The sequence below is a fragment of the Lepidochelys kempii genome, chromosome 1 (assembly GCF_965140265.1).
Source record: "Lepidochelys kempii isolate rLepKem1 chromosome 1, rLepKem1.hap2, whole genome shotgun sequence".
Classification (NCBI taxonomy): domain Eukaryota; kingdom Metazoa; phylum Chordata; order Testudines; family Cheloniidae; genus Lepidochelys; species Lepidochelys kempii.
In genome coordinates this window covers 42,166,564-43,159,811 of record NC_133256.1, presented here as the reverse complement: position 1 = coordinate 43,159,811, position 993,248 = coordinate 42,166,564, and the positions used below count along the sequence as shown (strand labels likewise).

Genomic DNA, 993,248 nt, shown 5'->3' with positions numbered 1-993,248 from the left:
GAAGGGGTGTAGAAAAATTGGAGAGTCCAGCAGAGGGCAACAAAAATTATCAGAGGGCTCGGGCACATGACTTATGAGGAGAGGCTGAGGGAACTAGGCTTGTTAAGTCTGCAGAAGAGTGAGGGGGGATTTGATAGCAGCCTTCAACTATCTGAAGGGGGGTTCCAAAGAGGATGGAACTTGGCTGTTCTCAGTGGTGGCAGATGGCAAAACAAGGAGCAATGGTCTCAAGTTGCATTGGGGGAGGTCTAGATTGGATATCAGGAAACTCTATTTCACTAGGAGGGTGGTGAAGCACTAGAATTGGTTACCTCAAGAGGTGGTGGAATCGCCATCCTTAGAGGTTTTTAAGGCCCAGCGTGATAAAGCCCTGGTTAGGATGATTTAGTTGGTGTTGGTCCTGCTTTGAGCAGGGGGTTGGACTAGATGACCTCCTGAGGTCTCATCCCACCCTGATCTTCTATGATTCTAAGGGTGTGGGTGTGTGCAGTGGGGTGCTGTACACTGGTGACTGTAGTTTGGAGGGTGGTGTCAAGGTGGGGCACTGCATGCTGGGGGGCAGGGACTGTAGTTTACAGGGGGAGAGGAGTTATGGTTGGTTGTGCATGCCAGGGGCTGTAGTTTGGAATGCAGGTCACAGTGAGGCGCTGCACGCTTAGTTTACAGCCTTAAGGGACAAACTCCAAGCGTCTCAGACATGTAGGGAGTGCGCCAAAGTCTTGAGAGTGAAATCAAGCAGTGGAGTATAGGGGTCATAGGCAGCAGGTCCTTGCTAGCCTGGCTGCCTGTTGTGACTCACTTGAGCTCACTGCCCGTGGAGCGGCATGTGGGGCACAGAACACTCCTCTAGCAGAGCCAAGGCCAGTGGAGAGGGGGCTGGGCAGTGATGCCCACATGCACACCCTATTTTTACTGTGAGCTGTGGTCTGCAAGGCAGAGTCTATGGGTGCCTCACATATGGGGAACGTGGTCTGAAGATTCAGGTTTGTGGATACTCTGGGATTTGGTGTGTGGGGTCCTTTTTATGGTAGGATAAAAGTTTTTTTTATTTTGTGTCTACCACTTCTGTTTTTGTCTTCTCTCCTCCCTGCTGTCATTCATACATGGATTCAGCAAAGTATTAAACACAATGCTTAATTGTTTGCTTAATTTAGGGCTTCATACCTCTTCTCCTCCTACTCCCATCCTTTGCCATTCTTCATAGCCTTCTTGCCATGATCTTTTTACTCCAGGTTGTGCTGTGTTTTTCGATCCCCACATTCCTTTTGTAAGCCTCTTCCTATTACCTTGCCTGAAAGGCCAACTCTTCTAAATAAAGCCAGTTATCAACTAGAAGTGACTAATCTTAGCATTGATCATGGAATTAAGTGGATCAGTGGAGATGGGTACTAAAGTGAACAGTTTCTGTTCTGAGAACAGAGCAGGGAAGTCACAGGGAATCATCATTAACAGCTTCTGAATGTAGGGAATTGTATTTACAAGCAAAAGTCCTGAAGCATACAAGCCTGGCTGAGCTCTAGCAGCCTGCACATGCTAACTGTTGGAGTAGGACACTAAACAAAGTAGTAGCCGTACTGGACACCCATTTTGAAAGACAGTAGGATGTTAAATGTGCTTAAGTATAGAGCAAATAACTCATTGGACAACTAACCACACCTCAACCTTTAGCTTTATAGGAGTTATTGCCTCTATATTTTGCAGTCATTACAGATGGAGAAAAGAAAAGAGGAGGAACACAGTTTTAGACTCAACATATATCAAATGGAGACTTAACTCCCTACAGTCCAAAAATATGAGACAATTCAGGCTACAACTATACTACAGCTGGGATTGATGCTCTGAGATCTATCTACCATTGGTTGATTTAGTGGGTCCGGTGAAGACTTGCAAAATTGACAGCAGATCGCTCTCCAGTTGACCCCTGTACTCTACCCGCAATAAGAAGAGTAAGCTAAGTTGACGGGAGAGTTTCCCCCATAGATGCTGCGGTAACTTGACCTAAGGTACGTCCACTCCAGCTATATTATTCACGTTGCTGGAGTTGCCTAGCATAAGTCAACTTACTGCGGTAGTGTAGACATAGCGTAAGTCAGAAGTACTGAAGCAGGAAGCAACTGCAGTGCCACACTTGGCAAGAAGAGGTGTGATAAGGCAGGTACACCCTGTGACATTACTTCAAAAAAAGCACCACTTCTCAGACTAAGGCAGAGGTGGGCAAACTACGGCTGGCAGGCCAGATCCAGCCCACCAGCTATTTTAAGCTGGCCCTTGAGCTCTCACTAGGGAGCGGGGCTTGTCCTGCTCTGGCACTCCAGGGTCGGGGGCTGCTCCAGACGGCTTCTGGAAGCAGCGGCATTGCCCCACCGTGGCTCCTATGTGTAGGGACTGCCAGGGGGCTCCATTCTGCATGCTGCCCCTGCCCCAAGTGCCACCCCTGCAACTCCCATTGGCCAGGAACTGCGGCCAATGGGAGCTGCAGGGGAGGTGCCTGTGGATGGGGCAGTGCACAGAGCTACCTGGCCGCAGCTTCATGTAGGAGCTGGAGTGGGGATATACCTCAAGCAGCTCCCAGAAGCAGTGGCCAAGCGCCCCCCGGAGCCTGCATCCGAGCCTCTCCCTACACTCCAACCCCCTGCCCTGATCCCCCTTCTGCCCTCCAAACCCCTTGGTCCCAGCCCAGAGCACCCTCCTACACTCTAACTCATCGCCAGACCCTGTACCCCCAGCCAGAGTCCTCACCTCCCCTGCACCCTACTCCCCCACCCAAGCCTGGAGCCCCCTCCCACACCCTGAACTCCTCATATCTGGCCCCACCCTGGAGCCCCCACCCCCTCCTGCACTCCAACCCTAATTAGGTGAGCATTCGTGACCTGCCATAGGATTTCTATTCCTAGACATAGCCCTCATGCAAAAAAGTTGCCCACCCCTGAAGAAAACCAGATTGAGGTTTTTTGATTCTTGTCATCTTCATCAACTGCTCCACATTAAGTATAGGGTTGACAACTTTCTACTCATGGAAAACCAAACACCGTTGCCCTACCCATGCCCCACTCCTTCTGAGGCCCCACCCATGCCCCATTCCATTCCCCCCTCCCTCTGTTGCTTGCTCTCCCCACTCTCACTTGCTCATTTTCACCAGGCTGTCTCAGGGGGCTGGGGTATGGGAGTGGGTGATGGTTCTGACTGGGGGTACAGGCTCCAGGGTGGGGCCAGAAATAAGAGGTTTGGGGTGCAGGAGGGTTCTCTGGGCTGGGACCAAGGGGTTCAGAGGGCAGGAGGGGGATCAGGGATGCAGGCTCCAGGTGGCGCTTACTTCAAGCAGTGGCATGTCCCCCCTCCAGCTCCTACATGGAGGCGTGGCCAGGCAGCTCTGTGCGCTACCCCATCTGCGGGCACTGCCCCCATGGCACCACCAACTGGCCAGTCAATGGTGCTGACAGGAGCCACCAGGATCCCTTTTTGTTCTGGCAGCTGCCTCCACCAGTACTGGTCTGGTTTCAGTGGCTTTCTTGGTACAGACATTAGGATGGAAGACAAACACATTCTAAAGAAGGAATGGTTTCAGAGTAACAGCCATGTTAGTCTGTATTCGCAAAAAGAAAAGGAGTACTTGTAGCACCTTAGAGACTAACCAATTTATCTGAGCATAAGCTTTCATGAGCTCACTTCATCGGATGCATACTGTGGAAACTGCAGAACACATTATATACACATAGACCATGAAACAATACCTCCTCCCACCCGACTCTCCTGCTGGTAATAGCTTATCTAAAGTGATCACTCTCCTTACAATGTGTATGATAATCAAGGTGGGCCATTTCCAACATAAATCCAAGTTTAACCAGAACGTCTGAGGGGGAGGGGGGTAGGAAAAACAAGGGGAAATAGACTACCTTGCATAATGACTTTTTTTTTGTTGTAAGATAGTTACCTTCATGTCTGTAATTGCGTGACCAGAGAGATTGAAGTGTTCTCCGACTGGTTTTTGAACGTTATAATTCTTGACATCTGATTTGTGTCCATTTATTCTTTTACATTGAGATTGTCCAGTTTGGCTAATGTACATGGCAGAGGGGCATTGCTGGCACATGATGGCATATATCACATTGGTGGATGTGCAGGTGAACGAGCCTCTGATAGTGTGGCTGATGTTATTAGGCCCTGTGATGGTGTCCCTTGAATAGATATGTGGGCACAGTTGGCAACGGGCTTTGTTGCAAGGATAGGTTCCTGGGTTAGTGGTTCTCTTGTGTGGTATGTGGTTGCTGGTGAGTATTTGCTTCAGGTTGGGGGGCTGTCTGTAGGCAAGGACTGGCCTGTCTCCCAAGATTTGTGAGAGTGTTTGTAGATCCTTAATAATGCATTGGAGGGGTTTTAGTTGGGGGCTGAAGGTGACGGCTAGTGGCGTTCTGTTATTTTCTTTGTTAGGCCTGTCCTGTAGTAGGTGACTTCTGGGAACTCTTCTGGTTCTATCAATCTGTTTCTTCACTTCCGCAGGTGGGTATTGTAGTTGTAAGAATGCTTGATAGAGATCTTGTAGGTGTTTGTCTCTGTCTGAGGGGTTGGAGCAAATGCGGTTGTATCGCAGAGCTTGGCTGTAGATGATGGATCGTGTGGTGTGGTCAGGGTCGTGTGGTGTGGTCAGGGTGAAAGCTGGAGGCATGTAGGTAGGAATAGCGGTCAGTAGGTTTCCGGTATAGGGCGGTGTTTATGTGACCATAGTTTATTAGCACTGTAGTGTCCAGGAAGTGGATCTCTTGTGTGGACTGGACCAGGCTGAGGTTGAATTCCTCAAGGTGGAATGGTGGAATTCCTCAAGGGCTTCTTTTCCATGGGTCCAGATGATGAAGATGTCATCAATATAGCGCAAGTAGAGTAGGGGCGTTAGGGGACGAGAGCTGAGGAAGCGTTGTTCTAAATCAGCCATAAAAATGTTGGCATACTGTGGGGCCATGTGGGTACCCATAGCAGTGCCGCTGATCTGAAGGTATACATTATCTCCAAATGTAAAAGAAGGAATGTTGTTATTGGTCTGGTGATCATGTAGTCACCAAAAGCTTTAGTGGCATGATACAATCACCAGTGATTGACAAACTGAATATCCAGCCAGGCCACCTCAATGCCCTAGCTAGAGATTGAGTAACACCCAGATCAATCTATAGGAAGGCTAAATCACTTTGGGATTACCATGACGATAAGTCACAAAAAATCAATTCTAAAGGGTGCCTATGGCTGCAGGACAATTTTGCCTGTGAAAACTGGTAGTGTGTTATTGAAAAAAGTCCTTTTTGGGGGCAGAAAGCTAAAAATAAAGATCTTCCTATTACCCCTCAAATACATTATGTATTGACTGAAGATAGATTTTGCTGTATTTGTAATATAAAATAAATAAATACTCTATGCTAGAGTAAATTTTTGAATAACTTTGGTGGGCATGGGGTGAAATCAAGATCTGGCTTACAGTTAGTGTCTAGCTACAGTTACTACAGCAACTCCATAATTATTTGAGTTTTGCTGCCCTCTATGGACTACTTATTTTTCCAAGTGCAGTAGAACCCTTATTTTGCAAAACAAGGGATTGAGAAGTTCATAAAATTGAACATCTCAAAATTACAATAGGCATGGTATATAAATTGTAGTATGCTGCTCTCCATCACTTTCTGGAACTTCCGTGATCTCCAATGCACTGTTTATCAACTTTCATTAGGTGACTTCCCCACCCACAATCAGGAAAAATGGTTAGTGTAACTGGTTGTTCATAAAAATCAAGGCTCTACTATAAGTATGTATTGCAGAAAATATAATCTCAATAAATATTTGGGAAAGAGTATGGATGTATTAGAGAGACAAAGTGGGTGAGGTAGTGTCTTATTGAGCCAGTTTCTGTGGCGGAGGGAGACAAGCTTTTGTGCTTACACAAAGCTCTTCAGGTCACCGAAGAACCTTCAGGCTCTGAAGAAGAGTTTTGAGTAAGCCCAAAGGCTTGTCTCTCTCACCAACAGAAACTGGCCCAATAAGGGACACTACGTCACCCACTTTGTCTCTAATGCCCTGGGACTAGCACAGCTACAACTGTGTTAATAAAATACATATTGGAAGAGAATACTGTAGATTTTCCTGTATTGTTGGAGAGATCAGTCTGATTAATTCATTGAAAATAGTTCAATTGTCATATTCTATCCCCAAATTTACTGCACAAATTCTTAGTAACTTTTCCTTTTGTACTTCAGTGTGGATTGTGTAAGGAGAGGAAGCAGGACAGATACAGGAACAGTTTATGCTTCCTCACTGTACCCTTCTAACATACCTCTCCCATCTTCTGGAGGAGCAATCCCCAGGTGAGTTTGAGGGAAGGAGACATTTTGATTTGACTAAGGGAAATTGGTGTGTGGAAAAACTGATTGCAGGGAAAAGTTGATTGTAATGAATGTCAAGTAGAATTGAGTCACACTGGAAGAAAATGGACTGATTATGTATGTTGAGGCAGGTATAGTGATTTTTATTCCGGATGGAAAATTGATTCTCATTAATTATACATTTTGGTGTGTCTACAGGTGCAGAAAATTGAGAGAGGGTGGCAAATTGCTATTGAATGTGGTGAGGAAAATAGACTATGAAGTGCCACATCCCATCTGCTGCCAGTAGATTCCCTTGGTGGGAGGGAAAAATGTGTCCTGCTGTCTGGACTGATTTGTGATTGAGTGCCTACCTCAGGGCAGACTGAGGGCACACCCCAAACTCATGGTATGGTCTATAACTAGATTTCACTAACCCAGTAACAAATGTGAACTCCTGAAGCACTGTACCAGTCTTACCAAGGAGTCACAGACAATCCCCTTGGGCATTCTAGTCTATCTTTCCACCCAGGCAAGCTGGGCCTACTTATAGTTGGTGCTATACACCAAAGATTCAGGTTGCTTCCAGTCCCAAGGGATCAGCTCAATTTGTACCTCAGATCTCACAGCAAAGACAACATTTTTAGCCAATCCTATAATAAATCCTTAGTTAACTAAACTAGGAAGAACTTAGTGTTATTTACAGGTTAAAGCAGGCAACATGTATACACTAGTTAGTCTATGGTTTTAAAAGGTGACAGAATAGTAGTAATGTGTGTTAACCCAGGTTAACCCTAGGGATCTCTGCTTCTGTTTCACAGACCCAGCCCTGTGAGAGTCTAAACAGCAAAGAGAAGGTTCTCTCTTGTCCCTGATTTATCCCCTTCTTCCAGCATTCAAGCTGATGGGATGAGCTTTTTTGCAAGTAGCACCTTCATGGGTGTGAGAGGGTTGTTAACCAAATCTTTGTTTAGTGATGTTGCACAATGGCCCATTTAATTTGGAGAGTCCTTCTTGATGGGCTGAGGACCATTCCTCCTGACTGGGTTCACAGGGCAAGCATTTTTATAGTTATAAAGCAAAATTTACATATCACCTTATAGTATGTTATACATGTAAAATTAATGTGTGCAGCAACTTACAAACATTCCATAGAGTCTAAATGCTAAACACTCTTATACCTATCTTAAACAATACTAACATTGCAGAGGAGCTGGTCTGGTATCCAGCTATGAATTTGTCAGTGCTCAGCTGACTCCTACAGCTTTGGCAAGAGCTGGAACCTGGTCTGCCAGCACCACAATCATCTATGAAGGTTCTACACCCAGTTTGCTGACAGATTTCCTTGGTGAGAAGAGAAGTGATTATGAGATGGTCTCAATGCAAAAAGGAGTCCCCACTATGAAAATTTAGGTAGCTCTGTGCCTGTGCGTAGGAGACAGAAAGAAAAACTAGTTAGGAATTGACAAGTTTCAGAAGGGATACCATTTCCTCTATTTTTGTAACGCAGTAGTTATCCCACAAGAGAATAAACTAATCCTAGAGTCTGTTGTCCAACAGGCAGCCCGCTTTTCCTATTCATTGGCGGTCATGCAGCATCCTCAGCTCACAGACCCCTTTGCTCACACAGCTGGTAAGAGCCATCTGGGCAGGGGGACCTGGCTCCGTGGCTGGCAGAGCCCTTAGGGAGCAGCTACCGCAGGGGAAGCCCTCCCAGCGCACAGCCCCTCCCTGCACAGAGCCCCTAGCTATTCCCTGCCTGCACCCTGAACTGTTTTCAAACTTTTTGAACTGAGCCCCCCCTCACCTTTGAGTTATAGTTGTGGCCTGCTGAGGTGAGTTGGCAAGGAGGTGACCTCCATACCTGACCAGCCATGCAGAGTTGGCTCGACCCATAAGTGCCAACTCTGTGGGTGCTCTGGGGCTGGAGCACCCACAGGGAAAAATTAGTGGGTGCTCTGCACCCACCAGCAGCCAATCCCCCCACTGCACCCCACCTCCTCCTCCCCTGAGCATGCCATGTCCCCGCTTCTCTGCCTACCTCCCAGTGCTTTCCGCCTTGCTGCTACCAAACAGCTGTTTGGCCGTGTACTTGGAGCGGGTGGGGGGAGGGGGGGAGGGAAGAGGAGTGGGAACGTGGCATGCTTAGGGGAGGTGGTGCCCAAGAGGCAGGGCCAGGGCGGGGATTTGGGGAAGGAGTTGGAATAGGGGCAGGGAGGGGGGGGTGGAAGCTTTGGGGGAAGGGGTTGGAATGGGGGCAGGGCAGGGGTTGAGTCAGGGCTTCTGCTCCCACTGGTGGGAGCAGAAGTCAGCACCTCTGCACCCCTGCCCACCCAAAACAGAAGTCAAAATACACCTATGCCTGAGGCCCCACCCCCCAGCCCAGAGCTCTGAGGTTCCCCCCAGTCCCACAGGGCCCTGGAGTTTTTGTAGCATGTTGTAGGAGGGCCTCAGAAAAAAAAAGTTAAGAACCCCTGAAATAGAAGGCAGATTGTGGGTCAAGAAAGAGAAAAAGGGCAGAAAAGGTGGAAGTCCAAAAAGTAAAAAGACAGTATGGTCCAAAATGCTAAAATCCCAATCTCCAATCAATTCTACATGCTCAAACTCCTGTGCCCTGGTACACCCCACTGACTTTGTTGTGGCGTCACATTGGCAAAAATAATTCACCTTCCAAGACTGCAGCCTAACAGCTTAGAACCTAATGGTGCAATGACCTTGATTTCCCACCATGTCCCCAGCACCAGTGGGGATGATACAGGGGTCTGCCTGCACCAGCTGGCTGGTGAGTCAAGGCTGTAGCAGTCCTGGACAATGCAGTAGTGCCAACTCTGTTTTTATTGCAACTCCAGTGACTTTGGGGGCATTTTTCACCTGTCTCATGAAAACATGAGAAAAGGTTGTGAACTCACAAATCTCCTTTTACTGTTCATGGGGTTGAAGCCAGCAAAATGGCTACTATTTCCCACAGTCTACCTGCATGTGTAAGTGAGACTGGCCTTAATAAAGTTGCCTGCCACCTCCCATTGTTTTCAGTGGCAGTGAAGCCATGTCCATAGGCAAAATGACTGTCACTACTCTACAGTCGGAGAGTCTAGACAGGAGACTGGCACTATGAGAAAGAGGGGGTCTCCATTCACTGCCCCTGTTTTGAGCGCCAACTCTGCAGCTCCCATTGGCCAGGAACTGCAGCCAATAGGAGCTGTGGGGGTGGTGCCTGTAGGCAGGGCAGCACGCAGAACTCCCTGCCCTGCCCAGGGGCTGCAAGGATGTGCCAGCTGCTTCCAGGAGCAGCACAGGGCCAGGGCAGGCAGGCAGCCTGCCTTAGCCCCGCTGTGCAGCTGCCCAGGAGCTATCAGAGATAAGTACTGCCCAGACAGAACCCGCACCCCTTATCCCCTCCCTCTCCCCAACCACCTGCCCCTGTTCTGAGCCCCCTCTCAGAGCCAGTACCCCTTGCCCCCTCCTGCACCCCAACCCCCTACCCTAGCCGAGGGAGAGAGCGAGAGCAATGGCAGGAGGGGTGCTGGCACGAGCAGCGCAAGGCATTGGAGAAGGGGCGGGGACTCGGGAAAGGGGTGGGGCAAGGGCGTTTGGGTTTGTGGGATTAGCCAGTTGGCAATCCTACCTACTGCGGTTTAGCCGTGTTAGTCTGTATCCGCAGAAGCAGGAGTACTTGTGGCACCTTAGAGGCTAACAAATTAGAGCTGCAGCCCACGAAAGCTTATGCTCTAATAAATTTGTTAGTCTAAGGTGCCACAAGAACTCCTGTTCTTTCTACCTATTGCGCTTGCGAACACTGCACTGACCAGAGAAAGGAAACCTTCAGGCGCGCCCCTCCGCCCCGCTCCCGCCGCCTCCCGGCTGCAGCCCCGGCCCCTCAGACTCCCTCACGCGCTAGAAGGTCCAGCTCGCGGGTCGCCCGGGGCCTGCCAGAGGTTGTCCGCCGCGGGAGACGAGATCCACCTGTGCGCATGCCCAGGGCGGCCCCGTCTGAGTGCGGAACGTTTGCTCGCTGCTCAGTGCGGCCACCCGGACGGGAATCACCGCTCCGCCTCCAGCGCGCGGATCTGGGGACTCGGGTTCTTTCCGGCGCTGGCGGCGGCGGCTGCTCAGAGGTGAGGCGTGAGCAGGGCCGGTGTGTGCTGCCGCCCCCACGCTGGGCTCTTCCTCTTACCCTCGTTTTAGAGGGCGGCTCCGCGCAGCGGGGCGGGGGGTGCCGCCTCGGCGGGCCCCTCTGCAGCGCGCGTGGTGAGTAGGGTCCCGGCTGGGGCGCCGAGACGGGGCCCACCGCGCCCTGCTGTAATTGGTCTCTGGCCGCGGCTACGACAGGTGATTGGAGAGGAGCGCTGTCAGTCACCCGCAGCGCTGGGTCTGGGAACAGGCGCCGGCCCCAGGCCATGGCTGCGCCGGGCAGGGGGCCGCGGGGAGCCCGCCCCACGGGCGCCAGAGCCGCAGCCCGGGCAGAGTGCAGCGATCCCCGCGCGAGTGCCGGGGAAGGGCCAGCAGCCTTCAGCCTCCCCGCCTGGAGGGGCCCTGAGGCTGCGGGGTGGGAAGGGCCAGCAGTCCCTTGCCGTGGTGTCTGCGTGGGCTTCGCTGAGGCGGGTGTGGGGCCAGGCCAGCGGCTCCCGCTCTTGGCGCTGCGTCAGATTTTATGCCCGTCTGTAGTTACTTGGGGAATACTTCCGTTGTTTCAGGTGTTCTTCAAAGCCCGGGCACCTCCTCTCGCCTGGAGGATCAGGCTTGACAGCAACGTCCTGTGTGCCTGTCTGCCAGGGAGGCCGCCTCCTCTAAACTCAGCTCTCACCCTCCTGGCAGCCACAGGAGGGCCTTTCAGAAAATGATCACTTATTTGAATCCTGGATACAAATTGATGGAAAGAGGCCACGAGGAAAAGTAAGCAGCTATATAGCTGATTAAAGTGAGTGCACATTCTTTGCTAGAAAGGGTTATGGTATTGGTTCTGAATTTATAAGTGTATAGAATAAAACCATATTGGTATGTATAATTTCTCTCTCAAACTGTGGGAAATTAGAAAAGAAGAGAATTCTGAGTTTTGCCCAAGTTATTGCCATTTTTGTTCCATTTAATAGTTTAACTCCCTTAATTTAGGGAGTATCTACATTTAGTGCTGATGCTGTACAACTGTAGCACTTCAGTATAGAGACTGTGTACAATAAGTCGACAGGAAGAGTTCTCCTGTCAGCACTGGTAATTCACCTCTGAGAGGGTGTAGGTAGGCCAACAGAAGAATTCTTCTGTAGATTTAGTACTGGCCACACAAGTGCTTAGGTTGGATTAGTCTAACCGCATTGCTCAGGGGTGTGAATTTTTTACACTGTGTGCAACATAGCTGGGTCCATCTGATTTTTCAAGTGTGATGCTTTCAAATACAAAAGTATCTTGTTAAATACAAGATGGCATCGATGCCATTTACTGTTATTTTAACCAGACTGGGTAACTAAATATTTCACACTTCTTACTGTTCTCAGGTGAGACAAGTGGGTGAGAATGTTATTGAACCAACTTCTATTCGTGAGACAGACAAGCTTTTGAGTTTACACAGTTCATGTTTGTGTAAGCTCCTTTCACAAACAGAAGTTGGTTCAATAAAAAGATATTGCCTCACCCACCTTGTCTCTAATCCTGGGATCAACACAGCTACACCAACAACATTGCATGCTCTTGTGAGTCACTTAGAGCCTATTTAACCATCCTACCATAAGACTCAACAAAATGAGTCACTTAATTGTTTTATTCTACCACATACATGCTTTGAAGAAAGAGGGCTCGTATGTTATTGAGCATGAGAAAGGGAGTGGGGAAAAAGAAGAGAGATTAGCTGACATGACAGTTTTCAGCTTCATGAATGAAGATTTGTATATGCATCTTTCTGTGCATCATGAGATTACATTAAAGAAATTAGCTGACAAAGTTGGGAGGAGGCAGGAATAGTTCTCATTTTCTAGATATCTAGTTTTCATATAAATTCACAATTTGATTCTCACCTTTTGCTGTAAGCAGGATCAGATTTGTAGGTGCATAGAGATCTCTTTAATATTGGAGAGAGAAATACTACCAGAAATCGTCCGTGTGAGATTTTAACTTCCCAGGTAATAAATTGGAAAACAAATGCTGTTAATAATGGTCAGGCCTAGTTATTTGTGGGTATAACAGACCAGATTTCTTCAGCAAATAGTCACTTAACAGGAGGTAATGCTGTTTTGGACTTGCTTTAGTGAGTAGAGATGACATTATAGAAGAGCTGGTCATAAAAAAATAAACCTTGGATCAGGTGATAGCTAGTTGACTCAGTGTAAATTAAATAGAATAGTCAAAACTAGGTTGTAACTAAGGTTTTTGATTTAAAAGGGCAGATTTTGGGAAATTAAGGGAACTAGATAGTAAAGTAATCTGGATTGAAGAGCTCAGGGACTTAAATGTGGAAGCTTAGTTTTTGCATCTTTGCTTTAAGAAATTCCATCTGGAATTTGCATCGCAGGGGGGAGGGGAGAGAAGACTTGCATTTTATTCCTTTGTTTACCTCCATGTAACATGGGTTTGTCAAGTTTGGTTAGTCTGGCAACATCTGATACCTTTGATTAGATAATGAATATGTTTAGACAAGGGAAATGCAGGAGACCTAATCTGTCTGTAAAGTGTTTCAGTAAAGTATTTGACAGAGTCCACACATGAAATAAATTAAAATGCAGATGATAGGGATTAGTACAAGATCTGTAACTATAAAGAACTGACTATTACAGAGTATGACAGGGCCACCCACCTCTAATGAGCACCTCCATCAGGTGGGTGCAGATGTGTGCTCGCTACATGCAGTGTCCCTGTTTACAGTAAACCTTGATGGGCAGGTCTTCAGGGGCTCACCACTCCAGCTAAGCTATGCATAGTCTACATGTCTGACCACACAAACAGAAAGCTCTAACAGGGCCAATCACAGTGTCTTTGGAATGTATTGAGCCCTGTCTCTAGGCTCAGTTTTCAGCCCTTTCTGGGCTAGCCTAAAATCTGTTCCTGCTCTGTTGTAGAGTAGTGACCCCATGGCCTTCTCCCTGGAGATGGAGTCCTGACCTTCACTGGGGCCTCTAAGCAACATTTGTCCCCTTCTCAAGGCTTTGGCCACTCTACCAGTGGCCAGACCTGGGCCCACCCACTACTCCAGGTCATGACCCAAGGAGCCTGTAAAAAGCAACTACTTACTGCTTTCTGTAGTAGATGCTGCTACTGTTCCCTGGGCTGCTTCCTACACACTTCACTTTGACCTCAGGATTGCCGCTCCCACAGCCAGCAAAGAGCACCTTCCTCACCTCCCAGGTCCCAGCAAGCAACTGATCTCTTCAGGCCCTGCAGCTCCTTTTAACTGGGCCTGCTGTGTGCTGATTGGCCACTTTACTGCAGCTTCTGTAGGCAGCCATGGAGGACCCACCTTCGCTGCTCCTTTTCTGGGGGGAAGTGTAGTAGGACAGCAAGGCCTCCAGCAGGGGGCCTCAAAGGTCCTGGTATACCCCATCACAGGGAGACAGGGTTATGCTGAAAGGAGAGCTATCTATCTGGAGGGAGATTACTAGTGAAGTTCCTTGAGGATTTATTTGGGGACCAATCTTTAATATTCATTAGTGACCATGGCACAAAAAGTAGAAGTGTGCTAATGAAATTTGCTAATGACACAAAGTTGGGAGGCATCTGTACAGAGGAGGACTGAACTATTATATATGAGGAATTGGATGATATAGAGAATTGGAGTAATAGAAATTGGATGAAATTTAATAATACAAAGTGCAGGCTCATGCACTTAGGGAATAACAAGAATTCCTGCTTTAAACTTGGGGCTCAGCCTTTGGAAACAAGAGAGGAGAAAGACCCACATGCATTAGTTGATCACAAGATGAGTATGAACTACCAATATAATGTGGCTGTGAAAAAGTCAAATATGATTCTACAATAACATGTGAGCTATTTCCAATAGAGGAATACATAAAGAACTAATGCTATTGTGCAAGGCATTGGTAAGATCTCAGCTGGAATTCTGTGTACAATTCTGGTCACCCATGTTCAAGAAAAATTATTTAAAACTGGAAAAGGCGCAGAGGAGGACTACTAAGATAATCAGGGAAATGGAGAGCCTATTTTACTAGGCTTGGGTTGTTTAGCGTAGCAAAATTTAGGCTGAGAGGGAATATGATTGTTAACTCTAAATACATCAAGGTGGCAATCACCATGGAGGGAGAAGAGCTATTTAAGGCAAAGGACAATGTCAGCACAAGCATAGAAGGGTATGAACTAGCCATGAATAAATTTAGGCTGGATATTAGAAGGAGGTTTCTAACCATCAGAGGAGTGAGGTTCTGGAACAGCTTTCCAGTAGGTGTAGAGGGGGAAACAAGCTACCTAGTTTTAAGGTGGAGCTTGATAAATTAAGTACGGAATTGTCTGACTGGATTGTCTATGATAGTAGAGGACTGGACTCAGTGACCAAGAATGTCCCTTCCTGTGCTATGTATGTTGTTTGGTCGTTGTTTTGGATTATAAACCTTTTGCGTCTGATTAAGCTTTGTATAGCAGTACTTGCCAGACAATAATTAGCATGGAAGAAGGTGCAAAGACAATTGTGGGAGAAGCAGACATGATGGGCTAGTGAGAGCTAGCATCAGTGCAAGTGTGGAAACTTGGGTGAATGTGAAAAGAAATAAGATAAGTAGAGAGGGGGGCAGAACTCTGAAGGACCTTGATAACAAGAAGTTTGAATTTAACATTGTGAACAAAAGGGAGCCCACGGAGGAACTTACAGCCCAATCCAACTCCTGTTAAAGTCAGTGGGAGAGACCTTTCTTAGTGGAAGTTGGATCTGGCGAAGTGGTGACATGGTCAGGAAGATTGACTTAACAGCTATGTTTTGAACAGATTGAAAGGGGCAATGTGTATCGTTTAAGAGGATGCAATAAGCAAGGTGGGGAAGATGAGGGCCTGGACTAAAATTTTGGTTGTGGATATAAATAAGGTGTTTAATCATAAAAATATTATGGAGAAAGAAACAACAAAATTTGGCCACAGCCTGGATGAAGGAAAGAGAAGTCAGTGATGACTCCAAGCTTATGGGTGTGAATGATAGAAGGGATGGTATTTCTGTCAAAAGAGACAGCTAATAGGGGCTCAATGGGCAGTGTTTGACTGGGGGAGAAAGAAATTCCATTTGACCATTTTTAGTTTAAGTTGATGAGACATCCAGGAAGGGATGTTAGAGAGACAAGCTGAGATGCAGGATTGAATAAAGAGAGACAGGTCAGTGGGAAGGTAAATTTGGAAGTGATTGGAAAGACAGTTAGCTGAAGCCCTCGGGGCAAATAAAATTACCCAAGAAAAGAGTGTAAAGTGAAGAGACAAAGGATGGGACAATAGATGACCCTCCACCAGGGATTGTGAGAAGGGGATATTAATTAACCTGTAACCAGTAAAAATGGACTATTAAAATGCTGCTCTGCCAGTACAAGGGGGCTTGCTCACATTTTGTTAATAAGGTTTGCAATCAGTGTATCCTTGATTTCCTGTCTTTCTTGGCAGCAGAAGGAACAAAGAGTGTGTGTGAGAATCCAGTCTTTCCTCTCTGATTCTGAGCTTGACATAGTTATGCATCCATTTGTCAGTCTGCAGTTTGGATGAGAGACTTGAAAGAAAAACCTAAAAACACTATCAGAAGTGAAGCAATTCCCTAGCATGGTGCTATGGGTCTTATATTGCTGGAAGTGGCATCCCTTAGATGTGCTGTAAAACTGCAGTCCTAGCTATTTGTCATTAAAGATCGAATGGCTAGTACTCTTCTCTATAGTAATAACTCTGGTATCTCATCAGAATTCTATGCTGGGTAATTACATTTGATTTACCAAAATTTCCCATGCTATTTCACCTTACTCCCAAACCACTGCTGTGATTCACCTCAGAGTGGCTCTATTGCAGTGAGAGGAAGGAAACAAACTTTTGTGTTTATTTCTTTATATTTTTAAGGTATTCTTATAAGGCTAAGAATAAAACACTAATTGTTTGATTTATCTTTAAGAAGTTGGTATGTTAACTTATTTGTCTTTTCACCGAGAGGGTGACTTTCATTATTGTTTTAAACAGCCAAGAAGCAAAATATTTGCCCAATAAACTCTTTGTTGGTGAATTGACCTGGCAAATAGGGACATACAACTTAGTTTATGTCGAGTTCATATTAACAGGTAAACTAGTTTAAATGAGAAACTGAGCAACTGATAACCTGGAGTTATACTTCACAGTACTGATCTTTGGTTTTGTTCAGAACAGCCTGTTTATCTCAGCATGGATCGATCTAGGTCTCTTTTGCGGGGAGGTGATGAACAAGCCTCTCCCCTAGAACACAGTCATGGTGAAGAGGAGAGACAGTGGCAGCAGGAGCGCCTTAGCAGAGAAGAGGCCTATTACCAATTCATTAATGAACTCAGTGATGAAGACTACAGGTTAATGAGAGACCACAATCTTCTTGGCACTCCTGGTAAGATATGGATGGCTACAGCAGATGAGACAGTACACCGGTATAAATGAGGAGTGGTGTTATGCCAGTGTAACTGAAAGTACAATTTGGTCTGTGTGTCTGGGGAATGACTGAAGAGTGAGATTTTTTTCTTTTAAAGTTGATGGCCTCTCTCTTAAAAAACAAACAATTTTAAATGGATATTAAAGCTTGAGAAACAAAAATTCATCCTCCCAGCATAATGTTTAGATTTATAATATGCATCCAAGTTACAACCTCTGGGCACACATACAATAATTAAAATATTCATTTACAAATATCGTACTTAAAGTACACCTTGTATAGAAGAGAATTTCTTCAGCGTCTGAATTCTTAGAACATACTGATGCTAATAGGTTGGCAGGTTATAATGACATGCAGTCTTCTGCTTAGATACATGTAGCCTCTTTATTTCTGGTGCCTACTTTTTATTGTATTGTCTGTATTTGTATTGATTGTAATTTTATAATCATGCTGATGTCTCTCCAATGTTTTACTGTTTTTACTTTATTTCTGAAAATTGTCAGTAACAAAAGAAATATAGGAAACTATTTCATTGTTATGCTTGAAAAACAAGAAATATGCAAACGTTTTTGAGACAATCAAAATATCTTACTGAAAGGCTGAGGGCATATATTACCTAAATATGTGAACTATTTCAGGAGAAATAACAGCAGAAGAGCTACAGCAACGTCTAGAGGGGGCAAAGGAGCATCTAGCATCCCAAACTGATGTAGAAAATAGGGAAGGTGAAGGAGAAACTGCTGGAGGTAAGCTTTCTTTATTTACTTCTATAGATAAAGCATTACATTTTTCTGTATATTAAAATACTGGTCTGTTCAAGTGACATCCATACTAAGTCTGTTTCTTCTTTGTTCTATGTAGCTCTTTTTCTCCAAGTAGCAAAATGAATAGAGTTTATATCCTAATGATGTGAAAGTAAATTAACTTATAGTACTTCATAATAACTGATTTAGATTTGCAACAAATTACTTACCCTGACCATTCTCCTTCAAAAAGCAATAGTTGCACAGAAATAATTTACTTATTTGTTTCTGCCTCTGAAAAATAAGGCTAGATTAAGCTATTTTCTTATTTATTATAGAAGTTGGCAAAACAGCTAACATAAGAAGAGAAGTGATTAGCCATCTGAAAAACTAAAGTTAATCTTTTAAAAAAACAACAACAACAAACTTTCCCTTCTTTAGAACAAGGTAAATTCTTTATCTGCTTTTTACAGATTCAGAGGTTCTTGGGGAAAATTCAAATGGTGACTCTCTGCTAGAGTGGCTGAACACATTTCGTCGCACAGGAAATGCTACTCGCAGTGGACAGAGTGGGAACCAAACTTGGAGAGCTGTGAGTCGGACAAATCCAAATAGCGGGGAATTCCGGTTTAGTCTTGAAATCAACATAAATCATGAACATAATAATAGTTTTGAAGCTTCTAGTGATGAATATATGGACATTTCACACTTGGATACTAGCACAATGCATATGGACAATCGACATCAAAGAGCAGTCAGTCCTATAGCTACACGAACTAGGAGCAGGACATCAAGAGATTCTCATGGTGAAACTTCTAACACTGCAAGAACCAGAACTGTGAGAAATTCTGTGGTACAAAGTGTTGAAGAAACCTCTTCTCCTGTCTTGGGAAGGCTCAGAAGAAGAACTAGGGAGTCAACAGGCCTTTACAGAACAAGAAGCACAGCACATAATATTTCTTCAGATAGTGGTGAACACAGTGTTGTTAGGCGAAGAGAAATGCAAGAAACAGTCACATCCACTGATCTCCAGAGAGGTAGAGCTAGAGCTAATGTTCAGATGAGTACAAGACAAAGACTAGGAATTCTAAGGTTAAGATCTACCTTGAGTAGTCGAAGCCGTTCTCCATTGCAAAGACAAGATGGCTCTACTAATTCTGAGGAGCAAAGACTGAGGCAAAGTAGAAATTTACAGCAAATCTCTAGAAGGTCTACTAGGAGATATACAGCTCAGCCTCCCTCTGAGCCAGATGAACAAACAGTAGGTAGCACACAGACGCCACAATTTTTTAGTTCAGCCCCAACATTAGGAATAACATTGGAAGAGGATGAATCTAGTAGATCAACAGCTGCAGTTAGAAGACATCCAACTATTACACTAGATCTTCAGGTAAGAAGAATTCGTCCTGGGGAAAATAGAGATAGGGAGAGTATTGCTAGTAGAACACGCTCTAGAGTGGGAATAGCAGAAAACACAGTTACTTTCGAAAGTGATAGTGGTGGATTTCGCCGTACAATTTCCCGATCAGAACGTGCAGGTATACGAACCTACGTTAGCACTATACGGATCCCTCTTCGTAGAATTTCAGAAACTGGTGTTGGTGAACCTTCATCAGTGGCTCTTCGATCAATTCTAAGGCAAATTATGACTGGTTTTGGAGAACTAAGCTCCTTAATGGAGACTGAATCAAATTCAGAAATTCAGAGGGGCAGTCAGCACTTATTAGATATACAATCAGAGTTGAATAACTCACACACAGTAAATGATGATAGTGAATTAAGTGAGACTTCAGTTAGGCATAGATATGTTGAAGAAGGTAGTAGTGAAACAAATGGAGAGAATGATGGGACTCAACATTATAGTCTCAATAATGAAAATCGGGAAAGCAGACAGTCTCAAGAGGCAAACAACTTGGTTGAAAATGGAACACTGCCCATTCTTCGTCTTGCACATTTCTTCTTGCTAAATGAAGATGATGACGACGAGCACTTGAGAGGTTTAACCAAAGAGCAGATTGACAATCTGTCTACCCGGAACTATGGGGACAGCCACACAGAGAGTGAAATAAGTAAAACATGTAGTGTTTGTATCAACGAATATGTAACCGGGAACAAGCTAAGGCAGTTACCATGCATGCATGAGTTTCATGTTCATTGTATTGATCGCTGGCTTTCTGAAAATTCTACTTGCCCAATTTGTCGGCAGCCTGTATTAGGGACTAACGCAGCAGACAATGGATAAAGTTATTTATATTGTTTAGTATTCAATGAATTGCTATATTTATGGTGAGCCAAATAGGATGAATTATAATTTGGATAAAGGTACATTTGCGTGGAGATTTTTGTTTGACTTGTTTAAAGATACAATATAGGAAAGTTGCCTAAACTTAGTGTAAATACTATGTTTCTCCTTCCAAAGCGCAGATCTAGTAGTATGTGTAGAGCCAAATGATCTTAATAAAATTTATATTTTTTTAGGTAATATTTTTATGCTAAGCACTTTTGTATATATAGAAATGTAATAGTTAATCAGTCCTGCTAAATGTATGTTTGTTTTTAACGGTGGACTCACTTTATTTAGATTACACATAGTTTCACACAGGCTTGCTACTGTGTTGAGAAATTGGTGTCTAAATAGCCATTCATTAGCTTTTTGTTCTAAGAACAATTTCTTTTAAAGAAGGATATCTTGCTGGACATGTTTGCTAAAGATATTTAAGTTACTTGAAATGCTCAATTTAATACACAGTATATTTTTTTAATATTGAAATATCCTTTCTGAAAACCTGCAAGTTTGGTTCTATTTAAGCTTCTTTATAGCAATTTTTGCATGTGGTTTTACACAATGCTTAATGTTGACAAGTTCTTATTTGAAAGTGGATTGGATTAGTGACATTTTGAAATGTACATAATTCTATGCAGTGTCTCTGACAGTTGTTGTCTTCCAACAGACAGCAGTCAGATCAGTCAAAATGACAATTCTAAGAATGCCTGCCTCATTTGAACATAAACACTTGTTGAAAAAATAATAAACGTTTAAGAAGCTTTTATGCAACTCAAAATTATTTAATCCTAGTGTGACAGGTTTCCCCTGGGGTGCCACCTGGAAGTGGGGTACCACTGAGCCCTCTGACCCACGAGCCTGGGCTCCCTCTCACACTGTGCTGCTGTGATAAGCTGCAGACACGCTCCTGGTCTTACACTTGCACCAGCATACACACATGTAGGGACACACCCAGCTGAAGTTACATGCAGGATCTCTGACTAGCCACTGAACGAACCAACAGTAGAAAGGCTAAAGCCAAGGTAACTCTCAGCTCTCCAGGCATGTGCTCCCTCTAAAGCATAAACCCAAAATTATATTGTTTTGAGCTGCACAGGGAACTGTATAGCGTAAGCTCATAGAGTTCGCCCCCTCCCCTCCCTGTGTGGAGAGGAATATGCAACAGCTTCTCTGAGCTAAGATTCCCAGGCACTTTAGTCCAAAATTTCTGGTTTAGATTAAAACATAAATTTTATTATTTACAAAAGATAGCTTTTAAGTGATTGAGTGATAGCAAACAAATCAAAGCAGATTACCTGGCAAATAAACAAAAACATAACCTAAGCTTAATATACAGTACTAGATAGATTGGATATGAATAGCAGATGGTACAGGCAGACTTGTAGATTCTTAAGGCACAAGCTGCATTAGCTTTACAACTTGGGTTTCTCAGGTCTTCATACACAGGCTAGAAATCCCTTTAGCCTGGGTCGAGCACTTCCTCCAGTTCAGTCTTTGTTCCTCAGGTATTTCCAGGAGTCTTCTTGTGTGGGGAGTGAAGAACACCAGATGATGTCACTCTCTGCCTTACATAGCTTTAGCATATGGCAGAAACCCTTTGTTTCAAAACTTGGTTTGTGGAAAAATACTGACATCCCAAGATGGAGTCCAGAGACATGTGGTCTGGTCACATGACCGTGCATATCTTGCTGAGTTATAGCAGCCATTACTTACAGGCTGTCTGGAATGTTCACAGGAAGGTTAAGTTTTTTCACAGTCCATTGTCTTTGCTGATGGGCCATCAGCACTGTCTGGCTTCTTCGTTGTTGTACCAGAAAGGCTAGTTGTGGGTGTCCCCCAGAGTAAGCACGATTGAAATACAGATACATAGTCAATATTCCTAACTTTAGATACAAAAATGATACATGCATACAAATAAGATAATCATATTCAGCAAGTCATAACTTTTCCAATGACCTCTCACATGACCCATCTTGCACAAAATACATCATAATTATGCTATGATCATATAATATCACTATGAAGAATATGGGGTGCAGTGTCACACCTAGCTCATGTTTCTTTTTAAGATCTGACCTGGCAAAGCCTACCAGTGCTTTGTTGGTAATCAGGATCCTTTCAAGTTTAGTTATTAACTAGAGTTCTTACAGTATGGGGGCATATAAGAGAGTAGACCAGATCATATGGAGGTTTCCACAGCCATCCTGTCAGCACGGAGCAGGGTGACTTATGGTTTGGGAAGTTCGCAGAACACACTAGCATACTGTACTACTCACCCTCACAGCACCATTTGTGTTGCCAAAAGCAACATATGCCTGGGTGGAGTAGGAAGAGGGAGAGGCCTAGCTACATGCTGCCCCTTGGGTCATGGTGACACTAGCAGTGATGTTAGCTGCTCCACTTACTGCACTAGGTTGGAATCCTGGCCAGCTGTTGTGCATGGATGCAGTAGGAGCAAAGAGAGATTCATTGGGCCTTGTCCCATGCAGGATTTTGCCACAGTGAGGGAGCAAGAATTGTTATGCATCCTTAGAAAACAAATGTCTGTCTATGAATGAGCTGCTCTTCAGACACATGCCAAAATGCAGGTGGGGGCTTTCCATCAAAGACGTAGGCTAAGATTGATATGTACTTCTGTTATTGTTAATACAAGCTTGAATTTCCATAGGTATGCATGAAATATGATCTTTCAGTGGGTCTTACAAAAATCACAGTGCTGATTAAAATTACTTCAGAAACTGTGCCTTCTTAATCGACAGGACCACTCTGTGTACGTGAAGTCAAGGTTTTAGTATTCAGGTTGTATATGTGAGAATTGGGCAGCCTGTACTGATCAGAGTGTTCCTTGTACATCTTCAAGAGAGTTTAAGGGCCAGTTCCCCACACCCCTGCACAAATGTATGGAAGACAATTGGGGTTCTGCAGCTGTAAATAATAGTATAAGTTGGCTTGATTAACTTTCATTCTGGTGGTGATGGGAGAGGAGGAAAGTACCTAACTTGACTTGCTGACTCCAGCTTGAGTTTGTAGGTCTGGCATTTGAAAGTTGGAAATTACATCTCTTTCCTTCGCAGATAATCATATATTTGCTGGACAGGGGGAAGTTGAAAAAAGCTCACCATGCCATTTAAATATCACTCTTCAGAATACCATGACACCTACACCTCTATTAAAGTTATTAGGAGTTCTACCCCTGAATTCAGTGGAAGCAAGAACAAGCACATCATTTGTTCCTTTTTCAACTGTCTAAGCAGTTGATGTTGAGCAGTAGCTGAAGTCTCACCAGCAGTGTAACAGCTGCTTGTTTGATTTGGTGCGTTTGCTCCTGCTGCTAAAAGCTCAAACTCCGAACTTCCTTGTTTTTTATGTTATGCTCTAACTATTTAAATTGTCCCAAATGACTTCTTTGCTGTTGGGTTTCCCTTTCAGAGTCTGTTTAGAAACTTCCTTCTGCCTTCAAATCTTAATGTCTTCTGTTGGAGATTCACTCAGATAGAAACATCTCTTTTTTCAGAAGTCCACTCTTCAGGGACTAATTATGGTGATGATCCGTTAGCTCTTTGTATACACACCTCTATTCCTAGATTTTTTTTCTCATTTTCAATTATCACAGCCTTCTGTTCCACTAACATATAAAGGATCTGAAAACAAACTGTCCTTCTCCCCAGATTTTTTAAAAATGTATGTAGAAGAGGAATAATCTTACTAAGTATAACTTCAACATAAAGCTGCAGTCGCCTTCACTTATTTGTTTTCTCCACTGAGCTTGGTATCTAAACACAGCCTTACAAAGGTGCTGTCTCCCCTAAAGGCAAAAAGAAACCTGTAATGTGTAAATTAACACACCTTGGAGACAAATTGTTCAAGTTTATGCACCAGTAACTGAAGTGTCAAGTATTTTCATGCATCATGTTCAAATTCAGGAAAACAGTCTAATGCTTGCATATACTGAAGGCATACACAAAAGCAATTGTGTGTAAATGACACTTAATTTGGAAATAGTTATGTTCGCTTAGCAGTACAGCAACACCACCATTCTCATTTGCAGTGTATCAGTCAACTTCTGCGTAGCAGTAGAAAGTCCAAAAGGAGTGGTTCTTGTTGGTGGATAATGTAAAAAGAGGTCTGATTTGTTTTCAAAGAGGTTCTTGTTGCCAAATATAGACTCACAGAAATGTAGGACTAGAAGTCATCTAGTCCCGTCCCTGTCATTGAGGCATGAGTAAATCTAAGATTTTGTCATGGTTATTTTTAGTCAAAGCCAGGGACAGGTCATGGGCAATAAACAAAAATTCACAGGAGCCCATGACCCGTCCCACTTTCACTTAAAAATAACGGGGGGGGGGGGGGCTTCTTGTGGTTCCAAGGGCCTCTTCCAGCAGCCAGAGATCGCCAGGAACAGAGACCTCCTAGCCATGACCCTTTTTCTTTGGAATGCTTTCTGAGCTAGGGTTTGAGAGATGAAATATAGGAAGTACCCCTGGATCATCTATGTGTTACCCCATGCAAGGGGAAATTCGGGAACCAGGCCCTGGGTATGAATTGGCGGGGGGTGGTGCTCTTAAAAATATCTCTGGACTTACTTAGGTACATTACTGGTTTTAGTAAATGTGATTGATGGTAAAGATGTAATTTACAGATTATATTGCTCCATGCAGTCACTTCTAAACAACATTCCTCAGCTTTAACTTATATAAATGCTTACTTACTGTGACCCTATTCTGATCCACTGCAAGCTCCCATGAGGCCTTCAGTAAACACTGAAATATGGAGAGTGCAAGGGGCCTTGTGAGGTTGAGACTACACCTCTTAATACAGCGGTTCTCAAACTGGGTCAGGACCCCAAGTGGGTTGCAACCCCATTTTAATGGGGTCGCCAGGGCTGGTGTTAGACTTGCTGGGGCCTAGGGCTGAAACCAAAGCCCGAGCCCCCACTGCCCAGGGCTGAAGCCCATGGACTTCTCAGCCCTGGATGGCAGTGCTCGGGCTTTGGCTTCAGCCCTGGGTGGCAGGACTGAGACTACAGGCCTCCTGCCCAAGGCTGAAGCCCTTGGACTTTGGCTTTGCCGCCCCACCCCCACCTCTACCTGGTGTGGTGGAGCTCAGGCTTCATTTTTGACACACACCAGGGCAGCAGGACTCAGGCGGCCTCAGGGTTCAGTCCCCCCTCCTGGGGTCGTGTAGTAATTTTTGTTGTCAGAAAGGGGTCGCGGTGCAATGAAGTTTGAGAGCCTCTGATAATTCTTGCTTTTATGAACAGGGCCTGTGGATTCAAAGTCTGCAGTGCTCAATGGGCCATTCCACTTAGTGAGTACAGCCAGCTAGGAAGAGTGAAGCTTTTTGGCAGTTACAGAAGTAGATGTGGCAAGGTGGGTGTGTGCATTTTGAAGAGAAGGAGCTGTGCAGAAGAGGCCTTGCACTGGCAGCCAAAGAGGTGCCAAGCTAATCAGGGTGATTCCACTTGATGTCAGTATAATTTGTGGAGAATTAATATACTTGTTATGAGGAATCCTATATAATGGGCTACGCCTGTAACTTTTTATCCAACCCCCAATTCTGCTCCAATTTATATTTTGGTTGAGTGGATATAACAGAAACCAAGGATGGTTCATATCCAGTTCCATAAAACCAAAACCTGGTGACCAAGGTTTTTCAAGCCCTACATGCAGCATGCTTAACCCATCTCATTGTAAAGGTTCAAGCATAGGGGAGGGTCTTACACAAGAATGTAATGAGTAAGGCTTAACCCTTGACACACGTTGGGGACACAATAAGGCAGGAAATCAAATACAATAGCTGCCAGTCAGTTACAGGCAGTTAAATATACTGCTGTTGTCAGGCTGGTATAAAATATGACTGCCAAACAAGCAGTGAGACCTAGAAATATCAGAACTCCACTGGTGCCGAAAGTGCCTGCAGTACATAAAATAAGTAAATGGACCTCTAAATATAACCACCCTTCCCTGAAGACTTATTGCTACACTTTCACAGTGTACTAAAATTAATTCTAGGAATCTAGGCAGTTCCATCATCAACCCAGAATCCTAGAAATGTAGGACTGGAAAGGGCTGCGATAGCTCATCAAGTCCATCCCCTCCTCTGAGGCCAGACCAAGTATACCTAGAAAGAAGTAGCCTCATAAATTAATTCAGGCTATAGCTGCTCCTAAATTTTATCACATCAGTAACACAGCATGCTGAATTGCTGAATTTAAATGGTCAACCTTGTAATTAATAAACCTTTAACATTTAATTACTATACAGAAAGAATGAACATAAATTAGTCTAGGGTTTCCCAATGGATTTAGTTACTAGCGCCATTAAAATGCTCAGGCATTTTTTTAAACAGTTTTGGTTGCATCCCTGGAAATTGTTGCACAAATATGGGCAAAGGAACTGAATTGTTGCTGTAGGAAAGTGGATCAATGATGTGTGTATAAAAACATCTTCTGTATTTTCCACAGTATGCATCCGATGAAGTGAGCTGTAGCTCACGAAAGCTCATGCTCAAATAAATTGGTTAGTCTCTAAGGTGCCACAAGTCCTCCTTTTCTTTTTTCTTGGGTATGGTGTACAGGAAATTATAAAGTATATTCTGGGATGATTTGGGGGTTCTGCCTGTACAAGTTATGAGTTCTGGGTGTAATAATGAAGTTACTATGAAAATTGCTGTAGCATGAATGCTCTTCCAGCTATGTGTACCAACCATGGGCTAGCAGGGCTGTGTCACTAGACCACATACAATGGAGGATCATTAGAACTCAATGACCCTATTCAGGTGATAACATCTTGGAACAATGGGTGAATTTAGGCTGAGGAAAAAACAGTTTTACCCTTTCTCTGAGGGGAGGCAGGAAGTGGAGAGAGGAATTTAGCAGGAGCAGAACAAAGGAAGCCAGGTGAGTCCAATTAGCGGCTTCAATAAAGATTCAAAGGGTAGAAGAGAGAGATGGATTCTCAGGAAGTTTAGGAAGGAAGGGCATGGATTAGCCAAGGGCAGGGATAGGGAGCTAGGGGAAACTGAAGGACCCAGATGGCCTTAGAGGACCCTAACCCCACCCCAAACACTGGTACTGGTACGCCTCTGGCCTTTTCTTGTAACCTGTGGCCCAGTGGTTACAGCATTCACATAGGGTGTTGGAGACCCAGACTCAATTCCCCCCTCTGCCTGGTGTAGAGCAGGGATTTGGACCCACATCTCTCACTTTTCCAGAGACTGCCTTAACCATTGGGCTGTTATGGGTTGGGGGGGGGGGGTCTCAATTGCTCCTTTTGAAGCCATTCCACTTTGTATAAGTAGTTAGTGAATGGGCCAGGAAGAGCGAGATTGACTATAAGCTGGTGGTTAGACCATTCAGCGGGATGTGGGAGGAGACATACATTCAAATTCTTATTCCAGTGTATTTTTATATAAAGTGGAAGGCTTCAACAGGAGAGAGTGAGACACCCTCCAGAATACCCCATAGCTTAGAGCACTCTCCTGAGGGTTGGAAGACATAGGTTTAAATCCCTGCTCTACATCAGGCGGGATTGGGGATCTCCACTTGCTGAGTGAGTGCTATAAGGGGAGGTGGCATCATCCCCTCTGACCTGGATTTAAGCATGGAGGTCCCCTGGAGAAGAGGTGCTTAGGAAATGCGAAGGACAGAGGTGTGGCCTATTGGTGATCTTAGGTAGCTTCCAGCTCAGCGTGCTGTCTTTTGTGGATCCCATTTTTAAGGGCCTAACTCTTCCCATGCCTTGTATAGGGAGCCTGGGTACCTAACATGGAGTTGAGGACATGGGTGCTGGGTGGAGCCCCCCTTTGGGGAGGCTAGTCCCCGGCTCCGCCCCTTCCATCCACACCCTCCCCATGGCCGGAGCCCGAGACCCGTCGCCGCCCCCCCTGCCACCCTCCCACACAGAGCGCCCCCCCCCCCAGCTGCAGGAGCCCTGACCAGCCAAAGCCTTGAGCGCTCCCCCCTCAGCCAGAGGAGTCCCGGACTGGCCGAAGCACCAAGCCTCCCTTCCCAGCTACTGCCTGGAGAAGCCTTGGGCTGGCCGAAGCCGTGCCATGTCTCCCCTCCCCTGACCTAACCCACACAGGGGAAAAGCATCTGTTAGAAGATGCTTTTGATATGCCCCATGCAGGTTCCAGGGCAGCTGAGGTGGTATGTGCCTCCTCAGTTGCCCCAGAACCTGCATAGGGCATAATAAAGCAAAAACATCTCTGCCAAACCCTGCAAATGGGGGTCTGGCGGCTGCAGCAGCACTGGAGGAGGCAGAGCCTCCCCTGGCCTATTATACCCGCCGCCCATGGTTGAGGATGCCATTAAGTGGCAGGATGCCTAAATTAAGCCATTGTAATGTTGAGCTTAAGTCCCCTTTGTGGATCTACACAAGCACCCCCCTGCACTCCTCTCTTTGTGGGAGTGGGCCCTTAGGTTGGAAGTATTTCAGGGCAGGGTCCATGTATTTCTGTATGTTTTTGTTGCACTTAGCACAGATAGACCCAGATCCTGACAGGACTTTTCGGGTGCTGAAGTTGTCTAAAGTTAATTTTCCTCAATTGATGGGGTACATTTGAATTAACTATATGTGGTTTCCTTTCAGGATGAAAAGGTACAAGAGGCTTGAACAGCAGTAAATCCTTGGAAGGATCCAATAGAGCAAAGGAAGAAGCCATAAAAACTGACACAATACTGACAGGCTCTGAGCCAGTCTATACAGAGCCGTGGTGAAAACACTGGTGGCAGACTTACATTAGCCCACTGATGGAGTTGCCTTGGTGCATTGCATTGGTGTGAGATTTCCCTAAAGCTGCCAGGGTAGACAAGGCCTTAGGGTTATTACTGACAATTATTTTTAAAACTCATGGCTAAGGGAGCGAGGTACTGAAAATCTGGAGAAAGCAAATATTGTCCCAATTTTCAAACAGAGAAAGCAAAGCAGTCCTGGACATTATATAATAAATCTAACTTATGTTGCTAATATGATGAAAGAACAAATGCTGAGAGAGAAATTAAATATCTGATATTAAACTAAAAGGCAGTTACTTTCATATTTTTGAAATTTAATGAAGGTTTAGAAATATTATTATTTATCTACCTTGGGGTTGTACCAGTGTCTATCCTCATCGTATCTGAGCACCTTAAGAACCTAAGAATGGCCACATTGCGTCTGACCAATAGTTCATCTAGCCCAGTATTCTGTCTTCTGAAAATGGTTGGTGCAAGAGGTTTCAGAGGAAATGAACAAACAGGGCAATTATTGAATGATCCATCCCATTGTCCAATCCCATCTTCTGGCAATAAGAGGTTTGGGGACATCCAGAGCATGGGGTTGCATGTCTGACCATCTTGGCTAATAGCTGTTGATAGACCTATTCTCTGTAAATTTATCTAATTCTTTTTTAACCCAGTTATATTTTTGTCCTTCACAATATCCTCTGGCAACCAGTTCCACAGGTCGACTGTGTGTTGTGTGAACAAGTACTTTTTTATGTTTTTGTTTTAAACCTGCTGCCTATGAATTTCATTGCGTGACCCTTGGTTCTTGTGGTATGTGAAGGAGTAAATAACACTTCCCTATTCACTTTCTCCACACCAGTCATGATTTTATAGATTCCTGTCATATCTCACCTTTGTCATCTCTTTTCTAAGATGAACAGTCCCAGTCTTTTTAATCTCTCCTTACACGGAAGCTGTTCCAGACCCCTCATCATTTTTATTGCCTTTCTCTGTAGTTTTTCCAATTCTAAGATATCTTTTTTTTTTTTTTGAGATGAGGTGACCAGAACTGCATGCAATATTCCAGATGTGGGTATATAATGGATTTATGTAGTAGCATTGTGATATGATACCTTCTACTTAAACAACTAATTCAAATTGGCATACGTAAGTGTAAACCATAAGCACAACTGTGTGGTTTGAAAATTGGCTAAATAACAGGGCTTAAATTTAGCCAGAGATGTCCAGAGCAGAGCTCTGGTAAATATTTTCAAACCTGCAGGGCAGAAGCCCTGAGCCCCGGCCCACCCCATGAGGCAGAAGCCCCACGACTCCAGGAAATACTCTATAAGAATTTAAGCTCTGCTAAATAATAAATGTTAATGATAAATTGCAATATATCATCAAGTTGGAGATAGCACCTACTAGGGTGGTGCAGGGACTGGTATTGCTATCAGCCTTAACAACTTAATTAGTGATCTGGAGGAAGGAGTAAATAGCATGTTCATTACATTTGCAGAAATGTTACATTAAGGAGCTGTGAGCACTATTCAAAACAAATGTAACATAAAAGAGCCTAGAGTTTAGAAGTATGGGCAGAAAATAATAAACTGAGATTCCAGTTGGAAAATGCAAGCTCAGTCATCTGGGGAAAACTAATCCAAACTAATGTATGCAAAGAAAGGGACAAACTTGGGATGCTGTAATGCTGAAACAGACCTAGAACTAGATTTTCAGAGCTCTAGGAAACATATAGAACAATCTGGCACTCTCAGTGAGACGGACTAGATCTAATAGGTGATCTAATAGGCCTTTTCCATCTCTAATGTCTATGACTGACTTTCTAAGTGGTTTACTTGTCCTATATTTCTCTCTAATGGTTCCTGGATGTCTCGTGTAACCCAGAAATAGATCCCTGCTGTCTGATTTAAAGTCACATAACCACAACTTGGACAGAAATCTTGGACAGCTTCTTTCTGCTCCACAGCCTCTTTGCTCTTCCTGTTTCTAAGCCACCAAGTTTCCATCCCTGCTACTGTTCTAAGCCTTGTCATGCTTCTAACAGCAGCATTTACTCCTTCATCCTAGAAGCACACTGTATTCCAAAAAGTGCCTTCCTCTGGCACTACCAAAGAATTCCAGGTGAACTCCAGGCGACCAGCTTGGCTTAATGGTGAAATCCTAGCGGATCTTAAACATAAAAAAGAAGCTTACAAGAAGTGGAAGGTTGGACATATGACCAGGGAAGAGTATAAAAATATTGCTCGGGCATGTAGGAATGTTATCAGGAGGGCCAAATCGCACCTGGAGCTGCAGCTAGCCAGAGATGTCAAGAGTAACAAGAAGGGTTTCTTCAGGTATGTTGGCAACAAGAAGAAAGCCAAGGAATGTGTGGGCCCCTTACTGAATGAGGGAGGCAACCTAGTGACAGAGGATGTGGAAAAAGCTAATGTACTCAATGCTTTTTTTGCCTCTGTTTTCACTAACAAGGTCAGCTCTCAGACTGCTGCGCTGGGCATCACAAAATGCGGAAGAGATGGCCAGCCCTCTGTGGAGATAGAGGCGGTTAGGGACTATTTAGAAAAGCTGGACGTGCACAAGTCCATGGGGCCGGACGAGTTGCATCCGAGAGTGCTGAAGGAATTGGCGGCTGTGATTGCAGAGCCACTGGCCATTATCTTTGAAAACTCGTGGCGAACCGGGGAAGTCCCGGATGACTGGAAAAAGGCTAATGTAGTGCCAATCTTTAAAAAAGGGAAGAAGGAAGATCCTGGGAACTACAGGCCAGTCAGCCTCACCTCAGTCCCTGGAAAAATCATGGAGCAGGTCCTCAAAGAATCAATCCTGAAGCACTTGCATGAGAGGAAAGTGATCAGGAACAGCCAGCATGGATTCACCAAGGGAAGGTCATGCCTGACTAATCTAATCGCCTTTTACGATGAGATTACTGGTTCTGTGGATGAAGGGAAAGCAGTGGATGTATTGTTTCTTGACTTTAGCAAAGCTTTTGACACGGTCTCCCATAGTATTCTTGTCAGCAAGTTAAGGAAGTATGGGCTGGATGAATGCACTATAAGGTGGGTAGAAAGCTGGCTAGATTGTCGGGCTCAACGGGTAGTGATCAATGGCTCCATGTCTAGTTGGCAGCCGGTATCAAGTGGAGTGCCCCAAGGGTCGGTCCTGGGGCCGGTTTTATTCAATATCTTCATAAATGATCTGGAGGATGGTGTGGATTGCACTCTCAGCAAATTTGCGGATGATACTAAACTGGGAGGAGTGGTAGATACGCTGGAGGGGAGGGATAGGATACAGAAGGACCTAGACCAATTGGAAGATTGGGCCAAAAGGAATCTGATGAGGTTCAATAAGGATAAGTGCAGGGTCCTGCACTTAGGACGGAAGAACCCAATGCACAGCTACAGACTAGGGACCGAATGGCTAGGCAGCAGTTCTGCAGAAAAGGACCTAGGGGTGACAGTGGACGAGAAGCTGGATATGAGTCAGCAGTATGCCCTTGTTGCCAAGAAGGCCAATGGCATTTTGGGATGTAGAAGTAGGGGCATAGCCAGCAGATCGAGGGACGTGATCGTCCCCCCTCTATTCAACATTGGTGAGGCCTCATCTGGAGTACTGTGTCCAGTTTTGGGCGCCGCACTACAAGAAGGATGTGGATAAATTGGAGAGAGTCCAGCAAAGGGCAACAAAAATGATTAGGGGTCTGGAACACATGACTTATGAGGAGAGGCTGAGGGAACTGGGATTGTTTAGTCTGCAGAAGAGAAGAATGAGGGGGGATTTGATAGCTGCTTTCAACTACCTGAGAGGTGGTTCCAGAAAGGATGTTTCTAGACTATTCTCAGTGGTAGAAGAGGACAGGACAAGGAGTAATGGTCTCAAGTTGCAGTGGGGGAGGTTTAGATTGGATATTAGGAAAAACTTTTTCACTAAGAGGGTGGTGAAACACTGGAATGCGTTACCTAGGGAGGTGGTAGAATCTCCTTCCTTAGAGGTTTTTAAGGTCAGGCTTGACAAAGCCCTGGCTGGGATTATTTAACTGGGAATTGGTCCTGCTTTGAGCAGGGGGTTGGACTAGATGACCTTCTGGGGTCCCTTCCAACCCTGATATTCTATGATTCTATGATTCTATGATTCTAACTGGCATCAGTTGTGTGTATGAAGGGAGGAAGAGGTTTGGGGGAAGTAAGATTGTCACTGTGACCAAGAGGGACAGGCCCCGTGAGAGGACCTGAAGTACTTTGAAACCTTTGGGGGTCTCCAGGTGGAAAACAGGTGATGCCTGGCAAGCTAGGAATGAATATAGACTGTTAATTGTTTTCAAAATATGTTTTCTCTGGCATGCTTTTGTTCAAGTTAAGAAATAATGTGTTTTATGAAGGCCAGCTGGTGACTGGTTAACCTTGTCATTCCCCCTGAGAGAACAGGACTGTTGGTGCTGAATTAAAGTCAGATTTGGTGAGGTGAGCACAATGAATTGCAGGAATCTGCTGCCTAAATCCCTGGTCTGGAGGGAGTGGATCATGTGATCCCACCCCAAGAAAGGTGACTGCTGGAGGCCTGATGGGGATGTTCTTAAAGAGATCATAAAGGAATCAGAGGTGCAGTTACCTCAGGAACTACGATAGCCACATAGCCCCATCTTCAGAGCTCAATCCTAGTCTCAAGGGTTGTTAAACTGAAAGTGTCCCAAAATATTTTTTGGACCAACATAATGACATTGTATGTTTTATGTTGTGACAAGGCTATGTTGTATCACACAATAATGATATTTATTGTAATATAACAGTGTTTGCATTGTGCTTTCTGCTTTGACTTCACATATATGCATAGTCAAGGAGGGGAGTGAGAGATTACAAATCATAGAATCATAGAATATCAGGGTTGGAAGGGACCCCAGAAGGTCATCTAGTCCAACCCCCTGCTCAAAGCAGGACCAATTCCCAGTTAAATCATCCCAGCCAGGGCTTTGTCAAGCCTGACCTTAAAAACCTCAAATCATGGGCTTGATTCTGCAAGTTGCTGAGCACCCTCAAATGCAAAGTGATTTAGTGGGAGCACAGGACACTCAGTGCCTCAGAGTGACTCAGCATCATTATCTACCTTATTTCTGCTGTAGGTCATAACCTCCTACTTCCCTTCTATTAGAAGAACTATTCTTCAAGCATAGTGTCCTTGGAAATGAACTATTGATCCAGAGAGGTCTCAGAAATCTCTGGGAGTAACAGCAATCCAAGACTCAAAGATATTATTTCTTTCAGACATCTGCCATCTGGGGGAGTGAAGTCACTGGCATTAATGAGATTAGGTTCTGCCCACAGGGTTTGTAGGATGAGGACATTGGGTCTGATTCCCCTCTTGAGTGCACCATAAGAACACCGGAGCTGCTCTGTTGGCTTCAGTGGGTTCACATCAGTGTGAGTGAAAGAAGACTCATTTGCGCCCATTACATTTAATACATCACTCTTCATTTCCTTTAAAAAAGGATAAATTGGAGAGAGTCCAGCGAAGGGCAACAAAAATGATTAGGGGTCTAGAACACATGACTTATGAGGAGAGGCTGAGGGAACTGGGATTGTTTAGTCTACAGAAGAGAAGAATGAGGGGGGATTTGATAGCTGCTTTCAACTACCTGAAAGGGGGTTCCAAAGAGGATGGCTCTAGACTGTTCTCAGTGGTAGAAGAGGACAGAACGAGGAGTAATGGTCTCAAGTTGCAGTGGGGGAGGTTTAGATTGGATATTAGGAAAAACTTTTTCACTAAGAGGGTGGTGAAACACTGGAATGCGTTACCTAGGGAGGTGGTTGAATCTCCTTCCTTAGAGGTTTTTAAGGTCAGGCTTGACAAAGCCCTGGCTGGGATGATTTAACTGGGAATTGGTCCTGCTTCGAGCAGGGGGTTGGACTAGATGACCTTCAGGGGTCCCTTCCAACCCTGATATTCTATGATTCTATGATTCCTTAGCAAAGCTCTTCCCCATACACCATTCTGCTGCTCAGGCTTCAGATTGCATTCCCAACTATTAGAAGGGAACTGACATGAAGGGAAATGCATTACATGATGGCTACATTGCTGTGATCTCCCCCTGCTCCTTCAGGCTGGTCTAATTTACAAAGGATTGGCCCTGGCCCCAGGATCAGGGGAACACAAATTTGGCTTAAAGCCATTTTTCCACCAGCCTCTGGGGTCTTGTGCCAAGAATAGCTCAGGCCTGATTCAAATCTCAGTTGAACTGGTTTTTCAAGTATAATTCCATTGACTTCACTGGTCTTATTCCTGATTTAGACGAGTCTGAATGAGACTCACTGTGTTCCAAATCTGTGTAGCACTGTTTTGCCTTTTACACCCATTCTCTGAGTAGCTTACACCACCACTTGCTTTTCCACTGAATTTAGCCCACAATGTCAAGGGGTTGAAAGGCAAATACGAAACGTGTGTATCATTCAAAAAAAACCCAGATCAATTTTCTTCTACATCTTTATCAACAATGGGATGAATGAGATTAATCTGGCCTATTATTTTTAAGCATGTAGAATCCTGGGCTTTACAACAAACAGCCAGTGTGTGTTCTCGGTAGTTTGAGATAGAAATGGTACATTTGTTACTACTAAAGGCTCTGCAAAAGGCCCATTAATTTTTATTCTAAGATCCTCCCTTCCCAGCTCTAGCCTGCTCCCTTAGTCTATTAAGCCTTTGTCCATAACAATTCTCAGTATAATCTCTCTCCCTATGCAACATTAGTTCTACATTGCTAAACACCCCCAGAACACACCGTATGTAGCCATGTGAGATATTTTTGAATTTAATCCAGCTCTGAGCTCGATTAATGGTGGCTCATCCCTTTAATCTTAGGCATGGATGCTCAGGAAAGTGTACTGTGCTGCTATTTCAGTGTGGGAATCCTGCCCTTTCCCTGACAATTGATCCACAGATAGGACAGCTTGGTTGCCTTAATAAAAAAAGAAAGAAAGAAAACAACACAAAAAAAAACCCTCACAAAACCAATTTTGCTTGCAGGTTCCTGTATTAGGGCCACACTAAGGCTGCAGCTAGAAGCACTCAAGGGATAGAAAATGCAAACATTGCATTTGAGCAAACAACTTTAACTTGGGTGTATGTACTATGGTACAGTCTTTAATTACAGGATTTCATTGTATGAACTGAGAATCTAATATTGTTGAAAAATAGCATTTTATTGCATTGAATTATGTAGGGAAAGGTATGTGATTACAAGAATGGTATCTTAGTGCAAGGATTAATGGTGCTTGTTCAGCCTTAACTTTTGTATTTCTAGATTTGTGTCCCTCACTGCTTTTTTATTGTACTAACTTAGGGCTAAATCCTGATTTCCTTACTTAGGCAAAACTCTCACATGAAGTAAATGGGCTAAATCCTATCAGATGCTAAGCACTTGCCTCTCCAGTTAAGTCAGTGGGCCAAAGCTGAAGCCTTTAGTAATATTTTTCTTACCCCATCTGTGACAGTTTGTCCCTGCTCTGAATGCCACTGGATGTCCTGGGATGCCACTGAGTCAGCCTATTCTGTCAGCCTGGGTCCCCTTTTCCTGGCCTTGCTGGGCTAGGCTCACAAGCCTCTTCCAGCCAAGCACACAGGCAAGGCCACTCCCAGCTGCACAGAGAGACAGAGATCCACTCTGGAAAGATTCAGCCTTAGGGGCTTGCCCCAACACTCTGGTGCCCACTCCATTTAAGGGGTACAAACCCAACGGTTTTATGAAATTCACCCCCTCCCTCAATGTGGAGGGAGATATGCACAACTTCTTGCCCCCTCCCGTTAGAAATTACATAAACTGGATTATATTATAAACAAGAAATAAGTTTATGAACTACAAAAGTGAATTTAAGTGGTAAAGAGGTAGCAAACAGAACAATGCAGATTACCAAGCAAATAAAACAAAGCATGCAAACTAAGCTCGATTCACTAAAGAAACTGGTTACAAATAGTAATTCTTCACCCTAGATATTGTCTTAGGTAAATTCTTTCACAGGCCAGATATCTTTCCAGCCTTGGTCAAGCAGTTCTTCCCCCTCCCCTCAGTTCCAGTCTTTTTGTTTCCAGGTGTTTTTAAGTATCTCTTTGGGTGGGGAGACGGAGGAGTAACAAATTGAAGACCTTGATTGTTTTCCTCTCTCACCTTATATAGGATTTCCCCACCTCCCAGTGGAAAAGTTCAGCAGTCCAAGATGGAGTTTAGTATCAGGTGACCAGGTCACCTGACTCTGTAGTATCACAGCGTCCATGAGTCAGTGGCAGTATAGAGAGTCCACAAGAAAGCCAAGCCTTTTCACAGTCCATGGTCCTTGCTGAAGGGCCATCAGCCCTGTCTGGCTTTTCCATTGTTAACATTGAAGACTTAGCAGTGGGTGTTACCCAAAGTAGCATAGTTGATAGAGAGATACATAGTCAATATTCCTAACTTCAGGTACAGAAATGATACAGGCATACAGACTGGATAATCACATTCAGTAAATTATAACCTTTCCAATGATATTTTACAAGACCCATCTAGCATAAAGTACATCTAAGTTATATTATATTCATATCATAAGCATGTTTTCATAAAGAATATGGAGTGCAACATCACATCATCCTCAAGCAAATGCTTTTTTGAAGCTTATGAGGGATTGCCTGAGTGAAAATGGAGTAAGAATTTCAGGATTTAGCCAACTGGATTCCCCTCTTTCTTTATAGAAGTGAACATTAAAATCAATCAGATGGAAAATAAAATTATTCTCTAAGCCAGGGGTTCTCAAACTTCATTGCACCACGACCCGCTTCTGGCAACAAAAATTACTACACGACCCCAGGAGGGGGGACCGAAGCCTGAGTCTGCCTAATTTGCGAAGTCTAAGTCAAAACCTGAGTCCCACTGCCCTGGGTGGGGAACGGGTCAAAGTTGAAGCCCAAGGGCTTCAGCCCCGTCAGGGGGCCTGTAACTTGAGCCCTGCCACCTAGGGCTGAATCCCTCAGGCTTCAGCCCCAAGCCCCAGCATGCAGCAAGTCTAAGACAGCCCTGGCGACCCCACTTTGGGGTCCCAACCCATAGTTTGAGAACTGCTGCTGTAAGCTATAGAAATATTGTAAGCGCAAATAAAACTGACCGTATCTTTCTTTTTCACTCCTTTATCCTTTCCATGATCAGAATTGTGAAATGTTCAGATGTGCACAATATATTGAAAAAAGAAAAGGAGTACTTGTGGTGCCTTAGAGACTAACCAGTTTATTTGAGCATAAGCTGTCTGAAACAATATATTGATTTGTTCCAAAAGCTTTGTGCTCTTCATGCTAGACAACTAATTGGACCAAATCTCAAAATCCTGATTCAGATTCACTTGTACTTTACTTAGGAAGCACTGAAGTGCTATGGCTGCATAATCAGGCCTGCAGCTGGTAATGGAGGATGCAGTGGGAGAGAGTATGTGAGACATACACTGTGGAACTATCCATGGTGCTGTAGTTTCTCTTGGTTTTCATACAGAAGACATGTAGATTCCATATAGACTCGTGTTTCTGTTTTCTTCCAGGCCTACACTATGGGAACTATAGCAGCATAGGCCTGGAGCACAGATGCAGACTACAGGCTTGAAAGTGATTTTTCTGTTTGTGTAAGAACACCACCTCCCTGAGTGACAGTAGCTAAGTCAACAGAAGTACTCTTCAATTGACCTATCAGTGTCTATATAGGGGGTAGGCTGGAACAGCTGTGTCATGCAGGGTTGTGAATTTTTCACACCCCTGAGCATCACAGCTATGTTGACCTGAATTTGAAGTGTAGACCAGGCCTTTGTACCTATGGACTGTATGGGTATAATACATTCATCCTGATGTCACTCATAAAAGCAATAATGTTTACTATATGGGACACAGGTAGCTCAGGAGATAAAGCATTGGACTGGGATTCAGGACATCTGGGTTTCTATTTTCAGCTCTGTCACTGGCCCTCTGAACAACCAAGGGCAAGCCACTTTCTCTCTGTGTGCTTCCCCCCTCTAATTGCAAAAAGGGAAGCAATGATACCTACCTCCTCTGTAAACACTTTGAGTCTATGAATGCAAAGCCCTTTATGAGAGCAGTATTCTTGCTATGCCTAACAAACACACTTCTGTACTGCAGTAGACATTCTCAGACATGAAAATAATCTCACTGTCATATACTAGAGTCACTTTGTAACAGTTTCCCACATAGCAGTGATGAAGGGGATCACTATACACTGTTCCCAAGTAATCCAAAACACTGAAAGAAGGCAGTTAAATAAACTGGGCTTGGTAGAATATGGGGGAAAACACTCTCAGTTGTCGCAAAACCATGTATTAGCCTAGTGGTTTATGCTTTTCAATGAACCAGCTTATGTGAAACACTACATTTTAAATTTTCCTATGTACATACATTTTTAAAATAATGGTAACTAATTGTTTTACTCTTGACTTACACTGACCTCTAGTGCCAACAACCTGACAGCTCTGAACAATTCTGAACATACAGTTAGAGAAGAGCTATTACATGTATTGCAGTATGTAGCTTTCCCTGAATATGTCTGTATTTAAAAATTAGTCACTCACTAAAAGATGTTTCGAATGTCTGATTATATAAAAATCTGATACAGTGACACTTGCAGTTCTAGTATTAGTTGCTTTATAGTCACTCTTTAGCATGTAAGCTATGAAGGGCCTAACTTTTCCTCTGCCTTGTTTTTTGTATAGCCCTCTACAACAATATTTAACCAATTAGAATGGTTGCATTTTACATCTGCTTTGCACTCCCTTTGCACTGGTGTTGATGACAACACAACATATAAGGCAGTCTCACACTTGTATTTCCTGCATTTTAATAGAGGTCTAAGAAAATGACTGGAAATGGTGAAAACACATCTAATACACAATAATTATCTAACAAAATCCAAATCTACTTTGAAACTTATGCTTTTACTTAAATTCTTCAATTATTTAGCCCTTTTCTTTTTTGTTTCAGGTAATTAATTTTTTGTTCAGTACTACTCAGTCCTTATGCTTTTCAACATTCCAAGTTTATATCTCATATTACTTATAAAACAGATGTTAAAACAAGCCATTAACACTCTTCAAAACATAAACATTTAAAAAATAAAATTATATGCACAATTCAGAATCCTGCCACCTAGAGGGCATCTCCTGCAGTTCTTATTCAGTATTATGTATAGCTCTCTGCCTAAACCATTTCTAAGGGCTTGTCTACACATGGAGTTATTTAAGAGTAGCTAGTGTGCTATAAATTCATCTCCCATCTTAATCCAAAGTAACCTTCTTGTGTACACAAGCCATGATAGTCACCACCACAGTATCTAAGGCCCTGACTACACTAGAAAAAATAGTACCAGTTATTCAACAGTGGTGTGGTTGCACTGTTCAAGTGTTAGAGTAGAAAGGGGTCAGAGTTTTGATGGGGGTGTTTTCATCATGTCATGAAAACTTGCAGTTCAACTGTTTTTCAATAATGTATTCTTAAGCATTTTCCCCTGCTTTTTATTTATTTAATTTTTCAGTTATGCAAAATTATGGGTTTTAAGCATTTTCCCTATTTTTTATCAATTTAAATGTTCATATTTGCAGGAAATTATGGGGCATCAGACAAATATTTGATGACAGATGTTGAGATTAAAAAAATTAAACTTTATAATTGGTACAACACAAATTGTCAACATCACATATCAAAATGTACACAGTAAATATCCTTAAATCAAACTAAGTTTTCAAGCAGCATTTTTCATTTTCTTTCTATCTTTAAATTCCAACTGTTATCAATGGAAATATTTTTTCATCAGTTTGTGTGAGTATGGTGAAATCGACATTTACTGACAATAATCTAACCCTTCCAAGCCTAATTATATATGGCTATGGATGTTATTTAATGCTCTGCCTTGGAAAATAGATCTTATAATCTAGCCATTAAAAGTGATTTTTGCAAAGCATTTCTTTGTTACTGCTGACATCAGTAAAACAGAAAGCCTAGTGAGCCATTCATTACATTGACATAGCTTTTTTACATGAGCAGACATATTTTGAGGTTGTTATTACATTTAAATTTAACTCATGTTTTACATCTTTCTTATTGAATAGATAACTGGTATAACTGTGTGTCACATTGTCTGGAGACAGGTTTCACTGTGTGTCACGGAGTCCCCGGGCGATGGTCTGGAACTGCTCCCTATGAAGCCAGTCAGTACTCTGATGAAGTCTCCTCTGTGCGAGCAGACTGTCTTCAGGGCAAAAAGCTCACACAGCTTCCACCTTCCTGCGTCTGACCTTGGAGCATTCAGCATCCTCTGCCCCTCCGTGCGCTTCCCACAGCAAGTCTGCCCAGGTGGAGTCCTGGGGAAGCCAGAGGGTCCTGCACCCCAGCTTTGCAGTCAGATGTGACTCTTAGCCAGCCAGTAAAACAGAGGTTTATTAGATGACAGGAACATGGTCTAAAATAGAGCTTGTAGGTACAGAGAACGGGACCACTCAGCCAGGTCCATTTTTGGGGGCAGTGAGCCAGACAACCACATCTGCACTTCATTCCACGTCCCCAGCCAGCCCAAACTGACTCACCCTCCACCCCCTCCTCCTCTGGGCTTTGTCCCTTTCCCGGGCCAGGAGGTCACCTGATTCCTTTGTTCTCCAACTCTTTAGCTATCACCTTGCAGGGGGGAAGGGTCCAGGCCATCAGTTGCCAGGAGACAGAGTGTCGGCCATTTATGTAAACTGGCCCTTTGCTCTGCAACAATTACACCCCCTTATCCCACCACCTAGAGACTTACGAAATGCATACGGGAAACTGAGGCACCCCTACAGTATTCAGAGGAAACATTAAGAACAGTCCCACCTCGTCACAGAGTGGTAGCCATGTTAGTCTGTATCAGCAGAAAGAACAAGGAGTACTTATGGCACCTTAGAGACTAACAAATTTATTTGAGTATAAGCTTTCGTGGGCTAAAGCTCACTTCATCAGATGCATGCAGTGGAAAAAATAGTAGGACGATATATATATATAGAGAGAGAACATGAAAAAATGGGGATTGCCATACCAACTCTTAACGAGACCAATCGATTAAGGTGGGCTATTATCAGCAGGAGGAAAAAAAAACCTGTTGTCGTGATAATCAAGATGGCCCATTTCAAACAGTTGACAAGAAAGTGTGAGTAACAGAAGGGGGAAAATTAGCATGGGGAAATAGTTTTTAGTTAGTGTAATGACTCATCCACTTCCAGTCTTTATTCAAGCCTAATTTAATGGTGTCCAGTTTTCAGATTAATTCCAGTTCTGCTGTTTCTCATTGGAGTCTGTTTTTGAAGGGTTTTTTTTTTTTTTTTGAATAATTGTGACTTTTAGGTCTGTAATTGAGTGTCCAGGGAGGTTGAAGTGTTCTCCAACTGGTTTTTGAACGTTATAATTCTTGACATCTGATTTGTGTCCATTTATTCTTTGGCATAGAGACTGACCAGTCTGGCCAATGTACATGGCAGAGGGGCATTGCTGGCACATGATTACATATATCACATTGGTAGACGTGCAGGTGAACGAGCCTCTGATCGTGTGGCTGATGTGATTAGGTCATATGATGGTGTCCCTTGAATAGATATGTGGACAGAGTTGGCAATGGGCTTTGTTGCAAGGATAGGTTCCTGGGTTAGTGGTTTTGTTGTGTGGTTGCTGGTGAGTGATACATGCCATCATGTGCCAGAAATGCCCCTCTGCCATGTACATTGGCCAAACCGGACAGTCTCTACGCCTCTTTATGGGTGTGAGAGGCAATTAGCATAATCTTAGTATGCTTAATATTTATTATAGTAGTGTCCCACAATGGCCCATTTAGTTTTGATAGGCCTTCTTGATGGTTAGACGATCCCTTCTGACTGGGTTCAAAAGTTCAGAGCAAACTTTTTTTACAGTCATAAAGCAAAACAATTAAATATTACCTTATAGCTTGTGATAAAGATGTTGTAAGTGAGACTAATGCACGCATCAACTTACAAGCATTTCATAGTCTAAACATGTTATAAGTTCAATACCTGTTTTAACCATATTAACACACAGGTGACCTGGACTGGTTTCCAGCAATGAATTTGTCAATATTCAGCTGAGGCCTAAAGCGTTGGCAAGAGTTGGCTCCAGGTCTGCCAGCATCACACTGTGTATTTCGCAAAATTCAAAGAATTGCAGCATACGATCTAGCAACCATATAACTCAATTCATGTAGCTCCCCTCTTGTGTTTCCCCTTATTTGTATATGTAATTAATAATTTCTACCTGTTAAATTTAACCTGGTCCCTAAGCATTGTCCCTATTTTCTTTCAGGTTTCTCAGGCATAGATTCCTAGTCTTCCATTGTTTCACCTTTATTATACTCACAATACTTTTCTCCACATGCCTATTCTTCATTATTCAAAAATTATCTGAAATGTCTTGGTTCGACTGCTGATGAACACTTGAGTCCACTGAAAAAGTTCCGTTGATTTCAATGGGCTTTGAACAGGTCCTAAATAAAAAATTAAAAAGACACCTCAGTTTCCAAATGTTTGTCTCTTTTTTTTTGTCTCCATCATTTAGTTCAAATGTGGTGTTTTCATTTTTCCATTTCCACTACAACTCGCATACTACCATAGCAGCATACCTTCTTTGTTTCAAGCTTCAAGACAAGATCAGTCTCACAGCTACAAATAACTGTGAGACTGATATATTGTGGAATCAAAGATCTCCATAGGTGTAGACAAATCTATGAGGAGTTTACTGGATCATTTGAGAGACTGCATTTGGTGTATGTATATATTAGTGTTTCTGTGTATGGCTCTAACATTTTACTGATGCCCAGAAATTGCATACCTTTGGGCAAGTCCACCATCAGTGTATAAAAATTCCATGTTCCTCCAAATAAGACCATAGCTATTTTATACATTTGTTTAAGTTTAACAAAATATACCTCCAATAAACAATCTTGAAGAAATTTTCTCTAGGATGCTACAACTAGTAAATGCTGCCTTTTTGACCTCTTTAAAGTGGGTGATGAATGATTTGACAGGCACCTCTTTACTCCAACATATCCTTTTCAGCATGCTGTTTTTGAGCTCACCCATGTAACTGAGAGTGAAATTTGGCCCTGCAATGTAGAGTCTGTTGAAAACTGCTACTGACAGTCACTATCTCTTAGAATTGAGGAGAGGGAAGCCACTCCAATGGGAGTTATGTGGGTTCAGAGCCACTCAAAATCAGGCTAGTGATCAGATGACTAAATATGAATTGGGGTGCCTAGTTTAAAAATTTTGGCTGAAGTGACTTTGTTTTTTATTTTCCTCCTAACCTTGGCTATCTTTGGTACCTCTGTGCTGTAAACATTTGCACAACATACTGAAGAAATAAAATGTTATGTACTGTAAAAGGTAAGCAATATTAGGATTAATATTTTTCTTAATTTACTTATCCTTGATTTACTTGGTGGTTACATCTATGTAAGAACTACATATTTTGGATAAACTCTGTTTATAAACTGGAAGGAGGCGTGCAGTTTGCTGCACAGGAGAAGGATGGTTTCTGAATGACTGAAGGTACATTCTTAGGAGTCAGGAGATCTGGGTCCTAGGCCTGGCTTTGCTGCAGACTTTCCTGTACAATCTAGGGCCAATCACTTATTTCTGTGTGGGGATAATTCTCCATTGAATTGAACCTTGTGCAAATTAAGTTGTAAGTCGATATGAGATCACAACAGTAGTACTTTGCTCAAGCACAAATGGCTACCTGAGGTGCAAGGCAGTAGAGAATCAGTCAGATTCCTCTGTACTATCTATGAAATAGGCCAGTAATGTATACATACCTCTCTGTATTGCTGTGAAGCATTAGATTCTTCTACCATGGTGATGAGTGCAGTAACTGGGTATTTTTACAAAGCATCCTGAGCTTCTTCTGACAGGTGCTATACATTATTTTTATTAATAGCAATAGCATGGGTAGTAAAGAATTGGCTCTATATCGTGCCTTCGATTTTTCCACAATGCTCCTGTTGCCTTGAGTGCGTGACCTTGGTGAACACTGTGATGTCCCTTGTGATAATGCAGCGCCCATATTTCGAAAAATAACTCTTAAAAAAAAAAAAGACACATGGCTTTGTTGCATTAGCTGAGTGAGTCACGCCCAGCCAAGGCTGGAGGTTCATCCAGGCACTTGATAGTTTTATCTCACTGCCAGGAGCAGGCCTCTCTACAGCCCAGGGGGCTGCTTTCACGTTGTGATTGCCTCCTGCGCAGTGCCCAGCCACACTGTGTGTGGACAAGAGCCTTGCACCCATGTTGCCGCCCTGCTCTTGCCCCCACTGAAGTGCATGGGGACAGGATCGGGCCCACGTTGCCAAATGGCTGTCACTGGGGGCTCCAGCCCTGACCAGGGCACGGGGCAGCCCCTGGCCCCCGCTGACACTAGGCAGACGCCCCCCCCCCCCGGCCATAACGCCCCCATGCACAGGCATCTCTCGCCCTGCGCCCTCCTGCGGGCTCGCGGCTCCAGCTCAGCTTCCCCGCCCGAGCTCCCGTCCCGCGCAGCCGGGCCAGACGTGGCGGCGGCGGCAGCGGCGCGGCGCGCGCGTGTTGCCCGGCCCGCTGCCTTCGCCGGGGCCTGCGGCCTTCGCCCCCGCCCGGCGGCGCGTGTCCCCCCGCCGCTGGGCGCGCCCGGCGGCAGCATCATGCCGAGCCGGGCCGGCCTGGGCAAGGCGCTGAGGATGTCTCTGCAGAGGAAGTCCAGGATCCATTCCGCGGCTGGTAAGGGCAGGAGGGGCGGGGGCGCGAGGATGCCCCGCCGCCTGGGGGGGGGGGCAGGTCTGGCGGATGAGGGGGAACCTCCGCCTGTTACCTGCCCCCGACCGTCGCGCAGCAGCCGCCTTGTCCTCTTTCTCTTGGCCGCGGGGGCGTGGGGTGCGGGTTGTTGTTAATACCCTGCAGCTTGACGTTAGCTGTCAAGCTAATTTATAGCAGTTGCCAATTTAATGACACACAGTAGCAGCGGGAATCCTGTTCAGGGTTAGACACCCCCCCCCCGGGCCAGGGCAGCCAATGAGCGCATTGATTCGGGGTACAATCATCTCCCCTTTTGCTGGGGGAAGCCACAGTTCTCTCCGCAGCAGCGGTTTCGCGGTGTGCTTTTGATGCCGTCTCCCGGCCGGGTGCCTTTGTTTGCTCTGATGCCGTGTTGTTGCATATGGGACTTGTGCAAAGGGCTTGCTGCAGTCTGCAGAGCTACGAGCAGGTCACAGCGCTGCAGGTTCGGGTGGGTGTGTAATAGCCTCCGCGCTGCGCACACACACACACACTCCAATAGATCCGCACAACACACAAATACACACCCAACACAAGACAATACACTGGCTCTGCCATACCGAGAACGCGTAATGGTACATCCAAAATCACACAAACAACACGTAGAATATCAAGGTTGGAAGGGACCTCAGGAGGTCATCTAGTCCAACCCACTGCTCAAAGCAGTGACCAATCCCCAATTTTTGTCCCAGATCCCTAAATGGCCCCCTCAAGGATTGAACTCACAACCCTGGGTTTAGCAGGCCAATGCTCAAACCACTGAACTATCCCTCCCCCCAAATCTGCACCAACACACCAAGACAAAGTCTACGCAAACATACACATGATGCATATGAGCTTTGGTAACCTGAATTGTCTTTCATAAGGATGATCCCTCGCCGGGTACGCTATGGAGCATGAGTTAAGCAGTGAGTGTGGAGAATCTGGGGCTCATAGAAAGGATGCTGCCCTTTAGACACAGCATAGCTAAGGACATGTTCTCTAGGTTCAGAAGCTGTGTAATCAGTGCCCCCCTCTGTTTTTGATGGTTTGTTTTAGGCAGAGGAATTCCTTATGCGCCTATAAAATTGTTTTATTTCCTGCAGTGGGGGGTGGGGAAAGGATGAGGTAAGTATTCTTTTTACTGGAGGTAAACCAGCAAGCACATTCATAAGTGAATGTGCTTGCACTGAAACTCTGATCATGACTGGAGAAATCTTAATGCAGGCACTGGTCAATAAAGGGACAGTAAAAAGAAAAGGAGGACTTGTGGCACCTTAGAGACTAACAAATTTATTTGAGCATAAGCTTTCCTGAGCTACAGCTCACTTAGTAGTTACTGGAATTTCACTTGTGCCTTCACTTGCATACGATGAAAGTCAACTTTATTGCAATATGCCATTTGATATAACTGTAGGATTGCCTAGGGGTGGATTATAAAATTTCCTAAAATGTCCATGTAGGTGAATTCCTTTAATCTGATTCATAAGAAAGTAGAGGAAACTAGAATAATTTGGGGTGAAATCCTGGCTCCACTAAATCCCCAGTGAAAAGGTTCCCATTCTGATCTCACTTATTCCAGTCTTACTGTATTATATACCTTCAATAGCCTCAGTGGAGGTACTTCTGATTTAATCCTTGTTTACACCCAGGTTTAAACTGGTGCAACTTTTATGTCTGGACAAGGCTTTACACTGGTGTGAGAGCAGAATTAGGCCTTGTCTGCAGAGTTTTGTTCACAAAAGTCAGCTTTCACCGACAAAACAGTGGAGGTGTACACACTACAATGCTTTTGCCTTTGACAAAAGTCTCTTCCTTTGCGGATATAATAAAACCACCTCAGTGAGAGGTGTAGAGCTTTTTGTGGGAAAGTTAGATAGACAAAGTGTCAGTGTAGACACTGTTCTTGGTTATGTTGCTGTAAATGACCTCCAGGAGATGTGCCACAACGCCAATCCTGACCGCTCTGGTCAGCAGTTCGAACTCCGCTGTGCTGCACCTAGGTCACAAGCATCCGCCCCATCCCTTTTAAAGGACAGGAAATTTTTGAAATTCCACTTTCTGTTTCCTTGGCGTGGAGAGCTCATTCCCACATTTTCCCACGGCAACTCCACACAGCAAATGCTCTCCCATTTGGAGCTCACCTGAGTTGTTGGATCTGCTCGCTCTGTGGGGAGTGGAGGCTGTGCAGTTCCAACTCTGCTCCAGCTGTAGGAACTTCAGTATCTATGGTCAGATTTCTCGTGGCATGTTGGATAAGAGCTATGAATGGGACACGCATCAGTGCCGTGTGAAGATAAAGGAGCTAGAGGCAGGCATACCAGAAGACAAGGGAGTCAAACTGTAGCTCTGGTGCTGCATCAAAGACCTGCCACTTCTATAAGGAGCTGGATGCCATCCTTAGTGGCAACTCCACCTCCACTGCCAAGAGCCCCAGGGATACTTCAGGAGGGTTGGAGACAGTGGACAGCAGACTCAACCCCAAGGACAAAGTGGTGGACGAGGAAGTGGAGTTGAAGGACAAGATGGGACAGGTGACAGGGTCGTCCAGTACTGAGGCGAGCCAGGACGTCTTCTTGACCCTGGATGGTTCGAGCCAGTCCTAGCAGTCCATCTCTGGTGTGCATGATTCAGGAGAGGGGAGCTCTGGTAAGTTATCTTTTTGAGTAGATGCTGCTTGGTTATATGAGGTAGAGCTGTCCTTTGCTTTGTTTTATGCTAGAAGTGGGTTAAGGGATAGAAATGTACAAGACTAGCTGTGTTTGCCTGTGCTTCACGTTTCCCTGTGCAGCTACGCAGTGGGTCGGAACAGTGTGTTAATACACAAGATTTAATGGGAATCATCCAGAGATCTCTCTAGGACAGTGGTTCTCAAGCTGTGGGTCGGGACCCCAAGTGGGTCACAACCCCATTTTAATGGGGTTGCCAAGGCTGGTGTTGTCCCTGGGCCCCAGCAAGTCTGAAGCCCAACCCCACCGCCCAGGGCTGAAGCCCAAGCCCCACTGCCTAGGGCTAAGGTTTCATGCTCCCTGCCCAGGGCAGAAGTCCTTGGGCTTCAGCTTTGGGCCCCCCTGCCAGGAGTGGTGGGGCTCAGGCAGGCTCAGTCTTCGGTCCCCTCTCCTGGGGTCATGTAGTAATTTTTGTTGTCAGAAGGGGGTTGAAGTTTTGAGAACCGCTGCTCTAGGAAACTTTCCTGGAGGTACTTGCTAATCCTCTGCCGAAGGTCCCTTGGCAGAGCTGTTTTGTTCCTGCCCCCGTTGCAGGAAACTTTCCTGCTCCAATTGGCAATCACTTGTGGAGGGCCCAAAGTGGCACAAAGGCAAGCAGCATAGGGAACCGGTCTGAAGCCACACACATGCAAGAGATGTACCCTTGCATACTTGCTTATCCTCAGGAGTGAGATTTTGGCTTCAAGGACCCTTGCCCGTGCAAAATGGTGGCAGAATTTACAATTTTGTCCCTAGTCGCTTGCAGTGATCCTGTTAAAAGAACACCAAGACCCTTTTCCCCATATTGAGGCCCTCCCCCACCCACGGCCAAACTCACCATATGTTGGGCATTTGCTGAGCTGTGTGCCTGCCAAGGGACAGTGAGAAAGAGGTGTATTTTACTATTATGATTCGATGCAGTGAGTGCAGTAACAGTCATGCTTTTGTTTATTGTTTCTTGTGTTTCTGCAGATGTGGCCTTCAGGGAAACCCCCTACACACTGGTGGTGCTTGTCTGCCACATAAGGAAGTGACTGAGGTGGAACAAGGAGGACGTGTTTTGGGAGGTGCCCCAATCCTCTGATGAGGCGAAACAAGAACACAGGATGTGAGAGAGACAGTTAATGAAAATTTTAAAATAGATAGGCAGGAGAGGAAGGAGAGCCAGAAGCAAATTTTAGTGGGCCAGGAGCAGATGATAAAAGTGATGGAGGAGGAAACAGAGATGTTGAAGTCCCTAATCATGCTGCAGGCAGAATACATGAGTTCTCACCCCCACCGCCCATCCAGAACGGCTTACCATGCCCTCCCCAAACTCCTCCCACACATTCCTTGCAGGTTCCCATCCTGTCCCAGTACCCCGTTCACTCCACCCCTTCGGACAGCTTCCAGAATGCTAGCTGGAGTTACACACAGCTATGGGAGACTCCATCAGGAGAGTGCCCTTCACTGTTATCTCCCTTTCCAGCAAGCATTTTCTGTGTGTTGTTAATTGGTATTTAATAAAAAATACTCTCTGAAAGATGATAATCAATCTTTATTTGTCTCCTACACACGGTGGTTGCTGCTGGAATTAATACACAGTGGTGATTGGTACATTTGCAGACTACAAATCACAGGAAGTAATCATCAAAATTTTCATGCAAGGCAGCAAGTTAACAAATCATAGGAGAAGGCTTTATAGAAAGACACATGACTGGAGCTCATTGTCCAATTTATCTAGGTCATGCTGGACCCTATCCCTTTCCTACCCTACCCTACCTGATCATCATACTGCATGATTGGCCACATTGTATTCATAACAGTAACCACAACAGTAGAAAGCAGTGCAGGATCCATCCTTTCAGGCAGAGACAGTGGGCGCATAGTAAACGGGTTGCTGAAAAGTAACATGAAACATAGTCCAAAGCCCATGGAATGATGAGACAGAAAAAACTGCATCATGGGACATTGAGCCCACACCCATGATGCTCTGTGATCCACTCTGCCTTCCCACAACTCCTAGCTGCAGAAGGTGGCGAGTTGCACAGTGGGATAGCTACTAACCAGGCGCTACTCTCGCTGTCAGTGCTGGAGCACCAACTGTGGATGTTCTTGATGGACAGAAGAAGCGTTCTGTGAACAGCACAAGTGATGTAATTATACCAGTTTTTGATTGTAGGTGTAACTTGCATCGAAAAAACTCTGTAGTGTAGACAAGGCCTTAGATGCTATTTAGGAAAGTGACACAAAGGTTGCTTGCTGAAGAGCTACAAAGTGTTACTATCATAATTGCTTGGTGAATGGGTCAATGACCTTTTATTTTGAGTATTTATCTGGAGGATGACAGAAAACTTTGAATAGTCACATGCATCTCTTTCACTAAATGGACTAGACAATTTGCCCAGGAAAAGTTAACTATGCTGAATGGAACCTGCTATGCATTTTCACAGTCAGGAACTGTCTGAGGCTACACACAGTCAGGATCAACTGAATTTCAAAGTTGTTTGTGTGATGGCATTGCAAAATGCAGGGACCCTTTCAGAAGCGATGGGATGTGTGTGTGGGTGTATCTTTTTGAATATATGGTCTGGATCTGGTAACCCTGTCTTGATCCATTGCTATTCACGCTTTCCTTAGTTACCACATTTCAGACCTTTTCCCTCTCACAGTTCAGCTCTGAGAACAGAACATTTCCAACCTAAAAAGCACTGATTTTTATTTGCCTGTTGGTAAAAATTTAGGCCCCATTTACTTTTATGGGGACTTTTCTTATTTTAATGTAAGCGGGGGAATAGTCCCGCTATTGTGGGGAACTTTCCTGGCTTCTGCATTACCCCGGTGAAGTGGGCGAGTGAAAGGATCCGAGTCCTCACTCCCACTTCCTTTACCCAGTGGCCTCCCTGCCCTTGAAGACTTCCCTTCCACTCTCCTGTCTGGCAGAGTCCTCTTAACCCCAACAAGGCTGGGCCCAGGATTCCTGGGGGGCTTGACCTCCAACCCTGCTGCGGTCACCTAGGATAGGGGTTAGGGTGTCCCCACTCCAGGGTACTCTCTCTGCACTGGACACTTCACTGACCATTACGTACAAGTTAAAGCAAATGCAAGTTATTTAATCAATTAATTTTAAAAAGAATAAGGGAAAATGAGAAAGGTTAAAGGAAACACATCACCCCGCTCTGTGGCAGGGAACATCACAAACCGTGTCTCTGGAATGTCCGGGCAGTTCACAGTCTGTTCCGTGTAAGTCCCAGGCCTTCTTCTCAGGCCCTGGCTGTGCTGCAGGGATGCTGTGGGTTGGACACTTGCTCTGGTGGTGGCCACACGCTCTCAGGCTCTAAGTGGTAGGACCCTTCTGCCCAGTGTCGCCTGGGCCCTGTCGGGGTTACGATCCACGTCTGGCCTGCAGAGCCTCTTGGCTGAGGCATCTCCCTGTGCTGGGCCCGCTGCCCAGGGTCCCCCTTGCTCTCCCCAGCTGCTCACCGCACCCAGCTCCACCACTCTATCTCAGCACCGCTGCTGCTGCTGCTGCTCTGCCTCCAGCTCCCTGGGCTGCTTTTCTGGCCCCTCTGGCTCTGGTTGCTGCAGCTCTCCTCCCAGGGCAAGTCTGCTCTCTCTGGGCTGTGCCTCTGGCTTTGGGGCTGCAGCTCTGCTCCCAGGACTGGGTCTTCTCTCTCTGGATCTGGCACAGCTCTGCTCCCCAGCTCAGCTCGGGCCCCAGCTTTCTCCTTAGCTCGGCCCCACTCTGCCTGACCCAGGCAAATCCAGCTCACATGGAGGACGGGACCTCCCTGGCCTCCTGACTCCCTGATTAGCCTACCCGCCCTGTCATTCAGGCTGACCTGGAGCATTGGCCAATCCCCATTGTTCCTGGGGACTATCAGTCTCAGGGTCCTGATTTTCCATAGACCCTTCCCCCTTTTTAGTACTGGGAGCTAGCCAACCAAAACACCCCCACTGAATGTTAGTAAGGGGGCAACAGTCCCCTTACATTAAGGAGTTAACTTTTTGTCTAGAATATTCTCATTTTGATTCTTACAGACCATAGTATTCTCTCTTTTTTGAGTGTTTCAGTGACTTATAGCTGGACAGTGTGAAGCAAGTACATGTACTTTGAATAAATAGGAGGTGCCCTACTACACTAAATTGAAAAGACTTGTAGCATGTCTAGTCATTTGCACCTGTGCTAAGTGGGTGTAAAGCACAACCAATCTATTTGGTAGCAGGGGTAGCACAGATGCAAATAACTACACAGAGTGCCAGGCAGTGGAGAGTCAGACACCATGAGTGCATAGCCCCTCCTGCCAGTCAAACAATTAGCCCCGTTGGCCAGTTATATGCATTTCTTCATTGATTTTTTAATTTTGTTTACTTTGCATATCTAAACCCTAATTGCAATGATGCGGTACCAGTTAGATCAGATTGATTAGATTTAAATTATTCTCTAAGAAGCCTCCAACTCTTTGCTTTTGGAGCCAAAGACATCAAAAGATGTACCACTTCCTTTCCTTCCTGGCTCCTTAAGTTCACTAAAAATAAGCCATTGTCAATAATGCACTAGATGGTTGCAAAACAGGGTTTTGGATTTTTATTTTTAGGTCAGTAAAAATGTAGAGATCAAATGGATTAAAAATATATATCCTGTTATCATCCACTGTGGTCTATCCCCACAATCTTCAGTGGGTATGACCGAAGTTGGAATGTACTCTGATAGAGAGGAAATTAGTTTTTCTTCTCAAGAATTTGAGAACTGAACTATAAATCTTGGATCTGTAGCACAAAACCATCAAGCTTACTGAAAATACTCTCCCCACTCTTCCTAAATTTCTTTTCTAAATATTTATTTCATTTGTTCATGTGAAGAATTTGGTCTTTCTTAATACAGTGGCCCAGAAACCTACTACATTCTGGTTGGTAAAGGCTGCTGCTCTTTACTTCATAAGAGAAATGCTGAGACTGATTATACTTAGATTGTAATCTCTTTTGACTATCTTTTTGTTCTGTGTTTGTACAGCATCTAGCACAGTGGGGTCCTGGTCCACGACTAGGGCTCCTAGGCACTGCCACAATATAAATAATTAACTCTAATTATGCACAAAGTTCTGCTAAATGCACATAGTAAAAGGCTGAAATAGAGAAACTTTGTTCCTCTAATTGCTTTCATTTATGGTCATTTTACAGGTTACCTGTAATTCTAGTAGATAAAATATTTTCAGATAGGAGTGTGATATTTAGGTTGACGTTGTCCCTTTTAGGAAATGACCTCACTAATTCTTTTTATTGTGAAGATCAGCTTCAGAAATAAGCACAATGAAGTCTGAGGCTAGGTCTTACTGCAGAGGTAACAAGTTATATACACTCGACTTTACCCTTCTCGAGTCCACATAGTTTGAGTGAGAGCAGCCACGTTAGGTATGTCTATACTGCTCAGTTAATCCTGGGTTTGAAGGTGCTTTAAGCCTGGGCTAGTTTATCCAGCTGGAGGTGTGGGTAGACCCCAGACTCCACTTTAATGTGAACTGGAAACCATCCACTTTGCAGTGAGGACACAGATGAAATTACTTGAGTGCTGATAGTCCTCTAATGTCCTTCCCAAAATTCCCCCTGAAGGAAGGACAAGTTCTCTTGCAATTGATACAAGATTCCTGGAGGAATCTGGCACAAAGAACCATGGGATATGCCTCTCCCCACCCCGGATGCATACAGGCAAGTGTAGAAATGGTGAGGACACAGTAATGTGGGCAGGGCTTTGCTGTGGGAGTACTCACACGTAGGCTAGACTAACCCTGGTACCAATCACGCAAGTTAACTATGCAGTGTAGACATATCCAGTGTGAAATAACACTCTAGGACAGTGGTTCTCAACCAGGGGTATGTGTACTCCTGGGGGTACATCAATTCATCTAGCTATTTGCCTAGTTTTAGAACAGGCTACATAAAAAGCACTAGCCAAGTCAATTAAAAACTAAAATTTCATACAGACAATGACTTGTTTATACACCTCTATATACCATACACTGAAATGTAAGTACAATATTTATATTCCAATTGATTACTTTTATAATTATATGGTAAAATGAGGAAGTAAGCAATTTTTCAGTAATAGTGTGCTGTGACACTTGTATTTTTATGTCTGATTTTGTAAGTAGTTTTTAAGTGAGGTGAAACTTGGGGGTATGCAAGACAAATCAGACTCCTGAAAGGGGTATAGTAGTTTGGAAAGGTTGAGAGCCACTGCTGTAGCAGCCCGGAGTGATTGTGTTAGCAGCTGACAGGTTGTGCTCTCTTGAGCTGTAGCCTGTATCCCCTGGTGGGGCTAGTGAGCTTGAGTGAAATGCACCAGCATGCTTGAAGTAAGGATTTTTGTGTGTGGATGGGTCTCCGGTTATAACTCGAGTTAGCTGCAGCATAGACAAATCCTTACAAAGTGGGTCTGCAGGAGCACCAATGGGAGTGTGAACTTCACTGTTATTCAAGTGAACAGCTCAATGGGAATTTCCCGCATGGACTGACCACAGGAACAAGCTCCTAAAATGGTTAGCATTTTGAACTCCTAACCAAAGGCAAAGGCACTGCTTTAGTTTGTGACTGAACGTTAATAGCCAGTTTTTGTGACTGCTGGGCCCAAATTTAGAGGTATGGGTTTTCCTTAGCATTGATATGAGTTACACATGCACATCCAGAGAAGAATTTGTTGTACCCACGTTGCTTACCTGTCACACTGATAGATTGAGTAGAAATAATTAGGGATGACAGATAATTTGGCAAGGAGATTCAAGACAAATAACACCCCCAAACAGAGGTACACGCATACACGGGAGCACACATACGCATGAGCTGTCTGGTGGCAATTAAATAAGTGTTATTGAACTCTGAATCTTCTTTTTATCCATGTTTAACTGGCACATTATTTAATATGATGAGCAGCTTATTCAATCAACATCAAAGGCCTGACCTCTATTCCATTAAGATCAATGAGAGTCTTGCCTGCTTTCAGTAATAACTGATGGTAAATTAACATATATGTTGCTTATGGTGTTGTAATGGTGTACACTAGTGTCTTGGTTTATAATATCACAAAGGGTAACACAATGCAGTCCATTCTCATGCAACATGTGATCTTACACAATTGTAAACTATAAGGAGAGAAAGGCTGGTCTAGTGATTAAGGCACCCGCCTAAGACTTAGGAGAGTTGGATTCAATTCATAGTTCCACCACAGTCTTCTTGTGTGGCCGTGGGTTAGTTTTGCTGTGCTTCAGTTCCCCATCTATAAACTTGGGACTGTAGTACTTCCCTACCTCACAAGGGTGTTGTGTGGTTAAGTACATTCAAGACTATGAGGTCATCAGATACTGTGGTGGTGGTGGTGGTGGGGGGCTATATAAGTACCATAGATTGATAAGCATGTATCATTTCCACGCAATTCTGAATAGAATATTCAGACACTTTATATAGTCCTTCCTCTGCTTTGGCTTTAGTAACTCAAATATAAACAGCCAGGTGTTCCACAGTCTAAGCTTTCCCCCTAAGATTGGCTGTTCCTAGGAATTGTTTTTCCTGCAGGACCTCTCTGTCCCAGCCCTAGTTCCTTATGTCAGGCTTGATAATTCAATGCCTTTTATAATTTGGTTAGAGCTAGCAAGGCTCACCTGCTAGTAGGACTTAAAAGTTTATCTTCATGAAGGGTTCAAGCACCTGACAGTAGGATGGTTCCAAGGAGCCCTGCATCTCTGTATAAGTACCTAGAATGTCAGACATTTAAAACTGCCAAATAACAATTCATTTTCTGTAATGGAAAAACATTCTTTCCTAGAGAAAGATCTTAGGAGACTAGGAAACCGTATTAACGAAGTTTTCATTGTAGAACTGTTGTAAGCAGGTATGAAAGAAGTTGTATTCACCCTGGCTGTCAATAGAGTGACGATTTTATATGTAAAGGCCCAGTGTTTCAAAAAAGCCAGTGTGCCTAATTTTTTGTGGATTTCCAACCTCAGACATTTTGGGTTTGCTGAGCTCCTGCAACTTCCACTAGCTTCAATTGGAGTTTGGGTACTCAGTACTTTTGAAAATTGGCCCTAAGGAGTCTCAAGTTGAGCACTCAGAAACTGCAGCACTCAGAATTAGTAACCATGTCTGACATTTCAGCTTTTACACAAGATCTTTGCACTGTAGTGAAAGTTTGCTGAGACACTATGGTCCACTGTACCAGCATAGCAGCCATTCTCAGTCCACTGAAGATGAGAATCCTCCTCCTGTGCATCTGATAAACTGAAGAGTTTAGCTAAAACTGCACTCTGTGTAGCCTACGCAAGTTGGCACTCTTAGCCAAGTCTGTTTTCCCTTTGACCTTTCTCCTGTGAACTATCATTCCAAATGGCACTCTCCAGGTCATTTTTATTGCTGCCAACCTCCTAATATACAGTAATGTCTTAAGCTCTTAGGACAGCTGCAGTATCACAGAAATTTGTATTTGATGTTTGTTTGTTTTTTCCTGTATCATGTTGCATTGTGGCATATTTGAATTAATTTTCACTAATATGTGGTAATGCAAATGTTAGAATACCAATTACTGACAATTATCCGCAGAACTTGAACAGCGGTTGTAGTACCTTACCTCTGTGAAGGAATGGTTAATCACTCCCCTTCTCAGCAGCACTACAAATGTTGCTGAAAAGGCATTGAAAAGTAAGCTGGGTATCTCTGCAGCAGCAGTAGCTTTCTTCTCCAGGGTCAGTCATTAATTAGATCTGACCTGTCCTTTGGATCAACATATATAAATTGTTTTCCTTTCAGTTTACAATTACTGCATAATCTATTCCTTACCTGGCTGAGCCTTTCAGAGGAATTGCAGATGATAATTTACGTGAGAGCACGAGACCGCGGAAAGCTTTAGATCAGCAGCTCTCAACTAGAGCTGGTTGAAACTTTTTGGTTTGTTTTATTGAAAAATGGCCTTTTTTCCAAGATAATTTTCTGTGAAAAATTGCTTATGTGAAGTGTTGTGCCTTTTTTTCAGTAGTTTAAGAGAAATTGTTGAAAATATCAAAATGGTTGTCAATTTTTTTTGCTTTTCTGTAAACAAAATATTGTCTAGTGATTTTGATAAGGTTTTAGTTAGTTAGAAATTGCAAAAAAAATTCACAGAAAAACTGAGAAAATATGTTTCAGCACTGCACGCTTCAATGTGAAAACAAGTTAAACGTTTTCACTTTTTTTGGTAAAACTATGTTTGGAGTTTTCAGCCAGTCCTGTTCTCAGCCTTCTCCATACTGTGTCCCCCATGTCATTACAGAAAAATATTTCAGGACACTGCCTCTTACTCAACCATCAACAAAGGGAGGGTCATCCCTGTCCCCTGTACTTCTGTGAAAAACCCAGGGCATCGTGACCCCCCCCCCCCGCCCGCCCAAGGTTGAGAACCCAGGCTTTATTTGAATCAGTAAATGTTGCCCCAGCAAGATTTTTTTTTTTTTTTTTAAATAATGAGATCTAGTGTTTAGTTCAGGGGAATAGATGACAGGAAGCAAGTGTTCTTTTGAAGTCAGTGGCAGATCTGCCAAATGCAGCCCACCCTATCCTAAAATGTGGCTTGGGGTTGCAACTACAGGTTGAAGACAAAGCTGATCGAATACAGCTTTTATTGTTGAGGAACTCAAACAACAATATATGACTGTTAATTTCTCAGGGAAGAAGGAAACAATCCTACAACATCTTTTTAAAATTCAGTGTACATATGTATGATACTTAGATGAGGCCTCTGGCTCCTAAGAAGTTTCCTAGGTGGCCCTTGGTGTTGAAGTGTAGTAGCTCTTGCCTTCAGCAATAATAACAGCTGCAGCCAGAAGAAATGAGAAAAGAAAGTAGAGGTATAACTTATGATGGATTGCTCGGACAGCTACTGAGAACAGTCTGAACACCATCAAATCATGATTGATTCAACAGCAAAAAAATTTGTGGATTATTTTTATATTTCCATTCCTTCCCCTGCCTCCCCTCCTTCATGTACTATGTTTTCAAAAGTTTTTTTTTTTATTCTTTTTTAAAGCCCAGTTGTCAGTACATGGAAACCATTGGATCAGGATGTCACTGTGAAGTGGAGGTGAATGGGACCTTACCTCCCAAAGCAGAGTGGGGATTAATCCGTGATGTTCAAGACACTGGGTCAGATCCTTGGCCGGTGCTAACTGAGCATAGCTCCATTGACTTCAATGATCCTATGCTGATTTACACTAACTGAGGATCTGCCCCACTGGATCTCGCTCTCATTTACATTTGTGTAAATCAGGATTAGTTCCACTGAAGTCAGTGTAAAACTGGTGTAAGGGAGACGAGAATAAAGCCCTGTAACTCTGTAGAGAAAATTGACCTGTGCAACTCTGCTTTTAAATTCCTAATCTATCGAATGCAGCTTGTTAGAGAATACTGGCTTTACTCATTCACTTTGCCTCAAATGGTAGGAGTGTTCAGGTTTTATCTCCTGCTAACTCAGTGTTCATCTAGTCATTCACCTCAACCCCTCTGGAGGCACATAAATCCTATATAGTGTGCAACTGACCCCTCTAATGGTTCAGGCTTGGATCTTATGTACAAAGAGCATTTGAAACAAAAGCTATAGTGGTATTGTGTTTGTGTTCAAAGACTCCACCCCAAATCAATGTCACCTTGTGATAACTGTAAAATACAAGCAGTTTAGTATTATTATTTAGGAGGAGTAACAAAGGAGAGACAGAATACCAAATACAGGTTTCAGAGTAGCAGCCGTGTTAGTCTGTATTCACAAAAAGAGCAGGAGGACTTGTGGCACCTTAGAGACTAACAAATTTATTTGAGCATAAGCTTCTGATGAAGTGAGCTGCAGCTCACGAAAGCGTATGCTCAAATTTGTTAGTCTCTAAGGTGCCACAAGTACTCCTTTTCTTAATACCAAATACAGTTATCACCATAGTTCTGAAGTGCAGATGTAGAGCCTTATGCATGATTACATAGGCATAAATCAGGTCTTACTCCAAGAGTTTTAAGGGGGTGAAGATTGTTGTGTTGTATAATCACAGACCCTGCCTGGCATATGTCCTAGAAAAGAGCAACACATTTTCTTCTTAAAGACTATGGAAGGCAGCTATAATTTAGCGTATGAAGAACTGGTCCAGGCTGACAAAAGAACATTTGTACATCCCTGCCGGGTGTACTTCACTCAGTCCAAGAGCAAACAGGCAGTCCTCATCTTTTCTGTTTTTGATAATGACAGTGTGCGCAGAAGGAAGCACAACATGCTGCTGTCTGGAATGCTCCAGCTGACACTCTGAAACACAAGCAGGCTATTCACTAGTGCTTGGGGTATAGGCAGGTTTCTAAATTTTATGATATACCTGATGATCAATGACCAGAAATGGGAGAGTTTCTTATGCCTCCTCAGGTCCTGCAATCCTGCTAACGTCTATCTGATTATTATGGAGAGCTCCTCTGCCATAATTCTTAGTACACATTGTCCACCTAATTCTCTAGCTAATGCATTCAACAGCTATGTGCAGAGGAGGTTCTTAATACATAGATCTCCCCTGCCCTGTATGGAAGTGGTGCCAGTTGCCTCTCTGGCACCGTATCTTCTTCCTGACACCCTACAGAAGAACAGGAGGGCTTTTTAGTTTCAAGATCTCCACAGGGAGTGTGGGAGTCTGAGGGGTCACCCTATATTGTCTCCCCCACTTGCCCTACAGAGGAAGAGGTACTGCCCAGTCTGGATTATTCTCCTCATAGACATCTCAGTGCTGTGAACTGCCTGCGCCTTGTAAATGCGGGAATCCTGCTGGGATTCAGACCCATGTAACACAGCTTCTTTAGAGCAGAGCTATTAGGAAGCTGAGGGGAGTTACTGGAGGTCCTGAAGCCCATATAGAGGTCCTCATGGAGGTTTCTTCCTTCCTCATGCTTCTCTGGGAGGAGGTGCACTGGGCCAGTATTTTGTATATCTCATTAAGTCCATTCAGCTTAGTGCCAGTCAGTTTTATAAAGAGAGAGGGAAATGGAAAAGCTAAAACCATCTTATATTCCAAAAATATTAAAGTGTCCATATGCTCAGCCTCCACAATGGTCCCTCAGCATGGGACCTTAATCAGATTTACTCAGGTAAAACTGACTTTGGTGGGAGTTTGAGTAAGGACCCAGGATTTGGGTCCATAGCAGGATAAAGCAATTAACATTTTGGACTTGTATTTTAGGTCATGATCTCAACAGTGCTAAACAACTTCCACTATCAAAAAACAAAAACAAATGTAAGCTCCTAGGAGAATACGATTCTGCTGTCTTGAGCACTGGGCAGGGTTTATGTGGCATTTTGGCCTGGCTGTTCAGTTAAAGTATTTTTTGGAAGGATAGCAAAAAAGAATTACAATAAAAATGGAACAGAATTAGAATATCAGCAACAATAAATCTGACATGAGGAAGATTTGGCAAATACAATGCAACTTTGTGCTGGGTAAAAGACAGCACATGGCTTAACTCGCCCCCAGGAAACAACTACACACTCCTTGTACTGCTGCCCTAGCAGTTAGTCGGCCAGATCCTCACTCCTTTGGCCTCTTAGTGTCCTGGTTTCTGTGGTGCAAAGGGGCCAGAAAGTGGTGTATTTCCTTATGCAGGGGAACCCTGATAGGTAAAGAGTTGGAATAGCCAGCTCTATACCTCTTTCTTACATGGCACTGGTGTAGGGGGTCGGGGGGCCAGGAGGGAGCATGGCAGGGGTTGGAGGGAGTGTGGCCAGAGTGCACTTCGCTCTGGTAATCCCTGGCCCACAGAACAGCTCCTAGGGGCTGTCCAAACCAACATGGGTTAGAGCAGTCTGAGGTCAGAAAGCAGCACTGCACTATAATCTCACGTTGTCCCCCTCCAGATTTTCTCAGACACTAAGGCTAAGTTCTTCTTTCACACCTTATGCATTATGGCTGATTTCTGATTGATTGTTCTAACTGAAGAATTTAGCTATGTGGGCCAGATTGCAATCTCACCTTCACTGGTGTAAATCCTGAGTTTCTCCACTGAAGCCAGTGGGTTTACTTTGATTTACACCACTGTTTTTGAGAATAGAATGTGGTCCAGTGTCTTTAAATTCCTACAACCCATTTAATATTCTTACATCTCACACAGAAGTACATTAATTATCCTTTTAGATATAGTATATACCCAATGAACGGCTACTCTACTGTTGAACCTGGAAACATACATGGCCTGCTCCTCAGAGCCTCTCTTGAGAGGTGCCGAATACTCCCCACTCCCATTCCTTTCAGCACTTTGCCAGATCTCTACTTCACTCTCTTGAAAGGTCCAGAAGAACTTTGACATACTTACACTCTTGTGCTGTATAGCTCACAGGTGTAGTTTTGTCCCACATGGCACCGAGAGGTGCAAGTTACATCTCCTGGGCAAATTCAGCCTGGGGGATGGGGGGTAGGGTGAGGGGGTGTTACTGGAGCCTATGCTCCCATTGATTTCCTTGCGGAGGAGCAGCTTTAAGCTGTGATAGGAGGAACCTTCTTGATGGAGGCTGCTCAGGAGATGCCCTGAATTAACAAACCTCCAAGCTGCCCCAACTTCAGCCATACCCAGCCAGCATTGCCAACCTTTGGGACTATGCTGGCCTCTGTGGTGCCCAGTAGAAAGGGTGTTGCTGCCATTTTGAACCATCACAACCTTCCTTGATGCAGTTTCTGTCAGGGCCTGTCCCAAATGGAAACCAGAATGAGAGCAGTTAACTTATTTTCAGTTGTGACCAGAGTTGGTGCATGCATGCAGTGATTAAAAGGTTAATGCTGTAAGCCATGGGTCACAATAACTGCTGAATCACAGAAAGTAAAGAAGATGGTGACAGGCTAGTTTCTATGACCTTTTTTTGTAGGTAGTATGGGCTACAGAAAATGAGCTGTTTAATTGTTATCACAGCTTTGATACTGGTTTGCAGTGTGGCTCTAGGCAGGTCACTTCATTTCTCTGCCTCAGTTTCCCCTCTGTAATATGGGAATAATAATACATAGTTGCAGGCTTCACAGGGGTGCTCTGAGGATTAGTTAGTTAATGCCTGTTCAGTGCTGTGGCTATGGAAAGCTCTTAAGCTTAATTTTTCTCTCTCTGACACTACTGTAACTCCATTGACTTCAGTGGAGCTACACCCGATTTGTATCAGTGTTAAGTGAGAGGTGACTCAGGCCCATTGTGGATATTCTGGAGTGGTGAGGTGAGCAGAAGTGACCTTTCTTCTCATCCTTGTATTTGTTAATAAATTAACTGCGAGGAGTCTTCCTTAAGAAGCTTGGTGATGCTTCAGTCATGAGCCAAAAATAGAATTGGATTAGTAGGAGAGAACAGAACATGGGAAGTAAATAATCAGGAATAAAGTCAAAGGAGAGGCGGGGGCTGGGGAGAGACAATCTGGAAAGGTTTGCCTAATAGGCAAAAAATAAAAAAGGAATAGAACAGGTGAAGCTGTAGATTGAAAGAGTTTGTTTATTGTCTACCTGTGAAATGGAAAATGGATTGGCACAGAGGACGGTACAAAGGGATCAAAGAGTAAAAAGCCAATTAAGGGATCAAGGACCAAGCTCTGAAATATGAGAGATAATTATAGGCAGTTCAGAAGGATTAGAGAGAGTTACAAAGAAATGATTGGGGTAGGGTTGGGGGGGGGGGAAGGATGAGAGCAAAATACAATAAAATTAGGAACAATGAGAGTAAAAAGAAAATAAATAAAATATGAGTGACCTGTTTAAGAGAACAGCCCAGAGAACACAAGTATCCGTGGAGGTGAACATGTCATGTTTCAACTGTTTGGCAGAAGATGTGTCTTGAAAAATGGGGGCAGATCCTTTGCTGATGTAAATTGTCATAGTTCCATTGAAGTTAATAGGCCAGTTGAGGATTGGCTCTCTGGTGTATAGCCTGAGAGGGGGCCATGGGAGTAATAATTATAAAAGGAGAAAAGAGGAGCAGGATGGATTTCGAGGCATCACTATTTTAAACCTGCTCAAATTGTACTGCACTTCAGATCTATCTGCTAGAGACTTGAATTTCAGTGTGGCGGGTTATTTTAAAACTTTTATAGTATCTTCCTTCTAACTCTCTTCACGCATTTTACTAACATGAATGAGCTAAACCTCACAACAATCCATCAGGCAGCCATCATTAACTCCATTTTAGAGAGGGAGAAAGTGAGGCAGAAAAAAGTGAAGTGACTTGTTGAAGGTCACCCAGGGAGTTGGTGGCAGAGTCAGGAATAAATACTAGGCATCCTGACTTCCTGTGCAGTACCTTAAACAAAAGAGCATCTATCAACCTATGACTGGACACTTCCTTGAAAGAGCACAATACGGTCTAGGGAAAAAATTCTGTCAATATGGAGTGAAGGGAAATTGTTTAGGGCTATCGGAAACACATACATGAGGTTGTATAATTCTATTTCTTATTAAAAGGAGGATGCTATAAAAATGGGTTTGTTTAGTCTGGAAAAGAGAAGATGGTGAGGGGACATTATAATGGTTTTCAAGTACATAAAAGGTTGTTACAAGGAGGAAGGAGAAGAATTGTTAACCTCTGAGGATAGGACAAGAAGCAATGTGCTTAAATTGCAGCAAGGGAGGTTTAGGTTGGACATTAGGAAAAAATTCCTAACTGTCAGGGTGGTTAAGCATTGGAATAAATTGCCTAGGGAGATTGTAGAATCTCCATCATTGGAGATTTTTAAGAGCTGGTTAGACAAACACCTGTCAGGAATGGTCTATATAATACTTAGTCCTGCCATGAGTGCAAGGGACTGGACTAGATGACCTCTCGAGCTCGCTTCCAGTCCTATGATTCTATTATTGGCATTAATTATATTACCCTCCTTTAATTCTTTAATAAAGTCCTGTATTAGCCGCTCCATTATCTTGCCTGGGATTGATGTCAGGTTGACAGGCCTATAACTACCCGGCTTACCCTATTTACATTTTATTAATATTGGCACAATATTAGCTTTCTTCCAGCCTTCTGGAACTTCCCTGATGTTACAAGGCTTATTGGTTCAGTGAGCTCCTCATCCAGCTCTTTTAAAACTCTTGGACTTGCTATCTGGACTTGCTGATTTAAAAATGTCTAACTTCAGGAGCTGCTAAGCTGATAATGTAACATGCTTCCAAGATACTAGGGGAATGAAAAGAGTGTTACCATCATCATCATGATAATCATCATAGGATATTTATTTGAGCATAAGCTTTCGTGAGCTACAGCTCACTTCATCGGATGCATTCGATGAAGTGAGCTGTAGCTCACGAAAGCTAATGCTCAAATAAATTTCTTAGTCTCTAAGGTGCCACAAGTACTCCTTTTTCTTTTTGCGGATACAGACTTACACAGCTGCTACTCTGAAACCTATCATATATCATAGGATATAACTCTGTCACCTGTTTCCCCTCCCCCCAAATTCAGAACAGAAATATTTATTGAATACTTCTGTCTTTTCTGCATTATTATTAATGATTCTACCATTTCCATCTAGTAATGGTCCGATACCATCGTCAGGATTCTTTTTGTTCCTAGTATCCTAAAAACCCTCCTTCTTATTGTCCTTTACTCTGCTAGTCATAGATTTCTAGTTGTGTCCCTTCACTTCCCTTATCAGTTTTGTACAATTCCTCGCTTTGATTTATATTCATGACAATCAACTTCCTCTTTCTTCCATTTGTTATGTACTATTATTATTATTTTTTTTTAGAGCTGCCTTCACTTCCCCTCTAAACCAAATTTGTTTTTTAACCAATATTTTCTTCTTCAATCATGGCTTTTTGGGCATCTAGTAAAGAATTCTTAAATAATTCCCTATTATCATTTACATTTTTCTGATTAAATTCTTCCTCCCAGCTAATTTGGCTCATAATTGTTTTCAGCTTTGTGAAATTGACCCACCTTGGTCACATGATTGGCTTTGTTGATCACATGATAGAATCATAGGGTTAAAGCTTGAAGGACTGCAAGAGTCATCTAGTGTTTTCACTGGTATGAGGATGGGCATACAGAAACTGTAACAAAGATGGGGAAGGTGTCATTAAATCTGTGGACCTTTGAGAGGATGACAAGGAAGGGGCAGTTTGTGGGGTGAGGAAATGCCAGGCTGACAGGATTAGGGAATTTTTGAACATTTTAAATGTTTTTTTTTTCTTGGCCACTCTAGAGAGACTTGCCTGAGACACTTCCATTCCTCCCAATTGATTTGGCTAAAAAATACTACCTTTACAGTGTAATAGATTGCTAGGAGCAGTATCAAATGGTGACAATGAAGCTAGAACTGTGGACGGGGGAGTTTGAGTGGGAGTTCTGTTGGAGGAGAGGGTGTTTGTGTTTGTTTGGCTTTGTATTGGTGGTATTTGTATGTGTAGAGGCTTGTAGGGGCTTTGTGCTGGGAGAGAGGCTGGGCCCTGGTTGGGGGGCGGGGCTTCGCTGACTGGGGGTCCTGTGGGGGTGGCGGCCAGTCGGGCAGCGGCGCGGACAGCTGCAGCGGCGCGGGAGCTGGCGGGCAGAGCTGTGGGCAGGGGAGTTTGAGTGGGAGTTTGAAAGCGGAGTTTGTCTTGTGGTGCTTGTGTGGGGTTTGGTTTTGCTGTGGGTGGTGGCGTTTTGGTGTGGTTTGTGTTTCCCAGATTAACAGGATTTAGGTGGGAAGGCAATGACAGATTCAGAGGTGGCAGTGGGAGTGACCCATGTAGCAGATGATACAATGAAGATGACTGGATGTGGAAGCTGTGGTATGTACATGATCCTGGAGGGGGCACCTGGTAAGAGTTTTGTCTGCATGAAATGCCGTCTGATAGAGCTGATGGAGGAAAAGATCAGAGGTTTGGAGATGCAGGTGGAAAGTCTGGTAGAGTTTAGGAAGGGGTTTGAGCAGATTATGGAGCAAAGACATGAGGTATCTGAAGGGAAAAGCTCAGACTTGCAGATGGAAGCAGGACTAGGGAATTCTGAGGGGAGACTGGGTGAGGAAAGTGGTCAGTGGAAGCATGTGACTAAAAGAACTAGGCAGAGGAAAAGACGGGCTAGTGAAGGAGAAATAGAGCTTCAGAATAGGTTTGCAGAGTTGGAAAATGAAGAAGGGGCTCAGCAGGTAGTCACTGAAGGTGACAGGGCAAGGAAGAAGAGAAGAGCGGTTAGTCCTATAGGAAAAGGGGAAGAGTTAATGGAGATTACACCAAATATGAGCCCCAGGAGGATACAGGATGGGTTAAAAAGGATTACAAGGGAGAATGGGAATGGAAAAAACTTGCAGCCAGAGGGAACAGGGGATAGACTGGAGAATAGCACCGTCACTAGGAAAAGGCAGCTCTATGTGATTGGGGACTCTTTATTGAGAAGAATAGATAGGCCTGTAACCAGAGCTGATCCAGAAAATAGGAGGGTGTGCTGTCTTCCAGGTGCTAAGATACGGGATGTAGACCTGAGGTTAAAAAGGATTCTAAAGGGAGCGGGAAAGAATCCCCTAATTATCCTTCATGTGGGAACAAATGATACGGCTAGATTCTCACTGGAAAGTATTAAGGGAGACTATGTTAGGCTGGGGAGGACGCTTAAGGAAATTGAGGCTCAGGTGATCTTTAGTGGGATTCTGCCTGTTCCTAGAGAAGGGCAACAAAGGTGTGACAAGATTATGACTATCAATAGATGGCTTAGGCAGTGGTGCTATAAGGAGGGCTTTGGGATGTATGGCCATTGGGAGGCATTCATGGATAGAGGACAGTTCTCTCGGGATGGACTTCATCTGAGTAGGGAAGGAAATAGACTTCTAGGATGGAGGCTGGCACAACTGATTAAGAGAGCTTTAAACTAGGAATTTGGGGGAGATGGTTGGGAGATGTCCAGGTAATCTCCACGCCAGAATTTAGCATAGAGTGGAAAGAAAATGAAGTAAGAGTGGATACAGCTGTAGGTAGGAGGAAGGGCAGTGTAGATACAAGTCTAATAGGTTATACTGGTAGTAAAATAACCGTGCCTAATAGGGTACAGAATGTGAGTGAGGCCAAACAGCAAAAATTAAGATGTTTGTACACTAATGCAAGGAGCCTAGGTAACAAAATGGAGGAACTAGAGTTACTGGTGCAGGAAGTGAAACCAGATATTATAGGTATAACAGAGACCTGGTGGAATAGTCGTCATGACTGGGCTACAGGTATTGAAGGGTATGTGCTGTTTAGGAAAGACCGAAATAAAGGTAAAGGTGGTGGAGTAGCACTGTATATCAATGATGAGATAGAATGTAAAGAAATAAGAAGCGATGAAATGGATATGACTGAGTCTGTCTGGGCAATAATTAAATTGGGGAAGAAAACTATTAGAGCCTCCCCTGGGATAGTGCTTGGGGTGTGCTATAGACCGCCGGGATCTAATTTGGATATGGATAGAGCCCTTTTTAATGTTTTTAATAAAGTAAATACTAATGGAAACTGTGTGATCATGGGAGACTTTAACTTCCCAGATATAGACTGGAGGATGAGTGCTAGTAATAATAATAGGGCTCAGATTTTCCTAGATGCGATAGCTGATGGATTCCTTCAACAAGTAGTTGCTGAACCGACTAGAGGGGATGCCATTTTAGATTTGGTCTTGGTGAGTAATGAGGATCTCATAGAGGAAATGGTTGTAGGGGATAATCTTGGCTCAAGTGATCATGAGCTAATTCAGTTCAAACTGAATGGAAGGATTAACAAAAATAAATCTGCAACTAGGGTTTTTGATTTCAAAAGGGCTGACTTTCAAAAATTAAGGAAATTAGTTAGGGAAGAGGATTGGACTGAAGAATTTATGGGTTTAAAGGTAGAGGAGGCCTGGGATTATTTTAAATTAAAGCTGCAGAAGCTATCGGAAGCCTGCATCCCAAGAAAGGGGAAAAAATTCATAGGCAGGAGTTGTAGACCAAGCTGGATGAGCAAGCATCTTAGAGAGGTAATTAAGAAAAAGCAGAAAGCATATAGGGAGTGGAAGAAGGGAGGGATCAGTAAGGAAAGCTACCTTATTGAGGTCAGAATATGTAGGGATAAAGTGAGACAGGCTAAAAGTCAAGTAGAGTTGGACCTTGCAAAGGGAATTAAAACCAATAGTAAAAGGTTCTATAGTCATATAAATAGGAAGAAAACAAAGAAAGAAGAAGTGGGACCGCTAAACACTGAGGATGGAGTGGAGGTCAAGGATAATCTAGGCATGGCCCAATATCTAAACAAATACTTTGCCTCAGTCTTTAATAAGACTAAAGAGGATCTTAGGGATAATGGTAGCATGATAAATGGGAATGAGGATATGGAGGTAGACATCACCATATCTGAGGTAGAAGCGAAACTCAAACAGCTTAATGGGGCTAAATCGGGGGGCCCAGATAATCTTCATCCAAGAATATTAAAAGAATTGGCACAAGAAATTGCAAGCCCATTAGCAAGAATTTTTAATGAATCTGTAAATTCAGGGGTTGTACCATATGATTGGAGAATTGCTAACATAGTTCCTATTTTTAAGAAAGGGAAAAAAAGTGATCCAAGTAATTATAGGCCTGTTAGTTTGACATCTGTAGTATGCAAGGTCTTGGAAAAAATTTTGAAGGAGAAGGTAGTTAAGGACATTGAAGTCAATGGTAAATGGGACAAAATACAACATGGTTTTACAAAAGGTAGATCGTGCCAAACCAACCTGATTTCCTTCTTTGAGAGAGTAACAGATTTTTTAGATAAAGGAAACGCAGTGGATCTAATTTATTTAGATTTTAGTAAGGCGTTTGATACTGTGCCACATGGGGAATTATTAGTTAAATTGGATAAGATGGGCATCAATAGGAAAATTGAAAGGTGGATAGGGAATTGGTTAAAGGGGAGACTACAACGGGTCCTACTGAAAGGTGAACTGTCAAGTTGGAGGGAGGTTACCAGTGGAGTTCCTCAAGGATCAGTTTTGGGACCAATCTTATTTAATCTTTTTATTACTGACCTGGGCACAAAAAGTGGGAGTGTGCTAATAAAGTTTGCAGATGATACAAAGCTGGGAGGTATTGCTAATTTAGAGAAGGACAGGGATACCCTACAGGAGGATCTGGATGACCTTGTAAACTGGAGTAATAGGAATAGGATGAAATTTAATAGTGAGAAGTGTAAGGTCATGCATTTAGGGATTAATAACAAGAATTTTAGTTATAAGCTAGGGACGCATCAACTAGAAGTAACGGAGGAGGAAAAGGACCTTGGAGTATTGGTTGATCATAGGTTGACTATGAGCTGCCAATGTGATATGGCTGTGAAAAAAGCTAATGTCGTCTTGGGATGCATCAGGAGAGGTATTTCCAGTAGGGATAAGGAGGTTTTAGTACCGTTATATAAGGCACTGGTGAGACCTCACCTGGAATACTGTGTGCAGTTCTGGTCTCCCATGTTTAAGAAGGATGAATTCAAACTGGAACAGGTACAGAGAAGGGCTACTAGGATGATCCGAGGAATGGAAAACTTGTCTTATGAAAGGAGACTCAGGGAGCTTGGCTTGTTTAGCCTAACTAAAAGAAGGTTGAGGGGAGATATGATTGCTCTCTATAAATATATCAGAGGGATAAATACCAGAGAGGGAGAGGAATTATTTAAACTCAATACCAATGTGGACACAAGAACAAATGGATATAAACTGGCCACTAGGAAATTTAGATTAGAAATTAGACGAAGGTTTCTAACCATCAGAGGAGTGAAGTTTTGGAATAGCCTTCCGAGGGAAGTAGTGGGGGCAAAAGATCTATCTTGCTTTAAGATTAAACTCGATAAGTTTATGGAGGAGATGGTATGATGGGATAACATGGTTTTGGTAATTAAATATTCATGGTAAATAGGCCCAATGGCCTGTGATGGGTTTTTAGATGGGGTAAGATCCAAGTTACCCGGGAAAGAATTTTCTGTAGTATCTGGCTGATGAATCTTGCCCATATGCTCAGGGTTTAGCTGATCGCCATATTTGGGGTCGGGAAGGAATTTTCCTCCAGGGCAGATTGGAAGGCCCTGGAGGTTTTTCGCCTTCCTCTGTAGCATGGGGCACGGGTCACTTGCTGGAGGATTCTCTGCTCCTTGAGGTCTTCAAACTACAATTTGAGGACTTCAATAGCACAGATATAGGTGTGAGGTCTTTTTTAGGAGTGGTGGGTGAAATTCTGTGGCCTGCATTGTGCAGGAGGTCAGACTAGATGATCATAATGGTCCCTTCTGACCTAAATATCTATGAATCTATGAAACTGCCACCTGACAGATCTTTTCAGGGTCAATCTGTGTCGTAAAAAATTGTTGCTAGGTTCCTGCTCCTGGAGTCATGTGACATCAGAATTTCAGTTTTCATTAAAAAAATTCTCTCAATTAGGGCTGTCAAGCGATTAAAAAAATTAATAGCAAATTAACCGCGCGATTAATTGCACTGTTAAACAATAATAGAATACCGTGTGTTTAAATATTTTTGGATCTTTTCTACATTTTCAAATATATTGATTTCAATTACAACACAGAATGCAAAATGTATAGTGCTCACTTTATATTTATTTTTGATTACAAGTATTTGCACTGTAAAAAAACAAGAGAAATAGTATTTTCCAATTCACCTAATACAAGTACTGCAGTGTAATCTCTTTATCATAAAAATTGAACTTACAAATGTAGAATTATGCACAAAAAACCTGCATTCAAAAATAAAGCAATGTAAAATTTTAGAGCCTGCAAGTCCACTCAGTCCTACTTTTTGTTCAGCCAAATGCTCAGACAAACAAGTTTGTTTACATTTGCAGGAGATAATGCTGCCTGCTTCTTGTTTACAATGTCACCAGAAAGTCAGAGCAGGCATTCTCATGGCACTGTTGTAGCCAGTGTCGCAAGATATTTACGTGCCAGATGCGCTAAATATTCATATATCCCTTCATGCTTCGACCACCATTCTAGAGGACATGCGTCCATGCTGATGACGGTTCTGCTCGATAACAATCCAAAGCAGTGTGGACCAACGCTTGTTCATTTTTATTATCTGAGTCAGATGCTACCAGGAGAAGGTTGATTTTCTTTTTTGGTGGTTCGGATTCTGTAGTTTCTGCATCGTAGTGTTGCTCTTTTAAGACTTCTGAAAGCAAGCTCCGAACCTCATCCCTCTTAGATTTTGATTAAACCTTGAGTCGAGTGCTGTAGCTACCTTTAGAAATCTCACACTGGTACCTTCTTTGTGTTTTGTCAAATCTGCAGTGAGTATTCTTAAAATGAAAAACATGCTGGGTCATAATCTGAGACTGCTAGAACAGGAAATATATGGCAGAATGTAGGTAAAACAGAGCAGGGGACATACAATTCTCCCCCAAGGAGTTCAGTCAGAACTTTAATTAATGCTCCTTATTTTTTTAATGAGCATCGTCAGCATGGAAGCATGTCCTCTGGAATGGTGGCCGAAGCATGATTGGGCATATGAATGTTTAGCATATCTGGCACGTAAATACCTTGCAATGCTGGCTACAAAAGTGCCATGCAAATGCCCGTTCTCACTTTCAGGTGACATTGTAAATAAGAAGCGGGCAGCATTATCTCCCTTAAATGTAAACAAACTTGTTTATCTTAGTGATTGGCTGAACAAGAAGTAGGACTGAGTGGACTTGTAGACTCTGAAGTTTTACATTGTTTTGTTTTTGAGTGCAGTCATGTAACAAAAAAAATCTACATTTGTAAGTTGTACTTTCACTACAAAGAGATTGCACTGCAGTACTTGTATGAGGTGAATTGAAAAATACTATTTCTTTTATCATTATTACAGTGCAAATATTTGTAAGCAAAAATACTATACACTTCGATTTCAATTACAACACAGAATACAATATATATGCAAATGTAGAAAAACATCCAAAATATTTAATACATTTCACTTGGTGTTCTATTATTTAACAGTGCAATTAAAACTGCTATTAATCGGGATTAATTTTTTTAATTGGGATTAATTTTTTTGAGTTAATCGCTTGCATTAACTGTGATTAATCAACAGCCCTACTCTCAATGCTTTTCTATCCTGCATGGATGCAAAGAAAAGCTTGAAAACAAGACGCAAACATAAATGATGCCTCTTTGAGTCTGCCAACAGCCTGAAACAATAGCTTCCAGAGGACTGAACTGCCCCACCTATCTTAACTCTGAAATTTGTTGCCACTTCAGTGAGGGATGAGTCCATGGGGATACCATGTTAGGTGTGCTTAGGGCCCCAAATTGACTTAATTCAGCTGTGAGTGCAGCTCTGCCCAATGGGGATAGGGCCATGGAAAGCAGCAATGTTGGTTGCTAAAATGCAGTTATTATAAACTAATGCCTTCTGTTGTGTGTATTATTTTGGACTATGATGAGCATACCTGCAACCTGAAGTTAATGCCTCTTATGATATAGGAGTGACATCTCCCGAGCAGTGTGTATGAAAGAAATGTAAAGTAAAGATGCAAGGTCCTGGTATCCATATCATGAATAAGACATTTTGTTGAGGAGAAAACACTCCTCTAATAATGGACTGTTCCTTCATGAGGAAAACTGACCTTGCCAACCAATGGGGATCATCCAGCTTTCTGAGAGCTTCTTGGAATGATGCTCTGATTTGCAGAATCCTAGATTCTCATTGGCTGCTGGGGGAAGTAATGACTTTTTATTGATCACGCTCATCATATGTAGCCTGTGCTGCAGTGCCCCAAAGGCAGAAGCAATTCTATCTAGGAGTTTCATTAGTAAAATCATGGTTTTTCCTCCAAGATTACCTACTGAACAAATGGCTGGTTTAATCTGACTTTGTAACAAAACCAATAAAGTAGATAAATAACAAGGCAGCCCAATTTGGTTAGTTAACAGCGTAATGTTAGTATTACATTTGTTTTTCTTGCTGCATTTGATCTTTCTCCATTTCCTCCTCTTGTCAGTTCATATGTTCATTACATTGTGAAAATGCCTAATAATGTCAGGTCCTGACAGAGTAAGGTCATGTAGAGCAGGTGTGCTCTGTAAATAATTAAACAGCAAGGCGCGTGTGTTTCTCATATGCCTAACCAGTGGCAGATGAGAAGATTCCTTCTGCAGCTTTACTGAAATGTTGAAGGATGCATAAAGCCAGATTGTTATCTCACTCAGATGAGAATCTGGATTTCAGTCAAATTACTCCAGATTTACACTGTTGTAACTGAGTTTAGGGTCTGGCCCTTAGTCTGTGGGAACACTGATAATTAACAATCACCACAATGTAGCTGTGACAGATTTAATAGTGTCTATGATTTTTGCCCAGCTCAGCCCTTTCTCTGTGTATCTGTCATATTTTTGTGTGGGGCCTGATACTGTATTTCTTGAATACACAAAACTCCATTTGAAGTTAGGTGTGTGTGTATATACACCAAATCTCCACAGTTTGGGAACTTGTGAAGAATATGGGATTAGGCCGTGTGTGTGTGTGTGTCTTCAGGAATTACAGTATTTGTGAGCCTTAGTCTAGTATGCAGGCTTTATAATAAAGAATAGAAACATTGCCGGAAAGCATTGTTAGAAAGGAGAACTGTCGCTAAGTGGTACAATACTAATTCTTTTTAGCGGGTTATCCAGCATTAGTAGACAGCCTATGCTAAAATTTCTCACTTATTGGATAAAAGTCCTGTATTGGCTAGCTAGTGACCTCTAAAATTTCTCACTTATTGGATAAAAGTCCTGTATTGGCTAGCTAGTGACCTCTAAAATTTCTCACTTATTGGATAAAAGTCCTGTATTGGCAAGCTAGTGACCTCTTCCTGTTGGCCCTTGGAGACCAGTTAAGTGCTGGTGCCACAGGGCTTGGGGTCCTCTATTCTATATTGTCCATTAGGGAGCAAACTTACGTGACATGTCATTGATCCTGCATAGATTTTGCTATCTTAAATGTTCATTTTCTTTACAGAAATCTTAAGATCTTGTCTTTAAAATGAAATAATCAACCAAATCCTCTTGGAAACATTAGTTTTGTACTAGTACTGTCACTATTAGGTTAATACAAGACATCAGTAAAAACACAAAATGCTGTAATGGCCACAGACCACTTAAAATAACTCAACCAGAGGGATTTTAACATTATTAATATTTATGAGTTGTCTATATTATGTCTCCTTTCCTTCCCTTTCAGTGTCTCAGGGAGTAAAGAGAATTTATTTATTGGTAATTTTTCATCTTTTGTGGAGACTTGCTCCTTTTGAAATACTAATATATTGATTGTAGATGAAAATGAAAAGGCTTTTCCACATTAAAATAATAAATTACCTCATTTTAGGAGACAAAAGCATTGATAAGTGAACTGCACCCAGAATTCCTATTTAAGGGCCCAATTTTCCTCTCTCTTTTACCCCTGCAACTCCTGTGAACTCACTGGAGTTGCAGCAATGCAGCTGAAGATAGACTTTGGCCCATAAGGGTGGTGCGGTATTTTATAGTCCAGAAAACTGGAGCACAAATGTACCCGTACTGTCATCCCCAAGCACTCAGAAATCACGAGTCAAGTCCCCAAAATAAGATAGGCTTAAAAATAATGAGATTTAAAGTTTTGGGCTTTGTTTGCTTCCAGGTTTTGAAGCATTTAGAGTTCACATTTTTAAGCTTTTCTTCTTCTCAGTGAGGGCTCAGCAGCTGGGGTTTTAAATAAAACACCAAATATCTTGGGATTCATGATAAAGTTGTGAGAGTTGGCAACATAGTGTTATGCTTGGGGCCAAATCCCACTCTCCCTTATACCCATGCAACCCCAGACAATGAAAATACAGGGCTAAAAATCAGTAGAGTCCTTTGGACATAAGTGAGGCCAGAATTGCACCATGTGTTCTAAATTGTGCAGATGGGGGCCAGGTTAGCTGGGGATGAGGACAAGGTATTCAGATACCTTTAGCCATGCCGGTCAAATCCTGCAAATATCTGAGGGCTTGTCTCCACTTATCGGGGAATCAATGCGCGGCGATCGAACCATCGGGGGTCAATTTAATGGGTCTTGCAACTGACGATCACTCTCCTGTCAATTCCGGTACTCCTCCGGAACGAGAAGCATAAGGTAAGTCAACGGGAGAGTTTCTCCCTTTGACCCAGCATGGTGTAGACACCGCAGTAAGCTGACCTGAGCTACGTCGACTTCAGCTACTTTATTCACGTAGCTGGAGTTGCGTAACTTACGTCGACTTAACCCTGTAGGGTAGACCTGTCCTGAATCTGACTGTTAAAAATACAACAATGGGCTTGATTCTACATTTCTTTGACAGAGAAAATTCCCATTGAAGGCTGTTCTGGGTATGTGAAGAATGCAGGATTGGGCTCCATGATATAACTGACTTGTTGCCAAGTTTGGTCTTGTCACCAAGGATTGTGGACATGGTTTTTCTCTTCTGTAAGACAAAGGTTAAATAAAACACAGGTCAAAGCCCCAAACAGGTGTTTTTAACATCAAATTGATGTTTGTGATTTTTTTGCTTCAAATTTCTTAATTATTAATTGTTTTTATTTATTATTTTTGTATAATATTGTAGTACTGTAGCTCCCAGTCACAGACCAGCACTCCAATATGCAAGGTGCTGTACAAACACAGAGCAAAAGGATGGTCCCTGCCCAAAGAGCTTACAACCAAGTATAAGACAAGAGACAACAGAATGAATTCTTTATCTTTCAATAGCATAGAATGACTGGGGTGCTCACACCAAATTGTTTAAACATGAATACTGTGCTCTATGGGGGAAAACTTTTCATTCCACGACACGCCTTTTTTATTGTGTTTTACATGTATTTTTTTCTCATTACCTGTGGCCACAAGATGTCCTTAACTATGGTGCCAGCTTCCAAAAACAAAGCAAACTTCTTCTGCCTCCAGTTACCCCTTTGGGATATTTGCTCTGGAGTGTAACTGCCTTTGACAAAGGCAGTCTTTGAATTTGAAGTATTTACTTTATTGCTTTGATTCCTCCCCCCCCCCCCATCTTGGTGCAGCAAATTCTATCAGAGACCAGAAGCAGAACTACAATACCATAAAAATGCTATTCTTTAGGTATACGCTACCTAACTTAAACCAAGATATACTGACAATGTCATGGAAAAGTCTGTTCTCACAAGATTTCCAGAATATAAAGACAGGATACATTCACATAGTACAGGATACATTCAGATTGGCATCAAGCCTGGATGACAGTGAGACTACTCACCTGCTTGAAGCTAATCACTTTCTTAAGTGCCTTGCTGGATTGGGGCCAGAGGCCTCATTGAGCTCTTAAAACATGGAAAGTTGTTTAAAGTGAAGTTAATTTTACTTTCTTTTAGTCCGAATGATTGAATTTTAGCTGGATGAAATGTGTGTGTGCATGCATGTGGATCTCCTACGTAGGGCCAAATCACAGGATTGCCTTTATTCCGCTTACACCCACTACTCAAGCCTGTGGGAGAAGTACCAGAGACCTCCCAGGCTTGTGCTGCTTGGCCAGGATTCTGGGACTACCAGGTTTGCATAATCATGGATCCCATGAGCAATCTTTTGACCCACCCCCAAACATTACCCTCCATGCTGGCTTATGTGAGGCTGATGTGGAGCCCTCCTACATGATGTAGAAGTAGTATGGAGAACCTGCTGCACAGCCCCTCACTGGCATGACACTGGCAGTTCCACCGCATTCTTTGCAGGACCTCTGAATTCCACACACACCCAATAAGCAGCAGTGATGACTCTTATCATCACAGGTAGGCCATAGAGTCAGAATTCAAGGTCCAAAGGGACCACCAGATCATCAAGTTGGACCTCCTGTATATCACAGGCCACTAAACACCACCCAGCCACCTCCACACCAAGCCCAGGATTCAGAATTAGATCAAAATATTACAGCCCTCAGGAGACTTTTTTGTGCCACAGGTAGAGAACCGGAGGGATTGAGGTACACCAGTGCCTGAGGCCCCTCCAATGGCAGGGAATTGTTTTAGTGAGGTATACTCAGATAATCCTAGCAAGTGACCTGGGCCCCATGCCACAGAGGAAGGTGAAAAACTTCACAGTCCCTGCCAATCTGAACTAGGGAAAATTTCCTTCCCAGATAACTCATGACAAGTAAAGTTATGAGTCTCATGAATGAGGTGGTGGGTTTCCTAGATCTGAAGAAGAGCTCTGGGTAAGCTCAAAAGCTTGCCTGCCTCATGAACAGAGGTTGGTCCGATAAAAGGTATTACTTCATCCACCTGGTCTCGCTAATATCCTGGGACCAACATGGCCACAGCAACACTGCATACAACAATGGAAGGGGCAGTCTAGTCCCCATTGGAGAGGCAGCCACATCACAAAGCCCACCCCTGTTGGTACTGTCTGCATACTTATGAGCACTTCAGCACAGAGGGCAAGAACTGAAAGGACCTGGAGCCTGCCCTGGCTCCGCATAGCTCCCTGAAACAGCTGGTATCTCCCTGCAGCTCCTAGGAGCAGGGGCCAGGGGACTCCGCGTGCTGCCCCTGCCCTGAGTGCTGGCTCTGCAGCTCCCATTGGCCAGGGACCGCTGCCAATGGGAGCTGTGGGGGCAGTGCCTGTGGGCGCGGGCAGCCTGCAGAGCCCCCTGCCCCCTCTGCCTAGGAGCTGGACATGCCAGTTGCTTCCAGGAGCTGCCTGAGGTAAGTGCTGCCTGGCCAGAGCCCGCACCCCCTCCTGCACCCCAACCCCTTTCCCAAGGTCGGAACCCCTTCCTCCCCTCTAACTCCCTCCTGGAGCCCGTACCCCACACCCTAACCTCCTGCTCCAGCCCTGAGCCCCCTACCACACCCAACTCCCTCCTGAAGCTTGCACCCCCTCCCACGCCCCAACACCACTGCCCAAGCCCTGAGCTCCCTTCCAGAGCCTTCACCCCTCCCACACCCCAAACCACTGCCCCAGCCCTAAGCCTCCTCCTGCACCCAAACCCCTCTTTCCTGGCCCCACCCCAGAGCCCTCACCCCTAGCTGGAGCCCTCACCCCCTCCCACACCCCAACCCCCTGACCCAGCCCAGTGAAACTGAGTGAGGGTGGGGGAGAGCGAGCGATGGAGGGAGGGAGGGATGGAGTGAGTGGGGGATGATTCCTCAGAGAAGGGGCGGGACAGGGGCAGGGCCTCAGGAAAGGAGCGGGGCAAGGGTGTTTGGTTTTGTGCGATTAGAAAGTTGGCAACTCTAGACTGAACACATCTAGAGGTTTTCCTACCAGGTCAGGTTTCCTACTTTTATTAAGGTTTGAACCATGTTGGCATGACAGTGAGGAAAAACTTGCACTGTTGCTATCCAGATTATACTTGTTCTTATAAACAAAGTACTTGCCTGCCCTCTTGGGCAGCTTTCACAAGTACTAAATCCACAGACACAAGCTTCATGAATGATGCAAACCATTGTGCATGATATAGTCCCAATTTAATTTCCCCAGTGTTTTTATAAGGATATATTCTCAGTTATTCTATTTTGTGATGAATAAATACATGAAAAAAGTTAGTCAAGAGAGGAAACATTTGTGGGGGAAAATACACTGATGAAAGCAAGGAAATTCAGAGTTTGGGTTGAAAGCCCTCCTTAATCCGTTCTATTTTGCCAAGGTATTGCAGGCACCTCTGAGCATCAGTTGACCTCACATATCATATTTGCTGGATCTCCTAGGCACAGCGGGACATGTAAAAGATGTAATTTCTGCCAACTCTTAATTTTTTTTCTTCTTATTGGTTTGTGTCAAAAACAGGTTGTTATTTAAAAAGCTTTTAAAATCACCCAGTGTTTTATCGAGGTTAGTGAGAGTGTGAATACAAAGATATCCCAGGATTGAATAATTATGCCTTGAAATATTATTCAAAACATTATCATTATCCCATGAGTGGGGTATTTTAGTATGGGTATTGCTAATCCCACCAGTTGAGGTTCTGCAATCCATAGAATTCAAAGGGGCTGCTCATGTGAGTCAGGGTTGCAGGACTGAGTTGATAGATTGTGCCCTGTTATCTGGAACCATTATGATTAATTTAGTACATTTGAAACCAATTACCTGGTAAATCTGAATAAGACATTTTTCAGGAAGTGGGGTGTTGACCTTATAGCAGATGGCCTCAATCAAGCCACCATGGCTTCCCAATCTTTGCACATTTCATGTGCCTATTTTGAGGTTTATAGTCTTGCAGATAGGTTGCACTCCTTCCAGGAAATCAGGTTTGTGATAGAGTGTGACTAGGCATGTATAATACTGAGTGCAATGTATTATTCTGAGACATAATAACACTTAGCTTTTATATATCTGAGGAAAACATCTCACTCGGTTTAACACATGCTACAGCTCCTCTGGTCAGCTCTCAAATCCCTGGTCTGCCCACTTCATTGAGGCAGTAGGGGAGAGCTGATGATCAATGGCTGAAGGAGAAATCAACTCACAACCTGAAGAACGGGAAGATGTAGGGCAGGAGGGAGGGAGATTAAATGGTAAGAGACAAAAACAAGGGAGAGAGCAAAGCAGGAGACACCAAGAGGGGAGAAGTGAAGAGTGAGACAAACTCCCAGTCTCCCTCAGCAATATGCAAATCTCCCTGGAGCTGAAACGTGGCAAGGTTGGGTTCAGGAGAACACAACTCCTTTCTTAGTCTTCATTTATCTAGCCTTTTAAATGCTAGTAATCAAAGGAGTTATTGTGTAGAAAGGTCTAAGATTTAGATGTAGCACTACAGGGTAGCAGCGAAAAAGAGAAGAAATTTCTACAGTTACATGTCTTGTTTCCAACTCGCTAATCTTAGTGTAAGTAAAATTAAAATAAGACTGGAGAAGAGTACCTGCAGCAAATTCATTTTACATTCTTGATTACATCACTAGTTGACTAGCTCAGTTCTAAGGTCCCAGGTTTTATTTTTGAATGTCATTTTCTAGACTGAAATTATGGTCCTGGTTGTGGAGGAAATCAATCCCCTAAGATAGGGAGAAATGTTTTTAAATTATGCATTGCTTCCTTTTCAATAATGCTTCAAAAGTACAGGGCCTGCTCACAATGTGCAGGGCTAGATGGCTCAGTACTGACACAGAAGGAAAGTTTGCGAGGAGCGCTACTGACTGAACCACCAACACCCCTTCGAGCAGCACCCAGGTGTTCTTGGGAGGTCTCCCATGCTAGCACTGACGCTGATTAACTTGCAAGATCTTACAGGAATTGCTGTAACTAGTCTTTTGTAAAGAAGAAAACCAGTCATGCTGGAGGAAAATGACCTATGAGGGGTCATATGAGGGATGAAAGTGTGAGTGAAGGTAAGGCCTCCCTTATAAAAGATTCAGCACGTTCTGCTGATCTTAGAAACCTATAATATCATGATTATATGTTCAGCAGCTGCTAAGTCCTCTGTTTTGATGTTGTGGCAATATGGCTTTGGTGCATAGTTGTTAATTATACATAATCTTTCCATAAACAGAGAGTCTTTGACTGTTTTTAATTATGACCTTTACCTTCAACAAATAACATAAAAGCACAGTAATATTTTTTTTCTTATTTAAACCACATCATCAAGTAGATTCAGAGAATCAGTTTTAGTGGCCATTGATGGTTTCTAGTTGGAATAAAGTTATTAACATCAATAAACTTTTATTAAAAAGTTTTTTGAGCCGGATGCAACCAAGATCACCAGGGCTCTTAATCAGGGCCCCTGTGGATTCCATGACTGCAGAATTTGCTATAGATTTAACCCTGTGTGCAGTTTTGTGCTTCAGATTATGAATTTATTTCATAGCCCTCATGATTGTGAAGATAATCCTGAAAAAGTAAATGTAAGGTTAATTGATCCAGTATTGTCTTTGTGAATCTTCAAACAGTGTGAAACAATGGCTCTTAGAGATGTGAGTGGCCCCATTCATTGAAACAAGCTGTTCACTCTGAAACCTAAAGATGGCATGCTGAATCCTGTTCATGATTTCATGGCTCATCCTTTTAGCAGACATATCCTGCCAGTCTATTTATCTCATAATCTCAAACTGTCTACCATGCTTCCCAAGTATCAGAAGTCTCAATCTAGCTCCCAAAATCTCCCGCTCCCTCCTGAAAACTTCTGTGGTTCACTAAGGCATTGTCAATGCAAAAATCTGTGGTATATTGAAAACATAATATGTGAGGACCGCATAAAATAAATTGAATCAAAATAACTAACAGAAGGGCTACTCTAACAGCTGTATAATTCAAGAAATTAGCAAGATTTTAAAAAAGGGATTGAACATGTATATGAATAACAAGAGTACCCAGAGTTCTCATAATGACAATGCAAATTCTGGAAGGTACACTGTATCTCATACATCAGGGTTTAAGACAATCTCTGTTAAAGAGCAGGATGAGACCGGATGTGGGGGGCAGATTATCGCACATCTGCTTCTGCAAGGTTCCTACATCTTCCTCTCAGACAGGATACTAGACTAGATGGATCTTGAGGCTAAGCCACTCTGGCAATTCCTATGTTCCTATTATTTATTTTATTTTTAATGAATTAAAAAATCTCAATTGTTTAAATTTTTTTGAAACTGCCACACAATCTCCCAAATTTCTATAGAGCCTGCAGAACCCAGGGACTGTGCTGCAGAATATAGGCCCAGCTTGCCATGCACTATATGGGGCCTTGTTCTTATTATGCAACTGCCCCTTCAATACACTAGGCTGTAGTAATTGATTTGACTTTTGTGTAATAAAGTCATAGGCTGGCAGATACTTGTTGTTTCTCTCTTCTTGTTGATAGAAAGAAGACAAAGAAGAAAAAAGGAAAAAAATATTGATAATGGAGGGGTGGAAAATAGGGAAGGGGAAAAAAAGCCCTAAGCCAACCCAGAACTCTAAATATGTGCAGATAGAGCAAGCATTAGAAAGCAGACTCCTTTATTGAAACTGTATTGTGATCCTTATATTTGTATTTGTTTCTTCATGCCACTGCAATTAGATGTTTTATAAACAGCTAAATAGAATTTATCTTAGGGATGGTTCTGCTTCCATTGAAGTAAGTAGTAAAACTCCCATTGACTTCACTGGTGCAGGATCCAGCCCTAAATTAGGATGTAAATGCACATTATCTTCCTATAAAATAACTGCTAAATCATTTTGTCTTTTTTATGAATTAATTTATTATTGTAAAAGTCTCCATTGTTACATTATGTAGAACAATGGACTTTATTCCAGACCACATGAACCCTTGGAGTAATCCTGCTAAAAATACGGGATAAGGTTTGTGGTCTCTTCAAATTAAATCAAGAGCCAGAGAAGAAGTAAATGCCACACTATGTGCAATTGCTTTTCTTTTTCTTAAGGGCAGTTCTTCATTAATTTATGGTTTATATCACTAGACTGACTCCTAGCTTCAGAATATTTTGAGCTAAGTGTAAAATGTTAAAAATGCCTGCTATTATTGTTTATAACTTTAGTAAAGCTTTCCTGAAATTGAGGTAAAGACTTAGCCAGTGATATTTTGAAAAATTAAAGTTTTATACAGTTCAAACAAAGCTCTGTACTTCATGAGCTTTATGCTGCTCTTCAACAATACTCTGTATTCTTGTCGATTTACATATTGGTGAAGCTAATGATCAGGAATACAGGGCCAGATATTCAAATGCTCAGTACACACTATTGCTTTTCAGAAATTCTCAGCACCCAGTGTGTTGAACTCTTTTGAAAATCTGCAGCTGATTATGAATGCTGAACACTTCTGAAAATCTGGTCGTATACAGCATAAAAAAACTGGAAAGTGATATACAGACAAGGATACATTTGTAATAGAGTATTTACTGGAGAGATCTCTGCTAACATTTTTAGTAAAAAGAAAAGGAGTACTTGTGGCACCTTAGAGACTAACCAATTTATTTGAGCATAAGCTTTCATGAGCTATAGCTCACTTCATCGGATGCATACTGTGGAAACTGCAGAAGACATTATATACACAGAGACCATGAAACAATACCTCCTCCTACCTCACTCTCCTGCTGGTAATAGCTTATCTAAAGTGATCACTCTCCTTACAATGTGTATGATGATCAAGTTGGGCCATTTCCAGCACAAATCCAGGTTTTCTCACCCTCCGCCGCCCCCCCACCCCAAACTCACTCTCCTGCTGGTAATAGCTTATCCAAAGTGACCACTCTCCTTACAATGTGTATAGTGATCACTTTAGATAAGCTATTACCAGCAGGAGAGTGGGGTGGGAGGAGGTATTGTTTCATGGTCTCTGTGTATATAATGTCTTCTGCAGTTTCCACAGTATGCATCCGATGAAGTGAGCTGTAGCTCACGGAAGCTTATGCTCAAATAAATTGGTTAGTCTCTAAGGTGCCACAAGTACTCCTTTTCTTTTTGCGAATACAGACTAACACAGCTGTTACTCTGAAACATTTTTAGTGAATTTCTTACAAATGGAAAACCTGATAATAGGCCAAGCTGCTGTTCTAAGCATGAATGTGATGCAAAATAAATATTCAGTAAGAAAATGGTTTTTGTCGTCAGTAAAATCCAGCTGCACTGAAGCGTAAATCAACATATCATTGAGATACAGCAATTAGAAAAATATGAAAGTAATTTAAAAATACCCAAAGACCTGTGCAAGTACATTAAACATGTCTTTGTCTGCAGCCATACCTCCATGTGGGGTGCTCAGAACATCCTGACTAAGCAGAGTCAAGCCTTCCTGGTAATTGATGGGAGATCTCCTAGAAAAGCCTACGTGGTGTTATTGGTGATTCAGTAGGTTACAATTCCCTTTGAGTCAGTACAGGCGCATTGTCGCAGTCTGGTGATGACTGCATCCGATGAAGTGAGCTGTAAGTGAGCTCACGAAAGCTCATGCTCAAATAAAGTGGTTAGTCTCTAAGGTGCCACAAGTCCTCCTTTTCTTTTTGCGAATACAGACTAACATGGCTGTTACTCTGAAACCAGTCTGGTGATGGAGGCACTATATTGTTGAAGGTGTGTGTGGTCATTGGATGAGAGTTAAACCAAGGTAATTGTCAGAGATTCCAGTGCATTTTTGCAAGAAAAGGGATGCTAACTGCAGTGATGTTGGCCAGATCCAGTCTGTGTAATTATGTTTTGTCTGCCTAAGTGCCATTTACGATTTAATTTGGATTTACTATTCTTCATCACTTCTTGACCTAAACTATCAAGCAGTGTTTTGTGTGCTGCTGAACAGTTGCCACTTGTTACCTCAAAAGGGACTGCACTACAAAGATGTGTGATTCTTATTCTGTAATCTGCTAAAGAAAGAGACAAGAAAAAGTGTTCTTGAAGCCCAATAAATTAATTGCTTTTTATAAATGGAAGCCAAACCAAGGATAGATAATCCCACAAAGAACTTACACTTACTGCGGTTAGGAATGATTTTGAAGGGACTGTTGTATAAGTGACAGGCCGATTTTGATTTCCTGAGAGCTGATTTGTTTTCAAACAACATTTAATGATTTTTCAAAATGTTCCCTCTGTTAAGAGGTCAATAGACTGTTTTTAGCACCAACTTGCTTATGTACTGCTTCTAATTTTGAGCCAGGATGTTTCTACCTCACCCTTAGTGTCTGCAAGCTCTTCTATTTCAGTTACTTAAAAACCTTCCTGAATACATGACTGTTCTTCTCCCCTTCTAATCTTTTCAAAGTCATTTTGCCTCTTAATAATTTTTGTCTCCTTAGTCCATTTGTCTATATATTGTAGAATTTGGGAGATTTTGTATAGTTAGGGTAAAAAGTAGATGTTTGGTTATTTTGATATTTGTAATAGTAATTATTATTGACTGTCTTCTTGTGTGCAAATTGGAGAACTGGAGAGCAGAGTTAGACTGGAGGTCTTGCAAACCAGATTTAGGGCTCAATCCCGCTCTGTTGACTTCAATAGGAACAGGATCGTGCACATAAACAATTATGAAATAAGCTTATGGGCAGGCTCTTGAGCCTAGTTTCCTCCCAAATTACTAAAGAGACACACTGTAGAGGCTGGTAAACTGAAGCAGATTGGAAACCTGAAAATAAGTCTGGAAAGTTTTTGCAGTTCAGAACATGTTTATAGAGCATTGTGGAATATTTTGGAACTGATGTAATAAACTACAGTGGGAGAGGCAATGCTGAGTAGAAGGGGTACTGATGTGCTGACAAGGCAGAGGGGAGGTAAAAAGCTATCCGGACTGTGAAACAGATAAAAGATCATGCTAAAAGAAAGGAAGAAAACCAAGAGGGGAAAAAAAAATTCCTTAAGTAAATCCATTTTGAACCATGGGCACAGAGAGGATTCAGATGTAAAACAAACCACAGTTTTATGGGCCAGATTCTAACACCTTTACTCATGTACCAGTCTTCATGTAGACTAGAGCCTACAGAACTACTCAAGTAATAAGCTACTTCTTCACATAAGTATGTTTGGCAGAGTCTGACTCTGTGATATTCGTTACAATTAATTAGTAAGTTGCTAGATGCTTTGCAGATGGCAATGGAGACTGGTTCCCTCCCTGGAAGAGACTAAAATGTAGATAGATAGTGAAAAAACATTGAAGGTGGAATGGGAAGTGACAAAAGTAGGGAGTTGCAGCTTTCTATCTGTTACCTCTCTAGCCTAATTAAGGGGTAGATTTTGCTACAAGGGCACAGCCCATGATAAGGGGTGCCATATTGCCATGTCAACCAGGAGCATTCCAGGGAAGGAACGTGATACAGGACACCACAATTTCCTCCCTACTCCCTCCTGGCTCCAGAGTGGTGGTAATTTCCTATCGACTTATATCAGCAGCAAGTTCCTACCCCCTTTTGTACGCCAAACTGTGCTGGTTGTACAGTGGAAGTAAAAGAAAGGTTCCACCTGCCTTCGATTGGAGGGGAATAGTGGATGTACTGTATCCACTTATCCATGCAAGCTTAGACATAAGGTTCATGTCGCCCATTGGTTCCCAAACTTTTCGGCATCACGCCCACTTTTTAATTTTTGAGAAACCCTCACACCCCCCACCTCTTCTTTACCATCATCCAACCCCACTTTTAAAAAATTCAATTCGTAATTTAAAATTAAAAATAAAAGCAAAAACTTGGTATAAAATTTTTTATTTAAAATTAAAAACACAAATAGTTTTTCTTGGCACAAAAATTTAATGAAAATGTAATTTAAAATAAGAAATAGGATAAACAAAATGAATTTAATGTGAAAGATCTGCTGCATTTTCTTCACGAGTTGGGAAATCCTAGGTTTGAAAGACAAAAGTGCGAAACGCAAATTGTTTTCAATATCCAGTCGATTCCTTTGTTTTGTTTTTATTATGACTAAACTTGAAAAGCTTTTTTCACAGAGGTATGTCAACGAAAATGGAAGAATAATACGTAGCATTTCTTCTCCAACTTTCGGGTAAATTGGGAAATATTTTATCCAAAATTCCTCCAGGCTTAAGTTTTCGAAAATATTTTTCGCACTTGAATCTTATTTCATTTCAAGTGCTTGTTCTTGCAGTACTTCTGGCAATGAATTGACATCAACGTTGAACGGATTACGTGCTAATTTATGAACGGGGTTGCCAGAAAAGTTGTCTGGAAAAAAGCGGATGAATTAGTCAGCAAGTCAGTTCAGATGCAACGCAATTTTGTTCTTCTCATCCTCTTTACAGAGTTCTTGGAAACCTTCACTTTCAACAACTGATGAAAATGTTGGAAAAGACAAAAAGTTAGGCTTCTGAGCTTGCGTTAGACATTTCCAAAGCTTGATTTTTTCCATAAACGCTTTGATGGCATCATGGTGCGCTACAATGTTTGCAGCGTTGTTTCCTTGCAACTTCAATTGAGATTGTTCAAAGATTCAAAAATGTCCACGAGGTATGCCAGTGAAAGTTGAAATGTTTGGTCCATAAACGCACAATATAACTCTTCTTTTTTTCTGTTGCTTGAGGAAAATTTCCACTTCGTCTTTCAGTTCAAATAATCTTGAAAGCATGTTCCCTTTGGAAAGTCATCATACTTCCATGTGAAACAAAATAATTTTATGACCTGCTCCCAAATCCGTGCAAAGAGCTGCAAAAAGTATTGTATTTAAAGCGCTGTTTTTCACAAAATTGACAACTTTGATTGCCAAATTCAATGAGTCACGTAGGTCATCTGGAAGGATTTTAGCAGCCAATGCTTGTCTGTGTATGAAGCAGTGAGTTGTGGTTACGGCTGGATTTTTTTTCTCTCATCAATGTCACAAATCCAGAGCGAGAGCCAAGCATCACTGGAGCACCGTCTGTGCATACACCAACCAGTTTTTCCCTTGAAAGTCCATTTTCTTCAAAAAAGTCAGAAACCATTTTCATAACATCAGAACCCTTTGATGTGGTCGTCAATTCCTTCGAAAAGAGCAGTTCTTCTTTCACAATTCCATCGTTAATTAATCGAACGTAGACGAGCAACTGACAGCATTGTGCTACATCAGTGGTATCATCGCACTGAATTGCGAAAAAAGGAGACGCTTTCACTGCCTCCACAACTTGAGGTTTTAGATCTTTCGCCATGTCATCGATGCGACGTTTCACGGAATTGTCGGAAAGCGAAATTTCCAATATTTTTTCTTGCTTTTGGCACCAAGCACAGTATCAGCTGCTTTCCACAAGCAAGGGTTCACAAGAGTTTCTCCTATTATGTGTGCTTTCTTGGGTCTAGCGATGAGAAAAGACAGTTCATAAGATGCTTCTACCACTTTGGCTGACGCTTGATGAAAAGCTCCAGTTGCGTCCTGCTTCATGCGTTTTAAATTTTGAAGTTTAGCAGCAAAAAACTCTTTTGGTTTGTCTTTCAAAGCGCTGCAGTTCTTTGTCAAGTGTTGCTCAAGACGACTAGGTCTCAAGGCATCGTTGCTGAGAACTGTGTGGCATACTACGCATTGAGGATGATCGATCCCGTTTTTATCCATGACAGTGAAACCACACTTAATGTAGTCTTCATTGTACTTCCTTTTCTTAATCGTGGTCATAATATTACTAATAAAAAAAATCTATAAAAATAATTTTCCTGATTTGTGAATAATAACGGACACAAGTTAATTTGAGTTATTGCGAACATTTATTTAGTACTACTATTACGTATGGACGCGTGCTGCCCTATATATACCCCACCACCAGTCCAGCAAGTAGCCAGTCTTGCACGGTGAGTGGTGGAGGTAACTACTCCCACAATGGAACAGTCTCGAACAATCTTGCGAGTGAGCTAGGAAGTTTTAAAAAGTTCCATCGCTTTCTACATTGTTCTTCGGCCTCCCCACTGACCGAAACGGCACTCCTAAACGTTGAAAGGCAAAAAAATAAAAAATATTTGCATTTTGTGGTATGAAATTTGAAAACATTGCAGTTATATACTTTTATTTATAGTTGTATTTTTATTATTATTGTACTTGTCTACTTATATTCATAATAAAAAATGAGAAGATTGTTAATACTTTATTGTAGTTAAATAATATAGGGCTGTAATTGGACAATTTTATGAATAGTTATTTTGCATACAGAATATGTATAATTTGTCAGTCTAGTAAATAAAAATTTTTTTTCACATTGATAAAAATATTTTTGTTATGAAAATTTCACAGCCTTGCACCCCCCTTGGAACTGATGATGTAGGGGAGTAAGGAGGATTTTGTTTCCTCTTATTTCCTGTTGTGGGGAACAGTCCAGGTCATGATCCAGCTCTGTGACTTACAGTCCCAGAATACATATGACCCCGTACGATATACCTGATCTCATTCACTGTACTGTAGGATTTTGTATAAGCAATTTCCATTCTGATGTGTGATCTGTCACACCTCTGTTCTTAAAAATTACATGAAGTCAACAATATAGGATACACTTTTTGTCTGCGATAGATGGAATTACCACATGTACATCTGAATATTGTTCCCAGCCCTTTCCAGACATATACTGCAAATTGAGTTCACAGCATGACTGGATGGAAGGAGCTAATGATTAGCTAGGTAGAAGAATGCATGCTGACAGAATGTTGACTTCACCAGATACAGTTTCATTGAGCTCTCCTAAAATGCTAAGTGTCTGGAAAGTGGAATGAATTCTTTCCTCTGCAATCATATTTGCAGTCTCTGCCTCATGGTCTTTGACAGCGTTACACCAGTGTAAAAGAGGGCAGAATTTGTCCCTTAAATTATATTCCATATTTAATTTGCTCCATTGTTGCGCAGAACTTATAACTTTTATATAATTAGGTATGGCAGAATTAGATTTTTATTTTTATGATGATTGGATAATGCAGATGACACTAAACTGGGAGGAGAGGTAGATACGCTGGAGGGTAGGGATAGGATACAGAGGGACCTAGACAAATTGGAGGATTAGGCCAAAAGAAATCGGATGAGGTTCAACAAGGACAAGTGCAGAATCCTGCACTTAGGATGGAAGAATCCCATGCACCGCTACAGACTAGGGGCCGAATGGCTCGGCAGCAGTTCTGCAGAAAAGGACCCTAAGGGTTACAGTGGATGAGAAGCTGGATATGAGTCAACAGTGTGCCCTTGTTGCCAAGAAGGCCAATGGCATTTTGGGAAGTATAAGTAGAGGCATTGCCAGCAGATCGAGAGATGTGATCATTCCCCTCTATTTGACATTGGTGAGGCCTCATCTGGAGTACTGTGTCCAGTTTTGGGCCCCACGCTACAAGAAGGATGTGGAAAAATTGGAAAACAGCCAGCGGAGGGCAACAAAAATGATTAGGGGACTGAAACACATGACTTATGAGGAGAGGCTGAGGGAACTGGGATTGTTTAGTCTGCGGAAGAGAAGAATGAGGGGGGATTTGATAGCTGCTTTCAACTACCTGAAAGGGGGTTCCAAAGAGGATGGATCTAGACTGTTCTCAGTGGTAGCAGATGACAGAACGAGGAGTAATGGTGTTAAGTTGCAGTGGGGGAGGTTTAGGTTGGATATTAGGAAAATCTTTCTTTTTCACTAGGAGGGTGGTGAAGCACTGGAATAGATTACCTAGGAGGTGGTGGAACTCCATCCTTATTGGTTGTTAAGGCCCAGCTTGACAAAACCCTGGCTGGGATGGTTTAGTTAGTCCTGCTTTGAGCAGAGGATTGGACTAGATGACCTCCTGACGTCTCTTCCAACCCTAATCTTCTATGATTCTATGATATCATGAACTCCCAATCTGAACAGGAATCTATGAATAGATGTTTTTGTATGTGCTGTAGATCCCTGAAATCGATGAAAAGTGTTTGAACACCCACATAGTCGACAGCTTATTGTTTCCTGAAGATAGGCTGCTCAAAAGGTTAAGGTGAGCATGAGTGGGTTGAAAACTGATTAAGAAATAGAGAAGCACAGGAAGAACTTACATTCTTTGCTAAAGCTGTCAATTTTGGGAGAGATTCACCAAATGCAAAAGGAGTGTGGCTCTGGAGAGTTATGAATTTCAGAGAAGACAGAATATCAGTCAATGTTAATTTAAGATGTTAATCCAAAGCCAACCAAAGTCAGTCTTCAGTGGGCTTTGGATCAGGCCCTAAGTGAAGAGGCTGCTGTCAATACCTTAGTCAATTAACTTAACACAGATTTTAGATATGGAATGTAGACCTGAAGCCAGAATTTAGCTTCATTATGTTTATTTCAATGTAATAAAAAACACTTATCTAAACTTGAACCACTATACAGAATTCTAACTATATAGAAAACTTAGCTGGAACAAATATCCACAAAAAGTCTCCCCATCTACCAGATTCTCCCGCCTCTCCAGCTCCTATTAAGCTCATCTCCTTAAGGAAAACTGGAGAAAATATACACCTCTTGCACCATTCCTTGAAGGTTAACAAAGCCAAGGCAGTTTGTATGTTCCAGAGTTAAGTATGTTCTCTTAAATAAAACTACACAACCATTACTCCCTTATTTTTAAACTGGAGAGGCTCAGGAGACTACTAGCTTGAGCCCCTTCCCTTGGTGGATCTCATACCATTTAGCCTTAGGCCCCACTTTCATCAAAGCTAAATAAGCCCAACCCCAACCGTTGCAAGAGCTATCGCTCTGCTGATCAACTCTAATATATCATCGAGTCATCAACCCTCACTTCCTTTCCGGCCATGATACCAGCTCTCATCGCCCAGTAGTCCGATTTTCTCTCAAGGACTTTCCCTGGCAGCCTCCAAATCTGTGCAGAGCTCACTGTAAAAATCGGCAAGGCTATTGTATTGTTCTCTTTCAAATCTCTGTTTCAAACTCACCTCTGCACTGATGCCAGCAAGACTCTAGACACGGGGTAGGCAGTTGATGCAGTGATTATTATGCCAAAATCAGTTAGCTGACCCTTGTCCCCCGTCTCTCTTCACTACCTCGTCTGTTTGTTTTTCTCTGCCTGTTGTCTCTACTGAGATACAGAGAGAAACTCTTTGGGGCAGAAACTGTCTTTTATATGATCTCTGTGCACAATACGCAGAACACTGACCTTGATCCCTGTGATGATTCTTCCTCTATATGAAGGGCTGCTGTGTCGCCACCTTTGTGCTCAGGTGGACCCTCATCTTTCTTTTCCACTTGGTGCTCTTCTGGTGGTGCCAAGCCAGTGTGGAGCTGCTGAGGAGGGGAGAAAGTGGAAGGAGGAAGGGGAGGTAGCAGCCCACTGCCTTATGGGCAGGGAGATGAGGGGAACAGGCTGGGCGGACAGAAATGGGGTAATAGGAGCTCAAGGGGAGGCAGGCCAGGGCAGTAGTGGGTCCCTGTGAACCCCTGTTCTAGCCTTCAGCCCTTTTGTCCCCCAGGTGCACTCCCCCTTGAGCTCTTGTTCCCCTGGGGACATTGTCCGGTGTCAGTTTGACGTGAGATGAGCTCTGTGCATGGAAACCAGCTCTTGCATCCCATTGAAACATGTCACAGCCAAGCTATTAGAATTGTTCTGTCATCTGCCACCACTGAGAACAGCCGAGCTCCATCCTCTTTGGAATCCACCTTCAGATATCAGAGTAACAGCCGTGTTAGTCTGTATTCGCAAAAAGAAAAGGAGTACTTGTGGCACCTTAGAGACTAACCAATTTATTTGAGCATAAGCTTTCGTGAGCTACAGCTCACTTCATCGGATGCATACTGTGGAAACTGCAGAAGACATTATATACACAGAGACCATGAAACAATACCTCCTCCTACCTCACTCTCCTGCTGGTAATAGCTTATCTAAAGTGATCACTCTCCTTACAATGTGTATGATAATCAAGGTGGGCCATTTCCAGCATAAATCCAAGTTTAACCAGAACGTCTGGGGGGGGGGGGGCGGGCGTAGGAAAAAACAAGGGGAAATAGGCAACCTTGCATAATGACTTAGCCACTCCCAGTCTCTATTTAAGCCTAAATTAATAGTATCCAATTTGCAAATGAATTCCAATTCAGCAGTTTCTCGCTGGAGTCTGGATTTGAAGTTTTTTTGTTTTAAGATAGCGACCTTCATGTCTGTAATTGCGTGACCAGAGAGATTGAAGTGTTCTCCGACTGGTTTATGAATGTTATAATTCTTGACATCTGATTTGTGTCCATTTATTCTTTTACGTAGAGACTGTCCAGTTTGACCAATGTACATGGCAGAGGGGCATTGCTGGCACATGATGGCATATATCACATTGGTGGATGTGCAGGTGAACGAGCCTCTGATAGTGTGGCTGATGTTAGGTTGTAACCTATCCTGAAGGATGACCCAACACTCTCACAAATCTTGGGAGACAGGCCAGTCCTTGCCTACAGACAGCCCCCCAACCTGAAGCAAATACTGACCAACAACCACATACCACACAACAGAACCACTAACCCAGGAACCTATCCTTGCAACAAAGCCCGTTGCCAACTGTGCCCACATATCTATTCAGGGGACACCATCACAGGGCCTAATAACATCAGCCACACTATCAGAGGCTTGTTCACCTGCACATCTACCAATGTGATATATGCCATCATGTGCCAGCAATGCCCCTCTGCCATGTACATTGGTCAAACTGGACAGTCTCTATGTAAAAGAATAAATGGACACAAATCAGATGTCAAGAAGTATAACATTCATAAACCAGTCGGAGAACACTTCAATCTCTCTGGTCACGCAATTACAGACACGAAGGTCGCTATCTTAAAACAAAAAAAACTTCAAATCCAGACTCCAGCGAGAAACTGCTGAATTGGAATTCATTTGCAAATTGGTTGATATTAATTTAGGCTTAAATAGAGACTGGGAGTGGCTAAGTCATTATGCAAGCTAGCCTATTTCCCTTGATTTTTCCTACCCCCTCCCCCCCCCCCAGACGTTCTGGTTAATAAACTTGGATTTATTCTGGAAATGGCCCACCTTGATTATCATACACATTGTAAGGAGAGTGGTCACTTTGGATAAGCTATTACCAGCAGGAGAGTGGGGTGGGAGGAGGTATTGTTTCATGGTCTCTGTGTATATAATGTCTTCTGCAGTTTCCACAGTATGCATCTGATGAAGTGAGCTGTAGCTCACGAAAGCTTATGCTCAAATAAATTGGTTAGTCTTTAAGGTGCCACAAGTACTCCTTTTCTTTTTGCACCTTCAGATAGTTGAAGGCTGCTATCAAATCCCCTCTCACTCTTCTCTTCTGAAGACTAAATAACCCCAATTCCCTCAGCCTCTCCTTGTAAGTCATGTGCCCCAGCACCCTAATCATTTTCATTGCCCTCTGCTGGACTTTCTCTCCAATTTGTCCACATCCCTTCTGTAGTGGGCGGACCGAAACTGGACACAATACTCCAGGTGTGGCCTCACCAGTGCCAAATAGAGGGGAATAATCACTTCCCTCAATCTGCTGGCAATGCTCCTACTAATACAGTAATATTATTACTCAGTTATATGTATGTTTGACCCTCCCCTAGGGGATTTTGGGGAAGTGAGGCCAAGTTAACCTATCCAGGGATTATACTGATCTGTTAATAGTTTAATTTTTCTCTTTATTTTATTGGTATATTAAACACAGTATATGCTGTATCTTTGTATTCATTGTATAGGTTCAAAGGTCGGGCACACGAGAGTAAACTACATTCATTAGGAGTACAGTGACATAGAGGAACAAGTCTAACTGAAGGCCTAAGTATCTTGAATATGACAGCTATGTTTACAGTTCAATACATGGGAATTTTTTTTTATAATGTGCAAGTGCACTTTCTGTGTGGTAAATGGAGTCAGTGGAGAAGAGAAAATAATCACAACATAAGACTGAGCTCAGATAACCTGCTTGCTGGAACATTGGGGCTCCGTGTGAGCTTTGGTTTCACCAACACTTATCATTAATGCAGCCTTACAAAATTCTTCTTTCCCATTTGTCGTGGGACAACTTTTTTTTTTTGAAGGATGAGTAAATCATTTGTTTTTTTCATTATTATCATCATAAATGTTATTATATTTTTGCAAGCGTGCATGAGTAGTTAAATATGACTAGAGGATAGGAAACAAGGGACCAAAAGAACATACTGTATATACCTTGGAGAAAGATACTTTGCTTTTCCATTCTAGACCTTGCTGTCTTACATGTGAAACAGGAGCTATGTAATCTGCATATTTATGTCTTCGTGAAGTTTCCTCTTTCAGGCAATTAGCTTCTTGGTATCTTTTAACAAAAGGGAACACAGCTCACAGTAATTATTCCTCAGGGGACTATGCCATATGGATACCAAAAGGAATCAAGGCCAGGGAAAGGCCAATGATTTCTCTACTAAATTCTTGGATGCTTTCCCAGAACTCCTGTACTCTGGGAAGGGAACAGTGGAAATGAACTACAATGCTGTGTTGGTCACGGTTGGCCAAATTCTGATGTGTTTCGTGATTCCCTACTAAGTTGTATACAGAGCATTTTTAAAGTATCTCTCTGACAAAAATCTGTCAAGTTGGAATATTGTGATACCCACCTCTTTCTATTAGGCTTTCAGTTATGAAAGAGAGGGAGTGGAGTCTAGAGAGTAGAGGAAGGGGTCTGGAAATCTGGAGGATGCATGAGCCCTATTCCAACCTATCCCACTGAACTGCTATAACTTTGGACAAATCACTTAACCAGTGATGAGCTGCCAAAATCCTAACAACTGGTTCCCTATAAAAAGTTCTGATTTAAGGGATTTGCCAAGAGGTGGAGAGGGTGGGGGTGTAGTGGCAGGGAAGAGATTGCACAGAGGCAAAAGGGGCTCGTTGCAGTGGCAGGGAGGGAGTGGCACAAGGGAGAAGTGGGCAGAAGAGGGTTGGTGCAAGGGGCTGGCAGGCGGGGTGTGTATGTGCCTGGGGTTGTTGCAGGGGGGTGAAGGTGGCAGGGAGGGGTTTGCACAAAGGAGGAGTGGGCAGGAGGGAGATGGCAGGCGGAGAGGGGGTCCTGAGGTTGATTCATGGGTGAAGGTGACCGTGGCTGACTTGGGGGGGCGGGTTTGGTCAGGTGGAGGTTGCCCAGAGGCAAAAGTGGCAGGACAGGGTGGGTTGCTGGGGTGGGGGGGTGCACAGGGGAGAAGGTAGCAGGTCGGGGGTGTTGGAGGGGGTGGCACTGGCTGGGGGAGGGGTGCCCGGGTTGCTCCCACATACACCATTCCCCAGGCTCCCAATGGCCCGGCTAAGTACCTTGCAGGTGGAGTAGACACCCAGCTTCTCTTCCTGAAGAGCAGAGCGCCTTCCTACCCGCAGCCCCACCTCCTTAGCATGCCGCTCAAAGCGGCAGGAGCTGCAGAGCTGCCCAGGAGAGGTCCAGAGCCCTGGCGCCGGTGGTGTGGCACACTGAGGCTCTGCGAGAGGGGGCAAGGCGGGGGAGGGGCTGGAGGAGCCTCCCCCGGCTGGGAGCTCAGGGAGCCGTACCAATTTTTAACAACCGGTTTTAAAACTGGTTCAAAATTTAACAACCGGTTAGCGCGAACCGGCGTGAACCGGCTCCAGCTCATCACTGCACTCAACCCTATCTGTGCCTTTGATCTGCATCTGCAAAATGAGGTAACAATATCTGTCTGATAGGGGTTTTGTAGGCTTAATTCATTAATGTTTGTAAAGCAAGTGGTTTAACATTCCCAGATAAAAAGTGCAATATTAATAAATGCATATTTATCCTTGTCGTATTAGTGAAACAAGAGATCCGCTAAGCAAGTGTTGGTTCACTATGCATCCTTGTTTTTCAGTTTGTCCCAACACATAACACTGTGATTGCATAGATATAAAAACAAAATCCTGTCTGCCATTTGTGCAAGATGCCAATTTGCAAGCACAATTTTTTGTGTTTAATATCTGGTATATAAAAAATACCTGCTTGCGAGCTGCAACTTAATGTTTTGCATGTCTAAGGTTGCAACAAGACTTCTGGCACAGTTAGATATTAATAAATCATAACAGGTGAGAGACATAAAAAGAGAGAAGAATGAGTAAATATCAGCTTTCTTCAGGACTTTGGCCCAGATGAGTTGGCCATTGTGAATGTGTCAATCAGTGCTAACTGCAGTCAGGGCACACCACAGCTAATCTTCATTACATTGGTCAGACATGAAAGTAGAGAGGTAGACATATCTGTAAGCCATTCCATAGACTGTGGCATAACTGCCCAGTTACGGAAATTAAAAATTGTGTGAGAGAACCCTTCATTCTTTTGGATCTGCAGAAAAAAATTGTCCTCTCCCTAATTGCTAGGGTTGCCAACTTTCTATTTGCAAAAACCGAACACCCTTGTTCTGTACCCTTCCCCCTGCCCCAGCCCTTCTCCAGGGTCCCACCCCTTGCTCACTTAATCTCCGCTCCTTCCATCACTCACTCTCCCCACCTCGCTCACTCACTCATTTTCACTGGGCTGGGGCAGGGGGTTGGGCTGTGGGAGGGAGTACGGGTGCTGTGCTGGGGACTCCAGAGTGGGGCCAGAAATGAGGGTATCAGGGTATGGGAGGGGGCTCTGTGCTGGGGCAGTAGGTTGGAGCCCTCACCCCCTCCTGCACCCCAACTCGGGGTGTGGGGTCTGGGGTGCAGGAGGGGGCTCTGGGCTGAGGCCAATGGGTTAGGAGTGTGGGAGGGGTCTGGGGCAGGGGGTTGGGGTGTAGAAGAGGGGGAGGGCTCCAGCTGGGGATACGGGCTCTGGGGTAGGGCCAGGGATGAGGGGTTTGGAGTGCAGGAGGGGGCTCTGGGCACAGGCTAGGGTTGCCACGTATCTGGTTTTTCACCAGAATACCTGGTCTAAAAGGGACCCTTGCAACTACAGTCAGCACTGCTGACTGGGTTGTTAAAGGTCTGGTTGCGGTGCAGCGGGGCTGGCAGGCTCTCTGCCTGGCTCTGCATGGCTCCCAGACTGGCGACATGTTCCTCTGGCTCCTAAGAGGGTGCCAGGAAGCTCCGTGTGCTGCCCCCAAGCTGCGTGGGGTGGTGCCTGTGTGGGGGGCAGCGCATGGAGCCACCTGGCCGCTCTGGTGCCTAGGAGCTGGAGGGACATGTGGCTGCTTCCAGGAGCCACCCAAGGTGAGCGTTGCCCAGAGCCCGCACCCCAAATCCCCTCCTGCACCTCACCCCCTCCCATACCCCAACCCTGAGCCCCCTCCCACACCCAAACTTCCTCCCAGAGCCTGCCCCTCAACCCCTTATCCCAGCCCAGAGCCCCTTCCTGCACCCCAAATCCCTCATCCCTGGCCCCACCCCAGAGCCTGTACCCCCAGCCAGAGCCCTTACCCGCTCCTGCACCCCAATCCCCTGCCCCAGCACAAAGCCCCCTCCTGCACCCTGAACTCCTAATTTTTCATCCCACTCTGGAGCCCTCAGCCCAGAGCCCTCACCCTCTCCCACACTCCAACCCCCTTCCCCAGCTCAGTGAAAATGAGTGAGTGGAGATAGAGTGAGCAGGGGGTGGGGCCTCAGAGAATGAGTGGGGCAGGGGTGGGGCCTTGGGGCAGGGCAGGGGCCAAGGCAGGCGTGTTCGGTTTTCTGCAAATAGAAGATTAGCAATCCTAGCTGGAGTTGAGAGGTTCAGAATGTGGGAGGGGGCTCAGGCCTGGGGCAGGGGGTTGGGGTGCGGGAGGAGGAGGGGGTGTGGGCTCTGAGACAGAGTTTGGGTGTGGGAGGGGGATCAGGACTGGGGCAGTGTGGGGAAGGGGGTTTGGGGTGCGAGCTCTGGGCAGCGCTCACCTCAGGCTGCTCCCGGGAGCAGCGACATGTGTCTCCGGCTCCTAGGCGCAGGGGCGGCCAGCTGGCTCTGCGCTCTGCTCCCACCCACGGGTGCCACCCCCCGCAGCTCCCATTTACTGCATTCCTGTCCAATGGGAGCTGCACCTGGCTGCACCGGCATCCGCTTAGGAGCAGGAGAGACATGTCGCTGCTTCCAGGAGCCGCACGGAGCTGTGGACTTTTAATGGCCTGGTCAGCGGTGCTGACCGGAGCTGCCAGGGTCCCTTTTCGACCAGGTGTTCCTGTCAAAAACCGGATACCTGGCAACCCTACTAGTTGCTCTGCCATGTACATGTACTTATTTAACCTACTTTGTTCAGTTTAATAAATACCAAATCAGATTCCGATCTGAGTTATCCTGGTGTAAATCTGGAGTAATTCTGTTCAAGTTACTGGGGTTACTTCAGATTTACACCAGGAAAACCTGAGGGTACAGAAGGGATAAGCAATTATCACGAAAAGCTACTAATAAGAGGGGTGGGGCAGGGGGTGGGGTAAATTAAAATAGTTAAAAACAAACAAACAAAACCCCAAAACAAAAGCCCAGCCAACCACAGGAGGATGTAAACTATCTGACTTCTTCCATTCCCTTTGTGTAAATTACTCATTTTGCACACTCACTGAATGCCAAATAGGTACAAGTTACAATGCTTGTTCACTTACCCCTGTTTTTGATTGATTTGCATCCCGTGGCCCAAATTCTGCTCTAATTTCCACTGGTGTAAATCCAGAGTAACTATTTGGCCTGACTTTCACTATGCTTATGTCATCACTGATTTTGACTCAAAGACTGCTATAGCTATTATATCTGATTAGATCCAGGGTGTCAAAACAAATTCCCAAATCTCATGGTTTTAATTTAAGCCTTGCAATGTTGCTGTTTTACTTAAAGCTCCAGCTCCTGGAATCAAGTTATCACATTAGACGCTCAGCTTGCATTACAAATTTTTTCTAGCCCTCATGGTTTATGGAGAAAAGCCTGAAAACATGGCCTTGAGTGTACCTTAAAGGCTCAGAAACCACAAGGCAAATAAAAAGAACCCAGAGGTTTTTTATTATTTAAAAAAAAAGTCATGATTTTTAAGCTAGTCACATAATTTTGAGACCAGACTCAGGATTTTTGAACCCTTAAGCTGGCAATAGTGAATTCCTAATAAAAAGCACTGAAAAACATTCAGTGTGCAATCATCAAAACTATATTAATAACAAAGAACATAAACAGTGGTACTGTAACAGGCTGGCAAGTGTTTGTCTGAAACACCCCCTTCTGTGAACAGGTGTTGATCTTTGTGGGAATAGCTTACATGGATTCTGCTGATTCTGAGACAGATGGCTCATTACACCACCTGGAAATAGGTGAGGTTGGAGTAGTTTTGTATGGAGTGAGGCCTAGATTCTGAGAGGTGTTTAGGCTCCTAACTTCTATTGATTTCTGTGGCAGTTAAGAGCCTAAATACTTTTGTGGATCTAGACTAGAGCCCATAAAGTGTGGTAAGCTGGAGAGAGAAACCCTACGAGTCAAGCTGGGCAAAGGCTTGAGCTGAATTTTGTTATCTGAGGCCTGGATACACAAAAGTACTTTGGTGCCTAAACCCAGATTTAGATGTCTAAGCCCTGTTTTTAGGCACCACTTCGATTCATAAAAATTCCACTCGGCTGCTGCCCAACTCAGTAGGTGCCTAAACTCACTCAGTGCCTAAGTTTTGGGAGCAGAAGTTCTCTACATGCCTGTAACGCGGTTCATGCACCACTCTGGCACCTTCTGTTGGCTGTCTTGGGAATTAGCTCCTCATGTTAGTGAACCCTCTTTTAGTGGTGCCTTCCTGCTGTCACTCCTGCTCTAGGACCCACATCTCTCCAAGGACCGCGGCATCCTCTTCAGTGACGCAGCCCTCTGGCCATGCCACACACTGTGCTCCCCCCTTCTGGGGGACCTGGAGTCCACTTTTCAGCCACTTCTCTTAGTGGCTGCTGCTGAGAATAGTCTGGCCACTTCTTCATAGCCCCAATATCCTCTTTGCCCTTGCCTCATGGCCTCAGCCTGCAAACCCCAGCAGCCAGCCAGGAGCTGTCTCTTGCTCCCCCAGTCCTTGCTAGCAGCACAGCTCTGTCCAGGACACTGGCAGTTCTCTCAGCCCTCCAGAAACACAGTCCTACTCCCTGCTTGGCCCTGATTGGCTGCTCCCTTCAGCCTTTCTCTGATTGGCTGCCTCCAGTGCAGCCTGCCTAGAGCTGCTTTTAACCCTTTTTCTGCCAGTGAGGGGCAGCCGCCCCATCACAGTGCCTATGCTCCTGCCTCAGAGCATGTACACTCCTGCCTCAGTCTAGGCACTGGGGCACCTATCTCCTATGTAAGCCCCAGAGCGATCTGCAAAATAGGGAAGACAGGCAATCCTCTGCCTAATTTGCGTGTGGGGCCTGATCCAGTAGGCATGCTTAGAGGCCCCCTAGTTCCACACAAAACAGCTGTGGGATGGGGAGGAGAAAAGCCCTGTCTTTAGCCCAGTGGTTAAGGTACTCAGCTGGGATGCGGATGAAGAGAAGGGATTTGAACATGGATCTCCCACCACTCAGGTGAGTGATCTGGACTGTAGGATATTCTGATGTGGAGTTTCCCAGTCTGTCCAAATAAGTTGTTTCACTTGAATTAAATAATATTTAGGCCAGAGAGAGTGAGGATCACTTTAAAGCCTAGTGGTTAGATCACTCAGCTGGGAGATGGCAGATCCCTGTTCAACTCCCTTCTCATCAGACAGAGAAGGAACTTGAACTGGAGTCTCCCACATCCCAGGTGAGAACCCTAATCACTGGGCTAAAGGTTATAAGGGAGCTCCTCATCTTCCTCCCCCCACCCCCACCCACCATCTTCCCCTGGTTTGTGGGTTGCAAACTGAGCTAGGCGGCTCCCTGCAGCCTGGATTTAGGCGCCTATCTTTGTGAGGGGGTGGGGCTTAGCACACACTCCTCTCACCAGCATCTCCCATTGGGTAGATTAGGCAGCTCCCGGCCTACCTTGCTGGCTTTTGTGGATTGCATTCTTAGGCGCCTCTCCCCGTGCATTGTACAGGGAACCTAGGTGCCTAGCCCAGGCTTTGTGGATCACAGTGTTGTTCCTGTGATTTTTTAGGGACCTAAAAGATAGGCATTTTAGTGCTTCATGTCACAATGCCTAAGGCCCTTTGTGGATCTGGGCCTTACACCTAGTTTCATAAGAAAACCACACTCCAGGATGGGAGGTGTTAGCCATGGGATTTGACTAAGTGTGGATTTTATTTTAGAGTAGTTTGGGAAAGGCACCCTGATGGTAAGTACCCAGAAATTAATCTGAATTATGGGTTGTCAGAGAGCCAATGACATGGAAGAACTCCCCATTAAAGCAGGAAAGATGTAAGAAAAATACACACAACTTCCAGAACTTCATAACAGATACAGTCAATAAAGAGATTCTGAGAATTTGCCAACAAAACATAGTAATCATAAAAGATATCATTCAGTCTCTACTCCGTTGTGAAAGGGTCACCATCTTGGGAGTGTCCTCTTCTGGCCCGGCAGGTGCCCTACCCTGTTTCCCTTCTCAAGAATACTTCTCCAACACAGACTGCAGTGTGCAACATGGACACTTGTTATTAATGGGCACCTCAAATCACAAAATAAAGTTCAATACCTGAACTCAAAGGGTTCTGGCTCTGCCACCTTCTGTGACACCAGGCTCTTCATCAATCTCAATTATCCTTGAGACTGCAGGGCTCTTGAGCTTACCCCCAGAGCTCCCTGCTAGAGTCAAAAGCTCAAATGAAACAATAATACAATGTCCACCCATCCTAGGCTTAATAAAAGTCTCACATCATCCTGGGCTTCTCCCAGCTCCCAGGCCCTTGTACAGGACAGTGGCCACAGGGCACTCCCCTGGGCCTTCCTCTTGCTCTAGAGTCCTCTCTCAGGCAGTGACAGCCCCATGTTTGCTCTCTCTGCCTCTTTCCTATCTAACGCTTTCATGTGCTCAGACAGCTCTCACCTGCCCCTTCCTGTCTTCCTTCAGGGACCTCTCAGGCAGCTTTCACCTGCTCCTTTGTCAGCCCAGTTGAAGTGAACCGATTAGTCACAGGTGCACTGGCCTCTTCCCTTTTGAAAGACTCAGGTTTGGCCTAGTTCCCCAGGTTTGCAGAGTGAGGGAGGTAGCTGAGCCAAATTTGAGCGAGCGGCTCTGTGACCCCTTGTGTCAGGGACTAGATTGTAATGCTGGGAGCAGGGGAGCCAAGGCCAGCCAGCCAGGAGCTGCTTCAACGGGGACACAGGGTTTATGGGGTCAAAGCAGGATAGTTGCGTGAAACCCAGGACTGTTGGGAGGTATGTGCCTATCTTCTCCTGGTTTGAGGATCATGCTGGGGCTTAGGTGTCCAGGAGCTTAGAATGAGGCTGCAGTGCACATGTCCAGAGGCAGGACCTTAGGTTCCTACAGGGTTAGACAGCAGCCGAGTAAGGGTTTTGTGGATTGCAGTGGTGCCTAAATACCTTTGTGGATCTGGGTTCCAGTTTATATGTGATTCTCAAGCAGACGGCGTGCTGAGCATGATGCTACAGGGAGCATGTTATGAAGCAGAAGGGAGCAGAGAGATTTGCCTGGCTTCTAGGAAGATGATCTGCAGAGCGTAATCCTGTGGTGCGTAGATAGGCCCCTGCAGTGGTCTCTGTTTTGGGGAAGATACATGACTGATGTGATAAATTTGTGTTATTTTGAAGAAATAAAGCTGAAGCCCTTAAGAGAAAGGGACTAACATGAGGTGGGTGCAGTGTTTTCTTTGGTGCAGAGGCCGGTGAGCTAGCTCACTGGCTTACACCTCTCCAGGTGTGAGAGATGCTGCCTCCACAAACCGTAATCCTAGGTGCTGCTGGCCTGGTGAGTGAGAGACAGGGAGAAGGTTAAGGTGTGACTTGATTACAGTCTACAGGTATCTATGTAGGGAACAAATATTTAATAATGGGTTCTTCAGTCTAGCAGAGAAAGCCAATGTGAACCAATGGCTGGAAGCTGGAGCTAGACAAATTCAGATGGGAAATAAGGCATAACTTTTTTAATGGTGAGAGTAATTAACCGTTGGAGCAATTTACTCAGGGGTACATGAGGTTTTACAGTTTTGTTTAATTGCTTTCAGCACCCCTACTATAAAAATTGTTCCAATGCCACTGCAAGATTCAATGTTTTTCTAAGAGATCTGCTATAGGAATTATTTTGGGGAAGTTCTGACCTCCTGTATCGCACAGGCCATAGACTACAGGGGCATAATAATCCCTTCTGGGATTGTAATCTATGAATCAAAACCAGGTCTCCCACATGACATACAGCAGGGTACTACAACCAAACCACTGGACAGGCTGGCTCTTGCTAGCTTTAATGTGAGGATTGTTGACAGCAGTGTTTCTGAAAGCACACACAAATAGCTATATTTTATTGTGTTTATGGATTCATCTGTAGAGGATGGATAATGTTCCTGAGAATTTGAGGATTCCTCATATTTGCCCTAGGATCTCCCTCATGTGTTATGCAATAGTAATATCTTAGGGATGGGCAGAGGTGAATTAAGGCTAAATGGGAGCTGGTGAGATTAAAATCTCATGCTTCTTCCCTCCAAGGGACACCTTTTGTTGCCCGCTCCCAGCAGGTTCTTCCTCAACACCTCTCCCCCTCCCCCCCCGCCACCCAACTCTTATCTTCTCACTCCTGGATGTTTGATCTTACTCTCATGTGAGACAACCGTACTCACTCTACCTTAGCAATCAGCCAGTCTGCTGTACCTACTACTTTACCTTTGACTCACTGTTCCATCCAGTCTCCCTCTGACTGTGGGTATTGGATCCCACGGATCCTGCTTTAATCCATCCCACTAAAGGGAAAGTCTGAAAAGATCTGGAGGTATGCTTTGGATAAGCATCTGAAAATTCAGATGCTTGTTGAAACTCTTGGGAGCTCCTTCCACCTCCCTGGGTCTATAACCTCAGGGTTCAGAAGGGGAGGGCAATTATCTCAGGAAAAGCAACTAAGGAAGTTGGTGCAAGTTCAAGTAGTTCCTAACCTCCAGTTGTCTTTTTCAGTACCCACTCCTGGTTTATAGATTCCACAGCCTTACCTTCCCGCCAGTGCTTAATTGGTAATGAAAGAGGTGCTGGTGCTCAAACAATTTTTATACATTCATAACTGATGCAGCAAGCCCAAAGGTGCTGGAGCTATGAACTGCCAAGCCTAGAGGTGCTGGGCCCAGCTCAGCCCTGGCAAGCCCTGGCACAAATTAAGTACTGCTTCCTGCACAACAGTCCTGCAATCAACCTCTTCTAACACCAAATATGCCACTGAGGCCTAGTTGTATTGCAGCCACTCTGTTGGGTCTGGCTACCAGAGATTTCAAAGGAAATCCTCTGGAGAGTATGTACTGAGAAGAAGGATGGTCTTGTGGTTAGAGTGGTAGCCTGGGAGACAGAAGATATGAGTTTTCGAGAGACTTCCTATATGACTGTGGGCAAGTTACTTAACTGTTCTTTACCGCAGTTCCTGGTCTATAAAATGGTCTACACACTTATGAGGGTGTTGCGGGAATAAATACATTGAAAAAATTGTGAGGTGTTCAGCTATGATAGTAATGGGGCCCCCACAATGGAGCGGGCAGCTATCACAGGTCTTGGGGAGGAAGGAAGCAAGGAATGAGGGCAGGACCTTCTCCCATCCATTCTGAACTCAGAAGAAAGGATTTGGTTCAGTTCAAATGATTGCTGAATGTTTTATGCAGTGTTGTTGTACCCGTGTTGGTCCCAGGATATGAGAGAGACAAAGTGGGTGAAGTAATATCTTTTATTGGACCAACTTCTGTCTCTCTTACCAACAAAAGTTGGTCCAGTTATATATATTACCTCACCCATTTTGTCTCAGCTGAATGTTTTGGCTTTTTCAGCTGGTTGGTTGGTTTGTTCACTCAAGATCCCAAACATATACCATATACTTTGCTATGTAGTATCAAGCTTTTTCAAAACTGAAATGAGGAAAAAAGCTAGGTAAAAAAAGAATAAAAGCACTTAAAATCTCTACCCATTCTAGGATTGCCACCTTTGAAAGCAAAAAAACTGGCAAACCCCGCAACACAAGCTCTCAGCAATCCCAACCACAAGGCAACTTCACAATCCCTCTCCCCTTCAACAGCAATTTATAGTCTCTAGAGAGAAAGCACATATAGATAAGATTGATAACATTATTTTCTTACTTAAACTCTGGAAGTAGGAACACTGCAGCATCTTTAGTGGGACACTAACTTTTAACATTAGATATCCTAGTGTAATGTGATAATAGTGCAAATCTTTAGACCCAAGAAAAAAATGACAGATTAAGTTGTTTTTCTGGCAACTGGCAAATCCATTAAAAAAACCATCCAAGCTGGTCAAATACAAGCCAGGTGGTAACCCTACCTCACCCCCAATTAAACTGTCAGAATTCTTAAAACATACAATTAAATCCCTTCCAAAGGTCTTTGCTTAAATTCTGTTTGGATTTCCTTTTGTTCGGAATTATGCTGCTTTAAAACTCCAATGGAGAGGGTGGGGGCAGAGGGAATAAATGGTTCAGATTGTTATTTTAAAAATTGAAGTGCAGAACTATGCCTGTAATGTTTTTTAAAGCTGAAATCTATCAGAATGTTCCAGTCAGAGCTACAGCCCTCTCTTTATGTACACACATACTCTGCACCTTCCTTCTGTAAATCAAACACAGAGCAGTTTGAAAGTGCAAATCATATATTTCACAGATTTACCAGAGGGATCATTTTAATCAGCTTTGAGCCCACTAATGCTGTAGAAACCTTTCAAGCACTGCTGCTGTTTTTATCTTCACGCAGCCAGTGCAAAAGCCAGACTGAACACCATGCCTCTGATAGTCCACCGCTGGAAGAGATTCATCTCTGTAGGTAATTGTACAGTTGTCAGCTGCTTTTGTTGTGCATGTAATGTAAATGTGGGTGAACACAGAAATAATAAGATCAATGTTTTTTAGCAGAAAGTCAGCTGGTATTCAGTAAATCTTTAATCCGGTACTAGCTATAAACTGTAGGTTGTAGGCCTCAGATTTTACTAGGCACCAGAATACAGATAGTTTTAAATTTTAGATATACAAAATGATAGTGTTTGGTTTTTGGTTTTGTTTTTCATTTTCTGGTTCAAGTGTTAGCTTTCTAGAAAGCAAGATCATAACTTCTTATACCTTAGTCTGACAAATATGAGAGCTGTTAATGAATTCCACAGGAATGGATACATTGCAGTAAGAAAAGAATAGCAGTTGTGTGCTGGAATATTAATAGAGAGATAGTATGAGCCAAGGATATTTTTAGCCTCAGCCAATATTAATAAAGTGAAACAAGGCACAGAAAGAAACATTGTTGCTCATCTCTTTTAAAGATTAGCTGTTTCTGGTAGTTGTTTGGGGGAAATGTCTGATAAGTATGTTTTCAAATATTTCTCTTTATTCAGCCTATTAGATCTATTCTATGCATTTTATTTATTCATTTTACCTCCATGGCTCATAAATGACAGGAATAACTAACTAGCTAACTCTAATAGGCATTATTGGTCCGTGTTATTATTTAGAGCCAGATTCTGATACCCTCACTCACCTGGAACAGTATCTTATTTGAAATTAGTGGAACTACTCAAAGAGTAAGGAAATACTCTTTATGAATAAGGGCTTCAGAATCCTGGCTTTTAGTGATTTGAAGTATGGATATAAGATGACATAAGAGGTATGGGTTCATTTTAGGGCTGTCAATTAATTGCAGTTAACTCAAGCAATTAACACAAAACAAATTAACTAGATTAAAAAAATAGTCATGATTAATCACAGTTTTAATCCACTGTTAACCAATAATAGAATACCAATTTAAATTTATTGTAAATATTGTGGATATTTTTCTACATTTTCAAATATATTAATTTCAGTTACAACACAGAATACGAAGTGTACCGGGCTCACTTTATATTATTATTTTTGTGAAAGTGCAATCTACAAGTCGAAGCATGAAGGGGCATAATAATCTTTAGCATATCTGGAACGTAAATACCTTGCAACGCCAGCTACAACAGTGCCATGTGAATGCTTGTTCTGACTTTCAGATAATATTGTAAATAAGAAGTGGGCAGCAGCATCTCCCATAAATGTGAACAAACTAGTTTGTCTTAGTGACTGGTTGAACAAGAAATAGACTTGCAGGCTCAATTTTTACATTATTTTGTTTTTGAGTGCAGTTATGTGAAAACAAAATTCTACATGTGTAAGTTGCACTTTTATGCTAAAGAGATTGCACTACAGTACTTACTTGTATGAGGTGAATTGAAAAATATTTATTTATCTTTTTTACAGTGCAAATATTTTAATAAAAATAATAATATATAGTGAGCACTGTACATTTTGTATTCTGTGTTGTAATTGAAATCAACATATTTGAAAATGTAGAAAAACATCCAAAAATATTTACAATAAATTTACATTGGTATTCTATTATTGGTTAACAGTGCAATTAAAACTGTGATTAATCGTGACTATTTTTTTAATCTCGCAATTAATTGAGATTTTTTAAAATAGTTTGACAGCCCTAATTTATTTACATGTTTTTGATCAATCTAATAACACTCTGAAACTACAACTTGTAAAAGGGAAGGAAGAAAGGCTTTAAAGCATGGAGTTTGAAAAGTATACAGTTGCTGTTATAAATCGGTGAGTATCAATGTTCCCTCTAATTTTTGACAGGCTGTGCGCGCAAAAAATTTCTTCTGTGCAGATTTTTGACAGGCCATGTGCGCAAAAAATTTCTTCTTTCCGAATTGTTGTGCTTCTGTGCAAATTTTTGTGCGCGCAGTGTTTTGCTGTGTGCGCGGGGTTTAGGATCTGTGTAAATGCGCACACGCGCACAGTGGTGAGTATACTGTGAATGGGAGGATGTCTCTAGAGCGTAAAATTTAGAGCAGAATGATCTCCTATGGACAAAAGCCACTACCATCCAGGATGAGGCTCAGGTATGAGGGGTACACAGCTTGCTTTTTATTTTGCTTCAGCAATACAGTCTTCATCTGTCATGTGTTTAGTCATCATAGTGCTCTATGTATGCGTATGAAGATATGAAGGATCAGAGTATATCTTTTGTTAAATTTGAATTTCAGAGAAATATTGAACATTTTCTGTATGCAACTTTATTCTAATCTTTACGCAACATGACTTATGTCTCAAGCCTAAAATTGGCAGGCCAAAGTAATTAAAAATACATGAACTGAGTAGTAAGCAAAACTGATTTAAAATATTTTCAAAGACTTTGGATAACATGTATTTTAGACAAAGGAATCCAGTGTGTGGATGGAAACTAGGAATGAGTTAGGTGAGAAGCAAAGTCAAGAAAAGCACTCACTCCAAAGAATTGTAAATACTGTAGGAACTTCAAGCAGTTTGAGGTTAGGTGGAGACATACAATAATAGCAGTTCTGTAAGATGCATTTGAGCTAGACTATGGAGAGAAATATAAATCAGTGTCGTAGCCCAGTGCACTTTTATGGTCTCTTCAGAAACAATGTCCTATGTATCCTGAAAGCCACCCTACCTGGTCTCCTTCCAGTGTGCCTTTTATGTGTTTGTGTGGTATTCAAAGAAAGTATTTCAAGGCAAAGTTTTTGATTGGGTCTTATAGGACACCCTACAATCATAGGCCATTAAAGCATTTACTAAGTGGGAAATGAGGGCACACAGAACTCTCAGAAGGTGCTACACAATTTGCACAGTTAGGCTCTATGGATCAGATTCTCTTCCACAATAAGTATTTTCTCAGATTGTTTAAGACTTGTTTTTGTCTGTGATTTTTTTTTTTTTTTTTTTTTGGTCAATGTCTGTTGAACTCAAATGCCTATAAACACTTGGGCGATAATACGGCTTTATTAAAGATTCTTCTCCCCCACAACACTTTTTCAGTTTTGGATTGAGAAAGAACACAATCCACAGCTGAGACCTCCAAGAAGTCCTCTAACAAAACCAGGGAAGATGAGATTTGACATTCATGATATTTCTAATATAAAAAGCAAAGTAAAAAACATATTATAAAGAAACATAAAGGGGCACAAATTCATTTTTTTCCCCTTTTTATGTTTCCTTTAAGTCTAGGTAGCCTGATGTGTCACATGATAGCACCACAGTTTCATGGAATCTGCAAAATAATAGAATTGCAGTTCTAAATCAGAGTGCACTTAGGGCCATAGCATTGTTGATGTCAATGGGAGTTTTATTGTTGACTTGAATGGGAGCAGGTTCAGGCCCTAAACTGAGTTGTGTGACATGACATGATATATCATGAGGTATATGGGAGTAACAAGGATATGACCTCTTTTTTTTTTTTCTTTTAAAGTGTGATATAGCCAGAAAAGGGACTGTAAAAATGGCAACACTTTATTCACCAGATTGGCTCTCTGTGTATCTTTGAGCCATAGCTGTTCACTTTACTGACACAGGGAAGTTTTTACTGCTGTTAGCAATGGAGAGCCAATACAGCTATGGAGGAAAAAGCTGGATTCTATTCCTTGTGCCTCGTCAACAAAATTGCCAGGTTTTGATTGAGGAATCTTTGTTACTAATGATGATATAGGATTTTGAAAGAACATAGCTTGATTTCCAGATCCCAGGTTGAATTTGCATGTTGAACAGTTGGAAAAATAGTCTTCTGATGTAAACGGAGCAAACTGGATATAGAGTCTGTGACAGAGTGGGATATATGTATATGAAATTGTGAACTGTATTTTATATTAGGACCACCATTTTGTATTATATATCAATTGTATTTATATATATTGTATTATATATAACCTTTCCCAAAGCAAGCCTATTGTGATGTAGTCCAGAGAGCTCCCCTGCCTAGGAAAGACTTCTTGAAGGACTAACACTGAGAAGCCATCACAGAACAATATGGAGCCATCACCTTTGATTTTCTCAACTGCTGGCCCAACCCCAAGGAACAATGTTTTTTCTACACAGGTGGCTGGTCGATCTGCAGCACTTCAGCCAAGAGATGTGGCAAAAAGAGACAAACTGTATTTAAGAGGGCGCTTTTCTGAGCAAGGGCGAACGCACATGGCCTCTTGTAAGAAGGACAGGCTGGAGAGAGAGCCTGGAGGAGAGACTCTTCCTAGCCTGTAATGCTGACAAACCTCAGACTCCTAGAAGGGGTGAGATCAGACTAGGGAAGGGTACATTCCAGGGCTTTTATTTTGCAAAGATTTATACCGTTCTGTAGCTTTTTAAGAGTAAAGTGACTGTAGTTAAGAAATTCCATACTAAACCTGTGTTCCGCCATGTTGCCTCTGAAGGGGTTAAGCTAGAAGCCAGTGTGTCCACAGCTAGGTGAAACTCTGAAGGACCATTGGTAGCAAATAGGGGGCTCGGGAGGTCTGAGGTGCTGCTTTTGGGGACTAGGGCAGCTGAACTGCAGAGTCCCAAGACCCAAGGAAGGGCTCTGACAAGAAATCTGAATTTGGGGGTGTTCCCTAGAAATCCAAAGTTAGAAACAGTGACTAGACACAAATCCAGTTGACTTGAAAGCATGTATGACCCAGTGTTTCAATTATTTACAACAGACTGGTGACCCTCTAGAGAGGGACTGGGCCAGGTTGTAACAATCAGTAAGGAAGATTAAACATGGACCCCCAAAAATGTTACTGTTCAGAATGTAACTGCACTATAAATCCAGCCACTCTAGCTACCTAGGTTCTTATATGGCACCTGTGACTGTAATCTGTGTTGATCATCGCTGAATTGATTCTTTCTAGTTGATTAGTGCAGTTTCTAAACATTGCTGAAACACAGGAGGTGTTTCAAAACACTGGGGATGGAACATAAAGGGGAAGATTCTGGCTGTTAGTCAGATATTCAGGTCAACTCTGAATACCGTTTGTTACAAAAATGCTTTTGTTTACTTTTTGTGGATCTCTTCTGTTTCTGATATATTCTGGTAAAGTAACTAGTTTCTAAATTCTGTCACCCCTCTTAGCAAGTGGCAGTAGATTTCAGGGCCTTGCAGGTTGGTTTCATATTGGAGGAGAAATCAGTGATGCTGAATTTGGGTATTTTCTTACTGTAACTTGTGTTACATGCCGTGTCAGCTGACTTGGGCTCACATGTGATGTCACTGTGAAAAAGGCAAACGCAGTCCTAGGATATATCAGGTGAGGTATTTCCAGTAGAGATAGGGAAGTGTTAGTACCATTATATGAGAGCTGATGAGATCTCATCTGGAATACTGTGTGCAGTTCTGGTCTCCCACGTTTAAGAAGGATGAATTCAAACTGGAACAGGTGCAGAGAAGGACTACTAGGATGATCAGAGGAATGGAAAACCTACCTTATAAGAGAAGACTCAAAGAGCTTGGCTTGTTTAGCCTAAGCAAAAGAAAGCTGAGGGGAGACATGATTGCTGTCTATAAATACCTCAAAGGGATAAATACAAGGGAGTGGGGAGAGAGGGGGACATAACTGACCTCAAGTCTGAGCTTGATAAGTTTATGGAGGGGGTGGTATGATGGGACTGCCTATGGTTGCATGTAGCCAGTCTTTGGCTGCTAGCAGCAAATATCCCCAACGGCCAGTGATGGGACACTAGAAGGGGAGAATTTGCCTGGGATGGAAAATAGCAATCTTAGCTCATTCGTCCATTCCCCACAAACCAGTGCAGGACTACTTGCTGCAGCATATCTTATACTCTTTTTCTCCAGTCTAGTTTTAAATGCCTCAAGTGATAGAACTTCTGCCCCCTCCTTTAGGAGACTGTTCCAAACCTATTTGATTTCATCATTTACACATTTTTCCTAATATTTAGCCTAATTTTTTTAATTAATTCCCCATTAGCCTTATTGGGATCCAGGAAGTGGGCGGGCTTTCCCCCCCCAGCCTAAGGGGGGGGTCCACAGGTCCTGGGAAACCAAATAATTACAGGGGACAACTAATGAACAACAGGGACAGGAGTGCGGTCAAAGGGTCAGACGAAGGGAACCTGACGGGCACACCGAGCAGAGAACCTCGGACAGCGCCCACTGCTCCTCAAAGGTGTCAAAGGAGTCAGTGGATGCCGCCCAGAGGAACTCTGCCCAGAGGCGTGAACTGACAGAGGATCGGAATTCCCCATTAGCCCTAGGTAGATAAACCCCTGCCTCAGAAAATCTACAATCTTTCAAACTTAAGTACTTGTCAATAGTTGTCATAAGCACGTTCCTCATGAATCATTTTTTGGTTAAGCTATTTCTTTAGTTATTCTAATGAATCCCTGAAACTGCTTAATAATTTTGTTTGCTCTTTGAATCCCCAGTAATTTGATTTGTCTACATCTTTTTTCTGGGGAGTTGTTTAGAGTTAAAGACTATTCTAATTGTATCATTGGAGCCATGTAGAGAAAAGCTAAAACTTCCATGTTTCATGAAGGCATAAGATGGTGTATACAGCCCAAAATTGCACTGGTATTTCTGCCACTATATTGCGTTGTATCTCTTATACTACCACCACTAGAACTCTGTTAGCATTACTTTCTCTAATTAAATCTGTGGTTTTGCTTATTTTTCCTCAGATATGTTACCATCCAGGTTAAATCTTATTTGGCAACTTTCCATTTTAAGTCCTTCTGTAATGTTTCTCTGGACTTACCTTGTGTTGAAAATGATGTCTATTTTAGGCCTTGCTCCAGCAACTGACTCAATGTGGCTGGACCCTCCGCTGATTTTGAGTTCATTTACCATGGTACTCATCTCTTCTAGATCAGGAATGAAATGGTTAATAATTTTAGGCTGATCACATATCTAGGTGGCAGCCTGATGGACACCTAGCCATAATTTGAAATATTGACCCCAATCATTGTTGTCTGTGTTGCCTTTCTGGCATTTTGCATCCCATGTAATAGGGAACATAACCAAACCAATTTGGATTAACTTGTAAACAAAGATTTCATGAAAATCTTCATCTAATTTACCCCCAACTACATTACGTTTCCTTCATCCGGTAATATTGTAATTCTGTCCAAAGAAGTGAGCACATTTATATGAATAATTTAACTTTTCTTAAGTTCGCTTATTTTGTCGGCGTCTGAGAGTGCATGTCTGATGACTAGAGAAATGGCAGCTTTGAGCTTTCATTTATAACTGTGCTGTTTTGGTATCTTCACAGTTGCACTAGCACAGTGTTATTTTAAATCAGTTTATGGGGAAGTGGGACTTGAACTTCTAAGGAAGGAGATTCTACCACCTCCCTTCCTTAGAAGTTTTTCTTCTAAGAATCTTCTAGAATCTCCTTCCTTAGAAGTTTTTAAGGTCAGGCTTGACAAAGCCCTGGCTGGGATGATTTCATTGGGGATTGGTCCTGCTTTGAGCAGGGGGTTGGACTAGATGACCTCCTGAGGTCCCTTCCAACCCTGATATTCTATGATTCTAACTTCTATGTTTTCCGTTTATATTAATACGATCTTAGAAGATTGTCCTCTCTTATGTCAGTTTCCTGCTGACAGAAAAAAATATTTTTGAACCTTACTTGAAATGATATTAGTAACAACAATTGGGGCATCCTACAGAGGCACTGGTGTGACTTCTTTGGTGGACATAGTGCTAATTTGGTTGGTATGTTTTGTTGCTTTGGACTTTTTAAAAACAGTGCTAATAGTACTCTGATTCAGCCTGAGCTGTAAACCAGACAGTAGTTACTCTTCTCTCTACCAAATATTTTTTTACTTAAATTATGAAGTACCTCTCCTCACAGTGAAGACTCGTGAAAAATAGGTGAGGGAGAATTATGCAGTTAAATGAGTGAAATATTTAAAAAAATATAAGCTCTATTTTTGGGATGTGTTGGATTTATAAAGTAATAAAACTAAAAATGGGACATTAGCAGCCTGTGCAACAGAGCACAAGAAGTGCTGTATATGCTGCAACCTAGTGGAACTGGATTTGGGGACACTTACCTCTTTCTAGGGCTGTTGATTAATTGCAGTTAACTCATGTGAATAATGAAAAATATTAATCGCAATTAAAAAAAAATAATCCTGATTAATCGCAGTTTTAATCACACTGTTTAACAATAGAATACCAATTAAAATTTATTAAATATTTTGGATTAAATATAAGGTGGATAGAAAGCTGGCTAGATCGTTGGGCTCAACGGGTAGTAATCAACGGCTCGATGTCTAGTTGGCAGCTGGTATCAAGCGGAGTGCCCCAGGGGTCAGTCCTTGGGCCAGTTTTGTTCAACATCTTCATTAATGATATGGATGATGGGAGGGATAGTACCCTCAGCAAGTTTGTGGATGACACTAAGCTGTGAGGAGAAGTAGATACACTGGAGGGTAGAGATAGGGTCCAGAGTGACCTAGAGAAATTGGAGGATTGGGCCAAAAGAAATCTGATGAGGTTCAACAAGGACAAGTGCAGAGTCTTGCACTTAGGACAGAAGAATCCCATGCACTGCTACAGACTGGGGACCGAGTGGCTAGGCAGCAGTTCTGCAGAAAAGGACTTGGGGATTACAGTGGATGAGAAGCTGGATGTGAGTCAACAATGTGCCCTTGTTGCCAAGAAGGCTAACGGCATATCAGGCTGCATTAGTTGGAGCATTGCCAGCAGATCGAGGGAAGTGATTATTTTTCTCTATTTGGCACTGGTGAGGCCACACCTGGAGTATTGCATCCAGTTTTGGGCCCCCCACTACAGAAAGGATGTGGATGAAATTGGAGAGAGTCCAGCGGAGGACAACGAAAAATGATTAGGGGGCTGGGGCACATGACTTATGAGGAGAGGTTGAGGGAACTGGGCTTGTTTAGTCTGCAGAAGAGAAGAGAGAGGGGGCATTTGATAGCAGCCTTCAACTATCTGAAGGGGGTTCCAAAGAGGATGGATCTAGGCTGTTCTCATTGGTGGCAGATGACAGAACAAGGAGCAATGGTCTCAAGTTGCAGTGGGGGAGGTATAGGTTGGATATTAGGAAAAACTATTTCACTAGGAGGGTGGTGAAGCACTGGAATGGGTTACCTAGGGAGGTGGTGGAATCTCCATCCTTAGAGGTTTTTAAGGCCCAGCTTGACAAAGCCCTGGCTGGGATGATTTAGTTGGGGTTGGTCCTGCTTTGAGCAGGGGGTTGGACTAGATGACCTCCTGAGGTCTCTTCCAAACCTAACCTTATATGATTCTATGATGTTTTTCTACATTTTCATATATATAATATTCGGTGTTGTAATTAAAATTAAAGTGCATATTATTTTTATTTCAAATATTTGCACTGTAAAAATAATAAAAGAAATAGTATTTTTTCAAATCACCTCATACAAGTACTGTAGTGCAATCTTTTTGTTGTGAAAGTGCAACTTACAAATGTAGATTTTTGTGTTCCATAACTGCACTCAAAAACAAAACAATGTAAAACTTCAGAGCCTACAAGTCCACTTGGTCCTACTTCTTGTTCAGCCAATCGCTAAGACAGAGAAGTTTGTTTACATTTATAGGAGATAATGCTGCCTGCTTCTTGTTTACAATGTCACCAGAAAGTGAGGACAGGCATTTGCATGGCACTTTTGTAGCCAGCATTGCAAGGTATTTACGTGCCAGATATGCTAAACATTCATATGCCCCTTCATGCTTTGGCCACTATTCCAGAGGACATGATTCCATGCTGATGATGCTCGTTAAAAAAAAATGCGTTAATTAAATTTTGTGACTGAACTCCTTGCGGGAGAATTGTATGTCCCCTGCTCTGTTTTACCCGCATATTTCATGTTATAATAGTTTCGGATGATGACCCAGCATGCATTTTTCATTTTAAGAACACTTTCACTGCAGATTTGACAAAATGCAAAGAAGGTACCAATGTGAGATTTCTAAAGATAGCTACAGCACTGGACCGAAGGTTTAAGAATCTGAAGTGCCTTCCAAAATCTGAGAGGGACGAGGTGTGGAGTATGCTTTCAGAAGTCTTAAAAGAGCAACACTCTGTTGCGGAAACTACAGAACCTGAACCACCAAAAAAGAATGTCAGCCTTCTGCTGGTGGCATCTGACTCAAATGATGAAAATGAACATGTGTCTGTCTGCTCTGCTTTGGATTGTTATTGAGAAGAACCCATCATCAGCATGGACACATGTTCCCTGGAATAGTAGTTGAAACATGAAAGGACATATGAATCTTTAGCGCATCTGGCATGTAAATATCTTGCGATGCGGGCTACAACAGTGCCATGTGAACGCCTGTTCTCACTTTCTGGTGACATTGTGAAGAAGAAGCAGGCAGCATTATTGTTTGGAAATGTAAACAAACTTGTTTGTTTGAGCGATTGGCTGAACAAGAAGTAGGACTGAGTGGACTTGCAGGCGCTACAATTTTACATTGTTTTATTTTTGAATGCAGGGTTTTTTTTACATAATTCTACATTTTAAAGTTCAACTTTCATGATAAAGAGATTGAACTACAGTACTTGTATGAGGTGAATTGAAAAATACTATTTCTTTTATTTTTACAGTGCAAATATTTATAATAAATAAATATAAAGTGAGCACTGTATTCTGTATTGTAATTGAAATCAACATATTTGAAAATGTAGAAAACATCCAAAAATATTTAAATAAATGGTCTTCTATTATTATTTAACAGTGTGATTATTTGCTGTGACATTACACTCCATATTCTTTATGAAAATATGCTTTTGGTACGATATGATATAATTAAGATAGGTTTTATGCAAGATAACTCTTATTAGGTATCATTGGAAAGGTTATAATTTACTGAATATAATTATCCTATTTGTATGCATGTAGCATTTGTGTATCTGAAATTAGGATTATTGACTATGTATCTATATTTCAACTATGTTACTTTGGGTGACACCCCCTGCTAACACTTCAGGTACAACAATGAAAAAGCCAGATAGTGCTGATGGCCCATCAGCAAGAGACAATGGACTGCAAAAGAGCTTAGTCTTCCTGTGAATGTGTGGGTCAACCTGTGAAGAATGGCTCTAGGGGCTCTACAGAGGCATGTGACCATGTCACCTGATACTGGAACCCATCTTAAATTCTGTAGTGTTCCAGGAGACGCGGGGGAGGGGGGCGGTCAAACTAGGAAAAAAAGGATTCCCACTTTATGCAAATCCTATTTAAGGGTGGGGAGTGAGATAATCCTGGTCATGAGTTCTCCCCTGCTATCCCACCCAAGATGACTGCTGGAAACAACTAAGACAGAACTGGGGGAAAGAACCGGACTCAGGCTGGAAGGGTATCTGGCCTGTGAAGAAGATTATTGGAACCACATTTAGAGTGAGAACTTACATGTAACCAGTTTCTTTAGTGTATTAAGTTAGTTTGTGTGTTTGATATCATTTGATTACTAATCTGCTTTGTTCTGTTTGTTACCCCTTTTACCACTTAAAATCTGCCTTTTATAGTTAATAAAATTTGTTTTGTTTATTAAACTCAGTTTCTGTAATTTCTAACAGGGTCGGGGGGGCAAGAAGTGTGCGCACCTCTCTTCATGTTGAGGGAGGGGGCAAATTTCATATAACTTTGGGTTTATATTCCGAAGGGAGGTGGTCATCTGGGAGCTGTAGCAAGCCCCTTAAACTGAGCCTTCCCAGAGCAGATCTCTGTCTCTCTGTGCAACTGGGTGCGGCCCTGCCTGTGTGCTTGGCTGGAAAAGGCTAGGGAGCCTAGCCCAGCAAGGCCAGGTAAAAGGGAGCCCAGGCTGCCAGAATTGTCTGACTCAGTGGCATCCCAGCACAGCAGGTGGCATCCCAAGGGTCCAACCCGTGACAATCGTGAGAAATTTTTTAAATCGCTTGACAGCCCTACTTCTTTCATTTGTAGTTTGAGGAATGTGCTCTGAATGGGAATGAAGATGACGTCAAGAGAGACTATTTTATCACTGACATATACTGAACTGTATTTTTACCATAAATGCTTCTCAATTCTTTTCTCATTATTTATTAGTATGTGTTGTAAGCAGCCTCAAATACATACATGTGTTTCGAGTACAATTTCATTACTATGAATTTTGTTTGAGTATTGATTATCTCAACTATTCAAGTTAATAAATAACACCTTTTTGCACTAAAATTAATACCAGTGTTGGGGTCTTTCACCAGGACCTCAATATTAGCTTCTGCTGAGATGCATTAGGTTGTTAGCATTCCAGTCTTCCAGAGGTAGAATCATAGAATCATAGAATATCAGGGTTGGAAGGGACCCCAGAAGGTCATCTAGTCCAACCCCCTGCTCAAAGCAGGACCAATTCCCAGTTAAATCATCCCAGCCAGGGCTTTGTCAAGCCTGACCTTAAAAACCTCTAAGGAAGGAGATTCTACCACCTCCCTAGGTAACGCATTCCAGTGTTTCACCACCCTCTTAGTGAAAAAGTTTTTCCTAATATCCAATCTAAACCTCCCCCACTGCAACTTGAGACCATTACTCCTCGTTCTGTCATCTGCTACCATTGAGAACAGTCTAGAGCCATCCTCTTTGGAACCCCCTTTCAGGTAGTTGAAAGCAGCTATCAAATCCCCCCTCATTCTTCTCTTCTGCAGGCTAAACAATCCCAGCTCCCTCAGCCTCTCCTCAAAACTCATGTGTTCCAGTCCCCTAATCATTTTTGTTGCCCTTCGCTGGACTCTCTCCAATTTATCCACATCCTTCTTGAAGTGTGGGGCCCAAAACTGGACACAGTACTCCAGATGAGGCCTCACCAATGTCGAATAGGCTTCAGCTACCTGCAGTTGGCCTCCTGAGTGGATCAACTAGCCCTTAATATTCTCACTTTTTTTCTCTTTCAGGAGTTTTAGTTGCCCTGAAACCAAATCAGAAAAATCTATACACATATAATTTGAAATGGGTTTGAGGTATTTTTAAAAAACAAAAAACCAAAAACTAGAGGGGACCAGTGGAATATACTTTCCTAGGCACTTTGCTGAAAATAACTGCCATTGGATGCAGTTTGCTCCATTCCAAAAACCTAAAAATATTCCTCAAGAGCACCTTTGAGCCAAGGGTAAATTCCATCATAGGCAAGGAAATCAGCCCAACCTTTCTTTGAATTTTCTGTAGAAAAGTTAACAACAGGCTCTTTGGAACCCCTAGGAGCCTCCTCTAGCACATCATTGGAGACAGTACTGGATGTCCTGTTCCATTTGTAATTTGCAGTGTTGTTGTAGTCATGCTGGTTTCAGGATATGAGACACACAAGGTGGGTTAGATGGGACAAATTTTCAAGCTTCACAGAGCTCTGCATCAGGTTTGGAAAGGGTAACCAGGGTATCACAGTTAATGCAAGGTGGGAGAGATTGTTAAGCATAAGAGGTTCACACATATTGCAAGAAACCGCTTAAAATGAAGGGGGCAATTAACAGTGATAGGATGAAGGGAGGGTTAGAGGTTACAAATCATAATGAGCCAAACTAGTGTCTCTGAGAAAACAATAAAAGACAAAAACACCCTATCAGCTGTGGGCAAACACTTTTCACAAAGCAGTTACTCTGCATCTGACCTATCAGTCCTCGTCCTCAAAGCAAACCTCCATAATACCTTCATAAGATGAGCTTGGGAACTTAAATTCATACCTCTGTAGATACTAAAAACCATGGTCTAAGAGACACTGGCTCTATGGCTCATTACAGCAATTTGTAGTATTTGTAAAATGTGACTATCTTGGAAATAATCTACTTAATTAACTATATTTTTCATATACTGCTGCTTTATGGCACTGATCTTTATAAAGAAAAAGGGAGTAAAATGATACTGTTTGAAATGAAACGAACAATTTCAGGTGTGACAGCCTGAAAATACAGGATCCCAATCATAAGGATTTTCAGAAGACTTTTTCCCCACAGGTCAGATATGTACAGCTTCTTTTCTGTCCAAAAATGGCCCAGAATCTGCAGGTGAAAAAACATGCTGAACTTTTAGTCTAATTTATTATTATTTATTTGTATTTTCATATTGCCTAGGCAGCTCAATCGTGGACCAGGACTCCATTGTGCTAGGGCTGTACAAACAGAACAAAAAGACAGTCCCTACCCCCAAAGAGCTTATAATGCCCCAAAATTTGATTAACACAGAGTTGCCTAGGGGTGTCCAGTGGCATTCCCGAATGTCGAGAATGGCTAAGCTTAAATCTCTGAAAACCAAGAAATACAATGTTAAGGTACACGCCACCCCTGCACCTGGACTTTGCCCCTTAGAGCTGCAGTAATCATTGGAAATGGTTTGGTACGAGTGGTATAATAGGTAGACATGAGAAAGTTGTATGTGTTGCGCACCACAGATTTTAATTCCAGCAGTTATCTGCATGCACTCCAACTGCCTTCACTGTATGGAATACGGAAGGGATTTGTTGGAGTAGCTTGGCAGATCTGTTACTGTGATGTGTTGAAAGGTGCATGTGTGCCTCATTTCAGCACTGAATTTTGTCAGTTGTGTCCGTGGAGGTGTAGGAGGGCGTCCTCTTGCCGTGGAGATTGTCAGTTTACTGGCATACATGACTGTGGTCTTGTGGTTTAGTGAGGAGTAAGTGAAAGCAATGTCTCAGAAGGTGTCTTGTAGGCAAGGGTGAAGGGGAGGTGATTTTGAGCATGTCATAAATATAAAGGGAAGGGTAAACCCCTTTGAAATCCCTCCTGGCCAGGGGAAAGCTCCTCTCACCTGTAAAGGGTTAAGAAGCTAAAGGTAACCTCGCTGGCACCTGACCACAATGACCAATGAGGAGACAAGATACTTTCAAAAGCTGGGAGGAGGGAGAGAAACAAAGGGTCTGTGTCTGTCTGTAGTCGTCTTGGCCGGGGACAGAACAGGAATGGAGTCTTAGAACTTTTAGTAAGTAATCTAGCTAGGTATGTGTTAGATTATGATTTCTTTAAATGGCTGAGAAAAGAATTGTGCTGAATAGAATAACTATTTCTGTCTGTGTATCTTTTTTGTAACTTAAGGTTTTGCCTAGAGGGGTTCTCTATGTTTTTGAATCTAATTACCCTGTAAGATATCTACCATCCTGATTTTACAGGGGGGATTTCTTTATTTCTATTTACTTCTGTACCCTAGAGTTCAGAGTGGGGGAGGAACCGTGACATGAAAAACCTCCTAAGCTTATCTTTACCAGCTTAGGTCAAAACTTCCCCAAGGTACAAAATATTACCCCCGTTATCCTTGGACTGGCCGCTACCACCACCAAACTAATACTGGTTACTGGGGAAGAGCTGTTTGGACGCGTCCTTCCCCCCAAAATACTTCCCAAAACCTTGCACCCCACTTCCTGGACAAGGTTTGGTAAAAAGCCTCACCAATTTGCCTAGGTGACTACAGACCCAGACCCTTGGATCTTAAGAACAATGACCAATCCTCCTAACACTTGTACCCCCCCTTTCCTGGGAAATGTTGGATAAAAAGCCTCACCAATTTGCATAGGTGACCACAGACCCAAACCCTTGGATCTGAGAACAATGAAAAAGCATTCAGTGTTTTACAAGAAGACTTTTAATAAAAAATAGAAGTAAATAGAAATAAAGAAATCCCCCCTGTAAAATCAGGATGGTAGATATCTTACAGGGTAATTAGATTCAAAAACATAGAGAACCCCTCTAGGCAAAACCTTAAGTTACAAAAAAGATACACAGACAGAAATAGTTATTCTATTCAGCACAATTCTTTTCTCAGCCATTTAAAGAAATCATAATCTAACACATACCTAGCTAGATTACTTACTAAAAGTTCTAAGACTCCATTCCTGTTCTGTCCCCGGCCAAGACGACTACAGACAGACACAGACCCTTTGTTTCTCTCCCTCCTCCCAGCTTTTGAAAGTATCTTGTCTCCTCATTGGTCATTTTGGTCAGGTGCCAGCGAGGTTACCTTTAGCTTCTTAACCCTTTACAGGTGAGAGGAGCTTTCCCCTGGCCAGGAGGGATTTCAAAGGGGTTTACCCTTCCCTTTATATTTATGACAGAGCAAGTCTGGGGTGATTTGTGGGGATAGGCCCCACAGTTGAATGTAGGCCAGTATAGTTAGCTCCTTTTTGCTATGCCTGACTTAAACCTGAGTTTTGCCTTAGGCAAAGAAAAGGTATTAGCCTTTTTCCTACACACTTCACATGCTGTATTCCCAGTGTTCTGTAACATCTGTATGGGTAGTGCTAGCACATGCTAGGATGGGATGCAGAGATAAAATTCTTAGACTGCTTCTCCATCAACGTCTGCTTCATAGAGCAGCTAGTCGTGGAACCTACAAGGGGAGAGGCAATTCCTGATTTAGTTCTAAGTGGCACACAGGACCTGGTCCAAGAGGTGAATATCACTGAACTGGTTGGTAATAGCAACCATAATATAATTAAATAAAACATCCTTGTAAGGGTGTGGGGTGAGGGCATGCCAAAAAATATCCACCACAGCAGCATTTAACTTCAAAAAGGCAACTACACAAAAAATGAGGAGGCTAGTTAGACAGAAGTTAAATGGAACAGCCGTAAGGGTGAAATGCCTACGAAGTGCCTGGAGACTATTTAAAAACAGCACAACAGAGGCTCAAGTTAAATGTATACCTGAAATAAAAAAAACACAAAGAAGACCAAAAAATGTCACCATGGGTAGACAGCAGAATAAAAGAGGCTGTTAGAGACAAAAAGACATCCTTTCAACATTGTAAGTCAAATCCTAGTGAGGAAAATAGAAAGGATAATGAACTCTTGCAGGTTAAGTGTAAAAGTGTAAGGTAGGCCAAGAAAGAATTTGAAGAGCAACTAGCTAAGGACACAAAAACTGACTTTTATTTTTATTTTTTGCTGTAAGTACATCAGAAGCAGGAAGCCTGCCAAAGAATCAGTGGGACTACTGGATGATCAAGGTGCTAAAGGAGCACTCAAGGAAGTCAAGGCCATTGCTGAGAAGCAAAATGAATTCTTTGCACTGGTTTTCACTGCAGAGGATGTGAGGGAGATTCCCAGTCCTGAGCCATTCTTTTAGATGACAAAACTGGGCAACTGTCCCAGACTGAGGTATCAATAGAGGAGGTTTTGGAACAAATTGATAAACTAAATAGTAATAAGTCACCAGGACCAAATGATATTTACCCAAGAGTTCTGAAGGAACTCAATTATGAAATTGCAGACCTACTAACTGTAGTATGTAACCTACTGCTTAAATCAGCCTCTGTACCAGATGACTGGTGGATAGCTAATGTAACGCTGATTTTTAAAAATAGCTTCAGAGGCGATCCTGGCAATTACAGGCCAGTAAGCCTAACTTCAGTACCAGGCGAATTGTTTGAAACTATAGTAAAGAACAGAATTATCAGACATATACATGAACATGATATGTTTGGGAAAGTGCCAACAGCTTTTGTTGAGGCATGATTTCCCTTTACAGTCTAGAGGATGTCAATAAACTTGGATGAGGATGATCCAGTGGATCTAGATCTTGGACTTTCAGAAGGCCTTTGACAAGGTCCCTTACCAAAGGCCCTTAAGCAAAGTAAGCAGTCATGAAATAAGCAGGCAGGTCCTCTCATGGATCAGTAACTGGTTAAAAGATAGGAAACAAAATGGTCAGTTTTCACAGTGGAAGAGAGGTAAATAGTGGGGTCCCCCAAGGATTTGTATGGGGACCAGTGCTGTTCAACATATTCATAAATGATCTGCAGAAATGGGTAAGCAGTGAGGTGGCTAGGTTTGTAGCTGATACAAAATTACTCAAGGCAGTTAGGTCCAAAGCTGACTGCAAAGAATTACAAAGGGATCTCACAAAACTGGCAGCATTGTCAAATTAGGCATTCCTGTGTCTGTCTTCCCTGATCTGGGGAGATCTGGTAGGTGTTTTCAGAGCATGCCTACCAGATTAGACCTCCCACACACAGCAGTCGGAGGCTGGCAGATTGGGAATTTTGGGGTGTCAGAATACCCAGGGACTAGGGCACTCACCTGGAAAGTGTAAACCCAGATTCAAATCCCTGCTCTGTCTGATTTGGAGCAGGTTTCTCATGTCACAGGAAACTGCCCTAACCACTTGGGTATTCTGGGGTTGGTCTCTCTCAGTCCCTCCTGCTGGAGCTGTTCCACTGTGTATAAAATAGGTATTGGGAATAACTGAGAATAACAGAGAATAACTGTATAGCTCAGTGGTTATGGCACTCACCTTGAATAGGGGACAGAGTAGCAGCCATGTTAGTCTGTATTTGCAAAAAGAAAAGGAGTACTTGTGGCACCTTAGAGACTAACAAATTTATTTGAGCATAAGCTTTCGTGAGCTACAGCTCACTTCATCGGTGAGCTGTAGCTCACGAAAGCTTATGCTCAAATAAATTTGTTAGTCTCTAAGGTGCCACAAGTACGCCTTTTCTTTTTTCTTGAATAGGGGAGTATCACATTCAAGTTGCTGCTCCAACAAATAATTAAATTGTTTATACAAAATGGAAGAACTTCAGCAGGCGAGATTGAGAGACCTCCCCACCAGCATCAGAATATCCAATAGCCTGTTAGGGCATTCTTTGAATAGTGAGAGACCTGAATTCAAGTCCCTTCTATAAATCAGGCAGAGCAGGAATTTGAATCTGGGTCTACTACATCCCTAACCACTGGGCTGTTGGCTATAATTGCGTGGGTGGGGTGGGGTGGAGCTGTTGGCTATGAGTGTGTGTTACAACTTAAGACACACAGACATCTATACATCCTGTAGTTTTGCTATAAATCAGGTTTGAGGTGTGACAGAACAAATGAATGAATTTTTGCCATACATATTTTTTTTTGTCTTATCTGTAGTTAATACACACAGATTCACAAGAATATGGAAATACCGCTATAGTGTGAAATGTTTCTGTAATTACAGGTCAAGATGGTAAAACCTTTTTCAAGTTTCAAAACTGTAAAATTAAGCTAAGGGCTATAGATGTTGATTATGAAGCTCAGAGCATAAAGTGGGTGGTGGTTCATTTTTGTTTTGAATCTGATTTGAGTGTACAAGTGCTCTGTACACCTTTGAGAACCTCTCTAAGACAGCGTTTTTCAAAGTTGGGTCACGACCTGGTACTGGGTCGCAGCATGTAAGGCACTGGGTTGCTCTGGTCAGCACTACCGATTGGGACGTTAAAAGTCCCATCGGTGGTGCTGCCCAGCTAAGGCAGGCTAGTGCCTACTTGCTCCAACACCACGCTGCGCCTCAGAAGCAGCCAGCAGCAGGTCCGGCTTCTATTCATATTCATCAGCCCAGTTTACAGAATCCTCATCTTTACAATTCAACCGTGATCCTCTGAAAATGTATGGGCATGCTTACTTTCATGTCTTGTGAATAGTCCCATTGACAGAACAACATATCACTGGACAGACTACTCACATATCTAAAGCAAATTGTGGTGAAGTTTTTGCAGGATCAAGGCATAAATGGGGCCTTACCAAAATTCATTAAAGTCAGTAAGCATCTTTCCATTGACTTAAGTGGGCATTGGTCAGGCTCACGATGCTCAAGCTGGCATGTGTTGAATAGAGCAGACTCTTCACCAGGAAGCCAAGGAGTCTCAAGAAATAAATTCTCACTATCTTTTATCTAGAATGGCTGGTTTGACCAATAGAGCTACATAGTGCAGCTGACATTGTGACTGTCTGTACCGTACCTTTGTGTGTTTGGAAACCTTTCTCTTTTATGAGAGCTGAACTTGCTCTTATTGAAGTCAGTGACCTTGTCTATCTTAGTGAATTTTAGCTACCAACAGTTTAGCTGTGTGAGTGCTGGTCTATACAAGGCTATGACACCTTTTGGAGAACCAGGTTGAACTGACACAGTTGTAATCAGAAAAATGGAACCCCCCCCCCCCAACTAACCAAACAAAAACCCCAGCCCAGTGCAGACTGAATTAAATTTGTAAAATGGGAATAGTAATCCCCATCTTTGTGAAAATGCTTTCAGATTCTGGTGTTTCAGGCGGGAGTATATAGATGAAAAGTTATTATTTGGATGGTAAAATGTGATATAAAATATTTTGTACACTTGTATCACTTCCCACCTAAGGATTCCAAAGCACATTGCAAACATTAAACCTCACAATCTTCCTGCCAGAGAGATGGGTGTGGGGATATCTTTTTTTTTTTTAAAGAAAGGGGGGAACTGAGGCATCCTGAGGGTCAGTTACTTTCTGACATCAGAGGAAATCAGTGGCAAGAGATAAGCACAGAACCCGGGTGTTCTGACACTCACTCCGTTGCTTAAGCCCCACCAACATCCTTCCCCTCATATTTGTGTTCTTCCTAAAACTAGGATGACCATATTTCCCAAAGGGAAAACAGGACACCGTGTGGGGCTGGCCCAAACCCTCCCCTGCCCATGCAGGGCTGGTATCGCCACATGTTCCTCTGCACTGCACCCCACTTTTTTGACAAAGCTGATCAAGTCTGCAAGAGGAACGGGACAAATGCTCACTTTTGCCAAAAAAAAAAAAAAAAGAAAAAAGAAAAAAAGGCAGGACGGCCGGGACCAGGCTTAAAAAGGGGATGGCCTGGCCAGAACGGGACGTATGGTCACCCTATCTAAAGCAAATGAGCAGCAACAGGAAGCATATACTTGGGAAGCCCTCTCTGGCAAGAAAGACGCTGCTACAGCCTCTCCCCAGTACATCGCCTTAGGTGAGCCTCCTTTACACTAGTGCTTGTGAGCGTTTTTCCACTGGAGCTTGCATTATTCATCATCAGCCATTGCTTTGGCTAAACACCAGGGAGGAAACTCCTAAAGGCAAGATCGCTTCAGTCTATCATCTCTCTCTCCCCCTCTCCCTCTTTAATCCCCAGGGTGTGTTGTTTTCTAGAGGTTCCCGTTGCCAGGGACAATCCCAGCTCATGTATTCCCACTCACGTTACCCCCCCCCCCATACCCACTAAGGCACCATCATGTGCAGGGGCTCTGGGGACCGGCAGAGGCTGCTGCTGCTGACAGGAGGGTGGGTTCACTCGGCTGCGACGGGCAGGGCGGGGTGCCTCCTTTTGTCGCTCTTACTTTGTTTATGATTAGCGGCCTCGGTGAGAGCAGGGCAGGGGCTGTGCCTCCCGCGGTCAGGCAGCAGCTTTCCTCTCTGTGCCGCGGCTCTGCCCACACAGGGCCGGGCCACAGGGGCGTGCAACGCCCGGGCTGCTGCTGCCGCTGCTAGCCGGCTCCCCCGGGGCCAAGAGCTGCCGGCGGCAGCGGCTGCAGCCCAGCAGGCGCAGCCCGAGGCACAGGCGGGATCTGTGCACTGGGCAGCAGCAGCATCCGCCCCCCCCCCCCCCAGCCCCCGCCGCTTCTCTGAGTCTCTCCCGCGCTGCTCGCTGACTCGGGCGCTCTCTGCTGCTGTTCCCTGCAGGACCCGTTTGTTCCCCCTCGGGCTATAAGAAGGCGGATGATGAGATGTCCGGAGCCACGTCCTCAGCGGATCAGGCGGAGGCAGCCGCCCGCACCATTTACCTGAACCAGCCCCAGCAGAGCAAGTTCCGCGACAACCGGGTCAGGTAAGAGCGCGCGGCCGCCTCGCGCGGGCGCCCCCTGCCCCCTTCCCTCGCGCCTGCCCCGCGCTCATCCCCAGGCGAAGCGGCGCCGGGGCGGGGGTAGCCCGTGAAAACCCCGGCCACGCTGCAGGTCCCTGTGTTCCTCTGGGGAGAGCAGCCTGGGGCCGAGGCAATGCTTCAGCCGGCTCCCTGCTGGTGAAGTTCTGCCTCTTGGACACCCGTGTGTGGTAGTGTAGTCAGGTCAGTAGCTGGTGTGCGGACTCGGGGTGGCTGCAGCCCCAGAGGGGAGCTGCAAGCAGAGGGAGAGACGAGCGAAAGGCAGGTCGTTTACAGTGGAATCACTTTGTGGCACAAAAATGAGAGTCAGTTACAGGTGGTAAACTTTTCCTGGCACAGTAGTGAGAGAGAATTACAAGACTCCTTGGAGCACAATTGTGAGAGCTAATCACAGGTGATATTAAAACCCAGGGTTCTTGCTTGCAGCCCCAAAGATGAAAGGCAATAGTGGATGAGATGTAGAGATAGTAGGTCTAAATCAGATCTCACTTCTCCTGATGTAAAATAGAAGTAACTCTGGTGGAGCTACTTAGGGGCAAAACTGGTGCAAGAGAGGTCAGAATTAGGCCTACTATGTGGAAGAGGCCTCCTGGAGTCTACATATTTGCATTTTGTAACTGTTTTCAAAGACATACCTTTTTTATAGATTTTTTTTAAAAAGTGACATAATAGTAATAGGAAGTAATACAAGTTTAACTGGCTAGCATACCAGTAATATACATATTTGTGTGGGACATAAGCCCAAATAATTAAAAGATCATGGCCAATGATCTTTCTGATGAACTTGTGTAGAATGTGGAAGATCTTTAGCTTTTCTGTAACTTTCTCCACTTCACTGTTTCCTTCTTGCTAAATGCCTGTTTGTGGGCTGAGAAAATTTTGTTTTTAGTTATCGAGAGCACTTGTGCTCCTTTCTGTCTCCGGTAGACCATTGCAGGGTGAAGGGCAGAAAGTGAACATTGACCAAAGTGTGCAGGTTTTTGAGAGGCAGATTCTGTTGTCCTAGGCTGTCTTAAATTGCATGCAAAAAGGAAATACAGTGGGGTGGGGGGGATAGGAGAGAGGGTTGGTTAAAATAAACAATAAGAGATCAGTTACTGTTACTGTGTTACTGTAGTTGGGGAACTGTTGCACACCCATAGCTGCCTTTTGAGAGCCATCCAGTACATGTTGAAAAGGTTGTTTAGGCAAAGTACTACCTAGGGAGATTTTTATTTAGCAGTTCTTCTGTCTCTTTCTTTATTTGCTTCAGACACAGGGTGTTCCTGGGCTATAGGGCAGTGGTTTTCAAACTTTTTTTCTGGCGACCCAGTTGAAGAAAATTGTTGATGCCCCAACCACTGTTCCCTCACAGATCCTAAACCCTGCGCACACGGTGAAACACCTCGCGCACAAAGATTTGCACAGAAGCACCACGGTTTGCACAGAAGAAATTTTTTGCACATACGGCCTGTCAAAAATTTGCACAGAAGAAATTTTTTGCGCGTACGGCCTGTCAAAAATTTGAGGGAACATTGCCCGTGACCCAACGAAGCTGGGGATGAGGGGTTTGGGGTGTGGGAGGGGCTCAGGGCTGGGGCAGAGGGTTTGGGTGTGGGGTGAGGGCTGGGAATGAGGGGTTTGGGGGGGGCTCAGGGCTGGGGCAGGGGATTGGGGCACAGGCTTACCTCGGGCAGCTCCCAGTCAGCGGTGCAGCGTGGCTGCTAAGGCAGGCTTCCTTCCTGTCCTGGCACTGTGGACCACGCTGCACCCTGGAAGCGGCCAGCAGCAGGTGTGGCTCCTAGGTGGAAGTGTGCAAGCAGCTCCACTCGGCTCTCGCCAGGAGGCACCCCCCCCCCCAGCTCCCGTTGGGAGTGCGGAGCCGGTGCTTGGGGCAGGGGCAGTGCGCAGAGCCCTGTGGCCCCCTGCCTAGGAGTGGACCTGCTTCTGGCTGCTTCTTGGGTGCAGTGCAGTATCAGAACAGGTAGGGAGTAGTCTGCCTTAGCCGGGCAGCACCACCGACGGGACTTTTAAAGGCCCAGTCGGCAGTGCTGACCAGAGCTGCCGTGACCTAGTGCCTTACATTCTGCGACCAAGTACTGGATCGCGAGCCACAGTTTGAAAAACACTGCTATAGGGGCACTCCCCCACCAGGAATAAGTCAAAATGCTAGCTTGGTGTTCACAGCTCATGCTCCCTTTCCATGAGGTGTCTGCCACACATTGACTGACTGGAATTCTGCTGTGATACCTTGAGGCACCTCGGATTCAGGTTATACCCTTCTTTACTACAGACCTGGCTGAGGCATGTTGTAGGTTCTTTCCCCTATTTAGGAGGATGCCTACATCCACTGTTCATTACCTCCTCTACAAACACACCAAGAGCAGGCACATTCCTTTTTGCCTTCTGGGTTTGATGCCTCCTCCTCCAGTTGAAAAAGGACTTTGGGGGAAGTGTGAGGAGAATTTGTGCCTCAGATTGTGGCTGTCCCTTGCACAGGAGCACAAGGGCAGAGCTGGAAAAATACACAGGCAGAGCCCGCTGCACCATCCTAAGGGGTGGTGCACAGTCCCATTTCACTTGGTCACCTAGGAGCTCCCTTTGAGGAATTGTCGCTCTGTATCATACCACAGCCCAACTGGACTGCACAGAGCAGTGATCTGTGGACCCCAGGTGGAGCTTTGCAGACCATGTCTAAGATTTCCAAAGAAGTCTGTACCTCCATTTGAAATTTTTTAGGGGTCTGCAAATGGAAAAAGGTTGTTCTCAACCTTTTTCTTTCTGAGGCCCTCCCAACATGCTATAAAAACTCCATGGCCTAGCTGTGTCACAACTGTTATTCTGCATATAAAATCCAAGGCCAGCGCTAGGGAGTAGCAAGCAGGGCAGTTGCCCAGGGTCCGACGCCACAGGGGGCACCGCGAAGCTAAGTTGCCCAGGCTTCGGCGTCAGTCCCAGGTGGAGGAGGTGGTGGGCTGCAGTTCCTTGCGACAGGGCTTCAGCTTTCTGCCCTGGGCCCTAGTGAGTCGAACACTGGCCATGCTTGGTGGACCTCCTGAAACCTCCTCATGGCCCCCCACATGGCCCCAAGATCCCTGGTTGAGAACTGCTGTCCTAGATGATGGCCAGTCTATGGGCTAACCTCAGTGAGAGTTTGAGCAAGGACTGAGTGAAATCTCAGGAAGGGCATGTTCTTTTGTTCTTACAAAAATAAAATCAAAACCACTTTGGCTGTTTTAATGATTTATATGAGTATTTTACCAGGACAACCCCCTAGAGATGAAACATCTCGTTTCCAAGTGTGTCCTGGGAGCAGCAAAAGGAAGAAGCAGTGCTATAAATCCACTGTCTCTGAAGTGAGAACAAATAAATATAATAAGCAGTTATGCTGAGTTCCCAGTTCTTTAGATAATGCAGTTTTTAATGGTTTGCAATTAGTAGTACTTTTTGCAGAGATTAGGTAATAATGCCGTGATGCAGCCAGATAACTAAATAACAGATGATCAAAACCATATTTATGGATCTGATGGCAAATTTTAGTACTAAATTCTGATTACAACAGCTATTATAACTGGTGCGATCTTTGTTTAAATTGATACTTACAAACTGTAGGCCTGATCCTGCAGCCTGGACACAGTCCCATGATTTTGCCTGTGTCAGGATTGCAGGTTCAGCCTCTGCAAGTAGGTGTATAAAAAAGGCATAATCAGTAAGGGCAGAATTTTGCTCTCTAATACATATGGTGGATCTTGTTTCCAATATTTTGCTTATTCTGCCTGTAAAAATCTCCCATCAACAACCCTGAGAGCAGAATTTTGGGCTTACAGTCTTGGAACATGAATCTTGTGGGACTTCTTTGGTATTCTGCAGATGAGATTTTTCTTATGTACTGAGATTAACTGTCATCTTCTGAACGGACAGAAGGGAAATCATCCCAGGAAAGAAGATAATAGACCAGGGTCCTTCAGTTTTACCTTAAAAAATGTGCTTTACAAACAATGGCATAAGCCTCAAGGAGCCCTGTGAGACAGGGCAGTATTATCCCCATTTTACAGGTGTGCACACTGGCATCCAGAGAGGTGATGTAACTTTCACACAGGAAGGCTTTGGCACAGACAGAGCTAGAGTTCTTGTTGTTACAAGTTCTGTGCTTCAGCCATAAGGCCATCCATATATCTTAGATTAGTGGTTTTCAAACTTTTTTTCTGGGGGGCCCAGTTGGAGAAAATTGTTGATGCCCATGTCCCAACAAAGCTGGGGATGAGGGGTTTGGGGTGTAGGAGGGGCTCAGGGCTGGGGCAGAGGGTTGGGGTGTGTGGGTGAGGGCTACAGGGTGGGGCCAGGAATGAGGGGTTCAGGGTGTGGGAGGGAGCTCTGGGCTGGGACAGAGGGTTGGGGTGCAGGAGGGGGTCAGGGCTCTGGGCTGGGGATGCAGGCTTTGGGGTGGGGCTGGGGATGAGGGGTTTGGGGTGCAGGAAGGGGTTCCGGGTTGGGGGGGGCTCAGGCTGGGGCAGGGGATTGGGGTGTGGGGTTGGGGTATGGATTTACCTCAGGCGACTCCCTGTCAGAGGTGCAGCAGGGGTGCTAAGGCAGGCTTCCTGCCTGTCCTGCACCGCAGACCGCACAGCAGGTCTGGCTCTCGCACGCAGGTACCACCCCTCCCAGCTCCCATTGGCAGGAAGCCGGCGCTTGGGGTGGGGGCAGTGTGCGGAGCCCCGTGGCCCCCCTGCCTAGAATCCGGACCCGCTGCTGGCTGCTTCCGGTGCGCAGCGTGGTGTTGGAGCAGGTAGGCACTAGCCTGCGTTAGCTGGGCAGCACCACCGATGGGACTTTTAGTGTCCCAGTCGGTAGTGCTGACCAGAGCAACCCAGTGCCTGACATGCCACGATCCAGTACTGGGTTGTGACCCGAACTTTGAAAAACGCTGTCTTAGAGAGGTTCTCAAGCTGTGGTGTACGGATCACTTGCTGGTTATGGACAGAGAGCAGTTTGATCACATGGTGCTGACTCCTTATTTCCAGCTCCGAAACTGTACTAAAAGAAATAAAACATATATTAAATACTTATAGGATATTTTTGCCATATAAACAAGAGCTGTAATTGCCACAGGGATGTTATGCACTTGCAAATGGGAGGAGGTGGTCTATGTGATTGTGAATAGGGGGGAAGATTGTCATAAAGACAATCTGTGTATTAAAATGTGATTGATACTCTCAAAATGTTTTAAAATCTTGAGTCCATAGCTTTATGTATTTTCCATGTTACTTGTAGCAATGCTGATCTAGCAGAACGCTCTGGATTTGTGGTTGAAAATATGATTTAAAAAGTCAATAAGTGCAGTACTCCATGTACTGTTGATCAACATACCTCTTAAAGTGAAATGCTGCATCAATAAACAGCTCTGTGCTTGTATGTGTGACTTTGTTATTAAGCTTCCAATAAATGAATAATATTCTTGGTTACTGTTAGAAACAATAGCCAGTCGTATTGTTTTTGTACTGCTGAGAACTGAATAAAGCCAAGCAAGTATATGAAAACAGAGCACTTATTGGAGTTCAGAACAACATTACATTTTGAAATGTTACATTGTTGCTTTTTTTTTATCACAGGTTCTGAAAGGCACCTGTGATAAAAATTTAATACACTACAAAAAACTATTGTAGCGGTCTTAATCTATTTCAGAGCAGTTTGCAGATATTGACATTCCTCAAGGAAGAAATATTCCTCAAGGTTTTTTGCTTATGTATTGTTATTGTTAAACACTTGCTACATTTCACTCTAGAGGTGGAAGTATTTCAGTGGTGGGTGAAATAATGTCTCTTATTATGGGTGAATTTCATCCATGATGAAAGAGAGCCTGCAGAAAGCTGTACGACATCACTCTAGCTCTTAACACACTTCTTAAGTGGGGGATAGGACCTTGTGCAGGACTTTTACACTGGGGTGAATTTCACCCAGTACATCTCCAAATCCTATACTCAAGTTAAAGGTGAAGAAGGAGGGTGGTAGCAGCCTTCCTTCTCGTTATTGACTCCTGCATAGAGACAGGACACAGTCCCAGGGCCACTGCCCATAGCAGCACAATCCATCCCAAAATGGGGAAGGAGGAGTTGGAACTATGGTTCTACCTTCCTCTGCACCAGTCTGCAGAGGTGGCCAGGCATGCCATATGGAGCAGTGTGCACCCTCAGCCCTGGTCTACACTAGGACTTTAGGTCGAATTTAGCAGCGTTAAATCGATGTAAACCTGCACCCGTCCACACAATGAAGCCCTTTATTTCGACTTAAAGGGCTCTGAAAATCGATTTCCTTACTCCACCCCTGACAAGTGGATTAGCGCTTAAATCGACGTTGCCGGCTCGAATTTGGGGTACTGTGGACACAATTCGATGGTATTGGCCTCCGGGAGCTATCCCAGAGTGCTCCATTATGACCGCTCTGGACAGCACTCTCAACTCAGATGCACTGGCCAGGTAGACAGGAAAAGAACCGCGAACTTTTGAATCTCATTTCCTGTTTGGCCAGCGTGGCAAGCTGCAGGTGACCATGCAGAGCTTATCAGCACAGGTGACCATGATGGAGTCCCAGAATCGTAAAAGAGCTCCAGCATGGACCGAACGGGAGGTATGGGATCTGATCGCTGTTTGGGGAGAGGAATCCGTGCTATCAGAACTCCGTTCCAGTTTTCGAAATGCCAAAACCTTTGTCAAAATCTCCCAGGGCATGAAGGACAGAGGCCATAACAGGGACCCGAAGCAGTGCCGTGTGAAACTGAAGCAGCTGAGGCAAGCCTACCAGAAAACCAGAGAGGCGAACAGCCGCTCTGGGTCAGAGCCCCAAACATGCCGCTTCTATGATGAGCTGCATGCCATTTTAGGGGGTTCAGCCACCACTACCCCAGCCGTGTTGTTTGACTCCTTCAATGGAGATGGAGGCAATACGGAAGCAGGTTTTGGGGATGAAGAAGATGATGATGATTGATGATGAGGTTGTAGATAGCTCACAGCAAGCAAGTGGAGAAACCGGTTTTCCCGACAGCCAGGAACTGTTTCTCACCCTAGACCTGGAGCCAGTACCCCCCGAACCCACCCAAGGCTGCCTCCTGGACCCAGCAGGCGGAGAAGGGACCTCTGGTGAGTGTGCCTTTTAAAATACTATACATGGTTTAAAAGCAAGCATGTGAAAGGATTACTTTGCCCTGGCATTTGCGGTTCTCCTAGATGTAGTCCTAAAGCCTTTGCAAAAGGTTTCTGGGGAGGGCAGCCTTATTGCGTCCTTCATGGTAGGACACTTTACCACTCCAGGCCAGTAACACGTACTCGGGAATCATTGTAGAACAAAGCATTGCAGTGTATGTTTGCTGGCATTCAAACAACATCCGTTCTTTATCTCTCTGTGTTACCCTCAGGAGAGTGAGATATAATTCATGGTCACCTGGTTGAAATAGAGTGCTTTTCTTCAGGGGACACTCAGAGGAGCCCATTCCTGCTGGGCTGTTTGCCTGTGGCTAAACAGAAATGTTCCCCGCTGTTAGCCACAGGGAGGGGGGAAGGTTGAGGGGGTAGTCACGTGGTGGGAGGAGGCAAAATGCGACTTTGTAACGAAAGCACATGTGCTATGTATGTAATGTTAACAGCAAGGTTTACCCTGAAAGAGTGTAGCCACTGTTTTATAAAATGTGTCTTTTTAAATACCGCTGTCCCTTTTTTTTTCTCCACCAGCTGCATGTGTTTCAATGATCACAGGATCTTCTCCTTCCCAGAGGCTAGTGAAGCTTAGAAAGAAAAAAAAACGCACTTGCGATGAAATGTTCTCTGAGCTCATGCTGTCCTCCCACACTGACAGAGCACAGACGAATGCGTGGAGGCAAATAATGTCAGAGTGCAGGAAAGCACAAAATGACCGGGAGGAGAGGTGGTGGGCTGAAGAGAGTAAGTGGCGGGCTGAAGAGAGTAAGTGGTGGGCTGACGACAGGGCTGAAGCTCAAATGTGGCGGCAGCGTGATGAGAGGAGGCAGGATTCAATGCTGAGGCTGCTGGCGGACCAAACCAGTATGCTCCAGTGTATGGTTGAGCTGCAGCAAAGGCAGCTGGAGCACAGACTGCCACTGCAGCTCCTCTGTAACCAACCGCCCTCCTCCCCAAGTTCCATAGCCTCCACACCCAGACGCCCAAGAACGCGGTGTGGGGGCCTCCGGCCAACCAGCCACTCCACCACAGAGGATTGCCCCAAAAAAAGAAGGCTGTCATTCAATAAATTTTAAAGTTGTAAACTTTTAAAGTGCTGTGCTTAAAGTGCTGTGTGGCATTTTCCTTCCCTCCTCCACCACCCCTCCTGGGCTACCTTGGTAGTCATCCCCCTATTTGTGTGATGAATGAATAAAGAATGCATGAATGTGAAGCAACAATGACTTTATTGCCTCTGCAAGCGGTGATTGAAGGGAGGAGGGGCGGGTGGTTAGCTTACAGGGAAGTAGAGTGAACCAAGGGGCGGGGGGTTTCATCAAGGAGAAACAAACAGAACTTTCACACCGTAGCCTGGCCAGTCATGAAACTGGTTTTCAAAGCTTCTCTGATGCGTACCGCGCCCTCCTGTGCTCTTCTAACCGCCCTGGTGTCTGGCTGCGCGTAACCAGCAGCCAGGCGATTTGCCTCAACCTCCCACCCCGCCATAAACGTCTCCCCCTTACTCTCACAGATATTGTGGAGCACACAGCAAGCAGTAATAACAGTGGGAATATTGGTTTCGCTGAGGTCTAAGCGAGTCTGTAAACTGCGCCAGCGCGCCTTTAAACGTCCAAATGCACATTCTACCACCATTCTGCACTTGCTCAGCCTGTAGTTGAATAGCTCCTGACTACTGTCCAGGCTGCCTGTGTACGGCTTCATGAGCCATGACATTAAGGGGTAGGCTGGGTCCCCAAGGATACATATAGGCATTTCAACATCCCCAACAGTTATTTTCTGGTCTGGGAATAAAGTCCCTTCCTGCAGCTTTTGAAACAGACCAAAGTTCCTGAAGATGCGAGCATCATGCACCTTTCCCGGCCATCCCACGTTGATGTTGGTGAAACGTCCCTTGTGATCCACCAGAGCTTGCAGCACTATCGAAAAGTACCCCTTGCGGTTTATGTACTCGGTGCCTTGGTGCTCCGGTGCCAAGATAGGGATATGGGTTCCGTCTATGGCCCCACCACAGTTAGGGAATCCCATTGCAGCAAAGCCATCCACTGTGACCTGCACATTTCCCAGGATCGCTACCCTTGATATCAGCAGATCTTTGATTGCGTGGGCTACTTGCATCACAGCAGCCCCCACAGTAGATTTGCCCACTCCAAATTGATTCCCAACTGACCGGTAGCTGTCTGGCGTTGCAAGCTTCCACAGGGCTATCGCCACTCGCTTCTCAACTGTGAGGGCTGCTCTCATCTTGGTATTCATGCACCTCAGGGCAGGGGAAAGCAAGTCACAAAGTTCCATGAAAGTGCCCTTACGCATGCGAAAGTTTCGCAGCCACTGGGAATCGTCCCAGACCTGCAACACTATGCGGTCCCACCAGTCTGTGCTTGTTTCCCAAGCCCAGAATCGGCGTTCCACAGCATGAACCTGCCCCATTAGCACCATGATGCATGCATTGGCAGGGCCCATGCTTTCAGAGGAATCTGTGTCCATGTCCTGATCACTCACATGACCGCGCTGATGTCGCCTCCTTGCCTGGTATCGCGTTGCCATGTTCTGGTGCTGCATATACTGCTGGATAATGCGTGTGGTGTTTAATGTGCTCCTAATTGCCAAAGTGAGCTGAGCGGCCTCCATGCTTGCCTTGTTATGGCGTCCGCACAGAAAAAAGGCGCGGAACGATTGTCTGCCGTTGCTCTGACGGAGGGAGGGGCGACTGACGACACGGCTTACAGGGTTGGCTTCAGGGAGCTAAAATCAACAAAGGGGGTGTCTTTACATCAAGGAGTATTTCAGGCAGGACTTCACGGAGGGTTCCAATAAGAAATGGTGCACCTAAGTTATCGTTCTTATTGGAACAAGAAGGTTAGCCTGGCCTCTGATTGATACATGGCTAGATTTACCTCGCTGCACCTTCTCTGTGAGTGACTGCAGTGTGACCTAGAAGAATGAGTCCCCTAGACAGGGGAGGGGGGAAGCAAATGAGTACAAAACAAATCTGGTCTATTTCTTGTTTTGACCCACTCCATCTATCTTTTACATCTTTGGCTGGCAGCAGACGGTGCAGAAGGACTGCATGCCATCCACATCTCATGGCTGCTCGGCAGAAGATGGTACAGTACGACTGCTAGCCATCCTCATCTCTTGCCTGCCTGGCAGAAGATGGTACAATACGACTACTAGCAATCCTCATCTCTTGCCTGCCTGGCAGAAGATGGTACAGTACGACTGCTAGCAGTCCGTATCGCCTGCCCGCTCACCATAAGACGGTTCAATAGGACTGACTGCAGGACTAAAGAGAATGACCTGGTCAAGTCACTCCAAATTTAGTTCCTGCGCCCATGTCTGCCCAGGCGCTCCCAGCCGACGTGGCCAGGAGCACCTCGGACATGACGATGACGGCTACCAGTCGTATTGCACCGTCTGCTGCCAGAACGCAATGGGTTGCTGCTACTGTGTAGCAAAGCCGTACCGCGTCTGCCAGCACCCAGGAGACATAGGGTGACGGTTACCTGAGCGGGCTGCATGCTTGCCGTGGTATGGCGTCTGCACAGGTAACTCAGGAAAAAAGGCGCGAAATGATTGTCTGCCCTTGCTTTCACGGAGGGAGGGAGGGAACGGGGGCCTGACGATACGTACCCAGAACCACCCGCGACAATGTTTTAGCCCCATCAGAGTGCTCCATTGTGACTGCTCTGGACAGCACTCTCAGATGCCTGATTGTTTGCCGTTGCTCTGACGCCGGGAGGGGCGACTGAAGACACGGCTTACAGGGTTGGCTTCAGGGAGCTAAAATCAACAAAGGGGGTGGCTTTACATCAAGGAGTATTTCAGGCAGGACTTCACGGAGGGTTCCAATAAGAAATGGTGCACCTAAGTTATCGTTCTTATTGGAACAAGAAGGTTAGCCTGGCCTCTGATTGATACATGGCTAGATTTACCTCGCTGCACCTTCTCTGTGAGTGACTGCAGTGTGACCTAGAAGAATGAGTCCCCTAGACAGGGGAGGGGGGAAGCAAATGAGTACAAAACAAATCTGGTCTATTTCTTGTTTTGATCCACTCCATCTATCTTTTACATCTTTGGCTGGCAGCAGACGGTGCAGAAGGACTGCATGCCATCCACATCTCATGGCTGCTCGGCAGAAGATGGTACAGTACGACTGCTAGCAGTCCGTATCGCCTGCCCGCTCACCATAAGACGGTTCAATAGGACTGACTGCAGGACTAAAGAGAATGACCTGGTCAAGTCACTCCAAATTTAGTTCCTGCGCCCATGTCTGCCCAGGCGCTCCCAGCCGACGTGGCCAGGAGCACCTCGGACATGACGATGACGGCTACCAGTCGTACTGTACCGTCTGCTACCACAAGGCAAGGGGTTGCTGCTACTGTGTAGCAAAGCCGTACCGCGTCTGCCAGCACCCAGGAGACATAGGGTGACGGTTACCTGAGCGGGCTCCATGCTTGCCGTGGTATGGCGTCTGCACAGGTAACTCAGGAAAAAAGGCGCGAAACGATTGTCTGCCCTTGCTTTCACGGAGGGAGGGAGGGAACGGGGGCCTGACGATATGTACCCAGAACCACCCGCGACAATGTTTTAGCCCCATCAGGGATTGGGATCTCAACCCAGAATTCCAATGGGCAGCGGAGACTGCGGGAACTGTGGGATAGCTACCCACAGTGCAACGCTCCGGAAGTCGACTCTAGCCTCGGTACTGTGGAAGCGCTCCGCTGAGTTAATGCACTGAATGCACTTGGAGCATCTTCTGGGGGGACACACACACTCGAATATATAAAACCGATTTCTAAAACACCGACGTCTATAAATTCGACCTTATTCCGTAGTGTAGACATACCCTCATACATGCTGTAAGCAGGTAGATAGGTGTGGCTCTCCCTTGCTGTGGTGTGTGAGGGAGGCCAAGCCCCTTTGCTACACATGCTTCGGAAATGACGAAATTAGAGGATCCAGCCCCAACCTGTAGGCAGGGTAGGGCCACCTATAGTTCAGGGGCCCAGGCCCTCAGCCAGGGTGGGGCACCACACAGTCGAAGGCTTTAACCTTTAGGCAGGGTAGCCACAAGTGGTTCAGGGGGCCCAGGCCCTCAGCCAGGGCGGGGGCCCCAGCAAGCAGTCTAGGGCGCTGGCAGGGGGTTGAGAGAGAAGACTTTCAGCCTTAGAAGCCAATGCTTAAAAAGTACAGCCTGGCTTTGTACAAACAAAGCTGTTTTTTCCACTAATGTAGGCAACAAACATTGGCGCAACTGCATAAGTGTTTAGTCAGTTTTGACTTCGTCTTTACATAAGCAAACACCCATTTGCTGAAGTGGGGAATTTGCCTGAATAAGGACTGAGTCAAAACTGAGCACATCCACCAGCATTTGGCCCATACATGTTGTGTGTACAGTAGAATTCCTTTTTTTTCTGAAGTCTCCCACTGTTGATACCACCCATTCAGCTTTACTAGTTATAGCAGCTATGGAGCAGTCCCCCGATGTTTTAAGCACCACAGACCAGATTTTCAGATGGTGTAAACTCATGGCTCAGAGCAGATCCACACAAAATGGGGGTTACAGTGCTGGCTGCGGGGCCTTATGTGCCCTTCTGCCTCCACTATTTCTACCTCTGGTGGAGGTGAACCAATGGAAATGGAGGGAAATATAGGGAAAATTTCCTAGTATAGACAAATCGGAGTTCTGTGGACTGAAATGTAGCATATTTGAGTGGGCTAGAAGGAGGTCCGGGCCATTTGTTTAACCAGGCTTTTGCCTGAATTGTGGCTCTTTCTATACATTGCTTTGTAGGAAGACCTTGAAAAGTGTGTTGTCAAAATGGATTACAGGTACAGCAATATACATTAACCGTATAAATAAAGTTTGTTTTTTCTCATCAGAGCCTGAACACACATAGTTCTAATGATAAGAAATTTAACTTTAAAAAATCAGAAGTTTGTTTCTAATCACTTTAAAGTGAAGATGCTGTGCTATACTAAGCTATTTTTTAAAGGTGGAATCCTCCCTGTATTTTTAGTTAGCTATCTTGCATTAATTAGTTCTAATGTGGCTCCTTTACCTATATTGTAATAAGGATCTGACACACAAGAGCGTTGGCAAGAAACTGACAGTTTACTTCTGGAACACAGTTAGGTGAGTGGGGTATATCCATTGACTTCAGTTACTGCTACCCTTCCTTTGTTGGACAGTTAGTATTTCCAAGTTAACTACCACAACCAATTATTATATTTTTTTATTCAAAGTTTCCAGCTGACTGTAGGGCTAGGTACATAGTCACTACTTCTGTTGTCAGCGAGAAGATGTTTGTGTTACTGTGGCAATGACATTTTGCAGTGAAACATTGCCAACATGGGGCTGTGTTATAAACAATACCCTGTTTCTGTGCAGTTTGTGCAGCTTTTCCTGGTCGTTCTGGTTCATAAACCATCTTAGCTGTCAATAAATTCATAACTGAAAATACTAATCAACTATGTCTGGTTTTTTTGTAGAGGATTTGTGTCAATAAAGAGAACAAACAGCAAGGAGAGTCCTGTTGCTTGGATGGCAGGATGTTTAACCAAATATCCAGAATGCGCAAAGTTAGGAGTAAAAAATACTGTCGTTTCTTTCTCAAAAACCTGATACCCATTATGCCAAGCTACACACTAGTCTTGAGTATATATTCAGTACAGCCCTTTTTATTTTGTAACTCTCTTCTTGGACACTACCAGAGGAAGCTTTGAAATTATTTTTGTGAGATAGACTTTTTATTTCTGTAGCAATGTTACAGTCTCTTAATTCTATAATTTATTCCTAAATATGGGCAAAACCCTGCAATCCACATTTAGACAAAACTCCCACTGAAGTCAGTTTTGCCTGAAGTAAAGACTGCAGGATTAGGCTCTGTAGAGGGAACCATTATTTTTTAAAAGGATTAATTTTCCTGTTAATGTATGGATTATTTAGAGGATTGGCATGTGTTTTCAGTGGATGATAGCCTGTATAAGCACATTTTTACATGTGACACTTTCATACCATTATCTTAGCAACTGGCAGATAACATTGAATAGTAAGAAAAGTTGATTAAGCTGTAACAATAAAAAGATACAAGAACACTGAATTAATTCCTGGTGTAACTCCACTGAGAGATGGACATAGACCAGGCATGAATTCGGCTTATAAACTTTGTGTCCTGTTTGTGAAATTAAGTTTGTTATCTATGATTTGACAAATAATATACTTCAATAAAAATTAAAAGGTAATCAGTAAATGAGGTAGTAATTGACTCTTCATTTTCACAGTCTTACAGGATTTCATGCGGCTTGTATTAATATTTAGTAGGTGCATTACCTTTGTAATATGAAGGAAATAGTTCATTTGATCTTATTAGGATTAATTTATCACACTACATTACATTTGTATCAAATGCTATGCTTAAGTGGGATAAACATTAACTCTTGTGTGTATATATTACAGTGGCAATTGCTCATTTATTTGTTTTAAAATGTTAATTGGAAGAGAGTGTTACCTGTCACCCCCCAAAAAATTCTCTGCACTAAAATTTGTCATAAAAAATCTCAACATACACAAACATAACCATCTTTGGCCAGATTTATCCCAAGTGTAACTCCCAGTTTCATCCATTCTGTTTGATGCTATCTTGATGTAAGAATTATGCATTCCATCTTTTCTGTTCTTAAACTGACATAGAAAGGGAGCTTTGAGTGCTGTGAAAATGGCATGCTCCATTTATGGGGTAGTAGAGAGATTAGCCTTGGGATATTCTGCAGTGATAACCTGCTAACTTATTAGCATTAGGTGGACTTCCCAGGGAGTTCAATTCATCCCTGTCAGCATGAGGACTATTGTTAAAAGCAAAGCATGTGGAGTGGAAAGGGAAATATGTTACAGTTCAATCATGAAATCAGTGGAGTTTTTAGTACCCTAGACTTATTCCACGCTTTCTGAGAGCAGGGGTGCTGGAACTAGGGATGCTGTGGGTGCAGCAGCACCCTCTGGCTGGAAGTGGTTTCCATTGTATACAGGGTTTACAGTTTTGCTCAAGGGCTTTCAGGACCTCCACTATAAAAAATTGTTCCAAAGCCACTGTCTGAGAGTGGAATTTGGCCCATATGTTTGATCTGAGAATTGGTTGATATGTTTGTATAGGATTTTTGGTCCTTTTTTTCACCTTGGCTTTTATTTCCACTGCTTTCAGTAGGACACCTCACTTGAATAAAAGGATTTGCTGGATAGGGCCTTATATCTTGAAGCATCTTTGGTAGTTTCATATTTTGGGCTTTGAGTTGGAATCTGCTTTCATTTATGAACACACCTGTAAAAGCACGTCCCTGCATTGAATGAGGTAGGGGGCTGAATCTTCTCAGTGGAAGCATCAGGAAGTCCTGGGCCTGTCATCCCATCCTGGAGTGCTGCTGCACTCTGCTATTCAGAGCCAGAGGGCTATGAGCAGCCGGACATAAGTTAGAGTAGACTAAAATGGAGTCCAGCTAACATAAGGATAGGGGAAACAAAAAGGCAGCTTAAGCAGACAGAACTGGGGTCTTGATAACAGGAGGAGAAGGGCCCCCCTATTCCTCCAGCTGGAAAAGAGAATCAAACTCACTGACTTTGGTGATTTACAGTAAGAGTCTGGGACTCCTGGATTCTATTCCCAGTTCTATTCCTAATTACCAGTATGACCGTAACTTTCTGTGCCTCATCTTAACTCATAGGAAATGGGTATCATAGCAGCATAGTGGGGCTTAATTTATTAATGGACTAAATTCAGCCCTGGGCCGTGACTGTTTCTGTTCAGGATGGCAGGCCCCCTTGGTGGTAAACCCATCTTGAAGGGAATTGCAGTGGGGCATGACACCTAAAATACTTGCTCTGCTGGGGAGCCTGGAGCTGGCCAGTGTGGCTTCAGAAGAGGGGCACTACTTAGGGAGCAGATGTGGCAAGTGGTGCTCTGTGGAGGATCTTTGAACTGAGGAGTTGATGTTCTTTCCCTTTGCACCACCAAGTCAGCTTTAAACTTTTGAACATGAATTGCTCCAAGGCACGGTGACCCACACTGCATATTGCACCATGCTGCACCTGTGGATGTAAATGAAGTTCAGTTTTTTAAACTACTTTGAGATCCTTAGATAAAAAGATGGCTTAGGAAAGCAGAAGATAGTTATTGTATTCACAAATAACTATGGTTTATGCATCATTAAGGATGAGAAATGAAAAACTGATATGTCAGAAAAAAAACCCCGAGGAGTCCTTGTGGCACCTTAGAGACTAACCAATTTATTTGGGCATAAGCTTTTGTGGGCTAAAACGTAGCCCACGAAAGCTTATGCCCAAATAAATTGGTTAGTCTCTAAGTTCCACAAGGACTCCTCAGTTTTTTTTTTTTTTTTTTTTTTTGCTGATTCAGACTAACACGGCTATCTCTCTGATATGTCAGAAACACCCACAAGTTAATGCTAGGGCTAGCAAAGTTAATATTGCCACATTATATCTCTTATATTTGTTATGGTGTGCACATTTATAATACATGCAATATGTTAAACGTTAAATTGAACATGGGAAGGAAGAATAGAAAATACTAATAGATGCAACATGGTTAAATTAGAGTTTCACGAGCAATGTCAGCTTTTGGAGTTTCCTGTCTTTTGAGTGTGAGATTTTTCAGTCCTTATTGTTGCATTGATATAGCTTTGTATTTTCCTCTTTGCATTTAATTTCCTGGGGGGACTAAGGGGAAGGAAGAGCTATGGGATTAGAGGGTGTTAAGAGAAATCTGGAGCTTTTCAGCTTGGGAAATTTTCAAACTCTTCTTGTATTGCCTTGATCTGGATCAGAACTGCAGTCTTGCACAGTTTAGGAGCTCTTCAGGAACAGAGTTTAGCAGCTACATTCTTAACCATGGTATCCTTAATTTGCATATGCATACAGTATTAGAAACTGCTCTAGTTAAAAAGTTCAGCAAGAAACCTTGTAGAAACATTTTAATGGTCATATTTGAATTCACAACTTAAAAACACTTCAAACCATGAAAATACATAACTGATTTTCTTCTGGACTAGCCTATTTTTCTTTTTACCTCTTAGATCTACAAAATGACAAGTTTGAAGTTAGTACCTATAGCCATTTTGAGTTGTTATAGCATTAAAATTATTTTCAAAGCATATGAAAAAGTGTATTTTTTTGCATATTTGAATAATTTAGAAGTAGCAGAACTGATTTTACTCATTTTCTCCTTTTAAAAATAACCATTGGGAATTCATGGAATAGTTCACTCCAAAAGGGATTTATCTGAGAAAGTTAGAATCAGCTGAAAATGGGGTTCAACATTAATGACATTAAGTGCTACTTACATCTACCATAATTCTGTAACATTGGAGTATAATATCTTAATGATTGATATGAAAATATTATGCTATGTGATACAAGCAGAGCCTTCTCTTTGTTGTAAGTTTCCAGAATGTTATTGCCCTGGATGATTTGAATTTGTTTATGTAACCAAACTCTGTGAGACAAAAAGAAATGTCAAGAAAAAGCCTAAAATGTCATCTTTGCCACTTATGCAAAAGGAGTTACATGAGCTAGCTAATGACAAATGCTGTCTATGTATGAATAAATATGAAACACTGACTGCCAAAAAGTTTGTTCTGTACAAAATAATTTGTAGATCTGAAGGTACATAATCCTGGGATGTGGAGCATTCCTGTTATTCATTAGTGAGTCATTATTGTAAAGGGGGCACCTTTAGATCCTTCTCTGAGTGCTTTAATATCTCTTGCTGCCTTACGCTGGTAAGATGTAGTTAAATATCATTCGAGAGATACCTGCTGTGCTTCCCCACAGTAACAGTATTTATCTGACAGTAGCATAAGTTGGTGCTGGCTCTGCTCTCTGAGGACCTAAACTTGAGCCATTGAGCTTTGAGCAGGGGGTTGGACTAGGTAACCTCCTGAGGTCCCTTCCAACCCTGATATTCTATGATTCACTGAAGTCAAGTGGGTGTTTTGGTTTTGAAATAAATGGCATAGGTTTGTGTGCAGCAGCCCTGATTCTACAGACATTTTAGACAGGTGAGTAGCCTCATTGCAGTCAATAATGTTAAATAAATGTATAGGTATTGCCAGGTCAGGATCTTAGGATACTTAGGATCTGGCCAGGATTGCATTATGGAACAAAGGCTAATGCCCCTGATAAGCCTGATAGTTTTTCCAAGTCCCAATTTCACCCACAACGACCCCAAAAAGAAGCCGATTTTTGAAATTGCACAGAGTTCGGTGTCCCAGCAGGTGGCAGGATACAGTATTATGTTTCTTTACTCCCCCCTTGGACTCTCTTCTGCCTTTGTTGCCTGTGACAATGGCTTGGGCCACCCTTGCACAAGAGCGTTTTTGGTTGTATACAGAGACATGTTTAAAATTGACCTGCTAATTGAATCCAGGCAAAAACTGGGGAGTGGGGTGAGAAATGTGAAGGGGATGTCCAGGTGGACATGGTGGGCAAGGAGGACTGGGACTAGGAAGACTTGGTAGCTTGGCGCTGTGGAATGCAGGAATCAGGGGAGTAACAGATACAGGAAGTGGGAGAGTGCAGAATAGGAAGGGGATGTAGTGGGGAAATACATGAAACTGGGAAAGGTCTGGAGGATGAGTGTGTACAGGCTGGGGGCGAGAGGGCAGGAGAACAGAGTGGGGCATGGAAAAGCAGAGCGTTTTTATCTGTGTTAAACTTAATTAAAACAATTAGTTTTCAATATGGATAAAAGCTTCCTTTCCATTCTTCTCCACTACCCCAATATCCCACACAGGTATAACTCCCCTCCACCACACACACTTCCTATGGACTTGCTGAAGTCTGGAGGAGGAGAAGCCTGCTTTGGTGGGCCTCATAAGAATTGTCAGAGCAGAGCTCCCCTCGTAGGAAACATAAATAGCAACCCTATTTAAAATTATTTTATACTTTTTGTGAAACCCAAATGTCATGAAGGGAACAGTTAAGAGTTCCAGACTTTTTCCACTGCCCTGTAGTCCTTCATCCTTCTCTCACTCCACCTGATATATGCTACTCACCTACCCTTACATTTCCCATTGACATCTGAAAAATGAACACACAATAAATTACTGATTTATAAATTCCCATTTCTTATTCATGGTTCTAGTTCCCAAATACTAGAATACTATCACCTACACAATATAACTACCAAAATACTGATTGCTAAATAATAATCAGAGTTAAATACCCAAACCCATGAAGTTTGTGTATGCTGACACTTGATTATGACAGAATAGTCAACACACTTCATGATCTGTATCATGCTACGAGAATGTAGGGAAAACTGACATAACTTAGTATGCTCTGGGACTATATTATTTTTGAAATCTTTATTACACATATAATCAATATATAATTTATAAGCTATGTATAAAATCAGTAGTATACATTCAACAGCACATTTCCATTGAAGGACCAATGAAAGGGGACAAATGGTGCAAGTTGCGTAGGGTAGTAGTAAGTGATGAAAATTAGCATATTGTAGCAGGGAACTAGCTGGATCCTTTATCTGTTCACTTCAAGACTTGCTTATGTTTGTTTTGTTTTTTAAAGGTGTAAAATTTTTGTTAAAGTGTAGATAGATTCCATTGAAACACACCTTTAACCTTAGTTCTCTATAATTTTTTTTTGTTGGTAACTAATGATATTTAGTTATAATTCCATTAAAATTGACAGCACCATGCTCTGGGCTTTTCTGGACTGCTGCTTCAGAATATTTGGGAGGGCACTCTACAAAATGATCTTGTCCGATCACTGAGCTACTTTAAAAAATGTGTATTTAGCTCTTTCTACAATAGAGATATCTTTGTTCTTGTGCATCCTTAGGACCAGGGGCCTAATTACGTACTCCTTACAGAAGAAAACTCCATAGTGTGAATTTTTCTTGCATGCGGAGTATGGGGTTAGGCTCATAGGGCCAATCCCTGAAAATCACAACACAGAGTCATTATAGTACAAGATACTGCAAAAGGCAATTCTCCCTATGATCAAATCAATCCTACCGGCTCTCCACTGTCTCTTCTTCTAACATCTTGTCAGTTATAAATTAATTCCCTGATATAAATAACTCCACTGAGTTCAGTAGGTTAACACCAGGAATGAAACGTGGGATTGTTGGGCCACAAAGAGAAATGCAGGAGTGGTGTCCAGAGCAGAGACAGAGGTTCCCAAATGGGGGGTCAGCCGTTGGAAAGAAAGGGGATAGTAGAGGTTCCTGTTCAGAGGTAGTGCTGCTTAAGAGAAATGATTGTGAAGGATGTGCTGGTTCTAAGCAGCTGATATAAATGGGGAAGCTGAAATAAAGTCTAACCCACACAGCTCCTGGGTGTAGTGTTCTGTCCCATCTAGTGAAACCGAGACCACTTAGGGAGAGAGAGATTAATGAGTTTGCTCTATAGCCTTAGTTAAGGGCCATGTGGCTGTTAGCTCATGCGGTAGAGGCTCATGCTTTTAGCTAAGGCTGTAGAGCAGACTCATTAATCTCTTTCTCTCTAAGTGGTCTCGGTGCCACTAGATGGGACCGAACACCACACCCTGAAGGTGTGTGGGTTACAAAAGTATCCCAGGACCCCAGATAATGCCAGTGCTGCCAAGCCACAATTATCTTACCATTTCTTGGAAGAGGAAGGTTCCCTGAATCTTGCTGCTACTTTCTCCACAACATTTTGAAAATCTGACTCTTCCTATCTGTTCCAATGGCAAAAAAGACTTGTCTGGCGTGCATAAAAAAAAAATTGTCTAAGCCCTCATCGCTCATCTTGGTTACTGTAGCCTCCTAATCCAATCCGTATTCCTCTCCTTTCCCGACCACTAGTCTCTCCAGATTGTGGCCCCAAATTTGTCCTCATCCCCAAAATACCAACTAGCAACTGACTGACTTGATGTGAGTGCAGATTGGGTTTCAAAGATTGGTTTCTGGAGTGCTTCTTACTTCAGTGCCTTCTTCATTGCTACCTTTGCCAATGTCTATATCAAATGCAAAATAACACGACAGGTATAAAGGAAATGCAAAATAAGCATTGCCCCAAATAATGATTCGGGCAATGCACGTAAATGGTCTTAAAATGAAACCTTTTGTGCTTAGGTTTGTGTTTCATTTAAGGATAAAACAGTAATACTTAGTACTCTCCGAACTATAAATTCTGTTTGATTGATTTCCCCCCAACCCAAGTTGCTTTGTATGCTCTTTAAAGCTCTTACTGTATATACAGTGGAGGCATCATCTAGTAAAGTACACTTGGAATATGGAGCCAGCATTTTAGATTCATTATTTTGCTACTTTATCATTCCTTGCTACCATCACTAAAATAGGAACTTGTTTTTCTAATGATTCTGCAACCTCCGCTTTTCTCCTCCCTTAAAAAAATAGTTTGCATTCTAAAGCAGCGAATAGGAGTACTGAGATCAAGGGATTGGCAATAGGCAAGGCTGAGGCTTTTCCATGGAGTTTTCCTCTGTAGTTTCAACGGTTGAAATGGGAAGGGATGAGGGGCTGAGGTTTCTAGAATGGCCTCACTGTTCCCTTTGACACAGAGATATATGAGGGCCCAATGTGACTTGCCTTGTTTGCAGATCAGAGAGGCAGTGCAGGTCAGGGGATAGAGTACTTGATGGGGACTCAGAAGACCTGCATTCTGTTCCCAACTCTGCCATGGAGCTGTTGTATGATGTTGGGCAAGTCACTTCACCTCTCTGTGCCTCTTTCCCCTCCCATCCTATGCCTATATTGCCTGTTTAGACTGTAAGCTCTTTGGAGGAGGAGCTCTTTCTTACTGTGTGTTTGTACAGCATCTAGCGCAGCCAGGACCTGATCTGTTAGGCCTGTAGAAGCTACTACCATAATTCAGATGATAACCATATTGTCAGACAAGGCATTAGGGGAATAGCATGGAGCAGAGGTAATCATCTATGACCCAATTTGAAAAAAAAAAAACAGTCAGATTTTGTGCCTGCCAAGACTGTGCTTTAGGACTGCTAATGGAATACAAAGCTTCCCATCTCTGGGTCACTTGTTTATACCCAGACCTAATTAGTAGCTACTTAATATAATTATCTCATGACTAGCTGTAGGTCTGTGTGAATGTGTTGACAGGCTGAGTCCAATTCCAAGTTTCAGCAAAGAGGCTAATGATTAAGTGAGCATGGAGACTGAATTACCCTCTCATCCTTAGAAGTTGTCTCTCCAGTTCTACTAAGGCGTGTTGGTTGAGCAGAGTAGGGAAGTCTGTTCTACATAGTCTTCAGGGAATAAAGAATTTGTACCAAGTTCTCCTTTCAGAATAGAACCCTAAGGAGAGAGGAAGCCAAGTATTAAGCATGTTGCCAGTGCTTTTGGTTGTGTACCATGATGCAGGAGCTGCTGTTCTGACACTGGACTTTAGAAACAAAGGGGACTGAGCCTGGAGGCTACAAACTGGATCTTCTAATTTTACACTGGAGGGAGGCCAACATAAATCAAATCCAGGTCTTCTGAATGACAGTGCTGAGCTCTGCCACCGCTGCAGCCTAGTCCTGATTTAATTTACGGGCACAAAGTATTATATTTAAACTATAAAATAGTATGTTCAAGTACAAGAATGGACCCTGAAATATTGAATAGACAGCAGTGGGGTGAATGTTTGTGACAAGAGGTCGATATGTCACTGCTAATCAGCACTGGGCAGGTATGAATACAAGTGTCCGAGTATAGCTCTTATTTAATTTTCTCCCACTGAAGCCTGTAGAAGACAAATTTAAAGAACATTCAGGTCCAGCGTTTCCAAATAACCCATATTTTAAATAAAAATCGTCCAAGCAATGAGGAAGAAAGATGGATCCCAGATGTCTCTGCCATTGTAAATATGATTGTTTACTTTTAAAAAACAAACCCCTCTTACCTCCAGATCTGCCTGCCTGAAATGCGAGGAGCAATCTCCATGCACTTGCTTTGTTGTTGGGAACTTTCCTGGCCATTTGCAGGATAATTCAATGCAGCCAAGTTTTGCAATACCGTGGCACAGGATATTTATTTTGTGGGGAGGGAAGAGGTGGTGGGAAATACAGGAACCGAAATTTGTTTAATTATACAAAAAATAGACTGAGGTTGGAAAATGAAGAATCATTCTTGCATGCAAAAAAACAGGTTACAATGTTTGCTAGTATCTATATGAATATTATCAAATGATGACTCATCATTAGTGCTTAGGAGTAGCATGGTAATGAGTGGAACTAAATGAATGAAAGTAATTTGTTCAAATTATATAGGAGTTGCTTTTAGAAAATCTTAGTGCATTGTTGTGGAGACAATGGGCCATACTCTATTTTCAGCTGCACTGAAATATATCCAAAGTAATTCCAGTGGAATAACTCAGAGCATAATTGGTCCTAAATTATGTAGCAGATGTTAAGGAGGCAGATCTCTTCCAGTGGAATATTTGAACACCTACCTTTTTAATGCTGTTGACCACTGATCCACACAGTAATTTATCTTGTAACAGGTGCTGACTTAGTGCTTAGTCTTCCCTCTTCCTCCTTGTTTGGGGGAGACCTGCCTATATTACAGCTTCCGTCCTGAGGGTTGCCGTTCAGGGAGTTACCACTGAGCTGAATCGCACTCTGTACAGGCAGTATGCAACCCCTTAAATGAGAACCCTCCCTTCTCAAATGCAACATACTTTCTTATTCCACATAACCCCATTGCGATCGGGGGAGGTCCCAGAAGACTGGAAAAAGGCTAATGTAGTACCCATCTTTAAAAAAGGGAAGAAGGAGGATTGGGGAACTACAGGCCAGTCAGCCTCACCTCAGTCCCTGGAAAAATCATGGAACAAGTCCTTAAGGAATCAATTCTGAAGTACTTAGAGGAGAGGAAAGTGATCAGGAACAGTCAGCATGGATTCACCAAGGGCAAGTCATGCCTGACTAACCTAATTGCCTTCTATGATGAGATAACTGGCTCTGTGGATGAGGGGAAAGCAGTGGATGTGTTATTCCTTGACTTTAGCAAAGCTTTTGACATGGTCTCCCACAGTATTCTTGCCAGCAAGTTAAAGAAGTATGGGCTGGATGAATGAACTGTAAGGTGGATAGAAAGCTGTCTCAATGGGTAGCGATCAATGGCTCCATGTCTAGTTGGCAGCCGGTATCAAGCGGAGTGCCCCAAGGGTCAGTCCTGAGGCCAGTTTTGTTCAATGTCTTCATTAATGATCTGGAGGATGGCGTGGACTGCACCCTCAGCAAGTTTGCAGATGACACTAAACTGGGAGGAGTGGTAGATACGCTGGAGGGTAGGGATAGGATACAGAGGGACCTAGACAAATTAGAGGATTGGGCCAAAAGAAATCTGATGAGGTTCAACAAGGACAAGTGCAGAGTCCTGCACTTAGGACAGAAGAATCCCATGCACTGCTACAGACTGGGGACTGAATGGCTTGGCAGAAGTTTTGCAGAAAAGGACCTAGGTGTTGCACTGGACGAGAAACTGGATAAGAGTCAACAGTGTGCCCTTGTTGCCAAGAAGGTTAACGGAATTTTGGGCTGTATAAGTAGGGGCATTGCTAGCAGATTGAGGGAAGTGATCATTGCCCTCTATTCGACATTGGTGAGGCCTCATCTGGAGTACTGTGTCCAGTTTTGGGCCCCACACTACAAGAAAGATGTGGATAAATTGGAAACGTCCAGCAGAGGGCAACAAAAATGATTAGGGGACTGGAGCACATGACTTATGAGGAGAGGCTGAGAGAACTGGGATTGTTTAGTCTGCGGAAGAGAAGAACGAGGGGGGATTTGATAGCTGCTTTCAACTACCTGAAAGGGGATTCCAAAGAGGATGGATCTAGGCTGTTCTCAGTGGTACCAAATGACAGAACAAGGAGTAATGGTTTCAAGTTGCAGTGGGGGAGGTTTAGGTTGGATATTAGGAAAAACTTTTTCACTAGGAGGGTAGTGAAGCACTGGAATGGGTTACCTAGGGAGGTAGTGGAATCTCCTTCCTTAGAGGTTTTCAAGGTCAGGCTTGACAAAGCCCTGTCTGGGATGATTTAGTTGGGGATTGGTCCTGCTTTGAGCAGGGGGTTGGACTAGATGACCTCCTGAGGTCCCTTCCAACCCTGATATTCTATGATTCTATGGTTACCACTTCCAGGGAGACCTTCATGGCTGCAGGGGTAGGGGGTTGGATTTGTCCCTTTGTGCATAGAGCCATTCTGGTGTTAGCTTAGATACACATCGTATGGTACTGGGGAAATGAGCTGCTTAACCAGTGGGATTTGGAATGTGGAAAGTTTGTTTGGGAGAAGCTTTATGGCATGATCTCTGTACGAGGCTGTCAAGGTTACTCCCCCACTCTGAACTCTAGGGTACAGATGTGGGGACCTGCATGAAAACCTCCTAAGCTTACTTTTACCAGCTTAGGTTAAAACTTCCCCAAGTTAATTCCACAAATTAATTTTATCCTTTGTCCTTGGAATATCCACTGCCACCACCAAACTCTAACTGGGTTTACTGGGAAACGTAGTTTGGACACGTCTTTCCCCCCAAAATCCTCCCAATCCTTGCACCCCACTTCCTGGGAAAGGTTTGGTAAAAATCCTCACCAATTTGCATAGGTGACCACAGACCCAAACCCTTGGATCTGAGAACAATGAAAAAGCATTCAGTTTTCTTACAAGAAGACTTTTAATAGAAATAGAAGTAAATAGAAGTAAAGGAATCACCCCTGTAAAATCAGGATGGTAGATACCTTACAGGGTAATTAGATTCAAAATATAGAGAATCCCTCTAGGCAAAACCTTAAGTTACAAAAAAGACACACAGACAGAAATAGTCATTCTATTCAGCACAATTCTTTTCTCAGCCATTTAAAGAAATCATAATCTAACACATACCTAGCTAGATTATTTACTAAAGTTCTAAAACTCCATTCCTGGTCTATCCCCAACAAAAGCAGCATATATACAGACACAGACCCTTTGTTTCTCTCCCTCCTCCCAGCTTTTGAAAGTATCTTGTCTCCTCATTGGTCATTTTGGTCAGGTGCCAGTGAGGTTACCTTTAGCTTCTTAACCCTTTACAGGTGAGAGGATTTTTCCTCTGGCCAGGAGGGATTTTAAAGGGGTTTACCCTTCCCTTTATATTTATGACAGAGGCATAGTACTGTACAATAATTGGAACAAGACTACTCTATTTCAAGCCTGCTGGAGCTCAGAAACAGTGGGGCAGCGGAATATATTTCCGGGTTGTGGTGGTGGTTACCTTGTGCATATTTCAGAGTTTTAATGCAGTTTTTTATGTGATGATATTGTTGTTCAGTGATTTAATCCTAGTGAATTGACTGGCTAGGCTAGTCTGCTGGTGTGTGTTACTACTACCTATCATGCTGAACAGTATTGTCCCATTGCTTCCTTGTACTCCCCTTTCAGCTTGTCTGTATACATCCGTGGTCTCGTGTCTTATGCTTAGATTGTGAGTCTGTGGGGCGAAGGATTGTCTTTTTGTTTTGTGTTTGTACAATACATAGCACAGTGGGCCCCTGGATGCTATAATTAATACAGACCATTAATAATTTGATAGTAAAACTTTTCTTTTCCTTCTTAGTTATGCCTCTTCAACTAGAGTTCAGGTGTTATGAAAGCGTGTATGTGAGATGCTTTGTATTATCTGAGCACAAAGAAACATGGAATTCAAGATGATTTTGGTACCAGCATTCTGTGATGATCCTGAAGCATATTTAGAAAACATATGTTAATGTATACATATACAATAGAACATCAAAGATATGGACACCACAGTTATGGACTGACCAATCAGCCAGACACCATGTGAAACCGGAAGTAACCAGTCAGACAGCAGCAGAGACAAACAAACAAACAAAAGCAAATAATGTACTGTGCCCATATTGGTAGGGACACCTGGGCTGCCTGTCCCCATCCCTTTGTTTAACTTTGTTCTAATTTTATGTGCCTCACTAAAAGGTAGGGACATCTAGGCTGCCTGTCCCCACCCCTCCACCCTTGCGCATGGGGCAGTCACTTACAACAAGACACTGGGGCTGCCAGCTTTCACCTCTCCCCCGCCCCTCCCCAGCCAGGAGGGGGAAGAGCTGTTTTTACCTCCCCCTCTCCTGGGAGGGGGGACACGCTGTTTTTACCTCCCCCTCTCCTGGGAGGGACACACCCTGCAGGAGGGGGATAAACTTGCAAACTCATGCGGCACTGAGTAAAGAGTTCAGCTGCTATTGAAACCTGGCTTGGAGTGTTAGCTGCTGGATCTGGAGCCTGAACTGTGCTTTATTCAGAGTTCCGAACATTTCAGAGTTATGGACAACCTCTATTCCTGAGGTGTCTGTAACTCTGAGGTTCTACTGTACTTATAAATAAAACAGTACTTGGGATTGGGGATCTCTTTGTTACAGAAGTGACTGCAATGGTCTAAAATGTTAATTTGGTTAAACCATTCATTTTTTCCGCACTGTTTTAAAGTATGTGAAAACCATAGAGAGATCTGTGCATTTAATTACAGTCTGCATTACAAGAGTATCATGCTACACTTGGGACTATAGAAATGTGAATGAAAACTAGATAAGCATCCTTTCAAGTAATCACAGTTGATGGCAACTAAAATAACATCAACTTTATTGAAAATTCACTCACATCATCAGGGATGCCTTCATTATATTGAAAGCATGAATATATGAAAATAATAAATCTAAATCCTGTTAATTGTGATGATTCATTAAATACAATGACATTTTGTGACCACTTGTGATTGTGTTGGAGTGTCACATTTAGTACTGTGACAAAGTTCCTGCTCTACCTTGGTGGGTCTTGCGCTTATTGGTGGCTTTGCTCACCTCGGAGATTCACGGCCGCACTCAGTTTGGCCGTTTTCGTGAACCCATAGTCCAGGTCAACTCCTCCTGTGTCTGACCAGGAGTTGGGAGGTTTGGGGGGAACCTGGGCCCGCCCTCTACTCCGGGTTCCAGCCCAGGGCCCTGTGGAATGCAGCTGTCTAGAGTGCCTCCTGGAACAGCTGTGTGACAGCTACAACTCCCTGGGCTACTGCCCCATGGCCTCCTCCCAACACCTTCTTTATCCTCACCATAGGACCTTCCTCCTGGTGTCTGATAATGCTTGTACACCTCAGGCCTCTAACAGTCCGCATTCTCACTCTCAGCTCCTAGTGCCTCTTGCTCCCAGCTCCTCAGTGAAGTGAGCTCCTTTTTTAGAACCCAGGTGCCCTGATTAGCCTGCCTTAATTGATTCTAGCAGCTTCTTGATTGGCTGCAGGTGTTCTAATCAGCCTGTCTTAATTGTCTCCAGAAGGTTCCTGATTGTTCTGGAACCTTCCCTGTTAGGAAACGGAACGTCTTTTGCTTGCTCCTCAGCTATCTGCTTTCTGTTCTTTCCTAAAGCCCCCTGGCCCGGATTTTTCTTACTTTTTGCACCTGCCTTAGTCCCCCCCCGACCGGGCCAGACGCTTTTTTTGTTTTCTTTTCATTTTTTGTGGTTTTTTTTTCCGTCTACGTCCTTCGCCAGCACCTGCCCCCCCCCCACGCCTGCTTTCGGGCGCAGCTACTTGCCTTAGCTGAGCCCCCGGAGGAGGGGGGGGAAGATTGCCGCTTTGCTGTCCGGAGGGGGGAGTGGAAACCCCCAGACCCAGCCGTTTTGCCAGCAGTTCGGACTTTACAACATTCTTAACATGCCGGAAGCCTTGGAACACAGCCAACACAGCCGGAGAAGAAGATTTCAGCAGACAGAAGAAATAATATAAATCATCGTGAAGGGGGCCGTAAGATTGAGTAATTTTCTGAATTATACTCTCGTGGGGGGGAGTTTGACTGTGATTACTTGCGTTCGTGGCGGCACAGGGGGTGTGGCGTGGAGACCCCCACCCCCGACCCATCGGTGCCCCTACCCCCCCATCATTACAACTGTCACGGCCCCCCCGACGTCTGCCCCTGCTGGCAACCTGCCATCTCCCTTCGGATTCAGCTGTTCGCTTTGAACTTTGCCTTCCGGACCGGACGTAACAGCTGACCAACCGAGACTCTTTGGACAAACGTGTGTGGGTCTGCACCTCCCCCCCCCCGGATTGCTTATCCTGCAACTTGCTCCTATTACTGGACCCCGATTTTGTTCCTCCCCCCTCCTCTCAGTCCCCCCCCCCTTGGCATTTTTCCCCTTCCTGCCCGCAGCTTAGCGGAAGGGGGGGCTACTCTGCTCTTTCCCCTCCCCCCTCCTCCTTCCGGTGTCTCCCTGTCTCTCCCTGCTCACAATGGCGGGGAACGAGAGGGGCGAGACTGCTTCAATAAAATTAGTTGTCCCTTCCCCACCACCACCCTTGCCCGACCCCCAAGGCCTCCCCCCTACCACTATTGTTAAGATACTTGCCACCCCCCCTGCTGGGGCATTGGTAGCAGGAGGCACCAGGGTTATTGCTGCTGCTGCTGCACCCACCGCCCACCCAGATTCTAGGAACCCCCCCCCCGGTTCGCCAGAAGGGCCAGGGCGGGTGGAAAGGAAAGGGCCCCGCTAAAACCACTGAGCCCTCCATGGCAGGGGCTGCCCCCACCGCTGCGGCCTCGTCATCAACCGTGGCGCCCCTCCCAGCGTTTCCCTCCACCAGCTCTGCGATTGTCCCTCCCCCGGCCCCCAGGACGTATGCCCGGGCAGCAGCGGGCTCCCCCCTGCCTGCCGCCTCGTCATCTCGCCCCCCCTGCCTCCGCCACCATCACCAGCGGCCGAGGCCCTTTCCCCGCCTTGACCAGGAAGCACGGCGTCCGTTGCCTCCTGGTGCCCGCCTCGCCCCACGTGGAGACATACGTGCAGGCGTTGGCGAAGGTGGTAGGACCCACGGCTATTGTGGCGGCCTCCAAGATGTATGGGAAGGTTGTTTTCTTCTTAGCCTCGGAGGATGCCGCCCAGGAGGCGGTAGAGAGGGGCCTGACGGTGGGGGGGGTGTTTGTCCCCCTAGAACCGTTAGAAGACCTGGGCGTTCGCCTTGTCCTTACCTCCGTTCCTCCCTTCTTACCCAATGCTGCCCTGTTACCCGCTCTCTCCACTCTGGGGAAACTTGTCTCTGTCATCAGCCCTCTCCTGTTGGGCTGCAAGGACCCCACCCTCCGTCACATTTTTTCGTTCCTCCGGCAAGTGCAGCTTCTACCACCGGCAGGGGCGCGTGACGGAGAGGCGCTCGAGGGGTCCTTTCTAGTCCCCTACGAGGGAGCCCGCTATCGGGTGTTTTATTCTACCGGAGAGGCCCGGTGCTACCTCTGCCGTTCAGCGGGGCATGTCCGCAGAGACTGCCCTTTGGCCCGGGGGGGGAGGGGCACCCGAAACCCCCGAGACCAGGCAGGACATCGGCCCCGTCGCTGCCGACGCCCCTGGCTGCCCAGCACCTTAAACCAACCCTCCTCCTACTCGACCCATCGCTGCTCCCGTCCGGGCCCAAGAGATACCTTCCCTACAATGCCTGGGCGAGCAAGGGGTTTCCACCCTTGCTAGTACCAACCCAACAGAGCCCATGGAGGAGGGTGTGGCAAGGATATTATCGGGTATAGGAGAGGGCCCTCCCCAAGGAGAAGCCCCCGCCCCTCATGTTGCCCCACCGCTACCTCCCCGAACCCCTAAACCATCGCCTCCGCCCCCCGACACGACCCCTGCTAACCAGCCCCCAGATGACTCTATGGAGGGCTGGACCCTAGTCCAGGGGAAGCGAGGCAAGTGGAAGGCTCGAGCTCCGCTGCATCCACCCGACGCGGAAGCCCCCCAGAAGACCAGGAAAGGAGGCACTGCTATCGAGCCTCCCGCCATGGCCGCGAGCGAGATCCATCCGCTGGTGTCGGGAGGGGAAAACGGACTGGCATTGGAGGGCAGAATCCCCCCTCCACGGGAGACCCTCCCCTCCGAGACTTTTGAGGACGCCCCTTCTGCCTGGACGCTACCCGAACCCCCCGCGGACCCCGAGGTGGCCGTTGAGGCGGGCCCTAGAGGAGAGGCCCCCGGGGTGGCAGGAGTTGGCCTCTCCCCCGTGTATGCGGAGATTGAGGTCCTAGATTTGACCCCGGTCACCCAGGGAGGGGATGATTTGCTGCCGGCTGGCCTCGAGCTGGGCAGCCTTACCCCAGCCTCCCTTTCCCCATGCTCCCTCCCCCTAATTGCCTTCCCGGGTGAGCACCCTGCAAAGGCGGTTCACCACCTGATGCCATGGCCGCTAAGACCACCATGGAGCCAGCACCTAGCATTATTGGGAGCCCCCTCCCTTACCCCTTAACCCTTGACTCTGCTCAGGAGGCACTTTCCTTTAGCTGCTTGCCTCCTGCACCCCAGAGCCTTACCCCTGCCCCTGCCCCCACCCCTGCCCCTGCCCAAGGTCCCTCCTCCTGCAATGCTAATGCCGCCCCTGGGGTTATTTCCTTTCCGCCTTTTGCAGATTCCCCCCAGGGAGCAGTTTTTGCACTTTCTAGCCGCGACCCATTAGGAGTGGCAATTTTTTCCCTGCCATCCCCCTCCACCCCAAGGCGTGAAATGAATTTAATAACTCCAGCCTGTCAGACGCCCCGTCGGTGGTCCGCACCCTGTCTACCTGCCTTAGCAGACCACGAGGCTGTATTAAGAGGCCCATCAGGGAATACCTCGGGAATTGTAACCCCACCCCCCCATGAGCTGCGGCATGCACTACAGAAGTTCCTAGAGCACACCCGTGGTGCCCGCAATAGGGCACAGCTGGCTCTTCAGCTATGGGGGGACTTTGATCAAATCCTCCAGGCCACAAGGGCCCTTATAAAGGAAGGCAGGGGGCAAGGAAAGCGCGGTGCTGCGGCCTACGAGCGAGCCCGCAGCTTCCGACACGATCTACTCACCCACGGGATGGGTCATGGGTTGCTGTGCAACCCGCCGGGGGCCCTGAACCCCCCCGCCAATACGAGGCCCCCACCCCCCGAGCCCTCCGCATGACGCCTCTTATTATTGCTACCCTGAATACCAGGGGCTGTAGGATGGCTCTCCGCAGGTCCCAGGTGCTCTCTTACCTTCGGGAAGGGAGGTACTCTGTAGTTTTCCTGCAGGAGACCCATACGGACCCGGCCGCCGAGAACAGGTGGCGGCTGGAGTGGGAGAACGGGGTATACTTTAGCCACTTTGTGACCTGGCAGGCTGGAGTGGCAACCCTGTTCTCCCCCAACCTACGGCCTGAGGTGCTAGGGGTCAATGAGGCCGTGCCGGGCCACGTGCTGCACCTTCGAGTCCGTATGGAGGGGCTCGTGGTTAATTTTGTTAACATCTATGCCCCGCAAATGAGCTCCAGGCAGCCACAATTTTATCAGCAGGTGTCCGACTTTCTCGGCACCCTGGATTCGCATGAGTGCCTGGTCCTGGGAGGGGACTTTAACACCACCCTCGAGGAACGGGACCGCTCAGGGGCCGAACCGAGTCCGGCCGCTGCGAATATTCTCCAAGGGATAGTTGATCATTACTCCCTAGTGGACGTCTGGCGTGACCATCACCCAGATGACACCTCCATGTTCACCTTTGTCCGGGTGGAGGCCCATCGGTCACACCACTCTCGGTTGGACCGTATTTACTTATCCCATTTCCATCTTTCACAGGCCCACTCCTCCGCCATTCGGCCAGCCCCATTCTCCGATCATCATTTAGTCACTGTAACGGTCTCCCTCCGTGCAGAGAGACCGGGGCCGGCCTATTGGCACTTTAATAACAGCCTGTTGGAGGACGAGAGCTTTGTGATGTCCTTCCGGGAGTTTTGGCTGGCCTGGCGAGAGCAGTGGCGTGCCTTTCCCTCGGTGCGGCGATGGTGGGATCTCGGGAAGGTGTGCGCCAAGCTCTTCTGCCGTGACTACACTCGGGGCACCAGCCGACGGCGAAATGCGGCGATAGAGCAGTTGGAACGGGAGGTCTTAGAGATGGAGAGGCGCCTGGCCGCCGATCCCGAGGACCCGTCCCTCTGCGGAGCGTGCCGGGAGAAGCGGGAGGAGCTCCGGGCCCTTGAGGACCACCGGGCCCGAGGTGCCTTCGTTCGGTCCCGCATCCGCCTCCTTCGGGAGATGGATCGCGACTCCCACTTCTTCTATGCCCTGGAGAAAACGAGGGGGGCCAAGAAACACGTCACCTGCCTTCTTGCGGAAGACGGCACCCCCCTCACGGATCCGGAGGAGATGTGTGGGAGAGCCCGTGACTTCTACACAAGCCTTTTCTCCCCGGACCCGACCGATCCTGACGCTTGCGAGGTGCTCTGGGAGGAACTCCCCACGGTCAGCGTGGGCGACCGAGACCGACTAGAGCTGCCTCTCACCCTGGCCGAGTTCTTGGAAGCCCTCCGTCGCATGCCCACCAATAAATCTCTGGGCATGGACGGGCTGACCGTGGAGTTTTACCGCGCATTCTGGGACATTCTCGGCCCAGACCTAGTCACTGTCTGGGCTGAGTCCTTGCAGAGCGGGGTCCTCCCTCTGTCATGCAGGCGAGCGGTGCTCGCTTTGCTGCCGAAGAAGGGGGACCTCCGCGATCTACGAAACTGGCGTCCCATCTCACTCCTTAGCACGGATTACAAAATCGTAGCGAAAGCAATCTCGCTGCGGCTAGGGTCCGTGATGGCGGACGTGGTCCACCCAGACCAGACCTATACTGTCCCGGGTGCAGCATTTTCGACAACCTCTTTCTAGTCCGAGACCTTTTGGAACTCGGGCGGAGAGATGGTCTATCGTTCGCCCTCCTGTCTCTTGATCAGGAGAAGGTGTTCGATAGAGTAGACCATGGGTACCTCCTGAGCACTCTGCAGGCGTTTGGATTTGGACCTCAGTTTGTGAGTTTTCTCCGGGTGCTGTATGCCTCCGCGGAGTGTTTGGTTAGGCTCAACTGGACCCTGACTGAACCGGTCAGCTTCGGGCGAGGAGTGCGGCAGGGGTGCCCCCTCTTGGGCCAGTTGTACGCTCTGGCGATCGAGCCTTTCCTCTGTCTCCTCCGCAGGAGGATGACAGGGTTGGTGCTGCGGGAGCTGGAGCTGCGGCTGGTCCTGTTGGCGTATGCCGATGACGTACTCCTCGTGGTCCAGGACCCGGGAGACTTGGCGCGAGTGGAGGCATGCCAAGCCATCTATTCGGCAGCCTCCTCCGCCCGAGTCAACTGGGTCAAGTGCTCTGGCTTGGCGGTGGGGGACTGGCGGCAGGTAAGCTCCCTCCCACCCGCACTTCAGACCATCCGGTGGAGTGCGGGTCCACTGCTCTATCTCGGCGTTTACCTTTCCGCCACGCATCCTTCCCCGCCGGAGAACTGGCAAAATTTAGAGGGCGGGGTGATAGAGCGGATCCGGAGATGGACGAGGCTACTCCGATGTCTCTCTCTCCGAGGGAGAGCACTGGTGCTTAACCAACTAGTCCAGTCCACGCTCTGGTACCAGCTCAACACCCTGGCCCCGGCCCCGGGTTTCCTGACCCACCTCCGGAGATTGATTCTAGAGTTCTTCTGGTCAGGAATGCACTGGGCCCCTGTTGGAGTTCTTCATCTACCCCTGAAGGAAGGAGGGCAGGGCCTGAAGTGTCTGTACACTCAGGTCCGCGTTTTCCGCCTCCAGGCCCTGCAGAGGCTCTTTTATAGTGCACGTAGTTCGGCGTGGAGCATACTGGCGCACGGCTTCCTGCGCCGTTTCCAAGGGCTTCGATATGACCGGCAGCTCTTTTATCTTTCTCCGAGGGGTTTTCCGCGAGACCTCTCTGGGCTGCCGGTCTTCTACCAGGACCTCCTCCGGACCTGGAAATTGTTTCTAACAACCAGGTCCGTGGCGGCCACTGTGGGAGCAGATCTCCTCACGGAGCCCCTGCTACACAACCCCCAGCTCCGTGTGCAGGTGGCGGAGTCCCGCTCGGTGCGCCAGAGGTTGGTCCTGGCGGAAGTTACGAGGGTCGGAGACCTCCTGGACTACGACCGGAGAGACTGGCTGGATCCCCTGACGCTCGCTCGGCGCATGGGGCTCTCCAGCCTCCGTACCCCCCGACGCGTACTTCAGGAGGTGAAGGCCGCCTTGACCCCCGCTGCTCGGGCTTATGTTAGCCGAGCCTTGTGCGAGGGCGCACCCCGCCCATCCCTTACCCCAGGCCCGCCGGACCTTTCCATCGGGCTCCCACCCCGTAGATCCCAACAAACCCCTCACCCTTTCACTGCAAGCCGGCTGCACGAACTGCAGCCGGTTAGCTTTCAAATTGCTTCACGGAAATACTTATATACACTTACGCTTCACACCCTTCATGCCCACACCCTGGTGTCCCGCCCCGATACAAAGTGGCGGGATCTCCTGCCACCTTTGGAGGGTGAGCAACCTCGGTGGGCCAGCCTGTATTCCACCTTGGTCCCAAGGCCCGTCGGGGACATCAGTTGGCGGCTCCTTCACGGAGCTGTGAGCACGGGTGTGTTTTTGACACGGTTTACCCCCATTCCGGACACTTGTCCTTTTTGTAATGTGAGGGAAACCCTGGCGCACATGTATTTAGAGTGTGCCAGATTGCAGCCCCTTTTCCGGCTCCTCACAAATATTCTATTACGCTTCTGGCTTCATTTTTCCCCCCACCTTTTTATCTATACACTTCCCATCCGTGGCCCCACAAAGTCGCGGGATCTTCTGGTCAACCTCCTCCTAGCTTTGGCTAAAACAGCCATTTATAAAACCAGAGAGAGGAGGTTGGCCCATGAAACGTCCTGCGATTGTGGGGCCGTTTTCCGATCCTCAGTACATTCACGTATCCGGGCGGAGTTCCTCTGGGCGGCGTCCACTGACTCCCTTGAAGCATTCGAGGAGCGGTGGGCGCTGTCTGGGGTTCTCTGCTCGGTGACCCCGTCCGGTTCCCTCCGTCTGACCCTTTGATTGAGGGGAAGAGCGAGAGACGCCAGCCCCAGCCGTTGCCGCTGTGGATACCATCATTCCTGTCATCTAGGAGGGGTCCTATAATACATGGGTGTCTACCACCACCCCCCCAAACCGCCCACCCCGCAGCTGTGCCCATCTTACCGGGCACTCTCAGGAGAGGGAGGATCGGTGACACTGGGCGCGGCACTGGGTAACTCGAGGGGGTGGAAGACCACGAGTGTCGAGGAAGCCCCCCGCTCTAGGCCACCAGGTAACTCAGGAGGGTGGAAGACCACGAGTGTCGAGGAAGCCCCCCCGCTCTGGGCCCAGGCTAGCCTGAACACTTCTCCCTCCTGAAAGCTGCTGTGTTATACCTTCTGATTGCGTTGTTTTGTTGCATAGTTGTTTTGTTTCCTTTGGTAATTCTGTAAGCGTTACCAATAAACTTTCTTTCTGTTTCAAAAAAACAAAAAAAAAAAACAAAAAAAAACCCTTCCCTGTTACCTTACCCAGGGAAAAGGGACCTACTTAGCCTGCTCTCCTGCTGTTGCCCTCTGGCCGGGGCTTTCCTTGCTTTTTGCCCCTGCTTTCGGCTTCCCCCCTGACCGGGTCAGACGCTCTCCCCCCTTTCTTTTCTTTCTGTTGTTTTTTTTTTTCTTTCTCTGCTGTTGCTAGAGTGCTGGCCAGCAGCTGGCCGGCCGTTAGCCCCGCCCCGCCCGCTCTCGGACGCTGCTGCCGCTCCAGCTGAAACCCCCCCCCCCCCGAGAGAGCGGGGGCCTGCTGACCCGCTCCCCGGAGGGGGGGAGTGGAGGGACCCAGCCCCCAGACCCACCTGCTTGCTGCTTGTTTGTGGACCTGTCTCCGGCTGAGAGAATTTCTTATCATCTGCTCCGGCCTCCCTGAAATGTTGGAGCTGCGAAAAAGAAAGCCCGGACAAGGAAGGGAAACAGCCACCTACCAGAGGAACACCGCCCGGGGAATTTACAAATCGCCATGGAGGGGACCCAAGACTGAGTAACTTTCGAACTGTGCTCTCGTGTCGGGGGAGGCCTTGACTGTGTCGAGACTGTGTTTGTAGGGACACAGGGGGTGTGGCACAGAGCTGCCCCCCGATCCATCTGTGTCCTCCCAACCCCCACACTACCATCTTCACAACTGCCTCCTCCACCGTTATTGCTGGCTGTTTAACATCTGCCTCTGGACTTAGCTGCTTGCCCTGATTCCACCATATGGGCCAGAAGCACCAGCCAACCAAACAGGACTCTCTGGACAAGCGTACGGTGGTTCATGTGCCGCCCCCCCCTCCCGAACTGCCCATCCCACAGCCTGTCCCTTTTTACCTGACCCCAACTCCTGTTAACCACCTGCCACCGCCACCGCTGGGGCATCGGCAATGGAGGGCACCGGGGTGACCTCCACCGCTGCCATGCCCACCGCCTCCCCAGACTCTAGGGGAGCCCCTCCAGCCAGCGGGAAAGGCCAGGGCAAGAAGAAGGGGAAGGGCCCTGCTAAAACAACGAGGCCGTCCGTGGCAGGGGCCACACCCACTGCTGCGGCCCCGCCACCGACCACGGTGTCCCTCCCCACTGCCCCCTCCACCAGCTCTGCGGGTGTCCCTCCCTCCCCCCCAGGATGTACGCCCGGGCGGCAGCAGCCCCCCTGCCTGCCGCCTCATCATCTCTCCCACCCACCGCCTCCGCCACCATCAACAGTGGCCGGGGCCCCTTCCCCACCATGACAAGGAAGCACGGTGTCCGATGCCTCCTGGTGCCCACCTCGCCCCACATGGAGACCTATGTGCAGGCGTTGGCGAGGGTGGTGGGGCCCTCGGCCATTGAGATACCACCAGGCATGGGAGAGAGCCTGCCCCAGGGAGAATCCTCCCTCCCTTATGCCGCCCCACCGTCCCTCCCCAAGTCCCTGAGCCATCGCCTTTACCCCCTGACACGACCCCTGCTAACCAGCCCCCAGATGATGCCATGGAGGGCTGGGCCTTAGTCCAGGGGAAGCGAGGCAAGCGGAAAGCTCGAGCTCCGCCTCATCTACCCGAGGTGGAAGCCCCCAGGAAGACCAGGAAGGGGGGCACCGATGCCAAACCTTCCGCTTTGCCCACGAGTGTGTCCCATTCACCGGTGTCAGCCAGGAAAGACATGGTAGCACCGGAAGGTAGTGTCTTCCCTCCACGGGAGACCCTCCCCTCCGAGACCCTCGAAGAAGCCCCTTCTGTCCTCACACTACCTGAAGCCCCCGTGAACCCCGAGGCAACCGTCGTGGTGGGTGCCAGCGGGGAGAACCCCAGGGTGACGGCAAGTGTCCTCTCCTCCATGTTCGAGGAGATCGAGGCCCTAGATCTGACCCTGGTCGCCCAGAGGGAGGACGACCTTTTGCTAGCAAACCTTGATTTGAGCGACCTCACTCCACCCCTCTTTTCCTCATGCTCCCTCCTCCTACCTGCTGCTTCTGCTCCCACCTCTGAGGAGCCCCTGGACTCCTCCATCGACCCGGCCGCTGATGGCACCCCGCTGACGACCACCGAGCCTGCTCAGGTGACAGCCGGTGCCACGCAGCCAGGACATGAATTGCCAGGGCCCCCCCCCATTGGTGTGGAGCAATCGATTTCCTTCCCGGGTGGGGGCCCAACAGAAGATAATCCACCTCCTGATGCTGTGGCCGCTAAATCCACCATAGAGCCCGCGCCCGATATCACTGAGAGCTCCCTCCCCACCCCCTTAACCCTCGAGTCTGATCGGGAGGCGCCACCATCCAGCTGCTTGCCTCCCGAAACCCAGAACCTCGCCTCTGCCCCTGCCCCTGCCCCTACCCCTATCCAATTTACCTCCTGCAATGTTATTGCCACCACCGGGTCTGTCTCCTTCCCTTTCCCAACTGATGACCCCCAAGGAGCGGCCTTTGTGTTCTCCTGCCTCGACCCATTAGGAGCTGCTATCTTCCCTCCACCGCCCCCTATCGCCCCAGAGCTTGAGGCAAGCCTAGAAGCTCCAGCCCATCAGGCACCCCATCGGGGGTCCGCACCCTGCTTGTCCGTTTTAGTGGACCACGGGGCTGCACCAAGGGCCCCACCGGGGAAACAACCGGGAAACTGTAACCCCATCCCCCCATGAGCTGCGAGGAGAGCTGTGGAAGTTTTTAGAGGATGTCCGTGGCACCCGCAACAAGGTACAGCTTGCTCTCCAGCGATGGGGGGATTTTTTTCAAATCCTCCGGGCCACAAGGGCCCTCATGGGGGAAGGTAAAGGGACGGGGAAGAAGGATGCCGCGGCCTACTGGCGGGTCCGCGTCTTCCATGACCAATTACTCATCTACGGGATGGGTCAAGGACTATTGCACGGCCCGCTGGGGGATGCGAGCGTCCCTGCCAGTGAGGATCCCCCCCGAACCCCCCCATGACACCTCTCACCGTTGCAACGTTGAACACCCGGGGTTGTAGGATGGCTCTCCGCAGGTCCCAGGTTCTCTCCTTCCTTCAGGAGGGAGGGTACTCTGTGATTTTCCTGCAGGAGACCCATACGGATCCGAGCGCCGAAGACAGTTGGCGGCTGGAGTGGGAGGACAGGGTCTACTTTAGCCATTCCACGATTTGGCAGGCTGGAGTGGCGACCCCGTTCTCCCCCGACCTACGGCCCGAGGTGCTAGGGGTCGCCGAGGCCATGCCGGGTTGTCTGCTGCATCTCTGGGTCCATATAGAGGGGCTCATGGTTAACCTCGTTAACGTCTATGCCCCGACATCGGGCCCGGAGCGGCTGCAATTCTACCAGCGGGCGTCCGCCTTCCTCGGCACCTTAGATTCTCACGAGTGCCTGGTCCTGGGAGGGGATTTTAATACCACCCTCAAGGAGCGAGACCGCTCGGGGACCGAGCGGAGCCCAGCCGCTGCGAACACCCTCCGGGAGATAGTTGAACATCACTCCCTAGTGGACATCTGGCGTGACCACCACCCGGATGACACTTCCACGTTCACCTTTGTCCGGGTGGAAGCCCATCGGTCGAGCCACTCCCGGTTGGACTGCATTTATTTATCACGCTTCCATCTCTCACGAGCCCACTCCTCCAGTATTCGGCTGGCCCCATTTTCTGACCATCACCTAGCCACCATGACAGCCTCCCTCTGTGCAGAGAGGCTGGGGCCGGCCTATTGGCATTTTAACAACAGCTTGTTGGAGGATGAAGGCTTCGTGACATCCTTCCGGGAATTCTGGCTGGCCTGGCGAGGGCAGCGGCATGCCTTTCCCTCGGCGCAGTGATGGTGGGACCTGGGGAAGGTGCGTGCCCAGCTTTTCTGCCGCGACTACACCCGGGGCACCAGCTGACGGAGAAATGCGGCAATAGAGCAGTTGGAACGGGAGGTCTTATAGCTGGAGAGGCGTTTGGCCGCCAGCCCCGAAGACCCGCTCCTCTGCGGAGTGTGCCGGGAGAAGCGGGAGGAGCTCCGGGCCCTCAAGGACCATCGGGCCCGGGGTGCCTTTGTTCGATCCCGCATCCGCCTCCTTTGGGAGATAGATCGCGGCTCCCGCTTCTTCTATGCCCTGGAGAAAACGAGGGGGGCCAAGAAACACGTCACATGCCTCCTGGCAGAAGACGGCACCCCCCTCACAGAACCAGCGGAGATGTGCGGGAGGGCCCGAGCCTTCTACGCAAGTCTTTTCGCCCCGGATCCGACCAACCCTAGCGTTTGCAGAGTGCTTTGGGAGGAGCTCCCTACGGTCAGTGCGAGCGACCGAGACTGGCTAGAGTTGCCTCTCACTCTGGCCGAGTTCTCGGAAGCCCTCCATCATATACCCACTAATAAGGCGTGGACGGGCTGACCGTGGAGTTCTACCGCGTGTTTTGGGACGTCCTCGGCCCAGACCTAGTCACCGTCTGGGCCGAGTCTCTGCAGAGTGGGGTCCTCCCTTTTTCGTGCTCGCCTTATTGCTGAAGAAGGGTGACCTCCGCGATTTACGAAATTGGCGTCCCGTCTCACTCCTCAGCACGGACTACAAATCATAGCGAAAGCAATCTCGCTGCGGCTAGGGTCTGTGCTTGCAGACGTGATCCACCCAGACCAGACCTACACCGTCCTGGACTGCAGTATCTTTGATAACCTATTTATGGTTCGGGACCTTTTGGAACTTGGGCATAGAGATGGTCTGTCGTTCGCCCTCCTGTCCCTAGATCAGCAGAAGGCATTCGATAGGGTGGACCACGGGTACCTCCTGAGCACTCTCCAGGCGTTTGGCTTCGGACCCCAGTTTGTGGGTTTTCTCCGGGTGCTGTACACTTCCGCAGAGTGTCTGGTTAAGCTCAACTGGACCCTGACTGAACCGGTCAGCTCTCGGGCCAACTGTGTGCTCTGGTGATCGAACCCTTCCTCTGTCTCCTCCGCAGGAGGTTGACAGGGTTGGTGCTGTGGGAGCTGGAGCTGCAGCTGGTCCTGTCGGCGTAAGCTGATGACGTGCTCCTCGTGATCCAGGACCCCAGTGACTTGGCGCGGGTGGAGGCTTGCCAGGCCATCTATTTGGCAGCCTCCTCCGCCTGGGTCAACTGGGTCAAGAGCTCTGGCTTGGCGGTAGGAGACTGGTGGCAGGCGAGCTCCCTCCCACCCGCGCTTCAGACCATCTGGTGGAGCGCGGGTCCGCTGCTCTACCTCGGCATTTACCTTTCTGCCACGCATCCCTCTCCGCTGGAAAACTGGGAAAATTTAGAGGGCGGGGTGATAGAGCGGCTCTGGAAATGGACGGGACTACTCCGATGTCTCTCCCTCTGAGGGAGAGCGCTGGTGCTTAATCAGCTAGTCCTGTCCATGCTCTGATACCGGCTCAACACCCTGGTCCCGGCCCTGGGTTTCCTGACCAACCTCCGAACATCGATTCTGGGGTTCTTTTGGTCAGGAACACACTGGGCCCCTGTACGGGTTCTTCGTCTACCCCTGAAGGAAGGAGGACAGGGACTGAAGTGTCTACACACTCAGGTCCGTGTCTTCCACCTCCAGGCCCTACAGAGGCTCCTCTATGGTGCAGGCAGTTCGGTGTGGAGCATATTGGCGCACGCCATCCTGCGCCGCATCTGAGGGCTCCGATATGACCGGCAGCTCTTTTATCTCTGTCGGGGAGGTCTTCCGCGAGACCTCTCGGGGCTGCCGGTCTTCTACCAGGACCTCCTCCGGACTTGGAAACTGTTTTCAACGACCAGGTCTATGGCGGCCACCGAGGTGGTAGATCTCCTTGCGGAGCCCCTGCTACACAACTCCTAGCTCCGTGTGCAGGTGGCGGAGTCCCGCTCGGTGCGCCAGAGCTTGATCCTGGCAGAAGTCACGAGAGTCGGAGACTTCCTGGACTACAACCGGGGAGACTGGCTGGATCCCCTGACGCTCGCCCGGCGCATGGGGCTCTCCAGACCTCGCACCCCCCGGCGCGTACTTCAGGAGGTGAAGGCCGCTTTGCTGCCCACTGCTCGAGCTTACCCCAACCAGGTCCTGCTTGAGGGCATGCCCCGCCCACCCTCTACCCCAGGCCCGCCGGACCTTTTAATTGGACCCTTGCCACGCAGACCCAATCGACCCCCTCACCCCTTCACTGCGAGCCGGCTGTATGAACTGCAGCCGGTACGCTTCCAAACCGCACCAAGGAAACATCTATACATGCTCGTGCTCCACACCCTTCACACCCTCACCCTAGTGTCCCGCCCCGACACAAAGTGGCGAGACCTTCTGCCACCTTTGGAGGGTGAGCAGCCCCGGTGGGCCAGCCTATATTCCACCTTGGTTCCGAGGCCCATCGGGGACATCAGTTGGCGGCTCCTTCATGGAGCTGTGAGCACGGACACGTACTTGGCGCGGTTCACCCCCGTCCCAGATACTTGTCCCTTTTGTGGTGTGAGGGAAACCCTGGCGCACGTATATTTGGAGTGCACCAGGCTGCAGCCCCTGTTCCAGCTTCTCACAAATCTCCTATTACGTTTTTGGTTGCATTTTTCCCCTCACCTTTTTATTTATGCACTCCCCATCCGTGGCCTCACAAAGTCGCGGGATCTCCTGGTTAACCTCCTCCTGGCCATGGCTAAAACGGCCATCTATAAAACCAGAGAGAGGAGGTTGGCCAATGGAGTTTCCTGTGACTGTGGGGCCATTTTCCGATCCTCAGTCCATTCACGTATCCGGGCGGAGTTCCTCTGGGCGGCGTCCGACTCCCTTGATGTTTGAGGAGTGGTGGGCACTGTCCGAGGTTCTCTGCTCAGTGTCCCTGTCCGGGTCCCTTTGTCTGACCCCTTGATTGCGGGAGAGAGTAAGGGACCCCAGCCCCAGCCATTGCTGCTGCGGACACCACCACCTTAGAGGGGTCCTTTCAATGTGGGTGCACGTGCCCCCCCCCGGATTGTTCACCCCAAAGCCTGCCCCTCTTGTTGGGTGCTTTCAGAGGAGGGAATTGTTGGTGACACTCAGGCATGGCACCAGGTAACTCGAGGGGGTGGAAGACCACGAGAGTCGATGAAGCCCCCTCGCTCTGGGCCACCAGGTAACTCGGAAGGGTGGAAGACCGCGAGAGTCGAGAGAGCCCCCTGCTCTGGGCCCTGGCAAGCTTGAACATTTCCCTCCCCTGACGCTAATGAGAAAACAATTGTGACAGGTTGCTGTGTTACACATTGCATATGCTGCTGTTTTTACTTTGTAAGTGTGCTATGTAAATAAAAAAACATCTTTTGCTTCAAAAAAAAATTACTCTCCTATAGCCATCTGGCCTGACCCTGTCACAGTACATAATGTATGATCTCCCCCTGACTCTCTGTATGCAGTATAACATCTATGTGCTGGGTATGACTGTAAAGAATGTTATCTTCTCTAGAGAGAGGATGGTACACTGGTAACTGAGCTAGGCTACACCCCCCTACACCAAGAGGCTCTGGTTACACAAAGTAAACAAACTAAATTAAATGGAGCTGTAAAAATGAAATGACAAATTAATTACATCATATCAATTTTAACAATTGTGTACAGACCACAATTTTAAAAATAACTTTTTATTTAACTTTGTTCTAATTTTATGTGCCTCACTAAAGGATCTGATCCTGCTGCCATTGCAGTGAATGGCAGATCTTCATCAGTGGGATAGAATCAGCCCCAAGCACCAAAATATGCGGGTACCAGCTCTTATAATTTTGTTATTCATACTTAGATACAGCAAAATCCCATTAACAGTTGGGGAAGAAAGAGGGTTAAAGTAGAAGGATAACAGATTGCTAATCCTGGACACTTATACACATGCTTAGGTTTTCTCACATGTGAAGTCCCATTCACTCTGTAAGTAAAGTTAACATGTTCATAAGTATTTTCAGGATCGGGGATGTAATGAGACTTATATTTTATTATGTAATCATTATGCATGGCAATTAATTAAATGGAAAAAGCAGACTTTTTTGTGAATACCTGTTTTAATATGGCAATCAAGGGCACATGGTAGGTGTAATGTGTTTGGATTTTAAAAGACCATTTGATTACGTATGTGTCAGTCTTATGCTGAACCTTGCTGTTAGTTTGGATATCAGTGCTGTCGTTCAGTGAAATTGGGCAAAAGACTTCTTGGGGAGAACTGGAAATGCTCACGTGGTGCATCCCACAGAGAAGGCTGGGCTTCCTGGCATGGTACAGTCTGCACCTTCCTTATGTGCGTGCGGGAGCTCAAATGTGGTGGTGTCTTGGGTCCTGCTGTGTGGATCCTAAAGCAGGACATTGGAGACAACAATCTAACCCCTCTAGATTAAGAGCGCTATAGAGGCTGGTTCCCTTGGAAAACAGCTAGTTAAAACTAATCCGTTTGTCCCAGATACTCTGTTGGCTCTTGTAGAGATTATAGTCTCAGTCTTCAGGGGCCAGGGGATGGCAGCTGTACTGTGAATACTGCACTACTAGTACAGCTGTGGATGGGCTGTCCCAAAGAATGATACTAGCATTTCTGGAATGTGTCACGGTGAAAGCTGCTGGTATGGAAGACACACACACACACACACCAATTTTGTGGGGCAGAAGGGAGTAATTGTAAATTTGTTGGATAACAAGTAATTTTATGTTAAAAATTACTAGAAATATTTAGTCCAGAGAAACAAGAAATAATGGGCCAGCTCTTACTCCTTGTTTCTCTTATTTCAGGTGATGTGACTCCCACTATGTTAGTAACAGAGGTTCTTTGACATACCTTCATGGACGCCAGGATTAAAGCCAAGCAAAGTAATCATAGTTATTAGCCAGGGCTATTTTATTATTAAGGAAAAGAAAACGTTAAACAAAAAAACCACAAATGACAGAATACAAGTGATTAACTGGTTACTTTAGTTACAATCTCCTCTGTATGCTTCCTTGCGGAGAGCTTTTAGGAGAGATTAAGCCTTTGACAGTGGACTGCATCTGAAGGTGTTCTTCATTTCATAAGTTAAGACCAAAGTTCACTGTTTTCCATATTTATTGTGAGCCCATCTTAGTATCTCATAGATACTTAAACTGTTTATAATTGGGCAAAAGAATTTAAGAGCAGGTGAGGCTTGTTTGGTATCTCATTGATAACTTAAACAGTTGATCATTGGGCAAAGTAAGTAATATTAACTAAGTCCTGTGAAATCAAAGAAAATAGTTAAACTCAAAAAGAGCCATTTAAGGGACAGTCTTGAGATGGGACAATTATGAATATTAAGAAATGTACATACAATTAAATCCTACTATTATTTTGTTTATCAATGTTTAGCCCCTGTCACCTCTTCAAGAATACACGGTCTGACCATCTGGTGATTAACAGGAGAAACTGTTAATATTTTTAAGTTACAAAAGCATTTCCTTATCCCAATAAATATTCAGAAGAGTTTAAATTTAATCTCTTGGCAGTGTCTAAATTAACTTCCTCTCACCAATCTGTGTTGAAGTCCTGGGGAGGTTTTCCTTGGGTTGCTTTCCTTTTGGGGCTTCTCTGTTTTTCTTAATCTGATTGTGGCAGCTTGCTTGTAGAGATGGACAGGATGAGTTGTGGAGTGCTTACTGTTTAAGCAAGGTAGCAGAGGTGTGTGTGTGTGTGTGAAGGGTGCTCCATTTGGAGTTTTATACCCTTCTTCTTTCTATGTTCATGAAGTTATAGGAAAATATGCCTCTTTCAGGCTTCCATGGATTCCAAGTTGGTTACTATCATCCTTCCCCTGGGCTCAGGACCTTCATGGGTTTCCTGTAGGAGCTTCTTCATTAAATGAATATGCAGCACTTTTTAACAGCCTTTGTTCTTGTGCTGGGAAAATCCCAGATAAACTCTAACTTCGAAAGGTTAACGTCTTATTCTTATTCAATCCATTGTCTGACATAGTCCTTCAGTTTATTTAGAGTTCGACAGGAAATGAAAGTGTTTTTAAAAAGTCCAAACAATCCTGTTCTTTTATGAATCTTTTTAGTTTTTAACAGTCATTTAAAATTAAATAATTCTTAGAACATCTTTAGTTTAAGAATCAACAACTCCTTGAGTAATTATTTAAGTTTTTTTGTGTAGTTTAAGTTTGATTTTTCCTGTCATCTTGAGTTGCATGAGGGAGCTATTTAGGCATGCCAATTTAATTAATTCTCCACTAATACAAATATTCTATACTTAAATAGCTTCTGTTAGGGGGCTTATTCCTTCATCCGCTTACTTCCCTGGTCCTTCACGCATGAACAGAGAGCAACAATACCCGAAGTCCAAAGGTGCAAACAATTTGATGTTTGTTGGGGTGAACTTCCAGCAAGCATGATTCCAGTTTCCTTCCTTAGTGTCCCCCTTTCCAGCTCTGACACCACAGAGCCTTACCTGTATTCATGTTCCCATTCCTGCCCTTAGCTAAACATGATTCCAATTTCTCCACCCCCATTCCCTGTTTCCATTTCCCCCTTTAGCAAAATATGATTCCAATTTCCTCAACCCCATTCCCTGTTCCCATTCCCCCCCCCACATCCACCCACTTCCTGATTGACTGCAGACTATATAGTAAAACTTGAGTTCTGCTTCGCTATACCTTAACCAATCATTTTCCTGAAATTTAACTAACCAATCCTAACATATTGTAACATGATTGTTTAACCAATTATATCCCACCACCTTAATTAGTTTACACGCAGCAAAAATAATTTTACAGCAGACAGGAACAATCACAGAACCAGACAGAGATTATACAGACAAACAATAGCAAAGTGGGAACTATAATGACAAAACAATACAGAAGTGAGGATTTCACATCCCAGTTATTGATAAGTGAGTTCTTGTCAGACAGGATGCTATCAAACTAAGTTTCCTTTTACATCTTCTAGGCACTTCCCTTTCTCTGGAGGCGATGGGCATTATCAGGACAGGATTGTATTCCTAACAGTCCAATAGCACCTTATTTCAATGTGACTAGTTTGGAATGTGAGGATGTGACCGGTCGCTTCCCATCTTATGGCTGCCTCTGTTGCTTAGCCAAAGGCCTTAGCCTAAGAACAGGGCCTCAGACTGTCAAAGTAAGAGAAGGACTTTACACTGGCAGACAGTGATTTTGATTCTTTCTTTTATACCTCTAACTAGCCAAGTGATAAGAATACGCCTAAATTTTTAGAGTATAGGCCTTTACAGACAGGCCTGAATATCTATATCCTAACAGCTTCTTACATCAATAATTATTTTAGCAAGATCATTAGAGTCTATGTTAGTGCATGAACACTTTACCATTTACATAGCAATGATATTAGGAAATTACTTTAGTGCTTTGCATTTAGTTAAAATACTTACAAATATGCCATTCAAAATGATTTGCTGTTTCACAACTGAAGAAATAAAGGTTTAAAACATTTCCAACTACACATGTTTTTCCTAGACACTTTTGAGTGAAGTTTTTAGAGTAATTATAAAATTCAACAAGAATATTTCTAGAATTATTTGTGTGGGTTTACTCTGAAATTTTTCTTGGGAGAGTGAAAAAGTCCACTTTACACCTAGATTTATTCTTTGATAACGCAACCCTACATTCCTTTTCACAAATCAGGTCTTTTCCTAAAAGGTGAATGTTTTTTGTATGGTGTATTTTCTTGAGACAAGGATTACATTTGTACCAAACTGGTATTTTACACAAAGGGAGATGTTCTGGTTTGTTTGTCTCTGGGGTGACAGAAAGCAGAAGCCTCTTGGAATTGCTCTCCTTAGTTTGAATGTTTTCTACAATTGAATAAACAAAAACATATATAGGTGAGGTACTTTTCTCCAAGTACCATGTATATGAGAGCAATGATAAATATACACTATTTTTCAGTAAAGGCACAGGGAAGCTTAATTACATAACATTAAAATAGTGTATTAATATACTTTTTGCATTAATATTGAGGTCTCTACCTCAATTTATTACTTAAAAACAAAGAGCTGAATTTTCCCCTGCATCTGGGGTTTTCTTGTTGTGAGGGGAAGGAGGTGGCCATTGGGGAGCCAGGTACAGCAAGCTCCCTCATTCAGCACCAGACTGGCCCTGACATTCCTTAGAGTAGCCCAGGTGCTACTCTAGCTTATACCACTAGATATCTTCTTCCACTGGAGTGTAGAAGAGCTCTGCTAAGGTGGAGTGAAGGGGTGGCTGGAATGGGAGCCAGCTCTACCTATTTCACTAGCTTTATGCCAACAGAGAAATCCCTTCTCCAAGGATAAATCTTCACTGGCCACTTATGGGCAGAACCCAACCAGTCTGCACTGCCCGATCAGCACAAAGTGGATGCATCATACTGCAGGATCTGGCCCAACATATTTCCATTCCAGTTCTCTGTACATTGTAGAGGTTCATGAGCCTAGGAATTCTATTTGGTACTCATATTTATGTTTGCACTGGTCACCTGTCAGCCACTTTTTGTGTTGTCATGGGGACATGGCTCATTACAAATCTGAACAATATAATATCTTGGGCTTTATAGACTTTTCTCCTGAAATTGACCAGGTTTTCATTTGTATCACAACATCTATTGTTACTTGTTAATAGATGTCCGTTATGCAGCTAGCAGAGAAAATGACACAATTTATCTGAAAATGAGTTTTCTTCCTAGTTTGTTGGTATGGCTAGATGTATATCACCTTTTGCATTACTCTTCCTATGATGTAATTACCTCAAGATATCACTACACAAAATGATCAGCAAGGCTAATTCTGAAATTATCTTTTTGTTTTTGGTAGCTTAGTGCTCACAAGGAGGGCTTTGAGTTCAGCATGCTAGGTCAGTTCTGAGACAAGAAGTGACTCAGAATATGAAATAAAAGGCAGATTGTAAATTGTGTGGCACATTTCTGTAATTAAAGTAGCTGTTAATTCTTTAAAGTGTGGCTGTACTTTGAAAAATCACTTTGTAAAATATGGCGTTATGGAGTTTCCAGCCTATAGCCTGGTTATAACCGTTCCAGGATATAACAATAACAAATGTAGTATTAATTGGACTTAACCACATGCTTAAAGATAAGCACGTGCTTAAGTGGTTTTCTGAACTCGGTTCCTAATGAAGTACAAATGTAAGTGTTAGAGAGAACTGCCCATAGTACTGGAGTTTGGACAGATATTTTAAATAGATAATTTTTGTCTTCTGACTGTACCATCAGGTGATATTTGTTGTAATGATCAGAGTTACTGCCTTTCTGCGAGCCTTCAGGGTCCAATACACACTCCCTCAAAAGGGAGAACGACATTATATTTCTATACATTATACATCTCCTTAATGTTTACCCACAACTCCCTATATTAACTTTGAACAATGAAGTCATTGCTAGCTCTTGAGGCACTATCATTTTTCTGCAGTTTTTTTTTTTGTGGTTACACTACTGTACTTTAACCAAGTTTTTGTTGTTTGTTTTTGCTTTTTGAACTTACAGTACAGCTAAGTACAGCGTGGTGACATTTCTACCTCGATTCCTCTATGAGCAGATTAGAAAAGCTGCTAATGCTTTCTTCCTCTTCATTGCCTTACTGCAGGTATGGTTTTATTTTTTTAAACCTTTGATTCAAAAGAAATTCCAATGTAATTACAAAGAAACTAAAAGAAAAAAAACATCAAGTGTGCCTCAATAGAATAATTCATAGATTCATAGACACTAAGGTCAGAAAGGACCATTATGATCATCTAGTCCGACCTCCTGCACAACGCAGGCCACAGACTCTCACCCACCCACTCCTGCGAAAAACCTCTCACCTATGTCTGAGCTATTGAAGTCCTCAAATCGTGGTTTAAAGACTTCAAGGAGCAGAGAATCCTCCAGCAAGTGACCCGTGCCCCATGCTACAGAGGAAGGCGAAAAACCTCCAGGGCCTCTTCCCATCTGCCCTGGAGAAAAATTCCTTCCCGACCCCAAATATGGCGATCAGCTAAACCCTGAGCATATGGGCAAGATTCACCAGCCAGATACCCAGGCAAGAATTTTCTGTAGTAACTCAGATCCCACCCCATCTAACATCCCATCACAGGCCATTGGGCCTATTTACCATGAATATTTAAAGATCAATTAATTACCAAAATCATGTTATCCCATCATATCATCTCCTCCATAAACTCATCGAGTTTAATCTTAAAGCCCGATAGGTCTTTAAGCCCCCACTGCTTCCCTTGGAAGGCTATTCCAAAACTTCACTCCTCTGATGGTTAGAAACCTTCGTCTAATTTCAAGTCTAAACTTCCCAATGGCCAGTTTATATCCATTTGTTCTTGTGTCTACATTGGTACTGAGTTTAAATAATTCCTCTCCCGCTCCAGTATTTATCCCTTCGATATATTTATAGATAGCAATCATATCTCCCCTCGACCTTCTTCTAGTTAGGCTAAACAAACCAAGCTCCTTGAGTCTCCTTTCATAAGACAGGTTTTCCATTCCTTGGATCATCCTAGTAGCCCTTCTCTGTATCTGTTCCAGTTTGAATTCATCCTTCTTAAACATGGGAGACCAGAACTGCACACAGTATTCCAGGTGAGGTCTCACCAGTGCCTTGTATAATGGTACTAACACCTCCTTATCTCTACTGGAAATACCTCGCCTGATGTACCCCAACACCGCATTAGCTTTTTTCACGGCCATATCACATTGGCGGCTCATAGTCATCCTACGATCAACCAATACTCCAAGGTCCTTCTCCTCCTCCATTACTTCTAATTAATGTGTCCCCAGCTTATAACTAAAATTCTTGTTATTAATCCCTAAATGCATGACCTTACACTTCTCACTATTAAATTTCATCCTATTACTATTACTCCAGTTTACAAGGTCATCCAGATCCTCCTGTATGATATCCTGGTCCTTCTCTAAATTGGCAATACTTCCCAGCTTTGTATCATCTGCAAACTTTATTAGCACACTCCCACTTTTTGTGGGAGTAATAAAAAGGTCAGTAATAAAAAGAAATAAGATTGGTCCCAAAACCGATCCCTGAGGAACTCCACTGGTAACCTCCTTCCAGCCTGACAGTTCACCTTTCAGTAGGACCCGCTGTAGCTCCCTGTTAACCAATTCCTTATCCACCTTTCAATTTACATATTGATCCCCATCTTTTCCAATTTAACTAATAATTCCCCATGTGGCACCGTATCAAATGCCTTACTGAAATCTAGGTAAATTAGATCCACTGCGTTTCCTTTGTCTAAAAAGTCTGTTACTTTCTCAAAGAAGGAGATCAGGTTGGTTTGGTACGATCTACCTTTTGTAAAACCATGTTGTATTTTGTCGCATTTACCATTGACCTCAATGTCCTTAATTACTTCAAAATTTTTTCCAAGACCTTGCATACTACAGATGTGAAACTAACAGGCCTGTAGTTACCCGGATCACTTTTTTTTCCTTTCTTAAAAATAGGAATTATGTTAGCAATTCTCCAGTCATATGGTATAACCCCTGAGTTTACAGATTCATTAAAAATTCTTGCTAATGGGCTTGCAATTTCATGTGCCAATTCCTTTAATATTCTTGGATGAAGATAAAGTAGTCACCATTATCACAGTGTGAAGTACATAACTTTAAACAGGAAATTAAAGGATAGTTGGAGATTTTGAAAGCTGTTTGCAAAGTAAATTCCAATTTTATAAGAAGTCTTGTTGCTAATTTCACCATAAATCACTATTAAACTAACCAAAGATACTAAAAAAGCTTCCTTTTTTGCATACATGTGCTTGTAAAGCCAGGTTGTCTTAGTTACTATAGGCCAGATACTCATCTGGTATAAATAAAGAAAATGAAGGTATGCTACTTTACACCACCTGAATGAGTTCAACTGTCTGGCCTGGGAGGGAGAGAGAAATGTGTAAGTAATAGAATTGTAGAAATTCTAAAATGACCTATGATAGCTTTCTTTTGTGAAATATGATGTAAAGGTCTGGTATATCAGGGCCTTTCAGAGCTGTAAGCAAGTGCTTATAAACCATTGAGAAGCTGGGAATCTCCGCTTTCCACTGTTTATAAAACTTCCCTTTCTGGTCCTGAATCTTAAATATCTTGGTGATACAGGACTGACTATGATCTATCTTGCACCTCTGACCAATACATTTTTAGGGGAAACTTGTACACTTGGGTGGGAGGGGAAGAAGAAAACATTTCTCTGACATGTTTTTTATTGGTTTGAAAATGGATCTGTTTGAATCGTCTCAAAGTTTATTGTGTCAGAATAAGTTCCAGTATATGTGGGATAGTTTGCAGAGTGCAGCTGAGAGGGTTAAGGTTCCATCCCTTATGGCTGCTGTTCTAGTTCCACTTCTCACTTGATATATTCATAAAACACTAAACTTTACCTGATATAAATCATAGATTTGCTGCATAAGAGAGTTTTATTTTTTTCTTCCTTTACAGCAAATTCCAGATGTCTCTCCAACAGGAAGATATACCACCTTGGTGCCATTGCTATTTATTCTAACCGTTGCTGGCATCAAAGAGATTATAGAAGACTACGTGAGTATAATTTATTTAATTTGGGAAACAGGTAGGCTTCCTACCAATGAAGCACATACAGTTTAAGAGTAAATGCATCTTTAAGAGTGACACAGTAACCGTTGTTGTTGGATCAAATCCCGAGATCTTTGCTTAGTTGTTACTCAGCCCTTTTCAGGTAAATAGTCCATTGACTTTAAGAGGAGTTTGCCTGAGACAGGACCTCAGGAGTCGGCTCATTATCATTATTTAATAGTACTTTATTAAACATATGTATGTCTTCATAGGTGTGCTGTCTGTTTTGAAGAATTGAATGGATCTGGGCTGGTGGGTTGATATGAAAGCTTATGTACAATAGGAAATGCAGATGAACTTTGAACTGGGTAACGAAAACATAATATTAAAACAAATGGAGCTGCACCTATTTATATCAGCGGAGAATCTGCCTCATAGTATAGCAATAAAAATATTTGAATTTATTTTATCAAGAGAATTCCTAAGTTTAAAACATACTGAGAAAAGCAAATTTTGAAGAGGCTATACATATATTTTTATTTGGAAGTGTGAGAAATATAAATATCTTTCTGTACTTGTAAGAATAATCACACTCACTAAATCTCATCTCTTTTCACCGTCTAATACGTGTAGCACAATAATTGCACATGAAGGAGCAAACTTTCAAATTGGCTTCCCCAGAGAATGCAAATTTGCATGCCCAAATTTTAGCTTGCAGTGTTTTGTTTTGCACACTCCAAAGCTCCATATTTCTTGCACAAATAGAGCAATTAATTATCTAGTAACCCAGTTTGCACATTTGTATCCAGCAGGATCAGGGTGCAAAAAATCATTGCCTAAAATTACATGTGTAAAAAGAATTATGTGCTGTTCTGTTTGTGCAAGTTTAGGTGCTGCTTTGTAAAGTTTGGCCCAAAGGCTTCTCTGAGTAGAAACAAAATCGCTTATTTGTGGCCAAGAAATTGACTCTTTAATTACATATGGCAGCCAAAAAAAAGAAAAAGCTGTTTCTCTGTTTTTTTTTCCTCTCAGGTGTAGTATATTCTCTTCAAGTAGTCAAAAGTTAGATTTTGCCATCCTGAACAGTATCTTAGGTCTGGTCTCTAAAATGCACAATGCTAGAGCCTTTAATTCTGCCCTTTCTTTAAGAAGGGAGAAGGTATAGTTGTACATTTTATTATCAAAGAGACTAAAATGCCCAATTTGTTGAGCAATAGTGTCACTGGTGGATGAATATCAGAAGGAAGATACTGAGGGCCATTGGCACATGACTGAGAGAGATCGCTAGGGAACCTTCCAATGTTTGGATATACTTTGGGTACACATACACATTTTGGATTTTTCTCTGAACAGAACCTTTGGCCCCTCAGTGGTATTTAGATTCGTCTTTGGGAAAACAGCATTTTATTTAGCAATAAATCTCTGCCAAAAAGAAAGGAAAACTGAAAGCAACATACCCTTTTCATCTGACAAATAAAAAGACATCCCTAATCAGAACTGACTTTCTTTTGTAGTAAGCCAGCATTATTTAGTCCTTTGACTTTGAAATGTAGGTAAACTCAGTAGCCAAGAGACCTTTCCTGACAAGCAGATTGGAAGACAATGTAAAGGATGACTGTCACCGGGGGCTGCTGTTTCTCCCCAGCTCCAAGCATGTGCTGCTATGCCCAGTCTCTGTCAAGGAGGCTTATAATTCTATTATAACAAAGGTTACCAAACAAACAGAACACCATCTTAAATCCATACCTGGTCACCCGTCCCAGGGGTCTCTGGCACTCCTGTTTCTGGCAGTTTCCTCCTCCAACAGCTCCGCTCCCCTTCTGGGAATGCCTACACAGCAAAGAAAAACCCATGGCTGGGTTGACTTCTGGGCTGTCTGGCGCCTGAACAATGGGACCCTCCCACCCCACAGGGTCCTAGAGCATGGGCTTGGGCATCTGCATAGCCATGAAACAGCCCCACTGCCTGACTCCTGCGAGCTCGAATCGGCTAGTATGGGCTAGCCGTGTGTTTTTCTTTGCTGAGTAGATGGACCCATTGAAGCCCAGCCACCAGGTTGGTTCCTTCTGCCCCTGGCTGCCTTGCTCCAGGGGCCCACCACCGGAGTTAGCTCTGCTCCAGCATGGCTTTGCTCCCCATGGCTCAGCTGTCTCAGTCCTTCCTTCATCTAGCTGTCTACTAGCAGACCTTTATAGGCCCAGGTGTAGCCCAGTCTTCTTTAATTAGCTGGATTGGGCTCATCTGCTCCAGTCCAGGGGGAGCTGGGCTTTGTCTGTCCACAGGGACCAGCCACCTTGTGACAATGACCCAGGGTGGTAAAAAGAATTGAAGACCTAACAAAAGCTGTGCATCTCATTGTGGTCATTTAATAGGTGCTCTCACTCCACAGGCTGTATATTCTTACATCCAACAGGCTTAGACAAAACAATACCAACTATTTTAATTGACATTCAAAGCTGCTGACTCAAATTGAGGTCCTGCGGCTAAGTGAGCTAAGTTAGGAAAAGTTTCCATTCCAGACATATGATAAACAGGGAAGGGATATGGAAAAAATTAAAAATGGAGGCAAGAGGATTTTTTCCCATACTTTCTCAAAATATTATTTCTAAGCATTCTCATCCACAATCCCTACCTAGAAAGGCACCCTCATTTGCTTTCTTAGTTAGGTATAAGTGTACTCAGCACCCTAAGATTATAAGGTAATTTAAGACAAAGCCTTTCAGACAAATTCTGACACTTGGCAAGTGTAGATGAAATATTAACAAATACAAATGAGGGGAGAAAAATTCCTGCTGAGGTGAGCAGTCTGTTTTGTAAAAAAAGGATTACAGGGTTCCAGGAAAGTAGGGTTATTATAGTCAAAAGGTCTTTCTCCTGTCAGCTCTTGAATTAATTATGTCAGGTTTTTTTTTACTGTATATTAAGAAGCTTTGAATACATAATGCTAGAACAAATTACACATAGAATATGTGTAGTCAACAACTCTAACTCCTATCATGTAGAATTATTCACTTGTTCTCATTGCATTTTTGGGTGGCAGCTTTTAACTTGCCTTGTTATCTGTTATTCAGCATAGTGAATACCACCTCCTAATTTAGATGCAAAAAGTCAATATTGGTCTTTTGTAATTCTAAGCAAAAAGGTGCATAAAACAGCATAGACGATCCAATTTAATTGACAAAAGAGAGATCTCTGCCTTGTCCTTTACTCCTCCTGTTTTTGCCTTGTTTATTCAGCACATGGGTTACTAATGTGGAATCTTCCTGAGTGTAATTAAATGTTGTTGTTTTTTGTTTGTTTCATGACAGAAACGGCATAAGGCAGACAGTACAGTAAACAAAAAGAAAACAATAGGTAAGATCCTAACGTAGTTTCATTTTTTTAAACTAAATATTATGCATTAGGAATGGCCAGATTCAAATGTATTGTGAAGATGAATCATTATTTTATGATTCATAAAATATGATTCCCAACTTGATGATCACTTTAGATAAGCTATTACCAGCAGGAGAGTGGGGTGGGAGGAGGTATTGTTTCATGGTCTGTGTGTATATAATGTCTTCTGCAGTTTCCACGGTATGCATCCGATGAAGTGAGCTGTAGCTCACGAAAGCTCATGCTCAAATAAATTGGTTAGTCTCTAAGGTGCCACAAGTACTCCTTTTCTTTTTGCGAATACAGACTAACACGGCTGTTACTCTGAAACCTGTCATTATTTTAAAACTAATCATGTATTATCTTCTGATTCTATAAATTCTAAAGAACTAGAGGAAGATGTACATGAATGACTGTTTGAATGCTAGGTGCTAATAATTAGTCGTCATTAATTTTTTGTCTCATTATGAATGATGATATGAAGAACTTGGTGGAATAAGGGGTGTGATGTCCTGGGATACAGAGACCTCTGCTTCTCTTGAACCTTATGACATCAGTCTTACTGAATAACTGCCTGGAGGCATTGCTGTTTGTTAATGCAAGCCTTACTGTTGCTATATCAGTTCATCCATAACTTTTATTAAAAATGAAAAAATATGAGCAGTATTTTGGTTGCACTTAGAATCTTTCAAATGGAAGAAATGTTTTAAATGAAATGAAATCACTGTATGTTAAGGTATAGTTTCATTACTCTTTAAAAAAAATAGCTTAGCCTCCAGAAAAACACGTTGGAGAGCAAATTTGCTAAAATTTTGAAGGTCTACTAGTGTGTGATCCTTGCAGGTATTTGCATGACCTAAGTGCAGTTTAATATAATACTGTTGGTTGGTTGCACATTGGGGTTTTGATCTCTAAGCAATGTGTTACCCAAACCAGATATAGTCTGCTATTATTCCATACTTTTGATGTTCTGTTGGACCAAAATATTCTCCAATATACTTGAACGTACACCCACTCATTCTGAGGGGAATTTCTTGTGTGAATCCAAAGGCAGATTTTGGCTTTTGGTTCTTTTCACCCACATTTTGACCTAGGGCATTCCTTGCTATGGCTTTCAAATACCGAATAGTCTTCTTACTCATTGAAACTTCTCTGTGGCTCTCAAGGGCATTTAGTTCATGAGCATGTATTGGTTAATGTAGTCTTTGGAAATATAGGGAAATATCATCCCTTCATCCATATGGGGCAGCAAAGATGTGATTAGTGAGAATCCTGTCATAGTGAGCCCGAAAATACTGGGGAAGAGGCATCTCAGGGCTTGCCTTCACTGCAAAGTTAATTTGAGTTATAATTCAAGTGTTGCCCCTAACTCAACTCCCATCCATACACACAAACCCTTAAGTCGAGAGTGGTGGTGTTTTTACCAGTCAAGGGGCATAGGCTACAACAAGAGTGAGCAAAAATTGTCAGCTGCTGTCAAGGTTCCTTCTCCACTCTGAATATCCCCCCCCCCCCAAGCCCTACACCCCCTTTCCTGGGGAAGGCTTGATAAAAATCCTCACCAATTTGTACAGGTGAACACAGACCCAAACCCTTGGATCTTAAGAACAATAAAAAAAAAGAATCAGGTTCTTAAAAGAAGAATTTTAATTAAAGAAAAGGTAAAAGAATCACCTCTGTAAAATCAGGATGGTAAATACCTTACAGGGTAATCAGATTCAAAACATAGAGAATCTCTGTAGGCAAAACCTTAAGATACAAAAAGACACAAAAAGAGGAATATACATTCCATCCAGAAAGCTTATTTTACCAGCCATTAAACAAAAGGAAATCTAACGCATTTCTAGCTAGATTACTTACTAACTAACAGTTGTAAGGCTGCATTCCTGATCTATTCCCGGCAAAAGCATCACACAGACGAACCCTTTGTTCCCCGCCCCTCCAGATTTGAAAGTATCTTGTGTCCTCATTGGTCATTTTGGTCAGGTGCCAACGAGGTTATTTTAGCTTCTTAACCCTTTACAGGTGAAAGGGTTTTGCCTCTGGCCAGGAGGGATTTTATAGCACTGTATACAGAAAGGTGGTTACCCTTCCTTTTATATTTATGACAGCTGCAAACACAATCATTCTGTGTTGCTAATACAATTACTGTGTAGTTTAAGAGTTATTTTGCCGCATGACTACTCTCACTCAATCTAGGCTAATTTGAGAGGAGTTAACTTGAGTTATCTACACTCTAGTTAACTCTGCAGTGAAGATTTCACCCCAGATGCACAGAAGCAGGATTTACTATTTATTTTGGGATTAATGTACTTTGGTCTTATTTTACCTAGAGAAGACTGACCACCTGTAAGGTATAATCTCTTGAAAGCTCTGCATAGAAAGACACACAGAAGAGATTATAACTGAAGTAATCATTATTCACTACTAGGTAGTGCTCTGTTTTTGTTTTATTTTCCTTTCTTTAGTTATAAAATTGATAAATGATTAAGTGATATTATCAATTTATTAATTAATAAAATAAGTATTATGCTTGTCTTGTGGTGTCCCCTAAGGTACAGTAATAACCCCATCTGTCTAAAATAGTGGTGGTCACATCCCGGAATTAGCATTAAGAAAGGCAGTTAAGATTTGACCTATCATTTTTTGTTTCTGTAGACGATAAATTGTTAGTAATTTTTGGAAAAATAAAAATAATAGAAAAGTTACATGAAAAACTCCAAGAGTTGACACTCACAAAGACATCCAAGAATCCTGTTTAGAAGGGTGGGTTTGCTGCCCTGTAGGTTAGGAGGAGTTCTTCTCCTTGAATAGAATGAGTGTTCCAGGATCTACAGGGAAATCCAATGGATTTCAGGGTATTAATATGTTGGACAGCTTCTCTGTACTTTTCCCAACTCTTTCCCCCTGCAGCAGCCAAACTGAAAGTGTCTTCCTTGTACCTGCATCCTCCTCCCTCCAAAACTTCACGGGGAGGTCAACGTCATGGAAAAAGGATTTGGCAGGAGTTAATGCTGACTTTGTCAGCACAAAATCCCATGAGGTGATTTCTGAATAAGGAGTTGCTGATTCATTATCAGATAACTAATTATTTCCCCAATTAATATAACAATTTTATACTTAAATAGCTTCTTGTGTTTGTAATCAGTTATAGCATAGAAAGACCTTGCTATATTTGTATATAATACATCTGACTATTCACATAATAATGGTATCTGGCTGTTGTTATATGAAATATTTACATTTAGATAGAAAATATTTGCAAATAAACATCTCAAAGGACGCTTATACCATCTTAAACATTTGAGGGACAACCTTTAAGGCAAACCCCAAGTTAGATACAAGTAATTGATATCATCTGTAAAATATTTCCAAACCATAATTTTGCCACCCTTAAACAAAGTGCCTGTAAAAGAAATCTGTTTTTTCAATAAGAATATTTTCAGAATTCTTTTTATGAATTTAAACTAAGGCTTATCTCTTTGCAAAGAGGAGGAGTAAAGAAGTCTACTTCTATGACTAAGTTTAGAGCTCTGATAACACATCCTTGGTATCATAGATTAATGGTTCTCAACTGGGGGTACATGTACCCCGGGGGGTACGCAGAGGTCTTGCAGGGGGTACAGCAAGTCATCTAGGTATTTGCCTGGTTTTAGAACAGGCAACATAAAAAGCACTAGTGAAGTCAGTACAAATTAAAATTTCATACTGACAATGATCTGTTTATATAGCTCTATATACTATACGCTGAAATGTAAGCACAATGTTTATATTCCAATTGATTTATTTTAAAAATGAGAAAGTAAGCAATTTTTCAGTAATAATGTGCTGTGACACTTCTGTATTTTTATGTCTGATTTTATAAATAAATAGTTTTTAAGTGAGGTGAAACTTGGAGGTACGCAAGACAAATTAGACTACTGAAAGGGGTACAGTATCCTGGAAAGGTATTATATCCTGTATAAAGAACATCCTCGTGTTCTTTTACACAATCAGGTCTCTTTCTAAAACATAAATATCCTAAGAATGTTTTCATGAGATAAAGAATCTGTGTAAACACACTTAGAAGCAACAAATATGGTTTCATGCCTAAACAGATGTCATCCTCTTTGACGCTTTTGGTGATGATTCTCAGCTTTCCTAGGAATTTCTTTAATTTGCTTGAACATTTTAGTGAGCAACCAGATCAATTTTTAATAAGCATGCGAATGATCATTCTTCACTCATCATGTGTACGAAATTAATGGAAATATCTCCTTATCTTCATTAAAGATGAAGGCAAGGATGTAATAACCTAAACCTGTATATAATTATAATAAAATTATTTATAACCACTTTTGCATCACTGTTGATGTCTGTTCCTCAACACAATAGAACCCTGATTTTTTTTTTTAAGATCTCAGAGGACACTCAAAAAGTTACATAAAAGTGGCAGTTCAGACAATCAGTACCTTCAAGCCTCCAGAGGTCTTCAGTTCTATAGGAACTTAACATCAGCACTGAGAACTTAGGAATCCCCTGGCAAGGAAGCCTGAAGCTAAGCTACCTAGTCCGTGCGATTTAGTAGCTGCACAGGGGTAAAGCTTCAGCCCTGTGGAACTTAAAACTCTCTAAAACTGAATCACCACCTCTGTAGAGATCTGCAGGATCTTTAGCTAGTGTAACCTCCGATGACAGAAGTGACTTTTTGTTAACTGGGATTTTCCCCTAAATGAATTTAGGAAAATCAGATTGTGGTATATTGAGGTTGGTTTTGGGGTAGAAGTGACATGAATTTTAATTTTTTTTTTTTAAACCTATGAACACAGTGTTTGCCTTTTAGCTGGACCTCCTCCACCCTCCTGCCATGGAGGTAATAGCTGGCTTCTTTTGTTGGCTTCCTAGATACATTTTCTGGGATGAGTGAAGTACAAAAGAATGAATGAAAACATTCTAGATAAATCGTTTGGTGTGATGAAGTCATTTTTAACTTCTTTGCCATTACCCAGTAATGTACAACGAATTCCCCCCTCCCCCTGCAAGATAATGTGTTTCAGGAATGATCATTTTCATATCTCAAATGGGAGATAAGACTATGTTATAGTTTAAAATAATGGAAATTGAATGCTAGTGGGCCACTTCCTGCTCTCTGTAACATGTATGCAACTCCCAGCAGTATTTCTGGCTCTGTAATCAACATCACAATGTTGGGGTGATTTCATAGAAATAATATGTACTGAGGGCCAGATTCTGCCCTGGGACATGTGTGCCTGGCTCTGATTCATGTGTGCACTCACACACATCAGAGGATGAAATTTGATCCCAACTTCTGAAAAAATATTTAGGATTGTATCCAGGCACATTAGTTAATTTGGACCTTGGCATATATGCTTCCTGTGCTTCAAGGTGTTTGGATAGTGTAAGTCATCTTGATTTTTGATATGCATTCTAATAAATAAAAATTAATTAAAGTTGATGATTTTTATTTCAGTTTTACGAAATGGATTGTGGCGGACCATTATGTGGAAAGAGGTAAAAAACCAATTTTTAAAATGTTTTGAGAAGAATTACTTTTGATGGACTGATTCTAGGATGGCGCAGAGCCAACGACGCTGGATTTACACTGTCTAATGAGTCCCCTGTGATGGGGGAATCCTTGGCTGCCTGTTTAGGGCAGCTTTTTGTGGCTGCTTTGCACTGTGGTAGCAATGCAGAGCTCTCAGATATGGGCTCCAAGATTGTGTCCCATTCATCTGTTTTTCCAATAACAGTTGTCTATTACTTTTATAATAACAATTAGGTATTATTGATATTGCCATAGAGACTAGAACCCTGTGCTGTTTGCTCCTTTGTAGCACATTGCTTTTATCCCAATAAAAGTTAATTATTTTCACTGCAATGGCACAGCTTTATTAATATTGTTTTTAACAACTTTATATGTTCTCTGCAGATCTAGGGGAATTTTTTCTCTGAAGTCTTAGGCCCAGATCTTCAGATTTAGGCTTTGGAAGTTAGGAGTCTAAATACCTTCAAGGATCTGGGCCTTACTTAAATACTTATTTAACTTTGGTAGTTTCTGGGGCCCAATCAATTAGAACTTTTCCCTATAAGAAGTTCAGATTTTTTGAGACCAGGTTCTACAAACCCTCAATCACAAGGATAATCTGTACAGGTATAATGAACACCTATGAAGAGAGCCAGCACAAGGTCTATGCACAACCACGTAAATCCCACTTAAACTCAATTTTTTTTAGGACTTAAGTGGAACTTCAGTGGTGCATAAACCTGGTTCTTATCCTCTGCACAATTGTGAATTTAACCCCAGGTGAATACTCTGATTGCATTTAATGAGGTTACTCGTGTGAGTACAGATTCTTCAGGTCAGGCCTGTGGCGCTTAGAAAATTTTTTATAAATCTATATTTACCAGAAAGTCCAAAATAGCTCTTTGAGCTTCATTCTGGTAAGTGATAAATAATGTACATCCCTTGTAATTTTCTGAGAAGGACTTTGAAAACCAAATCAGGAAATTAAACCCAGAAAATTATATTTAAACAACAGTAAGGCTCTGATGGAAACCAATGAATCCCAGGGAATGTAAAGCTCACACTGAGATGTGCCACTTTATCTTAATTTTTCTACCAGATTGTGAATTAGAGATGTCACATAAGGCTGAACATGGAATGTTTTCACATTGTGTTACAGTCTTCACATTTAAACAAAGATTCTTGACTATAAGTTTTTCATTTTGAGTCATGAGGATTCCAGTTTATCCATTATTTTGTCATAATTACTCAGCTGTGTTTAGCATATCACCCTTCTAAAATATCAGATCTGATTTGTTAGAAGTTATTAGACCTGATCTTGCTACCATTGAGGTTCATAGGAATTTTACTTCAGTGGGAGTAGGGTCAGGCTTGTCTTCTCCAATGAAGTTTACTGTTTAAAGCAAAGAAACTTACCATCTACTTTTGGAAACTGCTTGACTTTTCAGGGTCCATTCCGACATTAGGATTATGTCTTGATGTTCAATCTCAATCCAGCAGTTCATAATTTGTATGAACAAGGACAGATGACGTGCGGGTCCCTAAATGATTCCATTGTGTCTAGGCATGAAAGCTGTTGAGCACCTTCAACTCCCATTGAAGATAATGGGAGTTGTGGGTGCTCAGCATCTCTAGGAACAGCCCACGGAACAGCTAATCAGGTGAGATGTGAGAAATGAAACACAGTTGCTGGTAGTGTTCACAGCATCTACCACTAGTTTGTGTTGCTACATACTAGAGCACCTGCTGATGTTTAATGCTACAAGTGCTTAAGATGAAAAGCATCTAATGTGAGAAGAGTTCAGGTAAGAGGAGAGTAGCAAGCTGGTGAGTAGTGAGAAAACATGGAACCAAGAAAGAAAAGGGAAGAGAAGAGGTCAGAGGAAGAGTAAAACAGACAATAGGTTAAACAGATGAGGTAGAGACAAAAGCAAAGATAAGAAAACTTATGTCACCTGTGAAAGCATCTCTTATCAGCTATCAAGAAGAGCCACTGCCTACAGACAAGCTAGTTCAGGCAGTAGGAGTAATAGGGAGAGGCTTAATCACCTTATCTAAAGTAAGGAAAAACTAAAACTTGAAACTTACTTCTGAAGTTATGACTTGTATTTTTTGTCTGTGGTGGACACTGTTTCCCTTCATTAAATGTGTGAAATGAGCCCTGACGTTGAACTTTTATCTTCTCAATGGTATATAACCAGACTGAATTCAAAGCACCACAGTAGATGTTCTTTGTAAGATACAGAACTCTTCCTCTCTTTGTGAAGGGAATAGTTTACACATTAATAATCCAGATGAACAATCTGTGTTCATTTTCTCTTCTTCCCTGCTGCTGCACTCCTGCCCCTGTATCAATAGGTGGCAGTAGGAGACATTGTGAAGGTCACCAATGGGCAGCATCTTCCAGCAGACATGATCATTGTATCTTCCAGGTCAGATATACTGAGTGGGTGTGACATGATGCTTCTGCTGAACTGAGGTTTTAAAGAAATTATTTTCATTATTAGGCCGTGTAAACTTAGATCTTATATGCCAATCCCCTCACTGTGTGAACTGGATAACAACATTTCTACATCAAAAAGATATGTTTGCCTTATCAGGGAAAGAAGTGATCCTTTCCAGTCACCCTCTCTTTCATTTGCATTGTGAATAACTTCTCAAGAGCAGCCAGGTAAGATGGTGTTCAAATTGGTGGTGCTTGAAACTGAGCTTACTGTAGCATTTTGGGAAATTGGCTCTTTCAGATTTGTAGGGAGGGGATTTGGGGATTTGACAAATGCTGAGTGCAGTCAAATTGCTCAGTGATTTTTGAAAGGCCTCTCACTTCTAAAAGGTCTTCACTGCTAAAAAAAAAAAGTGCAATTTTTTTACCTCAGTGTAATTGAGAAGCATGAGCTGTCCTGAGGTAAAAACACACTGACACATTAGTTTTATCGTGAGGTAAATTCACTGAGGTCAAGGCGGGTGTAGAGCTGTTCAGCTCATGATAGAACTAAAGTGTCTTGTCCTCACTGTGTTTTTTACCTCAGGACTGCTCTTGTAAGTTATTCACCCCAAGGTATAAAACACACCCTTTTTAACAGTGAAGAGAAGCTTTCAGAGGATTTTGCAGCTAAGTGATTTTTGGTGGTGATCAAAAGAACTTTAGTTTTGTTTCCTTGTATTAATTGAACTGAAAAAAATCCAGCAGGTTCCCCCAACACTTAGTGCCCCGCCCCCAAGTACTTGTGCCGCCTTCTTCCACTGCAATTAACTCGAGTTATGTATGCTCAAGTTACTTCTCTTGAGTTAGCCTCGCTTGAGAGAAAGCAGTCACAGTGCAGAATAACATTCGAGCTGCTGTGTCCACTGCTCTGGTGCTTCACTTATTCATGTGTGTCACTAAAATAAGGGGGAGGGATAGCTCAGTGGTCTGAGCATTGGCCTGCTAAACCCAGGGTTGTGAGCTCAATCCTTGAGGGGGCCATTTAGGGATCTGGGGCAAAAATTGGGGATTGGTCTTGCTTTGAGCAGTGGGTTGGACTAGATGACCTCCTGAGGTCCCTTCCAATCCTGATATTCTATGAAAGTTTAGTCTATACTACAAACGTAGCCACACCCTTGGGCAACCTAGTTATACCAACCTATCCCCTGGTATAGACAGTTCGAGGGCTTCTCTTGTCAACATAGCTACCACCTCTCCGGGAGGTGGAGCACCTACGCTGATGGGAGAAGCTCTTCTTCTGGTACCGGTAGCATCTTTACTAAGTGCCACAGCACTGTAAGTGTAGACAAGTCCTGGGACTTCTGGGTGCATATCTCATGGGTCTTTGCGCTGCAGTTAGATGAGCTGCTCTGTAAATTCTTTTTTAGTGAATTATGAGAGAACTTGTCTGTCCTCTCTGGGTGCCTGGGTGGGAATTATGAGAAGGCATTGGAGGACTGTCAGCACTCGAGTGGAACTAGCCTGTGGCCACACTAGAGTGGGCATGCCAGCATCTGCTGAGTTGCGCTCTCTGAAGTTTTAGCCTGTACCCCCTGATGGACCAGCCAAGTTGTGTTTAAAAGCACCACCACACTTGAGTTAGGAGCAACATTTGAGTTATAATTTGAGTTAACTTTGCAGTGAAGATACACCCTAAGACTGCAGGTCTTCTCTTCACCACCCAAACATCAAACAAGAGATCTTGTGGATGTTCTTCTTCTCTCTAACTAGCAATGGCCATGGGTCACCCTGATCCCCATGCCCTGAAATTCCCTCCTGGAGAGGGAAACAGATGATTAACCTTCTGAGAAATGTCTTTTCTGAGCTATTGGCCTACATTTCCTGCCTTGCCCTCACTTTCTGTCTCATTCTTGTGTCACCAGGAGAAGCAGTGTCTCTGGTGGAGATAGATAGCAGGTAAAAATGAAGATTTGAAATTTCAAAAATTACTAGAGATTTGGGGTACTGGAGTTTTAGGGTGCCCAATTGAAATTCCATAAGGTGTCCTGAGGGTGCTCAGTAAGTCTGAAAAATATTGTCCCTTTAATCATGACTGAGGTTGAGTACCCAAAAACTGAGGTACCTCAAATATCTAGTTCGTTCTAGGATTTAGGTCAAAATTTAAAAATAAGATTTATTTAAATAAAAGCCCCAAATTATTATTGATTATTTATTACTAGCCAGGTGGCTCCCAAATTTAAGTGCAGGTAGGGGATACAACCACACTCTTATCAGAATGGTAATTTCCAGTTTTGAGGGATTCTCATTCCATTTTGGGCTTTCTCCCCAAACGTTTTATATTTAAACTTTTTCTCCCACTTACCTGCTTCACTGGGATTTAGTTCTTAAGATGCATAGGCCAAATTATTCTGTCAGTACCACTCCAGAAACCCCACTGATGTCAGTGAGGTTACACTGGTGTAACTGAGGCATAATTTGGCCCTGAGTATGCTGTTTAATTTATGAAATGCTTTGCTTTTAGTACTGGCCATTTCTGTTGTGGTTTTGCTTTTACCATGGTCGCTTTGTTATGTACATAATAAATTCTTTGAGATGGTAATAATAATAATAATAGCCCTCAGTTCACCAGAAAGCTTTGCATGCTCTGCAAGGATGGATTGTTTGATTTGTGTATGGTATGTGCTGTATTAAGGTATTGTGTGTACAGGTATATTGTTTTGACTGTTAAATTGTCTATTATTTTGATTATTCACATAAAGATGACATTCAAGGGATCTTACAGACAGCAGAAATTCTTAAGGCAGAAAAAAAGACCAAAAGCAATTAAAGATCATATTTGGATCTCATTTGTACTGGGTATAAGAGGCATTTTCAGGTCTATATACAGATGTGAAGAACTTTGTGTAAAAATTTCTTGGCCTGTGATATAAGTGCTGCGTCTGATCCACCATCTAGATTACAGTAAATTTTCTGTTCATAATATGACCAAAAATATGGACCATAGTGGTTTATGTATTAGAGTCTGTAGTGTCCATTGGATCTGATCTGTTAGTTTGACCATATGTGGGAAGCTGTGAACCTGTGTTCCAGCTCCCATTGCTGTATGACTTCTGAAAGAAAATTTATTTCTCTGGAGACCACATACATATCTGTGTATATGGCTAGATCTGCATACCTGCATCTCTCTGGCATTCAGGTGTCTAGCAGTCAGGAAAATGGCAGCAATACAAGGGTTAATTTAAATCTAATTGCTTCAGGAGGTATAGAACAGCATCTCAATGTACAGAAAGTAGTCTGCAAACACGGGAAGATGAAATGCGTATCTGGGTCCAAGTAGGAAGTGAATTCCTTCATTGTGATGCATAGACATAAGTGAGGATGTCTTTTTAAAAGATATGCTCTAGGAATTATTTTGGGGAAGTTCTATGGCTTGTGTTATAAAGGGGCTCAGATGGTCATAGTGGTCCCTTCAGGCCTTGAAATCTATGAATTTATGAACTACAGGACAAGATGAATGAGTACAAACTCTGGGCAAGATTCTAATACTCCTCAGGTGTGCCCTGAGAATAGGCACTATGTGAAAGCATCATCATTGTATACCTGAATTTGACCCATACTTAACTCTCTCCCACCCTCGGACAGCCTATTCCAGCTAGGAAGAGGAGTAATTTCTGTAAGACAGGGGATGTGTGGGGATGTGTAAGGGCACAAACACTCTAGTAGACCACACCCCTTGAGTCTAACCCTGGTTCCAGAATGCCTTTCTGTGGCTCCAACCACAGGACACCTGCAGAGTAGCCTCTGCAAGTTTGGGGGGAACTAGAATCAGGGAGGTGGAACATTAACATCCTCTGCTGCCCTTACAGCCATGGCTTTTTGGTGAATTGTATGAGCAGCGTATAGCCAGATTTGGCTCTATGGGGAAAAAAATGTACAAAGGTATGAAGGGAGCTGGTGCCTAATTGTCCTTAGTAATTTGAAAATCTCCCCTGTTTTAATGTTGCTATGGTTTTCCAGCATTCTTGCTCAACAAATTTGGGGAAGAAAATTCTAGAAGGAGAACTTGTCAAAAGTGAAACAGCTGAGTTATTAAATAATGTGAAGAATTGAAGCAGAGGTTCTTTAATATTTTCTGGAAGTGATGTGTACTTATGTTAAACCTGCTTGTTTTTCCTGGATAGCATCTATATTGATTCAGATAGATGTGGTTTTTTTAAGAAATCATTTAAGTCATTTTTAACTGAAGTAATTTTCAAAGGGATTTTTAAAAAACGGCACCCTGTCATTCACCATCAGAATTTAACTTTTTGCCATATAATGTATTGAGAATAATTATAATTGGGTACTTTCAAAGCACAAGTAAGGCTCAGTGTAATTGTTTTATAAAATGTTTAATCATGAAAATTTTACTGTGCTTTCTGCAGTGAACCTCAGGCAATGTGCTATATTGAAACATCTAATCTTGATGGGGAGACTAATCTTAAAATACGACAGGTAAAATCACATTTATTTTGTTAGTGTATAATGTTAACTAGAAAGTCCTGTTTAGCAGTTAGGAAAGGGAGCTGGGTGTGAGGAGATCTGGATTCTAAATGCAGCTGTATAACTCTTGACTAGTTACTTATGCTCTCACTGCCAGTTTCTGCATCTGTTGAATGAAGGTGGTGGTAATTGCTGTACAGATTTGTTGAGAGACTGAATTAAAGAGAGGCATGGTCCAGTGGATTTAAACATGGGAATGGACATCAGGAAGATCCTGGCTATGATGCTTACGTCTAGTGTGGCCTTCAAACAAATATTTAACTTCTCTGTCTCACTTTCCCCCACTCTAATAACAGCAGTATTCTTCCCAGGGCTGCTGTAATTACATGCTTGGTAAGTGCTTTAAACATGAATTTAGTCTCTCTCCATCTTACAGGACCTGCATTTGATGACCTTCAGGTCATGTTGCAAAGCGTATGGGCCTGATTCTCATTTACACTGTGGCTGCTTTGTACAACCCTGGCCGTGTAAATAAACCTTTAAAGAGTGTGAATTAGACATATACACTTCCAGGCTTCTTTACACCGCCAGAGAGATGTAAAGGTGAATCAGGGCCTGTGTATTTTCCCGGGCTTTCTCTGACTCCTAAGTGTGAGCACCTCAGACTTTGGGTGGGGAGCAGCATGGAGCAGGAGATTGGTACTTTTGTGTGAGTAAAAATAATTAACTGAGACTCTTATGCACATCCTGCTTAAGGGGATCCCAGTAATTACAGAGCGAGAGGCCAAGCTCCCACCATCCTCCTGCCCATCCCCAATACCCCATGCCGTGGTTTATCAGAGCTGATGCAGAACCTTTGGTGAGTGGAGTCCCCTTACATGCCCTCTCCATAGCATGTGCAGCATGGATACAGTGGCTGTTCTGTACCAAGGGGCATCAGTCACGCTGTGCCCATGGTAAACTTCACCAGAAGGACACATTTTATTTTATGCAAATATATCTGTAAAATATAAGAGAATGTTTAGAGGTGAGAAAATAAGTTTCTACTTTAAATGTTTGGGAAATGTAAAGTTATCAGAGAAGAGAAAAAAAGAAAAGGATGGATCCGATGAAGTGAGCTGTAGCTCACGAAAGCTTATGCTCAAATAAATTTGTTAGTCGCTAAGGTGCCACAAGTACTCCTTTTCTTTTTGTGAATACAGACTAACACAGCTGCTACTCTGAAACCTGTCATTATGCAAGTCAGAGAAGAGGAGTTACAGATTCTCTTCTTACTTACCCCGGTGTTAGTGGGGAGTAACTCCATTTAGACACTGCAGCTGCTCAAATCTAAAACTAATGTGTGAGGAGAATCAGGGCATTGAGCACATTAAGATGCAGTTTCATGGGATTGCAGCATACCCCTGACAGTATCAAAGCAGCACTTAGAAACCTGTGTACTTGTTGTCACGGAGTCCCCGGGCGATGCTCTGGAACTGCTCCCTATGAAGCCAGTCAGGACTCTGGGGAAGTCTCCTTTCTGCTAGCAGACTGTCTTCAGGACTCACAGCTCACACAACTTCCACCTTCCTGGGTCTGACCTCGGAGCGTTCAGCATCCTCTGCCCCTCCGTGCACTTCCCACAGCGAGTCCGTCCAGGCAGGGTCCTGGGGAAGCCAGAGGGTCCTGCACCCCAACTTCGTAGTCAGACGTGACTCTCAGCCAGCCAGCTAGTAAAACAGAAGTTTATTAGACAACAGGAACATGGTCTAAACCAGAGCTTGTAGGTGCAGAGAACAGGACCCCTCAGCTGGGTCCATTTTGGGAGGCAGTGAGCCAGACAACCCCATCTGCACTTCACTCCATGTCCCCAGCCAGCCCCAAACTGAAACTCTCTCCAGCCCCTCCTCCTCTTGGCTTTGTCCCTTTCCCAGGCCAGGGGGTCACCTGATTCCTTTGTTCTCCAACCCTTTAGCTCTCACCTTGCAGGGGGGAAGGGCCAGGCCATCAGTTGCCAGGAAACAGGGTGTTGGCCATTCTCGGTGTCCAGACCCCTGCACACACCTGCCCTCTAGGGCTCTGCAACGATCATACACCCTTATCCCACCACCTAGATACTTAAGAACTGCATAGGGGAAACTGAGGCACCCCCACAATATTCAGAGGAAACATTAAGAAAAGTCCTGCTTCGTCACATCTCTCCCCCCTTCGAGACCGAACTGAACGGGGTCACTTTTGCCGGTGACCCGGGGAAGTTCGAAGCCACCAGCATTCCCATGGATGCCCCAGCATCTCTCCTGTTCCTTGATGGGAGTTACACCAGGCCCTTCCAGTTTCACGCCCTCCCTTAGGTCGTGGTGGTCGATAGCACTCGCATGCCTCATGTGGGAAGGTTTATGCAGCCCGTGCCCTTTTGCCACCCCAAAACCCCCGGGGGTCAAACTGGGATAGGGTCTTCTCTCAGCGCTCCAGTCTGGAGGCCTGCAATTTGGGCTCTGTTGGTTAAGAGCCCCCATCTTGGCCTGGGCCACATACTGTTCACTTACAGAACTAGCATGGAGACATCCTTTTCTCCACAACCTTGTCTCCCCAACAAGCTGGCCAAACACAGCCACTTGGTTATAGGACTGTTTAACTTTCTTAACAGCTTTCACTTCATCTGAGACCTTCTCAAAGCTGTCCACACTGGATCTTTCAACAGGAAAGTCAGTGGCTTCATTCACAACAGAAAATTTCTGGCTGTTAGGAACTGAAACTTTCTTGATTAAATCACTTTCACACCCTTCAGTTGCAATAAACTGCTTGCAAATACTACTATGAGGATTCCTTTCCCTAGGGCTTTTCTATGCAACAGTTCACCCTTCACAGAAATTCAGCCCTTACCCTCTTCACCTAGGGCTTGCTCTAGAGGAACACTTTCCTGAGCAACAACAGACTCTTTCTGGGTCTCACTTACATCCAGAATTACCTCTGGCCCATCAGGAGGATTCCTACACAATCCCCTTTCAGGCAAACTTACAGACTTCCTAGGTAAAAGGTTAGAAGCAGTCTCCTTCCCTTTGCCACACACAAGTTCAGGAATCTTTTCCTTCTTGCTACAGGTTTCCACATCCTCAGTAGGTAACACAATCAAATCACCTTTCTGCTCTCCTTGTGCCCTGGCTAGGATCTCACCCTGATTAGACAGAGTTGCTACACTCTTTCCCAACAACACACTAGCAATGGGCAAAATACAAGCACCAGAATTGTCTGGTCTCTGGGATTTTACATAGACACTAACTGGATGCGACCTAGTTACAGTGCCAGTCTCCCTAGCAGACACAAACTTAGGACCATTCCCTTCATAGAATCATAGAATCATAGAATATCAGGATTGGAAGGGACCTCAGGAGGTTATCTAGTCCAACCCCCTGCTCAAAGCAGGACGAATCCCCAACTAAATCATCCCAGCCAGGGCTTTGTCGAGCCTGACCTTAAAAATATCTAAGGAAGGAGATTCCACCACCTCCCTAGGTAACGCATTCCAGTGTTTCACCACCCTCCTAGTGAAAAAGTTTTTCCTAATATCCAACCTAAACCTCCCCCACTGCAACTTGAGACCATTACTCCTTGTTCTGTCATCAGCTACCACCGAGAACAGTCTATATCCATCCTCTTTGGAACCCCCTTTCAGGTAGTTGAAAGCATCTATCAAATCCCCCCTCATTCTTCTCTTCCGCAGACTAAACAATCCCAGTTCTCTCAGCCTCTCCTCATAAATCATGTGTTCCAGTCCCCTAATCATTTTTGTTGCCCTCCGCTGGACGTTTTTCAATTTTTCCACATCCTTCTTGTAGTGTGGGGCCCAAAACTGGACACAGTACTCCAGATGAGGCCTCACCAATGTCGAATAGAGGGGAACGATCACGTCCCTCGATCTGCTGGCAATGCCCCTACCTATACGTTCCAAAATGCCATTGGCCTTCTTGGCAACAAGTGCACACTGTTGACTCATATCCAGCTTCTCGTCCACTGTCACCCCTGGGTCCTTTTCTGCAGAACTGCTGCTGAGCCATTTGGTCCCTAGTCTGTAGCGGTGCATGGGATTATTCCATCCTAAGTGCAGGATTCTGCACTTGTCCTTGTTGAACCTCATCAGATTTCTTTTGGCCCAATCCTCTAATTTGTCTAGGTCCCTCTGTATCCTATCCCCCCCCTCCAGCGTATCTACCTCTCCTCCCAGTTTAGTGTCATCTGCAAACTTGCTGAGGGTGCAATCCACACCATCCTCCAGATCATTTATGAAGCTATTGAACAAAACCGGCCCCAGGACCGACCCTTGGGGCACTCCACTTGATACCGGCTGCCAACTAGACATGGAGCCATTGATCACTACCCGTTGAGCCCAACAATCGTGCCAGCTTTCTATCCACCTTATAGTCCATTCATCCAGCCCATACTTCTTTAACTTGCTGGCAAGAATACTGTGGGAGACCATGTCAAAAGCTTTGCTAAAGTCAAGGAACAACACGTCCACCGCTTTCCCCTCATCCACAGAGCCAGTTATCTCGTCATAGAAGGCAATTAGATTAGTCAAGCATGACTTGCCCTTGGTGAATCCATGCTGACTGTTCCTGATCACTTTCCTCTCCTCCAAGTGCTTCAGAATTGATTCCTTGAGGACCTGCTCCATGATTTTTCCAGGGACTGAGGTGAGGCTGACTGGCCTGTAGTTCCCTGGATCCTCCCCCTTCCCTTTTTTAAAGATGGGCACTACATTAGCCTTTTTCCAGTCGTCTGGGACTTCCTCGGATCACCATGAGTTTTCAAAGATAATGGCCAATGGCTCTGCAATCACATCCGTCAACTCCTTTAGCACTCTCGGATGCAGCGCATCCGGCCCCATGGACTTGTGCTTGTCCAGCTTTTCTAAATAGTCCCAAACCGCTTCTTTCTCCACAGAGGGCTGGTCACCTACTCCCCATGCTGCGCTGCCCAGTGCAGCAGTCCAGGAGCTGACGTTGTTCGTGAAGACAGAGGCAAAAAAAGCATTGAGTACATTAGCTTTTTCAACATCCTCTGTCACTAAGTTGCCTCCCTCATTCAGTAAGGGGCCTACACTTTCCTTGACTTTCTTCTTGTTGCTAACGTACCTGAAGAAACCCTTCTTGTTACTCTTAACATCTCTTGCTAGCTGCAACTCCAGGTGTGATTTGGCCTTACTGATTTCACTCCTGCATCCGCGAGCAGTATTTTTATACTCTTCCCTGGTCATTTGTCCAATCTTCCACTTCTTGTAAGTTTCTTTTTTGTGTTCAAGCCCAGTTCCAAGTCCTTTTCCTTAGGAGCTTCTCTTAGGTGTTCAGTTGTGGGAGAGTGAAGAACAACAGATGATGTCACTCCCTGCCTTATATAGCTTTAGCATATGGCAGGAACCCTTTGTCCCAAACTCAGTTTGTGGAAAAACACTGGTATCCAAGATGAAATTCTGTGTCATGTGGCCTGGTCACATGCCCTTGCATACCTTGCTGAGTCATAGCAACCATTACTTACAAGCTGTTTGGAGCATTCTCAGGGATGTTTACTAGGTGGGGCATAAGCTTCTCCTAAAGCCTATTGTTTTTCCTAATGGCCCATTACCTTGAGTGGGCCCTTCATAGCCGACTATCTAGACTGGAAGCATTTTGCCTAGTGGGTGTCACCCAGATGTGATTACATGTGAAATACAGATATGTAGTCAATATTCATAACTTCCGGTACAAAAATGATACATACATACAAATATGATAATCATATTTAGCAAATCATAAATTTTCCAGTGACACCTCACATGACCCATCTTGTACAAAATGCATCATCATAATGCCATTGTAACTTACAATTCATATTTGAAAACCTTTATATTTGCCTGCATTTTAATTTTGTTTGAGAAACTGTGGTTGTATCTACAGGTCTGATACCAAGGACAGTAGTCTGGGGAAGAATCCTCTGCAGATTATATTTATATATGGGTCACTGCATTTAAAAAATGTGGACCTGATTCTCTAACTGCCTTGCAACGTGGAGTCTCACTTGAGCAAACAAGATGGAAAATGGGTTTATGGCAGTGATTTACACTCACTTTCCACTCCCTTCACTCAAGGGTAACTTTTGACACTAGGCAAAAAGCAGTGAAGAATCAGGCATGTGGTTTCTAAATTTCAGAAAATTGCATGTTAGGGTATGGCTATTGATACCTATGATAAATCTTACACTGCCCTCCCAATAAGTTAATACATTGGGTTAAATTCTTGGCTGCGATATGCAGTCTTCACTGAGTGCAATAGGATCGGGGAGCTGCAAAGGAGCTGGATGCAGTTCCTCGATCCTGGGGGCAAGAGAGGACCAGTTTGACACTCCGCATAGTTTAAGTCAAGATTGGATGTTTTCATGAAAGAGATGCTCTAGGAATTATTTTGGGGAAGTTCTGTGGCATGTGCTATACTGGGTGGGCAGACTAGATAACAATGATCCCTTCTGGCCTTGGAATCTATTAATCTGTGGTGAGTTAGCAATCAACCCTGAGCAAGGGCAGAGCATGGTTTTAGTGCCCCAGGAGCGGCCCTGGAGGGAGAGTGGGACTTAGCATACATGTGTCAAAAAGCTACATTGCCCCGTGTAGGGGTGGGGGGAGGGCAGAACCAAAGCTGCTCTCATTCCTTGTTTCTTCCCACTCCCTCCTGCCCACTTGTGCCGAGTGGGGGAACGTAACAGCGCTGTGAAGACTGTTTTCTGTGCACCGCTATGAATGGTTGTAGGGGCAGCTGGCTCAAGCTAGTAAGGAGGTGCCTTATGCCACTTTACTGCCTTGAGCGACCATGCAAGCTAGGGCAAAATCTGGTCCTTATTAAGTCAGCAATTTCTGTGGGGCTACAGAGCCCCTGAATCCCATAAGCAGCAGAAGAAGCTCGACTACTAAGTCAATGTACTAAGCTATGCCTCTGTCTCTCACTTGTTGGGATACATTATAGAACAAAATGTTGAAAATTAAACTAACAAGAAAAGTTGAATTGACAAGCATCTCCTCTGGCTTGGTCTCTTGCAGGGGTTGACTCAAACTGCTAGTCTGCAGTCGAGAGAAGACTTGATGAAAGTGTCTGGGAAGATAGAATGTGAAGGACCCAACCGTCACCTCTATGACTTCATTGGAAACTTACGCTTAGATGGCCAAAGGTATCAACTTTACTGAAAGACTACAGTTGTCTTCTGTTAAGAAATATGTCTAATGTGTATCTGTGCACTGTGGCCTCCCTGGCAACATAGAAAGAACATAAAGGTATTTCTATGGGTGACTGCTAACTGGTACATGGGCCGGATCATCAGCTACTGTAAAATGGTGTAGCTCTATTGACTTCAATGGACAGTCTTTACCTTAAGTGGTAGAGGCCTGTGAGTTCTGGAACTAGAAGATGAGGGTTCAGTGTTCCCTCTAATTTTTCACACCCATGTGCAGAATGAATTTTATGTGCACCAGTATGGAGGTGATGTGTGACACATAACAAAATTAATGTGGTAGGGGTGGAGTCGAGGAGTTTGGAGTGTGGGAGGGGGCTCAGGACTGGGGCAGAAGGTTGGGGTGCAGGGGTGTGAGGACTCCCCCAGCTCTCTCTCCCCGCAGCACCTGGGCTGGTGGGGAGAGGCACCCCTCTCTGCTGTGGCAGCTCTGGGGCTGGGGCTGCAAGATAGGCACCCCTCCCCCGGTCCCTGCAGGTCCGGGCTGGGGCTGGGTTTGGGGAGGGCCGGCCGGGTTCGGGCCAGGCCGTCCAGGTTTGGGGTCGGGCCGGGCCGCCCAGGGTTGGGCTGGGGTAGCGGCGCCCTGTCCATGGCAAGTCTGGGCCGTGCCATAGTTGGGGCCAGGGGTAGGGCTAGGTTGGGGCTGGGGGAGGGGTGCCCTCCCCCAGCCACGACAGCTCCCTGGTTCCCTGAGCGCCTGTGCTGCATGAAATAGGCCGCTGCGCGACCGCGCAGCTTACAGAGAACTTAGCCAGGGTTCCAGTCCCACTTTGCAAATGATGCATGTTTATTATGGGAGAAGTGAGAGTCCCTTCATAGTTGAGCTTGCAGCCACAGTTCCTTTTTAAGGGTAATTTAGTTCCCTCTTGTAACTCTTAAAAGAAAAAGCTTCATGCTTCAGATGTATAAATTCAAGTATTATAATCCATAGAAATTAAAGTGCTTTAAAAAGAAGTGTCATTATGCTCATTTTATAGGTGGGGAAACTAAGGCCTGTTCTACACTAGAAAATCCAGTGTAATTAAGCTGACCTAAGCTCCAGTGTAAACAGTGCTAGGTTGATGGAAGAATTTTTCCGTTGACCGAGCTACCCCCCTGTCGGGGAGGTGGATTACCTACAGTGATGGGAGAACCCTTCCCACCAGCACAGATAGTGTCTACACTGAAGCGCAGTGATTCAGCTGTGCTGCTGTTTAGCATTTCAAGTGTAGATGCCCTCAGGCGCAGAGAGATGAAGTGCCTTGCCCCAGGTAACACAGCAGGCTAGTGGCAGAGTTGAGAATAGCACTTGCCTCCCTCGGACAGTCCACTGGATCATGCTGCTTTCTGAAAATGTTTGTTACTTAGTGACTAAGTACTTTTTAAGATTAAAAGTCTTTGTAGTGGCTCATTTTTGAAAAGTTTGCCAAGTGTCTAGTGCTGTTTATGTCCCTCTGTTTGCTCAATAGAAATCACATTAGCTGGAGTGTTATTTAGGGCAACCTTGAGGCTGTTCTATAATATGCTGGATGACAAACTGGGAACTGTAGCCAGCTCCTTTGCAGCTCCCGCACTTTGCTGCACTGTGCAGAGACTGGAAGACAGTCGAGGAATGAACTCAATGTATTTATTTATGGGTGGGCAGTGGCAGATTTATGCTGGAGGTCCCAGACTATTCATTTCCTTCGAAGTGCTGGGTTTTGTAAATGATGTGAAAGGGGAGTAACAAGAAAAGAAGTATGTGTTCATATAATGAAAAATAACTTTCTTGAATTAGAGTATCTTTAGAGTCATTTAAAATATCTGTTCTTATTTTTTTCTTTGTTCTTGGCTTCTAGTCCGGTTCCCATTGGGCCTGACCAGATCTTGCTGAGAGGTGCACAACTTAGAAACACCCAATGGGTCCTGGGAATAGTTGTATACACAGGACATGACACAAAGCTCATGCAGGTAAAATGGATTGGAAATAATAACTCGTGTGTGTTTTGATGGAACTCAGTATTCTCTCTTTCTGTATTCTGCCTGTCCTTATGAGTTGATTATGCAAAATAAAGTGTCTTGCATTACAAATACAATGACTTAGCATCCAGAAGCCTCGAGTGAGATTGGGACTCCACAGTGCTGGGTGCAGTATGTGCACTTAGTACCTGCCAGGAAGAGCTTACAACATACATTTTATACATGATTAAGGTTAAGATTTTGTCATAATTATTTTTAGTAAAAGTCATGGACAGGTTGCAGTCAATAAACAATAATTCATAGAAGCCTGAGCCCTGCTGCCCAAATGCGAGGTGGAGGGTGACAGCTTGAACCCCGCTGCCCAGGGCTCACCCTGTGGCACAGGGCTGATTGCCTGAGCCCTGCCGCACAGAGCTGACAGCCAAAGTCCCATTGCCTGGGGCTTAAATTCTGGAGGTCACCAAAAATCATGGAATCTGTGACAGACTCGTTTCCTTATACATGATATATAGTACTAACTATTTTTAATCTAAATTTATAAAGTAAGTGCCATTGCAGCCTTCCCAGAGCACCACGGTAATGCAAGCTTTTCCTGACTCTCACGCAGAGAAGTATAGTAACAAGGAGAAGTAATGTCAACGGTGACTCTGCAGTATATCCCTGTTCACTTTCTGGAACAAGCAATCTTCTGTGGGCTGTAATCTAGGAAGAAATTATCTACTTCTAGAACAATAAATCCACTTAAAACCTTTCCATGCATTAATATGTGCCCTGATCCTGCAAGTAGTTCTATTCAGCCAGGTTCCACCAGACTTTAGTTCAGCTCATTTAAGATTTAAGGCTATAAAAGACAACTATACTTGGCTACTGTTTAACTGTGTCTAAAAACTTGCAGTGCACAAGAGCTGAGGGGAAGATATAAGGAGCATTTTCCCTCTTAGAGCCCTGTGCAGAAACTAGAGAAAATTCCAATCCCTGCATTCTTTTGAGGACAGTAACTGCTGCTCTCTGCTAGTGTTCCCCTGAGAGCTAGACCAGGGGTGGGCAAACTATGGCCCAGGGGCTGTATACAGCCCTCCAGGCATTTTAATCCGGCCCTCAAGCTCCTGCCGGGAGGTGGGGTGGGAGCAGGGTCTGGGGCTTGCCCCACTTCACGCAGCTCCCAGAAGCAGCAGCATGTTCCCTCCTCCAGCTCCTACACGTAGGGGCAGCCAGGGGGTTCTGCACGCTGCCCCCACCCCAAGCACTGCCCCCTCAGCTCCCATTGGCTGGGAACTGTGGCCAATGGGAGCTGCAGGGGCAGCACCTGTGGACAGGGCAGCGTGCAGAGCCGCCTGGCCGCACCTCCCCTCCTTGAGATAAGCGCCACCCGGAGCCTGCATCCCGATCCCCTCCCACGCCCCGACCCCCTGCACCAGTCTTGATCCCCCTCCTGCCCTCCAAATCCCTTGGTCCCAGCCCGGAGTACCCTCCCGCACCCTGAACTCCTCATTTCTGGCCCCACACCAGAGCCCACAACCCAAGCCAGAGCCCTCACCCCCTCCTGCACCCCAACTTCCAATTTTGTGAGCATTCATGGCCTGCCATACAATTTCCAAACCCATATGTGGCCCTTGGGCCAAAAAGTTTGCCCACCCCTGAGCTAGACCCTCAGAGGCAGGGACATGGTCTTGTTCTTTACCTGCCTTGGCCATCAGAGTGGGATGAATAGGCTGGAGGGAGTGTGCTGAGCCCTCAGAAGAGATTGAGCATAGTACATGTCCCCTATGTCTGACTCACAACAGTAGTCTGTTAATCTCTGTGTGTCTGTGTTTGTGTATATAATACCACCATAGTGGCTAGGGGCCCTAGTCATAGACTTTGCATAAATACAATATTTAACTGGTTGGGGATGGAGTTTGAGAACAAAATAGCTAAGTCCACTGTTTTAAGACTCTGAAAATTAACTGTGTGCCAAAGAACTAAGAAGAACAGTCCCACTTTTGTAGTTATTGTAATATTATTTAGCAGTTTTTCTCACCATTTGCTATTGTTATTGCCATACTTAAACCAATTCTCAAGGCTGTTTCTGCTTTTGTTCAGAATTCAACCAAAGCCCCTTTGAAGAGATCAAATGTGGAGAAGGTGACCAACATGCAGATTCTGGTTTTGTTCTGCATTCTTCTGGTTATGGCCCTTGTGAGTTCTGTGGGTGCCTTACTCTGGAACAGAACACACGGCGAAGTCATCTGGTACCTTGGTTCAAATGGTGAGAGTTTGATTGCAGGTGGCCTATTGTCTATGTGTTAAAACAGTGAGAGCTTATAAATTTTGAGGATTCTGCAGAGCATGCCAGGCCATTTATCTTTGCCAAATAAATGCAGAGAGGCCCATAAATAAAAATCAAAGCCAGCAGCTAACTTTATTTGACAATGTATTCTAGAAACAGACTGCAGTAACTATGGAGCCCAGCTTGCCTGCGAATGTGCTGTTGAGGGATGCAAGATGTTCCCCACTCCCAAGGTTTGAGAATGCTGCTAGGCAGCTGTCCAAAAATAAAGGGGGATGTGAGACAACAAGAAGGAGAGTCAAATGCCAAGGGCCCCATACAGCAGTGCAAAATGCCACTCAAAGATGACCGAAAGGCTCCTTATTTCAGTTATGAAAAATTGTTTGGGGCAGTGTAACTTACTGAATTGGATACGGGATTTGTGGTATCATCCTCCTCTCTGTCTCTCAATCCTTTTGTCTACATACTTCAGCCACAACCTCTTTTCACCAGATCCTAGGCTGGTGTAAAGTGTCATAACTCCACTGGCTTTAATTTAATGCTGATTTATGTCAGCTGAGGATCTGTCCCTCTGCGTTTTAGTTAGCCCATCTATAAATTGGAGGAGATGATCTCCCCTATATGGATATCCTGAAGATTAATGTTCACACACTAAGAATTATTGCTGTCTTTGTATTTGCTGGACCAGGCTGTTCTAGCTTACAACAGACGGGGTAATTTTGCAATTGCAAATCTCTGATCCTGTATAGTGTGTGTGTTTCATTTAAGGACTCCATTTTTCTTCCTTTTTGCTATCTCTATTTACTTATGAGATTAAATAGTAATACAAAGGTATGGATATTGTGAAAACACTTCAAGATAGAATATAAGTCATTCTGCAGGAGAGAGATTTTTGGCATTTCAATTTATATTACAATCAGCTACAAAATGTGCAAGACATTGGCTGTTGTGTTACTGACACTATCTTGGGATGCAGACCTAAATAAATAAATGTCACTGGAATTGTGTAAATCTTTTACTGGCAGTGGTAAAACCGCTGGCAATGGCTGAGCTGTCATCTGTTTCAGATGAACTGCAATTATGGTACCTTTACTGAAAAAGATCCAATCTTTGAGGAGGAGTGGAGTGGCATTGATAGCAGGCTATACAGATCTTAAGACACATTCTTCATTGAACGAGCTTTGTCTTCAGTTTATGGCAATCATGTTCTTTCCATCTTAATCACTGTTACTGCTACTAGAGGGTGTTTTCTTAAAAAATAGTGTTGCCAGGTTTAATAAAAATTCTATACAGGAAAAATATGAAACACAAGATATCTAAATGACTGAAGGAAGCAGTGATGAAGAGAAACAAATGGAATATGATTTGTAATGGAGAGTACTCAAAGGTTATAGGGACTGATCTCACAAACTGGTGTAAATTGAGAAAAACTTTGCTGAAATCAATGTAGTATCATTCCTGAAAAACAGGTATAACTGAAGTCAAGATATGGCTCACAAGTATTGTCTCACCTAGGGAGATGCATTTTCAAAGCAGTCTCATGAGTTACACACATAGAACCAGTCATTCTTTCTTATTGTCGGAAAAGGGGAGTATACTTTATTCTTTCAAAATCAAAACTTCAAACCTGGGTGCCTAACCAGAGTGCCTAATTCTCACAAATGTCTGGGTAGAAAAAAACTTCTTTTCCCATTAAGCTTGCCTCTTGGTTTTAGTTAGAGGCTGATCCAAGCTGCAGAAGATTCTTCTCCAGATCTGGATTTTAAACACTCCCAAGTTCAGAAGCATTTGGACCCAGATTTTCGTTTAGCCTGTCATAAATATTGAGCCATTTAAAAATTTAGATTTAAACTAGATTTCAAAACTTCTGAGCATTCAGGGGTGTTCATCTCTGGCTCTCAACTCTGCCTTTTCAGTTTTCTCCCAGATTCATTTGCCTGGATTCTTCAGTTCCCATACTTTTAAATGACTGTTTTTCTTATGCTCAGTTGTACTGGTTATTTCTATGCATTTATTTGGGCAACTTATCTAGCATATTCAGTGCTGGTAAAACCATTTTATTTGGATACCTTATTTAGTTTTAATTACACAACTCTTTGATTGTGATCTTTTTTGAATTCTCACCAGAGTGAATAGTTTACCGAACTTGCCAACACTGGAAGCTATAAATACAGATATTTGGTGAAAATAATTGGGACACACCTTCTAACTCTATTAACATATGTGGAACAAAACCAGCTTTTTGGAGAGTCAGAGTGAAAATATGCTGCTAGAAACAATATCTGTGGCTCTTCAGTGGGGACAGATGGTGTGTATACAGGATTACCAGATCCCTTTGGACTATGGAATATTGCACTTCTAGTAACCTGTTTACAGAACTGAAAATAAACTCAGTTACTCACAAATCTAAATCCCATGTTTCACACAGTGTCCATGTAGCATAGCTAGCCTTTCCCTTTTTATGAATTTGGATGTAATATGTGTAGGGCCCTACCAAATTCACAGTCCATTTTGGTCAATTTCACGGCCACAGGATTTTAAAAATGTTAAATTTCATGATTTCAGCTATTTAAATCTGAAATTTCCTGGTGTTGTCATCGTAGGGATCCTGACCCAAAAAGGAGTTGGGGGGGGGTCACAAGGTTATTGTAGGAGGGGTTGCGGTACTGTTAGCCTTACTTCTGCGCTGCTGCTGGTCGCGGTGCTGCCCTTAGAGCTGGGCATCTGGAGAGCGGCGGCAGCTGGCCAGGAGCCCAGCTCTGAAGGCAGAGCCACCGCCAGCACCAGCACAGAAATGAGGATGGGGGCATGATTTGATATTGCCACCCTTCCTTCTGCGCTGCTGCCTGCAGAGCTGGGCCCTCAGTCAGCAGCCGCCGCTCTCCAGCCACCCAGCTCTGAAGGCAGCAGCGCAGAAGGAAGCATGGCATGGTATGGTGTTGCCACCTTAGTTCTGCGCTGCTGCTGGCGGTGGCTCTGCCTTTTTTTTATGTAAAAAGTCTTCTTTTGTTTCTCATCTTTAAAAACAACACATTGGGTGAGATTTTCACTTTTCAGTGCTATTTTATTCTATTCAGGTTCTTACACCATGCTATCTGAGCACTTGTTATGGGAGGGGAACCAGGATAAAGAAGTTATGTGCACCGTGACAGCTCCTGGGGGCATTGCGTCTGATGGGCTTGATTCTGATCTCCATTGCACCATTTTTTACATTTTTTTTCCGAAAGTTAACTGGAGTTTGTCCTGAATTTGTACTGGTGTAAGTGAGATCAGGATAAGGACCACGGTGTCCAGGAGTGTACACAAACAGCATAGTCTACAACCATCAATAGAATGAAGCGTGCTGGCAGGAGTGGAGTGGTGCAGGGCCATGACCTTGATTTAGTTTTGCCCTGCCCATTGCTGGCATTGCTTTCTGCACTGGAACCTTGTGTGCCATGAAAGCAAGAAGCAAGATTTTGCTTGTCTCCTGTGTAGGGGCTCAAGGTGGAAGGTAAATGCTTTGAGCCCTCACCTACCCACATAAGGGTAGACACAATGTAGCCCTTTTCAATAAATTGAATAAATTCAATAAATTGAAAAGGTCTGTTTTGTGGAGAACATAGATGTTCATCTGTTTATGCCATTGGTTTTAAATGGGAACTCTCCACAGTATGAACACTGTAAAACTGCATGGTTGATTGAATGCGAACACATGCCTTGTTAGTGACCTTACCCTATACCTTTCGGTCCACAGAAGAGCTCTATGTCAATTTTGGATACAATCTGCTAACATTCATAATCTTGTACAACAACCTCATTCCCATCAGTCTCCTGGTGACCCTGGAAGTCATCAAGTTTACTCAGGCTCTTTTTATAAACTGGGTAAGTAGCAAGAACAAAAAGTTGGTTTATAAATTGTGGTTTTGAATGTCGCATTGGTGTAAAACCCTTAAAATTAAGGTTTCAGAGTAGCAGCCGTGTTAGTCTGTATTCGCAAAAAGAAAAGGAGTACTTGTGGCACCTTACAGGCTCTAAGGTGCCACAAGTACTCCTTTTCTTTTTCCTTAAAATTAAATTTGTCACTTTTTTGTCAGTGTCTCTTTAGTTATTGCCTTTGCGAGACCAATTAATAGTTCAGTGAATCTGGTCAATGCTAGTTTACTGGTTCATGCCACCAGGGCTTGAAAACACCACTTGCCTGTAGAAAGGTTTCCTGCATGAGTGCCATCCACTTCTGCAGTTTCTAAGCTTCCATTAGAAAAAAAGAATAGCTTTTCGCACTTTTGGTTGCTAGGAAAGCCTTCTGAACACGAAATGAGTGTGAACAGGTAGTGTCATCTTCCTGAGCCTTTTGGCAAACTGGTTGTAGTGACTCTTCTGCAACTCATAGGTTTCCTAAGATTCAGCAGAGTGAAAAATGACCACTATCTTGTCATTTTTTCAGTTATCCTATTCAGAACCCTGGGGGCCACTGTGAAAGTAAAACGTGGTCAGGTCACTTTCACTCTGGTGATGCTTGAGCTGCAATGTTTGTCCACAGAGTGCAGGTTGGGAGTGGCTCATGTCACTAAATAGTGACCTCTCTGGTCAGGTAAGGAACTGAAGTGGCAGTTTTCATACGGATTCCCGTTCAGTCCCCTTGGCACAAAGGTGAGGGCTGTGATGTGCCTGGAGGTTGGAAGTTGTGGAAAATGTATCGTGTGCATCTGGCTGGGTGTGTGCATGTGTACAACCTCAGGGCTTCAGCATGGCTGTAGAAAAAGACCTCTAAAAAAGATAACCCCAGATGAAGTTACATTTATTTTGCCTATGCGATTTTTATGTAAGTATAACTGAATCATTTCCAAGCTGAGTCATCTGGAAAATTGCTTCTCGGATTACTGGCACATGCAGTAGGTATTTTTGCAATGTATTCCACTTAAATGCAATGATGTAAACAGAACTGGTTGTAGTACAGGTGAGCAGTTTTTCTGTTTAGAAGTAAGGACTTCTAAGTTGATTAAACTATGTATCTGTTTTCACTTTTCTTTCAGGACATAGATATGTATTATCAAGAAACAGATACACCTGCGATGGCCAGAACATCAAACCTTAATGAGGAGCTTGGGCAGGTGAGAGAACCTCATTGGGAATATCATACTTGTCCTATAACGTAGGAGAAACACATGAAAAGGTACCATAGAAAGGCAATGATTTTCTTATAATAATTATAGGCTTTTCTCTGGTCCACCTCAATGTAATATCTGACCCTGAAATAGGGAAGCTCTATTTTACAGGTAGATAATTGAGCTGCACAGCAAGATTAAGTGACTTGTCCAAGGTCACTTAATTCCTGACTCTGACGTAGACGATTTGAACCCAAATCTCCTGCGTCCCAGTTCAGTGCCTGAACCAAAAGACCATCTTTCCTCCTCCAAGGGGCCAGATTCTGCCCTGGAATGTGTATATTTGTCACATTCTGGGGTGTAGTTCAGACCAGTTAAGGGCTGTGTCACCGCTTGCCCTGCAAGCTGGGGTGCTCCCAATTCTTTGCTGCTGTAACTCCCAACCTGGGCTCTTCAGAACCAGCCAAACAGCATGCAGGTCACCCCCTGAGTATCTGTGTATAGCTGCAGCCTACTAGCAACACTCCATTCACACTCTGGCTCCCACTAGCCTTGGTTACCACTTGAAGGGTGACCCCCAACACACCCTGCCCTGAATTTTCCCAAAAACGTGTGTTCTGCACTGTCCAGCCCGCTCCTGGACAATACAGATATTAGAAGTCTGTTGCCCTTGCCAGGGGTCAATATTCAACAGTTTGTTTTTTAACTGGAGTTACCCAAATCATTCAGTTTAAACACAACACTGGATTAGTTTTGATTAAAACAAGTTTATTTAACTACAAAGAGATAGGTTTTAAGTGAGTACAAGAACAAGGCAGTAAAGTCAGAAATGGTTACCAGAGAAATAAAGATAAAATGCTTTCTAGTAACTAAAACTTATCGAGCTAGACTTGGTTCTAGGTAAAATCTGTACCACGTGTTCCTAACAACATTGCTTGCCAAATTTTCATGTTAGGGTCCTTCCCAAAATCAAAAGCTAGTGCTTTTGTCATCTTGGGTGAAAGAGAGAAAGAGAGATAGAAAGAGATAATATCCGGAGTGGTTTTGGCCCTCACTTTTATAGTCCAGTCACTCTTTGAAATGCATTTTCCTGATGGCTACCCCTAGATAAAGTTCCTTCCCACTCTGAGGATGGAGACATGGAGTCTGGTGGTGAAAGAGGTTCCATGTTTTTGTCTGTTAAAATGCAGATCGATCTGTCCCTGACTGCCTTTGTTGCCAAAGAATGGCCACTTGATTAATTAAACTTTGATGACACCTGGCTAGAGGTGTCAGCTTGTCCTTTGTCTTTGATAAACAGGCTTACCCCTTCCCCAGACGTGTCTGATAAACACATTTCCATCATCATCTCAGCTTATCTTCATAACTTTACATATAATGTTGCTACCCACATTTCACCATGATATTATTGATCAGCAAGTTATTAGCTTTCAAATGATACGTCACAAGGCATATTTTGTACAAAGATTGTTACAGTAGTGGGAAGGGTTTTAATACAGGGGTGCATTCAGTCAGTGTTCTTCCTGTTAATTTCTGTAGGAGCTGCTGGAGTATATTTGAGGGCACAGTTTGATCTAAAGTGTTGCCTCAGTTTTTATTAAGGTCTGTTTTAGAACATCATAAATCTACTCTGAGGCTGCAGGCTTGTACATGTGACCTCATTGTCCTACAGACACACGGACTGCATGCCATCTATTGAGATATGAGATATTGAACCCTGGTGAGTGTGGTTAACAGCGCTCAATTTTGGAAACCAGGTTGGGGGAAGGGCTGTTTCTTCCTTCACTGACCTCTGTGCAGAGTATTTGCTAGAGATGAGAGATTCATAGATTTAATGTCAGAAGGAAGCATTATGCTCATCGTAGTTCCACCTCCTATGTAACACAGACATAGAATTTCACTCAGTAATTCCTGCATCCTGCACCATAACTTGCAGTTGAAAAACAGCAGACCTTTTTAGAAAGGTGGTGACCTTTTATCTCAGGTCAGTAGATGCATGATTTAATCCCAAAGCTTTCATTCTAATTCAGCACTCTGAATCTCTAATTAAATTGTTCATTAAATCCTAGCTGTCCCTTCTAACTTTCTATAAGACCAGGTGCAAATGTTGTACTCTTTATTCTGCAACAAGGAAAATAGAAAGACATTAGTGAATCTCTCTTCATCCAATTCAGTCATTCCTGAACTGGATGAAGGGCAAGTCACTGTCACGGTTGGGCTGTAGGCAGCCGAACCTAATAGTAGGAGCCCGAGTCCACGGTCACGAGACAGGAGTCAAGAATCAATTGGTTTGGAATACTGGGAGGTCAGAAGCAGGAGAGAAACTGGCGATCAGAACAAGAGACAGGTCAAGTCAGGATACCAGTGGGTCAGAGGTAGAAAACAAACTGAAAGTCAGAAACCACAAGTCAGATGATCTGAGTAAAGGCAGGTCAGAATGCCAAGGGATCAAGCCAGGGAAGCATGAGCAGGTAGTAGGAGCTGGTAGCAGGAAGCACAAGGCCATAGTCTAAAGCAGGGCAGAGCCCACTTGTTCAGATGACCTCCTGGTCCTGCTGTTGGCTTAAGTAGGGTCAGTAGGCCAATCAGCTGCTCTGGGACTCCACCAATCTGGCCTCAGGGATGGCGCCTCCCACTGGGGCTGGGCTTCATGGATCTCAGGTAAGCTGTTGCCAGTAACTGCCAAGTGAGGAGCTGGCATGAAGCTGCTTCCATGAATCTTGCTGGCCCAGGTTTGAAACCTGTGGAGTCATGACACTTGCATTCTGACAAGAGCATTTATTGTAAGTCCTTCGAGGCAGGGACCATCTGTTTTGTTGTGTTTGTACAGGAGCTAGCTCATTGGGGTCCTGGTCCATGACTATGATAATACAAATAATTAGTGATAATAATGATTAATAATGTCTCAACCTATTCTAGTTAGTGTATAAAATATGTGCGGTCACTCAGAACTTTTCTGTACAATTCTGAATAACAAATAGAATATTTTTCAGAGTTAAGGAACTTCCCAATCAACTTTCCCAAAATAAAATTCCAGAAAATGTGGAGACCTTACAGGCAGAATTTCTATTGTAACATTCAAAAATGTTTATCACTGTTAGATACATATATTCATTATCATTTAACTTTTTAACATGCCAAATCTTTACATTGAAAATTTATAATGGAGCTTTTTATCTAAAGCCCTTTCCCAGCAGAGTTCTAGGCTTGTGCATAGCAGATTTACTGAAAGCACAGTTTTTAACAGGGTGGTTGACACTGTTTTGACTTCTTAGAGTAAGACTGGTCTTTCCCCCATGCCAACAATTTGAATAGTGGGAATTCTGATTTTAATCTGGAATCCTTTGGATCCTCAGGGCTTTCATATCTCGTAATGAAACGTACAGTTTAATTAGGCTAGCATGCATCTAATTTACATATATCTTAATGTATCCATCAGTCCTTGATTTAATTATCATTTGCTTGAGGTAATTAGGTAACTTGTCTTGGGTTTTTTGTATTTTCAATTCGATAGCTGGATCATAAATGTCCCTCTGTCTAAAATGATAATCAGTGCTGAATATATTAGGAGTTACACTGGGTTGGAAGACAGTTTCCATTTTAAGCCCAGTTTTAGGCAACCTCTCTGACATAAAACTTTGAGTGCCTCAGTCTTTGGCTACTCATTCTGAGATATATGAATTTGAGACACCAGTTTACAGGAGGCTTTGAATATCTGTTCTCTGAATTTAAGCCCCCATTAGCTGACTCAAGTTGGGCACTCAAAAGTTGAGGCACACAAAATCACTAGTCATGTTTGAAAAGGTAGGCCTTCATGTTTAGCTGATAGAACAAGTTAATTTTGAGTTGTAGATATTCTAAAATGACCAGGGTATGTAGGTAGGTTGTGGAATTGCAGTCATTGGAGATTTTTAATAATAGGTTAGACAAACACCTGTCAGGGATACTTAATCCTGCCTCAGTGTGGGAGGATGGACTAGTTGACCTGTTGTGGTCTCTTCCAGCCCTTCATTTCTATGAATGCTTTTTTCTTCTGAGGGACATTTTTATAATTTGTTTAAATCAACAGTTTGACTTATCTACAAATGTGTCTTCCGAACTAGGACTCCATAAAAATGTGTGCAATGGACTGACTCTACTTTCTAATGTTTACTTTACCAGTTAAGTTGTTCAAAGCCAAAGAGGGTTACATAAAGTACAAGTTGTAACTGCTCAGCATATAACTAGGGCTGATCAGGTAATATTTGTGGAATAATTTTTAATGTATTTCATGGTAATTCTTGAATAGTCAAGAAATGTAAATTATATGAAATTTTATTAATACAATGAATATATTTTCATTATTAGCCCAGGTCTGTTCTAGAGGCCCCTTTTGAGGCCTCATGAAGATAAGCATATAAGGATTGGTACATTACTTTTAAATAAACCTAAGGAAATCCTAGTACAAAAGCACTGCTAAAATAGAGTTAAGGCTGAGAACAGATCTTTCTTAAAACCAGATTCATAGGAAAATTTAAAATAACAAAATAAGGACATGTTCAAAAATCTGGAAATTCTGTTGAGGATCCAGGGCCAAGTTCCTATGAAAGAAACTTAAGTTTGCCCTGCTGAATGTGTGAGTCACAACAGCATAAGACTTTTGTTTGAAGGTATGAGCCTTTCAGGTTATATCTGGTACAAGGGAATTAATATCCTTATTATAAAGGTGTAGAGGCAGTGATGAGCTGCCAAAATCTTAACAACGGGTTCCCTCCTCACCCCAGGAGGGGGTCATTCATCATCCCCGCCCCCCGGCACTCCTGCCCCATCCATGCCCTCCCCTGTCCCCTGACTGCCCCCAGAACCAGGCAGGAGGGTCTTGTGGGCCACCATAGTGGGTGACCACCCCACCCCTAAGAGCCAGAGGCACCTGCCAGGGGGCGAGGTGGGGAGTCCCGGAGGTGCTTACCTGGGGCAGCTCCCAGGAAGCATCTGGGAGGTCCCTCTGGCTCCTAGGGGTGGGGGAGCGGCTGCTCCCCCACTGATCACATCAAAAGTGGCACCTTAGGTGCTGACTCCCTGGGTACTCCGGGGCTGGAGCACCACAAGGAAAATTTGGTGGGTGCAGAGCACGCACCGGCAGCTCCCCGCCCTGCGCCCGGCCCCAGCTCACCTCACCTCCGCTCCACCTCCTCCCCTGAATGCACCGCCCCGCTCTGGTTCTCCGTGCCCCCCGCCGCCAGCTTTCCACGAATCAGCTGTTTGGCGGGAAGCCTGGGAGGGCTGAGAAGCAGGCGGCGGCTTCCCGCTCAGGCCGAGGGTGGCGGAGGTGAGCTGGGGCGGGGAGTGGTTCCCCTGCGCGCCCCCCGGGTTACCTGCTGCTGCGTGGGCGGCCCTCCTCGCACTCCCCTGCCCCAGCTCACCTCCTCCTCCTGTCAGATATGTGGGAAATGAGCAATGGGACATTGTGGTCTCTTATTCATAACAGGAATGTGAGGAGGTACTGGTCTCCAGCCTGTAAGTGATGGATAGATTTTCAGTTCACAGGACCTCATACAGAATTTTTTTGAATTAAAATTGGTGTTGGATCCTTAACTGAGAATTTACAGACACTTTTTTTTTTAGCATTTTGTTCATTTAAACTTCTGGTGCTATATCTTCAGCTGGTGTAAATCAGCAGAGCTCCACTGATTATAGTGAAGCTCTGACAATTTATACTCGCTCAAGATCTGGTCCTGACTTGTTTTTAGAGGAAATATATTACCAACATTAACTCTTATTTTAAATATTTTTCCTGGGAATTTGCCTATAGCTTTTGTAAGATAGAACTAATCATCTCTGACAAACTGCAAAAAGTTTGCATTGGCCTGTACTGCTGTATTTCCTAAACATGCATACTTTCTTGTGATGTTTTTTTTTATTTAATGTATATTTTCCTTTTGTTTGGACTGTTCTTCTATGCAAGTTAATCTTGTGAACTTGCTACAATTGTTTCATTTGTATTCTAGGTAAAATACCTGTTTTCTGATAAAACAGGCACGCTAACATGCAATATTATGAACTTCAAGAAATGTAGTATTGCTGGGGTGACATACGGGTAGGTACTATTTCTATAAACTCCCTAGCTTAATCATTCATTTTATTAATTCCGCAAATTGGTATTCTGTTCTGTAACAAAATTAAATTTAACTGTGTGGTTATATTAACAGAAATTCATTTCTGTGCCCATAAAATAAATTGTTAGTTTCTCCTGCAGTATGAATTATGGGACGCAAAGGTTGAAATAATTTAAATGTGATGGTTGAAGGGTTTGTTTGAATAAGATGTTCTCCTCTTCCTCTTACCTAACTGGTTAGAATGAAACAAGTGGTTCTAAATGAGTTTCAGGCCTTTCATCATAGGGTTTTCCTTAGGGGAACCCAATGTTGGGTCAAGACCTTATCCAACTAAAATAATTGACTTCAGCTGAACTAGGATTTAGCCCATCGTTCATATTTAGTGACCAATTCTTTATTCTTTTGTTTGGTAACACTCCCCCAGAAAGGGCAACTACTTCTCATTTTTATGCTGTCTGCTTTAAATTGTTGGGTTTGTTTATTTTTAATACAAAGAATCAATCTGGTTTCTAGCTCCTGGGAACCTGTGCAGGGGTGCATAAACCTCAGTATGGAATCTTCTGTGGCCAAGTTTTTGACATAAAGTCTCTATGTCTTTAATTTCTTCTCTTTTGCCTCTCCTAAAAAACTGGTTATACTTTATGTGGTCTGCCAGTTTGTAAAGCTCTTGTGAAAGTATATGAATTGCCCCATTTGAAATCAATTGCCTATCTGGCCATTTGCACATGTTGTCATGGTAACTGCTTGTACAAATTACACATGCTGTTATTAGTGTGTTCTAGGGCATGTCCCTAGCATTCTGATTCCTTAAAAATCTATCCATTAATGTTGATGGAAATCAGGAAGTGTCCTCAGTATTTAAGGTCCCATCCAAAATAGCCTTTCAGGGTATGTTACATGGTATTTAATTTAAGTCTTTGGAAGGAGGAAGGTTAAATCTATGCTACAATTTGATAAAAGTTTCCAGGGTATTAGTGTTTCAAACCTGGGTTTTTTTTAACCACTTAGCTCTATGTTGTCATATACTCCCTTTCTTTTATCAAACTAGCCAATAATTATACATTTTTTCCTTCTTTTAGTCACTTTCCAGAGTTGGAAAGAGAACGTTCATCAGAAGACTTCAGGTAATAATCATTGACTGGAACTAGTTTGGGACTATACAAAGGAAGACCTCTAACACATATCTAACACATATGAATGAAAGATTATTGTTTGTCCAAATTTTAGAGCCAGAATGGAAAAGTCCAAGGGATATAGTCACTTCTGAATTGTCTGCCCCACATGGCTGTGTCCACTTACAGTTAGGGTGCAGAGGTGGAACTTAGATTTTGTCTGAGGCACTGAGGCCAGTCGGTAGAGCCCCCAAAGTGGGTAGGGCTAACGTGGGAGTGAGTGGCTCAAACTGGGTGGGAGATGTTAACTCAGTGCTACTCCCCATGTGGCTTGTGAAACCACGGCCACAGTTGGAGTGAAGTTTCCTTATAGTACAGCTGCCTCCATAGATGCAGGAGTAGTGAATCTTGCCCAGAGGCTTAAATTTACTGATTGCAGAGGGAGTAAGGGAGAGGTGACTTTTGTTATAAAATGTGGTGTGTGAATATGGTTTAAATAACTAGCAAGAGGGATCACAAACTAGGGGGAAAGAGCTTTTCCTTCAGAGCATGGTACAAAACACTCATTTTGTTCCAGGTCTCTACCTGAGTAGGGAAGAGTCTTGATTTAGCGTTTGTGCTGCTTATTTAGGGGAATGCTTAAACTTCAGGTTGTTGTACCTGATGTGTTTTTAAATTTCTGAATGGCCCCCAAAGCTTTGTGATGGACACGTATATTATAAATGGTAATAAATATGTAACTATGTATGTATTAAATGTGTATTAAACTAGTGTTTCTCAAACTGGGGTCTGCAAGGGTACTCCAGGAGATCCGCGGGCCCCGCTGATCTACTCCTCTTCCCTCTCCCTGCCTGAACTCTTCCCCCCTCCCTCCCAGCACCTCCTGCATGTCGGGAACAGCTGTTCTCCGGCTTGCAGAAGGCACTGGGAGGGAGAGGGAGGAGTGGGGACAGGGCACGTTCTGGGGAGGGAGCAGAAAGCGGTAGCGGTGGAGCAGGGGCAGGAAGAGGAGCGTCGGGGGTGGGGCCTTGGGGAAGGAGTGAAATGGGGGTGGGGACTGGGGCTGAGCAGAAGGGTTGGGGGTGTGCGAAATTTTTTTAATCAAAATGGAGGTCCTTGGGTTGCTAAAGTTTGAGAACCGTTGTATTAAACAGTAATAAATCCCCAGGACCAGATGGTATTCACCCAAGAGTTCTGAAGGAACTCAAATGTGAAATTGCAGAATTGCTAACTGTGGTTTGTAACCTATCATTTAAATCATCTTCTGTACCAAATGACTGGACGATAGCTAATGTGATGCCAATTTTTAAAAAGGGCTCCAGAGGTGATCCCGCAATTACAGGCCAGTAAGCCTGACTTCAGTTCCGGGGAAACTGGTTGAAACTATAGAATCATAGAAGATTAGGGCTGGAAGAGACCTCAGGAGGTCATCTAGTCCAACCTCCTGCTCAAAGCTCCTGCTCAACCCCAACTAAATCATCCCAGCCAGGGCTTTGTCAAGCTGGGCCTTAAAAACCTCTAAGGAAGGAGATTCCACCACCTCCCTAGGTAACCCATTCGGGTGCTTCACCACTCTCCTTGTGAAATAGTTTTTCCTAATATCCAACCTAAACCTCCCCCACTGCAACTTGAGACCATTGCTTCTTGTTCTGTAAAGAACAGAATAGTAAAGAACAGAATTGTCAGACACATATATGAACATAATTTGCTGGGGAAGAATCAACATGGTTTTTGTAAAGAGAAATCATGCTTCACCAGTCTACTAGAATTCTTTTAAAAAAGCCTTTGAGAAGGTCCCTCACCAAAGGCTCCTAAGCAAAGTAAGCTGTCATGGGATAAGAGGGAAGGTCCTTTTGTGGGTCAGTAACTAGTAAAAGGGTAGGAAATAAACAATAGGAATAAATGGTCAGTTTTCAGAATGGAGAGAGGTAAATAATGATGTCCCCCGGGGTCTATACTGGGACTAGTACTGTTCAACATATTCATAAATGATCCTGAAAAAAGGGGTAAATAATGAGGTGGCAAAATTTGCAGATGATACAAAACTACTCAAGATAGTTAAGTCCAAAGCAGACTGCAAAGAGCTACAAAGGGATCTAACAAAACTGGGTGACTGGGCAACAAAATGGCAGATGAAATTAAATGTTGATAAATGCAAAGTAATGCACATTGGAAAACATAATCCCAACTATACGTATAAATAGATGGGATCTAAATTAGCTGTTACCTCTCAAGAGAGAGATCGTGGAGCCACTGTAGATAGTTCTCAGAAAACATCCACTCAGTGTGCAGCAGCAGTCAAAAAAGCTAACAGAATGTTCAGAATCATTAAGAAAGGGATAGATAATAAGACAGAAAATGTCTTATTGCCTCAATATAAATCCATGGTTTTCCCACATTTTGAATACTGTGTGCAGATGTGGTTTCCCCATCTCAAAAAAGATATATTGGAATTGGAAAAGGTTCAGAAAAGGCGTGACAAAAATGATTAGGAGTATGGAACGGCTGCCGTATGAGGAGAGATTAAAAAGACTCGGGGGATATGATAGAGGTCTATAAAATCATGATGTGGAGAAAGTAAATAAGGAAGTGTTATTTACTCCTTTTCATAACACAAGAACTAGGGGTCACCAAATGAAATTAATAGGCAGCAGGTTTAAAACAAACAAAAGGAAGTATTTCTTCACACAACGCATGGTCAACCTGTGGAACTCTTTGTCAGAGGATGTTGTGTAGGCCAAGACTATAACAGGGTTAAAAAACCTAGACAAATTCATGGAGAATAGGTCCACCAATGGCTGTTAGCCAGGATGGGCAGGGATAGTGTCCCTAGCCTCTGTTAGCCAGAGGCTGGGAATGTGTGACACTTGATGATTACCTGTTCTGTTCATCCTTTCTGGGGCATCTGGCATTGGCCACTGTCGGAAGACAGGATACTGGGCTAGATGGACCTTTGGTCTGACGTGGTATGGCTGTTCTTATGTTCTTAAGTTAACTTGCAATCTGATCAAGAACCTTCTGAATGGAAATACCTAGGCAGCTGACATGAGGGCATCTTTTGTTTAAAACAGTTTTTTTAAATAGAAAAATTTTTAAAAATAGGAGGCCTCCAGAGGGGTCTCATGGCGAAACCCTGGCAGGGAGCTTTAGGCAAGAACTGTCACTGCCACTGTAACTGATTCAGATTGAAATGAGGCAGGAAAGAAGAGATGCCAGAGGAAGGGTGTGAACTGGCTGTGAATGACAAATACAGGTTAGCGATGAGGAAGGTGTGCGTTGGAGTTTCTGTCCCAGGAAACAGTTGAAAACTGGATGCAATTCCCTTTCTGCCAAAAATGTTGAGCCTCTTCCCTCTGTCCTTACCGGTGTTTTTGTTTCATTTTAATTTCATTTTTCTTACCTTTGGCCAAGTGAATTGGGCTTCCCTATTAATCCTGCCTCTTCCCAAGTCCTGAAGTGCCCTCTAAGGAAGGAAGAAGCTCTTCGTGTCTAACTGACATGAGGTGCTACTTTTGGTGGGGTGGATTTTCTGTCTCTCCTTCTTCTGTTTTTTCTTCCGTTTCCTCCTCTGTGCATTTCTTTGTCATCATTATTCCACCATCTTTCTCTTCTCCTTGCCCACAACCTATTTCTTTCCTTGTGTTTTCTTTCCCCCTCCCTCATGGTCTCCTTTTCCTCTGCTCTTCCTTCCTACCTTCCTCTTGCATCTTTTCCTCTTTTTTTCCCCTTTCTCTAAAAGTTTTTCCCCCTCCACCACCTTTTGCACTTCTTTTCTCCCCTCCCCATTGCAATTGCTCCCTTTCATCTCTCTGATGTGACCTCTCTTGGTGCTACTGTAGTACACATGACACGGTGTTACCTACAAGAGAGGAGGGAATGCTGCTTCTTGACTCAACACAGTGCTTCCCAGCCTCTGCTTTACAGTACCATGGAGGATTCTTTACTGAGAGTGTGCTGGGCAGTGCTATACTATGTTAGCATCATTCACCTGCATAAGCATGAGCCTACAGGACAACTTGAAAAGTTCAGGCAGGTTTTATTGATATGAAAGATCCCAAAAGAGACTGTTTGTTTGTAGGAAAGATAGATGGAGAGGAGTAGAGATTGAGAGAGAGAAATGATAAATTTTGAGATGGTCAAAATCAAAACTTTTAAATTAAACAGAGCAACCTAATTCAAAGGAACACAGTCAACTTTAAATCTAGTCCATTTCAAACAAAATCTAGTAATCTCAAACATATTTAAAAGTAACATTTGATACTACACCTGCCCTGGGTTTCCTACCAATTCCTGTGGTTTTACAGCCACAGTTTTTCTGTTTTTTAAAACATTTTTCTTTCTTCTGTTGATGAGTGAAAGACCCACAAACAGGTGTCACTGATTACACAGGAGAAAGAGTGAAAATGCCTGCTTCTCCCTTTCACTTACAGTAATATTAGGTGCTACGTGTAACAATAGTAGGTAATATGTTTTTAGACAGTAATGTGATTTTCTTTTTTCAGTTGATGCTGTCCCTTTAATATTTCCTGTGAAGGTCGATATTAATAATGGAAAAGAAAATGTTGCCATTGTAGTGTTAAATGTAATTATCCCTTTTCTTGCTCCACAGCCAGTTACCTCCTTCTACCAGTGAATCATGTGAATTTGATGACCCAAGGCTGTTGCAGAATATTGAAAGTGACCATGTAAGTCTAGTTCTCAAATATTACTTAACTTATGTCTCAAAAATATGCTAGGTCTTTCTGTTTGCTCTCTCTGGGATGGAAGGTCATTGGCAGATTTTCTCAAGTGTGTATGATCATGTCACCTACTACTGGTGCATTCTACAGCGCATAGAAGCACTAAAGAAAGGAAGTGGGAGAGAAAAGCAGTTGAGTTGAGATGAGAAGAGAGAAGAAATGGAGAACTAAAGGGGAAGAGTAAAAAAGAGGAGGGAGTGCTATCTCTGATGTTGAACTCTGATCAAACAGTGACTTTTATATGGGTAGTTTCTCTTAACAGCTGTAGTTTTATAACATGGGATGGTAAGAATACTAACCACAGAGAGAGAGATTTTACAGGTTCAGTAATACTAGACTTTTCAGAGATGTTCCATAGATATTGTGCTATGGAAACAATTTACTTCCATTGAAAGAAGTACTGATCCTTGTAACATTGGTCCTTGATATTGACAGCATGGTGCTTTCTGCAGGTCTCACTAAATACTGCACTATCCCGAAGGTAGTCTCTGAAATTAACTTATATGGACCTGCGAGAGAGGAAGTTTAATAACAAAATGAATTTAGGCTAAGACTTCTTTTAAAAGTGACTAGTGATTTTAGGTGGCCCAGATTTGGGTGCCCAACTGGAGGTGTCTTGGAGGGGCCTTTTTTCCTCAGGTGGGAACTCAGCACTTTCTGAAATCTAAACACTGAGTTACCCAAATTCACTTTTGAAAATGTTGGTCCTTACCTTTCTCTTTAGTATCTCAGAGACTGCTACCACCCTAACTCAGAGTTTGGTTTTGTAAATTAATGGGTGCCAAGCTTAAAAAAATAAAAATGGTCAGATTAGCATTAGTAATTATACAATATTTAAAGTACAGTATTTAAAGTACTATTTGGTGAGGAATCTTTTTATTAAAAGAAGTTTTAAGGAGACATTGTGCACAACTGCATGACTTGCTCTTCTGTTTACACCTTCTAACATTTCAGAACTATAATTACAACATAATATGAATGCCTGAAGGCTTAATGAATTAATAATGATCAATGGCATAATGTACTGCTCAAGGTCATGGAGTCTGCAGATGTTTGTGGATTTTAGTTTCCATCTATTCATCAGAGAGGTAGTCCAGCCAGCAGAATATATTTTATTCTTTTACTTGACCCTGCATTGCAGTAAACTGCATCAAGAAAAACTCCTGTCCCATGCACATCACCACAGCCCAGTTTGGATATCTTTACATTCTTCCGATTTTTATTTATTAGATCAGTGGTTTTCAACCTTTGGTCTGTTGTTCCCTAGGGGTTTGCAGACTATGTCTAAGGGGTCTGCAAAAGATGACTATAAAAATTTAAAAAGAAAAGGAGGACTTGTGGTACCTTAGAGACTAACCGATTTATTTGAGCTACAGCTCACGTCATCGTTTCAAGTTTCAGATCCCAGAAAAGGCATTCAGTTTTTCTGATCAAGCAAAAGTATGTGAACACCCCCATCTACAGGTCAAAACCCAGAAGTGTTGTTACCATAGAAGCCCACAGTTTAGTGCCCTTCTCACGCTGCATCAAATGCTGTGATGAGCGTGTGCAACATTTATAGCTGAATTCTGTTCAGTCTGTTTTCAGTCTAAGACTTTTGTGGGAGGGGTCCATTGACCACAGGTTGAATTTCCAAATTACTGGCTTTTCGGGAGCTGTTCCACAGTGCCTCACAGTGACAGTACAGTCAATACAAGTACTCCTGGTGAGGACACGCACTGCTGACACAGGGAGCAATGTGTAGACACGCACAGGCAAGGCAATTACTGCGGCAGCTGTATGCTGATATAAGTTAGATCAACTTAATTTTGTAGTATAGACATGGTGTTAGTCAGGAATGAGTGCAAGTTAACATCTGATGGCAGCTCAATAGTCTGTGAGAAATGTATCATTCGGTGGATGCCACAATTTACCTTAATTGGGGCCTTCATTAGTAGTCCCTGAGAAAAGGCCAATTCAAATGGATTGGGGAGACTGAATTACTCTCTCAGCCTTAGAGGTGGTCCCTTAAATTAAGGATTGAGCAACACTGATGGAGCATTATGGGGAAGCTTGTATTGTCTGCCTGTGCTGTATGTGTTTTGTGCATAACTTGTGGTCCTTGGTCTCTACAGCAATCTGTGATTGCTTTTCACAAACACTAAATATACACATGTGCTCACTCATTAGCATAGCCCTTGATTTCACGCAGACTTCCCAGCCCAAGGTTGCAAGTCCAGTTTATATCCCGGAGAATGTCCTCCATCAGCCGGGGATATTGTTGTCCACCTGCATCTTCTTTAAACTTCTTAGCTCTTTTGGTCCATGGTTAATTCTGAATACTGACTGATGAACAAATCCAATTTTGACTGTCAGTCAAGGAGTCTATATTATTCCATAGAAAGTTTTCTGGGAGAAATAATTATCTGCCACTTGACATATATGGAGGGATCCTCATGACCTCTTCATTAGGTTTTCGGGGAAGAAAGAATGCCCATATTTGTCTTTCGCAGCTGCTTCCATTGGATGTTTTTTGCCACAGCATCAAGGAGATTATACAGGCTGTATCCTTAGGAAGAAAGCCCTACGTTCTTATTAGAATGGAAGTAGCTGACTTTTCAAGGACTTAAAAGAATGTTTGCTGAGTATGTTAAACTGTTTATAAACTGGGTAAAATCGATTGATGGAACTTCAAAGTATGTATGTATGTATGTATGTATAACCCACAAACCTTCTGGGTGTGGGGTTCTGTCTCATTTAGTGGCACTGAGACCACTTAGAGAGAGAGATAAAATGAGTCTGTTCTACAGTCTTAGCTAACAGCCAGTTGGCTTTTAGCTCTTGCGGTAGAGGCTCATGCACTAAGCTTCAGAGGTCCCATCCCACCCGCCCACGACTGTGGTCTGTCGGCATTACACACGCACAGTAAATACCCACAATGCTGAGATGAGAACTAGCCCACATGCCCTGACTCTGTTCTGTTTTATCACAGGCATAAAAAAATACTGCATCATTTTCTACACTGCTAGACTTTCATCTCAATAAAACACGCAGGTGCGGATATACTGCAGTTTTTAAGAGTCTGTAGGAGGCTTCAGGGGATTGTGACACTTTTCAGGAAATAACTGCTTCAGCCCAAACTTTACCCACTCATCAGCACAAAACAATAAGAAATTGGCTTGGGAGGAAAAAGAATATATATATTTTTAAATCTGGTTCTCTGCACCCCTGCTCCACTTCCTTCTCATTGATATGTGTAATTAAAAAAAAACCCAGATAGTCAGTAACGGCTGGCAATTTGTTAAACAATCAAATCATCTTCTCCCATGTTTGTGGGACCTTCAGACCATGACAGTTAGAGGAAAATTAGTTTTGTTTGGCTATTGAGAGAGGTCAGATATGAATTATTTCTATGTCTGTGCTTGAAGGGTGCTGAATACCTTCAACTCCTAATGACTTCATGTTTCAGGGGTGCCCAGCATTTCACAGGTCTGAGCCTCAGACAGGTGTGGTAGACATGAGAAGTGATACTTGTTCTTGTCATATTGCATTTAGAACAGTGGTTTTCAACCTGTGGTCTGTGAACCCCTGGAGGTCTGCAGACTGTCTGAGATTTCCAAAGGGGTCCACACCTCCATTTGAAATTTTGTAGGGGTCTGCAAATGAAAAAAGGTTGAAAACCACTGATTTAAAGACATTTAGCAATGGTGAGACCCAAGCCCACCTGGGACTAAAATGGATAATTATTTTGCTAGTTGTGCGGGTGGTAGAACTGTTACCTTGTGGGTAGGAAATACAAGTCATGTGACCCTGCAAAATGTTTTGTAAGTCTTTATGAATAAACTGACTGAAAAATAAGTCAATCTACTTCCTTTCTGGAAATGTTATGAACCATGGAGCAGAACTTATATTAAATGTCACTACCAAGTTAGAGATGCATTTTAAAGTCTTTTTTCTGTTACATTTTTGTCATTGTATCTGTCTGGAGATTCTTGGGGCTAGAAACAACGGTGCTTTATCCATTGTGGCACACAGATGTAGATTTCCAAATCCACAACAATTAAACTGTGTACTTGTGATTGTGCATGCACCCACTCTGCTGGCAGAGGGGATCCAGTATTAACCAAGCATGAGTTTTTGTTCCCCCTCTAGTGGCCAAACCACATAATGAGGTTTTGTAAGTCTGCCGCTGCCTCTTGATTTAACAGACCCTGCCCTTTATCTCAAGCAGTAAAGGGTCATGCTTTTAGATCAGGTGGTCCTGGGTTCAGTTCCCCACACATAACCCAAGCAAGGCATCATCATACTTGCACATCTGGATTTTTGTGAGCATGTTTCTACATGTGTTTAAAAAATCCAGACTTGCGTGTGTGCATTGGATGCCATGTATACGGGTTGAGGATCTGGGCCAGGGTGTTCTTCGGTAAGGATTACATCTACCAAAGGGGTTCTCTTTTTAGGGTGAAACTTGAAAAGAAATAGATTTCTACTTCTAAGCACAAACATCAACATTAGGGTTAACCTGATTGGATGGGAATAACTGGTGCTTGGGAGACAGAAGATTGGAAGTAATGGTGCTGGTAGGAGTGGGAGCTACTAGTGGGCAGATGGGGAGCAAAACAAGATAAGAGCAAAATAAAAAAGTAGGAAAACACCCAGATATATAAAAAAGAAAAATGGGACTAGAAGAACGGGGGGGGGGGGGGCGAAGAGAGTTAAAGCAGTGGTGGCGTCTGTGCTGGGGCATGGCCCAAGGGGTAAACAAGGAATACTCCGCTGTTAGAATTTCAGCAAGAGAGTGGTTGGGTTCTCCTCTATTAAATGAAAACCATAACTAATAATGCAGAATCTGGTAGCCTATGGGGGCAGGGGGTACACTTCAAATGGAGAATCAGAATTATAACCACAGAAGTTGTTAATGAACATGAGGCTCTTTGCCCATAATTCCGAGGTAGTATTTTGAACATTCTGTCTCCATCTTTATTGACACAATAAATATGGTGTCAGCGCTGGAACAATATAGCAAGAAAACAAATGGCAGCTGTGTGAAAGAGCTGAAGAGACAGGCCTCACTGTTTGGTGATCTGTTGCTATAGAATTGGGAGGTTGCCATGTAATCCATTGTAAACTGTGAAAACACAAAGACAGCAACAAATTAAATTGCTGGCTTCATATAAGCCAAATAGAGGAGGGGGTAGCACTTAAAACCTATGATGCAGGGGAAGGCAGGTTCAGATGGAAAGAAATTGTGAAAGTGCGTAATAGCCTGGGTAATATATTTGTTATGTGGACATCAAAGGCTTGCAGCGACAGATGCTGAAATGAGAATCCAGCAGGCTGCATATTTTGTGGAAATGGGGTATAAGTTTCACTGCTTTCATTAGTAATAACGCAGCAACTGCCTGTAACCTCCTGGACAATAAAAATTTCCATTTCTCACATTTCTTTTTGATGATACACCATCTGTTCATGTCCTTGAATGTAGTCTCTTCTCTCTGGTGTAATAATAAATTAGATGATTATTTGCTCATGATCTATCCAAATTCAGCTCAAGATGTACCCACGCAATCCCATAGGGGTCTAACGATGGGAGCCAAATTCCATTCTTAACTGTACATGGGACATTGTATTTTTTTTTTTTATATTGTGACTATTTTAAAGTAAACTAACCATATATGTACGAAGTGTGCTGGGTTTTTTTTCAAAGACATCTTAAGACATCTGCTTCCCAACAATTTTTGAGCTTACTTTGTTTTTAATTGAAGTGTCATGCAGTAGCTGTTGCAAGATGTTGCGACCTTAGTATTGTGAAAAAAGAGTTAGTCTGAAACCCTGCCAGTGCAAATGGATTTTACAGTTGAAGTATAATGTGGGCTGTTACTCATTACTAGTAGCTGCAAGCCCTTGCCTCTGCACGGGTATAATTAGTAAAGTCATGTGTGGCTTTTAAAGTAAAAGCTGAAAATGGCTGAGAACTTAGAAGTTGGGTAGTAACAGACAGTGAATCCCACAGAGGATTGAACCTGGTCAGATTCTAAACAAAAAATGCTCTCAACCATGCTCGTAGCTGTTTCCATCACTTCACACTGACTCAAGGCATTCTAGGCTTCAGAGAAGTTTAGGGTTATTGTCTCTGCTGGTTGTATTGTTGAGTGGATGGTTATGTTGATTTGTGTGTGGACTGTGTTGAGCTGGGAGATTGTGTTGAACTGTGTGGGTGGGGAATGAGCAATGCATGCTCCCATCAGGGGCTCTGTGTATTTGGGGTTATTGTGTGTACTGGTTTTGGTGCTGTGTGGGTGGTTTTGAAGAACTGTGGCAGCTGGGCCAAGCATGCCACCATCTGTGCAGTCTCCTTCATACAACCAATGAAATTGTTACATGCAAATTAGCTGTAGAGTAAGGATGGTAATTGGGTGAGTTATCTATGCTATCACAATGGTCTAGGACTCTAGGCTTGGCATAAATATGTGTCTTGCTTTCACATGGTTTGTAATTTGTAAAGTCAAAATGGCTAAGAACTTAAAAATTGTTCTCAGTGAATCCTGGGATTATTCAACCTGGTGATATTCTAAACAAAAAGAGCCCTCAACAATGTTTGTAGCTGTTTTCTTTGCTTCACGCTGACTCAACAGACATTTTAGGCTTCAAAGAGTGACTGTCCTAGAATTATATTATTTAGGTTGTCCTTGCTGTAGAACTGCAGTTTGATGCAGAATTTTTTTTAACCTTGCCTCTGAAGCTGCACAAAATTTATATTTTTAATGGTAAAAAAGGGGCAAGGTGAGGGGAAATTATAGTAGTTGAATTACAGGACTTGGAGACAGGAACTCCAAGTTTTAATTTTGGTTCTGTCACTTCTAGTAGGAAGAGAGCCTGAGACATAAGCCCTTGTATTAGAGGCCTGGTATGAGGCAGGAGCTGCTCACAGAATCTGGCAGATAAAGAGGAACTGATCACAGAACTAAAAGCGAATGGTAGGTTAGGTACAAGTGATCATGACTTGATCACATTTATAATGTGTAAGCAGAATAAAGTCCAGATCTCTCTGTCTCTCTCTCTCTGTATATGTACACACACACACGGCACTTAATAGGGCCAGTTTCACAAAGCTGAAAACAATTATGAGCCAAATCAGCTGGGCAGGAAGAATTTAATAAAAAAAGGTGAATAATTGAGAATTGTTTTAAGAACACCTTACTAGATGCCCAAAAAGCCACAATCCTGCAATTGAGGAAGAGGGCTGTGCTGGTTAAAAACCAACCTAGATTAGAGGGGAAGTGAAAGGCAGTTGAAAAAATATAACAAATGGAAGAAAGGGGAAGTTGACAGTAATGACTATAAATTTAAAGTTAAGAATTGTAGAAAATTGATAAGGGAAGCCAAGGGACACAAGTAGAACTCTATGACCAGAAGAGTTAAGGACAATAAAAAGGAGTTGTTAAAGTGTATTAGGAACAAAAAGAATGCTAACAATGATATTGGTCCATTACTAGCTGGAAATGGTAGAATTATCAATAATAATGCAAAAAGTCAGAAGTATGCAATAAATATTTCTGTTCTGAATTTGGGGGAAAAACAGATGATGCAGAGTGATAATGCTCTTTCCATTCCACCAGGATCGAGGGGCAATGTTAAATAGAAGGTATAAAGTTAGACATTTTAAAATCAGCAGACCCAGATAACTTGCACCCAAGAGTTTTAAAAGAGCTGGATGAGGAGCTCACTGGATGGTCAGTGTTAATTTTCAAAAAATTGGGGGAGTGGTAAATAAGGAAGAGGCTAGGTCACTGATTCAGAACAACCTGGAACACTTGGTACACTGGGCACAAGCAAATAATATGCATTTTAATATGGCTAAATGTAAATGTTACAACTGGTAACAAAGAAAGTAGGCCATAGTTACATGATGGAGGACTCTATCCTGGCAAGTAGTGACTCTGAAAAAGAGTTGGTGTCATGATGGATAATGATGGATAATCAGTTCATAGTGTGACATTGTGGCCAAAAGAACTAATGTGATCCTTGGATGCATAAACGGGAATCTCAAGTAGGAGTAGAGAGGTTATTTTACCTCTGTATTTGGCACTGGAGCAACTGCTGCTGGAATATGGTATCCAGTTCTGGTGCCCAGAATTCAAGAAGGATGTTGATAAATTGGAGAGGGTTCAGAGAAAAGCCACAAGAATGATTTACAGATTAGAAAACATGCTTTATAGTGATTAGAGTCAAGGAGCTCAATCTGTTTATCTTAACAAAGAGATGGTTAAGGGGTGACTTGATTACAGTCTATAAGTACCCACCTGTGGAACAAATATTTGATAATGGGCTCTTCAGTCTGGTGGAGAAAGATAACACCCGATCCTATGGCTTGAAGTTGAAGCTAGATAAATTTAGAGTGGAACTAAGGTGTAAATTTTTAACTGTGAGGGTAGTTGACCATTGGAAAAATTTACCACGGGTCATGGTGGATTCTCCATCACTGACAATATGTAAATCCATACTGGATGTTTTTCTAAAGATCTGCTTTAGGAATTATTTTGGGGAGGTTCTGTGGCCTGTGCTATATATGAGGTCAGACTAGATGATCACAGTGGTCCCTTCTAAACTTTGAATCTATAAGTGAGTACTGGAAATCTTGGAATAATTATTTTAATAATAAAATCTCAGGTCATTTTTATATGACCAGCTCTTATTCAACCAGGCCAGCTACTGTGCTAGTATAACCTGACAGACCCCAGTCGTTGATGGGCAGGATCGACCCGGGGACCTCTGGAGCTTAGTGCATGAGCCTCTACCGCATGAGCTAAAAGCCAACTGGCTGTTAGCTAAGGCTGTAGAGCAGACTCATCTTATCTCTCACTTTAAGTGGTCTTGATACCACTAGATGGGACAGAGCAGCACACCCAGGAGGTGTGTGGGTTACATATTTCCCCTAGCTGAGGAAGCGCGTCCCGAGCTTCAGAGTCTTCCCAGTTGAAATCCTGGACGAGCCCCCACTTGTTATGCCGACAAACCCCGGTTGCCGTCGAACCGGGGACCTCTGGAGCTTAGTGCATGAGCCTCTACTGCATGAACTAAAAGCCAACTGCCCATTAGGCTGTAGAGCAAACTCAATCTCTCTCTCTAAGTGGTCTCAGTGCCACTAGATATGACAGAACACCACACCCAGAAGGTGTGTGGGTTACACTAGTAGAACAGTGTAGTAGCTGATTGTGCATTTTGGGCTGTGTAAAGTTCAGGCTGAGGTTTACAAGATGGGTGAGTGTTGTTGTCCTCTACTGGCCAGCCCACAGAGAGGATAAGGAACTTACTACTGTTGTCAGCTTCAGGATTTCAGCTTCAGGATTTAGCTCAAGTCATAGTCATAGAGTCTAAGGCCAGAAGGGACCACAAGATCATCTAGTCTGACCCCCTGATGCTCCAGGACATCACAGGCCACCAGCATCCACACACTGATCCCAACAACTGAAATTAGACCAAAGTATTACAGCGCACAGGAGACTAAACAGTTGTGTGCCACAGGCAGACAATAGGAGAGACCAAGGTGCACCAATGCTCAAGGCCCCTGCAATGGCAGGAAATTGATTGAGAGAGATACACAGATGATCTCAGCAAGTAACTTGCATTTACACACTGCAGAGGAAGGCAACCCCCCTCTGAGGTCACTGCCAGTCTGACCTGGGGGAAAATTCCTTCCCAATCCCACATATGGCAATAAGTTAGACCCTGAGCATGTGAGTAAGAACTGGCCAACCAGGCACAAGAAAGAGAGAGAGAAAATGCTCGGCATGACCTCAGTAGTGAGCCCCAGTGCTGCCGAGCCCCGCCCCCAGCCATCACGAGCAACCCCGTCATACAATCCCACTCATAAATTTGTACAGCTGTCTTAGAACTAATTATAAGACTTGTGGAGACAAATAGTTTTAGCAGAGCACCTGGGCCTAATCCTATACTACATTGCTCCTTATGTGACTATTTGCACCTGTGTAAATCTGGTATAAGTGCTACCAAATCAAAATTTTTCCAGTCACTAGACCAGGGGTGGGCAAACTACGGCCCACGGGCCAGATACGGCCCACGAGCTGTTCTAAGCTGGCCCGCGAGCCACAACACGTGGCTCGGCCCTGCTCCGGCGCTCCGGACGGGGTGTTGGGTCGGGCCACACCATGTGGCTCAGCCCCACTCCAGCCGAGGCACTGGGTCAGTGGACGCAAAACACAGCTCTCGGAAGCCATGGCATGGCCCCGCTCCGGCTCCTACGTGCTCCAATGGGAGCTGCAGGGGCGGTGCCTGCGGATGGGGCAGCGTGCAGAATCGCCTGGCCACGCCTCTGTGTAGGAGCTGGAGAAGGGACATGCCACTGCTTCCGGGAGCCACTTGAGGTAAGTGCTGCTCGGAGCCTGCACCCCTCAGCCTCTCCCCACGCCCCGACCCCCTGCCCCAGCCCTGATCCTCCTCCCGCTTTCCAATATCCTCGATCCCAGCCCTCATCACCCTCCTGCACCCCAAATCCCTGATCCCCAACCCCACCTCTGAGCCCGCACCCCCTCCTGCACCCCAACCCCAATTTTGTGCGTATTCATGGCCCGCCATACAGTTTGTATTGCCCGATGTGGCCCTCGGGCCAAAAAGTTTGCTCACCCGTGCACTAGACCAATGATAGCATTTTATACTACTTCCTCTCCTTTTACCTTGCAAAGATGTAAATGACTACACAAGGTGCAGGGCTGTACAAGATCAAGCCTCTTTTGTTTTTTGAGTGCAAGGACAATGGTTCTGGCTTTCCAACTCTTGTGTGTGTGTATAATTTATCTGTAGATTGAGTGCTGCACACAGAATGAGAGTTCATTAGCACTTGCTCTTGATATCTCCAATATTCTAGCATGGCTGAGAGGTGAAAGAGGCAATACACTGAGTTAGAGAGTTGGGTGTTGCAGATCTAAACAGACTGAGTTCTATTTTAAAATCCAGAACGTGTCTATGTCTTGTACATTTAGTCTCCATGTAATGAAAATACCAGACTAACTTGGTAATGTTCTTTGTAGCCCACAGCTGCTCACATACAGGAGTTCCTCACTCTGCTGGCCGTGTGTCACACTGTTGTTCCTGAGAGAGATGGAAATACAATAATCTACCAGGCCTCCTCACCAGGTTGGTCATTTTCTCCTTCTTTTGTGGGTGGAGGAGAGAAGCCAAGAGCTTTTAAAAAAATGCTCTTAAATTAAAAACCATGTTTAAAAGCAAACAAAATCTCCTTTCCTGTATGACTCATAATGGACTTTATGGTGCCTTCAAGACACCAGCTTGCACAGAGGGTACACTATCTCCCAGAGCTCCCCATTGGACAGAGAGAGCACAGCCACTACTTCATCCTTCAGAGGTGATCCCCGCTGCTACCAGCTGCTTCTGCTGGCTTATGTAGAGGAGTGGGGCCACAACCCAAGACTTTTGCGACCCCTTTGAGGCCACTAGCCAGGTGAAACTCCATTTTTGACTCCCCCGTCCCCTTTTTGTATCCTTGTAGCAGCCAATCACAAGCTAGCCCCGTCAATGAGCTAGCAGTACCTGATTGTCCACTGCTTTGTCCTTTGTGTAGTCCTTTATGCCTGTGTGAAATGAGCGTAAACATTGCCACCGTTCTTCTTTGGCAGCATCCTGCACCCACTTTATGTAGGTGTAAATGACTACTCAGGACATGAGGCAATGAAGAATTGGGTCCAGAATTTACTGGGGCCCATGCTCCCCTCCATTCTGTGCTGTTGAGGGGAAAAAAGGAGACCAGAAGGAACAGACATGACCCGCAGATTGGGACGGGGGAGTAGTTCTGTGGCAAGCTCCCCTCAATGACTGAGGGTTTTTTATATAACTTGATTTTTTTATCCTACCATTTGGAGATTTGTTCAGTGCTTAATGTGGTCCAAGGAGCATGAATTCCTGTCCATGCCTCTTACCTCTCTTCAAGGAGGGATGGGTACAGGAGTGGGGTGAAGAGCCAACAACAGGAAGGCTCAGCTGTGAGCTCTGCTGCCAGGATGCGGGAAGGCTTTCCTCATGGGTATACCAGGTTCTATGGAATTGGACTTTGCAAACTCCACCGGTAGAGGGGAATTCAGACCTTGTCACTTGTCTTTCTCTAGGCTTGTGGTACATCCCACTGCCTGAGGCATTGCCTCTGAGTTCTAACTTGCAGAATTATTTGAGCTCTTCATTACTTTCCCCAGTCTCCAATAGAATATGGTGAATTTTTTTGTGGAAAGAAGTTTGTTGAGTCATTCCAGCTGAAGTTGGATTAAATGCATGTTATATAAATATTGACGTATGTAGCTTTGATCTTCCTAATTTTCCAGACAAGTTTAAAGAAAACTTTACAGAACACGAACAGACAAACTGTGGCTCTTCAATAGTAACAGATTTAAAATTTGGTATTAAAGCGAATGTTACAATTATATAACAGAACAGGTTAAGGAAGGAGTGTCTGTACATCTGGGTATTTGGGATGTAAATGTTTAACCGGTTAACCAATAAGCATCAGTCTTATCGGTTTTGGTTAACGATTAAACTCCGCTGCCGGCCAGAGCCCAGGGCTCCACTGCCACTCTGGGGGCAGCAGCCCAGAGGGACCCTGGGCGCAGGGCTGGCAGCAGAGTCCACAGGCAGGCAGCCGGGACCCCAGGTGCTGCGGCCAGCAGCTGGCAGCGGAATCCCCAGCCGCGGGCAGCGGAGTACTCAGTGGTGGGCTGTGGCTGGGATTCCCAGGTGCGGGGGCCGGCAGCAGAGCCCCGAATAAAACGTTTAACTATGTAACCGATAAAATTTGAATCAGTTACATGGTTCCTTTTTTTAACTGCTATTTACATTCCTACTGGGTAAGTGCACAGATCGGGGTGGCCAACCTGAGCCTGAAAAGGAGCCAGAATTTACCAATGTACATTGCCAAAGAGCCACAGTAATACGTCAGCAGACCCCCATTAACTTCTCCCCGCCCGCTCCCAGCGCCTCCCTCCCCGCACCTCCACTCTAGGGGGGAGAGGGAGGAGCAAGGGCACTGCAGGTTCAGGGGAGGGAGTGGGGCCTGTGGCGGAGCCAGGGGTTGAGCAGTGAGCCCCCCCCGGCACATTGGAAAGTTGGTGCCTGCAGCTCCAGCCCCGGAGTCAGTGCCTGTACAAGGAGCCGCATATTAACTTCTGAAGAGCCGCATGTGGCTCCGGAGCCAGAGGTTGGCCACCCGGCTTAGATTATCCAGAAGTACAAAGTTTGGTTTAAAAGTCATAAAATTGATATAGTACATAATCTGCAATAACCCAAATTTAGGTTAATACATTTAACGATACAGTTTAGATATTAGCATCCAAATATTCGGGTACATCACTCATGGAAGTTTATACTAAGAGTTGATTGTGGAAAACAAATATAGCAAGGAGTATAGCTTGTCCCTCAGTAATTGAGCATTTAGGATAGGCTAATGCTTCAACAAATACAGTGCATTATATACAGAATGCCAAGTATAAAGTACATGTATGCAGCCCTGGTAATCTATATGCAGTTTTGTAGGAGGAATGCCAGTGCAAGCATGGTGTATCTAAGGGTTATGATGGAAACTTTTTAATTGCTGCTGATGTAGCTCATCTCGGTAACAGATTTTAGACATCTCTGATTCAGTAGCTGGTCGTTGCCTGTATCCTGGCAATGCAATGCTCAAGGGAGTAGTTTTTTTCCATTGACATCTGATTATATTTCTGATTAGTCCCCAATAAAGCAAAGCTCCTTGTATTGACAGATGAAGGGGCATTAGTGAAAGGAGCAAAAAAGCTTGGCTATGTCTTCACAGGAAGAACTCCACACTCAGTTATCATTGATGCGGTAAGTGGAGCATGTGCGGTGTACAGTAGTTTTCAAGTATACGTGCATGGGATACATCCCCTTTGTATGGTTCAAAGAGCAGCTCTGCAGGGCTCCCTCCGAGGCCATATGCAGACAGGTTTTGTCAGAGTGGGATGGGCAGAGCCAAGGATCTGTCTCGAGGTGAATCCTTGGGTCCTTCCTCAGTGGAACAGGCAAAGAGCAACAGATACTAACTGTGGCAGTAAACTGAAGCTGCCCCTATGGGATGCTTTGGGAAGCACATTCATTTGAGCTGGGCACTGGGGAGAAGATTTCCCCCAAAAGAGAAAAGAGAATACATGGATTGGAACAAATATATACTTTAGTGTAATTACTTATGTAACTGTCCCTTTAATTTCTATGTCCTGGGATGTGCTAGAGCTGAATCTCTATTCCTCTCTATTCCTCACTGAATGTATATCCTCCTGAAGATATGCTTTGTGTGTGTGCAGTGTATTGAACAGATTAAGGTTAATAAATGTGGCCAGTTCCATTGACATAGGGCCATATTCTGATCCAGTTTACAGCCATCTGTGTGAGGTACTTTAACTCTGGATTTATACAGGTGCAACCGAGAAGGACTTGGTCCATGGGATACATCCAAGGGCTTTGGGTTTTGCTTGTTTAATGTGTAACTGTTGTGTGCTGTTCTGGATGTGCATTTGTTTTGTAAATCACCCCTTCTAGCAACAGTGTAACAAAGGCTGGATACACCCTCAAGAGGGTGGTGGTGGGGCACAGCCATCACTCTTGTAATTTCCAGGCCAGGCCTTTGTATAGATTTTTTCCTAACGGCGCCACCTTTTCTCAGTGTTATTTAGAGGAAGTCATGAAAGTTGTTAGGGATACTTCAGAACATTGTTATTTGGTTTAAAAAGCATGCTGTAGGTCCTGGATGTGCAGTGTTGTCTGGAACTGCCCAGGGCCTTCCTACCAGCTCTGCACTCGGTGCTATCACTAAAAAAGCTAAGCCCATCTGAGCACAAGACAAATCCTCCCTCCAGCACACAGCTTGCTATTTCCCCATGTTGAGTTTCCTCACACCTTCTTGTCAACTGTCTAAATAGGCCATCTTGATTATCACTACAAAAGTTTTTTTCTCCTGCTGATAATAGCTCATCTTAATTAATTAGCCTCTTACAGTTTGTATGGCAACTTCCACCTTCTCTGTATGTGTGTATATATATATATATCTTCCTACTATATGTTCCATTCTATGCATCCGATAAAGTGGGCTGTAGCCCCTGAAAGCTTATGCTCTGATAAATTTGTTAGTCTCTAAGGTGCCACAAGTACTCCTGTTCTTTTAGCTTGAGCACTGTATCTGGGCTGTGTGATGCTGCTTCTAAGGGTAGGGAATCCTCCCTCCTTAGGCCAAGCTCTGCAGCTGCCGGTGCAGCTCTGAGGGACCTGGACCTCTGCTCTGCTACAGGATTGGTTGTGGATCCAGAAACCCTTCACTTCTTTTCCCTCAGTCCACTCACACTCAACCCCACCAGTCCCTCAACACTTGCTTCGCCATGCAGTAGAATCAAACAGGTTTCACTGCATCTGTGAAATGTTGGACTTGTGCAGGGGAGGGTTGTTGGTAATACCAGGGTTTGCTCCTAAATGCGGCAATTTTCACTAGAAAATCTTAGTCTCTTTTGCATATTGGTCCTGTACATTGCAGTCTGACACATGAAATAAATGCGCACACTTTTTGGGGAGTCCTGCTTATCAGCCCTGTTCAAATAATAGAATCATAGAATATCAGGGTTGGAAGGGACCTCAGGAGGTCATCTAGTCCAACCGCCTGCTCAAAGCAGGACCAATCCCCAATTAAATCATCCCAGCCAGGGCTTTGTCAAGTCTGACCTTAAAAACGTCTAAGGAAGGAGATTCCACCACCTCCCTAGGTAACGCATTCCAGTGTTTCACCACCCTCCTAGTGAAAAAGTTTTTCCTAATATCCAACCTAAATCTCCCCCACTGCAACTTGAGACCATTACTCCTTGTTCTGTCATCTGCTACCACTGAGAACAGTCTAGAGCCATCCTCTTTGGACCCCCCTTTCAGGTAGTTGAAAGCAGCTATCAAATCCCCCCTCATTCTTCTCTTCTGTAGACTAAACATCCCCAGTTCCCTCAGCCTCTCCTCGTAAGTCATGTGTTCCAGTCCCCTAATCATTTTTGTTGCCCTCCGCTGGACTCTCTCGAATTTTTCCACATCCTTCTTGCAGTGTGAGGCCCAAAACTGGACACAGTACTCCAGATGAGGCCTCACCAATGTCGAATAGAGGGGAACGATCATGTCCCTCTATCTGCTGGCAATGCCCCTACTTCTACATCCCAAAATGCCATTGGCCTTCTTGGCAACAAGGGCACACTGCTGACTCATATCCAGCTTCTCGTCCACTGTAACCCCTAGGTCCTTTTCTGCAGAACTGCTGCTTAGCCATTCGGTCCCTAGTCTGTAGCGATGCATTGGATTCTTCCGTCCTAAGTGCAGGACTCTGCACTTGTCCTTATTGAACCTCATCAGATTTCTTTTGGCCCAATCCTCTAATTTGTCTAGGTCCCTCTGTATCCTATCCCTACCCTCCAGCGTATCTACCTCTCCTCCCAGTTTAGTATCATCTGCAAACTTGCTGAGGGTGCAATCCACACCATCCTCCAGATCATTTATGAAGCTATTGAACAAAACCGGCCCGAGGACTGACCCTTGGGGCACTCCACTTGAAACCGGCTGCCAACTAGACATGGAGCCATTGATCACTACCCATTGAGCCCGACAATCTAGCCAACTTTCTATCCACTTTATAGTGCATTCATCCAGCCCATACTTCTTTAACTTGCTGGCAAGAATACTGTGGGAGACCATGTCAAAAGCTTTGCTAAAGTCAAGGAATAACATGTCCACCGCTTTCCCCTCATCCACAGAGCCAGTTATCTCGTCATAGAAGGCAATTCGATTAGTCAGGCATGACTTGCCCTTGGTGAATCCATGCTGACTGTTCCTGATCACTTTCCTCTCCTCTAAGTGCTTCAGAATTGATTCCTTGAGGACCTGCTCCATGATTTTTCCAGGGACTGAGGAGAGGCTGACTGGCCTGTAGTTCCCAGGATCCTCCTTCTTCCCTTTTTTAAAGATGGGTACTAGATTAGCCTTTTTCCAGTTGTCTGGGACTTCCCCCGATTGCTCTGAGTTTTCAAAGATAATGGCCAATGGCTCTGCAATCACATCCGCCAACTCCTTTAGCACTGTCGGATGCAACGGATCTGGCCCCATGGACTTGTGCACGTCCAGCTTTTCTAAATAGTCCCGAACCACTTCTTTCTCCACAGAGGGTTGGTGACCTCCTCCCCATGCTGTGCTGCCCAGTGCAGTAGTCTGGGAGCTGACGTTGTTCGTGAAGACAGAGGCAAAAAAAGCATTGAGTACATTAGCTTTTTCCACATCCTCTGTCACTAGGTTGCATCCCTCATTCAGTAAGGGGCCCACACTTTTCTTGGCTTTCTTCTTGTTGCTAACATACCTGAAGAAACCGTTCTTGTTACTCTTAACATCTCTTGCTAGCTGCAACTCCAGGTGTGATTTGGCCTTCCTGATTTCACTCCTGCATACCCAAGCAATATTTTTACACTCATCCCTGGCCATTTGTCCAATCTTCCACTTCTTGGAAGCTTCTTTTTTGTATTTAAGATCGGCAAGGATTTCACTGTTAAGCCAAGCTGGTTGCCTGCCCTATTTACTATTCTTTCTACGCATCGGGATGGTTTGTCCCTGTAACCTCAATAAGGATTCTTTAAAATACAGCCAGCTCTCCTGGACTCCTTTCCCCCTCATGTTATTCTCCCAGGGGATCTTGCCCATCAGTTCCCTGAGGGAGTCAAAGTCTGCTTTTCTGAAGTCCAGGGTCTGTATTCTGCTGCTTTTCTTTCTTCCTTGTGTCAGGATCCTGAACTCGACCATCTCATGGTCACTGCCTCCCAGGTTCCCATCCACTTTTGCTTCCCCTACTAATTCTTCCCGGTTTGTGAGCAGCAGGCCAAGAAGAGCTCTGCCCCTAGTTGGTTCCTCCAGCACTTGCACCAGGAAATTGTCCCCTACATTTTCCAAAAACTTCCTGGATTGTCTGTGCAACGCTGTATTGCTCTCCCAGCAGATATCAGGGTGATTGAAGTCTCCCATGAGAACCAAGGCATGCGATCTAGTAACTTCTGCGAGTTGCCGGAAAAAAGCCTCGTGCACCTCATCCCTCTGGTCTGGTGGTCTATGGTAGACTCCCACCACGACATCACCCTTGTTGCTCACACTTCTGAACTTAATCCAGAAACTCTCAGGTTTTTCTGCAGTTTCATACTTGAGCTCTGAGCAGTCATACTGCTCTCTTACATTCAGTGCGACTCCCCCACCTTTTCTGCCCTGCCTGTCCTTCCTGAACAGCTTATATCCATCCATGACAGTACTCCATTCATATGAGTTATCCCACCAAGTCTCTGTTATTCCAATCACATCATAATTCCTTGACTTTGCCAGGACTTCCAGTTCTCCCTGCTTGTTTCCCAGGCTTTGTGCATTTGTGTATAGGCACTTGAGATAACCCGCTGATAGCCCCTCTTTCTCAGTATGAGGCAGGAGCCCTCCCCTCTCACGTGCCCCTGCTCATGCTTCCTCCTGGTATCCCACTTCCCCACTTACCTCAGGGCTTTGGTCTCCTTCCCCCGGTGAACCTAGTTTAAAGCCCTCCTCACTAGGTTAGCCAGCCATGGTAACGTCTCTGCTTCTGCTGGGAAAATTTTTATCCAGGTGGTCCATATTTGAACCCTTTCCTTATGTCAACGGCCTTTACTTAGCAGGTTTAAATGCTTAGTCTTTTTTTAAAGCATATTTATGTGCACGCAAAGATTGGGAGCTAGAATTTCCTCTGTTATATAGATGCAACCCCGCTAAAATCTGTGACTGCAGGCTCATAAAGTAATAAAGAAATTGAAAGTCACTGGAGTTGTACAGGTGCAAGTGAGGGCTGAATTTGCCACTTCACAGTTAGACTGAAATAGGACAGTATACCTCTTTAACCAGGAGAGGGAGCTATCATCACATCACATTTGAAATCATGTGACATGGGCATTTGAAAATCATGATGCTTCTATACATATATGCATCATTCACATCATCTTAATTTTCTGTACAATGTGTTTTTCTGCAGCTGGGGAAAGAGGAAGCCTTTGAAATTCTTAATGTGCTGGAGTTTTCTAGGTAAGTTATTTCTGCAGATATTAAATAAATGCAAAGCAGCAAATAAAAGAGAAAATGTGCTAGTAACATTACAAATGATCAGGTTCACTGGAATTTAAAGAAATTATAGTTGGTTGGCTAGTTAAATCATCCATTTTCCTTTAGATTTGCCGTTGCCCTCAATCTGGGATGAATAAATTGCTCCTTTTTACAAATGGGAATTAGAGGTCTAGTGGTTAGACATGGAAGTGGGGGTCAAGGGACATCTTTTCTAGTTCTAGCTCTGTCAGAGACTTTCAATGTGACCTTAGCAGATCACTTCACTTCTCTGCGCCTAAATTTCCTCACCTGTAAAATGGGGCTAATGATTCTCACCTAGCCTTAGTAATATGCTTCGAGAATGTCAGATGAAAAGCACGGTATAAGTTCAAAATATAATTCATAATTTCCACGCAAGTAGAGGGAATCTCCCACTTGAGGGAAATTTCATGCCTTTTTTGGGAGCAGCCTGACCACTCATATTCCAGTCTCTATTCTGCTTCCCAGCAGGAGAGACTTCAGGCCTAATTCTCATTTACACTAAGGATCCTTTGCACCACTCTGGCTGTATAAGAGAACCTTAGCATAACAGGCACTTGATAGATTCTCCCTCTGCTGAGAAGATGGAGATGTTTCGTGCTTTGCGCCTGGGTTTGTGTTGTACCAGTCAGACTGAGTTTTTCTGCCACTTCTAATGCCTGGCCCCCCTCAGTTCTGTCGGCTAAGGCCAGGTTTGACTCAGCTGTTGCTTGGGCCTTCTTTGTTACCTATTTCTGTGGCAAGCTGACTTGGCCTGCTGAGGAGGAAGAGGATGGTGAGGGGGAAGGGTGGCTAGGTTGTGTTTCCCTCTTCCTTGCCTTCTCTGAATGTTCCTCAGATGTGTCCCCATGGCTCTCACTGGGTCTTGTGCATGTCTGGACTTGCTTTGTGACCTCCATAAAGGGAGTGGAGTCATCATCCAGGGACCCAAGCACTGGGAGTAGAAGGGTTTCTGGACACAGAAATTCCCTGCATCTTTTGACTACAGGGGTCTTTTCTGGCCCTTTATGGATTCTCTTTGGGCCCACAGGTAGAATTCTCTCTTGTTGTTATTCTGTCCCTCCCTCATCCATAGTAGCATCTTACTCCAGCAAAGAGGATGAGGTTGCTCACACAATTCCAGGACCCAGGAGGGGGTGGAAGCTCCCCTGGCGTATTAGTTTGCTGCAGAGTTTCTGAACTATTTTTGATAAAAGAGTGTCCTACATATCTACTATGAGTAGGAGACTCAACAGGGCAGAGCCTGTGAGGAGAAAGTTCAGTCCAAGAGACAAGGAAGACAAATACTCTCCCATGTACTTTATCTTATTGGACTTACCAGGAGTCCTGCTTCATTCCATGTGGTGATTGAAGATGCACACAGAAGGAAGCAGAGTTCTACAAAAAACTGTTTTTATTTTTTGTTTGTTTTTAAAAAGGTTGTAAAGTGAAGTACTGAAAAGGCAGGACATGCCAAGGCTAAGATTGCTCAGAAACTCCTTACTCTATCCCCTTGTGCCTGTGTATTTACAATATATTTTAATTCCACCATTACATTCTGTTGTTTCCAAAATATCCTCAGAATTTCAACCAAACTGAGGCTCTGAACTAAGAGCCATGTCTCATTTATTATTAAGGGCCTGCTAAATTCGTGGCCATGAAAAATATGTCAAGGACCGTGAAATCTGGTCTCCCCCCGAGAAATCTGGTCTTTTGTGTGCTTTTAATCTATACTATACCGATTTCACGGGGGAGACCATCGTTTCTCAAATTGTGGGTCCTGACCCAAAAGGGAGTTGCAAGGGGGTCACACGGTTATTTTAGCGGGGTCACGGTATTGCTACCCTTACCTCTGTGCTGCTACCTTCAGAGCTGGGCAGCCGGAGAGTGGCAGCTGCTGACTGAGGGCCCAGATCTGCAGGCAGCAGCGCAGAAGGAAGGGTGGCAATACCATACCAGGCCATCCTTATTTCTGCGCTGCTGCTGGCAGCAACTCTGCCTTCAGGGCTGGGCTCCTGGCCAGCAGCCACTGCTCTCTAACTGCCCAGCTCTGAAGGCAGCACCGCCGCCAGCAGCAGTGCAGAAGTAAGGGCAGCAGTGCCGCAACTCACCCTGCAACAACCTTGCGACCCCCCCCCCTCCCCCGCACTCGTTTTTGGGTCAGGACCCCTACAATTACACCACCATGAAATTTCAGATTTAAATAGCTGAAATCATGAAATTTATGATTTTTTAAATCCTATGACTGTGAAGTTGACCAAAATGGACTGTGAATTTGGTAGGACCCTATTCATTACATACCCCTGCTTCATTCACGGGACCCAATTCTCCACTCTGTTTTATGCCAGTCTAACTTGTTTGATTTCATTGGGTTTAGACTGATGTAAAAGTCTTGTAGAGAAGTGGAGACTCAAACCTGGTGCTGAATGTGTGTGCACAAGGGGCAGAGTTAAAGTTGCAGGGGAGAGTTAAGGTTGTGTGACCAATCTTAACTTTGACATTTCCTGACTTGTGTATGCTCTACTTTGAAATCCTAGTGTTCTTTTTACGTAGTTTGTTTTATTTTGGATATAAGTGTAAAGGTAATTATTTGCTAGGAAAGTTTGTCTGAATCTTTAGTGCACAGATTGCTACTGGGAAGAGGCACAAAACTCCATGTGGTGGGAGATTCTGCCTAGCTTTGTAGAGTGTCAGATGAACCAATCCATTTTTTTTGGAAATTGGGGGGAAACTCACAAAATGCAATTTACTAGTAAGGCAAAATTAGTGTTTTTAAGAGGAACATGAAAGTCCCCATTGTTCACTCCTTTATATATTTTGAAGAACCCTGCATTAATTTGTTGCATAATTTCTCCTAAAGCAGGAGGTTTGTTTGCATAGTTTACAGTGTGCTGATAGTATTCTTTTTATTGGCATTTTGCCAGGGTTTATGAAATCAGCCTTCTTGCTTCATCTGTGGGAACAGTGCCTAGGTCCCTTAATAACATACATAAAACTTAGAAGTGAAAAACACCCATTAAGTCATCTAATTGATACCCCTGCCAGTGCAGGATTGTTCCCTACAGTATATTCGTGAATGTCCAGTTAGAAATGATTCAAGTGATTACCACCACTTCCTATGGGAGACTGTTCTGCCATCTAATATACCCCAAACCCAGATTTCCTAACATTCAGCCTAATTGTTTTTCATTTTTATCCCATTACTCCTAGTTATACCTGCTTAAACAATTCTACCAATTCTTATTCCTTCTTGGGGTCAAAAATACATAAGGTAGATAGAGTGTTAGCATATCCATGGTAATTTAACTCTTTCCTCATATGCTTTTATTCTTTTCTTGCAAGTAAATCTTTATAATCATTTTTGTTGCTCTTCTCTGAATTCCCTCCAAACTGTTGATATTTTTCTAGTGTCTTTTGCTGTCCAGAGTTAAAGGTGTTGCCTTGCCATATACAACAGTGATATTACCTCCAGCCTTGTTACACACACAGAGACACATAGAATCATAGGACTGGAAGGGACCTCGAGAGGTCATCTAGTCCAGTCCCCTGCACCCATGGCAGGACTAAGTATTATCTGGACCATCCCTGACAGGTTTTTGTCCAACGTGCTCTTAAAAAACTCCAAGGATGGAGATTCCACAACTTCCTTGGACACTTTACTCAGGTGCTTAACCACTCTGAAAGTTAGGAAGTTTTCCTAATGTCCAGCCTAAACCTCCCTTGCTGCAATTTAAGCCCATTGCTTCTTGTCCTATCCTCAGACTTAAGAAAAACGATTTTTCTCCCTCCTCCTTGTAACAACCTTTTATGTACTTGAAAACTGTTATCATGCTCCTCTCAGTCTTCTCTTTTCCAGACTAAACAAAACCAATTTTTTCAATCTCCCCTCATAGGTCATGTCTTCTAGACCTTTAATCATAGAATCATAGAATATCAGGGTTGGAAGGGACCTCAGGAGGTCATCTACTCAAAAGCAGGACCCATTCCCAATTAAATCATCCCAGCCAGGGCTTTGTCAAGCCTGACCTTAAAATCTTCTAAGGAAGGAGATTCCACCACCTCCCTAGGCAACGCATTCCAGTGTTTCACCACCCTCCTAGTGAAAAAGTTTTTCCTAATATCCAACCTAAATCTCCCCCACTGCAACTTGAGACCATTACTCCTTGTTCTGTCATCTTCCACCACTGAGAATACTCTAGAACCATCCTCTCTGGAACTACCTCTCAGGTAGTTGAAAGCAGCTATCAAATCCCCCCTCATTCTTCTCTTCCGCAGACTAAACAATCCCTGTTCCCTCAGCCTCTCTTCATAAGTCATGTGTTCCAGACCCCTAATCATTTTTGTTGCCCTTTGCTGGACTCTCTCCAATTTATCCACATCCTTCTTGTAGTGTGGGGCCCAAAACTGGACACAGTACTCCAGATGAGGCCTCACCAATGTCGAATAGAGGGCAATGATCACTTCCCTCAATCTGCTAGCAATGCCCCTACTTATACAGCCCAAAATGCCATTGGCCTTCTTGGCAACAAGGGCACACTGCTGACTCATATCCAGCTTCTCGTCCACTGTCACCCCTAGGTCCTTTTCTGCAGAACTGCTGCCTAGCCATTCGGTCCCTAGTCTGTAGCGATGCATTGGATTCTTCCGTCCTAAGTGCAGGACCCTGCACTTATCCTTATTGAACCTCATCAGATTTCTTTTGGCCCAATCCTCCAATTTGTCTAGGTCCCTCTGTATCCTATCCCTACCCTCCAGCGTATCTACCACTCCTCCTAGTTTAGTATCATCCGCAAATTTGCTGAGAGTGCAATCCACACCATCCTCCAGATCATTTATGAAGATATTGAACAAAACCGGCCCGAGGACCGACCCTTGGGGCACTCCACTTGATACCGGCTGCCATCTAGACATGGAGCCATTGATCACTCCCCGTTGAGCCCAACAATCTAGCCAACTTTCTACACACCTTATAGTGCATTCATCCAGCCCATACTCTTTAACTTGCTGACAAGAATACTGTAGGAGACCGTGTCAAAAGCTTTGCTAAAGTCAAGAAACAATACATCCACTACTTTCCCTTCATCCACAGAACCAGTAATCTCATCATAGAAGGCGATTAGATTAGTCAGGCATGACCTTCCCTTGGTGAATCCATGCTGACTGTTTCTGATCACTTTCCTCTCGTGTAGGTGCTTCAGGATTGATTCCTTGAGGACCTGCTCCATGATTTTTCCAGGGACTGAGGTGAGGCTGACTGGCCTGTAGTTCCCAGGATCCTCCGTCTTCCCTTTTTTAAAGATGGGCACTACATTAGCCTTTTTCCAGTCGTCCGGGGCTTCCCCCAATCACCATGAGTTTTCAAAGATAATGGCCAATGGCTCTGCAATCACAGCCACCAACTCCTTTAGCACTCTCGGATGCAACGCATTCGGCCCCATGGATTTGTGCACGTCCAGCTTTTCTAAATAGTTCCTAACCACTTCTTTCTCCACAGAGGGCTGGCCACCTCCTCCCCATGCTGTGCTGCCCAGCATAGCAGTCTGGGAGCTGACGTTGTTCGTGAAGACAGATGCAAAAAAAGCATTGAGTACATCAGCTTTTTCCACATCCTCTGTCACTAGGTTGCCTCCTTCATTCAGTAAGGGGCCCACACTTTCCTTGGCTTTCTTCTTGTTGCTAACATACCTGAAGAAACCGTTCTTGTTACTCTTAACATCTCTTGCTAGCTGCAGCTCCAGGTGCGATTTGGCCCTCCTGATTTCATTCCTACATTCCTGAGCAACATTTTTGTACTCTTCCCTGGTCGTTTGTCCAATCTTCCACTTCTTGTAAGCTTCTTTTTTATGTTTAAGATCTGCAAGGATTTCACTGTTAAGCCAAGCTGGTTGCCTGCCATATTTACTATTTTTTCGACTGTCAAGGTTCCTTCCCCACTCTGAACTCTAGGGTACAGATGTGGGGACCTGCATGAAAAACCTCCTAAGCTTATCTTTACCAGGTTAGGTCAAAACTTCCCCAAGGTACAAAATATTCCACCCTTTGTCCTTGGATTGGCCGGTACCACCACCAAACTAATACAGGTTACTGGGGAAGAGCTGTTTGGACGCGTCTTTCCCCCAAAAATACTTCCCAAAACCTTGCACCCCACTTCCTGGACAAGGTTTGGTAAAAAGCCTCACCAATTTGCCTAGGTGACTACAGACCCAGACCCTTGGATCTTAAGAACAATGAACAATCCTCCCAACACTTGCACGCCCCCCTTTCCTGGGGAATGTTGGATAAAAATCCTCACCAATTTGCATAGGTGACCACAGACCCAAACTCTTGGATCTGAGAACAATGAAAAAGAATTCATTTTTCTTACAAGAAGACTTTTAATAGAGATAGAAGTAAATAGAAGTAAAGAAGTCCCCCCTGTAACATCAGGATGGTAGATACCTTACAGGGTAATTAGATTCAAGACGTAGAGAACCCCTCTAGGCAAAACCTTAAGTTATAAAAAGATACACAGACAGAAATAGTTATTCTATTCAGCACAATTCTTTTCTCAGCCATTTAAAGAAATCATAATCTAATGCATACCTAGCTAGATTACTTACTAAAAGTTCTAAGACTCCATTCCTGGTCTATCCCCGGCAAAGCAGCATATAGACAGACAGACCAGACCCTTTGTTTCTCTCCCTCCTCCCAGCTTTTGAAAGTATCTTGTCTCCTCATTGGTCATTTTGGTCAGGTGCCAGTGAGGTTACCTTTAGCTTCTTAACCCTTTACAGGTGAGAGGATTTTTTTCTCTGGCCAGGAGGGATTTTAAAGGGGTTTACACCTCCCTTTATATTTATGACATCGACACATCGGGATGGTTTGTCCCTGTAACCTCAATAGGGATTCTTTGAAATACAGCCAGCTCTCCTGGACTCCTTTCCCCCTCATGTTATTCCCCCAGGGGATCCTACCCATCAGTTCCCTGAGGGAGTTGAAGTCTGCTTTTCTGAAGTCCAGGGTCCGTATTCAGCTGCTTACCTTTCTTCCCTGTGTCAGGATCCTGAACTTGACCAACTCATGTCTGGACTCTCTCCAATTTGTCCACATCTTTCCTGAAATGTGGAACTCAGAACTGGACACAACACTCCACAAAATCTTCTCCCTCCTTGAACTTCCAGGACACACTTCTTAGCCACCAATCTTCTGTATTAGGTGGGACCCTGATGGGAGCCCATTAGTTTTGTTCATTAAGAAAGATCCAGAGGAGTGGTAGTTAGGCAGTGCAAAGCATTCCCTCTCAGAGGATGAGCACTCTGCCCCTGCAATCTTGAAGTGGGTCAGCACTGGGAGCAAGATATCAAGTTCAACAAAATACATGTTTCTATATGATAATCCATTGTATTTTTGAACTGGATCATTCAGTAAGTTTATCTTTTGTTTTTGAAAAGTTATGGTAAATTATTTGGGGAACGATTTTCAAAAGTTTTAGGCATAGAAACTCTTGCATGCAATTCATGCCTAATTTGTGTGTGTAATTACATTAACTGCACGAGCCAGTATCTGTGCATGCAGATTACCAATTTCAGGACTATCAGATTAGTTTAGGGAGTCCCAGTAATTGCCTATGTACATTAGGAATGCAAATGTGGGTGTGCATCTGTATGCCATAAACTACTATAAATCAGGCCATTTATGTTCATATTGATTAAAGAAGCATAGGATTGGAAGATGGAAAATGCATGTGTAAGATAGTTATGTATTGTACATTTACTAGTGGTTTTATATGACCTGGTTTAAAATGTGCCAAGCGTATGGAAGAGAACTTGTGGGATCAGACTGTGCTTTTACTCCTAGAACCATAGATCTGATTAGAAAACAATTAAAAATGACTGTTTGTTTGTTTTCTCATAGTAACAGAAAGAGAATGTCTGTAATAGTTCGGACTCCAACGGGACGACTTCGTCTGTACTGTAAAGGGGCTGTAAGTAATCTGCTACTACTAACAGAGAATGGTAGAAATACCGTGAGCTGCTGCAGCAATCACATTGTAAAATGTTGAAATGTTGTCCATTCTAATGAGTATCTGTTAGCTGCACATATTAGGGGCCGAATGTTTAAAGGAGCCTTAACCTGTTCTCTGATTTTGTTTGCAGGAACCCATAGTATTTAGGCCTCTCAGTGCCTGAACTGAAATCCTGCCTACGTTAAAGTCGATGGGAGTCTTCCCATTGACTTCAGTGCAGGCAGGATGTCTCCCCTGATATACAGGTACAGTTAGGAAGTTAGACATCTAAACACTGTGGTCTGAATCTTCAAAACTGGAGTCTGTTCTCAAGCATTTAGCCCCGTCTGTCTTGTGATCTTCTGCTTTCTCCCATCTCTGCATCTGCTACTGCTGCTATTTGTCCCTGCTCATAATATGCTGTGCTCCTACTTTCACCAACAGGAGGGATAATGTATCAAAATGCAATGACTGTAAAAAATCAGAGGCATCAACAACCACAGCAGGGTGTGGCTTTAAATTCAGTGGAAAGTGATGGAGGGTGGCTCAGTTTTATCAGGTGGAATTAAATCTCTGTTTGTTTTAACAGTGCTTCTTCTGTGATGTTTTACCTTAAGGCTCTAATTTACTACTCTGTGTGTGTGTGTTTTAAACACACTTTAAAAAAATCATTTGAAATACAGGGCTGGATGCATCTCTACTATACTCCAGTGTAGTTCCACTGATTTCAGTGGAGTTATGCCAACATGGAAGTGGAATAACAGAGGTGAATCAAGCCCACTGTAATTATACATTGCTTAAAACTTTTGAAAGTCACACACAAATCTGGACCCAACAGAACTGACCATGTCTGACATCTGCGTTTCCAGTCCCAGTACTGTTCTTACTACTTTTGTTTTCACACTGCTGAACTCTTTCTTTCTCTTGCTGTCAGTTTTGTGTTGCTGAGTGTTACAGCTGTTACACATCACAGAACTAGCATTGGGAAGAAGAAAAAGAAGAGGTATTGTGGGTCTGATCTTGTTCCATAAATGTTAGTAGAAGTCTTGCACTGACTTCAGTGGGAACAGGCGAATGCCCTCTAGCAGCAGCAAAGGGGCCGCAACAACCAGAAGATCAGGGGAGGCAAGAATGACACCAAAAATCAACTTGTTTTATTTTAAGAAAAATAGTGCCATAACTTTTGAAAGTGAGTTTGCATTTATTGGGCAGAACCCTGAATATATTCCTGTCTTGGTCTCATAAAATAATGAAGGTGATATTATAAATTATTTATTTACGTTCAACTGTATTTGAAGTTCATCTAGATATTAAAAATGAAGTTCCTTTTCTTTTATGTCTTTTACACCTTTTTTCTTTTCCTGATTTCTCAGGCAACCTTTCTTCCTTCATTTCCCCTTCACTCCAGACCTTTATCAGTCCCAGAAATAACCACAGGCAGTAATGGATGGTGCTTCTAAGGCAATTTCCAGCAATGGAATCCAACCTATGTTTGTTTCAGAGTAGCAGCCGTGTTAGTCTGTATCTGCAAAAAGAACAGTAGTACTTGTGCACCTTAGAGACTAACAAATTTATTTGAGCATAAGCTTGTTCTGACTTCTCAATTCGGCAAAACTGTCGTTGACATACATGGGAATTTTGCCTGAGTAAGAATTGCAAGATAAGCTCTTAAGTATGGGTCTGTGCTGGAACTGTGTTTTTTATTGTTCAGGACTCTTCTGTTCTTGGAAAACTCAGTCTCACTTCACTAATTCAAAATGGAGCATTCCATCTTTGCTATACTGTATTCTAAATTTAAATAACTGTGTAACAAGTTTGGGGTAAGGGAAGAAAAATCTAAAGAAACAATGTGTGTGTTTTTGTATTTGCAAAGCAATTATAGTATCCCACCCCTTTTCACTTCTGCTTGGAGTTCATATATGGTGGTTAAAACTGTAGCATTCCAGCTTTGGTTTTCTAAGCGGAGCTAGATCCGTTTCATAGGTAAACCAAAATTCATTATTGTATGTATTTTCATTTGCAGATACTATCATGTCCACTTTAGACACCTCACATCAGTTAGATCTAGAGGGGTTGAACACTTGTGCATTGTACGTACATGAATGAAAAGTTTACATGTGAATTTACTCTTTATATCTAATTTGGTTTTGATAGGATAATGTTATTTTTGAGAGACTTTCAAAAGATTCCCAGTATATGGAGCAAACACTATTGCATCTTGAATACTTTGCCACAGAAGGTAAGTGAAACAACGCGCAAGTATGAATCGAATTTTTGAATTATTAGTCATATTTTATGTATTAATTTTTAAATGCCATCAAATTGTTCAGTGCTGAGCAAGACAAAAATGAAGACACAGAGCAAATTCATAGGCGATGTGTCGTATATGTAAGATACACATGGGTTAGTGAGTTTAAGTCTAAAAAAGGAGTTTACAAGTTGATCCTGCTTCTGTTGAAACCATAGTGAAACTGATTTCAGTGGGAGCAGTTCTGAGTCCTGCATAAGAATAAAGGTGAGTAGTGACTTGATTCTGATCTCACTTTTACATGTGTAAATCAGGAGTAACTACACAATGGAAATCAATGGAATTACAGCAGTGTAAAATCAGAAGAGATGAGAATTAGGCCATAAGTGTCTAAACTAGTGTAACATACAAGCTGAGAGAGCTGGGAAAAAGATGTGCATTACAACTTCAACTCATATAGATTCATGTTTGAATCTGGCTCACTGGTGCTACCCCTAGGAGCTTACAATCTAAAATCAAACATGCCAACTTTTTATATTACTGGTGACAAATTCATGACACATTCATTCACAAGGAAATGCTAACAGGGATATGGGCTTTGTTCCTTTTTTATACTGTGACAAAGTTCCTCCTCTACTTTGGTGGGTCTTGCGCTTATTGGTGGATTTGCTCACGTCGGAGATTCACGGCCGCACTCAGTTTGGCCGTTTTCGTGAACCCATAGTCCAGGTCAACTCCTCCAGTGTCTGACCAGGAGTTGGGAGGTTTGGGGGGAACCTGGGCCCGCCCTTTATTCCGGGTTCCAGCCCAGGGCCCTGTGGAATGCAGCTATCTAGAGTGCCTCCTGGAACAACTGTGCGACAGCTACAATTCCCTGGGCTACTTCCCCATGGCCTCCTCCCAACACCTTCTTTATCCTCACCATAGGACCTTCCTCCTGGTTCTGATAATGCTTGTATTCCTCAGTTCTCTAGCAGTATGCCTTCTCACTCTCAGCTCCTAGTGCCTCTTGCTCCCAGCTCCTCACATGCATGCCACAAACTGAAGTGAGCTCCTTTTTAAATTCAGGTGCCCTGATTAGCCTGCCTTAATTGATTCTAGCAGCTTCTTGATTGGCTGCAGATGTTCTAATCAGCCTGTCTGCCTTAATTGTTTCCAGAAAGTTCCTGATTGTTCTGGAACCTTCCCTGTTATCTTACCCAGGATAAAGGGACCTACTTAACCTGGGGCTAATATATCTGCCTTCTATCACTCTTCTGTAGCCATCTGGCCCGACCCTGTCACAGTAGCTTTTACTTCATTACTGTTGTCAAGGTTCCTCCCCCACTCTGAACTCTAGGGTACAGATGTGGGGACCTGCATGAAAAACCTCCTAAGCTTATCTTTACCAGCACAAAGTATTCCACCCGTTGTCCTTGGACTGGCCGCTACCACCACCAAACTAATACTGGTTACTGGGGAAGAGCTGTTTGGATGCGTCTTTCCCCCCAAAATACTTCCCAAAACCTTGCACCCCACTTCCTGGACAAGGTTTGGTAAAAAGCCTCACCAATTTGCCTAGGTGACTACAGACCCAGACCCTTGGATCTTAAGAACAATGAACAATCCTCCCAACACTTGCACGCCCCCCTTTCCTGGGGAATGTTGGATAAAAATCCTCACCAATTTGCATAGGTGACCACAGACCCAAACCCTTGGATCTGAGAACAATGAAAAAGCATTCAGTTTTCTTACAAGAAGACTTTTAATAGAGATAGAAGTAAATAGAAGTAAAGAAGTCCCCCCTGTAACATCAGGATGGTAGATACCTTACAGGGTAATTAGATTCAAAACATAGAGAACCCCTCTAGGCAAAACCTTAAGTTATAAAAAGATACACAGACAGAAATAATTATTCTATTCAGCACAATTCCTTTCACAGCCATTTAAAGAAATCATAATCTAATGCATACCTAGCTAGATTACTTAAAAGTTCTAAGACTCCATTCCTGGTCTATCCCCGGCAGAGACAGAATATAGACAGACACACAGACCCTTTGTTTCTCTCCCTCCTCCCAGCTTTTGAAAGTATCTTGTCTCCTCATTGGTCATTTTGGTCAGGTGCCAGTGAGGTTACCTTTAGCTTCTTAACCCTTTACAGGTGAGAGGATTTTTTTCTCTGGCCGGGAGGGATTTCAAAGGGGTTTACTCTTCCCTTTATATTTATGACAACTGTAAAAACATGAATTGATGGTTATTTTTTCCTAAGTCTGAAGCTGTTATTTGTGCAGACTTTAAATATTTTTTTCCAGTTTGTTCTCTGACTTCCCTTAACCCCAAATAATAAAGCCTTTCCATTTTATATGGCATGCTTCCTCCTTTTTCTGACTGACCCATGCCAAAATAAAAATCTTTACTTAGGCCTGGTCTCCACTATACAGTTAGGTTGATGTAAGATGCCTTGTGTCGACCTGGCTGTGGATGACTGTGCATTTAAATTTGGTTACCGCTGATGTAAGTGCCTCTCTATGCCAATTCCGTAACACCACCTCCCTGAGCAACATAGAGTCACAGTTTCTATAATTAGGTTGATGCTTACATCTACTGTTGCTGGCTTTTAGGAGCCATGCCACAATGCCCTACACTAACAGTACAATCGACACAAGTGCTCCTGGTAAGAACATGCACTGCTGACACAAGGTGCCACGTGTGCACACACACACAAGCAATTTAATAACTGCAATGGCTGTATGCCAGTGTAAATTAGGTTAACTTATTTTGTAGTGTAGACATGGTCTCATATATGTTAAATTTGATCAGCCGTCTAATAAAATGATCTCTTTCATACTCTATGGGGCCTATTCTCTATTTATTGTGCAGGTGTAACTTCCGTTCACATAACTGTGAGTAATATGTATGCATGGAGGGGGAGAATACATTCTCTTCTCTGAAAGGAAGTATTGGGATGAGCAATAATTTGGGATGAGTAGTATTACATATATGAAATACCTGCTGTTGAAATATAATAATGATAATACTTACCAACCTCATTGGGGTTGTGTAACTTACAGGAATTAACATTTAAAACAAATCACTTTCAGCCTCAAATGGAAAATTAGATGAAAGATGACACTGTTGTTGCTCCAGTATTACTAGATTACTGAAAATTGGGGAGAGATTTGTGCATGTTAGGCCAGCTACTCATCTTGGTTACACTGGTGTAAATCCAGCGTAGTCAATGAAATTGGTTAGATTTACGCCAGTGTTAGTAAATTCACAATCTGCCCCATTTGGGTGAAGTTGGTGGAAAAGCCCAAATGTTTCCAAACTGTACTGGGAGATTGTCTTGCCTTTCTAGAGCTCTGTGTTGCATTACTTATGTGTGCAAAACTTTCATTGACTCCAGTTAGGGGGCCAGGTGTTTAGCATCAGCTGGTTCATTCAATAGAAGGATTTTAATAACCTCCCTATCAGTAGGTTAATGTGTGCAACATCTATATTCTGTTTTGTAGGTTTGAGGACTCTGTGCATTGCATATGCGGACCTGTCAGAAAATTCTTATCGAGAGTGGTTAAATGTTTATAATGAAGCTAGCACAATTTTGAAAGACAGAACTCAAAAGATGGAGGAGTGCTATGAGATCATTGAAAAGGTAACAACTGCAGGCGTTTATGCTGCTGAAGGCTAAATCCTGCTTACCTTATTCATGTGAATAGTTCCAAGCAGGATTATTTTGCTAAATGTATCACATGTTGAATTAATAAATACATCTGCTGGAATATATATATATATATATATTACACAAACGTATGCATGCTCTTGCTCTTTCTCACTTTTCTACTGTTGTATCCACTCCAGTTTTCATATTTATTTTTCTAATTCTCAATCCAAAAGACACTTTTTTCAGTCTATGCCGCTGAAATATTTCCTGTACAATATCTGTAAAGTTACAAATAACTAAGTTAAATGATTACAAAATGTATAAAAAAATCCCCTCTCCTTTGGCCAACGAATTACTAAAATGGTTTCAGGGTTAAAACTGGCAGATAGGACTGCTGCTTTATTTGGCAGAGTTTGCTGCTTTTATTTCTGCAGCATGTTGTCTGCCATATTTTCTGTAACATGGCCAAACCCTTTCCTGCAATGGCGCTAAAATGTCAGAAAAATATGCACAGCTCTGTAGCACCTACTAGTTGTATGGGACATTTTTTCTTTCCAGGAATATGCATACGTATATACAGTACAGATACTTGGATTGTTCAATATTCATTCCATTTGTGTTACATATGATGTGATTATGTCCGTAAATAATTGCAATAATTTTAGCCTTGAGTGATTGTATGCAGGCTGTGTATACATTTTATGGGAGGGAAAATAGTTTAAATGATATGACGCCAAATGATTTCTGTTTTGTGAGCTTAAGAAATACAGATTGTGACCGTTTAAGCATATTGCTATGGTGATTAGTGAATGCACCAATATGTATGTTCATCCACTGGCTAACGTTAAAGTTGTGTAACTTCAATTAACTGCTTTTGAAATGTTGCCATCTTTCTGATCAGAAACATTTGGCTTCATTATACACCTCTGAAATGTGGATTGTATGCGGAGGAAATAGAAGAACCACACAAAAAAATTACTGTACTGTATTTCTCCTTCGAGTAGTGACCCTATAGGTGCTCCACTATCGGTGTGCTTGTGTCCCTGTGCTGCTGATCGGAGAACTTCAGTAGCAGTGTCTGCTAGGCCTGCTCATGTGCTGTGTCTCCTCGTACTTCACCATGAGGCTAGTCAGCGCGCATGGGCGAGCCCTCCTCAATTTCTTCTCAACTACCCATGGCTAGAGACAGAAATATTATAAGAGCATTGCTTTATTTTATATATCTATAGCTAGTTAGTCTTCTAGTTATAGTTATAGTTCTTTTCTCCTTTCTTATTTTACCCTTGAAAATAATAATAAAAAAATACTTTATTTTTCCCCTCTCTTTTCTCCCCCACTGGGGACCCTTCCCCACCAATGGGGTATGCCTTGTTTCCCAGGCTTCAAGAAGTACCTTATTAACAAAGAGGCAATTCCGATGGCAGACAAGCACTCCCAGTGCATTCACTGCCTCAGGGAAGGCCACATCCAGCAGAAGCGTGGTCTTTGCCATCCATGATCTCGTAAGGATAGAGAGCTCTGACAAAAGATCATCTTCATGGAGGTGGCTCTCAGGCCTGAGTCACCTGGCAGATGCGGGTTTTCCCCACAGCCCTCTACATCTAAGGGTTGTGGGTTGAAGAAACAAGCTGCAGACCCCTCTCATAAATCATCTAAGAAGAGAGCAGGAAGCCCCCACAGTGAGCCCTCAGATATCCATAAGCGATTTCCATCTCGCTTAGTATCTTCGGCACCGTCAGCACTGAGACCATCTCAGTCCGGCACCCATGATTCATAGAGACTGACAGCAAACAGTACCTCTGACAGGCCCATGGACCTGATGGGTATGGGCACCGAGTCATCAGCACCAAAAGACAGGAGTAAGCACTCCACTAAAAAGGCGCTCCTGGTACACGAGTCCACGTTGGCACCACCAGTGATGGCTCACCTGGCATCGGAGCAGCTGGCTTGAACAAGATCCCTGTACTCCTGGAACTGCTACCAGTACTGACGGGGATTGCATGCTGGAATTGCATGCTGGAGTCCCCAACTCTCAGTATCGAGACCTCTACACTGAGCCTTTACCACGCATGGGAATTATCCCCACTGCCATGCTATGCCCCTCCACTCTCTAGCAAGGGTTCAGACAGTGAGCTCACAGGAGGTAGTGTTGCAGTACTTCTCCCAAGACCCATATGGTACTCAGTACGAACAGAGCCCAAAGATATACCCACAGATGGCCCCACCACCACCATCTTGTTACAGCCACCCATGGGTGCCACTGTCGGGCTCTATACAACCATTACCATTGGGTGGCATATTGCCAGCATGCCTCTCAAGCTTCAAGCCTTGCCTGAGAACCCTCAAGACACACCCCATCAGCTGCAGCATCCAAAGCATTGGAACCACCCTCCACAGGACATATTGGAGCAGGAGGCTGGTATTGAGGAAAAACTGGTGCTGAGGACCATATCCTCCTCTTCTCCTGATGAAGCTGTCATGCTTCCCCCACTATCTTTTGCAGATGACTTTCATCTCTTCCAGGAGCTGGAAGAGAGTGGCAGACACCCACCTTCAACTCCTTGACATCCTCCAGTCTTCCTCCTCCTCACAGATCGCCCTCCCTATTAATGAGGTTATTTGCCCAGCAAGAATCATATACCAAACCCCATGGTCAGTAGCACATACTTGCAAGCGGGTGGATAAAAAATTCTGTGTCCCCACCAAAGAATCCACCTGCCACCCAACTCCATCGTGGTGGACGCTGTCAACTCCCATGATGTTATGTTAGCAACAAGAAGAAAGTCAAGGAAAGTGTGGGCCCCTTACTGAATGAGGGAGGCAACCTAGTGACAGAGGATGTGGAAAAAGCTAATGTACTCAATGCCTTTTTTGCCTCTGTCTTCACGAACAACGTCAGCTCCCAGACTACTGCACTGGGCAGCACAGCATGGGGAGGAGGTGACCAGCCCTCTGTGGAGAAAGAAATGGTTCAGGACTATTTAGAAAAGCTGGACGAGCACAAGTCAATGGGGCCGGATGTGCTGCATCCGAGAGTGTTAAAGGATTTGGCGGCTGTGATTGCAGAGCCATTGGCCATTATCTTTGAAAACTCATGGTGATCGAGGAAGGTCCCGGATACTGGAAAAAGGCTAATGTAGTGCCCATCTTTAAAAAAGGGAAGAAGGAGGATCCTGGGAACTACAGGCCAGTCAGCTTCTCCTCAGTCCCTGGAAAAATCATGGAGCAGGTCCTCAAGGAATCAATTCTGAAGCGCTTAGAGGAGAGGAAAGTGATCAGGAACAGTCAGCATAGAACACATGACTTATGAGGAGAGGCTGAGGGAACTGGGATTGTTTAGTCTGCGGAAGAGAAGAATGAGGGGGGATTTGATAGCTGCTTTCAACTACCTGAAAGGGGGTTCCAAAGAGGATGGCTCTAGACTGTTCTCAGTGGTAGCAGATGACAGAATGAGGAGTAATGGTCTCAAGTTGCAGTGGGGGAGGTTTAGGTTGGATATTAGGAAAAACTTTTTCACTAGGAGGGTGGTGAAACACTGGAATGCGTTACCTAGGGAGGTGGTGGAATCTCCTTCCTTCGAAGTTTTTAAGGTCAGGCTTGACAAAGCCCTGGCTGGGATGATTTAATTGGGGAATGGTCCTGCTTTGAGCAGCCGGTTGGACTAGGTGACCTCCTGAGGTCCCTTCCAATCCTGATATTCTATGATTCTGTGATTCTATGACTGACAACACCAGTTGAGGGCTACTCTCTGCAAGAGGGATTGGAAGTGCCTTGACCTTTTTGGTAGCAAGTTAGCCACTCTCCAATTCTGTACCACCAACTACCAGGCCCTCACGGCAAAATATGTTTATATAAACTCCTCAAATTTAAGTGACTTTACTGAGCAGATACCAGATTCACATTTGACTCATTCAAGGCTGTTATCCGGGAAGGCCAGTTAGTGGCAAAGACATTGCTGCAATCTGCCCTCGACACAGCTGACACAGCAGCTAAATCCATCTCCATGGCTGTGGTGATGCAACAGGTCTCATGACTCCATCTGTCGGGTTTCTTGAAAGAGGTGCAGTCTGCCATTAAGGACCTTCCTTTTGAGGGCACAAAGTTCTTCGGTGAGAAGACTGATGCTTCCCTTCACATCCTTAAGGATTCCAGGGCTACTCTCTGATTGCTGGGTGTCTACATGCTGGGACAAAAGAGAAGATTTAGTTCCCAATCCCAGCATAGACCATACACATCTCAATATCAACGTCAATGCCATTATGAGACACAAAGAAAGAAAGGGAAATTCCCTAAATGCAAACCACCAAGCCCACAATCTTTTTCCTCCCAGTCCTAGAGATCATTGAAACCGGGTACTCCATTCATTTTACCTCCCTACCCTTCCCTGTCCCACTCATAAGAGTTTACTACAAAAAGAGCCACCATCTTTGGCTCCACAGTACTGTCATCTGTAACGGACCAGACTCTGAAGTACTTGCCCTCCAGAAAGGATACTGCTTGGGAGTCACCTACAGTGGAACACCCATAGGGACACTACTCGAAGAAGAAGAAGTTACTCACTTTGTGCAAAAAGAAAAGGAGTACTTGTGGCACCTTAGAGACTAACCAATTTATTTGAGCATGAGCTTTGTGCAGTAACAATGGTTCTTCAAGATATGTGTCCCTCCACAACCCACCCTTCTCCCTCTACTTCGGAGTTCTTATCAATGACTCTGTGCTAGAGAAGGAACTTAGGGGGGTTAGCCCGTATGCACTGACTAGCCTCGGGCACAGCACAAGGAGAGAGAGTGCATGTGTGGGCTTACTGGACACTGCTATTGAAGTTCTCCGATCAGCAGCTCAAGGACACAAGCACACCTACAGTGGAGCACCCATAGGGACACACATCTAGAAGACCCATTGTTTCTGCACAAGGTGAGTAACTTCTTCATCTCTTGTCAAAACATATTAGTGATGAGGTACAGCATGCATCATTAATTCCCTTTTTGAGTGTGTTCTAAGCTGATATTTGGCCTAAAGAAAACAATCCCTCAAATTCTTATGTTTATTTCAGGATTTGCTGCTTCTTGGAGCTACAGCCATTGAGGACCGCCTTCAAGCAGGTGTTCCAGAAACTATAGCAACACTAATGAAAGCAGAAATCAAGATATGGATCCTGACAGGGGACAAACAGGAAACAGCTCTCAACATAGGTAGCAACAGCAACCTTCATATTTTATTTTGCTTTGAATTCACCTGATACAGAACTGTGAAGATATGTAGCAAATGTGTGCACTAAGGTAACTGGTGCTAGTGATTAAGAAGCCATTGTAACTTCCACTGAATGAAAAATGTTAATTAGAGTTTAAGGTGCAATCTAGTTCGTATATTTGAAGGTGAAAGTAGCATTCCAGCAGTAGGGGGAAATCAACTTGTATGAAAAAGTTCTTGAGATTAATAGCTTAGGGCTATATTATAATTTTTCATAACAAAAATCACTCAATTCTGCATGCAGTTCTGTACATGGAGAGGGAGATCAGATTGTCTGAAATGAATTGCTATCCATGGAACATATCTGAGGAGAATTTGGCCCTTTAGGTTATAATGGTGTATCTGTTCCACAACAGGTGCTACTCAATATTGACGAAAAAGAGCCTGCCCATAGATATGAAAACAAATTACAGAGAGAAGCACCACAGAGAGGAACTATGGGGAGCATAGGTACGCCATAACCTGCTTAATTGAAGTAAAAGACATCTACTGTCAGAAAAAGGCATGGTTACATACTTTAACCTATTTTAACCCCAACTTCAACCTATCTTTCTAGTATACATAAACCTCCTTGGGTGACCGATTCATAGGACCCAGTCCCCTAGGAAACAGCTGTACAAAATTGTGACCTCTCTTCTGTTGACAATAAGAAATTCTCCTGTGAATTTTGCTGTCATCATGTGCACATGTTAGGAATTGAGTCATCCAAACCAGGTATTCCTCTGAATACCTCCATCTCAGCTAGGACTAGCTCTTCTTGAGCATCTTCAGTAATGATTGTGTAATACACCTCGTTGGGTAGGTGGCCTAGTGAGTAGCACACCTAGTGCCACCTCCCAGTGGGAAAGTCTTTCAGTCCAGTCTCTCTTCTTACCAGATGGGGAATGAAGTGTGGATGAGACTTAAGTCCCTCCTTCACCAGGGCCAGTTGGTAGGGGAGCCTGGGCCCTCCTGCTCTACTGGGCTCTGACCCAGGGCCCTAATAAGGTCAACAATGTCTGGCACCCTAGAGTCCCCTCTCAGTTACCCTCCCTGGGTCACTTCCTACCATCTGCTTCTCTCCCCCGGCTCAAAGTCCAATATAAGGTAAAAAAAAAAGATAACTAAACGTTCAGACCCAACCGCGCTCAGCATGCAGTCTTCTTCCTCTCAGCAGGCTCCTCTGGTGCTCTTGTCCAGGAGTCCTCCCAGTAGGTCTGTCTTCCTCCCCAGCCTTCTGCCTTCTGAGCTGAGTTGGTCTCTTCTCCAGTTGGAGCATTCTATGCAGGTGTGGAGGGGTGGGGCTACCTGGACCCAGTATTGTCCTTTAACCCCTTCAAGCCCAGCATGGGGTGTATGTACCCCATCACAGATGGGTAGTAATGGGAAATGGGTTAACACAATAGCTGATTTTAATGAGGTTTTCCATATTTTTGAGAGCTGCTCTGCCACCTAATTCTTGAGTTCCTTCAGAACTCTGTACTGATTCTATCTGGCCCCTGTGACATTTTATTTCTCCTTTTTTGACATATAAGCAAGGGCAGCTTTATTGTGAGTTCACGGGTTCAGTTGCACCCACAGAAATCATGAAGCTAAGGGTGCAAAAACTTATGCCCATTTCTTATTGCTTCTCTATTTCCTTTTTATTTTTTTTATTTTTTAATTTTTTTTGGACGGATGCCTTTTCAGCTCAAATAACTTCTTCAACCTTGCCATTTAACCAGTGGATTTTTTCTTGCATTCTTGCTTCCTCTTTTTTCACAAGCATATATGTCATCTGTGACTCATGCAATGACTTTGTTAGACTTACACGCATTATCGTGGGACAATTTAAAAAGATATAGCATGGTGGAACAGTATTTTTAAAAATTGAAATTGTTCTATCACAGTGCACAAAAACCTTAACAGAGTTAACTGTGTGAGTCACAGATGGCATACATACACCCAAAGAAAAAGGAAATAAGAAGACGAAAGCCCCACTAAATGACAAGATTACAAAACTTATATATGTTGTGTGTCTCACACTTTTGCACACACATATATAATGTAATTTTCATTATAGGCCTGTAGAATCACTTGTTATTAAGGTTGCCCAATCCTACCTATGATAAGACCCGGTTTCCAGTTGCTTATAACTTTGCCAAACTTTAACCACTTGGGCTAAAAAAATGTCAATGCCAGGTGTGGATTTTACCTTCCTGAGAGATGTAGTTATGCTGATGTAAGTTTCTAGTGTAGACCAGCCCTAAGCCTTTGAAAAGTCAGTTTGCATAAATTCAGAGATTTGCTACAGCTTTGGAGCTAATTCCCCAAAGATTCCATCCACAATGGATATGGTGCAGCCCAGGGATAAGCAGGACTTTACCTGCAGTTGCAGCTCTGGGCACCTATGGCTGAGCCAGGGTCAGGCAGGCACATGAACTGAGGGTGGGAAGCTGCTCTCTAGTCTTCCTAATGTCCCCTTTCTGACCCCAGGCAGTGTGGTGGAGGAAGCTGCCTGAATGGAAGGCAAAGGGGCAAGAATTGGTTCTGGGGGCAAATAGTTGAGACAAGGAACCTGTCATGGGAGACTGGACTGGGAACAAGTGGGGCTGTGGGAAGAAGTTGGGAGAGGGAGCAACAACTGATCTGTTGAGTGGTTGAGGTGAGGGGGAAGAACTGTGATTGTCTGGGCAAAGTCTTTGACAAGGAGCCTGGATGGGAAAGGCGGGGACTGAGATTGGACAAGGAGTCTAGGGATGGAGATTGGGACTGGGAGTCAGAAGGGATAGGGAACATGGGGATGTGGAGTGTATCCAGAGACTGGAGGATGAGCGACAGAGCAGATGAGGAACTGGGAGGGAAGGAGGGACTGGCTAAGCAAAGAGACTAGGGTTCAAGAGCTAGAGGGTGGGGATAGGAACTGGGAATGGCTGGACAAGAAGACTGGGATTGAGAAATCCAGGGGGCGAGGCAAGGATTTACTGGGCAAAGACGACTTGGTTTGGGACGAGGAACCTGAGGAATGGAGACTGAGGCTGGGTAGTGAGGGAGAATGGGACTGAGATGAGGAGCTAGAAGTGGGGAAGACAGGGCTGGGACATGGCCAGTTTGGAAGGGATGCGACAGAAAGGGTCAAGATTGTGGAGCACAGGTAGGAGAACCTGTGCCCACTAGAGCTCACTCCCCTCCAGAGCCGGGAATGCAACCCAACATTCCTGAGTCTCACCATTCCTCTGCTGTCAACAAATATCTGTGAAACCCACTGGCAAAATGTGTGTGTCTCACCTCTAATTAGTGCTTGTCCACACAGAGGATGACAACTGCTGTCAGCTACTCCATTAGCTCAAGCGGCAGAGAGTTGTGCTATGGATGTTAAAGTTTCAACCCTGCTGGTGACCCATGTGGGTGTCAATATGATGTCATATGATGGAGTTCGTTTTTTCAGTTGGTTTTTTTAAACATAGAAAATTATATACAAAAATCAGTTAAAAGAACATTTATCAAAGTTGCAAAGTCAAACACTTAAAACTTAGGAAATACCACAATTAAGGTTGCCTGTGCAACCTTAATTCAGAGCCATGTGTGTATGCATTATGATATAATCTTCAATTACATGATCATATACAGTTTCTTCCACAGGATACCTGCCTCATTCAGTGCATAGAACAGACCTGCTCTGAGGATGAATCAGGGTTGTGTACCGAAGGAGTCTGTTGTCAGGCCATTGCTTAATTTTTTGCACCCGTTGGGAGATGTATAGTGAATGAGCCAGGGGATTACAGAAAGAGAGGGCAGTTGAATGCTGCCCTGGTGCATTGGATTCTAGTTCCTATGTGATGCTAATCAAGTCACTTAAACCGAATTTTTCAGAGTAGTCAATGAGGGTACGTCTACACAGCCGGCAGCAGGCCATGGCAGCAAATCTCTGAGTCTGGGCTGACAGACTCAGGCTTGTGGGGCTCACACGACCGTGCTAAAAAGAGCTGTGTGGCCAGCGCTTTTAACTTGCAGCTCATGTTCTAGGCTTCAGAGCCCAAGCTCCAGCCTGAGTTGCAACATCCACACAGCTATTTGTAGCCAGGGCCGGCTCCAGGCCCCAGCGTTCCCAGCAGGTGCTTGGGGCGGCAGTTAGAAAGGGGCGGCAGTTCCTCTGGCCGCAGCGGCAATTCGGCAGCAGCTTCTTCCTTTTGCTGTCCACGACGGCAGTTTTTTTCACTGTAGAGCAGGCCCTGTTTCTAGCGTGGTGACTATTTTTAGGAAATCTTTCGACCCAGGCTTAGAGGCTCACTGCTGAGGGTTGTGTAGGCAAACCCTAATTGTGTGTTTCTCATTTTCTAGGTGCCTGACTTGAGATCTTGGGGTCTGATTGGCAAAAGTGCTGATTACACAAAGCTGCAGTTGGAGCCAGTGGGAGCTGTGCTTGTGCATATAAAGTGCTATATGATGCTAAACGCTCTGAAAAATCAGATCCTAGGTATCACACCCAAAATTAGTGGATACTTTTGACCTGAATCTCTCTTTGCCTCAGTTCCCCATCTGTAAAACAGAGCAAATAAATACCTCCGTGTCTCAGAGGTGTTCTTAAAATAAATGGTGAAACACTCATTTACTATAACGATGAGCACCATAGAAAAGCCCAGGAGGAAATTCATTTGTCTTCAGAGCAGGGTTTGAATAGTTTGCAGTAACTAAGAAGTAGGGCCACACGTTGAACAATGTGGGGGGAAGATAGCTGCTCATTAAGTGAACACTATCCATCCTGAGGCAGGGGTCCTGTGAAAAAATGATATGTGACTGAAGACAGTTTGATAATGCATATGAACAATTGGGGCTGAAATAAAGTTGCACAGGGAACCTTTATTCTGGCATTTCTTAACATCTGAATGCTTGACTTTTCAACCTTAATGTTCTTTTATTGTAGTTTTTCCTGTGTAGTGTATATATAAATACCATATTGATTTCTACTGGGGAAAGTCTTCTGTGGAATATATCATTCAGTCCTGTGTATCTTATTTCCAGAAAGATATAGACAAACTGGAGAGAGTTCAGAGAAGAGCAAAAATAAAAAAATAAAAAATTAATTGTCTAAGGGATTGACATATGAGGAAAGATTAAAGGAACTATGAGTTAAATCCTGGCCCCATTGAAGTCAGTAGGAATTTTGCCATTGACTTCAATGGAGCCAGGATTTCACCCTAAATCTCTGCATCTTGGCTAAGTCATGACTACAAGAGTGTATACACTAACGAGGGAGAGGAATTTTTCAGCATGATACAAAGGGGAACTACTTGAAGTAATGGTATGAAATTAGAGAAAGAAGATTGTAGGAGAAACGTCCTGCAGTGAGACATATTAGATGGTGGAGTAAATACTCTAAGGTCTTGTCTACACTTACCACGGCGCAGCTACGCCAGTGTGGCTGCACTGCTTTAGCACTTAGTGAAGAAGCTGCTACCTATGCTGATGGGAGAGCTTCTCCTATTGGCGCAGGTACTCCATCTCCCCAAGAGGTGGTAGCTATGTCGATGAGAAAAGTCCTCCCGTCGACGTAGCGCTGTCTACACCAGGGGTTAGGTTGGTATAACTACATCACTCAGGGGTGTGGATTTTCCACAGCCCTGAGTGATGTAGTTAGACTGACATAGATTCCTTGTGTAGACCAAGCCTCAGGGAAGTGGTGGTGGCCCTTTCCTTGAGATCTTTCAGAGCAGCTAATATACCACCGTAAGAACAATACAGAATAGGTAGGGGGATGAATTATGGATGATGTTTTCCATCTTTGTCTATAACTTTCCATGGTCACATGACCTTTTAGGCTGGAATTCAGATGGCTCTGGAGATTGGAGTTGAAAATGTCACCTGCTAATTTTAAGCCAGTGGAATATGTCTGGTTTGAACAGATGAGGGCAATTGGCCAAGATATCCTTGTCCATCAGCATATACTACAAAGTGCTGCATCTCTTGAGTCACTTCTTCCTTAGCTCTTTGCCACCATGCCAGCAGAGCCAAACTGACTGTACCAACACAGTCCTCAGGAAGGGCCTATCCAGCTCAGCCCTCGAGAGCTTCAACTATATGAAAACGCTAGTTTTTGTGCTGTGTGACAAGCTTGTCTTCACCTCCAGGTGTATAATCATGGTAGATTGACCCCTTCACAACTTCATGCCAATAAGAGGGAGCAGGAGTTGGTCTTGCTTCATGCCATTGAGACCCATCAAAGGATGTTACAGGAACTATCTGTGTGCCAGCTTCTACTTCACTGCCCTTCATGCTGTGACAGAATATTCTAATGTTGCACTGCCCTCTAATCAGATACAAGAAGGGAAAGTCTACAGTAGAAATAAACAACTGGTTATTAGTAAGAAATTTAAAAAACCCTCTCATTCCCAGTGCCGTGGTAGAGGAGGCCAATTTTTCCATGACCATCAAGAAAAAGTGCCTGCACTGTATGCAAGTGCAACAGCTTGCTTATGAAAAACCCTTCAGTTATCTGAGCAGGCAGGCATATGTGCCTGTTGTACTTGTATAGCACCTAGCCCAGTGGGGTCCTGGACCAGAGAAGAGCCTTGGGTGCTACCGCAATACATATAGTAAATAGTAATATAATAAAAGGAGCAGCTGTCCTTCTGACTGTCTGTCTGTTTTGCATTGCAAATGTGGATTTTTAAAAATATATATATTTTAGGTGTATTTTTAGAGGCTTCTTTGAAAACACAGCCTATGAGTTTGAAACAAATGGAACACCATCTCTCCAGATCTTGAATTATTTTCTTGGTAAGGCTGATGAGCAATGCGCGCATCTCAATCCTGACCCTGAAGTACCAAACAGTTTTAGGACGTTCGGTGGAAGACAGAACAGAATTGGAACCAAATTTCCTAATTTGGATTTCTATCCCACAGCAAACATCCGTTGTTCTATGGAACTTGTGCCCATATGTTTACTTGTCTCACATGCTTATGAATTTGCCACCCTGTCATATAGGACAAGCAAGTACAATTTATCTACTTAATCCAAAATATCTGCTTAATCCTAAAGTTCTTCAGGCCTTCTTATCAGACGAAGAGAAGCTGAGCTTCACTCTGTCTGGTCTCGTGAATGGACAGGCTGTCATGCACATATTATACATACATAGTCCTGGTATTACCTTGTTGCCAAAGTCTGCAAACATCATCCTTACCAAAAAGTCCTCAAAGAAAGCTACAGTTAGCCTGTATAAAGCACCACTCACACTTGCCTTTCTTTGTTTGCAGGTTTACAAATCTTTACCAACAGCCATTAGCTTTTTTTCCTTTAGGAATTACCTATTTTAGTAACATGCTGGTTTCTTGTTGAAGCAGATACTTTCTTAGCATCCTCAAATTAGCTCTGACTTTAAGGCCTTTAGCTGTTTAAACAAAAGTGACCTATGAACCATTATGTACACAGATCTGCAGGTAGACTGTTAGTAATTTTCTGAGTGGCCTTTTGCCAAAATTCTGGAACTCTGTGACTGAACTTGCATTACTTTAGCAAAGTTTCAGACACTCAGTAATTTTCATTATTTAGCTTTAAAATTGGCTTCAGTTAGTCTAAGTGAAATTTCAGATGCAGTCTGCATGACTCATATAGATATTGTTTGCTTACTGGAATTGTGTAAGATCTCAGTGTACCTGTAGAATTCAAAGGCAGTAAAATGGATTAAACAGGATTTTCTGAAGTGGTAGTATTTCTAGTAGAAATACGGTGGGTGGCTTAATATCTAAATATTTTTAAGAGTCATTTACCACTGCTTCTGGTGTGAATCTTCTGTAAAATCAGTTTGTTGATCTCAGCTTGCTCCTCAAAGGACAATAATCAACAACCACAAAAGCACTTTCTTTTCATTTGCCATAGCTAGTAAAATGCAACAATGGATGTCAGTACAGACCTTTCAGAATAGTGTCTATGTTAATTGGTGAAGTATTATGATTTACATAGGCTTGTTCTGTGACTGACTGAATCGTATCTGGCCTGACAGAGAGGGACATTGTTTTCCACTAATTCATATCTTTTTGAAATTTGTACACAGGCTCAAAATAAAGCAAATATTGGGATGCAGAGGGATACCTTTTAAATACTGTGCCTTTAAATGATCACTATAATTAGTCTAATGTTTAGCAGTAACATTTTGTGTGCAGTTTGAATCATATTTGTAAAACTTGTTTTAAATTACATTTTAAAGTTCCCTTATAAGCACAAAGGTTTACAATCACTGTGCATAACTTCTGGCACCCTTCTAGCTTTAATTTAATGGTTAACTTCAGGTAAATAAAAGTCCCAGAGGTGCCTGTCTCAGCCACTTTATGGACTTAGTTAAATTTTTGGATTAAGGATCTAGACCCCAATTTACAAGTGTGGATTGACATTTTATACCTCGCTTTGATCCAGAAGTTGATCTCATTTTACGAAACTGGAGTGTCTGAACTTTTAGTTTTAATTTGCCATATTAGCACTGCCAGAAGTAACTATATTAACCATTTGTATAGAATATATAGTTATAAACGTCAGTTAGCAACTTTAAGTGCCAATTACTATACTTTTAACACACTGATGTTATATTTTAAGATGTTAGAGGTCTGAAATTGTGCATAATATATAAGTATCTTATAAAATGGTGATAGGTTTGTGTTTTGCACCCTCTTTCTGAGCCCTATCCTGTTTCTGTTTATCTCAATGATGAAACTTCAGTTGACTTCACTGGTTGCAGGATTGGGCCCTCTTGATTCCATAATTGCCAAGACATATAGCAGAACTGCTTAACGTTTTCTCCAGAACTTCTTCATCTTGCTCCAGCTGTCAAATGGCGTCTTGCTTGATTTGAAAGATGTAAAATAAAACAGCGAGCAGCAGTTTCAAAATTACTGCTCACTGTTGCAGCTGTTGTTCAAATCAAAAACTACTAGAAAATCCTTTTGAATTAGTTATACTGAATTTGTAACAGTCTACTGCATAAAGCTGCAGCCTTTCCCTGGGGAAAGAATAAGCCTGACATGGAGGGAAATGATTAAAGTTGTAATATCCCATTTTTTTCAGTGAAAATAAAAATGTAGCTCTTCAGTCTGGAGCTAATTTAAGAATCCCAATTTCCCCCCCCCTTAAATTCAGCATATGGGACTTCCCTCCCCCCGCCCGAATGGAAGTAGTAGGCTGGAATTACACTGGAGCCAAGAGAATCCTTATGTGTTTTTTCTTGTGAAGTCTGTTTTTTGTTTGTCATTACCCACTGTAAGGTTTAATTACTCTTTCTGATAGTGAGTCTCTTTGGGTGGAATAGCATAGAAAATCATGGACTGTGCAGCTTTCCTATTGTGAACCCTGTTTTACTAGCTATGCTTCATCATTTTCTCAAAAGAGGCATACAATCTCACAGCTGGCCCCCATCCTCTTTTATTTGTAGAAAGTAATCCTTATCTAGTCGACACAAATGTATTCATTGCAAAATATTGCCCAAAATATTATTGCAAAGCTATATTATTTTGGGCCATAATTATACTTAACGTAAGTTGTGAAGAGCATCAGGCAGAAACATCCTTGACAATAATAATTACAATTTTCAAAATTCTTCTTTATTTACTGTCCTAAATGTTGTGCAGTACAGCTGTATGCTGTTAAACAGCTGCTATTTTCCACCCAAGAGGAGGCTGCATTTCAGTTGTAGGTTAAAGTGATTCTTTCATATGTCAGTCCTCAATAATGCCTATACAATATACTAGCACCATGAAAAATCTTGTAGTTTGACTAAATGACTTACATTGCTGTGAATAGAACAGGAGTACTTGTGGCACCTTAGAGACTAACAAATTTATTAGAGCATAAGCTTTTGTGGGCTACAGCCCACTTCATCAGATGCATAGAATAGAACATTATATACACACACACACACACACACACACACACACACACATACAGATAAGTTGGAAGTTACCATACAAACTGTGAGAGGCTAATTAGTTAAGATGAGTTATTATCAGCAGGAGAAAAAAACTTTTGTAGTGATAATCAAGATGGCCCATTTAGACAGTTGACAAGAAGGTGTAAGGGTACTTAACTTAAGGAAATAGATTGCTGTTAATGTGTGTCTCTGTATGCCACCCCTACAAAAACAAACAAAAAACCATTCCATTATTCATATTGCTAATCAGTTACTCACAGTGGACTACTCCTGTGAGTAACTGTTCACTGTGGAGCATAATCTGGCCCTTAGAGATCCTCAAATAAAAGGTGCTATATCAAAAGTGAAATTAAAATATTTGTAATCTTTACAAGGAAACACTTGTTTTTATCTTTTACAGGGTACTCCTGCAGGCTTGTTTCTCAGAATATGTCTCTCATCCTAGTGAATGAAGATTCTTTGGATGTAAGTAATTCTTTCCTTGGAAGTTCTTGGTTCAATCCTTTATTTGGGTTGCATTTGTTTTATTTTCTCATTCTGTTTCAGGAATAGTTTAAAATCAGAGCTCATTTTAGAAAGCTACCAATCAACAACTTTCAGCTATGTGAAAAAGGGCTGGGGTGTACTAAGCTGTGTTTCTGTGGTCTTTCATCATAGAGCTGTAGAATTATTTCACTAAACTATCAAAACATGGAGCTCAGGATCATTGGCTCATTACGTCAGTAGTTTTGCTTTTTACTTTGATACTGACTGCATTGGTCTAGGTTGGATATTAGGAAACGCTATTTCACTAGGAGGATGGTGAAGCACTGGAATGGGTTACTCTTGTAGTAGCCAGGCAAGGTACTAACAAACTTCAACAGGACTTTATTTTTAAAGTGGAAACCTCTTTTCCAAGCTGCTGCTGCCGCCTCAGTAGCTCTCCCTCAGCCTCTTCAACTCCTTCCCCCTCCTTCCTGTTTCCTGTCCTTTCAGACTCCCAACAGCCAGTGTTCCCAATTCTAACAATTACATACAACATCTAAACACCACATTCCCTCTCTCTTAAGAAACTCTCCCAGTTACAATAAACATTTTGTTCTTGTGGTTAGAACAACATAGGAAACAAGGCACTATACTGTTGACAGAAATATTACACTAAAAACACTATAGATACTACATAACATAGTCTCTAGTACAGACAGGTGGTCGTCTGGGTCTGATAGGCCATCTCTCAAGCCCCGGTTCCAGTGCAATATCTTGTTGTGTTGATACTATGGTGAAGTCATCCGATGCAGACTGGGTGTTGGCATAATCTCCTCTTGGTCCATAGGCAGGTGCAAGATAAGAAGCATTCCATACCCGCCCATCAGAAAGTTGATAGGTGTAAGGTCCCTTCTTCTCTATGATTTTAAGAGGAGCCGTGAATTTATGGTCCCCTTTGCGTAAAATTCCAGGTTTTCGTATTCTAACGAAGGAACCACACTGAAACTTTGGTTCCTTAGCACCCCGCCACTTGTCTGTGAAAGCCTTATACTTTGCTTGGTTCTGTTCAACTGTTTTTCTCTTGTAATTGTCTGCAGCGATAGTGAATTTTTCTGCAAAGGAGTCACAGCCTGGATTGTGCCTCCTGTATCCAGGCTCATTATTTTGGCTTCAGCTGTAGCTGACTCAATCTGGGTAGCAATGGTTATTGCTTTTTCTAGTGTAAGTTGTGGTTCTAGAAGTAAACTTTCTCTTACATGAAGCATGGTAGTTTTCTCAATGAACTGGTCTCTAATCAGCTCATCTGCCATATTCCCAAAGTCACAAGTTACGATCAGACTCCTCAGGGAAGCAATATACTGCATTATAGTCTCCCGTGGTTTCTGCTCACGCTGGTGAAATCTGTAGCGATTAGCTATTACATTCACTTTTGGCACAAAAAAGTTCTTTAATGCAGTGAGTGCAGTCTCATATTTATCATCTGCAAGGGGGAAAGTGTAAAATATATGCTGCCCTTCTGCTCCAAGGCAGTGGATTAGCAGAGCATGCTTTCTTACTTCAGAAATCTCTGTAGCACTGATTGCAAGCAGATTAGTCTCAAACATATGGATCCAGGCAGTAAAAGCAATTGGAGGCTCACCTGGGCTTTACAGAAAAGGTGCAGGTGGGTTCAGAGGCAGAAGATCCCATCCTCATGGCCAAAATGTTGTAGCAACCAGGCAAGATACTAACAAACTTCAACAGGACTTTATTTTTTAAAGTGGAAACCTCTTTACCAAGCTGCTGCTGCCCCCTCAGTAGCTCTCCCTTAGCCTCTTCAACTCCTCCCCCATCCTTCCTGTTTCCTGTCCTTTCAGACTCCCAACAGCCAGTGCTCCCAATTCTAATAATTACAAGCAACATCAAAACACCACAGTTACCTAGGGAGGTTTTTAAGGCCTGGCTTGACAAAGCCCTGGCTGGGATGATTTAGTTGGGGTTGGTCCTGCTTTGAGCAGGGGATTAGACTAGATGACCTCCTGAGGTCTCTTCCAACCCTAATCTTCTATGGTTCTGTGATTTAACAGATCAGTAGGAACAGGGCTGGGCTTTAATTAACGTTTATTGTGCACACCTCAATTCCACTAGGAGGCTTTCTGCTAAGGGAAAACAAGTTAACCAAGGTGTTTCTTGTTCTCATAAAGCTGTATCTGACGTTAATGTTTTGGGCAACATTTAAGATGGTTGCAAATAGGCTGGGGAAATACACATATGTAAATTCACTGTGCAGTGCATATCATTTTGAGATGTAAGCAACGTTAAAAGAGCATTGTAGTTGTTCATGTCCTCAGTCCTTGGCCCATGCATAGTGAATGGAATTTTCCTCCAGTAGTACCGAAATAATTAGTTATGTGCTGAGGTGATCCACAGATCTTGTCTCCTTCTGACATGCTGACACCTGTGCTTTCTCTCCAATTCTACAAGCAGCTCACGTGTGGCTTGAACATCAGCAGTGGTTCTTGATATTGCCAAACAGCTCATGAGAGCGCCTCCAAAAGAAGCCAGCTGGGAGAGATGTACAGATCTCTAATAGAGACTATGTCTACACTTATGGTGGCGTGCAGAGTACATACACTGCATGCCTCCCAGCCTGGGTGTGAATAATAGTGTAGATGGAGAGGCACTGTTTAGGTGTGTAAAGACACTACAGAGCCTTAGGGTATGTACCCTACATGTCTCTCTACACAACGAAGCATAGCCTACTCTGCTATTTTTAGCAGTTTAATGACCTGCCGGCAGCTAAAGTCTTTCCCTGCAGCCTCCCCCGCACCCAAGCCTTTCACTGCTGCATGTTGCTACACTGCAGTATGGATGCAGCCTGTTTTTCACTATGGTGTAAAGCTACATGTATCCTACATCATGGGCAGTGGGTGAAGCTTCCCCTTGGGGAGGCTAGCCCCTTGCCGTGCCTATTCCATCCAAGGCCCCGCCCACGCCCACTGCTCTCATCCCCCTCCCCAGCCCCTGCTGGGGTGAGGTGGGGTTGAGAGTTCAGTTGGGGCCACAAGGGGGAGGCTGAGAGCTCAGCCCTGGCCAGGGTTGAGCTCTCAGCCCCAGCTGGGACCGTGGCGGAGCTCTTGGCCCTGGTCAGAGCTCCGAGCCCAGAGCATCTTCCCCCACCCACTCCCGGCTGGGCGCCACAGTGGTGGAGCTCCAAGCCTGGAGTCCCTCTCCCCCCCCCCCCCCCCCCCGTTCTGCCCCTTCCCCTGTGGCTCCCCAGCTTCCGCAGCTGGGGAGAGGTGCCCCCAGCCCAGCCCAACCCAGCCCTGCTGGAGCTGTCGCAGGCGGGGAGGGGCGCCTCTCCCCTGGCTCTGAGCTGTTCTGGCTAGAGAGGGCTCGGGGGAGTCGTCTCTCCCTGCCGCAGCTCCCGGGCAGCCTGCACCCCAAACCCCTCTTCCTTGGCCCCACACCAGAGCCTTCACTCCCAGCTGGAGTTACCTCACCCCTTGTACCCCAACCCTCTGCCCCATCCCTGAGCCCCCTTCTGCACCCCAAAACCTCATCCCCAGCCACACCACAGAGTCCGCACCTCCTGCCAGAGTCCTCACCCACCCACACCCCAACCCTCTGTCCTAGCCCTGAGCCCCCTCCCACATTCCAAATCCCTCAGCCCCACCCCCGCCACACATCATCTCCATATTGGTGCACATAACAAAATTCATTCTGCACATGGATGTAAAAAATTAGTGGGAACACTGCAGGACACACCAACTCAAAGCAGCACCAGCCCTTGCTATAACAACAGATGTGAAACCTGCAGACATATCTCCACTGCTATGATTATCTATACCGCCCAAAACACACCTTTCAAGATGAATGGTTCCTACACATGCCTATCACAACATGGGGTTACCTCATCCAGTGCATTAACTGCCCCAATAACTATGTGGGTGAAACCAGACAATTACTATGCTCTTGAATGAACTCACACAGAAAAATGATAAAAGACAAAAACACCATCTCACCCATGGGCGAACACTTTTCACAAACTGATCACGCCTTATCTGACCTTTCTGTCCTTGTCCTCAAAGGAAACCTGAACAACGCTTTCAAAAGATGTGCCTGGAGCTTAAATTCATAACTCTGCTAGACACCAAAATCATGGACTTAATAAAGACATTGAATTTATGGTTCATTACAACAATCTATAACCCACTAACCGTCCTTTGTCCTATGACAGTCAAGGTGTTAACTGCCCACTTCACCTTCAATGGTCTCTTGCAACATGTGTGAACTCCTTATCTATCCCGCCTTGTATTTAGCTGTGACACTTTGAGTACCTTTCCCAGACTTGAAGAAGAGCTCCATGTAGCTCAAAAGCTTTGTCTCTTTCACCAAAAGAAGTTGGTCCAGTAAAAGATATTACCTCACCCACCTTGTCCTGTTTCAGAGTAGCAGCCGTTAGTCTGTATCCGCAAAAAGAAAAGGAGTACTTGTGGCACCTTAGAGACTCAGAAAGTGAGCTGTAGCTCATGAAAGCTTATGCTCAAATAAATCTGTTAGTCTCTAAGGTGCCACAAGTACTCCTCCACCTTGTCCTGTAAATTAAATAGTTTCAATGCTGTTGTCCTCACTAAAACATAAACGTAATGATAATTAAAGCCCTCTGTCCCAAGCCTTCTAGCAACTCTTCATCATCAGCTTTATTGAAGAGCAGTCTCTGTTCATTTTTTAAAAATGGCTGTGACAATGCTGTAAACAGCTTGAAAGACTTGAACTTGTTGAAAAAGTTTCAGACTTCTTTTAACATCTCCTTCAATGTGTCTCAAAATCAACAATTTAAAGAAATGGCTGAAACACTTCATCCTGGAAGGATAGACCGATTTAAACTTATGGTCCCACTGCTGAATGCTGCAAGTGAAGAAATGTGCGAGAGGAGGAAGAATTAAAAGAATCAACATTAATGCAGAATGGTTGGTCAGGCATGAGACTGTTACCAAATAGGTTTCAGAGTAACAGCCGTGTTAGTCTGTATTCGCAAAAAGAAAAGGAGTACTTGTGGCACCTTAGAGACTAACCAATTTATTAGAGCATAAGCTTTCATGAGCTACATTTCACTTCATCAGATGCATATCGTGGAAACTGCAGCAGACTTTATATATACACAGAGAATATGAAACAATACCTCCTCCCACCCCACTGTCCTGCTGGTAATAGCTTATCTAAAGTGATCATCAGGTGGGCCATTTCCAGCACAAATCCAGGTTTACTCACCCTCCACCCCCCCACACAAATTCACTCTCCTGCTGGTGATAGCCCATCCAAAGTGACAACTCTTTACACAATGTGCATGACAATCAAGTTGGGCTATTTCCTGCACAAATCCAGGTTTTCTCACATCCTTGTGCAGGAAATAGCCCAACTTGATTGTCATGCACATTGTGTAAAGAGTTGTCACTTTGGATGGGCTATCACCAGCAGGAGAGTGAATTTGTGTGGGGGGGTGGAGGGTGAGTAAACCTGGATTTGTGCTGGAAATGGCCCACCTGATGATCACTTTAGATAAGCTATTACCAGCAGGACAGTGGGTTGAAGGAGATTTCAAAAAAAAAAAAGCAGTTGAAGGAGATTTCAAAGGAATTTGACAGATTACAGGCTGATGCCACTACTTCAGCTGTCTCTGTGGAATGCTGGCTTGATGTAATTAACAACATGAACTGGAGCCACATGAGGACAACATTAAAAAAAAAAAAGTATTCAGAAAGGCTATGGAACTTTCCTGTTACTTAACCAACATGACTGATACGAAATACAAAGGTCATACATCTGGCCCACAGTAGAGAAGAAGAGGCTGAAATCTGGCTAATGAAATGTGTTGAGTTCCCCTCCATCTCTTTTACCATGTAAAACTGAAGATATAGACCTCTATCCCAAATCTGTGTTTGTCAAGGAGGTTATATCACAGTTTCTTGCTTTAAAATAGTAGTAAAAGTTAGCATTAAAATCACAAAAAGCAAGATAATTTAATTCAGAATTTGTCACATTTTATAAGTTCTGCACCCTTTCTAGCCAGGTCACTGACAGTAAGACTTGATTGCAGTGGTTTGGTTTGGTCAAAACTTCACAATAGTCTGTGCTGAAAAGCTAAATTGGTAAATCTGTATTGCTGTTTAAGGGCAAAAACTAGGCCTAACTAGTTAGTAGATCAGGAACTTGATGATTGTGTTCTTGTTTTACATCCAGAATTTGAAAGCATTTCATTTGCACAACTTGTGTCTTTCTCTGTTTGAGGAAGAGAAATATGCTTACAGATTTTATCACTTTTGTTTTATTTAATAGAACCTTTGTGGGGTTTCTCTTACCTAGGTGTGTTTTCCTTTGCCCCAGGGAAAAGAAGCAATTTTTTCCCTAATTGTATCCATTTATAAATATCAATTGATATAAATGTATCAGTTAAAAAATTAGGGCAATCTTGAGGTTATATTGGATTCTCTGCTGCTTTTTATCCCGTCTACATCTGGGAAGGAGACCTAAGTGCTGGAACTAGGGGTTCTGTTGCACCCCCTGGCTTGAAGTAGTTTCCATCATATGCAGAGTTTACTGTTTGGTTCAATGGCTCTCAGCTCCCCCACTATACAAATTGTTCCATCCCCCCTGCAAGGAGACTGCAATCTTTTTTCAGATGTAGATCTCCTCAGTGGTATTCTTGCCTCTATCACCTGGAAATTGGAGTGCTGCAATGCTCTCTGTACCTGAAAACTACTTGGAAACTGCTAGTGCAATTGCAATTTAAACAGTATCATTCTGTAGGGTACAAAGATACTGGTGATGAGCATGGTACTGTAGACCCAGACATACCCAGACATACGGTCATCCCCCCTTCCACTGCTCTGTCATAGCATGAGTTTGTTGACCATGCAGACGAGCTGCAGTGGCTGTTTTGCTTAAAGGTTGTTGAGTATTTTGGGATAGATGGTGTCTGGGGAGCGCTATTGTTTTGTAAATTATACTCAAATAGGGTGCACTGATGTTCCTGTAGCCCACCCAGTTATCTCAGGTGCCCGAGGAAGTTTGGAAAACCACAATGTCTGACTTCAACCCAGTGAAAGAAGGTGTGAGTTTTTGACTCTCGACATAGATTGCCCTGGTAGCTGTGATCTTGGTTAAGGACTTGATCTTGCAAAATGCTGAATGACCTCCAGTCCCATGGAATTTGAGAACTCACATAAGGCAAACACTTTGCAGAATCCAGTCCTAGTGATTAAGCCTAGGCAAAACAACAACAACAAAAATCACTGGGAGAAGTTAAATTCATAGCAAGAGGTGCCCATTTACGCCTTTCCATGGCAGAGCAATGGAGGAATGATTTCAGAGAGCCTGCTTATTTTCTGCTGATTTCAGCCAGTTATGCCAACGCACACTGTCACAAGCCTTAAAAATATACATGAACAAAGAGACTATGGCCATTTTAAAGGTGTGAAAGGTCAGTGCCTTCATCCTTTGTGCTTTTCTTTCCCCTAGCCTTGCTGCTTTAAAATAATTCTTTATAATTACAAAATTTAGCTGATGTGATTAACCTCTACCCTTTCCTGGCCTGTAACTTTAGATAAATCAGACTTAGAAATGACAAACTAAATCTTCAGCCATAAATGTCTTCAGTCCAGATCCTAAGAATGGGGTTGTAATAACTCTCCAAGTGATTAAAGTTTGGAGGATGATAGTCACTTCTGTCAAACGTTCACTATGATTAGTGAAGAATTTCATTCAGAGCCCCCACTCATTAGTATTCTCAGAGTATTTAAGCATTAAGTGCTAGTTTTGTACTTTGAAGAAACCAAAAAATGTACCCCCCGTTGACACTTTTATAGCAATGAATATTCCTCAGCAAGAATCTGCTTAATGAGAGCAGGCATTTCCTACTAACAACCTTGAAATCTTCAGCTAAATCAGTATGTACATCTAATATTTTATATTATTCCTATTTTGCTTGCTTAGAATTTCTTGTAAATGCAAAAATGCTTTTGCAAAAAGACAGTATACAGTGTTCAGTTTTCCACTGTTATCTTCAGATATCACATATAATAAACAGCTGCTTCATATTCAGTGGATTTTATATAGGGCTGTCGATTAATCATAGTTAACTTATGCGATTAACTCAACAAAATTAATCACGATTAAAAAAACTAATCATGATTAATCACAGTTTTAATCACACTGTTAAACAATAGAATACCAACTGAAATTTATTAAATATTTTGGATGTTTTTCTACATTTTCAAATATATTGATTTCAGTTACAACACAGAAAACAAAGTGTACAGTACTTACTTTATATTATTTTGATTACAAATATTTGCACTGTAAAAATGATAAACAAAAGAAATAGTATTTTTCAATTCACCTCATACAAGTACCGTAGTGAAATCTCTTTATCATGAAAGCATAACTTACAAAAGTACATTTTTTTGTTACTTAACTTCACTCAAAACAAAACAATGTAAAACTTCAGAGCCTATAAGTCCACCCAGTCATACTTCTTGTTCAGGCAATCACTAAGAGAAACAAGTTTGTTTACATTTACAGGAGATAATGCTGCCCTCTTCTTATTTACAATGTCATAAGAAAGTGAGAACAGACATTTGCATGGCACTTTTGTAGCCGAAAACACTTTTGTTGTAAATACCATTGTAAGGTAATTTTCATGCCAGATATGTTAAACAGTCATATGCCTCTTCATGCTTTGGCCACCATTCCAGAGGACATGCTTCCATGATGATGGCAAAGAGTCCTGTGGCACTTTACAGACTAAAAGACTTATTGGAGCATAAGCTTTCGTGGGTGAATACCCACTTCGTCGGATGCATGATGATGATGCTCGTTAAAAAAAAGTGTTAATTAAATTTGTGACTGAACGCCTTGTGGGAGAATTGTATGTCTCCTGCTCTGTGTATTACCCATATTCTTCCATATATTTCATGTTATAGCAGTCTCGGATGATGACCCAGCACATGTTCATTTTAAGAACACCTTCACTGCAGATTTGACAAAACACAAAGAAGGTACCAATGTGAGATTACTAAAGATAGCTACAGCACTTGACCCAAGATTTAAGAATCTGAAGTGCTTTCCAAAATTTGATCAGGACTGGGTGTGGAGCATGCTGTCAGAAGTCTTAAAAGAGCAACACTCCTTTGCGGAAAGTACAGAACCTGAACCACCAAAAAAGAAAATCAGCCTTCTGCTGGTGGTATCTGACTCAGATGATGAAAATGAACATGCATTGATCTGCACTGCTTTGGATTGCTACCGAGCAGAGCCCATCATCAGCATGGAGGCGTATCCTCTGGAATGGATCATGAAGGGATATGTGAATCTTTAGTGTCTCTGGCACGTAAATATCTTGCAACGCTGGATACAACAGTGCCATGGAAACTCCTGGTCTCTCTTTCAAGTAACATTGTAATTAAGAAGTGGGCAGCATTATATCCTGTAAATGTAAACAAACTTGTTTGCCTGACCAATTGGCTGAACAAGAAGTAGGACTGAGCGGACTTGTAGGCTCTAAAGTTTTACATTGTTTTATTTTTGAATGCAGCTGTTTTTTGTATATAATTCTACATTTGTAAGTTCAACTTTCATGATAAAGAGATTGCACTACAGTACTTGTATGAGGTGAATTGAAAAATACTATTTATTTTATTTTTACAGTGCAAATATTTATAATAAATAAATATAAAGTGAGCACTGTACACTCTGTATTCTGTGTTGGAATTTAAATCAGTATGTTTGAAAATATGGAAAACATCCAAAATATTTATATAAATATTATTCTGTTATTGTTTAACAGTGCAATTAATCGTGATTAATTTTTTTAATCACTTGACAGTCCTGATTTTATTTATAGCAGATTTTGGATGGTTATAAAATCCAGCTATTCAGTGATGCATAGAGGAAAAAGTGATACAGGAGCATCAGATGTCTTTCGTAAACACCAGAACTAACGGGAACCCTGAAAACATTAAGGGCATACCGTGAGATAAACTTAGAAGGATCCATAGCTCGTCAGACAACCCAAGAACTTGTTGATTTATAACTGCTGGCCTCCTAAGTGAAGAAAATTGGTGATTACATGGTACGTCATGAATGTATGCCATGAGAAATATCTAATATCTTTGGTGGTTGTGGTGCTTGAGCTCAGATAACATGCTTCTCCACCATAACAAGCTAGCAAGTTTATTGTTGCAGAGCTACTGAAGCAGTATATCAAAGAAGTTATCATTACATCAGATGCTTAAGTCAGTTGAATTTCTTCATCAGTAAGGTTTATTCTATGGTTAAGTTTCCAAGGGCAACTATCAGTGAGTTAGGTTCATTACACATTAAACTTTTCCAGTGACCTGGTTCTATTTTTAATTGAGCAGGGCTACTGAAATGCATCCAATACAAAAATGTTATGTGTACTTGACTAATAATGATTATCGTCACTTCCTTTATTTTGAAAGTAAGTCCTATTCTTCTTGACTGGCTAACAGTTTATCCCTAATTTTCTTTTAAATTTAATGGTTTCTTAACAGAAATAATATTAATTATTTAATTTGTATATTGTATCAGTAGTAGAAATGGTTTAAACATATGGATACTATTGTAATTTAGCCTTTTTGAATCTAGTATCAATACATTTGATCTTAAATTAAAATCCTATTAATTGGAAGTACATTTCATATATTCTACCTTCAAAATCATTAATCTAAAAGTGAATCCTTACAAGACCCTAGTTGAGTTTGGAGCTTTTAAAAATGAATATACTTCCCCTTTGTGGGACTTTCTGTTTTATTCCTTGCCATATGACAGTAGATGAGATGTGATTGAACAACTGTCTTTACTTGTTGAGTGGGTGCGTGTTTTTTAAATCATACTGTTGAGGGGGTGGGGAAACAACCCCAGTCACTTCTGTTCTTTTCCATTCCCAGTAGTTCTCTGAAAAGAACAATCCTGTACTAAGTTGAACTGAATTCCAGAAATTTACCATACTAATCTGTAAATGTTTTTGATCCCTTATAGATTTAAGACTACACACACACACATACATACTCGTACTCACTTTCTCACTTTCGCTCACACTTTCCTAACTGAGTTTTTAAGCTTGAAATCACTTAGAGTCTCTTAGATTCCATTTCTCTTTTTTTAACAAGGTTGGAAATTCACTGTAAAAATAATCTTATTTTGCTGCTTTTGACCTGGAAAAATCTCTTTTGTCGATGTCTCAGTGTAGACCCTGAATTGTGTGGGAGAATAGGGAAAGGGTAAAAGAAATCTATCAGATACCCAAAGTAAAGGCCTTGAAAAACCCATGATATGGGCACATAAGGTTATGGGTAAGAAATACAGCATAAATTTCTGCTTTCAAAAGCTGCAGAAGGGAGAGCTGGAAATAACATTTATCAGTTCTTGGGTTAAGGAGTATATAATTAGGTATGAATGAAGTAATGTTTTCTTTTATGGGTATAAAGGTATTCAGGGCCCAGTGTTGCACTCATTTTTCAGGCAGAATTCCCCTTGATTTCAATAGCTTTGCCTGTTTGAGGGGTATGGGATAGGAGGTTGCATATTAATTTGAGGTAATATATTAAAAAGTTGAGAGTTAAAGAAAGAAAGGAACAATGATTAGAGGAAAAACTTGGATAACACATTCCTGCAACCGTTACTTACATGAGGTACCCTTTCTCATGCCATTAGTTCCAGTAGCCTGAGTGGGGCTACTCATGCAAGTAAAGATTATTCATATGTATAAAGATTTCTAGGTTCATGATGATATTTATATGTGAGTAAAGAGCAAGCCCCTTTACGTTGGCTTGGGCAGCAGTAAATGCTTATATTCTCACACATATGAGGGGTCCACTGGCACATGCTGTACATTTGTGGAGTGGCTGAATTTAATATGGATGAGTGAATCTTCTAAAACTTGTTTGTTTTCAGATTGGTGCTCATCAGTGTTCATTTTTGAGTTAGTAAGTGTGTGGCTCTGTATCTGGGATTAATTAGTAGCATATGGGCAATATGTCTCACAAAACTTAGGCCTTGTGGTCCAGATGCATGTCCTATTGCACATGTTATGGTTTGGAGGCCTTTTAAAACTGGGATCTGTAGTTGTAGGTCACAGGACTGCTCCTACTCATGTGCTTTATAAAAAATTGTGTCCTGCCGCTTAGGCAAGGGAAGGAGCCTGGAGAAATCCAGAGGCAGGGAAGGACCTGGGAGGGGGCTCTCTGCACCTGTCAGGCCAGAGAGGGACACATCTCCAGAGAGCAGGAACCAGATGGGGAGGAGCCTTAGCTAGGCTGTGAACCCCTGAAAGAAGCATTGTAAAGAGTGGGAATCATAGAATATCAGGGTTAAAAGGGACCTCAGGAAGTCATCTAGTCCAAACCCCTGCTCAAAGCAGGACCAGTTCCCAACTAAATCATCCCAGCCAGCACTTTGTCAAACCTGACCTGAAAACCTCTAAGGAAGGAGATTCCACCACCTCCCTAGATAACCCATTCCAGTGCTTCACCACCCTCCTAGTGAAAAAGTTTTTCCTAATATCCAACCTAAACCTCCCCCACTGCAACTTGAGACCATTACTCCTTGTCCTGTCATCTGCTACAACTGAGAACAGCCTAGATCCATCCTCTTTGGAAGCCCCTTTCAGGTAGTTGAAAGCAGCTATCAAACCCCCCTCATTCTTCTCTTCTGCAGACTGAATAATCCCAGTTCCCTCAGCTTCTCCTCATAAATCATGTGTTCCAGTCCCCTAATCATTTTTATTGCCCTCTGCTGCTGGACTCTCTCCAATTTGTCCACATCCTTTCTGTAGTGTGGGGCCCAAAGCTGGATGCAGTACTCCAGATGAGGCCTCACCAATGCCAAATAAAGGGAAATGATCACGGCCCTCAATCTGCTGGCAATGCTCCTACTTGTACAGCCCAAAATGCTGTTAGCCTTCTTAGCAACAAGGGCACACTGTTGACTCATGTCCAGCTTCTCGTCCACTCGTCCCTAGGTCCTTTTCTGCAGAACTGCTGCCTAGTCATTCGGTCCCTAGTCTGTAGCAGTTCATGGGATTCTTCTGTCCTTAGTGGAGTACTCTGCACTTATCTTTGTTGAACCTCATCAGATTTCTTTTGGCCCAATCCTCTAATTTGTCTAGGTCCCTCTGTATCCTATCCCTACCCTCCAGTGTATCTACCACTCCTCCCAGTTTAGTGTCATCTGCAAACTTGCTGAGGGTGCAATCCACATCATCCTCCAGATCATTAGTGAAGATATTGAACAAAACTGGTCCGAGGACCGACCCTTGGGGCACTCCGCTTGATACTGGCCATCAACTAGACATGGAGCCATTGATCACTACCCGTTGAGCCTGACGATCCTGCCAGCTTTCTATCCACCTTATAGTCCATTCATCCAGCCCATACTTCTTTAACTTGCTGGCAAGAATACTGTGGGAGATCGTATCAAAAGCTTTGCTAAAGTCAAGGAATAACGTGTCTACTGCTTTACCCTCATTCACAGAACCAGTTATCTCATTATAGAAGACAATTTGGTTAGTCAGGCATGACTTGCCCTTGGTGAATCCATGCTGACTGTTCCTGATCACTTTCATTTCCTTGAAGTGCTTCAAAATGGTTTCCTTGAAGACCTGCTCCATGATTTTTCCAGGGACTGAGGTGAGGCTGACTGGCCTGTAGTTCCCCGGATTCTCCTTCTTCCCTTTTTTAAAGATGGGCACTACATTAGCCTTTTCCCAGTCATCCGGGACCTCCCCCAATCGCCATGAGTTTTCAAAGATAATGGCCAATGGCTCTGCAATCACATCCGCCAAATCCTTTAACACTCTCAGATGCAGGGATCCAGGGAACTTCTGGACAAAAGGACTAAGGCAAAACCCTGAGGGGTAATTCATGTTTTCTGGTGCCAGAAGGGGCGATTGTGATCATCCAGTCTGACCTCCTGTATAACACAGGCAATAGAACTTGCCCAAAGTAATCCTTAGAGAACATATTTTAGAAAAAGATCCAGTCTTGACAGAGAATTCACCACAACTCTTGGTAAATTGTTCCAGTGGTTAATTACTCTCATTGTTAAAAATTTACACCTTATTTCCAGTCTGAATTTGTCTAGGTTTAACGTCCAGCCGTTGGATCGGGTTACGCCTTTCTCTGCTAAATTGAAGAGCCCATTATTAAATACTTATTCCCTGTGTAGATACAAAACTTAGCTTTCCTTCTTCGTTTAGCCAGCTCTCTTCTTCAACAGCCACTCAGCTCTCTAATGAAGAGCATGAGAGACCCACAACTAGTTCCCTTCCAAACTCATTTTAACTGTGGCAGTGGGAATTACTTATATATAGCCTCCCCCACTGCAGCATTCCTTGCCAGCCTGTAAGTCTCTTTTTGACTTAATCACGGTGTGAAGGTATGTACACATGGAAAAGATATCTCATGGGGGTGAGGAGCTGGGGTGGAGGTTTCAGCCTTGCTGTCAAAGGCCTAACAAGATCCAGTGGCTGGATGTTGGAGAAATTTAACCTTCAAATAAGATGCAGTTTCCTAGCAGTGGGAAGTAATTAAACATTGGAGCAGCTGACCTGGAGAGGTGGTGAACTCACGATTGCTTGGAGTCTTTAAAGTGAGATTAGATATCTTTCTAAAGATAGGCTTTAATCCAGCTTTTGCAAGAAAAATCTGCAGCCTGTTTGTGTGTGTGTGTGTGTGTGTGTGTGTGTTGGGCTGGATGGTCATGCTGGTCCCTTCTGGCTTTGAAGTCTGAATTTATGAATCCCCTTGTTCTTCCTCTTCCTCCATGGGCCATGGGGAGAACAGGAAGCTCCCCATTGCCCTCAGCATGCTCATAACACTTGAAGGTCTTCATTATTACAATAACTATAATTAAATCTTATGCTTCAGAGGGTCACCTGAAGGAGCCAAGGAGGATTTTTTTCTCGCCAATGCTCAATTAACCAGATGTATTCTTGTTTTTCATGTTCCTCTGAAACATCAGGGATTGGCCATAACCTGAGATGGGACACCAAAAAGGGTGGACCAGTGCTCTGAGGCAGTGGTTCCCAAACTTGTTCTGCTGCTTCTTCAGGGAAAGTCCCTGGCGGGCCTGGCCGGTTTTTTACCTGCCGCATCTGCAGGTTCGGCCGATCGCTGCTCCAGGCCAATGGAGCTGCTGGAAGCGGCGTGGGCCAAGAGACATACTGGCCACCGCTTCCAGCAGCTCCCATTGGATTGGAGCAGTAAACCACGGCCACTGGGAGCCGCGATTGGCCGAACTTGCAGACCCAGCAGGTAAACAAACTGGCCCGGCCCGCCAGGGGCTTTCCCTGAACAAGCGGCGGAACAAGTTTGGGAACTACTTCTCTGAGGTGGTACAGCGAATCCTCTTTCCTAGAAGCGTGGCTGGTGTGTCTTGCTTAAATGCTCAGGATCAACCTGATCACCAGATTTGGGGTTAAGAAGGAATTTTCCACTAGGTTGGCAGGGACCTTGGTGGTTTTTCACCTTCCTTCTCAACATGGCATGTGGATCATCTGTTAGGATCGTGTGAGTATACCCCTCCTAATATATTTTAGGAGCCTCAGGCATTGGTGGCACTTCAGTCTCTCCTGTTCTCTGCCTGTGGCACACAACAGTTTAGTTTCTGGAGGACAAGTTATTGGGCTCAATATAGAGGCATCTGAATGGAATTTAATGACCTCTGTGTTACAGGAAGACAGATTAGATGATCTAAGGGCCCCTTCTGGGTTTAAACTCTATGAAACTCCCATGGTTCCTCGGGATTATGGTTTAGAATCCCTCAATTCTGGATGGAAACTGGAAATATGGCAGAGCTGGACCTGGAACCCACCATAAAGGACTGGCATGCCTTATGTCAGCCCCTCTATGCTGTCTTCCTGTATATAATTCCAGTTTGGAGGGGTTAAATACCATTTAACCCTAGAGCACTCTAGATTTGAAGAGAAAAGCTTGTCAGACTTGAGACCCTTAGATGGATTTCAAAATAGGGGACTACACTAAATGTTTATGAACCTAATACTTTGGTTTATGTTTGTTTCAAAATTTGGGCAGAACTTGGGCTGGCATTTCATTTTGTGGCCAGTCATTCAATATCTACTACTTTCCTTTTTTATTTGTGGATATAATATGAACCCCAAGATATGTCTGTGATACCCATTTACAATTCTCATTGATGTTAATAGATTGTGTACCTTTGGGCCACATTTTTAAAATTTGTTCCTGCATACTAATTGTAGGTACAAATCCAGGTACTTTAGCCTTCAGCCACCTGGCTTCAGGTGCAAGTACTCTGATAAGCACCCGTAATTCCTTATTTGAAGTTACAAAATGTGTTTAGAAATTTTGTGCTTGCAAATTGCTTTCTATGAAAGGAAGGCTGTGCCTCAGCACTTGGAAAATGTATCCCTTCTTCAGAGGGCAGAATATGGCTCTTAGCACTACTTTGTGCTGTGTAAGCAGCCTTATAATAGCCAGAGATAGTTGGTGGAGAATTCCCCTTGCCTCAGGGAGCTCTCCATTGGAGAAAAGCTGGCAATGCAAGCTCTGCCACCTGTGGTGTAAGGGGAGCAGGGGGCCTGTTCTGACTTCTATGGGGCCAGGGGGCTGAGAATCGCAGAGCCACAGCCAGTTGCCTGAGGCCACTACTCTCCACTACATCTGAGCACAGCTGTGAAGAATCAGAGCGCTCCTGTCCTATGCTTGTAAGCACAGACGCCAACTTTCTAATTTCCCCCAGGGATTCTTGACCCCCGCTCTGCCCTAGGCTCTGCACCTCCTCCACCCCTTTCTCCCCAGGCCTGCCCCCCCTCATACCACCCCTGCCCCACCTCTTCCCACCTCACCTCTTCCTGCTCCCACTCCATGCCCACCATGCCTCAGCCCGTCCCATTCACCCCCCAAGAGCGCCCTGCCCTCGCTCCACCCCCTCCCCCAGCACCTCCTGCACACTGCTGAACAGCTGATCCATGGCAGGTGGGAGGCGCTGGGAGAGAGGGGAAGAAACTGATCAGTGGGGCCGGTGGTGGATATTGAGCACCCACTATTATTTTTCCCTGGAGCACCCACAGAGTCGGCACCTATGCTTGTAAGTCAAAACATGATGTAAAATTTAAATAAAATAAGAGAACGTGATTTTGCGAAACAAAGCTAAGGGCAGGGGATTACCCAATCAGAAATGACTGTGGATGTAAAACTGGTTTATGGAATATTTTAATTGTAGTTTTAACAAAAGACAAACTATTTTAAACCAGTAAGGTAAAGTTCTAAAATGATAGGCTCAACTATTGTATGACAGAAAGGTTAGCTGGTTTTTTGGGAAAACAACTAGCTCCTTTATGCCAAGGTGAATGCTCAACGCTAGTACAGGTTTCAGAGTAGCAGCCGTGTTAGTCTGTATTCGCAAAAAGAAAAGGAGTACTTGTGGCACCTTAGAGACTAACAAATTTATTTGAGCATAAGCTTTCGTGAGCTACAGCTCACTTCATCGGATGAAGTGAGCTATAGCTCATGAAAGCTTATGCTCAAAAGCTAGTACAGTTTACCCAAAATTCATTTTTATACTAGTTTAAGTTGTTTGTATACTGGTGGTATACAATTTCTTTTAATCATTTGTTTAATTTTTCTTGTGTATTTTCATTAAGTTAGACTTTGAATGAAACAGGATATTAAATTTGTTGTTTTTAGAAGTTGAATGTTTTGACATCTTGACTGATTTTAAATTTCTCAGTATTTTTATTATGATAAGCTTTTACGTCTTCTAATCGGCACAACATATTCCATTGTAATTAAGAATGGCAGACTGATGAAGAGTACAGAGAGGCTTCTTAGGCCACTAAACAGTGAAAAACAAGTCTACCTCCCACTTCCCTTTGGGGAGGTATTTTTAGAGGATAGTCCTGCTACTGATTTATTTATTGTGAATCTGGCATAAGTCTCAAAATTTTGTGAGGATATTTGATCCTAATCCTTGCAGTATGTGTTTAAAGAAGAGGGAAGAGACTGCTATCTCCATGTTTTCCTGGGGATGAACTGAGCTCTACAGTTTGTAGGGAAGTGCAGAGAGTGGGTGGAGACATAGCAGAGATGGCTGGTTGGTTGTGCAGGAAGTGAGTATGTGACACCATAATTATTTTGTTAGCTGATGCTACTCTGAATTTAAGCACCACTTAAGACCTAGGATAGATGCTGTTTAACACCTTTAGACACAGGCTAGTTGGTCAGGATTTGGCCCTAGGTGGTAGTCTGCAAGAGTAGATATATATGTAGAGGAAACTGCCCTATGGTTATTTTGGGCACCAGTCTTCACCACTAATAGTTGCATTTTTGTTATAAAAATCTGCTGAAACACTTAGCTTGTTTATGCCATACTAATGTGCAAAAATGGTACAGTTTGCACTAAGGATTTTTAAAAAGTATACAGAACAATCAAACTCATAACAGTTGTCGTCACACACAATACTTTGCTTGCATGTTGCGTTCAGTTTCCCAACTTGTCATCTGTCTTTTTTCCCTAGTTATATACACTGAGTTTCCAGGATCCCTCTCTTGCACATCCCTAAATCATTGGTACCAGTAATATACCATGTCCACAGGCTAGTGCAGGGGTGGCCAACCTGAGCCTGAAAAGGAGCCAGAATTTACCAGTGTACATTGCCAAAGAGCCACAGTAATATGTCAGCAGCTCCCCCACCCCGCTCCCAGTGCCTCCCACCCACCAGCAGCCCCACTGATCAGCGCCTCCCTCTCCCTCCCCGCACCTCCCGATCAGCTGTTTCGTGGTGTGCAGGAGACTCTGGGAGGGATAGGGGAGGACTGGAGCGAGGCACGGCAAACTCAGGGGAGGGGGCAGGAAGGGGTGGAGTGGGGGCAGGGCCTGTGGCAGAGCCAGAGGTTGAGCAGTGAGCACCCCCCGGCACATTGGAAAGTTGGTGCCTGTAGCTCCAGCCCTGGAGCCGGTGCCTATACGAGGAGCCGTATATTAACTTCTGAAGAGCCCCATGTGGCTCCGGAGCCACAGGTTGGCAACCTGGGCTAGTGCATATATGTGTATGTGGGTTTGTAGGCACATATATTAATATGTGCAATATATATGCATGTATAAACAACAAACTGGCAACCATTTTTTAAACAAATAAGTACATCAGTGTCCACTCCAATCCTTGTCCATAGTCTGTCTTTGAAGGAATGCAAATAGGAATTGACATGCTTCATTTTACTGTTCTTGCTCCATTTATTGTTCTGTTTTGCTTGTGTTCTGCAGTCTGATTGAACTGTGGTATCATGTCTGTGTTTCAGCTGCAGCTTGGACATGCTGTGCATTAGTACGAGTCATGATAAGCTATTTGTTTGTTTACATCGCCAATGTGTCCTTCAAATGTACTTTGCTGGTTATTGGCAGCATCAAGACTGTAAAATAGCCAAGTTTAAAAAAGGTGCATTCTGAGCTCATAATTGGTGTGTTGCTATCCTAAACTTGCTCACATTATTCTGCAGGAAAATATTAAAAAGGGGTTATTTTTTTCTTTTATTTTCACATTTCAGTAATGAATGAGAAGTTGGAAAACTTAGTTGCCTGACCGTCTCTATTGTTTTTGTTCATTTATTCTATAATGAAGTATCAGGGAGGTCATCTAACCTATGGCTGGACCTTTGAAAGCAGAATGACATTACTATCACATATAACTAATGTTGATTATGCCTCTGGTTCAGATTGCAGACCACTTAATTCCCCCAGCCTTTTGAGCAGAAGAATAGGTGTCACTAAGTCATATTTTAACATCAACAACACTGTTTTACTTAACCATTAAATTATTTGAAGATCCATATCAGGTGGTCATGCCTCTATTTTTAAAAGAATCAAGATCGGTTTTAAGGGTCTAATCCAGTATTCCCACTAAAGTCACCTGTTGAAAACTGAGCACATACTTTTCTGGATTGGAGCCTGAAGCCTTTTGTGCTAATGACTACTGGAGAAATTAAGTGGAGTTGCAGAAAGGAGGAAAATTGCAAAATTAGTCAATTTAAAAACTAAACAACTTTTATTTCTTATCAGTTGGTTTGAAAGTAAATTCTGTAGAGCTCTCCATCCAAGGATACTGTTCTGATAGCACAGAATCTGAATTATGTGCTACATATTTATCTGCTTAAGATTTCCAAAAGGTATGTATTAGGTTTACTATAGTCATTTCTTTGGCACTCATCAGCATAGTATTTAAGTGTCTTCATTTAAGTATGCATTTCAAATACAGTACTGCACTCTGACTATACTAGATGCTGTGCAAAATAGCATCAAAGTCCTGAGGGAACATTAGGTAAATTGCTTTACTAAACTGATACTTCTGCTGTCCAAATTCTACTGTTGGGGAAAAAAAATTGGCATCACTTCATAGACACGAGAAATAGGTGGAAAGCACCTTCCAGTTTTTCGTAAACTAAAATCCCCCTGTCCAATATGTGTTAATAAACTATGAACTGCTGCTCTTTTATTGGACCGACTCATGTTGGTGAAAGAAACACGCTTTTGAGCTTACACAAAACTCTTCAGGTCTGGGAAATGTATTTAGAGTATCACAGGTAGATAGAAGGTGGAGCAGATTGTTTAGCATAAGTAGCGAACACATATTTCAAGGGACTGTTCAAGGTGAAGTGGCCTGTTATCACTTCTCCAGTCATGGAGGGGAAAGGGACGGGAATCTGTGGGTGCATTAATTGGGTTATAGATTGTTTTAATAAATTATAAATCCAGTGTCCCTATTCAGTCCATGATTTTTAGTATCTAGTTATTAATCTAGTCTAGTTTAGTATCAAAGTTATGAATTTAAGCTCCCAGGCTCACCTTTTGAAGGTGTTGTGTAGGTTTCCTTTAAGGATGAGGACTGAGAGGTCAGATATAGAATGATCACATTGTGAAAAATGTTCACCCACAGGTGATGGGGTGTTTTTGTCTTATCCTTTTTCTGTATGAGTTCATTTGAAAGTGCAGTGATTGTCTGGTTTCACCCACATAGTTATTATTGGGGCATTTAGTGCACTGGCTGAGGTCCACCACATGTTGTGATAGGCATGTGAAGGACCAATGGAGGTGGAAAGGTGTGCAATGGGGGGTGCCGATCATTTGTACCAGTAGAGGTATGTCTACAGGTTTTGTATCTGTTGTTCTGGCAAGCTCTGGTGCCACTTTGAGTTGGTGTGTCCCGGTCTATGGAGAGTTTGTTTCTGATGATGAGCTTGGTGAACTTGGGAGGTTGCTTGAGCGGCCAGAAGAAGGGGGTTGGGAAAGATTTCTTTCAGGATGTGGTCCCCATTGTATGTAACTGGTTGATGATACCCCATATGGCTTCCAGCGTGGGGTGGTAGGTGACAACTAGAGGTACAACTAGAGGTGTGTGGTCAGAGAGGGTTTTATTTCTGTATTGAAGCAGGTTCTATTGGAATATTTGGGTAGCCCATTCCATGATGCGATCTGCTTCTCTGGTATAGCGTCCTTGTTTGATGAAGGCAGTTTTGAGGGTGCTAAGGGTATATGTCCTGGACTTTCTCCTTGGAGCATATTCTATGGTATCTGAGTGCCTGGTGGTAGATAACAGATTTCTTGGTGTGTTCGGGGTAGTTACTGCATCTGTGAAGATAGGTTTTGTGATCCATGGGCTTCTTGTATATGGGGTTCTGTTGTTGAAGCTGATTGTGGTGACCAGGAAGTTAATGTTAGTGTGGACGTGTTCTTGAGAGAGTTTAATGGATGGGTGGTGGTTGTTGAAGTTGTGGTTGAAATCTGTGAGGGAGTTTAAGTTGTCTGTCCAGAGGATGAAAATATCATCCATGTATCTCAGGTCTGTCATTGGTTTTGTGGTGCATTTTTGTTTAGAAATTCTTCTTCAAGGTGACCCATGAAGAGGTCGTCATATTCGGTAACCATTCTAGTACCCATGGGTGTTCCCATTGTTTGGAAACAATGTTTGGTGTTGAACGTAAAATTATAATGGGTGAGGATGCAATGGATGAGTTTGGCAGAGTGTTTGGGGTAGATATGTGAGGGTTTTCCATTATGTTATAAACATTTGAGGCAGGTAGCTATGCCATCATTGTGAGGCATGTTGGTGTATAGGAAGGTGACATCCATTGTAGCAGGGATGGTGTTCTGAGAGAGGTTGTTAATGTTGCAGAATTTCCGGAGCAAGTGTGTTGTTTCCTGGAGGAAGCTGGCCCATTGAGTGGTGAGTGGTTTGTGGACGGTTTCTATGAGTCCTAACATTCCGTCAGTAAAAGTGCCCTGGCCTGATATAATGGGTCTGCCTGGGTTCTTTTGTTCGTGTATCTTAAAGCATATCGAAAGTCCCTGGGGTGGTTTTGTGGGGGATGAGGTTGTAGAGTTTCTCTTGGAGTTGTTTGTGGAAGAATTTGATGATATCCTTAAATTCCCAAGTAAATTGTGGTGTGAGGTCTTCTTTGAGTTCTTTATAGTAGGTGATGTTGGAGAGTTGTTGGTTGGCCTCGTTAACATAGTCATCACTATTGAAGACTATGATGGCGTCCCCTTTGTCTATTCGTTTTATCACTTTAGTGGTTGGATTTCAGGGAATGTCTAGCTATTCTGTAGGTGGTGGAGAGATAGTGGTGGGTGTGATGTTTGCTAAGGATTTCACCATCAATTTTTGTCCTGAAGCATCAATGTAATGATCCAGAGTTTGGTTTCTCCGCTGTGATTCTTTTTTTCTTATGACTGTTGGTGGGGACATGGTAATTGTGGGTCATGGTGTCATTATTGTGAAATAATTCTCTGAGGTGGAGTCGGCAAAATAATTTTTCTAGTTCTCTATGTTAGTATGGTATTAGGTGCTATGGTGAGGCAGAAGTTGAGTCCCTTGGAGAGCACAAATAATTCAGCTCCAGGTAGGGGTAGTCTCGATAAATTGATGATGTTGGGGTGTCGTGCAGTGGTTGTTTTTTTCCTTTCCTCCCTATGACTGGAGAGGTGTTAATGGGCCACTTCACTTCAAATGGTCCCTTGAAATAAATTAACTACTTATGCTCAATGATCTGTTCGACCTTGTGTTTAGCTGAGGACTTATCTTCATGTATAGTGCTGCAGCGGTGCAGCTGCACCAGTGCAGCGCTTTAGTGAAGACGCTACTACACCCGCAGGAGAGCTTCTCCAGCTGGCATGGTTAATCCACCTCCCCAAGAGGCAGTAGCGATATTCACGGGAGAAGCTCTCCCTTCGACGTAGTGCTGTCTACACTGAGGGTTAGGTTGGCATAACTACATCGCTCAGGGGCGTGGAATTTTCATACCTCTGAGCAACGTAGTTATACCAATACAAGTTTGTAGTGTAAACTTGCCCTGTGACATCGAGTACATTTCCCAGACCTAAAGAAGAGCTCTGTGCAGCTTGAAAGCTTACCTCTCTCATCAACAGAAGTTGGTCCAATAAAAGATATTACCTCACCCACCTTGTCTCTCTAATGTCCTGGGGCCAACAGGACTACAACACTGCATACAACTATGAACTGTTGGTGTCAGTTGATCTTTGAAGTCAGGCTGAAAAGGCACAGCAATGGATTGGCAGGAGGGGAAAGAATCCTGTTTTACTTTAATGCCCTGTGATATTATAAAGTAAATGGTCCAGGAGAAATTCAATCACAAGTGGAGAAAGAATATTTCCTTGCATTGATCACAATAAAGGTGTTTATTTTAGCTGTATTCTCTGTCATAGAAATGTCTGTGCATTGAATTCTATGCATAGTTATGTTTATAAAATTAGTGAGAGGTTTGTATATCTGTTGAGCAATTTCTGGTTGTTTAAGTTAGACTTGCCCAGGGGCTAGTCTGGCTTATGCAGCCAACTTTTCAGAAAATGCGTTAGTTTGTTTTATTCATGAACTGTGGTTTGTGCAATTATGCTAGTGCTGCTCTTCTTTTTCTCTAGTCTTCTTTTGCTTTTCAGCCTTGCTAACTGTAGCCACTTACCCACTTATTGACTTGTTATGTATCAAGTAATATGTTAGTGCTGATATCATGTACTTTGTATGTAGGAGGCAAATGATGTGATTCTCCCCCACCTTCCATAATCTGCACAAACATTTTAACATACAAAGATAGTGATTTGGAAAATGGTGATATAAATACATGAGAAAAGTAGGCTATAGAGTCAGCTTTTAAAAGCCTTCAACTCTCTTCTTGAGGGAGGCAGCCAGACTGTTCTAACAGTGTCTTGTGGCTGAGTAGTTATCTTAATAACCAGCCAGGCAGTAATTGAGATCCATTACTGCACTCAGTAGTGGGAGTTAGCAAAGGAAACTAATTAGGAAAATTGGGGGAGAGAGAATACATTTGAGGTCAAATTCACTGTCAGTTTTTATTGCTCTAATATTTTAGTTTTCGTAATCATATAGAGACTCAGAGACATCAGGCTAATGAGTAGTTGCGAAAGGAGCTGTGTCCAATAATCAGGTGAAATGCGAGAAGTGTTGTTAAATAGAGAGAAATCCTTTTTTTGTTACTCTCTTTTTGTGGAACAACTGTACCCTTTCAGAGTATTAGTCAGCTACTCAATAATATGTATATCAAAGTAGTAGTGCAAATCTGAAATAAATATACAGCTCTCTACATCAGGAAATTTCTTCAGTCTGAAGCCACTGTCTAAATTACATGAGCAAGAGTATAGTTATTGAATTCCAGCTGCTAATTGGGCCTCCAGGTTTAAATATACACTGAATTGGATAATTCGAATATTTAAGTTACCATTTCTTTGAGGAAGTAATATTAATGGGTTTGAGCTGTGAGCTATGGATGGGTTGGTTTTTGGTTGGGCTTTTTTTTTTTTATCTCATTCGTGCTTTTGTACCTCAGTGTTCTCTAGCTACTGTACTTTTATTGCGAGATGGCAATATAGATTTCAACATTTGTTTGGGTAGAGAAGGGGGCCAATGGGCTTCTGAAAGCAATTCAAAAATTATGTCTGAAAAGAATTTAGAGTTATATCGCAGGAGAGTACAGCAAAATAAAAATAGTAACATACACATGGATACAAAGGCATTATTATGAGTTGCCTTTATTGCTTTAGCTTTAATGTCAGTGATCAAATTTAGGAAAAGGCCACCCATTGACTGAAAGATTTTTTTCAGGTTTATGCCATAGATTTCTATCTCATTTGACTAAAAATCAGCAGGATGAACCCCATTTTCATCTTTCACCAATTTGTATGACTGAATTAATCATATCAAGGAAATAAAAATGAATGGTTTGCATTGTTTAAATTCCATTTGAAATCTACTGTGCTTCTGTAAGAAATCTGATATGCAAAAGTAGAATAATTCTTTGATACTTTTGAGAAAACAAACAAAAATTGTTTCGGTTTTCCTATAAGACATGCAAGCAACACTTACGTACATGAATGCTTACCTTTAATAGATCACCTTGGGTTTGGTACAGGTTTGTTTTACTTTGCATAACCAACAAAAACAAAAAGGTCTCTAATAGGACAAAGAAGAAGGTGCCTTTTTGCACTGCTACTAGGTGACAAGCAATGTATTCGTTTCAGTGTCACAAAGAATCGCAATAGGCACATGGAAAAGATACGTGGGACATGTAACTAAGTTAAAGTAGGTTCTCCTTCAGGAAGAATGGCACCCCAGAAATGCATGCTCTTAAATGTTGTTGTTTTTGGAAAAGAAAAACTGTTTGCCTCTACGATCAGAGTACCTAATGAATTTTGGGTACAGTGCCTTTTGGTTGTAGGTTAATTGTTTTTACAGCTGATATGTAACAACTCAAATATTTGTTCTACAGGGAAGGGATGAAACCACAGAACACACTGACTAATGACTTTTCATTATATCAGGATAGCTTTATTCTGATACCTGATTCCTTTGCATTCATTAGGGTTTTTTCTATAAATTCTACAAAAGCCTGTTTGAGAATTGAGGTTTGCTGGAGGTGCTGGCTTGAATTTCACAATGTTCCCTAGCTTCAGGCCTAGACAGGCCAATCAGAAGCTAAGCTACTATGATTCATTTTCTCTGGTAGGGTAGAGTGCTTTAATCAGCCAAAAAATTGTGCAATTTTGTAAGAATTGAGGTGGCTCCTGCGATTGGAGAGGGTAAAAAGGACAGGATGGGCCAGATCCTGCAAGATATCCCGCTCTCACAGTACTTCGGGGGTAGGCTTGAGATCTTTTGGGATTTGGCATATGATTTGGAGCCACAAGGTCTTGCAGGATTTGAGTGTGACTGGACCTTCAGAAGGACAAAAATAGAGATCTGCATTTCTAAGTGTGCTCTCCCTTTCTGGCAGTTCGGCCCTGTATTTTCTTCTTTGAGGAGGAATTTCTCAAATCTTAGAGTGGGATCACCTTTCTGCCTTAGCTAAAAGCTGATTACAGCTTCAAGCTTCCTTGTCCACCAGCCAGGGAAGGAATTTATTTTCTTCACACACGGGAATTTAGAGAACAAACTGGCATTTTAATCCTGCTCAGAAACCACAAAAGTGTCCCATCAGGTTTCAAGAGGCTTCTTAGCCTGTTGGAGTTGATGTTGCCATAAAATATGATTAAACAATACTTCAGCCTTCTAAAAAGAGGGCATATTTTGCAGACCTACATAAGTCCTCAGTTGTGCATTTTAACCACAACCTGCCTCAGGAGTGTCACAAGGGAAGTCAGGGAGACTGAAGGCCTTCTAAAGCTTCCCCACAATACAGGGGAAATAAATATGTGTGCTGCTGGACTTTTTGTCAAATACTCTTCTCTGTGCAGCCAGCCAGCTTTGCTTGCCAACTTATTGGGGTGAAGCCACATGCTCTCTGTCCTTCCTTTCCCTTTTGGGGGGCTCCACGCTACCTCAGTGAAGTAGTGAGGGAGCACCATCTGCCTAAGCTTAAAACAGACAGTTTTCCCCACCAGAGCTTTGGGCTTGGTGTAATATATTGAGAAGAGTGCGAAATTAGAGAGCCACGTCCCTATCCCCACTGTGCTGTTGCTAACCTCTCCTCCCAGAAGAGAGAATCTGCCAGTGGCTCAAATTCCCTGGAATGTTCCTGACTACTTTCTCCTTTCCTGCATTTTTTCATGAGGGAAGAATATACTGTAAACTCTTATAATCAAGCAATGCTATATACCTCACTAATGTGTACTGCAGATATATTGCTGTGAGGGCATCAGCATTTCGTGTCATCCCTCGCAGTGAAGTGAAAGGCACATTATAAAATGGATTTTTGAACCTGACACACTACAGCCTGGGCAGCATACTACAGTCGCAAAGCCAGCGTGTCATGTTTCAGGCTTTTCACTTTGCCATGAGACATGCACTGTGTTCCAAATGGGTCAGCCTCTACCCCACATTTTGTATGGTTAATTTTCATTTATTTGTGTTTTCCCAATCATGGTGTTGTGAAACAGTTAAATAAAATGAAGAACTGTGCTAATGTATTTTGGCAACTTGTGATGAATTATCTTGGGGTTACTTGTTATAAATAAAAACTATTCTTCATGTTATATTTCTCAGGTGGAAGACTACCTGTGTGGAAAAGTGTAATCCATTCATTATTTTATGAATTTGTGGTACTCCAAAAATAACACAAATCCATGTAATGTCTGGGGGTTCTGGGTTTTGCATTTTAACCTCTGACTTTTTTGAAGGAAGGGTAAAAATCACACATAGGCAGACTAGTATATCTACTAACGTGATATATGTCATCATGTGCCAGCAATGCCCCTCTGCCATGTACATTGGCCAAACTGGACAGTCTCTATGTAAAAGAATAAATGGACACAAATCAGACATCAGGAATGGTAACATACAAAAGCCAGTAGGAGAACACTTCAATTTCCCTGGACATTCAATAACAGATTTAAAAGTAGCCATTCTTCAAGAAAAAAACTTCAAAAACAGACTTCAAAGAGAAACTGCAGAACTACGATTCATTTGCAAACTTAACACCATTAATTTGGGCTTGAATAGGGACTAGGAGTTGCTGGCTCACTACAAAAGCAATTTTCCCTCCCTAAGTATTGACACCTCATCATCAGTTATTGGGAGTGGACCACATCTACCCTGACTGAATTCGCCTTGTCATCACTTGTTCTCTACTTGTAAGGTAACTCCTTTCTCTTCATGTGCCAGTATATTTATGCTTGTATCTGTAATTTTCACTCCATGCATCTGAAGAAGTTGTTTTTTACCCACGAAAGCTTATGCCCAAATAAATCTGTTAGTCTTTAAGGTGCCACCGTACTCCTCATTGTTTTTGTGGATACAGAATAACATGGCTACCCCTCTGATACATGTAGGTAGACTGTTACCTATTGAATATATTTTGGAGGCTGCTCCTGTAAGTTGTTTGTTTGAGTAAGTACAAGCTCTTGGAATGTGACCCAGATGTTCTAGTTTCAGAGAGGATTAGGGAAATAATTGGGGTATAGGGCTAAAACTTTACATTTTTAAACCACCCCCCCTTTTTTCATGCAAACAACTGTACAGTATATGCAGGCCATGCCACAATGGACCTTTTGGAGGGTAGCAGAATGCCAATACGTCTACTGATTGGACGCTGCTGGTAGCTTCTCAGACACATACAATTAGTGCTAATGGAACACTAATTTCTCAGAAGAAATATTTTTTTGTTAATTTCTCAGAAGAAATATTTACAGCTAGAGGTGAAATGTGCCAGAAGACGATTCATCCAGGCCCCTTATTGGACTTCTGGCAATTTCTCACTTAAAACTTCAGCATTATGTACACACGTAATGCTGCCTTGTGAATGTCAATAGAGAGACAAGGTAGGTGAGGTAATATCTTTTATTAGGCCAGTTTCTGTTAGCGGAAGGGATGAGCTTTCAAACTTCACATAGCTCTTCCTCAGGTCTGGGGAAGGTAACCAGTGTGTCCAAGCTAAATACAAGGTGGGATAGATTGTTGAGCATAAGGGGTTCACCCACGCTGTAGGAGACTACTTAAAGTGAAGTGGGCAGTTAAGGGTTAGCAGGCAGTAGGGTGTATTACAAATTATTGTAATGAGCCATAAAATCAGTATCCTTGTTTAAATCCATGATTTTTAGTCCAGCAGAGTTATAAATTGAAGTTCCTAGGATTGTCTTTTGAAGGTGTTGTGAGGTTTCCTTTGAGGATGAGAACTGAGAAGTCAGATATGGAACGATCGCTTTGTGAAAAGTGTTCACCCACAGATGATGGAGTGTTTTTGCCTTTTATCATTTTCCTGTGTGAGTTCATTTGAAAGTGTAGTGATTCGACTCTGCTATGTAGTTGTTTTTGAGGCATTTGATACGCTGGCTGAGGTACCCCACATGTTGTGATAAGCATGTATAGGACTCATGGACCTTGAAAGATGTGTATCAGGACCAGACTGTGGGCAGCCAGACCTAGCGGTCAGAGCTGGAGTCCTCAGTCAGGAGTCAGCTGGGTTGATATACTGGGAGGTTAAAAGCAAGAGACAAACTGGAGATCAGAACCACAAGTCGGTAACCAGTGTCAGGCCGTGTCAGGATACCAGGAGGTCAGAGGCAGGAGACAAACCAGAGATCAGAACCACAAGTTAGAGGTCTGGAGCCAAGCCAGGTCAGGCTGCTGGGAAGTCAGGCCAGGAGAGTATGAGGGGAGGCACAAGGTACACAGTCCAGAGCAGGGTGGACAGCTTCCTGTTCCTCTTGTTGGTTTAGATAGGGCCAGCAGGCCCATCAAATGCTCTGGGACTCTGCCAATGGGATGTTGGGGACGGATATTCAAACTGGGGCTGAGCTTCATGGATTCTGGGTCAGCTGTTGTCAAAAGGCTTCCAGGCCTTTGGGTCATGACACTACCCCCTCCCCTAGGGGCGCCCTCTGGGTGACAGGGGTGCAGGTTTCTTGGGGTAGCGCCTATGGAAGGCCCAAATCAAAGTGGGAGCTTGAACATTTTTCTGCTGGCTCTCAGATGCGTTCCTCTGGGCCATAACCTTCCCAGTCAGTTAATCAGGTACCACAAGGTACTTCCCCTGACCTTGGAATCAAAGACTTTGTGGACAATGTATTTTTCCTGACCTTGTACTTGCACTGTGGAGGTGAAGATTGGGCTCTATGGGGAAATGTGTTCTCAGTATAGGGTTTTAGGAGTGAGACATGGAATACAGGATGGACTCTATAAATGATCAAAGGAGGTGGAGCTCAAAGGTGACTGGGTTGATCTGTTAATCCAATATGGGCCAAAGAACCAGTGGTATACTTTCCGAGAGAGTCTGTCTGTGTGGAGGAGTTCTTTAGAGAGCGACACCCTTCATCCCACAGAGTAGGCTGGGCCTCGTTGCTTACATTTGTCTGCATGCTTTTTGTAATCCTCCCTTGCCTTCTCCAGGTGTTCCTTCACTTCTTCTTGGGTGTGATGGATGTGCTGTTCTAGGTCCAAGGTCAATGGGTTGGGGAGGATTTTGGTAATTGTGAGTGAAATTGCAGGCGGTACCCATAGTTAACAAAGAAAGGGCAGTGACACTTGGACGGATCGTCTGCATTATTATAGGAGACCTCAACATATGGTAATAGTGCAGACCATTCATTCTGGTGACGGCTGGTGTAGAATCATAGGTATTGCTCTAGGATCTGGTTGATTCTTTCCGTTTGTCCATTTGACTGAGAATGGTAGAGACCTTGACATATGGTAATAGTGCAGACCATTCGTTCTGGTGATGGCTGGTGTAGAATCATAGGTATTGCTCTAGGATCTGGTTGATTCTTTCCATTTGGCCATTTGACTGAGAATGGTAGGCAAAGGACAGGTACACAGAGATTCCTAACAAGTGTAGGGCTCCATGCCAGAAGTGGGCAGAGAACTGGGGCCCCCATTCGGAGGTGATGTGATCCGGGAGCCATGAAAATGGACTACATTGTTTATCCAGAGCTGGGCGGTTTCCCCTTCAGAGGGTAGACCCCTGTAGGGAATGAAATGGGCCATCTCTGAAAAGCAATACATCACTGTCAGGATGGTCATGAAGCAACTGGATTCTGGTAGTTCCATCACAAAGTCCAAGGAAATGGCCTCCCAGAGCCAAGATGGGGTGTCCAGAGGTTGGAGGAGGCCACAGTGTTTCTGGCATAGGATCTTGGTGCAAGCACACACCTGGCAGGAAGCAACAAAGGTCTTCATTGGGGGGCTCATACAGGGCCACCAGAAGTACTGGAATGTTAGTCGGCAGGTTTTATGTTGCCCCAAGTGTCCAACCAGGTTGGAGTCATGGCACAGTTGAAGAACTGCCACTCTCACAGATCTGGGGGGAACATAGATGTGGTCCCCTATGAACATGATCCCCTCCCAAGTATCATGTGTTTCTTGGTTGATCATGGCCATCTTGTCGGGTGGAATGACAGAGGCAGAGCAGATGAGTAGGAGCAGGAGTGGTGGGTCGCATTGAGAAAGTTATGGGACTTGAGAATGTGGGCTGGTCCCAGACTGAGGCCTTGTAGATCAGGGCTATACCTTCAGGACAATGCAGCACCTTGCCATTTGTATTTCCAGGGTGGTAGGTCAAGGTAAAGTGAAACCAGAAGAACAGGGCCCACTGAAGTTGTCGTTGGTTTAGGGCCTTGACCTGACACAGGAACTCCAGATTCTTGTGATTAGTAAACATTTGGACTGGTCGATGGGCCCCTTCCAAATAGTGTTGCCATTCTTCAAAGAAAGTCTTGATTGTTAAGAGCTCTTTGCCCAGGATTTCGTAGTTTTCATCAGCAGGGGTAAGCTTTCTCAAGTTGTAGACAATGGGGTGTAGTACTTGCTTGGATCTCCTACTCTGGGAGAGGAATGCCTCCAGCCCCAGAGCACTGGGTGGGTGGTGTGGCCCCAACTACCCCAAATCCCAGCTGCAGACCAGTCGACCCCAGCCTGAGCCCCAGCAGAAGAGTGGGAACTGGAAGCAGGTAGGAAGGGTCCTGGGGGCACAGCATGGGGCCATGCCAGGCAGTTTGGGGAGCCTCAGTCCTTGGTCTGTGATACTCACTGCCCATGTGGGCCAATACTGGAGCAGTGGTGAAGGCAAGTTTTAGCTGTTTGAATGTGTGCTGGGCTTCGGGCGACCAGTGGAATTGGGCGTTCTTCCGGAGCAGGGCAATGAGTGGCTCTGTTTGTTTTGAAAAATTTGAGATGAACCTCCGATTAAAAATTTGCAAAGCCTAGAAAACTTTGGAGGTTCCACTAATTGTGAGGGGCTGCCTGCTCACGGACAGCCTGGATCTTGCACGGGTCCATCTTGATTCCTTCCGTGGAGAGGATGAAACCCAGGAACTCAGTTGAGGTCTGATCAAATGTGTACCTTTCCAGTTCAGCATAGAGACCAGGTTGCCATAGTCTCTCCAGAACTGTGCAAACGTAAATGGTGTGTTGGTCCAGGTCATCCGAGAAAATCAATATATCATCCAAGTATATCACTACAAACTGTTGCATTTGGTCTCATAACATGTTGTTAGTGAAGTGCGGGAATGTTGCTGGGGCATTGGTCAATCCAAATGGCATGACTAAATATTCAAAATGGCATAGCGGATTCAGAAGGCAGCTTTGCCCTCGTCCCCTTCTCGAATACGGATGCGATTGTAAACTCCTCAGAGGTCCAGTTTAATGAATTTGTGGGTGGCCCCTCTGTTGTCCAACAACTTGGGGATTAGTGGTAGTGGGCAATGGTTGTGGATTGTTACCTGGTTTACGGCTCGGTAATTGACGCAGAGATAAAGGTTTTCATTTTTATGGAAAGGGCTGGGGCACCGGCTGGTGAGGTGAACCTGTGGATGAACTTCTGGACCAGGTTCTCCTTAAGTTATTCCTGCAGCACTGCCAGTTCAGGCTCTGAAATTATGTAGATCTGCCCAAACAGTATCTTAACCTCTGGTTGGAGTTTTAAGGGACAGTCATAGTCCTGATCTTCTTTTCTAAGATGTCCACATAGTCGCAGCACTTGTGGCGGGGGGGGAGAGGGGCAAGAGGGCGTTTGATGGTCCCCTTGGTAGGGGTTTTGATGTAGCTGACTAGACCTACTTGGCCCTTCTTGGGCCTCAGTGCAACCTTCACTGGTCCCTGGTCATGCCATTGGCAGAATTCCAGTGGGAAAGTGATCTTCTGTTCTCACCACTGAATGATGGGGTTGTGAAAGGCTAATCAGGAGTTGTCAAGGATCGGGGAAAAAATGTAAGGAATGGATCACACCAAACTGAATTATCTCTCTGTGTCCCTGAATAATGACCTCCAGGGGGACAGTCCCCTCCACAACTGCACCTGAAGATAGTGGAGAGCCATCAGTAGTTTTAATCATTTCTGGTGTGGCTTTGTGTTGCAGGGGAATCTGTAGGGCCCAACTGATAGCGGTATCCATAAAATTATCTGCTGTTCCCGAATCAGTGAGGGCCTGTTAGAGGGGGATCTACCGGGGCTCCCTGGGATGTGCAGCTGGATAGGCACCAGTAAATGGAAAGCCCCCAGATGGGGCTCAGGGTGTATCTCAGTGAAGACTGGAGTATAAGGAAACTCATTTTCCTCAAGGACCAGGTTGGTTCCCCCCACCATGTCTGAACCGGCTTGGTTCTCCAAGCTCCTCGATGTTCGAGATGGCACGGCCAGGTTGGCCACAGTAGAAGCATTGGTGGAGCTGACAGTGCCATTATTTTTCTTCAGGGGTGAGCCACTAATGAGTCAGTTTGGCTTGTGTGGGTTTGGTGGGTGATGCAAGAAGTGAGGTTCCAGTACATGGGTAACAGGACTGCAGGGAAACTCTTTTCTCCTCTCTTCGTTCTTGTAGCCAATCATTGATGCAGATGGCAAGGTCCACAAGGGCATCTAGGCCCATAGGCATCCCTGTATGGTCCAGTTCATCTTTGATCTCTTCCTGCATGCCCCACTGAAACTGGTCTAGTTGTGCTGCTTCATTCTACTCAGTATCTGCTGTGACGCCGTGGAACTTGGCTGCACAGGAGTCCACCGTGCCTGACCCCTGTCTGAGTCTCCTCATGATAGCATCGGCTGTTCAGGCTTGGTGTGGGTCATCGAAGATGGTTGATATCGACCAGAGGAAGGCCTCCCAGTTTGACAGCACTGGACTATGGCCTTCCAGCAGGGGGAGGCCCAGTCTAACGCATCTCCTGTCAGCAGGCTGATTACCAAAGCTACCTTGGACTGATCAGAGACATACATTCTGGGGGTGCATCAGGAACAGAAGCCTGCATTGGTTCATGAAGCCCCAGAACCACCAGTAGCTCCCATTGAACCTTTCAGGCATCGGTATTGCAGGACCCTGTTCAGGGAAAGGCACTGCAAGCAGTGCTCAGGTACGGCATTCTCAGCAATGAGCTGCCTCACTTGCTTTCCCCAATCAGCTGCATAACTTGGGCCTCCAGAGCTTGATTATCCACCTGCAGGCAGAGGGCCCAATCAGGTGAATGCAATTCTTGTGGTGGAGGTGGCAGTGTGGCTCAGTCCATCCTTCTTGCACTGGGCTGTCTCATAGGGTTATTGGGTCTGAACAAGCTGTCAGGGCTGTGTTGGGGGCAGGCAGACCTAGTGGTCAGAGCTGGAGTCCTCAGTCAGGAGTCAGTTGGGTCGGGATAATGGGATGTCAAAAGCAGGAGACAAATGGTAGATCAGAACCACAAGTCGGTAACCAGAGTCACGCTGGGTCAGGATACCAGGAGGTCAGAGGCAGGAGACAAACCAGAGATAAGAACCACAAGTCAAAGGTCTGGAGCCAAGCCAGGTCAGGATACCGGGAAGTCAGGCTGGAGGAGCAGGAGCCATAAGGTACACAGTCCAGGGCAGGATGGAGCAGGGGAAAAAGGAAGGAGGTGTTGCCTTATATATCAGAATGTATATGCTTGGACTGAGGTTGACATGGAAATAGGAGACAGACTTGTGGAACATCTCTGGGTAAGGATAAAAGGGGTAAAAAACAAGGGTGATGTCATGGAAGAGGAGGTGGATGAGGCTTTTTATAAACAACGAACAAAATTGTCCAAAGCACAAGACTTGGTGGTGATGTGGGACTTCAGCTACCCAGATATCTGTTGGGAAAATAACACAGCAGTGCATAGATTATCCAGCAACTTCTTGGAATATATTGGAGACAATTTTTTATTTCAGAAAGTGGAGAAAGCCTCTAAGGAAGAAGCTGTTGTAGATTTGATTTTGACAAATAGAATCATGGAATAGTAGGACTGGAAGGAATCCCGAGAGGTTGTCTAGTCCCATCCCCTGCACTCAAGGAAGGGCTAAGTATTATATAGACCATCCCTGACAGGTGTATGTCTAACCTGCTCTTAAAAATCTCCAATGATGGAGGTTGTGGAATCTCCCTGGGCAATTTATTCCAGTGCTTAACCATCATGAGAGTTAGGAAGTTTTTCCTAATGTCCAACCTAAACCTCCCTTGCTGCAATTTAAGCCCATTGGTTCTTGTCCTATCCTCAGAGGTTAAGAAAAACAACACTCCTCCCTCTTCCTTGTAACAACCTTCTATGTACTTGAAAACTGGAATCATGTCCCCTCCCTGTCTTGTCTTCTCCAGACTAAACAAACCCAATTTCTTCTATCTTCCCTCATAGGACATGTTTTCTAGACCTTTAATAATTTTTGTTGCTCTTCTGTGGACTTTCTCCAGTTTGCCCACATCTTTCCTGAAATGTAGCTCCCAGAACTGGACACAATACTCCAGCTAAGGCCTAATCAGCGCGGAGTAGAGTGGAAGAATTACTTCTCGTGTCTTGCTTACAACACTCCTGCTAATACATCCCAGAATGATGTTCGCTTTTTTTGCAATGAGTTACACTGTTGATTCGTATTTAGCTTGTGATCAACTATGAGCCCCAGATCCCTTTCTGCAGGCTCCTTTCTAGGGAGTCATTTCCCATATTGTATTTCTGGATAATACTTAGTCCTGCCCTGAGTGCAGTTGTCAGGACTAGAAGACCTCTTGAGGTCTCTTGCAGTCCAATGCTTCTATGATTCCAGTTGTTCAGACAGCTTTCTGTTCCTGTTGCTGGCCTAAGTAGGGCCAGTGGGCCAATCGGCTGCTTTGGGACTCTGCCAATGGGATGTCAGGGATGGAGCCTCAAACTGGGGCTGGGTTTCATTGCTCCTGGATCAGCTGTTGTCAGCAGGCTGCCAGGTGGAGGGTTACAGAATGGCTACTCTTGTAATTCCTGTGAGCCTGGGTTTGAGGCCTGTGGGTCGTGACAGTGTGTTGTGCTAGGTATTGTTCATTGGAGCAGTGGAGATTCATAGATTCATAGATACTAAGGTCAGAAGGGACCATTATGATCATCTAGTCTGACCTCCTGCACAACGCAGGCCACAGAATCTCACCCACCCACTCCTGCGAAAAACCTCACCTATGTCTGAGCTATTGAAGTCCTCAAATCGTGGTTTAAAGACTTCAAGGAGCAGAGAATCCTCCAGCAAGTGACCCGTGCCCCATGCTATAGAGGAAGGTGAAAAACCTCCAGGGCCTCTTCCCATCTGCCCTGGAGGAAGATTCCTTCCCGACCCCAAATATGGCGATCAGCTAAACCCTGAGCATATGGGCAAGATTCACCAGCCAGATACTACACACAATTCTTTCCTGGGTATGTTTTGCATCTGTTGTTCTGGCAGGGTCTAGTGCTGTTTTGTGTTCAGTCTGCAGGAAGCTTGTTTCTAATGTTGAGCTTGGAAAGGGTGAGGGGTTGTTTGAGAGGGCAAAAGATAGGGTGGTTGGGAAATATTTCTTTCAGGATGTGGTCCCTAGCAGGTGTGGGTTGTAGCTGTTTGATATCCCATCTGAGATACAGTGTGAAGTAGTAGGTGACAGGTAGGGATGTGCAATCAGTTGGGTTTTTTTCTAGTGTGTATCCAGGACTTTCTCTTCGGAGCAAATTCTGTGGTACCTGAGTACCTGACTCTAGACAACAGGTTTTTTGTTGTGTCTGGGGTGGTTTCTGGGTCTGTGGAGGTAACTATGGTGATCCTTGGTTTTCTTGTATAGAGTCATCTGACTGAAGGAATGAAAAGACTTAGGGAAATCAGTCTCTCTCATGCAACTGCAGATGTCATCAAGGAACCCATCTTACCTGTGACACATTGCTTAGTAACAAGTTTTCTTTCCAGTTTCTCCCCACCATAATGTTTATTTTACAAGCTTTAGCATTCACATCCTTGATGAAATTAGCTTAGTTAGAGCCGATTACATTTAGTGTTAAAAGTGTAGTTTGCAAAGCATCTCTAGGTGCTGATCTGGTATTAAGGGAAAGTGTCTCACATAATATTTCCTTGCGGAAAAGTTCTACAGGAAATCCTTTAAAATGCTCTGTTATGTCAATACAGAAATTAAAGGTGGGAAAAAGGGTTGTTCCCAACAATACATTTTCTAGTGATTTTTTTCTGGGCTTTGGTTTCAAATATCACAAACCGTGGGGCTTTCTCCACTTCTCTGAAGGGACTATTCCACAGCCAAGTACATCTCATTCTCAGGAAGTTTTTCTCATATTCCTTCTAAATTTTATCTTTAATTTCATCCCATCACCCTCAGAACTAGATTATGATTAGCCCTGTGTGGTTGCACAAAAGGGAGAGGGGAGGGCTTAGCTGGGAGTAATGAAAGATAAATAAGAAAAAAAGAATCCTCTTTCCCCAAAAAACTGTTACACACGTGTTTGGGGAGGGGAATTTTCCCCTTCTCCAGTCAGTTTTCTTTTTGGTTAAATCTTTGGACTGTTCATAGCCTTTTTCTTGTTCATGTCTGACTAGCAATTCTACCCCTGAGTTCAACCAAGTAAAGGTTTTTTGTTTTTTAAACCACTAGCCTTTACCTACACAACAATACTACAGGTCAACCACCTAGTCATGACCCACTCAAGCTTTTCCAAAGCCTATAGACATTGACCAAGAGGCTGATTCCCTAAGCAGAGCATCTTTTAACCAAGGAGCTGCGAAGAACAGAAAACTCCTTCATGTCCACGAGGGACCTTGACAAGCAGATTTAACTTCCCACCATCACCTTAGGTTCTATGGTGATATATGGTGTAGAAAACTTGAAGATAGACAGATCTTGGTTAATCTGCCAGGCTTGCTCAATGGATTCCCCCAAATTCATTCATATATGAATCAACTGCTGTGCTTTTGAGAAAAAGGAGACATGGAGTACTTAACTCTGAAAATATGATTTCCCTTAAATTGTGATTAGCCCCTACTACTGCAGCACAAAGAACCATTAAATTAAAATAGGCCAGGAGATATAGAAGCTAACTTTCTGTCTAGATTTCTCATTCCTGATCTCCAGTATAGCCTGTTATTCGTATACTAGGCTACATTGAACTGAGACTGGCAGTTGTTCCAAACCTGTGTGATCAAACAAATATTGAAACAATTTTGTCATTGAAAATTTAACTCATGTTATTGTTAAACAAAATGTATTGTTGCAGAATACATTTCAGTGTACGGCATATGTGTATTCTGTTGGGTAAAGTGATTCAGCATTACATATGATGTCTGTTACGAATATTTGGCATTTGTTTTCTAGGGTGGAGAGCAGAATGTATCCACCCCATAACTGTCGTGAGCCATTCATTTAATAGTGTCTGTTGTAGAAGAACAATAAATGGGTGGAACTAGCATAACAGTAACGATATACAACAAATTTTATTCTTTGGAAAAATAATGTAAATAAGGACAGAGTGAACTGAAAATTTAGAGTCTATGTGTGTGTGAGAGAGGGAGGGTTTCTTTTCAGTTATGCATTTTCTGGGCAGTTTATGAAAATACTGCATTTAAATTAAAGCTGGATGATTCTAGCCATTATCAAATTAACCTGCTCTCAGAAGAGTGCTGGTGTTACTTATTTACTGTTTTAGCATTTGATATAAAAATCCAGTTGATCCAGTTCAATGAAGCTCGCAGTCCAAATTCTGATATAGTGTCAAATACTACTGTTCAGGATGTCAGTTTTCCAGCCTACTGTTGGAGAGAACATAGCCTTGGGTTGTTTTTTTTCTGTGAGGTGAAATAAGAAAAGTTCAGGACACAAGCGTTATTTCAGCTTCCCTTTGCTTTAGAGCGGAGTGCTACAAACACTGAAATGAGGATGTCCTAAATTAGACAAAGTTCTTTGAGACAAGAGCTATGTTTTTGTAGGACACTCAGCAAAGTGAGGCCCCAATCAGGACCAGAGGTACCACTAATACCTAATAAACGACAATAATAATAATAAACGACAATAGTTGTAGGGTAAGAAATTTAAGCTCATGCAGATATAAACAGGATGTACATTTTTAACTTAGCTGTTACTCTGACAGAAGTAGAGGGTGTCAGCGTCCTTTGACGTTTCCAAGGTATAGCCAGCAATCAGTTGTGATCCAAAGTGACTCCCAGGAGAAAGCAAATTTTTATCAAATATACAAGCTTAGCAATGTTGTCTGCTCAGGATCATATCAGTAGTGAAGAGAGAGGAGTAAAATAAGAGAGGAAAGATGGTCCAGGGGATGGAGCAGAAGCTGGGGATGCAGGAAACCTGGGATCAATTACCTACTCTGCATGGGCAGCTGATCAACGGGCTGTTGGGGGAGGCTAGCCCCGGCCCCTCCCCTTCTCCCCAAGGCCCCACCCCTCCACCTCCCCTTCTGCCCCCCACCCCTACAGGAGCCCAGAGCACCCCTATCGCAGCCCCTGGCCCCAGCCCCGGGCTGCCCAAGTGCCCCCAGCCCCAGAGCACCAGGTGGCACAGCAGCAGCAGTATCCCCAGCCCCAAGCACCGGATGGCCAAGTGGCCCGGTCCCAGCCACCCAACCCTGAAGTGCCAGGCCGCCGGGTGGTGCAGTCCGAGCACCAGGCAGGCAGCGCAGCCCAGGCCCCAGCATAAGCCACCCCAAGTCCCGGTGGCAGGCCGGCCCGCCCCAACCAGCGTGGGTCATGGAAGAGCTCTGGGAACTACAGGAGGGGACCTGGCAGTGGAGCGTGGGTGGGGCCATGCCAGGCTGTTTGTGGAGGCACAGTCTCCACCTGCCTATGACACTCGCCACTCATACTCCTCTGCCACAAACTTCCTGTGTGACCTGGGCATTAATTAACCTTTCTGTGCCACAGTTTCCATCTATAAGATTGGGAGGATAATAGCACTTCCCTACTGTACTGGAGTGTTGAGAGGGTAAATATGTTAAAGATTGTGAAGTACTTGGTTACTATGTTAATGGGGGCCACATAAATGCATAAAGTAGGTAGAAAATGATAGATACATTGTGTTACTGGTGTACAATGTATAGTTTAATAGAACTTTCAAGATGTGCTGTAATTATAAAATGTGTTTTAGTGGATTTTGGTGATATTGTCAGGAGCAGGATGAAATCATTTCCACCAGGGGAATGTGGTGTAGATAAAATTAATATAAGGCGGGTGCACAAATGGTTGAAAGAGTATACTTGGAGAGTTATCAATGTCAAACTAGGAGGGCATATCTAATAGGATCCCATGAGGGTCAGTTCTGCATCTGGTACGAGTCAATGTTTTCATTAATGACTTGCATAATGGAGCGGAAAGTATGCTTATAAAATTTGTGGATGACGCCAAGCTGGTAGGGGTTGCAAGCACTTTGGAGGACAGGATTAGAGTTCAAAACAACCATGACAGATTAGAGAATTGGTCTGAAATCTACAAAATGAAATTTAATAAAGACAAATCTGAAGTACTTCACTTAGGAAGGAAAAAATCAAATGCACAACTATAAAATGGCCTAGGTGATAGTACTGCTGAAAGGGACTGAGGGGGTTATAATGGATCACAATTGAATGATTTAACTATGTGCTGCAGTTGGGGAAAAAGCCTAATATCATTCTAAGGTGTATTAACAGGAGTGTCAAATGTAAGACACTGTCCTGTTCTACTTGGCACTGGTCAGGCCGCAGCTGGAGTACTGTGCCAGTTCTGGGCTCCATACTTAGGGAAAGATTTGGATAAATTGATGAGAGTCAAGAGAAGAGCAGTAAAATGAAAAAAGGTTCCTAACCTATGAAGAAAGGTTAAAAAACTAGACATGCTTAGACTTCAGAAAAGAAGATGGGGTGGGGAGAAACCTGATAACGGTCTTCTAATATGTTAAGGGTTGTTATAATGAGGACAGTGATCAGTTGTGCTCCAGGCCCACTGAAGGTAGGACAAGAAGTGATAGGTTTAATTGGCAGCAATGAAGAATTAGGTTAGATGTTAGGAAAAACTTTCTAACTAGAAGGCCAGGTAAGTAATGGAATAGGCTTCCAAGGGAGATTGTGTAATCCCCAGCCCTGGAGGTTTTTAAGAATAGGTTGGACAACCATCTGTCAGGGAAGGTTTAGGTTTACTTGGTCTTGCCTCAGCCCAGGGGGCTGCACTTGATGATCCCTTAAGAACCCTTCCAGCCTGACATTTTCATGATTCTGTGTCAATAAGTTTCTTTTATAATCCATGTTTTGCTTTCAGAAGAGGTGATAATGAGAAATTAATTGGAAAACCAATGTCAATACCTGCAAATACTGGAAGGCTTCTGTTGTTGTGATGTGTACTTATCTGACTGAAGTAAATACACAGGTCATTTCTGTGGTCTGTAATTAAGCAGAACTCCCATTTGAGTCAGAGGGAATTTTATAGGATTCAGGATGGCAGAATTTGGCCCTTGTTGGTAATTAGGGTCTCATAGTTGAAGTGTGGAGTTATAAAACTTCACCTTTTGTAGAAACCCAAACTATTGGCCATTCATATTACTAGCTAATTGTGACCAAAATTGTTGAACTTCAACAATCCACCTGTCACAGTGGAAGAGGGGGTCATTAGGGCATTTAATTTCTCCTGTGGAGCTTAGTAGCTTTGTAGGAGCAAAGGTCTCTCCAGTGCAACTTGGGTGGATAAAAGAAATTGGTTAAGTGGGTTTTTTAGTAAATCAGGTTTGTACTATAATGAAAAATATTATGATGCAATGATTATTTCACAGATAAATTGGGAAATATCCATTAATATAATAAGGAAGGGAGACCTGGGTCAAAGGTATAAGAGGTTGGTTTTGGAAAACTTTCACTGAGCTTTTAAAGTTATTAGAATTTAATTGCCAGGTCTATTAGATTTACTTCATCCAAGAACTGTAATATTATCAAGTTCCAAGGAGTTATGTGGTCATGCTATTGATGGTGAAATTATAGTACTTCACAGTTCAGTGGATGGAGTTAATAGGTTTAGTAAATATTAATAAAAGAAAGCTATTGTAAAGCTGTGGTCTTTAGGGAAATGACTTCAGTAGTTCAATTTTAAAATTAAATTTGATCTTGATGGTTTTGTTTTTTCTTATTAAAATTATTTGTCAGTAATTGATGTGGGTATCATATTTATTAGATAAACTTTAATAAAAACATTCTAGAAAGATGGGCACATTTAAATAAATTGATATGAAACTGAATGTTTCTGTTTTCTTCTACAATAAAAGACTTTCTAAAAGCTAGGGACCTTATCAAGTAATGCACTTACTTGACTGGAAAAGTGAAGTTAGGTTTTCAGGATGTACTGTTTCAAAAGCTAACATAAATACTCCATAATTCTTGGCCAGAAATACAGGAAATTGTAAGGATGGAAGAGGAGCAAATGAGTCCATCTCCTCGTGTTATCATGGATACTCAGTGTTTCCGCTATGAAAATGTTGTAAAATCCCAGTTAATTCTTTCTGAAAATCCAGAATAGTTGTCTAAATGGTTTTATTGTCTAAAGTTGTCTGAAGGGTTCTACTAAAAAGACGTTAACAGAGGTAAACACATTCAACAAACAAATAAACCTACAGTACAGAGCTATCACTCCAAAGTTGCAACACTGCTTCCCTAGTCCCTGAAGGGTGTTAGGCTTAAATGCCAGCTTGTATCTGCTACCTGCTAGCACATGAAAACCATTCTAAGGGCTTGTCTACACTGGCACTTTACAGAGCTGCAACTTTCTCGCTCAGGGGTATGAAACAACACACTCCCAAGCGCTGCAAGTTTCAGCGCTGTAACATGCCAGTATAGACATTGCACCAGCACTGGGAGCTACGCCCTTCGTGGAGGTGGGTTTTTTCGAGTGCTGAGAGCTCTCTCCCAGCGCTGTGCTGTGACTACACAAGCCACATTAAAGTGCTGCCATGGCAGCGCTTTAACGTTGCCAGTGAAGACGTGCCCTGCATTGTTAGGCTTAGCATAAACAAGAGGCCCCATGCTGCTTTATCCCAGCTCCTGCAACATTCCAACCCCATCTTTGTAAACTCACTTGTAATCCTTTTAATGTGAAATAATCAATCCTAACTAAAGAACAATAACTGTTAATTACCTCCTCCATTATATCATTGTTGGTATTATACAAACTGGCTTGTCGTTATTGGCAGGTCATCAATGAGTGGCTCTAAACAGTTGGTATATTTATTGTAATATATTGTTAATCCTTGTACTTTTGTTTGTATCAAGCCTGTGTCCAGGAAGGATGGGGTGAAGAGATCTATTGCAGGGGGAGGGGATGGAAGGTTAAAAACCTAGAGTCTTGGGGGAGTAGAATGTATGGAGGAGGAGACAGAGACTTGTGGGGGACATGTGAGAAATGGAGACGGTGAAGAGCCAATGGGTTAGATTCACAAAGGGATTTAGATGCCTAACTGCCCCTTTAGGCAACTGGAATTCACGAAACCCCTGCTCAGCTGCCACCCAACCCTGTGGGTGCCTAAACTCGCTCAGTGCATAAGTTTTTGCAGTAAAAGTTGCAAGATGACTATGCTTCTGCCTCTGAGCATGTGCACTGCTGCCCCATGCCAGGTGTCTGGAAGACTTAAGTCCCCTTCATAAACCAGGGAAGAATAGGAATTCCTTCCCATTCCTTCCTGCGGGGCCTAATCCAGTAGCCATACTCAGAGCTCACCTACCAGATCAGGCCGCTATTGATGAGCTTACACAAAATGGCTAGCAAGGGAAGCAAGATGAAGAAGACACTGTCTCATCTATTTTAGTCCAATGGTTAGTGAACTCACCTGGGATGTAGGAGACTCCTCCCACAAGTTCAATTCCCCCCCTCCGCCTGAGGGGAGAAGGATTTTGTACGGGGCTGTACCACCTCTGAGGTGAGTGCCAAAACCACTGGACTGTAACACCTTCTGATGTGGGGCTATCTCAGACTCTCACGTTGAAGCTGTTCCACTGTGGATAAAATAGTAAAAGAATCATTGGGCCAAAAAGAGAGATCATGAAAATGCAAACGAGCCTGCAAAACTGAGGGCTAATCCTGGGGAAAACATAAGGAGACCTTGTCTTCCAAGAATATGAGTAATTTGACTTTAAGTCAGTAGCAGTTATTTTGTATTGTGTCATGAGAGAGCTGAGCTCAAGGAATTCAAGTAGAGTTGCTGATGCTGTAACCAGTGCCGTGTCAGAGTGAGATGGGTTCACCAGGAGCAAAGGCTGCATCATGCAGAAGATGTTTCTTTATTATTAAGTTCCATAGAGCTCTCTGTGTCATCATTCTAGTTATTTCACAATGCAGCGGAAAATGGAATTAAAATTTTATTTCAGAAGGATCCTACATACCTTAATATTGAAGTGTAAGGCATGATAAATATTCTGCTGTGACATTTGTATAAACAATAATGCAATGACATAATTAGTTCCTGATTTTTAGCTAACCAATGGACTTATAAGGGACTGTCTATCTCTCAGTTTGTACAGTGCCTAGCACAGAGGGGCCTAATCCTAATGGGGCATCTGAATGCTACTCTAATATTAGTAATAAATAATAACTTATGTCCCTACTTGTATTACTATAGCAGGTTAAATTAGTGGGACGTTTGACACATAAACTTGCATTTCAGAAGGCCAAAGTTAAAAGAAAATAAGCTAAAATATAGTTTAGCTATAGTATCAAGTGTCTTAAAAGTGGGGAAACAAAAACAGTTGCTGAAAAGCTGACAGTGTGGTTTTAAGCTATCTGCTGCCCAGTAAATTCAGTAACCTGCAGTTTGGGTCCCCATGTACCAAGTACTGGCTACAAGATTCTTTCCCATTAAACTGTTCTGGAACACATGATGCTTTATGAGCAAAGGTTAACTAGGGCCTGAAGGAGGCTCAGGGCAGAAAAGTACAGATGCAGTCACTGCAGAAATGAGGACCACTGGTCAAGCCACTGATTATATGACTGTTACATTTCATGTAAGGCCAGGAGCTCTGCTTCTCAGCCATGCCAGGTCAGGAACTTCTCAAAGTCAATGTTCTGCAATAGCTAATTTCTATGTTCAGTGCATGGTTGAATCCCTAACTCCCAGCTGATGGGATTTCAGTTCACATGGTAAGAACAGGCAGCCTATATGATTTAATGATGAATAATTTATTCCTGGACTTGTGATGCGTGGCTTTCCTTAATTGTGTATTACTCAACACTGATGAGAGAAGCTCTGCAAATCTTTAGGGTGCTGCTTTTTAAAACTCTGGATTCTTAAGATTTTTAAGTAGTTGATAATCTTCCAGTAGAAAGGACAGATGATTAAACAATAAGGGATACTTAGTACAGCTAGGGATAGGTGATATTACAGTCAGGCACCCCACAATTACAAAATTCTCAGTGCACCACATACAAAGCTACAAAATTCACCATTACAAATTTAATATTCAGACATAATTGTTTCATATTTAAGACTACCATTGAAGTCTGTGACAAAGCTGTTGTTGACTTCAGCAGGAGGATATTGTAATTTTTTCATTTATAAAGTGTTGAATTTTTGAGGTTATTTATGTTTATTACAAATGTAGTTCAATGTCAGATCATTTAAAATGAATAACTAAGATCATTATTATAGGGAAAATATAGTTTTCTTTTGTCACTTTAACCCCCTTGCTGATGCCACTCTTCCTCCTGTTCCCCGTGATGCACACTTGGTCCTTCTCTACCATAGCTTTCCGCCCTCTATCTTTGTCTTTATTCTGTATTTCTTACTTGTCTACTTTTGTTGTTGCTCTGCATCTTCCACCTGATTGCTTTCTTGTGCCTTCTCTTGTCAGCTCGTGCTGCTGCCCCTGTCTCTCTGTGGCTCCCGTTGTTCCACAGCCTAGTGGGATTTGAATGCTCGTGTGTTAAATGAAGATAAGCAACAGCAGTGAGGGCTGGTAGCAGTAGTGCTTCGCTCCCCGCTCCTTTTTCCACCTGCTCTGTTTCTCCCATGCCCCTCAGCAGAAGGGAGCTGTGGAATGGGGAGGAGTAGAGCAAGCAAGTGAGTCATTAAACTACCTCTGAAGTGGTAGCGCTAAGATGCTTCAGGGCTGTTAGTTTCTTTCACTCTGACATTCCCCAGAGGTATGCAGGGTTGTTAGGTACCTCACCACTACCTGCCCTTCGCGAGAAGCGGTTTTATCAGTGTGTTCTGAAGCTCAGCTCCCTGAAACCAACAGCGACTGGCCAAAAAGTACTGCTTTTCAGGTCTCCGCAGGCCTTGCTCTGTCTGTACAGGCTAGTGATAGGCACACTCTAGCATCTGAGTCCTCAGAGAACTCCTCGCATTGTCTAGCCCTAAATTACTGGACACAGAAGTTACTAGGTAAGCTGTCCCCAAAGGAACAGTGCTTGTTCATCTCAGCGTGTTTGGCTGAGCTCCAACATATCACCGCAGCACCAAGATACATTTATAATGAAAATAATCATAAGTTTGTTATCAAAGGCTGGTCTTTAACAAGGATAATGGAAACAGAATGGTTACATATAAAACAAAAACATAAAATGCAAATGCAAACCTGGGTCTACACTTTTCAATGGTTACCTTTCCTATTTAATACAGTAGATTTCTCTCCCCTCCCCCAAGGAGTCAGTCTTTTGCAGAGCTAGCTTGTTTTCAGTCAAATCAGGATCTAAACATTCGTGAACACCCCCCACTCTTCAAGAGGTTTCCTCAGTTAATGGATAACAGGGTGCCTTACTTGTCCCGCAGTTACAGTCCAGTAAATCTTTGATGTGCCCCCACTCCGGATAAGACATTTTGCTCCTGTTGCTTGTTTTTCCTGTGTGCTCCTTCCCTGTTGACTTCACATGTCTCTGACTTGGTATGAAGATGGGGCTTCTATTGTGCTGGCTTAAAATGCTTAATTTACATTTGACAGAGAGATGGATAAACATCTCTGGTCTGGCAGGAAAGTCTGCCTTGTTGCAGACTTTAAAAATGTATTTTCAGTACATATACACAACTCCTTAAATATCATCTGTACATACATCTCACAACAGTTATGAAAATCAATATGACATAAGCTTGACCCTCTTGGATACATATTATGAAAGCAATGTGTTGGGTTTAGTGAGTTTGTCAGGCCTATCAGGAGTTGCTGACATAAAGTTGCTCATTGGCACCAATGGACTTCTGTGTCACGTTCACATCTCTGCATCCAGCTGGGGAGTGTGAATGTGTGGGCAGATGGGCAGTGAATGGTGCCGGTATAGTGTACAAATAGGTACCAGTTCATTCTGCTCCCAGCTTAGTGCCCACTCCTGCATAAGCCACAGGCTGAAAGATTTGTTTCCTCCTTCACCTCCCTGCCTCCCCCGTTCTCGTACGTATTGTATATTATTATGCCACATAAGGCTAAATTGTGGCACTTTGGCCACTGCCCAAAGGTAGAGTAAATGCAGTGGTTCATTGCCCTAGCAGGAGCTTCTTAGAGGCACTGTGCCTGACATGTCTTCTCTGGGAGTGTGGGCCAGCTCAGCACCTGATTAAACCCTTTGAAAGGATACAGTGAGCACCCCACCCACCCCCCTGCTGGCTTGGCTCTGTTGAGCAATGGCGAGGAGGCATGGCCATAGCTGCAGGTGATGCTGGATTGGCACTATCTTTGTACTTGTGATTGCCTGTGCAAAGAGGAGAGAGCACAGGAAGCGCAATCTCTCTGTTCCCCTTGCAAACTGGCACAACACTCGTCATCTCGGTAGTCCAAACTTAGTTTTTGGAGAACTTTAAGACTTGTTGGGTGTTTTGATAATTGAAGAAGGTCAACTTTACATTTAAATTGCAAACTGTATGTGCACATTGGCAAATGATCTTTTCCAATAGCACCAAGCAGAGCAGCAACAATTTTGATGTCTGCTGAGTAGAACCCAGTTTAAGCAAAGATAACAGGTCTGTTTGTGTCTTGTGGACATGTGGTCCCCTGGATGGGCAGTACATATGTCTTGAGGGCTGTGCAGTATGTTTAATCAGCATGTCTTCTGTAGCAAGCACTGAAGTTTTCCAAACAGATACCAGAAAACTGAACTGTTGTATGTGTTCAGTTTGTGTGTCTTAGGGCTGGTCTATGCAAACTCTGTAAATCAACCTTACATAACTGAAGTCAGTTACATAACTGAAGTCAATGTAACTTAGGTCGACTTAAAGCGGTGTTTACTGTCTCCCACCAACTTGCCTTCTGCTTCTCAGGGGGATGGAGGACAGATGTCGATGGGAGAGCACTCTGCCATCGACTTAGCTTGTCTTCACCAGACCTGCTAAATCAACACCTCTGCATCGATTGCAGCAGTGCCGATTTAGCCAGAAGAATAGACAAGCCCTTAGTGCCTGGTTATATACGTGGAGGTATAAGCGTGTGCAATGGTAGTATCTTAGAAAGCAGACAACAGCAGAAGTTTGAGCACACAGTTGCCAACACTTAAAAAAAAAATTGTCCAGGAACTATTCTCTATAAAGTTGAGGGCTATCATGGGATTTACATGATTTTTAATACAGCTGTCTTATAATTATTAATGGCTCATATCAGCATCCAGAAATCCATATATTGATCTGAACCTATAGGGTCTCTTTGATCCTCTGTCCCCAAACTCTCCCTCATCAAGATCGTGTAATTTCCTTCATGGGGGAAGCGGGCCCAATGACTTGAAATGCTGCTTTTCACATCTGCTTGGAAAGAACAGCAGACCCGTTTCCTCCTCAGACAGATTCAGGGGCCATTGTGCTCTCATTCTCCGCTGGAGGATGATGGATCTCCGTGTTTCCCATCTGGTTTCCCCCACACCATAGATTTTAAGGCTAGAAGGGACCGTTATGATAATCTAGTCTGGCCATCTGCATAACACAGGTCTTCACCCAATAATGTCTGCATCTAGCTCGTAACTTTTGATTGAACTAGAGCATATCTAGTCCTTCAATGGCAGAACTTTTAAAGAGTTCAAGTGATGGAAAATCCACCACATACCTAGGTAAGTTGCTCTGGTGGTTAATTAACTGTTAAAAATTTGTGCCTTATTTCCAGTTTGACTTTATCTGACGTCAACTTTCGGCCATTGGATCTTGTAATGCCTTTGTCTGTTAGACTGCAGAGCTCTCTACTATCAAAAAACCTTCTTCTTGTCTAATAGCCCATGATCAACTCGCCTCTTAACCTTCTTTTTGATAAACTAAATAGATTGAGTTTCTAGACCTTGAGTCATTCTTGTCTCTTTTTTTCTTAAGGTGCTTTAAAATTTCTAACATATTTTTTAAAACCTGGACACCAGATACAGCATTGCAGTAATGGTCTAACCAATTCTGAATACAAAGGTAATACCCCGTCCTGACACATACTGACTGGATTGGATTGTCCTCTGTTTATACAGCCCAGTATTGCTTTAGCTCTCCTAATCACAGCATCTCAGTAGGAGTTTGTTTAGCTGGTTATCCACGGTGACCTCTAATTCCTTTTCAGAGTCACTTCTCTTCAGGATACAGGCCCATTTCCTGTAAATGTGACCTACATTCTTCGCTTCTAGATGAATGATTTTGCATTTGGTTGTATTAATATGCATATTGTTTGAATGAGCCCAGTTTACCCAGCAATCCAGATCACTCTGAAAATTGACTTGTCCTTATCATTATTAACCAATCTTTCCATCATTTGCAAACTACCAGCAATGATTTTATATTTTCGTCCAGATAATTTGTAAAGCTATTGAATAACTCTGGATCCAGAACAGATCCCTATGGCATTGCAGTAGAAACATCACATTTTGATAATAACTTTTCATTAACAATTGCATTTTGAGATCAATTAGACAGTTTTTAATCCATCTACATTAATTTTGCACAGTGCTAATTTTTAAACCAGAATTTCATATTGTTCAAAGTCAAATGCCCTGCAGAAGTCTAAGTATATTATGTTAACACGGTTACCGTTATTGACCAAACTTGTTATCTCATCAAAAAATTATATCAAGTTCATTTGACAGATCTGTTTTCCATAAAAACCATGTTGATTGGCATTGATTATACTGTCATCCTTTAATTCTTTATTGATTGAATCCCCCATAAGTAATTTTGCCCAGGATCATTGTTAGGCTAATTGGACTAGATACCCCATTTACTCACTTTACATTTACACAATATTAGCTTTTTTCCCTAGGCCTCTGGAACTTCCCCATTATTACAAGATTTATTAATAATCAACAGCAGTAGTTCATAGAGCTCCTCTTCCAAGTCTTTTGAAATTTTTGAATGCAAGTTATCTGTCCTGCAGATTTAAAAATCTCCAATTTTAGATGAACACTGCTTAATACCTCCCTAGTTACTGGTGGAATATAAAGTATTTCGTTATAACTGTAAGAATGTGAATACATTGTCCAGTTTTTCTAAACAGAGGGAACAGAAATATTTATTGAACTCTTCTACCCTTTCTGCATCATTATTGACCATTTTACCATCTCCATCTACTAATGGGCCATGGCTAGGATTCTTTTTATTCCTGATGTATTTAAGACATTTGTTCTTTGTTGTCCTTTAGTGGCCATTGATTTTTTGTCATCGATACCTATAGCTTTCATGATCATTTCTGGTAATTGGGAAGATCTGGGATTTTTCTAATCCCCCAGTTTCCCCTGCACGCACTGTGTTCCCTCATGTTCCTTCTCTCTGTGTCCCTCATTATCCCTCAGTGTCTGGAAGTGTTCCACCCTCATGTATGTCCATGTCTGTCTCTTAGTGTGTGTGCACGCCCCACATTCTCTCCACCCATGTCCTCCAAAGTGCTTTGTGTCTTCCTTACTGTCCCCAGTTAGCTTACACATTTAGTAATTACACATTACTGTCCCCAGTTACATTACTCTGATACTGGATCATAAAAAAAAAAGTGGCATCAGAATTGAGCCACCCTTTCTCATCATTCAGCCAAGGGGCTGGGCGGAGTGCAGAGCTGTCGATGAGGTGGGTCGAAAACAGTTTGGGTAGCTTCTGGCATCCTATTCTTCTCTGTAGAAGCTACTAGTGCTAGAAGAAGCCTTTTTTTTTTAAATGAGCTAGTCAGCTGCCTGGGATTGTAGCTGAGTCTGTGAGCTCCTGGGAGACAGGATAAACACAGAGAACAGTCCTAGCTGGACCAGGACAGTTGGCAAGTACATCATCTGTATTCTCACAATGTCATTCGAAAATAGAGATAAGATTATGCAAAAACGACTCCGACATAAAATCCTCCAGAAAACATACTTTAGCATCTCACTTTAGCATTTCATTCTGCAGTGGGTAAAAAAATATATAGTCTAAGGAGCAAGAGTAGCTCTTGGTGTTTATATCTTGCTTTAAAAAAAAAAATCTCAAGGAGAATTCCAGGAACTGCTGGCTGTTCAGTGTTGTTCTACAGTAGCTACGTTATGCATCTAGAGCCAGACTTTTTAAGCAAAACTGACTAATCAAAAATCACACACTTTAAAAAGCCACTTTCCTTAAATACAGTAGGGCATTAATAACACCTTCTAATATGAACGTTGAAATCATTTGAAAATATAATTTACTTTTCACTACTCAGCTGCTCTCTACAATTCTCAGGTAAGCCTTGTTAGTTTCACTCTCAGATTCTCATGTAGTAGAACAAAACACTGGCTTAGTGCAAGCGATTGTGTCTCCCACTGGTGACTTGCCCCAGAGGGAATTTAGCCTGCTGTTAGCTCATTACTAAAAGCAGTTTCTTTTTCTCAAGTAGTGGAATCAGTCTATTTTGCTATGAAGATCCTGGGTTTAATTCCTTGCTGACGACTTAAATGCCTGTTCGCGTCACTCCACTTTGTTACATGAGCCTGCTTGCCACAATTTTTGAGTAGCAAACACTAGCAGCAGATTGTTTATTGTTTTGGGCAAAATGATTCTTCATGAAAGTTATGAAAAAATATAAAGTGAATAATTTTTATTGTTTTTGCACCAAAGTTGACCTGTATGTATCCATTCAAAACATATATGTTCATAAAGGGGAAAATCCTGTTTATCCAACCTTAACTTCAACCCTTAACCTTTAGTATTTTTAAGAATATATAAAGATAAAATTAGTGCATTCATCATGTGGGCACGCTAAGAGTTATGGTGTCTGTCAACTGTTCTTGGGGCGGTCTCTCTAGAGATCCCAGCTTTCTCCTAACAGATCTCCCTTTGTTCCTTTCCAGTTAGCCCATTCCATTAACTTGACCTAAAATGAGTCAATCAGCCTGTAATGGGCCACTTAGAGGGCCGGACAGCCTTGTTGTTAGAGTGCATGGCTCCCAGCCCCCTGCTTGGTTGCAGGGCCTATGTCTTTAAGTCTGGGGAGGAGGTAGGGGGACCCAGGAAATGGGACTTTCCATTGCGTCCCAGCGCAGGGCCCTGTGTTTGTGAACCCTGAGCAGGGGAAGCAGTACCAGCCGGCTAAATTCACTGCCCTGGGCCACTTCCTACCAGTAGGTCTGGTTTGTGGCCTGGACCCTCTAGTCTGCTTAGTTGGGCAACCTGCTTCCCTTAGGGTCCTTCTCATGGGTCTTGAGTAGCGCCTCATCATGGTCCCAGGCTCCTTTGGGTGGCAGCTGCAAATTGTGGGGGCTAAGCCCCACAATGTCCCTGGGCTTCACCCCCTCAATTGCCTCTGGAGCTGTAGGCTCTTAGGTCTCCGCCCACACTCCCCCTTGGCTGGGGAGCCAGCGCTTACGCCCAGGTGGCTGCCTTGGTCGGCAGTTTAGTGTTCCTCCCCCTGTTAGAGAGGCAGCTAGCTCCTGCCCCTTCATCAGTCAGCCCCAAACTGAGCCAGGCTCTTTCCTTTTCTCCTCCCTCCAGGCATGGCATTGGCTGCAGGTATAACAGGGCAGGGCTAGCTGGGCCCTGATGCGTTTGCTGGCTGCTGCTCTACTTCATCACACAGCCCTTAAACTCTAGGGCTTGCAGTCTGCCTTTGTCTCCCTGTCAGTGTCTTAGAGGCAATCTGGTGCAGAGCTGTTACCCCTTTGCTGTCACCAGGCTTTGTACCCCCTTCTCTCACTGTTCTCCTTCCTTTGGAGAACAAGTTGGACTTGTTTTCCTTATTGGTCTCAGCTGTCGGTGTGTCTCCATGATTGGCAGTTCTGGTGGTTATGCTGGAGCTTGGTCAGCGTCATTGCCTGTAAACAGGGAAGACTCCCCTCCCTCTTCTGCCTGTGCTCAGTATGGGGGTTTATAAATCCCATTACAGTGTCCCCAACTATCCCTTTCCTTGCTTTTGAGTGCCTATGCTTTACAAATGGTGCCATTAGGTGATTACACTGTTTTCACTTAGCAACCTTAGCTTCTTTTTTCAAACAAGGGTCTTGGTTTTGAATTTCTGAAGTGCTCGTCGCTGTAGTAGTAGAGCACCGCTGCGTGAGGAAGCCATGCTGAGGCAGGCCTGTTGCTCTCTGGCATTGAACTAAGCTGTACATGTTTCCCATGCACAGTTCTTTTGTTCTGAGAAATGATGTTCTGACTAATTTATACTGCACTAATCACAGTGGTTTGTGTTCACTTCTTATGCAGCTATTTTATTAAACCAAGGAAATGTGTTTACCTGTTAGTATTGATGAACTCCTGCAAATATGCAATTGCCTATGTTGTTATTGGCTGTTTCTGTTATTGATTCCTATTCAGAAAAGTACCCCTCTCTAGTAAAACACTTAAACGTGATTAACTTGAATGGAAGTCAATGAGATTTAAGCATATGCTTAAAATAAAGCATGTGTTTAAGTGTTTTCCTGAATCTGGGCAATTACTTGTATTATGGGGGCCCTAACCAAGATCAGGATCCCAAAAGCACCATATAAATACATAATAAGAGATAATTCCTGCTTCAGAGAATTTAGGATCCGAATAAGCCAGTGTGTAACCACATGCAGAATTTCCTTTTTCCTATCATCCAGATTACATGGCCATCTGGATGTGCTAAATTTCTTAACTAGAAAGATACCTATGAGTAAATAAAATATTGATGAGTAGGAACCTAAATCTCCATGAGCTAGAGTAGTAAGGAGCCCTGATGTTATTCCTGGCCTCACACAGAGGATACTCTGCCAACATTCCAGTTAGATGGCTGAAATGTTATTTTTATCTTTAGTTGGGGAAATTAATTGGCAGAGATGTAAAATCACCATGGAGTTCTAAGCAATGATTTGCTTCCACTGCAGGCAGACTGGTATGCCATGTCAATAATACAGTGTTGAATGAAGTCAAACTACAGAACTGGAAAGAAGTGAACCGCATTTTGAATTTTTGTTTTTGACAAAAGCAGGGAGAAGTAAAAACCAAACCAAAACCCATTTTATTTATATAATCAAATCTAAATATGTTGAGGCATTCCAGCTCATTAGCAAAACTAATGTGGACCATTTCCGCTTGGCTGCAGTACTATTGCTTTCTATAATTACATAGACATGTTAATGCTTCCAGAACAAGTGCTTTTTAATGCTCATTCCTTGGGATATACTGTAAAATATTCCACGGTGTGCATCATAAACGGTTCTGATGTGCATTCAAAGTTACCAGATTTATTTTGGTAGTCTGGAGCAGTAAGCCCTGAGGTTTGCCCCAATCTGAAGCATTACAGTTGAGTTTTTGCAATGGAGAGTGGCCCCTTTAAATTGAGTGGTGGACTCCATTAACTCTTTTAATTTGTTTTCTTTAGTTTTTGTAAAACAGAGGTACTGTCAAACTAATTTTGTATCTATACTTCACATACTGTACCCTAAATAGCTTTATAATGAGTGAACAGTTTCTGGCAATTACATCACCATTGGGTTCAGTATTGCTAAATGGAACGAGGATTGGTTAATGAAAAATTGGACAAATTAGCATTTCTAGAAGAATTGAAGGAGGAAAAAAGAACCCCTTGCTTCAGAGGCAATCCTACATTTTTTATGCTCCCAAAAAGCCAGCTGACAACTTCAGTGGGAATTTTGGGTGTGAAAGAAGTGCAGCATTGGGCCCTTTAAAATTATGTGCCAGACATAATACATTTTCCCAAAATAACCGTGACTCATGCTATCAGTTTTAAACAAGCCCTTAAACATGTACATTCTTCTTCGAGTGATGGTCCCATTGTATTCCTCTGTGGTTATATATGCACACCATGCTCTTGGTGGAGTCGGACATTTTGAAAATAGCGTCTGTTGGTCTACACGTGTGCTCTGACTTGCCTCAGGTGGAAACACTGTGAACAACTGCACAAAACAAGGGACATGGACACCTCAAGAATCCAGGATGCACATCAATATTCTGGAACTTGGAGCAGTAAGGAAGGCATGCGAGTTCTTTTTTCTACTCATTTGCTCCCATCATGGCCTAGTTATGTCAGACAACATGACCACTGTTTTCTACATCAACAAATGCAGGGTAGCGAACACACTGCCCCAGGCACATTAGTGGTCAATCTTGAGAACAGGTGCATCAGCAATCAGCTGCTAGCCACAGCCTACCTTCTCAGAACTCAGATTTTGCTCGCAGACTCACTCAGCAGGGACTTTGCAATTGACTGTGAGTGGGGAACTTCATGACGGAGTACTACAGGACCTCTTCATGCAGTGGAGAACCCCAACCAGAGACCTATTCACTTCTCAGGCCAACAACAAATGGATATTGCTCCAGGGGAGCCCTCAGTTACTGCTCTCAGGGCAGTGGTCTCCTTCTCTCCTGGTCAGATCAGCTTAACTGTGCCTTCCCCACCCCCACTACTGCGCCCACCTCAAGAGCTACACAAGATCCAATGAGACAAAGTGATGGTCATCCTGATCACCTCCTTCTGTCCTAGACAGTTCTGGTTCCCCAACCTACTGCACATGTCATCCCATCCACCGATTTACCATCCCGAACTTCCCCGGTCTTCTGACCCAGTGCAATGGCAGAATCAAACATCCCAATCCAGGACTGCTCCACCTCAAACTATGGTATTTGGATGGGCATCAAGCTTACAATGGGCACATTCCTCAGCTGTATAGGACATTTATTCCCTCCATTTCCTCGATGTTCAACGAACCTTGGCCTTTTACCTACAGAGAACCAAAACAATCAGGAAGTCTCCTAGACTGTTTATTGTTGTAGCAGAGAGAATCAGAGGACATGCAATCTCCACCTGGAGAATTTCAGATGGATTTCTGGCTGCATTAAACTCTACTCCCTACTGTCAAACCTACCTCCTGGCAGTGGGATGCGGGCTCACTCCAATAGAGTTCAAGCAGTGACCACAGTATATCTTCAAGATGTGCGTCTTCTAGACATATGTAGAGCAGGTGTGTGGAGTTCTGTCCACACATTTGCAACACACTATGCCCTGGCGCAGGACTTGACAGTGGGTGCCTCCTTTGGCACGGTGATTCTCTGCAAAACCCTTCCATCCTCATCCTCACCTCCTCCTACTGAGGTACTGCTTGCCAGTCACCCACACTGGAATACAACAGGGACCATGACTCGAAGAAGAAGAGGAGATTACTGACCTGTAACTGAAGGTTCTTTGAGACGTATGGTCCCTATGTGTATTCCACTACCTGCCCTCATTCCCCTCTGCTACGGATTTGAGAAGGAACTGGAGGTGAATTCGGTCTGCCCCATCCTTTATCGCCTCAGATGGAAGCACTAGGCGAGTCAGGGTGGATGCACAGACCAACAGACACTATTTTCAAATTGTTCGACTCCAGGTGCATGGTGCACATGCATAACAACAGTGGAATACAGATAGGGACATACATCTTGAAGAACTTCCATTTACAGGTAAGTAATCTTCTCTTTTTTGGTTGAAATTTCAGGTATCAAAAACAGTTCTTTATAGTGATCTTTATGACTTTACAAACTATCTGCCAGAGATCAGTGTGGGTATCTTGACTGGTATTTTTTCAGATGATATTTCAAATACTGCAATAAAAGAAAATACATGTTTTCCATAGGTTTTTAGGTAATTTTACTGTAGGTGTATTTTTCTATCGTTTATTTTAGCCTAAACTGGATTAGGTGCAGATAAATACATTGCATACAGGGCAGAGTTGCCTTGAGGGTATATTTTTCCTATCAGCAGGATACTATGACCTCTGCATAATGAGTTTCTGTTTCAGGACTGATAAAGCATCCTTGAATAATTGTCCACAGCTCTCGTTATGTTTTTTGATGGTCTGATTCATCTGGACTTTCAGCAGCCGCCGCAGACAATATCAGGATAAAAATATGATATATTTATCTAATTTTTTGAAAGCAAGATTTAGTCCATATGTGATAATCTGCATAGCATGTCTCAGGCTACATCTTGAGGTCTCAGATTACTTGTCTTTCTGGGAAGGAATTTCAGGATAGTTTCAGATTCAAAGCTGTGGAAATAGTGTGAGTAAGCCCATCTAATATCCGTATGTCCTTATATCATAATGTCCGTCTTGGAGGGCTGGGAAGCTGGATGCCTGTCTTTTCAAGCATAATTGAAATGTTATTAGATATACATATTCATATCATTTTGAAAAGCTGGCAATGAAGCCTCCGTCACAAAGTCCTCTTTGCTCAATGCATATGTGTTTAGGAATTACTTACTGATTTCTAGCCTGCCATTTTTAGCTAAAGCTCTGGAGAAGGTCCTAGCAATATAGCTATGGTAACACTTACATAGACTGAAATGGATAATCAGTGCTGTTTCAGGTGAACATAATAGTGAGACTGCCCTTGTAACTGAGTTAGTTTGGACCACTGGATGATTTATTGGGTTGGTTGTGTGAGACTGGGAATATTTGAATTTGTGTCATTCTTACCTGATGCAAATGCAGACACTACTGGGTGAAGTTCTGTGAGGTGCATTATGCAGGAGATCAGACTAGATGAACATAATTCTGGCCTCAAAATCTATTAATTAAGCTTGTATCACTGGATGAATTCTCATTGGGTCTTGATGGGACTATGTGAAGTGTTTTGCATTGGCCAGTGTTGGCTCAGATGTTCTAAAATTCTTATATGTTACCTCTAGGAGAGCTTTGTAAAAGATTTGGGTTAGATTATCCCCAGCTATCAGATGTACAGATTTATGATCTCACCATGTTCTGAAGACATTAAATTGTCTTGGCAGTGCTGTCATAGAAATCTGAGAATGGATGGCTGAAAACTGGACAAGATTGAACTGAGACTAAAATCTTGCTGATTGCATTAAAGAGAGAAGGAGACATTTTGATAGGCCTTCCACCCTTCGATGGTGAATCACTTCATCAGGCTAGAGTTTAGGAGTAGCTCTTGATTGGGGCTGATGATCAAGTATCAGGAGTGGTCAGGGCTGGTTTTTATCATCTTAAACATGTCTCCAGCGTGCTCCCATATTGCTCACATGCTCATCTGACAAGATGTGACACAAGTTGACTATTGTAATGCTGTCTACCATGGGGCTACCCAAAAGGCTGATCACTGCCTGCAGCTAGTACAGAATGTCATGTCTTGAATACTGTTGAGGATGGACAAAGAGGCAGTACCTTCCTACTTCTGTGTTCCCTTCCCTGCCTGCCTTTGTGCATATGGCGTGAATATAACATTGATTTTTATCTTATAAAGCCCTTAAGAAACAGAGTTCTGAATGCCTTTCTGAGCTTTTCTTTGTGTACCATCTATGGGAGTTCTTTCAAGCCCAAAGAGTTTGTTTTCAGCTTTCAGAGGCAAGGGAGCTCCTTGTACCATTGCTGTAGTGTTGGAGCTGGGGAATGTCCTGTTTTTATTTATTTATTTATCTTAAGGATGACAACAGTACTAATCTTTTTGAAAATCAGTTTCAAAACCATTTTATTTCCCAAGGCCTTTACACAGCACTTTGAACTTCATTTGTGGCCTGTGATTAATTGTTTTGTTCTTGCACCTTTGTATTCATTTACTTTCTATTTTATTGTAAGACACCTTGGATAGTTTAATAGGAAGAGCTGTATGAATAAAGCCATTAGAAGAGCAATTGAACATTAAACTATTTTGGAAAATGTTTTCAGCTGAAAAGGAGAATTAAAAAAATATTTATCCCTATCTCAGATCTGCTAAGTTCCATGTATTGAATAGGAAACTTGCTCATTTAGGATTAATTTTAAGACATTGATAAAGTTGCTTTCTCTCTTTCTTTCTGCAGCCCAGTGTCTCCCACAATTCTTGACGTCTGGGCTGCTCTCCTCACTCTGTGGCTTCACTGAGGCAGATTAGTGTTTTGGGGCTTCCGCTCTGGCCACACCCCCTCTTCTCCTGCTTGCAGCCAGTTTTGTCTATCTGCATGTCAGCTGAGGACAGTGGTATGAAGGCTCCTGCCTTCATCTGCCTAAGGCTTGTTTGGGGTTTTTTTGTTCAAATTTGGGCAAGTGGTAAGCAGTCATCTCCCTCCCAGCCACTCCTCCCCCCGTGCTAGTTTTAGCTGGTTGTTGGAATCCCCGGAGCCTCAGCTGCCATACCTCCCCATTTATACCTCTGCATCTTCCAGGTATGGCAGAGCAGTCTAAAAAACCCTGAGCAAGCAAAATCCAAATGGTGATCCATCTATGACACTACCTCCCAGGGTCAGCGGACAGTGAGTTGTGCCCAGCCTTCACTTAGCCTTCATTCCTCACTCTGTTAGGTCCCAGGGCCATAAGCCAGACAGCATATGGGATCCGCTACCCACCCGAGCAGCCATGACTCCGACGTGGGAACAATGACCCAGGAGTCTATGGGTGGAGTAGTGAGAGGCTCCAAGGACCAGGAAAATGCCGATCAGTCGAGTAAATCCTAAGGGGGCCCCTGGAAAACGGGGCAGACTGGTGGGGTCACAAATCCCTTTTAAGTCCTAAAATGGGTCCTGAGCACCTTGGGAAAAGAAACAGAGTTCATAAATACCCCCCCCCTCCTTCCCAATTTGACCAGGAGGGCCCTGAAAGCATTTCTCCCCACCCCGCACCAGTCCATAGAGAAATGGAACCCAGCCGGCAAGGACTCAGAAAGAGATCTTGTAAGAGGATTTCAGGCGCTCAGCAAAGCTAGCTGCAAAAGCCCTCACCAGAGCCATGATAGAGTTCGTACACTCTCCAAGCAAAAAAACCCCTCAAAAATCAAAGAAAGCAAAAAAGGGGAAGAAAATGCAAAAAAAAAAAAAAAAAGTGTACGCGGTCTGAGTCCTCTAACTCAGTGGTTCCCAACCTTTCCAGACTGCTGTGCCATTTCAGGAGTCTGATTTGTCTTGTGTACCCCAAGTTTCACCTCACTTAAAAACTACTTGCTTACAGAATCAAACAAAAATACAAAAGTGTCACAGCACTCTATTACTGAAAAAGTGCTTACTTTCTCATTTTTACCATACAATTATAAAATAAATAGACTGGAATATAAATAGTATGTTTACATTTGAGTCTGATACTTGACCCTGTTTTTCACTTATGAGCCTTGTCTGAAGCCAAAGCCCCACTGCCTGGGGCTGAAGCTTGTAACTTAGCTTTGTTGGCCCCACACAGTTGCCCTGCTTGCCACCCCATAATGCTGGCCCTTCACTTGCATCCCCCCTAAACCCATCCCATGACCCTCCTGGGGGCTGCAACCCCCAGGTTGAGAAACCTAAATGAGTTCATGTACCCCCTGGAACACCTCTGAGTACTCCCTGCTCTAACTTCTCTTCGTGTTCCACAGAGGATGGTGAATTGTTGGGCTCTGACTCCAGTCAGGTGCAGGGAAAGACTCAGCAAAGAGCTGAGAAATTTAAGACCATGAGCAACAAGGTTGTATCCCCTATTCAGATTGCATCCAAACAGAACACTGAGAGTTAGCCTCTGAGCAAATATCTTCCCTCAAAATCCTCCCCTGACGCTGTGATTCCCCCATACTCCTCCTTCAAAGACATAACCAGGGATGAACCAGCCAGACAAGGGGCAAGCACATTAACAGAAATGATCTCAGGTTCTACAGGATACAGGAACCAAAGGTTGTGATTACGGAGATACCAAAGGTTGATTCTGCTGTAGTGCCCCTGGCTGAAGATGTGGTTATCCTCTGAGAAAGGAGAGTTCTATCCTAAGGACCCCACAAATAGAAAAATGGAGGCCACTCTCAAAAAAGACACTGAGGTCTCTGCAACCTCTCTCAGGGCGGCCCTCAGAACTGCTTGCTTGAAGATCTCAGAGCCCTCAAGAATAGAGATTATCTTGCATTTGGATCTAATTTAAAGAAAAATTTCCTGGCAGCAGTGTTTACTGCTGATACCTCAGTGGATGGAATAAGTAGGGCTCTACCAAATTCACAGTCCGTTTTGGTCAATTTCACGGTCATAGGATTTAATGCAATACATTTCATGATTTCACATATTTAAATCTGAAATTTCACAGTGTTGTAACTGTAGGGGTCCTGACCCAAAAGGAGGTTGTGGGCGGATTGCAAGGTTATTGTAAGGGGCTTGCAGTGTTACCACCCTTACTTCTGTGCTGCTGCCTTCAGAGTTGGGCCCTCGGCTAGCAGCCTCTGCTCTCCGGTGAGCCAGCTCTGAAAGCAGTGCAGAAGTAAGCGTGGCAATACCATGACCCCCCTACAATAACCCTGTGTCGTCTCCCCCCCCCCCCCCACCAGCCCTCTTTTGGGTTGGGACCCCCAGTTTGAGAAACGCTTGTCTCTCATGTGACATCTGTATTGTATAGGGTAAAAGCACACAAAAGACCAGATTTCACAGGGGAGACTAGATTTCACTGTCGTTTTTCATGGCCGTGAATTTGGTAAGGTTCTCAGCCAAAGCCATGGCCTCCCCCTTAGTGACCAGGCACCACCTATGAGTCTGTCCCTGGAAGATGGATAGCCACTCAAAGCAGGTGCTGTACTCTGCCAAATTCACAAGAGTCCAGCTTTTTGGAGAGAAGCTAAACGTGGTAGCGGTTTAGGGTACTGCAAAATCTAAACAGTCCCTTCCGACAGCACACCGTGCCTTTAAGAGAGAGTACAGGCTGGTCTTTAGACAAAGATGTTCCTTTCGGCCCTCATCCTTGCAGAAATACCAGCCAAGTAACAACAGGTTCTTCAGAGCAGCAGTTCTCAATCGGGTCTGCAGCCCCCTGGGGGGCCACAAGCAAGTTTCAGGGGGTCCCTCAAGCAGGACTAATGTTAGACTCACTGGGACCCAGGGCAGAAAGCCGAAGCCCCACTGCCCTAAGCCCTGCTACTCAGGGCTGAAGGTGAACCCTGAGCAACTTAGCTTCATGGGGACCCCTGTGGTGCAGGGCCCTGGGCAATTGCCCTGCTTGCTACTCCCTAATGCTGGCCCTGGTTTTTATAGAATCATAGAATCCTAGAATATCAGGGTTGGAAGGGACCTCAGGAGGTCATCTAGTCCAACCCCCTGCTCAAAGCAGGACCAATCCCCAATTAAATCATCCCAGCCAGGGCTTTGTCAAGCCTGACCTTAAAAACTTCTAAGGAAGGAAATTCTACCACCTCCCTAGGTAACGCATTCCAGTGTTTCACCACCCTCCTAGTGAAAAAGTTTTTCCTAATATCCAACCTAAACCTCCCCCACTGCAACTTGAGACCATTACTCCTTGTCCTGTCCTCTTCTACCACTGAGAATAGTCTAGAAACATCCTTTCTGGAACCACCTCTCAGGTAGTTGAAAGCAGCTATCAAATCCCCCCTCATTCTTCTCTTCTGCAGACTAAACAATCCCAGTTCCCTCAGCCTCTCCTCATAAGTCATGTGTTCCAGACCCCTAATCATTTTTGTTGCCCTTTGCTGGACTCTCTCCAATTTATCCACATCCTTCTTGTAGTGCGGCGCCCAAAACTGGACACAGTACTCCAGATGAGGCCTCACCAATGTCGAATAGAGGGGGGACGATCACGTCCCTCGATCTGCTGGCTATGCCCCTACTTCTACATCCCAAAATGCCATTGGCCTTCTTGGCAACAAGGGCACACTGCTGACTCATATCCAGCTTCTCGTCCACTGTCACCCCTAGGTCCTTTTCTGCAGAACTGCTGCCTAGCCATTCGGTCCCTAGTCTGTAGCTGTGCATTGGGTTCTTCCGTCCTAAGTGCAGGACCCTGCACTTATCCTTATTGAACCTCATCAGATTTCTTTTGGCCCAATCCTCCAATTTGTCTAGGTCCCTCTGTATCCTATCCCTACCCTCCAGCGTATCTACCACTCCTCCTAGTTTAGTATCATCCGCAAATTTGCTGAGAGTGCAATCCACACCATCCTCCAGATCATTTATGAAGATATTGAACAAAACTGGCCCCAGCACCAACCCCTGGGGCACTCTACTTGACACCGGCTGCCAACTAGACATGGAGCCATTGATCACTCCCCGTTGAGCCCGACAATCTAGCCAACTGTCTACCCACCTTATAGTGCATTCATCCAGCCCATACTTCTTTAACTTGCTGACAAGAATACTGTGGGAGACCGTGTCAGAAGCTTTGCTAAAATCAAGAAACAATACATCCACTGCTTTCCCTTCATCCACAGAACAAGTAATCTCATCACAGAAGGCGATTAGATTAGTCAGGCATGACCTTCCCTTGGTGAATCCATGCTGACTGTTCCTGATCACTTTCCTCTCATGTAAGTGCTTAAGGATTGATTATTTGAAGACCTGCTCCATGATTTTTCCGGGGACTGAGGTGAGGCTGACTGGCCTGTAGTTCCCAGGATCCTCCTTCTTCCCTTTTTTAAAGATTGGCACTACATTAGCCTTTTTCCAGTCATCTGGGACATCCCCCGTTCGCCACGAGTTTTCAAAGATAATGGCCAATGGCTCTGCAATCACAGCCGCCAATTCCTTTAGCACTCTCGGATGAAACTCGTTCCGCCCCATGGACTTGTGCACATCCAGCTTTTCTAAATAGTCCCTAACCACCTCTTTCTCCACAGAAGGCTGGCCATCTATTCCCCATGTTGTGATGCCCAGCGCAGCAGACTGGGAGCTGACCTTGTTCGTGAAGACAGAGGCAAAAAAAGCATTGAGTACATTAGCTTTTTCCACATCCTCTGTCACTAGGTTGCCTCCCTCATTCATTAAGGGGCCCACACTTTTCTTGGCTTTCTTCTTGTTGCCAACATACCTGAAGAAACCCTTCTTGTTACTCTTGACATCTCTCGCTAGCTGCAGCTCCAGGTGCGATTTGGCCCTTCTGATTTCATTCCTACATGCCCGAGCAATATTTTTATACTCTTCCCTGGTCATATGTCCAACCTTCCACTTCTTGTAAGATTCTTTTTTATGTTTAAGATCCGCTAGGATTTCACCGTTAAGCCAAGCTGGTCGCCTGCCATATTTACTATTCTTTCGACACATCGGGATGGTTTGTCCCTGTAACCTTAACAGGGATTCCTTGAAATACAGCCAGCTCTCCTGGACTCCTTTCCCCTTCATGTTAGTCCCCCAGGGGATCCTACCCATCCATTCCCTGAGGGAGTCGAAGTCTGCTTTCCTGAAGTCCAGGGTCCGTATCCTGCTGCTTACCTTTCTTCCCTGTGTCAGGATCCTGAACTCAACCAACTCATGGTCACTGCCTCCCAGATTCCCATCCACTTTTGCTTCCCCCACTAATTCTTCCCGGTTTGTGAGCAGCAGGTCAAGAAAAGCTCCCCCCCTAGTTGGCTCCTCTAGCACTTGCACCAGGAAATTGTCCCCTACGCTTTCCAAAAACTTCCTTGATTTTCTATGCACTGCTGTATTGCTCTCCCAGCAGATATCAGGAAAATTAAAGTCACCCATGAGAACCAGGGCGTGCGATCTAGTAGCTTCTGCGAACTGCCGGAAGAAAGCCTCATCCACCTCATCCCCCTGGTCCGGTGGTCTATAGCAGAATCCCACCACTACATCACTCTTGTTGCTCACACTTCTAAACTTAATCCAGAGACACTCAGGTTTTTCTGCAGTTTCGTACCGGAGCTCTGAGCAGTCATACTGATCCCTTACATACAGTGCTACTCCCCCACCTTTTCTGCCCTGCCTGTCCTTCCTGAACAGTTTATAACCATCCATGACAGTACTCCAGTCATGTGAGTTATCCCACCAAGTCTCTGTTATTCCAATCACGTCATAGTTCCTTGACATCATCAGGACCTCCAGTTCTCCCTGCTTGTTTTATGTGCAGAAAAACACTTGTTGTGGCACAGGTGGGCTGTGGAGTTTTTATAGCATGTTGGGGGGAGGGCCTCAGAAAAAAAAGGTTGAGAACCTCTGCTCCAGAGGAATGCCATGGAACCACGGCTGGGAAGGAAAGTCCTGAGAGAACTCTGCCACTCCCAATATTTATGACAAAGACTATGTAGATCTCCACTTGGAGCGAAAGCTTGGGGGTAGAATTTCCCATTTCCTGGAGGAATGGGTTGCTTTGACCACAGATTAATGGGCCAGGGAGATAGTGAATCAGGGATACTCCCTTGCCATCCATTTTTTCATCCAGTCCCCTATCTCGAACAGCTTCGTTGTGCACAGTCTAATTTTCTCAGCACCAGGATATGGGAATAATAGAAAGTGTTCTCTCAGAAGAAAGATTTTTGGGGTTCTGCTCCATCTTCTTTATCAGTCAGAAGTGTAGAGTGGGAGTTTGAGCCTTTCTAGATCTCTGAAGGCTCAACAAGTAGATGAAGAAAACGATGTTCCGGATCCTAATCTCCACGGTTTCATCCCTGTCCCAAGGGTACTTTCTGACTTCAGTGGATCTGGCAGATGGATACCTCCACATACCAATCAGACCATGCCATCGCAGGTTCCTCTTTGAGTGCTCTATGTTTATTTCACGTGTGCATGCGTGCCATGCGCTTGAGCTGTGAAATTCTAACAAGCAGTGATCATTGGCCCACATATGCGCAGTAGTTCATTTCATTCTCCAGATTACTATCATTATCTGGTCAGTCCCTGCTTTTGGCCTTATTGCAGTCCCTGTTACCCCTATGGGAGATGCCCCAGATCCATCCATTAATCTTACCACACCTCTTCTACTCAGCACCCACCAGATCCAACAGAGTACGAGGAGGAGTACATGGCCTGTATCCACAGGTACCGATAGGTATCTCATCCTTGCATCTGGATGAAGCAGACACTCCATCCTCACCATCTCCACCAAACGACTATAGAGAGTACCAGGAGCTGCTTCAGAGAATTGCCAGTGACCTCCAATGCCAGTGGAGGAGGTCCAAGCATTGGCTCCTGGATAGTCTCATAGACTTTAAGATCAGAAGGAACCATCGTGATCATGGAGTCTCACCTCCTGCACATTGCAGGCCACAGAACCTCACCCACCCACTCCTGAAATAGACCGCTAACCTCTAACTGAGTTACTGAAGTCCACAAATCATGGTTTAAAGCTTCTAATTACAGAGAATTCACCATTTACACTAGGTTAAACCTACAAGTGACCCATGCCTCATGCTGCAGAGGAAGACAAAACCCCCCAGGGTCTCTGCTAATCTGACCTGGGGGGAAATTCCTTCCCAACCCCAAATATGGCAATTAGTTAGACCCTGAACATGTGGGTAAGACCCACCAGGCAGATACCTTGGAAACAATTCTCTGTAGTAACTCAGAGCCTCCCCATCTAGGTCCCATCTCCAGCTGCTGGGTTTTTTTGCCAAAGCAGTCGCCCATGGGCCACATGCCATCATATGCAGTCCCATCATTCCATCCCCTCCATAAAGTTATCAAGCTCAGTCTTGAAGCCAGTTAGGCTTTTTGGCCCACTGCTCCCCTTGGAAGGGTGTTCCAGAACTTCACTCTTCTGATGGTTAGAAACCTTCACCTAATTTTGAGCCCAAACTTGTTGATGGCCAGTTTATATCCATTTGTTCTTGTGTCCACATTGGCACTTAAATAACTCCTCTCGCACCCTGGTATTTATCCTTCTGATATAGTTATACAGAGCAATTATGTCTCCCCTCAGCCTTTTTTTGGTCAGGCTAAACAAGTCAAGTTCTTTGAGTCTCCACTCATAAAGCAGGATTTCCATTCCTCGGATCATCCTAGTAGCCCCTTCTCTGCAGACTACTTGTCTGAGGTTAATGAGGACACCATGGAGACAGCCAGAGTGGTCTGGCACACCACTGCCTTATGCACCCTCACACCTAAGAGGGCAAAGAGAAGCTACTTTGTTCCTGCCAAAGCGATACGCAAAAACGCTATCTGCCTCCGTGAAGCTGAAGAGTGAGACGAACAGCCCAGATGTCAAGAATTGTAGGAGATACTGCTAGCAGAAAGGAAATTATCCGTGAGAATTTTTCCATTCTCTCTCTCTCTCTCTCGTGCTAAAGGGTTTTGCAGTGTTTCACTGAGACATTTAAAATCTGACTCCAAATTCTTCTCACTCACCCATTTAAATTGTCACAAGTTTGAAAGTCCTGCTTGTGAAAGAAAAATCTGAGAACTGGAACCTTTTTCTCTTTAAGGATCTCACGTGAACACTAAAATCGATGGGTTATTCATCTCTGACTTCTCTCTAGTCAACATAAATCTTTCCAGGACGTAAGTTTTCCATTTTAATCTCTTCGGGGCAGGGACTGTCTTTTGTTCCATGTTTGTACAGAGTCCATCACAATGGGAATGAGGAGTATTTACGGCACCTTAGAGACTAACATTTATTTGAGCATAAGCTTTCGTGGGCTAAAGCCCACTTCATCAGATGCATGCAGTGGAAAATACAGTAGGAAGATTATATATATCTGATGAAGTGGGCTTTAGCCCATGAAAGCTTATGCTCAAATAAATTTGTTAGTCTCTAAGGTGCCACAAGTACTACTTGTTCTTTTTGCTGATACAGACTAACACGGCTACCACTCTGAAACCCATCATAATGGGGGCTCTGATCCTGATTGGTGCTTCTCGATGCTAGTGTAATACAGTCATCACTGTAAATTATTACTGATAATTAGTGTGTATCTTTTATATGGTTGGGAAAATTCCAGCTAACTTGAGGATGGAGGGGGAAAGAAGTAGAGATCCTTTGTGTATGTTAATATTTAAACTGGCATTCAGATACTACTTATTTTATTTGTATTACTGTAGCACCTAGGAGCCCTCGTCATGGACCAGGACCCCAATGTGTTAGGTGCTGTATAGACACAGAACAAAAAGACAGTTCCTGCCCTAGAGAGCTCACAATCTAAATATATATTAAAAAAAGAGAGAACAGATGGACACAGATGGGCTGAGAACTGATTACAAAGAAACAATGAGTACTGGGCAGCATGATAGGGAGTGGTCTTGGCATAGCAGCAGTCTTACCATTGTCAGGTTTTTCATAGGCATCAATTAAAAGTAGAATTTTAAGAATGGTTTTGAAGGAAGATAATGAGGTAGCTTTGCGGATGATTAGGGGTGCTCTTCCTAAGCATGAGCGGCAGCATGAAAGAAAGCATGAAGATGCTTGTTTGAAAATTTAACAAATGTACAATGGAGGCTGGCATCATGGACAGATTGGAGGCAGAGGTTAACATCTTAATAGTGAGAGATTGGCTGCGAAGGGTCTTGAAAGTGAAGACAAGTAGCTTATGTTTGATGTGATAGAGAAGTGGAGGGAAGGAAAGAGATGGACTAGGAAAATGATCTTTATAACAGCATTCTGAATGGAAATGATTGCAAGACCGGAGAAAAGGATGTTGCAATAATCAAGACACATGATATTGAGAGCCTGAAAGAGAGTTTTTGCTGTTTGGACAGATGGTAAAGGCAATATTCAGAGATGTTAGGCTGAAAGAATCAGCAAGATTTAGACATAGTCTGGATATGAGGACCTAGAGAGAAGTCAGAGATGAAAATGGCACCTCGTTATTGGCCTGAGATGGTGGAATTTTCCAATGTGATAAAAGAGGTAGTGGGGAAGGTTTGTGGGGGAAGACTGAGAGCTTTATTTAGCCGTGTTGAGTTTGACATCTGAGAAGTTGTCAGAGACAGGCCAGGATTCTAGTTTGGACAGAAGAAGATGGGTCTGGAGTGTAGAAGTAGATCTGTGAATCATTCGTATAGAGGTGGTCATTGAATTAATGTTTGTGGATGAGATGACCCAGAGGTAAGGCGCAGAGGGAGAAGAGAAGGGGACTGAAGACAGAGCTCTAAGAGACCACCACAGAAAGCTGAGGAGGAGACCAGGAGGAGCCTCTGAAAGATATAGTGATGGAACAATTAGAGAGGTAGGAGGAGAACCAGGAGGGGACAGAGTCACGGAAGCCAAGGGAGGAGATTTCAAGAAGAGCATGGCCAACTATGTGGAAGGTGGCTGACAGAATGAGAATGGATCACTGATTGTTAGCTTTGGCTAGGAAGAGGCCATTAAAGATTTTGGCAAGAGTGGTTTCAGGGGAGTGCAAGGCATGGAAGCCAAAGGGGAAAGGAACGTATGGAACTGGAGAGAGGAACTTCAGAGAGTGATTGTGAACAGTGTGTAAATGAGCCTTGAGGTGAAAGGAAGATGGGGGTGGTAACTTGGGTACCATAGTGATGCACATAGAATAAAAGGTAGATTCACCATTCCCAGTATCTAGAAAATTCTACTAATATATTTGCTATTGTGACAGGGTTGGGCCGGATGGCTACAGGAGAGTAATCCTATTGGATTACTTCGCCCGCCCACTGCTAAAGGATCCCCCCAAGCCTAAGAGGGGGATCCACAGAACTTGGACACCAAATAAATCCGGGAGACAGCTAATGAAATAACAAGGACAGGAGTGTGGTCAAAGGGTCAAACGAAGGGAACCGAATGGGGACACCGAGCAGAGAACCCCGGACAGCGCCCACTGCTCCTCAAAGGCATCAAGGGAGTCAGTGGACGCCGCCCAGAGGAACTCTGCCCGGATACGTGAATGGACGGAGGATTGGAAATAGGCCCCAGAGTCACAGGAGACTCCATCGGCCAACCTCCTCACTCTGGTTTTATAGATAGCCATTTTAGCTAGAGCCAGGAGGAGGTTGACCAGGAGATCCCATGACTTTGTGGGGCTGCGGATAGGGAGTGCATAATAAGAAGGTCAGGGGAAAAATGCAACCAAAAACGTAATAAAATATTTGTGAGGAGCCAGAATAGGGGCTGCAGCCTGGCACACTCCAAATATATGTGTGCCAGGGTTTCCCTCACGCCACAAAAGGGGCAGGTGTCTGGGATAGGGGTGAACCGCGCCAAGTACATGCCCGTGCTCATGGTTCCATGAAGGAGCTGCCAACTGATATCCCCGGCGGGCCTCGGGACCAAGGTGGAATATTGGCTGGCCCACCTGGGCTCCTCACCCTCCAAAGGTGGCAGGAGGTCCCATCATTTTGTATCGGGGCAGGACACGAGGGTGAGGGCGTGAAGGGTGTGGAGCGCGAGCGTGTATAGATGTTTCCTTGGCGCGGTCTGGAAGCAGACCGGCTGCAGCTTGTGCAGCCGGCTCACGGTGAAGAGGGGACGGGGGGCCAATGAAAAGGTCCGGCAGGCCTGGGGTGGAGGGTAATAGGAGAGTAATAGAAGACAGATATATTAGCCCCAGGTTAAGTAGGTCCCTTTTCCCTGGGTAAGGTAACAGGGAAGGTTCCAGAACAATCAGGAACCTTCTGGAGACAATTAAGACAGGCTGATTAGAACACCTGCAGCCAATCAAGAAGCTGCTAGAATCAATTAAGGCAGGCTAATCAGGGCACCTGGGTTTAAAAAGGAGCTCACTTCAGTTTGTGGTGCGTGTGTAAGGATCTGGGAGCAAGAGGCGCGAGGAGCTGAGCGTGAGAACGCATACTGTTGGAGGACTGAGGAGTACAAGCAGTATCAGACACCGGGAGGAAGATCCTGTGGTGAGGATAAAGAAGGTGTTGGGAGGAGGCCATGGGGAAGTAGCCCAGGGAGTTGTAGCTGTCACACAGCTGTTCCAGGAGGCACTCTAGACAGCTGCATTCTGCAGGGCCCTGGGCTGGAACCCGGAGTAGAGGGCAGGCCCGGGTTCCCCCCAAACCTCCCAAGTCCTGGTCAGACACAGGAAGAGTTGACCTGGACTGTGGGTTCACGAAAACGGCCAAACTGAGGGCTACCGTGAAGCTCCAAGGCAAGCAAATCTGCCAATAAGCGCAAGACCCACCAAGGTAGAGGAGGAACTTTGTCATAGATATTTAGGTCAGAAGAGACCGTTAGGATCATCTAGGGTTGTCACACTATCTATTGAGAGCTTGCATTTAGTGTGACGCAAACCACAACTTTTAAGTTCAATGTTACGTAACAGAATTAATTGCATATTTTAAAATATAGTATTGTTTGTTGGGTAATGTTATGTTCATGCAACCAGAGTTTTTAAACTCATGTACAGGTCCAGCCAGACTTCTAACGTTAAAAAAAGGCCACAGGATTTCCTTACCTTACAGATCCAGTAGAAAGATAACAGGAATACTTACATAAGACTGGTGCAGAAGGACATGTTACATATATATTACACAAGGTCTCACAGACTTTAGGGAATCTGAGTTTAACAGAAAGACTAAAATGCACAAGAACCATCACTTGGAGAATCAAGCTCTGAGGTAGCTCACTCTGTGAGAGATCATAAGAAGGTTGTAATAAGGCAGTTTGGAAGGGGAGCAGAAGAGCATGGCCAATGGACCTTATGGCATGTGTTCAGGTATGAGGGAGAGGTCTATTCTTTGCAATCCCTGCAATTATTCAGGCTTTGCAGCAATGTGAATCTCACCCTTTATTTATCAAAATTTAAGACTACACTTTTGAAATTTGCCTGCAATTTTGAATTTGAAATTTTGCTTTCACAAACAAATTCTAGGTGCCAGGCAGGAATTATAGAATTTAGACATCTGACGGTTTGATTAGTCTTGCAAATCAGGTAGGGTCATTTGTGCCTGCAATTAACTGTACTTCAGTTTTGTGGAGGTGTTTATTCTGGGCTGATATTGGAACATGTGCTGTTTATTGTAAAAAATATTTCCTCTGCATCCTCAGTTCAACAGGTGCTGCCCTGAATACTTATATTCTGTTTCAGCTAGCTTTGGTTTAAACATTATTTAGTCTTTCCTTTGTTATTTTCATTATCCCTTCTCTACTGTACACTGCGTTATGCCAGATGTCCATAGGTCCCATGGGCTCAGGAACTAGACAGCTTCAAGTGAAATGCTCTTCACCAAACAGATGGTGAACCCTTTAAACCATGGTTAAGGTACAGTGGAAAGTGTTTCAAACCTGGCCGCAAAGTGTCTCCCTGAATATGGTTCTGCAGTTAAGTCCTCTGTTCTTCACAGCACTCTGTGGAAGACTCATTTCACTTTAACAGAAAAAAACCCCAAAATCTTTACTTTTCCAATAAATTCAAACAATTGTATCACATTTAACTGTTCACACTATCCAGATGTAGGCAGGAAACAGCAAATGCAGTAAAAAATAAATCCCTCATATTGGTAAAATATGTCCAGTTGGCAGTTTAGTGTCCTTCGGAACAATGAGCTACAGATTCTGTGTGATTTATATGATCACACAAAATATGACAGTAGTTCTGGGGCTGAATTATCTGGTGAAAGAAAAATTCATTAGAATTTAGAAGCCATTTAATCTTCTTACTACAGCAATTGAACAACCCTTCCAAGATTTATAATAGATATGGTATGTAAACAGGTACCAATATGAACAGTTTACTTTAGGAACTCAAGTTTAATAGCTGTTACAGAGGTTCATCCTGGAAGATCACTCTTACATTAACTCTATTAAGATAAAAAAAGGAACATGTGATAATGGTATGCAAAATATTAAAGCAGGAGTGGCCAAAATGCAGCCTATAGTTGCTCTCATCTTTAGTAAGCAATGTGCTTAATGGAGGCCACAGGTCCCAACAATCAGTGTTTTCTTTGTCCATCTTAACTAGAAAAAGAATATTTGTTGTTTGATACCCACCATAACCAGTCTATTTCAATACTGGTTTTCTTCTCCAGATCTTTTGCTTCACCTGGGGCAATGCTGAGTGTAGCAAATCGAAGACTCACCGGTGTGCCACCTCCTGCTGGTTATCAGCTCGATTCCAGCTCGGAGCACCCTCTGCTGGCTGGTAGCTCACCTGCCTCAGGCCCCTGTGTCCCTCCCGGGCCCAGGTGCCCCTTTACCTTGGGGTTCTGCCCTCAGCAGTAATCCACAGTCTGGGTCTCCCCTCCCAGGGGAACCCCCAACCCTCTAAACCCACCTTGCCTCAGTGGCTACTGCCAGTCATCATCTAGCCCCCACTTACTGGGGCAAACTGCAGTCTGTCCTGGCCACTGATCATTGGCAAGGAGGTTGGACCAACTGCCTCTGCCTATCTCTGGGCTGCACCTTCCAGCCCCAGTACCTGCATCGGCCTTTACCAAGGCCTAAGCTTGGGGAGTTGCCAGGCTGGAACTCCCCAGCTCCTCTAGCCTTTCCCCAATCCTGCTCCACTCCAAGTACCTTTTTTCCCCAGGCGGCCAGGGCCAGGGCCAGGTCCTTCTCTCTCTCTCTCTCTCTCGACAAACTCCTCCAGCTCCTGGCCCCCAGACCTCTTATAAGGGCCAGCTGGGCCCTAATTGAGCTGGCCACAGCTGTGGCTGCTTTCCCAATCAGCCTAGCTTGGCTGCTTTTAATCCCTATTCTCCACTACACTGAGCCTTAAACTGCATGTGGAATGTGAATATAGTCTCTGTGAAGATAGGGCCAGGTTTTTCTACTGTCATTTGTGCTACGCAAAATGCAGCTGCTAAAAATTCCCAAGCCACAAAGTCCATATCATTTCCTTTTTTAAACTTTTATTAGTTTTTCTAACTTTTTTATTATTTGGCTTTTTAAAATCACAGGTAATGAGCCAACCTGAAATTTGGTGTAAGAACGTATAACTCCATTGAAATCAATGGAGTTGTACCCACTTATATCAAGTCTGAATTTGGTACATGGAAGAGTTGTGTGTGAAATTTTATATAGCATTCCTTCTGGTGCTAAATTCCAAAAGGGAATGCCGTTTTCTTTTTAATAATCTGTGTAGAACCCTATGGGTTGTTAATGTGTCTGCTTTATCCTTCAGATACTGAGTGACCCTGGTAAGGCAGGGTCCTTCTGTGAGGCTTTAGAAAGAGGCAAAATACAAAGAAGCCATTACAAGGTTTCATACAGAACGGCAGGATGTGGTCTAGAGTGAAGACCACACATGAACTCTGCTTCAGGATATTCTAATTCTCTGCCTGTCAACAAATTGTACTCTGCTGCTAAGATTTATAACAGTGCCCTAGTTCCTCAACATATGGTGATCTGCAGAATGAAACTACATTTACACAGTGTACAAACCTCAGGAAGTTTCTTCTTGGTAAATAAAATGTTAAGAGCAATATTGCAACTAAATGGTCTACCAAGAGTTTGAGCAAGTCACTTGTTAAAATGGGGAATAGCAGTAGGAAAATTAAAACGGTGGAAAAATGTCTGCAGGGTAGACTTATTATGGAAAGGAATTGTCCACAGGAGAAATTATTGAAACCACATACGTAGGCTCCCAGGAGTGAAACTAAAACCTGAAACTTATGTATTGTTTCTGTCTGATTGATTTAGATTTTTAAATCTTCTTTTCTATGTGCATAGCACCAATAGAAAGCAGAATAAACAGTAAATAATGAAAAAAAAGATCATGCCACCACAGTTAGCTTCCGCAGCCATATATGTATAACTTGTCTATGTGTGAGACTTGCAGATGTACTCCTTGTAGCTTAAGATACATCTTTATTAATTTTACACTCTCAGGCCCTAATCCTGCAAAGGGATCTGCATGAATGGATTCTTATGCTTGCATTTAAAACAATTAAACTTTAGCCCTGATTTAACAAAACACTTAGGTATTTCCTGATGTCCCATTGAAATCAGGTGCTTAAGTGCTTCGCTGAATCAGGACCTTGTGTGGGGAGGGTACCCTTACTTTTGTGTGCTGTCTCATTGACTTCAATAGGAGTCTATGGGCTTGTCTATACTTCTGGCTAAATCAGCACTACTATGATCGATGCAGCTGTGTCGATTTAGCAGGTCTGGTGAAGACAAGCTAAGTCGATGGCAGAGTGCTCTCCCGAGGTCTGTACTCTACCTCCCCGAGAGGCGGAAGGTAAGTCGGCAGGAGAGCGTCTCCTGTCGACATAGCATGGTGTAGACACCGCTGTTAGTGGACCTAAATTACATCGACTTTAGTTATGTCACTTATGTAACTGAAGTAGCGTAACTTAGGTCAACTTACAGCGTTAGTGTATACCAGCCCTTAGAATGCACAAATTCTTTTGTGGATCAAGGTCGTAATTTGAATGTTAGGTCTGATGCCCATTTCAGGGATGTTTTATTATAGCATCCCACCTTCAGTTCTCCTCCTAGGATAGGGTGATGGGTAATCTCTAAGAGTGGGGATCTGTGCAGGCAATTTCATGAAGGAGAAAAACTAGGTTAGTGACTGATAACTGGAGAGCTCTGAATATATTCCCTCTTGAGATCCACCCTTACCCCCAGTCCCTATTTGTGGATGAACTGTAAAGATAGAACTGAAATCTTTCAGGATGTGCAGGTTCATTTTTTCAGGCAGAACAGAAATATTTATTGAACACTTCTGCCTTTTCTGCATTATTATTGATAGTTCTACCATTTCCACTAGTAATGGACCAATACCACTGGTAAGCTGTTTTTTGTTTCTTATGCTTAAAAAACCCCTCCTTCTTGTTTCCCTTAACTCTGCTGGCCATAGATTTTCTGTGTATCTTTTAGCTTCCCTTATAGATTTTCTACAATTCCTAGCTTCTGATTTATATTATTTACTATGAACTTCACACCTTGTTCCATTCGTTATCTTTTTTTTTATACCTGCATTTACTTCCCCTCGAAGCCAAGTTGTTTTTTTAAACAGCACAGCCTTCTTTCTCAGTAGTAGGATTGTAGCATTTTGGGCATCCAGTAAAATGTACTTAAACAATTCCCAATTATCATTTATGTTTTGCTGTTTAAATTCTTCTTCCCAACTGATTTGACTCATACTTGTTTTCAGCTTTGTAAAATTGGCCCTTTTAAAGCATTAAGAAAAATAGAAGACTGGTCCCCGGTTGGTGAGTGTAGAATAAAAGCAGGATACGTGAGCGGAATCACCTGTACTTTTTTTAACATCAGTGACAAATTTTGTACAAAGGAGTATACCACTTTCCAGGGTGTGTGTTTATCTGCTGTGAGAATTAGTTGCCACTTTGCTGTGTAAATTGCTGGGTTACAGATTATCATTAGATGTTGGAGAGTGTGCCACATAAAATGTTTCCCGAAACATTCTTAGGTGAGAAGATATCTCTGATTTATGACCTCTTGTGATATAGAACACTGGCTCATTGAACATTTGTCCCAGGGATTGCTGCACAAAGAGAGGAAAGAGGCTCTGTGGCCAGGGATTGAAATGTTGGGTAGGACTCCTAGGTGCTGTCTCTTGATGGCTGTTACTAGGCCTGGCTGATTTGTTGCTTTTGACATGAGGCTCCACTTTTCAGGCATCTTATTTGGCTCCCTGGACTCCCTGTTGATTTCTCCATGTTTGACTAAGGTTAGTGGCTGAGTCTCTCTCCTCATCTTCACTTACTAGCCAGTTAATACCCACCATGTACTCTGGTTCTCCTTTCCTAACAAGAGACACAGAAGGGGAGAGGAAGAAAAGAGCAAATGGGAGGGAGCACTGACCAGCTAGCAGAGGAAAGGGAGACAGAGAAGGAGTCACAACATCTGTCCTGCAGTCAGCCCTGGAGCACCCACGAAGTCGGCGCCTGTGGTACAGGTGGCATCAAGAGACAGCAGAGGGCAGGAGGAGAGTACTTCTTGGCAGAGAACTAGGCAATGGGCAGGGACGGGAGGTTGTCTCCATCCATTTAGGGGAGTAGAAATCAGTTTCAACCCTTCAGGTGGGTCAGGTGGGTGAAAGAGGTCATATTCTGTATTTGGGAGCAAGAGAAAGCTTAGGGGGAGGTGGGGCAAGAGAGGGGATGGGAGGAGAGAGAGGAGGAATTATCTTTCTTTTCTTGTATTTTACTTTTTATTAAGTCAAAGTTACAATAAAACTGTAACATACTGCATCATGTTCTTATGTTATGTTCTTATCATACGTTTCTTATTACTTATTCAGGATCAGGTTAATATTCAAAGAATCTGACTAAAGATAATGGCTTGCTGGCTGGGGAGCCCTTCTCCTCTGAGTACACTAAAAAGGGTGACCAAATTTCTGAATTTCATTCTCATTTTGGCACTTCTCTTGTGTACATACTTAGTATGAAAGCTTTTCTGTTACAAGGGCAGTGCATATTTTCCTATACCACAATTCCAAGGAGGAAAAGTCACATTTTTCCAATTATGTGCAATACAAAATCTTGTTCCTCACAGTAAAAAGAAATTAGTTTGTCATTCTGTTTAAAATGTAGATCTTTTACTGGAGCATTAAGTAAGCAGGTCAGGGTATCTCTAGGAAGCCGGCATTTTGTTATAAGATGAATTGCTTTGATAATTTCTTCCTCAAGCTGTCTAATTCCTGGTTACAACCACCACATGTGCAAGTATGTTCCTTTTCCCGCAGAAACCCTCCAACAGAGCACCTCTTTAGTAGCAAAAATATGATGGATATTTACTGGTATCCTATGCTGTCTATACAGTAACTTATAAGAATATTCTTCATGATCCACACAAATTAAAGATGTTTATCCCCTTTCCCAGATAGAGATCCGCTGTTCCCAATCAGTTTCTTTATCCAAATCTCTCTTCCATCTTTTCAGCTGAGTTTTCTTATCAACATCTTTTCAGTCAAAATTGCATATGTTTTAGAACTTAAACCCTTTGATCCAGCTTGCTCCTGGGTCAACTCCTCAAACGTGTCTAAAGGTCTAGATAGGAGATCCAGATTTCACCATAAAATGTTTGACTTGTAAATATTGAAAATATGGGAGCTTTAAATTATTTACATTATTACATATCTCTTGATATGATTTCAAATGAGGACCCAGGAATAGCTGTCCAAACTGAGTAATCACAGCTCTTACTCACAACGAATAGTCATGTTGGTATTTCTAGAGATAAATTCCTGATTATTAAAGAAAGTGGCTAAGGGAGAAGGGCTAAGCAGCGGGAAATTTGAAAAATGTGTCCAGAACTGCTAAAGTGGTCTGGATGAATGGGTGATTTATTTTTTGATGACCTAAATTTCTTTTTAATGTAATGATTACTATAAATAGCTGTATTTGGGCTCCAGTGCTGTTTGAGTTTTACCAAGTGTTTGGATGGTCTATTATTAACTGAGTTGATCACATCTTTTAGTTGTGGTGCATAATAATGATAATAAACCAAAGTAGGGGACGCCAGTCCATCGTATACGGTAGGATTAAACAGAATTTAGAACTCATCCTTTATCTTTTATGGTTCCATATGAATGTTAATAGTGTATCCTGCCAAGTTTTAATGTCATGTCAGGGATACCAACAAGGATGCATTGAAAGAAAAATAACAATGTTGGGAGGACATTCATCTTTACCAGAGCTACCCTACCTAGCCAAGAAATTTCATATTTGTTCCATTCCTCCAAGCCTTATTATTTTATTCCATAGTGAAGGGCAGTTTGCCTTAAAAAGATATTTGTTTCTTCACAATATTTATTCCTAAATATTTTAAGATTTCTTTACCCATTTAAACTTATGTAGCTGATAGCAGTTTGTTTTGACCCTTTCAGGAATATTAATTCCTAAAATGTTAGATTTACTGTAATTTATTTTGAAGCCCGATACCTGCCCAAATGTCAAAGCCAATTGTATTATAATTTTAATGGGACTTCTGGATCATGCAGATATAACAGGATGTTGTCAGCATGCAAAGCTATTTTGAGTTAACCCAGAAGACATTTTGATGCCCTTTTCTAAGGGGCTGTTTCTCACATTTATTGCAGATGGCCCCATTGTCAGGGCAAACAGAAGGCATAAAGGGCAACCCCATCTCATATCCTTAGATAACTTAAAAGGAAGGGATTAATGACTATCAACCAAAGCAGACACATGAGGATGAGTATACATAGTCAATATGCCCACAGAAGACTGATTACCCAAACCAAACCTTACCAAAATCTGTCTAAGGTATTCCCACACCAACCGGTCAAAGGCTATCTAAGTATCCAAAGAAAGCAGTGCACAGGAAGAGTTGCTAAAATTAACAATATAGATTAAATTCAGAGTTCTTCCAATATTATTAGATTGATGTCTACCAGCAACAAACCCAGGTTGGTCAGAGTGAACAAGAGTGACAGTCTGTTTGCTAGCACCTTGGCATAAATTTTAGCACCCACATTAATTAAAGAAATAAGTCTGTATGATGCACAGTTGGTAAGATCTTTCCCTTCTTCAGGAATGATCACAATTTTTGCCTCTTTCCATGAATCTGGAATCTCATTCCCCTGTAACATACCATTAAATAAAATAGGGGCCAACATTTGCTTTAGAGCTCTGGAATACTCCTCAGAAAACCCATTAGGACCTGGAGCGTTACTGGATTTTAAACAGTTAATTACAACTTCAACTACCTGTGCAGCAATTTACTTATCAAGAGCTGCCACATTATCCTCTGAGATCTGAGGTAGTTTCACTCTTCTCAAATGTCTGTTTATAAGCTCAGGATCTGAATGTTCTGATGCGTTCCAAGTATGGAAAAAGCAAATGTTTAGGAATGATCTTTCTTAACGGCTACTGAATCCTTAGAATACTAACGATAGGTGTTCTTAGGGTTAACATGAATTTCTATTCTTGCTATTGCATATATGATGTGAAGCCGTCATCAAAAATAGACCCATGCTCTGTGCACTGAATTACTGTAGATTGTTATAATTGCATACTACAATTTTTATAGTAGACAAAATTGCTAATCCTTCCCCAAAACATGCCTTCATTTTTCCTGAACTGAGTTTGTTGTAGTTTGAGTACACTGGTAGAGTATAAGCACATCCTCCCATGAGGTCTGAAAGCTAATTCCTTACAGTTTGATGGAGGAAGTTGTTTATTCAGTAATAGAAATGAAGAAGGCATAGAACACAGTAATCCATATCCCTCATGCTAACAATTACTCCATACAGTACAAATAGCACAACACATTAAAATTAAACACAGTATAACCTGTGATTTTGGTTCCAGTTTGGTATTGGTTCCTTAGTTCTGATTTGCCATGTTAGTTCCCCAGGAGTGCTGGACCCCTTGGATTATAGAAAGCTAGCTGTAAAGCAGCTCCTCTCTTCTTGCCACATTTTAAGTAGCTCTTCACTCCTCCCAGCTGGCTGGCATAGCATTGCAGGATCTTTCAGACAGTCAGCATTTTGCCCACCTGACTCCCCCCTCCACCTTCCACCTGTCCTCCCTCCTTTCTTCTCCTGCTTCTTCCAAAGTGTCATTACTCATTCTCTGCTCTGCCATGCCCTCCAATTTCCTCCTCACTGGACATCTCTCGTGCCATTACTCTCCCCTCTCTTGCTCTACATTCAGCCTCACTACTCAGGAGCACCACATCCACCCTTTCTGTCAACTTGCACATCCCAGCTGCTTTTACCTTCTGACCCACCCCCTTCCCCAATTCCTATTGTTAAATCAGGAGCAAGAGAGTTAATTCTCCCAGAGAAATGTTTTACTCAGTGTATCGTCTTTCTTTTATATCCCCCTGTTTTGAAATCAGATCATGGCCTTCCCCAGGGTACTATAGGGCCAGTTTGTGACCTAGTTTATGCTGCCATGGAGGGGCGTAGAAGTGAATAAGGAGCATAAATTCACTCCCCTTGACTGTCCCTGCAGGTCTTCTAGACTTCAGGTATTGGCACTGAGTAGCCCCTGCTACTTCCAACCTCCAAGCAGGTCCATCTGCCCTCCTCACTACTGCTTACTTTCCCAAGCTGCAGAAAGACTGCTGAATTAGGCCCAGATTGTTCCACACTTACTCATGTTAAGCAGTAGTTCACCTTGCAATTAGTGCTACTTACGTCAGTGGGGCTGCTTGTAGAGTCCGGTGCTATTCAGTGTGAGTAAGGATGCCTGAATCTTACCTGTAAGTTACATGCAGTCACAGACTGTTTTTATCTATCTGTTTTAACAACCTCCAAGAAGTTCATTCAAGACAAATTCACCCTTACTGACTTCAGTGGCATTACAGCAGGGATGTATTTGGCCTTTGAACTGTGAAATGCTGTTCTCCATCACATCAGACTCGATTAAAGGTGTACACAAAAAGAAATATAAATGTGCTAATACTGCAATTACTGACTCTGCAATTTTTATTCAGGTTCAGACTGCTTTAAATTAAGTTTCAGAAATCATTTGAGACAGATGTCTCTGTCCCTTGGTAGTATTACCTCAGCAAATTGGCTGATAAAGTTTGGCTAGACTTCTGGAAATGTTTACGCTTCAGGTCATTTTTATTTGTATTAATTGTTGACCGAATCACTGACATTTAGGAGCTAACTAAGCAGGCAGTTTGTGAACTTGAGATGGCTCAAAATACTGCCTTAATTTTCAGGCAGTTCTCATTACTCATCCGACGAGCAACAGTATGTAGCATCCATGTCTCTCTTGCTACTAAGTATTTTGTATTTGCTATCTGGCTTCATGGAAGGTCATATCAAGGTCACTCAGTGTTGTGAATGAAAATAATCAGTTGGTGAAAGTACATAACTTGAAACCTTGGTGTATTTTCTTCTGTCTAAAGAAGGCCAACCTTATTAAAGATAGAATGAACAGCATGTTTTTCTGTTCTGAAGTCACAGATGCATTCTTACAAGCACTTAGAAACCTTTGAACAAAAGGTGCTGTAATGGAAACTATTAATAATTTGTAAACATTTTTAACTCAAAATAACAGATTGTAAATAGTAGAGAGATCCATAGGTAAATAAACAAAATGCTCACTTTTCCCATTGCTATTACATTTAATCTTTTAGTGTAAATATTTATTAAAGCTAATGTTAAAAAATTATACTATACATAGGTTAAGAAAAGAGTGTCTGTACATCTGGGTATCGTGCTTAGATTATCCACAAATAAAAGGTTTGTTTTAAAAGTCATAAGATACATATAGTGCATAATCACCATAATCACCATTTATTCAAATGTTGAATAAATTTAACAATACAGTTTAGATATTAGCATCCAAGTATTTGGGTACATCACTCATGAAAAGTTATACTGAGAGTTGGTTGTGGAAAGCACAATGCTGCCAATGAGTGAAGATTGTCCCTCGGTAATTGAGAATTTAGGGTAGGTTGTCCAATTAGAAAATACAACCCATCAGGGAAGTATTTCAGTTACTTTCCCAACTGTGCTTCTCGTCGGCACTCCAGCTCATCCCTCCTGCTATTGCTGATGTCCAGTGATGTGTTCTAGGTAGATGTCCCTCGATCACGTGATGGTGTCTGACACCATGAGTTGCCGCATCAGCTGAGTGTAGCATTGACTGATTCCATATTGTCTCAACACTCGCTCATTACTGGGGTCCTTATGCACCCAGGGCTCCAACGATCAGAGGTGTAATTCTAGTAGACACACCTGAAAAATGGTTCAGGCTTTAGCCATAAATTGTGCCAAAGCCAAAGTCCTGGAAATTAGTTTTGCAACATGATATTTGTTGTGACCAAACTAAAAAACAAAATCCCGGAATAGATTTTCACTAGTAATGGTAGCATGGCTGTTTCTGTTTTAGATTGCTGTGGAAATAACTTTTGTTCTGTTCAGTTAAGCATCTCAGTTAAGCAAAAGAAAAAAACCCTATATTACAAGCATATTTGACTCTATGGAAAGATCCGTGAAATAGAAGACATTCCCATTTCACATCAAACTATTCTAAAGTGCAATGCAGGCATTTCCCTCTTCTGCAGGATTGTTAGCAGTCTGGCAAACTGTGTGGGAATGGTTGTGTTTACATATATATAGAATGGCTTTCAGTTGGAAAGTGAAATCCCAATAGAAAGTGATTTATGTGATATTTCAGAATATTGAAGAAACTTACATTTGCAATCTATTTGTCTAGCTGGGAACTTGAAGATCTCAGCAATCCCACAGAAAATCATAATGGTTGCCAGTATGTGTATTCTGTATGCATGTAATTATGACGGTCTTACCTGTATTCTTCACCTTGCATCCAAGGGGATCTCTCAGCAATCTACAACAAATTGATGTATAAATTATACACATGAATCACTTCATTCATCTCTAAAACACACCAGCCTCTAGGGTGAAGCTTGTCAACTGTTTTCACAGTGCACAGAAGCTTAGCAACAGTTTAGGACAGGAAGTGAAGAATCCGTAATACATAAAAAAAACCCTTATACTTCTGTCATTGTTTTTTTATTTATTTGGTGGCAAGATGCATGAGAAAACATTTCAGCATATATAATAGGGATAGAAGACATTTCTACCCTCATTTACCCTTAAGCAGTCATTGATTTCTGTGGTGTACCTGGGCCTCTAACTCAGAGTATGTTTACACTACAATCAGAGGTGTAATTCTAGCACATGTAGACATACCTGAGCTGCTTCAATCTAGCTAGCTTGAATAATAACAACAGTGAAGCTGTGTTTATGCAAGCCAGCCCAGGAACCTGGGTGTGTACTCAAGTGTCCAGCCAATGCTGATGCTCGTTCTGCTGTGGCTTCTCTACTATTGTTATTTGAGGTAGCTGGACCAAAGCTAGCTTGTATATGTCTACATGTGCTACAGTCACACATCTGATTGCAGTGTAGACATACCCTCAGTTGAATTTGTAGCGTAGAAGGAGTCTTACTGATTTTACCTCCTATTGTAGAAAATTGGTCCGCTGGTATGTCTCCATCTTCCAAAAGGTGTGGATGTTCTGGTCTCCATATGTTTTTTGATTAACCTCAACCACAAAGCCATATTATCCCATAAGGTGAATGTGTAGGGGAAATCCTGACTGTATGTTAATGCTGAACTTAACTGGAGTAATTTGTGTTCTTCAGTACCAGCAGATGTGTAGTCTGTAGGGAGCAGTTTGGCTACATTTATTTTTTTTACATCTGTCTGTTAAATCAGAGATGCAAATTGAAAATGCAGCACTCAGCAACTGCTTGTGGATTTGTAGCTCTCCCTGGAGAAATGTGGTTTCATAAAACAATGAATGGATTACAATGAGGCATAAATATAGTATTTTCATTTGGCAGATATAACCCTGCTCCAGTATTGTTCATATCAGATAGACAGAAATGGTACCTTTTCCTGTAGACCAGCATACAAAGAAAGGAAGCACAGCTAAGCATGAATACACTGAGACACATATTTGACAGTTAAGTTGGCACCAGTTTTTAAATTTTCATAGCTCTGGGATGAGCAAAAAAGGATACTTTGTTTTGCAACACTGTGTGTTGGAGATCATACCAGAATGGACATTGCTTATAGAAAATGTCAGATGCAGTTGGTGCTAGAAATTCCCCTGGAAGCAATGGAGGCATCAAACCATCGATACTGCCAACCCCAAATGTTCAAAAATCATGAATCCGGCTCCCCAGAAATAACGAGATTGGCTTTCAACTCATGCGATTGTGTACAGATAATAGATTTGGTGTTCTTTTGGTTTGCCTTATGTTTTCTGAGCCTTTAGGGTGCACCGGGATCACATTTGGAAGCTTTCTTCACAGACACAAAGACCAGGAACTTACTTTTTCTTTAACAGTGAAGACTGAAATCATCACATATCCACTTGACTCCAGGAGCTGGGGCTTTAAGGAAAAGAATAATTATCATGAGATGCATGAGAAAATCATGAGAGTTGGCAACTCTGAGTCCTTCCTTCTAGGCCACAGTCTGTGAGGGAAGCCCCATCCAATCTTCAAAAAAAGCAATAACAATGTAGTCCATGCTGCGTAGTCAGGCACTCAGCTTTGCCATCTGTGTTCTCAGCTATGGAAGCTGGATAGACCAAGTATACGCTGAGCCATTCTACCAGGAAGCAGGGGGTAAATCAGCTTTGCTTCTAAAGGAGAGCCTAGTGGAGAAGCATGCAGGCAAGTACCATTTCAGTGGACTGCCCCAGCCTCTGAAGAGTCCTTTCTCCACAGATTTCCAGGATCCATGGGCAATTTTTGTCCCTTTACTTTACAAATATGTCCGAAAAGCCACTCCCCTAAAACTTGAACAAACCAGTAGATAACGTAGACACACTTCTGGAGAGCTGTTTTGTTAGAGTAAATCTGGTGAAACAACATGCTGTGAATTTCAATTCATAACCACTGATTTTCAAAAAAAACGGAAGAGAACTGTGAATCTGGTAGTAGATTAATAAGCGGTCAGTTACTGAGCATCTTCTTTATCAAAGTACCGTGCTTGAGTAGGGGTTAATTAAAGTCTTTGTTATCTAAGTCTGGTGGCCTGAGAGAGCCTGAACCAGGAGTGAAACAGTGAGGGCTACATTTTAAAAACTATGCGTGCAGTTCTGCGCACACAAAACAATACACACCATTTACATGCACATGTTGGAAAATTTGGTCCTGAGAAACTAACATTTTCAAAAATGTTCAGAACTGGCCTAACTCTGCTTCCATTGAAGTCAGTGGTAAAACTCTGCCTTTAACGGGAAGAGAGACCAGTGTAAGCACTTCTGCGATTCCTACCTTAACAGTCTGAGGAAAAGGTTGAGAGCTGAAGACTGAGTCATTTGGGAAGATGGTAAAACAATAATAACATGTATCCCTTTTCAACAGTAGATCTGAAAGCATTTTCCAAATGTAAGTTTTTCTGGAGTAGGCACTGGGAGGGAAGTTTAAAAAATCCATAATATTTTGAGGGGGAAGCAGTGGCAAAAGCCATGGAAGAACCAGGCCCCATTTATTCTAACCCACCTTTAAGTCTGAGAATGTGTCAAGGATGCTAATGCTGGTTTAGAGAGACAGTTGGAATACAGGGAAAGAAACATTTTTTTCCTTTTTGTGTGTGTTTGCACTTTAGGCAACAAGAGCAACCCTGACCCATCACTGTACAAACCTGGGAGATTCACTGGGCAAAGAAAATGATATAGCTCTCATTATTGATGGCCAGACTCTGAAGTATGCTCTCTCGTTTGAAGTGCGGCAGTGCTTCCTGGACCTAGCACTGTCCTGCAAGGCAGTCATCTGTTGCAGGTAAGAAGTGTCGGGATTTTCTCCAGTGAGAAACTGGTGTGGAGCTGGTGTAACTCTTCCTCTTCACCTGCCATTTTTCCCCTTCAGGTTTACAGCACATGCAGGAAATGTAAAAGAAGGAAACTTACAGGTTAATATTTAAGAGGAGATGAGCTGTCTGCTGTAAGTCGCTTGTTTATTCAAACACAGTTGTGAGCTACCTGTTATGGAACAATTATTGGGAAGCAGGGCTGCATACTGGGACTATCCCACAAGGGCTGTGTGCAAGGAATATTTCCCCTCTAATGGCTTCTCTGTGGTTGCTGCAGCTGCTGTAGCTACCATAGCTATGCCCCCCTCCTCCCGCACTCTGCAGGCATGTGTGAGTGACTGGCAGATCAGTGTAGTCTTGGATTTTACTTCTCCCCTCTACTAACCCAAAACCCTGCGGTCAGAAGACAGAAAGAGCCCCTGTTCAGTGCCCCAGGGATGCATACCCTTTTCATGGACTCTCCGTGTCTTGAATGCCCCTCAGCAATGGAACTATCTTGGCTCTCAAAAACTGTACTATCGTGATGAGCATGGTATTTAAAAGATAGATAGAAAATGTCATGGCTTCAGATGAACAGGCAGGATTCTCCCCTATTTAAAAATAGAAATGCTTTTTAGTTATGCAGATTTTCCTCCAAATTGAGCCTGATAGCTTTTTATAAAGTGATAGGAGATAATGAGGAAACAGGCCTTCCTGACCCCTTGATTATAGGAGACGTTGAAGAATAGGAGCTGTGATGTTATACCTGTGATCATGCTTAAGCAGGGGAATTAAATAGCCAGAGGTTGCCTCCACGTGGTATGGCAGCTCTTCATTAAGCAGAGCTGCACAGAGAGGCAAGGAAACAATATTAAATATCTTAGCATGTACAGAAATCCCAATAGTACAAGTTATTAGATTGTAATTCATTTGCGTGGCCTTCCCTAGAGGGTAGCCATCTATGATGTTCTCCTGCTGAGTAGTCTCCTGCGATGGCTTTGAGCTCTGACAGGGTTTAGTGTTCAGCATTTTTCTGTGTTGTAATCAAAGAACACTGTGAAAATTCCATTGCTGAGTTTAAACCTTTTGATGAAAACAGACGAGTTGAGGAGATGAGTGTTTGTATTACTAGGCTGTTTTTATTGGGTCTTTTTTTTGGAAGAAAAGGGGCACTCAGAAGACTGAGTAATGAAAGAAATTTCCCTCCTTATTGTTTTGAAGGTTAATATGCAGAAGACTTCAATTAATACCTTGTAGAAGTAGTAATGGTAATATCTGATAATATTTTCATTGAAAGTGGGGGGCAGAGTCTGATTGCATGGTGGTAGTTGTTGTGCAAAGTTTTTCACACGTATTCAAAGCAACTACAAATATTAGCTAATTAATTCTCACAATACTGTTGGTAATTAGGAAAATATTTCCCCATTTTATAGATGGAGAAAGAAAGAAACAGCAAAATTAAGACCTGTATTTTCAGAAGTGGCCTCTAATTTGGGGTGCTTTGGTTTCTGAGTGGCTAACCTTAGACACACAGGGCTAGCTCCACAAAGGGATTTAAGGACCTAAGTTCAAAATTTAGATGCTCAGAACCCCTGCTTAGTTTTTGCCTAACCCTGTCGGCACCTGTTTCTACTGGTAAAGTCCCCTAGGCACCTGAATTTCTGCTGGTGCTCATACATACCCCCCTGCAAGTCCTGAGGCCATTCAGCTGTGTAGCACCTACCTTATGGCTAAGCCAGTGGGATCCTCAACCTGGGCATTCTCCCACCTATCTCGCCTGCAGTGCCCAATCTAATAGCATTTTCAGAGGCCCTCTTAGAGTATAATTACCAGACCAGGCCCTACATAGGTTGAGTGGAGAGAGGTGCCTATGCTTCCCTTCTACCCAATTGCTAGCCTAGGGGTTAGAGCACTCACCTGCAATCCCTACTCTGCCTGACTTGGAGCAGGGACTTGAACGCAGGTCTCGTACCTCACAGGTGAGATGCCCTGACTGCTGGGCTATGAATATTCTTAAGTGGGGCCCCGTCTCTCCTGCTGAAACTGTTCCACGTTGTACAAAACACTTAAATATTAATTGAAGCAGGAACTGGAGCCTAGGTCTCCCAGGAGAGTGTGCGAGCCAGTAAACTATAGACTAGTCATTGTGTCTCTGGCCCAGTGCCTATGTAAGTGTTTTTATACAAAGTGGAACAGCTTCAACAAGAGACATGGAGAGCAACCTGCTCCAGAATAGCCCAGTGGTTAGGCTACTCACATCAGAGACCTGGGTTCAAGGTAGGGTTGCCAACTTTCTAATCGCACAAAATCAAACATCCTTGCCTTGCTCCCTGCCCCTTCTGTGAGGCCCCCCCACAATCCATCCATCCCCCCGTTGCTTGCTCTCTCCCACCCTCATTCTTTTTCACTGGGCTGGGAAGGGGGTTAGGGTGCAGTAGGGGGGGTGAGGCTCTGGCTGGAGGTGCCAGCTCTGGGTTGGGGCCAGAAATGAGGGGTTCAGGGTGCAGGAGGGGGCTCCGGGCTGGGGCAGGGGGTTGAGGTGCGGGAGCTGGTGTGGGCTCTGACTGGGGGTGTGGGTTCTGGGGTGGGGCTGGGGATGAGGAGTTTGGGGGCCATGAGGTGGCTCTGGTCTGGAGCTGAGGGGTTTGGAGTGTGGGAGGGGACTCAGGACTGGGGCAGGGGGTTGCGGTGTGGGAGGGAGTGCGGGCTCTGGATGGGGGGTGCAGGCTGGCGGTGGGGCCAGGGATGAGGGGTTTGGGGTGCAGGAGGGGGCTCAGGGCTCGGGCAGGGGTTGGAGTGTGGGGTGTGGGCTCTGGGAGGGAGTTATGGAGTGGGAGGTGGTTCCGACCTGGGGCAGGGGGTTGGGGTGTGGGCTCCAGCCGGTCAGTGCTTACCTCAGGCGGCTCCTGGAAGTGGCTGGCCTGTCCCTCCGGCCCCTAGGCACAGGGGTGGCCAGGGGGCTCTGCACACTGCTATTTGCAGCCAATGGGAGCTGTGGAGCTGGTGCTCAGGGTGGGGACAGTCCATGGAGCAGTGAAAGGCTCTGGCAGAGGGGAGGTAGTGGGGAAAGAAAAGATCCAAGGAAGGATCAGACCAGTGGGGACAGCCTGATCCCCACATCACAGCAAAGATCTTTCCAGCAAGCTGGAAGAAAGTATAAAAGAGGGGAAATGACATCATCACTTGGCCTCTCCTCCCCTCCCCCCATCCAACTCAACACCTGGAGGACAAAGACTTTGAACTGAGGGAGTTTGGTCCCAGGCTGGAAAAGGGTCCAGTCTGTGTACTGGAGAAGTGTAACGTGCTTCTACCATCTGTCAGGGTGAGAAAAGCTGTGTGATTCAACTCTTGCTTAGACTAACAGTTTAGGATTTAGAATGCATCTTTACTTTTTATTTTCTTAAGGTAACTATCTCTGATCTTTATGTCTACTGCTTATAATCACTTAACGTGTCTTTCTGTAGTTAATATATCTGTTTTATATTTTACCTAAAACAGTGTGTTTTGTTTGAAGAGCTTGGGAAATCTCAGCTCAGGTTAACAAGGGCTGTTGCATGTCCACTACCCTTTTGCTGGAGTGGCGAACTATGTAATGAACTGACACTGGCCAGACTTCTGACCCATGCAAGACAGGACAGTTCTGGGTTGCCAGGCTGGAAAGCTGGGAGGAATTGGCTGGAGCCTACCAATTGATGGTTCATGAGTGGCTGGGAGATCATTCGTGTAACACGGTTGGGAATGTCCCTGCCTGTGGACGTCTGTGTAAGTGCATTGCCTATCAGAGGTTTGTAGTTTGACATCAGTGTAGCAGTGTGAGGGATACCCAGGCTGGTTGATTTTGGAGGGCTCAGTAGTTCTACAGTCTAGGTTGCACCCTGGGGACCTCATCACACCCCTCTTGTGTGTATGCATTATATGATGTAGTTTTTAATTACATGATTACATGCTATCACAGAACCCCTCATTCAGTGCACAGGTTGGATGTTCCTCACTGAAAGGGTCATTATTCAATATTTCTTTCTATGCTCATCATTCAGTGTCTAGCCTTAAGCCTTATTTACTGCACACCATCCAAACCTTGCACTGAACACAGAAATCAGGTTCCTCATGGGATATGTGATACAGCATGGCCAGAAGGCAGCAGGAGAGTGATATAGGAGAGATATGTAAGTCCCAGGATGAGGAGAAGTCTTATTCCCTGTAGAGGGAAGAAAGGTTTCTATAGATTAATTAAAAGCACCTGAAGCTAATTAGAACACCTGAAGCTAGTCACCTGATAAAAAAAAAAAAACCCTGCTTCAATCAGCCAGGGAAAGGAGTTGGAGCAGAGAGCAGTTTGAAGGAGTTGGAGCAGAGGAGAGTTTGGAGAAGTGCTGTGGCTGGCTAGAAGACCAAGACCCTAGGTAAAGAGACACCCGGCTTGTGCAGAGAGAGAGAGAGGACAGGAAGCCCCACAAGCTGAAGAGCAGGAGAGGGAAGTAGCCCAGGGGAAGGAAGCACTAATTCAAGTGGTTTACCACTATTCCTAGGGCCCCTGGGCTGGGACCTGGAGTAGAGGGGGGCCCAGGTCCCTCCCTCTCCACTACCCTTCTTTGGGTTACTAGTGGGACAGTAGATACTGTTCAGGGGCAGGAAACTGCTCCCTGAACCCCACCCCCCAAGAAGAGGAAGTGCGGGACCCATGATAATCGTACCAGCAATTTGCCACAGATATTTTATGTTGCTCATCACTGTAATATTTTATCTTCAGAACACTCCTATGAGCAGTAGAGCAATATTACTCCCCTTATACATAGTTTTTAGTATACATAGATTTTGTAATTAGTGTTAGTGTAAATAGTTAGTGTAGATAGATAATTGCTATCATCGAGGAACTCCCCTCACCCGAGAAGGCGGGCATGCCCCAGTCGCTGGCTTCAAACCTTGTGCCTCCTGTGGAAAATGTATGCCCATCAGTGACCTGCACTCCAGCTGCTTGAAGTGCTTGGGAGAAACTCATGTGAGGAACAAGTGCCAGATTTGTTGGGACTTTCGACCCCACACCAAAAAGGACAGAGAAATAAGGCTGAAGGCTATCCTAATGGAAGCCGCCCTCAGACCAACCTCAGAGCCAAGTTGCTCCAATTCTGCACCAAGCACTTTGGCTTTGATACAAAGCCCTCCTCCGGCACCATGCTCTTCGTGGCACTGTTCACCATCTCCAGTGTCAAGGAGAAGCACAAAAAGCAGCGCACTGACAGAGGGCGCTCGATGGTGCAGAAAAAGGACAAGCCTGGGAAAAGCAGCACAGTGCAACCTATGCTGGGCCACTCCTGCACCCCGGTCCCATGGTGGCACTATCAACTCTGCCCAGAGTGTTGAGGCAGGACCCACCGCCAACACCCAGAAGCCTCTGTGGTGGTACCAGCGGTCTGACTGTTCCATCAACTCTGGAGGCCTTTGCAGTGGCCAGGGATTTACTATCATTCCCGGTCTCCCTGACTCCAGTGGGACAGCTATTGGCTCCAATGACTGGGAGCAGGAAGGATCAGAGAGCATTAAACTCCTTTCTGGCACCGGGCACTCCCGGCACCCTCTAGGGGCAAACTGGGCCTAATCCTGTCATCACGGCCATCTCCAGTCCACCGCCAGTGCCCAGACTCTGAGCACTGTATGGAGGCAGAGTGGGGCATCACTCCAATGTGGTCACCGAGGGAGGATCATCAGAGTCCAAAGGGGAAACCTACGTGTAGCCTAAGCCTCACTAGTGGTACCCAGCCTATGTGCCACCAGACGTCAGCTGGCACTTGGCCAATGGCTCAGTGGCCATAGTGGAACCCTTGGGGGTTTCCCCCAGTACCAGGTCCTCCCTCCCATTGATCATACTCGGTGGTTTCAAAGAGGTGGGCTACCATCCCTTCCCACTCGGCACTGGACCCCAACTCTGGTACTGACCCCAGTACCAACATCCAAGATATGGCTCCCATGGATATCATTGAGGCTGAGAGAGAGGAAGCAGCCCCTCCTCCTCCTCATAGGAACATAAGGACGGCCATACTGGGTCAGACCAAAGGTCCATCTAGCCCAGTATCCTGCCAATGCCAGGTGCCCCAGAGGGAATGAACAGAACAGGTAATCATCAAGTGATCCATCCCCTGTCACCCTCTCCCAATGTCTGGCAAACAGAGGCTAGGGACACCATACCTGCCCATCCTGTCTAATAGCCACTGATGGACCTATCCTTCATGAATTTATCTAGTTCTTTTTTGAACCCTGTTATAGTCTTGGCCTTCACAACATCCTCTGACAAGGAGTTCCACAAGTTGACTGTGTATTGTGTGAAAAGACAAGGCTGTCTCAGGGTCCAGTAGCTCGCTTCCACAGGTTGACTTCAGGGCCCAACAGGACTTTTTGAAGAGGATAGCACCTAACCTGGGGCTGGAGATTGAGGAGCTTAAGGAAATATCCTACAGCCTTATTGACATTCTGGCTGTGGCAGCTCCCTCCACAGTGGCCTTGCCATTAATGGGTCTGGTCAAGGCCCTCTGGCAAACTCCTTCTTCTCTGCCCTCCCCCCTCAAAGAGGACAGAGAAGAAATATTATGTGGCAGCAAGCGGGTTTGAGTACCTGTACTTGTGCACACACCCGGGTTCCCTGGTTGTGTTGGCAGCCAACAAGAGGGCCAGGCAGGGCCAGACAAGTGTTATCCCTCAACAAAGAGACGCAAACAAACTGGATCTCTTTGGGAGAAAGGTTTATTGAATGGGTAGCCTTCAACTGCGTATCTCTAACCAGCAAGCTTTTCTGGGGAGATACGATTACAATTGGTGGGACTCCCTGGCCAAGTTTAAAGACTCTCTGCCTCAAGATTCAAGGCAGGAATTCACTGCCCTTTTGGAGGAGGGTAAGAATGTGGTCAGGACCAATATCCAGGTGGCTCTGGATGCAGCCAACATGGCAGCCAGGACAATGGCCTCAGCTGTCACCATGAGGCATTGCTCTTGGCTCCAGTCTTCGGGACTTCCTCACGAGGTCCAGAAATCTATCCAGGACTTCCCTTTTGAAGGCTCCTCACTGTTCTCAGAGCAGACAAGCACGAGGTTTCACTGCCTGAAGGACTCAAGGGCCACCCTCCAGTCCTCTTCCGTCTCTCCACCTCCCCCCCCACTCCACCTTTGCCTGCTCCTGGATCTTCTCACCCAGGACCGGGGCAGAATCCACCACCTCAATCCCAGCCCCCTTCACCTCATGGTCCGGTTTTTGGACGGAGCTTGCGTACAGACAACGCCTGTTAGACACTGGTGGGACTCATCCTTACACACAGTAGATGGGCCTCCACCAGACCATGTTACACAGAAAAATGGATGCATTTCACCTCCAGGGCTTGGCATCATCGCCTTTCACTATCACCACCTGCTTTGTCCCACCACGACCTGCTTCCTGAAGGGGCTGCTGAAAACCTTCCCGCCAATGCTTGTGCCCATACCCTCCTGGAACCTCAATCTTATGCTCTCCGCTCTCACCAGAGCCCCCTTTGAGGCCTTGTCCATGTGCTCCCTCTCCCACCTCTCCATGAAGGTCATTTTCCTTGTGGCTATCACTTCTGTTCGGCAGGTCAATGAACTGGCCGCCATGATGGCGGTCTTCCATAAGGACAAGGTTTCCTTATGCCTTCATCCCAAATTTCTCCCAAAGGTGGTCTCAGACTTCCACTTCAACCAGTCTATTCATCTCCTGATCTTCCATCCTAAGCCACATGCCGCTCCTGTGGATAGAACCCTGCTCTCGCTTGATGTCCACCTTGCACTTGCGTTCTACCGCGACAGAACCCATGCCTTTTTGTGCCTCTCCATGCCACTTCGTGGCCATTGCAGACAGATCCCGGGTTCAAGCCCTTTTCTCCCACTGTATCTCAAAATGGGTCTTTGCGTGCATCTAAGAGTGCTACATGCTAACATCCTGCCTCCTGGCCAGATTATGGCACACTCAACATGGGTGCAGATGGCCATCTCCGTCTCCCTTGTGGACGTATACTGGTATGACATCTTCTGGGCAGCCACATGATGTTCCATGCATACCCTCACCGCCCACTACTCAATCTCCTCTGCTGTAGTCCACACTGCTTGGTGGTAAGAGGATGAAAGAGGGGGTGTCACACTGCACAACCTCATATAACCTCACCTGCAACATGATGCTATGTGCGATGCACATGCGATATGACAGATACTGCTACAGAGATCTTTCGGCTCTGGTGCATGGCACACATGTGTTTGGAATACACATAGGGACCACAAGTCTCGAAGAACTTCCAGTTACAGTAACCTCCTCTTTTGCACCTCTACAACCAAATCAGCACAAATCATACTACTTGTACCCGTTTTGTGACTATCCCATCAGATATATAACTTACACCGCTCTTTATCTCATTACTTCACAACAGAATGTGGTCCATGTGTGTATCTAGCCTTACAAACATGTCCCCATGTCATGATTTCTCAGGAAGGAAGGAAATAGGAGCCCCAGTAAAGTAAAATATAAAGACCAGCCAGGTTTGCTTTGCACAGCAGTAAGGCTGCATCGTTCTTAGGCTTTCAAAAAGATTGTGTAGCCTCAAGGGCACTTTTTTGTTTGTTTGTTTGTTGGCGTAGTTTGGCCTGTGGGGGAAGGTGAGGGTGTAATAGGTATTGTGACGGTTTCTGAGTGGACAAGAAAATGTATTTGGACTCCGGGAGTGAGATTTGCTTGGTAAGAGACATGAATGCTCCCAAACACCAGAATAATATAGTTTAGTCTAATTTATCGACCAATACGTACACACCTGTGTAGCGATATTAGATGGCAAAAGCAATAGCAGTCCTGGATTGGAGTGAGATGGACCTGTAATTTGTGATTTGATTCTTATTCCAAGTGCAGCTACTCTCAATACTGCAGACATCAGAACTTTCCCAGTTTTCCAGCCAGACTGTATTCTCTTTGTGCTTCTCCCAAACTCTATTCCAAATGGTTCTCAGTTGTAGAAGCTTTCAATCTTAAACCATCCCTCCTGCATCATATGATGTTTTCTCTAGTTCTTCTAAATGCTGAGCATGCTTTGGCCATATGGTTCTGGGTGCCGGGGAAGTGGGTTGTCCTCTTTGTAGGTGTTTTGCAACACAATAGAAAAACCACTCAAATGCAATGATCCTCCCTCCTAAACACAATGGATTCAACTTCAGCCAGTGGAGTTACGCCAGGGATGAATTTGACCCAAGGTCTCATGTGTCCGCTGGGTGTTTACAACCCATCCATTTTGATGACATATGTTATTCCCCCTAAATACTCATCTAACTTCAGAATTAAGTATATGTATAGTAGCTGTTAACCCCTTTGTCGGGTTCCCACATTATAATTTATTTCAATAAAGTTATTAGTTTTAGATACTTGCCACAATATTTTGAATACATGGATCCTATAAACCCAGAATCCAGCCCTGATTGCTCCACTCCCCCTCCACCAGAGTTTGAGAGGGTTAGACCAAAGGCCTATATAGCCAAAGCAATTCACATCAGCAAAACCTTAATTTAAATTACCGTAAGTCATATGACTTACTGCAAATAGTCAATGCCCTTCCCCCATTGCCAAGACTAATTTAATATTAGTCATCTCCTCTCCCACTATCTCTGGTGGTCTACCAGAACAGCAGTTTTAATTATTAGTGGGTTAAAAAACTAAGGAACAATGTGGAAAAATACTGCAAAATGTTAAATCAAAGGAAAAAAGTGATGTAATTTCATAGGTTTAAAACAGGAAATAAAAATAAGTGGGTTTTGAATCCCCAGGGAAAAAGAGGAATGCCTTTAATAGCCTTTAAGGCTTTACAGAAACGTTCCATTTACTTGCCAGGTGCTTGATACTAAAGAAAGAAAAACATTTTTATCCCACTCTGAGTCGTTTTAATAGTACTCTGTATGTCAAATAAGACAGTGCACTTTAAAACTTCACAGGAAGAAGTTTAAAATGTAATTGGCACAGCAAGAGGAAATTTCAAATTAAATAGAGTTACAGCCTTCAAACAAAAACATTAATTGGGAGGGAATCTGGTTTTTTGGGTGTGTGGTTTTTTTTAACTTGATGGTACACTCTAGAAGGAGCTACATTGCTGTTCTCAACTTAACATAGCATAAATTCATGGGACTTATTATAACATAAATTCAGTACAAGCTTTTCATCCCCACTGGGGCATTTCAGATGCATTTCCCATTCAATGACATTTTTTAAACATATTTAAGATATACTGTATAATCACTTGCTAGGCTTTAGACATAAACTGTAGTTGAACTTGGCTCTCAGGAGTAATCTTTTAAAATGAAACGACAGTAAATTTGCCCCATTTTGTAGTAAGAAAGAGGAAGATGGTATCGTCTGACTAGCTAAATTGTGCACTATCGGTGTTTCTAAAAAGAGGATTAGTTGTAAAATATACCCCTCCAGACCCGGTAAGCTTGCAAAACCAGAGAATTAGCAAATCTAAGCTTAAAGAATAGGCTTGGTAAGAAATAGCATTCTGCAGACTCGTAGCATGTTGCTCTACAAGTCGTCCATTGAAATAATGGGGTTACTCGTGGAGTAAAGTGCTATTCAGTGGGGTAAGAGTTGTTCAGAAATGAGTTGGAGAGATATCCAACAGAGATTCACCAATGAGTGCACTATATTTCTAAGACTTTTATTATGCGGGGGAAGTCCCGGATCACTGTAAAAAGGCTAATATAGTGCCAATCTTTAAAAAAGGGAAGAAGGAGGATCCTGGGAACTACAGGCCAGTCATCCTCACCTCAGTCCCCGGAAAAACCATGGAGCAGGTCCTCAAGGAATCAATCCTGAAGCACTTACATGAGAGGAAAGTGATCAGGAACAGTCAGCATGGATTCACCAAGGGAAGGTCATGCCTGACTAATCTAATTGCCTTCTATGATGAGATTACTGGTTCTGTGGATGAAGGGAAGGCAGTGGATGTATTGTTTCTTGACTTTAGCAAAGCTTTTGACATGGTCTCCCACAGTATTCTTGTCAGCAAGTTAAGGAAGTATGGGCTGGATGAATGCACTATAAGATGGGTAGACAGTTGGCTAGATTGTCGGGCTCAACGGGTAGTGATCAATGGCTCCATGTCTAGTTGGCAGCCGGTATCAAGTGGAGTGCCCCGAAGGGTCGGTCCTGGGGCAGGTTTTGTTCAATATCTTCATAAATGATCTGGAGGATGGTGTGGATTGCACTCTCAGCAAATTTGTGGATGATATTAAACTAGGAGGAGTGTATAACATACGCTGGAGGGCAGGGATAGGATACAGAGGGACCTAGACAAATTGGAGGATTGGGCCAAAAGAAATCTGATGAGGTTCAACAAGGACAAGTGCAGAGTCCTGCACTTAGGACAGAAGAACCCAATGCACCGCTACAGACTAGGGACCGAATGGCTAGGCAGCAGTTCTGCGGAAAAGGACCTAGGGGTGACAGTGGACGAGAAGCTGGATATGAGTCAGCAGTGTGCCCTTGTTGCCAAGAAGGCCAATGGCATTTTGGGATGTAGAAGTAGGGGCATAGCGAGCAGATCGAGGGACGTGATCGTCCCCCTCTATTCGACATTGGTGAGGCCTCATCTGGAGTACTGTGTCCAGTTTTGGGCGCCGCACTACAAGAAGGATGTGGATAAATTGGAGAGAGTCCAGCGAAGGGCAACAAAAATGATTAGGGGTCTGGAACACATGACTTATGAGGAGAGGCTGAGGGAACTGGGATTGTTTAGTCTGCAGAAGAGAAGAATGAGGGGGGATTTGATAGCTGCTTTCAACTACCTGAGAGGTGGTTCCAAAGAGGATGTTTCTAGACTATTCTCAGTGGTAGAAGAGGACAGAACAAGGAGTAATGGTCTCAAATTGCAGTGGGGGAGGTTTAGGTTGGATATTAGGAAAAACTTTTTCACTAGGAGGGTGGTGAAACACTGGAATGCGTTACCTAGGGAGGTGGTAGAATTTCCTTCCTTAGAAGTTTTTAAGGTCAGGCTTGACAAAGCCCTGGCTGGGATGATTTAATTGGGGATTGGTCCTGCTTTGAGCAGGGGGTTGGACTAGATGACCTCCTGAGGTCCCTTCCAGCCCTGATATTCTATGATTCTATGATTTATTTTACTTCGTTATTTTTAACTGTGGGCCACATTTTGCCAGAAGAAGATTGTATTTTTAGGCGGAGGGAGGGTGAGTAAGTGACAGTATAAACTATTATCATGGGCTTGGCAGAAGAAGCAAGTTTTTAGAAGTGGTTCCTCTGACAGACACATTTTTTTGTCAGGGTTTGTACTGTAAGGTTTGGCTCACCGGTCTCCTGCTATACTTACGATTACAAACTAATCTGCGAGAAAGATGAATGTATGGCATGCTTTGAATATGAAAATTGCAAATGGAATGCTGTAAAGTACTTGGTGAAAGCCATTAAACACACTGCAGTGCTAACAAGTACAAAGATATTTGTATTCAAAGACATCACGATGCACTGGCATCATATTTCATAGGTTGAAATCAGGCCTGTGCAGTGAGAGAAGTTCTTGGTTGTTGTCTGTTTAGCAGAACTTCTATTCAGGTTTACACTGAAGCTGCTCCCACTGGTCTTTGAGCTGCAGCCAACCTAGCAGCATGCAGGGTAGAGAGAAGCTCATATATAGAAAGCAGCTTCTGTAGCATTTTTAAAAATCATTTTCTGAGTAACTTCTTGGTGCTCTACCATAGGAGCCTGGGAGAGGGGGGTATTAGAGAACACAATGAGCCCTTCCTGTGAACCTTCCCATGTAATTCTGTTTGGTAAATGTGTAATTTGGCTACAGGTGCTGGCAGCACAAGTGTCTCTGGAGGGGCATGTCTTGGCATGTTGAGAGTGGGGGCCATGAGCCACCCGCTCCACATCAATGCCTTCTGGGCGGAGTGCTGACTATGCTTGTTGTACAGATGTAGAAAGCATCCCTGTCCAGTGCATTCTTATCGCATACTAGGAGACAGCGGTGCTAGGAACATTGGGCAGTGCACCTCCTTCCTCTAGCCAGGAAGGCTCTGGCTCTGCAAAGACATATTGGAGCCCAGTACATTTTGAGGGTGGAACCACAATCCTCTTAAACTTGAAAATGGGAACACTAATAATTTTTGTTGCCCTTTTCTGTACCTTTTCTAATTCCAATATATCTTTTTTGAGATGGGACAACTAGATCTGCATGCAATATTCAAGATGTGGGTGTACCATAGATTTATATAGAGGCAATATGATATTTTATGTCTTAGTATTTATCCCTTTCCTAATGATTCCCAACATTCTGTTAGCTTTTTTGACTACCGCTGCACATTGAGTGGATGTTTTCAGGGAATTATCCGCAGTTAGTCCAAGATCTCTTGAGTGGTAACAGCTAAATTAGAACCCATCATTTTATATGTATAGTTGGGATTATGTTTTCCAATGTACATTACTTTGCATTTATTAACATTGAATTTCATCTGCCATTTTGTTTCTCAGTCACCCAGTTTTGTGAGATCCCAACTCTTTGCAGTCTGCTTTGGACTTAACTATCTTGAGTAATTTTGTATCATCTGCAAATTTTGCCACCTCACTGTTTACCCCTTTTTCCTGGGGTCTGTACTGGGACCAGTGCTGTCCAACATATTCATAAATGATCTGCAAAAATGGTAAAATAGTGAGGTGGCAAGGTTTGTACACTATACTATATAAAATTACTCAAGACAGTTAAGTCCAAAGCTGGCTGCCAAGAGTTACAAAGGGATTCCACAAAACTGGATGACTAGGCAAGAAAATGACAGATGAAATTCAATACTGATCAGTGCAAAGTAATGCACACTGGAAAACATAATCCAACTATACATACAAAATGATGGGTCTAAATCAACTTTTACCATTCAAGAAAGAGATCTTGCAGTTATTGTAGATAGTTCTCTGAAAACATCCCTCACTGTGCAATTATAGTCAAAAAAGCGAACAGAATGTTAGGCAGCGTTAGGAAAAGGATAGATAATAAGATAGTAAATATCATAATGGTACTATATAAATCCATGGTATGCCCATACCTTGAATACTGCGTCCAGTTGTGGTTGCCCCATCTCTTAAAAAAAAAAATATTAGAATTGGGAAAAAGTCCAGAGAAGGGCAACAAAAATGATGAGGGGTCTGGAACAGCTTCCATACAAGGAGAGATTAAAAAGACTGGGACTGTGCATCTTAGAAAAGAGATGACTTAGGGGGAGTCTGTAACATCAGGAATGGTGTGGAGAAAGTGAATAAGGAAGTGTTATTTACAGCTTCACATAACACAAGAATTGGGGATCACCCAGTGGAATTAATAGGGAATAGTTATAAAAGAAACATAAAGAAGTACTTCTTCCCACAAAACAGAGTCCACCTCTGGAAACTGGTGTGAGGAGATGTTGCGAAGGCCAGAATTACAACTTGGTTCAAAAAAGATAAGTTCAAGGAGAATGGGTCCATGAATTGCTATTAGTCAAGATGGTCAGGGACACAACCCCATGCTCTGGATGTCCATAAACCACTGACTGCCAGAAGCTGGAACTGGGCTACAGGGATGGATCACTTGATAAATTGCCCTGTTCTGATCATTCCCTCTGAAGCATTGGGCACCAGTCACTGTTGGAGGATAGAACACCTGGCTAGGTGGACCCATTGGTCTGATCCAATATGGCCATTCTTATCTGTAAGAACAATATTTTTGTTACTTAAGAATTTATCAGTTCCTGCTGCTTATTCTGAACTTTAGACACAGTGTCAGATCCTCACCTGGTGTAAATAAGTATAAATTTATTAGCTCTGTTCTACACTTCAAATTTAGATAGACCTAACTGAGTGACAGAGTTAAGACAACCTAATCCCCAGTGTACACAGAGCTAGGTCCATGGAAGGTGGAGGTGGGTTAGCTACACTGACCAAAACTCGCATTCCAGCGATGTAGGAAGTGTCTCTACTACAGCGCTACAGAAGCACAACTAGAGTGCTGTCGCTCTCTGACTGTCGCGCCCATCATGTAGACATGCTCTTAGAGTAAATGGAGCTATGGTGATTTATACCCACAGAAGATCTGCCCCATAATCTTTTGTTTTTAAATTCTTAGAACATCTCTCTTGCAACCAATTTCTTTATTTTATTTTTATTTTGTTGTATTAGTGCCATCCTAGTTTCTGGGCTGTTTACAAAAAAAACAAACACCTGTGTGCAGTGGCTCTCAACCTTTCCAGACTACTGTACCTCTTTCAGGAGTCTGGTTTGTCTTGTGTACCCCCAAGTTACACCTCACTTACAAGCTACTTGCTCACAAAATCAGACATAAAATACAAAAGTATCACAGCACACTATTACTGAAAAATTGCCTACTTTCTCATTTTTACCATATAATTATAAAATAAATAGACTGGAATATAAATATTGTATGTACATTTTAGTGTATAATATAGACAGCAGTTGTGACAGGGTCGGGCCAGATGGCTATAGGAGAGTAATAGAAGGCAGATATATTAGCCCCAGGCTAAGTAGGTCCCTTTTCCCTGGGTAAGGTAACAGGGAGGGTTCCAGAACAATCAGGAACCTTCTGGAGACAATTAAGACAGGCTGATTAGAACACCTGCAGCCAATCAAGAAGCTGCTAGAATCAATTAAGGCAGGCTAATCAGGGCACCTGGGTTTTAGAAAGGACATCACTTCAGTTTGTGGTGTGCGTGTGAGGAGCTGGGAGCAAAAGGCACTAGGAGCTGAGAGTGAGAACGCGGACTGTTGGAGGACAGAGGTGTACAAGCATTATCAGACACCAGGAGGAAGGTCCTATGGTGAGGATAAAGAAGGTGTTGGGAGGAGGCCATGGGGAAGTAGCCCAGGGAGTTGTAGCTGTCGCACAGCTGTTCCAGGAGGCACTCTAGACAGCTGCATTCCACAGGGCCCTGGGCTGGAACCCAGAGTAGAGGGCGGGCCCGGGTTCCCCCCAAATCCTCCCAAGTCCTGGTCAGACACAGGAGGAGTTGACCTGGACTGTGGGTTCACGAAAACGGCCAAGCTGAGGACTGCCATGAAGCTCCAAGGCGAGCAAATCCGCCAATAAGCGCAAGACCCACCAAGGTGGAGCAGGAACTTTGTCACACAGTATAAACAAATCATTGTATGAAATTTAAGTTGTACTGACTTTGCTAATGCTTTTTATGTAGCCTGTTGTAAAACTAAGCAAATATCTAGATGAGTTGATCCACATCAGCCACATCATCAGGGGCTCGTTCACCTGCACATCTACCAATGTGATATGTCGTCATGTGCCAGCAATGCCCCTCTGCCATGTACATTGGCCAAACCGGACAGTCTCTACACAAAAGAATGAATGGACACAAATCTGACATCAAGAATTGTAACCTTCAAAAACCAGTAGGAGAACACTTCAGTCTCCCTGGACACTCTATAACAGACTTAAAAGTGGCAAACTTGAAACTGCGGAACTGGAATTAATTTGCAAACTGGGCAACATCAAATTGGGCCTGAATAAAGACTGGGAGTGGATAGGTCACTACAAAAACTGATTTTCCACTGCTGATACTCACACCTTCTTGTCAACTGTTTGAAATGGGCCACCTTGATTACACTGGCATCATTAGCACTACAAAAGTGATTTCCACCCCTTCTTGTCAACTGTTGAGAATAGCCCATTTCCACCTTAATTGAATTGGCTTGTTAGCACTGACCCCCCACTTGTAAGGCAACTCCCATCTTTTCATATGCTGTGTATTTATATCTCCCTACTATATTTTCCATTCCATGCATCTGATAAAGTGGGTTTCAGCCCATGAAAGCTTATGCCCAAATAAATGCATTAGTCTCTAAGGTGCCACAAGGACTCCTCATTGTTTTTGTTGATGCAGACTAACATGGTTATCACTCTGAAACCTGTCAACTTCAAGTGAGGTATTGATGGTAGGGTGATAAAAATGCCTAAACTGTATTGAGACCATTCCTAGAAAACAGGTATTGAATGTTGTAATACGGACAGGTACTCAGCTTGGTGTGTTGCAGTCTCGAGAGGAGAGTTTTAGCATCACCACTCTGCAGAAATAGCTTTTTTTCTTCCCTTCCCCCACTTCCTGCCTTCTGCTGGCTAATCTGTGGCATGATTTTTCAGCTAAATAATGGAAATGTAGATGTGTGTGGGGGAGGGGGGAGTAGCCCAGGGTGCCAAAGTACTAGACCACAGTTTGATGCTTCTAGTCTTGCGTCACCACACAGAAGAAACATCAATAATACCCCCTGATACTTGACATCAATAATATAGTGCACAAAATGAACATCTGGAATAGATCTTAAATATTTATGCCTTTAAGTCCCATATTGTTGCTGGTGTTAGTACTTGACAAAGTGATTATACTGCGGTGTAGTTCAGAATGTATTTATTTATTAAAACAAAAAAGTGTCTTGTTGACTTTCATTAGAAAAGATCCCCATTCCCATGACAAGAAAATTACAACACATTTTTTATTAAGATTATGCAAACCAGTTCTAACATTAATTGGTCCCAAAGAAAATTATGTATGTGCTCCATTTTCCTGTATACACATCTGACATTTTCCCTCATCTATCACCTACTGAATTATCAATGCATATTTTCTTGTTCTACCTCTGACAACTCATGACAGCTCAGCACTCATCTCATGACTTTGAAAACCATAAGGGAAGAATCATTCTGGCAGCTTTAATGTTTGCAGATAATTGAAGTGGGAGGAAGGTTTGGAGTTGCAGTCAGACTTGGCACATCTGTGTACTCATGCTTGCATGCACGCATACACACACCATTGGAAATAGCCATCCAAACAGATCTGTCCAAAATGAGTGTATATGAGAGAGAAAGTGTGTGTGTGTCACCCATTCCAGCAATTTATATTTTACAGTCGAGTTTTTAGAAGCTCTATTGATTGCTTTTCAGAGGTATAGGTAAAACTGCAAAACAGATAATATTCTGTTTGAATCCCAAATAGCTAATCTTTAGGAAAAAGCTGGATTTGTGTTTGAGTTTTATGATTGGTGATTTCTAAGCTTTATTATCCTTGTCATCTGCAAAGCTTTGTAAGGTCAGCAGAAAGAGTGAGTTTCTGCTGAATGATCTGGCTTGTGTTCATTCTTGTTAATCAGCTTCCTGAGCTATGACAGAGTTCCAGAGCCTCAATGGCTCAGGTGGTTTAGCTCATTCTACCACAATAGCTAGTGTTTAAAGAAAAAAATTACCATTAATTCCAGTCACCTGTGCAAGTCATCTGAGAACCCAGTGCATGAACATTTATTCTCATAGTATGTGGTATTAATGGTTCTCAATGATGTTGCTGTATCATTTGGATATGTTAACCACTGAAGGCCAAGGTAAACATCCCGGTTTTAAAATAATCCTCTTATAAAGAAATCCATGCTTATCGAGTCAAAAACATCTGTGAACTATTTGTTCACTTTTCTAGCACTTATTTTTAGTTTTACTGAAAAAAAACATTGTTTAAAGACACTAAAGGGCATTTACACACAATTCTTACACAACTGAGTACTGCAATATTTTTAAATAATGTATTTTACAACTGCTATCTTTCCATCAAATAACAGTAGCACTCACTTCTAAGTGTGCTTGTGCATCTCCTATTAAAATTAATGGGAATGACACCTTTATTCTCTTCTCTTAAATCTGGGACATACACCTTGACTACGTTAGTAAATGGAGCTGAACGGTTCTTATATTTAAATGGGAGAGTCTAAGATGGCTATAAAAGTAAGGTTAGGATCCATAAAGTCTTTGAAAATATAGAAGAGTTAAATAGTGTTAATTCATTATCTCTTACATATTACAAGAAGTAAATATTCTCAAAGTCCTTGTCTGACCTCAGAGTACTTGAGAACAGCAACCAAAACAATAGATCAGTAATCAGGCTGTATATTCAATATGGCACACACCAGATCCACACATTCCTAGGAGTTAAAAGAAATTAGAGAAAATACCTATTTGGTGGTATTGTCCATCTCTCTGTGAAGTAATTGTTCAGTACAGCATATTCTCAAGTGATTTGTCTAGTTTAGTTTTTTAATTACTCAAGTGAAGAGGCTTCCACTACTTCCCTTGGATAACTATTCTACAGTCTAAGGCTACGTCTACACTAGAGAGCTTACAGCAGTGCAGCTGTACTGATGCAGCTGCGCCGCTGTAAGATCTCTAATGTAGCCGCTCAATGCAGATGGGAGAGAGCTTTCCTGCCTACATCATTAATCCACTCCCCAACCAGTGGCATAACTTACGTCTCTCAGGGAGGTGGAATATTCAGCCCCCTGAGCGACATACGTTTTGCTGGTGTTAAGTGGTAGTGTAGACAGCCTTATAAACCACACATACAGGAAATATTTCCTGATATTTGGTTGAATGTTTCCTTTGCTTAATTTCATCCTATTATTATAGCCCTACATATACTTTTAATAGTTCCTCCCCTTCCTTGCTGTTTACCTGAAAGCCAAGTGAATAATTTGTAACAATTTTTATGATGAATTCAGCCACTTTTCATGGTCACAAAACTTGTTACAATTTGCAGAATTTATATGCTTTTTGAAATTATTCACTATGTACTTTTTAATGAATAATTCTTGAATAAATTAATAAATCTGTAGTTTGGACACAGGTCATTTACTGCACACATTTGAAATTCACAGTGTGTTGTTCAGTCTTGATTGGACACACAGAATGCATAGCATTATTTCCTTACTGGATGAGCTAGCTCTTAGAACCTGATTTTTCATGCAGATATGTGTGGTTGTGAATTAAACACTTACTTTTCTCAAATATTCTGCAATATTCATTTAAAATTCCCTGTTTCTGTGAACATTCTTGCCAGTAACTCGAATATTTTTGGAAAAGTGGTGCCAACGTAGCCAAAGCATATTAATCTTTTTTAATTTGAAGCAGTGTTCATAGGAAAAATGTTGAAGGTAAGTGCTTCAAATATCAGTAGATAGTTATCACATTCCCCCTTATGTATAATCTAAGCAAGCTATGCTATTTTTTAAAAGCTTTCTTTATGTCACTTCATTCAGCCACTTAGTTATTTTGTTGCTTGCCTTTGAACTCCCTTCAGTTTGTCATCATCTTTCTGGTACAGAGGTGCTCAAAATCATGAGCAGTATTTTAGGTATGTTCACATTAGTGCTTTGTATACTGGGTCTGTCACCTCCTTTGGCATATGTGCTACCTCTGCATGTGCAGTTTAAAAGTAGTGTTCATTTTTTATTCTTCATATTTCATAGCATCATAATTTCATATCAGATTTGTTGTCCGCAATCACCCTTACCTGTTTTTCAGCATCAGTGCTTTACCTTGCACTGAATATCTATTTTAGGATTATATTTCCCAGGTTGTATCTAAAGTAAAAACTATTGTCTTCTCAAATATGATGTTAGGTGTCCTGTGCTGTTGGATGTGCTGTATTTCAGAAGAGATATAAAATGGTGGTTTGAAACCCTCCCTGATGACCGAAAACCCCATGGTGCTGGGTGGGGTAGTGCCACAAGAAAAAGTGTGTTGTTCTCTGTGTGCTGGCCAAATTCTAGTTTAGAGAATGACATTCTTCCCACCTGAATTCCCCTTGCCTTTTCAATTGGATATGGTATTCTTCTTCACTTTCTGCTTGAAATTGTTGCGTAGTATCACTCTGAACTCCAACAGTTGCCAGGTTTCAGTCCAAAGGTAATTCAGTAATGTCTTCCTTCAAAAAAATTCTGCCTATGTTACCAATACAGGTAACGTTTCTGGTTAAAATACACTCCCATCCCCCAGACTGACAACAGGGTGCAGACCCTCCATCAGTGGAGAGGATGTTGCAGCACAGTGATGGCTTAAACTGCAGCCAGCTCAGTCCCAGACGCAGTGGGGCTGAAAATGTGAACAAGTTGAGCCAGCCTCAGTATTTTGGTGTAGGCCACTGTGATAGTGCTGAGAGATGGTTCTTGAGCCAGCACTCTGCTCACTATTAGCACTAATTAGCTTCCACTGGAGAAGGCCTAATTGGACATGGGTGGACCTGATTGCCAGGTCAGAGTGGGTCTAGGAATTAATGAGCTAATTGGGCCATTAACAGGCAAGTGATTTATAAAGAGCACAGGAGGGAAGTGCCTGGGGGAGGCAGGAATGCATGTTTACCTGATCTGAGGAGTTCTCTGAGTAGACACCTCAGCCCCTGCTTCCCTGGGAGAGGGGGCCAGAAAGTTGGAGAATAGAGCAAAGGTATGGCTGCACTGATAAGTAGTGTTGGAAAGGTTGAGACATTGTAAATAAAGTACATGCTGCTGTTTAGAAGCAAGGTGTCAGGGACCCACCACAGGTGAACCCAGATACGGCTCATTACCCACAAGCCTTATTCATCTAATGAACCTGGCCCCTGTGTTGGCTAAAGCTTCCAACAGGCACATTCTGAAAACCTGCGGCAGGCCTGCATCTCTGGCTCCTCAATAGCATTCCAGGCTTATTGCTGTTTCTGGTCTCATTCCTGTTTCTGGCTCTGACTTCTGACTTGTGGCCATTGGTTCTGGATTGCTCCTTGGATTTGGTATTCAGCTTCGGACTATGACGCTGAGCCTTGGCTCCTGATTCCTGATGCTGGCTCACTCCCTGGACTTGGTAACTCAGCTCCTGATTAGGGCTCTAGCTGCTAGGCCTGGTCACCTCTGCTCCAAGCACTAGGTAAGCCTCCTGCACTGACCATTAGGCAAGAAAATCCACAGCCTGGTCCTTAACAGCAGGTCTCAGAGCAGTCTGTTTGTGGAAGAGGCATGGTGTGTTGTAGGCATGCCCTATCACAATCTCTGAACCCTTCTCCTCCAGTGCTGGTTTTTTGGCATATTCATTTCTTGTTCATTGTTCTCACATCACAGTAAACAGGCCTGGGTAAGGATTTGGGTAGGGTTATCAGATGGTTATTTGGGACACCAACAGCTTGACTGACTCCTTTTACCCAAACAGTGCGTTTGGATGTTTAGGTATGGCACATACACGCACCCGGCTGCAGAAGTGAAACCCAGCTGCTTGTTCCTTTCAGCTTTGTTTTCAAGGTTATTGTTGCAAGTAAAAAGGGTGGAAACATAGTTTATATTTTAAATGAAAATTACTCCTTTCTGGTGCCCAAAGGTCAGATCTGTTATCAAGGGGTTTACATGAGTCTTCTCCAGCTCATGAATGAGATGGATGAATTAACTTCTCTAAATAGTGTGTGACTGATCTGGCAATTTCCTGCTTTATCTGTGGGAGAATTTGCTGTATTAGGTTTATGTATCATTGTGGGGCAGGGATTGTATGTAATTCTATGGATGAGGGTAAGCATAGCTCCCAGGAACTAACAATGTGGTGGTGGGGGGTGGGAGTTAACTCAGGTGGTGACCTCCTGAGAAGTACCACCACCTAGAGAAGCTCACATATACTAGTTTAAACTGGATTCTCCAGAGACCAACAGACAAAGAAGGGACATTTGGATAAATAACCTGAGTTTAAGCTGTCTAAGAGCCTCCTGTCTGATCCAGCAAGGGACAGAACCCGTAGTCCAAGGGGTACCCCGCCCCTTGTGAAAGGGATAAAAGAGTCTGGCCTATTGTGGCCCTAGAAGACTGATGGGTGACCTCTAGTAAGCCGTTAGCATGTGCATAGGAACACAGTGTTTGTTTTCTCTGTAATGCTTTTACCTGAAGAATAAGTGCTTGCTTACAAGGGCTGTTTGATACCTTGTAACTGCTGCTAATTAAGCTGGTCATAACCCTTAGAGAGAAAGCAAACTAGAGGCACTGGCCTTTTTAGGCAGTCTGGGTTGCTGGGGATATCTCATTGTAATCCAGGGAGCTGTGCGGCCTTAAACCCCTCTCATCAGGAGTAAGTGAGATTCAGATCTCTGCCCAACAGAGGTAATGGTTGGGAGCTGGAAGCCTTTAAGAGAGTGCCTGTGAGTGCACAGGGAGGGGGAAATACAGGTGAAGTTACGCCTAAACTGTGACATGATGTACCTTGTATATCAATACAGTGCTTTGAGTTCCTTTATGAATTATGCTATATATATTTAACATGATGTAATCACTGTCAGAAAAAAAATGAGAGCATCACCTCATGTACATACTATATATTAGTGTCTGGTACAATCACACTACAGTATTTCCAAACATGCCAGATAAATCAGGTAAGTTGGGAGTTCTACTTCGGCCCTGTGTGGGTGGGTATAAGGTTGTGCTGTAATAATATATACTGATTTTCACTGTAGTTTAAGCATTAAAGAAGCACTCTCTGTCTTTTGTCTCAGCCAAGTGTCAAAGTAAAGATGAAGCATTTCTCAGCCAAACAGTTTTAGGGTCTGATGCTGCACTGTTGAAGTTAATGAGTATTAACATTCTCTTCAGTGACAGTACAACCAGACCCTTAATACACAAGTGCCTTCCTCCAGCCTGCTATTCCTATCTCCCTTTGGCTTCTTCCCTGCTGTTTGTTTATATCCCATCCAAACTCCCCACAAGCTTTAGAAACAAGTGTAGGCTGCCAGCTGGATTCTTCAGCATTTCCCTCATTGAACCCCCTGTTGTTCACTTAGGCTGGAGTGAGTCCAAGTATGGAGTGACTCCTACTTTCTACTGTTACTGGCTATATGGGCTTCTGGCTACACAGAGAAGGATTTTAATCATCTGCTCACCAACATTCATCCCTATGTTCTTTCTCTCTTCTTTGAGTCCAGAAAAGCTGGACATGCACATGTCCATGGGTCCAGTTCTAATGCCTCTGAGGGTGCTGAGCAGGGGTGAAAGTAACTTAAAGGACTTACCGTTGCTCTGGAGTCCTGAGCAGGGTGCAGGCCTCAACCGGAAGAGGCAGGGCCTTTAGAGCCCCATGCTCTTTAAATTGAGATTTAAAGGGCCCCGGGCACTGGCTGCGGTAGTGGCGGCTGGGAGTCCCGAGCCCTTTAAATCACTGCCGGAGCTACCAGCTGCAGAGATGGTAGTGGCAGTTGGAGCCACTGGCCCTTTAAATTGCTGCCGGAGCCCTGCTGCCGGAGCCCTGGGGTAGTGGCGGTGGGGCTCTGACGGTGATTTTAAGGGCCAGGGGCTCTAAGCCGCCGCTACCGCAGTGGAGCCCCAGGCCCTTTAAATCGCCACTGGAGCTCTGGGGATCCCGGCCACTTCCGCTACCTGGGAGATCCATCAGCGGGGCTTTGGCAGCAATTTAAAGAGACAGGGGCTCCAGCTGCTGCTGGGAGCCCCAGGCCCTTTAAATTGCCACCTGAGGAAGCCGGTCCAGTACAGCGTACCGGCTCTTGCCAGTACACTGTACTGGGGCATACTGGCTTACTTTCACCTCTGGTACTGAGGGAGTTGGCTGATATGATTGCAGAGCCATTGGCCATTTTCTTTGAAAATTTGTGGCAATTGGGGGAGGTCCTGGATGATTGGAAAAAAGAAAATATAGTGCCCATCTTTAAAAGAGGGAAGAAGGAGACCCCGGGGATCAACAGACCGGTCAGCCTCACCTCACTCCCTGGAAAAATCATGGAATAGGTCCTCCAGGAAACTATTTTGAGGCACTTGGAGGAGAGGAAGGTGATCAGGAACAGTCAACATGGACTCACCAAGGGCAAGTCATGCCTGACCAACCTGATTGCCTTCTATGATGAGATAACTGGCTCTGTGGATATGAGGAAAGCTGTGGACGTGATATAGCTTGACTTTAGCAAAGCTCCCACAGTATTCTTGCCAGCAAGTTAAAAAAGTATGATTTGGATGAATGGACTATAAGGTGGATAGAAAGCTGGCTAGATTGTCGGGCTCAACAGGTAGTGATCAACAGCTCGATGTCTAGTTGGCAGCCGGCATTAAGTGGTCCTCATGCCAGTTTTGCTCAATATCTTTATTAATTATCTGGACGATGGTATGGATTGCACCCTCAGCAAGTTCACAGATGACCTAAAGCTGGGGAGAGAGCTAGATTTGTTGGAGGGTAGAGATAGAGTCCAGAGTGACCTGGACAATTTGGAGGATTGGGCCAAAAGAAATCTGATGAGGTTCAACAAGAACAAGTGCAGTCCTGCACTTAGGAAGGAAGAATCCCATGCACCGCTACAGGCTGGGGACTGACTAAGCAGCAGTTCTGCAGAAAAGGACCTGGGGATTACAGTGGATGAGAAGCTGGATATGAGTCAGCAGTGTGCCCTTGTTGCCAAGAAGGCTAACGGCATATTGGGCTGCATTAGTAGGAGAATTGCTGGCAGATCGAGGGAAGTGATTATTCCTCTGTATTTGGCACTGGTGAGGCCACATCTGTAGTATTGCATCCAGTTTTGGACCCCCCACTACAGAAAAGATGTGGACAAATTGGAGAGAGTCCAGTGGAGGCCAACGAAAATGATCAGGGGGCTGGGGCACATGGCTGATGAGAAGAAGAGTGAGGGGGCATTTGATAGCAGCCTTCAACTACCTGAAGGGGATTCCAAAGAGGATGGAGCTTGGCTGTTCTCAGGGGTGGCAGATGACAGAACAAAGGAGCAAGGGTCTCAAGCTGCAGTGGGGGAGGTCTAGGTTGGATATTAGGAAACACTATTTCACTGGAATGGGTTACCAAGGGAGGTGGTGGAATCTCCATCCTTAGAGGCTTGACGAAGTCCTGGCTTGGATGATTTAGTTGGAGTTGGTCCTGCTTTGAGCAGGGGATTGGACTAGATGACCTCCTGAGGTCTCTTCCAACCCTAATCTTCCATGATTCTTCTATGATTCTATGAGTTCTGATTAATGTTATGAGGTGTAAAGAAAGTAGAAAAATCTTTGCAGCCCAGCTTGCAGCTACTATTTTGAATTTGCCTCTTCTGACAAGAAAGCTCTTAAGACTTTTAAAGCTTTCCTTAGAAGGTGTGAATCCAACTAAGATAACACCCATAACTCTCTTTTAAGATTTCAAGATTTGCTTTTGCTTTCAAAAATCATATTTTAAAATTACCCATGTTCCAATATGCCATTGTAGAGAAAAAGGGCATTTAAAGGTTTAACAGTGGCTGCTGAGTTTCATTCAGAACTAGTACATTCAAAACAGCTGAGATTTCATTTCTTTGGCAGGACCCAGCAAATCCTGCACTGTCTCACGTTGCCAGCTTTAAAGTTTTGTATTTCTCACTACTGTACTTAAATCCAGAAGCCTGGAGAGTAAACTCCTTGGGGCAGGGGCAACTGTAATCTCATGTGTTAGCATGACTCCTGGTCCCTGATCCCGATGGGGCCTCTGGGCACTAGTGCAATACAGCGAACTAATAATAATTAAGGATAAAATTTCATCACGGATTCTGTGACTTTAGCGGACCTCTGTCTTCTTCAGCTTAGCCACATGGTGGGACTCCGGGCTGTCAGTTCCCTCACACACCCCATGGACAGGTTGTGGGTTTCTGTGAATTTTTGTTTATTGCCCGTGACCTGTCCATGGCTTTTATTAAAAATAACCGTGACAAAATCTTAACCTTAATAATAACAGTATGTAAGGCATTCGACTGAAGAGTTGGTTCTGTGGCCTAACTCTACTTACATTGAAGAGGACACTGCCCAGGATGCAGCGACAGCCGTCAGTCGATGTCTCCCTGTGAGACCCTCTCCTCTGGGCTGGGAGCTGGGGCCTGGGTGTTCGGGATTCGGCAGCTGTAGTTTGCAGGGGAATGGACCAATCAGCTGCAGATGCAGGGGAGGGTCCAATTGGGAAGCGGACCAATCAAGGCATCAATCAATTCTGAGCTGCAGCTTGTCTGCTCTGCAAAAACCCAAGACATTTCCTGTTATTTGAAAAATCCCCCTGGACAGAGAAAAGAGGCTCAAAAAAGCGGCTGTGTCTGGGGAAACCCACAGGTATGGGAACTCTAACATTGAAGCCAATGGGAGCTCTACCTTTGACTTCAATGGAAACACAGGCCCACATTTAGCATTTTTAAAAATCCCACCCTACATGCTTCAGAGGGTGTCATAAATATAAAGGGAAGGGTAAACACCTTTAAAATCCCTCCTGGCCAGAGGAAAAACCCTTTCACCTGTAAAGGGTTAAGAAGCTAGGATAACCTCACTGGCACCTGACCACAATGACCAATGAGGAGACAAGATACTTTCAAAGCTGGAGGGGGGAAAAACAAAGGATCTGTCTGTGTGATGCTTTTGCTGGGGCACCACAGGAATGGAGTCTTAGAACTTAGTAAGTAATCTAGCTAGAGATGCGTTAGATTATGATTTCTTTAAATGACTGAGGAATTAAGCTGTGCTGAAAGGAATGGATATTCCTGTCTTTGTGTCTTTTTGTAACTTAAGGTTTTGCCTACCGGGATTCTCTATGTTTTGAATCTAATTACCCTGTAAGGTATTTACCATCCTGATTTTACAGAGGTGATTCTTTTACTTCTACTAAAATTCTTCTTTTCAGAAACTGAATGCTTTTTCATTGTTGTTAAGATCCAAGGGTTTGGGTCTGTGGTCACCTATGCAAAATTGGTGAGGATTTTTACCAAACCTTCCCCAGGAAGTGGGGCGCAAGGGTTGGGAGGATTTTGCGGGGAAAAGTTTCCAAACAACTCTTTCCCCGTAACCCGGTTAAACGTTTGGTGGTGGCAGCGAAAGTCCAAGGGCAAAGGGTAAAATAGTTTGTACCTTGGGGAAGTTTTAACCTAAGCTGGTAAAAGTAAGCTTAGGAGATTTTCATGCAGGTCCCCACATCTGTACCATAGAGTTCAGAGTGGGGAGGGATCCTTGACAGAGGGGTAGCCATGTTAGTCTGGATCTGTAAAAGTGGCAGAGTCCTGTGTCACCTTATAGACTAACAGACGTACTGAAGCATAAGCTTTCGTGGGTAAGTACCCACTTTGTCAGATCACATAGTGGAAAACCCTACAAGCTGGTTGTTTAAATGTTTTTCCTACTATTTATCTTCTTGAAATCATGGTCATTAAAAAAATACAGTGCCTGAAAGAAGCTAATGAACTACACTTGACTCGTATCTGAGCAATATTCTGCCCTGATACTGAACAAGACTTTGAGTTTTTGTGTGGGATGACAGGAGGAGGGCAGAAAAATGGAGGTGAAGCACTGATAGCTGAGAGTTATTTATTCTCTGTCTGGCTGAGTAACAGACAGAAAACCTGATGATAATGAAGTTATAAGGAAGTTACTCTAACCTGAAATACGTTTCTTAAAATCCAGTGGATTTTTATCTGATACAACACATCAGTGTGAGTAACCATTTCCCCCTGATATAATAAAAAAGGTCTTTCACTTTATCTTAACTTTTTTATTTCTTTAACTTATGTATGTGGTAGGCAGATGAGCTTTGCCTGCAAATGTATGTTGTATGGTATTTGTATGCTTGCATGCAGTTACAGTGAATGTTATTTCAACTGGACTGTTTGCAGCACTCTGATAATATAAAGTGCTATATAGGGGCAAAAGATTATTTTCATCTTGCTTGCTCCTAAGGTAACTGTGATTTAGAGTTACTTCTTAAACCCCATTCATTTACTGGTTTTCTGTCTCTGTGTCCTGTATGTTTTGAGGGTAATATATGAGATAACGTGTTCTGCTTCTGGCTATTATACTCTGGTTTCCCTTGTGCACTTAAATGTGTCAGGTGCCACTCCTTTTCACGTGTTTTGAAGCAGCAATTGTTGTTCTCTCCATGTCCCCTGCTGCCTAGAGGTCCCTCAAACAAAATCACTTATATCTGGCTTTGTAATACTTCAGGGCAAGTTAAAAGAACTTACTGAACTCTTCTTGGTTGTCAGTGGAGGGGATCCTCCTTGCGTGATTCAGGCTTGAACAATGATGCAGTTTGTTGTCTCAGCTATTGTGGTGTTTAGATGCTGCTTGTAATTATTAAAACTGGGAGCACTGGCTGTTGGGAGTCTGAAAGGACAGGAAACAGGAAGGGGGGGAAGTTGAGGGAGAAGTGAGAGCTACCAAGGGTGCAGCAGCAGCTTGGTAAAGAGGTTTCCACTTTAAAAATAAAGTCCTGTTGAAGTTTGTTAGTATCTTGCCTGGTTGCTACAACATTTTGGCCATGAGGATGGGATCTTCTGCCTCTGAACCCACCTGCACCCTTTCTGCAAATCCCAGGTGAGCCTCCAATTGCTTTTACTGCCTGGATCCATATGTTTGAGACTTACCTGCTTGCAGTCAGTGCTACAGAGATTTCTGAAGTAAGAAAGTTTGCTCTGTTAATCCACTGCCTTGGAGCAGAAGGGCAGCGTATATTTTACACATTTCCCCTTGCAGATGATAAATATGAGACTGCACTCACTGCATTAAAGAACTTTTTTGTGCCAAAAGTGAATGTAGTAGCTAATCGCTACAGATTTCACCAGCGTGAGCAGAAAACAGGGGAGACTATTATGCAGTATATTGCTTCCCTAAGGACTCTGACTGTAACTTGTGACTTTGGGAATATGGCAGATGAGATGATTAGAGACCAGCTCATTGAGAATACAACCATGCTTTGTGTAAGAGAAAGTTTACTTCTAGAACCACAACTTACACTAGAAAAAGCAATAACCATTGCTAGTCAGATTGAGTCAGCTACAGCTGAAGCCAAAATAATGAGCCTGGATACAGGAGGCACAGTCCAGGCTGTGACTCCTTTGCAGAAAAGTTCACTATTGCTGCAGACAAACAATTACAAGAGGAAAGGAGTACTTGTGGCACCTTAGAGACTAACCAATTTATTTGAGCATAAGCTTTTGATGAAGTGAGCTGTAGCTCACGAAAGCTTATGCTCAAATAAATTGGTTAGTCCCTAAGGTGCCACAAGTACTCCTTTTCTTTTTGCGAATACAGACTAACACGGCTGTTACTCTGAAACCTGTCAATTACAAGAGGAAAATTAATGAAAAACCACCGAATCAGCAAATTCAAAATACAGTAAAAGCATGCTTTCGCTGTGGATCCCCACAACACCTTGCAAGCTACTCAGGATGTCTGGCAAAAGTAGCTCAGTGCAGTGATTGCAAAAAGATTGGCATTTTGCTAAAGTATGTCACAGCAGCCAGTTCAATCAACAGGTGCATGCAGTTACAATACCAGATGTTACTGTGCTGAGCATGGACAAAATCACTACCGCACATATTCCAGAACAAATAAAGTGCACTGTAAACGTTTCTGCCATACCCTCAGGCAAATCACACTCTATTCAGCTAATTTGGACACTGGCTCAGCACTATCTATACTACCTGATTCCATCTATTTGCATTACTTTATAGATGTGCTTCTTGCTGAACCCAAACTTCACTTGGTGTGCTATTTGAAAAACCATATTCCAGTACATGGCTGCCTTCCAACAATAGTTACTTTTGGTGATTGCTGTGTAACTGCAGAGTTCTACATTGTCCACAAAGGCACTCCTATCCTTGGCAGAGATTTATTGGCTGCTTTAAATCTCAGGGTAGTTAATGGACGAATTGATCTTCCTCAGCAAAACACTCGTGCGGTACATACACCAGTTTCAGCTGGGACCCAACACCAGGTTGCAGAGAAACTCGGCTGTGCTTATGGGTTTCTGCATAAAGTTAAAATGTGGAATAATGTGATGCCTGTATGACAAGTTACGACGCTTACCATTTTCAGTCAGGGAAGTTGTTTCAGAGAATCTTAGAAAACTTGTTCAAAAGGACATTATTGAAGAGGTTGACTCCTCGGAATGGGTTTCACCTGTAGTAGTGACGCAGAAGAAAGGTGGAGGCATTCGCCTTTGTGTGGACTTAAGGGAGCCAAATAAAGTTGTTGTGATTGACAGCCATCCTCTTCCTCACATAGAAGAAGTATTTGCAGAACTCCGTGGAGCAAAGATATTTTCTACGCTTTTTTGCAGAGCGCATACCATCAGGTTATGTTGCATGAAGATAGCAGAGACCTCACAGCATTTATTACACTTGAGGGACTATTTTGTTTTAAACGTGTTCCATATGGTCTTGGATCTGCCCTAAGTGCCTTCCAAAAAACGATGTCATTGATTCTGAAGAATCAACAGGGAGTTCAGTGCTATCTAGATGATATTAACGTGTTTGGAAATACTTCTGAGGAGCATGACAATAACCTGCAGTCTGTACTAAACTGCATCAGCAAAGCAGGCCTCGAGCTCAATAGGTCCAAATGCAAATTTAGACAAACTGAACTCTCCTTTCTGGGGCATACAATTTCACAGGTGGACTAAAATCTGATCCAGATCGTATCCTGGCAATTTCAAATGCTCCTCCTCCAACAGATTTGCAAACCTTACGTTCCTTCTTGGGTCTTACCTCCTAGTACGCAAAATTCATTCCCTATTATGCTTCTGTCATTGAACCGTTATGAGAATTACTATGGAGAAGTTCAACCTTAGTGTGGACAACGGATGCACAAGCTAGTTTCGAAACTGTGAAAGACTTGATTGTACATAGTCCAGTACTTGCACTATTCACTCCTGCGTTGCCCACAATTTTAACTACTGATGCTTCTGATTATGGACTTGGGGCTGCTCTCACACAACTGCATGAGGACAACACAGAGAGAACTGTTGCATTTGCTTCAAGGACACTAAGTAGTGCTGAGAGGAAATATTCTATAGTCGAAAAAGAAGCACTTGCTTGTGTCTGGGCTACTGAAAAATGGAGAACTTACCTGTGGGGCCTCACGTTCAAGTTGTGCACAGACCACAGCCCTTTGATGACGTTGGTCACCACGAAAGGACTGGGAAGAACAGGATATCGCATTGCTAGATGGTCTGCAAGACTACTCTCTTTCAATTATGAACTGGAATATAAGCCTGGAAACCAAAATGTGGTAGCTGATTGCCTTTCTCGCCTGCTTTTGTCTTCACCAGATGGTCCACTGGAGGATGAGGATGTAGTGGTTGCCCTTATTACAAGCACTCCTACTGCAGTCACAAAAGAACAATTTCAAGGTGCTTGTTCAGAGTGTCCAATTCAACAAAAACTGTGGGGAATTTCTGACAGAGATGACCCAGTAACCCTAAAAACTTGACCCAGTTTTGCTGCCTTATTTTAGAGTTTGGGATGAACTTTCTTTGCTTGATGGCTGTACACCGGCTACTTGTGCCAGAAGAATTACAGTCAAAACTCATACAGCTGGCACACGATACTCACCAAGGAATTGTCAGAACCAAACAATGACTACGGGATCTGTATTGGTGGCCAGGGATGGACTCTCAAACTGAAGCACTCATAAAATCCTGTGTCACTTGTCAAATGCATGATAAGACAGCAGTGACATGTACCCCTCCATTACAGCCTGTTCCTCTTCCTGAATCTGCATGGGGGAAAAAGTGGCGATTGACATTGTAGGACCCTTTGATACTGCTCCAAGTGACTGCCGTTATGCCATCACTTTAATAGACTATTTCAGTAAATGGCCTGAGGTAGCGTTTACATTGCAAATCTCTTCTGCTACAGTAATTAAGTTCCTCTCTTCAGTTTTTAGCAGGAAAGGTAACCCCAAAGAACTGGTTTCAGATAATGGTAGTCAATTTACTTCCCTGGAGTTTGAAACTTTTCTAGCAGAGAGGAACATTTTACACAGAAGGTCATCCCTATATTACTCTCAAGCCAACAGGGAAATTGAACGGTTTAACAGAAGTTTGAAGAGAGTTTGCAAATGGCTAAACTGGAAGGGCAATTGTGGATAACCTTCACTTCTGATTTCTTGCAAGCATACCGGGCTACATGACATGCCACAACACAAAGATCACCTGCAGAGTTACTGCATGGGAAACAGATGAATACTAAACTGAACACTGCTGGATTGTTAAAGGCACAACCTGATGCCCCAACCGAGGAAGATGTGAGAAAAACAGTTGAACAGAACCAAGCAAAGTATAAGGCTTTCACAGGCAAGCGGTGGGGTGCTAAGGAACCAAAGTTTCAGTGTGGTTCCTTCATTAGAATACGAAAACGTGGAATTTTACGCAAAGGGGACCATAAATTCACGGCTCCTCTTAAAATCATAGAGAAGAAGGGACCTTTTACACCCATCAATTTTCTGATGGGCGGGTATGGAATGCTTCTTATCTTGCACCTGCCTATGGACCAAGAGGAGATTATGCCAACACCCAGTCTGCATTGGATGACTTCACCATAATATCAAAACAACAAGACATTGCACTGGAACTGGGGCTTGAGAGATGGCCTGTCAGACCCAGACGACCTCCTGTCTGGACTAGAGACTATGTTATGTAGTATCTACAGTGTTTTCAGTGTAATATTTCTGTCAACATTATGTGTCTTGTTTCATATTTGTTCCTGTGGTTAGAACAACGACGTTTATTTTAATAAGGAGAGTTTCTTAAAAGAGGAGGGAATGTGGTGTTTAGATGCTGCTTGTAATTATTAGAACTGGGAGCATTGGCTGTTGGGAGTCTGAAAGGACAGGAACCAGGAAGGTGGGGGGAGTTGAGGAGGTGGAGTGAGAGCTACTGAGGGTGCAGCAGCAGCTTGGTAAAGAGGTTTCCACTTTAAAAATAAAGTCCTGTTGAAGTTTGTTAGTACCTTGCCTGGTTGCTACAACAGCTATAGAATCTTTTGTGCCTTGAAACTGAGAATCTTATTTTCCATATGCTAGTGTGGGTCTGTAAATTACCTGCATATAACTTCAACTACATTTTTATATGGTTTGTGTGTCAAACACTTTAAGTACTTGGCCAGATAATGGCTTCAAAGACTTACGATGTAAATAGGCAAGCAGATGTCAAATGCAAACAATCTAAATGTAAATGAAATAATTGTGTAAAGCCTCCTTTCTGTTTATACAACCTCGTGGCTCATGGAAAGGTTATATATAGGTTTTTCATTCTTTTGCACATTCTGTATTTGCTAAAGCAGACCAACTAATAATTAGATGTATTCAGCTCAAATGTTCCTTTTTTTCTTTTCAAATTTCATTTTAGCATTTTAGTACTTTTTATTAGGAAACTACAAAACATCTAGAAATAAAAATAATATCTAACAATTAAGTCACAGGCATGAAAATAAGATATCTAAGGTTTATTCTTGATTCTGCTTTAGGCTTGCTATGTGACCTTGGGCAAGACACTTAAATTCTCTTTGCTTTTGTTTACAGAAGGAGAGAGCCTCAAAGGGGTATTGTGAGGCTTAATTTATTGTGTTTATAAAAGTGCTTTGAGATCTTCCAATGGAAGATACTATAGAAGTGTTAATATTTTATTATAGTAAATCAAACCAGGGTTAAGGCACCATTGTGCTAAGAGCTGTGCCAAAACAAGACTCACTGTGTGTTTATCAGAAGTGATGGGTGAAATGAAAAAATCAAATATAAAATGTTAGCAGAAGCTCCTAGGTTTACACAAAAGCAATCTAGAGGTAGGGTTTCTGGTTTTCCAGGTTTATTAATTTAATTTGGGGGGGGGTAATTTTTAGCAATTTTTAGAGTTTTTTGTGTAGATATCCAAAATGAAATTTCCTGCAGCTTTCTATTTGCATATACTGTAATGTGTAATATATGTTCTATATAATCATTACAGTAGTATATATTATAGTGAGTAATCTCTTTGTAATGTTCCCGAATGCCCTTTCACATAGTTCTGTTTTAACTTAGTGTTATTTGAAGTGCACTAGGGAATCTCTAGTGTGCACCAGCCTGGTCTACACAGACCAATTAGTACTCTACACTTTAATGTTTTTTTAGCAATCACACCCCCTGTAATCCACATGACTGCTCCCTGTAAACAAGCCCTTATATATAAGTAATCATTCTGGTGTTTGTTTACTGGATAAATAACTTCCATAGGGGGAGTGATTATTGGTTACTACCAAAAATCAGAACACCTACCTATAAGTAATTTTCTGCAGTTGAACCACAAGTCACTGGGCTACCTGCAGGCATCACTGGGTGAAATTCTATAGCCTGTATTAAAATGGATGCTTATGATGGTGCCATCGATTTTAAAAATCTGTGTATTTAATAATGTCTTCTTAACTAGATAACTTAATATTCTAGGAAGTTAGGACACTAATATACCACAGGGAGGGAAAACAGATGGAGAAATTTCTCATTAATTTGTGGTTTCTGCATAAATCAATGTCTGAGGGTGGGAATAGGGACCCTGTGTAGAGAAAGAGATTGTGTGGATGGTTACCAGGGTATTTGTGGAAGTATAAGTATAAGGTAGTTTGTTCTGTTTTAGTGACCAGCTTCTCCTACGTGTGTGGTGAGTCTGATATAAATATTCTGTGTGTGTAAGTCCCTTCATTTTCAGTTTAAACCTGTTTTTACTGAAAAAATCCCAGGTTTTATAAAAAGTGTTATTCTTTCTGTGACGGGTTGGATCACAGAAACCCCCTTGGGAACTGCCAACTGATTGCCAAGACTACTACTGCCCCTGCTTTTCTGCCCTAGGAGCTTGGGACTTCAGTGCCTTGCCTGGTTTGAGCCAGACCAACTAGCCTACTGCAAACCCAGACCCAGGTCTGAACCACATCCCCTAACAGCTGTAAGCTTAAACTGAAAGCAGCTTAAGAAGTGTTCCTGTCTTTGACACTCAGATGCTCAACTCCCAGTAGGGTCCAAACCCCAAATAAATCCATTTTACCCTGTATAAAGCGTATACAGGGTAAACTCATAAATTGTTCGCTCTCTGTAACACTGATAGAGAGATTTGCACAGCTGTTTGCCTCCCCAGGTATTAATACATACTCTGGGTTAATTAATAAGTAAAAAGTGATTTTATTATGTTCAGAAAGTAGGATTTAAGTGGTTCCAAGTAATAGCAGACAGAACAAAGTGAATTACCAAGCAAAATAAAATAGAACACGCAAGTCCATGTCTAAGAAAACTGAATACAGATAAAACCTCACTCTCAGAGGAATTCCAGTAAGCTTCCTTTTACAGACTAGTCTCCTTCTAGTCTGGATCCAGCAATCACTCTTACCCCGTATAGTTACTGTCCTTTGTTCCAGTTTCTTTCAGGTATCCTTGGGGATGGAGAGGCTATCTCCTGAGCCAGCTGAAGACAAAATGGAGGGGTCTCCCTCGGGCTTAAATAGACTTTCTCTTGTGGGTGGAGACCCCCTCCTCTCTCCTATGCAAAGTCCAGCTCCAAGATGGAGTTTTGGAGTCACCTGGGCAAGTCACATATCCATGCATGACTCATTTTTTACAGGCAGCAGCCATTGTTCACATGCTACCTTGAACGTCCTCATGTAGACTTCTTATGTGGATTGGAGCCTTCCAAGAGCCATTGTGTGTTAAGCGCTTCTTTGATTGGGCACTTAACTTGCAAATTCCTTTTTAAAGAAGCTGACCAAATGCCTTACTCAGGTTATTTAAAATCAAACAAGTATACAGCCAATATTCATAACTTCAAATACAATAAGACACATGCATACAAATAGGATGAATAGGCTCAGTAGATCATAACCTTTACAGAGATATGGTACATGGTATATGTAGCATAAAGCATATTCCAGCTATGTCATATATCCATTCATAAGCATATTTCCACAAAGCCCTATGGGGGACACCATCACACTTTCACCCTACTTTTGTATCATTAAAATATATAAAAATAGCTTGTTTTGTTAGGAAAATACAATACATTGCATAAGATATATGTCTTATGATAATATATTACCCTTTGTATATATGCAAAGCTGCCTCTTGGAGGCTATGTATTAGTTTAGAAGATGCACACAATAAACAGGCACTGCGTGTGCATCTGAACATACTGATGAATCTCACACCCATCATGTACATATTTCAAGCTGTTAACAGATAACAGTTTAAAGATATGAGACACTAAAATCGGAAGAAAACAAAAATCTGTATCCAAATACGTTTCAGAACACAAGGAAGGATTTGAAAGTTTACAAAAAAACAAAACAGGAAAAGGGATGAAGTTGGGTTTATGCTCTGCAAATAGTGTGGCTCAATTATTAAATGTAAACATTTATAGACGAATAGTTCTAAGTCTACAAAAGTAAACTGTTTTTTTCAAATGAGAAGTTTTATTTGGGGATTATAGATATACTTACTTAAACACAGAGCTGGCATTATGTTTTGAGTTCTGTTTTAGTTCTGCAGCAAACCACATGGAATTCCGTTCATCAAAGCATTAATCTACTCAATACTTTGTCTGCCAGAATGGGATGGAGTTTCCTAGTCAAGTGGAGATGGTAGAAAACGTTACTTATAGATTCTGCTGTGTGGGAGCTCAGCGTCATCAAAGAATCCAAGAGTATTCCTGGACTAAGGAGTGAATTAACCAGCTCTGGGTGTGTATCTTGAACCAACAGAAACTGCACTGTGGCTGCAAGCTCTTCAAAATAATTTCCTCTGTCAACAAGCATCTCCTCTGTCTTGCTTGGGTTCAGCTTCAGCTATCTGCTGTTCATCCAAGACCTGGTCTCATCCAAGCACTGGGCTGTCTTGGTGGGAGTGGTGTGGTCATAGGTGGTAAAGGGTAGGACAGCTGTGTATCATCTGCTTATTGCTGGCACTTGAGTCCGTGTTGACTGACCAGTTCACCTACAGGTGCATGAAGATGTTGAAAAGGACAGGAAAGAGAATTGATCCTTGTGGAGCTCCGCAAGTGAGAGGTCTAGAGGTGGAGGAACTGTTTTCCATCACTACTTTTTTGGAAGGAAGGACTCTCAAACCATTTTAGCACATTCCCCTGGACTCCTGCCACTTTTCTGAGGTGAGACAGCAGAATCTCATGATCAACAGTGTTCTGACCACAGTGATATGCTGTTGTGATGTGATTGGCAGATTTCCCATATGCCTGGAGTGTGGTGAGACGTGGTGATTTGCTCTCCTTTTGTTAAATGTAGCTCTTTTGACAGCTAATATATGACACACCATTGTACCCCACCACGCTAATTCTGAGGGGCAATTTGGGTTAGGGTTACTGTGCACTCACCAATCATTATCATTCCTTATTTGATTGTGTGAAGTCAGCATCTGCTGTGTGGTAACCAGAGGTACAAGTAGGGCGGTCCGGTCTGGTAGCCGTACCAGTAAGGTATTTGTATCCGGTACACCGTACCGGAAAGACACAGGAAGAGCAGAACGTGGGACCGCCGGCAGCTCCTCTGGTATGGCTGTACTGCCTCCAGCCCTTCCACGCAGCTGCGTGCTTGCGTCTACTCTCCGGGGTCTGTACAGCCCTGCTGGAGGACAGGGCTGGGGGGGGTACAACCATGTCAGAGGAGCTGCTGGTGTGGGGCCACCATTCTGCTCCTTTCGCTATGGGTCAGGGCTCTCCCAGGAGCCACAGTGGCGAAAGGAGCAGACTCTCACACCAGCAGCTTCTCCGGCGCAGCAATATCACCCCCAGCCTTGCTCCCCCAGCCCTATTCTCTGGCAGGGCTGCGGTACAGACCTTGGACAGGACCCAGGAGATGCAGCTGCGTGGAAGGGCTGGGGGCAGGGTTGGGGGCTGCATAGCCACGTCAGAGGAGCTGCTGGCATGGGGCTCGGTTGTCAGCGTGTCTGAAAAAAAACTTCTCTGCTCTCAGAGGGAGCTGGTTTGAAGCTCTTCTGCTGGCAATTCCCAAAGCAGGTGTGACAGTGAACTGGCTATTGTTCCAGAGAGCAAGTCCTCCTCTGAGCAGCCCACACAGCAGCTGTGCCGTGTCCATGCGCTGGGATCACTGAGAGCTGAGCTGTCAGGTGGCCCCACATTCTGTTCCTTTCGCCGCTGTGGTTCTGAAGAGCCCTGCGGTTCAGAAGGCTCTGGTGCAGTGGGAGGAGAACAGACACCCCCACCCCCAGGTAACATGGGATGGATCATGGGGAGGGGTGGGGGACAGCATGGGGCCCTGGGCAGAGGTCACCTGAGGAGTCATGTGGGGAGGTCATATGCCCCCCCCCTTTAGCTGGTGCAGCGTACCAGTGAGAAATGAATTCTACTTGCACCACTGGTGGTAACTTTGTTAGAAAGTTGATTCCTTTTCTTGGCTGTCCCTTACTTGCTAAGGGAGGTGGGAGTGTGACATTCTTCATGTGCAAGCAGGGTTCTGGATTATCCAAAGTCTGGCAACAGCTGACGGCGCTCAATAGGCAGTGCCTAATCCCGTGTTCATGAAAAGTAACACTCAGGCCCTCCACTGAAAAATACCCTTTTGGTGGTGATACTGAGGCACTTCTGCCCACAAAAACATACCACTCTTCCTTCTCCGGGAGACACATATGGCAACAAGTGTTTTTTTTTTAAATCTCTCCTGCAGAGGTGCATTCTGGGATATATCAGAAGAGTTACGGTGTGCACTATGCATTCTAAATCAAGCTATCATTCAGCTGAAGGCAGGGCAGCTTTCTGAGGAAATAACTGTCAAAAAACCATTAGGGTAAAACCAGTAAGAATTTATGAATTGGTAGCAGCTAGTTAGTTTCAGTGTTAGCCTTAGGCCTTTCTGATGCCTTGTCTTAAAATTCAGTTTTAGCACACACACACCCCCAGCTATGGCATGGCCCAGAGAAGCTGATCTTATATTATAACTTTTCACTGCCTGCATGCCTTAGGTTTTTTTCTACTTTTAATTATGAGAATAATAGATTTTCTTGAGTGCTAAAAATTATAATGAACATGATTAGAATATTTAAAGTTATTAAGCAAAGAGAGCTCATGTAAGTCACTATCCTCTAATTTAAAGCCCTCCTAGAAACTCACTTCTCCTGTGATGCCCACATTAAATGATTCAATGTGGTCACTAATTCAGATGTGTATTTTTCTGATAAAACCTGATGCTCTACCTATTTGTACATGACTGTACTGAATAACTATGCGATTGTAATGCTGCAGCCCTTGTCTTTCCATGCTTTCCTTCCCTTCCCTAGTGTGTGTTTCTCACTCTCATTGTGCCATATCCAACATTTAAGATTGCAGGCACTTCCATCTCACAGGTCTCCTGAGAGGTGACTCACATTATAAAATACAGTACGTGTGTGTACGCATATATTTCTAATGTGCTGTCTATTCATTTACATACAACATATACAGAGCGAAAGTCCCTACTGGGAAGTTTTCATAAATCTCCTTTAAACAGCACTAAAATTTCACCAGCAGTTGTTTCCCTGTATATACAGTTTTGCGAGAACAATCAACTATGGATACAAATTTTAAAAAAAGGGCTAAATAGAATTTAGACAGCTAACCACCTGTATGAACCTGTGAGAGAGAGCTGCAAACTGAGCTTGGACTGCAGGAAGGCACCACCTGTCATGAATGCTGTGCATACTTGTTGAGATCTATAGCCTCAGCCCTGAGGAAAGAGTGGAATTCAATTCAAGGTAGGTTCCTATAACATGCTCCTCTCCCTCCCTTCCGGTCGTTCATTAAGGGCGAGTCTACACTGGCAACGCTAAAGCGCTGCTGTGGCAGCACTGTCATGGCAGCGCTTTAACAGGGCTTGTGTGGTTGCGGCAGAAGAGAAAACCCATCTCCACAAGAGGCATAGCTACCGGCGCTGAGAGCATGGCTCTCCGCGCTGGGGCACTGTTTACACTGGCGCTTTACAGCGCTGCATCTTGCTGTGCTCGGGGGGGTGTTTTTTCACACCCCTGAGCGAGAAAGTTGCAGCGCTGTAAAGTGCGAGTCTAGCCAAGCCCTAAGGGATGTGGCTAACATCTATCATATGTTGTTAGTTCTCTCATCCTCTCCCTGTGGGGGAGAAGTGTGTGCAGTGGAGTGTATTGTGTTGGTAGGTTTAATGTAACATAGGTGGAGAAGAACATGTGTTAGAGAAGCAGGCAAGGTCAAAGAAATTCACTTGGAGCAGAGGTGAGGTTTGTGATGGTCCTTAGTTCCTTTAGGAGCTCATTCCATGGTCTGGGGCTGGCCCAGAGGAAGCTATCTCCCCCGCACTATGAACTTTACCCTTATTGTAGAGAGTTCCATTGTGCCAGAGGAGCGAAGCCGGCATTCATGTCTTTTGAACAACTTGGGGGCCCAGACCATTGAGTACCCTGAAGATAAGGACTGAGACCTTGAACTTGATTTAGTATTCTATGGGAAACCAGCGTAAGGAATGGAAAGCAGCTATGATGTCTTGGTGGTGGTCTGCATTGCTGAAAGGAAAAGCTGCAGCATTCTTTACTCATCAGAATTTCTTAAGTGCTGAAGGTTTTGTGCTCAGGCATATTGCATTGCTGTAGCCCAACTGAGAGGTGACACAGGAATGAATAACTGAGGCCTGGGGTCACTGTTCACCAGGATGGGACAGAGTCTCCTAGTCAAGTGGAAATGATGGAAACTGTTACTTGTGGATGCCACTATGTGAGAGCTTAGACTCAGCAAGGAATCCAGGAACACTCCTAAATTACAGCCTGAACTGACCAGTTGTGAGTGTTTGCAGTCACTGTGCTGTCTCCTTTGTTTGACGGTAAACTTGTCACAATGCCCACCACCACACCACTCCCCACCAGCATAATCTCCATCTTGCTCAGGATCAGCTTCAACCAGCTGTTCATTCATGAGCTGATCTCATCCGAGCACAGGGCCACGTTGGTGGTAATGGTACAATCGTATACATTGGTGGATAGGCAGAGCTGTGAATTGTTTGCATGTAGTTTACACTTTAGTTTGTGTTGTCTGATCCGTTTACCTCATGCTTGCATGTATATGTTCAATAGCACTGGAGAGAGAATTGATCCTTGTGGGACTCCACAAGTCAGGAGTTTAATAGTCAAGATGCAGTTTCCCATCACTACTTGTTGAGTGTGTCCCTCTAGGAAAGATTCAAACCGTATTAGCTTATTCCCAGGGACCCCTGCCACCACTCTTAGGCAGGACAGAAATATCTCATGGCTAACCATGTTGAATGCTGCAGAGAGGTCCAGGAGAATGAGAATGGATGTCTGTCTTCTATCAGTGTCACAAAAGTAGTTTCAGTTTCATGATCTGGCCTGAATCCAGATTGTGCCAGGTCTAAAATAATTAGCTTAAATTAGATGAGTTTGTAGCTTCTCTGTGTGAGATTGTTCAGGTATGGGAAAATTGTTACTTGGCTGTGGTTGGCTAGAACTGATGTCCTGGGTGAGTTTCTTCAGTGTTGGCTGGACTATTGTGTGTTTGAAGGAGAAAGGGAAGAGTCCTTCTCCTTAAAAAGGAGACGGATAACTTAATTTTATCCTGGCTAAGTGTAAGAATTCAGTTAACATTTGACAACAATCGCTATCCTTGCGGATCTTAACATATCCTCCAAACCTGTCAGGTTTCTTTCTGGACAGATAGATGGGTAGGGATATTGGAGTAGAACGGGATGATAAAAGGAAAATTAGATGATGCGTTAGCCCACTTAATGATGTATCAGTTTAAGAAGGCAAAAACATCTTTAGAAGCCTGGCTGTCACCCTTCTTCAGTTAGCATCCTATTTAATTATTTTGCTAGAAGTCAAAAAGCCGTGTTTATAAATGGCAGCGGTAGCTATTAGATTACTCAATATCCACTTCTAACCACAGGCCTCTGAAGAGTGCCTGCTTGCCTGGCAACCTGCTAATGTCTTTTCCGGAAGTACCACCACTAAATCCTGGTTCAGTACTTGGAAGGATAATGAGCAGCACCATATTGTTGCAGATACTGTATACTACAGACATGGTAAAGTTTATTTTCAGAGGAGCTGCTATCCAGGCTGAAACTGCAGCACAGTAAGGGTCAGATTTTCAAGAAGCTTTGGTGTGTAATTGCACACACATTTGCAGAGTTGGGCTGAAAGCTTCCCATGCATTTTAGGGTGAACATTTTTATACTTGTTGTTACTACATTTAATGGCAATTTTAAAAAAATAGGGATATATTTGTCCACCAAAATTACATGCCTACTTTGTGTGACTGCAAACTGTGGGCTAATTATATTCATTTGCATAGTTACCTGATTTGTATGCATGTTCAGGTTAACTTTGTGCACAATTATTTGTACATTTTGCTCACATAGCTTTTTCAAAAGTTATCCCTAAATGTAATGTAAGTTTCAAAATATCTACATATTCTGAATGTGGGACTCCTCCTTTCCCCTGTTAAAAACTGATACCCTTCCTGTTTGTTTAAAATTACACTCAGGAATCTTGTGTTGTGCCTTTTTTTCAAAGTTGGTGAGCACAATTCGGAGTTTGTTGGTTTCTCTCATTATTTCTTTTTACTCCAAGAAAATACAGTAGTTTTACTGGGCCATAGCACATTAGAAGGCAGCTCCTGGCTCCTCAAGTTTCCATCAGCCAGTCCCCTACTTTCAAATATATGTTGTCCCAGTCAAAAGAACAGAACAGAGACTGACTCAAAATTCTGGTTTAGCCACTTGTCTCTTGGAATATAAAGCCACAGAAAAGAAAAAATGTTATATAGGTTGGGTTGTGCATCTTGATTTCATTGACTCAGATCCCATCTGCAATGGGCCAGGAACTAGATTTAATGGCCTAATTTAAAACATAGGTTAGAACAGTTCCAAGTTCACTTTAAATATCGTTTGGCCCTGTCCATGCTGACTGCCCAATCTAAGATTTAAACCTGTTCTGAAAATCACTCAGTGCTTACTCAGACAAACTCTATTTAACTTATACAGGAGTTTGCCTGTGTAAGCACTGAGGGCTAGATTTGGCATTTTTAGCCACAGCCTATAGTTAGAGGCAGTGTGGAGCTTTTGCACCCCCGGAACATCAAGAGGTACCATATTCTTAAAGGTTGTAATATGCTCCCCCATACACAACTGCCCAGGTCTGTGCATAGAAGAGCCATCACTCTGCCTCTCTGCCCACTTTTGAGCATGTCGTTTTGAGGATATGCATGAAATTGCAGTTTACTAGTAGTCTCTGTATTTGTTGAACTCAGATGGCCATTAAGCAAACCCTATGGGAGGAAGAAAGAAAGGCTTTTTCCTCCCTCCTCACCCAGAGTGCGGCTACATAAGGGCCAGCCACAATCTGGCTCTGAATAAACATTGAGTGAGTACCTCAGAATTGAGCTTGTAAAGCATCCACTTAACATCTCAATTTCTTCAGAGAGGGTGAAAAGTTGAAACAATCTCACCTGTTCCCCCCCCACACCCCCCCCCCACACACTCTTTGCTTTCAGATTTTAGTACTAAAGAGTGAATCCAAATGTTTTCTGGAGTTCAGGGAAGCTGCTTGAAAACTATTTCATTCTAATAATGTATTCTCACAGTTACTGTCAATTATATTAAGCTGCACTTTGTGTCCTTTTTCCTGCTAGTACAGAATAGAAATTATTTAAACCAGAGTTTGGAATCGTATGTGACATTGTGATGTTTTAGGATCTGGGATGGTGATGGGGGGGGGGAACAGGGTGAGCAGGGTCACTGTATACCATTGCTGTGTCTGTTAATTGAAGAGCTGAGGAAAAGTTTAAAGGAAAATTTAGCCAGACAAACTTTTTAAAAAAAACCTTAGTTTTAAAACAAGGGAATATAAAGTCTGTTTCAAATTAGAAGTAATAAATGAATGTAGATTAAACCACAAAATAACTGCATACCAAAAAAAGTTATGGGTCTGACTTATATGGGAAAAGCAAGGAAATTCTGAGTTAAGGATGAAACTCTGTCCACAACCCACGTTTTTATTGCTGGACTTATGACACAAAAGGTTACTCACTCTTTAGAAGTCCCTACAATACCCAGGCGCAGTGCTGTGGTTTAAGGACTCAGCTCTTGCATTTTCATTTCCTTTTCTTTTCCTCTCCCCTTCCTTTGTATAACAGTATTTTAGGAAAAAGAGGAAAAGAAAGTGGATATGGGTGAGGGGTAGAGTCTTACAGAAGTGTCTGAAAGTCAGCAGAACAGCTGGTAACAGCTTTTTGGAGCACCTGTGGTTTATTATATGAATGTGTATTTAGGGGCCTTTTAAAAATATGTATTCTGGACCCGGTACCATATCCTTTGGATATCCTCAGTACTACTGAGCTCAGTAGTACGCTATATTTTTATACGGTTGGGGCCAGTCACAATCTGTGAAAAGGCCCACTGGTTTGGAACCAAATTGTTAACACACATTCATGCTAGCTGACATGTGACCATCAAAGGGTCAGATTCTGACTGTTGGTTCCTGGGTGTGCAAAGGGAAGAGCATTCAGGAAGTTATTCCTGCCACATGCCCTTTTGTAGGAAGCAAGCAATAATAATATTCTGCACTTCCACAGTTCAAGGGGATTAGTAATCCTAGACATCCCAATCGGGATAGAGGCAAGGGCCCTGCCTCCTCTTCAGTGGCTGGCAGTCTAGGAAAAGCAAAGCACCTTTTAAAACAGTAGTCCCCCTCTGAGCCCCCCACACTCCACAAGCCACGGTTGGAGGCTGGGAATTAGACCATGGTCAGGGCTGGGGCCACGGTTGGGAGCAGGACCATGGTCAGGGCTGGGGCTGCAGCTAGGAGCGGGGCTGGGGTCCGGGGCTGGGGCTGGGGCCAGGAGCACACCCATGATCGGGGCCGGCAGCCAGGGCCACGGTTCGGTGCGGAGCCACGGCTAGTCTGGGAGCCAGGGGCCAAGGCCAGCTGGGGCTGGCGTCGGAAGCGGATCCATGGCTAGGAGCCAGGGCTGCAGCTTGGGGAGGGGCTGGAGAAGAGCTGGGGGAAGAGCGGCGCTGGGTAGTGCTCCCTCTCCGCTTCCTGTGTGGGTTGGCCTGGGCCCTACCGTGCCCCCCTAAATGTTCCTTCGTGCCTTCCTAGGGGATGCACCCACAGTGTGGGGACCACTGTTTTAAAGGGTATATAATCATAAAATCATAGAAGATTAGGGTTGGAAGAGACCTCAGGAGGTCATCTAGTCCAACCCCCTGCTTAAAGCAGCAGGACCAACCCCAACTAAATCATCCCAGCCAGGGCTTTGTCAAGCCGGGTCTTCAAAACCTCTGTGGATGGAGATTCTACCACCTCCCTAGGTGACCCATTCCAGTGCTTCACCACCCTCCTAATGAAATGGTGTTTCCTAATATCCAACCTAGACCTCCCCCACTGCAACTTGAGACCATTGCTCCTTGTTCTGTCATCTGCCACCCCTGAGAACAGCCGAGCTCCATCATCTTTGGAACCCCCTTCAGGTAGTTGAAGGCTGCTATCAAATCCCCCTTCTCTCTTCTCTCTTCTCCAGACTAAACAAGACCAGTTCTCTCAGCCTCTCCTCGTAAGTCATGTGCTTCAGCTCCCTGATCATTTTCATTGGCTTCCACTGGACTCTCTCCAATTTGTCCACATCCTTTCTGTAGTGGGGGACCCAAAACTGGATGCAATACTACAGATGTGGCCTCACCAGTGGCGAATAGAGGGGAATAATCACTTCCCGCAATCTGCTGGCAATGCTCCTACTAATGCAGCTCAATATGCCGTTACCCTTCTTGGCAACAAGGGCAAACTGCTGACTCATATCCAGCTTCTCATCCACTGTAATCCCCAGGTCTTTTTCTGCAGAACTGCTGCTTAGCCAGTCGGTCCCCAGCCTGTAGAGGTGCATGGGATTCTTCCGTCCTAAGTGCAGGACTCTGCACTTGTCCTGTTGAACTTCATCAGATTTCCTTTGGCCCAATCCTCCAATTTGTCTAGGTCACTCTGGACCCTATCCCTACCCTCCAGCATATCTACCTCTCTCCCACCCCTCCACAGCTTAGTGTCATCTGCGAAGTTGCTGAGGGTGCAATCCATCCCATTACTGGCTGCCAACTAGACATCAAGCTATTGATCACTACCCATTGAGCCTGACAATTTAGCCAGCTTTCTGTCCACCTTATAGTCCATTCATCTAATCCATACTTTTTAAACTTGCTCCAAGAATCCTGTGAGAGACTGTATCAAAAGCTTTGCTAAAGTCAAGATATATCATGTCCACTGCTTACCCCATATCCACGGAGCCATTGTAGAAGGCAATCAGGTTGGTCAGGCATGACTAGCCCTGGGTGAATCCATGTTGACTGTTCCTGATCACCTTCCTCTTCTCTAAGTGCTTCAAAATCATTTCCTTGAGGACCTGCTCCATGATTTTTCCAGGGAGTGAGGTGAGGCTGACAGGTCTGTCATTCCCTGGGTTCTCCTTCTTCCCTCTTTTAAAGATGGGGACTACATTTGCCTTTTTCCAATTGTCCGGGACCTCCCCTGATTGCCACGAGTTTTCAAAGATAATGGCCAATGGCTCTGCAATCACATCAGCCAATTCCCTCAGCATCCTTAGATGCTTTAGATCTGGACCCATGGACAGTTGCTGCTCATTTGTAGACTTGTGTCTTTCACACAACTAATGCTTCAAGCCACTGTTTCTAGCATCGGGCATCTCAGCATCCCTCCTTCACATGCCAGTGGTTTTTAAGCCAATCTGTCTCACAGCATGTGCTTGTAGACAAATGTTTTTTCAACCATAGTCTGCATTTTATGGATTTCTGGTAGGAATCTTTGAGTAGCCGATACACATTGCCACATACTGCAATCCTCCTGCCATTTTATACAGATACTCCATTACACACTCATTTCTTGCCACACTTCAAGTTTTTTCAGGCAAAGGAATTTCTGAGAGTAAAATGGATCCAGACCTCTGAAGTTTGCTTTCTTTTTTTCCTTTTCACCAATACAAGTGAAAGACATATAGATCAGCATTTTGAAAAAAAAATACACAGGGCAGAGGCCTTGTGTGCTCACAGCAGACTTGTGTGGCTGAATTATATAGACTTGACAGTTGACTATTGTAGGGAAATGCTGATGGCTTATGGAGGTGCAATAAGAAGCTCCGTAACAACGATTTTAAAAAGCACAACAAACCCTGCATGCAGGCTCCCTTTCACAATCCCTGTTTTACTCTTGTCTCCATCACCCATGGCCTCTCTCCCCACATTATCCCCTCCCCCCTTTTGCTGCTTCACTTCATTTTTGGATGCTAGTCTTGCACACCAGGCTGATCTCTGTTATGTTGTTGCCAATATGCTGTGCCTAGGGAAATATTGATTTTTTTTTTCTAATGTGCGCTGTAGAAATCAATATTTTACCAGGTAGTAGAGAAGAGGAATAGCAGCGGCGGCAGCAATTTAGCAGAGGCTGCAGCCAGCTAGACAAATGTACATGCTCAGTGTTCAGACTGTGCCCAGAACGGGTGAAATGGTAAAGAATTTTTTGTGGCCCAACAATAAGATGAAAACACCAGCAAATTATTTTAAGGTGCCATTTAAAAAATGACTGGGAAGAACTGTGTCGTCTTTGTTTTATATGGTGATGACTAAAGATCATAAGACTTTCTTCTATTGTCAGTCCTAACTGGTGGCTGCCACTGATTAGCAAGGGGAAAGGAGTCCAGGGCAGGAGTGAGGAGAGGGGAGACAAATGGGGAATCTTATTGAATGGAAATCTGCACAACAAAAGAGGACTTCAGTTACTGTACATTTTAGTGGTTAAAGTAAATGAGACTTCAATCTTTCTCATTCGCTTTGAATTACAGCTTAGATAGCATCACATAAGGATCAATTTCTCCAAGTCCTCTTTAACTACATGCTTAGTTAAGATTTAGATCCCCTAGATCCATCTTGATATCCTAGTGTGAATCCAAGAATAAAATCTAGGCTTTGTTTACTAATGGGTAATTATACTCTTCCCTGAGCCATAAAAACAAACAAAAGGTGAAGAATATTCAAGTAAAAGGAGGTTACAAACAACGTGATTCATCTTACTGATGGCTAGAGTCTGATCTCAGTTACACAGGCATAAATGTAGTGTAATACCTTGGAAGGAAATGGAATTACTCTGGATCGATGCTGATTTAATTGAGATCAGAAATCTAGATGAAAGGCCTCATATTTTAGTGCATTTATAACAGCCCTGGACTCAAGTATTCAGTGGGGTTTGAACCCTGAATGTTCTTTACTCAGTAGGGGCCTGTAGCACTTGAGCTTCAGGGGTGTCTCCAATAGCTAGTAGCTATAGCAGACTCTGTATATTGCGTTAAACACTGATTCTCAGTATACTGCTCTAAATGTGGTCAGTATGAGTTCCCATCAGGAATTTAATCAGGAGACTCCAGTTTTCAAACTAGCCTTCTTATGTTAGGCCTTTAAATCTTTTATATTGGCACTTAACTCTGCATATAGACACTTAAAACAGGAATTTGTATTTCTGATTGCTAATGGGTGTACCAAATGGGGGCCACATATTGCCCTCAGTTACATTAGTCTAAAGTAAATTTGTTGAAATCAATGGAGTTATTCTTTATGTACATGAGAATTACATTTGGACCATAACACGTGCACATTTAAATTAGACACACAAATTTGAAATCTAGGAAGTTGTATTGCCACAAACGTCCAGGCTTTAGGTAATGAAAGCTGTTATCCTGCAAGGGAACCAGTTCTGAGAACATTTTTGGGCCACAGGACTTTCACACATTGCAGGAGATTTTTCTGAGGAACATTTCAAAGAAGGAAAGAAGTATCTTGTGTGTCAGGCACTAGATGGATACTCAGGAAATCTGGGTTTGTTTCCTGACTCTGATATAGACAGTGTAATTTGTAATGAAAGAGGTATTGGGTCTCAAGCATTAGGTGCCAGGACTCAAGCAATGTTTTTACTTTCATAACTGACATGGCAAGACCAGAGGTGCTCAACCCTGGCAGGCCCTGGCACAAATTATGCTCTGGATATAGATTTCCTTTGTAACCTTGGGCCACTTGATCTCTCTGTACCTCAGTTCTCCATCTGTAAAACGGGGATAAGACACGGGAGCTATGAGAATAGATTCATTAGTGTTTGTGAGACATTCGGATACTATGTTGAGAGGGGCCACATCAACATTTAGATTGTTTCTCATTCACAGTGAGGTGGCTCTGCACACAAGCTGGGGTTGGGAATCATTTACTCTACAACGTGTGTAACAGTAAATATTTTCATAAAACTGAAGACCATTTATATCCTGGCATCCTAAAAGGATTAACCAGTGAATTTACAAAGCTACTACCAGTTTTTGAAAAGTCACGGAGAACTGGGTAGCTAGCAAAGGTCAGGAATTAAAACTGTGGTGCCAGTGGCTGGAAAAGGGTAGGCATGGAAGTTAGTGAACAGCCATTCTAACCTCCGTCTTCTATTAAAATAATGTCACTAAGGGTAGAAGAAACACTGGCAATTGTCTGGAAGATAATGGAACCATAAGTAGTAAACATGGATTTGTAAAGAATAAATCAGCGAAAACAACTATTTCCTTTTTCGTAATCAATTTACAGTATGAGTAGATGAAGGGAATACTGTAAATACACAACAGTTAGACTTTAGAGAGCTATTCCAAAAAGTGGCCCATGAAATTTTACTTGAAAAATCAATTTGTATTGGCTTAGATGTCATGTGGGATGAAAATGTGCTGAAGTAATGGTAAATGATAGTGTTTTGAATTGCGACTGCAGTGGGGAAGAAACAGTTAAGTGTTAGGTCTGGTTCTATTGCACATCTTCACTATACCTGTCATCACTAGATAATGCTTAGTCCTGCCTTGAGTGCAGGGGACTGGACTAGAAGACCTCTCAATGTCCCTTCTAGTTCTACAATTCTATGGTAAACTATCTGAAAGAGGAGGAAAATGGCCATCAATTAAATTTACAAATAATTCTAAATTGAGAGGTGCTGCAAATGCAACTGAAGAGTGAAATCATGCAAAGAGGTTAAAGGTACAGGGAGCAAATATCAAAATAAGGTTCAAGAGAGAAGAATTGTTTAGGATGATCCAAGAAAGGGCTTAAGGAGAAGTAATGGGACTAAGCTGAGCAAAAATATATTTAAGTATTAAAAAATATTTTGCAGCAACGATGTCTGACAGACATAGTCTGCAAATGGGGATGGTGGCTCCCTTCACTGACTGCATTGCCTGCGTGGTACTGTGTAATATTAGTGGGCATGTTTTTGGAGCCAGAGTTACTGCTGGATTTTTATTCTTAATAAAGAGTCAGGGTAAGTATTCAAATTAGTGCATGGCAAGTCCAGAAACAAATAAGAGGACTTCTTTCCCATGCAATTTTAAAACTGTATCCCTCCTGCCCCACAAATAATGTGTCCGATGCTGTTAGCTCCTGAGGGGTCTCAACTCCCAGGGCATATGAGAAATGAGGGCACACAGCACTTCAGAAGATCAAACCAACTGTTTTTAAAAAGTTCTCACAGTAAAGACATACAACTACCACAAAGCTTAAATGCTCCGAGCTATACTATAGAACTAACTATTGTTAAATGGTGTGTATACAAAGTACTGTCTCTCAAAATGTTCAATAGTAACTCTGTCAATGAGAAAAGCTTCTCCAACTCAGTATATAGAGCACTCACTGGGAGAGGTTGAGACTTCAGCTGTATCCCCTCAACTTCCGCCCAGACGTGCTGCTGCCCATGATTTATTTTGGGGAGAAGCAAGTGAATGACTGCCAGTGTATTTTTACATTAAAACATCTTTTTTAAGTTGTGTAGGCAAGAAGTAGCTGACATCAACATCCTTTCTGCTATACCCCTGCTTTGAGTAAAGCTCACTGCTATGATATTCTTTGAATAGATATATTATATTCAAAACTTCATTAGCTTGCAGGGAGCAGAGCAATTCTGGGTTTGAAAGTGCTATATTCAAAAGCACTGCCAAAAACGGTTTTACTAGATATTGCTGTAACTAGTGCTTGATATTATTACAATTTGGGGAAAACATATTGTTTTACAAATTATATTAATAACATATGTAACTATGAAGGGTTCTTACTTTAAGAAATGTTAAATATCAGTTGTGTGCATTGTAAAGAAAACCGATTACTCTGAAGTTTTCTAATGGAAAATCTCAGACACCAAGTTTTATCCAAATTCCCCATTGATGTTTTTGGCCTGAACTTTAATGTTGCCTTTCTTTTTTTTTTTTTTTTAATGCCGTGTGTAGCAGAGATGCGCAAACTTTTCCATTTCTTTCTTCCTTGAAAGATGCTTTTAAGGAATTTTTCAAACCTTCCAACTGTCATGTCAAGTAACTAAGCTAATGTGTTTACTGTACTTTGCATTCCTGTCAAACTTTTTTAAAATACATATCTTATTTGAGGTAGTTCTTAACCCCTGTGTTTCTGATACAAGTGTCTTTAGCATTTTTACGTAGAATGTCTATCAACTAATAATACATAAATATTAACACTTCGCAAACTATCTAATCTTCACAACACTCCTGTGATGCGGTATACCAGACCCTCTGAGGCCCCCTCCTGAAGGCCTCATGGCCCTGCCACACACCGACCCAAAAATAAAGGGCAGTGGAGAGGGTCCTCCAAGCTGCCTAGAGTGGCTGTATGGGACACAACCAATCAGGGCCCAGCAGTCTAGTATAAGAAGAGCTGCAGGGCCAGAGAGAGTTCAGTTCCCTGATGGAGCTGTAGGAGTGTGGATGGCTGATAGAGCTACAGAACGCCAGATGGGGCAGCGAGAGAGTGAAGGTGGGGAGAGTGAAAAGGAGCCCTAAGCTGGTTGCTGAGACTCCATTAGGACAAGGCTCTGAGGTAAGGGTGAAGATGGCATGGAGCTGTGGGGAAGTGACCCAGGGAATTAGAGAAGCTGTGTGACATAGTTAAAGGGACACAGCAGATGGCTCTGAGCTACAGGGCCCCATGATTGGGACCTGGAGAGGTGGGTGGGCTCGGGTTGTCCCCTCCCTTTAGCCACTGGAGGAAGTGGCCTGGACACTGACGCACCCCAGAGGGGGAACAGAACTATAGTGACCCAGCTGGGCTACTGTAGTCAGGAAGCTCCAAGAGGGTGAATACATTGTCTCCAAGGAGGAAGCCCTGGGGTGCTGCTCTATCCCAGAGGAGGGACAATCAAAGAGCGAGAGTACAGCTGTGAGCACTCAACCAAGGGGGGGGGCACCCATGAGAGGTGAGTGTGCCCCATTACAACTCCCTTTAGAAAGGGAAATATTGCTCTAATTTTGCAAATGGAGAAAATATGAGAGTTGTTCAAATATTTATTAAATGAATTGAAGATAGTGCCAAGGGGTTCCTTAGGTTGGATATTAGGAAAAAAATTTTCACTAGGAGGGTGGTGAAACGCTGGAATGCGTTACCTAGGGAGGTGGTCAAATCCCCTTCCTTAGAAGTTTTTAAGGTCAGGCTTGACAAAGCCCTGGCTAGGATGATTTAGTTGGGGATTGGTCCTGCTCTGGGCAAGGGGTTGGACTAGATGACCTCCTGAGGTCCTTTCCAACCCTGATGTTCTATGATGCAGTTCTTTCAGTCCCAGCATTCCATGGGCTTCCGACTGCATTTCATGGCATTTTTAACGGCCCCTGTTTACTATGCACCTGCCATTTCTCTCTGAAAGGATGGATCGCACACTGCTTTATACTGTTGTGGTCACTGTTTTGAACACATTTTGAATAGTCATGCAGTATATCATGAGCTCCCAATCTGAACAGGAATCCAAGTTGCCTGACCTGCTGTGTGCCATGGCAAGAAACAACACCAGATTACTTTTGTCATTCACGGAGCAGCTGCACATGGTGGACCATTACTTTGGGGCTTGGGGAAACAAGAACTGAGTGGTGGGATCACATCATTATGCAGGTCTGGGATGATGAGGAGTGGCTGCAGAACTTTCGGATGCAGAAAGCCACCTTCCTGGAACTGTGTGTGGATCTCGCCCCAGCACTGCAGAACAAGGACACCAAAATGAGAGCGTTTGGCTGTATGGAAGCTGGTGACTACAGATTGCTACCAGTCAGGTGCGCATCAGTTTGGAGTAAGGAAGTCAATTATTGGGGCTGTATTAATGCAAGTGTGTGGGGCCATAGATCTCATCCTGCTACAAAGGACTGTTTCTTGGAAATGTGCAAGAAATAGTGAATGGCTTTGCGGCAATGGGATTCCCTAATTGTGGAGGCGTGATAGATGGTATGCTGTCCCGGGTTCCCCCCAGGGTGCCACTTGGAACTGGGGCATCACTGAGCGCCAGTGCTCCACCAACCTGGGCTCCCTTTACCTTGTACTGCTGTAACAAGCTGCCCAGCCCACATACAGGTAGGGAGACACCTAGCTGTGACCAGCCCTGCATGGGAAGGCTCCAGCTAAGGAACTTCCCAGCTATTCAGCCATGCACCCCCGCTAGAGTGTAAACCCAAAATTATACCATCTTGTGTTGTAAGCTCACGAAATTTGCCCTCTCCATCAAGATGGAGAGGAATACACAACAGCTTTCTTCCCCAAGTTATGACTCCCACACTGGTTTTAAACAAAGCAAAAACAAGTTATTAATTAAAGAGATTTTAAGGGATAGCAAACAGATGAAAGCAGATTACCTAGCAAATAAACAGAAGTGCAAACTAAGCTTAATACACTAAATAGGTTTCAGAGTAACAGCCGTGTTAGTCTGTATTTGCAAAAAGAGAAGGAGTACTTGTGGCACCTTAGAGACTAACCAATTTATTTGAGCATAAGCATGAAAGCTTATGCTCAAATAAATTGGCTAGTCTCTAAGGTGCCACAAGTACTCCTTTTCTTTTTACACTAAATAGGTTGAGGATCTGCTATTCATTCATATCCAAAGTGATCATACAAGCAGCTGCAAATTCTTAAGGGGCAAGCTGCACTTGCTTACAGCTTGGCATCCCCAGGTGTTCCATTCACAGGCTAAAACTCCCTTTAGCCTGGGTCCAGCATTTCCCCCAATTCAGTCTTTGTTCCTTAGGTGTTTCCAGGAGTTTCTTTGGGTGGGGAGTAAATGAAGAACCACGATGATGTCTCTCCCCTGCCTTATAAAGCTTTTGCATATGGCAGGAACCCTTTGTTTCAAAGCTTGATTCCCAGGCCAGCCAGTGGAAAAGTACTGATATCCCAAGGTGGAGACCAGTACCAGGTGACCTGGTCACATGTGTCTGTAGTGTCACTGCAGGTATTACTCAGAAGCTGTCTGTAGTGTCCTCAGGAAGGCCCCCAGGTGGGAGATAAGCTGCTTCAAAGGCCTGTTGTTTTTTCTAATGGCCCTTCCCCACCCGCTTTTCAGAATGAAAGCATCTTGTCTAGTGTGTGTACCCCAGGTGTAAACACATTTGTAATACAGATACATAGTCAATATTTCTAACTTCAGATACCAAAATGATACATGCATACAAATAGAATACTCCTAGTCATTAAATAATAACCTTTCAAATGACACGTCACATGACTTATCTTGCATAAAATACATTATCAGTCATAATCGTATCATAATATATGAAGAATATGGAGTGCAGTGTCCTCTCTCTCTCTCTCTCTCTCTCTCACATACATACACACACACACATTCCAATTTTGGCCCTGGACCGTGTTGTGACAGAGTAAATCAATAGAAAGGGGTACTTCTCAATGATATTGCAGGTGCTTGTGGATCACCGTAGGCATTTCACTGATATCAACGTGGGGTGGTCCAGGAAGGTGCAAGCAGTGACTTTTTTTTCTAGACCAGAAGATTCCTGTGGGAGATGTTGAAATACCATATAAATTCTGGGAGACTCAGCGTACCCCTTACTCCCATAGCTTATGAAGCCTTATGTGGGAAATCTGGACAGCAGCAAGGAGCACTTCCTCAATAGGCTGAGCAGGTGCAGAATGACTGTGGAATGTGCTTTTGGCAGTTTAAAGGCATGCTGGTGCTGCCTTTAGGGCAGGTTAGACCTAAGTGAGGAAAATATTCCCATGGTCATAGCAGCCTGTTGTGTGCTGCATAATATTTGTGAGACTAATAATGAAAAGTTTCCCCTGGGATGAAGAGCTGAGGTAGATCGCCTGGCTGCTGATTTTAAGCAGCCAGATACCAGGACTATTAGAGGGGCACAATGGGTGGCTATTGGAATCAGGGAAGCTTTGAAGCAACCTTTTGATAATGAGCACCAGTTGTGAGTACTTCTATACAGCAATCTCACATGCTTCATTAACTTCAGTTACCTTGTTTTGATTAAAAATTGTAATGCTTTCCGAGCGGGATTTGTACTAAGCAAATGATTAAACTGCATCTGCGCATTACTACCAGCAGCAATCACTATGTGTAGGACACAAATAAAGATGGGTTCTATTTCAGACAGTTTGTTTATATTAAACACCAATTAACACACACAAAAGGCTAACAGTATCTCTTAAAGTTCTTTCCCACTTGCTTTTCAGGCCCCGCTTTAAAGTCTCGCATTATCCGACCTAGTGTTAGCCTGACTCTTGCTCTATTCCTAAAACTTAAGATATCTGCGTTCAAATTCCCTTCATCCTTTCCTCTACTTCCTCAGTGGGAAGGGAGATATCAGTGAAGGGCAGTGTAAGCTCTCAGAGCTGTGTACGGACAGCTTCTAAAATGGTAGCGGGACTAAGGGGTGGAGTGAACGGGGTAGCAAGAAGTGCCAGGAAGTTGCAAGGAATGTGTTTGAGAAGTTTGGGGAGGACATGGAAAACAGTTCTGTGTCAGGTTTGGGGGGCGGGGGTGAGCATGCATCTATTCCGACTGTAAAGTGATTAGGGACTTCAAAATCTGTTTCCTCCATCACTTTTATCAGCTGCTCCTGGCCCTTTAGAATGCACTCGTTACTCTCCTTTCTGTCCTTCCTTTCCCTTTCTCTCCTTTCCCTGCATTCTCTTTTTTCTGCCTATGAGGATTGGAGCACCTCTCGGAACATGTGCTTCTTCTTGATTGCTTCCTTATCTGGCGAAGGCACTCTGCCAGCGTGTAGGGGGTTCTCCCAAAGGCCACATCTGCAGAAGCATGAGAAACAATACACAAAAGCGTGATTGTTAGTTCACAAACAGTATTCAATCATTACGGTAAAATATACCTCTTGTACCATACTAATCACTTTCTCACTGACCCTTGGCAAGCACACATCTTGATGAACACCCAAAGCATGGTGAATTCAGCCCAGGTGGGAAGTGGGCATTCAAGATGGGGCAAAGAGTGTAGGTGATGTTTTCAGGGGATCCGTGAAGGCGACTAGGGACGATAATGTAAATTCTGCCACCATTTTCCACAGGCGGAGGTCATTGAATCTGGTATCTCACTCCTGGGGGGGATGCAAGGGTGCATCTACTGCATGGGTGAGATTGCAGAATTGGTCCGTATGCTGCTCACGTGTGCCGCTTTGGTCCCTGCACAAGTGATTGCCGGATGCCACAGGAAAGTTTCCTACAAACGGGGAAGGAACAAAGCAGCTCTGCCAAGGAATTTTTAGCAGGGGATTGGTGAGTACCTCCAGGAAAGTTTTCTAGCAATTTCTCTGGAGGATTGCTGTGAAATCTCGGTGTGCATTAACACACTGTTCTGCCACACTGCTTAGGTGCACCAGGGAATGTGGAGCACACTCAAACACAGCCTGCACATTTCTATCCCTTCACCTACTTCTACAATATTCAGAGCAAAGGAAAGCTGTACCTCATAACTGAGAAACATCAACTAAAAAAGATCACTTACTAGGGCTCTCCTCTGCTGCATCATGCATGCTAGAGACAGACTGCTGGGACTGGCTAGATCCCTCCAGAGTGGAAAAGTGGTCCTGACTTGGTGTGCCACCGGATGACCCTGCTGTGTTCTCCACATCATCCTCCAACTTGACCTTCTCATCCACGACTTCGTCCTTGGGGTTAGGTCCACTGTCCGCTGCCTCCAGCCCTGCTGAAGTATCCATGGGGCTCTTAGCAGTGGTGGTGGAGTTGCCACCAAGGATGGTGTCCAGCTCCTTATAGAAGTTGCAGGTTTTTGGCGCAGCACCATAGCGATGGTTTGCCTCCTTTGCCTTCTGTTATGCCTGCCTCAGCTCCTTTATCTTCACTTGGCACTGCGCTGTGTCCCATTCATAGCCTTTATCACACAAGCCACAAGAAATCTGCCCGCAGGTATCAAAGTTCCTAGGGCTGGACCACAGCTGGGACTGGACAGCCTCCTCTCCCCAATAGTCAGCAGATTCAACAACTCAGGTGTGCTCCAAGTGGGAGAGCGTTTGCTGCGTGGAGCTGGCATAGTCAGCAGGGAAGATGCGATATGAGCTCTGCACACTGAGCAGCAGGAATTGGAATTTCAAAAATTCCTGGGCCTTTAAAGGGGGAGGGGCAGATTCCTATGTGCCTCTAAAGGGTGCAGGGCAGCAGACTTTGAACTGCTGACCAGAGCAGTCAATATGGGCATTGTGGGACACCTCGTGGAGGACATTTACAGCAACAAAACCAGGCGCAGTGTCTACACTGACACTTTGTCGATCTAACTTTGCAGCAAAAAGGTCTGCATCTCTCATCAAAGTGGTTTTATTTTTTCGGCAAAACCGGGGAGTTTTGTAGGCAAAAGTCACATTGTAGTATGTACACATCCACTGTTTTGTCGATGAAAGCTGACTTTTGTCAACAAAACTCTGTAGTGTAGACAAAGCCTAAGGCACACAACAACTTTCAAGTTGACATATTTAAAAAGAAACTTTTTATCCTACATGCACATAGGAATTAATACACCAAATATATATTCTTTCACTAAATGAATTAATGAATCAATTTTGCACTAAATTACCATCTTGATGAAGCGTTTGAGCTACTAGCTCTGCTCTGTCATGAACTATTCAGTTCTATGCTTGAATGCCTTTTTAGTCCTTTGTGCAGAAATGCACTAAACTGATTCACCTCAAGAACTCCTTGTTTCCCCATAGCTATAATCTGACCTTATATGCTAAAGTTTTGGTATCCAAATGCAAACCTCAAAGATGTTAAACTCCTGTAATGCACTTAATGTAATCATCTGCCAGAAATGTACAAAGGCATGATGTCTGGTTAACAATTATTGAATCACTGAGTCGTGCAGAGAGATGTTCCCTTCTATAATTACATAATGTCAAGTCCCCATTCAGACCTTGTGTATTCAGTTCTAGACTTGCATGCCTTTTTATCGATTGTTCCAGAAAATGTCATCCTCCATGTGGCATGACCTCACATGTCCGGTGAGTGAGGTTACATGGTTCAGAGGATGCTACTTTGTTCTACAAAATGGTGTCTTCCATGTGTGTTCAGGGGCCAGAAGGAATCTTTAAGATTAAGAGGTCTGTTTCGGTTAACAGACAGATTCGTTTTATTATTTATTTGTATTATAGTACTGCCTAGAGGCCCAAACCCACAGTGAACACACCTAAAAAAGGACCAGTTCCTGCTTTGAAGAGCTTACTGACCCTTAGTGGGAGTTGTGGATTCCTAGCACTTCTGAAAATCAGACCATGAATTTAAGTGTCTAACTTTAGTCATCTGAATTTTTATAAATTCACCAAAGTTTGCACAGGTGCCAGACACACAAGACGCTCCCTTAATTACCCCACAAGGAAAAATTAATTGGCTTTGTATCCTTCTCACCTGTGACTGTCATGACTCTAATATCTTGCCTTTTCAAAATTAATTCTATCTGAGCCTTCAGCTCACTGTCTTTATCTGTGTCCTCTTAATCGTTGTCTGCATTTGCTTAAAAAGTTTGATTCTGTGAGGATTGTAGAGCTTTAAGTTACAGAGAATTGGATCTTTTTGAATAAACGTAATTAATTGCTGAGCAACTCCACTTGATTCCTTTATCTGAAGAAACAATACCCTCAAACATCAGAGTGGGCGCTCCCTTTTATCTCTGGTCCTGATTGGTAGCAGGACAGGATCTTCTTTCACTTGCTCCTTGTTTCCATGGTTCACTTAGTTTCCAAAGTCCAATTTTAGAAACAGCTCAGTATTGCAAGAACCTCTTACCTTCCTGCTTTAATCATTTACAATCAATAGATATGAATTTCCCAAATGGGGCTACACAATACCATGTGTAACCCATACCTTGTTATAGTGGGGTTTTTTTAGAGCCAGAGTAAACAGATGAGTTTTCCACCATAGTCAGAGTCTGCAATTCTTCAGACACTGGCAAGTCATCAGAGGCAGCAGCTTCCACAAGCTGTGGACCTCTGATGAATATACCATGCCACTGTTCCTAGGAAGTGCTATTCCAGGAGCCAACAGTAAGAGCATACAGGCATAAACTTTGTATTATATGTAGTTTCTGCCCCTAACCCTAAGGACAAAAGTCAGTGTGGCATCATTCAGTCATGGGATAAAATGTTGGCCCTACTGAAATAAATGGCAAAACTCTTGTTGACTTTGATAAAAGTAGGGCCAGAATTTCACCCATAGATTTCATGGATAGAAGGGACTATTATCATTGTCTAGTCTGATCTGCATAACAGGCTGAAGAATTTCGACCAGTAATTCCTACATCAAGCTTATAACTCTGGCTGAGCTGCAGTATATCTTTTAAAGGGATTTAAAGTCCCCAAGTTACCGGGAAACCACCTTATCCTTTGGTGAGTTGTTTCAGTGTTTAATTATCCTCACTGTTAAAGTGCCTTAGTCCTAGTATGAATGTATCTAGCTTCAGCTTCCAGCCATTGGATCTTGTTATGCCTTTGCTAGATTAAAAAGCCCTCTTATGTTAGAAATGTTTTTCCCATGAAGGTACTTCGACTATGACTTGATCACACATATATATCCTTCTCTCTGAGGTGACTGAGGTTGCTAAGTTTCTGACTGTAAGGCAGGTTTTTCAGACCTCAGGTTATTCCTATAGCTGTTTTCTTAACCTTCTCCAATTTTTCAAGATCTTTTTTTAAATTTATGAACAACAAAATTGGAACAGTTTTCCAGTAACTGTCTTACCAATGCAGTTTACAGAAATAATACCATTTCTCTACTCATACTGCGTAGTCCCCTGTTTATACATCATATTAGCCCTCTTGTTCCCAGCCTTGCTTTGGGAGTTTATGTTCAGTTAATTATACATTATAATTAATTATACACTGCACACATACACTGCAGTGTTAATTATGCACTGCACACATACATTATAATGAATGAACACTTTTTTCTACGATTTTACAACATGGAATATCCATTACTTTTGAAAACATGTCTAGCATTCCTATATACGTGGGTGCATCTTCTCTGTTAGGACTATTATTCTGTTCTATGCTATTTTAGGGTTTTGTACTGCTATCCTTTTCTGTAATATTTGAGCGTGTTCCACATAACATAAATAGCAGCAGCAAAGTCCATAAAGAGCTCCATGGGCTCTCTCGCACTTCTCCCTTTTCAGGGTCAAAAGGTTGACTTTCCGAGGTGGCATTAGGACATATCCTTCTCAGGATCTTTTCTATTTCAGTGCACAGGTGGACATCCAAAAATTATTAGAGGCAGGACAATCTTCAATATGAAAATAAAGAAAAAATATTAGATTTGGACTATTTAATTTAGAAAGAAAACTAATAGTAGAAAACATGTCAGTTGTGTGTAAAATGACATAGGAGTCAGTCAGGCACTCTAGTTTACTCCCATAATATAAAAGCAAAAATACTGATTATCTATTTTTATTTGCACTACAGTATGATGAAGGATTAGGGCCACATTGCGTTAGGTGCAGGACAGGCATGAAGTACTTGTATAAAAAGACAAGTCCTGCTCCCAAAGAAATTACAATCTTGATGTATGACAATGTGCACATATGGAAGAAGCACTTGTGGAGAAGGAGAACAAAGTAAATTATTGCTTGTGCCAAGTGTTTTTTCCAGACATTATAAGTTCTACATAAACTCTACAGCTAAAACTTTTATTAGAAGAATTTTACAGTTTGTGGCAGTTAAAATAAATGTTTCATTAAAAAAATTAAAATGTTTGATTTCTCCCCTTCTTCCTGGACTCACTATTAGTTAAGTTGCACATATATAGAGTTGTCAGACATAATTTTACTAGAGGAAAATTTGTTTCTTACTACTGCTATACGTAAGCTTCCTTTCTCTGAAGCAGTGTGTTTGGCAGTCTTGCCTCACCCTGGAATTCAGGTTTTAGAATAATGGATCTGAAAAGGGAATGGATATGGTTAAGTTTGAAAGCATTTTAAGGGCTCTTGGGGTATGTTTATATGGGGATAAAAAACCTGCGGCTTGCCTGGTTTGGCTGATTCAGGCTCATGGGACTTGGGATCTGGGGCTGAAAAATTGCTGTGTAGACATTTGGGTTTAGGCTGGAGTCCAAGCGCTGGGTGGAGGGTCCCAGCCCGAGGCAGAACATCAACACAGAAATTGTTCAGCCCCGAGCCTGAGCCCCGAGAAACCTGAGTCATCTGACCCAGGCCAACCATGGCCAGATCAGGTGTGGGGAGAGGGGGGCTTTTATCCCTGTATAGACAATCTGGAACTGGGGTACCACTGTCCCCCTTAACTCTCCAGCCTGGGCTCTCACAATACTTTGCTAGTGACAAGCAGCAAGCCCCTCCGGGTGCTGTAATCACTCAGCACAACAGCATGTGGAGCCCCACGCCCAGCTAGATTGCACGAATGCTCCCTGAGCCACTCACGAATCACACAGGAGAGAGAGGTACCAGCAAATCTCCCAAGCCCCCAGTCTTGCACCCCAGGAATATGCCATCTTGCCCTGGTCACAGGCCTGACCAGTGTAAGTTTATTACCCACTCTGCCTTTCCTATGATATCTTACATGCTTTGTATGAAATATCACAACCGTATATGAATGATGAATATGGGGGTTGCAGGGTGCCACTTTGTGGTATAGTGTGTCACAGGCATACCTCAGTGTCTAGCTATTAGCCAGTTCTTCTGTTTTTACAGCTTTTAGTGTAAGCCATTCAGAGTAGTTGTAGGGTGGGTGTCAAGTCCTAGTGCCTCTTTCTGGAAGTCGGCTGCAACTGCTTCCAATTCCCCTGACGATGACAGCCTATGAATTTATACAGAATTGCCAGGTATCCAGTTTCACATAAAAGAAATTTACAAATAAGGAGCAGTTTTTCTGTACTGTGGCTTATGTTCATGATGATCAGTGTCTCTGCAATATGAACTAAAACCCTACAGATTTGTAGGCACCATATCCTTCAGTATATTAACCTGGTACGTTTCCTCTAAAGAGTGTATCCTAATACATGGCCACTTTGAAGTGATCCCTAATGAACAATCACTTAAACAAAAATATTGGTGTGTAACTGGAATGGCTGCTAACAATGGCAATCAAACTCTGTTTTCTGGACATGTCTGAACAATGGCTGATGTGCTCCTGAACCAATATAATTTTCTGATTTATCTTAGTAGAGTTTCATAAAACTAAACTTCAGTACTTTCCCAAGAGGCTGCATATCAAAATTCCGTAGTTTACATCAGTGATTTGAAAGGTCCCCAAAGGGAGCTATTCGCTACATTAAGATGCGAGCATTTTGTTTGTTTGGATGCATACATGCTTTTAAATATTTGCCATGGGTAGTGGGCAGTTGACACAGCTCTTATTCAGGGCTGGACTGTGCCTAGCTTCTATGCCTCCTTGAAAGTATGTAGGAGAGGGAAGGGATGATGCCCTGCATACATGGCTGCTCCTACCACAATTCCAGGAGCTCAGGGGAGCATGTGGGCCTTGCACCAGATGCTCCCCCACTGAGACCGATAAGGCATGGAAGAATGAAGAGTAGGCAGAGCTGTTGCTTCAGCTTTCCCCCACCCCATCCTAGCAAGCAGAGGTGGATGGCTGCACAGACAAGAAGTATGTTGTACCCCGTAAAGGGGTTTTGCAAATTACTTATTGTTCCAAGTGCTACATCTCTGAGGCTTCTGGTGCTCCCACTGGGGCGCATGCAAATAGCACGATTTAAGCCTATGTAATTAGATTTCCCCAAACAATGTGTCTAATCTAGTCCCCAAGTGGATAAAGTGTTGGGACAAAGCCTTAGTACTTAATCCCAGCAAAGGAACTGGGCTAGTGCTGAGATATAGAACACATCCTTTCCATTGCCTGCCCCTATTATATTTGAGGTGTGATTAGAAACCGGGGAAAGGAGACATTTGGAAACTATTGTAAATTACTGAAAAGAGCATCAATCCTATAATAAAAGTTTGGTTGGCTGGCACTGTTCCATGGGTTACAGTTGTTTGATTTAACCATGTTAACAGCAAGAAACCAAATGTTAAGAGCCAAGTTGTGCCTTCCGACACTGCGGTGCTGCTAGTCTTGTTGAGGTCAATATGGGTTACCCATACACAACTTGAGAGCACAGTTGGCCTATACGTGTGGTTTAACAAATAGGAGGATTTTTTTTAAGCAGTTTAATTTGTGTATGGCCTGATTCTGCAGGGTGCTGGGGTGGCTGCTACTAGATGCCAAATACTTAGCAGCTTCTGAGATTAGGCTCTTAAGTGAAATTTACATACGCGAATTTTTAGGTTGTTGTGATGCCACCATTAGTAGCACTAGCAATTAATAAGTTAGCACCTATACAGTGCTCTACATTTTTGAAAGTGTTATACCGATATCAAATAAGGGTCTGATTTGATTGCACTTATACTGATGTAATTCGGGAGTAATTTCTTTGGAGTTATGTTGGTGAAAGTGAGATCAGAATCTGGCCCTAATTGTATGAAGCCACATAATATGTTCGTACATTAAGATGTAATTAAATTATCAGGAAATCAGAATAGTCGTGAGTAATCTGATTGGCTGAGAGAGTTGGTTTATAGTATGACTTTAAAATAAGAGCAAATGGACAGTCTCAAAATAATGGTCTTCTTGATAAGTCTGAGAAAAGCAAAGGTTTGTATCAAAAACACAATATTGAAAGAAATCCCAAATGTGTATTTAGAAAATGCCTGAGAGATTGCTGCTATGTATGACAGCATTCTAGTCCAGTGATAGTGGGCCTGATCAGGCCTGGTGCTGAGTACCCTTTGAAAAGACTGGAGCATGCTCAATATCCACTGACCTCAGTGGGAGGTGAGGCTGCTTTGCACCTTGCAGGATTGGACCCGTTGTTTCTCAATCAAAGGGTTGGTATAGCTGTAGTAATTTTTGTCTGAAAAATGGCGTGATCGTTCCTCACTTTGCCATTGTTGAATATCTTCATTTTAATTGGCCTAAAGAACAGGCTTCTTGTGTGCTTCAGCCTAACTGAAAGCAACCCATCAATAAAAGTACAGGAATTTTTTTTTACTTTTTGCGTAAGTAAATATACAAGTGTGATAGGCATAGCATTTCTGCACAATTATAGCATGCCCCAGGTGGTATTATAAGAGATAGGCCAAGTAACTGCAACCACCCAAGTGTAGTAACCTCCATGAGAGATGCTGCTTTGAATGTCTGACTGCTTTTAAATGGAATTTATATATAAAAAATAAAGAAAATAGATGAGTGTATTTTGGAAATGAACATGACGGGATTGACAGACAATGAGGAAGCATATGTTGTGTCAATGGTTACAATTCTAAAGTCACATCAAAGAAATTGTCCCAGTCAGAAACAATCTTACACAGTTATTTTTAAATGAAGAGATCCAGCAGTCTAACTTGGTTGGGAAAAGGTTCTGTGTGGGATAATTGAAAATAGGTTAGTTTCAGTCTCTGGGATATAGAAAATTTCTGGGTAAAGTTTGATATAAAAGTTGAATTTACAGCCACAGCAGGACTACACTTTTCTCTACTTTCAACACACTGCAAACGCTTCATTATTTATTTATTTAACATTTAAATTGTCTTAGCAGCTAGAGGCAAGCGTTCCAGAGCTCCATTGTGGTCACCACTGTAAAAACATACATGATAGGAAATATTCCCCATCATATACCACAATTGTTTTTCATCCCAAAATTGTTTGCATCAGTTAATTCCCCAGATTTACTATTATAATGGTGAAGTAATACCTACAAATTGAAGCAAACAGATCTAATTAATGGTGGTTTTTTTGTAAATGGCCTCTAGTACTTATGCTTTTCATCACTTTTCGTAAATGTTCATAAATTGTAGCACAGAATGTGCTTGGCTTGACTGAGGTGATGAGAGACATGTTGTTCATAAGTGACTTGAGAACAATCACAGGCCCACTCAGAATTATTTTGCTCTGCAGTTTTCAATAATGGTTTGATCAGTTTCACCTGTTGCTTCTTTTTTACCAATAACGATGTTAACTAGTTATGAAAACCTGTATTAACTAATGAGGTGGAGTATGGTACTGTGGGATTCAGACTTCATTTTTAATAGTTGATTTATTCATTGCTGGCATTGGCTAAATTGTATTGCATCAAATTACAAGAGTTTTTGCAGTGTTTTATAGTATACTATAAATGAATCCCTGCCTGGAGAGCCCACCTCTCTCTTAAGAACAGAGCAAATGTATGCCATCTTCTCTATATAAAGAAAAAGATCAGAGCTCTTCAGAAAATTCACATATTGTAGGTCTGTTGTAGTAATATTTCAGTTAGCACTTAAGAATATCTGAGGAAACAAGGTGGGTGATATATCTTTTATTGGACCAACTTCTGTTGGTGAGAGAGACAAGCTTTTGAGCTTACACAGAGCTCTTCTTCCACTGTATACTGAGAATATCTGTCATTCTTAAAACGTGTCTGGATTCTGTGGGAAGGAAGATATTGAATTCCATTTATATGCAGTAGGGACAGCTGAATGCTGAACTCTCTAATGAAATGTAGAGCTCTCACTTGAATTTTCTTGCAGCAGTGACTTCGATGGGAGGGAATACTTTTTTTTTTTTTTTTTTTAGTTGCAATTCAGAGTGTACACCAGAATCTGAAATACTAGACAGTTCTTCTCTTTTAATCCAAGAAAACAAACATTCCAGTCTGAGTTTATAACAATGGAACTGTATCTGTCTGTTTTAGATGTGGTCAAGAGAGATTAAAACCATTTTTGGAATGTGGAAGTTGTGCTGTTACCTTTAGGGAAACAACCCCCAGCAGAAATTTTTTACTTACTAATTTGATCAATTTGCTACAAAGCAACCTAAAGTCTGTCTTCTGCCCTGGTTCTGACATTCACATTCTCAGACATGGGAGGTTCTGTCTATGCTTTTTTCAGTCAGCCATTGGTGTGGAGAAACACAGCAGAGAGGGGGGAGAGGTGCTCAGTGCCAGCTGCAAATTTTGAGAAATGTGAGAACCGACATCTGTCTAAGACAATTATCTTCAAACACATTGAGACACACAGCAAGGTTCTGTGGGATTTAGCAAGGGGAATATTATGGTATAATAGTGGCTAGTGACAAATGTGGATCACAATGTGGGGTTTTTTGGTTTTCAACATTTAGTTCAACATGATGCAAGGAAAGTAGGTGTAAAATGGTCTCTTCCAGATTTGTTTGTTTGCTAGGGCAGTAGCTAGCCTAGTTCTAAGGGATTCTATGAAAAGCTTAGGGCAAGTCTACACTACAGGGCTACATTGGCCAGCTGTACGATGTACTGATGATTCTGGTGAAGATGCGCTGTGCCAAAGGGAGAGTGCTCTCCTGTTGGCATAATTACTCCACCTCATTGAGAAATGGGAGCTATGTTGGCGGGATAGCATCTTCCACCGACATAGTGCCAGTGTGGACAGCACGAAAGTTACATTGCCTGGGGGGGCTTTTTACACCCCTGAGCAACATAAGTTAGATCAACTTAAGCGGTAGTGTAGACCTGTCCTTAGTGGCAGTAAGTTAATTGCTCCATTGATTCTCCTGGTATTTAGACTACCAAATTAAAAACTACTTTACTTCTGCAAATTTTGCTCTAGTTTTTTTTTACAAATAGTTATTTTCCCCCATAATGCTCAACATCTTTGGAATAACTTTGCATATTTTTCTTGGGTTGGTGGGGGGGGAGAGGGAGAAACAAACCATTGGTGTTTTGCTCTGTGCTACAATAATTAGACATAACTAGATAACTATGATCAGGACAGGGACCTTACCAGTTACACTTGTGAGCTGTGGAGGCATCCAATACTGTTCTGCAAATCTAGTTGTCATACAGTATTTCAACTTGCGATTACTTTATGTTGAGATCTTTAAGCCAATCTACCTATTGTACTGTTCAGACATGAGATGCAATATTTTATACGGTTGTCTTCCTTAAGCATGAATAACATCTTCAACTGAATGGAGTCTAGAATTTTTTTTAAAGCGATACTTAATATTCTTTTGCCTAGAAAACTGATAAAAAAATGTACATGATAATCAGGAACACAGATTCTCTGTGTTCATGGAAACATGGATAGACTCATGGAATTAGGGTATGCAGATGGATTTTGTTGAATTCTCCAGAATCTAAGCTTTCATTTAAAAAAAATAAAGATCCCCCCCCCCGCTTCTGCTTGCAAAGATAACTTTGACAATATAAATGGAGGTATAGTTGCCTTGCAGAGCTGTGAATGTAAGGTAGGAAACTGAATCACAAGTCCACCCAATTTTTAGGCTTAATTAATTTTTGCCTTTTATTTATACAATTTCAGACAGAATTATTTTCATTTAAAGTGTCTGAACAGCTATTTATGACAGATCACTAACAGATAAGATGGAATATGTAGGGGGCCCAAGTTATCGTATTCCAGGACCCCGGGAAGTTCTCCTGTACTTCATGATGATTATCACCACCTCTGGTCTGGTCCTTCTGTCCTGTTCTTTCAGTTTTTGGTCTGGTGTTTCTCCAGTTTGGGCCTTGTCCACTTGGGTCTCTTTATGCATGTCCTTATTACATATTTTTTAACCTTTCTCCAATCAGCATTGAGCACATTAAGCATTTGTTTTAGATAACCCATACAATGTGCATGGACAAGCTTCAGTTTACATATTTCTTGCTGTTTCATTTTCTTTGTGTCACCTTGCTCTTGGGTTTTCCCAGTAAAGGGGCTTCTTCTCATGACAGGCTTGTGTACTTTTTATGTAAAATCTTCCAGCATAACATTTTACCTTATTTGTGTGAGCAATAACATCATTTTCTTCTGTGAGTAGTGTCTCTATGGGTGCTCCACTGTCACTGATTGGAGAACTTTGGTAGCAGTGTCCTTTAGGCCTGCGCATACGCTGTCTCTCCTAGTGCCTCGCCACAAGGCTGGCCAGCATGTGGGCTAATCCCCTTCTCAACTACTGCTGGCTAGAGATGGAGCTATTAGCAATCCGTTTGTGACTATTATCTTCTATAGTTAGTCACCCCAGCCTTAGTTGTAGTTTTCTTCTTCTTTTATGTTCTGCCCAAACAAAGACTTTATTTCTCCCTCCCCCGTTTTTCGTTGGGGACCCTTTCCCCAATTTGATATGCTGGGTTCACCAGGCTTCAAGAAGTGCCTCTCTTGCAAAGGGGCCATCCCTGTGGCAGACAAGTTTACTCGCTGTATACACAGCCTCAGGGAAAGCCACATCCCGCAGATGTATTGTCTCTGCCAGCAACTCAGACCCATGCCCTGAAAAGACAAGGAGTTAAGGCAGAAGATCATCTTCATGGAGGCAGCCCTCCAACCCTCCCCAGAACTGAACTGAGAGTCTCTTGGCAAACATGAGTCTTCCCCACAGCCTTCACCATTCAAGGTCTGTGGGTCGAAGAAATCAGCCACAGACCCCTCTTGTAAGTCATCAAAAAAGAGAACTGGAAGTCCCCAGAGAGTCCCGAGCCAGCTGTAAAAGATCTCCAGCATGCTTGGTATGCTTGGTACTATTGGTACCGAGACGGTCCCAGCCTGGTACCCAGAGCTCAAGAAAATCTGGATTGGCAAGTGCCATTGACGCACCTAAGGACCCGATGAGTATAAGCACAGAGTTAGCGGTACTGAAGAACAAAAACTGGAGCCAGCATACCACTAAGAAGACGCTGCCAGTACACACTGTATCATTGGCACCGCCATTGATGCCCCATCCAGCACCGGAGCGATGAGTGCCAGCAAGGTCTCCAACGCCCTTGGTACCACCAATGGCACTGAGTTGGCTGGCACCACCGGACTTCAGTGGTGTTATGGCCAATGACTAACCAGTTTCCAAATTATATGTTACAGACAGCTATCGAATAAATACCCTGACAACAGTTTGTGAGGTGTAGTGAGCTGGCCTGCTGGGATTTACTGTTACATAACAGGGAGCCTTTTGCTATCTGTCACTGGGGAGTTGTTAGGGTCATAGTCCTTTCTTGGGTTCCCATCTATCTATGTCACAGATGGCTTACCCTTCTGGCCTCACACTGGCAGATCCATCTGGCTTGCACCTCTGTGCAGCAGCCCAGAAGGGGTACCTGCCACCATCCATATGAGTGTTTTACCAGTATCTGAGGGACCTGGACACATTCCTTAAAAATGGAGTCTTCAAGGTCCCCCTATTTAATTAATATGTACTATTGTCTCATAAACATCCTTCTTTTCAAGTATTGGTGGGGAAAGTGAAAACCAGACTTGCACGTCTTTTGTAAATTAACTGTAATCAAGAGGTAATGTTGTTCCCATAGCTAGATTCTGGAGGATATCCACCTCTGTGACTAGTTGTTTCATTGCTGTACTAATCCAGAAAATATCCGTTGATGATGATGTAAAGCTTCTCAAATGTTTATGAATATATATGTACCCATTGCACTGCATATTATTTCTTTACCTGTAGTATGATTTCTAGCTTCATCATTATTGTGGTTAATTAACTGATTAGCCCTTTCCTGGGTTTCCCTTACTGCCTGGGCAACATCATGCACATTTATTATTGTAAGTAATTCTGCCTCACTTAATCCACCCTCTATGTTAGCAAGGGGATGAGTATTTTATTTCTCATACTTTGTTTTAATTTGTTCAACGGCTTTTGCAGTGCATCTATATCTCCTTGAGTTACTATAGACATCCCTGTCCTGAACAACCCACTAATGGCTCCTACTATCTCTCTTCCTTCTAATATCTGTTCCTTTGCTTCTCAGGTTATCCCAGAATTGTTTCATAAATTTCTCTGTATAATCCCCCTACAAGACTACCTTGACAAACTTCATTATTGGTGGAATCCCACTGAGTGATATTCAGAATAATTGAAGGAACCAGCATACCTTATTATATAAGGTATCGGTTTTGCTTCTAATAAGGGAAAGTCTTAATTCATTTTCTGGTCCTAGTATTACTACTGAACATGGGGGGGAAACTTCAGATGTTGAGTTCAGATTTGTTTTTGTGCTTGTGATAACGGGGGCAATAGTTGGTTTAGTTTGTTGGTCTGTAACTAATAATTCTACCTCTAGTTTTCCCATTTCTGGAAGTTTTCTCTTACCGTACATCGATATGTTCCAGTATCAATGATCTGAACATCTTGAATTACCATAGAAACACCTCCCCGTTACATCCTTGTTTACGAATTGTTCTCTGCTGTGTTCATGACCTTTTCCATAAACACGTTCTCTCTTCATTAGAGCATGGCCCATACTTTTTCCCTCCTGAATACATGAATGTTAACACCATTTGAAATGAATTTCCATGTTACAAGGAGTGACCTCAGATTTTGCCTTTTCCTTTTAAAATAGAGTGCAGAGTTATATTGTGCCCTTCAGATTCTAAAACTATATTGTTTGAGTGATTAGACTGTCATAGGTACTATCATAAGTATTGGTTAATCTCTTCTACACTTTTTCTCAATATCCCTTTATGATGTATGTGTTCTCCAGTTTCTCCTTACACATTTTTAATGCTTGTGTTATTGGTATTGTCCCCTTTTAATAAGAACATGAGATTGATCCCACTGGGTCAGGCCAATGGTCCATCTAGCCCAATGTGCTGTCTCTGACCGTAGCCAGTGCCAGATGCTTCAGAAAGAATGAAGAGAACAAGGCAATTTCAAGTGATCCATCCCATCATCCAGTCCCAGCTTCTGGCAGTTAGAGGTTTAGGGACTGCTGGAGCCTGGGTTTGCATTCCTGACCAACTTGACTAACAGCCGTTGATGGACCTATTTTCCAGGGACTTATCTAATTCTTTTTTGAACCTGGTTAAACCTTTTGGCCTTTACACCATCCCATGGCAACAAGTTCCCAAGTTGACTGTACATTGTTTTGAAGAAGTATTTTCTTTTGTTTGTTTTAAACCTGCCAGCTATCAATTTCATCGGGTGACCCCTGGTTCTTGTGTTACGTGAAGGAGTAAATAACGCTACCCTCTTCACTTACTCCACACCGTTCGTGATTTTATAGACTTTTATCAGATTCTCCCCGCTTAGCCATCTCTCATCTAAGCTGAACAGTCCCAGTCTTATTACTCTCTCCTCATATGGAAGCTGTTCCATACCTTTAATCATTTTGTTTCCCTTCTCTGCACCTTTTCCAATTCTAATCTTTTCATTTTTTTTTTTTGAGGTGGGGCACCCTGAGCTGGTAATGGTTTTCCTTGGATTTATGTAGCATCATTATGCTATTTTCTATTCTATTGTCTGTCCTTTTCCTAATGGTTCCCAATATCCTTTTTACTTTTTTGACTTCCCCTGCATGTTGAGCAGAGGTTTTCAGAGAACTATCCACAAAGACTCCCAGATCTTTCCTAAGTGGTAACAATCAATTTAGACCCCATCATATTGTATGTATAGCTGGGATTATTTTTTCCGATGCACATTACTTTGCACTTTGAATTTTATCTGCCATTTTGTTACCTAGTCAGCAAGTATAGTGAGATCCCTTTGTAACTCTTCACAGTCATCTTTGGATTTAACTATGTTGAGTAATTTTGTATCATCTGCAAATTTTGCCGCCTCTCTGTTCACCCCTCTTTCCAGATCATTTATAAATAGGCTGAACAGCACAGGTCCCAGTACAGATCTTTCAGGAAACCCTGGTACTTACCTCTCTCCATTGTGAAAAATTATTTATTTCTACCCTTTGTTCCCTATCTTTTAATCAGTTTCTGATCCATGAGAGGACCTTCCCTCTTAGCCCATGACTCCTTACTTTGCTTAAAAGCAGGGCCAGTGCAAGGATACTTTGCGCCCTAGGTGAAACTTCCACCTTGCGCCTCCCTCCCCCGCCCCACATTTGTTCATTGAGGGGCAAATCCCAACACGCCTTTATAGACCCCAGGGCCAGCCTGCCCAGGGGCCAGCTATGCCCAGGGGCTGATCCCCAGACCAGGTTCCCCCCTCCCCACCCCCTCATCTCTCCTGGAGGGTGCGCAGCTGTCACCCCGAGTCCACTCACTGGCTTTGCCAGGCTTGGGCTGCTGCAGCAGCTCGGCAGGGAGGAGCCACCTTCCGGAGGCACTGGAGAGCCAGAGTGTCCCGTTTGCGGTGGCAGCGAGCCCCAGCCGTGGAGGAGACAGCGCGGCGCAGGGGGGCAGCAGCCCTACAAAGGCGGCGGCGCCGCTAGCGGGGAGCAGCCGCACCTCCTGCCCAGGCTGAAGCCCGGCAAACTCCTCCCCCGCCCTGGGGGCTCCTGCAGGCTGCAGCGGATGCATGCGGGCACCAGCCCCCATGCGCCCCCCGGGGCCCGTCTCACCTAGGGTTACCATATTCCAACAATCAAGAGGATTGGGGGGGAGCCCTGCCCTCATCCACTCCCTCCCACTTCCCACCCCCTGATTGCCCCCCTCAGAACTCCCAACCCCCCCCCCCCACTCCTTGTCCCCTGACTGCCCCCTCCTGGGACCCCTGCCCCTAACTGCCCCCCAGAACTTCACTCCCTACCTAAGCCTCCCTGTTCCTTGTCCCCTGACTGCCCAAACCCTTATCCATACCCCAGACACACCTCCGGTACTCCCATGCCCCATCCAATCGCTCCCCGCCCCCTGACCCCTCTCCACACCCCTGCTCCCTGACTGCCCCCCCGGCCAGGACTCCCCTTACCATGCCATGCTGGCTCCACATGGAGGCAAAACACGTGGCCGTGCGCACAGCCCCTCCCTCACAGAGTGCTGAGGTAGTGGGAGGGGCGGCGGCAGCTCACACTCCCGGGAGCCGCAGACCCCGAGTGCGGTGACAGGGGAGCCAGGGGGCACAAGGGGGCCAGCGCCCGCATGCATCTGCTGCAGCCTGCAGGAGCCCCTGGGGCGGGGGCGCCAGGCTGCAGCCTGGGCAGGAGGGGCGGGGGGCGCAGCTGCACCCTGCTAGCGGTGCCGTGCCTTTGCAGGGCTGCTGCCCCCCTGCGCCACTCCTGCTCCTCCATAGCTGGGGCTCGCCACCCCCGCAAGCCAATGCGCTAGCTCTTCGGTGCCTCCAGAAGGTGGCTTCTCCCTGCCGAGCCAGGGCACCACATTTTGGTACCCCCAACCACTTGATGCCCTGGGCAACCACCTAGTTCGCCTAGTGGTTGCACCGGCCCTGCTTAAAGGTCTTTGGTGTAGGACCTGTTGAAGGCTTTCTGAAAGTCCAGTACACTATATCTACTGGATCTCACTTGTCCACAGGTTTGACATCCTCAAAGAATTCTAATAGATCGGTGAGGCATACTTTCCCTTTACAAAAGACCTGTTGATTCTTCCCCCGCTATTGTGTTCATCTGTGTGTGATCATTTTGTTCTTTACTGTAGTTTCAACCAGTTTGCCTGGTACTGAAGTTGGGCTTACTGGCAAGTAATTGCCTCCGGAGCCTCTTTTAAAAATCTGTGTCACATTAGTTGTCCTCTAGTCATCTAGTTCAGAGGCTGATTTGAGCTATAGGTTATGTACCTCAGTTAGAAGTTCTGCAATTTGAGTTCCTTCAGAGCTCTTGGGTGAGTTCTCTGATCCTGGTGACTTATTGTTAAATTTATCAGTTTGTTCCAGAGCCGCCTCTTTTGATACCTCAATCTGGGACAATTCCTCAGATTTTTCACCTAAAAAGAATGGCTCAGGTGTGGAAATCTTCCTCACATCCTCTGCAGTGTAGACCTATGTAAAGAATTAATTTAGCAATAGCCTTGTCTTTGTTTGCTCCTTTAGCACCTTGGTCATCCAGTGGGCCCACTGACTGTTTCTGGCAGGCTTCCTGCTTCTGATGGTTTTTTTTTGTTTGTTTTTTTTTTAATTGCTGTTGCCAGTTGCTCTTCAAATTATTTTTTTGGCCTGCCTAAGTATATTTTTACACGTGACTTGCCAGAGTTTATGCTGCTTTCTATTTTCCTCAGTGGAATCTGATTTCCAGTTTTTCAAGGATGCCTTTTTGCCTCTGCCTCTTTCACTATACTGTTTAGCCATGGTGGCATTTTTTTTTGTCCTCTTGCTGCTTTTGGTGTGTGGGCACGTTTTAATATGTATATATTGGGGTATGCATTTCGTTTGAGCCTCTATTTTGGTATTTTCAATTTGATTCCATGCGGTTTGTAGGCATTTCACTCGAGTGATTGTTCCTTTTAATTTTTGTTTAACTAGCTTCATTATTGTGTGGTTCCCCATTTGAAGTTAAATGTTACTATGGTGGGTTTCTTTGGCATTTTTCCCTTTAGAAGTGTGTTTAAATTACGGTTACTATTACCGAGTGGTTCAATTGTATTCACCTCTTGGACTAGATCCTGTGTTCCACTGAGGACTAAATCAAGAATTGCCTCTTCCTTTTGAGTTCTAGAAGAAGCTACACCAAAAAGCAATCATCTATCCAGAAATTTTATCTCTGCATCCCTTCCTGAGGTGACACATATACATACATATATACACACATAGTCAATATGAAGATAGGTGAAATCCTCTATTATTACATTTCCACCTTTGTACCCTCTCTAATCTCCCTGAGCATTTCAGTCACTGTTACCATCCTGGTCAGTTGGTCGGTAGTATATTCTTACTGCTATAGTCATATTGTTCTTATGGTTGAATTTCTAACCCATAGAGATTCTGTGGTACAGCTTGATTCATTTCAGATTTTTACTTTATTTGATTCTTTCTTTCACATAGCACCACTCCCACCAGTGCATTCTTATATATTTTGTACCCTGGTATTGCCATGTCCCACTCATTATCCTCATCATTTCTCCAAGTTTCTGCAATGCCTATTGTATCAATATCATCCATTTAATGCCAGGCACTCAAGTTCACGCATGTTAGGATTTAGAATTCTAGCATATGTATGTTAGTGCTTGTACATGTTGTCAGTATTCAGTTGCTTGCCTTCATGTGTTATATTTAAATAGGAGACTCTTACATTTGACTGTTGGATCCCTATCGTGGAATTACTTAGTATTAGATCTCATAGTTGGTCAAAAAATTTTAGTCTTATTCTACAGCATTCAGAGAGAATGGGGTGGAGATGGGGGAGTGTGCGCGCACACAAACCTAACAGATAACACTTTACAACCCCATTTTCACAGTTGGAGGAAAATACTCTCCCTTCCAATCTTCCACTATTTCTAGCATAATTTTGAATCTCTACTGTACAACCTTTGGACCACATCTAATCTCCAGTTATCCAGCTGATATATGGCACATGCTGAAATTCCTGTTGTCCTCAGCGTTGTCCTACTGACCAATCATAGGTAAGTCAAGGCACCTGGATTATGCATTTCAGTTGGTTCAGTTTCCATATACATAGGATAAGTTCAAGTCCATAGTTCATTAAACAGCACATATCCAAATAATAGAGTAATTTAGCATAAATGACAAAATAAAGCAATCAGGTTTCCCCTTTAAAAAATTTCATCTGATTAATATGAAATCATTTGTCCCATTTTCACTTGCCCTTATCAATTTGCATCAAATAAACACTGGGACTTGCTTTTTCTATGATGCAGTAGGGCCCATCCCAACCAGGCTCTCAAGGGTTTCCTTTCTTGCTGTAGGTTTTTATCATTACTCCATCTCTTATCTGCCACTTTTGCAATTTTGTTGTGGCATCTAAGTATTAGCAGTCTCTTTGTCTCATACTTATAGTTTTGGCTGCCCTCCAATTAACTTCTCTCAGCTCTTCCTTTAACTGATTATTTACAACAGTGTTGTACCAAGCGAGGCACATTACCAAGCAGGTGTTCACGCAACACTATTTTGCATCATCATTCTGCCTGAGTAGCTCAAAGTGCCATCCTTATTAAGAGTAATTTGATATTCTAATCTCTCTCTTGTTTTCTTTAAGGTATTTTTAGTAATATCACCTTTAAGGTTTGATTACTTCTTTCTACCAGTCCTGATGATTGTGGATGATAGGCTATGTGTTTCTGCTATATTCCCAGCATTAGCATGGTGTTAAACATTACATCACCAGTAAAATGTATCCTCTGGTCTGAGTCAGTTACCTGTGGAAGTCTCCATCTGGTAAAGGTCTGCTCAGGTAAAACGTAAGTTGTAGCAGCTGCCTTACTGTGTCTCATAGGGATTGTTTATACCACTTTGGGAAAGCATCCATAATGACTAAAGCATATAGATTTCCTCAGGCCATTTTAGGCAGTGGTCCAATATAATCAATTTGGAGTTGGGATGATCTAATTGGGGTTGGCCCTGCTTTGAGCAGGGGGTTGGACTAGATGATGTCCTGAGGTCTCTTCCAACCCTAATCTTCTAATCTTGATTCTGTCTCCTAGTGGCCACAGACATACCTTCCTTTCTGACACAGCACCCCCTTATGGCCTTATCAAAATTCTGGAAATTAACTGGTGGAGACTGGCAAGTTTAAGAGTTCTCAAAGCAGCAGAGTAGAATTTCAATTACACCAGAGCAAATGTGGAGCTTGTATTTATGTTTGGGGGAGCAAGACTGGCACCTGAGTCTAGATATGTAAATAAACTATTAAAACACTAACACCAGTGAAATCCTGGAAAATAGTATAACAAATGCTGGAACAACCACAGCATTTCAACTCATAAAAACAGAATTTGATTATATATGTTACCATAAATCAGTCATCTTGCTCCTATTTGATACTTTATCTTCATTTTAAAATGGGAAATAGCTTTGGTCTGTGTTTAAACATTGCAGTGCCTCATGGCATGACCTTTTAGTATCTTGTTACTTTTCTTTTTGTATAGGCCCCGAAGTGTCTCATTCCTGTTTAGAAATACTGGAGCTGTAGATGTCTGTTTCTGCTTTATATGTATTTGCATGGGCTTCTATCTCTTTGGCCTTTCCCCTTCCCCTTTCATGCCGTGTTTTATTTTCCATCTCTGTTTAACTTCTTTCTTGCATCCACTCAAGCCTGAGGGCAGGCCTCTATTAAGCTTAACTCTCTCTGCTCCATCTGTTGGGATAATGAACTTCCTGACACTTGCTGTAAAAGTCACTGTTCCAGAAGACTGAGTTGAGTGGTAGAAGTGTATGGGAGGCTAATCCTGCTGTCCAAAATTGAAGTTTTGGTGTCCAAAGATATTGCACATTAGGAAATGGGAAACACATTTCTATTCAGTAGTGTTGAATCTATTGCAGAAGGGATAGAGGGACACTTACTTGCTGTCTTGATTTTTCAATTATTTCATTTGGAGTTCTGACAAACAAGAAGTATCAGAGAACTATTAGTCTTAGCTGAGGGGACATATAAGGGGATCACTGCATATAATATTGCAAAATTTGGCATAATTGGCAGGCTCCATTTGGCAGGATCCCAGGACTGAAGTAGCTAGGATATTGGGCTTAACTTTCATATCCATTCAGAGGTGAGATTACCAGCAGGACTGCTATCTGCATGATAAGACTATGATTCAGTGAAGAACTTTTAATTTAGTTTGGTTAGTCTCTAAGGTGCCCAAGTACTCCATTTCTTTTAGTGTTAACTGTGCTTATTCATTTACCCAACTAAAAAGAAGCCAGTCCTGGATTTCTACGTGTTTTTTTTCCTCTCAGTGCAGATATTCGCTAGTTCTTTATGAACCAACAAGTAAAAATTCTGTAGAAGAATTAATGCCAGCTTAACTGCGTCTTGTTTCTTTTTTCTTGCCTACAAGATTTGTTTTCTTAGAGCTGATTCTCCTGAGTGCTGTCCTCAAGTTCAGTTTCCTGTTTGAAAATCTGCATACAGTAATGCAACATTCTTCTTTGGGAAAGATTTTTTATGGCATATGCAAATGAAATAAGATCAGACCCTTGTGGTATTTGACAGGATGCTGAGAAGGAAGTTAACTGTGTTTTAACGTGCTTGCAGTGTAGGTCATTCTCACCGAACCCTGCAGCTTTGTGAGATTCCACTGTTTGGTGGAGAAGACTTCACATTCTTTCTCAGTGACCCATTGTAAAACACTATTTAATTCTTGATGAATCTCAATTACACGTAATCCAAACTTCAACACTTATTTATATGGATGAATTAAAATGACACTATGACTACATTAACTATCATAAGCTACAAAGAAATCTGGTGTTAAATAGCATGTAGTGGAATAATCACTTCTTCTTAAACCCTATGACTCTTAGGCCAGAAGGGATCACTAGATCATCTAGTCTGATCTCCTGTATATCACAGGCCACCTCTTCCACCCAGCGTCCACACATTAAACTCAACAACCAAAATGAGACCAAAGTATTACAGCCCACAGGAACCTAGACTGTTATGTGCTGCAGGCTGAGAATAGGAGGGACTGGGATGCTCCAGTGCCTGAGGCCCCCACAATCATAGAATCATAGAATATCAGGGTTGGAAGGGACCTCAGGTGGTCATCTAGTCCAACCCCCTGCTCAAAGCAGGACCAATCCCCAACTAAATCATCCCAGCAAGGGCTTTGTCAAGCCTGACCTTAAAAACTTCTAAGGAAGGAGATTCCACCACCTCCCTAGGTAACGCGTCCCAGTGTTTCACCACCCTCCGAGTGAAAAAGTTTTTCCTAATATCCAACCTAAACATCCCCCACTTCAACTTGAGATCATTGCTCCCCGTTCTGTCAAATGGCACAATGGCAGGAAATGATGGAGATATATACAGATAATCCTGGCAAGTGACCCACACCCACATGTTCCAGAGGAAGGTGAAGACCCCTCACAGTTACTGCCAATCTGGCCTGGGGGAAATTCCTTCCCAATCCCATGAATGACAGTTAGACCCTCAGGACTTGAGCGAGAATCATAGAATCATAGAATATCAGGGTTGGAAGGGACCCCAGAAGGTCATCTAGTCCAACCCCCTGCTCGAAGCAGGACCAATTCCCAGTTAAATCATCCCAGCCACGGCTTTGTCAAGCCTGACCTTAAAAACCTCTAAGGAAGGAGATTCTACCACCTCCCTAGGTAACGCATTCCAGTGTTTCACCACCCTCTTAGTGAAAAAGTTTTTCCTAATATCCAATCTAAACCTCCCCCACTGCAACTTGAGACCATTACTCCTCGTTCTGTCATCTGCTACCATTGAGAACAGTCTAGAGCCATCCTCTTTGGAACCCCCTTTCAGGTAGTTGAAAGCAGCTATCAAATCCCCCCTCATTCTTCTCTTCTGCAGGCTAAACAATCCCAGCTCCCTCAGCCTCTCCTCATAACTCACGTGTTCCAGACCCCTAATCATTTTTGTTGCCCTTTGCTGGACTCTCTCCAATTTATCCACATCCTTCTTGTAGCGTGGGGCCCAAAACTGGACACAGTACTCCAGATGAGGCCTCACCAATGTCGAATAGAGGGGAACAATCACATCCCTCGATCTGCTCGCTATGCCCCTACTTATACATCCCAAAATGCCATTGGCCTTCTTGGCAACAAGGGCACACTGCTGACTCATATCCAGCTTCTCGTCCACTGTCACCCCTAGGTCCTTTTCCGCAGCTAGACAAGAGAACCAGCTAGACAGGTATCAGAGAGAGATTGCTTGGTGCCGCTTCAGAGCCGTGGCCCCTCCAGCTGGGGCCATCTTCTGATGCTTCCGAGGAAGAAGATTAAAAAAGATCCCCTCCCAGAATACATTGGCAGGGGGCTTCCTGACCTAGTACTTCCTGGTGAACACACCTGCTGATGTTCCATAGCTCCAAGGGGACATGGTCAATGGAGTGACTAGGCTCCCTCCAGCACAGGCATATCTGCTGGCACCTGCTACCATCCCAAACAACCCCCGTCATACAATTGCACTTACAAAGTTGTCCAGCTCTCTCTTAAAACTGATTGTTGTTTGCCCCATAACTCCTTTTGGGAGACTGTTCTGGAACCTCCCCCCTCTGATGGTTTGAAACTTTCTAATTTCCAGCCTGAATTTGTTCATGGCCACTTCATATCCATTTGTTCTTTTGCCAACATTGTCTTTTAGCTTAAACAGGTTTTCACTCTCCCTGGTATTTAACATCCCCCTCCCCCAACCTATTTATAGAGCGCAACCATATCCTCCCCCAGCCACCTTTTTGCTGTACTAAATGGGCCAAACTCATCCAGTATCCTTTCATAAGATACGCCCTCCATCCCCCTGATTATCCTAGTAGCCCTCCTCTGCACCTGTTCCAGTTGAAATTATCTTCCTTGAACGTGGGTGACCAGAATTGTACACAGTATTCCAAATGAGGTCTTACTGATGCCTTGTACAATGGCATTAATACTTCTCTATCTCTACTAGAAATGCCTCGCCTAATACATTCTAGGAATATGTTTGCCTTTTTCACAGCCACATCCCCCAAACTCCCACAAAAACTCTGCTGATAACTGATGGCCGTTTGCTAGTCTTCATCTATATGGATCAAATCTTACTTTCCAAATATCCATCTCCATGTGTGCTTGTGTAATTTTTACCTTACTTGTGCTGCTCTGGAAAACTTTTATTTTTATCATTTTTCTTTGTTTTCAAAGGCAGGAACAATCCTTACCGAGAGTTGATTGAGAGTTATCAAGGGACAGCACATTGTATTGGCCCATGGCTTGCCAAATGAGAGCCAAGTATAATTGGGCTGACTCACCTTGGCATTAAATGCAATGTGGAACTTGTATTGTTATGGATCTATTACAGGAGTGGGTGGGTGAGATTCTCTGCCCTGCAATGTGCAGGAGGTGAGTCCTTCTGAGATGGAGATTTGGTTTCTGTGCACATTTGATTTAGGATGCTTGCTAACTACATAGTGATTAATCAAGAATAATGATTAAATGAGGATTTGCACAAACTGATTCTATGCCCTGGTCTACACTAGGACTTTAGGTCGAATTTAGCAGCGTTAAATCGATGTAAACCTGCACCCGTCCACACAATGAAGCCCTTTATTTCGACTTAAAGGGCTCTTAAAATCGATTTCCTTACTCCACCCCTGACAAGTGGATTAGCACTTAAATCGACCTTGCCGGCTCGAATTTGGGGTACTGTGGACACAATTCGATGGTATTGGCCTCCGGGAGCTATCCCAGAGTGCTCCATTGTGACCGCTCTGGACAGCACTCTCAACTCAGATGCACTGGCCAGGTAGACAGGAAAAGAACCGCGAACTTTTGAATCTCATTTCCTGTTTGGCCAGTGTGGCAAGCTGCAGGTGACCATGCAGAGCTCATCAGCAGAGGTGACCATGATGGAGTCCCAGAATCGCAAAAGAGCTCCAGCATGGACCGAACGGGAGGTACGGGATCTGATCGCTGTTTGGGGAGAGGAATCCGTGCTATCAGAACTCCATTCCAGTTTTCGAAATGCCAAAACCTTTGTCAAAATCTCCCAGGGCATGAAGGACAGAGGCCATAACAGGGACCCGAAGCAGTGCCGCGTGAAACTGAAGGAGCTGAGGCAAGCCTACCAGAAAACCAGAGAGGCGAACGGCCGCTCTGGGTCAGAGCCCCAAACATGCCGCTTCTATGATGAGCTGCATGCCATTTTAGGGGGTTCAGCCACCACTACCCCAGCCGTGTTGTTTGACTCCTTCAATGGAGATGGAGGCAATACGGAAGCAGGTTTTGGGGACGAAGATGATGAGGTTGTAGATAGCTCACAGCAAGCAAGCGGAGAAACCGGTTTTCCCGACAGCCAGGAACTGTTTCTCACCCTGGACCTGGAGCCAGTACCCCCCGAACCCACCCAAGGCTGCCTCCTGGACCCAGCAGGCGGAGAAGGGACCTCTGGTGAGTGTACCTTTTAAAATACTATACGTGGTTTAAAAGCAAGCATGTGAAAGGATTACTTTGCCCTGGCATTCGCGGTTCTCCTAGATGTACTCCTAAAGCCTTTGCAAAAGGTTTCTGGGGAGGGCAGCCTTATTGTGTCCTTCATGGTAGGACACTTTACCACTCCAGGCCAGTAACACGTACTCGGGAATCATTGTAGAACAAAGCATTGCAGTGTATGTTTGCTGGCATTCAAACAACATCCGTTCTTTATCTCTCTGTGTTATCCTCAGGAGAGTGAGAGATAATTCATGGTCACCTGGTTGAAATAGAGTGCTTTTCTTCAGGGGACACTCAGAGGAGCCCATTCCTGCTGGGCTGTTTGCCTGTGGCTAAACAGAAATGTTCCCCGCTGTTAGCCACAGGGAGGGGGGAAGGTTGAGGGGGTAGCCAGCGCGCCTTTAAACGTCCAAATGCACATTCTACCACCATTCTGCACTTGCTCAGCCTGTAGTTGAACAGCTCCTGACTACTGTCCAGGCTGCCTGTGTACAGCTTCATGAGCCATGGCATTAAGGGGTAGGCTGGGTCCCCAAGGATACATATAGGCATTTCAACATCCCCAACAGTTATTTTCTGGTCTGGGAATAAAGTCCCTTCCTGCAGCTTTTGAAACAGACCAGAGTTCCTGAAGATGCGAGCGTCATGTACCTTTCCCGGCCATCCCACGTTGATGTTGGTGAAACATCCCTTGTGATCCACCAGAGCTTGCAGCACTATCGGAAAAGTACCCCTTGCGGTTTATGTACTCGGCGGCTTGGTGCTCCGGTGCCAAGATAGGGATATGGGTTCTGTCTATGGCCCCACCACAGTTAGGAAATCCCATTGTAGCAAAGCCATCCACTATGACCTGCACATTTCCCAGGGTCGCTACCCTTGATATCAGCAGATCTTTGATTGCGTGGGCTACTTGCATCACAGCAGCCCCCACAGTAGATTTGCCCACTCCAAATTGATTCCCAACTGACCGGTAGCTGTCTGGCGTTGCAAGCTTCCACAGGGCTATCGCCACTCGCTTCTCAACTGTGAGGGCTGCTCTCATCTTGGTATTCATGCACCTCAGGGCAGGGGAAAGCAAGTCACAAAGTTCCATGAAAGTGCCCTTACGCATGCGAAAGTTTCGCAGCCACTGGGAATCGTCCCAGACCTGCAACACTATGCGGTCCCACCAGTCTGTGCTTGTTTCCCAAGCCCAGAATCGGCGTTCCACAGCATGAACCTGCCCCATTAGCACCATGATGCATGCATTGGCAGGGCCCATGCTTTCAGAGGAATCTGTGTCCATGTCCTGATCACTCACATGACCGCACTGATGTCGCCTCCTTGCCCGGTATCGCTTTGCCAGGTTCTGGTGCTGCATATACTGCTGGATAATGCGTGTGGTGTTTAATGTGCTCCTAATTGCCAAAGTGAGCTGAGCGGCCTCCATGCTTGCCTTGGTATGGCATCCGTACAGAAAAAAGGCGCGGAACGATTGTCTGCCGTTGCTCTGACGGAGGGAGGGGCGACTGACGACACGGCCTACAGGGTTGGCTTCAGGGAGCTAAAATCAACAAAGGGGGTGTCTTTACATCCAGGAGTATTTCAGGCAGGACTTCACGGAGGGTTCCAATAAGAAATGGTGCACCTAAGTTATCGTTCTTATTGGAACAAGAAGGTTAGCCTGGCCTCTGATTGATACATGGCTAGATTTACCTCGCTGCACCTTCTCTGTGAGTGACTGCAGTGTGACCTAGAAGAATGAGTCCCCTAGACGGGGGAAGCAAATGAATACAGAACAAATCTGGTCTATTTCTTGTTTTGATCCACTCCATCTATCTTTTACATCTTTGGCTGGCAGCAGACGGTGCAGAAGGACTGCATGCCATCCACATCTCATGGCTGCTCGGCAGAAGATGGTACAGTATGACTGCTAGCCATCCTCATCTCTTGCCTGCCTGGCAGAAGATGGTACAGTACGACTGCTAGCAATCCGTATCGCCTGCCCGCTCACCATGAGACGGTTCAATAGGACTGACTGCAGGACTAAAGAGAATGACCTGGTCAAGTCACTCCAAATTTAGTCCCTGCGCCCATGTCTGTCCAGGCGCTCCCGGCCGACGTGGCCAGGAGCACCTCGGACATGACGATGACGGCTACCAGTCGTACTGTACCGTCTGCTGCCACAAGGCAAGGGGTTGCTGCTACTGTGTAGCAAAGCCGTACTGCGTCTGCCAGCACCCAGGAGACATAGGGTGACAGTTACCCGAGCGGGCTCCATGCTTGCCGTGGTATGGCGTCTGCACAGGTAACTCAGGAAAAAAGGCGCGAAACGATTGTCTGCCCTTGCTTTCACGGGGGGAGGGAGGGAACGGGGGCCTGATGATATGTACCCAGGACCACTCACGACAATGTTTTAGCCCCATCAGGCATTGGGATCTCAACCCAGAATTCCAATGGGCAGCGGAGACTGTGGGAACTGTGGGATAGCTACCCACAGTGCAACGCTCCGGAAGTCGACTCTAGCCTCGGTACTGTGGAAGCGCTCCGCCGAGTTAATGCACTTAATGCACTTAGAGCATTTTCTGTGGGGACACACACACTCGAATATATAAAACCGATTTCTAAAAAAACGACTTCTATAAATTCGACCTTATTCCGTAGTGTAGACATACCCTATAAGAGCATTTCACTGTACATTTTTCTTCAAAAATATTAAATCCATAGGGATCTCTACCTTATATACATGTTAAACTCAAGAGAAAATGGAGAGAGCTTGTGTTACCTTCAGCATACAGAGCAGGGGCAGAGCTAACATTTGCCTGAGCACAGAATACAGAGGCAGAACGGCTTATGGTGTCTTGGTGGGAGCATGCTCAGCCAAATACCTAGGGCTAGGAGCAAGCAGTTTGTGTTTTCACGTATGCTTGGGGTGCCAGCACATATGCTTGAGCTGTAGGGAGCCTGGTCACGCCATTGACCCTTGGAGCTATGGGGCATCAGCAGGTGTGTTGATCAGGAAGTACCAGGTCAGCATTCCACCTGGCTTCCACATCGCTGCACTGAGAGAGAAAGACTTCCTATAATCTCTCTTCCCAACTAGAAAACTTGTGCAGCAAAAGACAGAATACAGCTCTTAATGCCTTATGAGGGGCATTTCAGTGGCCATTAACTTACAATAGAAGACACTTAAACACTTTCTATTGATAATGTACCTTTTAATAGCAAAGCTTAGGCAGTGATGACAAAGGAAATATAGCAAACATGGCAAACGTACCAAGTACTTTAAACTGAAAAGCTGGACCAGGCTAACAACTGGTAGCTGAACTACAGATGCAGTGCTGGACTACAAAATGGAGATAAGAGGAATTAGTGGTTTACAATGGATAGCCATTCGGGGAAAGGAGAGGGAGAATTAGATCTGATATTTAAAATAAATAAAAACACCATTTAATTCCCTGCAAATGAAAAATCTGTGGTCAGTAATAAGATACTGAGAAAACTCCAAGTCTGAAGACACGGAGGTCATCCCAAGGTATTGTGCCATTGTGAGAATGAAGTTACCCTTCTGCACAGAGGAAATGAGGGGTGGCTGATCATCCCTATAGTAAAAGCATGGCGAGGAACAGAAGAATCACAAATTCACTGCACAGATCATCCCCATGGATCTGATTCCATGTGTAAGCCAGTGGTTCTGAAACTCTTGTATTGGTGACCCCTTTCACACAGCAAGCAGAGTGTGACACCCCTACCCCCAAATTAAAAACACATAACACATTTTTAAAATATTTAACACTATTATAATGCTGGAGGCATTACGTGGACCCCCCACGTCATAGCCTTGCGACCTCCCCGAGGGGTCATGACCCCCAGTTTGAGAACCCCTGGTGTAGGTGATGGATTCTGAGAGCAAATAGGTGTGTGGTGAATGTAGTTCTAGACCTCAAGTAAAATAGACCCCTATGACTTCAGGAGCAACCAGATCTGCTTCCGGACAGCCTCCCATGTCTTGCACTTAGTGTAACAGGCTGCTGGGGTTACCCAGAGCTTTCAGCCCTGTACCTCTCTGTCACAGTGAGTTTTGCTGACAATTAGACTCGGTCAGCTCCCTGCTATTCCAGTCTGTCTTCCTCATCTTCAAACTCTTCAAGGCTTGGACCTTACCTACCAGGTAACAGTCAGTGAACTCCTGAGCTCCTCAGAGATGTTTCTGCACAGCTCCTACCACTCTGCATTTACAGATTATATTAAGTGCGCTGCTCTATTAGAGTCAGTACATCACATCTTTTTAATTTACCTGAGGACAATATATCCTTCCCCTCAAAAACATCATTGAATTGGTTTGCAGTAAAAGTACAACTTTATTAACAAAAGAACATGGATTAAGTGAGGCCAAGTAAAAGAGACTTAGATAGTGATGGTTACTTTGTAATGGAATGCTAAACAGTATTAGATTGTTGAACCACTAGATGGCACTAGGTATAAAATACCTTTATTTGAGCTAACCTCAGCCATACCTTGCAGAGCATTAAAGGATCTTCCAATGAACGCATCTGGTGTATATAAGCAAGCTGTGACCAGTCCATATCCAGTACAGAAGTAAACGACAGTTACAAGGCAATAAAAGTGAAAACACATCTAAAAGTCTAAAATATAATCTAGCATTTCAAGATGGTTTCTCTCACTCTGTCTCCTTTCCAGCTTCTTACTGACTGGGACCCATCACAGAGATCAATTCACTTAGTTTCTTTGTGTCCTTAAGATGAAGGATAAAGAGAGTGTCTCTCCGTTCTTTATGTTCCCAAAGGGATGTCTTTGTCTTACAAGTCAGGAAGGCCTCCTGGGGATTCAGTCTCCTTTGTGTGTCTCTCAGGTGGAGGAGCTATGTTAATTTTGTCTCTTGAGTTCAGGCTCAGGATAACCCCTGCTGGTTTAGCTTGATAGCTTTGTTTACAGCTACTATGTACATTGACCTAAACCCACATGCCTTTGTCTAGGATTGACCTGTTTATCATCTTTATCTAGACGAGGCTGTCGGCTGTCGGGTCTTAAACATGTTGTTGTAACATCATACAGAGGGAATTTATAATTTCATATATAGTGTGAACACATGAATTTTACAATGCTGCTAATAACCAGTGTGGTGTTAGCTTTTATATGATACCTCAGAAGGTGTATTTTGTATAAATATTATTGCAGTAGTGTATAGGGTGTGAATACAGGGATACCTAGCATCACACTTCAAATTAATGTCAACACTGCTTACATCAGTTTCAACAGGTTGGTACATCTGTATTTCCAGGTTGTTTCCAGAACAACAGTGCAATGTATTCATATATTTTTATGGCCAGAAGAGACCACTGATAATATATCTGACCTATTGCATAACGCCTTCCATCAGTTCATTCCTGCTTCAACTCCAACAGGTATGGCTGAGCTACAGCATGTCTTTTAGAAAAACATCAGCTTTTGATTTAAAGATTTCCAGTGGTGCAGAATCCACCACAATCCTTGGTAAATTGTTCTAGTGGTTAATCATTGGTGAAAAATGTAGGCGCAAGGTGCAATTTTTTTAGTTTCACCTTTCAGCCATGGGATCTTGTTATCCGTTTATAATCCCTAAAGAGCACAGTATTATCAGATTTCTGTTCTTTATGTAGGTGCTTATAGGCTGCGGTCAAGACACCCCATAACCTTCTATGATAAGCAAAATAGACTCCAGCTCAGTTGCTATAGGACCTGGTTTTTCAATTCCTTAATCATTCTCATGGCTCTTCGCTGAACTCTCTCCAATTTTTCAGCATCCCCCTGGAAGTGTGGATACTAGAACTGGACCCAGTATCCAGAAGCCTTTCTTCCCCCTTCTTTCCTGGCTACTCTCTGACTACCAGTATTTTCCTTAATTCTGTGCTGCTTCTGCTTAAGCCACACTACTTGCATTTTATCCACAGAGTGCAATGCTATTTAGACAACTTCCCTGCACGTATGCGGCTTACAAACACATTTGCTTGTAAATTACAATTCTTTTCACAATTAATGATTTGTCGCTTAGGGAAAAAGAGGTAGAGGGAGTCTTCAAGAGTTGAAGCTGGGGGAGAGAGAGTACATAGAGTAAGCATTGGCTAAATAAGAAGAATGAAGGGCTTGTGCAATGCAATAGCCTTGTAAGGATTAGAGTTTTAAAATGTCAGTGCAGCTAATCAAGAAGTCATTTGAGGGAGGGAAAGATGTGAGAGTTGCAGAGCAAAACTCAAAAGTGATACCATTGCTTTTTAGCAGATGGGAGCTGCCAAAGGATAGGTTCAAGAAGGCCAGCATACGATTACATTTCTAGTAGTATCTGCATCAAGAATAAAATGTAGTGATGGGAAAGATGTTCAAGAGGTGATATGAACAGGATTTAGCATGTTGGAACATGTGGGTGGCACAAAGAATCTCTGACCAAAGGTAATACCTAAGATATTTTTATTTTGCCAGTCTCTAATGTTAATATCTTCAAGAAGAAAAAATGTTATCTTGACCATCTTTTATTTAAGATCGCTGACTCTCATCAAAGAAGACAGTCAAGAATGTGCAAGGAGATGACCGAAAAGCAGAAATGTGCCTGGTGTCTTTAGTGTGCATATGGCATTATAAACTGATCAAACATTATCACAAGAAGGCAAATATAAAGGGGTGGGGGGAAATAGGGGATCTAGAACTGAGCTCTGGAGAACTCTCTCTCTCTCTCTCTCTCTCATATCCTTCTCTTTCTATTATCCTCTTGTGAGAGTGATTTTCTTGGGCTGATTATTTCTATCAGAGGTAGGAAGAGAATCACAAAAGAAATGAGATGGAAAAGCATGGCAGTATATGCCAAAGTTGAAGTTATATTTGCATTGTTATATGCAGCTAATAAATCAGGAAGGATAGGAACAGAAGTGAGCCTTTGAATGTAGCCATAAGCACATGATAGTTTACTTTGAGGGGCTGCCTCATAGGGATAAACCCAAAAAAGAACCTCCTGGAGGGAGTTGAAAGTAGTGAAACCTGTGAGCTAAGAATGTACGATCATGAAGATAATCCAATATGATCTATCCCACTTATTGCACAGTTTTAAAGCAAACAAATAAAAAATAAAATATTCCAGCATGCATTTTTTTAAAAAAGTAGTGGATATGGGTGATTGCATTAAACACACAATCACTATTTGACAGCTGAAATCAGGTTTCAAATAATTAAACATAAATGAAAATGTGTGTGTTTGGTTTCATTCATTCTTTGGTGGACTTTCTCTGCATCATAAAGTGTCATAATTCAGGACAATTGACAGTCTGTGCCCAGGAGAGACCCATGAGTAGAACAGCAAGAATACTGCTGTCAGGATTTAGATTCATTTGCAAAGATTTAGGAGGACACTTACATAGCACTTGGCTGCACAATGTTCCATGATCCTGCAGTGCCACTGTGAAGACAGCTATAGATTCTACTGAATTCTAGAGGATAAATACAAGAACCGCATTTTAGCCTTTCCTTATTAGGATATTCAGTATTGTCATTTTAGTAGGATGTTTCCATATATAGCCCACATGACTCCAGTGTGAATCTGTAGTGACAAGTTCATATAAGAGGCTTATTTGACTGCCAGCTAAGGGCGTTAGTCACTGAGCTCCAGCAGCAGACACTCATTAACTTCTTATGAATTTATGTAACATTACATTATGGGTTTAACCCTATTTCATGAGAGTAACTGACTGGAAAATTACCTAATTATCCTGTGTTTATTTTAAACTCTCATGGTTTTCCTGAAGTTCCTAGAAGTGCTTTCCCTTCATAAATCTTACAAGTTCTTTCCTTTAACAGTAGAATGACATGTTTTCCAGAACTTTATGGCTTGATGTGACAATTTAAGAAAAATGCACTTTTACCTCTAAGCATTTAAAAATGTTGTCACTTTCAGATCCATGTAAGCCATTAGTAGCTAGCTTGTTCACTTCCTTCCAGCTTTCATGTAGACATGTACCAAAATGAAGACTTGGGTTGTTTGTATAATAAGTGGTTTGATCTTTCAGTACTGTTGAATCAATCAAAAGAAGCTATTGCTCTGCTGGGCATTAGCATACATTTAGATGTTTCTGCTTCAGGATCTGCTCAGTGGAAAAGGCTTTTAAGCCAAAAAAAAAAAAAAGAGAGAGAGAGAGTAAGTAGTATGGCTGCATCTGCTTTGTGGTGGACTGTTATGTCTGACCCACGTACATTTGGCAGTGAGCCTGTTTGTGTTAGCAATTATTCTAATTTAGATTATATGGTTCTGCAAGTCTTTTTCTTCTCCCCTTTTTATTTTACTCTTGTGTCTTTTTAGTATCTTCAGCAACCAGGAGAGCAGTATTGATGGTGAGAGAGAAATGTTAGTAGCTTTCATGGTGATGGCTGATTACAAGTAAAACTAAAAGATGGAAATTGACTTTTTCCTTTAAAAAGTGCTGTAGTTAGCTGGTGATCCTCCACTGCCACAATCAGCAAAGAATGTAATTGCTTCCTGCGTTAATGTGTTTCATTCCTGCCACTGGAAATTACCTATAGCTCCATTTAGGAGGTCAAGGTGTGGTTTGAGAATGGACTCTGCCAGACCACAGTATTTATTAAAAAAAAAAAAATGCACTGCTCTCTATCTAGAAAGCCAATTAAAATTCCTTTTTTTGGAAAGGTCCTAAAACTGGCTGTCAAGGAACTCATGACTATTAGCTCATGATTAATGAAGCTCATTTGCATTATAAGTCCTCTCAAGTACACACATTGCTGATCATAGGTTACTTCAGTTTTTAGCTCCCAACCTCTAAACACCACAAGCTCAGGTTGCTTCCCCATCCCACCTAAGATCTATATGTGCTCAGATTTCCCCCTTCTGTGAGAGGCTGGGCTAAATTTCTCCTGTGGAACTGTCCCTCTCGCTCTTTCAGTCCCTCCAGAAGGCGCTCAGTGTCTGGAATTTGCTTTAAGTTAAGGGTTGGGGACTGGACAGACCAGGGGAAGGAGTAGGCAGAACAGAGGTGATGCACATCCTAGGGCTGTATTATTTTATCCATGGAGATCCTCACTTGGAGCAAGCTGTAGCTAGAAGAGTCCCTGGTAGGAAGTCTTCAGGAAAAAGGAAGAGGATGTTCCAGTGGTTAGGGCAGGGTGGCCAACCTGAGACTGAGAAGCTGCCAGAATTTACCAACGCACATTGCCAAAGAGCCACAGTAATACATCAGCAGCCCCCTATCAGCTCCCCATCCCTCCTCTTCCCCTTGCCCCTCCCCCCGCTCCCAGCACCTACCACCCACTGGCAGCTGCACCGATCAGTGCCTCCCTGTCACTCCCCGCACCTCCCAAAGAGCTGGTTCCTGGCATGCAGGAGGCTCTTGTGGGGAGGAGCGAGGGCACGAGGCTTTCTTCTGGCAACTCGCAGAAGCTACGAGATCGCACATCCTGGTTCTCATGGGCGACTTCAATCATCCTGATATCTGCTGGGAGAGCAATACAGCGGTGCACAGACAATCCAGGAACTCTTTGGAAAATATAGGGGACAATTTCCTGGTGCAAGTGCTGGAGGAACCAACTAGGGGCGGAGCTCTTCTTGACCTGCTGCTCACAAACTGTGAAGAATTAGTAGGGGAAGCTAAAGTGGATGGGAACCTGGGAGGCAGTGACCATGAGATGGTCGAGTTCAGGATCCTGACATAAGGAAGAAAGGAAAGCAGCAGAATACGGACCCTGGACTTCAGAAAAGCAGACTTTGACTCCCTCCGGGAACTGATGGGCAGGATCCCCTGGGAGAATAACATGAGGGGGAAAGGAGTCCAGGAGAGCTGGCTGTATTTTAAAGAATCCTTATTGTGGTTACAGGGACAAACCATCCCAATGTGTAGAAAGAATAGTAAATATGGCAGGCGACCATCTTGGCTTAACAGTGAAATCCTTGCTGATCTTAAACACAAAAAAGAGGCTTACAAGGAGTGGAAGATTGGACAAATGACCCGGGATGAGTATAAAAATATTGCTCGGGCATGTAGGAGTGAAATCAGGAAGGCTAAATCACACCTGGAGTTGCAGCTACCGAGAGATGTTAAGAGTAACAAGAAGGGTTTCTTCAGGTATGTTGGCAAATAGAAGAAAGCCAAGGAAAGTGTGGGCCCCTTACTGAATGAGGGAGGCAACTTAGTGACAGAGGATGTGGGAAAAACTAATGTACTCAATGCTTTTTTTGCCTCCCTCTGGGAGGAGTGGTAGATACGCTGGAGGGTAGGGTTAGGATACAGAGGGACCTAGACAAATTAGAGGATTGGGCCAAAAGAAATCGGATGAGGTTCAACAAGGACAAGTGCAGAGTCCTGCACTTAGGACGGAAGAATCCAATGCACCGCTACAGACTAGGGACCGAATGGCTAGGCAGCAGTTCTGCAGAGAAGGACCTAGGGGTGACAGTGGACGAGAAGCTGGATATGAGTCAGCAGTGTGCCCTTGTTGCCAAGAAGGCCAATGGCATTTTGGGGTGTATAAGTAGAGGCACTGCCAGCAGATCGAGGGATGTGATCGTTCCCCTCTTTTCGACATTGGTGAGGCCTCATCTGGAGTACTGTGTCCAGTTTTGGGCCCCACACTACAAGAAGGGTGTGGAGAAACTGGAGAGAGTCCAGTGAAGGGCAACAAAAATGATTAGGGGTCTGGAACACATGACTCATGAGGAGAGGCTGAGGGAACTGGGATTGTTTAGTCTACGGAAGAGAAGAATGAGGGGGGATTTGATAGCTGCTTTCAACTACCTGAAAGGTGGATCCAAAGAGGATGGATCTAGACTATTCTCAGTGATAGCAGATGACAGGACAAGGAGTAATGGTCTCAAGTTGCAGTGGGGGAGATTTAGGTTGGATATTAGGAAAAACTTTTTCACTAGGAGGGTGGTGAAACACTGGAATGCGTTACCTAGGGAGGTGGTAGAATCCCCTTCCTTAGAAGTTTTTAAGGTCAAGCTTGACAAAGCCCTGGCTGGGATGGTTTAGTTGGGGATTAGTCCTGCTCTGGGCAGGGGGTTGGACTAGATGACCTCCTGAGGTCCCTTCCAACTCTGATATTCTATGAGTCTATGATTCACGGCAGGCTCAGGGGAGGGGGCAGGAAGGGGTGGCGTGGGGGCAGGGCCTGTAGCAGAGCCAGGGCTTGAGCAGTGAGTACCCCCCGGCACACTGGAAAGTTGGCTCCTGTAGCTTCAGTCCCGGAGTTGGTGCCTATACAAGGAGCTGCATATTAACTTCTGAAGAGCTGCATGTGGCTCCAGAGCCAGAGGTTGGCCACCCCTGGGTTAGGGTATTAGCCTAGAACTTGAAAGACTTGGGTTCAAGTGCCTGTCACAGACTTCCTCTGTGACCTTTGGATGACTCAATGTTAACTTCTCTGGAAGTCCATTCCGGATACAAGTACTCTAGTTAGGCAGGGATTGAGTGGGGTATGTTGGGGCCAGAGCTACTAGTTTTTCATTTTTCTCAAAATTGGTCAAGATTAGATTTTTTTTCTAGTCAATTTCACTTCGAGTCTCATGCTCTAACACAAAGGAGCAACGTTTTGGCTGCAAATGCTGCAGAGGAGGTTTGTTTGATTAAAGAAACTATATTAGATACTAAAATAATAGAAAAATTATGGAAACATTCCTGTGGTTGTAGGCTTTGGCAATATCCTGGTAAACTGTTTGTTACAAAGCTTACATTTTGGGCAAAATGTGATGTGCCTGTGCCCTTTTATGTGACACTGAAAGCTAAAGATTAAAAAAAATTAAGAGTTCATTACAGATTTCTCTTGAGCGAGCAGCACTTAGAAGGTTGCTTAAGAAACAGAAGACCATTTCCCCTTTTACCTTTTTCATTGATAGTTCAGGCAAGTATCTCATTACTCAGGCTTTTTTGTTATAAAAAGGCTACTATAGACTTGGTTCATTCATTGTCCAACACACATAATTGAGTTGATTTCTTTCTCAGCTGCCACATCGTGTGCTGGGAATAGTAATGTAATGAGAAAGTTTTATGTTGCTAATTGCAAGTGTGCAAAGTGTGCTCATATGACCTTCAGAAATGACTTGCCTTGAAAACTGTTTCTTACACATAATATATCTATACAGGGGTTCTCAAACTATAGTCTGTATTGGCTGGTCACATTGGCCTGATTCAAGCCCATTAATGTTAGTGTGCTCTCATTGATATCCGTGGGCTTTGGGTCAGGCATGTGCTGGTAGCTTTTTGTTTTTCAGCTGCTAAATTGCATTCAAGATATCTAATACTTTTCTAATATCACTTTGCCATATAAGCCATCACTGTAGATGCCATAGGGATGTTGTAAGATCATGAATATGAGGAGAGGTGTTCGTGAAACCATTGCATATCAAGCTGTGGTTCACATTATGGAATTCTGAGAATCCCTGCTATAAAATTCAGTTAAATTAATCATATTTATGATCACACATGCCTAAAACTGTGTTCACTTTTATTTATTATTAGTGCCTCATCTTCTTATTTTGATCAGATCTTGTTTTGGGCATTTTAAGAAAGTCAGATCATGAAATTAAGTTTTAAAATATTCCACTTTCCTATTTGTATCTCTCAGCAGCTGTGATGTAGAAATGAGACTAATGGTCAATTTCCTGAAACTGTTTTTTGCTGTTCCTGATTGATTTTCCTTAATTAGGAGAAGTAGGTTTAGCTCTCAATTTCCCATTCTCCAACAGAGCTGAGGGAAGGAAGCTAAAAATGTGTTAACAGGTTCAACACATTTTGGTTTCCCCTTGAATTAAGAAGAGAGATGTTCAGATTTTTTATGTACTAGTGACAGAGCTAAAATATGCAATTTTGATAGGTTTGAAATGTTCTGTGATAATTGAAAGTGCTTTTTAAAAAATAGATTAGAAATGTACACATAGGGCTAATCTTTCATTCTCTTTATAGGCAAAAGTATTGCCTACAGAGGGAGTTTAGCCTGTGTATGGACTGCAGGATCAGACCATTCTCTTTCCGTTGAGTCTACATTGGCTTTATATTGCTCTCAGGTGGTGTACTTAGCCAAGTGAGGTACAGTTATAATGGATTGGGTACAAATCATACTTATTTTTATCCTACAACTCTTTGAAAAAGCAAAATAGTGAGGAATTTTTATAATTATTCCCACACAAGCACATTTTTAACTTATCATTAAGGTTACCAAGTGCAATTCCAGTCAAGATCTGTCATTACGTACATCACTACAGTAAAAACAACCATTACACACTAAGGACATGATGACAAGTGAAGGTTAAGCAGTTTTGACACTGAGCAGGGATCATGCATAAGGAGTGGGCTGGCAGGACAAGACTGGAAGAAGGAATCTCCTCACCCCATCTGCAGAGAAGCCATGGAGTCCAGTGGCTACACTGTCCGAAGCATAGATATCCCCCATGCACAGGGTGAGGGGGATGGAAGGATCTGTACCATACCCTCTCTCCTACAGCAGACCAATTATGGTCTGCCTCACTATATGTGGAGTATGCCCCTTCCTTAGTGTGGAGCCAATCTCCATCCAATCCAGCTGCGACCTTGCAAAGTTATGACCCAAGATAGTTCCATTGCCTGGTGAGGCCTAGTTTACACTACACAGTTTTGCCACCATAGCTGTGTCATCTAGGAGTATGGAAAGAATAACACCCTTAGCCTACATAGCTATGCTGGCCAAATCCACAGAGTAGATACAGTTGTGCTGGCAAACACTGTTTCTGTCAGCATAGTTAATGATGATGGGGGAATGGGATAGATACACTGGGAGAAGAACTCCTGCCAGTTTACACTGCATCTGCACTAGGGGGCTTGGCCGACATAGCTATGTCTTGACATGGCCTCCCTTGCAGAGTCTAGATCAGCCCCTGTAGGAGATAACGCCCTGTACTTTTTTTTAACCTGTAGACTTCTCACCCAAAATTGGCAAGAATTTTGTGCACATTTAAAAGAAATTAGGAGTTTACATGACTCCAAAAATAAGTGTCTAGGGCCTGATTCTTATGCACACTAAGACTGTGTCACACTGCAGTGGCATGTAAACTTGTCATATGGTGTCATGGAAACTGTGGCAGTGAAAAGGGTGCAAATGAGAATCAGATCCATAGTCTTGAGGGGAAAAAAAGCACCAATGTTATAACCCAAGGGCATTTTGAGAATAAACAGATATTAGTATCCTATATTGTACATTTGTTTAGAATCTTGTTAAATACAAGATGTGGTAATTAACTTTTTTGGATGTCTTCAGCCCACCTTTCACTGAATGTTTGAGATTGCAATGTTTTTCGTTTGCATTTGATTAACAAAAATCTATGTGTAAAGCTGCTATTTGTAGACTGTAATCTTGTTGTTTTCCAGTGCACTTGGGGAAGGGCTGCTCAGTTAGTTACCTGTCTTTGTGAATTCAGTGTTTTGACAACTTTTTATGTTAAAGTTCCTAACCCTAGTGGAACTCTGCAGTTGTAAACCCATTACTTTCCACGTCACTGCCAGTGCAATTTATAGCATATTTGAGCCTTCTTTATTAATCCTGTTTGGAGAAATAATAAAATGCTGCCAATCGGATTGTAGGAGACTGTATGAGATTAGGTAAAGTAAAGCATTTACTTTAATTTCTTATTTTTAAGAGATTCAGTGCTCTTTAAAGATGCCAGATTGACAGTATTGCAGAGTGCCCACATCTCTGGGCAAAAAGAGAATCTCTCACAGTGAATGAGCTGTGTCAGTTCAGAGACCTCGCTGAGAAACCATTTATTCAGCAGATGTGACAGAATTAATCAGGGCCTGACCAGTCTGGCTTGTGGGTGTACAATTCTAGTAATTGTAGTCTGAGACAGCTGCCCCTCCTTGTTGCTGAGCTCTGTTCTACGTACTGCTTTTGTTTTGCCTTGTAAATGAATTTTTACAGCCCCTCAAGAGAAGTACTGTCCATGTCACTTAGTATTTTGAACATTGAAACGCATCATTCCAAGGAGTTTTCCAGAGCATGTTTTGCAACACATCATCCCAAGGAGTTTGTGGTATGCCAGGAAGGCAAAGAGATGGTGGTATTTGAATGTGGGGCTCATATATTTATACGTCACTAATGATCCATCCTTTTGGGGATAGCTTGGGCTGAATGTACACCGATTTTTCTCTGAACACATTCTTTTGTAAATGTTGGCTTATTAGTTATCTCATGTTGACAAAATTCAGCTGTTCATTTAAAGCAAACCTGAGTTCTTAGTAACATTCAGTATGCTGGTTTATAGAAAACTACATGTTGCTACAATAGCCATTTAATAACCTGGGAAGAGTATATATTTTATATAGATGGAATCCTGTGAGCTGACTTTGTTTTTCGTAACTGGATACAAAGCCCCCCAACAACAATCTATTTGGTCATGCCCTGGCACATGACTAAAGTACCTTGTCTAAAAATCCCCGAAAGCCCAAACCTTGATCCCCCACTAAGTCAATGAATATTTCAGCAATGGGCAAGTCATCCATTTCCTCACAGGGTTGCTACCTATAATCTTGCCTGAGTCATGAAGAGTATTAATGAATGCAGTAAAACTTTTGGCAATCCTTTTTTTCATTTTCCATGGTGCCTATAAAAAGCTGCTTTATACAGTCTAGCTCTTTCACCTCTGTGTGCCAGTAGCTTAGGCTGAGAGGTATTTTAAATTACCTTGGCATCAACAAGGTGGGATGGCTAGTATTTTAAATTACCCTTGTGCTAATAATCTGGACTATTTGAAATTTTAAATCACTTTGGTGCTAGCAGTCTGTACTATCTGGTGTTTTAAATCACTGTGGCAGTAATAGGCTTGACTGTCTGATAGTATAAATCACCCTGGTATGAAAATGGATAAAGAGGGCTTTTTTCACAGTAACAGCCTGGTGCTGAATGCTGCCTCTTTGCTGCCCAAGAGTTCACCTTTGAAGATAACTAGTCAATAGAAATGGGCTCATTACCATGCTGCCTGCTGAAACTTTTCAAAGCCAGTTTCTCTCCAGGACACGGGGTCCTTCAGGCAATATCCTTCTGTCTGCCTTTAGGAAAAGGTTAACTTTTTAAAAAATACCCAACCAACTTTTGTTCCTGAAAATCCCAATATGTGACGGCATTAGTACTGATATGACTTAATTGGGCTGCAGCAAAATTCTCAGAGTCTGCAAGATCCTGTTTTATCTTCACTTTAAAAAACATTCTTTTAATAATGGTGACAACTGTGTGGCCTGATTCTTCATTGCTTGGCACTATGCACAATTATTTACATCTGTGAAAAGTTACCAAATCAAAACTGCAACATTTTACAGCCTCTTTGTACAAATGTAAACTACTACACAAAGGGCGAGAGAGTGAGGAATCAGCTCCTAGATGTGTACATCCTAATGATCCCTATTTAGGAAGGATAATGATGGGTTGGCTTTTTAGCAAAATATTTTTATTTTTCAACTCTCCTGCTTAAAAGCTCTCTTTCAAATACTTTCACTGATGTTAACTCTAAACAGGGATGTGCCTTTTATCTGATGTTAGCAGCTTGATAGGGTTTGGTAAATCACATAAAATTGGAACATTTTATAAAAATCTGAAAGCATCTTAGGGATTTCTAAAACAATATATTTTTCACTGATGAGTTTCTTATAAACATAGCATTACAATTTTTATTCTACTAACACACCAAGGACACCCTCAAGCTGCACATGAAGTTAATGGGAGTTTTGCGTGATCAAGAGTCAGTAACATAAAGCTACTACAAACAAAAATATGGGTGTGACTAAGCAACTTGAAACGATAAAAGTATTTGTACAAAGGGAAGATGGATGCTGGAGATAAAGAATAAACATAGGAAAGGGCAAACTAGATTTATGGGTAAAATTTTCAAAAATACCTAAGTGAAGTAGGAGTGCAGGGATTAGGTGCCTAATCTTCTTAGGCACTTTAAAAAAATCTTACTAGTACCTATCTGCACTTAGGCATCTAAATACCTTTAAAAATATGGCCCCAAATTCCTAAATCCAAGTCACTGGGATTTCACACAGGTTGAGGGTCCCAGCTGCCATGCAGAACAAGTTGCAGGATTGAATTGTTAGCTATTTATTTTTCTTGAACTGTTAAATACTATTATTGACTATAGTGATAGTGTTTCTGCCACATAAAATATAGCTCAGCGATCACTACCTTTTTGTAAAGGGAGTAACCGTTTCATTTCTTCCAGGAGCTGCTTTTGTTCAAACTTAGGCCTTGTCTACTTACAGATTTTGTACCAGTATAACTATTTCAGTTAGGAGTGTGACTTTTTTTTTTCTCCCCCTCCTGCCATGGTTATACTGATGCAACCCCTAGTATGGATGCAGTTATACTGGTATTAAAGTGCTTATTTCTCTTCCTGTTCAGGAATGAACTCCGAGCTTATGCTGCTCTAGTTTACTCCTTTTATGCTGACGTAACTGTTCACAACTGGGATTGGGGGTTAAAGCTGTACAATTTTTGTGTGTAGACAAAGCCTAAACCGAATTGGGTATAGCATTCCATGGATTAAGTAAGGGAAATAATTTCAAATTAACTAAAATTATGTTTCTGGGCTATGGCTATTCAATCTATCAGCCTCAAGGTTTTTTTCAAAGCATATGATCAGGTAATGAATTTTAATACTCCCATATGGGCTGTAAATGTTGCACTAAAATCACAAAGGTACCTTACAAGTTATCCTGTCTGAGATATATTACCTCTTTTATAATGACTCACAGGAAAAGTGATAATTGAATGTAACAAAAACATACCTCAAAACAATTTGTTAATGATTCTAGATATTTATGTACCTAAACTGAGTTACTGTGATATTGTTACTAGACCTCTGCCTTTCCTCTCCATCCCCTCCCTACTGTGTTACACTTGCTTCCTGTATCATATATAAAGTTTAGAGTGCAAACGCTTCCAGGGTATCCTCCTTCTACCATTTGTTGTGTAAAATTCACAGCATGCTGTAGGTGCTGATAGAATATGTATTAATAATAGAATTAATAATCTGCCAGTTCTCAGTTGGGCACAAGTTAAACAGTTTGGCCAACATTTTTTAAAATGTCTGCCCAAGATCAGACTCTCAAGGCATCTAAATAAGTGGCAGCACCCCTTGACTTATGGAAACTGTTGCGTGCTTCAAATTTTGAAGTTCAGACCACTTCCTGTTAGGGTCCTAACTTTAGGCCCCCATTTTAAAAAAAAAATTGTCTTTGGAGACTTCTGATTTTTATTTTTTTTTTTAGAACTGTTCTACCTCAAATCAGTTCTAAAATGCAATAGATTTTAATATCATTTTATCTCAGTGACACTACATTAGCCTATATTAAGCCATACTGCTTAATTTACTCCAAAACGTTAAAATTTCATTTCTTCTAAATCAGGCATTCCTGTCAATTTGTGTCATGAATAGTCAATATGATATGTTGGCAGATAGTACAGCTCTCTGTTGGCAGTTATGGTTTATGCTTAACTTTTTTGCTAAGGTACATCTCTTAATGTACTGTCACACCAAATACTCAAATATTTACATTTTCTAACAGCAGAATGTAATCAAAGTTTGCTCATTCATTTGTTTTCTTCATTTAAACTACAAGAGGCCTTTTTTCAGAAATACAGAAAATGTTACTGTAGTGTTAGAGCTCAGGTGGAATAGAGAAATAACAGTACTGCTGGAATGACAAGATAGTTGCTTTGGAAAAATAAAATCTCAAATCTATTAATTACATTAAAAGCATATCTCCCCCACTATTTTTGTTTTGTTTTTGTTGTTGGGTGGTTTGAGCTGAATAGGAATGTTCCATGGAAGAGCAGCAAAATCTTAACCTATTACAGTATAGTGTATTTTTGGAAAGTGTTTTGGTGTGGAGGAACAGAATGCTTGCTATGTGGTAACACAACTCAGATGAGTTGATAGAAACTGTGACAGTATTGTTGTTCAGAGTCCAGAGGCAGGTATTTATCATGGCTATCCTATTTTAGCCGTCAGCTTCACCCCAGGGCAGAACCACTCTAAGTGGGTTAAAATACTTGTTTATGAACACAATTTCAGTTGTCGCTTAATTTTACCATAGTCTTCAAAATTCTGTAAGCAACTTTGCTATATAAAACAGTTACATATATGCTATAGCATGTTTAATACTATAAAGATACTAATTTGTACATTGTGCAGATAGTGTAAAAATTTTTACTCTGTCCTTGAAAGTGACAGACATCTGTATTGCATGCAAACCACTCAGGCTGATTAGCATGGAAGCAAATGTGCATTAATTAGCTTGAGGTGAGGAAAGATCAAAATTAACTCGATGCATTAATTTCACTTTTAAAAAAGTATTCTAGCAGTTGCCACTAGCAACCATTATCAATAAGTATGCAAAATATCCTCCAGTATAGCACCCTATTTAATACTATAAAGATACTAATTTGTACATTGTGCAGATAGTGTAAAAATTTTTACTCTGTCCTTGAAAGTGACAACAAAAATGATTGGGGACTGGAACACATGAGTTATGAGGAGAGGCTGAGGGAGCTGGGATTGTTTAGCCTGCAGAAGAGAAGAATGAGGGGGGATTTGATAGCTGCTTTCAACTACCTGAAAGGGGGTTCCAAAGAGGATGTCTCTAGACTGTTCTCAATGGTAGCAGATGACAGAACGAGGAGTAATGGTCTCAAGTTGCAGTGGGGGAGGTTTAGATTGGATATTAGGAAAAACTTTTTCACTAAGAGGGTGGTGAAACACTGGAATGCGTTACCTAGTGGGTGGTAGAATCTCCTTCCTTAGAGGTTTTTAAGGTCAGGCTTGACAAAGCTGTGGCTGGGATGATTTAACTGGGAATTGGTCCTGCTTCGAGCAGGGGGTTGGACTAGATGACCTTCTGGGGTCCCTTCCAACCCTGATATTCTATGATTCTATGATTGATTTATACACGTTCATTGCTTTTCAAGATTCACCTTTCAGATTTAGTTTTTAACGCTTGCTCTCTGCCCAAAAAACTATTTTGGGGAGGCTTGAGCTGAAGGTGGGGATTCTAAGCAAATACTCCTCAGCTCTTCACCTTTGCAGGAGGGGGAGAGAGAGCTGATTTCAAATTAACTCTTTTGTTCACCCAGAAACAGGTTGTGCTCCTGCACCTTGACCAATCTGCCTACTGCACTGAGCCCAGGGCACAGATTCCTCATAGTTTACACCCTGTGAAGATCCTTCCTGTGCCAACTAGAGTGATGAGAAGTGATTGTCTGATACTAGAGCCAAAGGATGGGTGCTCCAGTGGTGTACAGAAGAAGGTGTTGAATTCACAGAGAATTGCATTGATTTGTGTGATGAAAAATGACTAATTGCAATATATGGTTTCCAGCCCAGAAGAATGTGTACAGTCGTATGGGTTCATAATTGGCAGTTCTGGTTAGGGGATGTTGAAGTAGAAACTTGAATTGTCATGCACTGGAAATGGAGGAGGCAGAAAGTAATTAACAACTTTATTGTATTTATTTGTTTCCCATTATAAAGATAACCCAGTCAATGGTGTAGGCGCATCCAGCTAGACTATACCTGGTGAGCTGAAGCTTGCAGAGAAATCATACAGAGAAGCAGAACAGGTTACCAGCTAGTCAGAGAGTTTAAAGGGGTTAAGAGAGGTCTTCACATTTATACCAGGGATGTAAATTGAGGCCACTAATAAAATGACAAAGGAGATGAAATTAATGGTGAGTCTACAATGGCTGAGACACTGAACTACTTTAAAAAAATCTGCCATAGATGAAGACTAGAAACTTGTATTTTATGTGGTGAATAAAGGTGTGACCTAGTGGAGGGAGTCGTCGAGGGGCGTTATGGTCTGAGTGATGGCCAGAAAGATGTGGACAAAGATGGATGTTAAGACTGGGCGTAGCTGTTGGACTGGCCGGAGAAGAGGAGGATACAGTACTGAGGATGGGAGATGGTGAAGGCCTGGGTAACAGTTTTGCCTGTGTGGGTGTAGAGAAGAGGCTGGCTCTTGAAAATGTTATGGAGGAAGATGCAGCAAGAATTGTGTATGGTTTGGACATGTAGTCTAGACATAATTAGTAGCATTGTCCTGAAGGACAGGACTGGAGAAGGGTTCACTCAGCACCATCCATCAGAGAAGGGAGGAAGAGGTAGAGTTATTCCACCACAGCTTGGCAAATCATTATTAATAAACAAAAATTTATGAGAAGGAAACAGTATTCTTATTCTCTGCTTTATTTTTCTGCTCTGGAAATGTGAGGGGCTGTTTCTTTATTTGTTAAAAGAACACAGCACCCATTGCAAATATTATATAGATCATCAACAGGTGATACAATGCTGCTTGCAAAGTTTTTAAAGTACTGCATCAGAGCCCAGTATGTGTTTAGTAGTGGTGGTGGTTGTTGTCATCAGATTAAATATTAAGAGATTTACTCTGTAAAATACATTGGACACAATGCATCCTTTGGTTCAACAAGACACATCCATATTTTATCCAATTACTCATGTCAGTTAGTCTGCTGTGGAGGCCTTTGTTTGGCTGTAGATCTGTGATAAGATGTCTCTTAGAGCAGCCTTTGTATTACTGGTTTCAGAGTAGCAGCCGTGTTAGTCTGTATTCACAAAAGGAAAAGGAGTACTTGTGGCACCTTAGAGACTAGCAAATTTATTTGAGCATAAGCTTTCGTGAGCTACAGCTCACTTCATCGGATGCATTCAGTGTATTACTGAGTGTTATAACAGTCTGGCTCTTATTTGGAACTGGTAGTCAGATGGCTAGTTGCTTTGATTTCCAGGGCATGTATCAAGGGAGGCCTAACTCAAATTAAGAAGCTGTTAAGTATGATGTTTTGGTAGCACTACTTGACAAGTTTTTGAACATTAATTTCAGTGACATATTAGTTGTATGGTTCTCTAGGGGCCATTGCAGTCTCTCAAATGTCAGTAACCTTAATATGTCCCAGCTTTCTTTCTGGGCTGTTTCTCATCCTACCTTTTCTGCAGATGAGTTCAGGCATGGCATTTTGAAATACCAGTGTACTTTGTGGTAGAATAGGGTAAATCTATGTTGATTTCAAGAAAGTTAGGCTTCTAAGGGGCTCTTGCATGCATTAACAAAGCATTTCAAGAAAGCAGAGTATCAAATTAGCGTATTTCGTGTTAAAGACATTAAGGTATTTAAATGTGTTATTTCAATCCCTGTTGAAGCATGGAAATAAGGATATAATATCACTTATTTAAAACACAGCTTCTGCTCTTGCTTTCTTCTTTTCACAGAGAACTTTTAAAGACTACACAGGATGAGTGAAAATATACTAAAATAAGAAGATTTCAGTGAAGAGGGAAACTGCATAAATCATAACAGAAATACTTCTTTCTTCTTGAAGCTGTCTCTCTCTTTGGTGCTCCACTTCAGGTGCACATGCACCTCTCAAGTCCCTGATCAAAGATTTCTAGCTAGCACTGCCCATTCGACCCACGCAGGTGCCTTGCGCCTCTTCTACTGCCTTGGCCCTAGATGGAACATTAGCATGTATGCCCCCTAGAGCATGCGTGGCCTTTTCTCTTTACCTTTTTTCTATCAACGTTAGTTAGCTTGGAGGAGGAGTTAGTGTTAGTATAGTTGGGTTTAGGTGAGGGGACTGTCAGGAGCTTTGTCTTCTCCTGATGGGGTTTGCCTGGTTCACCAGGCTTCAAATTCTGCTTCTCTCTTGCTGGGAGGCTATACTGATGAGCAACGGACACTCCAAGTGTGTCCGTTGCCTGGAGGAGTCCCACATCTCCCAGAAGTGCTCCTTTTGTTTAGCCCTTAAGTCCAGGGCTGGGAAGAATAGGGGGAGAAAGCTCAGGATGTTGGCGGTGGAATGTTCCCTACAACCACGCTCTCAGCCAGGTCAGGAGACACTGCCTCTCCTCCTCCACACACACATCTGTTCCCGGACAGATCCAGTGCCCTGTCACCTCAGAGCAGCTTCTCCTAAGAAAGGGAAGCCTTTGGAGCACACTGGGAAGGCTGCCAAGAAAAGGAGTATGGACTCTAGATATCTAAAGAGCCAGATCCAAAAAAAACCCAGGTCTGTGTCCAGGTACTCTATCTCAGTGGGTATTGTTGAGGCCAGGGATTCTTCCTCCAGTACCAGCAGGCTTGTGAAGCCCCGGAGCTCCAAGGGGAGTAAGCATGGCTTTGCTAAGGTGCCTGTAACAAAACAGTAGCAGGACAGAGTCAGGACACAAGAGTCAGGCTGAGATCAGAGACTGGAGATCAGGAGACAAGGTGAAATCTGTAGTCACAGCAGGCCGAAGTCTGTGTTTGTCCAGACAGCTTCCTGGGGCAACCCCTGGAGTTAAATAGGGTGCTTGGCCAATTTATAGGGCTACAGGGTACTGGTACTTTGTTGCGCTGGCTCCCTTGCATAGGCGCCAACTCTGTGGGTGCTCCCATGGGGCGGGGAAGTGGATGCTCAGCACCCATGGGCAGCCTCGCTGATCAGCTCCTCCCCCTCCCTCCCAGCCCCTCCTGCCTGCTGTGATCAACTGTTCAGCAGTGTGCAGGAGGCACTGGGGGGGGAAGGGGGAGGTGTGGGGGCGCGAAGAGGCGGGGAAGAGGCAGAACCATAGGTGCCGACTGCTTCTGGTGCTGGTGCATGCTCAGGCCGCCTCCTGCCCCCATTCCAACCCCTTCCCCAAATCCCTGCCCCAGCCCTGCCTCTTCCCCTGAGCATTCCACATTCCCGCTCCTCCCCCCTTTCTCCCAGGTCTTGCTACAGCTGTTTGGCAGCAGCAAGTGCTGGGGGGGACGAAGGAGCAGAGATGCAGCGCACTGGGAGGAGGCGGAGGTGGGGAGGCGGGGAGCTTGGCTGCCGGTGGGTGCTGAGCACCCACTAATTTTTCCCTGTGGAGTGGGGGTGGGAAGAGGCAGGGTCTGGTGTGGGGCATGGCCTGGGGCAGAGCAGGGGTCCAGCATCTCCAGGAAAATCACAAAGTCAGCACCTCTGCTCCCTTGGGTGGTACTTCCTGCAGCACTTACTCTCCACAGTGCTCCCTGGCTACAGCTCTGCATGGCCTCCTGGTGGCACTGTGGGGAACATCAGCTGTCCAGGCTCTGCAGACCCAGATTCTAGTCCATGGACCCTTAGCTACCTGGCCAAGACAAGCTTGGTACCCTTTCGTACTTCAGTTCTGTGTCCATCTGCTAATCAAGATCCTCACCATTGCTCATCTCCTATCTCTGGGTGCAGCTGGCATGCTTCACCCCAACCTGGCAGTTCTACATCTCAGAGCCTGGCTCCCGGAATAGAAGTTTCCTGCTCTACAGAGGTGTAGCGTGTGTTAAAACATCAGCCCCCATTACTTACTTGTAGAAATGGAAGAGATTTGCCCATTGTGTGGTTTTCACTTCCTCTGACCTGAGTTGGTTCCCTTTTCGTCATCCTAGATTGCTTGCTGGATCCAAAGACTTCTGGGTTATCCATCAGTTGGTCAAGGTACACTGGGCTGCTGTGTCAGCCTTTCATCTCCAATTGAGGAATTCTCCATTTTTGCTCACCCAGTATCGTCCAGATTTATTAAGGGTCTGAGTAATCTTTTCCCCCCATATTAGACCTCCCACTCCATCCTAGCAGCTCATGAGACCTCCATTTGAACCAGTGGCTACTTACTCCCTGCTTCATTTGTCTGTGAAGATGGTCTTCCTAGTTGCCATCATGTTTGCCTGTAAGGTTGTGAAGATTGGAGCCTTCATGGCAAATCTCCCCCCACCCCAATTACCCCTGTCCCCACCCAATGTTCTTTTGCAGTAAGTTCTCTTTACATCCACATCCAAGGTTCCTACCCAAGGTTACTTCGGATTTTATGTTAACCAACAAGTCTATCTACCACTGTTTTTTTCTGAAACCTCACAGTTCCCAGTAGGAATCCTATTTCCATACCTTGGATATTAGCATAGCCTTAGCCTTCTACCTGGATAAAACTAATCATTTTAGAGGATCACCTAGACCCTACATATCCTTCGCAGATAGATCTTGGGGCTCCCATTTCCGCTGACAGACTTTTGAAATGGATATCTGGTTGTATCTGTACCCCGGGGGGAGCGGGGGAAGAGTGCATTCAACCAGATTGCAAGTGCCATACACTGCATTTTTGAAGAATGTTCCAGTGTCTAAGATACATAGAGCGGCTATGTGGTCTTCAATCCATATATTTTCAAAGCATTGTGCCCTGTTCCATGCCATTGGTACTGTCTTTGGTCCTGGATCCTGTTCTCAAGCTCCCTCCTCCTTCTAGGGATGCCATAGGGACACTACTCGAAGAAGAAGGAAATGTTACTCACCCTGTGCAGTAACTGTTGTTCTTTGATATGTTTTCTTATAAGTAGTCCACTACCTGCCCTTCTTCCCCCCTGCTTCGGTTGTTCCTAGGGAATGACTGAGTAAAGAAGGAACTGAGTGCAGTTTGCCTGCATATCCCTATATATCCTTGGTGTCTGCCACAAGGAGGCAAAGGGCATTGGTTGAAAAGGCACTGCTTGATAGAAATCTCTGATCAAGGGCTTGAGAGGCTCGAGTGCACCAGAAGTGGAGCACGCATCTCGGAGGGTGAGTCACATTTTCTTCTATTGTTTTCTTACATACTTCTTATGAAGAAATGAAAGGATTGCACAGCTAGAACCAGAACCAGCAAAGCCTTCAATGTGTAAGGCTTTGTGTGACTGTGGTCTATTTATTGAACTCTAGTTAGAAAGGATAGCCTTGTGGTTCAGTTAGTGGCTTTAGAATCTGGAGATGTGTGTTCAATTTCTGACTCTATCCCAGACTTCTTGCATAAACTTGGGCAAGTCACGTAATCTCTCTGTTTTGCTTGCCTATCTGTAAAATGAGTCTAATAATACTCAATTTATCTTGCTCTTTGTCTTGTGTATTTAACTCTTTGAGGCAGGGACTGTCTTAAAGTGCCTTGTCTAATGGGGCCCTAGTCTTAGTTGGGACTCTAGGCTATAATGTAATATAAACAAAAAAAATTAGTTTTCCATTATGTAATTGCATTTCTATGTTTGACTTTCAGACACTGGATGTCTCTCACAGTGCAGCCATAATTACTCTGTAATTGCAGTCTTGGGACTGGAACCTGAAAATGTTGAGCATCCACAATTCCCATTGACTTCTAGGACAGTTAAAAGTGCTTAAAAGAGCAGCTGCTATTGCTTTAGATGTTAATTGTAGCTGAAAGATTAGTTGAACCTCTGCAGAACTACCCCAAGGTTCAGGTTTTTTTAAATAAATCCTACAACTTTTTCCTGGAAAGACAAAATATAGTTTTAATTAAGGAAGTTTCTAGTCAAGAGATATGACTATCAAATTCATTACCAGTTAAGGGCCTGATTCTGAAAGATGCTGATCACTCACAGTTCCAATTGACTTTTATGACAGTTGCAGGTGCTGAGCAATAGAAGTCAATGGAAATCTATTTTAAGTGCTTGGTATGAACAAGTCATGTAACCCCTCAGTGTGCCCTGTGCAATTTTCCTATAATTTTCATACTAAGTGGAAAATTCACAAGATGGTGATAATATGCATATAATAAAACATCTGAACCTCACTTATCCCCAGTCCCCTCTATGCCAAAGGGTCCTGTCCCCTGTTGGGTTTAAGATAAGTGAGGTTTGAATAATCAGCCATCTGGCTTCACTGAGGATGCCTGACTCAGAACAGCTGCACTCCTGCTACCACTTCTTCCCCAGGTACCCTGTTGCAACTTCTCCCAGGGCTAGCGCTTACCTTTCTGCAAACACACACACTGGGATAGTCATTATTTATAGTATGTATATTGCATTAGCACTAAAAGTGTGCTAGAAGCTTTGTAAAGACAGAAGACCCAGTCCTGGCCCCAAAGGCTAAATCCATATGCCTGTGTTTACTTATGGAAGCAGACAGGACCGTAAACAGATACTTGAAGATTTGGCCCGATAAGTGTAATGGAATCATAACCCTCCTTCCCTTGCCCAGAGATGTACCTTTAACATAAGAGTTTTATTCCAAATTCTGCTTTCTCTTACATCCAAATTCACAGAGGTCATGTAGGAGCCTATTATTAATAAATAACTAGTGCAAAATATTTCATTTTTGGTCGGTCCCATTTTGGGGTATAGTCTTCCAGACAGGCACACTGAGAACCCTCATAGATACACTCCAATTTTGCCAGTCTCAGAACACCGGAGGAGGTGGGTTTTGATGAACATGCCATTCTGTATACTACATCTTCTCTTAATCGCCATGTGCATGGATGGATCTCGGGGCATAGTTTCCTTCCTAGTTTTATTTTTAGGGTAAGACAAGTAGTGAAAGCAGACACATTTTGCCAAATGGCGGTTATGGATTGTTAAATTCTGCAATGACATGTTGTTCCAAAGCAGTCAGTTTGTTTCCAGTATGCTTTGAGCTACTCATTTATCCAGGAAGTTTTGTGAACTGGAAAAGGGGGGGAAACTATCAAGATACCACCTGAACTTCAGGTTAGTTGAATAGTCTGTGCTGTAATCTTCTAATTATTCATGTAGATAGCTTATCAAAAGTGCAGAAATGAATCACAGCTCTGATGATCTAAGAGAATTAATGCTGTCTAGCATCACACAATCGGTCAAGGTAGATTAAAAGAAACAAGAGACAGTTTGGAAGCTGAGAGGAAAACAAAGTTTAAAAAGAAATACAAAATCCCTCAAGAAATCAGTGACCATCTCAAGTTGTAACTTCTACAGCTAAGATACTGTATGCATCAAAAAATATTCTCTGGAGCCGGGAAATGTATTTTTCAAGGGGAAAAATATGCATGTTATAAAAGCATACATTTATTATAGGCCTTAATTTGAAATTGAATACATCTATCTTACAGCAAAGAGAGCCTTATTTGGATGTTAAACTATAGTGCAGTACAGTTTAATATGTTAGCTGTGGGTATAGTCTATCTGTATCTACCCCAGATATATATTACTAGGAATGTGATTGAAACACTTTTCTGGAATTGGGAGGTAATAAGTGCTAATAAGATAATACGAAGAAATTGTTCCACCTTTGGGTATTAGTTATTCATTGACAACCTTAACTGAATAGTACAGCATTGGTACATGGAATATGTGTACAGTATGTAGGGTTTAATAAAAAAATCCAGTTTGTATTATGATATTTTATTGACTGACAAATAACGTATAATTAAATGCAAAATCAACATTTGTGGAAGCTTAACCCCAATCCTGCGAGTATTTATTCATGTACTTAACTTTACTTTTCTGAGTAGCCCCATTAACTTCAATTAAAAACACAGTCCTGTTTCATAGTTATAAGGGGTTAAGATTATGGGACTTGTTCCTCCTCTCAACCCGGGAATGTGGTGGAAGGAATAGAAGGCATCGCCAGTGAAAATGTGAAAACAGCATCTTGAGGCCATGGGTGACCAAGTATGAGTTATAGCAGCCTTCAGATTGCTCTAATTTATGATGAAGCTGGCCCTAACCTCAGCTATCTAGTATCAATTGAGCCCCAGCCCTTATCCTGTGCTGCCTGGTTTGACCAGATAATCTGGGCCCATGTGTTCAATAACCTCTCAAAAGTCAGGAAACTGAGAAACCTGAATTAATATTGATTTTGCATTTGTGTATATTACTTGTCAAAGAATACAACCTCAGTCATATTTTTCAAATTAGTTGTCATATGATTTTGCTTCTTTTATTGCCCTCCTCTGACTGTGACAGTGATGAAATTTTGAAAGAAAAACTTAGATACCAATTCTGAGCCCATGAGTGAAATTACCCACTAGCAAGTTGTAAACACCTCAAACGGGGTTGCCAGGGAAGCCCTGAGAGAATCTGAGAGAATCTTTGTTGTAGCTGGTGTCTGGACTCTTTAGAAGAACGCATTAATAGCCCTGATCTTCTATCAGGATTCTCAAACATGGATCTCTGCATCTGTTTGGAGTCCCACTGATGTTAGCAAGACCCCCTGTATGGACACAGGGCTCTGCTCTAGCAGATTCCAATACACAATAGGGTCTACATATATGAAAACATTTTTTTTCTAAGGGCATGTCTACACTTACCTCCAGAGTGAAAGATCCAGAGTGGGTCAATTTATCGCATCTAGTGAAGACATGATAAATTGACCACCGAGTGCTCTCCCATTGACTCTAGTACTTACCGTGGGTGAACTGAGGCGGCCACCTCAGGTGCCAGACTGTGGGGGGGGGGGGGCACCACTAGGACCCAGAGTGTAGAAAATTGAGTCTGCTACTGGTGCATATGTAATCTTTCTGCTCTAGATGCACAGAGATGGTGGAGTGCTGTGCTGGAGGAAGGAGGGCACAAGAGACATAACAGGCAGGCAGGAGAAAAGGTGAGAGGGAATAACAGAAAGCAGCAGGAGCTGCAGGGAGAGAGAGGAGGAGGAGGAGCCTCTTATGTACCTCTCTAGCACCCGCAGGAGCCTGGACTGATTAACACCAGCTTCTCTGGGAGCTTCCTGTTTCCTGCTGCTTCCCTGAACCCACTTGAGGAGAACAGGCAGTCAACTGAAGTAGTAGGAGCCAGTTAGGCCCTTAAGATGCGGATATCTTCCCTCACTCAGGCCCTGCTACCAGCCTCCTTATTTGTCCCCTTCAATTGAGTGTTGAGAGCCACTATAACTGTCACAGAACATCAGTCATCAGTGAAAGAAGAAAATGCCCCTCTGGGGCAGCATTCAGAAAAAGAAAGAAAGCAAAGGCAGCTTTTCTATCTAAGCAGGAAGGAGCTCTCCTGAGATACATAGACACAAATGTTCAGGGTGAGCCTTCCGGCCCCAGTGAGGATGTGGGTGGTGAGGAGATGCCTGATCTTCCAGTTAGTCGGAGTGCAGGTGACCTGGCAGCTACTGCAGCATCCATATCTCCATCTCAAATGGAAGTAACCATGCACATTCCTGAAGAAAAGTGTAGATCAGAGAAGAGTGTGGTGGAGGTACAAGAAACAGCTGCTGCTGAGTTTAATTCCTTAAGTCTAGATGATCCAGGACTCTGGACCCACTTGAGCAGTAGCCTGAGGTACTTCCTTGTACTGCATGGGCCACAGTAAGTGAAAAACTTCATGTTCCCCAAAGACAATGAAAATAGAAGTTTCCGTCCAACACATTACTGGCGTGAAATCCCCAATGGTGACAAAGTGGAGAGGCCGTGGCTTTATGTACTCAAAAACCCAGAATGCTGCATGCTGTTTTTGTTGCAGACTCTTCCAGTCTAATGCTGCAGCCACATTGAGTTCTACAGGAAAAAAAGGACTGGAAAAATCTGGCTAGAAATCTGGCATGCCATGAGAAGACAGCAAATCACCAGAGAGCATTCCATAGATGGAAAGAGCTTGAGATGAGACTAAGGTTAAAGGCCCCCATAGATGATCAGCATCAAGAGAAGATTGCATCAGAATCTCTTTACTGGCAAAATGTTCTGAAAAGGCTCATTGCCATTGTGAGAATGCTTCCTACCCAAAACCTAGCACTGTGTGGCACTTCAGATCAGCTCTATGTGCCAAACAGTGGAAACTTCCTTAAAATTGTGGAGCTAATGGCTGAGTTTGATGCTGTACTCCAGGAGCATCTAAGAAGAGTCACCACCCAAGAAATGTACACACACCAGTACCTTGGAAAAACAATTCAAAATGAGATCATACAGTTACTGGGAACAAACGCCAAACAGAGGATTGTGGCAGATCTGAAGTCAGCAAGATATTACTCTGTTACTCTGGACTGCACACCTGACATCAGCCATACGGAACAAATGACTTTAATGGTGCGTTTTGTAATAACAACAGAACCTAGTGAAAATGTCCCTGCAATGGTGACTGTCAGAGAGCATTTTCTAGAATTTATTGACATTGTTGATACTACAGGAGCTAGTATGACAAACGTGCTTCTTAAAAAGCTGGAAGATACAGGAATTGCGATAGCTGACAGGAGGGGTCAGGGCTACGATAATGGTGCCAACATGAAAGGAAAGAACAGACGAGTGCAGACACAGATCCAAGAGTTAAATCCTCGAGCTTTTTTTGTCCCATGCAGTTCTCATTCATTGAACTTGGTGGTCAGTGATGCAGCATCAGCTTCTAGTGAGGCTGCTGAATTTTTTAATGTAATTCAAAACATCTATGTATTTTTTTTCTCTGCATCAACTCATCAATGTCAAATTTTGAAGCAACATCTGGGAACATCCTTTCTGACACTGAAACCACTGAGTGCCACACGATGGGGAAGTCGAGAGGAGGCGATAAAGCCTATCAAAGACCAAATTGGGAAGATAGATGATGCCATAGTTGCTATTATGGAGGATAATGCTATGACAGGAACTGTTCGTGGGAGAACAGTGGCAGAGGGAAATGGAATCACCAGAAACATACGTAACTTCAAATTGCTGTGTGGCTTAGTGTTGTGGCATGACATACTGTTTGAAATAAATGTTGTAAGCAAGAGACTCCAAGGTGTTGTCCTTGATATATCTGGAGCAATGGAACAACTGGACAAAGCAAAGTCATACCTACAGTCTTACCAGTCAGATGAGGGATTTCAAAATGTTCTGAAGAGTGCACAGAAGTTGGCAGAGGAACTTCACACTGAAGCTATTTTCCCACCCATTCAAGAATACAAGAGTCACCGAAGATGACATTTTAATTACGAGGCACAGGATAATCCCATAAGAAACCCCAAACAACAATTCAAAGTTGAATTCTTTAACCGGGTGCCAGATTGTGCAATACAGTCAGTTAAAGAACGTTTCATGCAGCTCAGGGAACACAGCAGTTTATTTGGGATGTTGTAGGATATTCCAAAACTCCTCGCTATACCTGAAGACCTACACCAGCAATGCAGGGCACTAGAGACAGTGTTGACACATGATGACATGCGCCATATTGATGCCAGTGATTTAGGTGATGAACTGAAAGCCCTTTCAAGACACATTTCAGCAGTATCAACTCCAAAGGCTGTTCTGGAATATATGTGCACAAATAAGATGACCACCCTCTTTCCAAATGCTTTTGTTGCTCTGCGCATACTTCTCATACTTCCTGTAACAGTTGCCAGTGGAGAACGCAGCTTCTCCAAACTGAAGTTAATAAAAACACATTTACGCTCCACAATGACACAGGAGAGGCGGGTTGGCCTTGCAACCATCTCAGTAGAGCATGAGCTGGCCCAGACTGTGGACCTTCAGCAGGAAGCAGTTCAAATCTTTGCAACCAAGAAGGCACGGAAAGCACCACTTTTATTATTCAAACAAATAAAAATGCCAGTGTTTACTATGCAGACAAGAAAAGTTACATTCGTTGTTCAGGCGTTTGAAAGTTAAATGTTACTTAAAATTTTTGAACAAGACATTTTAAGTTGTTCTCCTTTATTGGGGTAGGCGACAGAGCAGTACCATGAGAGGAGTAGAACAGGAAGAAAGCAGAATTGAGACCTTTCAAAGTTTTGGCCCAAGCGAGGGAGTTTGGGGGCGCCATTTGAGCTCCCTGCCTCAGGTGCCAGAATGTTGTGGGCCGGCCCTGGCGAGAAGCGTAGGTGGAGTCGATGGGGGAGCATCAGCAGTCGACCTACCACAGAGAAGACACCATAGTAAGTAGATCTAAGTGTGTTGACTTAGGTTACGTTATTCACAGAGCTGAAGTTGCGTAACTTAGATCGATCCCCCTCCCCCCCCCCAGTGTAGAGCAGGCCTAAGTACTTTTAAACACAGTATATGTAATAGAGTAATCTTTTTAGCTATTTTTTACACTGAGGCAATTCAGATAAATTGGTAAGGAGAAAAATTAACATTCGTTTTAAAAATATTAAACAAACCAAAGTCATTTTATAAGTAAGCAAAAAGAGCTAGCAGGGTGTGCAGTTATGGAGAAATTACACTTCTCATGTGGCGAAAGGTCTTTGGCTTTGCATCTTGCCTCCAATGCACCAGAGGCATGTAAATGATGTTCTGAGCATACACACAGACACACTCCTGTAAGAGAGAACATCGAGCATATTCTCATTAGTATTTTACACCGTTAACATATATAAAAGTTAGAATTTGACTCAAATTAAGTTCAGAGATGCCTTATAATTATAGTCTACATCTAATTTACAACATAGATTAGTAATATGGTCTGTATTTTCTGTTTCCAGTACAGTTGAGTCCCTGGAGTGCTAAAGTACTATTTTACATTGGTGTACAACTGAGGGTTTAATAAATCTGTCCAATGAGAATTTCATGCACAAAGTCATTGGGATTAAGTGGTTTTTATGGCCCAGTCAACTTTCCTCTGCTTTGTTTTTTGAAACTCGACAGCTGCTAGCTCTTCTAAATGTTTTTGTTAACATATGAAGATCAACCACAGTAACTTTAAAAAACAAAAACAAAAAACTTTCAAACTAGTCATCAGGCCTGATCCTAAAAGGTGCTCAACACGAGGCAGAATCAAGCCCTTAAAGTGAAAGGCCTACCAAAAGCCATATGCTCTTTTTCCTGATCAGCTATAATTCAGCCAAATGTATAAAAGGGATAAATATGTCACTCCCACAGAGTGCAGCAATCTGAAAAAATAGTGAATAAAAATACTTATGTTAATAGTAAAGCCTTTGGGTATCAATTATATTTTGTTTGTGAGTGCATGTGTCTGCTTCAGCTGTGAAACAGCTTTGTCTAAAGCTTTATGGAAGGGTGTGTAGAGCAGTTTTGAGACTTCATTTGACTAAAAGTGATGTGGAAAGGAATTAAGGTTGTTTGTACAGATGGGCCTAGAATTAAAATACTCAGACTGGCTATTTGTGGGTATTGCCAAAATACCCTTCAATAATCTGGGTATTGTACCTGAATAAAAGTTGTTTTGAGTGTGTGATGATTCAATGTATTACATAAAGGTTCTGAGTCTTCTCTGACTTACACTGATGTAAATCAGGAGTATCTCCATTGAATTTTGTGGAGGCATGTCAAGTTGAAACTGACGTAAATGAGAAGAATCAGGTTCAAAATATCTACGTATAAGATAGATATGAGTGTACATGAGGATAAATACGTTATGGAGTCATAGGGCCACATTCTGCTCTCAGTTATACTGATGTAAATAGCAGCGTAACTCCACTGAAGTCAATGGAGGTATACAACTGTCAAAATGAAGTAAGTGACATTGGCATGAAGCCCTTATTCAACACTTTGAAATGGCCAGAGCTAAAGGATTTGGCCCACATGCAGAAATCCCATTGGTGTCTATGGCTGTTTTACAGAAGAGCAGTTGCAGCTTTGGGGTCTTCATCCTGCATCCTGCACAGAGAAGACCCGTATTTCATTTAGTGGCCTACACTTGCAGCATATTGGTACAGCAGTTAACTATGAGCTGTCAGGTTCCAAGAGTAACCTATTCGGACAAGTTATGAGGTGATCTCAATGATGATGTACATTACATGCAGACAACCAACATAAGATAGCATTAAGGTGGTGTAATTTACCGACTAAAGAGATTAATAGATGGGGTTGTAACAGAGGAAAAGCAACCCACAGCAGGGAGTAAGCAAGTGTAAAATAAGTGGGAAGAAGGGGCTTTTCCTATACCACCTTATTTCTTCCTGGTAGTTGCTTGTCCTCCTACAATCCTGTCCTTCAACCTCAAAAACCACCACCACCGTTTGTACCAATTGACCTCCTTGGTAGAAGTCTCTGCAAAGAGGCTGAGTATTGAAAGCACCTTAGAGACTGACTTATCCTCCTGACCTAAAGGTGGCCTATCCAGTTGGAGCAGCAGGGAAGCTTGCACAGCTGATGCATACGATGTAGCAGATAAAGAAAAGACTTCAGTCTCCAAGCCTTTAAATCTGGCATCTCTCATGAGCATTAAATTCTCACACCCAAAAAAATAAATTTGATGTTTTTGTTTATGATCTCTATTTATTCATTCATTTTAGCTTATAAAAATGGAAAATGCTTCTCTCTCTTTCTGAAAACATTTGGCATATGTTCTAAACTCTGAGTGTTGAATTAGGCAACTTTCCAGTAACTCCCTTCCAGCACATCTAAATCTAGATTACAGCTGTCTTTTTGGAAAGGCATACATAACTCAGCATGTGGGAAACTGACTGACATTTTCTCCTCTCCTTTTCAGAGTGTCTCCTCTGCAGAAGTCTGAAATAGTAGACATGGTAAAGAAACATGTAAATGCCATCACATTAGCCATCGGAGACGGTGCCAATGACGTGGGAATGATCCAAACCGCGCATGTGGGAGTCGGGATCAGTGGGAATGAGGGCATGCAGGCAACCAACTCTTCTGATTACTCCATAGCACAGGTCAGAGGCACTAAAAAGCAGCTGCCATGTTCTGCTGACAGAGGTATCAGCTGTGTGTCAGCATAAGCGCTTCATTGCTGGCTTTCAAGCCGAGAGAATCTTTGTTCATATCCTCCTTGAGACAGCCATCTAAAACTGATACCTCGGATGTATTAGGGATCATTTTAGTTTTGATCTTGTTGTGCCCTTTGGGGCAATGATCAACCCTTTCCTAAAGGCTCAGGTTTCTTCTTGCCAGCTGTGGAACATTCAAACTGTTCAGTAATCAGGGAAAGGCACCGTTCATGACAGTTATATTTAATGCCCTTCTAATTATAATTTATCTTCCTCAGTGTGCTCTTGTCACTGACACCTGTTGGTGAACTATATTAATGTCCAGAAGAGGTAGATGATGATGGGACATTTCTTTTATTTCGAAGTCTCTTTACCCTGTTTTTCTTAAACTACTAAAAAATCAGTTATTCAAATACTAAAAAGCTGGTCAATATTTTGAGATAATTCAGGTAGTGACAGTGACTAGGGTACATGCTCCTAAGTCATCCCATCAAATTCAGCACTGATTACTTTATCTATAGGCGGTAGTGGGAAGAAGCCATGCAGATTGCGGCAGCTCTTTGTTTAATTGAACAAATCAAAATATCAACATATTAAAAGCAACAAAAGAAAAGAGACTTTTGCTGATGTAAATGTACTGTGAATGTTGTTTGTTTACAGTTAAGGTATCATATTCACTATCACTTGTGATAAGAAAATCTTTAATATTTGGTAATAGTACAAGAACGTTAGATTCAAATCTAGAACAGGGTAATGACCAGAAGTCGTTACAGTCTGCTGGCTCTTTGGTAGCCTATGAGAAAAGGGTTGGGATTTCATGCCACATGCATGTAGGCAGCTATCAGATGAACTCACTATGAAATCTTCCTTTACAATTTATACTAATTGGCACCCTTGTTGGAAATTTCAGCAGATAGCTGAAGGATTGGAAGGGCAGAAAGGCAAACTCCGCTATTGCTCCTCGAGGTAGTTGTTCCTGAACAGGTTGACCCATTGACAGAGCAATCAAGGAACCGTGTATTGCTGCTGCCATGGTGTATGTGTGCCGTGGTCAGGCAGAGGGCCTCCATATTCAGTGGTGGTCATCTGAGAATTTTCACAAGCACTAATTGCACTTTTAAAATTTCAGGTTAAAAACCTCATCCAATATTAATTCAGTAATAGACAGTAGTATACTGCAAGTACACTTATACAGTATGACACCAAAAAAGTAATACATCAGGACAACCTTCAACTGCCTTGATCACAATGGTTACGCTGTCCAGCAGTGGTCTCTACATTACTAATCTTCATACCCTCTACCATATAATACTTTTGAGGCACAATTCATTTAAAAAATCTGTATTTACAGAGACTTCGTAAGATTCAATTTATTTATTAAAATGACAGTGTAAAAGAATAAATAGGTAGTCAGAGTTTTGTCCATAGATGGCCTATCACATTTTATTAATGCCTTTGGCATTTAATCTAATTAGTTTAAACCTGATGAAGTTGTTTGATATTCATGTGTCACTTTCAAGTGGCTTTTGGGTTAATCTAAGAATGGTGAAAATGGGTTGTGCTCAGTTTAACTGTGGTTTGAGGATTATTGACAATAGCAATAGAGATAATGTTATAGTTAGGGCTGTCAAGTGATTCAAAAAATTAATCGCGATTAATCACGCGATTAAACAACAATTGAATACCATTTATTTTAAGAAAGAATGAGGAGTACTTGTGGCACCTTAAAGACTAAAAAATTTATTTGAACATAAGCTTTCATGGGCTAAAGCCCACTTCATCAGATGCATGCAGTGGAAAATACAGTAGGAAGATATATAGATATAGATATAATTATATACAGACAACATGAAAAAATGGGGGTTGCCATACCAACTCTTAACAGACCTATCGATTAAGGTGGGCTATTAGCAGGAGAAAAAAAACTTTTGTAGTGATGATCAGGATGGCCCATTTCAAACAGTTGACAAGAAGATGTGAGTAACAGTAGGGGGGAATTAGCATGGGGAAATAATTTTTAGTCAGTGTAATGACTCATCCACTCCCAGTCTTTATTCAAGCCTAATTTCATGGTGTCCAGTTTGCAGATTAATTCCAGTTCTGCTATTTCTCGCTGGAGTCTGTTTTTGAAGTTTTTTTGTTGAATAATTGTGACTTTTAAGTCTGTAACTGATTGTCCAGGGAGGTTGAAGTGTTCTCCTACTGGTTTTTGAATGTTATAATTCTTGACGTCTGATTTGTGTCCATTTATTCTTTTACGTAGAGACTGTCCAGTTTGGCCAATGTACATGGCAGAGGGACATTGCTGGCACATGATGGCATATATCACATAGAATCATAGAATATCAGGGTTAGAAGGGACCCCTGAAGGTCATCTAGTCCAACCCCCTGCTCGAAGCAGGACCAATTCCCAGTTAAATCATCCCAGCCAGGGCTTTGTCAAGCCTGACCTTAAAAACCTCTAAGGAAGGAGATTCTACCACCTCCCTAGGTAACGCATTCCAGTGTTTCACCACCCTCTTAGTGAAAAAGTTTTTCCTAATATCCAATCTAAACCTCCCCCACTGCAACTTGAGACCATTACTCCTCGTTCTGTCATCTGCTACCATTGAGAACAGTCTAGAGCCATCCTCTTTGGAACCCCCTTTCAGGTAGTTGAAAGCAGCTATCAAATCCCCCCTCATTCTTCTCTTCTGCAGGCTAAACAATCCCAGCTCCCTCAGCCTCTCCTCATAACTCACGTGTTCCAGACCCCTAATCATTTTTGTTGCCCTTCGCTGGACTCTCTCCAATTTATCCACATCCTTCTTGCAGTGTGGGGCCCAAAACTGGACACAGTACTCCAGATGAGGCCTCACCAATGTCGAATAGAGGGGAACGATCACGTCCCTCGATCTGCTCGCTATGCCCCTACTTATACATCCCAAAATGCCATTGGCCTTCTTGGCAACAAGGGCACACTGCTGACTCATATCCAGCTTCTTGTCCACTGTCACCCCTAGGTCCTTTTCCGCAGAACTGCTGCCTAGCCATTCGGTCCCTAGTCTGTAGCGGTGCATTGGATTCTTCCATCCTAAGTGCAGGACCCTGCACTTATCCTTATTGAACCTCATCAGATTTCTTTTGGCCCAATCCTCCAATTTGTCTAGGTCCTTCTGTATCCTATCCCTCCCCTCCAGCGTATCTACCACTCCCAGTTTAGTATCATCCGCAAATTTGCTGAGAGTGCAATCCACACCATCCTCCAGATCATTTATGAAGATATTGAACAAAACCGGCCCCAGGACCGACCCTTGGGGCACTCCATTTGATACCGGCTGCCAACTAGACATGGAGCCATTGATCACTACCCGTTGAGCCCGACAATCTAGCCAGCTTTCTACCCACCTTATAGTGCATTCATCCAGCCCATACTTCTTTAACTTGCTGACAAGAATACTATGGGAGACCGTGTCAAAAGCTTTGCTAAAGTCAAGAAACAATACATCCACTGCTTTCCCTTCATCCACAGAACCAGTAATCTCATCATAAAAGGCGATTAGATTAGTCAGGCATGACCTTCCCTTGGTCAATCCATGCTGGCTGTTCCTGATCACTTTCCTCTCATGCAAGTGCATCAGGATTGATTCTTTCAGGACCTGCTCCATGATTTTTCCAGGTACTGAGGTGAGGCTGACTGGCCTGTAGTTCCCAGGATCCTCCTTCTTCCCTTTTTTAAAGATTGGCACTACATTAGCCTTTTTCCAGTCATCCGGGACTTCCCCGGTTCGCCACGAGTTTTCAAAGATAATGGCCAATGGCTCTGCAATCACAGCTGCCAATTCCTTCAGCACTCTCGGATGCAACTCGTCCGGCCCCATGGACTTGTGCACGTCCAGCTTTTCTAAATAGTCCCTAACCACCTCTATCTCCACAGAGGGCTGGCCATCTCTTCCCCATTTTGTGATGCCCAGCGCAGCAGTCTGGGAGCTGACCTTGTTAGTGAAAACAGAGGCAAAAAAAGCATTGAGTACATTAGCTTTTTCCACATCCTCTGTCACTAGGTTGCCTCCCTCATTCATTAAGGGGCCCACACTTTCCTTGGCTTTCTTCTTGTTGCCAACATACCCAAAGAAACCCTTCTTGTTACTCTTGACATCTCTCGCTAGCTGCAGCTCCAGGTGCGATTTGGCCCTCCTGATATCATTCCTACATGCTCTGATATCATTCCTACATCCCCGAGCAATATTTTTATACTCTTCCCTGGTCATATGTCCAACTTTACACTTCTTGTAAGCTTCTTTTTTATGTTTAAGATCCGCTAGGATTTCACCATTAAGCCAAGCTGGTCGCCTGCCATATTTACTATTCTTTCGACTCATTGGGATGGTTTGTCCCTGTAACCTCAACAGGGATTCCTTGAAATACAGCCAGCTCTCCTGGACTCCTTTCCCCTTCATGTTAGTCCCCCAGGGGATCCTGGCCATGCGTTCCCTGAGGGAGTCGAAGTCTGCTTTCCTGAAGTCCAGGGTCCGTATCCTGCTGCTTACCTTTCTTCCCTGCGTCAGGATCCTGAACTCAACCAACTCAAGGTCACTGCCTCCCAGATTCCCATCCACTTTTGCTTCTCCCACTAATTCTACCCGGTTTGTGAGCAGCAGGTCAAGAAAAGCACCCCCCCTAGTTGGCTCCTCTAGCACTTGCGCCAGGAAATTGTCCCCTACGCTTTCCAAAAACTTCCTGGATTGTCTATGCACCGCTGTATTGCTCTCCCAGCAGATATCAGGAAAATTAAAGTCACCCATGAGAATCAGGGCATGCGATCTAGTAGCTTCCGTGAGCTGCCGGAAGAAAGCCTCATCTACCTCATCCCCCTGGTCCGGTGGTCTATAGCAGACTCCCACGACTACATCACTCTTGTTGCACACACTTCTAAACTTAATCCAGAGACACTCAGGTTTTTCTACAGTTTCGTACCAGAGCTCTGAGCAGTCATACTGCTCCCTTATATACAGTGCTACTCCCCCACCTTTTCTGCCCTGCCTGTCCTTCCTGAACAGTTTATAACCATCCATGACAGTACTCCAGTCATGTGAGTTATCCCACCAAGTCTCTGTTATTCCAATCACGTCATAGTTCCTTGACATCACCAGGACCTCCAGTTCTCCCTGCTTGTTTCCAAGGCTTTGTGCATTTGTATATAAGCACTTGAGATAACCTGCTGATTGCCCCTCATTCTCAGTATGAGGCAGGAGCCCTCCCCTCACAGACATTCCTGCCTGAGCTTCCTCCCGGCATCCCGCTTTCCCACTTACCTCAGGGGTTTGGTCTCCTTCCCCCGGTGAACCTAGTTTAAAGCCCTCCTCACTAGGTTAGCCAGCCTGCTGGCAAAGAAGCTCTTCCCTCTCTTCGTAAGATGGTGCCCGTCTCTGCCCAGCACTCCTCCTTCATGGAACACCATCCCATGGTCAAAGAATCCAAAGCCTTCTCTCCGACACCACCTGCGTAGCCATTCGTTGACTTCCATGATTCGACGGTCCCTACCCAGGCCTTTTCCTTCCACGGGGAGGATGGACGAGAACACCACTTGCGCCTCCAACTCCTTTATCCTTCTTCCCAGAGCCACGTAGTCTGCAGTGATCCGCTCAAGGTCATTCTTGGCAGTATCATTGGTGCCCACGTGGAGAAGCAGGAAGGGGTAGCGATCCGAGGGCTTGATGAGTCTCGGCAGTCTCTCCGTCACATCGCGAATCTTAGCCCCTGGCAAGCAGCAGACTTCTCGGTTTTCCTGGTCAGGGCGGCAGATAGATGACTCAGTCCCCCGGAGGAGAGAGTCCCCGACCACCACCACCCGCCTTCTCCTCTTGGGAGTGGTGGTCATGGAACCCCCAACCTCAGGACATCGCATCTCATGCCTTCCAACCAGCAGAGTCTCCTTCTGCTTTCTCGCCCCAGACATATCATCTGGTCCACTCTCCGCAACGGTACCTGTGGAGAGAACATGAAAGCGGTTAGTTACCTGTGTCTGTGTTACTGGAACCCGGACATTCCGCTTACCTCTTCTGGAGGTCACATGTTGCCAAGCTTCTTCACTGGCCTCTTGGCTCCTCTGTGCAACCTGCTCTATATCTTTAGAGCTTTGTGCCCCTAGAAGCCTATCCTGAGTTTTGTCCAAAAAATCCTCAGTTTCTCGTATGCAATGCAGGGTCGTTATCTGTTGCTCCAGACCTTCAATCTTCTCTTCCAATATGGAGACCAGCTTGGTAGATGTGCAAGTGAACGAGCCTCTGATAGTGTGGCTGATGTGATTAGGTCCTATGATGGTGTCCCTTGAATAGATATGTGGACAGAGTTGGCAACGGACTTTGTTGCAAGGATAGGTTCCTGGGTTAGTGTTTTCGTTGTGTGGTGTATGGTTGCTGGTGAGTATTTGCTTCAGGTTGTGGGGGCTGTCTGTAAGTAAGGACTGGCCTGTCTCCGAAGATCTGTGAGAGTGAGGGATTGTCCTTCAGGATAGGTTGTAGATCCTTGATGCGTTGGAGAGGTTTTAGTTGGGGGCTGAAGGTGACGGCTAGTGGCATTCTGTTACTTTCTTTGTTTGGGCCTGTCCCTCAGTAGGTGACTTTACAGACCAAAGTCGCAATTATTCAACAACAAAACTTCAAAAACAGACTCCACCAAGAAATAGCAGAACTGGAATTAATCTGCAAACTGGACACCATTAAATTAGGCTTGAATAAAGACTGGGAGTGGATGAGTCATTACACAAACTAAAACTATTTCCCCATGCTAATTTCCCCCCTACTGTTACTCACAGCTTCTTGTCAGCTGTTTGAAATGGGCCATCCTGATCATCACTACAAAAGTTTTTTTTCTCTTGCTAATAGCCCACCTTAATCGATAGGTCTGTTAAGTGTTGGTATGGCAACCCCCATTTTTTCATGTTGTCTGTATATAATTATATCTATATCTATATATCTTCCTACTGTATTTTCCACTGCATGCATCTGATGAAGTGGGCTTTAGCCCATGAAAGCTTATGCTCAAATAAATTTGTTAGTCTCTAAAGTGCCACAAGTACTCCTCATTCTACAGACTAACACGGCTACCGCTCTGAAACCTGTAATTTATTTTAAATATTTTTGGATGTTTACTACATTTTCCAATATATTAATTTCAATTACAACAGAGAATGCAAAATGTACAATGCTCACTTTATATTTATTTTTTATTACAAATATTTGCACTGTAAAAAAACAAAAATTGTATGTTTCAGTGCACCTCATCCAAGTACTGTAGTGCAATCTCTTTATCATGAAAGTTGAACTTACAATGTAGAATTATGTACAAAAAAAATTGCTTTCAAAAATAAAACAATGTGAAACTTTAGAGCCTACAATTCCACTCAGTCCTACTTCTCTGTCAGCCAATCACTCAGACAAACAAGGTTGGTTACAATTTGCAGGAGATAATGCTGCCTGCTTCTTGTTTACAATATCACCTAAAAGTGAGCACAGGCGTTTGCATGGCACTGTTGGAGCTGGCGTTGCAAATATTTATGTGCCAGATGAGCTAAAGATTCATATGTCCCTTCATTTTTCAACCACCATTCAAGAGGACATGCTTCCATGCTGATGATGGGTTCTGCTTGATAACTATCCAAAGCAGTGAGGTCTGATGCATGTTCATTTTCATCTTCTGAGTCAGATGCCACCAGCAGAAGGTTGATTTTCTTTTTGGGTGGTTTGGGTTCTGAAGTTTCCACAGCAGAGTGTTCCTCTTTTTAAGACTTCTGAAAACATGCTCCACACCTCATCCCTTTCAGATTTTGGAAGGCACTTCAGATTCTTAAACCTTGAGTCGAGTGCCGTGCTATTTTTAGAAATCTCACCGTGGTACCTTCTTTGCGTTTTGTCAAATCTGCTGTGAAAGTGTTCTTAAAACAAAACAGGTGCTGGGTCATCCTCTGAGATTGCTATAACATGAAATATATGCAGAATGTGGGTAAAACAGAGCAGGAGACATGCAATTCTCCCCCCAAGGAGTACAGTTACAAGTTTAATTGACGCATTATTTTTTTAACAAGCATGATAAGCATGGAAGCATGTCCTCTGGAATGGTGGCTGAAGCATGAAGGGGCATACGAATATTTAGCATATCTGGCATTTAAATACCTTGCAACACCGGCTACAACAGTGCCATGTGAATGCCTGTTCTCACTTTCAAGTGACTTTGTAAATAAGAAGCAGGCAGCAGTATCTGCCCGGGGAGGGATAGCTCAGTGGTTTGAGCATTGGCCTGCTAAACCCAGGGTTGTGAGTTCAATCCTTGAGGGGGCCATTTAGGGATCTGGGGCAAAAAAAAATGGGGATTGTGCCTGTTTTGAACAGGGGGTTGGACTAGATGATCTCCTGAGGTCCCTTCCAACTCTAATAGTCTATGAGTCTATCTCCCATCAATGTAAACAAACTTGTTTGTCTTAGCGATTAGCAGAATAAGAAATAGGACTGAGTGGACTTGTAGGCTCTAAAGTTTTACACTGTTTTGTTTTTGAATGTAGTTATGTGACCAAAAAAAATCTGCATTTGTAAGTTACACTTTCACGATAAAGAGATTGCACTTCAGTACTTGTATGAGGTGAATTGAAACATACTAATTTTTTTGTTTATCATTTTTACAGAACATATATTTAATCAAAAATAATAATATAAAGTGAGCACTGTGCACTTTGTATTCTGTGTTGTAATTGAAATAATATTGAAAATGTAGAAAAAATCCAAAAATATTTAATACATTTCAATTGGTATTCTATTGTTATAAGTGCGATTCATTTTTGTGACTTAATTGCGTGAGTTAACTGTGATTAATTGACAGTCCTAGTTATAGTTAATGCTTTTATTTAAGTTGCTGGCACCAATAACATGCAGTTTTAATTTTGGAAACAAAATTTAAAATAATATGGAACTGTTCGTTTTGGAGGGGAGAAGTGTGTTTTTATTAACCTGAAAGATTACAGTATATTGCTGTGTTATGGTGAATCAAATTTGTGTTGTGTGCTGATTAGTAAAATAAGATGGACTTATTTGCAATAGGAGAAATACTAGGCTAAAATAACACTAAATAGTTTTCAAAAGGAAAACTTGGGCTTCATATGGTATATTCTCCCTCAATGCAGACATATATGGTAACAACTTTAGTGGGAATTATATGCATGCCTTGAATGGAGAATGTTCTTCGGAGTAATTTAAGTAGGCCACTGTAATGTAGTATCTTGTACCCAAATGATACTTCCAATCCAGTGATTCCAGAAGTGGGCAGACATGGAAAAATAAAGCTCTATATAAAGACTTACTAACGATTCCACAAGGAATCATATAATGAACTAAACAAATAAAAAGGAAGTTTGCCTCTGACCCAGTGCCCCAAAGAATAACTTCCATTCATACAGAGAGTATGTTTGCATCATCTTTTTTTTAAATGTTATTGTCTCCATGATTCATTTTCAAAGTATTCCTAAACCAAAATACTGAAGTTCTTTACATGGTTCTAAAACTTAATAAAGCTTTTTATTGAGAAAAGATACTTTTTATCCAGAGGCGGAATCTGGAGTGTCTAGGGACCATTGCTTTTTTGAATGCTTTAAAGGGGAAAATTGCTCAGGGAAATTCTTCCTTTAAAATAAATGTTGGGTTCATGGTTCAGTTTTGTTCCTGGGGAAGCCTGGGTTGTATTCTAGATGTTTTCTTTTTCCTAAATTTCATCAGTTGTATTAAATAATGAATACTGGTACTCTAAAAACACCTTTTTATTTGGTAGTGCATCTCTCATTTTTAGATCAAGACTGGATATCTTTCTAGAAGATGCATTATAGTTCAAACAGAAGCCATGGTATGATGCACAAATTGCTGGGAGAAGATCTATGGCCTGTTTTTTATGCAGGAGGTCAAAGTAGATGATCATAATGGTCATAGAATCATAGAATATCAGAGTTGGAAGGGACCTCAGGAAGTCATCTAGTCCAACCCCCTGCCCAGAGCAGGACCAATCCCCAACTAAATCATCCCAGCCAGGGCTTTGTCAAGCCTGACCTTAAAAACTTCTAAGGAAGGGGATTCCACCATCCTCCCTAGGTAACGCATTCCAGTGTTTCATCACCCTCCTAGTGAAAAAGTTTTTCCTAATATCCAACCTAAATCTCCCCCACTGCAACTTGAGACCATTACTCCTTGTCCTGTCATCTGCTATCACTGAGAATAGTCTAGATCTCTTTGAATCCACCTTTCAGGTAGTTAAAAGCAGCTATCAAATCCCCCCCTCATTCTTCTCTTCCATAGACTAAACAATCCCAGTTCCCTCAGCCTCTCCTCATAAGTCATGTGTTCCAGACCCATAATCATTTTTGTTGCCCTTCGCTGGACTCTCTCCAATTTCTCCACATCCTTCTTGTAGTGTGGGGCCCAAAACTGGACACACTACTCCAGATGAGGCCTCACCAATGTCGAATAGAGGGGAAGGATCACGTCCCTCGATCTGCTCGCTATGCCCCTACTTATACAGCCCAAAATGCCATTGGCCTTCTTCGCAACAAGGGCACACTGTTGACTCATATCCAGCTTCTCGTCCACTGTCACCCCTAGGTCCTTCTCTGCAGAACTGCTGCCTAGCCATTCGGTCCCTAGTCTGTAGCGGTGCATTGGATTCTTCCGTCCTAAGTGCAGGACTCTGCACTTGTCCTTGTTGAACCTCATCAGATTTCTTTTGGCCCAATCTTCCAATTTGTCTAGGTCCCTCTGTATCCTATCCCTACCCTCCAGCATACCCTCCCAGTTTAGTGTCATCCGCAAATTTGCTGAGGGTGCAATCCACACCATCCTCCATATCATTAATGAAGATATTGAACAAAACCGGCCCCAGGACCGACCCTTGGGGCACTCCGCTAGATACCGGCTGCCAACCAGACATGGAGCCATTGATTACTACCCGTTGAGCCCGACAATCTAGCCAACTTTCTACCCACCTTGTAGTGCATCCATCCAGCCCATACTTCTGTCACTTGCTGACAAGAATACTGTAGGAGACCGTGTCAAAAGCTTTGCTAAAGTCAAGGAATAACACGTCCACTGCTTTCCCTTCATCCACAGAACCAGTTATCTCATCACAGAAGGCAATTAGATTAGTCAGGCATGACTTGCCCTTGGTGAATCCATGCTGACTGTTCCTGATCACTTTCTTCTCCTCTGAGTGCTTCAGAATTGATTCCTTGAGGACCTGCTCCATGATTTTTCCAGGTACTGAGGTGAGGCTGACTGGCCTGTAGTTCCCATGGTCCTCCTCCTTCCCTTTTTTAAAGATTGGCACTACATTAGCCTTTTTGTCTAGGCTTCTGGGACTTCCCCCGATCGCCATTAGTTTTCAAAGATAATGGCCAATGGCTCTGCAATCACATCCGCCAACTCCTTTAGCACTCTCGGATGCAACGCATCCAGCCCCATGGACTTGTGCACGTCCAGCTTTTCTAAATAGTCCCGAACCACTTCTTTCTTCACAGAGGGCTGGCCACCTCCTCCCCATGCTGTGCTGCCCAGTGCAGTAGTCTGGGAGCTGACCTTGTTCATGAAGACAGAGGCAAAAAAAGCATTGAGTACATGAGCTTTTTCCACATCCTCTGTCACTAGGTTGCCTTCCTCATTCAGTAAGGGGCCCACACTTTCCTTGACTTTCTTCTTGTTGCCAACATACCTGAAGAAACCCTTCTTGTTACTCTTAACATCTCTCGCTTGCTGCAACTCCAGGTGTGATTTAGCCTTCCTGATTTCATTCCTACATGCCAGAGCAATATTTTTATACTCATCCCTGGTCATTTGTCCAATCTTCCACTTCTTGTAAGCCTCTTTTTTGTGTTTAAGATCAGCAAGGATTTCACTGTTAAGCCAAGCTGATCGCCTGCCATATTTACTATTCTTTCTACACATTGGGATGGTTTGTCCCTGTAATCACAATAAGGATTCTTTAAAATACAGCCAGCTCTCCTGGACTCCTTTCCCCCTACTGTTATTCTCCCAGGGGATCCTGCCCATCAGGATCCCTTTTGGCCTTACAATTTATAAATCTCCTGGCACCTACGTATGCTCTGTATGTCACTTATTATTAGACCCCCTCTTCCTGCAAACACTTACTCATGTAAGTAACTCAATGCATGTCAGTAGCTCCACTGAGCTCTGTTAAAATAAAACATGGCTCTGTTTCGTTTAATTCCTTGTCACTGCTCAGTGGGACAACTCACGTGTATTTAAAGTATCAGAACCTTATTCTTTCTGGGTTGCATCATTTCCTCAGCTCTTTTAGGTAGCACTTTTGCATTTTCTTGAGAGATTACAAACCCAGTGAGTAGCATTATAGTAACTAAATGATTGTTAAAATCGTATGAGTTATGGCACACCATTTGTGCAGTTTTTCCTCTTTGGGTTATTCTACAGTATATCAATGGAATACATGCCAGCCTTGCTGGAGTTTACACTATATGTCTCACTGTCAAAGGATGAATCTCGGGAAGCATTAAAATTGTGGCAGGACTGAAGAGAGAGGGTATGTTGGTAGGTAGTTAATGGGTTAGTACGTTTATTAGCCATTCACTTTTGATTATCTACTTTCCAATCCTGATGCAGGCTGGATAGAGACTGAATCCAAACTGAATTATAATGTGGTTTGCTTTGTTTTCTTTTATTTTGCTGAAATACCACCAGAGAGCCTGTTCTTGTAGTATTTGCAGCAAATGCATTAAGTGCTGGAGATCTTGGGAGACAGGCTATATATCATGACATTTCTAGCTCATGTTTGGAGATCCCAGAGTTTCAAATGGGCTTTGGATAAATAATAAATTTGAACCAGAATTTGAAACTTGAACTCCAAATCTTTTGAAGTGGCATATCACTAGCCCAGAAGTGGAAATGAGTAGTTTGGCATCCTTTTGGTTCCCAAAAACCACCACACAAAACGGTGAAATTCAGTTTTTCTCATGGGGGACCTGAGGCTGAACTAAAAGGAATGTAGCAAGTCACAAGTGGGTTCCTTGACAGAGCTCACACATTTCCTGCTGTGGGCTTGATCTCGCTCTCATTGAAGGCAGTGTGAGAAATCCCACTGAATTAAATAGGAGAAGAACTGAGTCATCTTTGTGGTTCAAACTAGTATTATTAGGCAGCAATTTCCATAAACATTAGATTCATTTACTAATTGGGTTTATTTAAGGGGAAAAAGGAATATACAACTTGTTTTAGATGCTCGTATTGTGACCATATTTATTATTATCGAGTGAAATGTAAATGTTAATAAAAATGTATTTCTTCCCATCTTCTTTCAAAAGCTGCTAGTGTTGTTTTTTTTCTTTTGAGAACTCTTGCCTTTTCAGTCTCCATTTTAGCCCAGAACATTTCTAATTACCACATTGCTCCTTTTAAAACACAGAGAAGAGCCTTGTACCACACACTTATTATTAAACCCTCAAACACAGTCATCTTCTCATTTTACTATCAGGATAGTAGTAATAATTGAAGGCTTCTTCCTGTTTAAAGCAAATGAGGACCAAATTTATGGAAACATGTTTAAAAGATTTATTCCAAAAAAGGAGTGTTTTGCTGTGATTTTTTAAAATGTTTTGTTTGTGGGTAATCTGTCAAAATTACTCTCATAGAAAGGAAGTTGGAATGGATTTAATAGCTGATCTAAACTTCATGTACTTTATATAGAGTTGTAAAATGTGAGACTATTTTACTTGTGTCCATTTTTCTTTTTCTAGTTTTCTTACTTGGAGAAACTATTATTAGTCCATGGAGCCTGGAGTTACAATCGAGTGACCAAATGCATTTTGTATTGCTTCTACAAGAATGTGGTCTTGTATATTATTGAGGTAAGAACAGTCAACAGAATAGGCTTTGGCAATGGCTAAATTGGTTTGGCAAACAGTAACAGTTGCAATTAGTAAATTAAAATTAAATTATTAACATTTAATAAAGAAATGAAAAAGAAATGATCTCTTCACATGACATGTATTCATTTTGTGGAGTTCACTGCCAGAAGATGTCACAGTGAAGCTGGATTTTAAAAGAGGTTGGATACATTTATGTCCTTTAGTACTATGTGTAGTTATGCCTGTTAAGATGATGGGAGAAATCAAATATCCTGTTTCAGGGTGTAAACTGATTGTAGCAATGGTCAGGAATGCACATTATTGCACATTTGGCCATGTATATCATGAGTATACCAGATTTGATGGATCAATCATCTGATCTGATATGGCAAATTCTATGTTGTTGAACCAGTGCTTAAAATCTATTTTAAAAAAATAGTTGAAGGTTTTTCTTCATTCTTTCCAATAAATAGATGCTAAGAGGGAGGGATAATAAACAACAAAATGAGAACCTTATAATTAGCCAGACACTTAGAGTAGATTACAGGAGACAGTAGGTCAGAAATGTTTTACTGTTCAATAAATCATACCATGGTCGGTGTACATATCTGACTCCCTCAGGGTCTGATCATCATTTATGCATGTGTTATTCTCATGGAGAACAGGAGTTCTCAGCTAACATGTTCCATTTTTTCTTAAATGTATCTGAATGACCTCTGCTTTTTGGAGTTTATCATTTCCAGTACAGTTCAAAGTCTGTTTACTACATGTGGACAGCTACCATAGTATTGAAGAGTCAAACTGTCATTTCCAACTGCTTCTATGTCAGTAGTGCATTCAGCCCACCAGCACCACAGTACTCTCTTTTGGTGTGTGAGCGTAGCATAGCTAAGAGTGATATACAGCAATTTCAGTTTTGCAGAATAGTATGGAGAGACACTAGTTTCTCCTAAAACAACAAGGAGTCCTTGTGGCACCTTAGAGACTAACAAATTTGTTTGGGTTAAGATTATAAATTCTCCTTCATTATAAGAGAGAGATTCTGATTGTCCTGTCTTTGCCAAAACTTAAATCCATGTACCTGATATTTCACAGACATGGTCTTATCATAATGTAGAAATTTTTGTAAAATTTTCAGACAAGGCATTTAGGAGATGGCAGGGTTCTGGCATGACCGGATCTCACTCATTGAATATTTTTCTAGCCAGTTTTTTGGCTCATAATTACAAAACCGTTTTCAATAAGAGGATCTAAGTGTTGCTGGAGATGAGAATAATTATATTCATTAGTGCTGAAGCAAAATATGAATTATTAATGGGACATTGCCATTTTTTTTTTAAAATAGGTATTTTTTCCCCTCTCTCTTTTTTGGAATACCCTTAGCAGCTTCACAATTACTTTTCTTTCTCTAGGAGTTCTATTTCCATTTCATGGACTTTTTAAAAAAAAACAACTGTTTCTTATAGATTATTGTGTAATATGGCTCTGCTTCAATAATTACTTGTTACAGATAATAAAAATATTGTATAATAATACTATAGGGCTAAATTATAACTCCCCACATGTGAAAAAGCTACTCATGGAAGGGCTAAAGATTGGTGAAGAACTGTGTGACCTCAAGCCTTAGGTGTTTCTGTTAAATCATCTTGTTGTGGGGAGGGATCTTCCTAACCATAAGTAAAGCTAAGATCTAGTCATGTGTATTTTTAGTAAAAGGCATGGACAGGTCACCAGGCAGTAAAAAAAATGTCATGACCCCTGACCTGTTCTTGACTTCTACTATAAATACCCCTGATTAAATCTTAGGTGCTCTGGGGGACTTCGGGGATGCTGCTGGTGTTCCGGGCCCGAGGGCTCCAGGCATCGCTGGTGCTCAGGGGTGGGCATGGGGCACTGCTGGTGCTCTGGGGAGTGATGGCCCACGGGGCGCTCCAGGGTGGGGGGAGGTTGGGGCTGCTCGGGCGGCCCTGGGGTCAGCCACACTGGCTGCTACAGAAGTCACTGAGGCCCCAGAATCCATGATTTCTGTGACCTCCATGACAGACTCGCAGCCTTAACCATAAGATGTCCTGAGATGTTTAAAATGCGTGTGTACTCTGAAAGTGCTCTGTGTAAAGATGGCCTCTTCTTTCTAGCCTCCTCTGCTTCCTTTGGGTATTCAGAGTCCTGTCTGCTTGCTTCACTGACAAATTAACTTTCACTCCTTTTTGGTTCTGTTGGCACTGCAGAGCCAATACGGCTAAGAATGAGCTGGATTCCATTCTGGCTAATGCATCTGCATAACAGAATTGTTAATGACAGTAGTTTCTGTTGTATGGCCAAATTATGCCCCCAGTTACACCTGTACATCTGCATTACATATCTGTAAGATTCACTCACAAGGAAGTTGCTGCTGGCAATGGGGTATAGGTGGAAGCAGAATTTGAAGCCCATGGGGTTGCACCTGTGTAACTGAGGGCAGGAACTGATCTACAGCATTGATACTAGTGATGATACCCAAGCTTGAGAGCACTCATTTTTGATTTTCAGCTGCCATGTTGAGTTTTCAGCATTGGCACTTTGGAAAAAAACTGTATTTATAAACTTCACAAAATTGACCTGGAAACTGTTGAGATACAACAAATATGGAACCCCAGGCTACTATCCCTGGAGTCACTTTCCAGACCACAATTAAACTTTTTGCTTTACACAAGGAAGATTGTGCCATTTTACATTTCTAGCGTGAGGCCTTTGAGTGCCATTCACTCTTTGTGTGGTGTGGTGATCATGGAAAAGAGAAGCTCCACCATGACACACAACCCACAGCTCGTGAGATTCCCACCTCCCTCTACAGTGGTGCACGCCCTTAAGTAGCTGCTGCAGTATTACTGTTTGTTCCCTGACACTCTGAACAAGCTTGGGCTTTACCTCCCACTGTCTGTTTTGACTTGCCACATGCAGAGATATTTTTTTCTTTGACATCACAGTGAAACCAGAGTTTCTACCTGAATTACATTCCAAGCTAATTTTCAAAAGACTAAGTATTTGTAGAGTTGAACTGAAGAGCATGTCTGACAGAGTGACAGGGTTGTTAGTTATGGTTTTTCTACCGTTATGTGTTTTATTTCACTGGAGGTTTAACACCTGAAGTCAGCTTTATGTAACTGAATTTCACAGGTCTGCAATGCTGAGTGTCATTGTAATTCTTTTTGTTCCTGCCTCCTCTCGTACAAGCCACAGAGTAGAAATAAGAGGTTGTTCTCAATGAGGAAGCCTGAGTACAGTCAGGCATGAAAGTCACAGAGAGCTTCAGTTAGGAGAGAAGTAAATATGGGTTAAACTAACAATGAAGAAATGTCTGAAGAACTTTGTTGTTGTCCTCTGCCCCCTTTCTCCAACATCTCTGGGTGCATGGATCATCATATAGCTCAAAACCAGTAGCAGATTTAAACATTGGTCCCAGAAATGTACCTAGTAAGAGCACCAGGAGAAATCTAGCAATATCCTCTCACACACTGTGACTTTCCACGCTTTTGTGATTGATTTTCCTCCAAGTGTTTGGAAAGGTATTCAAAAAACAAAATTCTGGGTCTAGATATCCAGAGCACTCACCATTTTTGTGCTGTAGGTGTTACTGGTACTAGAGTCTGCTGAGCTGACACTGGTCACACTTTTGTTCAGTGGGTGTGTGGTGGTATTTTTGTGAATGGGGGCGGGGCTGTGTGAAGTTATAAATACATGAGCTTGCTGTTTAGCTGCATTCATTGCTGCTGGAATGTATGCCCGTATTAAAACTGTCTCCTGTGACAAGAGGACTAAAATGTCGGAGCAGAACAGAGCCCTTAGATAAAAGAGAATGCAGGAAATCATCAAGAAAAAACTAAGTACTCGTACTCTGCAGATTTGGATTGGAGCCCATTTAATATTTGTGCTTTTTGTTTTTAAATGAAGTGAACTTTAATGCTTATGAAACTTCCAAGAATGACAGCCCGGGAAATTAGTCTTTTGGGCCTGATTCTCCTTTGCCCCAAGGCCCCTATGTGCCATTCTGGCACTATGAGGGTACCTTAAAGAAGATGTAAATGTAATTTTCACTCACTTAAGGCCCAGTTATGCTGCCAGTGCAGTGCAAAGAGACCCTTCTGGAAATGAGAATCCGGCTCTTTATCCAAGAGCAGGTTCAGCAAAATCAGCAGTGAAGTTTCCCTATTCTGCCAGGCACTGAACTGTGAGAGGGTAATTCTGTTTGTAAAGTGACCAAGATGGTAAGAGGAGCAGAACCCAAATAAAATGCCTTTTTGCCCGGTTCACTCCTAGACTCCTGTTGTCTGTCTGCAGGAGAAGATTATTTAAATCTTCACACTGTACTTCTATGCTGTCCCAGAATCACCCCTGAAACACTAAGTCAGCAAACAGACTCCACAGACAAATAGCTGGGCATCATTACAAGTCTCCATCCCATTCAGTTAGTTATTTACCTGGCTTTATACCAGCTGGTGAAATAAGAGATCTATTCAACAGATGAGAAACAGATATTTCACTACAGATGATATCAAGTCTCTGATGATATCAGAGCTATTGGAGAGAGAGAGAGAGAGAGAGATGATTTCAAATGTAAAAGGACACCAAAACCTCTTTCATGTCATGCTTAGAAGTCGAAACATGGCAAGATCAAAGAAGATACCAGAAATGCCAGGGAAAAGTTCAAACCATTTGGGAGTGATGCCTTGATCAGTATATGGAAGGCAGTGTCCAGGTTTATTACACAGGAAAGGAGTGCTGGTTCCTTCATTGGAACAAATTAGTTAAATTAGTACAATAAAGCCTACTGGCTCCAATTAAGGATCAAGGCCCTCTTGTACTAGGTACTGTACAACAAATAAAAATGATTGTGAGACCTCTGATGCAAGCACTATCTAGGACTGTGACAAGACTCAACAGGTGGAAGAAACTGAGAAGGGGGTACTGATGGGAGGATGAGGTGTCAGTAAGAGGAATGAGTTATAAATAGCAGTTTTCTCAGCTCACCATCTGCCTAGCCCTTGTCAGATGGCCAGGTTTTCTAGTCGTCATGACAGATCTAAATCTTAAGGTAAGATTTGACGGTGATGGCTTTATAGATTTTAATAGAGTTTTTTTCCTATATGTAAGGGCAGCAAGGGAGAAAGCGAACAAAGGTGCTAGAGGAGAATAAGGCACTAAGCCATCAGCCTCATGGTTTTCCCATTTGGAACTTAATTAAACCCTCAAAAAAAGTCTAAGTAAACTTATTACTGCTTAGATAAGCATACTTTTAAAAATGTGTTAGATTCAGGAGTCCCACAAGACTGGGTTATGAATAACATGTGAAGTCCTCCTTGTGACCACCATTTTGGACTTGTCCAATAGAACATGTAGCCTGAAACCACATTTGAAATAGTTAAAGCTCCATTTTGTTTTTAAAATGCTGTTTTTGATTCAAAAACACTTTAAAATGTTCATTTTTATCACAAGCAGCCCTAAGGATTTCATCCTTGAAATATAAAATGGCGGAAGGGATTCAGCGTATCCCCTAAGACACTACACAATACCCAAGTCTGACATTTTTCAGGTGGTAGGTGTCGTAATTGAAGTTATAGGAAGTTGTTTTGTAACAAATGTTTCTAAATAATTCATCATTTTATCAGATATCCAAAATACAGATATGTTCAGGCTATGCAATTATAGGGCCAAACTTTCAAAATCGCTTAAAAACCTAGAGCTACACACAAGATATGCAGACAATTGAGTTCCTTATCATGATTGGGCATACACATTTGTTATTTACCCACACAAATAGCCAGTTAGGAAACTTAAGTTTGTATGTGCAAATACTCAGTCTTCATGTATACTTGTAGCAGCAGTTGTGCCTACTAGTTAGGCATAAATCTTATACACATACATTTTTGGGCTTTTGAAAATCTGGCCTTTAAATGTCTTCATATAGGTAAATGTCCATCTGTAGAAAAGAAGTTATTCTCAATGGATAGTTTCACTGAACAACTCCGTGTCATGGCTATATTAGTAAACATCCAAATAATATGAATCAGACTTTAACTAGAGCATTATATCCTCACAAAAAGTTCAGATACCGTGGTGATGGGTGCAGTATGAGAACCTAAGTAGATAAAATTCAGCAGTTTGTATTTTTATACCTTTTTTTAAAAAGTCCTTATTTCAGAGTTGTCCTTTTCTGTATGGAATTTCTTTTTATCAGCTTCATCCCCAGGAGTAACAGAAAATTTTTGCTGGAAGATCTAGGTCAGCATAAAATACAGCCAAACAAATAACCAGAAAATATGCATCGTATATACTCCAATTCAGTAAAACTATTAGTAATTATTATGGAGGCCGTAAAGCAGATCCTTAAAATGGCCTTCCAAATTGTTGTTTCAAATAAAACAAGATATGGTTTATGCATATCTCATCACCCTAATCCAAAAATGTCTAGGAAGTGACTGTACCCTTTGATTTTTTTCTTTCTTTGAAATGTATCCAAATTCCTCTTGAACCAGTGTACAAATGCTAGTTTCTATTACTGCTGCTGACAGTTTATTCTCTGTTGCAACCCCCCGTTGTGTAAAGAAATTGTTTGAATTGCTCTGAGGTTAGTCCCTTCTTCAACTTTAATCCATGATTGATTTCTTGTTTTTGGATTCCTAATTTAATATGTTAATCCCACAAGTTTGGAAGGAGTCAGTCACAAAGATAAATCCATACTATTTTTCCTTTCCTTGCAGTAATGTATGCTGCACATAAATCATTAGAGGAGAGTCCATCTTTATTAAAAGGGTTTGCCTCAAGTGCTAGATTTAACATTTTTCAAATGTTCAACCACAAATGATCAAACTCAGACCTTTCTTGCTTGCTTGTTTGTTTCTTCTAAACATACTCTGGAATACATCCTAAAGATAGCATAGTTGTTAATTTTTCAACAAAGTACCATTATTATGAATGACAAATTAGGCTCCATGGCTAGGTCCCAAAATCTCTGAGTACCTCCCTAGTGCAACATCTGCAAGTAGCAGCGCGTATTGCAAAAGACTCTGGTGTAGGAAAGGATCTTTATTTTATTTTATTTGTGGGAGGTGGTATGCCCGGAGCTAAAAGTTCCCTTAGATTTTTATACCTTAGTAGGACATGGTGAATATGACAAATACAAAGAGTGGGTCTCTGTGTGTGAAGTTTTTGTTCTGTTCTGTATGAAATGCTCCGATTCCCACATGGGGGCTAATAAGAAGAGAAAAATGTTGATGCTGTCCCGTTAAATTGGTGTTTTTCTTGTGTATGAAATATATGGGTATCAATTTCTTCAACTTTGGCTTTATCAAAGCAGGAATTCTGTATAGTAAATAAATACCCATCTCCAGTCTCTTATTAATCCTTGTCACCAATGGAAATGCATTTTAGTGTTGGAAGGGCATAATATATTATGGAGGCTAGAAAAGCTCTGATCATGAAGAATCATCCTGGAGAGATTAAGTGAAGCCCAGTGTTGTAGAAATGGTGTTTTTCTTTTGTTAAAAAATTATATCTGAAATTACAATGTTCTGATATGTGTGAACAGGAGATCAGAATCCGGCCTTGTGTGTGCAGCAAAAGTATTTTTTTTTTTAAATTTCAGGTCATATTATAACTGACTCCAACCCTGTTTTGTTTCCGGACACGACAAGTTATAGTTAATTTGAAGCTATTTTATTCTTTAGAATTATTTTTAAACAATTCAGTAATTTTTGCTTGTCTTCTTGTTTCAGTAAAAACAGAGCAGGAGATGGGAGAGTCTACTTTCCCTTACACTGGTGTCAATTCAGTGACATAGTGGAAATATAACAGTTTCAGATGAGAATCAGTTGCAAACTGTAAATTCATATCAACATTAGAACGTGTCAATAAGCCTGATCGGGGAATAACCTGTATTCAAGGAGTTCATGTTGAATTTAGGTACATACATCCTACTGCACCAAAGGGACTGTCATAGGATGGCCCTGCCTGGAGTGCCCTCCTGCGGCAGGTCGTGGCACGACAGGCACACCTGCCTCAGTTTCCCTTTTCAGAGTCCCCAGTCACTGCATGTAAGCTTATCCTCTAGTCCATCAACAGAGTTTATTACCAAAACATAGTTCAAATAGTCTCTAACAAAAGTCACAAACGTAGTCTATTTCCCACACCCACTGAATATAGTCGTTGATACCCTGCTCTTCCCAGCAGGCACCCCCACCAGCCTCTCTACTGGGAGTCCTCCTGTACCACATTCTGGTGTCTTCTGCCCCACCTAGCCTCCTTGTTGGTCCTCTTCTGTCCCTCTGCCAGGACAGCCACTCCAGCCCTTCCAAATGGGAACCCCCATAGCCTCTCTGCTAGGAGATTGTCCCCACCGGGACATAAGCTCTCACTCTCACTAACAGCCCTTTCACTATTCATCTGGGTTCGGCCCTCTAGCCCTGACAAGCTCCTCCATTGTTCCCCGCCTTCCGCTCTCCATCCCTTGGCTCCAACTGTCTAGTTTAGAGCCAGCAGGCAACTGCCTCTGCTGCTCCTTGGCCTTCAGCCCTCTGGCCATGACTCTCTGGCTTGGGGATGCCAGCCAACAAATCCGTCTTGCTGCTCTGTCTTCAGCCTTCTCCCAAGAACCACAATCAATCTCCCAGCTGCTGCCTCTTCTCCTGACAGACCCAGACCCGGTAAGCCAAGGCAGCATCATAGACAATAACTCATTTGGTAGAAGAGTGCCCAAGCTGGCATCTGGAGGGCTGTCTACAATGCTTAGCCTCCTCAGAGGCCATCCTCCAGTTATGGAGCCTGGACATTGAGTTCTGATGTCTACATACAAGAGACCATCTTATCACCATTCTAGTAAAAAAAACAAAACACTTTATTAAAAAGTCAAACATAGAAAAGTGCTTCAAAACCCATGTTTAACCTTAGTTTTGTATTTAAATATTACTTGTGCTCCTGTATGTTTAACTTCCCCACTCCATGTAAATGGCAGCTGATGCAACTCATTCAGCTAATGAATGGCATGAAAATAGCTAGACTTTGTTTCACACTAAAGGAATAAAATCTTCCAATTTTAAAACACATATGCTTGCATGGCAGTTTCTAATATCTTGGATTCAACAAAGAGCTTCTAAGGTGCCACAAGTACTCCTTTTCTTTAAACCTAAGTAGAATCACACACTAATGTATCCACTATGCCAGTGAGTCTTTTTGGCAGGAGTCTATCACCAAATACTCTGTCAGACAGTAATTTCATTTACAGTGGTTTATATTACAACTTTCAAAAGGAAGGAAGTTACTTTACAAATACATTTTAAAAATAGCTATTCTAACTAATGAATCACAGGATGAAAAGACCCCCCCCCCCATGCCAATCTCATAGTTTCAACCTATGGTAAGGAGAAAAAATACTGACGTAAACACACTTCCTCATGAACAAGAGCCATACAGGACCTGCTTCTGCTCTGTTACTCCATTGTAAATCAGGAATAACTCTACTACAGTCAAAGTAATTACATCAGCATAAACCTGGTGTAAGTGAAACCAATATTTGGGCCAAAGAGCCTATTACAAATAATCCTCTTTCCACACACACTGCTGGATTTTAAATAGCTTTCTTACAATTAGTCTCTGTCTCAAGGTGGCTGGCCCCAGTAAATGAAATAGGTCCAGCTCCCCTGTGCCAGAACAAGTACTCCCATTTTGCCAGTTAAGAGGGTGGGGTAGCACTTGGTGGCTACAGAGTACAGGGGAAGATCTGAGGGGAGAGACCCAGCATCACATGTTGCTCTTCACTCATCTCTGGAATGCCTCCTTCTGGCCACATCTGGGGATTAGCTCTGCCAGGTCAATGCCCCTTCCTGCAGTTGCACTTCATCACTGTCTCAGTCTTGCTCTCTCAGGACTCTCCTGCTCCCATTTTGTGGCTTAGCCCTCTGGCCAGGTCACTGTAGTTCTCCCTTTCCAGGGGGTGGGTATGTATCCAGATCTCTGGGGACTTACTGTCCCAGGCAGCCTTCCCTTTCACTGCCTCTTAACTGTGCCACTTCCACAGTGGCTGGTAGGGGAACCCAGGCCCACTCTCTACTAGTAGTCAAAGTCTGCATGATCCTAAACCTTACTGCTGTATCCCTGGGCTACTTCCTAACTTGCCTCCTCTTAACCCAACAGTGACTGCAGCCAGCCTTCTCCTCTCTCTCTCTCTCTCTCTCTCTCTCTCTGCAGCCCCTTTCTGCTCTCAGCTACTGGGCTTTATACGGGCCCCTCCTGCTCCTGTCCATTCCTCTTTAATTAATCCTCATTGCTTTCTGGCTCCTCCTCCAGGTGCAGATTATGCAGTAAATTGGCCCACCTTGCCACCCAAACACTTTGGGGTCTTGTGGGGCGTGGACACCCCATCACACTCAGTGGAAACTGGTAAGCCAGCATGGGGAGGAACCTAGGCCAAACCGGCGCATGGTTGTGCCAACTCTGGTCAAATCATGGAGTAGCCTGTAGAGTCTTGTCCAGGACAAGAAGGTAGGTGCAGTGATGGATTCCTGAATTTACTTAGCATGTTAGACACTCTTTCTCCACTGATGCTTCCACTGTGTAAGGACATAATATTCGACTCCCTGGAGGCACTGATCATCTGTGCATGGTAAAAAGCCAGTAGCACGCTTGTCCAAGAGTGTATGAGCTGCTGTCACAAAGAGGTGTTGAGAGATCAGCCATGGTATCACCACACTCCACATCCACAGGAGTCCCTGGAGTAGGAGCAGACCTTTGAGTTGGTGAAGTGTTTGTTCCCTGTCTGAGAAGGGGGCATCAGTCATCCAGAGATGTAATAGGTTGGTTTCATCTGTTTGCAGTTCTCTTAGCAGACTTAACTATAGTGGTATATTGTTGAAGATCTGGCAGAGCTATACGTGCTCGCACATATAGACTGGAAGTTGGTATATAGTAAAAACAGCCATTTATAATAAAAGTGGCTGAATTCAGCTCAGTATTGACAAGAGGAGTGTGGTGGCTGCACCCCTAGACCAGAGAGGTGTTCAGCTGGAGCAAACATCAGGGCACCAGTATAGATGTATGAACGACTGCTTCCCAGGAGGTCCCCGATAGTTTTGTATCAAGGTGGTACAGGAAGACCTCTTCATTGTCACGTGTTACCTGCCTGACCTGGATGTCAGGTTACAGTCGAGTTTTACTCCCAAGTAGGTGACAAGTGGATGGAATGGCAGTGGCCTTCGTTAGACACTGATGGGTTGATTGGCAAGATGATTATTTAGATGGAAAATAGTTGCCTCTATATTGGTATCGAGAATTAGTCATCATTGCTGGAAGTAAGTGGTCAAAGTATCCATGTCTTAGCGGAGATTCCCTTCAGTTCTGTGGAAGTTGTCATGACAGCAATACAGATGCCATCAGCATACACATGCTTCTTCGCTGGTCCTTGTGGAAGGCCCGTTGGGCACATGTTTAAGGCAACTCATTTTTCTCTCTGCCTTGCAGGATAAAACTTCGGTTATGAATAATTTCTTGGATGGACTGCACCATCAGTCTACAAGGCATAACTTGCAGCAGGTTGGCATGCCACATGGTGTCACAGGCTATTGTCAGGTCAATAAGGGTTGCCCCAATTTTCTTTCCTGACTAAAATGCATCTTCTGTGTCTTTTTAGCTGCTTATGCTGGTGCGGAACCAATATAGGTCCCTAGTTGCAGGTGACTATTCATGAAGTATTCCTACCTTTCTTTAATTTGATATAATCCAATCAACATTCTGAATTGTGTCTTGGAGTCCAGTCCTCAAAACATATTCACCCATGGGTTTAGTGCTTGCTGCCATGAGAGGCCTCACTGAAGCCAATGAATACAGCAAACTAAGTAACTCTACTCTGCTTCACTTCGCAGCTTCTTTTGACAAAATAGTCTTAACTTATTCACCAAAAAGGGGGTGTGATATAGTAGTGCTATGTGGTATTTCAGCCCACCTGTGGTTGCATTTCATTGGTGTCTGAACTGAAGTCAATGGGACTGTTCCTGGTTGGAAGCGGCATGCTTTGTAATAAGATATTGCAGGATCAGGCCTTTTGATGCTACTTGAATATTGATAATCTAATAATAAACTTGGAACTCCTCACCTAGAGCATTGTACCTTTCATTGACAGTTCTCCAAGTGCTTTACCGACATTCTCACAACACCTCTGCAAAGTACAATAAATAGGTATTATGCTCATTTTATAGACAGATACTGGCCCAGGCTCAAGAATGTTGGAACATAAGTTGATGGAAAACAACTCAAAAACCATAGAGGAAATGTTGGCAAGCAAATTGTAGTTGCCAATGTTGGAATGTAGCTGGCACATCCACACCTTAAATTCTGTAATAGAAAGAAAGTGCCAATAGATTTTTAATGATGTGATTAGGACTCAGAGGCAAAATACCTAGCTCTTTATCTTGCCAACAAGACTTACTGCATCTAGGATTTCTTTGTATACCTCCCATCCCAGTAGTGAATTTAGTGGGCCCAGCTTCGTTTGTGAGACCTGTCAGGAGCATGACACAAAGTCAGTAGGACAGTGAATTAATCTGCTGAGCAAATACAGGCTCTGCTAGTTTTTCTGTACTACTGAAAAACAGTTTTTCCAATTCACTTGAATGAACACCAACAATAAAACACTTCTACCCAGTCTCACTAATTAACCACCAGAGAGATTTATTTTATATGGAGATTTATAATAGGAATCTGTAACCCAGTTTCTACTTGCATGTACAGAATTTAGAACAAAATACGTAATATATGTACAGAGGGCAGAATTTGGGGTCTGAGACTCAGTGTCTTGTTTTCTTGTTAGTTCCTTAGGCTGAGCTGTGTTTGGTGTGGCTTACAAGAGTGGGGTGGTGGTATAATCCTCCTCTTTTGAAATTGGGACTAGGCAGATCCCCAATGTAAGCCCTGGTCTACACTAGGACTTTAGGTCGAATTTAGCAGCGTTAAATCGATTTAAACCTGCACCGTCCACACAATGAAGCCCTTTATTTCGACTTAAAGGGCTCTTAAAATCGATTTCCTTACTCCACCCCTGACAAGTGGATTAGCGCTTAAATCGACGTTGCCGGCTCGAATTTGGGGTACTGTAGACACAATTCGATGGTATTGGCCTCCGGGAGCTATCCCAGAGTGCTCCATTCTGACCGCTCTGGACAGCACTCTCAACTCAGATGCACTGGCCAGGTAGACAGGAAAAGAACCGCGAACTTTTGAATCTCATTTCCTGTTTGGCCAGCGTGGCAAGCTGCAGGTGACCATGCAGAGCTCATCAGCACAGGTGACCATGATGGAGTCCCAGAATCGCAAAAGAGCTCCAGCATGGACCAAACGGGAGGTACGGGATCTGATCGCTGTTTGGGGAGAGGAATCCGTGCTATCAGAACTCCGTTCCAGTTTTCGAAATGCCAAAACCTTTGTCAAAATCTCCCAGGGCATGAAGGACAGAGGCCATAACAGGGACCCGAAGCAGTGCCGCGTGAAACTGAAGGAGCTGAGGCAAGCCTACCAGAAAACCAGAGAGGCGAACAGCCGCTCTGGGTCAGAGCCCCAAACATGCCGCTTCTATGATGAGCTGCATGCCATTTTAGGGGGTTCAGCCACCACTACCCCAGCCGTGTTGTTTGACTCCTTCAGTGGAGATGGAGGCAATACGGAAGTAGGTTTTGGGGACGAAGAAGATGAGGAGGAGGAGGAGGTTGTAGATAGGTCACAGCAAGCAAGCGGAGAAACCGGTTTTCCCGACAGCCAGGAACTGTTTCTCACCCTAGACCTGGAGCCAGTACCCCCCGAACCCACCCAAGGCTGCCTCCTGGACCCAGCAGGCGGAGAAGGGACCTCTGGTGAGTGTACCTTTTAAAATGCTATACATGGTTTAAAAGCAAGCATGTGAAAAGATTACTTTGCCCTGGCATTTGCGGTTCTCCTAGATGTAGTCCTAAAGCCTTTGCAAAAGGTTTCTGGGGAGGGCAGCCTTATTTCGTCCTTCATGGTAGGACACTTTACCACTCCAGGCCAGTAACACGTACTCGGGAATCACTGTAGAACAAAGCATTGCAGTGTATGTTTGCTGGCATTCAACCAAAATCCGTTCTTTATCTCTCTGTGTTATCCTCAGGAGAGTGAGATCTAATTCATGGTCACCTGGTTGAAATAGAGTGCTTTTCTTCAGGGGACACTCAGAGGAGCCCATTCCTGCTGGGCTGATTGCCTGTGGCTAAACAGAAATGTTCCCCGCTGTTAGCCACAGGGAGGGGGGAAGGTTGAGGGGGTAGTCACGCGGTGGGGGGAGGCAAAATGCGACCTTGTAACGAAAGCACATGTGCTATGTATGTAATGTTAACAGCAAGGTTTACCCTGAAAGAGTGTAGCGACTGTTTTATAAAATGTGTCTTTTTAAATACCGCTGTCCCTTTTTTTTTCTCCACCAGCTGCATGTGTTTCAATGATCACAGGATCTTCTCCTTCCCAGAGGCTAGTGAAGCTTAGAAAGAAAAAAAAAACGCACTCGCGATGAAATGTTCTCCGAGCTCATGCTGTCCTCCCACACTGACAGAGCACAGATGAATGCGTGGAGGCAAATAATGTCAGAGTGCAGGAAAGCACAAAATGACCAGGAGGAGAGGTGGCGGGCTGAAGAGAGTAAGTGGCGGGCTGAAGAGAGTAAGTGGCGGGCTGAAGACAGGGCTGAAGCTCAAATGTGGCGGCAGAGTGATGAGAGGAGGCAGGATTCAATGCTGAGGCTGCTGCAGGACCAAACCAGTATGCTCCAGTGTATGGTTGAGCTGCAGCAAAGGCAGCTGGAGCACAGACTGCCACTGCTGCCCCTCTGTAACCAACCGCCCTCCTCCCCAAGTTCCATAGCCTCCACACCCAGACGCCCAAGAACGCGGTGGGGGGGCCTCCGGCCAACCAGCCACTCCACCACAGAGGATTGCCCAAAAAAAAGAAGGCTGTCATTCAATAAATTTTAAAGTTGTCAACTTTTAAAGTGCTGTGCTTAAAGTGCTGTGTGGCATTTTCCTTCCCTCCTCCACCACCCCTCCTGGGATACCTTGGTAGTCATCTCCCTATTTGTGTGATGAATGAATAACGAATGCATGACTGTGAAGCAGCAATGACTTTATTGCCTCTGCAAGCAATGATTAAAGGGAGGAGGGGAGGGTGGTTAGCTTACAGGGAAGTAGAGTGAACCAAGGGGCGGGGGGTTTCATCAAGGAGAAACAAACAGAACTTTCACACCGTAGCCTGGCCAGTCATGAAACTGGTTTTCAAAGCTTCTCTGATGCGTACCGCGCCCTCCTGTGCTCTTCTAACCGCCCTGGTGTCTGGCTGCGCGTAACCAGCAGCTAGGCGATTTGCCTCAGCCTCCCACCCCGCCATAAACGTCTCCCCCTTACTCTCACAGATATTGTGGAGCACACAGCAAGCAGTAATAACAGTGGGAATATTGGTTTCGCTGAGGTCTAAGCGAGTCAGTAAACTGCGCCAGCGCGCCTTTAAACGTCCAAATGCACATTCTACCACCATTCTGCACTTGCTCAGCCTGTAGTTGAACAGCTCCTGACTACTGTCCAGGCTGCCTGTGTACAGCTTCATGAGCCATGGCATTAAGGGGTAGGCTGGGTCCTCAAGGATACATATAGGCATTTCAACATCCCCAACAGTTATTTTCTGGTCTGGGAATAAAGTCCCTTCCTGCAGCTTTTGAAACAGACCAGAGTTCCTGAAGATGCAAGCATCATGCACCTTTCCCGGCCATCCCACGTTGATGTTGGTGAAACGTCCCTTGTGATCCACCAGAGCTTGCAGCACTATCGAAAAGTACCCCTTGCGGTTTATGTACTCGGCGGCTTGGTGCTCCGGTGCCAAGATAGGGATATGGGTTCCGTCTATAGCCCCACCACAGTTAGGGAATCCCATTGCAGCAAAGCCATCCACTATGACCTGCACATTTCCCAGGGTCACTACCCTTGATATCAGCAGATCTTTGATTGCGTGAGCTACTTGCATCACAGCAGCCCCCACAGTAGATTTGCCCACTCCAAATTGATTCCCAACTGACCGGTAGCTGTCTTGCGTTGCAAGCTTCCACAGGGCTATCGCCACTCGCTTCTCAACTGTGAGGGCTGCTCTCATCTTGGTATTCATGCGCTTCAGGGCAGGGGAAAGCAAGTCACAAAGTTCCATGAAAGTGCCCCTACGCATGTGAAAGTTTTGCAGCCGCTGGGAATCGTCCCAGACCTGCAACACTATGCGGTCCCACCAGTCTGTGCTTGTTTCCCGAGCCCAGAATCGGCGTTCCACAGCATGAACCTGCCCCATTAGCACCATGATGCATGCATTGTCAGGGCCCATGCTTTCAGAGAAATCTGTGTCCATGTCCTGATCACTCACGGGACCGCGCTGACGTCGCCTCCTCGCCCGGTATCGCGTTGCCATGTTCTGGTGCTGCATATACTGCTGGATAGTGCGTGTGGTGGTTAATGTGCTCCTAATTGCCAAAATGAGCTCAGTGGCCTCCATGCTTGCCTTGGTATGGCGTCCGCACAGAAAAAAGGCGCGGAACGATTGTCTGCCGTTGCTCTGACGGAGGGAGGGGCGACTGACGACACGGCTTACAGGGTTGGCTTCAGGGAGCTAAAATCAACAAAGGGGGTGGCTTTACATCAAGGAGTATTTCAGGCAGGACTTCACGGAGGGTTCTAATAAGAAAAGGTGCACCTAAGTTATTGTCCTTATTGGAACAAGAAGGTTAGCCTGGCCTCTGATTGATACATGGCTAGATTTACCTCGCTGCACCTTCTCTGTAAGTGACTGCAGTGTGATCTAGAAGAATGAGTCCCCTAGGCAGGGGAGGGGGGGAAGCAAATGAGTACAAAACAAATCTGGTCTATTTCTAGTTTTGATCCACTCCATCTATCTTTTACATCTTTGGCTGGCAGCAGACGGTGCAGAAGGACTGCATGCCATCCACATCTCATGGCTGCTCGGCAGAAGATGGTACAGTACGACTGCTAGCAGTCCGTATCGCCTGCCCGCTCACCATAAGACGGTTCAATAGGACTGACTGCAGGACTAAAGAGAATGACCTGCTCAAGTCACTCCAAATTTAGTCCCTGCGCCCATGTCTGCCCAGGCGCTCCTGATCGACCTCACAGAGGCGACCAGGAGCACCTCGGACACGACGAGGATGGCTACCAGTCGTACTGTACCGTCTGCTGCCACAAGGCAAGGGGTTGCTGCTACTGTGTAGCAATGCCGTACCGCGTCTGCCAGCACCCAGGAGACATAGGGTGACGGTTACCTGAGCGGGCTCCATGCTTGCCATGGTATGGCGTCTGCACAGGTAACTCAGGAAAAAAGGCGCGAAATGATTGTCTGCCCTTGCTTTCACGGGGGGAGGGAGGGAATGGGGGCCTGACGATATGTACCCAGAACCACCCGCGACAATGTTTTAGCCCCATCAGGCATTGGGATCTCAACCCAGAATTCCAATGGGCAGCGGAGACTGCGGGAACTGTGGGATAGCTACCCACAGTGCAACGCTCCGGAAGTCGACGCTTGCCTCGGTACTGTGGAAGCGCTCCGCCGAGTTAATGCACTTAATGCACTTAGAGCATTTTCTGTGGGGACACACACACTCGAATATATAAAACCGATTTCTAAAAAAACGACTTCTATAAATTCGACCTAATTTCGTAGTGTAGACATACCCTAAGTCAGAGCAGCCTTAGTGTTGCTTTAAACTGGCAGCTTGTTGCCCTAAGCAGCTACTTCAGAAGCCAGGGAGTTCTGGAGCATAGGGACACCTATGCAAGGAACTGAAGTTGGGCAGGGGAGTAGGGAGCAATGACAACTCTGTATCTTGAAGGGATGTTTCTAATCTGGGGAAATCCTTCACTGGCCAGTTAAACTGACATTATGAATGCTTTTTATTGCCAGAACAGTGCAAAGTAGTTGTAGTGAGACCAAGGATCAGGCCCCAAATCTCCATTCATTCTGAAGAACCTCAGAATTACGCACCCCTCAGGAATGGAGGTTGTTTCTAACTCTGAAATGTTCGTAACTGAACAAAACATTACAGTTGTTCTTTCAAAAGTTTACAATTGAACATTGACTTAATACAGTTTTGAAACTTTACTATATAGAAGAAAAATGCTGCTTTCCCTTTATTTTTTTAGTGGTTTATATTTAACATAGGTATTTGCTTTTTTTTTTTTTTTTGTCTCCGCTACACCCTGATTGTGTACTTCCGGTTCCAAATGAGGAGTGTGGTTGACTGGTCAGTTCATAACTGCGGTTCGTAACTCTGAGGTTCTACTGTAGGAGCTTCTGGAACAAGACAGGTCACTTAATCTTGTGAGGCATTGAGCAGTCATTGCATTCAGTGTGTGCTGAGGATGTCCAGCACCTCCCATGTGGAGCTCAGCCCCTTGCAGCATCAGGGCCTATAAACATATTATCTAATTATCTTTAAAAGCAACAAACCCGTCTTTATTAAAGATTTTAAGATAATATTAAATGCAAATACAAGTAGCAAATTACAAAATGTAGGGACAGCATATGGAAACAATACCACACAACACACATTTATAAAATAGACATTGCCATTAAACCAGGATACCGCTCCAGCTCTTCCCCCAAATATTAGGAATTCTGATAGCCCTCTTATACTCATGGCTCTGTTTTCATCAGTGTAATTGATATATTTTATTATAATCTTCACTTTATCATTTACTTTACATATTATGAGCCTGATTCTTCTCTCAGACCAGTGAAAATAAGGAGTGACTTCACTACAATCAAGGACTCATTGACTGTGAAGTAACACTTCAGATTTCAGGATCAAGAATCTACAATTTAGTGAAATTCTACCAGTATAAAATCAGTGTAAGTGAGAGGAGAATCAGGCTAAATGTAAGTTAGATGAAGCCTTTATATTGTATAAATACAGTACCGGTAACTTCCACAAAGTCCCCAAAAATATGCCTGTGCCAAAACCCCAGATTTATACATATTTATACTTTGGAAAAGTTTGGATCTGGTTTCAGATCCAGATTTGTGGTTTTGACCTATTTTTTAGTGTCCATTGACTTAAAAACCTGTCCTGCACATCAAACTCAATGGGAGCTTTGCCACTGACATCATTAGGAGCCGGATCTCACCCTAACAGAAAGGTGATGGGGAAAATTTACTCTATCTTCCTTATTCCAATACAGTACACCCTGTCAAGATCCAATCCATTTGTTTGTTATAGCCAGGGGTTCCTTATAGTGAAAGCCCCACCTCCTGGGGGGTAGGCAGCTGACAGCTCCTCCAGCCCCCGCCGCAGTGACAGAGCTGGAGGTTGGATCCAGGGACTGGGTTCATTATAACCAAAGGTTCGTTATTATGAAGGGCATTACACAGAGGGTGTACTGAACTGTATATTCCCATTGATTTTTTTCCCACACACCAATAGAAACTGTCAGTCTGGAAGAACAGGAGTAGAGGTGAATTGGTGTTAATTTTGTCTGTCATAGTAATGACATTGGGTTCCTGCCATTTAGGGGAGCTGCACCAGTTTAGTTTATGTTTGTTTTGTTTGTTCTGATACCATATCTACTCATCCAGAAACCTGAGACTCTACTTCTCAGCCAAGGGGTCAGTGTTAACAAGTCAGACAAGTACAGTCCAAGTCAGTAATACCAGAACAAACAGTCAGTGTAGTAGAAAGTACAAGTCATTAATGCTGAGAGGGTCATTTGTTATTGTTATTGGAGATGACAATTCCTTTTGGGATCAATCTTGATAGTAAACTCAAAGAGGAGATGGACTTTGCTAACAGTGTCATGACGTCACCAGCCTTTAGTTGCCAAAGAATGACAGGTGTCTAGTCTGACTAGTCAGCATGGTGGACAGTCTCTGCTTTACTTCAGCTGGCATTCATTTAAAAAAAAAGTCAAAAACTACATATGGTCTTACCACCGAGAAACCTTTGTGTGCCTGTTAGTACCTGTGGGTCCATGGATAGGATAGGCACCTGATTAATCAATGTCTTCCTTTTGCGCTCCGCTGTCTTTTTCTTTATTTTTTCTGCAGTGTTATGACTGAACATTTAACTCCACTAAATCAGAAAACAGAAAGGTGTGGTTCCCACGGCAACCATAATCAAGCTACATTTGAATACAGGAAGCCTATATAGTAACATAAGAGTATGTAGGAGGAATGCAGCCACGCTGTGGTTGTGAAAGCAATTGCTTTTTTTGTGCACGTGTGAATTTTGTATGTGAGGTCTGTTCCAAATGAAGGCAAATCCCCAAACTGTGTACAGTATAACAAGTACTGTACTATTAGAGTGGGCTTTGGCCCACATATCTGCAGAAATGGACAAGAGTCTGGAAGGAGAAGAAATGGGGTGAATTGGCATTTGTTTTTTCACAGCCCGAGTAATGCCACAGGGATTCAGTTGCGGAACTGTAGTAAAATATATTTTCTCTGGTTTCAGAGTAACAGCCGTGTTAGTCTGTATTCGCAAAAAGAAAAGGAGTACTTGTGGCACCTTAGAGACTAACCAATTTATTTGAGCATGAGCTTTCGTGAGCTACAGCTCACTTCATCGGATACATACCGTGGAAACTGCAGCAGACTTTATATACACACAGAGAATATGAAACAATACCTCCTCCCACCCCACTGTCCTGCTGGTAATAGCTTATCTAAAGTGATCATCAAGTTGGGCCATTTCCAGCACAAATCCAGGTTTTCTCACCCTCCACCCCCCCACACAAATTCACTCTCCTGCTGGTGATAGCCCATCCAAAGTGACAACTCTCTACACAATGTGCATGATAATCAAGTTGGGCCATTTCCTGCACAAATCCAGGTTCTCTCACCCCCTCACCCTCCTCCCAAAAACCACACACACAAACTCACTATCCTGCTGGTAATAGCTCATCCAAAGTGACCACTCTCCCTACAATGTGCATGATAATCAAGGTGGGCCATTTCCAGCACAAATCCAGGTTTTCTCACTCCCCCACCCCCATACACACACAAACTCACTCTCCTGCTGGTAATAGCTCATCCAAACTGACCACTCTCCAAGTTTAAATCCAAGTTAAACCAGAACATCTCGGGGGGGTAGGAAAACACAAGGGGAAATAGGCTACCTTGCATAATGACTTAGCCACTCCCAGTCTCTATTTAAGCCTAAATTAATAGTATCCAATTTGCAAATGAATTCCAATTCAGCAGTTTCTCGCTGGAGTCTGGATTTGAAGTTTTTTTGTTTTAAGATAGCGACCTTCATGTCTGTGATTGCGTGACCAGAGAGATTGAAGTGTTCTCCGACTGGTTTATGAACGTTGTAATTCTTGACATCTGATTTGTGTCCATTTATTCTTTTACGTAGAGACTGTCCAGTTTGACCAATGTAAATGGCAGAGGGGCATTGCTGGCACATGATGGCATATATCACATTGGTGGATGTGCGGGTGAACGAGCCTCTGATAGTGTGGCTGATGTTATTAGGCCCTGTGATGGTGTCCCCTGAATAGATATGTGGGCACAGTTGGCAACGGGCTTTGTTGTAAGGATAAGTTCCTGGGTTAGTGGTTCTGTTGTGTGGTATGTGGTTGTTGGTCAGTATTTGCTTCAGGTTGCGGGCTGTCTGTAGGCAAGGACTGGCCTGTCTCCCAAGATTTGTGAGAGTGTTGGGTCATCCTTTAGGATAGGTTGTAGATCCTTGATAATGCGTTGGAGGGGTTTTAGTTGGGGGCTGAAGGTGACGGCTAGTGGCGTTCTGTTATTTTCTTTGTTAGGCCTGTCCTGTAGTAGGTAACTTCTGGGAACTCTTCTGGCTCTATCAGTCTGTTTCTTTACTTCCGCAGGTGGGTATTGTAGTTGTAAGAAAGCTTGACAGATATCTTGTAGGTGTTTGTCTCTGTCTGAGGGGTTGGAGCAAATGCGGTTGTATCGCAGAGCTTGGCTGTAGACGATGGATCGTGTGGTGTGGTCAGGGTGAAAGCTGGAGGCATGCAGGTAGGAATAGCGGTCAGTAGATTTCTGGTATAGGGTGGTGTTTATGTGACCATTGTTTATGAGCACTGTAGTGTCCAGGAAGTGGATCTCTTGTGTGGACTGGACCAGGCTGAGGTTGATGGTGGGATGGACTGGTCCAGTCCACACAAGAGATCCACTTCCTGGACACTACAGTGCTCATAAACAATGGTCACATAAACACCACCCTATACCGGAAACCGCATTTGCTCCAACCCCTCAGACAGATCCAGACAGTCTCTAAGGTGCCACAAGTACTCCTTATATTTTCTCTGTTACCCATCTGTGTATTATGTAGAAACTGGCCAAATATTCACCTTAAGGGAACTTTAAGTCCCAGTTTCTGAAACTTAAATAAATTCCTGGGACCAGAACCATCTCTAGTTCATTAGTCGTGTTTATTAGGGTAGCATCCAAGGACCAGCCAAGATTTGGGCCCCATTGTGCTAGGCATTGTGCAAACAGACACATAGATGATCCCTGCTCTGACAAGTTTACAATCTAAATAGACAAGACAGACACATGATGTGTATATAACACATGAGGGTATAACACACAAACAGAATAAACAATGTGATGGCAACAAACATCAGATTAGTTCCATTTCTGAGGGGGTGTGTGTGTGTGAAGTTTCTTTTTGGCAGGGATAGCTAAATGGAAAGAAAAGGAAAGGGGAGGTGAAAACGATGGGGTAGAGGATGGAGAGGGAAAAGAGGGCAAGAGAGGCAGGTCTGGAGTGAATCTGCTGAGGCTGGGGCAAATTGTTGGAGCAAACAGCCAATCAGCACAGGACAAATAAAGTCCTCTTAAAACTCTAGGAAGTTCTTTGAATGTCCAGAGGTTCCCACTTTGGCTGCTTCTGCTCCTACCAGCTGGAGACTCTAGCTGGCTCAAAAAGTTCTGGTCCCAGGAATCTCTCTAGTTCATGGCATTGTTGTTCAGTCCCATGATTTAGTTTTCTACCACTTACTTTGAGAAGCACATTCATGCTGAGTGGGAAAACCACACAAAAATATGAAGGTATTTCTGTCCTGACAGTTTGATTTTGCTTTGACCTAAATGCTGTAAGATTTCTCTTGCTTTATGACAATTTTTGTCTCCCTAAAGCAGGTTTTAGGGGCAGGGAGTGATTTTCTCCTAAGAGCACTGTTTTTCAGAAATGTGGGTTCAAAGCCTGTAATCATTACTCATAACTAAGGCTAAGTTTTTGTCATGGATATTTTTAGTAAAAGTCATGGACAGGTCATGGGCAATAAACATCAGAGGGGTAGCCGTGTTAGTCTGTATCCACAAAAACAACGAGGAGTCCAGTGGCACCTTAAAGACTAACAGATTTATTTGGGCATAAGCTTTTTCTTCAGATGCATCATGGGTTTTTTACCCACGAAAGCTTATGCCCAAATAAATCTGTTAGTCTTTAAGGTGCCACCGGACTCCCCATTGCTTTTTTGGGCAATAAACAAAAATTCACAGAAGCCTGTGACCTGTTCCTGACTTTCACTAAAAATATCCCTGACAAAAGGGGTATGTGGGTTTAGCACCCACTGATGCTGGGGCTCCCGGGTCCCCCACCGCTGCAGTGCGTCCCCTCGCCCCCAGGTAGCTGCAGAGTCCCCCCCGCTGCTCTCCGCGACTGGACAGCTGCCGGGGGTCCCTCCGCGGCTGGACGGCTGCGGGGTCTGCCAGATCCCTGCCGCAGCTGGATGGCTGTGGGGTCCCCCCACCAGGGCGGGGGCTGGGAGTTGTGGGGCAAAAATGTCAGACTAGAGGTTAATGGAAGTCACTGATTCCATGACCTCCGTGACCTAATCGTAGCCTTACTCATAACTCTCACTAAAGTTAATGGGAGTTTAGCCTTAATAAGAACAATGTGATGTTGCCTAATATTTGTTTGGATGGCACTTATTTTTTTCTGAGAGTAGCCAAAGTAAAAACCCTGGTCTGCCAGCAAAGGATTAAATTTTTTTTTTCCAACTAGACTATTTACAGTCTATTAGGGACATAGTTTAGTGCTGTCTCTTTTTCTCTGTGAAGAAGAGCATTTGCAGCTTTCTAATATAGCAGCACATCAACAATAAATATATCACTGTTATACAGTAAATAACATTAATTAATCTTGAGTCTGTGATCAGATATTTGATTAGATTTCCCTTTTCCAAGCAACTATGTTCCATTGTAGCTTTAATAATACAAAAACAGCATCTCCTGGCCACCTACTGCTGTCACATTAAAATAATTAAGATAGCTGTAACTTTAAATAGTTACTATACGCCCCCATCCTGAGAAATAGCTAGAAGCCACTGTAGTAGGCAGAAATCTGCAGAGCAGCATATATCTATGCTGTGACTGTCACAGGTTGAAAAGAAGCAATTATTAAATCTGGCGAACAGACCAAAGCAAAGTTTTACCTGCCTGGCACAAATGAACACAGTTCATTTGGGATGTTCCCAGGCAATTTCTGATATAGTTATTTATCCCAGCCCAAAATGGATTTCAGTACCTAAACTGCATAGTTAGCTCCTTTGGTGGCTGTCTCAGCAGAATGAGTGCAGTGTGAGAAGGCTTTATACTGAACTACTATTTAACCTGAAAATTGGGCTCTCCACCAGTAGGCTGAGTCACACTGGCAGGAAAATGCCCATGTGCACCTGTTCTGAGGATAATTAGGACATCAGTCTCAAGGGCTGTCTAACTTTTACAGTGAAACTTTGCAATTCTTAATTTTTAAAGCTGGTTTGGTTTGGTTTGGTTTTTATTTATTTTTGAGTGTTTTGAGGTTTCACGTAAAAGGTAGGTTTCAGAGGAACCTCCCCTCTGCCGCCTCCCAGCCTGGCTGCTGCTGGCTGTGGAGCAGTGAAGTGCATCCCCATGGCTTGGGGTGCAGTGTGCTCCAGCATCCCCCAGGGATCTCTTATCCCTACTTCTGTCTTACCCTGGAAGGCAGAGATAAGGGATCACTGAGAAGCTTGAAGGAAGTTTTGGAGCTGGCTCCCATTCACCGCCCTCACAATGCATGCTGCCTGGGCATCTATGCACACACAGCCCTGCGGGGAGGAGCAAGGGCCTGAGAGCGGAGTGGGACTAAGCGGCTGCCCTATAGGGAGGGGGAGCGCAGAGCTCCCAGCTCAGCATCCTGCCTGTTAGCTTTGGTCCCTGCTCTGGGCAAGCTCTGAACAGCAGCAAAGAGAGCTGGAGACTGCAGGGAGGTTTTGGGGCTGGCTGCCTCTCATTGCCCTGACCGTGCACACTGCCCAGGCACCCTTGCACACGCAGCTCCAGGGAGGGCAGGGGGGCTGGAGACCAAGCAGCTGCCACATAGGGAGGGGGAGTGGCCAGGGTGTTGGGGGTCATCCTCCACTGACTGTGCTGAGCAAGGAGCTCTGCCACTCCTCCTCCCTGTAAGGCAGTCACTTAGTCCCCACTCCCCTCTCAGGTCCTTGCTCCTGGGGCTGCGTGTGCTGGGGTGCCTGGGCAGTGTGTGCACCAAAATCTGGCTGTGCTCTTGTGACCAGGAAGCAGTTGTCTTTGCAAAAAGCTTCTTCTGATCAGTCTGCATTGAAAACCCTGCAGGCTGTCTGATAGTGCGCTTGCAGACCAGTGTTCAGCAGACAATGGGTTAATGCTGATCTGAGCAGCTGCCCTTTGCAAAGAGAGGCGTGGCTTCCATTTGCAATAGACTGCACCACAGATTGTTGGCATAGAGAGGACTAAGGAAGTTGCCCCAAGGAGCTCTGGGATACATATGGAGAACTTCTGGGACCCAAGTCAAGCCAGGGCCACGTGCACACAGGAGAGCAATAGGGCTCGGAGCCTAGGTCCCAGCTTAATATTGGCTTGGACCCTCCAGCCCTGCTGGGTTATGGGACCTATGTTCAGGCCCTAGGTTAATGCAATTGGTGTGTGGACACAAGTGGGAGTTAGGCCTGAGTCCAGGCTCAAGCCTGGCCTTACATTGTTGTGCAGACATACCCCAAGAAATCGGTCGGTCTGTCTAGTATCTAAGCATTGCTAAAGTGCCCATCACTGTAATATCTGGTTTAGATATAGTTAGGCTAATCCATTGTCCTAGAAATTAGGAATTTTGTATGGCTTCTGTGGTGTTTTTCAGTAAGCCAGACAAGGTTCCATATTAGATCAAATGTGTAAGTTTTTGAATATGAGTAAGTTTCCCAGACTGAAGAAGAGCTTTACGTAAGCTCGAAAGCTTGTCTCTCTCTCACCAACAGAAGTTGGTCCAGTGACATATGTTACTTCACCCACCTTGTGTCTCTCATATTCTGGTTCTGACATGGCTACAACACTGTGTACATAAACTGGAATTTGCCTCATTTAAGATATTTTGTTAACATTTTCAGGCATCAGTAAAGCAAATGCCTACTGTACACTAAGGATAGAAGTCGGTTTCCAAGTAGGTGGTAAACATTCTACCAGTTATAGTTCTCTTAAAAAGTTCTGTCTGGTTTGTAGGGGTGAGAGTGGACAAAAATAGTACCAGCACCAAAATGCAATGAGATTTATAAGTTTCTCAGCAGTATTCCAAACAGTTCCAACTTTAGGGCAGTTATGTTAAGCTATTAATTCTCATATTACATATCTAGCAATGGTCAGTGGGAATTAATTTTATCCAAAACATTTAAGAGCTTAAGTATTTCCTGTGCAGAATTTCGTGCTGATTCATTCATATCCTTTCATCCGTCTGCGTCCTTAATCCATTTCTGCACACAGGAAGTGTTTCAGTGTGAGTGATACTCTTGGCTAAGCCGTTTCCAAAATTATTTTGAGATTTGTATTGTTTGTATTTTTGTATACAATGCAGAGGCTACATACTTGGGTTTACCAGCTACAGTAATGTATCTCTCGTCTTAAAATAAGTTAGAGTTTACCATTATTAAAAAAGTTTAAAAGGATATGATTTGGGGAAACAGTTAACGTGCTCAGTATTTGGGTTTGTGATTGTTCTTTTCCATAAACAAAAGGCAGGATCTAATCTTACAGCTAATTCTAGACTTTTGTGATAGAGGAATTCCTAAGAATCTGTTCATAGGGTTCGCAAAAAGAAAAGGAGTACTTGTGGCACCTTAGAGACTAACCAATTCATTTGAGCATAAGCTTTCGTGAGCTACAGCTCACTTCATCGGATGCATACTGTGGAAACTGCAGAAGACATTATATACACAGAGACCATGAAACAATACCTCCTCCCACCCCACTCTCCTGCTGGTAATAGCTTATCTAAAGTGATCACTCTCCTTACAATGTGTATGATGATCAAGTTGGGCCATTTCCAGCACAAATCCAGGTTTTCTCACTCTCCGCCCCCTCCTCCCCACAAACGCACTCTCCTGCTCGTAATAGCCCATCCAAAGTGACCACTCTCTTTACAATGTGTATGATAATCAAGGATTATCCTGGATTTGTGCTGGAAATGGCCCAACTTGATTATCATACACATTGTAAGGAGAGTGATCACTTTAGATAAGCTATTACCAGCAGGAGAGTGGGGTGGGAGGAGGTATTGTTTCATGGTCTCTGTGTATATAATGTCTTCTGCAGTTTCCACAGTATGCATCCGATGAAGTGAGCTGTAGCTCACGAAAGCTTATGCTCAAATGAATTGGTTAGTCTCTAAGGTGCCACAAGTATTCCTTTTCTTTTTGCGAATACAGACTAACACGGCTGTTACTCTGAAACTGTTCATAGGGTTACAGCTCAGCTGGCTTTGCAGCTAAGTGTAAGAAAATAAATGGCACACAATGTAAATAAAGAATCAAGATTAACCATCTTGCTTTGTTCCTTTTTTTCTGGAATGACATTCTTTTGCTCCAGCAAACCCATTTTTAGCCATTTCCCCAATACATAATGGTACTAATATTTTACTTTGAAATTAATTTTCAAAGATTTGTATTGGCCAATGTTAAGTCTTGTACCAAACCTGGCTTTTTGTTGTTACCTTGTTACAGTGTGTTGAAGACTTTGTATTTGTCAGTGGTAATGGAAACATATCTCCTATCAGCTCTTGAATAACATTATCTTACTATACCATCCACTGTGTAAGGACAGTGGAGATTTCTCCATGATAAGAGGAGTGGGAAGCCTAATCTCTGGCACAACACAGTTAGTAAGTTTCTGTAGCTTTTGGTACATACCGTTACCACTTAAAACTGTAATGAAACACAAAGAGCAAGAATGATGCATCATACTCCTTTCTTAAAGAAAGATATGAAAAATGACATCAAAATAGTATTGGGTGGCATCGAGCAAGGCCTTACCTGTATGTATACAAGAGATAATTGCCCCAAGTGCCAGCCCTTATTGTAACCATGCTTAAACTTCACAGAACAGCCCTTAAAAAGGCAGCCTAGAGCTGGCTAGTCGTGGGGTTCCTCAGCTTGTCGTTTGGCTCAGTGCACTTTACCATTCACACTAAAATGACCAGCCGTAGCTGATACATTAGGTGGCCTCCAGTCACCTTCCAAATTCTTCTTCACTCAACCATTCTTAGAGCCAAATTCTACTTGCAATTACACCATTTATTTCTGGAGTAACTCCCTTGAAGTGGGTGGTGTAACTGAAAACAGAATTTGGCCCTTTGTGGTCGTTCATTTCCCTTGCCTCAGAAGAGTGTTAGTAACTTAGCCAAGCATTATTTTCACAGTAGTCTTCACAGCAATGAGCGATAAAATAACTCAGTTTACATTCAGGGAAATGGTATCACACATTACAGCTGCAGTTCTAGAGCCTGAAACTCCATCCTGAAACAGTCACTTAGGCCCAGGCCTAACTAGGGAGCCAAAACCCCATTGCCTGTTGAGGACATCTGAAAATGATATTTAGGTCCCTAAATCAGTTAGCTGTTGCAGCAACGCCTGGATGCCTTTAAAAATGTGAGCCTAAGAGTCTGTGTGTAGAACATGCTTGGCAGGAATCTGTGCGACGATAGGCAACTTTTAGTGAGCTTGATTAAGTTTGGTGTGCTTTTTATCAAGTCTAATCGGCTCACATTGATATAGCCAATCAGGCTTCTGTCTAGTAGTTTATATTAGACAAAATGAGGCAGATTAAGATGCTGTTCAAAGATGACCATGACATCCCTGATGAGATGGGCAGGCCATGGTTTAGTTTCTGTGAACACAAGTGGCTGATCAGGCCAATTTGAGCTTTGAACTGTCTGTGGCACACTGAACAAGCAATGCTGTTATGGGTTGATTAACAGCAGTTGCTGGTGCTTCTGCTCTACCTCAGCAGTTCTCCTTTGCTCATAGACTGTAGCTCCAGTATGGATGAGGCTTTGCCAGGTAGAAGGATCAGGAGCAAGATCTTCCCCAAACTCTGGGACAATGTTGAAATGTCTCCAGGATAAGCTGAGGAAGTCCTTGAAACATTTCTTCTGGCCTCCCTGAGAGCGCTTTCCCTCCTTTAGCTCACCATAAAAGATCTTCTTTGGCAGTCGCTTATCTGACATTCTGGTGACATGACCTGCCCATTCTCTGATTTCAAATACCTGCCCATCTGAGAATCTCCGTATCTGGAACCTTGTCTAGCCATCTTATCCTCATCTTTTTCCTCAGACAGTCCATGTGAAAGTGATTCAGCTTCACAGCATAGCGTCTTACACCATCCAGGTTTTTCATTCATACATCAGAGTTGGCAACAGGATGGCTTTGTAGACCTTCAGTTTTGTTTGTTGACTAATGCCTCTGTGTTCCCACATATTTGCAAGTAGTCTTTTTACCAAGTCTAATTGGCTCACGTTGACTGATCGTAGCCAATCAGGCTTCTGTCTAGTTTATATAAGACAAAATGAGGCAGATTAAGATACCTATTAACTGACTGCAACTCCAGTTTTATTACAAACCGGTTATTGCTTTAACTTCAGTAACAGGGCTTATAGGTAATAACATATTGTAACCTTCAAACAAATAAAATGCCTTAAAAGACATTTTTGCTGTGCCAGCCTATAGTCTTAACATATAGAAAGCTCTTTTCTCTCAGCAACTGCTTCCTCTAGGGCTTCTCTAAATCTTGCACACACATATAGCAGCTCCTGAACAAGGAGAGAGTGACCCTGGAATGTACTCTTTGTTTAAATAATGAAACAGAAAATTCGGTAGTAGTCTCATGTAACTATAGTAGCTCATATGGATCTTTTGAAATAAATACACGTATGCCTCATATATGTATGTCCATTGTATATCCTGAATGCATGCTGCAGTCTTCCATTTGTGACTAGAGACTCTGTGAACTTAGTTATGTTTGTTTGCTTGAGTAAAACAATCTGTTTATTTACTAGCTAATGCCCTCAAACTGAAATTGCTATGAGGTGATAAATTCTAAAAACAAAAAAAAAAAACCCCAATTTTCAAAATTCTACCCATTTGTACCCCTGACAGACCAATCAGCTAGATATCAAGAGCCTTCAAAATAAATAACAAAATCATCCATACACATTAGCAGAAAAAAGTTACAAATCAAAAGGCTGTGCACAGTCAGGATGCTGTAATCATACCCCATTATTATGATCCAGGAATCACTTCCATACCCTGAGGCCTTCCTTGAGCTGAAATGGCAGAATTACAGAACGATGTGGCTTGTTAACCTTAGCAATGGTCCCCTGCCAACCATCTGCAAATGGCTGTCCAGGAGATACTGTGGGTAAATTTAAATGACCTAACAATGCCCGCAGCTGATATTGTGAAAGGTGTTCAGTAGTCAGTGCAATGCATACTAACAGGGATTCATACCCTGCTACTATAGGAACCAGGAGAGCATCATCTGGTCAAGTGTTGCTTCAGAGACTAGAGTCCACAATTAACAAAACTCTTAGTTTGCCATCTAATGCTAGTTTACCCATGTATTGGGAATTTATTTGTGTTCGTCTTCATTCTTACAGCTAGCGATGGAGATCAGGAACAAGTCAACCTCTTTACTGGGGCCCTGTCTGTGAGAGCTGTGTTCCTGATCCATCAGTTTATGTTGAAAACGATAGCCAGTGCCATCACTGTGTCACTCACTGACATATCTGTGGCAGCCAAGATAAAGTTACTGAGAGGAGTAACTCTCTATAACTTGGAGGCATAAGTTATAAGCAAGTGCTGCTAATGCTACTGTCACCCTTGAAGAAGCCCAGCTGTTAATATGAGATGGCCACGAGCGGATTCCTTGACAGTTCTGTTTAATACTTCCTGCTGAAAGCATTGGAGACCTAGACTTTGTACTCAACCCAGGAATCTTCAGCATGTTGAAAATTGACAGCATTCTGCTCATGACAGGTGGCACAGCATAGGATGCTCAGGCTATGTCCACCATTCACGCCATGCAATACTGAAAGGATGACCACTCCGCTCCAAAATGCAGCCCCTGATATTTACTAGTCTGTTCTGTGTACATTACACAAATATAACTGCTTAGATGTGTCATGAGCATTGTATACATGCCTGGATAGTTACATTAGATCATTTTAATATATGGTTTATACCTCGAAGAAATAGAGAGATTCCTTTCAGGTGAGATAGGTCTGAGCCATGAAATTCAGACTCAGACACACTTTCTCCATGGTGAGGAATGTTTAGGTACTTAAGCCCAGATTTTTAAAGGTAACTAGAGACTTTACATGACTCCATTTTCGAGTTTTCAACTTGAGAGCCTTCAAGGGACTTGATTTTCAGAAAACACAGAGCATCCTCCCTCTGAAAATTGGGCCCCTATAAGGTGTCTTAAGTTGGTGATTCAAATTGAAGCATACAAAATTACTAGTCACTTTTGAAAATCTTGGCCCTAGTTCTGATTTGGCCCCACTGTAAAGATAGTACAAAGTCCAATGTTGCAATTCCCAATTTCCAGAGTGCTCAGAAATGTGCTTCTTTTTCAAGCCCATTTCTATTCTAGACATAAAATAAACAGCTGCAGAACAATTCTGGAAATGTTGCTGAACCATCTCTACTGGAAGGCAGTGCAAGCTCATGCTGGGAGAAAGTGTTTTTATTACTTTGTTTGTTTTGCACTAGCACCTGCAATGTGCTAGATACAGTTCACACACTGTAAGAGATGGTTAATGCCTTATAAAGCTTTCAGTCTCCAGAAAATGTAGAGCACTTTTCTGTTTCTACCTGATTTTTAAATATTTGCCTTTAAAGAAACTTTTCTTTAACAACAAAGAGTGCAAAACCTAATGTATTTGCATGTGAGAAGATCTTATCCTGCCGTATGTGCCCATGCAGAGCATTTAGCCAGTTCCTTTCCAATACCATTCAAAACTGACAGCTGGGGAATGCCTTCAGGATGACAGATTGTCAGTAGAGTGACACAGGATGTGTCGTGTGTGTATTTTTAGTTAGAATTGAGTCCCTTTTGAGCCCAGAGTTCTTAAGAAATGCAGGAAATGTGAGATGAAACTGACGTGATGGCTAAACCCTACGGGGATGCAGCATATTATCTCATTCTTCATAGTGGCAAACTCGTATTGCTTTACTTACTCTCAGAATCATGAGAACCTTTAGAAACTGCAGCAGGGCATTTTAGTAAAACTTGTGGTTTATGATCCATTAATTATCACTGTATAATAATTATGAGCTGTATAGGTAGCAGCAGCAGTGCACATCCATTCAAAATAATTCTCTACCCATCCTGCTCTTCTGCTAAAGTAAGGACCCCTTTGTGGGAATTTTTTAAAATTTTTATTAAACTCACTCATAGCAACCTGGCATGGAAGGGAATTTTGTTGCCATTTCAGTGTTTCACTGTTACCTTGTATGAATGGCTCCTGGATCTGTGCAGCACCCACTTTCTTCTCTCTGCCTGAGACATTTTAAGTTTTTGCTATAGTACTTATATCACAGCATGTAAGCACTAAGAGTAGATAAGTGTAATATCTAAGAACTTTCTATCCCTTTATTCCTTTTCAGACCTAATGGTTCTTTGGCTGTCCACACAGAATTATTGTAGTATTCCAGGACTAAATTCAAGTCCAAGCACTTTCTTTAAAACTCTGAGCTGTTGCTTGGAGCTGAAGGTAGTGTTGCTAATCACCATCTGACTATGGGAGCTATTTTAAAAGGGAAAGATTACTACTCCCTTTTTAAGAGAATGAGAAGAAACCTTTTAAACACCTTCCTTTAAAGATGAGAGCAAGCTAAAAATGTATTCTTAAACTTTTCTGTAGTTACTTCAATATGGGAACTGCTAAATAGGTCTTTAAATAGAGTCCGAACTAATTGTCTGTTGCATGTGGCAGAAGTATATATATTTCCTTGTGTGTGTTATGTGCCCCATGCTCAAATTACAGAAGCTGTCACATTGCTTTCCTAAACAGCTTTTGTCTGTAAAGTATGTATACTTTACTATACATACTGAAGTTTTGATTCAGATGTGAATCACCTATACTCCTTGTAATCACATCTGGGTATTAAAATAGTTTACAGTAAGAGGTAGTCAGTCATAATGAGTATGATACGCTGATTTAACATTGTAATCCAGATAAACATGCACAATACTTTGGTAATCTGATTTGGAGAAACCTGTTCCAGCCATCTAGTACTGTTCTTCAGACGGTAAAATTGAACATGTATGCGCCCATTACTAAAATGTAAATGACTGTTTGTTATTTCAGTTCTGCTAATTTTAAAAAAATTATGGCATCACAAGAAGTTTGTTGAATGCTCAAGGGCATTTGGACATATAACTGACTGGATTGAAAACCACTGAAGTTCCTTCAGCCATTTTTCTATGGCAAACATGGCTATAGTTTGAAGTATAGTTATTTAGAGAAAAGACTGAGAGGAAAAAGCGGTTTTAACTCACTCCATGAAGAGCGTCAGTAAAACAAAAACAAATACAGTACTATATTTTCAAAGTGGCACCCACAGATATAGCTGCATGACTCCCATTAAAGTCAATTGGAGTCATGCAGCTGAAACCCCATGCAATGTTTTGAAAATTCAGGAAACAGAAATGGTATTAAACCAGACATCTGGTCCTCTGTTCAGTTTTCCGGTGATAACCTATGATGCATGTAGTTAATACAATAATATAATTAACTGATTTAGAAAACTGTATCTCTTTGCAAAGTTAATAGTAATACTTAGCACTTTATAGAAGTTTCATTAATAGATCTCAAAATACTTTATAAAGGTGAGTGTGACGGGGTTCAACTCACTACTGCGGTGCCTTCTGAGGGCTGTGATGGGAATTAGCTCTGAATGCCAATGCCCTTTTCTGGTGATATCTCACCACCATCACTTCTGCCCCAGGGACCCATGTCATTCCCAGGACTGCAGCATCCTCTTCATGACACAGCCCTCCAGTTATGCCACACTCCATGTTCCCCCCCTCTGGGGGACAGTATCACAGTCCCTCAGTTCAGCCACTTCCTCAGTGGCAAGTAGGGGCAGGGGGGACCCAGGCCCACCCACTACTCCAGGTCCCAGCCCAGGGACCCTGTAGATGGCTGCCACTTGCTTCGCCCCCTCTGACTCCTCTGTAGATCTCCCTGGCCACTTCCCTGCGGCCCCAGCACCCTCTTTGCCCTTGCCTCACGACCTTAACCTGCAACTCCCTGCAGCTTGCCAGGAGCTGCCTTTAGCTCCCTGGGTCTCTGCCTGCAATACTGCTATGTCCAGGGTCCTTACTGCCCTCCGTCTACAAGGCAGCCAGTGCTCCTACCTCCTCAAGCTCCAGGGAGTGACTGAAGCTGCTCTGTACTGCAGCTCTTCTTATGTGGGCCTGCCCAGCCCTGATTGGCTGCTCCTATAAGCCCTTCTGTGATTGGCTGCCTCCTGCACAGCCTCCCTAGGGCTCTGTTAACCCGTGAGAGCCCAGTGTGGGGCAGGCGCCCCATCACAGTGAGTTAAGAATGATTATCTCCCATTTTACATATGGAAAAATGGAGATACAGAGAAGTTAGGTGACTTGCTCGAAGTCCCATAATAATTCAGTAGAAGCCATTAGTGAGTCCTGGGCCTTGTCATGAAAAGAAGAATTTCTTGCTCCAGTTTGGCAATTGCTTTTTGTGGCTTCTTGGAATGTTGGGATGTAGCTGGCTTGACTGTAGTATTTGTGGTTCTGACAAGCTGATTGCAAGGCATACAGCAATCTAAATAAGGAATTTTTCTGTAATGGCCACTGGCAGGAAGGTATGACAAGAACATTGTCAGTCACACAGAAATAGCTTGCAGCAAGCTCTCTTCTGGTTGACATACTTCTGGTTTTAAATGACCCAAGACATTAGTAATTTTACAGAGTCCAGCTTTGCTCAAAGATATACAATTAATCTTTGTAAAACAGTGAAATTATTTGTAGCTGCTCTTCATTTAGCACTCAGTGCAGAAGCCATCATGCTACAGTGGAAACGTAAAAAATTTTTTTTTAAATTTTGCGTTAAAATGTCTGAATGGTCACAGTGAGATAAAGGAAACTTGTTTGTAGGCTTCATGTTCTATGTTCAAAGAACAACTGATCTTCTCTTTAATATGCAGATTAAAATTACAACTAATAAAATTCCATTTTTCATGTTCTTCCAATAATTTTGGGGCAAACATAATATAGTGTTTTTGGCATGACAGTTTGTTCTCAATTTGACCTACTCAAACTATATAGATTTGCCCATGAGACTACTCACTAGCTGATATAAGGTTTAATAAAATTAAGATATGTAGTGAAAAATGAGCTTCCTGAATGAAATTCATTTGTCTCTCTTATTTTCCATGCAGTTAGTCTGTTCTAAAGATACTTAGCATAGGGTAAACAAAAGATAGATAGATTAGATTAGATAGGGAGGTGTCCTGTTTTACAAAAAAGGTCACCCAAGAGTAGTTTTGGAAACACCTCAGTTTCTTTAGGTGTCAACATCCATTGCAATTTACTAATAACACAAAGGACTGAAAATTTTACAGAATGTAATAAGGTTCCTATATATTTTTAAGCATTAGACTACGTCTTACGTATCCAAGTCTGGAAACATGTAAAATGTTTGCACGTTTGTTCCTATGGACAGGATTATTTTAAATGTAGCTTTAAAAGATGCATGCTGTTTGCACGGACAAGATGCAAAATATTTTGACCACAATGGAGAGCTGAACATAAATATACAAATACCTTTGCTATCAATGAAACAATTCCAATACAGCTACTATAACTTTCATTCTAGAAAATATTTCTTAAATTGTCAGAAGAGGGGTGATCTATATCATTCTTTCCTCCTATAAAAATGTTCAGTAGCCCTCAAATAGGACATTGTAGTATCTGAACAAAAGGAACTTGTGGAATTTTAGACCCTGTCATTAATAAGACAACTATGGTAGAGAATAGCTCCATGGGAATGAACTGAAGGATTTAAGAATTCAGCTCTCTAGGGTCAGTTTCTTGCACTGAACTTTCAGCCTACTGAAGTCCTGAGATTAGCTATACCATATATATGGCAACTCAAAGGCTAGAGGTCATGCTGTGCATGTTATTTACATCAGTGGCTGAAAGAAAAACATCTGACTGACAAGATGACTAATGCAAACAAGCACTTGACATCTTTTTTAAATTATCTGAGTAGTTAGTACAGTGACAGCAAAAGTGAATTGGATAGTGCCTGTAGGGATTAGAAGAAATTTGGCTAGACTGGAGCAAAAAATGAGAGAGATTAAAAGTGTTAATTGTATTTGATAGTTTAATTTTCCACAAATGTTTGGATGGAAATTACAAAGGGTGAAATAACCCACATGTGAGTACTGGATTCAGTTTCATGGAAACCAAGTTGTATTTGTCCCCAAGGTATTATTGGAACCTCCATGTTCAGAGTAGTCTGTTGTTTGTATTGAGTGGCTGGAGCAGAGACTAGGGTAAACAGGATTTAAATGTTTTCTAATATTTTAAACTGAGTATATAATTAAAAATATACTCTAGTCTGAAATCCCCAAGCAGCAAAGCAAAGGCACCTTCTGACCTCTTTTTGCCTTCTGTATTGGTCCAGAACAAATGTGAACAGATGTTCACTTGCCTACCATATTGGGTGCTTGTCTACATGGGAAAGTTTCAGTGATTTAACTTAAGATAGAATTTTAAACCGATTTAGTGAAACTGGTTCAAAAGGCTCTGTGAACACTCTTTATTTTGGTTGAAAATAAGCCTGTTTAATAGTGAAATAATAGTCCATACAGCCTTTTCCACTGGCTTCACTAAATTAGTTTAAAATCCAGGATTTATGCTGCAGTATTAAAGGCATCATTTATCAGATAAAAAATTAAACCAGTCCTATCTGGAAATTTAATGATTCCTTGGCACTATTTGAAATGATTGCAGAAAAGCCCCTATGTGTTGGCTAATTGTCCATCTTGCAGTAAAGAGGTCCTTTATTTACTTTTTTTTAAGTCCCAGTTGATCCTCCACATCTCATTTATAAGTCTTTTACAATACCCCAGTTTTCTCTTTTTTTATATCCCCATCCATAAGGGTCAGTGAGTCATAGATGTCATAAGCGATAGATTTCAGAGTAGCAGCTGTGTTAGTCTGTATCCGCAAAAAGAAAAGGAGTACTTGTGGCACCTGAGAGACTAACAAATTTATTTGAGCATAAGCTTTCGTGAGCTACCGAAAGCTTATGCTCAAATAAATTTGTTAGTCTCTCAGGTGCCACAAGTACTCCTTTTCTTATAAGCGATAGAGAATATCTGTTAGTTAGCTTATTCAATCCATCCTCCCAACCTATGCAGTTTTATGTCCTAGCTTCAATTGTCCCCAGGCTTCCATTGCTTCCCTTGAGAGATACTTCATAGCCTGAACGCTCCTGTCAGAGAAGTTTTCCTGACGTTTAGCCAAAATTTTCTTTTTTAACTCCACCTAATATCTCCTAGTTATATCTTTTGTACCACTCTATATAATGCTTCTCCCTCCTTGCTGTTGGTTCCTGTCAGATATTTGTAGGCTATCATATCATTAAGTTTAGAAGTGTGAGCAACCAGGGTGATGGCGTGGTGGGAGTCTACTATAGACCACTGGACCAGGGGGATGAGGTGGACGAGACTTTCTTCTGGCAACTAACAGAAGTTACTAGATCGCAGGCCCTGGTTCTCATGGGAGACTTCAATCACCCTGATATCTGCTGGGAGAGCAATTCAGTGATGCACAGACAATCCAAGAAGTTTTTGGAAAGTAGGGGACAATTTCCTGGTGCAAGTGCTGGAGGAACCAACTAGGGGCAGAGCTCTTCTTGACCTGCTGCTCACAAACCGGGAAGAATTAGTAGGAGAAGCAAAAGTGGATGAGAACCTGGGAGGCAGTGACCATGAGATGGTCGAGTTCAGGATCCTGACACAGGGAAGAAAGGAGAGCAGCAGAATACGGACCCTGGACTTCAGAAAAGCAGACTTTGACTCCCTCAGGGAACTGATGGGCAGAATCCCCTGGGAGAATAACATGAGGGGGAAAGGAGTCCAGGAGAGCTGGCTGTATTTTAAAGAATCCTTATTGAGGTTACAGGGACAAACCATCCTGATGTGAAGAAAGAATAGTAAATATGGCAGGTGACCAGCTTGGCTTAACAGTGAAATCCTTGCTGATCTTAAACACAAAAAAGAAGCTTTCAAGAAGTGGAAGACTGGACAAATGACCAGGGAAGAGTATAAAAATATTGCTCGGGCATGCAGGAATGAAATCAGGAAGGCCAAATCACACCTGGAGTTGCAGCTAGCAAGAGATGTTAAGAGTAACAAGAAGGGTTTCTTCAGTTATGTTAGCAACAAGAAGAAAGTCAAGGAAAGTGTGGGCCCCTTACTGAATGAGGGAGGCAACTTAGTGACAGAGGATGTGGGAAAAGCTAATGTACTCAATGCTTTTTTTGCCTCTGTCTTCACAAACAAGGTCAGCTCCCAGACAACTGCACTGGGCAGCACAGCATGGGGAGGAGGTGACCAGCCCTCTGTGAAGAAAGAAGTGGTTCGGGACTATTTAGAAAAGCTGGATGAGCACAAGTCCATGGGGCTGGATGTGCTGCATCCAAGAGTGCTAAAGGAGTTGACGGATTGATTGCAGAGCCATTGGCCATTAGCTTTGAAAACTCATGGCGATTGGGGGAGGTCCCGGGTGACTGCAAAAAGGCTAATGTAGTGCCTATCTTTAAAAAAAGGAAGAAGGAGGATCCGGGGAACTACAGGCCAGGCAACCTCACCTCAGTCCCTGGAAAAATCATGGAGCAGGTCCTCAAGGAATCAATTCTGAAGCACTTAGAGGAGAGAAAAATGACTCAGGAACAGTCAGCATGGATTCACCAAGGGCAAGTCATGCCTGACTAATCTAATTGCCTTCTATGGTGAGATAACTGGCTCTGTGGATGAGGGAAAAGCAGTGGACGTGTTGTTCCTTGACTTTAGCAAAGCTTTTGACACTGTCTCCCACAGTATTCTTGCCAGCAAGTGAAAGAAGTATGGGCTGGATGAAAGGACTATAAGGTGGATAGAAAGCTGGCTAGATTGTCGGGGTCAACGGGTAGTCAATGGCTCCATGTTGGCAGCTGGTATCAAGTGGAGTGCCCCAAGGGTCAGTCCTGGGGCCGGTTTTGTTCATTAATGATCTGGAGGATTGTGTGGATTGCACCCTCAGCAAGTTTGCAGATGACACTAAACTGGGAGGAGTGGTAGATACGCTGGAGGGTAGGGATAGGATACAGAGGGACCTAGAAAAATTGGAGGATTGGGCCAAAAGAAATCGGATGAGGTTCAACAAGGACAAGTGCAGAGTCCTGCACTTAGGACGAAGAATCACATGCACCGCTACAGAGTAGGGACCGAATGGTTAGGCAGCAGTTCTGCAGAAAAGGACCTAGGGGTACAGTGGATGAGAAGCTGGATCTGAGTCAACAGCGTGCCGTTGTTGCCAAGAAGGCCAATGGCATTTTGGGCTTTATAAGTAGGGGTATTGCCAGCAGATCGAGGGACATGATCGTTCCCCTCTATTCGACATTGGTGAGGCTTCATCTGGAGTACTGTGTCCAGTTTTGGGCCCCAAGAAGGATGTGGAAAAATTGGAAAACATCCAGCGGAGGGCAATAAAAATGATTAGGGGACTGGAACACATGAGTTATGAGGAGAGGCTGAGGGAACTGGGATTGTTTAATCTGCGGAAGAGAAGAATGAGGGGGTATTTGATAGCTGCTTTCAACTACCTGAAAGGGGGTTCCAAAGAGGATGGATCTAGACTGGTCTCTGGGGTAGCAGATGACAGAACGAGGAGTAATGGTGTCAAGTTGCAGTGGGGGAGGTTTAGGTTGGATATTAGGAAAAACTTTTTCACTAAGAGGGTGGTGAAACACTGGAATGCGTTACCTAGGGAGGTGGTGGAATCTCCTTCCTTCGAAGTTTTTAAGGTCAGGCTTGACAAAGCCCTGGCTGGGATGATTTAGTTGGGGATTGGTCCTGCTTTGAGCAGGGGGTTGAACTAGATGACCTCCTGAGGTCCCTTCCAACCATGATATTCTGTGATTCTATGATATGTAGTGCCACCTTGACTATCTCTTACATTTGTTGCACCATCAACGTTCTGATCCAAATTCAGCTAATGGAACTCCTTTTGCAATCCCATGCCACTGCTCGTTAATCATCCTAGAGGGGTCACTGCAATGGGATGTAAGGTAGTCCCTGAGCCTCTCCCTAGTGATTCATTAGGTTCTGTTTGTTCACAGCTTTCCTTACTTCTGCCAATCCAGGTAATGAAAGACTGGAATGAGGATTTGACCACAGAACAAACTAAACTCCAAAGTCCAAGGCTGTTCGTGCACGACCAGAGTATTTTTCTACACTGTGTAAAGGCTGGTTTAGTAAGAGCAATCCTACCTGAATTAGGAGTAGCATTTATGGTTCCTCTCTTGATTATGTAACTAGAATTTTGCTGGGCTTCTTCAACTACTTCTTCAGCTACCACTGCTGTAGGACACAGTAGTTTAGTTCCATCTGATGTATTCTCATGCCTCTCTTTTAAACCCTGTGATAGTCCTAGTCTTCACAACCTCCTCAAGCAAGGAGTTCCACAGGTTGACTGTGTGCTGTGTGAATAAAAGGAAGTTCTTCTTCACACAGTGCATAGTCAACCTGTGGAACTCCTTGCCTGAGGAGGTTGTGAAAGCTAGGACTATAACAGGGTTTAAAAGAGAACTAGATAATTTCATGGACGTTAAGTCCATTAATGGCTATTAGCCAGGATTGGTAAGGACTGGTGTCCCTAGTCTCTGTTTGTCAGAGGGTGGAGACGGATGGCAGGAGAGAGATCACTTGATCATTACCTGTTAGGTTCACTCCTCTGGGGCACCTGGCATTGGCCACTGTTGGCAGACAGGATACTGGGTTGGATGGACCTTTGGTCTGACCCAGTATGGCCTTTCTTATGTTCTTAGTTCCTTTCTCTCTTGGATGGTTGTTTTTTCACTTACTCAAATTCAGCAATCAGGGGGTAGCCGTGTTAGTCTGTATCCACAAAAACAACGAGGAGACAAACACCTACAAGATCTTTATCAAGCATTCTTAAAACAACAATACCCACCTGGGGAAGTGAGGAAACAGATTGACAGAGTGAAACAGGTACCCAGAAGTCACCTACTACAGGACAGGCCCAACAAGAAAAGTAACAGAACACCACTGGCCATCACGTACAGCCCCCAGCTAAAACCTCTCCAGCACATCATGAACGACCTACAACCTATCCTGGAAAACGATCGCTCACTCTCACAGACCTTGGGAGGCAGGCCAGTCCTTGCTTACAGACAGCCCCCCAACCTGAAGCAAATACTCACCAGGAACTACACACCATACCACAGAAACACTAACCCAAGAACCAATCCCTGTAACAAGCCTCATTGCCTCCTCTATCCCCATATCTACTCTGGTGACACCATCAGAGGACCCAACCACATGAGCCACACCATGAGGGACTCATTCACCTGCGCATCTACTAAATGTGATATATGCCATCGTATGCCTGCAGTGCCTCTCTGCCATGTACATTGACCAAACCGGACAGTCTCTACTTAAAAGAATAAATGGACACAAATCAGACATCAGGAATGGTAACATGCAAAAGCAAGTAGGAGAACACTTCAATCTCCTTGGACATTCTATAACTGATTTAAAAGTAGCCATACTTGAACAAAAAACTTCAAAAACAGACTTCAAAGAGAAACTGCAGAACTAAAATTCATTTGCAAATTTAACACCTTTAATTTGGGCTTGAATAGGGACTGGGAGTGGCTGGCTCACTACAAAATCAACTTTCCCTCTCTTGGTATTGACACCGTCTCATCAATTATTGGGAGTGGACCACATCCACCCTGATTAAATTGGCCCTGTCAACACTGGTTCTCCACTTGTAAGGTAACTCCCTTCTCTTCATGTGTCAGTATAATAATGCCTACATCTGTAATTTTCACTCCATGCATCTGAAGAAGTGGGTTTTTTACCCACGAAAGCTTATGCCCAAATAAATCTGTTAGTCTTTAACGTGCCACTAGAGTCCTTGTTGTTTTTCCAGATTCAGCTGGTAGACTTAACTTTCTTTCTCCTCCTTGTGTTTTCCCAAGTGTCTGGCTAAGTTGCTTCTGTTCCTGCTAAATGGTACATTGCCCCTCTGTTTGTTAGTAAAGGCCTTGGGTTTTTGTTGTTGTAGTTTTTTTGGCTCTAACATTAAATTATTTCCCTGAACTGTTTTGGGTCAACAAAATTTTAGTCTTTAGAAAAGTTGGGGCTACGCTATTCCTACAGGACACATTCCTGTAGTGCTGACCAGCCTCAGAGGGAATGTTTCTGGATGAGACTCAGGTGGAACCATGGCCTCACTCTTCTGGTCTGCTGTGGGGAGCACTTGTTACACCTCTTTAAAAGTGTAGCAAGAGGCATCTATAACTTCCCTCTTCCTGGCACCCACAACAGGCTTTCACAATAGAACGCCTCCAAGCACATGTTCTCCAGCAGTGCACCCCTTCCCTATTACAAACATGGCTCAGTCACAGGAAGGGCAGAATTGGGTCCATAATATCTGTCTGAGTTACTGCTGTTGCTCTTCCTCCTAGAGAAGTGATATTCTGAGTGTGTATTCACAGGTTTCAGAAGCAATCTGTAAGTGAATTGATTTCCTTGACTGCAACACCTTTTCTGATTCTATCACAGGAATAGCATAGTCTGGAGTCTTTCCCTGGACTTGAGGTTCACCCATGTTTTGGATTCTGCCTCCTCTGTGTCTTGCTTTGTGTGAACTTTTCTTTGTCTTTTGTTCAATGCTGGTCTCAAGGCATCTCAGCATTGCATGGCTATCTATGGTTTGACTTCTGACTGGTAGCCTGTACTTTCTTCATTTCAAGGCAGCACATCTCTATGTGTATGAAGCACTGTGCAAGCCTATGACATTATATAAATGATTGCCTTGTAGCACTATTATTTATTAGCATTGATCAACAAAAACCAGATCAATCCAGTCTGCACAAAGAGGAATGCAGCCAAAAGTCAGTTACCTCACCAGTCTGCTAGCAAATAATGTACAGGGATGGAATCCATTTTTGTAAACCCTATAATTTACATTGTTTTTTCAGACTTGAGGTAGGGCCTTTCATCTGCTATCGTTTTCTTATTCATTGTTGTAATACATTTTGTGATACCTTGAGTATGAAAGATGCTATGTAAAAGCATGTTCTGTTTTGTTCAGCACTTCAGCTTCAGTCAAGACAATAATGCAGTTATCTTGGAAGTTGCCACCGTTTCCCATTCAAAATGGGTTGTTGTTTTTTAGTAGTCATTATTTTCTTGATGTAAATTCTAATCTCATCTGGATTTCCACATTCTAAAATATATGGGGTGTCTTGATTGTATGGTGCAGCTGTCACTGTCATGTAAGGATGTGGGAGGTGCCTGCAGAGACCAAAAGTCGTCTGCCATTTTGGAAGGTGGGGCTCTGGCCTGCTGGTGGGAGTGCAGACAGTGCTGGCTGCAGTTTACTCCAAGCACACATTGCTGTGTTATGTCACATATACAAAATGTAAGTGTGAAATACAACCTCTTGATGCCTTAATTAGAACAACACAAGGATGTAACTATAGAGTATAAGCTAAGTTAAAAGGTGATGTGTAAGGTGGTGCAGTTAATTGCTTTTGCTTAATACACTCCTTTCTTCTGGTTGCTGAGTTAGACGAGGTGAACCAAGTTCAGAAGTGATGTACAAATGAGTAAAGGCTGTAAATCCTTAGGTTGTAAACTCTTAGATTATGCATTTTATGGTGCAGAGTTTGTGTTGTCATCCTGAACCTGATTGGGATCTCAGGATCCTACTGTAATATAAATATTTAAATAATAAATTTCACATTGGTATGATGATTTGAGAATTTAGAGCTGAATCTCTTCCTCCCCCCAATCAAGCCCCTCCTCCCACATAAACCTGCATAACTCTGGTCGAAACTAGTGGGCAATGTTTGTGCATCTCTGAGGGCATAATTAATCCCCAAGTGTATATAAGTAAAAAGGAGTCTAAATTGGTGTGAAATACTCATTGAAGGGGTGGGGTAAAAGAAGGTGAAAGTTAAACCAACTAAAATATCACTGGACTGATTTAGGGCCAAATTCAGATGTCAGTCTATAAGTAATAAATCTTGCTAGTAAGCATAAACATCGTACAAAGAAAAAATTTCTTATATTACTGCTTTGTTTAAAGATATGACTGAGGTTGGCTTAGATCCGACCTCCAAAATCCAGAGTGCCAATACTGGCTTTCAAGGAGTATCTTCAGCCTCAATAATGCAGTGTATGTCAGTTTGTAGACATCATTTATATTGTGTATAAATACACAATTTTAATTAGACAAGGCAGGTGAGGTAATACTTTTTATTGGAACAATCTCTGTTGGTGAGACAGCAACAAGATTTCAAGCCACAGAGAGCTCTTCTTCATTAAGAGCTCTGTGTGGCTCGAAAGCTTCTCTGTCACACCAACAGATGTTGGTTCAATGAAAGATATTACCTCACCCACCTTGTCTCTCTAATATCGTGACACTAATAAGGCTGCAAATACATTGCATACAATTTTAATTAGATCAGTTTTCTTAACAAATTGGACATTTTAATTTAAGAAAGCCTGAGTACAATCAATTACAGCAAAATATCAAATTGCACTTCAAAATAATGTCAGACATTATTTATTCATGTTACAATGGTTATATTTACATTATTAATTATGAATTTGAGTATTCATCTGGAAATAAAGTTTGATTGTAAAGGTATGTAATTGTAATTTAGCTGTAATTATTTTATTTTAAATTAAAATGGCTTTTGATTTTAAATTCAGGAGGGGCTTACTGAGTCCTTACAAGTGCATTATTAATTGCCTAGTACTTATAGAAGTTATAACAGTGTGGGTAACATCACCAAAGGGAAATGTGCATCTTTTTTTTTCTGGATAAACATATTAATAATTAGTGTTATTGGGGTAGATACTATGATTCTTTCCACTCAGACTGGACATTTTCTAAGAGATCAAAGTATGCTTACATGTCAGTAGCACATAAGGTTTTGTAATTGGATTCCAAAGTAGGCAGAACTACAGAGTGCTGGTAAAATAGTGCAGATGTAGAAACATTGTGTAAATCTGATTTTCACTCTCTTTGAATTGAAGCATCAATGAAAACTAATTTATTGTGATTATTTCTAGTAATAGTTAAGTGGCAGAACTCACCTGCACACTCCAGCTGGAAACATGATGATAATGTAACATGAATATCCGACTATTCCCTAACACTAAAATAAAAAAGGATATGGTATTTCTTTCACCAATAAGGGCTAAAATTTGTGGGAACATTTTTGGGATAGATAATGCTTTTAAGGTACAGCCTTGCATTGGGGGTGCCATAGGAGCACACTACACTATACAGGGCACTTTTTTAGAGAAGCAGAGTGTTTCATAGAGCTCCCCCATGTTCAAGGTGAATACAATCTCCAGTACCTTTAAAGAGGCGTAGCATGTTTCCCATATCCTCCTGGCTCTCCAGCATGGCCAGTCAGCTCAGCTGGCTAGCAGGTAGGAAAAGTGAGCTACAGTTACCTACCCATCCTTGCCTCCTTAGGGGGGACTGTTCTTTCCGTGGAGGCCATCTCTGAATCAGCTCTGATCTTCCTTGGCCGCAGGGGTGCAATTCTGGGGAAATTCATACACAAAGGCAGAGGATAGGTGTAAAGCTGCTTATTCGAATCTAGCCCTTTGTGCATGTTACAATCTGTATGTAAAACACTATCCAGTACATAAATTCACCAGTGTGCACAAGTCCTATATGAGTTTACTTGTTTAATATAGCTCTGGGTGTTAAATAGTTACACATCCATCTATCTAGTTCTAGGTGCATGTGCCAAAATTAAAAATCAAATCAAAAGTAGGCATCTCTTGGCTGACTTTTGCTTTATAGTTTTGTTTACATCATGTGGTATCACCTAAAAAACCCAACATTAAACGCATCTTTATTCTCAGTTACAGTAATTACTGAGACTTGAGATTAGATGTAATACCATTCTTTGTATAGCGCAGTGGTTCTCAAACTTTTGTACTGGTGACCCCTTTCACACAGCAAGCATCTGAGTGCAACTCCCCTAATAAATTAAAAATACTTTTTAATATATATTTAACACCATTATAAATACTGGAGGCAAAGTGGGGTTTGGGGTGGAGGTTGACAGCTCGCAACCTCCCATGTAGTAACTTTTGGACCCCCTGAGGGGTCCCCAGTTTGAGAACCCCTGGAATAGTCCATTCCTTGTAAATATACTGAGATGCCATCTCAGATTTTCATGATGAATAATCACTCAGTCTAATGTATTCCTACAGAACCTGGTGAAAAGCTATGGAAACCAGAGGGCATATTCCTGACCTAAGATCTAAGGCAATTTGCTGGTCATTTACTGTGAGGAATTTCTCCCTCTGGAGAGAGTGACAGATTCTGCACACAGCAGATATGCAGAAGCTGTTGCATACATAAACTAAATATAGTAAAAACTTACCTGAAATATGCCATGAGACTAAGACAATTGGCTATAGGAAATTAATGTTATGTCATTTTGCAATTAGTTAATAATTAGCCTGGACTTTTTGATGGAATTTATTCATTTTGTAGTTTCAAACAGCACCTATCCTATTTTCTTTGCTTAGAGCGTACTATCCTGAATATTCTGCTCCCAAAGCCACATATCAAAACCTGGCAGATTTGCTCCAAGAATTCAGGAAGCGTGTAAAGGTGTTTATCGAGTATCTGAACTTCTAGCTTTCTTCTTTTATTTGTCTGAGGCATTTTGTCGAATTTCTGTTGTTGTTTTTTTAACTCAACTCCTTTGGAAAACACCACACACATAAAAAGGAATGTGCAGGCCACTAAGAATTTCCTTTTACATGTTGCAGCAAAAGAAAGCTAATCATTTTCCAAAAACAAGTCCAAACAGATAATTTTTTATAGTGAAAAGTACATTAATAAATATTTTCCCAGTGAAATGACTACGTGGGCTTTCAGGGCACTGTGTATGTTGGCAAAAGATTTGTTTGGGTTCTATCCTTTTAGGTTTTGCCAGTGTATATAGAAATACACATAAATGTATTTTACCAGCATTGCATTGGAATATTTTTCAGGGGAGGAGTGGTGGGGAGCGCAGAAGAGAGGAGCATTTCATTAATGAGCTTTGGTGGTGGTAGGGAGGAAATTGCCAGTTCTTAAACAACTGTTATAAAAGAGAGACTTGCCTATATTGTACTACATTCCCACTACCAAGAAAATTGTTGTACTGTATTCATAAACAAAATTACAGTACATAGATAAGACTTCCTAGTGATCCTTTAAATCAGACTGTGTATCCTTGTGGTTTCAAACCAGACTGTTCAGTTTCAGTGTTGTGATGTTAATAAAGCTGTGGGTAATGAGAATTATAGGCTGTTCTTGAGATTACCACTGTAAGGGTTTATTATTGTCAAGTGTGACAGAAGAGCCTAGCTGTGGTTCACTTTAGTGGTTTGGCTTATCTGTTACTAATTTTGCTATTTTCACTGGTTCCAAGCTGTCAAAAAACTTTATATAAACTTTCTGTAAAAGCTCCTAAATCCAAGGTCTTACACAAATTGAATTTTACTTTATTTAAAAAAAAAAACAAAAAAAACCCCTGAGACTTTCAAGGGGGAACTGGCAGTTCACTTTGGAATCCTGAGGGGACAGCTGTTCCAGAACTAAAATGACCTTGCTACAGAGCTGCTCCTATAGACTTAATTCAGCAGCGCTACTGAAGGATTCCTTTATGTGATGACAAGAGAAAAGTGAATGCTGTGAACTTGGGTTTATAATAGTAACATGAGGGACTTCTGCAAATAAAGCTAGGGAGAGAAATGGTTGAAGATGTTCTGTTTAGATGAAATGGGTGGCTGGATTGCAGCAGTCAAGGACTCACTTGCCATCAGATTCCTTAGTGAGTTGTGGGAAATGATGCCAGTAACTTGCATCTATTTATAAAGTTAAAAACTAAATATCAGTCTCCATTAATATAATGTATTGCCTAGGTTTAAAGTTATGCAAAAAATACAATAGTTTATCATCTTCGTTGATTTTTTTGTCTGGGCGTATTAAATTAATATCAATCTTGTACTTATATATCACTTTTCATCCCAAAAGATCCCAAAGCATTTTAGGACATGTACAGATATATACAATTATATGCTTGCATACATATGAAAAGTAATTCTCTCACCACCTAATTTCAGCTAGAAGAGAGTGAAATTTTTCAGCTGAATAGTTTATTCACCAAAAAACGCAGTTTGGTCAACCTGAAACTATTTGTGAATTTGACACTGAGACTTTGACTACAAATATGAATGACTACATATTGCCACTATGAATGCCAATCAAGAGTTATTGGGCTAACGAAAGCATGTCAGAATGATTTGGTGGCTAGGGCCACTTAGACCTCCTTTCTATAGGAGACCCATGTTCAAGTTTCTGCTGTGACTATTTACTTATTTAGGCAGTGATAAAGCTTCCATGGGAAAATGAGAGCAGCCTTTATTAGAATAGCCTATAGCCCAGTGGCTAGGGTACGGTCCTGCCATGTAAGACTCCCAAGTTCAAATCCCTTTTCCACATCAGTGGCGGGGGATTGAAACCAGTTCTCCTGCATTCCAAGTGAGTACCCTACGCACTGGGCTGAAAATTGTAAGGGAGTCCAGTGCCTCCCAGAAAAATCTGTTTTCTGATCGATTTGTTCAACCTGAAACTGATTTCTGGATTCCGTTCCACTTGAACCAAGTTCTTTACATTATTTTCAGAACTGCTGGCAAACTAAAAAATCAATTATTGGCCCCTCTCTAATTGCAGCTACATCTACGCTGGCTGGCAGCCACCAACTGGCACACTTCCAAAAGTGCAGGAAAGGGAAAATTTTGCCCAAGGACACTGGACCAAATCCATCCTTTTACAAAACACATCTTAGGGTCTTTAACAGCCATTCAGAACACAAAGGACCTCGTTTTTTAACGTCTTATCTGGCATGTTACCACACATGCAGTAAACGCTGCAGAATTCCGCTTACCTGGTGGAGAAGGATGAAGGCCTGAATCAGCCCTCCTCTGGATTTGGACATGCAGAGTGTTTTTGTAGAAAAGTGGCTTTTTAAAATATTTGTATTTGTTTTGTCTTCCTCGTCCACTAAATGCTGCCTCTGATCACTAATAGCTCTTCTTGGAGTAGATGTAGCCATGTATTCCACTTCAGAGTGAGTGTGTGTGTGTGTGTGTGTGTGTGCCCAGCACTCCAGAGCTGGAGAATTTTACTGAGCAGTACCCATCGAGGGGCAGTGCTCGTGCTTTGCTGCCACAGCCCCTCCCCTGGCTATATTAGGCAGTGCCAGCCTGAGCCCCCTCAGTTCCTTCTCACAGCTCGTAGCTGGAATCAGAGCTCTGTGTGGTCTTAGACTCACATTCTCTCACTAGTTAAGCATTTTTTATAGACGTATATAGTTAGTAGTACCCTTAGTGCTAGTTAGATGAGTGTTAGTTGTATTTAGTTAAGTATTCCCCCGTGAGGCCCTAACTGGGGGTTAAACATTGTCCATTGGGTTGGGGGGTGATCCTTTCTCACATACACATTACACTGTGCTTACTGGCCCCTCTGGGTCTCATTCTAAACACAGAAAAGTCAATGCTGGTCCCCACTCAGAAAATAGAGTTCACTGGGGCCCTAATAGGCTCTGAATTTTAGAGAATTCCTGCGGGTCAACCATTTCCAGACAATTCGCCACCTTTGTTTCGGTCTGCAGTCTCAACCTTCCCTTACAGTTCGGATGTGTCTTTTCCAATGCTATGGTGGTGAGATTCTTCAAAGGAATCTTCATCTCCGTCTGCTAGGGTGGAAACCAGTTCCCTTGTGGACCTTAACACGGTCTTAGCAGCTCTCATGGGACCTCCATTCAAAACTCTGGCATCCTGCCCCTTTCCTTTCTTATGTAAAAAAACTGCATTCCTCGTCATGCTGCAGCTACACCCAAAATTTGTGTCTAAAGTGGTCTCTGTTTCATTTAAGCTAGGTGGTATATTTGCTTGTGTTTTTACTAAGCTGCATTCATCGCCAGAAGAGCAGCATCTTCACACATTGGATGCCAGAAAATGTCTGGGCTTTTACATGGAGAGGACTAAACCCTGTCAGCTTCACCTCATCTCTTGGTATAGACTGTATGTAGGGACAGGCAGTCTCCTCACAGACGATCTCTAAGTGGATAACTCCCTGCATCCAGACTGCATATGAAATGGCTTCAGCTTCACCTACTCTACAGGTGTGAGCTCATTCTATGAGAGCACAAACAACATCAATCTTGTTGTTAAGTGACATCTCAGTGTTGGATGTTTGCAGGGCTCCCACATGGTCATCAATGCATACATTTACAAACCATGATGCCCTTACTGTGCCATCCAGAGCAAGATGCGAACTTTGGGAAGGTGGTCCTGCAGTCTTTGTTTAAATAGACTCCAAGGGGGTACTGCTTTTGTGAATCACTTAAGTGGAATACACAGCTGCATTTACCCGAAGAAGAAGAAGCGGTTACTTACTGTAACTGTTGTTCTTTGAGATGTAATGCAGACATGTATTCCATGACCCACCCTCTGTCCTCTCTGCATCAGAGTCCAATCTCTGGGAATTTGGTGTGAAGGAACTGAAGGGGATCAGGGCTTCACATAGTTAGAGAAAGGGCTATGGCCATAAGGCGCAAGTGCCACTCCTCTATGGGTAGTGCTAGACAAAATTATCCAGCTCCGGTCCGCTGGGCGCACACACACCTAAGTGGAATGCATGTCTGCATCACATCTCGAAGAACCACAGTCACAATAAGTAACTGTTTCTTAGTTAGAGGAACACAGATGTAGATCTGTATCAGATTTCCCATACTGTTACTTTCTTACTCCACTTAGCGGTGCAACAGCACATGATTCCTAATCTGATATCACCACGGAAAAACATTCTCTAGCAGTACATATCCCAAATATCATTGTTACTTTATCAGTGTTACAGCTACTGGACCAGATGTCTGACATCTGGACATAGAACAAAGAAGCAAAAATTGTGCTATTTTTATCTTGCTCGCTTGGAACTTGATCCTGTGAATTGCTCAGAAACCTCAACTTCCATTAAATCAATGGAAGTTGAAGGTATGCAGCGCCTCACAAGTTGAGCCATTAGGATGCGCAGAATGGTGGAAGATGGGATATTTTGATCCTTGTGGGCTTCGTTGTGGCACCCAAATTCCTGCTGTCTATACTAAACCGGAGGAAGAGCTCTGTGTAGCTTGAAAGCTTGTCTCTCACACCAGCAGAAGTTGGTCCAGTAAAAGCTACTACCTGACATACCTGCCCTTTTAAACTGTCCTTTTGTCAGTACATTACCTCCAGATCTGACCCCTGGTCTCACTAAAGGGTGCTTGTTGCTGGATTCAAAGAAGCGTTTATTATATGCTTCAGAGCTCTTGCAGTGGAATATAAAAACATATTGGACAGTTAGCTGTTTTTTTTTTTCAACAAACTGTGATGAAAGAGAGAAAAAGAAACTAATTTAGAAAGTTAACATAGGTGCCATCTCACCGCTTGGGGCAGCAGTGTGTACAGATTGGGGTGATAGAAGTGCTGCTCTGCTGTGCTTCAGGGTGTAAGATGATTGCCGTATACGATCAGGATTTTGGAAGAATTTCCTCTGTGCTATAATTTTTCACAGTAAGGTCATAGTATTGAAGTTTATTTAATTGTTTTTGGTTTCTCATAAGCTCCTGTTGTATGCCTTTAAGGAGCAATTTCTGGTACCACAGTAACACTAAATCTGCTGGTATTACTGGATAAGATGAGATATTTGGGTTTCTCAGAACAATGAGCTGTTCCACTTTATTCAGGTTCCTGTAGACCCCAGATATACAGCTGTACTAGCTAGCTATCAAATGTGTTTTTGTTTTCTCTGATACATCCAGCATTAGACTTTACCAGCGGCAGGATGCTAGACTTGATGGCCCATTGGTCTGCTCTGGCATGGCAATTCCTACATTCCCCTTCCCACGCAGCAGCTGCTGTTAGATTAATGATAAGGGCCTTGTTTTCAAATAACTCCTTTGGTCTCTACTATAGACATCACTACTCTTGCTGTGACTAGGGATGTGAGAAATCCACATTTTCAAATGATCTCATATTATGTACTTAGCTAAAAACTTATCAGGTACCAAGTACAAACCTGGATGATAAAACACTACACAGTTCATATAAAAACTGTTAAATTTAACTGTTTAATAAATGCTTAATGCTCTATTGTCCTTTATTTCACAAGATAGCATATCTGTGCGAAACATTTCATTGCTTAGGAAATGTCACTAAAAATATTGCTTACCTTTAAAAGGGCCAGCAGCTCATTTAAAACCACACTCAAGCATATCTTTGTCTTTTTTTTATGTGAGATGCTGATCAATTAGACAGCAGAATATGATGTATCATAAAATCACAGTCTGGAGTGATTATACAGTGTGGAGATACAATAGATTTCCATGAACATATAGCAAGCTGTTAACAGAGAAAAGAAAAGGAGTACTTGTGGCACCTTAGAGGTGCCACAAGTACTCCTTTTCTTTTTGCGAATACAGACTAACATGGCTGTTACTCTGAAACCTTAACAGAGAAAGTAATTTTCTACTCTTTTGAGGACCACAGTAGCACTCTGGTAGGCAATAGTTGTTAGCGAAAAAAGTCGAGCAAACTGATTCTCTGTGCGGGAATTATGTGAGCATTTTATATGGTGAACCAGTGTTAATACTGCAGTAGCCGATTAAGAGCATGTCTTTGCAAAACATACCCTAATTACATGACAGTGATGAATATTGGGGTGCCAACATGTCACAACCGGCACTCAAGTGACCTCTGTTTATCCTACGTACTGGAGTCTCCTCTTCTCGGTACCAGGACCTCTGCAGAGTCTTTGTCTGAAACAGGAGTCTTCCCCACTGCCCTACCACACTACCATGCTTTCTAGTGTGGACTTGGACAGCAAATCAAAGGAGCAGGGGTGAAAGTGAGCTGGTACGGGTCAGTCCTGCGTACCAGTAAGAACCCGCACCGGCCCATACACTTTAAAGCGTTGCCGTGGCAGTGCTTTTAATGTCCCTGCCCCTTTTGCCTCCCCTGTCAGCGGCCCTGCTGGTAGGGTCCGTACCGGCAGGGCCACCGACGGAGAGGGGGGAAGGGGCAGCAACGTTAAAGTGCTCTCCGCTGCAAAGGACCGTTCTTAAAGCACTGCTGCGGCAGTGCTTTAACGTCACTGCCCCTTCCCCCTGCCGGCGGCCCTGCTGGTCAGGTCCGTCCCAGCAGGGCCGCCGACAGGGGAGGCAAAAGGGGCCGGGACATGAAAGCACTGCCGCACCAGCGCTTTAAGGATGGTCCTTTGCCGCCACCATGCTGTAATGTTGCTCTCACCCCTCCCCCCCGTCGGCAGAGCCGCGGCAAAGGAGCCTGCAGCGCTTTAACGTTCCTGCCCCTTTTGGCCCCCCCCTCGGCTACTGACGGGCCCGGGGGGGGAGGGAGCAGCTGTGTCCGGAGCCCCGGGCCCTTTAAATCAACACGGGAGCCCTGGGCGGCGCGGGCCAGCCGGACAGGAAGGGCTGGCGGGGGGACGCTGGCCCCTTCCAGCCCCGCCCCTTCCACTCGAGGCCCCACCCCTTCCGGGGGCCGGAGCCTCCCCGTCCCGTACTGGTAAGTGGCCTCAGTTCCTTTCACCCTTGCAAAGGAGGCAGTATTGCAATATTCCTCCTAGGCTCCCTGTGGTGTCCAGTACCAACAGGGCTCCTGAGCATACCCTCAGGTGGGCCCACCAACAACAACTTGGTACGGTCAATCATGGGCACCACCACTGGGCTCTATGGCACCACCGCTCCAGTGGGACCCTTGGGCTGCATATCGTCCCCATGCCTCTCAGGCTTCTAGCCCCACCCAAGAACCTTCTAGACACACACCCCCCTCCCCCGCAGCTGCAGTGTCCAGAGCTTCAGAACCTCCAGAAGAAATCGTGGAGGAATGGGAAGGACAGTGTTGAGGAGGAGGTGACCATGAGGAGCATATCTTCCTCCTCCTTCTCCCCAGATGAGGCCTTTATGTCTTCCCCCACCATCTCTGGCTGATAACTTTTGCCTCTTCCAAGACTTAGCGAAGAGAGTGGTGGGCACTCCTCAGATACCACTACAAGAAGTCAAGGACACCCACCACAAACTCCTTGACATACTCCTTGTCCTCAGAAATTGCTCACCCTATTAATGAGGCTATGCTGGACCCCGCAAAAGCCATATGGCAGACCCCAGCATCAGTAGCACCTACTTGCAAGCATGTGGACAAAAACTGTTATGTCCCAGCAAGTGAGGCAGAATTCCTTTTCTTCCACCCTCCATCCAACTCCATCATGGTGGATGCTGTTAATTCTCATGGCCATCAACACAAGATGAGGACTGGCAGTAGTTGGACCTTTTTGGGAGGAAAGCATACACCTCGGCCGTGCTACAGTTTTGAATCACCAATTACCAAGCCCTAATGGTGAAATACAACTACATAAACTATTAAAAATGGAACAGTTTTATTAAACAGCTGCCTGAGTCACACCATGGCCAATTTAAAGCCATTATTCAGGAGGGACAGGACAACTAGTGGCCAAGCCAGTGCTACAGTCTGCCCTCGGTGCAGCCAACAAAACAGCCAGGTCCATCTCCGCAGTGGTGATTATGTGTTGTGACTACATCTGTCAAGCTTCCCAAAAGAGTGTTGAAGAACTTTCCTTTGAAGGCACTAAGCTCTTTGCAGAGAAGATGGATGCCTCTCTTCACACCCTGAAGGATTCTAGGGTTGCTCTCCACTTACTGGGCATCTACATGGCAGGACAAAAGAGGAAATTTAGTCCGCAGCCCCAGCACAAACCACACACTTCCCAATAACCGACTCAGCACTACTATGAGCCAGTCATTTAAAGTATCGAGAAATTTTGTCTCTGCATTTCGTCCTGAGGTGACATGTACCCAGTCAATATGGGGATAATTGAAATCCCCCACTGTTACTGAGTTCTTTATTTTGATAGCCTCTCTAATCTCTCTTAGCATTTCATTGTCACTATCACTGTCCTGGTCAGGTGGTCGATAATAGATCCCTACTGTTATGTTCTTATTAGAGCATGGAATTACTATCCATAGAGATTCTATGGAACATGTGGATTCATTTAAGATTTTTATTTCATTTGATTCTACATTTTCTTTCACATATAGTGCCCCTCCCCACTCCCGCATGACCTGTTCTGTCCTTCCGATATATTTTGTACCCCGGAATGATAGTCTCCCATTGATTGTCCTCACTCCACCAGGTTTCTGTGATGTCTCTTATATCAATATCCTCCTTTAACATGAGGCACTCTAGTTCACCCATCTTATTATTTAGACTTCTAGCATTTGTGTACACACACTTTAAAAACTTGTCACTGTTTATTTGTCTGCCCTTTTCTGATGTGTCAGATTCTTTATGTGAATGTTTCTCATCTGATCTGGCCCGTACTTTACCCTCTTCCATCCTCTCCTCCTGACTAAAACCTAGTGAATCTCTATCAATAGACTCTCCTGTAAGAGAAGTCTCTGTCCAATCCATGTGCGCCTCTGCAGCAATCAGCTTTCCCCCATCTCTTCATTTAAAAACTGCTCTGCAGCCTTTTTAATGTTAAGTGCCAGCAGTCTGGATCCACTTTGGTTTAGGTGGAGCCCATTCCCTTCATGTACAGGCTTCCCCATCCCAAAAGTTTCCCCAGTTCCTAATAAATCTAAACCCCTCCTCTCTACGCCATTGCCTCATCCACGCATTGAGATTCTGAAGCTCTGCCTGCCTACCTGGCCCTGAACGTGGAGCTGGAGACATTTTTGAGAATGCCACCATAGAGGTCCTGGATTTCAGTCTCTTTCCTAGCAGCTAAATTTGGCCTCCAGGACATCTCTCCTACCCTTCCCTATGTCAGATGTTGCATGCAGCCATATAACTCCCATTGACGTCTATGGGGTTTTGGGGGTGAGTGCACGTCTTCCACGATGATAGGGCCCAAGATCTTTACAGTGTTCAGTGCTCATGTTTAGAAGAGAAGGCATAGAAGCAATACGTTCAAGGGAAAAAATAAATTTCTAGGTGTCTCTGTGTAATTAGAGAGGAATGAAAGACCAAAATGATACATTTTTGTAATTCCAGTATACTAAAATATCAACTATAGTCTTCAAATTAAGACAGCAATAGAAGGAATAAAATCTGTTGAAGATTTTTAAAATGTATTAGCGTTAAAATTTAGGAAACATCTACTATTGGATTGCTTCTATATCCTTATAAGCTATTTATCTGACCAACTCTTTCTGTATAAGTCTTAGTAATTTAAAGAAAAAATCAGATTAAAACTTGGAATAATTGGGAAATTGGCAGGAAAGGTTAGAGATTCCTTTAATTTTAAATTATATCTGCTTAGGGTGGGTTGGGTTAGAAAAAAATTGCTTTTCTACTACTGAAAGAAAAACAATTTTCTTTCTCCTTTTAACAGTTAATAAGCAAAGAAAAATAGCAAAAAAAACATTCCTTGGTAAGTCAAGTTTATTTCAGGAAGCCAGGCCTACTCTCTCAAATCTTATTAAAGAGATTCTTTAGCTATATTATAAAATTGGTGCCATGTATACTTTAATGAAGGGATTATATTAGGGCTATGTGCACTTGAGCAGGAATTTGAGTCTTGCATTGAGAGATACATCTGAAACAAAGAGGATTTTAATCAGGATACATTATTAATGAATTGCATATGAGATACATAAACCTGCTTTATTAGGCAAACTGTAAATGAGCTTATTTGGTAAGAGCATGCAAAATGTGTATGTTAAGAGAGGATATTTTGAGAATTTAACTCATCTCTATATAGTAAAGGCATCTGGCTGTAATTGGTGCCTGTGGCAATTGTTGATACCCTGATTATATTAGCTCTCTGTGCCCTTTAGCAGGATTGGGAAAACATTTCTAGTACTCGTTAAGTTGTCTATTATCAAGACATCATAAATATACACATTTAGAATAGATGATTTGCTCTCCAATTGCCTTAGAGCGCTTAAATAAATTAGTTCCTACTGTTTCAGGCATTAATGTTGAAGTAATAATTATGCATAAGGCAATAAAAATGCAATTAAAATTGCCTTCAAACTTACTGGAGTGGGAACATTTTCTGAAAATGTTACTTGCTCTTTTCTTAAAATACATTCTAAAGCCAGGTGGATGGACTGTGTGGCTCAGGATATTGGTAATGGAATATTGAGCTTTTCCCCTTTAGGTCACCAGCTTGCATCCAGCTCAAATCAGTATTGGCAAAGTTGTTACCATCTGTCAGCTATTCAGTGACCTCTACAATGAGGTGGTGATCTGATTTCGTAGTGTGCAAGTGCCCATGTACAGTTGGCACTGAGTTTTTCAAAAATGAGAGTCATTACATATAAAGAATGCAACCACGCTTTAAGGCCGAAACTATGGACTGTGTCTCTGTATTTAACGTGCTCCATTTTTGGATACTGCGGAAGATAATATATAACATTAGCTAGAGATCTCAGATCTCGCAATATTAGCCATAATAAAGTAAGGTAATAATAGTGTGACAGCCTGGATTTTCAGTCTTAGTTTTCAGTCATGAATTTCCTTGCATTAAAGTCAGACGCCTTATGTTCCCTGGATATATTTTTTTTTATAACTGAATTTTAAATAAAGTGTTCCAACTGTTTTGGCAGTCAGGCAATAGTTAAATTGAAAAGAACGTTTCTTTTCCAGAAAAGCCATTTAATAACATTCGGTCCATTTGTGTCTAGCAAGACTATACTCAAGCACTGCAAACCCCAGGAGCTTGGCAAGCCAGGCAGACTTGGCAAGTTTTCTGAGCGACTCACCAAGTCTGAGTCAAGCATGGGTAGCTGTAGCTTGCACAGATTCAATTGTATTTAGTATTTCTCGTTAACAAGAACATTAAGACAGAGGATTTTTTTCCATAACCTCAAAAAGTAATACATAGTCTGTAAAAACAAATAGTATTTAACAATCTACACATGACAATTTATGGCTTATGTCCGCTTCATAATAAATATATTTGTGTATTATTTTACACTGAGACTCCATGATTTGTGTTCCTTGACATTAAAATATTAAGGAAATAGACCATGGATTCTTTGTTGTGTTGATTGGCGTTTGCTAGTGTGAAACCCTGCAAAGACCAGCATAGCCATTATTTTATAGTGTGTCATAACCATACAACTCCATCTCATGTTTAGAAAGAGGGTAATGCAAGTAAGCTTGTGTAAGCATTGAAAATACAGCATGTTCTCATTTTGCTTCCGATTTACCTGTATGGAGCCTGCTAAAAGGAAAACTGTCAAGTTTGGATTTTAAAGTACCAAAATATTCTTTTAAAATCTGTGGTTTGTTCATTCTTGCCCATCTAAATAGTATTTCCCTTGAAACAAGTGCATTTGATTATCCAACATATGATTATTTCAATAAAAGATACTTTTTAGGGTCGGATGAGGTTTCAGAAGATTTTGATTTTTCCTTTAAAATTTCTAGCGCCTGTAACTGATAATATTTAGTCTGAGAAACTTAATAAAATGCTACAAATGTTATTTGTATAGCAAAGTCGGAGACAAACTTTTCAAGGGGAAGATGTTTGAAAGAGTCAGAAAGAGTCTTGTTACCAAAGCCTTGAAGTTGACTCTGTTCATTGGGGTTCCAGAGAACTGAGCAGAGCACTGGGATGCCTGTGTTGCTGAGTAGACAGATGGACTGTTGTATTCTGAACTCATTGTTTCTGAGATAAGCATCTTCATTCGTAGCTACAGTGAACTGTAGAAAAGAAACCTGGATCCCCATTGCCAAAGATCTGGGAATATGTTTCAGAAAATTAGCAGTATTTGTTTTGTATTTGTATTGGCTAGTGGAAGCCCTGATGGAATGGAGGTGTTGCTTATGGAAATTAGGGAATTTGAATGCTTCTTCATCTCTCTTTTTTTTTTCTCCCTCCTCACCTGCTCTGTGCATTGCACCTGGCATATGTACTTAAACATGTCAAGACACTGGTTGAGCAATGTGAGAAGTAAGGTCAGGGAAGCTGGCTTCTCACCATTTTTAAGCAGAACTTGCAAGGCAACATGGCATTCTGGTTGCAATAGTTTCTAAGACTTTCCAGGAATTACAGTGGTGCTGTTTTTATCCAGATAGTGTCAAATAGGACATTACAGACTTCAGAACATGTTTACCATAACATTTCTAACACTTGCCAAGATGTGATGGAAACCAGGAGAGCTTCTAACTTTGCGTACATGAACAAGTTGTCGGTAGTCTATAAATAGTTTTAGGGATTTTTTTTTTAGTGCAATGATGCCAATACTACAAATTGCTCCATCACCTTAGTGATCTAACTTAAATAAGCAGTTCTGTAGCAATATTTAAAATGCAGGACTTTAAAAGAAACAACTGTGGGACACTGCTGATAATTATTTTTAGAGCACATTAAGCAGCTGTCTTCAGATGGTGGTCCACATTCCACACCCTTCTCTCCCCTTCAATATGTGGAAACATTTAGCGCAATATTGATCTAAAGTTTTTGTGTAACTTTCTTCTGTTTCAGCTTTGGTTTGCATTTGTTAATGGATTTTCTGGGCAGATTTTATTTGAGCGATGGTGCATCGGCCTGTACAATGTGGTAAGTATTCCATATCTCGGCTTGATGATATGCAGAACCTCAGTGACATTCCATTGTTGTTTATGTCTGTGCAGTTTATCTCAGCCAACCATCTGAACACATATCATGAAGTACAAACACATTTTTAGGGCCTTTGTTGATCTGCCCTAGACTGTAGATGCAAAAGATCCTGGATGTTTATTTTTAATCACAGCCAATGTATTTGGAATAGTGCCTTGAAAATATTAGCACTTTTATCTTAATAATATTCTTTCATTAGTTCTCTGTATGTTTATGCAATTCAAATTCTTCAAAGTATTTCAGACTATTTTTTATATTTAAACATTTTTATTTTTCTTCTTTTTTCCTAGTCGACATAAATATATATTTATCTTCAAAAAAAAAGAAAAGGAGGGCTTGTGGCACCTTAGAGACTAACAAATTTATTTGAGCATAAGCTCACTTCATTGGAGTGGAAAATACAGTGGGGAGATTTTATATACAGAGAGAACATGAAATAATGGGTGTTACCACACACACTGTAACAAGAGTGATCAGGTAAGGTGAGCTATTACCATCAGGAGAGCGGGGTGGGGGGGCGGAGGGAACCTTTTGTAGTGATAATCAAGGTGGGCCATTTCCAGCAGTTGACAAGAACGTGTGAGGAACAGTGTCTGTGTGGGGTGGAATAAACGTGGGGAAATAGGTTTACTTGGTGTAATGATACATCCACTCCCAGTCTTTATTCAAGCCTAAGTTAATTGTGTCCAGTTTGCAAATTAATTCCAATTCAGCAGTCTCTCATTGGAGTCTGTTTTTGATGGGTCGTCCTTCAGAATAGGTTGTAGATCCTTGGTGATGCGTTGGAGAGGTTTTAGTTGGAGGCTGAAGGTGATGGCTAGTGGCATTCTGTTATTTTCTTTGTTGGGCCTGTCCTGTAGTAGGTAACTTCTGGGTACTCTTCTGGCTCTGTCAATCTGTTTCTTCACTTCACTTCAGCAGGTGGGTATTGTAGTTGTAAGAATGCTTGATAGAGATCTTGTAGGTGTTTGTCTTTTCCATGGGTCCAGATGATGACGATGTCATCAATGTAGCACAAGTACAGTAGGGGCATTAGGGGACGAGAGCTGAGGAAGTGTTGTTCTAAGTCAGCCATAAAATGTTGGCATACTCTGGGGCCATATGGGTGCCCATAGCAGTGCCACTGATTTGAAGGTATACATTGTCCCCAAATATGAAATAGTTATGGGTGAGGACAAAGTCACAAAGTTTAGCCACCAGGTTTGCCATGACATTATCAGGGATAATGTTCCTGACGGCTTGTAATCCATCTTTGTGTGGAATGTTGGTGTAGAGGGCTTCTGCATCCATAGTGGCTAGGATGGTGTTTTCAAGAAGATCACTGATGGATTGTAGTTTCCTCAGAAAGTCAGTGGTGTCTCGAAGATAGCTGGGAGTGCTGGTAGTGTAGGGCCTGAGGAGGGAATCTACATAGCCAGACAGTCCTGCTGTCAGGGTCCCAATGCCTGAGATGATGGGGTGTCCAGGATTTCCAGGATTCTAGGGATGTGTATGTGAGGATTTGTTCTTGTGCTATCCTGAAGGACGACCCATCACTCTCACAGATCTTGGGAGACAGGCCAGTCCTTGCTTACAGACAACCTGAAGCAAATACTCACCAGCAACCACACAACAAAACCACTAACCCAGGAACCTATCCTTGCAACAAAGCCCGTTGCCAACTGTGTCCACATATCTATTCAGGGGACACCATCATAGGGCCTAATCACATCAGCCACACTATCAGAGGCTTGTTCACCTGCATATCTACCAATGTGATATATGCCATCATGTGCCAGCAATGCCCCTCTGCCATGTACGTTGGCCAAACTGTACAGTCTCTATGTAAAAGAATAAATGGACACAAATCAGATGTCAAGAATTATAACATTCAAAAACCAGTCGGAGAACACTTCAATCTCTTTCGTCACTCGATTACAGACCTAAAAGTGGCAATTCTTCAACAAAAAAACTTCAAAAACAGACTCCAATGAGAGACAGCTGAATTGGAATTAATTTGCAAATTGGATACAATTAACTTAGGCTTGAATAAAGACTGGGAGTGGATGTGTCATTGAACATAGGGAAATAGATTTACACTTGTTGTATTTCCTCCCTCTCCTACTGTTCCTCACACGTTCTTGTCAACTGCTGGAAATGGCCCACCTTGATTATCACTACAAAAGGTTCACCCCGCCCCGCCCCCCTGCTCTCCTGATGGTAATAGCTCACCTTACCTGATCACTCTCGTTACAGTGTGCATGGTAACACCCATTATTTCATGTTCTCTGTGTATATAAAATCTCCCCACTGTATTTTCCACTGTATGCATCCGATGAAGTAAGCTGTAGCTCACGAAAGCTTATGCTCAGATAAATTTTTTAGTCTCTAAGGTGCCACAAGTACTCCTTTTCTTTTTGTGGACTAACACGGCTGCTACTCTGAAACCATATATTTATCTTGTACCATGTTTTTGGACTTTTTGTCCTTCATTTATTATTGTATTATGGTAGCTTCTAAAGCCCCTTATCGTTTTCATCCATGGGAGGCTATTTTTAGGCATTTATCTTCCACAATCAATACTAAAGATTTATTCTGTTCCTTGGTTTTATAGAAACTTGGTCTATCAGTTCACTGACATCTACTAGTGACATTATTAGTTACATCTAGTCTGGTGCCTGTATCCACAAGCCTTGACTAAGGCAATTGGGAAACTGCAGGAACTTTTGCCAACATGTGTGAAATTTCCCCATTGTGTGTTGAGTTATTTTGGGAATCTTTAGGATTTTTTAAAACAAATTTACTCCAAATATGTGAAAACACCAAAAGTCACTAAATAAACTGTTTATATCATTAATGAATAGCTTTAAGCAAAGTTTACTTTTTATTTTACCAGGACTTGTTTTAAAATTTAAAAGTTATAATCCACACAACTCAGTGTCAAATAAGAAAAGATTTTAGGCCAGAGATTTTACATTCTCTCAGTTCTTTGCATCACCCCCACCAGAGATCTAGAAGTTTTCCTAAAGGACCCCACATATTTCCAACTATAAATCTTTTAACATGGTTTCTTTCCAGATGAATCTAGCTACCTTGCATTAAAGCACTTTAACTGGCTACTGCTGCTGAAAGCAATGAAGAAGTAGTAAACCATGTTGTCTTTAATTACTGTTATTAGGTCTCAGAATTAACATTTTGATTAGTTCTCTTCAGATGAATGGCAGTTCAGTCTAATCCTAAAGCTATTGTTTCATTATGTCTATATAGTCCAGAGTCACTAAAGACCGAATCCTGCAGAGTTCTGGAGGCACTCAATAACTCAAAGGGATTAGGCGTTAGGATATCACTGTGTGGCCCTATTCTGCTACTTTCACCAACACTGAATAATCCTTTACTTCTTCATAAGTAGTCAGGGGTGCTGCTGGAACAATTTGTATAATGGGGGTGCTGAGAGCCATGACACCAAACTGTAAACCCTGGATATAATGGAAATCACTTCAAGCCAGGAGGTGCAGCAACACCCGAAGCGCCCCTAGTTCCAGCACCTATATAAGTAGACCCATCACAATGTTACTTAGTGTGGGTACGGTTGGAAGAACCAGAATTCTGGCCTTGCATAGATTCGCCTTGGAAGGTTACCTTCATAACCAGATGGGCTAAAAGATCTTTTTTTAAAATGAAAACGTAAATACTGCAGAAACCTTGGGAAATACCAAAAATCCCGAGACACCTTAAATCCATCCTATAGCATGGAATCTTCATGGAGCGCATTAGACTAGTGGCCTTAGTTTTGGCTCTCATATCCCGTATGAGAGTGCTGCCATTGAAGCCACCTGGCCTGTTGCTTTATGACTAATTTAAAAGATTATATCATTCATGTAGAAAATGTGCTTGCAATTACTGATCCCCACTAATATCCAGCCCTATGTGGAGCTGAATTGTCACCTGCACCCTCCAGACATAGTATGCATTGCTGGCAGGAATCACAATCCAGCATGCAAGCAAAAGATTTTGTAAAGATAATAAATAAAACTGCGTCTAATCAGAGATTGTTAGCTGAACTGTAGAAAATTGGATTAGAAATTAATTTCCCAGCATGAAACTGTCAGTTTAGACGATGGGTGAAGATGAGGGAGGGAGAGTATAGTTTTAGGCTACATCCAAGATTCTCAACACACTTAGCAAATGAATTAAGCCTCCAAGGACCACTGTAAAGTAGGTATGATTGTCACGACGGTACAGAGGAGAAGGCTGAGGCAAAGAGAGATTAAGGGCCCAATTCTGCAACACTTATCCACATTGAATAGGCGTTACTCATGGGAGTAATCCTTTTGACTTCAAGGGAATTATTCACATGTCTGAGTGCTTTTTATTGTGAGTAAGGTTTGCCAGAATTAAGCCCAAAGTGACTTGCCCAAGGTGTGTCAGAGTCTCCCTTTTCCTTTCCTCCCCCCTGACACAGGCCAGGATCTGAAGGTACATGGCCCTAGCAACCCCTCTCCCTTCGCAGGAGCACAGTGTGGGGTTGAGACCTCCACAGTAGTTCTGGAGCTGAGTGTTCCTTTGAGAAGACCACAGCATCCTTCAAAAAGGAGAGGCCTGGCAGCAGTGTCCACAGCCACTGCTGTCAATAGCACAAGGTGTTGAAGGTGGGTGAAAACTTTAGGGGCACATGCCCCCCAGAAACCCCTCCTCCCAGCAGTATCAGGAACCCTATAATGTCAGCAGTTCTGGCCTCTGAGCTGTTTCGTGGTGTTGGGAGATTGGCTGTTGGGTGCGGGAGGTGTGGGTTAGGGGGTAGGTAGTTAACTGAGCAAGGGAATAGGATTTTCTCACTTCGTATAGTTTACTGCTGCATGGAGCCATTCCTGCCCCTGGATGCATCAGGGAGAGTGGGATAACCCTTGAGGTCTTAGTGGTCTCTGAGCCTCCCACATGTTGTCAAATGTATTTGATTTTTCTATGGTATGTTAAAGGTGCCTACAGCTTTAATATAGTTTTTTTTAATGATTTATAGAAATTGAAATTAAAAAAAATGAAAATGTAAAAAGAGAAGGTCTGTTGTCCTAAGGAGAGTAGGGAGAGTTTGTAGTTTTTAAAAGGCACTAATAATGCTAGATAGAGGAGTGGTTGGGATAGACGGTGTAAAGCCCTTCAAAATAAATAAATTAAACAGTAGGCAAAATCTGGGTCACCTTTTTCAGCCAGAGTGGTGGTGAAAGCAAATATTAAGGGAGCTGCACAAGGGGCTGTGGCTTAATAGGTAATTTTTAGAAGTGATAATTTAAAAACCCCAATACTTTAAACGCTTCAGAAGAATCAGGCGATGCACGTTGTTAACCTGGGGAACTGTGTGATGTGGTAAACCCAGGACAAACAGCTACAAAAGGGGGGTAGTAATTAGTCCCAGAGGATTAAAAGGCCCCTCCCTATCCACTGAGGAGAGAGAACCATGGGGCAATAAGATTCAACTGGAAAAGGAGTTGCTAGGGAATCAATTAGGTTCAGCTGACTCCAGCTACTTGGGACCTTTTTAAACCCTCCCCTGGGTGGTAGGAGGGGGAGAGTGAGGGAGTGAGGGGAGTAGGGAAGCTGCCAGTAGGTTGTTTGCAGCAAGACACCAGACCTTCCCAGTAGGGAGGTTGCACTCATTCGCCAGAAGGGAAGGAAAACATGCACAAGGGACTGATTGAGGAGAGGAGTAGCAGGACCCTGTGTCACCTATAAGGATTTGCCTTGCCCCAAACCTGAGTCTCCAAGGCTAAAAAGGACTGAGCCTACTGAGGCGAACAAGATATTTTGCCACAGTGACCATGTTAATGTTATGTTCATGCTCCCTCCCTGATTCCTGCCTCCACTCACCTGAGTATTGCCTTTATTTAGATTGTAAACCCTTTGGTGCATAAGAGATCATATCTAATCTATCTATTTATATGCTTCCCCAGCACCATAGTGTACAAGCATTTCACAATCTTGAATGTATTTTTCCTCACAACACCTTGGTGAGGTACTATTTGTCAAAAATGGCATGTGGAGGGTTGGACCTAGCAGTGGAAGCCGTGGCAGTCTGGTGTAGTGCTTGGTGTGGTGGCATCTGGGCCAGGATCCAAAGCCTGAGGTCAGACCTGGACCCAGGAGCAGGTTCGGAACAAAGCAAGAGTAGGGTCGGGTGCAAGGCTGGAGCAAGAGCAGGGCTGGAGCAAGGTAAGGCTTGTGGATGGAGTTTGCATAAGAGAAACTGAAGATTTCCTGGACAGACGTCAGGATATGCTTCTACAGGCACAAGGTTCTGAAGATTCAGAGCAGGCTGCACAGTGGGGACAGGAGGCCGGTGAAGAAATTTGGCATCATGTGACCTCCAGAAGAAGAAAGGGGAACGTCCATGTACCAGCAACGCGGATACAGGTAAGTAACCATTTTCATGTTCTCTCCACAGGTACCAATGCGGAGAGTAGACCAGATGATACGTCTGAGGGAAGGGAGCAGAAGGAGACTCCGCCAGTTGGAAGGCATGAGATGCACTATCCTAGGGTTGGGGGTTCCACGACCACCACTCCCAAGAGAAGGAGGCGGGTAGTGGTGGTCGGGGACTCTCTCCTCAGGGGGACTGAGTCATCTATCTGCTGCCCTGACAGGGAAAACAGAGAAGTCTGCTGCTTGCCAGGAGCTAAGATTCGCAATGTGATGGAGAGACTGCCGAGACTCATCAAGCCCTCGGATCGCTACCCCTTCCTGCTTTGGGCAACACGTGGGCACCAATGATACTGCCAAGAATGACCTTGAGCGGATCACTGCAGACTACGTGGCTCTGGGAAGAAGGATAAAGGAGTTTGAGGCGCAAGTGGTCTTCTCGTCCATCCTCCCCATGGAAGGAAAAGGCCTGAGTAGAGACCATCGAATCGTGGAAGTCAACGAATGGCTACGCAGGTGGTGTTGGAGAGAGGGCTTTGGATTCTTTGACCATGAGAAGGTGTTCCAAGAAGGAGGAGTGCTAGGCAGAGACGGGCTCCACCTAACGAAGAGGGGGAAGAGCATCTTCACGAGCAGGCTGGCTAACCTAGTGAGGAGGGCTTTAAACTAGGTTCACTGGGGGAAGGAGACCAAAGCCCTGAGGTAAGTGGGGAAGTGAGATACCAGGAGGAAGCACGAGCAGGAGTGCGTGAGAGGGGAGGGCTCCTGCCTCATACTGAGGAAGAGGGGCGATCAGCGGGTTATCTCAAGTGCCTATATATAAATGCACAAAGCCTGGGAAACAAGCAGGGAGAACTGGAAGTCCTGGCAAAGTCAAGGAATTATGATGTGATTGGAATAACAGAGACTTAGTGGGATAACTGACATGACTGGAGTACTGTCATGGACGGATATAAGCTGTTCAGGAAGGACAGGCAGGGCAGAAAAGGTGGGGGAGTTGCACTGTATGTAAGAGAGCATTATGACTGCTCAGAGCTCAAGTATGAAACTGCAGAAAAACCTGAGAGTCTCTGGATTAAGTTCAGAAGTGTGAGCACCAAGGGTGATGTTGTGCTGGGAGTCTGCTATAGACCATTGGACCAGGGGGATGAGGTGGACGAGGCTTTCTTCCGGCAACTCGCAGAAGCTACTAGATCGCACGCCCTGGTTCTCATGGGAGACTTCAATCACCCTGATATCTGCTGGGAGATTAATACAGCGGTGTACAGACAATCCAGGAAGTTTTTGGAAACTGTAGGGGACAATTTCCTGGTGCAAGTGCTGGAGGAACCAACTAGGGGCAGAGCTCTTCTTGACCTGCTGCTCACAAACCGGGAAGAATTCGTAGGGGAAGCAAAAGTGGATGGGAACCTGGGAGGCAGTGACCATGAGATGGTCGAGTTCAGGAACCTGACACAAGGAAGAAAGGAAAGCAGCAGAATACGGACCCTGGACTTCAGAAAAGCAGACTTTGACTCCCTCAGGGAACTGATGGGCAAGATCCCCTGGGAGAATAACATGAGGGGGAAAGGAGTCCACGAGAGCTGGCTTTATTTTAAAGAATCCTTGTTGAGGTTACAGGGACAAACCATCCCGATGTGTAGAAAGAATAGTAAATATGGCAGATGACCAGCTTGGCTTAACAGTGAAATCCTTGCCGATCTTAAACACAAAAAAGACGCTTACAAGAAGTGGAAGATTGGACAAATGACCCGGGATGAGTATAAAAATATTGCTCGGGCATGTAGGAGTGAAATCAGAAGGCCAAATCACATCTGGAGTTGCAGCGAGCAAGAGATGTTAAGAGTAACAAGAAGGGTATGTTGGCAACGAGAAGAAAGTCAAGAAAAGTGTGGGCCCCTCACTGAATGAGGGAGGCAACCTAGTGACAGAGGATGTGGAAAAAGCTAATGTACTCAATACTTTCTTTGCCTCCGTCTTCACGAACAAGGTCAGCTCCCAGATTACTGCACTGGGCAGCACAGCATGGGGAGGAGGTGACCAGCCCTCTGTGGAGAAAGAAGTGGTTCAGGACTATTTAGAAAAGGTGGACGTGCACAAGTCCATGGGGCCGGATGCGTTGCATCCGAGAGTGCTAAAGGAGTTGGCGGATGTGATGCGGAGCCATTGTCCATTATCTTTGAAAACTCATGGCGATCCGGGGAAGTCCCGGACGACTGGAAAAAGGCTAATGTAGTGCCCATCTTTAAAAAAGGGAAGAAGGAGGATCCTGGGAACTACAGGCCAGTCAGCCTCACCTCAGTCCCTGGAAAAATCATGGAGCAGGTCCTCAAGGAGTCAATTCTGAAACACTTAGAGGAGAGGAAAGTGATCAGGAACAGTCAGCATGGATTCACCAAAGGCAAGTCATGCCTGACTAATCTAATTGCCTTCTATGACGAGATAATTGGTTCTGTGGATGAAGGGAAAGCAGTGGACGTATTCTTGCCAGCAAGTTAAAGAAGTATGAGCTGGATGAATGCACTATAAGGTGGGTAGAAAGTTGGCTAGATTGTCAGGCTCAACGGGTAGTGATCAATGGCTCCATTTCTAGTTGGCAGCCGGTATCAAGCAGAGTGTCCCAAGGGTCGGTCCTGAGGCCCGTTTTGTTCAATATCTTCATAAATGATCTGGAGGATGGTGTGGATTGCACCCTCAGCAAGTTTGCAGATGACACTAAACTGGGAGGAGTGGTAGATCCGCTGGAGGGTAGGGATAGGATACAGAGGGACCTAGACAAATTGGAGGATTGGGCCAAAAGAAATCTGAGCTTCAACAAGGACAAGTACAGAGTCCTGCACTTAGGACGGAAGAATCCAATGCACCACTACAGACTAGGGACTGAATGGCTAGGCAGCGGTTCTGCAGAAAAGGACCTAGGGGTTGCAGTGGACGAGAAGCTAGATATGAGTCAACAGTGTGCCCTTGTTGCCAAGAAGGCCAATGGCATTTTGGGATGTAAAGGTAGGGGCATTGCCAGCAGATCGAGGGATGTGATCCTTTCCCTCTATTCGACATTGGTGAGGCCTCATCTGGAATACTGTGTCCAGTTTTGGGCCCCACACTACAAGAAGGATGTGGAAAAATTGGAGAGTCCAGCGGAGGGCAACAAAAATGATTAGGGGCCTGGAACACATGACTTATGAGGAGAGGCTGAGGGAACTGGGATTGTTTAGTCTGCAGAAGAGAACAATGAGGGGGGATTTGATAGCTGCTTCAACTACCTGAAATGTGGTTCCAAAGAGGATGGATTTAGACTGTTCTCAGTGGTAGCGGATGACAGGACAAGGAGTAATGGTCTCAAGTTGCAGTGGGGGAGATTTAGGTTGGATATCAGGAAAAACTTTTTCACTAGGAGGGTGATGAAACACTGGAATGCATTACCTAGGGAGGTGGTGGAATCTCCTTCCTTCGAAGTTTTTAAGGTCAGGCTTGACAAAGCCCTGGCTGGGATGATTTAACTGGGGATCAGTCCTGCTTTGAGCAGGGGGTTGGACTAGATGACCTCCTGATGTCCCTTCCAACCCTGATATTCTATGATTCTATCAGACAGGGGAGAATGAATTTAGCCTCTCCATAATAGCCTTGTGTTCCCTGAGTGCTCCTTTAGCACCTCGGTCACCCAGTGGCCACACTGAATGTTTGGCAGGCTTCCTGCTTCTGATGTAATTAAAAAAATGTTACTGTTAGTTTTAGTGTCTTTTGCCAGTTGCTTTTCAAATTCTTTTTTGGCCTACCTAATTGTACTTTTACACTTGACTCGCCAGAGTTAGTTCCTTTCTATTTTCCTCACTAGGATTTAACTTCAAAAGATGTCTTTTTGTTTCTAACCACCTCTTTTATTCTGCTTAGTCAAGGTGGCATTTTTTTAGTCATCTTACTTTTTTTGGTCAAATATGTGTGTGTGCATATGTATAGTTTGAACCTCTAAAATGATATTATCCTCTTAATACCAGGCACTCAAGTTCACCCATCTTACTATTTAGACTTCTTGTGTTTGTCGACAAGCACTTATGAAATTCGTCAGTATTTAGTTGTCTGCCTTTGTATGATGTAATTGAATGGGACTCTTTTTTGTTTGACTGTTTCTCTTCAGTTCCTACCTGTACTTTATCAACCTCTGTCATCTCTTCTTTACCAAGATATAGAGTATCCCCTTTAATAAATCGTCCCCTAAGGGATGTAGCTGTCTGAACTGTATGTTCCTCTGCACCTGTCAGCTTTATCTCAGTCCTTAGTTGAAAAATTCCTCTATGATCTTTTTAATTTTACACATCAGCAATCTGGTTCCATTTTGGTTTAGGTGGAGTCCATCCTGGACTTGAGTTTCTTACCTAGCAGCCTACATATGACCTCCAGGACTCCTATCCTACCTTTCCCTATGTTACTGGAACCTACATATACCATGATCACTGGTTCCTCCCCAGCACTGCATATAAGTCTATCTTGGTGTCTTGAGAGGTCTTCAACCTTCACACCCGGCAGGCAATTCACCATGCAGATCTTCCAGTCATCAGAAAGCAACTATCTTCATGTCTAATAATCGAATTCCCCATTACTATTACCTGTCTCTTACTAACAACAGAGGTCCACTCCCCCAGAGAGGTATCCTCAGTGTGATAGGATACTGTGACATCATCTGGAAGGAGGGTTCCAATTATGGAATTTCTTTCCTCTGCTCCAGCTTGATGTTCTCCTTCCCCAAGACTTTCATCCTCCTCACCAGCACAGTTGGTCATTTGGTTTCGTCATTCAGGTACATCACTGGATGCAACAGGAACAATAGGTGACATTGTTCAGGAGAAACTCCTGAAAGTTCCAGCAGAATTCAGATCTCTCTGCTAGTAGGATCTTCAGACCTAGGTCTTGGGCTATTGTGGGTAATGGTGCAGAGGGGCCCAGGACTGCAGGGACATGTGAGTGTAGGAAGGCATTTTCCCATTATAGCTGGGCCACTTGGTTCTGGTGGTTTGAACTAGCTCTGCCATCTCAATGGCAGCAGTACCTGGAGATTTCATTTTGACTGTAAAGGGACACTTGCAGGCATAGAAGAACCATCTTGGCCACTGGTTCCTGATAGCACAGTCTGCCCAAACTCAGAAACTGAGATGTGGAGGGTCAGGCCTAGTGGCTGGAGCAGAGGCAGTCTGGCCTAGTGGTTGGTGCAGTGTCAGCTGGGCCAGGAATTGGAGCCATAGGTCAGAGCCAGACTCAGGAGTCAAGAGCAGATTAAGAACAAAGCAAAAGTAGCGCTTGGAGCAAGGGCAGGGCTGGAGTAGGCTAAGGCATGTGGAGTCAGTCCTCACTTTCAGGCGGGGACAGTTCCAAGCCATGAAGTGATGTTGGGTAGACTGAGCTGCTGTTTCTCCCATGAGGCTTATATATCTGCCGTGAGAATCACCAGACCAGCCCCTGGCTTGTGGATTGGCTGAAGGAATGACTTGGGGGAGATGATGGAAGCCTATAAAATCATGAATGGTATGGAGAAAGTGAGTAAAGAATTATTTATCCCTCCACATAACACAAGAACCAGGGGTCACCCAATGAAATTAGTAGGCAGCAGGTTTAAAACAAACATAAGGAAGTACTTCTTCACACAACGCACATTCAGCTGGTGGAAGTTGTTGCCAGGGGGCATTGTGAAGGCCAAGAGTATAACTGGGCTCAGAAAAGAATTAGATGGAAGATAGGTTCATTAGTAACTATTAGTCAAGAGGGTCAGGGACTCAAATCTCTGACTGCCAGAAACTGGGACTGGACAACACATGTTAAATTACCTTGTTCTGCTCACGCCCTCTGAAGCACTTTGCACTGGCCTCTGTTGGAAGACAGGATCCTGGGCTAGATGGACCATTGGTCTGTCTCAGTGTGGCCATTCTAATGTGGCCTAATCAGGCTCTTGTTCAGGGATGAGTCATCATCTCATACAATTGTCCTGTTTTTGAGTTGGAGAACTGAGGCGCAGAAATCTGAAGGGCCAGATTTGGAAAGGTATTTAGGAGCCTAAAGATGCAGATAGATGCAGTGGTGGAGTTTCAAAATCTCCTAGATACCTAACTCCCATTATCGGGAATTTGGGAATTAAAAATCCCAGTAGGTGCCTAACTCCCAGGGGGAGTTAAGTACCTAGGCATTTTTGAAAGCCCCACTGAGTGCCTATGCACAGTTTTAGATCATAGAATCATAGAGTTTAATTGTGGTGTAGATATTGTGGTTTGGGCTGGAGCCTGGGCTCTGATACCCTCCCACCTCCTGGGATCTCAGAGCCCAGGCTCCAGCCCAAGCCAAAATGTCTACAGTGCAATTAAACTGCCCCGTAGCCTGAGCCCCATTAGCCCAAGTCAGCTGGCATGGACCAGCCACAGATGTTTAATTGCACTGTAGACATACCCTAAGTGACTTTCCCCAGATCACACACAAATGTCTGTGGTGGATCCTATGGGTTTGTGCCCTCCGTAGCACAAACAGGATCCTGATCCTGACTGGGGCCCTTGGGTGTTTAATGCAATACAAATAATATGTCTGTATTTATTTCATTTAGTGTAAACGTTTTCTATAGCTGCTATAAAAAAGTATATACATGTGGAACAGTAATTATTAGACAAAGTTCTGAACTCCAAATATCTCATAAGTAGATCTTTCCTCCAAAAACTCATGGGGGAAAAAGCAGAAAAGAAATAGAAACAAAATGCTGGTCTCTGTGTTTCTTTCTCTAGATGTTCCTCTGACCTACCAATATCACTTCTTTTTTGTCTGGATTCAGTCTGAGTTGGCATACTCCTATCAAGGTTCATGCCTCGCTTAGACACCACAGAAGGCCAGAAATAACAGAATCCAGAATGTTCTTTATTTTTTAGAAGTTTTTGTCTGATTTCCACATTTACTTGCACTAATGTCTTCATAATCTTTGCTTTCATAAAACAAATGAAATACTTTATTACAGGTCCAGTTGCAGCTATGTTTGAACCAACTTACCTCAAATCTTTTCCATAATGAAAAGGAGTACTTGTGGCACCTTAGAGACTAACCAATTTATTTGAGCATGAGCTTTCGTGAGCTACAGCTCACTTCATCGGATGCATGCCGTGGAAACTGCAGCAGACTTTATTTATACACAGAGAATATGAAAAAATACCTCCTCCCACCCCACTGTCCTGCTGGTAATAGCTTATCTAAAGTGATCATCAGGTGGGCCATCTCTACGTAAAAGAATAAATGGACACAAATCAGATGTCAAGAATTACAACATTCATAAACCAGTCGGAGAACACTTCAATCTCTCTGGTCACGCAATCACAGACATGAAGGTCGCTATCTTAAAACAAAAAAACTTCAAATCCAGACTCCAGCGAGAAACTGCTGAATTGGAATTCATTTGCAAATTGGATACTATTAATTTAGGCTTAAATAGAGACTGGGAGTGGCTAAGTCATTATGCAAGGTAGCCTATTTCCTCTTGTTTTTTCCTACCCCCCCCCCAGATGTTCTGGTTTAACTTGGATTTAAACTTGGAGAGTGGTCAGTTTGGATGAGCTATTACCAGCAGGAGAGTGAGTTTGTGTGTGTATGGGCGTGGGGGGATGTGAGAAAACCTGGATTTGTGCTGGAAATGGCCCACCTTAATTATGCACATTGTAGGGAGAATGGTCACTTTGGATGAGCTATTACCAGCAGGATAGTGAGTTTGTGTGTGTGGTTTTTGGGAGGGGGGTGAGAGAACCTGGATTTGTGCAGGAAATGGCCCAACTTGATTATCATGCACATTGTGTAAAGAGTTGTCACTTTGGATGGGCTATCACCAGCAGGAGAGTGAATTTGTGTGGGGGGGTGGAGGGTGAGAAAACCTGGATTTGTGCTGGAAATGGCCCACCTGATGATCACTTTAGATAAGCTATTACCAGCTGGACAATGGGGTGGGAGGAGGTATTTTTTCATATTCTCTGTGTATAAATAAAGTCTGCTGCAGTTTCCACGGCATGCATCCGATGAAGTGAGCTGTAGCTCACGAAAGCTCATGCTCAAATAAATTGGTTAGTCTCTAAGGTGCCACAAGTACTCCTTTTCTTTTTGAGAATACAGACTAACACGGCTGTTACTCTGAAACTTTTCCATAATGTACATGCCGGGCTTTCTTTTTCAGGCTTTAGATACATTTTAATGTAACTAGACTAGTTGGCTAATAATATGACATGAAATAGTGATGCTCAGCTTGTTTCTCTTCAGCTTATTAGTTAACAGCAAGAGTAAGAATTATCTTTTCTGACTTCTTTTTGTGCTTAGGTTAAATACAATCAATAATAAGAGTTTTGAATCATTGTATTTCAGGTTTTGGTTTGACTGAAAATTATGTCAAATTACACCCTGAGGATGAGGTTCAGTTCCGACTGAACTCGGTGGGAGTTTTGCCATTGACTTCAGTGGCACCAGGATTTCACCCTAGATCTCAAACGTTATCTTGGACCTACTTATAAAGTTAATAGGTGTTTTTTTAATTAGTGTTTGTTTTCTTTGTAGATTTTCACAGCATTGCCACCCTTCACTCTGGGAATCTTTGAACGATCATGTACTCAAGACAGCATGCTTAGATTTCCCCAGCTCTACAAAATTACTCAAAATGCGGATGGGTTCAACACAAGGGTAATGGGAAATCTTTTATTTTTTAAAAAAAATTAAAAGAAAAACGCTAGCATATTTTCAAGTCCTGTTTTTTTTCAATCTTAAAGGCCTCATTCAGTTTTACTTCAGGTTTATGCCAGCATAACTCCCTTGAAATCAGGGTTGTCCTTGCTTCCTAGAATGTTGTGTTCTTTTGAAAGTAATTTGCTGTTTCTGAGTACTGACTAGAAGAGAGGCCTGAACTAGAATAGTAGTCCTGAAGTCCATCCACATTTTGGGGAAGTTCAGATTAGGGCCCATATCTGAATATGAATTTTGCAACTCATAGCTTATTCTACCTCGCAATATATGGCCTGTCTGCATCTTTCAGAGAAGCTGGATGAGCTGTGCCTGTTTTTTGAGTTTCATATTGAAATGGTGCCATAATCCTACCTACCAGCCTTGCTCAGTATCTTTTTAAAGTTTTTCTTAAGTTAGGATGATTTTATTCTTCCTGTCATTGCTGAGGTTTGAGAATTATGCAGATAAAGTTACTCTTGTATTTTCTTTTAATATTTTGGAGAATATCCTACACTTTCTGTTTCACTGATTTACTGACCTCTTTGTGCTAAGAAATTTCACCATTTGAGGTTTTGGGTTTTTTTTAATGAGTAATTAAATATACTCTTGAAACAAAGCAAGGTCCTAGGTTTGTTTTGTCAGAGGGATTCAAGATTTCAAAGAATAAAATTGCTGAATATCAAACCTCTGACATATGAGAAACATAAGACTTTTAAATGGGACATTGTGGGGTACAAAAAGTACTTTTCTTCATTAAAAACACAAAGTAACTGTTTCATTGTATTAATAGTCCTGTCTATCATCATGATAATTTGAGCAATTAAGCAAAGGTGAATCCACCTGCTCATATTCTGATGAAGATTTTGGGGGGTACTATGTTTGCCCTAATATAATCTGACCTACTGTATTTAAAAAATCCTTCAATTGAAGCAGAGTTGTCTGGTGGTAGCACAGAAATTACGTAAAAAGTGGATGAGGAAATATATTTCAGAAAATTTCAAGTATTGCAGCTTAGGAGAAATATTACAGTCTGCCAGTAAACTTCACAATGAAGCATTTGTTGGGAGTTAGAGAGAGATCAAGATTTTTGGCGGACTCCTGACTTTCTTGGTTTGTTTTCCCTCAGGTTTTCTGGGGTCACTGCATCAACGCCTTGATCCACTCCATCATTCTTTTCTGGTTTCCACTGAAAGTGCTGGAACATGGTAACTGCTTCATTATTTCAAATGTCAGCAAGTAGCATTCAGTCTTCCCAGTGCCAATGTGTTTGCAGAGCTGGAGGTCACAATTGGTTCTAAGAAAACTAATGATGATAGACAGTTGGAGCGGTTATAGCTTCTAGCCTTGACCATTTATCAGCGCTGACCTTTGGAAGCCACTATTCTTGCATTTGACATGGATATCTTCCATATAGTGACTTCCATACCTAATTTTTAGTAAGCCTCTTTCAGTCACACACTTATGTCTTCTGAACGTTCTGAAGTAAAACTTGGGTTCAGGCACACACACAAAATCTTGAGTTTTCTTTCCTTTTCAAATATTTTCATTCCTCATGTCACATACTTGTACAGTGTTCGTATAGTGAGTTTTGTATCCTTACAATAGGGAAACCTTTTGCTTTATATTTGTTGGGCCTTTTAAATTCTACAATAGACTCTTTCCAAATTGCCTACAAAATGCAGGGTAATTTCCAGAGTGTCCCAACCAAATCCCATTGAAGTAAATTGGAAGTGCTTCTGTTCACTTAAGTGGAAGCTGGATCAGGTTCAGAGTTAGAAAAATTAGGAAAACAGAATTTGCCTTATCAAATGAGACAGTGACATCCTCAAGTCTGGTATCCTGCAGCTGCCAATGGCAACTGCCTGGTACTTTACAGAAAGACAAGAAATCCCACCATGTACCCAGCCAGTTTGTACATAGCGTTACTCCTGGGGGAATTCTGCACCACTGCGCATGTGCAGAATTTATGTCCCCTGCAGATTTCTTTTCTTCTCTGCAGAAAAATGACTTTCTGATGGGGAAGCAAAAAGAAGCCACAAGAGTGGTCAGACGACCCTCCCCTGCAGTATGTTTCCTGTGCCCAGGGCAGCCAGCAAAGAGGTAAACCACTGTGGGGCAGGGGGCAGGACTGGAGAAGACCTGGTTGGTGGCTCGTACCCTGTGCTGGGCTCAGCTAATAGAGGATGGGACTTCTTCTTCCCCTGCACAGCATCCAGGGCCATGTCAGACCCACCCCCAGATTTCTCCCCCCACTGTAGAAAGCTCTGCAAACTCCCACCCTCCCCATCCTTCCTGCACCCATCAGCTTCTCAGCTGCAGGGGGAGGGATTACTGTACAGTGAGTTGTTCCCCCATCCACCCAAACCACATGCATCCAGACCCCCTTATACCCAGACCCTCCCACCGAGCCTTATCCCCCACCCCGCACTCAGAACTCCCCCGACGAGCCCCACTCACCTTGCACCTGGACCACCCCGACAATCCAACCACACCCAGATTGCCACCCTACTGAGCCCCAACCAGCTGCACATGGATCCCCACCCCACTGAACTCCACTCCCCCAGCAACTGGAACCCCCCCACTGAGCATACCACACCCAGACTCCCCTGCTGAGCTCTCTCCCTCCCACACCCAGATCCCACCCTCACTGAGCCCCAACTACCTTCACTGGGCCCCCCTTCAGAGTCCCATTACCATTGCACCCAGAACCCCGCAACAAGCCTCTGTGCATCCAGATCCACCCCCCACAGATCCCCTACTGAGCTGCCTGCACCCAGATTGCCTCACACAGTGCCCTCTCAACTCACACCTGGATCCCCCCACGCTAAGCCCCTCCACACTTGGATCCTGCCTTGCTGAGCCTGCCTGCCCACACTGCTGCACCAGGCACTGAGGGCAGGGCCCCTGGGGTGTTTTTGGGCAGGCCCGGTCCTTGCACTGTTAGGGTTGGGTGCAATCTTACTGCAGAGTCTGTGTCCCGGGGGGAGCTGCACAGTGATCTCCCACCTCTGTGCAGCCAGTGGCCTGTGCTCCCCAATGCCATGCTGGAGCCTCCACATATATATGACCAATACATTTTGGAGAATTTTGCAATATTGTGCACAACATTTTTAATTTTTGGGCACAGAATGCCCTCAGGAGTATACATGGACAGGACAAACCCTTACAGTCTATCTACCTGACTCAAGAAATAGGACTACTCATATCTTATCATGCATTACAACCAGTGTTATTATTGGGTTAAATTAAACAGCTCCTCTCTAAATTCTGTTTTAGGTTGATCTGTCCAGAGGTTACAATTAAGAAACTTTTGTTTGTTTATATTTTTTCCTTCACTTCTTGATCTGTCCCTAACTATTATCTTAAAGTGCCCTTTTAGGTGTCAACAAATGAAATAGATTAGGATGCTCCTTCTCCAATATTAATTTCATTTCTGAAAAGTTGTGCTAACTGTGAGTGTAGACAGTTCCTTTTATTCTCCAAGGAGAGGTGAATATAAAGTTTTCAACTTTCTTTATGTTGGAGTAAAAAGTGTTTTTAAAGCTTCAGACAATGTTTCATTCACACTGGGATGTTCTTTACCCACTTGAGTTCCTTAGGATAAAGACTGCGTATGTTCAGTGAATGGGCACTTGTATAGCCCTAAAGATAGATGTTTTCTGCATATCTTCAGATTCTTTCTTATTAACAGAAAGTTCTTTCTTTGCAGGGCCACTGGGTTCCCAAAGAGTGAGGTCATGAAATGCAGTATAATGTTAGAATATTTTTTTAAAAATCTAGTAATTACATTGAAAATTACATAGATAATCTGAATTTAAGTGTTTCCCGTGACACTGTACGATAAATGTAATCAGAGTAACTAGGCCAGATTACATTCGATCTGTGACGACCAATATGGCCACACAAAGACAAATTCCACTATAAACCTAAACAGCAGACACTAAAGTAAGCCTCTCTTGGCATCGGTAAGATGCTCTGGAGATAATAGGCCTGATTCTTCATTGCTCTTCAGCTTTGTTTTCCTTAACCCCAGTGCAAAGGTAGAACAAAGTGTAGTTAGTCCTCCCATTCTGATTTGGTAACATTTTACACCCAGTTTACACTGGTGTCGAGGACTACACAAGGCAAAAGCCAATGGAGATCAGGACCACTGTCTTCAGTAAGAAAAGATAAGGTGATTACAGAGTCCTATGACAAGAAACCAAACAAGCTCCTATCCGTACTGGCTAGGAAGCAGTTTTAAATCACACAACACTTTCAATAAATAACTTTTATCTCTCTCAGTAGCCAGGGATGCCAAATTGGCAAGGCCTAGGCTAAAGGATTCAGAGGGGGAAAAGTAAGTTACAGTTCTGACCCCCGTCATTTGTCCAGTACCTTCACCTTGATCACCTTGCTCGATCGGTTCTTCAGCCCTTGTATAGATTGCACCAGTCACAACACATCTTCCATTCTTCTCGTATCCTGGCCTTCCTTCTCCATGTGTAGCCATGTCTTTTCACAATAAAATCTTCCATCACCATCATTTCGCTTCATATTCCTCCGCTTCCCTAGCAAGTTCCGCATTTCCTCTGAGATTCTTCCCTTCGCTCTTTTCAGTCTTTCTCGGCTAATTTCACGCATTGCCTCAACTTATCAGTGAAGTTTTTGTAAGCCTCATTGCAGTTATCTATAAAACTCCAGTCTTCCTTGGAAATGTTCGTTTTAAAGATTGCCTTGTCAAATATTTTTGGCCACTGTCTCTGATTTGCCATCTGTAGTGCTTTCTTCTCCACCTTTTCGTTGAAGTTGAGCTGTGCTCTGAGCAAGTGATTGTCACTACCAGTGATAAATGATGATACTACTGAGATGTCTTGTACAATGCGCTGCTTATTGATCAGAATATAGTCAGTCTTCTTCTTCACATTGGGCGCAATCCATGTTCACCTCCTCTTGGCCTTCTTCATAAACCAGGTGTTAACAATGAACATTTCTTTTGTCTCCACCAGAGTTGCCAGTTGCTCTCATGAATTCTGTTCACCAGTGCCATACCTTCCAATGAACTTTTCACCTTCTTTCCCTCTTCCAACTTTGGCACTGAAATCTCCCTTCACATTCATATATGTGGATTTTTGAGCGAGGGTTTCCTCCAGCTCCTGATAGAATTCTTCCACATCGTCATCTTTGCTTGTGCTTGTGGGAGCACAAATCTGAATAACCTTGAGGGTGCTGTTCTTGTTCAGTTGTAGGTGTAGCACTCCAGTGCACGATGGCTTGAACTTGCAGGAGATTATTTTTGAAGACCATTCCTTGTTGGTGATGAAGCCTGTTCCTCCAATGGTTCTCGCGCCTTCTCCTTTTCCCAGCATGATGGTACTTTTGTCTCTCCACTTCACTTTCATCTCCTTTCTTTGTCGCATTTCGCAGAGACCAAGGATGCTGCAGGCTGTCCTTGCCTTCTCCTCCATTAGATGGTTGATCGAATTGCTTCTCATCAGTGTCCTGCAGTTATAGGTGCACACTGAGAGGGCAGTCCTTTTTCTGGCCCCTGAGATTCTTAACAGACTCTCGTCAACTGAATTCCCCCCCACCATCGTAGAATGGATCGAGGTGCACACGAGGAGTTGGGGTCCATTTATTCATGTTGTTTTAGCCATTTTTTCATCCACCCACTGGCTATGCTGTCAGTGGCATGTTTACTTCCTCAACTTAGCTAGCACACCACCTCAAGAAGGAGGACACTGTCCTCCCCCTAGGCTGGTAGTCGGACACCTTAATAGCATGGTTGAACATATTGAAGAATACACTCCACTATCCTCGCTGTCAGACAAGGCAGCTGTGCCACTTTGAGGCATTGACGTACAATTTTGCAGCAGTGTCCAGTACCACTTCCATGTAATGACTGAGCAGCAAATCTAAACTGCGTGGTCAGTGTAACTACACTGATTGGACAATAGGTGATTGCAAATGTCTTTTTACCTACGAAGATCTAAGTTCAAATGCTGTTTAGTTCACAAGTGAAAACAGGCCTTTAATGGACTTTTCTCCACCTAACTACAATTTGGAATAACTAAAGTAGGCATGATTAACAGCTCCTATGCAAGAAAGGGTTAATGTTTGAAAATTGAGAGTATTGATAAGGACAGAGCTGCATCAGCAGAACGCTGTTGGGAAGCTGAAAAGAGCTGCTGCTTCTGCTTGAATGAAGATCCATGATCAATGTAAGACTAAAGTCATATCAGTAAATGATCCCAGTTTGCTAATATGAAGTCCAGTCCTGCTCATAAATTCAAAAAGTGAAACCACTCAAGGTCATAAGCACTATGCCAATACTATAAGTGTTTATAGAATCAGGCCCAAGGTTTTATCATAGGTCTGTTCCAACTCCAGACTTGTATACTTCTCTAGCAGACATCTTGAAACTTATGAAAACATAAATGGTGCTCATGCTTGGGTAATGCTTGAAGGTTTCAGTAATTATGAGCCCATTTGGCATTCATGTGGCTGTCATGTGTTCTTTCATAGGCTTCTATTTAAAGTTGGCAAGCGCTAAGAATGACTAAATGGACACTTGAAGTATTGCCAAGCTTGGCACTTTCAGGTGATAAATCAACCTGTACTCACCCTTCTGCACTCTTTCTGCCAGGAGAAAGGGTGTGTCTGAAACTGAATGCCAGTCGGTTGATACACTAACACCCATTAAGATGTTTTAGGCGTCACATGTATCCACTACAAATCTCTTGTCCTTTTTTTTTTTAAACCAACCTCATTTGGCTACAAATCACTTTGTGTTTAAAAACTGTTTACTTCAAAGGAATATCAAAATTTAAAAAATATTAGCAGTATCAATATGCAGCACAGAGTGACACAGAAAATGCATTAGCTCTTCTAGACAGTTTGTTTGTTAGTGCCTGGCAAACATTCATTCTCTCACTAAAATCGTTTTTAACAACTAAGGTTGTGACTGTGCTATTTCTGAGCATATAAACACAACACTGCATTACCAATTTCTAACATACTGCTTTTTTTAAAGTGCTTTGAGAAGCATAGGGTATGAAAGGCGCTCTACAAAGACAAATTTGGGAGAGATTTTTTCAAGCACGTTATTGAAAATCTTTGCCTTTGAAAATATCCCCTTTATTCCATTCTGTTGATACACTGATATCAAATATGATAAGCTTTGTTATCTCTCTTTCAGATGCATTGTTCACAAATGGCCAAGGACCAGACTATTTATTTGTGGGAAACATCGTTTATACAGTAAGTTCTTAGCATTTATATCTTAGCAATTTTGCTGAATAGTAGAGTTGCTTTCAGTCACACTGGTATACATCGGTAGGTGTACGAGTGAGATCAGAATTAGACCGTGTGTGTGTATAAAAGTTTTGTCTTTTCCTTTTCATTCCCTCCTTCAGAAATTTACTGAACAATATTGTGTAAAAATTATGCTTTTAGTTCTGTTAGGTGTCCAGAGGCCTTTGGGGATGGGCAGCATATAAATAAAAGTATTGTTACTTTTAGAAGGGGAAAAGTTAAACAGCTAGGCGTGGGATATACATGCTGAATATAATATATTTCCTCCATTTCTTTCTTTCCACAGTATGTTGTGGTTACTGTTTGTTTGAAAGCTGGTTTAGAAACTACAGCATGGACTAAAGTAAGTGGTCCTCAATCTTTTTTGGTATCTTTCTTGCCCACATCTTTCTTCATATTGTATGTTATATTTTAATATAGAAATTTACAATTTTTCTTATTCAGGTTTGAAGTGGAGAGAGTATAGGTGTATTTTCATCTGGATTACAATTATCTCTCATCTGTAGTTACATCACTGTTTTCCTTGCTTTTCACTTCATAGAGTATGTTTGTATTAGGAGATAACTGCAGATGACATTACCAAATTCACGGCTGTGAAAAACGCATCACAGACCGTGAAATCTGGTCTCCCCCCATGAAATCTGGTCTTTTAGGTGTTTACCCTATACTATACAGATTTCACAGGAGAGACCAGCGTTTCTCAAATTAGGGGTCCTGCCCAAAGGGGATTTGCAGGGGGGGTCACAAGGTTATTTTAGGGGGGTCGCAGTATTGCCACCCTTACATCTGTGGTCCCTCCAGAGCTCAGCAGCCAGAGAGCAGTGACTGTTGGCTAGGCATCCAGCTCTGAAGGCAGCGCCCCTCCAGAAGCAGCACAGAAGTAAGGTAGCAGTACCGCTACCCCCTGCCCCCTACAATAACCTTGTGACCCCTCCATAACTCCGTCTTGGGTCAGGACCCCTACAGTTACAACACTATGAAATTTCTGATTTAAATAGCTGAAATCATGATATTTACTATTTTAAAATCCTACCATGAAATTGACCAAAATAGACAGTGAATTTGGTAGGGCGCTAAGCGTAATGTAATGACAAGGATATGGCTTCAAAACTTTGAAAAGAAAGAGGGGAAAGTGGGGAAAGAGAAACATTTTTTATTAGCCTGGCTCCTGTAAACACTCTAAAGAAGTGTGAGCAGCAAGGGTGATGTCGTGGTGGGAGTCTACTATAGATCACCAGACCAGGGGGATGAGGTGGATGAGTATTTCTACAGGCAACTCGCAGAAGTTACTAGATCGCACGCCCTGGTTCTCATGGGAGACTTCAATCACCCTGATATCTGCTGGGAGAGCAATACAGCGGTGCACAGACAATCCAGGAAGTTTTTGGAAACTGTAGGGGACAATTTCCTGGTGCAAGTGCTGGAGGACCCAACTAGGGGCAGAGCTCTTCTTGACCTGCTGCTCACAAACCGGGAAGAACTAGTAGGGGAAGCAAAAGTGGATGGGAGCCTGGGAGGCAGTGACCATGAGATGGTCGAGTTCAGGAACCTGACACAAGGAAGAAAGGAAAGCAGCAGAATGCAGACCCTGGACTTCAGAAAAGCAGACTTTGACTCCCTCAGGGAACTGATGGGCAAGATCCCCTGGGAGAATAACATGAGGGGGAAAGGAGTCTAGGAGAGCTGGCTTTATTTTAAAGAATCCTTGTTGAGGTTACAGGGACAAACCATCCCGATGTGTAGAAAGAATAGTAAATATGGCAGGCGACCAGCTTGGCTTAACAGTGAAATCCTTTTGGATCTTAAACACAAAAAAGAAGCTTACAAGAAGTGGAAGATTGGACAAATGACCTGGGATGAGTATAAAAATATTGCTCAGGCATGTAGGAGTGAAATAAGGAAGGCCAAATCACACCTGGAGTTGCAGCTAGCAAGAGATGTTAAGACTAACAAGAAGGGTTTCTTCAGGTATGTTAGCAACAAGAAGAAAGTCAAGGAAAGTGTGGGCCCCTCACTGAATGAGGGAGGCAACCTAGTGACAGGGGATGTGGAAAAAGCTTATGTACTCAATGCTTTTTTTACCTCAGTCTTAACGAACAAGGTCAGCTCCCAGATTACTGCACTGGGCAGCACAGCATGGGGAGGAGGTGACCAACCCTCTGTGGAGAAAGAAGTGGTTCAGGACTATTTAGAAAAGCTGGACGTGCACAAGTCCATGGGGCCGGATGCGTTGCATCCGAGAGTGCTAAAGGAGTTGGCGGATGTGATTGCGGAGCCATTGTCCATTATTTTTGAAAACTCATGGTGATCCGGGGAAGTCCCGGATAACTGGAAAAAGGCTAATGTAGTGCCCATCTTTAAAAAAGGGAAGGAGGAGGATCCTGGGAACTACAGGCCAGTCAGCCTCACCTCAGTCCCTGGAAAAATCATGGAGCAGGTCCTCAAAGAGTCAATTCTGAAGCACTTAGAGGAGAGGAAAGTGATCAGGAACAGTCAACATGGATTCACCAAGGGCAAGTCATGCCTGACTAATCTAATTGCCTTCTATGACGAGATAACTGGCTCTGTGGATGAAGGGAAAGCAGTGGACGTGTTGTTCCTTGACTTTAGCAAAGCTTTTGACACTGTCTCCTACAGTATTCTTGCCAGCAAATTAAAGAAGTATGGGCTGGATGAATGGATTATAAGGTGGATAGAAAGCTGGCTAGATTCTCGGGCTCAATGGGCAGTGATCAATGGCTCCATGTCTAGTTGGCAGCCGGTATCGAGTGGAGTGCCCCAAGGGTCAGTCCTGGGGCCGGTTTTGTTCAATATCTTCATAAATGATCTGGAGGATGGTGTGGATTGCACCCTCAGCAAGTTTGCAGATTACACTAAACTGGGAGGAGAGGTAGATACACTGGAGGGTAGGGATAGGATACAGAGGGCCCTAGACAAATTGGAGGATTGGGCCAAAAGAAATCTGATGAGTTTCAACAAGGACAAGTGCAGAGTCCTTCACTGAGGACAGAAGAATCCAATGCACCGCTACAGACTAGGAACCTAATGGCTAGGCAGCAGTTCTGCAGAGAAGGACCTAGGGGTGACAGTGGACGAGAAGCTGGATATGATATTCTATGATTCTAAATTTAATTTATTGGGTATGGCCATTATTGGAGTAACTCCATTAAAGTCAGTGAATTTGGCCTGTAATCTCTTTTCCATTACCTGATCCACTACATAGCCACTTTGGAAGGAATACATGCAGTACCAAACAAAAGGTGTCAAGTATCCAATAGGCAATTAAGGCTTGATCACTGACTTCATTGCCAGACCCATTTTTTTTTTTTTAGCAATTCTTTATTTTTCAAGTCCATGGAGTTTTTTGTATACTAGTGCTCTCTTTATATTTCCAAATATTGTTGCATTTTCTGAACCACAGAATTGATTAGATGTGGGGATAATTGAAAACCGTACATATTCTCTGAACCTCAGATTCCTGAGTCATTCACAGCAATGATTGGCTATTACTTGCTGTCCAATAGGTAGGCATACCATAGGTGGCAGAATCTAGGGTAATAGCATCCCAGAAATCCAATGATTTTATCTCTTGATGCCTCCTTAACAGAATTTTTTCAGAAATATTAACACCTACATTTTCCAAAATGACCAGTGATTTTGGGGTGCTTCAATTTTTAGGCACCCAATTTGAGACATCTTATAGGAGTTTGAGGTGTCTTAAGTGGGGCACATAAGAATCAAGGCATCCAAAATCACTAATCAGTTAAAAATGTAGGCCAGAGAGTACTCTGCAGGTTATATATGGTTCAGCTGCAAATAACTTTCTTTTTGTAACTGTTAACTATACCAAACACTTTGGAACAGGGGCTATTATGTCTGTGAAGTTTCTCACAAATCATTTATTCTTATTTGCATGGTAACAATAAAGGTTTAACCCAGTGGTATTACTAGTATAAATGGAGTGAAGCGGTCTTGTGTTCTGCGCACAAGCATGTGATCCAGGGGCTCTTGCGTTCATATCCCATCAGGACCCCACTGACTCCCTTAATGGACTTTGCCAAGTCCTTTAATCTCACTGCCTCCGCCCTTCCAGCTTTAAAATGTAACAGTACTTACTTACATACCTCACAGAGGAGTCGTGAGGATTAGTTAGTTAATGTGTCTACATTTTGAAGATGAAAAAGTGGATCATTTTATTTGATTTTATTATTTTGAATGTGGTACCTCATTCCCTCATCTGAAAAATATAAAAGAACATAAGTGCTATTTTTGTCGCTGTTTGTTCATAGATTTTTTTATGATGTGTAGTTCAGTGCCATTTTAAAATGTAAAAACATTCATTAAAAACAAATGAACCCCACACACACTCTAAGTGGATGCATCCAAATCTGCTTCCTAGACATATGGGGCCTCTTCAAATCCTGTAACATTCAGAATAATTTGATGTTTCTTATCCCTCTTCCCTGAATAATTATCCCCATGTGACTGAAAAGACACCAATTACTGACCCTCCTGCTTTCTGAATTTAGCCAAAAAGGCACTTATACTGGTCAATAAATCCCTATGTTAATTGATACTAGAATTTTATGAATAAAATGTCAGCATGTGCAAAAAATCTTCCCTGTCAACAGGACAAGGTTTTTTTTCTCCTTTCTTTTATATATTAGTCGCATGAGATTTTCTGATATAAAAATAATATAAAGAAAATTTCCTCCTAATTCCTCACTCACTGACTTGGGCCCTGTGGTGATTTGCTTCTCCTTGGGGGCCTTGTGTTGGTAACACTTATTGTTTCAGCTGTGAGGGAATCAATGCATGAAGAATATTCGTAGTACTTGAAGAGTATTAAATGTATGACTGAAAGCCTCTTCTCCATCATCAAGTGGATTGGTTACACGCAGGTTTATTCTCAAGAGTGAGAGATACACTTGGCCACATGAGAGAATGTGATAGGTATAACTGAAAGCTCTAAATATAGAACTGACACAGATGCATAGCAGTTCTTATTCTGACTTATCCGGTAAGCAGGGTGGAGGGAATGGTCTAACCAGTGGTCATTCCATGATGTACAGCTAAAACTTCAGAGTGGCACAGTTCAGAATGACTTATTGTTGTACATAGTATATATAGAGCATGGCCACAGGCTCTTCACAACTAACATTTATAGTAACTCACCTTCCTACCTCAGAAGAGCTTACAAATGAAAATAAACAGATAGGATACACAGACCAGCAAGAGAAAAATGGAGACACTATGGGCATAACTTCCTTTGACTTACATTGATTTTATACCTTCAACGGTTACTTCTGGTTTACACCTATGTACATCAGACTAATCAGCCAGTTCATTTTAGTGTGAAATCAACAATGTGAGACAACCCAAATTAAGTGTTTAAGGAGGAATTGCAAGCAGGAGGGGGAGGGCACATGGCATACAGGAAGTAGGAGGCTGTTCCAAGCAAAGGGATCATGAAAGAAGGCATATGGCTGAAAGCTGGAAAACGACACGTATGAAGTGTTGGGAGAAGCGATTAACATGGCCATAAGAAGAAAGATGGGGAGGACGAGAGAGAAGAGATGTAAGTAGAGGCAGCATCACAGCATGGTGAAAGTGAGGCTGGAGAGCTTAAAGCTGTTGTAGAATTAGAGAAGCATCTAGTGTTTGCAGAGAGGGGCAATGTGGTTGCAGCAAGGGGAGAGGAAGATGCTCTTTCACCCTCATTCTACATAAATACACCTATTAAAAAGCAAAAAAAAAAGTCCTTATAGATCTTCCTCTGCTTATTTTTGTCTCTGCTAATCTTAGTGACTCTAGCAACTTGTAGCAGAAGCTTCAATCTGAACAGTGCTGAGTCTGCTGGCTTATTGCTTGAAATTGCTGCAGCTCAGAGGGAGCAGTAATCTGCTCTGAAAATATGACTTTTTGAAGTGTATTTTTCTCATATAATTCTATTTTTTCTTTAAATATGAATTCCTGCAGCAGCACTACAAGAGCCGAATGCTGGGAAGTGTTCAATGCCCTCAGCTACTATGGAAGTGTCTGATTCAGGAGAGCACTTAAGTATGTGCTTAAGTCCATCCCTATTTAGGAAAGGACCTAAGCATGTGTTTTAAGTGCTTATCTCAATCAGAACTAAAGTCAGTGGGAGATGATGACACTAACATCTTGTGAGATTGAGCCCATAGTGAGCTGTTGGCAGGTTCCTCACAGCTCCAACAGAAACAAGCTGCCCCTGTATTATTTACATTTATTTAAAATGAAATAAACATTAAAAACTGTAAGAAAAACTTTTAAAATAGTAAATAAAATGACAGGTCACTGCATTTAGCCGTATGAAGTGGAAATCTATCAACTGCATGAAAAAACTTGTACAGATACAGACAGACATCATCTTTCTTTCCAAATGCAAACAGATGGACATCGTACCAAAAGGACCGAAAGTAAAAAATCCATTACAATCTACATACCACACAGACTATGCTGACAGCTTGTGCCATACTCTCTCAAAGAAACTGCGGAATCACCTGATCAACATCCTCTACAGCAAACAGGGAAAGATTAAGAATGAGCTCTCAGAACTGGATACTCTCATAAAAAAACAACCTTCCACACAAACTTCCTCGTGGCTGGAATTTACTGAAACTAGACAAGCCATTTACAACGCACACTTTGCTTCTCTACAAAAGAAAAAGGACACTAAACTTTCTAAACTACTACATGCTAAAAGGGCCACAGCAATGGTTCCCTCAACCCACCCAGCAATATTGTTAACCTATCCAACTATACTCTCAGCCCAGCAGAAGAAGCTGTCCTATCTCGGGGCCTCTCCTTCTGCCCCTCCACCCCCACGAACATGATACAGTTCTGTGGTGACTTAGAATCCTATTTTCGATGTCTCCGACTCAAGGAATATTTCCAAAATACCTCTGAACAACATACTAATCCACAGAGGCCTCCCTACCAACATTACAAAAAGAAGGATTCTAGGTGGACTCCTCCTGAAGGTCGAAACAGCAGACTGGACTTCTACATAGAGTGCTTCCGCCGATGTGCACGGGCTGAAATTGTGGAAAAGCAGCATCACTTGTCCCATAACCTCAGCCGTGCAGAACACAATGCCATCCACAACCTCAGAAACAACTCTGACATCATAATCAAAAAGGCTGACAAAAGAGGTGCTGTTGTCATCATGAATAGGTCGGAATATGAACAAGAGGCTGCTCGGCAGCTCTCCAACACCACTTTCTACAAGCCATTACCCTCTGATCCCACTGAGAGTTACCAAAAGCAACTACAGCATTTGCTCAAGAAACTTCCTGAAAAAGCACAAGATCAAATCCGCACAGACACACCCCTGGAACCCCGACCTGGGATATTCTATCTACTACCTAAGATCCATAAACCTGGAAATCCTGGGCGCCCCATCATCTCAGTCATTGGCACCCTGACAGCAGGATTGTCTGGCTATGTAGACTCCCTCCTCAGGCCCTACGCTACCAGCACTCCTAGCTACCTTCGAGACACCACTGACTTCCTGAGGAAACTACAATCCATCGGTGATCTTCCTGATAACATCATCCTGGCCACTATGGATGTAGAAGCCCTTTACACCAACATTCCACACAAAGATGGACTACAAGCCGTCAAGAACACTATCCCCGATAATGTCACGGCTAACCTGGTGGCTGAACTTTGTGACTTTGTCCTTACCCATAACTATTTCACATTTGGGGACAATGTATACCTTCAGATCAGCGGCACTGCTATGGGTACCCGCATGGCCCCACAGTATGCCAACATTTTTATGGCTGATTTAGAACAACGCTTCCTCAGCTCTCGTCCCCTAATGCCCCTACTCTACTTGCGCTATATTGATGACATCTTCATCATCTGGACCCATGGAAAAGAAGCCCTTGAGGAATTCCACCATGATTTCAACAATTTCCATCCCACCACCAACCTCAGCCTGGTCCAGTCCACACAAGAGATCCACTTCCTGGACACTACAGTGCTAATAAACAATGGTCACATAACCACCACCCTATACCAGAAACCTACTGACCGCTATTCCTACCTGCATGCCTCCAGCTTTCACCCTGACCACACCACACGATCCATCGTCTACAGCCAAGCTCTGCCATACAACCGCATTTGCTCCAATCCCTCAGACAGAGACAAACACCTACAAGATCTCTATCAAGCATTCTTACAACTACAATACCCACCTGCGGAAGTGAAGAAACAGATTGATAGAGCCAGAAGAGTTCCCAGAAGTCACCTACTACAGGACAGGCCTAACAAAGAAAATAACAGAACGCCACTAGCCGTCACCTTCAGCCCCCAACTAAAACCCCTCCAACGCATTATTAAGGATCTACAACCTATCCTAAAGGATGACCCAACACTCTCACAAATCTTGGGAGACAGGCCAGTCCTTGCCTACAGACAGCCCCCCAACCTGAAGCAAATACTCACCAACAACCGCATACCACACAACAGAACCACTAACCCAGGAACCTATCCTTGCAACAAAGCCTGTTGCCAACTGTGCCCACATATCTATTCAGGGGACACCATCACAGGGCCTAATAACATCAGCCACACTATCAGAGGCTCGTTCATCTGCACATCCACCAATGTGATATCTATCATGTGCCAGCAATGCCCCTCTGCCATGTACGTTGGTCAAACTGGACAGTCTCTACGTAAAAGAATAAATGGACACAAATCAGATGTCAAGAATTATAACATTCATAAACCAGTCGGAGAACACTTCAATCTCTCTGGTCATGCAATTACAGACATGAAGGTCACTATCTTAAAACAAAAAAACTTCAAATCCAAACTCCAGCGAGAAACTGCTGAATTGGAATTCATTTGCAAATTGGATACTGTTAATTTAGGCTTGAATAGAGACTGGGAGTGGCTAAGTCATTATGCAAGGTAGCCTATTTCCCCTTGTTTTTTCCTACCCCCCTCCCCCGACGTTCTGGTTAAACTTGGATTTATGCTGGAATTGGCCCACCTTGATTATCAGACACATTGTAAGGAGAGTGGTCAGTTTGGATGAGCTATTACCAGCAGGAGAGTGAGTTTGTGGGGGGGGGGGGGGGGTGAGAAAACCTGGATTTGTGCTGGAAATGGCCCAACTTGATTATCATACACATTATAAGGAGAGTGATCACTTTAGATAAGCTGTTACCAGCAGAAGAGTGGGGTGGGAGGAGGTATTGTTTCATGGTCTCTGTGTATATAATGTCTTCTGCAGTTTCCACAGTATGCATCCGATGAAGTGAGCTGTAGCTCACGAAAGCTTATGCTCAAATAAATTGGTTAGTCTCTAAGGTGCCACAAGTACTCCTTTTCTTTTTAAATAAAATGAGTTGGTTTTTTACAAGCTGCCTCTTCAGGAGACAGTATGCTCTAAGCAAATAAATCATTTCAGCTTTCTGCCTCACATTTTGCCATCTATAAAATTAAGGCACTAATATTTCCAAATCACCCCATCAGGCTGTTTTGAAGATTAATAAGTTCATTTTATAAAGCAACTTTAACACACTTAGCTATGTAAATGCTATTAAATATGTAATGTTAATGTAATATAAATACTATTAAAATTATTTGTTTAAAAATTCTGGTCCAGTATGTATTCTAAATATTTTTACTTGCTTTTTTATTTTTTTTTAACCACCTACAAGCTGTCAAAATACATATGCATGAGAATGCAAACTGCAAAATAGGACCTTGTTAAATGCTCTGATGGTCCATCATATTTTACTCCAGAAAGGTCATCAGCATTCACATCTCAGAACGTGGATTAGTAAGATTCTCTTAACACATAATCAGGAAGTTCAATATATGTCTGTGATCAGCATTTAAAATATGTATTTATTATTAAGAACTATACCCAGCATCTGTCGTGCCTTTTTCATCCAGGATCTCAGAGCACTTTACTAGCATTAATTAAGCCTTATAGACTTTAAGGTCAGAAGGGACCATTATGATCATCTAGTCTGACCTCCTGCACAATGCAGGCCACAGAATCTCACCCACCCACTCCTGTAACAAACCCCTGACCTATGTGAGCTATTGAAGTCCTCAACTCACGGTTTCAAGACTTCAAGGTGGAGAGAATCCTCCAGCAAGTGACCTGTTCCCCATGCTGCAGAGGAAGGCAAAAAAACCCTCAGGGCCTCTGCCAATCAGCCCTGGAGGAAAATTCCTTCCCGACCCCAAATATGGCGATTAGCTAAACCCTGAGCATGTGAGCAAGACTCACCAGTCAGACACTCAGGAAAGAATTCTCTGTAGTAACTCAGATCTCACCCCATCTAACATCCCATCACAGGCCATTAGGCCTATCTACCACTAATAGTCAAAGATCAATTAATTGCCAGAATTAGGCTATGACATCATATCATCCCTTCCATAAACTTATCAAGCTTAGTCTTGAAGCCAGATATGTCTTTTGCCCCCACTGCTTCCCTTACCGTACCCATGCAAAGCAGGTACTATTTTACTTGTTTGACAGATGAGTAAATTGCAGCACTGGAAATTGAAGTGATTTGTCACGTAGAAAAATCAGTGACAGTTTCAGGAGCAGAATCTTAGTGTCCTGGCTTATAGTCCCCCTGCTCTATCTGCTAGATAATGACACTCTCTCCTTTTTTTGAAATACAGCAACACTGTGTGTGAGCCCAAATAAAATAGCTTTCACGTCTTCAGTATTAAAGGTAAACTCAGCTTTCCATCGTAAGTGTGTAAATCCTCCTTTGTCAATAGTGTATATGTACAGTATACAGTCATTTATGACATCACACTGTTTGTATTCAACTTCTGCAGCACATCTCCTTGGTCACTTTGGTATTATGGCATCCTTTTCCCTCATCCATTCCGTTTAGTTGTGTAGACTGTAGACTCTTCAGGGCAAGGATTGTCTTGCATATCCATAAATCACTAGCACATATTTAAAAAATAGTCAGTACATAATAGGGATTATTCTTGTAGTCATTGTGTATAACACACTATTTGATTCTTCCAGTAATGGCTATATTAGTGGTGCATGTGGCTTATATGCATACATGCAATGGCATAATAGGACTTTTGTGGGTGTAATTTCTAACTCATACCTTTGAAAACATCCACGTTGATGTATCACATAACTCTGTATAAGTAAAATGGGAACCAGGAGTCAGAGGGCACCTCAGAGTTCTAAGGAAAATCTGATGAGTTTCTGAAGCTACAAGTAAGATAGACTAGCTGAAAAGGCTGTCTGTCTGTGTCGTGGAGAAAAGATTAAAGAGGGGAGCTGTTCTGTGCTGTTTAAACCAGTCTGTGCCACTGGCCTAAAACCAAGTACAGTAGACAGCTGTAAGTTGAGACTGACAGAGATCTGGACAGAAAAAGACTCCTAGGAGAAAAATAATAATGTGGGCATTATTAAGTAGAAAGAGAGCTGTACTGTGTTCTCTTTTGTCCCTCTACAGTTTAGCCACCTGGCCGTTTGGGGAAGCATGCTGCTCTGGTTGGTGTTCTTCGGAGTCTACTCTGCCATCTGGCCCACCATTCCCATTGCACCAGACATGCTTGGACAGGTTAGTTTTCATGCTTGGATATGGGAACGATTGGTGAGTGTGCTTTCTAACTGGAGTCTTTTGTCTTCAGTGCCTGGGGAAAGTAATATTACCTGCAGTGATCATACAGCAACAGGATGATGCCTGTAAAGGAAATGCCTTCAGTGAGTGCACCTAAGCTTTAGTTAAAACATCCCTGCACCCTGCAAGTGTTAAAGTTTTACAACAGTAATTAAAAACAGTGAGCTTGGTTCTCAAAACTATTCACAATGTAAGTCACTGTATGTGCTGTAGATAGTCTCTGGAGTTTTCCAGTTGATTTGGGTGGGAATGGACCTAAGCTCTTCATTAATAATGGCTTTGGGAGATTTTCTTGGTAACAAAGGTTTGACAAAATGCCAGACAAAAATTTGATATTTTAAAAACTTTGGGTTGTGTATTTCCTCTGTTCATATACTCAGTTTTCTACTATTCCTTTCCCCTAACTTGTTAAAAGAAAACAGAGTATGTACCTGAAAACAACTGATGGGATGGTCAGAAATAGAAGGGAAGCTTATATGTAATAGGTCCCCAGACAATGTTAGTAGAGTTCTGGATTTTTTCCTTCATTGTCAGTTGCAGGTGGTGAAATTCACCCTGTCATAATTTCAACCTGTGGTGAACAGAGAGAATAATGAGCCTGTCAAAACTCCTTCAGTGAGCGTATTTAGAATAGGAGACTCCTCGGAAATGAGGGGCTAGCAAATATACCATAAAATACTACTCCAAGCAAACTCCAATGCCGTCAGAGTAAGTTACTGGAAAAGATGCTCTTACAACAAGTTTGGAGTTACCTTTAAAGATGCCTTTGTTTATAGAGAAGAGGAAAAGGCAAAATGAGAATGTTTAGAATAGTGGACCTAAGCAAATTAATTTTTATACAATGTCATCTTTGAACATCAGAAAATCAGAAACGCAAAGCACCCATGAACTTAATTAATGATTTGGAAGGTTACTTATCACATAATTTCATATAGTTGTTGGCATTCTTTCGTCTGTGAGAGACGGTGGGAATTGAAGCCTATGATGTAGTAATTCTGGCATCAATCTGCTTCAGCATGGTTCTGGTCTAATAAATATTTCATTAGATTGTGGTACAATGCAGAGGATAATGGAGATTTTAGTAGATTATCATGGACAGCTTTCTAAAGCAAGGAGAGAGAATGACAGCTGACAGGATGGGGATCAGCCATCATATGGCTGACAGAGACAAACACCAAATTCCTTTGATAGTATTTCATAATGTCCTCAGTGTGTTTCACAGTGCACATTTGCATCAGCAACTCTAATTCACATTTCCATAAATTAGGCTGAAACTTGATTAGGTCTCATACCTAGCCATGAGTTGGTTTTGCAATCTATAACAGCAGACTCTTAATGTTGCTATTAATGTGTCAGCATTTTTAATGCACAAGTGTCAAGGTAAACTAGTCCCACATATTAGAAGGCTCAGACTATAGAGTTCAGTTCCAGAATGCAGTGGTTTTTAGAACTTTTTTTATTGCAATACCACCCCCCCCCTCCAAAAAAAAGCACCATGACTGGAGTGGATGTTAACCACAATGTAACCCACAGGTCCCAGAGCAAAGTAATTGATGTTAAATAGCATTTTATTTTTGCTTGAATACTTTCTAGAAAATGTTTTTCTACTTAAGCCATGTTATTTTATACTCTTTGGTTTTCCAGAACAAAGGATGTCTTGAGATATGACATTAATATCTTGCTGAGGGTAAAACAATCCTTATTCTTGTGGAGAGCACAACATTTACGTTCTGAGTGATTGAGTGAGATCATTAATGTAGTCCAATACTTGCATAGCTGTTCCTGGATCAGTAATCACTATCGAAGCCATTATGGAGTTGTTCATCATCTTAGCAAAAGTACAAGAGCCTTTGGGGACCAGGGAGTCATATGTAATATAATATATGTTTTCAGCATAAAAATTAGTTTAAACAGTACCACTGTGTTGTAGTGTTATATTTTTGCTCCCTAGTTTGTATGCTTTGAGGGGAGGAGAGGTGAAAAAAAAGAGGTTTTTTACCTCTTGAAAATGATGGAAGAACCCTAAGATGGAGGAAGCTTCTGTAGAACTTGAATTAACTTGCACAGAGGCTTTCAAGAAGTAATTTGCTGCACAATATCAAACCATGGTCAAATGAGCAGGCACCATACTAGGCTACAGTCTGTAAAATGAATTGCTTCTCTTCTTCCAGTCTATTTTAAATATTCCTTTGTTCCATCTCTTTTCCTTTTTGCAATTGTAAGTAATCAAGATGTGTTTAAAAGCAAAGTGGGACAGTGAAGAGTTTACGGTTTGTTTTTAAATCTCTCTTTTATTAGTGTTTCTAATTGTTTAAGTAAATTAATTTTCAACATGTATTAAACACTTCTACTACACAAAATGCTATAGTACTTAAAAGCAACCTAGTTCCTTTTGACTATAATGCTTAGTTAATGTCTATAACAACCAGTACATCCCATCATGAGTCAAAAATATGACATGCAAAGCATTTTATTCCATTTATTCATCAAATGTCTGCATGGAGAGTCTCAGATACTTAAGCATCTGAAAAGATGTATTGTTTCTGCTGGGGTTTATTAAACTATTGAGTAAGTATTTCTTTCTCTTGTACATTATGTTTGGAGCATTCTCACATGGGGAAAAAATGTAGGTTTTTCCTTCAGGGCAAAGAGAAGTAACTACTGAATTAAAGAGTTATTCTCTACTGTCAGAGACAACATATTTATTTTGTTTCACTTAATGCATTTCATAATACAATAAATGAAACATAGTGCTAATAAGACAAAGCAGTGATAAAATCCCAGTGGAACTTAATGGAAATTTTACAATAATAAAAGAGATTTGACACTTTGGAAATTAAGTAGAAAATCTTTGGTAGCTTTTTGGTGGTAGCTTTTTTTAAACCCATGCATTCATTCCCTAAACAGTACTAGAAATAGGAGTTGAAGTCTACACCTCCAGAAGGCTGTAAAATTGTATATGACAGGGGTGTCCTCAGCCTAGTCCCCTTGTTTTCTTGAGTCTCTTTGGGTGTTTTGTTTGTTTGGTTTTTGCACAGGAGGTAGTATTGAGGAAAGAAAGGGATCTACAATCCTTGCCTCTTCATGGTCTGAGTTGTGCACATGTGCCAGTTTGGACTAGCTCTGTTTTGAATGAAAATTTCTGCAAACAGAGCATATTGCACACACTGGGCACCAGTTTGATCCCTTCTCCCTGTTAGTATGTGGAATTCATTGCCTCAAGATATTATTGAAACCAGTAGCTTTGTACATCAATATATAAATATGTACTTATAATGTACATAATATGGATGAGATGGTGCCATTAGGAAATGTCTGTTACTGCTGCCCCAGGGAGAGGCTGCTAGTCTTCTACTAAACTCCTTTTTGAGCTGCAGCTAATTACCCTCTGTGTGGCCAGCCAGCTCTGTGTGGCCAGCCGGCCGCATCAGGGTGCAGGGCCATAGCCTTGCCTATTTCCTATCCCTTTTGGGGTGCATTGTACTGTAAAAGGAATAGGGATGGGCTACAATTCTGCCTGTCCCTTACCTGAACCACATAAATGGGGTTTCTGGGGTGGGGGGACTGTGAGACAGTTTTTGTCCTTCTCTCCTCATTGAGTGCCAGACATAAAGTCAAGGGAGGCTTTGGCCCTATGTAAATAAGAATAACATATGTGGTTGCACTCACTAGAATAAAAATATATTGAGCCTCGAGTCTTAATCTGAATACCAGCCGGGCTCAAGAAGATTCCCCCCTACCCTCTCTTCCGAGGTTGTTATAATGTATTGTTATGTGCTTTATGGGAGGTTTATGCTTTTCTCTGGAGCATCTGGAATTAGCCATTGGTAGAGACAGGATACCACTGATCTCTTCCAATTTAACAGTTCCTGTTTTTCCCCCACTCTCTATAAGCATCTTATGTTGGTCTTTGCCTCATTAATTTTCTTCCAAAAGCTCAAAGATGATTTGTGTCATACATAAACTTCATTGTCCATTTTTAGTCTTGTTTTTTCTTTAATAAAATAAAATAAAAAATTCCTGTGCTGAGGTTAGTCTGACGTGTTCGGCATTTAGTGGTGGTGAGGTTTTGTTTTGGGTTTTTTGCTGGGTGACATGTTGTATGCAGTCATGTTCCAGATCTATGATTTAAGTATTGTTTTGACCACAATATTTTGATTACAGATCAGCATTACTAATGTCTTCCACATTTGAGGCTTTTTGCCCTCCCAATGGTTGGAAGAGCCAGAGTTGGCACTGTACCTTCAAGTTTTTTGTGTGTAAATCTGCTTCTAGCTTCTAATACTTCTCTTGCCTCTTCTTAGTTTCTTCTTATCTTTTCTTTTGTCAAGATGAGAATCACTGATCTCTTAACCAAAATCTTTTTGTAACCATCAGCCCTACGTTTGGTTAATGGAAACAGCAAACGATCAGGGCTAGTCCAGTGAACTTTATGTGTGAATTTTGAGAGATGATTTCTAGCTCTTATAGCCAATGGGAAGCTTTATTTCTCTTTCCTGGTGCTGTCTACTTTGCTTTCAGTGGGACACTTCTTGGGCTGAGTTGAGTACAGTCCTATGTCAAAAATGTCTATCAGATAGCTTCTTGGTTCATATGTAGTGCTTTCAGAAAGAGTTTAAGGATAGTATCTGACACGGGGTGCGCCACTCACCGCTGGTCTGGCACCTTCTCCTGGCCATTCTGGGGATTAGCTCATCAGGTCAATACCCCTTCCCACAGTTGCATGTCATCACTCGGTCTGTCTCTCTAATCTGTTGCCTCAGTCCAGGAACTGCAGCCTCCTCTTTATGACTCAGTCCTCTGGCCAGGTCACTTAGCATTTCCCCCTTCCAGACAGTCTTCCTGTTCACTGCCTCAGGTTCCACTCCCTCAGTGGCTGGTAGGAGAACCGGCGCCCGCCCTCTTCTCTGGGTTCTGTCCATAAAACCTCAACCCAGCAGTTCTGGGCTTTACTCTTCCAGCCTCACTGCTCCTTCCCTGGACTGCTTCCTACTCTTCTGATACCTTCATCCCCCTCCTCTAAGGAGTACCAGCTCCAAACCCTCTTCCCAGGGAATGACTACCCTTTTCCAGCAGCAGCCCCTGTCTGTTGCCAGCTTCCTCTGGCCCAGGGCCCCAGGAAGTTTCTTTGCCTTTCCTGTTCATGTTCTCTGAGCATGATGTACCTACCCCCAGCTCTTTCGTCAGTTCTCTTAATTTTTGTCTCCCCCCCCCCCTCCAAAAAAAAATGGTTTGGCTGGCCAGGACTGTAAAGTTTTAGAAGAACCCATTGGTCATGTGACCAGTCATCTAGCTAAAATCTAGTCCGAGTATACCTCATGGCTACTTGAGGGAGTCTGTATTTACGTTACGGAGTGTGAAAAGAGGAACCTGCACAAAAGAGCAGCCCTGTTTTCAGTGCAACATAATCTGCAATATTTCCATGGTCATGTTAAACAGGCTTCACATTACTACTCTTTTCATTTTTTACACAACTGTTGACAATATCTACAGCTCAGATTATATTTTCCTATTTTCATGGGTCTTTTTGCTTTTGTCTTCTCAGTTTAAAATTTTTTCCAGAGTTTTCTGTTGTTCTTTTGGCATCTCATTTCCACAGAGTTTGGTGCTGGTTAGAAAATTGGCTGTTCTGACTGTAGTTTGTTTGTCTACAATCACTCACACATTACATTGTGGTGTCAGTGTTTCAGTCTGTGGAAACTCTTCATTCAGACGTTAGACTTCTGCCTGCAGATTGAAGTCCTCATGCCTTCTGATCTTGTTTGTTTTTATAATTATGTGTAAGGGTCTCCTCTGCACTTAATGTGGTTTTGGAACTTCTTCTTTTTCTGGAGCTTTGGCCTGTGCTTTGAGCAGATAAATTAAAGTAGGGTAATGAAGTATGCATACCTCTTTTACACATCTGTTTAGGAAATGGTTTAGTTATTTTTGTGATCCATGAGTGACTTTCATAAGCAAATCTGCTATTGTAGGTCTCTGATGGTGTCATGCTGGAGGATGTGCCAAAAACAAAAAAATATATAGGTGAATAAAATGAAATGGCAATATATTTTTAAAGAGCATATTGTGAATGTAAAATTATCTGAATAAACATGCACACTATGAAGAGGCTTCCTATAAACAAGAACACCTTTCTGCCTACTGGCAACTTATCAGCAAATCTCTCCTGGGAATGTCTTAAAGTTGTATAATAAATTTGTTGCTCATATGATTTTAATCCTTGTGGAGATCTTAAAGTTGTTACATTCATGCAGCTGTACCTAAGGTTGTGTGAGCTTTTCCCATATGAACTCGTTTTCACAGGTTTAAACCTTGCCTATAAAAAAATCACCTTTTATTCAGAATTGGCAATATACTGCCAAATATTAAGCCAGCCTTAACCTAACTTTGAATTTTGCTTGTGCAAATTTTCCTTGCTCAGTTTTTCAAATGCAAAATCAAAGGCCACTTTCTGAAAATGTGGTTCACTTGATCAACTAGGAGCAACTTTTCTTAAAAATAAAATTTTTGAAAAAGTTCACCAAGTTAGAAGGTTTTTAGGTTTTGGGGTGTTTTTTTTTTATTTTTATTTTTTGATAAATGTAAGGTTGCAAATGTTGGTATCATGACAAAGAGGGACCTTAGAAAATGATCATGAAGGAAAGATTTCAGACCAATTATGTAAATCAATAAGTTTCTAGTATACAAGGAATATAGATTTCAGAGTAACAGCCGTGTTAGTCTGTATTCACAAAAAGAAAAGGAGTACTTGTGGCACCTTAAAGACTAACCAATTTATTTGAGCATGAGCTTTCGTGAGCTACAGCTCACTTCATCGGATGCATACCGTGGAAACTGCAGCAGACTTTATATACACACAGAGAATATGAAACAATACCTCCTCCCACCGCACTGTCCTGCTGGTAATAGCTTATCTAAAGTGATCATCAGGTTGGGCCATTTCCAGCACAAATCCAGGTTTTCTCACCCTCCACCCCCCCGCCCCAGAAATTCACTCTCCTGCTGGTGATAGCCCATCCAAAGTGACAACTCTTTACACAATGTGCATGATAATCAAGTTGGGCCATTTCCTGCACAAATCCAGGTTCTCTCACCCCCTCACCCCCCTCCCAAAAACCACACACACAAACTCACTATCCTGCTGGTAATAGCTCATCCAAAGTGACCACTCTCCCTACAATGTGCATGATAATCAAGGTGGGCCATTTCCAGCACAAATCCAGGTTTTCTCACACCCCCCCCACCCCCATACACACACAAACTCACTCTCCTGCTGGTAATAGCTCATCCAAACTGACCACTCTCCAAGTTTAAATCCAAGTTAAACCAGAACATCTGGGGGGGGTAGGAAAAAACAAGGGGAAATAGGCTACCTTGCATAATGACTTAGCCACTCCCAGTCTCTATTTAAGCCTAAATTAATAGTATCCAATTTGCAAATGAATTCCAATTCAGCAGTTTCTCGCTGGAGTCTGGATTTGAAGTTTTTTTGTTTTAAGATAGCAACCTTCATGTCTGTGATTGCGTGACCAGAGAGATTGAAGTGTTCTCCGACTGGTTTATGAACGTTGTAATTCTTGACATCTGATTTGTGTCCATTTATTCTTTTACGTAGAGACTGTCCAGTTTGACCACTGTAAATGGCAGAGGGGCATTGCTGGCACATGATGGCATATATCACATTGGTGGATGTGCAGGTGAACGAGCCTCTGATAGTGTGGCTGATGTTGTTAGGCCCTGTGATGGTGTCCCCTGAATAGATATGTGGGCACAATTGGCAACGGGCTTTGTTGCAAGGATAAGTTTCTGGGTTAGTGGTTCTGTTGTGTGGTATGTGGTTGTTGGTGAGTATTTGCTTCAGGTTGTGGGGCTGTCTGTAGGCAAGGACTGGCCTGTCTCCCAAGATTTGTGAGAGTGTTGGGTCATCCTTTAGGATAGGTTGTAGATCCTTAATAATGCGTTGGAGGGGTTTTAGTTGGGGGCTGAAGGTGACGGCTAGTGGCGTTCTGTTATTTTCTTTGTTAGGCCTGTCCTGTAGTAGGTAACTTCTGGGAACTCTTCTGGCTCTATCAATCTGTTTCTTTACTTCCGCAGGTGGGTATTGTAGTTGTAAGAAAGCTTGACAGAGATCTTGTAGGTGTTTGTCTCTGTCGGAGGGGTTGGAGCAAATGCGGTTGTATGGCAGAGCTTGGCCGTAGACGATGGATCGTGTGGTGTGGTCAGGGTGAAAGCTGGAGGCATGCAGGTAGGAATAGCGGTCAGTAGGTTTCCGGTATAGGGTGGTGTTTATGTGACCATTGTTTATTAGCACTGTAGTGTCCAGGAAGTGGATCTCTTGTGTGGACTGGACCAGGCTGAGGTTGGTGGTGGGATGGAAATTGTTGAAATCATGGTGGAATTCCTCAAGGGCTTCTTTTCCATGGGTCCAGATGATGAAGATGTCATCAATATAGCGCAAGTAGAGTAGAGGCTTTAGGGGACGAGAGCTGAGGAAGCGTTGTTCTAAATCAGCCATAAAAATGTTGGCATACTGTGGGGCCATGCGGGTACCCATAGCAGTGCCGCTGATCTGAAGGTATACATTGTCCCCAAATGTGAAATAGTTATGGGTAAGGACAAAGTCACAAAGTTCAGCCACCAGGTTAGCCGTGACATTATCGGGGATAGTGTTCCTGACGGCTTGTAGTCCATCTTTGTGTGGAATGTTGGTGTAGAGGGCTTCTACATCCATAGTGGCCAGGATGGTGTTATCAGGAAGATCACCGATGGATTGAAGTTTGCTCAGGAAGTCAGTGGTGTCTCGAAGGTAGCTGGGAGTGCTGGTAGCGTAGGGCCTGAGGAGGGAGTCTACATAGCCAGACAATCCTGCTGTCAGCGTGCCAATGCCTGAGATGATGGGGCGCCCAGGATTTCCAGGTTTATGGATCTTGGGTAGTAGATAGAATATCCCAGGTCGGGGTTCCAGGGGTGTGTCTGTGCGGATTTGATCTTGTGCTTTTTCAGGAAGTTTCTTGATTTGCTTTGTGACTTTGTCCTTACCCATAACTATTTCACATTTGGGGACAATGTATACCTTTTGAGAAAACCTGGATTTGTGCTGGAAATGGCCCAACTTGATTATCATGCACATTGTGTAAAGAGTTGTCACTTTGGATGGGCTATCACCAGCAGGAGAGTGAATTTCTGGGGGTGGGGGGTGGAGGGTGAGAAACCCTGGATTTGTGCTGGAAATGGCCCAACCTGATGATCACTTTAGATAAGCTATTACCAGCAGGACAGTGGGGTGGGAGGAGGTATTGTTTCATATTCTCTGTGTGTATATAATGTCTGCTGCAGTTTCCACGGTGTGCATCCGATGAAGTGAGCAGTAGCTCACGAAAGCTCATGCTCAAATAAATTGGTTAGTCTCTAAGGTGCCACAAGTACTCCTTTTCTTTTTAAGGAATATAGAGAGTCTTTCTCCTATTTTGATGTGTTTAAGGTCATTAGAATATTTGATGGAAATGGCTAATTGCAACTATGAAAAATTATATGGAAGAAAAGGAGCTTCCTTGATTGAGTATCCTTACTTTGGGACTTTGTATCTCATTTGTAAGAACTCTAGCTACAGGATTAGCATATTATACATACAGGCAATTAACAAAATGTATCTTGATTGCAGGTAAATCAATTTCTAACAGATTCTGGCAGGCAGTGTGCATGGAGCTTTAACCATGGTTTGTAACATTGTTCCAATACGGACTGGCCCCTGTCCACACTGTTTTGTCAAATTATAGTTAGAAACCAGATACCTGTAACTTAATTTGAAAAGCAGCATATGTAAAGGTCCTTTACACCTATAGATAATTGGCAGAATATCCAGATTTGTTGCCTTGGAAATAGTATATAGTTCTGTTCATGAAAACAGAGAAACCAGCCCTTTCCCCTCAGACATAAATTATAGTCCTATGGTAATGGGATATGCTCAGAAATCATATTATTATTCACAGTTTGGAATATGAGGTTGCTTAAGGTCCTTTATAGATTTCTCCATATCATTTGTTCTTGTATTTGGAAGTTTCTCTTTGTGGGCAGCAAAGCTTTTTGCATGTTCTTGCAGAGTTGGTTTGAAGGTGTCCTATTAAGTGTTTTCTTAATTAAAACCAACTGACTTTTTAAACTTAGAGAAGTAGCTACTGTATTGTACTGTCCTGAAGACAATGTGCATTGACATTAGAAATACATCCTAGAATACTCAAGGAGCTGACTGAGGAGATATCTGCGCCATTAGCGATTATCTTCAAAAAGTCATAGAAGATTGGAGAGATTCCAGAGGACTGGAAGAGGGCAAATATAGTGCCAATCTATAAAAAGGGAAATAAGGACAACCCTGGGGAATTACAGACCAATCAGTTTAACTTCAGTACCCAGAAAGATAATGAAGCAAATAATTAAGCAATTAATTTGCAAACACCTAGAAGAAAATAAGGTGATAAGTAACAGTCTGCATGGATTTGTCAAGAACATATTGAGTCAAACCATCCTAATAGCTTTCTTTGACAGGGTAACAAGTTTTGTGGATGGGGGGAAGTGATAGATGTGGTATATCTTGACTTTAGCAAAGCTTTAGATACTGTCTCACATGACCTCCTAATAAGCAAATTAGGGAAATACAACCTCGATAGAACTACTATAAGATGGGTATGTAACTGGTTGGAAAACCATTCCCAGAGAGTAGTTAATGGTTCACAGTCAAGCTGAAAGGCATAACGAGTGGGGTCCTGCAGGGATCGGTTCTGGGTCCGGTTTTGTTCAATATCTTCATCAGTGATTTAGATAATGGCGTAAAGAATATACTTTAAAAGTTTGTGAACAATATCAAGCTGGGAGGGGTTGCAAGTGCTTTGGAGGATAAGATCAAAATGATCTGGACAAACTGGCCTGGAGAAATGGTCTGAAGTAAATAAGATGAAATTCAATAAGGATAAATGCAAAGTACTCCACTTAGGAAGGAACAATCAGCTGCACACATACAAAATGGGAAATGACTTCCTAGGAAGGAGTACTACTGAAAGAGATCTGGGGATCATAGTGGATCACAAGCTAAATATGAGTGAACAGTGTAACGCTGTTGCAAAAAAAGCAAACATCATTCTGGGATGCATATGCAGGAGTATTGTAAGCAAGACATGAGAAGTAATTCTTCCACTCTACTCCACGCTGATTAGGCTTCAACTGAGTATTGTATCCAGTTCTGGGTGCAACATTTCAGAAAGATGTGGACAAATTGGAGAAGAGCAACAAAAATGATTAAAGGCCTAGAAAAAATGACCTATGAGGGAAGATTGAAAAAAATTGGGTTTGTTTAGTCTGTAGAAGAGAAGACTGAGAGGAGACATGATTCCAGTTTTCAAGTACATTAAAGGTTGTTACAAGGAGGAGGGAAAAGAATTGTTCTCCTTAACCTCTAAGGATAGGACAAGAAGCAATGGGCTTAAATTGCAGCAAGGGTGGTTTAGGTTGGACATTAGGAAAAAATTCCTGTCAGAGTGGTTAAGCACTGGAATAAATTGCCAGGGAGTTTGGGATTCTCCATCACTGAAGATTTTTAAGAGCACGATAGACAAAAAAACACCTGTCAGGGACGGTCTATATAATACTTAGTCCTGCCATGAGTGCAGGGGACTGGACTAGATGACCTCTCAAGGTCCCTTCCAGTCGTATGATTCGATGAAAAACTGTCAGCATTTTGAGCTATAGTGATAGGAAAGGAACCTAGGAACACAAGAATTGCCCAGCAATGGTCCATCTAATCTAGTATCCTGTGTCAGAGAGTGACCAGATCCAAGTGCTTCAGAAGAGAATGCAAACACCCCTGCAGTTGGCAGTTCAGTAATAACTTGTCCCCAGGGAAATTTCCACCTAACCCCCCAATTATTAGTGGATGGTTTATGCCCTGAAGCATGAGGATTTAAACAGCCTTTCCAAAACTCTTGTCTGTTTGTTTGTTTGTTTAATATTTAATAGTATAATACTAGGTATCAGCTGTCCATTTTTTATGAATATTGCTAAGCTTAATGACATCTTGTGGTAATAAATTCCATGGGTTAATGTGTGGTTTGTGAAAAATTGTGCATTGTGTAAAAAAGTATTTTCTTTTATCAGTGTTGAATTTGCCACTTTTCAGTTTCTTAGAATTTCTCCTGAGGAGCCATTATGATCTATTTTCATCAATCTACTTGTAAGGAGGATTCTAAACAAATAAACAGTAGCCGCTGTTGGCTAGTCGTGAGAAGACTGCACTAGAGCAGTGGTTTTCAACCTTTTTTCATTTCTGGACACCTAAAAAATTTTGATTGGAGGTGCGGACCCCTTTGGAAATTTGCACACCACAGGTTGAAAACCACTATGGTAATGACAACCTTTTGCGGAACCCTTAGACATAATCTGCAGACCCCCAGGGGTCCATGGACCACAGGTTGAGAACCATCCCACTAGAGGATCAACAGTCGAAAAAGATTTAGATTCTGTTCCTGGCACTGCCACTGATTTGCCATAACAGGTTAATCAATATTATGTTTATTATGATGGTGCTCGTGAAGTATCCGAGAACCGGGCCCCGTCAGGCACTGCACAAACATACAGTAGTAGATGATCCCTACCCAGAAGAGGTTCCTGTCTAAACAGACAAAGGATAGGGAAAAGGGGTGTAACAGAGTGATTGGTGTGACGGGGGCAAACGTCGTGATAGTTCCGTGATTTTAGAGGGTGAGATGGTGTTGGGCAAATCACAAAGGTTCATCTGGGGTCCAGAGCAGGAAGGTTGTGGCCACTCTGGAAACCAGAAACGCTTTTACAGCTGAGGCTAGGCAGTACACAATAGGGCAGCTGTGACTTTTGCAATCGGCATTTAAATGGTTCTTTCAGGTCACACTTGAGTCCTCCTATGATTGTGGCTGTGCAGTATTGTGGCTGAACAGGAGAGGGTAGTTAGAACATAAGAGCGTCCATATTGGGTTAGACCAAAGGTCCATCTAGTCCAGTATCCTGTCTTCCGACAGTGGCCAATGTCAAGTGCCCCGGAAGGAATGAACAGAACAGGTAATCACCAAGTAATCCATTCCATCGCCCATTCCCAGCTTCTAGCAAACAGAGGCTAGGGACACCATCCCTGCCCATCCTGGTTAATAGTTAGGACATACTGCTGATTTTTTGTTTAGATGCTGTTTCTTATTCATTCTTTTGCTTTGGAGCTGAGAGAGAGAGGGAACAGTGTGTTACGGTTTTGTTGGGGGAGGGGTTATTTATTTATTAAATTTAAATTTGTTTTTCTGATTTCTTGTCTTTTCACCATGCTTAATCATTCCATCCCTGATGTTATGTTTTGGATCTCTGTGGGCAGGCAGCTCTAGTCATTTTAGATGGAAAATATCTTTCCAAATTAATTTCAAAGCATGCCTTTATTCCCTTTATTATGATGTTTTTTACTTTTAAAAATCTGCACTTGAAAGACAAAATTTGACCCCAAAGCCCCAAAGAGTGGCAATAATCTCCATAATAATGGGCTGACATTAAGATGGGAGCAAGGGCTTCAGAAGCAGCAAGCTTGGCAGCAGATCAAGCCCTCCTGAGTATCCCACATGGTGCTGTAAGTCAGCCAGCCCCATCTGTCCCTCCACTGATTCCTGATTAACCCAGTTGGCTGTGGCGATGATGCTTATCTCATGCCTCCCATCTTCCCCATAAGGATGGGCATGTTGGGAACGGAGGTAATCTTAATATGCCGTGCACTGAACAACCTAAACTCAGGGTATGCATAGCATGTCTACACACATGTGTGAGGTCAGTATTTGTGTAGTTGGCCTGTGAGCGTAAGATGCCCAGATTTGCGTGACTATTTTTGTTGGTTTTGATATTTATATTCCAGCAATGCCAAGAAAACCCAATCAGGATAGTGGCACCATTGTGCTAGATACTGTACAAACAAACATGAGCATCCCTGACGAGCTCAAGATCTAAGCATGCTTCTCAACCCTTTTCTTTCCTGTACGATGCCCCCTTCCATCTAGAGCCATGGATAATTGGTGGATGTGGGCACTTGTCCATTGAGAACTGAAAAATGTTTCTATTTTGTCCCTTTTTCCTGCTGTATGACTGCGGGAAAGTCGCCTCTCACTGTGGCGCATAGCAGTATCAATACAGAGAGGGCTAGAGTTGTGATTTATAGTAGCTTGGTTATTTTGTTTTTCTTGAAACACTGGTGAGCGATATGAACAATAGTTCATTGGGCATACTGTTGCTATGGGAAGTTATAGAATACCTCCTCCAATTCACTGAGTGTTAGAACTTTAACATAGGAGTCTGCAAACATCTAAAATAGACATTACTGATACCAGATAACTTTCAACCTATTGATCAGAGGAGTCTGAGTTGTTATTTCAAGAACAGGAGACCAAACTGAGGATAAGGGGCCAAGGGACACAATCTCTAAAACATTAAAAAAAGTTATTAATTATTTTTAGCTTAAAGAAGCCTCGAGGGAAAAGAGCTCCTTAGGAGGTGCAAGGTAGGGATGGCAAAAACAGTTCTGAGAGGTGTCTGATAAAGTTTCAATAAGATACATGAATTTTGGGGGCTTTCTTCCAAATCTAAAACCTCTATAAAGTGCTCCCATTTCAGCTGCCCACCATACAAGAAAGACAAAAGGGTAAAACATCATTGGGGCCCCAGACAAAAGCTTTAGCTAGAGTTCAGACTGAGAACACGTTGATCTTTAATGTGTAACATTAATAGAGTGTTACAGCTCAAATGAACTGAACCCTCAAAAGTCAGAAAATTCACTTTTAAGTTCCCAATACCAACCTCATCTGTGTCTTTTTTCCCCTCACTGACTCTCCATTTCAATACCCCACCATTCACCACTTGAAACAACCTTCAGTTTGCCATGTTGTGCACACACATGATAACAATGTGGTTGTAAAGAACGTGGGTGATATCTGTATCATTTTTTACGAATATATTGTGTACTCTTTCTATTGATTACTTCATGCTCTCTGTTACAGGGGTACAAAGAGTTAACTTGGGTGGCGGGGGTTGGATACAGCTGCAGGAAGGCATACAGTGGTTTAGATAGCCCAGTCATTGATACTTAACAAACAATACAGGTGTCAAGACTTGTTGTTTTGTCCCTGTCCAAGGGGAGCACATCCATGTCCAACTTAGGACAGAGCCAGGACCCTAACAGGAAAATGGAGACTACTGACCAAATACTATTGACTTGTTAATGACTTTTATCCTCTGAAAGGAACACAGAGGACTGGAGGGTGCAGCCCGTAGAGGACTGGAGAATGGAAAAACCTCAGGGAAAGGTCAGGAAGAGACAATGTTAGACTCTGCTGTTGAAGGAGACTGACTCTAGCAAGGGCAGGACAGACCAGAACCAGAAGAGAAGGCTGGGCAGGAAGAGAGGGGGTGCATAAGGATGCTGGACTCTCTGATGGACACTGTTGAAGACCCACAGCATTGTCAGAAGGCGTGAGGAAACCGAGGGAGGGATGTGCATGCAGATATTAGTTATTTTCTGAATAGATCTGTATAGCTATTGTGAGTGGTCTGAGTAAAGCATGTGGTTTAGAAATGCCTTTGCAAAGTCTGTTTTACTTACTTTAAAAGAAAAGGAGGACTTGTGGCACCTTAGAGACTAACCAATTTATTAGAGCATAAGCTTTCGTGAGCTACAGCTCACTTCTTCAGATGCATATCGTGGAAACTGCAGCAGGCTTTATATATACACAGAGAATATGAAACAATACCTATTCCCACCCCACTGTCCTGCTGGTAATAGCTTATCTAAAGTGATTTCCAGCACAAATCCAGGTTTTCTCACCCTCCACCCCCCCACACAAATTCACTCTCCTGCTGGTGATAGCCCATCCAAAGTGATAACTCTTTACACAATGTGCATGACAATTAAGCTGGGCTATTTCCTGCATAAATCCAGGTTCTCACATCCCCCCCACCCCCATACACACACAAACTCACTCTCCTGCTGGTAATAGCTCATCCAAACTGACCACTCTTCAAGTTAAAATCCAAGTTAAACCAGAACATCTGGGGGGGGGGGTTTACTTTAATTGTCACAAAGTCCACAAAGGGTTAATCTGTAAACTGGAGTGCCCATGCAGGTGGTGCTCTAGAGAGGGTGTACTTAAGCTACTTAGGAGATTTGGCGGGGTCCGCACTGATCTTAGGGCCGGGGGCCTACCTGGATTGCAGGGTTCAACATCCCAAGAAGGAGGTACCAGCACTGGAGTCTGTGCCCTGAGAGTATGCCTGAAAAGCCTGACTTAGACATAGCATCTGAACGAGGCTCCCACTCAATAGACTTAAAAGCAAAAGCACATGGGATCCAAGCTTTGGCTCTAATACAGCAGCCTGGAGACCATCCACAAGGAGGCGCTCAGCCTGGGTTGTAACCGTGGGCTTTTGTTGTATGATAACATCCCCATCCAGCTTTTCATCATATTGCATGTGCAGAATGACCTGTAGTTGGAGGGTACAAGACATCCTGTAGAACTGTGACCAAAGTATGTGCTGTGTTAAAGGAACATTAAAGTTGCAAAGTCAAGCACTCAGGTGTTAGGAAATGTCAGAATTAAGGTTCCTGGTGCAACCTTAATTTGGTTCCCTTGTGCACATGCATTATGATGCAGCCTTTAATTACTATTTTATTCCAGAGGACTCCTGCTTCATTCAGTGCACAGAATGATTCTGCTCTGGAATGGATCAGGGTTGTGTAGTGAAGGATGCCGTTGTTTTCCCCATAGGGTGGCCAGGTGCCTAATCTACTGACCAGACAGAACACCCAAAGTCCTGTTACTGCAGGTGGGGGAGGTGGGGAGGTGCCGGGTCATCATCTGTATCAGTCCCTACTCAGCCAGGGCCACCTACTACCTGCATCAGTTGGCTTCAGCTCCCAGGCTCTGTAGGTGAGTGCCTCCTGACCTGGTCAGTGGGATGGGGAGGGGAAGAACAGCAAGTGATGGGGGAAGAGGAGCGACTGAGGGGCCGGGCCTTGGGGGAAGGGGCAGAATCTTGGAGGAAGGGGTGGTGCCTCGGGGGCAAGAGGCGGGCTGGGGGAGGTTTCAGTACTCCCACTGGAGTGTCCAGTTTTTAAATATTACAAAGTTGGCAACCCTATTTCCCCACCCCTGCACAGCTTCCAGTGCTAGTCTCCTTGCCCAGCCAGTTGAAGTCTCTCCCTCCCCCAGGTTCCTAGTCTCTCACCCCGGCCCATCAGCCTCCAGTCCCAGGCTCCCTCTATCCAGTACTTGTCCTTTCTACATTTAATTCAGGTGGCCTTTCTCCACACTGCCAGGGCACCAGCAATGGGGTCATTGAGAGCACACAGGAGAAAGTCTCCCTGCTCTCTGTTCCAGTGCCTGGCCCCACCCCATCCTGCAGCAGTTAGGATCTGCAATTTAAGGGAAAGTCCTGCTTGGCTTCTGCAGCTGTGGGCTGGAGCATGCTCAGTGAGCATTGAATCTTTGGGGAATTTAGCTGAGAAACTCCCAAGTCTCTGCTGAGCATGGGTGAACTGATATTTTTCCAGAGGGTTATATGTTGGCCAAATTTGGGTGAAACTTCATTGGGACAGCAAAAAGCACAGTGCCAAATTTGAAGACCCTTCTGTCAAGCATGGAGGCACTAGACCTTTTCAAAGAAAAGGACTCAAGAATTTTTTTGATGTGGTCAAACAATGTATTTTTCCCTAGCAGTGCTTTCTGAAACCATGGCACTGTTTTGGCTGAAACATTCCAAAATATTTCAGCCCACCGCAGACACCGGCATGGAAAAAAAATCTCAGCCCAACGTTTTAAAGTTTGGCAAAGTTACCAACAACTGAAAATAGGATCTTTAAAAAGGGAAATGTTGGGGTACTCTTAATAGGCAGCACTACCAGCGCGGCCAGTTTTCCCATCTGTAAAATGGGAATATAATGATATGGATCCCCTTTGTGAAGTGCTTTGAGATCTACTTATGAAAAGCACTATAGAAGGGCTATGTATTATATATTACTATAGTCCATGGGGTACCTGTGACTCTCTGTCCTGTATCTGGTGGCTGGGCTGCAGAGTGAATGGGAATGTTGGGAGAGGGGATGGAGTACAGTAGATGGGCTCAAGGAGGTCCACATTCCAAATCCGTGTATTATAGGTATTTGGCAGTTTGCCTGCCATGGTGTAGAGGGACAATAAGGTTGTGTTTGATTGGTTGGAAAAGAGGAAGCCAATGTGGCCAGTGGCTTAAAGCCACAGTGTAGCCCTTAGTAGTACAAAAGGTGAGTGTAACCTTTGCAGGGGCTTCTCTTGAAAAATACATCATCCGTTTTGCTGTAGTGGAAAAACATACATTACCAGTGAGTGAGTAAGCATTCATTTTTACAAACAAACAATAAAATCCCTTAAATGCGTAGCACAAATAAACATTAGTGGCCGATACATTTGTTGATGCTGTTAGTTTGTTTTATGATGAGATGTATATAAAAATGGAGCAGCCTGATGTATCCAACATATGTCATTTTGTTACAAGAAGGAAACATCATTGCTCTGGTGGTTTGAGATTGTTTTGTAATAAAGGGATGAACTAAGAAAAATATTTTTCAGTTTGTGCATTACACATGATTTCAGTGAAACATGAGGAATAACCATGTAGAACATTGTTTGCACAGAAGCTGCATTCAGTAAAGATATGTCCAAATTTAAGGCAGGTTTTTTAACCATATAGTGATATAAATGTTAGATGAAACACTGGTGAATTTCTTTAAGATACTGGCAGCTGTATTTGATCTTATATAGTCACATTGAAAATCCATATATATGTAATGGATTTTCAATGTGACTGAGTAAAACTCCACATAGATAAAAATGTACCAACGTCATAGGTGGTGAAATAAGAGAGAATTAAAGCATGGCTCTGTCAAGCTGTGTTCCTCTTCTACTTGGGAGAAGTGCTATTGTTATGATGTGGGGGAGGGAGGTTGGGCGAAAGCTCATTGAAGCTGGTGGCTGAACAACTACCCTTCATTCAGGATAAATGTAAAAACAACAATTGAGCTGCTTTCTAGAATAGATAGTTGAACAATAGAGGCCTCCACCCAAAACACAGGCCACATGCAAGGCTGAAGTAGGAGTTGTGCCATGCAGTCTGAACGGTATTCCCCAGGGTCTGATGATAACACATAAGGGGCTGGGGACTGATTGGATTGCAGCTCTGTGTGTGTATGTGAGAGAGAGGGAGGGAGAAGGCAGCAGAAAGCCAAGGGTGGCCAGTGAAGGATTTGTAGTGTGACCCTGAGAAAAAGCTGAGAAGACAGAGCTGTTGGGTAAAGTGCTGCCTGGAAAGAGGTTTGGAACTGCGAATAAAGGAACTGTCTCCTGTTGCTTGTTCCTACTGTGTTGAGGGAACTGGAACTTTATGTAAATAAACAGGATTGCATCAAAGAAATACGTGACTCTCTCATCAGTTTCTCCTCCTAACAGAAACAAGCTGCAAGACCCCAAATTTTGGCTAACCACTCAGTTCAAAAGGGGTAACACTATTATACACTGTGTGCATTGAAGTGGGAAAAGTGCACTGTAGTCCAGCTTAAACACCGCTTCTCATTTCCATCTGGAACCAAGTTTTCCAACAGAGCCTTTCAAAAGTGTCCTGAAGATATGCTCACGTGGCCCAAAGTCTGCAACCCAGGGAATATTGCCCTAGTTATGGTGAGCAGCAATTTCTCATGCAAGCAGTCCCATTGGCTTTATTGGGACCACTTGAGTGGGTAAGTGATATTTGTTGTGAATTTGGGTTGCAGACTCAGGCCCCCACAGTGTTTTTTGTGCATTAAACGCAGTGTTTGATTGTATGGAGATCTCTGTGAAATATGTTTAATGGTCTTAGCTAATATGGTTTGGGAAAAGGAAAAGCTTCTACATGATTCAGCATGATTGCACCCATTTGGCATTCTCTTCTTGGGGGGCTCAGCTGCCATGTGATCTGTTTCTTTCTGGATCTAAGGTTTAAGGTGTTACTGAAGCAGTCTCGTCCATGATGAATATTGTCTGTGAAATGTTGACATCAGCTAGTACACTGCTCTTTATAAGTACAATTTCTTTCTTTTCTTCCTCTCCCTTCCTCCCTTGGTAGAATCGCACTGACATTGTTTCAAGGTTTCAAGCAAGCTGGTATATAATGTGATAATACACAGGAGATCTGTTGATTTCATTGTAAAGAATTCGGATAAATGGTCTTGCACTTTGCCTTTGACATCACATGCAGGAAATTCCTCATTGGTCTGTTCAGTGCAATAAACAGACCTTATGCATAGAACCAAATCCTTGCTGAATCCACTTGGGTTGGTCATGCAAAGTTAAGTCACAGAATCCTGTATGTAGGGTTTCTAATGCTTGTTTAGAAATTGGAAATGGACTGAGAGATGTACATGGAGAGGATTTATCAAGCGCACCAGAAGCATATTTGTTAGGTGTGGTGTGCTGGACCAGGGTGCCTTCCAAGTTGACAGGAGTTGATATTTTATATCTAATTGATTAATCTGATGGGAAGCTAATCATTAAACCAAGAAACACTGATCAGATAGAGCAGGTAAATTCTAGTGAGCCCTGTGGGTATTCATTAAGGGACTCCTAGATGTTTCATAAAACATGCCTTAAGCAGAGCTGCGTGAACTTACTTTATGTGACTCAAGTGGGCTCTGCAATGCATTTGTAATTACAACGTGTTACACCAGAGTCACTTTAGACTCCTCCTTAAGACTACACGAGCAGTTGAGAGAGAGAAAGAAATGTCAAATGGTGCAAAGAGAAACAAGAGCCTGGGAGGACATTGCCTGAGTTAAATTATGCTCATTAATTCAATTTGAGGCAGGAATGTGTGTAAATAAACCCTGGCAGCTGCAGCAGCTCTCATTTCTGCAGGGCTTTGGCAGGAATGCAGGGACCAATGGACATGAAAACCTGGCTTTCTTTGAGAAATTGCAGGCAGGCGACTATGCAGCCGGGAGAAGAAACAATCACAGAGATATTTACTGAAAAGATGTAATCATTTTAAGCAGATTTGAAAATTGTTCTGAGTGCCAGACATGTAGAACTGGAGGCAAAATGAGCATAGACTAGAACTAAATTACTGAAAAACACTGGGGTTACCCGATTTCCCCTGTATTACAAGCATAGTTCAAGTTCCAAATGGCTACATAGTACACAAACTATAATCTTTTAACAATGTATTATAGCAGTACCCATTCGGGGCCATTGTAGTTAACTGTCAGGCAGTATTTTCCTAGAAGTCTCTGTTTTGTAGGCTTATAAAATGTTATCATTATTTTATTACTTAGATAGTACCAACAATAATAGGATGTTTTATAGATAAACAAGAGAACGATATCCCCGCACTGAAGAATTTACAATCAGTGGCCCTGTTCCTGAAATTGGATCCAGCCAGGGGAACCCCTGCACCCTTGGGAGCCCTCAATTGCTTTGCATGGGCACAGGGTCCACAAACTCAGGTTTTGCAGGACAGAGGCCTAATGGACAATAGAGATGAGGAAAGGGGAATTGGGCTGCAACAAAAAGCAAGTGGGATGTACCCTGTGACTTACTGTTCCATGATCATGTATGTATATTTTTTTTATCAACGCGTTATTGTTCATAATTGTTCTGGGCCTGAGCTTGGGCTACAAGTTCTCAACCCAGGTTTTATAAAATAATAAAACAAACCTTTTGTTTTGGCTGGCTTTAAGCTATGGAAACTATAAATAAAATATTTCTGATGCTCTTGCTTTTTTAAGACTCAAAGCTAATAAGAGAGCATTTTTAAAAGGGATGTTATAAGTCATTGGTTACTATTTATAATTTATATAGCACCTGAAACACGGTAGGTGCTTTACAAATATATGAAAGACAAGGTCCCTCCTTTGAAGAACTTGTAGCATTATGCTCCCATCCAGCAAACAGTCAAGTGTTTAACTTTAAGCATGGGTGTAATGCCATTGACTTCAGTGAGGATATTTACATGCTTAAAGTTAAGCACGTGTGTAGGTATTTGCAGGATGGGGCCTAAACAAATATGTGGCATGACAGTGAAGTTAAAACAGGGAGAATTGGATAGGGAGAGTAATAGAAATAAAATAAGATGGGTTTATGGATTGTTAGTATTAATAAATATGTACTATTACTTGGATGTTTACTACATGTGTGTCTTGGTGGTCTCTCTTTTTATGCATATATAAAAACATATACTGTATGTGCATGTGTTATCCACTTATTTTTAAATGAATGTGCCAGACTGTACCAATAATATAATGTCAGAATGCATTCAGCCGTAGTGTAGTAGAGGCACTTTTAAAAATTAAAGTTGGCCTCCTAAGTAACATTTTGAAATGTGCATACAGTACAACTTTTCAATAACATTTCTTGTTGGGTATGATACAAAGATCCTGTGGACAACAGGTGACTGTAAAGTCATAAACAGCAGCTCAGTGAATTCCATAGGGCCTCAGGGCTTGTATTTGACTTCTACTCTCTCAAAGAAACATCACCGCAGCAACAGTAAAGCTGTTTACCTTAGCACCTTATGCATCATCAGCAATGTTCTCCATCTCACTGTCAGAAAGGAGGCTTGGGTTTATGAACAGAGCCAGGATTTTGCTTAGTTGAAACTGGAGCACCAATGTGTGCATGGGGGTACAAGCTACTAAAGCTGAGAGCTGAGCAAATAGGCCCACCCTGGTACATTTGAGGCATATACAAAACCAACATTAACATAGTTGAAAGTGGCATGAATGTCTCAGGACAGTACACAACAGAGAATTTACTAGTCCTTGAGAAACTTCAGTGACAAACTTGTCATATGTTTCTTTTTTTCCTGGGATCTGAGTGGGTCAAAACTCAGCACAAGCTGCCTAGAAATTTCATTTCTCACTCTCCTTTTTAAGCTCTTGTTTACATCCAGTCTCTTTTCTCCTTTCAGCCCAGCTCCCCTTCCCCACTACTAACAGCACCTAATGGGAGATTTAGCAATAGAATAATTGCAGGGTCTGTGCACTCCTGCTGTCTTTCAATGTCTGCCTCTGGGTCAGTAGCCTCTGGCTGGTTTTACCAATCTAGGAGAACTTGAATTTTAATAATTCTTTACCCTGTTCTTCACTGGTGAGAGAGTTCCTTCCTCTGAGCAGCAGTGCTAAGAGACTTCTCAAATATATACAAGTATCCTAGCATTAAGGGTTGCTATTAGCCTTGTCTGCAATAAAATTTAGTTATCATTTTCATTCTGCCTTATGTTAGTTTCCCTCCTGTACATCGCACAGAAAAGAGATTGCCCAGTTGTAAAATCCATACTACAATCACCACACACCCCTCCACCTCTACCTTTGGGGGTTAATCCCACTTTTCCTCCTCACTCATCAGGTGTTCACGGCTAGCCCTTTCCTCCTCTCACAGATCTTGGGCATTCACTATTCTCTTTTCTTCCTCTGACAAACGCCTTTGGGGTTCTTCATCCTCTTTTTATCTCTCACCCATACCCATACCCACACCGCTGGGGCCCCAAGCGTATTGTGGAATCACCCCACTTTCCCCCTCACATCCTTCACTGCCCACTCGTGTGGCTTGAGTTTGACGCCTTCCTCTGGCACAGTTTCCTGGTGCAGTTGGGGGTGCCAGGCATCTGGTTTTCGACCAGAATGCCCGGTCGAAAAGGGACCCTGGCAGCTCCGGTCAGCACCGCTGACCAGCCCGTTAAATGTCCAGTCAGCAATGCAGCAGGGCTAAGGCAGGCTCCCTACCTGCTCTGGCTCCACGCAGCTCCCGGAAGTGGCCGGCATGTCTGTGTGACTCTTAGATGCAGGGGAGGTGAGGGAAGCTCCGCACACTGCCCATGCCGGCTCAGCAGCTCCCATTAGCTGGGAACCACAGCAAATGGGAGCTGCTGGGGCAGCACACACTGCGCAGAGTCACCTGGCCGCGCCTCCACCTAAGGGCTAGACAGTCCGGCCACTTCCGCGAGCACCGTGGAGCCAAGGCAGTCAGGGAGTCTGCCTGAGCCCTGCTCTACTGCTGACTGGGAGCTGCCTGAGGTAAGCACCACCTGGCTGGAGTTCGCAACCCGAACCCCCTGCCCCCGGTCAGAACTCCCTCCTGCACCTATCTTCTTCCCAGACCCCGACCTGCACCCCAATCCCCTGCCCCAGGTCAGAACCCCCTCCCTCACCCTAACTCCTTCCCAGACCCCGCATCCCACATACCCAGGTGCCTCCCAATCCCTGCCCCAGGTTGGAACCCCCTTCTGCACCCAAACTCCCTCCCAGAGCCTGCACCCTCAACCCCCTGTCTCAGCCCCCTCCCACACTCCAAATCCCTCAGCCCCAGCCTGGAGCCCCATCCTACACCCCAAACCCCTCATCCCTGGCCCCACTCCAGAGCCCACATCCCCAGACGGACCCCACACCCCCTCCCTCACCCCAATCCCCGCCCCAACCCTGAGCCTGCTCCTGCACTCCAAACCCCTTGGCCCCAGCCTAGAGCCCTCTCCTGCACCCTAAAGCCCTCAGCCCCACCCAAGAACCCTGTTCTACACCCCAACCCCCAGCCCTAGTGTGGAGCCCCCACCTGCACCCTGAACCCTTCATTTCTGGCCCCACCCCAGAGCGTGCACCCCCCAGCTGGAGCCCTCACCCCCTACTGCACCCCAACCCCTTTCCTCAGCCCAGTGAAAGTGAGTGAGGGTGAGGGAGAGTGAGCGATGGAGGGAGGGAGTGGGTCAGGGGCTTAGAGAAGGGATGGGGCAGGGGAAGGGCAAGGGTGTTCGGTTTTGTGCAATTAGAAAGTTGGCAACCCTAGGTGGAGTAGGAAGAGAGTCTGAGATATAAGCCCTTGTATCAGAGGCCTGGCCTGGGCTAAAGTCGTGGGCAGGCTTTGTTGATATAACGTTAGCAAAAGTCAGGCTGTGAGCAAACGTCCGGCTCTGCCGGCTTGCAGGCTCACAGACTCTGGCCAGCACAGGGCGGGTATTGCAGAGACACACGCATTCCTAAAATGTGCTGGGCCCAGAGCACTCACACACACACATTCCAGAAGAGTGGTATCAGAACATCCTGATATCAAGGATGGTACAAAAACATTTCCCAAGGGTAACAGGAACACACTGACCCCTCCTAAAAGATAAGGTCAGGATGACAGTGATATTAATAGAGATGTTTTGAGCCAACTAACATGTACAAGATGTGTGATAACTAGCTACGTCAGGGGGCAGTAGCTAACTATGTCAGAGGGGCAGTCCATAACTTGTTTATATCAGGGTAATAAAGAGGGATCTCTGAGAGAGTGTCTTTGTCCAGCCAAGGGGGGAATGGAAAGTCATGCCATTCACTGAGCTGTGTCCATTGTCACGGACATATATGTCTTAGCATCCTCGTAGAGTCTGCCAGGTGCTATTACCGTGCTTCGTTGACAATAAACCTAGCCTGGGGCCTTCATACCTTAATGGATCTTGTGGTCTTCGGGCAGTTTGCTCGAGGTCTGCTGTGCCGGCTCTCTGGGCAGAGCTGGGACAGCACACAGGGAGAATACACACACGCAGCCGAACATGTGAAAACACCCGGCAGGGCGCCCAAGCTCTGCAGGAGTGGTAGTTACACCTCTCCTTCCTTCCTATTCTCTATGCAATCCCCAGTTGTTAGTTTAACAATCTGGTCCCTTCCACAGAAAGCGGCCTCCTTGCTCCAGACTGTGTAGCATGCCTTCCAGCAGGGCTTCAAAAGAGTAGCAGGACTGTGGGGAGAAAACCTGAAATTCTGTGAACAGGCCAGCAGCCATGGCAGACAAGTAAAGGGCATTTTGCCAAGTTCCCTTAATTAATGAGTGCCTGTGCAGCTAAGGAGTGTGACTGTAGCCCAGGTACAATTTTGACCTAGAGCCATCACTACAGTGACCACCCTGAACAGTAGATTTCAGCCAGTTCTTTGCCTTATGCTCCCCAATTCCTTCCATTTTATACAAAAGGGACTCAACTAGGAGGAGTCACAGCTGCCCTAAAAAGAATTTTATCACAGTAGACTACAGAACTGAGCCAGAGCCATATTTTCCTGTTTCACTGCTGTTGGCCTTTTGTGTAATCCATTAAACAGTTTTAAACTTTCAATTTTTTTTTGCCAGTGCTTGGAAATGTAGCATTGAGATATGTTTAGTTTTTTAAATTAAAAAACAACGTGATTTTAAAATCTACATATGCATCTATATCAATACGCTACATATGTAATGATAATTATGTAAGACTTTGCAGAGCCATTTAATAAATTGCATTTAGCGTACACCTTTAGCCATCAAGATTTGCCCTCTGCCTTTTAATTTATCCCTGCCAGGATTTATTGTAACATTCCAAATCCCAGACCAGCTTCTAAAAGCCATTTTTGTAGAATCAACCTACGGGAGAAGAATTTCCTTCTCCTGCCCCCGCATTGCCCCCAAATGTGAAATTTCTTCCCCAAAGTTACACTGGCCAGAGTCCCAGAAGAGGCATTGTTCAGTCATGGGCCAGTGACAGGTGTGAGGTCTGATATCTCTTGACTGTAGAGCTAGAAACAAGAGTTTATAGCACGAGAGAAAAGGGAGATTCCCAGCAGCTGATCTCACACTTATGCTGATACAACCTTTAACCAGTCCAAATCATCAGATGTTCTGTATGAGCCACATATGGTGCTGAAGTTTTTAGAAGATTTTTAAAGAAAATTTTTTGTGAGGCATGGGTTTTGTATCTGTCTGCCTATAAAGACAGATTCCTTTGTTACCAGGAATCCAACTGCGCAGGGCTCAGAGGGAGATGGAGGTGACTAATATGTTTCACAAACCTCTAAAAATGAGCAAAAATAGCTTTTCCACACATAATAATGACCTGATTTTAAGGTCTAATGTCTGGAAACCTTTCAGAGCTGTGTGTCTCCTGTTGGAAGGATGGGACTCTCCCCACTCTAATGGTTTAAGTCTCCTGTTTCTACTTCAGCCTGGTCACGAGATCATAAATGAGTAATATGCGATCCTGCACCGGAGGAGGTATTAAATCTGTCCTGGGTGCAAGACTGAATATTACCGATTTGGGTCTCAGGCCGGTATAAATTTGCATGCACAGCCTTAACTCTGCCTTTATGTGTATGCCTTATGATGTAGTCTGTAACTTGATCATATACTACCTCTCAAACAATAAATTGTAATGTCATACCATTTCTTCTACAATCAACCTTAGATGCAGTGTAATACCTTAGCATAATATCTTATAGTGCTATTTACTGCACTATATGCCAGACAAGAAATGCCTTGGCATCTTGTAGATGAAAAATACATGGTAACATTAATATACCACATACCACAGATTAAATATTACAATACAGGACAATGGTGAAAATTTGCTGTCATTTTAAGGCCACCTAAACTTGCAGTTGAATTAGCTTTGTAGTAGACTGCATCATTCCATGAATGTAAAGAAATTATGCAGTAAAGATGTGCTGCCTAAATTATTAAAATGCATACCTTAGAGAGAAGAGAATATTTAATATAAGACGTCTAACTCAATAAAGATATATTGGACCATTCTGACAATGAGAATAATGTAAATAGACAAGAATGAAAAAAGTCACAAGAGTCTACACATGAATCTCAGGTTGTAGAAAACTGCATGGTGTGGGGTATCATCTGAGAAATGGTGTATGATCACATACTAAAAGACGGCATGGAAATACTGGCAGCAGACTTCCCCCATCACAAATTCAGGGCCTGGTCCTGCACTGCTCTCCATGGACCTCATTGCAAAATCAGAGCTAGCATATTCTCTCTCTCCAGTTCTGACATATTCTTGGACAACCAACGCTACTTTTCTATCCTCTTTGATTGCCCTACCCACAAATTCAGTCATCTCTGCCACCATTGACTCCCACACCGTTACAGTGCAATGCAAGTTCTTACCAACTTTTCATGAGAAGCGTGACAGGATTTGATGCTTCCTCCGTCCCTTCTTAACACCTTCTACTACTTCTCTCCTGTCAACAACACTGAGGTTTCTCACCCACTCTCCTCTAGTCCTTCCACTTGTCCCAGAAGCCTTTACTGTCTCCTCACCTTCCTTGCCTCCACTCTCATCCACTCCCTGGCTCTTCTTCTTAGCCTATCAGTTTCCTCTGACTCCTTCCTTTCATGATACAGGCAAGCTTTGGTGTCTCCATCTTCAGGAATGGATTCTTGGCCCTACCTCCCTCTAAAACTGCTGTCCCATCTCCATTCTTCCCTTCATCTCTAAGGGAACGTTTAAAGCCTTTTTTTTTTTTTTACAAGTTTCTCTCTTCCAACCCCATCCTGGATCACTTCAATCTAATTCCATCCTCTCCACTCCACTGTTCTCTCCCTACTCTCCAAAGACCCCCTCCTGGCCAAATCTCAGTGCCCCCACTCCATCCTTCTTGACTTCTGTGCCATTTTTGATACAGTTAATCATACCCTCCTTGAAATCATGCCCTACCTTGGCTTTCGTTTCTCCTTCCTCTCTTGGTCTCGTCGTCTCTCTGACCACTCCTTCAGTGTCTTTTTGGTGGGTCCCACTCCTCTATAAGGGGCTCTCAAACCCCTATATTTGGCTCCTCCTCTTCACTCTTCACACCATCTCCATGCATGATCTCATCCACTCACATGGTTTCAACTGCCATCTTTCTGCCAGTGACTCACCAATCTACCACTCCATTCCTGACTGGTCTCCATTCCTGAATCCCACCTCTTGGCCTATCTCTCTGAGGCTTCCTCCTGAATGTATCGCTGTCAGATTGAACTCAACATGGCCCAAACTGAACTCGTAACCTCTGCCCTTGAGCTATCTCCTCTCCCATTATCATATGTCACTACTGGCAACACCACTATTCTGCTGGTCACGCAGGCTCATAACCAGGAGGTTGTCATTGACTCTTTCCTTTCCTTTGCCCTGTACGTTGTGACTGTGTCAAAATCTTGCCATTTTTTCCTCCTAAACTTTTCTAAAATCTGACGTCTCCCCATACACACAGCCACAACTTTTGTTATCTCCCACCTTGAATGTGGTAGCCCTCCTGCTTGGTGGTCATGATACTCACATCTCCCCTTCCAGTCATTACAAATGTGGCTGTTAAATCCACCACTCCCCTTCCCCCCTTGAATTTTCAGCTGCAACAAGTTCAAGGCCCTTCACAACGCTGCCATTCTCTGCTTATCTTCTCTTGTCTCATACCATGCCCCTTCTGCTTTGCAAGGGATGCCAGTCTCAGTTACCTTTACTATTTATTACAGTAGGTCCTGGGGGCCCCAGCTGAGCACATGACCCCATTATACTAGCTGAGACAGCACACACAGTGAGACATATTCCCTGCCTTAAAGAGCTTATATTCTGATTAGACAAGACAGAAACAAAGAGATGCTGAAGTACCTAGTATGAGAGAGATCGTAACGGCATGTTGTATCTTTGGGGAAACATTCTGTATGAAGTGTATGTATCACTGTGGGCCAGGTATTGTATGTATGACTGTATTCTACTCCATGGGGGAGAGTTACCACAGCTCCTTTGGGAACTAAAACAGCGGGAGGTTGACCAGGGTGAATCACTGACTGTAAACACCTCCAGAAAGGTACCACCCCCAGGGGAAGCTCGCATATCCTGGTTCAAACTTGATATTCAGAGACTAGGAAAACAAAGAAAGGGCTTGTGGCTTCAGAAGAGTGCATTTAAACTGTTTCAGGGCCTTTTTTTCTGATTCAGCAAACAGACAGGACCTTTTGTCCAAGGAGACCCCCAACCCTAGTGGAAGTGTTGGAAAGACTTTGGCTTACTAGTGCCCCATGAGACTGATGAGTAACTCCTGATATTTAAACTTTGTTTGAATCTGTTTATTGGGGTTTTTTCATGTTTTCTCTGAAATGCTTTTGCCTTAAGAATAAACATACTTGCGTAGAAAGAGCTATGTGATAACTTGTAAATGCTGGTAATACACAGTCCATAGCCCTCAGAGAGAAAGCAAAGCATAAGTATTGGTCTGCTGGGGATATCGCAGTGTAAGGCAGGGAGCTGTGCAAACTTAAAACCCCAGGCAGGAGCGGGAGAGACATGGATTTCTGCCCAAAAGAGGTGACAGCTGGGATCTAAAAACCTTAAGTGGGTGCTCTTAAGGGACCACAGCAGGGGAATACAGGTGCAGTGATCCTAAAACTGTGACAGCTAATTGAGGTGATTTGTTCAAAGTCCCAAGGCAGGACAGTAGAAGACCAAAAAAAAGAACTGAGGTCTTCTGATTCCCAGTCCAGTGCTCAGTCCACTAGAAAATACTGGCTCCCAGTCTGTTGATTGTCTTCTTAGATTACGAGCTACTTTGGGGCAGGACCTGTCTTACTCTGTTTGGAAAGCATATAGCACATTGTGGGCCCTTCTGTAATACTGTAATTATAATAACAATAATGCATATCCATAAGGGGCCAGAGTTAAGATGCATAACCTTAACTTTGTCATTTCTTGAATTTGAGTGCTTAACTGTGAAACTTTCAATTTATTTTAACAGTAAACGTAAATAAAATTTTAATATTTGCATATGATACCTAGTTGGATATTTGGTGCAAATATTTGATTTGCCCACTCCATTGACTGCAGTTACATATATAAAATAGGCATGGGACTGCATGTGACCCCAGGTGTCTCACTTTTTAACAACCTCATCCATATCGTTTATTATCAACTTTTATTTATTTATTTAGTATAGTTTTATATATATATAGTGGAGTGGAAAGTACATCAAAAGGGTTAAGAATCCATAAAAGAGATTATGGATCAAATGCTTACAAAAAGGAAGGGGGAAATCAAGACTGGATAATGCTGTGAGCTTTCTTGGAACCGAATGCTGCCAGCTGCTGTTCTAATCCCATCAATTTAAACAAGTGCGCAGTGGGACTGAGACAGTCGTCTCTGCAAGTTCAGTATTAAATTAGCTACTTTTGAAACTGGCAGTATTATGTCATCCTCTTGATGAAGTGGCCTGCAGTGTGCATCCCTATTCATCTGTAACCACTCAGGAATGCCCAGAAAGTTTTCCAAATGGTTATTAACCACGCAAGCAAAAAAGTCAAAAAGAAAAGATACTGTTGTGAGTTTTTGTACTGAATCAGCTTCCAGTCCAGAAGCTAGTAAATACCTTTTGAGAAGAACATTTTTCTCTGATTAAGCACTTCTTTTGGATTTTATTTTTAATCCCTGTTAGTACCATTTCATTGGCTATCCGTTTGCATGTAATGTCTCCACTGCATGTCTGAGATCATGCCTTTTTATAGACAGGGTGTTAAGTTCAGCACTGTAGTAGGACAAGCAGCAAACCATACCCCTTGTGCACCCATAGGAATGCCTGTAGCCGGAAGGTGAGGAAGACATTGCTGTGGGTAGTAAAAGCAAGAAAAATAAGGGGTATTGGTTACTATGCCTTTCAGCTTTAGGGTAACATGTTGAAATCTAGAGCCAGGGGACAGCAGCTACTGTCTGGCAGCCATTCAGTGGCTTATGTGAAATACGTTAATGGGCATATACACATTAATGTTACCTTACACGTATATAGCCCCCTCTATCTAAGGATCTCAGGGGATTTTACAGACCTTAACCTCGTAGTACCCACCCGGAGGCCCCCAGTGGCAATTGTGCCACTGCACCCTAGGGTGCATCAGCCACATACCACAGTTCTGACGTTAGGGGCGGGGCTTAGCCTCCTTAGCTCCCCACTTGCTCCCCGGACAGTTTTAAAATCAAGCTAGCTGTCACCTGCTGGACCTTTCTAACGTACCAGTGTGCAGTTGAGAATGTGTTTGTATCACTTACGTTATAGTCATAGTAATTGTCTGGATTTTTACTCTCTGGGGCAGGGACTGTCTGTAATTTGTCTTGTACGGTGCCAAACATATTGTCCACGTTTAGTGGTAGTAATAGGATTTAAGCCTACAAAAGCAAGTGGATTCAGAGGCAGGGACTGATCTTAACTCACTCTCTTAGACCCAATGATTTGTGGTAATATTGGGCTAGATGTACAAAGGTAGTTAGGCACGTAAAGATATAGAGATGCCCCTACTGGATTTGCAAAAGCACTTAAGTGAGTTAGGCACCTAACTCTGTGATATACCCAGAGTACAGTCCAGACTAGTGAGTAGCTGTGTCCACTTGCCCTCTAACCTGGGGTGCCCTTTACACTGCTTTGCTGCTGTAGCCTCCAATCCTGGATTGCTCACAAACGGCATCCAGCATGTAAGTCACTCCCAGCTATGTGTGTGTGTGACCTGCAGACAGACAGACAGACATTAACTATTACCAGCCTCGTTTATATTGCAAGATGACCCCAACACACCCCCAATCCTGGGTTTTCCCCAAGAAACATATATCCCATACTGTCCAGCCTTCTCCAGGACAATACAAGCTGAAGCTTATATAAAGCCCCTCATTTAATTAATAGAAATGATATGCACATGTCCTGTTACCTCAAATGGAGTTTCCCAGACACTTCAGTTCAAACACACTGGGTTAGATACAACAAACAATAAAACAAGTTTATTAACTACAGAGAGAGAGACAGATTTTAAGTGAATACAAGTAATGAGGAAGTCAGAAATAGTTACAAGTAAAATAAAGATAAGACTTAACTTGTGCCTAATTTAAACTATGTTAAATTCAAAGCAAGGTTTTCTTTCCACAAGCTTTGTCAGATTACTGGCTGAACTCTTAGTTCTGGGCCCCTCCCCATCCTTTGTCCTTCAGGTGCCATGGATGCGGTGGGCAGAGAGAAAGAGAGGGATGCTCTTGGTGTGTCTCCCTTTTTACAGTCCTCTCCCCCCTTTGAGAAGCATTTCCAGCTGGGAGCATGTGTGTGGATGGGATCTCCATGCTGTTTCTTTGCTAAAATGTAGATTTTTTCACCCATGCCCCCTTTCCTGCCACAGAATGGCCATTTAGCAGGTAATAGTCCATTGGCCTTGTTTACACCTGGCTGAGGTGTCAGCTTGCGCTTTGTCTCTGAGGAACTGGTTTGGCCACTTCTCAGACTTGGAACTTGTGTTAGTAACATCATACAGTGGAATCTTATAACTTTACGTACAATGTTGCCACACACATTTTACCTAGATAATACTGACCCGCAAATTATGAGTTTTAAAATGAAACTTCACAAGGCATAATTTTAACAAAGATTTTTACAATATTGTGCAAGGGATGAATACAGGGGTACAGTCCATCACACTAATTTACAGTGACTTCCAATGGGAGTTAACTGTCTAACCTTGTTAGGTACTTTTTAAAATCCCACTGGGGGCATAAATACCTTTAGGAATCTGGCCGCAGGAATAGGAATCTACTATGTCAGGGAAAAACGTTTTTCATATGACCCAGCAGTTCTGCTCATTCTGTGTTAACCATCTCCCCCTCACTTACTCCAACCTCCTCCTCTCTGATATCTGTAATTCTCAAATCATTCTCCTTCAATCTTCCCATCCGATCCATCAGACAACGTCTCTTTTCAGATCCCTCCAAAAGCTTCTCCTTGCACATTGCATCCAGTTCGGTGTTCCTAACTTTCACAAATGTACTGAAAGAAATGGGAATTTGGCCTCTGCTGCAAAAGCTCTTGCGAAATTGCAATAAAATCCTGCCTTCTCATGATTTGGGAAAAGAGAGAGCCCACGCATTGCACTGTAGCATAAACAAAATTGTACTGAGCTGCAGCCCAAAACCACTGTTAGTTGTAGCCCCATCTCTTCCATTGACCCCTAATAATATTTCTAACCAATTTATTTGAGCATAAGCTTTCATGGGCTAAAACCCACTTCATCGGATGCATGCAGTGGAAAATACAGTAGGGAGATTTATATACACAGAGAACATGAAAAAATGGGTGTTGCCATACCAACTGTAACGAGACCAATCAATTAAGGTGGGCTATTAGCCCACGAAAGCCCATGCCCAAACAAACCTGCTAGTCTCTAAAGTGCCACAAGTACTCCTCGTTTTTTTTGATGATACAGACTAACACGGCTACCACACTGAAACCTGTCACGATGAGTGACTCACTGTTACAGCAAAAAGAAAAGGAGTACCTGTGGCACCCCAGAGACCAACAAATCTACTTGAGCACAAGCCTTCGTGAGCCACAGCTCACTTCATCGGATGCATGCAGTGGAAAATACAGTGGGGAGATTTATATACACAGAGAACATGAAATATTGTGTTTTACCATACACACTGCAACAGGACCGATCAGGTAAGGTGAGCCATTACCAGCAGGAGAGCTGTTCCTCACACATTCTTGTCAACATGTTCTTGCTGGAAATGGCCCACCTTGATTATCACTACAAAAGGTCCCCCCCCCCCCCGCTCTCCTGCTGGTAATGGCTCACCTTACCTGATCACTCTTGTTGCACCCTCCCCCCACAAATGATCCACACACGTTGTGTTTATAGTTGGCTATGCTAATCATAACCATGAGTTTATGCTTTACTCCTTGATGCAGAAATAGAAACAAGGAAGGTGTTTGACAGTACTGAAGAACATTCTGATTAAACAATATGATAAGAACTATACGATATCCATAAAGCACGTATTAAAATGGATTAAGAACTGACTAAGAGACCTTAAAAATAGTTCTCAATGGGGAATCATCATCGAACGAGGGTGTTTCTGGTCGGGCTCCACAGGGGTCAGTATTAGGCCGATGCTATGCAATATTTTCATCAATAATATGGTGCTAAACATAACATCATTGCTCAAATTTGCAGATAAAACAAAAATTGGCAGAATGGTAAACATAATGAAGATGGCATAGCCACAATGATCTGGGTGACTGGTTTGACTGGGGCCTGATATGCAAAATGGATTTTAATACAAACAAGTGTAATGTCATACATTTAGGAAAAAGGAATACAGCTCATTTGAATAGAGTGGGGGACTATATCCTAGAAAGTAAACAACTGAACATAAGAGCCCAATCTGATGGTGTGGCAAAAACAGGACTAGTATGATCTTTGGATGTATAAATGGGAGTAGTGAGCAGGAGTAGGGAGGTGATTTAATTGTATTATGACAGGTTTCAGAGTAGCAGCCGTGTTAGTCTGTATCCGCAAAAAGCACAGGAGTACTTGTGGCACCTTAGAGACTAACAAATTTATTTGAGCATAAGCTTTCATGAGCTACAGCTCACTTCATCAGATGCATTCAGTGGAAAATACAGTGGGGAGATTTATATACACAGAGAACATGAAAAAATGGGTGTTACCATACACACTGTAACGAGAGTGATCACTTAAGTTGAGCTATTACCAGCAGGAGAGCGGGAGGAAGCGGGGGGGGAGCTTTTATAGTGATAATCAAGGTGGGCCATTTCCAGCAATTGACAAGAACGTCTGAAGAACAGTTGGGTGGGGGGGGAAACATGGGGAAATAGTTTTACTTTTTGTAATGACCCATCCACTCCCAGTCTTTATTCAAGCCTAAATTAATTGTGTCCAGTTTGCAAATTAATTCCAATTCAGCAGTCTCTCATTGGAGTCTGTTTTTGAAGTTTTTTTTGTTGAAGAATTGCCACTTTTAGGTCTGTAATCGAGTGACCAAAGACATTGAAGTGTTCTCCGACTGGTTTTTGAATGTTATAATTCTTGACGTCTGATTTGTGTCCATGTATTCTTTTACGTAGAGACTGTCCAGTTTGACCAATGTACATGGCAGAGGGGCATTGCTGGCACATGATGGCATATATCACATTGGTAGATATGCAGGTGAACGAGCCTCTGATAATGTGGCTGATGTGATTAGGCCCTATGATGGTGTCCCCTGAATAGATATGTGGACACAGTTGGCAACGGGCTATGTTGCAAGGATAGGTTCCTGGGGTTAGTGCTTCTGTTGTGTGGCGTGTGGTTGCTGGTGAGTATTTGCTTCAGGTTGGGGGTCTGTCTGTAAGCAAGGACTGGCCTGTCTCCCAAGATCTGTGAGAGTGATGGGTCATCTTTCAGGATAGGTTGTAGATCCTTGATGATGCGTTGGAGAGGTTTTAATTGGGGGCTGAAGGTGATGGCTAGTGGCATTCTCTTGTTTCGTTTGTTGGGCCTATCCTGTAGTAGGTAACTTCTACAGTTCTGTCAGTCTGTTTCTTCACTTCTGCAGGTGGGTATTGTAGTTGTAAGAACGCTTGATAGAGATTCTGTAGGTGTTTGTCTCTGTCTGAGGGGTTGGAGCAAATGCGGTTCTATTGTAGAGCGTGGCTATAGACAATGGATCGTGTGGTGTGGTCTGGATGAAAGCTGGAGGCATGTGGGTAGGCATAGCGGTCAGTAGGTTTCCGGTACAGGGTGGTGTTTATGTGACCATCGCTTATTAGCACCATAGTGTCCAGGAAGTGGATCTCTTTTGTGGACTGGTCCAGGCTGAGGTTGATGGTGGGATGGAAATTGTTGAAATCATGGTGGAATTCCTCAAGGGCTTCTTTTCCATGGGTCCAGATGATGAAAATGTCATCAATGTAGCCCAAGTAGAGTAGGGGCATTAGGGGATGAGAGCTGAGGAAGCATTGTTCTAAGTCAGCCATAAAAATGTTGGCATACTGTGGGGCCATGCGGGTACCCATAACAGTGCTGTGATTTGAAGGTACAGATTGTCCCCAAATGTGAAATAGTTATGGGTGAGGACAAAGTCACAAAGTTCAGCCACCAGTTTTGCCGTGACATTATCAGGGATATTGTTCCTGACGGCTTGTAGTCCATCTTTTTGTGGAATGTTTGTGTAGAGGGCTTCTACATCTATAGTAGCTAGGATGGTGTTTTCAGGAAGATCACCGATGGATTGTAGTTTCCTCAGGAAGACAGTGGTGTCTCGAAGATAGCTGGGAGTGCTGGTAGTGTAGGGCCTGAGGAGGGAGTCTACATAGCCAGGCAATCCTGCTGTCAGGGTGCCAATGCCTGAGATGATGGGGCGTCCAGGATTTCCAGGTTTATGGATCTTGGGTGGCAGATAGAATACCCCTGGTCGGGATTCTAGGGGTGTGTCCGTGCGGATTTGTTCTTGTGCTTTTTCAGGGAGTTTCTTGAGCAAATGCTGTAGTTTCTTTTGGTAACCCTCAGTGGGATCATAGGGTAATGGCTTGTAGAAAGTGGTGTTGGAGAGCTGCCTAGCAGCCTCTTGTTCATATTCCAACCTATTCATGAAGACGACAGCACCTCCTTTGTCAGCCATTTTGATTATCATGTCAGAGTTGTTTCTGAGGCTGTGAATGGCATTGTTTTCTGCACGGCTGAGGTTATGGGGCAAGTGATGCTGCTTTTCCAAAATTTCAGCCCGTGCACATTGGCGGAAGCACTCTATGTAGAAGTCCAGTCTGTTGTTTCGACCTTCAGGAGGAGTCTACCCAGAATCCTTCTTTTTGTAGTCTTGGTAGGAAGGTCTCTGTGGGTTAGTATGTTGTTCAGAGGTGTGTTGGAAATATTCCTTGAGTCGGAGTCGTCGAAAATAGGATTCTAGGTCACCACAGAACTGTATCAGTTCGTGGGGGTGGAGGCAGAAGGAGAGGCCCCGAGATAGGACAGATTCTTCTGAAGGGCTCTTTAGCAGAAAGGCATAACAAGAACCAATGGCTGAAAGTTAAAGCCGGATGAATTTCAGTTAGAAATTTGATACAAATCTTTAACAGTGAGGGTTATTAGCAAACCATCAGGGGAAGTGGTGAATTCTCTTGATGTCTTTAAATCAAGACTGGTTGCCTTTCTGAAGGGTTTCAGAGGAACAGCCGTGTTAGTCTGTATTCGCAAAAAGAAAAGGAGGACTTGTGGCACCTTAGAGACTAACCAATTTATTTGAGCATGAGCTTTCGTGAGCTACAGCTCACTTCATCAGATGTTTACCGTGGAAACTGCAGCAGACTTTATATACACACAGAAATCATGAAACAATACCTCCTCCCACCCCACTGTCCTGCTGGTAATAGCTTATCTAAAGTGATCAACAGGTGGGCCATTTCCAGCACAAATCCAGGTTTTCTCACCCTCCACCCCCCCACACAAATTCACTCTCCTGCTGGTGCTAGCCCATCCAAAGTGACAACTCTTTACATAATCAAGTCGGGCTATTTCCTGCATAGATCAAGGTTTTCTCACATCCCCCCCGCCCCCATACACACACAAACTCACTCTCCTGCTGGTAATAGCTCATCTAAACTGACCATTCTCCAGGTTTAAATCCAAGTTAAACCAGAACATCTGGGGGGGGGGGGTAGGAAAAAACAAGAGGAAACAGGCTACCTTGCATAATGACTTAGCCACTCCCAGTCTCTATTTAAGCCTAAATTAATAGTATCCAATTTGCAAATTGGATACTATTAATTTAGGCTTAAATAGAGACTGGGAGTGGCTAAGTCATTATGCAAGGTAGCCTGTTTCCTCTTGTTTTTTCCTACCCCCCCCCCCCAGATGTTCTGGTTTAACTTGGATTTAAACCTGGAGAATGGTCAGTTTAGATGAGCTATTACCAGCAGGAGAGTGAGTTTGTGTGTGTATGGGGGCGGGGGGGATGTGAGAAAACCTTGATCTATGCAGGAAATAGCCCGACTTGATTATGTAAAGAGTTGTCACTTTGGATGGGCTAGCACCAGCAGGAGAGTGAATTTGTGTGGGGGGGTGGAGGGTGAGAAAACCTGGATTTGTGCTGGAAATGGCCCACCTGTTGATCACTTTAGATAAGCTATTACCAGCAGGACAGTGGGGTGGGAGGAGGTATTGTTTCATGATTTCTGTGTGTATATAAAGTCTGCTGCAGTTTCCACGGTAAACATCTGATGAAGTGAGCTGTAGCTCACGAAAGCTCATGCTCAAATAAATTGGTTAGTCTCTAAGGTGCCACAAGTCCTCCTTTTCTTTTTCTGAAGGGTGTGCTTTAGCCAGATACAAGTTATTGGGCTCAGAACAGGGGTAACTCAGTGAAATGCTACTGGTGTAGTTTGGCTGTAAACCAAGTTTAACCAACCCAGGGAGGATCACCTCAGCATCAAGGTGATCCTATACTGACACACAGTTCATGTGGCACTTACTTCACACACCTTCCCTGCTGCTGGTGTAGTGGCAAGGAAGGAGCAGAAAAAGGAATGTGATCGTGATGCCCCTACATCATGCTGGCCCTCAAAAGCATTCTCAGCCCCTGTCGCGGTTAAAGGCAAGAGTAAGTTGGAACAGCCATCAGGTGTGCGTGTGCGTGCGTGCACGGGTGGGGGTGTGTGGAGTGTACATGCATAGAACAGCACAAGAATCAGAACAGTGCAAAGCAGAATGTTCAGTCACCTTTGTTGCACCCCCTGATTTGCATCCTGCACATTTTGGCCAGACCAGAGGGTGTGGTCCTTAGACATGAGATTTAGTAAAAGAAAAAGGAAACCACACATATTAACAAAAGTCAGACCTGTTTTTAATTGAATACAGCCATTAGCTTGTTTTAAAATGTGAATTTTTGACCAAGGCATGTAAATATGTATCTACCCGATGTGCTGCCAGACTTTGCATATGCAGGCACCAGGCAAGCTTCCCTCTGAAGCTCTCGGTATAGCACTGGCCTGCCTTGTGGCACCCCTATTGTTATCCAGTCTTTGTCGTCTTCTGAACAGGCACTGTCAGTTTTGCTATGTGGTCACAGGACCTGCGCGATGCAATTGGAGTTCACATTGACTTGTAAACTAAACAGTTTTGAACACAGGCTGCAAATTTAGGGGTAAGTGAATTCTCCGCTCTTTGACTGCATTGGGAATTGCCTGTGATTAAGTCAGAGCTTATCTTGGCCCTGTATCTGAAGCGAGGAAAAGTTAGGTAACACACTGAGACTGCTCTAGCACCCATTAATTATTTGAAATGTTAGCACTGTGCAGTCCATGTTTCTGGCAAATGGCCTATACGATTTCATTTAAGAACAGAGACATTTTTGGGTTCTGTGGAAACGGAATACGCAGCACTCTGTGTCATATGAAACCTACCCAGCGGATGGCTTGAAAATTGGTTTAAAAAATTGCTCCCAGGTTAAAAGTTCATTTGCCAAGTCACAGCCTGGAGGGAAGTTTTACAGCAGAAGTATGAACTCTAGAAAATAGGGGTTTGAAATGAGAAAAGACCCTTGCATTCTATGACATGCTATGTGTTCTGTCACTCAACAGATTGCAGACTTTGTCTTTTTATTCCAAGTTTTAAAACCTCTTCTTCATTTTGTCATGCCTGGTCCTGGGTGGATGAGCAAGGAAAGATAGCAAATACAAGGAGCCTTTGTCTCTTTTCCCCATCCCCAGATGCCCCTCTGTAAGGCCAACAACAATCTACATAGGGTGCAATAGCTCCAAGCCACACCAGCTTCCTGAATGGGGAAGTGAGGGCAGGAACACACCCACTGAGGCCAGCAGAGTTAGGCAGCCATGAGAAGAATGCACATTTTGCACCAATTTAGAGGGTATCAGTGCTACTACTCCAGCAGATGTTCACCTGAAGCCTCAGGAAGAATCCCATGACAGCCAGGCTCCCACTGCAGCCTGGCCTCCCTAACACTCAGTACACAGACCCTGGCTTAAAAGGTACAATCCTGTATGAGTAAAAATTGTTGGCGTTAATGCTTTGGCACAAACTCCTGCCCTTGTTGGCTGGAGCTGTGTGAGGGCAGAGGAGTGCTAGCTATGTATATGGTCCAAAAGTCACCTTGCTGGCACAGTACAGGATGGCTCAGGGTGGGCAGGTATCTGCCAGGAAAACAATACTGCGTCTCTGAAAATAAGCTGTCTCTACCCCAGCTAGAGTGTGCTGCTGACTTCAGCAGGTATTGTTATTGCTATAGCTATCATTGTCTGTTGAGGCTGGGATTTTCAAAGGTGCCTGAAGGAATTAGGCCCAACTCCTTTTGAATGTTCCAGCCTTATTTCTGATTTTCAATAGAGCCTAAGTGATTTGGAAGCACACGTTCTATTGACTTTCAGTGGGACTCATGCTCCTAAATCGTGTAGGTGTTTTTGAAAATTCCAGCGTGTGTTCACTATCTGGCAGACCTCGTCCCCTTGGAACTGTGGCATGTTAGCAGGCCAGATAGCCAGATCCCCCTCTGAGAACCCTATTGGGTGCTACATTAGGAATCAGTGTGCTGTGGGGAAGAGGTGCCCTGCACTTCCTCAGTAGCACATCCATGCAGCAAGGAGCTGCCTCTGGCCATTAATTTGCATATTTTTAAAAGTTATATGTACATTACCTTGAATAATCACCTTGCTGCTGATTTAAAAAAGATTCTCTGAATAAGGACTTTAAAAATGGCTTCATAGGGCCCCTAGTTTATTGTTCCTCAGTGATTCCATATCAAATGTGCTCTACTTACAAGTAAAAATGTTTTGTCTAATTGCTCATTCCGCAACTTCAGCCTCAGATCTTCAGCCATACTGGATTCTTTTTGTCTCACGCATCCTCTCCAATAGCCCTCACTCAACTGAGGTGTATCATAGATGTAGTTAAAGTGCATTTGAGCAGTTCACCTCTCTGTACCTCCAAATATGAATTCTGCAACAGGACTTTAACTAATAGTCCTGCTGATGAAGCACGCATTAGAACAGAATCCAGCTTACTCTCTAATAGCTGTGTTGGTACTACAGTGCTAATAGTGGCAAAGTACATACCCACATTTGCAACCAACGCTGCATTTGAGGCACTTTCCTGAACCACTTAAGTCGAAAAAAGAAAAGGAGGACTTGTGGCACCTTAGAGACACGAAAGCTTATGCTCAAATAAATTGGTTAGTCTCTAAGGTGCCACAAGTACTCCTTTTCTTAGAGACTAACCAATTTATTTGAGCGTAAGCTTTCGTGAGCTACAGCTCACTTCATCGGATGCATTCAGTGGAAAATACAGTGAGGTCGAGTGGAGGTTTGCAATTGATTTCAATGAGCATGGCGTCAAATCCTTTAAGAGCGTGCTTTCGGTCAGATAATGGTTGCAAGATGGTACTGTATTTTGCTACCTCTGTTCATTTTTTGTTTTTACTCATAAAATTTTAACTCTTACATTGTAAGTAGTTATGATTTAATGTATATTTTTCATCTACAATTGTCAGGTGTAATCTTATCTTCCTGGTCCAAGAGCTTTTGCTCTGGCTGCAATGATGTTTTTCAGCTTCATTTAACTCTGAAAATAATCTACATCAGGGTGGATAAAAATCAATGATCTTCCTTTTAAAAAATAAAAAAAAATGGATTTTTAAAATTTAAATCTGATTTTTTTAAAATTTAAATTAGATCTTTATTTAAATTAAATATAGGCTTATATACCTATTTAAAATTGAAATTGATAACCACCGCTCATGCCTAAACTTATTATAATCCATTAAAATCATTTAAATTATATACAAAAATAATATTAAGCAGTTCATGTTAGCTGCTAAGTTTTTTAAAAAGTCAAACCTTGAACTAGTGGAAATCACTGCTGAGCACCTGGAACCAGAATTTGTTGAAGTGCTAAACCAGCTACTGACAGCAGTAGCCTCTTGTGCAGTTGCAGAGAGAATATTTTCTTCACTTCAGGTTATTCAACTAGTTCAGTTCAATTACTGGTTCATTCAAAGTTGAGACACCAATTGGGAGTTGAAAAAAGCAAGAAAGCCTGTTTTCTTCTTCCAGTCTATGAATAAAAATTAGATATGAGAGGGTGAGATCTAGTTCTAAAATCTTGAAGGAAAATGATGACCAGAAGCAATCAGTTGAATTCATTGTTAATAAACCAGTTAGTTTTATTGTTTTCGTAAACTTTTTGATCAGCTTTTTTCTTATGTATCCAGTACTTTTAAGGAAGTTTAATTTTTTTTAAAATGCTGGCTTTGTGCATTTTTAATTGAATTTGAATTTCCAGCTAAATAGCGCTTGACCACAAATCACAAGTAAAAAACTGTGTGCAGTGTTGTCGTAGTTGTTTCAGTCCCAGGATATTAGAGAGGCAAGGTACATGAGGTAATATCTTTTATTGAACCAGCTTCTGCTGGTGAGAGAGACAGGTCTTCCAGCTATACAGAGCTCTTCCTCAGATCTGGGAAAGGTACTCAGAGTGTCACAGCTAAATACAAGGTCAAACAAATAAATAGTTGGCATATATTCCAAGGGACCATTCCAGATTAAGGGACCCTTTAACACCCCTGTAGTCATAGGACAAAAAGTCACGGTCTGTGGGTTACAGACCATTGTAATAAACTATAAATCCAGTAGACAAGGGGGTGCCATCATAGTCCTCAACTGTGATGATTATGTTAACAAAACCAACTGCCAACTCTCCAACATCACCTACTATAAAGAACTCAAAGAAGACCCCACACTGCAGTTTACCCAGAAATTTAGGATATCATCAAATCCTTCCCCAAACAGCTCTAAAAGAAACTCTACAAACTCATCCCCCATGAGCCCACCCCAAAGACCTTCTACATGCTTCACAAGATATACAAACAAGGGAACCCAGGCAGATCCATCATATCTGGCCACAGCACTCTCAATGAAGGAATAATGGGACACATAAAAACTGTATCAGTGTAGCGGGGTAGTCACCCCGCTCCTGCCCGGAGGAGTTAAAAGCAGCCCCGGGGGAGGGCTGTGGCTGGGGAAGGCTGAATGGAGAAGCAGCCTCAGCTGTGGCCATGCCCCAATCAGGGCCCAGTTGGCCCTGATAAGAGGGTAGTGGGCCAGGAGTAGACAGTTTCTTTCTGTCTCTAGAGGGAGAAGGGCCTGGCTGCTGGGAAGCTGAACAGAGTACCTGAGGGGAGCAGGGCTAGGGAATAGGGCAAGGGAACTGGGGAGCTCCCGCCCGGAAAAGCCCCAGGCTGTGGCCTTGTCAAAGGCCAGAAAGATACTAGAGTGCAGTCCAGGGTAGGCAGAGGCAGCTGGTCCAAACCCCCCTTGCCTGTGATGATTGGCTTATACAGACTGTAGTCGCCCCAGTGAAAGGGGGTAGATGGTGACTGACGGTAGCCCCTGAGGTGAGGTGGGGATAGTGGGTGGGGTTTCCCCTGGGTGGGGAGACCCAGAGAGTGGGTGTACTGCCAGGGGGCAGTGCCCGAGGACAAGGGGCACCGGGTCCAGGAGGGACATGGGGGCTAGCAACAGTGAGGTACCAGCCTGTAGAGGGTGCTCTGGGTTAAAAGAGCTAATTCCCAGGATGACTGACAGGAGGTACTTCAGGGGTGAGTCTCGCCCCGTTACAATCAGGATTAAGGCCCTGCAGCTGCACCAGCTCAGTACTCCTGACACCCTAGCGAGCCAGCTAGGCTGCCTGATGTCAGCCCTGCCTGACTAGCTGAGGAAGTTAGCAGGCAGTTCTTAAGCTCAGCAGCAGCACCAGCTAGTTGACTGCCAAACGCACATGCCTACATACTCTCTGCCTCCCTCTGCTCATCTCTCACCAAGCCCTGCTCCTGCTTTTCTCCTCCACAGCTCTAGCCCTGATCCTCCCTGCACCCAGCCTTGTTCCCATCCTTAAGTTCAGCAGCAGCAACTTATTGGCTGCTCAGGGCACCTGCCTCTGGACTCTGTCTCCCTGTGCTCATCTCTCACCAAGCCCTGCTCCTGCGCTTCTGCCTCAGAACCATCCTTGATAATCCAGTTCCCAGCCTTGGATCTGATTTCTGACTCCATTTCTGTTTCAACCTTTGGCTCTGGCATTTGGACTCTGACTCCAGTTCTGACCTTCAGCCCTGGTTCTGGGCTTGTCTCAACCCCTGGCTTTGGCATTCACACGCTAACCACTAGGCCTAACTCCTGCTCTGACCACTAGCCCTGATGGCCTATGACCCAATCTCCTGATACTATCATCAAACCACTCCCCACCCAAAGAGCTGGCTTCCTCCAGAACACAACCAACTTCCTCCGCAAACTCCATGATATTAACAACCTCCCTTAGAACACCATCCTTGCCACCATGGATGTCACTTCCCTATACACCAACATCCCTCACAATGACAACATAGCTGCCTGCCTCATATATTTACAAGACAATGGACAACCCTCAGATATCCACTCCAAACACATCACCAAACTCCTCCTTTCATACTCACTCATAACAATTTTACATTCAACAACAAACACATTGTCCAACCAAGGGGAAAAGCCATGGGTACTAGGATGGCTTCCCAATACATCAAACTCTTCATGGGCCACCATGAAGAAGAATTTCTGGACAAGTGCGTGCTGGGTTGTCACCCCTTTGGGAGCCGTGGGAACTGCTCTGCCCCTTTAACCTCCCAGCTGGGCTAGCCTTTCCTACACTTCTCTGTTGGTGACTCACAGCCTCTTCAGGCCCTGTGGTCACCCAGCACTACAGCAGGGGGCTCCACACACCCAAACTGAACTACTTGAGTGCCTTACTCAAAGACAGGCAGGAGACAACAGTCATTTTCCCAGCTCCTCCACCCTGCATCCTTGCTGGAGTATAAACCCAAAATTGTTCCATCTTGCACTGCACAGGGATCTGTCCCATGTAAGCTCATAAAGTTTGCCCTCACCTCAATGTGGGAAGGATATGCACAATATGCTTGTATTAACCAAGCTGAGATTTTTCCCCAGACACTTCACTCAAAGGCACACTGGTTTAGATACAGCAAAAATAAGTTTATTAACTACAAAAAGATTTTAAGTGATCATAAGTGATAATAAACTGATCATAAGAACATAAGAAGAACATAAGAACGGCCATACGGGGTCAGACCAAAGGTCCATCAAGCCCAGTACCCTGTCCTTTGACAGTGGCCAATGGCAGCTGCCCCAAAGGGAATGAACAGACAGGTTATCATCAAGTGATCCATGCCCCGTCACCCAATCCCAGCTTCTGGCAAACAGAGGCTAGGGACACCATTCCTGCCCATTCTGGCTAATAGTTATTGATGGACCTATCTTCCATGAATCTATCTAGCTCCCTTTTGAACCCATTATAGTATTGGCCTTCACAACACCCTGTGGAAAGGAGTTCCAGAGGTTGACAGTGCATTGTGTGAAAAAATACTTTCTTGTGTTTGTTTTAAACCTGCTACTTATTAATTTCATTTGGTCGCCCCTTGTTCTTATATTATGAGAAGGAGTAAATAACATCCTTATTTACTTTCTCTATACCACTCATGATTTTATAGACCTCTATCATATTCCCCCTTAGTTGCCTCTTTTCCAAGCTGAAAAGTCCCAGTCTTATTAATTTCTCCTCAAACGGAAGCCATTTTATACCCCTAATCATTTTTGTTGCCCTTTGCTGAACTTTTTCCAATATATCTTTTTTGAGATGGAGCAACCACATCTGTATGCAGTATTCAAGGTGTGGATGTACCATGGATTTATATAGAGGCAGTATGATATTTTCTGTCTTATTATCTATCCCTTTCTTGATGATTCAAAACAAATTATCTAGTAAATAAACAAAACTGAAAACTAAGCCTAAAATACTAGAAAGATTGGATATGAATTAGCAATTTCTAACCCTGACTGGTGGTACAAGCAGGCTTGCAGATTCTCGAGGCACAAGATGCACTTGCTTTGCAGTTCCAAGTCCTTTTCCTTCAGAGCTTCTCTCAGGTGTTGAGTTTTGGGGAGCGAAGAACAACAGATGATGTCACTCCCTGCCTTATATAGCTTTTTCCATAGGGCAGGAACCCTTTGCTTCAAACTTGGTTCCCAGACCAGTTTGTGGTAAAATACAGATACCCAAAATGGAATCCAAAGTCTTGTGGTCTTGTCACATGCCCTTGCAGACTCATATCAGCCATTACTTACAGGCTGGCCGAAACAAAGGTTAAGCTATTCCACAGCCCATTGTCTTTGTTGATGAGCCATTAGCACTGTCTGGCTTCTTCATGGTTGCACCTGAAAGACTGGCTGTGGGTGTTTTCCAGAGTAAGCCCATTTGAAATACAGCTCCATAATCAATATGTATAACTTCAGATACAAAAATGATACATGCATACAAATAGGCTAATCATATCTGGCAAATCATAACTTTTCCAGTGACACCTTACATGTCCCATCTTGTACAAAATGCACCATAATTGTGCCATAATCATATCATAATAATATTACTATGACAAATATAGGGTGTAGTGTCACAAAGTGCACCATAAATCCAATGATATACCTGAGATACATCAGTAACATTTGAATCCTCTGGACAGACAACCAAGGGCAGGTCTACACTTAAAACGTTGCAGCAGCACGCTTGTACCAGTGCAACTGTGCTGCTGTAGCACTTCAGTGAAGACACTATTATGCCAACTGGAGAGCTTCTCCCATCAGCATAGTTAATCCACCTCTGCGAGAAGCGGTAGCTATGTTGATGGAAGAAGCCCTCCTGTTGACAAAGCACTGTCTACACTGGGGGTTAGGTTAGTATAACTGCATCGCTCAGGGGTGTGGGTTTTTCACTCCCCTGAGCGACATAGTTATACTGATGAAAGTGTACAGTACAGACCTGTCCTTAAACTCCCTGATAGATTTCCACCACAACTTCAACAACCACCACCCGACAATTCAACTCTCTCCGGAACACTCTGACACTAGCATCAACTTCCTGGACGCCACAATCAACTTGAACAACTTTTCAATATAGAAATAACCCTCCCTCTGACTGCACATCCCTAGCTGTCACCTAACACTTGTCACCTAACACTCCATACTGGAACCCATCAGGGCTTGGGCTGCAACCCGAGCTCTGGGACACACCTACCTCACATGGTCCTAGAGCCTGGGCTCCAGCCCAAGCCGGAAGTCTACACAGCAATGAAATAGCCCCATGGCCCTAGCCCTATAAGCCCGAGTTGGCTGGCACAGACATGGGTGTCTAGTTGCTGTGTAACAAATTCTAAATACCACAGTAACAATTATGTGGGTGAAACCAGACAGTCACTCTCAAATGAACTCACTCAGGAAAACGATAAAACATAAAAATACCATATCACTTGTGTGTGAACACTTTTCACAAAGCGATCACTATTTCTGACCTATCAGTTCTCATCCTCAAAGGAAGCCTGCCCAACACTTTGCTATGACTACAGGGGTCAGTTCACCTTGTATGGTCCCTTAAAATGTGTCATAACAACTTATGCTGAACTATCTGTTTTACCTTATATTTAGCTGTGACACTGTGAGTACCGTTCCCAGACCTGAGGAAGAGCTCTGTGTAGCTCAAAACCCTGTCTCTCTCATGAACAGAAGTTGGTCTAATAAAAATATTACTTTGCCCACCTTGTTTCACTAAGTAAAAAAGTAATCATTTAGTACATAAGAAATGCGTCATTTACCATTTCAAACTTAATAAAAATGTAAATATTATGAATAAACATCTGTTAAGCTATATAAGTGTTTAAATAAATGGGTGTCGATAGTGTTTCCTCCTGATTATCATGAAGAAACACCACATTTAGTGTAAAGGCTATATTTAATTGCAAATCAAAATGTTTTCATAATAAGAATCAACCTTCCTTTAGGAAAATAACTAAAAAGTTCAAAGGCAAAACAAGATCAAATCACTTTGATTTAAATCAGTATACCCTACTCTACATTAGTTTTGTGTTACTCTTTCCACAAGAATCTTCTCAGAAAAAACATCATTTGCTTAGTTTTATCATTTTTTCTTTGAAAAACCTGAGAATATTTTCAAATGTACTTAGAAAATGATCACACTTCTACTAAAAAAAATTATCCCAGAACCTTAGTTCTGCCTGATGCTACTGCAGGCAAAATATAATTAAAGTCATCTTAAGACTCTTGTTATAACTATCCTCTGGATAAATGCAAATGACAACGAAAGGATTTAACTGGTATATTTTAAAAGGACATAGGCCTATTGATTGCTGAGCAGCTAACCCATTCAGCTCCATACCATGTCCTAATATCTAACTTTCAGAAACTTCTGTATTATCTAATACATACCTCATTTCAAAATGGAAAAAAAACCCTCAAAACAAAGAACAAAACAACCCACACACTAAAAAAATTAAGATCTAGTGCATTAAGGTCAGGGAATAGCTGAGAATCTCTACCACTGCAAGGAAGCTTCTGCACAGGTATTTTACTGAATCATCCATAATAAGGGAATTTTAAGTTAAAGGGCACAAAGTTTATCTAGCAAATAAAAAGTGAAATGAAACCAGCTTCTAGCGAGCTTTGATACAATGAAACTCTTCTTACATAGCATGGAAGGAGTGCTGGACTTGGTGACCTCTTGCGGTCCCTTCGAGCCCTACATTTCTGTGATTTTATGAATGTGTTAGTTGGAATTGTGGTTATGACAAACCTCCTGTTATGCATTAAGGTCAAATAATCAGGCTTTACTTAAGTGAGGCGAGGGTGGACTGGGAAAGTGAAATCTACCCTTCAACCCATGACTTGTCTAATTACATGACCCTGCTGCAGTAGAATCATAGTTGGGGTTGGTCCTGCTTTGAGCAGGGGGTTGGACTAGGTGATCTCCTGAAGTCTCTTCCCAACCCTAATCTTCTATGATTCATAGGGTTCATAGGAGGGACCACAAGGATCATCTAGTCTAACCCCTGCCAAGATGCAGGACTCGTTGTGTCTGAAGTGACTAGGGCTCAAGTACAGCCTTCCTCTCCACCCCATCTGCCCCGCTCCCTAGGCACTGCTTTTAGCCTTTGGTCTGTAATGGCAGCCAGACTTCCTACACATGATAGACCCAGTCCTGCAATCCGTGGGCTTTGAGGAGGCTCAGCACCTTGAATACTCGGGCCCCATTTATGCAGGGTTGGCCCAATTCTGAAAGGTGCTGAGCAACTCCTGTGTGGTGCAATGGCAGTTCAGAGCATGCAGCACTTTCCTGGATCAGGTTCATAGATATTTAGGCCAGAAGGGACCATTATGATCATCTAGTCTGATTCATGGTATTAGGGGCCTGGATTTATCTAGGTAGAGATACTGTGACTTTAACCCCAGCTTACACCCATTGTCACCCTCCACGCTGGCCTGTGTAGGGCTGTTGCGGAGATGTGTAAACAGAGATGCAGAGACCCTACCTGAACTATTGTTACATTGGCACTGCACATCTCTGTGCGAGCCCTCTGCAACTGGATGAATTTCACCCATAAGTGAACTTGTTCTGGAAGGGAGAATTGAGTCCACTTTAAGTGATTCCATTCTGAAGTATTACGAATGGATTGTAATAACAATACTTAGCACATATATTGTGCTTTCCAGCTGTGGATTTCAAAGTCCTTTACGTCTTGTTTGTCCCCAAGCAAAATGGAAAGCATCAGGTCTCCATTTCCCTAGAATCCTATTCTTGGAGTGTCTGTGTCATTGTTTCTGACAGTGAAAGAGTTAACTAGTAAACCCTCAGGAAACAACTGCCTCAACATTTTCAAAATTATAAGAAATAATTATTGGGATGCTGAGGAAAATAACTTCTTACTTGTGAAAAATAAGGGCTTCTAATAGAAATAATTGAGTCCCGTGGCAAATTTGAAGTGCGCAGTCAGGTTTGTTTAATTTTGATCTTTAAAAACATTTCCCTTTCTACCTCTCAACTGTCTGACATAGCAACCAGAGATGACTCTGAAAGAAAAAAAGTGACAAAGGACCAAAAAGCAGGACAAGTGAGACAAAAATGGACAAGAACTAATTATTTAAATGTCTGTATCATTTTTTAAAATAGCCTTGAATGGCGGTTGCTTTTAAGTATTTTTTTTATTGCTGTTTAAGTCAAGGAGGAGAAAAACAAAGACTTTTTAATAGAAAATCAGGACTATTTGTGAAAACAAATATATTTTGCATGTTAAGCCTTTGCAACTGGAATTCAGGATTTCCAGATGCACTATGCTAGTGTTTTATTTTCTCTGTTATGGAGTAAGTAGATACTGTTTGTACTGCCACAGATGACAAGGGGATTTTAGGGGGTGTATTACTGGCATTTTCAGTAAACAATTGATAAGATTTCACAACCGAGCTTACTGGTAAGCCAAAGAGTCATGGTACAAAAAGCAAAAAAAGCTGGTTGGCTTGAAAACTAGTTCAAAATGGGATGCAGCAAGTGTCTGCAAATGATCATTTCTTTTGCTGGAAATAGGTTGCCAGTGGTATACTCTAGGGGAACACACGTTTTAATAATACATACATAAATAATTTGGATGAGAATATCAGATGTAAGATCACATTCATTGTTGGCTGATGATACCAAGGCTGGAGGTACAGAATGGCAAATACTTCAGAATTTATGCAGTCAGATTCAGAGGGATTTGGGGTTTTTTAAGTGATTAGGTCATTAAGTCGAAAATGCACTTTAATGCAAACAGATGTAAAACAATAAGTCTAGTGGCAACCATGAAAAAACAGAGAGTGCATGAATGGAACAGTCATGAAGTTCACTGACCAGGAATAAGATTGAAGGTTACTGTATGCATTTGAAACCATCAGCCCAGTAAAAATAAATAAATAAGACGAGGAAACCACAACAGAGGGATAAAATCCAATACAAATCAAAGGAAGCAATGTTATTATTGAACAATGAATTGCTGGATTGTAGAACTGGATGAAAGAAGATAACAGTGGGGTTCCCAGGGACTCATTCCAATATGATTACCGAAACAACAAATTCTGGGTAGCAAGTGGTGAGTGATTGAAAATGGGAGTTGTCTCTCAGATTCTGTGTCGTGAGAGATGTGTAGTCCTTTGTTTTCAATATGTTGGGGCTGAATGAGAAGCTGGGGACTTGTAAGCCATTTTTGTTAACAAGGGGATGGAGCTGAGGCAGTCATAAAGGCTTGTCACTGAGGGAACTGTGAGCAATGGAGAAGTCCTCAAGAGACCTCTGAGAGTTAGAGGCTGAAGTGCCTGGATACTAATAGAGACTTTCTCAAAGTAATGATATAACTGAGTTGTTACATGGATCCTGAAGGAACCAAGGTATGGAAGGTGTGAGATATTCCTTTCCCTGGACAATGCATTTTGGGCAGGTACATGCTCAGGGCGACTAGCTCCTCCCACCGCTCACACATCACACCCCCAAAGCTGCACTACTTTTAGCACAAACTAGCTTGATTAGAGCTTATGCACATATGTCTCCTTGACCTGGAATTTACACCTCCAGCTGGAAGTATAGCCAAACCCTCACATTCTCTCTCACATATATACATACGCATTCTCTCTAACTAAATGTAAACCAGCTAAGCTATGTCTCCTACATCTGTGAAAGAAGAAAGTGTGCATTAGAGAGAGTGTTATTTTTATGTCTCTTTGTAAATACTTTGGAGACACTCAGGTATTACACTACCTGGATAGATACAAAGTTATTAAGGACTGTGTTGTGTCTGGCCTTGCACAGGTGTGCAAGGTGAGGGAGAGAGCAAATAGCCTTCCACAGTCTTGCATACCTATGCAAGGAAGAGTCACAGTCCACATCCTTGCCCACCCAGAGCACAAAAGAAGAGGCTGGGAAAGTAAGAGCTACGCAGGCATAACTAAACTTTCCAGATAGGTTGGAGTAAAGACTTGGCTCTGTCCCTCTTCTATATCAGCTGCTGGAATGAAGTGGAGAGCATATGCTACATCCTTTCAAAGGGTGCAGAAGCTGCTCCTCTGCACTCCCCCAGCACTCCTGGAGACATTCTGCCTCCCTCAGGATTGAAGCAACTGGAATGAATCCAGAAGGTGCAGCTGATGTAGAGCCCCATCCAACTGATTTCTGTGGCCGTGGCTTTATAAACCACAAGAGACAACGAAGAGATAGTTTATAGTGGGAACTTCCCTACTTACTCCCTGCAATAACTCACTTCGGAGAAGTTTGAAGATTATATAACAATAAAACAAAGAGGTGGGCCTTATGTATGCTATATGTACAATTGTGTTTATGCAACCTGGTTGTGATGCTCTCATCTGACCCAGTTGCAACAAATGCTTTTGTCCACTTATGTCCACTTAACAGCATTTTCCTTGTGCTGTCTATGTTTGTGCGGCATCCAAACCTACTATGCTTCCTGAATGTGTGTGTTAAATTAGTGCCTTCTGGGAAAATTTGGGCAGCTATCTTATAATGCTTCAACTGGGGATAAGGTCACTGAGAACATGTACACAGAGCAGGAGCCACATGTGGGACAGTGCACTCTGGGAATGTTGTACCTGAGGAAAGAGAATCAACCGCCCCAGTTATCCAGGCATGATTAGGGGGTCTCATCCACATATCAAAATAGCAGTGTTATGACTTGGTTAAAAGAGGACACCTAGATGCCAGGCCAAGTCTTTGGACAAAGTGGTACTGTGATCAGCTACCATGGTTATTAACTGAGTATTAATAATGTGTTGGGGAGATACAAAAAATGCTAAGAGTCAACCATGTCACTAACTGGTTACAAACTTAGTTAAAATTTATACTGTAGAAAAGGTAAAAAGAGGAGTTATTGGGCCAAACAGGCATTTAGGGTTCTAATTTTAGTCCAGGTTAGGCACCCACTGTCAGGTATTCAGAGGTATACGTAATCTTATTCATGCCCACAATTCAATTGTAGGTGCAAATTTTGCAGATACACAGTGTGATTGCAAACAGGATCCTCCTCTTCTGACAATTTGTCTGTTTTTGACTTTAGATCTTGATCCTGCAGCCAATAAAATCAGTAGGAAATCTGCCATTGTCTCCAGTGGGAGAAAGCTCGGGCCATCGGGTCTTTATATCACTGATCGGTTTTCCTCTTTTGCTTAGCTAATAAGAATTCTACAAATATGTTTCTTACAAAAATATATTTTCCGGAAATTATGTTCCTCTGTGAGCTATTTACTATATTGCTATTGTTTTCTGCCAAATCCTGCTAGCTTCACTCATGAGAGCAGTCCCATTGTAGTCAGTAGGACTGACAGTGAGTAATACAAGTAGGACTTGGCCGAAAGAGCATGGCTGTTCTGTGGCATTTAAAAGGGTATGTAGGAACAATGCAGGCCGTTTACAGGCGTGTGTTTGTAAAATGGGTTTACTGATATGTTACATTAAATAATTGTTATAGACAATTTAATCCATTCAGAAATCTTGCAAAGTTAATGGCACCAAAAGAAACACTGAAACTTTACTTATTTCCACTTTACTAAGCCAAGTATTCTGGGACTGTGTATCTTGTAACTTTACACCTGGGGATGGGAGCAGTGTTGCAGCAAATGCTCTTCATATCAAGTTGTAGATAAGGGTGTCACTGGAGCCTTATGCCCCTATAGGTGTCTTGTAACGGCCTTTCACAGCAGCTGTTCCATTTTAAGGATGAGTGCACACAACAAATTCCAGACATCCCATGGCTGATGCAGTTGCTGAATGGTGAGTTTAGGCTTCACTTGGTACAAGCCTCAAGAGGGCTGAGCTGGAGCTGTCATGGCTTATTGTTCAGGCTACAAGCTCCAAATAAAGAAAACATTTCAAATACCAGTTGTCACTGTTGTTTAGCTAAAGGGAAATAAACATTCTGAGAGTGAGTTTTTAGACTAGTTTTATCCCTGTTCAGTTTGCTTTTAAATTTCATTTAACCATTTTAGTGAGATCATGTGCTTGAAAACATGAAGAACCCAATAATTTTTTAGACCTTTTACCACCTTAACGACTAAACAAAAGAACTCTTTAATTGATTGGACAGAAATGTCATGAATATTCATTATTTGTTAGGAACATTTTGAGATATACACCGTATCGATACATTTGCAAATATATTTATTAAAGTCATATGAGCCTGAATCTACTCTCTAATTATTATAAGAAAATAAAGTGTATTTAATGGGGTTTTTTTCAAAGAATACTTTTAGTAAGTTAACTTGTTCATATTAGTAATTCATATGTTTAATAGTACAATTCATTTCTGAATGAAATATGGATCACTGATTAAAAGTTATTCATTGTATAACGGAGATTAAGTACACTTTATTTTGTACTAAAACACTATTAAAATTCAGAGTTAGGCTCATATGACTTTAGAAACTAGAATGATACCTATTTTCTCATGGTAATCTTTTCCTGTTTATTATACAACTGTATTTGTTTATAGAAATTCTTGTATTGTTGATACATCTAGGGCCATAGGATTTTTTTTAAAATAAAGTTTTCTAGGGGCAAAACAAAAGCCTTCTGAATGTTACCCAAAAAACAAAAAGAAAGTGTTGGAATGTCTGGAATGACTTATCACGTATGCTGGTGGGGTAGTGGAGGTATACACCACTAATAGTATTGTATATCACACTATAATTACAGAGCCATTTGCAGCATATAACTATAATTGAGAAAAACCTAAGTAACATGACAAAATCTCACCCTGTGCTTGAACCATAGAGTTGTTTAGGAAGTTAATGTGTGAATTTTTTTCCCATATGGACATGTTTTTCAGGGAGTTGTACCCCCAACCCCCTTCCAATCATAAATCTTCATGATGCAGGCAGCTACTTTAGAAGTGTGTCCAAAATGTGTTGCTGTATGACCAAATGGTAGTGTAGCCCTCCCAAGAGAAAGAGCACATTGTTTTTGCAGTTTTAAATAGAGCTAAAGTTTTAGTTGTAACTAGCCCAGCTAGTAAATTACTGCCCCAAGTGTGCTAAGAAATTTACTGGGTGATGGGGGCATAGTGGGAATCTATACTTAGAAAAAATTAGGGCTAAATAAAGTATTTCCAAATAGTGGCACCAAACTACAATTTAATAGGAACAATAAGAATCAGAATTTTGTTTATAAAGTACTCCCCATTTACTGCCAAGTTGCGTGGGATACCGTTCATTAGTATAATAAAACATATGGGGGGTATGTGTGTAACTTTATTTATACACACAGGAATATATATGTTCATGTACTGCTGACTATCACCATAATATCAGAGCACCTCCCAAGAGATAATAAGCAAACTCACAGGAGACCAGTGGTTTAATTCTCTAATTTTCCTCCTGAGGCAGTTTAGGGATATAATTAATTTTAATGATAATTTACTTCCTTCTCCCTCTCTCTTGCCCTGCTGTTCCTTCTGTTTTCCCTCTCTTTCCCTCCTTGCATGTGCTTCTTTTTCCTTTTGTTTTTCTACATTGTTTTAATTGTGTGTGTGGAAACTGTAATCTGAAGAAGTTAATTTTACACTTCACTCTGAAAAACGTGAGATTTGTGGTCATTCTAATTTTCTCCAGCAATGAGTTTCAAAGATTTGGTCCATTGGACAAGAAAGCTTCGTCTCCTATTAAGAGTTTCACCCTTGAAGTCAACAGCTTCATTGCTCATGAGGAAAGGATTGAGCCAAGAAAGTAGTATGCCTGCCCTGGTCATCATATCAAATGCTCCTGATAGATCCCAGAGGATGTATATAGAAGTCCTGAATGTTTATGGACAAGAAAAAGTCCTCTATCCATGCTGAGTCTGTTCCTTGACCTGACCTGAAAGCCAACTGGGAGGGATTCCAGATATTGGCGGTGGTCAGGTGTGGTCAGTTCTTCATTAACTTCTCAAGGAACTTGCTCAAAAGAGGGAGGTTTGATACTTGGCAGTTGTTTGAAAGGTCTACTAGATCCCTAGGTGGGTTGTTGGTGGAACTATGTAGTGCTTTAGAGAGAGACAGCAGGTTCCCCTTCACAAAGGTTAGGTTGACAATCTGTGTCAGCAGGGGTGCTTGTTGCTCTGAGGCATCTTTCTTCAGCCATAATGGACAAGAGTTTGAATCACAGGTGATGACTTGAATGTTTTTCAGAACTTTCAGAGTGTCTTGTACCACACATATGCCAAATTTGTGGGGTGAGAAGGTGTATTCCTTCATGGACTTAGTGTCAACTGCTACTGTCCAGAGGAGACCTCCCGTATGTGGATAATCTTCTCTAAGAAATATGTTTCCTGTTCCCTAATGTGATGCAGAACTGGTTTCTGGAGTGATGAGGAGTTTGGGTTAATGAATCAATATATAGTCCAGAAAACTTATGTAGGATGGGATTTAACTATTCTGACAGCTAATGAGAAGGAGGATCTCTCAGCATCTAACGGGTGGCTGCAGGGTAATATTTAAGGAAATCTTTGTTTATCTGCATCTGTTTGCATTTTCTGCCAATGATACTCCAGTTTCCTTTCTTCCCACTTCATCTGTTTGCGGAGCGGAGGGAGGGGGGGAAGGGAACTGATGCATGGAGAGGGGAGGGAAGAGCACATTTAGGACCAAAAGTGTCAGTAGTAGTGGCCAGATGTGTGGTTGTAAGGTTTCACCACAACTACTTCTTCCTGGCCTGAGGGTTGGTTAAGATTTACTTTGCTCTGGAATTCAGCTGTGTCCTTGTGAAGGAGGTAGTAAACTGACTAGCATCCACTTCTATGCCAAGGATCCTGTCAGGATGTGACCAGCTAAGAGGGTGGCCTGCAGATCTCTTTTGCAGGACCCATGGTCGATAGGAGATTTGGTGTCAGCGGCGGTGTTATCTGTATAGATGTTGAAGTTCATCAGAGTTCAAACTTTGGGGAACCCACCACCATGTCAGTCAGTATGTCTATCAGCTCTTCTGGGAAGCATTTGTTGTCCGGAGCACTGCTGAGTAGCAGGAATTAGCAGATAAGATGGATACACTTGAAGGATTCTGCTTTTCCAAGGGAACCTCTCCTTTGTCTCTGGCTGGGTTGGAGTAAGATCGCTACTCCATCCTCAGTTTTGTGCATTCTGCTGGGGGGAAGGGGGATGTAATATACCTAGAAAGAAATATATATATACCTAGAAAGAAATATACCTAGAAAGAAAAGGTGGGCTAGCAATGGGCCTGTGGTTTCTCCTCAGGTTGCAGATGATGAATTGCTTGTGGACCAGGGATCTAGTATTGAACAGCAGGTGCTTGGGATCAGGTTAGGGGCTGTGTGAAGGGAGGTTATAGGCTGAGCATGCTGAGTGGATGTAGATATCTTGTGATTTTCTTTCTGGGTCCAAGATGACATTTCTGATGTTTCATTCTTCTTGTTAGTACACTGGGATGGAGGGTGACTGATGCTTTGGGAGGCTGCTTTACATGGAATGTATCAGGGTGCTAAATATCCAGGGAGCAGCATAATTGCTGCCGTCTGTGGACTCTTTATACAAAGTTCTGGGAAAAGATGCAGCTGGTGGAGGTCAGCTTTTCAGTATTGAAATGCAATGATGGAAAGCAGGTGGCGTTTCCCTCTCCCTCCCCCCCCGCCCCCCATTCTTCTTCCCTCACTCCCTTTTCTTCTCCCTCTTTTTAATTCTTCTTGCTTATTTGTAGTAGAGTAGTGCCTACAAGTCCCAAGTGAGATCAGGCCCTGTTGTGATAGGCACTGTTCAAACATAGTTAGAGACAGTCCCAGCTTATAGTCTAAATAGACAAGACAGACAAATTGTGTAAGAGGAAACGGAAGCCCAGAGAGGTAAAGTGACTTGTCCAAGGTGACACAATATGACAGTGGCACAATCAGGAATAGCACTCTGGTCTCCTGACTCCCTGTCCAGTGCCCTATAGGCTATACCTCTTTAACTTCAGTCTGTTCTTGACAGTTCCCAGACCTGGATGGGGAGGGATTGTTTTAATTTCTGTCGCTCTCTTGTGAAGCAGTGGGATGTGCCTTGCTGCTGCCTGTGCCAGGAGGGGGGACATGGTGGCAGGGAGGGGGTTCCAGCTGCTTAAAGCCTGGCCTCCTGCAGGGCAGCTGCAGGGAAGGTGCTGAGGGGGTGGGGGTCTGTGTATAGACAGATAGAATACCATGTGAAGAATTATATTACAGCTTAAGTTTTAGGCTGTGTCTACACTACAGACCTTACAGAGGAACAGCTGTACTGCTGCAGCTGCACCACTCTATGGTCTCCATGTAGCCACACTATGCCGATGGGGGAAAGCTCTCCTGTCAGCATAATTAAACCACCCCCAATGAGTGGTGGTATCTATAATGGCGGGAGAGCATCTCCCACCAGCATAGTGCAGTCCATACAAGTGCTTCTGTCAGTGAAACTTAGGTCAGTCGGGGGGTACTTTTTTCACAACCTGGACTGACAAAAGTTTTACCGACAAAAGTGCTAGTCATAGAATCATAGAATATCAGGGTTGGAAGGGACTTAGCCTCAGAAACGGATTCTGCACACGCTCATAAGAGTCATCTCGTTGGGACAAATCCTGAAAGGTGCTGAGCACCCACAGTTCCCACAGAAATCCCGTGGGACATGCAGATGCTAGACACCAGTCAGAATGTGGCCCATTGATGTCAAAGGGATGATGTGCATACTGTGCATGAGTAAGGGACTCTACAGAGTCGGGGCCCTAGTGTGTTAACGATGCTGATGACAATAGCACAGACACTTCACTTCTGAAAACGGGCTGTTCATATTTTTGTATAAAAGCAGTATTAAAGTGATGGACTTCCATAAATGTTGATATCCCCAAATATTAATACATTAGCATTAATTGAGCGTATAGTAATAATGGAAAACCGATTTGAATCATGACCTTTAGAATCATTTGAACCGTCTGCTTTATGTCAAATTTTGCCGTTTAAAAAGTGCTAATTCATGTTAAGTCTGCATGAGAGACTTGTTTAATGAGCAGATTTAATGGATGATTATATGTCCTTTAAAAATGTTTTTGTGGAAGTGCTTCATGATGCCACTCTTTTATTTGGCACAGCAACACAGAGCAGTCTTTTTTAATTACCCCTGCAGGGTCACTGGGACCCAAGCTGTTTGCTTCATTAAACCCTGATGGCGCCTTTGGAGCAACTCCCTCTAAACTGTGCTGTCACAATTGTATCTAAATTAGCATCTGAGTGACCCTCTTTACACTCTTTCCAAACCCCAGCTGACAGGGATTGGCAAAAGATGCTAATTGGTTGGGCCTGGCTAGGAACAATGGACTTGCCAAGATAACAAAAGGACTAATGTTTCTTTCAATATGCATCCAGATTCACATAAGTACCTCCTTTAATTACTAAGAATTATTGTAATGCCCAGTCAATGGAATAATTGACCCTCAACAGCAAAAGCTTATTATGTAATAAATAATGGCACAGGCCTTGTCAGAGTAGCAGGTACTGAGGTGATTTGCTGGACTGAAAAGAGATTTTCTCAGTGAGGGTTCTGTGATGTACCAAGGCATCCCAGCAGGAGTCCAGTCGAGGGGACTAATTTGAGTTTAACTGGGAGGAAATGCGCTGAAAGCTTTTAGAATTATCCACAGAATGACAAAGCAGGAAATAAAAGGGATTGAGTTAGTAGCTTGGCAGCTTACAAATAGAGGTTCTGTCATTTGTATAGTAGACAGTGCTGTTAGTTTAGTTGTACTGGAGATTTCTTTTTTTAAGCTTTTGTTTCTGTAAGTGAAAATGTGTGTGTGGAGGGGTAGGGAGTGTTACTGGTGACATTCTTCACTTTATATACATTTGTCTCTTCCCTACAATGACCTCTTGACATCTCATATTTTATTATTGTAAATTATTAATCTTAGGAATACTGAGTCATTAACATAAATAAAATTTCCACTAACCTCAGTTTAAAGAAACTAATCCCAAACCATTTCTCCACTGAATGCATCCGATGAACTGAGCTGTAGCTCATGAAAGCTTATGCTGAAATAAATTTGTTAATCTCTAAGGTGCCACAAGTACTCCTTTTCTTTTTGTGAAACCATTTTATGTTATCTACTCTTCTAATATTTACATTTTCTTTTGAATCCTATTTCCCAAGAGAGGTTGCGGACTTGAGAGGTAAATTCTGCTCAGTTACACTGCTGTTCAACTGGTGTTAGCTACTCAGTTACTGTCAGTGGAGTTTCTTGGAGACCAGACTGGCCCATAACCTGTGAATTTTACTCAATATCTATAATGAAAATATAGTGTACAACAGAGTAGTTATACCAATACTCAGGCTAGGCCCTGGGAATAGTCTAGCGACTATTGGCAGATATATATGGAAAACATATACAGACATGGAAAATCCCTTCGCTTCCCCCTCCTGATCATGCAGACAAGCTATGCATACAGCATATCCCCAGGGGAAATGTGTTTGCAGTTTCATTTATAAAAGGGCTCTCATCCCTGAAGATCAGGATCCTGTAGGTTTGGCTTGAAGTGTGTTGGCAGAGCGATGTGGAGAAGCCTGCGCAGCGCCTTCCAACCTGTTCTTGGATCTAATCAGTGCTTCTTAGTCCCTCATTTTCATGGTCACTAAAGTCAGGCCTGCAAAAAAAATGCACAAAGCAAAAAAAATATTGATGTGGGTTAGTTGAAATAAGAATAACATTAATTTCTCTCTTGTTTATAAGGTCACCAGAAAGACCTGAAGGATTTATTCTCTTGCACTGAATTTCATTTCATTCCATCCATTATTCTCTGTCATAAGAGGGCATTAATTGCAAAGATACCATACATCAGTGTGCTGTAAGAATGTTAACGTTATTTTTGCTCAGCCTTTTGTACAATATACTTGTCCTTGTTATGTCTAAGGGAGTAGCACATTGGCAGATATTTTTAAGTGGATATTTTCTATTTGCATGGTTTTTAACAAGAACTGTGGCCATCCAACAGAGATTTAGATAGCAGGGGAAATACTTGAGTAATTTGCTGATAAGCTGGGCATGAATGGAGAGAAAATGTTATAGATTAATTTCACATAAGTCATCTTAAACTCTTTCCGTTTAAATTTGCTCTGTTCCCGGGTGCCACTCTTAGAAATATTCTGAATTTGGTCAGGTTTCCAGAGAGCGAGTGCTCAGCATGTCTGAGGATGAATTCTCTGTAATTAGCCCAAGCCTTTTCTTTTTAAGTTCTCTTTGTTTCCCTCTGAGGAGCCATTCATAGGAAGAAAGGCTTTCACAACAGCAGCACACATGGTATAGGGAGCTGATTGCACTTTTTGTCACATGATCACATGTGGTTATTTTCTTACCTATGAATCAAGCTTCAGTTCTGCTTTTAAGATGTCACCAGGCCCCAGTGAAGCCCTGCAGATTTGTGCGTTGTGACCCAAGTTTCTGACCTAATACCTTATGTACCTTAGAAGTTTTCAGAGAGACCTTGTGGGACACATCATGGTTGGGGATCTAGACACGGCCAAGTACCCCAGAGGGAGCCAGGGGGCAAAACCCCTAGAAGCGCTTTTGCATTTTTAAATACTTAATAGGCTCTAGAAAGTGGAAATGTTCTTATATTTTTGCAGATAGGTATTTTGCATGAACAATGGTGTCTCTATTTCTCCTCTCTCACTCCATGGCAGCCCTCTCACCTTCTTTCTCTCCTCTTCCCCATTGTCTGTACCCCACCTTCTTGTCACCCTACCCATTCTTCCCTGATCTGCATCCTCCTGACTCCATCACACTCACTTTTGCTCCCTGTTCCTTCATTTTTCATGGTTCTTCCACACCCACCTCATTCATTCCTGACTCCCTTTTGGCTCTGTCCAACCCCTTTTCCCTCTCCACAGGGAGAGGGAGGTGGGGAGGGGTATACCCAAAACCCACGCATCTGATGCCAAATGAGGTGTCACTCACAAGAGGTAATGGAGAGCTATATTATGAAGTGTATCTTTCTTCTTGTGGGCTCTATAGGCAGTGACATCAGCTGATCATGGTCTCTCTTTCATGTGTGACTGTAAGGGAGGGCCCTGAGCCTAGAGCATCAAGAGATGAGGGAAGTTAAAGAAGATGGTGAGTTGGAAAAGCTATGAATTTTTTTACATCTATTTTCTTCATAAAGGACAATGGGAAAATTATTATTCCAAGGGCATTTTTCATGAAAATTAGTGTGTGACCTTAACAAATCTTGAAATGCCTAAGAAGGAAGTCAGGAGACATTTACAAAGTTCAAGTTTAGTAAATCACCAGGACATAGAGATCGTGGAGATATTGACAAGGTGGTACAATATGAGTTTGATTTTTAAAAGCACTACACAGTAGCCTTACTCTACTCCCAGTGAAGTCAATGGTAAAACTGCCAGTGACTTCAATGGGAGCAGAATTAGACCAATGCTGAGAAACTTTTGAAAATCCTACCCTATGCTTTCTAAAGCTGCAAGTGTTCTTGAAAAGTTTAGTCATTAATGTAATGCCTAAAATTACTTAAGGAGCCCAGGTAGGGCCCTAGAATTAGACACCAGTGAATCTAACCTTAGTTCTTAGGGAAACAGCTTGAGGGCAAAATTATGCTATTAGTTACACCTGTGAAAATCCAGAATAACTCCATTGGCTTTCCTGAAATATTCCAAATTTACACTGGCATAACTGAGAGAAAAATGTGATCATCGAGATATAAGTATGGGCAGCATGGGTGGGTAATTAGCTAAGTTCAATATAAGTCAAATCAACATGGCTTTGGTAAGGGAAACTCTCTAAACTATTGGGTTCTTGAAAAAGTTAATGGAAGGTCAAGGACCTGGCTGTCACAAATTCCTTGGATATTCCTAAAGTTTTTGAAAAGGACCTTCATGAAGATGTTTGTACACCAATGCGAGGAGCCTGGGTAACAAAATGGAGGAACTAGAGCTACTGGTGCGGGAAGTGAAACCAGATATTGTAGGGATACAGACACATGGTGGAAGAGTCGTCATGACTGGACTACAGGTATTGAAGGGTATGTGCTGTTTAGGAAAGACAGAAATAAAGGTAAAGGTGGTGGAGTAGCATTGTATATCAATGATGAGGTAGTGTTATCAATGATGAGGTAGAATGTAAAGAAATAAGAAGCGATGGAACGGATAAGACAGAGTCCGTCTGGGCAAAAATCACACTGGGGAAGAAAACTATTAGAGCCTCCCCTGGGATAGTGCTTGGGGTGTGCTATAGACCGCCGGGATCTAATATGGATATGGATAGAGCCCTCTTTAATGTTTTTAATGAAGTAAATACTAATGGAAACTGCGTGATCATGGGAGACTTTAACTTCCCAGATATAGACTGGAGGACAAGTGCTAGTAATAATAATAGGGCTCAGATTTTCCCAGATGTGATAGCTAATGGATTTCTTCATCAAGTAGTTGCTGAACCGACAAGAAGGGATGCCATTTTAGATTTGGTTTTGGTGAGTAGTGAGGACCTCATAGAAGAAATGGTTGTAGGGGACAACTTTGGTTCAAGTGATCATGAGCTAATTCAGTTCAAACTGAATGAAAGGATAAACAAAAATAAATCTGCGACTAGGGTTTTTTATTTCAAAAGGGCTGACTTTCAAATATTAAGGAAATTAGTTAGGGAAGTGGATTGGACTGAAGAACTTATGGATCTAAAGGTGGAGGAGGCCTGGGATTACTTCAAGTCAAAGCTGCAGAAGCTATCAGAAGCCTGCATTCCAAGAAAGGGGAAAAAATTCATAGGCAGGAGTTGTAGATCAAGCTGGATGAGCAAGCATCTCGGAGGGGTGATTAAGAAAAAGCAGAAAGCATACAGGGAATGGAAGATGGGAGGGATCAGCAAGGAAAGCTACCTTATTGGGGTCAGAACATGTGGGGATAAAGTGAGAAAGGCTAAAAGTCAAGTAGAGCTGGACCTTGCAAAGGGAATTAAAACCAATAGTAAAAGGTTCTATAGCCATATAAATAAGAAGAAAACAAAGAAAGAAGAAGAGGGACCGCTAAACACTGAGTATGGAGTGGAGGTTAAGGATAATCTAGGCATGGCCCAATATCTAAACAAATACTTTGCCTCAGTCTTTAATGAGGCTAATGAGGATCTTAGGGATAATGGCAGCATGACAAATGGGAATGAGGATATGGAGGTAGATATTACCATATCTGAGGTAAAAGCAAAACTCGAATGTCAAGGTTCCTTCCCCACTCTGAACGCTAGGGTACAGATGTGGGGACCTGCATGAAAAACCTCCTAAGCTTATCTTTACCAGCTTAGGTCAAAACTTCCCCAAGGTACAAACTATTCCACCCTTTGTCCTTGGATTTGCCGCTACCACCACCAAACAAATACTGGTTACTGGGGAAGAGCTGTTTGGAAACGTCTTTCCCCCCAAAATACTTCCCAAAACCTTGCACCCCACTTCCTGGACAAGGTTTGGTAAAAAGCCTCACCAATTTTCCTAGGTGACTACAGACCCAGACCCTTGGATCTTAAGAACAATGAACAATCCTCCCAACACTTGCACCCCCCCTTTCCTGGGAAATGTTGGATAAAAAGCCTCACCAATTTGCATAGGTGACCACAGACCCAAACCCTTGGATCTGAGATCAATGAAAAAGCATTCAGTTTTCTTACAAGAAGACTTTTAATGGAAATAGAAGTAAATAGAAGTAATCACCTCTGTAAAATCAGGGTGGTAGATACCTTACAGGGTAATTAGATTCAAAACATAGAGAATCCCTCTAGGCAAAACCTTAAGTTACAAAAAAGATACACAGACAGAAATAGTTATTCTATTCAGCACAATTCTTTTCTCAGCCATTTAAAGAAATCATAATCTAACACGTACCTAGCTAGATTACTTACTAAAAGTTCTAAGACTCCATTCCTGGTCTATCCCCGACAAAGACCAGCATATAGACAGACACACAGACCCTTTGTTTCTCTCCCTCCTCCCAGCTTTTGAAAGTATCTTGTCTCCTCATTGGTCATTTTGGTCAGGTGCCAGCGAGGTTACCTTTAGCTTCTTAACCCTTTACAGGTGAGAGGAGCTTTCCCCTGGCCAGGAGGGATTTCAAAGGGGTTTACCCTTCCCTTTATATTTATGACAGAACAGCTTAATGGAACTAAATCGGGGGGCCCAGATAATCTTCATCCAAGAATATTAAAGGAATTGGCACATGAAATTGCAAGCCCATTAGCAAGAATTTTTAATGAATCTGTAAACTCAGGGGTTGTACCGTATGACTGGAGAATTGCTAACACAGTTCCTATTTTTAAGAAAGGGAAAAAAAGCGATCCGGGTAACTACAGGCCTGTTAGTTTAACTTCTGTAGTATGCACAGTCTTGGAAAAAATTTTGAAGGAGAAAGTAGTTAAGGACATTGAGGTCAATGGTAAATGGGACAAAATAGAACATGGTTTTACAAAAGGTAGATCATGCCAAACCAACCTGATCTCCTTCTTTGAGAAAGTAACAGATTTTTGGGACAAAGGAAATGCAGTGGATCTAATTTACCTAGATTTCAGTAAGACATTTGATACAGTGCCACATGGGGAATTATTAGTTAAATTGGAAAAGATGGGGATCAATATGAAAATTGAAAGGTGGGTAAGGAATTGGTTAAAGGGAAGACTACAGCAGGTCACACTGAAAGATGAACTGTCAGGCTGGAGGGAGGTTACCAGTGGAGTTCCTCAGGGATTGGTTTTGGGACCAATCTTATTTAATCTTTTTATTACTGACCTCGGTACAAAAAGTGGGAGTGTGCTAATAAAGTTTGCAGATGATACAAAGCTGGGAGGTATTGCCAATTTAGAGAAGGACCAGGATATCATACAGGAGGATCTGGATGACCTTGTAAATTGGAGTAATAGTAATAGGATGAAATTTAATAGGGAGAAGTGTAAGGTTATGCATTTAGGGATTAATAACAAGAATTTTAGTTATAAGCTGGGGACACATCAATTAGAAGTAACGGAGGAGGAGAAGGCCCTTGGAGTATTGGTTGACCACAGGATGACTATGAGCCGCCAATGTGATATGGCCGTGAAAAAGCTAATGAGGCCTTGGGATGCATCAGGCGAGGTATTTCCAGTAGAGATAAGGAGGTGTTAGTACCGTTATACAAGGCACTGGTGAGACCTCATCTGGAATACTGTGTGCAGTTCTGGTCTCCCATGTTTAAGAAGGATGAATTCAAACTGGAACAGGTACAAGAAGAAATGGATATAAACTGGCCATCGGGAAGTTTAGACTTGAAATTAGACAAAGGTTTCTAACCATCAGAGGAGTGAAGTTCTGGAACAGCCTTCCAAGGGAAGGAGTGGGGGCAAAAGACCTATCTGGCTTCAAGATGAAACACGATAAGTTTATGGAGGAGATGGTATGATGGGATAACATGATTTTGGCAATTAATTGATCTTTAACTATTCATGGTAAATAGGCCCAGTGGCCCTGTGATGGGATGTTAGATGGGGTGGGATCTGAGTTACTACAGAGAATTCTTTCCTGGGTATCTGGCTGGTGAATCTTGCCCACATGCTCAGGGTTCAGCTGATTGCCATATCTGGGGTCAGGAAGGAATTTTCCTCCAGGGCACATTGGAAGAGGCCCTGGGGGTTTTTCGCCTTCCTCTGTAGCATGGGGCACGGGTCACTTGCTGGAGGATTCTCTGCACCTTGAAGTCTTTAAACCATGATTTGAGGACTTCAATAGCTCAGACATAGGTGAGAGGTTTATTGCAGGAGTTTGGGTGGGTGAGATTCTGTGGCCTGCATTGTGCAGGTCAGACTAGATGATCTTAATGGTCCCTTCTGACCTTAATATCTATTAATCTATTACAGAAAATAAATAGCCATGTGATGCAGGACAAAGTCCTAGTACGAATTAAAAACTGCTCAAGCAATTGGAAACAAAGAGAGCAGAATGAGATGAGGTCAATGAAGTGGGCCTGAGCACCTTACCTTTATAGATAAGGCTGAGAGCTTGGGATGAAGGATGAAAAGGGTGAGGGAGCTAATGCAGAGGTTTAAGGAGTAGGAATGCTGGAGAGAGAGAGGCTAAAGTAGTGAGAAATTACCTGAATAAGGACACGAATAGCAACAGGTAGGAAAAAATGGATTTTGAGAATGGTATAGAGAGAAAACAGCAAGGAGTGGATTTACATGAAGGAGAGAACAGAGGAAAAGATTACATCATGTTTATGAACCTGTGTGACAGAGAGGATGGTGGTGATGCCATGACTGGTAGAGGTGTGTGGGAGAGAAGTAGCATGAAGAGTTGGCAATGAGGCCTCCAGGATGAGATGTTGGATGGGTAGGCAGAGATGTGAGATTGGACAGAAGCAGGCAGGCCAAAGGTGGAGAAGACGTAGACTTGTACCATAAAGTGGTAGTGGGGTCTTCGGGATCGAGGGATTGTTTTGGGGATAAGGATTATTTAGCCTGGAATGAAGAAAAGTTAAAGCCTGAGACATTTCAAAATGTGGAAAAGCACAGGGAAAACTGACCAGTGCTATCTTTGTATCCTGTCCCGTACTGCAAGAACAAGGGGCCACTTGGTGAAATGAATGGGTTGTAAGTTTAGATCTAATAGAAGAATCTTGTTTCTTTAGCATGTGTAATCATCCTTAGTGATTCTCTGCAGCAGGAGGCCATTAAGGCAAATTGCTCGGATGCTAAGTGTGAACACAGAATGGATAACTGTATAACCACTAAATGTTTGTAGCTGTGCAAACTAAGATGATGATAAGGGTAATCAAATATCATGGTTTAGGGCATAAATTGCCTTCAGAGGCCACATTCACATACATCCCATCTCCCACTCATTTGTACAAAAGGCTATGGCATCATTTATTGCAGGGTTTGTTTGTGGGTGGGCTTCTCTTCATTACAGAACCTCTGTTGACTAGAGCTGGGCAAACAGCTGATTTTTCAGGCATTACCAAAAAATTGGAAAAAAAATTGGTTTGGGTCTAACTGAATCTGAACCTTTTTGAAATTTTCATCAACTCAAAAAAGTTGAAAGAACATCTGCTTTGGGTCTAACTCATCATTTCTTTCTACCAGAAATATTTTGTTTCCAGACATTTTTAAAGGGCTAGATTCAAAAAATTGCTGGAGCAGTAGGAGCCATACCCCCCTTAAGCCATTGGTTAGGGCACTCATCTGGAAGTGCCTGCTCTGGAGCATGTATTTGAACCCAGGTTTTTCCCCTCCTAGATAATGCCCCCCTAACCCCCACAGCTATTGGGTATTCTGGCATAGAACTTTTTCAGTCTCTCCTTTTGAAGCTGTTCCACTTTGCATAAAATACTTGGATTGTCACTGGGTGAGAGACAATGTGTGTGAATGAATTTATAGCCTGGTGGTTAAGGCACTCATCGGAGATACGGGGAAACCCAAGTTCAAGTCCCTATGCCAATGACTGTTCCATTATTTATACACAGTGGAACAGTTTCAGCAGATACCTACCCCAGAATAGCCTTGTGGTTAGAACACTCAGCTGGAAGGGGCAAAAGCCCTGAAATAGGGCTGGGATTTGAAGCTGGGCTCCAACATCCTAGATGAGTGCTCTAGCCAATGGTCTAAAGGTTATAAATTTGGGGGGACACAAGCACCACCTCCTCTTTCTCCCTGAATGGTGTGTGAGTCCCCATGCAAATCGATCCTGAGAAAAATATTTTAGCCCAAACTGTTCAGTGAATTCATGTCAAATTCATAAATAGATTTGGGTAGACCAAAACAGCATTTTTCAGCAAATAAACTATTTTAAAAAATTTACCTTGCTCTGATATTGACCACTGTGAGAGGCAAGATACCAAGAGACGTGGCACAAAGGTCTAATCAAGTTCCTAAAATTAAGAGTAATTTTATTAAGAAATTTTCATCACAGATCCTTTGCCTCTTTTATTTTCCTTTTCAGCACAGATGATGCACAATAACTCTACAATCATCGTTATTTCTCCTCTGGGGAAACATTTTCCTCATTGCTTTTTAGGGAGTGGATCATGAGAATTTAATAATGCTGCCTTGCAGTTTCCAATAAAACTAGGACTATCCCAGTAAAACTGGGGCATTTGTTAACCCTGGCTGAGGAAACTTCTCAGGATGTGAATTCCAGATAAATTGAGTACTTGCTTTGCCCTGAAAGGCAACAGAGTTATATTTCATAACCTCCGGTAAAGGAATAACCCCTTTGTCCTGATATTACTTCATAATGTTGCATAGTTCAGTTGGTTTATGTTTAAGGTTTACAGCACTCCTCAAGTGTTGCAGTCTTTTGATTATGCTTAACCACCTGGGGCACAGGAACTCCCCACTCCCTGGCAATCAGTACACAATCTCTCCTGGCCAATTTTCCATCAATGATAAACTCAACAACTTTTTTTTCCAAGTCACATAAATAATCTAGTTCTCACTAAGGACAATGCCCAGGCCAAGTTTCAAATTTCAGCTACTTTTGTAGTAGCCTTTTTCCAAATGGTGTGGTTACAAGTTTATTTATATATATTTTACAATGAAAGAGTATTTTTTCACTCCCCTATAACTCAAGAAGGTCTGAAGGGATTTTGCTTGAACTTTCTAAAAGTAGTTCACCTTAAGGCAGATAGAAATTTTCAGCACCCAAAATAAACGTTTTGTAAAGTTCTGAGTATGATAAGAAAGGGAATTAGAATTGAAACTTTTGCAGACTTAACTATCACAGTTGCTACTGGCACCCATTAAAACACAAACCTGATTTTTCCCCCTAAAGTAGTTATTAACTGATTAGCATTCTTTACTTCCTCTGTTACGTTTTAAAGATAACCTGCAAAGAAAGAGGAAATTGGCTCATTCCATTTTTCTGGTTCTCTATGATTAAAAAAGAAGGTTTTTTTGTATTAAAATGGTTTCCGTTTGTTTTTATATTATAACTACACATCATTTCTACCCTGATAGATTCTGTGATGACTAATGAACTATGAAACTAATGAAATTATGGCAAAACAAGAGAAGGAAAGCTGAGCAAACAGGAGTAGAAGGGATTTTTAATCAGATGGTTTAAAACTTTTTCTGTTTGTTTTTGTTAACCCCTATTTAATTCCATTGCCTAATGAACACTTTGGAGAAAGGATGTCATTGTTAAAGATTCACTACAATAAACTTTTAGACACCCAAGTATCTACTAAAACTAGGGAAGACCAGACAAGGACGTTGCTGTTATTTCTCAAGTAAAAAAAATTATTTTTCTTAAATGCAGGCGTTCTTTATACAACATAAAGAAACAAACCAATTTTTAAAAAATATTTTGCAGGTCACCTTTTATACTACTAACCCAGCTCACCAACTCCCATGAACTGTACCAGCTATCAATATTTACAGAGTAGTGCACGCAGATGAAAAGGAGGAAATAGCCTTTCTTGTTTCAATCATTCCTTTGGCGGCAGAATGTCGTTCTAGTTACTGTTATGCTGTAGATATTGGTTATTTTTTTAAAATAGTTTAAACAAATTTTATGTGTACAAGAGAAATATAAACTGAAAGGAAAGTAAACTGTCTGTCTGCAAAATTTATTTAATTTGCTTACTTGCCCACAAGCCAAGCCGTACCATGAAAGGCTTAGTCGCAGAAACTGGCTCACACTACTGTTGATTGATTATGTGATGTATCTCTGAGCATGAGAAATATGCACTATATTTACAGTGTGGAAAATATTTATTTCATAGATTATTTGGTCAGATGTCAGCAAGTGTAGAAAGTATGTTAATATATGGAAACATGTAACTTTAAATCAAACATTACCACAGTTTGGTAACATCACCAGCACAGATTAAATTTCCACCAAAAGCAATGCAGTGCTGTTTTCTTCTGTGTCCTTCACAACCCTGTAAAGCAAAGCTGCAGTAACATCTCTAAAGTATGCAAGGGTTAGACATAGTCCAGAATAGTTGATTTTCTCTGATTTTCACAACAGGCCAGGAGAATCCGAGGTTACTGTATGTCCAAACAGCTGATAGTTCATTATTGATAGGACCCTATCCAGATAGTTTTGTCACTCACTGGTAAAGTCAAGTAATTGCCATACTAGATCAGACCAGTCATGCATCTAAATCCCTATCCCATCTTTGAGAGTGGCTAATCCCAGATGCATCAGAGAAACATTCAAGAAACATTGTATCAGACAATTATGGAATAACTTGCTCATAGGGGAAGATTCTTCCTAAACCCTGTCAGTTAGAGGTTGGCTTATGCCCTGAAATGTGAGAGTTTACATCCTTCTGGAAAAAAAATTCCCCCTCCTCCTTATTTTACAGATCCCAAACTATGCTTGCTGGAGCACTTGCTGGTGGCTGCAAAGGGCTAGCTGGTCACATGGTGCTGGCTTGTCTTCTTGTTTTCAGCTACTAAATTGCAATAAACACAGATAAAAATGCATCAAATACTTTCCTGATATTGACATTGCCGTGAAAGCAACTGCATAGTTGGCAGTTATTATGGGATCGAAAATGGGGCCATCCAGGAGACAGTCGATCCACTAAAACAGTCATCTCTGTTAAGAAGTTTGACAACCCCTATTCTCTCTTATGTACCTGTGGATGTTTTAATGATTTATAATGAATACACCTTTTTTGAATTCCTTCTAAGCTTTTAGCCTCTGTGATGTCTTGTGACAATGATCTCCACAGGTTAATTATATTTTTTTGAAGTGTTTCAGTGCAACGCTGTAACCAGGGCGGGATGAGCAGAGCAGCCACCCAGGGCACAAAGCCATGTGGAGGGTGGAAAAATTGGGCATGGAGAGAGGGTCAGTGGGGCCAGCCCTGTGGATTGGGGCGAGGAGGGGCCTGCAGGGGCACTTGCTCTCTCAAACTGTATAGTGGTCCCAGCGCTCTAAAGCCTGCCAGAGTCACTCCCCCCTTGGCAGCAATGTGCACGGCATCTGCTCACCACAGCTGAGTTCCCTCAGTATGTGGCAGGAGGGAAGGGCACCCTGGTCTCCAGGGGCTCCCTCCCCCAGCTGGGTGCTCCCACTCCCCTGCATCACCAAGCGGCACTTGAAATGCGACCGGGCGAACTCCCTGTGGCCCAGATGGCAGGGGTGTCAAAAGGTGGGTTAAACTTCCCCACAAGGGCCAGGTGGCCAGAGCCTCCCTGGGAACTCTGGGCAGGATCCCAGGAGCAAACAGGGGAGCAGCTGCTGCAGCCTGGGACCAGGAGCGAGGGGAAGGCTCAACCCGAGGCTGTCCCAGGCAGGCTGCCAGCCCCAGGACGGGAGCCATGTGGCTGCGGGGAGACCATCGCCCAGAAGCTGGAAGGGAAGCCCCGGGCCAATAAGCTGCAGCTAGACACATTTTGGGGGGGCGGGGAGAAATTATGGGGGGAGGATCAGGTGCTGGGAGAACAGACCCTGCTGCAGTTCCTGTGGAGGCCCACGAAATCCCCTCCCTCGTTCTCTGGGAGCCTCCTGGCTTTTTGTTTCTAAAACGATGTTCTGTTTAGAAATTTAGCTAAATTTAACAAACCGCAAAAAAACATAAAAAAGATTAATAAAAACAATCCAAAATTGAAATAAAATGTTTCCTTTCATTGGACGTGAAAAAAAATTGTTTTGGTTTTGGCCACCAAACCAAAAAAAATCAATTATTTGCCCAGTTCTACTGCGATAGAACTTTTTTGATGTTTGAAAATGATATATTAACATTTTCTATTTATTTCCCTCTGCTTTCCATTTTTGTTTTCATCCGAGTTCCAGTCTGTGGCTGGAACCAGAAACAGAAATGACAAAATAATAGAGGGAGAAAGACTGTTCTTGCCGTATTTCTGACCAGGCGGGAAGTACCACAAATCCTGTAGTTATGAAATTTCTAGTATATTCTGCAGAACAAAGAAGTTTGGATTCATATCTGAACTGAACTTCTGAACTATCTGAGGTTTGTCCCTCCCAAGGTGTTATTTACAGCAGTGGTTTTCCAGCTCTTTCGTTAGGTAGACAACTTAATAAACGATAGATACCTCCAGGAACCCCCTCCACTCCTAAATGCTCAGTCCCCCCCAGTATGTCCTTCCTCAAATGCTTTGTTCTGAGGGCCACCTGGAAAAGGTAGTGGATCAAATTTGAGATTGGCTGGATGAGGTAATGCTAGTGGACTATAACTAAGAGTTATGGGGTGAAACTCAGGAAAGGAAACTTTGGGGTGAATGGAGAGGCCTATTATACTGCTGAATAGTGTCCAAAAGGCAATGAGAAGAGCCCCACCATCCCTCATAAAACCGGACTAGATAAAGAACACTAGAATGCACTGGATCAATGTCATGCTCCCAGTCTGGTAGGGGATAAATGCAATAACTCGATATGTCTATTCCACTTCTAACTTCTGATTTTAAATAGGTTTGAGGGAATAACTTATTCAGCAAGTGGATCCACGTTTTTCTGTTTGTGGTGTATAGACAGGAAGATCGTAATTTCCTCAAATTGATTCCACTCAGTAGATAGCTTCTCATAATGTCTGCATTCTGGATTGCCCAAAATTCAAAAATTAAGGTGTGTTATTTAGTAATGAATAGTCAGATAAGTCGTACCACATTGTCTCTGTTCTGTGATTGGGTAAATGTGCAACCATTTCACATACACACACTTGTGTGTCTAACTTCCATATTCTCTAACCACAAACATTTTTATTAAGCCCTATGCCCCCCAAATACAGAAGTCAAACTCCACCTATAGGGCCAGCCCTACATGGTGGGGTTCAGGGAGGGAGCACCCCCTCCACCCCATTACTCACCTCAGCAGGCCTCCTGATCTGTATGGGTTGCGGGCGTGCAACCAAAAAATCTGGGTGGGACATGAGTCTGCGTGCTCCTCCCTCTCCCATGTATCGCCTCTGGTAGGGGGATGCAAATATGCTTACTCTGCCCGGGGGCCAAAATGCCTAGTTACATCTCTGTTTCAGTGTACTAGTTTTACATTTGTTGCTCTTTAATTATTTCCCTGTCTGTCCCATTGTCTTTGTATTATGAGAAAGGGTTCATGGCAGGACCAGTTTACCTTCTCTTTACCATTCATTATTCTGTGTCTCTAACATGTGCCCTCCTATCTATGTCTACTGTAAACAGTCCCAATCTTCAGTCTCTCTTCATATGGAAGTTTACCAGGCTTCCAATCATTCTCATCTCTAGCCCCCCTCTTCTATTACTGCTATATCCTTTTTAGATGACGTAACCAGAACTGAACACCGTATCTCATGGATGTTGTCTGAATCACGTTGTTCTTTGCAAGGTGGTTGTATCTGTGTTAGTCCCAGAATACTAGAGGCCAGTGAGTGAGGCAGTATCTCTTTCATGAACAGAAGTTGGTCCAATAAAAGATAACACCTCACCCACTTGTCTCTCTCATACTGTTCTCTTAATCATAACAGCCTCTTGGGATCTCCTGACTGAAATTCCTTAAGCAAATTGTTTTTCCTCCTTTGAGACAACCATTGCTTTGTGATTGTAGTGTAGCTCAGGAGTGAGAGATTGCGGCCATAATGTATTCTGAGGGGAAAGTCAGATATAAAGGCAACGTGGTCTTTGAGAACTTGTATTAGGAATAAGAAGCAAACTTGTGGCCTACCAAATTTGATGGCGTCCTTTCAATCTGTATGGTAAACAGCAAGTATTTGGGGTAATGATTTATTAATTTTATTTAATTCAGTTATGACAGAAAATAACCTAACCAGTAACACTAAGCACCTTTACATTAAGTAAAATGTCGCAGGTAGCCAGCCACTCTCATTTAGCACACCCCAGAAAGTCGAAAGATTCAATCAGAGCAATAGAGTAAACATTTCTTGCACTCCACCACAGAACACTGCTCTCTTCATACCCCTGTCTTTTCCAAATGCCCAAGGAAACAGGTGGGCTTTCAGCATGCCAGGAACACCAACAAATTCAGCCTATTTAAAGCCTCGGCAAAAGTAGCGCAAAGTTGACAACAGTATCTTGTTATGGGATTGCAGCCCTTTGAAAAGCTGTCAGACAGAGGCATGTGTTTCTAGTCACTGTAGCAATGCATTTAGTTTTCTTGTTAACCAGCTGCCTGCTCCACTAAGTCTCAGTAGCTAAAAGATGAAGCCTATTCATTGGGCATTAAGCCAGGATGTTAAGAGCTATAATTGTTATTTAAACTTTTTTTTATCATGTCATTATTAACACATATGAACTTTCCATACATACATTAACAAATTTTATTGCTAACCTGTACTTGCTCCCTTTAAAGACCCATTAGTGCTTGGTCATCCACTAGTCATTATCTGTTTGTTTATTTTATTCAAATTTCCAAAATGGTAAATGTACAGTATAGAATCTATTTGATCCTGATGTAAGGTTGTCTGGCATTTTGTCCATTGAAAGCAATTCCCATACCTTATTTCTCCAGGCCACAAATGTTGGACAATCCAGCCTAACTTCAGTGATCTTGAAAATTCAATTTGTTATTTTCCTCCAAAATACTATTATATTAGAACATTAACATCATATATGCAGAAGGACTCCACATTTCTCCATGTCCTCTCCAGCATTTATGATTCCTTTTTTATATTACAGAGACAAGGTGGGTGAAGTCATGTCTTCTATTGGGCCATCTTCTGTTGGTGAGAGACAAGCTTTCCCTCAGCCTTCTCTCTTACCAACAGAATTTGGTCCAATAAAAGACATTACCTCACACATGTGGCCTCTCTAATATCCTGGGACTGATACAGCTACAACTACACTCCCTTTTTATGTATTTTTCTTAAATTAGAGTGAAGTACCAGGGATAAAGTATTTTGTAATAAATTGCATGAGGTTTTGGGTTTCCTCCAGTTATTTTCACATTGGTCAAAAATTATACCTGTTTTTAGGTTCTTTTCAAATTTTTTCCATAAGTATAGTCTTAGCTTCTAGATATGTCAGTAACAATCCATTACACCACATGTAGATCAATCATGTCTTGGTCTTTCCCATAACTAGCGTTTTCACCTCGATGATGGTCTCCAGAAGCCTGGTCTTGCTACATGGGATTTGATAGAATGCTTTTGCTTTTGTTGCAAATAAGCCAAAACAGGTATATTAATATTCCTTATGTGTTCTTTGATATTGTTAGTTTTCATACTTTTATCATTACAGAATAGCTGCCCAATGGTTGTATACCATTCCTCTCCCATGCATTATATATTGGATTGGATAACCCCGGATGAAATTCTGTAATGTCTCTGATGGGTGTAAGCAGGGATGAAAAGAAGCTACCTGTTAGCTGCATGAAATTCTTTATTTTAAGTGCCATACTGAAACCTACGTTGTTGTTTTCCCTTTTTGTTGGTCTAAGTCTTTTAGGTAAAAATGTCAATGCATTGAATTTATATTTAAAATCCTGTTGTTCAAGTTCCCCAACAATCTTTACTGGGGTCGCGTTGCTACCAAGTTGATAGTGATCTTACCTGACTTGGCCAATAATAATTTAGTACATTTGGTGCTGCCAATCCCTGTTCCAGAGTGGATCTGTAGAGAGTTTTATTATTTACTCTTGGGAACTTATTGTTCCATTCAAATGTAATAATTCTTGTTTGAATTTCTTCTTGAGTTCTTTTTTATATCCATATTGATAGGTCCTGAAATAGGAAATTAATTTTTGGCAGCCAGTTAATTTTAACCCCTACTATACGGCCAAGCCAAGACAAATGTAGCCTTTTTCCAATCCAGCAAATCATTTTTCAGTTTTGAAATAATAGGCGGAAAATTAATTTCATATAGCCAGCTGAAGTTGGAAGCAGTATGGACTCTCAGTATTTTATTTGTTTAGATCACACACTCAAATGTACCTTGCAGCTGGTTAATCAGAGATCCCTTCAGCCCTACGTTTAGTATTTCAGATTTAGTATAATTAACTTTAAGCCTGATATATCACTGAACTCATTAATTTCTTTCTGAATGTAAGTCATAGTTTGTACTAGATCGGTAACTGTTAGTATCACGTTGTCTGGACATAGCACAATTTTATGTTCCATTTTATTAATTGTAACTCCTGTTATTCCGACCTTTTTGTGTGTGTGTCTGTGCAGGGGTTCAGTAAAGAGGGTGAAGAACAAGGGGGATAAAAGACAGCCAGGTTTGATTCCTCTTTGTAGTTGAAGTTCTCTGGAGTGTACCCCATTAATTTTTATCCTAGCTGAGGGACAGTCATGTAATTACATTTATCCAAATGTTCATATTACCTCCAACCCCATCTCTAATAGCAGTGTTTTTAAGAAAGGCCATGCTACTTTATCAAAGGCATTCTTGGCATCCAGCGGTCTCTAAAGATCATCTAAAGGTCTAAGGATCTTTATTTTTGTTTATTATTCATATTATAAATTACTCCTATGATTCACCTAATGTTGTCAGTCCATTGTGTATTAAGCATGAAACCTGTTTAATCAATGTGTGTTTACTGAGGAAGGACTTCTTCTATTCTTCTGGCAAGAGTCTCTGAAAATATTTTGATAGCTACATTATAAGCAAAATTATCCTGTATAGCAGCTTGTCTTTTTGTGGTCTTGATATTTTCTATTATATTCAGTTCTGGATAAAACCTCATGAAATCTTCAACAATCTTAAATTTTACTTGTGTTTTTGCATTTTTTATTACTTGTATTTGACTCTCTTCCTTCTCTTTTCCTAGTCTGTAGAGGAGGAGTTTATTAGCTTTATCCCCCTCCCATAACATTGCTGTTTCACCTAGCTGAGAGCTTTTTCAGTTTTCTCTGTAACTACAGTATTTAGTTGCTCTCTGAGAAAGCAGAGGCATGTAAATATACTTCTAGACCATCTCTTTTATGCAAAGCTTGCAGTTTTCCAATCTCCTGTGTTAATTTTGCTTATTCTGTTTCCCTTTTGTTTTTCCCTCTGGGATGCTAGGCTAATTAATTTCCCTCTTATTACAATTTTATATGCATCTTAGACAATGTTTTTAGATGTTTGACCTTAATTGTTAGTATCAAAATAGAACTTAGTTTCTGTTTTGATAGCATCCAGAGTAACTGAATGCTTTATTAGGGAGTTATTTAGCCTCCAAGTCTTTTCTTTAGGATCATCATCATCGTTGATTTTACATAGGGTTGCAACCATTGTACGGTCTGTCCATACTTGGGGTATGTTATCACAGTCTGTAATATCTGCTATCAAAGATGATGAGACCAGGATGTAGTCAATTCTGGATACATTTGCAGGTGGGGGAGGGCAGGAATCCTATAAACTACGTACTTAAATTAACTGTAACTATATTAAGTATACTGTATACATATGAAGTTTCCTCAGTGCTGTACAGTCCAACTTCCATTTAATTGTATTCCTTTATCACTATAACCCTACAGAAGTGTATCTATTACTTAGTATAATGTCTTAACCCATATGCAAAAAGAAAAGGAGTACTTGTGGCACCTTAGAGACTAACCAATTTATTTGAGCATGAGCTTTCGTGAGCTGTTACTCTTAACCCATATGCTGATCTTCTTCTTATGTCTCTGGACCACTACTTCTGCTCTCAGGTGTGTCCTGTTGTCTTAGTGGTGCATCTTTTTGGATTGTTCTCTTTCTCTTTGGTCTCCGTCATTCACAGTTATTTGTTGGAGAGGGGTAGGACTGATGTCTTTGTTCCCATTCAGTCTATTGATCCCGAGCTGATTTGACTAGTATCCATAAGTATCTGTTTCCTTCCATTGAATCTGAGATAGACACATATCTGCATTTCCATTAAAGGATCGTCTAAGTGAGAACCCCATTTGTATTTTCTAAGGGTATATCTACACTACGGAATAAGGTCGAATTTATAGAAGTCGGTTTTTTAGAAATCGGTTTTATATATTCGAGTGTGTGTGTCCCCACAGAAAATGCTCTAAGTGCATTAAGTGCATTAACTTGGCGGAGTGCTTCCACAGTACCGAGGCTAGAGTTGACTTATAGAATCATAGAATCATAGAATATCAGGGTTGGAAGGGACCCCTGAAGGTCATCTAGTCCAACCCCCTGCTCGAAGCAGGACCAATTCCCAGTTAAATCATCCCAGCCAGGGCTTTGTCAAGCCTGACCTTAAAAACCTCTAAGGAAGGAGATTCTACCACCTCCCTAGGTAACGCATTCCAGTGTTTCACCACCCTCTTAGTGAAAAAGTTTTTCCTAATATCCAATCTAAACCTCCCCCACTGCAACTTGATTCCGGAGCATTGCACTGTGGATACCTTTCCCGCAGTCTCCGCTGCCCATTGGAATTCTGGGTTGAGATCCCAATGCCTGATGGGGCTAAAACATTGTCGCCGGTGGTTCTGGGTACATATCGTCAGGCCCCCGTTCCCTCCCTCCCTCCGTGAAAGCAAGGGCAGACAATCGTTTCGCGCCTTTTTTCCTGAGTTACCTGTGCAGACATCATACCACGGCAAGCATGGAGCCCACTCAGGTAACCGTCACCCTATGTCTCCTGGGTGCTGGCAGACGCGGTACTGCTTTGCTACACAGTAGCAGCAACCCATTGCCTTCTGGCAGCAGACGGTGCAGTACGACTGGTAGCCGTCCTCGTCGTGTCCGAGGTGCTCCTAGCCACGTCGGCTGGGAGCGCCTGGGCAGACATGGGCGCAGGGACTAAATTTGGAGTGACTTGAGCAGGTCATTCTCTTTAGTCCTGCAGTCAGTCCTATTGAACCGTCCTATGGTGAGCAGGCAGGCGATACAGATTGCTAGCAGTCGTACTGTACCATATTCTGCTGGGCAGGCAAGAGATGAGGATTGCTAGCAGTCGTATTGTACCATCTTCTGCCAGGCAGGCAAGAGATGAGGATGGCTAGCAGTCTTACTGTACCATCTTCTGCCGAGCAGCCATGAGATGTGGATGGCATGCAGTCCTTCTGCACCGTCTGCTGCCAGCCAAAGATGTAAAAGATAGATGGAGTGGATCAAAACAAGAAATAGATCAGATTTGTTTTGTACTCATTTGCCTCCTCCCCTGCCTAGGGGACTCATTCCTCTGGGTCACACCGCAATCACTCACAGAGAAGGTGCAGCGAGGTAAATCTAGCCATTTATCAATCAGAGGCCAGGCTAACCTCCTCGTTCCAATAAGAACAATAACTTAGGTGCACCATTTCTTATTGGAACCCTCCGTGAAGTCCTGCCTGAAATACTCCTTGATGTACAGGCACCCCCTTTGTTGATTTTAGCTCCCTGAAGCCAACCCTGTAAGCCGTGTCGTCAGTAGCCCCTCCCTCCGTCAGAGCAACGGCAGACAATCGTTCCGCGCCTTTTTTCTGTGCGGACGCCATACCAAGGCAAGCATGGAGGCCGCTCAGCTCACTTTGGCAATTAGGAGCACATTAAACACCACACACATTATCCAGCAGTATATGCAGCACCAGAACCGGGCAAAGCGATACCGGGCGAGGAGGCAACGTCAGCGCGGTCACGTGAGTGATCAGGACATGGACACAGATTTCTCTGAAAACATGGGGCCTGCCAATGCATGCATCATGGTGCTAATGGGGCAGGTTCATGCTGTGGAACGCCGATTCTGGGCTTGGGAAACAAGCACAGACTGGTGGGACCGCATAGTGTTGCAGGTCTGGGACGATTCCCAGTGGCTGCGAAACTTTCGCATGCGTAAGGGCACTTTCATGGAACTTTGTGACTTGCTTTCCCCTGCCCTGAGGCGCATGAATACCAAGATGAGAGCAGCCTCCACAGTTGAGAAGCAAGTGGCGATAGCCCTGTGGAAGCTTGCAGCGCCAGACAGCTACCGGTCAGTTGGGAATCAATTTGGAGTGGGCAAATCTACTGTTGGGGCTGCTGTGATGCAAGTAGCCCACGCAATCAAAGATCTGCTGATATCAAGGGTAGTGACCCTGGGAAATGTGCAGGTCATAGTGGATGGCTTTGCTGCAATGGGATTCCCTAACTGTGGTGGGGCCATAGACAGAACCCATATCCCTATCTTGGCACCGGAGCACCAAGCCGCCAAGTACATAAACCGCAAGGGGTACTTTTCAATAGTGCTGCAAGCTCTGGTGGATCACAAGGGACGTTTCACCAACATCAACGTGGGATGGCCGGGAAAGGTGCATGATGCTCGCATCTTCAGGAACTCTGGTCTGTTTCAAAAGCTGCAGGAAGGGACTTTATTCCCAGACCAGAAAATAACTGTTGGGGATGTTGAAATGCCTATATGTATCCTTGGGGACCCAGCCTACCCCTTAATGCCATGGCTCATGAAGCCGTACACAGGCAGCCTGGACAGTAGTCAGGAGCTGTTCAACTACAGGCTGAGCAAGTGCAGAATGGTGGTAGAATGTGCATTTGGACGTTTAAAGGTGCGCTGGCGCAGTTTACTGACTCGCTGAGACCTCAGCGAAACCAATATTCCCACTGTTATTACTGCTTGCTGTGTGCTCCACAATATCTGTGAGAGTAAGGGGGAGACGTTTATGGCGGGGTGGGAGGTTGAGGCAAATCGCCTGGCTGCTGGTTACGCGCAGCCAGACACCAGGGCGGTTAGAAGAGCACAGGAGGGCGTGGTACGCATCAGAGAAGCTTTGAAAACCAGTTTCATGACTGGCCAGGCTACGGTGTGAAAGTTCTGTTTGTTTCTCCTTGATGAAACCCCCCGCCCCTTGGTTCACTCTACTTCCCTGTAAGCTAACCACCCGCCCCTCCTCCCTTCAATCACTGCTTGCAGAGGCAATAAAGTCATTGTTGCTTCACATTCATGCATTCTTTATTCATTCATCACACAAACAGGGGGATGACTACCAAGGTAGCCCAGGAGGGGTGGTGGAGAAGGGAAGGAAAATGCCACACAGCACTTTAAGCACAGCACTTTAAAAGTTTACAACTTTAAAATTTATTGAATGACAGCCTTCTTTTTTTTGGGCAATCCTCTGTGGTGGGGTGGCTGGTTGGCCGGAGGCCCCCCCACCGCGTTCTTGGGCGTCTGGGTGTGGAGGCTATGGAACTTGGGGAGGAGGGCGGTTGGTTACAGAGGGGCTGCAGTGGCAGTCTGTGCTCCAGCTGCCTTTGCTGCAGCTCAACCATACATTGGAGCATACTGGTTTGGTCCGCCAGCAGCCTCAGCATTGAATCCTGCCTCCTCTCATCACGCTGCCGCCACATTTGAGCTTCAGCCCTCTCTTCAGCCCGCCACTTACTCTCTTCAGCCCGCCACCTCTCCTCCCGGTCATTTTGTGCTTTCCTGCACTCTGACATTATTTGCCTCCACGCATTCGTCTGTGCTCTGTCATAGAATTATAGAATATCAGGGTTGGAAGGGACCCCTGAAGGTCATCTAGTCCAACCCCCTGCTCGAAGCAGGACCAATTCCCAGTTAAATCATCCCAGCCAGGGCTTTGTCAAGCCTGACCTTAAAAACCTCTAAGGAAGGAGATTCTACCACCTCCCTAGGTAACGCATTCCAGTGTTTCACCACCCTCCTAGTCACAAAGTTTTTCCTAATATCCAATCTAAACCTCCCCCACTGCAACTTGAGACCATTACTCCTCGTTCTGTCATCTGCTACCATTGAGAACAGTCTAGAGCCATCCTCTTTGGAACCCCCTTTCAGGTAGTTGAAAGCAGCTATCAAATCCCCCCTCATTCTTCTCTTCTGCAGGCTAAACAATCCCAGCTCCCTCAGCCTCTCCTCATAAGTCATGTGTTCTAGACCCCTAATCATTTTTGTTGCCCTTCTCTGGACTCTCTCCAATTTATCCACATCCTTCTTGTAGTGTGGGGCCCAAAACTGGACACAGTACTCCAGATGAGGCCTCACCAATGTCGAATAGAGGGAAACGATCACGTCCCTCGATCTGCTCGCTATGCCCCTACTTATACATCCCAAAATGCCATTGGCCTTCTTGGCAACAAGGGCACACTGCTGACTCATATCCAGCTTCTCGTCCACTGTCACCCCTAGGTCCTTTTCCGCAGAACTGCTGCCTAGCCATTCGGTCCCTAGTCTGTAGCTGTGCATTGGATTCTTCCATCCTAAGTGCAGGACCCTGCACTTATCCTTATTGAACCTCATCAGATTTCTTTTGGCCCAATCCTCCAATTTGTCTAGGTCCTTCTGTATCCTATCCCTCCCCTCCAGCGTATCTAGCACTCCTCCCAGTTTAGTATCATCCGCAAATTTGCTGAGAGTGCAATCCACACCATCCTCCAGATCATTTATGAAGATATTGAACAAAACCGGCCCCAGGACCGACCCTGTGTGGGAGGACAGCATGAGCTCGGAGAACATTTCATCGCGAGTGCGTTTTTTTTTCTTTCTAAGCTTCACTAGCCTCTGGGAAGGAGAAGATCCTGTGATCATTGAAACACATGCAGCTGGTGGAGAAAAAAAAAGGGACAGCGGTATTTAAAAAGACACATTTTATAAAACAGTGGCTACACTCTTTCAGGGTAAACCTTGCTGTTAACATTACATACATAGCACATGTGCTTTCGTTACAAGGTCGCATTTTGCCTCCCCCCACCGCGTGGCTACCCCCTCAACCCTCCCCCCTCCCCGTGGCTAACAGCGGGGAACATTTCTGTTTAGCCACAGGCAAACAGCCCAGCAGGAATGGGCTCCTCTGAGTGTCCCCTGAAGAAAAGCACTCTATTTCAACCAGGTGACCATGAATTATATCTCAGTCTCCTGAGGATAACACAGAGAGATAAAAAACGGATGTTGTTTGAATGCCAGCAAACATACACTGCAATGCTTTGTTCTACAATGATTCCCAAGTACGTGTTACTGGCCTGGAGTGGTAAAGTGTCCTACCATGAAGGATGCAATAAGGCTGCCCTCCCCAGAAACCTTTTGCAAAGGCTTTGGGAGTACATCCAGGAGAACCGCGAATGCCAGGGCAAAGTAGTCCTTTCACATGCTTGCTTTTAAACCATGTATAGTATTTTAAAAGGTACACTCACCAGAGGTCCCTTCTCCGCGTACTGGGTCCAGGAGGCAGCCTTGAGTGGGTTCAGGGGGTACTGGCTCCAGGTCCAGGGTGAGAAACAGTTCCTGGCTGTCGGGAAAACCGGTTTCTCCGCTTGCTTGCTGTGAGCTATTTACAACCTCATCATCATCATCATCATCTTCTTCGTCCCCAAAACCTGCTTCCGTATTGCCTCCATCTCCACTGAAGGAGTCAAACAACACGGCTGGGGTAGTGGTGGCTGAACCCCCTAAAATGGCATGCAGCTCATCATAGAAGCGGCATGTTTGGGGCTCTGACCCAGAGCGGCTGTTCGCCTCTCTGGTTTTCTGGTAGGCTTGCCTCAGCTCCTTCAGTTTCACGCGGCACTGCTTTGGGTCCCTGTTATGGCCTCTGTCCTTCATGCCCTGGGAGATTTTGACAAAGGTTTTGGCATTTCGAAAACTGGAACGGAGTTCTGAAAGCATGGATTCCTCTCCCCAAACAGCGATCAGATCCCGTACCTCCCGTTCGGTCCATGCTGGAGCTCTTTTGCGATTCTGGGACTCCATCATGGTCACCTCTGCTGATGAGCTCTGCATGGTCACCTGCAGCTTGCCACGCTGGCCAAACAGGAAATGAGATTCAAAAGTTCGCGGTTCTTTTCCTGTCTACCTGGCTAGTGCATCTGAGTTGAGAGTGCTGTCCAGAGCGGTCACAATGGAGCACTCTGGGATAGCTCCCGGAGGCCAATACCGTTGAATTGTGTCCACAGTACCCCAAATTCGAGCCGGCAAGGCCGATTTAAGCGCTAATCCACTTGTCAGGGGTGGAGTAAGGAAATCGATTTTAAGAGCCCTTTAAGTCGAAATAAAGGGCTTCATCGTGTGGACGGGTGCAGGTTTACATCGATTTAACGCTGCTAAATTCGACCTAAAGTCCTAGTGTAGACCAGGGCTAAGAATTGTAGTCACCGGGTGCAGTATTCTTTGTTTTCTAACAGTTGAGGTTGCCAGATCTGGAAAGATTTTTATTGGTTGATTGAAGAATCATTAGGGATTCAGATTTCTCCCTTATTGCACTCAGTGTTTTTTCCTGTCTTGGTAGTACTGGAGATGGACAATCACATGTCTTGCTCTGGAGCCTACTGGGAGCTTGGGGGAAAAAGAATCTATGGGTTCTTTCAGTACAAATGCACGCCTTGCTGCCCATTTAGAAAACATCATTCAACATTCCCAGAAGACTTCTTCCTTTAGTGTCCTCTGGCATACCTTTAATCTTGATATTATTTCCATATTCCCTGTTCTCCATGTCCTCCAATTATAATACTATCTCTGTTCAATTATGTAAATATTTATTAAATTGATAATATTGTTCAATTGTTCACCTAATCCTGTTTCCACCTATGTTATTTTCTTATTAATCTCTTAATTTCATTTTGATGTCTTTAATATTGGCCTGCTGCTTTTCTATCATCTCTTCATTCATCTTCTTAATTTCTGCTTAGAGATCCTTCAGGGTATCTGTAGTGACTGGTGCCTCTCTTTCTGCCTGCATAGTTTGTCTGCTGGAGGAGGCGTTATCCTTTTTCTGTGGTGATGTCTTCATTTTGCAGGGAGAAGAGATCTTTATGTGGGAAGGTTTTCTTTCTTTTCTAGACATCTAGGTTTTGTTACTTTTTAGTCCCTCAATGCTCTAGGTCACTTCTTCCTTGCTCGCCAGTCCCCTCTTGAGATAGCCATCATCCCACTTCCTCACTGCTTGTCTGTCTCTTCTCAAAATGGTTGTCACGATTCTTCTTCCCCCAGTCACGTTAATGAATTATAAACAGAGTTTATGTCATGCTCCACTTGCTCATTGTCCTTTTACATGACAGCAAGGGTCATGTGCCCACTTGCAGATCCACTTTTAGCTTGTTTTGCAGACTGGTGGCACTGGATTTTATTGCTAAATTTTCTCACCCACGGGCTACTCTATGGGTCCTGGGATCTGCCAGCTGTCCTTCTATCTTCATTTTCCTTTTTATACTTTAAAAGCTTTCTCTGCTGGTGGGTGGTCATATTTGGGGCTTAGATTTGTGGATTTGATCTGGTTTGGTCTTTTTATCTTCTTACCTCTTCATTTACCATGCCACACCACATTTTGCGAGAGCAAATTTAAGCCAACCTCTTGTTTTAGCAGCAGCTATTATATTTCTTGTTCATACTTGCGGTGGATAAGATGTTTGGAGCCTGCTGTTTGGCACTCCAAGGTTTTGTTTTTGTCAGATAATGCTCATCTTAGCCAGTAATATTATGGTATATTTTATTGCAGTGTTTAGTAAAGGTCTCAAAATCAGTTTTCTCAGGAGAGAAGGCTCAGCACTTTTTGTTAACTGTTCGGGTACTCAGCGCAAACGTAAGCCTTCTCAGGCTTATAGAAAATGCTTAGTTCATCTGAGCATGCCCAGAAGTTTAACAGCATAGTCACTCCCGTAGTAACAATACATCATTTGTTTAATTTTCATTTTCAAACCCAGACTAGTAACTTGATATCTACGTTTAAAATTGTCAGATAAAAGATGGCTAGGATGCCCATCCTGGACTGGACGAGAGCAAAGAACATAATAGGCAAAACTGAGCTGTATATGAGTATAGGCTCATTTTCAATAACTGTATTGTCATGATACTTGTTGCAATAGACTGTACATGACTGTACTTGTCAGAGCAAATGGCTATGTGGAGCTGTCAAAATAACCATAGCAACAGACAGTAAGAAAGAACCCTTAATGTTCTTGTTCTTAGATAACTTGATTTATCTGTTGAAGCATTATGTGAATATTAGAGCTGGGCAGGAAACAGTGTTCCCATCTTGTGAACATTTTTGTCATTTCAAAAAGGTTGACTGTTCTGCATAAGGACAAAACTGAAAGCTTTTGAGTTGGGTTTTTTTGTTTGTTTGTTTTTTTTTGAAAAATGCAGAACTAGAGCCCCTGGAATGGCCAAGAGTCTGGTGATTTAAGTTCCTGCTCTGCCTGATTTGGATTAGGAATCTGAACACAGATCTCCCATGTTTTTTTGTTGCTTTAAAAGGCTGATATTAAATGCCTCTATAACCAGTGTCAGCCAGTTGGGAATATTTGTCATGGAGTTTAATGTGGCAGTTGTTTGTGTTTTAAAGTGTAGGAGGCTGAGGATTGCAAAGATTATTATTAATAGAAATGTTTTCATAATTTAAAAGAAAGAAATGAAAATGGTTTGGATTTTTTTTTTTCATTTTTGTGCAGTGTTTGTAACCCAAACATCGCAGCTTTGTGCTAGTGTATGAGAACTAGATATTGAAACTGAATAGAAATAAAAGTGAAACAGGCTAATCTATCTTCCTGATCCAAGGCTCAGTGAAATATAAAAAGTAATAAAACAGAATAGATGGCAAAAAGAATTAGATTTTTAAAATTATTTCAGCTTTACTAGCACTGTGTAAGGTGCTGTTAGTTACGCAAGGAAGTAAGTTCATTCTTTAAAAATTTGATGGGTCAAATTCATCCCACTGAAGTTCTAAACCAGTGATGGATTTGGCTCATTTAATTTCACATTGTCCGTTTAAGGCCCTAAAACAGTATTTATAATAAAACCCTTCACATAGCCATAACTAGCATTAGTCAGACAGTCTCTTTCACTGTTTAATTTTTTTTTTTTAAAAAGCCCTTCTTCTTAGGGAAAGTATTTGTTTACAGGTTTTTTTAATCTGAGCAGGAAATGGATCAATTAGAAATAACTTTCTAAATTAACTGACTGCCACTATTAAAACATTCTGACAGCATTCTGGTGCCAGCAATGCCAGATGAGAAATCCCACAATGTCACTGTGGGAAAGGCGAGGACAAGATGAGAAATGTTATTCTTGGCACCCAATAGATTAAAAATTTTAAATATTTATAGAGTCTTATCTAAGCTACTGATTGGTTATTAGTTCCTTGAATTGAGGCAGGGATGTGTAAATCCCTAGAGCTTTAGGATCATATCCAATCTGAATTAATCTTAACCTTTAATAGGGAATTGGCACTTGAAATCTTCCTTGAGTTATTCCCTTCTCTTCCATACTGCATTGCCTTCAGATACATTTCTTTCTTTCTTTCTTGGGTTGTTTCATACGACGTAGAATGTAACAAAAGCAAAAGTTAAAGTTTGGAATCATCTCTGCTTGAGGTATTCGGTTTGATTCAGAGTCACATTTATATCATTTGCCTTTTCTCTGCTTCATCAATAGCTTTGCACTGATATGCGGGGCTGGCTCCAGGCACCAGCTTTCCAAGCAGGTGCTTGGGGTGGCATTCAGAATGGGGCGGCAGTCCGTGTCCCGCAGCGGGAATTCAGCGGCAGCTCCGCCGCTCTTCCGGGCACAGCAGCAATCGGCGGCAACTCCTTGGGGCGGCAAAATTGGTAGAGCCACCCCTGCTGATATGTAATCGTTTTGGTGCAATAGCAGAATGACTCCCTTCATTTGGTATTATCTTGTTGCTATACAGTTTTTATCAATCTTTTCACCTCAGCAAAACTTCCTAAAGGCTTAACGATTTTATATCTTTTACATAAACATTCTGAATTATTTCTTCCTAGTGAAGCTCTAGCCCTTCTAAAGATTGGCGGAAGCTATTGGATACATTTGCTGGTATTGTAAACCCACATTTTTCCTGTCAGTTGTAGAATCGCTCCAACTTGACAACTGTAATTAAATCTTTGATAATGCCTTGGCTGCCTGTAGCAAATGGGCTTATTGTGTGAGCCAGAAGTCATTCAGAAAAACTGTTTTAGGTTCTGAGGAACAAACAGAATATCACAACATATGGCTAAAAAAAACCCCAAGTCTTACCTCAGTTAATTTTGAACATCTTAGGAGAACCCCTTAAGTGTACGAAGGAGACTTAATGTATTTGGTGGTTACAATTTTTCAGCAAGTAAAAAAATAATCATTTCCCCTGGTTTACTTTATTTCCATATTGCTTATAAGCTTGTGGTAAACAAAAACAAAAAAATGATAAAGCTTGAGGCAAACTTTAGGGATAAACCAGGTGGGAAAACTCACCAGGGCTAGCAGCTACTGTACTTAAAAAAAAAGTTTCCCAAATTCGACAGGCTTTTGAGCCTAGGGCAACTCTAATTAAAGTTAAAGGAGAGCAAAAATAAGCATATAAAATAATGTTTTGGTTCACATAAAACCTGAATAAGTCAAAATCTGCATTATTCAATTATGTATGGTTGTGGGATTTGTTTTGTGAGCAGTCTCCTGCTCAGACCAGCTCTTTCCCGTCCCTCCTCTCTGAAGAAGGAAAGGAAGGTATTTTAGATTTTGTTTCTTGGGATCAGTCCATGCTCTTCCTCTGACATGCCCCTAACATGAAAGAGCATGCTCACCAGAAAGTGGAGATGCATTGATATCCTTTTGAACATTCCCATAGGGTATAGCTCTGCAGCTCCACTGCCTTCTGTGCTTTGTAAAATGGAATTAGCTCACTGAGATTTTTTTTTTTTTTAAAGCTTCACTTCTCCTAATGGGAGCATTCAGCATGACCATAACATGTGACTCTGTGAGCTGAAAGACCATGAATTTTGAGGGAGTTTCACCCTGAAGTTTGCCACTCTGACATTTACTTTCCTGTAGTGAATTGTCCTTTAAACAGCAGTATAGTTAGTGCCCAAATTGAGATCTACATGCTGTCCCTTTTAGTTTTTGATTGAAATGGATTTTGCCTTGCTATCAATTTTGTTTAGTTAAGTTGTCTATTAAGCAAAACTAAAAGCTTTGGAGAGCTCCTCATGTTGACTGAAGTGTCATTGAGACAGGCAGCTGCCTAGCCTTGGTGAAAGATGAGTTTAGAAAGTCAAATCCCCATTCCTGACTTGCACATGCCTTGTAGTCTCTGCAGTCTGCAGAAGCCAGGGAAAAACGAGTAAATCATACACGCTGTCTCCATTTTTAGTTAATGAAGGGTGTTGGTTATAACGTCACTCAAGATTCCAAAAGACCTTGTGCATGTACAGCACCTTAGAAAAGTGCACAGATTAGATGCAGTTTACTGTAAATTGTCTTGAGAAACAGATGTTGTTGGTATGATCGATGATTGAGAGCCTGGATACCTGATGCCTGTACCTCTGTTCGTTCCAGAACTACTATGTGACCCTGGACAAATTGATTAACTGCTCTGTACATGAACTTCTCCATCTGTAAAATGGGAATATAATACTTGCCTACGTCACAGGCCTGGTGCCATGTACAAGTTAATGAATGGTGGAATGGTGCTTTGAGATCCTCAGGGGGAAAGTGCTATAGAAATACAAACGATTACTAATATTTTTAGTTACCAGTTTTCGAATTGAAAATCAGTAGGACTTGTGCTCCTAAATCACATAAGCCCATTTGAAAATCCACCCTCACTGTACTGTAATGTGTCATTAGCAACCCATCTGCAGTTTGATTGTTGAAGAGAAGTGAATAGAAAAGCAAGCTGCATTCCCTCCCTTAGATCTCCAGAAATCTTGAGGGGGATAATATTTTTAAAATACAATATTTTTAATATACAGAGATTAAGGGTGGGATTTTCAGAAGAACCAAGGCCCAGATCCTCAAAGATATTTAAGCACCCAACTCCTATTGAAACCAATAGGTATTAGGCACTTAAACACCATTAAAGGTCTGGGCCCAAATGACTTAGGAGCACAAGTTCCACTGAAAGTCAAGGGCACTTGTGCTCCTAAGTCATTGAAATGGTTTTGAAAGTCCTGCCCCTTTAACCTTTGTATATTTACAAAAAATTTCTCATAAGGCATCTCTGTAAATAATTCGGAAAATACTCTTTGCTCTTGCTGCTGCCAACACCGTGCAAGCTTGAAACAGAACTTCATCGTGCACTTTTTTTTCCAATGCTGATTATTTTAAAATTGTTCATGGAGGCTGGACTGCCAGCATTAATTACTTGAATGAGTAATGGCACTGACGCATTTGTTTTGGAGTCAAAAACTTACACATGCACAGAGAGCATAATGTCTATTGCGTTCGGTTAAGGGGGAGGGGGAATTCTAGGTCAAATTTGGGCTTGCCAACATTGTGAGTGTCCCTTTAAATGAAAGATGAGAAATGAAATAGCAACTGTTATCATTGGGATAGAAGATAACTTCCTTTGTATTACTTACAGCCCAGAGTTTGTAACAGTGCTTCGACTGCTACTGTTGTATCTTGAACTGCTGCTGTCAATCACACTTTTTTTTTTTTTAAGACTCATGGCAAATTTATTTTGGATAGTTTCTTAACAGGTGTTTCCTTTACGTTACGAATGGTTTAAATGGGAAACTTGCTTTTTGTCCCGAGTTTTCAGCTGAAATCACATGGCAGTCTGACACAGGCGCTTGTATGTTTACTCATCTGTGCTAATGCTGACAGCAGATACTTGCAGATTCCCACATTTGGCCTGGATTGGACACAGAACAGATGTTGGGGATTATGGGAAGGATTGAGCGAGGCTTTAGGCCTGTGTGTTTGCGGAAGTAATTCATTGTAGAGACACTGACAGGGCCTGCTGAACCTTCATGGAGGAGTTCTATGAAATAGGCCTCAATGGAGTTGCATATCAGAAAGTAAAAGAAATGTTTTCCTGATAGCTTTAATTAAATGGAAAACATAAAGCAGTACAGTAAAATAAAGCTAAGTGCAGCAGAACCTTATCATACTTCTGGAACATTCTTCTTAACTAAGGCCTGAAAATATTCATTACTTAGAGTCACTTTTGGCACAACCTCCATTGACTTCCATGGAGCTGCACTCCCACCAGCCATGCATTTGGCAAAATGAGTCAATTAAAGCCTTCAGGAGAGAGAGAAGGGAGCCAACAGAACAAGTTAAGGTTTTATTGGGTTAACGGCAATGGGAAAAGATCAGGTAAAATAGTAGAGACCTTGTAGATCCATTGGTAATGAAAAGGGTAGGCAAATAATGAACAGCTACATTATATCAAAGAAATATATGGTGCAAGGAAATAGCTGTTATGTTAATGAAGATTTAGATCACAGGGATCAATACCAGGTAAAGATCTGCTTAAAAATTAAGTATATAGTACCCAACCCTGCAAGATACTAAGCATCTCCCCTGAAGCGCAGAGTTGTGTCAACTCCCATTGGCTGCAGTAAGAGTTGAGGCTGCTCAGCAACGAGACCCAAATTAGCAGGTCAAAATAATGTATATCTCAGGGTCTTATGGATATCAGAAGAGATGTATGCTGTGCCATTGCCAATCACTGTCAGAAAATAATGAAAGAGAGAAGGGAGACTGCTACTCAAATCTTCTCTCTCAAGAGAGGTTTCAGAGTAACAGCCGTGTTAGTCTGTATTCGCAAAAAGAAAAGGAGTACTTGTGGCACCTTAGAGACTAACCAATTTATTTGAGCATAAGCTTTTGTGAGCTACAGCTCACTTCATCGGATGGAGTTTCCACAGTATGCATCTGATGAAGTGAGCTGTAGCTCACGAAAGCTTATGCTCAAATAAATTGGTTAGTCTCTAAGGGGCCACAAGTACTCCTTTTCTCTCAAGAGAGTGCTCTAACAACTGAGCTATGGAATATTCCAATGTGGGGTGCCCTCAGTCACTCCTGTTGAAGCTGTTCCACTTTGTGTAAATAATTAAAGAGCCATTAGATCAGGGGATGGGGTCTCCCACGTGGGGTGCCCTAAACTCTTAGCTATAGAGTTGTGCTTCCTTTCTTTCTCTTTCTGTGGCCCAGTGACGCTTTAAGTATTTATACAAAGTGGAACAGCTTCAACAGGAGAGATTGAGGGAGCCCTGCATCAGACTATTCTATAGCTCAGTGGTTAGAGCACTTACCTGAGAGTGGGGGAGACCCCTGTTCAAAGGAATTTAACCTGAGTCTCCCACATCCCAGATGAGTGCTCTCACCCTGGACTAGAAGTTATAAGGTGGGTGACACCACTCACTTCAACCAGATTTTGAATGGGACCTGATCCGGAAGGCAGCTTCTGAGCATACCTAGCAGATTAGGCCCCGCATGAGAGATAGGCAAATAACTCTTTTCTCCAGTTTATTAATTGCTCTGGAGTTTAGGTAGGAGATAGGCATTGGGACACCTAGAGTGAGGCAGTAGTGTGCATGACCAGGGCTGAAATGTAGCCGCTTAGGGAACTTTTACAGTGAAAATTTTTGTGCTAGGTGAGTTTAGGTACCTACAGGGTTAGGTGGGAATTTTGTGGATCCTAAAACTGGGACTTGGGCATCTAAGTACCTTTGTGGGTCTGGGCCTTAAGCCCTGATTCTGCAACTCATTCCATGCAGGTCTGTGACCTCAGTGGGGCTCTGTGCAAACTCCGGTATCAGCACTCACTGCCACAATTACAGGTTCAAGGCCTAGAGAGCAACTGTATCATTAAAAATAGCTCATGCTGGGCAAACTGAGGGAGTAAGAATGACATCCTGGCTCCATTGAAATTAATGGAAATTTTGCCATAGACTTCAGTAGAATCAGGATTTCGTGCCAGGTTTCTGCTGCATAAGGACTGTAATAGTGGATCCTAGATCACCGTTTTCAATCTAAGTACAAAGGCTGATGTTGCACTAGAAGAGTGCCTGGACACTAGTTGTGCCTCAGTAAAGTACGAGACACAGTGCCACTTTTATAGATACATTCAGTCCAAGTGAGTTGCACACACAGTGCTGTTGTAGAAAGCATAAACAGGGTGATCTGGGTGATTATAGCCTGTCAGCCTGACATCAATCCCAGGCAAGGCAATGGAGAGCTGATACAAGACTTGATTAATAAAGAATTAAAGGAGGGTAATGTAATTAGTGCAAATCAACATGGATTTATGGAAAATAGATCCTGTCCAATTAATGTGATATCTTTTAATGATGAGATTACAAGTGTGGTTGGTTCAGGTAATAATGTTGACGTAAAATACTTAGACTTCTGTAAGGCTTTTGATTTGGTACCACACATTTTGATTAAAAAACTAGATCGATATAAAATTAATGTGGCACACATTAAATGGATTAAAAACTGGCTAACTACACATCTCAAAATGTAATTGTAAACAGGGAATCATCATCAAGCAGGTATGTTTACAGTGGGGTCCCTCCGGGATCAGATCTTGGCCCCACACTTTTAAACATTTTAATCAGTGACCTGGAAGAAAACATAAAATCATCACTGATTAATTTTGCAGATGACACAAAATAAAAGTAGAGGGAGTGGTAAATAATGAAGAGGACAGGTCACTGATTCAGAGCAACCTGGATAGCTTGGTATACTGGGCACAAGCAAACAATGTGCATTTTAATTAGGGCTGTCAATTAATCACAGTTAACTCGTGATTAACTCAAAAAAATCAATCGCGATTAAAAAAAGTAATTGCTATTAATCTCAGTTTTAATCGCACTGTTAAACAAGAGAATCCCAATTGAAATGTATTAAATATTTTGGATGTTTTTCTACATTTTCATATATATTGTATTCTGTGTTGTAATTGAAATCAGTGTATATTATTTTTATTACAAATATTTGCACGGTAAAAATGATAAACAAAACAAATAGTATTTTTCAGTTCCTCTCATTACAAGTACTGTAGTGTAATTTCTTTGTCATGAAAGTGAAACTTACAAATATAGATTTTTTTTGTTACATAACTGCACTCAAAAACAAAACAATGTAAAACTTTAAAGCCTACTACTCCACCCAGTCCTACTTCTTGTTCAGCCAATCGCTAAGGCAAACAAGTTTGTTTACATTTACAGGACATAATGCTGCCCTCTTCTTATTTACAATGTCACCAGAAAGTGAGAACAGGCATTTTTGCATGACATTTTTGTAGCTGGCATTGTGAGGTATTTACATGCCAAATATGCTAAATATGTGTATGCCCCTTCATGCTTCGGCCACCATTCCAGAGGACATGCTTCCATGCTGGTGATGCTTGTTAAAAAAATAATACATGAATTAAATTTGTGACTGAACTCTTTGGGGGAGACCTGTATGTCCCCTGCTCTGTTTTACCTACATTCTGCCATATATTTCATGTTATAGCAGTCTCAGATGATGACTCAGAACATGTTTGTTCATTTTAAGAATACTTTCACTGCAGATTTCACAAAATGCAAAGTGCCAAGGTGAGATTTCTAAAGATAGCCACAGCACCGGACCCAAGCTTTAAGAATCTGAAGTGCCTTCCAAAATCTGAAAGGGATGAGGTGTGGAGCATGCTTTCAGAAGTCTTAAAAGAGCAACACTCCGATGCGGAAACCACAGAACCCACACCACCAAAAAAGAAAATCAGCCTTCTGCTGGTGGCATCTGCCTTAGATAATGAAAATGAACATGTGTCGATCCGCATTGCTGTGGATTGTTATTAAGCGGAACCAGTCATCAGCATGGATGCATGTCCCCTGGAATGGTGGTTGAAGCATGAAGGGACTTATGAATCTTTAGCACATCTGGCATGTAAATATTTTGTGACATTGGCTACAAAAGTGCCATGAGAATGCCTGTTCTCACTTTCAGGTGCCATTGTAAACAAGAAGTGGGCAGCATTATCTCTTGCATATGTAAACAAACTTGTTTGTCTGTGCAATTGGCTGAACAAGAAGTAGGACTGATTGGACTTGCAGACTCTAAAATTTTACATTGTTTTATTTTTGAATGCAAGTTCTACTTTCATGATAAAGAGATTGCACTATAGTACTTGTATTAGGTGAATTGAAAAATACCATTTCTTTGGTTTATTTACAGTGCAAATATTTGTAATCAAAAATAAATGTAAAGTGAGTATTGTAGACTTTGTATTCTATGTTGTAATTGAAATCAATATATTTGAAAATGTAGAAAACATCCAAAATATTTAAATAAAAGGTATTCTATTACTGTTTAACAGTGCAATTAATTGTGTGATTAATGTTTTTAATCGTGTGACTAATCATGAATAATTTTTTTAATTGCTTGACAGCCCTAATTTTAATATATCTAAATATAAATGTATTTCTAGGAACAAAGAATATAGGCCATGCTTACAGACTATTCTGGGAAGCAGTTACTATGAAAAAGAGTTGGGGGTTTTGATGGATAATCTGTGGAATGTGAGCTCTCAGTGTGAGCTGTGGTCAAAACGTCCAGTGGAACCGTGGGATCCATAAATACGGGAATCTCAAATAGAAGTAGAGAGATTATTTTACCTCTGTATTTGGCTCTGTTACGACCACTGCTGGAATACTGTGTCCAGTTCTAATGCCCACGGTTCAAGAAGGATGTTAATAAATTGGAGAGGGTTCAGAGAAGAGCCATGAGAATGATTAAAGGTTTAGAAAACATGCCTTATAGTGATAGACTCAAAGAGCTCCATCGTTTTAGCTTAAGAAAGAGAAGGTTAAGTTGTGACATAATTAGAGTCTATAATTGTCTATATGGGGAACAAATATTTAATAATAAGCTCATCAATCTAGCAGAGAAAGGTATAACAAGATCCAATGGCTGGAAGTTGAAGCTAGACAAATTCAGACTGGAAATAAGGTATAATATTTTAACAGTGCGAGTAATTAACCATTGGAAGAACTTACCAAGGGCCATGATGGCTTCTCCATCACAGACAATTTTAAAATCAAGATTGGATGTTTTTCTAAAAGATCTGCTCTAGGTATTATTTTGGGGAAGTACTATGGCCTGTGCTATACAGGAGATCAGATTAGATTATTGCAATGGTCCGTTTTGTTCTTGGAATCTATGAATCTGTGAAAAACATTTTCCTCGGTGGTCTGGAAAAGGCAGTACAAAAGCACATACAGTAGAACCTCAGAGTTACGAACACCAGAGTTACGAAGTGACCAATCAACCACACACCTCATTTGGAACTGGAACTATGTAATCAGGCAGCAGCAGACACCATTAAAAAAAAAAAAAAAAAAAGCAAATACAGTAGAGTACTATGTTAAACATAAATTACTGAAAAAATTAAGGGAAAGCAGAATTTTTCTTCTGCATAGTAAAGTGTCAAAGCTGTATTAAGTCAATGTTCAGTTGTAAACTTTTGAAAGAACCACCATAACGTTTTGTTCAGTTACGAATATTTCACCGTTACGAACAACCTCATTCCCGAGGTGTTCATAACTCTGAGGTTACACTGTACATTTAAATTTACAGATGATACAATGGTACTGTGAGTGGAAAACACTTTGGAGGATAGGGGGAAAATAAAAATGGACTTAAAGATATTAGAGAAATGGGTAGAATACCAAAAAATTTGTTTTAGGAAACTGGAAAATGTTATTGCTTAGCACTATAGCAAGTTAAATTTTCAAAGAATTATGCAAATATTAGCAAGTTCATCTTCACAATACTTTTTTGTAAGACTGATAAGTATTTATCTCCTCCATTTCACAGATGAAGGAGTGTAGTGGCAAAGAGGTTAGGTAGCATGCCCAGTGCCACATAGTCACTCAGTGGAAGAGCTGGGACTGTAACTTAGTTCCTGGCTACAACAAACCTTATGCTCTTCCCAGTAAATCATATTACCACTCAGTAACACAGCCTAACTAATCTGGCGTGGGGGAGAGGTAGGGGAGGAACAACATCCTAAAACACAGATTTGCTCTGCACAAAAAAATATGAATGCAGCTATATAGTTGAAAATATAAACACAGAAAAATCAGGAAATGTGAAGGTTATGGGCTCCCTCTGTAACTATGTCAGCCCAATTCTGCATATGTAATGTTTTGTATTGCTGTAGTTTATATCTTCATATCTTCATTGGGAAGCAATGGTTTCTGCTAAACATAATTACTCCCTCTGAGCCTTTAATTCAAAGATGGGTTCTGTAAAATTTAATTTCCCCCCTGCAGCTTACATGATAAAGACCCAACTATTAAACAAGGGAAGCTACTATGTAAGTGTGGCTACTATTAAAAACTGCATCAAAAAAGGTGTGGATACCAAACAAGAACATGAAGATGCACTGACTAACTGAAGATGCACAGTATATGGTGTAACTGTCATGTGCGATGTAGCAGTTCACACCTAAGTGTGCAAACAAAAATGTGAACAAGACAGGTATCTCTGCCTCATTGTCAGTTGTATTGTGATTTGCAAAACATTCTTTGTATTTGTATCTGCATTATTATAATTTTACTTTTGATAAAAAACTAAAAAGGGTTGAAAAATTGGAAAGGTTTCAGAAAAGAGCTACAAGAATGAGTCAAGGTTTGGAAACACAATCTATGTAGTTTATCCAAGAGACAGTTAAGAGGTGACTTGGTCACGGTCTACAAGTACCTACATCAGGAAGAGATTTCTGATAATAGATGGGTTGTTTAGTCTTGCTGTAAAAGGCAAAATGAGATACAATTGTTCGAAGCTGAAGCTAGACAAATTTGGACTAGAAATAAGGTGCCAATTTTTAACAGTGAGGTTGGGCCAGTTTACCTAGGAACATGATGGATTCTCATCCAGGGTAGAAATATAATAGATTATATATTGTAATATACTTAAGAAATGCGCAGCAAACAAATCTTTGAAAGATGTCACTGATGCCAGTTTACATGACATGTGATTGTAGTGTAGGAGTGGGTGTCTCTTAAGGGAGGCAGTGTGCTTCAGTGGAATGGGTAAAGGAGTGGGAGAGACTCAGGAGAGCTGGGGTTTAGTCCTGACTTTGCCACTAACCTCCTGGGTGACCTTTGGCAAGTAACTTGATCTCTCTGTGCCTCTGCTGAGCAGATGGGGCTTTTAGCTGTGGCAGGCAGCTCACTTAGGAGAAGGAAAACTCTGATTTCAAACCAGGAATGTCAGACCTGGCCAGTTGTTTTGTGAAAGTTGTGGCAATCACACATGCTGTATGGGTCTGCACTGCTGATCCTGCCCCCGGCCCTGCCCCAACTCCACCCCTGCCCCGACCCCTCCTGCCCCCATTCCAATCCCTGTCCCAAAATCCCCGCCCCAACTCGGCCCCCTCCCTGCCCCATTCTGCCTCCTTCCCCAAATCCCCACCCCTGCCTCTTCCCTGCCTCCTCCCCTGAGCGTGCCACGTTCCCGCTCCTCCCCCCTCCCTCCCAGAGCTTGCTACAGCTGTTTGGCAAGCGCTGGGAGGTAGATGGAGGAGTGGGGACTCGGCGCGTTCAGGGGAGGAGGTGGAGGCTGGGGAGGAGGAGGTGAGGTGGGGCGGGGCACTTGGCTGCCAGTGGATTCATAGATTCATAGATTCATAGATATTTAGGTCAGAAGGGACCATTATGATCATCTAGTCTGACCTCCTGCACAACGCAGGCCACAGAATTTCACCCACCTCTCCTACAAAAAAAACCTCACACCTATATCTGTACTATTGAAGTCCTCAAATCATAGTTTAAAGACTTCAAGGAGCAGAGAATCCTCCAGCAAGTGACTAATTTTTCCCCGTGGGTGCTCCAACCCTGGAGCACCCACAGAGTTGGCGCCTATGGAACAAAAGAATAAAGTGATTGTAACCTAGCAGTGTCCTCTAAATGACTTTGTAAATGAATTGTTTTGTTTTGACATTGTATTCTCTGCATCAAATAACATTGTAGTGTAAACTGTCAATGAACCACGAAATCAAATTTATTCCTGGAAACCCCTCCCTATCCCCTGCTCCCAGCAGGCATTAAAGGCAAACCTTTCAGTACACATTTTTGAACAGAAATGATTTCATCTTCATGCTACAGAATTTTCAGTCTTGCCGCAGTGTGGTCTAGTGGATAAGTCAAGAGACATGAGTTCTGTTCCCAACTCTCCCACTGACCTGCCATGTGACCTTGTGCAAGTCACTTCACCTCCCTGTGCCTCTGGTTGACCTCCCATTCTGAGCCTGTCTTTTCTATTTAGATTGTAAGTTCTTTGAGGCAGGGACTATCTCTTACTATGTGTTTGCAGAGTGCCTAGCACAATGAGATCTCATTTTTGGCTGGGGTCTTTAGGTGTTATGATAATACATATAATAAAAAAAAAATTTAATACCATGTAATAGTGTATGGTGAGATTACTGAGCATTCAATTGACAAAAACGAATAGGAACAGTAATAAGTGGTGTTCAGAGAATTTAGCTATTCCTATTTTACCATTTAAATGGAGGGAAGTAAAACCCCTCACTATTTTCCTTCTTCTGAATATAAATTATTAAATTACGTTGCTGTGTGATAGAAAATATTCTGAGTGTTTGCATGCTATGAATGCATTTAATATGTTCCTACCTCCTCTGTTCCTTAAGGTTTACTGAGCCATTTACACAGCTGTGGTTGATCAAATTTGGCATATTTTACCCTCTCAAAATTAAATGCCTTTTAAATCATGAAAAATACCCTGGGTTATCATGGAGCTAGTCAATGTAGAGAGAGCTCGACATGTGCAGGGGCTGCATTGATGCAGATATTCAATTCCTAAAGGAAGAAGACCTTTCCAAGAAGGTTTACAAAAATGTGTAGATCCATCAGTTGCTTGTTGAGGGGTTTGTGCAGCCATGTTGTTCCACTCATTTGTGGTTGATTTTTCAATTTAGGGGCCTGATCCTGCTCCCACTGAAGTCAGGCCGAAAGTGTTTACTGGAAGCCTATGGAAATCTATAGCAAGGATGTCCAAACTGTAGCCTGGCCATCACTTGAGGCCTTCAGAGGCAACGGTGTTATGAAAATAAATGTGTATTTAATTATGAACTGAGACTGTATTCTCTAAGCCATGCCCTGAGATTGTAAATCTGTGTCTGACTCACTCTGTTGCTATGAAGGGGAAGTGTGGTGCACTGCTTCTCCTCAGTCCCAGGAGCTGCACTAGAGTGAGGTCCAGCTGGGAGCACACCTAGAAGCTTCTGTCCTTACTATCCACATCCCCTTCTGTGGCCCCCTATGAATCACAAAGGAAGGAGGAGAGAATAGCCTTGGCTGCTCCATTTCCTGCTTCCCTTCCAGGTTGTGGGAGCCCCAAGGAGAGCAAGATACATCTGGCTCTGCCCAAGCCTAGTGGAGCAATGAGCTAAGAATATCTCTCCTCCCCTACAGACGTATCAGGCAGCCTGGGTGAGAGAAAATGCTGAGAACTCCCCATCAGTTATGAGTCCCTGATTCTCTGCTCCAGCACAAGTTAAAGCAGTACTAGTTGGATGTGGTGCAAAGGGTAGAAAATCTGCTGCTGAGCATTGACTGTGGCCCCTTGCCCTTTTTGAAATAATATGTTTGACCTTCAAACAGAAAAGTTTGGTCATCATGGCAGGGTTCTGGTGGTTTAACATGTCCTTTCCCAAAAAGTTAATTGGCTGGCTGTGGTTGAAGACAAAAAGTGACTGTGATATTATTTTCTTATTTGCATTAGCCCCAACTCCTACCTACTACCCAGCCCAAATAGCTGAGATAGGTGTTGTGGAACTCCAGGGGTGGCTCAGGTCGGCCGACTGACATGGGGCCAGCCTGGGGCTCCTCCGGTGGCGGGGAGGAGGCTCAGGGTTCCGACCAGCCCATGGCTTCTCTGGGAGGGGAGGAGGGATTCAGGGCTCTGGCCGCGGGGGGCAGCGGGGCCTCCTGTGGAAAGGGCAGGTCTGGGGGACTAGCCTCTCTGAAGGAAGGGCCTACCCGCTGCCCATGACATTGGTTATGATTAAGTCATCAACCTTATCAGTTAAATTAAGGTGAATTCTCTGTGTGTTCCCAAGAATGTCAAACTAAATGCTTTTGCTTGTGGTTGTGCTCTTTATTTGTTCATTGTGAATAAATAAAATGTGCAAGGACAATTGAATTATTCAATTCCTCTGCCCCCCTAACTTTGACACTGATCCTACCTGTCTGCCTGCCTGCCTACCTGTCAGCCTCTCACACAATTGCCTGCAAGCCACACAGTCACCCCAGCTTGGTACAACCTCTGTGAACCTGTCTGTAAGACCCCTTCCTTGTCCACATTTATTCCTCTGGGGTTACATCTACATTGCAATAAGAGACCCACAACCCTGGTTGGCCCAGGTCAGCTGACTTGGGCTCATGGTTTTTTTTATTGCAGTGTAGACATACCCTTAAATACCCATTTCTGCCATTCTGTTTACAGTGAATCAAGTTGACTTGTATATACATCACCTATTGTTGTTCCCCTCTATTTGTCTGTCTGTCCTTAGGGACAGCTGTGAATGGAGTGGTGGAAAAACAAAATTCTGAGTTCCTGGGAGGAACATAACATTTCTTATCTGCCCTTTTACAAGTTGGCGGTTGGGTGGCAGCAGGGCCGCCTTACCCATACACAAAGTACGCAGCTGCGTAGGGCACCAGGAAATTTGCGTGCTGCTCCAGCCCCTGCTCCGCCTCTTCCCACGTGGGGGCTGCGTAGGGCCCCAGAATAGCTAGGGACGGCCCTGGGTGGCAGGAGTTTGCCACCCACTTTTTGCTGGACCCAGGAGCACTTCATCAATGGGTAGTGCAATCCGGGTGGGTGTTGATGATTGCACAATGTGCAGGAGATTGTGATATAAGTTTTAACCTTCCCAAGAGGCAACTTGGTGGAGTCCACCACCCTCTTCACAAGGTCCTGGAACTGATAAAAATCATCAGCCATCGATGGAGGTGGAGGCATGACTGCCTCATCCAGAGACAAAGACAAAATAGGGGTTTGAGGGATAGACTCCTTGTCTGCCCCCCTAGCCTGTTCTTCAAAGGTCTCCTCATGTTGGGGGTTTGGTGGAGGAGACTGTGTGACTCTACTTTCATGGTGCAGATATGGCAAATTACTGCCAATATGCTGCCCAAGGACCCTAGTATGGCCACTGTGGAGGAACATCCAGGGAGGGGGTGGTACAAGGACTGATTCCATCATCCCTGACTTGGGTGAGGGTCTTTGTCAAAGTATGGGTTCCTGTAATCATAGAATCATAGATTAGGGATGGAAGAGACCTCAGGAGGTCATCTAGTCCGATCTCCTGCTCAAAGCAGGACCAACCCCAACTAAGACCAGCTGGGCCTTAAAATCGAGGGTATGAGAGGCCTATGTGCACCTGAAGAGGAGCACCCACAGGGACACTACTTGAAGAAGAAGTCCATCGTTATGTTTGTTTTAAACCTGCTGCCTACTAATTTCATTGGGTGACTCCTGGTTCTTGTGTTATGTGAAGGGGTAAATAACACTTATTTAATTTCTCCAACCTGTTCATGATTTTATAGACCTCTATCATATCTGTTCTTAGTCATCTTTTTCTAAGATGAGCCTCTTCTCATATGGAAGCTGTTCCATACCCCTAATCACTTTTTGTTTACCTTCTCTGTAGTTTTTTCAATTCTAATATATCTTTTTTGAGATGGGACAGCCAGAACTGCACACAGAATTCAAAGTGAGGAAGTTCAATGGATGTATACAGTAACATTATGATATTTTCTGTCTCATTGTTTATCCATTTCCTAATGGTTCCTAACATTCCGTTAGTTCTTTGACTGCTGCTGCACACTGAGCAGATGTTTTCAGAGAAATCCATGATGACTCCAAGATCTCTTTCTTGAGTTGTAACAGCTAATTTAGATCCTATCATTTTGTATGTATAGTTGAGATTATGTTTTCCAATGGGCATTACTTTGCATTTATCAAACATTGAATTTCATCTGCCATTTTGTTGTCCAGTCACCCAATTTTGTGAGATCCCTTTGTAAGGCTTTGCAGTCAGCTTTGGACTTAACTATCTTGAGAAATTTGTATCATCTGCAAATTTTGCAACCTCACAGTTTACCCCATTTTCCAGATCATTTATGAACATGTTGAACAGCATTGGTCCCAGTACAGATCCTTGGGGGACTCTGTTGTTTATCTTTCTCCACTGTGAAAACTGACCATTTATTCCCACCTTTGTTTCCTATTTTTAACCAGTTACTGATATATGAGGGGATCTTTCCTCTTACCCCCTGACTGCTTATTTAGCTTAGGAGCCTTTGGTGAGGGACCTTGTCAAAGGCTTTCTGAAAGTCCAAGTACACTAGAGTCCCTTGTTTGTTGATCTTGTCCACATGTTTGTTGAACCCCTCAGAAAATACTAAAAGATTGAAGAAGAATGATTTCCCTTTACAAAAGCCTTGTTGATTCTTTCACAGCAAATTGTGTTCATTTATGTGTCTGATAATTCTGTTCTTTACTATAGTTTCAACCAGTTTGCCTGCTACTGAAGTTATGCTTTTCGGCCTGTAATTGCCAGGATCATCTTTGGACCCTTTTTTAAAAATCGGCATTGTATTACTATCCTTCAGTCATCTGGTAATGAGGCTGATTTAAATGATAGGTTACATACTACAGTTAGTAGTTCTGCAATTTCATATTCGAGTTCCTTCAGAACTTTTGGGTGAATACCATCTGGTCCTGGTGTCTTATTACTGATTAATTTATCAACTTGTTCCAAAGTCTTCTCTACTGACCCCTCAATCTGGAACAGTTCCTCAGATTTGTCATTAAACAGTATAGCTCAAGTGTGGGAATCTCCCTCGCATCCTCTGCAGTGTAGACTGATACAGAGAATTCATTTAGCTTTTCTGCAATGGCCTTGTCTTCCTTGAGTGCTCCTTTAGTATCTCGACTGTCCAGTGGCCCCACTGATTGTTTGGAAGACTTCCTGATTCTGATGTACTAGAACAAAACACTGTTAGTCATGGGCGGTAGGTATCATAGGCAGGGGTAGGCTGTGCCTTCCCAAACAGCCTAGCATGGCCCCGCCCATGCTGCGCCCCCAGGCCAGGCCCCCCATGGAGTCCAGGGAGATTACTGATGAACCCAGGAAGCTGAATAGCGGATACCACCTCCTCAGCTGCCCCAGAAACTGCATAGCGCATGATAATAAGTAAAAACCCGCAATCTGGCATCCTGTGACAGTGATTGCGAAGCCTTCTCTGGACTATTATACCTGCCACCTATGATAACCATTAATTAAATTGACAAGACTGTAAAATAATTATATTTAAATTTCTATTTAATTTGTTCTCAGACTGTTCTGTATATTAAGAATACTTCACCAAGGCAAAATTCACCACTGAAGGCAAAGGACACAGCATAAAATATCAAAAGCACAAATATTAGGAAATGTATATGAGTCCTCATCCTGCAATGCTTGCACTAGTCCCTACTTGTGTGAGTAGTCCAGCTGAGGTCACTGGGAATATTCACGTAAGTAAGAAATACTAGTATGTGCAAGGATGGCAGGATCATGCAAGGACTGCAGGAGCAAACCCAAGGCAAAGTAAAAAGGTAATTAGAAGGGTATTTTGCCAGTACTTTTTGTTTGTTTGTTTATGTTACATTTCAGCCTTTGGAAAAAGAACAGGAGTACTTGTGGCACCTTAGAGACTAACAAATTTATTTGAGCATAATGCAATTTGTTAGCCTCTAAGGTGCCACAAGTACTCCTGTTCTTTTTGTGAATACAGACTAACACGGCTGCTACTCTGAAACCTGTCATTCAGCCTTTGGGTTTATAATAGGCTATAGGGATTTCCCCTCCCTAGATAAGCATCACACCTCAAAACTGGCCATATGGTGCAAGTATTTCTAATCTGAAAGCAGGAATGAAAGATCACAAATAGCCTAGAACTGATTCTCAGACTGGAATTTGTTTACTTCCTGTTCTAGTGGGTGGCAAAGTATCCATAAATCCCATACATGCTTTAGCACTCGGTATATTTTAGTCTCTGTTGCAGTAAAAGATTTACCACTAATCTGTCAGTCCAGAAATAGTGTGGAGGATTTAACATCCAACAACTGATGAATGTATTCAGGAACTCCTACCTAAAACCAGTGTTAATAAGGGACAAGTTGTTGCTAACTATACTTGCACTGTGATATGGCCACCTGTAAACAAATCAAATAATGAGAGACCAAGAAGAACTCCAAGTGCTATAAGAAGATACACTAGCAGTTGAATGTGTGGCTGTTTTCCCTCCAGAAACAATACTGGGTTAAAAAAAGAACTAGATAAGTTCATGGAGGCTATTAGCCAGGATGGGCAGGGATGGTGTCCCTAGCCTCTGTTTGCAAGAAGCTGGGAATGGGTGATAGGGATGGATCACTTGATGATTACCTGTTCTGCCCATTCCCTCTGAAGCACCTGGCATTGGCCATTCTTATGTTCTTAATAGTGATCCAGTGCTTCTGCATGGTTTGAGGACTGTTTTTCTACTGAAATGTAAGATGAAGATCCTGACCACCAAGTGTAACTGAAAATCCTACAGTTCTTATCACAAGTCCAAATTCCAGAGGTTATGTTCTTTTTACACTCCATGCATATCTAAATTCACTCTCAACTTCTACCTAAGTACCCCTGATGTTTCAGTTACACACAATATTCTTCTTCACTTCTTCCCAAAATTGTTGAGCAGTGGTGTCGCATAGGTAAATCAAATATGCCTCCATTTCAGTGGTGGGCCTGCTCTTCCATTTGTGTGAGTCTGTCTATATACATACCAAGATCCTACTCTCATAGGTGCCATTGGATGCCTTAGAGAGGTAAATAAATAAGAGGCGTTTATGTGTCTGTCTATATGTGTGCGTGCACGTGTGTGTGTGGGTATTTTGCATAGAATACGAGATAATGTGGGATAAAGGTTTATAAGATTAAATATGGAATGGGAACATCATTCTTGAATACTGAGAGAACAAATGAGTTATGCAGCTCCTCCCAAAGAAGTTCTAAAACCCTTACACCACACCTCACCATCGCATATTCTGTATATGTCACATCTATAGAAAAACACATTTAGTTCAATATTTTTATAGCAACTGTTTTTTTTGTATCCCTCCCACCTGTAGTGAGGTCTCCTAGTTACCATTAGTCTAAATGTACAAGGTTCAGAGGGGAGACATAAAAAACCTCTAAATATTACCTAAAATAGATTGTCTGTAAATAGCGCTGCCATGACTTTGAGTAAATTTATCTTGGAGGCTTCCAGGGCTAGATGTGAGAGCTGATCCCCATTGGAATTCTGGAAATAACTCTGTCCAAACTATAATGCTTTTGGTGCTAACCCTGCAAGGATGTGAAATATTAGAAGGTATGAAAAACTTGTCATGGGGACAGGTGTGAATCTGGCCCATCCTGGGTCTCAGGTAGGAGACATTTTGAGAGGAAATTCCATATTTAAGTGTGAAAAGGCTGAAATATTTCTGTGGCCAATTGATGATTTTTTTAAATGACAGCTATTTGAAGCTGCTCAGAGGTCTGGAATGTTCAAATGAGTCCTGAAGGATTAGTAGGCAGAGGGCAAGAAAGATGGTCAACGGTTTACATCACATGGCTCTACGTATGTGGATATATACCTGTGTGGATAGGTGGATTCACAGATTTATCGCAATAATGGGCTTAGCAATAAGATATGATTTGTGTGTGTACTTCTAAAACATTCTGACATCCTTTGGAATGAAAGGGATGATACCAATGTAAAGTATCATTACCATTTATTTATTATAGGCCTGATCCAAATCCCAGTGAAGTCAATGAGATTATTTTCATTGACTTCAATAGGCTTTGGATCAGGCCCTGTATGCCTATTTAATAATGTTGTCACCTACTTATTCTTTTCAAACAACCACCTACTCAGTATGACATGAAGCTGATCCATCCCTTAATTATTTCTGTTTCTTCATAGGCAGGAATGGTTCTGAGATGTGGATACTTCTGGCTTGGTTTATTTCTGGTGCCCACTGCGTGCCTTGTTAAAGATGTGGCATGGAGAGCGTAAGTTTAAAGGATACAACAGTAATTATATTTGTTTTAGAAATCATTCTTCATCTATTGTTCATTCTGTTCCATTTCTTTCAATCACACAACTACTAACACTTTATTTGAACGCAAAATTATAGTGACATTTCTGCAAAAGTGAATCTAACTCAAAAGCAGTGTGAGTTCACCATCTGTAATAACACAAGCAATATAAGTGGATTAATAGCCAAGATATCCATGAAGTACTTTCTAAGGATACATGCTTCACTGTGATCAATAAAGGTCTTTCTTGTTGTGATTATTTGCATTGTATACCTCTAACTGAGGGCCAATTGCATCAGGCCCCAAAGATGTCCTGTCTGCATTAAGGGGGGCCAAAACTTTATTCATTTTGGCTAGATATTCAGAAAGTGGAATGTAACAGTACATTAATTTGTAGGCAGAGAAACAGTGGCTCTCTATATAGGTAATTATTTTGTATTTTGTCTGGCCATTTAAGTCTGTTTGCCTTACAAACACCCACTGGCTTGTCAACTACTCTTAGGCCTCTCCTTTCACGGTGAGGCTTCCTGGACATACTTGGGACAGTGGACAATAGTTCTGGGACTTGACTGTTGGAGGAAAGTCCTAATGACTCCTTCCCTCACACAAGAAAGATCAAGCATAGCTGAGTTGGAAGCATTGAGGAAAGTAAGAGACTCAAAGAACTTGAGATGAAAGAGACTGATTTCATCATCTACTCCATCTCGTTGCAAAGCAGGATTGTTCTTTATTGTAGAATTACTGGTGTTTTTGTCTAGTCTAGTTTTAAATGTCTCAAGCTATCAGGTTTCCACTTCTTCCCTCCAAAAATGTCATATTCATGACTGTTAAGATCTGTTAGGCTCTTTTTCTCGATAATCAGCCTAAACTAAGTGATTCTCATGGACTCAGAATAGAAATAGTGTTTTGTATCACTATATTAGCAGCGCCTTTCTGCTTGAAGAAGAATAATGATGATCTGAAGAAAGCATTACCATTATGTTCCTTATTAAAGGTACTTCAATGATTCACTACGTTCTACAGAGGAAGGCCCAGGGTCCTTCCAGGCTTGGGGCTAGTATTGCAGATCCTCACTGGAGTGGAATAGGAGGATAGCAAGGTTAATATGTAATTTGTCACAAAGCCATAAGGTAAAAGCCTCATAACCTGTAATCTGTACACCCTGGATCAAGCTCCTGGCCAGCTTAGGAAGTCTCCTCTTTAGGAGGAAGAGCAGAAGGTACAGAAGGAATCAAGAAAATACAGTAGAAAGTAAGACAACTTCCCCAACATGCACACACATCTCAAATGTCAATATAAAAGCATAAATCAGGCTACATGTACAGATACTGTAAATGTGTTTTTCTGTGGGCTCGACAGTAATGCAAAATTAAATTGTACTTGCCTACCAAAAATCGGTAACAATTAAAATAAATATTTCCTTTCCCTCCATTAAAGTTCATTGGATTAACTTTCATGAGCTGCATTACCATCCCTAGCCTAATGTCAGTAATATAACATTTCCATTGGAGCCTGATATGATTTAATATGGGCATTGTACTGATATGATTTAATATAGACATTTTTGTTGTATTCAATGAGACTTCTCTGTTGAAAATGGTAGAACAAATCCAACAATTACTGAGGCCAAAATGTCAAACTTGAGTACCTAAAGTAAGGCATGTAAGTGGCCTGATTTTCACCTCTGAAAATCTGGTCAGTTAATTAGTGTGACTAAGGCTCCAATCGTGCACAGAGTTACACATTGCTTAATTTTACCCACTTGGAATTCAGTGGGACTATTCTCATGCTTAAAGGTACATACGTATGTAACTGTTTGCAGGAACCAGGCTTAAATATGGATTTAGGTGTCTATAACGTTAGCAAGCTGATTTTGAAAATGTTTGTCTTGACAAAAAGAAAAGGAATACTTGTGGCACCTTAGAAACTAACCAATTTATTTGAGCATGAGCTTTTGTGAGCTACAGCTCACTTCATCGGATGCATACTGTGGAAACTGCAGAAGACATTATATAAACTTGTGTCCTCAAGTTGCCCTCTCTTCTTATCAGTGCTCAGTAGGAATAACTAAAGAATTGTAAAATCTTATAAAGGACCAGTCATCAGAAACTATTAGTCATTAAATGTCTATTACTGACTTAGCCTGAATAATTCTTCTTTGTATATTCTTTAGTGAGATTTCAGCAACAGTGTCTTTTCACGAGTTCAGACCAGGAATTGTACATAGAATGTACATAGAAGCTCACTAGACAAATATAGATTGATTTACTTGGTATTGTCCAACAGATTTTAAACAGGAGGACCCTATCAATGTTAAGCAAGGAATCTGTTATCCCAAACAAGATTTTTTTAGACGTTGCTGTAAAATTAACACCATTAACATTTAAACTAGGATAAATGAAATGACACAGCTATCAGCACTACCATATGCAAGGAGTAAAGGTCTGTTTCCTTTTCAAGAGGCTTGCCATGCAAAACTTGAGCTATGACCAAAGCCCCTGGAAATTAGAGGGACTAGACAGCTTTTTTCTGCAGCAGGGGCTACATGCTTCTGTCTATAATTCAGCAGAATCCATTGTCAGACATAAAATTCCAGAAGCTCTGGTTTTTCATGGTCATGGAGTTTACCCCTTTCAGTTCCTTTTGGACATGAAACATATGTCCACAGAAAGGGCATTCCTGTGACCCAAAAGACATATGCTAAATTTCAGTACAGAATGCTGCCAGAACAGAGTAAGTGCAGAGTACAGTTTACATCTGGTAGAATACTGAAAGGGACAAGAACAAGCATATTTCCAGACCCATGAAAATCTTTTTATTTCTAAACTGGGACATTGTATCCCATTCTAGAAATGTGTAATGTTGGCAAGTTTCAGCTAGTTTTATATTTCCTTTGTTATGTAGGCTACAGTTGTCAACATACCTCTTATCTCCCATGTTCCCTGCAGCTCTGTGCTTGAAACCTCTTTACTGAATCAAGAAAATGTGGAAAATTTTCCTTTCTTTTCAGAAAGAGGAGGAAGCTTACTATTAAGTGCTTGGCTCTAATATCCCATTGTTAACTCTGGACCCAATTTCCTAATTCGAGCTTTGGGAAATCTACAGGGTTGTTTCTTTCTTATAAAAGTCCAAATTCTGCAACTCTTACTCCCGGGGGAATTCTGCACCAACAAATTAAAAATTCTATACCAAAAATTTTAAAATTCTGCATCCAGAATTTTAAAATTCTGCATATTTTATTTGTCAAAATGACACAATATAATCCTGTCTGTTTCAACTATTTTGGTAATTTATTTCAAAATACCTGTCAGCTACTATGTCTGTAACAATAGAGACCAAAAAAAAATCAGGATTTATTTTTTTGACACATAGATTCCTTACTAGGCATATTAATACAGAACGTTGAGTAATTCATTTAAACTGCAATACAGAAACATATTCCCCACACCCCTCAGAAGCAGTGAAAAGGCTTGGGGGAGTCAAGGGTAATGGAGAAGCTAACGGAAAGTGTCTGAGAGCAAACCTGGAGGGTTGTTGGGTGTGGGTGGGAGAAGTATGGAACAGGGAGGTTTTTGGCGGGGAGGGATTGTTAGGGAATTGGGGAGCCTACCCCATACAGACACTGCCTGACCCCTTGCCTCTCCCATTCAGTCAGGCACATCTGTCCCCATCCCTGTGTGTCCCTGCACTCCCTACCCCCTGTCCTTACGTGGCCCTGCAGCCTCCCTACCCCCTGTCCCCATGTGGCCATGCAACCTCCCTCCCATTCAGCCCCTGGCTCATGCTGTCACCCCACTAGCTCCTGAGCCTGCACCCCAGTCTGTTCCCCCCCACTAGCCCTTCTGAACCCCATTCTGTGACACACACCCCCAGCAGCCCTGTGTGCCCCATTCTGTCTGTCCAGTGCCTCCTCACCGGGCCCTGCTGTGAGGAATGCAGCCTCTCTGGCTGGCTACCCTCTCTTCTGGCACTACAGCAGCCCCTGGTGGGGCAAAAAGTGTAATTGCAGCACCTCTCCAGCAGAATCTATATTCTGCAGAGAAAAAAAATCTGCAGGAGAAATTAATTCTGTGTGTGCACAGTGGCACAGAATTCTCCCAGGAGTAAACTCTTCCAATAAGAAGCACTTACAAAGTTGAGCGGTCCACTGAAGTCTCTGAGACTACTTATGTGAGTAATTGCTACTCAGCACCAGCAAGAATCAGGCCTATAAGGATACATGGGAATCATTAGATGAAACAATTTGTTGTAGTGAATTGGGACAAGAGGACAAAAGTGTTTAATATTGCTCCTGAACTATGTATCATTTAGTGTTGTTGTCAGAATTTCCAGGAGTCACCCATTAATTAATAAATCTTGAAATGCGTAAAAGATCTAGGCCTTCTTAAGGCCAGATTGAGCCCATCTGCTCTGCCAGTGGAGCAGATGAGGGGAGAACATAAAGAGCCCCTCCGCATCCTCCTTCCTTGCATCCCTCTGCAGCAGCAGCTGGGCACAGATAAAATCCCTGGAGCACAGAAAATGCTCCATATCTGTGCCCATGGGACACAAACACCTCAGAGGGGAAGAAGGTGTGGCCATGGCAGAGCTGGCATGGAGTTCAGGAAGGGAATATGGAACACCACTGGGGTGCCTCTGTAGACACATGCCTCCAAAATTCCTCCAGCTCTTTCCCTAGGATAACAAGGCTCTGCACCACTCTGAACATGGGGGTGTGTTTAAAATGTTCAGTTAAGCCCTGAATGCTTTTCTGTTCTACTTTCTTAGCATTCTTGAAGAAAACCTGTCTTTCTACAACACTTCCACTGTCTGCTAACCAATAATATGGAACAGGGGATTTCATAGTAATGAGAAATAATCCCATAGCTAGGATATTTTGTGAGGTACAAGGCACAGCCGGGATCTGTCCCTTTCTTTTCCTGTTTCAAAGGTTAATTTCTGCCATTTTGAAAAAAGCAGTTGGACAAAGTGCCTCTCCCTGCTCCCACTGAAGTCCATGAGAAGTTTTCCGTTGAATTCAGTTGGAGTAGGGTAAGGCCCTGAAGAATAAATTTCATTTTGTAGCAGCTATTCTTTAGAAACACATGGATGGATGATCATTAGCCTCTTTTACCAATACTAAATTCCCACCATTACTGTCTGTTTTAATGAGGTCCTTACTCCAAGAAGTTATCCAATAATATGACAATGACATGGCTTCGTATCAGTACTTTCTAGATATCCAGCCAGGATGCAGTACCCACATAGTCCATCATTTTGTATTACTTAAAAATGACTTTGATGCTCTCAGACTGCAAAGCAACAATATTTTGTCCATACTGTGACATTTCTCAATGCATTGCTTGCTTTTACTGTACTTCACTAATTGGACTCTCTGTTGCTAAGGTCCCATTATGTTTACATTCTGGATTCAGTATTCACTCTGGGGAGAGAAAAGAAAAGCATCTCTGTAATCTCTTGTGGTGAATGGAAACTTGAAAAGATGAACATGGAGTCTTCAAAGAGATTGGATAGTTTGTACTTTTCCAGATTTCTCTGTATATGAAATGAAATCTGAAGGATTTGTAAAGTTCCAAACTTATTTAGACTTTAAAACTCCTCAGGTCTACAGTACTCAATATTGTCTCTTTAAAAGGCAGGAGATAAGTTCAAGGTCAATGGTTTAACATATTTAGTCAAATTAAGAGGAATGTGAAAGCAAAGTCAATTGGAAAGATTATAAGAGTTAATAGCCTAAAGCTTAAAGCAGGCTTTATCTCCTAAAAACTGTCTAAAGTTTCAGTACTCAAAGAAGAGGATGTCTAATTATTAGTCTTAGTAGCCACAGTAACTTGAAAATCTAATTAATTTTTGTGCAGTTCTAAGTAATATAACATTCTTGAAACTATACAACTTTTAAAATGTTCCCATTACTCTATTTTCATTGCCTATCAGTATATGTCCATGCTACCATTCAAGCCATTTATCCCTCTCTTGGTTTGAGTGCATTTATTTCTATTTTCAAGTACAGTGCTGATGTATGTTGGTAGGACTGTAGTCTTTAATACTATGTGAGTTTCCTTTTCCTTACAGCGTCTCATATTCCTACTCTTTAACCTTTTGTTCTCTAGCTGCCTTTTCTTTTATATTTAGGCCCACATTTGCAAAAGTGGCCATGCACTATGGGTCCCTCCACTTTTGAGACTTGGGGCCTGATCCTGCACCATTTATGTTACTGAGAGCTGTGGCTGCTTAGTCAAGCTGTGGGTGTCTAAAATTGAATATGCAAAATTAGAGGTCAGTTTTGAAAATGCTGTCCTTAAAAATAAGTAAATAAATAAATAACAGTACCTGTATTATCAGCAAGGACTTCGTGTCCGCAGTAGTGAGGGATTTTAGGAGGAGGAATACTGAAAATCATGGAATTAACAATATGAATGTATCTTGGTTACCTTTTAGTGAGGTATACACCAATAAGTGTCTCCCCATAATGCAGACAGATTAAAAATACGTTTTGGATTATTGGGTGTAAATTACATCTATCTGTCTGCCTAGGATGTCTTTGCCATCTCTGGAATTGGAACATACCATTTTAATACTGAGAGGCAAATACTTTATCTTTTCAAGTCTATACTGGTGTCTCAGGCAACTTGACTCCATTTTGTTTCAAGTGTATTTTGCTGTCACATATAAATCAATATTATCTCCTGGGATACTCTTCCTCTGTTAAGTGACATAAAAGAGGAAGCTGAAACTTTCCATTGGAGAAAGATATTCCTGATTTTTTTTAATTACTTTGTGAATATGGAGATAGAGGGCTAGATTCTCCCCTTACTTACACAAGCATAATTCAGGAGTGATGCCAGTGAATGATGATGTAAGTGAGACCTGAAACAAGTCCCAAGTCTCTTTACTCTAGAGACCCAAGCATGTATAAATTCTAGTTATGCTTGTGGTACAAAAATTGTTCTTTGCATGCCAAACCCAGGGAAATAGGATGCAGCCAGTCCTGTTCCTTTATTTTTGGAAGCTGATTGGGGAGGGAAGCATCTTTTAAGTCTAACAAGATTGGAAATACTTGTGACTGGTTCCCCCCGGGTTGCCACCTGGAACTGAGGTAGCACTGAGCCCTCTAACCCAGCAGCCTGGGCTCCCTTTCACACTGTACTGCTGTGATAAGCTGCAAAGCCCTCCAGCGTCACTTTCAACAGCATTCACACAGTAGGGACACACCCAGCTGCAGTTACACACAGGCTCTCTAACCACCAGCTTCCCAGCCTAGACCCCAGAGCAGTACTGTTCTGCTCTGGTCAAATCTGGCCAGTATATGGGTTTAATTACCCGGTCCTCCTCTCCCTCAATGTGAAGAGGACAATGCACACTTGTGATAACCAAGCAGAGATTTTGCCTAAGCACTCCAGTCAAAGCTCACTGGTTTGGATTAAAACATAAAATATGTTTATTAATTACAAAAGGTAGATTTTAAGTGATTATCAGGGATAGCAAACAGATCAAAGTAGATTACCTAGCAAATAAAGAAAAAATGCAAACTAAGCTGAATATACTAAATAGATTGGATATGAATTAGCAGATTCTCAGCCTAACTGATGGTACAGGCAGACTTATAGATTCTTAAGGCACAAGTTGCATTAGCTTTACAGCTTGGGTTTCTCAGGTCTTCATACACAGGCTAGAAATCCCTTTAGCCAGGGTCCAGCACTTCCCCCAGTTCAGTCTTTGTTCCTCAAATATTTCAGGAGTCCTCTAGGGTGGGGAGTGAAGCACCACAGATGATATCACTCCCTGCCTTATATAGCTTTAGCATATGGTGGGAACCTTTTGTTTCAAAACTTGGTTCCCAGACTGGTTTGTGGAAAAATACTGACCATCCCAAGATGGAGTCTACAATCATGTGGCCTGGTCACATGTCCTTGTAGAGTCATAGCAGCCATTAGTTTCAGGCTATTTGGAGTGTTCCAAGAAGGTTCACCAGGTGGGAGATAAGCTTCTCCTAAGGCCTATTGTTTCCCTTAATGGCTCATTGCCCTGAATAGGCCCTTCCCAACCAGCTATCTAAGCAGAAAGCATCTTGTCTAGTGGGTGTCACCCAGATGTAACTACATTTGAAATACAAATATATAGTCAATATTCATAACTTCAGATACAAAAATGATACATGCATACAAATACGATAATCATATTCAGCAAATCATAACTTTTCCAGTGACATCTCACATGACTTATCTTGCATAAAACACACCATAATTATGCTATAATCATATCATAATAATATCACTGTGAAGAATTTGGGGTGCAGTGTCACAATACTCATAAATGAAAATTAGAAGGTTTGAATGGCAATGATTATCTGAGACTGTAATCAGGTTTTCAGTGCACTGCAATGTATGGCTCAAAGGACAAAACGGAATCATGCTTTACTTCAGTGAATATTCAGTGAAACCCTGCTCTTTTGTTTGGATGACCGGGTCTTGAGCAGTCCCATGGCAGTGGTGTCAGGTCTCTGGAGTCCAGCAGTTCTGCACAGTTTTACACAGACAGTGTGTTCTGTTAAAGAAGATGAACTATACTGAGTTTATAGTCTTTCAGTTCTGCCCTTTTCACGTAACATTACCCAGATATTATGAATCTGGACTAATTGCCGTGCTTGTACACTCTTGCATTGCCTTGTTTCTCAAATCTTCCCAAATCAAAGGCTCTGTGCCTTTTTTGTCTGAGAAGGAAATTTGGTCTTTTACAGCCATGTGAACATTTATGTGTGTTTTGTTTTTGGTTTTTTGTCTTTTCCTTGTAATACAGGGCCAAGCATACCTACCATAAAACTTTGCTGGAGCAGGTTCAGGAGCTGGAAACCAAAACCAAAGAACTGGGAAAAGCTGTGCTTCGTGATAGTAATGGAAAGAGGTGGGGCAATTCCATCCTAATTTAAAGAACAGACATTTCTCCTCCTTCACCCTCACCCCCAAGTTTCTTTTTTCATTCAGACCTAATTCTAGGTGGGGTCCTAAGAATCCCCCTCAATTTTATCCACCCACGTCTTTTTTTAAATCCATCTTTTCCACTTCATCTCTCCTGTATTATTGCTGCATAAAGCCAAATCTGAGACTCCAACTCAGGTCTTCTTCATGATGGCATGTACCACTACCACTTGGCCGCCAGAGCAGATTAAACTAAGTTTGTTGTATTTTGGATGGTATCAGGAGTTTTGATCAAATGTTCGGATGAGAAAAAAGGTTGGCTATGACTCCGGACATGAAAAATTTTAGGCCAGCATTAAAAGGCGGAATGGAAAACAGAAAATAAGGTCTGCATTGGTACCTGGCCCAGTTAGTCTGACCTCACAGCTTTTTGTGCTCTCACTTTTCATCTTTAATTTACAGGGCTGTGAGTACAGACTTCTCAGCATAGTCACATGCGCTTCTCCCTTCTAGCCATGCCATATGGACTGAACGTATTGCTGTTATTAAATGCTTCATTGTAAGGGAGCGTATATATTGTGTGGGAACTTTTGTCTGGTGTGAAAGAAGCTAAAGAAAATCATAGTGAGGCTTTTCCTTCAGACAGTTTCATTTACGTCTTTAGAAAGTGGCTCTGCCTCAGCAAATCGGAAAGCTCTCTGAGTTCAAAAAGGGTTTATAACTAATTCTTGTGTTCCTTAAACAATATGGCACCACATGACCTGCTAAGAAACTACATGATCATTAAACTGGATTTTAGCAAACCTTATAAACTAGCAAACTGAGTGGAATGGGGCTTTTAAAAAGATTTCATTCTTCCAGGGCAAGGTCATCCTTTGAGTCTTTGATGTCTATTCTAAGGTAAACTAATTGCCGTATTGTAGCTGCTGCTGAGGCAAGCTGGATAATAAATTTTCAGCTTAATTTCTCTACAGATAGTGCCTACCAAGTCACAAGTTGCCAAGAAGTGAATTTGCCACCATGACTAATACACTGAAAAGCTTTAGAGATTCCCTAGTATGAATTCTAATATGTTTGTATAATATGTCCTTAGTGCCCAGATCTCAGTTTCAGAGATCAAGATCGAAGGAAAAATAATACAAAACAAAAAGAAAAAAAAACAAAATATGTAGGGGTCATTTTAATTAACAGTGAGTCACTTTCTGTCTTGCTGCTTTTGAGTACAACAAATGTATGGTTTTATTTATAAATTGCAGCCACATGCAAAGGTGCTAGGGTGAACCTAGAATCATTTAAAATGAATAAGCAACTTTAGTGAGCAAAGTCAACAAAAGTAAAAGGCTCAGACCAAAATTTTGAAACTTGAGAGCCTAAAATTAGATGGCTAAATAAAAATGGCCTAAATTTTAGTGGTGCTGAGCAACCACCTTGAAGTCAGTGGGAACTGAACGTGCTCAGCCCTGTTGAAAATCAGACAAAAGCTTGTTTAAAGATATATGCTTTGCACTGTGAACTAAAGTCAACAATCTCAAATCCTATTGGACCAGTGGAATGAATTGGGTCCAAAGCACTCCTCTGAGAACAAGCTGTCTTCAGCCCCCAGGCATTCAGTTCTGTTAAACTATTAGGGAATCTGCTGTGAGGGTGGTTCATGTATTTGTGCAGAATACACAATTGTATTTCTGAGTTATGTTGGTTTGCATTTTACTGACAAAATTAACTGCCTGTTATTGACACCAATAGAGGGGGGAAAGTAAAACTGTTGTCTTTGCATAATGCCTTTCTGGGTTGTGAAACCAGGAGGAAATACCATTAATAGTCATCAAGAAGCAGTTGGAGTTTAAGCTGTTTATGTGCACATGTCTCCTAGAACTTGATCGGCTTCCCTGTTTATGTTTACACATTGTTGTGGCTTTTTGTAAATTTACCATCTGTGTTGTAATTCATTCAGATGTCGCATGTTTTCATAGCCTTTTATTTTATTGCAGTCTCACTGCAAACACTTTAATCTGCATTCCTCCTCCATATAGATTCACTTCAGTCTCGAAACGCTTGCATGGAGATGATGTAAGGAATCCTCCTGGCCCTCCTTCCCAACCCCCCACCCTCCCATGCATTTCTTTTTCTCCCTCCTAATTGATCCCAGATTTTCTGGGTGGTCCATCTGTGAAGTAGATAATGGTGGAGTGCCTCAGTCTGCTAGAGGTTGGTGTGTCATGCTTATGATGTGGCCTCCTGAGTGCTCCTTGGAATTATGTCTTTTATCTCCTTTGTTTGTCTGCTGGCTCTTTCACACCTGCTTGAAATCATGTGCTGGTCCTTTGGGAAGGGAGGGAGATGGGAAAGAGGCATACTGGGGATTTCTTTGAGCTGCAGTCTATCTCATTTGGCTATAGGTTTTGGGTTTTTTTAAATTTCCTGAGGGCTGCTGGGAATCAGGAGCACTGTGATTTGTGCTCCTTTGCTTGCTCCTGCTGGGTGCCCCCACTGATGGCATGAGGGAAGTGAGTAACTAGAGTCCACTTGTTTCTAGTGCAGTGGGTAAAGCTATATTAAAACTGCGCCGGACTGCCAGTTCCCTCCAACTAAATGTTAGCACTTGTTGGAAGTATTTCTGAAAACATAGCCACTAGATGTATGCTTTGTTCAGGCAGTGCTGGGAGATAAGCTGGCTGTCATCAGGATCTGCTTTCCTATCCCATGTGGTGTACACTATTTTTGTATAGTGTCTTTCACAGAAAAGTATCACAAAATACTTCACACCCAATTAAAGATAAGAGAGGGACTTATGAACACTTATGCAAGCACGTTCTGGATATTACAAACTTTTCAGCTTAACGGCAAGGGATTCAAAAACCACATGAAGTCATGAGTGCACATGGCATTATGGAGTGGGGCACAAATTATCTTCTGGGTTGCAGTTGGGTTTGTTTTTGTTTTTAAAAGCTGGGTAGGATGGCACCATGGACTACACGCTGGCCTTGGGTAGGTTCTCAGTGTCATCAGTCGGAGTAAAAAGAAAAGGAGTACTTGTGGCACCTTAGAGACTAACCAATTTATTTGAGCATAAGCTTTCGTGAGCTACAGCTCACTTCATCGGATGCATTCATCTGATGAAGTGAGCTGTAGCTCACGAAAGTTTATGCTCAAATTAATTTGCTAATCTCTAATGTGCCACAGTACTCCTTTTCTTTTTGCGAATACAGACTAACAGGGCTGCTACTCTGAAACCTGTCAGTGGGAGTCTTGCACAAGTATCCAAAATCAGAATATCTATACGAAACACACTTGTAGTTGTAATGTTTGAGATGAATGAAAATTAAACAGCTCCCCTTCATTGATTACATTAAACTCGTCTTAATCTTAACCCCATCTGACTAGTTTCTAGAACCTAAATCATTTTTATTCATGACCTAAATACTAAGGGCAAAATTCTGCCCTTACTCACCAGTGTTGTGACCAGCAGGCGAGTTAAGGAAACAGCAGAGCCAGCCATATGCTCGGTTCAGTGAGCCATCCTCCCTGTGCTGGGAAGTAGACAGCTCAAAGGAAGGAGAACAACACATTCTGCATCCTAAACCGTCACAATCCTCTTTGTGTGCAGAGGGAGTGGATGCTTTGCCATGCCCCCAAGTCAGCAAGCTATCTGTGGAGGATCTGCAGGCTCATGAGCCACTCCCTAATTTGACACTCAAGAGACTGCTGGGCCGGAATCCAGTGCAGCTGCAACCTGAGTGAGCCTTGGTCCTGGAAGGAAATAGTCTCCCTGGCACACTCATGTAACAAAAGGCAGGATTTAGCACTAAATTTACATGAGTTTGGAAAGGTGAGGGGGCAATTTACATGCCAAAGCAAACATGGACACCTGAACAAAGGAGCTATGTGAGATTTACATGAAGAAAACAAACACATTTTCTACGGATCCACATAGATAAGTGACTCTGAAAATAACTGGGGAGAAATTTTTGAATTAAAACTTGTTAATACCCTTTTTAATCATGGCTCATAAAGGGCCAAATTTAGAGGGTCATATTTAGTTTGTTCTCTGTCTAACCTCTCATTGAAATCAGTGCGAGTTTAATCTGAATAAAGGCTGATTAGGGACCAAAATGACTTTTAGCTTGAAAATCCATGTCCGTTTGTTATCACATTCCAACCAATAGGCCGTGAATAAAGCAGTGAAATACTTCGCTTTGTGAATGTGAATTTTGATATTCAAGAGGGTTTCTATGTCTCAGACTTGCATAGAGAACTTCCTTCAGGGTTTATTTATTGGGGGTTAGGAGATTTTTATTTTATACTGAATAATATTGATGCTTTAATAGTTACTCCATCCCTTACAAGGCGCTGAAGGACTTGTCTGGGTTGTAACCGCAAAGTGTCCATATCATTTAGAAAAGGGAAAGAATTCCCCCAAATCATTTGGAACTGTGATGCAACATTACCTTTCTTGCCCTATGTAAAATAACACAGGAATAGGCAAAATCTGTTTTCTGAGCCAACCAGGTGTAGGCCTGTTCTTTGAGTGTACTTCTATGCAGGATTTTTCATTACACTTTGTTTCTTTGACTCTGATGATTTAAACTGTCTTTAAAGTCACGTTAAAAGACAGCTATTTTTATCATCAGGTAAGAAAAACCAACACTGTTTTTCAGTGCAGTTTAAAGAGCAGATCCTGTTAAAGAGCAGTCTCTGTGGTGTCTCTGCCCAACGAGCAGCTGCATTGTGGTTAAGATTCTCTTTCATTTAAGTGCTTTTTGCTGAGTCCAACTTACTCTGTTGCTTTGGTAAAAGGAGCTGCATGACTTGCCTTCCCTCCTTAGAGCAAGCTATCTGGTTTATCTTCTCTTCTGCTTTACTTAGTCCATGAATGCAGATGCCTATCTAGTCATTTCGATACTGTAGGACCCCATCAGTGCTCAGCCAGCTGACACAGGAACTTATGAAGGCTTGCTCATTCAATAGGCCCCTTGAGAGAAGAAAGAGTAGAGTCAAGGAAATCTGACTCAGCCCCCCTACTGTGTACTGTAGCCTAATGCTGTAAACCCTCCAGTCTTACAAAGGAAAAAATAGAATTGCTAAAACATATTTTAAAACAAGCCTCTGCATAAATTAAGGGCCTGATCCTGCTGCCATTGTACTCAATGGGAATTTTTCCATTAACATCAAGGTTTGGGCTCGTTATATTTCCCGAGTACTAGCCTTTTGTCATTTTGTATTGATGCATTTCAATCAGCATACAATTGAGAGAGGGAGACCGTTTCAATAAAGCACTTCAGATCAACAGATACAAAAGAATGGCTTGATCTTACTAAACACAAATATACTTATGTGTTGTAAGTTGGTAAATTGCATTGTATACACTGTGCCAAATTCTGATCTTGTTTACATGTTGACTTCAGTGGATTTACTCAAGATTTACACAACTCTGAGATCGGAATCTGGCCCATCTTGTGCAGTTGAGAATAAAATTAGGTTGCAGTTGAGAGGTATATTTTCTTTTTGAGGTTTAGGACTTCTTAGCAAATTTTCCAGATGTTCTTCACACCACTTCAGGAAAGGAACGATTTCTCTATCAACGTACACAATAAAGTGATTGTCATTTATGGTTTTTTCTCCCAGTTTTTCTACTAAAAAGGTATTAGACTCTTTTTACTAGCAAAAGGCTTATAAAATTATATCAATGCTCCCTCTCTCCCTCTCTCTCATATATATATAATTGTTTTATTTTATGCTATTCCATTTTATCTGGATGTAGATAAGGAGAAATGACAGGTTTTTCTTCATTTTCTTCATTTTCATATGTATTGTTAATTTCCGGTATTGTATTGTTTCAATCCCTCTGCATAAGACATTTCAAGTCACAAGGCTTGATCCTGCTTTCAGTTGGGAAGCATCTCCGCAAATCAGCTATAGCCCTGGCAAAGATAAACATGGTGGTTAATTTTTTTTCCAAGTGACAATTTGCTAGATCAAGCTTATAGAACAAACTAACAGAATTATACTTGCTCCCTCCACAGTACAGTAGGTTCGCATCACATCACATTGATAATTCCTATCAAATAATTATCCTTCCAAAAAATAGTGAAGAAAGTTAAAAAAAACACAATGATCCAGAGTGAGGCTTGAAGCTGTGATCAAATCTGCTGACTACGTCAGAGCTGAAGGAGGTACAAACATACAGGACAAAATTATGCGGCAAATTGAAATGGAAAGGTGGGAACAGTGGGGACATAAAATGAGAATGAGTACTGATTAAGGGGCTAGTCTTCTCCCCAGTGCTTAATCCTGAGTTACTGGGTTAGGCTCTAGAGATCTCGACACGGGGAAGGGTAAGGAATCCTCCCTCCAGGCTGCACAGCAGGAGAACTGCTCCATGACAACAGCTCCAGTCTATAGCTTGAGCAGTCTCTTTGGCCTGAGTTCCTCCTTTGCCCACTCCCACGGGGGAGGGAAGAGAAGTTGCATCCTATATGTTTTATTATGACATACATTAGTAACAAAGGGTATGTCTACACTGTGAACTTGTCCACAAAACTTTTATCTTTCACGGGTACTTAAAAAAGCCCTCCCGCGAAAGACAAAAGTTTTGCTGATGCAAGTAGCAGCGTGAACACGGCTTTGTCGGCAGGAGCGACAAATCTGTCGCCGCTCGTGGGGCTGGAAGTATTTTTTCGGCAAAAGTGCCAACAAAATACCAGCAGAGAGTGTTCACACATGCTGACTTTTAGCGACAAGGCTGTGTTGACACAGCCTTATCGCTAAAATCTGCGTGGTGTAGACAAGCCCAAAGAGCGCTATTTTAAGGGTTGCATTTAACAAGGGAAGGCTACATGGAAAATACTCCATACCCAGTAGAGAGACAAGGTGCGTGACATAATATATTTTATTGGACTAACTTCTGTTGGTGAGAAAGACAAGCTTTCAACCCACCTTGTCTCTCTAATATCCTGAGCCCCACATGGCTACAACTACACAGTATACGTATCCAGTAGGCTGTTACCAAATACCCATAGAACTCAATCCAACCAGATTTTTTTTTTAAACCAAGCAAATGCCGTCGCCTGCACTGAGAACTATGCCCAGACAGTTTCAAAATTCATCCATTTTTACAGTGGCCTGGCGTTCAAAAAAAAAAATCTGGTAAAAGAAGTTGTTGGCGAGGGGAAGGGGGTTGGAGGGGGGAATGAGTAGTTAACAAGAAAAGTATATTTCCTACCCTTACCAAAGTTAAAAATGATTGAATGGATCTTGTTCATACTTTCCAATAACAAATCACTTTTGAGCAGAGACCAAGCATGGAAAATTTCAACCTCAAAGGTGACTGTGTCCGCAACATATGAGTGTGTAGGAAAAGAATGTTATAATTGGAACTATATTGCAACCTTATCTATAGAGGATACTGCCATCACCCACAGTAAGTGAAAAGTGATGCACTTAGGGAGAAGAAGTAAACAGCACTGATACTAAAGTGAGGATGGTTGGAAAGCAATAAATCACTCTTCATTTCCTGGTTTTCAAAGGTTTAAGTTTAGCTGAAGCAGCACGGAGCTATCTTAACTCTGTGTTGATGCCGTTTTGGGACAGTTCAGAGTAATGCACACATGCACACCTACACACACACTATGAGTATATAAAATATTTGAAGCACTTTGAAATGAACAGTGCTTTGACTATCTCAGGCTTATTGCTTTGTTTGTATCTGTGCTGTCTATTTCTTTTTCCTAGGTGGCTAACTTACATTTATTATAGTAGGCACTTGGTAGTACCCTTTATAGTTAAGGTTACAATACGATTCCAGTTATAACAACCTGAAAAATGAAGGATGGTCCAAGTGGTCTTTACAGGGCCATGAGTAGGAAAGTATTATCTTCAGCAAGACATAATTTGAAACAAAAAAAAGGACACCAACCCTAAAAATCACTTCTACCCATGCAACCTTGCTGACTTTCCTGAGTGTGGTTGCCTGGGGAGAAAAAAGAGAAGAATTTGGCCCCAGATTTCCATATAATACCATTTCTGTTTCAGCTATTATGTACAATGTAAAAGGAACTGTCAAGCATTTGAAATACAGTAAAATAAAGGCCGCCTGCTACCAAGCAATTCATAAACCATACCAATCGCATTGCTACTGCAATAGCAGCATGTATGTTGTGTGATATTCTGAACCTTCCTAACATCTGATGAGGATAAACAGATGGTAAAAGCTATCTGGGAGCTGAGCTGACCCAGGCATCAGATGTGTAACCTCTAGAAACCTGACTGCTACACTGTCATCATCTCTAAGGTACATAGAAAGAGGGAGAGGACAACAATACAATCGGTCGTTAAACTCAGACTCTCCGGCTACTGATAAGTCTTTGTTTTGTGTTTAAAATAACTCGTCATTCTATTCTCAGAGAATCTTGAAAAATCTACTGGAATTGTAAAGATGAAAAAATGCCCAGCTCCTGGGTCACTCACCTACAGATCTAGGGCAACACTGTGCACTTCTCTGCACTCCCCGTTTACACTTTGTGCCCCACCCATAACCTGGTGCTTAGTGTTTGTTGATGGTTCATTGCATATTTACAGGAAGAAACAGAAAGCTCTTGGCTAGTTTTTATTTGTCTCCCTACTTGAGTGACATATTGAATATGTGCCAAGAGGCTGACTTTGCAAAGAAAAAGGCTGAAGATTTCAATTATACACTTCAGATATTGGTATCAAACACCCCTGCCATAAATGACTTCCTCAAGAAGCTCTCTGGAGATCTCTGCTGATTACATAGCAGCTTCATTATCAGTAAAGTCTGTTTGCTTTTAAAATTAAAAAGACCTGCAACCCAGATTGATCTCACAGAGTAAAACATTTCATCAACCTGATGCCAGACAGCCAAAAATAACACCTCTCCTTCATGAACTGCAACTGAGAAACAAACCAACACAAGCCCCTGGCTACTTGGGCGTATCATCGTGACATGTAAGTCTCATTGTTTTTCTTGACACACCCAAAACCCAGCTGATTAGTACTCAATTTACCCACTCACCTATTCACCAAGAGTGAAATTCACACCTGTACAGGGCTCTCTCATAAATGGGCACAGTTTACGGCTCCTCTTAAGATCTGTGTTGTCGGCTTAAGTGGGACTTAAGTAATGCACAGGGTGTTGATGAGTCCTCAGTACCAGGGTAAATGTCACCTTAAACTAATTTCACAGGATTTGCTTAATCTAACTAGGTTCTCAGTCCATGACAACCTTCCTTTCTATTCTACTCATTCTGAAGCCACCTCATACCCCTCTTCTTCAGCCATCTCTTGCTATTGCATAGTTCCATCTTAGCTTTTTCCCTTTCAGGAACTCACATAATACAGTGGGTTTTTTTAAAAAATCAGCAATTTTTTTAAATGTTTATTAAAAGGAAAACAAATTAAATTAGCATTTGTGGCCTAGTGATAGTGTAGAGGGAATGCCCTCAGCCATCAGGGATATATGGGGGAGGGGTCCTCCTGTGAATCAGTCTCCTAAGGCCAGTTAGGAAGCTATGTTGATGGGCTCTGAATGGGGGATATGATCCAACAGTGACCAGGACACCATAAGTGCTTAGATATTATGCTGAGTGCTGGATGACATAGAAAAACCTTATATAGATTAGAGCGAGAGAGAGGGTGGGGGGGATGAGTGTGGTGAAGAAGTGAAAGAATTCTCCAAAAGAATTGGTACACTCTAATAGCCGGGTAGGACTCTATTAACCAATCCCCTGTGCCATGGTTGTGCTGCTTTAAAATTCATTATGTATAATTCTCTGATTAACCTTTAGTAGAAATTACTGTTAGAAATTACTGATTCGGGGAGCAAGGGGACCTATGAAAAACACTTATCTACATGTAAATGGTGTAGTGACTGTTAGAGGTGACCAAAGCTGGAAGAAAACCTGAGCCTCTTCAACATGAGGCTTTGTTCTTTTCTCCTTCTCTCAACAGTGTATTGAAATGTTATTTTCAGCAACAGAACTGATGTCAACATAGAAACAGCAAAATCCAGGCTAAACTATTGGTTGTAAGGGGCAGATGAAACCCATAACTAGGTTTAATTCACCTCCTCCCAAATCATGCAACCCGTAGAAAAACATTTTTAGCAACAGAAATGTCGAGGTACTTTTAAAATTATTTATGAACTTTAGAAAAGATACAAAGGGAAACTATCGGACTCACAACAAAGTCTTCAGTTACCTGAAGTTAAGGGGATCTGATTCTCCTCTCACACTGCTCTGCCCTCGCGTACCACCACTGGCTTAAAAGGCATTATTTCTGAGCGAGCAGGATCAGAGCTGAGGAAGAGACCTCAGACAAGAAGATATGTAACAAGATGTGTCACAGCAGAAAGCAACATATTAAATCAGGGCCCACTTACTAGTCCCTTTAAAGGGGGAAGAATTTCAGCTTGAACTATGAGGTTTTTCTGGTTTCTATCACAGCTTTCCCATGATTTAAATGTTGCTACTGCACTGACTAGAAGAAAATGTGATGCTGTACCTGCAGATAGAAGGGTAATGGGATTCATAGTTGTTCAAGTCACAGGAAAACCAGCTGTGCATTTTCCTGTCCTGTTGGCTCAAACTTCTGTATGTAATCCTCTATATTTTATTATATTTAGGAGTCTGTTGGTCATACTTCAGCCTTGTATTTACTATGTATTCAGAGGGTAGAGGGATAGCAGCCAGAATACACACACATTTTTTAATTTTTACAATTTGTTTGCAGATTTTATGGCTCCGTCAAGGTTTTAATTACAAATATTACATTTCTTCCTGCAGGATACTTCAGGGGCAGGAAAAAACAAACCGTCTCATATATTTGTGTTTGTATTGGACTAAACGTTTTAAATAATCCAGGCACATTAGGTTAAGAAAAAATCCTAAATCATCTTGTCCATTATAAATAACCTGCCTATATTCTGCAGCTCTGCTAGCAAATCACCACTGAGATTCTGATGCAATTCTAAAGAAAAAAAAATTAACCCAACCAGTGCGTATATTTTCCAGGTAGACTCTGTTTTAAGTGAGACATCTGCAGCCACTTTAACCTTCACTTCTTTGTGAGCCCTGCTTTTGCCACCAGCCAATTAGTGAACTCTGGAGGACTTTCTGGGTCAAGCTATACCAAGTACCTCAAATCCTCGTTAACGCTAATTAGTGCTCAGTAGGTTAATTGGTCGTGAAGCTCATCTTTTTTTAATTACTCGAACAAATGAGCCAGCGGGACCTTGTGGTCAGCTGTGAATTATTCTGTTTGTTTTGATGCTCCTCGTTTGAATGTGTAAAGCCAGATGTTTGTTGCCCAGACTTAGGGCCTGTTTGCTTTTGTTGGAGGAAAAAAAGGACAAAAACCACTTTTTTAGCACAGTTATTAAGCATCTCAGCTGATGCCTTAGAACAATTAAGACCCAGGATGCAAGAGTGACTTTGTGCATGGGATAGAAAAAGTCATCATTTGAAATGATAACATATCACCTTAAGAAAAGGAGTACTCGTGGCACCTTAGAGACTAACCAATTTATTTGAGCATAAGCTTTCGTGAGCTACAGCTCACTTCATCGGATGCAGCTCACGAAAGCTTATGCTCAAATAAATTGGTTAGTCTCTAAGGTGCCACAAGTACTCCTTTTCTTTTTGCGAATACAGACTAACACGGTTACTCTGAAATGTATCACCTTAAGATGTCCCTTCAATTCCTTATCAGCTGTAACAAACAAGTGCCATGTTATTGATATAGTCCAAGAAGAATCATACACATTGGAAATGGTAAAGACCTAATAGGTTGTCTTGACCATCTCAGGCAGCCAGTGCAGGGAAGTTCCGTATACAATATATTCTATGTTGTTAATTCATAGAATCAAAGGCAGAAGGGACCACTGTGTCTGACCTCCTGAATAACGCCAGCCATAGAACTTCCCCAAAATAATTCCTGTTTGAACTAGAGCAGATCTTTTAGAAAAATATTCAGCCTTGATTTAAAACTTGCCAGTGATGGAAAATCCACCACCGCCCTTGGTAAGTTGTTCCAGTGGCTAATTATTGTCACTTAAAAATTTGCACCTTAGTTCCACTCTGAATTTGTCTTGCGTGAGCTTCTAGCCATCATGGTATACCTTTGTCTGCTAGATTGAAGAACCCATTATCAAATTTTTGTTCCCCTAGTAGGTGCTTACAGATTGTGGTCTTAACTTTGTCTTTGTTAAGGTAAATAGATGGAGCTCCTTTAGTCTATCACTATAAGGCAGGTTTTCTGATCCTTTAATCATTCTTGAGGCTCTTCTCTGAACCTGCTCCAGTTTATCAACATCTCTCTTAAACTGTGGACACCAGAACTATCATAGTATTTCAGCAGTAGTTGCATGAGTGCCAAATACAGAGGTAAAATAACCTCTCTACTGCTATTCAAGATTCCCCTGTTTACTTCATCCAAGGATAGCATTACCCCTTTTAGCCACAGCATCAAATTGGGAGCTGATGTTCTGCTCATTATCTGCCATTACCTCCAAATCTTTTTCAGAGTCACTGCTTCCCAGGATAGAGGCCCGTTAGTGTGTCCTACATGCTTTGTTCCTAGAAGTATACATTTACATTTAGCCATATTAAAACACATATTGTGTGCCTGTGCTCAGCTTACCAGATGATCCAGATCACTCAGTATCAGTGACCTGTGCACTTCCTTATCTATCACTCCCCCAATTTTTATGTCATCTGCAAACTTTGTTAGTGATGATTTCATGTTTTCTTCCAGGTAATTGATAAATATGTTAAATAGAATAGGACAAAGAACCAAACCCTGAAGGACACCTTGTTTTAAATGTCTTGTTTTAAATAACTCAAATGATGAATTTTGTACCACTTCCTCGCAAGACTGTGCCACAATCTTCATCTTCATTCTAAGGACATTTTCCTGAGTATTCATCCTAAATTATCATTGCTTTGATTTTACTTCATAACTCCTTTATATCACTTTAAGCAATTCCTCTACACTTTTTGTACTTTTACACCTCACATAGTTGTAAACTATTGTTATATCTCTTCCCCCTCAACTCTCAGAGTCATTGTTTAAACAAGCAACACATTGATCCTTGCAGTCCCTTCTAACCCTATGATTCTATGTTTCTTTCTTTTAATTCTTCCTCATAAATCTGTCCTTCTGGCCCCCATAAGAATATTCTCTCGATTACCTCCAGTTTGGTAACATTGTCCTGTTATTGAGGTGCCCGGAGCTGTATGAAGCATTCCCGGTGTGGTCTCACCAGATATGTTAATAGACCTGTCATCTCTCTCTCCCCTGATGCACTTTCCACTGCAGTCTGTAGCCCAGTCATGCATGAGTTCCATGTGGGTTAATTCACACACCTGCACAGAGTCTCACTGAACACAGAAGCAGTATTGACTGAGGTCACAAACCCGCAATTGTGACCTCAGCAACCTCAGCAAATGGTCAAATGTGGCATAGTGCATGTCTGTGGGACAAGCATGAGATTGTGGTTAAGGTTTTGTGCTACAGTGTGAGGGATATTAATAAGGTCTGTGTGTTTTCTTTATCTGTGGAGGCAGAAAGAAATTCCCTGTGGAGGTGTAGAGTCTTTCAATAGCAGTGTGGGCATGAGAGTACAGTAAAAAGGTGTCTCTTAACTTGGCATTTCCTTACTTGTAAGGGTTTGTGTCAGGTGATGTCACACTTAAGCAGCCTTACCTGGTTTTAAATGAAGTTTTTGGTTATGGGTATTAGATACACATTCCTCTCAAAAGAGCTTTCTGGTAATTAGATCGGAATGTAGATGTTCATGATTCAGTACTTGACTGGGCCTGATCCAAAGCCCATGTAAGTTAGTAGATGATTCCCTGGACCTCACTGGGCTTTGGATCTAGCCCTTTAACACCAAGATGTACTCAGTGAGTTGGCCAACACAAACCCAGGGTGAGCTTTCAGTAAGTGTATGTTGAAGCCCCACAGCAGGAAGAAATGGGAAGCAGTGCAAGAAAGCCTTTCTTCTGCTGCTCGTGACACATCTAGACTCTGGTGTCTGCACCTACAGAAAGGAGAGGCTGAGAAGCAGCAGGTATTCTCAGACATTTATATAAACGTGTGCTTGATTATATTCCAATCCCCACTCACCATATGTCACTTGTCTTTTTTAAAATGTAGGCTCCTTAAGCAGGAACTAGCTCTTCCTACGTCTACATACAGCCCCTAACACAATGGGACCCTGATCCTGCCTGGAGCCCTTGAGTGTTACACTAACATAATTAATAATACTGTGAGAACTGTTTTTCAAGTTTTGGAAGCCTTTTCCAAAATGATGCAAACCAAAGCTCTTCCAAGTAGCATTTTAAAAAACCCACACAAACCTCTGAGCATGCTTTAGAGAAGATTCTACGTCAGAAATAATTAAATATATTTCTGCAGCCAAAGGGTTTCCAAACTATGGGACTTTCTACAACATTAGAACCTGAACAGAAACAGCCCAGGATCCTGCAAGGCATAGCCACCTTCCCTTGGATAACAAGTGCCAGTTTCCTAGGCTTGTAGGAATCTATGGCTCTAAGTTGGGCAGTCCAGAATGATTCCTGGACACACACAGTTTGAAAACACCATTCATACTGTCTTGTGTCTCTGTCCTGGGTGTCCTGGCACACTTTGTTAGGATTATCTCTTTGTTTTTTCCTAAAAATTTTTTCCAGGAGACAAGAGAGAATTTATAAAGGTTTCCACTTTCTGAAACCAAAATAATAAACTGGAAGGTGCTGTGGCTTGATAACTGGAATAGGCAGATTTATTCTGTACAGGTATATGATTCATCTGCCTTTATCTGTAGGTCAGTGGGAATTCTTCAAAAGTGACAACAAAGTAATTTGGCCATTTCAAAAAGACATAAGAAAATTTTTTTATTCAAACAAAGGGCAATGCAGAAAGTATTTTGCCTCATTCCAGCTTTGCTTGGTAGTTGCTGTACTTGATAATAGTGAGGCAGTGATAGAGACGTAGAAAACCCATAGTTTAAATACATCTGAAGTGTGATCAGTAGGAAAAGCTAAATAAGAACATAACAATGTCCATACTGAGTCAGACCAATGGTCCAGCTAGCCCAGTGGCCAATGTCAGGTGCTTCAGAGGGAATGAACAGAACAGGTAGTCATCGAGTGATCCATCCTCTCTTATCCACTCCCAGCTTCTGGCAATCAGAGGCTAGGGACATTCAGAGCATGGGGTTGTGTCCCTGACCATCTTGGCTAATAGCCATCGATGGCTCTATCCTCCATGAACTTAGCTAATTCTTTTTTGAACTCCATAATAGTTTTGGCCTTCACAACATCCCCACAATGAGTTGCACGGGTTGACTGCATTGTGTGACGAAGTACTTCACACAGTGTGCTTCTCAGGGGAACTGTAATTTCAAGGGTTTCTGACAGCCCCAAGAATTCCCCTTATATTTCCTCTTTTTCCTCCTTGCCTCCTCTCTCCAAAGCCTCATGATGCTGGAACTTTCCATATGATAGAAAATGGCTGGAGGTGCCTCACTTTTTGGCCCATTGCCAAAGCTCCATTCATCTGCCAGTGGGGGACACCAGAGAGGGAGCCACTTGGCTCACTTTTCCTACAGAGGCTGAGCATCCTGCCTCTAGCATTCTCCATCGCTACCCTGTCAGGCAAAGAAACTGAGATCAAGATAATAGTCATATGCTGCGCAGACTTCTGTTCTTGGAGACAAATCTTGCCTCCTTTGTGGATTCAGGGGACTGCCTTGTAATGCATCATGTGTAGTTCCACTGTGCAAGAGGAGTCTGAGGTCCTGTGTAGTGGGGTCTGAGCCCTCTTTGCACTGTAAGGATTTAGGAAAGGATCCAGTGGCTATTTGACCCCCCCGCTTCACATATCTGGAACAGTGGCCACAAAGTGACTTGGTTTTAGGGTAGCAGCTGTGTTAGTCTGTATTCGCAAAAAGAAAAGGAGTACTTGTGGCACCTTAGAGACTAACCAATTTATTTGATCATAAGCTTTTGTGAGCTACAGCTCACTTCATCAGATGCATTCAGTGGAAAATCTCCCCACTGTATTTTCCACTGAATGCATCCGATGAAGTGAGCTGTAGCTCACGAAAGCTTATGCTCAAATAAATTGGTTAGTCTCTAAAGTGACTTGAGGTGATTATTCCCTTTGTCCTCCATGGATGTCCCCACTGTTCAGTTTGCTGTGAGAGGATTTGACCCTTGAGATGAATCTAATGAAATTCTAGGTGGAGTGAAAGCCCACAAAGATGCATTGCACATTACAGACATTTCAGAAATTCTGGCTGGCATCTTCTTGTTTAAAGCAGTTAACTGTTCCAGTGAAAGAGAGTGGCCTGTTAAAACGGAAATCTACTTGTCTACAGCAGTAGCAGCAGTGCCCCTTGGAGTCCAAATTTCACATAATTCATGGATGTGAAATCCTAAGTGTCAGCAAGAAAAGGTATCTAGGTCCTTGCTCCAGAATGTCTGCACAGTCATTAGTATACGTAGCCTGATTTTGATCTCAATGTAACCAGTGTCAGTCCCTGAAGTCAGTGGAGGTTGGGGAAAAGGGAGTGAGAAGAGAATCAGGCCCTGAATTCTGAAAATTCAGCGTAAAGCTGGTATGAATTAGACCATGCCAATGGAGTCGTGTTAACAAAAATGAGTCTGATTCTCTGTTCACTGGCACCAGTGTAAATCAGGAATAACTTTACAAACAGGACAATTACATGAGTCTGAGAGAAAACACAGGGCCCCTATCATTTTGAACTAAAATAGATTATGCTAATATATATATTTCATAATAAGAAATATATGTAGTAATGTATAGGCCTATCATTAAGGCCCCAGTCCAGCAAAACACATAAACATGCATAATATTAAATGTATAAGAAAGCCCACTGATGTCAATGAGACTATCATGTGCTTAAAATTATGCACATGCTTAAGTGCTCTTCGGGATCAGGGCCACAGGGTCAGTATTATCCTTTTATTCTGTGAACAAAACTCACACTGAAATAATAGTTTTGTGCAAATATCCATGGTAGATAGTAGCTGTTGATTCCCGTGTATACCTTTCTAGAGATTCATAATAGCTATTCCCTTGTCTCTGTCTCTTTTGGTCGGTCAGTCGGTGTGTTTGTTTTTCTCCTCTAGTTTGCATTTGCATGTGGTAAAAATTGAATAACTTTTAAAAAGCTAATTTTAGACCCACACAGGACTAGAAATTGGATTGTGAAAACTGAAGATTTATGTTGTTGTTCTTTTTATCAAAAACTGGAGATAAATTTGTATTGTCCACTGGGAAAAAAACCAAGCTGTATTCATGAAAGAATTATGGTGGGTTTCTTCTATGGTTGTTTCAAGCCATGCTGCAGGTGTGATAGAAGCCTTTACCATACACTAAGTAAAAACACATTGCTCCTTCTCTCTAAGGCACAACCTACAAAGGAAGTTTTTATTATCTACTACAATTAAGATGGGATGCCAAGTTCAGTACAGTTATGCCCAAGGCCAAGATATCAGGCACCCAGATGCCACAATGATGCAACTTCAGCATCTCAGAGATAGACAGAGCAGATGTACACTTTATACCACTATGCCTTAAAAAGAAGGAGTCCTGTCATCATAGATCCCTGATGGTGGTGTCCATTGTAAAGAAAGTTAAAAGAATTGTTTTTTACACACTGTAACTGGTTTATTTAAAAAGCAAAAGTACTCGGTTAAATACACTCGAGATGCAGTGAAATTATCTAGGGACTCACTGTGTGTATTTGGCTTTTTTTCCAGCTTGAACGAACGTGATCATTTGTTGAAAAGGCTTGGCAGAAAAACTCCTCCGAGCCTTTTCCGAGCTCATTCTGTCCAGCAAGGTGTATCACGTAAGTACCTGACCCGGTGTGTGCCTCTCAGCAGTCAGTCCCAGAGGAATGAAGGGGAAGATGGTTATTTTTTAAATTAAATTGTAGGTAGAGATAATCTGGTACAGAGGCTGAGCTGACAACCAAGAGTCAGAAATTTGGAAGGGGAATTAGTGTATTTGGCCCCAGGCTTGTAGAGGTTGCATGTAGATAATTCCCTAGGACCTAATCAAGTGGCCCAATGACAAAATCCCAATGCAGAAATTCTGTAACTTTAAAATCCTGATATTCTCAAGATCTTGTAAAATTTGACAGGACAAAAAATAATGTTCAAATAGAGCTCTGCTTTAAACGGTGACTGTGTTTTCAAATGATAGCTATTAACTATGGTTTTAAAAATACAGAAATAGCTCAGTGGTGCCATTTGAGAAAAGTTCTAAATGTTTTTAATAGGCAGGTGGAGGTCCTCGTAGCTGCCATTTTGTATTCCTCTTCTTGGCCTCTTCTGGGGAAGTTAATGGCAACCCTAGACCTGCCTGCTGCTGCTAAAAGAAAGGATCAATGTGTCTCACACTGCATCTGAGGTCATCAGTTTATCCCACTGCACAGGGCCATGAGACAGGCCCTGTGTCCTTGGCATCTCTACTTGCGACTTCTGGATTTTCATCAGGGCTTCCCCAGCATTAAAATAGAATGTGAGAACTCCACAGACCAGAACCCCCAGGGAACCATGAGCTAGTAAGAGTTAAGAAATTTTTTTTGACCTGCTATTGGGGTGGATTGTCTTTTGCAGTCAGATTTTTGATGAATAACATGCTCATCTTACTAAGGGAAATAGCCCCATCAACTGCAATGGTGCTGGTTGCAGGATAGTGCTAAGACAAAAGGATTTGACTCCATATCATCCATTTAACACAATGAGAGTTTTTGAAGGTGAGATCTGTATCATGTCAGGATTTCAGCAGGTGGGGTACAGCCAAATTTCATCTCTTCTCTGTGCCCATTTCTTTAGCAGAATCATAACTGCTCAGAGGACCCTGACCCAGAAGAACTGGTGTGTTTCTGCTACAGAAATAGGGTAGGATTTAAGAATCCCATACATGGGGTGCAGAGATCCCCTGCAGATGCTCAGGAGGGATTCAGGGCAGGACAGGAGTAAGGCTGGTAGATCCATTACTGTTCAGATCCACTGGGTCATTCTCCTCCAAAGAGGGGAGAGTGCACTGGCTGCAGGGGCTAGAGCAGCCTTGACTGTGCAGTAACTTCTGCAGACCAGCTCCACTGCCATTGTGAAGTCTGGAAAGAAGGGATTCAATTTCTCCTTCACCCCCACAGAAAAGGTCAGCTTGGCTGTGCTCTGCTTCCAGGATTTGTTCCTTTGTGTCCAGAGGTAAAGGGTGCTGGTTTTATCTCTCTCTTTCATGCACTATGGAGACACTTTGAAGCAATTCCAGAGGAGATGACTGGCAGAACAAGCCTGTAAAATAGAATCAGGAAAACCTGCTAGAAAAACCTACGAACCAACCTGCAGACAGTGCAGAAAACCAGCATGCTTGTGTTACCCGTCAAATCTGAACCACATGCTCACAATTTGTAGAATGCATCTTTGTGTTTTTAATAGGCTGATAAGCTTTGGGAAACAAGAATAAGATATCAAAATAAACTTTGATTCAGTTAACTGGCTCCCCATAAATACAAATGATTAAGTGCAAAATGAGTCAGTCCAGATAGGACAAGTTCCAATTGCATGTCTGTTTTTCACATGAATGTAAATTTTCATTGTGAAGTTGTTAAGACTAAAAGAGGCTTTTATGGCAGATCCATGATTCTCTAAAATTTCTGTCATCCCTTGTCAAACATTGTTTTCAAACATTGCACAGCTGCTATATGTGCGGGGCCATATGAACATATGCGTTGGTTTCACGGATCTAAATTGAACAAATGTTGTATAAATATTTAAAAGTGTCAAAAGAAGCAGCTGGTGGCTAAAGCAGTAGTTTTGTCATAGTAAATATGTATTTTGAATCACACCCTCTGGCTCTCTAGAGCCATTGTGATTCCACTGAGCTTCCAAGTTCCCACCCAAAGAGTTCAGCCTATCCCAAAACTTGATCATGTGACTTCAGTTCAGGCCAGGACACTTGCATTTAACACAGCAAAGATCATTAATTTTGTTCTGGTTGACAAGGCTGAGACAAACCCATTGCCCTGTTAATGGGAGGGGGAGAATAAGGGTAGTTTCCCATCAGACATCATAAAATAACCCAGAATCAATATTGTAACTTGGGGAGGAGGGGGGCAAATACTGTTCCAAGATTCGCTGCTATAAAATTGCATTAAAAACCTTTGATCTCAAAGCACATGGGAATGACATTAGTTCTAGGACAACACACACAAAAACAATGGATTTTGGGCTACTTCTAATGGCCTCAGGGATGGGGGGAGGAAGCTTGGAAGTTTTAGACCCTAACAGCCATTTTAATTTGTTTATGACCATGGTTTTGTGTTCATGAATTGAGAGTGTCAGATGAAATGCCAGAAATGTTCTATAGTTTAACTGGGCTCTCAAGGTTCACATTGTTCTTTTCTGACTGGCATGGCTTTCTGAAAGATTTATGAAAATGAACAAAGATTTTCCACTGAGTTTCAGATTTTGATGCCAATGCCAGTTAGAATTTCATTATCCTGTGGCTTTTAGTAGAAGAGCTTTGTACCTTTTGTCAAGCTTACATGCTGAACATTTCTGCAGCCCAAAAAGTTTTAGTGGAAATGAATAGATGGTGCAGTGATTACGGCATTAGCCTCTAGGAGCTGGTGCAGTTCCTGTCTGAGACACCTGTATGAAATCAGTGCTGGTTAGCTCAGCATAACGTCTGCGAATAGATTTCCCATTCCCATCTGCTTTCTAAAATCCCAGCAATAGGAAAAGCATCAAGTCCCCCTAATTAAGAGGGGAGATTGGCCCACAAGTGGGAATAGCTCTGAGAGAGAGCAGGAAATGCTGCAAGGTTCCTCTCACACATGTTGCTTATCATCATTCCTTCAAGTGTGTGTAGAGGAATTTGCCTTTTCATGGAAGGAGAAGTAGTTTGGCTCCTAAAACGCATGGATACCAGGGAATCTGTTGGTAACAGGGCTTTTGCCATGGGGCTCCTGAACCTCCACCCACTCTGGCCCCTGCCTCCTCTGGCCCTCTTCTGACCCCATGTTAGCACAGCTCTCTTGTTGCTTTGACAACAGTATGGAGGACTTCTCTCCTGGCCAGTTACCCAAGAACAGATGGAGGCCCCACAGCTGCAAAAAGCAGCTCTACTCCCCAGTTCCAGGCTACTCCCCTCCCCGGCCTGGATCCCCAGCTCCCTCAGAATCCCCACAAAAAAGGTTTCTAGAGACAAAAAGGAGAGCAGTGTTACCTAGATGGCATTCCCCACATGCTCCAGGAATCCACTGAACAATTGTCCCCTCAGCCCCTGGATGCCACCTGGATTATTCCATATGATCCCACAAGTATAGTGGCTGACATAATTCAAAACGCTCGTTGTCAGCCTCCTGTCAGCACTGGGCTGTCATTTGACCTACTACGTACTTAAAAACAGCGGGCTGAATCCTGCACTCCTTAATCCTTCCCTCCGCAGAACTCCCACTGAAATCCAGAGGAGCTGTGCCTGACTAGGGATTATAGAATTTGGCCCAGATTTCCTATGCTGGCAGAGGAAATCACCCCTTCCTTTGACAGTGTAAGGTAACTGTATTGAGTAAGTCTTAACACAGAGAATACATTTTACACCTTGTTAATCAATAGAGAAACAGCACCTGTCATTTCAAGTTGGTGTCACAACATAGGGATTGGAGAATAAGAAATAACTATAATGTGTTCATGCTGAAGGCTCTAGTCCTGCCATTTATTGTGTCCTAAAAGAGGCTGCCTTCTTGCTACTTTCCTCTGGGTGCATGTTGATCTGAAAAACCATCAGGTTACTTCGTGGGATTTTTTTATTATTATTAATCCATTACCTTCTTTCTTTGGGTATCAAGGCTTCCGTACTTTTTCTGGCCAAATTCCATACAGCAAATATGGCTGTTGTGATATTTGTTGAATATGAAGATGTTGGGATCTTTTAACATTTACTTAAAAAGAAAAGGAATAGCAAGAGGAAGTTTGGCTTAATGATGTTAGATCTGGTCCCAAGCTTCCTGAATGTGAATACTTTGATTTCTAGAGAAACCAAACAGAAACCTGAACGTTCGTCATATTTTTTCCTCTTGGGTCCTTTTTAAAATATCATTTGTCAGAACTGGGAAAATGAGGGGTCTTTTAGTATGTGTTAATTAAAATGCACTAGTTAACATCATATAGACACTACTCACTTTCCCAGAGTTGACAAACCCAAAGAGTTGTGTGAAATTTGTCCATTGACAAGACATTACTGGTCTTTAATAGTAATTGGAGATAGACTTTGTCACATTCTCTGAAGGTCTGCGCTATTGGGGTATGTCGCCCCAAGGCATGGAAGCAAGTTCCAGAGTTGATAAGTTTCTGCTGAAAGCTGATCTGCCCCCAGTCATGAGCCAAACAAATTCATGAACTCTCAGCACAAATGTGCTTTCCCAATGGACCTGAGCTCAACTGTCAAATAAGAGAGCATGAGGAGAGATGATCGCTAAAGAAAATCCCTTAAATACCTAACAATGCATGAACTTCCGTAACGGATTTCCTGAAATAAACAGATTGTTCAGGATGTCCTCAGGCTCTGATTCTGCAAGCTGCAGTGTGTGGGTGGATCCCCTACATCCAGGTGTACAGGTTTGGGGCCTATATGTGGACTACGGTTCTTTATGTCTCTAATACAGCATTGTATAGAACAAAATAATCAGCTGAGTATACTGAAAAACGTACTGTTAAACTAGAAACCTAGTAATGGGAGACAAGATTCTGATCTCCTCACAGCAGAACGTGAAAGCTAACAAACAAGATGTGTTTAAAATTCAATAGGTAGCCTGATAATATGCGGAATCTGTGAAACCTTATATTTGATTAGAATGTGACCCCTCTTCCTACCAAATGAACCAAGCCATCAGATATTTTAAAATCCTTCTGACTTAAAGTCTCAAATAGTTGAAAGTCTCAGAATGCGGAATATAATGGGTCTTACTTCTGAAACAGTAGAGACTAGATTCTGCACTGAAAATTCCAGAGAAGCACTCTCTCTGCTAGGTCTGCTGGAAAAGATCTGAACAATGGGGGCCTTGTTCCCGATGCAGAATGAGAGGTGTGGTTTTAAAAACCAGAGCTGGGAGAAGTTCAGACTTTCGAAAGGTCCCATTGTAACAGGGCCATGGAAATTTCATTGTTTTGGGTGGTGTCTGGAAATAGTGGAAAGACCCAGTTAGCCAGGTCTAGGAGAATCAACAGCATTTAATCACATTCTGATTCTGCTAGAGGCATAATTAGCTGCCTGAACAGCTTTAATGAGTTGATTAAAGAACTGCATAGTGTGAAATAACCATCTCTTATTGAGATCAACAGTAAAAGTAAAATAAACTGTCAAATGTTGAGCCCAGGCTGAGTGGAGAGAATAAGTGCATCTTCACTGCATGCTTCTTTCGGATATGTGCATATCCATGTAGCCCCTCACTTCCCCCCAGCACAGGTATAAACAGCAGTGCAGCTGATGCGGCACGGGTTAGGTGAGTGAAGACATGCCTGAAGGGTGTGCGTGTATACATACCCTGCATGGCTCTCCATTCACCCAATCGATGCCTCTTCCTAGGGTATATCTACACTGCAATTAAACACCCACAGCTGGCCCATGTCAGCTGACTTGGACTCATGGGACTCAGGCTATCGGACTGTTTAACTGCAGTAAGAAAAGGAGTAGTTGTGGCATCTTAGAGACTAACAAATTTATTTGAGCATAAGCTTTCATGAGCTACAGCCCACTTCATCGGATGCATTCAGTGGAAAATACAATGGGGAGATTTATATACATAGAGAACATGAAACAATGGGTGTTACCATACACACTGTAACGGGAGAGTGGGGGGGGGGGGAAACCTTTTGTAGCGATAATCAAGGTGGGCCATTTCCAGCAGTAGACACGAATGTCTGAGGAACAGTGCGGGGTGGGGGGGAATAAACATGGGGAAATAATTTTACTTTGTGTAATGACCCATCCACTCCCAGTCTTTATTTAAGCCTAAATTAATTGTATCCAGTTTGCAAATTAATTCCAATTCAGCTGTCTCTCATTGGAGTCTGTTTTTGAAGTTTTTTTGTTGAAGAATTGCAACTTTTAGGCCTGTAATCGAGTGACCAAAGAGATTGAAGTCTTCTCCGACTGGTTTTTGAATGTTATAATTCTTGACGTCTGATTTGTGTCCATTTATTCTTTTACGTAGAGACTGTCCAGTCTGGCCAATGTACATGGCAGGGGGGCATTGCTGGCACATGATGGTATATATCACATTGGTAGATGTGCAGGTGAACGAGCCTCTGATAGTGTGGCTGGTATGATTAGGCCCTATGATGGTGTCCCCTGAATAGATATGTGGACACAGTTGGCAACAGGCTTTGTTGCAAGGATAGGTTCCTGGGTTAGTGGTTCTGTTATGTGATGTGTGGTTGCTGGTGAGTATTTGCTTCAGGCTGGGGGTCTGTCTGTAAGCCAGGACTGGCCTGTCTCCCAAGATCTGTGAGAGTGATGGGTCATCCTTCAGGATAGGTTGTAGATCCTTAATGATGTGTTGGAGAGGTTTTAGTTGGGGGCTGAAGGTGATGGCTAGTGGCGTTCTGTTATTTTCTTTGTTGGGCCTGTCCTGTAGTAGGTGACTTCTGGGTACTCTTCTGGCTCTGTCAGTCTGTTTCTTCTCTTCAGCAGGTGGGTATTGTAGTTGTAAGAACGCTTGATAGAGATCTTATAGGTGCTTGTCTCTGTCTGAGGGGTTGGAGCAAATGCGGTTGTATCGTAGAGCTTGGCTGTAGACGATGGATCGTGTGGTGTGGTCTGGTTGAAAGCTGGAGGCATGTAGGTAGGAATAGCGATCAGTAGGTTTCCGGTATAAGGTGGTGTTTATGTGACCATCACTTATTAGCACTGTAGTGACCCAGAAGTGGATCTCTTGTGTGGACTGGTCCAGGCTGAGGTTGATGGTGAGATGGAAATTGTTGAAATCACGGTGGAATTTCTTAAGGGCTTCTTTTCCATGGGTCCAGATGATGAAGATGTCATCAATGTAGCGCAAGTAGAGTAGGGACATTCGGGCTCAGGCTGGAGCCCAGGCTCTGTGACCCAGCTCAGCCTTTCCCCTCTGCCTCCCACTGCCAGAGCTTTTCACTGACATGTAGCTACACACCACAGTGTGAATGAAGCCTGCTTCTCATTGTGGCGTCTAGCTACTCATACCAAAAGTGTAATGTAGATAAAAGTAATGTAGATGTCACCAATATGTTTGTATCAGCGACACTAGGGGAGATGCCCTGCCCGTGATCTGCCCACAGAAAGGACATGCCAAGGAGTGATCCCTGTGTGGATCAAGGGCCCCACGAACCTTGGTTCTCTTAAACACAATAAAAGAAGTTCCCAAGGCAAGGTATGTCCCACAGTCATTAACCAGTTTGCATGAAACAGTTTAACCAGGCATCTCTTTTGTTGTAATTTGTCTGACTTTGCAGCAGGATAGGACTTCGTTGCCGTTGGTTCCAGTATTAAAATGCATCTTAAAAAGTCAAGTATTGAAAATTAACTAGAAGCTCTGTTCAATGTCATTTAAATAGTCCTAGGGTAATGACAGATAATTGTCTGTGGGTAATTGCCTGGGGTGTGAAGGAGTTTGGTAGTAGCTATGGCAGCTGGATACCACCTGAGGATCTTGCTGTATGGGGTAATCCTGCAGTCAGTGAAGATAGCTCCAGGGCACAATGCAAAGCTGCCCTAATTTGGGGTAGCATATGGGCTACTGCCTTCAGTTATTTAAGGCCAATCTTGCAGTCTTTATCCAAGCTGACGTTCATTGAGATTGTTCCCTGAAGATTGCAGGATTCTGGCCCTTAGAGTAGAACAAGCACACTTAAAGCATTTGTTTGCAAGTGTGAATTCACCCTTGTAAGAATGTTTCATAAATCTTCTTTCCTTGCTAGCATCCAGTGTGAATGTGTTCTTTGCTAAAAGACTTCTTAAACTTTGTAAATTAGTCTGTGCACCTTCAGTTACAGACAGGGAAGTCCACCCTGTATTTCTGTATACCATGTCGTTAGCATGTAACCGTGCTTATGTTAAAACACAGTGAACTATTGTCAAGGTTCCTCCCCCACTCTGAACTCTAGGGTACAGATGTGGGGACCTGCATGAAAACCTCCTAAGCTTACTTTTACCAGCTTAGGTTAAAACTTCCCCAAGGTACAAATTAATTTTATCCTTTGTCCTTGGGATATCCACTGCCACCACCAAACTCTAACTGGGTTTATTGGGAAACGTAGTTTGGACACGTGTTACCCCCCAAAATCCTCCCAACCCTTGCACCCCACTTCCTGGGAAAGGTTTGGTAAAAATCCTCACCAATTTGCATAGGTGACCACAGACCTAAACCCTTGGACCTGAGAACAATGAAAAAAGCATTCAGTTTTCTCACAAGAAGACTTTTAATAGAAATAGAAGTAAATAGAAGTAAAGGAATCACCCCTGTAAAATCAGGATGGTAGATACCTTACAGGGTAATTAGATTCAAAACATAGAGAATCCCTCTAGGCAAAACCTTAAGTTACAAAAAAGACACACAGACAAAAATAGTCATTCTATTCAGCACAATTCTTTTCTCAGCCATTTAAAGAAATCATAATCTAACACATACCTAGCTAGATTATTTACTAAAGTTCTAAGACTCCATTCCTGGTCTATCCCCAACAAAGACAGACTATAGACAGACACAGAGACCCTTTGTTTCTCTCCCTCCTCCCAGCTTTTGAAAGTATCTTGTCTCCAAATTGGTCATTTTGGTCAGGTGCCAGCGAGGTTACCTTTAGCTTCTTAACCCTTTACAGGTGAGAGGATTTTTCCTCTGGCCAGGAGGGATTTCAAAGGGGTTTACCCTTCCCTTTATATTTATGACAGCTATGTTATCATACTGGATCTGAGTTGCACAGGATCCTGGAAGTACCCCAATGGGAAGAGGTCTATTCTCAAGTGTAATTCAAATTTAAAAAAAACAAATTCTGGAATAAATATGTCTGCTAGCGTCTGGTCACCCCATCTCAAAAAGGATATAGTGGACCTGGAAAAGGTTCAAAGAAGGGCAACAAAAATGATTAAGGGTCTGGAACAACTTCCATGCGAAGAGAGATTAAAAAGACTGGGAGTGTTCATCTTAGAAAAGAGATGACAAAGGTGAGATATGACAGGAATTTATAAAATCATGACTGGTGTGGAGAAAGTGAATAAGGAAGCATTATTTCCGCCTTCACATAAAAAATAGGGGGTACCTGATGAAATTAATAGTCAGCAGGTTTAAAACATACAAGAGGAAGTACTTTTTCACACAATGCACAGTAGACCTGTGGAACTTGTTGTCATGAGGCCAAAAGTATAATAGGGTTCAAAAAAAAGAATTATATAGGGTTAGGGAGGACAGGTTCATCAATGGCTATTAGCTAAAATGGTCAGGGATGTAGCCGCCTGCTTGGGTCATCCATAAACTCTAGCTGCCAGAAGCCGGGACTGGATGACGGGTGGATCACTCAGAATTGCCCTGATCCGTTCATTCACTCAGAAGCATCTAGCATTGGCCATTGTCAGAGAGAGGATACAGGGCTACACGGACAATTGATCTTTCCCAGCATGGCTGTTCTTATGAGAGCCCGGAACCTTGAGCGTCCAGTCTCAACCCTGAACTCATTTAATTGTTGAGATGGGCCCTTAAAGAGGCTAATTCAGAGGATGAGCTTTTCTTCCCCCATTCCAAACTCCACTATTCCCACCAGCTTCTGTCTCCTGCTTCCAAGCAGCTCACATTGGCAATAAGCTCTCCAGCAAGTCACTGAATCAAGCTCTTAAGGATCTTCACAATGAAAAGCATTTTCTCCCCAGCACAATGAGGCTATTTTCCTTCTCAACAGATATGCCAGTAGCACCAGGTCATCTATCAGAGGGGCCATTCTACACGGTGCTCCAGCCAAGTTTCACTTTAAGGCCTGATTTAGGAACAGGACTCCCTGAGAGTTTTCAGGCTCTCTGAGAAAGTTAAACGGGACTCTCCTCAAGTCCAAGTGCCCATCAACTTTCAGGTCATATTACAGTACTTAGAACTCCTTCTCCCATTGTTCCTTAGAGTATGAGTATTAAGTTCTTCTTCAAGTGATGGTCCTTATATGGATTCCACATGCGGATGTGCATGCATGCCATGCACCTGGGTCCAGAAATTCTTCAGAACCATGTCTGTTGACCCGTACATGCACAGTAGCCTCCCTCATATTCCTGACCGAGGGTATAAGAGGCAGTGCGGGTTGATGCCTCTCCAGTTCCTTCTTACTGCCATATGGCCTGAGTCAGAATCATGTCCTTCTTCAATCCATGCATAACGTGTAAAGTAAAATCTTTGTAAATAGTTGTATATCTTAGCGTAGTAGTTATAGTTAGTATAGTATATAATTAGTATAGAATAGTCGTGTGTGTGTCCCCACAGTCAAGGGAAATCCTCTCTGGCCCCGGGACTATGCCCAGAGTCCCAGGGTTCAAGAATTGCAACTCCTGCCCTTGCTCCTTCTCCATCAGAGATGAGCATCCATGGTCCCTGTACTGTCTGAGTGAGGCACATCTCTCTGCAAAGTGCAGTATCTGTCGATCCTTCTTTCCCAGAACTAGAAAGGCCCAAGAGCTCTAACTAAAAAAGTTCCTGGTGGAGCAGGCGATGAACTGCGGTGTGCTGTTGTCTGTCTCTATTAGGACAAATGGCTGCATGCACCTGCATGACACCATTCGCCAGACTTCACTTGTGGAGTCTCCAAGCTTGGGTCCACTCCACCTACAAACCAAACATGGATCGCATTGACTCCCCCACCAGAGTTCTCACCTCCTTTGCTTGGTGGTCCAACCCAAACAAAGTCATGGTGGGGATTCCCTTCAGCCCTCCCATTCCAAGGGCCAACATTTTGACAGATGCTCCCTTATGGGGTGGGAGTGCTCACCTGTACTACCACATTGCTTGGGATACCTGGACCCCAAGAGAGGCCAGGCTACCCATGAACTTACTGGAACTGATAGCAGTCCGGCTTGCATGCAAGACCTTCCTTCTCCTCATACGCTCGCTCCATGTGGAGATAATATCACCACAGTGGTCTATATAAACAAACAGGGAAGAGTGAGCTCTCGTCTCCTCTGCCTGGAAGCAGTCAGACTTTGGAACTAGTGTATCAGAAACCACATTAGAATACAGGCCGCATATCTCCCAGGTGTTCATAACTCCCTGGCAGATAAATTAAGCAGCAGCTTCTCTGTAGACCTTGAATGGGAGATCCACGACACAGTTCTAGCCAACACATTCACACATGAGTCCACTATGGGACCTCTTTGCATCCCAGACGAACAGGAAACTTCCTATGTATTGCTCCACGGGAGCCACAGGCTATGATTTCTAGGGTGACGCTCTCCTGAACGGACAACTCAGATATGCCTTTCCTCCCATCTCCCTACTACCACAAATTGTTTGGAAGAACCATTGCAACAGAGCCATCATCATCCTAGCATGCTACTGGACCAGTCAGTTCTGTTTCACAGAACTCCTAACAATGGCTGCATGCCCACTTATCAGGATCTCCAAACCCAGGACAGGGGCAAAATCAAGCAACTCAACCCAGGTTCACTCCACCTCCTGGCCTGGTGTTTGGATGTGCATCGGCAATAGAATGCTCAGGCTCCACCCCGTTCAGGAAATCCTTAACCAAAGTAGAAAAGATTCTACTAGTGCCTGCTACCTGGCTAAGTGGCAGCGCTTTTCGGCCTAGGTATGTCACCACGAACATTCACTTGATACTGTGGGCTTTCCAGTTATCCTAGATTATCTCCTCTCCTTCAAGCCTTCAGGTTTGGCCCTTAGTTCACTCTGGGAACACCCAGCCACCATCGGTGCCTTCCTCTCTCCAGTGGAGGGATAATCTTCTCATTACGCACCTGGCTAGTGTACGATTTATGAAGGGTTTGATCAGGACCTTCCCACCAGGCATTAACCCTATGCCTCAATGGGACCTTAACCTTGTTCTGTCAATACCCACAAGTCTGCCCTTCGAACTTATGACAGCATGCACCATGATGATCCATCTGACCATGAAAGTGGTGTTCTTAGTTGCCATCACTTCAGCCAGAAGGGTCAGCAAGCTAGGAGCCATGATGGCAGATCCTCCTCATGCAAAGTACAAGTATTTCACAAAGAGAAGGTCTCCTTTAGGTTACACCCCAAATTCCTCCCCAAGATTGTTGCTGAGTTTCACATCAATCCATCAATACATTTACCTGTATTTTTCTCAAAACCCCATGCTTCTGCTGAAGACAAGCGACTTTACTCCCTCATTGTCAGGTGTGCCCTGGCGTTCTATCTGCAAACAACCAAACCCCTCAGAACATCTCTGAAACTCTTTGCTGTTTTGTAGCATTCTAAGCATCCCAAAACTCACTCAGAAATCCTCTCTGAGGATATGGCTTGATCCCAAGATCTTTCTGCTAAGGCAACAAACTTTCCCTGTCCTGGGGGTAGTGTTCCCTCTAATTTTTCCAACCCATGTGCGGAATGAATTTTGTTATGTGCACCAATATGGAGGTGATGTGCCACACATCACCTTCATATCAGTGCACATAACAAAATTCATGTGATGGGGGTGGGGCCGAGGGGTTTGGAGTGTGGGAGGGGGTTCAGGGCTGGGACACAGGGTTGGGGTGCAGGCTCTGGGGTAGGGCCGGGGATGAGGGGCTCAGGGCTAGGGCAGAGGATTTTGATTCAAGGGTGTGAGGACGCCGGTTGGGGGTGGGCTCTGGGGTGGGGCCGGGGATGAGGGGTTTCGGGTACAGGAGGGTGCTCCGGGTCTACAGTAGGGAGAGAGGACTCCCTGCAGCTCTCTCTCCCCACAGCCGTGGCATCTCTGGGGCTGGAGCTGCAGGATAGGCGCCTCTCCCCCATCCGCAGCCAGTCTAGGCCAGGGGATGGGTGCTCCAGCTGCGCCTGGCGCCAGACCGGGTTGCTCCAGCCACACCTGGGCCTGGGCTGTGCTGCTCCAGCAGGTCCAAGCACCCCAGACGCAACAGGTCCGGGCCACATCACCATTGGGGCTGGGGGAGGGGCACCCTGCCAGGCCCCCAGGCAGGTTCCCTGAGCGCCTGTACAACGCTAAACAGGCTGCTGCATGGCCACGCAGCTTACAGGGAACTTAGCCTGGGAGCATTACATCTCACTCAACGCAAACACAAGCTGCCTCCACAATATCCTTATTGGATGTTCCGCTGCAGGACATTTGCAGGGCAGCAACTTGCAGCTCTTTCCACATGTTCTAACTCAAGCCGTACCTGCTTGATTAGGAGAGGTAGATGCGCTGGAGGGTAGGGATAGGATAACAGAGGGCCCTAGACAAATTAGAGGATTGGGCCAAAAGAAATCTGATGAGGTTCAACAAGGACAAGTGCAGCGTCCTGCACTTAGGACAGAAGAATCCCATGCACCGCTACAGACTATGGCTTGGAAGCAGTTCTGCAGAAAAGGACCTAGGGTTACAGTGGATGAGAAGCTGGATATGAGTCAACAGTGTGCCCTTGTTGCCAAGAAGGCCATTGGCATTTTGGGCTGTATAAGTAGGGGCATTGCCAGCAGATCAAGGGACGCGATCGTTCCCCTCTACTCGACATTGGTGAGGCCTCATCTGGAGTACTGCGTCCAGTTTTGGGCCCCATACTACAAGAAGGATGTTGAAAAATTGGAAAGCATCCAGCGGAGGATAACAAAAAAGATTAGGGGACTGGAACACATGACTTATGAGGATAGGCTGAGGGAACTGGGATTGTTTAGTCTGCGGAAGAGAAGAATGAGGGGGGATTTGATAGCTGCTTTCAACTACCTGAAAGGGGGTTCCAAAGTGGATGGGTCTAGACTGTTCTCAGTGGTACCAGATGACAGAACAAGGAGTAAGTTGCAGTGGGGGAGGTTTAGGTTGGATATTAGGAAAAACTTTTTCACTAGGAGGGTGGTGAAGCACTGGAATGGGTTACCTAGGGAGGTGATGGAATCTCCATCCTTTGAGGTTTTTAAGGTCAGGCTTGACAAAGCCCTGGCTGGGATGATTTAGTTGGCGATTGGTCCTGCTTTGAGCCAGGGGGTTGGACTAGATGACCTCCTGAGGTCCCTTCCAATCCTGATACTCTATGATTCTGTGATGGCAGTATTACAAGCATCTTTGCTACCAGCTTCCTCACACCCTCCTCCAATCAGAATACCATTTGCCAGTCACCCACATGTGGAATACATTTGGGGACCATGACTCGAAGAAGAAATGGAGACTACTTAGGGCTTGTTTACACTACAAAATAAGGTAGACTTAAGTTAGGTTGTCCTACAGCCACTGTAGTAATTTAATCAGCTGTTTGTGTACCCTCCTTTTGCCGGTGGTGCACGTCCTTACCAGGAGCACTTGCACCAACCAAAGTGGGGCATTATGGGGCATTGACAGCCGGAGTCTGGGGCTCACAGCTGGAGCCTCCCCCACCTGGCATCAGGGCTGATTAGGTATCAAGGACATTGTTGCCCTGTGCTGCCGATTCTCATTCCTAATATTCCACAGGAACAAGCCTCGTTTTAAAATAGTTCCAAGTTTCACAGGAGTCAGTTCTTGAGCCTTCCCTTTTACTATATCAATAATTTGGCATCCCCTGGGTATTGTCAGAGACCTGAAGTTCTTTCTCAACAGAACTTGAGAGTTCTGATTTTAAAAAAAAAATCAAAATGTGTATGTCAGGATTCCCATTCTGTGCTAGCCAAAAGCATATGCATCTCAGAGACTTACCCCAGAATATTAAAGCTTGCTCCACTCAGGATACATTAACCTCTTGACTGAGAAAAATCAATAAGGTTTGCCAGGCTGTCACCTGTGTATATATACACAGTCATCCATTTCTCTAGGGTAGATGAAGGAGCGTCTTCAGATGTTGCAGCTGGCTGTAATGTAGTGGGTGCAGTCCTCTGGAAACACTAATCAGAGTTAAGGCTAGGATTTTGTCATGGATATTTTTAGTAAAAGTCATGGACAGTTCACGGACAATAAAGAAAAATTCATGGACGCCCCTGACCTGTCCATGACTTTTACTAAAAATGTCTGTGACAAAATGTGGAGCTCAGCTGCAGGGTCCCCACACTGCCTGCAGTGGCTCAGCAGCTGCTGGGGCCACTCCAAGCTCTGGGGGCCCCCACCGCCCACGGGAGCTTGGAGCTCCAGTGGCCCCCACTGCCCGCAGTCACTTGGAGCTCTGGGGTACCCCTGCAGCCCTTGGTGGCCGGGAGCTCTGGAGGGCCCCCACGGCAGCCAGGAGTTCTGGGGGAGCCCCCTCCGGGTGGGGAGGAGGGTACCCTGCACCTCCCAGCCACTGTGTCATGTTACAGATTCTGTGACTTGCACAACCTCCGTGAAAAAATTGTAACCTTAATCATAGTCTCCTCTTGGATTTAGCATCTCACATAGTCTAGGTTTCTCAAGTTCTGCTAGGTATGATATTACAGACAATGAGAGACTTGAGCAGAAAAGCAAATTTGTACTTACCAGAGAATTCTGTTTCTGTGATGTCCTTACAGATTCTCCACCAAGAAATCAACCCATTGTCTTGTTCTCAGTAGTAATTAATATCTAGCTCCGACATAATGCTTTTCATACAAAAGAGGTCCGTATCATTTGCCCCATTGTACAGATGTAGATTATTAGTGAGGTTGTCATAAAAAGAGAGTTTTCGCCTGGTTAGCATGGGCTGCTCTAGAGAGGAGGGAAGAGTGACAAAAACTTAGCAAAAAGAAAGGGAGTACTTGTGGCACCTTAGAGACTAACAAATTTATTTGAGCATGAGCTGTCGTGGGCTACAGCTCACTTCATTGGAACTTGGTGGTCTCTAAGGTGCCACAAGTACTCCTGTTCTTTTTGTGGATACTTAAAAAACTTAGCAGCAGCTTGTCCTAATCACGTTGGTGACATGGCCCATGTTCCAGAAGAGGGGAGACACTTCACAGAAATCTAATTTGCTGGTAAAACCAAAGTGCTCTTCCCCCACAGTGCCAGTAGTGTAATATAGTAATGTCTAACTGTGATTATCATCTTTAACTGATTCCATTGTGCCTTTGTTCTCACTTTTTCAGATGGGTATGCATTTTCTCAAGAAGAACACGGAGTTGTTTCTCAGTCTCAAGTTGTTCGATCCTACGACACTACCAAACAGAGAGCTGGAGTAGAATAACACAGTTCTTCCCTTGATTGGTGGTGGGAATAATGAGATTTGGATCAATGCACCCACTGTTAACACATCCTTGACTAAGGTTGGCAGCAGCAGCCAAAACACCGGAACACTCATTTCTGTGGCCTTAGCCAACACATTTGTTATGTATTCCCCCTGCAGACCTTGAGCACACATTGTGGGGAAATCATTGTTTTAAATCAATTGCAGTGCTCTGCCTAACTTTTGTTTATGTTGTCATGAAGCATTTGACTGTGCTATGTGAGGTGTGAAATTAAAAACATTATGTTTTACCACTATTTAAAACGGCAGTATAAATTGTTCTGGGAGAAAAGTAAAGAATTTATGTTCCATGAGAAATTGGCCTTTGCTTAATTGGAATAGGGGTATTGACATTTCCTGTTTTGTTACCCATAGATTAAGTACACAGAGCTGCATGTAAGCCTTACCCTATAACAGTCACTGTTTACTTTAGCTGATAGAATTTTTAAATGGACAAATTAGGTATAAATTTTTTGATTGAACAAAACAACACAGTATATGGTAGGCTGGGAAAGCTAAGTGCTCATTTTGCATACCTGGTCATGACAAATTAACACAGTATGGCAATTAAGTCTATAAAATATTTCACCACCTTTTTACAGGATTCTTTATGGCTTTATCTTAGCTTTCTTTAAAAAACTTATCCACCTGGACAGTATCTACAGTTCCTACAGGTTGCATGGCAGGACAGGTGCATGCATTCTGCACAGGGAACATCCAAAAATATACAACCCCTTTCCAACAGTTTTGTGCATTGTACTTGAATGAGAACTTCAAATCTGGGCATGAGACATCCTTTTTTAAACTATATAACAAAACATCAAGAACTGAAATGCTCAGTGTATCTTCCATGTTATTCTGCAGCAAGGAAGCAACCTCCAGCAAAGAGTTGGGTACTGGAAGGACTATTGGGATTCATAGGAAGTGGGCAGGGACAGAAACTGCTTCAACATTTCCTCCCAATGCTGAGGTTCACACTCTCCTTTCTAATGTCTGAAAATCTGATGCCTTTACATCCTCTACTGGTGGATTCTATGTAAACTCATGGGACAAGAGTACATCTTGGGCTGTCACGTGCCAAGATGTGCATAATGTCTGCGCAAGAAGGGAACGGCTGTGGAAAAGAGATCAGTGCGCGTTACCAAATCCTCTATGGCCATGGAGTCTGGAGGGAACTCATACCCCAAAAAAGCCAACTTGGAAATGGGAAAAAAAGCCTCTTTCTGCCCAATGCTTTGGAGAAACTGTTTGAGGACATTTCATCCTTTTGAAAAGCTGACCATCCCCCCACCCCCCAGCACTGCCACAGCTGCTTTAGAGTAAGAGAGGGATGATTGTATCAGTTCATGTCACATAAGAGCATTGCTAGTCATGATGGGAAGAGAAGACCAGCTGTTTGTGGGTTCAACTGCGCCAGTTCCCTTCCTAGACCTGATCCAACTGAGTACTCCCCAGATTTCCTGAGATATGTTCTGAATCCAGCAAGCTGAAAGGAATGCTGGTTTTACTGACTTACTTTCTGAATGGGACGGCCTGCAATTGCCTATGTTGGAAGTATGCAAAAATCTGAAAGAAGGGGGCAGAAGTAAGAACTGAATAGAGCCCTTAGAAAGCTAACACTATCCTCCAGACGAGGCCTATTAATTTTAGTCACCAAACCATGTTTTTGAATAGCATAAAGTAAATATTGCTGCGCAGTTTGTGTTCAGCCAACTTTCTCAGTTATTGCATAAGGTATACATGTGCACTTAAGAAGCTGACACTGTTTTTGCCATACTGACCATCATCCAGAACGTTTATTGATTTAAGTCTATTTGAAAGTAATAGAGATATGAATATTTTTGCTCAGCAAGCAAAAGCAAAACACTAGCCTGGCTCACTGACTTAAGGGTCTTGAGTGATCTCCAGCACTCGAACACCACAGTTCAATTCCCAGTGCCACCTCTAGGGCCTAGACTTCTCTCACATTGAACAGTAAATTTTCTGGTCCTACAGCACCAGGCAGGATTGGTCTTGGATTAGGGTGATGATTTGGAGGGAAAAGTCATCACCTTCTAGTTGCAGTGCTAATGAGGGAATTATGCAATGAGTAAAACTTGCAAGTAATTTGCCACAGGCATGAATGTCAAGGGGCTCTCTCTCTGTGTTTGTGTTTGTGTGTGTGTGTGTGTGACTGAGAGAGATATGAGACATAAAGGAGAGAGTACCAAGAGGGCGAATAAACAAAAGACAAAACCTGATCTCAGGCATATTAGAACCTTTTTGTGCCAATCCAACACATTAAACATTTTCTTTTTATTCAGAAACTAGTCCTGCTTAAGAATTACACAAGGTAAATCTGCACTTGGACAAAGCTGATGTTTCTTCCATTTCCAACACCACAGAGTAAAATTATCTTCCTACACGGACACAAATAAGCCTTTGTACGCTAAACTACACTGCAAATGTTAATATTTAAGTACTTTCAGAGGGTTTTTTTAAAAGTATGTGAAAAAGTACATAAAAATTGTACAAACAATAATGCAAGCTAAGCTTATGCATTGAGGGGAGCATAGAAAGACCCCATACTCGCTTCAGTTATTTGTTTAGTGCAACAAACTTTTGTGCAGCAAAATGAGGGATGCTGTGGAGGAGCAGCTGTCAGCTGCTGTGATTTATTTTACTAGCACAGACTATGGGCTGTATCTTTTTGACCCAGCTGTACATGGAGGTCAGAGAGTGTCACACACAAACCCTCGCTAGAGTGAATAGTGGATTGAACTGAGATACATACGCTGATGTCAGCGCAATGGAAACTACACATGGGCGATCACACAGCTATACAGTATGTGACATGCGGACTGGTAGGTCAAATTTTATCATTAGTGAAGGACCTTATTGTGGATCTGGGTTAATCCTGCAGCACCCACCCAGGTCAAGACCTGGCATTCTTCTTGTCCTTTGGAGTCATTACCAGCTCTGATCTATTGTTGTAAGCTATATCCTGGCTGTTTTAGTTCCTTGTCTTTGTGAGCAGTGATTAGGTGTATTCCAGCATGTATTAGCAAAAAAGAGAAGCACAACAGCTCTGTATCAACAAAAGTCCATGTTCAATCACAGAGCTGCGTAGCAGCAGGAGTAGCCTTTGAAACAACATGGTAAAAATGTTATCAGCTAGACAGGGGAGCAGAGTGGAATAAGCTAAAGATTTCTGCTTGACAGTCTGTATTAACACTTCAGTGCTGACCAGAAAATGGACTCGTTGGAAGCTCTCTGCATTGACCAATCTGCCAGTTCTGGGGAACAGCTGACGTGTCTCTGCCTAGGCTCCTTTGTGAAAAACAGACATTATTTGTCCCTTTGGATCAATACAATGCACGATCTGGAGGGGGGCATGGAAACTACTGTTTCTTTAACAAAATGCCTAATAAATTAAAACCGGTGAACTAGGATTTGAGCCGAGCGCTGCGGAGAAGTCTGTTGACATTTTCATTTCCTTGAAAGAGCTTCAGGTCTTGCTGTAGGCAGCAAGCAGGAGAAGTCAGTAATAACTTGTCAAGGAGGAACAGTGAATAACTAATAAAAGTATCTGAGTCAAACTAAGTTGCTAATATATTTAAAAATGTATGTGGAGTTAACATAAACTATATGGGTTGTAAATTAAGATAACAGTCAAACCTCCCTAATCTGCAATTCACTAGACCACACACTTTTTAATGTTTGCCAAAAATGTGCATTCTCTCTCCACCACTCAGCTAACAGCTAATAGCAGATGTTGCAGTGAAGTCTCCTATTAGTGAGATTACATAATTTTTACAGCACATATTAAAATGTGTTTGCTAGGAGAATATCAATTATTAATAATGAAAACTAAACCAAGGTGGGAAAAATATGTGAAAAGTCCATGTTGTGTTGCCAGCTTTGTGCTTATTCACTTAAGGGGACATTCAGCCCTGTACAGACGGCCAGCACAAGCCTTAAGTGGGGCATAAGCCTGGTGCCACCTATACACAGGGGTTAATTTCACCCTTATGGGCTAATCCACAAAATGTAGTAATTTGCACTGGTTCTTCCATGCTTCAGCATGAATCAGTGAAGGTCTGGTGTCTGTTCTGCAAGCAGCCATGGCTTTATAACTAGTAAGGATGTCAGTTGTAATTTCATTTTTAAACTAATGTGGAGAGTGTGGTCTTGTCCTTATGCTCAGCACTCAGGGATTTGAACTGGAAACAGTTGCTATAATGGGAGTCACACCCAAGAAACCCTGTGGAGTTAGATGAGCTCTTGCCTAGTTTTGAAGCATGGCAAAATGTTTTAGCCTAATTGTGACACAATGTGTGAGGTCGCAGACCTGAAGTAATTGATGCAGTAGTTTAAAACTCAGTCAGCTGGTGTAATGAGGCCTTCATCTGCTGATGACCCTAAATATATATAGAGAGAGAGTGATGAAAAAGAGCATTGTAACCAGGCAGGACCTGACACACTGATGTGCAAATAAAGAGGGGCTGTGAATTGAAATCCAGATGACTGGGCATCCAGTACAACTAGCAACTACTGCTGTGCACACCAGCGTTTTTCAGAGCCAAAGTCGGAGATAGGACGAGACTGGCAGATCATTATGGCAATGACAGCTGGGTTTTCTAACAGCGTTCTATCAGTCTGGACCCCCTTGTGTCATGACAGGATCACCATACAAGAGTGCATATGCACTTTCCCAGTGAATGACCAAAGAGCAGAGTCCTGTTCTTTAGCATGCTCCTCCCTCACTCACTTCCCTCACGTGCCCTTTCTACAGGAGACCTATCCCCATATTTAGCTTCTTGAAATATGGGCATTTCAAAATGATCTGAGCTGGAAGGCAGCGCCTGGGAGTCAGGTGGGGCCAGTGAACCATCAAGTAGCTGGGCTTTGGTATACTGAGTTCTAATAAGTCCATGGCTACGTAGAACCTGTATGGTTATTATTTATGCTGCAAACAATGGTCACGTGACCATTCCCAGAAACAGTGGAGCTAGAACATCCTGCTCCAGGAACACAGAGCCTAATTCCTTGAGAATCGCCATTAGCAGAATAGGGTGTTAGGCATACAATGAAGCAGAGCTGAGTCTGTCCAGAATGGAGAGCATGGTGCATGTAGGGCTCAGTCCTGAGAGGGGAACAGAGCATTTTGGCTCATTTTCAGCAGTGCGCTAGCCAGGCATGTGAGCAGTTCCATTGTCTGCAGTGGGAATATATTTAAGTTAAGCACGTCTGTGAGTACATCACTGGATCAGGGCCAGAGGACTCTGCATCTTGCAAGATCAAGCCCAACACAATTGCTCAGATACACCCATAGTTAGACAAACTTTGTCCTTGTGCATCAGGGGTTTCTAGGAGTTCAAACCGCACCCCTCCACTGCTCACAACAGCGACTGCTGCCATCCGATGAAGTGAGCTGTAGCTCAGGAAAGCTTATGCTCAAATAAATTTGTTAGTCTCTAAGGTGCCACAAGTACTCCTTTTCTTTTTGCCATTTAATAGACTTAGTAGCAATGCTGCTCCTTAGTTTAGGGCCACTCAGAACAACAGCAACAGAGCTCAGACACTCCTGATTCAAAAGGCTAGTCCACCTACCATCTGAGCTCGAGGAAATTCTCCATTGAGAGAGGGGGCCTATGACACACAGATGACTAGTTCTGTTCCATGCCATTCAGGCGATGGTACCCACAGACTCCAGCCAGTTCAGTATGTTCTGTGCTGTAGGCTCAAGGAAGCCCTCAACCCTTGTTATTTACAGATTAAAATCAGAAAGGCGCAGCCTGCACTGCCAGGCAACACGTGATGCCCAAGTGAGGTCACAGCTAACACGTTCCAGCCTTGGCATCTCTCAGACCATGGCATGTGTGCTCAAGATGGCTGCCTGGAGGGCCCAGTGGGTCACACTCCACTTGGTCAAGAATGTTAAAAAATTGGCAGAGTATTGCAGCTGGGCACAAGAGGAGGAGCAAGTGCCTCCCTCCTGCTTCCAAACAATCACAACAACCCCCGCCCCACACACACACACACACACACACCCATCTGCTCTTTTCCACGAGCACACAGTGCTCGCTCTGAGATGGGCGATGTGCTGCTTCCAGGGACTGTGGCACTGGCTTTAATGCCTTGTGAACAAATGCTGCTCCAGAACTCTGGGGCAAGGAAGAGGAGCCCCATGCCAGCACCCGCTCACTGCAGCAGTAGCCTCAACCAGTCATCTCCCACTCCCCACCCCCCGCCCCACAACACACAAAATCTTTTCCTTGTTTCTACCTATGAGCCAAAGCCCACAATTCTTTGGGACAGAGTAGGCAACAGACCAATTTCTTGGGCAGTGTATGCATTGTGGACCCAAAAAGATTGAAAACGCCTGAGTTGTGTCATACTGAAGACAACAGAGATAGGGCTTCACTGCAGCAATAACTTGGCCTCTTACTCAGGCCTCTAGCCTAGCTCTCAGCTGGACACAGATACAGCCACACACAAAACTTTCACAAGGGTGGTGAGGCTTCCAACCTCGGCTTGCCGGCCCGTCCGGAGGCTACAGTCTAAAGACTAAGTGTTGCTTTCACTGGGCTGGGCTCTACCCTCTTGCCAGTGTGGATGCAGGCTAAACCAGCAAGCACACCCTCCAATGCCTACCCACCATTTCCTCTCCCCCATGGGTCTAGATAGAAGGCCGAACAAGACGCGCTCTCACAATTCTCTGGGAAAGGTTGATGAAGCAGCTCAGTTTATGGCTGCACTAAGGACCATGGGATGTGCCCCCAGAAGTCCTAGAACCTCATATGAGACAGTGCAGTCCCTGTATGGACCCAGTGAAGTGGACACACTGGCGTACCAATCATAGAATCATAGAATATCAGGGTTGGAAGGGACCTCAGGAGGTCATCTAGTCCAACCCCCTGCTCAAAGCAGGACCAATCCCCAATTAAATCATCCCAGCCAGGGCTTTGTCAAGCCTGACCTTAAAAACGTCTAAGGAAGGAGATTCCACCACCTCCCTAGGTAACCCATTCCAGTGTTTCACCACCCTCTTAATATCCAACCTAAACCTCCCCCACTGCAACTTGAGACCATTACTCCTTGTCCTGTCCTCTTCTACCACTGAGAATAGGCTAGAACCATCCTCTCTGGAACCACCTCTCACGTAGTTGAAAGCAGCTATCAAATCCCCCCTCATTCTTCTCTTCTGCAGACTAAACAATCCCAGTTCCCTCAGCCTCTCCTCATAAGTCATGTTTTCCAGATCCCTAATCATTTTTGTTGCCTTTCGCTGGACTCTCTCCAATTTATCCACATCCTTCTTGTAGTGTGGGGCCCAAAACTGGACACAGTACTCCAGATGAGGCCTCACCAATGTCGAATAGAGGGGGATGATCACGTCCCTCGATCTGCTCGCTATGCCCCTACTTATACATCCCAAAATGCCATTGGCCTTCTTGGCAACAAGGGCACACTGCTGACTCATATCCAGCTTCTCGTCCACTGTCACCCCTAGGTCCTTTTCCGCAGAACTGCTGCCTAGCCATTCGGTCTCTAGTCTGTAGCTGTGCATTGGGTTCTTCCGTCCTAAGTGCAGGACCCTACACTTATCCTTATTGAACCTCATCAGATTCCTTTTGGCCCAATCCTCCAATTTGTCTAGGTCCCTCTGTATCCTATCCCTGCCCTCCAGCGTATCTACCACTCCTCCCAGTTTAGTATCATCCGCAAATTTGCTGAGAGTGCAATCCACACCATCCTCCAGATCATTTATGAAGATATTGAACAAAACCGGCCCCAGGACCGACCCCTGGGGCACTCCACTTGACACCGGCTGCCAACTAGACATGGAGCCATTGATCACTACCCGTTGAGCCCGACAATCTAGCCAACTTTCTACCCACCTTATAGTGCATTCATCCAGCCCATACTTCTTTAACTTGCTGACAAGAATACTGTGGGAGACCATGTCAAAAGCTTTGCTAAAGTCAAGAAACAATACATCCACTGCTTTCCCTTCATCCACAGAACCAGTAATCTCATCAATGAAGGCGATTAGATTAGTCAGGCATGACCTTCCCTTGGTGAATCCATGCTGACTGTTCCTGATCACTTTCCTCTCATGTAAGTGCTTCAGGATTGATTCTTTGAGGACCTGCTCCATGATTTTTACGGGGACTGAGGTGAGGCTGACTGGCCTGTAGTTCCCAGGATCCTCCTTCTTCCCTTTTTTAAAGATTGGCACTACGTTAGCCTTTTTCCAGTCATCTGGGACTTCCCCCATTCGCCACGAGTTTTCAAAGATAATGGCCAATGGCTCTGCAATCACAGCTGCCAATTCCTTTAGCACTCTCGGATGCAACTCGTCCGGCCCCAAGGACTTGTGCACGTCCAGCTTTTCTAAATAGTCCCTAACCACCTCTTTCTCCACCAATCACCCAAGTTAACTCGTCAATGAAGCCATACGCCCAGGAAAGACACTTGCAACTCACCTGAGCAAGTACGGCAGGAGATAAGCCTGTTTCTGGGTGGCAGGGGTGACACTTTTGCTAGACAGACAATAATGTCAGGAAAGAGGGGATTTTATGGGCGCAAGCTGTAACTAAAAGGCAGAAGAGCGACAGCCTCCATATGGCCAGGCCTGACTATGGGGACACCTGTGAAAAAACCCAGTGATCAAAGCTAGACTGAGAGACTGCCTTAAGTACACCTCTACTTGGCTGATGACATCAGCAAACTTGTAACTATAAAGTGGCCAAGCAAAAGGAAAGAAAGCCCACACGAACACTGGGCTGTGAGTGTTCTAGCTGGGTGGTTTCAGTGAGCAGCTGTTCCAGACGTCATTTTGGCATTAATGAAGCAATTCCAAAACATCTGCAGGGATGTTTGGAAAACAGAATTCAACAGCTGTTGTGTACAAGTCTGCTTTCCCCCACAGGTCTGTCTCTTTGGTCAGGAAATGAGTGTGAATGCTTACAGCTTTCAGCAGCAGCAGGTATTAGACTGGACAAGTTGCTCAGCATTGTCCTCATCTCTTTTAAACCAGGCTACTCGAGCAAGCAAAACAATTAGTCAGTTAGGCCTCATGAGACAGGGGTGTGTGTGTGTGAGAGAGAGAGAGTGAGCGTGTGTGAAAATGCGCAAGAATGGGGGATATTCCATTCTGTTTGAAACCCACATCCTGTCTACAACTGCAGTATAACCCATTGTTCCTGAAGGTCAAATATTCAGCCATTTAAGTGACAGGATCCTTACCAGCATCTTTTTCATCAGTGAGCAAAGCCGTGTGCCCTCTTGTCTGTCATATCTGTGTGCCAATTGCTTAAATATTGGTTCAGATGGGTAGGTTTTAATCTGGATATGCAGAGTGGAGCAATGCTGTGGGGGGATGTTTAATTGGCTCCCAGCAGAGAAACAGGAGCTGCGCTGGTGTGTGGGTTTTTTCCTTCTAGAAGTGTTACCATTTTCACATTCAATTAATCTCCTCTGGTAGTTTCCATACAGCAGCAGTGCATTACAGTCGAGTTTGTTTCCCTCCCAAAGTGAATACAAATGAAGGTCATTTACTTGTACAGTTAGACAGTTTGGCAAACTTAGTAAATGTGTAGTTTTGAACCATATTGTTGATTGGTGTATGGCCACAAAGATTTCCACTACATCTTTTATTACTGGATGGTTCAGTAATAAAAGGGGGGGGGATTTTTATCTTTTGTTTCCTCACCACCCTGAGTGTTACAGCAAAGAAGTTCAATATTAAACGCAGTCAAGCTTTAGCCTGCAAATCTGTTGTGTTCTCTCTCATTCGTTACTTACTGGGTGATTTTTAAGGGCTGCTCCGGCTCTCATTGCCAGCAATGATTGTTTCAGTGTGAAGGGGATCGGGCCCCCAAGGTCAGCATTAGCTAATTAAAATAAGAATGGCACTGGCTTGCTTTGCAGCTTGCACCTGTTATTCAAATGGCCTCTGACTGTAGCCAGAGGGCAAACCTGCCTTTGTTACAAAACTAGGTGGCAGTCTGATGTGTTCACATACCACTGTCTTTGGTTTCCTTGACTAAAGGACAGCAATGTCTGTGAGGATGAGGCAGTCTATTGACCCCTCAGCATATTCAAACCCACATGGAGAAGCTGGAATGGCAGACATGCGCCGGTGTGGGGAACAGTAAAGCCTAATACCTCCTGCACTCCCGTCTCACAAGTGGAGGTGCAAAGGGCTTTTAAACATTGGGCTTATGTCCTTTCTTGGTTTTTTTATGATGTGGAAAGAAGGCCAGACAGGGTCTCTCTCCAACAACAGTCTGATCAGTAATAGTAAGGCTGCTCTTCCCGGGGTGTGCCTTCAGTGAAGCGTTAACTCAAGTTGTCTCCACACCCGTTGGCCTAGCTTGTGTGAGACTGGCCATGCTACAAAGTAACACTCTAGCTGCTGTGTCCAGTGCACCGGCACCATACTGACTTGTATGTGGCACTAGTAAGACTCCTGGGGGCATAGCCCTTAGTTCCTTATGCTCCAGTAAGGTGAGCTACGCCATGAATTTTTTTCCAGTGAATTATGGGGGAACTTGTCTGTCCTTTCTGGACACACAGAGGGAACTGTAGGAAGGCACTGGAGGACTTTCAACTCTTCGATAGCACCAGTGGGCATCCACACAGCAGAGTGGTTGTGTTAGCAACAGACAAGTTGTGCTAACACACTTTAGCCTGTAAACCTCTCCTCCCCCTTTGACCCGCACCAATGGGTCAGCCACCACCACACTTCAGCTGAGGGTTGGTGTGTGTGGACGGAATTTGCATTAGCAAGAATAATCGAGTGAACTTTGCAGTCAAGATCAGCCCTCCCAAGTTTTAATGGAGGGCTCCAGGAGTGCATATCATGAGCTCTCCAACCTTCCTTGAAGGGGGCTGATGTTTGCTTTGTAACAAGCCTTCCTGTCTCCCAACCGTAATTTGACAGCAGAATGAAAATCGGTGTTAACAAAACCAAAACAAACGATATTTGAAAGCGTGTGATGAAAAATCCCCTGCCCCTCTGAGTTGCTCAGCGTTCAGGCGCATATGAGGTCATGATTTAACCAGTGCTCCAGTCCCTACAGATTTTCCCAGAGTTGGCAAAACCTGATTTTTTAATTTAAAAACAAACAAAAAACCCAACCCTCCCCCCCTACCCCAAAAACCATCTCTCTGGACTGTATAAAGAAACAAAAAAGGATGCAAGCCCAATTCACACCCCACCCAGCTTTTTTGTAGTAACAGGTCACCTTTTAAAGCACTTTAGTAAACTCTTTGGGAGCCACTGTTTTAAAGTGAAAAGAAAAGGAGTACCTGTGGCACCTTAGAGACTAACCAATCTATTTGAGCATGAGCTTTCTTCCTCGGATGCATACTGTAGCTCACAAAAGCTGTAGCTCATGAAAGCTTATGCTCAAATAAATTGGTTAGTCTCTAAGGTGCCACAAGTACTCCTTTTCTTTTTGCGAATACAGACTAACACGGCTGTTACTCTGAAACCTGTTTTAAAGTGACCCACCAATTGCATTTTGGCTTCTTGGTGACCAACCTCACATCCAAATTCATCAGGGCGCCCCCCCCCCACCCCCAAACTCGTAGACCAGCATCCTTTTCCATTGCTGCTTGTGCCTCTTCCTCCTCATGCCACCAAGGGGCACCCACCACCTGCAGTAGCACCATCCACCCTCGCAAGCCTAACCCCAGCCTTGTGCAGAGGGGAGGTCCCTGGGGAAGGGAGTTGGCGAGTGAGCTCGCCCTGCCACTACCCAATAGTGGTCGCTCTTGACCTGTGGGGTGAACCCAGCTTCCCCTCTGGGCATTGTGACTTGGTGCACAGGGGTCGTAGTGCCACTCAGATTTGGCCTGCCCACCCCTCCATTGTGCCCAGCCCAGTGGGACAGGAACTGCTGCTGTGGGTTGAGTGCAGGGAAGGCTCACTCTCCAACCACCCTTCCCGCAACCAGGGGCCTCCCCTCCACACCAGGCCCCTGACCCCCTGTTGTGGGGAGACCGACTGTGTGGGACACACTGCTTTAAAATACTTTTATGCAAGAAGCAAAGTACTCTACCCCCTCCTTTACTGCTCAGAGAACCAACAAACATACAGCAACACACTAAACAGAAGTCACAGCACTAAAATCACATGCTCAGCTCTCAGAGTAACAGCCGTGTTAGTCTGTATTCGCAAAAAGAAAAGGAGGACTTGTGGCACCTTAGAGACTAACCAATTTGGTTAGTCTCTAAGGTGCCACAAGTCCTCCTTTTCTTTATGCTCAGCTCTCTGATTCATTCACACTGCTTTTTAGTACGTGCCCTCTTTCTCCCCCACCTGCATGTAGTCTGTTTCGATTGTAAACTCTTCCAAGCAGCAACCTTACCCTCGCTCTTACTGTCTGTAATGTGCCCGGCACGTACTTGGGTTCCAGCTCAATCATTATTATTAATAAACAGCATTAACAGTAAAACTTGAAGACGACTGCTGTTAGAGTTCGCTCCTTAGTGAACCCTAGTCCTTGCATTGCCATTTCTCACACAGACTATTAGTCCAGAGGTGCTACTTTTCAGAAACTAAATAAAAATATTTTTAAGCTGAAATGGTAAATAAATGTTGAAAAGGGATGTAAATATCAGCACTGTCAGTTGTCTCTCTGCTCAGTTCCAAGTCCTTCATTCCTCAAACTGCTCCACTGCAAAGCTGTCGGTGTTGAATATTCACGTCCTGGAGCCAAATATTTGCTGGAGCAGCTGTTAAGGCTGTCGCTGGTGTTTCTCAGTGCCTCATACCAGACCAAAATGGAATCAAAGTCTACACCCTCAGCGTCATGCTCAACCTCCGACAGGCACGTGAAAAAAGTATAACTTAGAAATGTCCCATTTCGGACTGTTAAGAAGATTTCGGAAACAAAAATCCCGTTCCCTGCTATCCATTTCTCCTGTATCTTACCATCCTAGAACCTTGTCTTCTCGGAGACTTTTAGCCAGATACCGTCTTCTCCCTTATCTCCTCTTTGGACTAAAAAATGGTGGGGGTATTGAATGAAAACCCACAAGATTGCCAGGAGGTGCTGGGTTCCATAAGGCTACACAGTTGACAGAAATAAAAGCATTCCAGCTGAATGTAATATCAGAATGTAAGGTAAAATTTCCAAGGGCACCTAAGTGACATAGAAGCCTACGGGTATGTCTACGCCAGCGTTTCTCAAATGCGGTCACCTTGGCTGCATGCGGCTACCGCGGGGTTTTCCTGTGGCCACGACAGCCTCCTCATCAGAGATGGGAGAAAGGGCAAAGCAGCGGTCCCTCCCTGCAGTGCCAAGGGGCTCTGGGGGCAGACTCCAGCCTCCCCACCAGCTTCAACCATGGGGTTCCAGGGGCGGGCTTAACCCCTTCTCCCCCTTCAGCCTTGGGCAGTGGTTCTCAAACTAGAGCCGCCGCTTACTCAGAGAAAGCCCCTGGCAGGCTGGACCGGTTTGTTTATCTGCCGCGGCCGCAGGTTCGGCCAATCGCGGCTCCCACAGGCCGCGGTTCACCGCTCCAGGCCAATGGGAGCTGCGGGAAGCAGCGTGGGCCAAGGGATGTGCTGGCCGCCCTTTCTGCAGCCCCCATTGGCCTGGAGCGGCAAACCGTGGCCAGTGGGAGCCGTGATCGGCCGAACCTGCTGACGCGGCAGGTAAACAAACTGGCCTGGCCCACCAGGGGCTTTCCCTGAATAAGCGGCAGCTTTAGTTGTGTGAACCACTGGCCTTGGGGCTCTGGCGGCAGGCTCTGCGCTTCAGTTACCCCACCCCCCAGCTTTACCTGCGGGACTCCAGGGGTTGACTTCAGCCCCATCCTCCCCTAGTTCAGCCAGCGGCTCCGGTGGCAAGCTTGAGCCCCCTCCCCCACCCCATAGCTTCAGCTGTAGGGCTCTGAGGGTGGGCTTCAGCTTCCTCCACTTTAGCCTTGGGGCTCTGGGAGTGGGCTCCAAGCTTCAGCCCCCCCTCTACCCTCAGGCTCCAGCTCTGGGCTTCAGCCCAGGGCAGCGGGGCATCTACAGTGCTGGCCTTACCCAGCACCTTGGTCAAGAAGCAAGGAGCAGGGTGAGCCTGCAGTGCAAGGTCACGGAGGGGCACTCAGGGTAATGGGGGGAGGGGGAAAGCAGCAGGGCCCAGGGGGCAATGGGAGGCCTGGGGGAGGCAGCAGGGGCCAGAGGCACCAAAATCCCAATGTAAATTATTTTTATTAATGAGGCTGCAAAAAACAAAACCCTACCTAAATGAATGACAATGATTTGGCCGTGTATAAGTGTATATTTATTTATTTTTCCTAAAACTCATTAAGTATTTTAGGAAAATTTGTCAGAGCAGCCACCAGCAAGAATTGGTGGCCACACTCTGAGACCACCAAAATGTTGGTGTAAGACAAACCCCTGGTCAATGCTATAGCGTCACAGATACCCCACTGTAGAATAGATGCTTCCTCTATTGACAGACGGGACTGGTCCATCCATGTAGTTAATCCACCTCTCCGAGTGGTGGTAGCGAGGTCTTCAGTCAACCTAGCGTCATCTATACCAGGAGTTAGGTAGCCTTAATTATGCTGCACACTGTACTACATTTTTACAGCCCTGAGAGACATAGCTAGGTCAATCTAATTTTTAAGGGTCTACCAGGCTTGCGAGTCATTGAAAGGAAACAGGACTTAGGGCCAGATTTGTAAAGATACTTCAGCACCAACAGATGCAAACAGGTACCGAGTGGGATTTTTCAAAGAAGTGCCTAAGCACCTAGATTTCCACTGAGTTCAGTGGGAGTTAGGTACCTAGACTTAAGCCCTAAGGCCCAGATTTTTAAAGTTATTTAGGCATTTCTGCGCTCAGTGTTGCAATGCTGAACTGATTTAGGAGCCCAAAGCTCATTTTCAAAAGTGATTTAGGAACTTAGGAGCCTACATGGGAAACACCTTTAAAATTGTGGGCACAAATGCTTTAGGGCTAGTGTACATTTCAAACTTATACCAACATAGCTGTCTCAGTGAAAGAAGTGCACCCCCTGGTTACATAGCTATGCCAGCAAAACCCCCAGCATAGGGCAGATCTTCATTACAGCCTTAAGGCGATATAGCTTACATCACTCAGGAGTGTGAAAAAGCCCCTACCCAGCAATGCATGTTTCGCGCTATCCACGCTGCCCACAGCTTCTGCTTCTCACCGAGGTGGAGTAATTATGCCCATTGGCCTAGCTGACATAGCACTGTAATGTAGACCTGCCCATGGACACAGCTATGCCGACAGAAGAGGACTGTCAGCATAGCTCTGTAGGGTAGACTCAGCCTACGGCCAAGTCTACGCTATAGACCTGTATCGGCATAGGCACCAACTTACGCAGATCCCAGAGGGTGCTCAACCCCCACTCTGCCCCAGCCCCTACCCCACCCCACCCCTTCCTCCAAGCCCCCACCCCACCCCTCTTCTTCCTGCCCCTCCCCCCACCTCCTCCTGCCCCTGCTCCTCCTCCCCGACCCCCAGTGTCTCCTGCAAGCCACGGAATAGCTGATGGTGGCAGGTGGGAGACGCTGGAAGGCAGAGGGAGGAGCTGATCAGTAGGGTTGCCAGTGGGTTCTGAGCACCCACTATTTCTTTCCATAGGTACTCCAGTCCCGGAGCACCCACGTAGTTGGTGCCTATATATATTGGTATAGGTACATTGCTCAGGGGTGTGAAAAATCCCCACCCTGAGTAACGTAGTTATACCAGCCTAACTCCCTGTGTAGACAGCGCTATGCTGAGGGGAGAGCTTCTCCTGTCACCATAGCTATTGCCTCTCTGGGAGGTGGATTAACTATGCTGATGGGAGATGCTCTCCTGTCGGGGTAGTAGCATCTTCACTAAAGTGCTATATTGATACAGCTGCACCGCCGTATGTGAAGACAAGCTTCTAGTAACTTTGGCACCTTTGGAAATGTGGTGCGTAGTATTTGAATGATCAGCCCCATAAAGTTGTCTGCTCTGTAGGTTTCTGTTGGGGTTGTTTTTCTGAGTGCTGCTCAGTTGCAATCCAATTGATTGAGGTTTCCAGTTTATTATATAGACAGATCACCCCTGATGTCAAGCAGCTTTTTCCTCCAAGTTCCGAAACGTTAATTTATGCACAATAGGCTATTTATCTGATTAAAAGTTCTTTTGCAACAAGCTAACACATACAGTGTGTGGAGCTACTGACTGGCAAACCGCAGTCCTGGGGAACTGCTGGAATTGATCTACAAACGGATCTTGATGGTAGGTGCTGCTTCCCACTGTCAGTTGAATGGGAAAAGATGGTTACTCACCTTTGAAAGGGTTGTTCTTCGAGATGTGTTGCTCATATCCATTCCAATTAGGCGTGCACGATCATCGGAAGATTTTTACCCTAGCAACACTTGGTGGGTCAACTGAAGCACCCCCTGGAGTGGCGCCTTCATGGTGCCGGATATATGCCCCAGCCGACCCAGCGCCCCTTCAGTTCCTTCTTGCCGGCTACTCTGACAGAGGGCAAGGAGGGCAGGTTTGGAATGGATATGAGCAACACATCTCAAAGAACAAGTTACAAAGGTGAGTAACTGTCTTCTTCAAGTGCTTGCTCATATTGATTCCAATTAGAATCATAGAATCATAGAATATCAGGGTTGGAAGGGACCCCAGAAGGTCATCTAGTCCAACCCCCTGCTCAAAGCAGGACCAATTCCCAATTAAATCATCCCAGCCAGGGCTTTGTCAAGCCTGACCTTAAAAACCTCTAAGGAAGGAGATTCTACCACCTCCCTAGGTAACGCATTCCAGTGTTTCACCACCCTCTTAGTGAAAAAGTTTTTCCTAATATCCAATCTAAACCTCCCCCACTCTCCCACCCCAATTAGGTGACTCCCAAGCCTTACCTAGGTGGTGGGGTCAGAGTGAGATACCGCGGAGTGAAGAACCGCTGAACCAAGTGCGGCATCGCCCCTGGACTGCTGAATTATCACATAGTGGGCGGAGAAGGTATGCACCGATGACCAAGTCGCTGCCCTACATATCTCCTGTATGGGTACGTGTGCCAGGAAAGCAGAAGATGAAGCCTGAGCCCGCATGGAGTGGGCAGTAAGGTGCGTAGTTGGGACACCAGCCAAGTCATAGCACGCACGGATGCATGATGTGATCCAGGACGAGATGTGCTGGGAGGAGACTGTGAGGCCCTTCATCCGGTCTGCTACAGCAACAAACAGCTGTAATGTTTTCCTTAAAGATTTTGTTCGCTCCATGTAGAAGGTGAGGGCCCTGCGAACGTCCAGGGAATGCAGCTGTTTTTCCCGTTGAGAGGCGTGCAGCTTCGGGTAGAAGACAGGGAGGAAGATGTCTTGGTTGAGATGGAAGGCAGACACCACCTTAGGGAGGAAGGCCGGGTGGGGTCGCAGCTGTAACTTGTCCTTATGGAACACTGTATACGGTAGTTCTGATGTGAGTACCCTGAGCTCAGACACACTCCTCACCGAGGTGATAGCTATGAGGAAGGCTGTCTTCCAGGAAAGGTACAGGAGCGAGCAGGTGGCCATCGGCTTGAACAGGGCAGCCATGAGTTTGGAGAGAACCGGGTTAAGATCCCACGTAGGGACCAGTTGATGAATTCGTGGAAATAGGCGCTCCAACCCCTTGAGAAATCTGCTGACCATGGGATTGGAGAAGACCGAACGCCCGTTTTTGCCAGGGTGGAAAGTCAAAATGTCTGCCAGGTGCACTCTGATGGATGATATTGCCAAGCCCTGCTGTTTTAAGGACAGGAGGTAGTCCAGAATGATAGAGTACTGATGCCTGTAGCGGGGCCGTATGACTCTGAGCGCACCAGCAGGAAAAACGCTTCCACTTGGCTAAGTACGTGGACCTGGTACAGGGCTTCCTGCTACCCAAAAGGACCTGCTGCACCAAGCGAGAGCAGCACAGCTCAGATTGAGTTAGCCATGCAGCATCCATGCTGTGAGGTGGAGAGGTTGCAGGTCGGGATGACAGAGTCATCCATGATCCTGAGTGATCAGGTCTGGCCACAATGGGAGTGGAATTGGAGTGTCCACTGACAGCTCTAGGAGAGTGGTATACTAGCGCTGTCTGGGCCATGCTGAAGTAACCAAAATCAGATGGGCTCTGTCCCTGCGCAGCTTGAGCAGCACCCTGTGGACTAGCGGAAATGGAGGAAAGGCGTAGCACAGTGATCCTTCCACTGTATTAGGAAGGCATCCAACAGGGAACCCGGAGAGCGTCCTTGTAGAGAGCAGAACACTTGGCATTTCCGATTCTCGCGAGAGGCAAATAGGTCTATCAGGGGAAACCTCCACTTCAGGAAGACAGAGTGGATGACGTCCAGGTGAACCGACCACTCGTGAGTCTGGAATGATCTGCTGAGGTGGTCCGCTAAGGTGTTCTAGACTCCTGGGAGAAATGACGCCACCAGATGGATTGAGTGGGCTATACAGCATTCCCACAGACAAGTGGCCTCCTGATGGAGGGGGGGACGACCGGGCTCCCCCTTGCTTGTTGATGTAAAACATGGCCATTGTGTTGTCTGTGAGGACTGCAACACAACGGCCTTGAATGCACTTTCGGAATGCTTGACACGCCAGGCGCACAGCTCTGAGTTCCCATACGTTGATGTGCAGGGATAACTCTCCTGCCAACTATAGCCCCTGTGTACGGAGGTCCCTGAAATGGGATCCCCATCCCAGGGATGATGCATCCATGACTAGGGACACGGAGGGCTGCAGGGTGTGAAATGGCACCCCTTGGCACCCTGATTTGGGGTCCAGCCACCAGTCTAGAGAGGCTAATATCCCTGGTGGGGTGGTAACCACCGTGCTCAAGCTGTCCCGACCTGGGCGGTATACTGTTGATAGCCAGGCTTGGAGTGGACGTAGTTGCAGCCTGTCGTGCATGGTCACATACATGCAAGAGGCCATGTGTCCCAGCAGGCATAGGCATGTTTTCACGGTCGAGGTCGGGAAGATTTGCAGGCTGTGGACTATGTTCACCAGGGATTGAAAGCATGCTTCCAGCAGAAGTGCTCGGACTAGGCCTAAGTCTAAGACTGCTCCTATGAATTCTATCCTCTGGGTTGGTACCAGAGTAGATTTCATGACATTGAGCAGGGGGCCCAGTCGATTGAACATGTTCATGGTGAGCTGGACATGAGACTGCACCTGATCCCTGGAACAACCCTGAATAAGCCAGTCATTGAGATATGGGAACACTTGGATCCGTTGTCGATTAAGGGAGGCAGCCACAACAGCCATGCACTTGGTAAACACCCTGGGGGCCGTGGATAGGCTGAAAGGAAGGACAGTGAATTGAAAGTGCTGTTGATTGACCACAAAACAAAGGAAGCATCTGTGCGCTGGGTAGATTGCAATGTGGAAGTATGCGTCCTTCATGTCGAGGGTGGCGCGTACCAGTCTCCTGGATCTAAGGAAGGAATAATGGTCCCTAGTGAAACCATGCGGAACTTCAACTTTAACATGAATGTGTTGAGTCTGCGTAGGTCCAGGATGGGCCGAAGCCCGCCTTTGGCCTTGGGGATTAGGAAGTAGCGGGAGTAAAAACCCCTGCCCCTTGACTCTCTTGGAACCTCCTTTATCGCCCCCACAGCTAGGAGTGATTGGACCTCCTGTAGAAGGAAGTGCTTGTGAGAAGGGTCCCTGAAGAGGGACGGGGTCGGGGGGGGGAAGCAAATTGAAAGGAGTAACCCCTTTCCACCATGCGTAGGATCCAACGGTCTGATATTATGTGAGATCACGCATGGAGGAAATGGGAGAGATGATCTTGGAAAGGTGGGGAAGGATCCTGAATGGAGACTGGTGCTCAGTCCTTGGGCGCACCTTCAAAAGTTCTGCTTAGGCCCTGGTGATGGCTTGGGAGGGCCTTGGCCTTGGCTGGCTTGGTGGCCAGTTTGCTTTTTCTACCATCTCGGCCGCATCTTCTAAAGAAGTCCTGTCTTGGCTGAGGGGGAGGGTAGGACCTCTGAGGCTGTGGTCTGAAGGGCCTTCTCTGCGTTACTGGAGTATGCATTCCCAGAGAGCGCATGATAGTTCTCGAGTCCTTCAGACTATGCAGCCTAGAGTCTGTCTTCTCGGAGAATAGGCCCTCGCCATAAAATAGCAGGTCCTGGAGCGTCTGCTGCAACTCTGGTGGTAAGCCAGAGACCTGCAGCCATGAGATGCAGCGCATGGCTACGCCTGAGCCCAGGGTCCTAGCCACCAAGTCCACCGCATCTAGAGAGGCTTGTAGGGAGGTTCTGGCCACCTTCTTGCCCTCCTCTACTAGAGCCCAAAATTCCTCTCTGGACTCCTGTGGAACCAACTCTTTGAATTTCTCCATAGAGTGCCACGAATTACAATCATCAGCTCAGGAGTGCCTGCTGGTTGGCCACCCTGAGCTGCAAGCCTCCGGCCGAGTACACCTTGTGCCCAAAAAAGTGTAGGCATCTAGCGTCCTTTGATTTACGTGCCGGGCCTGCTGACCGTGCCATTCCTTCTCATTGACCGAAGCCATGACAAGGGAGCACGGTTGGGGGTGCATATAGAGGTACTCGTACTCCTTTGAGGGGACAAAGTACTTCCTTTCCACCCCCTTGGCCGTAGGTGGAATGGAGGCTGTCAATTGCCAGATTGTCTTGGCATTGGCCTGTATAGTTTGTATGACTGGGAGGGCCACCCTGGACGGTGCCTCCGCTGACAGAATGTCAACCGCCGAGTCCTCTACTGCCACCACCCCCTCTACCTGGAGGTTCATATTGCGCACCACCCTGCAGAGCAGTTCCTGTTGGGCGTGGAGGTCCATAGGAGGAGGGCCCGAAACCATAGTCCCTGCCACTGCCTCATCAGGCGAGGATGAGGAAGATACCCCCGGGACTAAGGGATCCTGCGTGAGGTCCTCTTGTGGAGGATCTTGTTGCCCAAGGTCCACCACGCTAGGGGCGTGGGCCTGTATTGGCACTGGAGCAGTCACCTCAGAACCCCCTGGGGGGGGTGGTGAGACACAGTGGCCTCTGGTACTTGGGGCTCTCAAGGGGCGGAATGGGAAGCCCCCAAAGGAACCCCTTGGGCCTGATGGTATGCCCAGGGGGTCCAAAAAGACCACTGTGGAGGTCCTTGGCTCGGGTCCTGGCCTTCGTCCAGCCACTGGCCTGCACCGTTCTCACCCTGGTCCTGGGTGTGGTGGCCACCTTGTGAGCGTGACAATGTGGAGGCGGAGTGAGATGGCCAAGGCGGTGCTGAATGTGTCGGCACAGAGTTCCCTGGTGCTGTACGGTGCCGTGAAGCCGGGGACCGGTGGCGTGATGCAGAACGGTACCGAGACGTCGATTGGTGCCTGCAGTCGTATCGGTACCGGGAGCCTGATCTGGATCTCGATGACGACCTCTGGTGAGATCGGTGCCAGGATTGGCTCCGGGTCGAGCCGCTCTGACTGGTACCGAGAGCGGTGCCGGGAGTCCGATTGGTACCGGCTGTACTGTGATTCGGAGCAGCGTCGCGAGTACAACCGGTGCCGATAATGAGATCGGTGCCGGGTCTGTGAGTGATGCCGTGAAAGGTCCCAGGACCAAGATTGGGACCGGGACCAGTGCCATCCTGCTTCACTTGGCAACTGCGCTCCACAGTTCCAACGACCGTCACGGGCGGCAAGAAGGAACTGAGGGGGCGCTGGGTCGGCTGGGGCATATATCTGGTGCCATGAAGGCGCCACTCTAGGGGGCGCCTCAGCCCACCCACCAAGTGTTGCTGGGGTAAAAATCTTCCAACGATCGTGCACGCGGTGCGCGCACACCTAATTGGAATTGATATGAGCAAGCACTCGAAGAAGAACAGTTCATTAGACTCAAACAAAGCTGTTGAGCTAACTATTCTTCTCTGTTACTCAGGACTGGTTTAACACTAAAAAGTTAGGTCGACCCAGCTACTTCGCTCAGGGGTGTAAACAAATCCACACCCCTGAGCAAGGTAGTTAAGCTGACCTAACCCCCAGTGTAGACAGTGCTCGGTTGATGGAAAAATTCTTCTGGCAACCTAGCTATCCACCTCTCTGGGCGATGGATTAACTGCACCGACCAGAGAACCCCTCCCGTCTGCATGGGTGGCTGGAGTACACAGTGGCACAGCTGCAGGGCTGCCGTTGTGCCGCTGTAGCACTTCAGGTGTAGACAAGCCCTCAGTGTGGATAGCAGCAGCCACCTGCACATTTTTTATGGGAGGAAGGCGACTGGAGGAAAAGGAATTTAAAAAATATATATATTGGACTTATCACTGGGCTGAAAAAACTCCTTGCTGCTCTTGAAAGGGAACCACTTCCAAGCAAATTAATTTAGTATTTTAGCCAGAAAAAAATTAACATGAGCCTACTTTTCTATGACTGTAGACGCAAAAACCAATATCCGGATGTAGCTGATGGGACAAGCCGAAGGACAGCTTGATACAAAACTGCACCATCATCGGAGGTCATTATGCCCGATTCCTAATCTCTGAATATCTTGTACACATGCAATTAAAAAATCATGGACAATGAATATAAAATATTATATATACCTAGTGAAGGTAGCTATTTAATTTAAAATGTAGAGCCTAATTTTGACTTTATTATATTTACACCTTTAAAACTCCATTGACTTCAACAAAGTTGCTGCTGAACTGCACGGGTGCAAGTGAGAGACGAACCGAATGTGCAGAACAATACACAAACTGTTTAGTGTCTTGAATCAATATGAGTCATTCTCGCAGAGTAAATATTGAGGGAATTAGCAGCTGCTTAAGACAATATTTACCTTTTGGGTAATAAATCTTATTAGTGACTTCAAAATAAATCAGCATCCTCACTTACATCCTGTAAATTGTCGGCCAGACTCAACCTAGGCATAAGTGGGCACAATTCCATTGATGTCAGTGGCGTTTGTTGCCCAGCTGAATTTGGCTCTGTGTCTAACAGTCTCAAACACTTCACTGGCTCCTTCCCTCAGATCTCAAAGCACTTGGCAAACTTTAATGAATAAGCTTTCTAACATCTTGGGAGACTGATAAGCATTTTCATCTCTGTTTTATGGATGGGAAAGAACAGGTCCAGCGAGGTGAAGTGATTTGCCTAAAGTCACAGACCCAGGTATGGAAGACTGATTTCCTTATTCCCATTGCAGTGCTATTGCCAGCAGGAGAGTGAGTTTGTGTGTGTGTGTCCCTGGAAAAAGGGGGGGGGGGTGAGAAAGCCTGGATTTGTGCTGGACATGGCCCACCTTGATTACCATGCACATTGTAGGGAGAGTGGTCACTTTGGATGAGCTATTACCAGCAGGATAGTGAGTTTGTGTGTGTGGTTTGTGGAGGGGGGTGAGGGGGTGAGAGAACCTGGATTTGTGCAGGAAATGGCCCACCTTGATTATCATACACATTGTGAAGAGAGTGGTCACTTTGGATGGGCTATTACCAGCAGGAGAGTGAGTTTGTGTGTGTGTGTGGGGGGGGGGGGTGAGAAAACCTGGATTTGTGCTGGAAATGGCCCACCTTGATTACCATGCACATTGTAGGGAGAGTGGTCACTTTGGATGAGCTATTACCAGCAGGATAGTGAGTTTGTGTGTGTGGTTTGTGGAGGGGGGTGAGGGGGTGAGAGAACCTGGATTTGTGCAGGAAATGGCCCACCTTGATTATCATACACATTGTGAAGAGAGTGGTCACTTTGGATGGGCTATTACCAGCAGGAGAGTGAGTTTGTGTGTGTGTGGGGGGGGGGGGTGAGAAAACCTGGATTTGTGCTGGAAATGGCCCAACTTGATTACCATGCACATTGTAGGGAGAGTGGTCACTTTGGATGAGCTATTACCAGCAGGATAGTGAGTTTGTGTGTGTGGTTTTTGGAGGGGGGTGAGGGGGTGAGAGAACCTGGATTTGTGCAGGAAATGGCCCACCTTGATTATCATGCACATTGTGAAGAGAGTTGTCACGTTGGATGGGCTATTACCAGCAGGAGAGTGAGTTTGTGTGTGTGTGGGGGGGGGGGTGAGAAAACCTGGATTTGTGCTGGAAATGGCCCAACTTGATGATCACTTTAGATAAGCTATTACCAGCAGGACAGTGGGGTGGGAGGAGCTATTGTTTCATGATCTCTGTGTGTATATAATGTCTGCTGCAGTTTCCACGGTATGCATCCGATGAAGTGAGCTGTAGCTCACGAAACCTCATGCTCAAATAAATTGGTTAGTCTCTAAGGTGCCACAAGTACTCCTTTTCTTTCTGCGAATACAGACTAACACGGCTGTTACTCTGAAACCAGTGTTTTGAAGGTGACTAACAAAGGAAAAATATTTGCGGTTTTGCTCTTACATGTTTCTTCATTAATTATACCGAAGGGCCTGAAAGGTTGGTGGTTGTTTTTTTTTTTAATTTATTTTTCTACTTGATTTTTACCTTAGAGATATCAAGTCTTTACTTCCTTAGGTTTGCTGAAGATTTCCTTGGCACCCAGAGACAAGGAGTGAGTTTTCTCAGCCCTTAATTGAAGAAAGGCTCCTCTTTAACAAGGAGGTTTTTTATTCCCACTCTTTGTTGGGCATCTGGATTAAATAGGAATTAAAAAAACAAAACAGAGCTTGAAGTCTGAATAAAATAAACCAACCATTTTACTTAACCAAGCTTTCAGTTTCTTTGCCTTCTGATGTCATAATCCTACTAGTATTCCAGGTACCCATGAAAAATGAGGTAGAAAAATCTTGATGTAAAAAATGAGATTGTTATTTAAACAAACAGCTTGCCTTACAGACCTTCCTTCATTACACACCCTAAAGAAGCAAAAAAGGGAGGAAAAAAAACCCACAACCCCTTTTCCTTTGAAGTTCACCTTTAACTACTGGATCATGAACTTTAGAAGACAACATCCTAAAAGTTGCTGTTAGGAATGTTGTCTGCACATTGGAAAACATAATCAAGAAGTCCCAAGGGGGATGGTAAATACTAAAAGTAAATAAAATTAACCAATGCCCCTGGCCACGCCAGCTCAGTCCTGAAGGTACTTTGTCTCTTGGCTATTTGCCAGCTGTGTGCTAATACATCCAGGAGTTTTTCTGTAAATGAAAACGAGGGAGTAGCAGGAGGCAGCCTGCAACACCACTAGTAAGTTTTCTGCCATTGCAAGTGAAACATTTGCCTTCTTGCCATTAGTTTTTGGCTAATACCAGTTGGAAAATCTTGACAGTAGAAAGTCTAATGTTAATGTATTGAATGCTTGCACATACTTTTACAATGCAGTGTGACCTGTACAAGACACCACCCTTTTTAGGCAGCTTCTTCATGTCCCCAAACCAGGACACATTGCTGCTGTCATATATAAAGACCACTTCTAATAAGCTATAATTGTCAGTGACTTGAATTGCTGTTTAGGATAGAGTTCATGGTATATTATTAACCTGAATGAAACAGCACCAACCGATACCTCTGCCCCATTTGTTTATTTTAGGGTTAGCTCATGGAGCAACTACATGTTGGGTATGCATATGGCAGCAGATCTCCTCAGCTGAGCTGCAATGCTTCCAGCCCTAACCCCCTTGCTTACTAAGGAAGGCGATCTGGAAAGTTTTATGTAATGCAGAACAGACAAACATCCAAAGGACCCTGTGGGAGTGAGTGGTTGGGTAACACAGGAAAACAAGAGCCAGAGAAGGAAATAAATGATGTCCAGAGTGGAGGTGGGGGAGAGGGACATGAGGGGTGCATGCCCCTGAGCACCACTAACAAGCAACATGAAAAAAGCCCAAGATCAGTGTGTGGGAGATTCTTCCGGATATAAAGAACAAATTGAGCCAGGCAAACATGATAGCTTTTTTGTAATCAAATTACAAGATCTGTGGGTGCAGGGAAGGCAGTGGATGTACATTAACACCTCGCTAATCCATGCTGTGGTAAACCTGCGCTGAAAGTGGATTTCCAGGTTTGCACTTTCCTTTAACATAGAATAGATCAACAGAGTTCTATGGCTGGTCTAGAAGCAGGGACAGTTCACATGCCTCCATGCTCTCTGCAGGCCAACCAAAGAGTGACATGTCACCCCAACCCTGCCCTGGCATGGGTTAAAGTCCTGAGATGAGGTTACTTATGTTACTGCTGCTGCTGAGCTGGAGGGATCAAGCTTTTTATAGGAATAGACAAGTAGCTGGTAGAGAGGTCTTCAGAAAGACCATCTCTGCTGCCTCACGTGTTTCCTTAAGAGCTGCTGCTTTGGAGGCAGCCATTGCCTTAGTCTGTCATTCAGTCCAGCCATGGAGGGGGTATATTAATTATAATTAATTAATTATATTATTATATCTCCTTCCTCTGAAGTATCAGGGATGTGCACAGCTGGAGATGGGACACTGCACAGGGTTCTAATGTGACACTGACCCGTCTCTCTTTGGCTGGTTCTTGCTCACATGCTCAGGGTCTAACTGATCACCATATGTGTGGGTCGGAAAGGAATTCTCCTCCCTCACCTCCGGATCAGATTGGTAGTGACCTTGGGGAGAGGTAGGGGGTTCACCATCCTCTGCACTGTGTGGGAGTGGGTCACATGGCTGGATTATCTGGGTATTTCTCACTTAATAATTTCTCTGCCTACCAGGGGCCTCGGGCACTGGTGCCCCTCAGTCCCTCCTATTCTCAGCCTGTGCGACATAACAGTCCAGGTTCCTCAGGGCTGTAATACTTTGGTCTCGTTTCAGTTGCTGGGTTTGGTGTGTGGATGCTGGTGGCCTGTGATGTACAGGAGGCCAGACTAGATGATCTGGTGGCCCCTTCAGCCCTTAAATTCTACAACTCTATTTTAAAGATGGCTGCTACCTCTTGACTGAGGGGAAGGAACTTAACCCATTTGTGCCACCTCTTCTTCCCCTCTTAACGAAGGTTAGGAGGGCTCAGGGCTATGGAGGTCCTTTCCCTTCTGTGTGGAGGAAGTGGTGGCCAGTTTTATCTGACTCCTACAGCTGGTCTGAATACCCTGAGGATCCCAGATGCTCGTGGCTCCCTTAAAAGCTGCTGTTGAAGGGGAGGAGGGACAATGCCTTTCTAGTGGCCTCTCTCACTCCTGATAGCCTCACAGTGGCTGCTGGGTTCCTCAGCAGCTTCAGTGAGAATCAGCTCCCGCGCCTTTCAGCACCAGAATGCCAGAGAAGGAAGAGCACAGTAAGTTGCCCAGGTCAGGGCTGCAGCCATTCCTGGGATCAGGGATAACCCCCTGATTACCCCCACTAGCCTTGAGTCAAATCACAGACCTTACTAGGCTGCAATGGGGCTCTCCTGTAAGTGTGCATTAATGAGTCCACTGTAGTATAGGCAGACATTTGATACAGTGCCTCAAACAATTGTATTTGAACAATTATTTCCATTTGCCTTGGGCAGAAACACTGTCACATGGATTGAAAACAAACTTTAGAATTGCAAACAGCAGTCATTGACCAACAGCACCATGCCAAATTATGTGAGGATGGGCAGTTAGCATAGTGACAGGTGGTAGGCCTGGTTTTATTAGGCACGGAACTGTAGTGAGCTAGAGGAAGGGTTAAACAGCACATTCATTCAATTGGCAAGTGATACTAAACAGAGAAGTGTTGCAGTTCCCATTGAGGACAGAGAAATAATACAAAGGGACCTACAGAGAAGTGAGAGAAGTGAGAAATCTGAGCCAGAAATAATGAGATTCAGCTTGGAAAAATACAGGTGAATACATATGGGTAGTAATATTTAATAACAAATATTCAGTGGGAGGAAGATACTTGGAAAGCAGGAATTCTGAAAAAGAACTAAAGACTTGTCTACACTTAAATCTTAGGTCAACATAGCTACAGCATAAAAATTCACATCCTGAGCCAACCTAACACCTGGCATAGGCACAGCTAGTTGACAAAATGCTTCCATGAACATAGCTACCGTTGCTCAGGGAGGGTCTTGCAGAGACAGAAAACCCCCTTCTATCCGCACAGGCTGTTTCTATACTATGGGATTATGCTGGCCTAGTGGGCAGGCAGTGGCTCCACAGTTCTCTTCAGTCTGTTCTGGAGGGGGTGGCCCTGACGAGTCATTGGCAGGCCTCAGTCCCTCCTATGTGTCCCTTCTTCTCCCATTGGAGGAGGAGGAGGAGCATCAGGGTAGCCAGACATGACCTAAGGCCCTGAAGGGTTGTTGCAGTGTCCAGACCACTTGTTTGTCCACCCCAATTTACGTCCCCACAGTTCACTTCCTAACAGTCTACTCCTCCTCCATTTAGGGCATGGTCATAGTATTAGAGATATCAGTTTAGTCTGCCAGGGAGACAGTGCCCCGTTCTCCAGGGCCTCTCATGGCTCCCAACTCCAAAAGGTCCAGAGTGGGTATGGATCACTGCTTCTGGAGGGGCCTTAGTAATGTTGTAATCACCTATCCCACAGCTCCAAGCATCAGCCTCACTTCCTGGTGCAGCCTGTATCTCCTGCATCTGCCCAACCAGAGCCCTTTTAAATTGTCCCTCCAGCTGGAGCATTGCCCTGCAGCCGTTGAGATGCAGGGCCTCAGCTAGCCCAAAATTGCCTAATACCTTGTTGTGATTTAGGGTGGAGTCTGTCAACCCCATCACAGGCCTACAAGAGGGAAAGACAGAGATTTAGCCCCTGTTGGGTTTTGTCACAATCTTCAGTGTGAATATTGTATGTGGTATTTGGCTTTTTAGCTGCAACAGGAGCAACATGGCTAAAACAATACACAAAGCTGAGACATTTTACCCTTTTTGATATTTAAGGATAGGGGAGTTAGCTATATACAGTAGTGTGTGTGTGAATTATATATATCTATACACACAAAAACACATACAAATTCCTGGACATTTGTCACATCAATATCTGATAGCTACTATAGTCCTCTAAATTCTTTCAAGTTACAATGTTGAAAATAGTGCTCTTCTTTCTGAGCTGTACTAAAAACACCCCACAAATTGTGACTACATAAATATCTAATACTCTCTAAATAAGTAAACAAACCTGGCTTAGCACTAAAGAATAGTTGCCTCCCTTACCTTTCCAACTTCAGTAAAAAGTGTAATAATTTGTGCTCTCACGCCTCATTTTGAAAGCAATTTACATCTGCTCTGCTCTGCTCTCAATTCTTAACTGCAAGAAAAGATCCAATTTACACATCAGAAAAATTACTGAACTATTGATCTGTACGTTGTTGTTCCGGGTAGAGTCAGTAAAAAATAAGGGGCTTTTTTGTCTAAACTTTCCATAAAACATTTTGATTTTTTTCAGCTGTAATTTGAATACCAACATTTTTCTGGCCAAAAACTGAAATATTTTCATTTTTTTAATGAAGAATTAAGATTTTCCACAGAAAGCAGGTATTTTTGTGACATTTTTATTTAGTCAAAACCCCAATTTTCCATTGAAAAAGTCATGATGGAAAATTTTCAGCCAGCCTTACTTCTGAGCATCCATCAAGATAACATGGTCTCCACAAACCATGAACCACTCCCTCTGCTAGCTTTTTGTAATAGAATGTTTTTACCCAGTGCCTATAATCTCTGAAGAGTTCTAAATACTTTTATATTTCAGATATGTACCAAACCCACTCAACCAAGGTTGTGTAAATTTTCCCACACTGTTCTTTCCCATTTCTCAGTCAACAGCATTTATAAGTGACAGGGTCCAATTTCCTATTAATTCAATTTTTTCCTCCTTTGCTTCCAGCAGAACATCTGCCCTGCTTCTCATCACAAATGTCAATAATCTCTATGCCAGTCTAACCAACATCTGGAAACTGAATGAAGAAGCAAGCACCAGGAATTCAAAATCCTAGTTCTAGTCTCAGACATTGGAGTGCCACTGTACTGAAATGTGCCACTTTACCACAATGGAATTTTTGTAGTATTTAGAAAAAATATTTTAATTGGCAAAGGATTACTGACTTGAGTGAAAAGTTTCATCTTAGTTTAGGAAGGAAAGGGAGAAGGCATAACATTTTACCATGAAGTATTAGAAATAAATTCTTAGCTGATAAACATGATCATAATAAAACATTTCCTCTTTAAAAAAAAATTCCACAGTAATTACCCAAAATTAAAGCTTTTTCATCCCACCTTTTGGTAACTTTTAGACCATCAAGAAACAGGTAGCTCTGTAATTCCACCCTTTAACTCTGAGGAGCTGGTAAGTTATTATGGAACAGAAAGCAATTGTGGACACATCTGCACCATTTGCACATGATTACTTTTAAGTGTCATTTTAATGAAAATCTGTAGATTTAAAACTAATCTCAAAGCAATTATCTACCATTATTACAGAGATTAATATCACCAGCAACAGCTATTGTTTCTTCATCACTAATTGGGCATGCAAACTAGAGGTTAAGAATCTGTCAAAACTTAAACTGAATATATCACTTTATAACACTTTTTTCCCCTGTAGAGAGGAAAGTACTGACTCTGTTTCTGCTACAGATGTAGTTAATGGCAAAGTGCCCAGTGAATTCAATAGAGGCAGGATTGGTCCAGTGTGTGATATTGCCAGATGTAGATTATAACATGAAAGATTTTAGATGACTTGGATGCAGTTGGGAGCTAGAATACAGTACCCTTCCATGATAGACAGCTCAGACCCTAATCAACAAGGTACTTAAGCAAGTGCTTAAATTTAAGTACCTGAGCAGACTAACTGAAACCAGTGGGGACTACTCACATGCTGAAGTCCTTTGCTGAATCAGTACCCTCCAAAGGGAGCACTATTTTCAAATTAATTCAAGGCACAGAAACTGTCCTTTGATTTATAGTTTTGATTTATACAACTACCTGCAGTTGGTGGTTCTCTCAGATTTAAAGCTGCTCTGTAACAAAATGCATGTATTATGGACCAGATTCTGCCACACTAATTCAATTACACTTTGAGTTTCTTTAAGGTGTGAGCATGAGGAAGAATGGCATTTTCCAATATCATTTTTTATTCTTTTAAATCAAATTTAAAGGATCAAACTTTACTGTTTGCTAAAATATGCAACATTTGGCTATTCATTAGAGAGCTAGAGAGCTGTGCTTAGTAAAGAAAACTAAGACAACTGAAGAATATGTTATTAGTTTGACAGCAATAAAAAAAATCACACCATAAAATATTTATTAAGAAGCAAAGGGTTTTTTTCTTCATTTGTAAGGAACACTTTATGTCAAGTGCCCTGTAAGAGATTTAAAAACTTTACCAAATGTTAACATTGATTTTACATTATTATACACAAGATATAAAACACCACATCTCACAAACTTCCTTTTATTACAACTCAGGGTTTGTTTTTTTTCCAACAGTTGTAAATTAATTTCTACATACTTAAATTTAACTTAAAATTTTTAAACAAGTAAACAATGTACAAAGAGATTCACCTGAATTTCATAAATCAGAGCAGGTGTCCTTAACAGGGCATGTGCAATGAATGCAGTGCATTCTGGGAGAGAGAGAAATAGCTAACTTTATTCACAGTTGAAAAAGCTAACATCAGGCTGTGGGAAACTCTCTTCTGGAAAAGAAACAATGGACCTGATCCTGTGAGATGCTGAGCACCTTTAATTCCTTTTGAAGCCAACAACAGTTGAGGGCATTTAGCCTAGATCTAAAAGTATTTAGACATTGCTCTGCACAGCACTGAAAGGCCTAGTTCCTCAAAGGTATTTAGGTGCCTACTTACCGTAGGAGTTGGGTGGTTAGGTGCTTTTGAAAATCCCACTAGTTGCCTAATATCCTTAAGACTTAAAATGCTGAGCAGAGCAATGTCTAAATACCTTTAAAAATTTGGGTTTCAATGCTTTGTAGGAGGTACCCAGCTCTTCTCAAGATCAGCCCCAATCTTTTCTAGTCAAAAGAAATAAAGTGGCTCAAAGGATGCCTCTTTCTTAAAAGTTATACGTGCTGTACTATTGTTATGGTATCAGCCAACAGCAGCAGACCTGATGTAAAATACCTACTCTTTTTCTTATTTCAGTGGTAAAGAACATCTCTTCCTTTTGCCTTTTTGTGTTGCATGTTTACAAATAAACCATTAGACGTGACATACAGTCCATGTAACAAAATTGTTAGTATCTGACTCATTGCAACATAAAGAATCGGTATCAGACAATAAGAAAACATTTTATCAGTTCTAGCCTGGTTAAAGCAATTTAATGTTTTCAGTATGCCCTCAAGACTATACTGTCATTCCAAACATAAAGAACAAATTGATTGAAATGCACAGATTAATTTAAAAATGATGAAAGCAGCCTTAAAGACATTGCTGGTTTTGTTTTAAAGTAGTATGAAATGCACGTTACAATTAACACAGATTATTCCTTGTACAGTAAAAGCTTTTTCATCTGGCATGCTGGGGGTGTGGGGGGGTGCCGGTAAGTGAAAAATTTGGTTTAACTAGAGAGAAAGAGTTTGGGTGCAGGGCTGGGGGTTGGGGCACGGAGGGAGTGTGGGCTCTGGGATGGAGTTTGGGTGTGGGAAGGGGCTTGGGGCAGGTTGGGACACATGAGGGTGTGGGGTGCTGGATTCAGGGGGTGCTCACCTCGGGCACCTCCCTGCCAGCGGCAACCTGTCCCTGCTGCTCCAAGATGGAGGCACAGCTAGGTGGCTCTGCACATTGCCCCAAGCACTGGCTCTGCAGCTCCCATTGGCCAGAAACCGCGGCCAATGGGAGCTGGGGGGGGGCACGGACAGAGGCAGCATGCAGAGTTCTCTAGACACGCCTCCGCCTAAGAGCAGCAGGGACAGGTCGCCGCTTCTGGGGAGCCACATGGAGCCAGGTAAGGAGCCTGTCAGGCCTACGCCAACCAGACTATAAACCGGACTTTCTATGAAGATTAGAAATGCCACTTTATAGAGCTTTCTGGTTGGTACAGGGCTGGATAACACAGCTTTTACTGTATATTGGTTGCTTCTTTAAACTCAGGAGATTATCTATTTTATCACAAATGGAATCAAAAGTTTTAGTGCAAAGTCACCCTCTGCAACATGCCATCTGCTTGAAGGCTTAAAGATTTCTACATTGTGCAGAAATATTTCATTTATAAAGCAATTATACAAAATGAAAAGCTATTAGGACTTGAGTGTTTTGGTTGTTCTTTTGTTTATTTTCAACACAAATAACAAAAAATAGTATTTCCAGAAACTGACTCCTAGTCTAGCTGTGCAAATCCTTCCAAATTCAATTTGGATTGGCACTATTTTAACAGCAGAACTGGTCAGCAGGCCCTGGAGTTTAGAAAGGTTTGGGTTAGAATGAATCCCATTTCCCATGGTTGAACTGCATTATAAACCCATGGGCAAGATCTTGGTTTGACATGTTTGTGCACATTCACACAGGTTTATGTTTCACAGGAAGTGGGATTAGTAGCCATATTTGAAGATACTACATGACCTTTCTCTGCAAGCACAGTTCAAACTTGAAATGCACAGGACAATAGTAGTATCAAAGATTTTGATCAAAGCAAGAACTTCATATCTGTTTTTTATTAAAGTTCATTGAGATAAACAAAGATTGTGCAAACCCCTATTGGTTCCTGAACATGAGTCAAACTCAAATCGAGAATGATTCCAAGTGCACTGGAAGTTTGAGCTGAATGTTTTACACACTTCTATTTCCTACATAAATATAAGGGACAAAGAAAATAATCTTGTGAAAAACTAAGAATAACACCTCATTCCACCTTGAACCTAAGGTGGGTAAGAAATCATAGGACTTGGTAGCAGGTTCCTAACTTACAATGATTGCACGGTTTAGTCTTCCATTGACTATGTGATTGTCTGTAAAGCAATATGCAATGTTGTAAAGGAGTTGGGAGAGAGGAGGAGATGAGCGGTTTCTTAAATACTGTGATCTTGTACAGTGTAACAAAACTCTTTTTATGAAGTAGCCAAATGCTTTGACTGTGCCATACCTGAAGGGCACTTAATGGCTCAGGCATTCATCTCTCACACACAGTTATCTGAAATGCATATGCATCTTCAGCATAATCCATTGCTACTATTAACCATGAACTGGAATGGAAGCATATCTGGAAATGCTAATTCAAAGATATCGTTACACAGTTTTTGGCAACTGAATCCAATGTAAAGAAATGGTTTAAGAACACTGTCTGACATGCATGAGTCTTTCAAAATTATTTACAAATGAAGTTCTACAAGCTTTATTCCAAAAGTATTTCTCCTCTGCTCAGCTTAGGTGCTAAAATATGTGATTTTTTTTTAAGTTACACAGTCACTGCTGGGTACATCTTCTGTTCACTATTTGCATGGGGATAGGGAGACTGAATCTGCCTGTATCCACTTTGCAGACCATCCAGGAAAGGTGGCACCGGGGTCATAGGCATAGAGTCATGTTGGACAGCATAACCTACATACTGTGGGTGCAGATACTGCCCTTGGTGTGGCACAATCTGGGTAGCCTGCTGGCAGTTCAGTACTGAGAAATTAGTAGGCATGTTGACATAGACATTATTCATGGTCCCTTCTGGCAAACAGCAGTTGGTCTGTGACCTAGTAGGGGGGGCTCTGGCACCTGAATTGGCACTGGAACTGGAGCTGGCAGCAGTACTTGATTGACGAGAGGATGAACCACGGGAGGTACTGGCACTTGGAATCATGGGAATAGTCTCCATCAGCCGATTACCTCCAGGTGCTCGGCTCTGCTGTGGCTCTTGCTTGGGTCGCAGGCATCTGCAGCAACAAGCTGCTACTAGAGACCCCAAGATGATAAAGGCAACAAAAACAGATCCAACTATAAGGAATGGCACATAAATGGGCACTACAAAAAGAAACAAAACCACTGTTATTAGGAGTTGCTACAAACGCCAAACCTAAAAAACAAAGTTATACAAGGAAAACAGGAGAATCCACTGCTTATTTCTTTCAGTCACGCAGCATTAATATACTCAAGTCCTCCAGGGAGAAATGATTCTGGAAACTAAACATTCCACTTGCTACTTTTAATAAAAGAGTACTAAAGAAAATACAGATGCTGCAAAAACTAATGGTTGGGATTTTCAAAGAACTTCAATTGGAGCTCTGCCCACACTGAAAGGATGGCCCAGAGGTTACGGTGGTAGGCTGGGACTTCCAAGACCTGGTTCAATTCCTTGTTCTACCACTGACTTCCTGTGTGATCTTAGGAAATTCATCAGTCTCTCTGTGCCCCACTTTGCTACTCCCCTTCCTCACAAGTTGTCTTAAAGACTATGAGATGCTCAAAATACTACCAAAAAGGGGGACCACATCTCTCTTACACTTTTGCAAAGCCCAGCCAACATGTCTGGGACTCGTCCTTTTCATTTAAGACTGTCAGCCCCAAGACTTAAGTATTACTAACGCTTGAGATGGCATTACCTGACCACATCTACTGGAACTATTACTAATGAGATGTGCAGGACACAAGGTCAAGAGGACAAGGCTGCACTTCTTGAAGGTTAACAAGTGTATTCACAAAGACTAGTGACAGCTATCAGATCATGGTGAGCAGCAAATAAATCTAATACATGATTTTTAGAAAAAATGCCTTGTTTTTAACGTGTAAATGGGAGTCATATCTTCACTGAAACTGGAATGGCTAACACAGTCACTTACACAGGAATAATTATTAAACTAAAGGCTGTTTAACCTCCCATTTTTTGTAATTTTAACACCTTTTAACAAACAGTTTCTAGTATAATTGTTTATTTCTGCACTGGCCAAATCCTGTAGCTCTTTAGCAGGTGCCTGCACTTGCTACAGTCTGCAACATACACGTTTTCCAAGTCTGTCCTAATTATAACACCACTTCAGGCTAGTTCTAGTGTGTTCAGTATTTGTGTATGGCCAGCAAATGTGACAGAGAGCCACTGAGGCTTTTCCCAAACAGCAGTAAAAAGATTAGTTCGTCCTTGACATTTAGTCATAAATACAGTCTTAAAAGGTGGTATCTAGGCTTGAAGAATATATACAATTAGACTATGGTGGTTGGTTAGAAGTCATTTTGAAATCCTGTGTAATAGAAGAAGTGAGTTTTTACCCACGCAAGTTTATGCTCAAATAAATCTGATAGTCTTTAAGGTGCCAATGGACTCCTTGTTGTTTTTGGGTAACAGAAGTTATTTTTCCTGAAACAGTTGTTCCCTTCCAATGTTTTTTTTCCCCTTTCTTTTTTAATTGGAAGTGCAAAGTATACTGCTGCTATATAGGTCTGACACAACTTGTTCAAGACATTCTGAAGACAAGTAGTGGTGTCATTTAAATAAATGCAGAACTTAAAAAACAATCAAAGATTTTGTCATTTGTAAAGTATCCAAACTCCTTGACAGTAACTTTGCTTTTTCCATGTTTCTGATTTTAATAGCTGAAAATGATCGACTAATTGACAAGTTTCTTATTTGGAGTCCAAAGATTTGATATTTGTATTTCTGTTCTACTTTTATCATGACCCTGACAACAAACTGAGGATATTTGTGTGTAGGTCCTTCTGTTGTTATTATAAAAAAAAGAAGTGTTTGATTTACATTTAAGGCAGAAACATATTCTCTTCCTTTGTCTCACTTTTCAACTGATCCTACTGCCAGAAGTATTAGTAATAAAAAATATGTGCTGTAAAACTAAGGGGAATCACCCATAACTACATGTGGATTCAGGATGACCAGCCAAATCATGGTCCCTCTGAAGTGCATGGCAAAACTCCTTACAGGTCTATTAACAACATCCCAGGTAGCAGTTAAAGGCTCAGCTGCCATGGGCAGGGCTGAAAATGAGGGGTTGCAGCTTCCCTCGTTAAAAGATGTGCTAGAGATGTAGGAATGTTTGCCAGTGAGCCCCTGCTCCCAAGAAGTCTCTACCCTCAGGGCTTGGGCCCAGGTCACTAGCAAATAGGCTGACGCCATTAACCCTGCAGGGCCGTGGCAGGCACTCGGTGCCCTAGATGGGCATTTCTTAGCCCTTTCGCCCGCGGGTGCTCTCAGACCTATGTTCAGGTACCTGGCAAGGCAGAGCCTGGGCTCACCATGACACCTGGCAGCCAGACTGGCTGGGGCCACTCTGGATTGGCAGTGCCAGCGCCTCCTTTTGCCGAGCCTGGCCGCCCCATAAGCATCCTCCCTTGACGGCCTGAACTGCCTGCTCGCCTGACTGCCCCGCGCCTCGGCGCGCCGGGCTGCCCACGCCGCAGAGCCGCCAGGGTCCGGGAGGGGGCTGCGCTGGGATAGGCCGGGCTGGGGGCGGGGGAAAGGAAGCCGCCTACCTGCTGCGCCATCCGGGCCGTCTTTGTCCGGCCGGCCCTGCTCGTCTGCCCCCTGCTGCCGGTCGTTGTCGCACACGCCCTGGTCCAGCCTGGCCTCGGCGCTGGAGCAGCAGTAGCGCAAGGCGCAGCTGCCGCAGCAGATGGTGGCGTCCCCGCCGTCGAAGCGCTCCGGGCACTGGAACCCGTCCCGCCAGGCGCCCTGCGCGTCCAGCCAGCCGTGGCAGTACTCGCCGCTGGCCCCGGCCTCCGCCGGCAGCAGCCAGCCCAGCGCCGCCAGCAGCAGCCAGCAGCGCCCGCTCCACATGGCACCGCTCAGCGGCGGCGGCCGGGGCAGCAGCGCGCCCGGCAGAAAAAAAAAAAAAAGGGGGGGGGGAGGGTCCTCAGCACCGACGGGGCTCCTCTGCTAGCACCCCCCTATGCAAAGGGGCGGGGGGACAAAGCACCCCGTTGTCCCTGTTGCGGGGGGGGGCAGGGCTGGTTGTGGACACAGCACCCCGCTATGCCGGGGGGGCCACAGTACCCCGCTATGCCGGGGGCGGGGGGTCTCCTACTAACACGGCTCTGAGTGGAGAGGGGTGAAGCATCTGATCGCAGGGCAGCCTAACACCCAGAAGCGGGGAGACCACGGGGCTCTTCTGCCGCCAGCCCCCCGCCAGGAAGGGGGAGTCGGAGGCTCTTCCCGAAGTGCCCGGCGCTCCGTGCTCCGGCGTTGGTCAGCCCAAAGGAAAGCCACGGCCAGCCCCCAGGAGGCGGCGGCTGGATTGCGGTCTCTGCGGCTGGCGCCTGCCCCTCTCCCCGCACCCAGCGAGCAGACGGGGCGGCGGGTCTGGCGAAGCGCTTCACAGAGCCAGGACTTCCCACCCCATCGCTACCAGCTCGGCGGGGGAGCAGTGGGGGGCTGGCCGCGGCCCGCCAGGGGCAGCCGGCCCGGGGCGCCGTGCCCGCCCGGCAGATCCACACGCCGGCGGGGGCAGCGATGCGGCAGGAAACTCCAGGAGCATCAGAGGCGGGACTGTCCCAGCGCCGGCAGAGCTCGACCTCCCGTCCGGGTCGCAGGGCCGAGCCCGCGGGGGCGCGGGAGGCTGCCCCGGGCTCCCCTGGCAGCCGAGCCGGGCCCCGCAGGGGCAGCCACTCGGCACGGGCGGCTGCTGTTACTCCGCTCCCTCGGCCCGGACATCCCGCTCAAACTTTCCTTTCATGGTTGGAAGCCGCATCCCAAGTGGGCACGGCCGGGCTGGAGGTGCCGCCGCTCAGTCCCTCTGCGCTGCTCCGCGGGGAAAGCCCCAGTCCCGACTCCTCCTTCACCTCGGCGCGCCCGCCGAAGCCGCCAGCCTGGCAGCGCCGAGCTACATCCCTCCGCTGCGGGGCGACACCCCCCGGGGCAGCGCGGCGCCCTCTTGGCTGCCGGCTGGGGGAGAGGGGCTGGTAGGGGGCGCGGAGCTGCCGCCCGGCGTGTGTCTCCCGCGGCGCCGCCCGCCCGGCTCCTGGCTGTGCCGCTGGCTACTCGGCCTCGCTCCTCAGCCTGCGCGGCAGAAGCACCGGCGGCGGCCGCTGGCGCCCGGCCTGTGTCGCTCTCTGCTGGCCAGACAAGCAGCCACTGGGGCTCGAGCGGCTCGCACTTGCTTTCTCAGTGTTATTATAGGCACCCAACACCCTCTAGGCGCGCATGCGTCTTATCCCAGCCACCCCCCCTCGCCGTAGCCTCCTGCAAGGGGACAGGAGCGGGGAGAAGCAGCGTTTTATTGTCCTAGTTCAACTCCACTAGCCAGAGATGCTCAGTCTGATGGGGGAAAGCGAGCGGCTGGGGGAACCGAGCTGAATTTGCAAGGCAGGGTCTGCTAAATCAAAGAGCAGCTCAAGTGTCAGGCCACCCAATAGCAAGCGAAAATAAGGTTAAAAAACGAGACAGCAAAATCCATGAGAGGATGAGAGGCTGCTTCCCAGGCTCGCTGAAAAAGAAGTTAACGGCTTCTGGCTTAGGAAGACACCAGCTCATTCAGTTAAAAGAGACTCTGCTAGTAAAGCAAATGGCATTTACGTTAAGCCACCAAAAAAAGTTAAAGTGAATTTCAAAGTCTGACAAGAGGAAAACTGACAGTATGAAACTCAAAGAGTGACACTGTACTTACCCAGCCTTTGTGTTTACCTACTGCAGAGCCATCCTCACTGCTCTGTCCTCTCATACTTAACCTGCCTTAGTCAGGAGTCACAGAAAACCAGGGCTTGTTGTTTACTGAAGTATTTTTAACGTTTTTTTGTTTTATTTCCTTAATTGTTATTTTTATTACAAATCTGGTATAATCTGAATGAGCACTAATACCCTAACATCTCAACCTGCATGTTATTTTCCGCAATTACCAGTAATATCTCCACCAGGCCACTGCTAAGTGTGTGAGGAGAATGATCCCCTTTCAAAATGCTTTGCAAACTTTACTTCTTAAAAGAAGCCACCTCTGTGGTGCAACAGGACAACTGTTGGCAAGTATACAACACTGCATAAAATACAACCATTAACAGGTTAAAACTGCAGTGGAATTTAAGTAGGCAGAATGAACTTTACATTGGAATTTGGCTAGGAAACTGGTACTGACACTCCCAGTCTTGCAAAAAGTGCCATGGAATTTCTAATGAACAAAAGTAGTCAGGGTGCCAGTTTTATGTTTTCTTTGAAAGATGCACACCAGTACAATACCCTATAATGCTATGCAGGGACATTGATCCAGTGCTGATACAGGAGACGTGCCATCTATCAAGCCACTTATAATATTTTCTAAGCATCTTTTTGTTTTAGTATTTTTTCCTTCAAGTCTTCCATCCAAAACCACCTATCCTGTACACAAACTGAGCAGATGACAACTTGAGATGCAGTGTACGTAGACAAGCTTTAAAGAAATGTACTTTGTAGATGAGAGGCTCTATCTGTTCATAAAGAGTTACTACAGCAATATTTAATTTAATAAAAGACTGATTTTTCTCCATCATACAAAACAGCATCTGACATTAGTAATTTCCCTCATATTCAGTGGTTTCTACACTTCATAACTTAACACTCACTTGTAAAGACACTTGTTCCTCTGGTGAGACTGTAAAACAAGTTTCAGGTGGAAGGAAATCTTCATGGCAAAGAATCTATATCTTTATCTGGGTATGACTGTATTATGATATTTTTTTCCTTTTTCTTTATATTACCACAGGCCCCCCCCCCCCAGTACACTTGTCTAAGTTTTCTGTATGTTATCTGTCCTTTTGGTTTTAAAATTAATACATGACAAAAAGTAATATGTAATCCCTGGAAAAAAGGAATTGTAATGAAGACTTGTAGTTAGGCCCTCTGCTCCCAGATGCTCAGCATGTGGTAAAATGTCTATCCCTGCACATCAGCTTCCGTGACTGGAGTTTTAGTGGAGAGCGCTCAAATAACATTTTTAACAAAATGAAATGGATGCAAATAATATAATCGTATATTTATTTTATCTTTCAGCTGTGAAATTAAAGAAAGTTGTTAGTGGCTTTGTGTGAGTGACAGACAAAACCATTACAGGTTTAAACAAGAGTCAGCTGTAGTCAAGAGATCAGCCAGTAGGATCACATAGTGGGCAATATATCAGAAAACACAATGTTCCATTAAGTTAATTCTTTCATTTTTTAGAAAATTGGCATGGATATTACCAGTCTGCATTTTGATTATGAGATTACATTAAAGTAAAAAATATTTCCTTTACTAGAAGGAAAGAAAGCAACTGTGATAATTGCCATTCTTTCAGAATTCTACCTGACTGCAATAAAGTTGATTGCAAAATTCTATACATCTCTGAGATTTTTCAACTCTGCTTTTCTTAGTACTTTTGAAGCTAAGTTATCATCTTTCTTTAACTACCAAGGAAGTACTATACTAGCTTCATATGCTCCATTTTCAACCCCTCTATCCTTGAGTTCTCCACCCACTTTCAGCAGTTCTCACACATGCTCCCAAATGGGTGTTAGTGTTCTAGTCAAATTCCAACTCAGGTAATTACATCCCATCTACCCACATTACTTCTGAGGTTTCAGTTGTCTACAGTGTTCTTCCTTATGTGCTGCCCTACAGTTTAGTAGTATTACTGTGTTCTGTAAAATAGCAATGCTCCCCTATAGAAGTCGTTGCACTGCAGTGATGGGTGAAGAAATGATCCCTAACCCACCTCATTAGGGTATTATGAATCATAGTAAACATTTGCAAAGGGCTGTTAGTTATTTGGTAGAATTGCAGTGCCTGTAGGACAGATTCTATGGCCATCCATAGTAACTAAGCTGCATTAAAATTGTACAGCTGAAAGAGAAGAAATTTGTGTGGATTTGAATTATGAGAGTTGTTGGTTCTATCTCAAAGACTGATCAGCACATCCCTGTAGCTCTTAATAAATTCTTTAGCATTTGCAATCTCTAGTGAGAGACACTGCTTTCTCTTTATACAAGCAGTCCACATCAGTCAAAGTGAGCATTACCCAAGCCAACTGTGTGTGAAAAACGACAGTGGGGCTAATGCAAGATAACTAGCCTTGAGGCACCGCAAAGGAAGGTGAACTGTCTACAGAGGGACTTAAGACCTGAGGGTTCATATCAGTAACTGGTGGCAATGTCATCCTGACAGACGGGAGTGAGAAAATAGCATCTGTCATGCCCCTGAATTCATTTAACTTCTCCCTGCATGTCCATTGTCTTTAATCCTACTTGAAATTATAGTGTCTTCTTAATAAGAATAGCAATGCCTTTACTCTCACATTTTTAGTGAGTAAAATATTTCTCCAGCTCATCCTCCAACTAGTTTGTCACGTCGATTGTCAGTATGGTGCATCTCTTTAAATAGCAGTAATGTAATTTTGTTGCACCAGATTCTACTTTTTGTTATCAGAGAATTAAGTCCCTGTACATTCATGGTGAAAACCTTTAGTCATATCAAAATAGTAAATATCTTCCAGCTTCAAATCACCTGTAGTGGCGATCTAGTGACCCAAACACATGACTAAGTACTAGGAGCTTCTGAGTTCTAATCTTGGCTGTTATACTGGTCCTATCCTTTGGCAAATCCCTTCCAGTTTGGGTGCTCACCACTTTGCAAGTTCAAGCCTATATTAGCTTCTGTCTGAAAAAATGAGAATACTAACTATTACCTGACAGGAGTGTGGGGAGGATTAAACTAGTTAATGGCTATAAAAGCATTTTGAAGATGAAGAGTACCAAACACACTCTACTAGTAAAAACATTAAAGACACACAAGATGAGGTAAATCTTCATTTTGGGCCTGATCCAGTACCCACTGAAATCAATGGGAATTCTTCCAAGAAGAAGAGCTTGGCTTGGTAGCTTTCTAATAGTATTAAATGTCCTTTTTGAGAAAAAGGGAGTTGATTTTAGATGATGCCTATCAGGTTCTGTTGTTTATAGGTGGAATTTTTAAATGTATCTAAGTGACTTAGGAGCACAAAGTCCCTTTAAAAGCCATGGTATTTGTGCTCTTGAGTTGCTTAGGCTCTTTTAAAAATCTCATCCCAAATCCAATCCTGTTTCTTCATAGAAATGTGGGCACAGTTGGCAACGGGCTTTGTTGCAAGGATAGGTTCCTGGGTTAGTGGTTCTGTTGTGTGGTATGTGGTTGCTGGTGAGTATTTGCTTCAGATTGGGGGGGGGCTGTCTGTAGCAAATACTCACCAGCAACCACATACCACACAACAGAACCACTAACCCAGGAACTTATCCTTGCAACAAAGCCCGTTGCCAACTGTGCCCACATATCTATTCAGGGGACACCATCACAGGGCCTAATAACATCAGCCACACTATCAGAGGCTCGTTCACCTGCACATCCACCAATGTGATATCCATCATGTGCCAGCAATGCCCTTCTTCCATGTACGTTGGTCAAACTGGACAGTCTCTACGTAAAAGAATAAATGGACACAAATCAGATGTCAAGAATTATAACATTCATAAACCAGTCAGAGAACACTTCAATCTCTCTGGTCACACGATTACAGACATGAAAGTTGTGATATTACAACAAAAAAACTTCAAATCCAGACTCCAGTGAGAAACTGTTGAATTGGAATTCATTTGCAAATTTGATACAATTAACTTAGGCTTGAATAGAGACTGGGAGTGGCTAAGTCATTATGCAAGGTAGCCTGTTTCCTCTTGTTCCCCCCCTCCCCAAGACGTTCTTGTTAAACCCTGGATTTGTGCTGGAAATGGCCCACCTTGATTATCATACACATTGCAAGGAGAGTGGTCACTTTAGATAAGCTATTACCAGCAGGAGAGTGGCGTGGGAGGAGGTATTGTTTCATGCTTTGTGTGTATATAAAAAGATCTTCTACACTTTCCACGGCATGCATCCGATGAAGTGAGCTGTAGCTCACGAAAGCTCATGCTCAAATAAATTGGTTGGTCTCTAAGGTGCCACAAGTCCTCCTTTTCTTTTTGCGAATACAGACTAACACGGCTGTTACTCTGAAACCTGTTCTTAAAACAAATTTGTAATCTCAACAGAAGCCTTGAAAATCTTTTCCTTCAAACTCAGCATATTTCTCTGCCCTCTGCTTTCTTTCAATATCATGCTTCAGAAAACATTCATAGGTTAAAACAACCATCAAGACACCTTTCACCCACTACTAGCTGCACAAGAGAGAGGTATTATTAATTGCCATGTTTTTTATGTGGACAATTTAAAACAAACTCAGGGCAGGGTTTAATACAACAGCTAGGTTCTATTCTAGTTTGCATATTATCAACACATTTATTAACTAGATTCCTCTTGCTGAATATTTGTTGCTGGTGACGCATGAGGCAGAAAGAACCCAGCTTGGCTTTCAGATTGCAGGTTGAGTTTGCAGGGATGCCAGTTAGAAAAGTATTTTTATTTTTACTTGTGAACTGAGGGATTGCATGTGAAAATCACTGAGGCAACAAACATTCATTCGGCAAAGTCACTTTTCAAAATAGGACTGTACTGTAACACTGATATCACAAGGAGTTGCTGCCCCCTATGTGAAGTTTGTAGGAACAATAAGGTTACAAAGGACTGGTACAGAGTTTTCATATGGATAACTCTTTCAGATAAGGTGTACCAGTACAATCCTGGTACACAATCAGTGTGGACTCCATTATGCCAGGATGAAGGTGTTTTACACTGGAATAGTTTATTCTCCTTCCTAACTATACGGATATTAAGTACCTTTATAGTGACATAGCTGCATCCTCACTAGTAGGTGGTACTGCTCTAACACTACCAGTATATTTAAAGTGGGACAACTCATGTGTGTAGATAATCTCTAACTGTTGCTAGGGGGTTCATATCAGGTGTTAGAGCAACATTATTCTAATAACCAGAGCATGGGGTCTGTCTCTGCTTAAGGTATATTTTAAATATATACATTTTTTGTTTCACAACTGAATGTTTTCTTGCATTGGGGGGCATTTTGATTGATTCAAATTGGCTGGAAAAGATTTAAAACTAAATGATCCAAAACAAATCCTACAAAAAGTCAACAGGCTGTAAAATAATATGGAGAGACAAAGTTATTGTGAGTCCAGAGATAGCATAATGGTGCTTGCCTATTTTCAGAGGCTACAATGGCACAGAGCAGAGTAACATACTAATGCTCAGCTTCTAATATCACAGCTCACTGTGTGTACATGGACAGTAGAAGGGTGACACCCAGTAGTCAGTACTGGCACCCCCTGCTTATCACAGTAAATGCAGACATCGCCAATATCAAAAGTTTGGCTTTGGCAATGCACCATTGTGTCAAACGAGGGGCTTAAGAAATGTAAGTTAAAGAGAATGATGTGACAGGATAATGGTCTCTCTAAACTCTTGGGGACATCTGCCTCTAGATTCAGGAAAATGACTTTGGAACAACTAAGGAAGGGACTTTCCCCCAGAGAATCCTTTCCACTTTCTATGCTGAGACCACTGCATGCTAGGACAGGGCTCTGGGAGTTTGTTAGTGGGGTGTGAATACTCAGACAGTGCAGGGGTAATCAATAAAGCTCATAATTATGGGCTTCCCTAGTGAGTCTCCATGCATTGATTTAAAGTGCTCTTCATAACTGAGGACACAGCAGACTCCTGCTACAGCATAAAAGCAGGCAAGCAAAGTTAAAATGTTTGTTTTCAAAGTAGGAGAGTTGCATCTTCCTAATCCAATGACAATTTCTGCTATATCAAATTATTCCAAGCAACAATAAAATAGGGAGAGATCTGACCATCTCTTAGGCTCCACAAGAGAAGAGGAAGAATTGCTCAGTAGGGGCCCATTCCTACAGTCCAAAGGGACTACACAATTAGGTTCTCTACCATTATACAAAAGATGTTTTGTTTGACTCTGACAATTAAGTTGCTGTGTTCCTCAGCCAATAAAAAAGCACATTAACAAAAGTAAAGTTTAATTTTTATACTTTATCTACCTAAGGTACTTCTATGGTCCCCATTACCACAATCTGTGAGCACCCCACCATCTTTAATGGGTTTATCCTCACAACACCCCTGTGAGTCAGGGAATTATCTCCACTTTACAAATGGGGAGCTGAGGCTAGATCCACACATGGGTGACTTAGGCTCAGCACTAAAGTTAGGTGCCCTGCTGCCTAGTGGAATCTTCAGCCGTGAGTTAGGTGCCTAGCCTCCCTGGAATACGTGTGGGGAGAGTTAGATGACTAAGAATAGGATTTACAGAGGCCAGGATGCTGAGTGAGGTGCTGCCTAAACTAGCCAAGAGGAAATGCTGAAGAAAGGGGTGGCCTAGAGCCAGGAGCAGTGGAAGCGCCCATGGCCCCACCTCTCTATGCCTCCCTGCTCCCCCACCCCCCGAGACCCTGCCCTTGCACCTCCCATTCCCTGTGAGGCCCCACCCTTGCACCACCCCTTCTCCCTGAGCCCCCACCCTAGGGCTGCCTCTTCCCCCAAAGCCTCGTTCCCATGCTGCCCTTCTCAAGACCCCACCCCCTGCACCTTTACAGCCGGTAAAAAGTGGGAGGCCATCACCCCTTGTCTGCTCTGTTCCGGCACTCCTGCCTAGAGTGCCTCAAGGGGAATTAGCCCTGGTCTACACTACGAGTTTAGGTTGAATTTAGCAGCGTTAGATCAATTTAACCTTGCACCCGTCCACACGACAAAGCCATTTTTGTCTACTTAAAGGGCTCTTAAAATCGATTTCTGTACTCCTCCCCAATGAGGGGATTAGCGCTGAAATCAACATCGCCTGGTCAAATTTGGGTAGTGTGGATGCAACTTGACGGTATTAGCCTCTGGGAGCTATCCCAGAGTGCTCCATTCGTGACCGCTCTGGACAGCACTTTCAACTCAGATGCACTAGCCAGGTACACAGGAAAAGCACCAGGAACTTTTGAATTTCATTTCCTCTTTGGCCAGCGTGGCGTGACCATGCAGAGCTCATCATCAGAGGTGACCATGCAGTCCCATAATCACAAAAGAGCTCCAGCATGGACCGAACAGGAGGTACTGGATCTGATCGCATTATGGGGAGATGAATCCGTGCTATCAGAACTCCGTTCCAAAAGACGAAATGCCAAAATATTTGAAAAAAATCTCCAAGGGCATGAAGGACAGAGGCTATAACAGGGACCCACAGCAGTGCCATGTGAAACTTAAGGAGCTCAGGCAAGGCTAGCAAAAAACCAAACAGGCAAACGGCCGTACTGGGTCAGAACCCCAGACTTGCCACTTCTATGATGAGCTGCATGCCATTCTAGGTAGTGCCCCTACCACTAACCCACCCCGCATGTGGACTCCTGCAAGGGGGGAGTCTCACGCAACAGGGATGAGGATTTTGGGGACAAGGAGATGAGGAGGAGGAGGATGAAACCGTTCTCCCCAACAGCCAGGAACTGTTTATCACCCTGAAGCCAATACCCTCCCAACCCGGGCTCCTGGACCTTGAAGGCAGAGAAGGCACCTCTGGTAAGTGTACCTTTGTAAATATAATACAGGGTTTAAAAGCAAGCATGTTTAATGATTAATTTTCCCGGAAGACTTGGGATGCATTCGCGGCCAGTACAGCTACTTTACCACGCCAGGCCAGTAGCATGTAGTCTGGAATCATTGCATAACAAAGCATGGCAGCATATGGTCCCAGTGGTTGCTGGCATTCAAGCAATATCCGTTCTTTATCTCTCTGTGTTATCCTCAGGAGAGTGATATCATTCGTGGTCACCTGGTTGAAATAGGGGAATTTTATTAAGGGGACATTCAGAGGTGGCCGTTCCTACTGGGCTGTTTGCCTGTGGCTGAAAAGAAATCATCCCCGCTTCTAGCCACGCAGTGGGGGGCCCATTCATGCTGAGCTGTTCGCGTTTGGCTGGCAGGGATCTTCCCTGATACTAGTCACGCGGTGGGAGGAGGGGTGAAGCAATCATCCCAGACAATTGGGTGGGTGGGGGGGTTTAGTTGGGTTTGTGCTGCACGTTAACCCAAAAACCGCAGCCCCTCCTTTTAAATGGCCAATCCAGCGGGTGCTTGGTATGGGAAAGGAGGGCGCTGCTGTTTGAAACCATTCATCATGAAAGAGTCTACCCATTGTTCTCTAAAATGTGTCTTTTTAAATACTACTCTCCCTTTTTTTCCTCCCACAGCCGCAAATGTTTCAACGCTCCCCCTATCATCTCCGTCCCAGAGGCTAGCGCAGATAAGAAGGCGAAAAAAACCACACCTGTGATGAAATGTTCTCTGAGCTCATGCAATCCTCCCTCACTGAAAGAGCTCAAAGGAATGCATGGAGGCAAACAATGGCAGAGTCCAGGAAAGCAGAAAATGTAACGTGAGGACAGGAGGGATGAGCAAGAGGAGAAGTGGTGGCAGCGTGAGGAGAGGAGTGAGGAGGCAATGCTGAGGCTACTGGAGGATCAAACTGATATACTCTGGTATATGGCTGAGCTGCAGGAAAGGCAGCATGAGCACAGACCGCCGCTGCAGCTGCTGTGTAACTGCCCGCCCTCCTCCCCAAGTTCCATAGCCTCCTCACCCAGATGCCCAAGAATGCCGTGGGGGAGGGGGTGCGCCTCTGGGCACCCAACCACTCCACCCCAGAGGATTGCCCAAGCAACAGAAGGCTGGCATTCAATAAGTTTTGAAGTGCAGTGTGGTCTTGTCCTTCCCTCCTCCCCCACCCCACCTGATGCTTCCCTCCTCCCCCATCCCTCCCGGGCTACCTTGATAGTTATCCCCCTATTTGTGTGACGAATTAATAAAGAATGCATGAATTTGAAACAACAATGACTTTATTGCCTCTGCAAGTGGTGATCAAAGGGGGGAGGGCAGTTGGCTTACAGGGAAGTAGACTGAACCAAGGGGGCGGGTTTTCATCATAAGCCATGGCATTAAGGGCTAGGCTGGGTCCCCAAGGATAACTATAGGCATTTCAACATCCCCAACAGTTATTTTCTGATCTGGAAAGTAAGTCCCTTCCTGCAGCTGTTCAAACAGACCAGAGTTCCTGAAGGTGCGAGCGTCATGTACCTTTCCTGGCCATCGCACTTTGATGTTGCTGAAACGTCCCTTGTGATCCACCAGTGCTTGCAGCACCATTGAAAAGTACCTCTTGAGGTTTATGTACCGGTTGCCAAGGTGGTCCTGTCCCAAGATAAGGATATACGTTCCATCTATCGCCCCAGCGCAGTCAGGGAATCCCATTGCAGCAAAGCCCTCCACTATGACCTGCACATTTCCCAGGGTCACTACCCTTGATAGCAGCAGCTCAGTGATTGCATTGGCTACTTGCATCACAGCAGCCCCCACAGTAGTTTTGCCCACTCCAAATTGATTCCCGACTGACTGGTAGCTGTCTGGCATTGCAAGTTTCCAGAGGGCTATTGCCACTCGCTTCTCAACTGTGAGGGCTGCTCTCATCTTGGTATTCTTGTGCTTCATAGCAGGGGAAAGCAAGTCACGTAGTTCCATGAAAGTGCCCTTACGCATGTGAAACTTTTGCAGCCACTGGGAACATGCAACGCTATGCGGTTCCACCAGTCTGTGCTTGTTTTCTGGGCCCAGAATCAGCTTTCCACTCCATGAGCCTGCCCCATTGCCACCAGGATGTCCAAATTGCCGGGGCCCGCACTTTGAGAGAAGTCTGTGTCCATGTCCTCATCAATCTCGTCACCATGCTGCCGTCGCCTCCTCACCTGGTTTTGCAGGTTCTGGTTCTGAACATACTGCAGGATAATGCACGAGGTGTTTACAATGCTCATAACTGCTGCGGTGATCTGAGCGGGCTCCATGCTTGCCATGGTCTGGCGTCTGCAGGAGAGCAGAGTTGGAGCAGAAGTGGTGGATGACGATGGTTAGCAGGCCTACTGCACCGTCTGCTGCCAGCAGCACCAGGACACAACAGTGGCGGTGAGCTGAGCTGAGCGGGCTGCACGCTTGCCGTGGTATGGCGTCTGTAGGAGAGCAGGAAAGCAGAGTTGCAGTGGAAGCGGTGGCTGATGACCTGCAAGGTGGATTCAGGAGAGCAGAGTTGCAGCGGAAGCAGAGGTTTGATGATGACAGTTAGCAGCCCTACTGCACCGTCTGCTGAAAGCAGTATGGCGTCCACATGGAAAAAAGGTGCGAAACGATTGTCTGCCGTTGCTTTCACGGAGGGAGGGGCGACTGATGACACGTACCCAAAACCACCTGCGAGAATGTTTTTGCCCCATCAGGCATTGGGAACTTAACTCAGAATTCCAATGGGCAGCAGAAACTGCAGGAACTGTGGGATAGCTACTCACAGTGCAATGCTCCGAAAGTCGACGCTAGCCATGGTACTGTGGACGCACTCTGCCGACTTAATGCGTTTAGTGGGGACACACATAATTGAGTATATAAAATCACTTCCTAAAAAATCGACTTCTATAAATTCGACCTAATTTCGTAGTGTAGACATACCCTTAGATGTCTGAGTCAGAGGGATGCAGCCATCTCTGCTTGGGATTCCTCTCCTGGAGTTCGGTGCCTAAGGCAGATTAGTCTTCTTTTGCAACCCTCCCCCCACAAACTCAGAGGAGGATGAGGTGCCACCATCTGCCACTCCGTTATAGCCAATAGCCCACTGGTTATTAGAGCATTTGCCCAGGATGTGTGAGATGCAAGTTCAGATCCCCACTCTGCCTAATTCAGAGCAGCAATTTAAACCTGGAAAGCTTTTCCACTTTGCATGAAATATTTAAATATTCATTGGACCAGAGAAAGAGTGAGAATGACTCTGTAGCCTACTGGTTAGCACACTCAGCTGGGAAACCCAGGTTCCAGTCCTTACTTAGCATAGGAGATGCCTCAGCTGGAGTACTGCATCCAGGTTCGAGCACGACACTTTAAGAAAGATGTGAACAAACTGGAGAGTCCAGAGGAAAGCTACACCAATAAGAGGTTTAGAATACATGACCTATGAGGAAAAGTTGAAAGAATTGGGCATGTTTAGTCAAGAGAAGACTGGTAGGGGATATAACAATCTTCAAATATATTGTTATAAAGGGGACAGCAATCAATTGTTTTCATGTCTACCAAGGGCAGGACAAGTAGTAATCAGCTTAGTTTGCAGCAAGGGAGATTTAGGTTAGATATAGGGAAAAACTTTCTAATTATAAGCCTATTTAAGCACTGGAACATAGAATCATAGTATTGGAAAGGAACTTGAGAGGTCATCTAGTCTAGTCCCCTGCACTCATGGCAGGACTAAGTATTATCTAGACTAGACCATTCCTGACAGGTGTTTGTTACCTAAGAAAGTTGTGGAATTCCTGTCACTGGAGGTTTTTAAGAACAGATTAGACAGACACCTCTCAGGGATAGTCACCTGTCTCAGCAGACGGGTGGAGGGATAGACCAGAGGATCTCAGCAGGTCTCTTCTAGCCCTACAGTCTATGGTTCTGTGTGCACTGGTGTAAATTATAGGGGCTTTACTGGCAGAAACTTAGATGCCTACAGGGTTAAATGGCAAATGAGCAGGGGTTTTTGACTATCTAAATTTTGCACTTTCATGATAAAGAGATTGCATTACGATACTTGTATGAGATGAATTGAAAAATACTATTGGTTGTTTATCATTTTTACAGTGCGAATATTTGTAATAAAAATAATATAAAGTGAGCAGTATACACTTTGTATTCTGGATTGTAATTGAAATCAATACATTTGAAAATGTAGAAAACATCGAAAAATATGTAATAATTTTCAATTGGTATTCTATTGTTTAACAGTGCAATTAAAACTTCTATTAATCACGATTAAATTTTTTGAGTTAATCGCATGAATTAACTGTTCTTAATCGACAGCCCTATTTGAAAGCAAACAAAAATAGCACACATATGGTCATCCACCTAACATTAATTGAGGAAAATATTAGCTAAAACAGACCAAAAAAATCTTGCATTCTCAGCACTGCTATTTTACATAACTTCGATAGTATAGTCCCAAATTTGATTTACCTTAAAAATGGTATAATGTTGCAAGGAATATTCTTTGAATTCTCAACGTTGACTTTAAAGGAAGAAATCCAGCATTCCATAATGGAGCTTTTTAACACCACTATTTGAATTGGAGCTGGAATTCCATTGCTATCTGTGATCCCCTGAATTGATGCAGACTTTTTTTGCTCTTGCTCTCCCCCGGCTGGCTCTGAAGCAGTATCTAGCTAACAAACACTGGAGTAAAGCAGGTACACAAAGAAAGAAGCTATGACTCTGTTGGCTGCTGTTGCACTAGCAATAAGGTGGGTTGGGAGGCGAATGATATTTCTTAAACTGAAAAGAACAAAATGAGGAGGGAAAACATTTTCAAGCTTCCAAACAGACATTACTACAAATAAGGAAGAGCACAAAGTTGTCTTTTAAAGAAAGGCAGCCGTGCCATGCTGAGCCCCAGCTGAGAATACATTTACATTGCAGTCAAAGGTGTGACTGCAGCATAGGCAGGCAGGCATACCCCTCTAATTGAATGAGGGCAGGTAACAACAGCAGTAAAGATGTGGCAGCACAGACCCTGGCATAGGCTAGCAACCCAAGAACATACCCCGAGTCCTCAGCGGGCTTGTGTGGGGTGGCCAGCTCACACTATTATGTCCTCATTCATACTGCTACCGGCAGCAGCTAGATTAAGGCTAGAGGGGGTATGACTACCTGCACTGCAACCTGACCCTCATTTGTGCTATAGATATACCCTCCAATACCAGCCCTCATCCTGCAGCCCATCATGGCAAATAAGATTGGCTCTAGGATGCTAATAATCAGAGCCTACGGCCTTCTCTATGATTTTAGCCACTAGTTGCAAACCTTACAGATAGCCAAGGAAAGCTGTGATTTGCACTGATAGAGAGTATCCCTGCTTGAAACCAGGCTAAGATGTACTGGTGCAAATCGTGGCTTTCCCTGTCTACTCTAAGAGTAGGATTTTCAAAGCACTTCCGTCAGGTTCACTCTGCCCTCACTCTAATCAATGGGAATTTTAGCATTGGAGGCTGTGTGCTGATGGCCGAAATCTGGTCTCATTCCCATTGCAGCCAAGGTCTGCTCTTGACTGGACTGCCAAAGGTGCTGAGCACAGGCTGTTTTGCTGAATTCTCTCCTGGTGGTTTAATCTCTGGTCACCACAACAATAGATACAACAGGAACTAGCAGCAGAAGAAATAATGATAATAGTTGTCAGTGTTTCTCTAAAATATTTGTTTTGATTATTTCTTCCAGACAGCCAATGGTTTCAGATGGTAGAAGCCACTGCTACAGGTAAATATGCAGTCAGTCAGGTAGGCTTTTCTTGAAATGGATTTGAATAATACATACTGCTAAAACTCATGTACATCGCAATAAAACTGGGCATTTCTTGCGCTCTCTCTTATCCCTTGCATTTTGTTCTGTTCCCTGTGAGTGCTAACTTAGAACTACCTTCAGGTGTTGGTGTTGATTGTGAAGAGAAAGCAACGTATCTGGGAGCTGTGCTTTACTAAGCAGAAATTTTGGGAGAGAACAAAGGAATTAGTCTGTATTCTAAAAAAGTTAAGTTCTACAGTCCATCTTTTGATGTGGCGTGCAGCCGCTTTGCGCCACACTGCTGGTGGATGCCCGAAAGATGGCACAGCACGCCACAGAGAATCATCCCAGTGTAAGGGAAGCCTGCAGCACATGAGATCAACATAGCCCCTATGACAGGGTGACCAGATAGCAAATATGAAAAATTGGGAGAGGGAGTGTGGTGTAATAGGTGCCAATATAAGAAAAGTCCCAAATATCGGGACTGTCCCGATAAAATCACGACATATGGCCACCTTACCCTATGACCTTCCTGTTGCTGAAATAAGAGGCATGGCTGGAAAAAGGCAGACATGGCTACAGCTTCCCTATCTTTGGCTGAACACCTCAGCATCAATATTGCCCCTTTAGCCCCTGGCAGCTGGCAAAAAAATGTAGAGCAGCTTTGAGGGTGTAGAGCAGCTTTATGTTGGAGAGCTAGCCAAGTGCAGATCCTGCCCAGGAACCGGGGAGTACACACCCTCTCCTGAGCTGTACTAAGCACACCTCAGTTGTAGCGGAGAAACTGGTCCGATAGGCTTAACATGCTCTGATGTTATGAATAAATTAAGAATAATTTGAATTTCAATTAGGAAGATTCTGATCTTGGGGTTAGAACAGGGGACTCTGTATTAGAACACCTGGGTTTTATTCTTGACGTCTTATGTTGCTGTAAACAAGTCCCGTAGGCCTACATTTGCAAAAGCAGCAAATCATTTTGGATGCATCCGTTCTGAAGAGCTCAACTTCACACATCTATAGTTTGATTTTCATACGCGCTGAGAGCCCTCCACTCCAAAGTCGATGGGAGCAACAGATGCTCATTACTTCTGAAAATCAGGCACAAGATGACTAAAGACAGAAAACCCCAGTAATATACAGGGCATACAAAGTTAAAGGTCCTTTTGCACATTTGGGGCAAATCCTGGTCCCACTGAAGTTAATGGGAGTTTTGCCACTGACTTCAATAGGCCAGGCTTACGCCCTTGGCCCTTAATCTCTCTAAATTGACCCATCTCTGAAATGGAGACAAAGGTGAGGTGGGGAAGTAATATTAACTGGTAAAAAACAAAACAGAACAAAACACCAAGAAAGTGCAGTTATTAATACATTTAAAACAATGTGTGTGGAGAAAGACATTTCTAGGGGAACTAAATTGTTTTTTTAATTATTGCAGGTACTGCATTTTAATACCTGGCAATGTTAGCTCTAATTCTATCAATTTAATGCATTAATTAATTTTCAATGGAAATCTTTATACCACGGATTGCAGAGGTGATTGGGGACAGGAAGAGGAAAAAATAGGTTTGTTTTAAGTGACCACAGTACTTATGGAAAGTGCCAAATTGAGGGCACTGGAAAATAAAGTAATCTATTTATCCACAGAATAGATACAGAAGAGGTAACAAACTAATATAAAACTGCCTGCAATTTAAAATTAATATGAACTGTGCCTTAAAATGTTTGTAGTTAACACCACATAAATTTACCTCTCCTTTTAACTAATTTAAAGGCTCCCTGCCAGTTACAATTATTAAATTAGCCAATATCACACTGAGGAATAAATGTGTCCACAAGGGACAGTTACTTACCTGTAATTCTGCTTCTCCAAGGTGATCACCTTGCAGAATTTTCACTCTTGGTCTTTCTCCCTGTCTAATTCTGCTGTACTTGATCAAAAACATTGAAAGTGGGGGGAAGGTCTACCTGTCTCCAGTTAAGGTGCGACCAGGAATGAGAATATTCCATAGGTGGTACATATATTTAGAAGCTAAAAATGACTTTTGAATGTATACAAGCTATCAGATGTACATACCAGAATTGTAAAACCAGGTTGGGGGTGGAGGGAGAGAGAGCTAAAATTAAGCGAATACTTAAAAGATAAATCTACACTTAGGCACTAAATAAGTAGCCTGATTTTCAAAGGTATTCAGTGCCACTTAGTAAGGAATTAGGAGGAGACTTTCGAAAACACCTAAGGAATTTAGGAGCATAAGCACCATTGAAAGTCAATAGGACACCTGCTCCTAAACTCCTTAGGCGCTTTTGAAAATCTCTCCCTCATGCCTAACTTTAAGCGCTCATTTGTAAATGTTGGCCTATACAGTTAGTAGGGATATGTCTATCCGGAAGTGTTTTCCAGTATGATGCTTCACTTCCAATGAGAGTAACTGATAATCTTGCAGTTCTAAATGAAACACAGCCATTGAAGACAACTCTGATAATTTACACAGAACATCAAGTGAAACTCCTATGGCCCTGACCCTGCAACTAGATCAGTGTGGACAGTCTCTTCTTCCCTCACAGATGTTCATTCACTGAGGTCCCATGTAGGCACCAGGATCTGCCCCATACAGGGCCAACTGCAGGGCCAGGGTCCACATTTGTAACAGTGACAGAAATGGACAGTATAAATACCAAAGCTTGAAAAGTTTGGCTTTAATAAAGATTCCTAGAGAGAATGTATCCTTATTTGGAAGTTGAAAGTAGTAGCCAAAACTGTCAAACATGAACGCCTAACTTTGACTCCTAAATCCATATTTAGGCACTGAAATAAAGGTGGCCAGATTTTCACACAACAAATCCTACTGAGGTTAAAGACAGCTAGAAGCACTCAGCATCTTTGAAAGTCAGGCAGCTTTTACTGAGGCATCTAAATATGGAGTTAGCTTTGGACACTCAGGTTTGTCACCTTTGGCCAATATTTTTTTCTTTTAAGGGTCCTATCCAGCTATGAATTATTCAAACTGTGGTTTTATAATTTTTGGAATTTATCAGATTACTTATAATTTCCAGGATATGTAGTTTTTCAGTATGTTAATAGTTTTATTTAATAGCTACTTGATTCTTGAAGAAGTGCTAAGTCCTTGTTTCCTTCCCTGCTTACTCAGGGTTAATACCATAATGTGTTCTCAAAATCCAATCACCCTAGCTTGCTTTCATAACAATGATAAAAGATAAGCAATTCAGAGGCAGGTCTTGCTGTCACAATACAATGCCATATTGAAAACACACAGATGGGAGAGACAGGGAGTTTCTTGAACAGCAGGTAGAGACTAGTCCCTGATCAGAACCGGAGTTTGAATGCAATTTCACGACTTTCTAAGATGTTACTGTACTTGTGCTGGCCCAGTATATGCCGTACAGGGATGCCTGAGATGAAAAGAAAGAGAGGAAAACAATTCAGATTGTGAGATTTTTTAGTACCATCACAGAAAAAAGTTCTTGAGGCTGGTCAGAGAACAGAGCATCAGCTGTTAAAGGTAGACACAACATCAGAGCACATCGCAAGACTTTGCCTGTAAGTTTCTCAACCAAAAACCTTCCTAGAAATACTGCATAAATACTGCATTCTTTGAGCCCAACAGGAAACTACAAATCATAACAGCCAGCACAGAAAAAACATACCGATATTGTTTTGATCTTTGGAAAATGATTAAAACTACCTCAAAATGGCAGATAGGTTATTTTGAAAATTCTGCCTCTAAGTGACATAGAAGCATAACGAAAGGTTTCAGAGTAGCAGCCACATTAATCTGTATTCACAAAAAGGAGTACTTTGTTAGAGACTAACAAATTTATTTGAGCATAAGCTTTCGTGAGCTACAGCTCACTTCATCGGATGCATTCAGTTAGTCTCTAAGGTGCCACAAGTACTCCTTTTCTTTATAGAAGCATAAGTTCAACTGAAAGTCAATGGGATTTGTGTTTGTTAATCACTAGAGGCTCTTGGATATATTATCTGAGGTATCTAAATTGTACATCCAAATGGTTTCTCTCTGTGCCCCCTTTTATGGTATTGTGATTAGCTAAAAGGGTTGAACTCCTAGAGGTATGTGGGAGGGCTCCAACCCTCCATGACCAGTATAAATTATCAAAATTCCATTGTATAAAAAAAACCTATTTCAATAAACTATTTGTGTAAACGATCTGGAAACAAAAGCTGGTGTACTATGTGGCAGCAATAATGCCTTACAGGGCTTTATAATGACATCTTTGGCAAATTGAAAAATAGTAGTCTCCTGCCACCTGGCGAAAGAAGTACTGTATTGCAAAATTGCTGCAAATCTTGAAGGGAGATGCTAAGAAGAAATATCTTCACAGAAAAAATGGTCCCAGAACAAGGATATCTATTACTTACTTTGTGCTCATGATTAACAATTAACTTTTTTCACAACAAAAAAACCCCCAAAACATTCTGTAGCCTACATTAAAGATAAAATTCCTAAAATCCTTATTTTGTGCCTAATGTAGTGAACAAGGGAGTTAGTCAGAAAGCTCCTCGGCAGGCATGGAGTGGGACCCCAGCTGGACAGGGAAGGGATAGAAACAGAAGAATACGGAAGGGCTGCAAGGACACTAAGGAAAAGGCCAGTCTAGTGGTAGCTCTGTTACTCTCTGGCAATTACTTATACTGTAGTGAGAGTCACATGGACAAAATGGTGGTCTCTGGTAGTGTAAATGGGTGTAAAGGGGCCTTAACACACATGCAAATCAGGACCTAGATACGTAGAGAGCTCAATCAGTTGTTAAAGTTATATACTTTCCTTTCCTCTGGTAGGTTTTTTTTTTTGTTTTTTTTTAAAGAAATAATTGATTAGAACAAATGGTCAAACTATTTATTTTTAAAAAGACACTTACGCACAGCTGCTTATTGGGTGATGTCTTAGTGGCATCTATGGAATTAGCCAATGCTGCAGCTTACTTCCATAGTGGAGTCCAAAATCCTATAGCTTTCAAAACTATTGCTGACAACGGACTATACTACCCAAAGCAAATTAACACTTTGTTTTGAAATTAAATTTACAGTGCAAAACCCCCACCCATGAGAAGGCAAGAGCACACATTGTGCCGCAGTATAGTATCATCTGGGTTCACATAATATGGGAGAAGAGAAGGGATTATGCACAAAAGTCATAAGATTTTAATTCAGAGATCAAAACTCTATTTTTAGTAAGAGCAAGTATACATTATCCAAAATAAATCAATAAGATTTTGCAGCAGTGTTTTTTTTTTTAAATATGACAATCAAGAGAACTAAGGTGATAGGACCAGATTCTGCAAATAGACAAATAATTAGACAAATATGACTAGGATCACAGCATTAATTTATTTTATTGTTTTGCACAATGGTAGGTTGCACACGTGGACAAAGACAGCACACAGTTTAAAAAAATTAGTTTCACAAATTAATACATTACAAGAAAGTCCAGTGGTTCAACATTTTAAATTTAACTTTTTTTAAAAAAGCAGTAACAAAGAAATACAAATATCAGGATTTTTTGATTGCAGCCCAATGCAAGTTTTGAAAAAGGTTTAAGTTGAAATGGACTTTTAAGCTTTTAATACTGCCTTAAAAAACAAAAACAAAAACGCATACACTATTAATTGCCTCTCAAAGAAAATGCTCATCTCTTAGATGCAATAACATACAAGTGTACAAAAGTGAAAAGTTCTGTGTTCAAAACTGATATCCTTATTTCTGAACACAAACAACAGAAAACTCCATGTTTGCCAAAGGCCAGTAATTGCTGTATGCAGACATAACTTCCAGAACATACAAAACAGTACTTGACAACACTTTTACAATTGAAAGCAACTGACTTCATACTAGAAAATTACGCGCAATACCTGTTTTAGAAAAAAGGTGCCTTGGTGAAAGTGATTGTGAATATTCACTTGGATGCACATTATGTACAAAACAATCTCTATATTAAAAGCTACACTTATCTCCAAAATTCCATATACACTCTGTAAGAGATTTTTCTGCTGTTTCTGTTTTAATGCACTCTGAGCTGGAGATGCAGCCCAATGTGCTAAGATGCCATAACATGAAGTTTGCTGCACTTGTAAGACTGGTACTATTTCTATTGTTACAATAGCTTACCCTCAAAGTATACTGTTTTACTTTATTCCTTAGCAGTGACGGGTGTTAAGGGCAGGTAAGGAACTCCTTTTGGAGTCAATGCCAGTAGCCCTGTGTGAATCAACTCTGTTTTGGAATGGTTAGCTACAATTTTCATTAGAGTGGCACAGTCTGCATCCACCACTTGCAGAGAGAAGATACTACTGACTTCACAACTCTCTGCCCCCCCCCGCCCCCCCAGCAATCTCCTGGAATCCTGAACTTGCTCCTGAAGCCTAGCAGCCTCCGAAATGAAGCACAGCCCGGGAGAGACCTGTTTGGTAACATCAGCTGTGACAACACCTTTGTTTGAAAGTCTCTCCAGATTCTTCTTTGGAGTGATTGCTAGCTGAGGAAAGGAAAATGTTGAGGACAAACAGGCAATTAAACACTATTTGCCAGAATTATACAATAGTGAACAGTATTACAGCTCGTCTTTAAAAACAAGCTGCAAAAATATTACAGCCAGGGAACACTATTTGATATTCCTATGAGCATCAAGATGTGGGAGCCTAAAACAACATGGAAAAGGGAACACGCAAAGCAAAGGAACTTGGAGAGTTTTGTCTATGGGGCAAAGTTCACGTTTTTATTATATATACAAATACATATGCACAAATGTGTGCACTGTACTGTGTATATATATATGTATATATATATTTATATATTTACATCCATATTCACAAAGAAACACCCTGAAGTAGATTTAAAGGCCATATCCAGGAACAGAAGATATGAACTCTAGTATTTGTACTAGAATATATTTTATCTGTACAAAAAAACCAAATATGCATATATTCATATGGTATAAAGCTTATTAACAAAAAATATTCTGCTACTAACATTAGGTTAAATAGATGGTTTTAGAAGATTCTTTAATAATGCAGTATAGAACATTTCTAAAACTAGAACCAAAATAAAAATACATAAATGGGTTTCTATTCACAGGAAAATAGTTGTTCAATATGATTACATTTCATATTCCAGAATAGGGAAAAGTAGCAAAATTTTATAAATCTCCTGGGATGCAATTTAATTACTGCATCCATTTAGAAAAATAGACTTTTAGGATGAACAAAGCTGATTCACTTCCCCTTTCCCCAAGAGTGTGTCTATCTTTTTCCTCTCTTGTTTCCAGCAGGAGGTTTCTTCAGCTGAAGAAGTTGCCCTCCTGTCCCAAAACCTGTAGATGCAGGATTAGACACCCCAAATGTCAAGCCAGCCGATGCTGTGATGCCAGGATTACTGAAGTTAAACCCAGATGTAGTTGAGCTGCCAAAGCCTTGTATGGGAAGGAAAAATATTTTAAAATCAGAAGTCAGTTAAATCATAACTTCAGATTTGCCCTCGGTCCAATTTACGAGGGACAGTGACTTACTGAATTACTAGTAATTACACTACTCTGAAGATATCAAAGTGGACCCACAATACTATGTCACATTCCTAAGATATTTTAGATTTGCTGAATTGAGTCAGATGTTACAGTGCAAGCACTGTATATTTTTAAGTTACTATACCTTATAGCGTAATAGTTATTTCCTTTGTTATTATATGTATTACAGTAGCACCTATAGCTCTCAACTGAGATTGGGGCCCTACTCTGCAATGCACTGTGCACATCTGTCTCGGTCTCTGTGTGCTTACAATCTACCTAGACAAGCCAGACAAAGGGTGGGAGAAGCAAAGGCACAGACAGGTGAAGTGACTGGCCTGTGGTCTCACAGTAGATCACTGGCATACCTGGAAGAGAGCTAACAGTCTTATGCCCTCTTAACAAGACCACACTGTCTTCCTAATATGTGCAACACAGGTCCTAACCTAAAAGGGAAATAAGTAAAACATGCCAAGTTTTAGCTATTTTAAAAAAGCCCTTTTGAATTAGTGCACAAAAGACAGCATTTGAAGAGAGCAAGCTTTGGAAAAAACAATGAATAGCTCAGAAGATGTTGCTAAAATAAACAAATGAAATCCATCAATCTTCCTTTAGACTGAAAGTGAAGATGAGAAATTTCATCCCTGAAAGGTAATTTTGTTCAGGAGTTTACAAAATAGAACTGGTCAAATACTAACTGTTTTGCAATAATTAGCAAGTAAAAACACCAAGTTCTGTTCACTCAGATTTTTGAGGTCATATTAGTTATGCATAGGTATTTGTACAATAGCTGGATATTTATGAAAGTGTTAGAGAATCTTAAGAGTTTCTGAAAGATTAGCATGATTCGTAACTGCAATTCATAGCAGAAGTTCATTATTCATCCTTCTCCTGTTTAACAACTTCCAGGGAGATGAGGACTGTGTGCGATTGGTCACATTAATGAATATGTGAAGTAAAGTATTTAACAATCATGGAAAGGATAAAAATCATTTGCTGAACACAAATAATTGAAACATTAACAGAAATTAGGACTGGTTCATAAGCTATTCACAGGCAGAGAGGGAGCTAAACCCTTAATGAGCATTATTTGTAAAAAGTCGTTCAACCAGCTCTAGTTACAAGTATAAAAGAGTCATAAAATGAAAGCTTCTCCATATTCGTATTCAGTATCACTGCCACAATGCTATAAAAAAATTCTGTGGGCTTGGAAAAACACATCCTAATTTACCTCCGAAGTATTCCTCATTTGAGTCCCAAAGTTATCTATGTTCCACACAAATTTGATGTCACAGAATCATAGAATATCAGAGTTGGAAGGGACCTCAGGAGATCATCTTGTCCAAACCCCTGGTCAAAGCAGGACCAATCCTCAATTTTTGCCCCAGATCCCTAAATGGCGCCCTCAAGGATTGAACTCTCAACCCTGGGTTTAGCAGGCCAACGCTCAAACCACTGAGCTATCCCTCCCCCCTCTCACTTCTATTATTGAAAATAATTTATATCAAAAATAAAGAATCATGAAACCCAGTTTCAAGTTATTTATACTAAAGGAATGAATCCTACAGCAATTTAAGACTTGTGCATAAATAATTGTGTGAACACTTCGATTTGGACCTTTGTCCATCACCTGGGTGATTCATGCCAAATAGAAACACAGATAGGTACAAACGCTATACTGGCCTCTTCAAGAGTGACACAAAAATAAAACTCATATCCTACACCTTGATTGTAACCCAATAATTCAGTTCAGTTAATGCCTATACAGATCCTCGCTCTTGGGATACCACTCTTGACTCATGATTTATTTTGAAGATTTCCATATGTTCCAATATTTCATGTACTTGCTTCTTGATGCAGAAATTGATATGCAGGTCAGACTAGGTTCATAATGATCCCTTCTGGCCTTAAAAATTATGAATATATGGAACAGTAAGAATCAGTGAAGTACTAATCCCTAATTCAACTGCTTTTTCATATCAAATTATAAATATGATCAAGAAAATGCCATGAATATTATGAGACTTTAATAACGTATTAAACTTAGTGAAAAAAGTGAAACTTTTGTTTGATTTAACTCTGCCAAAAGGATTAAGCCATATGCAAAATGTATTTTAAAAAAACCTATCAGATGAACCATATAGCTCTCTTTTTGCTATAATTAGAGATTAGGTCGAAAAACCTTCCCTGTGCACACAACTGATCTTTCTTTTAAGAAAAGAATACCTTACAGTAACCGTGGTTCTTTGAGATGTGCATGTGGATCTCACTCTAGGACTAGCACATGATTCCTGTGCATGAGATTGCAATCTCTGAACAGCAATGTCTGTTGAGCCATGCTGCAATGTCCTCATGCTCCCCATCCAAGAGCATCATGGGCAAAGCAGCCACAACCATCCCTCAGTTCCTTCAGAATTCCAGGTAATAGGACTCTAAAAAGTGGTGATGAAGGGCAGGTCCTGGGATGCATATGGATGACACCACAACAAAGACTCCAGTTACAGTAGGTTAAGTAACCCAGCTTTCTTCAGGTATGTGTCTGTGTGGATCTCACTTTAGGTGCCCCATCTGGAAGGTGAGGAGATAGAGGAGTTCTGACTACCACTGACTAAAAAGTGATTGTAACACTTTCCTGCAAGATTTGTCATCTGATCTTGTGGCCAGGTCAGGGGCATAGTGTAACAAAAGGAAAGGGGGTCACTCAAATGACTAACTTTCAGATGTAGGGATGTTTCCGAAGCATGGAGAAGAGGTAGCCTGTGCGCTAGTGAAATGAGCTGTGATGTTTAAAGGAAGAGGTGTACCAGTCATGTGAGAGATTGAAATACACTGGTTAATCCATTTAGATATCCTCTTGGAAGAAGTGGTGTGCCCCTTAAAAGTGCTACTTATGGCAACAAAACAATACTGGGGGTCTGACTAAAGGGTTTTGCCCTATCAAGATAATATAACAATGTCTTGAAACATCCAAGTTGATTTTCTTCCCCCCTCTTCAACCCTCCCCCCCCCCAACACTGGAAGACTATAGCTTTTGGAAAGATCAACAGATTGATTCAAATGAAAGTCTGACACAACTTTGAGAATAAATTTGGGAGGAAGTCTCAACACCATCTAACCTCTGTTTAATGTTGTGTAAGGACGGATGGCCATGAAAGTCTTATTTTGCTGACCCTCCTGGCTGATGTAATGGCAACCAAAAAAGGCCATCTTGACAGCAAGGTAGTGTGGACCACATTCAGAGACAGGGTCTCCATTAGGTTTGTAGGAACAATAGTAAAATACCATACCAGAGGATGTTTTGTAGCTAGCAGGTAAGTATATAGTAACCGCTTTAAAAATCTGGATACAGGGGGCAAGAGAGAGAAAGTAAACATGACTGTACTGGAGAATGGCATGCTAAACTCACTGTAAGATAGACCATAGCTGAACTAAGACTCCAAAGTGTTTCAAATACAGAGTATAATCAAGGACTTTAGGTATAGGAGCCTCCATTAGGTCAAGGTTGCGTGGGACTGCCAAAATTGAAAATCTTTTCCATTTTCAGGAACAAATTTTTCTTGGGGAATGCTTTCTGCTTTCCAGTAGGATCTTCTGTACTTGTAGAGAACAGTAAATCAATAGCACTCAACCAGCCAATATCTAGGCTGTCAGATGTAACAATTTCAGGTCTGGATTTAGTATCTGACCTTCATTCTGTGATAGTATGTTTGGACAGTCTGGAAGTGGTATTGGATGCTGAATAAATGTCTTGAGGAGATCTGTTAGCTCTATATTGATTGAGACAATTCAGGCTATCAGGATCAGTATGAATTTTGCACATCACTTTGATTATCAAAGTAATGGGTGGAAACATAAGTCTTTGATCCCATGGTACATGAAAAGTGTCTTAGAATCCTGGACTCATGTCTCCATTGGAGCAAAAGTCTGGACACTATGTTTTGTTTGATGACAAGTCTATAATGGAATATTCCCATTGGTGAAATAGTGACATGATGGAGTTCTTCAGAGATCATTTGTGGTTGGTAATGGATTGGCTGATTAGGTCTCCTAAATCACTGACAACTCCTGGAAGATGAAGAGTTACTTGGGTTATCCGCTGTTGGCACCATGTCCATAACTTTCATTGCCTCCTGACGTAGACGTGATGAGCAAGAACGTCTTTGCTTGTCTTATATAAATGTATTGCTGATGGTACTGTCTCTTAGACTCTGAATCGTAGAATTCTGTAAAATAGGTACGAATGCAATGCACGCTAATCCGATTGCTTGTAATTCTAGAATGTATATGGGTGGAGTCATGCTTTTTAGGGACAAAGGTCCTTGTTTATGGAGGTGGCCAAGACATGTGCTCCCCACCTGTTCTTGATGCATCTGTGATCTGTATCTTTGTAGGAGGAGGGGTGGAATGCTCTTGAGGTCTGACCTTCCATTCAGTCCTGATAAAATGTGAGCTGCGAAAATAACTTACATACCCATTTGATTTCTCCTGGGGTGATACACAGACTTTAACCACCTCTGTAATGGGTGTAGGTAAAGTTTGGCTAGTGGTGTCCCGTACATGCCAAACTGATATGTGGCCAAGAAGTTTGAGGCAGTTTCTTATTGCAGTTGATGGATTTGTTTTGATACTGGTAATGATCATTTGGATAGACAGAACTCTGTTGTTGGAAGATCTGCCTTTAATGATCTGGAATTGACTAAGGCACCTGTAAATTTCATTGTTTGTGATGGGGTAAGAGATAGTTTCTCATAAAAATTCTCAGTGAGGTCTAGCTGTCTGAAAAGGGGAAGGACATAGATACAGGCTGTGGTGACTTCCTGATGAGACCTGACTTTGATCAGCCAATCATTTAAATATGAGTAGATGTGAATATGCCTCATCTCTTCAGATGTGCTGCCACTATTCCCAGGCACTTTGTGAAAACTGCTGCTGCTCTGGAAAGACCAAACAGTAGAACATTCTATTGGTAATGACTGGGACTCACTGCAAATTGTAGATATTTCCTGTGGGCTACATGAATTGCAAAATGGAAGTTTGAGTCTTGGAGGTTGAGAGCCACAAACCAGTCTTGAGTCTAGGAAAGGGATGATGAAGGTAAGCATTCCTATCCTAAATCTGAGACAGTGTATATGTTGTTTAGTCTTCTCGGGTCTAGGATAGGACAAAGACCCCTTTTTTTGTTTCAAAACAAAGAAATATCAGAAGCAGAAACCCCTTCCCCTGTACTCTAGAGGTACCTCCTCTTTGGCCCACAAGCAAAGCAGGGAAGCCACTTTTTAGCTTTTTGTAAGAAGGATTCATGAAGAGGGATGGGGAAGGGTAATGGGGTAAGGAATCAAATTGGATGAAAGCACCATATGAGACCACTTTCAGCACCCATTGGTCAGTTGTTATAGCAGTACAAGCCTGATGGAAGAAAGCAAACCAGCATCTGAAGGCAGGATCTGGGGATGGCTCATGCCTGATTTTGTTGCGACTCTCAACCCTCGTGTCATACTTGCAGTCTACAAGCAGACGAAGACTGATCAAAGACTAAGAAAGATTAGCTCCTCTGAGAGAACCTTGGTTTCTTTCTGGGCAGATACTCGAAGAAGTAAGGGTCTTCTATCAAGACTACCCTTGGTATCTTAAAGGGCCTGTCATTTGGGGCTGAGGCAGCAAAGTGTGGCCCTGGAGGCCTTAGGGAGTGTAAGGCATTACTGGTGACCTTCAGCAATGATGGCTTTCAACTCTTCTCTGGAGTTGTCAGGAGTTATCTGACATGGGACAGTGTTTTGCAAACAAAAGAGATAGGTTCGTACTCGTAGCTGAGGTGATGCTGACTAATAAACCTTTCTTCCAAAAAGGTCTAATTTTTTGGGTTTTTAGATTTCTTGTGGGAAGAAGAGAGACCATTAATGAACCTGGGATTGGGTGGTTATAAAATTGCTCAAATCCCTTTTGGGGTAACTGATACTCCTTTTCCATTCTTTAACCAGTTTGAAGCAAAATTGTTGACACCTGACAGAGTCTTAGCTGATTCTAAGATGCCCTCATTAATTGGCAATGCTATTCTGGCAGGAGCAGAAGAATGCAGCATATCTGAAAGCTTGGGAGCGTCTTCAATTATTAAAGTTTCTATTTTGAGGATCTCAGCTGTATGAGAAAACAGCCTCTGGAAGGCTCTAAAATCACCTCGGGCTGGTACAGGAAACAAGACTATTTCACTGGGAGAAGACAATGACTGGTCTCAGAGGATGAAAGGTATTGCTCAGAGGACTCTGGACCTGACTGTTTTTCCTGTGAATGCTGTTCTTGCTCCTCCCTGTCTATAGATGGGGGTGTGGTACAGAAAGGGAGTATGGCCTGTGTTTTATTAAGTGGTAAGATGGAGACCAGCTCCTGGATACTCTAGATGGAAGTCCACAGTATGCCAATAGAGCCAACAGGGATCCACCTGGCTCTAGTAATGCTGATCAGACCATTGCCATGCCTGAGGTGGATGAGTCAAGGCTCTGAAGTGAGCATCCCTGGTTTGTAGAGCAAGGCCTTCTCCTGGTCTGTGTGACTGAAACTGCTAGACGCCAGAATGAAGGTGTTCCCCTCCCCAGTGAAGGAGATAAAGAGAAAACTTTCTCTAGAGGTGGCACTGATCTTGAGAAGAAGTCAGTACCAAGATACCAGAGGTGTGTACCAGTGCCTACCGTAGTGACATCAATGTTGAATGTCATGCCAGAGACTTAGCTTCTACCTTTAACATTAAATTGGTTGGTACCATTAATTAAGGCTTCTATTGTGACTGCCAATGTCAATGGCTTCCAGCACAGTCATGAGTAGGGATAGATGGTGCCCTGTGCCTTTTCAGTACTGAGCCAGAAATTGAGTTGGTGTCATTTGTCTTTGGATGAAATCCTCAAGTCCCAGAGGAGAATGAGTTTTTGATCTTCTCCTTGTGGACAGAGGAGGATTGGTGCTGGGAGTAATATTCATTCTTCTGTTTAGATATTCATTGCCTAGAGAAAGCAATACTAGTCTCCAGTGCCATGGTGCTAACCAATACTGAGGTAGTCTTCAATGGGTCCTATATTCTTGCCTGACAGTGCTGTGGACTTCTTGCCAGTACTGACCTGGGGTGCTGTGTGCTGACTGGCAGGGTCACTGGATGACTGGGACTTAGGAACAAGGATTAACCCCAAGATGGAACTGGTCTCTTCTTATGGTCTGAAGTCCCTCTCATTGATTGTTCAAGGAGGTATAAATTTATCCCTGGATTTTCTTGTCTTGGTCAAAAAGGAAGTGTATCCATGCCACAGCCTGGAACATGGCCCCCACCAAGACAAAAAAAAAAGACAGCGGCTCTGGCCATCTGTAAGTGAATGAGCCTCACAGATGGCCATGGTCTGAAGCCCGAGGGCTCTGAATCTGCCACTGTACGCAAAACGTGGAGAGAAAAAAGTTAGTTACTCCCCCCCTCCACCCCTTTTTTGGCAATAGTGCAGTAAAACAAAAAAGTGGGGGAATTTGAAGAGACTAGCTAACTAAAAAGCAAATTTCACTAAGAGGTAGCAGGTAGTCACCGCTTGTTCCAACTCATTGCTGGGGCAGTAAGAAGAAACTGAGGAATGGTTGCTGCTGCTCTGCCCTTTATGCTCTCAGATGTGGGGCAAGAGGACATGCATGGTACAGGGATGGCCTAACAGATATCACTATTTCAAAGCTCTGATCTTGTGCACATCAGGTGCATACACACATGAAGTAGGACCCACATGGACACAACTGAAGAAGAAAACTTGATACAATATTGCATGAAATGTAAATAAGACAAAGATACTGCATTACTCTATATATTGTTGTATGGGTAAAAAGTTGTCTAATTATTAAGCAATGTATTTTTTAAAAAGAAAAAAGGAGTGAGGGAAGGTTGCTAGTGGGACCCAGAAAGGATCAACATTCTAAGACAGTGTAAACTCTACAAGTAAAAAATGAGATAGATCAAAAATTTGGAATTATATGTGAATCCTAGAGATGGGCAGATTAGAAAGAAAATTTATGGTAACACATCTAACGGAAGAGGAGTCAGATCTAAACTCAAGAGCTGCAATAATGGCACATACATGCTCCCCTAGATCCAAACCACCTTACTGACTGTCAGATTAAAGAAAAAGCTGCAGATACAAAATACAATTCTTATTACCTAGGACAATAACAAGGTTCTACAAAACAATGGTCTCAGTGTTGAAGTACTGCACACAGTGCCTGGGGAAGAGGACTGACTTAAATTACAGATTGTATTTTTTTTTTAAATAAGTGTATCCAAGCCCCGTTACTCCATAAAGTACATCTATACTGTAAAATCACATTCAAGCCAGAGGCCATCTGACACAAGCAAGGATTAAATGTATTTATAAATTATCAAAGTTATCTGGAAATTTGATTTCCATAATCTCTTCAAATTAAAACACATCACAAATCTAGACAATATCGTTTAAGTGATTCATAAATTTCCTTATCGATATCCCAATTCAGAAAAGCTTCTGAACACATGCTTAAAGTTAGGTATATGTTTCAGTTCCTTGCCGAATCAGAGTTTTAATGAACACTGCCACTTTGGAACACAAAACTTTAAAGTACTGCATGCCTTAAACCTTTTATACCATTCATTTAAAAACGTTTAATACTAGAGGAACAAAGTTGCTTATGAAGAACATTAAGCAAGTTTTGCACTTTGTAGTACTTCAACAAAAAAAACGGTTACTAACCTTCCATAATATTTGTTTTTGTGAGATGTATTGCACATGTCCATTCCATGTGTGAGCACGCACTGAACATGCTCACTGGAAGTTTCTCCCTCAGTGGTACCCACCGGGGCAGCTCAAACGCCCTCTGGTGCCATGCACCTATAGTGCCATTATAAAACACCCAGTCAACTCTGCACTCTCTCAGTTAGTTCTTTCTTGAAAACTCTGATGCTGAAGGACGTGCTGACACATGTCGGACTCTGATGTGGAATGGACATGTGCAACACATGTTGAAGAGCAACAGTTACAGAAGGTTAGTAACTGTTTTTCCTCTTTGAGTGATTGTACATGTGCATTCCAGTCTAGGTGACTTAAGCAGTTGAACAGGTGGAGGGATCAGAATTCATGGACATACTGACTGCAGGACAGCTCAACCAAATTTGGCATCATCTCTGGACTGCTGAGTGATGGTATAATGGGAGGAGAATGTGTGCACCGATAACCGGTTCACTGCTTTACAAATATCCTGAGTAGGGATCCGTGCTAGGAATACTGTTGCTGATGCTTGTGACCTTGTGGAATGAGCAGTCAGGTTAGCTGGTGACAGAACACCTGCCTGGTCATAACAAGTATGAATGTATGAGGTGATCCAGGACGGAATTGTCTCTGAAGAGACTGGGAGACTCTTCATCATATTAGATACAGCTGCAAATGGTTGGGTAAATTATTGGAACAGTTTAGTCCTTTCTATGTAGAAAGCTACATAGAGCATCTAACATCTAATGAGTGAAGGTGTGGTCCCTCCCTATTTGCATGCGGCTTTGGGTAAAAGACAGGTAGGTAGGTAGATTGCCTGATTGCTGTGAAATTGCTAACCCACTTTTGGAAGGAAACCGGGTGAGGACGTAAATACACCTTATTTTTAAAGTAGACTGTGTACGGAGGTTCTGAGGTGAGGAAACGGAGCTCCAAGAACCTTCTGGCTGAAGCGATGGCCACCAAGAAAATCACTTTCCAGGAGAGGTATAATAAAGAGCAAGTTACCCAAGATTCAAACTGTGGTCCCATAAGCTTTGATAGATCAAGTCAAGTCCCATGGAAGAACGGGCTAGCCCCTCTTACTTGAGGATATAACCTTTGTAGGCCCTTGAGGAATCAGACATATCATCTGAAAAAATAGACCAGTTATCCACCCAAGAGTGGAAAGCTGATGTTTCTGCAAGGTGAATCTTGACAGAGGAAATAGCTAAGCCTTGCTGCTTCAGGTATAATAGAGAGTCATCCTTACAAGAAATTCCTGAGTGTGTGGGTGAAGCTCTACATTGGGATGTCCAGACAGAGAACCGCTTCCACTTTGAAAAGTAAGTATCCCTGGTGGAGCTCTTTCTACTACCTAATAGGACCTGATGAACTTGCTCTGAGCAAGCCTGCTCCCTGGGATTTAGCCATGGAGCTTTCAGGCTGTTAGGTGAAGGGAGCTCAGATTCAGATGGAGCAGCAGACTGTTGTCCTTAGAGATCAGGTCCAGGTGTAACGTAAGTGGGATTGGGGTTGCCACTGAGAGGCCTAGCAGAGTGGAGAATCAGCATTGACAGGGCCATGCTGGGGCTATCAGAAGAACGCAGGCCTGGTCTCAGGTGATCTTTAGCAGTACTCTATACACGAGCAGGATAGGGGGAAAAGCATAATAAAGATGTCCTATCCATGGTATTAAAAAGGCATCCATGACAGAACCTGGGCTGTGACCTCGCCAGGAGCAGCACTGGTGACACTTTCTGTTGTACCAGGTTGCAAATAGATCTATCTGGGGAGTCCTCCACTGCTGGAAAATGTCCCTCACCATATCTGGGCGAAAGGACCAGTCGTGGCGACTGGAAAAAGTCCTGCTGAGGCGCTCTGTCAGGTCTTTTTGCGTTCCCAGAAGGTACGAGGCCACAAGATTGATTGAGTGGGCTGTGCAAAATTCCCATAGCTAAATCGCTTCCTGACATAGGACGGAAGAGCAAGCACCTCCTTGCCTGTTGAGATAAAACAGGGCTGCAGTGCTGTCCATAAGAACAAACAAGTTTCTGCCCATAATGTGTCAGGAAGGCCTAACAGGCCAGGTGAACTGCTCTGCATTTCCTGACACTGATGAGGAGTGAAAGTTCCTCCAAAGACCAAAGGCTGTATAAAGAGAACACCCGCACAAATAGTGAGCGGATCCAACCACCAATTGAGGGAGATGAGGACCCACTGAGGTACTATTAGTTCAAAGTCCAGATGGTAGCGGTTTGGTGGGTACATTGAGCCATGTCTGGAGGGGCGTGAGGTGCAGCCTTGCCTGTTGTGCCACATATGTGCACAAGGCCATGTGACCTCAGACAATTTTGGGCTGTTGTGACTGATATGATCCTTGAGGTGAATTATCAGGGATGTGATTGTCTGGAAAGACCCTCTGGGAGGTAGGCTCTGGCCTGAGTACAGTCGAACCCCGCTACAATAAACTCTACCCTCTGCGCTGGAGCAAAGGTAGACTTCTTTACATTTATAAGGTCTTGGGCCTTGAACGTCAACTGCATAATCTGAATGCTGGACACTTCCAGAGCCCTGGACCTGCCCTTGACTAGCCAGTGGTCTAGATAAGGTTAGACCTGCTCCCCTAACCTCCTCAGAAAGTCTGTCACTACCACCAGACATTTTGTAAACATCTGTGTAGCTGCAGACAGGCCGAATGGGAGGGTAGTGAGTGGTTCACTACGAATCTGAGGAACCTTCTGACATGTTGGTATATCGATATATGAAAAAAGGCATCTCTTAAATTGAGGGCAGCATACCAGTCCCTGGGATCTAGGAAGGGGATAAGGGATGTCAGGGATGGTCTAGATAATACTTAATTCTGCCTTAAGAGCAGGGGACTGGACAGGAAGACCTCTCCAGGTCCCTTCCAGTCCTACAATTCTATGAACTATGTATAAATATAAGAAAAAGACGACCACTGAGAGAACTTGTCAAAGCAAGGATAGCCGTCCCAGTGACCATCACAGGTGGTAAGAAGGAACTGATAGGGCAGGGGGCTAGCTGGGAGCTTTATATCGGCGCTATAGGCGTGCAGCAACAGAGGATGGTTGAGCAACCCCAACGAGTACTACTGAGGGAAAAATTTCCAGCAACTGTGCTTGGGGCACGTACACTCCTAGGGTGGAATGCACATGTGCAATCATTCAAAGAACTTGACATTTTTATCATTAATATATGAAAAATTAGTAAATAACTTATTTTTGGCTTAATGTAGTTCAAGCATCAGGAACCTGTAAGAAAATTTAATGATTATAAAAGTAAAAATATTTGAGCATTATATAAAAATATGCATTTGTTACTAAACACAAAAAATGCTAGAGTTCCAGTTTTGTAATATGCAGATTCTACTAACAGAAACGACATGCACTTTACCAGGATGTTATGCATTCATGAGCATTAGCCACCCAAATCAAGCAAACATTTATTTCCATTTTGTAATGTGCTGTTTTAAACTAAAGCATTCTTTAGACCTCATTTGAAAGACGAATCATCCTAAACTAACAAAGAAAAAGCATGGATGCTACACACTAGAAGTCAAAATTAATGCAGTCCTTATTTGATGTAATACATAAATGAATATGAGCCAGAGGAGTCCACAGGAAAAATCAACAACATTATTTCAGCGTTACTGAAAACCCTTGGTTTTTAGAAACAGCTGTAATTAGAAAAACAAAAGTAAAAACAAATAAAAATACTACCATAAACCAATCCTGGAAGGCAGACATCTACTCTAATTTTCTAGAAAGCAAAAGCTATGATAAATATATGTTCTAATAACTAAAGCTAATTACAAAATTAGATATGGGTGCCAAATGAAAGTCAGATTTCAAATACCCAAAGTTTGGGAGTAATGGGTCCAAGCTTCTACATCTATTTTATCACTAACAAAAAGAATGGAATGAGTAATAAGTAGGAAGTTGCCAAACTGACAGCGGTATGAAATAAAAAATGTATTCAAATGTTGAACTATATGAGAGGCCTCAGAATGAGACAAGTTTTCAAAATAAAATCCTTAATTTATATATGGGAATTATGAAAGTACGAACTGACAACTGCATATATAATTTGCCTTTCTGCATACAAAATGTAGGGATTTAGTTTTGCAAAGGTATCCTTAAAGTTTAGTTATTGTAAGGTAAATTCTGACTAAAAAAAAAGTAAGAGCTTCTAACTATTGGTGAATTAAGTAGAACACATTTAGAAAACAACAAAACTTAAAATAACCTTAAGAAGTCTACCTTTCCCTTGTATTCAAATAGCGAGCCGTGTCTCCTGTGCCTCAAACTACATCTGATCTGATTTTTTTTTTTAAAAAACTAAATTATTAGTAAAACAGGAGCTATCATTTATTGAAATCAGTAGTTTCCACTTAGGGAGACAGCATCCAAAAAGGGGTATTTTAGGGGTTGTATTTTTCCCCTCTAAAAATCAATTTAGTTTAAAGTAAATATTTCTTTAGTTAAAACAACATTTTTCAACAGTTTTACTGTAAAGGCAACTTTAAGCATACACATGATCTTGTTTCCAATTAGTTTTTTTTAAAGTGAAACCTGCAGTTGGATTATGCATTTGTACTTCTAAGACGAATTTAATTTAGACAAAAGCAAACCTGCACTAAGACTTCCTGAGGGTTTATTTGTAGTTCCAAATCCGAACGATGGTGTGCCCGTGGCAGTGCTTCCAAAAGCAGAGCTACTTCCAAATCCTAGTGGAATAGTAGTAAAGACATGCAACAACATAAAAAACTGGTAACATAGAACACTGCAATTTAAAATTTATAGTTTTTAGACAATAATTTAAAAGCATATTTAATCCTAAGAATTATTTTCAGTAAATCTATTTCACTACTCAAAGTACCCTGCTCTAAATGCAGCACTAACTAAATTCTGCAAAATACAACCCCTGCCCCCACCTCCAGCAATGCTCAAACAGAAAAGCGGCTGAGAATCTTAGAAAACTATTAGTAGTTTCATCTAAAAACAACATACTGAATGGTAAGTATTAAGCTATAAACAATGACTGCAATTAAATGGAAATGTCTGTAGTCATAGTCACATTATTCTATAGCTATTAAAATACAAAAAGGGTGATTTCAATGACATCATGTCACTCCACCACCAACAGGTTAAAAACTAAGCAAATTCAGACTTAAATTACATGACTAGGGTAGGAATTGTAGCTCCAGTAACCTTAAGACTTGTCTACATGATAACAATTTCCCCATTTTAACTAAAGGTGTTATTTAAAACCAAATTTAGTTAAATGAGTGCCAAAGGCTGCATGGACACCTTCACTTTAGTTTAAACCCTGTTTATTTCAATTCAGTTTAAATTGGTTAGGGATCAGTTTAAGCTAATTCAAAATAAGCCACACTTTAATTGCAACTTTCTCATGTAGACAAAACTTTAGCTGAGATGAAAAGTATGAGGTAAAAATCTCTAATAATTAAGACAAAGTATCTGGCACTCTTAGGGGTAAATCACTGTAATAGGAAAACAAATACATGAAATTAGTTTGGTCACCTGGCTCTGATAACTTTATAACTATTAAATTCGTATGAATTAGGATTTCATCAGAACCACTCAGAAATACATCCTTGCAGGAAAAGGGCAGCCATCTTTTACTCTATAGTTATGTAATCTCAAGGAACAATTTGATTTAGTAGTTCTGAGATGTTTATATTTTGAGACTAGACTGCTCAAAATTTGCTTAGAATGTAAGATTTTTGAAATACTGGTCACTATTAACATATACAAGGAAAAGTAAGCACATGTTTGAGGAAGAGGCTATGGGAGAGGAATGATTAAAAATACATTCAGTAGCTTTAACTGATTCTTTTTAAAAGAGAACAGTGTTCAAACTTGTTAAATTATACCCTTATTTTCAAGCTTTGGTTAAAATGTTATGAAAAATATTAACATTTTTAGCAGAACTGTAAAATCTACTAGTCTTCATTTACAAATATGAATTTGAAGTTTTACAACTGTAGTAATTCAGGACATGTAAAGTTCCAAAATACTGATTCTATAGACCAGAGGACTTTGCCTTCGTACCAGAGAAATCTCTCTATTTTACAGGTGAACAAATGCCACATAGTGTATGAGTGTAAGATTGCTCAGTGGAGCAACATTTCCCAGTTTTTGCCCAATCCAGTTATAAATGGGTTATCAGATAGGTGTTAGTACCATTAGTAAGGAATGTTGTTTCAATTAATAAAGAAGCAGGCATCTACACTCCAGGAATACTAACTACACATGCAACTGTTAAGACTAACTTGTGAATATGACCAGTAAGAATTTTGCAAGCGAAGAACGTAATTTGGAGAATGTGTGTCTAATAACCCATTATGAATACACTACTTGATTTATGTATTAAATTTTCTGAATCCTTGAAGTATGCACTTTGTCCATTTGTTTCCAGGAGCCCCATTTCTGGAGGCTTTTTCTTTCCTCTCCCTCCTGTATTAAGTGCTCTTTGTTATTCTTCACCATATGTCATAAATCCGTATGTAGCAGAATAAATTACAAACCCAAGCAAAAGGAGTTAAGGATTTTACAAGATATTATACAATTATGGCAAAAAAGTTCTAAAAAAAATTGCCTTCTTAAGCAAAGTGCTACTAAAGAAAGCTCAAAAATTAAGGCTTCAAGATCTAGCTAGTAGTTAACTCCTATTTACTTGCTAGGACAAGTTTATGTAACTTGCATCAGCAAAATGTCTAAAAGAATGTATCTGAATAAACTGTAGTTTACAAGGTGTTTGAAGGAGGGACCAGGCCTTCCCTTTGTGTTTGTACAGCACCTAACATGCTATGGGGGCTACTCAAAACAAGTAATGTAAATATATACTTCTTTTAGTCCACCCATGAAGATTAGTAATTTTTCCTGTTATAGAAACACACAATATCTACTTCCATAGATTGTCAAATTTACCATTTGGCTGATGAGGACCATTCTGGAATTTATAAATAATGTAACTAATTCCAAAGATAAGTAAAGTTGTTAATGTTAAATGGCTCATCATTTTAAAGATTATCTCAAACTACTGTAAATACACTGCACCACACAAGATTAACAGTAAGTGAATTTTAATATCTATATAGTTCTGTGAAGTTTACATGTTGATAGTCACTTTTCAGTTCACCTGTTGATGATAATCCTATGTTTCAAGTGAGAAAACAATCTTTTTCACATCACCACCTGCTCTTTAAGGCACAGCTCCTCTCCTGGAGGTTCTCCTACTCCCTCGTCAGTCAAAAAAATTTTGATTTAAACAAAAGAATTTTCCTCATTTTCAGAAGTTGTGAGGTTGAATAGCTTGACAAAAAGGATTCTGGATCTCAGCATTGAGAGGCAAACATTTTACAGAGCTGTCTTCTGTACTGGAAAGCTATTTAGCAGAACATAATTATGCTTTGACAAACAGGTTCCCAGAACAAGTGCAAATTAGACAGTTTTCCAGTACAGTTTCTTATTAAATCCTTGAACTGATAAACAAGCTGAAATGTGTTTTAGGAGTTAGAACTTAATTGTACACAGGAGAAGTTTCTTAATTAGGTTAACATACATTTTTCTGGCTACTATTTGAAATCCAAATGTGATTGTCTTTAAGACTGTGGGTACCTACTTTTAAAGCCTTTAGTAAACGATAAATAAATTCAAGTCCTAATTACAAAATAATTGGTACTTTCCTGGTTTCAAAAATGCAACCCCAACATGCTTATATTATGCCCATCTCCCGTGCATCTTTGGGTTCACTAAAAATGTCAACACTAGATTTAACCTTTGTGATTTATCTTACTCTCGCTCTACAATGCAGATTACTTTTTCCCTCCAAGTGCCTTACTTTTACCAAACTGAAGATTTACTTCTGAAATGGATCATCCTCTTAGTGAAGTTTAAAGTTTGTAATAAATTCAGATGTATTGTATAATAATTCAATGAAACATTAGAAAAGTTAAAGTGTACCTCCAAGGTTTGAAGAACCTAAGCCACTTGATTGCAAGCCAGTGCCAATACCTGAGCCGAATGGCGTTCCAAAACTAACTCCCAGAGATGGCTGTGGCCCTGGTATAAAAAAAAAAAAATGAAAACAAACTTGCCTTACTCTTTCACGATAAAGAGATCCTTTATGTAATTATTTGATAAAAGTGAACATTATTGCTTTTAACAATTCCATTAAAGTCCCCAAAACTTTACCTCTTCAAAATTCTTCCCCAAACTGCCTCTATCTCCACCTGGTAAATCTAAGAAAATACTGAACACAATGTAAGGTGAAGCTACTTAAAACTAGCTAGTTACAACATATAGTGAAGTATTTTTATTACAAATTCAGTCTAACTTTATAAACCTGTTTTAATAATTTATTAAAATCTTTTAAGAACTACACTTAAATGTGACACTATTTTGACACACAGTCTATTGAAAGCAGAGGGAGAATCTTTTTAAAAATCATTAACACTTTAATAGTTAGTATCAAGTTCCAATTAAAAGAAGAGACCTGACACTAACATGACTAAAAACCATTGTGTTACCAATAGCCAATATATTTAATAACTAGAAACCTTCAAAGCTACTCATTTGAGTATTTTTCCAAATTTAAACAAACATTAAGTAGATAAAAAACAAGACAATGACTTTATTTTATTAAATTTATTGTTCATTTTAAAGCAAGTCAATTACACAACATGACAATTCAAACTTTTTCCACACAAAATAACTGAGTTCTGTTAAGCTTTGCTACATTACACCATTCCAACCACCTGTTTAAATAAACATTTACAAAGGCACAATTTTGTGTACCTTAACTAATTAGATACATTCAAAATTTCAAATTCAGAAGTTTGTCCCATCACTTAAAATTTTTTAGAGACAGCAATTACCCTGCATGGTCACATTAAAATGCAGGATTGTCAAAAACCCATTTTCAGTCTGCCAAGCTTAAATTTATAGCCTTAGTTTGTTTTTCTTGTGGAGAATAGAATCACCTTGCTAGCCTCTCCTGTTACTAACACGGTACAAAAAATCTAAAAGTAATTAATGCTGATAAATAATTTATGAAAATGATTCAACAGTTTTCACAGTACAATCTTCATATTCCTGTCTTTTTCAAACACAGTCATCAGTGCATTAGTTAGAAAGTTGAAGGAGTTGTCAAGATAAAATACAGTGCCTACCTCTTAACCCAAGTTAAGTACATTCTTATAATTTAAAAAGGCAATACTGTAAGCCATATGGTCACCAGCATACATACACAGAATGCAGTGTACATGGTAATGTCTTTGCCAACAATGTTGGAACAAATAAGATCTTGCAGTCATTTTATTTTTAGTTATCTTTTGGTTCTTACTCAGAATTTTCGCCTTACTTGTTAAAGTTTCTATAACCAGCAATTTTCATCTAAAGCAAACTAAAATAAAAAAAGCTAGTGGTAGTATTTTGAATACAAATTATTTGGTTCTTGACATTGAGAAACTCAAATGGTGACTCAACTAGTGTTTGAATTAAGTAGAAGGCACTGTATTTATTAAGTGGTAACACTTTTGCAAGGAACACAACAAAGCCCTTAAATGATCCAATGCAGAATGAGGTCTGTGTACTCAAAATAGTGTTAAACTAAAATTTATAAGGGCAACTAAAGCTGTGAATTTGCAGTCTGCAATTAAGTAGTTATTTGGGAAGTTAAGTTCTGTCATTGTTCCAGGTAAGTAGTATGCACCGTATTTCATACCAGCTGACGCCCTTAAAGTATTTTTCTACAATAAAAGTGATGGATTAACCTCAAACTAATTTGTTTACATCCAGTTTATTTTAAATATTGAAATATCTACCTAGCAGCTCCTTTAGAAATGTTTTCAGTACAAAGGAAATTAAAAAAACAAAAAACAAGTCAGTTAGACCTCTAAAACTAAAAAACAGAAAAGCGTCCAGTTCCTTCTCAATTTTCTACCTTAATAGGAGGCACTGTTGGCGGAAGACCTTAGAATAGAATGAAGACACCAGAGTCCTCCAAGACATGCTTGTTTTTAAATGTAACATGCTTTTTAGATCAGTAAAACGGTATTATCCTAAAACACCTATATTCAAGTTATATAAAACAGGATTTTTCATTCCTAAAGCTGACAAGCTTTTCATTGAACAGGCCTGTGATATATTTGTTCATTTTGTACCATAAAATTCTGAAGGCATTGTCATAATTTATAAACCTATTAGTTAAACATACATAATTTTCAATAGCAAAAGACTAGTGATAAAGATCCTCCATGCCAAAAGTACCAGCAAACATTGTCACCTTTGGCTATTATAAGTTATGAGACAAATCCTTAAAACAATAATTTTAACAATATTTTAAAACCTGCTATTTTTTGCCCTGAAGAGCATTTTTAGTTTAATAAATAAGACTCACTACTACGAACCCAGTTAGACATTAGGTCAACAAGATTCCCTACCAAAGTGATACCATAGTTTAAATTTATGTGACATTTTACAGAGTTCATCACATAATTGGTTCAAACACAAGACCAAGTTTAGTGTCACAATTCAGATTTCATTCTGAGAGTAATACACTGAAATTTTACCTATGTCAAGGTCAAATTATACAATAAAGTTCTAAGTGCTGTAAAGATTTTATTAAAGTATCCCATTCTCACTTAAATTTCATGTTGAGAAGTCAAAACGTAGCTAATATCTTAATCATGTTTTGACTTTAGTTTTCCCCCCCAGCTAAATCAAGAATAATTAAATGTTTTGGGAGAATGAAGGGAAGTATTACTTTGGTTAAGCGAACTTAGCCTTACCAGCAGAATGTTAGATCAGTTCCATCCTACTGCATGTAAGGCTGTAATGACACTAGGCTTTTTATTTTCTCTTCGCGTTTCTCACAATTACTACTGACACCAGTAGCACTAAGCGTAGTAGCCACTACTACTGCCACCAGTAGCACTAAGCCCCCTGGCATTTTAAACTACCCTCTTGTTAAAGACTGCTCATTGCAGGTCTAAATGAGAGGGTAGTAAGAGCACTTGCTGCTGATCTAGCTAGTACAACTAGCACTCCACCAACAGTAATGCTGCACTAAGAGCAACAGTGTGAAATTAAGAGAAAAGTTTAGTGCAGACATGGCTTAAGTGTAGTTTTAACAATGCTTGTTAAAACTTGACTTCTGAATGTGAACTAAAAAATAAATTACCGTCTCTGCCTTCCTTCAGAGAAGGATGAGTAGCTTGCTAAATCTAAATTAACTTTAAGGAATAGCCTTATACCATGTAAACATCAAATATATTTTTAGACACAAGAACAAAAGCCCCTACTCTTGATATTTAGAGTACTGTGTGTTACTATTTTTTTTTTTTGCCAAACTTTAAAAGCCCAGATTAATTTTCTTGTTTTAGAAAAGTCTTTATGAAGAGATCATGGGGAAGAACAGATTGTATGTGAGAGAGATACCTAGACAAACACTTGTCATGGCCTCCTCTCATCCCTTATATTCCTGCTCTTTTGGGCTCTGATTTTGCAAATATTTAAGCACTTGCTTAACTTTATGCACTGTAAGTCGTCACTGAAGTCAATGAGATTACTCACAATGTGTAAAGTTAAGTGAATGCTTAAGTCTTTGCAAGATTTGAACCTTATTGCAGTAGAAGGCCAAATGGCATCTTTTCCTCTGCTATTTCCTCCGCTAAACAGACAGTGGTCCAAACATCTATCACCTCAGTGGCTTACAGCCAAGTCCTCTATAGGGTGTTTTATGGGGAGACTGAATAGTCTGACCCCATTAGTGGTAACCTTAAGTCACTGCCACTTATTCTTTTTTGGTGGCATACATGAAAAAGGTTGGTTGCCTGAGTCCATCTGCATCAGAGATCATGATCACATTTATAGTTGGCATACTTGTTGGCACTTCTGAGATACCCAACAAAATATGAGCAGAGACTTTATTACTAACCGCAAAAAAAGTTACTGAGGGTATCTCAAGATATAAACAGCCGTATCCTATGGAGGTTGGAACAGCTCAACTTTTCAATTCTCTCACCCATACTGCTGAAAGGACATTCATGCTGAAAAAGTTCTATCAGTGACATTACTTTATTGATGTGATAGCTCAGTTAGCAGTTCTTTTGTCTCTGGAGCCGAGAAAGGAAATTCAAACCCTTCACCAGAGGTTATGAGGACCCATGACTAGGACATCTTAAGTAGTGTGACAATCAATCCTCTAATGACTAATGAAAGGATCTTAAAAGACAAGAAAATGGTGAGTGGAGAGGTGCAGTTTTTGGTAACTATTAGGGCTGCAGAATCTACGCATCCCTCTCTATATAAAAAAACATGAGAGAAGATCTAGAGTCAGTTCAGATTGTTACATGCTTAAAAGAAGTTTACTGTATAGGTCAATGCATCTAGAGAATAATTCCACAATTTTTAGTTATAGTCATCAGTAGAAACACTCTTGGTGGATTACAGTTGAGATTTAGATGTAATCTATATTTATCATTATTTCCCTTTTGTTGTGATCCATGTATTCTGGTTTACATGTAATTGGACCTGGTTCCTCACTCTTCATAGGGGCCAGGGCTGGAAGTATATAAAGCTTTCTACTTACAGAGATAAGGGAGGGAGTGCCTCATTACTTGAGAGCAATCCTTACAGATGATTTTTGAATGACTCTCTGGGCAAAGCCATATATTCCTCTGCTTGGCCAGATGCCAGCACTGAAGGCATTGTGGGCAAAGAAAGCAAAGGTGGAGCACAAAGAAGGGGATAAGAAGCTGAGGTGATTAGCGCATCTAGGATAAAGAACATTTCAGGAGGAAATCAAATGGTAAAATAGAGGTATATCCCAAAATTTGCAAACTGGGTGTCTGAAGTTTGACACCTAAATCTACGTTCAGGCTCCTTAACAAAAGTGCATGATTTTTAAAAAAGGACTGTGCATCTGCCATTAACATGGTTGGATTTTTCAAGGGTGACAATGCGAGGTGCACAGTCCCTTTGAAAAAAAATCAGGCCACTTCTATCAAGATGCCTATCTTCAGGCACCCAGCTTTGAAAATTTTGGTTAATATGACCAGGAGTTCATTTTGACCATGTCAACTAAGACAGCCTAAACGGCTTCTCTTCCTGTCCAGTCGTCTCACCTCACGTGTACATTGGGCCAAACACACCCACCCACCCACCTTTGATATGTTTCACACACACACACGCTTTTTCTGTTCTTGTTCAGTCACAACAGCAAATGGCTTGTTAGCAACTGTTTTAGTACCATCCTTCTAAAGAAATTAGAAAAACAAGAAACAATGGGCCAAGCATTCTTTCCTTCTACTCTACATACTTAAGCTCCACTATCCTCTGTTTTGTAGCATATTTCAATTTACAATTTCAAAGTGCTATATAAAAATGCATCATTCATTTTACATATGAAAAATGTAATATGCATTTGGATTCATTCCTCCCTCCCCCCAATTTGAAAATCGTTATTATACAACCATACAATTTTGGAAAGATGCTATATTACTCATATTCAGAGATGTCATTTAAGAATGAAGACTCACATTCCAAGGGGTAATTAGAGGAATACAGTAAATATCACTCATACAAATAAATTCACAAGATTAAATATCTGGTATATAATTATTGCTAAGTCTACCCTGCATTTTCTATTAGCTATGTATTGATAACTTACAATTTTTTGATTTTTAAGCTAACACAAAGGAAGACCTTATATAAAAGTTTACACAAATTGACTATTGTTGTAACACTAGTAATCTATAACTTGAATGCATTCAGACCTGTAGCAGGCTGTTGCTGCTGAGAAAGTGTGGCAGCCATGGCAACGGCTGCTGCATTTGGTATGTTGCTGAAAGGGGTTGGTCCAGTAATAACACGTGGGGCACTCTGCCATTTCTTAGCTTCTACTCGTCTTGCCTCAAACACATCCATAGCATCTCCCAGAAAGGTTTTTCTGTAGCCAAGGTATTGGTCTTTGAGCATCTGAAAGAGAAGGAGTGGGAAGTCATTTTAGTTCAGTACATCTCAGGTAGAACTGAACAGTTTAGTCATGGGGCAAGTTACCAGTTAAATACATTTTAATATAATTAAAGAAACATTTTTCATATTAGTTTACGGGTGTTAAACTCATGATTTGGAGGACTGAATTAATTTTCTATTTAGGACTACATTACCAACAATCTGGAGCTAACCACTTATGTCAACGAAAAGGCTTTCACACAGATCGAGGCCAAATCCTCAACTGGTGTAAATCCATATAGCTTGCTCCACTTGATTTACATCAGTAGAGGATTTGGTCCCACGTAGAATATAATCTGTATGTAGTAACAAAACTTAAAGTATCTTATTTTGGCATTCAGTATCATTGAGTGGGAAAATATACTGAACTTCAAAACCCACTATTGCTGCCCTTTGCTTTCTTTGTTTTTCTCCCTCTTACTTATGTCTTTCCTTCTTTCTGTACTGAAGGAAATACAGCATCTCCCATTTCCCAGTCCTGTTGGGATTCACTCCCACCCTTACCCCATTTCATCTGCTCAAGCGATCAATAGAACCTTGCACGGATACAAAAAGGTGTATCCGCGATCTGCAAAAATGGTCTGTGGGTATCCTTGTCAGATATCGGTGGATTTGCCGGACTCTAAACAGCTCCATAGGTCACTTTGCAGCAGTGATGCAGGACTGTATCAAACTCCCAACTGCCCCTCACCCCTGGTCCCACTTCTCCCCATAGACCTCCTGCCTTGCTGCCCGCTCTGCCCCTGCTGCACCTCCTTCCTGGCTCTGGGCAGGGAGGCTACAATTCTGGGTCTTTCTATACAGTGCTGCCCTCCCCGTGGAGGGCTCAGACACCCCTACGCCTCACCCTCTAATGCACACAGCCATTGCCGCCAGCTTGTTTAAAGAACAACCCCACCCTTAAAATGGTGCTTGGCTCACTCTCTATTGGGAGTTGTAGTTTACCTTCTCCCTTCAAGCAAGCTGGGGACAACTCCCAGAATGCCCAGCACGCTGCTGCGTGATTCAGAGAACTGAGCTAGAACTTGCAGGCTGGGTGACAGCTGCTCTGTTCGGGTGAGTGCGTGCTTCAGAGCTCTGTGTAGATACAAAATTTGTATCCGCATTCACGCTGTGATCTGCAAAAACGGTCTGTGGGTATCCGTATCTGGATACAAAGAGGATACCCGCAGATTTGGAGGGCTCTAGTGATCAGCAACTAAGCTGCTGGTCTCTCCCTCATGGACTAGAGAAAAATGGCTCCTGAGCAGACCAGCTTCTGCCCTTTTAAATCTTTTAGCCCCTCCTTTATCACATCACATCCCTGCCAGATTTCCCACATGAGCACAAATCCTTGCCACCTGATTTCATTGCCATGGCACCATCGCCCTTGACAAAGGAGTTCTCCTGATATGAGGAGCTAGTCTATTAAGCAATGATGTTTCATTGAAGAGCACTTCAGCACAATGACTATTTTGTTATGCTTTTACCACCGGCCTCTGGAATCTCAACCCAACATGTAGGCAAACAGATCACAGAGTAGGCAAAAGGCTGCACACTCAAACTGGAATTTACAGCCCGGCACGTGACTTCAAAACTTCAGAGAATTTCATAAGTTGTACAGACATAGCCCCAAACACAACAAGGATATGTGAAATTTGAGGAACTTACACAATGTGAGAATTGTCTTAATGTAGACTTCTCATTCTTACCCACAAAAAGATTTTTAGATCCATAGAAAATAGGCCATATTGCACACTTTTTTTTTTTTTGGTGCGTGCAGAGGCTGTACTAGAGCCCTCCTTAAAGAAGCCACTGAATCTAAACCAGCAATGAACCCAGAATGCTGTTTTCACCAGAACACTCAAGGGCTATTTTGCAAAATTACTATATAACTGGAAATCTGTATTTCCCCCCGATTCTGCTCACATTCAAATGACTAACTCATATTTGCTTGAATTGTCAAAAAAGACTCATTGTGCAAAGTATAGAAAATGTCAGCCCCCAAAATTTCAGAAAGTTACAAGCAATTGAAAAGACAGAAGAATAAATGGGAAATATTATGCAACCTTAAATACAGTGGTCACAGCTTCTGCCACTTTTATTATAAACAGTTTAAGCCAGCCTATCTCACTGCTTGAGCAAGAAATGTTCCAGCTCTCACATCAGCGAATGAACTTTTTATGTAGCAGCATCACTTTAAAAAGCTTAAATGAATAGTTTAAATCAACTCTGTTTAAAAACAGAAAGGAGAAGCGTGATAGAAATGTTGACATGAGTAATGGCCTGCAGTGTTTTTGGTTATGAAATACATCTGAAAACATAATCTTGAAGTATAACCTACCTTTACATTTTCATGTATTGATTGAAGCTGTGCAGCTAGAGCGACAAATGTTTGATAGATTTTCTGCATAGCCATAGACAAATCTGTAACACATGTGTATCAGCAAATAAATTCATAGTCTTACTGCTATATTGAGACAAATTAATTAATTTAGTATTTATACTGCAACAAGGGTAAAACAACCAGCTCTATGATGTAACTTGCTGCAAACCTACAAAGAAAAAAAATAAAGCACTATAGTTCCTGTAAAACAAAAGTATCCGTGCGGGAGTAAGGGAATATTCTCTATTTAAAGAGGAGTCTGGACTTATTAACAAGTCAACAAAGGACGGAATTATATTTTGGAATGCTATTCACAACATTTTGCCTATTTCTCCTCTTACTTGAATTTCACCTGCCCAAATTTTAGCTCTACTGGACCAGTATGTCTTGTCAATATCAATAAAAGATGCATCAAAATGAGCCAAATTTTCTTGTATTTTGAATGCTTATTTAAAACCCAAAATTTCATGACTCTGAATATTCAAAGTTCACTAAAAAGCTAACCATCCATGATATAGTCACAGAGGAGGCCCTCAATTCTCAATGTAGTTCCAAGACATGACTAGATACAACTACTGGACCAATTAATCTAGCTCTGTCTACAGGGGCACTCTTCTCAGTAAGCCAAAAGAGTCAGATAAGTAGGATAGCTGTGTTTTTGCCTAACATTTCAGATGCAGGTCTCTTCCTAAAGAAAACTGAAATTCTTTCAATGTATCCACCTGGTGCAAGTGCCAAGATAGAATTAAAGGGGGAATTCAGGCCCCAGGGTTCCTGTCAAAGTTGTCTGAGCTGGTGCTTAAGTTTCTAAAACTTACCGTATTGGGTGACTTCAACATCCATATCAACAATAATTTCTGAAAGTTAACGAAGAAACCCTGATAGTTAAAGAATAAAGTAACAAATACTGTGTGTGTAGGAAATGCATATTAAAGGATTTCTGTAAAAAACATTAAAATTGAACTTTTTACCTTGTGGGGTTATATGTGAATTGTTTGCTTGAGTGGCAAGATGATTTTCCAGTTCTTCAATTTGCTGTCTGTACTGCTGCAACTGTACTTCAAACTGTTCAACCAAGATCCTGAAGTAGCTAGAACAAAAGAATCAGATCGCACTTGTTGAATTTCCCTCCTTTGCAACTTCATTTTTACTGTTTAGATCTACACCAAACTACAGGACTTATGAATATCATTTTAAGCAGTGGTCAGTATTCCAGTTAAGCATATTTTATATTACTCTCTTTCCAATGCTAGAGAAAGTGTTACCTCTGCCTGAAGGTGATGTATGAATCAGTTAAAAAAAAAAAATCAATCTTAACAGTTACATTTGTTCAGTAAAACATGCAGTACATGCAGTAAGGCATAGAACAAAATGTTAAAACAGATTAGCGTAAAACAGAAGTATATACAGTTCACATTTTAAAGGGAGACAAAGAGTACTACATAAAGATGGTTTCCTCTCCACTGTTGGCCAACGTAGGGGATAGGATATCTGATTAGAGGGACACTGATCAGATGCCATGTTTGAATCCTCTGATCCTAGGTCAGTTTGTGATTTTAATTATTTAATGTGTTATGCTTTTATAGGTGCACTTTAATATTGTTATCAGATGCCTCTATCAAAGGAGTAATAGATTACACACTGCAACATACAAATCTATTTATAAGACAGATAGTAATGTATTTTTGACGGTAAATTCAAGATTCTGTTAGATACAGTAACTTACTCTGCTGGGGCTGAATTTTCATGTTGAAGACCAGGAGGAGTTTTCTGTGTTCTTAATGCTATTTCTGCATTCTTCAGTTCCTAAATAAGCAAATAAAGTGAATAAAAGGACTGCATGCTATAGTTCTATAAGAAAGATGAATTCTGAAGAAAAAAAAATCTAACACTACTACTTCTTCACAGAGGGCTCTTTCTTTGGATGCGTTTTTGGCATACAGTGTTTAATTAATGTTAAACCTTCAGGCATGGATGTGTAAATCTGCTAAATGAGATTTTCAAACACTGGAATGTCAGGGACTGGGGTTGCCAAAGACATACATTAAGATGGACAGGCCTTTAACACAACACACAGCAATGCCGAAGAGGAAACATTTGGTTTCACTTTCCTGAAAGGTGATTCAGTTTTCAAAAGTTTAGGAAATGCTGTACTATACTATCACAACTAAACTTTAATTTCCACTTCATCTAAAATCATTTTACATTTTTTCCTAGACTTAAATAGGGAAGATTAGGGGAATGGGAGGAAATAGCACACGTAAAAGGAAGAAACAAGAAAACAGATTACCCGATTGTCCATTTTTAAAAGAGCATAGCCAATAGTAAACTATTTATTTATATTTTTAACATTTCCACAAAAGCCTTCCTGACGGCCTTTCCAGAGTATTATAATCACAGGATACACACTTCTGTGATTTGATTGTAGTACCTTCTAATAACTGTAGTAATAAGAATATCTCATTATCTAGTTCTGTACTTGTTTATTCTTAGCTGTTTTTACTAGCCAACATCTGAAAACACAACCCTGCGGAAGCAGAAGAAAAAAAAATCTGTATTCACCATATTCTTCTATGGGAACATACCACTGAACTTCTAGAAACCACAATTATTTTATAGTTGAAGAAAGTACTTTATTATAAGCCATAGGACCAGCATCATTTTCATTTTAGAGTACAAATCACTTGTTGACTGGTTTCATAAGAACGGCCATACTGCATCAGACCACTGGTCCATCTAGCCCAGTATCCTGTCTTCAAACAGCGGCCAATGCCAGATGGTCCAGAGGGAATGAACAAGACAGGACAATTACTGAGTGATCCATCCCGCCATCTAGTCCCTGCTTCTGGCACTTAGAGGCTTAAGGACACCCAGAATATGGGTTGGGTCCCTGACCATCTTGGCTAATAGTCATTGATGGACCTATCCTACAGGAACTTATCTAATTCTTTTTTGAACGCAGTTATACTTTTGGCCTTTAAACATCCCATGGCAACAAGTTTCCCAGCTTGACTGTGCATTCTGTGAAGAAGTATTTTCCTTTTGTTTTAAAACCGTTGCCTATTAATTTCATTGGGAGACCTCAGGTTCTTCTTGTGTTATGTGAAGGGGTAACTAACACTTCGCTATTCACTTTCTCCACACCTTTCACGATTTTACAGACTTTATCATATCACCCCATGAGCATCACTTTTCAAGATGAAAATCCCAGTCTTTTTAATCTCTCATACAGAAGCAGTTCCATATCATTTTTATTGCCTTTCTCTGTATTTTTTCCCAGTTCTAAACTCCTTTTTGAGATGAGGTAACCAGAACTGGTGTGGGTATACTGTGGATTTATATAGTGGCATTATGATATTTTCTTATTATCTGTCCCTTTCCTAATGGTTCCTAACATTGTTATCTTTTTTTGAGTGCTGCTGCACATTGAGCAGATGTTTTCAGAGAACTATCCACGATGACTCCAACATATCTTTCTTGAGCGGTAATAGCTAATTTAGATCCCATCATTTCATATGTGCAGTTTGATTTTTTCCCAGTCGACATTACTTTGCATTTATCCACACTGAATTTCATCTGCCATTTTGTTGTTCCATCACCCAGTTTTGTGAAATCCCTTTGCAAGTCTTTGCACTCTGCTTTGAACTTAATTATCTTGAGTAATTTTGCATCATCTGCAAATTTTGCCGCCTCATTGTTCACCCCTTTTTCCAAATCATTTATGAATATATTGAACAGCATCTGTCCCAATACAGATCCTGGGGGGAAACTCTGCTCCAGTCTGAAAACTGATCATTTATTCCTACTCTTTGTTTCCTGTCTTTTAACCACTTACTGATCCATGAGACAATCTTCCCTCTGATCCCATGACCTTTTGTGAAAGACCTTGTTAAAAGCTTCCTGAAAGTTCTAGTAAATATATACAGTACATCACCCTTCTCCACATGTTTGCTGAAGCCCTCAAAAATCTTTAATAGATTGGCCAGGCATCATTTCCCTTTACAAAAGGCATACTGATTCCTCCACAACATTCTGTGTTCATCTGTGCAACTGATAATTCTGTTATAGTTTCAACCATTTGCCAGATACAGGCTAATAAGCCTAATTTCAGTAACAGCCAGCATTTCCTCTGGCGACTTTTTTAAAATTGGCATTACATTAACTATCCTACAGTTATCAGGTACAGAGGCCAATTTAAGTGACAGGTTACATACCACAGTTAGTAGTAGCAAAGCAAGAAAAATCCTGAAGAGTGTAGTGGAAAATAAAGTGCTACAGGTCCTTTAAGTCTGAATTTAAGGAAGCGCTTTAGAAGCTAGCAGTGTTTACCTTGCCACAGTCCCCCCAGATGAAGACTTAGACTAACAAGCATCCCACTTAAAGTAAGCTATATACCAAGTGCATGTTGTATAGAACCATGTCCAATTGCCAGACAATGTGAAAACTATCTAAACCCTTGCATTTGTTTATTTCATTGCTTTCTTACAACCTAGAACCATCAGTGACTGAAAAGAATACTAGTGAGCTGGGATTGAGCAGACCACAAACTAGCCTAACAGCAAGGAAGTCATTTCTAGCTCTCACAACTGCTAATGAACAGGAGATAAGGTATTCTGGTGTCATTCCAGACTGATTTGAAAATGCCACATTTATTAAAGTCTAACGTTTACAGTGATAATTAGATTTTATGAAATCATGTCAAATTAAGAATATGAAAGAAAATGCAGATTCCATTTATTTTGTTTGCTTCCAATCAGGATAATCAAAGCATAATCTCTAATCTGCTTCTATACTAATAGACACTGCCCTGTAGAAATATTTCCCAAGTGAGCAATACAAGTAGTAAAGGTGACAAAATAAACTAGATCCAGACTTAAGTGTTGTACTTTTAATAAAGAAAATTCAATTTTTACTGCTGCTTTACTGACTTTGTAGTTAATATCCCTACATCTAACTATGCAAGTGATCATAGGATTTCTATTTTAAGTGTTCTTCTCTTGGGAATCTCAGGGTATGTCTACATAGTGAAGAAATATCAGCGGCTGTCCCATGCCAGCCGACTTGGGCTTGCAGGTTTCAGGCTGCAGGACTGCTTCATTGCTATGTAGACTTCCTGGCTAAGGCTGGAGCCCAAACCCTAGAACCCTCCCACCCTGCATGGTCCTTGAGCCTTGACTACAACCTGAGCCCAGCACTGTATACTGCAATGAAACAGCCCATTATTGTCCGAGCCCCACCAGCCCGAGTTGGCTGGCACAGGCCAGCCATGGGTTTTTCTTTGCTAGTTAAATATACCCTTAACATTTACAAGAACTGATCCAACCTTTCATCTTTCATTTTCTGGTCAATATATAAGTAATTTGAACTTCTAATATTAGAATGATTGACAGCATTGAATGCCTCTCACTTTATGTGAAATCATATGCTTACTGATTTGAATTAACAAATTGATACTCATTTGTTAACATACCTGGGCAGTTTCCATTTTCAATTTGTCAATATTAAGAGTGTTTCTCTGTAGTCCACTAGCAGCCACTGACAAAAGCTGTTTCAAAGCTTTAATATCCTCCTGTACTTTAAGCATTGCTTTGGAAGACATTCTACTAATTTCTTCCTGCACTTGTTTTTGTTCTTTCACAAATTTCCTGAAAAAAATTGGAAGCAGAAGTTTAATTTGTTACATTTAAAACATACATGTTGGATCATATTAAAGAAGTTCTGTCTTAAAATCACAAATGAGTTTGATTCCTCATAGTTTAAATTCCAGTGTACTACTAATTAAGAGGTCTCTTGGTTTTTTTAGTCTCTTGGTTTTACTGTTTCTCTCCCTCTCTGTGTGAAACTTGCAAGCTACTAATTGTGTTAGTACATCCTAAGACAGAGTCTGTTCTCAGAGCAATACTTTGTAACAACTACTACTCACACAGAGAGTCAAAGCGATATTTTGTAACAGAAACAGCACATAGAGACTCCCCGCCCTTTTGTTGTATTTATCTCGCTTTGTTAACAATTGTGATTAAAATAGAGATGGAGGATGTATGTGGATGGATGCTCGGTGTGGATAATAAATGAATGATCAGGGAGGTGCTTGCCTAAGAATCCAGTGTTGATCGGCCAAAGAAGGTGTCAAGTGGAAACAACCAGAGGACCCCCCGGAGGGCAGACGGGAATCCACCCAACAGCCTCAAGGATGGGAGAACCGAAGAACAAAACATCTGGCAGCACAGAGCCGTCAGGAATGTACCATCTGCTGATTGATTCAGCAACAGCATGATAAAGCAACCCCCATAGAATTGTATTAGACCAAAGACCTATAAAAACAGAACCAAGGGACTGAGTTCTTTGGGGTCTGATTCCGCAAACCAACTTCCAGGAGCATCAGACGTGCATCTGACAAGGCCTTGCTCCTTCCCTGTGTCCAGGCCACCTGGCCAGTGGCTTGGCACGAGCAACTCTAAGACTGGTAACTATGATAACAACCTTGCAGAAAATGTGTGTGTGTGAGAATGAATGTGTGAATAAATATGAAATTGAATGGAATGTTATAGCTATAACTAACTGCTTACTATGATTCTTTCTGTATTCACAATAAATGTGGCATTTTGCCTAATCTCCTTTAATAAGATCTTGCTGGTTTTTATTTTATTGGTATAACACACAAATGTTCTACCTTTGAGTATTGTTTTAATAAAAATAAAATTAATCTTGTTGAAATCCCAAACCACCAATACTAAGTGATAATTTTGGCTTTTGCCTCTTTTACAGAACTACTGTATACCATAATTTCACCATCACCCCCAACATTCTAAAATTGAAACTTTAACAGAAGATATTTAGATGGGTTATGTTGTACCTTCAAAAGATAAGCAGTGTATCCTCACTATCTAAAACAATTTTTAAAAGTGTGATTAAACCACTTGTTGCTTTAAAGCATGACAATGTATAATTATTTGGTTATCCCAACTAGTATAAGGAAAATACTTACTGGAGATTTTCTACATCTTGACAGATTACTAGAGGTAGATTTTCATCCTTTAGTGCTTTACTATCTCTGCCAAAAGACAATATATGCATTCATAAACACACAGTACTTCTAAACAATGTTACCCCATTACTAAAGAGTCAAAGAGCTGTAAATATTCATTCTACTGTTCAAGTTTGTATCTAATTTATGAATGCTATAGTAAGTAATAATGATTTGAATTTCCTTTTATTAAACCAACTGTGAAGAACTGCACCAACTTACTTAATTCTTCACTGAGATAAGATGGGTGAGGTAGTATCTTATTGGACCAACTTCTTCAGTGTTTGGCAAGAGTTTAATTTTACAGATGAGTATGATGAGATTTTCCAAAAAGCATGTAATGAGTCTGCAACAGAGTCAGGAACAGAGAGACCACAGGAGTCCTCTCTCTCTCTCTGTTTGGAACTCAGACTACTAAATACCACCTTCTATATGAAGCTAAACTAAGCAAATTTAAGGTTACATATGCCTCAAGACAGGGACTATGCCCCTTCTGCATTTGGAAAACATCTAGCACACTTTTGGTGCTATTACAAACACTGGATCTGTATTTTGTGGTTTATGGGACCATGACCCCCCTCTCCACCTATCTGAGTCCTATGCAATTTCATTAGAACACAGTTAACTCCCATAACTTGTTTAACAATGATAATTTCATCTTCACAGTACATAGGCATTTTTAAAGGCCAAAGAAACAAAATAGAAGAAACATTTTAAAGCTTCACTATTTTCTAAGAACCTTAGAATGTAAAGAAGAATACTAAACATACTTACTCTGGTCTTGTTCCTGTTTTATCACCTAGAAGATACAGATAATTTTATATAAGAATTGATACTTTGAACAACTGTCAAGCAAAATAAGCCTTAAGAAGTTTTTGGGGGAAGAACTAATGACTATCACTCACCCCAATGCATGTTGGCTCAGGGCATGAAGTCAGCCCAGTTGGCAGAAAATGTAATTGACTCTTCCCCTCCTTCTTCATTACAGGTTTCTATTTCTCCACCACCTCCCACACACTTACAGTCTATCTTATTTAGACAGCATCATTGTGGTTCATGGCACTTTACAGACAAGGATCTTCTCAACAGGAATGATGGTTCGGCAGATAGGGCACTACCCTGAGACTCTGAAAACTACAGTCCAATGTTTTGCTTCACCAGAGACCTCTTGTGTGACCATGGGTGAGTCACTAAGTCTCTCTATGCCTCAATTCCTCATGGGTAAAACTTCCCTGCTGCACGGGTGATGCCAAGAGGATAAACTCATTAATAATTCTGAGGCAGTCAGATATTATGATAATAGGTAATTATATGGCTCTTAAGTTGTTACGCGTCCTCCACATCTCCCACTGTACCAGTACACTCCTCTAGCAGAGTCTTCTTTCACAAAAAATGCTATACATACCCTCCACCAGCATCAGAGCAATAGTTCAACAATATAAAACTTCTGCTGGCTCAAGTAAGACTCACAAGGGTGGATTTTATATGGTTTCTAACCTGCTACTCTACTATTTCAGCCTTTGGAATAGCTACCCTGAACAACTGCTCTTAACTACCCTCTCCCCCCAAAAACCAAGAGATTACTCAACTGTAATGTGAACACTGAAGAAAATGCATCGTCTTTGCTTTAAAACTCTGGGAATAACTAGCTTAGCTAATGTGTGACACTGGAAGTGGAAGACCAAACTCCCTTAATGTATGCTCATAACACCACCATAAACGTTGCTTACTAAAAAGTGTACTGTAACCACAAAAGTATTTTTTTGTAATTGCTTTTGATGTAATATTTTTATTATGGAATTATTTAAAAAATATATTAATGTAAAGTATTAGAAAGACAATAAGATTACAGACTATTTTAATCAACTTTGAAGGAGAGTTACATAAACCCCACATGATTAGAAATGCTTCCATGATTTTTAAAATTCATTGCAATGAAAGAAAGTTGCTTTCAAACAGGCTCTTTGCATTTGCAACACATATAGTCTAGCTCTATTTCCCCTGCACTCCCAAGTGGTCAGAGTACATGTGTGAGCCTGACACAGCCTTTGACGCAACAAACCTGCAGAGACTCATACTTTAAGATTCAGAAATCCCAACTTTGATCCTTGCTGCCAACAATCCAGCCAGACGCATTGCATTACACCAAGTTTGCAAGAAAATATTGTTGCACTGTATTTATGTAGAAGAATCTACAAGTTAAAATAGTTGAAAACGTAGTCAAATTGCCACAGCAAGAGAAGTGCAAAGAGTAAATTACTAGTTTTCTTTTAGAGAGACAAGGTGGGTAAGGTAATATATTTTATTTGACCAACTTCTATTGGTGAGAGAGACAACATTTCGAGCCACACAGAGCTCTTTTTCAGGTCTGGGAAAGGTACTCCCAGCATCACCACAAAATGCAGGGTGGAAGGGATTGTTTACCATAAGTAATTCGCACATATTGTAAGGGACTAGTCAAGGTGGCATGGTCTATTAACACCTCTGCAGTTATAGGATAAAGAGAGGGGACTAGGTGGTTCAGATTGTAGTAATAAGCTGTAAATTTAGTGTTTCTGTTCAATCTGTGATTTTTAGTGTCTAGCAGCAAACTTCCTCAGGCTTCCTCATTTCCCCAAGCATGCCTGCCCCTGCCCCTGCCCCTTCCCCCCCCCCCACCCCAGCACGCCTCTGAACAGCTGATTGCGGTGGACAGGAGGCACTGGCGGGGAGGAGCTGATTGGCGGGGCCGCTGGTGGGCACTGAGTACTCACTATTTTTTTTTCTGTGGGCTCTCCAGCCCCAAGCACCTACAGAATCAGTGCCTATGTCTAATTAACGTAAGCCCCCCAGCTCATCTTTTGAATGGTCCCTTACAATATGTGCTAACTACGTATACTAAACAATCTGTTCCACACCATGCTATGATGCTGGGAGTACCTTTCCCAGCTCTGTCTCTCTCACCAATAGAAGTTGGTCCAATAAAACATACTACCTTGCTCACCATGTCTCTCTAATATCCTGGGACCAACATGGCTACAACTACATTGCATTATTTCTTTTTTAGCTTTATCAATCTTAAAATAACCCTGGATTATTAAAGACATTTTCAAAATACCTTATTTTTACGGTGTCCATTGAGAGTTAGAAAAACCAAGCCATCAATGCCTCCCTCTCTAACATCTTTCAACTATGTGCTTTCAAACAGAATTTTTATAGCAAGTATTTTCCAAGGTTTCATAAAAATTACAGAAAAACAATACTGCATCAACAACTTACTCTTTTTATCTGAAGAACTACTAAAATCTATGCCACCAAGACCTTCATTAACAGTAGCTGAAGGAGCTGAAGTTGTCCCCAGAGTCAAACTCAGAGCATTCTGTCCAAGTCCTACAAATAACCCAAAAAGTATTTCAGTAACACAGAATTTAGTATTTTAGCTTCAATATATTGTGATTACATTTATGTATGTCCTCTTGTTTTCGGGATTTGTTTAGCTATATTTGGGTCAAGAAGTTCAGTGAAAATAATGTAAAGAGAAGAAAAACAATTTCTTCTATGAGCTAAATGTTCTAAATATCTAATTTTAACATCTTTACCTGCCTCATCACTTGTGTCATGTTGCCTCACTCAGGATTAATACACTATTTTAAAACAAAAGGAGTACTTGTGGCACCTTAGAGACTAACAAATTTATCTGAGCATAAGCTTTTGTGAGATACAGCTCACTTCATTGGATGCATTCGATGAAGTGAGCTGTAGCTCACGAAAGCTTATGCTCAAATAAATTGGTTAGTCTCTAAGATGCCACAAGTACTCCTTTTGTTTTTGCAAATACAGACTAACACGGCTGCTACTCTGAAACCTATTTTAAAATAGTACTTCCACACAGTGAAAGGAGTGCTCAATATCCACTTAACTGGATTTTATGTGCAAGATAGCAAGCAGCCAGCATTGAAAATTTGAGCCATTAGTCTTTTGTATGGCCAGTGGCCAACAGACAACAATTGACCAAAGTTTACAAAAAGATCTTGTTAGTTTCATGGAGGCCATCTCCAGCACTCTGAGAAGCAGTGAACAAAATTCTTATAAACTTCACTTAGCAGCTAGCCCTTCCTACAGCTGTATATGAGGATTATTTTGGGGGAGTGTAAACAAGAAGGTGACAGTGGGAATCTCATCTTTTCTAGAAGTTTTTAAGGAAAGTAACGATTTGATGCATTTCTCCCAGTAGCTAGGAAAGGGTATGAAGAGATCTCACCTTCCCACAACAGCCAAAGGGAGAAAGTAAAGCTCTCCATTCCATACAGCAACTACACTAAGTGTTTCAGAATAAAGAAAATGAATTCCTATATTTTTACAATCCCTGCACACTGGAGGGCCAAGCCTGACTAAGGTCACAGGGCACTATTGCAATATAATAAAACGGAAAAATACCATATTTATTAGACATCTAAGGCCAATATGAAAGATTGGAGTGCTCCTCACTCCACCCCCACTGGAGCCAGGAACAGCACCCGCCCTTTTAGCAGCACAGGATAGAGGAGTATATACTACGCTTTTCTCCAAGTTGTTGTCCCTGGACATCGGGGCTGGAAGGGGTCCCCATCTAACAAAGGAGATTTAAAGTTACAGTACTGGAGCTCAAAGGTTTTCTAAATTCATTCACAAAACTCACTGCTAAAACAAGAGACCAGGGACTATTTTACACTAAGAGTTCTCAAAGCATTTCATAGTGCAAACCACATCTTGAAGAGATTATTTCTTAGAACACCTTCCCTTCCATTTATGATCATGTAATACCCCTATGGCAGCTATGGTAACTACTTCATGGAATACTCCTGAGGGAATTCTGCCCCAAAAAATTAAGAATTCTGCACATAATATTTTAAAATTCTGCACTCTGCACATTTTGTCAATAAATAAATGTGGAGGCTCCAGCATGGCAGTAGGGAGCACAAGCCACTAACTGCACAGAGGTAGGAGATAATTGTGGCCCCCCCCTTCCCGGAACATGGACTTGGTGGTAAAGCTGCACCCAACCCTGACACAGTGCAAGGACCAGGCCTGCCCCAGAAACACCCTGGGACCCTACCCCTCCATGCCAAGGACACTAGATGTAGGCAGGCTGGCTTTTCCTGGGAGAATCCAAGTATGGCAGGGCTTAGCGTGAGGAGATCAAGGTCTGTGGTGACAGGGTTCTGTGTGGGGCAATCTGGGTGTGGGCAGCTTGATGGGGGGTCTGGGTGAGGGGTTGGATCTGGATGAACTGGGGTGCAGACACAATGGAACTCTGCAGGGGAGTCCAGGTGAAGGTGGTTGGGGCTCAGTGGGGGGTGGGTCTGGGCATGGAGTGCTCAGAAGGGGGGTCCAGGTGCTAGCTTGGCAGGGTGCAGGTCTGAGTGCTGGCTTGGTGGGATTCAGTGGAGCGGGGATCTGAGTGCGGGGGGCTAGTCAGGGTGGCCCAGGTGCAGATGGGGTGGGGGTTTGAGTGCAGAGAGTGGTCTCAATGCAGGGGTGGAATCCAGATGCAGGGAGGTGGGGCTTGGCAAGGGGGTCTGGGTGCAGGGGGGCTCCGGATACAAAGAGCGAGGCTTGTTAGGGGTGTAGGTTCAATATGGGGTGGGAGGGGAAGGGGTTTCTGGGTGCAGGTGGTGAGGAGATCTGTGTATGAGGTCGATCTGGATTCACAGGGGTTGGTCAGATGGGGGAGCCGTTCCCCCCTCCCCTGCACAGCTGAGGAGTGATAGGGGAAGGAAGTGAGGGGAATATGCGGAGCTTCCTGCAGTCAGTGAGTTTTCTGGCATGGGCGGCGAGTTCTATGGGCCCGTGGTGCCTGGGAACCAGGAATATTCCAGCAGGGGGCAAGGCCCTTCTCGACCCCTTTGATGCACATCATGGTGCTGGTGACCTTGCCATCCCAGTACCGGCTGTTGTTGCACCATGGGCCCGGCTCCAGCCCTGTCCGAGGCTGGGTCTCTCCCGCGGCCCCACCTTCCGCCCTGGGCGCCCCCGCCCCGCACGTCCCCCAGACCATTTAAAACAGCCCAGGACCCCCACTCACCACCGGAGCAGCTTCCTGCCTGCTCGCTCCATGTGACTGCTGGCCCCTCCCTGCAGCCCCTGGGAGGGGTGGGTCTGTGTCCCGCCCCATGCGCCCCTGCGGCCAATGGGAAGCTGCGGGGGCAGTGCCGGGGGGTAGCAGCACATGGAGACTCCCGGCCTGCCCTGTCTAGAAGCTCCAGGTAAGCACTGCACCCCCACCCCCTCCCAGAGCCTGTCCCCCCCCCCTCGGCCCCCAAACTCCATTCCAGAGCCTGCACCCCTTCACGTCCCCAAACTCCCTCCCAGAGGCTGCAACCCTCCCACCGAGCCAGCACCCAAACTCTATCCCAGAGCCTGCACCCCTCATCCCCTCCTGCAGCCCCACACCCTGCCCTAGTCCAGAGCCTGCACTCAGCACCCAAACTCCCTCCCAGAGGCTGCACCTCCATGCCCTTCTCACACACCATCTCCTGCCCCCAAACTCCTTCCCCTCACGCACCTCCACCCCTTGCCCAAGCCCAGAGCCTACACCCAAACTCCCTCCCAGAGCCTGCACCCCACTCCCCCACCCAAACTCCCTCCCAGAGCCCAACCTCTCACCCCTCCTGCACCCCAATCCCCTGCCCCAGCCCAGGGCCTGCGTCCCAGACCTCCTCTCCCCACCCAAACTCCCTCCCAGAGCCTTAGGCAGGTGTGTGTGTGGGGGGGGTGAGGGCTGCGGGTTCTGGGCACCACCAAAATTTCTACAAACCTGCTGCCCCTGTTTTCTGGGGGTGGGTCTGACCCAGCCCTGGCTGCTCCTTGCAGGGAAAGAGAAAAGTTCTGTCCTCCCAAGCCTAGCTGGGACTAGCAGCTTAGCCTGGCACAGGGTCAGAGCCACTGGCTGGGGCATCCCCAACCCTCCAGTGATTTACCTCTCTGCTGGCTGCTCCAGGCACCCAAAACAATACACCTGCGCTGCTGGGGAGTGGTGCATGACCGCTCTTGTGGCTTCCCTTTGCTTCCCCATCAGAAAGCCATTTTTCTGAATGGAAGCAAAGAAATCTGTGGGGGGACATGAATTCTGCACACATGCATTGTTGAAGAATTCTGCCAGGAGTAATGGAAGAATATTTACATTCTTGCAGAAAGCTGCCAAAAATTAAATTAATTTAAGGTGCAAGAAACAGAATATTTAGAAGGTAATTGTATTGTCTGGTATTTTATGACTTGCTAAGACTAGTAACATTCAGGGAAAATGCAAAAGTTTCAGAGGGAATTATTTAAGTTTTACAGTAATCACATGGTATTACTTGTGTTTCAGCATTGTGAAATAGCAGTGGGAAAAGAATAAAACTATTTTCACCTGTTGCTGCTGTGGTTGCATTCTGGAAGAGCGTACCTCCCAAACCAGCTAAGGCTCCTCCCAGCGAAAGGCCTGTGGATGCACTTGTAGTTGGGGCAGCTGTCCCACCCAAATTTAATGTAAAGCCAGTAGAACCTGAAATTAAGAATGAAACCATCCTTAATACACAGACTATACAGTCCGCAGACAGCCTAAAATTATTACTCACAGGTGTGAACCGCCTCATTCATCATAAAGGAGAGTTAACACTGAATGAAATCTGCAGCAATAAACTAAATTCAGTATCATCACTAGGGCCCTACCAATTTCATAGCTGTGAAAAATGTGTCACAGACCATGAAACCAGCCCTTCCCCATGAAATCTGATCTCCCTGATGCTGGGAGCCTGGAGCTCCTAGCTGCTAGTCCAGCCACGCTGGGGAGGGGCAGGAGTTGTCCTTCCCCTGCATGGCTGCTCTTAGTGGGGAGATCAGCGCTACCTCCAGAAGCAGCACAGTAATGAGGGTGGTATACCCTCACTTCTGTGCTGCAGCAGCCCAGGAGCTGGGCTCTGGGCTTCCGACCCTTCCCCCGCCCCCGCAGCTCCTGCTCCGGCTCAGAGCGCCAAGCTCTTGGTTTCCTCCCCCAGTATCTCCTGCTATGCTAGGAGCTTCTGCTCCCGGAAGCTGCAGCTGGAGCAGCCTGGGCTGGGGGCCTCCCCCGATCCAGCCAGGGATTGGCGCAGCCCCCACAGCCAAGGCAGCCCAGGCTCTGGGCTTCTGATCCCTGTTGCTCCAGCCAGGTCAGCCCAGGATCACGAATTCCACCCTCCTCAGTAGATGCAGCGCCCCTGCTGCTCCAACACGGTCTCAGGGCAGCCCGGACTCAGGGCTTCCACCCCGCAGCAAGGGTTCAAGGCTGCCCATGCTTCAGCCCCACGGCTACAGCCAGGGCTCTGGGCACCCATGCTTGGGGCTTCTTCCCCCAGGGCTCCTGCTGGGGCTTCCATCCTGGGGCTGGGCACCCATTTTTCCAGGGGGCCCCTGCCTTAATCTGTCACTGGCCTGGACTGGTAGCTAGGAGCCCCCAGCTAGGGCATTCCTAGCAGTATGGGGGATATCCTATCCACCTCCAGGAACCTCCTCTAACTGCAGGAAGCTCTGAGACTTCTGCCTAGTCAGCACAGAAGTGAGGGTGGCAATCATGGGATCCCATTTTGGGTCAGGACCCCCTCCTTTACAACACTGTGAAATTCCCGATGTAAACATCTGAAATTGACCAATTTAAAAACCAGCTGGCCGTGAAATGGACCATGAATTTGGTAGGGCCCTAATCATCACCAACAGGGGGCAACTGTACTGACTGTAATATTCATTTTAAAATGTAATTCAATCAAAACTTCCTTTATTCAAGTTTATCTGAAGCTACCAAACAATTTTAAGAATTTCCACCAGAATGCTGCAGAATCTGACACACTTTAGGTACTGGTTGCTGCAAATTAAGTGGAATCTTGGTCTTAGTTGGGCATGTAGGTGAAGATGACTAGATCCAGCGGAACATCAAAGTCTCTCACATAGTAGAGGCTAAAAACAACAGTTAATTGTGACTTTAAAACTTCTACTTGATCTGAGTTTTTGGAGCAGGCAGAGAATAAGAGGTGAAATATTGCGGCATCTTGACTAACGAGAATGTGGGAAAAGTAGTGAACAGCTTTGGTGTACACACATACGGTTAGCTGATGTAGCTATCAACGAACACTTGATTATGGAAAATATGGTATGCATATATGGAGAAGGTGCCAACTGCACATTAGTATGTTAAGCATGGGACATACTATCGGAGGTACAAATTCTCCATCATGCTTTAACAGTACCAAAACCATTTGTCTCATTGACAGTAGATATTAACCATTTTCAGCATTATGATGCCCTTTCTACACTTGGGAGATGGTGAGAAATAGTTTTTAAAAACTATTTCTCACCACTGCCAATACAATTGAGCTCCACTGGTATTGGCAACATTGGAAACCCTGGTGTAGATGAGCCATCACCTAAAACTACCAGATGATGTGGTGCTTAAAAGAAACCGAGCATTTAATCAATACTGGGCTTAAAACAATGATAGTACCCCCTGACCCACCTATGCTAGCATTCCTAACATCAACACCAGAGAAGCTCAACCAGTCACTTAAATTCTGTGTTTCAGATTAGTCACATGTAAAAGGCATATCAACAGCAAGAATGCTCATCTATTTCAGAGTGCTTGTAAAGTACTTTGATATGCCTGAATGCAAATGCAGTGCAGAGTGCAAAATAGGATTTCCTTACCTGCTGCAGGAGTTGATGTAAGAGCAGAAGAAAGTGAGAGGCCACCTGCTGAGGTAGAAGTAATAGGCAAAGCAAATGGTGTGGCCGATCCTGCAGGTTTGTTGAACCCTAAACTAAAACCTGTGGTAGAGGCTGATGTAGCGGCAGGAGCTCCTACAACAATGAACATCATTCTTAAGACATTTTGTTGAGGCATAAGTGCTCAAGTTAACATTTTTGCCACCAAGTGTCATGCATTCTAAACACCAAAATTTTAAAGTAAACTTATCACCCTCAAAATGAATTTTACCAATTAAATATTAATGAAAATGCCATGACAAGGACCTAGGAGGAAAGCCACATAACCCCACATTTTGGTTTGGTTCCTTTCTACACAGGGAAGACAACAAGATTATGTATAAAAGCTTATCACAGCATTTCCTCTCTTCAAATAGGAAGATCCACAGATCTTACAATGCGCCTTGTTTATTTGTATCTGTACAGTCAAAACTGAGACCTGTCAGTCACTGGCTGAGGGATAAACCCTTTTGCTGAAGAGGGAACTAGCTGACAACCATCAGAGGTATAATGAAAATTGTGTCCTTCTAATTTAAATTGAGAGTTAAACGTTATTCATTTATCTCGAGTAGTGATCCTTCTATTAAATCAGGATGGTTTGGATCTGTGGTCATTACTACTTGAAAAAAGGAAGTTTTACTGTTCTTCATAAAAGGAAGGTCCTCAGAATCCCACAATGGTAATCCAGCAGCGTGTAGCTACGAAGAGAAATTAACCTAATATATAAGCAAACTCAAATATGCACACAGATTGTTTTTGATTTACTGACAGACTTCTTATATCCTGCAACATTATAATCCCAAATACAGCACTGAATGAGACTAGCATATCAGCTTTGAACTACAGTATTTTGATACAGAATACAGGGAAGGACAGGAATCCATGTGACAGATTTCTTTAAGTTACGGATCCACCCAAAAACTGCTACACCTGTTCAAGTGTGCTCAGCATAGAGAAGGTAAATATTTTGACTTGTATTTGTTGTTCCTTACAGTTAGACCACAGTAGAGCCTTGCTATAATGCCCTTCGCAATAGTAAAAGTTGGGCTATAACAAATGTGGTTGCTGGATCCCACCTCTGGCCCCGAGGCTGCTGGAGGAACACTGTCAGCACCTGCAGCAGCCCCGGGGCGGAAGGAGTACTCTGCCCCAGCCACGGCTGGAGACACTCTTCCTCTCCCGCACCCTCCCATCGCTAGAACAAATCCCTGGCTATACTGAAAAAATGGCTTGGATCCCCAGGGGTTTGTTATAGTGAAGGTGTACGGTACATGCTTCAGTTCTGTCTAGACATTTTAGTGCTGCACGGACATCAGAATGTAAAAATCCATGCAGAATGGAAAGGAGTGCCATCGCTTTCCCATCAGTCACATAGATTGTACGTGTGACTGTAGTAGAGCAACATATGGAGCAGACTTTAAGGATGAATGTCAAGATCATGCAAAAAAAAAATTATAATGAAAAACATGGTTCCTGTCCTTTATAGACAGAGCTCCCAAATCCAATATTTGCCTGGCTGCAAGAATGACTTGGTAAGTAAAGTCCACCAAGTGTTCAAAGGATGTTCATTTGCAGGGCATACAGCACCAGGTTAGAGTTCTGTTGAGGTTTAGCTGAGAAGCTGATTGAAGACATTTTAGTATATAGATGGAGAGATTCTTCCTTCTGGACACCCCCTACATGGGATACATTTAATGTGTGCCTTAACTTGGGCACCTTTAAACTCATAGTGCAACAGTCCTGATGGAACTCTAATAGGTTCTCTATTTTTGTCAAACGTGGAGTAACTACTTACTGAACACCAGCTTTTATGTTTTAGTCACATTATAGAGTGCACTAAGTTACTGAACTTATTTGGAAGCTATAAGCACAGAGATTTTCTGCCCAAATGTAATTCCTTCAGTTGCTTCCTTTCAGGAAGCTGTTATAGTGAGGGTGTGGCTTTATTAGGTAGCATGATGGGACTGTATGTGTATAGGTGCTTTCTGAAGGGCAGGAATATTTGTGGTTCTATCTAGGTTCTTATAGTGGGCATGAACAGATCATACCAGGTTTTAATGTCATGTTATTAGGTCTGAACAATCACACTCTCTGCAGCCAGTAGGATGCAACCAGAATCATGACAGCTCTCGCCTTAATTCTGTGTTATTTTTGATAGAAACAGTAATGGTGAGAAGGTCCTTTGGCCAGGACTAAGAAAGCTAAACTTGGTGACTGGAGGGTAACTGCCAGTTTGCCCAATGAAATGAGCGACTATTTCTCCATACAGAAGAGGACATCACTTCCAAACAGGTGTTCCAGAGATCTTGCAGTCTGTTCTGGGGGCTATTTTCCCTTGATTTGTTCTGTCTTCCTCTATAACAGTGGGCCTCATTCATTGTATTTGTTCACAGAACAGCATCAAAACTGTGACATTGTAATATGATTGTACCCCCTTTTAAGCTGCTTTGCAATGGTAGTAGAGCTTACTTTAATTTCACCTAGGACTCAACTGCTGCTTTGGGCCAGGAGCTATTTTGCTTTCCTATCTGCTTTTCAGGAACAGGTACACTTACACCTGCATTTCTTGCCATAGCCATGGCTGAGAAATATGAAATATTTAAAGAAGCATCAGAGAAACAATGAAGGTAGAAATATCTTCTGAAGGCTCCTTCCCAGCTCAACACTTCTTGTCCATCCATCAAAAGGAGTTAGAGAACAAGTCTGTTCATACCAGGTTCACTCAAGTGAAAGGCAGGCAGCAAAGTTCTCTTTTAACAACAAATTCACTTGTTTTTCTATTGGCGATTCCATGGGGATATGAACCTACAAACTTTGAATCCAACATAATTTCACCTGTTTCCTTTCCCACCCTTTGTCTAACTTGTCTATTTAGACTGTCAGCTCTAGGCACAGTATATTTTCTGCCCTAAAGAACAATGGATCCCATCCTAACTCGAATGATATTTGTTGATTTCAGTTCATCGATGCAAGTTTGTCACTCAAGACAGTAATATCGCTTGAGGTGAACAAGCTAACACATTTCAGTCATAGTGAATGGAAGGCCAAAAGACAGCTTTCCACAGCCAAATGGATCTTGACACTGGGAATGAAGAAACACTGAATGAGACAGTACTCTCTCTGTGCATGACCCACAGAGGCAATGTGCATTCACATAAACATTATACAATAAGTGGTTTATCCATGCAGGAAGTCAACAATTTTAGGACTTGAAAAGGTTCTGTACTCCCTCAACTGTGTAGAGGCAGCAGTTTTGATGGAGAACACCAGAGTGGATTATTGCCATATCAAAGGTTGATAGATATATAATAAACTTTGGTATGGGAAGGAACCATCGCTAAAAGAATCTCTGAAGAAACATGAATGCTTCCCTGAACAGCCTCAATTTGAAATATATATATGTATCTCAAACAGCATTGACATGGCCCCTAAAGTTCAGCAGGCCCTGGAAATTTAAGGGTGAGCAAATGTGAACTAGACAGAGCACCCATGTTCCTCAGTTCAGTGCACTTTGTTTCCAAAACCACATATATATCCCATGGCCTCATTAGTCCCAGCCAACGGTATATCAATCCTTCAAAACCAGTTTAAGCACACTGCCATAAAAAGAGCCAAAAGTTTCCTCATAACCATGTGTACCTGACCTCCCATCAGTGGTACATTAAGTGGAGGCATTTACAATAATTAAATTGTGGCAACTACAATAATTCCTTACATGGAGAAGTAGCAATATACTTTTATCTGTCTTTAATATAAGGAGAACCCATTCCATGTGGCTACCAGGTCTCTGCCTCAGCAAGTGCTCACAGTAAGAGAACAATTGGTCTTCTAGAGCATACTTGTTTGTCTCCAAATACTAATAGCTTCTAAATATGTGACTCTTACCCAGTGTTAATCCTGTAGCAATAGTTGTAGCTGTTCCTGCCAAGAAAAACAAAATAAAAATCCATAATCAACTTTATATCCATTTTACCAAGCTTCATATACACAATTTAGTAGTTGTTTATGGTTTATTAGTACCAGTAAAATACTGAATTATATTATGTTGCAGTCTCTACAATGACACAAGATAAACTGGAATACGTTTTACATAGTATTTTTGGATATAAAAGATTTACTCTGGTTTAGACTCTAAAACACAAAATAATAATAGGTTTCAAATAAGTATTAGCAGTCCAAACCCTCCTGGGAAAGCACAATTAACTTGTCAACGATGTACAGAACTCATTTGTGATGAAGAGCCATTGGTCAATAGTGACTATGAAATTAAAATGACAGTTAAGCAGTATACTAGTACACTACAATTTAAATGAAATTAAAGCCACTAAAAACACCAGAAAGTTTAAGTGGTTGAACTCCAGATTTACATGCTGTCAGGAATGCCAACATGCACAACAGCGTGGTTCTGCATTATAGTGGAAAGGATTACAGAGTCCATGGTCTACTCAGAATACTGGGTTTCAAATTAGTTTCTTCCCCATAGAAATTTAAAATCATCATTGATCGCTCATTACAGAGTTATGAAACTTCAGCTTCTAAGAAACTTACGGTACTTCTAATTCAATGAGGGGACAATAACTAATGGATCACTCAAACAGAGAGGCAAGCTAAGAGGATAATGCAACCCATATCATAGAATCAAAGAACTGGAAGGGACCTCAAGAGGTCATCCAGTCCCCTGCACTCGTGGCAGGACTAAATATTATCTATACCATTCCTGACAGGTGTTTGTTTAACCTGCTCTCAAAAAATCTCTAATGACAGAGATTCTACAACCCCCATGCAATTTATTTATAATATCCAATGATGTAACAATGTTACAAATATTCCCTGTAAAAGGTAACTTTAGACAATCATATTAGAGTGTGTGAAAGAGATGCATTCTCAAAAACCAACAGAGCCAGTATACAATTCACTAATATTAGCTATTGCGTATGTGTGATGGCCAATTTTAAAATGGTACAAGTTTTCTTCTGTACCACTGTTAAATAACCCACAGAACGGTTTATATAAGACTGTTAGTCTGAGAAAGTGTACACAACTGCCCAAACTTTGAAAGGAATTTTTGGCCAAATTATTATTGCTAATATGAAGAGCTTATAAGAACTATAGCATTGTAAATGACAACATAATAGAAAATGTATGTGTTTATGGCATCTGAAAATCATTGCTAAGAATATCCTCAAAGAAAGTACAATACAACCTTAAACCCACACTGCACTGAACCCCCATATTGTATTCAACTGCAAGCTATAAATCACACAAAATTTTGGTGGCCTCTCCCAATCTCCAGGAGATATACAGACAAACCCACATTTTAGGGAAGTCTTGTTGGAATGGCCAAAGCCTCCGTACAATTCCGTGTTTCATAGTATAAAATTCCAACTTCTATACAAAATTCATACACAGGACCAGATACAAATTTCAGATAGCAAGTATGTTTATCTATTAAAGGTTCACTTATCAGGGTTTCCTGTAATAGTAATGCCGTAATGCATTATTAAGATCTTATTTTTAAAAACGATAACGGATTTGCTAACAATGTATATAGCTACAGTTAAAAACATTTCAGCACACTTTGTGATGCATTAGTCTTCCTTTTTGTGTTTGTTCATTTACTAATTCATGAAACACACAGATTATGCAAAAGCCCAAATTTCTGCTATATTAAAGGAATAAATCCACATGTATTCCCTACCTGTATTAGTACCTCCTAGAGCAAGCCCAGTGGTAGATTTTGAACCAAAGAGTCCACTTCCAAAGCCCACTGATGGAGCTGATGTAGTTGCTGTAGCAGTCGAGGAGCCCAAGGTTCCAAAATTAAGCCCTCCGGTTGAGCTATTACAAGACAAAACTGACTATTAGCATCAATTATTTTGCAAACTAATCCATTTACTACATCCATATTTGCAATTATTTCATTCATTTCTTCCCCAAGCATCAGGCCCTAATAAGCAAGACAAAATAATATGGGGTTTTTGGTATTTACATTTTAGAAAGTGTATTGTGATGAGCCAAAAATCTTTACTGCAAAACAATAAGCTGTAGTAGGTGTCAAAAGAACCAATAAGCAGAGGGTATTTCAGTACATCATTAATAGTATATAATGTGTTACATCTTCGACATGCTAGTTAGGACATTAATCTGTTATTAATATGCTTAAATTATGTGAGACACCAAAGAAACTGTAAGGAGGTAGCATTGTTGGGTTCTCCAATGGGCTATTCACAGTAATCCTTAGCAAGAGGGAAGGCTGCCACACACTGTGGAAAAGTGTACAAATGCAGATACAGTCAAATGAAATTTGACTGGCATGTTCTTACTGAATCCTTAATTATACTAGGATGGTTTGCAAGCAGATTTCTTATCAGTCTAGCACCACCTGCATTCCCAGCAATATAAGCTGTAATATTCTCTAACCTGCAGGGGCTGGAGCTGCACCAGTTGGTAAACAAAACTGTTTACACCTTTCCATATTAAACCTCTCATTTCTACGGCATGTGGAGACCAATGGGACAATAATTCAACTCTCCTTAGAAACGTGCATTTTTAATTTCCGCTCTGGCCATGGGGGGGAGCTTGTTTGTTGCAGTAGCAGGGCACACAGCAGAGCGGAAAGGGAATTTCCAAAATACTTGGTTACTGATTCCCACGTATCCCTCTGGAGCACACGGCTGGACGGGACATCGCTCCACCCCCCCCCCCCCCAAGGCGGCAGCACACTTGCATTTGCAGAGGCCACTTTCATAGAATCTCAGGGTCGGAAGGGACCTCAGGAGGTCAACCTAGTCCAACCCCCTGCTCAAAGCAGGGCCGATCTCCAATTTTCGCCCCAGATCCCTACCTGGCCCCCTCAGGGATTGAACTCCCAACGCTGGGTTTAGCAGGCCAATGCTCACACCACTGAACTATCCTTCCCCCCGAGTGAAGCCCGTTAGTCGACCGTGCGCAAGCGGAGCCTGACGCCGACTGGGCGGAAAAGGGCCTTTCATCAGCCACGAGCTACGGGTCTCTCGCCTCCGGGGCGCTCTGCCGCGGGGAAACCCCGCCCGGGCCCCGAGTCACACACGTGCCGGCCCCACCCAGGGACGGGGGAGGCAGCTGAAGCGCAGATAAGGGCCGGGCCCGGACGCAGCGGGCCCGGGGCTCAGCGCCCCCGCCGCGGTGAGACGCGGCTGGCAGGGCCCGCTCGGGCGCTCGCCGCCCCACGCGGGAAGGGCCCATCCCGGGCCGCAGCAGGCGGGCGGCCCGTGGTTACCTCGGCTGGACGGCTCCGAAGGAGAAGCCTGCCCCGCCGCCGCCGCCGCCTCCCGCCCCGGCAGCGGCGGCGGAGCCGGAGCCCAGCGTGCCGGCCCCGAAGGAGAATCCCGCAGACATGGCGGCGGCCTGCGTCTCCTCGGCCTCCCTCTCCTCAGCGCCGCATCGCTCCCGGGCGCCAACTTCAAACCCGAGAGGAGGGTGGGGGGAGCAGGCGCGGCGAATAGCTCCCCGTCCCCACACGCAGCAGCCCTGCGACAATGCCCCTCCCCCCGCCGCAATGCACCAAGGGATAGTGGGGGAGCCGGCTGCGCGCGGACTTCACTTAAAGGGACAGTAGCGCCAGCAGGCTGCCGGCGGAGCCCTTCGCTCCGAGCGACCGGGGCTCTGCTCCCCGGGTCACCGCGCGGGGCGCCCAGGCCCGGGGCGGCAGCGGCGGCAGCCAGGCCCGAGCGCGCCCCGCCCGCCCCGGCACTTGGCCGGGCGTGAAATCCCAGCGGGATCCCGCGCTGAGGTAACAGTCCCGGGGGGCTCGCCGCGCTCCCCTCCCGTGGATTTTGCAGCATCCCGGGGCGGTGTCACCCTCGTCTCCTGATTTGCCCCATGGGCTCTGACAAGCACGATGCCAAAACCAGGGCACTGCTGCGACGATGTCCCAGCATGTGACTGGCACCACCACCTTGGTTTCTTCTGTCCCCTGTATCTGAAATCTTAATGCCACTGATAACAGCAATGCTTGCCACCCTGTCCTCCGACACAGACTGAGGAGGTGACAGGTCCCAGTCCTCCGCACGTGCTCAACTTTAAGCATGTGAGTAGTTCTACTGAAATCAATTGGACTCGTCCCAAGTTTAAAATTAGGCACATGCATAAATGTTTGTAGGATTGGGGTCTTGGCATAAACCACTCGGTGGAAAGTATATAAAGTTATTCATAATCTTGCAGTCCAGGAAAAAGTCTACATATGAAAATTCACCTTACAGCAAACTTTCAAATGTTGAAAAAATTACTTATTTATTACTTTGAATTACAGTGGGAGTGAAAATCAGCATTAGATTGCAGCTTCAACAGTCACTCTAATCTTGTAAACACAGAGATGCGTACTTCCATGATTGGGGTCACATAAGGATGGTATCAGTTTTTTTTATAATACACAGACATGGAGTTCCAAATAAACACATCTACGTATCTTAGTTTATGATTATGTATATCTATAGGTCCATAATACAAACTATTGCAACAATTACACATTGAAAAAAGTACTGTGCAATCAACAACCATGTGTCCTTTAAAAAAAAGAAAGAAGGCATTCAGTGCAAAAAAAATATATTAATAAAACATTAGGGCTGAGACTCTATATGCATATAAGGCAGAGGCCAGAATCTTGGTTAGAATGTTACTGCATACCTGTGGAAGGGGCTTAAACGTGCCTCAAACAAGCAACTGAAGGTTCCCTGTCTGCTGCAAAGTCTTTACCGCAAAGCAGAGCGTAATAGGTAGTTGCACTGGATGGTTGTGTTTTGATTGGCCTGTGCTTATATTTACACATGGATGCTTGAGGGATAGCCTTTTTATGGTCCCTGTGACACCAGCTTTCAGGGGCTCTGCATGTACCTCCAGAGCCTGTGGAATCCAAAATCCATGGAGAAAGAAGAAAGTCTCCTCTTTTACCCAAATGCTGTCCAACATCTAAGCTCAACAGAGTTTTCTTCCTGGCCTGTCGTGACCCACCATTAGGGCAGCTAACTGAAGAGGCCTGAACAAGACTGGTCAATGACACTAGAAGGCAAAATGCCATTGCCTTGTGTTAGGTTCTTGATGACAATGGAGTTTGAAGTAATGTTTCTTACCTACTTATGGAATCAGTCTGAGGGACACCCTTACAACATAGTCCGAGACAAAAAAGATCATTCTTTCTTGACATGGCAGCGACTGTGACCCAGTCTCCTCCACAAGTAGTACAGATGCAGTTTTTATCTGCCTGGATTTTGACCAGGCTGACTGTTTTTTAAACGTTCTGTGTTGTCCCTTCAGCTTTTTAACCTTTACCCCTTTTTCCCTAGTTTGGTCTAGATGACATCGACATAATGATGCCTCCGAGCATTTCCATTGTTTGAAATTCACTGCTTGACTTGCCAGCTGGATCATGATGTCACAAATGTTGCATTTGTACTGACCAATCAATAAGCAGCTAAGCAGCACAAAATGCAAACATCAGGGAAGCTTCATGTTAAAGTTCTAGCTGCGCTATAATTGACTGTGCTAGCAATCCCCAGACTTGGACAGACATGGCTGTAATCTAGAACAGTTTTCATGACCAGTGTGGACACTTTTTTTTTTTTTAGAACTACTGTATTCTATAGATCACCAACATAGGCACCCCAAATAGTCTGTAGTATAATTTTATAAAGATGGTCCTCAGAGGGAAAATCCCAGTGCGCACTGGTCAGGAAAACTGCACAGAAGCAAAATTTACCGTGCTCAAGTCAGGGGAGCTGGACAATCTCCATCCCAGAATACCCAGAATATGGAAAGAGCTGGCACATGAAACTGTAAGTCTAATAGTAATGATTTTTAATAAATCTGTCAAATCAGGGATGGTACTGTATGACTGGAGAATAGCAAACATTGTACCTATATTTTAAAAAGGGTTAAGATTGATTCAGGCAACTGCTGATGCATCAATCTGACCTCAATGCAAGGCATTTGAACAAATATTGAAAGAAAGAATAATTAAAAACATGGAGGGAAATGGAAAATGGGATAAAATGAAACTTGGGTTTACTGAAGGTAGATTGTGTCAGACTAACCTGATATCTTTCTGTGATAAGATAACTGATTTTTAGACATGGAAAATGCAGTTGATCTAATCAACTGCATTTGATATGGTGCCACATGGAAAATTATTTATTACAATGGGGATTAGCACAATGGGTTAGGAACTGGCTAATTTGGTGGATGATAACGGGTTGTTCAGAAAAGAGAACTATTAATTGTGGGGGAAGATTCTAGTGGATTTTCTCAAAGATCAATTTGGGGAGTCATTGTCAATACAGAGAATTGGAATATTATACAGGAAACATTGGATGACCTTAAGGACTGTAGTAATAGAAATGGGATGAAATTTAATAGCACAAAGTGCAAAGTCATTGCACTTCCTGACTAATAACAAGAAATTCGGATATGAGCTGGGGGTTCATCAGTGTATTAGCTGTATTAGTTGATCACAGGATGACTATGAATCACCAATGTAATGCAGCTGTGAAAAAGAAAAAGAAATATGGTCTTAGGATATATCAGGTGAGGTATTTCCATTAAAAATAGGAAAGTATTAAATGTCATTGTACAAGGCACTGGTAAGACCTCTCTAGGATAAATGTTAAATTAAGAATGAGAGTTAGTTTAAGTTTGGTTAAGGAAATAAATATGTGTTGTAAAGAAAGGCCCTAACTAGCAATTAGAAGGAAAGGCCTTGAAAATAATTAATTATAAGGCCAGAAGGAATGAAGTTGGGAGGATATCTGTTTCAAAGAATAATGAGATAAGGGGAAGTTTCTAAAAAGAAGGCGTCTGACTGATAGGGATGACTGCAGATGGTTTTAAATAAAGAGAATCTGTCTTTAAATGAGCCAACATGGCCTGTCCCAACCCACACACCGGTGTTAACACCTATGTGAATCCAGGTGCAATGAAAAAACTGCTAGTCAGCAAGAAGGTGGAGAGGAAAGGCCTAGGGAAGGAAGGAGGTTGTAAATCTTATCGGGGGTAAAACCAGAAATAAGGGTGATCTGTCTCCAATTGATTTTTAGGTGAAGTCAGTACTTGGCAATGACATCTCTTGTTTGTTGAAGAGTATAAAAAGTAAACTCTGAAAGGGTTCATTGCTAATACCTGCCTGACCATGTTTGAGCCGACTAACCTGGATCTAATTACCCCTGGGGTTAGTTTATTTGTAAGTATCTGATTCTTGATCAAATGTTTATAAATGTTTTGTTACTGCATTGGGTATGGTAAATTGCTTATTATTTAGGCTTGTTCAGAGCAATTGTATAAATACCATTTGGCCTTCAGATTTAATAAAGGAATTTATGGTTAAATTAGTGTTGTGGTAATACTCTGTATAAATATTAATAATTCCAACAACCTCATCTGGAATACTGTGTACAGTTCTGATCACCCATGTTCAATAAAGATGAATTCAATCTAGAAAGCTGCAGAGAAGGGCTGCTAGGATGATCAGGGAAATGGAATAACTAATAAAAACAATAGAAAACTAAAAGAGCTTGGCTTGTTTAGCCAGCAAAATGAAGGCTGAGTGGGAATGTATGTTTGTTTATGTTTCTGAACACAGCACGCATCACAGGGTCTCCAATAGAATTACGCAATTATGCAGTTTTAAACTCATCAAAGCTGCGAACTCAGACAGTACAAAACCAGACAAACATAGGCATAACATGTTGGGGGTGGTCATTATAGTAATAAAATACGAAAAGATGTTCCTAAATAGGAAAAGGAGGGAAGGAAGTGACCAGGGAGTGGGAGAAGAGCTAATTAACTTAAAGGACAATGTCGACACAAGGACAAATAGGTATAAACTGGCCATGAATAAATTTAGGCCAGAAATTAGAAGAAGATTTCTAACCATCAAAGGAGTGAGGTTCTGTGACAGCATTCCAATTGGAGTGTATGGGAGGGAACCTAACTAGTTTTAAAATGTAGCTTGATAATTTTTGTGAATGGGATTATGTTGGGGTTGCCTGTAATAGCAGGGGACTGCACTTGACAACCCAGGAGGCCCTTTCAGTCCTGTGTCCTATGGTGTTTGATGGTATTATGGTTTCAACCATAGTGTGGAAAGAGCTTAGGTAGCTACTGTGTTCAATAGGTGGATGACTGCTAGTGAACCGAAGACCCCTAAACAAGTACATCTTAGCGAAGTTCCTGGTGTTCTGACCCCCCAAATAGAGCAGCAGGCTCGTCAGTGGACAACTGTTGGTGGCCTGATCCCTCCTCCTCAAGCAGTAACTTTGGAGGAGGTTTCTGGCAGCTCATTTCCCCTGGGGGACACCTCGATCTTTATAGAATGCAGAGCAGTGGATCAGCCTTTTCTCCAAAGCACTGGGATCATCAGAGATGATTCTGACCCTTTTGTCAAGTTCCCTTTGTATGCACAAAATATCTGTAAGAGGGATGACACTGGCAGGTTCAACATCCTTTTCCAGGGATAGTGGGATCTTCAGAAGGGGGCTGTTGATGGCCCATACATCTCTTTTAGCTCTAAGAGGATCTTTGGGGAAGCCAATTGGTAGCTATTTCCCTCACATCTTCCAGAGCATCAAGGACATATATTTATATATTGTTTGTATATGTCTGGGCATGGTATATACTTTGTGTATACATAGTGTTGCCCCTTTTTGATCTTAGCAGCTAGTCAAAATTTTAGGTCCTGAGGTTGTTCCAGTGGGGAGTAGAAATTAATTATAGAGTCAGGTATTTTCTTTGATACAATCTTGACAAATTACAAGGAACGTATAAAGTCTTTCTTCTCTGAATGCAGGAGGAACAAAAAACAGGAGATTGCTTATTTGCTTATAGACCCCAGCCTCTTTTGCCAGCCCCTGACTCAGAAATCTAGATTTTTGCAGGGTCATACATTGTGCTTGTTCAGGCGGCCCCCCAGAAAATCCATTGGGAAGTATACAAACAGGTATCTTGAGTATTATTTGGTTCTGGAGTAGTTATTTTTTTATTTAAAACTTTCTTTTACAAGTAAATATGAAGTCATGAGGCCTTCTGGTCGAAAGACACCACACAGGAAGGAGACTTACAGGAAGTTGGTGATTCATGAGAAGCACACACAGACAGAGAAACCCGAAGGTCCTGGTGGAATTGAGAACATGCTTTCGACAGTCAGGAGAGACCAGTCCTCATTTTTCAATATTACCTTGGAGCCTGAATGTATTGTTGATCATTGATTGTCAGTAGGTATATTTTCAAATGTCATGAGCAACTGGTTTGCTGGAGGCTGTCTTTCTTCAAACAAGTCTTGAGATGGTTTGATTCAGGCTGTGATGTACTCCGTATCTAGAATTTCAATTCCTTTTTCTTAGACACAGTTGAAGCCTGAGTTTGATAACATTTATTACATGCCTTGGCTTACTGAGCTGCAAATGTTACTGATGGACATAAAATGATCTAATCCTAGTTTAAAATCCATCTGTAGTATTTGCGTCAGTCTGCAGCTGTGAAATCCTGTGTCATATCTGTGTGCATAACTATGTTTAAATAACTAATATAATAATAATAAATTTTATTGCACTTTTCATTCTCAAAAATCTTTAGGAACTTTGGTCCAAATTCACCCACTCATGGGAGCAGGAAGGTAGTGACTTGCTGTGCCAGATGGACTGATACATTGGGAAGGGGAGAGGTAGTGTTTCCACTGTTGACTTCCTCAGGGAGGTTGCGTCAGAGGTGGACAGCTTTATATTTCATAGAAGCCTCCTGGTAAGAGGTGACCTTCAACACTGGGGTCTGTCACTGAGAAATTTAACATGAGAACTGGTGAATTTAATAGATTAGTGACTATAACATTAATGGTGTGACACAAAGAGAAGATTTAAAGGTAGGGCTGTCACCTGTGTTTCATGGGAGATGAAGGCCAAAACTTATTTTTAAGAAGCACCACACCATGCTTTATTTGTGGTCCAAATGATGTATTACAGCCTATCATAATCTGCATGATTATAATCATGATTATCAGCTTTGGAATTTGCTTCCTGAGTCACCACAGTCTGGACCTGTACTCTGCAAAACTCCCCACTTCCCTCAATTGTTTGGGAAGATGCAGGCTGGTGAATTGGAAATGTGGGCCATGATCCTACCCTGAGGTCCACCTGGATGGACCCCTGCATCTACCCAGAGCTTGTTGTAGGACTGGGGCCTTAATTCTTTCTTTAGATTTTCAAGATGTGTCTCATACTCCAGATGCCTCCCATGAACTAATAAACAGTTATGTTGTAATGTTCAGCAACATAAAATAAAGTGATCTGTATATTGACCTGCTATGTGACCTAGCATGTAAAGCACCAAAACAGGGAGAAGTGGGTCAGGGGTACCTCTTGAAGTAATGGAGAAGGTGGGTTGGGGCGTCTAAGGCTCTTGCCTCCTGTAAGGCGTCAGCCCCTGAGGGCTGGGTTATTTTACCTAGGGTGGATATCATGGCGGGGTTTGCATTTAGTTGAGGTTTTGGGGAGAACCCCCAGTCTGAAGTGGGGTTAACTGGTGCCTGCTGGGCCCTGCCCTGCACAGTTTTATGTGGTTCCCACCATGCTAAGGGAGGTGCCGCTGCTGGGCAGGTCGGGGGCGGGCTCACAGGGCTGCGGCCTTGAACGCGGGGGCGGGTTCAGCGCTCGTCACATCCAGCCTCCCACCCGCAGCGCCTGGGCGGGGCGCGGGAAGAGCCCGATGCGTCCCCCAGCCGGCAGGGGGCGCTGCGCGGCCTCTTCCCAGGCAGTTCTGGCCGCTCCCTCGCCGACTCCGCCCCCGCTCTTTCCAGGAAATGTCTCTAGGTGACGGCGGCTCCGGCAGGGAGACGCTGGGCGTAGCGGGGCGGCGGCGGCAGCAGCTACCATGGAGCACATCCGCACCACCAAGGTACCCACCGCCCCCTCCCCGCGCGGCGGGGCCATCGGAGGCCGGGTGCGGGGCCGGGTGCGGGGCCGGGGCGGGTGCGGGAGGGCGCTGTGGGGGGCCGGGGGCAGTGAGGAGCTGGGTGTGGGGGCGCGGTGGGAGGCTGGGCGGGGGCGTAGGGTGGTTGGGGGTAGGATTGGGGGAGGCGCGGCGGTGGCGGTGGCGGCGGCGGCGGCGCCATGGGGAGGGGACCTTTGGGGAGATGCTGCCGGGAGGGTGGCGGGTGAGGCTCGCTCCGCGCCCGGGGCGGCTGGTGAGTCTCTGCTGCGCTGGGAGGGACAGTGGGTACGGGCAGAGGGGGCCGGGGCCGCTCTTTGCTGGCAGGATCCTTCCCCACCCCCGTCGGCCTTTGGAGTCGCGGCCGGTTTGGTGCAGCAGGTCTGTGAAATGCAAACAAAACAGAGAGTGGTGAAAGTCTCTCCGCAAAGCCACCTCGCCCTCCCTGCCTGTGTTCTCGCCGCTCTGCGCTGACAGGGTTTCCGATGGGAGCGGTCACAGGATGCGTTTTTCCTCCTGTGCCTCCCGGATCACGGAAGGTAGGGATGGAGCAGACTTTCCAGATCAAGTCATCTCATGTCTTCCCCAGCCAGAGCAGGATATAAGGGAAATATTCAGTGTACACCCCATTAAAGGGACTTGTCAGCTGGAAATCTAATTATGTTCAAAAGGAGTTAAAAATAGTTGCCAATAGTTCTTCTCTCCCCCCCCCCCCCAGTGTGTTTCTCTGTCAGTTCCTGTGGTTTTACAATCAAATCTTATTTTTTTTAAAATGTTTTCCTTTGCTGGGTGAAAGACACAAACAGAAGTCATGCAGAGGAAATGGTGCAAGTGATTGTGCATCTGATAACGTCTTGTGTACAAAGTAAACAGGCAGAGAAATGGAAACTCTCTTCCCCCTTTCTGGTTTTATGGTTTATTTTTATATGAATAGCAGGGAAAATTCATACAGAAATGTGATTTTTAAATTGATGGTTCCTCTTTAAAGATGACCTGCAAAGGGAAAAAACTGGATTTGAAACAATTTTTAGTTCTTTACAGGCCCTGTCAGTTATGTTCTAGCTCTACTGGGAACCATAAACAGTCATCATCCAAGCTGATTCATGTGTGGCGATCCATGCACCAGTGCAGAGCCCAGTTGACTTCAGTAGAGCCCTGCACAGGCATAAAGGACTATACATGCTGGATCATGGCTCTAGTGTAGATAGACTGCCAGCATCTTTAATACCATGTCAATTAGACCTATTCTGAGCAAAGTCAATGACAGTGAAGTGCTGAGTGCTAGTCTACTCTAATATTTCTAACATTGTAAACACAAATTGACATGAATTAATGTTGCGGTGGGAAATGTTTAGAAAATGTCCCTAGCGTAGATGATGATGTCTGCAAAACTACTCCAATGATACCACGAATCAAGAGAGTGAAGGATGAGTGAGAGGATATTTAGTAACTTTTTAAAACTTGTGTGCATCTGTTTTCTAATTTCAGTAGGTCATACTTTGGAGAAAGAATGCCTTGTTAAAGATTCATCACCCCTGCCCCCTTCAGTTAGTGTGAGAGTTAACAGAATGCATCCTCTGGGACATCTCGAGAAAAACCACTTAGACCAGAGTAGACATTCCAGTTATTTTCCCTATGTTAAAGAAAAGAAGTAAGGGGAATTTAAACAAAGCTTTCGGGCCCTCTTTATATGTTATAAAGAAGCAAACGGCAGAAGCAAAAATGTTCCTAGGCTGAAACTACTTGATGTCTGTGTTTCTGTGGTGTATGGAGTTTTTTGATGTGCAGAATGAGTTGTAGTTCAGCCTCCAGCAAGAAGAGAGGGAGTGCTGCTGTCTGCAAAGGCTGCTGAAGACAGCATTATCTGCAAAAAGAAAAGGAGTACTTGTGGCACCTTAGAGACTAACAAATTTATTTGAGCATAAGCTTTCGTGAGCTACGACTAACAAATTTATTTGAGCATAAGCTTTCGTGAGCTGTAGCTCACGAAAGCTTATGCTCAAATAAATTTGTTAGTCTCTAAGGTGCCACAAGTACTCCTTTTCTTTTTGCGAATACAGACTAACACGGCTGCTACTCTGAAACGTACATTTTCTGCAGTTCCCCAGAAGCCATCACCTTACAAGCTACTCATTTAATGATCAGGCAGTCTGACCATAAACTGGATTTATAGACATATGAAGGAAGGGGATGATGTCATGTTCCAGTTTTAAAGTACTGTAGTTATAACCAATATTTAATTAAGGGAGCAGGTTATCAGTTATTAATTTTCTTTATGCATCAGTATAAAACTCATTATGGCTGGGGAGGGTCTGATCAGTCAGCTGCTTGCCAACAAAGCTACATAAATTAAGACTTACTATGTTACACAAAACTAACATACTAGAGACAAGTGAATAGATTGAAAGGAACATTGTCATTTTAAGTAATGTTTGAGAATTTTGTTTTTACTACAGCTAATTTAACTTTTGTAAATGAAAGTAGCAATCCAGAATATAGATATTTTTACTTTACATTTGACAGGAAACTGGTTTAGCTGGCTGGATTCACCAATTTCCAAGTAGTTATTTTGGCAGCAAACCTTCACCTAGCTCTGTGTAGGCCCAATCCCATCGGAATCAATGAGGCTCAGGATGGGCACAGGATTTGACTGTACAGAGTCAATTGCAGGAATTGGGCCTTAGTTTCTCTTGTCAAAAATCAGATGAAGAAAGAAAAATGTAATTTTTAAAAAAGGAAATTTAAATTGTATGTCATGAATTTTTTTGAGGGTGCTCTGTCAGAGTCTAATATTATTTTGAAATAATTCCTGCTAAAATAATTCACGTTAAAATGTGGGGTTTAATTGGCAGAAATGACCAAGGTTGGTTATGAAAGGACTCTATTCAATTATGAAACATGTCTACTAATGTGCTTGCTTTGTTTATTTGTTTTTTTTTTTCAAAATAAACTTTGGAGGATATAATGTGCGTAGGAGTGGAAGAAGGGCAGGCAGGCATATACCAGTTGATAATAAATGTAAGCAGATCTATCATGGGAAGTGGGGCAATTAAAATATAAGTATCTTGTGAATCTCTTCTGCATAATAGTTTAGGCTGGACTTTGTTCTGACTGTTATGGGAGGCATATTTACTTTTTTAATCTGACTGCTCTTTGGCAATTTTGTTTTTCCACATGGATGGCATAGTAAATGGCTAAACAAACTATGAATGCTGCAAATGGAATCCTGGCTTGAAGGCAGAACTTATAGTGGGTCTAGTGGCAGGAATGCAATGACACGCACCTCTAGACCAATGGGCTGGCAGTGAGAACATTAACCTGAAGAGGTAATCATGAAGTTCCTTCCCTTCCCTTTCCAGTCTCAGTAATGAGGCTATTTTATTGTGGATTGAGTTTGTAATTGTAAATTCTCTTTGGAGTTGCCCTTAGTGTTCATTGCTGTTACAGCACATACTGAGTAAAATTTTGTAAAGCATCTAATTGACTTGGGAACGTAAATCCCATTCTCTTTCAATGAGATTTACGCTTTGAAGTGCTTAAATTGCATTTGAAAATGGGATTTACGCTCCTAAATCCTTACATACATTCCAAAATTGTATGCATTGTTCATCTTCGAACTAAACATGGAAAATAAAGATAAAGGGAAGTGTGAGTGAGATGGATTCTATGTGAAGTGGGGTTAGGGGAGCCCAGTCCCTGTGCTTCTGCCTCAGTTCCCCTGGTAGTGCCCCCTTAGTGCTCAGTGGAGCAATAACAGTGGTGCACTGGAGCCTAACCACACAGTCACAGAATATTTAAAAAAAGAAAAGGAGTACTTGTGGCACCTTAGAGACTAACCAATTTATTTGAGCATGAGCTTTCGTGAGCTACAGCTCACTTCATCGGATGCATACCGTGGAAACTGCAGAAGACATTATATACACACAGAGACCATGAAACAATACCTCCTCCCACCCCACTGTCCTGCTGGTAATAGCTTATCTAAAGTGATCATCAAGTTGGGCCATTTCCAGCACAAATCCAGGTTTTCTCACCCCCCCCCCCCCACACACACAAACAAAGTCACTCTCCTGCTGGTAATAGCCCATCCAAAGTGACAACTCTCTTCACAATGTGTATGATAATCAAGGTGGGCCATTTCCTGCACAAATCCAGGTTCTCTCACTCCCTCACCCCCCTCCAAAAACCACACACACAAACTCACTCTCCTGCTGGTAATAGTATATAATAGTATATAATGTATAACGTATATACAAAAGTATATAATGTCTTCTGCAGTTTCAGAAAGCCAAGGAATGTGTGGGCCCCTTACTGAATGAGGGAGGCAACCTAGTGACAGAGGATGTGGAAAAAGCTAATGTACTCAATGCTTTTTTTGCCTCTGTTTTCACTAACAAGGTCAGCTCCCAGACTGCTGCGCTGGGCATCACAAAATGGGGAAGAGATGGCCAGCCCTCTGTGGAGATAGAGGTGGTTAGGGACTATTTAGAAAAGCTGGACCTGCATAAGTCCATGGGGCCGGACGAGTTGCATCCGAGAGTGCTGAAGGAATTGGCGGCTGTGATTGCAGAGCCATTGGCCATTATCTTTGAAAACTCGTGGCGAACCGGGGAAGTCCCGGATGACTGGAAAAAGGCTAATGTAGTGCCAATCTTTAAAAAAGGGAAGAAGGAAGATCCTGGGAACTACAGGCCAGTCAGCCTCACTTCAGTCCCTGGAAAAATCATGGAGCAGGTCCTCAAAGAATCAATCCTGAAGCACTTGCATGAGAGGAAAGTGATCAGGAACAGCCAACACGGATTCACCAAGGGAAGGTCATGCCTGACTAATCTAATCGCCTTTTATGATGAGATTACTGGTTCTGTGGATGAAGGGAAAGCAGTGGATGTATTGTTTCTTGACTTTATCAAAGCTTTTGACACGGTCTCCCACAGTATTCTTGTCAGCAAGTTAAGGAAGTATGGGCTGGATGAATGCACTATAAGGTGGGTAGAAAGCTGGCTAGATTGTCGGGCTCAACGGGTAGTGATCAATGGCTCCATGTCTAGTTGGCAGCCGGTATCAAGTGGAGTGCCCCAAGGGTCGGTCCTGGGGCTGGTTTTGTTCAATATCTTCATAAATGATCTGGAGGATGGTGTGGATTGCACTCTCAGCAAATTTGCGGATGATACTAAACTGGGAGGAGTGGTAGATACGCTGGAGGGGAGGGATAGGATACAGAAGGACCTAGACAAATTGGAGGATTGGGCCAAAAGAAATCTGATGAGGTTCAATAAGGATAAGTGCAGGGTCCTGCACTTAGGACGGAAGAACCCAATGCACAGCTACAGACTAGGGACCGAATGGCTAGGCAGCAGTTCTGCGGAAAAGGACCTAGGGGTGACAGTGGACGAGAAGCTGGATATGAGTCAGCAGTGTGCCCTTGTTGCCAAGAAGGCCAATGGCATTTTGGGATGTATAAGTAGGGGCATAGCGAGCAGATCGAGGGACGTGATCGTTCCCCTCTATTCGACATTGGTGAGGCCTCATCTGGAGTACTGTGTCCAGTTTTGGGCCCCACACTTCAAGAAGGATGTGGATAAATTGGAGAGAGTCCAGCGAAGGGCAACAAAAATGATTAGGGGACTGGAACACATGAGTTATGAGGAGAGGCTGAGGGAGCTGGGATTGTTTAGCCTGCAGAAGAGAAGAATGAGGGGGGATTTGATAGCTGCTTTCAACTACCTGAAAGGGGGTTCCAAAGAGGATGGCTCTAGACTGTTCTCAATGGTAGCAGATGACAGAACGAGGAGTAATGGTCTCAAGTTGCAGTGGGGGAGGTTTAGATTGGATATTAGGAAAAACTTTTTCACTAAGAGGGTGGTGAAACACTGGAATGCGTTACCTAGGGAGGTGGTAGAATCTCCTTCCTTAGAGGTTTTTAAGGTCAGGCTTGACAAAGCCCTGGCTGGGATGATTTAACTGGGAATTGGTCCTGCTTTGAGCAGGGGGTTGGACTAGATGACCTTCTGGGGTCCCTTCCAACCCTGATATTCTATGATTCTATGAACTGTTGGGCCCAGTATTCTACCAAGGAGAACTGTTGACACATGCATCCAGTCTTCTTATCACTGACTCTATAAAGCCATACACATAACTGTATTCAGCCTGTGGACGGACTTTCCAGTTATGGTGCTCTTGACTTTTTTAAAACAAATCTGAAATGAACTCTACAAGTGTCTGGCCAAGCTTTTGCAATGTACTTAGATACTTACATTGTACAGGAGTGACAGTTTGTCACTCTTTGGTTAGCCTAAGGAAATAGTATGGTTATGCTCAGAAAAGAGACTGTGCAAAAATGGCACCGTAGATCTGTTTCTTATGTGTATTCCAATTCAAATCTTATTTTAGTGAAAGAATTCAGTTATTACTTTTTATCTTTACTACTGTAGAACAATACAGGTATGGGATTAATTTCTGCTTCAAAAATCATCAGTACTTCTGAGTCAATTCCACTGTAGGGTCTTTTACTAGTAATACTTGTCAGAAAGAGTACAACTTGGCTGTTGGATCTCAGGATGAGCTTGCAGGTATGGTATTTAGTAAGGGTGTTGAGGGCAGGAAATCTCTATTTGTAACCTGAGCAAATTTGATATGGAGTCATGGCGAGACAGTAAACCTGGAATGACAGAATGCCATTTTTAGTTACTCCTCAGAGTTTAATCACCCTTTAAACACTTGGAAGGCAAGACTTGATTGTTGTATTTTTCTTCTGTGATGTACTAGCCATCTTATTAGAGAACATTCAGACATGTCCTTTTTTATGCAGTCTTTGATCATCACTACCAGTCCCAATCAATTACTCAGCCCTCTCCTGTGACTCTGGTTACTGTAAATAGATTTCATATATTGTTGGGGTGACTGTTTTCTATCCTGCTATTGAAAGCTCTCTAAAATTCTTAGAGACAAGGTAATTTTTTGTCAAAATATTGCTTCCAAACTACTTAGTGATGCCCCCTGGCATTTTCTTTGCTGTATATTCTTAGATTTGTTTTAATTTTATTTATATTGCAAATGCAGGCCATCTTTTATATTGTATCCTTTTTTAAATCCCTTTTTCTATACAACTGACAAACTGACTTGTTTTAATCCCCCCCCCCCCCTTTGAGGTGTGGCATACTGTTAATGGTTCATTAGAACAGTGTGCACACAACCTATCCTTCCCACTGCACTTGACTTTTTTTTTTTTTTAAATGGCTTTAGTTGTTTAACAATCAAATCTGTACCATTTGGGGTCATCTAGATACAGTTATCTGTGCCTGCATTATCAAGGTAATATCTAGGAAATGCAGATGCCTGCTTTGCTGAACCAGGGCTCTATCTATGCTGTCACAGCCACCTCTCCTGGGTTCTGATCCTGCTGCCAGAGAAGTGATGGGGCATTGTGCCATTGACTTTAATGGGAGTAGCATTGGGCCCCTAGCAACACAGCTCTAATTTGGCACTAATGAGACAGTCCTGCCAAGAAATAATGAGGACTACAGAGACCAGCCTTTCACTGTAGTCCTTTTGTGTTGTGGTATTTCACATATAGGATCATGTAACATATAGGATCATGATTTGTTTCTTGTAAAACCAACTCTATGGAGTTTGTAAAGAGCTTTGTTCACTCCAGCTAAATTGTGGGCTATCTAAAACCCCCTTTGATGATATATTCCTTTATTGGGGTTAAGGATGGGAAGATTTTTGGTTGGGTACCAGCATGAGAAATCTCTCCCTGCAAGAGCTTTCTAGTCTAAAACAACTCCTCTGCCATTTTAGGAGAATGTCTTTTTGCTGATAGGTTTCAGAGTAGCAGCCGTGTTAGTCTGTATTCGCAAAAAGAAAAGGAGTACTTGTGGCACCTTAGAGACTAACCAATTTATTGGAGCATAAGCTTTCGTGAGCTACAGCTCACAAGCTTATGCTCCAATAAATTGGTTAGTCTCTAAGATGCCACAAGTACTCCTTTTTTTTGCTGATAGTAGCCCTTGTTTCCATTTTACTGGGAGTTTCCAGTTCACTACCAGAGAGCAAGTCATTATACCATGACCTAGGTTTTGGAGGGTGGGAACAGTACAAAGCGAGAGTGAAAATGAAGTCAGGGTAAGCTGGTCCGTGGGCTCTGACAGGGATACAGAAAACCTCAGAAGAAAAAAAAGATGTTAATTCAGTACTCGAGATCTCTACATAATAGGATAATATACTTACTATTGCTTGAGGATTTGCTGCTATACTTCAGATAGACTTGGATGCTACAAGTTTTCTACTTTAGCAAATTATACCTCTTGCTTTCAAAACGGTTCTTAAATACACTGACCCTAGTGGAAAGTAATCCCTAATACGTAGCAGAACAGAAGGTGACTCTTTATTTGAAAAACTTTAACTTTACAGATGAGAATTGAATCTACTTATGATCCTAACCTTGTGTCTTTATTGTGCATTGTCTTGAACAGACGGGATTACCTAGGTTATCTAGCTAGTCTTCGTGGCAAATCAGATTTGTTTGCTATTGCTTGCTTCCTAGTATTTGTCCCATGTAGTTTTAAATGTGCAATGCATTTGAGCTTCCACCACTTTCAAGATTATTCCACAGGCTGATAGATCTCACTGTCAGGGAACGTTTTTCACCCTGATGTTCAGTCATTTTTGACTTCCTGTAAAATGTTTGTTTTTTCTCTCTTACAGGTAGAGCAGGTGAAATTAATAGACCGTTTCAGCACCAGCAACAAATCATTAACGGGAACTCTGTACCTTACAGCAACTCATCTGTTATTTATAGACTCTAGCCAGAAGGAGACTTGGGTAAGGGTATCAAATACATTACCTTGTAGCCTGAAAATACGCAGCTTCTCCAAATGTGTTTTCTTTTCCTTTTTTTTTCTTGTGCATATGTAATCAAAGATAAATAATTAATTGGATATAGTTTCTCTCATATTTTCCCCTACTTCATGATGCACACAAACAATAAAGAATAGATCCACAATCCGTACTCTTACTGTGCACCAGTGACCAGGCTTAAGTGCTGCATCTTGTCATTATGGCTAATGTCAAACATGGGTGTCTAAAATAAATCCATATTATTTAAGCACTTAAAAATAGCTGCCTGATTTTCAAAGGTGGGAGCTGTGGGTGCTTGGTATCTCTAAAAATCAAGTAATTATGCACCTAATTTCCATTTCTTGTCTATTCAAAGATGGTCATGCCAAATTAGTTCTCCATTTGTGTGTGTGTGGTGACTTTGTTTAGATCTCTACCTCTTTGACTTTCTGTGCTATCAGATGAGAGGAGATTGTTTATTGATCTAAGCATCAGGTTTAACATATCTAGATTTCCTTGAACTCCAGGTTCAAATCCTTGTAGCTTTAAATGAGACAACAAAACCCAAGGGTCTCAGTTCTGCATGAACACTAAAGATCTTGTAGGTTTTTCAAAAAGGTATGAGCATCTCAGCTATGACCGTAGTCCTGTATCCTGGTTACCTGCTTGGCTAGCTGCTGCCCATGCTCTCAGAGGAATCTGTGCTTCAGTGTTTCTGTGGATACAGTATATAGTTTTGAGGAAGCTTTGGAATCCTTCACAACGAAAGGTGCTGTATATGTGTGTTTAAAAAAAAAAAAAAAAAGTTCAAAAGCACTGATTGTTCCCATTGTGCTTTACTTCATTTTAAACATCCTTGAAGTCAGTCCAGTTCTATCCACAGTACAACTTCTATTGAACTAAATTTATAGAAAGAGTATATATAAGAGCATCTTTAATCATTGTTAGTATAGTAGAACCCCATTTATCTGAGCCTACATTATCCGGCTCTCCATGTTAACCAAACCGAACTCCCTGGTGGCAGGGCTCAGCTCCCACTATCAGCCCTGGGCCCTGCTGCCAGGGGTTGAAGCTCTTTGCCCGTTCTCTGGATTATCTGGATTTTTGATTATCTGATTTGGCCCCAGTCCCCATTAGATCGGATAAACTGGGTTCCACTGTATAAAATTCTGTTATTGAAATCTAGTCCCATCCTCTCAAATACATGTCTTGCAAAATGCTTTCTTAAACTCCTGTCTAATTTTATTTGAGTCTTAAGAGGAGAAAACAACTGTGGTAGTAAGAGGACTGAATAGTATGCTCCCTTCAGTGTCTCAGATGAAGTGGAGTGCATCTGTGGCTTTCCTGCATAGGGGCACAGCTGTTAAATCACACATGCATTTTTCCATATTTGATCTGTTGTGTTTACATGTCTGTATAAAATAATTTTGTAAAATTCCTATATTAACTTTTTCTTCCCTCAAAGGACATGTATTATGGTTGAGGTGGTGGTTTGGTGGGGGAGAAGTTGTATGGAACTGACTTTGGAGTTTAACATCTAGATCATCCAGATGAGTAGCTGTAGAATAATTCATAGTAGATCTTTCTCATCTCTCTCTTTTCATCCTGTTCCCCAGGAACAGATTATGCTGCCTCCTAGCTCACACTTGTGTGGGTAGAGAGGCTGATTCTAGGAATAGATGTCAGAAGTAAAGAGCACTAACATAAACTACAGTTATAGGCATAAATGTAAGGTAACCTCCACATTCTTCAATAGAAAGTCCATCTTCTGCATATTAAGTAGTGGTCCAACTCCTTAAAACTGAAGTTTGAGGAAATCCCTTCCTGCAAAAGATTCCATGTTTTCCTCCTGACCTGGGGTGAAATGCTATATTTTTTTTCACAAAAACGGGTTTCAAGAAAAATTCTGTTTCTGGAGAACCAAAACTTTTTAGCCTTCACAGCTGCTGGCCTGGAATAATCTGGCAGAAAATGAAACTGACAGCAGGCCTGAAAGGCTCTTGTCAAAGAGCAGGGTGCTCAGCCTTTGTGTCTCTCCCTCAGTACCAACCTGAGCAGCCCTCCTGTAAAATTGTGTCAATTTCACAGCCTACAGAAGGAAAGCAAAATTGACAAAAGCCTTCTAGACAGGGAGCTGAGGAACCCTCATTTTGATTTTCATGACAGAGAATTGATTTTTTTTTGTGTGTGTGTGCGCCAAAAATGAAATTTTCCTATGGAAAAATGTTTGATGCTTTGAACTTAAGAGCACTCCCAGACATGGAAAGCAACCAACTGCATATCTTCCCAACACCTAAATGGATACAGCTTTTCAGCCAACGGAGCTTTATAGAAAGTGCCTGCCTTTTTGAAGATTTACCTTTGCACTATGTGTGAAGAAAGAGATTCACTTGAAGTTTGTGACATACTGGTAATCCTTTGAAGTTTAGGGGAAGAGAAGGAGCATAATTTCAAATAAATGGTTAGGATAGGTTGACCACAATAGGTCAGGGATTTCTTTAACAAATTAAACCTATTGTATTAGGATTTTTGACTAGCTTGTTCAGTTATGTTTAACAATTACTTTGTCTCTTTTCAAGAGTATATTTTAAAGTGCTATTGATTAACATCTTACAGTAAGACTTGAATTATGAATTCTTGTGTGCCATAGATACTACATCATCATATCGCTGCAGTGGAGAAACTTGCCTTGACTACTTCAGGCTGCCCTCTTGTGATCCAGTGCAAGAACTTCAGGGTAGTTCACTTTATTGTTCCCAGAGAAAGGGATTGTCATGACATTTACAACTCGTTGCTGCAACTGTCAAAACCAGGTATGACTTTCAAGTGCACAAGACCTTGCAGTGTATGTTTGTGCCACCATTCTGCAAAACAACTCTGGGCTTTGTGCTATTTCTGTTATTAAATGTGAGGCTTCTATAAAGTCTCGGAAATTGAGCAGCATAAACACAGAAAGCCATTTATCTGTTGTGCATAGTTTTGGTAACTGTTATTCTGTAGTTTTGAGTGTGCTGACATACGGGTATGGGAGAAGGTGAGATCTTAAGTGATTGTGAAACTGCATTTATAAAAGTCACTGCTGGTTGTCACATCCCTCGGGGTATAACCTAGACTGTGGGACCACTGAGTCCCCTTAAACTTTTCAGCCTGGGCTGTCTTTCACAATGTTATGCCAGTGATAAGCAGCAAACCCGTCCAGGTGCTGTGATCGCTCAGCTATCAACTTGTGAAGAGACACACCCAGCTGAGTTGCATGAATGCTCTCTAAACCATTCATGGATTATACAGAGGGAGATTCTAACCAATTCCTCCAGCCCCCAAGCCTTGTACCCTAGTAATATCTTCAGCAGTGTAAAACAGTACAGACTTTGGGGTGGGGCTGGGGATGAGGGATTTGGGGTGCAGGAGGGTGCTCTGGGCTGGGATTGAGGGGTTCAGAGGGCAGGAAGGGGGATCAGTGCTGGGGTGGCTCAGGGGTGCAGGCTCTGGGCGGTGTTTACCTCAAGCAGCTCCCGGAAGCAGCGGCATGTCCCCCTTCCAGTTCCTGCGTGGCCAGACGGCTCTGCGGACAGGGCAGTATGCAGGTGCCAGCCCTGCAGCTCCCATTGGCCACAGTTCCCGCCAATGGGAGCTGCACGCAGAACCCCTTGGCTGCCCCTAAACGTAGGAGCCGGAGGGCTGACATACCGCTGTTTCCAGGAGCCGCAGCATGCGTGTGCATACTGGCCCCCAGGCCCCCAACCCCGCTCCTTCACTACATAGTGAAGCTTTATGAAACTAGTAACAAACACTTTGAAAATGAATGCTGAAATTTTGAGAATAACACAGTAGTGATCCTTGTAGGTTTATAACTGGTTTTTGTCATCTTCATATCTGATCTGTCCAAAAAACTTCTTCTGTATTTTGTTGTTTACAACAGTTCTAAATATTAAATCTAACATATAAACTGTATATCAGATCAATCGTTAGGAAAATTTTGTCTTGTTCCACTAGAAAATGTAAGATTGCCACAATTTTGGACCTGCATTCATTTCTGCCCTCATCTTTTAAAATTCTTCCCATTCTTTGAGCTCCTACTAAGCTTTCTACTGACTACCGTTTATCTCCAGGGGTCTCAAACTCCCGGCCTGCGGGCAATCTGCCGCCTACAAACCTCCCTAATGTGGCCTGCGGGGCTCCAGCAGTATTGTGGCCCTTGGCCCCACCTGCCACCCCCGGGCACTCCCCCTCATCCCCCCAGGCTATTTACATGGCCCAGGGCTCCGGCAACGCAGTGGAGCTGAGCGGCGTCTGCCTGCTCACTTCACGTGTCTGCTGGCCCTTCCCTGTGGCCCAGGGCGGGGCTGTGCCTCCGCGTGCTGTCCTTGCCCTAGTGCCCCTGTGGCCAATGGGAAGCTGCAGGGGTGGTGCCTGGGGTAGCAGCAGCGCACGGAGGCCCCCCCAGCCCACCCTACCTTGGAGGGTGTGGTGATTACCTGGGGCTCTAACCCCCTCCCGAGTCTGCACCCCCCCCCACCCAAACTCCCTCCAGAGCCCAACCTCTCACCCCTTCTGCACCCCCACCCCCTGTCCCAGCCCAGAGCCTGCACCCAGCACCCAAACTCCCTCCCAGAGCCCGCACCCCTACCCCAGACCGCCTCCCCCACCCCAGAGCCTTAGGCAGGTGGGCGGCGGAGTTCTGGGGGGCGGGTTCTGGGCGGCATGAGTGACATTATTGGCCCGCTGGAAGGATTTGAGGACTGGCACTAAGGTAAATGGAGTTTGAGACCCCTGCTTTATTTCTGATCTGCTCCTAACTTTGTGCTACTCTAAATGTTGCCCCTCAAACCTTGAAGATGTCCCAGTTGATTTATGGCTAGGAACCTCCCTATTCTGTAGAAAATACTGAAACCTACGTTCCACCACACTTACCTGTGCTGATGTCCATTCATCGTTCTTTGTCAGTTAACTTGTGTGACTTCAGATTGTAAACTCTTTGGGGCGGAAGTTACATACCAAGTAAAATATTACACTAAGCCACTTTGGTGCTTTTGAAAGTGACCTAAGCATTTTTGAAAAGTTTATCCACCATGAATATTTATAAAATATCTTGCCCTGTCACAGAACTACAAAGATAATCGTCAGACGATGAATTCAACTATTCCTGCCCTTTTTCTGACAATAATGACACTAGGATCTGATTCCATGCATAATATCTTGTTTTCTTGTTTCCTTTAGCAAGTTACGATGAATTGTATGCCTTCTCTTACAATCCAAAACAAAATGAGTCTAAGCGGCTGCAAGGCTGGCAACTCATTGACCTTGCAGAAGAATACAAGCGGATGGGAGTGCCAAACTCTAACTGGCAGTTGTCAGATGCTAATCGTGATTATGAGGTAAAGGATACTAGAGAATCTGTTGCAGTGGAGGAAACGTGTTTATTTTTATGCCTATTTGATTTTATAACCTCAGATTCCAGGCCAACACACTATCTGCAATGCCTTGCAAACCACATACCCTTTGAGTCATGAGTTTGCTGCATAAAGTGAAAGGATGCGGAAGATGGGAGAGCCTACTTATGACTCTCTCCCTCCCCGTTCGTTTTTTTTGACTTTCCGATAGTCTTTGGATAGCATGGTTTCTTTCTCATTTTCCCTCAACGACAGTCCTATTTTAAGGGTAAGCCATGGAAATCCTGTTGTTCAGTGAGGGAGAAGCCTACCCTTGCATAAGTGAAGTTGGGGATAGGTGCAAGGGGTGTGATCTTTCTATACTACTGCTGTGGAATTATTCTCTGTGGTCTCATTTTGATAGACTGTACACTGGTGTCTCAGTCCCCTTCCACAGTGTATGATTTTGATTTCATCATTTTTTCGTACCCTTTAATCCATGTATCACTTCTGGTGTGTGTACATTAGGAAGGATTATGGGCATATTTCTGTATGACAGGTGCAAGTGTGTTTCCTCTGTGTCATCTAGCCCTGCTATAACCACCTTCTTATCCACAAAGCTGTCATGATTCATGCAAGGACAGCAGTCCACTGTAAGAAATCTTGCACCAGATTTGATGTAGTCTGTAAATGAAACACTTACATTGTACATTTATTTTGTCCTGCAGATTTGTGAATCCTATCCCAGAGAACTTTATGTTCCCAGAACTGCAAGCAAGCCCGTAATCGTTGGTAGCTCCAAATTTAGAAGCAAAGGAAGATTCCCAGTGTTATCATATTATCACAGAGATAAAGAGGTACAGTCTGATTTCCTTTCAGCACAAGTAGGCTAAAACTATTTCTCAACAGATGCCATTGGTCCAGGAAAGATAGGGAGGTAAGTATAATAACCCAGGTTAATAAAACAATCCTAGTTCCTTAATCTCTGACACTGCTGATGGCTAATGAGATGCTTAGGTCATACTTAGCCAACTGTAAAATTCTTCACTAGTCATTTGAATCTCTTAAAAGTTCAAAAATAGGGCCTTTAAGATTAGCTGATGATCAGATCCTGTGTTTTTTGTACTTTTTGGAAAGTCAAAAATAAAATCTTTTTGTTCCAAAATGCTGTGAACCATGGAAATATTTTGTTAAAGAGGGAGGAAGGGCAGGAAGAGAGAAAATCAAGTCCTGTGGAACTCCATAGAGGAGTGTTGTTTGTATGGAGCAGCAGCAGTCAATCTCAATCCTGATATATATCCGAGGGAATAGCAGTTATGTCAACTGCTCCCGTGAGTTCAGCAGTTTCTGAAGGGCCAGTATTGTAAAGCTACACACAGGCAACTGCCAGTTGTATCCACAGAGTGGATGTATTTGTGGGTGTTACCTGTTATGGAATATGTGATACACCCCTCAAAAAACAGTGCTGTCAAAGAGAGAACTACAGTTTTTATATTGGCCAGGCTGGAGACTGAGCGATCTGTAGAAGAGAACAAAATGATTGTGGATTCATCTTGTATTTAGGGAGAGAATAATTCAATAGAAAACATCCTGAGAGTGTACACACGAGACAGGCATTTATTTTAAGAAAAATGGGGGTGTGTGTTAAACTTAATTTTTTTCAAGAAGTAAACAGATGTCTAAGATCTTTGGGCTTACTTCCAAAATTTGGTAAACCTTTACATTATCAAAGTGCCATGTGATCTTCGAAGTCCATGAACAGCAGTCAGGGACTTAAATTTAAGGTCTACTATAAAAGTGTACTTTGATGTAAAAAGTTAGAGCATCTTTGCTTTAGTTCTTCAGCTTATCTTTCACTTCATAGGCTGCCAAATAAAAGAATTTACTCTGTTTCAGCTCTATAGAATACACATCTGAAGCATTTTTTTAGAGGTGTTACTTAATATACTGTTGCTATCCGATTCTTTGTTTTCTGTACTAGGCTGCCATTTGCAGATGCAGTCAACCTCTCTCAGGTTTCAGTGCCAGGTGTCTGGAGGATGAAAATATGCTGCATGCAATCAGTATAGCCAACCCCGCTCGTCACTGCATGTATGTCATGGACACTCGACCTAAGGTATGTACCTTTGTCAGGGTTGCAGCTTAGGGTTCATCTTAAATACCTTTTACTTGATCACTTTATACATACGGAAGTGCCATTGGGGGCACTATGTGGCTCAGGTGTTGGGTGTATGCTGTATCATGCTATTTAATCTCTACAGCATCGGTTCTTAGTCAGGGTTCTGAGGCCCCTAGAGGATCTGCAAGCAGGTTTCAGGGGGGCCGCCAAAATAAACCAGAGGGTAGGGCCGGCATTAGAGTTGCTGGGGCCCAGGGCAGAAAGCCCAAGCCCTGCTATGCAGGGCTGAAGCCAAAGCCTGAGCATTTTAGCTTTGCGGGGCCCCCTGTGGCGTGCCTGGGCAATTGCCCTGCTTGCTACCCCCTAATGCCGACACTGGCTTTTAATCTACGGGATATGCAGAAAAACAGTTGTGGCACAGGTGGGCCATGGAGTTTTTATAGCAGATTGGGAGGGCCTCAGAAAGAGAGAGATTGAGAACCCCTGCTCTAGATCATTGATTCAGAATTGTCCCAGTCGATGACCAAAAGTATTACTGTTTCATATGATGATCATGATCTATGTGAGATGAGTTTGGTAACTCTTCTTATTCAGGCAGCTAACCAAAACGAAACATACATTTCACCTAGGAACTTGGGTGAAGATTTTTAAAAATGGGTGCCTACAGTGCAAGACTCCATATTCAAGCAATAAATGTTGTTGTTTTAAAAGGTGCTGAGCACTCATAGCTCCCATTGAAGTCAATGAGAGCTGTTGAGTGTTCAGCACTTGTGAAAATTAGGCTACTTATTTAGCTGCCTAAACATAGATTTAGGAGTCAAATTTGGGCACCCATTTTTTTAGACCCTGAGTTTTAAAACTTCTTTTAACTATCTAACTGGGATGAAATGTGTAACCTGGATCTGAACTTTATAATAGCATTGGATGTGGAGCTGGAGGGCTGTTTTTAAAAACCCAAACAAACCAAGCGCACACCGGTAGAATTATAGTGAGTATGCCTTAATGGAGCATGGAGAAATTAAGAGACAGAAATTGTAAAACTTAGAGAGAGCATCTGCAGGACAGTGTTCAAGCCCTAGAGTTTGTTTAGATACCACATTTCAGTAAGCAATTTCACATTAGTACATCTTTACTTCTTTGGTCACTAATCAGATTAAGGGGTGGGCATATCAAGTGGTGATTATTTCCTAAACTCTGCTTATAAGCAAACTCCACCCATATCTGTTATCAAAATGAGACGTTGCTTAAAGTAGACTGTAGGTCGCCTCTCTTTTTTATGTATTTTGGTTAACAATAAAATAGTTAATCATATCTGATCAGCTCTTAAAGTTCAGCATTAGGACTACACTGAGGAGAGTGGTGCAGCTGATACTTACTGGAGCCATTGTTGCAGACTTTGGCAGATACATTTGTTGGTTCCACTCGGAAGTTCTTATTTTTAAATTTATGTGATCATAAGGACTAGAAGATTCAACTTTAATTGTAAAACATTAGATTCTGTAGCACAAGAGGGAAGCCTCCAAAAAAAGTGCTCACTTGTTGAGTGAAATGGAGCCAGCCCAGTTGGATTTGTTTTTGTACCTCATAATTTTGTAGATATCATATTACACTGATCTTTTTTCCCCTTCAAATTACACACCTCAGGTATCCTAACACTTCATAGTACTAACTTTTTTCTTTTAGGCTAATTACGATGTGGCATCTTTCAAATAAGCAATTATGATTTGGGGAAAGGAGAATTAGGAATATTAATTCAGATTTGTCAGCTCTCAACATGATCTGATTGTTTTTACTTTTCATAGTCTTCTATGTATCATATCATCCCCCCCCCCATGTTGTCATTCTCATGTCAGAGTAATCCTTTCAGATTAGTCTGCCACAAATCTGATATCCAGAAGGATGTTTGGTATATGTGTGCTAGTTTTGTTTTTTAACCGAGTGTCCTGATGAAGATGCTTGGTTACTTAATCTATATTTTGATTGTACAATTTAGTTTTTAACTCCTGGTTTTAAATATTTGCGTTTTCTTCCACTAAGCTTAATGCAATGGCAAACAGAGCAGCAGGTAAAGGCTATGAAAATGAAGACAACTATGCTAACATTAGATTCCAGTTTGTTGGAATTGAAAACATTCACGTCATGAGATCCAGCCTGCAGAAACTTTTAGAAGGTATGTTTTTTGTTCTGTCGGGTAACAGAGTATGATTAAAAATAGGATAAGTGACCATCTCATGTCATTGGTCTATTAATGTTAGTCTATGCAAAACACCGAGGAACTTCCAAACTTTGTTACCGACAGCAGTGAATGTAATGTCTGTTATGGACTTCTGCGGGGTAGGTGCCAGTTTTAATCACAATTCCTTGGCAATGAGTTCTTATGAATTCTCAGTCATTTGTCTTAAACTATTTTCCTTAACATGTAATGTGTCTTGGGTGGAAGTGGGAAAATTCTGTTAGCATGTCAGATGGTTTACGGGAGAAAACCATTGGGGTTTATAACATGCATGTATTACCCCTGATTTTTCAATAGGACATAAATGTTGCAATTCTTGACTGTACTCACAAATAAAATACTCTGACATCTGAGTGCTATAAAATGTACCTACACTTACTTTCACACTCAGAAATCAGAGACCAGTTCTAAAAGGATTTATTTTGCACTAACTGTGCTACATCTTCACTCGCTCTCTGCTAAAAATTCTCTCAACTCACATGGTCATGTGATCTTGTGGTAGCCACGTGGGTAACTGTTTCATCTTTTTTGATGGCCAGACCTCTCAATCAGCTAGTATCAACAGTGCAGAACTATTTTGATTTACATGACCTGGTTCAAGCCAGATTGGTTGGTTGGCAGTCAGAGTAATGTATGTGATTCAAAGTGAATTACAGGCAAAAAGTTATTACCGTCTTACGATTTACTTGATGTCCTAAGTCCTGTTTCTTGCGGACTGACAATTGTCCACATCACAAAAAAAAACAATAGCTCTTCACGTTCAATAGCAATGAAGCACCCATTTGATACTCTCGGAAGACAGGAGAGAAATTAGAATGATTTGAGGGTGAACTACCCTCTCCTATTAATGATTTCCCCTTAATTTCCCTCCCCCACTGCCACCAGTATCACATCTGAGGTACATTAGTGAGGCAATATGGAGGAGCTTACAATGAGGAAGCGGCAGTGCATCTGTTCTGCAGATACACAAAGGGCTTCACTGTCCAAGGTCGTCAGTTCGTTGCACTATTCAAGCACTACATCTACTTTATTATTTAAATAAAGTGATTTACTGGAGTAATCATTTATAACTGTTCAAAACCGTAAACATTGTCTGGTTATGTGATTTATTCCCTGGGTAAATATTTTTGATAGGCTGTTGGGATTGTGGCGTGTTTATCTTGTGCTGTCCTTCCTCTGTTAGGTTAGGTAGCTCTTCCTATTGGGAGCCACTAATCCTATTTCCTTGAATGTTGTCATTACATTTTGACCACACTGGTGACTTAGTATCTCTTCACTTCTGTAACTCATGATCAGCTATCTGCAAGATCTATTTTAGATGAAAAATTATATTTATTACTCTCGTTTGCATTTCTGAAACATTCGGAATCTTAGACTTTTACCAAAAGAGGAGAATAATTCAAATAGATTTTTAAACTCTGGGGATTATCAGCCTATCCTGTAATTATTTTATTTTTCTCCACCTAGAGAGCTACAGCTCCATAGAAAGTTTTAATGGCTTTTTTCTTTCTATTTCAGTTAGTGGTACAAAAGCTTTGTCTGTCAACAGTTTCTTGTCTGGTTTGGAGAACTCTGGCTGGCTGCGTCATATCAAAGCTATATTGGATGCTGCTATCATCTTAGCCAAAGTAATTCATATGCTCCTTCTTTCTCTGGGGGAGGGATGGTGATTGAAAAGTATGGTTCTGCCTGTCACCATTCTATCAGGTATAAACTGGGGATGGCTGCTGCTGCTATCGTCTCAGTGGTTGATGTTTTGCTTCATTATTAATCTTAATTATGTTAGAAATAACTACACACCAAGTACATCATCGTGCAAACAGAACATGTTTCTGTACGTTTCGAGAGAACAGATGTGCCTCCGAATATTTTAGGTTTCTTTGAAGGCTGCCCACCTACCAGTGTGAAGAAAGGATGTTAGGTTACCCAAGTTTTATGCTAGGTAGCCGTAGTTTAGAAATCACCTGACCTGCAAATATATGAATATGGGGATGCAGGAAGCTAAATGTTCTGAGTGTTCCACGTAGTAGGGGTGAGCAGGGGACCAGTCCCACAACTCTAACTTTACTTCTTTCTTTCCTTTTAGTTCAAGTCTTTTCAGAGTCAAATCAGCCAGTTCCTATTCAGAGTGCCCCCCAACATACTCTGATACACAGCTATCAAAGAACTGTACTGGCGCTGACCTATAGGGATAGGGTAAGCAACTTTTTTTATTACATGGTGTGGTTTGCAGCTTTAAACCAGCTACTTTTGTTATATCTCTTGAGATATAAAATCTCTGCAAATCCACGTCATATAATAATTAAAACCCTGACTCATTTATAGGCTGCTACAAGTGATGTTCTGTGATACCTTTGTCACAGAACAACATGTTAGTGTGACACAGGAATAGATAGCTGATTGAATGTGACTTTGGGGGACCTGAATTAGTGGGCAGGGAAAGGGTAGGTTGAAGTGGTTGTATGCTCAGTGCCCTTGTTCATTAGAACAAATCTATATGTACGCTACTCTCTTTAACATCTGAAGATTTGCAGGTCACATTTTAAGAGGGATATCAACCTCTAAGTAGGGATGTCAGTGTGCTGGGGCTCTTAATGTACCTGGTGCTTTTCTGAGGTGTTTACGCCTTGCAGTCTTTGTCACCTAGAGGCATTCTTTACTGTATGCTGTTTTATTTATTATCTGCTGAATCTAACATGCACGACTTCATCTATGGATGAATTCACGAAGTGTGTACTTTTTTTGGCATGTTGGAAACCTATATTTATGCTGTGGGATGCTGCTGATAGAGCTCTGTGGAAAGACATGTCTCAGTGCATGTGGATCTGGCACAATCACACATACATGAGGCTCATAAAAAGTAGAAAATACTTTTTTGTATTTTGTGAAGCACTAATTCTTGTCTCAGAACTTTCTACTAGCTGAAATAGTACTTGAGGCTTGGGGCTATTTAGAGGTTAGAATGCTGGCATCTCTCTTAAACGTGACCTGCAAATGATTAGATGAATGAGGCATAAATTCCTATTTGACTGAGGGCTAGATTACACTAGAAGTACTACAGTGGTGCAGCTGTAGTGCCTTTGGTGAAGACACTATGCCAATGGGAGAGAGCTCTCCCGTTGGCCTAATAAAACCACCTCCGCGAGATGTGGTAGTTATGGCACCAGGAGAAGGTTTCCCATTGACATAACACTGTCCACACTGGCAGTTATGTGGGTGTAACTTACATCACTCAGGGGGGTGGCTTATTCATACCTCTGAGCAACGTAACTTGTAGTGTAGACAAGCCCTGAGTCCAAGCTAGTTGCTCCACATGCCTCCGTATTCTTGAGGGGTGGAGTAGACAGAGGATTTAAAAAAAAAAAAAGCTGAGTAGTCCTTATTTGCTTTCGATTTCTGGGATGTGTAGTCAGGCTTTTTCCTAGCAGTCCATTGAAACTGTAGATGCTTCTGGGTACTTTAACTTCTTGGAAGCGGTGGAAGGTGGAAAATAAAATGAGAAATCACATTAATAGTTCTTGCCCCTTCAGTGGGCAAGCAGGAAACTCTGGATCTTGTGATCTTTATGGGGAGCATTATAGCATTGCATAGGGGAGATCCCAGCTTTAACTGACTGCAGCATGTTTTCACACATACAATAATTTCTGTGTGTATTGCCAGATGAGCTTCAAGTGCTGCCGTTAAAAATGGGCTGTGATGTAGGTTTGGAATAAAATGAGGTTTTGAATTTACCTAGGAATTTACCTCTTTTTGGAACACACATTGCTAGGCTTTGTTTTCCACTTTACAGGCAATAGCAGTTGAAAATGCAACTGTGCTAGTTCATTGCTCTGATGGATGGGACAGGACTTCCCAAGTTTGTTCCCTTGGATCTCTCTTGTTGGATTCGTATTACAGAACCATCAAAGGCTTCATGGTGAGCATCTACTCATACAACTAGATGGTTTTTTATTCTCACACCCTAAATCTAAGCATCCTAAGCGTGCAGCGTAACAGCATAAACTGATGCCTTTTGTAACAAAACAAAAATGATTAGATTGATGCACAGAAATCTTTGTTCTTTTCCATATAGTTTAATGTATTTCTAAAAAAGAGATGTATACCCTTAATCAAAACAGTCCATGAACAGCAAAGTGTGTATTTAGACTAATTATGTATGGAACCTAATTTATAAACAGCAGTACTATAGAGCTCCTTAGACACCTGCAGGTAAGATAAATATCCCAGGATTGAGGTTATAGTCACCAGGATTCTAAAGCATTGCCTATGAAATGTTACAGTTCTAAAGTACTTAAACTATAGTAGTAATTTGCTAATCCACGCACCCTAAATCTCATGCTTTATAATCTGGACCAAAAATTGTTGGGATCTCTCAGCAAAGATTTTATGGCAGATACTAGTATGTGATGACTCGGAACACTGTTCAGTTCTGGTCACTCTTTCCCAAAAAAGATGAAATAGAAAAGATTTAGAAAGAGAGTGACCCATGATTAGGTGCATGGAGAGACTACAGTATGAATGAGAAGATATGGACATCCTAGTTTAGAGAGGAGATGAATAAGATGGGATAAAATAGGTATATTCAAAAAGAGTAGGAAAATCAGGCACTCCTACTTACATGTTCTCAATACAGGAGATGCAGTGAATTTTAAAAGGCAACTTTTAAAATTAGTAGAACATGAGTGAGTAACGTGGCACTCACAGCCACAAATATCATTGAGGCCAAGAGTTTAGTCAGATTCAGAAAAAAGGATTAGCTATTTGTATGGCTAATGAGAACATCCATAGTCAGTAAGGATGAAAAGGTAGGGGATATAAAACTACTGATAAATGCTTGGGGCCAGGGAGGAACTTCTGCTATGGGCATATTATTTCATAAAGCATAATTATAGGATTTAGTGATTTCCCCTCTCTCCTCTCCACCCCCCATTGAAGTACTTGGTATTGGCCACTCTCAGGCAGGATGTCAGTCTGATCTGATCGGGCAGTCCTTATATTCCTAACGTTACCAAGATTTTATTATACAAAATGTACTAAATTATATTTTACTATGATACTGTTATGTATTATAAATTAAACTACCGTTGACAAAGTACATATGGTAATGCATGCATCTTGCATTTTTGTTCACCTACTCACTAATTTGCAAACATCATAGAATCATAGAATCTCAGGGTTGGAAGGGACCCCAGAAGGTCATCTAGTCCAACCCCCTGCTCAAAGCAGGACCAATTCCCAGTTAAATCATCCCAGCCAGGGCTTTGTCAAGCCTGACCTTAAAAACCTCTAAGGAAGGAGATTCTACCACCTCCCTAGGTAACGCATTCCAGTGTTTCACCACCCTCCTAGTGAAAAAGTTTTTCCTAATATCCAATCTAAACCTCCCCCACTGCAACTTGAGACCATTACTCCTCGTTCTGTCATCTGCTACCATTGAGAACAGTCTAGAGCCATCCTCTTTGGAACCCCCTTTCAGGTAGTTGAAAGCAGCTATCAAATCCCCCCTCATTCTTCTCTTCTGCAGGCTAAACAATCCCAGCTCCCTCAGCCTCTCCTCATAACTCATGTGTTCCAGTCCCCTAATCATTTTTGTTGCCCTTCGCTGGACTCTCTCCAATTTATCCACATCCTTCTTGAAGTGTGGGGCCCAAAACTGGACACAGTACTCCAGATGAGGCCTCACCAATGTCGAATAGAGGGGAACGATCACGTCCCTCGATCTGCTCGCTATGCCCCTACTTATACATCCCAAAATGCCATTGGCCTTCTTGGCAACAAGGGCACACTGCTGACTCATATCCAGCTTCTCGTCCACTGTCACCCCTAGGTCCTTTTCTGCAGAACTGCTGCCTAGCCATTCGGTCCCTAGTCTGTAGCTGTGCATTGGGTTCTTCCGTCCTAAGTGCAGGACCCTGCACTTATCCTTATTGAACCTCATCAGATTCCTTTTGGCCCAATCTTCCAATTGGTCTAGGTCCTTCTGTATCCTATCCCTCCCCTCCAGCGTATCTACCACTCCTCCCAGTTTAGTATCATCCGCAAATTTGCTGAGAGTGCAATCCACACCATCCTCCAGATCATTTATGAAGATATTGAATAAAACCGGCCCCAGGACCGACCCCTGGGGCACTCCACTTGATACCGGCTGCCAACTAGACATGGAGCCATTGATCACTACCCGTTGAGCCCGACAATTTAGCCAGCTTTCTACCCACCTTATGGTGCATTCATCCAGCCCATACTTCCTTAACTTGCTGACAAGAATACTATGGGAGACCGTGTCAAAAGCTTTGCTAAAGTCAAGAAACAATACATCCACTGCTTTCCCTTCATCCACAGAACCAGTAATCTCATCATAAAAGGCGATTAGATTAGTCAGGCATGACCTTCCCTTGGTGAATCCATGCTGGGATCCATCAGCTATTAACCGTCTGTCTGCCAGTCACTTATGTGAATTAATGGGGCTCTATTTTACTCTAAAAAGTGAAGTTGGTTTAACATAGCCACTATGATTATCAGGCAGACAGTTGAGTCGACTAACAATGAAACTTTTTAAAAAAATGGAAACCAAGTTTTCAGAATTGTTACAAATGTATTCATTCAGCTGTCCTTTGCGAGGGTCCTTGAAAGTGTTGAAGACTATGCCAAGAAACCAAAAGAAATGCAAAGTGGTGTAAAGTGCAGTAACACACAGTGAATAAATAAAACAAATAAAAACAAAACCTATAGATAGTTGATCTGTCAGGATAAATGCACAGATCTAGAAGTTCATAATTTCTTTACATCTGATGCCTCTCTCTTCTAGGTTTTGATAGAGAAGGACTGGATCTCTTTTGGACACAAATTTTCTGACAGGTAAACAACATTTTTCAGCTAAAGTAGAATTTTACAGATTTGCCAGTTCGTGCAATGGTATCACACAGTCAACTGAGTTGTGCATATGCGACTAAACAGGGCTCAGTATTCTGCATCACTGTTTCATTGGTACACATATATTTTTTTAATGGAACCTCTAATACTTAAATTCTGCTGCAGCGTTGCAAGGATTTTGTGCCTCTGAGTAAGCCAGCTCTGCAACAAGCTGTGTGTTTTGTTACGTGGTGCTTACTCAAATGCCCATGGGATAATTTGTTTCCATATCGCAAATATAAACTTCAGGGCTACCAAGAATTGGATGACAATAGAGAAAACAGATAAAAGTTAGCAACTGAGGCTCTTATAGGTGTCCATCGCTGTGGTGTCTGATCCTCACTTTTGTTGCCCTAGAACTGTTAATCCTGTAGTCATTGGGCATCTAACTCATTGAGTTTGACGGCTTGGAGCTGCATATGTGTGTTTAGAGACTGCAGCACTGATTCATAACTTTTCTTCAGCCATTCAGAATATATGAAACTAAGTTGTGCTGTAGGCTCAGGAAGCTGATGAGTTTGTTGGAATGTATTTTTTTCTTGAAAAATATATTAATGAATTTGAAAATACCACTTAAATAATTGCTGTTAATTGTCAGATGTTCCATTGATAAGCTCCATATGCATTTAATAATTTATTATCAGGTCTGTAAATTCCCAATTCTTTTTGGTCTTTTTTTATTCTTGGTCTTTTGGAGCAAAGTCCTGCCAGCAATGGTAGTTCACCTAGGAAACCTCTGGTATGGCTACACTGCATATGGGAGTGAGCCTGTCCACTGACTTGTGCTAGCACACTAAATATAGCGGCATAGATGGTGCTTTGATGTTGTGGCTTGGGCTGAAGCTCATGCTCTGAAGCCCCCCCACCTACCCCTAGGCTTCAGAGCCCAAGCCACAATGTCAAAGCACCATCTACATAGCTATTTTTAGCATACTAGCACGAGCCCCACTTGCAGAAGTTGCTGGACCTGGACTGGGATGCTTGCTCCTAGATGCAGTGCAGACATACCCTATCTGCTCTGACAGAGACTGTGGGGAGACTACCAATTATTTCAAGTTGGTAGATTCTGAATGTGTAGCACTGAGGCCCATCGCAATACCAGATATTAAAGAGTTACTTAACTAGCCTTCTGTTGTATATTATTCACTACAAATATAATTGTATGTCTATTATGTGATGCTGAAAACTCAGGATGAAGAGGAAGGATTATCTCAACATGGATTTAGAAGCCAAATTTGACACCATTTTTCCTCTAAAACCCGACCAGTTTCTCTTGAGCTGCATAAGCTGAGCCCATTAATTAAATTAAAAATTGAAAACAAAATTGTCTCTTTTGTGGCTCTGCTATTCTAGCCAGATAGGTCCATGAAACATGGTGTTTTGTCCTGGAGTGCCCTTCCACATCATGACTTATCTGGGGTGGAGTTGCCCTACAGGTCATAAACATGTACCTTATTGAAATGAATGTATTTCCTGACTGTCCAGTCAAAATAAATGCAGAAGATTTTGTCAGTGGGTGGTTTTTTTTGTTTTTTGTTTTTAAAAAGCTTGTTCACATTTAAAAACAATTTCTGGATTTCTCTGACGTCTTTGTGGAACTTTTTGTAGATGTGGTCAATTGGATGGTGACCCCAAGGAAATCTCTCCCGTGTTCACTCAGTTTTTAGAAGGTGTGTGGCATCTCACAGAGCAGTTTCCACAAGCCTTTGAATACAATGAAGCTTTTCTCCTTCAGATCCATGAACACGTCCATTCGTGCCAATTTGGAAACTTCCTTGGAAACTGCCAAAAAGAGCGAGAAGAACTAAAGTAAGCTGACTAATTGCAAATGTTCTTCATTTACTCCAGTAAACTAAGAACGTGTATAAATCTTCAGCTGGGACTCTCAATAAAAGCAACTAGACATGATCTATAATGGGGGGAAAAGTAGCTGAACTGCATTGGAAAGCACCAATGATTCTCACACGTCTGAGACCCTCTTTCCAATTTTGAAAGGAAAAACGCATGTACCCATATTTCATAAAGGGAAAAATGAAGGTATTTTCAGACTTCCCACCCCCAGCATTTTTTTCCAAAATGATTTAAGTTAATGAGGGGTAAAAACTTAAGTCAGAGCCCATTCTCCTTCTACTTCAGAATTATTCCTCCCTGAACATTTATAACTATATTGTCCAGTGATCTGAAGTGCCCAAGTTTTTTTTCCCCCTTTCAGAGTCATTTCTTGCAACTATGCAAAGCATTGTTTCCTAAAGCACTATTTAGCTCTAAACCCAATAATAAAATTAGTATTTTTGTTTATTCCTGGGATATGGCTAAAACTGAGGTATAGGTGTCATTGAGCTCAAGATGTATGACACAGGGACTGGAGAGAGGTCCAAGGAGCCTTATATTAAGTCTTCTTTAAAAAGTGGGGAAGATTACATCCTGTAATGAGATATCTTGTTACTATAAGTCTCATAGAGAATGTGGTGGTGGCTACAATAATCAGTCTCAGATTTATTACCTATATTGTATACAATAAGTTAAATGTTCTTGAAGTAGTTGGTGACGTGAGAACTGTTTCAGAATTTCCATTATCCCAAGAATATTTGGTGCTTGGCTACCTGGGTGAAAGGGAGTTTTATAAATTCACAAGATGGATGGATAGAAGAACTGGATAGTCTGTCTCATTCTAAATTCATGACTGCATTTCTGGCAATTGTGGAGGTGAAAAGCAACTATCTAGTTGGGATTTATTGTTTTGACTGAAGTGAACTGTAAGACTGAGACTAGTATTACTACTTTTCACCCACAGTTACTGTCTTGACCTTGGCAAAAAGAAAAGGAGTACTTGTGGCACCTTAGAGACTAACCAACTTATTTGAGCATGAGCTTTCGATGCATCGATGCATCCGATGAAGTGAGCTGTAGCTCACGAAAGCTCATGCTCAAATAAATTGGTTAGTCTCTAAGGTGCCACAAGTACTCCTTTTCTTTTTGCGAAGACAGACTAACATGGCTGTTACTCTGAAACCTGTCTTGACCTTATTTCTGCTTACCTTAAGATTGAAAGAGAAAACTTATTCCTTATGGCCATTCCTTCTGGATGAACAAAAGAAGTATCTTAATCCTCTATACAATCGAGATTTTTCTCAGAAACTTGTCCTCTTGGAGCCTAACACAGTGTCCTTCAATTTTAAGTAAGTTTCATTAGGTACATTATATTTGCTTCACTTCTATTGTTAGACCGGCTTGTTAAAACAGTTTTGTGTTTTGGTACACACAGGTTTTGGAGAAATATGTACCATCAGTTTGACCGAAGTATGCACCCTAGGCAATCTGTGTTTAATCTCATCATGACCATGAGTGAACAAAATAAGCAACTGGAGAAAGACTTTAAAGAACTGGAAGCTGTGAGTATTGTAAATAAGAAATAAACTTACTCTGAGCTCTAACCTGAAGGACAAATTCATTTTCATAATGCTACAACAATGAAACTGATAACAGCCTTATATGACGCAGCACTTATTATGTGTAGCTTTTTTAAAGTAAAGTTTAGTTTGCATTGGTTTTAGTGTGTGTGTGTGGGGGGGGGGCTGCATTGGGTAGACATACAAGATTACATAGGCTCCAAACATTTTGCTCTTAAACTGAAATGATTCTATCCTCCTGTTGTACTGTGTATTGTCCTTTGGTAGCAGGAAAAACCTCACACCAGAAGAGCAGTTCATTTAATACTGGTTAAATTCTCTCCCTGATAGATATGTACTGTATGACTAATCACACATCCTTACAATTGTGCATCCTTTCTCTATAATCTCAACCAAGGAGAACAGAAATCTTTTAGTTACCTAAGCCATTGTTAATATGACACAGGTGCTTTTCCTCCCTCCTCTCTCCACCATTCTCTCCTGATCTTCCAACTGGGTAATCTAACTCATGCTCAACCCCTGCCTTTTGTTGGTCCTTTTCTTCTTTAGTTCCACCATATCCACCATTACAGTAACCTGAAGATTGGGGAGTTGGGGTGCGGGGAAAGATGTCTCTTCAAAATATGGCCAGGATTTGTAAGGACTAGAATAGATCCAACTGGAGATGGGTCAGCCTACCACAGGCCACAACATGCCCATAGCGTGACCACCACAAGGTCGCTGTTTGTGCAGCCCTTTAAATTGTTATCTGGCAAGTCTATTGTAGCTAAGTATTGTCACTTATTCTAGCAAAAACTTGTGAAGCAGGGTTTAGGATTGATTGATTAAGTATATTTTACTAAACTCTTTCATAGTGATCAATTAAGATGCTGAAAACTTGAAATTAAAATGTCATTAACCATCCAAAGTTCTCAAATGAACAAATCAGTGTTGCTGTTTGTAGCAAAAATCTTGGAATGCCAAATTGAAGTTTCTCTCCTCCTATGTATGATACTTCGGGAAGCAAAGTTTTTTAACATAAGGATTCTGTTAGGCTAATCCTGTCATAATGTCACAGATCCAGATTAAGTAATCTGAAACCTCCTTTTTAAAGCCTGTAAATTAATGTTTTAGAATATCAAGATTTTAGATTATCTCAAATATTTTCTCTCCTAACATCTTGATTGTTTTTTTAGTAATTATCTACAGTTGCATGGAAATTCACAACTGAATCTTGACCCATTTTAATTTATTATACTCTGCTTTGAAAGGGAATGTTTTGGCTTTCTTATGTGGCCAGATTCTTGGGTTGAATGTTGAGGAATGGTTGGTTTGTTTTAGTTTTTGTTATACATTAGGTACTTAACAGGATTTTTACACAATCGGTGTCTCTAGCTACTTTGCAAAAAGAAAAGGAGTACTTGTGGCACCTTAGAGACTAACCAATTTATTTGAGCATGAGCTTTCGTGAGCTACAGCTCACTTCATCAGATGTTTACCGTGGAAACTGCAGCAGACTTTATATACACACAGAAATCATGAAACAATACCTCCTCCCACCCCACTGTCCTGCTGGTAATAGCTTATCTAAAGTGATCAACAGGTGGGCCATTTCCAGCACAAATCCAGGTTTTCTCACCCTCCACCCCCCCACACAAATTCACTCTCCTGCTGGTGCTAGCCCATCCAAAGTGACAACTCTTTACATAATCAAGTCGGGCTATTTCCTGCATAGATCAAGGTTTTCTCACATCCCCCCCACCCCCATACACACACAAACTCACTCTCCTGCTGGTAATAGCTCATCTAAACTGACCATTCTCCAGGTTTAAATCCAAGTTAAACCAGAACATCTGGGGGGGATGGCCCACCTGTTGATCACTTTAGATAAGCTATTACCAGCAGGACAGTGGGGTGGGAGGAGGTATTGTTTCATGATTTCTGTGTGTATATAAAGTCTGCTGCAGTTTCCACGGTAAACATCTGATGAAGTGAGCTGTAGCTCACGAAAGCTCATGCTCAAATAAATTGGTTAGTCTCTAAGGTGCCACAAGTACTCCTTTTCTTTTTGCGAATACAGACTAACACGGCTGTTCCTCTGAAATCTAGCTACTTTGAAAACTCCACTTTGCGTAGCTGGGAGTTGGTGTACTGTTATATGATATGATACGATATTGCTCAAAAGGCCAAACCAACCAGTCAGGATGTGGCTTTGGACAAGTGTGTTGAAAGTCGTCTAATTAGCTTGGCTTCTAATTTTTATTTTTATCCCAGGAAATGCTGGGTACTAGGAACAATAATTTTAACAGATCCTGTTATATTTCAGAAAATGAAACAAAGAAACCGGCAACCAGAAGAACTCCTCACTAAGGAACCATTGCAGTCTGTCTATCCTGTTTCACCAGCACTTAGAAATTCTCCGTGCTTTAAGAAGGAGACGCCTCTGTTACCTATGAATGACTCCATTCGAACTATAGAGGGCAGCAACACAGCAGACAATCGCTACAGTGAATACATGGAGGAGTTGTCAAAAGCCGAGCCTGCTGTTGTCAGCTTGGAGTATGGAGTGGCAAGGATGACCTGTTAGTGAAACATTGAACAGTGCTTCTTTTTTTTCTAGACTGACTGAAATACAAGACAGATTATTGTGAGGATGGTCTGTTGCTGCATGACCAAAATCTGATTTGTATAATAGTGAGCTTTGTAGAATAGAACAGCATGCTAATTGTTAAGGAAAGTGTTTGCTGTTCTCTTGAGAAATAATTGAATTTAGCTGTATTTAAGGAAAAAACGTTGGGGCATTCAATGATCCTTAGTGACTTAACCAATTAAGGAGTGGTCTGTTTTGGATTTAACAAGTCACAGTTTGCTCTAGAGTGAGTAAAACAATGACATTACCGTAAGATGTGTGCATGGCAGCCAAACACAAATGGTCTTTCAGAACTAATTGTAGCTGGGCAGGAAAAACTTGACAAACATTCTATTTTAGAAACTAGTTGTGTGTGTGTGTATATATAGTATACAGTTTAAATCTGTATACTCCTATTTAATTTTGTCTCTCACTGCTAACTTTTGGTGTTTTAAGTGCCATGAAAAAGTACAGTATATTTCAAACTATAAATAGCTGGCCTTAAATTTGTCAAATCAATTGCCTTCTTGTCCTTGACTATTGCTGCCTGTAACATGACTCTGTTTTTATTTGTATTTGCTTGAATTGTTCTTGCTCCTTAAAATGGGATCAGATTTAGGAAATGTAAAAAAGCCTAAATGGTTATGCTATCAGCAAATGAAGCTATAAGAATGTTAAATCTTATGCTGAATATTATTATATTTCCTATTCCTTTATTGTTTAAAATATAATAGATTGGCCAACTTTTGTCAACCTAGAGGATTATTGTATTGACAGAACAATTGAAACTGATTCATGTGTACAGTTTTTAAAATGTTGAATTGTGGCAAGATTTGTAACTTGGGCACCAGTGCAAAGGATTAAAAATTGAGAGGTTTTATTAAACTAGCACATTGCTAATAGCTGAACAATGGTCATGTTCTCTTCAGACTGTTTAGCTATTAGACCTGCCATGGAGTTTGCAACTGCATAAGATTCTCTGGGTTACAGTGGCAGAAGGGAAAGTTCTAGGAGCAGTATTTAGTGATTTGCATAGTTTTCAAACAAAATTGCTGACTTTTAACAGAATTCCAACATAGACTCATAGGACTGGAAGGGACCTCGAGAGGTCATCTAGTCCCCTTCATTCATGGCAGGACTAAGTATTATCATTCTAGACCATCCTCTCACGAGAAATCTAAGTACTTTTGTATTAGTCTTTCATTTCAATAAGTTTCAATTATTAGTGAGAGTCCCCTTTAATGAGACTAACTTTACAAGATGACACAATCCCTCTTATCCTAAATCTGCAGACAGTCTGTTTTGGATGATTGTGGGGGGACAGCCAAAACCCTGTGCTGTTGGCCCATGAGTAGGGAGCACTGGGGAAAGAGCCAGGTTTACAAACCAGCTGGCTTTAAAGGGGTCATGGCATTTGGAGCACAGTCCCTTTGAAGCCACTTACTTTGAGAAGCCACTTAACAGCTTCATCTAGAAGAATACAAGCCTTGGGACATAACTGTACTTTAGTTAACAGGGAGGTTTGGTAAGAAGGAACATACTGTGTTTCTCACAGAGGTAAAATAAAATGTGTCCCTAGATTGCCTTTCATGTTAACTTCCACTGAATTAAGAGGCTTTGTCTCAGTCTCTTGTCATTTGCAACGCTTTCTGAATTGTTTCTATTGCCCAGGTCAGGAGGGGAATTAGGTTTGAAAACAGTAGCAGAAGAAATGTGAGTGCCAGCTCTTAAGTAGAGGTATAAACATTACAAGCCAAGGTATTAAACTCCCTAGGTGGTATAGTAGGTTAATGCCACTGGCTTTGCACTTCTGGGTTCAAATCCCTTTTGGCTATAAGTGAAAATGAGTTTAGTCTCATCCTAATTCCTAAAGTCTCTTTTATTAAAATTGCCAGCACACCCCACACACCTTGCCACAGTTGGCAGTCTCTCTCTGCCCCAAATGAGATCCAGGACTGTAATAACAAGGGCAGTGCAGGTCATGATCAAATTGCATTGGTAAAGCTGTCTAGAAAAATATGACCGTGTCTGCCTGCATGTAGCCAGAGTATAAATCAGCTGCCCATTTCACTCACCACATCACAAAATAGAACTTGGTGTGTAAATGAAGGTTTGTCAGAGTCTTTTTATCGCACAAACACCTTCCTTATGTCCATCACTTTTCAGTAAAAGGAAAAAAAAAATCCTTCTATATAAACAGTAAGACTGCCGATTTTTTCCCATTTCAGACATTGGTTGAGTTTGTTTGCTGCAAACCTGTAAGACACCAATGTGCAAAGGAAGGCTTTTGTGCCTTACTGGCCAGCCCCATTTGCTATGTCATCTTGGACTTGTGGTTTCCCATTACAGATGATCTCTGGTATTAACCTTGTTTCTTATTACATTTGCAAAATGGAGACTTCGAAAATAGCCAGGGTACGTATATCACTTTGTACTGTTTTTACTATCAGCTTTTATGGTGGCGTGCCACATATGTTGCTTTTCATAGTTATTGCTGAGAGGTAACAGACTCTAAAGTTTGTAGTTTACTAATCTCTTCTGTTTTGCAAAATATTGTGGGATGATATTTTTTACTCAGGATCTTTAAATACATGTGTACTGTTATGGCTGTCATGGAGCAAACCTGTTTCCTTTTGGTGATGCTAAAATCATCCTGTTACCAATTCTTCTTGGCCTTTTGTTGTTGAAGGGGCGCCTTTTGGAACAGAAGGAATAAATATGTCCCACTGTATTTTAGATCTTGGGGTAGGCATCTTAAGTCAACCTTGAAATATAATTAAAAATTACATGCTCAAGCACAAAATCTGCTTGACTATTCTTGTGGTGAAGACTAATCTTTTACTTTCCTGTCCAAAACAAAAATTACTCAAATGAGCAGATGAATAGAATTTTATTAGGCTGTTTTGAACAGAGGCTTCTTGCTCAGGCCAAATAGCCCTTTTGAAAACCTGCCAGCTCAGCCTCCAGAGTCACTAGTTGAAGAAGCCCATGGAGGGAGGCAGCTGTCTCTCTTTCTTCTCTCACCATGTAGATTTATGCCAAAACCGCCCAAAGCACATGGGACCTGTGATGAAGTAAGCAGAACATGGCACAGTAAGCTCCAGCATAAACCTTGGCACCACTCCTGTGAGCTAGCCAGTTAGCCTGGTGGGGCCATGCAGTGTCCTTCAGGAAGGTTAGAGAAGGAATTAAGGGAACTGGTGGTATGAAGAGCTGTGCAGAAGTTTTCCAGGAGGAGCAGGGGAAAGGATTTTAATTCTACTATCTTACAGTATTCAAGAGGGTGGGCCTTTCTGTTGCTAGTAGAAATGCTGCTCCAACAGGAAATGCTCATAATATACTGCAGGATAGAGAGCCCTGGATCTATTCTTTTTTTGGTCTCTGGTCCTGTGGGTTGGTGCATAGACCAATTCAGCATGCACACTTTAACTTGTCCCAGGTACTGGAAGGGTGCTCTGGCAGGTCCTACTTCATCTGTCATGGAGCAACTGCAGCTGGAGTCTGTCAAGGCTGTGTTCCGATTTCGGAAGTTGCTAATAAGGATTTTAGATCTAAGAAGTGGAGTATGATTTTTTTTTTGCGGGGGGGGGAGGTGTCATACTTTGGCTGTGTATAGAATAATGATAGATGAACTGAGTGTGACTGAAATGTAATGTCCTTTTTTGTTACTCAAAAATTCCACTTTGAAGAATCTGTAAAGGAAATGCTTTCTGTCATGAGAGGCTGGGTTTAATTTTAAAGTGGCCTTGGGTGGAAGGTGTAGTATGAAAAGAGCTTGGGTTATGGGGGTGGAAGTTAATTATTGTGGCGCTGTCTTTTTTATTACCATTTTAAATACCCAACTGTTCTGTTTTGTAGGACAACTGCGAAATCAGCATACTAAGAAATTAAGCAACGCTGAGCTTGTGCGTTTTCCTCACACGTCCAATTACAAGTGACCTAAATCGAGGGGGGTAACAGCCTGAAGACTAGCATGTCCATTTACAAAGAAAAATATGCAAAAGCAGACCTTCCACCAAGCTGCCTATCCCTGTGTTTTCCACAGAACAGTCATCCTAATGTAAATGAGTGTTTCAGATGAAAGACTAAAATTAAAGCAGGAGTTAAGCTACTGCTTTAACTGCACAGAATAATGCATGGTAGAAAGAATTGTAAGAAATGGCTATGATGTATCCTTTTTGTAGCAGTTTTCAAAGGCCTTTGTATCTCACACTGACAGTGGTACACACATCTGTAAAGCTCTGAGATAACTCATTACTCTGACACTGGTACATTCTAACAACTGCGCATCCATTATGGACTTAACAAAAGACCCCGCAGCTGTTTTATCAAGAGAGGGAATGAGGCCAGGACACCAAGGCTTATCCACTATTCTCTTATGAAAAGTGCCATAAATAATCTGAAGAAATTCCATGTATTTGTGTAGGTTTTTCTTTCTTTCTTTTTTTTTTTTTTAAAGTGAATGTTTGTGGAAAGTGTGGGGTTGGCCCTATTGGATGCCAGAGGCCTCACTCCACAGAACAAGTATAGCATAGGCAGTAGAGCTACCCATGGAAGATAAACCCATGGGATTTCTATTAAATTATTCAGATTCTTATTTTCAAAGTGGATAGTTGCTCACTCTAATGGTAACTTGTCTAAAGCTTGGTGATGGTCTGAGTTCTTATTCAGGTTGTACTCAGGGCTTTAAGGATCTTCTATGCAGTCCATTCAGATCTACACAAATGGAAGACCATGGACCAAGTGTGGTCTCCTTCATACTTTATTCCAGCTTTCAGGGCCGGGTCCTGGCATTTTGCAGAATCCCACCGTGACCCATAATATGACTAGTAAAGGAGGGAGGAGAGTGCTGCCCAAAGCATAACTTACTGCAGTCCTTGGTATTTGTGTATCATTCAAGCACAGTGGACATCCCAGTAATTGGGGGCTTGGCACAAAATCGCAGAAGCACTGTAGTGATGAACTCTAGCATTCTTAACACCTTGACTAAATGCACAGTTGCACTGATTCAAACTGTTTGGACACTTTAACATGCTTCAGCCTGGCTTTATCTCTGTAGTTTTCCCTATACCTACTGTGAAAGTCTTTTCCATTTTGACAAAGGGGCTGCTCACACAATGTATTCTAATCTCTACATAACTTTCCTGCCACATGAATATATTTACTCCCTTCTGTATCTTCATATTTTTGGGTTTTTTGCACATAAGCAGACAATGTTGGTAAATGTTTTGTTTTTTCGTGGTAATAGCACTTATGTTCTTCAAGAGGAGCAACCCTGACTAGCTTGTTTGCTTTATCTATCTGTCGTCTGATCCTTTTCAACAGCTTGCCTGTAACCTCTTTAACGAACATGTTTCCCTGTAGGAAAACTTGACTTAGTGTCCCTTTTCTAGTTCTCAGGGATCTCACTCTGAACTAGTGAACTTGAAAAACATTGCTTTGCCCTTTCTTTTCCGGGCTTGGAAGGAGCTAATGCCTCTAGACTTTCTCTTTAATAAAACACACTTTAATGTCAGATGCAGCTGATTAAAGAAAAAACATTCAACAAATACTGCATGTGGCTAAGGCGGAGAAAACAATCTTCATTTGTAGGATCCCATGCAAACAGACAGGCTACTTTATTTATTGTGCTATGTATCACATGCTGTAAAAAGTCACTTATACCTCTGTCCTGGGATCATGCTTTGACATAGACCAGTTCAAAAATTTTAACAAGCAGAATTTTGTAATGAATATTTTACTTGTACGTGCTTTAAAAATCATAAGGTCTAAAATAAAAAAACATGATCTTGCAAATCTGACAGTGGGATTATGAGTTCGTTTACTGTACTTCCAAATCCACACACACAATGGCAGTGAATAGTCTGTGTTGATCAAAATTACTTTATGGAAAAATCTTTTACCAGATGGCAATACAGAACATCAGCACATAAACCATCCTGTAGTCTATCCAATCATTATATTGGTTGGTTCAACAACTTTTAGGTGCAGGAGACCACATTTGTATTACAGGGCCTGTCACAGATTGGTAGCATGATCTTGGTCAAGTTAGCTACGGAGAAGCAGTTTAATCTAGTGAGTTGAACACGGGTTCAGAAGACGAGAGCTTCTAGGTGCATACCCAACATTACACCGTGACTCTGTGTGTCACTTGGGCCTGAATTTTCAGAAGTGGCCTTGAACTGTGTCTCTTTCAAATTTTGGGTGCTCAAATTAGACACCAAGAGTTTGCTTTTCAGAGGCCACTTCCGAAAAGTGGGCCTTGCTCCTTAGAATATTGATTTCCAGTGTTGTGAGAATTCGTTCATTAAATGTTTGTACAGTGCTTTGAGGCTAGATAAAAGTGCAAATTTTGTTCATTTAATTAACCTAGTTGAATTCATTACTTCATAATGTGTTTTGTTGAGGAAATTGAAGTGCAACTCCACCTGTGATAACTATTTTATTTGTTTGGCAATGCTCACACAGACTTCTGGCAGTAGCAGCTGTTCGCATTTGTTGGTAGCCCATATAATTCCCTCTTTCTTAAGCCCCATCTATATCTCTAACGGACCTATTTACAACATGGCTTCATTTTGTAGTGCAGATGGGGAAACTAATATGCTGAAGCCTTGAACTATCCAAGGCTTTAGTAACACAATGTCCTAAGCTATACTACAAAATGGAACTCTGTTGTAATCAGCCCATAGTCACCACCATAACTGTAGCATAGATGGGACATAAGGAGATTTCTGTGACCAGATTTGAAGCATTAAAGGTGATGGTTTATTTTAAAATACTTATTTGAGCATTTCCCCCTGCCTCGCCCTTGGGTGGCGCTGCTCTGTGGTAGAGCCTCAGGACAGTGCCAATTCCTAAAGCTTGTCTCATGTCCCATCATACCTTTGCACCATACCTCCTATGGTGACTCATTTTAAAAATAAAAAGAATTAATAGTTTTAACTAAAGATTACAAAAAGATGTAAGGCATTGATTGGATTCTCTGTATGGCTACAGTAACTAACTGAACTGAATCGGAAAGTCAATGAGCATGTTCATTGATTGCTGGAGTTTTAGCACATGCCCGCTATTCTTGAATTGGGCACAGAATGTGGCATCAGCACATTTGTCCACAACTGAATAAAATTCAGTAGTGCATGGGGGGAAACTGATTTTAGTGAGTTACCCAATAAAGTTTTTCTGTTCAAAGGTTGTGGGGGAAAATAGTTCTCACTTCAAAAATCAATGCTGTATTTCCCTTTATAGTTTATCACAGTCTATTCTGATGCTAGTTGTGCAAATGGTGGGAAAGGATAAACATCTCCACTGTTTCTGTTTTGTTCTGGTCTGTGCTCGTTTAATTTAGTCTTGGTCCAAGCCAATCAAATAGAATTATTGCCTTAGCTTCAAGCTGCCTACATTTAGGAAATAATATACATGTCCCATACCTGAAGTTGCCTAGGGCGTTGGTGCTATACTTGGTAAAGAGACAAAATTTCAGCCATATGTCAGAATACATTGGACCCCATGCCCACCTGCTTAGAGAGTGGGACATAAAACATGCCTCAGTCCCATCAAGACAAAACTGGAGAGAAACATTTTATGAAAATCTATATATCCCTTATGTTTTACCTGTTCTGCATTAGCAACTTCTGCCCAGAAGGTCTGATACTGCAACTCCCCTTCAGGGCTTTGGCACCAGTTGCTGCTCGTGTAGAATTCAATGGATGTTCTCACAGGACTGAGCCGTTACAACATTCCGCCCGTCCTGCAGTACTTTCTGCACCACCCGCGGAAAACGAGCTGCCTATATGTAATATGGCAGACTTGATTTTTGAGATGGCCCCGTTTTGGTAAAAGTCTTGGCCCGTGTAAGCCTTGGCTATGTTACAGATTACTTCCTTGAGCCTTGTCTTTACGCTATTCTTGATTTGATACCAGCTACCATCATTGAGTTCTGCTACGATGGTTAGGCAAGTGTGATTGTACATTTGCTATGGAGGCTCACAGAGTTTGGAACACCCTCTTCTAGGGGCCATCTGCAGTACCTGCCCTGCCTGCCTGCTTTTGAAAAGCAGCTGGGAACACTCGTCAGATGCAGGGTAGTTGTAGCCGTGCCAGTCCCAGGATATTAGAGCAGTGGTCTCCAACCTTTTTAAGCCCAAGATCACTTTTTGAATTTAAGGACAACCTCAACCCCCAACCCTGCTCCTTCCCCTAATCCCAACCCCACTCACTCAATCCCCCCTTCTCTCCATCACTTGCTCTCCCCCTATCAGGCTGGGGTAGGGGTTTGGGGTGCGGGAGGGGGTGCAGGCTCTGGACTGGGGCCAAGGGATTTGCAGTGTGGGAGGGGGCTCTGGGCTGAGCCTGGAGCAGGGAATTGGGGTGTGGGGTGTGGGCTCTGGGAGGGAGCTTGGGTGCAGGAGAGGGCTCTGGGCTGGGGCAGATTGTTGGGGTGCAGGAGGGGGTACAGGGTGCTGGCTCTGGGAGGGGGGTCAGGTTTGGGGCAGAGTGTTGGGGTGCAGGAGGGGGTGGGAGTGCTGGCTCTGGGAGGGGGCTCAGGGCTGGGGATTTGGGTGCAGGAGGGGATTTGGGGTGCAGGAGGGGGTTTGGGTTCTGGCTCCAGGGGGGGCTTAGGGTTAGGGGTTGGGATGCAGCCTCCCGTCAGGCAACACGTACCTCCCAGTTGGTGGTGCAGCATGGCTGCCTCTAAGGCAGGTTCCCTGCCTACCCTGACCCCCCCGCTGGAAGGGGCCAACGTGCTCCTGCGGCAAGGCAGGCGGCACGTGCCTTCACGTGCTACCCCTCTCTGCAAGCACCACCCTTGCAGCTCCTCTTGGCCACAGCTCCCCATTCCCAGCCAATGGGAGCTGCGGGGGCAGTGCTTGCAGGCAGGAGCAGCGCGCAGCGGGAGACCCCTTGCCCCTGCCTGTGGGACTGCGCTGGCTGCTTCCGGGAGCGACGTGGGACCGGGGCAGGCAGGGAGCCTGTCTTAGCAGCAGCCCCTCTGTGCTGCCAGAGATCATGCTCGACTGGGAGATCCTCTAGAATCGACCAGTCGATCATGATCGACGGGTTGGTGACCACTGTATTAGAGAGAGAAGGTGGGTGAGGTAATATCTTGTATTGGACAAACTTCTGTTAGTGAGAGAGACCGCTTTTGAGCTATACAGATCTGAAGAAGAGCGCTGTGTGGCTTGAAAGCTTGTCTTTCTCACCAACAGAAGTTGGTCCAATACAAGATATTACCTCACGTACCTTGTGAACAGGAAAAATGGACCAGTTGTTATTACTTAAAATATTTATGCGAATGACTTTTTAAAAGCTCATTATGGGTGTAGGAAGGGATTTCAAAGGAGGCTATTGACAGCTTGTATGAAGACATGCTGGAAAGTAAATGTTTCGTGGAAGAAAAATGACTCCTGTTTATACATAAGGGAAGATTTTTATTCAGTAATTGTGTTTCATAAGCAGCATGAAAAGTATTACATGGAGTCATAAATATATATAAACACCCACCAGTGTTGTCTCAAATCACACCTGCAGCAAGTTCAAGTTCCATTAGCACTATGCATGTTTCTTTACTAAGGTAAAGCCCAGGAGTGTTAAACCAATTGGTCTTTTAAACAATTTAAAGAATTAAAATAAATGTTCAACTTCACTGGAAACATTTTTTCTTAGTTGGCTCTGCTTGATAAACAGCTATTATGAGAAGTGTTGACAGAATGGTAATCACAATGGTATCTAAAAATGGTTTTTAAAAGGTGGACGGAAGGCCCAATAACAAGCAGTGTGGAATAGCCTGACTTTCCCAGGTTTTCTTACACAGGCTAAAGAATTTATCCTGGGACCATCACTTCGCACAGTTCAGTCTTTGTTCCTCAGGTGTTTTTAGGTGTGTTGTTGTCGGGACAGTGAGGCCCTGTTGTCATATTGTCATTGTCCCTCTTTTATATCTTAAGCGAGGAACTGAAGTTGTGAAAGTTTTATCCAATAAGAGCTGTATTGAAAAAGTATGTTTGCAAGCAAATCTATCACTCATGCCATCATTACTCACCTTGCTGATAAAATCCCTTTGCTTTATATAGCACCTTTTCATTCTGAAGGATCCCAAAGTGCTTTGCAAACTGTTCATGCAGCAATTATTTCTCTCACCAGGGAACCCTGCAAACTGTTCAGTAACACTATGCTTGCTATGTCCATTTGAAATTTACACCTACCAATATAGAAACAAGTGCTACGGCATTTTTAAACCCAGCTTGTCAGCAACTTATGTTTGAGTACATACTCTGCCTGAGTTGTCACTTAATGGATCATAACTCTTCCTGAAGTGCTGGATTTTCTTTGGGGTTCTCCCATCCAGGTATAACCTCTGCTTAGCTTGTAAGATTTTATAAAATCACAGCCAGAGGAGTTGCAACTGTGGGATATATCAGTTTCTCATTCTACTAACTTAAAGCTTGGGCACTTAGTCTCACTTTAAAAAACAAAATCTGTGAATGGGAACCCTGCTCTTGTTGCACTACAGACTATATTCTGTGCATTGGGTCATCGGTATCTAATTCCCTGGCAGGTTTATGGTAACAGTCTCAGCTTTGCAATAATGTGGATTCATGAAAAAAACATACAGGTGAGGATCAGATCTCTGAGTTGCGTTTTCAGACCTCCCCATGCTGTCAGAGGAACACAGGTCAGTGCCATTCAGAGTTGGCTGAGACAGTCTCCAGTCCACTGACGTTCATTTTTAACAAATCTTGGAATACCAGGGAAATTCCAGATGACTGGGTAAGTGCCAGTCTTGTGCCAATATTCAAAAAAGTCAAGTGGGATGACCTGGGTAACTTTAGTCTGACATCAATGCTGGAAGAACTAATGGAAAAACTGATAGCAATTCAATTGTTAAAGAATTAAAGGTACTAATATAATTGATGCCAGACAGCCAACAAATAGTTGTATGGAAAATCATCATCATCATGTTCCTATTAAGCTTCTGGCATTTGGGGCAGTGACAAAGCTCCTGTCTGTTTCTGGCAAGTCTTTCAATGGTTCCCCAGCTGTGCCCCAGGTTTTTCAGCTCGGCTTCCACAGCTCTTCGCCATGTTGTTTTCGGGCGGCCTCGTTTTCGCTTGCCTTCAGGTGTCCATCTTATTGCTACTCTGGTGATGAAATCAGTTTCCGTCCAAAGCACATGGCCGATCCATTTCCAATGCCTCCTGGCCAGCTACTTTCCGTATGGAAAATAGGTCATGTCAAACCTGATTTTGTCCTTTGATACGAATACAAGTTTGGTTGATAAAGGTAACTGCATAGATTTAATATGCTTTTGTAAGGTGTGTGAGTTAATACCGCACAATATTCTGACTGAAAAATTGGCATTCTAGACTATCAGCAGAGCCCTGATAAATGGATTAAGGGCTGGCTTACTGACCGATCTCAAAAAGCAGTTATCAATAAGAAATCTTTGAATGGGGGTGCTATGAGGAGGGCTTTGTGGGGATTGGTACTAGGCCGGATGCTAATCAACATTTCATCAATGATCTGGAAGTACAAATAAAATCACTGCTGATAAATTGTGGATGACACAAAGCTTGGTAAATAAGGATGAGGACAAGGCGGACACATATCGCTATTTAGATTGATTGGTAACCTGGGCCCATTCAAACAAAATGTGTTTTAACATAACCAAATGCAAAGTTACACATTTAGGAACAAGAAATGCAGGGTCATACCCAGGGGTGCTGGAACAATTTGTATAGTGCGGGTGCTGAGAGCCATTGAACCAAACTGTAAACCCTGCCTATGATGGAAACCACTTCAAGCTAGGGACTGTGACAGCACCCCTAGTTCCAGCATCTATGGCCATACCTACAGAATGGGGGGGGGCTATATCCTGGAAGCAGTGACTCTCAAAAAGATGTAGAGGTCATAGTGGACAAGCTCCTAACGAGCTCATAATGTGATGCTATGGCAAAAAAGGGCTAATGTATCCTGGGTTATAGATAAACGGGGAATAGTGAGTAGGACACTCATTTTGCCACTCAACCAATCTCGATCTGTGTCAAGGACAGCTACTATCATTCCACCCAGTTGTCACATACTTGAGAGTAAAACTCAACCATAGTCTGACATACCAGAACACCTGAAATAAATAGATAATGCCCTCCTTCCCTCTAGCTGTTTCTTGAAAGCATTCCTGAGCATGCTCTCTAGAGTGTCCTGTCTCCATCGTAGCCAACAGGAAGCGCTAGAGAGATGGTCAGTAGCAGTCCACAGGAGAGGGAAGACAAACTACAGGATGGAATGGGAGGGCCTTGCAAGGAGGGTATATAATCCCCACGAAGATCCTTCCAGCTCTTTGTTTAGTATCGCTTCTCCCTGTGTAACCTAGGCTGTAAGCTCCTCAGGACAGGGAGCTGTGCCTGTAAAGTCCCATCACAGAGACCTCTGTTGTGAGGGGACTGCAAAAGAGCTAAAAAACTGGATACCTCTCTAACAAAGACTATTTGCTAGGTATTGACAAGTGCTGGAAAAGCAGCCTTGGAAGTTTTGTGAATATGAGTCTGACTGAGGGCTGATTAAGCACTGATCCATCAGTCCTAGGATTCCCAAGATGCTGTTGTGACTTATTTTCATTGAAATTAGTGGGCTGAAATTTTGCTACTCAGCAGGAAATTGTGATGGTCTTGCCCTGGAGTGGTGAGAGGCCCACAAAGAGGATAAATTACCAGGATGAGTGCCAGCTGCTGCAGATTCTTCTTTAACTTAGCTGGGAGAGCCCCTGCCTTTGGATCAAATTCGAGGAGAGGGAGATATCCTATAGACTTAGACAGGCACCAGATTAAATTAATTGATGTAATAACCCTGTGTGTAATTATTAATATGGTACAAGTGAAAGGGATTCACAAAAACACTTTGGGGGACTCTGATTTGCTTCCAAGGTACCTGAAATTCAATCTTTGAATTTTCTAGCTGAGTAGTCCTCTTGCAGCGTCACTAGCATAACTGAAAATGGGGTTTATTTAGTGTGACTGTGACGGGGTGTACTTGCCCCGCACTGGTCAAGGAGGGGTTAACCTCATACTTTGGGCAGAGGAAGCCATGCCCCCTGGCCCCTGCTGGGCATGCGCCAACTGGAGCGTCCATATAAAAGGGAGCAGCCCAGCTCAGTTAGGGCTGACTGTTGAAGAGAGAGGAGGTACACTCCTGCCTGGGAGCTGCTAGAGCCCAAGATTGTGGAGGCTATGCCTGCTGAGATCTGAGAAGACACTCAGCTACCTGTGGATACCCAGGAGATGGCGGAACCATTGGGAGGCTCACAGGCTGGAGACCATGCCACTGGAAGATATGGAAGGAAGTAGTCCAGGGGAACTTCACATAGTGCCTGGTCCGTTAGCCAGATCAAAGTCAGCATGTTGTGGCTGGACCCCGCTGACCCAGTGGTGAATACACTTGCTGCTGTCAGGGTCCAGGGCTGGGACCAGTGGAGTAGGGAGAACCTTGGTTTCCCTACCCTCTAGCCAGTAGGCTTCTCCCCACTACCTTCCCTCCCTAGGGACTCCAGCAGCTTCCTTCAAGGATCCTATCCAAGGGCCCCCAACAGTAGCCTGACTGCTTCCTGTGTTTCTCTTCAGCCTGCCTTTGCTTCCCTAGACCCTTCCCAGAAAGCATGAACTCTCCTTGGTTCTGGGTTGTCTTCCCCCAGCTGGAGGTCACAGCTCTGTTTGTGGAGTCATCTCTCTGATTGCCTGCAGCTGGCATCAGCCCCTATAATTAAGTCTCCATCACATTCAGCTGGGAAGGTAGCTGTGTGGTTACAGACAAGGCTGAGCCTGGCTTGCCTTAATGGGCCAGCCAGCCTGTGACACACTTCCTCAACTCACAGGGGTGTTGTGAGAATAAATAAATTAATGTTTGTGAAGCACTCGGATACTATGGCAATGAACACCATAGAAAAGCCCACGAGGAAATTAATAATTCCATCTTCAGAGCAGGCTTTGACTAGAGTGGAGTAAATAAGGCCTCGGGCCACACAAACAGCAAGGAGTACATTCTGTGCACTGAGAGAGGCAGGGGTGCTATGGAAAAACTAGCAGGTGATCCTGTAATTAAAAAACTGTATCATTATGTAGATACACAAGGGGGGCATATTAAGGTTGTTCCCTATTGTAGATTAACAACTGTTTTGTCAAATCTAATTTTAAATAGTCAATTTAATGGAGCATTCATCACTCTTCTTGGGAGACTGTTCTATGCCCTAATATGTAATTTTTACTATCCCTATTTTGTCCTGAAATTAATCTTAAACTTTTCCATTCTTAATTTAATCTTATTGCTCTGAGATTTACCCTGTGGTACTGTCCAAAAATGTGGGTTGCTTGTTCCAAAACACCTACCACCACACAAAAAGACGTACACAGAAGAAAATGGAATAATTCATATGTGCAGTACATTTCAGTGTACACAAAGTCTTGCCTGGATATGTAGTGGAGCAATACAATTGATTGAACTCCCTCTACTTCACAAAACAACTGCAGGAGGACATTACTAATAAACATCTGAGATTAAAGTTCCATTTACTGATGGCAAAATCACAATCTACAGTTCATAGATGCACTCCCTCATTGAGTTGAGGCTTGAGTACTTATGAGTTCAGCCTAACTCTTTCCTTCCCCAGAGCCTATTTTCCTGCTTCCAATAAAGCCCCTTGCCCCCAGCTGTATTGTTATATTTGGATGTGTCATTTCTTTGCTGGGGTTGAAGTCCTTTGTTTCTTGTGTACTGAGTTTTATACTCCTTGCCAGCAGTGTTAGCATTATTCATTTTCCCAAGGGCCAGCACCCCTTGTGTCCTGGGCACAGTGAGGAATCACCTTGTGTGAAGGCATCACAAAAAAAGAACCCAAGGGAGGGGAGAAGCAAACACCACGGGGGAGGCTTGAGCCACCCCTTGTGGTGCGGGGTTACAGTGGCAATGGAGGTTTCCATAGAAGCCTTACTCACCCAGCCTGTTCCAGTACCTTGGTTATGTCCTCTCCTTAGTCAACAGTGCTCAATTCTAGTCTTGTAGGGGCCAAGTGAGAGATGCCCTGCAGGGGATGGAGGTTGTGCCTTATGTCCTGTGTAACAGGGTAGTCTATCCCCTTTAAGGAATAGTGGGGGCTCAGGGCCAGCCAACCCCTGTTCCTTGACATGGTCTTTTAAAGGAAACAGCTGTTCAAGGGAGCAGACAAATGGGAATGGGGGACAGATATGAATTAGGTAGCTACCTTCTGAACATAAGTGACTCCCAGGAAGAGGAGTGGGTGGACAGCTTGAAGAAGAGAATTGCAGGGGACCATCAAGGAAGGAGAGAGGCCCCTTGGGATGGGATCCAGAGCCAGAAGCATGACTGGTGGGCTGGGTAACCCTGCCTGAATCACACTACAACCCCAAGAAGGGCTGTGGGGCCCTTGAACCAAGGGGAAGAAACGTGTGAGTTTAAGAATGGCTCTGTGGAGCAGGACTGGAACCCAGCCCTGGTAGACAGGGGAAGCCTGCTCAAATCACAGGCCAACCCAAAGAGGGAGGTCTCTGAAAACCCTTAATCAAGATGAAGGAGTTCTGAGACCGTGGCAGGAAGGCCCAAATCCTCAGAGCTATTTAGGTGCCTAATTCCTATTGATTTCAATGGGATTTAGGTGCCTAAATACCCTTGAGGATCTGGGCTAAAGAGACTTGTGGGAAAGACTTTCCAGAGAGGCCAGAATCTGCAGTGGGACAAGGAGAGTTCCCTGTATCGGAGGGAACTGGAGAGAAAGGGCACCCAAAGCTTTGGAACCAGAGTGAGTTGGAAGCCCCACAGGAGAAGAGGTTAGGCCTGAAGGGCCAAAGGACACTGTATTTTATAAAGACTTTACAAATTGGACCCCAAGCAGTGGCATGCTACTGTAAGTACTCTGGGCTGTGAATGAGTTATTGAGAGAACCTTGTCCAGTGCTCCAGGGCTACATTGTGCTATGAGTAGGCCTGGTCTGGGATGGGGCCCTGTCATACCCTCAGCATCCTTTTGGGCAAACTTCTTACCTGTGGAGGGCTTTCTGCTCTGCCAGTGAGACTTGGCACTGGAGTAAGCCTTTAGTATTTTCAGCAAGTTGCCAAGATAAATGTGACTTAATACAAACAAGATCTGAGTCTAGAAAATGACTCCTGTATTTAAATAAATTCCACTGGGAATTAGAAAAGCAGAGTTTGTGTTTTGTAATAGAGCAGGTAAATGAGACTCTGATGTGCTGAAGCCATTAGAATGTATAATGAGTTCCTGATGTATTCTTGTATTCCCTCAGCTATGAAAAAGCCTTTTCTGTTGTAGAAAATGAGGGTGATTTTTATCCTCTTGAGTACATAAGGAACAACCCCCCTTTTTCTTCCCCCCTCAACATACAGAGTCTGAGGCATGCAGATATAAATCAATATTTCTTTGACCAGCAATAATGTAATGTACATGGGATTTTAATTTGTTATGCACTAATTTCAGCTATCATGAAAGACTCAATTCAAGGTAATTGTGGAATAATTTAATGAACAGTATACAAAAATGGTGTTTCCTATGGCCTGGCTAATGAAGCAGATAATGACATGCTTATGACCTATGTGCCTCACTTTCAACAAACTATCTTAAGTAGTTCATAAATATTCCTTTATACCAGAACCTTTTAGATTGAGTATACTTTATTAGCAACCTTGCTCTCTGGAAAGCTGTTCCATTATCATGTGATGTCCAGTTTAGAGGAAGATTTGTGGATTCTTTTAGCAGCAATACAGTAGTTCCCAGATCATAGCGAGGGTTAATTCTATATTCCTTTATCTTTAATTCTTTTTTTTTATTATTGTACGACAAGGAGGATGGTCTCAGGGTTAAGGCACTGGGCTCAGGAAGTCTGGTTAAATTCCTGGGCCAGCTACAGGCTTTAAGTGACTTGCCTAAGGACACACACACACACTCTTTGTGCCTCGCATCCCCATGTGTAAAATGGAGATGCTATTTCCCGTTTAGATTGTAAACTCTTCAGGGCAGGGACTGTGTCTCTCACATTTGGGTATAGGGAGGTCCTGATTTTGATGCAGCGGGGGCTCTAGAAAGTTACTATAGAGTAGTTTGGATAATGAGAAATTATTAAATGTAAACATACTAAAATTCACAATGAATATTATTCCTGTGGAACGATTTGACAAGCTCCGTCAAGGACTTTATGAAGATGCAGCTCTATAGTCACATCAGATTAACTGGCACAAGTACTATGCATCTGGCAAACTGTTGTTTCCATATCTACATAAACAGAATTTAGAAGTCTCAGAGCACTATTTCTTACTAGGGATGGCTGTTAATTTGTTATGTGTTACATTATGTCTGAAAGGAGATTATAGGGGAAAAAGTCAGTTTATGTAGAAACTAGGTTGTAGCGTTCTATAGTATTACATGTACCAACAGAAACTAATCAGTAAGAAGAACAATAAAGATGAAATATTTAATATCTTGATGTTCACTGATCTTTTCTCTTTGAGTGACAGTTTCTGAGGTAAGTGTCATATGCAATAGAAACAACCTTTCATAAAAAGAAAATGAAAATGGCTAGAAAGTCAATTAATTATGTTTAACACTGTTTGTTTTTTTTAATCAAGAAAGATTTAGATTGTTCCATTCAGAGATCTAGGGGGGGAAACAAAAACATCTAACTGTCAAAATTAATCACCAGTTGATGAAAGTGGAAAACCTTACGATGAATCTGTTCAATGTGACTTTTAACCATAACTACTGGAGGATGACGTATGCCTTTGACCTCTGGAAGTTTGATTGTCTCATCCTTTGTTTTAGCAGGAACCGAGGCTTTTTTTCCCTATCTCTTATACTAGACATGGGAACTGCCACCATTTTGAGGGACCAGGTGGGTGAGATCTTTTATTGGACCAGCTTCTGTTGTTGAGAAAGTCAAGCTTACACAGAGCTCTTCTTCAGGTCTCAGAAACTAACTCAAAGTGTCACAGCTAAATACAAGGTGAACAGATTGTTAACTACTTATGCTAAACACACATTTCAAGGTGAAGTGGCCCGTTAACACTCCTCCAATTTTAGGGAGGAAAGGTGGTGGGGAAGGAAGGAAGCAGCTGGGGAAGTTGTTAGTGGGTTATAGATTGTTGTGATAAGCCATAAATCCAGTGTCTCTATTAAATGATTTTTAGTGTCTAGCAAATTATGAATTTAAGCTCTCAGGCTCACATTTTGAAAATGTTGTGCAGGTTTCTTTTGAGGATGAGGACTGATAGATCAGGTATAGAGTGATCACTTTGTGAAAAATGTTCACCCACAGGTGATGTGGTGTGTTTGTCTTTTATCCTTTTCCTGGGTGAGTTCATTTGAGAGTGTAGTGATGGTCTGTCTGGTTTTACCCACGTCATTGCTCTTGGGGCATTTAGTGCACTGGATGAGGTACACCCCATGTTGTGATAGGCATGTGTAATACCCATGGGTCTTGAAAGGTGAGGTATGGTGGGTGTTAATCATTGTAGCAGTGGAGATATGTCTGCAGGTTTTGCATCTCTTGTTCTGGCGGGGTCCGGTGGTGCTTTAAGTTAACAATCACAAAATATTAGGGTTGGAAGGGACCTCTAAGTCCAACCCTGCTGAAAGCAGGACCAATCCCCAATTTTTGCTCCAGATCCCTAAATGGCCCTCTCAAGGATTGAACTCACAACCCTGGGTTTAGCAGGCCAATGCCCAAACCACTGAGCTATTGTCCTGGTTTGTGAGGAGCTTGCTTCTGATGATCTTGGAGAGGCTGAGGGGTTGGTTTGAAGGCTAGAAGAGGGAGTTCAGGGAAGATTTCTTTCAGGATGGGGTCCCCATCAGATATGGGTTGTAGTTGATTGATAACCTGTATAGGTTCCAGTGTGGGGTTGTGGTAAGTGACAACTAGGGGTATGTAGTCTGAAAGGTTCTTATTTCTCTATTGGAGCAGGTTCTTTCGGTGTATTTAGGAGGTCCATTCCATGATGCAATCTATTTCTCTGATGGAGTGTCTTTGTTTGGTGAAGGTGGGTGTGTGTGTTAAGGAGTACTATATATCCAGGATATATAGTGGTATCTGAATGCCTGGCTGTAGATAACTGATTTCTTGGTGTGATTGGGGTGGTTACTGGATCTATGAAGGTAGGTGTAGTGATTTGTGGGTTTTTTGTATATAACTATCTGTAGGGTTCCATTGTTGAAGCTGATTGTGGTGTCCAGGAAGCTGATGCTAGTGTGGAAACGTTCCAGAGAGAGTTTAATGGAGGGGTGGTGGCTGTTGAAGTTGTGGTTGAAATCTATATGGGAGTTGAAGTTGTTGTAACTGGGCCTCTGATGCCAAATTCAGGACGAACTGCTGAGAAATAGGGCAAACACAACCCAAAACTGGTGTATATTCTTTACTTTTGTGGCTGGTTTGGTATATCTTATTAAATTCCTGTTTCACCACACTGGCTAACAAGATGTCATAACAGCAGTTTCCTTGGGCATTCCAGTTCTTATCCTCACCAAAACCACTGGATTCAGAGATGAGTGTGTGACGAAGTGGGATTGTTCTTTATGTTTTCTCTGAATATTGTCAGGGTGCCTCAGTTTCCCTTATGCAGTTCTTAAGTATCTAGGTGGTGGGATAAGGGTGTATGATCATTGCAGAGCCCTAAACTGCTGGCTTAATAAGTCTCTGGTTGCTTCCAAATCATAGGAAGGAACTCAGTTCCTTGGTTAGAATGCTCCCATTAGTATAAGTTCACAGTCCAGAGATTTGAGCAGGACAGAGGCAAAATGGAGGGGTTTCCAGGGCCATTTATATCTTCTGTCATGTAGAGGAAAACCCATTTTTTTTTTGTTTTTTTTTTTTAAAAAACAAACAAACAAAAACCCTCAGCACAGGTAGTAGAGAATTGCAGGTGACCAGATAGTGTTTGGAGTCACATGGGCAAGTCACATGTCCATGCCCAATTTCGCTCAGTCATTGCAGAAAGCCATTACCTATATTCCCAACAGCACGTTTATAGGACAGTCCATTCAGTGTAGATGGACGTCTCCCATAGTCCATTGTGAGTTAAGTGTACTTTTGATGGGCCACTCAATTTGAATAGTCCCTCCAAGATGTGCTGGCTAACTACTTCATGGGTGTTACCCTAGGAGCAAACACTTGAAATCCAGGTGTAGAGCCAATATTCATAACTTCAAATACAAAAATGATACTGCATACAGATAGCACAATCATAACCAGCAAATTATAATCTTTTCATAGATATCTTACATGCCACATTTTGTACAAGATTCATTGCAAATATACAATGGTGGTTGCAACAATGATCTATATAGTCATATTTTAATCAGGTAATGTCACAGTTGTCTGTCCAAAGGAGGAAAATATCATCAATGTATCTCGGGTATGCCACTGGTTTCATGGCACGTTTGCATTTCACCCCTTTCCCTTCCTTTCCTCCCTATGACTGGAGAGGTGTTAACTTCACCTTGAATGATCCCTTGAATTATGTGTTAACTAGTTATGCTAAACAATGCTGGAACAATTGTTCCACCTTGTATTTAGCTGTGACACTGAGTTAGTTTCTCAGACCTGAATTTATTTATTTTGGTGTATGCAATCCAGTCAAGCCAATCCACAGCATTCTTAACAACAGTCAAGGCACAAAGACCTCCAGGAAGTTGAGTCATTTTTGCAGGCTTCAACAATGTGTATCATGGTTTGCCCATATTGACATAGTCCACTGTCTCTAAAACGCCGCTGAAATTCTGCTACAGCACAAATTCCAGGTCCTGTTCGAAACCATTTGAGAAGGCTCCATTGCCTTCATGGTAAATCAAATCCAGGTTGATGTATAAGATAATTATTTGTCACTTTCTCTGCGGGCCATGAAGCTCACCATGCATCCTCTATTGCAAATCCCTCACCTGGTAAACTTTTCCACAGTGAACGCCGTGAGGGAAGACGACCATGTGGTGGATTAAACAAGTCTTTAATGGTAGATGTGGCATATTACACAATTTCATCACAAGCTTTGCTACACTTTCCTCTTTGCAAAAACTGGGTGGAGCAATATTGCAGAGAACCGGTAGGTTGAGGAGTAGATTTAAGTGTGCCTGAAATAATACGCATGGTGGAATTAAGTTGTATGTCGATCATCCTTGTGTGAGATGAGCGAGCCTATACTGGAGTGCAATAGTCCGCTGCTGAATAACAGAATGCCAAGGCTGAATAGTGTAATGTTTGAGTGTTGGCACCCCACATCATACCAGCCAGATTCCTGGGCAGGTTGTTGCATGTTTTGACCTTAGTCACTGTCTTTGTAAGATGATCACGATACGTGAGAGTTCTATCCAACGTGATGCCTAGATAGACTGGTTGTGACTCGTGCTTTATTTACCAGATCCAAAAAAGAGCTCTGTGTAAGCTTGAAAGCTTCTCTCTCTCTCATCAACTTCTGTTGGTCCAATAAAATATATCACCTCACCTGCCTTGTCTCTCTAATATCCTGGGACTGACATGGCTACAACACCGCATACAACTATCTTGAGGGACATTTATTTACTGATGCTTCATGAGGAACTTTCTGTGTAGACAGAGGCAAAGGGCGTCTGATGGAGGGGGATTGTAGCTCCCTGGTCTGCTCCTTTTTAAAAGATTTGAAAGGTTTGTTTTGTTTTTTGTTAATATTGGTATCGCAGCTATCTCTCTCAGACACACTCATCCAAACAAAGCAACCTTCCTCAATGAGCTCATTTAAAATAACCCAGCAGCATCAGCACCTGTTAGCAGGGTGAGGAATTTCAGGCAAACAATGCCAGCCAGTTACATGCAACAAAACTAGTTTATTAAGTTTTGCCATATTCCAAACTCCTTTCAGCAAAATATTAGCCACTCCCCAGTTTCTAGGAGTCTTTCCTGAAATCACAAAATGAGATTTTAAAAAAAATCTTAGTTAAATCTTCTCCCCTCTCTGTCCTCACTTCTTTGTCTGATTGAGGCATTATGCATTTTAAGAACTTCTAATCTTTAAATCCTCACTTAGACCACCAAACTCATTTCTATTTGTGACCTCACATCCTACTGACCACTCACACAAGCTTTGCTCTCTCTTTGACACAATTGGCAGCCTGTGGCCTTGGGAGGACCAATTTGGAAGAGCAGGGATGATGCAGAGATCTGTCAGCAAACCAGTCTGGGGAGGCTTATCCAGCTGTGGCTCAGTGTTTGTAGCCAATGATACTGTTCCATCACCTTCATAAGAACCAAAATCCTACAAACATATTTACTGTGGGGGAGAGGGATGAAATTCCAAGATTTCAACTACCATCTTTCATTTACATACGTAATTCCTGTTCATGCTAATGAGAGTTGTGTGTTATATAGATGCACTGTATAATTTGTGCATACATTAATTGATTTCTTCTCAGTCTCCTTAATCCTCATTTGTAGTTGAAATAAGCATTTTTCCATTGTCTTATTTTCCTTCTTCAATTTTCCTGCCACTTTTAATGGGACCAATCTTAAATAACGTTCCCTCCCTTTTTGTTGGACTAGAAATGCCTGAACAGTTTAGTGGGTCTGATTATCATTTCTGTGTGTGTACACACACACACACACACACACACACACACACAGGCAAAATGCCCCATGTTCTGAGGATAAGATAATGCTTGTTACACCCAATGAATATGAATTTCTAGATGCTGTTCTTTAAACACTCCATTATTTTGAAGAGCTGATTGGCATGGTGTCTAAATGCACTGACCTATTGACTTTAGTAGAATTTGCGAATGCCTAACACCTCAAATCAGACCACATTTGTTTAAAGTTACAAAGGTCTAGTGCCTCCTCTTGTCCTCTGTTGCAGCCCATCCCATTCTACTTCATCCTCCAGTTTTTGTGAGCTAGGTGTCTGACATCTCCAGTTTGATACCATCTAATTAACAAGTCATGTCTCCCTAGAACTCTGTTCATGTACTCAGCAAACCTGACATCTCAGTCCACATGACATCTGCTTTTCTTTTAGCATACAGATGAGATGCCTACATTTCATGTTCAACACTCCAGCTTTTTTTCCTTTTTTGTCCTGCATGTTGAATCCTCAGCTGCCTCCTGAGCAGCTTAGCATACACTGGACACCCTTTCCTTAACATCCTTAATCATAGCCTCTGGCAAATGAAATAGTGACCTATATATATATATTTTTCCCCCTGTCTTTGGAAATAAAACCCAAAATGTATTCTGGAGTGATATCCAGCATTTCTTGACTATTAGTAAGATCCATAGCTCCTACATTTCACAGCCTCACTAAAACTATCCCATCTAACACTGTCTCTTGTCCTAATATATCTAATATCAATAGCACATTTCTACATACTATTGGCTGGTTCTCCATTGCCTTGTGCCTCATGTAGTCAATTGTATCTATGTAGAAGTGGGTGTAAATTGCTGCCAAACTGGACCGATAGGACCTGGTTGTGATCTCCCCTCCAGTTTTACACCTGTATGACTCTATTGACTTTGTTAGGGTTACTACTGATTTGTAACGGTAAGTGTGAGGGGAATCAGGACTATTAGGTCTTATATCCACTTTGTACAGCTGTGAATGATATAATATGCAAGGCAGTGGAGAACCTGGTGTTTTGTGTTTCTAGGTGCTTGTGGACCCTCATATTAACACTGGATGACATTTGTTAGTCACTTGCCTTCTGTCAGTCTCCTCTGGATCTCTTTCCTCTGTTCTTTCAGTACTTTAGGGGGAGATTTTTCACAGGTACAAAGTGTAGTTATGCACTCATCTCCCAGCAAAAATCAATAGTCTTTAGATGCCTGGCTCCTAACTCCTATTTATGCCTCTGAAAAGCTCCCTCCCCCACAACCTTTTGCATCAACACTAACCAGATTTCACCCAGAAATCTACTGCACTTAATCCCCCTGAGTACCTCATCAGGGCTCACATCTTAAGCCTCCTTATTGACAATACACACACAATCAGTGGTATTTTCCCAATCCTCCATTGTTCAAAAATAACTTATGACGACAACTCTGGCAGGGCTGTTTCTGAATCATTTGAGCTAAGAACTAAACAGCCCAAAACTGGAAGACAAAAACCTCAGGGCAAAGTCAGTGCAGGCAAACCAAACTCAGCATAGGGAAACAAGGAAAATTTAACACTGAAAGGGCCTCTGTGTGGGGGTAATTGGTAAACTAAACTAACTCCTGTAGTAGGGGAAGCTAAATAGTCAGAAGCCAATCCATAGTCGGAATGATAATCACTCAGGTTTCATCTGGGACACACTAACACCGTTTTATTAGCAAGCCATAACTATGAAGGGCAGCGTACAAAACAGGGCCCAATTCTGCTTATCTTACCCATTGGCGTTAATGAGAATATCCATGAGCGTAAGACACAGAATTTGGTCCTCTCACTCGAAATCTCAAACGCTTATGCAGTTTCCATGAGTAGTCCTGTCGTGTGCTGATGTAACTGTGCTGTATCTGCTGTACGTTTTACCCTTGGCTGGCCTTAATTCTGTCTTCAAGTTATTGTTTCAAAGCTGCCTGATGCAACATCAAAGCAGCAGACCTGACAAAGAACATGGGAGCTGGGGTGGAAAGAGGAAAATTTGCAGCAGAGTAAGCATGCAGCTTTTTCTTTTGCGTCAGTGGAAGTGAAGGGCATGCAGGAGACCCCGTGGCCGAGGGGAGATTTTTCTAGGGGTGACCCTTCCCAGATGGCAAATGCTGCAGAAAGAAAACCCAACCCATTTCTGAGTGCTTAACAGTTTTCCTTCTGTTTGCCCAGCCTTTTGAATAGATATCAGTAGGGAGTAACATGAACAGAGGATAATATGCAGGCTTGAGATAACAATAAATTAAGAATGGCTGCCTGTTTGTGTTTTTTTTTTCTTCATAGACAAAGCTAGGAAACTGAGGTTTATAATGAGGCGTATTCTCCATTTCACACCTTGTTTATAGAATATTCTGAGCCCTGACTAATCCGATATAAATCAATGAACAAATGTGCTGGTTGTCATATCAAACCTTAGGAATATGGCAGCTGTGATACTAGCAGTTGTTATATTTGCAAACACAGAGTGAGAAATATGCTCACGAGAGAGAGGTACATATATACACGCACGCACTTCAGTCTAAAATGGCTTTTGTTTTAGATTAAAGAAATGGCAACAAGAAAGAACAAAAATATATCTCAATGAGAGAGCACTGTCTGTGTGTGTCCTTCTCAGACTGCAACAATTCTCAGAACAACATGGCTGCTGTCTCTTGCAGGCAGGCTGAGTTCAGAAATGCTAAAGGAAAATGGAAAAAATCTATGTATACCATTTCGGTAAGTTTTGTCTGCATAAAGTGTTTGCATACTAATTATGCTTTTCCCTCATATAACAAAATTTTAACCAAAGGCATTTAAAATCCTTTATGAATGTTAACTAAACCTTGTTACTATCTTATTTTGCAGCTGGAGAAACTGAGGTACAGGAAAGTTAAAATATTTGCCTTACATCACACATCAAGTCAGTGGGGAAAAATGGGAACATAAATCAGAAGTTTTGACACTTATCTGTCTTGTTTAGTTTTTCCTGTTAAGAGAAAGTTGGAGTACTTACCATGTAAACATATAAGATCACGTTGGACAAGCAACAAAACACAAATTTGATTAAGTCAAATCTATTAAAGCCAGTTTTTTGTTATGGTTGCTTGTCTTTCTAGTGGGTGCTTTGCATTCCCCTTTTTAGTTCTGAGTCATTGCCATTTAGAAAATTCTAAGCTTTCATCTCTTCCAGTAGTCTGTTTCCCTCTTTTTGCCAGATATTCCATTCTGGCCCTCTGCACTCTATTACAGACTACTTATGGTACTAATCACTGATATATAGGATGTTTAATTTCACTGTCTCTTTAATAACTTGTCCTCAGATCTGGAAACAAGTGAGTCTTGTTGCCTTCACAATAATGGAGTGTAGCTATCAGTTTTGAAATAGTCATGCATACTGGCTGGACTGCTGATTTCACTTACAATTTTTCCCACAGTCCACTGCACATGCACCAAATTCTCTGGTGTCCATGAAGTTACACCAGGGATTAATTTGGTCAGTCATGATGACTCACAAAGTCAGGGCGAGATCCTCACCTTGCCTAAATCAGTATATTTCCAATAATTCTAATAGAGCTATGTCAATTTACAGCAGTTGTGGATCTGGCCGATAGCTAGCTAGTGGAATATTAATAAATGGCTGGGTGAAGAACAAAACCTGCCAGTTGCATAAAGAAAAGAAATGTCACCCCCTCCGGCCCCAGGAAATTAATATTGTATGCCATGTTGCATATGGCACCTATCTGTTAACACTGGACTCCTCACCCTGGTATCTGAGTGCTTAGCTTGTGTTCCAAACTATTTCCTTTGTTCATCTGTTCTGCTCTCAGAAATGCACTCCAGGTCTAGAGAGTCTTTCTTTGGCACAATGGTGGTTCCAAATGACAGAGCTTGCCCCAGTATTTGTCTAATTGAGCCCTTCTAAGCTCTGTCTACACTGTATGAGTCATCCTAGGTACTGGTATCTTGTAAGGAGGTGGATTTAGAATTTAAGTCTAACTAGCTTGTTGCTTTTAGCCTCAAACTCTGGCTTTCCACCTGGTTTCCTAACTGTTCTGTTTATCGGTCTGTCACTTTCAACAGCCCTTTTTTTTTAAATGCTGCTTTGTTCTACTTTGTAGCTTCTTTGTTCCTAGCACTGCTGTCCCTCCATGTGTAATTGCACTTTGTCCATTTGGCCTTGAAGGAAAACGTGTGTGTTTTAACATTCATTTTTGTTTTCTCTTTACTGCAAGTCAAACAGTACCTAGCTACCTGCTGCTTTTGGGGGCAAGGATGTCAAGCTTTGTTTAAAGTAATTTCTTCCATCCAGATGTGTGGGAGGAGAAGTGATAACAGCATCTTTGTTGCACGTGTATCCTTGAAGAGGATCAAAGATATTTCTAATGTCACAGGTTTATTTTTCCTTAGGAATTTTTAAAGGAGACAACTGAGAAGCGGCTGTAAACAACTGAAGAACTGATCAGAAACAAAAATCACAGGTGGGTTTTAGCTGGGATTTCTTTGAAGCATGGGAAGGGGATGTGCTATCAGATGCATCTCCTGGTTCTATTGCTTTATTATAGAAATAGAGAACAAAAATCCTATAAGGAGAGACAGTATGTCGCAGGTGATTTGGTCTAGCTCGCAAGGATACCTGTAGAGTTAGGAATGGAAAAAATGGACTAAAATTAGTATCTTACCTAGAGATGGATAAACCTCAAACTATTTTTTTGGTTTAGCAAAGTACACTGAACTACAGTAGTTTTTAGTTTAGGAACTTCATGTCTCTTAATCTAAATATTTCCTTTTTTCCATAGGGGATTCAATGAAACAATCACTATGACCAGACTGTGTGGCTGGGCCTTGCATAGAAATCACAAGGGGGAAGGATGCAAGAAGTCTTCCCCCTCCCGCACATCCCCCTGCACCAACCCATCCCCATGTAGAGGCCAGCCATAAGGGCAGAGATTGCCAGTACTTCCTGGCTTGCAAACAACTCCAGAAAAGGAGTCATGAGCTCGCATCCTCCCAACTTGCTGGCAGAGCTGTCCAGCTACGGTAAGGAATGCGTTTGTACTCTCCTCTGGGGTGATGTTGCTATGGCCCCCTCCACAGCAGTGTGTCTTGGAGCTGACCCCACTGCGACGTTGGGGGCAGTGCCCCTCGCAGATGTTGCCTCAGGCTGTCTGCTGATTCTTGCGTATCACAGTGTCAGTTGCGCTCTGCTCGTCTTTCAAGCTTTCCTTCACAACTACAAAGGCTAGAAATTCACTTCTCCAAAAAAATGGAATTAGAGATGTTGACACCATCAGAGAAGTCCAGGGGCTGGGACCCTAACTATGGGCCTGTAGTGCCTATGCTTTAGTGTGGCTCCTGACAGGGCCACATTAATCAGACCAGCCCTTATGTAAGCTTGTGCCATATTGGCTCAATATGCTTTTGCAGCTGAAGGGTGGTCTGTGTTATGCATTAAGGACAGAAGAACCCCCAGAAGCTAGGCTGGCACAACTGTGCCTTCTGTATAGTGTGTATTTTATCATTAGAATTTTTCTGTACTCCTCCCCCCGCCCCTGCCCTTGCTCTGCCCCCTTTTCCTTCCCTTAGCCAGACTCTCAGCAGGTGTAAGTTAGCATGGAGCCCCTGAACTCCATGGAGCTTTCTTTTCTCTCCTTTCTCCTCTCTCAAGTGTGCAAACCTAATTGCCTGAGGGGGTGTGTGTGTGTGTTTTGGATTTCCACTCCTTCCCTGGGGTGTCCAGTTTACCCCCAGTGAGGCTCAGGAATTGACACATTAACTGAAAAAGCCTCTATTAATTAAAAGGCTGATCAGCCCAATAGCATGGACATATAACAATCAATTTAATATCCCCACTTCACCACTATAAGTGGTGATTAGTCACTTACAGAAGGGCAGGAAGAACAACCCACAACATATCAAGGTGCTCTACAGCCTTCTGATTAACATGTAATTTTTTAAAAAATATATACCTGGTACAGAGCTGGTTTTAATCAGACCTTAATTCTGTCCCAGCATAAGGATCCATGAGACTAGAACCTGGGTCTGTAGAGCTAGGGACAGCTGACATGCCCCCATCACCACCAGAAGGGCATATAGGGCCCCCTCCAAAGAGCACTATGGAGATTAGGCACTGCAAGAAGTACAGACCAAAGGTGCTGGAGCTGGGGGTGCTGCTGCACCCCTTGGCTTGAAGTTGTAATAACCCAAATCCATGGCTTCTGCCTTCAGCACCCCCATTATAAAAATTGTTCCAACACCACTGCCAAAGGGTCTAGATTCTAGAGTGACAGCACCCTCTGATTGGCCAAGTGCACTCTTTAACCCTGGCAGGTGCCCCAGGAAGTTGTCTGGGCACTCACATAGACTTCTGACCTTCTGTGACTCGAGACTCCACGTGGCTTCTGATCTTAGTCTCTGACCCCAGCCTGACTCTGACTCTTGTGTATTGATCCCAGCCCTAGCAATTACTCTGATCCCTGCTTGCCAACTACTGCCTCATGGCTGTCCTGGACTTGTGGATACCAGCCCAGGTGTGACCACTGGGCCAGACTACCTATGCCCCAGTCCTTTACAGTTGCCCAGACCAACTTTTGACCCCTCCATGGAAGCCCCTTAGCAGGGACATGGAAAGGGGTGGGTCTACCACCACCCAGCGGAACCCATTGGGTACCAGCTCCACAAAAGTGGGTTGCTCAACTCCACACCAAGAACCATGTGCTGTGGTTGTCCCAAGTGGACGGCTCCTAGCAGAAAATTGGACACTCTATGAGCAACTAGCATGGCCCCAAGAAAAGAAGTCCAGGATCAGGCTGGGCCACTGCCCTCCAAATAGGGTCCAATGGTAACACTACCCAAATATTTTGATGGGAACTGCCAGAAGTTCAGGGGGTTTCTGAACCAGTACAATCTCCTTTTCCTGTTCTGCCTTTCAATGTATCCCATTGACCACACCGGGGTGGGACTAGTGATCAGTTTGCTAACCATCATCGGCAATCCCTCAATTCAAGGATGATCTCTACCACAGATTTACATGTGAGTCCTGGGATGACTCAGGAGTCCAATCCTGCAACCACAGATCCACCCACAATAGGTACAGACATTTCCTGAGGGGTCAGCTGCCTGCTCAGGGAAAGTTCTTTCTTATTCCTTCCTTCCCTCTCTTTTCAGCTTTGAGGGTAAGGCACTTCTCCTCAAAGCGGGCCACTTCCTGATGGGGACTCTCTCCTCGGGGACTGAGTCATCTATCTGCCGCCCTGACCAGGAAAACTGAGAAGTTTGCTGCTTGCCAGGGGCTAAGATTTGCGATTGTGACAGAGAGACTGCCGAGACTCATCAAGCCCTCGGATCGCTACCCCTTCCTGCTTCTCCACGTGGGCACCAATGATACTGCCAAGAATGACCTTGAGCGGATCACTGCGGACTACGTGGTTCTGGGAAGAAGGATAAAGGAGTTTCAGGCTCAAGTGGTGTTCTCGTCCATCCTCCCCGTTGAAGGAAAAGGCCAGGGTAGGGACCATCGAATCGTGGAAGTCAACAAATGGCTACGCAGGTGGTGTCGGAGAGAAGGCTTTGGATTCTTTGACAATGGGATGGTGTTCCATGAAGGAGGAGTGCTGGGCAGAGATGGGCTCCACCTAACGAAGAGAGGGAAGAGCATCTTTGTGAGCAGGCTGGCTAACCTAGTGAGGAGGGCTTTAAACTAGGTTCACTGGGGGAAGGAGACCAAAGCCCTGAGGTAAGTGGGAAAGCGGGATACCAGGAGGAAGCACAGGCAGGAACGTCTGTGAGGGGAGGGCTCCTACCTCATACTGAGAATGAGGGGCGATCAGCAGGTTATCTCAAGTGCCTATATACAAATGCACAAAGCCTTGGAAACAAGTAGGGAGAACTGGAGGTGCTGGTGATGTCAAGGAATTATGATGTGATTGGAATAACAGAGACTTGGTGGGATAACTCACATGACTGGAGTACTGTCCATGGATGGTTATAAACTGTTCAGGCAGGGCAGAAAAGGTGGGGGAGTAGCACTGTATGTAAGGGAGCAGTATGACTGCTCTGAGCTCCGGTATGAAACTGCAGAAAAACCTGAGTGTCTCTGGATTAAGTTTAGAAGCGTGAGCAACAAGGGTGATGTAGTGGTGGGAGTCTGCTATAGACCACCGGACCAGGGGGATGAGGTGGATGAGGCTTTCTTCCGGCAACTCGCAGAAGCTACAAGATCACACGCCCTGGTTCTCATGGGCGACTTTAATCTTCCTGATATCTGCTGGGAAAGCACTACAGCGATGCATAGACAATCCAGGAAGTTTTTGGAAAATGTAGGGGACAATTTCCTGGTGCAAGTGCTAGAGGAGCCAACTAGGGGGGGAGCTTTTCTTGACCTGCTGCTCACAAACTGGGAAGAATTAGTGGGGGGAAGCAAAAGTGGATGGGAATCTGGGAGGCAGTGACCATGAGTTGGTTGAGTTCAGGATCCTGACACAGGGAAGAAAGGTAAGCAGCAGAATACGGACCCTGGACTTCAGGAAAGCAGACTTCGACTCCCTCAGGGAACTGATGGGTAGGATCCCCTGGGGGAATAACATGAAGGGGAAAGGAGTCCAGGAGAGCTGGCTGTATTTCAAGGAATCCCTATTGAGGTTACAGGGACAAACCATCCCAATGTGTCGAAAGAATAGTAAATATGGCAGGCGACCAGCTTGGCTTAACGGTGAAATCCTTGCAGATCTTAAACATAAAAAAGAAGCTTACAAGAAGTGGAAGATTGGACAAATGACCAGGGAAGAGTATAAAAATATTGCTCGGGCATGTAGGAATGAAATCAGGAGGGTCAAATCACACGTGGAGCTGCAGCTAGCAAGAGATGTTAAGAGTAACAAGAAGGGTTTCTTCAGGTATGTTGGCAACAAGAAGAAAGCTAAGGAAAGTATGGGCCCCTTACTGAATGAGGGATGCAACCTAGTGACAGAGGATGTGGAAAAAGCTAATGTACTCAATGCTTTTTTTGCCTCTGTTTTCACGAACAAGGTCAGCTCCCAGACTGCTGCGCTGGGCATCACAGCATGGGGAGTAGGTGGCCAGCCCTCTGTGGAGAAAGAAGTGGTCCGGGACTATTTTAGAAAAGCTGGACGTGCACAAGTCCATGGGGCCGGACGAGTTGCATCCGAGAGTGCTAAAGGAATTGGCGGCTGTGATTGCAGAGCCATTGGCCATTATCTTTGAAAACTCATGGCGAACGGGGGAAGTCCTGGATGACTGGAAAAAGGCTAACGTAGTACCCATCTTTAAAAAAGGGAAGGAGGAGGATCCTGGGAACTATAGGCCAGTCAGTCTCACCTCAGTCCCCGGAAAAATCATGGAGCAGGTCCTCCAGGAATCAATCCTGAAGCACTTACATGAGAGGAAAGTGATCAGGAACAGTCAGCATGGATTCACCAAGGGAAGGTCATGCCTGACTAATCTAATTGCCTTCTATGATATTACTGGTTCTGTGGATGAAGGGAAAGCAGTGGATGTATTGTTTCTTGACTTTAGCAAAGCTTTTGACACGGTCTCCCACAGTATTCTTGTCAGCAAGTTAAAGAAGTATGGGCTGGATGAATGCACTATAAGGTGGATAGAAAGTTGGCTAGATTGTCGGGCTCAACAGGTAATGATCAATGGCTCCATGTCTAGTTGGCAGCTGGTATCAAGTGGAGTGCCCCAAGGGTCGGTCCTGGGGCCGGTTTTGTTCAATATCTTCATAAATGATCTGGAGGTTGGTGTAGATTGCACTCTCAGCAAATTTGCGGATGATCCTAAACTAGGAGGAGTGGTAGATACGCTGGAGGGCAAGGATAGGATACAGAGGGACCTAGACAAATTGGAGGATTGGGCCAAAAGAAATCTGATGAGGATCAACAAGGATAAGTGCAGGGTCCTGCACTTAGGACGGAAGAATCCAATGCACCGCTACAGACTAGGGACCAAATGGCTAGGCAGCAGTTCTGCGGAAAAGGACCTAGGGGTGACAGTGGACAAGAAGCTGGATATGAGTCAACAGTGTGCCCTTGTTGCCAAGAAGGCCAATGGCATTTTGGGATGTATAAGTAGGGGCATAGCCAGCAGATCAAGGGATGTGATCGTTCCCCTCTATTTGACATTGGTGAGGCCTCATCTGGAGTACTGTGTCCAGTTTTTGGGCCCCGCACTACAAGAAGGATGTGGATAAATTGGAGAGAGTCCAGCGAAGGGCAACAAAAATGATTAGGGGTCTGGAACACATGACTTATGAGGAGAGGCTGAGGGAACTGGGATTGTTTAGTCTGCAGAAGAGAAGAATGAGGGGGGATTTGATAGCTGCTTTCAACTACCTGAGAGGTGGTTCCAAAGAGGATGGTTCTAGACTATTCTCAGTGGTAGAAGAGGACAGGATAAGGAGTAATGGTCTCAAGTTGCAGTGGGGGAGGTTTAGGTTGGATATTAGGAAAACTTTTTCACTAGGAGGGTGGTGAAACACTGGAATACGTTACCTAGGGAGGTGGTAGAATCTCCTTCCTTAGAGGTTTTTAAGGTCGGGCTTGACAGAGCTCTGGCTGGGATGACTTAGTTGGGGACTGATCCTGCTTTGAGCAGGGGGTTGGACTAGATGACCTCCTGAGGTCCCTTCCAACCCTGATATTCTATGATTCTATGTGGTGTCACTGGGTTCGGTTGGTGGCTTGCTCCTCTCAGTTTGTGATGTCCATATCTGTTTTCTTGAGATACACTTTCAGTGTGTCTTTGTAGCGTTTCCTCTGACCACTATGGGATCTCTGGCCATGGGTGAGCTGAGAGAACCAGAGAAGCACTGGATTGGCCCTCCCTCATTCCCCCCTACTGATGCAGGACAGCTAGGTGTTAACCGACAGGAATACCTTCCTGTGAGCATTTTCCACAATTTTTGATGACCCTCAGGGTGCTCCTTCAGTGGAAGCTGCACTACAGATGTTCCAGCAAGGGCCAGCTGCCTCGTATATTGGCCAGTTCCCGTGACTCATGGCTGATGTTGAGTGGAATGAGGCAGCCCAACTGCACCAATTTCAGTGGGGGCTTAATGAGGAGGCAAAGGATGAGCTAGCCTGTGCTGAGACCCCCCCAACCAGCTTGGATGTTTTTATTGATCCCCCCGCCCCCCCGTACCAACAACCCATTGCATGAGGGAAAGGAGGAAATGAGGAGCACCATGCCACTGCATCACCCACACATCATGCTGAAAACCCCAGGGCCCAACCATGAACCAATGCAGGTTGATCTTGGCTGCTGGGGCTTGACCGTGGAAGAAAAGGAACAGCAGCAGCACAATAACTTCTGCTTTTACTGCAGAGTGCCGGAACATTCCCTTGCTTCATGCCCATTATGGATCTTGACCAGCAAGGAATCAGGAAATGAGTGAGCCTGGACCGTATGGAAGGGCCTAGCCTGGGCATCACCAAGGCACTATGCTTCAGAGCTACTCCCAGCCATCAAGGGAAACCTGATCCAGGACATGCAGGTCCTCCACACTTCCAAGTGCACATACCCATTGCATACCATGGATGGGGCCAAGCTGACCTCCCCCTCAGTGGACTTTGATCGATTCATGGGCTGCCAATAACTTCACAGATGCTAAAGCTGCTAAATAGCTACATACCTCCTCTAGCTACATACCTCCTCTGATTAAAGACTACATCAGTTCTTGTAGAGATGACAGATGGGTCACTCCTGCCCTCAGGGCCAGTGATGCAGGAAACAGTACCCCTAGAGGTCATACCTCAGGGTCATTGGGAAGTACTACAATTCAACATGATCCATTGTCCACACTCCTCCCCCCCCTCCAATTCTCTGCATCATTTGGCTGGAGCAGCTTGGGCCTTGCATCTCCTGGCAAGAGAAGAGAATCAGTGTCTCCTCTGAATACTGCCAAAGGGTTTGCCTTCATGCAGCCAGACCTAACCTGCCGGTCCTGAGCTCCTACAGCTGCTCGGAAGTGACAGCACCTTTTGGGGAAACCTCAGATGGTGCAGCTAGCCAAAAGGAATCCCTGAACACCCATCTTCTCCCTGATTAGAAACACAATTATGCGGATGTTTCTGAAAAGAATAATGCAGACACGTTCCCTCTGCTCCAGGACTATGATTGCTCCAGGTTGCAGGTTTATGGGGCAGAAGTCCCTTGTGGACAAGTCTATGCAACGTCTGAGCCAGAACTGGCTGCCCTTTCTGCATACATCTGGGAAAACCTGTCCAAGGGCTTCATCATGTGTTCCTTCCTCTTTTGTTAAGAAAAACTCTACGGAGAGGCATAGTGTTCTGTCCTATCAGGCCCTAAACCAGCTGACAATCCAAAACCAGTATCCGCTACCCCTAATCACCCAATCTAGTAACTCTGAGCAGAATTTTCACCAAACTGAACCTCTAAGGGGCTTACAGCCTAGTATATATTAGGGTGGGAGATGAATGGAAGACAGTTTTGAAGCTGATATGGGCACTTCAGATATTTAGTAATGCTGTTTGGTCTGACAGCATTCAACGCTTTGTGAACAACATAGTTAGAGACATCCTGGACCAGTATGTCATCCATTTTGATAATACTGAGCAACATTATTATCACATTCGTTCCATCCTGGAAAGACTACAGAAGCACAGGCTGTACATGAAACTGGGAAAATGTACTTTTTGACCAATAGTCCACAGAATGTTTGGGTTATAGTCTTTTCCCGGGAGCAATTAAGAAGGCTCCCCCAGAAGGTGAAGGCCATCCACCGCTGGGTAGTGCCCAAGTCCCCTTGGGAGTTACAGTGCGTTGTAGCTTTGCAATTTTTTAATGATTTATTCCAGGCTTCTCAGGGAAATAGCCCTCGTGACAAACTTCCTCCACAAGGCCAATTTGTTTGGACGCCTGAAGCTCACTCTGTCTTTGAACAGCTCAAGGCCACTTTCACCATTGCTCCCATTCTAGCACATCCAGACCTGGCCCAGGCATTACTTGTGGAAGGTGGTGCATCCAATAGAACCACTGAGGCCATAGGCCGTGCATACTACTCCTGAAAACTCACTGCTGCTGAATGGAATTATGAGATATTAGATAAAGAACCACTTGCAATTAAATAAGACTTCAAAGAGTGGCACCATTACCTCAAGTGAGCCTGATGCAAGTCTTTTCTGATCATGAGAACCTTGACTATCTGCATAAGATTCAAGCCTTGAACCAAAGACAGTTAAGACTATCATTTGTTCTTCTCTCAGTTTGATTTCATCACCACCTATTTCCTGCCCCTAGTTTTCAGGGGAAAGACTGTCTTATCCTGAAAATGGTAATACTACAAAAAGGGGAAGGAGCCTAACCAAGAACCACTCTGTCTTCTAAACCCTTGCAGCTTCCTTAGTGCCACAATACACCAAGATCTGATTGACCTAATCTGATCCACTTTGCAGGGTGATCAGTCACCCAGGAGGTGACAGAACAGCTTGAGCAAATGAAAGCTAGAACCAAAATGCAAAACCGGTCTTAACCAGATCTTGATCACTCCCTGATGCCCCCTACTTCCTGGTTAGGTCAATTAGAGGCCAAACAAATCGAGCCTAGCAACTACATCACAAAAGTACCACTTATAACATAAAAGGACTATGTGTGGCACCTTAGAGACTAACGAATTCATTTGAGCATGAGCTTTTGAAGCTTAATGCTTAAATAAACTTGTTAGTCTCTTTTTGTGACTACAGGCTAACATGGCTGCTACTCTGAAACTTATAATATAGTAGCCCTCTTACTTAGGTAATGACATATTCCTTTGGAGTGCCACTACAAAACAAGGACACAATTAACTATAGACCACCTGGAAGGGTTTGAGCCAGTGAACAGAGGGGGGTGGGGGGGAAGGTGGGATGGGGATCAGAACTCAGGAAGTTTAGGGGAGAGAACAACCAAAAGAGCTGAGAAGTAACAGTGCTGAGCTGGGGCAGAGAGACTTTAGAGGTGCAGAGTTGGAACTAGAGCTGTTTAGAGGAGCGCCAGCTGCAAAAGAGGAGTCTTACTGGAGCACGGCTTAGAGCTGACATGACAGCTGAGACCACTCAGGAGAACCCACCATTCTGAGTTCATATGGCTCACGAGCAACAGAGTGCATGGACAGTTTGGACTGACTCCAAGGTCTGCGGAGGGGTGCATTGGCATGGGGCAGAGAGTCTGTGTGTCTAGCCAGGGGTGGGGATACTGCACACTGCATTCTGTAGCAAGGGCAAGAGACTCTGTGTAAGATCCTGACTTGGGTGTACTCCTAGCTTTGCCTGGGTTAGATACGTGTTCTATTGTTAAGTGTGGTGCCTTCTAGGAGGGGGAGTTGGTGTTTGTGCAGAGGTGTGTAGCTGGGACCTGAGATCCCGTCCCTAACCATAGGGTTCCCCTATCTGCCTGAGCTATGACAACTTGTCAGCTGAAGGTCCCACTGTGTTCCCCCCCACCACCCTGTGCCCCCTTCTTCTTTTTTTCCCCCCCTCTTTCAGTTTCTTCTAAGGGGAATGCAACGCCAACAACATTCAGGTCCAAGCTTTCAGACCCCCTTGTTCAAGTTGATTCAAAATGAGGCAAACTGAGTTTTTAACAACACCAACCCAATGAAAGTAGATTGATTTGCAGTGTCAGATACAAGTTCCTCTACAGCAATACCACTATGAACAGGCATAAAAACAAATTTCTGTAATGTATGTGTATTCACCCGTTGCAGAGGAGTGATCATTTTGTTTTGAAAATCGGATTGGTAACTACTGCAGTAATCATTCCCATTACAAGCTATGGCTTTGCCCAACATTAGAAGAAATCCAAAGAGAACGGAACCCCTGCGGTTGTTAAAATAAGCGAAGTAGCTGCTTTTTACCCCCTAGCTAAGATCACTAGAAAATAGATGTATTTTCAGGGGCAGTAGTAGCCTCCCGATTCAATGGGTGCCCTACACTAAACTTCCAAAGGGGGCAGTCACCACCCACAGCAGTACCCTCTGCCCTGGCACTGCAACCCTAATCCCAGCCCAGCATGGAGGGGAGGCCCTGGAGGTGTGGGGCAGGCTCACTCTCCAGGTCCACATTCAACCTGAAGCAGCAGCTCCTGTCTGTGGGGCTGTGCTTGGCTCCAAAGTCCAGGCATCATGACCTGGAACATGGGGTTGAACTGAAGCACCCCTTAGGGTTGGCCTGGCCACTGCTTTGTCATGGCAAGAGCTGCCACTGTGGGGGGAGTGTGGAGTGGGCTCTCTCTCCAACCCCTACTCCATGCCCCCCCCATCCATATGGGTGGGAGAAGTGTATGTTTGCCTGATTTTGCACCCTTGGTTTCATGATTTCTGTGTGTGCAGCTGAACCCATGAATCCACGCTAAAGCCACTCTCGTGTTTTTGATTGTTGCTAATAAAATTGACCAAGATTTTCAAACATGACTAGAGATTTTGGATGTCCAACATCAGATTCCTTAAAGAGGACTGGTCTTCAGTGAGTGGGTGCTTAGCCCTTTCTGAAAATCAGCCCCCTTTAAGGTGTATGAAATAGGACAGTCAAAAATTAAGGCACCCAGCATTATTATTCACTTTCAAAAACCTCAGCCATTATTTTAGACACTTTTGAAAAATGTAACTATGTGACTTAGGCTCCTAAGTCTTATTGACTTTCCCTTGTTTGTTAGACTCCTAAGTCAGGTAGGTACTTTTGAAAATGTTACTCATAATCTATTCACCAAAAGTAGGTATGGTCCTTTTCAAAACAAATAATGATCCTATGGCCCATTGCAGGATGGTAGTTGCCTCAATGAATGCCTTAGATTCATAGCAGGGAGAGTCCGTCCCCCATTTGCCCCCCCCAACCCGCCCAATGAGTCTAAGTTCCCGATGAGCCCCTGGAGCGTCTAAGTTTTGGAATATGGGGAGGCCTCCAGTGAACTCCTAAGGCTTGCTGATGGGGCTGAGGAGCATCCTAAGGGCTAACTGGAAGGTTTTCTGCTCCTGCAGCTCTCATAAGGTCCACCAGAAGGGAGAATCCCACCCTGCACTGAAGCCTCCTACTCTCCCCAGGCCTCCCCCTCTTCTAATCTTCTAGGCTCTGCAAGAAAATGCCCCTTCCCATAGACATCAGAAGGCCCACAGAGAAGGGGGACTGTATGAGAATAAGAGATGTAGAAGGTGATGAGGTCAGGGGCCATTCCTGTCTTCCGGTGGACCTCTTAAAGTCTGCACAAGGGAAGAAATGAACCTCCTGAAGTTCGCTGTTTCCCTCAACAACCCTGGTGAACATAAAGGGACTCATCACCCATCCTGTGAGCTTTTCGATGGGGAAAAAAGCCTCTTAATTTACCTGGTGACAGGCCTCCTTAAGATAGAGAGTGCATCCTCCATGGTTTTTTCCCTAGACAGTGACAAAAAAAATGAATTCTGCAATTGTGTTAATTGCTATAACTTTAGAAGGTTCCAAGATAAGAAATCCTAACCTGAGTCACTTCAAATTTCGCACAGAAACTCGTCCTCATCTCTGGATGTAACCTACAAATTTTAGGCTGATATGATTTTTTAAAAATGGATTTTAGAGGTGGGGCCAAAATTGGGATTACAGCACCCTTAACTGTGCAGCGACTGCTGCCACTCCATGGTTTAGATTGCGGTAGCACCCAAAATGTACTTGACACTTTCCACATGCAGCCCCTGACCCACAGAGTGTACAATCAGAAAAGGAAAAAGACAGATGAAGGACAGGGGAAAGGGAGGTAATAAACAATCGCCGTGATCTTGGCCTTTGAAAGGGCAAGAATAGACGATTTTGGTAGAAAAAAATTCTATGGCTTGTGCTATGCAAGAGGTCAGACAAGATGGTAATAATGGTCCCTTCTATCCTTAACATTTATGAATATTTATGAATCTATGAAAATTAACATCAGTCACTTTCATTTTATATTTCTATGACTGATATATTGTGATTCCTCATGCTGTGTATACCATGGAGGTATCTGAGGAACAGAATGAGAATGTGCAGGAATACCAGACTGTAGTTCCATAGAAAACCATTTTCTAGGTGAATAGTGGAGAAAAGTTTCTGGACATATGAACTTCTTTTTAAAAACTCTAGAACAATCATTTGTCAAACTAAATGCACTAAGGCATGGCTAAAGCAAATCAGTTTTCCAACGATTTTTTATAATCAGATTAAAAAAAATCTTTAGGTTAATAGGTCAGTAATCTGTCTATGCTATAATACTGGTTACTAATTAAATCATTCTGAGACTCAGAAATACAGATAAAGCAAGCATGGATTAAACTGGTTTGGTGGGATTAGTCTCTTTAGGAAATTCCAAATTGGGATTAAATACTTCAAATGAACATGGAGGCTATCTGTTGGTGATGGCGAAACACCTTTACAATGAGGGATATTCAGTCTTGTACAATGAACACCATGTACATCTCTGATGTTGATCTCTCTGTATATTTTAAGAGAAAAAAATGTGATTAGTACATGTTGGTGCAGTACTTACTGTTGATAGATGTTACTAGATGATCGCTGAACGTGGGTTTTCTCTGTGTGCTATCCCAGCTCTGTGCAGATAGTTGGCACAGCAGACCTCAGTCGAACTGCCCAATAACCACAGACTTGGTTTGTAGCAAAGGCACTTGGTTAGGTTTATTGTCAATGAAGCACCGTCCTAATGTCCTAGCTCAATGGTTACAGGCAGAGGTGGATTTACCATGAAACAAACTGTGCAGTGGCATGGGGCCCCCAATGACAAGGTCCCCCCCAAAATGCAGGACAAATCTCATCTGACAACCTGGCCGGCAGTGCAGCAGGGCTCAGGCAGGCAGGCTGCTTGCATTCTGTGGCCAGTGGCCCCATGCCGCTCCTAGAAGCTGCCGGCTGCTGGCACGTCTCTGGGGCAGGAGGGGAGGCGGGGAGGCGGATCTGCATGCTGCCCCTGCCCCAGGCAGTGCACGGAGACCTGCTGCCCCCCTTCCCCCCAAGGGGCGTGCAGAAACGTGCTAGCAGCAGGGCTAAGGTGGCTCCCTGACCACGCTGCCTGCCTCCCTCCATGCCGTGCTGCTCCTGGAAACGGCCCCTTGGGGGAGTGTCTCCACGCATTGCCCCCACCCCGAGCGCCGACTCCGCAGCTCCCATTGACTGGGAAGCTGGGGGTGCGGACACTGGTGCACAGAGACCCCCCTAACTCCCCCACACCTAGAAGCCACTGCCAGAGGGGTGTGCCGGTTGCTTTGGGAGCCGTGCCACCCAAGGTTAGCACCTCCCCCTGACCCCCTCCTACACCCCATCCTCCTACCCCAGCCCAGAGCCCACACCCAAACTTCCTCCCAGATCCTGCACCCCTCACCCCCTCCCACACCTCAACCCCCTGCCTCAGCCCAGAGCCCACACCCAGCACCCAAACTCCCTCCCAGAGACCGACCCCTGCACGCCCTCCTGCACCCCAACCTCCTGCCCCAATCAAAGTACCTCACTTTATTTTCATTTACTTCCTATTACTTATAGGAGGAGGATGAAGGAAAAAAAGAATGAAAAATGGGGTGCTGGGGGGAGATAAGAAAATGTTCTTTTCCTTGGCTGGGTCCCAAGTATGGAAGGGAGGGGGCTGAAAATGAAGATGCACACAGGGCCCCACTAACTCTAAATCTGCCACTGGTTACAGGTATACTGACACATGTATGCCTGTTGCAATGGACTAGCTCAATTAATAGTAGGACTTTCCATTATCCCTTAGGCCAGCCAAAGACACTCCTTCACAGATATCTTTTTATATACCAATACAAACAAGTTATGTACTGCCCCTCTGACGTATCTGGGTACCACCCATTGCCTTGTATCTGTTGGTTTGATGAAAACCTCTCTTTCTATCATGCTGTCATCCTGACCTTATCTTTAGGTGGGTCAATATGTTCCTGTTGTCTTTGGGGAATGTGCTGGTATCAGGATGTTCTGGTACCATCCTTCTGGAATCCATTTCCGTGTGTATTCTTGTTCCTAGGACTACTTAGGAATGTGTGTTCCTGCAATGTCTGCCCTGTTCTTGCCAGATTCTGTGAGCAGGCCTTGCCTTTTGCTCACAACTTAACTTTGCTTTATAGCAGTAAAGCTTTGACCACTACTTTAATTCAGGCCTCAAGCCTTGTACCAGGCCCCTAATCCAAGGCTTTATATCTCGGGCTCTCTTTCTACTACACTTGAGTCCAAATCTTTTTTAATGTGAGTTCTATGGCAGACAAACTGTTTCTCCTTTACGCCTGCACATGTTAACGATCTAAGATATTAATTAACATTAGGGCAAGTCTAGGTAATGTAAACAACTGTCTATGCTGATGGTGAGTTGGATCCATATTACACAAGGTGTAGGAGGCTACTGGAGGTATTGTGAGTGACTCAGGCATAACGCTTCCAGGATGCCACCAAAGTGGACCCTACTACACTGAAGCTCGCTCATTTTCACCAGGCTGGCTCAGGGGGCTGGGGTGTGGGAGGGGGTGAGGGCTCCAGCTGGGGGTGCGGGCTCCGGGGTGGGGCCAGAAATGAGGAGTTCAAGGTGTGGGAGGAGGCTCCAGGCTGGGTTGGGATGCCGGGGGGGGGTGTGTGCAGGCTCTGATGTGGGGCCAGGGATGAGGGATTTGAGGTTCAGGAGGGGGCTCCGGGTTTGGGCTGAGGGGTTTGGAGTGGGATCAGGGCTGGGGCAGGGGGTTAGGGCATGGGGTGGGGAGTGAGAGCTCTGGCTGGGGTGGGTCTGGGGATGAGGGGTTCAGAGAGTGGAAGGGGGATCAGGGTTGGGGCAGGGGTTGGGGTTGGAGCCCGGGAGGGGGTCACGGGTGCAGGTTCTGTGCGGCACTTACCTCAAGCAGCTCCCGGAAGCAGCAGCATCTCCCTCCTCTGGCTCCTATGTGGAGGCATGGCCAGACAGCTCTGCATGTTGCCCCGTCCACAGGCACCGCCCCTGCAGCTCCCATTTGCTGCGGTTCCCAGCCAAAGGGATCTGTGGAGTCGGCGCTTGGGGCAGAGGCAGCGTGCAGAGCCCCCTGGCTGCCCCTACATATAGGAGCCAGAGTGGAGATATGCCAGCTGCTTCCTGGGAGCTTAGCAGGGAGCCTGCCAGCCTTGCTGTATGGCACTGCCAACCGAACAGTCAATGGCCTGGTCAGCAGTGCTGACTGGAGCTGCCAGGATCCCTTTTTTGACTGGGTGTTCCAGTCAAAAACCGGACACCTGGTCACCTTATTCTCCCCTCTCCTGAGTTCTCAGGGAAGGGCATCTCATTCTCTATTGGTCAGGCTAGGTCTTCTTCCTGCACTTTCCTTTCTCTGGGGTGGTGAGCAGACTCTGAGTCTGCCCTTGGCTCTCCCTCCCTACCAGGGACAGTGCACCTCTTCTAGAGCTACCAGCACACAGAGTCCCAGGAATCCAGGTAATCACCTTGGGGGTTACACACAGAGGAGCATAACCATGGGCTTGCCTTCTCCTTTCCCCCTTGGGGAGGCTAGTCCCATGGTTGGCACTAGTCTTTCACACTCCCTGTGCTGAAGGACTCCAAAGGACTTGGATTGTACAGGCTGTCTCCTCCTGCAGACCAAGAGGGAAACCCCTTTGCCACAAGCCTTTTGGTCTCTCCAGCTGCTGCCTTCTGATCTCCTAAACATCTATAGAAAAGGAACCACTTCCCTATAGTCCTTGGGAGGTCTGCAGGGAAGAGAGATTGGGTGAGAACATGAGGTTTGGGAGAAGAGGTCAGGTGCATTACTTCTTTATGCATCCATGCAGGGTTAGTCACCAGCTATCCTTTATGCTCTATCCAGCGTGTCTTCTACAGCGCAATCTCATTCACTTAAACATTCACTCTCTCTGACTTACCTTGTCTCTGAAAGATGGCTTCATGGGGCCTGATCTAACTCCCAATTACATTGATGGGGGAGCCATGAGTGCTGAGCATCTTTGACAATGAGACCATTTATTTAAGTGCCTTTGATTTTAAAACCCTCTGTATAAATTACCAGAATGTATAGCTTTGTACACCTCTTTTAAGGCTTCTCTGTATAAACTTTAATCAGCTCCCAAATGTTTTATTTGACCTTTATGTGTCAGATGACATATAAAAACAGTTGGATTTTACTGTCTTACAATTGTGCTTTTGTAATTTAACACACCCATTACTATGTTGTTGTAACTTATACTGGGAAACCCTCAGCTGGGAGAAAAGTGAGAATTATACAGGGGTTCCGAATAGCATTTGCTACAATCTTCTCTCCTTCAAATGTGAGAAGGAAAAGAAATGTGCTACTAATTTGAAACAAGGGAGGATTAAGACATTTGATTACTGCTTTTTAATGCTTGGAGGTTAATATACTTTATTAATTGGAAGCAAGTTAATGCATTTCTTCAGGCTAAGTGACACTTCATTTTTCATGTTAAGGGAAACTATTCCAGAAACTGAATACTTGTGTAACAGTTTGTCACAGTCAAAAAGCCATATAGCTTAGTGCAAAAACAAAATCTACAGCAAATATTCCCAATAAAAGCTATTAATTATTAATAAAAATCCTAATTCTCTTAAAGTGCTTTACCTTGTTTATGGAGGCGTTGAAAAGATGGCAGTAGGGTAATGGAGTCACTCCAGTTTACACTGTTTACACTGTTACTCTATTCTATACAGGTTCTTGTACTGCAGTTATCACTGTAATAGCTGAGCACCCTCCAGCATTAAACATATTGACTAACATCTGTCGCATGTGGTTTATTTTCTGTCATCAGGGGAGAATTATGTGCACAGTGGAGTGTTTTGTTTTCATAGGGTTGTTTTTTTAAAGAATGATTTTGTTGCTAAATGTTGATGTTAGAGAAGGCAGGTCACAGAAGTGTGCCTTGTATTTGGAGCAGAAGGTGCTGAGGTTTGTTATGCTCCTTGGTTCCTGTGGAGTTCCTTGACCAGCCTTGGACTCGCCCCCGAGAAGGCTTTGTCTACCGTCTAGACAAGTCTTATCCTTATGGAAGAAAGTTCCATTTACTTCTGGGGGAATCCTGCACCAAAAAAATAAAAATTCTGCCTACAATATTTTAAAATTCTTCAAAATTCTGCAAATCTTATTTGTCAATAAATAAATGTGGAGGGTGAGGCTGCTCCTGACACTGACACAGCACAAGGAAGGGGCCTGCCCCACAAACATCCAACAGCCCTGTCCCTCTGCGCCACATGCACCAGGTGTGGGCAGACAGGCTCAGTCCAGCAAGATCCAAGTGTAGACAGGTTTAGTGTGGGGGGTAAGAGGGTTCTGTGTGGGGCTATCTGGATGCGGGTGGCTCAGTGGGGAGGTCTGGGTGTGCCTGGGATCTGAATGCACAGGGGCTCCTTGTGGGGTTCTGTTTGCAGGGGCAATGGTACTCTGCAGGGGGGGTCCAGGTGAAGGTGGTTGGGCTCAGTGGGGGGGTCTGGATGTGGGGGTCTGGGGCTCAGCGTGGGGGGCTCATCAGGCTGGTCTGGTTGCTGGGGGTGTGGGGCGGAGTGGAGGTCTGGGAGCAGCTGATTGAGGCTCAATGGGGTGGAGGTATGGGTGCAGGGGGGCTCATTGGTGTGGTCCAGGTATGGGGGGGATCATTGGGGTGAGGGTTTGATGGGCCTGCTCAATGGAGAAGCCCCAGCTGCTGCTGCCCAGGGGACCCCACATGCTGGGCTTCTGCTTCTCTCCCCTGGCCCAATTCCCCTATCCTCTTCTTTTCCCCATCCCATCTCCCTTCCCCACTGTCCCCTGACACATCCCCTCCCCTTTTCTCTTCCCACTGTCCCTTGCCCCATCCTCCTCCCCTCACTTCCAAATCCCCTCCAGCGGCACGTGACCCCATGTGCCCCTCCCCACACCTCACTTCTGTTTTTTGGGGAGGCAGTACCCCCCCAAACTATGCCTATGGGCATCCCCAGCTCCACTCCACCCTGCAGAGCTTCCCTTTTCTTCCCCATCATTTTATGTGGGAAAGCAAATAAATGTGCAGGGGAGCATGAATTCTGCACATGTGCAATGGCTCAGAATTCCCCCAGGAGTATTCCATTGTACCAGAGGCATGGGGTTCTTGACCACTCTTCTCATCCTGGAGGTTTTGGTGATCTTTTAGGTATCCCAGGCCCAGGTCATTGAGCATGTTGAAAATAAAGACTGAGACCTTGAACTTGACTCCTTCATTCTCAATTACATTAAGGCCTCTTTACATTCTTATACCAGTGTAAAGGCATCCAAAATGGGCATAATTTACACTGCCAGAGAAGTGTAAAGAGGCCTTTGTGTAGATAAGAATCAAGCTCATTGACTTCAATGGACATTGGCTTAAGCCCTTTTGTGAGAGTGGAATCTGGGCCAGCATATTTAGGTTCCACATGTACCCAGTAATTAACCAACCAAAGAAGTAATATATTTAACGGCATCCTATATCTGGATTTAAAATCTGCTCAGTATTATCATAGTAGACTGCATGCCACCAAGATCGAGGGGCAGCTGACAGAGCAAAGATTTAAACTGATTCTCAATAAATTTCATTAAAACTTGATTTAAATTTTTCAGATTCAAATATTGTTTGGGAATTACATGCATTCTCCATATAAGCAGGGTCTGAATGAGCTCTCCCCTGACAGCTAGTGATGAGTTGGGGAGGGGAAAAGGCATCAGGACCAGACTGTATTTACATGAACACACCCACTCTGCCTAGGTATCCAGCAGACAGAGCTGTGTTGCCAAAGTGACCAATTTTGGTTGGTGTTGGGTTACAAATCGCTACTGAATGCAGAGGTAATGAAATGCTATTATCCTTATTGTACAAGTAAAGGGTAGCAGAACTGTGCTTAGCCTGTCCTGATTAAGGGAGTCACTGTCAACTGAACTGAACTTGCTAAGCAGGGTGCTCAGATGCCAGACCCCTGTGAAGGGCAAGAGTGGGTTGGGACAGGTATTCCTGATCAGAGGTGTAGGCTCTGCCTAGGAGTCCTAGGCATGGTTTAACCTGTCCCTCCCTGCAGTTCAAAGATAGAGCTAATTAAGGCTCCATTAGGAGGCATTTTGTTAAGTGATCACTAGAGTTGAAATCATCTGTTGTGGGACAGCATCTATGCCCAGCCTGCTTCAGCAGTGAGGTTCTCCCACTAAGAACTGAAAATCACTGGCTGGGTGGATCCTCAAGAGCCCTACCCAGAGGTCATTGTAGAGAAGTCAGAAGGTGACGGTGTGCGGTGCTGATGGTCAGGAGGGCAGCCAGCAGAGCGGCTGATGCCGGGGCCAGTGCCTGGACAGTGGAGCGAGGAAGATGCACCTATGAACTCTGGGTCTTCACTGACCAAGGACAACCACTGTGAGTGGTGTGGTGGAGGGAGAAGGGAAGGGCACGTTAAAGGAACTTTTGCTGGTTGGACTCAAGAACCTGAGGCAAAAGACACTGCCCAACATGCTCTGGGGTGAGTGTTTTGCTCGTGGTTTTATGTTTATGAATCCTGCTTGAGGCGGTTTCCCAAATTCATGCCTTGTTACTTCCCTCCTTCTATTAAAAGTTTCTTTTCTACACTCAGACTCTGTGCTTGTGAGAGGGAAAGTATTAGAGGCTCCCAGAGGGTGGTGTGTAATTTTCCCAGGTTACTGGCTGGAGGCTTGAGCCAGCTCTGAATCGTTCACACATTAACGGGGAAGGACAATGGGCCAGATTCATAGCCCTGCTTTAGCGATTTTGTGCCGCTCCACTAGTTCTATTCCCATCCTCTTTACAGCCCCCAACACTGGAGAAATTTTTGGGGCATCACTATGCCCTGGCAAACCCCAGGCTGTCCGAAGGAGCTCTTGGAGACCTAAGTGATAATTAGGTGTAAATTCAAGCTGACCAAGTCTGTTAACTTAGGTAAGAAACATGCCTGTTCCACTACCTATCCCAGGATTGGGGGTGGGTTGGGACGGAAAAGTAATTTAAAGTTTTTTTTGCCCTCAAGTCTAGTACTGAACATAAGCCACCCAGATGAGAGAATCTACCCATAAATAGGGTGAAGATAGTTATTAATAGGAGAGGCATTACCCAGTTGCATAGGCCTGGGAGCCACGAACTGAGCCAACTGAACTAATTCTGCTTCTGACACAAACTCTCCTCTGTATGATATTGGGGAGGACATGTAACCTATCAGCCTCAATTTCTGGGGAATAAGGGAGTAATAAATATCTGCTTTCCCTGGGTTGTTATGAGGATTAATTTGTTAATATTTGCTGTGAAGCTGAAAAGTGATAAATATAATTTTATTATGTAGCTTGGAGCTAGGGTATTTAACCTGTTCATCCTGTTGGTAGAAAGAGACTATTTGTGTTAATAAGAGCTCATTATAATTCATTCTATTGCTCAGAAGCAGAGTTAAAAACATAAATTTGCTAAAGCAAATGGCTGCATCTGTGTAGATTTTACATGACAATCCTGCACACAGCAGGGTGTCTCCATCTCCTGCCTTGTATACAGCATGACACAAGGGTGATGTGCTTCTTTGGTCTTCATTGCCAGGAGCCAGTTATGCTTCTCTTACAGTAATGCTCTAGGCTCATTTCCAGAATGGCCTTGGCAAATGACTGCAGAGAAAATTACTGATCCCCTGTCCTCTGAGCTAAAAAGTGTGAGTGTCTGTTGCCAACTGTCAGGGAAGTAAAAGGATGGGGGTGGGGGAACCACCTTTGATGACAGAATGTAGAAAAACCTTTAAAACTCCTGGGGAAAAAATAAGTCAGATTTCATTCAGATCCAGATTTACAGTGTCAGAATTGTCTCTGAGAGTACAGAGGTCGCCAGAATAGCCTAAAGCTTAAGGCAAAATGGGATGGGGTGTGTGTGTGTGTGTAGGTTTCAGAGTAACAGCCGTGTTAGTCTGTATTTGCAAAAAGAAAAGGAGTACTTGTGGCACCTTAGAGACTAACCAATTTATTTGAGCATGAGCTTTCGTGAGCTACAGCTCACTTCATTCTGCAGGCAAGGTGGGGTTGTCTATGTACTGTGTATGAGCCAAATGTTGTGGAGGGAATATGGGCAGCTGTCATGGATTGTTAGGCCTGGATACCACATTCAGTCAGAGACCAAAAAAGGTTCCTTTGTATTGTCAGCACAATATTTGAGTTTATATTATTATTTCGTTGTTCTTACATTGTCATTTACAGGCAAATTCAAGAGGACAATTTATATCTCAAGACAAACTGTCTTTGATATGGTGCTATTCCTTTTTCTCTATGCTTAACTGGGCTAACAGGGAAAGATGACTGCTGTGATGGTGGGAATGATAAATGCCTTTGCCTGTCCTGGTTTTGGTTTGGACAGCAATCAGCCTGACAAAGGATTACCTATTGATCTGAGATCAGTGTTAGTGCCGGATGCAGCTTGGTCACCACTCTTGTGTTCTAGTGTGCTATAGAAACAGTTGCCCTTAAAAAAATGTGGAAAATTCTTTTTTATTTGAACGGAGAATCTCTCTTCAGAAAAGGGAGGGAGGTTGGGGACGGGGGGGGGAGGAAGAGATAAAAATGTGGAAGGGAGAGGGATCCCTCTCAAACAATGCTTTAGAGCTTCTTTGTGTGTGTGTGTGGGGGGGGGGAGTTGGTAAAAACGGAAAGGTTGCTCATGGACACCTGCTGTGGAAAAAAGCAGACTATCTTCTAGACAATCTCAGCTCACCTGCTAATGTTGCCTATTTAAATATTTTTGTAGGGTATTCTGGGTAGAATCCATGACTAAACCTAGCTACTTAGGGCCATCCCATTTGGTACAGGACAGAGATGAATCCTTACATTTTTTGGATCAGTAGAGCACTTGGACTTCAGAGTTTATTGTTTTTGTTTTGGCTGCAGGGGACTCTACGCAAAAGGCAGGAATTTATGTTAAGGGAGCCCTGGTACCAAGAGAAGAATGCAAAAACCTGATTTTTGTGTTAGTTTGCCTTCCTCTGGAGCCCAGTCCAGTACCATTGGAGTCAATGGGAGTTTTGCAATTGACTTCAATGGAAGCAGGATCTGGCTTTGGTGGATATGAACATCACCACCATGGCATCCCTGGCTCCAAATCACATAGGAAATGATTGTTCCAAGGTCTATCCTGACCCTGGGTATCCCACATGCCAATGCATAGGGCCTGGTAAATCGAGTTCTTAAACACTCCTTACTTGGGCAAAGCTTCTATTGAAGCCAGTGGAGTTTTGACTGAGTAAGGAGTGGAGGAGGAGTACAGGATCAGGCCATCGGCCAGGTTTTTAGTGCTAATCTCTTCCTAATCTGAATTGAAATCAATGAGTATTTAAGCAAGACTATCAAAAATCAAAGTCCACTGCTTTTATTTTTCTTACGGGGGGGAAGGGGGGAGGAACAAGGCACCTGTCCTTTGGCTCACATTCAGTTCTAACTGATTTAGCAATCAGCTCTCAGAGCAGCAGCCCTTGTCAAAGGGAGCCCTTAGAAAAAGTATGTTATTTTGTGTATACCACTTACTGCACAGTGCTGTTTACCAAGCGCATGGTGTCAGAGATCCATATTAAACAGAGATCAGTGATAATGGCTGGGTGCGCAATGAGTCATGCTCTTCACTACAAGATACCAGGCCTCCTATGATTATATCAAACTAATGAGTTCACTGGTGTGTATCTAGGAATCATTTTAGAATGAATAAACCATGTGAGAGTTTCTAAAGAAATCAGACAGCTTTAAGTGACTGGTAAAAACTAAAGGCGCAGGCTGCATGAAGCCACGTTGGTGGCTTAACTCAAAACCACAGACCCAGTCCTGCAAACCCTTGCTCATGTAAGCAGACATTGTCCCACTGAAATCAAAGCTAAAATAAATGCTGTCAAATGTAGATAGAGAGAACAATGTGAATTTGTATATAAGAGATGGTTGGAAAAGGTTTGATTTCTGTGGAAAATTTTGATTTTTGATTTAAAAAAAAAAAAGAAAAAATGAAAAATGTTGGCCAAAAACTGGCAAACACCAAAACACTTTTGGTATTAATTCTATTGAAATCAATGGCCCTTAAGGTTTATTTGCAGGATTGGGGCCGAATTTTGTACAGCATCTTGCACTCAACTCTGATAGAGATTGCTGAGTGGTACTTTAAACATGAAATCCTACTAGCATTAGTAATAATATGTGTGTGAGTGAGAACTACTGACCTGAGGCAGGGTTGCAATTTCGGGACATACCTGAGAAAAACCCAGATGGTGAGTCAGCTCTGCTATATCATTAGTATTGGTAATTCATCGTAACTGGCGCAGTCTTTTCCCCCTGTTTCCCCAGACATATATTTCTAATCAATGTTTCTAATTTATATTTGCCGCTTGAGTGTCCTCCCTGTGATTGGGATTTACTGCCCCTCTAATGAACCTGGAATCTGCACTGGACCATATTTACAAAGCAGCTTAAAAAGGATCTGCATGTTGCCTTAGCCTCTACTGAGTCAGATGATTTCCGTATGTACAACCATTATCGCAATGCTGGGGAAGCTGTCTGGGTTCAGTATATGTCCACAAGCTCTTTCCTTTACAGTGGCAAAGGCATACAAAAATGGGTATGGGGAGAGGAGATAGGTGAGTGGGATGAAAGTCCCCAAATCCTGGCTAACCAGGTGTTCGTTAGCAGCCATCATGAAAGGAGGATTTATCTATTGGGGGTTGGACTAGATGACCTCCTGAGGTCCCTTCCAACCCTGATATTCTATGAGTCTAGGCCTAGTGGTTGCGTCTAGCAATATTCTTGACAAAGGAATTGGGAAGCACTGCTTGTAAAAATAAAAAAGCATGGCCTGATCAGTCTGGGTGTTCTATTTAAAAAGATTGGATTTTTAATTAGGGCTTTGATTCTGATCTCACTTGCACCAGTGTTAATAGGAATGACTCCACTGCAGTTAATGGAGATGCACTGTGTAAAACTGATGTGAGAGGAAACTCAGCCCCTAGCTAGCTGTAAAACAAATTTGAATATTTAATCTGTACTAGTAAAAATGCCCTACCTGCTCAAAAAGCATTCTGATCTGTTTGATAAAGGTCCTTATATTCCCTGGGCTCCCAGCATCCTATTTACGTTATTAGTTGGGATTTCTAATCAAAAGCTGTGGGTAAGACCCATCCTTCTGGTGATACTATTGTTCTGCTGTCTTCAGGGATTTCATATCCTGGGTTTTCTTTTCATTAATTTTTGAAACGGAAAGTCTGTCTAGCACAGTTAGAGGCAAGGGGGCTTCTTTACCTCTTGGGATCTGTGAACATACAAAGAACCAGATTAATTATTGGATATTCATTTTAAAAAATGGTATTTACATTTCTTTTGGGCAATTTTTCTTTTCCATTCAGTAGATGGAAGAAATTAAATCCCACACATTTCCAGTAATCACTGTGGAAGTAAATCTGGGATTGAACTTCAGTAGTTCTTAGTGGGTCTAGCCACAATATAAACAGTGCTATAGCAGGATTAATCAAGAAGGTTTTTAAATGCAGTGGATAAGTGCATCAGCATATTATTAATTAGAAGTAAATATCTCCCTTTGATAACTACATGAACTGCACATCTTTTTAATTTGTATTTAGCTTTCAGACAAGCAATGATCCAAATTACTGTAAGGAGAAAAAAAATATCCAGAATTACCCTTTTTTCTGTCCACACAAATAAATATTTAAAGGGACATACTCTGTGTACACTTTAAAGATGTTTAAGGTACGTTTTTTTAATGGGGCGAGGGGTAGGGAGGAGGTGGCATCAGATTCTGATTAGAGCTGTGTCGGAACCTGAATGTCCACCCGTGGAAAACTTTGCATTTCCAAAAAAATTGTCATTCCATATCAGAATGAAAAGTTGGATATACAAATTTTTCCAGCAGAGGGACATTTTAAAAAAAATCCCATTTTAAAAGAACGAAACTGGATTTTTGTTTTTAGTTTCCAGTTCCAGCTCAATGACAGCCTGTCAGGAAGGGTGCTTGGGAGTCAGGACTCCCCAGGCTCCTGTGTCTCCAGCAGCCCATCAGGTGGACTACTGAGGAACTGGCAAGGCAAGGAGGCAGTGGGTGAGCTGGCAGGAAACCACACCTAGTTTCCACCAGAAGTTTCAATGGAATCATTATGTTCTGGAGGAATGCTTTGATTTTGTCAAATCAGCATTTTCCGAAAGAAAGCCGTTCCACTGGAAAATTTGCAAACAGCTGCAATGCTGCTATGGATATAACAAGTTGTTGGCCTTTCTATTCTGGCAACAGATATTGGCCATTGCTGAAGGCAAGATCACAGATTTGGTGGGTTAGTGGTCTTATCTGGTATGGCAAACACTACTAGTTCTTTAGTTGATCCCTTGTATCTCTGTGTTTATAATTTTTCATTGGTTTTATGTTCAGAAGAAAATTATGTAGAGAATAGAAAGGGAGTTAGAGACTGTCTGGGCAATCGGGCCTCGTTCTGTAGTGCCCCTTTGGGTAGGGAGCAGAGGCACTGGAACATAGGAACGGCTGTGGTGCAAGAAACTCATAGTCTGTTTATGCCCTGATCCTGCAGCTCTTACTCACGTGAGAGTAACCCCCACTTGGAGTTTCCAGCTCCTGGAGCTCCAGACTGAGCCTCTAGGGGGCCTTATTAAAAGGACTACAAGTCAGAGGCCACCAGAACCCTTTGACCTCATTTCCCAGCATGCCTGGTGCTAGGAGTGGGAACAGAAAGGACAAGAAATCCCTGCGGGGGCCAATCAGGAGGCTTCTGCATAGGGTGAGCTGGACAAGCACTCCACTGGACCAGTGACAAGCCAGGGTTGCAGGGCTCCCAGCAAGGGGACAGCCTGACTCTACCCAGAGAGTTTAGTTTCAGGTTTCAATTTGGAAGCTGAGAGAGAGACTGCTCAGCTCACAGAGTCTGCCGAAACCCACCCCCTGCCCAGGGAGTTCTTGCACCGCTGTGAGATCGAGCTGCATGGATCAGGCAGCTCCAGTACTGCAATGACCTGCATCCAGCAGAGAGAAATTTGACCTGGCTCTGGATAAAGAGACCCAGCTGAGACCCCAGAAGGATTCCAGACCAGAACCAGTGAGCCCAGTTGAAGTTGGGAAAGGACCTTTCCGCACCCGGGATGAACATAAAGTAATGTGGCTTTTGTTGAAGCCAACCAACACCACAGTGCTGCAACACTCTGGCATTTATTTTATTTACCTTATTGTCCCCTGTGTAATGTTTTATTTACTTTATTGTCCCCTGTTTACTCTCTTTGCTAGCTAGTAAAACTGTCATTGATGTCTCAAGGGAAAGCACCCCTGTGTATATAACATCGTGAGGCATCACTTTGAGTGGGGGCACCAGGTGCCAAAAAAGAACCCAGGACCTGACCCATGTGAGCGTAGGGGAGAAGCCTCTCCAAATGCTGGTGACAGCAAGCTCCTGGGAGAGAACAAGGAGGAGGCTTAAGCCATACCTCAGAAGAGGGGCTTCATGAGTAAACCCAATGGCTTCAAAGATACTATTTATATGAGCAAGGGCTTGCAGGGTTTGGGTTTCGGTGATACTACAAGGCTGACTCAGTAAAGTTTTTAGAATGGGTTTTTGGTCCAATATACTGCATTCAGTGCTATGTCAGTTCAGATAACCGAACCATTGGTAATCTAACATTTTGGTCAGCACCAGTGTAAGGACCAGTGGTTCAGTGTCACCAGGCTTGCAATGCTGGTTTGGGTGCGATTTTGTGTCTCATCACATTTGTACTGTACAGTGCTGCTGGAGTTGCTCTGCCCCCTTATTATCTATTCCACAGTTTCTGATACATGTCTCTGAAGCAGTGGTTCCTGGAAGATTCAGAAAATTCTTCTAAGTGCACAGGGGAATTCTCTGAGAAGAGGCCAACTTCCTATAAGTTGTTGGGAGCTGGCATAATTTCCAAGTTCTTTTATAAAAAAGGAGTCCAAGATGAATGCTCAGCTCTTGCATAGGCTTGTGCTGGGCAGAGCAGAGAACCAAATACTGAGATGAGTATTTAATGCACAGACTGAGCTGGGCAACTTTCATTGTTGCCGGGAGAAATGAAGAGACCGTGCAGCTGATTTTGGAGCTTGGGTTGCAGAGGGGGACGCCAAATCTGCAGAATTATGGGGGTGGAGGAACAAACCAGGTGTTCCAGGGAGGGTCTCAACAGCTTCTGCAGATGTAGAGAAGAGGGGAACTGGCGAAGCCGAGCGGGAGAGGGACGCTTCCATCTTTCTGTGAGTCTGTCCCCTTCCTGACTTGGCCACGGTCCCTGAGCAGATCTTGAGATCCTGGCAAAATCCTGGGCATCTCCTGGTCTGGCCTTATCCTTCTGATCCAGCCAATGCTCTCCTCTTGCCCTTCAAATCCCCTAGTGTTTTGAAGTCTCTCATCTGTCCAGTAGCAAGTCTGACTGCATGTAGGGGGAGTACACAGGATTTGATGCAGCTTTTCAAATAATGAACATGTTTTCCTTTGTGAACCTGTTATTATTGCCCTGGACTTCATTGTATTGAATCTTAAATCCCTGATTATTTCATGCTTATGCTTTATAACTTTTAAAAAGTCTGCAGACCATACCACTCAACCTACCAGGATTCAAATGCAGGGCACAATGCTGGCCAAAGTCCTCAAATGTCCAGGCACAGGAAAAATCATAATGTAGGAAAATATTCATATGATGTGGGATTCGCTTCTCTGACATACAACATGTTCTGCAACCTCAGATTCACTCTTTTGTTCTGATTTCAGAGTAGCAGCCGTGTTAGTCTATATTCGCAAAAAGAAAAGGAGTACTTGTGGCACTTCAGAGACGAACAAATTTATTTGAGCATACGCTTTCGTGAGCTACAGCTCACTTCATCGGATGTAGCTCACGAAAGCTTATGCGCAAATAAATTTGTTCGTCTCTAAGGTGCCACAAGTACTCATTTTCTTTTTGTTTTGTTCTGGAAATACAGGGTCTGCTTCTGGCATCAGTTATTGCTAGGTTTTTTTTGTTGGGGCACTCTACTGAACTCAGTGGATTTGTCCCAGATTTACACTGATGTAAATGAGAACAGAATCAGGGCTGTAAATAATTTACCACAGGAAAAGCAAGACAACACCGAGCTTGAGCAGAAAGGGGGTACATTTTGTTTTGAAACTACGCACATTCTTGGTAATGAGGGGAAGTTGAGAGGTATGCTGCTGACTTTGTGGATTTACTACAGCCATTTATAAATGATGTACAAAATGAAAAATTCCTGTTCACCCCGTGGGCTTTACAGACACTTCTGTCATATTGTGCTGTGCTCTCTGCTCTAATATAAAGCTCAGGGCAGACACAGAAAGAAAAGCTCACAGAACCTAGAAGTCTCTGCCAAAAGAATGGAATAGATGACTTACTAGCAGTCATTTCCATCACTAATTTCTATAGGCTAAATCCTGAGCTTCTTATTCAATATTAATTCAGTCCTAAGTAATGCAAATTCCTAGTGGAGCCAGTGAAAGTTTGCCTAGAGTAATGACTGGATAAATATTGAGGGCCAAATTCTGCTTGTCTTATTTTTATTATTTTATTATAATAAGCTTGACTATACTTGATCTGCTGCTGTTAATGGCTCTTAGAAATTCTCCTTTGGCTAAACCAAATGCAGTTGGGGCCAAATGTATTTGGAGGCCCTGGGTCTGAGTTTTATCCTTGCTGTTGAACTGAGTGGCCATTCTTTGCAGCACTTTGATACCTATGAAATTCCTAGGTGATTAGGGATTTCTTACAATAATTTTTAAACATAACTCCTGATTTGTTTTCTCTTTTTAAAAGATGTCTATCAGAGCTTTTTTGCTTTCATGCCAGGAGAGAGCTATATGGGTCTCACAGTCAGGAACAAACTTTCATTTTAAGCCTATGAGTGAGGAAGTCATAAGGAGACCCATAAAGTGGGTTTTAAGTCCATGGGAATAATACTAATACTTAGTTCTTACATAGGCTTTGTGTAGGCTTCTTAGGATGTAAAAATATGGAGGAACTGAAAAGTCCATTGCGGTCAAAAAGCCTCTGCCCTCTTTCAGTTTATCCCAATTCCATTCTCCTGCTTTTTCACCATATCTCCTTATTTGCCCATTTTCAGAAACATATCTGGATATTCTTGGAACTCAATTTGCATTCTTCATATAAGTGATTCCATATCTTTTCTACAGTTTGCAAATACAGGGCCATATTACCTACTTCCAGAGAAATCATCTATGAGATGGGGACCAAAGGGGCAGTAAACTCCAAGAGGTTCCTCTGGTAGTTTCCTGAGGTGCCCCTCATCGGTGGGAGGAGAATAGGGGTGATGGAGTTGGGAAAGGGCCTTGGCTCTCAACACCTCATATTTTAGAGATCCCGGAACCCTCCTGCCTCAGGAGAGGCAGGAACTCTTTGCGTAGCTGGCCACCCTTTCACGCTGCTCTGCTGGAACCCCTCGTCAATGGCAGCACATAGTACAGATACATGAATAATTAAAAAAAAGAGGGGACAATAACTTACCTGCTTCACGGGGCTGTGAGGCAATAAAACCTGCTACCATTTACATCTGTGCAACCAGGGGCGGCTCTACCAATTTTGCTGCCCCAAGCAGTCGCCGCCGAATTGCCGCCACTGCAACAGCGCGGAGCTGCCGCTGCATTGCCGCCACGCCCGGAAGAGGGGCGGGGCTGCCGACGAATTGCCACCACGGGACACGGACTGCTGCCCCAGTCTGAATGCTGCCCCAAGCACCTGCTTAGAAAGCTGGTGCCTGGAGCCGGCCCTGTGTGCAATCCTTGTTCAGTTGAGTTCTTACTTCTTGTAAGTAGAGCTGCGGAAATGCTACAAAATACTGAGTTGAATTTGTGAACATTTGTTCAAATTCATCCATCCCATCCAACCATATTTGTGAGCTGTTTTATTCACTTTTTTTAAACGTGTGAATTTTTTTTGTTTGCTCAAACTTTCAAGAAATGACTGTACCATATGTGAATATCTGTAGTTGTATGTAAACTCTCCTCCTTGTTTATAAAGCTTCAGTCATACACTTAGAGAGCAGAAATAATACCAGGTGACTTAAGTGACCAATCACATACCATGATTAATGAATAGTTGAAGACACAGTCAAAGGGAACATTTGGTGAGCCACCCATATCTATCTCTCTGGTTTCTTATATGCCCTCTGACTTCATAGCTTGTACCAGGAATGTTTATAAAGTATACACAGTAAGATGTATTTCACTCTCTCTTCCTTCCGGTCACAGTCATGGACTTTGTTTATTTTGTTTTAACCTTTGTCTGTTACTAAAGGAGGAGAGAAAATGTATATGTTAAAATATGTTCATGTAACCTGTTTGTTGAACTGTTAGGAATAATGAATGCAAATTGGAACCCGTTCATGGATAATTCATGAACAGAAAAAAAGAGTTAAATTCATTGGGCAAATATCCAGAAGAAATAACTTTATAGCTGAATGCAATGAATGAAAGATGCTGTAACAGAGTCAAATCTTGGTCCTAGTGAAGTCAGTGATAAAATTCTTATTGACTTCACTGGGACCAGAATTTAGACTTAAGTATGATTGTGTTCTTCTTCTTTAATAATTCTGTATGAAATATAGATTTAAGGCAATTTAAAAAAGTTTAGGTTTGTTTAGGTTTGCTCATTTAAGAAGTCCAGAATAAAGTCTTCTAAATACCAGGGGCCAGATGGTGTAAATTGTTGTAGCTCAATTTAAATCAACAGAGATGTGAGGGCTTACACCAGGATCTGGCCATCGGAGAATAGGTTTGAACTACCATTCTAATTTCATTGTGGTGGTCTCTAGGGGTGAGCATGTTGCATTCCTTTTTTACATTCATACTGTTAAACAAAGCCATCATGTGCTAAATTCAGGCTGAATTATTAAGACCTGGTCCAAATTTTCCACAAGCCCTGCCTTGCTGTACAGAGGGTTACATCAGTTGGTTGCCCCCATGCCACCTTAAATGTGGTGCTGTATGTTCTTTTGCTGCATGGGTGTTGTATTTTATTTGCCTACATAACATCTTTGCTCCAAGGGGCTCAGCAAAGATGACAGAGACAGTACAAAACATAGCAATAATTGACAGCAAAAATAAACAGTCAACAGTGGATGGATGGGTCTGTCTGTCTAGGCATTTAATACCATGCTTGTCATAATCATGGTATCTGAGCCTTCACTGTGGCAATTGTGTGTCTGTGAGAACACAATATTGTGTGGAAGAGAGGAAATAGCATTACAAAGTGGGAAAGAGAGAGATTTTGACAAAGAAAGTCAGAAAACTGAGGAGCGTTTCTACTGTGCGGTATGTGCGGTGGTATAAAATGATGCTGGGTGTGGTGTGTATAGTGGGATGAAATGTGCTATGTGCATTATTCGTATTGATGATTATTATCAGTCCTGGGGCAGTGCAGTGCTGCACTGCAAGAGCTAAGCCTGAATTTCAGCATCCAAAATGCCATTGCGGAATGTGTAACTAGCACACACTGTTTTCATCCAAAAGAAACCATGCACTGCACACATGATAGTGAACAGTGGCGGCACGAAATGGGTTAAGTTATATAAGCCCTTTTAGGGAGGGGTGAGGAGCAAACTCTATTGGTGTTGCTGTTGCAGCTCAGGTTGATTTAGAATGGATGACAGTGGCCTGGCGCAGGCCCATGACTGAGGAAAGCTGCTTATCCCTCTCTGGGTTGCCATGGAGATGAGCAGGAGGCAGCAGTGGCGGAGAGGCTGTCAGTGAGGGAAATCAGTATCAGGCATCTGTGGGGGTCTGCAGGAGGGGAAGGCGGCAGGATCAGGGACACGGCAGGCAGCAGACATGGACTTGCATTGCGATTGTGCCGAAACTCCGGCAGTCGAGCCACCGTCCGGGAAGATTAATAAAACTGCTTTCAAATTATTTAAGAGGAAGAAATCGGGGGGCACCATGCCCAGCATATTTGGGGTGAAAAGCAAAGGCGGGGATGGGAAAGGCTCGAGTAAAGCTGGGATGGTGAGGAGCAAGACTCACGATGGATTAGCTGATGTTGTGCTGGAAAGCAGCAAGACGGAGGAATTGAGTGGCGGAGGTGGCGGTGGTGTTGATCAACTGAACAGGGATATAAACACCAGGGCTGTAGCCGGCCTCAATGTTTCATCAAACAGCTCTGTGGCTAAGTCACACAGTTTTTTCTCTCTATTGAAGAAGAATGGGAAATCAGAAAATGGCAAGGGAGAGAATGCAGATCAGAGGGCGGGCAGCAGACAAAAGAAAGGATTGAAAGGGATCTTCAGCAGTATGCGGTGGCATAAAAAGGATAAAAATGGCAAGGAGGAAAGGGGGGAAACATCAGAAATTCAATCCAACCTTATTATGTCAGGTTCTCTGACTGCCAGTTTGGAATGCATCAAAGAAGAGGCACCAAAACCTTTGTCTGAGCCTCAATATACCACGGAAGAAATTAACATTGAATTGTCTTGTGAAAAACGCAGCGGAGATGTGCACGCCACGACAGAGGAGCCTGAAGTTAGAGATGCTGGGGAAATGCAGAACAACAAAAGCACACAAGGAGAGATTCCTGCTGCCACTGGAAACCAACATGAGGAGAACCGCTCTGAACTGCCAGATCCGGGTGTGGAAGAGGTTGGGACTGCAAAGGATACGGCCATAACAGGTGACATTCCAATAAAGACTATTCCCCTTGTTGAACCTGAATGTCTTAGTGGTCAAGAGATGGCAGCAGCCCCTGACCCTTCCTCTATTGATCCACCCTCAGAGCAATCGATAGATCGTATTTGTTTGATGTTTGCTGACGTGACTTCACTGAAAAGCTTTGACTCTCTTACAGGCTGTGGAGATATTATTGCAGACCAGGAGGATGAAGTGGGCAGCAGCAGTGGCGGCTGTGAGAAGAACACCCCAGGGGCCAGCAAGCCAGGCACTTCTAAAAAGAACCCAAACATGGTGGCCTACCAGGGAGGAGGAGAGGAAATGGCAAGCCCAGACCAAGTGGATGACACCTACCTTCAGGAGTTCTGGGATATGTTATCACAAACAGAGGAGCAAGTCCAAGAGACCCAGGAAGGAGAAGGAGGAGGGACAAAACCACCTGAGATCAAAAAAGAGAACAAATATGTTGAGGGGGCACAGGATGGTTCAATGATGAAATGCATTGGTCTCAACCAGATTCCGATTCATCTCAACCACAAAGAGGATCAGAAGAACAGGGAATATGAGCAGCCAGAGGGCATCCCAAACAGTGATGAGGGCTACTGGGATTCCACTACTCCTGGTCCTGAGGAAGATAGCAGCAATAGTGTCCAGAAAGAGAGCATCCCCAGGGATAGCTACAGTGGTGATGCCCTCTATGATCTTTATGCTGATACAGATGAAAACATCACAGGGGTGCCTTCTGATGAAGAAGTCACTTGTGTATCACGCTCCAAACCTGTGTCTCCAGTAACAACCACATGCTCACTTAAAACACCTGCAGGTTCAGTCAAGGACTCCAAGATACCTATCAGCATTAAACATCTTACATCGCTTCCCACCAGCCACGGAACAGATGCCAGTAACAGCCATCACATTGCACATCATCACCCAACCAAAAGTGAGATTCCCAGAACAAAAATCCCTGTTTCTAAAGTACTTGTACGCCGGGTCAGTAATAGGGGTTTAGCTGGAATGATGATTAAAGCCACCACATTCCAGGACAATGCCAAAAAGTAGTTGAACAAGATCTGGAGACAAAGATGGACAGTGAATTAGAGGTGGGAAAGTCTTTATAGGAAAACACGAATAAAAATGTTTGCAGCACCTAAAGAAAGGCACCTAAAAGGGCCCCATAAGTATATTCTGGGGGCTAGCACTTCTGAATCTCTTCTTGATATACAGTATATATAAATACAAAAATAGTCAGATTCTTTTCAAGCACTTTTTAAAATTTGTACCTTTTTTCTGAAGCACTAAACACTTAGGAGGTCACTTTTACATGCCTTTGTGGAAGCTGGACTTTGATTATGAACATAAAATGAGCATCTCCCCTAATGCAAATTAGTGCCATGAGTTCTTCAAGGGGATAGAAATACAGAAAGAGATGAACAACAGGAATTCTCCAGTACAGTTAGCTTTTACTGGTTTTTTGTTTTTTGTTTTTGCTTAAATTGAAAAATGATGTCTGTTCTACAATTATGTGGAAAAATGCCAAGAAAAAACAAACAACCCAACAGGTAATTATTTACCTGATGTACATACAGCAGTGCTGGTCAGCAGCAGACTCAACTTATTTGTGTCCAGGAGCTAATTAATGGGTTAGGTGGATTTCTATAACTAGAACAGATATTTTTGTTTGTTTGTCTGTTTTGTTCTGAATCTGTTACACTGTAAACGGACAGCAGAGACATCTGGCAAAGTTCAAAGGGTTACTTCAATATTTGTCTGATGCATAAAAATCAAGGTCAGGGAAGCATTTTACTAAAAGCCAATCTATCCACAACTTTCACATTTATACAATAAATTACTCTTCATATGTAGATAGATGCATATTTTAGCAGTTTTACTCAATACTACAATTTTTTATATAAAAATGTCTGTCTGTATTATCTAGAGTTTAAGCAAAAGTTAGTTTTTATAGCTAGATAATTTTACAATTCTGAAATTATGGAACTTCTTTTAAGTCCCTTGAACAAGAGCAAAACTCTGTTTTATATGGACTCTTGCTTCCCCAGAATAACAAGTTTATTATGCTGATTTTAGTAGAGTGACACATTCATCGTGCCAGAGTCAAGGTTTTGACAGCATTGCCATTGCAAACCTCTATTTTCAGGGGTTTATACAAATATACGCTGCGCTCAAACCTGGCTGAGAAGAAACCTAGGCTAGAGACACATTTTTAAATTATTATTTTTTAAAATATATAAAATGAGTTTTGGCTGTTTAAAGAAATTTTTGGATTTTCAGTTTGTCTTAATAGCTTCCAAGTGATTTTACTTTAGGAAAGAAAAGAGACATGGTAAGGTTAGTGATCCAGGAAATAGCTAGACACCCTGTGTGCTATGAAAAAACTGTTAATGGCAGAGATGTGTGTTTTGAAAAGTGGCTCCTGTACATGGGCATTGACAACATTTCAAAGAAATTTCATAGGGATTTTATGATGTGCCTAAAGACATATTTTCATGATATTCTGAAACAGCTCCAAAGGTCATTAAAGTCTATTGGGTAAATACTATGCATTTACAAAATATTTTAAAATCTGTATTTAGTCAACAGACTACAAGTGATATGGAGGTGTTGTTTCAGTGAATCTGGAAATACACATTTTAAAAAAAATTATAAAAATATTATGAAGAGAATCCTAAATTTATGTAAGTGAATCTTACATGACAGTTTGCTTTATCTTCTCCTTTTAAAAAAAAAGAAAATGAGATATACAAAATATAAATTTAAAGAATATTAAGGTTGTAACTTGAACTGTGAAAAGCTAGGAAATACAGTATTAAGAGCCGAGTTGTTCCTCCATTTACTTGAGTGCAGCTCCCATTAGTATCATTGGGTGTTGCCCAGGTAGCTAATAATTGAGTATGTAGTTTTGAAATGGTCACTTTACCTAATACTGATTTGCGTAACCCCAGTGGTGGGTGTCCAGGAGGAAAAGGTATCCTTTCCATTCAATTTCCTGGCTTTATTGGTTTGTGTCACAACCTCAATATACTTCAAAGAAGTTTATTTTTATGTAATTTCTTCATAATATATATGTATATGGCTGTAGCCATGTCCACTCTCACACACAAATTGTATGTATGCCTGGATAGCCATACATATACTGTACAGGCACACAAATGAACATGCATACTCGTACATACATACACTCATGCAAACACTACCAGGCATGTACATTCCTATTCACAGACTGAGGAGACATACAGTAAATCTATCTCAAAACTTGTTGGCAATTATTTTCTTTGCCTGAGAAAGGGATTTGCATTTGACCTGACTCCTCTTGTATTTTTAGGAGTTAAAGTTCTCAAAAGGATGAATGTACAGAGCATGGAATTTTAATCCTAGCCATAAAACTAACAGTCATTCTGTTTTTTCCCCCCATCTGACTGTAAGGATCATGTTGTTCTTTTCATGATGATTATACAGAAAATTCATGTTTGCCCATTTTGTTTTAAGGACAAATTGTACAGGATTGTAGAGGGAACTGAAAGTTGAGGTGGACAGAGGATGTTGTGAGCTTGTGACATACTTTAAAGTGAGAAGAGTGGATAGTAGCAGCTGTACATCATTTAAAACACCAGGAGAAATAACCTACCACCTATACAGTACTTGTTTGTGGCAATTTTTCTTCATATGCATTTTGTTTGCACTGTGGCCTGTATATAGCAAGAAACAGTAGAATAATTTTAGATTAGTTCCCTCACACTTATAACTAACAACAACCACCATTAAAATATTTTGCCTTTCCTTCATTTTCTCTCTGTATTTCATTTCCATCCTTTTTTTACTCCTCTTGCTGCGTGCTGGCTGGCAAATACAATCTAAACAGCTACTCTCTGGCAAAGAGGTCTGAAGCTTTCACGTGGGAAGCGTGTTCAGGATGGGAGGGGTACCTGCCTAGCCTCTTTTTTCCCCTATAGCAACTAGGTACTAATCACTTTCTCAAGCTTTATGCCCAATACGTAATGTAAGTAGGTTTTGCAAACCTGTTAATGATTCATGTGACTGCTTGCAATGTACAAAGGACAATCATATCCTAAAAAGGAGAATGGGAAAGTAACTTGTAGTGGGGTTTCAGTATTCTTGTACCGTAACAACACAGTGGCATTGACTCACGATTGAGAGCAGTGATTGTGTGGGAGTAAAGAAACTTAAACACAAGTTAACACTTAAATGAGCTCTACATTTTTATTCACAAAATTCAGAGTCATTTTAAACCAATTATGTTTTTATTTCAAAAATTAATCATTGGAAATGTAGTAGTTACCAGGACTTGCTTTTATGATAATAGAAATATATTTGTATATTATAACTTCACACAAGGCTTAAAACAAAGCACTAAAAGGCAGTTCAAAAGGCTTTCTTTAAATGTAATTTAATTCCTTTAAATCACATGTAAGGGACACTGACATACTTAATGACTGAAAAATTGATGACTTTCTGGATTTAATGGGTTGAAACATAAAGAGGTAATGGTCTTAGAGGCATTCTGTGGTGATTTGCATTCTAATTGGTGACATTATTGTGTTTAAGCAAACGTTTTCATGGCCTCGGTAGATAGCAAGGTAGAAATGATCTTCCAGGTCCCAAAGATGCCATTCTTTTACATTGTCATGACTTTTAGTCCTTAAAGAACACTTTGTTTAGCATTGTGCTTGGGTTGACGCTGTAGAAGTTTGACCCTGTACATAACACATAAAGAGTTTTATAGATCAGGTCTTGGCATTAAGTATATGTACTCTTTGCACTTTCAGGTCACTACTGGTAAATTTTATATGTCCCTAAGATATTTCTATATATTGCATAACATTTTATAGTTACCTATGGTATCTTCAGTGGTATGTGTTTCTTTCCTAAATAACAGCACAGAGGATCTTCTTTTAGTAGCATGATATGCTGTCTTTTGTGGACTCATTTTGTCACAATAGAAGTAAAGTTTGCTGTGCTATAGGTGTAGTCTGCAACTGAGACACTGACAGTAGTAGGATTTGGACATTATGCAACAGAGGAGTCTCTTAAGAGGAGACTACACACCTACTAATAAGGTGAATCCATGTTCACTATTACTCCATATCTCATCATCATCTTCCTCATCCCCTAGGAACATCCATGCCACCGTTTAGGATTATCGAGGACTGAATTTGAAGAATTCTGTGTGTAAACGTATCCTATGGAAATGCATTCCCTGATTATTTTTTAATGAATCTCATTAAATTATTTATCTAGGCTAAAATAATATTGCACCAAAGTCTTCAAAAAATGTCTGATTCAGATGGCATTTTCAGGAAAGTGCTGAAAGTACAGATGAGCCAAATTACCAAGCTTTTGCTTAGCAAAGCAAAACTCTAGTTGGTTTTAAATTTATGCCAGAGCTTGCTCCTCAGTGGGAGCCATTGATTTTGCTATATGGCCTCACTCTGAAGCTTTTTTGCCTGCTGTAATAGACTGCTTTTTGAAAAGGCTTTTCATTGTGTTAATGGTATGAAGGAGACAGTTCACTGCAACAATAACCACTTACAAGGCAAATGGTTATCTAACAGCAAACACTATAGGATTTTAAGCAAGGTGGCCTGGGAATTTACTTTCATGGCCATTGATCCGAAATGCTACTGCTTCTTCTCAACTCTTGGAAAAACAAAGTGATACCAGCTGAAGGATGCTGCAGAACTAAGTCTTGGCAGAGATTATACATGACAGTTGCTGCAATTTTTCTTAAATTTGTTCATTCAGCTGACATAACCTATTTGCCCCTGCAGAATAGTACAACAGTTAGTAGTAAGCGCTCCCTAAATGTGCACTTCCTTTCTGTTTAAAGGTGAACATTTCAAGATCATACAGATAGCCATGCAATTGTCTATATTGGTGTCTTAATATTTCCCCTCATCTAAATGCAAAACACATCTTTTCATAGTTTTTCCATCTTGCCAAGCAGCCACTCCAGGGCTTGTCCCCAATGCTCAGCATGTCCAAATTGCAGCTAATACGATCATTGCCATCCTTAATTTAACTTGTGATGGCAGATGTGGGACGAGATCCATTCAAGTGCCGTAAATCCTGTGTGCTGTCTGTTGTGTCACTGACTGTGTTTTGTGATCTGTTAACCGGTATGTTTTTCCTTTTAACTCTAATTGCAGTTTCAGTAAAATCTGTTTTTAGCAAGAACAAGATGTTGGTTTTGGATTGTAAGGACCCAAACAGATTTTTATTTCTTTGGACTATGCTACGTTAAAATGATCTCCATTTCAGCATCAAACCATTTCAACTGTTTTTTCTATGCAGACACAGTGTGTCTTTGAGTATAATGTGCCCACAAAAGAAAATTGGTTGTATCTGCTTTGAATTAAATCTGACCTTAGAATGAAAGAGCTACAAGTCTGATACCATTTCTCCATGAATGGCAGTAAATGCAAAGGCCCAGATAATCCCTGCCCATGGAGCACAGTGCAGGAGGGAGGAAATCACAGTGAGGATTTACTTGTGGAGGATGCTCCCCCCCTCTAATATGATCCCATCACAAGGAAGAGGCATGTCCCTTGTGGAAGAGATTGTGGGGCTCACTCTCAAAATGGGCAGATCTTGGAGGATCCATGAGAGGCCGTGAACATCTGCCCAGATGCTCTGTGAACCAGCTCTGGCCCCATGGAGGGCCCCCTTATCTCCCCAGTGTCTTAGCTTTTCCTCCGTTGGCTGCTCCTGGGACTCACAAGTTTTCTTTTCTGTTTAATTTCTGTGGGAGAGGAGGCCAGATGATGTGCACCTCCTATGCCCCTGTCCTGCCCACTCCTCCCTCAGCATACTCCATCGCTTTCCAGTATGGTCTGGAGCTGGGGGGCATGATGCAGCAGTAGTGGCTGAACTGCCCTTCCTTGTGAAAGAAAAGAGCACCACACGTGGAGGCTTCCCGCCATATGTGGACTGAGGAGCATGAGTTGGCTCATTGTCACTAATTGTAGTGCCAGTACAATATATTCACCCAAACTATGAGCCAAATCCTGCTATCCTTGCTCATGGAAGTACAATGGATCTACTGAAGCCAGTGTTAGCAGTAGTATATTTTTAGCTGTCTTGTAAAGAGAATGGAACTGTTTGGGTCAGTAAGGTGGGCAGGATGTGACACTTTCATTTAACATGTAGCTTTAGCACGCCTACTTCCACAGATCCAGTACTGCTCAAAGATTTTCTCCTGCATTTCAACCCTCATTTTAAAAACTCTTATTAAAACAATGGAGCTATATCTGTGACTTCGGTGTGGTCTTCTGCTTAAAAGTGGGTGGAACAATATGGCCCAAGAGTTGCAGAAATGAAGTTGCTATGTACATACATGTGAAAGGTCATAGATACATCAAATCAAAATTATAATGCAGCTGACAAACTCAGGTATATGACATTGTTCTGGCATTGCAGTGTAAACAGTTTCACTCTACTTTTCAAGAGGAACAGTGACATTAGACTCAGAGTTAAACCAGTGTAAAATCAGAGTAACTCCAGTGATCTGGGCCAGCCTACAGTATCCTTGCTCCCACTAAATAACACCTCATTCCACAAGTAGTCTCCCTGAAGTCAATGAAACAGTTTGTGGAGTTATGGTGCTACTCAGTATGAGTAAAGGAATCAGAATCTGGCGCTCTAGATCTGTGCTATTGTATCCATCAGCAGGATCTTACTCAAAAGCTCTGCTAGTATTGAAGCTTGCAGCATTCTTAAACTATGGAATATGATGGCTCCTAAAAATTATACTGCTGATGATGTAAAACACAGAGAAAGTACAGATACAATGCTAGAAAAAATATTTTTGATTATAAATTAAAAAGGAAATCAACAAATTAATTAAGGAACAACAAAAGGAAATCAACAAAAATAAACCGAATAAAATTGTAATAATATGGAATGGTGTTAAACTTTCATCACAGCCAGTCTGGATTTATATATCAGTAATGAGACTGGAGAAAAAGTGCGTGAGAGTATTCAGCACTGCATCTGACAAAACTGACACTGAAACGTTGTTTCTTGCATGCTGAATAGGACAGATTTAACTCTTATAAAACGCTGTTGTTGTTTTTTTTAACAAGAGACGTTATACCTGACATCATTTTTAATTGCAGGTTTTCCCATTATTATTTGTGTTGAGCCATCTCCAGTGAAATAACATATGGTCTGTTCATAGGGTGACCAGGGGGCAAGGTGAAAAATCGGGACGGGGGTAGGGGGTAATAGGTGCCTATATAAGAAAAAGCCCCCAAAATCTGGACTGTCCCTATAAAATTGGGACATCTGGTCACCCTACCTGTTCAGGATGATGAGCAAGAAAAACCAGAACTCCACACTTCATGTAATTGATCAGTTTTCTGAGAATCTGGTAAACTCACATTCACCAACTTGGTCTGAGCAGTGATAGTAAAAACTTAGAAGCTTTCTAGGTGGTATTTTTATAGACTGTTAAGATATCCACTTCCACTTAAACAAACGTTGAAAAATACATCTACTGTTAAAGAACTTATTTAAAATATAACAAATAGCAATAGGTGGGTTTTTCCCCGACAGTTAAATGGGATAGATTAATCAATGTTATTTTTTTAATCTTGTAAATATTTATTTTGGGTACTCTGTATATGTATTGGCACTGATTCCGGTGTTTGCTTATGTACCATTGTGAATGTTGGTGGTTTTGGTAGTCACCCTTCTAACGAATGTAAGGAACTCTGACTAACTGCACTTTTCGTCTTTCATTCAAAAACCTTAACATGAAAAATATATCCACTGCCATGTTATATGTCATGATTAATGCAATTAATAAATTCAGTTGTTACTTTTCATATCCTTGTCCCAATTACTGATAGCAGTGACATATTTAGTGAATTGGAAAATACTATGCTTTTGAAAACAAGACATGGGGAGTAATGTCCCCAAGATAACTGAAAATGACACACGCATGATAAAAATATTTCAAAAATGCCTTTACGTATGTTACTAAACACAACTTAGATTGATGAAACTAACTTTTCAAAAAAATTGCTAAAAACTTGAAAAAAAAATTTAAACAGCAAATTAATTTTTGGCCACTTGTTCTGTTGATTTAATTTCCCCCCCTTTTCTCCACTTGGATGATGAAAGTAGATTAGTCAGTTTCATTTTTATTTCAAGTCAATTTCAATTCCTCTGCTCTCTGGCACTATACCACAACATGTGAGTTGCAAAGGGTATGGAAATGCAGGCCAAAAATAATTTCCACTGATATCTTAAAAAATCTCTCATAAAATGTTTTAATTATTAATAATATTAACAATATTTGCTGTAGGCAGAGCTGGGCAGAACTTTTTCAATTAATTGTTTTTTGCCAAAAAGTGCATGCTTTGGGGACTAAAAACTATTTGTCAGTTTGGGTTGAATTTGCTGAATTTGGTTAAAAAATGTTTCTAAAGAGTCAAAATGTTCAGTTTGACTTTTTCATTTTAAAAACTTTGTTCTGAAAAAGTGAAAAGGTTTTGTTTTAAATTTTCAATTTGAGATAGTGTTTTGATTTCAAATGTGGCCAGTTAAAAAAAAGGGTGAAAAACACCAGAAACAGCCAAATCAAAATGGAAAAACTTGAAAAAAAAATCATTTCAAGTAAACTTGAAACGTTTGGTTAATTCAAAACCAGATTTATTTTTTTAAGAGTTTTTCGATTTGGTGGGGAAAAAAAATTTCAGTTCAAATTTGAACCAGATTTTTTTTTTTTTCAGTTCAGCCTCCATTATTCCTTCAGCTCTAGCTGTAGGTTTCTTCTCTCAAACTTAAATTCCAGACTGGCCTAGTGCTCCTTTAAAGTGGCACCTTATCTTCATTTACTCAATAAATGAGTAGTCTGTTTTAGAAAGAGCTAGTTATTCTTCAGTATTTGAAAAATAAAGAGTTGGGATCAATTTATTTTTGCATCAATAATGTAAACTGATTTTTTAATAGTTACATTTATCCTTTTTACTGGGTTAAACAGCACTTTCCTTACATATCTCAAGCACCACTGAACTTACTTGCTTGGTCATTGAAATATTGATCTGACGAGAATAAGAACCTGAACAGACTCTTTTCTGAAGTTTTCAGTGAGTATATTAACAAATCAGAGGATAATTAGAAAAGAATAAAACCTATCAGGACAAATAGGCTGCTGTGATACATAGATTCCAAGACCAGAAGGGAACATTGTGATTATCTCGTCAGACCTCCTGTATAACACAGGCTATAGTACTTCCACCAAATAATTCCTAAAGCATACCTTTTAGAAAAATATCCAATCCTGATTTTAAAATGGTAAGCTGTTCCAATGGATAATTACTCTCACCGTTAAAAAATTATGCCTCTTTCCAGTTGGAATTTGTCTGGTTTCCACTTCCAGCCCCTGGATTGTGTTACACTTTTCTCTGCTAGATTGAAGAGCCTATTATTAAATATTTGTTCCTTTATAGGTACTTATTGACTGTAGTCAAGTCACCCCTTAACCTTCTGTTTGGTAAGCTAAATGGATCAAGCTCTGTGAGTCTATCACTATAAGGCAGATTGTCTAATTCTTAAATCAGTCTCATGGCTCTTCTCTGAACCCCTCCAATTTATAAATGTCCTTCTTGAACTGTGGACACTAGAGCTGGACACAGTATTCTGGCAGCAGCCACACCAGTGCCAAATTCAGAAGTAAAATAACCTGTCTGCTCCTACTTGAGATTCCCCTGTTTATGCATCCAAGGATAGCATACACCCTTTTGGCCACATTGTTGCAGGGGGAGCTTACATTCACCTGATTAACCATCACCTAATGATTTTCAATTCATACTAAGATCTTCTTGAACAACAGGCATGTGAAAAGTTGCATATAAAAGGCTCAGTGTAAAAATGATGAGCAGAACAGGAAGTGCAAGGTAACCGGATCCTGCATTCATGAGAGTGCTGCTCCCCTATTGGATTGTGGTAATAAGGCCAAAGAGGTGAATGTGTAGCTAAGCTCCTCATCTGTACAATGGGCTTATATTCATGCCCATACCTCCTCAACTGCCCATTTCTCACATACGCCACATCCTTTCTTTTTGTCCTGCGCACTTGGGAGAAAAAGAATGGGAAAATAGATGACCTGAGACGTACTGCTGCTCAGTGCAGATGACTGCCGAGTAGAGGGTTCTCAAACATGCAGCCTGCGGGGTTATTTCCTGCGGCCCACCAAGCCCCCCGCACCTCCCGGAGTTATTTCCTATGGGCTGCCAAGCTCCCCTCCCACCCTGCTCCCTCTCCCCCCAACGCGCTGCGTCCCTGCTCCTCTGCCTATGTCCAGGCGCTTCCTGCCACCAAACAGCTGTTTGGCAGTGCTTAGTGCTTTCCAGGAGGGACTGGGGAGGAGGCGCTCAGGGGAGGAGGCAGAGAAGAGGCAGGGCCGGGGCGCAGATTTGGGGTAGGGGTTGGAATGGGGGCGGGGCCTCATGGAAGGGGTGGAATGTGGGCGGGGCCGGGGGCAGCAGGGGAAGGGGGTGTCAGTGATGTGGCCCTCGGGCCAATGTACCAGTCCTCATGTGGCCCTCATGGTGATTCGAGTTTGAGATCCCTGGGCTAGTGGTTACCTTACTTGTACCTATGCATAGCTGCCACTTTCTTTTGCTCCGGAGTAGGCCGCAACCACAAAGACTTCAACTGAATGACTGTCAGACACACTGTTGATGGAGCAGTTAACATGTTCAGCAAAACAGATTAAATAGCCAGGGGAACAGTTGTGAATGAATCTGTGGGGAAGAAGTAGCAATAGGACCAAGAGTCCTGGATGGAGAGTACATTCTAAAGTAATAAGGCTGAGTGTTTATCGTTGACCTAATAGTTCCCTTCCCCTTTAAAATAAATGAAGAAAACCCCAAACCAATGCACCTCGAAGATTCTGGTGGATCACGATACTGGAAAATGGAACTCCAAAGTACCTGCAGGAGGGGAAGATGGCTTGAAAGTGTGAATGTGACCCTTTCCGAAGTATCTGTGGAAGTTGATTGCTGCATCCACTCTGCAGACGTGGCAGGTAAATGACAGAAGAGAACATTTTCAGCCCCTAATAAACCCTCGCTGGATCTCAGAGCCTGGGCTCTGGCCCATCTGGGAATAGGGTGACCAGAGGGCAAGCGGAAAAATCAGGTCAGGTGCCTGTATAAGAAAAAGCCCCCAAAATTGGGACTGTCCCCATAACATTGGGACATCTGGCCACCCTAACCAGGAACATCTACACTGCTATTTTTAGCCCCCTAGCACGAGCGCCACAAGGCCGAGTCAGTTGACCTGCGCTCTGAGACCCATTGCTGTTTTGTTTTTGTTTTGTTTTGGACTTTTTACAGTTGTAGCTATACCCTTAGTGAGCAGGGTGGAAGCGTAGCCTGGGAGGAGTGGGTGATTCTTTTGTTCTGTGGTTGTTAAACGAGTGAGTGCTATTTAACAGGGCCTTGCTGAGGGAAGGTAGGCCTGGTGGAGGAGGGGAAACAGAGGCTAGCCACTGCTGCTCTGTGCTACAGGAGGTATAGGGAGAAGATGCACCGACTGAGATAATGTGTGTGCAGTGCTTTGGTTATTTAGGTGTGTATTTTTGACAGCTCTGGGAATGGCTGTGTTTGAAAAGATATACCTAATGATGGAACGCTAAAGGGAAAATTGTAAATAAAGTGAGACGTGTGTGAGGAGGAAAAGGGGAGCTGCTGTGATGCCAGGTCCCCATAGCTAGTCTATAGCATAACATGTATTACTTCTATTACTAAATGTTTTACACTTGTCTAGAGCCTTTTGTCCTGAAGGATCTCAGAGCACTTCACAAACTCCACCTATACAGCACTACTCAATGCAAACACGTGGGAGGTGGAGGGTTAGTAACCAGCTGGCATACCGAAAGGAGGGCGTGTTCAGCAGATAGGGAGTTAGCCTGGGTCTGGGATTCCTGTGTGACTTTGGGAAAGTCACTTAGTCTCTCTGTACCCTAAGTCCCCCATCTGTAAAATGAGGATAATAGGACTTCCTTACCTTTCAGGGCTGTTGTGAGGCTAAATATACTTAAGTTTGTGAAGTGCTCAAATCCTACAGCAATAGGCCATGAAAGTACCTGAGGTAGATACAGTATATACACATCACAGTATATATGCAAAACAAATGTTGTGCTATATATTCTCGCCTACCTAAGTCAATTAACCACAATGCAAACAGAACTAAGCATATCAGTACAATAAAATGTGTTCTAATAAATATGGGCTGAGAAAAATCGTTTTTGGCCATGCCTTTGATTTTGATTGTACACAAACTGGATAAAAGCTACAGCCTAAAATGGACAGTTTGTTTTAAAAAGGCTTCTATTCAAGGGATGATCCAGAGCACCGTAAAAATGAAGATTAAAAAAAAAAATCCAGTAGGCTGTTTAGTTGATGATTTTACAGAAAATAGACTCCTCAGATGCAGCTGATATTAGTGTGAGTCTATGATGGGAATATGTTGCATCTAACTGTATCTTTTCCCAGGGCTCCCCCCCCCCCCCCCCGTCCATGCCACTGCACTGGTAGATTTTGTTTGCTGACACTTAACAAACCTTATAAAAATGTAGCATTTAAAGGGAATACGTCAGCCCTGGAATCCTTTGCCATGGGTATCTTTATTTTTTCTGATTAATAAATTAAGCTTTTGATCCATCCAATTAGACCATATCCAGTCATTACCTTGCCACATTTAGGGTCTGATTATGCAGCCACTGCATATGAACAGCTTCTATTGAAATCAGCAGGAATTGCTGTTACTAAATAGCTGAATAAATGGGGGCCTACGTCTTTCAGGCAGCTGTCTACTGCAGCTTTCTCAGACGCTTTAAACATTTGTTTGTATGGACCCCAGGTGAGGTGAAATGTGTCTATGGTTTTACATGCTCTGCTAGATTGTGCCTCAGAATTCTGCAAGCTTTAAGAAAAACAGCAGGAGCAGATTACATGGTTAAGTTAAGGTTGCCTGCATTGGATCCTAACTCCTCAGTATGTAACATGTACTCAGACAGACTTAAAGCAAATGACGATATAGGAAATAAAGCAGACAACAGGACAAATCCATAAGGGCAAAATGTCAACCCCTAGCACAGAGAGAACTGAGATCTCAGCCTGAGCTATAAAACCGTAGGTTTCTGCATCAGTTCAGATGAAAACACAGCACTATTTATAGCATAGTCCTTTACTACAGTTCTATTAGCATATCCTTCATCTGAGGATCTACATGACTAACCAAAAGCAAAAGGCTTTTGTATTTTGTTTCCAAAAGGGAAATCCAGTATGAAGCTAGTGTTCTTCAGGATGAATTATAAATCCGCTGATAGTAGAAAACCAACTACTTATTCAGTAGTTATAAATTTGTTAGCACTGCACTGGTCTATTTATTTACAGCCACTGCCCCTCACCCAGCAATTCAGCTACCAAGTTCAGAACTTCAGAAGATCCAGAAAGAGTGCTCTTACTGTTGTTTTTAAATACACAAGCAGTAAGTTTAACACATTTTGTGTCACTGGTTGTAGTTAATCATGACTAAGAAATAAAGGATAGAATTCTAGGAGATGGCCCTGAACTGATAAATGGCACTCAGATTCGTATTAACAGATTAAAATATGAATTGTATGCTCAGTTACCTTCTTGTTTGTCCAGTGAAGTTATTTGGCCTGCTATGTTAATGTTCATATGGAGGTCAATAGCCTTTGACATATAGCGAAGCTTGATAAACTTACAAAGCTTGCAAGGTCATCATTTTGGAATCTAGTACATACCATCCAGTCTCGTGAACATGAAGACCAATTCTCCCATCCTCTTTTAGTCCTTAAAGACTCCAGAGCAGGCAGGCATATAAGGTAGTCATGATCCTTTCATCTTGCTCTGTCAGTTGCAAGTAACTTCGTTTCTCCCAGGAGAGATTTCTTACAGATCTATGTCTCCTACCATCTTCCAGATGGTAGCGGGCTTCTTAACAAGTTTCTTAATCTTTCTTTTCCCTTTGGGAATTCACGTCAGTGTCATCTTATCACATCTGGTTTTCTCCAGGCTGATGATGTGCATTAGACATGTCACGTAATGCTTCATCAAGAGCTTATCAACCTACAGATATGTCGGCCTGTTTCAAACCTTCCAGCTGGATTGTTGGTGCTTGCAGCAAGGATTGTTGGTGCTTTGGAGTTATTTACTGTGCCTCTTGTAACAGCCTCTCTCCAACAGCAGAATAAAAGTAAGTATCACTTTATTCTGTGCAACTGCTTGTTCAGTCCAATTAATGTGATTATGTCCTATGATGGTGTCACTTGAATAAATATGTGGACAGAGTTGACATTGGGCTTTGTTGCAAGGATAGGTTCCTGGATTAGTGTTTTTGTTGTGTGGTGTGTGGTTGCTGGAGAGTATTTGCTTCCGGTTGGGGGCTCTCTGTAAGCGAGGACTGGTTTGTCTCCCAAGATCTGTGAGAGTGAGGGATCGTCCTTCAGGGTAGGTTGTAGATCTTTGATGATGTGCTGGAGAGGTTTTAGTTGGGGGCTAAAGGTGACAGCTAGTGGCATTCTGTTATTTTCTTTGTTAGGCCTGTCCTGTAGTAGGTGACTTCTGGGTACTCTTCTGGCTCTGTCAATCTGTTTTTTCACTTCAGCAGGTGGGTATTGTAGTTTTAAGAATGCTTGATAGAGATCTTGTAGGTGTTTGTCTCTGTCTGAGGGATTGGAGCAAATGTGGTTGTATCTTAGAGCTTGGCTGTAGACAATGGATCGTGTGGTGTGTCCTGGTTGGAAGCTGGAGGCATGTAGGTAAGTATAGCGGTCAGTAGGTTTCCGGTATAGAGTGGTGTTCATGTGAACACCACTACTTATTAGCACAGTAGTGTCCAGGAAGTGGACCGCTTGTGTGGACTGGTCTCGGCTGAGGTTGATGGTGGGATGGAAATAGTTGAAATCATGGTGGAATTCCTCAAGGGCTTCTTTTCCAGGGGTCCAGATGATGAAGATGTCATCAATGTAGTGCAAGTAGAGTAGGGGCGTTAGGGGACGAGAGCTAAGGAAGCATTATTCTAAGTCAGCCATAAAAGTATTGGCACACTGTGGGGCCATGTGGGTACCCATAGCAGTGCCTCTGACTTGAAGGTATATATAGTCCCCAAAAGTGAAATAGTTGTGGGTGAGGACAAAGTCACAAAGGTCAGCCACCAGGTTTGTCGTGACATTATCGGGGACACTGTTCCTGACAGCTTGTAGTCCATCTTTGTGTGGAATGTTGGTGTAGAGGGCTTCTACATCCATAGTGGCCAGGATCGTGTTTTCTGGAAGATCACTGTTGGATTGTAGTTTCCTCAGGAAGTCAGTGGTGTCTCGAAGATAGCTGGGAGTGTTGGTAGCATAGGGCCTGAGGAGAGAGTCCACATAGTCAGACAATCCTGCTGTTAGGATGCCAATGCCTGAGATGATGTGGCATCCAGGATTTCCAGATCTGTGCAGACACATGCCTAGGGGCCTGGGGATTTAAGGCCCTGCCTCTTCCGGTTGAGGCCACACCACCTGCGCAGGACTCTGGCGTACCGGTAAATCCTCTAACTTACTTTCACCCCTGCCCTTCCCCAAATCCCCAGCCCCGCCTCCTCCACCAGGCGTGCCACATTTCCCGTCTTCACCCCTCCCTCCCAGGCTTGCCGTGCAAAAGAGCTGTTTCGCATGGCAAGCCTGGGAGGGAGGAGAAGCGGAGCGGCGGCATGCTCAAGGGAGGAGGCGGAGCAGAGGTGAGCTGGGGCACGGGGAGGGTCACAGGAAGTAACCCTCGGCATGGGGCAGAGGAACCGCTCCCTGCCCCAGCTCACCTCTGTTCTGCCTCCTCCCCTGAGCACACCGCCGCTCTGCTTCTCCCCCCTTCTTTCCAGGTTTGCCGTGCGAAACAGCTGTTTTGTGGCAAGCCTGGGAGGGAGGGAGGGAGGGGGGAGAAGCGGAATGGCGGCAGCACGCTCAGGGGAGGAGGCGGAGGCAGAGGTGAGCTGGGGTGGGGGGGTGGGGAGCTGCCAGTGGGAGCAGAGCACCCACCAGTTTTTCCCTGGGGGTGCTCCAGCCCTAGAGCACCCATAGAGTTGGCGCCTATGGGCACACTTCCAGTGGTGGCACATTTCCAGGGGTGGCATTCTGGCCAAAAAGTGGGGGTGGCCAAAAATTTTTTTTTGCTTGGGGCAGCAAAAAACCTAGAGCTGGTAACCGTTACCCTGGCCCTGGACTGAAGGGTGGATTTCACTTCTGCAGCCACTCTGCACCCTAACTGATTGGAGCCTGAATACTTGTGCTTTATGTGGGTGGAGCGAATTTCTTGCACAGACTTTATCAGATTACTCATGTGAGTAAGGGCTGCAGGATGAGACCCTATATGTGGAGGAAAAGTAGACCAAGACTGATGTCAAAGCAGAGCAAGTTCCTCATTATATCCTCAATCACCTATGGATCTAAGACATGATGTTAGACTCCCTAAAAGGCAAGTGACCTCTGAAGGCAACAATGCCTCAGGATAAAATTGGTCTCAAATATAGCCAGGGCCCAACCCATTCCCAGCCTGGAAGTCTGATGCAGCATAGAGAAAACCAGTGATGATATTTTTATTACCACACGTCTGGGGAAAAACAGTATAAATGACGAGGGGTTCTCTTACTGATGAGTAATGCAGTCATCTCAAACAAACTCATGGCAATACAAATTTTATAACACGCTCACATATCATCACACATTCATTCACCATCACATAGACAGAATGCAATTAGTCACATTTAAATTAGGTCAGTTTCACAAGGGGATGGAAGGCAGGAGAATGGCTATCTAAAAATTTCCCTGCTGTTACAAGTGTATAGTGTGCAATATTATTTTGTGCTGTTCAACAACTGCCATATCAAATCCCAGAGATGGTTGCATTTTGGTGGGGAAATAAGTGATCCCTATCATCGGCCTAACTGGAAAGGTGACAGTGAAAGAGGAAACAGAACATTAATGAAAACCAGAGAAACATCCAAGCTGAGTTTTTCTCTCAGTAAAACTAAGTATAAAGATAAGGAGGTTGTGGTTTCAAGTCAGAGATCTGCAAAACACAGTAAAAATTATATATCGTTAAAAAAAAAAAAAGAAACCTGAAATCTCCAGCTAGGACTGAAACAGTAACAGGCTAGGGATGAGGAAGAAGTGCCTTCCAATCCAAGGATCTCAAATTACTCCACAAACTTTGGATAGACTGTTAATGCATTTAGCCTCTCGAAACTCCTCTCGTCAGGGAAATACTGTTATCCCCATTTGCAGATGGGGAAATGAGGCACAAAGAGCTTAAGTAAGTTGCTGAAGATCACACAGGACGCCTGTGGCAGAGCCTGAATGGACACCTGACTCCCAGCCCTGTTCTTTAACCATTCTTCTTCCTCCCTATGGAGGCAATTCTTCTTAGACACTGTAATGGAAGGATTGGGAAGCCTAAGGAACCTGTGCTATTAGAATGGAAAGACTTTAGAGGAGAGAGAGTGGGTTAAATGATAGGGGTCAAGCCAAGAAAACAATTGGACTGAATTCAGAGTAGCAGTCGTGTTAGTCTGTATCCTCAAAAAGAACAGGAGTACTTGTGGCACCTTAGAGACTAACAAATTTATTAGAGCATAAGCTTTTGTGGGCTACAGCCCACTTCATTGGATGCATAGAATGGAACATATAGTAAGAAGATATACATATACATACAGAGAAGGTGGAAACAAACTGTAAGAGGCTAATTAATTAAGATGAGCTATTATCAGCAGGAGAAAAAAACTTCTGTAGTGATAATCAAGATGGCCCATTTAGACAGTTGACAAGAAGGTGTGAGAATACTTAACATGGAGAAATAGATTCAATATGTGTAATGATCCAGCCACTCCCAGCCTCTATTCAAACCCAAGTTAATGGTATCTCATTTGCATGTTAATTCAAGCTCAGCAGTTTCTCGTTGGAGTCTGTTTTTGAAGCTTTTCTGTTGCAAAATTGCCACCCTTAAGTCTTTTACTGAGTGGCCAGAGAGGTTGAAGTGTTCTCCTACCGGTTTTTGAATGTTATGATTCCTGATGTCAGATTTGTGTCCATTTATTCTTTTGCATAGAGACTGTCCAGTTTGGCCAATGTACAGAGGGGCATCGCTGGCACATGATGGCATATATCATATTGGTAGATGTGCAGGTGAACAAGCCTCTGATGGCGTGGCTAAAGTGATTAGGTCCTATGATAGTGTCACTTGAATAAATATGTGGAAACAGTTGGCAACAGGCTTTGTTGCAAGGATAGGTTCCTGGGTTAGTGGTTTTGTTGTGTGGTGTGTGGTTGCTGGAGAGTATTTGATTCAGGTTGGGGGGCTCTCTGTAAGCGAGGACTGGTCTGTCTCCCAAGATCTGTGAGGGGCTTTAAATTACCGTCTAGGAAAGCTGGTCCCGGTACGGCGTACCAGCTTACTTTCACCTCTGGGGAAGGAGTTGGAATAGGGGTGGGGAAGGGGTGGAGTTGGGGTGGGGCCGGGGGCGGTGGGGGTGTGTGCGAACACCCACTGGTGCCAGGTAAAGTCGGAGTCGATGAATGTGCCGCCCCTGAAAATGTGCCACCCCAAGCATGTGCTTGCCTTGCTGGTGCCCAGAGCCAGTCCTGGTTGCTATGCTGCCCCCAGCTGTTGCTATGAGCTGAAATAGAAGCCAGAGCCCCTCTGTACCAGTTGCCTAGGTTACAGGGCTCATCAGATTTGTGATGCCCTTTTTGGACCACCCTGACCCACTCCCAGCCATGACTGTAGCTTATAACTGTAGCCTGTGCAAAATCAGCATGGAAACTTTTTCCACGTTGGAGGGGTGGGTGGTGCGTGGCCTATGTGGCCACTCAGCCAGTAGATTCCCCATGCAGTTCCCATGTATGGCTTCGCTGGTTCAGAGGGTCTTGCACTGATCCTCTGCGCCAGGGTGAGCTTCACCCTAGGGGACTACAGTCAAAAGTAAGGGATGCAGGACCTGGCCTGTGAATGCTTTTAGAGCTATCATTTAGCAAAATTTCAGCAGTGACTAATAAGATGTTTGAGGCTGTTTTCAGTATTGATGGCTGAATAGTTTTACTGCAGTTTAAAACTGGAAGATCCAACACTTCATTTCTAGGTTTGTGAGTCTGAACACAGAAGGGATCTCCAGGCTTTCAGACAAGTACAGATTGGAGATCATCCTGAACACATCTGAACTTTCCTCCACTGAGTGCTCTCTTTCTCTCTGGGGCCATAGCTTTCACACGCACATTTGGTATTCTCCCCTACTTCCTGTTCCTTGAAACTTGCAGGCAGGAGCACTGAGTTATGAAATTAACGTAATGGGAAACCTAATATATAACAAATTTATTTTCAAATCATGTGGAACTTCTTGCTCTGCTAATTTTGGTTGTCCCTCAGTTTGATTTGTTTATCAGACATTTTAAAGGGCCAGCACTTTATGTTTGTCCCCTTGTAGTTGAGAGGGATTTATGTTCCCTGTATATTAGCTCCTGGTGGAAACAAACGTTTGTGAATTCAGCTGAAGTTACTGTTTTGGGGATCTGTTTTTGTATCTCCAGTGGTGTTACACCAGAGATTCACATGGCCCTTGTGCTTCCCTTTATGAATTAGCTCTGCCCTGCATATAAACTCTAAGGGTATATCTACATTAGAACTAGAAAGTGTAATTTCCAGCTCAAAGAGACATACCTGTTTTAGCTCTGATTGAGCTAGCATGCTAAAAATAGAAGTGTAGTGGTGGTACGAGGGCTGGCTTCCCCAAGTATGATATACCATCCAAGATCTTAGTTATGTACTGGGGCCTGCTAACCACTTGTGACACTTCTATTTTTAGCATGCTAGCTTGACCCCTCACAGGGTCCCAGAGCTCAGGCTTCAGCCCAAGTCCAAATGTCTACACAGCAATTTTACAGCCCCACAGTCCAAGCCTTGTGAGCCTGAATCTGCTGACCTGGACCAGCTGTGAGTGTTTAAGTGCTGTGTTGACCTATGCCTAGGGGTGACATGGAATGTGAGCTGTCTCAGGCTCTGCAGACCTGGGTTCTAGTCCCATGGATCCTTATGGGTAAGGACAGCTGGATTAGGCTTTCTGAACCTATATAACTTATCTCTAAACATTCTTTGTCAGGGAAGCCTTGTGTGACAGAGTGTCCGCCCCTTGCAAGGCTTGAAGGGGTTAAGGTGTCTAGTGGGCTGATTAGCTGCCCAGGGTACACCTGGAGGAGGAGCCAGGGAGCAGGGATTAATTAGAGATGAGGCTCAGCTGCACAGGAGGGGCCTGTACAAAGCCCAGGAGCTGAGTGTAGCTAGGCTATGGAGGGAAGTAGTCTGCACCCATTCCCTAGGAGGAGGGAGTCTAGGCTGGCAAATCCAGAGAGGAGGCGGGGGTAGCTAGAAAAGTAAGAAAGGTTTTTGGGGAGAAGACAGTAAGGTCCAGGATGGAACAGACCTTGGCTGTTGATTAAAGGGTCTCTGAACAGGAACCTGGAGTAGAGGGTGGACCTGGATTCCCCTACTAGGCCCTGGGGAAGTAGCACATGCCAAGTAGTGGAGAGCAGACTACCTGGGACAGTTTGCCCCAAAAGACTTTGATACTGTAGAAGGGGAGTGACCTGGCTGCAGCTCCTGGTCAGAGAGGATAATGGGTGGAGAGATTACCAAAAGAGAGGACAGCACCGGGAAGAAGCTAATCCTAACAGCAGCCGGGAAGAGGTGTCCCTAACAGTGAGTGGACCCTGTAACACGTTGTAAACAATCATACTTGAAAAACATGTTTTGATAATTTCACCTTGTTATCTCAAGATAGTAGCAAAGCTTCATGTGAGATTTTTTAAAAAAAGTTCTTTCTATTGACCACATAAAGGGTGATGTTGGTTCTTAGGGCACTCATGCTACTTACACATGTTTGTTCTCTTTAGTTCTGGTGAATTGGGCTCACACCACTGACACTAATTGTGAGGTTTGCAATTAATTTCAATGGAGTTATGATCAGACCCTTGGTGTAGTGGAGCGCCCATTCCCCTTCAGAGCTGGAAAGCCAAATTGCATACAGTGTGTGAATTCAACTTCTGCACAATTTATAATTTCCATTAATTGTTTAAAGTGCTCCAATTTTTATACTGTCTTGAAAGGATCTTTGTTTACATTGATTGCAGAGGATAATATTTCTAACATCAGTAACCATGGCAATGAATAATTATATTCTCAGAATCTATGCCAGCTGCACTAGTGCCTTGATAGTAGCACTCAGGCGGTTTGCTAATGAGAGACTTCTCCTTTACTGTAAAAGGACATTATTGCTGTCCATAGATCAGCCTGCAGTTTCTTAAAGACACATTCCATTATTAATAATGCTTGGAATGATGAATCGCACCTATACAGCTTTTAGAGTAGCAGCTGTGTTAGTCTGTATTCGCAAAAAGAAAAGGAGGACTTGTGACACCTTAGAGACTAACATTTATTTGAGCATAAGCTTTCGTGAGCTACAGCTCACTTCATCGGATGCATGCAGTGGAAAATACAGTGGGGAGATTTATGTACATAGAGAACATGAAACAATGGGTGTTACCATACACACTATACAGCTGTTATTGAATGTAAGACTTATCCATATTTTTACTTTGAAATGATAATAATATGTTTTAGAAGACTTTTAAGGTAAGAAATACTCTCTTATACCTCCCCACCAAAATAAGGGCAAGCTGAGGTCACTTCAGAGCAGGTGTTTGTCATACAAAATAGTATCACCCAGTAAACCTATTTATTCAGCAACTAGTTGGTTTTTGAACTGGAAAAAGTTTATATTTTAAAAGATTAACTTTTATACATTTCAAGTAAAGAACCATTTTGAAATATATTTTAATTATGCAATGTAGGAATTGTGTTGCTTCTGGATTTTAACTTATCAGATCAAAATATTATTTCTACATCTATATATGAAGATGATTAAAAGATGTGGAAATTATATTTTGTGGTGTTTATACATATTTCACACACAAAATATATAAAAATATGGATAATTCACCTACTGCTTCTCTGATGTCAGGTAAAGAAGGAATTGTAGTATAGTGATTACCCCTTGGGGTTGGCGGTCAGGAAACTTTGACATTCATTTCTATAGGACCTTGTGCAGGCAGATTCAGATGTTGCCCTTCAGTTTTCCCCAGACCCACCCTACAGTCTTACTCCAATATTTGCTGTGACCAATGGAGGGTGTTGGGGAAGAGCTAAATCAGGGGTGGCCAGCTGAGAGAGAGCCAGAATTTACCAATGTACATTGCCAAAGAGCCACAGTAGTATGTAATGATTATATATGTATATGTGTTTATATATGCATTATTATTATATATTTATAATGTATAGTTAATGATAATAACTTAATTTTATACTTAGTGGGACTTCTGGAAATCTTTGCTTTCAACAATAGCCTTGAAGTTTGGTTTGTGTTCAGTTGTGCTCACACACAGCAGTTCTCTTAAGTGGCTGTCTATCAAAATAGATGGTGCTTGGATTTCACATGTTTGAGCGCTGAGAAAAACAGACTCACAAAGATTAATTTTAGGGCTGCACCTCTGATGTTGAGGTATTTATCCTTTGGTACAGATTTCCAGAAAGTAAGGGTCCCCTCTGCCTTCTGAACAGATTTCAATCTGTCATCTTCCAAAACTTCTATTATTTCCATCTGGGATGTTTCTTCATCAGTGACTAAAGGGGGCTTCAGACAATCGGCTTCAGCATTAAACGGGTCAATCAGAAATCTGATTTGAGGTCTTTTCTGCTGCAAAACTTGGAATCTTTCCTCAAAACTGTCCTTGAGATTTTTAATCATGCTCACATACCTAGTTGTGCTCCGTTTTAGGGGTTCTGCTGCATCTTCTTTTGATCTGGCTGGAGGTTGTGACATTGAGGGAAAGTGTCAGCTCTCCCTCAAGCATTTGTCTGTGAAACAACTGCAGTTTGTTCATGAACCCAAATATGCCTTGCACTAGATCAGACAGCAACCAGAATTGTCCTTGTAACTCCACGTTTAGTTTATTCAAATGCAGCAGCATGTCTGCAAGAAATGCCAAGTCTAGAACCCACCCAGGATCTGTAAGCTCGGGTGTATTCTACGATTCTCCTACATAAACAATTTTACTGGTTCCAGGAGCTTGAAAAAACAGGAAATAACTTTACTTCTCGAGAGCCATTGAACTGCGCAGTAAAATGACAAATCCGCGGAGGAGTCGTCTTCAATTAGATTTTGAAATTGTCTGTGAGTGCATTTGAGAGAATGAATTTCCCAATATGCAAGACAGGTTTCATGATGTGATAAAATTTGAGATTTTTAGTTACCAGTTGCTCCCGATGAATAATACAGTAAAATGTCTAAAATTCAGGAAAGCTCTCATCAGACTTACAAAGCCCTACTAATCCGTTTGCAGATCCCCACATGGACAGAGCCATTGCAATGGCAGTGAGCTTCTGTAAAGGCAAGTGGCTTTTTGCAACTATCAACATCAACGCCTCCTTTAGATCTCGTCCATGAGTTCTGCCCTTCAGTGACACAATATGGAGGAGTTCTTCCCTTACAACACAGTCGTCAAACACAGTGCAGACAAATACCGATAATAAGGTTTATCCTGTGCCTGGCACGACTCATCCAAAGTGGTGCTCAAATACTCACACTGCTGAAGTTGCGAGTGCAGTTGCAATTCAATGTCACTGTTCAGGTCAGAGATTCTGCATTCTGTTGTGTGGTGTGAAAGCTGTAGGCCAGAAATTTTCTTCTGTAGATTCTCGTTCTCTGGTGACAGGATTGAAATCACATCAGTGAGGCACGTTTTTATAAGCTAGCCTTCAAAGTAGGGCTTTTTCGCCTGGGCTACATGCCAGGCCACATAATAGGAGGCTAACATTATAGTCTGCAATCATTTGGCAAATCTGGTGAAGAACTGGGCCTCTACATCTGTTTGTTAGTTCCAAGTTTTCAGTTTTAAAGGGCAGAGTTCAGAACCTTGTGAGAATTCTTGATCCATAGGTGCATGGCTAGAAGCGAAATGACGCTGCAAGTTTGAAGATATGAATTGAGAGATACATGTCTGGTAAAGAAGACACATGGCCTTACCCTTACATTCAATGAAAAAGTACTTATTCTCCCGCTCCTGTTGGAAGCCTCGATTTTCATCTGTGTATTTTCTTTTCTGTTTGGACTTGCCTTCCATTGTTAGATGGTGTAAGAAACTTTTTGATTAAAAATTTCCACACCCAGCTAGTCACCATGTGCTTTTATTCAAGGAGACACTGGTGCTGGACCCCTGGCTCTGTTCCAGGCCCTGCCCCCGACTCCACCCCTTTCCCCAAATCCCCACCTCGCCTCTTCCCACCCCCTCCCCCAAGAGAGCCATGTCCTCGCTCCTCCCCCCTCCCCTGAGCCTCTTGCATGTCGCAAAACAGCTGATCAAGGGAGGAGGAGGCACCGGGGGAGGGAGGGGTGAGGCTACGCACTGCATCCTCGCTCCTCCTCCTCCTCCCAGAGCCTCCTCAATGCTGTGAAACAGCTGATTGCGGCGGGTGGGATACATGGGGGAGGGAGGAGGCGGCACTGATTGTGGGGGCTGCTCGCAGGTGGGAGTCGCTGGGGGAGGGAAGGGGGGCTGATAGGGCTGCCAGTGGGTGCTGAGCACCCACCATTTTCCCCCATAGTCAGTTCCTAGCACGAGCCGCATATTATCTTCTGAAGGACCGCATGTGGCTCCAGAGCCACAGGTTGGTCACCCCTGAGCTAAATCATAATAATTGATATTCTATAGACCTTGGTCTCTGAGCACAGACAAATTCAAACTTTCCTTAGCTGATGTCTCATGTCTTCCCTGATGCTGTATAGGTAAAATGTCTGTAATTGAGCTGGAAATTTTGCTTGGGCAGGCTGCATTTTTGACCCAGACTATTTTAGAAAATTTAAGGTGAGTTTCCCTCATAAGAATTCTCTTGTAAGCGTCACTGTACTTAGTCACCACAGTTATGTGCTGATCTAAGTGGTATCTGTTGGCAACTGTTGACTTCTGGATGGTGACCGCTAATAACTTTGCTCCTGGAATATTAATTATTATTGTCAGCACCTAACAAATACTACTAATAATGCTTGGCACTGGATAAGACAGATATGCTGTCCAGATACAGGCTATATCTCGATACCCAATGGCATTTTGGGATGTATAAGTAGGGGCATAGCGAGCAGATCGAGGGACGTGATCGTTCCCCTCTATTCGACATTGGTGAGGCCTCATCTGGAGTACTGTGTCCAGTTTTGGGCCCCACACTACAAGAAGGATGTGGATAAATTGGAGAGAGTCCAGCGAAGGGCAACAAAAATGATTAGGGGTCTGGAACACATGAGTTATGAGGAGAGGCTGAGGGAGCTGGGATTGTTTAGCCTGCAGAAGAGAAGAATGAGGGGGGATTTGATAGCTGCTTTCAACTACCTGAAAGGGGGTTCCAAAGAGGATGGCTCTAGACTGTTCTCAATGGTAGCAGATGACAGAACGAGGAGTAATGGTCTCAAGTTGCAGTGGGGGAGGTTTAGATTGGATATTAGGAAAAACTTTTTCACTAAGAGGGTGGTGAAACACTGGAATGCATTACCTAGGGAGGTGGTAGAATCTCCTTCCTTAGAGGTTTTTAAGGTCAGGCTTGACAAAGCCCTAGCTGGGATGATTTAACTGGGAATTGGTCCTGCTTTGAGCAGGGGGTTGGACTAGATGACCTTCTGGGGTCCCTTCCAACCCTGATATTCTATGATTCTAACATAAACAAAATGAATGAATTCAGTGGTCTTACACACATAAATAAGGGCCACAGGATCAGGTCCATTATCAGCAGAGAGATGTCCTGCAGTGTCTTCATGGAGACACAATAACAATCCCAGCTCTGTTGTCCAGAGCAGACTCCTTAAGGAAGGATTTCTGGAGCAGATTGTTAAATCACAGGGCTTCAGAAATGCTCTGCCACAAGGGCTTATAACAGTGTGCCTTCAAAGCTTTCTGTCGTGGGTCAGAGAGGAAGATGTCTTGACTGACATTACAATGCAAGGACTTAATTTTTTTCATGTATCCAAGTGAAAGAAGGGCGGCCTCTCTTACTTGTAAGTGCTTTGATGCTCTAATTAATGTCCCCTGAAGTCAGTGGGCTGAATTCTCCCCACCCTTGCCTTGAGTGGAGATCACACAGACTGGATATGAGCCATAATCCCTGATGCCAGAAGGAGCTGGTTGCACAGAAGCAATTCTAACTCACTAGCAGCTCAGAAGTAGTCGAGCTCTACTCTTCCATGCTGTGTCGCACAGAATTGCCCCCATGCACCCTCCCGCCCCTTACGCTGGGGATAGCGAGGGTGGCTAGCACAGGAATTGGCCATGCAGCTTCCACTAGCTTGAATTTTGGTAAATGTCTTTTGTACACAGGGGAAATTCTCCACAGGGGCTAGCTTAAGTGACCTTAAGCAACCAGAGAATCTAGCTCAGTGTGTGAGGGGTAAGAATATTATTTGTTTGCTAAAAGCAGCTGGAAGCTTTGCCATTTAAATTGTGCAATTGCTTTATGCTGCTGGTCATGGGTGGCTGAGTCCCATCTCCTCAAGGTTCCTGAGCCCTGGTTGAACAAAACCCCCCAGGACTAGGACTTGATGCTGCAGGTAGAACAAAACCTCAAAGTTATGCCTGTTATGCTTTCTCCTTTAGGCCTGGGGAGGAGGGACAAGGATGGCAGTAAGCAGTGTCACCCCCACTCTCACTGGGAGGTTTATTTCAGCAAATCTTAGAACAGAAGGTTGGTGTTGGAATAAGTATTCATTCATGTATGCATTAGGCCCAAGGAGGCAGACCAATACCCTTGTCATAGGTCTTGGATAGCAAGTATGTAAAGAACTGTGAAGAACACAGCCCTCAGGACAAGAAGCTGGATTTTAAAGAAAGCACAAAGACCAGTTTGCTCTGCGTTTCCAAGTGTGACACCTTTGGGTTGAATCCTGTACTTGGTGCCTCACGCCTTAAACAAGCAGGGACTGACACTTGGGCTGGATGAACTGGGGAATTAAAAACAGGAGCCTCTTCCTCAACTCCAACCCCCCTGAGGGTTCCCCTGGCCTCCCCTAACGGGCAGCCTTGCAGAACCTCCGAGCCAAATCTGCCCTGACTTCTGCTTCATGCAACCTCCCTGAAGTCAACATGTGGATATAATAATAACTCGGGGGGAAGAAGGAGAGAGAAGGTCCTGTCCTCCCAATGGAGGAGGTACAATTTCTGCTTTCACTTACCTTGGTGTAAATCTAGAATAAATCTCTTGACTTCAGTGAAGTTACCCTTGATTTATGATGCTAGACAGTACTTGGTCTAGTGAGTAGTTGCAGTAATGCAGGACAAGTGTACAGGGAGGTTACATGCGAAGAAAAAACAGCCTTCATGAAAAGTGTAGTTTTTAACCAAATCTCTGCTGGGCCTTGGATCTCGCGATGAGGCCACTGTTTCTTTGCTCATATAGCTTTGTTTGCTCATATAGCTTTGACTTTAGTTTGAATGATTCCTTTTTCTTTTCTTTCTTTTTTTTTTTAAGAATCCGGGGCTCAGTATTAGACAATCAATTGCAGTAGAAATGTTCTCAGTCCGTGTGTGTGTGTGTGCGTGTGCACCTTTCTGGTCCATTGGACTTTTAGTGAAGGGAACCGACCCCAAAAGGGTTGAAGTATTTCTCATTTCAGAGAGACTCTAGGATTGTATCTTTTCTTCTTCTTCTTTTTTTTTTTTAAAGGCTGTAGTGCTGCTCATTAGAAACAATTAATCTCTAGTGCTCTCATCTGTTAGTTCACTCCACTGTCATGTGCCCAGTCAGCTGTGAAGAGGCAGCCAGGCATCACACACTGACCATCTCTTCAAATGTTTCTCTTCATTTCCCCTCACAGGTCTTTAAATACACAATGAACACAGTATATTTATGACTCTCGCATCTAAATGCAACAAAACACTACTTTGAACACCATTCTCACAAGATAAAGGGCATCTGGGCACCTTCTGCTGCCTTTGAAAAATAGTCTTGTGATCTAATTAATATTCGATTTTCAAGTGAGGGGAAAATCGTATTCATGGGCCTCTCAGTGCTTTGAGAGGAGCAGCTCTGCTAGGGAGGATGACGAGGGGTCGGAATCCTGCCCTAGTAACTTTTCTCCAATAGGTGTTTATCTCGTCAGCAAAGCAACTTGAAAACACAGTTTTAAAACATTGGCACATCCTCTCTAGTGGCTTCTCTTTGAATAACTGATTCTGTCATTAACCAGTGGGATTGCTGAAACACATTGGAGAGCGATGGGGCATCACTCAGCCAGCTCAGGTTCTATTTCTCAATACTCTTCAGCCATGTTTATTATATGAACCTTCCTAAAAACCTGTGTTTTCCCCATCTGAGATCTGGATTAAGGATTTCATGAATAGTTTTTACTATATATTTGAAAATGCTTTATGTATTTCAGTGGTTTCCAACCTGTGAGCTGTGCCCCACAGGGCAGTTGCTAGCAGATGTCTGGGATGGCTAAGCTTGCTCAATTCCCTGTCTCTCATCCTCATTAAGTAGATTTACTCAATCATTTGTAACCAGGTCCACACTGACAGAATATATCCTTGTGTTCACATCCTACACACAGTTGTAGTAATCTTCGTACAAAGAATGCCTTGTAAAGTATCCTTTGAAAACACAGAAATTTACTGGTCAGTATTGTCTTAGTAAAATGAATGTGGCAATGTTGTATGTGAAGTTAAGATTCCACTGTGTGCTGTTAACACATGTTCCAAACCACACAGTTCTGCCCAGGCAGAAGCCAGGTCTGTCCTAAGCAAAGGAAAGAATGTATACTTGCCTTAATCTGAATTTAAGCAGCAAACACTCATCAAGCAGGAAGGGAAGACAAAAGGAAGTTCAAAGAGATGGGGGGTGGGCGGGAGAAACATCAGGGACTATCCTTCCACATAGACTTTGTCTTCTGGATCTCAGCTGGAAATGTTTTTTCAAGAGGGGATTGAAACTATAAAAAGGAGGGACAAACACCCCAAGGCACCCCTCTCTTTCCCCCCTGCCCATTGCATTCACCGAACCTGAGAATATAAAACTAAACAGCTATTGGACTGAGGTTGGGGGGTGGTCCTGACCTGAAAGCTTGGTCAGTAATCTGCTAGAGCATGTGGTGAGTTTTCTAGGTAGATACTATAAGCATTTCATCTTGTAACCATTTCTGACATTTATGCCTCATTACTTATACGCATTTAAAATCTCTTTATAGTTAATTTGTTTTGCTGTTTTATCTAATCCAATATGTCTAAGTTGAAGTGTCTGGGTACTCTCATTAAAGGAATCATATGCCCGCTCATTATTTTAAAGTACTTACAGACTTAATATATTTTGCACTGTCTAGGAGATTCACTAAATCGACTGCCGATCCATTGGTCACCGCACCGCAAACCCTCAGTAAGTGTAGACAAGCGCTGACGTGTTGGAGGATATTTGGTGAGCAGTCAAGGTTGGAGGCTACAGCAGCAAAGCAGTATAAAGGGCACCTCAGGTTACAGGGTAGAGGTGACACAGCCCCCCACTAGTCTAGATTGTGCCCTAGTTTGTTGCACCCACTTAGGGGCCATAAGTGTCCCCCAAGACATTACACTGATTCCTGCAACCACTGCTGCTGGAACTGACTCCTTTAAATCACCGTGGAAACCAGCACACAGTGTTTTAGGGAGCACCTGAGGAGGACCAGCTGGGAAAAGCTGAATCCATATTCCCAGACTGAAAAAAGGCTGAAAATAACATCATGTTAAGATTTCTCTGTAAAGCTTCACACCGTATGTCTGGCCACAGATCCAGGTAAGCAGGGAGTACATATGACCACCACTGTGCTGCTCTGTTGGCAGTGACATGCAGTTTCAACAGACTCATTCTTTCCCTCGGGATTTCCCAGTGCCTCCTATTGTCCCTAGGCTAGTCTTTCCTTCAGAGTGTAAATTCTTCAGGGCAGGGGCTGTCTTGTATGCTCAACCAGTAATATGCAGTCATAATCACCAAAAGGGTTAGTGGCAGTTTAAAAACTGTGTTGTGTACAGAAACCCCGCAGAAGAAACAGAATAGGATTCTCCAATCTGCTAAGATCACTCAGCAGTGACCTTACAATGGCTGGAGATGGCCAGTGGCGAATCCCCTTTTGTGCAGTGGAGCAGTCTGCCTGAACAGAGCTTCTCTGGAGGCAGTTCTTTGAACTTCTGTGACAGCCACCCCACAGGCTCCTGGCACAAAGGGAGGAAGGGGGCATGTTGGGGTGGTGTGTGGACAGAACAAGGCGGGGGTTGGGGGGAAAGAGGGCACAGTAGAGTAGGAGCTTTACCATACAGATTCTCCACTGGAGAAATGTCCCTGAGGAACCTTACTCTAGTGGCATAAACTAGAGTAGCTCCTGAGCAACTCTATTTGTCCTAGGACTATGTGGCTGATCCAGGATAATCAACATCAATCCAATTTTCTCAGCTTTAACCCCATCACTTTTGAGACCTCCTCCTTTCTTTTGGTAGAAACAGGCAGAATTTGCTTTGCAGCCCACTGACACCTTTCCACAACTCCTTCACTGCTGCTTGATGAAGCTTCTGTATGTTGGTCAAAGGTACCTTTGAAGAGGTACTAATCCAGTTTCAGAGTAGATGGACTACTGGACTAGGACTCGAGACTTGGCGTCTATTCCTAGCTTTGCCACTGGGTAGCTGGATGACCTTGCGCAAGTCACTTTACTTCCATGTGCCTCAGTATCCCCACCTATAAAATGAGGATGAGGCTTTTATTTTATATATATATATATAAAAATAAATAAGACATCTAGATTTGTTTGAAAAGTGCTATATAAGATCTAGGTATTCTTGTTACTTTTGCTCAGTGTACCTAGTCTGGCACTGAAATGGTTAGCTAGAGGAATTTGTAAAGTGCTTTCTAACTACAGGTGCTGAGTGAGTTTCTTCTATAGCACTTCCTTCCTCCACTAGCGTAGGCTGAGACTAGGCATTGAACCTGAGCTGCTAGCACAGCAGGGAGACAAAGGGGTAGGTAGCTCTCGTTGCAGTCCATTCTACCCCCAACATCATATTGGTCTAGTCTCCTGACAAATGCTCCTGCCACGGTGTTGGCAGCACTAATCCCTCCTTCCCCTGTATCAAATGAGCTGAGACAACCCAACATGGAGTTGTGCATGAGGAATGGAGCAGATTTCCAGTGGGCTCTGCTTGGGCAGTGGAGAAAAACTTCACGAGTGCAGGAAAGAGTTCACAGACTTGTCAGAGGCTGCAAATATGGGATTGATCTGCAATTAATAACAAATACTTGAGGGGAGAGGGAGTTAAAATGTTTATATTTAGAAAGTGCTGATTTACTTAAACAGTAATTTTCTTTTTGGAATTCTTTAGCCAACAAGCCAAACAAATACCCAGTGCAGTAGTTAATACAAAGGCAGCAGGAACATGGCAGTGCTTAGATGTCTTTCGTGTGTTCAGGATTGGAAATTAATATTTTATCCCAATTTGTGCACAATATTGAACTGTGATCTGATAGAGGCATGGGTGAACCAATCTGGATGATAAAAGAATCCACCTGAATCTTTACCCAGAACTTGATCCAAACTGAGCTGTTTTGAAGTTATTTCAGTTGCCTTTTGTTTTTATTTGCTGTTGAAGGGTGATGTGCAGTGTTTCATGATGCTTCCCAATGGTCTGACATTTGGGATTAGAGGGATGAACTCAACGGTATGATGTGCCAAATGTCAGGAACTCAACTGCCTCTGGGCTTGGTTGCTTAGTAACCCAATGAGCTCACTAAGTGATTGGTCAGAAGAGCCAAGAGATCACAATTTAAGACCTGTCGCAACAGCAGCGCTGTGGGTGCTTAATCTTCCATGCCTGAAGCTGTGCCAATCTGCCTCCTGTCAAGCTCTTGCTCCCCCATTGCCTGCTCAATGCCAGCTTAGTTCCTGCCTACTTCTGAACTCCTGCTGTCCTGGCCACGCCTCCAGTCCTGTCCTCTCATTTTGCACTGACTGCTAGGCCAGACTCCTGCTCTGACCTCTAGGTCACACCACCTACACCTAGGTGTGTGACATCAAATACCTGCTGTGTTGCTTCCTGTTTGCTGTCTGTGACCCAGGGACCTCTGCCATCTACCAGTTGGTGCCAATAGGGGCTCCTAGGGGTTTACAGGGATCCCTTGAGGCTGGTATAATTCACCAAAGGGTGACCTGTAAAGTTTCTACCAAGAGTCAGGAACTTACTAGTCATCATAGTCATTGTGCAATATATGTACTGATAACGTTTAAGAAACTGTATCTATATACTAGACATTATGGTCTTGAAGTTTAAAAGCAGAGCCCCAGGAGGTTACAGGCCTTGGACGGATTCTGTTCAGGCAGGGGGTAGGAGACACCTCTCTCTCCATCTGGTCAGGTGTGTATTGTGTGTCTCACATTGGAAGTCTATTTGCAACATAGAGCCACCAACTAATCAAGACTCTGAAATGTCCAGAAAGGAACACACAGCAGGAGAGCGTCTGTCCTATGAATAAAGATCAAAGGACCGTTTTGATATATTTGGGGTTGCAAGGAATCATAGAATCATAGAATATCAGGGTTGGAAGGGACCCCAGAAGGTCATCTAGTCCAACCCCCTGCTCGAAAGGGACCAGTTCCCAGTTAAATCATCCCAGCCAGGGCTTTGTCAAGCCTGACCTTAAAAACCTCTAAGGAAGGAGATTCTACCACCTCCCTAGGTAACGCATTCCAGTGTTTCACCACCCTCTTAGTGAAAAAGTTTTTCCTAATATCCAATCTAAACCTCCCCCACTGCAACTTGAGACCATTACTCCTCGTTCTGTCATCTGCTACCATTGAGAACAGTTTAGAGCCATCCTCTTTGGAACCCCCTTTCAGGTAGTTGAAAGCAGCTATCAAATCCCCCCTCATTCTTCTCTTCTGCAGGCTAAACAATCCCAGCTCCCTCAGCCTCTCCTCATAACTCATGTGTTCCAGACCCCTAATCATTTTTGTTGCCCTTCGCTGGACTCTCTCCAATTTATCCACATCCTTCTTGAAGTGTGGGGCCCAAAACTGGACACAGTACTCCAGATGAGGCCTCACCAATGTCGAATAGAGGGGAACGATCACGTCCCTCGATCTGCTCGCTATGCCCCTACTTCTACATCCCAAAATGCCATTGGCCTTCTTGGCAACAAGGGCACACTGCTGACTCATATCCAGCTTCTCGTCCACTGTCACCCCTAGGTCCTTTTCCGCAGAACTGCTGCCTAGCCATTCGGTCCCTAGTCTGTAGCTGTGCATTGGGTTCTTCCGTCCTAAGTGCAGGACCCTGCACTTATCCTTAATGAACCGTATCAGATTTCTTTTGGCCCAATCTTCCAATTTGTCTAGGTCCTTCTGTATCCTATCCCTCCCCTCCAGCGTATCTACCACTCCTCCCAGTTTAGTATCGTCCGCAAATTTGCTGAGAGTGCAATCCACACCATCCTCCAGATCATTTATGAAGATATTGAACAAAACCGGCCCCAGGACCGACCCTTGGGGCACTCCACTTGATACCGGCTGCCAACTAGACATGGAGCCATTGATCACTACCCGTTGAGCCCGACAATCTAGCCAGCTTTCTACCCACCTTATAGTGCATTCATCCAGCCCATACTTCCTTAACTTGCTGACAAGAATACTGTGGGAGACCGTGTCAAAAGCTTTGCTAAAGTCAAGAAACAATACATCCACTGCTGTCCCTTCATCCACAGTACCAGTAATCTCATCATAAAAGGCGATTAGAGTAGTCAGGCATGACCTTCCCTTGGTGAATCCATGTTGGCTGTTCCTGATCACTTTCCTCTCATGCAAGTGCTTCAGGATTGATTCCTTGAGGACCTGCTCCATGATTTTTCCAGGGACTGAGGTGAGGCTGACTGGCCTGTAGTTCCCAGGATCCTCCTTCTTCCCTTTTTTAAAGATTGGCACTACATTAGCCTTTTTCCAGTCATCCGGGACTTCCCCGGTTCGCCACGAGTTTTCAAAGATAATGGCCAATGGCTCTGCAATCACAGCCGCCAATTCCTTCAGCACTCTCGGATGCAACTCGTCCGGCCCCATGGACTTGTGCACGTCCAGCTTTTCTAAATAGTCCCTAACCACCTCTATCTCCACAGAGGGCTGGCCATCTCTTCCCCATTTTGTGATGCCCAGCGCAGCAGTCTGGGAGCTGACCTTGTTTAGTGAAAACAGAGGCAAAAAAAGCATTGAGTACATTAGCTTTTTCCACATCCTCTGTCACTAGGTTGCCTCCCTCATTCAGTAAGGGGCCCACACTTTCCTTGGCTTTCTTCTTGTTGCCAACATACCTGAAGAAACCCTTCTTGTTACTCTTGACATCTCTGGCTAGCTGCAGCTCCAGGTGCGATTTGGCCCTCCTGATATCATTCCTACATGCCCGAGCAATATTTTTATACTCTTCCCTGGTCATATGTCCAACCTTCCACTTCTTGTAAGCTTCTTTTTTATGTTTAAGATCCGCTAGGATTTCACCATTAAGCCAAGCTGGTCGCCTGGCATATTTACTATTCTTTCGACTCATCGGGATGGTTTGTCCCTGTAACCTCAACAGGGATTCCTTGAAATACAGCCAGCTCTCCTGGACTCCTTTCCCCTTCAAGTTAGTCCCCCAGGGGATCCTGGCCATCCGTTCCCTGAGGGAGTCGAAGTCTGCTTTCCTGAAGTCCAGGGTCCGTATCCTGCTGCTTACCTTTCTTCCCTGTGTCAGGATCTTGAACTCAACCAACTCATGGTCACTGCCTCCCAGATTCCCATCCACTTTTGCTTTTCCCACTAATTCTACCCGGTTTGTGAGCAGCAGGTCAAGAAAAGCGCCCTCCCCTAGTTGGCTCCTCTAGCACTTGCGCCAGGAAAGTGTCCCCTACGCTTTCCAAAAACTTCCTGGATTGTCTATGCACCGCTGTATTGCTCTCCCAGCAGATATCAGGAAAATTAAAGTCACTCATGAGAATCAGGGCATGCGATCTAGTAGCTTCCGTGAGCTGCCGGAAGAAAGCCTCATCTACCTCATCCCCCTGGTCCGGTGGTCTATAGCGGACTCCCACCACTACATCACTCTTGTTGCACACACTTCTAAACTTAATCCAGAGACACTCAGGTTTTTCTGCAGTTTCTGCAGGAGAGAGACAGTATCCTTCATCAAGGAGAGGAATTGCTAGCATGTTCTGCCTTATGAAAGGAGGGTCACAGCCAATCTGGCTGAAAAACTCTGCAAAGCTAAATTTTATTAGACAGGGAAGTATCTTGATTAAGTCTAGGCTGTAGAATGCATGCTATGATTTTGTTTGACAACTAATTATTTCCAATATTTCTCCTTTCTATCATTTTGAATCTCTACCCTTTTGTTAAATAAACTTTACTTGTTTTCACTATAAAAATCTAAGTGCTGTGTGTTAAATGGAGCAGTGACCGAAAGGGAATCTGGTAAACTGGTGTACATTGCTTCTTTGGGAGCAACTAGTAGACCAGGGGCTGGTCATTCCAGGGGGAATCTCGGAGGGCTTGGAGGTTGAAGTATGCCTATTGCTAACCTGCAGAGGGATAGCAGGACCTGCATAGGCTCACAGAGGGAGTATTTGTGCGGCCTGTGAGCATTGGAGTTGGGGAACTGACTCATGGCACACACAAGCAAGGTTTTTTTTCACAGTAAGGGCTAGTGGTAGTAAGGTGCCTCACAACCCTGGCTGCCCCATGGAAGCATCACGCTAAGCGTCAGAATCTGGTTCCTCACCCATGTTAACTAATACCTCAGTCCACAAATAGCCCTATTGAAATCAGTGGGCCTATACTTGGAAAAAGGCACTACTCAGTGGTATGGCAGATCTAGTGCAACTGAGTGCCATAATGGATACTTGGCTGAACTGTCTGACTCTGGTCCCCAGTGCCACAGCATTTCCCACATATATTCCCAGATTTCATTCACATATGGGCTCCCTGACTCTGGGTTGAATTCTGTTACATAGAAATCTGGAGTCACTGCTGTTTTCCATTATTAAGGACTGACAGACTATTTTGCAATCTCAGTGATTTCAGTGGAGTGACTCGAGATTCTTACGTGTTTAAGTGAGAGCAGAATTTGACTCTGCTTCCTGACACAGGAGAACAGAGTGAAACAAGGGTGACCTGTTTTTCAAAAACAGGAGGACATGCAACAGTGTCACTGCCTTCTCTATGAGATCAGAGAGAAGTGTGTTCCTGTGGGAACACAAAAGCTGAATATCTTGCTTGTTTGTGGGTATAGCTCTCATAGTTAAGTTGCATTAATGTCATTTTTATATTGAATTCTGCAACTTCCTCAGGCTTCTTTTCTTTTGTGCTTTCAGTATCTAAGCTTTTGTTAGTAAATCGTTATACAGGAAGTTTTACAATGTTTCTTTAACATACAGGCCCTTTCAGCTGTCATGCTTTGTGGTAATCCCATTCATTCTAGATGTATAGTACATCTATTGTTTGTGTGTGTGGTTTTTTTAATGCATGTTTCACTTGAGATTCAGACTCCTTTGCCACTTGTCAGAAAGATCAATGACCTGTTGAATTTAACTTGCAACAGCCTCTGTTCACAGGTCATTGCTGTCCAGTTCTTGTTTTATCAATAGCTGTAATGAGGCTGCAGAACTGTCTGTCAATCATTTGTAACAGACTGAAGATGGCACAGGTCTAAGTACAGACCAAAATGGGAATTCTTTTTTTTTTTTTTTACTACTTATCAGACAATGATCCATTTATTCTCATGTCACCAGTAAATGTCTTGAGCTCCATTTAAATGTGGTGTGCAAAGAGAGAAGACAGTTAGATTTGTCCTCTTTTCCTATATGAATTAAGTGGAAAAAATGTTTCCCTTTTTACATTAAAAATCAAGGACTTGTCCATCGATTCTTCCAGGACAACTGGAGTATTATGATATCAGAGAGCTTACATAGGTGAAACCTGATTTATTAAGAATGTGGTGGGTTTTTGCTTTTTTTTAATTACATCCACTTAATTCTAATATCCAAGAAATATTTGGGAGAAAAGAGGTCCTGGTTAAAGGTTTGGTAACTGTGTCCTTTCAGTCAAGGACTGGGTAACCACAGCTCTGAGACCTCCAGTGCGGTAAAGTAAGCAGGAAGAAAATTTAGCAACTAAGCAAAATCCTTGCAGACCTTGTTACTATATAATTAAGTGAAAGAGCACTAACCCTGTTTATTTCCCTAGCAGGTCACCTTTTAACTGGAACTGAAAAAGCCTTTTTGAGAAATTCTAATAAGCATTGTTGTTGTTTTGTTCTGGTTTGTAGCCTCTTCAAAAAAAGAAACCGTTTAACATATCATGGCTTAATTTTGCTGATTGGGGAAGCAAAAACAATTGCCAAAAGCTCTTAACAGAACTAGCACCCTCCTTTCTAAAATACTCCAGTATTCAGCTGTAATGGTCTCAAATGCTGCAGCCTGCCTAGCAGTGCTACTGTCGTGTTTTGGCCATGACAGTGGTGGGTTTTGTTTTCATGTGATTACCTGAGGACACCGAAACACTCTCTCATTTTCTTTTCCCTCTTCTTTTCTTTCATTGATCTACCTACTTCCCACCCATGTGTGTATTTGTAATACATCCATCATTGCGGCATGGTATCTGAGCACAGTTCTCCCTTCCTGCTCGTTATTTAAAATAGGATTTGCATTTATAAAAAGCCCCATTATTCTGCTGCATTTCTACTACCAGCTGCTGTTAGTTTGCCTTATTCCTCCCACGCTATACGAGGGCTTAAAGAGGCAGCAGCAGCACCCCATGTCAGCCATTCTGGCAGGGCTGACGATTCTAGAGAGAAAATGGAGGACAGGGTAGGTGGGACAAATGATTTTTTTTTTCCAAAGGTAAAAATAAAATGTCTATAACAGAAATAAAGAGCTATCGCTAAGTTTGAGTGTCCACAACAAGGAAACCACCACCAAGACAGAGCTGTTCCCAGCCTACAGAGCTTGCAATCTAAAAATAAGGCTAAGTCAAGGCATAGTGAATGAGAACAACAAATAGTGTAGGTAAGGGGAAAGGAGTTGGGAGGGCGAAGGTTACAATGATACAGCCACGTGGTCACTTAGTCGAACAATATAGGTCCATACAGTTGAGTCTGTATCCCATTTCCATCTAACAGTGAAGACAATTCTTCTACAGCCCTGGGCCATTGTCTGTCTGGTTTTATTGTTGACCCAGCTCTTGATTATGGGTTTATAGGCTATTTATTTTTATTTTTTTTAGTTAATCACCATAAAATATCAGCAGAATTACCCCTTAGCTCAGGATCCTTCCCTGTCCTAGTCCCTCATGATCGCTCCCTGGTCTTCCCTCAGAACAGCATTCTACAAGCTTTGTTCCTGTCTCCTCTTCCATATCTCTGCTGCAAATCATTCCCCTCCTTCCACACGAGGCCCCATCCCCTGAGGAAAAAAAAAGAGGTTGGTAAAGACCAACTGCATCTGTCTAGTTTTTTATATTGCCCCCATTATTATAGTATCTGACCACCTTGTTGCCCTAGGAGGCAGATGTGGCTTCCAGTGCTATAGAGACTTCTTTCACAAAGAAAGGGGGTTTGGTAAAGGAAGTTCCCTGTAAATGAATACTTACCAGTCACATCCTGGTCTATGTATTGAACCCCTGTCAGAATGCAAATATGTCCCAAGCTGAGGGATGCCACAAGAAGCCTGAAATGCTGCAGAATCCTTTAGCATCTCTAGCATTTTTATGTCCTCTGCTTCATGGTTTCCCATTTGTAAAAAGAGGAAAATGCAAGGCGTGTGTAGGCCTGAAATAGGAGAGGAAGATGTGTCTTGTGGTTTTGGCCCAAGGCAGGGAATCAGGAGACCTATTCCCAATGTAGATCTGCCAGTCTGAGCAAGTCATCTAATTTCTATATTCCTCCGATGTAAAGTGGGGGTATTAATGTCTGTCAGTCTATCAATCATTAGATTAATCTAAACATTTCCATTAAGGTTGGTAAAATGAGGGTTTTTTTTGAGATCCTCATTTCACAGAAGAAATTCTAAAGCAGCTTCCATGAAAGGGACAATGCCCACAAAAGGAGGAACAGCTCCGAGCTAAAGTAGCAGATACACTGAAGTGGGAGATGGGAACTGGCAGCAGTATGCAGCTGAAGAATAGTAGGATGAACCAATGGAGGGGTGTGCGTACTACTTAGTAGCTGAAAGCTCACGCTGTCCCATGGGTGTGATTCATAAAGTCATGTGTGTAAAAGCCTAAAATGGCTGAGTACGTCTATACTTTAAACCGCTAAAGTTGCAGAGCTGCAGCTGCTCTGTTGTAGCGCTTCTCTTGTAGCCACTCGGTACAGTGACAGGAAGGGTTCTCCTATTGCTGTAATTAATCCACCTCCCTTAAAGGCAGTTGCTAGGATGACGGAAGAATTCTTCCATCAACCTAGCGCTCTCTATATTTGGGGTTAGGTTGCCTTAACTACATTGACATTTCACACCCCTGAGCCTGGGTTGACTTGACTGTTTAAAATTGGATGGTAACAGACTGTGAATACCAGTGATGACTTAGCTTGGTGATATTCTGAACAAAAAGAGCTGTCAGTCATGCCTGTAGCGGTTCCCACTGCTTCTCACACAATCAACAGACAATCTCTGCTTCAGAGTAACACACAGATGGAGTGACAGTCCTGAAATCTTATCTAGATTACATACAAAAACCTAAAAGCCTTAGGTAACCTTCATTGGTAAGGCTCTGGTTCAGGAAAGCAGGAGTAGGTGGGTGAGATTCTGTGGCCTGCGTTGTGCAAGAGGTCAGACTAGATGATCATAATGGTAAAAGAATAAATGGACACAAATCAGATGTCAAGAATTATAACATTCATAAACTAGTTGGAGAACACGTCAGTCTCTCTGGTCACTCGATTACAGACCTAAAGGTCGCAATATTACAACAAAAAGACTTCAAAAACAGACTCCAACGAGAGACTCCTGAATTGGAATTAATTTGCAAACTGGATACAATTAACTTAGGCTTGAATAGAGACTGGGAGTGGATGTGTCATTACACAAACTATTTCCCCATGTTTATTTCACCACCCCCACTGCTCCTCAGATGTTCCTGTTAACTGCTGGAAATGGCCCATCTTGATTATCACTACAAAAGGTTTTCTCTCCCCCCCCCCCACCTGCTCTCCTGCTGGTAATAACTCATCTTAAGTGATCACTCTCCTTACAATGTGTATGATAAACACCCATTTTTTCATGTTCTGTGTGTATATAAATCTCCTCACTGTATTTTCCACTGAATGCATCCAATGAAGTGAGCTGTAGCTCACGAAAGCTTATGCTCAAATAAATTGGTTAGTCTCTAAGGTGCCACAAGTACTCCTTTTCTTTTTGCGAATACAGACTAACACGGCTGCTACTCTGAAACCTGTCATAATGGTCCCTTCTGACCTTAATATCTATGAATCTAGGAAAGCATCCCAGCTCAAGAAGGGCATTCAAGCATGTGTTTAAACTTTTAAGCATGACTGAAGTCATTGGAATGTAAATTAAATATGTGCTTAAGTGCTTTCTTGGGCGAGGAGAGACATAAGCATGTGCTTAAGTGTTTTCCTATATCAAGGCTATAATGACTTCAATTAAGAGAAGTGAAGGGAAATAAGAAGCAGAGTCAAAACTATCTGTACAGTATTTCTAAATGTCAGTGTCCATGCAGTGTTGTTGTAACTGTGTTGGTCTCAGGATATTAGCGAGACAAGGTGGGTGAGGTAACTTTTTGTTAGAGCAACTTCTGTTGGTGAGAGAGACAACCTTTTGAGCGACCCAAAGCTCTTCTTCAGGTCTGGGAAGTGTTCTCAGAGTCTCACAGCTAAATACATGTTGGAACAATATAGTACAATACAATCTGTTTGACTTTGTATTTAGCTGTGAGACTCTGAGAACACTTCCTAGACCTGAAGAAGGGTTCTGTGTAAGCTTGAAAGCTTCTCTCTCTCACCAACAGAAGTTGGTCCTGCAAAAGAGATCACCTTGCGCACCTTGTTTCTGTAAAGCATCCAGTACGTGGACAATATTCCAGTGTCACAGGCAATTGGCTCTAATGTTAAATAACTGAAACAATTACATGATAAACTTTGAGGTATGTCTTCTTTTAGAACAGTTCTCAGTATAACTGTCATTATTTCCCAGTCTATAAATTTAAAAATGAGCTGTCCTGTACTGTTTTCTCATACATTTTGCAGTGTCTCAATTTGAAGCCTTGCTTGCTAAGTTTTTCCATTGATTGTCATTGGCCTATTAATTCTGAAAGCTCTAGGGTAAATTCTATCTGATCTCTCCACTGATTTGTTCATTTGAGTTGTGATTTACATAATCCATCTACTTCTGATCTGGAAGCTGTCTGTGGTCCTGGGTATCAGACAGCATGTACTCAGTGTACTGTAATCCAGGAAGGAAGTACATTAAAACGCTACACAACTCCCAACTCTTATCCTCAGTGTCTGGAGTATCAGTGCAATTCATGTTACAGGGCTGTACATGTCCTTCACGTTTACAGTGTGAACACATTTTAATGTATTGATTCTTAGTCTAGGAGCCTGTTTCGGATAGGTGGTGAACACACAACTCTCACTGGCTGCAATCGGAGTTACAGATGCTCAGCACTTCTCAAATATGATCTTTATTATGGCAACAAATCACTGTTGCTATGCAATAACTAAATGCAGACACAGAATTCATGCAACCCTGCCCTTCCCAGAGACTAGGGCTCAATCCTGCAAGGTGCAGAGTGCCGTCCATGCCCACTGTCTGTCCTGGGAGGGGAGGGTGCTCCGTACATCACAGCTTGGAACTTGTAGACGCAACACTGATCGGTGCTTTTCGTCTGACTCTGTTGGACTCCATACAATAATGGACTTAACAATAATATTTTACACTTCTCTCATACCTGCCATGCAAGGTTTTTAATAAAGTTCACGAGTAAGCCTAGCAATTGCACTGGGAGGGAAGGAAAGTAGTATTGTTCCCATTTATAACCGTGCACTGGGATGGGGGGCTCACATCCTAGTGAATCTTGAACCCTTAAAAACTGGGTGCTGGTATTGCTTGGCCCATGATTAGGAGTGAGCATGTGACCTAGAAGAAGCCAGATATAAGCCTTCTTGCCCGTTAGGCAGGGGCAGTAGATAGGAAACACAAAGGGTCAGGGAAGTTGAGGACCTCTCTCCCTCAACAAGGGCTAAGAACAAGGCCCAACAAGGGCTAAGAAAAGGGAAGGTCCTTTCTCTTCCCTTCAGCTGGTGGGAGCTGAGAGAGCCTCCTGTAGGTAGTACCCAGTATCTTGACTTTAATTGCTCTTGATTTGTTACCTTGCATTGACACTAGAGCGAGCCCTGAAGATAGAGACTTGAGGTGCCTTGTAGTTGGGACTGTATTTTCCCTCCCTGGCTAGTGAATCTGCTTATACAATTTACCATTTCATGGATGAGGAAACGGAGGTATAGGGAGATGTTGTGGCTTGCCCAAGGTTACCCAGAGCTGAAAGTAGAGCTCACAGATCTCCTGATTCCCAGACTGGTGCTGCTCCTATTAAGCACTTGGGGAGATAGCTGCTATGCAGGGGTGGTCTCATTTATGTACAGTTTATGCCCTATCTTTCTCTCAGGAATCCACTTGACTTGTTAAGCTTTCTAGTGCTAGTAAATGTTACAGACTCTTAGACTGTGGAATGGTTTCCCAAGGGAAGAGCTAAAAGCCCATTGCTTAAACTGTTTGAAACTAGATTGGATAAAGCACAAGAAACAACACAGCTCTGGCAAGGAGATTAACTACATGACCTATTTTATCCATAACATCTATGATTGGATGATTCCAGGGCTGCTGACAGCAGGAGCAATTGCTGTGCACGGAGTAAAATTCACTGTTTTGGAAATAACTGTTTAGTGCATTCAATTTTTTTCAGTGTCTACCTCCAAGCAGAACTGTTATCTCTTTCTGTTGAAACTTCCTGCTTTATACAAACAATGCAAACCCTGTATGTTTTCTAGCAAGAAAACATACAGAAAAAATCTGCTGCCATGACAAGATAATAGAAATTGTATTACTATTGCTGTTACTAATTATTTAATATTTATATTACTACAACACTCAGAGGCCCCAATTGGGCTTGGAGTACTAGGTGCTGTACAAATCTATATGGAGACCAAAGAGTTTACAATGTAGGAAGAGCGGCCTAATACATCTTCAGTTGAGAGTGGGAGGGATACAATCAAATATAGACAATAGTCACCTACTCTAGTTATAAAGATAACATTATTGCAAATGTATGTACCAACTCTTCCCACCTTTCTCTCAGCCTTGCTTTTGTTAAATGACTGACTTTTTATGGGATTCCTGACAGAGATAAGCTTTAACAAGAGATTTGAAAAAGAAGAGGGAAAATGTGGATATTTATAAGGGGACCAAAGTTTCCTTTTGTGTCCTGATCCCTTTTTCAATGGTGGCTTCTGCCTTGAAACTCTCCTAGGATTTTGCAAGGAATAAGGACAAAATGTTCTTTTTCCATAAATTGTTCCCTTTTAGTCCACTGTTTTTGAGCAAGGATGCTTATTTTAGAGGCAGTGGAATCTAGTGGTTTGAACAAAGTACTCAGAATCGGGAGACCTGGATTGTCTTACAGAACTGGGGACACATTTGTTGCATGGCCATGGGTAAATAATTTTACTTCTGTCTCTTAATCACCATTTCACAGCAGGAGAAAACTATTATGCTTCCCACACTCGTGTAAAATGCTCTAAAAACTGCAGCTGAGTAGCACCCGAGAAGTGCAAAGTACTATTAATACTATGTTTTTATTTTTTATTTTATATTAAAAGGCTCCTTGCAACCTTCCTCCAGTTCTAGAATTGCCATTGATAACTGCTTCCCGTGTATGCAAATATGAGAGCAGTTTCCAATAGGGCTGGAGCTATGGTAGCCTCATGTCCCTTCACTAGAATCATTAACATTGCTGGAAAATACGGAGTGCTTAAAGAATGAACAAAAGAAACATAAATACTAAGCAAATACTGGGAAATAGGTTCCTGCAGAGTAGGAGAAATTTAGAGGGGGCACAAGGACATGGAATTAGCACTGTCTCAACTGAGCAGTAACAGGAAACACACCTGGAAATTAATAAAATCTAAAATATAGATAAAACACACAAAAGGGCTTTTCCCCCAGGGAGAATAATCTGTGTTTGGCATTCTCTGCGCTGGAGAATCCATATTACTGGGGGTCAAGGATAACTGATAACTTCCAAGATACCCATGGTGTTTCTCAGGGCATAAGAATGGCCATAGTAGGTCAGACCAATGGTCCATCTAGCACGGTATCCTGTCTTGTGACAGGAGCCAATACCAGGTACCCCAGAGGGAATGAACAGAACAGGACCAGTCAGGTGATCCACCCCCTGTTGTCCAGTCCCAGCATCTGGCAGTCAGAGGCTTAGTGACAACCAGCACATGGGGTTGCATCCCTGACCCTCTTGGCTAATAGCCATTGATGGACCTGTCCTCTATGAACTTATCTAATTCTTTTCTGAACCCAATTAAAGTCTTGGCCTTCACAACAAGTTCCACAGGTTGACTGTGTGTTGTGTGAAGTACTTCCTTTTGTTTGAAATCTGCTGCCTATTAATTTCATTGGGTGACTCCTGTTGTTTATGTGAAGGGCTAAATAACACTTTTTCTCTACACCAAGCATGATTCCATAGACCTCTATCATATTTCCCCTTAGTCATCTCTTTTCCAAGTTGAACAGTCCCATCCTTTTCAATCTCTTCTCACATGGAAGCTGTTCCATACCCTTAATTGCTGTTGTCAACCTTCTCTTACCTTTTAAGTTTCTCATATCTTTGTTATGAGTTGGGGTGATCAGAACTGCACACAATGTTCAAGATGTGAGTGTACCATGGATTCATATAATGGCATTATATTTTCTGCCTTACTATCTATTCCTTTCCTACAGGTGCCTAACATTCTGTTAGCTTTGACTGTAGCTGCACACTGAGTGGATGTCTTCAGAGAACTAGCCACAATGACTCCAAGATGTTTCTTGAGTGGTAACATGTAATTTTTGATCCCA

General features: G+C 43.1%; 6 protein-coding genes and 1 long non-coding RNA gene across 22 annotated transcripts; 5 read left to right on the top strand and 2 right to left on the bottom strand.

Moving 5' to 3' along the window:
• Positions 1 to 10,306: 10,306 nt before the first annotated feature.
• Positions 10,307 to 20,690, top strand: RNF6 (ring finger protein 6). 4 transcript variants are annotated; one of them, XM_073340381.1, is made up of 5 exons: positions 10,307 to 10,450; positions 11,030 to 11,228; positions 16,645 to 16,857; positions 17,538 to 17,645; positions 18,116 to 20,690. In XM_073340381.1, exons 3-5 carry the CDS (start codon positions 16,665 to 16,667, stop codon positions 19,882 to 19,884), a joined length of 2,070 nt encoding a protein of 689 aa, XP_073196482.1. In that variant the 5' UTR covers positions 10,307 to 10,450; positions 11,030 to 11,228; positions 16,645 to 16,664; the 3' UTR covers positions 19,885 to 20,690. The 4 variants fall into 4 exon arrangements, with proteins under 4 accessions (XP_073196482.1, XP_073196473.1, XP_073196457.1 ...); XM_073340372.1 differs by having other exon boundaries at positions 11,030 to 11,253; positions 16,650 to 16,857; XM_073340356.1 differs by having other exon boundaries at positions 11,030 to 11,253.
• Positions 20,691 to 45,315: 24,625 nt separating this feature from the next.
• Positions 45,316 to 738,069, top strand: ATP8A2 (ATPase phospholipid transporting 8A2). Of its 7 annotated transcripts, none has more exons than XM_073340286.1 (37): positions 45,316 to 45,429; positions 127,623 to 127,767; positions 177,731 to 177,830; positions 180,683 to 180,781; positions 184,084 to 184,129; positions 189,621 to 189,661; positions 192,033 to 192,106; positions 196,524 to 196,593; positions 203,624 to 203,751; positions 205,629 to 205,740; positions 207,832 to 207,997; positions 211,755 to 211,882; positions 213,034 to 213,111; positions 219,093 to 219,181; positions 220,280 to 220,324; positions 224,922 to 224,997; positions 236,079 to 236,184; positions 238,811 to 238,893; positions 244,106 to 244,155; positions 252,085 to 252,154; positions 254,330 to 254,414; positions 257,915 to 258,054; positions 263,117 to 263,255; positions 273,586 to 273,650; positions 359,760 to 359,932; positions 477,742 to 477,925; positions 491,754 to 491,864; positions 552,111 to 552,185; positions 567,189 to 567,311; positions 568,477 to 568,555; positions 574,528 to 574,589; positions 574,930 to 574,986; positions 586,130 to 586,237; positions 694,401 to 694,489; positions 703,313 to 703,417; positions 721,236 to 721,327; positions 737,669 to 738,069. In XM_073340286.1, exons 1-37 carry the CDS (start codon positions 45,354 to 45,356, stop codon positions 737,764 to 737,766), a joined length of 3,567 nt encoding a protein of 1,188 aa, XP_073196387.1. In that variant the 5' UTR covers positions 45,316 to 45,353; the 3' UTR covers positions 737,767 to 738,069. The 7 variants fall into 7 exon arrangements, with proteins under 7 accessions (XP_073196387.1, XP_073196397.1, XP_073196415.1 ...); XM_073340306.1 differs by lacking the exon at positions 45,316 to 45,429 and adding an exon at positions 126,861 to 126,912; XM_073340296.1 differs by lacking the exon at positions 703,313 to 703,417.
• A 30,866-nt stretch (positions 738,070 to 768,935) lies between these two features.
• Positions 768,936 to 776,586, bottom strand: SHISA2 (shisa family member 2). 2 transcript variants are annotated; one of them, XM_073340261.1, is made up of 2 exons: positions 775,018 to 776,586; positions 768,936 to 772,563 (listed from the first exon to the last, which is right to left on the bottom strand). In XM_073340261.1, exons 1-2 carry the CDS (start codon positions 775,319 to 775,321, stop codon positions 772,010 to 772,012), a joined length of 858 nt encoding a protein of 285 aa, XP_073196362.1. In that variant the 5' UTR covers positions 775,322 to 776,586; the 3' UTR covers positions 768,936 to 772,009. The 2 variants fall into 2 exon arrangements, with proteins under 2 accessions (XP_073196362.1, XP_073196372.1); XM_073340271.1 differs by having other exon boundaries at positions 768,936 to 772,494.
• A 14,718-nt stretch (positions 776,587 to 791,304) lies between these two features.
• On the bottom strand, positions 791,305 to 847,787 carry NUP58 (nucleoporin 58). 4 transcript variants are annotated; one of them, XM_073340231.1, is made up of 16 exons: positions 847,508 to 847,787; positions 845,948 to 846,087; positions 844,135 to 844,170; positions 840,193 to 840,345; positions 837,887 to 838,021; positions 833,776 to 833,886; positions 831,292 to 831,316; positions 830,479 to 830,544; positions 828,964 to 829,138; positions 825,220 to 825,299; positions 824,465 to 824,583; positions 823,452 to 823,534; positions 820,891 to 821,092; positions 815,075 to 815,173; positions 811,717 to 811,812; positions 791,305 to 794,206 (listed from the first exon to the last, which is right to left on the bottom strand). In XM_073340231.1, the coding sequence occupies exons 1-16, from the start codon at positions 847,624 to 847,626 to the stop codon at positions 794,121 to 794,123; spliced, it is 1,725 nt and encodes a 574-aa protein (XP_073196332.1). In that variant the 5' UTR covers positions 847,627 to 847,787; the 3' UTR covers positions 791,305 to 794,120. The 4 variants fall into 4 exon arrangements, 3 of the variants coding, with proteins under 3 accessions (XP_073196332.1, XP_073196322.1, XP_073196343.1); XM_073340221.1 differs by lacking the exon at positions 791,305 to 794,206 and adding an exon at positions 796,150 to 798,240; XR_012158422.1 differs by lacking the exon at positions 791,305 to 794,206 and adding an exon at positions 798,104 to 798,240 and having other exon boundaries at positions 798,699 to 811,812.
• A 97-nt stretch (positions 847,788 to 847,884) lies between these two features.
• Positions 847,885 to 853,829, top strand: LOC140901605 (uncharacterized). The gene is made up of 3 exons (XR_012155907.1): positions 847,885 to 848,317; positions 849,570 to 851,458; positions 853,277 to 853,829. It is a non-coding gene; the product is annotated as an uncharacterized lncRNA (long non-coding RNA).
• A 1,218-nt stretch (positions 853,830 to 855,047) lies between these two features.
• MTMR6 (myotubularin related protein 6) lies at positions 855,048 to 892,482 on the top strand. 3 transcript variants are annotated; one of them, XR_012158420.1, is made up of 15 exons: positions 855,480 to 855,734; positions 863,902 to 864,018; positions 866,684 to 866,846; positions 869,251 to 869,408; positions 870,131 to 870,259; positions 871,384 to 871,518; positions 873,559 to 873,691; positions 875,273 to 875,382; positions 877,545 to 877,670; positions 880,560 to 880,609; positions 882,272 to 882,472; positions 883,708 to 883,842; positions 883,929 to 884,055; positions 886,379 to 889,096; positions 890,540 to 892,482. XR_012158420.1 is itself a non-coding variant. In XM_073340205.1 (14 exons), the coding sequence occupies exons 1-14, from the start codon at positions 855,139 to 855,141 to the stop codon at positions 886,637 to 886,639; spliced, it is 1,869 nt and encodes a 622-aa protein (XP_073196306.1). In that variant the 5' UTR covers positions 855,048 to 855,138; the 3' UTR covers positions 886,640 to 892,482. The 3 variants fall into 3 exon arrangements, 2 of the variants coding, with proteins under 2 accessions (XP_073196306.1, XP_073196294.1); XM_073340205.1 differs by lacking the exon at positions 855,480 to 855,734 and adding an exon at positions 855,048 to 855,162 and having other exon boundaries at positions 886,379 to 892,482; XM_073340193.1 differs by having other exon boundaries at positions 886,379 to 892,482.
• A 53,464-nt stretch (positions 892,483 to 945,946) lies between these two features.
• On the top strand, positions 945,947 to 950,744 carry AMER2 (APC membrane recruitment protein 2). The gene is made up of 2 exons (XM_073340182.1): positions 945,947 to 946,948; positions 947,123 to 950,744. The coding sequence occupies exons 1-2, from the start codon at positions 946,114 to 946,116 to the stop codon at positions 948,001 to 948,003; spliced, it is 1,716 nt and encodes a 571-aa protein (XP_073196283.1). The 5' UTR covers positions 945,947 to 946,113; the 3' UTR covers positions 948,004 to 950,744.
• Positions 950,745 to 993,248: the final 42,504 nt, after the last annotated feature.

What these genes read in the sequence shown, in the direction of transcription:
- RNF6 (XM_073340381.1), top strand. Translation starts at nt 16,665, where the DNA reads ATGGATCGATCTAGGTCTCTTTTGCGGGGAGGTGATGAACAAGCCTCT. An exon ending in CAATCTTCTTGGCACTCCTG is followed by an intron (nt 16,858 to 17,537) that starts GTAAGATATGGA and finishes GAACTATTTCAG; the next exon opens with GAGAAATAACAGCAGAAGAG. An exon ending in TGAAGGAGAAACTGCTGGAG is followed by an intron (nt 17,646 to 18,115) that starts GTAAGCTTTCTT and finishes TGCTTTTTACAG; the next exon opens with ATTCAGAGGTTCTTGGGGAA.
- ATP8A2 (XM_073340286.1), top strand. Translation starts at nt 45,354, where the DNA reads ATGCCGAGCCGGGCCGGCCTGGGCAAGGCGCTGAGGATGTCTCTGCAG. An exon ending in ATGATCATTGTATCTTCCAG is followed by an intron (nt 192,107 to 196,523) that starts GTCAGATATACT and finishes TGCTTTCTGCAG; the next exon opens with TGAACCTCAGGCAATGTGCT. An exon ending in CTGATTACTCCATAGCACAG is followed by an intron (nt 477,926 to 491,753) that starts GTCAGAGGCACT and finishes TTCTTTTTCTAG; the next exon opens with TTTTCTTACTTGGAGAAACT.
- SHISA2 (XM_073340261.1), bottom strand. Translation starts at nt 775,321, where the DNA reads ATGTGGAGCGGGCGCTGCTGGCTGCTGCTGGCGGCGCTGGGCTGGCTG. An exon ending in CGGCCCGGATGGCGCAGCAG is followed by an intron (nt 772,564 to 775,017) that starts GTAGGCGGCTTC and finishes TTCTTTTTGTAG; the next exon opens with TGCCCATTTATGTGCCATTC.
- NUP58 (XM_073340221.1), bottom strand. Translation starts at nt 847,626, where the DNA reads ATGTCTGCGGGATTCTCCTTCGGGGCCGGCACGCTGGGCTCCGGCTCC. An exon ending in CAATACATGAAAATGTAAAG is followed by an intron (nt 821,093 to 823,451) that starts GTAGGTTATACT and finishes CTTCTCTTTCAG; the next exon opens with ATGCTCAAAGACCAATACCT. An exon ending in CTCAGGAAGTCTTAGTGCAG is followed by an intron (nt 798,241 to 811,716) that starts GTTTGCTTTTGT and finishes TTCCCATACAAG; the next exon opens with GCTTTGGCAGCTCAACTACA.
- MTMR6 (XM_073340193.1), top strand. Translation starts at nt 855,681, where the DNA reads ATGGGAGCGGTCACAGGATGCGTTTTTCCTCCTGTGCCTCCCGGATCA. An exon ending in GCTGCAACTGTCAAAACCAG is followed by an intron (nt 866,847 to 869,250) that starts GTATGACTTTCA and finishes TGTTTCCTTTAG; the next exon opens with CAAGTTACGATGAATTGTAT. An exon ending in ACAGTGTCCTTCAATTTTAA is followed by an intron (nt 883,843 to 883,928) that starts GTAAGTTTCATT and finishes TGGTACACACAG; the next exon opens with GTTTTGGAGAAATATGTACC.
- AMER2 (XM_073340182.1), top strand. Translation starts at nt 946,114, where the DNA reads ATGGACTTGCATTGCGATTGTGCCGAAACTCCGGCAGTCGAGCCACCG. An exon ending in AAAGGATACGGCCATAACAG is followed by an intron (nt 946,949 to 947,122) that starts GTGACATTCCAA and finishes ACTCTCTTACAG; the next exon opens with GCTGTGGAGATATTATTGCA.